Below are 973,673 nucleotides of genomic sequence, written 5' to 3' on the forward strand. Positions count from 1 at the left end.
AGCAGCAGAAAGGGTGTAAACACCAGAGTGAACATTAAAACCCTGGAAAGCTTGCGTCTCTCAGAACCCGGCCACCCCCACCCCCATCCGGAAGTGACTCAGTGTGTTATCAGAGCCTCAGAGCACAGACACACCACAGCCATCGCCGTCCTGTAAGTACCTCGATGCTGTCTCCCTCAATCTGTAAAGGAAGCCCAGTAAAGCCATCCAACCCCATCCTCCTCCCCCCCCCCCAGAAACAGACCAATTGTTTCTCTTGTCAATTTGTTTTCTTCCATTCCCACTCTGACAAAATGAACAAAAAATTTTAAAGGGCTCTACCCATTGACAGCTTCTGTATGGAGAGAGAGCAGACTTCAAATACTGAGGAGAATAAAAACAGACTGTCCCCAGAGGAATCCCCTAAAGGGATACGATCTGCTCCTCAATACAAAAGAATCTCATAGAGGAAATCAAAAAGGCTCTCACAAGAGAGCTAGAAGAGAAATGGGAAAAGGAAGCTTGGCAAGAGAGTCTGGAAAAGTCATTCCATGCATTTAAAGACAAAGTGGATAAAGAAAACAAATCATTGAGAAATAAAATTAGTGAATTAGAAAAGGTAAACAACTCCAAGGAAAACAGGATTAGTGAGCTGGAAAAAGAAAATAGCTCTCTAAAAAATAAAATGGATAAAATAGAAAAAAAAAAATCCATAGAAGTAAACAACTCACTTAAAAACTCAATTGGACAATTACAAAAAGATATAAAAAAAGTGAGTGAAGAAAATACATCATTGAAAATTAGACTCGAACAAGTAGAAATGAATGACTCAAGGAGAAATCAAGAAGTAATCAAGCAAAACCAGAAAAATGAAACAATTGAAAAGAATGTCAAGTACCTTATTAAAAAAACAACAGACATGGAAAACAGATCCAGGAAAGACAATTTGAGAATAATAGGACTCTCTGAAAAATGTGACGAAAAAAAGAGCCTGGACACTATTTTCCAGGAAATTATCCAGACATTTTGGAAACAGAGGGTAAAATAGACATTGAAAAAATTCAATGAAACGGACTACTGAAGGGGACCCTAAAATCAAAACACCAAGAAATATAATTGCCAAGTTCAAAAACCATCAGACAAAGGAAAAAATACTGGAAGCTGCTAGAAAAAAGCAATTCAGATATAGTGGAGCCACAATAAGGATAACTCAGAGTCTAGCAGTGTCCACATTAAAAGAACTTAGGGCCTGGAACATGATATTCCAAAAGGCTAAGGTACTTGGTATGCAGCCAAGAATAACTTACCCAGCAAAAATGAGCATCGTTTTCCAGGGAAGAAGATGGACATTTAACGAAATAAATAAATTCCATCTATTCTTGATGAAAAAACCAGACCTACACAAAATGTTTGATCTTCAAATATAGAACTCAAGAGATTTCTAAAAAGGTAAAAAGAAATCTTGAGAACCATATTTCTGCCATAAAGATATGTAAAGAACACATGTATAATTTGTCCTAGAAACTAGAGGTGGAAAGGAAATTATATCATAAAAAAGTGTAAAGTGGTGGTACTACATCTCATGTAGTAACCTATTATATCTGAGAGAAAGAAAGGAGGGAGATGAACATAGTGTGTATCAATACACATATTCGATTTATGGTGAAACTTCTTCCACTTCATTGAAAAGTGAGAGGGAAGGAGTAAGCTAAGGGGAAGGGAATACAGAAATTGTGAGGAAAAGGGGTAAAATAAGGGGAGGAACTTTAAGGTGGGGGAGGGATACTAAAAGGGAGGGCTGTGAAAAGCAAATGGTGTTCACAAGTTTAATACTGGGTAGGGGGGTAAGGGGGAAGGAAAGGGGAAAAGCATAAGCAGGGGTTAGTAGGATGGCAAGCAATATAGAATTAATCATTCTAACCATAAATGTGAATGGGGTAAACTCCCTCATAAAGAGGAAGCAGTTAACAAATTGGATTAAAAGTCAGAATCCTACTATATGTTGTTTACAGGAAACACACCTGAAACAGGGTGATCCATTCAAGGTAAAAGTAAAAGGGTGGAGCAGAATCTACTATGCTTCAGGTAAAGCCAAAAAAGCAGAGGTAGCCATCCTCATCTCAGATCAGGCAAAAACAAAAATTGATCTACTTAAAAGAGATAAGGAAGGGCATTATATCCTGCTAAAGGGTAACATCAATAATGAAGCAGTATCAATATTAAACATATATCCACCAAGTGGTGCAGCATCAATTCTTAAAAGAGAAATTAAGAGAGCTGCAAGAAGAAATAGACAGCAAAACTATAATAGTGGGAGATCTCAACCTTGCACTCTCAGAATTAGATAAATCAAACCACAAAATAAATAAGAAAGAAGTCAAAGAGGTAAATAGAATACTAGAAAAGTTTGATATGATATATCTTTGGTGAAAGCAAAATGGAGACAGAAAGGAGTATACTTTCTTTTCAGCAGTTCATGGAACCTATACAAAAATTGATCATATCCTAGGGCATAAAAACCTCAAAATGAAATGCAGTAAGGCAGAAATAGTAAATGAATCCTTTTCAGACTACAATGCAATTAAAATTACATTTAAGAAAAAGCCAGGGGAAAATAGACCAAAAAATAATTGGAAATTAAATAATACTAAAGAATGATTGGGTAAAACAGCAAATCATAGGCATAATTAATGACTTCACCCAAGAGAATGACAATAATGAGGCATCATACCAAAATGTGTAGGATACAGCCAAAGCAGTAATAAGGGTAAGTTTTATATCTCTACAGGCCTACTTGCATAAAATAGAGAAAGAGAGGTCCAACAAATTGGGCTTACAACTAAAATTGCTAGAAAAGGAACAAATTAAAAACCCCCAGACAAACAAAATACTTGAAATTCTAAAAATAAAAATTGAAAGTAAAAAAACTATTGAATTAATTAATAAAACTAAGAGTTGGTTCTATGAAAAAACCAACAAAATATACAAACCCTTAGTAAACCTGATTAAAAAAAGGAAAGAGAAAAAACAAATTGTTAGTCTTGAAAATGAAAAGGGAGAACTCACCACTAATGAAGAGGAAATTAGAACAATAGTTAGGAGCTACTTTGCTCAACTTTATGCCAATAAATTTGATAACTTAAATGAAATGGAAGAATACCTTCAAAAATATAGCTTGCCAAGATTAACAGAGGAAGAAGTAAGTAGTCTAAATAGTCCCATCTCAGAAAAAGAAATAGAACAAGCTATTAACCAACTCCCTAAGAAAAAATCCCCAGGACCAGATGGATTTACATGTGAATTCTACCAAACATTTAAAGAACAACTAACTCCAATGCTATATAAACTATTTGAAAAAATAGGGATTGAAAGAGTCCTACCAAATTCTTTTTATGACACAGACATGGTACTGATACCTAAACCAGGTAGATTGAAAACTGAGAAAGAAAACTATAGACCAATCTCCTTAATGAATATTGATGCTAAAATCATATTTAAATAACATATTAGCAAAAAGACTACAGAAAATCATCCCCAGGATAATACACTATGATCAAGTAGGATTTATACCAGGAATGCAGGCTGGTTTAATATTAGGAAAACTATTAGTATAATTGACCATAATAATAATCAAAGTAACAAAAACCATATGAACATCTCAATAGATGCAGAAAAAGCATTTGATAAAATCCAACATACATTCCTACTAAAAACACGTGAGAGTAAAGGAATAAATAGACTATTCCTTAAAATAATAACGAGCATATATTTAAAACCATCAGTAAACATCATATATGTAATGGCGATAAACTGGAACATTTCCCTGTAAGATCAGGAGTGAAACAAGGTTGCCCACTATCACTATTACTATTCAATATAGTACTAGCTTTGGCAATAAGAGCCGAGAAAGAGATTCTAGGAATTAGAGTAGCAAATTAGGAAATCAAACTATCACTCTTTACAGATGACATGATGGTATATTTAGAGAACCCCAAAGACTCTGCTAAAAAGCTATTAGAAATAATTCAGAACTTTAGCAAAGTTGCAGGATACAAAATAAATCCACATAAATCCTCAGCATTTTTATACATTACCAACACAATCCAAGAGCAAGAGATACAAAGAGAAATTCCATTCAAAATAACTGTTGATAGTATAAAATATTTGGGAATATATCTATCATAGGAAAGTCAGTAATTATATGAGCAAAATTACAAAATACTTGCCACAGAAATAAAGTCAGATTTAAATAATTGGAAAGACATTGAGTGCTCCTGGATAGGCTGAGCAAATATAATTAAGATGACAATACTCCCTAAACTAATCTATTTATTTAGTACTATATCAATCAGACTCCAAAGAAACTATTTTAATGACCTAGAAAAAATAACAACAGAATTCATATGGAACAACAAAAGGTTGAGAATTTCATTTTTTTTTTTTTTTTAATTACACACCAGGGCTTGGTTTATTGTTTGTTGATTATCTGGAATTAAGGAAGGGTGAATAATATTAAACTTAAAAGTATGAACGGCTTTCATTTCTCCCCCAGAGAGATTTTTTTTTAAATTTTTTTATTAATTTTTATAATTATAACATTTTCTTTAACATTACATATGCATAGATTTTTTTTTTTTTTTTTTTTACAACATTATCCCTTGTACTCCCTTCTGTTCCGAGTTTTTCCCCTCCTTCACTACACTCCGTCCCCTAGATGGCAGGCATTACCATACATATTAAATATTTTATAGTATATCCTAGGTACAATATATATGTGCAGAACCGAATTTTGTTGTTGTTGTTGTTGCAAAGGAAGGATTGTATTCAGAAGGTAAAAATAATCTGGGAAGAAAAACAAAACAAAAAAAAAACAAAAAACAAAAACAAAAAAAAAAAAAACAATGCTCACAGTTTACACTCATTTCCCAGTGTTCCTTTTCTGAATATAGCTGATTCTGTCCCTCTTTGATCAATTGGAATTGGATTAGCTCTTCTCTATGTTGAAGATATCTACTTCCATCAGAATACATCCTCATACAGTATCATTGTTGAAGTGTATAATGATCCCCTAGTTCTGCTCGTTTCACTCAGCATCAATTGATGTCTCTCCAAGCCTCTCTGTATTCCTCCTGGTGGTCATTTCTTACAGAACAATAATATTCTATAACATTCATATACCATAATTTACCCAACCATTCTCCAATTGATGGGCATCCATTTATTTTCTAGTTTCTAGACACTATGAAAAGGGCTGCCACAAGCATTTTGGCACACACAGGTCCCTTTCCCTTTTTTAGTACTTCCTTGGAATATAAGCCCAGTAACAGTATGGCTGGGTCAAAGGATATGCACATTTTGATAACGTTTTGGGCATAATTCCAGATTGCTCTCCAGAATGGTTGGATTCTTTCACAACTCCACCAACAATGCATCAGTGTCCCAGTTTTTCCCACAGCCCCTCCAACATTCATCCTTATTTGTTCCTGTCATCTTAGCCAATCTGACAGGTGTGTAATGATATTTCAGAGTTGTCTTAATTTGCATTTCTCTGATCAAAAATTTGGAACACTCTTTCATACGAGTGGAAATAGTTTTAATTTCATCATCTGAAAATTGTTCATCTCCTTTGACCATTTATCAATTGGAGAATGGCTTGATTTCTTATAAATTAAAGTCAATTCTCTATATATTTTGGAGATGAGGCCTTTATCAGAACCGTTAACTGGAAAAATGTTTTCCCAATTTGTTACTTCCCTTCTAATCTTGTTTGCATTAGTTTTGTTTGTGCAGAAACTTTTTAATTTGGTGTAACCAAAATTTTCTATTTTGTGATCAATAATGGTCTCTAGTTCTCCTTTGGCCACAAATTCCTTCCTCCTCCACAAGTCTGAGAGGTAAACTATCCTATGTTCCTCTAATTTATTTTATGATTTCGTTCTTTATGCCTAAATCTTGGACCCATTTTGATCTTATCTTAGTATGTGGTGTTAAATGGGGGTCCATACCTAGTTTCTGCCATACTAATTTCCAGTTTTCCCAGCAGTTTTTGTCAAATAATGAATTCTTACCCCAAAAGTTGGGATCTTTGGGTTTGTCAAACACTAGATGGCTATTTTTATTCACTATCTTGCCCTGTGAACCTAACCTATGCCACTGATCAACTAGTCTATTTCTTAGCCAATACCAAATGGTTTTGGTGACTGTTGCTTTATAATACAGTTCTAGATCAGGTACAGCTAGACCACCTTCACTTAATTTATTTTTCATTACTTCCCTTGAAATTCTCGACCTTTCGATAGTATAAAATATTTGGGAATATATCTACCAAAGGAAAATCAGGAATTATATGAGCAAAATTATGAAACACTTGCCACAAAAATAAAATCAGATTTATATAATTGGAAAGACATTCAGTGTTCTTGGATAGGCCGAGCAAATATAATTAAGATGACAATACTCCCTAAATTAATCTATTTATTTAGTGCTATACCAATCAGACTCCCAGGAAGCTATTTTAATGACCTAGAAAAAATAACAACATAATTCATATGGAACAACAAAAGGTCGAGAATTTCAAGGGAAGTAATGAAAAAGGGGCTGTGGGAAAACTGGGACACTGATGCATTGTTGGTGGAGTTGTGAAAGAATCCAACCATTCTGGAGAGCAATCTGGAATTATGCCCAAAACGTTATCAAAATGTGCATATCCTTTGACCCAGCCATACTGCTACTGGGCTTATATTCCAAGGAAGTACTAAAAAAGGGAAAGGGACCTGTATGTGCCAAAATGTTTGTGGCAGCCCTTTTTGTAGTGAAACTAGAAAATGAATGGATGTCCATCAATTGGAGAATGGTTGGGTAAATTATGGTATATGAATGTTATGGAATATTATTGTTCTGTAACAAATGACCACCAGGAGGAATACAGAGAGGCTTAGAGAGACTTATATCAACTGATGCTGAGTGAAACGAGCAGAACTAGGAGATCATTAAACACTTCAACAATGATACTGTATCAGAATGTATTCTAATGGAAGTGGATATCTTTAACATAGGGAAGAGCTAATCCAGTTCCAATTGATCAATGATGGACAGAATCAGCTATATTCAGAAAAGGAACACTGGGAAATGAGTGTAAACTGTGAGCATTATTATTATTTTTTTTGTTTTTGTTTTTCTTCCCAGATTATTTTTACCTTCCGAATACAATCCTTCCTTTGCAACAATAACAACAACGAAATTCGGTTCTGCACATATATATTGTACCTAGGATATAGTATAAAATATTTAATATGTAAGGGAATGCCTGCCATCTAGGGGAGAGGGTGGAGGGAAGGAGGGGAAAAACTCGGAACAGAAGGGACTACAAGGGATAATGTTGTAAAAAAAAAAAAAAAAAACCCAAGAAATTACCTATGCATATGTACTGTCAAAAAATATTATAATTATAAAAATAAATTAAAAAAAAGAAACTGCATGGAGTAGAGGGGATTCCCCCACCCCAATTCTCACAACACTAGCACTGCATTATCACTGCCCCAGTAAAAACCCTGATCTCCTTACAACTGGACTATCACAATACCCTGATGCCTGCCCCTCCCATCTCTTCTCCACTCAGCTGTCAAAATGCTCTTTCTCACACAAGTCTGAATGTGTCACTCAATAAACTCCACTGGTTCCCTACCACCTGTAGGATCAAATATCAAAATCTTTTTTGTCATCTAAGACATTTATAACCTCTTCCTTACCACCACCTTCCAAATTTTCTTAGGCCTTATTCCTCTCTAAGTACTCAAAAATCTAATGAAAGTGCCTCCTTGCTGTTCCTCAAAGGAGAATATATATTTAGTCTCCAGGCATAGTCTTTGGCTATCTCCCTTGACTACCTTCCCTTGCTTCCATCAGGTACCCTTTAAAATTGTATCTTCTATATAGGAAGCCTATCCTAATCGCCCTTAAATCTAGTGCCGTTCTTCTTTTGGCTATTTTTAGTTTAATCTCTCTTTATAGTGCTTGTAGATAGTTATCTGTATGTTGTCTCCCCTTAAATTATGACCTCCTCAGGAACAGGGACTGTACTTTATTTTTCTTTATATTCCTAGCACTTATTGCAGTGCCTGACACATAGTAGGATCTTAATCCATCTGTAAAACTATATAATTAAAGTGAATGACCTCTAAGATCAATAAATCAACAAGCATTTGCAAGGGCCTCCTGCAAAGATGCAGTGTGGAATGGTGAATATGGTTGTAGAGTTGGAATCAGGAAATCCTAGATCTCAATTATTTATTTACTACTGAACTACTCAATTTCTCTGGGCCTTCTTTGTAAAATAAGTGTTTTAGACTCAGTGTCTCTAGAGTCTTTTTCAGTTCCTAAAGCTAAGATCTTTTGTCTTTCTTTTGACTATGGAATTCTATAACTTTATTCAAAGAGGCAGGCCAAGCCCAGGAGAGTAGGCAAGTGTAATTTTGAAGTGTGATATTTCTCTTACCACTCCATTGTTGAAATTTTCCAATTGGAAATATAAATGTCTGGAGTTAAAGCACAGATTTAACTGGGGGATATTCATTAACAATGCAAATGCATGTTTGGAACCAAGTGTAACTTAGGTAACCCATTTAATTAATCATCTCTAAGAACAGTGACAAGACATTAAAAAATTAAGGAAGTAGGAATCTTGCTGATATAAGAATAGTGGAGATAAGATCTAGATAATGGTCTGCCTCAGGGAAACTCAGGGTACTCACTTACACAATAACATTGGGAGTGAAATTCTTGAAATGGAAAGAAAAGTCCTAGAAAGGAAGTAGGAAACCACCCAAAACAACTTTGGCTATTTAATTAACAATGTTGCTTAGTCCTACTAAAGTAGTTTTGTAATAGAGCACAGCATCCAGTAATTTCTTTTGAAATAATTTTCCACTTAAAGGATCTCTTGAATATTTATAGTACTAATAACCTGACTTATTATTTAGTGAATAAAAGACAGTCTGGTGGAAGTTACAAAGGGGACAATTGAGGTGTAATGTGAGGATAAAACTACCCACCAGTTAGAGTTGTTTAGAAGTGAAATGAGATGCCCTCATGCTTTTTCCATATCAGAGATCTTCCACAAAAGATTGAGTAACCACGTATAGATATATTCTATTAGAGAATTGGGGAAGAATTTAACTAGATAGTCTCTGAGATACTTTCTATTAGAGAATTTAGTGATTTCAGGATATTATGGATATCTTCTGAGGTCAAACAGTATGCTAAATTGTCATTCAAAATTGCCATTCAAAAGCAATAGATCATGAACCCTATTTTCCACTCTGAGTGAAAAAAGCAAAACAAGCACAGGTAAACCTCTCAGTCACTTTTTAAATATAAATTTCTTATTAATTTTAAACAAACACAAAATGAGAAGACAAAAAAGAAACATTTCCATGTACATGGTAGAATATTGAAGATTCAATATAAAACAATAAATTTCCATTTCAAGAAAATGTATATAATAAATGAGAAATTGTTTTCAAAGTTACATAGCTCTTCTTTGCTTCCTTCTAGTTTTTCTTTTGTTCCCTGCATTTTTCCCCTTTCTCCACTCTCCACTGGATACACACACACACACACACACACACACACACACACACACACACACACGCATATATATGTCTATATACATATATAGAGGTATAACCATAAATATACATATCTAATATATTCATATATATAAACTCATGTACATATATGTAAAAACCATCTATATATGCAAATATACCCTTATATACATATATATATAAACCCATATATTTCTACTTGTTATCTCTTTCTCTGAAGATGGATATCATCTTCCTTCATTGGTCCAAGTCTTTCCATGTTTTTCTGAGTCAATCAGCTCATCATTTCCTATATCATAGTAGCCTTCCAGCAAAATTACATCCTAGCTGAGAGATTGTCTGTGAAAGTTTCTTCCCAATTTTCTATATTCCTTCCATTCTTGGCTACACTGGTTTTATTTATACAAGAATTTTAAAATTTAAAAATCCATTTCAACAATGCCCTCATCTTAAATAGATAACATTTGATACTACTGAATCTCCTTCCATCAGCCACATTTTAAGAATATAAGGGTGGATAAGTTGCCAATCAATACTGATAATATGAGTTTCTTCACTGAGTTCCCTACACTGATGACATCCCATAAAGCTAGACTTTTATTCTCTCTTTCAATATCTCTCTCTCTCTCTCTCTCTCTCTCTCTCTCTCTCTCTCTCTCTCTCTCTCTTCATTTTTCCTATCTATTTCTAAATACATAATTGAATGAAAAATAACCAGTGCTTTTTAATATGCAAAGCACTGAATACAAATTTTAACTGGTTTACTTTTTAAAAGGAGGAGACAGAGTCCTTATGGGGTAATTGTAGTCAGGACGGAACATTTTGCTTTGGGAAGTCACAAGAAGGGTGAATGAGATATATGGGGAATTGGCATGCCTATTGGTATACCCTTTCTGGTAGCAGTGGCAAAACACTAATTTGATTACAATTTCAGAACTAGAAAGTAGGATGATGGCAGGAGGTGAGGGTGGAAGGAAGAGTGAATAGCAATTTCGTTTGACTTTAAAGGTATAGGAGTAGGTAGGCATATAGGAAGAATCAATATGTTTGATAGCCTTTTATTGTACTGTGTGGTATATATGATAGAAATGGTGTGAGGTCTGGGAAGGAACAAGAGAGGTAATTATCTTTATTAAAATGGAATACCAAACAGTGAGTTGTGGTATGGAGATAGCCATGTGACATGTTTGACTATATGAGTGGGAAGTAAAGTCCACCACTTTGGTAGCTGAAGATCTTGCTTTGACATCAGTCTGGTTCAACAACCCACAGGAATATTTTTATATTATGATTATTTTGGAGGTGGTAGTTTTATCTTACAGATTTTTAATGAATGATTGAAAACCAAAAGAAAAGCAAAGGAAAGTTCTTTTCCTACGGTCTACATGGCTTCATAATGTCAAACCCAGGTTTCAGGAAATAATTTTGTGAAAGTACTTGGTTTGCTCAGCTGAGCAGAAAAAATAATCAGATAAGAGGGCCAAAGGATATTCATAACCTTATTGAAATAAAATAGTGCCAGATATTAGGAATGGAGTGCATATCCACAGTGATGCATATCACAGAAAAGAAAATATGATTTATAATGGCATTTAAAATATGGAACACAGTATATGAAGCAATAAAATAATGCATTTTTATAATTTGAAACTGCCTACTCTTTTCATCCATTTGCTTAACTAGAAATAAGTAATGTACCATTGATTCATCACAATATAAACTATATGATAAATATACATATATATATATATATACTATATACATTCTTAAATATATACAAATATGTATATGCAACTATCAATCAATAAATTAAAAAATTAAGCAACTATATGCAAGACATTGTGCTAAATGTCTGGGATACAAAAAGAGGCAAAAGGAAGTTTAATGAAGAAGACAACATATAAACAATTATATAAAAGGCAACTATACCCTATTTGAATAGGAAATGAGTAATATAGAGAAGGCACTGGACAGAAGGCTTACTGTAAAGGTAGAATTTTATTTGAAATTAAAGGAAGTCAGGGAGGCCAGTAGTTGGAGTAGAGGAAAAAGAGTATTCATGTGAGGGGCAGTCTGGGAAAAAAAAAAAAAGGTTGGGAGATAAGAGCATTTTGTTCATGGAATAGCCAGGAGGCCAGTATCCCTGGATGAAAAGGACATGCCAGGGAGTAAGAAAGGTGTAAGAAGAGTGGAAATATAGTAGGGGTCTAGGTTTTGAAGAGCTGTGAATGCCAAACAGTATTTTATATTTGTTCCAGAAGACAATAGGAAACTCCTAGAGTTTAATGAATAGGAAAATGACATGATCGAACCTGCACTTTAGGAAAATGAATGGAGGATGGATTGGAGTGGAGAGAGATTTGAAGCAGACAGATGCATCAATTACTATTGCAATAATCCAGGCATGAAATGATGAAAGCCTGTAGTAGAGTAAAAAAATAACTGACAATCCTTGGCCACAGCTTGGATATGGAAGATGAGAGATGGTGAGAAATCCAGGATTATCCCTAGGTTGAGAAATGAGGGACTATGAGAATGGTGATGATCTCTGCAGCAATAAGGAAGGTAGAAGCTGGGGATGGTTTTTAGGGGGAAAGATAATGAGTTTTCTTTTGGGAATATTGAGTTTAATATGTCTACTGGATATCTAGTTCAAGACATTTGGAAGACAGTTGGAAATGTAAGGTTGGAGATCAGAAGAGAAATTAGGGCAGAACAGATAGATTTGAAAATCATCAGCATAGCGATAATAATTAAATATATGGGTACTTTACCAAGTGAAGTAGAATGGAGGGAGAGGAGAAGAGAGGTTAGGGCAGAACTCTGAGGGATACCTATGTATGTATGTATGTATGCATGTGTGTGGGTGTGCCCTCTCTCCAATTGAATCTAAAGCTCTTCTTGTTTTATCAGATGATGTGGAGCTAAACTAGTGGAATGGGCCCTGGAATTAAGGAAATAGATTTTGCAAGAATTCAACAAAGTTTGGCAAGTCAGCATAATTTCTTCCTTTAAAACAGGAGTAACATCTGACTTGACTATTGTATAAAAATCAAATGAAATGATTTATGTGAAAGTATTTTATAAACTGTAAAAAAATAAAGAAATGAGGATTTTCATAAAATGAGCACTGAATAGGGATCTTAATCCCCGATATTGATTGTAGATCTGATTTCTTTGTCACTGACTGTACTAGTTAACTCAATGAGAAGATGACTTGGGGTAAGTATATGCAACTCCCAAACTCTTCCACAATGACTTTTAAAAGTGCTTTTATTAGCACCAGCAACTTATTAGTTCAAGTTTTATGTTGGGAGGAAATTAGGCCTACTAGTAAACCATTGAACTATTAATATAAAGAAGTGTTGTCTCTAGCACAACACGGACATGCAACAAGGATTGAGGGCAGATTCCCTTTGTGGATGTGCCTCCCCTTGTTTCCATATAGAAAAGCATCTGGTCAACAAAACCTAGAGTAGACACTAATTTGGTCTTTAAACAATCTTGGAAGAGCCTTGACTTTCATAGGAGTGGGATCTTTCAAAGTAGTCAGAAGCCTCCAACATGCCATCAGAGATACACCAATAGGAACTTGCCCCACTCTTAAGCTAATAAATTCCTTGGTTTATTGTCTTTCCCTAACCTACATTAAAGAACCGTGGTATATATTGCCTTTACTTTTTTTTTTTTTTTTATCTTCAATCACATTTTTTCCAATAGAAAGTTTCTCTCCCTCCCCCTCTCTCAGGAACACAGTATCTGGTAGATAAGAAGATCTTAAAAATTCATTGAATTTTGTTGAATTCCAAGAGCATTTAAAGATTAAAAAAGGACAACAAATAGATATGAAGTGGAACAGTTTTGCCAGCATTTCTATAGCAATCTGCTTCCATAATCAAGGGACAAGGTGACTCCTACATTGGGATGCTAACATGTAAGTATTTAATATGCCAAATGAGATGAGGCAATGGAAAATGCTCTTAAAAATATGATTTGGCAAAACATATTCTTGGCTGGCTAGACTTTCAAACAAATTCCTATAGGAACAATCTGTGCTTTAGGTAACAACATTTAAAAACCTTCAAGGGGTTGATTTCCAAGCTATTTCAAGAAAGATTATCAAAAATTGGAGAAAAATCATGGACAAAAATTTTTGAAAGATGACACAAAGAAGACATGATAATATACCTATTTTCTACTATATAACAAATCCCATATGAGAATGGCCTATGCATATATTCAAAGGTATGCACGATAAAAATATAAGAAAATATAAAGACAACCTTTTATAGCAGACCCCATCTTCACAGTCATATATTTGAATAAGAGGTGTTGTGTGCATACAAAGTTCTGTTAAATTTTCTGATAAGCTTATTTCAAAATAGTACTTAGAGTATCTGCATAGGTTATGCTTTAGTAGATAATGTAGTCAGGTCACTAAACAATTATTAAGTGCCTTCAGATCTAAGTGCTGAGGAGCAAAAGAAAGTCAAAAGACAAACACACAAACATTAAGTCCTATTTTATCAAGGAGCCTATGATATGGAAATAATTTGTTCAATGATCTTCCCTATAAATAAGACATAAAATAGAAAAATATATGTTCAATAAATATATTTGCCAGCATACATATTCCTGTTCTACATAAACCCCACATGCCAGTAGTCTACTGGTAAATGTCTTAAGATTATGAAGCATTTTAAGAGTTGTAGGAAACTCAAAGGGAAATGGAAATACTAAAAGTGACAATATCATAGGATAGGCTCTGTCTTACACTATCTTCTCTTCTTTCTATATAGGTAATTGGTACAGATGATATAACATTAGTACTAGAGTTAGGAAAATCTGAATTCAAATCTGAACTCACTAATTTATCACCTATATGACTGTGGCATGTCATTTTTAAAGTAACTCTCTCTGCCTCAATTTTGTCATCAGAAAATTGGAAATAATGACAATTCCCATTTCCCAGGATTGTTGTAAGGATAAAACATGATGATATTTGTAAAATACTTTGCATAGTTCTTAGTCTTAATTTTTTTTTTTGTGATATGTATCCTTTTTATTGTCTGGTAAAGACTATGGATTCCTGAGAAAAATAGTTTAAATGCATAAATTATGCAGGATTACAAGGGAAACTAATTACATTACATTTGCTATTTTTAAAATTAATAACCACATATTGAAATGCAGTTATTAATTTAAAAAATAGCAAATTCTCAGACTCCAGATTGAGAATTCCTGTCCAATAATATGTGGTGAGCTTATCAGCTCCCATGTGAACAATTATAATTTCTATGAAGATTATCCCCAACTCTATTTATTCAGTGTTTTTCTCTCTTTTGAGCTCTACTATTCCATTACCACATACATTTTGGACATCTTAGTTTGTTTGCTCTCTAAACACAAATGCTACATGCCCACAATGGAATTTACCATCCCTCTATCTCTTTTTTCTAAACTATTATAATAACCTTATTTTTATATTTTATCATTATATTATCAACATTTTTTTGTATTAACTTTTGTATTTTCTGTATCAAGAACATTATTCTTCCAGTCACTAATGTTTATGTAATCTATCATCACATTTTGCTATTTCTACTCCAGACATTTCTTAGATAGGTCTGCTTCCCTTTACTTAAATAGCTGCCATAGTAGAATATGTCCTTATTGCCTCCTGGATAAACTATTACAATAACTTTCTCATTTTACATGTAATCTTAAGTCCCTTCTCTTCATAACATGATTCTTTCTTATCTTTCCAGTTGTTTTATAGTTTCTTCCTCTCCACACCCCCTAGGAGTCTTCACCCACAACACTCCATCTCCTATTTTATACATTTGCATTGTTGCTCTGGCCTGAAATACTCTCCCTCCCTTTGCTTTCTTCAGGACATAGCATAGTACTTGACTAATAGTAAACTTTTAAAAGGTGTTTTTTGACTGAATGAATGAGTGAATGCCCAAATTGGAAGGAGTTTCAATGTCTATTTAATACAACACATACTTAAACAAATATTTCTTCCATAGAATATTTGACAAGAAGTCATCTAGTCTTTAACTGATTTTTATTGCTATTTATCCTTAATTCTCTAAGAGGACCATGGCATCTGAAGGTGATGCTATGACATACAAATAAATTGGATTTAAGTGAGGGAAAATTGGGCAAAATCACCAGCCTTACTTTACCCTCAAGATCCATCTGGGTCCAGAAGTAATATTATAGATCAGGATGACTGGACCTTGACCTTTTTAATTTAAGTTTTTAACAGGTCTGCTTGACTGAGACAACCTGCCCATTCAGTGATTAAGGCTATTAAGTATTGAGGCAGAAAATGGGTTTTGGCCGGGGACCTTTTGGTGGCCAATCAGTGAGAGCTAGCATGATTTGGCTTTAAGGCAAAGTTTATGGGGAGGTACCTCTAATTAAATTAAATGTTTCCTAATGTTACAAACATCATATCTAGTGGCCCAAAGAGGCTGGAATATTTTCTAAAACTAAGAGGACCTATCTTTTTGTGATTTCTGATTCCTTATGCTCTTTATCCCTTCCTTATACAGAGAATCCAGGATTAGAGTTTAGATTTGACTTGTATCTCCAAATACTGGAGTAACATGACTTTTAAAAATAAAACATCCCAATATGCAAAGCAAAGCAAATATAAGACAGATAATAATTTCCTGCAATATACCCAAAAAGACTTAAACATAAAAAAATTTAAACATACACACTGACAATAAACTAAACATGAAAAAGCAACCCATGACTTCTATTGCACCCTCCCAGGAAGCAGCTAATGGATAGAATGTTGGACCTGGATTTAAGAAGATCTTATTTAGATGAAGAAATTGAAATTATTTCTAGCCATATGAAATGATACTCTAAGTCATTATTAATCAGAGAAATTCAAATTAAGACAACTCTGAGATACCACTACACACCTATCAGATTGGCTAGAAGGACAGGGAAAGATAATGTGTGATGTTGGAAGGGTTGTGAGAAAACTGGGACACTGATACATTGTTGGTGGAATTGTGAATACATCCAGCCATTCTGTGCATACCCTTTGACCCAGCATTGTTACCACTGGGCTTATATCCCAAAGAGATCTTAAAGAAAGGAAAGGGACCTTTATGTGCAAGAATGTTTGTGACAGCCCTCTTTGTAGTGGCCAGAAACTGGAAACTGAGTGCCCGTCAATTGGAGAATGGCTGAATAAATTGTGGTATATGAATATTATGGAATATTATTGTTCTGTAAGAAATGACCAACAGAGTGATTTCAGAAAGGCCTGGAGAGACTTATATGAACTGATGCTGAGTGAAATGAGCAGGACCAGATCATTATATGCTTCAACAACAGTACTATATGATGATCAATTCTGATGGAAGAGGCCATTTTCAACCAATGAAGATTGGTTCCAAGATGAACCAAATTAGTTCCAATAGAGCAGTAATGAACTGAGCCAGCTACACCCAGCTAAAGAACTTTGGGAGTTGACTATGAGCCACTACATAGAATTCCTAATCCCTATATTTTTGTCTACCTACATTTTTGATTTCCTTCACAGGTTAATTGTACACTGTTTTAAAGTCTTATTCTTTTTATATAGCAAAATAACTGTTAGGACATGTATTTAACTTATACTTTAGTTAGGACATTGTATTTAACTTATACTTTAACATATTTAACATGTATTGGTCAACCTGTCATGGGCGGGGGGGGAAGGAAGGGAAAAGTTGAAACAAAAAGTTTTGCAATTGTCAATGCTAGAAAATTGCTTATGCATAAAAGTTTTGTAAAATTAATTAATTAATTAAAAAAAAAGAATTTGGGAAAAAAAAAAAAAAAAAGATCTTATTTAAAATCCTGCTTTGGCTACTTCCCATCAAGGTGATCATGTGCAAGTCACTTAAATGCTATATACCTCAGTTTCCTCATCTGAAAAATGGAAATAATGCAAGTACATCAGGTATAGATTGGTAAGTTATTTAATTGCCTCAGTGTTATTTTTTATTTACATATAACACCTAAAGCATAAAGAATAAATTGAGAAAATATTTTAAATCACTTGCAAACTTCAAAGTGATACACTATATTAAGTTATACTTAAACCATGAAATATTTTGTGGGATTTTTAAAGAAACATTTTGTTTTCACATCTTCTTCTATTCAATTTCTTCCATGTCCATTTCTTCTGGCAAGCCAGAGTATGGTTTATACTCATCCTTATCTTGGTAATCTTGTTCTGTTTGATGAAACATTGTGGTACTTTTAGAAATCATGTAGAAAGAAAGAAAAATAAGGGATGAACATTTCCAAATTTCATCAAGGTATCCATGAAATCTTAAGAGTCATAGAAGTAGAATGCCAGCATATTTTGTAGATCCTCTATGCACAAAGTACGAAGAGAAAGCAAGATTAACTGAAGATCCTAATGAGACACTTTTTTTTTTTCATAAATTTTTGCTGAGCCTTGAGGTGAGACCCATTGACAGTGATGTGGGTGTAGAAATTTCTACCTTATTCAATAGGATCAGCAAGAGAGGGAAGAAAAATATTTTTCTTAAAAAGATATAATCATTTGAAGAAAACTGGAATGGACTGCCTCCAATACTTTGTGGGTAGCCTGAGATTAGCCACCTACCAAGTAAATCATAATGATGCCTCTTTTAAGAATATGACTTATACTAGATGACCACTAAAGTCCCAAATCTGAAATTCCACCATTCTATCTATGCTTCACTATCTGTGCTGAATTCAAGATTTAATCCACTTTTAAATATATTACTGATCATCTATTATGTGCAAGGCATTGCACGCATAGCAGTACAAGTTCCCACACAATTTAAACAAATATGACAATAAAAAATTCATAGAAATTCAATAGCATTGTAATTGTAGCTGAGCAAATTATGTGAAAACGAGCAAGGGCTTAACATGAAAATATCTCTATGACAAAGAAAGCTAGTTGTCAACACACACACAGTACTTACTATTTGATGGAATTATATGACCAAGTTTTTTATAATTTTCTGCAAAACTATGACCAAAAGATCACAAATCCACATCTAGTACATGATTATTAACTAATTACATAGATAGAAGATTTTAATCAAGTAATCTCATAGGGGAATATACAGAATGGACACTCTAGGGGAAGTATGAGAAGTGCAATGAAGGAATCCTGACAAGGTGCTATGGGAAATGAGATCCTGAAGATGATTCTTATACTAGGAAGAACACAGAAAGTTTTCATGAAAAAAGTGGTATTTCAGGTGGCTTTTACCCTATTACATAAGAGAGAGATTAAAAGTAGATGAGTTTAACCAGCAAAAGAAACGTAATACCTGACAAAAAGGCATAATATTTTTGTGATAAGAGACATCATTTTTTTCTGACAACTGCTAAAGCTGTCTTTGCCAAAAGTAAAATATCTAATAAGTCCTTCAATTATCTCTGGGACACCAACAGCCTTCTTTCCCTCTGCCCTCCACAAGCTCAGCCTGTCTTTCATTTTCTCCTTTCAGTCTCTCACTATTTCCTGTGTTGCTAATTTTTTATTTTTTTCTTATCCATTAAATCCTAAGCAAGGCAAGTGATGAAGTTTTCCACTGCTGCTACTGCCCAGCTCTTGAAGTCACCACCCATTCTTCCTCTTAAATATGTTTCTCACTAAGTGTGTTTGTCCCTCTAGAAAATCCTAGCCTTGACCCAAGGCTGCCTTCTGGCTCAGATATAATGGTAGTTGCAAATCATATTGGGGCAGATTGGGAATGCTCATCCATTTGAGTAACAATACCCAGGATTCCACTCACTTGTCAAATATTTATTGCAAAATTAATATGCCATTTGGGAATATTTAGAAAAGGAAACAGTCACTTCAGTGTCCCAACATGATACTGAAGTAAATGAGGGTCATAATGAAGTAACTTCATTTCTTTTCTGACAAGTTTACTGATCATCTGAATAAAGTTTCCCTGGATTTTAACAAAGCATTTGATAAATGTCTCTCATGATGTTTTTGTGGAAAAGACAAAGTTGTTAACTAAACTATAGTACAGCTAGATGTAAAACTGGTTGAATGGTAGAATTCAAAGAATATTAATTAATAGTTCAGTGTCAAAATAAAGGAAGTCTTCAGTGGAATGTCTCAGGCTTCTGTGTTTGATCCTCTGCAACATATACATACATATATACATATGTGTGTGTATATATAAAATTAGTGACTTAGAGAAAGTCATAGGTGTAATGTTAATTATCAGTGCAGGTAATACATTTTAGGAATAAGTTAGCAAGTGAAAGATGGCTTGTACAGTGAGGAAACTCAAGGTAATTTCAAGAATAGGTAATTCTTTGATTCACCAACTTAGGATCCAGAAAGATCATTGGGCTGAATATAAAAAGATGAAATTTAATAAGGATAAGTGAGCAGTAATGATCTTTTGTTTGTCTTCTATAGAGTTATTTCCCTTCCCATCAGAATGAAAAAAATCTAATCAATATTTGAGCTAATTAGGACAGAGATTCACTGTGGCCTATTACATAGAACCCTAGATTTGTATCATTAAAATATAGTTCAAATCTCATCTCAGACATTAACTACTTTGAGATCCAGGGCAAAATTTCCTAAATTTCCTTATTTGCAAAATAGAAATTATAAGAACATTTATTTTACAGAGTTGTGAGGATCAAATGAGATAATTTATTAAAATACTTTGTAAAATTTGAAGTTATAATGAGTTATAATACAATACGATATTCAATAATAATAATTTTGTCATTATTATCAACAGCTTAATTAGTCTTGCTTAGAGAAACAGGGTGTGACAAAGAATTCTTTTATAGTGAAGAAATTTTATTTTCCTTCTTTCTCATTTAATCCCTCAATTAATTAATTAATGTTTCTGCCCAATATACATAGTTATATTTTCAAATGCTCCTTTTCCTAGTATATTATTACAAGTTTGATTTCTTTGGTCATTGTTTTTGCTTTGGATTGCTCCTTTATTGATGTCTTATTTCATTCACATCACTTTTTTTCTATTTCCAGGCCAGATTATTATGTTGCTGAACTATTGTGTATCACAGAGTGAAACTAGCACATTTTTGTGTTTAAAATGAATGCAATAAAAATGGAATCTACCACAAAGCATGCATTGTCTCCCCTAGGCCTTCATTATAGCTTTTAGGGAAGTGCTATCTGTAACAATAAAATTGTTCAAGAAGTTACAATGAACACAAGGCCCATCTAATTAAAACTCTCCCTAGGTGGGGATGTCAGATTAAAGCATTTAGCTAGGCTCCAGGTAGCATCTAGTCCACCTTTTATCTAGTTCCATCTATCTTACTTTAAGCAAAGAAAGAAAGAGGATATTTATTTGTGAAAGCTTTAAGAAAAATGTGAAAATGGCCCTCTGGGGAAATGAGGTACAGACTTCAGTATTTTGCATAGGAATGCTGATGATGAGAACAATATCTGTAGATATTCTTTAGAATTTCTTAAGAATAAGAATTTCTTAAGAAAAAATAAAGAATAGAAAATCTTTAAGAATAAGGCTAAAAAGAAACAAAATCTTACTTGAAGATTATTTCTACTATCAAGATAGACCTTAGAGAAAACAAGCATTTGGAACAAGCATCAAGGAAGAGCCTTTAAAAATACTGGTAAAATAGTGACATATGTATCCTAAAAGTAAAAGTACCTGTAAACGACTTTAGCATACTATATATGACTGTGATAAAATACTACTGTGCTACAAGAGATGATGAGTTTATTGATTTTAGAAAAACATGGATCGACTTGCATGAAATAATGAAGAGTGAAATGAGCAAAACCAAGAGAATATTATATACAGTAATGACAATGTTGTTTTAACAATGATTGAGTGAATAAGTCATTTTGATGATAACTACTCACATTGACTAAAAAGGACATATGAAGGAAATTGCTATATTCATCCAAAATGATAAATAAAAATATGTATAAAATGATTTTATGTGTGTGTGTGTGTATTTGTGTCTAATGGTAGTCATTGCTAGAGTGCAGTGGGAAGAGGAAAAAAAAAAGAAATTATATGGTGATTTTATTATATATTTACAAGGAATAGAAAGTTGTACATAATAGATTTGGGGTTTCATGTGTAATTATGGTTTTTTTTCCTTAATTCTACTGTTATAGAAATGCTTTATTCCATAAATTAAAATAAATAAAAATTTGAAAGATATTACCAATGTTCACTCTTCATTGTTTTGTTAGATAAAATATATATGTAATAAGATATAGTAAAAACTATATAATGTATAATATTGATAATATATCAAAATAATAATTATATAATGATATATTAAACATATAAGGTATAATCAATAAATAATTAAAATCTATTAAAGTACATGACCCAGAAGATGAGAGTAGGATTTGTTTGGTTTTTTTAGCCTTAGTCTCTATGATACAGTACAAAGACTATTTGAATTTTGATTCTGTCATTTATATGAATTAGGGTTAATTATCTTTCTCTCTGGGCTGTGGCTTCTTCATCCACAGAATATATGGTTTGTGTAGTCTGACCTCCAAAGTTCCTTCTCGGCCCAAATCTAGAATCTCATAATCTCTCCCAACAACCTCAAAACAAGAGCTAATCTTCCCAGACCACAATAATTCACTCTGCCTCCACAAGACATGAAAAGCCCCCGGAAGAACCTGATTATCTAGGTAATTATTCCCTCTGATCATCCCTAACCCACTGGTATCACCAAAAACAAAACAAAACAACAACAAAAAAAAAAAAAACAAAAAAACAAAAAACAAAAACCTGACAGGCTTATGCTTCAAACTGTTGCTTCAAGCAAGCAATCCCTCCCAAATCCCCTTCTACCAGTGTCTCAGTCAGCACTCACATACATATATAAAATTACTGACCAAAATCATCAGGGAGAAAAAAATTGTAAGTTTTGGGATGGTAGGTAGAAGGTCTTAATGAGGAACTGAATAGAGAGGAATAAGTACCTTCCTACTATGTTGAGACCAGAAACCCAACTGGGACCATTTCTATCTCAGTGGATTTCATAAATAGCTGATGACTATCTGAGTCTTCCCATTCCCTAATGGAATGCTTTAGGGATTATACATTGCAATTGTCTTCTTTTTGAAATCACTACCCATTTACTTTGTAAATTTCTATTGTGAAACAATGTTATATTATGACACATGTAATGAACAACTGACAATGGCTGAATAACCTGAGGTGACCTCACCCACATGGACAGGGGACCTTCTAAGAGATTTGAAGACAAGAACATGCATTGAATGGAAGAGCTAGAGAGCAGTTTTGGAAGGTGATGGACTGTGGAGGTGTGAAGTATTCTCATTCAACTTGGTACAGAATGAGAGTCTGAGAGCTGCCACAGTCCTCCACTGACCCCCTTTGGCCACCTGAAAAATGAGTCTAAAACTTAAGCTCATTTTTTTCATTATTTTCCTTTCTAGGTTCAAGATGAGAAGTCTCAAATCAAGCCATGAAGATCTGGAATCTAAGAATACAGGAGTATTAGTTATTGCAGCCAGGAAAGGTTCTAGGGACAGCAGCTTAGCAGGATTTTAGACTTCAATTTGGTGAGATTGATGCTACCTAGGGATTGACTTAAACTATAAAACTAATCTCTCTTACCCTTCTGCCTAGAAACTAGATGGAATGAAGGGGTCATCCTCGCAAGAGTTTTTGGGGAAAATGTCTGTATACTGTGCATGCTATATATTAAGTAGGTAAATGAAATTGAGATGCTACTCACTGTGCCCCTTAAATGAGGGGATATATTCAGTGAGCATTTGAGCAAATGACAGAAAATGAGCCTCCTCCAACTCCTCGTGGTGCCAGAGTAGCCTGGGAATCATTGTGATGGTACTGAAAAATTTAAGAGGTTTGGCCCTGATAGAGCAAGATCAGAAGCAAACCATGTTACCCATTCCTTTCTCTGCACTAAAGCTTCATGCATTTGTTCCAATGATAGTGTGCTAAATGATTTACAATTATTAACACATTTGGTTCTTACAGTAGCCCAAGGAGGTAGGCTTATTTAACCTCCATTTAACAGATGAGAAAATTGAAGCATACAGAGATCACACAGTGAGTTTCTGAGACTGGCTTTAAACTCAGTTCTTCCTGACTCCTGGCTCAACAACTTTATCTGCTGCTCCACCTAAATTTTCTGTAAGGTAAACTATAATGTAACAAAATTGATTTTCTTGTCAGGCTTTAAAGGCTGTTCCTAAGGAACAGTTCCCACAATGTCTGGAATAATAGCAATGTTATTGGAGGAAGCACCCAGCACCAGGAGAGGTCACCTTAGAAGAACAGTCATTAAAAATAAAAAATCCATCTTTCCAACTCAGCAGCAACAGTTTTAGTTGGATTTCCTATCTAAAAATGCAAAACAAATGGAAATCATATCCAAGTACATTCATAAATATGCAGATTCATTTTGTTCTTAAGTTAATTTCAGGAAACAAACTGTATTTTGTGTGATCACACACATATTTTGATTGTGGTTTTGGAAGATTTCACTTAAAGATCCTATTCCAGAGCAGCGTACGTTGTTTGAAAACCTCCACAAAGGTTCTCATTCTGCATTCTGAATCAGTTTTACACTCTATGATAGAGAAAAAATTAAAACCCAGCTCTTTAATAATGACTGAAAAGTTGACCAGATGTTGAGTATGTCAACCTCTTAGGCATCAGTTACTAGGGGATTTTCTGTGAGTTTTAGTTAATGCCTGTGGGAAAAAAATATATAAAAGTGTGTGTGTATGTGTGTGTGTATGTACACATACAGACACATAAATATATATATATGTATGTGTATATCTATTTTTGTATATATATATACATATATATACATACATATAAACATGTAATATATGTATGTATGTGTATGTAAAATGTCTTAATCAAATCATCATATCTCTCTCTTTTAAATTAGCAAAGTTTATAGGTCTCCTGGAAAGTTTCAAAGCAATCATAAGTCAAGAGGTATCATATGTAATTGCACACATGCTCTTGCTACTGAACAAATGAAGTTATCAACTAATCCATTTTTTATTCTCTTCTGACATCACCCAATGCACAGGAAGCATAAACTTCCATACACACACAGATAAGCCCAAATTCCAGCTTCCAGGTATGAAAAAAGAAAAGGTGATGACACAGATTGGATCTGACAATTCTCAGGTTGAAGGGATAGCCTATGTTCAGAGCTCTAACAATTTTGGGGACAAAGAGAATAAAGTAAATTGACAGGTGGCATTCATGTAATCCTGTGAGTTCTATCAGGTAGAAAATTTAGATGGCCTCAGAAAATAAAAATAAAAATGAATATTTTATACATACATATATATGTATATATGCATATATATATATATATATATATGCAAAGAGAAGGGGGAGGAGAGAGGAAAAGGGAGAGAAAGAGAGAGAAAAGTAGAGAGAGGAAGGAGGGGGAGAGAGAAAGAGAGGAAGGGAGAGGGAGAGAAGGAGAGGGAAGAAGAGAGAAAGAGGGAGGAAAGAGGGGAAGAGAGCAAGAAAGAGCACAAGCAAATACTTACCTACTCTTGGAAGCCCCAGAACAACTATAGATTTATGTTCATTTCTGCACATTCTGCAGAATATTTTGGTGTTATAAAGAAAATGGAATTCAAATGTGGGCTTCAATTAACTATATTAAACAGCAGCGAGGGAATAAGAATATAGAAGTGGGAAGGTGATTAGAACTTGCTCTTAACATTCCTTAATTGTCAGGCCTTTATCAGTACCAGATGGTACTTGAGCAGGAATTATTTGGGAATAGCCTCCTTTCTGACATTATCTCTAATTAAGAAACCTTTCTTGACTATCAGGCATAACTTTGGAATCATTTCATTTTTCCCAGGCCAATATTAACTCACAGGGTGGAATCAAGTCTGTTCCCCTTCTGTCTGTCATTTGCTAGAGCTGCTTCCATCTGTTGTAAGGTGAAAAGATCAATGTTACAGTGATCTTAGCTCAGGGTCCTCTCTGAGACCGCTAGTGACTCATCCATGTTTCCTTCTATTTCATAAGATGAGAGATGTCTTCCAAGCCCCAAGTGAGGAAGCGATCTAATAAAACAGTAGGTTTCAGGCAGGTGTCATAATGTTAGAGTACCTTATGCCATTTATATAGAACTGGTTTATAGTAATGTAGCCCTGCCAAATATTCAGCTGCACTCAGCTACTCAGTCTTGAAAAGGGATCAATTCAATCAAAGTATGGATTGTGCTTTGTGTTGGAGGAGAGATAAAAGTTTTAGATAAAACATAGTCTGCTCTCATGGAGTTTACAGTTTGGTAGAGTTATAAGACACAAAAAAACCAACAATATAGATAAAAAAAATATTATTACAATATGCCTAGTGGGTGGAAAAAGTAGGTAATATTTGATCAGGTGAGGAAAGAGTGTGTGGAGGGAGTGGCATTTAAGCTGAGCCTTAAAGGATGCACAGGAATTCAACAAACTAAAAGGGCAAGATAAGACTTGGAGGCAGGAAATGTAGGTTGTGTTCAGAGAATAGAGAGCAATTCTATCTGGCTATAATATAAACTATCTACATCTTCAACTTTACCAAGCAGAAAAAGATCTTAGCATTTAGTTAAGCAAGAAGAGATATATTAGACTTCCAGGTCACATAAGCAACAAAAGGAAATATTAGATATTTTCTCCAACTCTCAAAATTTTTCTTCAAATCTTCCCAAAATGGAGATTATGTGTCAAAGAGAAAACAACTTCAGCTATCTCTATGGTCTAGAACATTCAGAATCCAAAAGGTTTTTTTTTTGTTTGTTTGTTTTGTTTTGTTTTTAAAGGAACTCAAGAACAGAATCATTGAACCTGAGCTCACATAGTACACCTTCCCCACCTCTCACAATAATGGTCATGAGACGTAATTAGCAGAATCAAGAACCCTACAAAAGTGTACCAAAAAAAATATTCCAACTTTTTTTGTTTTTTAGCATTGACAATTGCAAAACCTTTTGTTCCAACTTTTCCTCTCCTTCCCTCCACCCCTTCTTCCAGATGGCAGGTTGACCAATACATGTTAAATATGTTAAAGTATAAATTAAATACAATATATGTATATATGTCCAAACAGTTATTTTGCTGCACAAAAAGAATTGGACTTTGAAATAGCATACAATTAGCCTGTGAAGGAAATCCAAAATGCAGGCGGACAAAATTAGAGGGATTGGGAATTCTATGTAGTAGTTCATAATCATCTCCCAGAAATCTTTCCCTGGGTGTAGCTGGTTCAGTTCATTACAGGCACTGATCTTATTAGGCAGTAATCAGAATGATAAGGAGATCCATAAATGAAAGGAATAAAGATTTGGACAGGATGGGATTGACTTTAAAGGAAGAGAGATAATAAATAAATGGTTACTTAGAATAATAGAAAAATAAATAAATAAATGATGGTGACTGAGAAAGGTTACACCAGCTTTTTCTCCTGGTCTTGGATGTTAGGGCATGTGAAGAAAGGAATTGCCCAGTTTTTAGGGGCTGCCAAAATATGTTGGTACTCTCAAGAGAAAATTAGGTTTTAGAGAGGAACATAAATGAGGATGAAAGAACCATGGAAGAAAAAGAAAATAGGCAACACTTAAAATGGGAACAATGGAAAGGGAGAAGAGAGGAGTGGGAAGGACTAAGGAGAATTAAAGCTGAGTTTACTAGAGAAGGAAAAGATGGCTTAAGAGATAGCGAAGAGCTATGAGATCCCTGATCTCCTTAGTTAATTTTTGAAGCTCTGTGTGTATAATGATCCTTGGAATTCTACATGGTGTGGGGTGCCTGGCCTAGCCAGTGCAGGGTTATAGATGGTTCTTGGGACAAGTGCAGATTTTTCTGATATGAAGCCATGACTCAGTATAGAGGTATAAAGGTCATAGAATTCTGGGCATGGCAGCTTAAGGAGCAGAAGAAGGAACATATTTATCAAATTCCTATATGTTGGGATGAGAAGGATGGAGGAATCTTTTGCTGGCCATCATGTGCTACCTATGGTTCTGGTTCTTCTTCCATGCATTCATAATTATGTGGCTTCTATCATAGATGTTTTTGTTGAAAATTTGGTCTAGTTTTTTTTCCCAATTTCATTATCCTAAGTCCACTTCTACTTCTTATAGCATAGTAAAGACTGAAATGTTAGGTCCCCAGAATAATGGCATTTCCTTTTATCAGATATTGAAAATCGGTTATCATAAAAACATTGAAACATCTCCCCTTGCCATTCTGTAATTTTCATTTACCAGTACCCTTTAGATAATGTGTCAGATAGACCTATTTTCACTTTCACTTCTTTTCTCTGTTTTGTGAGGCAATAAGATGTTTAATATTTCTTAATGCTGTTCTGTGGTGTTTCGCAAATCAATTTATATGTTGACTCCTTTGGTTGCCATATTGCTTTACAAAAAAGATCAAATGTGCACTGCCTAAATTTTAAATTATTTTTGCCTCTTTTTGTGGCAAATCACACACACACACACAAACATACATATCTGTATATGTGGATGTGAATGTGGATATGAACAAAGAGATGTATGTTAGAAAGAGATTATTATTCTACAAAAAACAATGTTATTACTTATTGCTTTTCTCTATTCCCCTATTTTTATATGATTATTTACTTAAATAGATTCATTCTAAGCAATTGCAATAATTTTTCTTATTCTTATTTGATATTGATTTTAGAGCTTTGCCTAAGTTTCTCACCTTTTTTAAACTGCCATGGATCCCTTTAGTTGTCTGTGACAACCTCCTCAGAATAAAGCTTTTAAATGTATAAAACAAAATATATAGGATTACAGAAGAAATCAATTACCTTGGAATATTTTTTTTTTAAATTCACAGACTCTTAGGAAAGAATCCCTACTTAATTTGGTCTGATGATATAAAGACAGCTGGTTCTCATAACCTTCTCATATGAGGAAAACACTCATTCCTATAAACTGAGTCAATTTCTATTTGTATATTTGAATGTGTTTGTGTGATGTTGTTTGGTTGTTTGCCACACCCAGCATTCTGCAACTTTCTTATAGAAAAATTTGTTATGTAATGTGTAGATGTGATATCTGTAAGTCACTTATAAATCTTTTGCCATCTTTCTTGTTTCAAAATTGAGACGTATTTCCAATTATGATCACTTTCACAGGGGATACTGCTTATGATGCCCCCAAAATAACAATCAACTGTTAGTATTTTTTTTGCTAATTTTTACTTATGCTAATCATGAGTTTGATACAAACATGTATGCATGAGCACATGAACATGCACACACATACACTTACACACACCAACTCTAACTTCAAAAGCTCTTTTTCTCGGATAAAAATACTTTTTGTCATGCTGCTCAATCTATTTTTTCAAAAAAGCAATATTGGTGTAATTTAGTTTTTCCAGTAGTATTTAAAATCATTGCTCATTATATAAAGATTTCATTTTCAGAGACTTACAATTTAGTTAATACTTATAGATGATCTAAAATCTGTGTCATTTTTTATCTTTCTCCAAGTCCTTTTCTTGCTTTTCACCACTATATTAAAAGAAAGACATTCAGGACTGAGAGCCACTTTGTATTTTTCTTCATATTAGAATGAAAGCTATATATGAGCTCCTCCATTAAAATCTAAGCTACTTGAGAGTCAGAAACTTTTTGGTTTGGTTTGGTTTGTTTTCTTTGGGGGAGAGAGATATTTATATTTTCTTTACATCAGTAGCATTTAATATCATGCCTTGCTTATAATAAGCACTACACTTAATTGACTGATAGGTTATCATGTGACTTAATTCCATGTTTTTGTTTTCATACTTATTGACCTTAATTTCTATCTAGTACCATATTTTAAGCATTTCCAAGGTAAGTGAACTTTCCAGATCTCTTACTATGCTGACATACCCATTCAATACAGGAAGCTTTTATTAAATATCTATTAAGGACATCATGCTAAGTGGCCAGAATATAAATATAAAAAGCAGTCCCTATCTTCAATGGGCTTATATTCTATTTGGGAACACAACATATAAGTAAATATAAAACAGAAAGTAAATTGAAAGTATTTTCAGTGCTTGGAAGAGCATAATAATTGATTATTATTTAATTATTTAAAAGAATAATTTAGAAAGCAACTGCTTTGTACCAGATGTGGTGTTAAGCACCATGAGTATAAAGACAGGAAAATCAATTCAAGAATCATTCAGAAAGCATCTACTCTGTTGTAGCCATGAAGCTAAGCACAGTGGCCACAAAGAAAGGTCAAAGATAGCCCTGGCTTAAAAGGAACTTAGAATCTAATGAGTGAAAGAACATGTCAAGAGATACGTTCAAAAAAGTTATAGACAGGATTAATTGTAGAAAATTAATGGAGGGAAAGAACTAGCATTAAAGGGGATCAGGAAAGATTTCTTGTGTAAGGTAGAAATATAAAAGGAGATGGAGCTAAGAAGGTGGAGAATACTCAGGTCCCCAGCAGCAGTCAAACCTCTGAATGAGTTTTGGAGACAGAACCCACACAGATTTGAGAGGTAACAAATTTCCAGCAGAAGATATTTTGGAAGAATTTAGGGAAAAGTCTGTCTTAGTCAGGTGTGTCAGAGAGTGGTTGCAGGCCAGTGCAGGTACAGGGAAGCACAAGGAGACCCAGGGCAGCATCCATGGGCAAAAGGAAATCTAGTGGGAGGCCAAATTATAACAGCATTTACCATTCTGTCCAGGTTTAAAAGCCAGTGGATCAGGAGATTAATTGTGATACCGCCAACACAATTATAGAAAGCAAATAGTGAGCCCCTGAATTCCATCATAAGAGATGGAATTTAGCCACACCCACCCAGCACAAAAAAAACCATGAAGCCACTGTTACCTGTAGAGAAAGCTTGGAGCAATTTTCTTTGCTCTAAGAACAGACTCCAATTTAAAAAAATGAACAACAACAAAAAACAAAAACAAAAACAAAAAAACTCTGACCATAGATAGATAGCTATTATGGAGACATGAAAGAACGGATCTCAAACCCTGAGGTAAAACATCTCTAGATGAAGCCTCAAAAGGTGATATGAGTTGGTCTCTTTCTCAAAAGGCTCTCTTGGAAGAATTCAGAAAGTATCTTAAAAGAGAGAAGAAAAATGGGAAAAGGAAATGAGAGCTCTGAAAAAGGAAACAGAAATTATCTGAAGAAAATCAGTCCTTATTTAGGTGGTTTTGGTGAAATGGAAAATAAAACAACTCCTCAAACAATAGAATTTTTGGAATTGGAAAAAAAATCCAAGAAACAAAATAATTCATACAAAAGTTCAATTGGGAGATAAAAATGTTAATTGAAAAAAATAATTCACTAAGAATTAGAATGGAACAAATGGAAGCAAATGACTCAATGAGACACCAAGAATCCATCAAACAAAACAAAAAAATGAAAAACATTAGAAAAAAATTGTAAAACATTTCATCAAAAAAAAAAAAAAAACTGACCTGGAAAATAGATTCAGGGGAAACAATATAAGAATTACTAGACTACCTGAAAAACATGATGAAAAAAGAGTTTAGATAATATCTTTCAAGGAATCATCAAGGAAAACTGCTCTGATATCCTAGACCCAGAGGGTAAAATAGCTACTGAAAGAATCCATTAATCATTTCCTGAAAGAGGTCCCAAAATGATAACTCCAAGAAATACTGCAGCTAAATTCCAGAATTATCAAATTAAGGAGAAAATACTGCAAACAACCAGAAAAAAATAATTCAAATATTGAGGAGCTATAATCAGGATTACCCATGACTTAACAGCTTCCACTATAAAAGCTCAAAGGTCCTGGAATATGATATTTCTGAGGGCAAAAGAATTTGGACTGTAGCCAAGAATTAACCATCCAGAAAAGTTAAGCATTTTTATTAAAAAAAAAAGACATTCAATGAAATGGGAGATTTTCATTTATTTTGATGAGAAGACCAGAGCTGAACAGAAAATTTGATCTCCAAATACAGAACTCAAGAAAAGCATAAACACATAAAAAGGAAAAGGAAAAAAATAACTGTATTTTAAGATTAAAATGTTTATATATGCCTATATGAGAAGATTATATGTTTAACTCTTGAGAACTGTATCTTTGTTAGGGGTATGCTTAGAGGGTGTAGGTATAATTTGACTTTACTGTCATGATATGAAAAAGAAACTAGGAGTGGAAAAAGGATTTTACTGGAAGTAAGAGGTAAAATAGGGTAAATTACATCACATAAAGAGGCAAAAAAGATCTAGTACGTTTGAGAGTAAGAATGGAGGAGAATGAGCATTTGTAAACCTTGATCTCATCACATTTGGCTCAAAGAGAGAATATCAGAAATATTTAGCTTAATATAGAAATTTTTCATCCTATAAGGAAATAGGAAAAAAAAAGGAGAAAGGAAAGGAGGAGGTAATAAAAAGGGAGAACAGATGTAGAAAGGAAAAAGATAAAAAAGAGAGGGAGCTGTAAAAAGGAGAGTGTAGAGTGAGGGAGATGGTGGTCAGAAGCAAAGCTCTGTGGAGGGGGCAAAGGGGGAAAGTAAAGAGAAAAGTATAATTTGGGGAAAATAAGATAGCAGTGCATACAGAGTTAGTAATTTTAACTGTGAATGTGAATGGGATGAACCTCCCATAAAATAGAAGTGGATAGCAGATTGGATTAAAAGACAGAATCCTACAATATGTTGTTTACAAGAGACACAAAGCAGAGAGATATATACAGAGTAATAGAGTAATGGTAAAAGGCTAGAACAGAATCTATGATTCTTCAGCTAAAGTAAAAAAATAAAGAAGGAGTTGAGATTCTGTTGTCAAATAAAGTGAAAACAAAAATAGACCCAATTAAAAGATTTAAGGAAGAAAACTACATCCTTCTAAGTGGTATCATAGATAATGAAGTGTATATATACTATTTAGTATTGTAAATATTTATATCTATAGTATACATTTAGTACTAATTAGTATAACATCCAAGTTTTAAAGGAAAAGTTATGAGAGTTGCAAGGAGAAATAGAAAAAAAATTATACTAGTGGGGGATCTCAACCTCACTCTATCAGAACTAGATAAATTGATACACAAAATAAACAAGAAAGAAGTTAAAGAAGTAAACAGAAGTTTAGAAAAGTTAGGGATGATAGACCTTTGGAGAAAATTGGTGTGGGGATAGAAAAGAATATAATTTTTTTTTCTTGGCAGTACATGGAGCCTACACAAAAATTATTCATGTATTAGGGCATAAAAACCTCAAAATCAAATGCAGAAAGGCAAAAATAGTAAAGGCATCTTTTCCAGATCATGATGCAATAAAAATTAAATAAATAAATTGCTTATAAATAAAAGGCCAGGGAAAAACATAACAAAAATTAATTAGAAACTAAAAAATGAATGAGTGGGCAAAACAGCAAATCACAGAAGCAATCAATAATTTATCTAAGAGAATGATAATAATGAGACAACATAACAAAATTTATGGGATGCAGCCAAAGCAGCTCTTCATCTCTAAAAATTTACTTGAATAAAATAGGGAAAGAGAAAACGATGCAACTAAAAAGGCTAGAAAAAGAACAAATTAACCCCCCAATTAAATACCAATTTGAAATTCTGAAAGTAAAAGAGAAGATTAAAAATAAGAAAACTATGGAACTAATAAACAAAACCAAGAGTTGATTTTATGAAAAAAAAAAAACAACAAAATAGATAAACTTTTAGTTGATTTGATTAGAAAAAAGAAACAATGCAAAAATGTGCAAAAATGTTTGCTGCAGCTCTTTTTGTAGTGGCTAGAAACTGGAAACTGAATGGATGCCTATCAGTTGGACAGTGGCTGAATAAATTATGGCATATGAATGTTATGGAATATTATATTGATCTTTAAGAAATGACCAACAGGATGATGAACAGGCCTAGAGAGACTTACATGAACTGATGCTGAGTGAAATAAGCAAAACCAAGGGATTATTATACATGGCAACAGCAAGATTATATAATTATCAATTCTGATGGATGTGGCTCTCTTCAACATTGAGATTATTCAAACCAGTTCAATGGTTTTGTATGAAGAGAGCTATCTACACCCAGAGAGAGGATTGTGGGAACTGAGTGTGGATTACAACATAACATTCTCACTCTTTTTGTTGTTTGCTTGCATTTTGTTTTCTTACTGATTTTCTTTCCTTTTTGATCTTTTTTTTTTTTTTTTTTGTGGAGCAAGAGAATTGTATAAATATGTTTACATATGTTGGATTTAACATATACTTTAACATATTAACATGTGTTGTATTACCTGCTCTAGGGGAGGGGATGGGGGGAAGGAGAGAAAATTTGGAACAGAAGGTTTTGTAAGGATCAATGTTGAAAAATTATCCATGCATATGCTTTGTAAATAAAAATAGTTATAATAATAAAATAAAAAAGGTAAGGTAATGGTTGCTGGCTTAAGAAAGAGGGAGGTTTAAGGAATGGGGGAAATGTGAAAGCAGTACAGTCAATCTGATTTTCTTAAAAGCCTAGGAATTTGACAGTGTTTTATGTTTTAATCATTTGCTTAAAGATGCAGGCATTAATTTCCAATGCTTAATCAAGCAACCAAAAAAAATGGAAAGAAGGAAATGAAATTGCTAAATCAAAAATGAAAAAGGTAACAATTCCATCAATGAAGAGAATATTAGTACAACAATTAGGAGTTATTTTGCCTAATTGTATGGCAATAAATCTGATAATTTAAGTGAAATGGATGAATACTTACAAGAATATAGTTGTCCAGATTAACAGAAGATAAAATAAATTACTTAAAAAGTCCCATTTTAGAAAAAAGAAATTGAACAAGTTATTAATCAATTCCCTAAGAAAAAAAATCTCCAGGGCCAGATAGATTTACAAGTGAATTACATCAAACATTTAAAGAACGATTAATTCCAATACTATCAAATTATTTGGGAAAATAGGGTAAGAAGGAATCCTACAAATTCCTTTTTACGATACACATACAGGGCTGATATGTAAATCAGGTAGGGTCCAAACAGAGAAAGAAAATTATAGACCAATTTCTGTAATGGATATTGATTCAAAAATTAGCAAAGGGATTACAGCAAGTTTTCACCGGGATAATACACCATAAACAAGTTGGGTTTATACCAGGAATGCTGGACTGGTTCAATATTGGAAAAACTATTAGCATAATTGGTTATATTAATAACCAAACTAACAAAAATCATATGATCATCTCAGTAGATGCACAAAAAGCATTTGACAAAATTCAACACCCATTCCTATTAAAAACAAAATAAAGCATAGGATAAATGGAGTTTCCCTTAAAATGATACGTGGTATCTATCTAAAATCATTCACAAGCATTACACGTAACAGGTGTAAAAAAGAAGCATTCCCAATAAGAGCAGGAATGAAACAAGATTGTCCACTACCATAATTATTCTTCAATATTGTATTGGAAATGTTAGCTTTAGCAATAAGAGATGAAAAAAATTAAAGGAATTAGAGTAAGTAATGAGAAAATAAAATTATCATTCTTTGAAGATGATATAATGATATACTTAGAGACTCCTAGAGAACCAATTAAAAAACTACTAGAAACAAGTAACAATTTTAGCAAAGTTGCAGGATTCAAAATAAATCCTCATAAATCATCAGGATTTCTATATATTACCAACAGAATCCAGCAGCAAAAGCTACAAAGAGAAATTCCATTTAAAATAATTTGCTGAGAATAGAAAATATTTGGGAGTCTGCTTGGCAAGATAAAATAAGGAACTGTATAAACACAATTACAAAACACTTTCCATACAAACAAAGTCAGATCTAATTAATTGGAATATCAAGTGCTCATGGATTGGCTAAGTTAATAGAATAAAAATGACAATTCTACAAAATTGATCTAATTGTTCGGTGCCATACCAATCAAATTCTCCAGAAATTATTTTACAGAGCTAGAAAAAATAATAACAAAGTACATCTGGATGAACAAAAGGTAAAGAATTTCAAGAGAATTATTGAAAAAAAAATGCAAATAAAGGTAACCTAGCTGTACCAGACCTAAAAGTAAATTATAAAGTAGCAGTCATCAAAAAAATTTGGTACTCTTGATCAGTGAAATAGGTTAGGTTCACAAGACACAATAGCTGTAGTAATTTAATGTTTTATAAACCCAAAGATACCAGCTTCTGGGATAAGAACTCACTATTTTACAAATATTGCTGGGAAAATTGGAAACTAGTATGGCAGAAACTAGGTATTGATCCACACCTAACATCGTATACCAAGAGAACCTCAAAATGGGTTCCTGATTTAAATATAAACAGTGATACTATAAGAAAATAAGAAGAATGAAGGATAGTCTACCTCTCAGATCTGTGGAGAAGGAAGGGATTTATGGCCAAAGAAAAACTAGAGTATATTATAAAATGCAAAATGAATAATTTTGATTATATTAAGTTTTTTGAAAGCAGAAAACTAGGGGAAAGTTTTACATCCAAGGATTCTAATAAAAGTCCCATTTCTAAAATTTATAGATAGTTGACTCAAATTTATAGAATAAAAGCTATTCTCCAATTGATAAATGTCAAAGGATATGAACAGATGATTTTCAGACAGAGAAATTAAAACTAGTTCTAATCATGTGATAAAATGCTCTAAATCACTATTGATGAGAGAAATGCAAATTAAGACAATTATTTTGAAATAACCCTTCACACAGCTCAGATTGGTTAAGATGACAGGAAAAGACAATGATGAATGTTGGAGGAAATGTGGGAAAACTGAGTCACTAGTTCATTATTAATGGAGTTGTGAATTGAATCAACCATTCTGGAGAACAATATGGAACTATGCCTAAAGGGCAATCAAACTGTGCATACCCTTTGATCCAGTAGCGTCTCTACTGGGTCCATATCTCAAAGAGATCATAAAAAATGGGAAAAGGACACACATGTGCAAAAATGTGTGTAGCATCCCTTTTTGTAGTGGCAAGAAACTGGAAACTGAGTGGATATATATTTGTTGGAGAATGGCTGAATAAGTTATAATATATGAATGTTATGGGATATTATTGTTCTATAAGAAGCAATCAGCAAAATGATTTCAGAAAGGCCTGGAGAGATTTACATGAACTGATACTAATTAAAGTTAGTAGAACCAAGAGAACAGCGTACACAGCAACAACAAGAATATCAATTATGATGGAAATGAGTCTTCTCAACAATGAGGTAATTCAGGCCAATAACAGTAAATGTGTGATGAAGAGAGCCATCTGCATTCAGAAAGAGGCTTATGGGGACTGAATGTGGATCACAACATAGTATTTTCACCTTTTTGTTGTTGTTTCCTTGGGTTTGGATTTTTTCTCTCTCATTTTTTCCCTTTCTGATCTGATTTTTCTTGTGCAGCATGATAATTGTGGAAATATGTCTAGAAGAATTGCATGTGTTTAACATATATTGGATTACTTGCTGTCTAGAAGAGGGATTGGAGAAAAAGGAAGGAGAAAATTGGAACACAAAGTTTTGCAGGGGTGAATTTTGAAAACTATCTTTGCATATATTTTGAAAACAAAAAGCTATTATTAAAATGAAAAAAGAAGAAATATAAATGGACATTGAAGGAACTGAGGGAAGTTAGGAGGTGGATATGATAAGAAAAAGAAGTTCAGGAATGAGAGACAGTCAGTGAAAATGCCCTAAATTTGGAGACGGAGTTGTCTTTTATAAGTCAGAGCAAGGAATTCAGTAGTACCATGTTGCTGAATAGAGGGAAATATTATAGGATGTAAAAGTTATTGTAATTGGAAGAGTTTCAGGGGGCCAAGTTTTAAAATATTTGAACAACAAACATGGCTTGAAAATGATAGAAAAATTAATGAAGTTGATTGAATGGGGGAAGGAGATGATTCAAGGTTAAACTGAGTTTTAGAAAGATCAATTTGACAGCTCAGTAGGAAGATGGACTAGAGTCCAGAGAAATGTGACCAAGGAGACCAACCAACAGGTGATTGCAATAGTCTAAGCAAGCAGAAGATAAAGATGGCCTGTGCCAGGATGGGGGGGCAGTGTCAGAGAAAAAAAAAGAGGTTATATTTGAGAGATAATATAAAGGCAGATACCTTAATACTTGGCAATAACAAGTTGGATATGGAGTGAGAAAGAATGAGAAGTCAAGGATGACTCTGGATTACTCAGATGGCTCTGCCAGAGTATTTTCTGACTTTTTACAAATTTTTTTTTGGTTCCTGAAGCACAGAATTTGGAAAAATCATGCTGTATGATGCCATTGTGAAATAATAGGATGGAGATTGGTTGGCAAACATGACAGCAGCTTTAATGAAGATTTATTCACTGGTGACATTTGATCAGATCTTTGGGGTGTATTCTTAGATTTCATTAGTTAAGGACATAAAGGAGTCTGTCTGATTAAAGAGAAAAAAACAGTGGGAAGCTCTCATAAATTACTACAGCTCAATTAGGGGCAGACAATTTAGTGGGTGTTTATTACCAGTGGAAAAAAAGAAGATTTCCAATTAGATTAAAAGGTTTTGAAAACCATAGTTATAGACATAGTGATTTAGAAGACAGCATTGTGAGAGGCAGCATTGATTAAAAGTAAAGTTATTGGTGATTTGCAGGGCTCTGTTGTTTATCAATGGGAGCCTTGTTACCTAGGCACAGTACACCTCACAAGATAGATGGAGTGATCCGGCTAATTTTTTCTTATGCCTGAGATCTATAAGATTATAAAAGACAACTAAATCACAGATAAAAATACCAGCATGATTTATTCAGAGTAATCATCAAGAATAAAAAGGGGGTGAAGACAGAGATGAGCATCAATCATCAGGGATGTCTGTCTGATCCTAAGAGTTGCTGTCAGTGTCACAGCAAAGAAAAAAGAGCCATCAGAAATAGCATAAAAGTAGAATTGTTTGTTTAGAGATCAAGCTGACATATGGCAAGTTTCAGAAACATCCTTGACTCTTATCAAAATTGCCAATCAGAACTTCTGCCCTAGGAATGAAAGGACTGTGTTCTTGGTTTAAACTCTGAAATCCCAAATTCAGACTCTTGTTTCACTCTTCCATCCCCATCCCATCCTCTTTTTTAGTGCTTAACTGGATTTCAAGGAGTATGAATGAACTGAGATTTTAGAACAATGTCTTGATTTTTATAGTACTGATAGATATATCCTTGCATAGGTTACCATTTGCTATATTTTTTTCTAATTAAGGCTATCTTTCTTTAATCACAATAATCATGCGGTAAAAGGATGTAAAGGGGTTAAAGTTCTATGATATTTACTTTTCCCCAAGGGTAACTTTCAGGAAGTATAATTTTGCTCCAATTTTTAAAATATAATCACTACTTATTTCATTTTCACAAGTGTAGACTCTTGCACTGACCAAAGTTTTTGCTTTATGGTTGTTGCTTATAATTGGTGGGCATTTGCATAGTGGTCAAAAATTAAGACTGGCCTTCAGATGACTCGTACTATTATACTAAATTTGTTAATAATGATATATTGATAAAGAGCAACCTGGTATAACTTTCCACATAAACATTTATTTTTGAATCATTAAACTCATCACAATTGCCCTTCACTATACATAAAAACAAAGCCCAACCAGATTATAGGCAAGATAGTATGATGTTCTAACTTTTTCTTCCTTCTTTAATTGTCTTTCTCCTTTAAGTCTTTGTCTTTTTCTATTTTGCTCCTTCTTTTTGTATCTAATTCCCTTCATCTTTTTCTCATTTCCTCCTCCTTTGATTTGCTCCTTCTCTTCTTCTTCTTCTGTTCTTGTTCTTCTTCTTCTTGTTCTTGTTCTTGTTCTTCTTCTTCTTCTTCTTCTTCTTCTTCTTCTTCTTCTTCTTCTTCTTCTTCTTCTTCTTCTTCTTGTTCTTCTTGTTCTTGTTCTTCTTGTTCTTGTTCTTCTTGTTCTTGTTCTTGTTCTTCTTCTTCTTCTTGTTCTTCTTCTTGTTGTTCTTCTTCTTGTTGTTGTTGTTGTTCTTCTTCTTCTTCTTCTTCTTCTTCTTTTTCTTCTTCTTCTTCTTCTTCCTCCTCCTCCTCCTCCTCCTCCTCCTCCTCCTCCTCCTTTCCCTCCTCTTTCTCTTTCTTCTTGTCCTCCCCCTTCTCCTCTCAGGAATCACTTGGAAAATCCCCAATCTTACACCTTTTAAGTTCATTCTTGATTCTTCATTCTCACCTCCTCTATCTCTCTTGCCTAGAATAGTGCAATAGCTTTCTAATTAAATCTTTTCACTTGCCATCCCTTTTTTCTTCATTCCATTCTCCATTCAGGCACCAAACTGCTTTGTTCTCAAAGTACATGCCTGACTCCTCATAAAAACAAGCTCATTTGCTCTTCATTTGCTTTAGGGTGTAATAGAAACTTTTCAGTTTGAAACTGCAAGTCCCTATCAATCTAATTCCTGATTACCTTTACAGGCTGATTATGCCTTCACCCGGACATGGCAATCCAGCTCTCTCTAGACCCCTGAGCCAAGATTATGGAGGATTCACTAAATGTAGTTCATCTCAGGAACACCTTAATGCCCCCACAATCCCCATTATACACACAAATACATAATCATGTGTGTTATAGTTCTATGAGAAATAAATTCAAATGCTATTTTCATTATCTTCCTCCCCTTCTTTTATAGTCAATCTTTAAAAGGTTGCCTGCAGAATTGCCTGCAGAATAAAACTAAAGCACACCATCTTGCTATTAAAGCTCTCACATTTCTTTTCCTTTTTTCTTTTATAAAGCTTTTTATTTTCAAAACACATGCTTAGATAATTTTAAACATTCACTCTTGCTAAACATTGTGTTTGAAATTTTTTTTCTCTCCCTCTTTCCCCCCTACTTCCTTCCCTAGATGGCAAGTAATCCAATATATGTTAAACATGTGCAATTCTTCTATATATATTTCCAAAATTAGCATGCTGCACAAGAAAATCAGATTTATTTTCTATCTGCATTCAAAGGATTCTCAACTAAAAAATATTAGACACAGATTATATGCAAGGCAATGTGCAGGCTATAAAGAAATACAAGACAGTCTTTGACTTCAATCAACTTGAAACCTCCGTAGAGGGACCAAATGTTGAAATATGAAAAATTAACAATATAAGACATGCAAGAAGTATCAAGTATGCCAATGATCATGATAATAATTCTAAGCATGTATATAGAGCTCTAAGATTTGCAAAGAGTTTTATAAGTATTATTTCATTTACAGAGCAGAATGGCATAGGAATCTAGCATTTAGAGTTGACAGACACCTTGTAGGTCATCTAGTCCAATCTTTTTTATGCAATAATGAACAAATGGCCCCAGTGGGTTGCCCAAAATGCAGTGATTTTTATCATATTAGAATGATAAAGGAGGTTTATTCCAAAATAAGAGTGACAGAGCAAAAAACAAATTCCCTACTCATACTGTGAAATTTTCATAGCATAATTGAATGAATGCAAAGTGATTAAGTTATTCCTCAATTATATTTTTAGATCCACCCCTATTTTTAGGGGGAGTTAGAGATGAGTCAATTTCTTCCAAGACTAAATAAATCCTTAGATAGATTTATTATGTGGCTGAATGTCTTGTCAATCTTCAATCTATCATAAAAATAACAATTTGGTGTTATTGAAGCTGGTGATAAATACTTCCATGTCTAGAATGTGAATAAAACTAGAAAGCATTCTGCATTTTGTGATACAACTAACTTACTTTGTCTAGAGAAGCAAATATATTTAACCTGACTTTCAAAATATCTTAAATTTCATTGTTCTGGGCCCAACACATGAGAAAGAATTGTGTAAAGGTGTAATCTGAAATCCATCTGTTAAAGCAGACACCCTAAAATTTCTTTCCACCTAAGGTAAGAATGACTCCATCAACAAAGTGGTGGATTCATTCATGATACCTCCACTACCCTTCTGCCCTTCCTAGTTAGCATACTCAATAAATTTCCTTGTATTCTATGTACCAAAAATATTGAACTGTAATTCCATGCTTGCATTTTCTAATTTACATTCCATGACATAGGAATAAAAACATATACTCCTCCTATTCATCTAATATGCTATTAATATTCAATTTAAATAGCATTGAATACTAAAAGATCCAGCTACAATTATAACAAAGTCCATATTTGCAATCCAATAAATTATAACAGCCAAAATGCAGTAATTTTTATTAGTAAAACTTAATAAAAATTTAGGAAACATTTAAATTTAGGAAAATGTAATACCTTCAAAACATGACTTATATGTTCTTTGCTTCCCTATATGGAAAGAAATAATCAGGCTTGACAAATTCATCTCAGCTCATAAGTTTGTCAACTTCATCTATCCTTGCACCACAATTAAATTAGGAATTAAAACTTAACATCTTATAACTAGCCAAGCATAAAAGGGTAAATCAATTTAAACTTAAGAACCTATATGGTATAGTGATTCAATGTAACAATTAGATATACAAGGGGCAGCTAGGTGGCGCAGTGGATAGAACACCAGCCCTGAAGTCAGGAGGATGCGAGTTCAAATCTGGTCTCAGACACTTAAGGCTTCCTAGCTGTGTGACCCTGGGCAAGTCACTTAACCCCAGCCTCAAAAAAAAAAAAAAATTAGATATACGATAACAGGTATTAGATATACAATGTAATAAATGACCCTAGTAATTTAGTGTTTGGTAAACCCAAAGATCTAAGCTTTGGGGACAAAAACATATTATTTGGCAAATACATCTGGAAAAAATGAAAAACATATGGCAGATACTGGGTATAGAACAAATCTCACAGTATATACCTATACACAAGGTAAGGTCAAAATGAGTTCATGATTTATACATCAAGGATAATAAACAAATAGGAAAACAGAGTAATTTGCTTATCAAATGTATGGACAAGGAAGGAATTTAGAACTAAAGAGGAGCACTGAGAAAAGCAAAATGTATAATTTTGTATATATATATATACATATATATGTGTGTATATATATATATGTATATATATATACACACATGTATTTGATTGTATTAAATTAAAAAGGATTTACAAAAATAAAACCAATGCAATCAAAATTAGAAATAAAGCAGAAAAATTGTAGAGAAAATTTCACAGCAAGTATCTCTAATAAAGGCCTTATTTCTCAAATACACAAAGGGCTAAGTCAATTTTTTAAAGAACATAAGGTATTTCCAAGTTGGTAAATGGTCAAAGAATAGTAGGCTATTTTCAAAGAGGTCAATGCTATTAATAGTCATACGAAAAAAATGCTGTAAATGACTATTGATTAGAGAAATGCAAATTAAAACACTTCTGAGGTACTACCTCACACTCATTACATTAATTAATAGGAAAATGATAAATGAAGGAGATGTGGGAAAACTGAGGTACCAACGTACTACTGTGGAGTTGTGGATTAAGGGCAATTTCAGAGTACAGCCAAAGGACATTAAAACCAGGCATATCTTTTGATTTACCAATACCACTACTAAGTCTATATTCCAAAGACAGCAAATAAAAGGAAAAAGAATCTTTTTTGAACAAAAACATTTATAGCAACTCTTTTTGTGATGACAAAGAATTAGAAATTGATGACATAGATGTCCTTTGATTAGGGAATAACTGAAGAAGTTGTGGCATATAATTGTAATGGAACATTAATGTGCTATAAGAAAAGATCAGCAGGAAGCATTAAAAAAAACTTGGAAAAAGTTATGTGTAGAATGAAGTGAGCAGATCTAAGAGGACATTGTATATAATTAGAGCCATATTACATAATGAACAACTGTGAATGATTTAGCTGTCCTCAGCAATATCAAAGATATTGATCGAAGATAAATCCCAAAGAACTCATAATAATAAATAGTATCCACCTTTCAAACATATTATTTTCTTTCTTTCTCTTTGTTGTTTTGTTCAAGTTTTCTTCAACAAAATGACAAAAATGAAAATGATTTACATATTTGCATATGTATAACCCATATCATATTATTTACTGTCCCAGACAAGGGAGAGAAGAAGGGAAGGATAGAATTTGTTGTTCTTTTATAATCAGTTTTTATTTTTCAAAATAAATGCAAAGATAATTTTCAACATTCACCCTTGCAAAACCTTGGGTTCTATATTTTTCTTCCTCCTCCTCACCATATCCCTCCCATAGACAGCAAGTAATCTAATATAGGCAATTCTTCTAAATATATTTCCACATTTATCATGCTGCAAAAGAAAAAGCAGATAAAAAAGAGAAAAAAAATGAGAAAAAAAACCAAACAAACTGGCAAACAACAACAAAATACTATTTTGTGATCCACATTCAGTCTCCACAATCCTCTTCTGGGTGCAGATGGCTCTCTCTATCACATGTCTATAGGAATCTACCTGAATCACCTCATTGTTGAAAAGAGCTACATCCATCAGAATTGATCAGCACATAACCTTGTTGTTGCTGTGTACAATGTTCTCTTGGTTCTACTTACTTCACTCAGCAACAGTTCATGTAAATCTCTCCAAACTTCTCTGAAATCATCCTGCTGATCATTTCTCATAGATCAATAGCATTCTATTCTATTCATATACCATAACTTATTCATCCATTCTCCAACAGATGGGCATCACTCAGTTTCCAGTTCTTTGCCACTACAAAAAGGGCTGCCACAAATATTTGAAGATAAGTGGAAAAAGTTATTGGGATGGTCATCAGACCATAAGGGAATACATTGACATGTCCCAGTTAGAAATATGGTATATATGAGGCAACAAGTCTATGACTTGTCCTGTCTTTTCTCTCCTTAGATGACACTATTATCAATTTATTCAGGTTCTGAGGTAAAACTTCAGAGCTGTCTGACTTTACAACTCTTAATTGTTATCATTTTGAAACATTTTCATGAGTTCATTTATACATTAAAAATTTGTTTACAAAATTCGGTTCTGCACATATATATTGTACCTAGGATATACTATATAAAATACTATATTGTACTTAGGATATACTATATAAAATACTAGGATATACTATATAAAAGATATTTAATATGTATGGGAATGCCTGCCATCTAGGGGAGAGGGTGGAGGGTAGGAGGGGAAAAATTCGGAACAGAAGGGAGTACAAGGGATAATGCTGTCAAAAAAAATTACCTATGCATATGTACTGTCAAAAACTATTATAATTATAAAAATTAATTAAAAAAGACTAAAAAAAATATTTGTTTGTCCCTCAGTATTGTATAGCTTTAATTTCTTTAGAAAAATGGTTAAGAACCCAAGTGGAGTGCTTTGTAGGAGAGTGCTTTTGGTTTGTTTTTGAAGAAAGGAATTCTGAGGCAGCTAGGTGATGCAGTGGATAGAGCACCAGCCTTGAATTCAGGAGGACCTGAGTTCAAATCTGGTCTCAGATACTTAACACTTCCTAGCTGTGTGACCCTGGGCAAGTCACTTAACCCCAGCCTCAAAAAAAGAAAAAAAGTAAATAAAAAAATAAAAAGAAGAAGAAGAAGAAAGGAATTCTGTTGTCTGTCTTTCTTGGAAGGTATAAAATATATACAGCCATTGTAAACAAATCCTTAAAAAGAATTAATAGTAACTTTGAGAAATTAAAAAAAAATTTCATCAACGTCCTTTTTGCATTATTATTATCCTGAAGAATTCGTTTCATCTTTGGGCCTGAGTACCAACCCAGAAAATGGGAAAAGTTTGATCATATCCTTTGAAAACACTATGGGGAAGCCACCCTGCTCTTGCTTCCCACCTCACCAAGTAATAGCATTTAGTCCCCTGGAGCATCTGTTAAATTTTTTTCTCACTTATCTGGCTAGTGGGGACCACCAAACTGCATACTTAGTAATTCCTTTAAGAGTGTTTACTAACATGTTTTCAGGGGTCCAAGAGAAGTATAATCCTAGGGGGTTTCTTTATATTTATCTTCTCAGAGTAGCCCAGTATTTCTTTCTTGCTCAGTTAGCCTCACAGAAATATTGTTAGCTCATGTTGCTATCCAGTCTGTCTTTGATACTAGCATATGATAAATATGAACCTGTTTAACTTTGATGTATTTACGTAGTATTTAATAATTATGTGATTTATTTTACATATGTTATCTCATTTGAGGTTCATGAAGATTACAAAGTAGATATTGCTGATATCATGTTCCAGGCCCTTTGATCCTTTAATGTGGATGCTGCTAGATCCTGAGTAATCCTTATTATGCCTCCTCTATATTTGAATTGTTGTGTTTTTGTTTGTTTGTTTGTTTGTTTGTTTTTTCTAGATGCTTGTAGTATTTTTTACCTTGATCTGATAGTTCTGGAATTTAGCCACAATGTTTCTTGGAATTTTGATTTTGGGGTCTCTTTCAATAGGTGATCAATGAATTCTTTCAATGTCTATTTTATCTTCTGTTTTATAAGATCTGGGCAATTCTCTTTGATGATTTCCTGGAAAATAGTGTCAAGGCTCTTTTTTTCATCATTATTTTCAGGAAAGCCAATAATTCTCAGATTATCTCTCCTAGTTCTATTTTCCAGGCCTAATGTTTTCACAAGTAGGTATTTAACATTTTTTCTATTATTTAATTTTTTGGTTTTACTTGACTGATTTTTGGTGTCTCCTCAAGTCATTCATATCCATTTGTTCAATTCTGATTTTCAATGAATTATTTTCTTCATTTACTTATTTATTTATTGTAATTGTCCAGTTGATTTTTAAAGTGAGTTGTTTTGTTCTATGGAATTTTTTCCATTTCACCAATTTTATTTTTTAGAGAGCCATTTTCTTTTTCCAATTCACTAATTCTGTTTTCTTTGGAATTGTTTACCTTTTCCAATTCACTAATTCTGTTTTTCAGGGATTTGATTTCTTTATGCACTCTATCTTTAAATGAGTGGGATGATTTATCCAAACCCTCTTGCCAAGCTTCCTTTTCCTTTCCCCATTTTTCTTCTAGCTCTCTTGTAAGAGCCTTTTTAATTTCCTCTATGAGAGTCTTGTGTGGTGGGGACCAGATCATATTCCCCTTTAGGGATTCATCTGGAGACACTCTGTTTTTAGTCTCCTCAGGGTTTGAAGTCTGTTCTCTATCCATATAGAAGCTATCTATAGTTAAGAGTTCACTTTAATTTTTTTGCTCATTTTGACAAAGAATCAAAAAAAACAAATAAACAAAAAAAAGCAAATGTGGTCTATTTTTTCAGTCATATGATATTACTAAGCTTCCTCTACAAACTACAGGAGGTGGCAATGAAGCAGCAGTGGAACAACAATGGCTGCACTGCCTGCACAGTGGCCACTTTCTGAGACTCTGAGAGCGTGCTGAGTCACTGGGTGTTGGGTGGGTGTGATCAGGTCCTGAAAGACCCCAGTGTTTGGGGACTGAAGTCTTTACCCCCTGCTTCTCTGCTAATCTATTGGCTTGCTGCCAGGGCAAAGAAGCTCACAATGGGTTAAATTCTCCCCACAAATTTTCCCAGGGCTAAGGCTATACCTCGCACCGTTCTAGCCCCCTCAGTGTGAGCTGCTTTCTGTGCTCTTGCTGCCTGCCTGCAGTCTGCACCTGGTCTAACATCCCCGCCCTCGAGCAAAAACAGATATGACATAAATATAATGGAATACTATTGTGCTATAAGAAATAATGAGCAAACTGATTTCAGAAAAATCTGGAAAGCCTTGTGTGCACTGATGAAAAAGGAAATGAGTACACAGTATCAGTAATATTACATGATGAATGACTTAGCTCTTCTCAGCCACACAAAGATCTAAAATAAGTTCAAAGGACTCATGGGGAAAAATGCTAACTTCATCCAGAAAAAGAACTTATAGATTCTGAATGTAAATCAAAGATATTTTTTCACTTATTTTACTTTTTTGTACTTTTTCCTTTTAATGTTTCTTTTTTCCACAAATGTGACTAATATGAAAATATATTTTACATAATTGCATATATATAACCAATAAAATATTCCCTACTATTTTAGGAAAAGAGGAATGGAAGGATGGAGGAAATTTGAAACTCAGAATCTTATAAAAATGAATGCTAAAAATTCTCTTGACATATAATTAAAAAAAATAAAATGCTGTTTTAAAAAAAAAGAAACAAAAGGTTTGGCAATTGTCAATGTTGTAAAATTATCTATGCATATATCTGGTAAATAAAAACTATTAATAAAAAAAGAAGAAAAATGACAATACTACCTAAAAAATAAAAAAGAAATAATATCCTTATAAATTCATCTTTCTTTCTGCTTTTATTTTTATTCCCAGCAATTAGCACAGTAGTTGGCACATAGGAGATACTCAATGTTTGACTGGTGGCCACTTTTTAAATTTACTTCATTGAATATTTGTCAGCAACAATAATCTTGTAACATCCTTTCTCAACTGAGTAAACATTTGATATTTTTCTCTTGATCTTCATTTTCTGGATTCTTTACTACCTTGCTTTAAAATTGTATTTCCGCTTTTTCTCGGGGCGGAGCCAAGATGGCGGAGAGGAAACACACAACTCAGTGAACGTCCTCACTCCCTCACAACCAATTAGATAAATTAAGTCTCAAAATTAGCTCAGGACTGATAGATACCACAAGGACTGGAAGCACGACTTACCAGCTGAAGAGAATCTGGAGTTTCAACAGGAAAGGTCAGTTCTCAGGGGAGGAATAAGAAAGACCAGCACAGACGGTGGGGTAGGGGCACACTGCGCCCATTGCGCTGGGAAGGGCTCTGGGATCAGAGAAGCCACTGAGGTAAAGGAATCTGGCACAGGCTGTTAGCTCTTCTCTGCTAATTATTTAGCAGTTCAGAAGAGAAAGCCAAAATATTTTAGAACTCAGATTAAATTTTCCCCGGACCCTGGGGGTGACTCGGCACCAGGGGGTGTGGCCTCAGCTACCTCCTGAGAATAGTTAAGAGACTGACAAGTGGGTGGATACGGCCCAAGGCAACACACACTGCCTAGCTTAGCTGGAGGGAGTGGAACTCAGCTCCAGGAAGTCCCAGAGAAGCGGAACCTTTGAACTAGGGACCGCGGTTTCTGGCAGACACTTCCAGTTTGAGCACAGGGGCTTCTTACGTCACCTGCTGCAGACACCCACTCCCCACCCGGACACATAGCCTGGGCTTCCTGCAGTCTTCACTATTCTACGCCCTCGAAGCACAGCAGTGCTAATCACCTCTGAGGCACTCCCAGGGAGAGGGTGGGGAACTCTCTCCCAGAGCTCTCTCTTAGCTCAGGCTCAGGAGCCGCTGCATCCATCCGGTCTGGGAGGAAGCTGGTAAAGAAGTAAATAATTTCCTACCCCAGAGACAGACCCCAAAAGATTTTTTTTAAGTATGAACAAAAAAGCTAGAAAAACCATAGATTCCTTCTATACAGAGAAAGAGCGGGTGTCCAACCCCAAGGAAGTTGACAGCAGAGAATCAGATAACAACCTAAAGGGGAACGATTCCTGCCCCCCATCACATAACTCTCTCCTAGAAGAAGCTCTTAAGAAATTGAGGGAGATCGAAGAAAAATGGGGAAAAGAAAGGGAAGTTATGATAGAGAATAATAATGTCCTGAAATTGGAGTTGGAAAAAATAAAGAATTCACAGGAGATGCAGGGAAACAAAATTAGTGAATTAGAAAAGGTTAAAAAAACACAGGAAAGTAGGATTTCTGAATTGGAAAAGATAAAAAAGTCTCAAGAAAATAGAATTTCTGAATTGGAAAAAGAAAATAATTCTCAAAAAAAAAAAATTAGGGAAATGGAAAAAAACTCAATAGAGCAAAATAATTCATTTAAAAACGAAATTGGGCATTTACAAAAAGAACTAAAAACTGTGAAAGAAGAAAATAACTCCTTAAAAGTCAGGATGGAACAAATAGAAATGAATGATTCACAGAGAACCCAAGAATCAGTCAAACAAAACAAAAAAAATGAGAAGCTGGAGAACAACGTCAAATACTTACTGGGAAAATCTATAGACCTGGAAAATAGATCTAGGAGAGATAATCTGCGGATTATTGGACTTCCAGAAAACTATGACCAAAAAAAGAGCCTAGATTCTATTTTACAGGAAATTATCAAAGAGAACTGTCCAGAGATAATAGAAACAGAAGGGAAAGTAGATGTGGAAAGAATTCATCGAACTCCTTCTGAAATAGACCCTAAAAAAAGAACACCACGGAATATTGTGGCTAAGCTGCAGAATTACCACACAAAGGAGAAAATCCTGCAAGCAGCTAGAAAAAAACAATTTAAATACCAAGGTGCCACAATAAGGGTCACCCAAGATCTGGCTGCCTCCACATTAAAAGATAGAAGGGCCTGGAACCTGATATTCCGAAAGGCAAAAGATCAAGGACTGCAACCAAGAATGAACTACCCAGCTAAGTTTAGCATCTTTTTCCATGGAAGAAGATGGTCATTCAATGAAACAGAGGAATTCTATATGTTTCTAAGAAAAAAACCAGACTTAAACAAAAAATTTGATCTACATCCACAAGACTGAAGAGAAACAGAAAAAGGTACACAGAACCCTTGAGAACTGTAACTTTGTTGTGGGTATATAAAAAATACTCAAGGATAATTTGATTTTACTGATATAAAAGAAAAAAAGGGGGGTGTGGTAAAGGGAAGGAGGTCGGTTCAGAAAAAGGGGAAGGAGTGATAAAAAGAGGGAAACTACATCCCAGGAAGAGACATAGAAAACACACCATATCTGAGGGAACTTAGTGAGGGGGAGAATCATTGTGTGAATCTTACTCTCATCAGAAGAGGCTCAAAGAGTAAATAATTAACATATTTGTTTTTCAGAGAATTTTCTCTCACCTCATTAAAAGGGGGGAGAGGAAAAGGGGAAAGGAAAAGGAGAATAAGTGAAGGGACTTGGAGGGAGGGGGGAGGGATCCTAAAAAAAAAAAAAAAAAGAGGGAGGGTTGCGCGTCACAAGGGGGGTCTGTAAATTAAATATTGGGGAGGGGGATCAGGGGGGTCAAGGGAAAAAAGTATAATCTGGGGATAATACGATGGCAGGAAATACAGAATTAGTAATTTTAACTGTAAATGTAAATGGGATGAACGATCCCATCAAACGGAGACGGATAGCAGATTGGATCAAAAAGCAGAACCCTACAATATGTTGTCTACAGGAAACACACTTAAAGCAGGGAGATACATACAGAGTAAAGGTAAAAGGTTGGAACAGAGCTTATTATGCTTCAGGTAAAGCCAAAAAAGCAGGGGTAGCTATCCTTATCTCAGATCAAGCAAAAGCAGAAGTAGATCTCGTTAAAAAAGATAAGGAAGGAAACTATATCCTGCTGAAAGGTAGCATAAATAATGAAGCCATATCAATACTAAACATATATGCACCAAGTGGTATAGCATCTAACTTTCTAAAGGAAAAGTTAAGAGAACTGCAAGAAGAAATAGACAGTAAAACTATAATAGTGGGAGATCTCAACCTTGCACTCTCAGATTTAGACAAATCAAACCACAAAACAAACAAGAAAGAAATTAAAAAAGTAAATAGAACATTAGAAAAACTAGGTATGATAGACCTTTGGAGAAAACTGAATGGCAATAGGAAGGAATATACTTTCTTCTCAGCAGTTCATGGATCCTATACAAAAATTGACCATATATTAGGACATAAAGATCTCAAAATTAAATGTAGGAAGGCAGAAATAATAAATGCCTTCTTCTCAGATCACAATGCAATAAAAGCTACATTCAGTAAAAAGTTAGGGGTAAATAGACCAAAAAGTAATTGGAAACTGAATAATCTCATCTTAAAGAATGACTGGGTGAAAGAGCAAATTATAGAAACAATTAACAATTTCACCCAAGATAATGACAATGATGAGACATCATATCAAAATCTTTGGGATGCAGCTAAAGCAGTAATAAGGGGAAATTTTATATCTTTAGAGGCTTATTTGAAGAAAATTGAGAAAGAGAAGATTAACGAATTGGGCTTACAACTTAAAAGGCTAGAAAAAGACCAAATTATAAACCCCCAACCAAAAATTAAACTCGAAATACAAAAATTAAAAGGAGAAATCAATAAAATTGAAAGTAAAAAAACTATTGAATTAATAAATAAAACCAAAAGTTGGTTTTATGAAAAAGCCAATAAAATAGATAAACCTTTGGTAAATTTGATCAAAAAAAAGAAAGAGGAAAATCAAATTGATAGTCTTACAAATGAAAAGGGGGATCTTTCCACCAATGAAGAGGAAATTAGAGAAATAATAAGGAGTTACTTTGCCCAACTTTATGCCAATAAATTTGATAACTTAAGTGAAATGGATGACTTTCTGCAAAAATATAGGCTCCCTAGATTAACAGAGGAGGAGATAAATTGCTTAAATAGTCCCATTTCAGAAAAAGAAATAGAACAAGCTATTAATCAACTCCCCAGGAAAAAATCCCCAGGGCCAGATGGATTCACATGTGAATTCTACCAAACATTTAAAGAACAATTAGCCCCAATGTTATATAAATTATTTGAAAAAATAGGGGATGAAGGAGTCCTACCAAACTCCTTTTATGACACAGACATGGTACTGATACCTAAACCTGGTAGATCGAAAACTGAGAAAGAAAATTATAGACCAATCTCCTTAATGAATATTGATGCTAAAATCTTAAATAAGATATTAGCAAAAAGACTTCAGAAAATCATCTCCAAGATAATACACTATGATCAAGTAGGATTTATTCCAGGAATGCAGGGCTGGTTTAATATTAGGAAAACTATTAATATAATTGACCATATTAATAATCAAATTAATAAGAACCATATGATCATCTCAATAGATGCAGAAAAAGCATTTGACAAAATCCAACATCCATTCCTACTAAAAACTCTTGAGAGTATAGGAATAAATGGATTATTCCTTAGAATAATCAGGAGTATATATTTAAGACCGTCAGTAAGTATAATATGCAATAGAAATAAACTGCAACCTTTCCCTGTAAGATCAGGAGTGAAACAAGGTTGCCCACTATCACCATTACTATTCAATATAGTACTAGAAACGCTAGCCTCGGCAATAAGAGCCGAGAAAGAGATTCAAGGAATTAGAGTAGGAAATGAGGAAATCAAACTATCACTTTTTGCAGATGACATGATGGTATACTTAGAGAACCCCAAAGACTCTGCTAAAAAGCTACTAGAAATAATTCAAAATTTCAGCAAAGTGGCAGGATACAAAATAAATCCACATAAATCCTCGGCATTTTTATATATCACTAACAAAATGCAACAGCAAGAGATACAAAGAGAAATTCCATTCCAAACAAATGTTGAGAGTATAAAATATTTGGGAATCCATCTACCAAAGAAAAGTCAGGAATTATATGAGAAAAATTACAAAACACTTGCCACAAAAATAAAATCAGATTTAAATAATTGGAAAGACATTCAGTGCTCTTGGATAGGCCGAGCGAATATAATAAAGATGACAATACTCCCCAAACTAATCTATTTATTTAGTGCTATACCAATCAGACTCCCAAGAAACTATTTTAATGACCTAGAAAAAATAACAACAAAATTCATATGGAAGAATAAAAGGTCAAGAATTGCAAGGGAACTAATGAAAAAAAACTCAGAGGAAGGTGGTCTAAGTGTACCTGATCTAAAGCTATATTATATAGCAGCAGTCACCAAAACCATTTGGTATTGGCTACAAAATAGACCGGTAGATCAGTGGAACAGATTAGATACAAAGGACAAAAAAGGGTACATCTATAGCAATCTAATCTTTGACAAACCCAAAGATTCCAACATTAGGGATAAAAATTCATTATTCGGAAAAAACTGTTGGGAAAACTGGAAATTAGTATGGCAGAAATTAGATATGGATCCACACTTAACACCATATACCAAGATAAGATCAAAATGGGTCCATGATTTAGGCATAAAGAGGGAGATAATAAATAGATTGGAGGAACAGAGGATAATCTACCTCTCAGACTTGTGGAGGAGGAAGGAATTTATGACCAGAGGAGAACTAGAGATCATTATTGATCACAAAATAGAAGATTTTGATTACATCAAACTAAAAAGTTTCTGTACAAATAATACTAATGCAAACAAGATTAGAAGGGAAGTAACAAATTGGGAAAATATTTTTAAAAACAAAGGTTCTGACAAAGGTCTCATTTCCAAAATATATAGAGAACTGACCCAAATTTATAAGAAACCGAACCATTCTCCAATTGATAAATGGTCAAAGGATATGAACAGACAATTCTCAGAGGAAGAAATTGAAACTATATCCACTCACATGAAAGAGTGTTCCAAATCACTACTGATCAGAGAAATGCAAATTAAGACCACTCTGAGATACCACTACACACCTGTCAGATTGGCTAAGATGACAGGAACAAATAATGACAAATGTTGGAGGGGATGTGGGGAAACTGGGACACTAATACATTGCTGGTGGAGTTGTGAAAGAATCCAGCCATTCTGGAGAGCAATCTGGAATTATGCCCAAAAAGTTATCAAACTGTGCATACCCTTTGACCCAGCAGCGCTACTACTGGGATTATATCCCAAAGAAATACTAAAGAGCGGAAAGAGACATATATGTGCCAAAATGTTTGTGGCAGCTCTTTTTGTTGTAGCTAGAAACTGGAAGATGAATGGATGTCCATCAGTTGGAGAATGGTTGGGTAAATTGTGGTATATGAAGGTTATGGAATATTATTGCTCTGTAAGAAATGACCAGCAGGAGGAATACAGAGAGGGTTGGAGAGACTTAAATCAACTGATGCTGAGTGAAATGAGCAGAACCAGAAGATCACTGTACACTTCAACAACAATGCTGTATGAGGATGTATTCTGATGGAAGTGGAAATCTTCAACATAAAGAAGATCCAATTCACTTCCAGTTGATCAATGATGGACAGAGGTAGCTGCACCCAGAGAAGAAACACTGGGAGGGGAATGAAAATTGTTAGCACTAATATCTGTCTGCCCAGGTTGCATGTACCTTCGGATTCTAATGTTTATTGTGCAACAAGAAAGTGATATTCGCACACATGTATTGTACCTAGACTATATTGTAACACATGTAAAATGTATGGTATTGCCTGTCGTCGGGGGGAGGGAATAGAGGGAGGGGGGGTAAATTGGAAAAATGAATACAAGGGATAATATTATAAAATATATATATATATATATATATATAATAAAAAATTAAAAAAAAAAAATTGTATTTCCTAGTTTAAGATTACACATTGCTTTATGTGAAATATTTATCACTTTACTCCATTCCCCTTTTCTATTCTCAGCTATTCCTACCCTCTTTCAATTTTTTATAGTAGGACTCCATGTTATTTTTTAAACTCAATGAATAAAGTGAAAATCTTATATGGCCAAATGTATCTTGAAAATGCCTAAATTTACCCATAAACTACAGTATAATTTGGACCATAATGTAAGAAGCAGTTGCATCTAGAAAAGGGCTCCAGTTTCTCCAGGGCAATTCATATCAGAGAATAACTAGATCTGAGATAGTTGCTGTGGAAAAATTGGGTTAGTCTTTTGATATATTAACATTTTTTGTGTATTCAAGCTATCTACTGGCATTCATTTGCACTTCTGTAAATAATTAAAGACATGCATGATTAAAAAGCAATTAAGATTGATTTTGTTTATCTAGAGAAAGTTGACTTTAAAGTACTATTGAAAACAGTAAATGGACTGCTTAAAAGAGACTGATAATTTGGAGTTTAGACATCTTCCCTTTCACATTAAAGAAAAGGGGAAAAAAAGTCATTTTGCCAGTCATTAATGTTCTCAAGGATTGATATTTCTGAGAGATTCCAAGTTCTGTCATGTCAGCTTAATAATATTCTTTCAATAAACATAGAGAATAAGGGGAGACTCCAATCTCTCAAGACAAGAAAGCATAAATAACATTACAGATTACATATATAGAATATGTATCTTCTATACGTAACTATAAGGCTTACTGGTCTTAATGGTAGATTATAAATTGTGATGGGATGGAAATTAGATTTTTATTTAATTCTAACTATATTTGATCAGTTAAGAATTAAACAGATTATTAGTAGCATAGTGAATAGATATTTTGGTTGAGAAAATGGGGTTGCCCCTGGAAGGTACTTATCAAATCTGTTTCTATGATAGACACATAGATTATTCAGTGTCAAAGGTTAGCTTTTATTCTTTTGTCCTACTTCCTAAAGCAGATTTTTCAAAACATATGTCCAAATAATTTTTCAACATTGACCCTTGCATAACCTGGTGTTTAGATATTCCCCTCCTTGCCCCCATCCCCTTCCCCTAGATGGAAAACAATCCAATATATGTTATACATGTTAAATATATATTAAATCCAATATGTGTCAACATATTTATATAATTCTCTTGTTGAACAAAAAAAAAACAGATCAAAAAGGAAAGTAAATGAGAAATAAAACAAAATGCAAGTAAATAACAACAAAAAGAGGGACAATGTTATGTTGTGATCCATATTCAGTTTCAACATTTCTATCTCTGGGTATAGATGGCTCTCTTCATCACAAGATCATTGGAACTAGTATAAATCATCTCATTGTTGGAAAGAGTCACGTTCATCAGAATTGATCATCATATAATATTGATGTTGCCATGTACAATGATCATCTGGTTCTGCTCATTTCACTTAGTTCATTAAGTCTCTCCAGGCCTCTCTGAAATCATCCTGCTTATCATTTTTTTATAGAACAATAACATTCTATAATATTCATATACCATAACTTATTCAGCCATTCTCCAACTGATGGGCATCCACTCAGTTTTCAGTTTCTTGTCACTATGAAAAGGGCTGCCACAAATATTTTTGCACATGTGGGTCCCTTTTTTTCCCTAAAGCAGATTTCAATTACTCTAGTCCAATATAAGGCAAGACAACAGATTTCTAAAATTTATCTTTATATCTAAGAAATGCTTCTCTTCTCCCAACAGTTAGTCATCTCAGATTGTACAGCTCATTATGCAAAGTTGTCTTCATCTGTGGAACAATCATATTCCTCCTCCAAAATTCTAATTTATTTTTCTGTTTTACCTAGTGCTAATTTTTTTTTCATTTTCCTCTGAAATAAATGTGAACCCCAGAACTCAAATAATATGCAATTGCTTTCTCATGACGTCTTGGAACTCATGACTCAAGGAGCCAAAATCTGCCAGTCAAAAAACAGTTCATCCATCAAGATCTGTAAACCACTCTTTTCCTCTTATCTCTATATAATACTCTAGAATACTTTTTTTTTTGGGGGGGGGGAGGGAGAGATTCAGTCCAACACTGCCCATCCTCTAAGAACATCCAATCCAGATTCTGGTCCTTAAAGACAGCCTTAACCTAAAGATACTTTTCCATAACATTTTCCAGATGTTAGTATGAACCAAAGAGCATGGGATGACAAAGTACACTTTTAATTATTTAGCCTTCAGTGAAGCTTTCATCTTATGACTTAGAAATCACATACTCTGCCTAAGTATTCCATTGCTATTCCATTGTTCAGTCATGTCTGAGTCTTTGTGATCCTATTTAGAGTTTTCTTGGCAAAGACACTATGGTGGCTTGCTATTTCCTTTTCTAGCTCATTTTACACATAAGGGAAGTGAGGCAATCAGGGTGAAGTGACTCGCCCAGGGTGGTACAGCTAATAAAATGTCTGAGGACAGATTTGAACTCAGGAAACTTCCTGATTCCAAATCTAGTACTCTATCCACTGAGATACCTAGCTGTCTCTATGTATACACACAAAAATATAAATTACAAGCCCTTTGGGATGAGGATTTTTCCTACTTAATTTTATTTGATTTGCAATTATTCACAGTCTGCTGAAATTTCCTGAAGTCACATCCCTTTACTCAAACTCAAAGTGAACTCTGTTCTAACCTAATGATTTTATTGTGTTTAACTATATACTATCCATTTAACAATGAGGGAAAGGCAATATGGAAAAAAGAATTGGTAAGAAGTTTCTTTTGATAGAGCTTGGGCAATTCATTCCCCACCCAACTTTGAGATTCAGTCTCCTTAACTGAAAAGGATATCACTTCTTCAACCTGAGAAAGGCTATAGAAACATGAACTTTTATCAATACTGAAAGTTGTTACTTTCTTCCTATTTTATCACTATTATTTGTAAGCCTGTTAGACTTAATTCTTCCCTATGTTCTCTAGATTATAATTACTTTAAAATATTTATTCTTAAAGATTTGAATACCATTACTTATATAGTAGTTATCAAGATTAATGCTGAATTCTGCTCCCTTTTTAAAAATATATTTTCTTAGTTACCATTTTAAAAAAAACTGAGCAATATCAAGAAACACTTTCCTATCCCTTTTTAAGGTTAGAACCAATTTTCAAAAGATGTTACATAATTACTTTTTCAACTTTTGTATCAGGTAAATATTGGGCAATTGTCCTGATGCCCACAAATTGAGAGCAGTTCTACTCCATCACATCTATAGCATTTAACTAATGGGTAAGTTACTTTATCAAATGAAAATAATAGGGATGTCATGCTTAAAGAAGTGAGACAATATTTATTATGTAAAGGTATTCATATATATATATACATATATACATATGTATATTTATGTATATATATACATATATATATAAAATAATCCATATATTAGGTACTTACTCTATACCAAGCATTATGCCAATCACTGATGATACTAATTAGATGCATAATTAGTGTGTTGTTCTGTTTCCTGTAGGTTTACAGACAATATGATATATATCTGAGATGATTTTATTTGACTTCTGTAGCATCTCAAGTATGACCTGTGACATGCACAAATATATAGCTTGCTTGCAATCACTGTCAGATAACCAGCAAAGTTAAATCTTGGTTGGTTTTTGTCCTTGCTTCTCAAAGAGGATCAAAATGACATCACTGGCTGATCAGCCCAATAAGATCTTGGAATGTTTTGCCACAAGTCAGACACAATAGTTCACATGAACATCTCTAACTGAACATCTCATGTTTCTTCTGAGCTTATTCAATTCTATTTTGCTCATAGAGCACAGCACCTTCTCTGATGACAGTATGCCAGGCTGGTTGATCCTGTGCCAGTGTCTTCCATGTCATGTCATAAATCAGTGCTAAAGTTCATAAGCATTATTTGTGTCTGACTTGTGACAGAGCATTCTGAGCTCAGTCTTCTCTAGTATAGAAATGCCATTTTGGTCCTCTTTGAGAACAAAGGGCAACAACCAACTAACCAACTACTTATAATCATAATTTCATGATCCCCATATTCAGCTACACGATCCTATAAGGGTTCACAATTCACAGTTTAAGCAACTTGTCTAGACTTGAGAAAGTTTAAATCATATAAACTTAAAAGTCTATATGCATATATATATTTTTTCTCATCTTAAACCTTTCCCAGCAAACCCTCTTGTCATTTTATAAGTGTTGCTTTAAGTTCAGCAGAAGCCTAGGAAAAGACTTGAAGAATAAAGTCCCTACCAACCTGGAGAGAAAAAAATAATTATGATAATAAAATAATAAAAATAATGGTGGCAATAAAGGTGATAATGATGATACCTGGCATTTATATGTTCAATATTTGCAAAGTGTTTTAAATGCATGAGCCTTACAATACCCATGGACATATGCCTCGCAGAGGGATTCCTTTGTTCAGAAAGTATATGGTCATTTCAGTTACCAGGATTGAGAATAATTTAATTTTTCAGCATAAGAGACATCTTCAGAACCATGCTGGACTAATTTCAGATTTAAATCCACACATCTCACAATACAAATGTTGGGATTTAAGGCAGGAACTCTTTATTTTTCATGATGTTCTCTTAGGCCACAGTGGGCAATGGCATACATGAGGGCATTTTTTAAACACTTAAGTGAAAAACAAAGAACAAGTATCCCATTAGGATAATAGGATTTCTTCACATAACTCCCAATACCTTATAGTAATTAGAAAATCCACTTCTGCCTCCTTTTCCTGTTAATCATGAGGTTAAATGGTAGCTTGATAGTTATTCTAATGAGCACACTTTACATGCCATCCCAGCTTGCTTGCTCAGCAACAGCCTTTGCTCTCTGGGGACTGGAGATAAGTTCTCAGGAATTACCTTTAAGCTAATCAAGAGGCTTTGTGAGATGAAGGTGGATTTGGAGCAGTGGTGACAGGAAAGAGATGTACACATAACAAACTGTAATCCTCAGTCTTGTGATCTGGTCAAATTCTCAAAATAGAAGGCTAAGAAAGAACCCTTTGGGGAAGTGGAGTGCAGGGAGGACTCAGCACTACTCAGAATCTCAGAAGCCTAACTTCAAGGTTAAGCTGACCAGATTCCAGTTTGAGTATCAGATGGTCATATGCTTATACCAAGTGAAAACTTAGAGATACAAGCTGCCAAAGCTGATGCAATTTGATATAATTTAAGATTTGCTTGTGTTTTATAAAGCTCTTTATCTGCTTTCAGTCCTACATGCTGTGACATCTTGAAGTTCCATTGATTTTGAATGGCAATGATTAAAGCTGCTGCATAGAGACCACTGGGCCATTCCCAAGGTGAGCTTCCTAGTAACAACTCTGCTGGGTGGGATGGACTAGCTGTGATCAGAATGAAGCACCACAATACTTCCACAGATCTACCCATTTTAAATGGAACTATTGGCTTCCAGAAACTGTTTCACTAGGTATCACATAGTGGGATTTTACTTTCCTGCAAATCCAAGACAAGAAAGGCAGTGCGTCACAGTATGGAGAAAGAATATTGCATTTAGAGTCAGGGGATTTAGGTTCAAACTTTGCCTCTATTATTTTCCTCCCCTGTGATTTTAGGTACATTGCAAGCTTTTCACATGCTCTCTGAATTTCAAGTTCTCACTTAATAAATAAAGGGGTTGAACCAGATCACCAATTTAAGACCTCTTGTTCTAAGATTCCATCTAGCTTCTGAACCTAGTGGATGACATTATATTTTTAATAGCACTAACATTCAAAATATTTAAATTTAATTAATTTTTTAAAAAATTTAAATTTGAATGTGGAAAATATATATTGCAACAATTTTTCTCTAATGAAACTGTATAAGTCACGTAAGCTTGCAAGGGGCAGGAACTTTAATTTTCGGCTTTATGCCCCTAGTACTAATACAGTGTTTGACACATAGTGGGCCTTTTAAAAAATATTTATAGATTCATGGATTTTGTTTCAGTTAGTCACTCTTCATAGTAAAGTTAATCAGACTAATTTCTTAATAGCATCATGTAGATTAGTTACTACTATATGAGCTTTCAGTGCCAGAGAAGAAACAATGTAATAGAGATATTTTAAGTTTTAAAATGAATTGTTGTTATGCTTTGTGGTTAATTTTCATCACATTTTATGTAATAGCAATAAATCTTCTTGAAATAAATGGGAATCTGGCACCAATCCCCAAGATCTGGAGAATAATTATCATTCTCTTACAGGAATTTGAAGAAAGTCTCATCTCCCTCAAAATACTATGAATCTCCATGACAATGTAGCTGATAAACTGTCATCTAGTTTCTGCATAAAGACCTAAGTCCTAAGCAACCCTTTCCACTTTTTGATAGCTCTCATTTTTAATCTAGCATATGTATGTAAGTATCTTTTTCTTGTTTTTCTGGGCTCATCTTGACTCATCCACCCCAAATTTTATTCATACCTTTACTGAGGTTCTCAAGAGGGTAACCACAAAACAATATACATCACTACTCTTAACATTCACAACTATAGCTTCTTAGCTTCCTCTACCTAATATATTTTCCTTTTAATAAATTAGCTAAGATCACAGCATTAACTTTTTTTTTAAAAAAATACATTTTGTTACTCTTTTAATTTTATACCAGCTAAATTTTCTTCCTTCATCTTCTAGAGAGCTATGCCATATCACATGTATTTTTCAAAGAAAAAAAAGTAGAAAAAATCATCAACATTATGAAAAATATATGAAGTCATTCAGTCTTCCGTATCCATGGACTTACTACTCTCCAAAGGAATAGGGTGAAAGTATCTTCTCACATTCTTTGTTAGTATCATACTTATTATTTTTAAAAATTTTGTTGTTGCTGGGGTTTTCTGGGTTACATTTCAAATATTGAACTATCTCCTTCATTCCCTATCCCACACTAAAGAAGGCCAATATTTGATAAACATAGAGATAGAAAGACAGATAGATAGATAAGATGGATGGATAGAGGTACACACATATATCCATATTTACACAGATATATATGTATGTATATGTGAATATATAATTAGATAGGCAATATACACTTGTCCCATTGACAACAAAGAGTTCCATGTGTCAGGATTTCCCAGGTTTCATTTTGAAAGTTCTCAAATTAGGTTCTAGGGGTAAAGGAGATGCTTTGATCACAAACATTTATTAAGAACCTTAGTTTCAGATGTTATGCTAAGTACTGGAAACAAAAAGAAAGGTAAAAGATATTCCCTGCCCTTGATGATCCCACAACCTAAAGGATCAGCTTTTCTCTGATGAGCAAATTCCTCAGTAATTTTTTCAAATAATTATCTTTGTTCTTGCCTCTTTCAATTAATAAACTTGTGCCAATTAGAAAGGACAACCTTATATTGAATAATTTCTCATTATATTAAACTTAAATTCATCTCATTAAAACTTGTATAAATTGTTTTATATTTGGGGGAAAATAGAAAAATTCAAATTTCCTTTCTCCATTGAAGGATTTGAAAGACTTGTAATCTTAGGGCCTTCTTGAGATTAAATATCCCTAGTTTCTTCAACCAAAACCGATATAAAGCTTGTATTCAAAACTCTTCACCATTCTAGTTGACCTCTCCTGGATGTTCTCCAGCTTATTAATTTATTTCCTCAACTGAAATGAGCAGTATTATGCCACCCAAGGTCTGTTGAGGATAGGAAACAATGTCATCTTGCTGTTCTCAGTAACTGCATTCAATATTATTAGCTATCTGGATTGTCAGTATCAAACTGTTGACACGTATTGAGTTTTTACTCCACGACAATTTTCAAATACTTTTCCCAAGTTCTTCTTCAGACTTTCATTTTTGACTTAATTATCTCCAATATCTAGTTCATGGGTAAGTGCTTACTAAATGTCTGTAATTGACTGAATAACAAATATCTGTTTAACTGTACCTCTTCATGCTGTATTTGTAAAAAAAGATTTCTTGAATTTCTTTTTTCTTGTTGTTATTAAGAATTACAATTATTTTTTTTCTTTTAGGTATTATAGGATAGAAAATAAAAATTAAATCTGCAGGACTAGTTTCAGAGAAATACATGTGACTTACTATAAATTCTTTCTTTACATTTCAAACAACTAAATATAATAAGAAAAGAAACTTTTCTAACATTCAAACACTTTCCCCCCCCAAATAGTTCACATTTATAAATGTACCTTGAGAGTCCTTACAAGGGATCATGAAATTCTGCAAATTTTTATTATTAATTTGTTTGAGAATCACTCTGTAACAAAATGAATCTGTGCTTAGCTATGTTTAAAAAAATATATCAGTACATTAAAATAAGTTTAAAGCCTTTTATTTTTTAATAAAATGTGATATATTAGAGACTGCTTTTAATTGGTAGTTAGTTTTCACCATTGTGCTAAGACCAGCGGTTTACATTTATTTGACACCATGAAAAATTAGTCTTGATTATTAATTTCATGGCTTTTGTGAGAACTTCTGCTTTGGGCAGAGGACTAGGAATAGGAGTCTTAGCTTTGCTGACAATTTGCAATAAAAAGTACAAGCAATGCCTGATCCTTCTTACACAATACAATAGAATGGATAATAGAGTATGATATTGGCTTTCCTGATTTATACATAGTAGTACTATGCACTTTAGGGAGATTTCCCCAAGTCTATAAGGAGATAGGCTTTAAAACCCATACATAATCTCAACAATCTCTATAGTTGACACAAAAATCCAATGTACTTAAGGGAGGAAGTCACAAGATTAAGAATTATAACCATCTAGAGCTAAATTCTGATCAGTTTTATAGATGTTCTTTCTTTTTCTATAAGCCCCTTTGCTTTAATATGCCAACCTTTAAGCTTAGGTAGCAAAAGCTGATAATATTTTTAAAACAGATGATTCTCATCACTAAAGATATATTCCTATTATGAAATGACCTCAGAAAGATGCAAAATTTACTTTCTTAATTAAATTCTTTACATTTTTCCTTTTTTGACATAAAGCTATCCAGAATTTCTCTCAGATGGTGTATGCATATCATCTAAATTATGACCTATTCTAGCACAACTACTTAATTTATTAAATTATTTATTTGTCATTTATTTATTATTTCAGGAAAATAAGTATTTGTTAGTTGGTGAACATTTGTTAAGTGTTTACCATGTGCCAGGCACTATACTATATGCTCTCATTTTATTTAAATACTACAATTATTTATTTACTACAATAAAACTTTGAAACACATTAGTAAGATTTTTTCATTTAGCTAGATATTACCCCTTTAAAATACTACTACCTTCTTGTTTTATGGTTATAACTTTTAAAGGCATATTAAAATGGCACTATGATCACAGAGACCATCATGTCCTTTATAGGACTTTTATAAGTGACAATTCTAAGACTATCCATGCTTATCTATCCTGTGTAATTTATGCTCTTACTTTACCATGAGTTCACTACAGTTGGTCCATCCAATGTGCTGCAAGCCTTCCTCTTTTTCTAAAATTTGCTGCATTCATTCTTGTCTTATAAAGTATATTGAACACAATTTCACCTTTGCTGGATGATTAAGAATAGCCATTTTGAACACCAGTTTTTGCAATGTATTGAATCATACAGGTATAGATGTGCTCAAATATAGATGAATTCTTACTACACTCTCCTAATGCTTGTAATTTATTATCTCCTTCAACACTATTAACTACCAGCATTATATTAGCTGTAGCTACTAATTTCTATCACTCTCAATGGGCTACAATTGATTGGTTCTTCATCAGTGAGAGAAGGAGAGCTCTTACTGATCATTATGCCTATAATAAGCCAGTCTTTTGTTTGAAGCCAGAAAAATCACGTATAAAAAAACAGAATCCATAAACCATCAGAGATGAAATGACCTTAGTGATAATTTAGTCAAATTTATAGAAAACTGAGGACTAGACAGATTCAGGTTCTATTTGATCAAGGTCAGATAGATAATAACTGGAGTCATAGATTCCTGATCCTAGCCCCAAAATCTCTCCAGTGCAAAGAGATCATAGAAAATTAGAAATGATGAAGGGAGTAATGTGATATGATCTAGCATCATGCAAACTCTTATCCAATGCCTTTTATCTAGTGGACATTTGGTAAATGTTTGTAGATTTGCATTTATTTGCTGAATTACTATGGTCTTTTCCATATTGTCTTAATATACTTTTCCTCCTATGATTCTGCTGTTCAGATTTACCATCAATGCTTTTTTATTATTATTATAGCTTTTTATTGACAAAACATATGCATGGGTAATTTTTCAACATTGACCCTTGCAAAAACTTCTGTTCAAGCTTTTCCCCACATTCCCTCCAAATCTCCCCTAGATGCCAGGTAGTCCCATACATGTTAAGCATGTCAAAGTATATGTTAAATACAATATATGTGCACATATTTATACAGTTATCTTGTTGCACAAGAAAAATCGGATTTAGAAAGAAGGTAAAAATAACCTGGGAAGAAAAACAAAAATGTAAGCAAACAACAACAAAAAGAGTGCAAATGCTATGTTGCGGTCCACACTCATTTCCCAGTGTTCTTTCACTGGGTATAGCTGGTTCTATTCATCACTGATCAACTGGAACTGATTTGGATCCTCGTATTACTGAAGATAGCCATTTCTATCAGAATTGATCCTCATATAGTAATGCTGTTGAAGTGTATAATGATCTCCTGGTTCTGCTCATTTCACTCAGCATCTGTTCGGTATTCATCCTGCTGGTCATTTCTTACAGAACAATAATATTGCATAACATTCATATACCACAATTTACCCAACCATTCTACAATTCATGGGCATCCATTCAATTTCCCATTTCTAGCCACTAAGAAAAGATCTATTTTTGCATATATAGGTCCTTTTCCCTTCTTTAATATTTCTTTGGGATATAAGCCCAATAGTAACACTGCTGGATCAAAGGGTATGCACAGTTTGATAACTTTTTGAGTATAGTTCCAAATTGCTCTTCATAATGGTTGGGTCTGTTTACAACTCCACCAACAATGCATCAGTGTCCCAGTTTTCCCATATCCCCTCCAGCATTTATCATTATCTTTTCCTGTCATCTTAGCCAATTTGACGGTGTGTAATAGTACCTCAGAGTTGTCTTAATTTGGATTTCTCTGATCAATAATGATCTGTAATACCCTTTCATATGAGTAGAAATAGGTTCAATTTCTTTATCCAAAAATTGTCTGTTCATAACTGTTGACCATTTATCAATTGGAGAATGGCTTGATTTACTACAAATTAGAATCAATTCTCTATATATTGTGGAGATGAAGCCTTTATCAGAACCTTTAGCTGTAAAAATGTTTTTCCAGTTTATTGCTTCCCTTCTAATCTTGTCCGCATTAGTTTTGTTTGTCCAAAAGCTTTTTAACTTGATATAATCAAAATTTTTTATTTTGTGATTAATAATATACTCTAGCTCTTGGTCACAAATTCCTTCCTCTTCCACAGGTCTGAGAGGTAAACTATCCTATTTTCTTCTAATTTATTTATAATCTCATTCTTTATGCCTAAATCATGAACCCATTTTGATCTAATATTGGTGTATGGTGTTAAGTGTGGGTCAATGCCTATTTTCTGCCATACTAATTTCCCATTTTCCCAGAAGTTTTTTGTCAAATAGTGAATTTTTATCCCAAAAGTTGGAGTCTTTGAGTTTGTCAAACTCTAGATTGCTATAGTTATTGACTATTCTTTCCTGTGAACCTAAACTATTCCACTGATTAACTAGTCTATTTCCTATATAATACCAAATGGTTTTGGTGACCACTGCTTTATAATATAGTTTTAGGTCACCTTTATTTGATTTTTTTTTCATTAGTTGCCTTGAAATTCTTGACCATTTGTTCTTCCATATGAATTTTGTTTTTATTTTTTCTAGGTCATTAAAATAATTTCTTGGGAGTCTGATTGGTATAGCACTAAATAAATAGATTAGTTTAGGTAGTATTGTCATCTTTATTATACTCCTTTGACCTATCTAGGAGCTCTTAATATTTTTCTAATTGTTTAGATTTGACTTTATGTGGAAAGTGTTTTGTGATTTTGCTTATATAGTTCCTGACTTTCCTTTGGCAGATAGATTCCAAAATATTTTATACTATTGACAGTTATATTGAATGGAATTTGTCTTTGTATCTCTTGATGTTGGATTTTGTTAGTGATGTATAAAAATGCCGAGGATTTATATGGATTTATTTTGTATCCTGCAACTTTGCTAAAGTTATGGATTATTTCTAATAGATTTTTAATAAAATATCTGGGGTTCTCTAAGTATACCATCATATCATCTGCAAAGAGTGATAATTTGGTTCCCTCCTTACCTACTTTAATTCCTTTAATTTCTTTTTCATAACTTACTGCTGAAGCTAATTTTTTCTAATACAATATTGAATAGTAATGGTGATAGTGGGCAGCCTTATTTCACTCTTGATTTTACTGGGAATGGTTCCAGTTTATCCCCATTACATATGATGCTTACTGATGGTTTAAATAGATGCTCCTGATTATTTTAAGGAAAAGTCCATTTATTCCTGTACTCTCAAGTGTTTTTAATAGGAATGGATGTTTGGATTTTATCAAATGCTTTTCTGCATCTATTGAGATAATCATAAGTTTTTTTGTTAATTTGGTTGTTGATATAGTCAATTAGGCTAATAGTTTTCCTAATATTTAACATGTCCTGCATTCCTGGTATAAATCATACTTGGTCATGGTGTTTTATCCTTGGGATGGTTTTCTGTAATCTTTTTGCTAACATTTTATTTTAGATTTTTGCATCAATATTTTGCTATTGCTATCAATTGGGAGATTGTTCTATAATTTTCTTTCTTTGTTTTGTCACACCTGGTTTAGGTATCAGTACCATGTCTGTGTCATAAAAGTAATTTGGTAGGATTCCTATTTTTTCAAATAGTTTATATAGCATTGGAGTTAATTGTTCTTTAAATGTTTGGTAGAATTCACATGTAAATCCATCTGGTCCTGGGGATTTTTTCTTAGGGAACTGATAATTATTATTCTGTTTCTTTTTTTCTAAAATGGGACTATTCAACCAATTTACTTCTTCTGTTAATCTGGGCAACTATATTTTTGACATCCATTTCATTTATCAGATTTATTGGCATAAATTTGGGCCAAGTAACTCCTAATTATTGCTCTAATTTCCTCTTCATTAGTGGTGAGTTCTCTCTTTTCATTTTTAAGACTAACAATTTGATTTTTGGTACATATATGTTTAGTATTAATATTGCTTCATTATCTAGCTATCCTTTAGCAAGATATAGTGCCCTTCCTTATCTCTTTTAATCAGATCAATTTTTGCTTTTGCTTTATCTGAAATCAGAATGCTTACCCCTGCTTTTTTGGCTTCACCTGAAGCATAGTAGATTTAGTTCCAGCCTTTGACCTTTACTCTGCATGTATCGCCCTGCTTCAAGTGTGTTTTCTATAATATGTTGATATTGTAGGATTCTGGCTTTTAATCCAGTATGCCATCCACTTCTGTTTTATGGGGGAGTTTACCCCTTTCACATTTATGTTTAAAATGACTAATTCTGTATTTCCTTCCATCTTGTTAATCCCAGATTATGCTTTTCTCTTTCCTGCCCCCCTTATCCCACTCCCCAGAATTAAACTTATGAGCACCACTTGCTTCTCGAAGTCCTCCCTCTTTAGGATCCCTCTCCCGCCCCCGAGTCTTTCCTCTTTTCTTAAACCTTTCCCTTATGGTTTCTGTATTCCCTTCTCCCACTTTTCAATGAGGTGGGGGAAGTTTTTCTGTAAACCAAATATGTCTAATATTTTCTCTTAGAGCCACTTCTCATGAGAGTAAGATTCACACTATGCTCATCCCCCTCCCTTCTTTCCCTCAGATATCATAGGTTTCTTTTGCCTCTTTGTGATATGCAATACCTCCACCTTTCCCTTTTCTGGTACAATTTTCTTTTCCACCTCCAGATCCTTTTTTATAACAGTAAAACTAAATTATACATGTACTCTTTATATACATAACAGAAATACAGTTCTCAAGAGTTCTTTGTACCTTTTTATGCTTATCTTTGGAAGTCAAAATTTTTGTTTAGTTCTGGTTTTTTCATTAGAAATAAATGGAATTCCCCTATTTCATTGAATATCTATCTTTTTTTCCCTGAAAGAAAATGCTCATTTCAGCTGGGTAAGTTATTCTTGGATGCATACTAAATTCTTTGCCTTTTGGAATATCAGATTCCAGGCCCTTTGATCCTTTAATGTGGACACTAAATCCTGAGTAATCCTTTTTGTGGTTCCTCTGTATTCGAATTGGTTTTTTTCTGGCTACGTGTAGTTTGTTTTTTCCCCTTAGTCTGATAGTTCTGGAATTTAGCCACAATATTTCTTGGAGTTTTAATTTTGGGATCTCTTTCAGTAGTTGATAGATGAATTCTTTCAATGTCTATTTTACCTTCTGTTTCTATAACATCTGGGCAGTTCTCTTTGATGATTTCATGAAAAATAATGTCTAGGCTCTTTTTTTTCATCATGATTTTCAGGGAGTCCAATAATCTTTAGATTATCTCTCTCAAGTATATTTTCCAGGTCTGTTGTTTTTCCAAGTAGATACTTAATTTTTTTTTCTATTTTTAATTTTTTTTTTTTTTTGGTTTTGCTTAACTGATTTTTGGTGTCTCAAGTCGTTCATTTCCATTTGTTCAATTCTGATTTTTTAATGAATTATGTTCTTCATTTACTTTATTTCTTTTTCTAATTATTCAATTGAGTTTTTAAATGAATTTTGTTCTATAATTTTTTTTCCATTTTGCCAATTTTATTTTTTACAGAGCTATTTTCTTTTTCCAATTCACTAATTCTGTTTTTCAGGGAGTTGATTTCTTTTCCCCCCTCTATCTTTTAATGAGTTACATATCTTATTCAGTCAGACCTTCTTACAAAGTTTCTCTTTCCTTTTCCAATTTTTCTTCTAGCTCTCTTTTAAGAGCCTTTTAAATGTCTTCTATGAGAGCCTTATGTGGTGGGTTCCAGATCATATCCACCTTTGGATCTAGAGACAAACTGTTTGTAGTCTCCTCTTTCAGTACAGAAGCTATCTATAAATAGAGCCTGCTTTGCCTTTTTACTCATTTTAACAAAACAAACAAACAAACAAAAAAAGTTGCAGTCTGCTTTGGGGCAATGTGGGATTACTGAGCTTCCTCAACAGACAACAGGAAGTAGCAGTGAAGCAACAGTGCAACAGCAATGACTGTGCTGGCATTAGTAGTTGCACTGAGATCATGTTGAGTCCCTCCCAGTGTTGCATAGGTGTGGTTAGGTCCAGAGGGACTCTAGCTTTTCGGCGTTATGGTCTTTACCTTTCTGTTTATAGATTCTCTGCTGATCTACTGGCTTACTGCCAAGGCAAAGTAGCCCAGATTGTGGTAAAGTTCTCCCTGAAGATTTTCTGCAGGTGAAGACCATCCCTCACCCCTCTCAGTCTGCTCAGTGTGAGCTGTTTCTGTAATCTCTGTGCATATCTGCCTGAGTATGCGCCTGGCCTAGCACTGGTCTGCCCACATGCACTAGTAAAAACAAACCTTTTTGGCGAATTTCAAGATTATCTTCTGTTGGTAATGTGTTGTACTTCCAATATTTGTGGATTTTGACAGTCAAGAACTGAATTTTCTAAAAATGGATTGAGGTTAAAGGAGAGCTCAGAAAGACATGTGTGCCCTTGCCTATCATCTTGGCTCTTCCCAGTCCCATCAACATTTATAACCACATCAGAGGATTAGTCTTAGAAGGGTCCCAAAAGCCATCCAAACCAAACCTTCTTTTAAATTTGACATCTAATTAAATGAATTGGATTCTAAGAGGAAGAGGTAAGATTCATATCCACATTCTCTAACTCCACTACAAATAACTATCTTGGTGGTAAATAGTCTGTTAAGAGTTTGGAATGGAAAGGAATATACCTTAGAAATAATCTATTTCTGTTACACCCCTATGGACTAGTCTAACCTGGTAGCTCCCCTTAGAGCTACTCTTAATGCCTGTCCGTCAACCGCTAGGCCACACTTACCCGTCTTCAGGCACCAACCCAGAGCCCATAGAGACAGACCACCGGGATGTAGGGGTGAAGCAAAAGAGAGCTTTATTCTGAGATAGCACATATTTATACCCCACTGATGATATGGGGAAGGGGGAGGTCCTCTAGGAACCTGGCATAATGGGATTGGCCCAAGAAGAAGGAGGGAGAAGTGCTAGGCTTTGAGAGCACTAAGGAGGGAGGCGTGGTACCTGGAATCAGACACCGCCTCATGGGGCTGTGCCCCACCTCTATGTAGGACTCGTCTGCGCCTCAGAACCTCTCATCCCTCAGGTCCTCCCACATGCCTTGAACTGCATTCCTTGCTTCTAGAGGCTTTTTAACCCTTACATATCCCCCTTTTTTATTAATAGGACCAAATGTTCTCATGTTGACAAATGAGAAGCTCTTCCATAAGCACCTCTAAAGAATTTTTAAGAGAATATATTTCCTATATCCTAGCAAAGCAGGCAAAAACAAAAGAAGCAACAATACAAAAATGGCTACATAGAGCCCATGGGATACAATAGAAGGGGTTGGAAAGGGAAGTATGTTGGATCCAATCACTAAGTTGGTCCAGCAAGGGTAGTCATCTCTCTCTGCTATGGTGCTGTTTTGGGCGTCTCCTGGGTCATCTCCTTCTCTTCTTCTTCAGCCCCTGTTTTAATAGGGGCAACTCTCCTTGTCTTTCTTTCTGGAATCCAGCAGCCTTCCCCATCGGATCTGCAAGACATAAATATCCCGGCCCTCTCCAAAGTACTAAGGATGGACCTTGTCAATGTCCTTCCTCATCCTTCCAGAGGACCTTTTGAATGTTCTCTAGCGCTTGAAGTGCAGTTTTCATGGAGCTTAGTTTTCTGTCCTGTCTATAAGATTGTGCCAAATGTATCATTCCTGGAGAGAGGCCAGTATCCCTATCCAGGCACAAAAAATTGTAATTATATAAAGTCTTATCCATGTCCACCTGTGTGGGCCATCGGGGGTTCTGTCTATTTACTCCCCCTTTCTGTTTAACAAGGGTGGCCTTCAGAGTATGATGGGCCTGTTCCACCAGGGCCTGACCCTGTGGATTATAGGAAATCCCTGTAACATGCTCAATGGTGAATGTGGTGAGAAAGATGGCCATCTGCTTAGAGGTATAAGCTGGTCCATTGTTGGTCTTTATGGTATTAGGAACTCTGTGAGAGGAGAAACAACTATACAAATGTTTAATGACTGAAGGAGTGTTCTCACAGGAGGCCACTGTGGCCCAAAGGAATTGATAATAAGTGTCAATACAGACGTGGATGGTCACACAATCCACATGTGTCACATCCATTTGCCACAAATCATTGGGGAATAAACTCCTGGGATTAACTCTTTTACTAGGTGGAGGAGGGAGAAACTGAGCACACTGCTTCCCTATCTGTTGGGCTTGTTCCCAGGTGAGGCCATAAAGGCTATGTAGAGAATTAGCAGGTAAGTGGAGAAAATCATGGGCACATTCAGGAGGTGTGGTGACCATGAGAAGGGAACATTGTAAAGCATGGTCCACCACCTCATTGCCAACAAATATGTCTCCTGCACAGCATTGGTGAGAATATACATGCAGGACATAAATGGGATGTTTCCTAGTCTGTAAAATCAGCTGCAATTCATCAAGAAGGTCAGCAATTGAAGAATTCTGAGGCTGTAGGACTGTATCTTCAATGCGTCTGAGCCCTTGGACAGCATATAAGCTGTCTGATATGATGTTAATGGGCTCTGGATATCTCTTACATCCTTTCAAGATGTCATATAAAGGCTGCATCAAAGAAATAGGAATAAGGACATGAGCCATTAACCATTGAATTTGTCCAACTAATTTCTGAATTAGGTTTAGAGTATTCACCTTGTCTAATTGTAAGTTAGGTATCTGATTAGTAATTGTAGAAGTTCCCATGTGGAGTCCCGGGTAAATGATGGGATACTTATGTGGGATCTTTTCTGGAGCTATCACCAGTCCATATGGAGCAAGAATGCTCATGGTCTCTTTAAGCAGGGCAGAGAGATCTTTCTCGCTGTTCATTGATAACAGTATATCATCCATATAAGGCAGTAGCATGGCATGAAGCCATGCCTTCCAAATTGGCCCTAGCACTTGCACTATGTACACCTGACACAAAGTGGAGCTACAATGAATCCTTTGGGGGAGAACTTTCCATTGGTAGTGCAAATCAGGTCCTATATTGTTTATAGAGGCAATGGTAAAAGCAAATCTTTTCTTATCCTCTGGGTCCAGAGGGATGGAGAAGAAACTATCTTGTATGTCTATTACTGTAACTAGCCAGCCAGTGGGTACTAGATTAGGAGATGGCATGCCAGTCTGTAGGGCTCCCTTAGGTTCAATAGTAGCATTAAAGGCCCTAAGGTCCACTAGCATTCTGAATTTTCCAGATTTTCTCTTTTTAATAAATACAAGGCTATTCCATGGGCTGGACATTGATCCTATATGTCCAGCCTCCAACTGTTGTTTTATAATTTCATATAAGGTTCGGGTTTTATAAACAGAGAAAGGCCATTGAGGTACCCAAACCAGGATGTTAGATTTCTATGTTAATGGTGTGGGCATGATATGAAACACCACCAAACACTCAATGACCCTGATTAAAAATCCTGTGGAGGTTGTATATAGATTGAGGCCCCACTAGCCTTCAATATGTCCCTGACCCATAGATTGTATCTGAAACTTGCAACCACCAGGGGTTGGAATATCCCCTGTTTGCCAGGACAGGTCTTCTGCTGCAATCTCTCTAGATATAGCAGCTGAGAGGGCATCCATTTGAAAGGCACTGGAGCCCACATTCTCCCATCTCTTTATCATCTCTTCCAGGCCAGCCTCCCCATCTATAGTAGGCATGGCCCTCTGGCAGTTAGTATTAGCATTCTTCATTGCCAATTTCTGCATAAGAAGGCTGGAGCCTTCTCCTCTGCCCACAGACCTCTCAACAGCCACCTGTAGGTGAGCCATAAAATCAGGAAAAGTTTCATCCTCATTTCTTTTATATTTTCCAGCTTTCTGTATTATTTGTCCTGAACTTGTCTGGGAATCTGCAAAGCCTTCACAAGCGGGCGCAGAGGAAGAGGACAGGAGACATATCTCCTCAGGGAGGGCGGGGGATAAGGGGGAAGGCCATGCCTCGGAGATGGAGGTGACCTTCCCTCTGTTCCCTTTCTCCTCCCTCATCTTATCACCCTCCTTTACTTCAAAGTCATATGTCTCTCTGCTTATTTTCTCATTACTCATCTTATCCCTGCCCCCTCCTGTTCCTTCATATCCACTTCCTGCTTCTTCCTTACTACCTCTTCCTTCTTTCACGTCACATCCACCTCCTTCATCTTCCTGTTTATTTCCTGATTCTTTTCCATAGTTAACTTCCACAGGCTCCATTTTATGGGCACGGCTGGTCCCAGTGAGTGCCAGTTTACGACCCTCATTTGTTTTATGACTCTCCATTTTCACTTCTTTATCTACTTTTAATGGATTACGGCTTGCACCTCTTAAAGTGCCCCCAATCACTTGATGCCATTCCGGGATGGCTCCCGGAGTTTCCTTATCATAGGAAGCCATCTGACTACCTACTACCTCCCACTTTTTAAAATCCATTTCCATTTCTACTTGCTTTACTATTCTAGAAGCTTCTTTCCCTGGTACCTTCTGGTCTGGGACCATCACAATAACCTGTCCATTTTCCTAACTTTCTACTCACTTTAGAGCAGAGTTCTGTCTCTCTTCCCACCTGTAGGCCTGCTACAAGGTGAGGTCCTAGCCAAAATTGTCCCTGTTGGACGCCACTTGTTACACCCCTATGGACTACTCTAACCTGGTAGCTCCCCTTAGAGCTACTCTTAATGCCTGTCCATCGACGGCACGGCTAGGCCACACTTACCCATCTTCAGGCACCAACCTGGATCCCATAGAGACAGACCACCATTAGGTAGGGGTGAAGCAAAAGAGAGCTTTATTCTGAGATAGCACATATTTATACCCCACTGATGATGTGGGGGAAAAGGGGGGGGTCCTCTAGGAACCTGGCATAATGGGATTGGCCCAAGAAGAAGGAGGGAGGCGTGCTAGGCTTTGAGAGCACTAAGGAGGGAGGCGTGGTACCTGGAATCAGACACCGCCTCATGGGGCTGTGCCCCACCTCCACGTAGTACTCTCCTGCGCCTCAGAATCTCTCATCCCTCAGGTCCTCCCACATGCCTTGAACTGCATTCCTTGCTTCTAGAGGCTTTTTAACCCAACGTCTTCACTTTACAAATAAGTAAACAGTCAGAAGAGGGCTGCTACCATGCCTAGCTTAAACAGGTATCAAGAAACAGACTAGTACTTGTACTTTGAACTAGTCTTCAAACTCCACAAGTCTTTAATGGCCAGTTCTTTCTACCTAAAGAGCAAAAGGGAGATATTGTTTTTCTCACCTACATATATTCCATAGTCTTGAGGTTTATTAATTTCCTAAATAGATAATGTTTTATAATGTTAATTTCCACCATTAAATAAGTTTAAAAGTTCTTTTTAAAATTTATTTTAATACACATTGCTTTCTGTGAGAAATTAATGACAAAAATTAGAACAAAAGGGAAAAACCATAGGAGAGAAAAAAGTAGAAAAAAAGAAGTGAACATAGCTTGTGTTGATTTACATTCAAATTCCATAGTTCTTTTTTTAGATGTAGATAGCATTTTCTGTCCAAAGTGGATTGGGATTGCTTTGGATCACTGAAGCACTGAGAAGAATCAGTTCTTTCATAGATGATTTATTGCACATTATTGCTGTTAGTGTAAAATGTATTCCTTGTTCTGCTTGTTTCGCTAAGCATCAGTTCATGTAAATCTTTCCAAGAAAAAAAGTTCATTATGGGTTTTATGAACACTCTACCTTTCCCAGATAGCACTTCAGTTTTGGGCAACCTGGATTCAATATTCTTGATTCAGTTTCTACTACCTGGAAATGTCACTGATTTTGATCCAGTGATTAAACCTTACTTTGGATTGGGGGCTCTTTTTCTAAAGTAGTAACATGAGGTAGACAAGACCCTTTGACATCTAATGCTAGCTAGCATTTTTTTCAAGCAAGAATGCCCACTGAATATAAGATTGTTAGAGGACATGGAGGTATTTATGGTGTACTCTCAGTAAATAGCTCCCTATATCCCATAGAGACACATGAGATCTGTGCTCTCATGGAACAGCTTATATCAGGTAGAATTTCATCTTGTCTAGGAAGTTCCAGCACAGCTACTTTATATACTTTACATAATTCATCTCCTAGACAAATCTAATTGTCTAGATATAGCTGCTGTAGTTTGTCAGTATTAGCCAAACATTTTTCAGTTGGAGTCATTCGGGTGAGCTTCCTGGGATGTTTATATTAACAAATTTAATGTCAAAAGAAAAGGGTTATAAAATGGAATTATGCACTGAATGTTTCATAGAATAACTCTGGTTCTGATCCCTCCACAACAATAAATCAAAACAAATATTTTAATTAGTTTAGAAAGGAAAAAAAATCATGTGAAAAAAGAGAAGATAAAAGTAAAAGTAACACTCATCAGACCCAACTACTCTCCAAAGTCAAGGTTCTCCTTCCCTTGACCCTACTTCAAAATTCATAAAAGTCTTCCAATCAAGCAATTTTTTTTCAAAATAATTCCCAATCCAGAGGAATTGATAAGAGGCGATCAGGATTGGTTCATCACCAGAAAGACTCCTTTTTGTGAGTTCAAATCTTGTCTCCAACATTTATTAGCTATGTAATCCTAGGCAACTCGTGTTACTCTATTTGTCTCAGTTCCTTGTTTATAAAACAAGCTTGAAAATAAAATGGCAAGTCACTCTAATATCTTTGCCAAGAAAACACCATATGAGGTCACAAAGAGTCATATACGACTGAAGTAAGTTAACAAACAATAATAGCAACAAAGTGAGAAACATTCCTATACTATATATTTTCTCCTATACTACTATATTTTCTCATATAACTATGGTTTATATCAAGTTGACCAGTTTCTTACAGATGCTATATTTCTATGTCAGTTTAATTCAATATGAACTGATTAATCATTTACTATATGCTGGATTGCATTTTGTCATTATTGCCAGATTACATCAAATTTTTCTGTTGCTCTATATGAAGTCATTCCTGATACCAACTGCTTATACCCTCCTTCTTAGCCTGTCATTTATTTAAATACTTTAGATGTATTTTTACATTTATTATAAATATAAAAATATTACATTCCCATCCTACAAGTTTTGTTCTATATTCTCATGTAATTGTTAGGCTTTATTATCCGTGCCAACTCCTAATTATGTCAATATGAGCATTTTGTGTAAACATCTGGTACAGCTCTATTGACACTGAGATTGTGGGTCAGCCTCTACTCCAAACCCCAAGGAACAGTATTAAGCAAAACCAGAAAGTACATAAACTGGGTTTACTTATCTCTATGTTGAAGATTATGTATCAAGCTCTTCCTTGACATCCAATCCTAAATTGTCAGTTACCCATAGGGAACTTCAAACAATTGCCCAAGAGATAACACAATCAAAACAGAATTCACTATCTACCCTGCCCCATCAAACCCACCTTTTTTTTTTCCAAATGTCCCTATTTCTGTTGAAGATATCACCATTCTTTAGTCTCACACATTTGTAAATTTAATCTTATCCTTGACTCCTCTCTTCTTCACCCTGCACATCCAATCAATTGCCAAATCTGGCCATTTTCTCCTTTATATCACCTCTCAGACTGACTTTGGTACTTTATTCACATAAAAACCACCTTTTTAAAGATCTCATCATCCCACCATGATTATTCCACTGACCTCTTAATTGGTTTTCTCTCACTTTAGTCTGTTCTCTACCCAGCTACCAAAGTGGTTTTTCTTAAGAGTAAATCAGACCATTACACTTTTCTACCTATCAATTCCAATTAGCTCTTAGATAAAATATAAGTTCTGCTTACTGTGTAAAATCCTGTTGTTTTTTTTTTAATCCACCACTCCTTATTCTTTTGTGCTCCACTATCCAGCCAAACTTGCTTTCTCTTTGTTCTTCAAACAGGAATCATTTCCCAAATCTGTGTTTTTATTGATTGCCCCCCATACTTGCTACCTCAGAGAATCCATCTCTCCCTTCAAAATGCAAATCCAAGTACCATATTCTATATGAAACCTTTCCTGATACTAACTGCTAGTATCCTCCTCATACTGAATTTTACTTAACTATTCTAAAATGTAGTTTTATATTTATATTATGATCTATACATATATTATGTAAATATATTTATTACATATTTGTCACCTCTCTAAAATTTACATTAATACTATATATATACAAATATTACATAAATATGTATGCATATATATGTATGTGTGCATACATGTACATGATTGTATACATTTCTTATCTTTTCTGTTAGAGTATAAACTTCTTAAGAATAGGGATTATTATTTCATCCATTGTATTTGAAACTAGCACAATACCTGACACTTAATAGGCACTTAGTAAATATTTGTTGATTAATACATTTACATCTTCATCTCTTCTGATCATTATTTGTATGCATACCAGCCTGCTATAGAGGGAACAGTATCAGCTTTGGAATTAGAAAAACTAGATTAAAATTCTACTTCTGATGTTTACTACTTGTACCTAAATTTCCCCATCTGTAAAATGAAATATGGTAACTTCCAGATCTGAATCTATGATACTAAAGTATGATCCTATGTGTATGTGTTTATATGTATATATGTTGGGGGGGTGTATATATCTTTTATTACACATATTTTTTACTGACAATCTCACTCTACTCTCCTGTTTCTCAGAATTTACAATCTTAACAGATATTTTAATAATGAAACCCACTATAAACTTAATATACCCTTATTGGGCATTTTTGTTTGCTTGCTTTTTGTTTTTACTAAAATTCATTCCTATTTACTGTGGGAGATCCTTAAAAAAGTACAAACCCACTCCCACTTTCTTCACCTCCAAAAAGCAGCCCAAAGGACCCTAATTATCTGGATTTTATCAGGTTTGAGGCCATGTTAGGAAGAACGTCACCCATTTAAAAATCAATATACTTCTCTAATCACATCTGTACTGAAATATTTATATAAATATATTTACATGTGTTTCTTTTACCTATATTGTCTACTTTTTATATTTCTGAGTGATAAGAAGGGGAAATTAATCAAAGTAACAAAACAGACATGAGATAGCATCATTTATTGAATTTACTTAACTCCTGGCATATGAGATAATTACATTCTGTGGTTTTAAGATGAAACATTATGGGGGAAAAACAAAACAAACAAACAAAAAAAACTTTCCATCAATTATTTTTATTCAGTGTTAAATTTGAGAAGGAAGCACCAATGATATATGTTAAGACAGACAGAAATAGATATCTGTGCTACTTCTGTAATAGGAAAAAAATCAGAGAGAAAAGAATTAGAATTCTTGCAAGAACAGGTTTTTTTCTCTCAAGGTTATAAGAACAATTATGTTTCTTTGAGCAGCCGATGGAGAACTTCATCAAAATTAAAAGATTTCTTTGTAAAAAGACCTTTCAGCTTGTTTCTAGTAATAGATGGGAGAAGTTTGGAACATTTCTGTGGAAATATAAAAAAAAAAAAAGAAAACCAAGTTGAGCAAAAGCTTTTCCTTAGGCTTATTAAATTTATTTTCAATTTCTTTAAAAACTCCAAATTCTATGGAACTAATTATTTTAGCATTAAATTTAATAATAACTAAAGATCCTAGTCATTTGTTCTTTTGGTATGTTGTCCTAATTCTCATGTTTTAACTAGAGGCTTTGAAAGTCAGCAAAATACATAAATCTTGCAATCATTCTTTAAGTGAACTATCATGCATTTGGCGACATAAGGGACCTTGAAGATCATCTAGACTAACCCTCTCATATTACAGATAAGAAAATGATAGCCCAGAGAAGGTGGCTTACTCAAGGTCATGAAAGCACAGTAACACATCCAGAATTTGACACCCGGGTCCCCTGATTTCAAATCCACTCATCTTTTTACTAAACCATGATGGGTTGCATAATCAAATAAAAACTTATAAAAGTTCCTACTGGGGAAAAAATTAACAAAACCAAACAAAAAACATGGGCTTGAATTGGGCTGATCCCTGACCCCATATTATTGGGGAAGGATTCCAGGATTGGGAGGCCCTAGAAGGAAAGTGAGACCCCAATAAATACTGGAAGAAATATTAATTTGAATCTACAGATTAGCAGTTCCTAGTATGAAGACCCTGAATTGTTGTGTTACTCTCTCTTTCTCTGTCTTTCTCTGTCTCTGCATTTCTGTCTCCCTCTGTCTCTGTGTCTCTGTGTAGGTCTGTCTGTCTCTTTCTATCTCTGTTCTATGTGTCTCTTTCTCCCTCTGTCTGTCTGCTTCTGTCTCTGTCTCTGTCTCTGTCTCTCTCTGTCTCTCTCTGTCTGTCTCTCTCTGTCTGTCTCTCTCTGTCTCTCTGTCTCTATCTCTATCTCTGTCTCTCTCTGTTTCTCTCTGTCTCTCTCTGTCTCTCTGTCTCTGTCTCTCTCTCTCTTTGTCTCTCTTTGTGTCTCTTTCTGTCTCTCTCTCTGTCTCTCTCTCTCTCTGTGTCTCTCCTCTCTCTCTCTCTCTCTCTCTCTCTCTCTCTCTCTCTCTCTCTCTCTCTCATACACATACATACACACATGCCTGCTACAGGCAGTTTCATATTATCTTATGGGGAACTCTTCTTACTGCCTGAAGTCACAGGAGTATACTGAAGGCTTCTCATCGTTCACTGGATTCCTCTTGTATAATCCTCAAAGTACAATAAAAATTGAATTAACTCATGGTTTACTTATATTTACTTGGATTGTTTTATTATTAGAAATCACTTTGCAAACATGATCACACTTTCTGGGCCCAAAAAACTTGAATGCTAGGAAATATATCGTTCTATTTGGGGAACAAATGTGGGAAATTACTTTCCCATAGTCTCCCCATGGCAGAAAGTTAAGTTGCCTTTACAAGATGTTCTACTGAATTAAACTATTAACCTTACCCATCTGTATTAATCAATAATATTTTCCTTTCCTATGGATATGTAATGACCACTAAGTTGAATTTCCCACAAGTACCATAAGGAATCTTTTCTAGAGTGAATTCTCTAGTAACTGTTCCAGAAGTAAGATATTCTCAATGTCTCTTATCTGAAATATAAATACACCCACACACATTTTCTCAAAATAATTAAAGAAAACTACATAATGTTATAATGTAGAGTATACATTACTGAATTGGGACAGAGCCAAGATAACCAAGGAAAGACAATAACTCAGCTGAACATTACCAGTTTCCCCTTCAAACAACTTTAAAATAAAGCCTCAAAACAAATTTTGGAGTATCAGAACAAACAGTAGAACAAGGCAAAACAAGTTCCAATCTAAGACAACTTAGATGGTTGTTAGGAAAATTCTGTTTCACTGGAGAGAGAATGAATAGCAGTTCAGCATAGGCTGAACCATGGAAAACCAGCACCAGTCTTTGGAGGTAATTGAGTCACAGCTTCCAGAGCTTCAGACCACAGATGAAAAGGAGAATACAAGGGACACTTTGGTGGCACTCAATGCAGAATTCTCTTGCATTGCCCATACTTCTTTCTGGGTTGCAATCTCAGAAGAGGAACAAAATTAGTACTCAAGAGTGGGAGGCTGCAGGGCTTCTGGGATCCTGGTCATAATTCCAAGGCAGAAAAGACTTGCTTATAACTGCTTACAAACCAGAGAACAGGCCAGGAGAACAATGAGCACACCTCTTTTTAGATCATACTACTTTGGAAGAACTGAAAACAGGTAATTCCAGAAGTGGCTCTAGAAAACCTAATGCTTGGGATAGTAACACAACAGAAACAGAGACCAATTAAAACATAAAGTTAAAAGTCAAAAACTAGGTTGTAAAGTGAGAAAAACACAGCAAAAAAAACCTGACTCCAGAAAGTTACTGAAACGACAGGGGAAGAGTCAATAGCTTGGTAAAGGAAGCACAACAAGTGCTGAATAAATTAATTACTTAAAAATTAAAATAGGCCAAATGGTTTTTAAAAAGGCAAAAAATCCACCAAAGAGAATTCCTTAAAAAGCATAATTGATTAAATGGAAGAGCATGTACTCAATGAAAAAAATAATTCCATAAAAATTTGAAGATAAATGGAACCTAATGATTCTATGAGACATCAAGAAACTATAAAACAAAGGCAAAAGAATGAAAAAATAGAAGAAAATGTGAATTGCATCATTGGAAAAAATAAGTGATCCAGAAAATATATTAAAAAGAGGTCATTTAAAAATTCCTGGATCACCAGGAAGCCATGATCAGAGAGAGACAGACAGACATGCACACACACCCAGAAAGGCAGACAGAGACAAAGACAGAGAAAGAAAACACATACACACAGAGGAGAAGAGAGATGGAGTAGAGAAAAGAGAAACAGAGAGAGACACAGAGAGAAAGACAGAGATCTAATATCCTAGACCTAGAGGGTAAAATAGAAATTAAAAGAATCTACCAATCATTTCCTGAAAGAGAAGCCCAGATTACTACTCCCAGGAATATCATAGTCAAATTCCAGAGTTCCCAGGTCACATGGAAAATACTGCATCCAGAAAGAAACAGTTCAAATCTTGTGAAACTATAGTTGATAACATAAGATTTGGTAGCTTTTATATTATTAAAGGAATAGAAGACTTGAAATATGGCATTCTGAAGGGAAAACGAACTAGGATTATAATCAAGAATTACCTATTCTGAAAAATGAAATGACTAGAGATGAATAAAAAATCTGACTACCATATATAAAACCAAAACAAGCATTAAAAGGTAAATAAGAAAGAGAAATCATAAATGATGCAATAAGATTAAATTGTTTATTTTCCTATATGGTAAGATTATGCTAATAACTCATAAGAACTTTTTTGTTAATAGATGAAGTTATACTATGAATAGACAGAGAGCATGGTTGTAAGTTGAAGATGATAGATGATACCTAATACAGTAAAATTTTGGGATGGAAAAAGGGATAAACTGGGAGAGTGGGGAAAGGAGACTATCTCATATAAAAGAAATATAAAAACAATTTTTTTACAATACAGGGGAAAATTAGAGGAAGGGCAGGCGGTGCTTGAAACTTATTCTCATCATAATTTTTTTAAAAAGAGGAATAACAGACCCAATCAGTTAGGCTTAGAAATCTATTTTAATCTTACCTGGGAAGTATGAGGGAAATAGTATTGGAAAAGGGGAGATAGGTGCTATTATTATCCTCATTTTACAGTTGAAGAAATTAAGATAAACAGAAGTAAAATGAGTTGTCCAGGATCACCTAGGCAGTAAGAATCTGATGCCAGATTTGAAGCTGTTATTTGTCCTTCATTCTCAAAATGACATGACATCACAGAGGTGATGCCAAGATAGGCAATTGAATTGGATTTAAGTGAGAGAAGGCTTGGCAAGTTCACCTGCCTCACTTTTCCCGCTTATATCTGGTCCAGTGGCCAGATACAAATCAGATGACTGGAGATGACTCTGGATGCAATAGGTCTTCAATACTCCAGACCGTGGCACCCTATCCACTGTACCAACAGCTGCCTCTATTCATTTCTATATATTTCCCCCAGAGCTGCAAAGAAATAAGGTTACAATTTCTAATCCTCTTCTATTACTAGAAAGGGGGTTAAAATACTTCTGTGTTTTCCTAGCATATTCCTAGCACAGTCCCTGGTTTTTATAGTAGGGGCATAATAAACATTTTTAAAATGAAATTTTAATTCCATGTCTTTTTGTAAGCTACAAGATATTACATCTTTGACTCTCCCTTCCCTGACATTTTATTAGCTGCCAAATTTTACAGATTCTATCCTCAAAGTGTCATTTGTATCTGTCACCTTCTCTCCTTCACATGGTCACCACCTTAAGTCAATAGATCATCATTTCAATTTATACTATTGCAATAATTACTTAATTGTACTTCAGTTTTCCAATCTCCTCTCTCCAATCCATCAGCACTCCAGCTGCCAAAATTATATTTCTTAAGGACATCTGATGATGTCATTATATTCCTCAAGTATATTCAGTAGCTCCCTATGGTTTCTAGGATAAAATATAAATCACTCAATTTGGCTCCAGCCTACCTTCTTTCACATCAATTCATTTAACACTCAACACTTTAAGAAACTGACTTTCTTGCTATTTCCTAGACTCAGCATTCATTCCATCTCCCACTGTTATGTTTTAGAAGCTTTTTCTGTTCCTTTTAGCTAATACTCTTCCTCTTCCTAAATCACCATATGTATGCTTATTTCTATATGTATCTAGTTATTAACCTACATATACTTATCTCTTTATATATTGTTCCTCCCCAATAGAATTCTCCCCCTGAAATGAAAGAAAAGCTTTCTTATATTTCTGCTTTCTCACAGGACACAAAAGAGGCAGCTAGGTTGAATAGGAATAGGCAAGAAATCAGGAAGACTGGAATTCAAACCATCCTTGGGCATGGCCCATTTGCTCAATCCTATGCTCCCTTTTGGAGCTAATGTAGAAAAGGGTTAGGGAGATAATAAAGGGTTAAGTGTCTCCGCCAAGAAAAGGCAGTAGGGGTAAAAGCTGGCTCACCAACTCAACCTAAGCTGAGGAAGGTTCCACTCCACTCTGAATGGCAGGGAGTGTCATAAAGAGATGAACCACTGTTATATGGGATAGCATATAGCTACATGGGGTATGTCCCCAAAGATTCTAAAGGAAACTATCTTGAGAGCTTCCTTTCTATTCTTGGAGGAGCTCAGTTGCAGGGAACATTGGTCCAGATTTTACAAAGTGAGGTATTTGAACATTATGGCAGCAGCACATAGTATCCCTCTATAATCTACAATCAGAAGATAAACAGAGTCCATTTGGTATAACACAGAGCTAAGGTTTGTAGCAGCCCTACTAGGGCCAGATTGAATTGATTCCATTCTTCCCATTGCTCCAAGATACCTAGGCCTAGGCTTAACTGGGAAGTATCCAGAAGATCAAATATATTCAAGGGTCCTCAAAGAAGAGTGATGGAAGGATTACACATTGTAGTGGATGTGACTTTCTCAGCCCAGATGGGGCCTGGGATAGAAGCAGTCCTACCTCTCTCCCCTAATGTTACCTTCCAGAGTGTGAGGCAGTTGCTTTCCCAGAAACTCTAGGAGTTCTCACCCTTTATGAGAAGATACCCATTTGCTCCCCTATGCTGCTTCTGGATCTACTTGTACACTTATTCTGCCTCAGTTTTTAGAAGGTAACTTTCATCTTCTTTAAAGAATGGCTTCTTTCCAAAGTACCCAAAGTTGTTTGGCAATATCTTCTAAAAATGGATCAAGCAGGAACTGTTTTCAGGCTAAACCAGTAGGGGAAAATGTTTTATTCCACCCACATACAAGTAAGAAGCAATTTTAAAGAATATATATATATATGTGTGTATATATATATATATATTAATATATACTTCATGTAATTTTAGGGGAATAGGTGGAAAGAAGAATGGAAATCAGGAAAAAAAACAAATACAGAAAGATAAAGAGAGAAGGAAAATAGTGAGAGAAAAAGATGAAGATGATAGGAGAGATAAAACTAAAGAGGAGACATAGAAACAGATACAGAGGCAAGGTAAAAGGAGAAAAATGCAAAAGAAGATGACCTAGCTATATCAGATCTAAAACTATATTATAAAGTAGCCTCTTTAAAACCACTGACTAAAAAATAGAGTAGTGGATCAGTAGAATCAGACACACAAGTCAATTACTATAGTGATCCATTGTTTGATAAATTCAAAGACTCCAATTTCCCAGATAAGTACTTACTACTTGACAAAAATTGCTTGCAAACCTGGAAAACAGTATGGCAGAAACTAGGCACTGACTAACATCTAATACTCTATGTCAAGATAAGTTTGAAAAAAGTTCATGATTTAGTCATAAAGGGTGATACTAGAAGGAAATTAGAACAAGGGATGGTCTAACTCTCAGATCTGTGGAGAAGGAGGAAAGAAATTATAACCAAAAAAGAACTACAGTATATTATGAAATCAAAATGGATAATTTTGATTACATTAATTTTTTTAAATGTACAAATAAATAAATAAAACCAAATGCAGTCAAGATTTGAAGGGAAGCAGAAAGCTGAGGGGAAAGACCTCATTTCTAAAATACATGGAGAATTTGCTCAAATTTGTAAGAATACAAACCATTCCCTAATTAATAAATGGATATGAACAGACAATTTTCAGACCATAATAAAGAAAGGAAGGAAGGAAGGAGGGAGGGAAGGAGGGAGGGAAGGAGGGAGGGAATGGATAGGGAGGGAAGAAGGAAAGAATAGAGGAAGGAAGGGAAGGAAGAAGGGAGAGAGGGAAGGAAGAAGGAAATCAATATTTATTAAGTACATTGTACTTTATAAACATTATCTCATTTGATCTTCACAACAACCCTATGAAGTAGGGGCTATAACAATTCTTATTTTATAGTAAAGGAAACAGGCAGACAAATTAAATGACTTGTTCAGGATAATACAGCTAGTAAGTGTCTGAATCCAGATCTGATTTCAGGTCTTCTGACTCCAGATGTGGTTTTCCATTCTTTGTGGCCCCAGCTGTCTTATATTATACAGAATATAAAGGATACATTTGGTACTGTCCTCCATTTTACTGTGTGGCACTATTTCCTTCCATTGACTAAATCCCTCCTTTCCCTAGTCCTACAATCAAATCCATTGGAAAGCTATTCAGAAATTGGGTGATAGAGGAAGTCAGGGAAAGGGAAATCTTGTTTATTCTTGCTTCATTCTACTGCAAATATGAACATCTGTTTTCCATTCGAAAGTCTGGGGGATTGTGTGGTTATAGAAAAGGTGATGTAGTAAAGAGAAAATGTTTTTTATTTGAAAACCACAAGTATTATGCTGACAAATACCATGACAATTAAAAGATGACGATGAATGTTGGCAGTTAGTGGGAGCTTCTATCCTATTCACTAACATAAACTGCAAAGAATACTGGTCAAAGTAAAATTAACACAAAGAAGTTCTTTCATAGACCACAAGTCCATGGAACTCCACGGTTTCAGAAAAGAAATGAATCCAAGATTTTCACAATAGAAGAATGTAAAGGTGCTTCTTAACATTTCCTTTGGAGTTCTACTAAGTAGGTCAATCATTTTACATGGACTATTGATCTTTGTATTTGATTACCTAAAGAAAAAAAAAAAAGTAAATAATTTTCTCTTCAGAACTCTGGTGCCTTTTAATTGATATAAACTCAGTTAGTGCTCTAACCATAAAGGCATTTAATGAGGTGAGTAATGAATGGACGAGGAATTTCTCCCTGGGATACCACAGGCCAGAGCACATTCCTGTCTTTATGAAACCCCAGGTCTCAACCACTGTCTCAGACATTTTGTGGATCCCACAGCTCTGGCTCTATTCTCTTTCTCATTTGACAAAGGCATTTCCTTCTGACTTAATGACAATCCTTTTATACTACAATCTCTTTTGTTTGTGCAATTATTTCCAAAAAAAAAAAAAAAAAAAAAAAAACCTAGAATACTGCAAGGAAAAGGGTTTCTACAGGAACTGACTAAAACAAAGGTGCAGGGAAAGGATAGATATCTTTGTATGGAAAAGAAGAGCTAGGCAAAAGAAAGTCAGCCAACATTTTATTATTAAAGAGATTGATACTATGACATAGGTATTAGAGAATTTATGGTCTATTGAAAACAAACTGATCTGAGGTTACTAATGCTGCTACAAGAAGAGACAGGAAGACTCACCATTTTAAAATCGCAGGTTTGCTTCCTAGATAGAACTTCAATTTGGGTGATTGAATCCGAGAGACGTTTTCCACCTCCTTCCACAATAAAGGATTCCGTAGAGTAGCATTAAAGGTTCCTTTTAGCACAGTGTCTCTGAAAATTGGACTTAGCTGTTGAGAATCAAACAAAAGAATAGCTTACATTAAACATATATTGCTCAAATTTTGGAAATGTGGTGTCTTTAGAAAGATGATACACACACACATATATAACAGGAAAACAGAGCTGAGTACTTTAAAATTTGATTGATGCTTTTTGTTTATATATATAAAACATATATGACATTAATTTGAGGAATCCTTCCTGTTCTCCATAATGAATCCTTTCTTGTAACAAGTATATCTGGTTATGTGTATAATATTCATCCCTAACAGTCCCCCATTTCATTTCTCTGAGGAGATCACTTTATTATCTATCTTCTTGAATCATCACTAGATTGTCCATGACTCAAAGTTCAAATTGCTTTTAGTGACATTATATTTTATATTATGGTACTCTTTGTATAGAATCTGGTTCTGTTCATATGATGCTATATCAATTCATATAAATGTCACCACATTTCTTTGAATATTATCATGTTACATTTCTTCTTGTATAACAATGTCCTATCCTATATCACTGGTATAACGTCTTTTCCAGTCATTCTCCAACTGTTGGATACCCACTTCATTATAATTGTTTACTACCACACAGAGTGTTACTATGAAGGTTTTAGATTCTGGACCTTTTGTGGCTTTAATATACTTAGGATTTATATATCTAATAAATTTCTTGGCTTTTAGGCATGTTAGGTTGGTCAAAGAGTAAGAGGAGAGTTATTACATGACTGTTATTCCAGACCTATTTTCTGCCAAAACAGTTTTCTAATATTCCCAGCCATTCTTGTACAAAATGAAAATTTTCCCCAATTAATTTATGTTCTTAGGTTCATTGAACACTGAGCTGCTATTCCTTTTTCCTTCAAAGTTCTGTTTGTCTAGTTAAGTCAACTAATTTTTCTGTGTTTTGTTCTTTTAACATAGATGAGGTACATCTGAACAAACTACTTAACCTCTCAGCAACTTTCTAAGATGCTGTTCCAAATGAAAGTAGGAAAGACATTCTAGGGATGAGATGATGCTGAACAAAGGAATGAGAACAAGGCAGGATACAGGAGTCGCATACAGAAAGTAGACAGTTTCATGGGCAAATATAAGAGCATGGGAGTATGGAGGGCCTTAAATGCCAGGCTAAAGGAACTGGGAAGCCACCAAGGGATTTGGAGCAGAAGAATGATATTATATATTCTATGTATAATGAAGATCAATTGGCATTAATACTAAAGGGTACACATGGAGCAGCAGGATATGATTTGGGCAACTACATAAAAATTATACAAATAATGATGGTTATGGGTTGTCCTAAGATTGAGGCAGCAATAAGAAGTAGGAAATAAATGTAAAATTGGGGGAAGAAGATCAGGAGTGATTCAAAGGTAAGTAATAAAGATAACATTATTGAACCATGGATACATTATTGAAGACATTCTGATTGCATGTCTGATACTACCAAGAATTCACTTCAGAAGATTCTCATTCTATGAGAAGACCAACATCAAGGGAATTCAAATCAGTCATTTTGGGGACTGGTCAGGAGTTCTTCTTGCCACTTCACATGAATATCTTCTCTGTAACTAATTCTAAGAGCAGTTTGTAGCCCTAGAAGATAAGTGACTTGTCCAGAATGACTCATCCAATTTGTATCAGCAGAGGGACTTGAACCCAAATGCTCTTTACTCTAATGTTGTTTTTATAGTCCCTGTTACAGGCAGTCTCTTAAAATAAGCATGATCCATGAAAGAGAAAGAAAAAAGATCTATTTAAAAGGATTATAAATTATTATTTTATAATAAGAAAATTTTTCCACTTTATTTTGAAAGAAAAAGACTAAAGATTGTCCAGTGCTTTCCATCCAGGCAACATGTGGAAGAACACAGCATGTGAAAGTTTTTAATGGCATTTGAAATAGACAAACTGGTACAGCTATTCCATGAAACACAGAAATGGTTAACATTTTAGTGACATTTTTTAAAAGTTCACAGCATTTAAAAGAAATACTAAGAATGGAAATTTAATAACTCTAGCTATTCCTTGCTTGTGTCCCCTTTTCTTTTAGAAAATCAAGTTAAGTTAACCCAATCTTTGAGAAAAAAATCTTGGAATATATAATATATTGAGACAACACATCATAGAAAAGTATAATTAACTGAATACTCTACATATAGATTTTTGTCAAGGTACTTTATTCTGTCATGTGCTCTGCCATAGGGGCTATTTTTGGAGCATGTGTAGATAAGATATTCCCGGCCTGGTTCCAGTGGGCCATGTGGACAATTTGGAGGAGCCTATTTTTACTCCTACAGTGGCCTACTGCTGAAGGTATTTCATGATTTGGACATGAGAGACTGCAAATGGCCCATGGTTGCCCCTGTATTGTATTTGTTAAAGGAAGAGGATAAAACAAAAACAAAAGTTGGCATTCTATCAACTTCCAGTCTTCAATTGACAAGATGTGTTCCTGGAAATGGATGGCAAAGGATAGTCCTTCTTTACTTTGATTTCATGGCAATCACTCTGTGATTCCCCCAGCAGAGCTAAGACTTTTCAAAGTGGGCTTGTAGCAGGGAATCTATGACTACTTTGAACTTTTTATGTTTGCTCTTTGCTGATGTTCAATGAAAACTATACTCCAAAGAAGAATTTGTCCTGAGGAGCTTGTCATCTTGAAAGGTCCAGAGTTCTATCTCTACTTGGAACTAAAGGTGTTAGCTGATGTGACAGAAATCTCAGATCAACAGTGGATGATGACAGAGGAAGCTTCTGCATTGGCGAAAGATAATAAGAAGCAGAACTGTCCAAGCTGGCCTTCTCATTAGCAACTAGGTATCAGGACTTGCCCAGATAAAATTTAAAATGCCTAATAAGGTCAAACCAACAAGCATTTATTTAAGTCACTAAGGATTTATTAACCATCAGGCACTGTGATAAATGTTGGCAACTCAGAGAAAAGCAAAAACAGTCCCTCCTCTCCAGGAGCTCACAATTAGCAGCCTTTTAAATACCTTTGTTTTGATGGGCTTACTTGCCAGTTTAAATGTTCTGAAGAGCATGAGAAAAGTGATCCTAATCCCTCTAATTTGAAGTCAGACTTTTCTAGCAATGAACCCAACAATGACTCTCCTAGTAGTGGTCCATATACCTCACCCCTATGCTCCCAGGAATTGCTTCTTTAAGTTAGATATGATTAACATTTTCTTTAATATTTTGTCCCATCATAATAAATTTTCTTTTCATAGAACATAAAAATAGTATTTTAATAGCTCTAACTATACCAAATACTCATAATATTCAAGTCTCTTAGAATGAAAGCTTTCCAAATAGAGAGACTTAGCAGAGAAGATAAAAAAATTTACTAAGGATGCTTTTAGTAAGCCTACAGGAGAGTAAGTTTACATACTAATACTTCTATTCTGCTTCAAAAATCAGCAATTTTAACCTTGTATCTATATAATATTAAATAAAGAGGGGGGAAAAACAAAGTAAAACAAAATACAGGAAAACAAATTGACCCAGGATTGTTTCTAATTGAATACAGTTGAAAGAAATGAGTAAAGGGATGACCAAAATAATAGCTAGCATTTAAGTAGCACTTTAGCATTGGCAAAGCACTTTACAGACATTATCTGATTTGATCTTCAAAATAGTCCTGTGAGGTTAATTCAAGTTATTTAGATTAAAGGACAATAAAAAGGCACAGAGCCAAAAGATTACTATCTAAGATTTTTGGTGCTACATACACTTACATCTAATCACTTTGCTTTATTCTGTTGGAAAGTGCTCTATGTAACTGGAATAAAAGTGAATAAAAAGTAGAAAAAAGGATGCTTCTTTTGCAGTTTTATATGCTTGAAAATCAGGCAATCTATGTGAGGAAGCTTCCTTTTTCAGAGGAAGTTACTAAGATCCTTCCTAATATGCATGCAGTCTTTTTGTTAGGTGTATCCACAAATATATTTGCAGTATAAGTGATTTGAAAAAGCTATTAAAAATGAGACCAAAATCTTAACATATTACACTAAAAACAGAAGTAGAAAAAAGGAATGAGAAAATACAACCAGGTTAAAAAGATTGAGGCTGATGAGGTGACTGGGTCAGGAGATAAATGTAAGTTCAGAGTAGACAAATGCAAAATAATTAGATTGGGAGCCAGGAACACTGCTAGGGAATCTATGCTAAATGAAAACCATCAAACATTTTGAAAGGGGAAAAAAAGAATGTGAGCTTTGGCAGCCAACGTTATGGAAACCATTATTTCAAGTTTTGTTTTGCTTTAAAAATAATAATAGCAAGTTATATAGGCTAAGACTTTGTACATGTAAAACAGTAATATTTTAGAGGAACAATGTATAGAAGACATGTATGAGATGATAAGCTCAGAAACAAATAAAAAAAATAAAATATAAGAGGCTATAGGAAAAACGGGATTTAAATTCCACATTTACCAACTCTGTGAACTCCAGAATGTCACTTAACTTGAGCTCACTTTCCTAATTTATAAAATAATGGGGCTGAACTAGATGGCATCCAGGGTTCCAAGCTAAGTGGTTCAATGTTGAGTGCTGAGTCTTAAGTTAGGAGGACTTAAGTTCAAATTGGACCTCACACTTACTAGCTGTATGACCATGGGCAAGTCACTTAACCCTCTTTGCCTCAGTTTCCTCATCCATAGGATCTGGAAAAGGAAACAGCCAACCACTCCTGTTTCTTTGCCAACAAAGCTCCAAATGGATCTTAAAGAATCAGACATGATTTAAATTGATTACTCTGATGGGATGGCCACATTGTTCAAATGTCAAACACATACTTGCCTATTTTATGGATTATTTTATGGACAATACAGAAGACAAATACATGGTGGTCAGAAAAAGTGATACAAGGACACTCTCAATGTCTTCTTAAGAATTTTGAAGTTGATAAAATAACATGGGAGACACTGGCGCAAGACTACCTAGCACAGTGTGCCATCATCAGAGAAGATGTTATGCTTTCTATGCAAAGCAGAATTGAAGTAGCTCTAAAGAAATGCAAAATGTGCAACTTTAAAGAATCTACCCCGGGTTCACTGTAATTTGACTCTAACATAGCGATATTTTTTTTGATTCTCTTCAATAATAAAGAACAACAACAACAAATCTATGATACTACGAAATCCTATGATCCTTCTTGCATAATGTGTTTCACCAATTAAAAGTAGATAAGTTTTCTAAAGTCATTAGGATTTCTATCTTTCTATACTACCATAATTGAAAATTTCTACAAAAAGTCAAGAGTGGCAAATATATTGAAGGTCATTTATTGTTCAGAGACACTGAACAAGCCCTGTACCAAGACTGACAAACAGAATACCAGGATTACTTCCTAGGTCTCCATATGGTCCACAATGATCAACCAGAATCAAGTGGAATTAATCAGTATTCCCAACAATGAGACAGAGTTTATTGAATTCAGTGTTTAATCTATCTATACTGCAACATCATCTTAAAATATTAAAATTTTGACTCCTATGAATGAACAGTTATTGAAAAGTCAGCATTATAAATGGATTCTAGGAAGAGGCAAGAATAGATCAGAAAATTACAAGTTTTCTAGATTTATCCCACAAACAAGACCTAAGTGAGCTACAGAGCAAACATAGAACAGTAAAAACAAATTACAGAATAATTGTCCTCCTGGGACAATCAGAGAAAATCTGAAGAAGAGAAGATCTGGAGATACCAGGACATAGTTTTGGTCTATGTGAACATTGCCAGGTTAGTTCTGATGAAACAGCAAGTAGAGAGCTATAGAAGGACGAATTTTCACCTCCCAGTGTGTGAAGTCCAGGATCTAAGCAAAGGAAGGTTGGGAACCTTTGCTGAGAAGGGACAGCAGGCCCAGCTGTGCTGCCAAGACATGGCCCTGGATGAGAAGGACCAGCACACGCTTAGTGAACACAGAAAAAGTGAGACAGGGGACACTGCTATCTGTGGCTACTTAGAGCAGGGTGGAGTCCTAGATTTGGGGTTCCAATTCAGAGGGGAGAACTGAAGGAGGACCTGAGGGCAGAAGCACTATTCTCCATAACCCAGGACTAGAGGTGATTATATCAGCAATCTGCTATAATATTTTTTAAATGAGCAGACAAAGGAGAAAGAACCTAAATATAGAAAATTACTGTGACAATAGGGAAATTTTCATCTTCAAAGGAAAATACTGAAATAAAAAGAGGCTTTCTTACCCCAAAAGCAACATTAAATGGCTACCTGCCCCAAATTAATTTATTAAAAAACAACTCAAAAATATATTAAAAATCAAAAGAGAAAGATTAAATAAAAACTAAAAAACAAAACAATCGAAGAAAAACAAGATTATGAGAAGAAATTCAACTAATTGGAAAAGGAGAACCAGAATCTTAAAGAAGAATATGACTCCTTGAAAATTAGAATTGGATAAGGGGAAGTCATAAGGTTGAAAGAAACCAAAAAGAAATTTTTTTTAAGGTCTTCTCTTTTTCTTTTAATTTTTTAAAATTTTTATTAATTTTATAATTATAACATTTTTGACAGTACATATGCATAGGTAATTTTTTACAATATTATCCCTTGTACTCCCTTCTGTTCCGAATTTTCCCCTCCTTCCCTCCACCCCCTCCTCTAAATGGCAGGCATTCCCATACATATTAAATATGTTATAGCATATCCTAGGTACAATATATATGTGGAGAACCGAATTTTGTTATTGTTGTTGTTGCAAAGGAAGAATTGGATTTGGAAGATAAAAATAACCTGGGGAGAAAAACAAAAAATGCTAATAGTTTAGCATTTTCCAGTGTTCCTTCTCTGGGTATAGCTGATTCTGTCCATCATTGATCAATTGGAACGGAATTAGATCTTCTTTTTGTTGAAGATATCCACTTCCATCAAAATACATCCTTATATAGTATTGTTGTTGAAGTGTATAATGATCTCCTAGTTCTGCTAATTTCACTCAGCATCAGTTGATGTAAGTCTCTCCAAGCCTCTCTGTATTCATCCTGCTGGTCATTTCTTACAGAACAATTATATACCATAATTTACCCACTCATTCTCCAATTGATGGACATCCATTCATTTTCCAGTTTCTAGCCACTACAAAAAGAGCTACCACATTTTGGCACATACAGGTCCTTTTCCCTTCTTTAGTATTTCCTTGGGATATAAGCCCAGTAGTAGCGCTGCTGGATCAAAGGGTATGCACAGTTTGATAACTTTTTGGGCATAATTCCAGATTGCTCTCCAGAATGGTTGGATTCTTTCACAACTCCACCAACAATGCATCAGTGTCCCAGTTTTCCCACATCTTAGCCAATCTGACAGGTGTGTAGTGTTATTTCAGAGTGGTATCATTTCTCTGATCAGTAGTGATTTGGAACACTCATATGAGTGGATATAGTTTCAATTTCATCATTTGAAAATTGTCTGTTCATATCCTTTGACCATTTATCAATTGGAGAATGGCTTGATTTCTTATAAATTAGAGTCAATTCTCTATATATTTTCGAGATGAGGCCTTTATCAGAACCTTTAACTGTAAAAATGTTTTCCCAATCTGTTACTTCCCTTTTAATCTTGTTTGCATTAATTTTGTTTGTACAAAAGCTTTTTAATTTGATGTAATCAAAATTTTCTATTTTGTGATCAATAATGATCTCTAGTTTTCCTTTGGTCACAAATTCCTTCCTCTTCCACAAGTCTGAGAGGTAAACTATCCTATGTTCCTCTGATTTATTTATGATCTCGTTCTTTATGCCTAAATCATGGACCCATTTTGATCTTATTTTAGTATGTTATGTTAAGTGTGGTTTCTGCCATACTAATTTCCAGTTTTCCCAGCAGTTTTTGTCAAATAATGAATTCTTATCCCGAAATTTGGGATCTTTGGGTTTGTCAAACACTAGATTGCTATTTTTATTCACTATCTTGTCCTGTGAACCTAACCTATTCCACTGATCAACTAATCTATTTCTTAGCCAATACCAAATGGAAGAAACCAAAAAATTATAAAATCAAATATAAAGTATGAAAAACATGAATGGGAAATATTTCATAGCAAAAATAATTGTTCTGAAGAACAGGCAGATCAAAAAAAAACATAAAAATAATCAGACTATCTGAAAGCTACAATTAAAAAGAGAAATTTTACCAAGTAAGACATGAAATAACTGAAGAAAATTATTCTGAAGTATTAGAAGAAGAAGAGAAAGGAGAAATTTTTTTTTTTAAAATCCAACAATTATCACCTAAAAGAGATCTTATAAGGAAAATCTACAGGAACATCAAAGCCAAATACTAAGAAGAAAATATTACAAGCAACAAGGAAAAAAAAAACAATTCAAATGTGATGGAGCCACAATTATAATCACACAAGACCTAGCATTGGCTACATTAAAAGCTACTAGAACATTTTATATCAAACAGCAACTCGGGTTGTGGCCAAAAATATCATCCTCACCAAAGTTAAGCATAATCCTGAATGAAAAAATGGACATTCAATAAGATGGCAGACTTTCAGGATTTTCTTGCAAAAAACCTAGAAATTAATGGGAAACTTGAGATATAAGGTCCTAGAGAAAAATAAGGTAACTAGCAAAGACTAATTTCACGGACTACTAAGGGCAAAAGTTATGTTTTATACATAGAAATGTAAACTATATGTCTAAGACTATAAGACTATATGTTTAAGTAATTGAGGTGTTCAAAAGAAAGATTGGGGTAGAGCTGAGTATGATGTGATTCTAGACATCACATAGGAAAAAGTAAAAAGAGTAATTATGTTATATGAATGAACCATAACAAGAACTGACATAGAGGAATTGGAAGGGAAGGACTAGATATTCTGAAATCTTTCTCACATCAGAAATGGGTTAAAGAGGGAACAATACGTACATGTGTGTGTGTGTGTGTGTGTGTGTGTGTGTGTGTGTGTGTGTGTGTGTGTAAGTCTTCAAAGTTTATAAATAAATAAGAGAGAGAAGGAATAGGGAAAAGGGGTTGGTATATAAGGATGTATAGATTAATGGGAATGAGATAAAGAGGGAAGGAAACGGTTGGATAACAGGATAAGGGGGGAATTCTTGGAGTAGGTACCAAGGCAAGGTAGCAAATAAAGCAGAAGCATCAGCAGAGATAGAAATAAGAAATAATAATGATCAGAAGTAAAATTTATTAGAAAAAAAAACAGGGCTAGTAATTATTTATCTCAAAGTTAAAGCTATATGGTATCCATATTATTCAATATTATTTTAAACCATTTAAAATAACTAGATATTATAAGGCTGAAACATTCCTTTGGTATAGGAAATGATAAGTTGGTGGACTTAGAAAAAATATGGAATGACTTTGACTTATGAAGTATCTACCTTCAGAGTAAGAGAGGACAAATAAGTGGTAGTATACCCTTACTTAGATGTGCATGAATGCAAATATGTATGATTACAGATATTTTTTATACCTGTATATATACATATAAACATTTATGTACATATATAAATGTATGAATGTATGAATATGTATACATACATGTACACATACACTTATTGTAGCCTTCTTAGAGAAGGCTGGGGAGAGAAAAGAAGGGGAAAAAGAACAAAGTAAAAAAGTACACAGCAGAGAACCAAAGAAAATGTACAAGGAATCAAAGATGGACATTTTTGAATGCATAAACACATTATTATATAGACTTTCCTGAAATAGAAATTTATTGCCTCATATTTTGAATCCTTTCATGTTCTGCTATTGCATATGCCAATTTTTTTCTTTTTCTGTTTTTTCTATTTCATATTTGTCTAAAATTAATAAATTTTAAAAGAAAGCAGTGTTATAGTATGGTTTTTTCATGATATTTCATGGCATATTTCTTTTTAATAATCTGATTGGAAAAACTTTTGTATTTTTATTAATTTTAGATCTAATTTTAATTAATTTTGAGACCAATTTTAAACTCCTGAGGAGTCACAAGATTTCTGAAGGAGGGGAAGATACCAACAGCTTAATAAAACTTGGATCTTTTTAATATCAAATGAAAGTAAGCAAGGAGAACATCAACAATTCCTAGTCTCTATGTAACTTCCTCATTTATGTAAAATTTTTATGAGAATGAAATGCATTATTTCAAGATAACATTTTATGATAAGTATTAGTAATGAAAAGACAACTTTCACAAATGACTATCAGGTTGTAGACATAGCATCTTTATCAATGCACAATTGATTGAAAACTAGAAAATATAAGACTTCACTGTGCTATTGTTTAAAATATGCTAAGTATGTTTTTGCAAGGTAATATTGTACATTATTGGTGGGGTATAAAAAAGTAATAATCTGGTAATAACTGGTACATAATAGATGTTTAAATACTTATTGACTGGCTAAACAAGTTTAAATTTATATATGATTATTTGAAATATAGAATAAAAATGATTAACTTTTCAATGAGCCTCTCATCATTTGTATTAGATATAAAATAGAAAGTATATATATATATATATATATATATATATATATATATATGCCTACAAAAAATAAATGCTTTTGTCAGGGAGATCATAGTCCAAGTCGGAGAGGAAACAATTTATAGATGGTGAAATACTAAAGATGTCCCTGTTTGTGTTTATATTGAATTCCAGAACATTATAGAGCCTCTCTGTTGAGATTCATAGGTACTCAATGATTGGTTAAGAAATAGCCTACCTAGGAGAAACTTACATGCTAAGTGAAGTGAGTAGAACCAAGAGAATATTGTAGATAGCAGCAGCAAAATTAATTCTGATGGAAGCGGTTCTTTTCAATAATGAGATGATTCAGGCTAGTCCCAATGGTCTTGTGATTAAGAGAGCCATTTGCACCCAGAGAGAGGACTGTGTGGACTGAATGTCGATCACAACATAGTTTTTTCATCTTTTTTAGTTATTTTTTGCTTTTTTTTTCTTTCTCATTTTTTTCTTTTTGATTTGATTTTTCTTGTGCAGCATGATAAATGTCAAAATATGTATAGAAGAATTGCATGTGTTTAAAATATGTTGTATTCCTTATTGTCTAGGAGAGAGGAGGGAGGCGAAAAAATTTGGAGCAGCAAAGCTATTATTTTTTAAAAAGAGAAATAACCTAAACAGGATGAAATACGATGAATATTTCACTGGATACAATAAGGATCTGGAATCAAGGTATCCTTTTAATTTCTTATAGAATGAATTAAACTCAGTTCTGAAATTAATAATATTGTTAATGGATAGAGTCTTTGAACCAAAATAGTAAAATTTAACAATATGTATTTAGAATAGATAAGAAAAGCTTTGGATTGGAGAGGAAGGAGAGCTTATTCCAGGGATTTTTTGTGTGTTTGTTTGTTTCAATCTTTTATGTAGAAGAAACACTGGAATCATGTGAAATGGATAAGAATAGAAAATGAATATTGTTTTGTGATATAAGCAAATCTATAGATGGCAATTAGGATGTTTCAGTACTGAATAAACTACTTTTATGCCCAAGTTAAGGCGGTATTTTTGTATGCTTTATTTCAGGATTGAATTAATTTCATTCTAAGAAGAAATGATCAAACTAATATTAGATTCTAAGGCTTTAGCTGAAATTATTTTTTTCATCTAGCAACCGTTCAATTAATGTTTGGGTTCTACATAAATGTCTCAAAGTATTTTAACAAATTGTTTTGTTGCTATTCATTTTATTCAGGCATTTCTGACTCTTGGTGACTTCACATGGAAGTTTTTTTTGACAAAGATATTGTAGTGATTTGCTATTTCCTTCTCCAACTCATTTTCCAGATGAGAAAACTGAGGCAAATAGAATTAAGGGATTTGCCCAGGAACATACAGTTAACAAATGTCTGAAGTCGCATCTGAACTCAGGAAAATTAGTCTTCCTGACTCCAGGCTTGACAGTTTTATTCACTGTCCCACCTACCTGCCCTTTTTTGCCTATTACCTTTATTTTAATTTTCAGGTTCATTTTGAATGAACAGATACTGAATGCTGCAATTAGACAAAAAGATTAATTTCTCCTTTGAGTCAGGACAGCAGTTTAAAATGCATGCCCATATCCTAAGCAATCCCTTCAGATCTTCCCTAAAACCTATTTTGAAAGTGATAGGATCACAGTTTCAAGTGAAAAAAGGAGCTCACTAAATAAAACTATCGAAAGAGCTAGAAAATATTATAACCTTGACTTATAAAATTATAATTAGGTGTCTGGAAACCTCTGAAATATGCAAAATTTCACTAATAAGAAACATGAAAGAACTGCTGAAATTTGAGAAACTACATACTGCCAAATAAAATTTCTATAATCATGAGTTCTCTCCCCCCCTCCAACCTAAGTACAATCCTCTTTTCTCCCTCAATACCAAAGGGAAAAATATACATGTAAAATAGATATAGTTTTATAGATATATTTGTATACATAGAGATTTATATATGTTCAAAGGATCTTACAGAATATTCAGTGTAATATTCAGTATTTTTTTATAAAGAAGGAAATTGAGATTACACCAAAAGCTACAAGTATGGTGAGTAATTTTTGCATTCTAGGCCAAATATCACAAATAGCCTGTGTCAGTGGGAGGTGGTTATTATTTGTCCTTCCTTCTCTTAGATGTGAGTGGGGATAATGGCCAAGCATAAAGCCCTAATCTGGGCCAGGCTAAACAATTCACCTAGGCAGGAGCTGCCAAGGAAGGAAACACATGGGAAGGAGCAGCTGGTAGCTTCCTCCTTCAGCTAATTATTTTCCCTTCCTAGGTGCTAAGCTGTGTGTTTTGTTTTGTTTTGCTTTGCTTTTTTTTCAACACTGTAGGAGGGCTGCCCATATATATTTGAGTTCTTCAGTAACTCAGTTCAGATCTGATTTTTCTGCCCTGGTTTTGACTCTATATTCTGAACTATCTGTAACTTAAAGACCGTTCCCTTGAACTTTAAGTTCGATATCAGAACAAAAATAAACATTTGAAAGTAATTCAGCACTTAAGGAAAAGAATTTAGTTAGCCATAGGATATTAAATAAGGATAGACCAAAAATCCCTTGGGTTCAAGGAATTTGGCAAACCTCCTTTCTTTGTCTGGATGAGAATCTGGTTTCTTGGGGGCAGTTTTGCATTGAGGTGATCTGGAAGTCACCTCAACAATCTGAACTTCTAGTCTCCAGAGTCAGCCAAGTCCTGGATATGTTTCTGGAAAACACCAATAACCAAAAACCAAGTAGCCTAACTTACATGGGGAGTAGTCATTGATATTGCCCCTACTATATTCTAACAAAGGGGAAACTGAAAATAAGGACTATATATTTTTAAAAATTATTTCCATATGTAATCCATGGCTCAAAATCCATTTGTATAAGACTCTCCTCATTAGTGGAGAGTGATTACTCAGGGATCCTTCTTTAGGGGAGGAAGGAGTTGGCGAAAACTTAGAAAAAGCCTTATCTAATGTTTTTTCAGCATCTGTCCAAAAAGACTCACAGGCCTCTAAAGGGAGAAAAAAAAACTCTGAGAATCTTTGTAGTTATAAAGCTGGGAAGAAGTTAACATGTAGAAGAGCTGGTACTTTGATCATACCTCTGTAATGTCTGGGCTAGCTTTCTGGAGATCTCTGGACTGGCTTTGGTCTTTAGGTGGAGAAGTGATGAAAGCAGGAAAGCCACCATGAGGCTAGTCAAAGATGGAGTTGGAAGTCTGGAGTCTGGAGTCTTCTTCTGTGTCTGTGTCTGAGATAGACTCTCCCTTAAACAGCTTTGTACAATTATATCACTACAAAGACCGAGCATGTGCCAACTGCCCATTACATCACCATCATGTTAAGTATATGTTTAGAGAACCATTATCTCACACTGAATAGGTGCTTAACTATAAGCACCCTGCTATCCTTTATTCAAATATACCTTTTCAAGAGTTCCAGACCTCTACATGTCTCTTTCTCAAGATTTCTTGAGATATGATTTCTCATAGGTGACATCTAAAACTTTCTAATTTCTATTTTCAGATAAATAGGTGTATTTGTTATTCATCATGTGAGTTCATTGTAAAATTGGCATTTGGTGGGAAGGGAATCAAACCTTGCATATAATGCTTAAGGGTACTTCTTCCCTATGAAGGAATAGAGATCAAGACCTGCACTTGAACCTAGAAATTATTTTCCCTACAATAACAATAAAGGGAACAAACTGATGGACAGAATAGCTAATCTATGGCCCCAACTTCCTGTCTTCTCTCCTAGTAGGAATCTACGTCTCTCTTGGAGAATGGTGGAAATGGAGATTCTACAAACAACTATTTTTGCTTCCCTGTGAGTCATATACATAGAGCCAATGATACATAAACATATATGGGCAAAAACATAGCATATGCAATTTACACATGCATATTGCTAATGCTCTCTTAAAATATGGTTTATTGAAGTCATTCATTTTTACAGTAAGATTACAGTTAGTGATACACCAAGTATTAAAATATGTTTCCTAACTTACAGTTTTTAGTTACATAGTAACTTATGATTTTTAATATAAACTTGTTGCTTTAGCGTTTTATCTTTAAAACCAAGCCTTTGAAGTAAAGAAATCCTAAGCTCCCTCCTTTTCTAAATCTGAGCCCTTATGATGACTAAATATAGAAAATATTGAAAAGAATAAAGATTAAAGCCTCTTTCACTTTTATTAACTCAGTATCTGACACATAGTAGATACTATATTAATATTAGCTATTGTTAATATTAATGTTATTAGCCTAATTAACATCAAATGCTATAAGTGTGTATGTCTGTATATATATACATACACATATTAACATATATCAAAAATCCCTAGTGAATGACAAAAGATTTTCATATATTATACATACTAAATGGTTGCTATGAGTAAAGTATTTTGCAAGGAGGAATGGGAGCTGTCGGAAAACATAAACACAACACCTGGGACATAGTAGGTGCTTATTGGTTGAATGACAGAAAAGAAAATGTTTAATTGAAAAATATCCTGAATGCTCATGGTAATGAAATATTGGTCAATTTATGAATCACTACAAATTATAATAAAGCATTTGTGTACACTCGCTTTTGTTAAATGTCTTACCAGACTACTTTCATTTCATAAAAGACAGAAATGCAGTCAAACCCAAGATAAGCACTTTGTAGTTTAAAACTGTGCCTGTTCTCAGAGGAGCTGCCATCACAGGATGAGTAAGGAGCAGGGGATAATGGAGGAGATGCCACTAAGGCAGAATGATTGATGAATTCTTTTACTGAATCCAGTGTGGTTTTGTGCATAGCCAGCAGGTTCTGCTCAGGGATAAATGGATTTTTAACTTTTGATTATGCTATTCAATTCAATTTAGTACAATTCAGCAATCATTTATTTATAACTACCTACTATGTGCTACATTAAGCATTAAGGATAAAAAACAAAGGTAAAACATTCTTTTTCGTTAAAATTAAAAAATATTCAACTGGTTAAACAATATGTTCATATATGTTCATAGAGAAAACTAAGTGCAAAGAGGAAGAGTAGTGGAGTTTTGAAACCCTTGAATATATTTGATGACCCTGAATAATCAATTAATCAATAAACATTGATTAAGCACCTATAATATGCTAGGTAAGAGCAGCTAGATAGCTCAGTGTTCAGAGAGCTGGGTTTAGGATGAGGAAGATCTGAGTTCAAATTTGACCCATTTTTGACACCTGGGTGACCCCATCTATAAAATGAGTTGGAGAAAGAAATGCAAGCCACTCCATTATTTTTCCCAATAAAACCCCAAATAAGATCACTAAAAGTCAGACATAACTCAAAAATGATTGAGCAATATCTTCTCTAGTACTTAGCACAACACTCAGTTCACTGGGGAGGGAGCTTTTCTCATTCAGTATTCAAAACAATTCAAAGGAATTGGGGGTTTATGAGTACTAACAATGGGGCAATCAGGGACACTTCTTGGAGGAGAGAGTACTAGACTTGAATCTTAAAAGTAAGTTGTAACAGGAATGAAAAGATAGAATAATAAAGTCATTGGCATCTCTCAGTCTGTACAAAAGCATAGGGAAGAGTGTTAGAACTGCATAATACAGAAAGGAGCTTGTAGCCTATTTGGGTTATAACAAGGGTATGAATGAAAATAATGAATAATTAGTCTGAAAAAATAAGGTAGTACCAGATTGTAAAGGCTTCAAATTCAAACAAGTCAGGATTCTTTTTATCCTAGAGGCAATAGCAAAGTTATTTAAAGTGTTAATTTTTTTTTTTTTTGCTGACTTCTTTCCGTTTTTATATCATCTAGATTTTCCCTTGTATACTTATACCTCCCTAGCCAGAAATCTATCACTTATAAAACTGAATTATTTTTAAAGAAAAATATGCAAAGTAGAAAATTCTGCAAAATCAATCAATACTTTGAAAAATCTGATATTGAATACAGTACTAAATACTTGTAGGGATCTCCTGCCCCTATTCACCTGCCAAAAAAAATTTCTGCAAAGGCACAGGAGTGATCCTCTCAAGACTCTGTTATGGGGAGTTTATTCTTAACAATTTTTTAATACAGTATTCATTTTCGATTTATTTTGTGGTTATTGTTCTTCCTATTTACTTGTTGTAGTCAATAAGTATTATTTTCCTGGTTCGGTTTACTTAACATCTATTAACATAAAATTTTCTATGTTTTTTTTTTAATTTGTTGCTTGTAATTTTTATAACATAATAATATTAATTGCATTCATATGTCATTTTGTTTAGCCTTTTCCCAATTTATGGTGACCCTTATCCCAATCCAACCCTTTATTCAATATATTCCAGTTGTTTCTTTTTACCTGACGTATCTATCAAATATAAAACACTCTATCACATAAAGCTCTTAAAAATTGGACTACTCCTACCTTTCCAGTATTCTTACACTTAATATTATACACCACATATTCTTGGATTTAGTGACACTGCACAAGACCTTGAATCTCCACAGCCTGAGAAACCCTGCTTTTTTTTCCTTTGGCTGTCCTAAATTCCTGTAATTCTTCCCTACCCCTCTATGCCCTACTTTCCTTGGCTTTCTTCAAATCCCAACTAAAATCCCATCCTCTAAGAGAAGCCTTTCCTTATCCCTCTTAGTGATAGTGCCTCCATTCTGTTGACTATCTCCAATTATGATTATGTGTTTACACATATTTATTTATATTTTGCCTCCCCCAGCAGTGAATTCCTTGATTAAAAGGTCTATTCCCTTTCTTTTTATCCCAAGAATTTAAAACTTCTAGTTCTTGGCTATCACATAACATGTCATCATAAATAATGTGGTATGCTTGGAACTTTTTTTGGCTGCTTTTTTGTTTTGAAACAATGAAAACTATCAAGAGAAAGAATATAAAAAAGAAATGATATAAAGGACTGAAACTCAAAAAAGATATGTTTGAATCAGACAACTGAGCACTTAAGGCTAATAACCTATTCTCTATGAGACAATAACTCTATTAGCTTATGTTTGGGAAAATGGCTCTTCTCACTATTGGTGCTGGCTCAGTGTTTGATATTAAGATAATTGTAGGCAAGGATTAGAGGGTGGAGTGAGAGAGGGGAGACTTCACTTGGCAGCAGTAGGAGGAAGAGATTCTGGACTCCAGAATCGAGAAGAAATCTTTGGCTAAACTCTTGGCAGTTTGCCTGTTTCTCCCCCTAAAGACCAAGGACTTTTACTTATCCTGACTCTGGCTGATCCTGAGGCCTTCAGGGAGCTAGCTCAGGCTTTACAAAATGAGAGGGATCCAGAATGGGGAATACAGTGGGGACATGATATGGATTCCTCAAAGGAATATCAATCAGATAGGAAAAAGAAGAATCAGGGGAAAGAAATATTTTATTAAAAGTTTCAATAAATATTCTTTAATATTTGCAATATTGAAAATCAATAATTAAATTTTTTTCTGAGATAGCCAGTATTTTAATAGATTGATACCTACTTTCTAAAAATATAACATAATATTCTTTTTCTTTAACATAGCATATTCTATTTTCAGTGTGATTTCAAAAGTACAAATCCTAAATCTTTGAATTTGAGCATAAAATTTCTCCCTTATAAAATTGATATACTCTTATTATATTGAAAAAAAAGGAACACATAATTTAAGAGTTTGATCTCTTCCTATCAAACTCTTTATCTGAATAAATGATATCTATGCACAATTACTTTTTAGAAGAAAAATATAGAATATTGAAATATGATTTTATTTTAGTTATTTTTCTCACATGCAGAATTTCAATTGTCTTAGAGAATAATGTAATTTTTTGAAATTATTAATTGTCATTCCATATGGCAAAAATTTTGACTACTGCAAAATATTAAGATGAAATTTTTACCCTTAAAACTTGTTACCAAGAAAGTATGAATATCTCTCTAGTAATTACTATTATATTTTTAAAAATCTAAATGTTCAACAGTTTACATGAGCAACATCAATATACTTCTAACACAAAACTGAATTCTCTAAGTTAGTTTTATTAGTAGTTTAGAATTTTAATAATTCTTTTTTATGCCATAGTCATTTCCTTATACAGCATGTCCCAAAAGTCTTGGTGCAGTTTTAAATTATTAAAGTTTTGACTAAGATATTTAGAACTCCCTGTATAGTTCCTAGCTAAATAATTCATGCTCTCAAACTTAAATTTAATTTAAATTCCTACTTCCTGATTAATGGGAGCTCATTCTATGTTATTATTCCACATACATCCCAATTTGTGTTCAATGGCTAAATATTTAGTGAACATCTAAAGAAAGGCTACCCTCACAACAAACTTTCAAGGACTTTGGGGTCTGGGGTCCCCTAGTTTCTCAAGTCTAAACTCTCTCTAGAGTTCCTCTGGTTCTACTATAGATGGATGAGTGGGACCCAAGAGAGAAATTAAAGGGTCTCTATACCTAAAATAATTGTTAACTTTTTTTGTGTAATAACTTTGACACTTTTATGAAAACTTAAAAGCCTACTCAGATTCACTTGTTGCCTGGATTCATAATTGAAGGAAATGCTAAATTTCAGTTAAATGTATATATGTATGTATTATGTAATTCTGTACACACACATGTGTGCTAATTACAGGGAGTCCAGAAGTCTTGAAAGCAATTTTAAACTTTTCAGGAGGGAATCTCTGAATGGAGTTATGATTTAATTGGAATACTGAAATGCTGATGATAACCAATGTCTATTCATGAAAAATTACATCTCCTCTGCAACTGCAACCGAATAGAATCCCCTGGGATACTGAGAGATTTCTTGACTTACCTAATGTCATATTATTGTAAGTTTATATGTAAAAAGTGGGGAAAACCAAAATTTTCCTAATTGCTTTCTGTCTCTTTAGCCATACTGGTTCTCTAAATTCATAGCCTCCCAAGGATAGATCAATTCTTTGAGGAAACAATCCCAAAGGAATATGATCAACTAGTTGAAGGTTGGGAAGAAAGGTAATATCTTACTCTTCTTCTAATAGAGATAAGCCTCATGCTTGGTAAACATAATCAATGTCACACCTCTCCTTTGCCCAACGTCTTTGAAAATTTCTTTCCTTTTCTCTATATTGTGTCTGAGAGAGCTCCTAATAGCTCCTCTTCTCTACAAAGAGTTTTTTTTTTTTTTTGAGAATAATTATGATCTCATAATCACCTGGGTAGCTAGCCATAGAAGTGTCTTTGGAGATGCCATTGGGAAAAATCTTTCTTCCTTTCCAGGTTACTAGTTCCTTATGGTCTGCATTAAGTTCACCTCTTAGGTACAGCAGACACTACTCAGAAGATGGGCTCTTTGCTCTACAGCAAAAATCCACACACTTCTAGGCATCGCTTTTTGTATTGAATGGGACCCAGATGACCAGAATGAGCAGGTGATGGCACTATGTTTAGGGAGCAATTTCTCCTGTATGTGTTTTCCAGATGGTGGATTTTCCAGTGAGATATTTCACAATGTCTTTTATTTTTTCATTATTTTGGTTTTGTCTTGTTTCTTGATTTCTCATAAATTCATTAGCTTGCTTTCGCTTAACTCTAATTTTAAGTAATTATTTTATTTGGTGAACTTCTAAATTTAAAGGTGGTATTTTATCCAGTGGATTGTTTTCCATTTCACCAATTCTGTATTTTCAAGCATTTGGCTTTGTCTATTTTAAGGTATTTTTCTTCAGTATTTTTTATTTCTCCTTTACTAAGCTGTTGACTTGTTTTTCATGGTTTTCTTGCATCACTCTAATTTCTGTTCCTACTTTTTTACTCTACCTCTTTTACTTGATTTTCAAAATCCCCTTTGCGCTCTTCCATGGCCAGAAGTCAATTCATATTTTTTTTGGAAACTTTGGATGTAGAAGCTTATCTTCTGAGTATCTATTCGGATCTTCCTTGTCATCATAGTAACTTTCTGTGGTAAGAATTTTTGTCTAACATTTGTTCATTTTCCCAATCTATTACTTGATTTTTAACTCTTAAAGTAGGGCTCAGCTTCTAGAGTGGAGGGCTCAATGTTCCAAGCTTCAGGGGCTTTGTGAAGCTGTTTTCAGAGATACTGTTAGGAAAGCATAAATTTTCAATTCTTCAAGGTGATATGATCTAAGGAGAGGTGGTTTACCACTTTGCTAGCCTTTGTTATGGTTTGTGAGTGACAAGCACTCTTTTCTTGCTTCTCTGACTCTTGAGAAGATCCCTGATCCACTTTGGCTACAACTTTGGGTGTTGGTATGTCTCCTCATGCTGGGCCCATTACCCAAGATTGTGACCTAGATCTGAGTATGGCCAAAGCAGCAGAGTCCTGCCTCAATGCTGATAAATAAAACCCTGTGATCTCCTTCTGACCAGTTGTTTGACTGTCTTACTGTCTGTGGGCTAAGAGCTCTAGAAGCAGTCATGTTGCTACTGATTCACTGGTTCCCAAGGCTTGCTCATGGTTTACTGGAGCTGTCCTGGGTCAATGTGTGCTGGACTGTGCTGCACTATTACCCTGCCAAACTGTGGCATTCTGCTAAATTTAAACCAGATCAAGCAAGTCAAAAAGAAGGGGAAAAGCATGTCCCTCTGGAAAACTTCCCATGAAGATGATGGAGTAAATGACTCTAGTCAAATCATCTATCTGCACATCAAAAATAGCAAGAAATGCAACAAATGAAGCCAAACGATGACAACCAAAAGTGGAAAAATGAAGAAACTTCCACAATATAAATTCTATGTAAAAAATGTAAAAAAGAGAAGAATCAAAATTAGCAGATAACCACACCATCACCTCTCTTCTATCAGTAACTGCTGTTCCTGCATTATCACCCATTCCTAAAGACCAAAGGGATGTTGGCTTATGGCTTAGCACTGAAGACTTACAGCTCTGCAAAGATCCAGATACTATAAGGAGCTCTTCCCATTTCTGCATTCGCCTCTTTCTGACAGTGACACTTTGACTCTCCTCTCCCCTTTGAGAGAAAATGGGGAAAGGAGCAACTTGGCATTCTTATTAGCTAGTGCTTCTTGAGAATTTTCTCTCCTCTCCCTTCAAATGCATTCTTCTTGTCTTACTCCAGCAGCCCTCCTGAAACACCTGTACCCCAAAAGTTGTCCCATCCTCTCCACTCAGGGAGCTGCTTTCTCTTCCTATCAAATAAAGAGAGGAGGGAGCTATCCACAGATGGGATCCCCTATCTTGCTACTCCTTATATATTACACAGGCAGAAGGTTTAGTTGTTTGGAATTACTAGTTTTTAGTTTACTTGCTTAGTACTTGTAGTACTAAAGCACTAGAATAAAACAAATTCTTAATGTCAAGCAGTGACCATTAAAATGTATATTGATGATCAAAATAGAGAGTGAATAAGAGATTATGAACTATGAATCCCCAAAGTCTGTTCTAGTTTCAACATTTGGAGTATAAATCCACCACTATTCAAAAAACACAAAGCATATTTCTCAATGAGAATGAGCTAGCTGTACTTTCTTCATACACAAAGGTTAGCATATACATATAGTATTAATAAATACAAAAACACTATTAGTAATCATTATGGTTGTTATTTTACACCTACCAATACAAGAATTCCAAGTGCTTGCTTTCCACCGCAACTATAATTCATCTCAGTATAATTACACTATTTAGCATTTCTTCTACTGATATCACTTTATTGCTTTAATATAAAGCACTCACTACCTATTGAATGCAGCAAAATAAACTACTGTGAGTTTTTAAAGTTCCATAAATTAACAAACATAACATCCAAGCCACAATGTTTCATTAACATAGCTTTTTGTTTAATTTCCTTGGGGACTATTTGAAAGGAAGAGAAGAAACACATAAATGATAAAGAAAAGTATGGTATTAATAAGGATAACTAAATCATGAAAGCTTGAGGCCAGAAGGTACCTTGAACAGCTATTTAGACAATCTTCTTATTTTCAGGTAGTCATGTTAAAATCAAACTAGAAGAATGAGAATAAGTCTTTTTTATGGACTTCCAAAAAGAGCAATTTGAAATTTTATTGATAGCCCTTCTCACTGCTTAACAATAACATTATTTTAGAACTTTCTTATGTTTATAGCAATTTTGTAGAGGAATATTGTAAGGGACATTTCTCCTTCTCTGAGAATTGCCGTGTATGCCATGTCAGCTGGTAGGATGGGCCCAAGAGGTAAAAAGGGGCTTGTGTCTTATAGGTAGAAAAGGAACCACTAATAGGTTCCTTGAGATGGCAGAGGTGTGCCCTCTTACTCTTTCTCCACCTAGGACAAAACACTAACTCCAGGTATCTCCCTACAGATCCACCTATGCAGTGGGCCAGGCACGGGGTAATCCCAAAGGAGAGTAAATATAAATAAGCACCTTTGAGTCCATAGAGAGATGCAGGCATCCACACATATACTTGCTATTGCACTCTCTTACTCCTTTTCTGCTAACTCCTGCTGAGATTACCAATAAAGATTGATACCTTAAGATTGGCTCATCTTCATGTGTATCCTGGAGTATCCCAAAGACTGGTATGTATGGCCCTGGCAATCTAGAATAGTGTACACCAATAGTCCGGTATAAATTATGGGTCATCAAATTTCCAAAACTGGTGCAATCATAAAATGTCAATGCCATCCTGACGATTACCCAGAAGACAAAGGAGAAACAATAGGATGGGCATAATTAGGTCACTTCTAGAATCCAGGAAGTATATGATTAGAAAAGGTATCTAGCCCAAATATATTGGGAAAAAGAAGGACAAATGAATAAAGGGCTGAAACAGGTGAGATAGTAAAAGTCCTAATTAAAGGCCTTCAGTATGTTGAGGGGATAACAGATGGAGAAAGTACTGAAAGTAAAAGAATCACACAGAAAGCAAAGGTATTGGTTTGAGGTTGATTGCTAAAGGGAGTACCCATATAAGTGATAAAATTGATGTAACTTTAGCTATGTCTATACTATGATTTCATTTTCATAAAAGGATATTAAAATCTTTCTGCTCATTTTTAAAAAAAATTAATGATCTATGCCCAGAATGCAAAGTATATTTAAGGCATTCTTATAAATTTAAACATGATGCTTATTTTCTCAACTTATGGCTAGGGAATGAATTCACCTGAGATTTCATCAATATAAGGAACTTTGAGAAATAGAAACTTCTCCCACAAGGAAGTGCCCTAGTGGACTGAACAATCAAGTAGAGCAGCAGTATGTTTGAGACAGTCAAAAAAGAATATAACTCTTGCTATATGAAGCCCTAGAAATGAAAATGTAAGAAGATAGTCCCTGACCTCAAGGAGATTATATTCTAATAGCAGAAAACTACACAAATAGGAGTTGAAAGGAGATAAGAGTGAGATAGAAGTTCCCATTGTTGGGACATAGTAGAGAAAATCTGGAGCATAACCTGGAGAGGATTGACCTCAGTGCCATACTTAAATAGAATTCTACAAAGATCCATACATAGTGTAGCCAAAGAAGTGGAGTGTACTTTCAATGAGTAAATGCCACGACTCTAGAAGAAGCTTCAACATGTGGGGGTTTCTTGGGCATGGTATGGAAAATCCAGAAATTAACCTGAGAAGGATGAGACAGTCCTAAATTCAAATCTTTATGGATCTGAGACCACACTGCTTCATCCTCTCTAATTACAACTTAAAATATTAGAATTTTTTTTGGTTTGTTTGATTTTTACCTTAAATATTGTGTTATTCAAGAATTATTGGAGATATTATGTTTAAAATACTTGCATATATTTAAATTATATCAGATTGCTTGCTGTCTTGGGGAGGGGAGAACTTAGGGAGGGAGAAAAATTTAAAACAAAGTTTTACCACAATAAATGCTGAATACTATATTTACATGTATTTGGAAAAATAAAATACTATTTAAAAAAAGAATTATAAGGGATACCTCATTAAAGTAGCAGAAACTATATCTCCACACCCCAGTGGTAAAATAATAATGCATATATCACTATGAAATATTCTGGCTTATTTTAAATTTTGAAAGTAAATTTCAGGTAATTTCTTGCCTATTTGAAGATAAAACAAGCCACACTATTCAAAAACTAAATTATTTATCTGCCTGATAGTTGAATATTTTGGTTTGTTCTCACTGTAACTCCACAAATCCTTTAAAATATCAATTTGTTTTATGGTTAAATAACAAATTTTATGACAATAAATTCATAAACATAAAGACTTTTCATTAAAAGTATTTCCCCAATTATTAAGATTCTTACAAGGTGCTAAGGCATTGGAATAGAGAAAATTGATTTGATTCTACAAGGAGATGTTATAGGCCAGAACTTGAAACAAGGTACTGAGTGGAAATGGAGACAAATGGAAATAGAAATAGGAGACAATGATTAAATCTGATTTAGCATTGATTTGATCCTAAAACAAATAATGGTTTCCTAGTGATGAAATGATTGGTGTATACTCAGTGTGCACCATATAAACAAGAAACTCTTAGAGCCAAACACACAGAAGCCCACAATCCCACTCTCAGAGGCGGAGTCTGATTCATTCACATGTCACCTTCGTGCTGGCTGGAGACACTCGGACAAGAGCTCTCAGGGAATCAAGGAGAGAGATAAGCCTCTAAGAAAGCTGGCTGGATTATAGGAAAAGATTCAAGACTTTGAAGGACACAATAAAGGATCTGGACTGCATTTTGGGATGATTGGAACTGAACTGAAACTAAGGTTGCCTCCAGAAGCTCCCCAAGAAAACAATTACAATCTAGAGAAACAGAACATTACATTTTGGCACCTGAAGGTGGGACAGACAGGATCCTGCTTTCAGTGGAAAACCCTCTGATCCTGATCCAGTGGAAAAGTCTCTCTGACCCAGAAATTAGGGTAAGTAAAACAAGGAAACTTTGTTAAAGATCTAAAGTAGAATTTCAGTGAAATGAGGCAAATTTTTAGAAAACAGCCTTCTGTTTCTCTTGAAGGAAAATGTTTAGAGAGCATTGTCAAGGTTATGAAAAGCCAAGGATTGATTATAATTTTGGAGTAGATCACTGAACTTTTAAAAACTGTGCAGTTCATATGTCCTTGTTTTACTATGGAAAAAAAAATGGATCTAGAGGAATGGAAAGTAGTAGGAGAGTAACTAGATGAATACTACAATTCCGACTTCCGGCCAAGATGGCGGCGTGGAGGCAGACAGCTGCTTGAGCTCCTCGTTTTCTCTCAGAACTTACTTCATGACAAGCCTCTGACTTAATGCTTGACCCAGAAAGAAATCCACAAATAATCACCAAGAGAAGACATCCTTGAAAGTCGCCAGAAAAGGTCTGTGTTTGCTCGGGGGAGGGTCAATCAGACTGGGCACAGACTGAGGGCAGGCAGCCAGAGCAAGACAGGCAGCTCACACAGCTCAGACCGGAGGGGGAGGGGTGCGATCTCTGCCGTTTCCGTGAAAGGGCTTTTGCCCCAGTGTGGATGCTCCGTCTTGGCAGCAAGCCAGGAGCAGCGGAGAGGGTGTAAACACCGGAGGTGAAAATTAAAACCCCAGAAAGCTAGTGTCTCTCAGAACCCGGCCACCCCCAACCCCCACCTGGACTGACTCGGTGCGTTCTCGGAGCCTCAGAGCACAGACTCAGTACAGTCATTGCTGTTCTGTTAGTGGCTCTCTGCTGCCCTACCCCTAATCTGTAGAGGAAGCCCATAAATACCATCCAGCAACATCCCCCGCAAAACAGACCAATCGTTTCTCTTGTCAGTTTGTTTTCTTTGATTCCTACTCTGACAAAATGAACAAAAAATTCAAAAGGGCTCTAACCATTGACAGCTTCTGTGTGGAGAGGGAGCAGACTTCAAATGCTGAGGAGACTAGGAACAGACTGTCCCCAGATGTATCCCCTGAGAGGGATATAAGCTGCTCCTCAATACAAAAGAACCTCATAGAGGAAATCAAAAAGGCTCTCACAAGAGAGCTGGAAGAGAAATGGGAAAAGGAAAGGGAAGCTTGGCAAGAGAGCCTGGAGAAGTCATCCCATGCATTCAAAGACAGAGTGGATAAAGAAATCAAATCATTGAGAAACAAGATTAGTGAGCTGGAAAAGGTAAACAACTCCAAGGGAAATAGGATTAGTGAGCTGGAAAAGGTAAAAAACTCCAAGGAAAACAGGATTAGTGAGCTGGAAAAAGAAATCAGCTCTCTAAAAAATAAAGTGGATAAAATGGAAAAAAATTCCATAGAAGATAAAAACTCAATTGGACAATTACAAAGATATATAAAAAAAGTGAGTGAAGAAAATACATCATTGAAAATTAGACTGGAACAAGTAGAAATGAATGACTCAAGGAGAAACCAAGAGGTAGTCAAGCAAAACCAAAGAAATGAAACAATTGAAAAGAATGTCAAGTACCTTACCAGAAAGACAACAGACCTGGAAAACAGATCCAGGAGAGACAATTTGAGAATAATCGGACTCCCTGAAAAATGGGAGGAAAAAAAGAGCTTGGACACCATTTTCGAGGAAATTATCAAAGAGAACTGCCCAGACATTCTGGAAACAGAGGGTAAAATAGACATTGAAAAAATTCATCGATCACCTACTGAAAGGGACCCTAAAATCAAAATGCCAAGAAATATAGTGGCCAAGTTCAAGAACCATCAGACAAAGGAAAAGATATTGGAAGCTGCTAGAAAAAAGCAATTCAGATATGGAGGATCCACAATAAGGATAACCCAGGATCTAGCAGCGTCCACATTAAAAGAACGCAGGGCCTGGAACATGATATTTCTAAAGGCTAAGGAACTTGGTATGCAGCCAAGAATAACTTACCCAGCAAGAATGAGCATCGTTTTCCAGAGAAGAAGATGGACATTTAACGAAATAAATGAATTCCATCTATTTTTAATGAAAAAACCAGACCTACATAAAAGGTTTGATCTTCAAATACAGAACTCAAGAGATTTCTAAAAAGGTAAAAAGAAATCTTGAGAACTGTACTTCTGCCAAAAAAATATGTAAAGAACATATGTACAATTTGTCTTAGAAACTAGAGGTGGAAAGGAGATTATATCATAAAAAAGTGTAAAGTAGTGGTACTACATCTCATGAAGAGGCAAAGGTAACCTATTATATCTGAGAGAAAGAAAGGAGGGAGATGAACATAGCGTGTATCAATAGACATATTCGATTTATGGTGAAACTTCTTCCACTTCATTGAAAAGTGAAAGGGAAGGAGTAAGCTAAAGGGAAGGGAATACAGAAATTTTGAGGAAAAGGGGTAAAATAAGGGGAGGATCTTTAAGGTTGGGGAGGGATCCTAAAAAGGGAGGGCTGTGAAAAGCAAGTGGTGTTCACCAGTTTAATACTGGGTAGGAGGGTAAAAGGGAAGGAAAGGGGAAAAGCATAAGCAGGGGTTAATAGGATGGCAAGCAATATAGAATTAGTCCTTCTAACCATAAATGGGAATGGGGCAAACTGCCTCATAAAGAGGAAGCAGTTAGCAGACTGGATTAAAAGTCAGAATCCTACTATATGTTGTTTACAGGAAACACACCTGAAACAGGGTGAGACATTCAAACTAAAAGTAAAAGGGTGGAGCAGAATCTATTATGCTTCAGGCAAAACCAAAAAGGCAGGAGTAGCCATCCTCATCTCAGATCAAGCAAAAACAAAAATTGATCTAATTAAAAGAGATAAGGAAGGGCATTATATCCTGCTAAAGGGCAGCATCAATAATGAAGCAGTATCAATATTAAACATATATGCACCAAGTGGTGCAGCATCTAAATTCTTAAAAGAGAAATTAAGAGAGCTGCAAGAGGAAATAGATAGCAAAACTCTAATAGTGGGAGATCTCAACCTTGCACTCTCAGAATTAGATAAATCAAACCACAAAATAAATAAGAAAGAAGTCAAAGAGGTAAATAGAATACTAGAAAAGTTTGATATGATAGATCTTTGGCAAAAGCTAAATGGAGACAGAAAGGAATATACTTTCTTCTCAGCAGTTCATGGAACCTATACAAAAATTGATCATATACTAGGGCATAAAAACCTCAAAATCAAATGCAGTAAGGCAGAAATAGTAAATGCATCCTTTTCAGACCATAATGCAATCAAAATAACATTTAATAAAAAGCCAGGGGAAAATAGACCAAAAAATAATTGGAAACTAAATAATCTTATACTAAAGAATGATTGGGTAAAACAGCAAATCATAGACATAATTAATAACTTCACCCAAGAAAATGACAATAATGAGACATCATACCAAAATGTGTGGGATACAGCCAAAGCAGTAATAAGGGGAAGTTTTATATCTCTACAGGCCTACTTGCATAAAATAGAGAAAGAGAGGGCCAACGAATTGGGCTTACAACTAAAATTTCTAGAAAAGGAACAAATTAAAAACCCCCAGACAAACACAAAACTTGAAATTCAAAAAATAAAAGGTGAGATTAATAAAATTGAAAGCAAAAAAACTATTGAATTAATTAATAAAACTAAGAGTTGGTTTTAGGAAAAAACCAACAAAATAGACAAACCCTTAGCAAACCTGATTAAAAAAAGGAAAGAAAAAAAGCAAATTGTTAGTCTTGAAAATGAAAAGGGTGAACTCACCACTAATGAAGAGGAAATTAGAACAATAGTTAGGAGCTACTTTGCTCAACTTTATGCCGATAAATTTGATTACTTAAATGAAATGGAAGAATACCTTCAAAAATATAGCTTGCCCAGATTAACAGAGGAAGAAGTACGTAATCTAAATAGTCCCATCTCAGAAAAAGAAATAGACCAAGCTATTAACCAACTTCCTAAGAAAAAGTCCCCAGGACCAGATGGATTTACAGGTGAATTCTACCAAACATTTAAAGAACAACTAACTCCAACGCTATGTAAACTATTTGAAAAAATAGGGATTGAAGGAGTCCTACCAAATTCCTTCTATGACACAGACATGGTACTGATACCTAAACCAGGTAGATCAAAAACTGAGAAAGAAAACTATAGACCAATTTCCTTAATGAATATTGATGCTAAAATCTTAAATAAGATATTAGCAAATAGACTTCAGAAAATCATCCCCAGGATAATACACTATGACCAAGTGGGATTTATACCAGGAATGCAGGGCTGGTTTAATAGTAGGAAAACTATTAGTATAATTGACCATATTAATAATCAAATTAATAAAAACCATATGATCATCTCAATAGATGCAGAAAAGGCATTTGATAAAATCCAACATCCATTCCTACTAAAAACGCTTGAGAGTATAGGAAGAAATGGACTATTCCTTAAAATAATAAGGAGCATATATTTAAAACCTTCAGTAAACATCATATGTAATGGTGATAAACTAGAACCTTTCCCTGTAAGATCAGGAGTGAAACAAGGTTGCCCACTATCACCATTACTATTCAATATAGTACTAGAAACTCTAGCCTTGGCAATAAGAGCCGAGAAAGAGATTCAAGGAATTAGAGTAGGAAATGAAGAAATCAAATTGTCACTTTTCGCAGATGACATGATGGTATACTTAGAGAACCCCAAAGACTCTGCTAAAAAGCTATTAGAAATAATTCAGAATTTTAGCAAAGTCGCAGGATACAAAATAAATCCACATAAATCCTCAGGATTTTTATACATTACCAACACAATCCGAAAGCAAGAGATACAAAGAGAAATTCCATTCAAAATAACAGTCGATAGTATAAAATATTTGGGAATATATCTACCAAAGGAGAGTCAGGAATTATATGAGCAAAATTACAAAACACTTGCCACAAAAATAAAGTCAGATTTAAATAATTGGAAAGACATTCAGTGTTCTTGGATAGGCCGAGCAAATATAATAAAGATGACAATACTCCCCAAACTAATCTATTTATTTAGTGCTATACCAATCAGACTCCCAAGAAACTATTTTAATGACCTTGAAAAAATAACAACAAAATTCATATGGAAGAATAAAAGGTCGAGAATTGCAAGGGAACTAATGAAAAAAAACTCAGAGGAAGGTGGTCTAAGTGTACCTGATCTAAAGCTATATTATATAGCAGCAGTCACCAAAACCATTTGGTACTGGCTAAGAAATAGAACGGTAGATCAGTGGAACAGATTAGATACAAAGGACAAAAAAGGGTACATCTATAGCAATCTAATCTTTGACAAACCCAAAGATACCGACATTAGGGACAAAAATTCATTATTCGGAAGAAACTGTTGGGAAAACTGGAAATTAGTATGGCAGAAATTAGATATGGACCCACACTTAACACCATATACCAAGATAAGATCAAAATGGGTCCATGATTTAGGCATAAAGAATGAGATCATAAATAGATTAGAGGAACAGAGAATAGTCTACCTCTCAGACCTGTGGAGGAGGAAGGAATTTATGACCAGGGGAGAATTAGAGATCATTATTGATCACAAAATAGAAGAGTTTGATTACATCAAACTAAAAAGTTTCTGTACAAATAATACTAATGCAAACAAGATTAGAAGGGAAGTAACACATTGGGAAAATATTTTTAAAAGTAAAGGTTCTGAAAAAGGTCTCATTTCCAAAATATATAGAGAACTGACCCTGATTTATAGGAAACCAAACCATTCTCCAATTGATAAATGGTCAAGGGTTATGAACAGACAATTCTCAGATGATGAAATTGAAACTATTTCCACTCATATGAAAGAGTGTTCCAAATCACTACTGATCAGAGAAATGCAAATTAAGACAACTCTGAGATACCACTACACACCTGTCAGATTGGCTAAGATGACAGGAACAAATAATGATGAATGTTGGAGGGGATGTGGGAAAATTGGGACACTGATACATTGTTGATGGAGTTGTGAAAGAATCCAGCCATTCTGGAGAGTAATTTGGAACTATTCCCAAAAAGTTGTCAAACTGTGCATACTCTTTGACCCAGCATTGCTGTTATTGGGATTATATCCCAAAGAAATACTAAAGAGTGGAAAGGGACCTGTATGTGCCAAAATGTTTGTGGCAGCTCTTTTTGTTGTAGCTAGAAACTGGAAGATGAATGGATGTCCATCAATTGGAGAATGGTTGGGTAAATTGTGGTATATGAAGGTTATGGAATATTATTGCTCTGTAAGAAATGACCAGCAGGAGGAATACAGAGAGGCTTGGAGAGACTTAGATCAACTGCTGCTGAGTGAAATGAGCAGAAGCAGAAGATCACTATACACTTCAACAACAATACTGTATGAGGATGTATTCTGATGGAAGTGGAAATCTTCAACATAAAGAAGATCCAACTCACTTCCAGTTGATCAATGATGGACAGAAATAACTATACCCAGAGAAGGAACACTGGGAAGTGAATGTAAATTGTTAGCACTACTGTCTATCTACCCAGGTTACTTATACCTTCGGAAGCTAATAATTAATGTGCAACAAGAAAAAGGTATTTACACACATATATTGTATCTAGCTTATATTGTAACACATGTAAAATGTATGGGATTACCTGCCATCGGGGGGAGGGAGTAGAGGGAGGGAGGGGATAATTTGGAAAAATGAATAAAAAATAAATAAATAAATAAAATAAAATAAAATAAAAAGATTTCATCCCTTTCAAAAAGGGATTTGAGGCCTTAGCAGAAAAAAAAAAGAATGAGATTAGAGAAACAGAAAATAGTCTCTACCTCTCAGACCTGTGGAGCAGGAAGGAATTTATGACCAGAGGAGAACTAGAGATCATTATTGATCACAAAATAGAAGATTTTGATTACATCAAACTAAAAAGTTTCTGTACAAACAATAATAATTCAAACAAGATTAGAAGGGATGTAACAAATTGGGAAAATATTTTTTAAAAGTAAAGGTTCTGACAAAGGTCTCATTTCCAAAATATATAGAGAACTGACCCTAATTTATAAGAAATCAAACCATTCTCCAATTGATAAATGGTCAAAGGATATGAACAGACAATTCTCAGATGATGAAATTGAAACTATTTCCACTCATATGAAAGAGTGTTCCAAATCACTACTGATTAGAGAAATGCAAATTAAGACCACTCTGAGATACCACTACACACCTGTCAGATTGGCTAAGATGACAGGAACAAATAATGACAAATGTTGGAGGGGATGTGGGAAAACTGGGACACTGATACATTGTTGGTGGAGTTGTGAAAGAATCCAGCCATTCTGGGGAGCAATTTGGAACTATGCCCAAAAAGTTGTCAAACTGTGCATACCCTTTGACCCAGCATTGCTGTTATTGGGATTATATCCCAAAGAAATACTAAAGAGCAGAAAGGGACCTGTATGTGCCAGAATGTTTGTGGCAGCTCTTTTTGTTGTAGCTAGAAACTGGAAGATGAATGGATGTCCATCAATTAGAGAATAGTTGGGTAAATTATGGTAAATGAAGGTTATGGAATATTATTGCTCTGTAAGAAATGACCAACAGGAGGAATACAGAGAGTCTTGGAGAGACTTACATCAACTGAGTGAAATGAGCAGAACCAGAAGATTGCTGTACACTTCAATGCTGTATGAAGATGTATTCTGATGGAAGTGGAAATCTTCAACATAAAGAAGATCCAACTCACTTCCAGTTGATCAATGATGGACAGAAATAACTACACCCAGAGAAGGAACACTGGGAAGTGAATGTAAATTGTTAGCACTACTGTTTATCTACCCAGGTTACTTATACCTTCGGAATTTAAAACTTAATGTGCAACAAGAAAATGGTATTTACACACATATATTGTATCTAGCTTATATTGTAACACATGTAAAATGTATGGGATTACCTGCCATCGGGGGGAGGGAGTAGAGGGAGGGGGGGATAATTTGGAAAAATGAATACAAGGGATAATATTATAAATAAATTTTAAAAAATAATAAAAAAAAAAAAAGAAAAAATACAGCCTTATATTCAAACCAGATCCTTACTTCCCATTCCCATCCAATCAGATGTCAAGTTCTATCGGTACAAAGCTCCCAGGTCACTCACTGCCTTTGAATGTTACCCATAATCTTTAGGATAAAGTACTAATTCTTCTATATATAATTGAAATTCCTTCATATTCTGGCCCCAATATATATTTCCAGTTTAACTACTTATTAGTCCTCTAGATATATTTGGAGTTTTGACCACACTGGCTCACTTGATCCTCCTCATTCAAATTATTCTAGCTTTTACCTTTAGTCTTTCTCTCAGGCTTGAGCTCCATGCCTTAATTATTCCCTCTGACTCTGTCTGTCTCTCTCCTCTTTGCCCATTTCTCTCCCTCTCCGTTTCCTTCCCCCTGCTCTCTATGTTCCTCTTCCTTCCCTTTCTTCCTCCCTCACTTCTTCCCTCTTAGTCACTCTCTGTCATATTCCCTCTCTTTTTTCTCCATCTCTCTCCCTGTCTCTCCTTCTCCCTTCCTCTTTTTCCCCTTTCTCCCTCACACCCTTTCTCTCTCTCCCTCCCTCTCTTCCTTTCCTTTCTCTCTCTCTTTCTCCTCCCTCTCTCCTTTTCTGTCTTTCTCTCTCCCTCCCTCTCTCTTTTCCTCTCCTCTCTTCCTTCCCTCTCTCTCTCTCTCTCTCTCTCTCTCTCTCTCTCTCTCTCTCTCTCTCTCTCTCTCTCTCTCTCTCTCTCTCTCTCTCTCTCTCTCTTTCTCCCTCCCTCTTCTTCCCATCGCCCTCTCTCTGTGTAATCACTGTATTGAGTCCTAGAACACTAGAGAGCCATCTAAATAACATTTATAACTACTCAAAAGAACTCCATCTATCAAACCACACTGGGAACAATTAAGTGGACAAAGAATTGCTTATGTTCTAGTGTGAAGCTGATGGGGTGCAGCCCTTAAGAAGGATGTAGCAACAATTCCAAGGTGAGTGTAAACACTAAACTCTAAGACCAAAATTGCTTTAACTCTTTTGGCTTCTCTCTCACAAAATGACCAAGAAGAACCAGTGGGTATAACAACAAGGTACATGGCTACTGGTATAGTAACTGGCCCTGCCACTCTACCAATGATAAGCACATGCAGAAATTCACCATCCAATATGATGTAAATCACAGCCATCAGGGATATCTGAGGTCGGTGTCTGACTTCTTAGTACTTCCCCAACTACATTTCCATGTGAGCTTAAGGATAAACACTAATGAGGACACAAATCAATGATTCTAAGCACAATGAAAAGATTGAACAATCCCACCCCAATTTAGACCTGCTTCCCCATAGATTCCTACTAAATCCCATGCAAATAGGACTGCTCATCAAGACCCCTGAATCTTTCAGAGATAACAAAATGGCTACTTTACCTTAAAAAAAGAATGCTTATGTTCTATTACATGTTGTTGAATGGACATACAGTGATTCTCTAAAAACAAATATCCAGAGAGACACAACTTGGCATAATGGATAATGAGCCTACTTAAAGCACCAGGGAGTGCCATCTCTGATACACACTGGCTGTAAGAACCTAAGTAATTCACTCAGGGTTGCAGCAAATTCTCCCAGTGGCTGCTGTAGGTCTAACTCAGACCTGTAGATTGGATCTCTTCATGTGAGGGGATGATGACAATGATACAAGGAGACTGAGAGGCAGTTGTATTCTTTAACCTCTCCTCTTCCCTCTTGCCTCCAATTTATTTCATTCCCAATCCACAAGGAACATCTATGAGGGCTGCTTTGCAACTCCTTTAAGTGTTCTGATCCACAGCTATGGAGGCTCTCAGAGAATTGACCTGCTCCTTCACTTAGGCATGGTTCTTAACAAGTCACATCTTTATTGCTATTACTTTTTTTTTTTTTTCATTTTAGTGGTATGATAGCTTTTTCCTTCCTAATTTATTTCACATTATATTTTTTAAATCATGTCTTTTTTTTCCTGAATTAGGGAAACATTTTGTCTCAATAGAAGTTTTAAAAAGCTGTTAAACATATCTAACATAATAATTTATCTTTGACAATAAAAACTTGGCGATCAGCATATATTGTCAGGAGAACAACAAAAATTATTTGCATTTTCATTTGATTTTGACAATTATAAGTTCTAGGGTATATCAGAACTGTATTTTAACAGTCAAACAGAATATCTTTTGTATCTCTAGGCAGACAAAATAAAGCCGCCTCAGGAAAAGAATTTATTAAACATTCCCCCCTACACACACACTGAACTCAGAACTACACAGCATGCATCGAGGCTCAAAAAGATCGTGATTTGCCTCTCAGTCATATACTTCCTGCAGTTAAGGGAAAAAAATCGAAGCTTTGTTTTATGAAACTCTTGAACCTCAGAATTATAGCACTATCACAGTTACAAGCCGAGATATATAACATACTCAAGGGGGAGGCAAAAAGAAACATTTGGATTAGAAGAAAAATTACTCTTCTATTGGAATTTTATAAACATGACCTCTGCATTTATGTAGGTATCTATAAAGCTAAAATATAATCTCTCAGAAGCATGCTAACTCTGAATGAAGTTACCCACAGTGCAGTATATGTGGTCCAGAAGTCTGTGAAATATTATTCTTCTCTAATAAAGTATATTTTATACAAATAAGCCTTTGATTGTCCTTTGACTTTTTCTAAAAAGGTGAAACTCACCACCATGGGACATTCATTTGCCTGACAGATAAATGTTCATGATGAAATATTCATGAGGAAATTACTTTTCTACTTTAAAGCAACACTATAAAAGAAAAGATAATGTATTCATATTAAACTAATGAAAAATGCTATTGCATAAATTCTTTAGAGTTTAGTTTTACAAAAACAAAACAATGCCAAAAAACCTAAACAAGATGCTTCCTATACAGTATTTCTAATAATCGGAAGTACATAAATGCACCTGTAATTTGATTTTATTTAACTCTTCTCTAAAACTCAAATAGGAAAGTTAAAAAAAATTGCTCATGTTTAATCTGTAGATGCTCACAATTGCTCACTGACATTTCACAAAAGATGTAAAAGGCCAGAGTTGCTAATAAATAGAAGCCAAGACAACTCTAAATATTAACCACTAGGTTCAGTAGAACTAACATAGGAATTAGTTCAATTTTCTATTAGTATTTCCCACCTGGGTCATTATTAATTCAACCTAATTCCTCCAAATGATAATCTTGGGATTCCACTATTTTGTGCCTTGTAAGAAGTTAAATGTTTCATTTCCTCATTATTCTTGGTCTAGAATTTGTATGTTTTCTTGGAGACTTTCATGCAAATATTGGTCTTACAGGTAACAAACGAGGCAGACAATTCTTTATTCCTCAGTACAAATGTACAAACCATGACATCCGATTCTAACAATTTAATAAAACAATGTAAAATGTAAAATTATTTTAATTAATTATAAAAGTCCATATTTTAAAACCCTTACTCAAAAAAAGTATGGATAGCATTTTATAAGAAAACCTTAACATGCAACATTACAAAGTCATCCAAAGATTGATTTTTTTAAATTACTACCATTGATTTTTAAAATTACATACTACCATTAAGAAGCCTAAGACTGAAAAATCTGGTTTCTGGAAAGTATGTAGAACATGGACAATTTTGCAGTGATCTGAATAAAAGTAGATGATGTTTTTATTTTATAGATATGGCCATATAATTATTATCCATATCCAAAATGCAGGCTTGTCTCCTTCTTGTAAGAGAAGATAAAAGATCTCAAGCAATGCCTCCTCATTCTCCAGGTAATCAGAGAAGATGTGTGTGTGTGTGTGTGTGTGTGTGTGTGTGTGTGTGTGTGTGTGTGTGTGTGTCTGTCTGTCTGTCTCTGTCTGTCTGTCTTGTCCGTCTGTCTAAGTCTATATTATGTATGAAATTAAAGGGGGAAATATAAGTGATGTGAACAATGATGTCAACAGACAACTTTTTTTACAGTCTTGGGCAAAAAAATAAAAACTAAAGGAACACAGCTGATGCTATTCACTAATTAATGCTAATGAAAGAATAGGAGATTAGGAGGAAAAAGTCAGGTTTGGAAAGTGAATGATGGTTAAAATCTGAGAGCAGCAACCAGATGGGCACAATGGATAGAGCACCCGCCCTGAAATCTGGAAGATGTGAGTTCAAATCCAGCCTCAGGCACTAGTTGTGTCACCCTGGGTTTAACCCCAACAAAAAACAAAAAAACCCTCAGGCTATAACAATTTTGGAACTCTGTATTTTAGACTGAGTGTTACTGCAGTTCAGAGGGAAGCCTGAAAGGCCAGAATCCTGGGATACAAACTTTAGACAGGAAAGGAGGATGCTTTTGACTTGGAACTTTGATGGGACTATTCCATGTATGAACTGTGTTAAATCATGAATCTAATATCCCTCTCCAGAAATTCATAAGGAGTAGGATGAATTATCTCCACAAGATATAAGAGAGAATGTTCATATTTTGCTTTTGTTACACATTTGTAAAAAAAAAATAATGCATTAAATGTTTAAATGGATCTGGGCTATCTGGATCCCTAAAATTGGGAGAATACAATCAATGGGGGCTTGAGCATTTGGCAAAGATGAGAGAACAGCAGTCTCCTAAGGATACTGAGAACCCTGGGGGAAAAATGAAATGTAACATATCTGGTTCTCAGGTCCCCAATGTGGGGTGGGAAGGTAAGGCATAAGTAATAACTGTTACATCAAAGATATTTTTCCAACAAAGTAGGATATGGGAGTGGAATTTGGAGGAAGAGCTAGTGATGGCAATTTAAAAATTAAAAAGAAAAAAAAACATTAATGAAGCATTTTTCTACAATCACAGAAGAGAACACAAGAATGTTAAGAGGGAAACAAAAGCTTCCCTTGGGAATAGGACCTCTTTGGAACTAATATTATGAATTTAGTATATGTTTTTTAAAAAACTGCACATATAAATTTCCCTTTCTGCTCAGTAGAGCTCAAAATTCCCTGTTCTCCCTGTCCCGGGAAAGTCCATTCTTTTATAATCCTTCAATCTTTTCTTTCAGCTGGGAAAATTACACTTCCTATCAATACTCACTATCAATATAGGGCTATGTTCTTATGTAGAATATTTATGAATTGATTTTTACATAGTGTCAAGTTCAGAACAGCCAAAAATGAATATTTTTTTCAATCTAAGTAGAAATTCATTGAGTTAAAAAGGGGAATTCTGTTTAGCAGGGTAAAATTTGACAGTCTAAACCTCTTTCCACATAGAAATTCTTGTGTAATAATATACTGTATGTGATAGAATTTAGCTTAAAAAAATCAAATCAAACTAATGGTTTTTCCTAGCTCCTGAAAGTACTGAAAATTCCATCAAACCATTTCAAGCTGAAAAGGAAGGGAAGGGGGTGAAAGTGTCTCTGTATATTCACAAAGTTAGATACTACAGAGAAGCTACAAGAAAATAGAATAACACTATCAGAAACTGATAAAGACAAAATCAAAGAAAGGATCCAGAAATACAATCAATGCCTTCAGATATCTATAAATTTATGCAAAGAATATAAGTAGCAAGCAATATGGGATAGAGATCCTAGTGAAAGGACACAAATTTGACACCATATCTACTCAAATTCTTTTGAATAGGCATGGATGTGTAAATGAGGAGTGATATGATACTGTTATAGATAGTAGCATATCCTTATGTGAAAAATTATTCAAGATATGGGAAGATTAAGAATTATGCAAACTATTTGAGTAAAGACCAACAGAGGCTGAAACACCACCAGACAGCATGTGAAACTAAAGACTCTTTCAAGGTGTTGGAAAGTTCAAAACTATTTTCTTAACAATGCAGACACTACTTGCAGAAAATACTCTTTCACTTTTCAACTACATATCTATGTATCTTCATATACTTTAGTTGAAACAACATATTATAACAGAAAATGAAGGAGATATGATAAAGTTTTCTTTTACTGATTCAGATATTAAAGAGAAATTTTCAAAAAAATAAAAGAATGACTCTTTTCACAATAATTTTTTTCTCTTATGAGTTATTTTTCATAAAAATATGTTAACAAATAAGATATTAGCAAAAAGACTTCAGAAAATCATCTCCAAGATAATACACTATGATCAAGTAGGATTTATTCCAGGAATGCAGGGCTGGTTTAATATTAGGAAAACTATTAATATAATTGACCATATTAATAATCAAATTAATAAGAACCATATGATCATCTCAATAGATGCAGAAAAAGCATTTGACAAAATCCAACATCCATTCCTACTAAAAACTCTTGAGAGTATAGGAATAAATGGATTATTCCTTAGAATAATCAGGAGTATATATTTAAGACCGTCAGTAAGCATAATATGCAATAGAAATAAACTGCAACCTTTCCCAGTAAGATCAGGAGTGAAACAAGGTTGCCCACTATCACCATTACTATTCAATATAGTACTAGAAACGCTAGCCTCGGCAATAAGAGCCGAGAAAGAGATTCAAGGAATTAGAGTAGGAAATGAGGAAATCAAACTATCACTTTTTGCAGATGACATGATGGTATACTTAGAGAACCCCAAAGACTCTGCTAAAAAGCTACTAGAAATAATTCAAAATTTCAGCAAAGTGGCAGGATACAAAATAAATCCACATAAATCCTCGGCATTTTTATATATCACTAACAAAATGCAACAGCAAGAGATACAAAGAGAAATTCCATTCCAAACAAATGTTGAGAGTATAAAATATTTGGGAATCCATCTACCAAAGAAAAGTCAGGAATTATATGAGAAAAATTACAAAACACTTGCCACAAAAATAAAATCAGATTTAAATAATTGGAAAGACATTCAATGCTCTTGGATAGGCCGAGCGAATATAATAAAGATGACAATACTCCCCAAATTAATCTATTTATTTAGTGCTATACCAATCAGACTCCCAAGAAACTATTTTAATGACCTAGAAAAAATAACAACAAAATTCATATGGAAGAATAAAAGGTCAAGAATTGCAAGGGAACTAATGAAAAAAAACTCAGAGGAAGGTGGTCTAAGTGTACCTGATCTAAAGCTATATTATATAGCAGCAGTCACCAAAACCATTTGGTATTGGCTACGAAATAGACCGGTAGATCAGTGGAACAGATTAGATACAAAGGACAAAAAAGGGTACATCTATAGCAATCTAATCTTTGACAAACCCAAAGATTCCAACATTAGGGATAAAAATTCATTATTCGGAAAAAACTGTTGGGAAAACTGGAAATTAGTATGGCAGAAATTAGATATGGATCCACACTTAACACCATATACCAAGATAAGATCAAAATGGGTCCATGATTTAGGCATAAAGAGGGAGATAATAAATAGATTAGAGGAACAGAGGATAATCTACCTCTCAGACTTGTGGAGGAGGAAGGAATTTATGACCAGAGGAGAACTAGAGATCATTATTGATCACAAAATAGAAGATTTTGATTACATCAAACTAAAAAGTTTCTGTACAAATAATACTAATGCAAACAAGATTAGAAGGGAAGTAACAAATTGGGAAAATATTTTTAAAAACAAAGGTTCTGACAAAGGTCTCATTTCCAAAATATATAGAGAACTGACCCTAATTTATAAGAAACCGAACCATTCTCCAATTGATAAATGGTCAAAGGATATGAACAGACAATTCTCAGAGGAAGAAATTGAAACTATATCCACTCACATGAAAGAGTGTTCCAAATCACTACTGATCAGAGAAATGCAAATTAAGACCACTCTGAGATACCACTACACACCTGTCAGATTGGCTAAGATGACAGGAACAAATAATGACAAATGTTGGAGGGGATGTGGGGAAACTGGGACACTAATACATTGCTGGTGGAGTTGTGAAAGAATCCAGCCATTCTGGAGAGCAATCTGGAATTATGCCCAAAAAGTTATCAAACTGTGCATACCCTTTGACCCAGCAGCGCTACTACTGGGATTATATCCCAAAGAAATACTAAAGAGCGGAAAGAGACATATATGTGCCAAAATGTTTGTGGCAGCTCTTTTTGTTGTAGCTAGAAACTGGAGGATGAATGGATGTCCATCAGTTGGAGAATGGTTGGGTAAATTGTGGTATATGAAGGTTATGGAATATTATTGCTCGGTAAGAAATGACCAGCAGGAGGAATATAGAGAGGCCTGGAGAGACTTAAATCAACTGATGCTGAGTGAAATGAGCAGAACCAGAAGATCACTGTACACTTCAACAACAATACTGTATGAGGATGTATTCTGATGGAAGTGGAAATCTTCAACATAAAGAAGATCCAACTCACTTCCAGTTGATCAATGATGGACAGAGGTAGCTGCACCCAGAGAAGAAACACTGGGAGGGGAATGAAAATTGTTAGCACTAATATCTGTCTGCCCAGGTTGCATGTACCTTCGGATTCTAATGTTTATTGTGCAACAAGAAAATGATATTCGCACACATGTATTGTACCTAGACTATATTGTAACACATGTAAAATGTATGGTATTGCCTGTCGTCGGGGGGAGGGAATAGAGGGAGGGGGGGTAAATTGGAAAAATGAATACAAGGGATAATATTATAAAATATATATATATATAATAAAAAAAAATAAAAAAAAATATGTTAACATGGAATAAGTATATTTTGAATGAGTTAAATCATAAGAATTTTATTTTAAAATTATATTATGAGAATTTTAATTTCTAATGTAACATATAGCAACAGATATAATGCACATAAAAGCAATTTGGGAACATCAATACATTTTAAGAAGGCAAAGGAATTCAGAAACCAAAAAGGTTGAGAAATACCATTATAGAACAATATAGTTTCACCCAGAAACTACTGTTACCAGTCATGCCTTCCTTCAAGCCAGGCCTTCAGAAAAGTTTCTGGCCACTGCCTCACACAGTGCTTATTTACCAATCTTTCCTCAATCAGAGGTTTTCAGAGATCTCTGGCTCCCACCTCACTGAGCGGTAGTTCTATCATTTAACAAAGCACCCGAAGACAGCTGCAAGTTCAAGGTCTTTATTCCAAGTGTTCACATCCTGCCCTAGCTGACCTCCTGCTCATTCCTAGTGACCTCCCTGGTAAGACTCCTAGGAAACTCCCCCTACTTCCTGGTCCCCACAGCTTATATAGGGTCTATGAGGTCACACGCACAGCTAATTAGAGAAAGAGGTGCCTCCTGTGTATGACGCAATCTCAATGTGACCAGAGCATCCTCTCACAAGGTGGTCTGTGCTGGGGATCTCAGGCTTCAAGGCCTTTGTACTTCCTTATTGCACTATCTGAGCTTCCTCTTCAGGCCCTTACCTTTGAAAAAAAGAAGAAATGAATGAAGAGTTTGGGGGACTAGTCCTAAGTAAATTATTCTGGTTCTAGATGAAGGAAAAGCAAACATAAAACTTTCCAACCCAACCATAGGGTCTATTAATAGTATACTAATCACAGATGGTATGTATATATTACTTTCCTTACACTTTTGCTATAGTCAGAATGTCAATTTTTTGGTTCTTTAGGTGTCAAGGCTATATTCTAGAAAGAATGTTGAGAAGATGGCAGAGAAGGCACAAGCAAGATTCTGAGCTCCTCTCATACCCTCATTACCAATTTTTAAAATCAGTCTCAAATATTGCACTTGACTGGTAAGGTTCACGAAGAGTGGAAGTACAACAATTTGCCAGTGGAAGAGAATCTGGAATATCGCCAGAAAAGATTTGACCTGAGGTGGTGGGAGTAGACCAGCACAGAGCAGGGATGGAAGCAGGAGTGGGGCCGTCTCTGTGTTTGGAGGGTTTACACAGAGCTCTCTGCTGTAGCCTGACTGCTTTGCTTTGGTGGCGGAGTAGGGGACCAGCAGAGAAGTTGGAGCCTGGGGTAAAGGGGACTCTGAGGGACGCCAAAGCCCAACAGGATCTGGCTGTGCCCATCCAGGACTGGAAGTGACTCAGCACAGACCATAACACAGCTCTTTGAGGCATTCTGCAGCAAGGGGTTCATGGGGGGCAATCAGACACAGCAGGGGCACAGCTCAGGGCAGCCTCTCATCTGTATAGTGAGGGGCTCACCAGGGAGAGTGGAATTTCCTCAGCCCAACTGCACTCCCCAGGCAGAGACACTTCTGGTGCAGTGAAGGACAGGACGACTGGGAATAATCAAAGGGGGCGTTTGTGAGGGGGCAGTGATATTTTTGCTGTTTAATCTCTAGCCCCAAGGAGGTCACTAATCCTCACAGTGGGGCTCCTTACAGGGCACTTACACAGCCCCATGATACCCAGGCATACTTACTTCTGTGTGGAGCTCTTCCCAGAGCCCTCGCACAGCTCAGACTCTCCTTGCAGCCCATTGAGAGGGCAAATACTGCCCATATACCCATCCTTGCTCTGCAGAGGAAGCTGGTAACCTCCTTGCTCTGAAGGCTTTAAAAATGAGTAAAAAATGAAAAGAACGATTGACAGCTTCTATACAGAAAGAAAGCGAGTTTCCAACCCTGAGGAGACTAATAGCAAACAACCTCCAGATAATACCTCAAATAACACTCTCCTAGAAGAGATTATTAAAAATCTCAAAAGAGAGTTAGAAGAAAAATAGGGAAAGGAAAGAGAAGCTATGTAAGAGAATAACAATGTCCTGAAATGTGAATTAGAAAAGGTAAAGAATTCACAAGAAGTGTAGGGAAACAAAATTTGTGAATTGCAAAAGGTAAAGAAATCACAGGAAAGTAGGATCTGTGAATTGGAAAAGATAAAGAATTACCAAGAAAGTAGGATTTGTGAATTGGGAAAAGAAAATAACTCACTAAAAAACAAATTTAGTGAAATGGAAAAAAATTCCATAGAGCAAAACAACTCATTTAAAAACTCAATTGGACATATACAAAAAGAAATAAAAAGCTAATGAAGAAAATAACTCATTAAAAATCAGAACTGAACAAAAAGAAATGAATGATTCACTGAGACACCAAGAATCAGTCAAGCAAAACCAAAAAAATTAAAAACTGGAGAAAAATGTCAAATATCTATTTGGCAAAATGACAGACCTGGAAAATAGATCTAGGGGAGACAATCTGATGATTATTGGATTTCCCGAAAATTATGATGAAAAAAAGAGCCTAGATACTATTTTACAGGAAAACATCAAAGAGAACTGCCCAGAGGTAATAGAACCTGAAGGTAATTAATTCAACACCTTCTGAAAAAGACCCCCTCAAAAAAAATAAAAAAAAAAAAAACTCCACAGAATATTGTGGCCAAATTTCAGAACTATCAGACTAAGGAAAAAATATTACAAACAGCCAGGAAAAAACAATTCAAATATCAAAGTGTCACAATAAGGATCACTCAAGATCTGGATGCCTCTACATTAAAGGATCGAAGGGCCTGGAATCTGATATTCCAAAAGGCAAAAGAACTTGGAATGCAGCCAAGAATAAACTACCCAGCTAAGTTTAGCATTTTCTTCCATGAAAGAAGACGGACATTTAATGAAACAGATGAATTCCATTTGTTTCTAAGGAATAAAACAGATCTAAACAAAAAATCTGATCTTCAATCATAGGACTCAAAAGAAGCAAAAAAGGGTAGAAGGAACTCTTGAGAACTGTATTTCTGTTGTGGATATACATTAAGATGACATATGTGATTTGATTTTACTGATATAACAAAAAAAGGGAAGTAGAAATGGAAAGATTAGAAGGAAAACAATAAACTGGGAAGACATTTTTACAGTCAAAGGTTCCGATAAGGGCCTCATTTCCAAAATATATAGAGAATTGACTCTAATTTATAAGAAATCAAGCCATTCTCCAATTGATAAGTGGTCAAAGAATATCAACAGACAATTCTCAGATGAAGAAATTGAAACTATTTCCAGCCATATGAAAAGATGCACCAAGTCATTATTAATCAGAGAAATGCAAATTAAGACAACTCTGAGATACCGCTACACACCTGTCAGATTGGCTAGAATGACAGGGAAAGATAATGCGCGATGTTGGAAGGGTTGTGGGAAAACTGGGACACTGATACATTGTTGGTGTAATTGTGAATAGATCCAAGCATTCTGGAGAGCAATTTGGACCTATGCTGAAAAAGTTGTCAAACTGTGCATACTCTTTGACCCAGCAGTGTTACTACTGGGCTTATATCCCAAAGAGATCTTTAAGAAGGGAAAGGGACATGTATGTGCAAGAATGTTTGTGGCAGCCCTCTTTGTACTGGCCAGCAACTGGAAACTAAGTGAATGCCCATCAATTGAAGAATGGCTGAATAAACTGTGGTATATGAATATTATGGAATATTATTGTTCTGTAAGAAATGACCAACAGAATGATTTCAGAAAGGCCTGGAGAGACTTACATGAACTGATGCAGAGTGAAATGAGCAGGACCAGGAAATTGTTGTATACTTCAACAACAATACTATATGATGATCAGTTCTGATGGACGTGGCCATTTTCAACAATGAGATGAACCAGATCAGTTCCAATAAAGCAGTAATGAACTGAATCAGCTACACCCAGCAAAAGAACTCTGGGAGATGACTATGAACCACTACATAGAATTCCCTATCCCTCTATTTTTGTCTGCCTGCATTTTTTATTTCCCTCACATGCTAATTGTACACTATTTCAAAGTCCGATTCTTTTTGTACAGCAAAACAACTGTTTGGACATGTATATATATATATATAGTATTTAATTTACACTTTAACATATTTAACATGTTTGGTCAACTGGGCAAGGGGGGGAAGGAAGGGAAAAATTAGAACAAAAGTTTTAGCAATTGTCAATGTTGTAAATTTACCCATTCGTATATCTGGTAAATAAAAACAATTAAATTTTTTTTTTAAATGTTGAAAAGCTAAAGAACATCCAGAGCAGGATGCCTAGGGATTCCAATCTACACAAAGATAGATTGAAGGAAATGGCAATTGTTTAGTGTAAAAAAGAGAAGAATAGCTGATTTTAGGTATATAAAGAGCTGATGCAGATAGAGGGAGTAGGCTGGTTCTACCTGTACCCAGAGGGAAGAACAAGGAGAAATGCATACAAGTTGCAAAGATAGAAATTTTTGATGTAATATTTTTTTTTCTTTTCAGAGCTAACCCCAAGTTGTATGATACCTTAGCTCTATGAAGAAGTTGATTTCCCAAGATCTTCAAAGCACAATAATTAACTATTTTAGATCACATATATATTACAGATTTATACACACATTGTTATTTTATTCAGAGGATCTAGCAAATAATAGGTATTTAATAAATACTTATTGATAGGTTGAACTTATTATCTTAGCTATGATGACCAACAACACATAATTAATTGTCAAATACATTGAATGCAGAATGACAATTAATAGAATTGTTCATAACAGGAAAATCATTTCAGAAAAAGCTTAATAAAAGAAATAATATATGAGCCAAGGGTTCAAAAATATATAAGGTCTAGAGGGGTAGTAAAAAAAAAAGCATAAATTATTTCAAGCACAAGAAATAGCACAAATAGAAACAGAAACACTTGAAAGCATAGTATTTTGAGAAGAGAGAATATGAGGATATATATGAAGTAAAAGGTTGCTTAGGGACATATAATTGCAAAATGGAAGCAGTGATAGAGATCAACTCCATTATAATGTTTTTAATGATTTTTTTGCAGTAAAAATTCTCATTCTTTCTAATCTGTTAGCCTGATAATTAAAAGTATTTCTGTAGATTATAGTGCAGAGACTTTCTTATATACATTCTTTGTAAATGTATAAACAAAACAATTGCAAATTTAATTCAGAATGAAATATGACTAAAATAAATTTAGCAAGAAGGCAACTTTCATTTTTCCTTTAAGAAATCTGCTAAATATGATGTGATTTTTGCCAAATGACAAACTTTATCTACTAATATAGTATTAAACATCTTTCCTGTCTTGATAATTCTCTATTTTGCTGATGCTTTGTGTTATCTGTCACTGAAATGGAAGTTCAATCCATTCTATTCCTTTTTCTTCATTTATAGGGATTCTCAAATGGCAGATAGTGAACGTGGCCATGGTTAAACAGTGAAGCATATGAAATCTAATGGAAAGATTAGAACTCTATTTCCAATGCATTTTAGTATACAATTATATTTCAAATAAAATGCTCTTCTTTAACAATCTCATCATATTATACTAGAAGAATAAAATCTTAAAATGATTTCATACCTAAACATCCCATGTCTGTTGACAAAAGGACACATTTACCTTATCTGCTCTTCCTACATTATCTTGTGATATTTTGGAATCAGCATGAGGCCTCATTGAAGGGAAAAAAAATACATTATTTATGGTAAGAAACTCTTTTAAAAAAATATGTTTCAAACAAAATACAATACAATAAAGATTTGAATGAAACAGAAAGCAGGAAAATAGTTTTTACAGCAAGTACTTCTAATAAAGTTCTCAAATATATAGAGAATTGATTCAAATTGATAAAACTTCATGTTGTTCCTCGATTAATAGAGTGTCAAAGGATAAAAACAGACAGTTTTCAGACAAAGAAAACAAAGCTATTTGTAGTTATATTAAAATGCTCTAAAGCACTATCAATTAGAGAAATGAATTAAAACAAATCCAAAGTATTACCTCATACCTAGGAGTATAGTTTTGAACTGATCCAACCATTCAGAAGAACAATGTGGAACTATATCCAAAAGGCTATAAATTTGTATATATTATTTGATCCAGCAATATCATTCCTAGGTCTATATCCCAAAGAGTTTTTTTAAGGGGTAAATGACCTATTTGTAAAAAAAAAATTATGAAAGTTCTTTTTTAGTGATGGATTGGAAATCAAGGAGATGTCCATCAATTGAAGGAATGGGGGGGGGTGGAGCCAAGATGGCAGAGAAGATACACGCGAATTTCTAAACTCTCCCCTACCCTCAATACCAATTATATAATTCAGCCTCAAAAATAATGCTGGACTGGTAAAAATCACGAAGATTATAAACACAACAACATACCACCTGAAGAGAATCCAGAACATTGTCAGAAAAGGTCTGTAATGAAGGGAGGGGGAAAGGGACCAGCACAGACAGAGAGAGACTAAAGGCTAGCTTACTGTGTTGATCAGGCTGGAAAGGTTTCGGGGGTTAGAAAAGATAGCGAGACAGAATTCTGGCATAGGCTGATAGTTAATAATTGACATATTTGTTTTTCAGAGAATTCTCTCTCACCTCATTAAAAGGGGGGAAAGGAAAAGGGAAAAGGAAAAGAGTAATAAAAGAAGGGTACAAGAGAGGGGAAGGGACTTAAAATGAGGGACATTAAAAAGGGAGGGCTGCTTGACACAAGTGGGGCCCACAAGTTTAATATTGGGGAAGGGGTTCAGGGGGGACAAGGGGGGAAAAACATAATCTGGGGATAATATGATGATGAAGAAATACAGAATTAGTAATTTTAATTGTAAATGTGAATGGGATGAACTCTCCTATTAAGCAGAGGCAGATAGCAGACTGGATCAAAAGTCAGAACCCTACAAATATGTTGCTTACAGGAAATACATTTAAAGCAGGGAGATACTTACAGAGTAAAGGTAAAAGCAGAATTATGCTTCAAGAGAAGTCAAAAAAACAGGGGTGGCCATTCTTAGATCAAGCAAAAGCAGAAATTGACCTAATTAAAAGAGATAAGGAAGGAAACTATATCCTGCTAAAGGGTAGCATAGAAAATGAAGCCATATCAATACTAAACATATATGCAAAAAGTGGTATAGCATCTAACTTCCTAAAGGAGACGTTAAGAGAGTTTGAAGAAGAAATAGATAGCAAAACTGTAATAGTGGGAGATCTCAACCTTGCACTCTCAGAATTAGATAAATCAAACCACAAAACAAATAAGAAAGAAATTAAGGAGGTAAATAGAACATTAGAAAAATTAGGTATGATAAATCTTTGGAGAAAACTGAATGGTGATAGAAAGGAATATACTTTCTTCTCAGCAGTACATGGAACATATACAAAAATTGACCATATATTAAGGCATAAAGATATCAAAATTAAATGCAGGAAGGCAGAAATAGTAAATGCTTTCTTCTCAGATCACTATGCAATAAAAACTACATTCAACAAGAAGTTAGGGGTAAATAGACCAAAAAGTGATTGGAAACTAAATAATCTCATCTTAAAGAATGATTGGGTGAAGCAGCAAGTTATAGAAACTGTTAATAATTTCACCCAAGATAATGACAATGATGAGCCATCATACCAAAATGTGTGGGATGGAGCTAAAGCGGTAATAAGGGGAAATTTTATATCTTTAAAGGCTTACTTGAAGAAAATAGAGAAAGAGAAGATCAATGAATTGGGCCTGCAACTTAAAAAGCTAGAAAAAGACCAAATTAAAAAACCCCAACAAAATACTAAACTTGAAATTCTAAAATTAAAAGGAGAAATCAATGATATTGAAAGTAAAAAAATCTATTGAATTATTGATATAAAACTAAGAGTTGGTTTTATGAAAAAGCCAATAAAATAGATAAACCTTTGGTAAATCTGATCAGAAAAAGGAAAGAGGATAATCAAACTGAGAAAGAAAACTATAGACCAATTTCTTTCATGAATATTGATACTAAAATCTTAAATAAGATATTAGCAAAAAGCCTTCAGAAAATCATCCCCAGGATAATACACTATGATCAAGTAGGATTTATACCAGGAACGCAGAGCTGGTTTAATATTAGGAAAACTATTACTATAATTGACCATATTAATAATCAAAGTAACAAAAATCATATTATCATCTCAATAGATGCAGAAAAAAGCACTTGATAAAATACAACATTCATTACCACTAAAAACACTTAAGAGTATAGGAATAAATGGACTATTCCTTAAAATAGTCAGGAGCATATATTTAAAACCGTCAGTAAGCATAATATGCAATGGGGATAAACTGGAACCTTTCCCAGTAAGATCAGGAGTGAAACATGGTTGCCCACTATCACCATTACTATTCAATATTGTATTTGAAAAGCTAGCCTCGGCAATAAGAGTCGAGAAAGAGATTAAAAGAATGAGCAGGAAATGAGGAAATTAAACTATCACTCTTTGCAGATGATATGATGGTATACTTAGAGAACCCTAGAGATTCTAATAAAAAGTTATCAGAAATAATTCACAACTTTAGCAAAGTTGCTGGATACAAAATAAATCCACATAAATCCTCAGCATTTTTATACATCACCAACAAAATGCAACAGCAAGAGATACAAAGAGAAATTCCATTACAAACAAATATTGAGAGTATAAAATATTTGGGGATCCATCTACCAAAGAAAAGTCAGGAATTATATGAGCAAAATTGCAAAACACTTGCCACAAAAATAAAGTCAGATTTAAATAATTGGAAAGACATTCAGTGCTCTTGGATAGGCCGAGCGAATATAATAAAGATGACAATACTCCCCAAACTAATCTATTTATTTAGTGCTATACCAATCAGACTCCCAAGAAACTATTTTAATGACCTAGAAAAAATAACAACAAAATTCATACGAAAGAACAAAAGGTTGAGAATTTCAAGGGAATTAAAAAAAAATCAGATGAAGATGGTCTAGCTGTACCTGATCTAAAGCTATATTATAAAGCAGCAGTCACCAAAACCATTTGGTATTGGCTAAGAAATAGACTAGTTTATCAGTGCAATAGGTTAGGTTCACAGGACAAAATAGTGTACAACTATAGCAATCTAGTGTTTGACAAACCCAAAGATACCAACATTAGGGATAAAAATTCATTATTTGAAAAAAACTGTTGGGAAAACTGGAAATTAGTATGGCAGAAATTAGATATGTACCCACACTTAACACATATACTAAGATATGATCAAGAAGGGTCCGTGATTTAGGCATAAAGAATGAGATCATAAATAGTTTAGAGGAACATAGGATAGTTTATCTCTCAGACTTGTGGAAGAGGAATTAATGCCAAAGGAGAACTAGAGATCATTATTGATCACAAAATAAAGGATTTTGATTACATCAATTAAAAAGCTTTTGTACAAATAAAACTAATGCAAACAAGATTAGAAGGGAAGTAGCAAATTGGGTAAATATTTTTACAGTTAAAGGTTCTGATAAAGGCCTCATCTCTAAAATATATAGAGAACTGATTAATTTATAAGAAATCAAACCATTCTCCAATTGATAAATGGTCAGATGATGAAACTGAAACTATCTCCACTCATATGAAAGTGTTCCAAATCACTACTGATCAGAGAAATGCAAATTAAGACAACTCTGAGATACCACTACACTCCTGTCAGATTGGCTAAGATGACAGGAACAAATGATGATGAATGTTGGGGGGGATGTAGGAAAACTGGGACACTGATGCATTGTTGGTGGAGTTGTGAAAGAATTCAGCCACTCTGGAGAGTAATCTGGAACTATGCCCAAAAAGTTATCAAACTGTGCATACCTTTGATCCAGCATTGCTACTACTGGGCTTATATCCCAATGAAATACTAAAGAAGAGAAAGGGACCTGTATGTGACAAAATGTTTGTGGCAGCTCTTTTTGTAGTGGCTAGAAACTGGAAAATGAATGGATGCCCATCAATTGGAGAATGGTTGGGTAAATTGTGGTATATGAATGTTATTGAATATTATTGCTCTGTAAGAAATGACCAGCAGGAGGAATACAGAGTTTTGGAGATTCTTACATGAACTGATGCTGAGTGAAATGAGCAGAACCAGGAGATCACTATACACTTCAATAACAATACTGTATGAAGATATATTCTAATGGAAGTGGATATCTTCAACATAAAGAAGATCTAATTCACTTCCAGTTGATCAATGATGGACAGAAACAGCTACACCTAGAGAAGCAACACTGGGATTTGAATGTAAACTGTTTGCACTAATGTCTTTCTACCCAGGTTACTTATACTTTTGGAATCCAATTCTTACCGTGCAACAAGAAATTTGGTTTTATACACATATATTGTATCTAGGTTATACTGTAACACATTTAATATGTATGGGATTGCCTGTCATCTAGGGGAGGGAGGGGAAAATTTGGAAAAATGAATACAAAGGATAATGTAAAAAAAATTACTCATGCATATGTACTGTCAAAAATTATAATTATAAAATTAATAAAAAGGAAAAAAATTGGAAGAAATGGATGAATATGTTGTGATATATGTTTATGATAGAAGAAAGGCAGAATATTTTTGCAAACTTGAAAGACTTGCATGAACTAATATAAAGTTAAGTGAGCAGAACAAGGAAGGCACTGCACATAGTAACAGCAATACTATATGATGATCAACTGTGAATTACAGCTATTCTCGGTAATACATTGATCCAAAACAATTCCAAATGATTTATGATGAAAAATGCTACGCACAATCAGAGAAAAAGCCTGAATGCAGATTGCAGCATACTAATTTTTACTTCCTTTACTTTTTTTTTTTTTTTTAATCGTTTGTGTCCTCTTTCACAACATGAGTAATATGGTGGTATGTTTTTCATAATTAAATTTGTGCAAACTATTTCAAATGACTTACCATCTCAGGAAGGAGAGAGTTAAAGGAAAGAAAAAATTTGGACCTCAATTTAAAAAAATTAAATGTTAAAAATTATCTTTAAATTTAACTGGGAAGGGAACAAAATATTATTTTTTTAAATTATACAATTTATTTATTAGAAAAAATAGAATGTTGTTATTTTGGCTGAAGATTTATATAGGTACAGATTATTGAAGATTTGTAAATAAGTTAACTGAAATCAATTAATTGTTTTTCTTACCTAAATAACAAAACTATTATGTATAGCATTAGGGTAATTTCTAGAGAATAATTTTCCCTGAATAGTTTTTTTCAGAATTAAAATAAAATGTATGGATATAGGAGGCCTGCAGGAGCAAATACAAAATTATCTGTTTGGTATTCAGAGCTCTTCATAAACTAGCCCTTTCCAATTTTCTTATGCCTTCCTTACTCCTATAAATACACTCTTCAATCCAGTGACTAATATTCATATAAAATTACCAATATAATACTCTTTAAATGATGGGTTTTCTTTTCAGGTAGAAGTTGGCATCATTTAAGTCCCTAAAGCAAACCAACCTTCTTTCTTCCTCCTATTCATTTCTGGTCCCAGCTCATTGCCCTCACCTAGTATTTGATTTTTCTTCTTCCATGACCAGACATTCCATCTCATAGCCTAGATATTTTCTCTGGCTGTCCCCATGCTGGAAGAATTCTACCTCCTCTACTCCTACTACTGACCTCCCTCTTTTCCATTAAGTTAAAATTCTATCTTGTACAGGAAGCCTTCTTCAACTCCTTTTAATCTGAGTATCTTCTTTCTTTGAATTATTTCCTATCTATCCTATATATAGCTTACTTTGGATATATTTGTTTGCACATTGTCTCTTTCATTAGATTATAAGGTCCTTGAGTGTAGGACTGTCTCTGGATTTTTTGTTTTGTTTTTTAGTATCGTCAATGCTTAGTACAATGTACTTAGTACACAGTAGACTTCTAACAAATATTTCCTGATTGACTGTGAAATAGAGTGGAATATGATGTACTAAATGGATCATATGTACTATGATTCCTCAAACTATGTAGGCTATTTTCAAAAATCCTATGTTTAAAATAATTTGATTAAAATGTAAAATATTGTGCCAATATTATGATACTGATTTATATATGTGCAAGAAGAAAACAATTTATGATACAATTTGAAGAAGTAAAATTTTTTTCCTTATTTGTTATAGAATTGATTTTCAACTATTTTTAAAATGTGGCATTATTTTAAACAAATTTTTGCTTACCTGAAAATATAAAATGCATGTGGGAAGAAGGAAGCACACAGGTAACCATGAGGAGTAATATAGGATTAATGTTAAAAAGCCTTTCACTATAGAAATTGTCTGGAATATGTGTTTCAATTTATTTTTATTATATACTTTTGTTATATTCATCAAGACTGTTTGTAACTACTCAAAACATTGAAAAATATAAGATTTAGATTGAAAAAAGCCCCTTTTCCAAGAAAAGCAGAAGAATTCCTGTCAATGTTTATTTTGATTGTATGAGATAAGTAGCTAAAAATTACTGGATATTTTCTTGCAAAACAGAATTACTCAAAGAAGTTTCAGATGCAAATTTATACCAATGTAGTAAGTTTTAAAATATGTATTTTAGCCTTATAAAAAGTTCATTCTTTCTCAAAAGGTTTTGACCTGGAAACCATTAAAATGACTAGGATTGAAGTACTCATTTTAATTGGGTTGTGAAAAATCTTGCAAGACATTGTAATACTGTCTTTGCTTAAAATAAACAGTGGAATGTGGAGAAATTTCATTAGGGCACTGTTCAAGGAATTAGTTTCCAAAAGAATGAAAAGTGTGATAATAAAAGCATCTTAATGAGGTTTTGTGTGAGAAAAGATTATAATACAAAAAGTGATTTATTTGATATTACAAACAATGTAATATAGTGTTATGAGTTTCAATCAAGACAAACCCCAAAATTTTACATTCAGTTATAGAAGGGCTGTTTGATCACACAAATAGCTCCATTTTTTTATACTGTTTTCAAATTTTATTAGGAAAAAATAGGGAGAGGAAAGAAGGGAAAAGAATTAAATAATTAAATAATTGCTTTGTTGTATATGCTATCCAAATTGCTACTGACCCATCAAAGATAAAGCAATTCAAATTCCATGGTAATACTATATCTTGCTTTTTTCTTGAACATAATTCCCTTTCAGGACATCTTCACTTTAGGGTTACAGTACATATACATTTAACTCCTAGGTTTTGCCTTTCTTCTTTTAAATAACTGATTATGTATTATTTTCCTCTTTGAAAAGAGAATAAGAGAATAAGGAGAATGAGATTCAAATGATGACCATTGCCTACTCTCCTGTTTTTCCTTCTGAGATTTTTTGAGCCTATTCTTCTTAATTAATGTATCCAAATTCTATCTCTCCCTGCCTTCTGCACCTAGTGCACTCTTCTTTCTCATCCCTTAACTTTTTTATGTTATTCTCTCTAATTCACCTTATACCTATCTCCTCTATCTAGGTATATTTCTTCTAGCTTTCTTGTTAGTAGGATCATTTTTTAAAATTACTATTACCATCTTCCTATATTAATAGTTCAATTCCACTTAATCACATGTTTTCTATCTTTTTTTTTTTTTTTTTTTTTTTTTTACTTTTTTAGGTTTCTCTTGGGGCTTGACATTGGAGAACAATTTTTTGTTCAATTCTGGTCTTCTCTTTATAAAAGCTTAAATTCATTCTATTTCATGGAATGACCCTTTTTGTCCTTGAATTATTATGCTTATTTTCATTGGGTAGGTGATTATTAGTTATAGTCCTAGCTCTTTTGCCTTCCAGAATATCATACTCCATGACCTATAATTCTTTTTTCCCATCTTCTTTTATTAAAGCTTTTTTATTTTCAAAACATAAGAATGGATATTTTTTCCAACATTGAACCTTGCAAAATCTTATTTTCCAAATGTATCCCTTTCCTCCCACCCTCTCCCCTAGATGACAAGTAATTCAATCTATATTAAACATGGACAATTCTTTTATATGTTTCTACAATTATTGTATTGCACAAAAAAAAATCAGATCAAAAAGGAAAAAATGAAAAAGAAAATAAAATGCAAGCAAACAACAAAAAGAGTGAAAATCCTATGATGTAATCCATATTCAGTCCCCACAGACCTCTCTCTAGGATGCAGATAGTTCTTTTCATCACAAGACCATTGGAACTGGCCTGAATCACCTCACTATTGAATTGTCCATCAGAATTGATCATCATATAATCTTGCTGTTGATGATATAGTTTCCTGCTTCTACTCATTTTACTTAGCATCAGTTAATATAAGTCTCTCTAGACCTTTCTGAAATCATTCTACTGATCGTTTCTTATAGAACAATAATATTCCATAACATTCATATACCATAATTTATTCAGCTATTCTCCGATTGGTGGGCATCCACTCAGTTTCCAGTTTCTTGCCACTATAAAAAAGACTGCCACAAACATTTTTGCACATGTGAATCCCTTTCCCTCCTTTAAGATCCCTTTGGGATATAAGCTTAGTAGAAACACTGCTGGACCAAGAGTATGCATAGTTTGATAGCCTGTTGGCTAGTTCTAAATTGCTTCCCAGAATGGTTGGCTCAGTTCACAACTCCACCAAGAATGTATTAGTGTCCCAGTTTTACCACATCCACTCCAACATTCATCATTATCTTTTTCTGCATTACCTATAATTCTTTATTGTCGCAGCTGCTAATTCCTGCATAATCCTGACTGTTGCTCCCCAATATTTCAATTGCTTTTTTCTGGCCACTTGCAGTATTTTTCTTCCTTTACCTGATAATCCTGTAATTTGGCTATAATATTCCTTGATATTTTCATTTTGGGATCACTTTCCTGAACTAATCAGTGGATTCTTTCAATGCCTATTTTGCTCTCTGGTTCCAGTATATTGGGGCAGTTTTTCCTGATAATTTCTTGAAAAAATGCTGTCCAGATCTTTCTTTTTATTATGGCTTTCAGATAGTCCAATAACTGATAGCATTTTTTTTCTTTAGATCCATTTTCTAGGTCAGTTATTTTTCCACTGAGGTATTTTATATTTTCTTCTTTTTTTCCATTTTTAAAAAAATTATTTAATTTGTTCTTGATCTTTCATAGTCATGAGTTTCCATTTGCCTAGTTCTAACAAACTGTTTTCCTCAGTAAGTTTTTGTACTTCCTTTTCCATTTGGTTAATGGTACTTTTTAAGGAATTGTTTTCTTCAGTGAATTTTTATTTTTCTCTTTCCATTTGTACCATTCTACTTTTTAAACAGTTGTTTTCTTTTTCTAAGCTACTGACTCATTTCTCTCATTTCTTTTTCCAATGTATCTTCTGTATCTATTATATTATTTTTATGCACCTTTTTGAGTTCTTCCATGAATTCTTTTTGGGCTTAAAACCATTTCCCATTTTTCTTTGGGGGTTTTGCCCACAAGTGTTATGACACTGTTGTTCTCTTCTGAGTTTTTGTCTTGATCTTCCTGGTCACCATACTAACTTTCTATGGTCAGATTATTTTGTCATTACTTTTCTTTTTTGTTGATCTTCTTTGGCCTTTTTCCTTTTAAAGTTGAGCTTTTCTCCCCAAAGTGAAAAGGGCTTCTTATGCTAGGAGCTGCAGGCCCTGACTCTTTACTTGGTACTGCACTGATGTTGCCCTTAGGTCCAATGAGGACCTTGTCTGATGCTGAGCTTGGGTGTTTCTGAATTTTTCTGTGACATGTTTTTGGAACTGTCTATTCTCCTGCCTATTCTAAGACACAAGAGTTTCCTGGTGTTGGAATTTTCCTGTTCCCTGATGCTGGGACTAAGGATCTTCCACTGATTTGCTACTGGCTTATTAATATGCTTCATGTCCTGGACTGTATCCCTTTTTTGCCTTAAACCAACTTTTTTGGCAATATTCTAAGTTTCTTAGGTTAAATGTTTTATCTTGTCTTTTTGCTGGTTTTGCTATTCCACAATTTGTTTAGGAGCCCTCATATGGTTATTTGGGGATGAATATGGGAGAGGTACAGTAATATACTGCTAATTCTGTGATCTTGATTTCCAGAAGTTGTAGTTGGTCTTTTGCATAGCCTACCATGACTAAATATATTCTTTCATGGATCTCTGAGGCCAATGGAAGACTAATAGATTAGGATGCAATGAAACCCTTTTGTGAAATCCTACAAACTCTCTTCAAGGCTTATGGCTGTGTATAGGAAATCCAGTATTATTGTATTTTCTATGTTATGATGTTATAAGTCCTTGTGGGGAGTGGCATCTACTCAAAGACTCATTCATCTCCCAGGAGATATTCTTCTTCATGTGCCAACTGATTCTTCTCCTATCTTGGTTTATGATAACATACAGAAAAAAAGTCATTAACTGAAAGTGGATTCTATTTCCAGTACATCTTTTAGAAATCATAATATTATTTAAATCTTATATTTATTCTTCAACAATAAGATTTTTTAAATTTTAATTTTTCTACTATATTCATAGAACTGTGTTAGGCAATATAAGATATTTGGAAATCTAAGACATGGTCTCCATCTTCTGAAACTTTAAAATAATGTGAGGAATAGAAATGATGTTCATTTATACAACATGAGTGAAATAAAAATTCATGACAACAAAGAGCTATGCTAAACCATAAAGTACAATTATTATGAGTTCAGAGGAAAAGCACAATCATTGTTAAGTTTGAATTCCAATTCTGTGAGATAGTAATCATATCAACTTATCCTTTATTAGCCTTTGTTTCCTTCTCTGTAAAAGGAAGATTCTTCTTAAAAGAATTAATAATCCTCTAAAAGAGTAATTTAAACATGAATCTAAGAAACAGATGCATGAAAAATGTGCATTGTACCAGACAGGCAGCCATTTGAGATGGCAAATCTGAAAAACTTTCTTGAACAGAAGCTATAGTTAACCAATGATCTTGGCCCAGAATTGAATAACAGAATTGAAAAAGAAGAATATGGAAGTTTTTTTCAGTGATCCTATATTGTTTCACAGTCACAAGCCTTTTCTGCTAATGATCGTCTATGACTGTGAATCATGAAACATCATAAGCTAAGAAACATTTATTAAGTACTATTGTATTAAATCTTGGGAATGGAAAGAAAGAAAAAAAATCATCTGAGATGGTTGTAGGCCTAGACCAGTCGTATGATCTATTTGAGGAGACAGTGGTTAAATCTAGGTTTAGCATTGATTTAATCCTACAACAAATAATGGCTTCCTAGTGATATAATGATTGGTGTATACTCAGTGTGGAACATTATAAGGAGGAGCTCTCAGAGGCCAAAAGGACAACGCACTAGAAGCTCTCTGAGGCTGAGACAGATTCACTCCATCTTCCACCTTTGTGCTGGCTGAAGGCTGAAGCTGGGAGAGGCAAAGCACTAGCAGTAGGAGCTCTCAGAACCAAGGAGATAGGCCTCTAAGAAAGCCAACCGGGCCCAAGGAAGGAAACAAGACTTAGAGACAATAGGATTTGGACTTTAACTCTTGGCTGCATTTGGGGTGATTACACTGAACTGAAACTAAGGCGCCTCCAGAAGCCCTCCCAAGAAACCTGCTCCCAGAGAACATGACATTTTAGAGAAGAATATTACATTTTGGCTCCTGAACGTGGGACCAAGAACCTTCGAAATTAGGATGAGTACAACAAGGAAACTGTTAAAATTTCAGCTGACATGGAACAGATGTTTAGAAAACAGCCTGCTTTTCCAATTCAAGGAAAATATGTACAGAGCATTGGCAGGGTTATGAAAAGCCAAGGTTTGATTATAATTTGGGAGCAGATCACTGAACTTTTAGAACCTGTACAGTACACATCTCCTTGGTTCTCTCTGGAAAAAGATTTGGCTCTAGAGGAATGGAAATTAGTGGAAGAGCAACTGTATCAATTCTACAATGAACATGGACCTGACTCAATTTCCAAAGACACACTTAATACATATAATTTAATATAACTGGCTTTAGGAAATTATATAAGTTATAAGAAGAAAGAGCAGGAGGGAGAGGAGCAAAAAAAAACTACGTGAAAAGTATGAAGGATCAGATAAGAATGGATTTTAAGTGTGGTGCTTCACAACAGGAGAAATTAGGTCATTCCCCATCCCCTGACCTATTTCCCTCAATTAACCCTTCATGGGTTGAGGGAAAAGGAGGAGAGAGAGGCAGTAACACATTCAGCACCACCTAAGCAACCTATGACAAGATTACAAAAGACACTGGTTAAGGCAAAAAATGAAGGACAGGATGTATCTGATTTAAAAATAAATGGATACCCTGTGATTAAAGAATTTGATTCTTCAGCTCAAAAAAGGAGAAGATACACTCCTTTTGATTTGGAAAAATTAAGGATTTGAAAAAAGGTTGCACTCTTTATGGGGATACATCATCTTATGTTAAGATGTTACTAGATAACTTGACTTATGAAATCTTTTTTTTTGTTTATTTAATTTTTATTTTATTTTATAAGGTTTTTTTTGACAGTACATATGCATGGGTAATTTTTTACAACATTATCCCTTGCACTTACTTCTATTCAGATTTTTTCCCTTCCTCCTCCAACCCCCTCCCCCAGATGGCAGGCAGTCTTATACATGTTAAATATATTACAGTATATTCTAGATACAATATATGTGTGTAGAACCAAATTTCTTGTTGCATAGGAAGAATTGGATTGAGAAGGTAAAAATAACAGTTTATACTCATTTCCCAGGTTTCCTTTTCTGGATGTATCTGATTCTGTCCATCATTAATCAATTGGAATTGGAATAGCTCTTCTCTATGTTGAAGATATCCACTTCCATCAGCATACATCCTCGTACAGTATCATTGTTGAAGTGTATAATGATCTTCTGGTTCTGCTCGTTTCACTCAGCATCAGCTGATGTAAGTCTCTCCAAGCCTCTCTGTATTTCTCCTGTTGGTCATTTCTTATAGAACCATAATATTCCATAATATTCATATACCATAATTTACCCAACCATTCTCCAATTGATGGACATCCATTCATCTTCCAGCTTCTAGCCACTATGAAAAGGGCTGCCACAAACATTTTGGCACATACAGGTCCCTTTCCCTTCTTTAGTAGTTCCTTGGGGTATAAGCCCAGTAGTAGTATGGCTGGGTCAAAGGGTATGCATATTTTGATAACTTTTTGGGCATAATTCCAAATTGCTCTCCAGAGTGGTTGGATTCTTTCACAACTCCACCAACAATGCATCAGCGTCCCAGTTTTCCCACAGCCCTTCCAACATTCATCATTATTTGTTCCTGTCATCTTAGCCAATCTGACAGGTGTGTAATGATATCTCAGAGTTGTCTTAATTTGCATTTCTCTGATCAATAGTGATTTGGAACACTCTTTCATATGAGTGGAAATAGTTTTAATTTCATCATCTGAAAATTGTCTGTTCATATCCTTTGACCATTTATCAATTGGAGAATGGCTTGATTTCTTATAAATTAAAGTCAATTCTCTGTATATTTTGGAGATGAGGCCTTTATCAGAACCTTTAACTGTAAAAATGTTTTCCCAATTTGTTACTTCCCTTCTAATCTTGTTTGCATTAGTTTTGTTTGTGCAGAAACTTTTTAATTTGGTGTAATCAAAATGTTCTATTTTGTGATCAATAATGGTCTCTAGTTCTCCCTTGGACACAAACTCCTTCCTCCTCCACAAGTCTGAGAGGTAAACCATCCCATGTTCCTCCAATTTATTTATGATTTCGTTCTTTATGCCTAAATCTTAGACCCATTTTGATCTAATCTTAGTATGTGGTGTTAAATGTGGGTCCATGCCTAGTTTCTGCCATACTAATTTCCATTTTTCCCAGCAGTTTTTGTCAAATAATGAATTCTTATCCTAAAAGTTGGGATCTTTGGGTTTGTCAAACTCTAGATTGCTATTTTTATTCACTATCTTGCCCTGTGAACCTAACCTATGCCACTGATCAACTAGTCTATTTCTTAGCCAATACCAAATGGTTTTGGTGACTGTTGCTTTATAATATAGTTCTAGATCAGGTACAGCTAGACCACCTTCACTTAATTTTTTTTTCATTACTTCCCTTGAAATTCTCGACCTTTTGTTGTTCCATATGAATTCTGTTATTATTTTTTCTAGGTTATTTAAATAGTTTCTTGGAAGTCTGATTGGTATAGCACTAAATAAATAGATTAGTTTGGGGAGTATTGTCATCTTAATTATATTCGCTCGGCCTATCCAAGAGCACTGAATGTCTTTCCAATTATTTAAATCTGACTTTATTTTTGTGGCAAGTGTTTTGTAATTTTGGTCATATAATTCCTGACTCTCCTTTGGTAGATATATTCCCAAATATTTTATACTATCAACCGTTATTTTGAATGGAATTTCTCTTTGTATCTCTTGCTCTTGGATTGTGTTGGTAATGTATAAAAATGCTGAGGATTTATGTGGCTTTATTTTGTATACTGCAACTTTGCCAAAATTCTGAATTATTTCTAATAGCTTTTTAGCAGAAATCTTTGGGGTTCTCTAAGTATACCATCATGTCATCTGCAAAAAGTGATAATTTGATTTCCTCATTTCCTACTCTAATTTCTTGAATCTCTTTCTCGGCTCTTATTGCCGAGGCTAGAGTTTCTAGTACTATATTGAAAAGTAATGGTGATAGTGGGCAACCTTGTTTCACTCCTGATCTTATAGGGAAAGGTTCTAGTTTATCGCCATTACATATGATGTTTACTGAAGGTTTTAAATATATGCTCCTTATTATTTTAAGGAATAGTCCATTTATTCCTTACTCTCAAGCGTTTTTAGTAGGAATGGATGTTGGATTTTATCAAATGCTTTTTCTGCATCTATTGAGATGATCATATGGTTTTTATTAATTTGATTATTAATATAGTCACTTATACTAATAGTTTTCCTAATATTAAACCAGCCCTGCATTCCTGGTATAAATCCCACTTGGTCATAATGTATTATCCTGGGGATGATTTTCTGAAGTCTATTTGCTAATATCTTATTTAAGATTTTAGCATCAATGTTCATTAAGGAAATTGGTCTATAGTTTTCTTTCTCAGTTTTCGATCTACCTGGTTTAGACCATGTCTGTGTCATAGAAGGAATTTAGTAGGACTCCTTCAATCCCTATTTTTTCAAATAGTTTACATAGCATTGGAGTTAGTTGTTCTTTATATGTTTGGTAGAATTCACATGTAAATCCATCTGGTCCTGGGGACTTTTTCTTAGGAAGTTGGTTAATAGCTTGGTCTATTTCTTTTTCTGAGATGGGACTATTTAGACTACTTACTTCTTCCTCTGTTAATCTGGGCAAGCTATATTTTTGAAGGTATTCTTTCATTTCATTTAAGTTATCGAATTTATTGGCATAAAGTTGAGCAAAATAGCTCCTAACTATTGTTCTAATTTCCTCTTCATTAGTGGTGAGTTCACCCTTTTCATTTTTAAGACTAACAATTTGCTTTTTCTCTTTCCTTTTATTAATCAGGTTTACTAAGGGTTTGTCTATTTTGTTGGTTTTTTCCTAAAACCAACTCTTAGTTTTATTAATTAATTCAATAGTTTTTTTACTTTCAATTTTATGAATCTCACCTTTTATTTTTTGAATTTCAAGTTTTGTATTTGTCTGGGGGTTTTTAATTTGTTCCTTTTCTAGAAATTTTAGTTGTAAGCCCAATTCGTTGGCCCTCTCTTTCTCTATTTTATGCAAGTAGGCCTGTAGAGATATAAAACTTCCCCTTATTACTGCTTTGGCTGTATCCCACACATTTTGGTATGATGTCTCATTATTGTCATTTTCTTGGGTGAAGTTATTAATTATGTCTATGAGTTGCTGTTTTACCCAATCATTCTTTAGTATTATTTAGTTTCCAATTATTTTTTGGTCTATTTTCCCCTGGCTTTTTATTAAATGTAATTTTGATTGCATTATGGTCTGAAAAGGATGCATTTACTATTTCTGCCTTACTGCATTTGATTTTGAGGTTTTTATGCCCTAGTATATGATCAATTTTTGTATAGGTTCCATGAACTGCTGAGAAGAAAGTATATTCCTTTCTGTCTCCATTTAGCTTTCGCCAAAGATCTGTCATATCAAACTTTTCTAGTATTCTATTTACCTCTTTGACTTCTTTATTTTGTGGTTTGATTTATCTAATTCTGAGAGTTCAAGGTTGAGATCTCCCACTATTAGAGTTTTGCTATCTATTTCCTCTTGCAGCTCTCTTAATTTCTCTTTTAAGAATTTAGATGCTGCACCACTTGGTGCATATATGTTTAATATTGATACTGCTTCATTATTGATGCTTCCCTTTAGCAGGATATAATGCCCTTCCTTATCTCTTTTAATTAGATCAATTTTTGTTTTTGCTTGATCTGAGATGAGGATGGCTACTCCTGCTTTTTTGGTTTTGCCTGAAGCATAATAGATTCTGCTCCACCCTTTTACTTTTGGTTTGAATGTCTCACCCTGTTTCAGGTGTGTTTCCTGTAAACAATATATAGTAGGATTCTGACTTTTAATCCAGTCTGCTAACTGCTTCCTCTTTATGGGGCAGTTTGCCCCATTCCCATTTATGGTTAGAAGGACTAATTCTATATTGCTTGCCATCCTACTAACCCCTGCTTATGCTTTTCCCCTTTCCTTCCCCCTTACCCCCCTACCCAGTATTAAACTGGTGAACACCACTTGCTTTTCACAGCCCTCCCTTTTTAGGATCCCTCCCCCACCTTAAAGATCCTCCCCTTATTTTACCCCTTTTCCTCAAAATTTCTGTATTCCCTTCCCCTTAGTTTACTCCTTCCCTTTCACTTTTCAATGAAGTGGAAGAAGTTTCACCATAAATCGAATATGTCTATTGATACACACTATGTTCATCTCCCTCCTTTCTTTCTCTCAGATATAATCCAGTTATTGCTGACTTTAAAACCAGTCCTTTATTCACTACAATATAAAAAACAAAAAACAAATATGAGCAAAGAGAAGGTAAATTGGTGGCATAGTAAAACTGATAGAAAAAGATTTTCAGCCTGAATTTTGCACTGGATTTCACAAAATGATGGATGAATTGGAAGAAGATCTCTCTCTAGCACACTGGGTAGATGTTTTATGGAGGATTAATGAAAATGCAGGTGAAAGAAATGACAAAAATAGCACAGAATGAGAAGGCATGGATGAGCAATAATGATCTCACTGTAATGAGATTATGAATCCCTTGAAAAAAGGACTATACAGAATTATTGTAAGCATCAAATAATAAAATAAGTGGTTCATAAATATAAACTCATCATCATCATCACTGTGGGCTGTTGTAGCCAGGAAATAGTAGAATTAAAATTAACTCTAAAGATTTAAGTAGATTAAGAGAAAGAGATGGAGGGTTTCTGTCAGAATGTAAGCACAGAGGAAAGGACAATGAGTAGCTTGTTCTTCCTGAGAGGATTTATATTTTGAAGAATCATAGAATATTAGACTGAATTAACCTCTAATAGCATCTAAAGATATGAATTTAATGAACATCCAGTTTAACTCCTGTATTTTATAAATAAAAAATGGAGAGTCCAGAGTTAAAAGTTTTATCTGCAACTAATAATGCCTGTCAGAGCTTGGGAATAGAACACAAGTCCTCAGGCTCCTAACCTAGCATCACACACACACACACACACACACACACACACACACACACACACACACACACACACACACAGACTATTAAGGAAATTATTAGTAAGCCATTTTCTATATTAGTTTTTCAGATTTAAGTTTCTGCCTTCATAAATATATACACACACAGAAAGGGGGAGAGAGAGAGAGGGAGAGACAGAGAGAGAGAGAGAGAGAGGGAGAGACAGAGAGAGAGAGAGAGAGAGAGAGAGAGAGAGAGAGAGAGAGAGAGAGAGAGAGAGAGAGAGAGAGAAATAGAAAAATTAATAAGAAATACAATTTTATTATTTAATTATTATTTAAATACAGGTGTCTATAAGAATCATATGTCAAGTAAATATAAAAAGTATTGGTAGAAAGAGAAGAAAAAAGTAAATTGAAAGATCATTTGAAAGATATCCAACACACACACACACACACACACACACACACACACACACACACACACAAACACACAAAACTGTTTTCAAGAGTTCTAAATTGTAAACTGAAGGAGCCATTTAAAAAAGAAAATTGGATTAGAATATATAAAGTTGGAAGATTTTTAAAGAAAAATTTTTAAAATAAAACTTTAGGTTCAGATTGATTTTCATGCCCCAGGCAAAGGGGGGAAAATATAAGGAATGAAAAATGAATATTTAATCCAAAGTTTTTATGAATATAAGCTTTCATTTTTTTATGCTTTAGACATTTATTCTGATTTCATGTATACCTAAATCTAGCCTTAGTGCTATATGTGGATTGTGATATAGGATATTATTTATGCATTTACAAAATTATATTATTGTCTATAATACTATTTCCTTTGCCTTAGCTAAGTAAATGGTTATCCATTAAAATCCAAAAGTGTCATTATTATGAGTGACTGATTGTATTAATATCATACATGTATAGATGTATTATCTTGTGATAATTGTATAGAAAAATAACAAGGATGGGTACAGAAAAGCTGGAATGGTGGAAAGGAAACATATTTCCCCTCAATAGGGTTACTCCTAAATTCCTGGGGAAATCTGAATGTAACTATATGGTTGTAGTGTATCTCTGGGAACTCAAACCTTGCTCATGAGAAAGCAAATTAGAACAATGAGTGAGCTAAACCCAGAGAAAAAAGTATATCTCACACATCAGAATTACATGTGTGAGAATATAAGTATGACACTTTTGTTTATAACTATTTTTCTGTGGGTCCTACTTTATGCCATTTACCATATTACATTGAGGGTGCTCATGCATGTGGAAAACACATTGAATGATGAATAAGACTTTATATTTTGTGATATTATGCAAAGAAGCAGGATCATGTGTGTCTGTTCAGAACAGGAAAGGAAGAAAAAATTATTCTGAACAGTTATTTGGAATACTTAAGGTATTAAGTACATATTGTTATACTGACTTCTTTATAGGGTAGACTATCTTAATACATACATAGAAATTCTCCTATTTGTTAATTGCTTTAAGAATCTTAACTATTTAAATATTACATTTATTGCTATATTTTGTTTGAACACTAGTTATTTTTGCAACAAGCACCTAGATAACTCCCTTCCCAGGTATACCCCCTGAGCAAACATTTTGACTACCAGACATTAACAATAAGGAGAAATGTGTCCCTAATTCTGCCTATAGAACTAACATTATATTTGACTAATATTTCTTCGCATGTCCATAATGGTGTTACTTACATTATTTCACCTATTTGTGGAGATTATTCCTTTATCTCTGTTTTCCTAGTTCTGCTTCACTTCATATAAATGTTCCCATATTTCTACAATTATTTTATATTCATTACTCCTAATAGTACAATAACAATCCTATGGTCCAGGTCTACTGCATTCAAAAACTATATTCAATTCTTCCCCATTTTTTGGATATAAACAAGTTTTTCAGTTTTATATCATCATAAATAATATTGCCAAACGCTTTTGGTTTTGGGGTTTTTTTTGTCTATCCATAACCTCTCTTAACCTTGGGATATCATCCCAATAGTGGAATCTCAGAATTAAATGGTAAAAAACAAGTTATTAAATTTTATCTTAACAGTTTAAACATGATCTCCTAATTCATAACTAATTCATAATTCCCCCTAGCTGGAAATCCATGTGCCCGTATTATATGGCACTCATCTAATTCATTTTTCAACAAAAGAGTACAGAATTATTGAGTAATAAGAATGCCTTATATTTCTCAGTATAAAGTTTAAGATGGAAGCACTTTTCAAACCATAAAGCACTATATAAATGTAAGTAATTTTATTATAATCTCTTGGAGCACCTCATGCATACCTGACATGTAATAAGAGCTCAATTAGTGTCTGTTTAATGAATGATCAATCGAGATGGCCATGACAAATATAAATCCTCTAATATTTCAGGGGAAGATTCTACCTTTTTATTTTTTAACACATAAAGGCATGTTGAATCTAAATCCTAACTACATCTTGATTCCTTATTTTATCTTTATTTTTAATCTTCATTTTCATTTTTCTTTTATTCTTTACCAATGTCCTTTCTGTGATATATCCATCACACCATATTTTACCTTTAACTTCTAATTAACTCATTTCAAACTATATATCATTCATTTTTTCAAACAATATTACTTTGGCTTTATCTTGTATATATTATACATATATTTATTCAGTTTTTCCAGATTAATGGAGTGAATGTATTAAAAGGCATTTATTAAGTAATTACAATGGGCCAGACACTGTACTAAACTCTCCAAATATAAATTTTAAGAGCAATATATACTCTATACTCAAAGAGCTGTTCTAATAACGGAAGATACCTAGAGATGAGCAGGATAGTTTCAGAAAAACCTGGGAAGACTTATCTTAACTGATGCAAAAAAAGAGAACAGCAATATTGTAAGGATGATCAATTAAAAAACTGAGCTGCTCTGATAAAGACAATGATAAAAGACACTTACAAAGGACCCATAATAAAAATGCTATCTAGAGAGAACCACTAAGCTTGAAGATTGAAATATACTTTAACTTTATTTGTCTTTTCTCTATATATTTTCTTTTGCAACATAGCTAATGTGGATATATTTTTTGCATTAAAAAAGATGATATATTGAAAGGACTGATAGTCAGGGAGGAATGTGTTTTTTCCCTTTTGCAAAGTTAACAGGGGTGGTGGGTAAAACCAAAGGGCAATTGATTGAAAGATCCTTTCTAGACTCTAGAAGATGGAGGAAGAAAGGATATGTACTTGATGGCATGGCATGACGATAACTAGAAAACAAATAGTAGATTTGGATCATATAGGGGATAGAGAACTCTCTTTATCAAGGAACCTACAATTCCCTTTGAGAGAGATTGATATGAGAGGCACAAGACAAAGGGAGAGCAGCCAGGGCAGATATATGAACTCCTTGGGGGTAGATATTGTTTTATTTTGGACTCTGTAATCCACACATCTAGCATAATGCTAAATCTATAATAGGTGTTTTAGAAATATTTCTTTGATTGACAGGACATCTTACTCTTTTCCTCCTCAATACTTCTTAGTTTTACCTTTGTTGCCTTAAGTATACTTAAAAAACACAAAGCAGTAACTGGATGAGTTGTGTAATTCCTGGGCAAAATGTTGTTTTCATACTTCTCCACAAGGTACATGCTTTCTAATTATCTTTCTGGCATTACTTCTGTCACCTCACTAGCTTCTCTCTCTATTACTTTTATTCTGTTCCCAAATATAGAGTGCAGTATCCTTGCTATCTTTATAGATCCACATACTTATTCAAATCATTATTACTCATCTCCTAAAAAATAAGGTGAATAATAGAATGAGGCTTTGTGAAGCCATACATCAAGAAGAAGGTTTTATAGTTTTAGTGTTGCTTACAAATCAATTCCTTTGAGGTGGTCTGCCATTAGCAGCTTTTAAGACTGCCTCAAGCTGTGTCATTCATGGATGTTTTGACACATTAATGCACTAATGGTATGTACCAGCTGACATAACTTCTCTTAAGCACGATTACAATAATTATTAGGCCTCTTGGATGAGATGTGCAAAGTTACCAAAGGTGACAAAGAGTATGTAAATACTCAAATATTCCTCAAGCACCCACTTAAAATTGTCAGTGAATAATTAAGACACTACAAACACACTGGGAGGAGAATTGTCTACTGAGAACCCCAAGAAAACTCTTTGAGTGAAGAGAGACAGGAGCTCAGAGCTGATAGCAGAGGCACTCAAGTACTCAATTTCTTTTTTATAAAATAAGGTTAAAAGTTGCAAGGCGATGAAACATCATCCATCGGGTCCACAGATTACTGGCATTTTTAAATTAAAATGAGCACACATTTGAGAGGAACATAATGGAATGACTTGTTTTTTAAATTATTCACCTTTTCGTGAGGGTAAGGGGAATAGACATGTGAAGTTTCTTTTTATATTACAAAGACACATTAAGGTAAATGTGTTGATGTGGTCTGACCTTGATAAGACCAAGTGATTTTAATTTCCCCAAATTAATGTACTGTGTAAAAGCTTCCTAGCTGATCTCTCTGCCTCCGCCTCTCCCTAGATCATACAAACACCTGAAAGACTGATTATCCTCAAATATCATTTTTATCATGTCCCCACTCTTTGAAAGCATAAAATTCTCTTGGGAGGGCACAATGGACATGAAATCCAAGTTTTTTCTGACTGGATTTGCATTTTATTTGTCAATATCAGATAGGGCACACTTTTAACCAATGAAAATGAACAATTTCACATCTCTCCCTTGCTCAGCAGTAATTCCCACTTCCCTACTTTTTTTCCTAGATGAAAGAAACCACTTCATTAAGTTTATATCATCACAGATTCAGATCTGGGAGTCAACAAGTCCAACCCTGTCATTTTACATAGGAGAAAATTGAGTATTGGAGCGTAGGTGACTTGACTTACTTGGTGGTACAGAGGCTAGAGTACAGCACTAAGTCTGTAGGAAGGACTTCAGGTAGGAAGGCCTGAAATCCAACTTCTGGGTAACACATTTAACCTCTTTTTGCTTCTGTTTCTTTAACTATAATTTGACTGATAATTGTAATTACCTCCCAGGGTTTTTGCAAGGATCAAATGAAATATTATTTATAAAATGCTTAGCATAGTACCTGGCACATATTAGGTATATAACAAATGTGGGTTTCCTCTGACACACAGCTAGTAAAAGTTTGAAGCTGGTTTGAATACTTGATTAAGGGTACTGCTCAATCAACTTGAGTTTAGAGAGTAGTGAGTCATTAGGATTTTGATGTTACCTTCCTACAGATTATATAAACAGACTCCTTTGCTTCTCATAGAAGACGGGTAGATCTTATTGATTTGGAATGAATAATTTGGTTTGGTTTGTTGTAGGGAAAAAAACAGCAATGTTACTTTTTTTCTGAACCTATTAAAAATGGATCAATCACAAACTGAAACGTTCCCCTCCTCCCCACCCCCTTGCCTTTTCAGAGGACAGCAATCAAGATGATTTGGGTCATAATTTGAGTCTTAATCTGGGCACACCTATTTCAAAGGTTTCTATGTTATTTAATGAGTAAAACAAATGATAAGTTGGGATCTGATATGCATTTTTTCATTGTGCTGCACAACAAACCCAAAGCTTTCCAAAAGTGACATGGGTGTTAAGTGACAAATTTCAGATTTGAACCTTGCTCCTTTGCCTCTAAATCCAAAGCTCTTTGCACTTCATTACACAGTTTCCCATTGGCTTTAGAGTTTTCCATCAACAAGTAGTTGATAAAAGTCATTTGTCTTAACAAAAATTTCTTTATTTCTACTTTGGATCTAGTTCTGACCAATAAAGAACTGGATAAGAGGGATGGGAATATGGGAAATAAGTAACTATTACTTAGTCTTACTCTTCCTGGCAGAGAAGGAGGAAAAAAATGGGCATAGTGACTGAAGACTTTGGAAGAATGTTTTTCAAAGATAGCAAAATGAAAGCTTCCAGCTCAATTCAGTTCCCTCAAGAACCATAGAAAATAGCATCAAGTTAAGCAAATCAACAGAGAAATGAATGACAAATAGAATGATAAATTAAGAAAATAATCAGTGAGGTAATCCCCATACCAGTCCCCCCCAAAAAATTAAAAGATATAATAGAAAAATCTTTATCCTTGGCTTCTCTCTTGAATATAAGATTTTTGGACCAGTTATGGGCTGGATTCAGCCATATCATCTTAGGTGACATGGAAAGCAAGTCATTCAAGACTTGGACAGTGGGAATAACCCTGAGACTACTAAGATTTCAGCTCAGATAAAGGGAATAGGATCCTTACCTCAGTATTCACAAGCAGGCAGATGGTGCAGGAATTCAACCTAGATTAGCATTCCAGTTCAAGATTCTGGCAGAGAAAGCCATGATTTCAGCCTAGCTATCATACATAACCCTGACTGCAGGAAGGTATATAGCACAGAGACTATGATTCCAAGCCCATCTGCCCCATCCACGGCATTTAATTACCATTTTGATGTCCCAAACAATGTAAGAAGCTACAATTAGCAAAGCTGGTTGACTTCCTAACTTCTAACAAGGAAGCAGATCTCACTATGGTTACTGGAAACCCTCCAGTCCTAATATACTGAGCTAATAATAATTTCAAGAAATAAAAGTCAACAAATTAAAAATAAGGGTGTTCTTTGTCATCCATTCCAAGTGGAGAGACTAAAGAAAAAGAATGATAGAAGAAAATCCCAAATGTAATGAAGAAGTATCAGAGGGTTAAAGAAACTGAAAGTAAAATTCCAATGTATACAGAACTCATTGAACAATATCAATATTTAAAGGATAAAACATGAAGGAGAAATACATTTTTTTGAAATGGACAGACATGAGATAGACAGCTCGGACCAGATTATTCAATTTAAAGCATCATTTATTAGCCGGCCGGCGACTGACCCCACTAGACAGGCTAGCAGAGATCAGCCCCAAACCTTTAGAGAGGTACACTTTTAAGCCTGTTTGCCACATCCGGGCACAGCCTTGGGGTTACACAGTTTCTTGTTTACAATGGGGAAGTGTCTGGACGAGAGTGTCAGCATGTTTTGCAATGTTGTGACTTTGTTAGACACACACTTCTCGGAAAGTCTAGGGTCTCATGAACCAGGGGATGGGGCCCAGTCTGAACATAACACTTCCCTTAATTTAGTTTAAGCAACATTTTCCTATAAGCCTGAGGCCCCTTGACCCAGGGATGAGGGGGGGGGTCTTTTGTTCATTTCATTTCCATAAGACCAATGTGTAAGCTTGTTTTGTTTACTAAGCATGTTATTATAAAGATCTTTTTTTTTTTTTTTTTTTTTGGGTTCATGGCAGGGTTGAGGAAGTGGGAAGGAGAGAAAATATATACTTGTTAATTGAATATATGTGTGTGTGTGTGTGTGTGTGTGTGTGTGTGTGTGTGTGTGTGTGTACATCTTTTTTAAAAAGATAGGCTGGAAGCAATTGGAAGGTCAGTGTAATCAAAACATCAATGGCAATACTGAAGGAAATCGCTGATGAAATATTCCATCGGAGGGGCAGCTAGGTGGTGCAGTGGATTGAGCACCAGCCCTGAATTCAGGAGGACCCGAGTTCAAATCTGATCTCAGACATTTCCTAGCTGTGTGACCCAGGGCAAGTCACTTAACCCCAGCCTCAGGAAAAAAAAAGAAAAAAAAAAAAAAGATGTTCCATCAGGTTGTCCTTGATTCTCTTTTATTAATCATATGTATCGATGATTTGGAAAAAGGTATAAACAACAAATATCCTATGTGTAGATTGCACAAGTTTGGAAGGAATAGCTTACACATGACTGACAAAGGGATCAAAAAGATTTTAATAGACAATGGACCCAAACTAATAGCATATAACAAGTATGTGTGAAAGGTCTGGTGAACTCCAATATCAATAATGTTAACAGTTAATAGCAATAAAGACAAACAATCTTAGACTTTGTAAATTAGAAGCAAAGTTTCTAAAACATGCAAGAAAATCATCATCAAATACTTGGTCAGACCACACCAACTTGTTCAAGGGAGAGTCTGACCTTCAAGGGAAGAAGACTACACATTCCATACTTAGTTGAAGATACTGAAATGCTTAGGCTCTCATAGAGAAAAAAGACTCATGGGGGACATGAAAATCATCCCTAAGAATTTTGAAAAGGTTTCATATGTAAAAGGGTTTCAATTTTGCACTTGGACCAAATGGGCAGAACTATGACCAACTGACGAATGCTTTAGAGAGGCAAATTTAGCTCTATAGAAGAAAATACAATTAGCCATGTCCAAAAGCAGAATGAGCTACTTTAGAAAGTAATAGATTCCATATCAACATAGACGTAGAAAAAATAAGAAGCAGCAGCTAGATAACTTATAGGGAATATCATAGAAGTGGCTCCTTTTCAGGTATAGATTATACGAGCAAACTTACTCTCTTCCAACTTTTGAGATTCTGTTTCTTTCCCAGATTCCTCATGTATATTTTACTATCTTCATTTGCATTTCATTATTTTCATTTTTTGAGTATTGTTAGAATATCTAGAATCTATTTAGTAATTTCTGGTTTACAAAGTTTTCTCTCTTCTGTGTGTGTGTGTGTGTATGTACATGTGTGTGTGTGTGTGTGTGTGTGTGTGTGTGTGTGTGTATACACACCTCTATCTCACTGCTATTCTCTAAACCCTCAATCAGTCCCAACTGGTCTACTTATGGTATGTATCATGAAAAATGAAAAATCCTGGTTTAGTTTTCCTGGAATGCTTTCATCACTTCTTCTCGTTTATCAAAGTACTCACCCTCATTAAGCCTTCATTGACACTGCAGCTAGGAGGCAGCTAGGTGATTCAGTGTATAGAGCAATGAGTCTGAAATCAGGAAGGCATGAGTACAAATTTAGCCTCAGTCACATATTATCTATGCGACTGGGCTAGCTATTTAACTTCTGTTACCTTAATACATTCGAGAAGAAAATGGGAAACCACTCCAGTATCCTTGCCAAGAAAATTCCCTGAACAGTATGGGCCATGGGACGATGAAGGGTTGGACATAAATGAGTAACAATGGAAATATATAAAAGCTCATTTGATTCTCACAACAACCCTGTGGCAGTAGGTGTTATTATTATCCCTATTTTGTGGATTTTTATGAGGAAACTGAGGCTGGGAAAGTTTAAGTGATCTGATCTGGGTAGAACTCAGAGGCAGAACTTTCTGCCTTCAAGTCTAACCCTCTATTAATTGCCTATTGTGTTGATGCTTCTCCAAAGACAGTCATTCATTCATTCAAATAACATGACAACTTTAGATAGCACTGAGTCTCTATCCTCATAGAGTCAAAAGAATAAAATAACAAATCCCAGGTAATTAGAATATCCAGTGTTAAGTACCTCCACATATTATAGAGCTGATGGGCAATATGAACAAACAGGAGAACGAATCATGTTCAGGGCAGCACAGTTCTGGTGTTCTAATGGATATGGATACAGAAGACCTCTCAGAGTGAGGGGCTGAGTTCCAATTCCAACTATGCCATTTATCCCTTGTGTAATACAGACAAGCCATTTATTCACTTTAGGCATTATTTTCCTAATCTGTAAAATAAGTGGGTGTGGATTGCACATTTTCCAAACCCCTTCCAGGTTGAAATTCTATGACCCTATGTTAAAGGAAAGATCCCTGCTGTTATTGGGGAGAGAGAATATTTCCATAATCAATAAAATGATGTACATTTATTAAGCATCTATTCTGTGCCAAGAACTATGCTAAGCACCATCATAAATCATAACTAGTGTGAGGCAGAATAGACTAACTGCTCAGTGAATGGTACATATAAAAAAATTCAGGAAAAGAATGATCATTGAGAGCTGGCAGTGTCAATGAAGGCTTAATGAAGGTGAGAACTTTGATAAACGAGAAGAAATGATAAAAGCATTCCAGGAAAACTAAACCAGGATTTTTCATGATACATACCATAAGTAGAACAGTTGGGACAGATTGAGGGTTTAGAGAATAGCAGTAAAAAAAAAAGCTCAGATAAAATTTGTAGGATGAGTGAACATACAGGCAACAAAGAAACACTGATGATTTAGTCTGGGATTTATATGGGGCAGATTTGAGATAGGAGGAAAAAACCCATGTTAGGAGACTTTTATAATTTTTTAGGCATGAAACATGAGACCTTTAAATCCTTATTTCCTTTTTATAAAAGGAAGGCATAAAAGTCATATAAGTATATAAAAAACAATACTGGGAAAGAATACATTATAGAGAGCCCAAGTTGTAAGTAATGGAAAAATAAAATCTTGGTCCTTTGATATCATAGCACACTATGATTACCATGATGACTGGAATGAAAGTCTCTCTCATGCTTCTCTTAGAAGAATCAATAGCCTCTAGTGACAAGTTGCAAAGTGTAGTTTGTTCTTAACCAAGTAATGATTCCTTCTTTGAACCCCTCTTCTTACCTGCAGATGTTCATGAAAGACTAAAACTAAAATCCTAACCACCTGTGGAACTTTTACAAGAAAAACAGAGGCTACTGAGGTATTACTCTCAAAATTCATCTTATATAATTAAGTTAGGCTCTTGTAAATTTCCCCTGCGTCTCACTGGTTACAGAATTTTTCTCCACTTACTGGCCTAGAATAATATGAAAAACTACTGGGCTCCACTAGATAGTTTTAGCTTCACACTCTAGAGAGGACAGTATTTCAGCAAAGTGATTTACAGTATCTCTGCCTCACAGATCTATTATGAAATTTAATTAATTTTTAGTGGCACAATGATATCTGTAGGTGAAAGTTGTTATAAAAACAAAGATTTCCAATCCTGGGAACTCTCCCACATAGATATTAGATAGCTAACAGTTAAAAATCATTGCACTTAATGTTGCTTTAGAAAAAAGTAATGGAAGGTATGCAATCAATATCCATTGGGATATGGACAGTTAGTTATAAATGCACAAAATTACTATGAGAAAAGGATAAGAAGTTAAGAGTACGTTTCAAATATTCAGTAAAAACACCAAAACTCATTAATAATACTACAAATAATAATCAACATAGGTAGGATTTTAAGATTTGCAAAGTGCTTTCTATATATTAGGTTAATACCGGTATTGTTGATTCTCATTTTACAGATTGAGGAACTGCAAATTCATGGGATACAATAACCTGACAAGGTTATAGAGCCCCTCAAAGTAGGGGTTATCCTAATAGGAATAACATTTATTGTGACAAGAACTTTGTATTCGTGAACTAGAGTTGTGATTTAAGGAATAAGCTTGCTTAATAAAGTCATTCAAGCATCAATTTAAAAACTGCCTGTGGACATTTTTTCATAAAGTAAAATAAATTTTAAAAAATTATTCCAGTAAGTATGAAAGTAAATCTAGGTGGGCAATCCTTCAATAAAAACTGGCATTTATATAATGTTTTAAGATTTGCAAAAACACTTAAATTTAATCTCATTAGATTCTCTATAAATTGTGCTATTTTCGTCCCTATTTTACATATGAGAAAATTGAGGCTAACACCCAGAATCACACAGGTAGTAAATGTCTGAGGTAAGATTTGGACTCAGGTTTTCCTGACTCAAAGTCCAAAATTTCTAACCACTCCGCCACAAAGTTGCTTCTTTGCAATACAGATATTTTCTTATTGATAAAATTGCATAGGAAAACCAGAACCAAATTCAATTGACTCTCTACACATGCTACTATTCTCTCTTGGTGAATTAAAGAAGTCACCATTACTTTTCAGTTGATGTCTATTCCTTCAATGAGCTTCAAGCTGTTTTTTTAACCTCAAAGATTAATAAATATTAGCCAGAGGGATCCTTTCTGACATCTTTAAACAGGATGGAGGAAGGTAGGGGAGAGATATCCTTAGGCACACAAGCTCTGCCGCAACTCTTTTGGGCTATAAATATCTTCAATTTCTTCAGTTCATCTCCATATCTCATCTCATATTCTCGCTTTCCTGATCTCCATCCTATAGGTTGTAGTCCATAGATATAGAAAGATAGATAGATAAATAGATTCCATAAAATATCCATTAATAGAAGGAATCTGAAAACAAACTACTCCAGTATCCTTGCCAGGAAAACTCCAAATCAGTTCACAGTCAGACATGATTAAAAAATGGCTACAACAAAACAAAATTAAAACTACTGAAAATGAAAAAAAAGGAAGCCTATTCATATTGTGTAACCAATGGAAAGAATATTTGTATCATTGAGATCATAGATACATTAAATTGTTAAAATAACAAGCTATTCAAATAGTCATTCTTTCTTGCCAGTTTTTCCTACCTGCTGCTGAAGTGTATATTAAAATGTAATTTTTATTTATTCATAGAAGTAATGAAGAGCTATTTCCTAATTATAGTTAGTATTGTGTAGTGTTTTAGTGTTTGATAAAAATGAGTAATATCTCATTTTTATTCTCACAGCAATGAGTATTATGTTCTCCATTTTACAGATTCAGAAAACTAAAGCAAACAGATATTAAATGACTTGCCCAAGATTATACAGGTAATATATAATTTGAACACTGGTCCTCCTGATTCCAGACCCAGAGACCTATCCACTATACAATCTACTAGTTTGAATTTTAAGTTGACATTATTGTCTGTTAGGATTACTAGGTGAGGACTCAGGTTGTCTGGACAGTGACAAGGTGAGAATTCAGGTTGTCTGGACAATTACAAGGTGAGAACTCAGGTTGACTTGATAGAAGGAGCAAGCTCATTGGCTGAAGTGGTTCTTCCCAGAAGCCCTTGCATTATCCCACGCCCATTCTCTGGGAGTATAAAAGAGGCAACAGTGGGCCTGGAAAGCAGTCTGCCTGGAGAAGGATAAGAGCTGGAGGAGATTCAGAGTCAGGATTTAAGGAGAAGACTCTGAACTACATATGGCTTGATGCAGCTCTGTGCCTGGAGACAACGGTTCACTACAGTAAGAAGAATCTGTCTGAAAGATTTGAGTAGACACAGCAGATCTCTTCCCAGAGAGCGATCCGGCAGCTTCTGGAGACGACAGCTCGCTACAATTGTCAGTCAACATATATTACATAATGTATATTATAATGCTCATCTAGTTTTAAGGTGTGTTTTTCAATACATAAAAGCTAGTTATTGATTAAAAGTAAGCATAGAAATGTGAATAGAGAACCATCTTCAAAGTCAAGAAGTCCTGAGTTGAAGTTCCATCTCTAATACTTTGGTTGTGAGACACTTGGCATGTCATCTAACTTATCACTGCTTTGGGCAATTTTCTCTGAATATAAGATGTAATTTAGTTGGTAATAGAGGGGGTACAGTGCTATTCCTGGAGTAAAGAAGTTTTGAGTTCAAATCTTGTCTTAGATATTCAGTAGCTGTGTGATCCAGGAACCTTGCTTAACTTCTTTCTGCCTTAATTTCTTCATCTGCAAATTGGGTATAATAATAATTCCTATCTCCCAGGGTTGTTACCAAAATAAAATAACAAGTGAATAATTTTGAAAACTGGAAACACTATGTAAATGATTATATTATCATCTATATTATTATTACCAGTAGATGGAGTTTCCTCTGGGAGTTCTATATACTAAAGAACGGCTCTATTTGTTTTTCTTTTAAGTGTATCATAGAATTAAAGCTGAAAGAGACCTCAGAGGCCATATAGTCCAATTCCAATTTTAGAGACAGGAAAATATTATGATATTCTCAGGGTCACTCAAGTAGGAATCATCAGAAAGTGAATTTAAATCACTCTCATTGCTGTGTTCCACTGGTGCTGCAAATATGGGTGGAGTGTGCTTCATTCAGCTATTTTTGTAAAATAATTTGCATAACTTACTGAGAGAAGACTACAAAATGACTCAATTACCATTCTAAGTGATTGTAGCATTTTTGTATGGATGCTAGTACATGCTGCATATATTTGCATAGCATATACTTGGGTTACAAGGATTAAATTAAAACATGAAAGACTTTGAAGATAAGATCAAACATTAGGGATCAGAACAATATAATGCTACACTAGCTGGCAGAAGGAAGTTCTGGCACTATCTATGGTAATCTATAAGAAGGGTTAGAGACAATATTCTCTTAGATGTCCCAGATCAGGAGGGTCAGGTTGGGGGCCACAAAACTGAGCATAAGAATCCCTGTTGCCACATATTGACTTATTTAGATAACCAATATATTAACAATATCTTTATTTTGTCAAATGTTTATGATCACACAATAATTTCTAACACTGTTTTCTCTCTTGCCAAAAAAAATTGATTAATTGATATTGATGAAATAAAAGATGAAATTACCTTTTCAAAAAAAAATTCTTAATTCTCATGAAATCATTCTGTAGAGCAAGGCAGTCAAATGATTTCTGCCTTAGATCCAGATCCTTCAGGTGTCAATTTGGCAACAAGAGGATTTGATTATGATGTTAAATTCTGAGATTTTTCAGGCTTCCCTTCCAGCCTTCCAATTTCTTCTATCCTCTGATTGTAACCAAATTAAGTCACTATAATACATCACAGAAGATGTGATTATTGTGGTATCTGGAACTTTCAGGTCAAAAGATTTGACAGAATTGACTTCCTATTGATGTCATATGTGACAGGATAGTAGTATATTGTGGACAAGACTAGCACCAAGGGCCATACAGCAATGCTTAATACAGTTTCTGACATCCCCAAAATTAAGGAACAAGTTTTCGACTTATTCAAATTATGTAACTATGTGAAGCTAAGAAATAGAAGTGATAAAAAAAAAAGTAATTAAACCAATAACAATTATAGGGGGGAAAGTTATTCCCATTAGTTTTATACAGAGCAGAGCTGGAAAGCTCATTGCAGCTGGCTGCCAAGATGAAAAATCCAGATATGGGACAGAAATATCAATGTAAGTTAAGGACATTTAAACTTTCTTTAAAAAACATACACAACTTTAATAAGACAAATACAATGTTAAATGTAATGAAAGTAAATTCACTAAATTTAGTTTAAATTTTAACCTGTATTAATTTGATTAAACATTGGACTTTTTGTAGTAAACATATTTCAATAAGCTTTCCATCTCACTACTTATAAACAGAGAAATAAGGCAAAATTTAAGGTGTGACTAAACATTAGAAACTATACACAAAACATTCCTGTTTTCATCAATGAACTACCAAACAATATAAGTTATTTTCCCATTTTTATTTTTATAATTACGTGTATAATTTGGCCTCCCTTACCATTCTGCCTTAGATTTAGGCTTTCATCAGGGAAAGGGACCTACCTGTATGTGACAAAATGTTTGTTGCAGCCCTTTTTGTAGTGGCTAGAAACTGGAAGATGAATGGATATCCATCAATTGGAGAATGGTGGGGTAAATTATGGTATATGAATATTATGGAATATTATTGTTCTGTAAGAAATGACCAACAGGAGGAATACAAAGAGGCTTGAAGAGACTTACATCAACTGATGCTGAGTAAAACGAGCAGAACTAGGAGATTATACACTTCAACAACAATACTGTATGAGGATGTATTCTGATGGAAGTGGATATCTTCAGCATAGAGAAGAGCTAATCCAATTCCAATTGATCAATCATGGACAGAATCAGCTACATCCAGAAAAGGAACACTGGGAAATGAGTGTAAACTGTGAGCTTTTGGTTTTGTTTTGTTTTTCTTCCCAGATTATTTTTATCTTCTGAATACAATTCTTCCTTTGCAACAACAACAACAAAATTCGGTTCTGCACATATATTGTACCTAGGATACACTACAACATATTTAATATGTATGGGAATGCCTGCCATCTAGGGGAGGAGGTGGAGGGAAGGAGGGGAAAAATTAGGAACAGAAGGGAGTACAAGGGATAAATTACCTATGCATATGTACTGTAAAAAATGTTATAATTATAAAAATTAAAAAAAAAAGATTTAAGCTTTCATCCAAAGAGAACTGAGAGCCATATCTTCTACCTAGAGATCCATGTTGGAAAAAAGTATATGGCCTTATAGAGAAGGAAATTCTATTCTATTTTTGTCTCTTGATAATATGTCTTTTGTCTCTTGATAGTAATGTCAAGATACTTTTTAAAAATTATTTCTTACATTATTGAATCCGAATTCCTTTTTTTTAAAGTCATAGCTTTCAAATAGTTAAATTATTCTTATGTTTTCTCTGTTGTTGTTCTTATGAGACGTCTCACATTCGCTTCTATTTTTTCATTCTTCACATTTAGTTCTATTATTTCTTGATCACATATGTGTTCTTGGCTTCCCTTTGCCTGTTTCTACTTTACAAAGAGTCATCTTCTTCCTCACAACTCTGGATCTAGAGAGTTGGTAGGCTTTCTTTTCAGCTTTGTCTTGGTTTATTCTTTTTTAAAAATTTTTCCTCAATCTTTCTCACTTGATTTTAAAAATCTTTTTTTTTCTTATTCTTTTTTTGAATTCTTCTTGGACAGAGACCTATTTAACATTTTTCTTGGGGATAGGAGAGACTTTTTTTTACTTCAATATCCTCTTCTGAAGATGAACCCTGCTCTTCCATATTCCCATAGTAACTTTATATGAACTTGTGTTGCTTGAGCATGAAAACTTTTTCCAGGATTTTGTTCTCGGGTTGTGTGTGTGTGTGTGTGTGTGTGTGTGTGTGTGTGTGTGTGTGTGTGTGTGTGTGTGATTTTCAGTGTATTTGGTAAGATGAAAGATGTTCATTGAAAAAAAAAAACTTACTTTAAAAAGAATGCCAATATCAGAAATCTGTATAATAATACATTAAGCAATAAAGGACTGAAGGCTTCTGAGCTGAAAAATAGCCTACTCTTGATGGAATATTAGATTGATTGCTCAAGAAGATGAAGGATAAATAAAGAAGAGAGGCCAGAAAGTTAATTAGGTGTCCAATATTATAGAATAGTTGAGAAAAGCCTGCTCTAGAGACAATTTCATTAGAGGAGAAAGGGTGGTGATCTGGGCGAAACAGGAAAACTCAGTAACTGATATAAATTGGATGAGATAGCTTGTTGTTCATTCATTTCTAACTCTTTGTGACTTCATTTGGAGTTTTCTTGGCAAAGTTTCTTTCTCTAACTCAGTTTATAGATAAGGAGACTAAGGCAAAAAAGGGTTACATTGTAGAGGGCTGAAACTCTAAAAAAGGGGTGCTTGAATCAGACAGCAGAGCACTTAAGACTAATCACCTATTCAAAGTGAGATAATGGTTCTATATACATATATTTAGATGAGGTGGTGATGTGATGGCTCTCCTCACCATTGGTGCTTGCTGAATGTTTGGTGGTGAGGTGATCATAGGCAAGAATCAGAGGGCAGAGGGAGAAAGGACAGAGTCACTTGGCTGCAGGACAAGGAGGAGAGGGGCTGGAGACGCTGGACTCCAGAATCCAGGATACATCTTTGGCAAGCCTCGTGGCAGCATGCCTGCCTCCTTCACTTCTCCCTTTAAAGACCAAGAACTTTGATCCTGACTCTGACTGATCCTGAGACCCTCCAGAGAGCTAACTTGGACATAATATTTGGCGCACTATAGTGGACTAAGGACCTGAACACAAAACTCAATCGTAATTTCAGTGAAGAAGACCCTGTGACCAGGAAGTAGGTTGAGCATTAAAATAGACAAGCAGGAAACTTTGTTAAGGGCTGAAATGGGGCAGATACTAGGAAAAGAACCTCCCCCTCTCCCATCCCCACCCTGAGAGAGTTCTATAAAAAGCATACTTAGGTTAATAAAGAAACAAGGTTTGCTTGTAACTTGGGAACAGATTGATGGATTCTTAGAAAAATTAGAATGTGCATCCCCTTGGTTCTTCAAGGAATAAGAAATAGGGCAGATAATTAGAAATTAGTTGGACAACAACTAAGTGAATATTACAATGATAATGGTCTTGATTCAATTTCTAAGGAAACATTCTATATATAAAACATAATACAATTGGCCTTAAATAATCCCACAAATTCTAGAAAAAATAAAAGTTTTAAGGAGAACATCCTGACGAGGAAGAAAAGGAGGAGAAAGAGGAAGGGAACGGGGAGGGTAATGAAAAAATCAATGAAAGACATGGGGAATTGAGTGAACTTAAAGGGTGTGGTGCTTCTCACTCTCACAGCCCAACTTCACCTCCGCCTACACCAGAGCAGGCTCTAGATCCTCTCCCATCAACATCACTTCCTGAATGGAGGCAGAAGGAAGAGTGGGAGGAGCAGTGATACCAACAGTACCTCCTCCTCAGCAACCACTCCCACTATGATTGGATTGCAAAAGGCACTACTTAAAACCCAAGAGGAAGGACAGAATACAACTGATTTGAGAATAGAAACTTATCCTGTGATTGAACAGCATAACTCTTCAGGTCAAGAAAAAAGAAGATACACTTCTTTTAATCTAGAAATTATCAAAGATCTGAAAAAAGCTTGCACTCTTTATGGGTCTACATCATTTTATGTTAAGATATTATTACATAATTTGGCTTATGAAATTTTAACCCCTGGTGATTGGAAATCTATAGCAAGGACATGTTTAGAGCCTGGACAAAATTTGTTGTGGCTTTCTGAATATAGTGAGCTCTGTAGCATACAAGCCCAACAAAATAGGCAAACTCAAGCAAATACTCCAATCACCTATGACCAACTTACAGGTGTAGGTCCTTACATAGACACTTCAGCACAGATTAATTAATTACCCTTTGACAGCATATGAGCAAATTACATCTGCTGCTATCAAAGCATGCATGGGGCTCCCTCCCAGGAAAACAAGATAGAGGGGAAGCCTTCAGGAAAATAGAGCAAGGTCCAAATGAACCCTTTGCTTATTTTGTGGGACGTCTGCACACAACTATCATATGAACTGTCAACAATACGTTGATTCATATTGTTTGTTATATCACTACTTGCATGTACAATTCATGTTTGTTACATCACATTGAGCCTGCACTGGCTGTGGGGAGACTCATCACTGTTAGCCTGTGTTATATTAATATGAGATTGTGTAAAACCTCCCATGCTAATGGATTTGTATATACCTGTTTCTAGTAAGATCCTTCAGCCCAGAAACCCACTAACAATATCTGGCTTGACTCCCCACTTCCCTTTGGTGTTTTTCATCTCCCTGAGAAGTCAGGAGGGTTATGATCACTTCCTTTTTGGGTTCTCACCTCTCTGAGAAGTCGGGGGAGCATGACCACAAGCAGCAGATATAGAGCACAGGAACTATGAAAATCAGACAGTCAATTACTTAAGGCCAATCACCTATTCAATGTGAGATAATGGAGTTCTCTCTCTCTCTCTCTCTCTCTCTCTCTCTCTCTCTCTCTCTCTCTCTGTGTGTGTGTGTGTGTGTAAATATATATACATATATATGTATATATATATGGATATATATATACATATATATATATATCCATATATATATACATATATATGTATATATATATATATATATGTATATATATATATATATATATATATGAGATGGTGATGTGATGGCTCTCTTCACCATTGGTGCTTGATTAATGTTTGGTGGTGAGATACACAAGGATTGGAGGGCAGAGGGAGAGAAGTCAAGAGTCACTTGGAGGCAAGATGAGGAGGAGAGAAGCTGGAGACTCCAAACTCCAGAATCCAGGATACATCTTTGGCAAGCTTTGGCAGCTTGCCTGACTCCTCCACTTCTTCCTCTAAAGATCAAGAACTTTGATCCTGACTCTGATTGATCCTGAGATCCTCCAGGGAGTTAGCTCGGACATTATATAAGTGACTTGACCAGAAATACTCAAGTGTTTGAGTCCAATTTGGAACTCAGGAAGATAAATCTTCCTTATCTTGGTGCTCTGTTCACTGCACCATTCTAGCTGGGTAAGTCAAAAATGACTTCAGGTTTGAAAGTCTTAATTATTAGTAAGGTGATAGCATAGCAATAGAAAATTTGGGTAGGTTGAGATTTGAGATTAAAGAATTATCCAGTTTTAACATGCTTATGTTGATAAGCCAGGAATCTACCTGGCTAGATATCAAACATGCAGTTAGAACTATGGGGCTATAATTCTGGGGAAATTTGGAGAGGGGAAACAGGGAAAGAAATATAGATTTGGAGACAATTTGCATATAGAGGTAAATAGAAATTACAGAGGTAAATGAAAGCCAAAAGAATTGATGAGATCATTAAGTGAAAGAGCACTGACAGAACGTAAGAGCTATGAATAGAAACATGGAGTATAGCTATGTTTAAAATGTGGGAGGAAAATGAGAAACCAGAAAAAGAAACACAGAAGGAGGGGGGATAAGGAAATTAAGTGTCATGTAAGGCAACAAAAGACAGGATATTGAGAAGAAGATGATATACAATGCCTCAAGAAGTATGGAGATAGGGAAGTGAAAGTCATTGGATTTCAAAATAATGAGGTAATTGGAAAGTAACTGTTTTAGTAGAATGATGGAAATGGAAGCAAGATCACAAGTTGAAGAATGAATGTATAATGAAGAATAGTATAGAAAGTTTCTCTAAGCTCTGGATATAGTACTATTTTAATAAAATAATAATAATAACAATTTCAGAAGAACATTTTAATTTAGTAGGGCTATCAAATATCACATCACAACATTTAATTTACAAATATGAATAAAATATATTCATTGCATACAAAATATTTCTCATTAAGCTGAATCTTTCTAAATAATTTTTGAATATTATTGTTCTGTAAGAAATGACAAACAGGATGAATACAGAGAGGCTTGGAGAGACTTACATCAACTGATGCTGAGTGAAATGAACAGAACTAGGAGATCATACACTTCAACAACAATACTATATGAGGATGTATTCTGATAGACATGGATATTTTCAACATAGAGAATCCAATTCCAATTGATCAATGATGGACAGAATCAGCTATACTCAGAGAAAAAACACTGAGAAATAAGTGTAAACTGTTAGCATTTTTTGTTTTTCTCCCCAGGTTATTTTTACCTTCTGAATCCAATTCTTCCTTTGCAACAACAACAACAAAATTCGGTTCTGCATATATATCTTGTATCTAGGATATACTATAACATATTTAATATGTATGGGAATGCCTGCCATCTAGGGGAGAGGGTAGAGAGGAGGGGAAAATTTGAACAGAAGGGAGCACAAGGGATAATGTTTTAAAAAAAAAATTACCTATGTATATGTATGTCAAAAATGTTATAATTATAAAATTAATAAAAAAATAATTCTTGAATTTCAGTAATCCAATGTCCCATTGTCTCTACCAAATCTAAAATTCTCTGTTTTAATAATGTAGACACATTCCACAGAACCTGGTCTCATTAAGACACATTTTAGTGAAACAAATAATCTTTACAAACCTTTTAATGTACATTCCATTTTCCTCCTGAACCATAATGAGTGTAATTAATCTGTATTAGATTTCAGTGTGTCTTTTAAGAAGCACTCTACTCCATTTCATTTTCTTGATTTGAAGAAAAGCACATTTGCTCTTCTGAGTGTGATGTCAGAAAAGTTAGTTTTATTTTCTTTTGTACACTGGGTTCTGTCATCCAGAATTTGAACTTCCCATTGTTTTGTTCTTTATGGAATGTAATCATGATACAAAAATAGCCAAGGTAAAGCAACTGGCCAAAAATAAGGATGAGAATAATACTGATCTTGTTGGGAACATATTAAATCAAATTAAATTCTTCACTTTATATATCTTTATATTTCACTATCCATGAATTAAAAGGAATGGAAAAATACATGCTTCAAATTTAATGAATTATAAGGTGCCTAAAATATACAACACACTATAGGCATTAAAATAAATTTAAAAGTTATAATAACTGTCTTGTGATCATGGATTAAAAAAATTTTTGAAAAACTATTCATATATAACAGAATTTCTATGCAAAAGGATAATTTAAAATATCCAATCTGAACTTAAGATATTCAATTTTCATAATAATTTATAGAACCTTGATTTTTTTATTGTTTGACGTAAACTACTTATGAAGCTCAGGAGAAACATGTACTACTACAAAATATATTTTTCTTATTTTTCTGATTTGAACTTCTCCAGAAACATATTCTTTATATGAAGATCAAGTATGTATCACCACCATACAATACATATAGAAGCAACTAATTCACTTTGGTGATAAGCCCATGAAAAGAAGAAGCCTATTTAGGTTTTTGATTTTATTTTTGTTTGTTTGTTTGTGTTCCCTAAGAGGACAGGTTCCTAATGAATCATAGGGAAAAAGAGTATGTGTTTAAGAACATGGCTTCAAATCTGGCAATACTAAACAAACTCCATAACTTCCAGAGATAGAGCTTTTGGTTCATCCACCCCATTTTGGAAAAGAAGAAACTAAACTTGCAGGCACCTTATCCCTCTCTGTGCTTTTCAAGTATATCACCCCTGCTGTGACCTGATTTATCCACCTTAGGGTAACACCCCTACTGTTAAACATTACTCAGTTGTCCTATTGTTTGTTGCTCACACCTGGCCAACCCTCTTCCTGATTTACCCTCTCCATGTGCCTTTTCTCCTCCTACTCAAAACTGTAGAATGCAAAGAAATCATAACCATGCAGATCAAAATTTAGGCAAAATTATATATATATATATATATATATATATATATATATATATATATAAATCCTAACTCCAACCATACCATTCTCCTGCTTAGAAATATTTAATGGTTCTTTTTTGCCTGTTGGATAAAATACAAATAGTTGAGAAAATCTAGCTGCTGTTAATGAGCTCAAGTTATTAAAGATGGACATATGCACCTTTTGAGTATTGAATAAACTGATGGGAATAATTATTGAGCCACTGTTAATGATCTTGAAATATCCGATTGGGAAAAAGACAATAGGATTATATAATAATTTTACAGTATTTTATGTAGCACTTCAAAATTTGAAAGAAAAATAAAAATCTTTACATATATCAACTTATTTCCTCCTCTCAATAACACTGTGATGTAGGTACAATGATTATTCCCATTTTATAGATGGGAAAAATGAGATTGAAAAGTAAAATGATTTGCTTAGGGTCAAGCAGTGAGGAACAATTTGACTTCAGGTCTTGAAGATGCCAAGTCCTGCTCTACTTAGCTGCCTCATTAGAAAGGGGGGGGGGAATATTGACAAGTATATTAAATCTCTGTAATATAAGAAGATTCAACATCATAATATTTACATAGATTACAGAAAAAAACATTGACCAATCTTATATAAGATGGAAAGAGATTGGCTAGATAATAATAGTTAATTGGATTCATAGCTACACACAATAAATTCAAAGATCAATAATTAATGTAATTGACTATCAACTTGAAGAGGTGAAAGTATCCTAGAATCTGCACCTGGTCTTGTGCTGTTTGACATTTTTGTAAATATGGCCACAAATGACATGCTTATCCAATTTTTAGATGATACAAAGCTGAAAGAACTAGACAGTGCAACAGGTAACAGAATCAGGATCCAACTGAACCTCAACTGGCTAGAACATTGAATCAAAGTTAGTAAGATGACATTTCATGGGGATAAAAATAAAATTCTACACTCAACTTTAAATATACGAACTTTACAAGTATTATAAGAAGATCTTCATCTGAAAGAGCTTTTGGAGGTTGCAGTGGTAACAAGGTAAATATGAATCACATATGTGAGATGGCAGCCAAAAATGCTAATGTCATTCAAGCTTTCATAACAGACAATTCCAATTAAGCTTTGGGGTTAATTGGATGATTTGGATCTTTGATATCCAAAAATGATGGATAATTTACTGAATTGGAATCAGTAAAGGAGCTGAATGCTTATGCCCACATTTACATAAGAGAAGATGAAGCAACAGATTAATATCTTATATCCTAACTAAATATAAAAGTCTTCTCTTCTAATATGTGTTCTTCCCAAACAAAGAGCAACCAAGACTTTCCCGAGTAGTCATTCCCATTTCCATTGACTTTTTACTCCTTATCAATATTGGGAAGAAGAAATAAAAGGCCAAAGAATCACTAAGATGACAAATCAGGTCAAATTTTACATTTCTTTGGGCAAAGAAAATTGTATAGAGTACCAGTTTAATGATTCTTTGATCACCATAAATCTTAATGAGAATTTTTCTTCTTTTAATTGAAATTCTAAGGCAAGAGAGTTTTATTAGGTCTCTAGTTTCTACTCCGACAGAAAGTATAACATCCTCAGGTAGCTCAAAAATATTTAATTTTTACAGGCTAAAAAAACAGAAATTGTAAGTACTTGTATAGAAATTAATTTCCCTTTAAAATGAATAGGTAAAGAAACAATTTTCCCATTAAAGGCTAAAAAGTAACTAGTCAATTACCTTCTCTAGAGAAACTATATATAAAACTAAAAATGTTCTCTCATGTTCGAGTTTGAGAGTACCTTGATACTAATAAGGTTTAGATTTAGGGAACCAAAATGAGATTAGGGTTTCTGGTGGTCAGGTAGTTAAATTATAAGGTCTAGTGGCAGGTGCAGGGTTCAGGGAACCAAATGGAGAGGTTTGGCTCCCCTGCCACCCCTCGGGATTTGGTGGACAGGATAGGGAGCTTTGGGGACTCCCTTCTGGCATTGCAGAGGTTCTCTGTAAAAGAATTTACAGACCCCAAACCCTAGATTGATAAAAAAAAAAAAAAAAAAAAAAGGGTTTATTATGGAGATTGGAAGTTAGGTTAGAAACCCTGACAGAGAGGCAAAAAGTCTGGTTAGGGAAATAGGTGAGGGTAAAGAGAGGGTGGCACTGGAAAGAATATTCCAGTGGACAGAGGCCCTTGGCATCCCAAGCATAGTATAGCTGGCATGTTTGGAACTTCTGCAAAGAGAGGGTTTTAGTTTGGCTCTTTTATATTGAATGTCTAAGTGGGGGCTGGGACAGCTCAAGTTGGCTAGAGCTGGGGGTTTCTCTTGATGGGGCTGAGTACAGCTAGAGTTGAAATGAATGGAAAAATCTACATTTGAATAGGGTTAGAATTCTTCAGCTCCAGACTCAACCAGCCCCACCTAGGTAAACCACTCTATCTGACTCCCTGGGGGGTCTCTCACTGAGGCAGGGTTGAGGGAGATTTTCTCCTTCAAGGAGTTTTAGAGTTTCGGGGTTCCCTCTTCAATACCAACACAGCAGGTCTAGTGTTTTTTATATATAGGATTTCTTCAGTGAAGAAAAAAAAAGATAAAATATTCTTGGAAATGGCTTTTTACAACTTGGGATTTAAAGTTTATTAAAAAAAAAATCTTTTTCCAATAAGACATTTCAAATTACTTAGGAATTAGAAATTTATTTTTATTAGTTATGTCAGAATCATTTCAAATGATTAATTTTATTGTGGAAATATGGTTATTTCCTTATGATCAGAGGAAAGTAAATAAGTTATTTTGTGAGACAAGAAATGAGATGATTGCTGCTTCTTTTGCCAACTCTCTCTCTCTCTCTCTCTCTCTCTCTCTCTCTCTCTCTCTCTCTCTCTCTCTCTCTCTTTCTCTCTCTCTTAGATATAGAGGTATATAATATGTTTAGAGGAATACCAAGATAGATGGGACAGCTCTACCAGAGTGTGGCAAATATCTGCTCATCAATTAATTTTGCCCTATTGAAGTAATTCAGCATCTAGTGAAGCCATTTTCCTCTTTTTCTCTTCCCTTTCTGTTCTTTTGGATAGAAGAATTCAGAGTTTTCTGTCTTTAGAGTTATCAGTTGCTGTAATCTTGAAAGCCAGCTCCTTATAGATTGAATCTAACCTGTGTAAATGGTTTCTGATTACTAATGTCTTTAATTGCAAATAACAACAGAAAATAGGAGAAGCTGTTTTTGATTTTGGAACTTTGAAATATATTAAAAAATTAAGGCTCACTTTGATCCAGCAGTGTTTCTACTGGGCCTGTATCCCAATGAGATCATACAAAAGGGAAAAGGACCCACAGATGCAAAAATATTTGCAGCAGCCCTTTTTATAGTGGCAAGAAGCTGGAAACTGAGACGATGCTCATCAGTTGGAAAATGGCTGAATAAGTTATGGTATATGAGATACCTAGCTGCACTTTTTATACTATAAATATTTTTGCGTATTTTTTCCCATAAAGGTGGGTTAGCAAAGGGAAAGAAAAACCTCACAAAAAATATTGAAGGCTTTTTTTTTCTTTCTTAAATACCATATATTTTACTAGATGAGAAAATCTATAAGTAAGACATTCAACATAGAATGAATTTAGTTTATCAGAGTAAACAAATTTAGAACAATGTCTTCTCCATTTTTCATATTTCCTGAAATACAGAATAGTTCAAAGAAATCTTCCTGCCTTCCTTGGATGATGATCTTCTTAGGATGTGAATTATAGAGAGGTTATATGGTACGATGGAAAATGTGCAGGCAGATGATCACATTTAAATTCTGTGTCAGCCAATCTGGTAGTTTCCTAAACTGTCAGTTTCCTGAGTAATAAAATAAGCATCTTAGGCTAGATCGGGCTTCTTAAACTTTTTCCACTCATGACCCCTTTTTGCCCAAGAAATTTTTATGTGATCCTGAGTATATATGTATGTGATCCTGAGTATATGTATGTATGTGTGTGTGTGTGTGTATATATATATATATATATATATATATATATATATATATATATATATATATATATATATATATATATATATATATATATATATATACACATATATATATATATATATATATATATATATATATATATATATATATACACTTTTACACAAATCCAACATTTACTGACAATATGTCATAATTTCATGATACCCACATTCAGTTACAAGATCCCATATGGGGTTGTAAACCACAGTTTAAGAAGTTAGGTTTAAAAAAAAACATCCATAACTATTCTCATTCTCAAATTTTTCAAGTTAGAAATGTATACTTAGAATATCTGTCTGATATTTTGAATCTATCCTTTTTGGCCCTAAAAATGCCCTACTCTTAAGTATTTTCCATGAATAGGTATCATAGACTATCACTATATCTTTTGTCTATCAAACCTCTTCAACTTTTAATTTAGTTGGGTAATGTACTATTTCTATTACTAGGAATAAGGTCTTTAGAATTAGATAAATTAGAATACCCAATTGGCTTTTTCAATATTAGTCATGTTTTATGTTATGCTATCAATTTTCTTCTTTCTCAACTAAATACACATTCACAATCTGTTTTGTAGAGAAAATTTCTCTTCTCATTTATAAATATAATTATTATTCTTTTCATCTTCCTAATACAGTCTTTTTAAAATATGGAATAATTAAATGATTACTATAGATAAGAGAAAACTATATTGTTGAATTATGTATTGATATTTGACAATGCTTAACCACCTACACAATTTAAAAAATGGTCTAATATCTTATTCTTTTCTTAAATTACCTGTATGTTTTAAGAAAATATACTCAATGAAGAGGACAAAAGGAATGCACAAATTGCTTGATAAAAATCACATATACTTCATAACTAATTAAGTATATATAAGTAATTCAAATTTATTTTTCAAAGGAGTATTTTTTGTATGTATTTCAAATAAATTTCATAAACCCTGTATTTTTTAATTAACTAATATTAATAGGTGCTTCTGGCATTTTCCTAGTTATCTCTAAGCTAAATAAAGTTAAAATTGCTTTCTGTCAGCAACTTTTGAATCTTCACTGCTCAATGCCTTTTCCAGATCATTAACAGAAATATTGGAGACCAGTCATAATTCTGATTCCTAGAGTAACCCTATCAATTAACCTTTTTCTTTCTTAAGTAATGGAACCATATTTTCATTCAATTTCTACTTATTGACCTATTTCTAATCTTATGATTTACCCAGGGCCATTCCTAGAGGAGGAGATTGGGAATTGCAGTGAGGGAATAAGAACATTTCCATACCATTATTTTTTTTTCCCCTTCATGGGGAAAAATTTTTCAGTACTCACTCCAGCTGAGAAATGTAAACAACCCTTCTTAAATGGATACATATGACTAAAACAGAAGAAAATATTGTTATAAAATCTTGATTAAATAACCATCATGAGTGAAATGAAAGAGAGACAAGTATAGGGAAATGCCATAAAGGTGACTTTACAGCCAAAGGGATATATGTAGGATGGCCAGGAGGTCATTGCTCCCAGCATTAATCCCCTCAGTTTATGAATACAAAAAATTAACTTATTAGACACACATCTTATAAATATTTAAACAAGAGAAACTCTAATCAAAAGATCTATACTAATTAACATTTTTATGAATGACTTGGATAAAGGCATATGTGTCATATTTATTATATTTGCAGATGACACAAATCTGTGAAAAATAATTAGCATATAGGATTGTTAGGATTACTAAGTGAGAACAAGATTTTTGCCCATGGAGCTCTTTCCTATATAATCTATGTCCATTAGAAAAGTGATTGGCAATGATATATATTTGTGTGCTCTTCTTCATACTATAATTTCTAAATTCCTCCCTTATGTAAATAGGTTATGGCTCAAATATGTTCCTAGTATATTTTGTTAACAGTTATAGTCTATGTGTTTCATTATGAAAAGAGTATTTGTTTCTAGAAAAATTTTAATTCTGTCTGAAAACATTTTTTCTGTTATCACTTGTCTTGCTGTTCAAACACAGACTTTCAGTTTGGATTACAAAATGATATGGTGCTAAATGCTATGGGAAAGAAGTGATTTAATATTATGGAGAGCTGGGTGGCACAGTGGATAGATTGGTAGGTCTGAAAAACTCATCTTCATAAATTCAAATCTGGCTTCAGATGCTTAGTAGCTGAGTGACTCTGGGAAAATCAGTTAATTCTGTTTACCTCAGCTTCCTCATTTGTAAAATTAGCTAGAGAAGAAATGGCAAATGCCTCCAACATCTTCTCCAAGAAAATACCAAATGTAGTCATAGAATCAGACATGACTGAAATAACTGAACAACAGCAGCTAAGGACATTATTTGCATTATTTATATCAATAGGAATTTCATCATCATCATAAAGTATAGTATAAAATAAAAGACTATATTCATTTTTTATCCAATTTAACCCAATAAATGTTTATGAAGTGTCAGGGACAGGAGATCAGAAATTACCTGGTATGGGGCTTCTTGTTCTTTAGAATTGAAACAAGGCATGGCAGCATATGCAAAAAGGAGTGATTTGAGAGTCTTCCCTTTATAATGGAAGGCAATGGGAGCTCCTCCCAGATCCTTCACTATTAGGTATGGTGACCAGGGAATTCTCTTTATTATTTCCTACCTGGCTACTTCCCCAAATTTAATTTTTTTCCCAAAAACTCATCATTCTATAAGATGAAATCACTTTGGAAATTTATTTTCTACCCTGTCTACATGATTTCATGACATCCATATGACAAATAACATCTTCCCTGCTCTGTCAGCTTCTTTTTTATATTTTTTTCTCCCATTATATTGTAATCTCCTTCAGGGCAGAGAACTGTTTTGTTTTCTTTTTTTTTGCCATTCTTTGTATCCCCAAAACTTAGCAATAGTAGACATTTAATAAATGTTTATTTGACTATGATTTTGACTCTAATGGATTCAGGGACTGGAATGACAAACATTTTGCATGCAGCCAATGTAGGATTTTGTTTTGCTTAATTGTGCATTTTATTATGTAATTTTGTGGCTAGCTCTCAGGAGGGCCTCGAACCAGCAGAATAATCACCAAGAAAATAATCAGAAATAAAGTCCAAAGTCTTTATTGTCTCCTTCAGTCTCCCAGTCTGTGTCAGCAATCTCAACCAATCAGCCAGTCAGCAATCTGCACATCCAAATGTAATGTCCTGCTTTCTAGAGCCCCCAAGTTGAGGTGATAAAACATACCATTGCTTTCTAGAGCCTCCACACCAGGCTGATTAAAATAGTGTCTAGACTAGCTCTCTGGAGGATCTCGAAGATCTGGAGGATCTAGAAGAGCCACCATGAGGCTGTTCAAGTCTTCTTCTTGTGGCTGAGTTTGTCCCCAGGTTATATATTCTATTATAATTAAATCAATTCATCATACTGAGTATAAACCAATCATTATATCACTAGGGAACCATTGCTTGTTGTAAGATTAAATCAATCATACTGAACTAGAGAACTATTAATCACCATGTTAAACAAGACAGCTTATCAATTCCACTGAGTTAACACCTTTCTCCAGAGTTTTGGCCCATTACATGGAAAATCATGATAAAATGTTATTGTCTGAAAAAGTTCATCAGGATTGTTGTGTAATTCCATAATTCCATGGCATTCCATGTATGAGTTCAAGATAACAAATGATATTCTGCTTTTCTAGTCATTATGTAGTAAAACAGGGCTGTGTGCTTATTCTCATGCTTTTTAGCATAATATTTTCAGACAGCTTCAATAAAAATAAAAATATCATCAAGATCAGCTATTTCATTGACAGTAAATTAACTTAAAAACACTACAAGCCAAAGCTGAAGTAGAGGGAGAATTGGTGCATGATTTTTTTTTTTTTATTTGCAGATGATTGTGCATTCTGTGGAGCTTGTGAGACTGAAATGTGATAGAGTATGGATCAATTTTCTGCCACTTGGGCTAATTTTGGCCTAAAGATTAACCCAAGAAAACAAACGTTCTCCACCAGCCAGCATTTTTAAATATGGATGAGTTCATGTACCTTGGCAGTATACTTTGGAGGATGTGCACATAGTAGATGAGGTTAATGCATGAACTGCCACAGGTATTTCAGTGTTTGGGAGACTCCAAAGAAAATGTGGGAAAGAAGAAGTATAAGGCTGTCTACCAAGGTCTACAAAACCTTTGTGCTGATCTCACAATAGACCAGTAAACCTTGAACCTTCTACCTGTACCAGGAACTGAATTGCTTCCAACTGAGGTCTTGGGAAGATTCTGAAGATCATTTGGCAAGATATGGTACCAGATAATAAGATCTTTTATTGAACTGAATTTCCAAGCATTCTAATAAATAATGAGACATGAGAGACTCTGGCACAAGATTTTCTAGCATCAAAGGAAGGTGCTGAGCTCTATTAGAAAATTGCAGAATTGCAGTAGCTCAAAAGAAATGTGAAATGTGCAAATTAAAAGCCTTCTCTCTTCCAAATTTTTGCCTGGATTACTTGTGCTCCACTTATGGCAGAGCCTTCCAACTTGCTATTAGTCTGCTTAGCCACAGTTGGACACATTGTACCTTGACCCTAATATAATAATGTCATTCTAGTCTTCTTCAAGAAAAAGAACAATTATCACAAATTTATTATAAATGTTCTTTTCCCCCTTTTTTTCCCACTTGTAGAAAAAATAGTTTTATTCAAAAATAAAATGTAAAATGTTGCATAAACAAATATAAGAAGAACAAAAAATATACTTTAGAAAGAACAAATATGCTAATTTATAGAATGATTAATAACAATAGTTCAGCATTAGACTTCAGAGGGATATAAAATTCTATGTGAGATTGGAGGAAGAAATATTAGTTCCAACTAGATCAATCAAAAAATTTTCCTAGAGAAAACTGACTTTGAGATGAGACTTAAAGAATGGATAAGATCTATGAAAGTGGATATAGAAAAGAAGAGCCTTCCAAATATAAGAAATATTGCATTTCAAGGTGTAGAAACAGAAAAGTTTCACAATGGTGAGGAAGCAGTCTAGTCTAACCAGAAGTGGGTGAATATATAAAAGAGCTGTCTGTGTGAAATAATGTGGAAATGTGAAGGCAGGGCCAGTTATGGAGAACATGTGATAACAGCCAAGGAGTCCAGCTGTATTCAGTAGGCAATAGTGAGTCCTTGAAAGATTTGAGAAAATTTGAAATGGTGCTATGAATGAATAGGAAATGTTAAACTGATTTAGGTATAAAAGACGGATTGTAATGAGGAGAGAATGGATACAAAAAGACCACACAAGACTTTTGCAAAAGATATAAAGTATAGGAGCTAAGTTGGTAGCAGTAAACAGTAGAAAGTTGACTTGGAAAAATAAAAAGCATGCATAGGGCGAAAGCAACAACCAGCAGAATTTATTAAGTGCCTGCTATGGGTAAATCATTGCTTTGGTAATTAGTTGTCCTTTACCTTAATGAGCTGATAATTTAGTAGTGGGTCAGAATAAAAAATGCTATGAAGGGGCCAAGATGAGGAAGGAAAGGATATTATTGACTTGGGGGTCAGAGATGGCTAAACTTTAAGGAGAAAATATGACATATTAGTTATATATGATGTATAACATTTAGTTATATACTCAGGAAATTTAGAGATTTGGTAACTGGATACAAAAATGAACATGATGGAAAACATAAGGAAACTGGATTCATTCATTGGTCGAACACAAAAAGAATAATTGATACAAAATGTGAACCTAAATCCATTGATTCTAAATTTTGTCACTGATAATACAAGGCTTCAAACATAGATAAATGACAGTACTAGGGACTAAAGATCCCAGGAAAAAAAGGATACCTCTGTGTGAAAGCCTGAAAGCATCTATTCTTCAGTGCTAATGATGGGCATTTGTGGTTAGAATTTGCCCTAAAGGATTAACCCAGTCAGTGTGTAGAGAAAACATTAGTAAGAGTCAGATAAAAGGGGTTCAATAAATACATAATAGCCATAGCTAGGAGAGTTTGGAAAGCACTACTGGTACCTAGTAAATACTTAGTAAAACACTCATTGAGTGAATAATGAAAGACTTAGAGAATGTGTGAGCATGATAGAGTGATGAAATAAAGGAATGTGTAGACATGGAGAGTAAGTAGAACTACAGAGAGGCCCATTCCAGCTGTGCTTTGAAATCTAGACTTTAAAAATCTGGGGGCTAGGACCCTTACTGCTACAGGATCATGGATTTATTAATGTAGAGTTTAAAACACTTTAGGTTTCTAAATTCCTCATTTTAGAATTGAGAAAACTGAAGCCTGAGGAACTTAAGAGATTTATCCAAGATTACAGTCAAAGTTTAGTGAGGGTTCTGGTCGTCCATCTCCAAATCAGTGCTCACTTCAGTAAATTAAGATCAATGCATCTGTGATATCATCAATATGGAAACTGTCTCCACAGATGGGAATCATTCACATCAAAGGGGATGCTTTCATGTTCTCTACATCTCCTGGTCATGTCCTGCCATAATTCTTGATAGACGATATCCACTAAATAACATCTGTCTTTATCGTGACCAAATAAAGCTCAAACCTATTATCTGAATAGGGTCTTTGTCTCATTTCTTGTTATGATTTCATTTCGAAATCACTAAGTGAATTTGAATTGTTATTATAATTCTGAGAAATAGACATTTAAATAATTAAAAAAAACTCCATTTTTGGATGATGTCAGTAACAACCCATAAATCCTTTTCCAGGGGATAGAAATGATGTGCAAGGTAGTTATTACATGGCTATTAAACAGATGAAGAATCCTTCATCTATTAATAGATAAGTAAGAAAGTGGCTATTAAAGAAAATGGTGAAGTTACTTCAGTGTCTATCAGTAATGCATGGAATTAACCATATTTAATGCTATTGGAGAAGAATATCCTGGCTCTCTAATCATTATCTTCTCCATCCAATTCTATTCTTTAGATACTCTAATTCACCTAGCTTACAAAGAAATGTGTTAAACAAGGGCACTTCACAATATTAGTGCAATTTACATCAAATGCACTAAAGAAAAATTACCTAATACAATTTTCTAAACCATTTAGTATCATGAACTTGGCACTAAAAGGAGAAAATTGCATTTTATGATTTGTAGGCAGTTGAAACCATCTTACACCTGAACTCACACAATCTGCACATTATTATGCTGCTTCCTTAAAATTCTTAAGGATTTAATAAGCCAGAGAGAATGTTGGAGAGTTTTTTGTTGTTTTATTTTTAATTGCAATCTATTGAAATAGGAAGATGACATTTTTAGCCTCATTGTTTGAGAAAGAGCAAACAACTAAAACAATGCTATTACTTCTCTCTAGTTTCTGCCTTCTTTTTATTATATTTTCCCCAAGATTAATAGAGGATGAGAGGAATTGCAACTGAAATAGGGCATTAAAAAGGGGAGGTGGTTATTTTATTCATTTTAATCATCTTTAGAACAAACAGTTATTGGATTAGACTGAAGGGAGTGAAATATAATATGCAAAATATTATTAATTTTATCCATATAAAATATGCCAATTTTATTAATAATACCTAGTGGGATAAAAGAGATAGTGAATTGCATTTGAAAGCATCCCAGGATGATACATATCTTTTGAACTGAGTCAGAAAACCAAATCTAAGTTCTGGTTGTGCCACTTGCTAACCATATTCTGAACTTAGATTTTCCCATCTTCAAATCAGAATAATAATCATTTTACCATTATCCTCACAGATACAAAAAACTATACAGCTGCTATTCATAGCCCCAATATGTACCTCCTCCCAAAGGGTCTTTGGACTCTGGACATTTCAGGTTTGAGAGGGAACAGGGGAAGCTTGAAAGTATTAGGCATGTTCTGTACTTCCTACTGGACTCACAAGGTAAAAATCTCAAAATTGATATATGGATCTAGTCCAAGGTCTCTCCTAATGAGATTAAGAGTCTTTTCTAGAAAAGGCATGCTATTTATAAAGTAAATAAGACAAGTATTTTTTCTTTAACATACACAAAAATTCTTAAAGGCTCACAAGTCTTTAACAAATATTTAAAATATGTAACAGTAATTCATCACAGCTATTCCATAATCCTAAGAGACTTATAGGATTGCTGAACAGATGCTCCACATTCACTTCATATCTGTATTGTCTAAGCAATTCACACGTAGAAAATTCTGGCAAATCTCAGGTTTTAAAAATTATTCCTTTCAGTTACAGAATTCTCCTGGTGATAATTTTCTTCTGAAAAGTTGCTGAAGAAATTACCTCCTTCTGAGCAAGCAGTGAACAACTCAAGAGCCTCCAACTTTTAACTAATGGTGTTGCTTGAAAGGCTTAACACATCTATCTGATAACTTCTGTTCAGTCATTTGTATTTAGAGAAAGAAACAGGAGGCTGAAGAAGCAGTCAGGGGACTTGAAGCTGAGTGTCAGACTCAGTGGGCAGCACATGTTCTTGGTAGTAATGGTGATTAGGGCATAAGAAGGAAGAGGAAGGAAGAGAGAGAGAGAGGAGGGAAGAGAGAGAAGCGGGGAGAGGAAGGGGAGGGGAGAGAGGAGGAAGGGGAGGGGGGAGATTTTCCATCATTGCTAGAAATGGAGAGCTGTGTTCCAAATCAGGAAGGACCACCTAATGACAAGGTAAAAAAAGAGAAAGTTCTGTCTCCTTGGATCTTTTTTAGCCTACTAAGTGGCCAGCTCTTCCTGGATCAGTTGCCAATCATCATAGGGAACAACAGGAATTATTGTTTCAAGCCTAGCACATGACATGAATTTGTCTCTCCCCATGAAGCAGAGAATCCATTATGAACTAATCATGGGATTGTTCCAAATAATCAGGGATGTTCCAGTGATCATCTCTATTACACAAATAAGAATTATTATTTTTTAAAGTACCATTCATCTTTGCTGTTGTTCCATTGCTTTTCAGTCATGTCTGATTCTTCATTTGGGGCTTTCTTGGCAAAGAAATGAATTGAAAAGAATGAATTGATATTTCCTTTTCCAGCTCATTTTATACATGAGAAAGCTGAGGCATATAGGAGTAAGTGACTTGCCCAAGATCACATATCTAGTAAATAGCTGAGGGCAGAGAACTCAGGAAGACAAGTCTTCCTGACTTTAGGCCTTACATTCTGTCCTATCTATTGTACCACCTAGAAAGTATAAGGCAGGCCTAATTTCTAAGCTCTCAGATCCACTTGTAGGGATTGTAACAGGTCATTGTTTGGAGTGGGAACAGAGAAGGGAAAAAACATTTTAAATAAATTATTTTGTGTCTGACAAGTCTATTATAAACACATAAGATAAAAGAGAACACTCATAAACAACTAAAAATTAGATTATGCTGTCTCTATTGTTGGACACTAGTTGACCTATGCTAAATAGAAAAGAAGCTGACTTCCAATAAAAGCAATAATGCCTTGTTTTATGTCTCTGTACCAAACTCAGCAATCTTTGTGCACTAAGGCTTCGATGTTTTCATCTTTTGGAGCTACATGTAGGCTAAGAAATCAAGAAAAATAAATTTCACTGTAAATCAATATATGAGAGCTGACTAATATTTAGTCATACCCTACAATAAATAGTTCCTAATAATAAAAAGCACTGTAGGGGAAAAAAAAAAAAACCTGCCAAGCTCCTCTCTCTCTCTTTCAGCCAACAATGGTAAGTGACAATAGATTTCACACTTTTCCTACAGCTACCTTCTCTTTGCACCTAAGGGGGAAAAGAACGCTAAAATTAGCATTTCTTTCCTAAAATTAGCATTTCTATCCTAAAGTAAAATTTTCTTTAGCATTCTGCTACCATTTTCTTTCAATAATCTGAAATTCCAGATTCCTAATTTATATTCCCTGATTCCTATTTGCTAACTGACTCTGTAGCTTCTTTGGATGATTTCAACTCTAAATATGGGGGAAATGTAGAAGAGGCAGTGTGACTCAATGGGTAGAAAGATGGTCTCTAAACAAAGAAAGCCTGGGTCCAAATCCTACTTTTGACCCATGTTGGCTGTGTGCACCAATTCAATTACCCTCAAAAATACTATGGAGAATTAGCTGACCTGCATTGATAGAACTGACAGAAGCAGTTTCCTTATCCAAGAGCTTTCCAAATCAATGAAATCACAGATCCAGAGTCCCCACATCTGTCTCTATGGGAAACTGTAGTTTTCTGATTTACTAAATACTTGGTTTCTAGACTCTTAGTTGATATTCAACTGTGTCAAATAACAGGTATCTAAATCCTCAATTTGCTTGCTATTGAGATAAGTAGGTGATTTAAAAAAAAAAAAACTTATTCTTAAAAGAGAGTTAGAAGAAAAATGGAAGAAGGGGAGGGAAGCTTTGCAAGAGCATCTAGATAAATCATGTTACCCAATAAAAGATAGAGTGGATAAAGAAATCAACTCCCTGAAAAACAGAATTAGTGAATTGGAAAAAAAAAATAGCTCTCTAAAAAATAAAATTGATGAAATGGAAAAAAAAATTTCCATAGAACAAAACAACTCAAACTCAACTGGACAATTACAAAAAGAAATTTTAAAAAGTAAATGAAGAAAATAATTCATTGAAAATCAGAATTGAACAAATGGAAACAAATGACTTGAGGAGACACCAAGAATCAGTCAAGCAAAACAAAAAAAAATTAAAAACTAGGAAAAATGGTAAATACCTACTTGGGAAAACAATAGACCTGGAAAATAGATCTAGGAGAGATAATCTAAGGATTATTGAACTTCCTGAAAATCATGATGAAAAAAAGAGACTAGACACTATTTTTCAGGAAATCAACAGATCAAAGAATTCATTGATCATCTACTGAAAGAGATCCCAAAATCAAAACTACAAGAAATATTGTGGCTAAATTCCAGAACTTTCAGACCAAGGGAAAAATACTACAACCAATTAGAAAAAAAAATTCAAATACAGAGGAGCCACAATAAAGATTACTCAGAATCTAGCAGCATCCACATTAAAGGATCCAAGGTCCTGGAATCTGATATTCTAAAAGGCTAAGGAACTTGGTATGCAGCCAAGAATAACTTACCCAGCAAAACTGAGCATTTTCTTCCAGAGAAGAAGATGGCTATTCAATGACATAGGTGAATTCCATTTATTTCTGATGAAAAAAAACCACAACTAAACAAAAAGTTTGACCTCCAAATATAGGACTAAAGAGAAACATAAAAAGGTAAAAAGAAATGTTGAGAACTATATTTCTGTTATGTGTATACATAAATACATGTATAATTTGGTTTTACTGTTATAATGTAAAAAAGAAGCTAGAGGTGGAAACTGTACCAGAAAAAGAGAAAGGTGGGGGTACTACATATCACAAAGAGGCAAAGGAAACTTGTTCTATCTGGGGGAAAGAAGGGAGGGGGATGAACATAGTGTGCATCTTATTCTCATCAGAATTGGCTCAAAGAAAAAATATTAGACATATTTGATTTACAGAGAAACTTCTCCCACCTCATTGAAAAGTAGGAGGGGAAAAGTGAAAAGGGAAGGAGTAAGCTAAATAGAAGGGAATACAGAAATTGTAAGGGAAACGTTTAAGAAAAGGGAAGGGACTCTAAGGTGGGAGGAGGGATCCTAACGAGGGAGGGCTGACTAAGGCAAGAGGTGTTCATAAGTTTAATATTGGGGAAGGGGGGAAGGGGGGAAGGAGAAGAGAAAAGAGAAAACCATAACCTGGAGTTAACAAGATGGCAGAAAATACAGAATTAGTAATTAAATGTGAATGGAGTAAACTCCTCCATAAAGCCGAGGCAGATAGCAGACTGGATTAAAAGTCAGAATCCTACAATATGTTGTTTATAGGAAACACCTTGAAGCAGAGAGATACATACAGAGTAAAGGTAAAAAAAAAACAGAGGTAGCCATCCTGATCTCATATCAAGCAAAAGCAAAAATCTTATTAAAAGAAATAAGGAAGGAAACTAAATCTTGCTAAAGGGTAGCATAGATGAGCCAATATCAATATTAAACATATATGCACCAAGTGGTGAAACATCTAAATTCTTAAAGGAGAAGTTAAAAAGGCTGCAGGAATATATAGACAGCAAAAATATACTAGTGGGAGATCTCAATCTTGCACTCTCAGAATTAGATAAATCAAACCACAAAACAAATAAGAAAGAAATTAATGAGGTAAATAGAACACTAGAAAAATTAGATATCATAGCTCTTTGGAGAAAACTAAATGGAAACAGAAAGGAGCACACTTTCTTTTCAGCAGTTCACAGAATCTATACAAAAATTGACCATGTATTAGGACATAAAAGCCTCAAATTCAAATGCAGAAAGGCAGAAGTAGTAAATGCATCCTTTTCAGATCATGATGCAATAAAAATTACATTCAATAAAAAGCCAGGGGAAAATAGACCAAAAATAATTGGAAACTAAATAATCTCATGCTGAAGAACGATTGGATGAAACAGCAAATTATAGACACAATTAATAATTTCACCCAAGAGAATGACAATAATGAGACATCACAGCAAAACATGTGGGATGCAGCCAAAGTGGTAATAAGGGGAAATAAGGGGAAATAAGAGAAAATCAATGAATTAGGCTTGCAACTAAAAAAGATAGGAAAAAAGAAAATTAAAAACCCCTAGTCAAACATTAAACTTGAAATTCTAAAAATAAAAGGAGAGATTAATAAAATTGAAAGTTTAAAAAAACTATTGAATTAATAAATAAAACTAAGAGTTGGTTCTACGAAAAAACCAACAAGATAAATAAATGCTTGGTAAACCTGATTAGAAAAAGGAAAGAGGAAAATCAAATGGTTATTCTTAAAAATGAAAAGGGAGAACTTTCCACTAATGAAGAGGAAATCAGAGCAATAATTAGGAGTTACTTTGCCCAACTTTATGCCAATAAATTTAATAAATTAAATGAAATGGATGAATATATGTTCAAAAATATAGCTTGCTCAGATTAACAGAGGAAGAAGTAAATTGGTTAAACAGCCCCATTTTAGAAAAAAAATAGAAAAAGCTATTAATCAATTCCCTCAGAAAAAATCCCCAGGAACAGATAGATGTACATGTGAATTCTATTAAACATTTAAAGAACAATTAACTCCAATGCTATATAAACTATTTGAAAAAGTAGGGATTGAAGGAGTGCTACCAAATTTCTTTTATGACATAACTATGGTACTAATACCCAAACAAGGTAGGACAAAAACAGCGAAAGAAAATTATAGGCCAATCTCCCTAATGAACAGTGATGCAAAAATCTTATATAAAATACTAGCAAAAAGATTACAGAAAATCATCTCCAGGATAATACACCATGACCAAGTAGGATTTATACCAGGAATGCAGCGCTGGTTCAATATTAGGAAGAATATTAGCATAATTTACTATATCAATAACCAAATTAACAAAAATCATATGATCATCTCAATAGATGCAAAAAAAGCATTTGATAAAATCCAACACCCATTCCTATTAAAAACACTAGAGTGTTAAGTCCAAGCTAGCATCCTGCAGGCCTCAGGATCAGCCAGTCAGGATAAATTAAAGTCCTTAGTCTTTAGGGATAGGAGTGAAAGAAGCAGGCAAACTGCCAGGAGTTTTGCCAAAGATCTCTTCTTGATTCTTGAGTCCAGAATATCCACCTTTTTCTTCCTCTTCCTGCTGCTAAATGAAGTCTTGCCTTTCTCATCCCACCCTATGATCCTTGCTTATTATTATCTTAACATTCAACATTGAGCCAGCACCAATGGTGAGAAGAGACATTTTTCCAAACATATGCTAATAGAGTCATTATCTCATATCAGCCCTAAGTGCTTGGTTGTCTAATTCAAGTACACCTTTTCATAGTTTCAGCCCTTTACACTAGAGAATATAGGAATAAATGGACTTTTCTTTAAAATAGTAGCATGTATTTAAAACCATCAGTAAGCATCATATGTAATGGTAATAAACTGGAGCCATTCCCAATAAAATCAGGAGTAAAACAAGGTTGCCCACAATCACCATTACTATTCAATATTGTATTAGAAATGAGAGCTTAAGCAATAAGAGATGAAAAAGAGATTAAGGGAATTAGAGTAGGTAATGAGGAAACCAAATTATCACTCTTTGCAGATGACATGATGGTACACTTAGAGAACCCCAGAGATTCTACTAAAAAGCTATTAGAAAGAATCCACAACTTTAGCAAAGTTGCAGGATACAAAATAAATCCACATAAATCATCATCATTTTTATACTTCACTAATAAAATCCAACAGCAAGAGATACAAAGAAAAATTCCATTTAAAATACTTGTTGATAAAAAATATTTGGGAATCTATCTGCCAAAGGAAAAGTCAGAAACTATATGAAAAAAACTACAAAATACTTTCCACAAAAATAAAGTCAGATCTAAACTATTAGAAAAATATTAAGTGCTCTTGGATAGGCCAAACAAATATAATAAAGATGACAATACTCCCCAAACTAATCTATTTATTTAGTGCTATACCAATCAGACTCCCAAGAAACTATTTTAATGAGCTAGAAAAATAACAACAAAATTCATATGGAAGAACAAAAGGTCAAGAATTTCTAGGAAACTAATGAAAAAAAATCAAATGATCTAAAACTATATTAAAAAGTAGTAGTCACTAAAACCATTTGGTACTTGCTAAGAAAAAGACTATTTGATCAGTGGAATAGGTTAGGTTCACAGGACAAAACAGTCAATAACTATAGCAATCTAGTGTTTGACAAACCCAAAGAGCTCAACTTTTGGGATAAGAATTCACTATTTGGCAAAAACTGCTGGGAAAACTTGAAATTAATATGGCAGAAATTAGGCATGGACCCATACTTAACACCATATACCAAGATAACATCAAAATGGGTCCATGATTTAGGCATAAAAAATGAGATCATAAATAAATTAGAGGAACATAGGATAGTTTACCTCTCAGACTTGTGGAGGAGGAAGGAATTTGTGACCAAAGAAGAACTAGAGGTCATTATTGATCACAAAGTAGAAAATTTTGATTACATCAAATTAAAAAGCAAAAAAAAAACTAATGCAAACAAGATTAGAAGGCAACAAACTGGGAAAACATCTTTACAGTTAAAGGTTCTGATAAAGGCCTCATTTCCAAAATATATAAAGAACTAATTTATAAGAAATCAAGCCATTGATAAATTGATAAATGGTCAAAGGATATGAACAGACAATTTTCAGATGATGAAATTGAAACTATTTCCACTCATATGAAAGAGTGCTCCAAATCACTATTGATCAGAGAAATGCAAATTAAGACAACTCTGAGATACCACTACACGCTTGTCAGATTGGTTAAGATGACAGGAAAAAATAATGATGAATGTTGGAAAAGACATGGAAAAACTGGGACATTGATGCATTGTGGGTGGAGCTGTGAACAAATCCAAACATTCTGGAGAGTAATCTGGAATTATGCCCAAAAAGTTATCAAACTGTGCATACTCTTTGATCCAGCAGTGCTACTACTGGGCTTATATCCCAATGAAATACTAAAGAAGAGAAAGGGATCTGTATGTGCCAAAATGTTTGTGGTAGCCCTTTTTGTAGTGGCTAGAAACTGGAAAATGAATGGATGCCCATCAACTGAAGAATGGTTGGGTAAATTGTGGTATATGAATGTTATTGAATATTATTGTTCTGTAAGAAATGACCAACAGGAGGAATCCAGAGAGGCTTGGAAAGACTTACATGAACTGATGTTGAGTGAAATGAGCAGAACCAGAAGATCATTATACACTTCAACAATGATACTGTACGAGGATGTATGCTGATGGAAGTGGATATCTTCAACAAAGAGAAGATCTAATTCCATTCCAATTGATCAATGATGGACAGAATCAGCTACACCCAGAGAAGGAACACTGGGAAATGAGTGTAAACTGTTTGCATTTTTTGTTTTTCTTCCTAGGTTATTTTTACCTTCTGAATTCAATTCTTCCTGTGCAACAAGAAATTCGGTTTTGCACACATATATTGTATCTAGGATATACTATAACATATTTAACATGTACATAAGACTGCCTGCCATCTAGCAGAAGGGGTGGAGGGAAGGAAGGGAAAAATCAGAACAGAAATGAGTGCAAAGGATAATTGCTGGAACTCTGTCTTCCCAGAAATCAGCCTGAGTCAGGATCACTAAACGTCTTTATTCTTGATCTTTTACGGTCAAGGTCAGGGGATTAGATCTAGCAATCTCCACACACACCTTCCTCCCTCAACCGCCAAGAGAGAGAACGTCTCAATTTCCTCTTCCTCCTCTTACTCCCCTCACACATGTCACTCCCCCCTCTTTGTCCCACCAATCAGTCAGCACAGAACAGCTGGGGAGGGTCAACCTTCAAACAAGTTAAAAGGGAACTGTCCAATTGGCAATTTGTCTCACATGCTTCATTATCCAAGTGCATTGCTCAGTTCTAGCCCTTTACAGATAATGTTATAAAAAATTACCCATGCATATGTATTGTCAAAAAAAAAGTTATAATTATAAAATTTTAAAAAAGAGAGAGAGCAAGTAAGGCTTGGGCAGTTTAGCACACCCTGGACATGCTTTCTCAACCTGGCTTGTAATAAAGATCAAACTGTTAAAATAGTAAAAAATAAACAAATTGATGTTAGGGGAAGATTTTGTACTTGGCAAGCCTGTAGAAGACAATACAAGAGAAATTTTCAATATAATTGACAGATTTTATTTTTTCATGAAAATTATATTATGGATGGGATTACATTGTTGGAACTCAGTCAGCATCAAGAAAAAATAAGATCCATGCTACTAAGGTTCAAAGGTGGTACTTCATGCAATTTAGATACATTATTATCTCAAAAATATGAGTGAGCATATATATACTTTTTCAGCTGATTACAATGTGATAAAAGAATACCACTTCTAACAAAGTACCTAGATTCAAATCTTACCTCTGACACTTAATTTCTGTGTAACTTTGGTTAGTATGATAACCTAACTGGATCTCAATTTCTCTAAAATGTAAAATGTGAAAGTTATACTTAGATGACCTCTAAGGTTCCTTCTAATTCTAGAATTAGAATAATAATGCATTTGTCCTTATTGCAACCAAGTAAAAACAATTAAGAGACAAAAAAAGAAGAACATAGGATAGTTTACCTCTCAGACTTGTGGAGGAGATAGGAATTTGTCATCAAAGAAGAACTAGAGATCACTATTGACCTCAAAATAGAACATTTTGATTATATCAAGTTAAAAAGCTTTTGTATGAACAAAACTAATGCAGACAAGATTAAAAGGGAAGCAATAAACTGGGAAGACATTTTTATATTTACAGGTTATGATAAAGGCCTCTTTTCTCAAATATACAGAGGATTGACTCTAATTTATAAGAAATCAAGACATTCTCCATGTGATAAATGGTTAAAGGATATGAACAGACAATTTTCAAATAAAGAAATTGAAACCATTTCTAGTCATATGAAAGAGTGTTCCAAATCATTATTGATCAGAGAAATGCAAATTAAGACAACTCTAAGATACCACTACACACCTGTCAGATTGGCTAAGATGACAGGAAAAGTTAATGGAGAATGTTGGAGGAGATATGGGAAAATTGGGACAATGAGGCATTGTTGGTGAAGTTGTGAACCAATCCAAAAATTCTGGAGAACAATTTGGAACTATGCTCAAAAAATTACCAAACTGTGCCTATACTTTGATCCAGCAGTGCTACTACTGGGCTTATATCCCAAAGAGATATTAAAAGAGGGAAAGGGACCCATATGTACAAAAATATTTGTGGCAACACTTTTTGTAGTGGCTAGAAACTGGAAAATTGAATGGATGCCCATCAATTGGAGAAGGGCTGAGTAAATTGCGATATATGAATATTATGGAGTATTATTGTTCTGTAAAAAATGACCAGCAGGATGAATGCAGAGAGACTTGGAGAGACTTACATGAACTGATACTAAGTAAAATGAGCAGAACCAGGAAATTATTATACACTTCAACTACAATACTATATGAGGATCAATTCTGATACAAGTGGCTCTCTTCAGCAATGAGAGGATCCAATTCAGTTCTAATTGATCAGTGATGAACTACACCTAGAGAAAGAACCCTGGGAAATGAGTGTGGACTGCTTGCATTTTTGTTTTTCTTTCCAGGTTTTTACCTTTCTAAGTCTGATTTTTCTTGTTCAACAAGAGAACTGTATAAATATGTATACACATATTGTATTTAAGATATACTCTAACACGTCTAACATGTATAAGACTGCCTGCCATCTAGGCTAGGGGGTAGAGGGAAAGAGGGGAAAAGTAGGAACAGAAGTGATTGCAAGGGTCAATGTTGAAAAATTACCCATGGATATATTCTATCAATAAAAAGCTTTAATAATAATAAAAAAAGAAACCTATATATTACTTGAGTTAGGGGCAGAAGGGAAAGGAGGAGGGTGTTGATGGCTAAGGTGCTACCATATCAAATAGGATCCTCCCAGGTTGGAACCCTGCACCTATGCTGCTTCTAAGCCACACCTGTACATCATCTCCCCAATTGTTCCATTAACTGCATGGCACATTGGGAGTACAAGCAGTGGGGTGAGAAGGTGATTTTTGATTTATTTTGGCATTAAGAGACAAGTATGTTCTAAGTGGGCAAATCACATGATGGCACCAGAAGCCCTGAATTAAGAGCTCAAGTAACAACAAATCTTGGTTCTATGAGGGCCTAGGAGCAAGCAGGACCTAATGCCATTAAAATTTCAAGTCCCATGGCATCTCTACTTTGGGGACTGCCTCCTTATCAAACTTACCTTTGAGTAGCTTGGACTGGATTTCTGTCTAGGGATGATAAACAATAATAATAATAACAAGAATAAAACATTTATAGATCACTTCAAAGTTTGCTACATATTTTAAAACATTATAATTTTATCTTTACAATAATTCCGTGATGTAGATGTTATTATTATCACCCTTTAAAGATAAAAAAAAATTTTGAGACCTATACAAGTTAACTGATTTGTCCAACGCCACAACCTGAGGGAAGATTTAAACATGTGGCTACCTCAGGATAATCAAAAAATGAATGATTATAAAAATTCAGTCTGTCAAGATTCAGCCTCCAGCCCACTAGAAATGTTGATCTTTTCCAATTTTGTATGACCCCAAACTCCAGAAATGATTTCCAATATAAATCTAGAAATATTTGTTCAGTGAACATCAGCAACTAGACAAAATATGCCAAAGATTTCTGGTGTAGGTTTGTTGTTGTCAATCAGGTCTTCTTACATCACCAATATGAGAGACTCTTGATTCCAGTTCCAGTTCTATTCCTCACTACTTGGGGATGCTTGAGCAAGTTAGTTAAGCCATCTAGGTCTCAGTTTTCTCATCTGTTAAATGAACCGATAGAACAAGATTGTTCTTTTTTTTGTCTATTAAGCATTATCTATTCATGATTAATGTTGAGATGGTAAAAGCAAAATAAATTCAATTTTAATTGTCTTATTATTTTTTTTGCTTATACCTGTTATTCCCTTTATTACCCCCCAAATGCCAGATGACTGACTATCTTACTGTTTTGCTCGCTTGATAATTGTCAGGAAGTTCTATTTAGATATCAGAGGAATTTTTTTGGTTTGTTTGTTTGTTTTAATTATCTTGGTTGGGCTGGGGGAAAGAATAAGTAGAAAGGAAGGGAACATAACATTTGTCCTATTCTAGATTAATATCAGAAACTATTTATAAAATTTATGTGATTTGCCATTTCTTTTTCTAATATTTGAAAGTAGTAAATACCGAAACTATTTTGGTGCAAAAACAGAAGAATGATCACTGAAACAGACATGAAAAATAAGATAAAGCAAATGTGTAATAGCTAAGCAAAGTTGTAGCTAAGTTTCCCTTTATCTCTGAAGACTGAAAGGAAAGTTTTTATCCTCAAATAATTATATCACACCTGGGACTAAAATACTGTATAGGGCAAAAGCTTTTAATATTTTTGTGTCATAGACCCCTTTAGTAAGTAGTCTGGTAAAATTTATAGATACTTAGAAAAAAATGTTTAGATGTCTAAGATAGAATATACAGAATTACAAACAAAATGAATTAAATTGAAATGCAGTTTAAAAATCTCCTAATAGTTTACTAAGAATTCCTGACTTTAAGATATTTAACATGTATAAGTCAATTTGCCATCTGGGGTAAGGGGTGGAGTAAAGGAGGGGAAAAGTTGGAACAAAAGGTTTTGCAATTGTCAATGCTGAAAAATTACCCATGCATATATCTTGTAAATAAAAAGCTATAATAAAAAAAAATTAAAGAATTCCTGGTAAAGGGAAAGAAGAAAGCCAAAGATTCAATTTTAGGTTTCTCTACCTATTATGAGATTGATTACATTGTTATTGGATTGGATATAGAAAAAAAAATTTTCCTGGCTTTTTCTGCCCCCACTCCCAGGTTGTTTTTAAACCGCCTAATCTAAAATTTTAAGGTATCAGCTAGTTTTGTTATATGAGTAAAACAACATAAGTAATATACACTTCTTTTAACATGCATTTATTAAATATCTACTGTGTTCCAAGCACTGTGTTAAGAATTGGGGTTGCAAGGAAAAATAAAAGACTGTGCCTCTGGTTAAGAAACACATAGTCTGATAGGGGGACAACACCCAAGATTTAGCAAGGATCTATTAGAAATAAGCTTAAGGGGAAGACACAGAAATGCTTCTTACAGAAAGTGGGACTTTGAGACCTGAAGGAAATGAAGGATGTCTAGAGGCAGAGATGAGGAGGGTTTGGGAAGAGGACAACAAGGAAGCACTGTCATAGGAGTAACTGAGACTTGTCTCCATAACTTGAACCTCTTACCTAAAGGACTGTTTACTTAAAACATACCATATCATAATGAAAGACAAAGATAAAGGGAACAGGAAGGGCTAAATCTCCTTTTAAGAGTTTGTGGATGGAGAAAAAAATAGAACCAGGATGGGGCTTAAAGCTACATCCACCAACTGGACTTTGTATCTGAGAAGCTCTATTCATAATAATATACTCTTTTTTTAAAAAAAATATATATATATATTTCACCCACAAATAACATAGTATTCACACTTCATAAGAAAAATATAATGAAGTTTTAAAAGATCCTCAATAGATATAAATAAATGGTAAATTCTTCAATCTGTCATAAAATCAGACCCCCTTTATATTAAGTGAACAGGCCTGTGTTTCTTCATACACTCTTCATGGAGTCTGTCTTGTCCTTTATGATGTAGAGTAAGAAGGATTTTCTGCATGAAGCCTTTCCTGATTCACCTTCCCCAAAGCTCTTCCTTCCAAATTAAGCAAATTAAGCTTTGTACATGTGAAATTTATATGTATGCTGCATACATTTTTGTGTGCTTATTGTCCTTCTGCAGAGACTCTCTTTTTACTTGTATTTCATATTCTAATTGGAGAAAGCAACATATACAAGGAAATTGTGGTTGGGGTGGAATTCTTTGGTCAAGGAGGGCATAAGGAAGATGAATAGAATTTTAACTGAATTGATTATGTCCTTGTGGAAAAATATTGTTATTCTGATTACTGTTTCCAGAAATGAAGTAGAAATAGGTGGGAAGAAATGATGAGGGAGGTTGGTGGCAGTGACTCACACACAGTAGGCCCTTAATACTAGTTGAGTGATTGATGAAACAAATATAAGGTTGACCCAAAAGGATATATATATCAGATGCATAGAACTTGATGGTCACCATCTGGAAAGGGAGAAATATTTACTCTGCATGTCTGGGATAAGTGGAAAATGAGTCCATTACTGTGGCCCTGAACATTACCATCTACAGTGAACAACTGCTAATATAATAACCAGTACTTATAGAAGAGAAATAGAATTGCTCAATATAAATTGGAAAAATGCCTTTATCCATCCAGAATGGGGATTCCGAAAGCAGACTATCCTTTCTCTTCATTTTTCCTTTTCTTTTCTGTGTTTATTTTCATTCCATCCTGGCATTCTAATCTCCATTCCTACCAGTCATTTCATCTCTTGCTCTGAAGCCCTGAGTTTCTGATTTGTACACCGTTTAGTCCAACCCAGACCCACTATGATTCTCTCGTGACATCTTAATGCCAATGTCACCAGGTCTCTTTCTAACTTTATTTTTGGAAATACTGATCAAATCAATATAATTTTTGAAATGACTTATCAATTCAACTCAGTTTTGACTCCACTCATCTTCTCTGTTGCCTCCCTCATCAAATCACTTCATCATGACCAGAATTCCTTCTTACATAGTTTTCCTCAACTATACTGTAACCTCCTTGAAGTCAGGGACTGTTTTTCATATTTGTTTTCCCAGAATGTAGTCTAACATGTGGCACATTATAAGTACTTAAGAAATTTTTTTCATTCATTCCTTCATTTGTATGTCATTCAGTGTCTCATCACTTTTTCTCTCTAGCTGCTTAACTTCCAAATTTTACCCATACATCTTGAACCTTTACTGCTATTATGTCTTCTCTATATGTTTTCTCAAGGGCAAAATTAGAAATAATGGCTGGAAGCTGTTTTGGCTGGAAGGAAATTACTTCTTCAATAATAATGATAATGCTACTTGAACTCTCAAAAAATGAACTGCATTACTTAAGTTCCCAGTTACTGGAAGTCCACAAAAAGAGTTTGGATGTCTACTCATTGACAGTGTTGGAAAGAAAAATCATCTTATTTGAGGTTCTAACTTTAAAATTATATGCCTTTGTAACATCAAAAACAATTACACTTTATGTAAAGAAATTATGGCAATAAAATATTCTCTTTTTTTCTTATTAAAAGTTTAAAAAATGTAAAATATTCAAACTCTATACAATTTGAAGTATGGATTTTAAAAATATAGTTTCCAAATAAAACCATAAAACTTTAAAACATATTCTCTGAAGCTATACTAAATTACAATATTAAATTCCCAATGCTGCTTAAAAACATGTTACAAGTGACAATCATACTCAGGAGGGGGTGGGGAAAGAAGAAAAAAATCAACTGTAGAAAACTTGAGATGTATGTTAGAAGTGTTATAATTGACATACCATATCTCTCACATCTCTAAAAGTCTTTTTATTTTTTATTCCCTCAGTTAAAATACCCTCTCTGGACCTTGAAGAGAATACTTCAATGCCACCATGATCTTTTATTTGATAGGTTTTGTTTCTATTAAATTTACTGCTTCGCTTTGCTAACTGTATTTGCAATTCTTCTGCTACTCCAAGCAAAAAGAAACTATGGATGTAAGAGTCAAAAAGACTTGTTCAAACTGTAGTTTTCTACATACTTCCTAGGTGGCCCTAGGTAAATTACTTAAACTTCACTAGGCTTCATCTGTTAAAAGAGGAGGTGGGACTACATGGCCACTTTCAGTGCTAAACCTAGCATCCTATGAGCCAAAAGAAGCTATAAATTCAAAGAGAGTAGTAATCATACAGACCTATTAGAGATATGACAATTTCAAGATCATTCTTTCTTCCTACGTGAGACTTTGAGACTTAATTGATTCTATTCTTTGGTGGAATCCTTTGGGAAAGGAAGAAACTTTGGGTTTATTCTAATTTATTTACCTTTACAAATCATTATTCAATTATACTGTCAAGTGCACCATATCAAAAAAAAATCTATAAGCATTAAATTCTTGCCTTATTCTTTGATAATGAGATCTTTATTTTCTCTCATTTAGGCAGACTTAAGACTGTTTTGCAAACTAATTGGTAAACAAACTAATTAGAAAACCAATTATTTCTTATTACTGGCTATATTCTTTCAGTGAAAAAATCTACTTCCCATAAGTTATTTTGTATATATCCCAAGGGCTCCAAACAATCCTCCTACTATCTTGGAGAGCACATTCCACCTACAATCAGGAAGACTTGGGGTTAAGTTCTATGTAGGGTACTCTTTAGCTATATTATCATGGGATTCTCAATATGTAAAATGGAAACAATAATATCTCAAATCCTGAGGTTGTAATCAAAAGAAATATCATGTATAAATTTCTCTTTGACAAAGTACTATATGAAATGCAGATAATCATGATGATAACATTTATATAGGGCCTAAGGTTTCAAAGATATTTTACAAGTGTTATCTCATTTTATCCACATAACTACCCTTGGAAAGTAGATTATTATCCTTTCCATTTTATGGATGAATAACCAGACCAGAGAGAGTTTAAAGGACTTGCTCAGCATCATGCAGCTTGCAACTGTCTGAGGGGCAACCTAGGTATGGTCAAAATAATTTAAAATCTGTGTTAGGACTAATATTGAAGGAGATTTTTTTACCAGAAAAAAGGGACCTAAATCTAAGACAATCAGCTGGAAACTGCCCTGTGCTCATACCTAGACCAGAGAGTACATTGGCTTCTGAATGAAGAAATTTTTTCCAACTATTTACTTTTTCCTTTTGTGTTTTTTATTTGTCAGTTCTATTTACTAAAGGGGATCATCCCCTTTGCTTTTGTCCATGTGTTGATCAATTTTTCCCCTTTTCCCCATCATATTGTTCCCCATCATCAACCCCATAAACCCTTGAAGAAATGTTCTTAATACCAGTTAGTGATTCATTGAGGATACTGCATCTTTCAATTAGAATCAAATGGTAAAATGTGAGAAATGGATAATTCTCTCCCATTTTTAATAATTAATCATTGTATTAGGACCAAGATTTTTCTCCTTTTCTACTTCCTCATTCAGAAATCAACCAGTGGGGGGCAGCTAGGTGGCGCAGTGGGTAGAGCACCAGCCTTGAATTCAGGAGGACCAGAGTTCAAATCTAGTCTCAGACACTTCCTAGCTGTGTGACCCTGGGAAAGTCATTTAACCCCAGCCTCAGAAAAAAGAAAAAAAAATCAACCATGTGGGAAATCTTTCCTGGAGATTTACTTAGGCCAAAATCAAATCAGACAGTAAAAGAAATATTAAATTTAGGCTGCTTGTTGTGTTTGCTAAGACAGGTTTAGTAAAGTGTTGATTCTCCTTATAATCAAGACAAATGATATAAAAATTGATATGTCTCTTTGACCCCAATTTGAATGACCTAAGTTATGTACTCCACTATAGCCCACCTTCCATTTTATTAACCAATTAGAGTTGAGTAGACACTGCTCAGGAACACCTCCTCTTGGAACGGCATATAAACTGTGACCCCACTACCATTAGGGGTTTTTGGTTTAAGAGAGACACCCAAATGACCATTCTATTAAATTATTAATAAGTGATTAAATTACTCAGAAAAAAATATTGATAGATCCTTCAGACTCCATGTTTTGTAGTCTATCCACTAGGTTATCCAGATGGCTTATGCATAGGCTGTATACAAACAAATTATACCTTCATGAATTGCTTTTATACTATACATCTAGGGAATTGTGACAGAATTCAGCACAAAGATAATATCAAGTCAACTGTTTTCTACTGATAATTTCTTTTTCTTGAATCAAATCAATTTTTGATAGATTGGTCACAGAGTATGTAGTATCTTAATTTAGTAAAACACAGACATATATAACACAATCTATACTCTCACATATATATTGAATCAATTATATATTCATGTAATTTGAAATTCTTTTGTAATATTTTTAATATATTAGAGTATGCCATACTGCTAACTTATGATAATTAGAACTTTTTTTTTTTTTCCTTAGGGTAATTAGAACTCTTTCTCATGGAAAGGCAATGGAATTGAGTTTCAGGTCCTGGTTCAAATCCTGTTCCATCACAATGAAACAAGGAAATCCTCCAAGTCACATGCCTTTCTCTGAGTAAATAATAAGATATAAAATCTGCAATGATAAGCTGCCTCAATTGGAAATGGTCAACTTAATAAAATTTAAAATCTATCTCTTTTTAGTTATATATTGTATTTCAAAGTGGATCAAATACAAAAAGCTGCTTATCCAAATAATTAGAGACTGCCCTCTGGAAATGGAGTAGCTAAATGATTTGGTGGACAGAATGCCTAGTCTGGAGTCAGGAAGACTCATCTTTGTCAATTCAAATCCAGCTTCAGCTGCTTCCTAGCTATGTAATTCTAAATAAGTCACTTAACCCTGTTTATCTCTTTTCTCCATTCATGGAATCCTCATTTAGTTTTCATTAAGAATAGTACTCTTTCTGGCAGGCCACTTAGGGGCTCCCTGGATCTATCTTTCCTCAGTCTATAAGCATCATCATCATCAAGGGAGTCACATTCTCTGAAGTAGTGATTCCACCAACACTAAAAGGACTTCAGACTCAATATTCACATAAAACAAATGAAGTGGGAGAATGATTAAATGAGGACTAAGTTACACAATGCAATGGAATGATTTAATATCCAAATTAATAATTACAGCATTATATGTTATAGGAAACATCCTCAATAAGATAAGGGGTAAAACAAGGATGCTCATTATTGTAGAGGACTGAAACTCTGAATAGGTGTACTTGAATCTGAGCATGCAGAGCACTTAAGGCTAATTACCTATTGGATGTGAGACTGGCTTTATTAGCATATATTTGGATCATGGCTCTCCTCACCATTGGTGCTTGCTGAATGTTTGGTAGTAAGATAATTGTAGGCAGGGATTGGGGGCGGGGGGGGGGACAGAGAGAGAGAAGGGAAAGTGAGTTGGCAGCAGGATGAGGAGGAGAGAAGTTGGTGAGTCCAGACTCCAAAATGCAGGATACATCTTTGGCAAGCCACATGGTAGCTTGCCTGCCTCTTTCACTTTTCCCCCTAAAGTCCAAGGACTTTAATTTATCCTATCTCTGGCTGACTCTGAAGCCCTCCAGGGAGCTAGCCTGTACTCTACACATTATCACTACTATTATTCAATATTTTACTAGAAATGTTAGCTTTAGCAATAAAAAAATAAAAAATATTGAGGGAATTAAGATAGGCAATGAGTAAAATAAAATTATCACTCTGCAAATGATATGATCAACTAAAAAACTACTTAAAACAATGAACAACTTTAGCAAAATTACAGGATAGAAAATAAATCCACATAAATAATTAGTATTTCCATATATTACCAACAAATACGGCAGCAAGGGATAGAAAGAGAAATTCCATTTGAAATAATTGTAGACAATATAAAATATTTGGGAGTCTACCTGCCAAGACTCATAGAAACTAATGCAAATGAAAATGAGCAGAACCAGGAGAACATTATACACAGTAACAGCAACACTGAGTGATGATCACCTGGAATAGAGGTAGCTTTTCTCAGTAATACAATAATTCCAAGACAACTCATGATGAGAAACATTACTCACATTTAGAGAATGAAATATGGAGTCTGAATGAAGATTTTGTTTTTTGTTTTTCTTTCTCAGGATTTTTCCCTTCTGTTCTGATTCTTCCTTTACAATGTGACTAATATGGAAATAAGATTAACATGATTGTACATGTATAATTTATATCATATTTCTTGCTGTCTTGTGGAGGATGGATGGAGGAAGAAAAATTTGGAGCTCAAAAATCTTACAATAATGAATGTTGAAAACGATTTGTACATGTAATTAGAAAAAATATTATTGAGGGGAACAATCCCAAAAGATAGATCCTATTATTAATATTATTATCCCCATTTTACAGATGATGAAACTAAGGAAAAGAGAATTTAAAGAGACTTACCCAGAGTCACAGTGCTAGTAAAAATACATGATTGGATTTGAACCCATTTTCATGCTAAATAATTTCACAGACAAGTTTATGAATTTAGTCTAGAACTATGGTCACTAACATTTTATTCAATATCCTGTCTAATTTTCATTCATGCTTTTCTGTTATGATTTATTCTTAAACTTGATTACATAGCAAGAGTTTACTTAAACATTTCCTTTGAAAATGTTTTGAACAGTATGGATGGAAAAGTGAGGGAGAAAAGCATTTATTGAAGAAATCGTTCTCTATACATGCCTTAAACAAAATAGAAACATGGCTGTTCTGTTATTAAACTTAATATGAAATGAATGAAAGTGAATTACTTTAGATAGGGTCAGAGAATAAAAAAATTTTAAATATCTACTGACCCATGAGATTTTGATAATCAGTATTTATATTATATTCCTTATACTGTGTTCATTAATTAAAATACATTAAAATATCAATATTACTCATAAGCAAACTGAATATAAATTTCAGTTTAAATGGATGACTTTGATCATCTGTATAATTTACACTGGGACAATGAAGTCAAGGTTATACAAACCATAGTTAAACACTATGGGGGAGGGAAGTCTACCAAGTCACAAATGGTATCTGCCTTCCAATGTCTTCAAAACATTGTATGTTAACATAAACTTAGGAAGCTAAGGGCACAATGGACAAAGTCCCATATCTGAAATCAGAAAGTCAAATCTAGCTTGACATATTCTAATTGGCTCAGTTACTTCACCTATAAAATAGAGATAAGGAAATCACCTATTTTCTCAGGGCTGTTGTGAGGATCCATTGAGATAATAATTATAAAGGAATTAAATAACACAGTGACTAGCACATAGTAAATGCTATATAAATATTAGCTATTACAGCTATAATTATGATATATTTTATGAAAATAACTTTTTTCCCAAAAAAGTGAGAAGCATAGCACTGTTACGTATTTTTGTCACTCTCCTCGATATCTCACTTAATAGAGAACAGTTTCTCATATCTACTTTTGCATTTAATTTTTTATAACATTGTTTTGGTTGAAATATATGAAGAAAATCTGACTTCACATAGATATGTAGTGGGAAAAAGGAGAGATATTTAAAAATAAACAAATAATAACCAAATATTATGCAAATAGTTTGACCTCCTGGATCTTCAGGGACCCCAAGTTGTCCATAGAATACATATTGTTGTGAGAACCACTAACTGCATTTTAGCTGAAATGGGGCAAATACTAAGAAAAGAGTCTCCCCCACCCCAAGGGAAATATGCAGAATGCATAGTTAGGTTAATAAAAAAGCAAAGTTTGTTGGTAACTTGGAGGCAGATCACTGGACTCTTGAATATATGAGTGCACTTCTCCTTCCTAAGGAAGAAAAATTAGAGCCAGATATGTGGGAACTAGTGAGAGAGCAACTAGTTGAATATTATGAAGCCATGGGTCCTGATTCAATTCCTGAAGAAACATTCCTTATGTACAATATGATACAATTGGCTTTAAGGAATCCCACAAGTTCTAAAAAAAAAGAAAAGTTTTAATGTGGATAGCCAGATAAGGAAATGTGAGAAAGAGCAGGAGGGGAATGTTACTTACAAAGCAGCTAAAAGGCATGGAGAGTTGGATCTTAAGTACCATACCAATAAGCTTAAAGAGTGTGGTGCTTCATACTTTCAGAGCTCAGTTACACCCAAGCAGGCACCATTAGGGAATTTCTCATTTCCTGACCCTCCTCCCTCAATTTCACCCTCCTGGGTGGAGGGAAGAGAAGGAGGGGAAGGGCAGTAACACCATCAGAACCACTCATGCAGCAGCTTTGTCCACTCCCTATGACACTTTTACAAAAGACATTAAAGCTAAAAATGAAAAACAAGATATATATGGTTTAAAAATAGAAGCATATCCTGTGATGGAAGAATTTGACTCTTCAGATCAAGAAAAAAGAAAATACACTCTGTTTAATTTGGAAATTATCAAAGATCTGAAAAAAGGCTTGCACTCTTTATGGGTCTACATCATCTTATGTTAAGATGATATTAGAATATTTGGCTTTTGAAGTTTTAACCTTAATGATTGGAAATCTATAGCAAGGACATGTTTAAAATATGGACAAAACTTTTTGTGGCTTTCTGATTATAATGAACTCTATAGAATACAAGCCCAACGAAATTGGCAAATTGGAGTTAATATACCAGTCTCCTCTGATCAACTAGCAGGTTTAGGTCTTTATGCAGACACTTTAGACACATTAATTACCCCATAACAACATATGAGCAAATTGCTTCTGCTGCTATCAAAACATGGGGCACCCTCCCAGGAAGACAAGATAGAGAGGAAGCCTTCATGAATATAGCAAAAGGTCCACATGAACCCTTTGTTTATTTTGTGGGATGTCTGCAGCAGCTGTCATAAGAACTACTTTTGGAAATGCAGCAACATAAATGATAAGACAACTTGCTAAAGAAAATGATAATGAGAGTTGTAGAAGAATTATACTAGGACTACACAAGGATGATCCCTTAGATGATCATAAGACACTGTGCCACAGTGGGCACAAATACATTTTATGCTTAGGCTATTATGCAAACTTCTCAAGATCCGAACATGGGAAGACAGGGTCCCTTTTGGCAAGGGACTTCCAGAGAGACTCATCAATGCTCTCAATGTGGCAAAATAGGGCATCTGAAAGCTCAATGTTGGCAGAGAAGACAGGGTGGGAGAATAAGACCCAAAACTTGTGTCCAAAATTCAACAGAGGTTTCCATTTGATGTGCATCAGAATGTAGAAAGATTTAGGGAAACAGGAAGCTGACCCCAGCTTCAGGGCCCCAGGCAAAAAACACTTGGGGCATGATGGCATCTGATATTACACCCAGAGAATCTTTAGAAGTTCAGTACTCAGACATGATCAATAAGCAGAGAAGCAACCTGATGGAGAAAGTGATTACATAATCAATCAGCCTGGAAGCAACCTGATAGGAGAAAGGGATTACAATTGGGGAGAATAGAGTTGTATGCAGCTGGGACTACTGAGATATTGCCAGGAGAGGTGAAATCTGATCATGTCTGGCTGATAGATTCTTTGCCTACAGGCATAGTAGGGGCTTGACCATTTCACCTCCTGAGAGTGCTGACAAAACAGTGTTCATCCATATACTGATGTAGGAAACTAAAAAATGTGCAGCTAATATCCTAGTCACTAATACAGGTAGACAATGTGGGACTTATCAACCAGGATAAGTAGTAGCATCAGCAGTAATACATAATGCTAATAGGCAATCTGGTGATATTTATCCAGATTTTGACTCCCAACAACAAAATCCAGGAATATTCTGGACTGCAGCCATTACACCTGACTATCCTATGCTCACTATCTATGTAAATGGAATGGCATTGAAAGGGTTGGTAGACATGAGTACAGATTATACCATCATTAGAAGTGCCAATTGGCCCAGTCATTGTCCAAAGATTAAGGCAGACACCTATGCATCTGGCATAGGAGGATCAATAGCAGCTGAAGTTAGTGCTACCCCTTTGAGATGGACATTTGAAGGTGAAACAAGAGTTTTTATTCCTTTTATAGTTTAAAAAAATCCCCATCAATTTATGGGGAAGAGACATCTTACAACATTTAGGATTACAAATGAGTACTTCGGCTTTTTAGGCAGGGCTGCTGTTGAAGGCCTGCCTGAACTCCCACCTATTCCCATTCAATGGAAAAATGATACACCAATGTGGGTAGAACAGTGGCCCTTACAAAATGAAAAAATTCATGCCTTATTAGATATAGTACAGGAGCAACTTGACCAAGGACACTTACAATCTTCTCTAAGTCCTTAGAATTCCCCTGTATTTGTTGTAAGAAAGAAATCTGGAAAATGGAGGATGTTGACTGATTTAAGAAAAGTAAATGAACAGATGTAGAAACCATAGGGAATTCTTCAGCCTGGACTTCCATATCTGAGAATGGTCTCTTTAGATTATAGATATTAAGAATTGTTTCTATTCTATCTTTTTGCAGAAGGAGGATATGAAAAGATTTGCCCTTTTCAGTATCCAGCATTAATTTAGCTGACCCTTATAAAATATATGAATGGACAGTTTTGCCACAAGAAATGAAAAATAGCTCTACTATGTGTCAAATGTATGTTGCTGTTGCTCTTACTCCAGTAAGAAAAGCATTTCCAAAATTTATGTTATTACATTACAAGGATGATATCTTGGGGTATGCACCTGAAGAGCAAATGTTAGAAGCATGTCTATAAAAGATCATAGAAACACTAAGGAACTACAAATTGCTTAGCACTCCAGAAAAAATTCAAAAACATGCTTTTTTAATATTTAAGATATGAAATATATCCTAAAGTGTTGGGACCTGGATATCTTAGAATCAGCCAGAGTCAGGATAAGCAAAAGTCTTTATTCTTGGTCTTTTAGGGGTGTAGTCAGGGGATTAGATTTAGCAATCTCTACACCACTTTTTTTCTCTCTCCACTGCCAAAGGAATGATCCTTCTCCTCTTCCTACTCCACCCACTGATCTCACTTTCTCTCACTTTCCCTTCTTTGTCCACACCCACCAATCAAGCCATCACAGAATAATTAAGTAGGGTCATCCTCCAAACATGTGGTAATAGAGAATTGTCAGGGGGCAGCTAGGTGGAACAGTGGATAGAGCACTAGCCTTGAATTCAGGAGGACCCAAGTACAAATCTGATCTCAGACACTTAGCTGTGTGACCCTGGGCAAGTCACTTAATCCCAGCCTCAGGGGGAAAAGAAAAAAAGAGAGAGAGAGAATTGTCCAATTTGGTAATTAGCCTTATGTGCTCAGTTATCCAAGTGCATCTACTCAGTTCTAGCTCTCTACATCTCCCACTTTCTTTTATTTTAGAACACAGGTGATCACGCCCTCCCTGACTTCTCAGGAAGGGAGATGAAAAGCAGCAAAGGGAAGTGGGGATTGCTAGTTGAAGGATCTTATTAGAAACAGGTATGCACAAACCCATCAGCATGGGAGGTATTATACAAGCACATAGCAATAACACAGAGGCTATTAGTGATGACTCTCCCCACAGTTAGTGTAGGCTCAATGTGGTGTAACAAACATGAATTGTACATGCAAGTAGTGATTTAACAAACAATATAAATCAACACAGTCTTGTAAAAGATTTCCAGAAGTCTTAGAAAGAGGGTGTGTAAACAACAGTCACACATACACCTTCTTCAGCAATCAAGAAATAGTCAAAACCAATCTATTGTCCATTGCTTCACATGTCAGGAAATCCAATGATCCCCACAAGTTTTTGAAATCCTGCAAGAGTCTTTTATATGTTAGGGAATCCAATGATTCCTACAAGTTTTGAAGTCCTGCAATAGTTTTATGTCTCAGAGAATCCAATGATTCCTGAGGGTTTTCAAGTCCTACAATGTGTGGGCCAAGTATCCTACTTCCACTGAAGTCCTCTGGTGACCAGGAAATTAAGTGAGTATTTTAATAGACAAACAAGGAACTTACTTTGTTAAGGGATAAACTAGTAACCTTTTATAGCTGAAATGGGGCAGATGTTAGGAAAAGATTCTCCCTCTTCCCCAGTCCCACGTTGGGCGCCAAAATGTTGGGACCTTGGATATCTTAGAATCAACCAGAGTTGGGATAAGCAAAAGTCTTTATTCTTGGTCTTTTGGGGTCGCAATCAGAGGATTAGATCTAGCAATCTCCACACCACCTTCTTTTCTTTTCACTGCCAAAGGAATGATCCTTCTCCTTCTCCTATTCCACCCACTGATCTCACTTCCCCCTTCTTTGTCCACATCCACCTATCTCAAGCCATCACAGAATAATTAAGTAGGGCCATCCTCTAAACATGTGGTAATGGAGAATTGTCCAATTGGTAATTGGCCTTAAGTGCTCGGTTATCTGCTCAGTTCTAGCCCTCTACACTAAAGTGCTTACAGTAGAAGAATCCCTTGATGAGGTTGAAAGATGAGAATGTAAAAGCTGGTTTGAAGTTTAACATCAAAAATGTCAATCATAGTAACTGGTTCCATTAATTTTATGCAAATCGAGGGAAAAGAAATGGAAGCAGATTTTAAATTCTTGGGCTCAAAGATCACTGCAGATGATGACTGATAAACTTAAAATCCTCTTCTTCCTTGGAAGGAAAGTTATGGCACATCTGGACAGCATACTGAAAAATAGAGATGTCACCTTTCCAACAAAGTCCATATAGTCAAAGCTATGGTTTTTCTAACAGCATGTATGGCTATGAGTTGTACTATAAGGAAAAATTGAGCAATACAGAATCAACACTTTGAATTGCAGGGACTTTTGAAAGTCCCTGGACAACAACAATAACAATAAAAAAATCAGTCAATAAATTAATTCAGATTATTCAATGGAAGGTCAAATATTATAACTGAATATTAAGTATTTTGGCTACATAATAAGAAGACAGGATTCATTGGAAAAGACCCTGATGTTGGGAAAGATTGAAGGCCAAAGAAGAAGGAGATAGCAAAGAATGAGATGGATAGTGTCGTGGCAACAAGAACTATGAGCATGGACAGGCTTTGAGAAATAGTGGAGGATAGAAGGACCTGCATATGATATGATATTATGATTTGGAAAGTCAGACACAACAAAATGACTGAACAACGACAAATGAATTCTTACTGAATTGGGTGGTTGAACTGATTTTTATGGCCATTTGCCCCTTTATAACTTGCTATGTTTGCAGCTATACCTGCAGAACCTGCTCCTATTGCACAAATCTATTCTCAAGTAGCAATGTTAGGCATGAAGAAAGTACTTGTGGACTAAAAAAAAAGTCAAAATAGGAAGTACTTGGAAGCAATTTAATGCATTAAACTTGTGTCAAGATAAGTGTCCAATCACAATACTCTCCAAATTTTATAAACCTGTTTGGTCACTCAGTGTGTAACTTGAAAATATAGATAGTAATCAGTTCTGATTTAGAAAGATTCTTTAGAAAGATTCTATTCCATTACTCAACATTATGTTTTAAAGACTCTGAAATTTTATCTCAGCTGGTAATAAGTAGCCATGGAAAGCTAAGGCTCAGTGCCATGTTAAAAATGGTTCTGAAAAGACTTATTTCTATTAGATGTTAACTTTTTTTTTCTTTTTGACCTAACAGCAACCCATCCAGTTACCTACCATCTCTTATTTTTATACTATAAAGAGAGTAGGAGAGAAATATGAGCCACATGAGAAAACTAAGACTCAAAAATGGAAAAGAGTTGGTATGTGTAAACAAAGCTATGGTATAAGATGGAAGACATCAAGCAGATTTATAGTTTCAATCCCATTTAAGAAGGCAAATTTCAACACTATCTACATCATTTTCATATGGAAAAAGATTATCCATTTGTATATTTCATTTCATATACATTCATTAAGGTGAGGAAAATCCCCCCAACAAATTCAATGTGTTTCTGCCAGTAAAACACTGAAAACTTCATCAGTGTCAGAAGAAAGAACGTCCTGAAACACATTATTAGACAATGATCACTAGAGAGACGCCCTCCCACTCACATTCCTCAGAGAGATATATAATGGGAAAACCTTTCTCACACACAGGAATGAAATGAAAATAATAGCGATGGCTCTTAACATGTGACTTAACATGTCCTTTAATAGAAATCCAGACATGAAAAGTCCCATAAATAATCTGTAGTCTGTTATAGTAAAGAGTCCTAGTATGAAAGTGGATTGGAATCCTGATTAGACTAGTTTTCTGGTCTGTGTAATCCTGTACAGTATACTAATTCTCTATGGTCCTCAACTTATTTATCTATAGAATGTGAATAATAATTTTCCATTGTCTACCTTACAGGGTCATTTTGGAAGTTTGTGTGTGGTTGTATTTTGTGTTTTTTTCAATAGATTTTAATTTTTCCAAATACATATAAAGATAAGTTTTATAAAATTTTGTGTTTCAATTTTTTTCTCTCCCTTACTTCCCTGCCCCTTCCCCAAGATAGCAAATAACTTCATGTGGATCAAATATGTATTTCTTTTAAGCATATTTCCATGTTTGTCATGTTGTGAAAAAAATAAGATCAAAAAGGAAAAAAAAAGCAAGAAAAAAAATCAAGCAAACAAATAACAACAATAACAAAAAGATGAAAATACTATGCTTTGATCCACCTTCAATCAGATGGCATTTTCCATCCCAAGACTATTGGAATTACCTTGAATCAGCACAATGTTAAAAAGAGTTAGTTATATCGCATTTGATTATCACATAATCTTGTTATTGCTGTATACAACGTTCTCTTCATTCTGCTAACTTCACTCAGCATCAGTTCATGTAAGTCTTTCCAGGCTTTTCTGAAATCAACCAGCTTACTGTTTATGATAGAAAAAACAATATTCCATAACTTATTCAGCCATTTCCCAGCTGAATGGGTATCCACTCAATTTCCAGTTCCTTGGCACCACAAAAAGGGCTGCTACAAAAGTGTTTGGATCTTACACAGGTATTTTTAAAGAGGCACTTGTGTTCATGAGATAAGATGATTAATTTTCAATTTAAAAAGGCATGATAATACATAAAAAGAATAAAAGAAAGTTTCAGTTACAAATTCAAGAGTAGCAAGTACAAAATGGTCTGGATACCCAGTAGTTGAAGCGGTTTAATAATTCATGTACTAGATAGACAGAACTATATTTGATTGTCCCTGAAGAACTAGAAACTAATTGTACAAACTGATGCCTTGTACTCTGTGACCAAAGAAACACTATATGATGATTTTGGTCACATGACCTAAAGAATGACTTTAGAGCTGGCACCAAACACAACCACCTACTACTATTGATCCAAGATCTAGCAGAAGCATGAAACTTATGCTCAATATCCTGTGAATGTTAATTCTCCACCTACTAGACATGTATACATTAAATACATATTTGATGTTCAAGAATATTCAACACAATGCTACTTGCTTGCTTAAGCCTTCAAGAATCCAGGATCATCTTTACCGAAAATTAGTGCTCAAGAAGATAGTGCAAGCAAGAGCTTTTTTATTATGTGGTACGCCAAGCACAGAAGCAAAACACACACACACACACACACACACACACACACACACACACACACACACACACATGCACACTATATGACAGGACATATATAGATTCAGCAACACAGAGTTGGCCATTCACATAAAAGAGATGTATATAGTTACAAAATCTCAATGGAAGTACACACTCAGAGTGAGGTCTAAGTAGGGAAATTATATCCCTTAAAATTGTCTTGTTTGAGTATAGGTAATTAATGCCAAATATGGAAGGGGACATGTGAGACCCTTCTATCCTCCACCATCTCCAAAAGTCTGTCCAAGGTCAATTCACTGTTTCCATGATGTGATCTGTCCTTCGTGTCCTTTGCTGTTCCCCTTTTCTTATGCTTTCAATCTTTTCCAACATCAGGAGTTGTCATAATGAGTCATTATGTGGCCAAAGACTTCGTGCTTCAGTTGCAGCATTTAACTTTTCACTGTATAACCTGAATTGATTTTTTTCATTGTGGGCTGACCTGACCTCCTTGCTGTTCAGTAGACTCCAGTAGTCTTCTCTAGACCACAATTTAAAAGCATCAATTCTGTAGTATTCTGCTTTCCAGATAGTATGTGCATACACAGGTATTTGTATAGATAAAAGCCAAACACATTTGAAATAGTTAAAGAGTAATCCTGGTAAGGAAATCCAGAAAAAAGATCTCATGAAGAAAGTATTGTCTGGTTCTGAAGGAAACTAGTATTTCCAAGAGGAGGAAGTGTGGGATGAAGCATCTATAGGCATGGGGGTAGCCAGTACAAAAATTTAAAGATGATATAGAAAGAGTATCATGTATGAGAAGCAATAAGGAAACCAATTTAAGAGAACTATACAATATTATGGGAAAAAATGTGCATAAAGGATGGACTTGTAGGAAGGAGCTTGGTTATAAAAAGCTTTAAATATCAAAATGGGAAATGTATGTTTGTTGCATATTTGAGCTAGTTTTAATGAATTTAAGTTCAATGAGTTAGCAGTTTTGGCAGCAGTCAAAAATAGATAATACCTTTTTAGGCTAAATTAATAAGGTATCATTCCTCAAAAGAAGGAAGCAATTGTCCTATTGTAAAGTACTAGGCAGTAAAGTCACATGTAACAGAGTAACAAGTGAGAATTGCAAAGAGCCAAATTTGAAGTCAAGAAAACTTCACAATTAGGGCTGGGAAAAATAAATCTAACAGCTATGAGAATGCATGAATTGATGGCCACCTGTTGAGTATGTTATAGTGGAAAATGTTGTGCAGATAAAACTACATGGTTGCTTAGGGCCCTTCTAATCCTCAAAATCTGAGATTCTGTTATCCTAAAGAAAATAGGAAGTCTCTGCAATTTAAGGGTGTGGTATGGTCACTCATTTACTTTAGAAAAATTATTTTCTGGCAGAGATGCAGAAAATGGATTAGAGTGAGGAAAAGACTTGAAGCAAGAAAATAAAATAGGTTTTATTGCAAGAGTCCAGAAAATATGTGATGAAGGATGGAGCTAAAGTTATATCCCTTTGAGTAAAGAGAAGAAAACAGATACAAAAGATATTGAGAAGGCAGAAATGACAAGATTTGACAACTGATCAGATATAGTAGGCAAAGGAGAGTAAGGAGTTCGGGACAACATCAAGATTATAAAACCGAATGACATGGAATGAGGTTGGTACCATTAACAAAAGCAGAAAAATTCGGAAGAGGAGTGAAAAAAAGACAAAAAGGCAGACCCAAGTGAAAGATTTTACATTTATGCCTATTAAATTTCATCTTGTTTTATTCAACCCAATATTCTAATTTCTTTGAATATTTAAAAATTCTTTATTAAAGTTCTAATTTAGGGGACAGCTAGGTGGCGCAGTGGATAGAGCACCAGCCTTGAATTTAGGAGGACCCGAGTTCAAATCTGGTCTCAGACACCTAACACTTCCTAGCTGTGTGACCCTGGGCAAGTCACTTAACCCCAGCCTAAAAAAGAAAAAAAATAAAATAAAATAAAGTTCTAATTTGACACCTCTTTTTATGAAACAATGATGTGTCAGTGAAATCAGAGATGTTTTAGACAGCTAAATAAGTATACACATACATATTAAACATGCACAATGATAAAGAATACACATTATACCAGCTAAGATATTGTTCCGAGTTCCACCTTTAAGTGAGAACTTAATGTCACTTAATAATCTGAAAAACTTTATGATTAAATTATAATAAATACAAAGAAAAGAAACCAAATGCCAGTGTTATCCCTAATTTCCCACTTTCATTTTCCAATTATATCTAACAAATTGTCATATCTTGTCATTTCTACCTTCTCAACATCTTTTGCATATAGTCCCTTTCTTTTATTCACACAACTACAAGCTTTTGTCACATATTTTATGGCACATTCCAATACTATTTTATTTAATCTCTTTATTCACAAATTAAGAAAAAAAATTTAAACTTGATACAGCTTTAAAAATTTAGGGAAAAAACTAAAAAACCATTAAATTTTCTTCTAATTTATATCAAAATATAACAGCAAAAATGGCTGCTCTATTTTTAGATGAGTACAAATACATCACATCTCAAAGTAAAACGCATCACTGAAAAATTATATTGAGCTTGCAGAGCTGATTGATGGACCTGAATATCAGAAAGATACAAAAATCTCCAAGCTGTTCATACAATAACAACAACAAATGATTCACAAAAGAAGCTGAGTTTCCCTTTTGATGTAACGAATATTTAACTAAGGAATAATATTATCTCAATTTGCAAATACTTCAAGAGTAAAAGATTAAAGTGGAAGTAGTGATTTATCAGTAAATAAAAAGTATTACCAAATTAAAATTAAACAATAGCATTTTAGCCTGTTTTGGGGGGTTAACTTCCAATTTTATTTCTTGGGAATTCAAATTAGGCAAACTAAGGTACTATAATGCATCATGAAAGAGATGAATGCAAAGAAGAGATTAGCCCAAAATATATTTTACTATACTTTCTATAATATTAATTGGTTCATATGATAATAAATATTGATACACAGATTTTTGTATATTCTGATTGCTAGAGTTTTTTTAAATGAAGGGAAGAAAATTATTATAAGTAATGAACAGATAGTAGCCCACAATTTTGACAGCCTAAATATTTCACAGATCATCACATATGAAGATGAGAAAGTGATGCAGAGTAATGATAAGAGGAATAAAAATATGAGCAATTTGGTTATCATTTCTTTCAACACATGTTGTACCCTAGTCTGCCACGGTCCAATGCAATCAAATTGGTTTTCTCATCCAATATAAGTGTCCAAAGACAGATATCGGGAGAAAGGATGGACTAACTTTCCCATCATTTTTGTGAATGTCAATGGTCAGGATGTCAGTAGACAACGCCTTTTGCCTTTTACAAGATATACTTTGGGAATTTTTAAAGTATTTCTCACAAGTTATCATACAAATACCATGAAAATATTTTTCAATCTAGTAGATCATAATTGTTCTTTTTGATTCTTCTTTAAATTATGACTGTCTTGATACAAAGAATATTGAACCAATCAATCAACCAAAAACCATTTAAATACCTATACCATACTTAAACACTATTCTAGATATTGAGGATAAAAAGACAAAAAAAATATTTCTCCTCCCAATGATATTACAATATATTATGGGGAACAACATGTATGCATGTATGAGCAGTAATAACAGATTAAATATATGCAGAATAAAATCAAAATAAATATAATGTAATGAAGGAATTATTAGTTGTTGATAGGGAAGGAGGGTTAAGAAGAGTCATCACACAGGTGTTATTTGAGCTTCATTTTGAAGGAACAGATAAATTCAGTGATGTATGGAGAGAAAAGTGTACATTTCAAGCATAGTGGATGACCAGTACAATAAGATGGGAGATAAGATCATTCTATATGACAAACAGGGAGACCAATTTCTATGGGAGCAGGATATCAGTGAAATATAAAAAATAGGTGGAGGCCAAGTTGTGTAATGTTTTAAAAAAGTCAAATAGATACTTAGATATAACTTTAGGGAGCCAAGGTATTTAATGAGTAAATAAGTAGCTTATTTTGAGATCTACATTTAAGGAAATTACTTTTGATTGGTGTGAGAAGTAACTTGAGTAGGAGGAATTGGGGAACTATTACAATATTTCAGGTAAGATATTATAGGCAGAAAAGATGTGAGCAAATGATAAGATCTGATGAATAAGGATGTGTAGGATGAGGGAATGTGAAGAGACAAGGATTACCCAAGCTGGTGGAGGTGGGACTCAATTTTTTTAAAAAAACTTTTTATTTTCAAAATATATGCATGGAAAAATTTTCAACATTAACTCTTGCAAAACCTTGTCTTCCAGTTTTCCCTCTCCTTATCCCCACCCTCTCTCCTAGGTAGCAAGTAATCCAAAATATGTTAAACATGATATGTGAAATCCAATATATGCATACATTTTTATACAATTATCTTGTTGCACAAGAAAAATAAGATCAAACAGAAAACAAATAAGAAAGAAAAAAAGAAGCAATCAAAATGCTATGTTATGAGCACTTGGTTCCCACAGTCCTCTCTCTGGGTCTCTCATCACAAGATCACTGGAACTTGGGAAAGGGACTCTAGAAAAATGGCACTTTCCTCAGCAGAAACAGAAAGTCTGGCAGAAAGGTCAGGACCTGGGAGAGAACGAAGTTGGAAATAACGAGTTTTGCTTTGGACAATTTTGATTGTTTTCAGGACATCTAATTTGAAATATATAATAGAGACATGTTGGTACCAAACTGAAGCTCAGGGAAGGGATCTAATGATCACAAATATCTGTGGGCCCAACCATATAGAGGGCACAATCAAACTCTGTACATTGAAGGGAGCCATTAAAAGAGCAAGAATGTGTATAAAGAGACAAGGGGCATGGTGGAAAAGTTTGATGTTCAACCACAGTTATAGTACATTATATGGAAAATGATGCAGCAAAGGGGATATAGGAGTAGTTGGAAACAGAGAAGAACCAAGAGAGAAGTGTGGCAGAAATAGGGAAAAGAGGGAGGAGAAGCAGTTAAATGAAGTCATGACTATCAAATGCAGCAGACAGGCAAGAAGTTCAAGGTCTTAAAGGGGAAAAAAACAAAAACAAAAAACATCACATCCCAGTTAATAGATTGCTGGTAACTTTGGAGAGGACTCTTTTAGCTAAATGATGAGGCTAGAAGTCATAATTTAAAAAGTTGAGGAGTGGAGAAGAGAATATAAAATAAAAACTGAGTATAGTCAGCTTGTTCAAGAAGTTTAGCTCAGAAAGGGAAGAGAATTATAGATGTATGGATTAAGGGAAGGCTAGAGTCTAATGAAAGTTTTTGTTTGTTTTTGTTTTTGTTTTTTTAAATGAGGGAGAGTTTAGCATGCTTAAAGGTAGTTTGGAAGGAATTGGCAATTAAGAAATTAAAGGTTATGATCTCAGACACTTAACATACTTACTAGTTGTGGGACCCGGGCAAGTTACTTAATTGCCCAGCAAAAAAAAAAAAAAGGAAAGAAAGAAAGAAAGAAAGAAAGAAAGAAAGAAAGAAAGAAAGAAAGAAAGAAAGAAAGAAAGAAAGAAAGAAAGAAAGAAAGAAAGAAAGAAAGAAAGAAAGAAAGAAAGAAAGAAAGAAAGAAAGAAAGAAAGAAAGAAAGAAAGAAAGAAAGAAAGAAAGAAAGAAAGAAAGAAAGAAAGAAAGAAAGAAAGAAAGAAAGAAAGAAAGAAAGAAAGAAAGAAAGAAAGAAAGAAAGAAAGAAAGAAAAGAAAGAAAGAAAGAAAGAAAGAAAGAAAGAAAGAAAAGAAAGAAAGAAAGAAAGAAAGAAAGAAAGAAAGAAAAGAAAAGAAATTAAAGGTTAAAGAGAAACTGGGCATGATGAATTCATCTGTTGAAGAAGTTACAGAGTAGAGCCAAGTATAGCCTTTGGCAAAGTAAAGCATCCTCTTATAAGACACTAGAAAAAGGAGGAGAGAATAAGAGAGGTCAAGGAATTTTGAGATAAAAAGAATAGGAGACAGAGCCAACTCATGGTAAATGGGCTCAATTTTCTTAATTAAGCAAGAGAAGTTCTTAATTGAGAAAGTAAGTAGAAGGGAGATGCAAGGCTTGAGGAGAAAGGAGGTTTAGAATGGCTTCCATAGATGGTAGGGTAGGGAATCAATAAGGAAGGAGTAAAAGTATTAACTTATTGCACAAAGGAAACAATTGACTTTAGATAATATAAATTTGTAGCTTGACAAGTAAAGAGTAGTGATAAAACAAGGAAGCAAACACTGTGAAAAGTGTGAAAAGTACTGTGAAAAGTAGTTTTTTGAGAAAATGCAACATATAAACAAAATAAATATAACATGTACAGAGCACCACTTATGCATCTTCCTCCATAGGGAGGGTGGGGAACCTCCTGCCAAGACAGACATATAATAGATGTGTTTTAGCAAGATTTCGGAGCATATATAGTCATTCTGTAACTGGTTCTGCTCAGATAGCCATGTGGAGAACAGAAATTTGCCTGGCTGTGGGGGCACTCAAGAGAACTTCCACTTTTCTCTTTTTTTGGTGGACATATCTGTTCTTGGTCTGACTGTTTTGATAATGGCATCCAGAAAAGGCTGGAGAGAAAAAAGCTATAAGGGAAAAGAATTCAAGCCCACCCTCTTTATAACTGATGTGTTCCCTGACTCAACTTTCGATTTGTTTTGTTTTAGGTAGAGAAATTAGAGGCTATTATCGTGTAATTTGTAAAATATTAGAAAAATAAAACATCTCGGTTTCCAGGTATTCAGGTGTCTGAGAGTTAAGTCCATGCTGTGTTTTGAAGCCAGCCCAGCACGGACATAAGGAAACCACAGTGAGTTATCATGTGAAATCTGGACTTGTTTTTAGTGAGAACAATGTAACATAGAAATTGTGCAAAGTCTGAGTCCCCTACTGAGTCAGAATGTAATGCCTCTCATAATGCCTGTGAAGTGTTGTAGGAAGAAGGGAAGAAATATGTATACTTTTGTTTTCACTATAATCCCTTTGGAAAAGCTAACTGATTAATTAATTCATTAAATGGAAGTGTTAGGCACTAGTTAGTGCACTAGTATAGTATCTATACAACTACTAAATAAATGTCTGAACTGTAACATCCTGATTATGAAACAATGGGACAATGATTGCCATACACATGCATTCATACACCAAGAATTTTAAAAGTTAATATAGTCATTATAGTGTTTTTAAAAGAGTATTTTTATTCATTTTAGATAACATTAAATATCAATGAACAATGAAACAAATATCTAAGCCTTGATTAAAAGTTTGCTTTTGAGAAGCAAGCATGGAAAAATTAATCTATTAATTCAGAGGAAAAATACTATGTATAAAATCCAATCCAAGCATTTAATTTTATGGTCAAACTAACAGAAAGCTAAAAGTCTAAAATCAATTATTCAAAGTAGAAATGGATATACAGAGGCAATCAGTACATGAGCTTAGAATCTTGGGACTCTTAACAAAAATGGAATCCATCAATCATGAGCTAAAATGGAGTAAAAAAACACAATCTGAAGCAAATCATTTTAATATCCTTCCTGAAACAAACAAATATTGCCCACATAAGGCTGATTGTTATAAGAATAACTGAGCAGGATCAATACTGAGATAGGCTTTGTGTGAAATAATATTCATATTAAAGACTTAGGCCTTTCCTTAGACCAGCCAGGATATCCAGATAGAATAGAGAAGGCACCCACTACTCAAAATAATAACATGAAATTAAAAACAAACAAAAAGTTAATTAAAAGGACAATACAATGCTTCCTTCTTATACTGCACTTGTTTATAGATTGGAACTTTACTCCAATTAAAGCAGGAAGGAGTAAGGGGAAAGAAACTCTAAAGAAAGTTGAGAGTAACTTTACCCTGGTAAATCCTTGATCCCTTTCAAAGAATTCAAATTATGGTAAGATAATGCATTTGATATCACTGACTGACCAAGTTACATCATTAAAATAAGTTAGTTTGGGGCTAAAACACAATGGCTTTCTTTTCTTTGGTCACCAAACAAAAGAAATTTCTACCTTCTTAGAATTTCAAATAAAATTTCAATTTGTAAATATGCAATTTGCTAACAACTAGAAAAAACATTTCTGTATCCAGATCAATCTATATATAAATATATAGATATGTGTGTGTTCATATACATAATGCACATGTTCATATACATATATGCATGTATATACACACACACACATAAGAATGCACAGAGTGTATATGTGTGTGTGTGTGTGTCCACCATAGGAACAGTTTGAACACATTATGTCTTAGCTTTGCCCCAGAGTAGAAGAAGAAAAAAAAAAGTTTAAGAAGGAAAGGCTGCATTGCAACTTCAGACAATCTAAAAGAAGCAAAAGGCTCATCTGCAGCATTTCAGTGGCATGAGACCAATTATAAGAACCCATACTGGGGAGAAAGCTTATACCTCAAGAAGCAGAAACTATCTTAAATATATTCTAACTGTATTCTTTGGAGAGAAAGTTAAAAAAAAAACCTGCATAGGCATATATCTTTTTTAATATAGACCCAAAGTAAGTCTATTGCTTTAAAATCAGCCATGTGGTTTGCTCCTATTTTTAACACAGGAGAATGATGAGAAGTGATACTACCTGATTATTAAAGACCTGCCAAGAGTAAGTGCTCTATCTACTCTTAAGTGTATGTGAGTGACTTGAATGCCAAAAACTTCAAAGAGCTCCCTTACAAATTCCTGCCCCTAATATTGGAAAGTATAAAGTAGCAAAAATGCCATAAAAGCCTGACTATAATGCATATGAATTCTTTTATGTGAGTACTAGTTATAGGCACTACATAAAAATTGCTGGAGCAGCAGATAGTTTGAATAGCAAGATCTGGTATTCTGTGCTTTATAATACACATAAGAGACAAAAGAACAAAACAGACAAGCAAAAGGACAAATTGAAAGAAAGGAAGTAAAGTAAAAGATAGCCATGTCACAGCCTTGTCCAACTTTTCAGAAACTCATACATCTCCAAAACTGGAGATCAGATTGACTTACATATATATTCATCCTTTCTCAGAGATTCCCTGGAAAAATTTGTAGCAATAATAATAATAGCAATTATTAGTAGCAATAATAATAATGATGTAAACTTTGCAAATTGCTTCATTATTTGTTATCTCAGCTAATTCTCACAACAAACCTGAAAATTGAATGTCATTATTATTCTCATTTTACAAATAAAGAAACTGATGTAGACAGAAATTAAACAAGTGCCTAAAGTAGGTTTTGAAACTGGCTATTTCTGACTCCCAGATTCAATATCCCTCCCACTGTGAAACCAACCTCCTTATGTAGAAAAACTAGTTATTGGGGTGGAAAAGAATAGAGTGACACTTCCATTCTTTTTGGTGGCTAAACTATAATTCCACATGTGAACAGGAGAAAAAATTTGAAATGATCCATATTATAACTCTAATTTCTTTTCTTCTCTTTTGGTATTTTTTCCCTAAGCCTGAAAGTAATGGTCTCAATATTCTTTGTGCTTCTCTGTTGGTTGGACCTGTCTTGGAATGGCAAGGAATGTCTAGTGAATCTGAGGCTCATGGACATTTTTTTGCAACCTGGCTTCCATCCCCTACCACAAATCCCAAAGCTGTCCAAACTATCTTAGGAAGTTTTACTTGGAGCAGGTAGGAAGCACTTCTAACTGACTTGAACTTTTGCAATGACAACACTGGAACAGAAATATGAGAAGGGAGTAGGAGGAAGAGAATAATCCCAGTTACTCTTTTTTCCTTCCCATGCTTTGTCTTGAGCAACACGTTTGAAAAAAAAATAAAATAAAATAAGAGAGCCACCAGAACCCTAGATAATCAAAACATGTTGAACTCTTTTTGTATGCAAAGAGCATTGTTTAATAATATTATCCAGAACTCTATCAGTATTCTTACATTGCCATAGTCTAAGGATTCCTGATAGTTACACACTAGAACAGATGATTACACAGTAATCTTCACTCCCAACAAGTGGCTTAAATTGAATGATAAGCCGTTACTATTCTTTAGTCCACAGAAACAAAGCTTTTTAGCTGGAGAGAACCTTACCCCCTTATTTTTTCAGATCAAGAAACCATATCTCAGGAGATATAGGCCTTGCCCAAGATCATGCAAGTAAAATATATCAGAAGTAGGTTTTGAATCTAGGTCCCCTGGCCCCAAAGTTAGCATGCTTCCCATTACTGTTTGGAGATGTATGAGAAAGTCTGAGGGGAAAAAAACGAATTCTGAGCCTGGATTATCTTCCATTCTTTGGAGTTTTGATCAAGTCTACAGGCTCACGAAGTTCTAAAACAGACTCTGGAGATTGAACTTCAGTAGATACCCAGGTAATCAGAAACGTCAGAAACCAAGGATAATCCACCCTTCCTACCCAACATTTGAAGCCAACACAAGACACCTTTGGCTCTGTCCCAGGTGCAAATGCCAATATCTGGAGGTCAGGGAGGGGCAAAGGAAGACAAGCTTCCTGCCTTTGGGAAGTACACTTTTTGCCCCAGCTCAGCCCTGACTTTTGTATGGGTACCTTCTAGCCTGACACTCCTTCACCCCTACACCTTCCCGCCAGCACAGGGAGGCCTAATATTGTACCTTCTAGTATAAGGATTTATGATATACACTATATCTGAGATCAGTGAAAAAAGGAATAGTTTGTACTGGTCACTGCTGCTCTCTTCTTCAGCCTACCTGCTAAAGTTAGAAGTTATCCTCCCCAATACCTATCAATCATGTCCATTAGGCTAAATTGATCACTTCTCCATTATGGTACACTGAAAATTTGTCTTGATTTTGACACAGATAATCTTGAGTTTGAAAAGGTGTAGTACGTGTTCTGAAAATATTTGTCATTTGAAATGGGAATATGAAATGTGCCTAAACTATGTATGGCTCCTCCATCCACATTAATAGTTCTAGTGGTAGTGTTTATTAGGATTCTTACAAGGTGCTAAGCTAATGGAATGGACAGAGACAATAATTATCTAATTTAGCATGGTTGAGTATGATTGATCTAATCCTACAAGGAGATGTTATGGGCTAGAACTTGAAACAAGGTACTAAGTGGAATTGAGGAGACAATGGTTAAATCTAGTTTAGCATTGATTTAATCCTAAAACAAAATAATGGTTTCCTAGTGATGTAATGATTGGTGTGCTCAGTGTGCAGCATATAAGCAAGAAGCCCTCAGGGCCAAAGAGGACTTGGGGAGATTCAGAGTCAGGATTCAGTCAAGGAGATTCACAAGTCAGGCAGAATGAAGGAAGACAGAGAAGTGGTGGCAGGCTGTCCTGTGGAGAACACTGAAACCAAGATCTGGAAGGCCTCCAAAAAACTAGCTGAGCCCCAAGTGAAGGAAATAAGATTTGGAAATAGACAGTAAAGGATTTGGACTCCTGGCTGCATTTGGGATTATTGAAACTGAACTGAAACCAAGGCTGCCTCCAGAAGCTCCCAAGAAATCTGCTCATAGAGAACAATTATACTTTATAGAAAAGAACATTACAAGTGTTGAGGAGCTGAAGATCTTTTTTCAAATGCTATAGTTATTGACCCTCTCTCTATCTGTATACTGCTATTCCACCACCCCATCATGATTATCTTTTATTAAGATCTGCCTTACCAATTTTTTTTTCCTGTGTCTCTTTTGGAGTCCTGAAGCTGACTTTCTTCACTGTGTCAAGTTAGTTCTCAGTTCTTGATGCCAACTTTGGGTTGGCCATTCTAGAGATAACACTAGAGCAGGAAGCCAATGGGAAGTACAAAATCTTCCAACCCTACAATCCTCCAACCCTCAATAGATGAACTTCTCTTGTAAAGAGTGGAGTAGAGAAAATGAGATCCTAGGGCTGAGTCCAGGTCCAAAATATTCTCCCTAATTCATCCCCTCCCCACAAACACACAGGAGGAATTCCTTGTCATAGGTTTGACATTTTCTCTCCCTTATATGGCCACATATTCGAATAACCAATCTAAATTATTTTATACATGCCCCAAAAGGGAATGAGCAGTTTCCAAACTGTCCAATTCTGGACAGAACTCCTATCATATCTAGTTGACATGATGTTAATTAATTGATTCAATGGAGATATCCTCACATGATTAGTGTATCTGGGGTAAGTGGGGTGAGGAAATTGATTGGTTGAATCAACTGATTCATCTCTAAACACTGGATAAATTGCTTTATTGTGATCTCTTAGGAAAGTCACTTCACATCTCTGGATATTTCTGGCTATCAGTTTCTTCATAAATAAAATAAGTTAAACTACATGAATTCTAAAATTCCTTGCAAGTTCAAATCTTTGATTCTATGAAGCAATCAAAAAACATTGATTAAAAGCCTATTAAGTTGGGGGCGGAGCCAAGATGGCAGAAAGGATACATGCTTCATTCTGAGCTCCCTTCTACTCTCACTACTGATTACATAATTCAGCCTCTGAAATTGTGCTTGACTTGTAGAATCCATGATATTGGGAGTATAACAAATTACCAGCTAAAGATAATTTAGAAGATCATCAGAAAAGGTCTGTCTTGATCCGGTGGGAGGAGGCCAGTACAGGCAGGGAGGCAGAACACAGAGGCCAGCACATGCTGAGTAGACAGGGATGGGGAGGAGAATTTGTGGGGAGGACTATACCACAGGTTGGCTGCTCTGCTATGATTGCAAAGCAGTAGATCAGCAGAGAAGTTACACAAACTCAAAGGTAGAGTGTACTCCAAAATTCCAGAGTTTCACAGGACCTGCCCAACATCCACCCAGCATCTGGAATGACTCAGCATAATCACGGCCAGCCACACTCCAAAAGAGTGTGGCCACTCTTCTCCACAGCACAACCTCTCTCCACAGGGCAGTTGCTCTCTGCAGCTTGTTCTCACCCTGTTCACAGTACAGCCACTGTTCTGCATTGCAGCCACTGTCCATCCCTGTTCTGTAGGGGAAACTTGAAACCTCCTTGCCCTGAAGGCAGACCCCAAGGATTTTTTAAAAAATGAATAAAAAAAGCAAATTGAGCTCTAACTATAGATAGCTTTTTTACTGAATGACAACAGATTTCAAACACTGAGGAGACTAACAGCAGAGAGTTTCCAGGCAAAACCCTAAAGGGGGAATATAGCCTGGTCTCCACCAGACAAGGCTCTCCTACAAGAAATTAAAAAGGATCTTAAAAGAGAGCTGGGAGAAAAATGGGGAAATGAAAAGGAAGCTCTGCAAGAGAGTATTGAAAAGGTATATGACTCATTAAAAGAAAAATTTGAAGAAGAAAACAACTCCCTGAAAAGTGAAGTGGATAAAGTAAAGAACTCTCAGGGAAACAGAATTTATGAATTGGAAAAGATAAAGAACTCCCAGGAAAGTAGGATTTGTGAATTGGAAAAAGAAAATAACTCATTTAAAAAATAGTGAAATGGGGGGAAAGTCCATAGAGCAAAACAACTCATTTAAAAACTCAATTGGACATATACAAAAAGAAGTAAAAAAAAAGTAAATGAAGAAAATATCTCATTAAAAATAAGAACTGAACAAATAGAAATAAATGATGTGATGAGACATTAGTCAAGCAAAACAAAATTAAAAATTAAAAAAATAGAAAAAATATTAAATATCTACTTGGAAAAACAACAGACCTGGAAAATAGATCTAGGAGAGAGAGTCTAAGGATTATTGTACTCCCTGAAAATAATGATAAAAAAGAGCCTATACACCATTTTTCAGGAAATCATCAAAGAGAACTGGCCAGATATTATAGAATCAGAAAGTGAAATAGCCACTGGAAGAATTCATCAAATACCATCTGAAAGAGACCCCAAAAGAAAAGCTCCAAGGAATATTATGGTTAAAATTCAGAACTATCAGATTAAGGAAAAAATATTGCAAGTAGCCAGAAAAAAACAATGCAAATACTGAGGAGCCACAATAAATATCACTGAGGATCTAGTAGCTTCCACATTAAAGGATTCCAAAAGGCAAATGAATGCAGCCAAGAATATATTCATTTGCCTTTTGGAATATCAGATTCTAGGCCTTTCAATTCTTTAATGTGGAAGAGAAAAGTATAACCTGGGGACAATAAGATGGCAGGGAATACAGAATTAGTAGTTTTAACCATAAATGTAAATGGGATGAACTCTCCCATAAAGCAGAGGCAGATAGCAGACTGGATCAAAAGCCAGAATCCTATAATATATTGTTTACAGGAAACACATTTAAAGCAGGGTGATATATACAGAGTAAAAGCAAAAGGCTGGAGCAGAAATCTATTATGCTTCAGGTGAAGTAAAAAAAAGCAGGGGTAGCCATCCTTATGTCATATCAAGCAAAAGCAAAAATTTATCTAATTAAAAGAAATAGGGAAGGAAACTATATCTTGCTAAAAGTAGCAATAATGAAGCAATATCAATACTAAACATATATGCACCAAGTGGTATGGCATCTAAATTCCCAAAGGAGAAGTTAAGAGAGCTGCAAGAAGAAATAGACAACAAAACTATAATAGTGGGAAATCTCAATCTTGCACTCTCAGAATTAGATAAATCAAACCACAAAACAAATAAGAAAGAAGTTAAAAAGGTAAATAGAATATTAGAAAAGTTAGGTGTGATAGTCTTTGGAGAAAATTGAATGGAGACAGAAAGGAGTATACTTTCTTCTCAGCAGTTCATGGAACCTATACAAAAACTGACCACATATTAGGACATAAGGACCTCAAAATTAAATGTACAAAGACGGAAATAGTAAATGCATTCTTTTCACATCATGATGCAATAAAAACTACATTCAACAAAAAGCCAGGGGAAAATAGACCAAAAAGTAATTGGAAATTAAATAATCTCATCTTAAAGATTGAATGGGTGAATCAGCAAAATATAGACACAATTAATAATTTCACCCAAGAGAATGACAATAATGAGACATCATATCAAAATGTCTGGGATGCAGCCAAAGTGGTAATAAGGGGAAGTTTTATATCTCTACAGGCCTACTTGCATAAAATAGAGAAAGAGAGGGTCAACGAATTGGGCTTACAACTAAAATTGCTAGAAAAGGAACAAATTAAAAACCCCCAGACAAACACAAAACTTGAAATTCAAAAAATAAAAGGTGAGATTCATAAAATTGAAATTTAAAAAACTATTGAATTAATTAATAAAACAAAGAGTTGGTTCTATGAAAAAACCAACAAAATAGACAAACCCTTAGTAAACCTGATTAATAAAAGGAAAGAGAAAAAGCAAATTGTTAGTCTTAAAAATAAAAAGGCAGAGGGGGCGGAGCCAAGATGGCGGAGAAGAAACACACTACTCAGTGAACGTCCTCACTCCCTCACAACCAATTAGATAAATTAAGTCTCAAAATTAGCTCAGGACTGATAGATACCACAAGGACTGGAAGCACGACTTACCAGCTGAAGAGAATCTGGAGTTTCAACAGGAAAGGTCAGTTCTCAGGGGAGGAATAAGAAAGACCAGCACAGACGGTGGGGTAGGGGCACACTGCGCCCATTGCGCTGGGAGGGGCTCTGGGATCAGAGAAGCCACTGAGGTAAAGGAATCTGGCACAGGCTGTTAGCTCTTCTCTGCTAATTATTTAGCAGTTCAGAAGAGAAAGCCAAAATATTTTAAAACTCAGATTAGATTTCCCCCCCCCCCCACCCTGGGGGTGACTCGGCAGACTCGGCACCAGGGGGTGTGGCCTCAGCTACCTCCTGAGAATAGTTAAGAGACTGACAAGTGGGTGGATACGGCCCAAGGCAACACACACGGCCTAGCTTAGCTGGAGGGAGTGGAACTCAGCTCCAGGAAGTCCCAGAGAAGCGGAACCTTTGAACTAGGGACCGCGGTTTCTGGCAGACACTTCCAGTTTGAGCACAGGGGCTTCTCACGTCACCTGCTGCAGACATCCACTCCCCACCCGGACACATAGGCTGAGCTTCTTGCTGTCTTCACTATTCTACGCCCTCAAAGCACAGCAGTGCTAATCACCTCTGAGGCACTTCCAGGGAGGGGGTGGGGAACTCTCTCCCGGAGCTCTCTCTTAGCGCGGGCGCAGGGGCCGCTGCATCCATCCGGTCTGGGAGGAAGCTGGTAAAGAAGTAAATAATTTCCTACCCCAGGGACAGACCCCAAAACATTTTTTAAGTATGAGCAAAAAAGCTAGAAAAACTATAGATTCCTTCTATACAGAGAAAGAGCGGGTACCCAACCCCGAGGAAGTTAACAGCAAAGATTCAGAAGATAACAACCTAAAGGGGAACGATTCCTGCCCCCCATCACATAACTCTCTCCTAGAAGAAGCTCTTAAGAAATTGAGGGAGATCGAAGAAAAATGGGGCAAGGAAAGGGAAGTTATGATAGAGAATAACAACGTCCTGAAATTGGAGTTGGAAAAAATAAAGAATTCACAGGAGATGCAGGGAAACAAAATTAGTGAATTAGAAAAGGTTAAAAAAACACAGGAAAGTAGGATTTCTGAATTGGAAAAGATAAAAAAGTCTCAAGAAAATAGAATTTCTGAATTGGAAAAAGAAAATAATTCTCAAAAAAAAAATTAGGGAAATGGAAAAAAATTCAATAGAGCAAAATAATTCATTTAAAAACGAAATTGGGCATTTACAAAAAGAACTAAAAACTGTGAAAGAAGAAAATAACTCCTTAAAAGTCAGGATGGAACAAATAGAAATGAATGATTCACAGAGAACCCAAGAATCAGTCAAACAAAACAAAAAAAATGAGAAGCTGGAGAACAACGTCAAATACTTACTGGGAAAATCTATAGACCTGGAAAATAGATCTAGGAGAGATAATCTGCGGATTATTGGACTTCCAGAAAACTATGACCAAAAAAAGAGCCTAGATTCTATTTTACAGGAAATTATCAAAGAGAACTGTCCAGAGATAATAGAAACAGAAGGGAAAGTAGATGTGGAAAGAATTCATCGAACTCCTTCTGAAATAGACCCTAAAAAAAGAACACCACGGAATATTGTGGCTAAGCTGCAGAATTACCACACAAAGGAGAAAATCCTGCAAGCAGCTAGAAAAAAACAATTTAAATACCAAGGTGCCACAATAAGGGTCACCCAAGATCTGGCTGCCTCCACATTAAAAGATAGAAGGGCCTGGAACCTGATATTCCGTAAGGCAAAAGATCAAGGACTGCAACCACGAATGAACTACCCAGCTAAGTTTAGCATCTTTTTCCACGGAAGAAGATGGTCATTCAATGAAACAGAGGAATTCTATATGTTTCTAAGAAAAAAACCAGACTTAAACAAAAAATTTGATCTACATCCACAAGACTGAAGAGAAACAGAAAAAGGTACACAGAACCCTTGAGAACTGTAACTCTGTTGTGGGTATATAAAAAATACTCAAGGATAATTTGATTTTACTGATATAAAAGAAAAAAAGGGGGTGTAGTAAAGGGAAGGAGGTCGGTTCAGAAAAAGGGGAAGGAGTGATAAAAAGAGGGAAACTACATCCCAGGAAGAGACATAGAAAATACAAAAAAAAAAAAAAAATAAATAAAAAATAAATAAAAAGGCAGAACTCTCCAAAATAAAAGAGGAAATTAGAGTAATAATTAGGAGTTACTTTGCCCAACTTAATGCCAATAAATTTGATCACCTAAGTGAAATAGACGGATACTTTAAAAAATATAGGCTGCTCAGATTAACAGAGGAGGAAGTAAATTGCTTAAATAGTCCCATTGTAGAAAAAGAAATAAAATAAGTTATTAATCAACTCCCTAAGATAAAATCCCCAGGACCAGATGTATTTACATGTGAATTCTGTCAAATACTTAAAGATCAATTAACTCCAATGCTATATAAACTATTTGAAAAAAATAAACAGGGTATGAAGGATTTCCACCAAGCCCTTCCAAGGACTTTTTAGTCTGGGAAATGAGTGTGAAACACTACATAGAATTCCCAATCCCTCTATTTTTGTCCTCCTGCATTTTTTATTCCCGTCACAGGCTAATTGTACATGGTTTCAAAGTCCAATTCTTTTTGTACAACAAAATAACTGTTTGGACATGTATACATATACATATATTGTATTTAACTTATACTTTAAGATATTTAACATGTATTGGTCAACCTGCCATCTGGGGGAAGGGGTGGGGGGAAGGAGGTGAAAAGTTGGAATAAAAGATTTTGCAGTTGTCAATGCTGGAAAATTACCCATGCATGTATCTTGTAAATAAAAAAGCTATAATAAAAAAAAAATTCACACCAATTTTAAAGGAAAAAAAATTAAGCAATCAATAACTATGTGAAAAAAAATTACCTAAATCATTATTAGAAAAATAAAAATAAATTAAAGCAATTCTGAGGTTCCATCTGATACCCATTAGACTGACAAAGTCAACCCCACCAAAGTAGAAAGTATTAGAGGGCCTGATGAACAATAGGCATATATGAATGTACTGTTGGGGAGCTGTGAAAATAATCCAAACATTCTGGAAAGCAACTTGGAATGATGACCCAAAAGTTACTGAATTTTGCATACTCTTTGACCCACAATTATTACTAGGCTCAAATAGTCAAAATGATCAAGAAAGAAAAACATCCATATGTACAAAATATCTATTGTAATTCTTTTTTTGTAATATAAAAGAACTAGAAATTAAGGTGATATCTATTGATTAACTAAACAAATAATGGTATATGACTGGAACCTAATATTACTTTGCGGTAAGAAATAACTACAGGAATAGTTTCAGAGCAATCTGGGAAGATTCATTCTTTTTTTGGATGCATAATAAAGGAAGCATAACTGAGAAAATAATTTATTCAATTAAAATATTATAAAGGAATACTTTTCCGAAACAGATCTAAAACTCTGAACAATATGAAGAATAACTATGATTCTGTAGAACTGATTGTGACATCTGCCATCAACTGCCTGACAGAGAGATAACAGACATAAATTTTTGTATATAGCCAATATGGAGAATTTGCTTGCTTTGGCTATAAAGACTTGTTATAAGCATTTTGTATTTCTTTTCTTTTTTTCTGAAAAGAGGAAAAAAAGTTTGTTGATTTTTTATTATAGTTTTAATTTTTATAAAAATTTTACTCCATCACGTCCAGATCCCTTTTTTGCCATCATTTAATGACCGCTGTCTCTCTTTCTCCTCCACAATTCAATACCTGACTTACAATTCTTTTTGTTGTTATTGGTTGTTATTTTCTTCAAATATACTGGCCTCCTAATTCCTACAATCTACTCAATTCTGATCACCTCTGTTCCTTTTTGTCAGCACCACTAAACCTTTAACTGTGTCATGTACCAGAGTTTTTAGTTACCAAGATATTTGCTAATACTTCAAAAGTGCAGAATGAAATTTGATGCCAAGGGGCAACTTTTGAGTTGAAGGGGGCCCCATGGTTCACACATCTATTGGGACAACATCACAGTCCCTTAAAAATACATTAAGATTTCAAAATATAGGTAAGGATAACCTTACTCGTCATATTATGATTAGTATGTGCCTCAACAATCCCCAAAACATAGGCAAATCAGTCAAAGATGTAGGGGACTTTCTGGCTAGTAGAGTAATATAGAAATGCTATAAGGAACTATATAAAATTCTGCATACATTGGCAACTTGCAAAAGTATAGGGGTTAGTGTCTAACAACTGCATAGGATGAAGATATTTTACTTTAGTTTGATGCTTGAAGTGCTATCTTCTACTTTTTTTTTTTAATGTTTCCAGATGCTTGTCTCTCTCTTTCCATTATCTTGTATTTATTTTGATATAACAGGTAAATCAAGACAACCTTTGGTATTTTGATGAATTCCCCTATTCAATCTAATGGGTTTATGGAGAAATTCATCTTTGTTATACGAGGGCAATAAGCCATATACCCAACATTTTGGTGGGAAAATACAAAAAGTTTAGTTCAAAGATGATTCATCTCTGCGTATGTGTGTGTGTGTGTGTGTGTGTGTATGTGTGTGTGTGTGTGTGTCTTTACAGAAAACTCCCTCCCTTCTAAAATACTTGAGTTACATAGTGTTCTTCATTCCTTTTGGAAACGTTACTGTTCTCCATGCTTCTCTCCCTAACTAAGAGCAAAAGTATAAAATAACGGGAGACATATACTGCTTCTATGAGTTAGTCTAGGATCTCTTGAAAATCCAATTCCCCATTGCTTTCTTCTGTCTTTGTTTTCTTTGATAAGCTCAGGTGTCAAGTGACAAACCTGAAATTTGGTCATTTTCATATTTTGAGAGTTATTCCCCAAGTTCAAAAAGTCCTGAGTTGTCATCAATGATAACCTTAACAAGAATGATTTTCTTAACACAAGATTCTGCAGGAAAGGAAAGCTTGTTATGCACCTGGAGAATAAAGCCACAACCTGATTAGGAGATCTAGATCTTGCCAAATCTCCATGAAAAGGTCTATGAATTGTTCTAACAGCAAATCTGAGGTCAAATAGGTTCCAAAAATGCTTTTCTTAATTATTTTTTAAACTTTCCAATGGAGTCTAGTTAATGAGATGAGATAATTTTGAGTGTTGTATGCTTCCTGAACTAGTTTATATATATTTTTAAAATCTTTCTTATATTATGTACTTTCTATAAGGAATGTTACAAAAGCATACCTATGGCCTAATGTTCATATTGTATATGGAATAATCTGTCTGTGGGGAGAAGACTCTAGTCAGATCTTTGTTCAGAAATTTCCTAGGTCTTTTTTTTATTTAATATTTTTTTTTATTTTTTCAAAATACATGTAAAAACAGTTTTAACATTCTTTTATATTTTCCAAAATTTTGAGTTCTAAATTATCTCCCTACTTTCTTTCCTCTTTCATGGGAAGAGATTTAACATAGTTATATATGTGTAGTCATACAAAACATATTTCTGTGTAAGTCATACAATAAAACACACACACACACACACACACACACACACACACACACACACACACACACATACGGGTGTTTTATTTTGGATCAACACCAAAACTAGAGAGAGAACATTTCCTTCCTTTTGGTTTAGGTCCCCAGGTTGGACCTGAATGAATCAAAATTCAGAGCTCCTTTTAAGTGAGGGGAAGAGGAAAGAGGTACCTATAGCATGAGATATATATTTTGTATTTGTGTATATGCTATTCTAGCTAATAGATATATAAACTCTTTGAAGTCCAGAACTATTTCATTGTTTTTGGTTTCTTTGTATTTCAATAATTAGCACAGTTGCCTAGCATGACCAAACACTTAATAAATTTCTGATTCAACCAAAAAAAATCAATCAAGAAGCACATTTATAAGACATAAAATAATATGTTAAACTTGAGATATTGTTGTTTGTGCTTACTTCTTGAAGAGGACTAAGATATTAGGAAGGAGATGCCATGACATGCAAGTGGATTGGATTTAAGTGAGGGAGGGCTGTGTGAGGACTCCTAGCTCACTTTTACCTGCAGAGCCATCTAGATATAGTGACTAGATATAGATCAGGAGGATTTTTACAATGGCCTTTTTTAAGTTAAGATCTTAAACAGGTCTCAGTTTGATGGAGGCCAAACCCATTCAGCAATTAATACTAGGTAGCAAATGAGGGTAAGTCTTCCTTTTGCATCTAATCAAAAAACAAAAAACAAATAAACAAAAAAACCAATCTAAATAAATATGAGAGTGGAACACCCTCTTGGTTTCTGGCCAAAGCAGAAATGACTGCTATTTACATTCTAAGTCACTCAAGACCCAAATAATGATCAAATGGGGCTTGGCCTGGGACCAATCAATGAGAATCAGAATAGTTTTGGTTTAAGGCACTATTCTTAAAAGACAAATCTAGCCAGTAAATCCCAAGATATATTGGAAGGATTCAGAGATGAAAAAAAAAAAAAAGCTTTTAAGAGCTTCTATACCTTATCTGTAGGTAATTTGATAAAAATGTTAGATAATATAAGGCCAAATGCAATTCTTTCAGAAATTCTGCTGAAGGGATCTTTTCAAGTTGATTAGTTAAATTGTCAGCTATCCCCACTGTGGACAATGAGAGGGAAGGGAAGGAAGAAGTCAGAGAATAGTAAGGAGAAATAAAGGGAGGAAGGAAGGGAGGGAGAGAGGGAGAAAAGGAGGGAGGGAGAGAAGAAAGAAATGTTATATATATATATATATATATATATAAAATAACAAATGTTATTTCATTTTATTCTCACAATATTCCTGGGACATAAGTACTATTATTACACTCATTTTACAGATGAGAAAACTGAAGGAAATTCAGTGACTTGCCCACAGTCACACAGCTAATAAGTATCTGAAGCTAAATTTAAACTCAGACTTTCTGACTGTTGGGTCCATCACTACCCACTTCATCTCCTATCTACAAAGCCAATTTTAAAAAGGAATAATAGCATTTCTAAGCCTCAAAATGATGAGAAAGAAATTGCTTTTATTTTTTATTTTTATTTGTATGTATGTATGTATGTATGTATGTATGTATGTATGTATGTATTTATTTATTTATTTATTTATTTATTTATTTATTTATTTAATTTGAGAAACAAATTGAAAAAGAAACTAGACTAGTAAAAGACAGTCATGATACTTTTCCCCTCCCTAAGGAAAGACAAAGCAGGATGGGGACATAGGAGGGACAACTGTTCCTCCAGTTGTCCATAAAAATCATCTAAAAATATGCCCTAGGAGGAGCACAAGTTAAGAACAAGTATTTTTTACATATATACCCTCTAATGGGGGGTATATATGTAAATATGTCCAATATGAAAAAAATGACTAAAGAGTTATCCTATTAATTAGTGTCAGGGATAGGATGTTAACGTAGGCCTTTCTGATTCCAAGCTCAGTAGGCTCTCCATTTACCGATCTGAGCTGACAATTTAACTAGTCAACTTGAAAAGATTCCCTCATTAGAATTCCTGAGAGTGCTGCACTTAGCCTTATACTATCTAACATTTTTATCAAAGAACTGAATAAACACATGTTGGTAATAATTATCTAATTTATATATAGCACAAAGGTAGAAAGGAAACAAAATTGTAGAAGATGGAATCAAGATCCAAAATGATACTGATGAGCTAGAGAATTGTGCTCAACGAGGATAAATGTAAAGGCTTAATTGTTGTTGTTCACTTGTTCAATTGTTGTCTGACTATTCTTTCTACCTGACTAAAGTCTCTTCCCACTCCAGTCCACAATTTTATTCATTCTATTCATTCTACCTTAACTCAAGTTTCTCCCCACTTCAGTCAACTGATCTTACTTAAGTGTATATCTGACTATGTCATTCCACTGCCCAGTAAACTGCAGTAGATTTGTTCGGTATCAAATGTAAAATACTGTTTGACCTTTAAAACTCTTTATAGCCCAACTCCCTCTTATCTTTCCATTCCCACACTTTAAAGCCCATCACATCCTCTATAATCCCATATCATTGGCCTCCACACTGTTTCTCACATAAGATATCCCATCCCTCAAGTGTAAGTCTCGGCTTGGGCTTATATAACCATGACTCCTTCTGCCTCCTCATCTCTGCTTCCTATGGTCTTTATCTCTATCAAATCTAAGCTAATAACCATTTTCGGCAAGTAGCAAGTGAGCCTATCCCCAATTTATTTTCTATATCAAGGCTTCTTAAACTTCTTTCCACTTGTGACCTCTTTTTCCTGAGAAGAGATTATTATGTGTCTCAATACATATGGGTATACAAACCAAATATTTAGCAACATTAAATCATAACTTTGTGATCCCCACATTCAGTTACATGACCCTAGATGGGGTCAGAGTTTGAGATGCTTTGCTCCATATTGCTAACTTGCACATAGTTTTTATGTGTATATATATATATATATATTTGTTTTGTTTTGTTTTGTTTTTACAAAAATTTTATGCATAGGTAATTTTCCAGCATTGACAATTGCAAAACCTTTTGTTTCAATTTTTCCCCTCTTTCCCCCCACCCCTTCCCCCAGATGGCATGTTGACCAATACATGTTAAATATCTTAAAGTATAAGTTAAATACAATATATGTATACATGTCCAAACAGTTATTTTGCTGTACAAAAAGAATCGGACTTTGAAACATTGTATAATTAGCCTGTGAAGGAAATGAAAAATGCAGGAGGACAAAAATAGAGGGATTGGGAATTCTATGTAGTGATTCACACTCATTTCCCAGAGTTCTTTCACTGGGTGTAGCTGGTTCAGTTTATTACTGCTCTATTGGAACTGATTTAGTTCATCTCATTGTTGAAGAGGGCCACATCCATCAAAATTGATCATCATATAGTATTGTTGTTGAAGTATATAATGATCTCCTGGTCCTACTCATTTCACTCAGCATCAGTTCATGTAAGTCTCTCCAGGCCTTTCTGAAATCATCCTTTTGGTCATTTCTTACAGAACAATGCTATTCCATAACATTTATATACCACAATTTATTCAGCCAATCTCCAATTGATGGGCATCCATTCAGTTTCCAGTTTCTGGCCACCACAAAGAGGGCTGCCACAAACATTCTTGCACATACAGGTCCCTTTCCCTTCTTTAACATTTCTTTGTGATATAAGCCCAGCAGTAATGCTACAGGATCAAAGGGTACGGTAACTTTTTGAGCATAGTTCCAAATTGCTCTCCAGAATGGCTGGATGTATTCATAATTTCACCAACAATGTATCAGCGTCCCTGTTTTCCCACCTCCCCTCCAACATTCTGCATTATCTTTCCCTATCACTCTAGCCAATCTGACATGTGTGTAGTGGTATCTCAGAGTTATCTTAATTTGCATTTCTCTGATTAATAGTGATTTGGAGCATCATATGGCTAGAAATACTTTCAATTTCTTCATCTGAGAATTGTCTGTTCATATCCTTTGACCATTTATCAATCAGAGAATGGCTTGATTTCTTATAAATTAGAGTCAGTTTTCTATATATTTTGGAGATGAGGCCTTTATCAGAACCTTTGACTATAAAAATGTTTTCCCAGTTTATTACTTCCCTTCTAATCTTGTTTGCATTAGTTTTGTTTGTACAAAAACTTTTTATTTTGATATAATCGAATGTTTCTATTTTGTGATCAAAAATGATCTCTAGTTCTTCTTTGGTCATGAATTCCTTCCTTTTCCACAAGTCTGAGAGGTAAATTATGCTATGCTCTACTAATTTATTTATAATCTCATTCTTTATACCTATCATGAACCCATTTTGACCTGAGCTTGGTGTATGGTGTTAAGTGTTGGTCAATGCCTAGTTTCTGCCATACTAATTTCCAATTTTTCCAGCAATTTTTGTCAAACAGTGAGTTCTTATCCCAAAAGCTGGGGTCTTTGGGTTTGTCAAACACTAGATTATTGAAGTTATTGGCTGTTTTTTCCTTTGAACCTAACCTATTCCACTGATCTATTTCTTAGCCAATACCAAATGGTTTTGGTAACTGATGCTTTATAATATTTTTCCCCCCTGAGGCTGGGGTTAAGTGACTTGCCCAAGGTCACACAACTAGGAAGTGTTAAGTGTCTGAGACCAGATTTGAACTGGTGCTCTATCCACTGCGTCACCTAGCTGCCCCTATAATTTTTTAACTGGAACAACTAGGTCACCTTCATTTGATTTTTTTTTCATCAATTCCCTTGAAATTCTTGACCTTTTGTTCCTCCATATGAACTTTGTTGTTATTTTTTCTAGGTCATTAAAATACTTTTTTGGGAGTCTGATTGGTATTGAACTAAATAAATAGATTAGTTTAGGGAGTATTGTCATCTTTATTATATTTGCTTGCCCAATCCAAGAACATTTAATAATTTTCCATTTGATTAGATCTGACTTTATGTTGCACATATTTTTTTGCATTGTTGCCTGTCCCCTAGATCCTGAGTTCCTTGAGAGCAGGGACACTAGTTTTTTGCCTTTTCTTTGTATCCCTAATCCTTGACATCCCAAATACTTGGTAGGCACTTAATAAATGCTAGTTGATTGATTGAGACTTTATCTGCATGTATCATTAGTATCCCTCACATCCAGGAATGTGCTGGCAAATGTGTAACAATTAGCTCTCTGGAGGAAAAAAAAAAAAAGTATACACAATACTTTAAAATTTAATCTGCATTAAGTATTTTCTGTATCATTTTTTAGTCCAGATAATGAATAAAACAATAAACCAATCTCTGACTTAATAGCATTTGCTGATTTCTGAGGTGTAAATGCTGACCCTGAACATTTAATTATTGTCTCCAGTGAGCTTATATGAGCTGGTTCTAGTAAACCCTGTTTCTGTTTAGGGTACTACCATTTTCCTAGTTACACTGCTATGAAAACTCAGAGTCATCTTTATCTCTTCCTTTACCTCCTATATCAAATCAGTTACAAATTCTTATCACTTCTACTTCACTCTATCACTCCTTCCACTCCTATCCACTCTTTCTTTCTGTACTGGCAGGCTTGAAATAAATTACTTACTCCTATTCCCCTTTTTCTTATATGATTTGATGAGCCTGAGAAGCTCCCTTAAGCCAAAGCCTTTTTGAAGTTCAGGGATCATAGGCAGTCAGAGACAGATTTCTGACATTCTGTTTGTAATTTTGCTGCATGGTCCATTGACTAGCTTGGGTTCTAGATAGTTCTAAGTATCTACTTTAGAGTAGCAAGGTCCCTAAAATAACCTTGAATACCAAGAAGACAATTACTTACAAATGTAACTACTGTAGCTCAATTTCATGTTAGTTTTGTTTATTTTGGTTTCATTTTAAATCTATAATTTAGCAGAATATAGATATAACTGATAAGCACTTAGTGGGCCATAACCTGCTCACCATGAGTTATAAACTTTCTACAAATCCCATAAGGGAACATTATCTATCGGCAAGAAGTATGGCGCTAAAGATGTAAAGTATTTTTCTGATACAGGAAAGGCAAACATAAACACAGGTCAGATGGAGAGCAGCAACCCCTCTGGTTACTTTGTTTTATGAGAGCTCTTAAAGAAGACACATAATATAAAGTAGGATAGGTTTGAATCATCCACTGACTAGTTTTATTTCTCACATAACAAACCCATCAAACTTTGTGGAGACTATTCTTTAAGTTGCAATGTGGCAAAAACCATAGATATAAAAGTCGTTATTTGTATATACCACAACTGGGTGACAATAGCAAAGCTCTTCCTTTCTTAGCTACCTTCTAATACAATTTGTTTCAGTGTAAAGTCTTTAAGTGATCTTGTCCTTTAGTTCTGAGAACACATGCATTTTTTAGCTGCACTGACAGAAGCTGCTGTTTCCCTTCTCTCTGGAAAATGTTCACAAAGAGTCATAAGGCATAATACTACTTAAAAGAGTAGGAAAAATAGTAAAAAATCATTGTTCTAAGAAAATTAAAAGACAATTTATCCTATAAAATTATTTTATAAAGTCCATGCATTAATTAATATGATATTTTAGGATATATCATAACTCTCTATAGTAGGATATCTTGAACAGATTGGTACTCTGATAGAGCAAATGATCCATGTTCAGTTCCTAGTACTAACAAAATATTCTGACAATTATTATAAATAAAATATTAAATTTAATTTACTCTTTTAAGAAGTTGTTAAAATTACCATTGTTAGCACTTGATAATCAAGTCATCTAAAGGATGATATTTTCAAATTTACCAAAAATATTTCATTTAACTCATTTGTCATAACACTTAGTTAATATATAGTCTGAATAAAAGGGGGAGTAAAAGTAATACATATATATCTGAGGCAACATGGAGTCTGTCCTAGATTCAGAGAATTGCATCTTATTCATAGTGGCAACTTGCTACTAGGAAAATACATTCAATCTGAGTCAATCAGGACCCAAACAATGGGGCTTGGCCTAGGACTCATTGGTGGCCAATTAGAATCAAATTGGTTTTCCTTTAAAGCCTGTTCCTTAAGAAATAAATCCAAGCAGTAAATCCCAAGATATCTTGGAAGGGCTCAGAGGTACAAAAAAGAAAAATAATTCTTTTAAGCGCATCTATTGATAAGGATATTGATAAGAGTGGAGGTCCCTTTAAGATTCCTTTCTAATTGCCCAACCCATGGCTGACCTTGATTCACAAATCCTGGTCAAAGGCACCCTTTGAAGATCCGGGCCCAGCCCCACTATCAGCTCAGCTTCCCCCACCCCTCATCTGATCTGAGCTAGATAAAAAGCCCATCAAGAACTTGGAACTGCCCACAATCTTTTAGGTATAAAAGGGCCAAACCAGAGTCCTCTCTTTGCAGGAGCCCTCCCAGCCAACACATGGTATCCTTCCAGCCATGTAAGGGTTCCTGCCTGCCCAGCGGCCACCTTTGGCCCTGGCGTCTAACTGAACTTTACTTCCAAATTTCTACAATAAACCTTTTATTTATCTATCAATCTAGGTTTTCAGGCCTGTAAATTCATTTTACAGGGGACACTGCACCTCATGGGATTATTTTATTATTGATACGCTGAGAAATGGGGTTCCCCCTTTCCTTTCCCTCATTAGAACCTTTCTCAACTGAAATTCAATGGCTATAGATGGTTCCTCACAGGTAGTAAAAGGAGGAGGATTATCAGTTCTTTAGTCAGGATCCTTACCTGATAGCTGGTCAACCCAAAGTTGTGAGCTGCATGCTCTTAACTAGGCATTGAGAAAGTTAAGGAGAAAGAGTGGAACAATCTATACAGACTCTAAGTATGCCTGGGGAGTAGTACATGTATTTGGGGAATCTGGGAGAAACAAGCTATGGTCAACAGTAAGGGTAAGGGGTTGGTACATGAGGCCTTGGTAACCAAGGCTTTGACTAATTTGATGTTGCCTAAGCATATAGCTGTTGTTTATATTAAAGGACACCAGGCTGGAGGTTCCTTCACAGCTATAGGAAATCGTTTGGCAGATGAAGAGGCAAAGCGAGTGGGAGAGGGAGGAACCACTGGTCCTGAGGACATGATGATGTTAATACCAGCCCTATCCACAAATGCTTCCACCATCCTTTACCCCAGGTGAGAAGCAAAAGCTCCAGACTCTTGGAGCCCAAAAGGACGCTAAGGGATACTGGTTCTTGCCTGATGGACGAGAGGCACAGACCAAAGCAGGTATGTGACACGTACTTCATCAGTTACATCAGGGCAGCTATTGGGATGTTCAGAACCTGTGTGATGCTGTGCCCACTAAGTATGTGACATCCAGATTGTACACTTTGGCTTGTCAAGTGGTAGATGGCAGTCTCATTTGTCGAAGGACGAATAAGGCAGCTCTCTGAGGAGCTCCACCAGGTAGAAGACACCCTGGCATCAGGCCCTTTCAGAGCATATAAGCAGATTATACCGAACTACTCCCTGTGGGGCATCTCAAATACCTCTGACCTCCTGGGTGGAGGCCTATCCTTTAAGCCACGCCACTACCTCAGCTGTGGCCAAAATCCTCCTAGAACAGATCATCCTAAGATACAGATTGGTGGAGTGCATTGATTCGGATCAGGGTACATATTTTACAGGTAGACTCTTACAGTCCTTGGTCAAAGCATTAGAGATAACCTGGGAGTTTCATACTCCATGGCACCCTCTGTCCTCAGGAAAGATGGAGAGGATGAATCAGGAGATTAAGAGACAGTTTACTAGATTAACCTTGGAAACCCGGTTGCCTTGGTCTAAATGTCTTGCCTTAGCTTTGCTGAGGATTAGAACAAAACCTTGAAGGGATATTGGGCTGTCTTCTTATGAATTATTGTTCGGTCATCCATACCCAGGGTCACTGAATCCAGAGACATCAGACCCAATTTTTGAGACTAAAGAGAACTTTTTGAGAAATTATATTGTAAACCTTGTAGATCATTTATGAAATATACAATTGAAAGGTCTCATTGCTCAGACTTCCCCGTTAGGTTTTGCTGTTCACTGATTCAAATCTGGAGACTGGCTCCTAATCTACTCTTGGAGGGAAGACAAGTTGTTCTATACCTTGAGATGCCCCTGAGACTTCAATTTTGGATAAAATTGTCCCACACAGAGGAAGGAAGGGAAGAAGGGAGGGAAGAATGGAGAGGAGGAAGAAAAGGAGGAGGGAGGGAGGGAGGAAGGAAAGGAAGGAGGAAGAGAGGAAGGGAAAAAAGGAAGAAGTCTTCTAACTGACCAATTCTAGTCCAGTTTTACTCAGAAGTTGTTTGTCCTTCCTTCTCAAAGGGAACCATGGTATCAGAGAAGTGATGCCATGTCATAAAAGTGAATTAGATTTAAGTGAGGGAGGGCTGTACACGATTATACTTTTTCCTTCCAGTCATTTGGAGGGAAAGATAATGAGTTCAATTTAAAACATGTTGAGTTTAAGGTATCTATGGACCACCTAAGTTATAGATATGCAACAGACAGTTGGAAGAGAGAAGTTTTTGGCTGGACAGATACAACAGAGAGTCATCTATGCAGAAATGATATTGAGATCAATGGGATCCAATTACTTCAGCAAATGAACTTGTATAGAAAGAGAAAAATAGAGGGCTCAGGGCAGAGCCTTAGAGAATACCACAGAGAGTGGGTATGACCTGGATAAAGATCCAATAAAGGAGACTAAGAGGGAGCAGTTGGGTGGAAAGGAAGAGCGCCAGGAGAGATCACAGAGAGTGTCAGTGAAAAGAATGTAATCGGCAGTCTCAACAATTCTAGAGAGGTCAGAAAGGACAGAGGTTGAGAATAGGCTGTTAATTAGATCTGGCAATTAAAAGGTCACTAATTACTTTAAGAAAAGCATTTTTAGTTAAATGAAAAGACCAGAAGGAGAACTGCTGTAAGGAGAGTTAAAAAGAAAATGAGAGGAAAACAGTTGACAGCAGCAGTCATAATTGATCTTCTAAAGGAGTTAAGTCACAAAAAGGAGAAAAGACTGAGGAATATAGCTACTGAAGAGAGACATATTAAACAAAGGGGTTTTTTTTGAGCATGAGGGAGACACAAGCATGTGTGTAGACAACAGACAAATAGTATACAAGAAAAATTAAAAATAAGTCAAACAGTGAGAGTGATAGAGGGATAATCTGCTGAAGAAGAGGGGTAGAATAGGATCACATATGCATGGGGAAGGGTGTTTACCTTGGCAAGGACAAGGGTCACTTGTTCATGTGAAATAGGAATGAACGAAATAGTAGTAGAGGGCTCCTGAATGCTGTGAGAAGATGGTGACAGTTCTTAGTAAATGGCCTTTTTTTTTTTTTTTTTTAAAGTGGAATATGTGTTTGTTTATATCTAGGATAAAATACAAAGGCCTCTGTATGGCACCAAGAGCTCTTTATAACCTGGCTCTAAAAGATTTCTCCAGCTGTATTACTTCTTACTCCCCTCTGGGCACTCCATACTCTTAAGAAAACTACACTCATTGCTATTATTAGTATATGACATGCTATCATTGTTCTCTGCACTTCTGCACAAGCTGGCACATGCTGGGAACACCTCTGATATCTTTGTCTATTAGATCCATAGCATCCTTCAAAAGGCAGCCTAAGTGTCATTTCCTCCTTATCCCTCCAGCAACTCAAGATTCTTCCCTGAAATTTATTTGCTTTCTAAATATTTTTCTAAATATTTTTTCTAAATATTTTGCATGTGTATTGTTTCCCCTCCCTCCAGAAGAATATAAGCTTACATCTAATGCAGTGTCTGAAATACAGAAAACACTTAATATATATTTTAATTGAATTTATTTGAATTTAATCAGTCCTTTGTAAATGTGGTTTTTTGTTAAATCAAAGTAGAAAATGCACTGTTATGGACAGTGCAAGTTCAAAAAGCAACATAATAAAAGAAATACATAATATAAAGACTTTCAACTTGATAACTGTGGTAAACCTGGATGAAAAAACTCTATAAAGAATAAAGTTCTTAAAGTTCTTATTTTTCAAGAGGTATATAAAATTTTTTCAAGACACCAGGAAGTCATTTAGTAAATGAGCTGTTTCAGGACACTAAATAGAACACCAAATGTAGAAAATGTTAATTTATCCAACTTGAGTGAACTGAATATAAACATACCATTATGGTACTCACCATGATTTCCAACAGAATAAGGTTAAATGGTGTAGCAGATGCCTCCATAATCACTGTAAGGCAACCTGGGAGCTGGGAACTCAGAGACTCAGACTAAGGTCCTCCCTTTGGGTAATTCTTATGTTCTCTCATGTATGTATACCCTCAAGTCTTGTATAGAATATTTCTAATGACAACTATTTACGTTAAGACCTTTATTATTATTTTAAAATAAATTTTATTTATATCTTCTGATTTGCCCCTTAGTACTTAAAGATATCACTTTGTCTTTATTTACTATCCGCACTTCTTAGTCTAATACCATATAGTATTCTAGGCTATCAATTATAAGATGGTTTAGTACTGTTATCATTCTATTGAAGAAGAAGCAGTTATATATCAAATGAGGTATCAGATATTATCACGCAAAAGAGACATACAAGAAGTAGAGTATTCTAACTAGGAGGATATCTGTTTTCACTTCTTCCCTGCCTTCTCTAGAAAGCAAAGATGCTGCCTTTCCCACCTTTCGTGACTTTGCTCAACTTTCCACTTTGTCTTGCATTTTTCAGAGAGCAAGAGCACTGAGTATCAAGAGATAGCAGCCTTCCTGGCAAGATTAGCACGATGACAGACCCAAAAGCAGTCCTGATGTCACCTAAATCCTGGGTCAGTCAGAGCATGTAATAGAAAACAGTGTGAAAGGCTCTCAGAGGGGCAATAAATCTTTTGAAGCAGGGTCAGATATACACAATTGACAATCTACTCTTTCTGTTCTTCAAAGAAGTAGGGATTCTGGGATCTACCAACTTTGAAAATTCTTTCAAGTGATCTCAGTTATCTGGTCTCATGGAAATTTGCTATTTTTGTCTGATAAAGTCTGCCCTTGTCCATGATAATATAAATTTCCAAATTTTTACAAAAATATTCTAACAGCTAACAGTTTTGTAACTCTTCAAAGTTTGTGTGTGTGTGAATATATATATATATATATATATAATCTTAGTTAATATATATATGTATACATACATATATATATTAGATATATTAGGTAATATATATTATGTATATTGGGTAAAAATATATATGTATATATAAAGTATATAATCTTAAGTAAATACCACAACCATCCTTATGAATAGATGACTAGAGTATACATTGTCTTCATTGCACAAATGAGAAAAGAGGCTCAGAAAAGTTAAGTAAATTAATCATAATGACATTAAAGAGGAATGGGAGATGAAAAAGAACAGAGAATAAAAGGAGAAAGAGGGCTCACTTGTACATTTTCCTCTTCTTAAGTGCATACACTGTCTAAGTTGCAGGATGAATAATATAAATAAGATTTTAGAATATAAGTAAGAATTAGAATGTAAATAAAAATTATTTGATTCTGGGTTAACAGAAAATTTCTCCACTCTGCATACATTTGCCAGGATATTTAACATGGGTCCGTAAGATGAATAAATATTTTGAGAAAATATTTTCCATTATATTTGTAATTGCTCAGTCAAACGTTATCAGTCATTGAACAAGTAGTTAATGAGGCTCAACTTTACATATTGCACTGGTTATGAGAAATCAAAAAGGTGTAATAAATTATAATTATTTTTAAAGATATTATTAATTAAACAAGAAAGCATTATTCTTGTCCTAAAGGAGTTTAAAATCTAACTGAGTAGATAAAAGAAATAGAATTTAATAACGAACAAGGTGACTGGTTTTACTCAGAGAAAGATTCAAGGAGAAAGTGGGACTTGGATAGATCTGGAAGAATAGAGAAAGAAAAGGCACTACAGAAAAGGGGAAGAGAATGAGTAATGCTCTAAGGCAAGAAAGAGCATGGCACATACAGGTGACAATGAACTGACCATCAAATTAGATTAGAGAATGTTTGTGGAAGAATCATGGTAAATTATGTTAGCTGAGCAAGGCAGAGATAAGTTATAGATTAGTTTCAAAGATAGATTAAATGTATTAAATAATAGGAAGCCATTCTAGATACCTGAGCACAGATTGGAATAAAGAAATTAATGTTTAGGAAGGTGATTCTGGTAATGATATAGATCAGGAGTTGTAGTGGGGGGGGATATCTGTATTTCCTATGCAAATAAAAAAATCAAGGATATTTCTATATGTGGGGAATGAATAGATTAACACATTTTTAAAAAATCCTACAATCTGATGTTATAAGTAAGCCTTCTTATAAAAATTGGGGAAAGGGAAGATTAAGCTTAACAGAAATTATTATCTTTCTATAGGAAAGATGTAATGATCTAAAATAAGAATTCACTTATTTGACTATTTAAAACAAAACAAAACTTATTGATTGTTCATTTGAAAACTTTCAAATGGGATGAGTAATATCCTGAATAAAATCTTAATATTTAACTAAAGAGGAACATCAATCTAAAATCTTCAGAGTTGGCTCTTTCTATTTTATACACACAATCTAAAGAGTAAGATTATTACATCTTGTATAAAACTGAGAATGCCATCAATGACATCTTTGAAGGTTATAACAAGTTTTCCTCTAAAACTTCTAGGACCTGTTACTTTGAGAATGTACAAAATAAAAATTTTATGTCTCCTGAAAATTATTTCAAGAGATTTTCCCATTTTTTCCCTCAAAACATCAAATTAGGCTAAAAAAATTGAAATTACACAAACAATTGGTTTCCTTTAATTTAAATTTAGTAGAACAGAGGTTTTCATATGGAATTTATAAGACAGTTATTCTAAGTTGTTTTTTACTGATTTTTCATTTGCTAATCTAACATTTCACTGCTTATTTACAGGGAATAAATGACTCCTGAGTATTTGCTGTGAGGCAGGCAATTAAATATACACAAGAAGCTTATAATGGGTACACAATGAAGGCAAAAAAAGGGAATATCATCACAGTTTTGTTAATTTGTAATAAACTAAAGAATAATTAGCTAGAAATATTGTATAAATTCAAGAAAATTAAAAAAGAAAGTTAAATGGCCTGGAGAAACAAAATGATTAATAATTTCTATTGCATTTATTACAATAGTACTATGTGTGTGTGTATGCATGTGCGCACTGCCTGTGTGAAAGTCTGGCTGCTAACTAGGTCTTGCCAGCATTGTCTGGTAAATTATAAAGAGCATTAGGGCTGGGTGTTATAAAATCTGGGTGCTAATCTTAATTCCTCCACTTGTCTCTATGTAACTGCAGAAAAGTAACTTCACTCCTCCAATCCCCAGTTTCATCAGTTTTATTATTTATTTATAATGATTTATTATTTATATATACACATATATGTATATATATACATACACACATGTCTATATATATAATTATTTATTATAATATTCTTTGCATAGATTACCTCACAAAATTAGGGAGTAGCATAGGGAATATCATGCACATAAACATAATTTGCACCTACTATGTTCCAGGAACTCTGCTAAGTGTTGGGGAGAAAAAGACAAAAGCAAAACAGTTTTTGTCCTCCAGAAACTTATATTCTTACTGGAGAAAACAGGACATGAAACTTGGGCGTCAGGAAGATTTGAGTTCAAATCAAGTCTTATATACTTCCTAGTTATGTAATCTTTAACCTCTGTCTGCCTCAGTTTCCTCTTGGAAATGGAGATAATCAAAGCAACTTTATCACAGGAACATTATGAAGAAAAAAATCAAATAACATTTTCTCAACAATCCAAAAGATCCATGTTTTCATTAATATGGATAATCCATTAATTCAGCTCTAAAACTTCACTGTTTTTGTTGTTACTTCATTTCTAGTCAGCCCTTTAACACCCCACCCACCATATAAGGGAAAAGTAACTGCAAGAACCAATCTAGACTAAAAGCTTTGCATATGGGGATTTTAGGGAAGGGCTGGGAAGTGCTTGTTTATTTAACTGAGCTCTTCTGTGAAATCAGCCTCCTCCTTCTGGACTTCCCAAAGGTAAAAATTAGAACCAGAATCTATGAGACATCAAGAATCAAACACATTTAAAACAATGAAAAAAAATTAAGAAAATGAAAAATACTTCATTGGAAAAACAGCTGACCTGGAAAATAGATCCAGGAGTGATAATTTTTAAATTGTTGGTCTACTTAAAGGTCATGACCAAAAACGAACCTGGATAGCATTCTTCTAGAGATCATCAAGGAAAATTGTCTTGATACATTAGAAACAGACATCAAAAAGTCTTCAAAAAATTCTTTTTTTTTCAAATTTTTTTTATTTTATAATTATAACATTTTTGACAGTACATATGCATGGGTAATTTTTTACAACATTATCCCTTGCACTTACTTCTATTCAGATTTTTTCCCTTCCTCCCCCAACCCACTCCTCCAGATGGCAAGCAGTCTTATACATGTTAAATATATTACAGTATATTCTAGATACAATATATGTGTGTAGAACCGAATTTTTTGTTTCACAGGAAGAATTGGATTCAGAAGGTAAAAATAACAGTTTACATTCATTTCCCAGTGTTCCTTTTCTGGATGTAGCTGGTTCTGTCCATCATTAATCAATTGGAATTGGATTAGCTCTTCTCTATGTTGAAGAAATCCACTTCCATCAGCATACATCCTCATACAGTATCATTGTTGAAGTGTATAATGATCTTCTGGTTCTGCTCGTTTCACTCAGCATCAGTTGATGTAAGTCTCTCCAAGCCTCTCTGTATTTCTCCTGTTGGTCATTTCTTACAGAACAATAATATTCCATAACATTCATATACCATAATTTACCCAACCATTCTCCAATTGATGGACATCCATTCATCTTCCAGCTTCTAGCCACTATGAAAAGGGCTGCCACAAACATTTTGGCACACACAGGTCCCTTTCCCTTCTTTAGTAGTTCCTTGGGGTATAAGCCCAGTAGTAGTATGGCTGGGTCAAAGAGTATGCACATTTTGATAACTTTTTGGGCATAATTCCAGATTGCTTTCCAGAATGGTTGGATTCTTTCACAACTCCACCAACAATGCATCAGTGTCCCAGTGTTCCCACAGGCCCTCCAACATTCATCGTTATTTGTTCCTGCCATCTTAGCCAATCTGACAGGTGTGTAATGATACCTCAGAGTTGTCTAAATTTGCATTTCTCTGATCAATAGTGATTTGGAACACTCTTTCATATGAGTGGAAATAGTTTCAATTTCATCATCTGAAAATTGTCTGTTCATATCCTTTGACCATTTATCAATTGGAGAATGGCTTGATTTCTTATAAATTAAAGTCAATTCTCTGTATATTTTGGAGATGAGGCCTTTATCAGAACCTTTAACTGTAAAAATTTTTTCCCAATTTGTTACTTCCCTTCTAATCTTGTTTGCATTAGTTTTGTTTGTGCAGAAACTTTTTAATTTGGTGTAATCAAAATGTTCTATTTTGTGATCAATAATGGTCTCTAGTTCTCCCTTGGACACAAACTCCTTCCTCCTCCACAAGTCTGAGAGGTAAACCATCCCATGTTCCTCCAATTTATTTATGATTTCGTTCTTTATGCCTAAATCTTGGACCCATTTTGATCTAATCTTAGTATGTGGTGTTAAATGTGGGTCCATGCCTAGTTTCTGCCATACTAATTTCCAGTTTTCCCAGCAGTTTTTGTCAAATAATGAATTCTTATCCCAAAATTTGGGATCTTTGGGTTTGTCAAAGATTAGATTACTATTTTTATTCACTATCTTGCCCTGTGAACCTAACCTATGCCACTGATCAACTAGTCTATTTCTTAGCCAATACCAAATGGTTTTGGTGACTGTTGCTTTATAATACAGCTTTAAATCAGGTACACTTAGACCACCTTCCTCTGACTTTTTTTTCATTAGTTCCCTTGCAATTTTCGACCTTTTATTCTTCCATATGAATTTTGTTGTTATTTTTTGTAGATCATTAAAATAGTTTCTTGGGAGTCTGATTGGTATAGCACTAAATAAATAGATTAGTTTGGGGAGTATTGTCATCTTTATTATATTCGCTCGGGCCTATCCAAGAACACTGAATGTCTTTCCAATTATTTAAATCTGACTTTATTTTTGTGGCAAGTGTTTTGTAATTTTGCTCATATAATTCCTGACTCTCCTTTGGTAGATATATTCCCAAATATTTTATACTATCGACTGTTATTTTGAATGGAATTTCTCTTTGTATGTCTTGCTGTTGGATTGTGTTGGTAATGTATAAAAATCCTGAGGATTTATGTGGATTTATTTTGTATCCTGCCACTTTGCTAAAATTCTGAATTATTTCTAATAGCTTTTTAGCAGAGTCTTTGGGGTTCTCTAAGTATACCATCATGTCATCTGCAAAAGGTGACAATTTGATTTCTTCATTTCCTACTCTAATTCCTTGAATCTCTTTCTCGGCTCTTATTGCCGAGGCTAGAGTTTCTAGTACTATATTGAATAGTAATGGTGATAGTGGGCAACCTTGTTTCACTCCTGATCTTACAAGGAAAGGTTCTAGTTTATCACCATTACATATGATGTTTACTGAAGGTTTTAAATATATGCTCCTTATTATTTTAAGGAATAGTCCATTTATTCCTATACTCTCAAGCGTTTTTAGTAGGAATGGATGTTGGATTTTATCAAATACTTTTTCTGCATCTATTGAGATGATCATATGGTTTTTATTAATTTGATTATTAATATGGTCAATTATACTAATAGTTTTCCTAATATTAAACCAGCCCTGCATTCCTGGTATAAATCCCACTTGGTCATAGTGTATTATCCTGGGGATGATTTTCTGAAGTCTATTTGCTAATATCTTATTTAAGATTTTAGCATCAATGTTCATTAAGGAAATTGGTCTATAGTTTTCTTTCTCAGTTTTCGATCTACCTGGTTTAGGTATCAGTACCATGTCTGTGTCATAGAAGGAATTTGGTAGGACTCCTTCAATCCCTATTTTTTCAAATAGTTTACATAGCATTGGAGTTAGTTGTTCTTGGTAGAATTCACCTGTAAATCCATCCTGTCCTGGGGACTTTTTCTTAGGAAGTTGGTTAATAGCTTGGTCTATTTCTTTTTCTGAGATGGGACTATTTAGACTACTTACTTCTTCTTCTGTTAATCTGGGCAAGCTATATTTTTGAAGGTATTCTTTCATTTCATTTAAGTTATCGAATTTATCGGCATAAAGTTGAGCAAAGTAGCTCCTAACTATTGTTCTAATTTCCTCTTCATTAGTGGTGAGTTCACCCTTTTCATTTTCAAGACTATCAATTTGCTTTTTCTCTTTCCTTTTTTAAATCAGGTTTACTAAGGGTTTGTCTATTTTGTTGGTTTTTTCCTAAAACCAACTCTTAGTTTTAATAATTAATTCAATAGTTTTTTTTTACTTTCAATTTTATTAATCTCACCTTTTATTTTTTGAATTTCAAGTTTTGTGTTTGTCTGGGGGTTTTTAATTTGTTCCTTTTCTAGCAATTTTAGTTGTAAGCCCAATTCGTTGGCCCTCTCTTTCTCTATTTTATGCAAGTAGGCCTGTAGAGATATAAAACTTCCCCTTATTACTGCTTTGGCTGTATCCCACACATTTTGGAATGATGTCTCATTATTATCATTTTCTTGGGTGAAGTTATTAATTATGTCTATGATTTGCTGTTTTACCCAATCATTCTTTAGTATAAGATTATTTAGTTTCCAATTATTTTTTGGTCTATTTTCCCCTGGCTTTTTATTAAATGTTATTTTGATTGCATTATGGTCTGAAAAGGATGCATTTACTATTTCTGCCTTACTGCATTTGATTTTGAGGTTTTTATTCCCTAGTATATGATCAATTTTTGTATAGGTTCCATGAATTGCTGAGAAGAAAGTATATTCCTTTCTGTCTCCATTTAGCTTTCGCCAAAGATCTATCACATCAAACTTTTCTAGTATTCTATTTACCTCTTTGACTTCTTTCTTATTTATTTTGTGGTTTGATTTATCTAATTCTGAGAGTGCAAGGTTGAGATCTCCCGCTATTATAGTTTTGCTATCTATTTCCTCTTGCAGCTCTCTTAATTTCTCTTTTAAGAATTTAGATGCTGCACCACTTGGTGCATATATGTTTAATATTGATACTGCTTCATTATTGATGCTGCCCTTTAGCAGGATATAATGCCCTTCCTTATCTCTTTTAATTAGATCAATTTTTGTTTTTGCTTGATCTGAGATGAGGATGGCTACTCCTGCTTTTTTGGTTTTGCCTGAAGCATAATAGATTCTGCTCCACCCTTTTACTTTTGGTTTGAATGTCTTACCCTGTTTCAGGTGTGTTTCCTGTAAACAACATATAGTAGGATTCTGACTTTTAATCCAGTCTGCTAACTGCTTCCTCTTTATGAGGCAGTTTGCCCCATTCACATTTATGGTTAGAAGGACTAATTCTATATTGCTTGCCATCCTATTAACCCCTGCTTATGCTTTTCCCCTTTCCTTCCCTTTTACCCTCCTACCCAGTATTAAACTGGTGAACACCACTTGCTTTTCACAGCCCTCCCTTTTTAGGATCCCTCCCCCACCTTAAAGATCCTCCCCTTATTTTACCCCTTTTCCTCAAAATTTCTGTATTCCCTTCCCCTTAGCTTACTCCTTCCCTTTCACTTTTCAATGAAGTGGAAGAAGTTTTACCATAAATCGAATATGTCTATTGATATGTTCATCTCCCTCCTTTCTTTCTCTCAGATATAATAGGTTACCTTTGCCTCTTCATGAGATGTAGTACCACCACTTTACACTTTTTTATGATATAATCTCCTTTCTACCTCTAGTTTCTAAGACAAATTGTACATATGTTCTTTACATTTTTTTTTGACAGAAGTATAGTTCTCAAGATTTCTTTTTACCTTTTTAGAAATCTCTTGAGTTCTGTATTTGAAGATCAAACCTTTTATGTAGGTCTGGTTTTTTCATCAAAAATAGATGGAATTCATTTATTTCATTAAATGTCCATCTTCTTCCCTGGAAAACGATGCTCATTCTGGCTGGGTAAGTTATTCTTGGCTGCATACCAAGTTCCTTAGCCTTTCGGAATATCATGTTCCAGGCCCTGCGTTCTTTTAATGTGGACGCTGCTAGATCCTGGGTTATCCTTATTGTGGATCCTCCATATCTGAATTGCTTTTTTCTAGCAGCTTCCAATATCTTTTCCTTTGTCTGATGGTTCTTGAACTTGGCCACTATATTTCTTGGTGTTTTGATTTTAGGGTCCCTTTCAGTAGGTGATCGATGAATTTTTTCAATGTCTATTTTACCCTCTGTTTCCAGAATGTCTGGGCAGTTCTCTTTGATAAATTCCTCGAAAATGGTGTCCAAGCTCTTTTTTTCCTCCCATTTTTCAGGGAGTCCGATTATTCTCAATTTGTCTCTCCTGGATCTGTTTTCCAGGTCTGTTGTTTTTCTGGTAAGGTACTTGACATTCTTTTCAATTGTTTCATTTCTCTGGTTTTGCTTGACTACCTCTTGGTTTCTCCTTGAGTCATTCATTTCTACTTGTTCCAGTCTAATTTTCAATGATGTATTTTCTTCACTCACTTTTTTTATATCTCTTTGTAATTGTCCAATTGAGTTTTTATCTTCTATGAAATTTTTTTCCATTTTATCCATTTTATTTTTTAGAGAGCTGATTTCTTTTTCCAGCTCACTAATCCTGTTTTCCTTGGAGTTGTTTACCTTTTCCAGCTCACTAATCCTGTTTTCCTTGGAGTTGTTTACCTTTTCCACCTCACTAATCTTGTTTCTCAATGATTTGATTTCTTTATCCACTCTGTCTTTGAATGCATGGGACGACTTCTCCAGGCTCTCTTGCCAAGCTTCCCTTTCCTTTTCCCATTTCTCTTCCAGCTCTCTTGTGAGAGACTTTTTGATTTCCTCTATGAGGTTCTTTTGTATTGAGGAGCAGCTTATATCCCTCCCAGGGGATACATCTGGGGACAGTCTGTTCCTAGTCTCCTCAGCATTTGAAGTCTGCTCCCTCTCCACACAGAAGCTGTCAATGGTTAGAGCCCTTTTGAATTTTTTGTTCATTTTGTCAGAGTAGGAATCAAAGAAAACAAACTGACAAGAGAAACAATTGGTCTGTTTTGCGGGGGATGGGGCTGGATGGTATTAATGGGCTTCCTCTACAGACTGGGGGTAGAGCAGCAGAGAGCCACTAACAGAACAGCAATGACTGTACTGAGTCTGCGCTCTGAGGCTCCGAGAACGCACCGAGTCAGTCCAGGTGGGGTTGGGGGTGGCCGGGCTCTGAGAGACCCTGGCTTTCTGGGGTTTTAATCTTCACCTCCGGTGTTTACACCCTCTCCGCTGCTCCTGGCTTGCTGCCAAGACGGAGCATCCACACAGGGGAAAAAGCCCTTTCACAGAAATGGCAGAGATCACACCCCTCCCCTTCCGGTCTGAGCTGTGTGAGCTGCCTGTCTTGCTCTGGCTGCCTGCCCTCAGTCTGTGCCCAGTCTGATTGACCCTCCCCCGAGCAAACACAGACCTTTTCTGGCGACTTTCAAGGATGTCTTCTCTTGGTGATTATTTGTGGATTTCTTTCTGGGTCAAGCATTAAGTCAGAGGCTTGTCATGAAGTAAGTTCTGAGAGAAAAGGAGGAGCTCAAGCAGCTGTCTGCCTCCACGCCGCCATCTTGGCCGGAAGTCGTCTACAAAAAATTCACTGAAAGACTCTAGAAAGAGATCCTACAAGGGAAACCTCAAGAAACATTGTTGCAAAATCTCCAAATCTATTATCTCAAGAAAAAAATATTATGAGCTTCCAGAAAAAAAAAAAAAAATCAAGTATTAACAAGCACCAGTAAGGATTACCCAAGATTTGACAGCTTTTACAATAATGTATTTGAGGGCCTGGAATATCATATTCCAGAAGGCAAAGGACCTGGGATTACAACCAAGAATCAACTACCCACCAAGACTCAGCATCACCTTTCAGGGGAGGAAATGGATCCTCAATGAAGTAAGAGATTTTTAATCATTTCTATTGAAAATTAAAAAAAAGTAAATAGAAAATCTGATCTTCAAATACAGGACTCAAAAGTAGCATAGAAAATTAAATATGAAAAATACATTATTTAAAGGTTAAACTGTTTACATCTTTAGATGGGAAAATTGATGCTTGTAACTCTTGAGAATTGCATTCTTCTCCTGGAGTAATTAAAGGGGGCATACATAGACAAAGTCTATGGATATGAATTGACTTTGATGTGATGATATCAAAGAAAAAGACATTGAGGGTTAGAAAAAGGATTGTACTAGGAGAAAGGAGAGATAAAGTGGGATAAATTAGATCCCCTGAATAGGCAAAAAAGACCCTACTACAATAGAAGAAGGGTGGGGGATGAATATTGTTTGAAGCTTAATCTCATCAGTTTTGGCTCAGAGAGAGAATAACATTCAGTCAGTTGGTTATGGAAATTTATCTTACCCTATAAGAAAGTGTATGTGTGTGTGTGTGTGTGTGTGTGTGTGTGTGTGTGTGTGTGTGTGTGTGTGGAGATGGGGAAAGAAAAGGGAGGAGCTGGATAGCATAGCGGACAGAGACATTAAGAGAAAGGGATAAGAGAAAAAAGTAAGAGGAATGATAGTAGAGAGGGCAGATTGAGGGTTGGATGAGTTAGAAACAAAATGATAATGTGAAACAGGGTGAAAAGAATATACAAAAGTACAGAGAGGAAAAAAGAGGGTAAAGGGAAATACACAGCTGGTAATCATAACTTTGAATGGGATAAGATTCCATAACTTGGGAATGAAATGAACTTGTTCATAAAAAAATGAAAGCAAATAGCACAGTGGTTTAATTAAAAGCTAGACTCCTACAATATGCTGTTTACAAGAGACACATTTGAAACAGAGAGATACATATAGAGTGAGGGTAAAAAGCTGGAGCAAAATTTATTAATCTTCAACCAAAAGCAAGGGTAGTAATTCTGATCTCAGATAAAGCAAAAACAAAAACAAATTCTAATTAAAAGACATAAGGAAAGGAACTACATCTTGTTAAAGGGTACCACAGACAATGAAGTAGTATAAATATTAAATGTATATGCACCAAATGATATCCAGATTCATAGAGAAGAAGTTAAGCAAGTTAAAGGAAGAAATCGAGAATCCTCCTCTCAGAATTAGATAAATCTAACCACAACATAAATAAGAAAGAAATTAGGGAGGTTAATAGAATCTTTGAAAACTTAGACCTCTGCAGAAAATTAAATAGGGATAGAAAGGAACGTATCTTTTACTCAACAGAACATGGAACCTACACAAAAATTAGCCATGTATTATGGCTTAAAAACCTCATAAATGAAGAAAAGTAGAAATAGTAAATGGTTTCTTTTCAGATCATGTTGCAATAAAAATTACATTCACAATAAAGGGTCAGGGAAAGATAGACTAAAAACCTATTGGAAATTTAATAATTCAATTCTAAAGAATGAGTTGTTCAAACAAGGAATCATAGAAACAATCAATAATTTCATCCAAAAGGATAATAATGAGACAATATACCAAAAACTATGGGATGCAGCCAAAGCAGTTTTTAGGGGAAATTGTTTTTTTCCCTTGGGAGATAGACCCGCCCCCCCCTTTTATATTTATTAAAGCTTTTTAAAGTCAGATGGATTTACAAGTGAATTATACCAAACAATTAAAGAACAATCAACTCTAATACTATGTAAAATATTTGGAAAAATAGATAAATAAGGAGTCCTGTCAAATTCCTTCTATGACACAAAAATGGAACTGATCTCTAAACCAGGAAGTCAAAACAGAGAAAAGAAAATTACAGACCAATCTCCCTAATGAACATTGGTGCAAAAAATTTTAAATAAAATATTATCAAAGAGATTACAACACCTTATCAGCAAGATAATACATCATCACCAATGAGATTTATACTAGGAATGGAGGGCTGATTTAATATCAGCAAAACTGTTGTCATAATTGACTATATCAATATCATATCAATAACAAAACTAATAGAAATCCTATGATAATCTCAATAGATGCCCAAAAAAGCTTCTGGTAAGCTACTAACACCCATTCTCATTAAAAACACTAGAGAATGTAGGAAATAAAAAGAATTTTCCTTAAAATGATAAGCAACATCTATCTAAAACCATCAGCAAGCATTATTTGCAAGGGGGAGAATATAGAGGCATTCCCAGTAAGATCAGGGGTGAAACAAAGATGCCCATTATCATCAATATTACTCAATATTATACTAGAAATGTTGGCTTTAGCAGTAAGAAAAGAAAAAAATTAAAAGATTAGAATAGGCAATGAGGAGAAAAACTATAATGTTATCCTCAGAGAATTCTAGAGAATCATTCAAAAATCTACTTGAAACAATTAACAATTTTAGAAAAATTGCCGAATATAAAATAAACCCACACAAATCATTAGCATTTCTATATGTTACTAACAAAGCCTTGAAACAAGAGATAAAAAGAGAAATATTTGCATGTCTATCTACCAAGACAAATCCAGGAACTACATGAACACAATTATAAGACTTCTCACACAAATAAAGTCAAATCTAAATATTTGGAAAAATATCAATTGTTCACACCTCTTAGATTGGATAAGATAACAGGAAAAGATAATGATGAATATTGGAGAGGAAGGGGGAAAACTGGGATACTATTGCATTGTTGTGGAATTGTGAAATGATCCAACCATTCTGGAGGGCAATTTTGAATTCTGCTCATTGTACTATAAAACTGTGCACACCTTTTGATTCAGCAGTGCCACTACTAGGGCTGATCCCAAAGAAATCATAAAAGAGGGAAATAGACCCACATGTGCAAAAATTTTTGTAGCAGCTCTTTTTGTGGTGGCAAAGAACTGGAAAATGAAAGGATATCCATCAGTTGGGGAATAGTGGAATAATTTATTATATATGAAAGTAATGGAATATTATTGTTTTATAAAAAATATTAAGCTAATTTTAGAAAGTGTTTTGTAAATGCTATTATTATCACTATTATTTTAGTAGAAGTAGTTGTAAATATAAGTACCTAGAGTGGAAAATAACCAGAAAGATAACTGGCCAATCAAAACTGATAGTACACATTGAATTGTGTAGGTATGACATTTTTGGAATACTATAGGGAATAGATAGGTGGGCAGACAGACAGACAGAAAGATACATAGATACAAAGATACATAGATGGATAGACAGACAGACATAATGATAATCACATAATAATCACACATACACACATATACACACACATCAGATTTTAATTCAGATTTTCCTAATTCCAGATTCAGCACTCTATCCACTGTATCACTTAGCTACTCATATTAGTGCACAGCCATTGCCAAACCATTATCCATTCAATATGTCAGTTTTGTCTGACATAAACTCCATTGTTTTGAAATGAATTAATAATTATCCACATGTTAAGAATGAGCTGAATCCATAATGTATTAATATGCACACATTAGACATATAAATATAATTCCATCTACAACTGAATAATATTAAAGTCAGACTTTGCAGCTTCTTTCAAAAACATATCAAGAATTTATAGCAGAATATGCTAATTCTGTAACAGACCTACATAACAATTTCTGTCTTTGCAGGAAATGCAACAAGCCAAAAGGCCTATTTCATTTGATTTATTAATCTCTTAGACCTACTATTAATGATGAAATAAAATAGGTATGGTTATTATGACCACCCGCCAATCTGCTGCAAATTATACCTGAAGCTACTTGAGCTCTTATCATAAAATTTCCATGATGTTAAAATATTGTCAGCTACAATATAGTAACAGAAAAGCAATTCCATTTTTCAAAAACAACATAAAGTATTTTAAAATATTTTGGGAAAACTGGTTTCCCCTCTAAGTCTAATACTCTATTATCCTAAATTTTCATCATTAATTACAAGAAATAAACTTCCCTTCAATAGGTTTGTTTGGATAATGTATGTTTATGTTTACACCACAATTGGTTTACTCATCTTATTAGAACATCAATCTGAAATTCAAATAAAGCAGAAATAATACGCATTTGTCTTTCAACAAAGTAAATATTGGTGCTTTCTAAAAATCTCATAGATTGAAGAATGAAACATCTAAAATAATTTAATCAATTACTATTGCTGAGGATATACTCTCATCATGGTATTCCTACTCCCTAGCACTGACAATTTATCATTTTAACCTTAAGAATCTGACCGAGAACAGCAATATAATAGCAATTTAAGATTTATTTGACAATGCCAGTTTCTATAAACAAAAAGAGGATTCATTAGTTAAACAAAGAAAAATATGCAAATGTTCATAAACCTGAATGTATAGAGGTCTTGATTATGAAAAAAGATATATAGCTCAAGCCTCTCTGGACTAAATTCTTAAATTTATTAAAGACAGCCATGAGAAAAGGGGGGAGATGCTGGACAAGTTCTCTCAGCAGCTGCTTCTGAAATAAAAAATATTGCTTGCTATTTTGGAATGGATTTTCTGTTAGAAAACTTTTTAATATGTCGGGAAACTGAGATCAAAGAAGAAAATTATTGCAGAGTCTCTTTTTTAAATATGATTACAATCTGGGGAAAAAAAGATAGGAAAATTCACAATTCAATTCAGAACAAAGGGTTTTAGGTACATTTAACTGTCATAACTTGTTCCAATTCTTATTAAGAGTGCTAACAACTATCCCTCCAAGACTTCCAAATCCATTTACCAGCTGACCTAGACAATATTTATTATACATCCCATCAGTCTTGAAGTTAAAATTAGGTTGCTCTTCATCATTTATTGGCTTTCTTGGTTCTAATAAATAATTAAGCTAACATAATAGAAAAGTCTGAAAATTAAAAATATATTATGTCATTTTTCATAAGATCTCTGATATTAAGGTTTTAAATACCATATAATTTATATATCTAAAACTGTGAGTTAGTTAAAAAGCAGCCTCTATAAATTCCTATTTAAGTTGTTTCCTGAATTAAAAAAAAGAAAATATAACTTCACTTAATGGAAATATAAAAAATAAACTTAAATCAAAAAGTTTTATACAAAGTGATTGTGTAATAAATACCACCAAAGCCACCATATTAAGAGAACAAAGACCAGCAATGTCACCCATTCTTGGAAGGGTGCTGTTGTAGATTGTGCTAGGTTGAATAGGTTGTCAGAATAAGATAAATGGAGCTGAGTTGTACTATTAACCTGTGACATTTTTGACAGTACAAAGCTATATACTGTGAGAAAAGTGGAATATCTATTTTTTTGACTTTGCTTTCTCCCAGTTTATTACAGAAACTAGTAAAAATAGATGAAATGTCCTAATGAAAGACAGAAGCAGATCTTGAAGAACTACTTTCCATTATTTGTAAAAAAAAAAAAAAAAAAAAAAAAAGATATATGAAGTATTCTGACTATCATGGCCCTGGGATAACAATTAAAATTATGGGTTTGTTACACATGTGCATGTTTGTGCATATATACATATATTTATATATACATATATATACACATATATACACACACGTATATATGTATACACACACATTAATTTTATTTCCTTTTATGAAAAAGATTGTTTAGAGAAATAATATGAATTTTCAATATCATCATATTTAAAAGTAACAATATTTAAAATTAACAAATCAGGAATACACCCTGAACACTATTTCTCCATAATGTACAAAGACTAGAAAATTTTGAGACATTAGGATTCCCATTTCACTTTCCTTTTAAAGTATGCTAAATAAAACACTGGATATTAAATACATACATTCACACACACACACACATACACATTTCTACATATTAGTTTCAGTGCATTATAAAAGGCCCAAAGTAGATCCAGACAAATAATATTGTCTGAATAGACACTGAAGCATGCTATTTTTCACTTTCTGTTTTTCTTTCTTGTTTTATTTTTTTTTGAGGACTCATACAAAATGACTGAAATGTAAAGTAATTAATAAAGCTGAGCTTCAGACATTAAAAACTAATCAAATTTGAAGTCAGAAGAATAACAGTCTCTAATGCGAGAATTTGATAATTATCTCTCTTCCTGTGGATATTAATTTGCATTTTGTAGATCTTTGCTAATTTCTAAGTTATAGATTTTTGAAATATTGCTAATTATATTATACAAATATACTTATTTTATGCAAACATATAATTCCTAGAAAAGCATGAACTCATAATGTAAGATTCAGTAGAAAGTAGGACCCGTGAAATCAGTTACTGTTTTCTTTTTTTCATTGTATTTTTTAGATAAGAGTGCTTTGCACATAGTAGGTAATTTACTATAGTGGATTTTATGTGTGTACCTGTTAATAAATGTTTTGGTGTTTATATATAATGTGAACAAAATATTATATAAAGGAAATTCTAAATTATTTTATTAATGATTACTTTAGAAAAGGATTAAAATATTTATTTTATAGTAACAAATAGTGAACAAATTATAAAAAAAAAAAGGTTTTATTGATTGCTTAGAACATGCTAAGCACTGTGCTGAACTAGGAACACAAATGCATAAGTGTGACAATCTTTGCTCTCAAAGAATCTATGTTTTAATTGGAAGAGAATGAACACAAGTGCATAAGTACAACAGTCTTTGCCCTCAAAGAATCTATGTTCTAAATGGAAAAGGATATATATACATATGGGAGTGATGACTAAGAGGAACGCTGTGTTTTGGGAAGTCCTGGGGGAATGATGAGGAGAGAGATAATGCAGTTTACTTACATGCCATTTTAGTATGATTTGATTGTACTGGAAAATGTGACATATAAAAAGTTCAGGAGACAAAATTTCTGGATAATTAATCAATCATGCTAATAACAATAAGAGAGATGAATGATACTCTTGAATACCAAAGACCCTTCATAGAACCCATTCAACACTTATATGCTCTTGGAAGAATAAGTATTCCTAATGGTGAAAATCAACTCTGATTGGTTAACTAGTAATGAGAGAAAATTGATATTGTGAGATGTTAATCAATGATATTATAATGAGAAGTTAATCCAATCTCATTATTAGCAATGTCCTTCAAAGATTGGCTTGGCCTAATAAGGTTTCAGAAAGGAAAAAATCAAGGGTCTTTCCAATATTAACAATTAGCTATTTAATAATCATTTGTCTCAAAAGGAAGATGTGGGTACAGAAGGGTGCAAGAAGATAGCTGGGATGGGATGGAAAGTATACTTTTGGAACACAAAATATCACAGAAATGAATGCTGAAAACTATGTTTACATCTATTTAGAAAAATAAAAATAATTGAGAAAAATGGCATTGACAATTTTAAAAGTATATATAAACTTTTAACCATGTGAAAAATGCTTTCAATTTTGGTTTAGATGTGTGTGTGTGTGTGTGTGTGTGTGTGTGTGTATGTATATATATGTGTATATATATATATATATATATATATATATATATATATATATATATACATACATATACGTGTGTGTGTGTGAGTGACAAAAACGCTTTCAATTTTGGTTTATATGTATATATACATATAAACCAAAATTCCTACTGGACCCTTTATCAATTTGTAGAAAGTGAATTTTTCCCCTAAAATTTCACGTAAAATAAGTAATGTGTTCACATACTATCCAAGATTAAAATAAAAAAACATATTGGACTAATCAGCAATAATAGAATGTGCATTTTCTTCTTCGAAATGTTTTCAAATTTGAAGTACTTTTAGTTTCACTATAATGGCTCTTAGAGATATAGCCCTGTATTGAAATTTCCAGATGGTATTGGACAATGATTCTATTAAAAATATATTCTATTGATATTGCCTTTGAAACCCAGGGATGATTCCTTGCCTCATTGAATCAGAATCAGTCTCAATGTTTAAAGAAATAGTTCAAAAGCAAATCTACAACAAAGAGACAATTAGTTGAAGAAAAACTCATCATTTCTCAATAGAGTCTATCTAACTTTTGGAAAACTCCAATTCTCAGAAAGTTTCTACTTGTATCAAGTAGAAACCTGAGTGCTCTACCATTTCTCGTCATAATTTCTACTTCTCCCTTATGAAGTCAAAAAGAAATCCAATCCCTCTTCCACTAGACAGCCATTCATATACTCTAAAAAAAGCTGTGGTCTTCTTTACAAAGATAAACATTCTCAGTCTTTTTAGCTGATCCTTGTAGCACTAGTACTACTATGGCAGTAATGATAGTAGTGATTAAGAAGAAGAGAAGGATAAACATGATGATTAATTCCTTTTCTTAGAGGAGCAAAGATGAATTAATAGATAAAAATTAATTTTTAATTGTTACAATTACATTTAGCATATGAAATAAGAGTAGCCCCTTGAAGTGCTCTGTTACTTTCCTAATCCTCTACCCTTTCAGGATTAATATAAATAATTGCACATATGATATTTAGGCTTTCAGGAATGTAGAAGAAAGGAAGGATGGAACTTGTATCAGCAAAAGTACACAAAACATTGTTTAATTACAGAGAGCATAATAAAGTAGAATTAACTTTCTATGGAGCACAGAACATAGTGAAATAAAATGCTTTTCAATGTCTCATTTCTAGAATATATAAACAGTCCTTTTCCAGCTACTTACCAGATGCATTATGAGTGTTCCCATGCATCTTCATTATCAATGCTATGTTGTTTTTTAGCACTTTCTTTAGCTTTATTTATCTAGTTACATGTTGTACTCATGTTAAGTAAAAAGACAGAACACTTTTGGTAATTTTCTAGTTCATCATGCCTTTGAGAAGCTGACCTTTTACATTTTATTTTATAGCTGATCAGGAAAAAAGTCAGCAAAGCAGCACTTGCAAAGAAATGAAAGTATATGTTCTAAAGATAACATCTTGTATTCTAATCTCCTCACTACCCTCTCCCACATACTAAAGAGTTCACAAACATGTATACATGATAAAGGAATGTGTCCCAAAGGGTAGCTGCATGAAGCTGTTCAAACATCATATTAAACAGTTTTCTACCTTTCCTCTCTTTTATTTTTTCCATGACAAAAGGTGTTAGGCAAAGGAATAGACCATGTATATTAAATACTTCTTTGTCCCTTAATTTCATGCTTGATTTTCATCAATATGTAGGTGCTAAGACTAAAGGAATGCTACAAGTTTACTCATTCTCTCCTTGCCCCTTAGTATTTATTTAGTGGTATTTTATTTATTTTATTTAGGCTTTAGCCAATGAATCATGAGTTATTGTTTTGTGTGATTTCCCCCCTAAAACATCATCTTTATTAACAATTATGCCTGATAAAAATAGCCGTCTTTTAGTTTATGTAGCCTTGAATATGCCCAGAACAATCAGATTACCGATTAATTTTAAAATATTTTTAAGGTCACTCAAACTACAAATTGGTATATGTAAGAGTCCAGAGATGAACCTCACATAATATAAGAGGAAGCTAAAAGGCTTTGATGCCTGAGGCACCCAGATGTGATCTCTGCAGCTAGTAAGAACTGCTTCAGGAGCAGAAACTCTGGTCCCATTGAGAATGCATCATCAATGGGAGATGTCTCCTTCCCTTATTGGCTGTGCATGTGACCTCATAGACTCTATATAAGCAATGGGGACCAGGAAGTAGGAGGAGTTCTGCAGGAGTTCAGCAGGAGTTCAGTAGGAGTGCAGGAATAGTGCAGGATGTGATCCTGTGGAATAAAGTCTTGAGCTCACAAGCCATTGTGTACGGGCATTCTGTTGAACATCAAACTTCTTGGTGTGGGAGTGGCCAGAGACCACTGAAGACCTGGGATATTAGGCAAGCTGAGGGGGGGAGCTTACAGGTATAGAAGCAAGACAATCAATTTTATGTACATAAATGAATCATTTTCCTCTCTGCTACATGAATTAATTAGAGAAATACCATTGAGATGCAAACAATAGCATCCTGCAAAAATATAAAAAGAGTTATTATCAATTCGGAATTTTTTTCAAAGTATATAGTGTTCTTAGAGTTAGTGACTGATGATATCTGTAAAGCATTTAGGAAAAAATAATGAAGAATAACCTTTTTTTTTTTTGCATTTGAACATTCACCATTTTCTATGGGCTACGAGAGATGGAAGGTAGCAAGATAATCACAAGAAGATAAGTGATATATTTTCTGCTTTCTATTTTCACTCATAATTAAGCATGTAACAAATATGTATTTTTCAAATGTTACTATACCTTTTCTATGAAAATGTCTTTTGAAATCAAGGTCTGATTAAAAATATCCTTCCTTTTGTAAAACTCAAAGGACAGACTAATGATAGAAAGATCATAGATTCAAGTTATATTAGTTCTTTTTTTTAATGACAAAATTCATTTAAATGCAAACAAGGATTCACTTCACAATAAGCTAATTTACTCAAAAACAATTACTCTAACCCTTTGAAAATCTGCTGTTCAATGTACCTTCCTAAAGCTTCCATCTTGGATAACAGAGGCTTAGGGCCAGATTTTCTCATTAATATAATTTAACATAATGATTGACTTTAAAGTAAGTTGTTGTTTTGAAATTCCTGATTGATTTTCCTCTAGATTACTTATCCAAAAAGAGTGTTTTCTCAAAGTGTCAAGAATAAAAACATGAATTTAAAAAAACTATATAAAACTTGGCTGAAAGGAGAAAAGTAGAATTATATTAAGTTGAAATGGAGTTCCATATGATCTCCTAACCAGGTTATCCAACGTTTAATTAAATGAACCAATCATATTACCAAATTCAATCTTTTAAATTTTTGATTTGGTCAAACTGATGACACATTTAGATAAAATTTTATATCTATATATAAACTTCTGTATATATTTATATTTATTATTTTATTGTTATTATTCTTAAGAGAATTTGGGATGCCCTAGAGCAAAATTTTAAAATAAGGTTTGTTTTCTTAGGAAAATTTTATCTTTAGGCACAAATGGGGAAGATGAAATGTGAATGGAAAAAAATGAGTTCTAGCCCTGATATAGTTCAGTTGGCAAAGATCATTAACTCTAGTCACCCTCTGGATCTTACATGTTTATGAAGGAAATTTTTCAAAATAAAATATATTGATTTTTTGGTGCCCACAAATCTTTCACATATAAATGTTGATTCATTGCAATTCAGATTTTAATTTTAATCTGAGCATATTTATTCATTCTTATACCAGAAATGGCCCAAAGGAAATGTCTCAGGTGTCTATATGAAAGAAAGCATTACTTCTCTCTTGCATGACTGCTTTTGACAAATGAGTGACCTGTTGTTAGTCCCTAGCCAAGCAAATAAGTCCTATAAAGAGAACAAATGAACGCTCCATAAATGGGTCATTTTCTATGATAAACTGTCTGAACCTTCTGCTAGAGAAATCTGTATTACTTGGTCCCCCAACTTGTCAACTTGCATCACTTTTCAATAGCAGATTGAGAATATCACAGGAGAAGCTTACATAGCATGTCTCTAATGGTTCTTGGGACCGTCTGGAGTCAATCTGGCACTCACTGGTTTTGGCAACCTATAGATAAGGAGATCAATTTTTCAATTAAATAATTATTATTGAGCAGAGACAGGATATGTGAGACCCTCTCATTGAGCTTTTTACCCTTACAGCTGCCAATAGGAATTAGTAAAAAACAAAATTAGCTTTGCTTAGAAATGTCCTGAGTATTCCAGAAAGATTAACATTTCTTCAAAACAACTTAAGACTTTTTGTCCACAGAATAAGTAATTTGTCTTTTACTTTATGTTCTGTGTGGTTTTAGATAAGATGTAAGTGAACAATACCAAGCTCACATAACTCACCTCGAGAATTGGTAATATATGTATGAAAAAACATATAACATACATATGGGTATATGTAGCCACACTTGTATCCACAGACTGGCTGCAATGTAAGCTTTGTCACACACAAAGTCCATTTGCATTATCTCCCTGATAACTTATAAAAATAACCTTCATCAAAAATTATTTATATTCCAAATTCTGGAGCTACATATAAACTGTTGCCTCTTTAAATCATTTGAAAAGAGATAAAAGACAGATGGGAACTGAATGAGATCCTTTGTTTTATACTGCTCAATTTTTTTTTTTCAGAAAGACCAACAGAAAGTTTCCTGCATAGCAGCTGTTAAGAAGGGTGGAGCAAAAAGCTTCATGCCAGAAAGGTAAATGAATGAACTGTATAAAATGTGAAAGGCCCAGCTCTGTGGGCTTCATCAGATGGAAAACTCTTGGCTTGAGGTTGTGATTTTAAAGAGAAAACCTATAAAAAACCAAAACTCAGAAGTTTTTTTAGCGTGCCTCTGAACTCCAAGTAAGGATAAACATCAGATTTACAAACATATTGAGTATCCTTTGCACCTACCCTGGCTGTACCGTAACCTTTGCCATGTGGCATATGAATAGAGCTGATTTTGTTAATCTGTACAGTATAATTAATAGGCATTGTCAGCTACTCTCATCTATAACCATGGGGGCTTTGGCAGCCTTTTCATTTCCTTGATTCCAGGCCTGAGAAGGCCAGCTGGTGTATCTTCCTACAAACTGAGACCTGGATGTCAGCCTTTGTAGAACAGGAAAGCCAACTTCATTACTCATACAAAAAAAGTTCAATTAGCTAACAGTTGTCCTATTCTATCTTATATACTCACATTGTTCCAACATTTCCCTTCAAAATGCAATGAGATAGAAAGTGAAAGAACACTGGGTTCTCTATATTAAATACTGGGTTCTACATATTAAAATAATTGCAATGAAAATTATTTTAATTGTGGCTTACCCAATACCTCCCTTTTCATAAAAGTGAGGTCCAGGGCACCTGAAATACTTAAAGGGAGTCATCTCAGAAGTAAATAGAAGAGCTGGAATTCAGATGCAGCTTTTTTTTTTTTCCCCCAAGTCTACCACACTGAGTCTTACAATTTTCTACATATACCTAAATAGAACAAACCACATTTGTAATATACTTTAATGTGAATCTAATTTTTGTGAGGGAAAGTTCTAGGATAGAATCAGTATTTTCAAGAAAAGGACAAAAATATCATGAATTAATTGCTACTGTAAATACAGATTTATTCAGTGGAAATAACCTTTGAAAGGGATATGTGATTAAGCTATGGGTGGCTATTGCCATGTTTAAATTTAAACCAAAGTTGTATGCTTTGAAGGTTAAACCTAAACCATAAGTTCCATAAAAGCAAATACAGTGTTGTGCCTACACATTTTCTCTCTCCCACCACTTGGAAGAGAGCTCTATGCATAGTATGATTGACTTATTGGTTATCACTTTCACTATCACTTTTGGTTATCACATCGGTTATCACTTTCTTGGGTTATCCTGCCCTGGAGTCCTTAAGCAATACTGAACAGCAATCACAGGACCTTAGGTAAAATACATAAGATCTGGTGAGAGTCTTGACTCAGTAAATACAGTTTCTGCTCATGCTGACCCTGAAAGTATAAAGGAAGTGCACTCACAGCAGTAGGTTTTTTTCAAGAGCACTGGAATTATAGTTTGCCTATCCAAAAAAGGTACCATTCATTTAAGGAGTCTGGGGAATTCTCTGATGGGTTTTGGATTTCTGTCAGTTTTGTCCTGTCCTCCTATTCCAAACTTCAAATCACCTATGCTTTTCAATTAATTAGCTCTTGATCAACATAGAAAAGGCATGTTGTCACTGTAGCTCTTCCAGTATTTTATAGTATGTTTCTGCTTTCCTCCTGGGCTTTTTCTTCTTTTCTTTCCCTGAAGCAATTAGGATTAAGTGACTTGACTAGAGTTACACAACTAGGAAGTATTAAGTGACTAAATTTGAACTCAGATGTCCTGAATTTCAGTTCAGTGCTCTATCCACTGTGCCTTCTAGCTGCCCCTCTCTTGGACATTTTCTTTTTTGTATAAAGAAACAACTATTTGTCCTATCCTTCTGAATATTTTCAAACACCACTGAAATGTTATGAAATTCCTTGCAAATACATTTGTATAATGTTTTCCACACATAATTCAACTCTGAAGATAAAAGAACATCCTACTATTACTGTAGTAGCCTCCAAAATGTTGAAATAAGAAAACTGAGTAGGGGCTATTTAACAGAAAGAAGAATGCTGTCAAAATGAATAAAGTATAGACCTTCATATATTTTGATAATATATTTCATAAACCACATCTTTATGAAATATATTATCAAAATATAGTATGAAAGTATAGCCAGTATATTTGGCTTTGCAGGGTTCTCAAAGAGTCTTGGACAAGACTTTGTTTTGTTTTGGACAAAAAAAAGAAAAAAATTTTGAAGTTAATTACTATGAGAAATGTGGTTAGAAATAAAAATAAAAGAAGCTATAAAATATCTAGAATAGAAACTATACATAACTGTTCAGCTTATTCTTGAGTCTAGTGATCCAAATAGGTTCAGTTCTGGAAGAGTATAATCTCTAAGGGAATTAAGTTCTCCATTTTCACATTCATTGGCTCATCATTCCCAATTTGACTACACTGGAGACAATTCTACTTTGGCTCTACTTTAAAGCATCTTTAAAAAACTATAATCAATATACAATTATGAATTGTATATAACACAGGTGATTTTTTCTTACTTGAAGAAAGCTACAATAAAATCAAAAGAAATATAGCATACATTATAGAATGAACAGAACCAAAATTCAGAAGCGCATTCATTTCTATTGGCAAATCATCTGGGAGGGCAAAATTTAAGCCCCAGTGAGACTTAAAATAGATTAGCCACTTCACATTTTACCTCTGCATTGTATTTTCTTGGTCAAACAACCTAGGTTGATCTTTGTAGTGGCCCCTCCCCAAAGCTAACATTTTGATGCAAATCTAACCTACTGCTGCTACAACTGCAATTGCTTCTTCATATATACTGTCCTTGTCACCATCCAACTTTGGTCACCACTGAAACCTTAAAACTACTAAAAGAAAGAACAAAAATAAAGGCAAAGGCAGCCAGAGACAGTGGCTCAAGCTCACCTGGGATTGTCCCCTGGTACTAGATATAAACAGATTAGATCATCATAATCTGATGACAGGGACAGATCCTGTCAATTCCTTTCCTTCATGGCATCATGTTTTGTCATCTTGAAAGGTAGTTTAATCAAAAACTGCCTTCTCTCTTTTTAAAAAAAGATTTCCTAAGCTAGGGTTTAATGGAAGACTTGAAATTCAGCAGATAAAAAAGATGAGGAAAAACAATTCAAGCACAGAATCAGAGCACATAATTTGAGCAAATGTACACAAGTAATATGGTATATTCTGGGGACAGAGAGTTCTAGTTTTGTTGAAGCACAAAATGTTCATTTTAGAACCACATTATATGTAGGTCCCATCTTTAGGCACATTTGAGGAAATGTAGATATGATTGTGAATGGAAATCCCTGTATAAAATCACAAGCTAGCATAGCAGTCTTCTACATTACATTGGAAGACAGGAAAAATAAAAACAAAAGGTAAATACTATCAGAATAATGAGGAAAAATAAGAAGAATGCAGGAAGAGCATGGTGATAGAAGATCTAGAAATCAAGAAACATTTATTGCAATAGAACAAAGCAAAGAAAGAAAGAACAGGAAGTAACTTAACACCATGGAAATTCATTTCTATTAGTGGAAATATCAATAGTCCATATGCTATAATACATAGAGACCTGAAGTTAGAAGACCTGACTTTATATCCTACATCAAACTTTTCTGAAAGTTGGACTGGACTTCAAGGCATTTGAAGTTCTTTCCAGTTCCAAATCTATAATCCTATACTATAGCTCTTTATAGTTTACAAGTAATTAAACCTGATTTCCACATAACATGTTTGATGTTTCTTCAATTCCTCAAAAAATTCATATCTTGAACTTTTCTTTGATAGGAAATATTTGCTATCTATGGAAATTTATACTTTCTTGTGAATATATCTATGCTAAATATATCTTGAGGGAAATAACATTCTCTAATGGTTATCCTATAATAATTTTCAGTTCATTATTTATGCATATTATCTAAGAGGCTTAAAGCACTTACAAATATGTTAAAAGAGGCCTCAATGATATCTACGTCAGTTTTTGTGTTTAAATCATAAAAAATAAGCTACTAAAATGTGTATTTCTATGCTATTCCAATATTATTTATCAATGTGATTTTAAGATTTGATAGTATTATACTGAACTATTAATTAAATATATCTTAGAATAAGACAAATTATAAACAATAGCAAAAATTATGGGGGGATTGGTGTTTTAAAACATAGACTGTCAAGGGAACTGCCACATTCTAATATTTTTTGGCCAAATAAAAGGACTTAGTGAGAATTGAGAGATAGAAAATGATGTGCTATAGAGTTTCTACCCTTGGGGTCAGCTAGATGGTGCTGTGGATAGAGCACTAGCGCTGAAGTCAGGAGACTGGAGTTCAAATTTGGCTTCGGACACATAACACTTACTTAACCCCAAATGCCTCTCAAAATTAAAGTCAATGAGTTTAAAAAAAAAAGTTTCTACTCTTTTTCCCGAGAAATAAAGGGGTACATTTTTATCATATGGCTGCATTTGAAAGCATTAAAAGCAACATAATAATGAATGATAACATACAATTTTGTTTCTAATAGTCTATAGTATTTTATTTTCCATCTAATTGGATCTTTTCCTTATGAATTGAATATAGTTCAAGATGGATAATGAAGCTCAGTAGTCACTAGGTGAGGCTGGTGACAGTTCCTGCCTCACCAGATAACTTGCAAAAACATGAATTTCTAATTAAGACAGTTTCCATTGGAGAAAATAAGTGTTAAAATACGATACTCCTTATAGATTGTCTTAAATTTAAACTTCATTATATATGACTTCTATAAGATTTTTCTCAAATGTTGGTTTTGATGAAAGGATCTAATGCAGGCAAAAGTATGGAGTTTGTTGGTTTTTTTCTTCTGCAATTGCTGTATTCAAGTTTCAGACCCTTTCTAAAGTGTGAAATACTTTCTTTTAAACCACTCTTCTCTTCTCTTCTTCTTCCCCTCCATTCATTTCTCTCTCTCCACTTTCTTTTTTCTCTTCTTTTATTTCCAACCTTTAGTTTTGCTAAGTCTAACGGGACACACCCACACACTCAAATGGATCTCTACTACCATGACATGGAAGGTCCCTCCAATATTGAAGACCTCAGTCCATCAAGACTTGTCCTTCCTATGTGATGCTTGGCCATGATCTCACCCAATTTGTCACAGCGGATTACATCGATCTTCTTGCTTTTTTTCTGGGTACTTGGATTTGTCATGCTTTATTCTAACCATGTAATCAGGCAATCTTTTCATCCTATCATCGATCTCCTAGATAACATCATCTACTTCTTTCTTTGGAATTCCTCACTGACTATGTATTTTTGCTTTTTAATATTCCTACACACATACACATCCCTCTATTGTCTTCTATGGGAAACTTATTTGTAATTCTCTGAATACTGTTATTTTCTAAGACTTACTATAATAAATGAATTAATTTGTGGCTACAACTATTGAAATCAGAATGGACTGTTTCCTCTTTCTTTCTTTCTTTCTTTCTTTCTTTCTTTCTTTCTTTCTTTCTTTCTTTCTTTCTTTCTTTCTTTCTTTCTTCCTTTCTTTCTTCCTTTCTTTCTATCAATTTGCTATATGCTATTAAACAAGTATAACTTTTCTGTTTGGTTAGTTCCTTGATTACCATTAGTGTTAATTGCTTAAATTAATAAAATGAAACTCTAGGAGAAGTCAAGATTTCTGCTTTCCTTTTGTCAAGATAAAAAATTTACATATCCCACTAAAACTACATATCAATGGTGCCTAGGGGACAAAACAAAATGTTTTTGTAGTTATCTGAACACAAAGAAACACCTGGCATATTTTCTGTCCTTGTTCTTTTAAAAAAAATTGATATCTTGTATTTGTCATATTCATTTCTGAGTATATGCCTCCCTCTGTTACCCAATAAATCATGCCTGTAACAAAACTTTAAAAATTGAGAGAATTTATAAAAATAAAAAAACACATTAGCACAGAATACATATAAGCAATATTTCACACACATATGCCATCAAGAATGGCAAGTAAATTTTCCCAATTATTCTGGTGCCAAAATTGGTCATTTTAATCGCAAAGTATCAGTTTCTTTTTATTATTAGATATTTTTTCAAGAATTTTTGAAAATCCTTTATTTCATTAAAGTTCCATTCCTCCCACATACTTAGACTTAGTTTTTCTGACTAGGTTATTCTTGATTATGTGACTTTATCTTTTGCTTTGAGTCTGCCAGGTTTTATGTGATCTTTATTATAGTATCTTGGTTTTTGAACTCTTTCTCTGTTCAGCTGCTTATAGTTTGTTTGTTTGTTTGTTTTTCCTGTGACTTGAAACCTCTGTATCATGACTATGATATTAGAATTTTCTTCTAGTAGATAACCAGTGGATACTTTCTAGTTTTATTTAGCCTTCTAGTTCTAAGAATTCTAGACAGTTTTAATATATAATTTGTTTTTTAATTTTTAAAATTTAAAAATTTTTCCCAGTTACATCTAAAAACAATCCTTTACATTCTTTTTGTTTTTAATTTTGAGATCCAAATTCTCTCCCTTCCTCTTTTCTCATTGAGAAGTCAAATAGTTTGACAGATTATACATGTGCAATCATGTAAACCACATTTCCATATTAGGCATGTTATGACAGAAAACATATACACATACACACACAACCTCCCAAGAAATATAAAGGAAAAGAAAGTATGCTTCAATCTGCATTCAGATTTCATTAGTCATTTCTTTTGAAATTTTTTAAATCATTTTTTAATCATAAGATCTTCACAGCTGTCTTGCATTATTGTATTGCTGAGAAGGGCTAAGTCTTTCACAGTTGATAATTATAGAGTATCATTATTGTGTACAATGTTCTCTTGGTTCTGCTCATTTCACTTTGCATCAGGTCATGTAAGTCTTTCCAACTTTCTCTGAAATCCTCCTGCTTGTTATTTCTTATAACATGACAGTAAGCTAACATCATCAAGTGCCACAATTTGTTCAGTCCTTCCCCAATTGATGAGTATTCCCTCAATTTCCTATTCTTTGCCACCATTAAAAATCATAAATATTTTGTACTTATAGGTCCCTTTTCTTTTAGTTTTTATTAATCTCTTTGAGATACAGACCTAGCAGTAGTACTGCTGAATCAAAAGGTATGCATGATTTTATAGCTCTTTGGGTATAGTTCCAAAGTACTCTTCAGAATGGTTAAATCGGTGTGTAGCTCCACCCACAGTAGAGTTTCAATATCCCCATATCCCTATCAACATTTGATTACTTCATTTAAAAACTGTTCATATCCTTTGACCATTTTATCAATTGGAAAATTACTTATTTGTATGACTTTAACTCAGTTCTCTATACATTTAAGAAATGAGACCAATATCATAGAGAAGTGATGTAATTTTTTTCCACAATTCTGATTACTATGTATTTCCTCTATTCTATTTAGCCTACTCTCCCTCTCCTTTCACCCTGTCCATCCTCAAAAGTGTTTAGCTTCTGACAACTGCCTCCCTCAATCTGCCTTCCTTTCTATCACTGTCCCTCTCCCCAATATATTTTATATTCAAATGAATATATATATTATTCCCACCTTGAGCCAATTCTGATGAGAATAAAGTTCACTTCTTCTGTCTTTATCTCCCCCTCCACTATAAAAACTCTTCTATACCTCTTTTACATGAAATAATTTATCCATCTGCCTCTGCTTTCCACCTTTTCTCAGTGTATTCCTCTTTTCCAATTTCTTAAAGTTTTTTTAGACAATCATCCCATGGTTTTTTTTCATGCCTCCCATTTATATTCGTTTTAACTGTCCTGATAATGAGAAAGATCTCAAAAGTCACAAGTATCATCTTCACTTATAGGACAATAAATAGTTTAACCCTGTTGAATCCCTTATAAATTATAATTTTTCTTTCTTGTTTACCTTTTTATGCTTCTCTTGAGTCTTGTATTTGAAAGTCAAAATTTCTAGTTAGGTCTAATCTTTTCATCAGGAATGCTTGAAATCCCTTATTTCACTGAATCTACATTTTTCCCCCAATTTTGCTAGATAGGCTGTAATCTTATGTATACTTGTAATTGTCCTCCAGAATTTCATTTTCCATTTTCCAACTATCCTTAGTGTACCAGTTATTAAATCTACTATGGTCTCACAGTATGTGAATACTTTCTTTTCAATTGTTTGCAGAATTTCAGTATTTAATGAAGTTTTCCACCTTCTATTCTAAGATATCAAGTCTCCTTGCTATTCTTTCATTCCTATTTCATGTCTCCCCAAAAGTCAACATATTAATATTAGCCCAATAAAGCCAATAAGTTGCCAAAGCTAATTATTTCTATTACCACACTGTTTCATATTTACTCTTCTCTCTACTCACACAGTCACCATGTTAGTTAAGGCCATTATCACCTCTCACCTAAACTAGTGCAATAGCTTTCCCAGTTATCTCCCTCCCTCAATTAATAAATGAAAAATCAATTACTAAAAACTAACCACTTCTAGCACTCTGCTAAGTCCTTGGCATACTTCATCCTTCACTCAAATGCCAAAGTGATTTTTTAAAAACAAAGATCTGACTATGTCACTTTCCTACTCAACAAATTCTTGTCATTTCCTATTAAAACTGTGACAAAATATTTACTGTTTGGAATTTAAAGCCTTATTTATGGTCCAACCCCACTACCTGCTACTTTTCACATGTGATATTCTGTCTTCCTTCTCCATGCATGGAGAGCATTCTTCCTCGCCTCTTTTTAGCAATCCTAGTTTTTTTCAAGTCTCATCTTTCACTACATGCCTCCTATCCTGTTTTTCTAATGCATCCCTTGTCTAATGCTGGTCTCCCATGAAAAACTACCTTCTATCTCTTTTGAATATACCTATATCTATATTGGTTTTCTTCTTATTTAAATGTAAGCTCCTTGAGGATAGGGATTGCCTTCCATTTGCCTTGTTTCCGTGGGCATTAACACAGGGCCTGGCACATGATAAGTGTGAATCAAATTCTGATTCAACTATTGAGATAAATCAGGATATACAATTACAGAGATCAATGGGATCACTTTAATGAGCTAAAATACTTGATTTTATTTAAAAGTTAGAGGCAATTTTCTGTCATTTCAAAAAAGAAATTTGTTTTTCAGTTATATTATTTGGATCTTATCTATAGTCAAGTCAATCAGTCATCAATTATTTATTAGGCATCTCTTATGTGCTAAACCCTTATTGTGCTGGAGAGACAAAGAAAAATAAAAGATCTTCCCCTCTAAGAGTTCACATACAAATGCTCTATACAGAGTAGATGGAAGGTAATCTCAAAAGGGAGAGGTTCTAACAGATAAGAGAATGAAGGTTGAGGTGGAGAAGGAAATGGAAGGGACAGGGAAAATTTCTTCCTGACAAGGTAGGATTTGAACTGAGTCTTGAAGGAAACTAAGAAATAGAAGATAAGAAGGATAGCATCAGGCTTTATTAATTAGAGGCTAAAATATTTCAGAGAGAAAATACCACAATACCAAAATCATTGAGGATTTGCAGTCTTCCAAACAACAATAACAACAGCAACAACAACAAAAGCAACTGGAAAAAGACATTGCTGTCAATTTATGATGTCTGACACTTTGTGATTCAGATTTAGATTCAGGGCACATTTTTCTGGACACATTCCTTTGTTTTGTTAATGCTCTAAGGCCCAGATTCTTAAACTTGGTTTACAGTCACAAACTATGGGTCTTGTAACTAAATGCTAAATTATGATTTATATCAGCAAATGTTTGATGTGTATGCTTCTTTTATATAAATAAACTGATTGAAAACATTTCATGGGAATGTGACTTTAACCTATGCTCTAATTGTGACTTGAGACTTTGCAATAAGTTGAGCTATAACTAAAAAGCTTTAAGTGTTCTTATTGTCTTGGATGAACATTTCCCCTCTTGTTCCCCCAACTTCTTAATTAGCATTTAAATACTTAATGGGTAAAGAGTTTATTATTTACTAGTATTCATTTGTTTCTGAGATTTCCACGTTTAAAGTGTAAGCCTGGATATACCAGACAATGGGAGCAAAGGTGGGTGGTGGGTGGGAGGAAGGGGGTCTTCTGCATTAGGGTTTGTATAATCTTGTGGTTTTTACTCCTATACTGACAACACCTTGGTGATGAGATTTTGCATGTAATGCTGGAGAAACTGAGGCAAGATAGAGATTAGAGAGTTTTAATATTTTATTTGAAAGGGAGAGATTTACTGGGACCAAATGGATTGTTCCCAGGGCTGAATGAGACTATCGTCTCTAAGAAAAATATGAGTTCTCAAAGACATATATACATGCCCGTGGCTCAGCTACAGGGGGCAGACAGAGGCAGAGGCAGAGGCAGAGCACTGAGCGCAGGAACAGGGTACTAATAATCTGGTTCTGACAGGGTGAGGGGAGGCATGGGGGACATCTGATAAACTGGGATTACAGAATGGGGAGAGGCACCCAACATTCTGATGATGTCTAAGATAGAAGATCCTTCTTCTCATCTGGATCATCATGATTAGGAGGGAGGGGTGGTGTTGCAGTACTGACCAGAACAATTAGGAACTGAGGCAGAACAATTGAGGGAAACTGAGGCAGGACAATTAGGGATAATAAAAGAGAACTGTAGCACAACAGGTACAGGGCAGGGAGCTGTGGGAATCCCCTTCTCGTTAGAGCAGGTCCTTTGTAAAAGAATTTTCGAACCTGAAAAGTTGGACTGGCAAAAAGAAGTTTATTGTTGGCATTGAGAAGTTAGCCTTTGCTAGGAAAACTGACTTCCAAGTGACAAGATCCCGGCAGAGAAATAAAAGTCCTAGCAGAGAAATACTAAGTAAGGTCCTGTTAGGGAAATAGGTGAGAGAGATAGAGAAGAGTTCATGCTAAAAAGAGAATGTCTTTTCAGCAGGCAAAGAGTCCTTGCAGGCAGTTATGCCAAGGGAGATCCCCTTGGCCTGACGTGATTCCTGCTTTGGCCTTTCTGCAAGGAATGAGCCAAGTTGCCCCTTTTTATTATTGAAACTTTGGCTAGAGGCTGGGGGAGTTTGAATTGAAATCAGACCAAAATCTTCCAATTGAATGGATAAGCCTAGACTAATCTTCAACTCAATAGAGGGCATCATCAGTAAAGAGTGTTATCAATGGGGGTGTGCAGATCTCTTTCAGGATAACAGAATGAAACTATTTGTCTTGATTCCCTGAAGTGGGTCTTTTGCAAAGGGAAGGGTTCAAAGAGAGTCTAGTCTCTCCTTTAAGGAGTTTCTATCTCATCCCCCCTTCCCCCCCTGCCCAGTCAGAGAGAGAAAGAGAGAGTTTTGGGCTCCCCTCATCACAGGGAGTTGTCCTTTCTCAGAGATCGTAATAAATTCCTTTTTTGCTTTTTACCTTGAGAGTCTCCGATTTTAATTTGGGTAAGGATCACTGTCCTCCACGTATATATTTAAAATATATGCAAAATTTTCTCAGGCATAAAAGGGTCACAAGTAAAAAATGTTTAAGAAGTCCTGCTTTAAGCCATAGAAATCTTAACAGAAAAAAAAAATAGAAACTGCATTAGAAAGTAGTTCATAAACTACCCATAAGCAGTCTACATATTCTCACTGTATTAAGATGGCCAGGAGAACCCCACTTTCTGGGACAGAGGGACGTCTCATGGAACTATGGAACATATGCTTTGGCCTCTTGATAAAATACATGTGCTATGAGTCTTTCTGAGATGACAGGGCCACTCCTTATTGGTGATTCCCAACAGGGTTTTGTCAAAAAGGAAAAGTTTCTTTTTTGGTAGCCTACAAGAGAAACTAAGGAAGAACTGATTGATCTCAGCAACTGAAATCCCTACTTGGATATTTCTTCTGCCTCTCTGTTTCTTTATATGAGCAGATTCGTGAGTAGCAAACAGAAGTTTCCTGGCTTGGTAGCAATTTGAAAAATTATCAAATTCAGGAATTATGCATTTTGGTGATCATCAAGCCAGCAGGAGGGGGTTCCCATAAAGAATCCTCCTTAGAAAAGAGCATAACAGTGGACAAGATTTTCATGAACCCTGATTTGCATGGATAGTTGAGAATATCTGGCTCTTGTGAGTTGCCTGGGCTGTGCAGATCCCAAGGATAGAAATTCTAGTTATTTTGATAGCCCCATGAAAGGGGTTTTGTGTTTGTCCACTTTTTGTTTTGTTTTTTTTTTTTCTTATCCTCCAGGTAATCTATAATAAGTGATATAGATTATTATTGTATGTTTCTAGCTGTTGCTTTTGTATGTTAATGCAAACATGTGAATGAGTCTTTTCCGCTCCATATGTACTTGTATGCAGCCATTCATTTTTATCACCCCAACTAGAAAGTAAAATTCCTTGAGGGAATAAATTGTTGTTCTTTCTTTTTTCTTTCTTTCTTTGTTTTCCTTTCTATCCCTAGCACTTAGGACAATGCATAGAATATACTAGTTATGCTTGCCAATTGGTTGGATGAAGGTTGATTGAAATTATAGATCTAGATAAAGCAAATCAAAGCAAAATAAATTAATCATAGTTTTACAAGTTAAGTATAAATAAAAAAAAAGAACAGTTTCATCTAATTGAAGTTCCTGAATATAACGTGAAAGAGCACTAAATTTGGACAGAAAGGTAAAATCTATAATAAAGAGAAAAGGTCAACCACCACTGAATTTTTTTTTTTTAGTAATCAACATGAAAAGAATAAATTTAAACTAGCTTATACCTGCCAAAGAATAAAAAGAATGGAGTTGAATTCATATTATCCCTCCAAATAATATTTTCTGCTAACTTTTTTGTGAAATATGTGCTTTAAGGGATCATATGGTATATTGATCTAGTTACACATGAAAATTATATTGATTAAACTCAAAAAATATTGATTAGATTCTGGGCTACAAATTGTTTCTTAATTTTTAGCAAAATAGACACAATCTGCAATTACCTGTAAATAACAACTAAAACAAAATATTAAGAAAAGCATACATGTTTGGCTGAAAGTATGTTTCACATGCATGTAGTGGACTGGAAATTGGTATTCTGCTATTTCACTCTAATACAAACGCCAAGTTATAGTAAAATAACTACTCTAACAAATTTGATTCTGCATAATTCTCCAACCATGGTAGATTAAGACCTCTTACTAAAAATATGTAAAAAATTAAAAACAAGGAATTATACACATTTAAAAATCACTTGTCCATATCACTTGGAAATACTGACTCATTTACTCAATAAAGGGGAAGATGCAGTACTATTTTAAACAATAATTATTCTATCTTCATTGGTGTTTATGAGCTGGGAAAGTAGAAAAAACAGTTTAGCTTTTGCATGTCTTTGCTTATCAGGGGTGAGGAAAGCAATAAATCATTTTTGTAGAATGAGTGATTGATGAGGCATAACACTAGAGGAAAGAGAAGAAAGAGAGCTCAAATATCTATTATTGATACTTTCCCCTTTAACTTTCTCCTTTTTCTATCTAATATAAATGTTGGTCCTAGAAAAAAAGGTATTCTATGTAAAGCTTCATCTCAAAATAATTTTTATAGGTAGGTTTTTAAACTTCTGAAATCAATTTCCAGTGAAATTGTTTAAAAGACTCTGGTTATGCCATTGAAGACCATTAAAATACATAGACATTCCTGTCAGTTCCAAAGAGTCAGGCTTTTATTACTGGCATTGTTCTAGAAGCTATTTATTATATCTGGACTATGATATTCTTCCCACTAGCATGTCTGCTGGTTTCTGGAACATATCAAGCTTGAGAGAGTCATTTTACATATTCCAAATGGCAAACGATAATAGCAAGACAGCAAGGGAACTTTCTCAATACACTAAATGCTTACTGTCAGAGGTTCCCATTATTCTTGGAGAAAGACAGAACACAGAGTTATGAAAATTCTACTATATGAATACTTACTCTGAATTACTGCCGATAAAATGCCAGATTAATGTTTCTGCATAATCTCCCCAACAAGTTGTCTATTATGGTTGCTGAATTGTTTGTTACTGTTGTTAGCTTTGCAATCCATCCTATTTAAAGCTCACTAAACTTGGAGGGTGCCTGCAGTCTGGGGTGACTATAGAAGAATCCAAGCATAGGATCAGTAGCCTGGATACAAAATCACCCACTTCACAACAAATACATACATACACTTAAAAGCTCTGTATCCTCTGTATAGTATATTTTATTCTATCCTTTTTATCAGTTCCTTAGAATGTCTACTTTCTTTACCTAGCTTAGATCAGGACTTAACTCATGAATCCTTAAATAAAGAAAACTGGTTATGATTATGGCCGTCACTTATAATCCTTAAAGCATTCCTTTGAATAAATTTAACCTTACAGAAGTATTGGCAGAGAAGAACAAAAATAATTATGTTTTTTGAAGAAAAAATTTTACTTATCCTTTCTTTTATATATCTCAAACAATTCAGTATTGTACTTATACCTAATCTATTACAAGTAGTTAATATAATTCATTTATAAGTACTTAGAAGACTTCTTTATACCTTGGATCGCTTCTTACCACTGGCCAGGATGCTTCACTGGATAACTTAATTCTACCTGCTCTGGAACTACAACTTCCAAGGCCCTGCTATCAGACTGTTCAATCTGACACATCTTCCTTGTCTCCAGTCCTTTCCAGCAATGAAATCATAATGAAATCAAGACTGCTACTGCTACTGGGAAATATAGGCTTACTGCTGCCAAAATAATCCTCCGTCCCATCTACAGAATGCCTCTCCTATAAGAAAGTAAGCTCCTTGAGAACAGGGTCCATTTGATTTTTGTATTTACATTCTCAACTCTTACCATAGTGTTTGGTATATGGTAAGCTTTTATAAATATCCTACTTTCCCTTCTGTCCTTTTTTCCCTTCTTTTCTTTCTTCATTTCTTCCTTTCTTTTTTCTTTCATTTACTACAGGATGAAAAATGGCCACTGGTTTTTAGAGACTGAAACCCAGAGACCAAAATAAAACACAGAGGTGTTTTCTTAATGAAGAAAAGTCCACTGAGAAAATAGTCACTTATTGTGGCTTATTTGATCTTTACATCCCCAGTCCTAAGCAAATATCTTACAAAATGTAAATTTAAAATATTTGTGCAACTGAGTTATTTTTTTTTTTATTTGTATCCCTAGCACTTAGCAGACTGTAGGCAAACAGGCAGGTTAGTTCCTGGTACCTGATAATATCTTAATAAATCTTTAATAAATGATTGATTGATATACTCAGTTTATCCTACAAAATTGGTTTAGTCTTAAATATTTTCCAAATTTTCCTTTTAAAATTTGCTACCTTTATTGTAATGCCAGAGAAACTGAGGCAAAATAGAGATTAGAGAGTTGTTAGTATTTTACTTATTGGAGAGCTTAAGGGATTGACTGAATTAGATTCTCATCTCCAAGTATCCAGTATTGAATGTGAGAATCCAAGTTTTTTAATAGGACTTCAGTGAGAAGGAAAAGAAAGGCATAAGAGAGAGAGGGAATTTTCAGGGAAGGACCATAGATTGGGTTCTGACAGATTGGGGGTGAGAACTATAAATGCTTACTAATTGAGAGTTAAGGAAGTATTCAACTGGAGACAAAAAGTCTGGAGAGAGGGAGGTAGAGGATGCCAATTTAGGTATCTGAGAGAGGACATCTGGAGTCTTATCTTTTGGAATGTCAGAGTGACCAGATCTTTACAGCTCTCTATATTTCAGCCCTAAAGAACAAAAAAGGGGGAAGGGGCATAGCATACTAATTCAGGGAAATTGAGATATTATAATTCAGGGAAACTAATGCAGGGAAACTGAGGTAGAGCAATTCTAGGAGACTGTGGCATAACATTATAATACATGGCAAATCAAGCATAACATACCAATTTTGAGTCTCTGGTACTTCATAAATCCATTTTAGATAAAGCAGTTTGAACATTTGTGCAGAAAGTTTTTCTCACAGCTATATTACAATCTTCTGCCACGACATAGCCATCAATTCAAGTAGAATTTAGCAAAGATGTGTTAGAATCAGAGTTTTAAGGTTCATTTTTTAAAAATATGCATTCAAAAGAATTGTTAGTTAAGCAAGAAAAGCATTCTATCATTTTTACTTTATTCTACCTAATTAAACAATAAGCATTTATTAAGCTCCCACTCTGTGCCAAATCTTATTCTAGAGGAAACAAATTCAAACAATCCATATTTGTAAGGAAATATTTTAATAAAGGAAAAATTAACTTAATGTGTATCCTTAATTTTTACAGACAACAAGGAGGGGAATATAAAGAATAATCTCTTAATTTGTGCATTATATAAGTCAAAATAATGAAATTTATAAAGAACTCTTCAAAAAATTATCTGGAGAGATTAGGCTCAGGTAGGAAGCCATGTAAGATGATAAATGATGTTCTATTTTTTTTTTTTTTTTTTGCTTTGACTATCAAACCACTTTTTTTTTCCACAGTAAAAGTTATAACTTTATTATGACATTTGCTCTCAAGTGGATTACAACTGTTTTCATCAAGAAGTCATTATAATGGAAATAATGTTAGACATATTAATCATAATTATTGCTTTCCTTTATCAATGATATCAAAATGTGATATTTTAATTTGCACATGAATTGGGTTTAAGTGAAGCAGATTTGCACAAAGTCATCAGCCTCAATAAATTCTTCTCATCTGCCTATTCTGCCAGAGCAAGTCTTCACAACAACTTATCATCGGTTTTTGACTCTCATCAGTTATTTCTGGTTTGGCCTGCCTACCTAGACAGTTTACCAGGGGTGGTCATTGTGCACACTACAGCTTTTGGAGCCACTGGTGAAAGCTTGTTGATATCAAAGTTGGATAAATAGCTCTTAAAAAGGATCCACAAGTCCTCAAGACAGAGGGGCTAGTCCTTCTTGAACATACTATACTGCTTAAAGAATTAAGAAAAAATGCAATGCATATGTATAAAGGTCAAAATTCAAACATTAAAAATTTGGCCTATTTCTCATGGGTTACGGATTAGTGATGAGAAGCATTACTTTTAAATTTTTGCTTATCTCCTAAAAAGTTGCAAAGATTAAAAAGATTCATGTTAAGTGTAAGGAATTGTTCTCAATTAAAATAAATGCTGATGATTTTATTGCTGACTAATAAACTCTCAACACTCCAAGTTCAGATTTCAAATTCCAACAGATTTTTAACTGTAATGGCACATATGGGCCAACCCTGTAATTTGTCAAAATTATTCTCTCAATAAATTCCCAGATGTGCCATATTTATGAAATGATGAGTAACTATAAAGTAAGGATTAAAATATAATTAAGTTAAAATATTTCCCAACAGTTTCTGAAACTCAACATTTTTCAAACAATTATCAGAATGAAAGCAAGTCATCTGCATTTTCAGTTATAGCTACATTCTAGTACATGTAATTATTTAAAACATGTAGATGATCTATAATTTTTGTATTATTTGAAAAAGTAATCTGGGAGAAATATTTAAGTAGAATAAGTTTTAGAATAAAAAGTGTATTTCTACAGTAGTTGGTAGCTTAAATTATGTCATTTCTTCTTACTCTGATAAATATGTATTTGACCTTACTTATTATTACATAGGAGACCACTACTAAGAATTGCAATTAACATAGCTATCAAACTTTAATATCATTTCTTTTATGTTACCAGTGGTGTGATTTTCTGTCATTACCAAGATGGTAAGAATTGAGATAGGAAGACAAATGTGTTGACATATTAGGTAACCATATACTGTTTAAAGGACACAAAGGTAGCTTCAAAGGGGAAACAAGACACTTCACTTCAGGTCCTCTGTCACATCATCAATTATAGGGTTGTCACACTAATGACTTAGTTAAAACAGGGGGACAGTGACAATGGGCCCATTCATCTTGCTCTTTTCTGGAGAAGGCTCCCCTGTATCCTGCTTCCTTCAGTCTCTTTCTACCAATCCCCTCCCCAGCTCTAGCTCTCCATGACAGCTAAGCTGAGAAATGTTACCTATCTATCATCCCTTTCTTACTGAAAGGCACCTTGACTGCAGTTAATAACTATAACAAGATAAAAAAGAGACTCCCCATCCTTTGGATCTGTTCCTTTGTTATTAGGCTCAATATATATTGGGAATGGAGACACAGATCAGTTGTTTGTGCAGGGAAACCAAAAAGATCTTTTAATCTATTTTTTTATTTAGTGATTTTGTTTTTCTGCTTCATAAACATGAATTCAAACCTCCATATATGTATGATTATTGAAATATATAACATCAGAATTTGAAGAATTTAAAAATGGCTATCTTTTCAATCTTTTAGAGAAGTTCTGGTCTTCAAAAAAGGGATTCTATTAGAATTTACAAACTCTAGCTAGTGAGCTTGATTTTAATTCCTGGGGAAAACTTGGAATAGATCATAAAAATATAGTGATCATTTAGAAAAGGAAATTGTGTCTACAAAGAGCCAGGATAGCTTCATCAAGGAAAAAAATCCACATCAACCACATTTCTTTTTTTTTTTCTTTTAACAAGATTTTTAAACTGCTAGATCAAGTAAAGATTTGATAGGTCTACTTTACTTAGATTTTAGCAAAGCATCTAATAAAATCACTCATGCTATGTTTATGGAAAAGATGACAAAATGAGGGCAGAGCATAATTTGATGGCATTTCCTTTGACCTGAAGGAAGGGAAATAAGTTTTATCCCTGGTTCAAACACTAAATAGCTATACAATCCTCAGCAAGTATAATTTTATTTTATTTGTTTGCCTCAGTTTCCTCACCTATAAAAATAAGATGGTTTACCTGAATGGTTTCTAAGGCTTCTTGCAGTTCTAACTCTATGATACAATATAAGCTGGATGAAAGTACACTAAGGTGTATGTGGATGGTCAACTGGTTATCATAGTTTATGAAAGATATTAATAATCTGGAAAATGACTACAGAAAGACAAGAATACTGAATACTGAAAACTATTAATTATATGTCATATGACACTTGGTTGAAAGAAGTCAAACCTAGAGAGACTCAAATTTAAGATGATGATGACTATCTTCAAGTATTTAGAATAGCTAACATAGAGTAAGGATTAGGTTGTTTTGTTTTGTTTTTTCCTTTGTACTAGAAGAAAAATCTGGAACCAATTGTTGAAGTTTTACAAAACAAATCATTTAAATTTGATGTCAGAAAAAGTCTCCTACTGATTTAGAATTATCCCAAAGTGGAATGGATTGCCACTCAGAAAGTAAAATAGTTTACTCATTAGAAATCTTCAAGAAGAAGCTTATTCAATCACTAATCAACAATTGTTATTATTTATATATTTGTTATGTTTGTATTATTTATATTATTATTTCTAAGGTTTAGGATTTTTTAGATATATGGATGGAATGAAAATAAAATTTCACTTGAAAGTTAAACTATTAAAGCATTTCATTAACAATGTCCCAAAGCAATAGTCTCAATGGACAGGCAGTATGGCCTTGGGTATTTGTGTGGCAGATATAAAATTCGCTTTGCAATTGAAAATGGTCTCTTACAAATAAAATGCCTTGAAGGAACCCTAAAATTGTTCAATGTATTAAATTGTTGGACAGTATGACAAGGCATTTACTGTTTTTTAATAACTCAACCATTTTCTTAGCAGATGATGCAGAACCAATTATAGCTATTAGACCAATTTAATCATCAAAAACAAATGACTACTAGATTATAATAGCTTGGCCAATTTCCTGGGTGTTTTCCCTTAAAGCCAGTCTTAATTTAATTGTTTTTCTTGAATGTTTTGGAGTCCTCTAGATAGACTTAATTGTACTTCAAATACAAAGTTTAAATGGTTAGAAAATAGTTTTCTTTAAAAAAATGAAATATAAACCAATTCTTTAGTCTCATGACAAAATATTATTTCTTATAATATTGTCACTTAATATTTTACCTTGGTAGTTTCTGATTAAAGAAATGGCACATTTTGAAGTTTTAAATAAGTTTCTTAACTTTCAGACAATTTGTTTGGGGAGGAACAGGGAAATTAAATAAAAGATAAATGTGATAGGAAATTTTCATCAGACATAAAGTATATTACATTTTTCATTTTAAAATTATTTCTAATTTCAACCACTTAAAAATCATACTAACAATGGCCAAGGGATATAACTACTTTTGTACTCAAATAATAATAAGCTTTTTGCTAATATGCAATAATAATAGGAGTTTGAAAAAGGAAATAATATTGCATATAATCTTAATTTGATCTATAAAAGATCCTTCAGTGATCAATAAATATAGCTACTTGAAAATGAAAAAATCAAAAATAAGCTAATTGTATTTAAAGTAATAATATAGCCATGGCTCTTTATGTTCTAAAAGGCCATTTAACATATAAAATTTAGTTAAGTCTCCTTCCCTTTGGGTAAATTAGGATTTTCAATACTGTTCCAAGGAATAAGCCATTCCTCCTTCTTTTCACCCTGGACTGAATTAAACCATTTTAAAAAAAATTGTACTTAGCATTTTGTTTTATTTCATACTTTTTATAAGTATTTACCACTTTCAAGTCTATGTGTTTATTTTTTGCTTGTTCTTGGGGATGCTGCATCTGTTTCCATCTTTTTGATACATCATAGGATCATAAGAGATGTAAATGATTTATTCATTATTTGGTCCCTCTCTTTCATTGTACAGCATTGTACAGAATAGAAGACTAACCTCCCCCCCCAGATGTCAAGTGGTTTGCCGAAGATTACATAGCGAGTAAACAGTAAGAGGTGAATTTGAACTGAGACCTTCTGCCTTCAACTATAGAATATTCTCTTCCTTTCGGAAAGGTAATTGTGGTATCCTCTGGGAGCACCACAGAAAATAAAGACTAAGTGGGCATTTTACTCCTATTGTCTCAAATATATGAGTCCTAGGAGATGGAATGAAATCCGATTGAACCTATCATTTTCTTGGTTTGAGAAAATCCTAATAAGAAAATGTCTTCAACGTATAAAGATTGACACACATTCTGCTCTGAAACTTAGAATACTGAGTCCTGAGAGGTTAAGTAATTTGCTCAGTATCACAGAGACATTAAGTGTCACTGGCAGGGCCCCGATCCAAATAAGCTGATACTCATATATTGTTCAACTTCTCATGAACTCAGGATCACGGGAATAAAGAAATCAAAGGAGAGAAGAAGAGAGCCCAACAAAAAAAGGATGAAGAGGAGATACGCATCTGCCAGAGGAAATGAAGCAAATAGTAATTAGGAAAAAAGAAAAAACTTCATTTCCTCAGTCAGTGGGATGGTTAGCTCTCTCTCTATACCATATCTTCATCTATTTTCAGAAAGTAGTGCTTCAGGGTACATATCACATTACCAGGATATTTCTACTCTATAGTTCATTTTATGCACTTGCTTAAAATGCCTTATGTTTTCAAGAATTAAGAACAAATTAAAGTGAGCAAAACAATATTAGTGCAGTCATACTTTTTCTTTCTCTAAAGAGTTCAGAAAGCTTTCTCAAATGCCATTTGTTATATAATAAAAAAATAAAAGACTGGCAAAATACAGATTTCTCTTTCAAAAGCACAGTCCAATATTTGAGACTTGGGGTATGACTAAATGCCAAAATTTAGGGCTCTGAATTTTCCTTTCTTCTGCACTTTTTAACATAACATTAAAACCTACCTCAAATCAAATGACTTTTTTTGTTAGTGAAATAACTTGTTCTAAAAATAAAAACACATGGAATAATTTTTGATGATTACTTCATATGATTTGCAAATAGACAAATACAACATGTAGAGCCTATTTGTTTGTCTCAGGTTAAGAAAAATTACTATGTTCTATTTAATAATAAACCATAGCGGGGGGGAAAAAAAAGAGATTCACTTTAGTTGTTATACTTCAGAAATTAACCTGTCATATGTGCAGTTTTCTAGTATTGCATTATCTAGTAGTATCACATTTAAATAGAGCTTATTTTTTCATGGATTCAAATATATGAGAGCAAAATTATGTTATCCAAAAATAAATACACTGATATTTCAACTAAAACAAGCCTATCACTGAGCTTCTAGCAACAGCTTCTTGCAACAAACTCAATGTAGGTGATCTCTCATAATTACCTGAATGAATGCAGTAACACCTGCAACAGCAGCTGATCCTATTCAACAATACAACCATGGCCAGGGTCTTTGTAACTGTCATATTCTACATTTTCACGACAGTTTTGGAGTTACATAATATGGAGTAAGTCTTGGCCATATCCAGACCCTATTGAATCCATCTAAGACCCAAATGAGAGCTCTGGAGTTCCTGCTTCCCTTCCCTTTGCCTTCTCCTAGCTCTGAGGATCTCCACACAGTTCAATGGGCCTTCACACAGCAGCTGGGAAGGCTCCTAAAACAGTAATGTTAGTTCCCAACACAAATTCAAATGCATTTGGTTCTGATGGTCAAAGTGAATTTTATATTGATGCCTGTGTATTTCCTATGCCTAAAGTAGGGACAATACTATTCCTCCAAAACCCAAGACTCCACCATGATGTGCATGAGAGGCTACTGCCTCAATTGTATCCCTTTCTCTGTCCCACGTTTTCTTTTTTTAAAAAGAAGAGAGCAATCTCCAACCGTGGTGATCTACTAAGCCAAGTGATGATAGAAGTTATGAAGAACTTAAAATGGCATTTCTTCTGCTACAATCCTTATCAGAGCATTTATCCCAGGACCTAGTCAGCCAAGCATGAAGTTACGTGTAATCAGGACTACGATCCCAGAGCCATGACCAGGAATACTGGTACACAGAGCATATTCAATTGTAGTGATAGAAACCTTCAGACACGAAATCTCATCCCATGGTTCAGGTGACAGAATATCATCTTGCAAGGCATGTTATAGATAGTTTGTATTAAAATGGGTTAATGTCATACTGGGAAAGTGCTATGTCCACCCAGTGGGGAACCCACTCTGACTCTAACTACCTCCAGGGAATAAAGAACAGGTAGACAGATGGGAGAGGGTGTAGGAGAAGACACTCTCATGGGGATGGAAATCTGGACATGGCCACTGAGAGTAAGGTTGGTTAAGTGGTACATGGATAGCTAAGGAATATGAAAAATTCTGGCAAACCAGTTAGAATAGAGGGATGGCAGAAAGAGACAGAGACAGAGAGAGGGAGAGAGACAGAAACTGAGACAGAGAGAAACAAAGATAGAGACAGAAAGACAGAGACAGAGAAGAGAAAGGAGGTAGGGGAAAGGGGAGAGAGACAGAGACAGAGACAGAAGAGAGAGAGAGAGACAGACAGAGAGTCAGAGAGAAGAGAGAGGAAGGAGGGAAGAAGGGAGGGGGAGGGGGAGACAGAGAGACAGAGACAGACAGACAGAGACAGACAGACAGACAGACAGAGAGCGCTTCCGGGGGGGGGGGGCCTAAAGGTAGATTAGAAAGGACTACAGGAGGAAAAAGAATGTATTTCTCAGTGTAGATTTACTGCTTATTGATTCTTGGCAAGATTCTCTCTCTGATGGCTCCTGAATTCTGTGGTGAGAATCAGTGTGAGAAAGAAATTTATCTCACCCATTGCCAAATATCAATATTCAAAGGAAGACCATTGGTTCCTTTTCCCTAGTTAGTATTCTATGGGGCCTTTTCTCAACTTCTGAGGCACTGCACAGGTCACCAGTGAGCCGGGTAATCAGTCTGACTAAGCAGCAAAAAAAACAGGGTTTCATGTTTGCTTTAAGGTAACCCTGGGGGAGAACATGCCTCCTGTATTCTTGTACACTTCTCTTTCAGTTCCAGAAAGCTGCACTCTTACTCTTCTCTTATCTCCTTTCTGGTGATCTGCCCTTACTTAGCAGGACCCCTTTTCCAGATCATTCAGGTTGGCTATTTATAATCAGATCTTTTCTATCTCCCTAGATCCACACAGTCCTTACAACATGGCCTCTCCCATTGCAGACTAATTTTCATTCTGGTCTGAACTGGGACCACTTTTTGATTACACCTTAGATACTAACCAATTGACAACCATGGCCTATGCAGTGGTCCTCAAACTTTTTAAATAGGGGGCCAGTTCATGGTCCCTCAGACTGTTGGAGGGCAGGACTATAGTGAAAACAAAAACTCACACTCTGTTTCTGCCCCTCAGCCCATTTGTCATAACCCAGAGAGCAGCATCTGGCCCATGGGCCGTACTTTGAGAACCCCTGGCCTATGGCAAAAGGATATCAGCACCTTTCATTGCTTTGTGCTACAGGAATTATATTCCTACTTCAAAGTTATCATTGGTCCAGACTTTGCCTCCTCCCCACTGACAATGTATACTGAAAGGCCATCTTTAATTTTGCTATCTACAAATGAAAATTGCAGAACTATACAGCAACAATATGTGCCATCTCACTCAACTTTCATAGTTACTGTAAATAGAACCCTATGAACACAATTGTGTTTTGTCTAATAAATAAACAGATGTTTCCATTTTCAGTTAAAATACCCAACGTATTAACCAACATCCTATGTATTTTTCTCTCAATAAATATTTCTTCTAAGAAAAAAATAACAAGATGAGAAATTACTGCCTGATTCCTTGAGTATTGCAGCATACTTTAACCATATATCTGTCATATAACTTCCTTCTCAAGGCCTGGTCTGATTTTCCTCAGTGTTAGTTCTATATCTTACTTTGCATTTAAATTTTTGTGACCTATGTCTACTTATCTGAATTCATGCATCTTCCCCAAGTGATTACCTCCTTGAGGACAGAACTGGTCTTATTTTTATCACTAAGTATCTGAGACCTAACAAGATGCACAACAGTTATTGTGTTTGCTGATTGACCTTTTGTCCTTACATTTTCTAACTAGCTCTCAAGGAATAAAATTTTAGAATGAAAGAAAACCATTTATATACATATACAGAAACATAATCTTATTAAAATTAAATTTTGTGAACTATATACATAGAATATGCTATAAATCAGGGCTCCCTTAACTTTTTCCACTCATCATCCCTTTTTGCCTGAGAAATTGTTATGCAACTTCAGGTATATAGGTTTATAAAATAGGTATACAAATCAAATACTTACTGATAATAAATCATAATTTTACTGCCCCCACATTGCCATATGGGGTGGCAATTTACAGATTAAGACATTTTTTAAATAAACAACCAGGTGCTTTATAAGGTGGGCTTGCTTAAAGGCTTATCTCTGTTAAAAGGTAGAATAGTTAAGTGTTGAAGATGAGACAGGAGATGTCTGGGTGAGTGTAGTATAAAACTAGAAAGGAATAATACTATTGCAAAAATCCCAAATACACTATCCTCTTCATTTCAAAGAATCTGGCATAAAAGATTTTAAATGTGTGCATGTGTAAGTTTTAGGATATACTCCTTTGAAAAGTGTAAGCCTCTAGATCACATTTACCTTTCAATATATATGCTAATTTTTGCATTTTTAAATGAGTGGGGGAAAAGACTAAGTTAGCTTTCCATTTCAGAATTGGAAATTTTTCTAAAAACCTTCTTAAGTAATGAAAAGTTTTTAAGCTCCTGTTTAGAACTGATTTTATGTTGCAAGAAGATTTAAATCAATAGTACAGTTGCTGAAATAATTTATCTTTATTCAAACTAGCACTTTATAGTCATGGCTTCTTCATAATCAGAGACACAAAAAATCGGCTTTTCTTTCACAAGGTCAATGCCGTGATTACTTGTTATCCAAGTGAAATAGACTTTTATTTTACAAATAGCCACTCATACCATCTTGTAAATCCAGGCAATATAGACACTCTACAACTAAGAACAATATATAATATCAGAGTCAATTATTAGGTAAAGACTTTTTTAAAAGACAAAATGAAATCGTTTTCTTAACATGGTTAAAAAATATTAAAAAGTAAATATTAAATTTTAAAAATGATACACTATCAAGCTAAATGAGTATTAAAAACTTGTGATTATCTCACAAATTTCGTTGGATAAAGGATATTAATTTTAATCAACCTGAATTCTTAATTACCTGTGAATCAGATTATTTAAACTAAATTTTGCAAACATCACAAGAGAAAATAAAAAGAATAATTCATTTCTGAAAGTTTCATCAAAGGTCAATATGCCAGCATGGTGGGGTAGTTAGAGTGTTACTACTAATTAGTAAGATTATGAAATCCAGAGCATTGTGAACCTGCATGATCACTTTCATCTAAAGCCCTACATGAAAACCTGTAGACGGCAGAACTTTGGAGAACTATTCTTGAAACAAGTATACTTGAAAAAAGGTGTTAACTCAGTGGAATTGATGAGATGATTGTTCTCTAGTTCACATACATACTTAGTACTTACGGTGATATAATGGTTCTCTAGTTCACACATACTCAGTATACTGTATGATGTAATTATAATAGGTATTTAAACTGGGGACAAAGTAAGACTGGGGTGGGGGGAGACTGGTTGAGACTGTCAAACCGTCAGACTGTTATATGAGAGTGGGTCAGACTGAGACTGGATCAGACTATGACAGACACAGACTATGTAAAAAACAATAAGGACTTTGGACTCTATTCTTCTCCATTCTCATGGTGTCTATCCTGCCGAGTTCAAGGCCCTTCCCGAGGACTTCTAGAAAGCTAGCTCGAACATTATATTTTGGTGCCGGAACGTGGATGTAAGGACCTACACTCAGCAGTTTGACTGACGTGATCCTAAGTTTGGTGGATAAGTCCTCAGTGACCTGGAAATAGACAGCAGGAAACTTTAGTGAGGGCAAAACTAGTCACTTTCGGTTTTTAGCTGAAATGGGGCAAATACAAAAAAAGAGTCTCCCCCACCTCAAGGAACTGTGTAGAATGCATAGTTAGGTTAATAAAGAAGCAAGTTCTGTTGGTAACTTGGAAGCAGATCACTGGACTCTTAAACATATTAGAGTGCATATCTCCTTGACTATCTAAGGAAGAAAAATTAGATCAAGATATGTGGGAACTAGTGGGAGAGCAACTAATCAAAATGAAGTTATGGGTCCTGATTCAATTCCTGAAAAACATTCCTAATGTGCAAAGAATACAATTAGCTTTAAAGAATCTCACAAGTTCTAACAAAGCAGCTGAAAAGCATGGAGAATGAGAGAACAGGACTGATGAACTTAAGAAGTGTGGTGCCTCTCACTTTCACATTTCAGTAAAACCTGAGCAGGTGCCATTAAGACATTCCCCATCTGGACCCTCCTCCCTCAATTTCACCTTCCTGGATGGAGGGAGGAGAAGGAGGTGGAAGGGGAGTGATTCACTATCAGCAGAAGCCATATAGCAGTTTTGTCCACAATCTATGACATGATTACAAAGGGCAATAATTAAAGCTAAAGAGGAAGGACAGGATATATCTGATTTAAAAATACAAGCATACCATGTGATTGAAGAGTTTGACTCTTCAGGTGAAGAAAAAAAGAAAAGACATATTGTTTAAATCTAGAAATTATCAAGAATCTGAAAAAGGCTTACACTCTTTATGGTTCTATATCATCTTACATTAAGATGATATTAGAGGTTAGATTAGAAAAAGAAACAAGTTGGACTTCCAGCCAAGATGGCAGAGAGGAAGCACACAGCTGCTTGAGCTCTGTGTTTTTTTCTCAGAATTTACTTCATGACAAGATTCGGAATAAATGCTTGACCGGAAAAGAAACCCACAAATAATCACCAAAAGAAGACATCCTTGAAATTCGCCAGAAAAGGTGTGTGTTTGCTCGGGGGAGGGGACGAACAGCCTGGTCAAAGGCTGAAGACAGGAGTGAGAGCGAGGCAGGCAGCTCACACTGCTCAGATCAGAGGGGGAAGGAGTGCAATCTCTTCCGTTTCTGCAAAACGACCTTTAACCCAGTGTAGATATTCCATCTTGGCAGCAAGCCACAATCAGCAGAGAAGGTATAAACACTGGAGGTAAAGAATAAAACTCCGGAAAGCCAGTGTCTCTCACCACCCCCATCCCCACCGCCAACTGGAGTGACTCAGCACGTGCTTAGAGTCTCAGAGCGCAGACACAGCAAAGCCATCATTGTCCTGCTAGTGTCTTGCTGCTGTTTCCCACAGTCTGTAGAGGAAGCCCGGTAACACTGTCCAGTCCCATCCCCCCCTCCCAAAACAGACCAATTATTTCTCTTGTCAATTTGTTTTCTTCCATTCCCACTCTGACAAAATGAACAAAAAATTTAAAAGGGCTCTAACCATTGACAGCTTCTGTATGGAGAGAGAGCAGACTTCAAACACTGAGGAGACTAAAAGCAGACTGTCTCCAGAGGAATCCCCTAACAGGGATATGATCTGCTCCTCAATACATAAAACTCTCATAGAGGAAATCAAAAAAGCTCTCACAAGAGAGCTAGAAGAGAAATGGGAAAAGAAAAGGGAAGCTTGGCAAGAGAGTATAGAGAAGTTATCCAGAGTGGATAAAGAGATCAAATCATTGAGAAATAAAATTAGTGAGTTGTGAAAAGAAAACAGCTCTCTAAAAAATAAAATGGATGAAATGGGAAAAAATTCCATAGAAGAAAAAAACTCACTTAAAAACTCAATTGGACAATTACAAAAGGATATAAAAAAAGTGAGTGAAGAAAATACATCATTGAAAATTAGAATCAAACAAGTAGAAATGAATGACTCAAGGAGAAACCAAGAAGTAGTCAAGCAAAACCAGAAAAACGAAACAATTGAAAAGAATGTCAAGTACCTTATTGGGAAGACAACAGACCTGGAAAACTGATGCAGGAGAGACAATTTGAGAATAATCAGACTCCCTGAAAAATGTGAGCAAAAAAAGAGCCTGGACACTATTTTCCAGGAAATTATCAAAGAGAACTGCCCAGACGTTTTAGAAACAGAAAGTAAAATAGACACTGAAAAAATTAATCGATCACCTCCTGAAAGGGACCCTAAAATCAAACTACCAAGAAATATAATTGCCAAGTTCAAGAACCAACAGATGAAGGAAGCTGCTAGAAAAAAGCAATTCAGATATGGAGGAGCCACAATAAGGATAACCCAGGATCTAGCAGCATCCACATTAAAGGAAAGAAGGGCCTGGAATATGATATTCCGAAAGGCTAAGGAACTTGGTATGCAGCCAAGAATAACTTACCCAGCAAAAATGAGCATCATTTTCCAGTGAAGAAGATGGACATTTAACAAAATAAATGAATTCCATCAATTCTCGATGAAAAAAACAGATCTACACAAAATGTTTGATCTTCAAATACAGAACTCAAGAGATTTCTAAAAAGGTAAAAGGAAATCTTGAGAACTATATTTCTGCCATAAAGATATGTAAAGAACACATGTATAATTTGTCCTAGAAACTAGAGGAGGAAAGGAAATTATATCATAAAAAAGGGTAATGTGGTGGTACTACATCTCATGAAGAGGCAAAGATAACCTATTATATCTGAGAGAAAGAAAGGAGGGAGATGAACATATCAATAGACATATTCGATTTATGGTGAAACTTCTTCCACTTCATTGACAAGTAGGAGGGAAGGAGTAAGCTAAGGGGAAAGGAATACAGAAATTGTGAGGAAAAGGGGTAAGATAGGAAGAGGAACTTTAAGGTGGGGGAGGGATACTAAAAAGGGAAGGCTGTGAAAAACAAGTGGTACTCACAAGTTTAATACTGGGGATGGGGGTAACAGGGAAAGAAAGGAGAAAAGCATAAGCAGGGGTTAACAAGATGGCAAGCAACATAGAATTAGTCATCCTAACCATAAATGGGAATGGGGTAAACTCCCCCATAAAGAGGAAGCAGTTAGCAGACTGGATAAAAAGCCAGAATCCTATTATATATTGTTTACAGGAAACACACCTGAAATAGGGTGATACATTCAGAATAAAAGTAAAAGGGTGGAGCAGAATCTACTAAGCTTCAGGCAAAGCCAAAAAAGCAGGGGTAGCCATCCTCATCTCAGATTAAGCAAAAACAAAAATTGATCTAATTAAAAGAGATAAGGAAGGGCATTATATCTTGCCAAAGGGTAGCATAGATAATGAAGCAGTATCAATATTAAACATAAACGCACCCAGTGGTACAGCATCTAAATTCTTAAAAGAGAAATTAAGAGAGCTACAAGAAGAAATAGACAGCAAAACTATAATAGTGGGAGATCTTAACCTTGCACTTTCAGAATTAGATAAATCAAGCCACAAAATAAATAAGAAAGAAGTAAAAGAGGTAAATTGAATACTAGAAAAGTTTGATATGATACATCTCTGGCGAAAGCTAAATGGAGACAGAAAGGAGTACACTTTCTTCTCAACAGTTCATGGAACCTATACAAAAATTGATCATATACTAGGACGTAAAAACCTCAAAATCAAATGCAGTAAGGCAGAAATAGTAAATGCATCCTTTTCAGACCACAATGCAATGAAAATTACATTTAATAAAAAGCCAGAGGAAAATAGACCAAAAAATAATTGGAAACTAAATAATCTTATACTAAAGAATGATTGGGTGAAACAGCAAATTAATAACTTCACCCAAGAGAATGACAATAATGAGGCATCATACCAAAATGTGTAGGATACAGCCAAAGCAGTAATAAGGGGAAGTTTTATATCTCTAGAGGCCCACATGCATAAAATAGAGAAAGAGAGGGTCAATGAATTGGGCTTACAACTAAAACTGTTAGAAAAGGAACAAATTAAAAACCCCCAGACAAACACAAAACTTGAAATTCTAAAAATAAAAGGTGACATTAATAAAATTGAAAGTAAAAAAACAATTGAATTAATTTAATTAATTAATAAAACTAAGAGTTGGTTCTATGAAAAAACCAACAAAATAGACAAACCCTTAGTAAATCTGATTTAAAAAAGGAAAGCAGAAAAGCAAATTGTTAGTCTTGAAAATGAAAAGGGAGAACTCACCACTAACGAAGAGGAAATGGAGCTATTTTGCTCAACTTTATGCCAATCAATTCGATAACTTAAATGAAATGGAAGAATACCTTCAAAATATAGCTTGCCCAGATTAACAGAGGAAGAAGTACGTAGTCTAAATAGTCCCATTTCAGAAAAAGAAATAGAACAAGCTATTAACCAACTCCCTAAGAAAAAATCCCTAGGACAAGATGGATTTACATATGAATTCTACCAAACATTTAAAGAACAACTAACTCCAATGCTATATATACTATTTGAAAAAATAGGGATTGAAGGAGGCCTACCAAATTCCTTTTATGACACAGACATGGTACTGATACCTAAACCAGGTAGGCTGAAAACAGAGAAAGAAAATTATAGACCAATCTCCCTAATGAATATTGATGCTAAAATATTAAATAAAATATTAGCAAAAAGGCTACAGAAAATCATCCCCAGGATAATACACTATGAGCAAGTGGGATTTATACCAGAAATGCAGGGCTGGTTCAATATTAGGAAAACTATTAGTATAATCGACCATATCAATAACCAAATTAATAAAAACCATATGATCATCTCAATAGATGCAGAAAAAAACATTTGATAAAATTCAACATCCATTCCTACTAAAACACTTGAGAGTATAGGAATAAATGGACTATTCCTTAAAATAATAAGGAGCATATATTTAAAACCATCAGTAAACATCATATGTAATGGCAATAAACTGGAACCTTTCCCTGTAAGATCAGGAGTGAAACAAGGTTGCCCACTATCACCATTACTATTCAATATTTTACTAGAAATGCTAGCCTCAGCAATAAGAGCTGAGAAAGAGATTAAAGGAATTAGAGTAGGTAATGAGGAAATCAAACTATCACTCTTTGTAGATAATATGATGGTATAGTCAGAGAACTCCAAAGACTCTGCTAAAAAACTATTAGAAACAATTTATAACTTTAGCAAAGTTGCAGGATACAAAATAAATCCATATAAATCCTCAGTATTTTTATACATTACCAACACAATCCAACAGCAAGAGATACAAAGAGAAATTCCATTCAAAATAACTGTTGATAGTATAAAATATTTGGGAATATAGCTACCAAAGGAAAGTCAGGAATTATATGAGCAAAATTACAAAACACTTGCCACAAAAATAAAGTCAGATTTAAATAATTGGAAAGACATTAAGTGCTCTTGGATAGGCCGAGCGAATATAATCAAGATGACAATACTCCCTAAACTCATCTATTTATTTAGTGCTATACCAATCAGACTCCCAAGAAACTATTTTAATGACCTAGAAAAAATAACAATAAAATTCATATGGAAAAACAAAAGGTCGAGAATTTCAAGGGAAGTAATGAAAAAAAAATTAAATGAAGGTGGCCTAGCTCTACCTGATCTAGAACTATATTATAAAGCAGTAGTCACCAAAACCATTTGGTATTGCTTAAGAAATAGACTAGTTGTTCAATGGAATAGGTCAGGTTCACAGGGCAAGATAGTGAATAAAAATAGCAATCTAGTGTTTGACAAACCCAAAGATCCCAACTTTTGGGAGAAGAATTCATTATTTGACAAAAACTGCTGGGAAAACTGGAAATTAGTATGGCAGAAACTAGGCATGGACCCACACTTAACATTATACACCAAGGTCAGGTCAAAATGGGTCCATGATTTAGGCATAAAGAACGAGATCATAAATAAATTAGAGGAACATAGGAGAGTTTACCTCTCAGACTTGTAGAGGAGGAAGGAATGTGTGACCAAAGGAGAACTAGATCACAAAATAGAAAATTTCAATTACATCAAATTAAAAAGCTTTTGTACAAACAAAATTAATGTAAATAAGATTAGAAGGGAAGTAACAAATTGGGAAAACATTTTTACAGTTAAAGGTTCTGATAAAGGCCTCATCTCCAAAATATACAGAGAATTAACTATAATTTATAAGAAATCAAGCCATTGATAAATTGATCAATGGTCAAAGGATATGAACAGACAATTTTCAGATGATGAAATTGAAACTATTTCCACTCATATGAGTATTCCAAATCACTATTGATCAGAGAAATGCAAATTAAGACAACTTTGAGATACCACTACACACCTGTCAGATTGGCTAAGATGACAGGAACAAATAATGATGAATGTTGGAGGGAATGTGGGAAAACTGGGATACTGATGCATTGTTGGTGGAGTTATGAAAGAATCCAACCATTTTAGAGAGCAATCTGGAATTATGCCTAAAAAGTTATCAAACTGTGCATACCCTTTGATCCAGCAGTGCTACTACTGAGCTTATATCCCAAGGAAATACTAAAGAAGGGAAAGGGCCAAAATGTTTGTGGCAACCCTTTTTGTAGTGGCTAGAAACTGGAAAATGAATGGATGTCCATTAATTGGAGAATGGTTGGGTAAATTATGGTATATGAATGTTATGGAATATTATTGTTCTGTAAGAAATGATGAACAGGATGAATACAAAGTGGCTTGGAGAGACTTACATCAACTGATGCTGAGTGAAATAAGTAGAACTAGGAAATCATTATACACTTCAACAACAATACTGTATGAGGATGTATTCTGATGGAAGTGGATATCTTCAACATAGAGAAGAGGTAATCCAATTCCAATTGATCAATGATGGACAGAATCAGCTACACCCAGAGAAGCAACACTGAGAATTGAGTGTAATCTGTTAGCATTTTTTGTTTTTCTCCCCAGGTTATTTTTACCTTCCGAATCCAATTCTTCCTTTGCAACAACAACAGCAACAAAATTCAGTTCTGCACATATATATTGTACCTAGCATATACTATAATATACTTAATATGTATGGGAATGCCTGCCATCTAGCGGAGGGGGTGGAGGGAAGGAGGGGAAAATTTTGGAACAGAAAGGAGTACAAGGGATAATGTTGTAAAAAATTACCCATGCATATGTACTGTCAAAAAATTTTATAATTATAAAATTAATTTTTAAAAAAGATGATATTAGAGAATTTGGCTTTTTAAGTTTTAACCCCTAATGTTTGGAAATCTATAGCAAGGACATGTTTAGAATCTGGACAAAACTTGTTGTGGCTTTCTGAGTATAGTGAACTCTGTAGAATGCAAGTCCAATGAAATATGCAACCTGGAATTAATATAACAACCACCTCTAATCAACTAGAAGGTTTAGGTCTTTATGCAGACTATTTAGCACAGATTAATTACCCTTTAACAGCTTATGAGCAAATTGCTTCTGCTGCTATCAAAGCATGGGGCACCCTCACAGGATGACAAGGTAGAGGGGAAGTCTTCACAAAAAAAAGCACAAGGTCCAAATGAACCTTTTGCTGATTTCGTGGGATGTCTGTAGATAGCTGTTATACGAACTATTGGTGAAAATATAGCAACAGAAATAATGAAGATAACTTGCTAAAGAAAATGCTAATGAGTTATATAGAAAAATTATACTAGGACTACACAAGGATGATCCTTTATATGAGATCATAAGACACTGTTCCACAGTGGGCATAAATACTTTTTATACCCAGGCTATGATGCAGACTCCTCAAGATCTGAACATGGGAAGACAGGGACCCTTTTGGCAAGGGACTTCCACAGAGTCTTGTCAATGTGGTAAAGTAGGGCATTTGAAAGTTCGATGCTGGCAAAGAAGACAGGGTGGAAGAACAAGATCTAGAACCCTATGTCCAAAATGCAACAGAAGTTTGCATTTGATGCCCATCAAAATGTAGAATGACTCAGGGAAATAGGAAGCTAGGCCTAACTCCATGGATCCAGGCAAAAATTACTTGGAACATGATGGCAGCCAATGTTACACCCAGAGAGTCTTTAAAAGTTCAGTAGTCATACATGATCAGCCAAGAAACAATCTGATGGGAGAAAGGGATTAGATGATCAATCATCTGAGAAGCAATCCAATGGGAGAAAGGGATCACAAATGGAGAGAATAGAGTTGTATGGAGCTGGGACTACTGAGATATCCCCTATAGAGGTGAAATCTCTCCCTCTTCGGCCTATGGATTCTTTGCCTCCAGGCACAGTACACTTGATCATTTAACCTACGTGTCCAACCATACGCTGATGTGGGAAACTGGGGAATGTATAGTTAATATCCCAGTGACCAATATAGGTAGACAATAAGTGACATCAACCAGGAGAATTAGTAACATCAGGTTTACTGATACAGACTCCTAATAAGCCATCTGGTGATATTTATCCAGATTTTGACTCCCAGCAACAGAATCTAGGGATATTCTGGACTGCAGCTGTTAACAGCTGAGGATCCTATGCTCACTATCTATGCAAATGGCATGCCATTGAAAGGGTTGGTAGACACAGGTGCAGATCATGCAGTCATTAGAGGTGGCAACTGGCCCAGTCATTGGCCAAAGATTAAGGCAGACACCTATATGTCTGGCATGGGAGAATCAATAGCAGCTGAAGTTAGTGCTAACACTTTAGGATGAAAATTTGAAGGAGAGTCAGGAGCTTTTATTAACTTTTATAGTTGAAAAAATCCCATCATCCTATGGGGAAGAGACATCTTACAAGTTAGGATTACAATTGAGTACTTTGGTTTTTTAGGCAGGACTGCTGTTGAGGGCCTGCCTGCACTGTCATATATTCCCATTCAATGGAAAACTGGTACACACCAGTGTGAATAGAACAGTGGCCCTTAGCAAGTGATAGAATTCAGGCCTTATTGGATACAGTACAGGAGCAACTTGACCAAGGATACTTACAACCTTCTCTAAGTCCTTAGAATTCCCCTGTATTTGTTGAAAAAAGAAATCTGGAAGAAGAGAATGTTGAATGATTTAAGAAAAATAAATGGATGGAAACTATGGGAACCCTTCAGCCTGGACTTCCATCTCCTATTCAATTACCTAGAGAATGACCTTTTTGGGTTATAGACATTAAGGATTGTTTCTATTCTATCTCTCTGGATAAAGAGGATATGAAAAGATTTGCCTTTTCAGTGCCCAGCATTAATTTATCTGAGCCTTATAAAAAGATATAAATGGATAGTTTTGCCACAGGGAATGGAAAATGGCCCTAAATGTGTCAAATATATGTTGCTGCTGCTCTTACTCTAGTAACAAAAACATTTCTAAAAGTTCTGTTGTCACATTACATGGATGATATCTTGGGATATGCACCTGAGGAGCAAATGTTAGAAGCATGTTGACAAAAGACCACAGAAACACTAAGGAACTACCAATTGCATATAGCTCCAGAAAAAATTCAAAGACATGCTCCTTTTCAATATTTAGGATATGAAGTATACCCTAAGGTGCTTACAGTACAAAAGTTTTCTTTAAGAACAGACAAATTGAACCCCTTAAATGGCTTTCAGAAATTGATAGGAGATATCCAATGGATATGTCCAGCGTTAGGCTTAACTACCTATCAATTACAACCATTATAGGACATTTTAAGGGGAGATATCACTTTAAACTTACCACATCAGCTCAAGAAAGAAGCTCAAAAGGCTTTGAGAGAAGTTGAACTGACTTTATCCAATGTGGTTGAAAGAGTCACTCAAAAACCCTTGGAAATATCAGTTTTTGCTACCCAAGAGGCACCCACAGCAGTCCTTCATCAAGGATACTGTGATAGAATGGGTGAACTTCCCAACACAACTAGAACAAAGCCTTACTCCTTACCCAGTGCTTGTGGCTAGAATTTCATTAAAGACCATTAAGCAAGCAGTACAATTATCTGGGATAAGATCTGGCAAGATACACACCTTTTACACTAATGCACAAGTTAATGTGAGCTGTGAAACCATCCCTGAATGGCAGATTTTATTGGCCACAGCTCCAAATTTTACACACAGGTCACCATTAAAGATACCCCAGCTATTAAATAATTGGCAATGGATTTTTGAATGCTTCCAAAATGTAACATTTGTGCTGTATACTCTCGTGACTTAACTATAAAGAGAGTAGTCAGAACTTTCTTTCAGTTCACTTAGCAGAATGAATTGTATGCAATCATTCCAGCTAATATTATCCAGGAGATATAAATATAATATCTGATTCGGTCTATTCAGTATGTGTTGTAGAAAGAATTTACATAGTCCAAATAAAATTTGTACCCTCTAACATATATCAGCTCTTTAAGGAATTTCAAGAGCAAGTGAGAAAACATCCAGGTTAAATTTATATCTTGCATGTCCACTCACATAGTGGACTTCTAGTTACTATTTTTGATGGAAATTCAAAGGCAGATAGTTTTTTGTTAGCCAGGACTCTATTTCAGGAAGCCCAAGAATCTCATTCTAAATATCATCAGGCTGCTAGAGCTTTACGTTGACAATTTGGGATAACAAAAGAGGAAGCTAGGAGCATAGTAAAAGCCTGTACAGCTTGCCTTCTTTTCCACGCTCCTATACTCCCTCCAGGGAAAAACCCTCATGGTTTGAAACCCAATGAAATTTGGCAAATGGATGTGACCCATTATAAATCTCTTGGTCATCTGTCTTTTATCCATTTTGTAGTAGACACATTTTCATGATTCACTTTTGCAATACCAACAACAAAAGAGACAGCCTAAGTGGTCACTGAATTCCTTATATAAGCTTTTGCAATCATGGGTGTGTCACAAGCACTAAAAACAGATAATGAACCTGCATATACTTCTAAACATTTTGCACACTTTTGTGCCCAGTGTAAGATTTTACACACCACTGGCATACCTTTCAATCATCAAGGACAATAGTAGAGAGGAGAAACAGAGACATCAAGACACTCCTCCAAAAACAAAAGAAAGGAACAGCCACAGGTAATCCTAGAGAACTTCTAAAGCTAGCTCTTTATACAATTAACTTCTTGATTTTTGACAAAGATGCACTGGCTCCGGCAGACAGGTTTTATAACCCACCAGAAGGGTTATGTGTCCAGTGAGAGCAGCTCCACTATCTTTAGATAATCGCCAGGTGATGTGGAGAGATCCAAAAAGTGGTGAATGGAAGAAACCAGATGGGTTAACTGGTTGGAGGAGAGGGTTTGCTTGTATCTCTACAGATGGAGAAGGAACCCGATGGGTGCGTACGAGCTGTATTTGCCTTGTCCATGGGAGAGAAAAGAAGACCCAAAAAACTTCAGATGACAATTGACTCATGAACATCAAAAACTATTGATGAAACTGTTGCAGAACTTCAAAAATCTGCAGGAATCATTGGATTTCCTAACATATGATGAGCCTGTTGCAGGGGAGGGGAGATAGGTTGAGACTGTCAGATTATCAGACTGCTGGATGAGACTGGGTCAGACTGAGACTGGGCCTGACTATGACAGACACAGACTGTGTAAGATACAAGAAAGACTTTGGACTCTTTTCTTGTCCATTCTTCTGGTGTCTATCCTGCTGAGACCAAGGCCCTTCCAAAGGACCTCCAGAAAGCTAGCCCAAACATTACAAAAACCACTCTGCAGTGAGGCAGCCTATTTCTATTCTTTTTTTTTTTGCCTTTTTTTATAATTATAGCTTTTTATTTACAAGATATATGCATGGGTAATTTTTCAGCACTAACAATTCCAAAACCTTTTGTTCCAACTTTTCCCCTCCTTCCCCCCATCCCTTCCCCCAGATGGCAAGTTGACCAATACATTTTCAATATGTTAAAGTATAAGTTAAATACAATATATGTATACATGACCAAACAGTTGTTTTGCTGTCCAAAAAGAATCGGAATTGGAATAGTGTACAATTAGCCTGTGAGGGAAATCAAAAAATACAGGTGGACTAAATTAGAGGTTCATAGTCATCTCCCATAGTTCTTTTGCTGGGTGTAGCTGGTTCAATTCATTACTGTTCTATTGGAACTGATTTGGTTCATCTCATTGTTGAAAAGGGCCACATCCATCAGAATTGATCATCATACAGTATTGTTGTTGAAGTATACAATGATTTCCTGGTCCTGTTCATTTCACTCAGCATCAGTTCATGTGAGTCTCTCCAGGCCTTTCTGAAATCACCCTGCTGGTCATTTCTTACCGAATAATAATATTCCATAATATTCATATGCCACAAGTTATTCAGCCATTCTCTATTGATGGACATCCTCTCAGTTTCCAGTTTCTGGCCAATACAAAGAGGGCTGCTATAAACATTCTTGCACATACAGGTCCCTTTCCCTTCTTTAAAATCTCTTTGGGATATAAGCCCAGTGGTAACACTGCTGGGTCAAAGGGTATGCACAGTTTGATAACTTTTTGAGCATAGTTCCAGATTGCTCTCCAGAATGGCTGGATGTATTCACAACTCTACCAACAATGCATCAGTGTCCCAATTTTCCCACATTCCACATTCCACATTATCTTTTCCTGTCATCCTAATCAATCTGAGAGGTGTGAAGTGGTATCTCAGAGATGCCTTAATTTGCATTTCTCTGACTCATGTTTCAGAACACCTTTTCATATGACTAGAAAATTTCAATTTCTTCATCTGAAAATTGTCTATTCATATCCTTTGACCATTTATCAATTGGAGAAAGGCTTGAATTCTTATAAATTTGAGTCAATTATCTATATATTTTAGAAATGAGGTCATTATCAGAACCCTTAAATGTAAAAATATTTTCCCAGTTAATGGCTTCCCTTCTAATCTTGCCTTTATTAGTTTTGTTTGTACAAAAATTTTTCAATTTGATATAAGCAAAATTTTCTATTTTGTGATCAATAATGATCTCTAGTTCTTCTTTGGTCACAAATTCCTTCCTCTTCCACAGGTCTGAGAGGTAAACTGTCCTATGTTCTTCTCATTTATTTATAATCTCATTCTCTATGCCTAGATCATGAACCAGTTTTGACCTTATCTTGGTGTACGATGTTAGGTGTGGGTCAATGCCTAGTTCCAGGTAGCCTATTCTAAAAGATCTCCAAGGGAAGATTCTGGGGACGCAGCAGGGATCACTGATTATGAAAAATGGTGCCTAGCAGAGCAGGTCCTCTTCCTGGTGTCACTCCCAAATCTCAGTATTTCTGTGTCCCTCTGGACTAGAGATCCCTCTGGATCTGGGGGTGCCTATGGCATATTTGAAACTGTTTACATATAGATTCATTAGTCTCATTCAGTCCTCTAGGAGCTTAGTCCAGTCAAGGGTGATTAGATCCCAGAGAGACACAACTCCAATTAACACCTACTCCAAACACATAAAAGTCAGCAATAACTCTGGCCAATAACTCCCTTCACCACAACCTCACTGCATAATTAGGACTCAGTAAGTTTCCCAAGTAAGACACAGGCCAAATTCCTCAAAAGCTTCAAGAGCTCTTGAGCATTCCTAGGGTACTAGAGTCTCAGTCCGCTCAGAGTCTCTAAGGTTCCAGATTCTTGGAAGTCCAAACTGTCTACTTGCCTTTTGTCGAGTAAGACATTTAACTTTTAACACATTTAAACACATTTTAAACATTTAACACATTTTAAGACATTTAACATTTAAGATGTTCCTTGGAATATAATGGATATAGTAAATAGACACTTGGATTGGGTTTAAATCTTGCTTGTGGTGTGGGAAGAGTTTCTCTGAGTCTAGTCTGTCTTTGACACTCTCAACTCCACAGACCTTGCCACTGAGGATACTGAAAGGAAAGGTATCAGCCATGGAAGGTATGTGCCCCAGAAGCAAAGAGAAGTCCCACAAGTTGGTGTCTATTAAGGCTCATGGCAGCAACTGACAGCCACTCTGAATTCAGCAAAGTAATTCTGAAAAAAAGACCTGAGGAAATCACAGAGGACCAAATACAGATGAAAGGCCACAAACATTAAGACTGACGGGAAGCAGGTCCAGTAGGAGCTAAGTAATGACATCATCAGAAAAGGTCTGCTAGCCTGTAACCAGAAAGGAATGAGCTGCCCTTACAGGCCTGCCCTGACTGCTCATATATTATCCCTTTGAGTGTGTTCTTCCAGACATGTGGTTTTGTCTTACACAGTGTTTGCATATATACCCTAATCATAAGTAATGCTTATTTGCAGGTTTCTCCACCTGGGTTCCCTGAATATCTTATTCTTCCCACTAGAAGAGAGGGTGTTACCCTTAAAAGAAATAAAAACTTGAATATCAGCAATTCAAAGACATTTATGAAGTACTTATTCTGTGCAAAGAGCACTGTTCTATGTTTGGAAGATAAAAGTTAGTAATATGCATTCACTTTCATAATCACCCTTTTCCTCACTAGGGGAAAAAAAAAACTTATTTTCCCTTAATATTTGTACCTTCTATATGACTTCACTGCTGAGTAAGTCATTTAATTTCATATGAAAATGCAATGATTGAACTAAATGAGTTAGTTCTTAATCTATGAACTATGACCTGTAGCTGTACCTTTGAATGTCATAGCTCAAAATACTGATATTCTTCTCATCATAATTGAAGCACACTTAATAATTACCTCTTTAAAATATCTATTACTCAGGTTTTCTCAGAGAGAAATATTTTCCTACAAAATATGACAAAAATAGATAGAATTTTGATAGAATTTTTTTCGGTAAAATAGTATATTTAAGATGTTCTGAGATGCTGAAAGACAATATAAAAAATCTTCTCTTTGATTATCCTTCATTGACTTCTTATAATTTTATCTAATTATGAACTACTCTTTTTATTATAGCTTTTTATTTACAAGATATATGCATGGTGTAATTTTTCAGTACTGACAATTACAAAACCTTTTGCTCCAATTTTTCCCCTCCTTCTCCCCATCCCTCCCCCAGATGGCAGGTGGACCAATACATGTTAAATATGTTAAAAAGGATTGGAAATGCTATATAGTGCTTCACCCTCTTTTCCCAGAGTTCTTTCTCTGGGTGTAGCTGGTTATATTCATTATTGAACAAATGGAGCTGATTTGATTCATCTCATTGTTGAAGAGAGCCACATCCATCAGAATTGATCATCATATAGTATCGTTGTTGAAGTTTATAATGATCTCTTGGTCCTGCTCATTTCACTCAGGATCAGTTCATGTAAGTCTCTCCAGGCCTTTCTGAAATCATCCTGTTGGTCATTTCTTATAGAACAATAATATTCCATAGCATTCATATACTACAATTTATTCAGCCATTCTCCAATTTATGGGCTTCCATGGACTACTCTTATTCTAGAAAATCAACTACAATTTTGAGTTCAACCCTATCAAATGATCTGCAAATGTCCTAAAGCAGAGTACTGGTCCATGTTCCAGAAGAAAAAAATGACAAATTTACTACTTTCAAAGAGTGCTAGGATATATAACTATAAATTTATGTAAAACATCATTAAGTAAATAGGAAAAGTCAATAAGAGTGGGAAAAAATTGAGGAGGAAGGCGCTGCTTCAAGCTGGAGGGATTAGGAAAAGTATTTAAACTGAACCTTAAATGAGAAGAGGAGTTTAAATGGTGAAGTAGTGGGAGAAGGTCAGTTGAGGTATGGATGATGACATCTGAGTTATGACATATGGACAAAATGAGTGGAAACAAAAGATGAGATGGGATTGGGAAATCCTAATGCATTTTTTCTGAAATAGAATACAAGAAAATATAGCATGAGAGCTGGACAGGAATCATCCAGTTTAACTCCCTTATCCTTGACAAAGAGAAGCAAAAATCATCTGATTAAGAAATTAAGCCATACAGATGGGATTTTAACCCAAGTCTTCTGAAAATGAATATAGTAGGGAGCAGAGCCAAATTGGTAGAGAGCAGATACTACTCTCTGTAACCTCCTCTGACCTTCTCTCAAACCAACAGCAGATTAAGCCTCTAAACTGGTTTTGAAGTCAAATACTTGGGACTACAACACATTTCTAGAAGAAGATTCCTTGAAAGAACTTCAGAACAGGTCTGTTTCAAATGGGCAGGGGAAGTCTGCCAAGCCCAGACTGCAGCACAGCTAGACCAGGGCAAGAAACTGGAGAGGAGAGTCAGAGTGTTGTAGCTTCCACTCACCTGAGAGTCTTCTGTGGGGCTCTTAGGCCCCCTGATTGTAAGCAGACGGTTTGGCAGATTTGCATTTTGTAAAAGGAAAACTGTAAACCACTGAGCCTGGGAAGAACTGAGGACCCAGCTGCCTTTACCCAGCACTGGAAATCAATCAGCAGAACTGCCCAGGGGAAAATTAAAGCAGCTGTCATTCCTTTGCATTTAACAGATCTCAAGCCTTTAAAAAAATCAATCAAAAACAAAACAAAACAAAAATACTCTCACCATAGACAGTTTTTATGGAGAGAGAGAACAACAGGCCTCAGATCCTGAGGTTTCTAAAGACAAAGCAACTCCAGAACAACCCCCAAAGGAAGATGTGAACTGGTTCTCATTTCACAAGGTTTTCTTGGAAGATTGCATAAAGAATCATAAAAGAAACAAAAAAATCATAAAAAGTTAGAAGAAGGGAACCAAGATGGCAGAGAAGGCACACATGACTTTTTGAGCTCCTCTCATACCCTCACAACCAATTATTAAATTCAGCCTCAAAAATAGCACTTGACTGGTAAGATTCACAAAGATTATAAGTACAAGAAGATAATCTGGAAGACCACCAGAACAAGTTTGTCTTGAGGGGCCAGAGCAGATCAGCACTAGCAGGAAATAGGAGACACTAGTGTTCAGAGCCCACCAGGGGCGGGGATGATCTCTGTGGCTAGAAAAGTTATAGAGATGACCCTGGCACAGGCTGACTGCTCTGCCTTGATTACAAAGCAGTAGAGCAGCAGAGAAATTAAAGCCAAATGGTTGAGAATACTCTAAAAACACCAGAACTTAACAAGATCTGGCTATTCCCACCCAAAACCGGAAGTGACTCAGCACAGATCACAGCACAGATCACAGCATAGCTGTGCAGGGGCAATCTGCAGCAAGGGGCTCTAGCAGGCAGTCACTAATCTGCACAGCAGTGTTTTTTGAAGGGCACCCTGCAGCTTAGCCATGCAGACTTGAATCACTTCCAGTGGTTGGGAACTCTTTCCCAGAGCACTCAGGTGCCACTCTTTGTAGCCAGTTGGCAGGCCGTCCATACACCTATCCCTGCTTTGCAAAGGAAGCTGGTAACCTCCTGGCCCTGAAGGCAGAACCTACAGGCTTTTAAAAATGAGTAAAAAAATCAAAAGGATGATAGCTTCTATACAGAAAGAGAGCAGGTTTTCAACACTGAGGAGACTAATAGCAGACAGTCTCCAGATAATTGTTGGTCCCAAACATAAAAGGCTCTCCTAGAAGTGACCATTAAAAACCTTAAAAGAGAGCTAAGAAGAAAAATGGGGAAAGGAAAGTGAAGCCATGCAAGAGAGAGAAGGAGAAGATCAATGTGCAACTTAAAAAGCTAAAAAAAGACCAAATAAAAAACCCCCAATCAAATACTAAACTTGAAATTCTAAAATTAAAAGAAATAATATTGAAAGTAAAAAAAAAAAACCATTGAATTAATAAATGAAACTAAGAGTTGGTTTTATGAAAAAAATAAAATAGATAAACCTTTGGTAAATCTGATTAGAAAAAGGAAAGAGGAAAATCAAATTGTTAGTCTTAAAAATGAAAAGGGGGAACTTTCCACCAATGAAGAGGAAATTAGAGCAATAATAAAGAGTTACTTTGCCCAACTTTATGCCAATAAATTTGATAACCTAAGTGAAATGGATGATTACCTCCAAAAATATGGGCTTCTCAGGTTAACAGAGGAGGAAGTAAATTGCTTAATTAGTCCTATTTTAGAAAAAAAAATAGAACAAGCTATTAATCAACTCCATAAGAAAAAAATCCCCAGAAAAATATCGATTTACATGTGAATTCTACAAAACATTTAAAGAACAATTAACTCCAATACTTGATAAACTATTTGAAAAAATAGGGAACAAAGGATTCCTACCAAATTCCTTTTATGACACAGACATGGTGCTCATACCTAAACCAGGTATGATGATAACAAAGAAAGAATATTATAGATCAGTCTCCCTAATGAACATTGATGCAAAAATCTTAAATAAAATATTATCAAAGAGATTACAGAAAATCAACCCCAGGACAATACATCATGACCAAGTAGGGTTTATACCAGGCACACAGGGCTGGTTCAATGTTAGGAAAACTATTAGCAAAATTGACTATATAAATAACCAAATTAACAAAAAACATATGATTATCTCAATAGATGCAGAAAAAGCATTTGATAAAATCCAACATCCAGTCCTATTAAAAACATTAGAGAGTATAAGAATTAATTAACTTTTCCTTAAAATAGTCAGTAGCATCTATTTAAAACCATCAGCAAGCATCATATGTAATGGTGATAAACTGGAACCATGCCCAATAAGATCAGGAGTGAAACAAGGTTGCCCCCTATCACCATCACTATTCAATATTGTATCAGGAATGCTAGCTTTGGCAATAAGAAAAGAAAAAGAGATTAAAGGAATTAGAGTGAGTAATGAGGAAACCAAATCATCACTCTTTGCAGATGATATGATGGTATACTTACAGAACCCTTGAGAATGAACTAAAAAACTTTTAGAACTAATCTACAATTTTAGCAAAGTTGCAGCATACAAAATAAATCCACATAAATCATCAGCATTTTTATACATCACTAACAAAATCCAACAGTGAGAGATAAAAAGAGAAATTCCACTTAAAATAGCTATTGATAGTATAAAATATTTGGGAATCTATCTGCCAAGGGTAAGTCAGGAACTATATAAGCAAAACTACAAAAAACTTTCCACAGAAATAAAGTCAGATCTAAAAAACTGTAAAAATATCATGTGCTCTGGGCTAGGTTGAGCAAATATAATAAAAATGACAATACTACATAAATTAATCTATTTATTTAGTGCTATACCAATCAAACTCCCAAGACACTATTTTACTGACCTAGAAAAAATAACAACAAAATTCATCTGGAAGAACAAAAGGTCAAGAATTTCAAAGGAATTAATGAAAAAAAAAAAAAAAAAAAAAAAAAAAAGCAAAGGAAAGTAGGTGGCCTAGCTGTACCAGATCTAAAACTATATTATAAACCAGCGGTCATCAAAACCATTTGGTACTGGCTAAAAAATAGTGTAGTTGATCAGTGGAATAGGTTAGATTCACAGGATAAAATAGTCAATGACTATAGTAACCTAGACCCAAAGACACCAGATCTTGTGATAAGAACTCATTATTTGACAAAAACTGCTGGGAAAATTGGAAACTAGTATGGAAGAAACTAGGCATTGACCCATACCTAACACCATATGCCAAGAGAAGGTCAAAATGAGTTCATGATCTAGATATAAAGAATGATATTATAAATAAATTAGAATTACATAGGAAAGGTTGCCTCTCAGATCTGTGAAGGAGGAAGGAATTGGAGACAAAAGAAGAATTAGAGATCATTATTGATCACAAAATAGATAATTTACATTATATTAAGTTAAAAAGTTTCTGTACAAACAAAACTAATGCAGACAAGATTAGAAGGGAATAAATCAACTGGGAAAATATTTTTACATTCAAAAGTTCTGATAAAGACCTCATTTCTAAATGGAGAATTGACTCAAATTTATATGAATTTAAGCCTTTCTCCAATTAATAAATGCTCAAAGAATATGAACAGACAATTTTCAGTAAAGAAATTGAAACTATTTCTAGTCATATGAAAAGGTGCTCCAAATCACTATTGATCTGAGAAATGAAAATTAAAACAACTCTGAGATACCACTACACACCTCTCAGATTGGCTAGGATGACAGGAAAAAAATAATGAAAAAAAGTTGGAGGGGATAGGGAAAACTGGGACACTGATACATTCTTGGTGGAACTGTGAACAGATGCAACCATTCTGGAGAGCAATTTGGAACTATGCTCAAACAATTATCAAACTGCATACCCTTTGACCCTGAAGTGTTTCTACTGCATTTACATCCCAAAGAGATCTTAAAGGAGGGAAAGGGACCCACATGTGCAAAAATGTTTGTGGCAGCCCTCTTTGTAGTGGCTAGAAACAGGAAACTGAGTGGATACCCATCATTTGGAGAATGGCCGAATAAATCATAGTATATGAATGTTATGGAATATTATTTTTCTGTAGAGAGGCCTGGAGAGACTTACATGGACTGATGATAAGTAGAATGAGGAGAACTAGGAGATCATTATACACAACAACAAGAAGACTATACGATGATCAGTTCTGATGGATAAGGCTGTCTCCAAGAATGAGATATTTCAAACCAGTTCCAACTGTCCAGCGATAAAGAAAGCCATATACACCCAGAGAGACCACTGTGGAAACTGAGTGTGGAACACAACATAGGATTTTCATGCTTTCTGTTGATGTTTGCTTGCATTTTGTTTTTCTTCTCAGGTTTTTTTTTTCTTTCTAGATCTGATTTTTCTTGTGCAACAAGATAACTGTATAAAATGTATATCTATATATTATGGAATATTATTGTTCTGTAAGAAATGACCAACAGGATGATTTCAGAAAGGTCTGGAGAGACTTACAGGAACTGATGCTGATGATGAAATGAATAGGACCAGGAAATCGTTGTATACTTTAACAACAATACTATATGATGATCAATTCTGATGGATGTGGCCATTTTCAACAATGAGATGAACCAAATCAGTTCCAATAGAGCAGTAATGAACTGAACCTTAGGAGATGATTATGAACCACTACATAGAATTTCCAATCCCTCTAATTTTGTCCGCCTGCATTTTGGATTTCCTTCACAGGCTAATTGTACACTATTTTAAAGTCCCAATTCTTTTTGTACAGTAAAACAACTGTTTGGTCATGTATCCATATATTGTATTTAATTTATACTCTAACATATTTAACATGTAATGGTCAACCTGCCATCTGGGGGGGGGAAGGAGGGGAAAAATTAGAACAAAAGGTTTGGCAATTGTCAATGTTATAAAATTACTCGTGCATATATCTAGTAAATAAAAACTATTAAAATTAAAAAAAATTATCTCTCTCTCTGTATATATACATATATATATATACACACATATGCATATGTATATATACACACACATATATATGTACATATATGTGTATATATATGTAGGGTTTAACATATATTTTAACATATTTAACATATTTTGAAATATCTGCCATCTAGGGGAGCAGGTGGGGGGAAGGAAGGAAAAATTTGGAAGAGAAAGTTTTGCAAGGGTTAATGTTGAAAAATTACCTCTGCATATGTTTTGTAAATAAAAAGCCTTAATTTAAAAAAGAAAAAAAAAAGAAAATGAAGTCTTTTTTTTCATTGCACTACACACTCTTAAAACTATTATGAATTAAGAATTGAAAGTTCAATCCAGATTATAAAGGGCCTTAAAATAAAGCCTAAGGAGTTTGAATTTTATTCAGTGTTATCCAAAAACTGACCAGTTTACCTCACTACGTAGCCATATACAGTATAAATTATGTATACTTTTTAAACATACATATTCTCTTGAAATCATTCAAAATTCATTAATGATTATTTAAAAATATATGTAACTCAATACTTTTAGATACCAACTGATATTCATAACAATTTTGAAGGCTTATTTTTTCTTTTCAATTAAAAAGTTATCATTTGATTTATCACAATATAAAATTTTATATTTCAGACAATGAATTGTATCATGAAATCTGTATTTCTCAAAAATCTTACCTCTAAGCACAGGGGAAGAGAAATTATTGAGCACATAAGATTTAATATGGGAAGCTACTATGAGTCACAGCAAAATTTCCATAAATCAATTATAATTCTAATTATTTCTGAAAGGGAGCTGTAGTTACATAATCACATATAAATAATTCTTGAAATTTTCTCAATGGAATATTAAAAATATTTTACTATCACAAAAGTAATCAGGAGAGAAAAAAGTAAAGAACTATTTGCTCCCAATTGTAGTTAAGAAGAAAAGACTATTATGAATTAGATTTTTAAAATCTAATTGTTTTAGTTTCTTTAGTTTCTTCTTAGGCTTGTTTTAGTTTCTTTTTCATTATCATAAAGTCCAGAAGCATAAGAACAATTTTTGTTCATTAAGATTCTCAATTAAAGTAGCAAAGTTCACAAAAAATAAATAGCATTCCATTAGCTTACTAAATTTCCTTTGAATCAATGCATCATTTCAATAAAAACTGCCATGAAAGATCTAAAAGCAGCAATGCTAGAAATATCTAACTCTTCTGCATAAATATCCACACAAAAATACCAGGATACTTTTGAATAATTCTTACACAATTTTAGATTAGTGTACTATAAAGCTCCCCCCTCTCTATACCAATTTTGACAACTATTAAACATAAAATCAAAGAATAGTAAATCATACATTTCTTCCAAGTACTCTAAAAATGTCATATCTGAAAATAAAACATTATTAACACACCTTATAAGTTCCAGGACCGGGAGTTATATTCTTAGGTTCCACAAAGCGTTTTTCTTTAAGACATAAGGACAATTTGGGACACGTCTTCAAAATTGGGTTGTATGAGGCAGGTCCTATGGAGAAACACAAGAAGAACTTGATAAATAAAGGATGATTTTTAAAATAACATAAAAATCGATCTTAAATTTATGTATTTTTGTCTTATCATTTTATTAAAGAATGAATATCAGTATAACTATGTTAAGTAACTATTTACACTCAAAATATTTACTTCAATGCATAAAGAATCATTTTTTTCAGTAACAACCCTCAAATTTTCATCAGGACTTTTTTCTCTTCCTGTCCTATTGCCTTTTTTCCACACTCTATTCTTCTGATTCTACTTTTTTTCAGTTTGCATTATTTCAGAAAGATTTCCATAATCTTTATATTTATCCAATTTAATTACACCATAGTACTCTGTTGTATTGAATTCCACAATGTTAACTATTCCTCTGTTATTGATATTCATATTGCCTTCAATGATTTTTGAGTTGCAGGTGGGTGTAATTACAGAGCTGCTCTGAAAACCTTTAGGTGAAAAGCTTAAATTTTGTGGTTTGTTTTTTTGATTACACTTGCAGGATATATTCTCAATAATGTAATTAGTGGTTTAAAGAAAATGATGATTTCTGTAACTTTTCCTAAATACTAAAATACTATTGTCCCCATGATTTGACAACTTGCAATTCCACCACCAGTAAAAGAAATGAATCCATAAATCTTTCAGTTTCAACATTAAAAAAATTTCTATACATGGTAAGTGAATATTAATATTTCCTCTTTCAAAAACTGTCAATTTATAGACTTATGAATTCTTAACCATTGTAATGACCAGTCAAAATTCTAGAAGATTTATGACAAGGAATGTTTCTTATCTTTCAGCAGATGTGCTAGGTGAAGAATGAAATAATACATTTTAAGGCATGAATATATGAATTTGTGTTATTTGATACACTTATTGATGATGGCTAGGGAGGGTCCTTTTATTCTGGGAGGAAATACTAGGAGGGAAAATAACAGTGGTAGAGATACATATATAAAAAGGAACAATATCAATAAAACATTAAAAATACAAGGGGAGAGAAAGAAGTTCAGGCAAAGGAAAGAAAGAAGGTAGATAGTTTGGTTACTACTGTACTAAATATAATATATACTTTAAAAAAGTAATAGTTTATATATAACAGATTCATAGCTTTATATAGTATTCTCTATTTTCTACCTATTTATAAATGGAAAATGTTCATGTTAATTGATATTTGCCAAACTCATAATAAAAGGGCGATAAAAGAATGTTATGTTCAAGAAAACTGAATAGGACCATTAAAACAATATGCACAAGGAAGTCTGTGGGCAAAACAACCAAGCTTGACAAAGGTGAAGAGATGAGAAAATCACCTTTCCTTCCTACTTTATAGAGGTAGGAGACAAAGAGTATGAAAATTTCATATATTGTTAGAGTCAGTTATTTGTTGGTTAATTTTGCTGACTGATTCTTGCCCGTCTTTTATTTTTGGTAACAAGAGACAGATAGATCTTTGGGTAGGGAAGCTGGCAGCATATATTTAGAAATTGAGGTAATGTGAAAGCAAAATTTATTAAAAACAAAAGAAAAACTACAACATTCACTCTACATCCTCTCTTGCCTAAGTTAATTATTTCTACTTATTTTTGCAGATTTTCATGTGTCATGGTTTCACATTTCCTCACTGACCTAGAAGAACTCTTCTAAATACTCTCCATTCTTACAAGTGTCTTTTCTTAAAGGGTGATACTCAAGACCTGGTAGCATATTCCTTGACCAGGAAGAGTACACTGGAATCATTATCTCCCTTATTTTTGGGCACAATATCTATACAATGGTCATGTATATTTACAGAAATTTCTTTAATGTTCCAAGTGAAATGTAAATTTCCTTAAAGAGAAAGACCATCTCTAACATTTCTTTGCATCCTCAATAAATAAACAATATATAAAAAGAAAATGAAATCTTAAAGCAAGGTCTGAGGTCTTAAGGGTTTTTTTTTTTGTTTTGTTTTGTTTTTACTATGTCTTTAACATAAGAGATGAAAGAATTTTTACTCAGCACTTGATTAATTAATGTTCCTCTTCTATACGTATCAAGCAGTGTTATAGTCATTTGTTTTTGAGCTCCATGGGGTGAGCGACTTTTTCTTTTTCAATTGCCCATTTCCAATCTCAAATCCTAATGCCTGATAGATAAATGAAGTTGAAAGAGTGACTCTTGGGTCATATTTTCAAGTAATGGAAAATAAAAGAGACAGAGACAAAGAGAGCATCAGAAAGTTAATACTAAATTGGAAGTCAGATGAGAACTGAGTTTTGGAAGGTCATGGTATCATATACTATAGAAAGGTCAAGAAAAATGCAAAGTGAAATGAAGCCACTGGAGAGAGCCACTAGAAAGTAGCAAAGATAGAAACTGGGTTGCAGGGAATTGTAGAATGAATGAGTAGTAAAAGGAAATGGTAACAATAGGCACTGAATGCTTTAAAAGTTTGCCAGTGAAAGAAAGGAGAACATTACATGGGAGAAAGCCACGTCGAGAAAATGTTTCATTGCTTTGTCTTGTATTTTCTAGAATAGATGAAAAATATACATGTTTGAAGACTGAGAGAAAGAAACCCATGGAGAGAGAAAAGTTGAAGATGATTTTTAAAAGGGGGCTGGGAGAGAATAGAGGGCTATGAGTGAGGTTTTAAGTTCCCAGAGAAAGCAGGTAACAAATAGATTAACTATGAAGGAGGATACTTCTTTCTCTGACAGAGGATGGGGGAAACTGGCCTAAGGGACAGATAATCTGAAACATAAGCAAGAGAAAATTGAAGAGTTCATACCAGATGGCCTTAGTTTTTTCCTAAAAGACATCTCTAAGGTTGAAGCTATGAGAATGATTTCTTTGGAGTTTCTGAGGAAAGAAAAAGGGTTTGGAACAGTTGTTATAAGGCGTGATTAGGGGAATCAAAGATGATGAATCAAAAATTGCTAAGATGCAATGAGAACTGAGGTTAAATAGCATGAAATTGTAATAAGCCAGTTTTACATGATTTTATACCTTTTTGCATTAGTAATCCTTTCTTGTGTCTGGGGTATAAAAGTATAAAAAGTAGATTCAAGATTGATTCAAGTTTGAAGACTTTTGCAGTGGACATTGCAAAATATGCAAAGAGTTAGGAGATTTAAAAAGAAGTTAGGTGTCACAGTGGATAAAGAACCTGGCTTAGAGACAGGAAGATCTGAATTAAAAGACCTCAATGACCCTGTATGTATGACCCTGGACAAGTCACTTAAACCTAAGTTTCCTCATCTGCAAAATGATCCAAAGAAATAGCAAATGATAAAAAAATTAGAAATTAAAAAAAATAAAAGGAATTCAAACATTTTTTAAAAAGTAAATAATAAGCAGGGGAATAAACATTAATGAGTTCAGCACCTCTCAAAATCGCACCTACAGTTTTGACTAAATTCTGACAATTATTCTCATTTTCCATCCATTCCCATTACTTCCCAACTCTAACATTCATCCCTGGGTTACCCAGGTCTAATAGTTTTTGCTTAATCATGTCTTGAATCAGGCCTACATAATGTTTCATGGCCACCACTACAACATAATGCCTGGAGCCCAGCATAAGCTCCTACCTCTTCTAATTTTCTTTTTGTGTATTATCTTCTTTTCACCAGCATGTAAGCTCCTTGGGGATAGGTATCAACTCAATTAATTCCAGTGTTTACCAAAGGCCCTTGTCCATAGTAATTATTCAATAAATGCTTATTCATTCTATCTCTATTATCTATCTATCCAACCCTCCATCAATCCTTTTGTCTAAACTTGTATTTAAATATCAATATCTCTAATATCCGTATTGAAGATTTATTTGATAGGTTCACCTCATAGTTTTCTACCTTTCTCTACTTATCTTTATTTACATTTATCAAACTTTCTCCAAACTGGACTTGATTATCACATTGCACTAGTCCACTTTCAGGATCTTCTATCTAGTTCTCTTATCTTTTCCTTTTCTCAAGGTCTTATACTTTTTTTTTTTCCTTCTATAACTGTCTTACTCCCAATATTCATGAAAAGCAGATCTCTAATCACAGAGCCCCTTCCAATATTCTGGGTACACATATATTTCTATACAGATTTTATTTACCTGAATTCTTGGTATGGACTTTGTGCTAAAGTAGATGGTACAAAGAAAACAAATTATGGAGCATTTTTATTTTTAGTTATTATTTTTCATTTTTTAAAACATATCTGTTATGTTGTAAAAGAAAAATTATAATAAGAGGGAAAAACCTATGAAATAAAAAGCAATCCCTTCCCAAAACAAAGATGAAAATAGTATACTTAAAACAACATTCACTCTCCACAGTTCTCCCTCTGAATGTTAATGGCATTTTCCAGTCCAAAGCTATTAGAATTGTCTTGGATGACTTTATTGTTGAGAAAACTTTAGTCTATCATAGTTAATCATCACAGAATCTTGTTATTACCATATATAATGTTCTTCAGATTCTACTCATTTCATTCAGCATCATTTCATATAAGTCTTTCCAGGCTTTTCTGAAATCAGTCTGCTATCATTTCTTATATAACAATGGCATTCCATTACATTCATATACCATAACTTATTCAGCCATTCTTCAACTGAGGGGCATCCATCCAATTTCCAATCCTACTACAAAAAGAGCTGCTACAAACATTTTTGTATACGTTGGTTTTTCCCTTTTTATGATCACTTTGGGACTCAGACCCAGTACTGGCACTGTTGAATCAAAGGGTATGCACAGTTTTATAACCTTTTGGAAAGAGTTTTAAATTTCTCTTCCAAAATGGTTGGTTCACAGCTGCACTAAGAGTACATTAGTGTCCCAGGTTTCCCACATCTTTTCAACATTTATTATCTTTTCATGTCATCTTAGCCAAGATGAGGTATGAGGTGGTACCTAGTTGTTTTAATTTGCATTTCTCCAAACAATAGTGATTCAGAGCATTTTTTTCATATGAAGGCTTTAATTTCTTTATCTGGAAATTGTCTGCTCATATCCTTGGACTATCAATTGGGAAACGACTTGTGTTCTTTTAAATTTGACTCAGTTCTTCATATATTTTAAAAATAAGGCCTTTACCAGAAACATTGTTTGGAATACAGAAATAATTAAGACATACCCTCTACAGTTAAGTACAATGTACATTGTTAGGTTCTTACTAAGTGCTAATGAGATAATAAGATAATAGGTTCTTACTAAGTGCTAAGTCGGTACTTAACAATTCTCTAGTTCTGGCCTTTACTGGGAGTTTTACTTGTGAACTCCTGGGGAGGAGCTTGCATGCTTAGGAGGAGCAAGTTCATTGGTTGAAGTAATTTTTCCCAGAAGCCCTTGCGTTATCCCACGCCCATTCTCTGGGAAGATAAAAGAGGGCGGCACTCAGGGAAAGAAGAGTCTCTGTTCTAGGTCAGACTTGAGGCGGCTCTCTGGAGGAAGAAGTCTCTCCTCTAGACCAGAGAGGGATCGGCAGTTTCTGGAGACGACAGCACATTACAGTACATGACAAAATAGTATATGAATTCCTTAAAATTCCTTTTTTCACAGTTGTTCAGTTGTGTCTAACTTGTTGTGACCCAACTTCTTGACAGCTCATTTTACAGGTGAGGAATTAAAGCAAATAGGGTAAAGTGATTTGTTCAGAGTCACACAGCTACAAAGTGTCTGAGGCGAGGTTTGATCTCAGAAAGATGCGTTTTTACAATTCCAAACCTAGTGCTCTATCCACCCTGTCACCTCCCTGCTCTTCATCTTAGAATAGAAGCAATATATTGAACATGGTTTGCCAAGCTATATTAATGAGTGATACTAATTCTTCGCCAAAGAAATTCAGTCTAATTATCTCATTGCCAAGGAAACCGAAAACAGAAGTATATTTCTTATCTGAAATGGTGTTGTGATACTCCAGAGAATTCTGGTACATTATGATTAATGTATAAAGCCATTAGAAAGAGGATCCCACAGTTAGAATTCATTTGAGAGGTGAGATTTTTAAATACTCCATTATTACACCTATGTTTTATTTAAAATAGAGAGGTGGATTTATTCCACAAATTTCTGTTGATGTGTGTTGATGTTGATGTGTTGATTCAGACTGGCAAACCACAAATTCCTTCTCACCTAATCTCTCTAATTCTACTTCCATTTTCTGAGCTCTACCTAGTAGGTGTCGAGAGATGGATTTCTTGGGAATGGAGAAGACTGAGAAACCTGAGAGATCAGTATGTTAGGAGAATCACAGTCATTTACTAAGGCAGTCACCCCTTATTTCAGTCTATCTGAGATACACATTCAAGATAATGAATCATGAGATTAAATATTTAGAAATATTAAAATATATTATAAAATTTCCATTCACCATATATTTTCCAGCCCAAATCATGTCTTTATTCCAAATCCAATTCCAATTCATTGAAATTAAACTTCCCTCTCTTGACCTCTGGAACTGTTCTAGCTTCTAGTGATCCTAGAAGGATTAGGGGGAACCAGGTGCTATGCTACCTGAAATATATATGTAGAAATTGAATTGTTGTAGCTAACAAATTATTTGCCCTAATAACAACATATTTCCTTATTGTATCCTTCTGCTGTCTTTATGTTGACTCCCTGCTATGTGTTTCTACCATCTTTCTCTAATTCTTTTCTCTTGTCTATCACAATTAATGGTGGCTCAAATGAGAAACTGGGCACCATCACAATCACAAAGATAAATGGAAGCTGGCACTGTTAAACCATTCTTCTCTACAACATGGTGATTCTGACTCCATAGATCAAAAATTGGTGAGAGAAAGCAGAGTTTGGGCAGATCATAAAACCAAAAAAAAAATTATTGTTATTCTGATATTTGAGGCACCTATATATTTCTCAATTTGTCAAAAAAGAACACATTCTACATTAAAAATCACTTTTCATAAATTCCAGATATACACTTCAGGACATCCTACACATATAACTATGAATAACCAACTGGTTTTTGAACATCTCAATCCTATAGGCTCCTCTCAGATTCAACATAATCAAAACAGAATTCCTATTCTTTCTCTCCCAGCTCTTATCTCTTCCCAACTTCCTCATTACAATTTAAGACATCACCATCGTCCCAGTCACCCAGGCTCATAACTTCAGTATCATCCTTCACTCTTCTCTCTACATATCCCATCTATTGCCAAACCTTATCAACTTTCATAACTTCTCTCTACTCATACAGCCACCACACTGTGCTCATCATTTCAGGCACAGACTCCTGCAAAAACTTTCCCATCTTCCTACCTCAAGTCTTTCCCATTCCTTCCATTCAGCTGCCAAAATGCAAATCTGACCATTTCACTGCCCTCTTCAATCTCCAACTCCCTAAAACCTCCAGAATCAAATACAGAATGCTATTGGGCTTTAAAGGCCTTCACAACCTGGTCTCTCCCGGTCAAGTCTAATCTTTTTTACACTTTATTCCCCTTGCCATCTATTCCTCCCAAGTATTCTTACCACAACACTCCATCTCCTAACTCTACCTATTTTCACTGGTTGTCCCTCCCCCACGCTTAGAATGCATTCCTTCTTTCCTTGGGCTTCCTGGGTTCTCTTCAAGACTCAGTTTCTTCAAGGTTCCTTTGTCTTCCTTCTATCTACACGGGCTGTATAGTTGTTTGCATGTTGTCTCCCCCACTAGAATGGAAACCCCTTAAGGACAGCTGCAACCCTTTGCAGTGCTACAGTGCCCAATCCATGGCAAGCCCATAATATTGGGACTTATTGACAGATGGAAAGTGACAGAACTGAGACTGGAGCCCAGGTCTTTCTACTATGTTATACTGGTCAAAGCTCTTTTCTCTGGTGTTCCAGGTGGGGAATTTATGAGTCAGAAATCTTTTCCCAAAGGAGCCCAATTTCAAATGGAGGAGGGGGCTTAAGATGGGACTGGGAATCAAAACTCCTGAATTCCATCATTGGCTTCATTGGGCCCAGTATTATTACAATGATATTAATAGAAAGTATAACTATGCTTTTAAATCTCTTAAGTAATAGTCTTGTTGGAAAAGGGATTTTTGAGATGTTTAAAGACAAGGATTTGAGCTTAAGATTACATTGGATGTTCAAAAGGAAACAGAGAAATTTTTATTAAAAGATTTCATTTAAAACACTAAAACAGAAGACTATCCAAACTGATTTCAGAAAATCCTGGAAAAACCTACATGAACTAATGCTAAGAGAAGTGAGCAAAACCAGGAGAACTTTGTACAAAGTAACAAGAAAATTATATGATGATCAACTTGATGGACTTGGCTCTTCTCAATAACACAATACAAGGCAATTCCAATAGATTTGGGATGGAAAACATCAATTATATCCAGAGAGAAAATATGGAGACTATTAATAATAAGGATTGAAACAGTCTTTTCACCTTGTTTGTTTGTTTCTTGTTTTTCTCTCACAGTTTTCCCCTTTTGGTCTGATTTTTCTTGCACAATATGACAAATATGGAATATGTTTAAAAGGATAGCACATATTTAACCTACATTGATTGTTGTTATTTTGGGGAGGGGTGTGGTGAGGGAGAGAAAGAAAAAGTTGAAACACAAAGTTTTACAAAAATGAATGCTGAAAACTATCTTTACATGCATTTGGAAAAATAAAAGGATATTGAGAAAAAAATAAATTAAGTTGAATGCTACGCTTAGACATTGATATAACTATTCTTATACCAGTATAAGTAAATTAAAGTATAAGTAAAACACAGTTCTACAAATTTGATGGAACTGCATATTTACATCATATGCATATTTCTGCCCTCGTAAATGACAAAACAAACTGATGTAGAACAAAGACCATTAACTTAGAAACAGTATAGTGAATACAAACTTGAGATTTTAAATATGTCTCCACATATAATAAGAATGCTATTGATATATAGATATATTGCATGGTAATTGAATGCATCAATTTTCTTAGAAACCAAAATATGGATTTTAAATGATTCTGTTTAATACTATTGTGACCATAAACCATTATTAATGATTGTGTGATTATTTCCATAGGCAGTTAATTGAAAATTACAACTTCAGCAATTAAGATTTATGAAGGTTAATGCAACAGGTAAGGCAATTATGCAAACACTATTGTGATGATAGGTTTCACTTTCAATTATTAAAAAATATAGCATGTCCTCTGGCCTCACATCTTGCTGAAATGGATAAATATTTACATTCTAAATCATAACTCCTCAAGACAGAGGAAATTATTTAAAGGATTTTGGTAAATTTGCTTTTTTTGAATCCTTCAATGGGCATAAAGTGAAATAAGGCTTCACTTAAGTGTTAGCTTATTTCATTTCTGCATTAGATGCTTTAGATATACTTTAAATGCTTTAGATTTTAAATTTAAAAATAAAGATTTTATTGAACAGCTTTTTCTTAAGCTACACTTTCCAATATACATATTGCTGCTGTCACACTATCTGATGTAGGTCAGAGACTACTCTTGCTTCACAGCACTGGTTCAAAAGTGGATTATGCACAAACCAGCATTTATTTATTTACCAAAATGCCACATTTTAATCTCAGGTCATAAAAGAATAAAACTTTAAATTCCACATGAAACACCTATGAAAAGTCTGTCTGAATCATGATGAGTATATAATGGAAAAAATAAAGAGCAGGTGATTCTTATAATTATATATTTTCCAGGTCTGTGCCAGCTCATTCTCTATGAAATGTCAACCAATGCTACAGGGCAAAACTGGAATAGAACAGAACCAATGAGTAATTTACAGGGAGAATATATGCTGCTAGTCCCTCAATGAGACCATTACAGTACATTAGGAAAGAATGGGTTATAACTGTTTTTATAAATTAAAGCTTTATAACATAGGAAAAATAAATTATTTTAATGAGTTAAAAGTATATGATTTTTGTATTAGCAACTTATTTTTAATATGAAATATTATTTTCCTCATGAGAAGTAAAATTTAATCTCAATTCTGCAAATGTCACAAAATAGAGAGGCATTTAGGAAATTGTTCTCAGAAATTAAGTGGGTACCTTTAAACAATACCATTTAAGAAGCTGAGGTTTTTATGGAATATATTTTATTGCACTTTTAGTCTATACTTAAATTATTACAAATCAACCACAAGCAAAGACAAAAGCTCATAGTGAAGTTTTCTTATCAATGTCTTTACCACATTTAGATTTAATGTTCTTCTGATCTTTTGAGGAAAGGAAAGAAGGAAGGAAGGAAAAAGGAAAGAAGGAAGGCAAGAGGAAGAAGGCAGGCAGGCAAGAAAGCAAGAAGGAAGGAAGGAAGGAAGGAAGGAAGGAAGGAAGGAAGGAAGGAAGGAAGGAAGGAAGGAAGGAAGGAAGGAAGGAAGGGAGGAAGGGAGGAAGGGAGGAAGGGAGGAAGGGAGGAAGGGAGGAAGGGAGGAAAGGAGGGAGGGAGGGAGGAAGGGAGGAAGGGAGGAAGGGAGGAAGGAAGGGAGGAAGGGAGGAAGGGAGGGAGGAAGGGAGGAAGGGAGGGAGGAAGGGAGGGAGAAAGGAAGGAAGGAAGGGAGGAAGGAAAGAAGGAAGGAAGGAAGGGAGGAAGGAAGGAAGGAAAGAAGGAAGGAAAGAAGGAAGGAAGGAAGGGAGGAAGGGAGGAAGGAAGGAAGGAAAGAAGGAAGGAAGGAAGGAAGGAAGGAAGGAAGGAAGGAAGGAAGGAAGGAAGGAAGGAAGGAAGGAAGGAAGGGAGGAAGGAAGGAAGGGAGGAAGGAAGGAAGGGAGGAAGGAAGGAAAGAAGGAAGGAAGGAAAGAAGGAAGGAAGGAAGGAAGGAAGGAAGGAAGGAAGGAAGGAAGGAAGGAAGGAAGGAAGGAAGGAAGGAAGGAAGGAAGGAAGGAAGGAAGGAAGGAAGGAAGGAAGGAGGAAGGAAGGGAGGAAAATGGAAGGGAGGGAAGGACAGAGGAAGGGAGCAGGAAAGAAATAGGAGCTAAAAAGTCAAACACAGTAAGTGCAGACTTTTTTAGGAATCTGATTTTGGGGAGATAAGCAGGATGATAGGGTGTAATGATGACATTTAAGTGAAGTGTTTTTAAGGAAATATCTGGGAATTTTTGTCAGCAGCAGTAAAGAAAGAAATGAATAAAATAGATTGGAATCATTCTTAGAAAAGCTTGGTAACTCGGTTGCTCACAAGAAACAGCATAACCTACAATCTCGGAACTTTGGAAGTGCAGAGCGCACTGCGGCACCCGAGATTTCCACAGTACATGCTGATTTTTAGCTACATCAATGTTTCTGAGGGATGAAAAGGGTGAAGCCTCCCTAAGCATCCTAGCTCCCCAAAGACCAGGTCTGAAGCCAGAGCAACACTGAACCCAAGGAGCAAAGAGCAATTTTAAGCATTCCAGGCCAATAGTAACTGAAACAAGGAATTTCCTAACAGGGATTCCACCTTTTTTAGATGTGAACTCACTTGGTCTCTGTGACTGAAATAAGTTGATCCTGCTCTCCCCAAAGACCAAAGCTGTATAAGAGTGAATATGCTTCTTAAGTATCGAGGGGAAGGTTTGTTCTTGCTGTTTCTGAAAGCAAATATCCCCTTTTAAAAGTTAATTAATATTATATAGTTAAATGGAACTAGGATTCTTGTCTCTGGAATCTAACCAGTAAGAACATAACCAGTAAGAGCTCAAACTCATGTCAGTAAGGAAAAGATAATTCCATATCTATCAGGACAATCTAGAACTCTAAAATCACTCTAGAATATTCAATAAATCAGGTATGGGAGTGAAAATAAGACATATTGGTTGCATTAGAATTGCTTTTATCTGCATGTGATAACAATTTCTTTTCCCTTTAAATATACCTTTCACCCCTTAAAATTCTTCTCTTCTAACCTAATCCAGCATTAGGTCTGACACCCCAACATGCTTTTGTGGCATGATACTATTAAGTCAGTGAGTGATAAAAATGAATGAATGAAAAGAAAAGAAATGAAATAACCATTTATTAAGCACTTACAAAGTTCTAATTATGTAACAGCTTATAGTGCTAGACATTGGGATTATATATTGCAAAGAAAATGATAGCCTTCCACTCAATGAGTTTAGTTCTCATAGGACAGATAACATTCCCTCTAATGGAGGAGTGGTGGCCAGGGAGAAACACTTTGGTTTAGAAAGTTACAGCAGATGAGTCAAACCATGGGGGAAATGTTTTTATACACAGTCCCTATTCAAGAAACAATGATAGAGTTGATTAGATTGCAGTCCTAGAACTGGCATAAGGGTGAAAGTTAGTCTATGGAAAAGATAGCTGTAAAATAGAATGTGAAGTGAAGCTTTTCTAGAAATGAGGTCTGGGAGAATCCTTATACGAATCAGGAAAGTATATCCTGAGGGAAAAATTCCTCCAGGGTCTCTAATGTGATGTTTAATGTGGCTATAGCAGACCAGTGTTTTATATTTCATGAGACAATATATCTTTAAATGCATTGTGTTGTCATCCAATTATGACACAATAAACCAAAGCACATAGGAGTTATTTTGCGATTATATTTTCAACCTAATACACTGAAACACCGGCATTACTATACTTGCTAAATAATCATAATTTAGATATCCTCTGAAGCCTGCCAGCTAGAGGTAGGTGATGCAGTTCAGAGTGCCAGGCCTGAGTCAGGAAGACTAATCTTCCTGAATTCAAATATGGACTCAGACACTTATCAGTTGTGTGACCCTCGGCAATCACTTAACCCTGTTTGCCTCAATTCTCTCATCTGTAAAATGAAGTGGAGAAGGAAATGGCAAGCCGTTCTAGTCTCTTTGCCAAGTCACAAAACATCAGACATGACTAAACAACAACCAAAGACTGCCAAGTTTGGTAGATAAAATGATAGTTTCAAATTAAGTGAACAAGGCTGTGACACCTTCTAATCCATTATGACTTCAATTCAAACATTTATTTTCCCAATTTGATCTTCAGATTTAGTTATATTTCTACATCTAACCATCATATTTAATTTATTTAACAGCTGTAATTATGACCTTTTGAGAGGTAACAGGAATATTAAATAGAAAGCTGGTCTCGTAATCAGAAATATCTGAGTTGCCCCATTCTGACAAATGTTGGCTGTGCAACTTTGGCAAATCTCCTGACCTCTTAGTGCTCCAGGCCCCACTGGAGAATGGTAAATTATAATTGCTAATCTGCATTGGTAAAGGACGTTATCAAACAGTATTTCTCTATACTGATAAAATCACAGATCGTATTAAATAAATAAAAATCTTTTATGCATGATTTGTTTCACCGGCCATCTTTTTGCAGACATCACCTAGGAAATTGTGATGGAGGAATGGATACTTCTGAGTTCAGAAAGATTTCCCACCATCCTTCTCCTTGAACTCTCAGAGGGTTTTGGCCATGATTTTGAGGGTGAAGAGATTTTTGGTGATAAGTAAGAATATTAAAAAGCCAGAAAGATAAAAGCCAAAAGGGACAAAGAATAAGGGAAGCAGGAGTAGATGAAAGATACCCTGGGCTGCAGACAAAAAATTGTAATTAGTAATAAGGAATCGAGTCAGAGAAATACAGATGATGCACCCATTGAATTCAGGACAAAAACTGTCCTAGTGGATCTCTTTGAGTTCTCCTGAGAAAGTGAATTATATTTATTTATTCATTTTCAACCCTTCAAGTTTCTCTTGCGGCTTGGGAAATATGTACCTTATTTTTTAATTTTTACCTTTTTTCTTAAACTGGTAAATGTGATAAAGCTATATAGGTCAATAGAATTACTAATTTATAAATGTGCATGTTTTGGATAACATACTAAGGGAAGAAATTGAAACAAACTTTAATAGGAAGGAGATTTAGGCTACTGCTGCATGTGTCCAAAAAAAACTGCAATTCAGAAGCTGCAATGACTCAGGTTTGTGCTATATGAAAATCAGTTAAATGAAATGATATATAGTCAAAAAAGAGATGAAATAGGCAGGCCTGAGGATTTGAGTTTGCTATATTGTTAGGCTTGGGTCCTGAAGACAAAACTCTAAATTTTGGAGGTAAATTTGGTCTCAATACTTTTTTTTTTTTAAATCCTTATTGTTTTCAAATCATTTAAAAGGAAATTTTGCTTCATTAGAGGCAGTTTCATATAACTGGAAGTCTTCAAGGAGTAGTTAGATAATAGATTTTGGTAGGGTAATAATAGATTTTTAGGGAAGAGTCTTGCTCAAGCTTATGTCCAAATAGATACCCTTTGAGATTTCCCTGAAAATGGGATTTTCCTGATTAATTTTGTTAAAGGACCCCAATGCCCAATCTTAGTAACATCTGGTGAGATATAACAAACTACTATGGTTTTGGACAGAACAGTTATAATTGCACTCTGTCACAAAATATAACCAAAAGGAACAAGAAAATTAGGTGGAGGCTTAAATGTTTACTTTTGTGAGCAATTTTTTTGCCATTTTATATAACTACATAATTTATATAATTCTTGCCACCGCTACCTAAGAAGGTTATCACATTCTTCTGCATTTCATGATTTATAATTTTACACTCTGCTTATTAATTATTGAGCCCAGAGGAATTTGAAAAATTTTATATGGTCTTCTGTAAAGAAAAAGGACTTCAAAAGGAAACAAAGAAATACTCTGTCTTGGATAATATGAGTAATCCTATTTATTGTAGCAGTGTAGCCAGAGACTAATCTATTTTGGTTTCAAAATTTAATAAAATAGTATAAGAATAATGGGGCATTGTCCTAGCTTAGTGGATACAGGACTAACTTTGGAATTAGAAAAACCTGGATTCAAGTCCTGTGTCTGTCATACTGATTATGGGCAAATTACTTCACATACACACACACAGACACACACAATTTGTACTTTGTTGCTTGCTTATTTTCTCCTACTACTAGTTCTCTGAGATCAGGAACTGCTTATTTATTTTGTTTGGTTATTGTTGGGGGGGTATTTGTTTGGTTGTTTTTATACATCTCTAAGCATTTAGGCCAGTGTCTAGCATATAGTAGGCATTTCACAAATGTTTATTGACTGACTCCCTATCATCAGTGGTTGAAGACTTAGGGACTTCTATTCAAAGAAGAAATAAGTTATTGATTTTTAACACTTTCTCAGAACAAGAAAATATTTTCATTGAAGTTTCTCTAGTCATCAAAATGAGTTAGTTAAGGAGGAGAAAGATGAATGGAGTTAAGTTAGGCAACAATCTTTCAGTCTTAGCTATCCCCCTTTCATTTAAAGGAAACCATAATCCCAAAAGCCTGCTGTTAGAGAAGTGTTTAGAGAGAAAGTCAAAACACAGGAAAGGAATGAGTTCTGGATATCCACTCAGAGGTGGCAAGGAGTTAAATGACAGATAAATATGCCTTCCCATTCAAAGAAGCATTATACTTCCAGAAAACCCAGAAAGAAATCTTATACTTATAAGGTTGCTGTTTAAGCATATTATCTCATGTAAAAGCTCATTAATACTTTTGCTCTAATTATAATGTTATATTTTCATTCATTTTAGGTAAATTGATTTCATCATAAAACTAGTTTATAAAGGTCAAAATTTATCAAAACTTTTTTTTAACTAGATAAGATTTAGCATATGAAGATTTAACCTACAGATATTATTTATTAAATACATCAAAACTATAGAGGAGATATTTCTTAAATGACAAAATTATCTCTATTCCCTGAATTTCATGATTGTGAAACATAGATATTATCAAAGATGTATTTTTATTCTCTTTGTCTCTGTTTCCTATATATCTATGTATCTATGTATTTATCTATCACTTTAGAGGCATCATGGCAACATGGTCTGGGAAGAAAGTACTTAGGGGAAAAAATTTAGTATTTCCACTTCATTTTTCTCTTATATTTCTCTTAAAAGTGCCACAAGATACTTAAGAAGGACTAAAAGCAATTCTAGAAAAAAAAAGCAAAGTAAAGCAATTTTATGTCCACACTGCACTTTTTTTTACAACTTCTTGTATATATTTTATACAAGGTCTCATGCTATAGTGGGCTATAGAAAATACTCTAAAAGAAAACGTAACTGAAAGAAAAGATTGCCAACTCTATGCTATATAAAACTGATAAAAAGTTAATGGGTTCCTAGTAAATAAGAGTGGAATACAGACTAATGGGTTGAACAAATTACCTAAATTCAGGAATTTCACTTAAACTAAGTAATTACTTCATGTGATGGCAAAATCAGAGCAGGAAAGTTCACTGGCTGCTTACTTATTATCCATTTATATAACTAGAGTTACTGTTTTAACCCAAATTATTCCTTCTTTTTTTTCTCATGTATTCTTTACCTATGGAAGAAATATATCTTTATCTGGAAAATGTTTAGAAATCATTGAAAAAAACTGCTAAAAGATAATGTGGTATTTAATTATACATACTTATATGTATGTTATATTACATTCCATATTATAGAGGCAGGTAGGTGATGCATTGCACAGGGGTTTTAGGCCTAACCTCAAGAATACCTGACTTCAACTCAAGTCTCAAGACACTTACTGCCTCTGTGACCCTGGCCAAGTCACTTAACCTCATTTTGCCTGTTTCCTCAACTGTAAAATCATGATAATGATAGCACCTGTATCCCAAAGTCACTGTAATGATAAATAAGATATTATTCTAATGTTTAGTACAATATCTAGCATATAGTAGGCACTTAATAAATGCTTCTCCCCACTTTATTCTTTCCTTTTGTAAGCCAATGTTCATTAAAAAATACCTCTGACCTAACAAAATATTAAACCAAAAAGGCAACATCACTGCTTTTAGACTTAACTAAGTAACATACTGAAAAGTAGATAGGAAATGTTTTATTTTCCTCATAAATTTTATTAAAGATTAGATCAGATTTTAAATATACATCAACAAGCAGCTATTGCTATAAACATTCAGATCCTTATTTTTATTTTTAATAGGATTGCCCCCCCAAAAAATGTAGCCCTGCCAAACAGAAGCTTTGTGTACATATGCCTTCTAATATAGGGACTATTATAATTATCTGGATCTAAAGGTGACTTCCAAAGAATCTAAATCAGCTCAACTTCTTATCCTCTGGTGAAGGCTGCCTCTCTGTGGTGGAAAATCACATATAATATTGCTAAGAATCTAAACTTTTCCCTGTGTTATTGTATAGTTTAAAGAGGATTCAGCAGAATGCTTTACATCTTGATTTAATGCCATGAACATTTTCTTATAGGAAATTAATATCAAGCTGAATATTTGGAAAGGACTTTGAGCAATGAGTAATAGCTGAATTCACTTTGTCAAGAGGCTAAAGGAAAAGAGCCATTTCTGCAAGCCAAAGAAACCAAGGAGACAATTGCTCAGAGAACAGTCATGTTTATTGTCTCCCTTAAAAGCTCTAGTCATTATTCACCTTACTCTGAGTGACCTCTACTGGCAAGAAAGACACACATGTTAATGGGCATCTTACCTACCGTAAAGCAGCTGTTATCTTAATTTCCTCAAGGAATTACTTGTAAATACTGAATATGTTATTAAATGATGTCTCTGTTTTATATACTTCCCTTATAAGGACAAAATAATATAACCTTATCTTATATCAAACACTATGAGTCAAGGGGGAAAAATCTTAAGTTAAACTCTAAACTCAATTCATCAAATATGCTTTCTGCATTAATGATCACTGTCAGCTCAAATGAATCTTGAAGAAAATAACACTTTGATTTATGCTAGAAATGGAAACAGTCACCATTTCACGATAAATTTTTATTATTTTTATATAGGAAATAACAATATTGACAGAGTGTATACTGTTAAATAACAAGGTTTAATTTTACTGATCATCAGATGTGAGGTAGTTCTTCAAAATGAAAGATTTATTTAATTAATATACTAACACTGTGATATATGCATTGTGGAAAATTTAACATGCTACTTGATCAAAATCTGGAAAACTAATCAAGAGAAGATAATTCAGAGGCCCCTACTCAACAAATCCAACATATGACATTAACTGTTTGACTCAGGGCTATTTAAAAAAAACATCTCCACATAAAACTAAACTAGTTTAAATTTTTAAAACTAACACTTTATTTAATAAACATTCAAACTCTTTACCTTAAAATATGTTGTTTTATACTAAAGAATTTTGGTCAAAATAATCTTAATTCATGACTGATGATCATTGCAATATCCTTTTTTATTTAACAATGTCCAAGAAAAAAAAAGGAAACATATTAGACCTCTACTTCAGCAAATACTGAAATCTATTTATATGCAAATAAGCTATCCATTATTAGCAGGGGAAGCATCTTAGGCATAAAGGGAAAAATAAATTATCACTGGAAAGCGTTAATGAAATCTATTTCAAAACATAACATTTTACAAGAACCCTCACTCAAGTAATATTTGTTCAAGCCTAGAGGGGAACTGGTGAGTTCTACACTTAGATGAGATCTGATACTGCATTATTTGCCATGTCAATTTGTTTTATAAAATGCATTTATTCTTTCCTTAGAAACATCTTGATAATTATACATCTACTAATCCTGCATGGAGAACTTCATCTTCTTTTCAAAGAATGTTTCAATCATATTACTACCAAATGTTTTTTGGAAAAACTACACGGAGAACATGTTTATTCCCATTATTTAGCAACAAAATCATCTCAGATCTTTACGAATAAGAAGAAAATATGACATAATAACCATCTTGAAGAGACAGAAACTATTCTGGATTTGCAATAAAACCCAGGTTCAAATTCCAAGTTTGCAATTCATAATGTATTCTATTTTAGACAAGTTACTTAACTTCTGCATTTCCTTATCTTCAAAACAAAGGTGTAACGAGCTGTCGTCTCCAGAAGCTGCTGGATCGCTCTCTGGGAAGAGATCTGCTGTGTCTTCTACTCAAATCTCTCCGACAGATTCTTCTTCCTGTAATGAACCGTTGTCTCCAGGCAGTTGCTGTTAACTCTTGTCCTTAGAAGTGACTTCCCTTCCTGCAGAGAGCCCCGTCAGGCCTGATGTAATGCAGAGAGTCTTCCTTCTTGAATCCTGGCTCTGAATCTCCTCCAGCTCTTATCCTTCTCCAGGCCGATCTGCCCTCTGCGCCCATTGCTGTCTCTTTTTATCCTCCCAGAGAATGGGCGTGGGATAATGCAAGGGCTTCTGGGAAGAACCACCCCAGCCAATGAGCTTGCCCCCTCTATCAAGTCAACCTGAGTTCTCACCTTGTAATTGTCCAGAAAACCTGAATTCTCACCTTGTCACCATCCAGACAACCTCAGTTCTCACCTAGTAATCCCAACATCTCCCCCTTTCTTTTGATTTAGAACATAGGACAGTCATGACCTTGAAACATAAATCCATCAATATGGGAAGTATTACAGATAATTACATAAATTACATAAGCACATAGTAACATAGTAACATAACACATGCTAGAAGTATATAACATAATCATAATCATAAATTGAAAATTTATAAATGTCCATAAGTCCATTGTCCATTAGTCTCATCTTGTGTGAGGAAGTCCAATGATTCCTGCTGGTTTTAAAGTTCTTTAACAGTCTTCTTATTATCCATGCTCTTTCAGTGTCAGATGTTTCTTAGATCTTCTCCTTTATTTTGAGGTCTTTCTCTTTTTCTGTCTCTCTCTGGTGGACAAGGCGAATATGACTCGTTGGCACCCATCTGATTCCTTCTCCTGCTGAAGAAATACAAGCAAACCCTCTCTCCCAGGCAGTTAACCTATCTAATTACCTTCTATTTACCACTTTCTAAATCTCTTCTCATCATCTGGCAATTACATTGGAATTGTTTGCACTGGACACAGCCCTGTTGGTTTAAAAGGCCTGTATTCTCCCCAAGTGTAATCCATTTTTGGAATCTGATTGCCTTTTGGCTCACTTATCAGGTAATCCCTTTCTGCCATGTGATTGCTTTTCTGCTGGTTGATCAAATCAGAGTCCTGACCTTCTAAAGGCTCTTTGGGTGTAACATCAGCTGCCATCATGCCCCAAGTCTTTTTTGCCTGGGGCTCTGGACCTGGGCCCCTCATCTCATTTCCCTGAATTACTCTACACTCTGATGCCCAATGGAGTCCTCTGTTGCATTTTGGACATGGGGTTTTAGGTCTTCTTTCACCCTGTCTTCTCACTGTATCTCTATACCTACACTGAGCTCTTAGATGTCCAATTTTTCCACATTGAAAACATCGCCGAGTTTCTCTAGAAGGCCCTTGCCAGGAGGGACCTTGTCTTTCCACGTTCATCATTGTTTGGGTGTAAAAAGCATTTGTTCCCACTGTAGCACAGCGTCTTATGATCTCCTCTAAAGGAGCATCTTTGTCTAATCCCCATATAATTCTTTTGCAAATCTCATTGGCATTTTCCTTAGCCAGATGTCTGGTCATTATTTCTGTAGCTGAATTTTCTCCAATAGTTCTTTTGACAGCAGTTTGCAAACGTCCCACAAAATCTGCAAAAGGTTCATTGGGACCTTGCTGTATTTTAGTGAAAGCCTCTCCACGATCTTTCTGTCCAGGAAGGACACCCCAAGCTTTTATTGCAGCCTTAGCAATTTGTTCATATATTGTCATGGTATAATCAGTCTGTTCTGAATTCTCTCCATACCGACCTTCACCAGCCAAGTGCTCAAAAGTGAATTGTGTGTTAACTCCTATTTCCAAATTGCATCTGACTTGAATTTTACATAATTCATGAAATTCCGAAAGCCATAATAAATTTTCTCCAGGTTCCAGGCATATCCTTGCTATGGATTTCCAATCATTCGGGGTTAGGACTTCATAAGACAAACCATCTAGTAACATTTTAACATAAGCTGATGTAGCCCCATAAAGGGTACAACCTTTTTTCAAATCCTTAATTTTATTCAAATCTAAAGGTGCATATCTTCTCCTTTTTTTACCTACAGAGTCAGTATTTTCAATCACAGGATATGCATGTATAAAATCACTTATATCCTGTCCTTCTCTCTTAGCTTTAACCAATGCTTTTTCTAATCTTGTCATAGGCTTAGGCTGCTTCACAGGCAATTCTGTTTGTGTTTCTGCCTCTTCCTCTCCTCCTTCTTGCTCCACCCCTGAAGGGTTAATTGAGGGAGGAGATGGGAGGTGCTCCTGTTGCTGTTGCTCAGAATTGTACTTAACTTCATTGTTATCTGATTCATCCTTTTCACCTAGTTTAGTTGACACCTCCCCATTTTGCTCCTTCATCTCTTCCTTTAGAATAACATTTTTTAAAGCCATTTGGATTAAATTGTAGGTATGAATTGTATCTTTGGAAACTGAGTTTGGTCTGGAACCAAAGGGCAAAATGTCACAAAGGCAATTGTAGTGTTCACCTAATTGCTCTCCTACTAATTCCCATTCATCTGGATCCAATTCTTCTTCCAGAGAAAAAGAAGGACATATGACCTTCACAGTTCTTAAAAGTTCAGTAATCTCCTCTAAAATTATAATCAATCCTTGGCTTTTCATAACCTTGATGATGCTCTCTAAACATTTTCCTTGAACAGAAGGTGTTTGCCCCATTTCACTATAAGAGATTCCTGGTTTAGCCCTTAACAAGTTAAGTTCCTTATTTATCTATTAGCACGCTCACTTGATCTTTAAAAAAGTTTCCTCGTTACTCACGGTTCTGGGTCAGAGAGACTGAGATCTAGATCGGAAGCTTTTCCACTGGAATCAGGACTGTGTCTGTCCCTGTTCGGGCGCCAAATTGCGAAGGTCTGGTCTAGCTCCTCTTGTCAGGATAAGCAAAAGTCCTTGCCCCACGTTGGGCGCCAATTGTAACGAGCTGTCGTCTCCAGAAGCTGCTGGATCGCTCTCTGGGAAGAGATCTGCTGTGTCTTCTACTCAAATCTCTCCGACAGATTCTTCTTCCTGTAATGAACCGTTGTCTCCAGGCAGTTGCTGTTAACTCTTGTCCTTAGAAGTGACTTCCCTTCCTGCAGAGAGCCCCGTCAGGCCTGATGTAATGCAGAGAGTCTTCCTTCTTGAATCCTGGCTCTGAATCTCCTCCAGCTCTTATCCTTCTCCAGGCCGATCTGCCCTCTGCGCCCATTGCTGTCTCTTTTTATCCTCCCAGAGAATGGGCGTGGGATAATGCAAGGGCTTCTGGGAAGAACCACCCCAGCCAATGAGCTTGCCCCCTCTATCAAGTCAACCTGAGTTCTCACCTTGTAATTGTCCAGAAAACCTGAATTCTCACCTTGTCACCATCCAGACAACCTCAGTTCTCACCTAGTAATCCCAACACAAAGGGGCCATAATAGATGATGACTAAGGTCTTTCCAAAGCTAAATGCTATGACATAAAAATTAAAATATCCAGTAAAAATCAGATTTCACATATATTTTAAAAATCTTTTAAAAATAATCATATTAGTACTATAAATATTTACTATAAAATGAAAAAGGTAAACATTCAATAGAACTCTGCATAATATGAAGGCAAGTTACATTATAATATTATTTATGGAATATAAGTTAGAATAATAGATCGTTATTTTCAGAATGTTATTGATAACTGTAAGTATTCCTTCCTTCTATCAAATCAGATGGTACAACCTCTGTAATAAATAATCTCCCAGAGTTGCTGTTAGTAAAAATTCATCCCTGTTCAGCCAATCTGGTCGTGAGTCTCTAAACCTAGCTGGCCTGGTTCTTTAAGCTGGAAATACTTAATTACACTTATTCCCTCAGCCCATAGAAGACGTCTTTCCCACATGGTAGAATTTCCTAAACTTGTATTTCTGTGACACAGCCTTCAAGAGCCCAAGATCAGTGTCACACTAGCATAATGAAGGCCACAATTTGAAATCATTTGTTTTTAAGGAAATAATGAAGAAATAATTATTTTTAAAAATAAGCACAAAGGAAAAGTCAATAGATTAATAGTGTGATGTAATGTTTTTACCAAAAAGGGATTGGATAATGAGTTTAGAAAACAAGCCATAAATTGCATATAAAAACATGGTTCAGCAATGGTAGTCACTATGGGACAGGTAGTAAAGGGTCTTCTACTATGCTGCTCTAAAGAAAACTGTTTCACTTGGAGAATCACTTTAATAATACAAAGTAGGGTTGCCAAGTATATACTCAGGATGCTCTTACCAAAATAGCCACCAGATGGCTACCCAGGCTTTGAATGCTTAGTTTGAGTAACTGATCATGCATAAGTAGATTTAGGAATGATGAATCTTTTTCAATTTTTTCTGCACATAAATAGTTATCACCTGCCTGGTCTCTCAAGGTATTTTTCCCTGTGCTTTCCTGGCCTCTTTTCCAAAGATATAATTTAAACCCATAATAATTTTTAATCCATCTAGCACGGGATTTTTCCTCAATATCAATCACTTCCCTTTTTCTTTTCCTTCCTCAGAAGAAGCCTCACAAGAATTGACTTAATAGTTAAATACAATATTTACATTTTGTTAATCTTATTTTCATTTAACAATAAAGACTATAAAATAACCTAGTAAAATCTAAACCATCAAGTCCCCGAGTTACTTCTATTCCTATTTTTATTTTTATTTTTCCTTTTTATGGTCATAATTTGTTTTAATAATAGCTATTTATTTTCAAAGTATATGCAAAGATAGTTTTTAACATTCACCTTCACAAAACCTTGTATTCCAATTTTTTCTCCCTCCCTTCCCCCAGCCTCTCCTAGACAGCAGATAATCCAAAATAGGTTAAACATCTGCGATTCTTCTATACATATTTTCATATTTATCATGCTGCATAAGAAAATCAAATCAAAAAGAGGAAAAAAAAAGAGAAAGAAAACAAAAAGCAAGCAAACAACAACAAAAAGATGAAAATATTATAGTGTGATCCACATATATCCACAGTCCTCCTCCACAATCCTCTCTCTCTGTGTGCATATGGCTCTCTCCACTACAAGTCTATTGGAATTGGCCTGAATCACCTTTTGTTGAAAAGAGCTAAGTCCATCAATTGATCATTACATAATCTTGTGGCTATGTTCAATGGTCTCTCGGTTGTACTCACTTCACTTAGTATTATGTTCATGTAAATCTCTACATTTTTCTGAAATCATCCTGCTGATCATTTCTTATAAAACAATAATATTTCACAACATTCAGATACCATAACTTATTCAGTCATTCCCCAAGTGATGGGCATCCACTCAGAAAAAGAGGAGCCACCACAAAAAGAGGAGCTACAAACATTTTTGTACACATGGGTTCTTTTCTCTTTTTCATGATCTCTCTGTGTCCCTATTTTTCCAAAATTACATCCAAAATATTTTTAAGAAAGCATTCTCAGCAATGCTATTTCAAGGTCACAGTGTGGAAAGGGTAAAAGGGTAATTCTTTCTCTGAGTTCACCGTATTTAAGTCCCATTATCTACTACTGTAAAGATTTCCTTCTTAAATTCCTGTCATTATTCTTTAGTATTTTTGATAGCCAGAACACTAGGACAGCATTGATAGCCAATAGGCAGCTAATTGAGACTTGAAATCTTAGTAAAATAACTTGCTACTAATCTCCCAAACTTTTTTTTAAATTGCAAAGCTATAAAGAACTGTGAAAAAAGATTTATTTACCACTATGAGAAAAGATTGCCACAATCAAACTAATTTATATGTGCAGCTACCCTGAATTCCTAAGCATAGCATTGAATTCTGGAATATGAATATGATATAAATAATATGAAAGGAACACTTCTAACTAAAAACTAGGACTGACAGTGCCACAACAATGGCTATTTAAAATATTTACAAATAGAATTTATATTTTACACAAAAAGCTTCAATTTAAACTTTATTAAAGGTAAATGAATATATAATATTGAGTGAGGTGATACATCAGTTCAATTCAACAAGCATTTATTAAATGCCTACAGTATGAAAGGTAGAATTCTAGGTACTGAAGAAACAAAGCAAATGAAACAATCCTTACCTTCAAGATTTTACCTTCTGCAGAGAGATGTGCATGTAAGTAAATACAGTGTGCAATATAAAAGTGTTCAACTGAATCTTTGAACAATGATTTTATTGCCTTTCAATAAGGTAAATTTCTACTTATCTGTGCCTGCCCATTTTATGCAACTCTTGCCTATATCATCCTATAAATTTTTTACAAGTATGTGCATCAAATCTTTTGTTTGTTTTCCTTGCTTATTTCTTCTTACCAGTAAAGTATGCAAGCCAACTCCCTATTTCTGCTTTATCTCATTATGCGACCAGTCCATTTTCTTGCCAACATACATTACCCTAATGACAGTCTTTATTCAAGTTTTTCAAAGTTGCGTATTTGCCACCTAAACCTTCTGCTCACACTCACTGTGTACTTTTTCATTGCCTTTTGTATGAATTCTTCAAGGACTGTAGTATTCTATGAAACCTAATCTTTTACTGTACTACTGTACTACATACTACATACGTATATATGTATACGACGATATACATAGTCATATGCAATACTACAAAAATACTAATATTAAAAAGATAAGTCTTTGTAGGAGAAATTTAGTGTCATTATAGTAATGATGCAAGATCCTGAATGCAATTTAATTGGCTTATCTTCCCTTACATGATTCTAGTCCAACCCTCAAAAACTTATAATTTTATAAATGAGTAAAGTGAGAGTGATAGGGGAGTGATCTGCCCATGGTCTCACCACAAGTGTCAGACAGATCTGAGTCAATATTTTACTCCCTCAAAGTCCAGGATTTTGTTTCCTAGGGATTCAATATATTTAATTTTAAAAATCTCAAGATTATTAATAAGTGAACTAAGTCAACATGTCATGATGACATAGACTTTACTTTCAAAGTGCTTCTTCCTTTAAAAAAAGGAAATTTTTATTTCAGTATAATAAATTCATATCCAACAACTATTCTGATATACTCTGAATATATAAAAGTGGAAATCTACCTCATTAAAATGGTCTGACCTACCCATTATGGCTTTCTCTCACACTACTCTTTTATTCATATATTCTGGAATCCAGGCTCACTCAACTTTGTCCCCTGAATACATTCTGCCATTTCTTCCCACAATGTATTCATTAATACTTACAATGTATTTGGATAAAAATCTGACTTTCAACATTTAATCAAGGAATTTGGTGGTAACAACTTTCTTAGGTCTTCTGTAGCACCTGCAGGAGGAGTTACCACGCTGCATATTTATATCTTGCTTTCCAAGTTGATGGTTACAGGGCCTGGGCTGAAAGCATTGCTATTTTCAAGGCTCTTGAGTTCAGAATGGTGGGCTGTCTCCATCAGAGTCTGAGGTACTCTGATAGTAGTACGGTAGTAATGATGGTGTCAACTTCTAGGCACCTGTGGCCTCCTGCTGCTTTTCCTTCATGGTACCTTGCTGTTTCATGTAGAATTGCTTGCTGGTCCTTGGTGTAAAAGGTGTTTAGTAGGGATGACTTGTACCTTTTCCACTGGAATTGCTTCCCCAGGTAATGGCTGAGAAGGCTGAGTTGGAAGCATCACATTGTTCTGGGAGGTAATACTCCCACGGGTCCTGTACCTATTGTGCCATTATCTCTATGAAACATTTGTCTAATCACTTCAGCTAACAATCTGTGATCTTCTGTAGTCTTTTAAATTTTCATGCATAGCATATTGATTATATTTTTCTCCCTTCAGCTATCACATTCAAATTTGTGTTATAGATGTTTGTATTATTTCTACTGAACTCTTAATTCATGAAAGACATGAACTATATTTTAATTATTTTTGTATCTCCCCCAATGTCAATAGCAACACATTATGCATCATTGGTAATTAGTGAATATCTGCTGAAAGAATGGATGAATTGCTTCAGAAGATTATGGTGTTATCAATTTTAAAACAACATAAATGACTTTGAGAAAAAAATTATATTATCTCAAAGTTAAAAAAAACAACTGTAATATAAAATTTTATTAATTATGTTTATGAGATACATAATGATTTTGGACATATCGGTTCACATAACTTCTATCTCCATAGTTCCTAGATATTTAAGATTTTTATTATCATACAGGAAATCTTTATACGTGAATTCTCCATTCCTGATTTTAATTATTTCTTGTGCCCATCCCCATTCTCACACTAGATAAAGACATGTTAATACTCATTCCTATAAAATGAAGAACTTGCATAGATATGTACATGATGAGAGAGGGGATATTGAGTGTTACATACCCTTTCCAAACTATTTATAACATGGAGCAACCTCTCAAAAATAAGAACATAATCTAGACCCTCAAATAAAGTTATTTAAAGGAATCAAAGACTATCTGACACAAGTCAAAAAGGAAACTGAGTAGAACAGACCAGATAAATACAAATGGGAAACAAAAAGAATAACCTAATGCTTTATAAGCTATTAATTATAAGAGAAACTATTTGGGAAAGGATTGCCTACTTTATAAGAACTCTTGGGAAAATTAGAGACAGCAGTTTGGCTAAATAAATAATCACATAAGTAAATTTAGAATAGGAGTTTATACTATATTCTACAGTAAATTCCAAGGGCATGTGATAGAAATAGGTCAAAGAGGTACTTCTCAGAACTCTAAAATAAAAAAGATTAAATAAACAATTTGATAAGAAAATTTAAAAGAATACAATAAATATATCTAGTATAAGAAGATGGATTATAAACTGGGAAAATATCTTTGCATCAAAAAGTTTGGATTAAAAAACTAATACCAAAAATAATAGAGAATTAGCATATATATGTTGTTGTATTCAGTCATCTTAGTCATGTCTAATTCTTCCTAACTAATGGCTTTCTTGCAAAGATCCTGGATTGGTTTTCCATTTCCTTATTTTATAGATGAAAAATTTAGGCAAACAGGGTTAGGTGACTTGCTCAAGGTCACACAGATAGTGTTTGAGGACAAATTTTAATTCAAGAAGATGAGTCTTCCCAACTTCAGGTCCAGAATTCTATCACTGCATCACCTAGCTACCTCCAAATATATAAGAACAAGAAGCATTTCCTAGTACATAAATGGTTAAAAAACAGGATGTCTCAAAGGAAAGAGCATCCTACATTACTACTAATAAAATTTCACCCCATATCCTATCACATTGGTGAAAATTACAAAAATGTCATTATCAAAGTGCCTGAAGGTACAATGCTGGTGGAGCTGAAAAGTAATACAAATATTCTGGGAATCAATTTGGAATTGTTGAAGAAAAATGACTAAACTGATTCTACCCTCTGAACCAGTGAATGTATTATTGGGTATATAACCCAAAGAAATCCAAGAGAGAAACAAAGTTTCAGTCAAGAGAATGATAGAGCCTGATATTTTAGGAAGCATCTTTGCATTTTCATTTAATTGTATAATATGTTCATTGGATTTTAAAATATGTATTGTTGTTTTATTTAAAAAGTACCAAATTGCAAGCACAGACCTATTTCTTGTTAACAATTGATGAACCTAGTAGCATAGCTAGCTGCTCAGCTTACAAGTGTTCAAGATGTAAGAGTGGGGTATCTGAACCTGGTACATACAAATATCTGAAACCTAGAATATATGGGAGTGCTCTTCTCAGTTCCCATTCCTGCTTCTCATTTTTTAGTCTTTCTCTTACTTGGTCTTCTTAGGACATCTCCGTGTCCCTTTCTCTCTCCCTTTCTCTGTAACTCTTCCTCTAATCTTCGTCCTCACTTATTCTTTTATTCTTTTCTCTGTGCCTCTCTCAAGTTCTTGTCCTTTGTCTCCTTAGCTAATTTTTGTCCTCCTTAGGCTTTATGTCTGCTTTGATTCTCTCTCTGTTTTTGCCACCTTTCTCTGTATCTGTCAATCTCTTCTCAATTCTGCATTCTCTCTTTCTGTACTCTCTTTATGCCATTGTATCTTATATTCACATATTAAAAGACTTCAAAAATACCTTAAAGACCATTTGGTCAATACTTAAAAGAAATCCCTCCTTGTCATACTGCTTCTGCTTCTCCAGAGACAAAGGTAATTTTGCTTCTTGGTAAAGACCACAGTGCAGACCAGAAGAGCAGTGACCATATCTCTTCTAGGATTATACTACCTTGGAAGCAAAAAGTCCTAGCAGGTCCCCAGAACTACAGCACAAAAAAGTCTGAAGCTTGGGACAGTGCCTCCCCACTCTCAGGTGAGAAAAGCTCAACTTTAACATAAAGGTCAAAGTTAAGAAGTAGGCAAGAAAAAGAGCAAACAACAACAAAAAGTATCTGACCATAAAAAACTACAATGGTGACAGGGAAGACCTAAAACAAACTCAAAAACAAACCCAAAAAACCAATATGAAAACAGGTAATCAAAATAATCAAATAAATGAATGAATGAATGAATAAATGAATAAAAAACAAGAATTATGTGGGAGGAGTCAAAATGACAAAGTAAAGGCAGGAACCCACCCAACCCCCCCCATACCTCTCCAAATTCCTTTACTTAATTAAACTATTTTAACAATGTCGAAATACCCCAAAGGCCCACAAAAACAATTTTCCAGCTGAACACAATCTAGAAGGCCAGCAGGAAAGGTCTTTGGCACCAGGTTGGTAATCTAGTGAATCAGTGGCCACATTGGTAGTTTCTAGCCCTGTCAACCTAGAGACACCAAAAACACCTTGGAAGGTCAGCAGAAAAGATCTGTCAGTCGGGTGAGAAGGCTTTGGGAAACCAGCAAACCAGGAGTGGGCCCCGGCAAGGTTGGCAGTAGCAGGTCCCACAGGCCTTAGTTCACAGGAGGGGGTCTTCCCTAGCAGTGAAGAAGGACACTGATGCTTTAGCACACCAGAACTTACAGCTTCAATGGAAAGGAAATACTACTCACAATTTCAGGGTAGAAAAGAGGGGCTTATGCTCTTGTTGCTACAAGCATTTCTGACAACAACTACCCAAACCCTTGAAGCTTGGGACACTGTACCATCCCCCCCCTGGAAACAGTCCTACTATAACAGTTAAAAGAGTAGTAATAGGCTAGGAAAATGAGTAAACAAAAGATCCTTATCACAGAAAGTTACTAAGGTGATAAGAAAAACCAAAAATTAGCCTCAGAAGATTAAAAAAGTCAAAGCTCCTATATCCAAATCCTCCAAAAAAAATAAGAATTGGTCTCAGGTGATGGAAGACCTCAAAAGGAATTTTGAAAATGAAGTGTGAGAAATAGAGGAAAAATTAGGAAGAGAATTGAATACAGGAATTTACACTAAGTGAAATGAGCATAAGATCACTGTACATGGCAACAACAAGATTATATGATGACCAATTCTGATGGACATGACTCTTTTCAACAGTCAGATGATTCAGGCCAGTACCAATAATCTTGTGATAGAGAGAGCCAGCTACACGCAGAGAGAGGACTGTGGAAACTGAGGGTAGATCACAATATATCATTTTCACTCTTTTTGCTGTGATTTGCTTAAATTTTATTTTCTCTCTTTTTTTTTTTACTTTTTGATCTGATTTTTCTTGTGCAGCAATATAATTATATAAATATGTATGCCTATATTGGATTTAACATATTTTTACCATGTTTTGTATATATATATAGGATTACATACCATCTAAGGGAGAGGGGTAGGGAGAAGGGGGGAATTGGAACAAGATTTTTCAAAGGTCAATGTTGAAAAATTATCCTTGCTTATGTTTTGAAAATAAAAAAAAATTCAATTTAAAAAAAGGGGAAAAAAAGAAATTATCAAGGAAAACTGCCCTAATATTCGGGAACCAGAAGGTGGGAATAGAAATTGTAAGAATCCAATGAACAACTCATGAAAGAAATCCCAAAATGAAAATTCCCAGGAATATTATAAAAAAAGAGCCATGCCCTAATTGTTAATAATTAAAATATATAAACTATGCTCAAAGGGCTATAAAATCATACATATCCTTTGACTTAACAAGACATGAATCCTAAGAGATTTTTTTAATAAAAGGACAAGGACCTATATGCACAAAAATATTTGTAGCAACTTTCTTCTCAGAGCAAAAAACTGGAAGCTGTGGGGATGCCTATCATTTGGGGAATAGCTGAATAAATTGTGATATGTCATTATGATGGAATTCATTGTTATATGTGAAATGATGAGCAATATGCTCTCAGAAAAACCTGGAAAATCCTCCATGCACCCAAGCAAAGTGAAATGTACTGTGTACAAAGTAATAGTAATGTTCTGAGCTGATCAACTGTGAATGACTTTGCTATTCTCAGGTATACAATGATCCACAACTACTCTGAATGACTTATAATGAAAAATCCTATCCATATTCAAAGAAAGAACTGATTGTGTCAGAATACAGATTGGCATATATTCTCTCCCTTTTTTTAACCTTATTTTTCTTGAGGATTTTTCTTTGGGGGGGGTGGAGATTTATGTTTTCTTTCACAACATGACTTTTATGGAAATGTTTTATATAATTTCAGATGTGCTTTCTTAATGGGGGTGGGGTGGGGATAAGAGAGAGAATTTAGAACTCAAAGTTTTGAAAACATATAATAATTGTTTTAAATGTAAGGGAGGGAAATTTTAAAATATTTTTAATTTTTAAAATTTAAATTAAAAAAAAGAAACATGCTAATGGCATCCAAAGAGAATCCAACAATATGTTATTTAAGAGAGACACACTGGAAACAGAAAGAGAAATACAGAATTAAAATAATGGCCAAAGCACAATCTAATAAACTTCAAATGAATTTTTAAAAATAGGCAGGGATAGCAATTATGATTTCAAGCAAAACAAAAACAAAACTAGACTTAATTTAAGGATCTATTCAGAGAAACTATATTTTTCCTAAAAATATACCACAGAAGTAATATCCAAAAATTTTATAGCAAGCTTCTCTAATAAAGGCTTCATTTCTCAAATATATGTGAAGTACAGAACCGAGTAAAAATGTATAAAAATAAGAGCCATTACCCTAGGGGATCAAATGACATGAACAAGAAGCTTTCAGAAGAAATCAAAGCTATCTATGGTTGTATAAAATATTATAAAAAACTATTGATTAGAGAAATGCAAATCAAAACATTGTTTTATGAGACACTATCTCACACCTATCAAGAATAACAAATGCTAGTCTGAAAGAAAAATAAGTACTCCAATGAATTATATCTTTCTAATACAGACCTAGTGGTGGTATCCCAGAGAGATAAAGAAAAATGAAAAGAACACATACATTTATATAGAGACCTATATAAAGTGATGCAAAGTGAAGTAATAATTCTATTTATAAGACTTAATTTACTCCAATGATGGGCAGAAGTTTTCAAAGCCCTTTGAGTATAAGAAGAGCTTCAGAGTAGTTTCAATTTATCTTTAAAGACACTGGAAAAACATATATAGAGAAAATAATATAATGGATCCCCTACTTAAGAAAAGAAAAAATTTCCATTCATATTGATGGCACATTTTAGTCTCAATTTTAACACAAATGAGAAACAAGAAAAAGTAACTTAATTTGTCTATTCCTAGACTCAATATTTACAATTCTGATAAGAAATTTTAAACATCAGAACTGATTATAATGGGGAAAGTTGCCAGGCTTAGATAAGGTGTGGGTAATATAAAATTTATTGTCAATAAACTAAAACTTGGAATCTGAATTGGAAACTGAAGTCACATTGCTTTGTGGTTTGCTGTATTTCTAAACATAGCTTGGCAAACAAATCCAGAAAAATGTATATTAATTGACCCAGTCTTTTTACCCTTTATTTCCCTCTATATAGGTCTGTCAATCTGTTAATAATGTAGCATTTTTTAGGTACCTACTTTGTTGTAGATGGCAGCTAAGTGGTGCAGTGGATAAAGGGCTAGGTTTAGTTAGAAAGATGTGTCTTCCTGAGCTAAATCTTGAACAATTCGCTTAACCCTATTTGCCTTAGTTCCTTATTAACAAAATGGACTGGAGAAGATAATGACAAAGCACTTTAGTATCTTTGCCAAGAAAATCCCAAACAGGGTCATGAAGAGGCAGATACCACTGAAAAATGACTTAACAGTCACAAATGTTCTAAGTACTATGCTAAACTCTGAAGAGATAAAAAAGGCAAAAAACAGCCCCTGCTCTCTAAGAATCAACAGTTCTATTCAATGACTCTGACCTCCTTTAATATGTCTTCAAAATTATACTTCCTCTCCCAATTCTGGGCATTTTCATTACTTGTTGAGTTGATTCGTAAGAGGATTTAGATAAATCTTCCATGTTCTAGGTCTTTTACAAATCTATTCAGTCTATTCCTTCTAATCCTTCCTCACCTGTTACAAACTGTTCACATACAAGAGTCTTGTTTGAAAGCAGCACATTTAAAACAAACAAACAAAAAAAAGATTATAAGACCCCTAATTACTGGGGAAAGAAGTCACTGTTTGGAAAAAAAATGCTGAGAAAACTCTACAAAAGTCTAATAGAAATTAGTTTTAGATCAATATTTCATACCATATTCTAAAATAAACTCAAAATAGATATATATTAGATATAAAAGGTCACATCATGAATAAAATTAGAGAAACAAGAAAGAAATTATATTTTGCATTTAGCAAAAGGGAAAGAGTTCACAACTATATATATATATATATATATATACACATATATATATATATAATAGATAGGATCACACAAAATAATCTTGCCATTTCTTAATATTAATCTCTGTGGACCTCAATTTTCTCATCTATAAAATGAAGGCTTTAGAGTATATGATCTCTAAGGTTCTTTCCGACTCTGCAGCTATGATCCTATGATCCCAATTATTTTTCCTTACTCCATACCTGTTCTACACTTGTATGAAATAATATTTTAAAAAATAACTAGTCCAATTATCAGAGACTCTTGCTTTCCCTAATTATGCTAAGTTAACATTTCCAGAAATAGTTGTTTCTGAAATTGCCAATTCAGTCTACCTAAGGAAGTAGACACCAATGACTTAAGAAGCTATCTGAAAAATATTCATGTAGGATGATATAATTTATGAACTTAACATAAATGGGATTTAAGCCAATATAAGCTTTCGATCAAACTGAAGTCATCTTCACCTCTACTTTTAGGACCCATTATACAAAAATAAAATATGTATCATAAATTGCCTTAATTGATCCAATAAATCAAAATCACACAAGTAAAAAGCAATTACATTATGTTTAACTTTATAACAATATAAATCAATCTATAAAAATGTGATAATTTTAATCCAAAGGAATCCCTGCATATTTGTGTGTATCTATATATATGTATGCATGTGTATATAAGTTTCATATATACATTTATATCCATAGATGATATAGATTATATAGATATATTGATCTAGATAAATATATATCCCTTAAAGGTATTTTTCTTTCTTCTTTATGTCAATTTATTCAACTCTCATATTTTTCTTTTGGAGTATGTTGTCATTTATTAGAAAAAAATTTCTATCATTATCATTAAAAATTACTTCTATAATACTTTTAGATAAAATTCTCTGTCATAGATAGAATGTCAAGCTGACATCTAAGTTACCCATATGAACTCTAAGATTACATTCTGTTAGAAAGTAACTTAAAAGCTGAAGTAAATAAAAGAACTGTCTTTTTTTTTTAGATGAAATCAATTGTTTTATTTAGGGTTGTCCTTGCTCAAGAACTTTGATTATAAATGCAGGCAAGTGGACCAGCCAGTAAAAAAAAATAAATTTACCAAAGAAAAACTATTTTAAGATACTTTTTTATTTATCGAAATGTTGCTTTCATTTTGAAAGTTACCTGTTGAATTTTTTATTCATGTAGTGAATATGCTCTGGCCTTCTGGCCCTGAGCTGGGCTCCAGTTTGCAAATGTCATCTTACACATGTTTAAAAGGAAAAGTAAGTTGGATATCATAGGAACTTGCAGGTTTAATCCTTTACTCAAGTTCAACTTTGTACTTGTCCTCTATCCTTGAGCCTCTTTGTTAAAACAAAAGAAAACAGAATCATAAATCCCCATATCCTGTTTCTGAGCATCTCTTCCCAGATGCCAAGTCTAGACGGATCTTGGCTCCTGCTGCTCCTTCTTGTCTGTGGCTAAACACTGCTGAGAGGCCATACCGCTGGGACAAATGAATCTACCACTGATCCCTGTTATTCAACCTCCCATTTAAGAACTGACAACTTAATTCCCCATACAACCAATTGTGAATTTTCTTCTGTTTAACTTATACCACCTTTTAGGTGAGATGTGCCATGGAGCCATGTCAGCTGGTAGGGCGGGCCCAGGAGCTAAAAAGGAGCTTGGCCTCTGAGGCAGGAGGTTGTGTCTGGCAGGAGTTAAAGGTTTCCTGAGATGGCGAGGGATGTGTCCTCGTGCTAGATCTCCTGGAGAAGCCTCCCTTCTAAGGCTCTGCCTACACAGTTCTTGAGTGGGCAATCTGGGAAGACAAGCAGCATAGACAGCCTTGAGCAGAACTCACTCTCTTGCTCTAGTGCTCTCTTGCTTCCTACTACTCCCATTGAGAGGATGACTGAATAAAGACAGAATGTTTGTACCACGGATCAACTAGTCTCCAAGTGTTTATCCGGGATAATCCTGAGGACTGGTATATAAAACCCTGGCAGAGTGAGCCCAGACCTTCCGACACAACCACCAGCTGTCCCTTCCCTCACAAAATGATCTTGACCCACCAAAAAAAAAATTCTGAATATATCCATTGTAAGCTCTGCCTTCTCAGCATCTCCTTCTTTGCACTAATGTTAAATGAAGAGGCAACCAATGTGACCTAATCTCCTCCTATCTCCCTTAAGTACTTGACCCTTTGATCAAGTTCTTGGTCTATAATTTTCAACATCTTCTTATCCCTTGGTTAGTGCCAGATACATAAAAACATGTACATATCACTCTATCTCATCCTGAAAAATCTTTCATCAGACCCCAAAAACATACTCTCTCTCCACCTTTTTGCAACTGAACTCCTGAAAAGATATCAAAGGACCCCAATGTTTTGTCTAGCAACATCTGACATAATGTTGTGTATGTAGTGAATGAGATAATTAATGATGTCAAAGAATTTATCAATGACTTAACCCTATGCCCAGCTTTGTTCTCCCTTGCCTTCAACAAATGTAACATTCTTAATGAAGGAAAACAGTCTTTGAGAGTAGGGGAAAGTAAGGTGGGCTTGGGAAAAGGATAGCACAGATTTTTAGATAGGATCTAGAAATGGAACAAAATAATATGAAAATTCACCTATAAGAATCCAGAATCCTAGTGGCAGAATCCAAGATTCTAATGATAGGTAAGGATTGCAAGGATACAGGCTGTATATTTTGAAAAATGGCCAAGAAATGATTCAGGATGAAGCCTCAATAAGTTATGAGATAACTTCAAGTTATGGGTAGGATATATTGTGATTAGCTACAAATTCCAAGGTTAAGGAGTCTCTTGTCAATACCTAGTAGCTTACTTTTTAAAGTATACAGGATTGAGAAATTAAAGATCTTAATAGTGTAATTCAATGAATAAATGAGGAATCAAGTAATGCATTGTGTGTAGGTTATGTTGTGGGATGGCTAATGGAAAATGTGGGTAGAGATTAATAGAGTCAAGGAGGGAGAAAAATGGTTAAGTCATAAATAAAACATTTCTGTTAAGTCTCCAGATCAGAAAGAAATATGATATAAAGGAGGGGCATTTCAGAATAGTGGAAAGAGCACTAGATTTGGAGTCCAAGAACTTGCTTTGAAAATGTAGCTGTTACTTAATACCTATGTGCTATCTGTTAGTCATTTAATAACTCTAGCTCTAAGGTTATAGATTCATAAAGCCCTATCTTTAAGGCCACTTCTAGTTCTAAATCCAAAAATGATCCTATAGCACTCAAGAAAAATATTGTGCTTTCCATCGGACTCATGGTTACTTCAGGTGATGATCTTAAATGTAATAGTGTCTAGATATAATGATGGTAGTAGTGATGGTGGAGGTGATGGTAATAGTCATGGTATTATAAGGCATGCTAACATTAACTTTCATTTTACACCTTCTCTGGAGTGAAAATATGAAAAAAAATTCTTAGTTTCAGTATAAACTGCTTTAAGTATATATTCATTCTTTTGATAATTTACTGATCAGTTAAATCTAAATCTATTATGGAAAATTTTGACAAAATACAAATCAGAAAGTGGTGCTTGCATTGATACATTTCAAGAGATTTATCTGTTGCCTTCTTAAAAAAAATTCAATACTTTTTTTCTGCAACTACATTGCCTTTAAGCTTTCTGACATAATCATTTTTTAATATACAATATTATATTTTTCTAGTGCATTTTTATATCATCACTTTTATGTCTTTTCTTTTCTGAAAAGCAACAGTAGATTTATTTGTATTTCCTTATTGTTATTTATATTTATTAGTGAATGATGTTTTAAAATGTACCTTAAAGGGTAAACTACAAAAGAATGCATATTTAAGTTTTGCCACTTTATGATCAAATATCTCACTTTCTAAGATAGATAAATAAATGCATTATGTTATGTTCATTTATATCAATTTTGCATCAAGCATTCTGGATCAAGCAGAAGCTGCCTCTCTATAAGCTTATGTCATGGGACAAGATGACCCAGAATGAGAAATGCAAGTTTCTCAAGAATGTAAACTTCATTTTTACTAGTTGTTCTTAAAAGTAGAATTTTATTGTTTAGTCTAATGTAAGAAAGGCTAACTAAATGAGCTTTCTGGCCTGGCTGCATGCCATAGAGAACACCAAGATGGAAGAAGAGAGGCCTCAGGCTTAGGAAAACAAGTCAGCAACAGTTCAAAAGAGCAACCTCAGAATCTTGAGTAGCGGAGAGACAATTCTTTCAGCAAGTATACATGCCATATTTGGTTTTGTTTTGTTTTGGTTTTTTTTTTTTTTTTTCCTGAGGCAATTGAGGTTGTGACTTGCCCAGGGTCACACAGCCAGGAAGTGTTAAGTGTCTGAGGTCAGATTGGAACTCAGGTTCTCCTGACTTCAGGGCTGGTGTTCTACTGTAAGCTGTTTTTAAATAAAATTTTGTTAATTACATATCAATGCATTTGATTTGTAGGTCTCTATATTTTGTTTCATGCTTTGTATGAGAGCAAATACTTCATATTGAGGGCTATTATTTGTCTCCTCTTATTTCATAAATAAATTTTTCCCTTTTGAGTTTATTTATATATATATTATATGTGTTATGCTATATATTTATTAACTAAATAATATTTCTAATAACAATAGTTCTTATATACACATACCAATGCAACTCATGTCTCAATTATATCTCTAGGTTCATATTCACAGTTTGGTGTTAGGATGATCAAAAATTTAAAGCTAAAAGAAATGGTAGCAGATATCTAGCTTCATACTCTTACATAAGAAAACTAAGACCTACACAAAATGGAGCTGAAAGTCTTGAAGGAAGAATACTCTGTTGAATAATGGAACTGAAATCAGGACAGTCAAAAGAGCAACCAGAAGAGGTGAGGACAACCTGGGCTCCTTCCCAAAATGGAGCCCAAAGGAGGAGCTCACCAATTACTTCCAGAGAAATAATGGAAGGTTGTTCTAGAGTAAGAAAACCCAAACACTGTGGGAAGTTCAGTGTAAGACTGCAGCTAAGGTATGAGAAAGTCCTAAATGCCAAAAGCACAGTCACAAGGGGAATAAAGCAAACTTCAATTGTTAATCTGAGTTCTTCCTCAAAATGGAGGTTCTGGGAAGGATTCAACAATCTGAGAGGAGATCAGCATAGTAAATAAATGTTGCAGAAGAAGAAAGATGCACAGGAAGGTGATGCATATTCCAGGGAGAAGTCAATTTGAGGAGATGAAGGAAAAATCTACTCTTGCAAGTATTTTTGCTATGCATATTGTTATCATTTAATTTCTGCATATATTCTCATCAAACATAATGCTAACCAAACACGGAAGTAGTATCTGTTATTCCCTATAGTAATGGTTTACAGCTAAGGATCTGTAAGCTGTTTTTAAATAAAATTGTGTTAATTACATATCAATATATTGATTTGTGGGCCTCTATATTTTGTCTCATGCTTTTATTTGTTTTATGCTATTATTCTGAAATGTTTATAGATTTCACTAGTCTGCCAAAGTGTTCTATAACACACACACACATGCATGTATAAGCACATGTATGCATATATTTAAGAACCCCTACCAGATAATTTATCAAATGTTTTGAGAATTTTTCTTCAGTTCTGTTATCTTGAGGATACTTAGAATCTTCCTGCTATGTTTTATTGTTACTATATAAGTGGACAGTCTCCTTTTCTGCTCATACCCTTTCTTGATAATTTCTTTTATGCTATTTGTATAGCATGATAAATTATTGGTAACATACTCTGGACAACTTAAACCCACTAGTTATTTTGACAAAAGTAAAGCAAACTTTAAGCAGAGAAGAAAAAAGGGAGGGAATTGTCAGGCTAGTGAATTTGGGATTTGGAAAATTAAAAAGTGATTCTATTCTTTAGTGTTTAGCTGAATATAAAAAGAAATACACTTAAAACAGGTTTTAGTCTGGTGATTCCTTAAAAACACTCAAATAGCAAAAATTATTTTTAAGAGAAATATGTTTCTACTAATCTTTTCTCCCACAGAAACAAAATGAAAAAATGTTTCAATCTTCACATTTTTTCCACGCAAATTAATCTTTCCTTTTCTTAAAAACATAGGATAAAACAATTTGTCTTTAGAGATAAGGGACAGTCTATGTTGTTCCCTGGTGACCAGTATTTAAGGGAATAATAAGTTTAGACCTGTTTTCCTCATTTTATTTGTAACTGATAAGAAGAAAGATGGGAAGAGGGAAAGATCATTGTTCTAACTCTAATGGAGAGCTTTCTTCCTTTGAAGAGTCATTGTGCATACTACTAATGCACACTTTCTTTAATTAAAAGAAATGGTCAAGGTCTCTTAGAAAAAAATAAAAAGGGCCTTGGAAGGGACTGAGCATTAGAAAATAACCTTACAAAAGAAATTGAAAAAATAACCAAAAATATTCCTTCTACTCCCATTAGAAAAATCTTATATTCAATCTCTAAAATAAATAACTAGAGGGTTATTTCACAATAAAAATCAATACAACAGACAAAAGATGAAATAAGTATGAAAAACTCTTCAGTGTTTTATGAATATTTTATTCTCATAAATCTTCATTAAACATTTTTTAAATCTCTCAACGTGTGTAACTTTTATTCTAAAGAAAAACAATGTATTCTCTTTTCAGCAAAAATGGAGTAGTTTTTTTCTTTCTCTGATTGTTTTGCATATTTCAGATGTCCCCTATGTTGTGATAGACAGAATGCCAAATAGTAAGCAGAATTACCTTTTGTTCTTAGAATTTAAAAGAATTAGAGACGGAAATGGAGAGATGGAATGTAGAGGCAAGATAACAGCCTAAAAGAAAGGACTTGTCCAACTTTCCCCCAAACCTCTCAAAATACCTTCAAATACTTTAAACAAATTTTGGAGCACCAGAACTCACAAAAAGACCAGAGTCATACAATTTTCCAGCTGAAGACAACTTGGGAGGTTGGCAGGAAAGGTCTGTTGCACAAAAGTGAGTCAGCAAGTCTTGGCACAGGCCATGTCAGCACAGTCCGGGTTTTAGCAAACCAGGAGCAAGTCTTGGAGCCTCTGAACCAGAGGCAGCAGCTGATGTTTCTGGACGACTCAGCTCTCGGATGCCAAAAGAAAGGATTGTCTCACTAGAGTGAAAGGGCCTTAGGAAGTCAGCATACTAAGAGAAAGTCTCTGGAGCCACTGAATTGGTGGAGGTGACCACAGCAGTGGCAGAAGGTCCATCAATTGGAGAATGGTTGGGTAAATTATGGTATATGAATGTTATGGAATATTATTGTTCTGTAAGAAATGACCAACAGGAGGAATACAGAGAGGCTTGGAGAGACTTACATCAACTGATGCTGAGTGAAACGAGCAGAACTAGGGGATCATTTTACACTTCAACAATGATACTATATGAGGATGTATTCTGATGGAAATGGATATCTTCAATATAGAGAAGAGCTAATCCAATTCCAATTGATCAATGATGGACAGAATCAGCTACATCCGGAAAAGTAGCACTGGGAAATGAGTGTAAACTGTGAGCATTGTTTTTTTGTTTGTTTTGTTTTGTTTCTCTTCCCAGATTATTTTTACCTTATGAATACAATCTTTCCTTTGCAACAACAACAACAACAAAATTCGGTTCTGCACATATAAATTGTACCTAGGATATACTATAAGATATTTAATATGTATGGGAATGCCTGCCCTCTAGGGAAGGAGGGGAAAAACTCGGAACAGAAGGGAGTACAAGGGATAATGTTGTAAAAAAATTACCTATGCATATGTACTGTCAAAGAAAATGTTATAATTATAAAAATTAATAAAAATAATAATAATAAAAAAAGAAAATAAAAAGGGAGAACTCACCACTAATGAAGAGGAAATTAGAACAATAGTTAGGAGCTACTTTGCTCAACTTTATGCCAATCAATTCGATAACTTAAATGAAATGGAAGAATACCTTCAAAAATATAGCTTGCCCAGATTAACAGAGGAAGAAGTAAGTAGTCTAAATAGTCCCATCTCAGAAAAAGAAATAGACCAAGCCATTAACCAACTTCCTAAGAAAAAATCCCCTGGACCAGATGGATTTACATGTGAATTCTACCAAACATTTAAAGAACAATTAACCCCAATGCTATATAAACTATTTGAAAAAATAGGGAATGAAGGAGTCCTACCAAACTCCTTTTATGACACAGAAATGGTACTGATACCTAAACCAGGTCGATCGAAAACTGAGAAAGAAAATTATAGACCAATTTCCTTAATGAATATTGATGCTAAAATCTTAAATAAGATATTAGCAAAAAGACTTCAGAAAATCATCCCCAGGATAATACACTATGATCAAGTAGGATTCATACCAGGAATGCAGGGCTGGTTTAATATTAGGAAAACTATTAGTATAATTGACCATATTAATAATCAAATTAATAAAAACCATATGATCATCTCAATAGATGCAGAAAAAGCATTTGACAAAATCCAACATCCATTCCTACTAAAAACTCTTGAGAGTATAGGAATAAATGGATTATTCCTTAGAATAATCAGGAGCATATATTTAAGACCTTCAGTAAGCATAATATGCAATAGAAATAAACTGCAACCTTTCCCAGTAAGATCAGGAGTGAAACAAAGTTGCCCACTATCACCATTACTATTCAATATAGTACTAGAAACTCTAGCCTCGGCAATAAGAGCCGAGAAAGAGATTCAAGGAATTAGAGTAGGAAATGAGGAAATCAAATTATCACTCTTTGCTGATGACATGATAGTATACTTAGAGAACCCCAAAGACTCTGCTAAAAAGCTATTAGAAATAATTCAGAATTTTAGCAAAGTGGAAGGATACAAAATAAATCCACATAAATCCTCAGCATTCTTATATATCACCAACAAAATACAACAGCAAGAGATACAAAGAGAAATTCTATTCCAAACAAATGTTGAGAGTATAAAGTATTTGGGAATCCATCTACCAAAGAATAGTCAGGAATTATATGAGAAAAATTACAAAACACTTGCCACAAAAATAAAGTCAGATTTAAATAATTGGAAAGACATTCAATGCTCTTGGATAGGCCAAGTGAATATAACAAAGATGACAATACTCCCCAAACTAATCTATTTATTTAGTGCTATACCAATCAGACTCCCAAGAAACTATTTTAATGACCTAGAAAAAATAACAACAAAATTCATATGGAAGAATAAAAGGTTGAGAATTGCAAGGGAACTAATGAAAAAAAAGTCAGAGTAAGGTGGTCTAAATGTACCTGATCTAAAGCTATATTATATAGCAGCAGTCACCAAAACCATTTGGTATTGGCTAAGAAATAGACCAGTAGATAAGTGGAACAGATTAGATACAAAGGACAAAAAAGGGTACATCTATAGCAATCTAATCTTTGACAAACCCAAAGATACCAACATTAGGGACAAAAATTCATTATTCGGAAAAAACTGTTGGGAAAACTGGAAATTAGTATGCCAGAAATTAGATATGGATCCACACTTAACACCATATACCAAGATAAGATCAAAATGGGTCCATGATTTAGGCATAAAGAATGAGATCATAAATAGATTAGAGGAACAGAGGATAGTCTACCTCTCAGACCTGTGGAGGAGGAAGGAATTTATGTCCAGAGGAGAATTAGAGATAATTATTGATCACAAAATAGAAGATTTTGATTACATCAAACTAAAAAGTTTCTATACAAACAATACTAATGCAAACAAGATTAGAAGGGAAGTAACAAATTGGGAAAATATTTTTAAAAGTAAAGGTTCTGACAAAGGTCTCATTTCCAAAATATATAGAGAACTGACCCTGATTGATAGGAAACCAAACCATTCTCCAATTGATAAATGGTCAAGGGATATGAACAGACAATTCTCAGATGATGAAATTGAAACTATTTCCACTTATATGAAAGAGTGTTCCAAATCACTGCTGATCAGAGAAATGCAAATTAAGACCACTCTGAGATACCACTACACACCTGTCAGATTGGCTAAGATGACAGGAACAAATAATGATGAATGTTGGAGGGGATGTGGGAAAACTGGGACACTGATACATTGTTGGTGGAGTTGTGAAAGAATCCAGCCATTCTGGAGAGCAATTTGGAACTATGCCCAAAAAGTTGTCAAACTGTGCATACCCTTTGACCCAGCATTGCTGTTATTGGGATTATATCCCAAAGAAATACTAAAGAGTGGAAAGGGACCTGTATGTGCCAAAATGTTTGTGGCAGCTGTTTTTGTTGTAGCTGGAAACTGGAAGTTGAATGGATGTCCATCAATTGGAGAATGGTTGGGTAAATTGTGGTATATGAAGGTTATGGAATATTATTGCTCTGTAAGAAATGACCAGCAGGAGGAATACAGAGAGGCTTGGAGAGACTTACATCAACTGATGCTGAGTGAAATGAGCAGAACCAGAAGATCACTGTACACTTCAACAACAATACTGTATGAGGATGTATTCTGATGGAAGTGGAAATCTTCAACATAAAGAAGATCCAACTCACTTCCAGTTGATCAATGATGGACTGAAATAACTACACCCAGAGAAGGAACACTGGGAAGCGAATGTAAATTGTTAGCACTACTGTCTATCTACCCAGGTTACTTATACCTTCGGAAGCTAATAATTAATGTGCAACAAGAAAATGGTATTTACACACATATATTGTATCTAGGTTATATTGTAACACATGTAAAATATATGGGATTACCTGCCATGAGGGGGAGAGAGTGAAGGGAGGGAGGGGATAATTTGGAAAAATGAATTAAAAAAAATAAAAAATAAACAAAAATATAGCTTGCCCAGATTAACAGAGGAAGAAGTAAGCAGTCTAAATAGTCCTATCTCAGAAAAAGAAATAGAACAAGCTATTAACCAACTCCCTAAGAAAAAATCCCCAGGACCAGATGGATTTACATGTGAATTCTACCAAACATTTAAAGAACAACTAACTCCAATGCTATACAAACTATTTGAAAAAATAGGGATTGAAGGAGTCCTACCAAATTCCTTTTATGACACAGACATGGTACTGATACCTAAACCAGGTAGATTGAAAACTGAGAAAGAAAACTGTCGAGCAATCTCCTTAATGAATACTGATGCTAAAATCATATTTAAATAAGATATTAGCAAAAAGACTTCAGAAAATCATCCCCAGGATAATACACTATGATCAAGTAGGATTTATACCAGGAATGCAGGGCTGGTTTAATATTAGGAAAACTATTAGTATAATTGACCATATTAATAATCAAATTAATAAAAACCATATGATCATCTCAATAGATGCAGAAAAAGCATTTGATAAAATCCAACATCCATTCCTACTAAAAACGCTTGATAGTATAGGATAAATGGACTATTCCTTAAAATAATGAGCATATATTTAAAACCGTCAGTAAACATCATATGTAATGGCGATAAACTAGAACCTTTCCCTATAAGATCAGGAGTGAAACAAGGTTGCCCACTATCACCACTACTATTCAATATGGTACTAGAAACTCTAGCCTCGGCAATAAGAGCCGAGAAAGAGATTCAAGGAATTAGAGTAGGAAATGAGGAAATCAAATTATCACTCTTTGCTGATGACATGATAGTATACTTAGAGAACCCCAAAGACTCTGCTAAAAAGCTATTAGAAATAATTCAGAATGTTAGCAAAGTGGAAGGATACAAAATAAATCCACATAAATCCTCAGCATTTTTATACATTACCAATACAATCGAACAGCAAGAGATACAAAGAGAAATTCCATTCAAAATAACAGTCGATAGTATAAAATATTTGGGAATATATCTACCAAAGGAAATTCAGGAATTATATGAGCAAAATTACAAAACACTTGCCACAAAAATAAAGTCAGATTTAAATAATTGGAAAGACATTCAGTGCTCTTGGATAGGCCGATGACAATACTCCCTAAACTAATCTATTTATTTAGTGCTATACCAATCAGACTCCCAAGAAATTATTTTAATGACCTAGAAAAAATAACAACAGAAATCATATGGAACAACAAAAGGTCTAGAATTTCAAGGGAAGTAATGAAAAAAAAAAATTAAATGAAGGTGGTCTAGCTGTACCTGATCTAGAACTATATTATAAAGCAACAGTCACCAAAACCATTTGGTATTGGCTAAGAAATAGACTAGTTGATCAGTGGCATGGGTTAGGTTCACAGGGCAAGACAGTGAATAGAACTAGCAATCTAGTATTTGACAAACCCAAAGATCCCAAATTTTGGTATAAGAAGTCATTAATTAACAAAAACTCCTGGGAAAACAGGAAATTAGTATGGCAGAAACTAGGCATGGACCCACATTTAACACCACATACTAAGATAAGGTCAAAATGGGTCCAAGATTTAGGCATAAAGAATGAAATCATAAATAAATTGGAGGAACATGGGATGATTTATCTCTCGGACTTGTGGAGGAGGAAGGAGTTTGTGTCCAAGGGAGAACTAGAGACTGTTATTGATCACAAAATAGAAAATTTTGATTACACCAAATTAAAAAGTTTCTGCACAAACAAAACTAATGCAAACAAGATTAGAAGGGAAGTAACAAATTGGGAAAACATTTTTACAGTTAAAGGTTCTGATAAAGGCCTCATCTCCAAAATATACAGAGAATTGACTTTAATTTAAGAAATCAAGCCATTCTCCAATTGATAAATGGTCAAAGGATATGAACAGACAATTTTCAGATGATGAAATTAAAACTATTTCCACTCATATGAAAGAGTGTTCCAAATCACTATTGATCAGAAAAATGCAAATTAAGACAACTCTGAGATATCATTACACACCTGTCAGATTGGCTAAGATGACAGGAACAAATAACGATGAATGTTGGAGAGGCTGTGGGAAAACTGGGACACTGATGCATTGTTGGTGGAGTTGTGAAAGAATCCAACCATTCTGGAGAGCAATCTGGAATTATGCCCAAAAAGTTATCAAAATGTGCATACCCTTTGACCCAGCCATACTACTACTGGGCTTATATCCCAAAGAAATACTAAAAAAGGGAAGGGGACCTGTATGTGCCAAAATGTTTGTGGCGGCCCTTTTTGTAGTGACTAGAAACTGGAAAATAAATGGATGTCCATCAGTTGGAGAATGGTTGGGTAAATTATGGTATATGAATGTTATGGAATATTATTTTTCTGTAAGAAATGACCAACAGGAGAAATACAGAGAGGCTTGTAGAGACTTACATCAACTGATGCTGAGTGAAACGAGCAGAACTAGGGGATCATTTTACACTTCAACAATGATACTGTATGAGGATGTATTCTGATGGAAGTGGATATCTTCAACCTAAAGAAGAGCTAATCCAATTCCAATTGATCAGTGATGGACAGAATCAGCTACATCCGGAAAAGGAACACTGGGAAATGAGTGTAAACTGTGAGCATTGTTTTTTGTTTTGTTTTGTTTTGTTTTTCTTCCCAGATGATTTTTAGCTTCTGAATACAATCCTTCCTTTGCAACAACAACAACAAAATTCGGTCTTGCACATATATATTGTACCTAGGATATACTATAAGATATTTAATATGTATGGGAATGCCTGCCAGATCTAGGGGAGGGGCTGGAGGGAAGGAGGGGGAAAATTCGGAACAGAAGGGAGTACAAGGGATAATGTAAAAAAAAATTACCTATGCATATGTACTGTCAAAGAAAATGTTATAATTATAAAAATTAATGAAAAAAAGAAAAAGAAAATATATATATATATCATCACATGAAAATGAGAAAGGAACTATATTTTAATTTGATTCATGCTGAACCTGGGAGTTGTGTGGGCTCATGTGGGCCACATGTAGCCTTGACCTTGCTACCATGTTTTACACTTGTATTTTGACAACTCACCTTCATCCTTTGCAAAAAAGATGCCTATCTGCATTAGTAGAAGGAGTTTATCACCAAGGATTCCATTTATCAGAGAAATCACAAGTCCAGTCCTCTGCCTATTCCCTTTAAATTCCTAGATCCAAGTCTTTATATCTTATAGGAAAAGGACATATCAATTGTTGTTGAATTTGAGAAAAGTGACTTCATGGCTTTTATTTCATTACTTATTATTCATATTTTTGATCCAGTACAATGCTGGTCTTGTAGGCAGTACCTAATACAATAGATTCTATTTATCACTTCTTCCGTTGAACAGTGATAACGCACTATAAAAGCAGTGAAGCAACTGGAGCAAAGCAAACTTGATTTTATTTTCCCTCATTCTAATTAATTCCTTGTGAAAAGATTATGCTCTTTCTCCTCAATAAACAGGCATCTAATTTGGTAGGAAATAATTATCTTGGAACAAAGTGGGGAGGAAGGGGTTTCTATGGAACATTCTACATAATTTTTTTAAAATAGTAGTGTAGTTTAATAATAAAATACAAAATACAACACCTATTGTTACTGAATACTGTATCATTCTCTATTTCTAATTGTAAATGAATATGAATATTACATAATTTATATTTTCTTGTGGCTCATTATTCATCTTCTGTCTTTATAAAAGTACAATTATAGAAGCAAATTTCCATAAAATTGCTTATCTTGTTGTCTTAGAAATTAAAGATAACTTTACACAATGATCATTTAACCAAATTACAAGACTAAAAACATTTACTTAATATAAAATGGGAATTTTAATACAGAGTCTGAAAGCATCCCCATACACCTGCAAATGTCCTTATTATAATGTAGCTGAATCTATATCCGGTTAAAATATTTTGAAAAAAAGTATAATAAATATTATACTAAATAGTGAAAACGCTTCACAAAAAAAATCCGAAGACTATTAAATCAATTTTCTAACTTAAACTTCTTATTGCTTATGTCAATCTCATATTCCTCCTGGAATTGTGGGTAAGTTTAAACTCCATGGTAGTAGTAATTATTATTAAGAAGAATGGAGAAGTAAAAGAGGATAATGTGAACAAGAATGTGAGAAAACATATTCTTATTTTTTTAATTCTTTTTGGTCTTTGGAGGTGAATTCAGTAAAACCTCATTGTAACTACTAGTACTCTATTTTCACATTTTAGCTATTTACAAAAAGTGCTACAAGAATTCATCCTGCACAAACACATTCCTGGCATATATTATTTGTGCTTTTAGCAGACAAAGGAAAGCAAAGCTTTTTTTTCCATTTTCCTTCTATGCCCTTATGATTACCATTCATTCCTCTACACCTTAACTGACCTTATATCCTCCACCTAACTCTCCTAAAATTTTACTTTAAATTAGAAATAATGCACCAAGTAGAAATAAAAAAGTACAAAAAGATGGAGAAGTTTAAAAGCAGAAAGACCTGTAATGGGGTCAGTCAGATGTACCACTTTCATCTAGATGGGTCAGAGGCATTATTTTTATTTGTTGATTCACTGCATTGTTGGCATCAATGAGTGCATTTAATTTGAGGTACAAAAGACTAAGAATGATTTCTGGCAGAATAATCAATTATAAAAAATACATTTTTAGGATTCAATTTGACCTTTAAAAAGCAATCAATCAATACTTCATTTAAAAGGCTTAGAATTGGAGGTGATTCTGCGAAATTGGCACAGCAGGTCAGGAAATCCTAAGTCCTCCATATTTCTCCTACAAACAAAACAAAATTGTATCGCAGGGAAAACACAGAGCAGTTAAAAAAAATAAGAATTGGGGAAGAACAGTAGTCTTCATGGATAACCAGAAAAGTTCGAAAGGAGAATCTCAGACCATCTGACTCCATCCCCCAAAACCCAGGACTACAGGTGATTACAGGAACAATCTGTTATAAAATCAGCAGCCAAAGAAGAAAGAACCCATGGACAGAGACTTACTATGGGAATAGGGAAGGCGAGAGTTCATCTTTAAAGGAGGATATTGAAATTGAAAAGTCTCTTTGTCTCCAAAGAGAAATATTAAATGGCCACCTGCCCAAAAATAACTTAGAGAAGAACTCAAAAAAGTCTCTAAAGTTAAACTGAGGAAATATTGAGGAAAAACTTTTAAAAATTCAAATAACAGAACAATCCAAGGAAAACATAAATATTAAATAAGAAATCAACAAACCAGAAGAGGAAATCCAGAATTTTAAGGAAGAAAATGAATCCTTGAAAGCTTCTAGAAGTGGACAAGGAAAAGCAAGCAAAGTCGAAAGAGGCCAAGAAATAATAAAACAAAATATAATTTAAAAATAGAAAAGAATGTGAGAAATCTCAAATAGATTTGGGGAACAGATCAAGAAGAGAAACCACAAGAATAAGTGGACTGAAAGCTACAACTAAAAATAAGAATATTGATACAATAATACAAGAAATAATTAAATAAAAATTTCCTGAAGAGTTAAAACAAGAAGGAAAAATAGAAATAGAACAATCTACCAATCACCACTTAAAAGAGATCCTCCAAAGAAAAGATATAGAAACATCATAATTAAATTTGTAAACCTCCAGATCAAGGGGAAAATATTATGAACAACAAGAAAAAAGAAATCCAAATATTACAGAGCTACAGTTAGAATTACATAAGACCTATCACAGACTACATTAAAAAGACTGCAGGTCTTGGAATACTATATATCAACTAGGCTTGTGAACAAAAATATCATAGTCAGCAAAATTAATATAATACTGAAGGGAAAATAGACATTTAATGAATTACCATACTATAAAGATTTTGTTTTAAAAAGAACTAAATTTAATAGAAAATTTAACATATAAAATCCAAGAGAAAGATAAAGTAAACATCAAATCCTAATATAAATCATTTGTCTAAGATTGTTTTTACTATTGGGCAGTTCAAAAGAAAGTTTGGAATAGTGCTGAGTATGATGTGATTGTAAAAAGCAAAATCATTTCCAGAGTATAAGGGAAGGATGGGGGAGAAGTATGCTAAGTAATAGTAAGACAAGGTAGAGGGGAGAAGTAAAGAAAGGAGTCATATACAATAATAATGATCAGGAGAAGTCTATTAGGAAAAAAATTCAAGGGTAGTAATTTCAGAGTTAAAATAGACTTAATCAAAGAAAAAATAGGGAGATGATCAATATTGCTATAGACTATTTAAAATCAATAAATAGTAGAAGGTTGGAAGATTGCTGTTATAGGAATGGTGAGTTTAGAAAAATAATGGAAAGACTTGAAGTTATGAAGGATGTCTACCTTTAGAGAAATTGAGGACAAATAAACATAGTAAGGCTTACATAGATATATATGTATATATCATATTCATATAAACACATATATATTCACTGTATATTATACATATGTATTATATATGCATATAGTAATACATTTCTACTTAATTGTATCCTCCTTTGGAGATGTGGAGGGGAAAGAAAAGGGAAAAAAGAATAAAGTAAAATGTTCATAGTAAAGAACATTACATACAAGGAAGCCAAAAAAAGCTGGATTGCTCTGAACACAATGTGTAGTATTTACTATGTAGGCTTTTTTTGAATAGAGGTTTGCTGTCTCATATTTTGAATCCTCTCATGTTTTGCTGTGAATGTGGCAATCTTTTCTTTTTTCTATTTTCTTTTCCTATTTAGTATCTAAGCTTTAAATAAATAATTATGTTAATTTTCTTTATATGTAATTGGGAACTATTTAATAAAGTAAATATGAATAGTTTGATTTAAAAAAAAGAAGAAAAAAAGGTTTAGAATTAATAACATCTATGAGCTAAAGCCTGGTAAGAAAAAAAGCTCTTTGAAATAGTCAGTACACCCATAGGGAACAGGAATTGCAGATGGCAAGAAAACTGGATGCAGAATTTAAGAGAAAAGGCTGGATTACATCTGGAATATTGCAGGATGCTTTCAATAAGCTACTCCCTATACCAATATTCTCCCCTAGGTAAATCATTGAACTCCATGATCTTTAAGCAACAAAAATACAGATACTCTAAAGGAAAATAGAAAAATAAATAATATGTACAATCAGACTACCAAATATTGCATATTGTAGTAATGATGACATAAGGGAAATGATGTAAAAGGCATTATATAAAATGTCTTAAAAAAAGGAAGGACTGGTCATTCAGCAAGAACAATGGATAACAAATCAATAGCTCAAGTGTTGCATAAATATATGGAAAAAAAAATAAAGCTCTAGAGGAAGACTTCCAGGGAACTGGGCTGTTCCTTAATGAGGATGTATGGAAGGACCTAGAAAGGGATCTCAGAGTAAGAAAGCAAACATGAATGATCTGTGAGCTGCTCCATTAGAGGCAGAGCCAAAACTAATAAGCTAATGGAGCTATTGATGTATGGAAATGGCAGTTGTGACTATGGTATTTTTGTTACAATAAAATATACCCTGCAGCAATTACAAACCTTAGTGAAGTTAAGTAGCCTTAATAGAAGACAATTTAAAATAATACTAGTATTTTGCCTACTATGGACTAATAGCAAAAACACATGTACTTTCTCACTGGCTCATTTTTATCAGGGGAGTTGTGTAAACATGTCTATATGTATGTTTGCACTAGATTTATGTTCACTCTTCATTTTTTTTAAATTTCCAATAACGTTCCAATGAAGGAGGAAGGAACAATGTAACATAAGCTCTGAAAGTAGCTAACGAATCTTCCTCTAGAAACTGCTTAAAATTATTAATGGCCACCGGTCACACTGTCACTTCCTGTCATGTCCCCAGGAGGGTGAATATTCCCCTAAATATTAGTTCATGAGATCCAAAGAGCATGCTTCCCTTTAACAATCATCCAAAAGACTCAATTAGTTTTTCAGCAAAAGCACTTACTCAAATGACATACTGTGCTGGCTCCTTGCTGGCTCCATGGTTGGTCAGCCACCACCTGTAAGGTAAGCAGGTCATTTTTGCTGCTGGGCAGTGGCTGCCTCACAAGACCATCTAAGTCACTTTGCTGCTGGAGAGTAGTACTATGAGACAATGGATGCTGAACAGGGGCAAGTAATCTATGCTGTCACTGGGTAAAAGTCACTGGATGGCACCACTGGGCTTTTCTAAAGGCATGGCGTCTCTCCTGGACAGGTCTCCTGGGTTCTTCAATCGATAACTATAGTCTTTTTTTTTAACCTTCTGCCCCAGGCTGGACTGAAGAGTCTATGCTTTCTTCAGCTAGAAAGTTTCTGATGATTGTTTCAGCTAGAATACTATAAAAGCTCTTGTAGCTCAAGAAATAATGTTAATTTAGGATTTAAGGAAGTTTCTTTCCTTTGACTCTCTTAAGGCCTCAGTTCTAAGGCTGTTTGTCATGTACTGACAGAAAATGGGAGAAGACTTGGCTGTCCTTTGGACAAATTTTCCCTCCTTCAAACACCACTCCAGATTCCTTAGGCTGATTAGTTTCAGTTCATTCGTTTTCAGCTTCTAGATTCCTGTGGCAATCTTACTTTAAGTGGAATTTATAGGCCTGCTCATCTCTTCATATACAATTATGATATTCAAGGCTCCTATTTTTCCTAGGGTAGAGAATGTTTATTTGGTACAAGAAGGCTATCCCTTGACTACTTCTGTCTTTTAGCCTCTGAAGACCTTTAACTTTTGATGAAGACTTATGGACATCATTATAGACAAATTAGCAATGTGATATAACATACAATAAAGGTGATAATGAATCAATCAATCAGTAAACATTCATCATTAAACACTGTTAGTCAAGTACTATGCTAAGTAGTAGGAATATAATGATAAACATGAAACAATCCTTGTTAACAAAAAAGCTCTCTCTCAAGATAAATATATAACATACAAAAGAATGTATGAAATAGATATGTTAACCTTACTTGGGAAGCAATTGAAAAGATGAAAGACCTTATCCTCAAGTAAGCCAGGAATTTTGAGGCAGAAATGAGCAGAGAGAGGGAGGGGATGCAAATGCAGAAACAAGAACTAGAGTGTTGAATATGAGGTAAATCAGCAGACTGTAAACTGTAGAGTGTATGGAGAGTAGTAATGTGTAAGAAAACTGGAGACAGAAAGTAAACAGGTTGTGAAAAATTTTAAATGACAGAGCAGTTTTTATTTGATCCTAGAAGTAACAATAATAAACTTGAATCTATTGAGTAGAATAACATAGAGAGACCTGCTCTTTAGGAAAATCACTTTGGCAGCTATGTGGTGTAAAAGGCACAAGCTCGTTGCAGAGGAACCAATTAGGAGACTTTCAATAATCCAGGTGATAATGACGACAGCTGCGTGAATGTGGAAAGAAGAGGATATATGTGAGCAATGTTGTCATGATAGAAATGGCAAGCTCTTAGTCATGCTGCATTAAGAAAACCCAGGTCTCCAGGAAGAAGGACCTGGTTAGACCATAATTGTAGTGGTGTGCTACCATTTTGGTGTAATATTGTGGGTTTTGAAACTGCATTTTGGAAAAAGCACTGATAAAGTAGAAAGTGTTCAAAGATGAGGGACTGGGATGTGAAAAGACTCAAATAAATTTCACATTTACTTGTGTCTGACTGAAGTCAGAATATGTCAGCCAGTTACACACAAGAGATATTAGATTTATGCTCCTCAGCCACATAGTGAACAAGCAGAAGCAATGCATATTTTTATTTATATTTCAATGTAGTATGATGTAAAAAAACAACTTCCTATTATTTAGAAACACTTGCAAAGTACGATAGGTTCTGTGAGGTGATAATGGGTTTTATTTCATCATAGACCTTTAAGAAAATGCTCACATGTTAGAATGTTACACAGAGGATTATTTTTTAGGCCTCAGATATGTAATAGCTATGTGACTCTGAGAAAGTCACATAAATCCGCTTGTCTCAGTTTCCTCAACTACAAAATAATGCTAGTATTACCTCCCAGGGTTATTGTACAGATCAAAAGAGATTTCTGAAGCATTTAAAACACAACCTCACACACAGTGTAGACATTTAATAAATGTTTCTTTCCTTCATTCCTACTTTCCTACCTTCCTTTTTAAACGTTTTATTTCAAGTGACTTTAATGCAAAGGTTAGAATGGCAAAGTATAATTGAAAAATGTGGTTGAATTTAGATAGCAAAAGAGATCAGTCTCTTATAGACTACCAAACTGTCAGGTCAATGCACCACTAACGTTTTCTTCAAGAAAAGAGGTAGAATATGCTGAACACACAGAAAGAACAATAATAATAACAATTTGACTATGTTAAAAAACAGAAAACAATAATGATTTTAAAAAAAACTTATCAAAAAGCTGTCTTATGTAGAGTAAGATCATCAACTTGTTAGAAAAAAATCAATTTTAACTTAGAATGGCTGAGAATATTAAGATACTATATACAGCATCCACCAAGATATGTATGTTCACATTTGTTATTATCCTAAATGTCATACTCTTTCTTATCTCACATAACCAATAAGATGTCAGGTTTTGATTCTATCTTCTATCTTCCATCTTTTACTGCATATTCTCTTGCACAACCCCTCTTCCCCAGTCCAGGTTTTCACTACCTCTAATCTGAAGAACCACAATATCCTTCTAATTGATTTCCACCATTATTCTCTCTTCATTCTAATTCATCCTTCACTCAGCTCCCAAAGTGAGTTTCTTAAAGTTCAGGTTGGAGTATATCATGCCCCCTCTCCTACTCAATTAACTTCTGTGACTTCCTATGGCCAAGAGCTGCCCAAAAGGTGTTTTGATTCAAAACAGAATCAGTTAGGTTAAGTGATACAATAGACAGGGTGCTAGGCCTGGAGTCAGGAAGATTCATCTTCCTTCCTGAGTTCAAATCTGACCTCAGACACTCACTAGCTATGTAACCTGGAACAAGTCACTTAAACCTGTTTTCCTTAGTTTCCTCATTTATAAAATGAGCGGGAAAAGGGAATGGCAAACCAAGCCAAAATCTTTGACAAGAAAATTCTAAGTGGGGTTAAAAAGAGTTGGACAAGACTAAACAACAATAAAATGTCGAGACAACAAACTTATTCTTACATCCATCAATTCTGACCCAAACACACCACATATTGAATTTCTGGTTTAACAGGTCATCAATTATATTCCACAATAAATTTAAGAGTTCATAAATAAAATGTCTTTTTTGATCTACTACAAGCCTATTTAAATTAATGCAGGTCTTATCCTATAATTATTTCTATAGCTCTAATACTAATAATGTATATATATATATATATATATATATATATATATATATATATATATATATATATCCCTAAGAAAATCATCCTATAACACATGAAATAAATTTATATATGTATATAATAAAGCTGAAGTAATGCACAATGAATCTTTTTGTTTCAGTTATTTACAAATAACTATTTTTACAACATAAAATGGATTATTTTAAAAAATATATTTGTAAAGAAATTTTATATGACACTTGTACAGAAAACAACTCTGACTGACTAATGCCAAAGATAGTATTTCAAAACCCCAAAGATTAGCAGGAAAGGAAAAGTAAACATTACTTTCCTATCATTTTATGTACTGAGTACAAGAATGAAGAAGAAAAAGCAGGAAAAGGAGCAGAAGGAAGAAGAGAAAGAGGAAGAAGAGAAGGAGGAGAAAAAGAAGAACAAGAACAAGAACAAAAAAGAACAACAAGAACAAAAAAGAACAACAAGAAAAGGACAAGAACAATAAGAACAAAAACAAGAATAAGAAGAACAAGAACAAGAAAAGATGATGACAATGATTACTTTAAAATACAGAAAAATATTATTGTTCATTAATGTATATAATAGTACTAGACAAAAACCTGAAGCTATATTGGAAGCCTTAACTTTAAATTTTTAGGAAGTTAATTATAATTAAGTTTTTTTTTTTTATCTTCTTCATAAGGACAAACTAAAATGTGTACTTGAGTATTTGAGTACTTGAGATAGTACTGAGTTTTCTGATCAGAGATTATATGTGTGTATGCATACATATAAATATTTGCTCAAGGAAACATGAACTGCATTGATAGTGTGCTATAACTTGACTAAAAGAATAATCATAAATTTCTCTTTTGAAATACATGTAGTACCATTTCATTAGGCTATAACATAGTTTATTATGATGATAATAAATCACATTCTTTTTTTTTTCCTTTTTTTTACTGAGAGATGAAATTCAAGAAAAATCTTAATGGTTAAGGAGCTAAATTTTGGCATAGGCTTTTTCAGCCAGATTTTTCAAGTAAATAAAGAATGCTCTGAAAATAAGTTATTAGAAGGAGTAATAATTCCTATAGGCCACTTGAGTGATGTCAGGCAACAATTTGAGCCACATATACAAACTGAAAGGCACAGATGAAACGAGGCCCTGAAAAAAATAACCTTGCCCTCTAAGTTGTGCTTTTATACAGATTGATTTGTAAGGCAGATACATCCAAAATATGTAGAGAGGGGGAGCATTAAAAAGATCACACTAGATAAAATATGCTCAGAGTTACTTTGCTAAAGACTCCCTGAAATGGGTTTCAGAGGACAAACTATTCTACATGCCTAGACATTGCTGTCCTTCTAATTTCTATCTATTAAAATTTCCTTAAAAATGTTTTCTTCAGGACAATTCAAACATCATCTTTAACACAAGTCTCATCCTGATTTTCCTTAGTTGATAATGCCTTTCCACCAAAAATTACTTATTTTATTTAATCTACATTTTGTTTTTTTTTTCTCATTACTTTTCATCTCTTTCCTTGTTCCCCTCCTATAATTGAGAGAAATAGATATTTTGTCTTTATATCTCAGTACTTAGGAGACATCCTATTATACAATGGGTGCTTAATAAAGATTTGCCAAATCATGAATGAAATTTCTGATAAAGAATTAAGCAAGAAGTTACATAATATTTCTAGCTCAAAGATAGGGATCTCTGACACAGAAGCTCCTTGGTAAATATGAAAGCACATGCTTTCATAGTAGTTAAAATTAAATTTAGTTAAAGGCAAATTCTAAATTCTAAAATTTCTCCCCACGAGCAAAATGATTGTTGGTATAGTCAGTGCTAGAGAGGATATGGAAGGATGCTACTGATTGAGTTGTCATACATTTCAGATTGAAATGATACAAGGAAAGTGACTAAACTGTCAATGTCCTTGGACTTAGTGATCTCACTACTGAGCACATATCCCTGAGAAAATAAAACCTATAGAAACAAAGGTCTCTGGTATAGTGAAATAGTTATATCACTCTATATAGTAGCTTCACATCCCATCCAGCCATAACAATCCAATCATATTAGCAGCTGCTCAGGGACTATCCATTTTTCCCCACCTGAAACAAGACTCTATAAATTATGGAAGCCAGTAGATTCAACTTTGGAAGGCCTGACTTAGGAAAAGGCTAAGTAGAAAAGTGAGGTAGGGGGGAAATTGGGGAAGAGAAAGAGTTTGAGTGAGCACAAACTTACCTGGGCCATGATTTATGGCTAGTCCTAAATCAGATTATCTACCCCGATGCACCTTGAAAGATATTCACAAAGACTACCACAATCCTAATGAAAAAATAATTAAAAAATAAGTGAACCTCTGAGTAACCTAAAAGCCATGTTGTCCCTGAAGAATATATAATAAAATTGACAAGCCGCTCAAAGCATATAGAAAATTATTAAAATACTACTATATGCATTAGTAAGTATTGTATCATGTTTTTGTTCATATATTTTTCAGCAAAAGGGAAAATGTAATCCTAAATTGGGATGATTTTAAATGATCATGATACAAAGAGAGAAATTATTATACAATGTATTTTTAAAAATAATGAATGAGAAAGTCCAAGAATTAGTCTACAATTTACAAGACTAACTACACAGAAGCCTCTCATCTATATTTAATTAATGATTTATTTGAAAAACAAAACTGAAGGTACCAAATATTGCAAGCACTAGATAACATCACTAATAATAAATTTATTGTAGTTAAACAGTCAAAGATATGGTTAACAGTTGTAATCTGACTTATTTAAGATAGTTTTTAACCCTAAAAATGTAGTATGGTTAGAACATATTTCTTAGAAACAAATTTTTATTTCATACAAACATTCAAGGAAGATAAGACAATTGCTACACAATGAAAATCAAAAAGCCTAAAGTGTCTTGGCAAACACTTGACTTATTTTCTAAGCTGAGTGATATTAGGAGGCAACAGCAGCACTGATTTCGAATGTATGCTTCTTTGTAAAATCATACGGAGAAAAATGAACACTATTACTTTATAAAAGATATCAACACTAGGTAAGAGTAAGACAGAATTGGCTTGTTATGGACGTGATGTGATTTGCATCACATTTGAAAAATTCAAAGTGAAAATTCACTTTGAAGAAATCATAAATCTATTTGACTATTTGAATGAGGTACTATCCTACTTCTATCAAATCTATTTCTTTTGAACAAAAGCTCCAGTCATGAGTCATACTTTCACTAAGTCTGAGTAATACCTATATCAAGTCAAATTTCCAAGGGTATTAAAATGTCTAACTCATCTTGTTCTTTATTCATACTTTGTATACTCATGTATAAAGATGACTTCTTCTTGTATATCAGTTTCTATGAATTATTTGTTCCACCGAGATTCTTTTTCCTTTGTTATATTTGTAATTCTCTACCCTCTCTGTCTTGGAAGTTATTTGTAGGCAATGTTCTATTTCTTCCTCCATTCTCATTTTAAAGCCTTTTCCTTTGGATCATATTAACAAATCTCTAGGCAACTAAAATGTTTACTGCCTCTCATTAGTACATTCTGGACCGTTTTTGGTTTAAATTTCATAATTCTCCAATTAAAACATGATTTACAACTTTGTACTTTCCCCTATCCATCAGCAGAGATCAAAATGATGTGTTGTTGATCATAATTAGTATATCTTCAAAAAATGGGTCAACCTAATTCTCATAGGGACATTAAGCAGTTTCTAGGGTGAGTAAATTACTGCTTCTTTCTTTTTCTTCCCTGTCTCCTGTCCCACACTACCACTATGCTCCTTCTCCTTTAAAAACAAAACTTAAAGCATAAAGGACAAAAGCTACATGGAAAGTCACTGGGAAAATGTTATCTAGAGAAATAATCAAAAGGTAGTTTCTTTGATCTTGACAGCATGTGTACGGAACCAAAAATAGACAAAGCTTCTGGCTTAAATTTTACTAGCTCAGTCTTCCCAGGCTCTGGGGATGATGAAACCTCCTGCTTTCTACCCGATGTGATTATTCAGGGCTCAGATTACTGTGCTTTGAAATGACAAAACATATCTTTATTACCCACTGAGACAATAGAGAAGGGGGCTTTGAAAATGGAGTCATTCTTCCTGTGGCATGAATGCTGGCAAGGACCTTTTCCCCTAAATTCTCAGGATGAAGTAGGAAAAGGGACAGCATCCTTTACCCTGACCCCACACTGAAATGGTGAATTTCCCAGTACATGGCAACCAAAGCATACGTCCTGCCTCAGTAAGCACAAGACTGGATCACACAGAACCTTATCTGTGGTCTTCTGTCTGTAACTCTTCTGTCCTGTCTCTTTCTTCATTATGTTGATTATCAACTTCAAGTGACCTTGTGAATTTACAAGGTCCAGAAACTTTAGTTGATCTTAACAACTTTTCTGATGTCAAGGAAAGTTTCTGCACTAGAGAAGATGATCACCAACAAGAGGATAAACCTAAATTTAGGCTTAATTGAACAGGGAACATGATTTTGAGGAGATAGTGAGCTAAGGCAAAACTGCATTATATTCTGATGAGTTTTGAGTGTCAACTTCCCAGGATGAGGATAATTACAAATTAAGTTATTGATTTATTTTTAAGTCTTTCTGTAAATATATTTTTGTGATTGCCTTGTATATTTCTTATTTTTAACATTATAAACTTTAAGAAAAATATTTTCATACCAAAAAAGAAAAGTATACTAGACATAGCTTTTTTTCAAAAGATACATATAAAATTCCACATTACATTCAAAACTGCCCTCCCCATCTATTCCTCTAAATTTTTATCTATTGTCATCTACTCATTAGAGTTACATAACACCTAACAAATTCTACCATATAAACCAAAATCATCTTGGATTTTTTTTTAATATAATACCTCTTCCTCCCTAATACCACCTATGGAAACGAGAATGGGAAAAACACACTTTTCATAAATTAAGTATCTGCCAGACACATTCTTGAAAGATATTATTTGGTCAGATCCATCTCTGATTGCACTAGCACTAGCTTTACTAGCAACTACTTTTCCTATTGTTTATGAGTTTCTGGCTGGTGTTTCTGTGTAATTCTAGGATGAGGGAACTTATAAGTTTCTCATTGAATTTCTTTATTATTTCATCTAAGATAAATTTCATTAGATCTCTTTCAGTTTAGGAGGCCATTTTGGCTGTATGTTAAATTGGGTCTTGGGGTAGGAAATGTAATGAGGCAAAACTACCTAAGAAAGGAATGCTTAACTCCTCTCATTAGAAGCCAGAACTAAACTCAATGCAGAAGAGCTGGACATCTCAATGGAAAAACACTAGATCGAGTGGCACAGTACTTTATACCTAACAGAATATTATATTAGATGAAATATTTATTATATTAGCAGCACATTATATTAGATGAAAAAGGAAGAAATCCCCATTATATAAAGACAAACTCTTCTTCCTACTCTACATAAAGGTAGTATCTAAACTATGCCACCCCAAAGTCACATATTCGTGTGTCTGTATTCAGAAAAGCACTACACGTCTATCTTTCATTTTAGAGCCTATCTATGTATTTTTCATGCTAATAATACCTAAGCATTTCTTTTGCTAAATAAAATATTTTTCTTTTTTAATTTAAAAACTGTTTTTAAGATTATGCTTTGCATTGCCCAATGCCTTTTTGTGAAATATGGTAATCAAGTAGCAATTCCAATGAATAATCATAGTCCTCAACCTTTAAGTAACCCATATTCAGCCTTTCACTTATAATTAATCTATCAGAATGATTGTTAATATTAGAATTATAATATAATTAGCATTTGCTTGTTTAACTTTCTGGCCTCATCATTTACATTTGAATAGATTTTACCTCAAACTAGCTGTTTGAATGAGGGTTTTTAAAACTACATCTTATTGGTATTTTGTTTTTATATTAGCTAATGTCCCCCTATAACCATCTCTCTGAGAAAGCTGTCCTACATAATGAAGAGTACTTCTAAAATAAAAAAGAGAAAAAAAATCAACAAATTTTTAACAATATATTGAAAAATATCTGAAAATATATTTTCTGTATACCATACCTTCCACCTCTGCAAAATAAAAAGGAGAGAGAGGCATCTTTTCCTAGCTTTTCTCTAGGTCCATGTGTGTTCTTTATAATTTTACAGCATTCACTTTTCATTGTTTGGGGAAAGGGGGTTCTTTTTACATTTGTTGTAATTCTTGTGTATTTGTTTCTTAGCTCTTCTTATTTGACTGTGGAAGGTCAGAGATAGTGGGAGAACTCTGAGTGAGGTATAAGACTAAGACCCTTCAGCCCAGAGGGAACCTGCTGACAATGTCTGGTTCAGCTCCCCGTCTCCCCTAAAGAGCTCTTTGCCTTCCTGAGAAGTCAGGGGGCAGTGACAACCTGTGTTATAATTAAAGCAGAAGGATATCAAGTGGCAAAAAGTCATCTACACACAATAGCAAGTTGTTTATATAGTCCCACATGCATAGTATATAGTTAGCACATGTTGTATTATGGTTATATAGGGGTATCAAGTTATATAAAGGTGAGAGGTTTGGAAGAACAGACTCCATTATTGACCATCCACATGAGTCCTGCCTCATCACTCCTGCACTAAGACCAAGGACTCCAGCTGATACCAAGGTCCTCCAGAGAGCTAGTCTGGACACAACATTTGGCATTCAATGTGGGGCCTAGAAAGTAAGGTACACAGCAGCTCAACTGACACAATTGTCAAGTTGGTGGAGAAGTCTCCATGAAGTAAGTATAAAAATAGGCAAGCGGGAAGATTGGTAAGGATTACACTAGTCACTTTCATTTTTCAACTGAAATATAGTAACTGCTAACAAAAGAACCTCCCTCCCCAGGGAAGTATAAAGCAGGTTTAGTAGGATTAGTGGAGAAGCAAGGTTTGTTGGTAACTCAAGCAGATCAATGAGTTCTCAGGTGCTCTGGAGTGCAGGTCTCTGTGGCTCTCCAAGAGAAGAGAATTTGGAGCCAGAAATGTGGAAGGTAGTGGGAGAACAACTAACTGAATACAATGGGATAAAATTTGGCTTTAAGGAATCCCACAAGTTTAAAAAAAAAAAAAGGAAAGATTTGGGTGGTCAAACAAGAAAGTATCAGGAGAAAAACAAGCAGGGAGTTGGTGCCTGTAGCCTCAGAGGCAACAGCACATGGGACAGAGCTAAGAAAGGTTTTTTTTAGTATTTTGTTAATTAATATTGTTTGTTACTGCTCTAGGAGTTTATAGGGGCATGGGAGTTGGGCTGAAAGGGAGATAAGGACTGCCCTGCTGTTGAAGCCCTGCCTGTATTCTCACCCTGTTCCTATTCAACGGAAAACTAATACACCAATGTGGATAGAACAGTGACCCTTAACAACTGATAAGACTCAGGCCTTATTAGATATATTACAAGAGCAACTTGACCAAGGACACTTAAAACCTTCTCTAATTAGTCCTTAGAATTCCCCTGTATTTATTGTAAAAAAAGAAATCTGGAAAATGGAGGATTTTGACTGATTTAACAAAAGTAAATGAACAGATGGAAATTATAGGAACTCTTCATCTTCTGGACTTCCATCTCCTACTCAATTGCCTCAGGAATGGCCTCTTTGGATTATAGACATTAAGGATTGTTTCTATTTTATCCCTCTAGATGAGGATATAAAAAGATTTGCCTTTGCAGTGCCCAGCATTAACTTAGCTGAGCCTTATAAAAGATATGAATGGACAGTTTTGCCACAGGGAATGAAAAACAGCCCTACTATGTGTCAAATGTATGTTGTTGCTGCTCTTACTGCAGTAAGAAAATATTTTCCAAAAGTAATGTTATTACATTACATGGATGATATTTTGGGGTGTGCACCTAAGGAGCAAATGTTCTTTAGAAGCATGTTTACAAAAGACCACAGAAACACTAAGGAACTACAAATTGCATATAGCTGCAGAAAAAATTCAAAGACATGCTCCTTTTCAATATTTAGGATATAAAGTATATCCTAAGGTGCTTATAGTACAAAAACTTTCTTTTTAAGAACAGAGAAGTTGAACCCCTTAAATGACTTTCAGAAATTGGTAGGAGATATCCAATGGATGTGTCCAGTGTTAGGTTCAATTACAACCATTACATGACATTTTAAGGGGAGACAGTGCTTTAAATTCACCACGACAGCTTACAAAAGAAGCTTAAGAGGCTTTGAAAGAAGTTGAACTGACTTTATCCAATGTGGTTGAAAGAGTTACTCAAAATCCCTTGGAAATATCAGTTTTTGCTACACAAGAGGCACCCACAGCAGTCCTTCATCAAGGGGACAGTGTGATAGAGTGGGTGAACCTCCCAGCACAACCAGAACAAAGCCTTACTCCTCACCCAGTGCTTGTGGCTAGAATTTTATTAAAGGCCATTAAGGGAGCAGTACAATTATCTGGGATAGGACCTGACAAGATATACAACTTTTATACTAAGGTACAAGTTAATGTGTGCTGTGAAACCATCTCAGAGTGGCAAATTTTATTAGCCATGGCTCCAAATTTTACACATGGGTCTCCATTAAAGATAACCAGACTATTATATAATTGGCCATGGATTTTTGAAGAAAAGGTTTCTAAGGTTCCTCTTAAAGGACCAACCATCTTTACAGATGCATCCAAACATAACATTTGTGCTTTTTACTCTCATGACAACTATAAAAAGAGTAGTCAGAACTTCCTTTCAGTCCACTCAGCAGAATGAATGTATGCAATCATTCTAGCCCTTACTTATTACTCAGGAGATTTTAATATAATATCTGATTCAGCTGATTCAGTAGGTGTAGTACAAAGAATTTTCATAGCCCAAATAAAATTTGTATCCTCTCACATATATCAGCTTTTTAAGGAACTTCAAGAGCAAGTAAGAAAACATCCAGGTAACTATTATATCTTGCATGTCTACTCTCATACTCTCAGATCCTGTTTTTTTAATGGAAACTCAAAGGCAGATCATTTTCTCTCCACTTTCCTATTTCAGGCCACCCAAGAATCTCATTTTAAATATCATCCCGGCTGCTCCCGCTTTTCATTTACAATTTGGGATAACAAAAGAGGAAGCTAGGAACGTAATAAAAACAATGCAGGTTGCCTTCCTTTCCACGCTCCTACACTCCCTCCAGGGAAGAACCCATGTGATTTGTGACCCAATGAAATTTGGCAGATGGATGTGACCCATTATAAATCTTTTGGTAATCCGTCTTTTGTACATGTTATAGCGGACACCTTTTCAGGATTCACTTTTGCAATACCAGCAGCAAAAGAGATAGCCTGAGTGGTCATTGGATTCCTTATAGAGGCCTTTGCAGTTATGAGTGTGCCACAAGCAATAAAAACAAATAATGGATCTGCATATACTTCTAAACATTTTGCACACTTTTATGCCCAGTATCAGATTTTACACTGGCATACCCTTCAATCCTCAAGGACAGGCAACTGTAGAGAGGAAAAACAGAGACATTAAGACGCTTCTCCAAAAACAAAATAGAGGAACCACAGGTAACCCTAGAAAACTTCTAAACTTAACCCTTTATACTATTAATTTTTTTGGTTTTTGATGAGGATGCACTAGCTCCGGTAGACAGGTTTTATAACCCACCAGAAGGGCCTGAAAAATGTGAGGAAAAAAAGACCTCCACTATCTTTAGATAATTGCCAGGTGATGTGGAGAGATCTGGCAAGTGGTAAATCAAAGGAACCTGACAGACTAATCACTTGGGGCAGAGAGTGCTTGTGTCTCTAAGATGAAGAAGGAATCCAATGGGTGCCAGTGAGCCATATCTGCCTTGTCCATTGGAAAGAGACAGAAAAAAGAAGACCCTTGAAATGAAGGAGAAGACCCAAGAAATATCAGATGGTTCCATCTCTGAAATTCTGAAATTCTGGTGAAATCACATGGCAATTAACCCTATATGTGTATGGCAATTGATTCATGAACATTATCATGTCCATAAAAATAATTGCTAATGAGACTGATGCAGGACTTCAAAACCTGCAGAAATCATTGGATTCCCTGACACATTAAGTGATAGACAATAGATTGGTTTTGGACTATCTCTTCGTTGTTGAAAGAGGTATATGTGTGGTTGTGAATTGATAGTTATTTTCTATACCTTGCTTCTGGGACTCATAGAAGTCTTTTCTAGTATTTTGTTTATTCATATTGTTTGTTATATTACTACTTGCTTGTGTGATTTCTTCTATGCTGATGAATTTAACCATTGATGTATACCTGCTTCAATTAAAACAAAAGAAAGGAAGAGATGTAGAGGGCCACAGATAATGGAGGAATTCTGGGTGAGGTATAACACCCTTTAGGCCAGAGGGAACCTGCTCACAGTGTCTGGTTGGCCTTCCTGAGATGTCAAGGAGCAGTGACAACCTGTATTATAATTGAAGCAGAATGATACCAAGTGGCAAAGAGTCATCTACATACAATAGTAAGGGGTTTTTTTGTTTGTTTTGTTTTGTTTTGTTTTGTTTTTTGTGGTCCCTCATGCACAATATATAATTAGTGCATGCCCAGTGTTGCTTTGGTTCTATAAGGGTATTAGAGTATATAAGGGTGAGAGAACTCCATGTTTTGACCATCCACATGAGTCCCACCTCATCACTACTTTTCTAAGACCAAGGACTTGGGCTGGTACCGAGGTCCTCCAGGGAGCTATTCAGACATAACATATTTCTCAATCAATAGATATTTACTTTATTTACAATACTTTGATACAATAAAAATTGTTGCTAGAAATATTATGGATTATATAGGGACCTTTTATCAATGTATACTATATTAATTACATAATATATAAATATATGTACCTAATATATTTATATGTATACATAAATTCACATGTATAATATATACATAAATTTGTATATGTGTATTATGGCTAAGGGAATATGCCTAATAATAGCATTCTGTATGAAAGGGCATGGATATTTTAGTTATTTTATTTGAATAATTCCTGGAATTCAGAAATTGTTTTTCAAAAGGGTTTATTATAGCACCACCAAAAATGCAGTAGTGTTTTATCTTCCCCTTTCTATTATACCATATTTTTTGTACCAAAACCTTATTTAAAGATTCAAATAATTTATTTCCATTCTATTAATTTTCTTCTTATCCTAGATGCATTAATTTTGTTTGTGGAGAAGCATTTCAATTCCATGTAATCAAAATAAGTTATTTTATTTTTGTATCTGTCTCTATCATTGTTTAGTTAACAATATATCCACTACTCATGATTATGAAATTAATATGATCTGATTTTCCAATTTTTAGTAGTATGATCTTTAACATCAATATCACTTACCTATTATGTAGTTGAAGCCTAATTTCTACCAAATTGTTTTTTTCATTATTGCAGTAGTTCTTACCAAATAAGAAGTTCTTCTGAGGTAATTTATGTTTGAGAGTGATTCTCTCTTGTTCTATTGGTCCACTTCTCTATTTTTAAAATTAATATCAAGTGCTACTGATAACAGCTATTAAAGTTAGTACTATAGGCTATATTGTGCTTATAAATATCTAGTTTTTAGTTTTACCTTTTAAATATGAATAGGTTTTGCCTTAGGCTACCTATTTGAGTAGCAGGTAATTTTTTAAAAATAAGATTCTGAAGGCAATATTTTCATCTTGGATATTTTTATAACTGACTAATTTATGATTTTCTTTGGTGAAGGCATTTTTTTTAAATTTTCAGTGCATCTTTTTTTCATCTCTGATAGTTGTCATTAATTCCTAGAATTCAGTTGTCCAAGAGAATAATTCTAATTCTTTCAAGCATCTTCAATATTTTCCATTAGTTATTTTGCCTCAAATAGAAAGTGTTTATCTTCCCAATCTGGGGATTTTGTTTGGCATTTTCTTTCCCTCAGTGGGAAGATTTTCTTTCTTTTGATACACAGATAGTTTTCATTTCTTCTTTTATTGTATCTTGAAATTATTTCTCAGGAAATAGTTTAGTGAAACCCTGGATAATTTAGCATGTATATTTTTTAAAACACACACAATGTATAGTTTAAAATGACATACTGAAGCACCATTACAAACTGGAAATATTACATGATTTTTCAAAATTCTAGCAGAATATGTAAGTAACATAAGCTGAAACTTAATATCTGGATACTTTAACCATCCATATAAGCTTCACAAAGCCTTACAAAAGAAAACCAAGGCAAGAGTTACCAATGAACATTATAGTGGCCCTTACTTTTCCACCTGTCTACTAGATAGTAACGTTTATTTGATTTTTAAGGAGTCTCTCTGTTCCAAAAGAGTAGAAGCACAGACCACTGTATGAATGGTCTGTTGGATGTGTTTGAGTTGCAACCCATAAGAATATGAATCACGGACCATTAAGATAAAAATGTAGTAGTGGTCCCTTATCTAAGATGTAAGAACTCAGAAACTATTTTCAAGAAATTCTGGTGAATGGTGTCATGACAGCCTAGCAACCTTTATTAATCGCTTACACAGGGTAACCTAAAGGAATGGTAAGAAACAGATGTGACCATATTATCATTAACAAAACAACTTAAATAGAACATATATTGTGTAACATGTTCAAGAAGAACTAAATTATCTGTTAGTTAATTAGAAGAAACCCTATATTGTCTGCTAGACATAAAATAGTGTCCAGTCTTGATTAGGCTAAACATTGAATAACACTCCCCCTTTCTCTAAATGTGTGTGTGTGTGTGTGTGTGTGCGGGTGTGTGTGTGTGTGTGTGTGTGTGTGTGTGTGTGTGTGTGTGTGTAAGATTGGAAAGACTAAGAATCAAAAAATTAAGCAAGAAAATTAAAACTATCTTAAAACCTACAAAGCCTTTTTTTTCATTTTTTCATCTAATAAATTTAATATTAAACTGCTAAGAAAAAGTGTTATTGCAGCCCAGAAAAAAAGTGGCAAATTGTTTCTCAGAGAGCAGTATCTTCTTTTTTATACATATGTACAATGTAAATTCCTCAAAACTTTGTATTGTAGAATATGCTTAATAATAAAAATAAGTTTTAAAAAATTCTTTAAAAAAAGCATTTTGGACATAAATATAGCAACAAATAATTGTGAAACCACTTCCAGGAGCTTAGCTGGCTAAATTGTAAGGGGCCTTTAAATGGGTGCCACAGCGCATCGGGAGATTGAGGCCCGGAAGTAATTTCTGTGGATATTAGGACTGCCTTTGGGCGGGATCCTGGCCATATTGAGATAGCTTCGTAATGGGTGACTCTCTCGCTGATTGGCTGTGTGTGTGACCTCACAGGCCCTATGTAAGCCCACTGCAGGCAGCAAGCGCCCTCTTTAACCTGGCCTTCTTCACCTTAGCTTCCCAGCCTGGGTGGCCAAGCCAAGATGGATAGCCAAAAGAGATAAGGGTTTTGGTAGTGAACACATGGGTCTTCTGACCAGGTGTTCACTCGGGAACCAACAAGTCAGGGCATCAGTCAGGGCATTATGTAAGTAGGTATAATAAAGGCTTTTAAGATTACACGTGGTTGTTCTTGAGTGCGCTACCGGTTATTAAGCTAGTAATTGTAACTGCCAGGAGAGCACGTTACACTAAATTATCCATGATTCAGTATGGCCATATGGAGACACAAGCAAATCTTTTGGTCTCCATATTGATGCTAGTCTGGAAGATTTGGAAATTTACTTGTACCAGAACAAAAATGGTCACCCGAGGCAATCTGCATTTATTCAAGTAACTAACAGTAAGTCTTAGTACCTTCTCAATTTTGAGATTTTAGTTTCAAAGTAGACTATATTCAAAAGTTCAAAGCTTACATAAATGTAGCAAGACTCCAAGTATAAACTGACAACAATTCATAGACATATTCTGACCAGCCCAGATCCTGCCCACAAGTTAGACTAGTGATGATATTGGTGCAACCTTTCTATTCTCTGCAAACTTCCCCACTCCATGTGGAAAAGGGTTCAGGTTATATCCATTTATACTATCTGTGAGGTGTGTATAGCCTGCAACTCAAATTTTGACTGAATAAGAAGCCTAGATAATAAGGTGTATCAATATATTGATGAATTAGTCATAAAGCTAAATAATAATATATATTATTTAGTTTTTTTCTATTTTCCTTAATCATATAAAAAAATCACAAAAGAAACATTTTAGGCTACAAGTAAGTTATCAGTCTTCACTGAAGCCAGAAGTTTCTTCATTGTGAGGACCATTCCTCACATTAATGGTCCCACTGACTTTCCTGTGTGCATATATATTTGTATACACACATATTCATATATAAACATACATATATTTACATGTATATATATATATATATATATATATACATGGGCTTAAAATATATGTGTATCTGTACATATACACATATGTATATTATATATTGTGTAAAGTCTGAAGTGAGTTCTTCAGAGGAGGTGTGAAAGGACTTGTGATACAGAAAATTTCTTTTCTCAATGAAGACCAGAAATTTATCTGTAACATAAAATTGCCTTGAATAATAACTTTTTAAAAATATGTTACCTATCCATCCTTAATCAACCATGGGCTTTAACCTGTTTCCAAAGGGATGGTGATGGCTTTATCTTGTGCTCTTATGATCTATAAATCAGTCTCCTTTGTGATTTATAGTACGTATTTAAGAGACAGCTATATAAGATTAGAGGTATAGTCTGGGTCTTCATAGGACTTAATTTTTTTTTCTCTCAGGATAAAACAAATTGTCCTTTTCAAAAATCTAACCCATGCTCATTTTCCAATGTCATTGCTATATAAATTGAAAATGGTATTTTAAAATAATTTTTCTAATGTGAAATGAATCTTCAACGTTCAAAGGTCAACCAACATATTATAGCATACTATAATATACCTAGGGTATATGTGACACTATACCCTTATTTAACAGCATAGTAAATAAAGAGTTGCTGTTAATTATAATTATGCATATTTGGAAGTAGTGGCATGGTTGAAATTCAGAAAGCCAATATTCCATTCCAATTTCTTTTGTATAATGAAATATAGCCCTTCTTAGAGCCTTCTTGTTTAGAAATAAGAAACACTTTTGAACCTCAAGGACTGATGGAGATTTATCACTATTTATTCACAGTACTTTAAACATTCTCGGTTCTCATATCCCACTTATTTTCTGCTCCTCTCTGGGTAGTCACTGTGTTATAGCACAAATATACCCTTGCTTGAAAAGAGCAAAGCAAAACTTTCAGTGTATTCCTGTAATTTCACAATGACATAGGTTCACTTCAATTTGTATTTAATAAAACTTTACAGGTGAGGTATGGGAACTGTTCTGAAAAGGTGCAGTGAGGTGGAAACTGTCTTTTGAACTTTTTCTTCCACTGTAAAAAAAAAGTCCTGATATATTTCAAACAGATAAGAACTGTTAAAATCTCTGAATGTGTGTACTCTGCAATGAATTTAATTTAATCCTTACAAAATAACTTGACTGTAAACCACAGTTCATGGGTCCATGCTATACAATGAATTTCATTTACAATGAAATAAAATGACTAACAGTACAACTATCAACTCTGCCTCATATACCATTGTGATGTTATGATTTTATGTTGTACCATTTTCTACACTGGATGCAATTTTAAAGTTGTCAAAAATATTTTAGATTGACTGAAAATACATATAATCTCTTGAAAACATTTTATGTTATATTAAAGTTTCAAACTGATAGTCTCCTTCAACATAGCTTTTTGGTTGTTTTTTGTTGTTGCTTTTTACAAGCATAATTGTTTTTTCAATAGTATTTTCAATGGCAATTAACAGACAGAAACAATAACATTTATATAGTGCTTTAAAAATATTAGCTATTTTATCTTCTCAATAAAATCCTGTGAGGTAAGTGTTGTTATAATTATCCCTATTTTAGAGATTATAGGTAAAATGAGGTAGAGTTTAAGTAACATGTCCAATGTCAGAGTGAATCATGTCTTCCTGATTCCAATCTCAGCACTAAATCCACTGCCTTACTAGCTGCCTCAAAAGCTAATATTCCGCTTCTTTTAAAAGTAAAATGTGAATTGTATAAGGACTGCAGACTGTAGTCTTACACAAGGTGATTCTTTCAAGGAACCTAAATATTTTCACATAGTATGTTCAATGAATATTGTTTGAGTCCAAAGAAACAACATGGGGTAATGGGAAGAGAACAAGGAATGAAAACTATTGGATGCTAATCCTAAATTGGTGTCAAATTAGTCATGTAGCCTGGAACAAATATCACTTCATGTCTCAAAGGTTCAATTTTCTCATCTGTAAAATGATTTGGTTTATTCAATTGCTTTTAAATGTTTTACAATTCCAATCCAACAAGCATTTTTTTAGTGTACAATGCTGAGAGAAAATTCAGAACAAAAGGAAAAAAATGCAGAAGAGATTAAAAAAAAAAAAAAAACAGAAAAAAGTGAACATAGTATGCACTGATTTATATTCAGTCTCCTTGTTCTTTTTCTGGATCCAGATGGCATTTTCTATCCAAAGTCTATTAGGATTATTTTGGATCATTAAACCACTGAGACAAATCAAGTCTTTCACAGTTGATCCTCACACATTCTTGTTATCATTGTGTACAATGTATTCCTGATTCTGTTCAAACAAGCATTTTTTAAGAAACTACTTGAACCAAACTAAGTATAGAAAAATGTACAGCAAAGTGATATTAAAAGCAAAACAGTCACAGTCCTGGAGGAACTTCTGCTCCTGGGAGGAGACAGCATGATTATTGGGAAGTAAAGTCATGATAATCTATCAGTGTAGAGATTCCCAGCCTTTCAGAAACTGACTCTTAAAGAGAAAAATCAATTTTGTTAGGCATGGAGTAAGAGTAATTAGTGCATATTGGTTCTTGAATGTGTTTATAACTGTGTTGTGCACTATATACATAAATCTTTAACTGTATCAGTTTAGTTTTTTGTATTGTTTTGTTTTAACAATTGTCAGTCATCTATTTGGATTGGAACGAAGTTAATTTTAATGGCACTGGACTCAGTGAAAACAAGTAGATTGGTCCAATTGAGCCCAATTGAACACAGGGGAAAAATTGTGTGTGTGGGACAGCTGCAAGACCCCCTTTCCCAAATTAGCTAATCAGAGACATCATCAGGTACAAAGAGAAAGCATTTATTTAGTCCCTGCAGGGAGAGACCCAGACACACCTGAGAGCCAGCCCAACTCCCGCCATGTGGTCCTGGAACCTGGCCAACTTCCAGCTTGTCCAGGACTTAAAAGCAAAAGACTCGAGCCTTCTCATTGGATAAAATAAAGGACATAACCATCCTTGACTAATGGTCACCAAGGTTGGCTGCCTCCCACAGGTCACATCACTTCCTGCAACTTCTTGTATCCTAGGGTTAAAAGTATGGATGAAGTATTTCTCAGTATTGAGTCACATGATCCCTGCTCCCAGACCTGGGACGCTGAGGGGGTCACATGATCTCTGGAGGAATGAACTTTGAACCCAGAGTTCTGAAACTTACACTGAAAATTTAACTATAGGCCCACTGTTAACAGGCTACCATTTAAATTCTACCCCCCCACATATACCAGCCCCCCAAAAAGATGATTCTTTGTTATAGGAGTAGAACTAAAATGTAGTGTTTATTATATATGCTGTCTTGAAACAGAAATTTATTCCTTTATATTTTGAATCTCTCACATTCTGCTGTGTATATGACAATATTTTTTCTCTTTTCCTATTTTGTATTTAAGTTTAAAATAAATATATATTTTTTAAATCACTTGTCTTTCCCTTTCTAAAGATTTTCCCTTTGATTACAGAAGAAAACATTTGAGATGTTGGTCAAAGAAAGAACCAAGTAGTTATCAAATAAATAAATGAAATTTATTGAATAAATAAACAGTACATGAATATAACTAATATATAAATATGATTATTAATTATTAAATAAATATGTGGTGGAGTATAAATATGATTTAAATGCTATTATTTAACACATCATAACCTTTTCCTTACTCAATATTTCTATAAATGTTACCTCAAATTGTCTTGGTGGAGTTAGATATCCAAGGACGCATGGTTTGGGGAGAGCTCTCTTAATTTGGATATATTTCTTAAGGTAGGAATTATTTTATTTAGAAAAGTGTTAAATTAATAAAAATTATTTCTGGTATTTTTGTGCCTAAAAATAGTACAATATTGTTGTTATTATTACATAGTGAGCTAACAAAAAGTCACAAAGATCTCCACTTTGTGTTTGATTAGAGAAATGCACAGTCAGTATAAGCAGGAAAATTGTACTTGAGCTGAATCAATGCAGCAGTATCTTGCTGAATATTCTTGTTAAATATCCTTTTCCTATTGTGGCAAAACAAATCTCCTTTTCTCAAAAGTAAGATCTACAATTACTTCATGCCATTCCAACATCAAGCCTAAGCTAACAGGGCACGAGTCTGAGTAAGGCCTGATCTAAGATAACCAGTTTATCTAGAACATTGAATAAATGGGGAGAGAAACATGAAATTGGTCTTGAAAGATAATCTGTACCATAACTGTGAAGAACTTGAAATGTTAAACAGAAGAGGAACCCACAGAAGCTTCTTGAGAAGGATAATGATATAGTCGGGATGAGCAATTTGACAGTTGTGTGGAAGACACAGTAAGAGAGGAGATACAGATAGATGACTTAGTTTATTGCTGGGTAACCAGGGAAGAGTTGATAAAAGACTAGAATATGGTGATTGTGGTGTGAGTGGGGGAAGAGATGCCAAAGAGGTAGAATCAGAAAGACCTGTCAACTAATTAGAGGCAGGTACTGAGTGAGAGTAAATGGGCAAGGACAAAATCTAAGTTGGAAGAATGGTGCTTTCACTGGAGTAGGAAAATCAGGAGGAGGGAGAAAGAGTGCATTATAGGGAGTTCTGTTTGTAGGGGTCTGCTAACTGGCTAATGGGTAGTAGACTGGGCTTGGAATCTTTTCTTCATGATTTCAAATCCAGCCTTAGACGCTCCCTAATTGTATGAACCTAAGCAGGTTTCTTAACTCCATTTGTCTCAGTAACACATTGATGAAATGAGCTAGAGAAGGAAACAACAAACCACTCCCAGTATCTTTGTCAAGAAAACCCAAATGGGGTCACAAAAAATCAGACATGACTGAAACTGGTGGCTCAAAAATGGAGATGTCTAGTATACAATTGGAGAAGACAGATTAGGAGAGAAGAGAGAAATGAGTACCTTTGAGAATCATGCACAGAGATGACAGTTGAATCAATGAAATTTGATGAGACAGATTATCAAAAGAACATTTATAGAGATGGAAAATAAGAGTAGAGCCCTGGGATATACTTGCCCTTAAAAGATTTGGATGTTGATCTGACAAAAGGGAAAAAAATAGAGCAAAGCAAAAGGAAAGAGAACCTGGAAAGAGGAGTATTGCTAAAACCTACTTAGAAAAGAATATCTAACATTGTTGGTGGAATTGTGAATGCATCCAGCCATTCTGGAAAACAATTTGGAACTATGCTCAAAAAGTTATCAAACTGTGCATACCCTTTGATCCAGCAGTGTTACTACTGGGCTTATATCCCAAAGAGATCTTAAAGAAGAGAAAGAGACCTGTATGTGCCAAAATGTTTGTGGCAGCCATTTTTGTAGTGGCCAGAAACTGGAAACTAAGTGGATGCTCATCAATTAAAGATTGGCTGAATAAATTGTGGTATATGAATATTATGGAATATTATTATTCTGTAAGAAATGACCAGCAGGATGATTTCAGAAAGGCCTGGAGAGACTTACATCAACTGTTGCTGAGTGAAATGAGCAGGACCAGGAGATAATTATATATTTCAACAACAATACTGTATGATGATCAATTCTGATGGACATGGCCATTTTCAATAATGAGATGAACCAAATCAGTTCCAATAGAGCAGTAATGAACTGAACCAGCTACACCCAGCGAAAGAACTCTGGGAGATGACTATGAACCACTACATAGAATTCCCAATCCCTCTATTCTTGTCCGCCTGCATTTTTGATTTCCATCACAGGCTAATTGTACACTATTTCAAAGTCCAATTCTTTTTGTACAGCAAAATAACTGTTTGGACATGTATAAATATGTTTTAATTTATAACTTTAATATAAGTAACATGTATTGGTCAACCTGCCATCTGGGGGAAGGAGTGGGGGAAAGGAAGGGAAAAATTGGAACAAAAGGTTTGGCAAAGGTCAATGCTGTAAAATTAACCATGCATACGTCTTGTAAATAAAAAGCTATAATAAAAAAAAAGAATATCTAGAAGAAGCTGGTATAGATTAATGGAGGCATAATCAGAAACTATTCTATTATAGACTACCTATACAAAAACAGGAAATAAGTAATATTCTAGGCAACATTACACATCTTCCATAGATAATAATATAGTCATAATAGCCAACTTCAGTAATCTAGCTGGAGTTCTTTCACCATCAAAAGGAAAGCAACTAATAATCTCTTAACTTGCTTTACTGATAATTTAATTATTTAAAAATATAGGGGAATCAATCATGCATGGTTGCCAAGACGACAAAACAGTTAGCCTTTCTTTCTCTATCACATCACAACTTTCCCCATCATGGTTTAAATATATCACAGATCAGCAAAAGAAATTAAATAGGAATTTGGAGGGAGTTTTGTGGAAGCTACAGATGACATGGGAAGGCCAGCAGACATCACAGAAAATGTTTAGAAACTCAAAAATGCATAAAATATACAGACAGAATGGTATAATATGAACTCAAATTTTATAACAATATTCTGTAAATACCCCATAAAAGAAAAATTTTAAATTCAGATATCTGGTACAAAGGGAAGACCAAAACATTTTATGCAGATTGTAGGCATTGTACCCCTAATTCCCATGATATGGAAAGGATAATTGCAGTTTATTTTTAATATAACAACAAACTTTTCTCCTTAGCACATGGTACTTAATGTTTACTGAACTATGACTTGAATTGAATTAAACTGAATTAATTCTGGCTATGATCAGGCTGTTTCTCCCTTTAAATAAAGGGTTGGTGGGTTTAAGTCTTTAAATACTCTCAGCTTTTTCCCAAGAACACAAGATTACTAAATCGAGAATTTCAGAGTTGGAGGCAACCTCAGTGAACGTCTAAAACAACCTGTAAACGAAAAAGAATCCCCACTGAGGCATATCCAGTAAGTGGATTTTCAGCCATTATTTAAAGACCTCCAGTGGTTGAAGGAAATCTGTGCAAAGAGGGAGAAAGGAGACAGAATTCTACTAACATTGAGCAGCACACAGGCCAGTTTGGCTGGAGTATAGAACATATAAGGGAAAGTAATTTGTAATCAGTCTAGAAAGATCCTATAATATATGATAAGATAATGTCAGGCCAGGCACAGAGGTGCACACCTGCAAACCCTGCTGCTGGAGAGCCATAGGAATGCTGGTATGTTTGAGTTCAAGTGTTCTGAGCTGCATTAGAACTAAGTTGAGAACTAATATAGTGAATCTCTGAGAATAGAGAACCACCAGACTGCCTGAAAAGAATTGAGCCTGCCAGATTAGAAATGGAGCTTATCAAATCTTTCATGCCAGTCAGTAGTAGTAGGTGAGAAGGGAGGCTCCATCTCAAAAAAATGGGAGGGAGGAGGGCATTCTTCATGTGTCAAAAGAAGGAGTTTGCATTTTATGCTGCAAGCAATATGAAAAGAATCAGTGAAAAATTTTGATTAGGATAATGGCATTGTGACTTGTACCTAAGAAATGTCCATTTACAGGTATATTGAATGTGGATTACAGAGAAGAGAATAGATATTATAAAGCAGAATCCATTGCAAAAGAGAACAGCAAGTAGTAAAGTAGAATATTAGAAAGGAATCAGGAAAAAGAAAATTATTCATGTGAAAAAATTTAACTGATTTTCCTATAATTACTTATAAGTTTTTAAAGTTTCCTTCTTTCTATTCCTCTGCTTTCCACCCACAAAAATTCCCTTTTTAATCTCAAGATTGCAAATCCTCTACTCTAATTTTAATAAGAAAAATAACTGACAATTATATCATCCTAAGTGTTACCTCATTAAATTCAATAGGGATAAACTTAAACTTAGGTTCAAAAAGTGAAGTTCACAAATGCAAGATGGAAGAATCAGTCTTAGGTGGTAACTTATTTGAAAAAGATCTAAAGCTTTTAATGAACTCTAAAATCAATATGAATCTACAGTGGCAGCAAAAAAAAGTCCTACAATCTTCAACTGCATCAAGAAAGGCATGACTTCCAGGAAAAAAAAAATAACGGGCTAATCGAGCCATAGACTGTTCAGATCACTCCTATGTGTGTATTTCACATACAATATTGCATATTGTATATAAGTATTGCATATCACAACTAGAGTGCTATATTTTAGGAAAGAACAGTAATAAGCTGCAGCATCTAATGGGTAGCAGCTAGGATAATGAAAGACCTCGAGTTGATGCCAAATGAAGAACAGCTGAAGGAAATGGGCATGTGTGGCTTGGGAAAGAGATCTGTGTGCTGCTCCATCTTAACAGGATTAGATCTATCTCCTTTCTTCCTCTTTGTACAAATTTCCCTCAACCACTGGTCTTTAAACAGTGGCTTAAAAGCCACTTACTGAATATGCCTTAGCAGGGATTCTTTTTCATTTATAGGTTGTTTTGGACATTCACTGAGGTTCCTTCCAATTCTGAAATTCTCTGATTTAGTAATTTATCTGAGAGATAGATCTCATCATTTTCATGTATATAAAGGCTTGATCTGTGTAAGACAGATTAGACTTGTTTTCTTTGGTCTGAAAAGGCAAAGCTAGAAGAAATAGAAAGGAGTTTCCAAAGTAAATGGAGATTAGATTAAAAAAAGAAAAAAAACATTCCTAACAATTCTACTCATCCCAAACTAGAGTGGACTGCCCCTAACTGCAGGACTCCAAATAATGACTAAACAACTTCTTGGATACATTGTGGAGGTAATGCTTATTCTGCTACAAACTGGGCTAAATAGCCTTTAAAACTGATTCCCATTTCTGAAATTCTATGATTTATGGACCCAAAGAAAGAATTAGATCTGTTTAGAATAAATCTTGTTCCAGAATTTTATTTTATTTTATTTTATTTAGACTTATAGCTGAACTAAGAGACTTTCTAAACTCCAAAAAATCAATTTATTTATCAGAATTTATTAATTTCCTATTATTTGTCAAAAACAGTGATAGATACTAGGGACACAAATACACACATACACACACACACACACACACACACACACACACACACACACACACACATTGAAAGTCTCAGCCCTCAGGAAGTTTAAATTCTATTACAAAAGATAAAATATACATAAATAAGTATATTTAGCATATGTACAAATAATTAAAAGTCAATTTGGGGAGTAAGAAATGGAACCCAAAAGACTTTATGTAGTAGGTAATACTAAAGATAAGTCTTGATAGAAATAAGGAATTCTAAGTTATGGAGGTGAAGGGATGTATATTCTAGTCATGGAATAAAGACAGCCAGTGCAAATTCACAGAGATAGGAAATGGAGTGACAGAAAGAAAGCCATTTTGGGCGAACCATAAATTGCAAAAAGGGTAGAAATATAAAGCTGGAAAGATAATTTAGGTTCATATTGCAAAAGTCTTGTTGTTGCTGTTTTATTTTATCTTAGAAACAGTAAGACAATACCAGAGTTTATTGTGTAAGAGAACGAAATGGTCACATCAGCATTTTAGGAAAATTTTGGAAGCTATGGAAAATTAATTTGGAAGGATGGATTGGATAGAGAAGAGGCTTGAGACAAACTAATGTGATGGTATATAAGCAAGTGATAATGAGGGTCTAAATGAGGGTGCTAGTTATAATAGTGGTGAAAAGGTTTGGATTGAAAAAGATCTAGTTAAGTAACCTAAGAATTTGAGTTATTCACAGGTAACATTCTAGTAAAAAGTACTTTTTTTCCATTTCATTTATAAAAACCTTTGAGATTTTATGTTCATCCATTAACAGGAATAATTAACCTTCTTTTATGTTTATTTTTATGGGTAAAAGAAGCAAAGAGCTCAGAAATAAATAATTTCCTTTACAGATATATAGATATATATATAGATATATAATGATATATAATCTATTTTTCAGGATCAAAAGAAATCTACCAGAATAGAAAAAAATCATAGAAAATGCTTCTTTCTTCTGTACTCACTGTACTGAATTTTAACAACTTTTTAGGTCCATAAAGTACCTTTTCTACCTATGAGAGATAGCCTTTACATTTTATATCAAAGTCCTATCCTTTTTGTTCTAAAATAAATGTTAAAAATAAATAACAACAAGGATACATGTCATTTATGGTGTTTTGATTTAAAAGCTATTTTAAACAAATGCTAAACTATACTTAAGATGAGAGATGTAGCAATGGGTAGATAAGTTGGCACAGTGGGGAGAACACCAGTCCTGGAGTCAGAATAACCTGAATTCAAATCCAGCCTCAGATACTTGACACTAGCTGTATAACAGTGGGCAAGTCACTTAATCCAAATTGCCTTGCCCCCCCAAAAAAATAAACTGAGGCAAACAGTATTAAAGTGTCTTGGCCTAGGGGTTCAAACAACTAATAGGTATCTAAAGTTGAATTTGAGTTCAGTAAAATTAATCTTCCTGACTCCAGCTTTGGCACTCTATTCACTGTGCCTATCCACCTAGATGCCCACTAAAAGTTGATTATAGAAAGTAATTTATAAGAAAGGAGATGAGAAGATGGCTTGGGAATAATGGGAGGGAAAGGTGACCTTTCCATTTATAAACTCTATTACTTTCATGGATAAGTTTCACATCTACATTGTGAATCATTTATTGAAAAATTATTTTTTAAGTTGACGTTGTTTCAGTATGTAAAAAATAATGAAAATTGAAGTAGCTACTCATAAGGAAAGAAAAGTACAACTCAAAATGCACTTCATTGAAACAGTACAAAATACTATTCTAAATGTATTTGCATTAAGGAACTACATTCACCTTTTTATTACAAATATCAAACTAACCAGATAACACACTATACAAATTTAGAAACTGATTTTCATTACTTGAGTATTTATAGAATCATGTTATGCCTGAAGGTCTGAAGATCCTAAATCAAACATTATCATTTTTGTAGATGAGAATATTTCATGGCAATTTTAGCTAGACATATTTAATATTATTTAGAATTTACTGTTTTTGAATTACCACTCATTAAAATCTCTGAGAAATATATTTTTAAAATTTGTTTAGTTTCATCAACTTAAGGCAAATAAAAGTACTTTGAGTATACTTTCCCAAATTGTAGTAATATTGCTAGGCTAGGTCTCCAGAGAATGGCTCAATACTGAGAATTTTAGAGGCCACCATAAAGAGCCAGGATTTCTGCTATTGTCCTTCCTCACTTCTCACTACTTATGCTCACAATTCATTATCAGCTAGAATGCTTTAGTTTTCAAAAGTTATATATTAGACAGATAAAACAAGAAGAGTTGTTATAAAAACATTCATTCAGATCAGGGGAAATACGCTACTCTGGCACATAAATAAAAGCTCCTTGGAGAGTTTTCTCAAATTTAAAGAACACATTTAACATAAGGGCAAACTCATGCTTTGGATTACTAGAAATCTTTTTTTTTTTCTCTTCCTGGAGTCCACTTGAATTTTCTCTTTTTTATCACTCTCTGCTCCACTGTATAGGTTGATGCCCTTGTAGAACTCTGAGGGTGCCTTTCTTTACTACTGGTCCCAGTGAGTTTATTATAGATATATGTATCTTCTCTAGATTCAGACACTGTTATGAGCCATGGCTATTCTGACGATAATGCTAAGCCCCTACAGTGGATACTACCATCAGTGTCAAAGGGATCACTAAATGCTCTGGCTTTTCATAGTTCTTAAGGTTATTACTCAGACAATTGGAGAAGGGGCAAAATTGTTTTTTCTCTCCTCTAGGTAACTACTTCTTTTGAGTCATATATGTGTGTTGTGTTGTGTTGTGTGCGTGTATGTTATAGGGAATATATATTATGTATATAATATATATATATATATTACACACACACACACACACACACACGTGTGTGTGTGTGTGTGTGTGTGTATGTGTGTGTGTGTGTGTGTGTTATAGGGAATATGTTATATTTGAAACCCATGGTTCTGAACTGGCTTTCTGGTTCTTTTAACCAAACACAAGACATTCCACGAAGCTTAATCTATTTCTCTTCAGTGATCAAAAGACTCTGTTCCCCCTACAACTGCCTAATTCCAGATATTTTCAATGGCTAACTTCCCTGCATGAAACTCTCTTCCATTTATCTTTTGGCACCTTGATTTCCTTCAAGTGTTTTTGAAAGAGTTAGCTAAAGTTCCATCTCCTGGAAGAAAGCCTTCCTAATGCTTCTTTAATCTTAATGGTGTCCTCTTGAAATTGCTTCCAATTTATCTTGTTTGCATTATGTTTGTATATAGAGATTTACATTATGTTTGTATATAGATATTTACATATTTTCCTTCATTAGACAGTGAGCTTCTTTAGAGCAAGTTTTGGTTTTTCTTCTTTCTTTGTATCCCTCTATGCTTTGTCCAATGCCTGATAAGCAGTGTGAATTTAACAAATGCTTTTTGACTTGAAATCAGCAGAACCAAAAGAACAACATTTGCTTTGACTATTTCAATTTTCTTCAAGGAAGGAAAAAAGAACAATGTAGTTTAAGTAAGTCCAGAAAGATAGATTTGGGGGCAATGTTGTAAAGGACACTATATGCCCCCCAAAAAATGAAAGAAAAGAAATTATATTTCTTCACAGTGGCAAGAGTATTAAATTTGCTCTAGCACTTCCTAATATTGTGACTTTAACTAAGTCAGAATTGAATAGAGCAATGGTCTTGGAGTCAGGAGAACCTGAGTTCAAATTTGATCTCTGAAATATACTAGCTGTATGACCCTGGGCAAGTTACTTAATCCCTAATTGCTTACACACACACACACACACACACACACACACACACACACACACACACACACACACTATGTCAAAATTAGGAAATAGAATATTTAATAATATAAAATGTTTTAGGGTTTTTTAAAGAAAATTGTGATATTGACTTACTCTATATATTTGGAAGATTATTAATAGCACAACAATAAAGCAAATTAGTCCAAAATTCTTCTTTATATCGCCAAGAACAATGCATTATGGGTATAAACTTTTATTACAACACCTCTTCGATCAATAAGCAACAAATTTATCATGTATAAACAGCTCAGAAAGCAAACAGTTCTTTCTCATCCTTTCCAAAGAACAAGTGACATCTCCTGAGTTCACATCTATCTGTTTAAGCTATATTTTTGGTTATCAAAAGAGAAGAAAGACAGCTAGAGAGATTATTAAAGTCTCTTCCTCCTTCCAGAAGAAGATATTTTACAAATAGTGCTTAATATTCATATATTTAAATAATTTTAAATTCTCTATAGTCAACTAATATCCACCTAGTTGGATCATCAAGCCTTTCTATATCTTATCCCTACAAAGATTTCAGTTCCTAAATTTCTATTATATATACAAAAGCAGATGTGAATTTCAGATATAATGTGTGTGTGTGTATAATCTTTGTGTTGTGTTATTTCCACAATCTAATAAAGAAAAAAATAGCTTTTAAATCTCTGGGGTTAGAGCAGAATAGCATCATTTAATTGCTGCTATGCTTCATTACATTTAATTTGATCAAAGAAACACCTTTTGAAAATGACAAACATTTCAAACTTCTCTCCAACAATACTGAAACCTATAAAAAATAGGAAGTAAAGTTTTCTTATTTAGGAAAAAAACATAGCTAAACAAAAGTTAATGTGACTTTTAGATTAAATTCTAAATAAGATTAGTTTCTTTAAAAAAAAAACATACATTTGAAATTCTAACAAAAGCTAGTAATGTCCAACTTTTCATATAGACTTAAATAAAGACTACTGTGCTCCCTTACAATTGTTAAATTCTATGATTTTATAATAACATTATTGCTTAAATCTGGAGAGAACCTTGGAGATGATCTATTCCATGATTTTACAGATAGAAAAACTGAGGTACATAGATATGAAATGACTTATGTAACATCACATAATTAAATACAAGTTGAAGAAAAATATAAGCTTTTATATGATGCAGTCTAATAACTTGATGCTAAATTTGTCTTTCAGTACATTTTAGATGCAAGATTTCATTCTTCCATCAAAGCAGAATGAAATCCCTTTTTATGTCTTCTTGAATTCTGCTACATATGCAAAAAAGTAATTATCCTGCATCGAATATAAAATTTTTGCTATAAAACAAATAGCATGTTTCCTAACATTCTCTTCCAATGTGTCTGTGTCATAAGGGACTCTTCAAAGGTTGCGTCAACAAAGCAAAAACTCCACCAGTTTCTATGTCACTAGAAAGACTTCAAATATGAGGTAGCTAATGCCCAACAGCCTACTCATTGTCAGTAAACTGACCATTTGCTTTTGAATTATTTTGCCATGGCAACATAAAGCAAGGAAAACTACAAAACATCTTTCTGATTTTGCAGTGACAGAAACAGAGTAGTGTTTAAAAGGGCAGGCGAAAGTGAAATCTTTGTCCAAAGATAAATGAACTGATTATTGGAGGAAATGAATCATATTCAATTCCGACTACAAATAAAATAAGATGGCAATAAAGTTGCAGCTAAATGGAATGATTTCATAGGTTCTTCTTGGAATGAAGCAGATAGGACAATTCAGTTTTTCAGTTCACAAGCTGTAATTATTATTTCATCAATTGTTTGGTCCTCCTCACAACAAATATTTCCAAAGAAGTTCTCTCTGGAAATTATTGTACATTATACCACCAACATATATAGCAGAGAATGAAGTAGTGGAAGTATTCTATGATGACTTTTAAAAGTCTTCATGTAGAAGGTAGGACTTTGGTTAAAACTTGAAGGAAAACTAAAAGGCAGAAATTGAAAGGCAGAATCCGAGTCACAAGGGAGAGTCAGTGGTCTATTATGTGTTAACATACAGAATATACTCAACAAACAATAAATACAAAGATATTTTACATTTTCTTCTTTCAATTATATGTTAAAGATACGGTTCACTGTTGAAATTTGCTTGTTCCCTAATATATCTCCACAAAGGATTCCTTCAGTTTCAGTTCATATAGATGATCCAAATAAAATTTTTGTTGCAGTAGCAGGGTAGTCACAGAGGTCAGTAGTTTCTTTATATTTGGTATCAATTATTCATGAGTTTTTTCCACATTTTTGTTATTTTCCCTTCCATTGGATCCTTTGATCTTAGTGTTTTCATATTTGTTTTGAGAATAGAACTTTTCCATGAATACTTGGTCTGATGCCACTGCTTTTATTTGTTTTCCTTAGTTTGGTTTCTATGTCCCCTATGAAGATACTCAAGGCTGTGATAGTAGGATCTAATTGTAATAATTACACTATCCTTGAAATGAAAGCAGTTGTAATAGTAATTCTTAAAAATTGCTTTTTTCCATTTTTCTTGTATTTGTCACCTTTATTTCCATTTTCAGTCTTAAATGCCTTTAGGATTTAGCTTTTGCCAAAATTTATTTTAACTAGTTGTTACTTTTTACTGCTTCTCTCTAAATTATGAGATTATATTATTTATAATTTTCTAGTACTTAAGATTTTACAAACAAATTTATATTTTAAAGCAGTATTGTATTTGGCTAATATTTCTTTCCACTTGTCAAGAAAGTCAAATGTTTAATGAATAAAGTGCTTTCTGAACTTTTTTGGTCATCTTGAGGCAATTTTATAATTATTGTTCAATTTTTATATCCATTTGTCATTTCATTGTTGATAATTAGGTTAAATGGTCCTAGATTGATTGTTTTAGTGGTATATGTAACTGAGGTAATCCAGGGGGTTTCCCAATATGATAGATCTTTAACGAAATAGACCTATAATAAAGGTCTATAATAGATAGATATACCTTTAATAAAGAAGCTGTTTTAAATTGTATCAAAACTCTCACTGTATATTCCATATTTTTCTCATAATTATTTTCCTCTTACTTGTGATCATTGACTTGATAAGACACTGATCTGACTGTTTAGAGATAACTGATTCAGGGATAAATCCTATATCAATAAGTTTTTTTCTTGCCTATTAAAATACAATCTATTTCTTTTATGTAATGTCATTTGTTACTCACTAAATCTAGTTCTTGCCAATTTTTTTCCTGACAAAAGTAATCACAATATTAAAATATGAAGGTACTTTATAGTATATATATATATATATATATATATATATATATATATATATATATATGTATATGTATATATGTATGTATGTATGTATGTATAGCAATGTTCAGTAAAAAAGCATGAAATATGCCACATTACCATCTCATTACTATTTCTTTCCCATGGGAAAAGAGAAGACAAAGGAAAAGAAAGTCCTTGTAACATTAAATACTCAAAAGCAAACAAAAGAAACCTCCACATTGGCTGTATCTAAAAGTATGTATCTGATTCTACATCTTGGATCCATTATCAAGAGATAGGTAGTATGCTTCAATATCTTATATCTGTAATGGTAATTTATTGTGGAATTTATTCGTTTTTAAGTGTAAGCTGTTTGGAAACTACATTCTCTTACATGACTAAGTAAATGTATCAAAGAATTATTTTAAATTATGATTACTTGTAATGTTCTTGGTTTGGTTTTCTGGAGGTCTCTGAGCAGCCTTTGTTTCAGCAGAGTAATCACCACAAAAATAGGCAGGTGTTAAAAAGTCCAAAAGTCTTTATTGTCTCCTTAGCCTGCTGATCTGCTAGCTTTCTTGTGGCCTTCAGAGGGGACTTGGTTTCAGTGGAGAAAATGCAAGAGGACAGGCCTGCCACCACAAGGCTGATGAAGATGGAATGAAGCTCCGAGCTTGAGCTCCCACCTCCAGTCCTCTGTCTTCTCTGGCTCTCACTCTGGCTGAAGTTCCTACCTTATATGCTGTGCACTGAGTATAAACCAATCATTATATCACTAGGAAATCATCATTTGTTGTAAGATTAAATCAATCATACTGAATTTAGAGAACTATTAATCACATTCTTTCCTTTTAACATCACATTAGCTTTTTACAAAAATCTCAAAAAATAAAACTTAGAACTGGAAGGAACCTTAGAAGCTACTTCGTTTAAGCTCTTGTCTCTAAGTATCTCCCTTCTCACCTCTAACTTTTAAAATCCCTTCAAATATCAACTCAGGTACCACCTCCTATGCTACTGCTAACTGCTGATGCCATTCCCTACCTCCAAAAGTACTTTGAATTAACACTTTCTACATTTTACATATGCTTTTAATTTTTACATGCACTCTCCCCATCTCATCTTTGAAACCCTATCAACTAGCCTAATTCTTGTTACACATAAGAGACATTTAATAAAAATCATATTAACTTCTTGATTAATTGATTGAATGACTGAACAAAAATCTCCTTTACATCATACCCAACAAGTGGTCATTCAGCTCATGCTTAAAGAAGAGGGAATGCAGTAATTTCTAATATACAGTTTCTGAACATGGAGATTATGAACTTATTTTTATTTTTAAAAATAATTAATATGCTGATGATTGTATCCAACATATTTGGATTCATCTGTAATTCCATATATTTTATATTATGATAAAAATATTACTTTGAAAAGGAGTTAATTCTGTCATCATGACAGTAAAATTAAAAATCCCACTGTGAGATAACCCATTTTGCTTTAGAAGTTCAGAAGTTTTTCCTCATATAAGTCTTAAATTTGGCTCTTCGTTAGCTACATCTATTGCTATCCAATGGAAATCATAAAACAAATCTAAGCCTGCCCTACTTCCATTTAATGGCTCTTCAAAAATGTCATCACAGCACTGATATCCTCATTTCGTCTTCTCATAATAATATAAACATTACCATTTATTTTTCTTCAACTGATCTTCACATGGTATCAGCTCAAGACCTTTCACTATCTAAGCTGGATTCCTAACAAATTCTCCAACTGAGCAAAGTTTCTTAAAATGAAAAGACCTAGAATTTCAATTCAATATTCCACTTATGTTATAAGAGTACAATGAAATTCTCACTTCTCTAGTCCTAGTATTTCTTATTGCTAGAACACTATAGGAGCAATTTCCATACTGGGATTCAATAAGAAATTCAGCACTTTGAAGGAAGACAATTTTGGGACTACACATGGAACACAATGAAAGCCATCCTGTGCCTACTAGGAACTTTGTGATGATGTTATAAAGGAGAGAAAAAAATCAAAATCTGAGTGCCATATGTGCTGTCTCAGCTTGAACCCATTTTCCTTGGGTTTGGGGATAGTAGGCTCCTGTTTTGTACTGTTTTGTATCTATTGAAGTAATTATGGAGATAGGAAAATTCCATATAAGTTTTTAGATGACAGCTACAATGATCTGAGCAGAACAAAGCAAATTTTGCAAAATAACAGAAGTATGTGAAAGTAGAGTAGGAATAAAGAATAAGCCAATTCTTCCTCCTTATCATGTGTTTCAGGAGATGAGAGAAAAGTAGCAACCAGACTTAGAAAGGGGGGTTATAAGTAAGATCTTATGCCTGGGATAAAGCCATAGACATCCCATTCTAGTTCTGGCTTGTATAGGGGTAGTTTTCTACCTTCAATTCTCAGCTTAAAATTATTTGGATCAGATTCACAAAGTTTCAGGCCAATTTATTTTTCCTAGGTTCATTAAATATATTCTATCATTATAAAAGAGTCTATCATTCTTATATATTATGTGCTGGTTCAGAACCCAAAATCCTATTAGCATACATAGCATATTCAATATAGCATATCCTTAACTAACTGTTAACTTCCTATAACAAACTTTCTCTTTTTCAATCATAAGCTATGATAAAAACTCCATTTGTGTTTCTAATTACATAATTTCCAAGGCCTTGTTCCATTTCCTCTTCTCTTCTAGTACTACATCAAAGGCAACTCCAAAATCCATGAAAAAAATCCCATTCAAAATAAATAGAAAATGCATAACATACATAAAATTCCATTTATAATGGCACTTAATTCTTATATAAGTATAAATATAAAATGATACAGAAATAAAAAATTATAAGTGACATGACAAGGCTCATTGTCATAGTTAAAGTATCAATAATAAAAATTAAAATAATACTTACATTAATTTACATATTTAGCGCTATGCTGGTCAAATTACCAAGGGTTCACAACTATAGGTAAGTACAGAATTCTTAACCAAGAAAAGAACAAAGTAAATAACAAAAAAAGGAGATAATTCCTACTACCTAAAATTATAAAACTTTTACAAAAAAAATTAATGCACCCAAATGGGAATCTGTTTATGGGGAAAGGATGATTTTTACATTAAATTTCTCTAATTCTTATCATGCAACTCCATCCTCTTTTTGCAGAAGCAAAAAACTATGATTGTGAATAATCTGATATACAAAACAGAGAGGGAACTAAAAGAAATATATATAACCAAGAATTATTCCCCAATGGATTGAGTGGTGATAGGATATGATCAAGTAGTTTTCACAAGATGAATTATAATCTTTTTACAACTGTGTATGAAAGATTGTCTTGCCAACTTCTCACTGAATACTAGTTACAAAAAACTAGTATCATTATCATAAATAATAAATATAAAGCTCTTTATCTAGTTCTATAAATCAGAATATAAAAGGAAATATATGAGTGAACAAGTTCAAGATGGGAATGAGATAAGATCTGTATTCAAACCAAAAGTGAGATATCACCAAATGTTCTCTCTCTCTCTCTCTCTTTCTCTCTCTCTGAAATCTATATGGAGGCAAACTAGAAATTAGAATCTGGCTTTCCTTAAAGCTTCCAAAGTCTTTATCTCTACATTACTCCCCTAAGAGTCTTTTATGTCATTATACATGTCTGTATCAAGTCCTCCCCTTACACAAATATACAGTGTCATCTCAGAATTCTTTCTACCCCTTAGGAATTAAGTTGTCCAATAATGCTTCTCTTCCTCCTTGCTGTTTGGGTAGCAGTTAAGATTACACAGAAATGAACTAATCCAAAGTGATCAAATTTAAGATTAAGATTTCCAAAATTAAGATTAAGATCTTCCTATTATAGAGAATAAGACATTACTCACTACAGGTTATGGACGATATTAACAGTGCTACTTTTAAGAAAAGCACCTCAGCAATTTGGTATCAGCTTCCAATTCATCCATAGACATTTTAAATTTGTTGTCAATAATTCTCTTATACGAATGCACACAGGATGTACTATAAGTGTTCTGTACCCTTAAATATTTCAACAAAATTGTTTCCCTTATTTTAGAGTTTGTATGTTTTAACTGCAGATTAATTGATAATTAAAATTAACTTGTTAATTTAGTTTGACTACAAAAAAGGGATTTATGATTATTCAATAAACTTTTATCTTAAAAAATAAAATTCCTTGAGTAGCCATCCTAATGAAATGTGATATGCACACACACAAAAAGAAAGCATGCTCTATAATTATAAAATTAAGATAAATACAAACTAAAACAACTGTTTTTAATCTAAAAATTAGCAAAATAGTAAATATGATAAAAGATTAAAATAATCAAAAATGCAGAGAACTGTGGGAAGAGGCATTAATAAACTGTGAATTGGTCCAATCATCCTAGAAAGTAATTTGGAAGTCTATTTTAAAAAATGATTAAAATGTCTTTTGGCCCAGAGAAACCATTGCCACCTTTAATCCAAAGAAATAAAAGACAGAAGAGAAAGCGCCACATTTGCCAATAAATTATGAGCAGCATTTCTTGTGCCTGTAAAGAGCTGGGAATAAATTAGATGTGTGTTAAAAGGGGAATGACTAGATAAATTGTTCTCCGTGAAATTATGATGACTATTAAAAATTCAGAGATATATACATATCTTATTGGATAGTTGCAAAGGAAAGCACAAAATACAACATCAACAATAATATTGAAAGCTAGAATAATAAAATAAAACTGAATTCTACATAATCAAAATAGCCAAGTTCAGTCATTCAAAAAAGCTGAGAAAGTATATGTCCCTCTTCCTTTTATTGCCAAGGTAGGTGACTGTAAGTATGAATCATTACATTATAAAGTGGTGCCATGACACAGTAAAGATGAAGGATTTTATATAGGTAAACTAATGCTAAAAGGGCAAAAGAAAACAAAATTAATAAATAGAAATAAAATAGTCACTTAGAAATAGAAATAAAAATAGTCATAAATAGCAAAAGAAATGTGAAAATGAACATGTGAAAATGAGTGCTCTGAGAAGAATGGGAAAGAGGAAAATCAGTAAGAGCTTAGGGAAGCAGTTGCAAACCCCAAACTCCTAGATGTTTTAAGTTAATGGTACTCATTGATTGGTAATAACTGATAATAACTAGCATATATAGTACTTTAAGGTTTGTAAAACACATTACAAAAGCTATGTCATTTTATCTTCACAATCTGGGATATAGATGGGATATTATTATTCAGACAGGGGGAGAGTAAGTGATTTATCAAGATCACACAACTATTAAATATCTAAGACAACATTTTTGCTAAGAGCTTCCTGAATTGAAATCCAGCGATCTGTCCACTGCATTCATTAAAACTGTAACATATCTATCTGAACAAAAGCACAAAAAGTTTTATAACATACATTAGCATGTGGGAAGGGGCGCAAGCAGCCTGATGTATCCCAGATCTGAGAAACCTAGCCTAGATCATGAATCGGTAATCTCTAGTATTCATATGTTGTCATGTTATGGCTTGCCTGGCTGCAAAGCCATTGCCAACTGAATTTTGAATACCAGTATCTTTCCTTGCCTGTTGCATTCCAATACCTTCCTCAACAATCACCTCCATATTCTATCTGTCTTTACCTGCATATTCTCTCAAGAACCAAGTTCCTGCCATACTTGCTGCTCATGAGGCATATTGCTCCCCCTACAATTATATATATGCTCCGATCCTTTCCCATAGAATTCAAATGTTTGGTTCATTCTTGGTGTAATAGTTAATATTGAAAACACTGAAAAAGAAATTTAGGAGAATATATAAGCTCAATACTGCTCACAGAGGAGGGGAAAACTGAGGAGAGAATTAAGGTGAGAGAACTGGGTAGAACAGAAGGAACAAAGAAAATCTAAAATCTAAAAAGAAGAAATTAAAATTAGACCAAGGATTAGGGTACTAGAAAAAGTAATGGATTGAGAAAAGATCTGAAGTCTAGTTTGAATATGACCAGTAGCTTGAAGCTACTTTTTGTCCTCCTTCATTTTTCCTCATTTACAAAATGAGAGTATTGGACCAAGAGATCTATAAGGTCCACTCATATTCTATAGCATCATGAACCTTCCAGTGAATCAGATTAGATTTTTTCCCTTGTTGACAGCAACTACCAGTAATACCAATGTCACATAATACAGTATTACATGAGAATTATGGACAGCAAGCTATTTATCTGCTTTTATCTGTGCACTTCCATAGAAGTGAATGTCAAAGTCAAATGAATACCATATGCTAATATTGCTTTAACAACATTTGCCAGTGCTATTACTTTATCTGGTGGCACCTTGTATATAAAAAAGCACAATGAATTTCTAAAAAATTTATGACTTCTATTCAAGAAAATCCTATCATTAATTTTTAGCATACCAATATCCAATGCACGAAAGCAATAAATAATTCCTAGCAAAGGCTACAGATAAGTTCCGGAGCAAATACAGATATTCATTATGAACTAAGTTAAAGTGTATTAATAACCAGAAACTGAAAATACAGAAGTGGAAAAAAAGAGTAATGAAGCACAAATATGTTAAATTAAACTCACCAAAAGCCTGATGGAATGGAGAGGGAAATGGGGGGGGGGGGGGGAGAGAAACAGAAGTAAGAGCACAACTACATTTTTCTAGTCTGAGAGTTTTAGATCACTAAAATTATCAGTTAACAGAAAATAGAAACTTCATTAAGAAAGAGAAACAAAAGAAAGAAAAAGAAAATGTCATAGCAGCTAAGGGGAAAGACTCTAGGATGTTTTTATTTTTTTTGAAGACAATATATTATCTCTGGGTAGTACAGCTCCTCATTTGCCTGCTATTTGTAAATAGCAAAGACAGAGAAGGGCTATTTTAAAAACCAAATAGATAATAAAGCAAACAAACAAATACAAACCATCCACATTTAAAAATGTAATCTGTCCTTAAGGGGCATCCCTTACTATATTTCTTTTCCTGAGTCAGGGACAGTATTAGAGAAGTCAAAAACTAAATCTCTTCTATTTATTCTGTCTTAGGAGAAGCTCAAAGATCACTAGGCAAAAAAGGTACTGGACAATGAGGTGCTTTCTTGAGCTAAACTGCCAAGCATTCAAATGATATGATACTGCAGAGAGTGCAACTCAGATGGACTGGCCATTTTGTTTATGAGTCTAAAGGATTATTTTATGGATAACTCACACAAGTCAAATGCTCACATAGAGACTGGCCCTTCTGAAGAACTGTAGGATCCATCGCGTGCTATGGGAGACACTGGCACAGGTGCCACATTATGGGCACAAGGTGGATGCCCGCCTCAGAGAAGGTGCTGAGTGAAGCAGAGTCACAGCAGCTCAAAAGAAACAAGAGACACACACATTTCAAGATGCTCCCCGCCAGAAGTTCGCATGGATTCTTTGTGCCCGATCTGTGGTAGAGGGTTCCAAGCTCACTCTCTGATTCCAACGTGATATCATTTGGGTCTTCAGGAATGAAGTATGAAGAGAGCATGAACCCTGAGATGAATACTCCCGATTAGGAGGCAACCTTGTGAATTTTATAAATGAGAGACTGCGAGGTTTGTGGCTACCTAGTTGCTGGTTCCCAGTGGCAGAAAGGAAGAGCCAAGTTCCTCTCACAGTGCTAAGCCTGAGTTCAGAAAAGGTTCATGTTTGAAGAAGGGTAAACATAAAAGATCAGCTATAAAAGGCCTAATGCAATCCCACAAACTACTTTATGTTCTGATTAAGTTTAAGTATCATCCCCTCAGAAGATTGTACCATGCTAAATTACTAATTCTTTTTTGTTAATGTCTACTTGTGGGTGTGTTTTTTTTTAATGTTCTGGTTTTTTGTGTCTGTTCAGGAATGTATTGCCTATCCTACTTTCAATTCAATAATAATATAAATACTACAGTCTATAATTATAAGTCACCCTAATAAAAAATACAGTCTGAGAAATTTATCATCCAGTACAGTATATGGTAACAACTGTAGCAAATGTTAATTCACTAATTCTTCCTAGATTTTTAATGTTGTACATTGTAATTTAAAATAGGCATTATAGCTATAACAATAGAAAGTAATTCCTTTTGTTTTGATTTTCCCGAGACTAGTCCAGGATCACACACCTAGGAAGTGTTAAATGCCTGAGACTAGATTTGAACTCAGGTTCTCCTAAGGTCTTCCTGACTACAGGGCTGGTGCTCTATCTACTGCGCCATCTAGCAGCCCCTAATTGATTTCTTGCCTAATGGATATAGACAGTATGTCTGTAGAATTTTTCAAAATTTGATTCATTTAATAGAAATTTATTAAGTTTTTATTATATGCCAACATCATGCCAGATACTAGGGATACAAAAATAAAAATGAAATAAAAAATAGGATTAGAAGGAGAAAATCAAGTGAGACTTGGGCTGCACTGAGAGACACAGATTCCATGAGTAAGGAGTAAGGATAATCTGGTTGTACAGTGCCCTAATCAGAACATATTTGGAATACTGTAGTTAGTTTTGCATCACATTTCAATTTTTGTTGTGTCTTTTATATTTTAATTTTTCTATTTTAGACTTAACAAACACTAAGTAAAATGAATAGACAAAACAGGAAAAGGGCTATGATAAAGTCATAGATTTGTAATATAACCTGCTTTTTCTTTTAAGTATATAAAAATTTACCATGTAATTACCATGTATCCATAGTCAAGGAAAATAAATTCCCATACTCGCCATATATTAAAATACTGTGTTCTATTCTCCATTTTGTGCCTATCACTTTGGTCAGGAGGAGGATTTATCAACAGTGTTCTGGAACTGTGGTTCATCATTATAATAAACTGTGTTCTTAAGTTTGTGTAGGTTGCTTATTTTTATAATGTCATTAGTGTGTAAATTATCCTCCTATTTCTGCTAACTGGCTTACTTTGCTCTTGATCAGTTTATAGTTCTCAGATTTCTCGGAAACTAGTCCTTACACCGTTTCTTATGCTGCAATATATCCTCTTACCACAAGACACATTTTAGAAATAATATCACTATTGTCAGAGGAAAGTAACAAGATTGGTGAATTAACCTCAAATCCATGCCATTTGAGGACCAGCTGAAAGAACTGGAAATATTTAGCCTGGAATAAAAGAGGTCCTGGGGATGATATTATACCTATATTCAAGTATGTGAAGGAGTCTCATGTAAAAGAGCAAGGGATAGAATTTGAAAAGAGACGGATTCATATTTGATGTCAGAACAAACTTTCTAAGAACCAGTTATACAAAAGCGGAGCATGCATCTTAGGAAAATACAAGGTTTTCCCTTATTGGAAATCTTCAAGCAAAAGCTAGATGGCCACTTCCTTATATACATAAAGATATATTTTAGAAAACATTTTTTAGGTATAAGTTGGATTAAATGACTTTTGATGTTCTTTCCAACTCTAAAGTTATGAGATTCTGCAAGTCTGAGAAAATGGAGCTAGAAATTCAGTTTGGGGAGCCCTTTGTGTGGAATCTAAGTTGAAGCCATGGAAACAATTCTTAAATAAAATTATCAAGTTATGAAATCAAAACTATCTTTTTATCCTCAAATAAACTTGTGACCTCATTGATTTAATTATTCTCTTTAACAGTGAAAATTAAAACCAATCCATTACTGGAAAACCTGGGTGACAGATCAATGTCCTTCTATAAGTTCATCACAAAAGTCTAGCTCAGTGTATTAAAAAGCCAGAAGGAATGAATGGGGTATTCTATTTATCTACTTGTTATATTTATCCACACATATATAAAAATATGAGCAGCTCAAGCTTTCCTATATGCATACATTTTCTTAATTATTGCTTGTAATTTTACATGATTGTGAATTTGTAATGTTAATGTTAATATCACCTAGCTAATACTTGAAACAGTAATTTTGATGTATTGATATGTCATTTATCAGTTTTTAAATTTGAATATTAGCCTGTTTCTATGTTCCAAGTTCTTAGTTTTTAATTTAATTTTGATTTTAATACAATATCTTACTAAGAGTAAGTACTCTGCAAAATCAAACCTGAGGCTTAAAGTTTATTTTTTTTTAAGTGCAACATTTAATTACAGCACTTAAAAAAAAGACATTGGGCTACAACATTTCCACCTATCATATGGAAGTGTCAGAGTTAATATTAGAATTCAGATTTTGTCACTGTAAAATTGACATATTAGCATTCTTAAATGGGTGTTTTTTTATCATTCCATATTTTTGTAAATAATAAAACAATTACAAATATGCAACTTTCTCAATGTATCAATCTTCTTTTACTCTAACAATGCCAATTGTACTTCTTTTCCACTTATGATGCTTTATCCTCTGACTAGACTGTCCCATCCTATTTAGATGACCAAGCTGTCTTATAATTTGAACAACTCCTAGAGTTTTATCTCTATTACCTCCAATATTCAACAAGTATTAATTTAGCATTTAAATGAATGAATGAAATATGTGTTTAACCCTTGTCCAGGTATTGAAAGAGTTTTAAAATATAACATAAGATTTAATCCCTATTCTCCAGCAGATTAAAAAATCCAGATGGTGAAGCAACAAAACACACACACACACACACACACACACACACACACACACACACACTCATGTTTAAAAGCCAATGCAAAATGGTGTGTAATAAAATATCAAATTAATGGCATGGAAAATTAATACAACGGGAATGTAAGGATGCACGAAAGTATAATGAAGTACAGTGATAAGGAAAGAACTGCTAGCTAAGATAAAAACACCTAGATGAATAAAATTTGGATAGGCAGAAAATAGAGAACAGAAGTAACAATGTATGAGTCTGACTGACAAATTAAAGTGAAAAATATCAAGAATAGCTTCAGAGGAAGATAATGTCCTAGTTGGAGTGGAGAATTTGTTGTGGTATTTAAGGGAAGAAATGATTTCTTTGGTCTTGAATCATTCATTCAATTTAATCAATTCTACAAGTATTTATTAATGAAACACTATGTAATTTATTAAACTATAATGTTCAAGGGATATTACAAAAGGGATACAAAGATAACAAAAAATTTCTTCTTCAATTAGTTTATATTCTAAAGAAGCAAGCACTAAGAGCTGGTAAGCTTATGTAGGAGATAGTAAACCTGATAAGTTGAGGGAGTTTAGAAGTAGAAGAAGGAACGTCAAAGCAGAGAGAGCAGAGTGGCCTACTCTAACTAGAATAAAGAGCATATAAAAGGAAATAAAACTCAAAGGGAAAAAGTCCCATCATTTTAAAAAAGTTGGAAAAATTAATAGAAATTTCTTTCCTATGACTTAGAAGAATTCTTATTCAAACAGAGATGGTAGGATAGGGGTTAAAAAGGAAACTAAATTAGCATGGCGAGGAGGGGAAATCTTTGCATTTATTATCTCTGAGAAAGATCTAACATCCAAGATATGTAGATAATTAGAACAACTGTACTTTAATAAGAGGAAGATTAAGAAGTGGATGGAGGCTTAAGAAGTCAAAGGATATAAGTGAATAGTTCTCAAAAAATTAATCGCAAAATATTAACAATAATATGAAAATTTGTTTCAAAAAATGAATGAAAGAAATATAAGTTAAAACAACACTGAGATTTTATTTCACGCCTAGCAAATTAGTAAAGATGACAAAAAGATGAAAATATTGGTGTTTGAGGGACTGTGAGAAGGCTAAGTATACCAATACACTGTCATGGGAACTGTGCATTTGGTCCTTCCATTCTGGAAAACAATTTGAAATTATGTTTTTTAAAAAGTGACTAATAAGCTATTAAGTGTATCCAAAGCAAAAAGAAAAAATCCCATATATGTCATTATATATATAATTGTGAACTAAAAATAATATATATGCATATATATATATATATATATATATATATATATATATATATATATATATATATACTTAATTGAGGAATGGCTAAATAAATTGTGGTACATGAACATAATAATACAAAAATGTCATATATGAATACCTTCGTGATATAAGAAAAATGAATATGAAGAAATCAGAAAAATACAGGGAAAATTTATATGATCTGATACAAAGTAAAATAACCTGAACCAAAAAAGCAAACTTTCCAATGACTAAACAATGTAAATAAAAAGAACAATAAAAAAGAAAGCTGAATTATCTACAATGATAATAGGCTTACTAAGATAATAAGCTTGACCTGAGAGGGAAAAAAGGAGGTTTTATGGTCCCACTCTGCCACTAACTAATTCTGTAGCCTTGGAAAAGCAATCTCAAATGTTCTCATTTCCATTTTCTTTTTTTAAAAAAAGCCTATTAGACTAAACTATCTGATAATCACAAGTCAATTTAACCTAATGCAATTTAATAAATATTTGTTGAGCACACTTAGTATATGAAAAGCAAAAAGTAAAATCTAAGTAGCTTCCCCGAAAGAGTTTCCATTTTATTTTTTAAAGTCCCTTTCCAGCTCTAAAATTCTTGGGTTCTAGGTACAACTGCATAATTAAAGAATAGAAATACCGTATATGCCACCACTGCTAAAAGTAAAGAAGTGTAATTTTGAAAATATAAACTTTTCATTTATTCCTTCTGTCAAAAGCATGTATTAAATATCTATGTATTCGGGTAAGCTAAAATAAAAACTGCTAAATAAAAACAAATCCTGCCAAACTTTATTTCATCAATCTTTTCTTTTATCTTCAATTTCTGCTTTCTGTTAGCTCTCTCATTAGCCTGTAACTTATTTGAAATTCTGCTATCCTAAAGTAATAAGAACAAAATCTTGAGTCCATTTACCCCCTCAAATGATCCTCTTTTCCTTCCTCCACTGATATATTTATCAAAATCTAACTATGCTTGTACCCATAGTGGGATGTGATTGCATGAGGTTTAACTGTAGAAATATTCTGAGTATGAACCATTTGCATGTGTGACATCCCTTTGGCATAGAGAAAGCCCTCTCTTACTAGCAGATCTGTATGACTCCAGATCCAAGAAGTCAAACAGACACCATCTAGGGCTGACACTAAAAGAGATGGGTTGCTTTTCTCTCAGAGAGTAGCTCATTGTGTACTCCCTCCAGACTAGAATTTTGAGGGAGATATCAAAAACAAAACCTAAAAATGGCAGTCAGCAAAATCCCTTTTTATAAGTACTTCACATAAAAAAGATTAGATATAGAAGTTATTTTCTTCGCCCACAAACACACACACACACACACACACACACACACACACACACACACAACTTAGAATATAGATGTCATAAACGCATACAACTGACAAATATTTAAAATATTACATAACATCTCATAATTTTCCTAATACTTTGCAAAAATGCTAAGACTCAAAGCATTAAAAAATTAAAGGCTTTCAATATGATTTTCATTTCAGACTTGAATTGCAGAAAGTCACTAAACATCTATCTCTTCTGACAAGTCAGAATATGGGGTATTCAGATTCTCTACCTTGGGATTATTAAGAAATTTATTTACTCCATTATGGCATGGTTTAAAACTATTTCATCTACTAGTGTAATTGTTATAAAAACTTATGTTGGCCTCTCTCTCTCTCTCTCTCTCTCTCTCTCTCTCTCTCTCTCTCTCTCTCTTTCTCTCTGTATATATATATATATATATATATATATATATATATGTTGCTTTGGAAAAATCATATATCTAGACTCATATATCAAGACTTAGAAGTCACTATGAGTACATATGAATTAATAAATTGGATATACATCATAGGAGCGAAGATGGTAGAGAGAAGCCAAGAAGTTGCCTGAGTTTTCCCCAGTTTTCCTCAGGAACAATGCTAAATCAAGCCTCTAAATAGATTCCAGAGTCATAGAACCCACAAAAATTTAGAGTGAAACAATTTCCCAGCTTAAAATAACATAGAAGGAAAAAAGAGATAATAGAACTTTAGGAAAGGTATATCTTATTTAGATAAAAGGGGAAGATAACCCAACATGGTCTGGGGAATTCAACGTGAAGCTCTTAGCCACAGCACAGATAAGCAATTCAGGACCTTTAATTCTAGATCCCAGCCCCAAAACAGAAGGCAAATTACAAGCCCCTGAATCCCAATACGACAGGCCAAACCAATCCAGCACAGTGGGAAAACTACAAGCTCCTCTAGCCTGAACAAGGAGAGTCAATAACGAGGACCCTGTCTCCCTGCAAAAGGATAATGTCCCCTGTGCTCAACTTAAAAAAAATGAACAAAAACCAAAAATATCCCTGATGATAAAAAATTACTATGACAACATGGAAAATAAGAACACAAATCCAGAAGAGGACAGCAATGAAAAATGTCTTCATGTTAAACTTCAAAAGGAAGTATGAAACACACACACACACACACACACACACACACACACACACACACACACAAATTAATTAATTAATTAATTAATTAATTACTGAAGAAAACAATTGCCTTAAAAAATAGAATTGGTGAAGTGAAAAAAAAAATCCACTCAACAAAACAACTCTTTTTGACCAAATGGAAAAGGAGGTAAAAAAGCTAGAAGAAAATAATTCATTAAAATTTAGAATTGGTCGAGTGGAAACAAATGATTCAATGAGACATCAAGAATCAGTCAAACAAAATTTGAAAAACTGAAAAAATGGATCAAAATGTAAAATACCTCATTATAAAAACAGCCAACCTGGAAAATGGATACAAGAGAGACAATTTAAGAATTATTGGACTCATCAAGGAAAACTACCCTTATATTTTTAAAGGAGAGGCTAAAACAGTCATTACCTGTTAAGATTCTTACAAGGTGCTAAGTCAGTTATCTAATTTAGAATGGTACTTAATAGCTCTCTAGTTCACTAATGTACTTAGTACTTATTAGAGTTCTACAAGATTCACACCTTTAAGAGAGCATATATAAGCTAGGAGCTCAACCAGGTTTGAGTCCAGGACATTCAGAAGTCAGAAAGGACACAAGCCCACTCTCGGAGGAGGAGACAGATATATTCCAACTTCCACCTTTGTGCTGACTGGAGACATTCGGAAGAAGCCAGAGGCACAAGCTGGCAGAGACAAAGGACTAGTGGCAAGAGCTTGGGAGTCAAGGAGAAAAATAGGCCTCTAAGAAAACTAACCGGGCCCCAAGAAGGAAACAATAAAGGATTTGGATTTTAACTACTGGATGCATTTGAGGTGATTATTATACTGAACTGAAACTAAGGCTGCCTCTGGAAGCACCCCAAGAAACCTGCTTTCAGAGAAGATTATAATTTAAAGAAGAGCACTACAATTATCAGCCACTATCAGGATTACCCAGGATTTAGCAATTGCCACATTACAGAATCATAGGACCTGGAATATGATGTTTTGGAAGGCAAAGAAGCTTGGGCTACAACCAAGAATCAACTACCCAATAAAATTGAGCATAATCTTTCATGTAAAAAGATGAGCATTCTTTTTTTTTTTACTTTTTTTTTATTTTCATAATTATAACATTTTCTTTGACAGTACATATGCATAGGTAATTTTTTTTACAACATTATCCCTTGTACTCCCTTCTGTTCCGAAATTCTCCCCTCCTTCCCTCCACCCCCTCCCCTAGATGGCAGGCATTCCCATACATATTAAATAAAAGATGAACATTCAATGAAATAGGGGATTTTCAATCATTTCAGATGAAAAGACAAGAACTGACCAGAAATTTTGATATTTGAATAAAAGATTCAAGAGAAACCTAAAATAATAAGTAGGAAAGAAAAAGTCTTATTTAAAGATTAAACTGTTTATATCCCCACAAGGGAAGAGAAGACTTGTACCTCTTGAGAACTGTATTTTTGTTGGGGCAATTAGAAGGGATATACATAAAGGGTTTGTATATAAATTGATATCGATATAATGATATAAAAAAGAAATTAAGAAAAAGGAACATATGGGGCGGCTAGATAGTGCAGTGGATATAGCACCAGCCCTAGAAGTCAGGAGGATCTGAGTTCAAATCTGGTCTCCGACACTTCAAAACCCCAATTGCCTCAGGAAAAAAAATGGAAATTTAAATCACATGAAGGAGCACAAAATACCTATTTCAGTAGAGAGGAAAAAAGAGAGGGAGATGAGCATGGTTTGAATCATAATCTCATCATATTTTGCTCAAAGAGGGAGTAATATACACATTTCTTAGCTAGAGAAATTTATTTTACCCCATAGGGAAGCAGGAGAGGAAAGGGAAAAGAAAAGCAAAAAAGGAAGACTAAAAGAAGAAAGGGCAGATTGAGGAGGCTAAGGCTAAGAAGTAAAAACACTGATGAGAAAGAAAAGGGTGAAAGGTGAGAGAAAAGTATAAATGGAGGATAATAGGATGGAAGGAAATAAAGAGTTAGTAATCATAACTTTGAATATGAAGGGGATGGGCTCTCCTAAAATGGTTAGAATTCAGAATCCCACAAAATATTGTTTATAAGAAATACATTTGAAACAAAGAGATACACCCAAAATAAAGGTAAAAGGCTGGAACAGAATATATTATGCTCCAATTGAAATATTTTTTTTTTAAAAAAGCAGGAGTAGCAATCCTGAATTCAGACACAGGAAAAGCAAAAATATATATAATTAGAAGAGACAAAGAGAGAAATTTCATTTTGCTAAAAAATATATCAATACTTCATATACATGCACCAAGTGGTATATATATATATATATATATATATATATATAACTATAGACAAATCATATAATCCTTAAAAGCTCAGTTTCATCCTGAAAAGTTCCTCTCTGAAAGAGAAATAATACTTGTATACTCTGCTTCACAGAATTATTATAAAGTGTTAATATATTAAATTCCATTCAACATATATTTATTAAATATCTGTTGTATACAAGATATTGTTTCGATGTTTGGGATACAAAGAGAAAAACAAGAAACTGAACCTTAGGAGTCTAGGCACTACTGTTTATGGGATAACTAGGTAGCACAGTGAATAGAATACAGGGCCTATAGTAAGGAAGACTTGAATTCAAACTCAGTCTCAAAAGCTTATTAGCTGTGTGACCCTGAGCTAGTCACTTAAGCTATGTTTGCCCCCATTTCCTCACTGGTAAAATGGAGATAACAATGAGCAAAAGACCCTGCCTTTAATTTAAGGATTGTTGTGAGGATCAAATGAGATAATTTTAAAACATATAGCACAGTACCAAACACCTAGTAGGTATCATATAAATGTTAGCCATTATTCTTTTTAGGTTTCTCATTTAGAGAAGGAGGAGGAGGAAGAAAAGAAGGAAGAGAAGGAGAAGAAAAAAAGTTTTTAAACTTTATATAAATGTGAGTTGTTTGTAGTGTTCTTGTTATTGCTGAACAGATTAATAAGAAACAGTAAGACAGGACTGTATTTTTAAAATTCTGAAGCATTTCTGAGAATATTACACCACAAGCCAACAAGCAAATAGAAGAAATAATTAGTTGTCACACTACAGTGATTTTTATAGCAAAGGTATTGCTTATGCTCATTGAAAAAGTAGAAAAAAACTACCTTCATGTGATATGTTCAATTAACTTCAAAGATAAATTATATTTGTTACCCAAAATAATTTCCTGTGGGAATGTGCTCTGAAAGCACAATGATATTTGTACAAATCCAACTAGTTTTTTCATTTAAAAAAACCCAGCTTCTGAAAAGATATTCCATCTGTAAAATAACAAATATGCAATCTAGTCATCTATAATATGTATGTACATTTAATGTTATGTTAGTGGTGATTATAATGAACTCAAACTCCTATTTCCTCCATTGCTTTTTATCTTCTTACTTTATTTTTGTATCCAAATTCCACCAATATGTCAATAACAACAGAAATACAATATTTAAACATGCTTTTTCCAGTTTATCAAAATAGGTTCACCTATCTAGAAATCTATGAAGGAAAACTTGGCATAGGAGATTGCCTTATAATGCGAACCATATCATTTGACAATTTCTCCATTAAATTAATTCTAATGCATTTCGTTATTGAATACAAGGCATTAAAGCAGTAGTGCTCTATGTACATGTGCTGATAATTATTATATCATTTTCTATTTTAATTGTGACTTACTGCAATGCCCCATGATCTTTCAAAAAATTGGTAAAAATAATATAGTGAGCCAATCATATCTGAGTAATACAAAACAATTCTTTCAAATCCTTATTATAAAAGAAGGACTTACATTTTAAAAAAATAGTACACTCTTTAGTATGATGAAAACGAAGTAAGAATGACAACAAATTTCTCTTCTAGAATCTCAAATCTTCAAAAATTTTTTTCCAGGAGACAGGCTCTCCTGTGGGTGATACAAAAACTCTTCAAAGTCATCTTTAAAAAGAATATTTTTCTCGTAAACTATCTCACAAGGAAAATATAATTCATCCTCCAAATATTTTAATAAAAAACACATTGTGTATCTCCAATTCTCTATAAAGACTACTTGAATAATTCTTATAAACAATGCAAGGTTAGGGGAAAATATACTTAGTAGTAAAATGTTATTTAAAAGAGTCACAAATATGTCCCATAAAGGATAATACTAATCCACACAAAATATTAACTTAAATAAGGAGCAAGCAGAATATTTATAAAATTCTATAAATCTGGATGGTTAGCTGCTTAGAAAATCCATCTATAACCTATGAACCATTAATATCTAAAAAATATAGAAGAAAACATTTTATGTGTAGCCCAGTCTTGATCCACGAGTTGGCAAGTACCAAATCTTGTCTATATATCACCTCTATACATATTTCTGACATCCATCTTATCACTCACATGGCCACATCCTCACTCCAGCCCTCACCACCCTTCTCCAGGATGACAGCCACGGGCGGTAGATTGATGCTTCTCTCCACTCCATTCCATCCTTTACAGAACTTACAACTTTATAATGCTTAAAACAAAGGTCCACTCAAGAAGTCTCAGTAATCACATATAGCTCCTAGGAGAAAATTATTTTGCAAACTCCTCAAATTACTCGTTCACACAAATCAGATGTGACTTAGATTTCCAAGCCAATGCTACATTAACCAACTTTCACAATCTATCTAGTCAAACAGTCCTCTGTGATGCTTCCTGTTCCTTCCCCCCTATGCTTGCTATACATCTCAGTCCCAAGGTTCCGTCAGTGCTTCCTCCTATAGGTCAAGAGGTTTTTCTTAATTCCTCCAAATGTTACTATTCTCCCTTCCTCCCCCTCCCTGTTCCTTTTCTTTCTCTCCCTCTCCCTCCTTCCTTTCCTCCTCCTCCTCTTTCTTTTTTCGTTTCCTCATTTTCCTTTCCTCATTTATATTCTACAGGGCCTGTGATCTGTCACTGATTCAAAATTTTCCTTTATTGATAATAGAACACTATCTCCCCATGCCAGCCCATCCTTTGAGACTATTGTCCATAATTTTTCTCAAGTTCATCTGGGATTGGAGAAAGGTCAGGGGGTGCTATTAGAATAAAGTCTATTTTATTCTTTATGATATTATTTGCTGTCTGCCATGTTCAACACCCACTAATTTTTCTTTAAATAAATTTAGAGATATAAAGGTTTATGACTTCTGTGTATATCTAGCTAGCTCCTAATTAGCATAAATAGTGAATCCAATGAAGTGATCACAACCATTCAAATTCACACTACTCAAAGTTATAATTAAGTAAAATATGGTCCTTGGTTCCAATCTAATAGAAATAAGTACTGTAAATTCAAGTAATGTAATCACTTAATTAGATTCTAATTGGGACCAAAACTGTAATCTACTAGCCTTTGATCTCATTTCTTTTTAATGGATCATACTTTCCCATATATTTCCTCTCTAATCTCACATTTTCCTACCTTGACAATGAAGTTTCCAGGTGTTGGAATACATCTTGATTTGACTTGAAAGCTCTTCTCAAGTTCTTCATAGAATATCTCTACTATTTCACTCTCAGCAATCAATACTGACTCAAACTACAATTATTTTCATGAAGGTTATTTAAGTACTTATCATTAACATTGCATTATATGATGATCACATGTTCTATACATCTTGTAGTTTCTGACCACCTCCCCGTCTTTGTTTTTACTTCTAAGTTATGATGTCTTTCAATTTTTCAGCAACTCCTTTCTTTTCAAGAGAGCAAGAATGTGATAATTGACACCAATTCAGCTCCTCTAGCAATATATTTATTATTAGGACAAAAGAACTTAAAATAAAGAAAAAAAACACAGTGGTCATACAATCCAAATCAGACAAAAAATGAATTCCCAGTATAAAATGTCTGACAAGGGATAGTCCAAACTCATTTAAACACCTCAAAAGAGGAGGACAAGAAATTCTCTACCTATAGAGGTAGCACATTCTCTTTTTACACAGTTCTCATTACAAGGACATTCTTCCTGATACCAGCCTAAACTGGCCTGTTTTGCAATAGGCCTTTAACTTACTGTTCTGACTCTTTTTTCTGGTAGGAAACAGGAAAATCTCATGTATATTCCACATGATAGCCCTTCAGACATTTAAACAGAGCTAACAAGTCTTATTTCCTTCCCCATCCAAATCTTCTCTTCTCTAGGCAAAATGTGCCTAGTCCATCAAAAAATGTTTATATTATTACATGAGCTAAAGATTTTCATGAGCCTAGTTATCTTTTTCAGGACACTTATCAATGTATTTCTTTTTTATTTCCTCCAAAAAAAAAAAACTTCGGTGTTGTTTCCTTGAAACCATTCAGATTTACGAAATTATAACACATTTTTTAAATGAAGATTTTCACTTCATGGCCAGGCATCAGTAAAATCGTGCACACAGCACTAAGTCACTTTGTAAAAGTTACATTTTTTTTATGAATACTAACTTACTATATGATTCACCTCCCCCTTACTCAGTACTTTTTTTTAAGTCTAGTTAAGTGCACTTAGCTTCTTCCAATATTCCAAGATCAGCTGGTCATTCTATCAATTTAACATATGATTTAATTTCTTAATTCAATTTTTTTTCTTAATTCAATTTTAAAGATAATTTTCTTCTTTCTAGCTGTAAGTCATTTAGAGGCCTAAACGTCTTTCCTGGTCTAAATGGTGAAGGATATGCACAGAAAAAATTAAATTGTTGTCAATGAGGCAGTTTTGGCTAAAGTCAACTTTGGCCTTCAGGGATCTGTGAATTATTTACATGTTTTTTACTGAAACTTGAATATATATAAATCAAAAAAGTATTAAAGAATGAATTTTTAAAATCTTCTCAATGCAATTTCTCTTTAAAAAATTTAGAGTCTTTTTAGCCTTTTTTTCTTTTGTGTGTAAGAAATACATACGTGTTCCATACCTGATTTGTATTATACATTAAGTGATTTTCTACTTTAGACTTTACATAATCTCTAGGCATAAGCCATTTTTTCTTATCCAACATGGACAAAGGCATATATGGTATTTGGGCTATCAATCAAAAGGCTGATACTTATACCTCTCATAACACTAGTTTGTGACATTGCTGAATAGGCATTCCATGTTTCCTATTAACTCTGTACTCTTCAAGCAACTCAAGATCTATGGTTTTTGCCAACATAATAAGCTTGAACTTGTTCCTCCTACCAGCAGTCATTCAGTCTGATGCTTCCACTAGTCAACTCTACCCATCTCTCAAATTCATGTAGTTACTTCTAAGTCTAGACATGTTCATCTTAATAGTTATGATCTAATCACTCAATCAAGGAGGAAATATAAAGAGGAAAAATTATGAAGTGTCTAGATGAAAGCTCTGCTAGTTGAGGACGCTACCTTCAGCTGCCTATAAAAGAGGTCACTATTCAAGATTATTTGATGCAACCTGGAAGTTCAAAGGAAAAGAGTAAGTGGAAGTCATTTCTCTTATTAAGTGATCCCATGTTACTTTCGTGGGTAAAAAATAGCCAAAATACTACTTAAACTTTATTTCATCATAACAAAATAATAATTCCTTAATTGGTGAGTGCTATTTCCCCAGCAGTGGCTAGGATAACTCAGTACTCTCTTCATAGAATGGTTCCTATAGGCCCATTCCACACATGGTCCTAGAGAGTATCTGCCAATCCAATTTAAAATGTCCAATTCTATGCTCTGTAAGCAGGGGAACTGATAGAAGCAGGAAAATATAGCCCTGGCCAACATCTGATATCTCCTAGCCTGTTATATCAGAGGTCAGAAACCAATAAAGCACATTGCTTAAGACGGACTCTGACACCTCTCTCCAAAACTCATGGGGTTCAAATTGCTTAGCTGCTCTGATATGTCAAGTGATGAAGGATTCATGCAATCCATTCTTCAATTTAGGGTTGAACTGAATATGCCAAATCCAATGTATGACTTCTTACTTGACTATTATGATCCTCTTCTGCTCCCTACTAAGTTCTGAAAATCAATGCAATCAAAATTTTTCTAACTTCTCTGGGAGAACCTTTTATTAGTCCTATCCTCCGTCATATGACTCTTAATTCTCTCCTCTTGGTAGCACTTGTCAACACCCTTCTGTGTACCCTTATCCTTTATTGTACCTCCCTATCCCCTGATGAGCTGGTTCACTTCTGTTAAGTTAAAACACAACTTTAATTAGAGACTACCACCCTGGAAATGCAAAGAAATGAGAGAGAATTTGGGTATGTGAAAGAACTAGAAGACATTGAGTGGAATGGATAAAGCATAACAGGAAATGCATAAAATATGATTGCAAAGGTAACTAAGGGAGCTATTTTGTGGGGACCTTTAAAGCCAAGGGGAGCATTTCACATTGCAATTAGAAATCTCTAAAGATAACTGATAATGGGAATTGTGGGATCAAATCTATCTTATTAAAATATTAATTGTGAAATCATCTGAAAAATATAATGGATAACATAGGGACTAGAAGTAGATAGAAAAATGTGTGGGCTATTGCAATATTCCTTGTGGGAAGATTTGAATTAATATAGAAGCTGTATAACTGGAAAGATCAATATGAGAGATATTATGGAGATAATGAATGAATATGGGAATGTTTTTGGGTGATTGAGTGAGAAGATTTAGGGATTAACTAAAGGTTGTGAACCTGGATGACTAATAAGGATAATAAAAAGATAAGGATATATATAATAATAAGGCTAATAAAACTAGGAAGATTGAAAAGAGATGTGTGTGGTGATTAAGGAACCAATATAAAACTGATGCAGTGCCAGAAGGTTCTGTTCAACATTTTTACCAACTACTTGAATGAAAGTATAGATAATGCTTTTTATCAGTTTTCAGAATAGTAGAAAGTACATATGGGAATAACAAAATGAAGATCCAAAAATGGAGATTTTAGTGAATTGAAAATTCAGTATGAAAGAACTACTAAGTTCTGAAAATCAATGCAATCAAAATTTTTCTAACTTCTCTGGGAGAACCTTTTATTAGTCCTATCCCCCATCATATGACCCTTAATTCTCTCCTCTTGGTAGCACCTGTCAACACCCTTCTGCAGGGGCTTTTCACGTAACCTGCTGCTGACATCCACGCCCCACCGGGACGCATAGGCTGGGCTTTGAGTCGCCTTTACTGTTCAGTTTCAAACCTCAGGGAAGCCACTAGAACACAGCGCCCTCAAAGCACAGCAGTGCTGGTCACCTCTGAGGCACTTCCAGGGAGGGGGTGGGGAACTCTCTCCCAGAGCTCTCTGTTAGCTCAGGTGCAGGGGCCACTGCAGCCATCCAGTCTGGGAGGAAGCTGGTAAAGAAATAAATAAATAACTTCCTACTCCAGGGACAGACTCCAAAAGATTTTTTTAAGTATTAATAAAAAGCCAAAAAAAAAAACCTATAGATTCCTTCTACACAGAGAAAGAGCGGGTATCCAACCTCGAGGAAGTTAACAACAGAGAGTCAGCAGATAACAACCTAGAGGGGAACGATTCCTGCCCCCATCACATAACTCTCTCCTTGAAGAGTTTATTAAAAACTTAAGAGAGTTTGAAGAAAAATGGGGAAAGGAAAGGGAAGCTATGATAGAGAATAACAACGTTCTGAAATTGGAGTTGGAAAAAATAAAGAATTCACAGGAGATGCAGGGAAACAAAATTAGTGAATTAGAAAAGGTAAAAAAATCACAGGAAAATAGGATTTCTGAATTGGAGAAGATAAAAAAGTCTCAAGAAAATAGGATTTCTGAATTGGAAAAAGAAAATAATTCTCAAAAAAAATTAGGGAAATGGAAAAAAATTCAATAGAGCAAAATAACTAATTTAAAAACGAAATTGGGCATTTACAAAAAGAACTAAAAACTGTGAATAAAGAAAATAACTCCTTAAAAGTCAGGATGGAACAAATAGAAATGAATGATTCATTGAGAACCCAAGAATCAGTCAAACAAAACAAAACAAAAAAAAAAAAAAAGAAAAACTGGAGAATAACGTCAAATACTTACTGGGAAAAATCTATAGACCTGGAAAATAGATCTAGGAGAGATAATCTGCGGATCATTGGACTTCCTGAAAACTATGACCAAAAAAAGAGCCTAGATTCTATTTTACAGGAAATTATCAAAGAGAACTGTCCAGAGATAATAGAAACAGAGGGGAAAGTAGATGTTGAAAGAATTCATCGAACTCCTTCTGAAATAGACCCTAAAAAAAGAACACCACGGAATATTGTGGCTAAGCTGCAGAATTACCACACAAAGGAGAAAATCCTGCAAGCAGCTAGAAAAAAACAATTTAAATACCAAGGTGCCACAATAAGGGTCACCCAAGATCTGGCTGCCTCCACATTAAAAGATAGAAGGGACTGGAACCTGATATTCCGTAAGGCAAAAGATCAAGGACTGCAACCAAGAATGAACTACCCAGCTAAGTTTAGCATCTTTTTCCATGGAAGAAGATGGTCATTCAATGAAATAGAGGAATTCCATATGTTTCTAAGAAAAAAAAAAAAAACCAGACTTAAAAAAAAAATTTGATCTACATCCACAAGACTGAAGAGAAACAGAAAAAGGTACACAGAACCGTTGAGAACTATATCTCTGTTGTGGGTATATAGAAAGTACGCATGGATAATTTGATTTTACTGATATAAAAGAAAAAAAGGAGGGGGTGTAGTAAAGGGAAGGGGGTAGTATCAGAAAAAGGGGAGGGAGTGATAAAAAGAGGGAAACTACATCCCAGGAAGAGGCATACAAAATACACCATATCTGAGGGAATTTAGAGAGGGAGAGAATCATTGTGTAAATCTTACTCTCATCAGGAGAGGCTCAAAGAGTAAATAATTAACATATTTGTTTTTCAGAGAATTCTCTATCACCTCATTAAAAAAGGGGAGAGGAAAAGGGAAAAGGAAAAGGAGAATAAGGGAAGGGACGTGGAGGGAGGGAGGAGGGATACTAAAAAAAGGGAGGGCTGCGCATCACAAGGGCGGTCTATAAATTAAATATTGGGGAAGGGGTTCAGGGGGGTCAAGGGAAAAAGCATAATCTGGGGATAATATGATGGCAGGAAATACAGAATTAGTAATTTTAACTGTAAATGTGAATGGGATGAACACTCCCATCAAACGGAGACGGATAGACTGGATCAAAAATCAGAACCCTACAATATGTTGTTTACAGGAAACACACTTAAAGCAGGGAGATACATATAGAGTAAAGGTAAAAGGTTGGAGCAGAATTTATTATGCTTCAGGTAAAGCCAAAAAAGCAGGGGTAGCTATCCTTATCTCAGATCAAGCAAAAGCAGAAGTTGATCTAATTAAAAGAGATAAGGAAGGAAACTATATCCTGCTGAAAGGTAGCATAAATAATGAAGCCATATCGATACTAAACATATATGCACCAAGTGGTATAGCATCTAACTTTCTAAAGGAAAAGTTAAGAGAGTTGCAAGAAGAAATAGACAGTAAAACTATAATAGTGGGAGATCTCAACCTTGCACTCTCAGATTTAGACAAATCAAACCACAAAACAAAAGAAAGAAATTTAAAAAGTAAATAGAACATTAGAAAAACTAGGTATGATAGACCTTTGGAGAAAACTGAATGGCGATAGAAAGGAATATACTTTCTTCTCAGCAGTTCATGGATCCTATAAAAAATTGACCATATATTAGGACATAAAGATCTCAAAATTAAATGTAGGAAGGCAGAAATAATAAATGCCTTCTTCTCAGACCACAACGCAATAAAAGCTACATTCAGTAAAAAGTTAGGGGTAAATAGATCAAAAAGTAATTGGAAACTGAATAATCTCATCTTAAAGAATGACTGGGTGAAAGAGCAAATTATGGAAACAATTAATAATTTCACCCAAGATAATGACAATGATGAGACATCATACCAAAATCTGAGGGATGCAGCTAAAGCAGTAATAAGGGGAAATTTTATATCGTTAGAGGCTTATTTGAAGAAAATAGAGAAAGAGAAGATTAAAGAATTGGGCTTACAACTTAAAAGGCTAGAAAAAGACCAAATTATAAACCCCCAACCAAAAATTAAACTGGAAATACAAAAATTAAAAGGAAAAATCAATAATATTGAAAGTAAAAAAAACTCTTGAATTAATAAATAAAACCAAGAGTTGGTTTTATGAAAAAGCCAATAAAATAGATAAACCTTTGGTAAATCTGATCAGAAAAAAGAAAGAGGAAAATCAAAGTGTTAGTCTTACAAATAAAAAGGGGGATCTTTCCACCAATGAAGAGGAAATTAGAGAAATAATAAGGAGTTACTTTGCCCAATTTTATGCCAATAAATTTGATAACTTAAGTGAAATGGATGACTTCCTCCAAAAATATAGGCTCCCTAGATTAACAGAGGAGGAGATAAATTGCTTAAATAGTCCCATTTCAGAAAAAGAAATAGAACAAGCTATTAATCAACTCCCCAGGAAAAAATCCCCAGGACCAGATGGATTTACATGTGAATTCTACCAAACATGTAAAGAACAATTAGCCCCAATGCTATGTTAACTATTTGAAAAAATAGGGGATGAAGGAGTCCTACCAAACTCCTTTTATGACACAGACATGGTACTGATACCTAAACCAGGTCGATCGAAAACTGAGAAAGAAAATTATAGACCAATCTCCTTAATGAATATTGATGCTAAAATCTTAAAATAAGATATTAGAAAAAAGACTTCAGAAAATCATCCCCAGGATAATACACTATGATCAAGTAGGATTTATTCCAGGAATGCAGGGCTGGTTTAATATTAGGAAAACTATTATTATAATTGGCCATATTAATAATTAAATTAATAAAAACCATATGATCATCTCAATAGATGCAGAAAAAGCATTTGATAAAATCCAACATCCATTCCTACTAAAAACTTTTGAGAGTATAGGAATAAATGGAATATTCCTTAGAATAATCAGGAGCATATATTTAAGACCGTCAGTAAGCATAATATGCAATAGAAATAAACTGCAACCTTTCCCAGTAAGATCAGGAGTGAAACAAGGTTGCCCACTATCACCATTACTATTCAATATAGTACTAGAAACGCTAGCTTCGGCAATAAGAGCCGAGAAAGAGATTCAAGGAATTAGAGTAGGAAATGAGGAAATCAAACTATCACTCTTTGCAGATGACATGATGGTATACTTAGAGAACCCCAAAGACTCTGCTAAAAAGCTATTAGAAATAATTCAGAATTTTAGCAAAGTGGCAGGATACAAAATAAATCCACATAAATCCTCAGCATTCTTATATATCACCAACAAAATACAACAGCAAGAGATACAAAGAGAAATTCCATTCCAAACAAATGTTGAGAGTATAAAGTATTTGGGAATCCATCTACCAAAGAAAAGTCAGGAATTATATGAGAAAAATTACAAAACACTTGGCAAAAAAATAAAGTCAGATTTAAATAATTGGAAAGACATTCAGTGCTCTTGGATAGGCCGAGCGAATATAACAAAGATGACAATACTCCCCAAACTAATCTATTTATTTAGTGCTATACCAATCAGACTCCCAAGAAACTATTTTAATGACCTAGAAAAAATAACAACAAAATTCATATGGAAGAATAAAAGGTCGAGAATTGCAAGGGAACTAATGAAAAAAAACTCAGAGGAAGGTGGTCTAAGTGTACCTGATCTAAAGCTATATTATATAGCAGCAGTCACCAAAACTATTTGGTACTGGCTAAGAAATAGAACGGTACATCAGTGGAAGAGATTAGATACAAAGGACAAAAAAGGATACATCTATAGCAATCTAATCTTTGACAAACCAGATACCAACATTAGGGACAAAAATTCATTATTCGGAAAAAACTGTTGGGAAAACTGGAAATTAGTATGGCAGAAATTAGATATGGATCCACACTTAACACCATATACCAAGATAAGATCAAAATGGGTCCATGATTTAGGCATAAAGAGGGAGATAATAAATAGATTAGAGGAACAGAGGATAATCTACCTTTCAGATCTGTGGAGGAGGAAGGAATTTATGACCAGAGGAGAATTAGAGATCATTATTGATCACAAAATAGAAGATTTTGATTACATCAAACTAAAAAGTTTCTGTACAAACAATACTAATGCAAACAAGATTAGAAGGGAAGTAACAAATTGGGAAAATATTTTTAAAAGTAAAGGTTCTGACAAAGGTCTCATTTCCAAAATATATAGAGAACTGACCCTGATTTATAGGAAACCAAACCATTCTCCAATTGATAAATGGTCAAGGGATATGAACAGACAATTCTCAGATGATGAAATTGAAACTATTTCCACTCATATGAAAGAGTGTTCCAAATCACTACTGATCAGAGAAATGCAAATTAAGACAACTCTGAGATACCACTACACACCTGTCAGATTGGCTAAGATGACAGGAACAAATAATGATGAATGTTGGAGGGGATGTGGGAAAACTGGGACACGGATACATTGTTGGTGGAGTTGTGAAAGAATCCAGCCATTCTGGAGAGCAATTTGGAACTATGCCCAAAAAGTTATCAAACTGTGCATCCCCTTTGACCCAGCATTCCTGCTACTGGAATTATATCCCAAAGAAATACTAAAGAGCGGAAAGGGACCTGTATGTGCCAAAATGTATGTGGCAGCTCTTTTTGTTGTAGCTAGAAACTGGGGGTTGAATGGATGTCCATCAATTGGAGAATGGTTGGGTAAATTATGGTATATGAAGGTTATGGAATATTATTGCTCTGTAAGAAATGACCAGCAGGAGGAATACAGAGAGGGTTGGAGAGACTTACATCAACTGATGCTGAGTGAAATGAGCAGAACCAGAAGATCACTATACACTTCAACAACAACACTGTATGAGGATATATTCTGATGGAAGGGGAAATCTTCAACATAAAGAAGATCCAACTCACTTCCAGTTGATCACTACACCCAGAGAAGTAACACTGGGAAGTGAATGTAAATTGTTAGCACTACTGTCTATCTACCCAGGTTACTTATACCTTCGGAAGCTAATAATTAATGTGCAACAAGAAAATGGTATTTACACACATATATTGTATCTAGGTTATATTGTAACACATGTAAAATGTATGGGATTGCCTGTCATCGGGGGGAGGGAATAGAGGGAGGGAGGGGATAATTTGGAAAAATGAATAAAAAAAATAAAAAAAATTAAAAAGTAAAAAAAAAAAAAAGAAAAGAAAAGAAGCAGAGATTAAAACAGCTCTGAGATACCACCTCACACCAATCAGAATAGCTAAGATGATAAGAAAAGATATTGATAAATGTTGGAAAGAAACACTAATACATTGCTGGCAAAATTGTAAACTCATCCAACCATTCTGGAGAACAATTTGGAAATATGGCCAAAGGACTATAAAACTGTGCATGTTCTTTGATCCAGCAGTGCCATTACTTGGTCTAAAACCCAAGGAAATCAGAAGGGAAGGAAAAGGACCCACATGTGTAAAAATGTTTGTAGCAGCCTTTTTTATGGTAACAAAGAATTGGAAAATGAGTCGATGCCCATCAATTGGGAAATGGTTGAAAAAATTTGGGTATATTAAAGTAATTGAATATTGTTGTTCTATAAAAATGATGAACAAGCTAATTTTAGAAAGGCCTGGCAGGATTTACATGAACTATTGCTGAGTGAAACGAGTGAAACGAGCAATACATTATACACAATAATAGCAACAATGTGTGATGATCCACTATAAAAGACTTGATTCTTCTCAGTGGGTTCAGTGATCCAAAGGAATCCCAATAAACTTTGGATAGAAAATACTATCTGCATCCAGAAAAAGAACTATGGATATTGAATGTAAACCAAGACACGCTATGTTCACTTCTTTTTTCTTATTTTTTTCCTCTTCCATTACTTTTCCCTTTTGTTCTGATTTTTCTCTCTCAACATGATTCATAAAAGCAATGTGTATTAAAAATAAATTAACTTTTAAAAAAGAAATGAGGCAGAGGATGGCCACTTTTACCCAGTCCAAAAAAAAATCAATTAGATAACTCCAGAGGAGAAAAGAAAAAACTGGTGACCATATGGCTCTCCTTCACGTCAATCAAATGCATGTCACAGTATTACTTCCCTAATGTCATGGTCCTTTGTGAGACTAAAGAACAATCACCTCTGTGAGTAGGTACAAGAGCGGTGCCACTAGAGACCCAACTGCAATTGCCTAGTTGGGCAACACAGCTCCTTTCCCTTTCTCCTCTCTTTGTTTCTTTTCTTTTTCTTTCTTCTTTCTCTTCCCTTCCCTATGGCCACTCAGAGTATCACACCCTTACCTGTAGGTACTCTGCTGAAACCTCATAAGATAACTTGGGGTTTACAATCTAGGACTATGCCTTAAACCCAAATCACTCTGGCTCTTCACTTCACTGACCAAACTTCACTTGGCCATAGTTTGGAGCCTGACTGGCTTAGAGTAAATAACAATTATTTTTCTTTTGTCTAGGACACCTGAGGGTTCTCCCCTCCTAGATAGATTCATAGATACATACACAGAGAGACAAATAGATAGACTGACAGACAAGATACCAACAGATATGTATAATTGTGTATAAGTACATCTAATTGATGGACTCTTATGTCATCAAAATTATGTTATAATGAAGGAGGAAAGGCATTCATTAATTTGGTCTTTTCTGTGCAAATGGTTAGAATAAACTCCTTTGGAGTAATTGTGGGTTCCATTCAGATGGCTCATTCCACTGCATAATGCAATTGGCACAAAGTCATCTGCAAACAACAGCACAAGTTTCATCATCCATAGACCTTTCTCAACTTTTATTCTAAATTGAAACTCTGCAATTACAACAGTGACCACCTTTAGCTAGAACACATTTCCTTATTTTATACTTTGTCTAATGATCTTCTTTAGGATTATTGAATAAAATTATTTCTGTTTGAGTTTTTTTAAAGAATCTGGAATAATTTTTATTTAGATGGGAGATATCCTAGTGGGAAAAGTCTTTAGACAGCATTTTGCTCTAATGAAGTAAGTGCTTTTTCATTAGGGGCACAATGACATCACACAAATGTCTGAGTCACTTTTTTTGATTATTTAAATATACTTGTAAAATATTAGCTTAGATCAATCTCTTGTCTTTTCTTTTACTTTCACTTGCTTTTGATATTGCTTTTAAACAACTATAGTCCTTTATGAGAGTTGATGAAATAGTTTATATTTTAAACCAGTATTATCAATCATTTCTCTGCAACCTTACAAATCACTCACTAAGATTATGAGATTTTTTGTGAAAAGATTTATATCAGTTAATTAACAAAAATTATGATTTCTGATAGTGCCATTTGTGTGGTCTATTTTTCTTTTTTCTACTAATTTAAGTTTAGAATTGAATTGTTTCAATTGTATGCAACATTTTCTATCATTCTTTTTATTTTTTAATTATTCTTTTTTATTAATTTTCATCTTTGTTCTGACAAGCCAGTAATATGACTGTACAGAGACAATAGTTTGAGAGGCAACTATCATATTATTAAGAATACTTTTTTTCTATCTATTAAGGTATAAATTGTTTCATTTATATAAATATGGTATTTTATAACATTTGTCATTAATTGCTTACAAATTTATTTCTCAAAGACATGATTTATGATATTAAAATGTTAACATTTTCTCATTCTTTTTTCTCAAATCATGCATTTCTCATTTTTCTTGTCATTTCTTAGCTTTGCTCCAAAATTATAGAATTTTTAAATGCATATTGACTTAATTTTATAGGTAATATTGAATTCTTTGCAGATTTTCATTGCTTTTTCATCACTTAATGATAGTGGAAAGGCTACAATTATTTTAAAATATTATGACTTTCATAAATATACATATTAGTACTGAATGAATGGAATAGAAATTATTCATTAAATTCGAAATTATTTATTAAATCTTCATTCTGGCCAACCACTGGAGATTCAAATAGAAATTCAAATAGAAAAACCTAAAGAGTCTCTGGTCTCAAGTTTACATTCTATTAAAAGAATCAACACCCAAAGGGACCTAGTAGTCTCATTAAGAGAGGACCATAAAGAAAGTCCATAAAATAAGGTTTTGTGTTGCCTTTGGGTCTATGATAAAACCAATTCCATAAACTCTTCTGTCTCTCCAGTTTTGTTTCCTTTGGTTCCATTTATAATGAGAATGTCAATATTGAGATGATTCTTTTCCTATAGAAATACATTACAAAACTATTGTTCAGTGGTTTTCAGTTATGTCTTACACTTCATGACCTCATTTGGTGTTTTCTTGACACAGATACTAGAATAGTTTGCCATTTCCTTCTCTAATTCATTTAACATGGTTAAATGATTTGACCAAGGTCACAGAGTTATATATAGAATATATACTTGCTCACTAAGATTATTTATGAGATTGTTTTGTGAAAAGATTTGTATCAGTTAATTAACAAAAATTATGATTTCTGGTAGTGCCATTTTGTGGTCTATTTTCTTTTTTTCTACTACTTTAAGATCAGAATTGAATTGTTTACATATGTATTCTATATAATTTATTGTGAGCTACAGTAATAGGATTATAAACTAAAATATTATATATTATAAATATGCATATATATTTATAATATTTACATATGCCATAATAGAGCAAAACAGAATTAAAATTTCAGAAATGTCCTTTATGTAAAGTATATACAATGAGATATATTTGAGTATAAGAATGAATAAATTTAATAACAATTTTCATATATTATAGAAGCAACTGTGATATTTCCTTTGAAGAAGGGACTGGAAACAATCAATTTAAACTAGAATAGAAGAGAAGTAGACACTAGAAATAGATTTCTAAAAAAAAAGAATTGAAAATCCTGGTCACAAGTTGATATAAACCTTCTTTCAAAAAATTTTAAGTAAATTGAGATTCAAAATACTTATAACATAAAGCTCTGAGATAATGAAAATTTAAATGTTTTCATTATCTTCAGAAAAGAAGTACCTACAAGGGATCATCTACATCATTATCCCCTTTTCAGGAACTCAAAGAACTCGCTAAATTTTGTGAGTTTCTAGGGTTTTAGATGAACATTAATATTAAAAAGCATTATGCTTTTACTTTCAATATCATATCCAGAATCAAAAACCATGAATAAGAAATTTACTCAAAAAGTTTTAAAGTTTTCTCAAAAATGAAAAAAAGTCATCTGATAAACTATCTACAATTCATTATTTCATTTTGTTAGCAATCTGTATAGGTGGAAATGTAATTTTTTTCAAATTTATAAAAGGAACAAAATATATAATTTGAAGGACAATAATTTTTGCCACAAAGTCTTGGGGATATGAATGTATATCCCCATGAGGGTCTTCCATAATTGAGTCTAACCAAAATTAACCTGCCTGATTCTGAAATAAAGAAGAAAAGAATGAAACATGGTTCCTAATTAACTATTCACATTTGTTCAACAATGCCATCTGCAGCCAGAGAAAGAACTAAGGAGACTGAATGTGGATCAAAGAATACTATTTTTCTTTTACCTTTTATTGTTGTAGTTGAAAGAGCACAAAGCACTTTGTCATGGTTTTTCCCTTTTGTTTTTATTTTTCTTTCTTAACATAACTCATATGGAAATAATGTTTAAAAAAATGATTCTATCTGCATAACCTGTATCAGTTTGCATGTTATCTTGGAGAAGACGGATACAAGAGAGAGAATGAAAAAAAAATTGGATCTCAAAATCCTGCAAAAATAAACGTTGAAAACCATCTTTTCCTGTAAATGGAAACATAATTTACCAATAAAATAAAATAAAAAATTTAAAACAATCCATATCTTAGAGCATGAAATGAGACTCAAATGCATCAATTAGAAATATAGATCAAATATAGCTATAACTTTTGTATATTTTATTTATGTAGCATTGATTTTTAAAGAGCACAAAGCACTTTCCTGATCAGGTTTCATTAAGAATATAAAATGGAAATGTCAGAATAAAGATATTTTCTTATTTCTATAGAGAAAGATGACAATAGATCATATATAATATTTAAAGGGAGCAATAAGGGCTTGTAAGATTTATCAACCAGAAAACTTAACTTAAAAATCAATAATAATGATGAATTATCCAATTAGAAAGATCTAATATGACACTTGAGTATACATAACTTGATTGACTAAACACAATTTCAAAATGAAAGTCCACTTTAATGACCTATTAAAACATATATTAAGTGAATCATCCCTGCTCATCTAATCTGATTGTGCAATATATGTCTTACAGAGATTGCGAAGTTTTAAAAATCACTGAAATATTTTATAGCAAAGAACATATTTACACATAACCCAAAAGAAGAAATAAAACATATATCGTGCTATCAGGGAATTAAATGTTGATAAATGTATATAAGGTTTCTAGTCTTATTCATTTCCAGAATCAGAATGACAAATAAAATAGTTTGCTTAAATTAATAAATATTATAAATATCCCTTTCCAATGGTATGTTCACTATTCTATGTCTGCTCTGAATAACCAATAAAAATATATATAGAATGAAAGAAAAAATCATTTAATTAGTTGTTTTGGAAAAACTAAAGATTATAACATAATATAACAGTGTCTGTAAATTTAAAAAAATAATAACTTTCCCCTCCCAGAATTTTCTCAAAACCTATGATGGCATGACATTTAATTTATGTCATGTTTCAGATTACAGCAAGACTATATAATTCTGCCCCGTTTCAGGGGTTCTAAAAGTAATTTAGTACTATTGTCTAATCAATCTTCACAACCTACATGAAAACTTAAAAGACAAAGCAAATATAATTCAAAATTTGCAAAAAGAACACTTGATAAAAAAGAGCTATTTAATTGTTTGCTTAAGGTTACAATGATAAAGCTGACGAAAAATCTGTTAGCAGAAAAAAATATACTGTCTCCTGCAAAATCATCTAGGTCACTATTTGTACAAATAAATAAGTATGATGTTTGGTGATGGAAGAGTAAAAAAATTCCCTGGACCCCTCCCCCAAGTTCCCTCAAACCTTGAAAACAATAACATATTAGAATTTAGAAGATGGGAAGCAACTTATCAGCATAGCAGAAAAGATTTGTCTCACTAGGGTGAAAAAAAAGATGGCAAGCAATCTATCTGCAAGGTCCCTGTACCCATGAAACCCAAGGCATGCCAACAGTCCCAGCCCAGCAATCCAGTGAAGACCCCATCATCAAGACCTTGCCCTTACTACTGACCAGCAGCTGCACTGTAGGATGGCCAGCAGAGGGACCCCTCCTCTATAGCAAATCAGTAGCAGGCCCCATCTCTGGGACAGGATAGCAGCAAAATCCTTGCCCAGGGGAGACCAACAATGAAGCCCCACACCCAATTCAGGGCAGCAGCAGGGTGGTCCTTTCCAGTGAAAGTCCACAATTAAGACCCTAACTGCTAGAATAAGAACCTGGGATAGTTCAGGAGTAAAGCCCAACTTTCATATAGAAGAACAAAGTCACAAAGTAAAGAGAAAAAAAAAAAAAATGAGGGGAAAAAAAAGAACTTGTCTATAGAAAATTACTATAGTGACATGAAGAATCAAGTCCCAAAGTAAGACTAGGACAACAATGTCAAAATGACAACAATTAAAGCCTCACAGAAAAATGTGAATCTCAGGCTCAAAAAGAACTACAAGAGCTTAAAAAGGAATTCCAAAAGCAAATTTAGATAAGAGCTAAAAAAAAAAAAAACAACAACAACAACCACAAAAACTATAGAGTGATTTCCCTAATGAATACTGATGCAAAAAAATTAAATAAAATATTAGCAAGGATTATATACTATAACCAGGTGGTATTTACATCAGGAATGCAGAAGTGATCCAATATTAGAAAAACTAGCAGCATAATTTAAGCTATAAATTTAAAAAGCAACAAAAATCAATAATCATCTCAATAGATGTAGAAAAAAAAAAACCTTTGACAAACACTCATTGCTATTTTAAAAATACTAGATAGCATAGGAATAAATGGAGTTTACCTGAAAATGATTTTTTTAAAATTATTTTGGAGAAAAACAGCCAGGAAAACTAGAAAACAGTATAACAGAAACTAGATATAGATGATCATCTCATACTGAATACCAAGATGAGATCAAAATAGGCAGATGAGTTACACATAAGTGGTGATATCATGAGCATACTAGAAGAGTACAGGATAGATTATCTGTCAGATATATAGAAAAGAGAATCTGGGCAAAACAAAATATAGAGAGTATTACAAAAAATGTAAAACAGACAATTCTGATTATATTACATTAAAAAGATTTTATAAGTGCGCACACACACACACAGAGTAACCAAAATTAGAAGGAAAGCAGAAAGAGGGAATTTTTACAGCAGATATCTCTGATAAAGACCTCACTTCTCAAATAAAAAGAAAATTCAGTCACATTGATAAGGTCATATGTTATAACCCAATTGATAAATGGTCAATAGATATTAACAGGCAATTTTCAGACAAATAAATTAAAACTATCTAAATTCATAGATCCAGAGAAAGACCTGTTGTCTACAGATTAAAGCATACTATTTTTTCTTTCCTTCCCTCCCTCCTTTCTTCTTTCTTTTGCTTTCTTTCTTTAGTCTTTTTATACAAAATGACTAATATGGAAGTTTGTCACATAATTACAAATATATAATCTATATCAGATTGTTTATCTCACAGAGGGAGGGAAAGACGATAGAATTTAGAACCCAAAGCCTCTTTTAAATTATTTTTACAAGTAATTGGGGAAAATATTAAATATTTTTAAAATAGAGGGCATATGAATCTCAGAATTTTTCATTTATCTGATTCATATGCTTTCAATAAATATCATAATTTAATGGATAAATGAATGAACAGCTTCTAGAAAGCTTAAATTCATATGAAACTCATCATAGGCTTCTGAGTGAACATTGTTCGTGAGTTTGGGTTGCTGGAGCGTTCCTTAAACTGAACAAGGTTCTGCCCCACTTGTGGTAAGAAGATAAGAGGGAGGTAGGGGACGTGATAATTGATGTTGAGGGATTAGGCACCGGTTTCCTGGAAAACTGAATCCAAGCATAATAAAAAATAAGTAGCAACAGCTGCAAAGGGGAGGTGCAGGGAAGAGAAAGTGACAAGGGTTAAATTAAATTTCAACTAAAATGGGCAATATGGTCAACATTCCAGAAAGACAGGGAAAAAGTAAATTCAGTGTTCAAGAATCAGTGTCTTAGCACATAGTCTCATTTTCTTGGCAGAATGTAGATGTGTACGTACACATGTAATTTAAAACTGATGAAAAGGAAGTTTCTATTTCATTTGTTTTCTTGAAAATCTCATGAAGGACAAAAAGTAATGATCTAGTTGTGCAATGATAAGACAGTGGTAGATCCCTTTGGAAAGCCATTATTTTTATTTACAATTCAATGTTTTGCTTTGAAATACTAATTTTACTGAATTACAGTGCAGTTTGATAATACTGAGGGAGAGATTTTCTGGTGTTCCTCTCTATGACAAGGGTATAGTGATTGTTAGACCATTATTACTCCTTGGGATAACTTGATTTTATTTTAAAGTTTGTTTAAAATTCTTCCAAGACTTTTCCCTAGAAAACACATTTTTTTCTTTCAAAAAAGATTTTAAGATCATTGTACAGATGAGGAGGACTGGGGCCCAGAGAAGGTAAGCCATTTTCTCTAAGTTATAGAAGTCATAAGTAGCAGAGTCAAGAACACTCTCCATTGCTTCAATTAAAATTCAGAAAAAAATTAATTATGAAAGAATTTGATTTAAATGTTTTAACTAATGATAGATAAATCAATAAACAAATCCAAATCTTTGCCACTGAACTTATTTACCTCCTTTAATTCCAAGAATGAATCCTTTCTTGACATAATTTTTTCTCTTTATTGTAGTAAGTTTATTTATTTTTAATTGAATCATATTGGGAGAGAAAATCAGAGCAAAAGGGAAAAACCACGGGAGCGAGAAAAAACAGAAAAAATAAGTGAACATAGCATGTGTTGATGTACATTCTGTCTCCTTAGTTCTTTTTCTGGATACAGATAGCATTTTCTGTCCAAAGCCTATTGGAATTGCTTTGGATCACTGAACTAATGAGAAGAATCAAGAATTGCATAGTCAATCGTAACATATTCTTGCTATTAGTATTATACAATGGTTCTGCTTGTTTAGCTCAACATCAGTTCATGTAAAGCCTTCCAGGCCTTTCTATAATCAGCTTGTTCATTATTTTTTATAAAACAATAATACACTGTTACCTTCATGTACCATGGATTGTTCAGCTATTCTCCAACTGATGGGCATCTACTTCTTTTCTAATTCTCTGTTGCCACAAAAAGTGCTGCTATGGACATTTTTGCACATGTGAATCTTTCTTCCCACTTTGTGATGTCCTTGGGATAAAGCCTCAGTAATGGCACTGCTGGGTCAAAGGGTATGCACAGTTTTATGGTCTTTTAGGCATAGTTCTAGACTACTCTCCAGAATACTTGGATAATTTCAAAACTCCACCATCAATGTATTAGTGTCCCAGTTTTCCCACATCCTATCCAACTTGCATCATTATCTTTTCCTGTCATCTTAGCCAATCTGAGAAATGTCAGGTGGTACCTCGGAATTGTTTTAATTTTCATTTCTCTAATCAATAGTGATTTAGAGCATTTTTTCATATCACTATAAATGGCTTTAATTTTATCATCTGAAAATGGTCCATTCTTACAAATTTGAGTTCCTTACAATTCTCTCTATATTTTAGAAATGAGACCTTTAATGTAAAAATGTTTTCCCAATTTATTGGTTCCTTTCTAATTGTGTCTATATTAGTTTTATTTGTACAAAACCTTTTTAACTTAATTTAATCAAAATTATCCATCCTCTGTTCAATAATGAGCTTCAATTCTTTGGTTACAAATTCTTTCCTTCTCCATAGATCTGAGAGGTAAACTACCCTATGTTCTTCTAAATTGTTCATAAAATCATTCTTTATATCTAAACCATGAACCTATTTTGATCTTATCTTGATATATTGTGTTAGGTGTGGGTCAATGCCTAGTTTCTGCCATACTAGTTTCCAATTTTCTCAGTAGTTTTTGTTAAATAGTGAGTTCTTATCTCAAAATCTGGGGTCTTAAGGTTTGTCAAACACTAGATTACTATAGTCACTGATTGTTTTGTCCTGTGAACATAACCTATTACACTGATGAACTACTCTATTTCTTAGCCAGTACGAAATGGTTTTAATGACTGCTGCTTTATAATATAATTTTAGATTTGGCACAGCTAGGCCACGTTCATTGGCATTTTTTTTTCATTAATTCCCTTGAAATTCTTGACCTTTTGTTCTCCCAGATGAACTTTATTATTATTTTTTCTAGATCTATAAAATAATTTCTTGGGAGATTGATTGGTATGACACTGAATAAGAAGATTAATTTAGGTAGCATTGTCATTTTTATTATATTCGCTCAACTTACCAATGAGCACTTGACATTTTTCCAGTTGATTAGATCTGACTTTATTTTGTAGAAAGTGTTTTGTAGTTGTGTTCATATAGTTCCTGAATTTGCCTACTACTTCATTATTACATACTTTCCCTCCTTATCTCTTTTAATAAGATCTATTTTTACTTTTGCTTTATCTGAGATTAGAATTGCTATTCCTGCTTTTATTATTTCAGCTGAAGCATAATAAATTCTGTTCTAGCCTTTTACCTTTACTCATTTGTAGTGTAATAAGATTGTAATAAATCTTTTACACTGCTAATTGTCCCATTAAATCTCCTCTTTCCTCTTTTTTTTCCAGTACAGATCTTTTTCCACCCTTTAATGAATTTTTCTTTGATGTCATCACACCAGAGTTCATTCACAATCCCACTTTCAGACCATGTGATGCCTACCCCCTTTATCTGCCCCCGTGTTAGAAACAGTTTGCAAGAGTTACAAATATTGTTTTCCCATATATATGTTTATGTGTGTGTGTGTATGTATGTATGTATGTATGTATGTATGTATGTATGTATGTATTCCCCTGTTTACCTTTTTATGGCTCTCTTGAGTCTTTTGTTTGTAGATTAAATTTTCAGTTTAGTTCTAGTTTTTTCAATAGAAATGATTGGAAATCTCTTATTTCACTGAAGCTCTAACTCTTCACTTGAAAGATGATGCTGAATCTCTCTAGATAGCTAATTCTTGGTTGTGACATCAGGTTTTTTGCCTTCCAGAATATGGTAATCCAAGCACTCGGATCCTTTATTGTAGAACTGCCAAATGCTTCTTGATAATTGGATTTTTTTCTGGAAGCTTATAATACTTTTTCCTTGAAATTGTAGTTCTGGAGTTTTGCAACAATGTTCCTTGGGGTTTTCCTTGTGGGATCTCTTTCCAGAGGTGATAAGTGGATTCTTTCAATGAATATTTCCTTCTGTTTCTAGAATATTGGAACAATTTTCCTTATGACCTCCTGTAGAATGCTATGCAGGCTCTTTTTGTGGTCATGGCCTTCAGGTAGGGAATTTTTTTAATTATTTAAATTAAATTATAAAAATATTATTATAAAAAAATTAAATGTATTTTACATATATGTATGCGTGTATATTGTGTTTATAGATAGATAGATAATTTTCACCACTCACTCTTACAAAATCTTGTATTCTAAAATTTTCCCTCTCTTTCCCCCACCCCCTTCCCTAGATGGCAAGTAATCCAATATATGTTAAACATGTGTAATTCTTCTATATATATTTTCACAAATATGCTGCACAATAAAAATCAGATCAAAAAATAAGAGAAAGAATACAAAATGCATGCAAATAAAAACAAGAAGAGTGAAAATAATATGTTAGGATCCACATTCAGTTCTCATAGTCTTCTCTCTGGGCGCAGATGATTCTCTTTATCACAAAACTATTGGAACTATAGGCCAATAATTTTTACATTTTCTCTTCTGGATCTATTTTCCAGGTCAGCCATTTTGCCAATGCGGTATTTCACATTTTCTTCCAGTTTTTTCCTTCCTTTTCCAGACTGCTGACTCTCTTGGGCATACTTCTCATTTTCTTTCTCATTTTTTCTTCTACCTCTCTTATTTGCCTTTTGAAGTCTTTTATGAGCACTTTCAAGAAGCCTCTTTGGAATTGAGATCAATTTATATCACTTTTTGAGATTTCTTCTGTAGACATTCTGTCCTAGTCTAAGTTTGTGTTTTGGTCTGCCCTATCACCACAATATCTTTCTATGGTAAAGTTTTTTTTTGTTTGTTTGTTTTGTTTTTGTTTTTTGTTTCTGGCTCATTTTTTTCTATTTTATTTTGTTATTTCCTCTTTCTTACTTTTATGGCTGAGCTCTGCCCCTGAGGTAAAAGGGGTGCTGTCCCAAGCTTTCTGTGCAGCTCTGAGCCTTTGCTTTGAACACAGGGGCTCCTTGTGTTTGTAGGAGATGGCTTTGCCTCTTCGGTTCAGGAAACAGCCTGGTCTTCCAGAATTTGGCTTCTAAGCTGAGACTGGAAGCTGCTCCACTAATTTGGTTCTCTACTGAACCAGGACTGAGGGTCTTAGTTGCTGATTTGCTGTGATTAAGAGCCTCTCACCAACTTTCCCAAAATTTACCTGACCTGGGCTGAATACTCTTTTCACTTCAGTGAGACTGAACTTTATTGAAATTGTTTTCAGTCTACCTTGAGCTGAAGAGTAGATTCATTCCATCAGAGGCTTGGTTTCCTGTGATTTTCAAGGGAAACTGGGAGACCTTGAGCAGCTTCCTGATTTTACTCCGCCAGATTGGTTCCTTCCATTTCTAAGACCTTGACAACAATTTCATTACTTCAATACATTTACAATAACATTGCAAAACTTAAAAACTGAAATTACCTTTTTTTCTATCATCTTTTACATTAGCATCTTCCTCTGGTGACATAAAAAAAGGCAAACATCTTCAGGCAAATTCATATTTTTAGTACTAAATAATAATTTCAAAATATGGGATCAATTCTATTGAATAAGTAATTTCTATCTATCTAAAAAAACCTGACATTTCCCACTGACAATCATTTCAATGTAATAGAACATAGAAAATACATATATTCTTAATCATTTGTCAAGTACAGTAGAAAGTTAATAACTATGATGAGTAGGACGATTTCAGAAAAATCTGGAAAGACATATGAATGTGATGCAAAGACAAGTGAGCAGAACCAGAATAACACTGTACTTAGTAACAATAATATTATACAATGATCAGTTGTGAAATACTGTGAATATGATGTTCTTGGCAATACAATGATCTAAAATAATTCCTGAAGGACTTAATGTTGAAAATGTTATTATCTACTTCCAGAGAAAGAACTGATGGAGTCTGAGTAAAGATTGAAATAAATATTTTTATTATTAATTTTATAATTATATTTTTTGACAGAACATATGCATGAGTAATTTTTTTACAACATTTTCCCTTGTATTCACTTTTCCAAATTTTCCCCTCCCTCCCTCTACTCCCTCCCCTAGATGACAGGAAATCCCATACATGTTAAATGTGTTACAGTATATCCTAGATACAATATATGTGTGTAAAACCAAATTTCTTGTTGCACGATAAGAATTGGATTCCGAAGGTAAAGTAACCTGGGTAAAAAGACAATAGTGCAAACAGTGCAAATCTTTTTTTGGATTTTGTTTTTTCTTGGATTTTGGGGTCTGTGTTTTCTTTTGCAACATAATTAATATAAAATTATGTTCTGTATGACCACAAATGTATAATCCATATCAAATTGCTTCCCTGAAGAAGCAGGAAGGGAAGTAAATGAGAGGGAAGAGAATTTGAAACTTAAAAAATGTTTTAAAGAATGTTAAAGATTATTTTGCATGTAATTAGAAAAAAACATATAAAATTTAAAAAGAAAAAATAAACTAATTACTTCAATAATCAACTTATGAAAATATGTTAAAAGAAAGAAGACAAAGAAAAGAAACTTCTATAGCACTTACAAGTACAGTTTTTTAAAGAGATATAATGCTCCTACCTGGTCCATCTGTCTTTTTCTCTAAAATTCTAGGAGTTGAACTAAGGAAAGAGTTATGCATTTTTCTGGCGATGCAGGTACGAGGTGGCATGTATTTTGCTCTGCCATATGATTTCTCAAATGATTTTTGAACATCATAGTGGCCTGGTGGTGGAACATCCTGAAAAATGAAATTTGTAATAATATACATAAGCATCTTATTATATATATAACAAAACTGTTCATTAATTGCAGGATCTGATGTTCCTAGATGTATGTGAAAAAATTAAGAATGAAGACCAGGGAGATAAGAGAACCAGCCTCTTGTTCTCTACATATCTTTTTCTCTGGTTCAGATTTATTTGACTTATATGAATGTGATGCAAAGTGAAGTGAGCAGAACCAGAATAACATTGTACTTAGTAACAACAATATTGTACAATGATCAGTTGTGAATTGCTTAACTGTTCTTAGCAATACAATGATTTAAAGACAAAGAGGAGTTGGGGAATTTCTAACCCTAAATCAGATGGTTATATGGGATAAAGAACTATGATCTATGCCTTATACAAAAGAATGGAGAATAAAAGACTTGATCTTAGCTGCTACTTAGGGTACTTTGTGACACTTTAGTGAGTGGATTTGATTATCATCTTTATTGCAGGTGACTATTTGGACGGTACATACAGTTGTGGTCTTTCTACTAAGGAACATCATTAGATCATACTTGAAAATTTAGAAGTAGACTTTCTGTAGACTTCTTAAATTCAACATATCCAAAACAGAATGCATTATCTTTCTTTTCTATAAATATTTTAATTTAATCTGACAATTCCACTATTTTGTACTTAAAAATAAATATCAAAAATAAAGCTCTCAGTAGAGATACTCAGTCCAACAAAATAAATTCCCACATTAGCGTTTTCTAAAAATGTATGTCTCTGAATTTTAACTGTAACAATCAAGAGTTCTAAAGTCTTTCAAAGTTACTGTTCTCAATATTGTAAAGTGTTCTCCTATTTCTGCTCACTACCAAGGAGATTTTTCTAGTGTACGTATGAAAGTTTGCTTGATGAGCTCCAATGGCTATCTATTGTTTTCAGAATCAAGTATAAATCCTTCTGTTTGGCATAACACATCAATCATCATAACATGGTTTCTTCCTGGCTTCCTAGTCTTATGCTTTGTTCCCCTTCATGCAACTCAAAGAAGACCTTTTCCATCTCCATGCCTCCACAATGGTTGTCCCCTATTCCCACAACACTCTGCTCCCTAATCCAACCCACTACCTTCTGTGGTTTCCTTCAAGACCTAGTCCATGTCTCACTTCTGCAGAAAATCTTTCTCAGTTTCCCCAGCTGCTACAACCTTGATCTTCTCGATGTATTTCTTGTCTATTAGTTATTTATATTAGAAGATGAGATTTGTGAGGGCAAATATGAGTGTTTTGCTTTCCCTTGTATTCCCAGCCAGCATTTAGCACACAGTAAACATTTAATAAATGTTTTTGACTAACTGAAAAAGTACTGTGGGGAACAAAGAAGTATGATAGCAAGGTGTAATGGCCAAGGGAAGTCTAGAAAAGGATAGTGCTCAGTCCCAGAGAGAGTAGCATGATGATATCAGCAGATAATATCAGAGGCCCTGAAGTATCAACAGGTATGAACTGCCTCTCCATATGTATGCCCTGATCACATGTGTCCCACTCTCTGCACAAACTTTGTTTACATGCATTCCCTCTATGAATATAAACATTTTGTGGGTCCATTCTTTCAACCAATGGTCTAAACCTGAAGTAGTTATTCTGGGGGCCCATATGGAAGCAGAGGGTTCCCAAGGGCCTATAAATACTTAGAGAAATTCTGAAAAAGAAAAGCTTAAGAAGATTTTTTCTTCATAAAATTCTATAAAGAGAGAAAATGTGTTCCAAAGCACAAAAGATTGAAAATTTAAATTGTGTCAATTTATTATATGCTTTGCCCACAAAATTGCAATCAGAACAGAGAAAAAGAAGGAATATCAGTCCATGTGTTATCAAATTTGTCCCATTATAGTCCAACCTCTGTAAAAATACTCATTTGCATTTTTCATTTATCATCAATGTCATAAGGATATTCAGGTTATACATGTGTATAAATATAAGCTCTGATTGCCCTAACCAGTGATTTTAATATATCCATTCCTGCTTCATGAGTTTGTGAATATATTTTATTTATTTTGCAAAATTAACTTTTTGTTTCATGTTTAATAGTTTTCAATTAAGCTAAAAAGCTTATCTTTCCATCTTTTATTAACTCCTTAATGCCCTGATATTGTATTAAAATATTAATCAGCATCAGAACAACATGGATATTAATAATTACAACATTAATTCTCAACTAAATATCAAATACCATATATAATACAATCATGTATAATTTAATCTTTTAAAAGATCATGACCTCAATGAAAATATTTTAAATGTTTTATTTAGATTTGATTTTCTTCATATACTTCAGATAGAAATTTCAATACTTACTACACATTTATGTTAAAAATTATTTCACCAAAAATATCATCTTTACTATTAGAATTCATTTATTTCTGTCTTTCAAAAAGACCTAATCTTTTGGAACATAATTATTTCAAAAAGAAGTAATTTTTATATCAAAGAACAAGTAGTAGAGCTTAAAGTAGTAGGAAAAAGTTCAAGAAAAAAAAATAAATATTAGGTAATTTGCATTTAGTGATAGCTGTTGTTCCCATGAACTCTAAGATGGATATTCATTATAGGAGCTATATGATGCAACTTATTTCTTTTGATATCCAAGACAATATATCACAAAATTGCCTCATGTTACAATTATTATATATGGTAATAACTTCATAGAAACAAAAGTAGAGGAAGTTAAATGATCATTTGAGTGTAATTATTGTTCAATAATTTCAATCACCTTCAGCTTTTTGTAACTTCATTTGAAATTTTCTTAAGAAGTTGAAGTGATTTACCATTTCCTTCTCCAGTTCATTTTACAAATGGAAAAACTAAGGCCAACGTTGTTAAGTGATTTGTCCAGAAAGGTATAGCTACACTTTTCACACAAATAAAGTTAGATCTAAACAATTGGAAGAATATCAAGTGTTTACAGGTAGGCCAAGCCAATCTAATAAAAATTACAATTCTACCTAAATTAATCTACTTATTCAGTGCTATTGCAGTCAAATTGACAAGAAATTACTTTATAGAGCTAGGAAAAAGAATAACAAAATTCACATGGAAGAAGAAAATATGAATTCCCTTGAAATTAGTGAAAAAATGCAACAAAGATGGCCTAGCTGTACCAAATCTAAAACTATATTATAAGGCAGTGGTCATCAAAACCATTTGATATTGGCTAAGAAATAGAGTAGTGGATCAGTGGAATAGGTTAAGTTCAAAAGATACAATACCCAATGACTATAGTCATCTAGTGTTTGATAAACCCAAAGATTCCAACTACTGGGACAAAAACTCACTATTTGACAAAAGTTTCTGGAAAATCTGGAAAAAAATGTGGCAGAAAATAGGAACCCTAACACTTAACACCTTATCCTAAGATTAAAATGGGTTGATAATTTAGACATAAACAATGATACTAGAAGCCAATTAGAACAAAGAATAGTCTATCAGATTTGTGAAGAATTTTTGGTCAAAAAAGAATTAGAGAACATTATAAAATGCAAAATGGATAATTTTGATTATACTAAATTTAAAAGTTTTTGTACAAACAAAACCAGTGCAAAAATATACAACTAGTAAGTGTGTCTGAGGCCAGACCTGAATTTATGAAGATGAGTCTTCCTGACTCCAGAACCAGCATTCTATCCACTGTAAATGGAAGGAGACAAATTAATATTTATAACATTCATGATGTGTACATATGTACATATAGATATATGGGAGAGGAACAAAGTCCAATTGCAAGCCTATACAATGATGTTATGCCTGGTGCTGCTTTTGCTCAAGGTCATATCTTTTATTGGGAAATCTACTGTGAGCTGCAATGATCGACATCATCCACCACATGTTCCAAATCATTTAGATGTAGAATTTCATCTTTCCAGGAGTAAAGGGAGAGACAAATACTAAGATTTCTGGCTTTTTTCTTCCTTCCTTCAGAAGAACTTCAAACATATTATTTGTTTAATTATGGGGGGTTTCCTTTCTAGTGCTGTCTATACTAGGTTTCTTACATCCCTAAGATTAGAATTGTTTAAGTGGTGAGGGGTCCTCTAGACACTCATCCCAATCTGTATCTGGCCACTGGACTCAGATAGCTCTGGAGGGGTAAAGAGGCAGATTGATGTGGACTTTTTTCTCTTCCCCTGTCAGAAAGAAGTTCATCTGGCTAACAGCTTGTGAAGGGCTGAAACTCTTGAGTCAATGCACTGAGGACGAACAATCAAACACTTGAGGCTAATTACAGATTGGACCATACTCTATAAGAATATGCTTGGAAAATGGCCCTTCCCAGGATTCTGTGCTGGCCCAATCGTTACAGAGAATTGTGTATACAGAGAATTGTGGGAGGGACTTGCTCTGGGCAGGAGATGAAGAGGTGAGGTCACTTCCCTCCCCTTCACTTTTGTCACTAAAGACCAAGAATAAAGACTTTTCTTATCCTGACTCCAGCTGATTCTAAGGTATCCAGGTGCTAACGCGGTCACCACAGCAGGTATTGCCAATTCCCGTACTATCCTGTTTGTATAGAGTGTTTGTAAGGATGGAACTTATGAATCGCCATTGTTTATCTCCCAGCCTCTTGAGATATTAGCATATCTTTAGACAGATCTAGGAACTAGTGCATTCCATCTGGCTCTCTGAATTCCTGCCTTTACTTCCCTGGTTTCACTGAGAAAGCTCTGAAGCTGAATTTTTCCTATAAAAGATCTGTTCATGATAAAGATTTTTGCCAAGTTCTGTGTGTGTGTGTGTGTGTGTGTGTGTGTGTGTGTGTGTGTGTGTGTGTGTAGAACCGAATTTCTTGTTGCACAGAAAGAATTGGATTCAGAAGGTAAAAATAACAGTTCACACTCATTTCCAAGTGTTCCTTTTCTGGATGTAGCTGATTCTGTCCATCATTAATCAATTGGAATTGGATTGGCTCTTCTCTATGTTGAAGATATCCACTTCCATCAGCATACATCCTCATACAGTATCATTGTTGAAGTATATAATAATCTCCTAATTCTGCTTGTTTCACTCAGCATCAGTTGATGTCTCTCCAAGCCTCTCTGTATTCCTCCTGTTGGTCATTTCTTACAGAACAATAATATTCCATAACATTCATATACCATAGTTTACCCAACCATTCTCCAATTGATGGACATCCATTCATCTTCCAGCTTCTAGCCACTATGAAAAGGGCTGCCACAAACATTTTTGCCAAGTTCTTTTCAAGACTAAGCCCATGATGAAGCACTTTTTCTCCCCCTCATAATGTCTTTTTTGTTACTATAGCTAACTCTGGTTAGTCTTCTAAAATGGATTTCACCTGCCTTTCTCTCGCCTTGATTTTCTATCTTCCTTTCATTTGTTGAAAGTATCAACAAGCTGGGAGTAATGGGGCACGCTTGTATTTTCCAGCACTGGGGCAGACTGAGGCTGGCAGATCTCTTCAATTGAAGAATTCTGAACTACAGTGAGATAATCTGGTCAGGTTTCTACCCAGTTTGTCATCAATATTGTGAATCCCATGGGGGGGGTGTGAAGGAAGGGGGACAGGGGGAAGGATATGTGTGCCCTCACTTAAATCCAATTCATTTGCATGTCATGACATCACTTCCCTGATATTATGGTTCCCTTCCATAACCTCTGGACCTCTAGAAATTGTTTTGAACCCTGCCATTAAGGAATAGCATTTGGTAGGAGGAATATCTATTTGAGTCTTCTACCATATTGTTAGGATTACTAGGTGAGAACTCAGGTTGTCTGACAGTGACAAGGTGAGAATTCAGGTTGTCTGGACAATTACAAGGTGAGAACTCAGGTTGACTTGATAGAAGGAGCAAGCTCATTGGCTGAAGTGGTTCTTCCCAGAAGCCCTTGCATTATCCCATGCCCATTCTCTGGGAGGATAAAAGAGACAACAGTAGGCCTGGAAAGTCAGTCTGCCTGGAGAAAGATAAGAGCTGGAGGAGATTCAGAGCCAGGATTCAAGGAGAAGACTCTGCACTACATCTGGCTTGACGCAGCTCTCTGCAGGAAGGGAAGTCACTTCTCTGGACAAGAGTTAACAGCAACTGCCTGGAGACAACGGTACACTACAGGAAGAAGAATCTGTCTGAAAGATTTGAGTAGACACAGCAGATCTCTTCCCAGAGAGCGATCCAACAGCTTCTGGAGACGACAGCTCACTACATTTGCCAATTTTTTTCCCCATTTCTTTTTTTTTTTAATTAATAATTTTTTATTATATATATATATTTTTATAATATTATCCCTTGTATTCATTTTTCCAAATTATCCCCCCCTCCCTCTATTCCCTCCCCCCGATGACAGGCAATCCCATACATTTTACATGTGTTACAATATAGTCTAGATACAATACATGTGTGTGAATATCATTTTCTTGTTGCACAATAAACTTTAGATTCCGAAGATACATGTAACCTGGGCAGACAGATATTAGTGCTAACAATTTACATTCACTTCCCAGTGTTTCTTCTCTGGGTGTAGCTACCTCTGTCCATCATTGATCAACTGGAAGTGAGTTGGATCTTCTTTATGTTGAAGATTTCCACTTCCATCAGAATACATCCTCATACAGTATTGTTGTTGAAGTGTACAGTGATCTTCTGGTTCTGTTCATTTCACTCAGCATCAGTTGATTTAAGTCTCTCCAGGCCTCTCTGTATTCCTCCTGCTGGTCATTTCTTACAGAGCAATAATATTCCATAACCTTCATATACCATAATTTACCCAACCATTCTCCAACTGATGGACATCCATTCATCTTCCAGTTTCTAGCTACTACAAAAAGAGCTGCCACAAACATTTTGGCACATATATGTCTCTTTCCACTCTTTAGTATTTCTTTGGGATATAAGCCCAGTAGTAGCGCTGCTGGGTCAAAGGGTATGCACAGCTTGATAACTTTTTGGGCATAATTCCAGATTGCTCTCCAGAATGGCTGGATTCTTTCACAACTCCACCAGCAATGTATTAGTGTCCCAGTTTCCCCACATCCCCTCCAACATTCATCATTATTTGTTCCTGTCATCTTAGCCAATCTGACAGGTGTGTAGTGGTATCTCAGAGTTGTCTTAATTTGCATTTCTCTGATCAGTAGTGATTTGGAACACTCTTTCATGTGAGTGGATATAGTTTCAATTTCTTCCTCTGAGAATTGTCTGTTCATATCCTTTGACCATTTATCAATTGGAGAATGGTTCGGTTTCTTATAAATTAGGGTCAGATCTCTATATATTTTGGAAATGAGACCTTTGTCAGAACCTGTGTTTTTAAAAATATTTTCCCAATTTGTTACTTCCCTTCTAATCTTGTTTGCATTAGTATTATTTGTACAGAAACTTTTTAGTTTGATGTAATCAAAATCTTCTATTTTGTGATCAATAATGATCTCTAGTTCTCCTCTGGTCATAAATTCCTTCCTCCTCCACAAGTCTGAGAGGTAGATTATCCTCGGTTCCTCTAATCTATTTATTATCTCCCTTTTTATGCCTAAATAATGGACCCATTTTGATCTTATCTTGGTATATGGTGTTAAGTGTGGATCCATATCTAATTTCTGCCATACTAATTTCCAGTTTTCCCAACAGTTTTTTCCAAATAATGAATTTTTATCCCTAATGTTGGTATCTTTGGGTTTGTCAAAGATTAGGTTGCTATAGATGTACCCTTTTTTGTCCTTTGTATCTAATCTGTTCCACTGATCTACCAGTCTATTTCTTAGCCAATACCAAATGGTTTTGGTGACTGCTGCTATATAATATAGCTTTAGATCAGGTACACTTAGACCACCTTCCTCTGAGTTCTTTTTCATTAGTTCCCTTGCAATTCTCGACCTTTTATTCTTCCATATGAATTTTGTTGTTATTTTTTCTAGGTCATTGAAATAGTTTCTTGGGAGTCTGATTGGTATAGCACTAAATAAATAGATTAGTTTGGGGAGTATTGCCATCTTTATTATATTCGTTCGGCCTATCCAAGGAGCACTGAATGTCTTTCCAATTATTTAAATCTGATTTTATTTTTGTGGCAAGTGTTTTGTAATTTTTCTCATATAATTCCTGACTTTTCTTTGGTAGATGGATTCCCAAATACTTTATACTCTCAACATTTGTTTGGAATGGAATTTTTCTTTGTATCTCTTGCTGTTGCATTTTGTTAGTGATATATAAAAATGCCGAGGATTTATGTGGATTTATTTTGTATCCTGCCACTTTGCTGAAATTTTGAATTATTTCTAGTAGCTTTTTAGCAGAGTCTTTGGGGTTCTCTAAGTATACCATCATGTCATCTGCAAAAAGTGATAGTTTAATTTCCTCATTTCCTACTCTAATTCCTTGAATCTCTTTCTCGGCTCTTATTGCCGAGGCTAGCATTTCTAGTACTATATTGAATAGTAATGGTGATAGTGGGCAACCTTGTTTCACTCCTGATCTTACTGGGAAAGGTTGCAGTTTATTTCTATTACATATTATGCTTACTGAAGGTCTTAAATATATGCTCCTGATTATTCTAAGGAATAGTCCATTTATTCCTATACTCTCAAGAGTTTTTAGTAGGAATGGATGTTGGGTTTTGTCAAATGCTTTTTCTGCATCTATTGAGATGATCATATGGTTCTTATTAATTTGATTATTAATATGGTCAATTATATTAATAGTTCTCCTAATATTAAACCAGCCCTGCATTCCTGGAATAAATCCTACTTGATCATAGTGTATTATCCTGGAGATGATTTTCTGAAGTCTTTTTGCTAATATCTTATTTTAAGATTTTAGCATCAATATTCATTAAGGAGATTGGTCTATAATTTTCTTTCTCAGTTTTCGATCGACCTGGTTTAGGTATCAGTACCATGTCTGTATCATAAAAGGAGTTTGGTAGGACTCCTTCATCCCCTATTTTTTCAAATAGTTAACATAGCATTGGGGCTAATTGTTCTTTACATGTTTGGTAGAATTCACATGTGAATCCATCTGGCCCTGGGGATTTTTTCCTGGGGAGTTGATTAATAGCTTGTTCTATTTCTTTTTCTGAAATGGGACTATTTAAGCAATTTATCTCCTCCTCTGTTAATCTAGGGAGCCTATATTTTTGGAGGAAGTCATCCATTTCACTTAAGTTATCAAATTTATTGGCATAAAGTTGGGCAAAGTAACTCCTTATTATTTCTCTAATTTCCTCTTCATTGGTGGAAAGATCCCCCTTTTCATTTGTAAGACTATCAATTTGATTTTCCTCTTTCTTTTTTTTGATCAGATTTACCAAAGGTTTATCTATTTTATTGGCTTTTTCATAAAACCAACTCTTGGTTTTATTTATTAATTCAAGAGTTTTTTTTTACTTTCAATATTATTGATTTCTCCTTTTAATTTTTGTATTTCAAGTTTAATTTTTGGTTGGGGGTTTATAATTTGGTCTTTTTCTAGCCTTTTAAGTTGTAAGCCCAATTCGTTAATCTTCTCTTTCTCTATTTTCTTCAAATAAGCCTCTAAAGATATAAAATTTCCCCTTATTACTGCTTTAGCTGCATCCCAAAGATTTTGGTATGATGTCTCATCATTGTCATTATCTTGGGTGAAATTGTTAATTGTTTCTATAATTTGCTCTTTCACCCAGTCATTCTTTAAGATGAGATTATTCAGTTTCCAATTACTTTTTGGTCTATTTACCCCTAACTTTTTACTGAATGTAGCTTTTATTGCATTGTGATCTGAGAAGAAGGCATTTATTATTTCTGCCTTCCTACATTTAATTTTGAGATCTTTATGTCCTAATATATGGTCTGTTTTTGTATAGGATCCATGAACTGCTGAGAAAAAAGTATATTCCTTTCTATTGCCATTCAGTTTTCTCCAAAGGTCTATCATACCTAGTTTTTCTAATGTTCTATTTACTTTTTTAATTTCTTTCTTGTTTGTTTTGTGGTTTGATTTGTCTAAATCTGAGAGTGCAAGGTTGAGATCTCCCACTATTATAGTTTTACTGTCTGTTTCTTCTTGCAATTCTCTTAACTTTTCCTTTAGAAAGTTAGATGCTATACCAATTGGTGCATATATGTTTAGTATCGATATGGCTTCATTCTTTATGCTACCTTTCAGCAGGATATAGTTTCCTTCCTTATCTTTTTTAATGAGATCTACTTCTGCTTTTGCTTGATCTGAGATAAGGATAGCTACCCCTGCTTTTTTGGCTTTACCTGAAGCATAATAGGCTCTGTTCCAACCTTTTACCTTTACTCTGTATGTATCTCCCTGCTTTAAGTGTGTTTCCTGTAGACAACATATTGTAGGGTTCTGCTTTTTGATCCAATCTGCTATCCGTTTCCGTTTGATGGGATCGTTCATCCCATTTACATTTACAGTTAAAATTACTAATTCTGTATTTCCTGCCATCATATTATCCCCAGATTATGCTTTTTCCCTTGACCGCCCTGATCCCCCTGCCCGATATTTAATTTACAGACCCCCCTTGTGACGTGCAACCCTCCCTTTTTTTTTTTAGTATCCCTCCCACCTCCCTCCAAGTCCCTTCACTTATTCTCCTTTTCCTTTTCCCTTTTCCTCTCCCACCTTTTAATGAGGTGAGAGAAAATTCTCTGAAAAACAAATATGTTAATTATTTACTCTTTGAGCCTCTCCTGATGAGAGTAAGATTCACACAATGATTCTCCCCCTCACTAAGTTCCCTCAGATATGGTGTATTTTGTATGCCTCTTCCTGGGATGTAGTTTCCCTCTTTTTATCATTCCTTCCCCTTTTTCTGAACCAACCTCCTTCCCTTTACTACACCCCCCTTATTTTCTTTTATATCAGTAAAATCAAATTATCCTTGAATACTTTTTATATACCCACAACAGAGTTACAGTTCTCAAGGGTTCTGTGTACCTTTTTCTGTTTCTCTTCAGTCTTGTGGATGTAGATCAAAATTTTTGTTTAAGTCTGGTTTTTTTCTTAGAAACATATAGAATTCCTCTGTTTCATTGAATGACCATCTTCTTCCATGGAAAAAGATGCTAAACTTAGCTGGGTAGTTCATTCTTGGTTGCAGTCCTTGATCTTTTGCCTTTCGGAATATCAGGTTCCAGGCCCTTCTATCTTTTAATGTGGAGGCAGCCAGATCTTGGGTGACCCTTATTGTGGCACCTTGGTATTTAAATTGTTTTTTTCTAGCTGCTTGCAGGATTTTCTCCTTTGTGTGGTAATTCTGCAGCTTAGCCACAATATTCCGTGGTGGTTTTTTTTTAGGGTCTATTTCAGAAGGCGTTCGATGAATTCTTTCAACATCTACTTTCCCCTCTGTTTCTATTATCTCTGGACAGTTCTCTTTGATAATTTCCTGTAAAATAGAATCTAGGCTCTTTTTTTGGTCATAGTTTTCGGGAAGTCCAATGATCCGCAGATTATCTCTCCTAGATCTATTTTCCAGGTCTATAGATTTTCCCAGTAAGTATTTGACGTTGTTCTCCAGCTTCTCATTTTTTTGGTTTTGTTTGATTCTTGGGTTCTCTGTGATTCATTCATTTCTATTTGTTCCATCCTGACTTTTAAGGAGTTATTTTCTTCATTCACAGTTTTTAGTTCTTTTTGTAAATGCCCAATTTCGTTTTTAAATGAATTATTTTGCTCTATTGAATTTTTTTCCATTTCCCTAATTTTTTTTTGAGAATTATTTTCTTTTTCCAATTCAGAAATTCTATTTTCTTGAGACTTTTTTATCTTTTCCAATTCGGAAATCCTACTTTCCTGTGTTTTTTTAACCTTTTCTAATTCATAAATTTTGTTTCCCTGCATCTCCTGTGAATTCTTTATTTTTTCCAACACCAATTTCAGGACGTTGTTATTCTCTATCATAGCTTCCCTTTCCTTTCCCCATTTTTCTTCAAACTCCCTTAATTTTTTAATAGTGTCTTCTAGGAGAGAGTTATGTGATGGGGGGCAGGAATCGTTCCCCTTTAGGTTGTTATCTGCTGTCTCTCTGCTGTTAACTTCCTCGGGGTTGGATACCCGCTCTTTCTCTGTGTAGATGGAATCTATGGTTTTTTTGGCTTTTTTGCTCATATTTAAAAAAATCTTTTGGGGTCTGTCCCTGGGGTAGGAAATTATTTATTTACTTCTTTACCAGCTTCCTCCCAGACCAGATGGATGCAGCGGCTCCTGTGCCTGAGCTAAGATAGAGCTCTGGGAGAGAGTTTCCCACCCCCTCCCTGGAGGTGCCTCAGAGGTGATTAGCGCTGCTGTGCCCCGAGGGCACTGAACAGTAAAGGCAGCACAAAGCCTAGCCTATGTGTCCTGCTGGGGCGTGGATGTCTGCAGCAGGTGACGTGAAAAGCCCCTGTGCTCAAACTGGAAGTGTCTGCCAGAAACCGCGGTCCCTAGTTCAAAGGTTCTGCTTCTCTGGGACTTCCTGGAGCTGAGTTCCACTCCCTCCAACTAAGCTAGGCAGTGTGTGTTGCCTTGGGCCGTATCCACCCACTTGTCAATCTCTTAACTATTCTCAGGTGGTAGCTGAGGCCACACCCCCTGGTGCCGAGATCTGCTGAGTCACCCCCAGGATCCGGGGAAAATCTAATCTATCTGAATTTTTAAAGTGTTTAGATTTCCCTTCTGAACTGCTAAATAATTAGCAGAGAAGAGCTAATAGCCTGTGCCAGATTCCTTTATCTCAGTGGCTTCTCTGATCCCAGAGCCCTTCCCAGCGCGATCGGCAGAGTATGCTAGCACCCAGCCGTCTGTGCTGGCCTCTCTTCTTCCTTCCCTGGGAACTGACCTTTTCTGTTGAAACTCCAGATTCTCTTCAGCTGGTAAGTCGTGCTTCCAGTCCTTGTGGTATCTATCAGTACTGGGCTTATTCTAAGGCTTAATTTATCTAATTGATTATGAGGGAGTGAGGACGTTCACAGAGTCGTGTGTTTCTTCTCCGCCATCTTGGCTCCGCCCCCGTATCCTCCCCCATTTCTTAAAGATATAGTTTGGTGTACTTGGGTACCGAATCAGTTTTCTTTCACACATCTGTTCACTTAGTAAATATATTTGCTATATACTAAATATATAGTATAATATAATGATATATAATATTAATTGTATTGTATTGATATATTAATATTAATTGCCCGGCTACCTCAGTCAGTAGAGCATGAGACTCTTAATATCAGGGTCGTGGGTTCGAGCCCCATGTTGGGCGCCAATTGTAGCATGCTGTCATCTCCAGAAGCTGCCAGATCGCTCTCTGGGAAGAGATCTGCTGTGTCTACTCAAATCTTTTGGACAGATTCTTCTTCCTGTAGTGAACCATTGTCTCCAGGCAGTTGCTGTTAACTCTTGTCCAGAGAAGTGACTTCTCTTCCTGCAGAGAGCCGACTTCCCTTCCTGCAGAGAGCTGAATCAAGGTTGTGCCTAGATTAATAGACTTCTCTTGTTCTGAATTATTTTTCTCTGTTTTGGTTAAGCAAATCTCCTTTTGTTTCTTTTTTCTTTTATCACATATAGACCATAAATGCCAGATGTAGTGCAGAGTCTTCTCCTTGAATCCTGGCTCTGAATCTCCTCCAGCTCTTATCCTTCTCCAGGCAGACTGACTTTCCAGGCCCACTGTTGTCTCTTTTATCCTCCCAGAGAATGGGCGTGGGATAATGCAAGGGCTTCTGGGAAGAACCACTTCAGCCAATGAGCTTGCTCCTTCTATCAAGTCAACCTGAGTTCTCACCTTGTAATTGTCCAGACAACCTGAATTCTCACCTTGTCACTGTCCAGACAACCTGAGTTCTCACCTAGTAATCCTAACACCATATGGACTAGACTAGTTCTTATCCTTAAAAGATATTATAACCATAAAAGGATTAAAGACTTAGATCACTGATAAGAGTTTCCTAGTAGTATGAGTTTTAAAAAAGCTATAAGTTCCAACTGCCACAAGAGATTTTATTGGTGGGCCACAGTGGCCAACTCAGAGATAGGGAAATTTGCTCAAGTGAATCAAGGTTGTGCCTAGATTAATAGACTTCTCTTGTTCTGAATTATTTTTCTCTGTTTTGGTTAAGCAAATCTCCTTTTGTTTCTTTTTTCTTTTATCACATATAGACCATAAATGCCAGGTTTTTTTTCTTCTAATCTTGAAAGTGAGGTACCAGCCAGGTCTGAGTTAGCCTTTGCTCATTACAAATGCCCAGCAATAAAAAAATAGCAAAAGTATTGTAGATATCTTGAGCAATTTTGAAGAAGAGATAGGTATACTTAGCCTAGAACTTTGAAGAAATCTGTTTTGAGTTTTTTTGAGTTTTGTGGTATTAATTCAACAGAAACACTGATTTTTGTCATGAAACAAACTAATCTAAAACCTGGAGAAAGATATTTTAAGGCTACTGCCATCTAAACATGGTGGGCAGTATAAAATTTGAACACATAGGTCAATGAAAAGCCAAGAAACAAAAGATTATCGAGTTGTATCAGTTCCCTTGCACTTTTTCACACATAAAGTCCACAAAGACCCATTTCTTTTTCTCTTATTCTGATAACGTCTTACTGAATAACTTAATAATTCAAGGTCCCAGAACCTGGGGACAAAAACTGTGTGTACCCTGAATGCTATTATTTGTTCCATAAAACTTAGCCCTGAAATCTTGCCAAGTTTTTAAAGAAAAATATTGTTCTCTTTCTAACAAAAAAGTTTAGTTTTTATTTTGTGAACACTTTTGACAACAAAAGGAGAAAATATGCAGCTCAGCAAATAAAAGAAGGACTACTTGGGAAGAAATGTCTGATAAAATCTTTCTCTTTTAATAAATGCTGATATGATTGGAGGTGGAGAACTTCTAAGGGAAAAAAAGGATTGCTGCTACTAACATGTTAGCACTTTTCTACGCAGTCTCAGCAGGGCAGCTATATATCTCAGGGAATAGATCATTGGACCTGGACTGTGGATAATACTAAATTCAAATCTAGCCCCAGACACTTACTGGCTGTGTGACCCAAGTTATTCATTTCATATTGTTTTGCCTTAATCCACTTGAAAACTCTCCAGGCAACTCTGCAGTACTGGTATGCTATGGTGCAGAAGATAACAGAGTCAAATACAACAACACAGTTCTGACACTAAAGAACTAATCCAAAAAAATAATTTATATCTATGGTAAATATACAAATGGCAGATAATTTTGTCTTGAGATATTTTGCTAACACTTGAATTTTTTGTTGTTTTAAATAATTTTCCATTGTAAATAAATTATATACAGACAATGGGAATGTGTCTTCTACATAAAAGCAATATACACTTCAATTTAAGACAATTCAAGGTCTACTATTAGCCCACACAGTTTTTGGGAAAAAAAATATATATATATTAATTTTTATAATTATAACATTTTTTGACAGTACATATGCATAGGTAATTTTTTTACAACATTATCCTTTGTGCTCCCTTCTGTTTTGAATTTTTCTTGTCCTTCCTTCCATCCCCTCCCCTAGATGGCAGGCATTCCCATACATATTAAATATCTTATAATATATCCTAGGTACTATATATATATATATATGCAGAACCAAACTTTGAAAGGATTGTATTCGCAAGGTAAAAATAATCTGGGAAGAGAAACAAAACAAAACAAAACAAAACAAAACAAAACAAAACAAAACAAAACAAAACAAAACAAAAAAACAATGTTCACAGTTTATACTCATTTCCCAGTGTTCCTTTTCTGGGTGTAGCTGATTCTGTCCATCATTGATCAATTGGAATTGTATTAGCTCTTCTCTATGTTGAAGATATCCACTTCCATCAGAATACATCCTCATACAGTATCATTGTTGAAGTATATAATAATCTCCTAATTCTGCTTGTTTCACTCAGCATCAGTTGATGTAAGTCTCTCCAAGCCTCTCTGTATTCCTCCTGTTGTTGGTCATTTCTTACAGAACAATAATATTCCATAACGTTCATATACCATAATTTACCCAACCGTTTTCCAATTGATGGACATCCATTCATTTTCCAGTTTCTAGCCACTACAAAAAGGGCTGCCACAAACATTTTGGCACATACAGGTCCTTTTCCCTTCTTTAGTATTTCCTTGGGATGTAAGCCCAGTAGTAGTATGGCTGGGTCAAAGGGTATGCACAGTTTGATAACTTTTTGGACATAATCCCAGATTGCTCTCCAGAATGGTTGGATTCTTTCAGAACTCCACCAACGATGCATCAGTGTCCCAGTTTTCCCATAGCCTCTCCAACATTCATCGTTATTTGTTCCTGTCATCTTAGCCAATCTGACAGGTGTGTAATGATATCTCAGAGTTGTCTTAATTTGCATTTCTCTGATCAATATATTTTAAATAAGTAAATGTGTAAAGACTGACATTAAACTATAACTTGATTATGAGCTAGATACATTATTTTATATATTACACATGAAAAGATAGAGTATCTTATAAAGGCCTCCATTCATTAATGTCATTTATAAAAGGTCACACTAAAAATTTGTCTTAAAAATTTTTATGTACTATTCAATTAAATTGTCTCTTGCATTTTTGCCCATATTAAAATGTCCCTAACAAAGCCATTATGAATCTCTACCTTAACATATAACAAAATAAATAAAACTTTTTATTAGTGTACCGGGAAGAAGTGTAGTGAAATATAGTAGAAAAGGGCATGGATTTGGAGTCCAAAGGGATCTAGACTCAGAACCTAACACCAACAATTATAAAAATTACATTTCCCAGCTTTTGGGATAAGAATTCACTATCTGACAAAAACTTCTGGGAAAATCGAAAACTAGTATGGCAGAAACTAGGCATTGACCCATACTTAACACCATACACCAAAATAGGGTCAAAATGGGTTCATGATCTAGGCATAAAAATGAGATTATAAATAAATTAGAAGAACATAGGACAGTTTACCTCTTAGATCTGTGGAAAAGGAAGGAATTTGTGATCAAAGAAGAACTAGAGTTCATTATTGATCACAAAATAGATAATTTTGATTATACTAAGTTAAAAAGGTTTTGTACAAACAAAACTAATGCAAACAAGATTGGAAGGAAAGCAATCAACTGGGAAAAGATTTTTACATTCAAAGTTCTGATAAAGGCCTCATTTCCAAATTATATAGAGAATTGACTCAAATTTATAAGAAATCAAGCCATTCTCTAATGGTCAAAGGATATGAACAATTTTCAGATGAAGAAATTAAAACCATTTCTACTCATATGAAAAAGTGTTCCAAATCACTATTGATCAGAAAAATGCAAATTAAGACAACTCTGAGATATCATTACACACCTCTCAGATTGGCTAAAATAACAGGAAAAGATAACGACAAATGTTGGAGGGGATGTGAGAAAACTGGGACATTGATACATTGTTGGTGGAATTGTGAACAAATCCAACCATTCTGGAGAACAATTTGGAACTATGCTCAAAAAGGCATCATCCTGTGCATATCCTTTGATCCAGAAGCTTTACTACTGGGCTTATATCCCAAAGAGATCTTAAAAAAGGGAAAGGGACCCGCATGTGCAAAAAAGATTGCAGCATGCCTTTTTGTAATTGATAGAAACTGGAGACTGAATGGATGACCATCAATTGGAGAATGGCTGAATAAATTGTGGTATATGAATATTATGTAATATTATTGTTCTGTAAGAAATGACCAACAGGAGGAATACAGAGAGTCCTGGAGAGACTTACATGAACTGATGCTGAGTGAAATGGACCAGGAAATTGTTGCATACAACAATACTATGTGATGATCAATTCTGATGGATGTGGCCATTTTCAACAATGAGATGAACCAAATCAGTTCCAAAAGAGCAGTAATGAATTGAACCAGCTACACCCAGCGAAATAATTCTGGGAGATGACTGTGAACCACTACCCAGAATTCCCAATTCTTCTAATTTTGTCCACCTGCATTCTGGATTTCCTTCACAGGCTAATTGTATACTATTTCAAAGCCCGATTATTTTTGGACAGCAAAACAACTGTTTGGTCATGTATACATATATTGTATTTAACTTATACTTTAACATATTGAACATGTATTAGTCAACCTGCCATCTTCCGGGGGGGAGGGGGGGGAAAGAGGGGAAAAATTAGAACAAAAGGTTTGGCAATTGTCAATGTTGTAAAATTACCCATGCATACATGAAAACAAATTATTTGTGGTACAGAAATGAACAAGCATTTATTTATTAAGTGATTAGGTATTCATAACTCTTAAAGAGGACACTAGATAGCACAATAGATAGCGTGCTAGGCCTGGAGTCAGGAAAACCTGAGTTCAAATTCGACCTCAGACACTCACGGCTGTGTGATTTACTATGGGCATCATTTAACTTCTGTTTTGCTTTAATGAACTAAAGAAGGAAATGGCCAACCACTCCAGTATCTTTGCCAAGAAAATTCTATAGATACAACTGAACAATTCATGACTCTACAAATGAATTCTCTATCCACCAAACTACCTTGCTGCATTAGTAGGAAGTAGGAAAAATCTTTAGTGAGATAGATGATGAAAAACATATTCAACTCAAGAATATGTTGGTATTGGTATGGAATTGGAATTGGTGTGCAGATCCCTTTGTGATGCTTTACTTCCTTAATTTTTGATGCTAATTTTTTCCCTTACTAGACAAGTGCATGCCTAAAATTTCAAGAGATAGGAAATGAGTAGAGCAGAGACCATGTATTTGAGATGCTTCTGATAATACTGCAATGCTATAAATCTTGTAAAACTTAAATGTATTCAAAATAAATTCCCTATAAGAAGGATATATTATCAATTTTATTTTTTTAATATTTTCTTATTAGTCTTTTAAGTGTCACACTGAAAACTCTAAAGGTGCCATGTATTAAAAGATGAAGTCATTGAGGGTTTTCTGTAAAATAATAATTAGTACAGCTATCTGGTCATTTCTGAAAAATTAATTTATTCCCATAAAAATATAATTTTCTTATCAGAATATCTGTTTCAATATCTGTATATTGTTACTTTTAATATGTGTCATATTGAATAAAATGATAGAGACTAGTTTTGTTTCCAGTAGTCCTATAATTTAGTGTGAAAGGTCAGGTTAACAAAATAAAATTTTTTCCTAATAAATAAAAAGTTATTGCTGAATCACTCAATATTTTCATTCATTTCTTATTTCTTATTGAAACTTAATTAAAATATATCTTTTGACATTTTCTCTTCACTAAAAATGAAATGCAAAATAACAAAATGTATTTTTTGCTAAAAGTCTCATAGCTCATGCCCTTATATTCATATGATATTTCTAGAAATAAGATTAGTGCCAAGTTAAATAATGTTAATCACTATTCTCTTTTATTATCCATCATTAAAATGTATAAATTACTTGAAATGGCAACCAAAAAAAATCCCAAATCATTCTTACACAATCTATTTTGTTGCTAGAAAACTAAAAGGAAAATGTTCTAAATTTACACATGTAAGCTACATTTTGTTTTGTGAAATTACATTAATTCCTTTTCACAACATAATTATGTTCCATTTTTATCAGGATTATTAAATATGGAAACATTCCTGCTACTTGGATTACCTCGAAACAATAACATGAATAACAGAAACATTTACTTCTCAGAATCTAAAGTTCATTATCATTTCTGCATTCTCAGCCCTCATCTAGTTCAAATGATAGTCATCCCAGTTAATCAAGTATCATTATATAACAATGTTCCTAGGCTTTATAAAACACATGAGATCATTGATGGGAAAAATGGTTAAAGTAAATGACATTTTGGGTAAGTACAAAATAGCAAAAATCTGAATTAGAATCTAAGTGTATGAATTCTATCCTCTTCCATATCATTTAAATATAAACCTAATTTTGAGAGGGCACACAAAATCAATCAAACAGTTGATTGATAAAAAAGAAAAATGAGAAGGGTTTGTATCTCACTCCATGGGCTATAACTGGAAGACTATTCAAGGTGAGAGCAAGCATTTAAAATAAATATTTATAACACTTAATGTTCACAAGATATATATATATATATATATATATATATATATATATATATATATATATATTGATGGGGGGTGTGAAATGGTGTTCCCTTTAATCTGTAAAATTAACACTCTAAAATTGTGTACCCTTTGATCTGTAAAGAAGGGAGATTTGAGTCTCAGGCACTCCTGGAAGTATATCTCCCCAGACAAATTAAGTAATGTCATTCAACTGGACAATTTCTTTTTTATTTTATTTTATTTTTTATTAATTTTTATAATTATAACATTTTCTTTGACAGTACATATGCATAGGTAAATTTTTTTTTACAACATTATCCCTTGTACTCCCTTCTGTTCCAAGTTTTCCCCCTCCTTGCCTCGCCCCTCCCCTAGATGGCAGGCATTCCTATACATATTAAATATCTTATAGTATATCCTAGGTACAATACATATGTGCAGAACCGAATTTTGTTGTTGTTGTTGCAAAGGAAGGATTGTATTCGCAAGGTAAAAATTATCTGGGAAGAGAAACAAAACAAAACAAAACAAAATGCTCACAGTTTACACTAATTTCCCAGTGTTCCTTTTCTGGATGTAGCTGATTCTGTCCATCATTGATCAATTGGAACTGGATTAGCTCTTCTCTAGGTTGAAGATATCCACTTCCATCAGAATACATCCTCATACAGTATCATTGTTGAAGTGTATAATGATCCCCTAGTTCTGCTCGTTTCACTCAGCATCAGTTGATGTAAGTCTCTCCAAGCCTCTCTGTATTCCTCCTGTTGGTCATTTCTTACAGAACAATAATATTCCATAACGTTCATATACCATAATTTGCCCAACCATTCTCCAATTGATGGACATCCATTCATTTTCCAGTTTCAAGCCACTATGAAAAGGGCTGCCACAAACATTTTGGCACATATAGGTCCCTTTCCCTTCTTTAGTATTTCCTTGGGATATAAGCCCAGTAGTAGTATGGCTGGGTCAAAGGGTATGCAACTTTTTGGACATAATCCCAGATTGCTCTCCAGAATGGCCGGATTCTTTCACAACTCCACCAACAATGCATCAGTGTCCCAGTTTTCCCATAGCCCCTCCAATATTCATCGTTATTTGTTCCTGTCATCTTAGCCAATCTGACAGGTGTGTAGTGGTATCTCAGAGTTGTCTTAATTTGCATTTCTCTGATCAATAGTGATTTGGAAAACTCTTTCATATGAGTGGAAATAGTTTTAATTTCATCATCTGAAAATTGTCTGTTCATATCCTTTGACCATTTATCAATTGGAGAATGGCTTGATTTCTTATAAATTAAAGTCAATTCTCTGTATATTTTGGAGATGAGGCCTTTATCAGAACCTTTAACTGTAAAAATGTTTTCCCAATTTGTTACTTCCCTTCTAATCTTGTTTGCATTAGTTTTGTTTGTGCAGAAACTTTTTAATTTGGTGCAATCAAAATTTTCTATTTTGTGATCAATAATGGTCTCTAGTTCTCCCTTGGACACAAACTCCTTCCTCCTCCACAAGACTGAGAAGTAAACCATCCCATGTTCCTCCAATTTATTTATGATTTCGTTCTTTATGCCTAAATCTTGGACCCATTTTGATCTAATCTTAGTATGTGGTGTTAAATGTGGGTCCATGCCTAGTTTCTGCCATACTAATTTCCAGTTTTCTCAGCAGTTTTTGTCAAATAATGAATTCTTATCCCAAAGTTTGGGACCTTTGGGTTTGTCAAACACTAGATTGCTATTTTTATTCACTATCTTGCCCTGTGAACCTAACCTATGCCACTGATTAACTAGTCTATTTCTTAGCCAATGCCAAATGGTTTTGGTGACTGTTGCTTTATAATATAGTTCTAGATCAGGTACAGCTAGGCCACCTTCATTTAATTTCTTTTTCATTACTTCCCTTGAAATTCTCGACCTTTTGTTGTTCCATATGAATTCTGTTGTTATGTTTTCTAGGTCATTAAAATAGTTTCTTGGGAGTCTGATTGTTATAGCACTAAATAGATTAGTTTAGGGAGTATTGTCATCTTAATTATATTCGCTCGGCCTATCCAAGAGCACTGAATGTCTTTCCAATTATTTAAATCAGACTTAATTTTTGTGGCAAGTGTTTTGTAGTTTTTTTGCTCATATAATTCCTGACTCTCCTTTGGTAGATATATTCCCAACTATTTTATACTATCGACCATTATTTTGAATGGAATTTCTCTTTGTATCTCTTGCTCTTGGATTGTGTTGGTAATGTATAAAAATGCTGAGGATTTATTTTGTATCCTGCAACTTTGCTAAAATTCTAAATTATTTCTAATAGCTTTTTAGCAGAGTCTTTGGGGTTCTCTAGGTACACCATCATCTGCAAAGAGGGATAATTTGATTTCCTCATTTCCTACTCTAATTCCTTGAATCTCTTTCTCGTCTCTTATTGCCGAGGCTAGAGGTTCTAGTGCTATATTGAATAGTAATGGTGATAGTGGGCAACCTTGTTTCACTCCTGATCTTACAGGGAAAGGTTCCAATTTATCACGATTACAAATGATGTTTACTGATGGTTTTAAATATATGCTCGTTATTATTGTATGGAATAGTCCATTTATTCCTATACTCTCAAGCGTTTTTAGTAGGAATGGATGTTGGATTTTATCAAATGCTTTTTTTGCATATGTTGAGATGATCATATGGTTTTATTAATTTGATTATTAATACAGTCAATTATACTAATAGTTTTCCTAATACTAAACCAGCCCTGCATTCCTGGTATAAATCCAACTTGGTCATAGTGTATTATCCTGGGGAAGATTTTCTGAAGTCTTTTTGCTAATATCTTATTTAAATATGATTTTAGCATCAATATTCATTAAGGAAATTGGTCTATAGTTTTCTTTCTCAGTTTTCAATCTACCTGGTTTAGGTATCAGTACCATGTCTGTGTCATAGAAGGAATTTGGTAGGACTCCTTCAATCCCTATTTTTTCAAATAGTTTATGTAGCATTGGAGTTAGTTGTTCTTTAAATGTTTGGTAGAATTCACATGTAAATCCATCTGGTCCAGGGGATTTTTTTCTGAGGAAGTTGGTTAATAGCTTGTTCTATTTCTTTTTCTGAGATGGGACTATTTAGACTACTTACTTCTTCCTCTGTTAATCTGGGCAAGCTATATTTTTGAAGGTATTCTTCCATTTCATTTAAGTTATCGAATTGATTGGCATAAAGGTGAGCAAAGTTGCTCCTAACTATTGTTCTAATTTCCTCTTCATTAGTGGTGAGTTCTCCCTTTTCATTTTCAAGACTAACAATTTGCTTTTTCTCTTTCCTTTTTTCAATCAGGTTTACTAAGGGTTTGTCTATTTTGTTGGTTTTTTCATAGAACCAACTCTTACTTTTATTAATTAATTCAATAGTTTTTTTACTTTCAATTTTATTAATCTCACCTTTTATTTTTTGAATTTGAAGTTTTGTGTTTGTCTGGGAGTTTTTAAGTTGTTCCTTTTCTAGCAATTTTAGTTGTAAGCCCAATTCGTTGGCCCTCTCTTTCTCTATTTTATGCAAGTAGACCTGTAGAGATATAAAACTTCCCCCTATTACTGCTTTGGCTGTATCCCACACATTTTGGTATGATGTCTTATTATTGTCATTTTCTTGGGTGAAGTTATTAATTATGTCTATGATTTGCTGTTTTACCCAATCATTCTTTAGTATAAGATTATTTAGTTTCCAATTATTTTTTGGTCTATTTTCCTCTGGCTTTTTATTAAATGTAATTTTGATTGCATTGTGTTCTGAAAAGAATGCATTTACTAGTTCTGCCTTACTGCATTTGATTTTGACTAGGGCATATACTATGCCCTAGTATATGATCAATTTTTGTATAGGTTCCATGAACTGCTAAGAAAGTATACTCCTTTCTGTCTCCATTTAGCTTTTGCCAAAGATCTATCATATCAAACTTTTCTAGTATTCTATTTACCTCTTTGACTTCTTTCTTATTTATTTTGTGGTTTCATTTATCTAATTCTGAGAGTGCAAGGTTAACATCTCCCACTATTATAGTTTTGCTCTCTATTTCTTCTTGCAGCTCTCTTAATTTCTCTTTTAAGAATTTAGATGCTGCACCACTTGGTGCATATATGTTATATATTGATACTGCTTCATTATTGATGCTACCCTTTAGCAGGATATAATGCCCTTCCTTATCTCTTTTAATTAGATCAATTTTTGTTTTTGCTTGATCTGAGATGAGGATGGCTACCACTGCTTTTTTGGCTTTGCCTGAAGCATAGTAGATTCTGCTCCACCCTTTTACTTTTAGTTTGAATGTCTCACCCTGTTTCAGGTGTGTTTCCTGTAAACAACATATAGTAGGATTCTGACTTTTAATCCAGTCTGCTAACTGCTTCCTCTTTATGAGGCAGTTTGCCCCATTCCCATTTATGGTTAGAATGACTAATTCTATATTGCTTGCCATCCTATTAACCCCTGCTTATGCTTTTCCCCTTTCATTCCCTCTTACCCCCCTACCCAGTATTAAACTTGTGAACACCACTTGCTTTTCACAGCCCTCCCTTTTTAATATCCCTCTCCCACCTTAAAGTTCTTCCCCTTATTTTACCCCTTTTCCTCACAATTTCTGTATTCCCTTCCCCTTAGCTTACTCCTTCCCTCTCACTTTTCAATGAAGTGGAAGAAGTTTCACCATAAATCAAATATGTGTATTGATACACACTATGTTCATCTCTCTCCTTTCTTTCTCTCAGATATAATAGGTTACTTTTGCCTCTTCATGAGATGTAGTACCACCACTTTACACTTTTTTATGATATAATTTCCTTTCCACCTCTAGTTTCTAGAACAAATTATACATATGTTCTTTACATATTTTTATGGCAGAATTATAGTTCTCAAGATTTCTTTTTACCTTTTTAGAAACCTCTTGAGTTCTGTATTTGAAGATCAAACATTTTATGTAGGTCTGGTTTTTTCATCAAGAATAGATGGAATTAATTTATTTCGTTAAATGTCCATCTTCTTCCCTGGAAAATCATGCTCATTTTTGCCGGGTAAGTTATTCTTGGCTGCATATCAAGTTCCTTAGCCTTTTGGAATATCATGTTCCAGGCCCTTTGTTCTTTTAATGTGGACACTGCTAGATCCTGGGTTATCCTTATTGTGGCTCCTCCATATCTGAATTGCTTTTTTCTAGCAGCTTCCAATACTTTTTCCTTTGTCTGATGGTTCTTGAACTTGGCCACTATATTTCTTGGCGTTTTGATTATAGGGTCCCTTTCAGTAGATGATCGATGAGTTTTTTCAATGTCTATTTTACCCCCTGTTTCCAAAATGTCTGGGCAGTTCTCTTTGATAATTTCCTAGAAAATAGTGTCCAAGCTCTTTTTTTCCTCACATTTTTCAGGGAGTCCAATTATTCTCAAATTGTCTCTCCTGGATCTGTTTTCCAGGTCTGTTGTCTTTCTGGTAAGGTACTTGACATTCTTTTCAATTGTTTCATTTCTCTGGTTTTGCTTGACTACTCCTTGGTTTCTCCTTGAGTCATTCATTTCTACTTGTTCGAGTCTAATTTTCAATGATGTATTTTCTTCACTCACTTTTTTAATATCTTTTTGTAATTGTCCTATTGTGCTTTTAAGTGAGTTTTTTTCTTCTATGTAATTTTTTTTCCATTTTATTTTTTAGAGAGCTGATTTCTTTATCCACATCACTAATCCTGTTTTCCTTGGAGTTGTTTACCTTTTCCAATTCATTAATTTTGTTTTTCAATGATTTGATCTCTTTATCCACTCTGGATAACTTCTCCAGGCTCTCTTGCCAAGCTTCCCTTTTCTTTTCCCATTTCTCTTCTAGCTCTCTTGTGAGAGGCTTTTTGATTTCCTCTATGAGATTTCTTTGTATTGAGGAGCAGATCATATCCCCCTTAGGGGATTCCTCTGGGGAGAGTCTGTTTTTAGTCTCCTCAGTATTTGAACCCTGCTCTCTCTCCATAAAGAAGCTGTCAATGGTTAGAGCCCTTTTGAATTTTTTGTTCATTTTGTCAAGAGCAGAATCAAAGAAAACAAATTGATAAGAGAAACAATAGGTCTGTTTTTTGGGGGGATGGGGCTGGATGGTGTTAATGGGCTTCCTCTACAGACTGGGGGGGAGGGCAGCAGCGAGCCACTAACAGGACAGCGATGGCTGCGCTGCCTCTGTGCTCTGAGGCTCTGAGAATGTTCTGAGTCAGTCCAGGTGGGGGTTGGGGGTAGCTGGGTTCTGAGAGAAGCTAGCTTTCCGGGGTTTATTCTTCACCTCCGGTGTTTACACCCTCTGTGCTGCTCCTGGCTTGCTACCAAGATGGAATATCCACACTGGGGTAAAAGTCTTTTTTGCAGAAATGGCAGAGATCATACCCCTCCCCCCGCTGGTCTGAGCTGTGTGAGCTGCCTGTCTCACTCTGGCTGCCTGCCCTCAGGCTGCACCCAGTCTGTTCAACCCTCCCCCGAGCAAACACAGACTTTCTCTGGTGAATTTCAAGGATGTCATCCCTTGGTGATTATTTGTGGGTTTCTTTTCTGGTCAAGCATTAACTCTGAGGCTGGTCATGAAGTAAGTCCTGAGAGAAAACACCAAGCTCAAGCAGCTGTCTGCCTCCACGCCACCATCTTGGCCGGAAGTCCTTGACTGGACCATTTCTAAAACAAGCCAAATCTCGATTCAAATTCAGGCTGAAAAAAGCCTTCAAAGTAATTTCATTTGGGAGATCCTGGTCTGATCAGCTCAGGCTGCCCCAGCCCCCCACCATGATCTGCTGTTAACTCATTTCTTTGCAGAATGTCCAAAGCAAAACCTCTTCTTCAGTTAGAACTTCAGCTAAGGAGTGATTTATTTCAACTGATTAGGAAATCAGTATGATATCATCAGCACTGAATAGTTAAGGTGCACCATAAGTCTTTAGCCCATAAATAGCCTTCAGTGCATCATAAAAACACTTTGGATTGTTATTATCAGCATAAAACTGAATTTTGTCTGTGTTTTTACTAATCCACAAATCCTGCTACTCTCTAAGTTTTCTATTGTACTTTACTTTTGATGGAAATGAATGATACCTTCTTAGAGATGGATGAATTATCCTGTTGGTAGATCCTACCCATTTTTCATTTAGTAGCTTGTGAATTTCCCTATGATTCCTATCAAACCAGTCAAGAAGTCTGTGAATATTCTGACCCAGATGAGTAAATATAGTGCTGTACACCAAATCTCTCAAAGCTGACCACTCCTTTTCTACTTCATTATTGACAGCTATGTGTGTTGGCTCAACTTATTCTCCAAGTTGTTAACAAACCATTCCCTTTCAGAGAAGTACTCTAGTCTGTTGATGTTAATTCTTCTGGTAGTCTTTTTGCCGTGGGGCCACCATATTTGTGGAATGTGAATACTAAGCTTAGAGAGAATCAGTCTAGGACTCTGTACCATTCATTGTCTTGGTCACTCTCACATCCTATCTGTCTCTTCTTCTTATACTCACATAGTCTATTATTTATTATATATTATAATTTACCCAATTAATATATTACAATTATCATAAATAATAATTGATTAGCTTTTAAACATGGAAATTTACCAGAAAAATATAATAAGAACAAATGCTATGAATACAAACATACTTCCCCAAATATTGCATACTATTTCTTCTGCCATGGCCATCTCTGGCAAAGTGGATTCATTTTAAGGAAGTTGCTAGTAAACATTCACCCCACCACATTCTCTTTCTAGTGTGAAAGAGCTGATAAAGAAGCCATTCCCTTGCCATAATATTTCAGCTTCCAGATAGATTTACTGCTAAACTGGCTCCTGCAAAAAATAAATTCACATAAATCATTGGCATTTCTATATGTTACCAACAAAATCCAGTAGCAAGAGATAGAAAGAGAAATAACATTTAAAATAACCATAGATAATATAAACTATTTGGGAATCTACCTGCCAAGACAAAGCCAGGAACTATGTGAACACAACTACAAAATGCTTTCCACACAAATTAAATTAGATCTAAATAAGTAGAAAAATATCAAGTGCTCAGGCTGAGCTAATATAATAAAAATGAGAATTCGACGTAAATTAATTTACTTATTCAGTGTCATACAAATCAAACTGCCAAGACATTATTTTATAGAGCTAAAAAAATAACAACAAAATTCATCTGGAAGAACAAAAAGTCTAGAATTTCAAAGCAATTGTTTTTTAAACTGCAAACAAAAATGACCTCAATGTAGCAAGCCTAAAACTATTTTATAAAGCAATGGTCATCGAAATATAAAGGGTGATAATATAAGCAAATTAAGAGAACAAGTGATAATCTACCCCTCAGATTTGTGGAAAGGAAGAAATGTTATGGTCAAAGAAGAACTAAAGAACATTAATACAAAATGGATATATTTGATTATTTAAATGTAGCCAAGATTAGAAGGAATGCAGAAATGGGGACCCTAGAGGCTTGCTGAGTTTGGCTGGAGCCTCAGAAGGAACCACAGAAACTTATACCTCCCACTCTATGAAGTCAAGGGTCTGAGTCTTGGAAGACTGAGGGAACTTCTTGATGAGGAAAACCAGTCCCAGCTACACTGCAGAGATGCAGACCTGGGCAAGAAGGAATCATCACACAAGAAGTGCAGAAGCAGTGGGGTAGGGATGCTGCTGGCTGCAGGAACTTTCAGAAGGGTAGAGCTCTTAGTTTAGGATTCCAGGTTAAGAGGGAAGAACTGAAGTGAAGCTAGAGGCACTACCTCTATCCCATGATTGGAGGTGCTTATACTAATACTTCTCATTTTTAAAAAAAAGGAACTGGCAAACAAGAAAGACTCCAACTACTATGGGAACAAGGAAGGCCAAGGCTCATATTCAGAAGAGGACAGTGAATTTAAAAAAGCTTCTATCACAAAGAGTAACATTAAATGGCTCCCTGTCCAGAGAGAATTTATAGACAAACTCAAAAAAGGATTGACAAATCAAATGAGACACATTGAGGAAGAACTAAAACAAATAAAAACTATCCAAGAAAAACAAGATTATGAAAAAAAATTAACCAATTAGAAAAAGTGATACAGAATCTTAAAGATGATAATAAATTTGGCAGGGGAAGCCAGTGAAGTTATAAGAGATTAAAAAACAGAAAAGAAATGGGAAAAAACAATATATGAAACATCTAAAAAAAACAACAGATCTAGAGAACAGATCAAGAAAAAAAATAGAAGAATAACTGAACTACCTGAAAGCTGTAACCAAAAAAAAGAACCTTGACACAGTCATGCAAGAAATAAACCAAGAAAAGTGTCCCAGAATGATCAAATATGAGGGGAAAGAAGAAATAGAAAAAATAAACCAATCACCACCTCAAAGAGATCCTTTGTGAAAACACAAAAAAATATTATTGCCAAATTTTGAAACCCACAGATGAAAGAAAAAATAAGGAAAAAACAATTCAAATATGCTGAACCTTCAATTAAACTTATACAAGACTTATTACCAGCTACAATAAAAGACCTCAGTCCCAGAATTATATATACCAGAAATCAAAATAACTGTCAGCAGCCAAAAATATCATATCCAGCAAAATTATCTATAATATTGAATGAAAAAAATGGACATTCAATGAACTTACGGATTCTCAGGATTTTCAACCAAACCCAAACACAACAGAAAATTTAACTTATAAGAGTCAATATCAAAGATCAATTTCAAGGAACTTAACATGGACAGATCATTTTTTTAACATGGAAATATATACCATATGTTTAAGATTGATTTCAATAATTGGATTAAAGAAAGATTGGTGCAGAATTAAGATAAAAATAGTAATTGTGTTATACAAATGAGGTACAGAGAAAGAACAGATACAGAAGTATGGAGGAGGGCTCATGTTCTGAAAACGTACTCACATCAGGAATGTGTTATATAGGCAACACTACGCGCGCGCGCACACGCACACACACATACACACACACACACACCATAAAGAGTATAGCATCCTCCAAAATCTATAAAGAAATAAGGGGGAGGGATGAGTGGAAGGAAGGTTCAAAAAGTGGGGAGAAGAAGACAACGAAGGGTTCAATGGGTGAGGGAAGGGTAGGTAACAGCAAGGCAAGTAAAAAAGTTAGCAGGGATAGAAAAGACAGGTGGCGAGGGTACAGGGGGTGGGTGTGTATGTGTTTGTATGTATATATTTATATATGTATACATGAATATACTCTTACTTAACTATAGCCTGCTGGGGGAGGTAGGAAGGGATGCAAGGGGGGGAAAAGAATAAAGTTTTAAAAGTGTGCAGTAAAGAACAAAAGGACAACCTATAGAAAAGATGGATTCTCATAATTTCTACCATTATATAGCTTTTCCTGAACTGGTAATTTATTGTTATATATTTTGAATCTTCCCTGATGTTCTACTGGACACATGATAATAGCACATTCTGTTGTATCTTGTACTTTGTTTTCTTTATTTTCTGTTTTTCTTTTTTTTAATTGCTTTTTAATAAATTAAACATTTTTTTAACTTAAATAAAAAATAAAATAAATAAAAAACTGGGAAAACAGTATGACAGAAACCAGAAAAACCAACATCTCACATTGTATAAGATAAGATCAAAATGAGTGCATACTTTTCACATAAAGGTGATTCCATAAGCAAATTAAGAGATCATGGAATAGTCTATTTGTCAAATCTATGAAGAATACGAAGAACTTAGGACCAAAGAAAATATAGAGAACATTACAAAAAGTAAAAAAAGATAATTTTTATTATATAAAATTTAAAAGTTTTTGCACAAAACAAAATCAATGCAACCAAAATCAAAATGAAAGTAGTCAATTGTGGCAGAAAATTATTGCAAGAGGTATCTCTAATAAAAAGGTATCTCAAAGAGAAGTGGTTCAGATTTATGAAAGTACAAGTCATTCCCTGATAAATAGTCAAAGAATTTGAAAAGTTTTCAAAGAAATCAAAGCTATCTATAGTCATATGAAAAAAAATGCTCTAAATCCCTATCAATCTAAGAAAGGCAAATCAAACAATTCTGAAGTGCTACCTCACACCTATCAGACTGACTAATAGGACAAAAAGTAAAGTGATAAATGTGTTCCAAAATACCTAGAATGTGAACCAATCCAACCATTCTGGAAAACAATTTGGAAACATGTTCAAAGGATTATAAAATTGTGTGAGTATCCTTTCATCTAGTGATATCACTGCTAGACCATATCCCAAAGACATCATAAAAAGGGGAAATGACCTATTTGTACAAAAATATTTATAATAGTTCCCCTTTTCTGACTAAGAATTGAAAATCAAAGGAAAGCCCATCAATTGGAGAATGGCTAAACTGAAGTGCCCAGGTGAGAGAAAAACAGGGCAGCCAAGGTGAGAGGAAAAACAGGGCAGCCAAAATAATGAAAATTTAAGAGCGTTTATTGCTAGCTAGCGACTGTACCCCACCAGAAAAGGGGGATCAACAAATGAGTGGTCTTAGGGCCAAATATTTATAGGAAGAAGAGAGAGACATCAAACTGTTTCTTGATACATTTGTCATAATAAAGGAATTTCTATTCTAAACAGGAGGCAAAAAAAGTTATCACTATAAGGGGTCATTCTCAGGCAGCAGCAAGGAGTATTTCTTTAAGCTTATCAAGTCAAGGACTCAGGTCTCTCAGGACAGCACATCTCGGGGTGTAAGAATACCATCTGCAGTAGGGAGTGAAAAACTAATAATAAACTTCTAACAACAAAGATTCAACATTATATTTCTCATGGTCCCATTTGGGGTGCTTTTCCACTTCAAAACAAATTATGGTATATGATTTTGATGAAATATTATTGTGAAAAGCAGGATGATTTCAGAAAAGCATGAAAAGACATGAACCAATGAAAAGTAAAGTGAGAAGAATCAGGAGAACATTGTACATAGTAATAGGAATGATAAATGATGAAGAATTGTGAATTGTTATGATTTAAGAAGGTGCTTAGTGGAATTGAGACAATGCTTGTTTAGCAGGGTGCTTAACAGTTCTCTAAATGTACTTAGTACTTACTATAGTTCCACAAGATTCACATCTTTAAGAGAGAATATATAAGCTAGGAGCTTCAACCAGGATGTACTTCAGGAGACCCACAAGCCCACTCTCGGAGGCAGAGTCAGATTCATTCCACCTTTCCACCTTTGTGCTGGCTGGAGGCTTTGGAGTCAGAGGGAGCTAGAGGCAGAAGCTAGAAGAGACAAAGGACTAGGAGCAAGAACTCTCGGAACCAGAAAGATAGGCCTCTAAGAAAGCTAATGAGGCCCAAGGAAGGAGGCAGATTCATACCATTTTCCACCTTTGTGTTGGCTGGAGACTCAAGTGAAGGAGATAAAATTTTGATCGAAATAACAAAGGATTTGGACTTTAACTCCTGGCTGCATTTGGGGTGATTACACTGAACTGAAAGGAAGGCTGCCTCCAGAAATCCCCAAGAAACCTGCTCCCAGAGAAAATTCTATGTTAAGAAGAATATTACAGTGAATGACTTACAGGATTACAATGATCTAAGATAATCTCAAAGAACTAATGATGAAACAGACTATATGCCTTCAAAGAAAGATGTGATATTGTTTGAATAAAGACTGAAGCATGGGGTAGTTAGGTGGCACAGTGAATAGAACGCCAACCCTCATCAGGAGGACCCGCATTCAAATTTGGCCTCAAGACACTTAACACTTCTTAACTGTGGGACCCTGGGCGAGTTACTTAACTCCAATTGCCTCAGAGAGAAAAAAGACTGAAGCATGCTATTTTCACCTTTTTTTATTTGTGAGTTTTTATACAAAATGACTAATATGCAAATGTTTATATGATTGCACATGTATAATCTAAATCTGATTGCTTACCATCTCAGGGGTGGAAGGGGAGAAGAAGGGAGAAAAAAAATTGAGAATTTGTAAATTTTAAAACTTAAAAAAATGTTTAAAGTTGTTTGAATGTATATTGAGGGGAAAATTAAATATTATATATTAAAAAGTAAAAACTTCACCATCAATGAGAGTCATCACACTTAAGTTCTAACATCATACTACTGTATGTGTTTATAGAGATGAGAGAAATATAACTAAAGAAAAAAACAATGAAAAAAGCAAACTAGATAAAACCAAGTATTCATAAAAGAGGTAAGTGCAATTCTTAACATATTTAGAGGGATAGAAAGCAGAGGCATGAGAAAGTGAAAACTCAGGTGTATTTATTATCCAGAAAGAAAAAAGTCTCCAAAGAGAAAATCAGTAACACTTAAACCTGTTATCTTTCTAGCTAAATCCTTCCAACTTTTTTAACCACTATTACTGAAGAACACTTCTATCCTCCTAGTTACCCAGGTTCATAATATCAGCAACCTCACATTTTTGCACTCTCTCTCTCATCTTTTATATCCAATCTATTGCCAAATTTTATTGAATTTGCATTTTCAACATCTCTTACACACACTCCCCTTCTTTTCTGTGACATTGTCCATACCCTGATGCCAGACCTCCTCCTCCCTCACCTCAGGACAACTTCAATAGCCTTCTTTTGGACTTTTTTCTCCCCATTCCAATACATATTCTAATTTGTTATCAATTCAATAAGCTCCAGGGGTTTTGCCTTGAGTATCATATTTAAAATTCTCTGTTTGCCTTTTACAAGCCTTGATGACCTAGCCCCCTCCTGTCTTTTCTCTTTATATCTTATTTCCCTGCCTGTACTCTACAATTCGGTTAACTGGTCTCCTTGATATTTCCCACTTACAATGTTCTAACATTCTTTTAATTGAATTTTCACATTTCTGCCTCCTATCTTCCTTCAAGACTCAACTAAAATATCATTTTCTACAAGAATCACTTCCCAGTTATCCTTTGATGCTAGTGCCCCTATGATTATCTCCCTATATGCTATTTCTATTTTGTTTGCATATAGTTGTTTGCATTAAATTGAGAACTCCTTCAGGGTAGGAAATGTTTTTGTCTTTCATTATATCCCCAGCATTTAACACAATGCCTGTCACAGAACATGTGTTTTAATAAATACTTCTTGACTTGACTTAATCCATATACCTACATGCCTATTTTCTCACTTATATAATATTTTATGTGAATACTCCACTTACCCATCAAAAGGATTATTAATGAGAATGTTATAAGGAAACAGACAGGGTTTGGAAAATGATCTTCCAAAATAAACCACACTTTTAAGATCATACAAATAACTTCAATATGTGAGGAGAAAAGCTCCAATTGTTTGCTGACTATTAAAAAAGCAATTGATAAGGCACAGGAAAATGTCACCTTACAGAACCTTAAAAAAATATATCTTATGCACATATCAAAATTATATAGGATTTCTTGAAACAATTAATAGATGAGATAATTTTGTTCAAAGGTATTGTGATCACTGATATCAAGTAAGACATAAAACAGGGTAATAAGAGTTCTCAATCTCTTTGCCAAGATCGTGAAAAAGAAGCAGTGCAGAATCCAAATAAGGACTACTCCTCCTATATAAACAGTGCAGTCTTCCACACATTACTAATTGGTCTATTGATAAAGAATGGTCTCAAATATATGGTACTAGGCTCTTTTGATGTCCTTTAATTGAGGTTATTTTAATCACTCTCTATATTTTTTTAAGTTCAACTTAATTCTGCATTTGTCCATACAAGTATTGCCATGTTTTTTCTAAATTCTTCACCTTTGTGGTTTCTTATGAAACATTACATTCATATTTCACAATTTTTCTGTCATGTTATCAATTAACAATTGATTTTGTTTCATTTTTTATGCTATAAAGTGATGAGGTTATAAATGTCATTTCTCATAAACTAGTAACATGCTAAAAACTTATGCCCAGTATGCAAGTTTCCATTTTCCTTTGATGCATTTTTGGGGATTAAGGATTTTTTAGGCCATGCCATAACAGGGGAACAAAAAAACTATTACAAATTAAAGAATTGGGAATTTGGACATTTGGGGATTACTCAATATACTAAACAGTTTCTTAAAGCAGTTCAAGTTGGTTTTTTCCTATTACCTACTACTCCCTGGGCCTACTTCATAGTCCAGTGTTATGGGCCAGAACTTGAAACAAGGTGCTAAGTCACTGGAATTGATAGAGACAATGATTATGTATTTAGTACTTATTAGAGTTCACACCTTTAAGACAACATATAAAAGGAGGAGCTCCCATAAGCCCACAGAAACCCACAATCCCACTCTCAGAGGCAGAATCAAATTCATTCCATCTTTCACCTTTGTGCTGGATGGCGACATTCAGAGGCAGAAGATGGAAGAGACAAAGAGAGCAAGAGCCTCTAAGAAAGCTAACCTGGCCCCAGGAAAAGATTCAAGCCTTTGAAGGAGAAAATAGAGGATCTGGATTTTAACTCTTGGCTGCATTGGAGTGATTTCACTGAACTGAAACTAAGACTGCCTCCAGAAGCTCCCCAAGAAACATGCTCCCAGAGAACATTATACTTTAGAGAAGAACATTACAGTTCAGCTACATAATCTGTTTAAGATATGCATATAGCTAGGTTATCTGTAAAGTTGTATGTTGGCAAAATGTGTGTTTTATCTATTTTGTTTTCCCAGTATGAACAGATAAAACACTCTAACATCATGTTGGATATCATGGCAAAGGCTTTCTAGTGTTCTAGGATTTAATGCAATTTAGTACAATATCATCTATAATGTAAACAGGCAGTTCTCAAAGAAGAATTTCCAAGTTACCAACAACTATATGACTCAAATCATTGTTAGAAAATGCAAATTTAAATGAGTCTGGGATTCTACCTCATATCTATCAAATTGACAAAAATGACAAAAAGCAAAATAATAATTATCTAAAACATTGTTATAGAATTGTGAATTTGTCTAAACATTCTAAATAGCAAATTGAAGATTACATCTAGAAGTCATTAGTGATATTATGGATACCTTTTGATCCAATATTACCACTACTCAGCCTGTATCCCCAAAGAAATTAAAGAAAAAGGCAAGGGACCCATATGTTGAGGAATTTTTAAAGGAGCTCTTCATGATTCTAGAAGACAAGGCATGAATCATGCTACACACCAGATGACAGAGAAGAGTTGGCCTCTAGGTGCAGAATGAGACAAATTTTTAAAACAAGGCTAATGTGGGAATTATTTTTTGTTTGGCTCTGCACAGTTGTTCCAAGAATCTTTTTTTCTTTTTTCTTTTTTCTTCACTTGTATAAATGAGGGATATTAGCAATAGAATATCTTTAAAAAAAAGAAAAGAAGAAAGAAAGAAAAGAGGGTTATTGAAGTATCTCTTTTTAAATGCACAGAAGGAAATCCAAAAGAAAACACAGATAAGCAAAATAGTTTTAAAGTTATATTTTGAATGAATGATGTTTAAAAAGAGAGGCAAGTATTATGTAATAGAGATTTGTAGTTTCATTTACATCTTCTTATTCTATTCTACTTTGCATATGGAAATACTCATACGCTCTCTAATGCCTCTAAAATGAATATAAGCCCTTCTTTTTGGCTTTTAAAACTGTTCACAATCTGCCCAAAAACTAACTTTTCAAACTTATTACATATTATGCCCCTTCCCATACTCTACAATCCTAGCATGATCACTAAACTTCCCTGGTTCTCAGTTCCATCAACTGTAAAATAAGGAAATTGGCTTTTGAGCTCCCTCTAATCTCAGACTGGAGGTCTCCTATACCTAGAATGTTCCCCTTCCTCCCTCTGCTTTTTAAGATTTCTACTTCTGTTCAAAACTCTGCTCAAGGACCACCTTTCTGGATTCCCACCTTCTCTCCTATCCAAGCAAAAAAAAAAATCTTTTATTTTACATATACCATTTATTCTCGATAAGGATTGCTTGCCCATAGTTAAAATTGTCCAGATGTCTCCACATATTTGAGTTCCTCCAAGAAAATACTTTCTTTTTCCATTCTTTGTGTCTTCAATTTTTATCACAGTGCTCCATAAAAATGCTCACCAGGGTTGGGAGTTACATTTGGAAATGGTTATGGTGTAAAAAACAAAAGGCATCGATCCTTTTTAAAAAGTACACAATGACCAAAATATACTACAAATTCAGGGGCATTTTGTTAGGATTCTTGCAGATGTCATGGGCCAGAACTTGAGACAAGGTAATGTGCTTAGTTCACACTAGGAGGTAAAGGAGTTTATACCTTTAAAAGGAGCTTGCTCATTGGTTCTGTAAGGAGTTCCCACAAGCCATTCTCTGGGAGGATATAAAGAGCTAACATTGAGTCTGGAAAGAGTCTGGATTGGGTCAAAGAGAAGACTTCCTGTGGATTCGCAAGTCCAGGAGATTCACAAGTCTAAAAGAAAAGCCTGCTCATGAACTTTTGGGAGATTCACATCTAGGATTGACTTCTGGGAAACCCACAATCCCACACTCTGGGAGGCAGAGTCTGATTCATTCCCACTTGCTGGCTAGAGGCTTTGGATTCAGAGGGAGCTAGAGACTGAAGCTGGCTGGAGACATTCTAACAGGAAAAGATTCAAGACTTGGAAGATCACAATATAGTAAAGGACTTTAACTCCTGGCTGCATTTTGGGGATTACTGGTACTGGAACTAAAAGTAAGGCTGCCTCCCCAGAAGCTCCCCAAGAGATCTGGCCCCAAGAAAATAATCTACAATCTAGAGAAAAGAGAACGTTACATAAGATGAAGTTTTCTCTGTTAATTATAATAGGATCATATTATATTATAATAGGATCAATATTTGACAAAGTCTTACATAAATATAAAACATATTTACAATGTCTACAAAAATATTTGATTATTATTATGCTAAATTGTGTTACATATTTTGTGGAAGCTAAATAAAGATAAAAATCATGAAAAAGAGTAATAAAAGAAAAAGGAATAATTATAGATTATTATCTAAGAAATATACTAGTCAAAAAAGAAAAATAATGTTACATAGAATATACATAATTAATTAATAACAGTATGTCAATATTTTCTGGATACTCTAAACATAGACAAAGGTCAGACTAAGTCAAGATGTCAATAAAAGTCCAAGGAGGAAATATGAATCCAAACTCCTGGGATAGAGTAACAGGTTATATAATTTTGCTCCCCAATACAATTACTTCACCAAGATCTAGAAAATATACCCAACTGAATTTTGACAAGATAATCCTAGAGAAAGTCACAGGAGTCTTTACAGATGAGGGTACATTAACATGAAATAAAGAGAGGTTTGTTGGCAACAGGGACAGATCTGGTGAGGAGTATATCACAAGCAGAGCATTACAGCACCTAGGGACTGAAAGAGAGCCAAGACTGGGCACTAGAAAAAGGAGTATCTGGGCAGGAAGAGATGCCAAAAAGTCCTTAAATTAACACAGGCTGCAGAAATAGGTGCCATCTAGCAGAGTTGTTACATACTACACAATTGTGACCAGGTTGAGAGGAAATAAGCACATAGGAATGGGTGGGAGAAAGGGATGTAATGGATACAGAGCAAGAAACAAGATTAGACAGTAGCTATGCTGCTCTGGTCGCAGAAGCATAGCAGAAAACTTTGTTCTTTCTTTTAGCCCAGGAAGGAAGCCTGTAGTGGAATAAAGAGGAATCTTAAGCTTAAGAGGAAACCAGTTTAAACATTATGAAACTCTAGAGCAGAGGTGTCAAACAAAAACTCTAAGGAATATTATAGTTAAAATCCAGAGCTTTCAGACCAAAGAAAACATATTATAAGCTGTCAAAAAGAAATAATTTACATATCAAAGGGTCACATAAATTTCATAAGTCACTATAAAGGGATGGAAAATTTAGAATAAGATATTCCAGAAGACAATCAAGAATAACTTACATAGCAACACTGCATATAATCCTATAAGAGGGTCTTTTGAAAGAGGGCCTTTCATGAAATTGGGAACTTTTAAGTATTTCTAATGCAAAGATCAGAGCTCGATACAAAATTTGACACATGATTCAAGAAAAATATTAAAAGGTAAATATAAGCATGAAATCATAAGGGACTAAACAAAGTTAAAATGCTTAACATCTTACATAGGGAGGTGATGCCTGAAACCTCCTTAGAATGCTATTTCTGACAGAAGTCATAGAGGGACTCTAGATAGCAAAATTTTCAATCTTCTTTTCCCCATAATCTTCATTGCTTCTTACTGCAAAATAGTATTGCATCTATATGCCCTAACTTATATAACCATTCTCCAGTTAATGGGAACTCCCCCAGTTTGCAATTCTTTATCACAATGAGAAAAGCTAATATAATTGTACATATCCTTTTTCTCTTTCTTTTATTTCATTGGAGTATACATTTGTAGTATTATTGCTGGATTAATAAGTAATACCATGTTCACCTTAATGACAATTATAAATAGGATCTGAAGAAAACTTATAAGAAAAGATTTCCTAAATAGTCATCTATGGAACCATGCTACTTCACATGAAGTTGGAAAGGGATTTGCAAAAAGAAAAAAAAATTCTATGTTTGCAATGTTTTACTTTTAATATATTAAAAGTGAAATAAAATAATTATCACTTTCTATAACTTTAATTTTTATTATGGATGAATTTTTTTCTATTGCACTCCAAAATTTATTTGATCCCCTTTTATCTATTCCTACTTCCTTAGGACCATAATGTTTAAGTTCTGACCATACATTTCTACCATATCTCTTTTTTCTGAGAATCGTTCTCCAAAGAAATTAAAACTTGCTAGAAGAGATAGAGATTTAACATTGTCTTTATTAAAACTTAGAAAAACCAACATCAAGCCAAATTTTTATTTCAGCAATAAAGAAAGCAGCTTATGGTAATAGGTAGTTGTTGTTTGTCTTTTCTTGAAGAGGATTAATGATTTTAAGAAGGTGATATCTCCACTTGCAAGTGAAGTGAATTTAAGTGAGGCAAAGTTGTGCAAAGTCACCAGCTTCATTCATTCCCACCTCCAGAGCTAACTGAGTCCAATGACAAGACATAGATAAAGACAAATAGAGACGGCCCCCATGGTAAAAGGAACATACAGGTAAAACTATGTGAGAGGTTGTTTAACATTTCCTTCATTCTGAGGTTAAGGCAAGTATTATGTGTTCTTCAGCTGATGTTAAGTAGCAGACCTTTAGAATATACTTAGGTGAGTAGGGGATGTAGAAGCAGGAACCTAGTGGTGGTTATGCAGGGAGTGGTCTAAACATTGGACTCCCAAGTGCTTTCCCTTTTGTCTCTGTAGAAAAGTCACCGATCACAGATAATGCAGAGAAAGTAGCATATATATCAAATTCAGTCCAAAGCTGCCCATGTTTGTGCCAGTGGAATCCTCCCCCTTTATTTCTGAAAGATGTTCTAGAATTATGAAAGCAAGAAATAACACTTAGAAATAAATGTATTAAAGGACAGAAATTAGGATTTACATGTACATAGTAAGAATCCAGGAAGGAAAATATCTTTTACTATCAGTAGCTTCACAATTTTTTTATATCTATTTACTAAGAGTTTTTCCTGTAATGTCACTTTATTTTTTTCCTTTTTGATTATAGTTTTCACAGCCTTTCAAATGTTACACTAAAAACAGTTTGTCAAAGCAGAAATTTAGAAGAATAAAATAAATCATCTAAAAATAAAAATATCTAAACAATAAAAATGATAATGTATTCCAATTATATATTAACTAGAAAAGCAATTTGGAAAACAATTTAAATACAAAATAAAAAGAGAAATTCTGTGTGAATTAAAATTAAAGTGCATTAAATATACTATATACATAGCTCATCTATGACACTGTAGCAAACTATCAAAAATAATTATACTACTGTGCCTGCACTCTAATCACATACATATGCTAAGAACCCTATCTTCCCCTGAACACATTATTGGAACTTAACTAATTAAATCATCTAAACATCAGTAGACTAAATGCCCCCTAAGTGTGTTCACTGAGTTTAAATATGAAGAAACAGATGCGATCACACATTTACACTGCATGTTGGTGAACTATTGACAAATGTTTAGGCTGTGAAATTTTTATGTACAGCCAATCAAAGGTCTATGAAAGACCTTAAACCCTAGTGAATTATTCAAATGAGAAAGTTTATAATTTTTAATCCACTGTTAATGTTAATTTTGTAATTAAACAGCAATGTTAAGTGTATTCCTAAATTAGGGTATTTTGCTCATTACAATGAGCAAACTAATTTTCTAAAAATAAAAAACATATTCTTAAGTAATTAGAAAGTTCTTAAGGATGTTTATCATTAGAATTGCAATCTGTTTCATTTGTGTCCTAATGGTTAGATGATTGTTTTACTTTTTTTGAAGATTTTTCCTACATTATCCATGAAATTTACCAAAGTGAAAAGCATATTTTGCAAATCTCTGAGTCCTTCTATTCTACCTGACTTACAAGTGGTGAAGTAAACAGTATTGAAGAAAGTCTTTCAGTGTCAAAAGCTAGCTTTGTTTTGACTCTCAATCCTTGAGAAAATTTTAAGATTTTCTTTGGTGATCAGCACGTACTAGACAAATTAGCTATTTCAGTAATGAAAGATATTATTTAGATTTCTTATTTTGATCTATTTAAAAATATATGCTCTGATATATTGTCTTGAATCTAAAAAATGTTTTGAATTTCTTGTGCCTATATTTTTGGCCATTTTAAAAATATACATTAAATATAATCCTAGGGGTGGCTAGGTGGTGCAGCAGATAGAGCCCTGAAGTTAGGAGGATATGAGTTCAAATCTGACACATATTATATATTTTATATATACCTTATATATAAAGATATATGTGTGTATGCATGTGTGTATATACATACATATATATATATATATATATATATATATATATATATATATATATATATATATATATGCTGCTTTGTTTTACCTAGATCAGCACATGAATAGGCAAAAAAAAATTGTTGCTACATTTCTTACTATGCTATTTCAATAAATGGTCTTTGCTTTGAATCAACTGTATTATGTGCAATTAAAAATAAACATACATTTCAGAAAAATCAAAAGAAAGATAATACAGAATGTGATAGCAAATTATGCAAATTTTTTCAAGAAAAGATAACTACAATGAAACAGAATCCAGTACCTCATTTTTGACTTAAAATATTTCTCCTTTTCACATACAGAGAATAAAAGTAATATTAAACTTTTAGTGGAACATTTTTTCTTTTTAGTTTAAATGCTAGGATTTCAAAGTATTTTGCCATCCTCCAAAGTAATCTACAAAGAGATTTTTAGGTTCCACTTGCATGCTAATTTATCAGCTAACCTTCATGGTAATTTTAAACAGTTAAACAACTCCATGCTCTCCATTTTCCACTGATATCTACACATTTTTAAAAATTCACTCTACTTCTTCTATATAGTACCTATCTACCTTAGTCCATCTTAGTCAAGTAAGGCCCTATATTTTCCATTACACGTGAAATATATCCCAAATGTATGTATGCACCTCAATTCAATACCCCAGTGATATGCCCATTTTTTATTTGCAGGTTATCAGTACAGAAATTTTCACTTGAATTCACATAAAATATTCAGGGATATTCACCATATATCTTTTGCATATAAACATTTAGATCTATCTCAGGTATCTCATGCTTAAACAGGGATGCTAGAGTTAACTCCAGCCTGAGAAATTTAATTGTTAAATTTCCAATGTATTTACATCTAGGAAATCAATAACCACTACAAAGCAGGGCTAGATTTGTTTTATTGATTTTCTAGACTAAATAAAGTATTAAAAATGCAGAATAAACTTGAAAGTACGTGTGCACAATTTTTTTCCTGGAAAGCACATTTCCCTGTATTGCTCAATAAACACTGCTTGAGCTCAGCAGGAGTACAGGAAAAAGCTCAGGGAACGAAGTCTCCACCAGACTGAGGTTCATCAAGATATTCACAATTATTATGATTTTAGTAATTGACATTTAAATGTCATTTTAAAGTTTGCAAGATGCTATACATCCATTATCTCCTTGAAGCCTCACTATCATCCCAGACACTAACCACTCCAGACTTTTTCTCCTTACTCTCACCTGTCCTCTCTATACCTCAGACTGCAAATGACTATTAGAAAAAATACAATGATTGGAACTGATCACTTGCCCTTCATTCTGCTATCTTCACCCTCCACTTAACCCTATATGTGTCCCCACCTCTAATCCTAAACTCTTGAATTTATTTTCACAAAATTTACTTCTTAATATTATCACAATTATTATGTGATTAACTACATTCTTTTTTTTTATTTTGAATTTTTTTCACAGTATATATGCATGAGTAATTTTTTTATAATATTATCCCTTGTATTCATTTTTCCAAATTGTCCCCCCCTCCCTCCATTCCCTCCCCCTGATGACAGGCAATCCCATACATTTTACATGTGTTACAATATAACCTAGATACAATATATGTGTGTAAATACCATTTTCTTGTTGCACATTAAGTATTTTAACTACATTATTTTCAAAGAAATATAACTGAATTAAATTGACAGCACACATTTATTCTTTTTTATAGAGAATAGAAGCTAGGAATGTAAAGAAGAACAGCTCTGGAAAATGTGGTTTAAATTGTTCAACCAAAACTGAGCATTCTGATTGCCACTGTTATTATCAGGGATTAATGGAGAATAGTAATATCCCACATAGGCCTATCAATGCTATAGCTGAAAAAGAAATTTCCTCACAGCAGTCTGATGAAGTAGGAGATAAAAATATTATTTCCAAACTTTCTAAAATGTGGAAACAGAGCTCAGAAAGTTAAAGTCATTCAACACTACCCAAAAAATAGCCAGAAACCAGAATACAAATTCAGGAATCCTGATGCCAACTTCTGGTCCAGCATGCTTCCCATTCAATTCCCTCTGATATGAGGGAAGCAGACCCTCAGGTCTGGATTCCCTTGCTATGCTTCACAGAAAGTTTAACTAGAGAGAGGTGTTTTCTGTCCTTTAAGTACAAGTAATATTTCTGGGCATTTCCAGTGAGAAAAGAGAGAATGGAAAAAGAGAGATTCAGACAGAGAATAAGAACTTGAATATGGTGAGAAAGGTCCTTTCCTGGTTTTCTTCTCTACTTTTGCTCTTTAGGCCTGAGATGTTCATTATTTCATCACAAATCAATAGTTTTGACTATAACAAAGTACACAGGATTGTTCTGAGAAAGTACTCTTTGGATGAGTTAAGGATTAAAAGTATCCAAAAGTTATAGAAGCTGGGCAGACTTAGTTGGCACAATGGACAGAGTGCTGATCTTAGAGTTAAACTTTCTGCCCTCAGATACTTGTTGTTTTTGTTCAGACCAATGACATCACAGATTGATGTCTTAGTTTGCACATGAATTGGACTTAAATGAGACTGATGCTTCACTCTTCCAGAGTCATCAAAGTCCAGTGGCAAAACAAAAGTCAAGATGACTGATGGCAGCCTGTGATGCAGCAGATGACCTTGGGACTCAACAGATAACCTTGGGATGCAGCAGATGACCTTGGTGTCTTCCAAATCTGGCCAAATTCCAAGGCCTGCTTCTGGCACCTTCACTGTTGTTGGAACAAATCGTTCCCACCGCCCCTTCACATGCTTGGTTGAGTTACACATCCCCTAACTCACTAATGGGTTTGAGATCTGTCAGTTCCCCTCAATCTGGTTTAGCCAGTCTGATGAGATGTTCTTATCATGTTGTGAGTGCTACATATTACAGCTTCTGAGAGCCACTGCTGAGAGCTGGATAATAGATGGACACAGAGAAGGGACTGGCACACCTCCCACCAGAGGGGCCAGGCTTCCTTCAACAGCTCATTCCTCTGACATTTACTAGCTGTGTAACTCTTGGGTAGTCCCTGTCCATCTGTTTCCTCAGCTGCAAAATATAGATGATAATAATAGCATCCACTTCTCAGGGTTGTCAGAAGGCCCAACTGAAACAATATTTATAAAATGTCTTGCAAACATTGAAGTGCCTATAAATGGTAGCTATTATTGTTATTGTCATTATTTCCATGTTTAGAGATGAAAAGAAAACTAATTCAATGCTTTTATTTTAAAGAAAAAGAAAACAAAGCCCAGAGAGATGAACTAGCTTGGCCGAAGTCATATAAAGTAAATAGAATTAGGATTTGAAACCATCTAGTCTGATCAAAAATCTATTTCTCCAGTGTAAAAATAAGTGTTTCAAAGCTAGAAGAGATCCATAGGCACCATAATATTTAAAGCAGCACTTATAAAAAAGAATTGAAAAGAATATAAGTTTCCCATCAACAGAGGAATGGCTAAACAAATTGTGGTACATGAATTTAATGGAATTTCACTCTAACATAAGGTATGATAAATATTACAATACAGAAATTTATGAGAAAACTTATGTGAATTGAGGAACAGTGATAAAATTAGAATGAGAAAAAATAGAATAAAGAATGAATGCAATCTGTTAAATGATCATGGGAAAATGAAAATAAATGGTATATATATAATTATAATGGTCAAGTTTTGCCCTGAAAAAAAAAAGAAACATTTCCCATTCTTTGCTGAAGTAGGGGTAAGGATATCAGGAGGATAGTATAATATTGTATATCAAATTCAATTTATGTATTAGTTAATTCTTACTGATGTTCATATATTGTCATGGTATAATTAATCTGTTCTGAATTCTCTCCATACCATCCTTCACCAGCCAAGTGCTCAAAAGTGAATTGTGTGTTAACTCCTATTTCCAAATTGCATCTGACTTGAATTTTATATAATTCATGAAACTCCGCAAGCCATAGCAAATTTTCTCCAGGTTCCAGACATGTCCTTGCTATGGATTTCCAATCATTCGGGGTTAGGACTTCATAAGACAAACCACCTAGTAACATTTTAACATAAGCTGATGTAGCCCCATAAAGGGTACAACCTTTTTTCAAATCCTTAATTTTATTCAAATCTAAAGGTGCATATTTTCTCCTTTTATGACCTACAGAATCAATCTCTTCATTCACAGGATATGCATGTATAAAATCACTTATATCCTCTCTTTCTTTCTTAGCTTTAACCAATGCTTTTTCTAATCTTGTCATAGGCTTAGGCTGCTTCACAGGCAATTCTGTTTGTGTTTCTGCCTCTTCCCCTCCTTCTTCCTCCACCTCTGAAGGTGGGATTGATGTGGGCCTGTCAATAATCTGTTCTCTAGGCAGGGTTGAAGCTTCTTCAAGAGAATCATACCCTAATTCCTCATTTAAATCCTCTTGCTCTAGGGCAAGATCTTGATCTTTCCTTTTTTCCTCATACTTCCTCCTCTGTTCATTTTTAAAACTTTTCCTTCTCCTACAACTTGCTTGATAGTTTAAGGCTAATTGAACTATGTTGTAGATATAAAATACTTCTGCAGAAATTGAACGAGGCCCATTTTTTGCATGAAATTCTTTCATTTCAAATCCCACTAGCTTCCATTTATCTACATCTAGCTTTTCTTCCTCTAAGAACCAAGGGGATGTGCGTCTTAATGCAGCCAAGAGTTTAGCAATCTGTACCCAGGTTACAAGTAAACTCTGCTCCTCAATTGTCTTAATTATACTCTCTATAGTACCACTCCTGAATGGGGCTGGAGCTGAGGCTGGGGTTGAGTCGGCTGAGGTCAAGTGATTGTGTTTAGCTAACATCTGCCCCATTTCAGCTATAAGAGATTGCAGGTTTAGCCCTTAACAAGTTAAGTTCCTTATTTATCTATTAGCACGCTCACTTAATCTTTAACAAAGTTTCCTCGTTACTCACGGTTCTGGGTCAGAGAGACTGAGATCTGGATGGGAGGCTTTTCCACTGGAATCAGGACCATGTCTGTTCCTATTCAGGAGCCAAATTGCGAAGGTCTGGTCTAGCTCCTCTTGTCAGGATAAGCAAAAGTCCTTGCCCCACGTGTGGACGCCAAATGTAAAGCTCTGATCGTTTCTCAATTGTAATCCTTCTCTGGGAAGAGGTTTCTTTTCTGTATAATCTTTTCCTCTATGAGCAGGTTTCTTGGGAGGCTTCTAGAGCCTCCATACTGATTTTATTTTTTTCTTCTTAGAAAGGATAATCCTCTAAGAAAAGAGAAATACTTGAAAATGAAATGGATGTTTAAAAAAAATTAAGGTATTTTTTAAAGATTGGAAAGGTCCTCAAAGGAAACATGAATTTCCTTGACATAGCTCTTAAAAGTAAGTGCCTTGCAAAAGACTTCTTCCCGCTCTATCTTGCTGTCTCCTTCAGTAGTGGGGACAACTCATACAGTGAGACTGATGCATTTTCCGATTTGAAGAAGAAAGAAAGATATAAAGGTGAAATTCTGGTGACCTGTGAACATGTCCATCTGAATCTTCATTACATTTTAAATTACTTTCCTCCACATTTTTTCCCACCAGAGTTCAAAATATTAGACAAGAAGAAAGGGTATGGTCATCTATGAAAATAAAATCACTTTCAGTTTTTCTTTTTTGCTTCTCAAGTCTAATAATGAGTTTTTTAAAACAGGGACAAGATTCTCTTTATTTTGGGAAGAGTTGCTTTTTATATTCAAAAAGTTCACTTTCTCCAGGGAGATTTGATTCATAAGTAAACTATCTCACTAAAGCTATAGACAAGGAGTCAACAAACAAGATAGGAGAATAGAAAGAGCAGTTCATTGCAATTCCAATTTCACTAACTAGTTTTTCAAGATTTCTGCTGTTATCATCAAAAATTACAAAAATACTTTCTAAAAGAAAGAAAGAAAGGAAGGAAGGAAGGAAGGAAGGAAGGAAGGAAGGAAGGAAGGAAGGAAGGAAGGAAGGAAGGAAGGAAGGAAGGAAGGAAGGAAGGAAGGAAGGAAGGAAGGAAGGAAGGAAGGAAGGAAGGAAGGAAGGAAGGAAGGAAGGAAGGAAGGAAGGAAGGAAGGAGAAGAAGAAGAAAGAAAGAAAGAGAAGAAAGAAAGAAAGAAGGAAGAAGAAAGAAAGAAAGAAAGAAAGAAAGAAAGAAAGAAAGAAAGAAAGAAAGAAAGAAAGAAAGAAAGAAAGAAAGAAAGAAAGAAAGAAAGAAAGAAAGAAAGAAAGAAAGAAAGAAAGAAAGAAAGAAAGAAAGAAAGAAAGAAAGAAAGAAAGAAAGAAAGAAAGAAAGAAAGAAAAAGAAAGAAAGAAAAAGAAAGAAAGAAAAAGAAAGAAAGAAAAGAAGAAAGAAAGAAAGAAAGAAAGAAAGAAAGAAAGAAAGAAAGAAAGAAAGAAAGAAAGAAAGAAAGAAAGAAAGAAAGAAAGAAAGAAAGAAAGAAAGAAAACAAAAAACAAGACTTAAAAAGAAAAAATGTAATGGCTCTTAATAGAGCAGAGCATTTAGCATTTCTAGATGAGGATTTCTAATCACATTTAAATATTACCTGGAAGATGAGATCTCTAAAAAACCTTTCCATTCTAAATCCTATGATCTAGGAACACTTCCTAAATTGGAGATGGAATGTTGTAAACAAAATGTGAGTGATATGGGGAAAAAAACAGAATCCACAATAAATTTTATATTGTCTGGATTAAAAGAAGAAAAACTTCTTTTACTGACGGCATTTTAAAATATTTTATCTTTTGTTTAGGGCTCTTTTTTTAATCAAATGATTATCCAAACAATCCATCACTGTCTCTCAAAAATATGCCCACAAAGATGTTAAACAACCCTCTCAGTGATGGAGGATTGAACTTGGTCAGTCAAGAAATTTGAACGATGAAATGGTATTATTTCTAAAAGAAACTTCTGATGAAATAGTTAAATTTTTTAAAATAGAAATCATTTTTATACTTAAAATATTATTACATATTATTCATCTCTATGAAAATCAAGAAATAATAGCATTAATGTAAGCATATGCTATTCTTGTATTAGCCAAGAAAAATTTTGGATGGATACTTTCAAATTAATAAATATTCACAGGAGGTTGCAGATTAAATCCTTATTTCCTGCCTTAATGCCCCAGAGAAGCTGGATATTGACATCCATAATGAGGCAGGAAGAAGGGTAGAAAACTGCTATTTAACAGTTCCTTGTTCCAAGGCATCATGATAGTGAGCAAGAAAAAGAGAGGCCCCCTTCAGAGGAAGAGGAATTGTTGGTAAAAACTTGTGTCACTTTTTACCTCAAAGAATATGGAATCATTAATATGAGTTTATGAGTTGCTATTCTAATCTTTCTCACCATGAAACACATGAAGATTATAACAGAGTCCAATACTGGCAGCTACAATATCATGCTGGTTTTCATTAAATCTGCTGAAAGGAAACTCAGCATGGAATTATTAAAGCACTTTCAAAAGCAGATGACTAAAAAGGTTCTTCTATTTATAGCCATCAAAGTCAATCTATTTTTTAAAATTAGAGACGCCAGTTAGGAGTCAAATAGTTAAAGGGTGACAGTGATTCTACATAAGTACATTTTACAAATTTCCATACTCCAGAAAAAAAAATAAATCTTTCAGCTAACATTAGATAAATAAGGAATGACCTTAGAAGCATTTTTCTTACTTTTTTTCATAAAAATAACCAAAGTATTATAATCGTATATATAAATTACATAAACATATTTTATTCAAAGACTAATCACAAAAAAGGTAAAAACAATGGTATGTACAAACTAATAACTCGAAAATAAGAATCATATAATCAGCAAGATGAAAGAGAAGTTATTTTCTATATACCTCTCCAACCTCAAAATCATAAAAAAGGGAAATATGCATCAAAGAGTAGAGTAACTAAAGCTGAATCTATAAGATAAGAAGACAAAAATATTGGAGAACATAAATGATTCATAAGTTAACAGTAAAGAAGTGAAATATTTAAATGTTCAACTCACATGGCATCTTAGATACCATGTGCAGCCCTCACATATTACCTGGCAGATGCCTCTCCCTCCTCTGCTCCCCTTCCCTCACAATGACCTTGGTTTTGTACAAACAAGAGAATGAAACTAGCATGAGGAGGTGTAGACATTGAAGCACACATAGAATTGAAACTAACTGAGATCAGACCTCTTACTCAAGATATGAGATAGCTGTGTTGCCAGGACCTCAGAGAGTGAATATATCTAAATGTAGTAGTCTGTGAAGCTATTAAATCCAAGAAAACCAGATATGGTCTACTGAGAATATAATTTAAAAATTGAAAGATAAAAAAGTCCAAGGAAGAAAGGTTAAATATGGGACTAGTATTCAAGTAGATAAAAAATGAGTCTTACTTAAAAGGGGAGGGAATGAATATTTTTTAATTAAAAAAAAAAAGATAACCCTTTATGGAAGAACCCATAATGGAAGAAAGGATAGAATAGGAAGAATAAGAACAGAATACATAATTTTTATTAATATAAGAAACTCTTCAATAAAAAACCTGTCTACCAATATATATTGACACTTTATCTGCAACTTATATAGAAAGTTGTCTAAAACATAGAAAGGTTAAATGAACAGTCAGATAATCCAGCCACTGTATTATTAATGGGGCCCAAATTTCCTAACTTCTGAGTCAACTCTCCAATTACTAGATCACACAAAGAAAATGAACCAAAACTCTCTGGTCAGAAAGAGAATTCTGCATATACCCCAGAGATTACACAGCAAAAAGAAATTGCAGAATGAATACAGTAGAAAGAAATGGAAATCAGATCAGAAATCAAAGCTTTCAAGTTATATAATTAATGAAGACAAATAACATCGATAAATTGAAGTAATGGATAGACACTTCTTCCAAAGAGGCAAACTCCTGAGAAAGAAAATGACAGATTTGGAATTTTAAACTACATAAGGAAAAGAAAATTTGATTGAAAAAAGCAAAAGACATTAACTTTGAACAAATATATATATATTCTAAACAAACCAAGATATATGACAATGAAAAAATGACATAGAGAAATTATTTAAGGATCATAGAACAGAACAGAACAACATGACAATATTTTTTAATCCAAATATTATATTATAAAAAGCAATAGATGAAAGCCCCAGAGAACTATTAATAATACACAAAATAGTACTGTTTGGTAAAATCCAAATATTGAAGCTAAGGAAAATCTTGCTTGAAAAGAGTTAAATTACACAAATTCATATGAAACAGTAATAACAAAAACCCCTCAATTATGACAGAAAGTCAGCTTGAATAACTCAGAATCACATATGCTGTCACAAAAAATACAAAAAAAAAAGACTTCTTGAAAATATTCCAAAAAGGAAAGGGGATCAAATTGAATTTAAAAAAAAAATAGATATATATGTATATAGATATACATTTGAGTCTAATATTATAAGCAAAAACAAGAATTTTTGATATGAGAGGTATTTAAGGTGTTTCTAATAAAAACAAAACAGGTAAATAGAATACATAACTTGCAAATAATCCAGAAAAAAAGGAACTCAAGAAATATATAAAATTATAAAGAAAAAACTAAGTAATGAAAGAAATTGCTCTTTAAAAAATAGTTTTAAAAAGAAAAGATGGCATTAAAGGACCAAAAGGATTTAAAAGATTAAAAAATTAAAGGAATATTATTGAACTTCCATGAAAGGAAGACAAGCAAGTTAGACTGATATTCTACAGAACATATATATTTCACCCTGAGTAAATCATTAAATATTGTAATGGGGTCACAGTGAAAAGTTGTCTAATTAAGGATCAAGGAGCTAGCAATGCATCACCACCTATTCTGGACCTGAATAGAGAAAAGATAGCAAATTCCTTCATCCCTCAACAATGAAGGTGAAGAGCTAATGAAGATGGCAGAGTAAAGAAAAAACAATGAAGAGGAGAACTTGGTTTTATGGGAAAAGGAAAGAGCTCTAGAGAGCAAAATGAAGAGATACCATTAAAAACAAATAAAAACAGGACATGTGTGTTTGTGTCTCTTTGTGTATCATAATCGGTTTGTTTAAGAATGGGTACTAGAGGAAATCATCTTCTCTGAGTAAGGGTTATGTGTTCTAGAGTAGAATACTCTAGAATCTTTGGGATCTCAGAGGCAATCATTAAACAGAGTGGTAGAAGGAGAAATAGAACCAAAGAAACCTTGATTATAGGAATGGTGTATAATTCTGGTAAAGACAGGGGGAAGACTTCGTGACTCTCATTACATGATATGGCAACCTTTTTGAATTATGATTTTTAAGAATAAGGCAAGGCAGGGAAAAAACTAACCAATATAAAATCAAGCTTAATATAATTGTTAAAAAAAATAAAGCTATGTAAGGAGAAGGAAGATTGTAATGAAATCTACAAATACAATAATAAAATAAAAACCCCTGTGAACTACCAAAATAGAAGATCCAAAAGAGGTACATGGAATGAGTCAGGGTTCAATCACAGTCTGCAAAGATTATAAAAGCATTTATTGCCTAAGAAGAAGCTTGCAAACTGGAGCGAAGAGACACAAAATTCTCAGCTGCTTAGAGGGGAATGGAAAAGAAAGTGTATTTGTATATATTTGTAATATTTATGACTATTTGAGATATTCATAGCTAAATAGGGATTTAAGTAACAAATGTAATAGATCTGGAAGTCAATGAAATGGGTTCCAAGGAAAAGACTTATGCAAAAATAAATATGATATTTGCTACTCTTTAGCTAAGTCAGAAATGAAGATGTATGCTGCTCTTTCTTAGCTAATCAAGACCAGTTTCAGCAGTTTCCAGCATCTCTCTGAGTTCAGCTAATGGTTGGTTATTCATAAGCGATCACTGGTATCCCTTGGCTTCAGAAGTAGTCCTGAATGGCTAACTGTTGTGCTACTCCATTTTCTGGTGCCTCTGTGGAAAAGGGAAGCTCTAGCATACTTAATCAGTTGATATAATCATTACAGAGCTCATGTCCACAATCAAAGAAGTGAAACAGAAGAGGGAATTTAAACTTGATACAGAAAAAGCATAATGTTGTATATGGGAAATAGAAAAAAAAAAAAAAAAGAAGGAATTAGTCAGGATAAAAGACATGCACAGGGACAAAAAATTCATAAATCCCTAAGAAAAAATAAGAATAGCAAGATAAAAATATATAAAAATGCTCTGAAAAAAGCATCACCAAAAATGATCATTTCAAGAGGTTAGGGGATAATTAAGCTTAATTAGAAAAACCAAATGATTGAAGGCAAATGGGAGAATGAGAAAGACACAGAGACAAAGACAGAGACAGAGAAAAGGGGGGAGGAAAGGAGGAAGAGACGGATAGATTCATAGTAACTATACTCATAAGTTAAAATGTAACTGAATTACAAGAAGATGCAGTAATTATAATTATATGAAAATTTAATTTTTCTCTCTCAGCTGGATAAACTTAAGAGAAAAATAAAGAAAAGGAAAAATATAGACCTTTCTGCTGTCAGAGAAGTTATGCCTAAAAGCCTTGTAGCATGTTTTGAATGTGAAAAAACGGGAAATATATGTGTGTGTGTGTGTGTGTGTGTGTGTGTGTGTGTGTGTGTGTGTGTGTGTGTGTGTGTGTCCTGAATGGATTCTACTACACTATCATCATCACCTCTGGGTACTTCCTAGATAGATAGATAGATAGATAGATAGATAGATAGATAGATAGATGATAAATATAGATATGTCTCTCTGTCTGTATAGACAGCTAAATAGATATATCAGTATAGAATGTAAATTAAAGTAAAATGGCAGAAATATGAAACATATTCTATAAAGACTGCAATGCAAACAGAAAACATTGGGGAAGAACACACAAGAAAATGGGGACCTAAATAAAAGCTTAATTATGTCCTGATTTTAAGTAAGCTGACCAAAAAATAAATAATTATGAACTAACTATGTTAAGAAGAAAAATAAGCTTGAGGCAATTTACCAAATTTGAATTTGACAAAGTTTACTTCTGGGGAGGGTGCTGGAATGAAATAAGGGGCCCATATTTGATTCCACAGTTAAAAGGCAGTTTACTTAACACAAACATAGCAAGGATATTTAACAGGGACACACCAGCATAAAACTTCACTAAATGATTCCTCCTCTCCAAATGGAAACAAGCCTTATAAGCAGAAGATGATAACATTATGTCATTATATCATCTCTGTCTTCAATCTTCTCACCATAATATTACAATGTGAGGGCTAGTTCAGGTAGGCCTGGGAAAAGGCAAAGAGAGAGAGTACTGGCTGCCTTTCTGGAAAAAGCAAACTACTCTGAGCACCGGTTTTGGACACAGAAATAAGGAAACAAAGTTTTCTTTTTCCAATATATTCTGGCACTGAGACGTAATTAAACCACTCTTCTACTATTCATTGCCCACCAAACTGTATGCTTTGGATTCTACTCCAGTATCATCATCCCCTCTGGGTACTTCCTATCCCCTCCCAAACCTTCCTGTTTTTCAGTTTCCATTGTTTGTTGTCTCCTCATTTGACCATAAGTTCTTTGAGTGCTAAGCATAATATCTGGTCTTAATGAATGATTACTCTACTCTAAATGGCACATTAACTTTGCCCCTGATTGCTGTGCAGTACTGGACAAATCACAGGATATTAGCAAATTCATTCATTTAGATATTTACTGAGCATCAATAATGTGATAGTTCTTGCATAGTATAAATTGGAACACACAGTCAGAACCTTAAGGAATTTATAACCTAACAAGCATGAATGTTCAAATGAACATTACCAAAGAAAGCAGAGGATTAGGATCTAAGTGCTTTTAATAATCCTCTCAAAAAAACATTATGAGTGAAAATGTTAAGAAAAGAAAAAGAATTATAAGAAAATGTAGTATCTCAATTTTTTTAATTTGTCAAGCAAATTAAAAATAAAATTAATGGAAAGTATTATACTGATTAAGTAGAGGTCTAAAAAACAGTATTCGTGGTAATAATGAACATGAATGAGAGTAGCAAAGTGGATAAAATTCCAGGCCTAGAGTAAGAAAAATCTGAATTCACTTCCTAGTTGTGTGACCCTGGGCAAGAACTCCATTTGCCTCAATTTCCCAATTTCTTCATTTGGGAATCGAACTGAAGAAAAGAAATGACAAATCATGTCAGTATCTTTAAAGCCAAAAAACCAAGGAGCTGGACCTGACTGAACAAATTAGTGGTAACTATAAATTATCCTTAATTATTTATAAAAGCATTTGTAAGACTCTCAGATTTTAGCACATATACTGAGATTACACATTCATTCATTCATCAATCAATTCACCCTTTCAAATAAGTCTATTAGAATAAAGTGTATTTTTTTGTGGAATTTTTTTTTACTTATTTTACCATCAGCCCCTAATAAAGTGAATTAACAAGATTTTATTGTATTTGCACTTGCATTATTGTAGATCAATAGCATCATAGATTCACAAAATTTCAGAATAAAAGGGACTTTTCCAGTACTAGCTAAATATCCATGTCTATGCTAATCAAGATTCAGCTGCATTTAGTATAGAGAAAGAGTCTAAAAAAGTTGATTGAAGTCACACTTCAAGGTCACAAATTTCAGATTCATGACTCCCTGGCTGGTACTTAGTCCACATGGTTGTGTTATCTATCTCTTCCTTAATTCTATGGATTAGAATAATGTGATAGCCCTCAAGATGCCTTTAGAAGCCATTGAGTAAATAAAGCTGTTAAAAGCTGTAATTGTCTACATATAACTCCTATGGGAATAATTTTTTAGAGTAGTAATGTTATGGTACTATGCTACCATGAGAAATTTTTGTTGCTTTTTATTATTGCCCTCATAAAGAAAAGGAATTAAGACTAATCAAAAAAAAAAAAAAACTCAGTTTAGTCTGGTATCTAGTTAAAAATGAAAATATTCTCAGTAAAAGTGAAAATGCAAGATAACACTGAATCATGAGTTCACCTTATTATGCACAGATATTACAAGTATGGGCAATATGGTATGTATAACCTATAAAATATAAAATATTGTTTCTCTACTGTAGAGAAAATTGTACAATTAGATTTCAGATTAGAAAGTCTAAGTTATACTTTTTTTGGATTGTTGTTTGAAAATTTTTTCTAAGGTATAAACTTACAATGGAAAAACATAAGCAAGATGATTAAATAAGAGGCTACAGCTAATCTGTATCACCTCAAAATAGAAATGAATTAAATAATGTTAAAAAACACTTTAATTTTTAAAAAGGAACAGGAAGCAAATCTCCACAATAAAATTCTTATGGGGTAAAAATGCCAGATTTCTACTTACACCTAATATTTCTTTGCTATATGTCATCTCTTCTCTGAATTTCTTCTCAGCAGTAATCAATCCAATTAGTGTTGTGTCCTGCTTTCCAGAGGCTCCAAGTTGGGGTGACAAAATATATTGTGTTTTCTAGAGCCCCCATGCTGAGGTGATTAAAATATTGTGACCTGCTTTCTAGAGGCCCCAAGTTGGAGTGATAAAACATACCATACTTTCTAGAGCCTCCACATCAAGGTGATTAAAATATACCATTCTATTGGAGAAGTGATGAGGCGGGACTCCTGAGGATGGTGGAAATATGGAGTATGTTAATATCAAGGACTTTCCCTTTTTTATATCCTCATAACCTTATGTAACAAAAATAACACTGGGCATGCACTAAGTATAAACTGTGCAAGTGGGACTGATGACTGTGCAAGTCAGGAAACCAAAATGATGATGAGGTCTAGGGTTCCTGGTGGTCAGGGAGTTAGATGATAAAGTTAGTGGCAGGTTCGGGGTTCAGGGAACCAAATGAAGAGGGTTGGATCCCCTGGATTCCTCCGGGATTCAGTGCTAGATAGGGAGTTGTGGGAATCCCCTCTGGCAGCACAGAGGTCCTTCATAAAGGAATTTACAAGCCCAAAAAGCTAGACTGGTAAAAAGAAGTTTATTATTGGCATTGGGAAGTCAGTCTTTGCTATGCATGAATAGAAAGACTGAATTTCTTAGTGGCAAGGTCATGACAGAGAAGTAAAGTTTCTAACAGAGAAATCCCAACAGAGAGATATAAAGTCTTGTCAGGGAAATAGGTGAGAAAGATAAAGAGAAGGTAATGCTGAAAGAGAATTATCAGCGGACAGAGGTTGCCACTATGTCAGGGAGAGGGATTCCTTGGCATGTTAGGTTCTCTGCAAGGACTGAGCCCTAAGTTGGTTCATTTTATAATTGGGACCTTGGCAACAAGTTGGGGGTTGCTCTAGATGGGGCTGGGTGCAGATTAAGCTGGAATTAGAATAGAGAATCTTAGAATTAAATGTGTCTCTAGACTGATGTTTAATTCAATGGGAAGTTTAATTAGTAGTGAGTGTTATTAATGGGGGGTACCTATCTCTCAGGATAAGGGAATGAAGCTGTTTATCCTGTTTCCCTTGGGAAGACTCTTTAAAAGAGTAAGGATTCAAGGAGAATCTCTCCTTCAAGGAGCTTCCCAAGTACTTCACCTATGGTGCATCCAGAAGTCAGAGAGGGATAAAGAGAAAGAGTTTCAGGGCTCTCCTCCTCAGGACCACATAAACAACTTGCTATTGTATGTAGTTTGCCACCTGGTATCACTCTTCCACCTAGTATCATTCTGCTTCAATCACAACACAGTTGTCACCACCCCTGACTTCTCAGGAAGACCCAGAGTCCTTAGGGGAGATGGAGAGTTGAACCAGATATTGTTAGCAGGTTCCCAGAGTTCCCCTAGTGTCTGTGACCCTCCATTAGTTAGAACCATTACTACCATCCCAACTCTAGTTAGATACACACGCACCTGATTTTTGTCCAACCCAAACAGTCTGCATAGGAGATGATGGAGAGGCAGAGAGGATAGAGGAAGCATAATCCTCACATTAAAAAGAAGTGAGTGAATGATAAAAGAAAAGCAAATAATTTTGAAAGTTTCTATCTATAATTAAATACTAAAATAAAAATATTCAACAAAAATATCTAATGAAACAGAAATTATAACAGTCACAACCATATGTCCTGAAATAATTTCCAGAATAGATCACAATAGCAATAAAATAACTAAAAGTATTAAAGGAAATAAGGATAAAAATTAATGGAAATTGAAGTGCTCAAAAAAAACAACAAAAAGACAAAACATTGGAATATTTTGGCAAAGTATCAGAATCTCTTCAAAAAAGCAGATTCTCTAAAACACAGGGTGGGAGATTTGGTACTCAATAATGCTAAGATGGAAGAAAACCAACAAAATAAAATCAAAAGACAAACGATATGTGAACTCCTTAAACAAATGAATGTTCATGCTAAGCAGACTGGGGTGGGTGTGGTCTCTGTGGGTGGAAAATCTGTGGGAAAAACAGGGAAAATGCTATCATAGGGAAAACACTACTATTCTGCCCTGGCAGCAAGCCAATAGATCAGCAGAGAAGCTATAAAACAAAAAGTAAAGACTATAACCCAAAAACACTAGAGTCCCTCTGGACCTGGCCACACCCACCCAGCACCAGGAGGGCCTCAGCATGATACAAGTGCAGCCACAATTGCTGTTCCCAGTTCAGCCACTGCCTTTCCACTGTTGCTAATCCCAGCACAGCCTTGCAGGCCCACTGCTGCTGCTTTGCCAGTTCCTGTTGTCTATAGAGGAAGCTTAGAAAGCTTTTTTTTCCCCCCTATATTTAAAATGAGTAAAAAGGCAAAGCAGACTCTAACTATTGATAGCTTCCATACTGAAAGAGTGTACATTTCAAACTTTGAGGAGACTAAAAATAGATTATCGCTAGATGAAACCTCAAGGGGAGATATGATCTGGTCCCAAATACACAAGCCTCTCATCAAAGAAATTTAAAAGGATCTTTAAAAAGAGCTGGAAAAAGACTGGGGGAAAGTAAAGGAAAACTTTGCAAGAGAGTCTGGATAAGTCATGCTACTCATTAAAAGACAGAGTGGAAAAAAGAAAACAACTCCCTGAAAAACAGAATTAGTGAATTGGAAAAAGAAAATAACTCCTTAAAAAAAATTGGTGAAATGGAAAAAAAAACTTGAAATGAATGACTCGAGGAGACACCAAGAATAAGTCAAGTGAAATTAAAAAAAAAAAAAAAAAAAAAAGTAAAGGAAAAAAAATAGAAAAAATGTTAAATACCTACTTGGGAAAACAACAGACCTGGAAAATAGATCTAGGAGAGATAATCTAAGGATTATCAGTCTACTTAAAAGCATGATGGAAAAAAAAAAAAAGCCTAGACACTATTTTTTAGGAAATCATCAAAGAGAACTGCCCAGATGCCATAGAATTAGAAGGTAAAATAGCCATTAAAAGAATTCATCAATCACCTACTGAAAAAGACCCAAAAATTAAAACTCCAAGTAATAGTGTGACTAAATTCCAGAACTATCAGACCAAGGAAAAAAAATACTACAAGCAGCCAGAAAAAAAAATTCAAATACTGAGGAGCCACAATAAGGATCACTTAGGATCTAGCAGCATCCACATGGATCAAAGGTCCTGGAATTTTATATTCTGAAAGGCAAAAGAACTTGGTACGCAGCCAAGAATAATTTACCCAGCTAAACTGAGCATTTTCTTCCAGGGAAGAAGAGGGACATTCAATGAAATAGGCGAATTACATTTATTTCTGATGAAAAAATCAGAGCTAAACAAAACATCTAACCTCCAAATATAGGACTCAAGAGAAGCATAAAAAGATAAAAAAAAAAAACTCGTAAGAACTGTATTTCTATTATGGCATATGTAAAGAGTACATGTATAATTTGATTTTACTGTTATAAGATAAAAAAGGTAATGGAGATGGAAAAGAGATTGTACCAGAAAAAGGGAAAAGTAGAGGTAAAAAGAAACTACATCTCACAAAGAGGCAAAGGAAACCTAAGGAAGGGGGATAAACATTGTGTGAATCTTACTTTCATCAGATTTAGCTCAAAGAGGAAATATTAGACATATTGGTTTATAGAGAAACTTCTACCAAATCACTGAGAAGTAGAAGGGGAAAAGTTAAGAGAGAAGGAGTAGGCTAAATAGAAGGGATACAGAAATAGTAGGGGAAAGTTTTAAGAAAGGGAGAGGGAGGGATTCTAAAGAGGGAGGGTTACATGAGGCAAGTATTTCTCATAAGTTCAACATTGGGGAGGGAGATAAGGAAGAAAGGAAAGAGAAAAACATAATCTGGTGATAATAAGATGGCAGGAAATACATAACTATCTTAACCATAATGTGAATGGGTTGAACTCTCCCATAAAGTGGATGCAGATAGTAGACTGGATAGACTGGATTAAAAGTAGAATCCTACAATATGCTGTTTATAGGAAACATACAGAGTAAAGGTAAAAAGGTAAAAGGCTAGAGCAGAATCTATTATGCCTCAGCAAAAAGTCAAAAAAGCAGGGCTAGCCATTGTGATCTCAGATCAATCAAAAGCAAAAATTGATCTAATTAAAAGAGATAAGGAAGGAAACTATCTTGCTAAAGGGTACCATAGATAATGATACTAAACATATATGCACCAAGTGGTGCAGCATCTAAATTCCTAAAGAAATTAAGAGAGCTGCAAGAAGAAATAGACAGCAAAATTATAATAGTGGGAGATCTCAACCTTGTACTCTCAGAACTAGGTAAATCAAATCACAAAACAAATAAGAAAGAAGGTAAAGAGGTAAATAGAACACTAGAAAAATTAGGTATAGTAGACCTTTGGAGAAAACTGAATGGAGACAGAAAGGAGTACATTTTCTTTCGGCAGTTCAAAATTGGCCATGTATTAGAACATAAAGACCTTAAATTCAAATGCAAAAATGCAGAAATAGTAAATACATCCTTTTGAGGCCATAATGCAATAAAAAATACATTTAGTAAAAAGCCTGGGGAAAATAAACCAAAAAGTAATTGAAAACTAAGTAATCTGATCCTAAAGAATAAATGGGTGAAACAGCAAATCATAGACACAAAAAAGTAATATCACAAAGGATTTAATAAAGTTTATCTATTCACTTACCAATGACAGGATGATACTTCTAAGGAGTATACATAGAAAGCATAGGTGGTGTGTTGAATATGAAGGGATATTATTATTATTATTATTATTATTATTTTTAATGATGAAATTAAGAGTTGAGAGAGGAATGTCCTGGGAGAAAGGGAAAGGAAGAAGTGGAATGGTACAAATTATCTTCCATTAAAAAAAATCAGAAAAAACTTTTACACAGTATAGGGGCAAAAGGGAGTGAGTGAACCTTACTCTCATCAGAATTGGAAATAACACGCATTTAATAGAGCTATAGAAATCTGTCTTACCCTGTAGGAACATAGGAGAGGAATAGGATATGGGAAGAAAGGGAGGGTGATTTTTTTAAAAAAAGAGGGCATATTGGAGGAGGGAGACTCAGTAGCAAAACACTTTTGAGGAGTGGCAGAGTGGCAATAGTAATTGTAAAAAAAAAAATTGTGAAACAAGTCTCTCTGATGAGGCTTTATTTCTCAAACATGAGCAAAATTTATAAAAAAGTAAGATCCCTGCCCCAATTGATAAATGATCAAAAGATATGATCTGTGCCCAAAGGGTTACAAATTCATGCATATCCTTTGACCTAACAACACCACTAGGCATGAATACCAAAAGAGAGCTGAAAAAAAGAAAAGGAAAATGACCTGTATATATCACAATTTGACTTTTGTGGAAATGTTTTGCATAACTTCTTATGGTTTTTTTAATTGGTTTCTTAATTGGGGTAGGGATAAGGGAGAGAAACTAGAATTCAAACATATTTAAAATAAATGTAAAAATTGTTTTGACTGTAACTGGGGAAATATTAAATAAATAAAATATTTTTTTAAAGAAAAAAAGCACATCCATCTCATTATTATGCAAATTTGCTTTCATGGTAGAGATAAAGGAATAAAGATATGAATGTGATGAAGAACAAACTCTAAAAGGGACAGCGGAAATAAATAATATTAGGAAGCAATGAAGAAAATAAGTTAAAGATAGAAATGATTCATGCAAGTAAAGATAACTAGGAGAAGTGGTTGCTTTACGCATAGGGTATACTGGGTGGAAGAAAACAAAATAAATGAGGTAAAAGTCACTGTGGTAAATTGAAGTGCATATTTTATTATCAGGAAACCACGCTCCATAAGTAGGATTTTTTTTTAGCAAGGATAACTAAGAGATAAACCAAAAAAATCTGAAAGAGTGGATAGGAAAATGGAAAACAGAGATAGGAACATACATACTGTCACTGAGCTGATGCTCAAGTTACAAATAGAACTTCTTTGCCACTTCTAGTAAGTTCCTTGATCCCCTAAAATTTTCTTTATCCATATCTATATGTTGACAAACACATGGTTTTTAGAATATTATAGGACAGATAGGTAGGAAATCAACCAACCAAAAAGGTTTTACTACATACCATATAATAGTAAGTATCATGTAGTAAGTGATGATAAGTACCATGTGCTAAGTGATCGTGATACAAAGAAAAAACAAAAATAGTCTCTGCCCTAAAATAAAAGTTTACATTCTAATGAAGGGGAAAAGATACATAAAACAGTGCCAGATTAAAAACCAAGCAGATAAAAAAGGAACTTTAGAGAAGATGGCACTAATGCTAGAAGAACCAAAAAAAAAAAAAAAAAAAATCTCCTAGTATAATTCTAAAGCCAAAAAAGTGTTTCTACTATCTCTGAAGACAAGAAATGTCTGGCTCTTCCTATATGAAGAAATTAGATGGAAGTTGAAATGAACAACCTACCAGAACTAACACACATATTTCTAAGGCAACTTAGCATAAAACAATCATGCTATATGCAGGTCATTCTACAACATTCTAAAACAGATTTGGATTTTAAGTTATTCAGCCTAACTTCCCAAGAAAAGCACAATATTTGATAACTGTTAAGTGCTCTCCTATGATAAGCCCTTTCAAATTCCACAAAGGCACATTAAGAGCCTGAGCCAGAATAGCAGCAATAGGACAGATGCAAATAACATTTCCAAGATACGCTCAAGAGAACTTGGTAATGCCTAGATTAGGAACTGAATATATTAGGACTCAAAAACAGCTATTAGTATTAAGAGCAAAAATTAAATAAAAACAGAAAATAAAAATTTTCTTTTTGCTTTACTTTTATGTTTTTAAGCATCATAAAACAAGTTCTCATAAATGGATAGACTAATGACTTGCAAAATATAGATAAAACTTATTTCTAAATATGAAATTATATCTTTCTAAGCAAAATGAATTAATTGCATTAAGATAAGTTCGGATTTTATGAATCAAAAATACCACAAGCTATACATTTAAATATACATTCAAAGTAATTAATAGTAATTAACTGCTGGGTTTGAATTGATTACTGCCACATTCTGTAATAGTTTCAAATTTATCTGCATCAGAACATAAGTCCTACAAAAAATAAATTGACTTCTTAAAGAGCAAGATGTGAGAAAGCAGCTTGAAGCTAGAAAATATGCCAAATTCTTATTGCTATAAATGTTAAAGTATATTTTTGTAAAAAGGCAGGCAATATAAGAACAAAGATTTTTCTCATTTTCTATTCTCATAAGTAATTCAGGTCAAAGGTGTGCATTTTTTAAGAAAAGAAAAGGAAAATATATTTGCTAAGGCAGTAATTTAAAGTTTATACTTTCTCAGAGCATCTAAAAAGAATTAGAGTTGGAATCTCTAAGGCCTGATGAGAAAGAAGCTACTATTATCCATTTGATGGAGAAGACAGCCAATCCTTCCTGTCTCCAAAAAAACTTACTGTTTATTTTTAATATGTTCACAGAATCAAAGGATTTGTGAACTGAAAGGGACCTCAACAGGCTCAAACACAACCCATGTCTAAAGAGAACTGTTGCTGCAATACATTAAACACATATTTTTAAATAAACTAATAGGAAAATTAAACAAAAAGGAGAAAATAAATCTAGTTGCATACTCTCAGTCTTTGTTTAAAGATCTCAGAAGAGGAAACCCATCACCTCCTGAGAAAGACTATTCCACTTTTATATAGGTCTAATAGTTGGTTAGATACAATAGATACAGAAATGACTTATAGTTGAGAAGATCTAAGTTCAAATTCATCCTTATATGTTTATTGGAAGCAGTACTATTCCAAAGGTTTCAGGTTTCCAATAGACCTTATATAGTTGGACATAATTTCCAGCTTTTACAATACCTACTTTTCTAAGGTTCATCCCCAATAACCACAGTTCCCAGTTTTCTTTTATTCCTATAATGGGCCTTGGGCTAATTAAATTCATATGTGGTATCTTAGGAAATTACTGAGAGGAAACTACCAGAAGCCTCTGTACATAAATAAAAAAAGTCTTCACTTTTTGTTTGATCTTCCAATTGGCCACCCTTGTATCCATGTACTGGACTGAATGGCTTGACTCCTCTTCAAATATACAATTTCTTCTATCAATCCTACAAGATAGGTCTAATTCAAAGCCCTAACCCCACTAAATAATCAGAGATTTATTTTTAAGAACTTAACTGAAAACTGATGGCTAACAAAACCGCATCCAGGAAGAATGCAAAACTCAACAAAATTCAAACCACTTGGGGAGAACAAGGACTGTGTACTAGTAAGAGAGCCATCTGTAATTTTTCCCTATAATTTGTAGTTTTGAGATTTCCTTGATCTTCAAGTTCAAAAATAGAAATTTCTGTGGGAACTAAATTATCTGGTAATTATAATATAAAGGCACTAATTTAGAGTTAATGCCATGTTTTAGCCAAGACATTTAAAATAAAAGAAGCTGACAAATTGAGAAAAATAGTATGCAAACACTCAGAAAGGAATGAAATAAACTAAACAAAAAAAAACCATTTATTAAATTCTTACTGTAAACCAAGCCAAGAACTTTGCTAAGTTCTGGGAAACAAATATAAAATTGAAAAAAGTTTTTGCCACAAGAAGCTTACATATTAATAAAATAAAAGATAATAATGAAATGAGATAAATCATAAAGGGATTTGGTACCCAGAGTGGATTATTTCAATTTGGAAATCAATAGGAATGATGATTTCAGCTACAGTGTAGTAGTAGACCAAACTTTCCAGGTACAATTATTTGATTATAGTTCTAGAATATAAAAAGTGGGAAGAGTGAAGGAAAGGCATCATGAAGGATATAGAAAGTCAGGTAGCAAGAAGATAGCCAATAAAATAAAGAATGGCTGGAGCTGGCCATACCTAATGTGGGGGGCCACATAAAGGATGTATACCAACTAAGAGAATGAGATCCCAGGTAGGAGTTCCAGAAATGAAAATGTCAAGCCTTCCAGAGCACACTGTCTGGGCCCTTAAGGAAAGGAAGCTGATAAGATGGCTGGCTTTTCAAGTAAAAAAATAGCTATATGCAGCCATGTCTAATACAGCAAGGCACTCATCAACATAGTGAACCTGCTACATGGAGAAAGATACTACCTGTTAAATAGGTTCACTCCTACCCTCTCTCTTGAGCATCCATAAGTCATAAATGAAACCTCTGGAACTTCTAATGGAAGGATATTTGTTTAAAGAAAAGCATAGCTCTAAAGATCTGTAACAGGAAATAACGACCACTTTCTGTGGTGGCAGAGTGCTCAGAATGGAATATCCAAGACATTAGGGCTCTGAGGCTAGAGGGTGCTCTAAAGATCCAATGCTCGGAACTTCAAAGAAACAGGGGTGGGGGGCACCTTATCCTAGGAACTGAAATTGGGAGTATGGGTAAATAAAAACACCTACCAATATTAAGAAAAAAATATTGATCTAGAAATTCCCCCCAAAAGAACTAGCAAATAACTGTAATAACTATGAACAGACACTTGAGGAGAAAATTGATTTTCTACCTAGAAAAACTAGAAGAAATGAAACAGAAAATAAAAATGAAATAAAATCTCTAAAAGAAAAAAATGGAAGGAGCATAAATATCTTATAAGAGAAAGTAGTAAACTTTACCCAAGAAATGTTCTCAATACTAGAATACTGCAAACAGAAAATGATGACTCCGTGAGACAGCAAGAAATATAGGGTAAAATCAAAAGATTGAAAAAGTAGAAGAAAACAAGATATTATATTTTTTTAAAAACTGACCTGAAAAAGGTCAAGCATAGATAATTTAAAAATCACTGGACTCCCATGATTTATTGTATTTTGAGAAATCAATTCAATATCCAAACTTATTAAAAGAAGAGAGCAAAGATAGAAAAAATCAACCAACCACCTGCCAAAAGGAAAAATGTCAAGCCAAAATATTAAATTTCCACATCAAATAAAAAATATTCCACACATTCAGAAAGAAGAACTCCAAATACTAAGGAACCACAGTTATAATCACAAACTATAAACAAAAAGAATGCAATATTACAAAAGTTTTATACACACACACACACACACACACACACACACACACACACACACAAATAACCGCCTCTTCAGAACTTTAAAACCTTCAAACCCTTCTTTGAGAGGGTTTAATCTGGGGATTGATTGTTTCTGTTCTAAGGATTTTTAAAAAGGTAAGAAAAGGCGGGTAAAAGGAGGAATACAATAGCATAGGAAGGAGTAAAAGGGAAACATAACTTGTTATTTCTCTTAATTGGGACTGATGAGAGAATGTGCAAACACACTCATCTGAAGTGGACAAATGGAGAGGGAGACTATACACAAACACAAGGAGAATGCAGTTTAAAAATACATCAGATTCAACAGGGAAACAAGATTTGATAGGAGTAAGATTAAGATGGAGAATAATATCAGGGAAAGAACAGTCCTAAACAAAATACTTTTGATAATGAAAGAGGAACTAAAATGGGGTAAGAGAAAAAAAGAAAAGGACTAGAATATAAGGTGGTGACTTAATATTTCCAATTGATTCTTAAACATTTGAGGAATGGATAACATGGTATATGTATGTAATAGAAATATAATATGTTGTAAGAAAGACCAAACTTTTTTTCACAGAATCTTAAGAATCAATGCAATGACCAACATAGCTCCAAAGACCTTATAATGAAAATTATTACTCATCTTCTGACAGAAAAATAATAGAAGGTATAGAGATATATATTACTGGGCATGTGACTGTGTGCATTGCTTTTGTTTGACTATGCTAATTTGAGTGCTACAAGATGAGGATGAGGAGAGAAGAGGGAGCTCACAGTGAATGGGTTCAATTTTGTCTATAAAATATGAGGTAAGCTGGGGGAGGGGGAGGGCAGGCCAGAAAGCCAAAGAAGATTTGAAGAGGGAATAAAAGGTTTAGAAAAGCAATTGTGGAAAGTTGATAAGGGAAATCTATGGTAGGATTAATCAATGAAGGCCCAGTGGAAGTTGTGTAATTTGTAGTGGGCCTAATCAGAAAGACTTTTTTTCCACCTTAATTCTACAGCATATGTATAGAATAGAAGCTGCAGAAAATCCTCCTGGGCTTACTTAAAGACAAAACTACCTGGCAATTAGAATTAAATAAAAGTAGATAAGATGGTTCAGGAATTAATGAATTTTCTTCTAAAAATCTTCCAAAATAGAGGTTTGGGTAAGAGCAATGTCAATAATTCTGTGCAGGAGGTATCTTTTCAAGATTTGGTTAGAGTTGGTGAATTTGGACATTCCCTGATTTTGTGATTCTATAATAAGTAGCTTTGGCTCTAATGTAATATTATTATTTGTCTAGGCTTTGCAGGTCACCAAGGATCACTTATCATTAATATTTACACAAATATTTTTGACATTACGATTCTCTTCCCCCATGTGTCCCAGAAACTCTTGTTTAGAATAAAAAGCTCCATTTTTTTTTGTTTTGTTTTGTTTTGTTTCTCTTCCCAGATTATTTTTATCTTCCGAACACAATCCTTCCTTTGCAACAACAAAAATTCGGTTCTGCACATATATATTGTACCTAGGATATACTATAAGATATTTAATATGTAAGGGAATGCCTGCCATCTAGGGGAGGGGGTGGAGGGAAGGAGGGGAAAAACTCGGAACAGAAGGGCATACAAGGGATAATGTTGTAAAAAAAAAAATTTACCTATGCATATGTACTGTCAAAGAAAATGTTATAATTATAAAAATTAATAAAAAATAAAAAATATAAAAAAGAATAAAAAGCTCCAATATAATATCTCTAAAAATGAGATGCCAGAGCAGAAACACATTTTAACCAAAATCCAGAACCAAAAAGCTCCAATAATATCTGCAATTTATATATATATACATACATACATACATATATATGTGTGTGTGTATATAAATTTAATGAGCAAATTAAAATATGTAAACTGAATAATTTTTTTAACATTTACAGTCATATAAGTTTCCAGGGTATTCTCTGATTTGAACAGTTATTTTAATCAAAAATAGCAAAAAATTATAATTGTAAAGCCTCAGAATTTTCCAAGTATTATAAGTTATACTTCTAAACTGATATATAAACAAAATGCAATATCCAAGCATCCTATCTAATTCTAGCCACATACAAACATTATCAAACATTAAAAAGTACTTCAGACTATTCTAAAGGTCTTAAAAGGTTTCTAAAATGCTATGTGTATATGAAAATTTGGCCTACATAAATAACAATCAAATTTCAGAAATCTGAAGGATATATACATTAAACATTTAGCATTAAAAAGCAAAGAAAACTGTTTCTTCTGTCTGGGTTTTATAAAGCACTTTCCAGACATTATCTACATGTTCATAGAAAAATGAATTATGATAAGAATACCTATAAGCAGTATCTTGAAATATAAACTATAAAGGTAGGTTGGTGGATAAAGATGTATTTGTAAGGAAGACCAGAAACATCCAAAAGTGACCCCTTATCCATAATTATGGCAGTTAAAGAATAAAAATTTTGGAGACAAGTTTGTGCCTAATTAATACGATTAAGCAGGGAGTGCATATCTGTGATTTCATTGACAATGAAACTGAACTTAGTGATGCCACTAATACATGTTAGTTGTGTGACCGACCATTGGCAAGTCATTACTCTAGATAGCAGAATTTCTAAGACTACAAATTATAAATGAGTAGTTACTCATCAACATTTATAGGAACTTTTTCTTTTAAAAGTGTGATTCAACATTGTAAGGACCTCCCTGTGAGCCACTTCCTCTTTAAAAAAATATAATATTTTTCCCAATGCCAATTTTTTAAAAAATTGTAATATTCTTTATTTTGAGTCCCAAACTTTCTTTCCCTCCCTCACTACCCCAAAACAGCATGCAATTTGATGTTATATATGAGCAATCATATTAAAAATATTTCCATTTTAGTCATGTTGTAAAAGAAGACCAAAAAGAAAGAGATCAAAAGACCAAAAGAAAAATACACAAACGCAAAAAGTGGAAATAAGATACTTCAAGCTTCATTCAGACTCCCATCAATTTTTTTTTCTGCATGTGTATAGCATTTTTCATCATGATGAAATCTTTAGAACTTCCTTGAATCATTGTTTTGCTGAGAATAAGTAAGTCATTCACACTTGGATATCACACAGTATTGCTGTTACTATGTACAATGGTCTCCTGGATCTGCTCACTACACTTTGCATCATTTCTTATAAGTCCTTCTAGGTTTTTCTGAAACTGCCTCTTTCATCATTTCTTATAGCACAATAGTATTCAATTATGTTCATATACCTCATCTTCTTCAGCCATGCCCCTATTAATAGGCATCCTAATAATATGGTGTCTTTGTCGCCATAAAATTTTTGGATATACGTGTTCTTTCTCTCTTATCTATTTTATATTTTAAAATGCTATCTCATTTTATTATGAATTTTTTCCGGGGACTTCTGGCCAAGATGGCGGCGTGGAGGCAGACACCTGCTTGAGCTCCTCGTTTTCTCTCAGAACTTACTTCATGACAAGCCTCTGACTTAATGCTTGACCCAGAAAGAAAACCACAAATAATCACCAAGAGAAGACATCCTTGAAAGTCGCCAGAAAAGGTCTGTGTTTGTTCGGGGGAGGGTCAATCAGACTGGGCGCAGACTGAGGGCAGACAGCCAGAGCAAGACAGGTAGCTCACACAGCTCAGACCTGAGGGGGAGGGCTGTGATCTCTGCCGTTTCTGCGAAAGGGCTTTTGCCCCAGTGTGGATACTCCGTCTTGGCAGCAAGCCAGGAGCAGCGGAGAGGGTGTAAACACCGGAGGTGAAGATTAAAACCCCAGAAAGCCAGCGTCTCTCAGAGCCCGGCCACCCCCAACCCCCACCTGGACTGACTCAGCACATTCTCAGAGCCTCAGAGCACAGACTCAGTACAGTCATTGCTGTTCTGTTAGTGGCTCTCTGCTGCCCGACCCCCAGTCTGTAGAGGAAGCCCATTAACACCATCCAGCCCCATCCCCCACAAAACAGACCAATTGTTTCTCTTGTCAGTTTGTTTTCTTTGATTCCTACTCTGACAAAATGAACAAAAAATTCAAAAGGGCTCTAACCATTGACAGCTTCTGTGTGGAGAGGGAGCAGACTTCAAATGCTGAGGAGACTAGGAACAGACTGTCCCCAGATGTATCCCCTGGGAGGGATACAAGCTGCTCCTCAATGCAAAAGAACCTCATAGAGGAAATCAAAAAGGCTCTCACAAGAGAGCTGGAAGAGAAATGGGAAAAGGAAAGGGAAGCTTGGCAAGAGAGCCTGGAGAAGTCATCCCATGCATTCAAAGACAGAGTGGATAAAGAAATCAAATCATTGAGAAACAAGATTAGTGAGCTGGAAAAGGTAAACAACTCCAAGGAAAACAGGATTAGTGAGCTGGAAAAAGAAAACAGCTCTCTAAAAAATAAAATGGATAAAATGGAAAAAAATTCCATAGAAGATAAAAACTCAATTGGACAATTACAAAGAGATATAAAAAAAGTGAATGAAGAAAATACATTATTGAAAATTAGACTGGAGCAAGTAGAAATGAATGACTCAAGGAGAAACCAAGAGGGAGTCAAGCAAAACCAGAGAAATGAAACAATTGAAAAGAATGCAAGTACCTTACCAGAAAGATAACAGACCTGGAAAACAGATCCAGGAGACACAATTTGAGAATAATCGGACTCCCTGAAAAATGGGAGAAAAAAAAGAGCTTGGACACCATTTTCGAGGAAATTATCAAAGAGAACTGCCCAGACATTCTGGAAACAGAGGGTAAAAGAGACATTGAAAAAATTCATCGATCACCTACTGAAAGGGACCCTAAAATCAAAACGCCAAGAAATATAGTGGCCAAGTTCAAGAACCATCAGACAAAGGAAAAAAATATTGGAAGCTGCTAGAAAAAAGCAATTCAGATATGGAGGATCCACAATAAGGATAATCCAGGATCTAGCAGTGTCTACATTAAAAGAACGCAGGGCCTGGAACATGATATTCCGAAAGGCTAAGGAACTTGGTATGCAGCCAAGAATAACTTACCCAGCAAGAATGAGCATCGTTTTCCAGGGAAGAAGATGGACATTTAAAGAAATAAATGAATTCCATCTATTTTTGATGAAAAAACCAGACCTACACAAAATGTTTGAGCTTCAAATACAGAACTCAAGAGATTTCTAAAAAGGTAAAAAGAAATCGTGAGAACTATAATTCTGCCAAAAAAAATATGTAAAGAACACATCTACAATTTGTCTTAGAAACTAGAGGTGGAAAGGAAATTATATCATAAAAAAGTGTAAAGTGGTGGTACTACATCTCATGAAGAGGCAAAGGTAACCTATTATATCTGAGAGAAAGAAAGGAGGGAGATGAACATAGTGTGTATCAATAGATATATTCGATTTATGGTGAAACTTCTTCCACTTCATTGAAAAGTGAAAGGGAAGGAGTAAGCTAAGAGGAAGGGAATACAGAAATTTCGAGGAAAAGGGGTAAAATAAGGGGAGGATCTTTAAGGTGGGGGAGGGATCCTAAAAAGGGAGGGCTGTGAAAAGCAAGTGGTGTTCACCAGTTTAATACTGGGTAGGGGGGTAAAAGGTAAGGAAAGGGGAAAAACACAAGCAGGGGTTAATAGGATGGCAAGCAATATAGAATTAGTCCTTCTAACCATAAATGTAAATGGGGCAAACTGCCTCATAAAGAGGAAGCAGTTAGCAGACTGGATTAAAAGTCAGAATCCTACTATATGTTGTTTACAGGAAACACACCTGAAACAGGGTGAGACATTCAAACTAAAAGTAAAAGGGTGGAGCAGAATCTATTATGCTTCAGGCAAAACCAAAAAAGCAGGAGTAGCCATCCTCATCTCAGATCAAGCAAAAACAAAAATTGATCTAATTAAAAGAGATAAGGAAGGGCATTATATCCTGCTAAAGGGCAGCATCAATAATGAAGCAGTATCAATATTAAACATATATGCACCCAGTGGTGCAGCATCTAAATTCTTAAAAGAGAAATTAAGAGAGCTGCAAGAGGAAATAGATAGCAAAACTCTAATAGTGGGAGATCTCAACCTTGCTCTCTCAGAATTAGATAAATCAAACCACAAAATAAAAAAGAAAGAAGTCAAAGAGGTAAATAGAACACTAGAAAAGTTTGATATGATAGATCTTTGGCGAAAGCTAAATGGAGACAGAAAGGAATATACTTTCTTCTCAGCAGTTCATGGAACCTATACAAAAATTGATCATATATTAGGGCATAAAAACCTCAAAATCAAATGCAGTAAGGCAGAAATAGTAAATGCATCCTTTTCAGACCATAATGCAATCAAAATTACATTTAATAAAAAGCCAGGGGAAAATAGACCAAAAAATAATTGGAAACTAAATAATCTTATACTAAAGAATGATTGGGTAAAACAGCAAATCATAGACATAATTAATAACTTCACCCAAGAAAATGACAATGATGAGACATCATACCAAAATGTGTGGGATACAGCCAAAGCAGTAATAAGGGGAAGTTTTATATCTCTACAGGCCTACTTGCATAAAATAGAGAAAGAGAGGGCCAACGAATTGGGCTTACAACTAAAATTGCTAGAAAAGGAACAAATTAAAAACCCCCAGGCAAACACAAAACTTGAAATTCAAAAAATAAAAGGTGAGATTAATAAAGTGAAAGTAAAAAAACTATTGAATTAATTAATAAAACTAAGAGTTGGTTTTAGGAAAAAAACCAACAAAATAGACAAACCCTTAGTAAACCTGATTAAAAAAAGGAAAGAGAAAAAGCAAATTGTTAGTCTTGAAAATGAAAAGGGTGAACTCACCACTAATGAAGAGGAAATTAGAACAATAGTTAGGAGCTACTTTGCTCAACTTTATGCCAATAAATTCAATAACTTAAATGAAATGGAAGAATACCTTCAAAAATATAGCTTGTGCAGACTAACAGAGGAAGAAATAAGTAGTCTAAATAGTCCCATCTCATAAAAAGAAATAAACCAAGCTATTAACCTAAGAAAAAGTCCCCAGGACCAGATGGATTTACAGGTGAATTCTACCAAACATTTAAAGAACAACTAACTCCAATGCTATGTAAACTATTTGAAAAAATAGGGATTGAAGGAGTTCTACCAAATTCCTTCTATGACACAGACATGGTACTGATACCTAAACCAGGTAGATCAAAAACTGAGAAAGAAAACTATAGACCAATTTCCTTAATGAATATTGATGCTAAAATCTTAAATAAGATATTAGCAAATAGACTTCAGAAAATCATCCCCAGGATAATACACTATGACCAAGTGGGATTTATACCAGGAATGCAGGGCTGGTTTAGTATTAGGAAAACTATTAGTATAATTGACCATATTAATAATCAAATTAATAAAAACCATATGATCACCTCAATAGATGCAGAAAAAGCATTTGATAAAATCCAACATCCATTCCTACTAAAAATGCTTGAGAGTATAGGAATAAATGGACTATTCCTTAAAATAATAAGGAGCATATATTTAAAACCTTCAGTAAACATCATATATAATGGTGATAAACTAGAACCTTTCCCTGTAAGATCAGGAGTGAAACAAGGTTGCCCACTATCACCATTACTATTCAATATAGTACTAGAAACGCTAGCCTCGGCAATAAGAGCCGAGAAAGAGATTCAAGGAATTAGAGTAGGAAATCAGGAAATCAAACTATCACTCTTTGCAAATGACATGATGGTATACTTAGAGAACCCCAAAGACTCTGCTAAAAAGCTACTAGAAATAATTCAAAATTTCAGCAAAGTGGGAGGATACAAAATAAATCCACATAAATCCTCGGCATTTTTATATATCACTAACAAAATGCAACAGCAAGAGATACAAAGAGAAATTCCATTCCAAACAAATGTTGAGAGTATAAAGTATTTGGGAATCCATCTACCAAAGAATAGTCAGGAATTATATGAGAAAAATTACAAAACACTTGCCACAAAAATAAAATCAGATTTAAATAATTGGAAAGACATTCAGTGCTCTTGGATAGGCCGAGCGAATATAATAAAGATGACAATACTCCCCAAACTAATCTATTTATTTAGTGCTATACCAATCAGACTCCCAAGAAACTATTTCAATGACCTAGAAAAAATAACAACAAAATTCATATGGAAGAATAAAAGGTCGAGAATTGCAAGGGAACTAATGGAAAAAAAATTCAGAGGAAGGTGGTCTAAGTGTACCTGATCTAAAGCTATATTATATAGCAGCAGTCACCAAAACCATTTGGTACTGGCTAAGAAATAGACTGGTAGATCAGTGGAACAGATTAGATACAAAGGACAAAAAAGGATACATATATAGCAACCTAATCTTTGACAAACCCAAAGATACCAACATTAGGGATAAAAATTCATTATTCGGAAAAAACTGTTGGGAAAACTGGAAATTAGTATGGCAGAAATTAGATATGGATCCACACTTAACACCATATACCAAGATAAGATCAAAATGGGTCCATGATTTAGGCATAAAGAGGGAGATAATAAATAGATTAGAGGAACAGAGGATAATCTACCTCTCAGACTTGTGGAGGAGGAAGGAATTTATGACCAGAGGAGAACTAGAGATCATTATTGATCACAAAATAGAAGATTTTGATTACATCAAACTAAAAAGTTTCTGTACAAATAATACTAATGCAAACAAGATTAGAAGGGAAGTAACAAATTGGGAAAATATTTTTAAAAACAAAGGTTCTGACAAAGGTCTCATTTCCAAAATATATAGAGATCTGACCCTAATTTATAAGAAACCGAACCATTCTCCAATTGATAAATGGTCAAAGGATATGAACAGACAATTCTCAGAGGAAGAAATTGAAACTATATCCACTCACATGAAAGAGTGTTCCAAATCACTACTGATCAGAGAAATGCAAATTAAGACAACTCTGAGATACCACTACACACCTGTCAGATTGCCTAAGATGACAGGAACAAATAATGATGAATGTTGGAGGGGATGTGGGGAAACTGGGACACTAATACATTGCTGGTGGAGTTGCGAAAGAATCCAGCCATTCTGGAGAGCAATCTGGAATTATGCCCGAAAAGTTATCAAGCTGTGCATACCCTTTGACCCAGCAGCGCTACTACTGGGCTTATATCCCAAAGAAATACTAAAGAGCGGAAAGAGACATATATGTGCCAAAATGTTTGTGGCAGCTCTTTTTGTTATAGCTAGAAACTGGAAGATGAATGGATGTCCATCAGTTGGAGAATGGTTGGGTAAATTGTGGTATATGAAGGTTATGGAATATTATTGCTCTGTAAGAAATGACCAGCAGGAGGAATACAGAGAGGCCTGGAGAGACTTAAATCAACTGATGCTGAGTGAAATGAACAGAACCAGAAGATCACTGTACACTTCAACAACAATACTGTATGAGGATGTATTCTGATGGAAGTGGAAGTCTTCAACATAAAGAAGATCCAACTCACTTCCAGTTGATCAATGATGGACAGAGGTAGCTACACCCAGAGAAGAAACACTGGGAAGTGAATGTAAATTGTTAGCACTAATATCTGTCTGCCCAGATTGCATGTACCTTCGGATTCTAATGTTTATTGTGCAACAAGAAAATGATATTCACACACATGTATTGTACCTAGACTATATTGTAACACATGTAAAATGTATGGGATTGCCTGTCATCGGGGGAAGGGAATAGAGGGAAGGGGGGATAATTTGGAAAAATGAATACAAGGGATAATATTATAAAATATATATATATATAATAAAAAATTTAAAAAAAAAAGGAAATGAGGAAATCAAATTATCACTTTTTGCAAATGGCATGATGGTATACTTAGAGAACCCCAAAGACTCTGCTAAAAAGCTATTAGAAATAATTCAGAATTTTAGCAAAGTTACAGGATACAAAATAAATCCACATAAATCCTCAGCATTTTTATACATTACCAATACAATCCAACAGCAAGACATACAAAGAGAAATTCCATTCAAAATAACAGTCGATAGTATAAAATATTTGGGAATATATCTACCAAAGGAGAGTCAGGAATTATATGAGCAAAATTACAAAACACTTGCCACAAAAATAAAGTCAGATTTAAATAATTGGAAAGACATTCAGTGCTCTTGGATAGGCCGAGCGAATATAATAAAGATGACAATACTCCCCAAACTAATCTATTTATTTAGTGCTATACCAATCAGACTCCCAAGAAACTATTTTAATGACCTAGAAAAAATAACAACAAAATTCATATGGAAGAATAAAACGTCAATAATTGCAAGGGAACTAATGAAAAAAAAGTCTGAGGAAGGTGGTCTAAGTGTACCTGATCTAAAGCTATATTATAAAGCAACAGTCACCAAAACCATTTGGTATTGGCTAAGAAATAGACTAGTTGATCAGTGGCATAGGTTAGGTTCACAGGGCAAGATGGTGAATAAAAATAGCAATCTAATCTTTGACAAACCCAAAGATCCCAAATTTTGGGATAAGAATTCATTATTTGACAAAAACTGCTGGGAAAACTGGAAATTAGTATGGCAGAAACTAGGCATGGACCCACATTTAACACCTCATACTAAGATTAGATCCAAATGGGTCCAAGATTTAGGCATAAAGAACGAAATCATAAATAAATTGGAGGAACATGGGATGGTTTACCTCTCAGACTTGTGGAGGAGGAAGGAGTTTGTGTCCAAGGGAGAACTAGAGACCATTATTGATCACAAAATAGAAAATTTTGATTACACCAAATTAAAAAGTTTCTGCACAAACAAAACTAATGCAAACAAGATTAGAAGGGAAGTAACAAATTGGGAAAACATTTTTACAGTTAAAGGTTCTGATAAAGGCCTCATCTCCAAAATATACAGAGAATTGACTTTAATTTATAAGAAATCAAGCCATTCTCCAATTGATAAATGGTCAAAGGATATGAACAGACAATTTTCAGATGATGAAATTAAAACTATTTCCACTTATATGAAAGAGTGTTCCAAATCACTATTGATCAGAGAAATGCAAATTAAGACAACTCTGAGGTATCATTACACAGCTGTCAGATTGGCTAAGATGACAGGAACAAATAACGATGAATATTGGAGGGGCTGTGGGAAAACTGGGACACTGATGCATTGTTGGTGGAGTTGTGAAAGAATCCAACCATTCTGGAGAGCAATCTGGCCTTATGCCCAAAAAGTTATCAAAATGTGCATACCCTTTGACCCAGCAGTGCTACTCCTGGGCTTATATCCCAAGGAAATACTAAAGAAGGGAAAGGGACCTGTATATGCCAAAATGTTTGTGGCAGCCCTTTTCATAGTGGCTAGAAGCTGGAAGATGAATGGTTGGGCAAATTATGGTATATGAATGTTATGGAATATTATTGTTCTATAAGAAATGACCAACAGGAGAAATACAGAGAGGCTTGGAGAGACTTACATCAACTGATGCTGAGTGAAACGAGCAGAACCAGAAGATCATTATACACTTCAACAATGATACTGTACGAGGATGTATGCTGATGGAAGTGGATTTCTTCAACATAGAGAAGAGCTAATCCAATTCCAATTGATTAATGATGGACAGAATCAGCTACATCCAGAAAAGGAACACTGGGAAATGAGTGTAAACTGTTATTTTTACCTTCTGAATCCAATTCTTCTTGTGCAACAAAAAATTTGGTTCTACACACATATATTGTATCTAGAATATACTGTAATATATTTAACATGTATAAGACTGCCTGCCATCTGGGGGAGGGGGGTGGGGGAGGAAGGGAAAAAATCTGAATAGAAGTAAGTGCAAGGGATAATGTTGTAAAAAATTACCCATGCTTATGTACTGTCAAAAAAAAGTTATAATTATAAAATAAAATAAAAATTAAATTATAAAAAAAGGAATTTTTTCCATAGGTCTAATAGGCAAAATTATTCCTTGAGATCAGCTATTTTGTTTATGGTATCACTATTTATGTTTAAATCACCTATTCATTTTCATCTTATATATATGGTGTAAGAAAATGGTCTACAGTTAGTTTTCCCCATATTTTCCAGTTTTACCAGCAGTTTTTGTCAAAAAAAAAAAAAAAAAAAAAAAAGATTATTTTGGTTTACCAAACACTAGGTTATTACAGTCATTTACTATTGTGTCTTCTGTACCTAATCTATTTCATTGATCCATCATTCTATGTTTATCCAGTACAGGATAGTTTTGATGATTTATAATATAGTTTGAGATTCTATTTTCTGTTAATCTGGAGAATTTGTATTTCTAATTGATTTCAATTAGATAGATTTATTGACATATAATTGGGTAAAATATTTCCTTGGATGTTCTCTTCATTGGTGAAGAGTTCACTTTTTTCATTTTTGATACTGGCATATTCGGTTTTCTTCTTTTACTAACCAATGGTTTACCTATGTTTTTCATAAAATGAGCCCCTAAGTTTTGTTAGTTCAATGGTTTTCTTATTTTCAATTTTATTAATCTCTCCTTTGCTTTTCAAGATTTCCAATTTGATGTTAATTGGGGATGTTTGTTTTTTCAGTTGCATACCCTTGCGTTTTCTCTATTTTATTGCTGTAAGAGTTTAGAGATATGATTTTCCCCTGTACTACTTTTGCTACATCCCATAAATTTTGTTATATTGTCTCATTGTTGTCATTCTCTTTAATGAATTTTTAATGATTTGTTCTTTGATCCACTCATTCTTTAGGATTAGATTATTTAGATTCCAATTAATTTTGATCTATCTTTACACTGTCTTATACTGAATGTATTTTTGGCATTATAATCAGAAAAGGATACATTTAACATCTCTGCCTTTTTACATTTGATTGTCAGGTTTTTATTCCCTAATACAGGCTCAGTTTGTGTGTAGGTGCTCTGTACTGTCGAATTCTTTTCTATTCCCATTAAATTTTCTCCACAAGTCTATCATATCTAACTTTGCTAAAATTCTATTCATATTTTTAACTTCCTTTTTGTTTATTTCTGTGGTTAGATTTATCTAATCTTGAGAAGGAAAAATTGAGATCACTAGTATGATTTTATTATCTATTTCTTACCATATACTAATCGGTGCGTATGTGTTTAATTTATTGGCATTAATTCATTGTCTGTATTATTTTTATCAAGATGTATTTTCTTCTTTATATCATTTAATTAGATATAATTTTGTTTGTCAAAGATCATGATTGTGACCCCTTCTTTTTTTTTTTTACTTCAGCTGAAGCATAATAGATACTGCCCCACCACTTTTATCTTTTCTCTGTGTGTGTCTTTTTCTCTTTTTTAAGGATATTTCTTATAAAAATCATATTGTAAGATTCTGTCTTTTTTAATCCACTAACTGCTATTTGCTTTCGTTTTAGGGGTGAATTCATTCCATTCACAGTCAAGTTATGAATATAATGGAAAATTGAGGACTTCTCAGAATAGTCACTTAATCGTTCTGGACCCAGTTTCAAAGGACTTAATCATTAAGGGTCTCAGAAGGAGAACAAAAGATTTGTTCTTCTAGTAGAAATATCTGAGGTTCTAGTAGATAGTAGTATATCTTCTAGTAGTAGTATATCTAGTAGAAATATCCTGGACCTTTACTTAACTACTTAGAGAAGAATTTAACTATTTAATGTCCTGGAGATATTCTGGGAGGTCTGGAAACTGGCTAATCTCTATTTGTTGATTGAGGAAGCCTGAGATAAACTAAGTCTCCTTGGGTATTCTAGCTTAATGGATTATTTATCTTTAAACAAATCTCCTTATTGTGGGGGATTATATGGTTTCTTATAAAATTATTAACTAAGGTAGATTGAAGCTATAACTTGAATGCAGTTTATCTGAGAGATTTGGGAAAATGAAATAGGGTGCTCATACTGGCTCAAGTAAACAGTTGTAACCTTGTGAAACTGACCACCATAAATCCATAAGCTTACCTTTACCTTCAAACAGCAAAATTGACCATATGGGCCTGAGTGGAATTTGGCAAATTTGTGTCACTAAGTGGGGAAGTGAGAATTGAGCGATAAGGGGGGTGTCATGGATTCTTATGGTTTGTGACTATATAATCCCCTCTGATTTCTGAGGGGGTGATCTTCTCTTTACTGGAGAACCCCAGTTAGTGAATGAATACCTGTTTCTCATGAGATCCTAAATAAACACTTCTATTCTTCACTTGAGACATCACTGTGTATTGTTAATTAGGATTTGCCATACCACACAGTTATGATTTCTTGCTATGTATTTTCTTCCATCCTATTTTCCCCCTGTTTATATTTCTCTCTCCCTTTTCTTCTCCCTTTCCCTCTCTCTGTCTCTGCTTCTCTGTTTTTCCCTGTCTTTCTTTCTATATGTATATGTTTCTACCTCCCCACCCCAACCCTTCTCTTCCACCTGAGAAGAGCATGAGAATTTGAAGAGCATCATCCATTCTGGGAGTGATGTGGGTTGAATTCAGAGCTGATTTCATGATTTGTACTCTCCTGATATTTCCTTCCTGAGAAAAAAAAAAAAAATGAGCCATCTGGCTGATGCTCTTCTGCATCATCAGATGCATAGCTATGCTGATTCAAACCACAATTGGTGCTCTCAGAGACAATCATCCTCTGTCATGACTCAGAATCATCCATTTCCTTTAGATTGTTAGTTTTATTGGCATGTAGTTTGGGCAAAATATCTCACAATAATTAATTTTATTTCATCTTCATTGGTAATGAAATTACGTTTTTCATTTTTGATATTGGTAATTTGGTTCTCTTTTTTGTAAGTCAAATCAGTCAGCAATTAATTATTAGTCATTGTTCTAAAAACAACTCCTACTTTTATTTATTAGCTCAATATTTTGTTGGGTTTTTAGTTTCCATTTTGTTAACTTCTCTTCTGATTTTTAGGATCCCTATTTTGGTGTTTAATTTTTTTTTCTAATTTGAGGATATATCTTCAAGTTGTTGCTCTTTTTATCTTTAATTGATGTAAGAGTTCAGAAACATAAATTTTCCCCTTAATACGACTTTGGCTGTGTGCCACATATCTTTGGTATGTTGTTTCATTTGTATCATTATCTTTAATGAAATTATTTATTGTTTCTATGATTTGTTCTTTTACCCATCCATTCTTTAGAATTGTCATATAGTCTATTGAAAATAAATTGTATTATATTATGATTAGGAAAAAAGATGCAGTTAATATTTCTAACTTTCTACATTTTTATGGGGTTTGCATGCCTTGATATATAATCAATTTTTGTGAAGAGGCCATGGATAAGAAATAGTTATCCTTTTTTCTATTCAATATTCTCCAGATAGCTATCACATCAAAAGTTCTAAAGTTCGAAGGGTACGTTGAGATCCCTAAATATTTGTTTTACTGTCTATTTCCTTCTGTAAGTAATTTAACTATTCCTTTGAGAATTTATATGCTACCTGTCAGATTGGCTAGAATGACAGGGAAAGATAATGTGGAATGTTGGAGGGGATGTGGGAAAACTGGGACATTGACACATTGTTGGTGGAACTGTAAATACATGCAGCCATTCTTGAGAGCGATTTGGAACTATGCTAAAAAAGTTATCAAACAGTGCATAACCTTTAATCCAGAAGTGTTACTACTGGGCTTATATCCCAAAGAGATTTTTAAAGAAGGGAAAGGGATCAGTATGTGCAAGAATGTTTCTGGCAGCCCCTTTGTAGTATCCAGAAACTGGAAATTGAGTGGATGCCCATCCATGGGAGAATGGCTGAATAAATTGTGGTATATGAATGTTATGAAATATTGTTGTTCTGTAAGAAAGGACCAACAGGATGATTTCAGAGAGGCCTGGAGAGAATTACATGGACTGATGCTGAATGAAATGAGCAGGACCAGGAGATCATTACATACTTCAACAACAATACTATATGATGATCAATTCTGATTGATGAACGTGGCCCTCTTCAACAATGAGATGAACCAAATCAGTTCCAATAGAGCAGTAATGAATTGAACTTACACCCAACAAAAGAACTCTAGGAAATGAGTATGAACCACTACATAGAATTCCCAATCCCTCTATTTTTGTCCACTTACATTTCTGATTTCCTTCACAGGCTAATTGTACACTATTTCAAAGTCCAATTCTTTTTGTACAACAAAATAACTTTATCGACATGTATCATATATTGTATTTAACATATACTTTAACATATTTTACATGTATTGATCAACCTGCCATCTGGGGGAAGAGGTGGGGGGAAGGAGAGGAAAAATTGTAACAAAAGGTTTTGCAATTGTCAAGGCTGAAAAATTACCCATGCATATATCTTGTAAATAAAAAGCTATAATAAAAAATTTTAAAAAGAATTTACATGCTAGGCCATTTGATGATATTAATTTATTGCTTATGAAATCTTTTAGCAAAACTGCAGTTTCCCTGTCTTTTAATTAGGTCTATTTTTGCTTGTGTTTTGTTTTAGACCATGATTGCTATCCCTATCTTTTTTTTTATATCACTTGAAGCACATTAGATTCTATTCCAGTCCCTTATTTTAACTGTGTCTACATTTTTGTTTTAAAAATATGTTTATTGAAAACAATATATTTTTTGGATTCTGGTTTCTACTCTGTTCTGCTATTCTCTTGCACTTTAAGTGTACATTCATTACATTCATAGTCAAAGTTATGTATTTCCTTTCATCTTATTCTCTCTTATAAGAATCTCTTTTGTTTCAGACCACTACTCTCCTCAACCACTCCTATTCTTTTCTACCACATTGTCTATTATTTCCCTCCCTTCCTACTTCCCTGACATAGTAAGATGAATTTCTGTACCCAACTGTGCCTATCCCATTCCTTTCTTCTTGAACTAGCTGAGATAAGAATAAGATTCAAGTGTGGTCTGTTCACCCAATTCCACTGACACCACCATTATATAAATTCTTTCTTGCATGCTCCATTTAGGAAAAGTAATTTTTCCATTCTCCCTCTTCTTTCCTCCATCATCCAGTGGTTCCTTCTTCTCCCCTCCCCTAAGAACATCCAAATATACATCCAGGCCTTCTGTCTAATTAGACTCCCTCTAAACTGCCTGGTGATCTGAGAGGTTACATACATTAGCTCCCTCATATAAGAATATAAAATTTAATCTTGTTTTTATTTTTTTGATCTGTACCTTACAATTTTTAGTTGTTTACCTTTTTATACCTCCCTTGAGTCCATCATTTGAATGTTTAATTTTATATTCAGCTGTGGTCTTTTCATCAGGATTTCCTAGAGTCCTCTATTTCATAAAATTTTCATTTTCCTCTGTAGATTTTTCTTGCTTGTAATTCTAAGGCCTTTGCTTTCTGTAGTATCACATCCCACTCTTTCTTTTTTGCTATTCTGGTAACTGCTAATTTCTGTGTGACTTTTACTGTGGCTCCACCATACACAAATTCTTTCTGGATGCTTGCAGTATTTTCTCTTTGACTTGGAGTTCTGAATTTGAGATATAATATTTGTTTTTTGTTTTTCCCAAACAGTGACTTATGGATTCCTTCAACCTCCACTTTTCTAAGATATCTGGAAAGTTTTCCTTCTTGAAATATAATGTCTAAGGTTCTTTTTTTATGAGTTACAGGTAGCTCAGTGATTTCCAAACGATTTCTATTCAACCTATTTTCCAGGCCTCCAATAAAGCTAGCCTAGGCCCCAGGCAAGGAAACTAGATTGTGAAAGAGATAATAAAGGATTTAGGTTATTCTCCTGGTAATTACACTGCCAAAAGGAAGACTGTTCCAGAGACCTCCAGAAAACCAACTGGATCACTACATTTTGGCTCCCAATGTGGGGCTAAGGACCTATATCTGTGACCCAGAAATTAGGATGGGTACAAAAACAGACAAGAAGGAAACTTGGTAAAGAGCTAAACTAGTATTTCAGCTGAAATGGGAGAAATGTTTAGAAAGGAGCCTCCTCCACCACAAGGAAAATGTGTCAAAAGCATAGTTAGACTGATAAAAAACCAAGATTTGATTATAACTTGGGAGCAGATCACTGGACTTTTAGAAATATTACAGTACTCGTCTCCTTGGTTCACAAAGGAAGAAAAATTAGAGCCAGACAAGTGAAAACTAGTAGGAGAGAAATTAAGTGAATATTATAATGATAATGATCCTGACTCAATTTCTAAAGAAACATTATATATGTATATATAAAACTTCATACAATTGGCTTTAGGAAATTACATAAGATTAGACTAAGGGAAAAGAAGAAAGTGCAAGAGGGGAAGGATACTGACAAACTAAGTGAAAAGCATAAATAATTAGACAAGAAAGGAGTTAGTACAATTCTGTACAATGAAATTAAAGTGTGGTGCTTCACAACAGGAGCCATTAGGGTATTCTCCATCCCCTGACCTTCCCCCCTCAAATAATCTTTCATGAGTGGAGGGAGAAGGAGGAGGAGGAGGGGCAGTGACACAATCAGTACCAACCATGATAAGATTACAAAAGGCATTAGTTAAAACTAAAAAAGAAGGGCAGGATATATATGATTTGATAGAAGCATACCCTGTTATTGAAGAGTTTGACTCTTCAGGTCAAGAAAGGAGAAGATACACTCCTTTTGATCTGGAAAAAAAATCAAGGATCTGAAAAAAAAAAAGGGTTGCACTCTTTATGGGGCTACATCATATAATACCATAAGATGGTATTAGAGAATTTGGCTTATGAAATTTTAAACCCTAGTGATTTTAAATCTATAGCAAGGACATGTTTAGAACATGGACAAAACTTGTTGTGGCATTCTAAGTATAGTGAACTATTTAGAACACAAGACCAACAAAATAAGCAAACTGGAGTTAAAATCACTTTTGACCGACTAGCAGGTAAAGGTCAGTATGCAGATGCTTTAGCACAGATTAATAACCCCATAGCATATGAGCAAATGCTGCTTCTGCTATCAAAGTATGAGGCTCCCTCCAAGGAAAATAAGATAGAGGGAAAGCCTTCACAAAAATAGAGCAAAGTCCAAATGAACGCTCTGCTGATTTTGTGGAACATCTGCAAACAGCTGTCATATGAATTATTGGAGAAAATGCAGCTACAGGTATTATGATAAAACAACTTGCTAAATAAAATGCTAACAATATTTGCAGAAGAATTATACTAGGATTACACAAGGATGCTCCTTTAGAGGAGATCATAAGATGTTGTGCCACAATGGACACAAATACCTTTTATACCCAGGCTATGATGCAGAACATGGGAAGACAGGGTCCCTTTTGACAAGGGACTTCCAGAGAGACTCATCAATGCTTTCAATGTGGTAAAGTAGGGCATTGAAAGCTTAATGTTGGCATAGAGACAGAGTGAGAAGACAGGATGAGAGAAAAAGACCCAAAACCCCTTGTACAAAATGCTTCCATTGGGCCTCAGACTATAAATTGACCCTGGGAAATGAAAGATGGAGTCCAGCTCCAGGACCCTAGGCCAAGAACAGACGGGGCATGATGGCAGCCAAGTTTATACCCAGAGAATCTTTAGAAGTTCAATACTCTGATACAATCAATCAGACAAAAAATGATCCAATGGCAGAAAGAGATTACAATTGGGGAGAATATAGGCTTTTTAATCCAACAGAAGGGCAGTGTCCAGTGTGAGCAGCTCCAATGTAATCTCCAGGTGATGTGGAGAGATCCAGAAAGTGGTGAATGGAAGAGATCAGATAGGTTGATTGAGATCCAGAAAGTGGTGAATGATTGGGTGCTTGGGGGAGAGGGTTTGCATGTATCTCTACAAATGGAGAAGGAATCAAATTGGTGCCAATTAGTCATATTTGCCTTGTCCATCAGAGAGAGACAGAAAATAAGAAAAACCTTGAAACAAAGGAGAAGACCTAAGAAACATCTGACATTGAAAGAACATGGCTGATAATGGGACTGTTGCAGAACCTCAAAACCAGCAGGTATCACTGGACATGATAAGACTGTTGCAGGACTTGAAAACCATCATGAATCACTAGATTCCCTAACACATGATAAGACTGATACAGGATTTCAAAACTTGCAGGAATCGTTGGATTCCCTGACACATGAAGTAACAGACAATAGATTGGTTTTGAATTATTTCTAGGACTTATGGACATGTATAATTCCTCATGTTGATTCATATTGTTTGTTACAGCACTACTAGCCTGTGTTATATTGCAATACCTCCCATGTCGATGGATTTATGTATACCTATTTCAAGTGAGACCCTTCAGAAACCTGCTAATTGGAGTTGATTCCCCATTTCCCTTTGGTGTTTTCATCTCCCTTCCTGAGACCTTTTATGGTGTTTTCACCATCATTTTCTGAGAAGTCAGGAAGGGTGTGTCTTCCATAGCCTGTCTTTTTTCTGAGACTCTAGAGGAGTAAACATCCTTTCATTGTCAATTCATGGATTTAATAAAGATTTTTCACTCATTCTCTTCTGTTCTATACCTCCTCTATCACAAACACATAAAATCAAAATGGATAGCTAGAATAAAATATGGAATGGAAGCTGTATCTAAAAAAGCATGATTTGCAATCATATGAGTCAATAAATGTTTATTAAGTACCTGCTATATTCAAGGAATGTACTAAGTGCTAATTTTTTTAACAAAAAATAAGTAATAAAAAATATGTATCAATGGAGAAAAAAGGAATCTATATTATCCTTAAAGAAATGATAGATAATGAACCACAATCAATAATAAATTGATATTACAAAATGGCATCACTTCAAAATTCAACAATCATTTTTAAGCACCTACTTATGTTCTAAGCATTGCACTAGAAGCTTGGGGAAAGAAAAAGAAAAATAACAACACTAAATGGCTTGCTTTAATCTACCCATACCAGTATGTCACTGGATAATCATTGGGGTGATCACAAACAGATACAATACCATAGCACTTGGGGGAAAAAAATCTTGGCTTCTGAATGTATTCAATATTACAAATGTAATTACTAAAAGTTATTGCCTGAATTGTCAGATCTTTCAGAAATAATATCTGAAGTCCCAATATAGAAAGAGAAGTATTATAATTTCTTAATGAAATCATAATTCTCATTTTAATCCTAATAATTCAAAAGACCTCAAGGAAGTAAAGATATTTTTAAATCTTAGCCAAAGTGTCTTTTAATGTAATATATGTGATAATATATTCATGATATGATAGGATCACAGATTTAGATCCAGAAAAGACATTAAAAATCACTTAGTCTAACTCCTTCATTTTACAGATGAGGAAACTAAGGTTGAGTTAAAGCCACATTCTACTGTTGATCTCTGCTATTTTGAAATCCATGAATATTCTGTCTACAGAATCACTGTCTACATTATTATATCACTGCATACATTACTATATTTTAAAAGCTCCAAAATTGAGAAATAGAGCAGAAAACTTTTTTTTTTGCAAGTAGACTTTCTCTAAATATGTTTATTAATGATGGTTACCATGTTGGACTATAAATTTGGACCATTCCTCAATAGTTTGTTTTTTGGAGGTTTGGGGAAGAAGGTCACTATAGGAGTGTTTGTTGTTTTTTTTGTTTTTGTTTTTTGTTTTTTGTTTTTTTAAACTTTTATAGTGGACATTATGGTGTTTGGAAATCGAGTACCCTTCCTGGAAGGGATGCAGCCAATAATGCTTTTAGGGAAGATCCTAGACACAAGCCAGAATAAAATTCTATTTTATAGATTTTACCCAGGATTCTTCTATGGAGTAAGAGTAAAACTGCATAATGACAGAATCAAAGCCCTTTTGGGGAGAAGAGTATCTTGGCCAAAAGGCACATCTTAGAGGAGGTCCACACATTTTCAAGACTCATTTGAGTTTGTTCTAATTTTTTTCTGGGATAATTTGCTTGCTGTATTATCAAGTAGACCTCCATTTGAAACATCCCACAATTTTCCACGGTCTCACTGGAGATAAATATATTTTTATCTGGAACTCCACTTGTATTGCCTTATATACTGTTAAGAATCCACTGGAAGAATATTTTCTCTACATGCTCAAAGCAATCATGGGAGAAATTTTCACACTATTTGGTTTTTTACATGAAGATGAGAAAGTGATTCCCAATAAATCCCAAATGAATAGTCCTTACTAAGAATACCTTGTGTAACTTAAAATCTCATTTGAAGCTAGTATTGGGAATGAAGGGTGGAAAGAATAGGAGAAAGTATGTTGCTTTTTTTATTTGTATTAGTTGTATTTTTAACTTAATATTGTTTTTCCTAATTGCTTTGTGCTCTTCCAAGGACCTAGAAGATGGTAACCTCTAAAAATTTTATAAAATAAGTCTTTATTGAATTTGTAAAACTTCGTAAAAATATATAATCTCTAGACCTACAGGCTCTGGGTAGGTCTAGATTATCACAAAAGACTGTCAATTTGGGGATTGTCAATGGACTGCTGAGAGTATTTGAATAGTACTTGGGAACTACCAGGAATTATGCCTCTGGGAATTTACTGAAGTTCATTACTAAAAATCACTGAGGGAGGCACTCACAAGGAGAGTGAGTGCTGGAGTCCTCCAGGTCACCAGACTACTACCTAGAACTGGGGTCATGGACAAAGGATAGCATTTAACTGGGTAAAAGCCTCCAAGAGGGTTTTTTAAGTGTTTTCTATAAAACTAAGAATGCACTAATTTCTGTAGGAGTTATGCTCTAGTCCCTGGCTAAAAGTCATATGCATGATAGCAATTCCTGGTTGGTCCCTTAGTCTCCATTATTAAATGATCCGTGACTGATTCTCTGTGGAATAAAAACATGAGCATAAGACTTACAGATTTCACCAGCTCTGACTTGGATTTCCAGTATGAGAGTAAAAGGATTTCTATCTTTGTCCCCTTCCCTCAGCAAAGATGAGCTCAAGCATCAAGCAGTGAAATCATTTGCCTGCTCACTTAAGTTTAAGTCCCATGCTTCCTTCTTCTTCCTTCATGCTTCTTTCTTGGGCAATGTACAAACAATGAACTTGCAAAAGTAATATTCTGAGCCTTAGCTCATGAGCTCATGAGTTCCCATGTACCTGAATCAGGGCAGTCAGTGCTTCCTACACACTGGAAGGTTGATGCTTGCTTCAGGGAAGAGGAGCTGACCCAGCCCCAACCCAGTATCATTCTAACCTGAAATGACTAAAGAAATATACTTGAATGATCAAGAAGTGTCAGTCTTATGAATGAAAACTAACTTGAGGAAGAAAGAGATCTCAAAGAGAATAATCAGGCTTCTTTTTCTTTCTCCACTTAATTTTGTCCTGATTTCAGATTAAAACCCTAGGGAAAAAAAATCTTCAAAACAAAGTTTAGGTATGGCTTGTGTCTAGGGTCTCTCTAAAAATGAAGAGGAAGAGGGTAACAGTTATCAAAGAAAGGGTATTTCTAGAAAGGCATTCAAAATACAGAATAGGCATCAGGTAGAGGCTTGTTATTTATTATCTCTTTCACAATACTTTAGATTCATAAGCATGCATTAATAAATATACAAGCAAAACAATTAGCAAATGCAGTATACTTTCTTAAAATGTAAAGACATTTTTGGGACTGCTAAACAGATATTTCTCTTTTACTTCAAACTTATAAAGCCTGAACAATTAATTTTTTCATCCACCATAAATTACTAGGCATTAGGCAGCTGGCTAAAAATGTTAACGTCTTTTTTTAGGTTTCATATAAGAAAAATAGAAATAGGGATAGATATAAAAAGAAAACTGAAGAAATTCAACTTAGTGGATGATTTGAATTAAATTTTAAATCTTCTCATTCATATACTAGATCTTATACTAGATCAATCTTCAAGGGATATGTAATTCCTTATCATGGAATCTATCACATACAACACTCTCACAGAAGAGCACTTGGTGAATTTATATTGGGCTTCTGGAGTATGAAAAATTCTTTACAATTGTAAAGAAATCTGCAAATATCAAAGAGCAGCAGATAAAGAAAGGCCCGTAGGTCCAACATAATTCTAGAATTAAGTATACCACCTTCTCTCAACTTTTTAAGTTACAGATTTAATTTTTATAGTTATCTTACCGTAACTAAGAATTTACTTTCTCTTTCTAAATTTGACAGCAAGTCAATTGAATCCTTACTTCTCTTGGATGATTCTTCAGGCAATTCTGTAATCTGTCAATTCCAAAGAATACATTAAAATTAATTTAAATGAACTGCAAAAAAATCAGTTTTAATCATACTGCTACATGTTATCAATGTTGTATTACTAAGAAAAATCTAAAAGACAAACACAAAGAAAATAAAGATATTTTCTGGAGACAAATGGTTCTGCCACTGAGACCTTAGGCAAGTCATGAAACCACTACAGGTCTCGGTTTAGGGAACTACAAGCAAATGAAGGAGGTTAGAAGACATGATCTCCAAGTTTCCTCTGAGTCTACATAACTATAAAGTTTAAAAATTATGAATATAAAGGAAAGTCAAAATAAATTTACCCTGACAAGTGAAATTATTTGTCATATATTGTTTAAAAGAATTAGAAATTGATTGTACTTTGGTATTACTTCAAAAGTTAATAATCATCAACATTAGGTTGGCAGCTTTGAAGTACCAAGATCATTAACCACATAGGAGACAGCTCATGAATGAGCAACAGGTGAAACATACACAGTCAATGAACAGAAAAGAAGAAATAGGAAATTAACTGTGATACTGTGCAATTAAGAAAAGTTATGTAGTGCAGAGTGTTCAACTTAAAAATAGGAAATTCAGCCAATGCATAAAGCTGTGTTTTCACAGTTTTTCTTCTTAACTCTTCTCAGATAAGTTTCTTCATCTGTAAAATGAAAATAACCATGGCTACCTGGTTTGTTGTAAGAGTCAAATGAGATAATCTTTGTAAAGCACTCTGCAAACCCTAAAGTGCTTTAAAAGGGTAGTCCTTATTTAACATTATAGCCTCTTAAATATTTGAAGACAATTTTCCTATCCTGTAGCCTTCTCTTCTATAGATTCTCTTCTCTATACCCTGATGCTAAGTGAAATAAGCAGAACCAAGAACATTCTGTGATAATTAACTATAAATGACTCAGCTCTTCTCAGCAATACAAAATCCAAGACAATTACAAAGATCTCACGAAAGAAAATGCTCTCCATGCCCAGATAAAGAACTTATGAACTCTGAATGCAGATCAAGGCATATTTTTTTGCACATACTTTATTCTTCCTCATGAAGTTTTCCCTTCTGATGTGTGTCTTCTTTCACAATTCTGACTAATATGGAAAGGTTTTACATAGTAGCATATTTAAAAACTATATCAAATTGTTTACCATTTTCAGAAGAAGCGAAGGAAAATGGAAAGGGAGAAATATTTGTAACTTGAAATCTTGTAAAAATGAATGTTATAATTTTGCATGTGTCTTCTCAATGAGGATAGAATGGGGAGGGAGGAGAGAATTTGGAACTCAATGTTTTAAAAGCAAATGTAAAAAACATTTTACATAAAACTAGATAATTATGTATATACATTTTTAAAAGGGAAAGAAGATAAATGTTACACAAATAAAGTCAGATCTAAACAAGTATACAAATATTACTTGCTCATATGTAGGATAAGCCAATATAATAAAAATGACAATTCTAAAAAAAATGAATCCTAAAAATGTTCTTGACATGTAACTGGGGGAAAAATAAAATGCTACTTTTTAAAATAAACAAATATTTCTAGTTCCTCAAGCAATATCACTATGTCTTAAATATTATTTTAAAAAATAAATATATCTAGTTCTTCAAGAAATAGCACTATTTCTTAAACTCAAGGTCCTTCATTCATGTTCCTTCTCATAATATTCTCTGGCATATCAATATCCTTCTTGAAATAGGCTATCCAGAGCTAAACACAATATACCACATGTAATCTGACTAGGGTAGCACACAGCAGAACTATCATCTGTTTTGATGTTTAGGACACTGAATCTCCTCCAGTGTAGACCAAGGTCATCACTTGGCAGTGATACTATGTATGTTATTGATTCATCCTGAAATTGCAGTCCTTTAAAAACCTCAGGTTTTTTCATATAAAGAATAGCCTAATAATATTTTCCCAAATCTAACTTAGATTTTAGACATTTCTCTTAAATTTTATCTTACTTAGATCTATTCAGTGTTGTATCCTATCCAAAAAAAAAAATTGTATCCCTATTCTTTTATCCAGTTTGTTAGTTATTTCAGTCAACCAATCAACTAGATATTTATTAATTTACCATATGCTAAACACTATGTTAGGTGCAGAGATACTAACCAAAAATAAGTGTCATCCCTTCCCTCAAACAGTTTACATTCTCATAAGGCAGATGACATTTGTAAATCAGAACATACAGGATTACTACTGAATAGATGAAAGATAATGTAAGAAGATATGGCACTAGCCTGGGAAATGCCTCTTGGAGGAGTTGGCTCTTAATTTGAGAATTAAAGATAGTCAAGAATTCTAAGATAGTTAGAAGGATGGATTGATCAATCTGAGGATTTATAAGTAAGCAAGCAAGAACAATCTCTTTCCTCAAGGAATTTACAGTCTAATAGAAGACAACACATAAAGGAAAGATGAAAAGGGGTTTGGATACTATGTGATAGTTTGGTGCTAATGTTGAGAACATTAATGGGGGCCTCGTTCTGAGCAACATATGACAGAAAAATCACCTATCAGAATGTAGAATAGTTTCAGGGAAAGAGTTCAAGGTTCAGGTGGAAAGAAGATGAGGATAATCATGTCAAGAGTAACATAATTATGGTTTGGAGCTAATGGGAGAATAGCATTTCAGAAACAGAGAATAATCAGTGTAAAGTCATGAAATTAGGAGATAATAGAATCAACTTTAAGGAACATTGAGCAGTGTTATACAGCTGGATCAAAGAATGCATAAAAAAGGATCAAATTATGAAGTGTTTTGCATGGCAAGGGACTTTATATTTGGTCCTGGATAACAAGGAATCACTGGAATTTACTGAATATGAACATGTGGTCAGATACAGACTTTAGGGAAATCATTTTGGCAGCTAAGTGCAACATAATTAGAGGAGAGAGTTTACATTAGGAAATTAAATACAAGACTACTGTAATAGTCCAGTCACAAGGTGATAAAAGACCTGAAATATGGTGGTGGTGAAATAAGGGGAGAAAAGACAGCATATGTGAGAGATGTTACGGAAAAAAGAAATTATAAAATTAAGTAACTAATTCGATATATGGAATAAGAAAGATAGGAAAGTCAAATGTGATACCAATGTTGGAATTCTGAGTGAACGGAAAGGTAGTGATCTCCCGAAATGTACCAGGAAGATTCAAAGAGAGGAAAGTATGAGTTTTGTTTTAGATATTTTGAAAGAGACATGACTTCAAAACAATTTGAGATTAGATTGGAACCTACTGACTCCAAGTTCACTATTTTCAACTGCACAACATCATAGAGTCTCTTGATAAGCATTAGTTCCTTTTTCTAGATTATATAATTTTATTTGTTTGAGATAAATTTCTAGGAATTTAAAAGGGATGGTAAAGCTAGTTGAATTAATTCAACAAAGACAAGTTGAATGAATGAATCCATTATCTTCACATGGAGGGTAAAGATCCCACACCATATTGTCAAGGGAAATTCTTAGAATTAGCCTCTTAATTCTAAGAATTTCTTTTTGTTTGTGCCATTAGTCCCCCAATTTTTCTACCTGATGACTTAAGAATGATTATTCAAAGCTTAGTGATCATTTGAGGAATTAAAATGTTGATTGGTATTTGTGCCCATTCTTTCATATCCTGATCCCACAGGAAAAAAAAATCAATATGTAAACCAAAATTAGAAAAAGGTTGTTAATTAAGTCGATTCCCATTATTAAGTGAAAATTTCATCAAAGTAGATGCTCATAATTTAATTTAATAATATCATTGATAATGTATTGAAAAATAGGGTTCATAGATATTAATACCAAAGCATCACTGCATAAACTGAGCACTATCTCTGTGTTTTTGATACAGCCAAATCTATTCTCATCATTTGCCTAAATTCAAACTAATTTGTATGATGTCCCTTAACATCTAATTTAATATTGATATACTTGTCAAAGGATGGGGATAACAGCCAGAAAATGCCATTGTCTCAATCTTGCCCCTCTATATCTGCCAATCATTGGAAACCCAAGAGGTCACATATCCTTCTAGTTGAAATCTATATTCTCTTGATTTAACATAACTTGCATGATTTATCATACAGTCTAGTCATAACTCTTAACTAAATATTAAAATACATTATGCATGATTCGAATTTTTAAATAGCATGAGTTCTAAGTAGATATACTTCCTATACCTTTTCAAAAATTATTTCACCATTATTATTCTCAGTACTCATATTTTAGAATTCTATATTCTTAAGTTTTGTGTATTATTAATATACAGTAAAAGTGTAGTTACATCCTCCACCTCCATTCTGTTTTTAACAACCTAAAGTAATTCACCCTTCAAATGGCTTACATTTAAAATCCACCTCTATTCAGACTATAAACACTGAGAATGCTTTCACTGGCATTTTTATCCTAATATCCTTTATAAGTGTTGATTCAAAAACAGAAAAATTAATCTTTTCTGAAGTTTTGTTATGTGAAAAATCACAAATCTAGACAATCTTAGTCAAAATAATTCATATGATGTTCAGTTAGAAGTTGGGTATCTCCTGAAATATAAAAATAACTTATCCTTGCAATATTTCTATTGACACTATTATACATGTGGGTGATGTGGTCTAGGGAGTTCTTGAAATCTTTAACTTCTGATGTGTTGATAGGCATTTTTCATTTTTACTTTTCATTTTAGGAAATTTTATGTAAATTGACATACTGATAAAAGTTATAACCATAGTTATATAGATATGCATCTTCAGTCAACAAATAAAATGCAAGATATTTATAGTAAAGAGTAATGTTTTTATTTCCTATTCCTTCACATTTTAGTGAATCGTCTTATTTTTAAGCTAGATGACAGGCTACTCAAAATAATGAACAATTAGCATATACCTGCTTTAAAGTGAGCAGGCACTTTTGGAATTACCTTTCCCAGAGGAATCACAATGACTGAAACTAGATAGTTTCAATTTAATGAAGGCTAGTCTTGAGGAATACTTAAAATACAAATATATATATATATATATATATATATATATATATATATATATATATATATATATATAAATATATATTTCTGTGGCCCAGAATGGGCTTTAAAAGGTCAAAGAATCAGACAAACCCCCAAAATTAATTAAAAACAATCTAAGTAGCTGAAGAAATGTGTTACTTGGTGCTTATAGTGATTAGGATTGTGGTTTGTTTTTTTTTTAGCATCTTCACAATAAATAAGTAGAGAAAGTAATAATGGTTAAATGAAATTTGAGATGATAAAAAAGAGAGAGAGAAATATGTTGGGTACACTGGAGAAGACAATGAAAATAAGAAAAGGGAACATTCAAGGAGTAAAAAAAACAGAAGACAACAAAAATAGATTTTAAATGGAAAATATATTTCTTGGGAAATAATTTGAAAAAAATGATAATAATACCTAAAGAATATAAAAAATACATAGCACAAATGAGAAATGTTTCATAACATGGAAACCAAAAGGACAACAAGCTATAATAATATATCTATGTGGAGATATGATATAATCACCTTATTAATTACTAAGTCATTAGCAATATGATATTTGGGTGCAAAGAATACATTGGGGGTTTTTTCAAGTTTTTTTCTCCTTTAGGAAAAGAAGGGAACAACATAAGTTGTCAGGAGCCAAAAAGTTTGCATTTATTAAAAAGCCATTTTGGTATTACTTTTTAAGACATCTCCATATTGCTTTTTTCTAGACATCCTACCAGCAAAATAAAGTCTTAAATACTCAAATGAATCCATGATCCTGTGATTGGCTAACAGAATCAGCTGTACCAGTCAATGTACTTTATATAAACAAACAGCAGTTCACTAAACTAGTTGTGGAAGAGTTTCACTTTGGAGTTCACTCATTCAAGAATTAGAGCTAAAAGTGAAGGAAGAAAGCAGACCCCTGAAAAGAAACCCTCTTGGGAAGCAGGATATAGAATTTGCTTACCTTCCTCATTCTAAACAGAGGGAGGACAAATACATATCCTTAGGGATCATGACTATTCAACTTAGAGAAGAGTGCTGGCTGTGGACTGAAGACACTAGGAACTCAGCAAAGCCGTAGGCCCAGCCCAGGGTCATACTTGAGGGGGCTGAAGAAGACCCCTACAAAGGACTTCTAGTATCAGGGAATTCTGCTATATGTATATACTACATATATAAACCACTGTCACTGGTGAGAAAGTGGACAGGAGGGAAGTTTTATACTAAACTTTAAGTGTTTAGTTATACTAAACTAAAATGTGCATACTAAATAAACAATCTTAGTAACTGCTTTTGTTAGAAGCTAATTAAAGTCTGATGGCAAACAACAATAATGTAAGGGCTTGTGATAGAAGTAGCCACCCCGAAGGTTTTTCTTAGAACACTAAGAGCAAATGTCCTTGTGGCCTTCAAACTTTTGAGTACAAGTTAGAAGGAAGAGCCTCAGAGGGGACTTTACAGTAGTATATGTAATGTTGTCTCCCTAACAGAAATTCAGGCTCCTTGGGGCCACAGATTATTCTTTTTTCCATCCCAGTACCCATCAGGGCTTTGCACATATTAGGCACTTTTTAGTGCTTGATGATTGAGTGGCATAAAAAGTAAACATAGATATTTACTTTTAGGAAAGTTTGAAAATGTAAAAGTAGTTTTGTAATTCCTTAAAGGCAATCTAGTCCATCCTCCTTTACCTGCACATTTCTGACTCTAGCACGTCCATTTGCACTGTTTTTATAGATAAGGAAGAGAAACAAAGTTAAGTGATTTTGCCCATGATCACACAGCTAATAAGACCTGCAACTGGATTTGAACTCAGGTCTTCCTGTTAAATGAGTTGAAGAAGGAAATGGCAAACTATTCCATAGCTTCACCAAGAAAATGTCAAAGAAGGTAACAAAGAGACAGACATGACTGAAACAATGACTTCTTGACTCCAAGTCTAGTGCTTTATCCAATGCATTACTGAACTGCCCTATCAAAATAGATATGGATATATAAATATATACATTTATATAGATACATGATGATTCAGAAAACTAATAGATATGTTAATGGTTATAATGGCCCTAAAAATTATGTGATTCTTCACCCTCTATCACTAAAGGAGCAGAATTAAGTTACACAGGACTGAGCAGCATTTTCTCTTTTTCCTCTTTTTATGGACTGTCATAGTCAAGAAATTCATCAAGTGACAAATCCACTGATAATGAGCCTCTTCATATTTAACTAGGTTGACTGAAAAGCAGATAACCTATTGACATCTTCATTCCACATTCTAAAACACAGTGAGGACCATCTCCAAAAAGCAACAAAAAAACTTATGTTTAAAGATAAATTCCAAAATAATATTACAATTAAGTTGTTTTTCATGTTCTACCACTCCTAAAAAAGTTGTAAATTATTTTCAACAGACATTGAAGTACCATGAAAAAATTTCCAACAACCTAAAAAGTTATCAATATTATCAAGCAGAAAAATATTCTGGTGAAAATTATAACAAATTACAAAAGAAGTAACAAGTAGTAAATGTGAGGAAGATAATACATAGTTTAAGTATACAACTGTCATTACTATTATAATTGTAGTTGGTAAAAATACAGTTTGGAGAATATGTTTGCAGTCTTCTTGGCAAGCTTTAAAATCCAAAATGACAGCCAACTCTATTGATTCATTTTATTGTTTCAATTATATATTATAAGAAGTTAAAGCTAAGTGAAAATAATTAAAATATGTATTTAAAGAAAATGTCAAACTGGTGAATATGATAATTTTCCTCAATTGGAATCTCAAACACATACTCTCTGTGCCCCTTCAAATTCAGAGACTGAGATGATACAGGGAGAGTATGTCTTTGAGGTATTGTGAGAAATACTCTTCTTAATCTTTGCTCTTCCTAAATCTTTGAGGTAAATGTCTTTTTACAAAACTAATTTATATTATGTAGTGAAATGGAATGGGGGCTGGGCACTGATGCCAAAGAATGAAAGTTCTTGAGAGTTCAAGCTGAAAGCAGAGAAAAGCCCAAACCCCTGAAGAGTACCCTAAGATACATATTTACGGGACTAAAGTAATTATTACTGCTCATTCTAAAAGAAGACAAAACCACGCTACTACATAAGATATAAATGTATCCATACATATATGCTAACACAAAAGAATTATAATATAAAGAGCTCTCATGCAAGGTTTCTTCTCTAAATCCAACAAAGCCCCAAACCTATGGACATCATTATCATTAAACTCACCGGTTTTACGAGGTAGACAGCAAGCACCAGCACTGCCAGTCTGGCATTCACTAACTGTTATGACCCTGAGCAAGTTATATAACATCTGTCTGCTTCAGCACTTATCCAACAGGTGGTTGTGAAAATCAAATAAGATACAGATAGATACCAGGAGATACTTAATAAGTGGCTGTCCCTTTCCCCTCTTTCTCTCTTGCCCTCCTCTATGGCAATGACCCTGCCAGAACAGTCAAGTGGGAAGTGCTAACACAAAAAGTAAATCCAGGGGGAAAGAGCCTTCTGCTCTCCCCCTTTCCCTCCCCCTTCCTCAAAGCTTCATCCATTTTGGTGTAATTTGGACAGGGAGGAGTAGACCGCTTCAAGGCTGGAGCTACTCGGAGCCCAGGCCCTGCAGATGACAGATACCAAAAGATCCAAAGGAGTAGACTACATGATATAGCATGATATAATTTCTGGGGAGGCGGGTGATGCTGAACTGGAACTAGTTCATACAAAAGGTCTCAAAGAAGAAACGTGATCTCTCTCCTTTCTATTAGTTTACAGTAAAAGGACAATTCTCTGAGATTTGGAGGAATAGTAGTGGCCAAGGTAAAGTAGCGTCAACTCACCATGCCAGCACACGGTTTCAGGGCAAGCCTGAATGTTGGCTAGAATAAGAGTTGCAGCTAAATGTTTCAGTGGATAGTATTACTTGAATCAGGAAGACAAATCTTCCTGAATTCAAATTTGGCCTCAAAACACTTTCTAGCTTGTGTGATGCTGGGTAAGTCACTTAACCTGTTTGCCCATTTCCTCATCTTAAAATGAGCTGGAGAAGTAAATGACAAACCACTCCAGTTCTTTGCCAAAGTACTACCAAAAGGGATAACAAAAAGTTGGACATGACTGAAAAATGCCTGAACAACAAAAAGATTGAGTGTCAATTCGTTCCAGTTCTACACCTGAATTACCAGACAAGTGTGACATAAAATACCAATTGCTTTCATTTTATTTTAAATATCTTTCTAAACCATTTTTTCTATGCCCCAAGGAGTCTTAAAATTAAGCATTACTAAAATAACAACTTGATATACCAATGGATTTCAAAGTACTGTTTTGTCTTCTTTTAAACAATAGTAGGCTCAGATTACCTGATAATCAACTGGCCCAGGAAGTCCATAGTGTTCTTCTCTAATAAATTGGCATTTTCGAGGAGTAGAAGATCCAAATGCACTTTTCTTTGTTCCCTCCACATAAGAACTTTTCACAGGATCAAATGAAATATTTTTTGAAATATCATAACACCCAGGACCTAGAAACACATTCCAAATTTTTAAGCTATAACATGTTTTAATTGCTGTTTTAGAAATGAATAATGATATGAAAAGTTTATTGGGGGAAAAAAATCTGCGGATATATTTAAATAAATGATAATTTATTCAATTAGAAATACTGCATATCTTTTAAGCACATACAGCTACACATGCCTTTTCAATAACAGTAATCATTTCTGTATATAATTATGAGTTAGTCAGAAATAAGTTATTTTGTGAAATATCCTTGTAGCCCTGGAATTCAAATTTCAAAAGTTCCCTGTATCCCAAGGACCTCTTTCTCTGATCAGACAATTCCTTCCAGAACAACCATTTAATGGGGCCACCCAGGCCACTTTCCTTTAAACTCTTCTCCATGGCCCAGAGAATAGCTACCACCAAAAGTTAATATTATCAAAATGAAAATATGATATTAATTACCTATCAAATTTAGAATAATTCAATCTAATCAATAAATTCAACACTTCTTCAAATACAATGAATTGTGGCTATAACTTCTATTTAACTTTTACCATGTAACTTTGGCATATCTTTTATTTGTCAAATAACGGTGATGTTTTCTTTTCTACCTTGTTCTTGATTATGAAGAATTGGGTTTAACAAACTTGATCAATTTAAAAGTTGCAATGCTATTTTATTAAGGAAAATATTATTAAGGAATTATGATATGCCATACTATTTATCTTTGAGCTAAGAGGCTCACTCATATAAGACAAGAAAATAAGTATATCATTATGTCATTCCTAAAACAAATTAGTAAAGTTCAAATAATATGCCATAAAATAATTATATAACATTTTATCATTTACAACACGTTTTATGTTGCTTTTCTCACTTGAACCTTATGACAGGCATGTAATGCAGATACCGAAGTTATTTACAAATGAAGAAACTAAGAATCAGAAAGGTTAAGTAATTTTCCAAAAATCACAAGGCTGTAAAATGGCACTATTGTTAGGACTTGGATAGTTTGACAAGCTGCTTCCTAGCTTCACTCTACCATCTTGGCTCCACCCCCAGAATTCACTGAAATATTTTTTAATTAAAATTTAATTCAAATATCAAAGACAAAAATGATATTCTCAAGAATTTTTCAATTTTCTATTGCATCTGATGAAAATATACAAGAGGTTTCCTAACTGACTCATATTCAATATAGAGTAAATATGAAACTCAACTTCCTTCAAATGTAGTCTTCTCAGATTACTCAGGAACATAAATACAATACTAACATTTAGCTGAAACATACTAGCAGAGACTATGGGGACAGAATCAACGTGACAAAGTAAAGAAAATAGTTGGCTGAGCTCTACCAACTTCTTCCTCCAAACAACTTTTAAATAATTCCTCAACTCAAATTCTTGAATGGGAGAGCCAATAAAAGGTCAAAGTGAGAATTTCTTCAAATCCAAGACAACTTAGAAGTTCAGAGAGATAGATCTGAGACATGAGATTGAAAGTTTGTGTGGCGCTCACATTGATGAAACACCAATGGAGACACTAGGTGATAACAAAACCAGCAGCAGTTTCAGGAACTCCCAAGCCAAAGACAATCACACTCCCTTGGAAGTGCTGAAAACTTGCAAGCCATGAGAACTAGGCTCTAAAAAACAATATTGCAAAAAAGACTGAAGCTTGAGAGACTTACCATCTACACCCCATGCAGCAAACATAATCTAACACTAAAATAAAGTTTCAAATCATAAAACAGGATAGAAAAATGAGTAGAAAAAAAAGAACCTGAGCATAAAAAGCCACTATGGTTATAGGAAAGATCAAGACATACTCAGAAGAATACAGTGAAGTAAAAACAGCTACAAGCAAAGCCTCAGGGGGGAAAAAAGTAAATTAAATACAAGCTCAATAAGAATTCCTAAAAGGGTTTTTTTTTAATCAAGGAATTTAAAATGTAAGGAATTGTTTTCTTCAGTCAATTTATATTGTATATGTATAGGAAAAATTTGGCAGAGAAATAAAATCAAAAGAATAAAATACAAATTACATTTACAGATTAAATAAGAAATTAAAGTCAAAAACATTTATAAATTAAATTTTAAAAATCAACAGCTTGATAAAAAGGAAACTACATCTTCCTTTTAAAAAAAACCATAGACAATGAAGTAATATCAATACTAAAGTATATGCCAAATGGTATAGCATTCAGTTCTTTTAAAAAAGAAATAGACAGCAAAAGTACCTTACTGGGAGACCTCAATTTTCTCCTCTCAGATAAATCTAACAACAAAATGAAAAAGAGATCAAGGAGATGAATAGAATCTTTAAAAAGTTAGATATAATAAATCTTTGGAGAAAATTTAATGGAAATAGAAAAGAGTATGTACCATTTTCTCAGCTATAGATAGCACCTTTACAAAAACTGACCACATATTAGGGCATAAAAACCTCACAACAAAATGATGAAATGCAGAAATATTAAGTACATCCTTTTCATACCAAATGCAATAAAAATTACATTTAATAAAAGATTATAGAAGCATAGTTTAAAAGTTAATTGGGAATTAAATAATCTAACTTAAAGAATGAGTGGGTCAAAGAATAAATTACAGAAATAATCAATCATTTCATTAAATAGAATGACAACAATGAGACAACAGTCCAGAATTGGTAAAATGAGCTAAAGCGATATTTAGAGGAAATTTTCTATCTCCGAATGTATAAATCAATAAAAGAGCAGATCAATGGACTGGGCATTCAACTAGAAAAGAAAAACAATAGAATCAGAGCAAATTTCAAATCTCCATTTAAATATAAAATTAGAAATACCGAAGAATCAAAGAAAAGATTAATAAGATAGAAATAAAAACTACTGAACTAATAAAAAACTAGAAATTAGTTTTATGACAAAATAGTAACATAGATAAAGCACTGATTAATTTGACTTAATAAAATAATAAAACCAAATTATTAGTAATAGAAATTAAAAGGATGAATGTACCACCAATGAAAGTGAAACCAAAGGAATTATGAGTTATTTTGTCCAATTTTATGTCAATAAAATTGACAATCTAAGTAAAGTGGACAAATATTTACAGAAATATAAATTGCCTAGACTAACATAAAAGGAAATAGAATACTTAAATAATTCTATTTTAGAAAAAGAATTGAGGGACAGCAAGGTGGAGCAGTGGATAGAGCCTCAGCACTGGAATCAGAAGGGCCTGAGTTCAAATCTGGGTCTCAGACACTTAATACTTCAAAGCTGTGTGACTCTGGATAAGTCAATTGCCTAGGAAGGAAGGAAGGAAGGAAGGAAGGAAGGAAGGAAGGAAGGAAGGAAGGAAGGAAGGAAAGAAATTGAACAAGTCATCAATAAACTCCCTAAGAAAAAAAAATCCCTAGAACTAAATGGATTCATAAGTGAATTCTATCAAGTAGTATCTATCTAAAATCAAGAGAAAAGCATTTTCTGTGAAGGGGATAAACTTGAAGCCTTCCTAAAAAATCCTGGGTGAAGCAAGGATGCTCATTATTACTACAATTTATCACTCTTTGAAGATAATATGATGGAATACTTAGAGAATCCTACATGATCAACTAAAAAAGTAATTGAAACAATTAACAACTTCAGCAAAGTTGAAGAATATAAAATAAACCTGTATAAATCATCAGCATTTTTACATATTACTAACAAAATCCATAGAGTAGCAAGAGATAGAAAGAGAAATTCCAATTCTTCTCTGGCTTGCCAAACCCAGACTATAGAAGCTTTTATCAACTAAGCTGACCTGTTGTTGACACTTGCTGCTGCTGCAACTACTAAGAGTCGGCTGGGCTGGTGGTACTAATGTTCCTGTTGCCACTGCTACTATTAATGATAATAATGATGACAATTATTAATGATGATGATGACAATGATGATGATGATTGTAGAGGGTCTGAATTCTGGAAAGGTGTACTTGGAATCAAGGACAGCAGGGTGCTTATAGTTAAGCACCTACTCAGTGTGATTGATGGGATAATGGTTCTCTAGTTAAACATATATATAATGATGTAATCACTATAGCTGGCATATATTTACTATGATATGGTGATATAATGATTGGAGTTGACACACGCTCTGATGATGATGATGAGGAGGAGGAGGAGGAGGAAGAGGAGGAGGAGGGGGATGGACTGCTAGTGGTGATGGATCTTCTTTCCAGCTAGTTTTCCTTTGCCATTGATTGTCTCAACTCTTCTTTATTTCAGATGATTTAGAGGAAGCACCTTTTTTTTACCTCTTCCCAAACTCAAAAGGGCAGGAAATATACATCACACTATTCACAGCTCACATTAAATCAGTTCTGAGTCTGGGTATATATACATGAATTCCTTCTATAGGTCCTTCAACCTTTAATAATGACTATAAAAACAAGCATTCTGCCATTTAATTATCTTTTGATAAACCTCAAGGAGGCACCAAAATATTGCTGAGTACAAAGATTATAAGCAGTTGGCTTAAGTTAGCTTTCCTGCCTTTAATATAAATCCCTATCCCTCTTTAAAAGACAAGGAAAAAGAAGAGAAATAAAGAGAAGAAAAAGAAAAAAGGAAGAAGAAAGGAAGAAATTATGTGATTCTGATTTATCTTGAGATCTGAATTATGGCATAACTATCAAGCTGTGGTGGCTAAGTAGCACAGTGGCTAGAGTACTAGCTTGAATCAGAAAGACTCATCTTTCTGAATTTAAATTCAGCCTCAAATATGTAATAGTTGTATGTCCCTAAACAAGTCACTGAACCCTGTTTGCCTCAGTTCTTCAACTGTAAAATGATCTGGAAAAGGAAATGGCAAACCATTTCAGTATCTTTTTCAAGAACACTCCAAATGGGGTTCCATAGAGTCAGAAACAACTGAAAAGCAATTGAAAAACAAAAACAAAAAATCTAAAGATGGGGTTTTCCATTTGTCTCCTCTAGGAATATATTTCAAACCATGGTAGAACATCAAGATAAATAGCTCTACTCAGCTGGCATCCAGAAAGGATCCTAATGGAAATACATAAATTTTTATTAGATCTTCACCATCAGAAATAGTCTCCTTAAGCAGGGAATTGTAGAACTAGAAAAAATTATCTGTGGCTAGAGCAATATCCTATTGCCCTGTCCTTTATTAAGCTAATTTTTTCTTAAAAGGCACTGAAAGCATCCTCAAATTTTGATAGGCTCAGGAGACAAAGGCTCAGGTCATTGATGCTGCTTCCTGATGCTTGACCAGCAGACCCTGAGACCGGCAGACACTGATGGGCAAAAAGAGGTAGTCTTAGCAGCACTGAGGTAATGTCCTTATTGAGCTTATTGTTTGTATGCTTCTTGCTAGTATTACTAAGTAAATATTAGTATGTTAACTTTCTGATCTTCTATAAGAGCTTTCTTTTGTTCTGATATATAACTTAAGATAATAGGGTAGTCTAATTAGCCATGGCCTACATCTAGTCATGAAGGATTGGAACAAAATCACTTCCTTAAAGAGGCAGAGACAATGTAGAGGAAAATGAGCTCCAAGTGGCCTCTATTTCGGATTAGTGTTCTATTGATGCTTTTGTCAATGAGGGTTCCTTACTAGGAACCCTATCACTCCTAGGTAAGTGAAGAATAAAATGTTGGTAGCCATTCAGCAACAAGAGACAGAAATACATTGTATGCCTTTAAGGACAATACTGTGAAGAAAACTGCAATAAACTATCCTTTGCTGAATTTGTATAAACCTGTGCTTATATTTTACCACTATATATTCAGTGGAATTAAAAAACTATGCTCAACTTACTACCTGGGGACTTTTAAATAAGCTTTTTAGAGCCATTAAAAACTGTACAATTTGGACCTTGTGGTGATCCTTTGGTATAAGGGACTGGGAAAATTCTTGAAAGGAAAGTCTTTGATCCTGATCCTAGGAGCTCAGAGATACTTCTAGAATTGAGGACATAGGTAAGTGTGCCCCCACAATAGGACTTAGGAAAGTTTTAAAAGAAAGAATCTCAATTGTGAAATTCAGCTCTTTTTCTCTCTAGTACTCCCAAGGAAAGATTATGCTGTTTTCAAGAATGAGGTGATTCCAATTCCAATAGACTTGTGACTATGGACTATGCAGTTCGAGCTCCTCAATCTTGAAAATATGAACTGCCTACAAATGGTGAATAAATCACATCATATACTGTCATAGAGGAAAATATATGTCTTTCTCTAAACATAGGTAAGTGATTGGAATTGGATAAGATTAACCTGCTTTGAGTGTTCAAGACAAGAGGAGCTTCTAGATATCTCACATCAAGGCTGAGTAATAGCTGGATAATTTCGTGGCATTTGAGAAGATGACCATTCACAAATGAAGAACATTTCTGAACTTATCAACTGCCAGGCAATGTGCAAAGCTGATACAAGGGGTAGCAATGCCCAGTCTTCAGCATGGAGGGGCCTTGCCAGGCCTCAGCATGGGAAGCAACACTTAAGCCTCAGAAGAGCAGAGAGAAGTAAAAGAGTCCTGCCCCACAACCCCTGAGGCAGACCATGGAAAATGGGCAGAGGTATGGACTGTGAGATACGCAAGTGGAGGGTTGCCCTCTGCTTGCCAAATCTGGGATTCACTGACCCCCATACTACTACTATTACAATACCTAGTGGTCACTGAACAAGTTCCCCCTGGGGAGGGCTTAGAGGAGCAAGTGGAAATATCAGGGAGAGGGGGCTGGCTTTCTTGAAGCAGTGAAAAGGCAATAGCACCTTACCAATCCCTATGTAAAGAAGGAAATACCTCAGAAGAGGTTCCTAAAGGGCTAAATTTCAACATACTTCTCTTGCCTTCCATTCCTAAAGAACTTCTAGGTAGGAAGGGGTGCTAAGGCTATTAAGGATCATTTAACGAATAAGAGCACAGGGAAACTCTCCATACCAACTGCAGAACTGGGATGAATAAATGTAAGAGAAATAAAATTAAGTTGCTTTACTACTAATGATGCTAATGAGGATTGGCGACTATCTAGCAGGTATTCTTGTCTTTGCTGCAGCCCTGAAATCATTGTCAATCTCTAGCTCCTTCTACTGGTTAATTCTTTACATCAGAGGCTCACTATGAACAGCAAAGATTGATATCATTCACCACATGGAAAATACCAATGAGATCTAAGATTTGGTCTATTCTTACTTTTGTCATATTTATTCCATCAGAGGAATTTCATTGCTTGCTGTCTTATATTTTATTGGCTAATCTGGTTTAATTTTTCTTCTTCCAGTTCTCCCTATGCCACATTTCTTACACCTACAAATTCAGGATTTTCCACTTATAGCCCTACAGTCACTTTAGTGACAGAAGCCATTCCAGAATGTTCCGTCAAGAACTTGCCATCAAGGCACTGACCAACACCTAAAACCCTATATCAAGATAAGGTCAAAATAGATTTATTATTTAAACATAAAGGATGATACTATAATAAAATTAGGAGGACAAAGGATAGTCTACCTGACAGATTTGTGAAGGGAAGAATGTATGGCCAAAGAAAAACTACACAACATTATGAAATTCAAAATGGATAATTTTGATTATATTAAATTAAAAAGGTTTTATAAAGCAAAACCAATGCAGCCAAAATTAGAAATGAAGAAGATAATTGGGAAAAAATTACATTCAATGGCTTTGATAAAGATCTCATTTTTAAAATATATAGAAAATTGACTCAAATTTATAAGAATTCAAGACATTCTTCAACTGATAAATGGTCAAATGATATGACAAAGTTTTCAGATGAAGAAATTAAAGCCATTTCTAGTCATAAGAAAAAATGCTCTAAATCAGTAATGATTATTAGAGAAATGAAAATTAAGACCAACTCTGAGATATTACTAGATTGACAAAGGTGACAGGAAAAGATAATGATAATATTGGAAGGGATGTGGGAAAAGTGTGACACTAATACATTGTTTGTGGAGTTGTAAACTGATCCAACCGCTATGGAGAGCAATTTGGAACTATGTCAAAAGGGCTATTGAACTGTGCATACCCTTTGATGTAGCAATCTCACTATTGGGTCTGAAATCCAAAGAGATCATAAAAAAGGGAAAAGTACACACATGTGCAAAAGTGTTTCTAGCAGTCTTTTTTATAGTGTCATGTCCATGACATGTAGTGAATGCCTATGAGTTGGAGAATAGCTGAATAAGTTATGTATATAAATGTGATAGAATATTATTGTTCTATAAGATCTGACCAGCAGGATTATTTCAGAAAGACCTGGAGAAACTTATATGAATTGATGCTAAGTGAAGTGAGTGGAACACAGCAACAAGATTATGTGATGATCAACTCTAATGGATTTGGTTTTCAAGAATGAGGTTATTCCAATTTCAATAGACTTGTGATAAGAGTCATCTGCATCCAGAAAGACAATCATGGAGACTAAACGTGGATTACAACATAGTGTTTTCACCTTTTTGCTGTTACTTGTTTGCTTGTTTCTTTTTTTCTTTCTCATTTTCCCCCTTTTTCCTGTCTTTTCTTGTGCAGCATGACAAATATGGAAATATGTTTAAAAGAATTGCACATGTTTAACCTATATTGGATTATTTGCTGTATAGGGAAGGGAGAAAAAGGGAGGAAGAAAATATGTAGAACACAAGGTTTTGCAAGGGTGAATGTTGAAAACTATCTTTGCATGTATTTTGAAAATAAAAAGCTATTTAATTTTTTAATTGCTATACAGGATTGATATAAGTAAAACCAATATCCTAAGGCATTGTTCTCTGCAGATTATATTAATTTTTAATTAAAAGGCACTGAAACTATCCTTGGGATAAAATTGGATCACCAGACTAAGGTTTAGACCATTGATATCACTATCTGATCAACTGTATATAAAAAATCCAGGGAAAACTTTAGCTGCTCCCAGATATTTGACTGGAAGACCATAATGTGCAACACAAAGGAAGGGAAGCTTTGTTCAGATAAATCTTTGTGGAAAACTCAATAAATATCTTTGTTAAATATCCCTTCCTTACTAAGACTACAAGAACATCCTTTTGTTAACTTTTCATATCTTCTATAAGCATTTCATCTTATTCCATTGTTGAACTTAAGGTATTACACTGGCCTATTCAGCTTTAACCTACAACAAAATCCAATTAATATGTGTGTATATTTATAGTCAAAAAGCTTCTAGAGCAGATGGTTTTATATGTCAGATGGAGTCATACATTAGGTGTTTAATTGCTTATTTGTCTATTTCTCACAAAGGAAAGTTCAAGACAAAAGTAGGACAAGAGAGTTATTTATCCTTATCTAAAAATGACTATGATATAAAGACAAAAGCTACAAATAAAAAATTTTTAAAGAAGTGTATGATAGATGTCAACCTCAAACTTACTTCTAATACAAAATCTTTACTTGAAAGTACAAATTAGGGACAACTAGGTGGGACAGTCCTGAAGTCAGGAGGACCTGAGTTTAAATCTGGTCTCAGACATTTCAGAAAAAAGAATGTACCTTCACTTATATCACAATAATATATCTGAAGAAAATGATAAAAAAAAAATATATATATATATATATATATAAACACTAAGTTGTTGAATTTTTAGGAGTTCCCTTTTTTTCACTCTTAGCCATTTAGCAGGTAGATGACATAGGGGATAAAATGCTGGACTTACAGTGATAAAAGAAGTGAGTTGAAATCTGACCTCAGATACCATTTTATTGTGTAACCCTTCATTTGACAACTGGGTATAACAATAGCACCTACCTCATGGAGTTGTTGGGAGGATAAAATGATGTAATATTTGTAAAGTGCTTTGCCAACTTGAAAACTAATAAAAATACTATTATATTGTTATCTTTACTAATTTAACAAAAAGAACAAAGCTTTTGAACAATAAAATAATATCCATAATTTTTGCTACATTTTTAAAAAATCCCAACTTGTAGAATTAACATTTAAATTTATATGGTATCTACATGTAAATAATACATAGTTATGTAAAACTGAATCAACTGCTAACCTGGTGTATCCTCTATATTGGAATCCTGTGTGAAGCGAACAGAAGTTCGACCAAAAGGGGTGTTTTTTTGTCCTGGTAATTTTTTCAAGGTCTCAAGAGCTGTTCGATGATCATTATATGTGCCAGGAGCTGGAGTGACTGCTTTCACAGGTATAAATCTCTGGTAAATCATAGAAGAAAATGTGCCAATTATAGGTTATACTATATATAGATAATTTATGGGTAGAATAGTGGCTTTCTTAATATAATACCTATTATTGTTAAATAATCCTTTACTTATCTCTCAAAAAGTTAAGAAAGTACATTAATATTAATATCTTGTGTCTATTAATCATTGTTATTGTTAAATAATATTATTGTTAAATAATCCTTTACTTATCTCTCAAAAAGTTAAGAAAGTACGTTAATATTAATATCTTGTGTCTATTAATCAAAAATCAATATTAATAACATATATTACTGTTAGTATATAATGTTACCAAAAGATAGTAGCATTATCTATATAGTAACAGTAATATATGTTTTACAAATATAAGAAAATTTAAAGCAGTAACTGTGTGTTTCTAGAACATCACAGTAATAATTACATTTAAATACCATTTATAATATCAATAAACTGAAAAAGGAATACATATTCTCTGTAACATCAGCTAACTTAGATATAAACAATCCAAATCTCTCTGACAAAGTGCTTTGACAATTCACTTACTTCATAAATCACCTTTAGTAACCTGAGTATTATACATCTTCCCATGCTTCTCTATATTCTTCATATTTATTGTATCTTACCATGTAATAAAATTCCATGGTAGTCACCAATTTATATTAACTGTATCTTCTAGAAAAAAATGGCAGAATTGACTGATCCTGGCTCAAAAACTGAAAGGGAAGAAGTGCCATATTCAATGATAAAGTGAAATGAAGTATGGTTGGAATCTTCCAGAAAAAGTATGTCAGGAGGAGCATTAAATAATCAGACTCACATGATTGCAGAGCAGAATAACCAGAAATGAAAGTGTTAAAATCCTTAAAGCATGGTTTCTGGTATAAACTCATAGGAATCTCTTAAAACTCCAACTATACCAGCTGACTCCTGGTCAATGAATGAAATACCAGTTGTTACAAAACTCAGGTTTTCTCAGATCTTTTTCTGGAGATATGAATGACTAAAATTATCATTCATCAACCTCTTATAACTCAGGCCCCATTCTAATGAAACTTTTTCATTCTAATGAAATCTTTTTGAACTTTGATAAATTATAATATGTTTGTTAAAGCTTCTGCTTTAACAAAATTAAAAGTACAGAGGTAAAGCTCTTGAATAGTAGAACCAGTATTGGTAAAAGTCTTCCATCTCACCTTACATCACCTCATCCTATTTTTTGCACCTAGTTTCCCTAGGACATGACCCTAGTAAGCATTTGGTTCTCAAAAACAAAGAGGTAAGGTAACAAAGAGAAATTTCCACCTTAGCTCAATCCTTTTGGTTTGGATGCTTCGATAATATTATTTTATTCCTTATAATTGTTCCATGTCCATCTATATTTCAGAGAGATAATTCTTCGTTGGATATTTTAGAGAAATCACCAATAAGGATCCTCTTCAGGTGTTGAACTAGTATCTTCTCCAACATGCTTCCAGTATCTCTCTTCAGTATCATCTTCAGAAAGCACAGTGACTCTATTTTGAAAGATCTTCATACTAAGATATTAGAATGATTCTATGCTTTCCAATTGTGGTACATGCCCTTTAGGCAGCTAAATATTGCTTCACTTTTTTATAGTGCCTATAAAATTCAGAAAATTTTAGGGAGGGGGGAAATCTTTATCATCTGAAGCAGATCAGACAGACCTTGTGATCCTTACAAAAATTACATGAGGTATATATGAACATCCAGAGGTATATACTATAAACAATATGGCATATAAATACTTTACAAACTTTGAAATGCTACATAAGTATTATGTTAATATTATTAAAATATCATAATATGGAGTCACGATTTACACATAAAAGTGATACTGTAAACATATTAGTAGAGCAAGTTATAGCATACTTGTCAGATCTGTGCAGAAGGGAAGGATTTATGACCAAAAAAGAACTACAGAACATTATGAAATGCCAAATGGATAATTTTCATTATATCAAATTTAAAAAGTTTTTGCACAAATAAAACCAATGCAGCCAAGATTAGAAGGCAAGCAGAAAGCTTAGGGAAATAGCTGTAGCTAATTTTTTTTTCTGAAAAAAGGCCTCTTTCTAAAATATATAAAGAACTGAGTTAAATTTATAGGAATACCAGTAATTCCCCAATTGACAAATAGACAATTTTCAGATGAAGAAATTAAAATCATTCACACTCATATGAAAAAAATGTTCTAAATCACTACTAATTAGAGAAATGCAAATTAAAACAACTCTGAGGTACCACTTCATACCTCTCAGATTGTCAAAGATAACAAGAAAAGATAATGATAAATGTTGAAGATGACGTAGGAAAACTTTTGGTACTTGTGGTAAAAATAAAATAAAATAAAATAAATAAGAAAATGAAAAATATTCAGCCAGACTGGATAGCAATTTGGAACTATGACCAAATAACCTAAATATGATCATAAATTTGCTCTCTTGTCCACTGTGCATATCTTTTGATCCAGCAATTTCAAAACTGGGTCTATATGCCAAAAAGATCATAAAAGAGGGAAAAGGATCCGCATGTGCTAAAATATTTGTAGTAAATTTTTATGTTGTCGCAAGGAATTAGAAATTGAGTAGATGCCTATCAAATGGGGAAGGGTTGAATAAGATATGGTATAGGAATGTAATAGAATATTATTGTTCTATAAGAAATGATAAGTGGAGAGGGTGGAGCCAAGATGGAGGAGAAGATACACATGACTCTGTAAGCTCCCTTCTTCCCTCATTACCAATTAGTTAAATCAGCCTCAAAAATAGCGCTGGACTGATAGAAACCACAAGGACTGGAAGCATGACTTACCAGCTGAAGAGAATCTGGAGTTTCAACAGAAAAGGTCGGTTCCCAGGGGAGGAAGAAGAAAGGCCAGCACAGACGGCTGGGTGCTAGTAAACTGTGCTGATCACGCTGGGAAGGGCTCTGGGATCAGAGAAGCCACTGAGATAGAGGAATCTGGCCCAGGCTTTTAGCTCTTCTCTGCTTATAAAACAGCAGTTCAGAAGAGAAATCAAGCCACTTTAAAATTTAAAGCCAGAGACTGGATCTTCCCCGATCCTGGGGGTGACTCAGCAGATCTCCGCACTGTGGGTGTGGCCGACTTAGGCTGTCCTGGCTTTCACCTGGGGGTAGTTAAGGGATTGAAAAGTGGGCGGGGTGGTACCTCATAGTGCCTGGCTCAGCTGGAGGCTGTGGAACTCAGCCCTGGGAAGTCCCAGAGAAGCGGAACCTTTGAACTAAGGACCCTGGTTTCTGGCAGACACTTCCAGTTTAAGCGCAGGAGCTTTTCACGTCACCTGCTGCTGACATCCACACCCCACCAGGACGCATAGGCTCGGCTTTGTGTCGCCTTTACTGTTCGGTCTTAAACCTCAGGAAAGCCGCTAGGACACACAGCGCCCTCACAGCGCAGTCCTGCTAATCACCTGTGAGGCACTTCCAGGGAGCTCCCAGAGCTCACTCTTAGCTCAGGCGCAGGAGCCGCTGCATCCATCCAGTCTGGGAGGAAGCTGGTAAAGAAATAAATAAATAATTTCCTACCCCAGGGACACACCCCAAAAGATTTTTTAAGTATGAGTAAAAAGCAAAAAAGAACCATAGATTCTTTCTACACAGAGAAAGAGCAGGTATCCAACCCCAAGGAAGTTAACAGCAGAGAGTCAGCAGATAACACTCTAAAGGGGAACGATTCCTGCCCCCCATCACATAACTCTCTCCTTGAAGAGACTATTAAAAAATTAAGAGAGTTTGAAGAAAAATGGGGAAAGGAAAGGGAAGCTATGATAGAGAATAACAACGTTCTGAAATTGGAGTTGGAAAAAATAAAGAATTCACAGGAGATGCAGGGAAACAAAATAAGTGAATTAGAAAAGAAGATTAAAAATCACAGGAAAGTAGGATTTCTGAATTGGAAAAGATAAAAAAAAGTCTCAAGAAAATAGGATTTCTGAATTGGAAAAAGAAAATAATTCTCAAAAAAATTAGGGAAATGGAAAAAAATTCAATAGAGCAAAATAATTCATTTTAAAAATCAATTGGGCATTTACAAAAAGAACTAAAAACTGTGAATGAAGAAAATAACTCCTTAAAAATCAGGACGGAACAAATAGAAATGAATGATTCATTGAGAACCCAAGAATCAGTCAAACAAAACAAAAAAAAATGAAAAGCTGGAGAATAACATCCAATACTTACTGGGAAAATCTATAGACCTGGAAAATAGATCTAGGAGAGATAATCTGCGGATCATTGGACTTCCTGAAAACTATGACCAAAAAAAGAGCCTAGATTCTATTTTACAGGAAATCCTCAAAGAGAACTGTCCAGAGATAATAGAAACAGAAGGGAAAATAGGTGTCGAAAGAATTCATCGAACTCCTTCTGAAATAGACCCTAAAAAAAGAACACCATGGAATATTGTGGCTAAGCTGCAGAATTACCACACAAAGGAGAAAATCCTGCAAGCAGCTAGAAAAAAACAATTTAAATACCAAGGAAATTTTATATCTTTAGAGGCTTATTTGAACAAAATAGAGAAAGATAAGATTAACGAATTGGGCCTGCAACTTAAAAAGCTAGAAAAAGACCAAATTAAAAACCCCCAACCAAAAATTAAACTTGAAATACAAAAATTAAAAGGAGAAATCAATAATACTGAAAGTAAAAAAACTATTGAAAACTATTGAATTAATAAATAAAACCAAGAGTTGGTTTTATGAAAAAGCCAATAAAATAGATAAACCTTTGGTAAATTTGATCAGAAAAAAGAAAGAGGAAAATCAAATTGTAAGTCTTACAAATGAAAAGGTGGATCTTTCCACCAATGAAGAGGAAATTAGAGAAATAAAAAGGAGTTACTTTGCCCAACTTTATGCCAGTAAATTTGATAACTTAAGTGAAATGGATGACTTCCTCCAAAAATATAGGCTTCCTAGATTAACAGAGGAGAAAATAAATGGCTTAAATAGTCTCATTTCAGAAAAAGAAATAGAACAATCTATTAATCAACTCCCCAGGAAAAAATCCCCAGGACCAGATTACATGTGAATTCTACCAAACATTTAAAGAACAATTAGCCCCAATGCTATATAAACTATTTGAAAAAATAGGGGATGAAGAGGTCCTACCAAACTCCTTTTATGACACAGACATAGTACTGATACCTAAACCAGGTCGATCGAAAACTGAGAAAGAAAATTATAGACCAATTTCCTTAATCAATATTGATGCTAAAATCTTAAATAAGATATTAGCAAAAAGACTTCAGAAAATCATCCCCAGGATAATACACTATGATCAAGTAGGATTCATACCAGGAATGCAGGGCTGGTTTAATATTAGGAAATCTATTAGTATAATTGACCATATTAATAATCAAATTAATAAAAACCATATGATCATCTCAATAGATGCAGAAAAAGCATTTGATAAAATCCAACATCCATTCCTACTAAAAACTCTTGAGAGTATAGGAATAAATGGACTATTCCTTAGAATAATCAGGAGCATATATTTACAACCGTCAGTAAGCATAATATGCAATAGAAATAAATTGCAACCTTTCCCAGTAAGATCAGGAGTGAAATAAGGTTGCCCACTATCACCATTACTATTCAATATAGTACTAGAAACGCTAGCCTCGGCAATAAGAGCCGAGAAAGAGATTCAAGGAATTAAAGTAGGAAATCAGGAAATCAAACTATCACTCTTTGCAGATGACATGATGGTATACTTAGAAAACCCCAAAGACTCTGCTAAAAAGCTATTAGAAATAATTCAGAATTTTAGCAAAGTGGCAGGATACAAAATAAATCCACATAAATCCTCAGCATTTTTATATATCACCAACAAAATGCAACAGCAAGAGATACAAAGAGAAATTCCATTCCAAACAAATGTTGAGAGTATAAAGTATTTGGGAATCCATCTACCAAAGAATAGTCAGGAATTATATGAGAAAAATTACAAAACACTTGCCACAAAAATAAAGTCAGATTTAAATAATTGGAAAGACATTCAGTGCTCGTGGATAGGCCGAGTGATTATAATAAAGATGACAATACTCCCCAAACTAGTCTATTTATTTAGTGCTATACCAATCAGACTCCCAAGAAACTACTTTAATTACCTAGAAAAAATAACAACAAAATTCATATGGAAGAATAAAAGGTCGAGAATTACAAGGGAACTAATGGAAAAAAAAAGTCAGATGAAGGTGGTCTAAGTGTACCTGATCTAAAGCTATATTATATAGCAGCAGTCACCAAAACCATTTGGTACTGGCTAAGAAATAGACTGGTAGATCAGTGGAACAGATTAGATACAAAGGACAAAAAAGGGTACATCTATAGCAACCTAATCTTTGACAAACCCAAAGATAACAACATTAGGGATGAAAATTCATTATTTGGAAAAAACTGTTGGGAAAACTGGAAATTAGTATGGCAAAAATTAGATATGGATCCACACTTAACACCATATACCAAGATAAGATCAAAATGGGTCCATGACTTAGGCATAAAGAATGAGATAATAAATAGATTAGAGGAACAGAGAATAGTCTACCTGTCAGACCTGTGGAGGAGGAAGGAATTTATGACCAAAGGAAAACTAGAGATCATTATTGATCAGAAAATAGAAGATTTTGATTACATCAAACTAAAAAGTTTCTGTATAAACAATACTAATGCAAACAAGATTAGAAGGGAAGTAACAAATTGGGAAAATATTTTTAAAGTTAAAGGTTCTGATAAAAGTATAATTTCCAAAATATATAGAGAATTGATCCTAATTTATAAGAAAACAAACCATTCTCCAATTGATAAATGGTCAAAGGATATGAATAGACAATTCTCAGATGATGAAATTAAAACTATTTCCACTCATATGAAAGAGTTTTCCAAATCACTCTTGATCAGAGAAATGCAAATTAAGACAACTCTGAGATACCACTACACACCTGTCAGATTGGCTAAGATGACAGGAACAAATAATGATGGATGTTGGAGGGGCTGTGGGAAAACTGGGACACTGATGCATTGTTGGTGGAGTTGTGAAAGAATCCAGCCATTCTGGAGAGCAATTTGGAACTATGCCCAAAAAGTTATCAAACTGTGCATACCCTTTGATCCAGCAGTGCTACTATTGGGCTTATATCCCAAAGAAATACTAAAGAGTGGAAAGGGACCTGTATGTGCCAAAATGTTTGTGGCAGCTGTTTTTGTTGTAGCTGGAAACTGGAAGATGAATGGATGTCCATCAGTTGGAGAATGGTTGGGTAAATTATGGTATATGAAGGTTATGGAATATTATTGCTCTGTAAGAAATGACCAGCAGGAGGAATACAGAGAGGCTTGGAGAGACTTACATCAACTGATGCTGAGTGAAATGAGCAGAACCAGAAGATCGCTCTACACTTCAACAACAATACTGTATGAGGATGTATTCTGATGGAAGTGGAAATCTTCAACATAAAGAAGATCCAACTCACTTCCAGTTGATCAATGATGGACAGAAATAACTACACCCAGAGAAGGAACACTGGGAAGCGAATGTAAATTGTTAGCACTACTGTCTATCTACCCAGGTTACTTATACCTTCAGAAGCTAATAATTAATGTGCAACAAGAAAATGGTATTTACACACATATATTGTATCTAGGTTATATTGTAACACATGTAAAATGTATGGGATTGCCTGTCATCAAGGGGAGGGAGTAAAGGGAGGGAGGGGATAATTTGGAAAAATGAATACAAGGGATAAAATTATTTTTAAAAAATTACTCCTGCATATATACTGTGAAAAAAATTATAAATAAAAAAAGAAATGATAAGTGGAGGGCAGGGGAGGTGAAGAGGGAAACTAAGACAATGGAAAGTTTTTAGGATTACAAGGTGATAACTCAGGTTGTCTAAACAATTCTCTAGCTCAGAATTCACACCTTTAGTTCAAATCTTTAAAAGTAATTTACACCTTTAGACTTCTGAAAAGGAGTTTACATCTTTAAAAGGAGAAAGTTCATTGGTTGAAGTATTTCCCACAAGCCCCTGAGTTCTCACAAGCCCATTCTCTGTGAGGATAAAAGAAGGCAACATTGAGTCTGGAGTCAGTCTAGCCTGGGACATTGAGTTGGGACGGCAGTCTGGACTGAGACAAAGAGAAGACAGAGGAAAAGATTTTACAGAAAGAAAACCTCCTCCCAGAGAAGGATTACAAGTGAGAGAGGATCAGAACATTATAATTTGGCTCCCAACGTGGGGCAAAGACTTTTGCTTATCCTGACAAGGACTTATTCTGAGCCCTTCAGAGGAGCTATCCTGGACATAACATTTTGGCGCCTGAACAGGGACACACAGGATCCTGATTTCAGTGGAAAGTCTCTCTGACTCAGAAATAAGCGTGAGTAACAAGGAAACTTTGTTAAAGAGCTAAAGTAGAATTTCAGTGAAATGAGGCAAACATTTAAAAAACGGCCTTCTGTTTCTGTTCAAGGAAAATGTTTAGAGAGCATTATCAAGATTATGAAAAGCCAAGGATTGATTATAATTTTGGAGATCACTGAACTTTTAAAAATTGTGCAGGTCATATGTCCTTGTTTTTCTCTTGAAAAAGAATTGGATCTAGATGAATGGGAATTAGTAGGAGAGCTACTAGGAGAACACTACAATTCAAAACCAAACTTAATTTCCAAAGATACACTTCATAACTACAATTTAATCCAAGTGGCTTTAAAAATTGTTAGAGTAAAGGAAAAGAAGAAAGAGCCAGAGGGGGAGGATCCAACTAAACTAGGTGAAGAGGATGAATCAGATAACAATGGAGTTAAGTACTATTCTGAACAGGAACATTTCCCATCTCCTACCTCAATTAACCCTTCAGGGGTGGAGCAAGGAGGAAGAGGGGAAGAGGCAGTGACACAAACAGAATCTCCTGTTAACCAGCCTATGACAAGATTAGAAAAAGCATTGTTTAAAGCTAAGAGAGAAGGACAGGATACAAGTGATTTTACACCTGCATATCCTGTGAATGAAGAGATTCATTCTGTAGGTCAAAAAAGGAGAAGATATACACCTTTAGATTTGAATAAAATTAAAGATTTGAAAAAAGGCTGTGCGCTTTATGGGGCTACATCAGCTTATGTTAAAATGTTACTACATGGTTTGTCTTATGAAGTCCTAACCCCGAATGATTGGAAATCCATAGCAAGGACATGTTTAGAACCTGGACAAAATCTGTTGTGGCTTGCGGAGTTTTATGAATTATGTAAGATCCAAATCAGATGCAATTTGGAAATAGGAGTTAACACACAATTCACTTTTGAGCAATTAGCTGGTGAAGGTCGGTATGGAGAGAATTCAGAACAGGTTAAATATCCCATGACAGTGTATGAGCAAATTGCTAAGGCTGCAATAAAATCTTGGGGTGTCCTCCCTAGACAAAAAGATCGCGGAGAGGCTTTCACTAAAATAGAGGAAGGTCCCAATGAACCTTTTGCCGATTTTGTGGGACTTGTGTGTTTGCAAACTGCTGCCAAAGAACTATTGGAGAAAATGCAGCTACAGAAATAATGACCAAACATCTGGCTAAGGAAAATGCCAATGAGATTTACAAAATAATTATATGGGGATTAGACAAAGATGCTCCTTTAGAGGAGATCATAAGATGATGTGCTACAGTAGGAACAAATGCTTTTTACACCTAGACTATGATGAACATGGAAAGACAGGGTCCCTCCTGGCAAGGGACTTCTAGAGAAACTTGGCGATGTTTTCAATGTGGAAAAATTGAACATCTAAGAGCTCAGTATAGATATGGAGATACAGTGAGAAGACAGGGTGAGAGAAGACCTAAAACTCCATGTCCAAAATGTCACAAGGGCTTCCACTGGGCCTCAGAATGAAGATTGACCCAGGGAAATGCGAGGCGGGGCCCAGCTTCAGCCCCCCAGGTGGGGCATGATGGCAGCCGAGGTTACATCCAGAGAAATTTAAGACATGATCAATCAGCCAAAAGGCAATCAGATGGAAGAAAGGGATTGAAATTAGGAAAAATAGAGTTGTGTACAGTAGAGACTACTGAGATATTCCCTGGAGAAGTGAAATCTGTTCCTGTTTAGCCTATGGATCCTTTGCCTCCAGGCACAGTAGGCTTGACCATTTCACCTTCTGAGAGTGCTTGTGGCTAGAATTTTATTAAAGGCCATTAAGAGAGTAGTACAATTATCTGGGATAAGTCCTAAAAAAAATACACATTCTATACTAATGCACAAATTAATGTATGCTGTGAGACCATTCCAGAATGGCAAATTTTATTGGCCACACCTCCAAATTTTGCACATGGGTCTCCATTAAAGATAACCCGGCTACTACATAATTGGTGATGGATTTTTGAAGAAAGGGTTTTTAAGGACCAACAATCTTTACAGACACCTCCAAAGAAAATATTTGTCCTGTATACTCTCATGATTTAACCATAAAGAGAGTAGTCAGGACTCCTTTTCAGTCCACTCAGCAGAATGAATTATTTGCTATCATGCTAGCTCGCTCTTATTACCCAGGAGACATAAATATAATTACTGATTCAGCCTATTCAGTAGGTGTAGTACAAAGAATTGCCACAGCCCAAATAAAATTTGCAGCCTCTAATATTTATCACCTCTTTAAGGAACTTCCAGAGCAAGCGAGAAAGCATCCAGGCAAGATTTATATCTTGCATGTCCACTCATATAGTGGACTTCCAGGTCCTATTTTTGATGGAAATTCAAAGGCAGATAGCTTTTTAACTATGTTAGCCAGTATTCCTTTATTTCAGGAAGCACAAGAATCTCATTCTAAATGTCATCAAGCTGCTCAAGCTTTACATTTACAATTTGGAATAACAAGAGAGGAAGCTAGGAGCATAGTAAAAAGCTGTACAGCTTGCCTTCCTTTCCACACTCCTACACTCCCTCCAGGGAAGAATCCTCGTGGTATGAGACCCAGTGAAATATGGCAAATGGATGTGACCCATTATAAGTCTGTCTTTTATCCACGTGGTGGAAGATACCTTTTCAGGATTCACTTTTGCAGTGCCAACAGCAAAAAGACAGCCCAAGTGGTCACTGAATTCCTTATCCAAGCATTTGCAATTGTGGGTGTGCCACAAGAAATAAAAACAGATAATGGACCTGCATATACTTCTAAACATTTTGCACACTTTTGTGCTCAGTATAAGATTTTACACACTGGAGCAGCTAGGTGGTGCAGTGGATAGAGCACCAGCCCTGAATTCAGGAGGACCTGAGTTCAAATCTGGTCTCAGACACTTAACACTTCCTAGCTGTGTGACCCTGGGCAAGTCACTTAACCCCAGCCTTGGGGGGGGGAAGATATTACACATCACTGGCATACCTTTTAATTCGCAAGGTCAGGCAATAATAAAGAGAAGAAACAGAGACATTAAGATGCTCCTCTAAAAACAAAAGAAAGGGGGAGCCACAGGTAACCCTAGAGAAATTCTAAATTTAGTTGTCTATACCATTAATTTTTTAATTTTTGACAAAGATGCACTGGCTCCAGCAGACAGGTTTTTATAACCCACCAGAAAGGCAGTGTCCAGTGTGCGCAGCTCCACTGTCCTTAGATAATCGCCAGGTGATGTTGAGAGACCCAGAAAGTGGTGAATGGAAGGGAGCAGATAGGTTAACTGCCTGGGGGAGAGGGTTTGTTTGTATATCTTCAGATGGAGAAGGAATCAGATGGATGCTAACGAGTCGTTTTCGCCTTGTCCATCAGAGAGAGACAGAAAAAGAGAAAGACCTCAAAACAAAGGAGATCTAAGAAACATCTGACACTGAAAGAACATGGCTGATAAGGAGACTGTTAAAGATTCCCTAACACAAGACTGTTAAAGAACTTTAAAACCAGCAGCAATCACTGGATTTCCTAACACAAGATGAGACTAATGGACAATGGACTTATGGACATATATAAATTCTCAATTTATGATTATTTGATCATATTATTTGTTACATCACTTCTAGCATGTGTTATGTTACTATGTGTTTATGTAATTTATGTAATTATGTGAATACCTCCCATATTGATAGACTTATGTTTCAAGGCCATGACCACCCTATGTTCTAAATCAAAAGAAAGGAGGAGATGTTAGGATTACAAGGTGATAACTCAGATTGTCTAAACAATTCTCTAGCTCAGAATTCACACCTATAGTTCAAACCTTTAAAAGCAGTTTACACCTTTAGCCTTCTGAAAAGCAGTTTACATATTTATAGTTTACACCTTTAAAAGAAGCAAGTTCATTGGTTGAAGTATTTCCCACAAGCCCCTGAGTTCTCACAAGCCCATTCTCTTCGAGGATAAAAAAAGGCAACATTGAGTCTGAAGTCAGTCTAGATTGGGACATTGAGTTGGGACGGCAGTCTAGATTGAGTCAAAGAGAAGACAAAGGAAAAGATTTTACAGAAAAGAAACCTCTTTCCAGAGAAGGATTAAACTGAGAGACAACAGGACACTACAGAATGTAGACAGTACTTTGCCTGAGATCTTCCTGGTTCCCCTCATTATAAATACTAGATCAAGCCTCTGAATAGATTTTGGAGTGAACGAATACACAAATATTTGTAGTGTATCAAATTTCTAGCAGAAGATATCTTGGAAGGACTTCAGGAAAGATCTATCTCAATTGATCAGAGAGTGGGAGAGGGAAAGTGGGGAGGGGACTCAGCCAAGCCCAGGCACTGTGGAGAGGCCTTATGCAGGGATTTCAGTGGAAAACTCATATTCAAAATACAGCAGCATTTTCTACTCTGTCCTGGTTCAGAAGACTAAGGAATAAGATTATCTGTGAGACTGCTGATGCAACTACAAAAGGTAAATACTGAGCCCCTGAACCCTAGCCTAACAAAAGAAGGCACTTGGCCAGGCACACCCAGTGCAGGGAGAAAACCTGCAACAGCACTAGTCCTAGTAGAGAAAATTCAGGACAATCTCTCCTATGTCTTAGAAGCAGAACTCAACTTTTAAAACTGAGCAAAAAAGCAAATAGAGCTCTGACCATAGATAGCTATTTTGAAGACATAGAAGAACAGAACTCAAACTGAAGAAAATGAAGGCAAAATACCTCCAAATGAAGTCTCAAAGGGGGATATGAACTGAACTCCAACTCAAAAGCTCTCTTGGAAGAAATGAAAAAGGATCTTAAAAGAGAGCTAAAAAGAAAAAAAATGAGAACTTTGGAAGAGAGTTTGGAAAAAGAAACACAGAAATTAATTGAAGAAAACAAATCTTTCAAAAATACATTTGGTGAAATTCTTACTGTGCAACAAGAAATTCGGTTTTACACATATATATTATATCTAGGATATACTATAACACATTTAACATGTATGGGATTTCCTGTCATCTAGGGGAGGGGGTGGAGGTAGGGAAGGGAAAATTCGGAAAAGAAGTGAGTACAAGGGATAATGTTGTAAAAAAAAAATTACCCATGCATATGTGATGTCAAAAAATTATAATTATAAAATTAATTTTAAAAATAAAAATACATTTGGTGAATGGAAAAAATGTACTGAAGAAAAACACTTTTTTAAAAAACAGATTTGGTAATTGATCAGTAATGAACAGAACCAACTACACCCAATAAAAGAACACTGGGAAATGAGTGTGGACCACAACATAGTATTTACACTCTTTATGTTATTGTTTGCTTGTGTTTTTGTTTTTCCTCCCAGTTATTTCTTACCTTCTTTCTAAATCCGATTTTTCTTGTGTAGCAAGACAATGTATTAATATGTATATGTATATTGTATTTAACATATACTTTAATATGTATGGGAATACCTGCCATCTAGAGGGGAGATGAAGGGAAGGAGGGAAAAAGTTGGAAAAGAAGTTTCTGCAAGGATCAATGTTAAAAAACTACCCATCAGGAATTCCGACCAAGGTGGCGGCATGGAGGCAGACAGCTGCTTGAGCTCTGTGTTTTCTCTCAGGACTTACTTCATGATAATCCTTGGAGTTAATGCTTGACTGGAAAAGAAACCCACAAATAATCACCAACAGACGACATCCTGGAAATTCGCCAGAGAAGGTCTGTGTTTGCTCAGGGGAGGGGACGAACAGACTGGGCACAGACTGAGGACAAGCAGCCAGAGCAAGGCAGGCAGACCCAAGGGGGGGGGGGTATGAACTCTTCTGTTTCTGTGAAAAGACTTTTACCCCAGTGTGGATATTCCATCTTGGCAGCAAGCCAGGAGCAGCAGAGAGGGTATAAACACGGGAGGTGAAGAATAAAACCCCCAGAAAGCTGGCGTCTCTCTTGGAACCCGGCCACCCCCACCCCCACCTGGAGTAACTCAGCGAGTTCTTAAGAGCCTCAAAGCACAGACACAGGACAGCCATCGCTGTCCTACTAGTGCCTCACTGCTGTCTCCCACAGTCTGTAGAGTAAGCCCGGAAACATAATCCAGCCCCATCCCCCCCAGAAACAAACCAATTGTTTCTTTTGTCAATTTGTTTTCTTCAATTCCAGCTCTGACAAAATTAACAAAAAATTAAAGGGGCTCTAACCATTGACAGCTTCTGCATGGATAGAGAGCAGACTTCAAACCCTGAGGAGACTAAAAGCAGACTGTCTCCAGAGGAAACCCCTAAGGGGGATATGAACTGCTCCTCAATACACAAAACACTCATAGAGGAAATCAAAAAGGCTCTCACAAGAGAGCCAGAAGAGAAATGGGAAAAGGAAAGGGAAGCTTTGCAAGAGAGTCTGGAGAAGTGATTCCACACATTTAAAGACAGAGTGGATAAAGAAAGCAAATCATTGAGAAATAAAATTAGTGAGTTGTAAAAAGAAAACAGCTCTCTAAAGAATAAAATGGATGAAATGGAAAAAAATTCCAGAGGGGGAAAAAAATCACTTAAAAACTCAATTGGACAATTACAAAAAGATATTTAAAAAGTGAGTGAAAAAATACATCATTGAAAATTAGACTCAAACAAATAGAGATGAATGACTCAAGGAGAATCCAAGAAGTAGTCAAGCAAAACCAGAAAAACGAAACAATTGAAAAGAATGTGAAGTACTTTATTGGGAAGACAACAAACCTGGAAAACAGATCCAATTTGAGAATAATCGGACTCCCTGAAAAATGTGAGGGAAAAAAAAAAGAGCCTGGACACTATTTTCCAGGAAATTATGAAAGAGAACTGCCCAGACATTTTAGAAACAGAGGGTAAAATAGACATTGAAAAAATTCATCGGTCACCTACTGAAAGGGACCCTAAAATCAAAACGCCAAGAAATATAGTGGCCAAGTTCAAGAACCATCAGACAAAGGAAAAACTATTGGAAGTTGCTAGAAAAAAGCAATTCAGATATGGAGGAGCCACAATAAGGATAACCCAGGATCTATCAGCGTCCACATTAAAGGAACGAAGGACCTGGAACATGATATTCCAAAAGGCTAAGAAACTTGGTATGCAGCCAAGAATAACTTACCCAGCAAAAATGAGCATCATTTTCCATGGAAGAAGATGGATATTTAACGAAATAAATTAATTCCATCTATTCTTGATGAAAAAACCAGACCTACACAAAATGTTTGATCTTCAAATACAGAACTCAAGAGATTTCTAAAAAGTTAAAAAGAAATATTGAGAACTATATTTCTGCCATAAAGATATGTAAAGAACTCATGTATAATTTGTCCTAGAAACCAGAGGAGGAAAGGAAATTATATCATAAAAAAGTGTAAAGTGGTGGTACTACATCTCATGAAGAGGCAAAGATAACCTATTATATCTGAGAGAAAGAAAGGAGGGAGATGAACATAGTGTGTATCAATAGACTATTCAATTTATGGTGAAACTTCTTCTACTTCATTGAAAAGTGAGAGGGAAGGAGTAAGCTAAGGGGAAGGGAATACAGACAGAAAATGTGAGGAAAAGGGGTTAATTAGGGTGAGGAACCTTAAGGGATGCTAAAAAGGGAAGGCTGTTAAAAGCAAGTGGTGCTCACAAGTTTAATATGGGGAAGAGGAGTAAGAGGGAAGGAAAGGAGAAAAGCATAAGCAGGGGTTAACAGGATGGCAAGCAATATAGAATTAGTCATTCTAACCATAAATGGGAATGGGGTAAATTCCCCCATAAAGAGGAAGCAGTTAGCAGACTGGATTAAAAGCCAGAATCCTACTATATGTTGTTTACAGGAAACACACCTGAAACAAGGTGATACATTCAGAATAAAAGTAAAAAGGGTGGAGTGGAATCTACTATGCTTCAGATGAAACCAAAAAAGCAGGGGGAGCCATCCTCAGATCAAGCAAAAACAAAAATTGGTCTAATTAAAAGAGATAAGGAAGGGCATTATATCCTGCTAAAGGGTAGCATAGATAATGAAGTAGTATCAATATTAAACATATACACACCAAGTGGTGCAGCATCTAAATTCTTAAAAGAGAAATTAAGAGAGCTGCAAGAAGAAATAAGACAGCAAAACTATAATAGTGAGAGATGTCAACTTTGCACTCTCAGAATTAGATAAATCAAACCACAAAATAAATAAGAAAGAAGTCAAAGTGGTAAATAAAATACTAGAAAAGTTTGATATGATAGATCTTTGGCAAAAGCTAAATGGAGACAGAAAGGAGTACACTTTCTTCTCAGCAGTTCATGGAACCTATACAAAAACTGATCATATACTAGAACATAAAAACCTCAAAATCAAATGCAGTAAGGCAGAACTAGTAAATGCATCCTTTTCAGACCACAATGCAATGAAAATTACATTTAATAAAAAGCCAGGGGAAAATAGACCAAAAAGTAATTGGAAACTAAATAATCTTATACTAAAGAATGATTGGATGAAACAACAAATCATAGACATAATTAATAACTTCACCCAAGAAAATGCCAATAATGAGACATCATACCAAAATGTGTGGGATACAGCCAAAGCAGTAATAAGGGGAAGTTTTATATCTCTACAGGCCTACTTGCATAAAATAGAGAAAGAGAAGGTCAACAAATTGGGCTTACAATTAAAAATGCTAGAAAGGAACAAATTAAAAATCCCCAGACAAACACGAAACTTGAAAAATAAAAGGTGAGATTAATAAAATTGAAAGTAAAAAAAAAAAAAAAAAAAAACTATTAAATTAATTAATAAAACTAAGAGTTGGTTCTATGAAAAAAAACAACAAAATAGACAAACCCGTAGTAAATCTGATTTTAAAAAGGAAAGAGGAGAAACAAATTTATAGTCTTAAAAATGAAAAGGGAGAACTCACCACTAATGAAGAGGAAATTAGAACAATAGTTAGGAGCTACTTTGCCAAACTTTATGCCAATAAATTCGATAAATGAAATGGAGGAATACCTTCAAAAATACAGCTTGCCCAGATTAACAGAGGAAGAAGTAAATAGTCTAAATAGTCCCATTTCAGAAAAAGAAATAGAACAAGCTATTAACCAACTCCCTAAGAAAAAATCCCCAGGACCAGATGGATTTACATGTAAATTCTACCAAACACTTAAAGAACAACTAACTCCAATGCTATATAAACTATTTGAAAAAATAGGAATTGAAGGAGTGCTACCAAAATTCCTTTTATGACACAGACATGGCACTGATACCTAAACCAGGTAGACTGAAAACTGAGAAAGAAAATTATAGACCAATCCCCCTGATGAATACTGATGCTAAAATCTTAAATAAAATATTAGCAAAAAGACTACAGAAAATCATTCCCAGGATAATACACTATGACCAAGTGGGATTTATACCAGGAATGCAGGGCTGGTTCAATATTAGGAAAACTATTAACATAATCGACCATATCAATAACCAAATTAACAAAAACCATATGATCATCTCAATAGATGCAGAAAAAGCATTTGATAAAATCCAACATCCATTCCTACTAAAAACACTTGAGAGTATAGGAATAAATGGACTATTCCATAAAATAATAAGGAGCATATATTTAAAACTGTCAGTAAACATCATATGTAATGGCGATAAACTGGAACCTTTACCAGTAAGATCAGGAGTGAAATACGGTTGCCCACTATCACCATTACTATTCAATATAGTACTAGAAACTCTAGCCTCGGCAATAAGTGCTGAGAAAGAGATTCAAGGAATTAGAGTAGGTAATGAGGAAATCAAACTATCACCCTTTGCAGATGACATGATGATATGCTTAGAGAACCTGAAAGACTTTGCTAAAATGCTATTAGAAATAATTCAGAACTTTAGCAAAGTGGCAGGATACAAAATAAGTCCACATAAATCCTCAGCATTTTTATACATTACCAACACAATCCAAGAGCAAGAGATACAAAGAGAAATTCAATTCAAAATAATGGTCGATAGTATAAAATATTTGGGAATATATCTACCAAAGGAAATCAGGAATTATATGAGCAAAATTATGAAACACTTGCCACAAAAATAAAGTCAGATTTAAATAACTGAAAAGCCATTGAGTGCTCCTGGATAGGCCGAGCGAATATAATTAAGATGACAATACTCCCTAAACTAATCTATTTATTCAGTGCTATACCAATCAGACTCCCAGGAAACTATTTTAATGACCTAGAAAAAATAACAACAGAATTCATATGGAACAACAAAAGTCAAGAATTTCAAGGGAAATAATGAAAAAAAAATTAAATGAAGGTGGTTTAGCTGTATCTGATCTAGAACTATATTACAGAGCAACAGTCATCAAAACCATTTGGTATTGGCTAAGAAATAGTCTAGTTGATCAGTGGCATAGGTTACGTTCACAGGGCAAGATAGTGAATAAAAATAGCAATCTAATCTTTGACAAACCCAAAGATCCCAACTTTTGGGATAAGAATTCATTATTTGACAAAAACTACTGGGAAAACTGGAAATTAGTATGGCAGAAACTAGGCATGGACCCACATGTAACACCACATACTAAAATAAGATCAAAATGGGTCCAAGATTAGGCATAAAGAACAAGATCATAAAGAAATTAGAGGAACATAGGATAATTTACCTCTCAGACTTGTGGAGGAGAAAGGAATTTGTGTCCAAAGGAGAATTAAGAGATCCTTATTGATCACAAAATAGAAAATTTTGATTATATCAAATTAAAAATTTTTGCACAAACAAAACTAATGCAAACAAGATTAGAAGGGAAGTAACAAATTGGGAAAACATTTTTACAGTTAACGGTTCTGATAAAGGCCTCATCTCCAAAATATACAGAGAATTGATCCTAATTTATAAGAAATCAAGCCATTCTCCAATTGATAAATGGTCAAAGGATATGAACAGACAATTTTCAGATGATGAAATTAAAACTATTTCCACTCATATGGAAGAGTGTTCCAAATCACTATTGATCAGAGAAATGCAAATTAAGACAACTCTGAGATACCACTACACACCTGTCAGATTGGCTAAGATGACAGGAACAAATAATGATGGATGTTGGAGGGGCTGTGGGAAAACTGGGACACTGATGCATTGTTGGTGGAGTTGTGAAAGAATCCAACCATTCTGGAGAGCAATTTGGAACTATGCCCCAAAAGTTATCAAACTGTGCATACCCTTTGATCCAGCAGTGCTACTACTGGGCTTATATCCCAAAGTAATACTAAAGAAGGGAAAGGGACCTGCATGTGCCAAAATGTTTGTGGCAGCCCTTTTTGTAGTGGCTAGAAACTGGAAAGTGAATGGATGTCCATCAGTTAGAGAATGGTTGGGTAAATTATGGTATATGAAGGTTATGGAATATTATTGTTCTATAAGAAATGACCAACAGGAGGAATACAGAGAGGCTTGGAGAGACTTACATCAACTGATGCTGTGTGAAACGAGCAGAACTAGGTGATCATTATACACTTCAACAACAATACTGTATGAGGATGTATTCTGATGGAAGTGCATGGAAGTGGATATCTTCAACACAGAGAAGAGCTAATCCAATTCCAATTGATCAGTGATGGACAGAATCATCTACACCCACAGAAGGAACACTGGAAAATGAGTATAAACTGTTAGCATTTTTTTGTTTTTCTCCTCAGGTTATTTTTAACCTTCCAAATCCAATTCTTCCTTTGCAACAACAACAACAAAATTCGATTCTGCCCATATATATTGCACCTAGGATATACTATAACATATTTAATATGTATGCAAATGCTTGCCATCTAGGGGAGGGGGTGGAGGGAAGGAGTATGTAGGTATAAGTTGATTTTAATATGATGATATAAAAAAAACTAGGGGTAGAAAGGGGATTATTGTGGAAGAAGAGGAAATAGGGAAATCCAAATTCTTAGAGGGAAAGTTAAGAGAATCACAAGAAGAAATAGATAGCAAAACTATACTAGTGGAAGATATTAACCTCCCTCTATCAAAACTAGATAAACCATAAAATGAACAAGAAAAGTTAAGGAGGTAAATAGGATTTTAGAAAAGTTAGATATGATAGACCTTTAGAGAAAAATGAATGAGACAGAAAGAAATATACTTTTGTCTCAGTGGTAAATAGAATCTACACAAAGACCATGTATTAGAGCATACAAACCTCAAAATCAAATACAGAAAGGCAGAAAATAAAATAGTAAATGCATCCTTTTCAGATCATGATACAATAAAAATTACTTGCAATAAAAGGCCAGGGGAAAACAGACCAAAAATTAATTGGAAACTAAATAATCTAATCATAAAGAATAAGTGGGTGAAACAACAAACAATAGAAACCATTGATAATTTCATCCAAGAGAACAACAATAATGAGACAATATATCAAAATTTATGGAATATAGCCAAAGCAATTCAAAGGAGTAATTCATAATCTCCAGTTGATTATATGACTAAAACACAGAAAAAGAAGATCAATAAACTGGGTATAAAATATTAGAAAAAGAAAAAACTTTAAAACCCAATTAAATAATAAATTTGAAATTCTGAAAAATAAAAGGAGAGATTAATAAAACTAAAGAAAACAATTTAAACTAATAAACAAAACTAAGAGTTGAATTTATGAAAAAAAAATCAGTAAGATAAATATACCTTTAGTTAATTTGATTAGAAAAAGGAAAGAAGAAAGCCAAATTACCAGTTTCAAAAATGAAAAGGGTGAACTTACCACCAATGAGGAGGAAATTAAAGCAATAATTATGATAAGAGAAAGGAAAGGAGGAACCCCGTATGTCAGCGCAAAGATAGTAAGATAATCCCATGAGGCAGGCGCAGTGTCCCCTATAAATGAATTTACAGGCCTTGATTGATAAATAAAAGGTTTATTGTAGGAATTTGGAAGTAAAGTTCAGTTAGACGCCAGGGCCAAAGGTGGCCCGCTGGGTGGGCAGGAACCCTTACATGGCCAGAAGGATACCATGTGTTGGGAGGAGGGAGGGCTCCTGCAAAGAGAGAGCTCTGGCTTGGCTCTTTTATACCTAGAAGGAGATTGTGGGCGGTTCCAAGTTCTTGGCGGGATTTTCAGATAGCTCAGATCCAGTGGGGGATAGGGGAAGCTGAGCAGATAGTGGGGGCTGGGCCTGGATATTCAAAAGGGTGCTTTTTGACCAGGATGTGTGAATCAAGGTCAGCCATGAGGGTTGGACAATCAGAAAGGAATCTTAAAGGGACCTCAACCCCCATCAATTAGGAGTTATTTTAACCAACTTTATGCCAATAAACCTGATAATCTAAGTGAAATGTATGAATACTTACAAAAATATAAATTGTCCAGATTAACAGTGGAGGAAACAAATTATTTAAATAGTCCCATTTTAGAAAAAGAGCTTGAACAAGATATTAATGAACTCCCTAAGAAAAAATCTCCAGGGCCAAATGGATTTACAAATGAATTCTACCAAACATTTAAAAAACAATTAACTCCAATACTATGCAAACTATTTGTAAAAATAGGGGAAGGAGTCCTACCAAATTCTTTTTATGACACAAATATGGTGCTGATACCTAAACCAGGTAAGGGTCAAAAGAAAATAAAATTATAGACCAGTTTTCATAATTAATAATAATGCAGAAATCTTAAATAAAATATTAGCAAAAGGATTACAGCAAGTTATCCTCAGGATAATATATCATGACCAAATAGGATTTACACTAAGAATGCACAGCTGCTTCAATATTAGGAAAACTATTAGCATAATTGACTATATCAATAACCAAACTAACAAAAATCAAGTGATTATATCAATAGATGCAGAAAAAACATTGGACAATTGAACCCATTTCTATTAAAAAAAAAAACAGTACAAAAACACAGGAATGAAGAGAGTTTTCATTAAAATGATAAGTAGCACCCATCTAAAAGCATCAGCAAGTATTATTTATAATGGGGATAAGCTGAAAGTATTCCCAATAAGACCAATAGTGAAACAAGGTTGCCCACTGTCAATAGTACTATTCAGTGTTGTTCTAGAAATGTTAGCTGTGGGGCAGATCCATGGCATGGTGGATAGAGCAACAGCCCTGAAGTTAGGAGGACCTAAATTCAAAGCTGGTCTCAGACACATGAGTGTTTCCTAGTTGTGTGACCCTAGGCAAGTTACTTAATAATACCAACTGCCTCAGGAAGGAAGGGAGGAAGGAAAAATCAGCAGAAAGACAGAAAGGTTAACTTTAGCAATAAGAGAAAAAAAAAAAAAGAAATTAAAGTAACTAATAGTAGGCAATGAGGAAACAATACTTTGTGATAATATAATGATATGTTTAGACAATCAACTAAAAACTATGATGTGAGAAATACTGATCGGGACACTAACATATTGTTAGTGGAATTATGAATTGATCCAACCATTCAGGAGCGTAATTTGGAACTATGCCCAAATGGTTATCAAACTGTGTATACTCTTTGATCCAATAGCCTCACTACTGGATCTGTATCCCAAAAAGAATATAAAAAAGGGAAAAGGACCCACATTTACAAAAAAAAATATCTGTAGCAGCCCTTTTTGTAGCGGCAAGGAACTGGAAACTGAGTGGATCCCCATAAGATAGAGAATGGTTGAATAAGTTATAGTATATGAATGTTATGGAATATTATTGTTCTGTAAAAATGCAGGAGAGAGACAGTGAGAGAGAGCTATAGAGCAAGAGAGAGAGACAGAGAGACAGAGAAAGACAGAGACAAAGACCACGAAAGAGAGACAGTTCTCACCTAGTAATCCTAACACGCCCATTCTCTGGGAGGATAAAAAGAGGCAACATTGAGCCTGGAGAGCAGTCTGGACTGGGGAAGGACAAGAGCTGGAGGAGATTCAGAGCCAGGATACAGTGAGAAGAAGAGGCTGGCTGGAGGCTCCAGAAGCCTCCCAAGAAACCTGCTCATAGAGGAAAAGATTATACAGAAAAGAAACCTCCTCCCAGAGAATGGGTGTGGGATAATGCAAGGGCTTCTGGGAAGAAGTACTCCAACCAATGAGCTTGCTCCTCTTAGAATTCCTAAGGTGTAAACTCCTTTTAAAGGCCCAAACCAAAGGTCTGAGCCAGAGAACTGTCAAGTCCACCTGAGTTCTCACCTTGTAATTGTCCAGACAACCTGAATTCTCACCTAGTAATCCTAACATCAGACAGAGAAACAGAGACAGAGAAACAGAGAGAGACAGAGAGACAGAGAAAGAGGGAGAGAGAGAGAGAGAGAGAGAGAGAGAGAGAGAGAGAGAGAGAGAGAGAGAGAGAGAGAGAAGAGAGAGAGAGAGAGAAAGAAAGAAAGAGAGAGAGAGAGAGAGAGAGAGAGAGAGAGAGAGAGAGAGAGAGAGAGAGAGATAAAGTAACAGAAAGAGAGAGAGATTTTGGACCTCACGGCCTCTTGGACCTCTTCTTTTTCTCTCTATAGTTTCAAACAGGGTGATCTCAATGGCTCCCATAAGTTAAATTAACATCTTATGAAGATGACTCTCAGGTTTATTTATCCAGCTCTAGATTCTCTTTTGAGTTCCAATTTCACATCAACAATTGCTTCTTGGACATTTCCAATTGTATGCTCCATTGACATCTTAAATTTAACATCTTCCCTCACTCTTCTGCAAACACTCTTTTCCAAGTTTCCCTGTTTCAGTCAAGATTACCACCACCTTTCTACTTTCCAAACTTAGTATAATAGTTCTAATACTCTTTAACCCTATGATTCCACTTAATTGCCAAATGCTATCATTTCGAATTTCATTAAATATCTCAAATCCACTTTTCTTCTTATTGACACTATTTTAATTGAGGTTTCTTCATGAACTCTCATTGCAATAACCTCCTAATTGGTCTTGCTGCTTCATCTCAATAGACTCCTAACCAGTCTCCCTACTTCATGTATTTCATCACTCAATCTGTCCTTGTATGCAGTTTCCAAAGAGATTTTGCTTAAGGGTAGATTTGACACATCATTCCCCTACTCTGTAATCTTCAATGACTCCCTATTGTCTCTTGAATACAATATAAACACCTTCTTAGCATTTAAAGACCTTCACACCTTGGCCCAAATTGTTCTTTTCAATCTTGTTATATATCATTCTCCTTCCCATACTGTTATGACATACTCAAAATAACTTTCTTAATGTTCCTCAAATGAGATACTTGATTTTTCATCCCTCTACTTTAGGCTCACACCAATGCCTGGAATATATATATATTCTCTTTCTCTCTACTTCAAATAATCCATTAAGTCCTTCCTTCAAAGCTCAGCTCAAACTCTACTTTCTACCTGAAGTTTTTCTTGATTCCTCAATAGCCAGTACCCTCCCTCCCAAAACTACCTTGCATTTATTTTATAATTATTCTATATTTACTTGTATCTGTATACTTTGTTTCCTCCTTAATAGCAAAAGGCTTTGTTTTGTTTCATTTTCTTTTGTTTTGTTTACTTTGCATTACCAACCATAATCCTTAGCACACTATGAGTACTTGATAAATTTTTGTTGATTGATGGATATTTCTGTAACTGTTAAAATTTACTATGATTTTATCCATTTGGAATTTAAAATACAATTCACAAATTCATTATATATATTTAATATCTAAACTTTAAAAGATTAAAATTGGTCTTTTGACAATGCAAAATTGCATGGTGTTATCACAAATAGAGTGACCCATTCTATCACCACATTGGTCATTCCTCCTACTACTCTTTGTACTTTATATAAGCAGTCTTTGTAAGATCAGTTTGCCTAACATGGAGGAAGGGATCCTGGAAGGTATGTGTGGACTTGCTCATGTCATCTAACATAGAGTATCTCTGTACTTAAAATGGCCAGACTCTCTGGCTCATATTATTTCCTGCATATCCTTCTCTGTTGGGTTCAGAAGGTAAAGTTTACAACGTATCCCCAATTCATGCACCATGAATTAAACCAGTAAAAGAAGTACTTCTTGCCTTGCTCTTCTTTTCACCCTAATTCCAAGAAATGGATGGGAGAGTTTTTTTTTCTGTTCCCTTTGTTCTTTTCAGTTTTAGATGCCAATGATGATCCCCACCAGACCCAAGAGTCTAATCCATGACGACCCTAGAGCTAGGGTCTCATGTGGGATTGTATAACCAGCCAACTAGCAGGTCAGCCCTTCGAGAAGCCCAGTTACCTGTGAGTTAAGACTGAAAAGGGTCTTGTTCTTAGAATTTAGAGCTGTACTCTATAGGAACTGAGCTAAAATGTGAAAATAATCCCCTTACCCTCTCCCAAAAATGAAGTGCCACAAAATGAGTTTTATTTCATGTGTTAGAGAGGATATTTCTATTATAATTGTCATTATGCCTTTGCTATATGTTTGCTATTAAACCTTTGAAATAAATATTTTATAAAAATGAATCTTTTAACGTATAAATTAATATAAAGCATTACCCTTACATTCATATTCACCCCTATACTTATCATTCAGTAATGGCTGAAGTAATTTTCAGATTACCTGGACACCCCAAAACCTCTTAAGGGTACTGGAGAAACATAGGGAATGGTGAAATGTAACCTATTTAGGCATCAGACAGTAAGGGTCAGGGTACTCAATGTTATTTCTGTAAAAGGCACCTAATTCTGAGATCCCATGGCTTAGATGGACAGATTTAATATTTTCTAAATATGTGGCCTTGTCCTTATTAGCTACCACTACAAAAAATTGAAGGGTAAAAAACTTGCATAAATTTCAGAGATATAATCTGCACTTTAATAAGTACAAAGATCTGAGCATATGTCAAATAGCAGGAGTATCCTAAATAAATACCTTCAAGGATATATATGGTTCCTTATTAGAAGCTCGTCTTCCTTCAGTAAATCTATAATTATTAAGACGAGTTAGTTAACTTCCAAAGAATAGCTATTGGAGATGCTGAAACGAATGCCCACCTCTTTTAGCTCCACATCGCTGCCATACCCAAACAAGAAGGGCCAACTAGAAAAAGATTTCATTCAGATTCAATTATGTTGTTTTCTATACTGAATTGGGCTCTCCTATATATAAATTGTTACATATAACTTCAGTTGTAGCTATTAATCTGTATACAATTTTACTAACATAAATGCTAAATGTTACACAAAATATTAGATTCTCCATTGCATAACTACAAAAAGGTACAGATTAATTAAAATAATGCAATTAGATGAAGTGATCACATTTATTAAGATTCAAATTATTTGAAGTTATAAATATATAAAATATAGTCACTGGTATCAGATGCCCAATTGTAAATATAGCATTAATTTGAATAATGTTACCCATTCATAAGACTCACTTATTTTAAATAATCAGGATCTATCTAGCTATATGCTTCCATTTTCCTTAAATATGATTTTCCCTTTTTTATTCTAGTAAATGCTCACTTATCATCTTGGTCAAGTTGCTAGTTTTCCATTCAGCTTGTTTGAACCTTTATAGTAAAATGATTGTGAAATCTTACCTGGCATTGTGAAAGGAAAGCAGGGTGAATTTCATTTATACTTGAAGTATCATCTTCTACATTTTTAAACTGACTTTTAATGTCATATTTCCCTGGTCCTGGTACTCCCTGAAATACATAACAAGAAACTAATTAATTACTTAATTGATGGATATATAAATAAATATACATACATTTATCTATTAATAAGGTACATAAAATCAGTAATTAAGGGAATAGTTAGTTATATTTGAGCCAAGTTAATGAGATTTTTTTAAGTCCCTGTATAAAATCACAGGAGTAACTTAAAAAGGGAAACCAAAAGAGACTGCTTAGCAAACACCAAAAAAAATCATTCTTCAGAAAAAGTTCTGATATTCCAGAAATATACCACTTGTAACTCTGCTGCTGTCCACTGACAGAGGTCAGAAAAAATTCTCAAGATGTTAAAGTTGATATAAACTTTAATAATAATTTAATAATTAAAAAGTTAAAACAACTATAAAAGATTTGATGCATTATGAGTACAGGTTGAATCATAACTTTTTCACTTCTTGATGATGGACTTTGTCAGTAATATATACAAATGATGATGAATTGTATGGGTATATTATAAATCCTGAAACTTTGCTAAAGCTGTTAATGGTTGCCAGGAGACTTTTGGATGATTTTCTTTTTTTCTTTTCTCACCCTCCAATTTCCTTTTTTTATTAAAGCTTTTTAATTTTCAAAATCTTGTGTTTCAATTTTCCTCCCTTTCCCACCTCCTGCCCTAGATGACAAGTAATCCAATATATATTAAACATGGTAAAAATGTTAAATCCATACATGTATACATATTTATACAATTTCTTGCTGTACAAAAGTCAAATCAATAAGAAAAAATAAGAAAGAGAATAAGTACAAGCAAACAACAAAAAAGAATGAAAATATTATGCTGTTGTCTACACTTAAGTTTCCACAGTCCTCTCTGGGTGTAGATGACTCTCTTTATCACAAGATCATTGGAATTAGTCTGAATCATCTTATTGTTAAAAAGAGCCACTTCCATCAGAACTGGTATCATATAATCTTGTTATTGCCGTGTACAGTGATCTCCTGATTCTTCTCATTTCACTTAGCATTAGTTCATGTAAGTCTCTCCAGGCCTTTCTGAAATCATCCTCCCTATCGTTTCTTATAGAACCTAATATTCCACAACATACATATATCATAACTTATTCCGCCATCTCTAACCAGTGGGCATCTATTCAGTTTCCAGTTTCTTGCGACTACAAAAATGACTGCCACAAACATTTTTGCACATATGGGTCCCTCCTTTAAGATCTCATTAGGATATAAGCCCAGAAGAAACACTGCTGGATCAAAGGATATGCACAATTTGATAGTCCTTTGCGCACAGTTCTTTTAGATGATTTTCTAGGATTTTCTAAATATATCATCATATTATCTGCAAAGAGTGATAGTTTTATTTTCTGGTTGCCTATTCTAATTCTTTTTCTTTTCTTTTTGTTAAAGCCAACATTTCTGGTACAATGTTGAATAGTAGTGGTGATAGCAGGCATCCTTGTTTCACCTTTGATCTGAGAATACATCCAGCTTCTCTCCATTATAAATAATGCATATTGTTGATTTTATATAGATACTGCTTATTATTTTAAGGAAAGCTCCCTTTTCCCCTATGATCTCTAGGTGTTTTCAACAGAAATAGGTGTTGTATTTTGTCAAAAGCTTTTTCTGCATCTACTGAGATTATTATATGATTTCTGTTGGTTTTGTTATTGATATGGTCAATTATGGTAATAAGTTTTCCTGATATTAAACCAGCCCTGTATTCCTGGTATAAATCTCATTTGCTTATAGTGTATTATCCTGCTGATAAATTGCTGTAATCTCTTTGCAAATATTTTATTTAAGACTTTTGCATCAATATTCATTAGTATTAATTATTCAATATTCTGTCATTTTTTTTCTTGTTTTGTCTCTTCCTGGTTTAGGTATCAGTACAATATTTGTGTCATAGAAGGGATTTGGCAGTACTTCTTTACCTACTTTTCCAAATAGTTTGCATAGTATTGGAATTAATTATTCTTTAAATGTTTGGTAGAATTCATTTGTGAATCCATCTGGCCCGGGAGATTTTTTCTTAGGGAGTCCATTAATAGCTTGTTCAATTTCTTTTTCTAAAATGTTACTTTCAATTTTATCACTCTCTTCTTTAGTTTTAGATTTTCTAATTTGGTATTTAATTAGGGGCTTTTAATTTGTTCTTATTTTAGATGCATGCCTAATTCATCTCCTCTTTATTTTATTCATGTAGCTATTTAGAGTTATAGAGAGATAAAAATTTCTCCTAAGAACTACTTTGGCTACAACCCATAGATTTTGGTATGTTGTCTCATTATTGTCATTCTTTTGGATGAAATTATGAATCTTGTCATGTTAAGGACCATACCTAAGTGTGAAGGGACACTATTGATTCTCCAAAAGCCCCCACAGCTGTGAATCATAACACTCTGGAAGGAATTGCAAATCAGCCTTTACTGACACAGATGTTGCTTGTGAATTGGTAATGAAATAAATTGAAGGCACAAGGGAAGAGGAAAGAGGTTAGAGAATGCAAGTGCCTCTCAGTCTCCTTGTTTTGTTATCATCCTCTCACATGAAAGGATCTATTCTGCTGGTCAGAATTAGATTCCCAGCAGCCACTAGCAGGTGTCTCCTGTAACAGTTTACATGGTTTGTTGTTTGACCAATCATTTTTAAGAATTGGATTATTAAATTTCCAATTGGTTTTTAGTCTATCTTTCCCTACCCCTTTATTGAATAAAATTATTGCATTGTGGTCTAAAAAGGAGGCATTTTCTGTATTTGATTGTAAGATTTTAATGCCATGGTCAATTTTTGTGAAGGTGCCATGTACTGCTGAGAAAAAAAAATATATTCCTTTCTGTCTCTATTCAATTTTCTCCAGATATCTATCACATCTAGGTTTTCTAGGAATCTATTAACCTCCCTAGTTTCTTTCTTGTTTGTTTTGTGATTAGATTTGTCTGATTCTGAGAGGAGAAGATTGAGGTCCCCTACTAGCCCTGGCTTTGAGCACAGGGGCCCTTGTGTTTTCAGGGAATAGCTTTATATGTTCTTTTCAGGAAACAATCTATTTTCCCAGAGTTTGGCTTCTGAGCTTGGACTGGAAACTGCCCCACTGATTTGCTCCTCCACTGAGCCAGGACTGAGGGTCTTAGTTGATGATTAGATGTGATTAAGACCCTCTCACCTGCTTTCCCAGAGTCTATATGAGCTGGGCTAGACATCCTTTTCACCTCAGTAAGACTGAAATTTCTTGAAATTTTTCCAGTCTATCTTGAGCTGGAGAGTGATTTCATTCCATCAGACTGCTCAGAGATTGGTTTCATGTGGTTTTCAAGGGAAACTTAAGAGAACTCAAGCAGCTTCCTGGCTTTATTCTACCATCTTGGTTCCACATCTTCCCCCCACCAAAAGTTGTCCAAGACAAAAACTTTTAAAAGTTTATATATATATATAAAATATATATATATATACATATATATATATATATATATATATATATTTAAATATTTATAAATATATATAAATATATAAATATATATAAATATATATTTTTTTAAAAGTTTATATATATATATATAATATTGGCCTAATATTGGACTACAAATATTTACTATAGTAAATTTTTAAATATTTTTTTTAAAAAGAGAGATATTTTTCTTGTATGAAAATAAAGCACAGGAAAAGGGAACACAAATATAGTACTTTTACAGATGATATTCTTCTATTCAGGTAACAGCAAAGAATAACTAAAATTAACTAAAAAAATTGAATTGATCAAATTTGAAGGATGTAACCATAATCCTGCATCAATCTTAAACATTTTTATATTACCAACAAAATCTTTTTGCTATAGCAAAGAACTAGAATATATAGATAGATAGATACATGTCTTCAACTGAAGAAAAGCAAAAGGAATGAACAAATATGAATGGTAAGAAATTATGTAAATGATAGTATTGGAGAAATCCAGGAAGACTTGCCTAACTAATGCAGGGATAAAATAAAAAGAACCAGGAGAGCAATATAACATTTTAAATAAAAACTGCTTTGAAAGTCATGAGAACTCTAATCAGTATAGTAACCAAACATAATTCCAAAGGGCTTATTAGCACTGAACCAAGCATGCTTACCAACTTCCTTATAAGTGATAGAATCTAGGAGCATTTTAAGACACAGCCATTGTCAGAATTTATTTCATTGACTATATTTTTTTTGTTTCAAGGATTTTGCCTTTTTTTTCCCAGTGGGAAAAAAGAGGAAGTGAATTTAAATTTGAAATTATGTACCTCTCAAATATTTTATCTCTGAAAAGTCATCAAGGAACTTTTTGTGAGAAGGTACTCTATAATACAATCTTAAAAGTTTAGGATTAATCTGAATATCACTAATTTCCCTTTAAAGTAATGTATCAACTGGAAAATGTCATCTGCATCCAGAGAGAAAATTATGGAAAGTGATTGTGGATTGAAGCAGAGCTTTTTCACCGTTTTGTTTTGTTTTGTCTTGTGATTTTTTTCCTTTTGGTTTGATTTTTCTTGCACAATATAACAAACATCAAAACATATTTAAAAGGATTGCATATATTTAACCTATATCTGATTGCTCCTGTCTTGGATGGGGGAGGAAAGAGAAGGAAAAATAAAAATTTGAAACACAGCCTTACAAAAATGAATGTTGAAAATTTTATTTCCATGTATTTGGAAAAATAAAATATTACTGAGGAAACAAATAAATATGGCTTTACAGTATAGTTTGAAATATGGTAGATTAGATTCCCTTCTCAACCACTTTTTTTAAAATTTCTTCTTTTGATATTCTTGACCTTTCTTTTTTTCAAAATAAATTTTATTAAATTAAATAGCCACCACAAGAAAAGCTATATAAACATACACCAAATGCAAAAGTAATTTAGGATCAATCAATAACTATATTGTAAAGGGATACTAGATCTCATATATTGAATTTACATTATAAGCAATTCAAACAGAAAATTAAACAATAGTGACACAAAGCACTTTGATTGATTGTTATATCAATTGCCATATGCTAATCAGAGAATTGAAAATAAAAATCTGTTATTATAAATCTAAATAGTTAAGTCCAGATAAACAACATCTAAATATGCACATTTTTAAATAGCAACATTTAAATAGGAGCTGTGTAGAACTTTAAAGGTTTGTAAAGCACTAAACATATGTCATCTCACTGAATCTTCCCAATAATTCTGTAAAAGTTATTACTATCCCTAACTTTCTATATACAGAAACTAAAGTTGAAAGAAGCTAGGTAATTTGTCCAGATTACAGAGTGTCAAGTAAACATCTTATATGATAACTGATTTAAGTAGTTAAATTGAACTAGGGTTCTCACTTACTACAACTAACACAGGCAAGGGAAGAAAACTAATGGAGACTCAATCAAATGATTCATAACCTGAGAATGAGATATAAAAGTCCTTGCACTAGGAAAGTAAGGCCAGAGTATACTTGCTATATGACTGTGGTTTTAGTTAAATCAATTGTATCTACCAACAATGCTGTATTGATAGCTGTTCACTTTTAACTTTGAGCTGTTTTAGCTGACATCCTCAACTGCCGTAAACTTGCATCAATATTGCTATGAAGATGAGAGATTTATCTCAACAATCTGTTACCACTGATATGGTGTTGGAGCTTCTGGGATAGTTTTGTAGATATTTCTGGGCAAAAGATGGCAGAAATTCTGAATTAAGCTGATAAAGAGCTTATTATTCAGGACTCATTTTCTATCACTGCATCATGCGGACTTTCTTTAGCTGAACATTTAAGGAAGTCTCTAAATTTTATACACATCTTGTCTTCTCTACAAATATCTCAAGCTACATATATATAGAGAATCTGTCCCTTTATTACACTTAAAATATAACAGATATTAGAATAATTTCTTTTAGAAAACTGGCTTAACTTTTTTTTTAATTTCAGTTCCTGATAATTCTGCATAAGCATGCTAAATTTATTTAATGTGAGTAGCTATTTCACAAGGACATGGCCATACAACTATTGTTTGTCAACTGAGAGAAAGAAAATTGTTTCCTTTTACTATCTTTAGGTATATGAGATTAACCCAACAAAAACAAAAGGACTCCATCAAAATTGTGGCGTTGTCTGAGGAGGAAAGGGATTATCTACATACTAGAGATATCACAAAGGTAAAAATAGCAGTATTTAATAACTGACTGGATATGGAGAACAGGAGTGAAAAGTGAATGAGTAAAGGAAGACAACTATAGTGTAAGCTTGGGTGACTGAAAAGATGGTGATTCCCCCAAAGATAATAGGGAAATTCAGAAAAAGGGTTTTGAAGGTGGAAGATGGTGAATTAGTGTGATTGCAATTTGAAATGCCTAAAAACCAATTTTAAATGTGAAACTAGAGGTTAAGAGGTTAAATTTGGAAAAGTAGATTTAGGAATCATCTACATAGATATAATTGAAACCATGAGAGTTGATGACATCACTAAGTGAAATAATATAGAGGAAGAACAGAATCTAGAATGGAGCTCTAGGGGACACTCATTGTTAGCAGAAGTGATGTAGATGATCCATCAAAACAGGCAGAGAAGGGGTCAGAGGAAAACCAGAAGAAAGCAATGTCTTGACAACCTAGAAAAAGAAAGAATTATATCAAGAAGACACTGATTAACAGTTGTCAAAGACTTCTGGGGGAAAAGTACATCTAAATTTGCAATTGATACATTGTTAGTAACTTTGGAGAGAATATTAGTTGAATAAGGAGGTTAAAATGAAACTGCAAAGATTTAAGAGAGTGAAAGAAAAAGAAGCAGAAGCGTCAATCGTGAATGGCATTTTTAAAGAAGTTTAACCATGAAAGAGAGAGGAGATAAAGGATAATAACTCACAGATGTAAATAATTTAACATCTCTGTTTGGTCTTATGTTTTGTATTTTTTGAAAGTGTTTTATTTTTTGTGTTCAGTTTTGCTAGCATATAACTACACAGTAGAGTCTGAGAAGTTTTTTTTTAAATTTTTTTGTGATTTTATTATTTCACCTTGATCATTTTATATGTTGTTGATTTGATTTTCTGGCTTTTTAAAATCAAAATATGTTGTCAATCTGAAATCTTTTCATATTGATTAAAAGCTTTGAATACTTGACAATTTCTCAGCTCACCTAAATCACTAAACACCTCTCATAACTTCCCTTTTATAGAGGACTGGAGTTTGAACTTTCCAGATAGCTCTTTACTTTCTACCAGTTGGTCTACTTAGTTTAGACTTCATTGCCCATGATGTCCCCATGTCAGATACTTGTTAACTACCTTATTCTCTGGTTTCCTTTTGTATGTTGTTTTCCCCCTTGAGACTGTAAGCTTTTGAAGGACAAAGACTGTATTTTTCTTATTTGCAACCTCTAGTATTTAGCACAGTAGGTATTTAATGTTTATTGCATTGAATTAAAACTCATATTGCCTTAAAATGTATCAATTTTCTCAGTCTTTTCAAAGAACCAGTTTTCAACTTTGTTCATCATTTTTATAATCTTTTTGGTTTCCACTTTCATCAACATAAAATTGTATAAGAAATTTTGATCATTCTTTTAATTTTTTCTGGCTTTATATAGTTTTCAGATTGATAATTTCCTAATTTATTGATTTGTTTTTCTGCCTTCTTCTTTTTAATCATATTGACTTAAAGTATGGCAATTCTGTTAGTCTTTTCAAAGTAGTAACTTTTAGTGTTGGTTAACATCTTTCCTATAAGGATGGGTTTGGTGGGATTTTTTTGTTTTAGCTGAATATCACAGGATTTTAAAGTCACTTGAAGAATGTTTAGAAGTTCCCTTTGTTTTTATTGCTATAGATTAAGATTTTGCTATCAATCTAGATAGAGAATTGCAGATATCATAAGAAGTTAGCAGAACTTACTGATTAATGAGAAGAATCCCAGAAAAGGATTTAGGTCTTAGAACCAATAATTAAATGACTCTAGAAACTGAAATGAGGTAGAGAAAACAGAAGCCACATTCAATCATATAATCACCCAAAACACAAATAGAAGTAAATAAAAGACTTCTTCTTAAGAGAAAAAAGTGGGAGAGAAATGAATTATAAATTAATGATTTTAATAGAAGAAGGTTATCTTACTTGCAACAAGATGCTTGTACTGTTTTAAATGTTTTTCCATATATAGTAACATATATGTGTGTGTATCAATGTTTATACTATTGTCATAATAAAAATTCTGTTTTTATATAAAGAGATATTTAAAATAAATTTAGTATCATATTCTGAGCTATTCCCCTCATTTATTCTATTTAAATTCAATATTGGACCCTCAAAGAGGAGCTGCTACGTCAGGTTCCAAAGAGAATCCTAAGCCATGTATTCCCAAAATTAGTAGCTCAAGAGTCCTTATCATTTACAGTCAAAAGACACAATTAATTCTTAGCAAAGAAATTTATTAGCATGGAATAATAAAAACAAAACATTTCTCTGAATAAATCTAGGATACATTCTCCCACAAATACAAATATCATATATGGAAAGAGTAGATATAAACTAAAGAGTATAGCAGTAGTAGGAAATACATGCAGAATACAAATAGGTAAAGTCAACTCAGACCCTCTGGGACTGTAGGACCTGAAGACTTTTCTCCCTTCAAAGAGTCCTTCTATAATTCATCTTAAGTGTTAAGTTCTGTTGCTTGCTTGGTGGCTCAGCCGAGTTTCCCACTGCTTATTCCGTTGTATGATTTGCAGGGCTAGATTTCTCTTGAGTCTATAAACACCTCTCTTCTCTGATGCCCATAGTTCTATTTCTCAAAACTACTTCCTCCCTCAAGTGACTTTCTGCAACCATTTCCATCCAGAGTATGAATCTCTGCTCCCTGAATTACACTGTAAATATTATCAAATTGATGAATTCTTGAATTACTGGATAGAAGTGTTTCCCTTTGTGAAAGTCATTGCTAAAGAGGATGAGGAAAGAGAAATTCCCTCCTTTCTCACTGTAAGTAAGGGTTTCCTCTAGAAGGTGCTTCTGAGTGTGAACTTTCACCTTGAATATTCCCCCAAGGAATTACCTACTTAAAATCTTGTGAGGATATGTCTTGATTTTATTTGTCTAAAAACTTTATTCCTTTTAATTTTATCCTCTTCCTTTCCTCCCCAAAAATTTTTTCACACTTTGTAAAGAATATTAACATATTTAGTCTCAATTTTACAATTAATTTAACACCATATTAAAACTTCATTATCTGTGACTAAATCCCCATTCTCCTATATAGAATATTCACAAGATTAAAAAAAAAAACAAATGTTTACTGATTTGTGTTGTTCTGCATCTTCCAGTAATTCATACTTGAGCAAAATCTGGTAGGCTTATATCATAAAAATATATTTACAAGAAGCAACTCTGTAAGGTAAACAGCACAAATAGATTTTAGACATGAAAAAACTGAGGTTTTGAAGAATATAGTAACTTTCATGATCCGAGAGCTAATAAATTTAAGACAGGAACCAAGTTGAAGTCTCTAACCTCTGAAGTCCAGAGCTCTATTGAGAACTTCATGCTGGTTCTCAAAGGCTATGCAGAAAATACAAACGTGCAACAAAAAAATCACTGGATCTAAATTTTAACATGCAAAGAAAAAGATATGTATTTCTAATCATTTGCTTCCACTCCCTTTCTCTCAATAGTTAGAAAATTAGATAATCTACTTCTTTAAGAAGGCCTAAATAAAGTGATATGAAATGCAATTATGAGAAATATAGGTTTCACTATTGAGCAATATTTTTTGAGCAAACCCTTCATTCCCTCTGAAAGTTTAGTATATGCAAAAGAAATGCTCTTACTTTTAATAAAGTGAGCAAGGCCAATATCTGATTTTAAATAATTTCATTTCATTTACAAGACTTCAGAGCTAATCTTCAGATTTCCTATTTTTAGTTTTTCTCCTTATTTGTATGTAAGGATTGGCCAATAAAGGTCTAATCATTAGGGAATGTTTGGATTTGACTTCCCTTGTGGGTTACATAGAGCAGGCACAGATATTAATTGTCTACTTTCAATCCTGCATATGGAATTTCTCCCAGCCATACACAACTGAATGCCAATCTCTTAATTCTCTTCCTTACTGGTAACAAGTGAGCAAATCTGTTGTAAGCTTCTGGGTACCTTATTTCCTCAGTCACAAATGTGCCTGTGAGCACATCTTGCCTATTTCTTTTCCATTTAACCTAAGTTTTTGGTAATTGATTATAAAAAGAAGGAAATGCACAGATGAACAGGAACTCCATTAGAGTAATAAGAAGTCAAACTAGTAACTGAAATCAATAGCAGAGTCTTACAGATCAGTAGTGCCTCTAGACAGTCATTCGAAGATAGCAGAAGTTTTCATGATCACAACTGCTTAATTACACAGAAAAATCTTGGCTATGCAATTTTCAAAAGGCACCAATTCTCAAAGCCTAACAGAACTGAGGAAAGTGTGAAAAATATACAAAAGGAGAAAAGAATTGTCAGGGCCTATCACTGAAAAGAGAGAGAGAGAGAGAAAGAGAGAGAGAGAGAGAGAGAGAGAGAGAGAGAGAGAGAGAGAGAGAGAGAAAATGAATTATGAAAGACTCCCAAAATCCCAGAAGAGACTTTAACAATATTTTTAAAGGCCAGATTCACATTTTAAATATAATTTTGGTAGACAAAAATAAATATATATCAATGACTAATGATTATATAAATCATATTTCTTATAAATTAAAATTAATTACTGCCATAAGTCAGTATTAAATAAAATGAGTTCACAAATGTTCAGTTATAAAAACACAAAATCCCAAATTCTGAGTTTCATTCCAAAAACCCCAATCTTAGATAACTGCACCTTACCTACTCCTTCAATGCCTATTGAACCTCATTTTAATCATAATAATGAACTCTAGATTCTAATTTATATTTTACTTATCTCTTTACCCAACACAGACTGTACTCAAACATTTCAACCCATCTGATGGTACATATTACTCATCTTTAACTTTGGAAAGTTGAATTTAATATATATTTAGATCAGGTACAGACTCATGCTTGACCATTAAATGATTAGTAGAAAGAGCATATCTGTTCTTTCTCCTGCTTCCTATTTCATAGCAATAGCTGATTTCTACATAATTTATTACAAATTCTGCCCTGTGATTAGTTTTTAGAAGCCATAACACATACACATATATTTACATACGGTTACAAATCTGTAACTAGAAAAGGAATCATGGCATAGATTGTTTCAAAACTAAGTATACCCACATTCAAGTCTTACTCCTGACACATTCTAGCTGTATGATTCTGGGTTGGTCACTTAGGCTCTCAATGCTCTGGGCAAATCTCAAACTATATTTTGTGTAGAACGTATAGATCTACATTGGTGAAGGAAGTTTCCTCATCTGGGAGTTTACTATAGTAGAAAAATGACAAGTCTGGTTCCTATTCCTATTTCCATCTCATATTTAGTTAGGTATCCTACATGTAGCTGCCTTCTACATTCTGTAATATCTTTATAGAGACATATCCTATTACTTTGTACAACTTAAATAAACTATGCATATGTTCATCTGGTTGTCCAGAAATAAAAGGGAGAAAAATATTTCCCCTCCTATAGATAAGGAGATTACTGAATGCCCCAGGCATAGACTTTTTATGGTATTAGTGTAAAGGTGATAACTTACAGGGAGAGCTCTGTGGAAAAAAGAAAAATGGCTGAAACAATTTATAAGTGATCTAGGACATCCAATGAAACTTTTCTTCAAGAAGATAAATAGTTTTTAAGTTCACAAAATTGCTGTATTTCCCAGTTAATTGCACAAGCTGGCTATGTACCCTAGCGTTGAAGATCCTGCGTGGATGTTTGACTGATGACTGTCCTATTTCCTACTATTTAGTAATTTTTAGTATTTACTACTATTTAGTAGTAGGTTGAGAAGCACCATTCACACTAACTGTAGATTCAACTGGCTAAATGAAAAAAAGAGTAGATAAAGAATACTGCATTTAATTGTTATATCTTGATAGTCTAATCTGTAATTTATTTGATTTCCTAGTGTCTCAATTTTCTTCAGTATAAAGTAGAGGTGAGAAGGGCATATACCAGAATATCTGTCACCTTTGATGAATACTAGCTTCATCTATCAAAAGCATGATGCTTGTCATTTAATTAAAATATGAATCATCTAAATTAATTTATTAGCTCTGGAACCCGATAGCTTCACAAGAAGACACACTTGATAGATAGACAATACAATTCAGCCACTCCCTCACAAATGGGAAAAAGTGTGTACAATGAAAAGATATAAACACATATGAGTACAAGTACAAGTTCAAAGTCTAGGAAGAAATAGAAGAAACATTTTAATATTTACTCAGTTCGGCAATCAGATCCTTTCACTAGAGCCCAGCTCCAAAATATATTTCTTCACTTGTAGAAACAGTGATAAAAGACAGAAAAAAATGGTAACAAATATGTTCTCTCCTTTCACTAGACCAACTATTAATAATACCTTTCTGGAAGTAAAAAGAAACATTTGCCATTAAATCACCTTCACTCTATTAAGTATAAAATTCAGGTTTTATGAAAGACTTTATTGCCAAATTCATTCTCTGTATCAGTGACTGAACTGACTGCTTTATTTATTCACAACCATATTACTTTTGACAATCAACATCAGTTACAATACTCTTTAATAAATGCAAAAAATATATTCAGCAACAAGACACTATCCAATTCTTGTTAAGAGGTTAGCATTTATGGATGACAGAAGGCCAGATTCAAGCTTGACCTCACCAATTATTTAGTTATGCATTCAGGAAATATTCCTACCTCAACTCAGAGCAAAATCATTCATTTTTTAGTAAACTAAAACAATCAGTCATGTTTTCCCAAGACTCACCACTGCTCCTTCATATAGGATTATGTGTCCTAACAGTGGCAAAAGTTAACTTTCCATTCCTGATTGTTGGCTGCCACGAGATAGTAGCAGGTTCAATCAGAAAGAGCACATGTTGAAAGCAATAACACTGCAAGGCCTTCCCATGCAATCTCTTAAAAATTTGGCAAACATGGCTCCTTTTAATAGTTCCAAAACCAATACTACCTTTCCTACACAGTAGGAGGGACCAATTAGCAGATGGTCTTGGTTGAACTTTCCCTTTTTTGTCCCAAAGAGCTTTTATTTCTGGTAATATAAGTACATCAACATTAAGAAATGCTTTTAAAACAGAGAAATAGATAATGATTTATAGTAATACTGGCAACACAGTATAATGAATTGAGTACTTAATTGAGTACAACTTGATTTAAAATATCAACTCTGCTGCTAATTAAGACCACAAATTTCTTCATCAGTAAAATAGAGATAATCATATCTATATATATCACATGACATTGTGAGGACACTGATACATTTTCAGGCTTAGTTTCAAAGTTTTTAAATAGTGATCCACACTTAAATTTATCTCTTCAGCAACATGAATATGACAAAGGATATGTAATCGGATATAGCAGAAATTTTAAAAGTTTAAAATAAAATGAAACTTTTAATAAAGGAAACCAAAACAACTGCAATCCTTAAGACTGCTCTGGTACAGTGGAGAGTAACACTAAATCTGGATAAATGACACTAAATTTGTATTCAAATCCTACCTATCATTTACCAACTACTCAACTTTGTATCTCACCTCTCAGGGACTTTATCATCTGTAAAATGAAGAGGTTTGGACTTCATGACTTCTAAGATAACCTTTAGCTCAAAATCTCTAAGCCTGTAAAATGTTCCAATCTTTGGACCACATCTCTGTTAGGAAACGGCTTTTGTCCATATATCTAGATAAGCTCCTTATTATCAGAGAAACTTTTTGTCAAGTTTTCCACTGGTTCAACATTTCTCTTTTAATCTTAATTGCATTTTTTGTGAAAAAAAAACTCTTTTAATTTTATGTATTCACAAATATATAGCTTACCTTGGGTGATTCTCTCTACCATTTGTTTGATCCTCCTAAGCATAACTGTGCAAAGAACTGAATTCTTCTGAATTTTCTTCTGAAATTTATCTATGATACAATTATTTACATATGTCATATATGTTTTTGAAACTTGTCTCAATATTTGGTATGAGATGTCAGTCTAAACCAGGGGTTCTTGATTAATCTGGGGTCTGTGAACTATTTTTTAAAATATTTTGAAAAATGTATGTCTATATAATTGGGTTCATTTGACATATTATATATTTGACTTTATGCAATTTAAGCATTATTCTGAAATAAGATCATAGTTTTGTCAGGCTGTCAAAGGGATCATGACAACTAAAAGAACTACTGATGTTAACATAAGTTCTGTCAAATTGTTTTCCAATTTTTCCAGAAGGTTTTGTTTAAAAAAAACCTCTGTAATTAAGGGTCTTTGAGTTTATTGAAGACTATAGTGCTATGTCCATATGTTCTATGGTTTACTTTTGTTTTTTACTTAATCTAGTGTATTGATTGGGTTTTATTTTTTAATCACTATTAAGTATGTTCAATTTTTTATCATTATTTCCCTCTAGACATTTGTTCTTCCAGATGAATTTAGTTGGTAGTTTTTTTTTTCCTAGATGATTTGATTGGTATAGTACCAGAGATGGTAAAATGAAAATCTTGCTTAAATTGTACTTAAAAATGGATTTTTTTCAAAAAGAACCAAAATATTCAATGACATAACAACAAATGTTGGAATAAAGTCCAAAGACTATAGAATTGGAATAATGTGAGATATTTATTATTAGAAAAGAAGTGATCCAGAAAACAAGATACAGATAGACAGACCTTTTCTATCTCATGCCTGCACTATTGCTTGCCGGCTGGGTTCCCAATTCATCCTCTACTAGTTTTCCTCAATTACAAATCTGACAATATAACCTCATCATCTCCAGGATCAAATATTTTAAAGCCTTTTATAATCTGAACCTTTCTTGTCTTTCTAGTGTTCTTCCCACATATTTTATAATGCAATGACACAGGACACCTTGATGTTTTCTCACGCAAAATATCACATCTCCAGAAATCTAAGCATTTCCTCTGGCTGTTTCCCATGCCTGAAATATTATCCCTCTTTATCTTTACCTTCTCTTTCCCTGGCTTTTTGAACTCCCAATTAAAATTCTACAAGATGCCTTTGCTAATTCTTCTTAATACTAGTACCTCCTCCCTATTATCTCCAATTTATCTCACACACACACACACACACACACACACACACACACACACACACACACACACACCTTGTTTGCACTTGTTTTCATGTTGTTTCTTGATTAGACTTTGAATTCCTTAATAACAAGAATTATCTTTTGCTGCTCTTTGTATCCCCAGAGTTTAGCACATATTATAGGCGCTAAAAAATGCCTATCAACTGTCTCAAAAAAGCACAATTAAACAAAAATATTATATATCATACTACATCATAAAAGAATACTGCACCTTGGAATCAAAAGGCAAAGTGGAATGAAATGATAAAATTGAGACAACATGTCAAAAGCATAGGGAATATAGCTAAAAAATTCATTTGAATAATTTGCTATATTTTAATGATAAAGACTATAAATAAATTAAGCACATAGCTTTAAAAATTAGAAAATAAACAAATCAATAATCTCACAAAAAAGAACTCAGAGAAAAGTCTTGAAAATCAAAAAGATATACCACTAAATCTTATACCAAAAAGATAAAAAAAAGAGAGAAGAGGACTCATATGTACAAAAACAGGTGTAGTAGCTCTTTTTGTAGTGGCAATTAGTGCTCATTAGTTGCCCATTAAGTTGGGGGATGGCTGAATAAGTTGTGAACGTAATGGAATATTATTATTCTATAAGAAATGATGAGCAGGCTGATTTTATTAAAGCCTGGAAAGATTTACATGAACTGATGCTAAGTGAACAGGATCAAGAGAATAATGTACACAGTAACAACAAAATTATGTGATGATCAACTGTGATAGGCTTTTGTGGTGTGATTCAAGGCAATATCAACAGACTTGCGGTAGAAAATACCAATCACATACAAAGACAGAACTATAGAAAACATGGATGGAAAATTCATATGAATGAAATATAGGATTGTCACCTTTTTGTTCCTTTCTTTCTCAGAGTTTCTTTTTCTCTTTTGCTTTGACTTTTCATGAATTTGTCTTGAACGTGACAAATACAGTAATTTGTTTAAAAGGACTGCACATATACAAGCTATATCATTTTGCTTGCTGTTTTGGAAAGGGAAGGGAAGGAAGAAGAAAAAATTTAGAACAAAGTTTTCAAAAAATTAATGTTGGAACCTATCTTTATAGATATTTGGAAAAAATAAAAGAAAGAAAGAAAAAGTACAGTAACAATGTTTAAAAAAGAAAAAAATCAAAGAATAAATTGAGAACAGAAAAGGTAAATGCAAAGAAAAGTATAATAGCTTCAAATATTAACAATTCTAAAAATCAGGAAATCTTTAACAGAAAACAGCTTGAAAATTAGTAGTAGTAGTAGTAGTAGTAGTAGTAGTAGTAGTAGTAGTAGTAGTAGTAGTAGTAGATAATAGCTAGGATTTATATAGCACTTTAAGTTTGCAAAGAACTTTACACATGTTATCTTATTTAATCCTCACAACAATGTTCTAAATTAAACTGAGTGATTTTCTGAAAAAAAAAAACTAATCAAATAGATAAAACATAAGGTAATTTGAAGGTAGGGTTGTAGAATTAACAAAATCCAAAATTACAAAGGAAAACTCATTATCAATTATAGGGAAAATTGAACATTACCACAATTATTCCTGGTTATATGCCAAAAAAAGTTTAAAACAAATTAAATGAAATTATGAAAACTTTAAACTAAGTGAATAAAGCAGAAAATAGAGAATCTAAACAACTGAAAAATGTCAACCACAAAAATAATTCACACTGGGAAAAAACTGCCTCGTTCAAAAATTTCACAAGTGAATTTTGTCGAACATTTAAAGAACTAATAACTGGTAGTTGCAAAATTGTTTTCAAAAATGGAAAATAAGACATATTACCAAGCTCCAAGTTCTTGATATCAAAGCAGGGGGCACATTAAGCAGCAAAAGTATAGACCAAACATCATTAACCTCAATGTCAAGTTCCTATAGTTTCGTATGAATGTGTATGTATCTATAAATTACCTGCATACCCATCACTTCCACTGATCACAATACACCTAAAACTTAGTCTTTGAGCATTCTCTGAGGATTAGAGCAGTTAAGAAATTTATTGCTGGTCATAAAGATACTATCAAATGTAAAATTTGAACTCAGCCTTCCAGATTTCAGGTCCATTACCCTATTAACAATGTCATGCTGCTCATCTATTTACCAGAATCATAAATTCTGCTGCAAAAAATACTAAATAAAAGCAAAGGCATTCATGGCAATATATTCTAAAAATATTCACTAACATCAGGATAAATTCATACCAGAAAATGAAAGAATAGTTCAACCTTATAAAAAATAAAAATATACTTTTGCTTTGATACTTCAATGAATCTACATCTCATTGATAAGTAGGCTCTCCCTCCAAAGGTATAAATCTCAAGTAATCTAGATTCTCTTGTCCTGACCATCTCTTGTTCATGTCTTCCCATATATCCTTCATAGCTGGTTCCCCAATTGTTCTAATACTCTTTGACACAGATGTTGTTCAGTCATTTCAGTCATATCCCACTTTTCAAAGGTACTGGAGTGGTTTGCCATTTCCATTTCCAGATCACTGAGATAATCCTAGGGTCACCCAGCTAGTAAATATTTACGGTCAGATCTTAACTCAAGAAGACAAGTGTTTCTGATTCTAGGTACAGCACTCCATCATATTATACCATCTAACTGTACCACTGTGTAGAATACTAGTGGATAGCAGGCTATCTATTGGTCATCCCTGGCTCTTGCCACATGATTGCCCAACTTTTCCAGTCATATTTCTCTCTGCTGACTTCCTTTTATGCTGCTACTTTCATATAATTCTGAGTTGATATGTTACAATATACCCATGACTACCAAACATCTTTTCATTGCTCTTAGATGACCATTATTCTTCAAAGCCTCTAATATTCTATGACCTCAGTATTAGTGGAAGAATACTAGACTTAAAGTGATAAAGTCTTCACTCTCCTCCATATTTAAGATTTAATGTTGTTAGAAAATGTTGTGCAAAATTCAATAATTCAACAAGTATTTGTTAAGCAGCTACTATGTGCCACAAACTGTTACATGCTACAAACATAGACAAGAAATTAAACAATCCCTACTCTCCCATAATATTCCAGATATAATTTGACCTGCCAATTTGTATTTCTTTTGTAATGGGGTTAAAACTCAAATAGAAATCAAGGCCACCAAACCGTGATGAGATTAACTGCAGGTCACATATTGACTTGGAAAAATACATATGAACATTACTTTTCTATTGTATTTTTAATTATTTTGTTAAATAAATTACATTTTAATCAGGTTCAGGCAGTACTCAGGAGTAACGTAGGATACATGTTGTCCATATAACATATTTTGGAAATTTTTTTCTAGGTCATTGCTACATAGTTTTTTGTCAATATCTTAATATAATAACTCTTAATGTAATAAGTTTACAATAACAATGTAATAACATGTTCACTTCAATATATATTTTCAATGCCTTACAATCCATAGGAATGGACCTAATGATAGAATTTCAGATAGTATGGAAATTATAGTTTTTGGTCCAGGGTTCTTAAATAATGCCAAGCAAGTAAATTTCTCCCTATTTGTAAGGTTTACCTGCCTCATAAGGGCAATTGCAATTGAAATCAAGACAACAAAATAAATTTGCTATTTATCATCACTTGTCCTGTGGTAATGTTTCAACATTTGAATATTTAATATAAAAATAAGTAAGAAGTAAATGTTTTTCAAAGTGGACTAGAAAAAAGAGAGAAAAAATTTGAGACTGGTTATTTGTAATTTTCACATTATTAGCAGTTCTATTTCAAAGTTTACATCTTTTCCTAAGATTGCCATTTCAAACTAGTCAATCCTTATGTCCTCTGCTGACAGAATGATGTTGAAAGTCATTTAGTGTAAGCATTGAAGTACCAATACCAATGCTAAAGGTGATGAAAACTAAAGCAGGAATAGTAGAAAAGCTACTACATTCTATGTTATAATTTCTCCAGACACTGAAAAAAGACATCTATTTTGGTTTCTCAGTTTAACAAATAATTTTATTAAAACATGCATGTACACATGAAAAAATATGAATTATTCTATCTGGAACTATATTCTTTTCTGACAATATCTATTATATGTTCACTGAACTAGGAATAAAAAATACTATTTATATATTTTAGAAAATGAAAATGTAGGGGGTTGTTATTTCTCTAAAATAATTTTCAAATAAGTTATGTATGTTCAAAAAAGAAGATAGATAATCAAGCATGTATCAAAAGTAAGATACTCTGCCAGGGCAAGCCACTGGTTACCATAAAATGTAAATTAACATAAAGGAGACTCTTTAGCTCTTCTGAGCATTTTCTCTGTAGAAGATTTATAGGAAAAGATGAATAAGAATTTCACAGAATGAAAAGACATGGACAAGGCTATAATCTGTAACCAAAAGGAGAAGTAATCATGTCAATGAGATTATACAACTACTATGTGTAATAAAGATAAAAAATAACAATAATAGACCTTAGTATCTCCATGAATAAAGTGAAATCTTTTTTTTCAGAAGTAGAAGCTGCCACTCATCTACATCCAAGTATCATGTGAAATTTTGTTCAACTCCTCAAAAATTTCTCCTGGAGAATTTACCCAAGATTCTACATACTTTCCTGTAGGTCTTTCAATATCTTATAATTATCAATAGAACACATGAGCTAATCACCTGTTTCCCATTCCTCTTGTAACAGACTATTTCTTTTTCTCTTCATATTTCTTTTAATTTATTTTATCACTTCTAGAATGCAAATTATATTAATACTCTGTAGTCTATTTAAAATATATTCAACATCCCCACACTATTATTTCTCATTATATTTTATGATTCGCAGCCAAATATCATTCAGAGGACACTGATTATTACATAATTTTTAATTTCTTAATCTTTAATTTTTGGCTTTTACAATAAGGGCACACCTTGGAATTATCAAAAGTGTTGCATAAATTCCCTAATGAAATCCAAACTTTCTTCTTCCTATTAATTCTTGGGTCAGATCAAGATACATTTACAGTACCTTTCAACCATATGTGCACTGACAGATTAATTCAACTGCTCTCCATCCAAATGGATGCTGTGGTTTGGTCAATAAGTATTTTTCATCTTCTTGTTTCTTTCATAGTGCACGACTAATCTTTCATGGCAATGGATCTCACTGAGAAGGCACTCTACAAAAATTACAATGTCATATGCAAATAGGAATTTCCACAGAAGGCCACTACCTACCATAAATCCCCCTTCCATTTCAACTTTGCATAAGATACCCTCAATATATAATATATATACATGTGTGTGTATATATATGTGTGTGTGTGTGTGTGTGTCAACTATGGCAAGCCCATTTCTATTTAATTCCTTACTTCACAGTGATAATCAGAAAATTGTTTAACAAAGGTTTTTCCCCCATTGGTGGCATTTTTCATCAGTCAGCATAGCTTTTATTAAATGATTATATTGTGCCATACATCGTACTTAATACGGGGAACACCAAGCAAAGTATCAAACAGTCTCAACTCTCAAAAAAAGCATACATTCTAATAGGGAAGACAATGCATAAATAGGTAAAATAAGACATAAATAAAGTATATGAAAGTAATTTGAAAGAGGAAAGTTATCAGAACCTAGAGGGATGACAAAAGGCTTCTTATAGAAGGTAGAATTTAAGATATAAAAGACCATTACATTCCTGGCATTCTGGATAGCAGGTTTAAAAGCAAGGTTATGAGAATGAGAGCAATATGTTTGAGGAACAGCAAAAAAAAAACCCAATATATTTGAAGTATAGAGCATGTAGGAGTAATCTATTTTTTTAAAATTAGCAAGTTAGAAAGGGGACATTATAAAGAGCTTTAAATGCCAAACAGAAGACTATATTTGATTCTGGATAGAGCAGGGAACTACAGGTTATCATTCAGCATAAGGGTGTTGAATATCTATGCATTAGAAAAATTAACCTGTTAGTGGCAGAGTAGATATAGTGGAGTGAAGAAAGACCCGAGGTAAGAAACCAACCAAAAGGCAGCACCAGGTAAGATGTGATGAGAATCTGAACTAAAGATGTGAAAAGAGAACACATACAAGAAGTATGTGACAAAATTTGGCAAAGGACTGGATATGGGGTGTGAGAGTGAGAAGTAGAGGACAACACTAAAACTGTAGGCCTTGTGTAGACAGGAATGTGTAAACAAATGGACATCCAAGGGTTACACTGTTAACTGTAAAATACTGAAATATTAGAAAATTATCTGTATTAAGTTTGCCTGTTTCTGGCCCATGTTTTTATTAAGGATATCCGAGATAGATGAAATGAACAGGCTAATAAAGACTTTGGAAAGATGAGAAAGTAGAGGAGAAAGAATAATATAAAAGATTTTCATTTGTTGCATATTTTTGATGTTTGCCTCAAGTTTTGTGTCACAATTATGTTCTCAAAGTCTAGTGAAAGTCCTCTGGAATTACTAGCAAGAAAAAATGATTTGCATGTTACTAAGTCACATGTTACTGATTTTATTTTGTGTATTGCATTTTATGAGTACATGTTCCTGGAATTAATATTTTGTTATAAATTACAAAATTTATACAGTATTTTCAGCAACCTCTAGTGAAAGATTACAGGGTTTTGGTGGTTGTGGAAACTTAACCTCCTATTTCCCATAAGTTTAATGTATTAACATATGATATTTCCACATGTTTTAACATGTATTTTTGTCATTCTCAAGTATATTTCATAAAAAATTCCAGCAATATAAACAGTAGGATTCTCCAAGCACTTTGCTAATTCTTTTCTATTAAGGTTTCTACTCAGAATCTTGAATTTTAGTATGAATGGAATTTTAGAATTAGAAGAGAGATATGTCAGGATGGTTCTATGTTAAAAAAAAAAAAAAGTATTCTTATATTTAGGACTTACACTAAATTGTCTCCTCTCCCATCCCCATAAAATAATTACTGTATAGATAATTTACATAAGTTTTGTATTTACTCATCCATGTTCATATTATTCAGTCCTAAGTAAGATATAAGATCTTCAGGGACCAAGATTATTTCAGCTTTGTCTTTGTATCTTCACAATCTAGCACAGAGCCTGGTAATTAGTACATTCTAAATATTCTTGTTGAATTAACTAGTTTCTCCTTTTTTTACAGGCGATGTGAGCCACTATTAACAATCTCTACTGTTCTTTGGAAAATGGCAATTGATTAACTATTTCAGATATACTTTCCTGGGCAAAAGAATACCTTCCTTCTTCAATAAAATCAGGTATAATGATAAATATCATCATGATCATTATCATCCCTCCCGCATAAAAGATCTCCTCTGAAACAAAACTTTGGCACAAAAAAAAAAAAACAGACTACAAAGAGTTCAAATACAGCCTCATGAATGGACTCACATTTATCATCTGCAGACCAGGCTAGTTAATTGAGTCAAGTCTTACCAGAAGATAGTTGAAACCAAAATGATTTTCTTTTCCGTCTCATCAAGTTTCAACAGATGTCTATTTTGGTATTAAGGGTTATGACTTATATCAGTGCAAGGAATGCCCACATTAATTACATAATGGATCCCTGAAGAAGTTATCATCACCTTTATCATCATCATCATCATTATCATCATCACCTCCAAAAGAGGTTCTTCTTTATGTCTTGGAAGGGGCTAACCCTACCTCAAAAACCTACTCAATAGGTCATCCATAACTTAGATACTCAAAACATTGAAAAAAAGAAAATATTTCTTTTTTAAGTATGCTTCTAGAGCAAGCACAATCCTGTAGTAAATGTAAGTTTAAAATTCTAATTGTACCATGGTGTGCTATCACAACAATAGCCTTCTTAAAGATTTTATTTTCTTAGTCTAAACACATTCAGACAGACTCTTCTTCCCATGATTTAGAACATTAATTGACAATAATAGGCATGGCAAAGAAAGCAGAGATATATCATCTCAACATCTTCAAACTTGGTGACAAGATTCATAAAAATTCTATTATTATTATTTTGTTTTTTGCTGAAGCAATTGGGATTAAGTGACTTGCCCAGCGTCACACAGCTAGGAAGTGTTAAGTGTCTGAGGTCAAATTTGAACTCAGGTCCTCCTGACTTCAAGGGCTAGTGCTCTCTCCACTGCACCAACTAGCTGGCCCAAAATTCTATTATTATTAAGAAAATACAGTCTTTGAAATAAGTTGTCATATATTATTTCTAAAAATCTATTAGAGTACAAAGGGTCTAATAATATACTATCAAGAACATTTAAAAGAAATTGCAATCAAATTGTCAGTTTGTTTTTATTTTCTAGAAACACTGGTTCTAAGAAATACATTGTACACAGTAACAGCAAGATTGTGCAAAAGATTTAGTTCTTGTCGTGGTTCAGTGACCCAAGGAAACCCCAATAAACTTCAGATAGAAAACATCATGTGCATCCACAAAAAGAACTATGGAGACTGGATGTAAATCAATACTTGCTATGTTCACTATTTTTCTGTTTTGTTTTTTTCTCTCGTGGTTTTTCCCTTTTGTTCTGATTTTTCTCTCCCAACATGATTCATGAAGAAATGTGTATTTAAAAAGTTAATATGCATATATAACCAGGAAAAAATAAAACAATTAATTAAAAATAGAAAAACTGATTTTAGAAATCTTTTAAAAAGCAATAGATGTTGGTTTTTCATAGTCTTGGACAAATAGCTGAGATCTTATTTGGAATCACCTAAATAAAGTCGCATTTTGAGTCATCTAGTCTGCAATTTATATACTGTTTTAATTTTTGTAAGCAATGAAATCCATTGTGTATTATAGTGTTAGTAAAGCTTATGCACAAACAGAAAGCATATATTTAGTAGTTTACAATTATATTCTGTTTTGTAGCTTTTTAACATGATACATTTATTGTAAACATCTACAAAGAAATCATTTCTTACCCCACTATTCCTAAAATTTTTTTACCAGTTTCTTATGAATATCAACCCACAAATATAAATCTAATAGTTTTAAAGTGCCTTAATATATCACTATAATAATTCACAATAGCACTCTCTGGTAGGTAAATGTGCATGTGCATGTATGTCCTTCATAGTATGACTTTGCATGTCCTCCAGGTAGGCCCACAGGGCAGTGTAGGCAATAATGACCCATCTGTTCACTACTGGCAACAAGAAAACTTCTAATGAAGACAGATGTGGGTCAACCAACACCAGCAGGCTGTAGAGTGTTAATGAATCCACCTAATGGTCACTCCCTGCCACTTTTGACTGATTGATGACATGAAAGGCTGAGCCTGAAAAGCAAAGAGGCGTATTTCAGGCACTCATCAGTCTTACTAGGACATCTCTTTCACTTCCTCTTCTCTTGTCACTTCACTCTCTTTGTCTCTTTCAATTCCTGCTATATGTTCCTGTTATTTATTGGACTTGGTCACCTTTTTTAATACCTTAGAATTTTATAGACATTAATTCTTCCTAAATTTCTCCTAACTTGGCTGATATCAACTAAATCAAGATTTATCTTTTAAAAACATACTGCACTTCCATATTTTATAAAATTATTTACCATAAGAAATATAATCTTAATAAGTTATAAAACTTTTCACCTATACTTAGAACTTTTATAATACCTCATTTTCTCTCCTTTTCCCTCTTCCAAACCTTGAATTTGTACACAAGAAAAACAACCATTAGATTCAGAAATAACACAGAAGGGAAGGTTATTACCTTTACCTACACTCAGCACCTTCTGATCTTTTTGAAATTTTTATTTTGTCGATACATTTTGCTTTACTTCAAGGGATATGTTCCCAAAAAAATAACCTTTATAAAATGTGTTTGTAATGAATATTTTGGCAGATGATACTAACACTGGGCATGGTACCCTGAGGCTCTGGGTTCAAACCCAAACTCTTGACATTGATGAGCTGTGGTGCTTTAGGAAATTATATAATCTTCTTGGCCTCAGTTTCCTCATCTAAAAATAGAGCATGTTGGAAGAGGATATTCCTGAGTTCCCTTCTAACTCTCTTTACTAACACATGATTATCAACAGATAAGAAGGAAGAATTCTTTAATTTTAGCAATAACACTGAATGTATACAGTGAAAAGAGAACTCTCATCAGAGTCCAACGATATGGTTTCAAATTTTGGCACTGATGAGCTTGGAAAAGATATATACTTCTTCATACTTTCTTCTTGCCTGAGTCATATGAATTCTTCAGCCTGGTACTCAAAAGTCCTTGGCTTCCTGCCTTTCCCCCTATAGCCCACCCTCATCAGCACTGTTCTATAGCCAAAATCATTCACTTTCTGTATTTCCTGCGCATTCAAAACTAACCTTTACTCATAAGACTCTTCATGCTTGTAAAGCCCTTCCCAGACCTTTTCATCCTAGTCTTCTATGCAATGCTTTGCGGCCTCCAGCTCCCACCACACTGGCTGAATAGAGATGAATTAAGTATGGAGGTCATGAGGATGTTAAGAACTCGGATCAGAGGTTTATAATTGTAGAGTTGGATATACAAGAAATTGCTCAGACAGATGTTTAAGAACACAATATCTTAGTGGTAAACATTAAGTTCCTTGACTATATTTTAATAGCTTTTAAGATTTTTCTCCCTGACATGGAACAGAGTTTTGTATATGTGTTCTGTTTAAAACAAAGATGGATCTTAATCTAAGAAGAATGACTGAATAAAAATTTTATACTAACTTTTCCTTTTTTCATTACCAGCTAGTGCTGATTTTCTTGGTGAATTTTGTTAATATAATGAGAAGTGGGAGAAATAGTATCATTTCAAATATCATTTTAATTGATTTTTATCTAGTGAGCTGTGTTTTTAATATATGAATCACTAGAGATATAATTTCCAAAATTATTACTATTTTTATATTAGCTTTTTATTTTTGTAGTTTAAATATTTCCCATCCTTTTATTTACAGAGTAAACATAAAAGTTTCTATATGATTTTGTGACATTTTACATAACTCATATATTCCACTATTTTCAATGAACAGAAAAGTAGGGTTAATGAAATATCAAAATGTCTAAAATAAGCATTAAATTTGGGTTTTAATTTTTAAAAAGCATACGGCTAATATAATAATTAAAAATATAGTTAACACTTATTTACCTAATATCCTAATAAAAAGTGATGGCTTCAACATATGAGATTTTTCAGGAAACTAAAGTTTATATTTTTTTAAAATGTCAAAACTTTAAAAAAATCATTTTGTATGTCAAGTTAAGTCCTATATCTCTAAGGCCACAGTGACTACTAATCGTCATCCAACCCTCTTCTTCACCTCCCCATCTAGTTTGCCCAGCTTCTACTCAGGTAGCCTGACCTCTCAAGGAAAGTAGGCTCCCCATTTGGCTACTTTGGGGACAATTTTATTTTAGGATCTAATCTAAGGATTCACTCCAGCAAAGAGAAAAGTTTTCAAGAAACCCAGAGTATAGATATAAATCATACATATAGCAGGTGATTTTACCCAAACAGAAAGGGATGCTAAACAATAAAAAAAAAAATTAAAACAAAGTCTAACAACTACTGATATAATCAGTTGAGAGTCTAAAATCATTGTTTTTTAAACATTTATAGTTTATTTTAGAAGAATGTTAATTAACCATTTTCCCATTTCACCTCTATTAAGCACAGTTTGAAAAAAATACTTAATGGGCTCTTTCTTTCCAGGGGTCTGTCTCCTCTCTTCTTCATTTCCTTTCCTCACCTCCCTCCATCCCCAAACAATTCTATTCCTTAGAGACTGTTTGCTTCTACATATTACTCAGATACTGAGGAAGGGGAAGGTACCATTTGCCTTTTGTGATTACCAAAGGAAAGAAGACACAAGGAGGGGCAGCCCCATCCCAAGCACAGACTTAACTAAAGAAATGTGAGTTTATTTCCTGAGGACATATTGGGGGAAAGTACACTCTCACTGACTCCCTAGTCAGTTTACCACAGTAGTCCTCGAATTACAATTTTTAAAATTCTCTTTCCCCTTCAGTCATGTAAAAATTTTCATGTTCTCCAAGATTTTTCTAACACCAGATCAGCTGAGCAATCATATCCTTACATCCTTTTGGCAAGTTTGCTTCCTCTTTTCTCTATCAGGAGTCCCAATCATTTTTTAATCTAGAAAAAATACATTTTTATGCTAGAGAAAAATAAGCTAGGTTTCTGTATGTAATTATTGTTACAATATCTATTCAATATTTGAATAAAATATCCTATTCAATGTTTCCAGATATTATTAATTTTTTTTTATTTTGCATGTGTCAAGATTAAGAGCTCTTTTGGATGAAAAGCCACCAAGGGTTTCTAAATAAGTACTGGACAACCTTCTCAAATAACTGAGTATCAAGAACATACTGGGCAGCTGCTACATATTAGATGACAGAAATGGGTAAGAATGTATGTTATGCAGCAGAAATAGCAATGATTCATTTGGAATTTCACAATTATGGATTATATTTCAGTTAAGTGGGCACTTAGGAAGCCAAGTAGGCAAAAACTCAAAAAAGTTTTTTTTTAAGTTTTTAAGCTTTATTGATTAAAATTTTCCATCAAGCTTTCTATTTAACACCAAATATAATTAAAATTGTATTCTCCTAATAGAGTCATATTCTAGGTGCAAAGGAAAAACCTAGCCATGAAAAGTGTATTACTGGGATAAATCAATCAATCGACAAGCACTTACTAAATGCCATTATATGTCAAGCATATACTCTAAACCCTGAGATTAAAAATGCAAAAAATATGGTGCCCCCACTCCTAAGAAGCTCCCATTCTAATGGGGAAAGACAACTATCTCTATGTAAGAGATATACAGTATATGTGCATATTAGGAAAAGATTCTTACAAAAGATGGGATCTGAACTGAATCTTGAAGAAAAATCGGAAAGCAAGGAGGCAGAAAAGAAAAGGGAAAGCATTTCAGAGAGACATTAAATCCAAATGCATATAGGCAGATGATGGAGTGTCTTGTTTAGTAAATAGATGTAATGTAATAATGTAAGATCATGAAGTATGTAATAGGGATTAAACTATAAGAATGACAAGAAAGGTAGGAAGGGACCAAGTTCTAAAAAGTTGTCATAAAAGTAAAAAGACAATATGTTACAAGCTGGATATGAAAGATATATGAGAATGAAGAGACAAGAAAGGAAAATACATAGAGATTACAGCTATGAATTTAATGGCTTAGGAATGCCCAGATAAAGAAACTACCTCTGTCAAAACAAATTTGCACTTCCTCCACAACTTACACTTTAAGAGAGTTGTATGGAACACTAAGTAGTTAAATAACTGACTTGAGTCCACTTTGCCAGTGTGGGTAAGGGTGGGACCTGAATCTGTACTATATGGCTCTTAGGTTAATTCAGTCCTCTACTTCACAATATCTCTTTTGTGTATATCAGTAAAAGATGTTTTTAAAAATAAATATTATCTCTATTATCAAATGAAAGAATCTACAACCAGAAAAATCTACAAAGCTTGATAAAATATTTAAACAACACCAAGCTATGTCCATTAATCAAAATTGTTCCAAATACTTAAGCAATTTACAAGTCAAATTATCAGACCTTGCCTCATTTAAAACCACAGGTACCAGCAAATACAAGAGAATAAATGAACAAAGCAGTATGCATTTTAATGGTAACCCAAAGTACTGGTGCCATCTAGTGAAATCTTATAGATAGCATTCAATTGCAATCTTAGGAAGCTATTGTTTTCTAGAATCAAGGCACTCTGATAAATAACAAAAATTTTAAAATACACCACAAAAATATGACAGTGCTAATGTAGACAGCTGACTTTATTAAAATTAAAAACACCTTCTGCAACATTTTCACTACTAAATACAGAGTTGAACAACTTAGCTTGAATATGCTTTGGATCTATCACTTAACATTGATAATTCAGTCAGGTCTGACTCTTCCTGACCTTGTAGACCATATATAGCATACTGAGGCTGTCCATGGGATTTTCTTGGCAAAGACACTTGAGTGGTTTGCCATTTCCTTCCCCAGTACATTAAGGCAAACAGATGCCTAGTCAATTGCTAAGGGTCCCATAGTTGTTAAGTATCTACTGAAAGATTTGAACTCTAGTCTTCATGACCAGCTGCTATCCATTCTATCTATCCTTCCTAGCTATCTCCAATAGAAAACATTTTTAAAGCACTTTCAGATTTATAAAATACTTTAGATACACTATCTCATCGGAGCTCATTGCCAATCTACATGCCAGCACAGCAAGTACTATTGATTTCCACTTAACAGATAAGGAAACTGAGACTCAAAGAAGGTAAATAATTTGTCCATGACTATACAGATACTAAGTGTCAAAATACTAAAGTATCCTGTTGTGGACTTTAATATTCAAAGCCATCCATACTCTCACCTTCATTCACTATGCATACACTTACATTCCAGTATAACTTGGATGTAACTTTTCCATTAACACACTCAGCTTTCCCATCTCCAAAGCCTTTTCTTTCTACCTAGAATGTTCTCCTATCATCTTTATCAAAATCCTTCTGATCAGTCAATTCTCAGTTTGGATAATCCCTTCCAATCCAATAAGCATTTATTATTTCGAGAACCAGAGAATACAAAGGCAAAACAAAAAATAGTATCTGTCCTCAAAGCCCTACTAGTAGGATTCCCTACTGGAGGTTTGAGAGTGGAAATACAGATAACTTGATTATGGAGATTAGAAAAGGCTTTCTATAAAGATTAGAGCACATGAGCTGAATCCTGGAAAGAAGTTAGAGAATCTAATAAACAGAGGTGAGAATGTATTCCAAGCATGAGGAAATAGATGGAATACCTAGTTCAGGAAATATCAAGTAAAACACCTTTAGGTTGGAACCCAGAGTATCAATCAATCAGTATTTATTCATTACTTACTCTGTGCCAGGTACTGGGCTTAAGATGAGGTTATAAATACTAAAGTGAGATAGCCACTGCCCCTATAAGAGATGGAGTCAGATAGAGGGAAGAGGGTATATCTATACATACACGTGTGCGCGCATACACACATACACACACACACACACACACACACACACACACACAAAATGAATACAAGGTAGCTTTAGAAGAAAGAGCACTAAGCAACTGGTGGAAACGTTCATGAAGAAAGTGGTACTTGAGGTAAGCCATGAAAAATAAAACAGTGATTCCAAGAGGCAAAGGTGAAGGAGAGAACTCCAAACATAAGAAAAAGCACTGCAAAGGCACAGAAATGGAAAGTGCAATATTGTTTGAGGGGCAGCTGGCAAGCCAGTCAGTCTGGCTGAACAAAGAATTTGTGGACAGGAACAATGTAGGAAGGTAGGAAAGAACCTCATTCTAAAAAGTTTTGAAATATAAACATACAGAGATGTTTACATTTAATCTAAAGGGTAATAGAAAGTCACTGGAATGTGCTAATTAGTTAGCCTCATGCTTTGGGAATATTATTTTGCTGACTGTGTTAAGGATAGATTAGAATGGAAATCAGGAAATCAAATAAGAATTATTATAATATTTTAGGTATAAAGCAAAGCTACTAGAATGATATTCATTTAAATGAAAGGTAATAAGGAGGGAATATTGTGATGAGTCAAGAAAATGAGCATTTATTAAATGCTCATAAAGAAAAATAATACTCTCAAAGAGCTCACATTCTAATAAGGAAAATAGCATACAAATGCCTGCATACATACAAGATATATACAGGATAAATTAGAAGTAAGTGGAGTTCTAACATGGAAGGGACAATAGGAAAATATGCTTTCAGAAGATGAGAAATGAGACTAGAAGAAAGTGAAAGACAGGACATTCCTGATAAATTAGAATGAGCAAAATTTGTTAACTGATCCTACATAAGGAAGGGAAACATAAAAGCTGAAGATAACATGAAACCCAAACAAAAACAAAAAACAGAGAATCCTAGACTAATATGTAGTCAAAGATGGGAACCACATGTCCAAAATAAGAAAAGTTCTTTTATATCTGACTCAGATTAAACTGCAAATTCTGTACCATGATGACAAGTTGAACAAGGCAAGAAGACAATGATCCAAAAAGGATTTAGAAATTCTATTATATGATATTGAAGAAAGCAGAAAAATACAAAGCGGGAAAAAACATTAAATTGGTTTTGAAATAACTGGAGGATTATTTTTAAAAGGATGAAGTGCATATTGCTGAACTCCAGTGGATAAGAGGTAGAAGTTAAATTTGGGATATTAAATTCTAGCTCATTATAAGGAAAACTTTCTTAATGAATCAGAACTATTAAAAATGGTTAAGTTTATAAGTTTTCTCATCAGTAATGATCCTTTAGGGAAGTGAAATTACTACATGTCAGGACTAGGTGGAAAGAATTCAAGGGTCACATAAGGGTTTAAACCAAAAGATCTAAAAGCTTCCTTACAACTACTAATACCCAACTTCCTGGGGCAGAGCCAAGATGGTGGAGAGGACACATGTTTATTTCTGATCTTATCCTACAACCCTCAGACTAATTAGCAAATCCAACCTCTGAATTGGCTCTGGGCCAGCAGAACCCACAAATATTGGCAGTGCAACAAATTACAAACAGAAGATAATTTTGAAGATCACCAGAAAAGGTCTGTTTCAATTGGAAACAGGAGGGAGGCAGACAAGCACAAGCAGCTGAGCACAGACACCAGCGCAGACAGCACCAAGTCCCAGGGCTGTGCGGACTCCTCAGGGCAATGCAGACTCCCTGTGGAAGAGAATCTACAGGGAGGAATCTAGAACAGTGTTGGCCACTCTGCCTGGTTGTAAGCCAGCAGATCAGCAGAGAAGTTAGAAAACATTTCACACAAACACAAAAGGTAAATAGTGAATCCCAAAATGCCAGAATCTCATGGGTCCTGGCCACACCCAACCAGCACCAGGAGTGTCAGAACTGACCCAGAACAGCCACAGCTGCTTATAGACTCCTTGTATACTCCTTGTAGAGAACGCTTGGAAAACCTCCCCTGCCCTAAAAGCGGACCTTAATGTTTGTTTGTTTGTTTGTTTATTAATGAGTAAAAAAGTAAAGAGAAATGAAAATGTTGCAAGAGGATTTGGAAAAGGCATATAACTCATTAAAAGATAGATTTGATAAAATGAAAAAAGAAAAGAAAGCAACTCCCAAAAAAAACTTGTGAATTTGTGAAATAGAAAAAGAAAACAACTCCTTAAAAACAGAATTTGTGAAATGGAAAAAAAATTCCATAGAACAAAACTACTCATTTAAAAATTCAACTGGAGGAGTGGAGTCAAGATGGCAGAGAAGACACACAGTTCTTTCTGAGCTCTACTACTACCCTCAAACTATTTACAAAATTCAGCCTCTGAATTAGTGCTGGACTGTCAGAATCCATGAATATTAGGAGTACAACACATTACCAAAAGAAGATAATCTCGAAGATTGCCAAAGAAAGGTCTGTTTTGATCCTGTGCATGAGCACAGGAGGAGGCCAGGACAGGCACAGGCAGAAGCAGGCAAGTAGGAAGAGCACAAAGGACAGCACATGCTAAGCAGACAGAGGCGGGTTGTAGTCTCCACAGCTGGAAAATCTGCAGGAAGAACCTTACTGCAGTGTTGGCTACACTGCTCTGGTTACAAGCCTGTAGATCAACAGAGAAGTTATAAAACTTCCAATATAAACACAGAGGGTAAAGAGTGTTCCCCAAAGCTAGAATCTCATGGGACCTGGCCACACCAACCAAACACCAGGAGTGACTCAGCCTGATCCAAGAGAAGCCACTGATTCCAATGCAGTCACTGCCATGCTGCTGCCACTTTGCTGCCACATCCTGTTGACTGTTAGGGAAGCTTGAAAAGCCCCCATTGCCCCAAAAGCAGACCCCAGCGTTTTTGAGTTTTTGGTGGGTTTTTTTTTTCGCTTTTTAAATGAGTAAAAAGGCAAAGCAGGCTCTAATTATGGATAGCCTCTATAGCGAAAGAGAGCAGATTTCAAACTCTGAGGAGACTAAAAGCAGATTGTCTCCAAATGAAACCCCAAAGGAAGATATGACCTGGTCTCCCCCACACAAGGCTCTCATAGAAGAAATTAAAAAGGCTCTTTAAAAGAGAGTTAGAAGAAGAATGGGAAAAGAAAGGAAAACCTTGCAAGAGGGTCTGGATAATGCATATAACTCATTAAAAAATAAAGTGGAAAAAAAGAAAACAACTCTCTGAAAAACAGAATTAGTGATATGGAAAAAGAAAATAAATCCTTAAAAAAAATTGGTGAAATGGGAAAAAAAAAAACTCTATACAAAAAAACTTATTTTAAAAACTCAATTGAACAAATACAAAAAGAAATTTTTAAAGTAGAGGAAGAAAATAATTCATTAAAAATCAGAACTGAACAAATGGAACTGAATGAATCAAGGAGACATCAAGAATCAGCCAAGCAAGCCAAAAGAAATTTTAAAAAATAGAAAAAATGTTAAATATCTACTCACGAAAACAACAGACCTAGAAAATAGATCTAGGAGACATAATCTATTATTGGACTCCCTGAAAATCATGATGAAAAAAACAGCCTACACACAATTTTTCAGGAAATCATCAAAGAGAACTGCCCAGATGTCATAGAATCAAAAGGTAAAATAGCCACTGAAAGAATTCATCAAACACCTGTTGAAAGAGACCCCAAAATTAAAACTACCAGGAAGATTGTGGCTAAATTCCAGAACTATTGGACTAAGGGAAAACACTATCAGCCAACAGAAAAAAAAATCAAATACCAAGGATCCACAATACGGATTACTCAGGATCTAGCAGCGTCCATATTAAAGGATTGAAAGGCCTGGAATTTGATATTCCGAAAGACTAAGGAACTTGGAATGCAGCCAAGAATAAATTACCCAGCTAAACGGAGCATTTTCCTCCAGGGAAGAAGATAGGCATTCAGCGAAACATGTCATTTATTTCTCATGAAAAAAAAAAAAAAAAAAAGCTAAACAAAAAAATCTGAGCTGAAATATAGGGCCCAAGAAAAGCATAAAAAGGTAAAAAGAACTCTTGAGAACCATATTTGTGTTATGGGTATATATAAAGAATACATGTATAATGTCATTTTACTATTATAATATAAAAAAGAACTACAGGTGGAAAGGAGATTATATTATACAAGAAAAAGGGAAAAGTGGAGGTAAAAAGAGGGAAATTATATCTCACAAAGAGGCAAAGGAAACCTATTATATCTGAGGGAAAAGAAAAGAGGGGATAAACATTGTGTGAATCTTAGTCTCACCAGATTTGGCTCAGAGAGAAAATGTTAGAAAATAGTTTCCAGAGAAACTTCTCCCACATCATTGAAAAGCCGGAGGGGAAAAAGGAAAAGTGAAGGAGTAGGCTAAATGAAAGGGAATACAGAAAATAGTAGGGAAAAGGTTTAAGAAAGGGGGAGGGATTATAAGGGGGAGGAAGGGATTCTAAAGAAGGAGAACTGCATGAGGCAAAGGTGCCATAAGTTTAATACTGAGGAGGGTGGTAAGGGAGAAAGGAAAGAGAAAAGCAAAATCTGGGGATAATAAGATGGCAGAAAATACAGAATTAGTAGTTTTAACTGTAAGTGTGAATGGGGTGACCTCTCCCATAAAGTGTAAACAGATAGCAGACTGGATTAAAAACCAGAATCTTACAATATGTTGTTTATAGGAAACACATTTAAATCAGTGTGATACATACAAAGTAAAGGTAAAAGGCTGGAGTAGAATCTACAGAATCTTCAGGTGAAGTCAAAAAGGCAGGGATAGCCATTGTGATCTCAGATCAATCAAAAGCAAAAATTGATCTATTTAAGAGACAAGGAAGGAAACTACAGCTTGCTAAAGGGTAGCATAGATAATGAAGCAATATCATACTAAAAAGCATCTAAATTCCTAAAGAAGTTAAGAGAGCTCCAAAAAGAAATAAACAGCCAAAACAATAATAATGGGAGATCTCAACCTTGCACTCTCAAAACAAGATAAATCAAACTACAAAATAAATAAGAACTATACATCAAGGAAGAAGAAATTAGAGCAATAATTAGGAGTTATTTTATCCAACTTTATGCCAATAAATCTGACAACCTAAGTGAAATGGAGGAATACTTACAAAAATATAGATTACCCAGATTAACAGAAGAGGAAATAAATTAGTTAAATAGTCCCATTTTAGAAAAAGAAATAGAACAAGCTATTAATCAGCTCTCTAAGAAAAAAATCCAACATCCATTCCTACTAAAAACACTTAAGAGTATAAGAATAAATGGACAATTCCTTAAAATAATCAGAAGCATATATTTAAAACCATCAATAAGCATCATATGTAATAGGGATAAACTGGAATCTTTCCCAGTCAGATCAGGAGTGAAACAAGGTTGCCCACTATCATGATTACTACTCAATATTGGTATTAGAAATGCTAGCTTTGGCAATAAGAGAAAAAAAAGAGATTAAAGGAATTAGAGTAAATAATGAGGAAACCAAATTATCACTCTTTGCAGATGATATGATGGTATTTTGAGAGAACCCTAAAGCATCAACTAAAAAACTATTACAAGCAATCTACAACTTTAGCAAAGTTGCAAGATACAAAATAAATCCACATAAATCATCAGCATTTTTATACATCATTAACAAAATCCAACATCAAGAGATACAAAGAGAAATTCCATTTTAAATAACTGTCATTAGGATAAAATATTTGGGATCTATCTGCCAAGGGAAAGTCAGGAACTATATAAGTAAAGCTACAAAACACTCTCCAACAAACAACTGGAAAAATATCAAGTGCTATCAGACAGGTCGAGGGAATATAATAAAAATGACAATACTACATAAACTAATCTATTTATTTAGTGCTATACCAATCAAACTCCCAAGAAACTATTTTACTGACCTAGAAAAAATAACAACAAAATTCATCTGGAAGAACAAAAGGTCAAGAATTTCAAAGGAATTAATGAAGAGAAAGCAAATGAAGGTGGCCTAGATGTACCAGATCTAAAACTATATTTATAAAGTAGCAGTCATCAAAACTATTTGGTACTGCCTAAGAAAGAGAAAAAATGATCAGTTGAATAGGTAAAGTTCACAGAACAAAACAGTCAATGACTATAGCAATCTAATATTTGACAAGCCCAAAGACACCAGCTTTTGGGATAAGAATTCATCATTTGACAAAAACTTCTGGGAAAATTGAAAACTATTTTGGCAGAAAGTAGCCATAGACCCACATCTAACACTATATACCAAGATCAGGTCAAAATGAGTTCATGATCTACACATAAAGAATGAAATTATAAACAAATTAGAAGAACATAGGATAGTTTACCTCTCAGATTTGTGGAGGAGGAAGGAATTTGTGGCCAAAGGAGAATTAGAGATCATTATTGATACAAAATAGATAATTTTGATTATATTAAAAAGTTTTTATACAAACAAAACTAATGTAGACAAGATTAGAAGGGAAGCAATAAATTGGGAAAACATTTTTACATCCTAAGGATCTGATAAAGGCCTCATTTCTAAAATATATAGATAATTGACTCAAATTTCTAATAGTTCAAGCCATTCTCCAATTGATAAATGGTCAAAGGATATGAACAGACAATTTTCAGATGAAGACACTGAAACTATTTGTAGTTTCATGAAAAGATGTTCCAAATCACTACTGATCCTAGAGAATACACACTTGTCAGATTGGCTAAGATGACAGGAAGCGATAATGACCAATGATGGAGGGGATGTGGGAAAACTGGGACACTGATACATTGTTGGTGGAACTGTGAATGGATCCAGCCATTCTGGAGAACAGTTTGGAACTATGCTCAAAAAGTTATCAAACTGTACATACCCTTTGATCCAGCAATGTTTCTACTGGGCTTATAACCCAAAAATATCCTAAAGGAAGGAAAGGAATCCACTTGTGCAAAACTGTTTATGGCAGCTCTCTTTGTAGTGGCAAGAAACTGGAAACTGAATAGATGTCCATCATTTGGAGAATGGCTGAATAAATCATGGTATATGAATGCTATGAAATATTATTGTTCTGTAAGAAACAACCAGCAGGATGATTTCAGAGAGGTTTGGAGAGACCTACATGAATTGATGTTAAATGAAATGAGGAAAACCAGCAGATCACTATACATAGCAACAACAAGACTATCTGACAATCAATTCTGATGGACCTGGCTCTCTTCAGCAATGAGATGATTCAAGTCAGTTCCACTTGTTCAGTGATGAAGAAGCCATCTACACCCAGAGAGAGAACCGTGGGAACAGAGTGTGGAATATAACATAGCATTCTCACTCTCTGGTTATTATTTGCTTGCATTTTGTTTTCTTTCTCAGTTTTTCTTTTTCTTCTTTCTTGATCTTATTTTTCTTGTGCAGCAAGAAAAAATATATATATATACATATATTGGATTTAACATGTATTTTAACATATTTAACATGCATTGGACCTACCTGCCAGCTAGGAGAGGGGGTAAGGAGGGGAAAATTTGGAACAAAAGGTTTTGCAAGGGTCAGTGTTGGAAAAAATTACCCATGCATGTTCTGTAAATAAAAAGCTTTAATTTAAAAAAAAATATTAATACCCTATGGTTCTATGAAATAAGTGTCCTTCAAAGTTAAGAGTTAAGAGGGAGCAAACTCCTCTTTGATCTTTAGCTTGTACTTCTTACTAATTCTGGCTACAAAAAGAGCCCCCCAGCAAGCAATCAGGAAATTCAGAACTTTTCCCCCACATTACCCCAGTCACACTACACATGCCAAAATGTTTAACCATTTATCTCCTGATTCTTTTTACTAGATTTTCCATATCTAGAAAGGAACTTTAGGGTCATGTTAATGGACAGCACTGTCTTAAGTAGTTTATCATATTTTCTGCAAGAGGACAGTGAAAAAGGAAGAAAGAGAATGTCTGCAGAATCACTCAGTCAAATCAGGCATTAGAACTAAAGTGTCATGAATGATGGTCCTGAGGAAGAACTAACAAGGCTTAAGTACATAATATAAATTTTTGCTTTTGCATACACCATAAAAAATAACCATTTCAGTTTCAAATGTTCAAACTATGTGATGATGGTTATAATACAGAAATGATCAACAAGAAATTTTAATTTTTGCATTTCAGTTCTTAAATTATTATGAAGGAAAATTACTAACATTTACATGTAGATCTGTATCTATGCATGAAATCATATTTAGTTATCAATTACAATCCTCCTTCCTTGTAATTCATTGATCTTCAAATTAAAAGCCTATCAATTATAAAGCAATATTAAAATCATCCTAAGAGTAATGTAGACAATGCAATAGGATAGATAGTATGATAATAAAAGGACAAACTACAATTCCTCCAATTCTGTCTTTTCCTCTCATCCTTCCTACTACTATTATCAACCAGATAGTTATTTTTTAAGTTTTACATTAAAATTTCTAAAGAAAAAATTATCTCTACACAAAGGAGGAAATTTTTACTTCAATATTTTTACTCAGCTGAACTTAAAATTACAGATTAAACACAAATTAAATGCTATTTATGTATAATAAAACTGCTTCATCTTGGGTTGGGTTTTTTTCTGTATGTATCTTTTTTAGCATAAGCCTATTTTGTAAATTTCATTGGTACTAAGAAAATGGTAACTTTATCTGCTTTGAGGTTGAACGTGGTATTTATAAATAGCATTTGAATCACAGTTTAATATTTCTCTAAACAAGAACTAAAAGCTTATGTTTTTTAAATGAAATAATCTAATCTAATATGGAAGAAGGCAAAAGAGGTAATTTAAATATGAGGAAATTCCCAATGAACATGTAGTTAGGTTTTGTTCTTTTAAATCAAAAAGGTTTTTCCTTATATTACTTTATTTTGTGCCTATAATCTCTAAACACTTATAATGAATTATTTTAATATGCTAGCAAACAGCTTATGTTTCCAACTTACCTTTTTTCTTTCCTATAGCTTACCTTTTTTCTTTCCTGTAGTACTAATACCTCATGATAACGTGGGAGAAAAGGACAACTTTTTAATTTATCTTCTTTCTTGATATTAACATTCTCATAATGCAGTGTACTTTCCCTTGAGAGTTTAAAGAGATATAAATGAGTTTTTAATTTTAAATATATGAATATCTAAATAACTAGAGTAAATTCTAAACATAATGCCAATACGGGCTGCCAACAACCACATAATAAAGAGAAAACCAAGAAATGGTAGCCTGTTATACTATAAATTTGTAGAAATCACTTTGCCCCTTGTTAAAATTCTGGTTTGTTGGGAGAATTTCACTGAATGAGAACTCTGAATACATTAAGAGTTTTTTCTAATTATCTCAAAAGTAGAAGATTGATCCCAGATTTTTTTTTCTTCCAGACATAATAGCAAAAAAAAAAAAAAAAAAAAAAAAAAAGATAATTAAAATTAGGATTACAAAATACGAAGGTCTTTAAGTATTCTAATGATTGCTCTAGAAAGAAAAGAAATCATTGCGCCACAACAAGAGATTCTGTGTCCTACATGAAATTAAAGGCCTATGGAAAAAACAGACTATTTATTTTACTTTTCTGTATATAGCTTAAAACTCTACCAAGGCCATCCTCAAGCACTGGGATTTCAAAAACTAAGATCATAGAATCATATGATCACAAATTTTGGACTCTCATTTTATAAAAGGAAACTGAGGCCCATAGTGGATAAATGACTTGGCTCAATAGTCACAACAAACTACTGCTAAAAACAAGGTGAATTGTAAATAAAAAATACAAAGTGATAAAAGTATAACTGTAAATTTTGTTACAATTCTCTATTTTAAGCTGTTATAATTTCAACAGATCTTTAATACTACAATTAAATTAAATGCTAGCTGGTTTTCACTTGTATTTCCTACAGACAAATACTTAGTTCTTAAGGCTACTATAAGTCCTATTTATTCTGAGAGCATGAGATTTCGCTCTTCTGCACCACATAGTGCCAAATCTCAGTTCTAACTCTATACTGTGTTTTCTAGCCTCAATTACTAAGACAAAAAAATACCCAAAAGTAGGGACATGGGAGATGACACATCCAAAGAAGCCAACTGAGAGAAATAGGGCCTAACACAGCAGGGCAGCAGAAGCAGACCCAGAAGTATATATGGAAGAGTGAATAACAAAGGGAAAGAAACCTGGTAGCTGAAGCAGTGAAGACAATTAGAGAAGACATCACTAAAACTCCTAGTAGAAAATAAGGGTTGAGAGAGGATTAAGGAAGAGAAAAAAATTGGAACTGAAAATAAAAAGAATATTTTAAAGTATCTGCAGAGTGACACTGGCTGGACAGAGTTGGAAAGACCATAAATATGGTATCTCAGAATAAGAAGTATAGGAAATAAGCATGAACATTTTTGTTGTTTTCAGTCATTCAATCATGTTTGACTCTTTAAGACCCCTTTTACCCTCCATTATATCTTAAAGTCTGGAAAGTTCATGTTCATCATTTTCCATGATACTGCTTCATTTTCTGTCATCCCCTTTTCAATTTTTCCTAAAATCAGGGTCTTTTCTGATAAGCCCCATCTTTAAATGTCCAGTATTTATGCTTCAACTTCACTATTTAACCCTGAATTAATTTAAGTATGAATGGATTTGTATTTGCCCTTCCTATTGTTTAAAGGACTCTCAAAAATCTTCTCTAGCACCAAAATTTGAAAGTGTTGATGCTACGGCATTTAGTTTTCCTTAAGAGTTCAACTGTCATGGCCATACATTGCTACTGGAAAAACCATAATTTTGATTATATTGGGCCTTTGTCAGCAAGATGATGTCTCTGTTTTTAAAGTGCTATCCAATTTGGCGATAGCTTTTCCCCAAGGAACAAGTCCCTTTTAAATTTTCACAATTCTAGTTGCTATCTGCAATGATCTTTGAGCCCAAGTATATGAAATCTGACAATTGTTTCCATTTTTTCTCCCTCTATTGGCTTGAATTGGTGGGACAAATTGCCAAGATCATGGGTTTTGGGATATTAAGCTTCAAGCCAGCTTTTATACACACTCTTCTTTCACCCTCCTCAGGTATTAATTCTTCTTTACTTTCTGCCCTCAGAGTGGAAAGAATCCCACTCTAAAATCCCATATTACATATATTATATCTGGGTTTATTGATATTTTCCCCAACAACCCTAGTTCTGTCTTTGAATCTATCCAACCTAGCATTTAAGGTGACAATATGCAATTCTGGGGTATTCCTTTTCCAATATTAAGTTAACCAGGTGTTCCATATGCAATTCTAACTGTTGCTTCTTGGGCTGAATATGGATTTATCAGGAAACAAGTCAGATGATCTGGTACATCTCTTTGAGTCAAAATTTAGTTGCTCAGAGAAATTCATCAATTTCATGATAGCATGCTTGCCCAAGTTCTGAATAATGAACAATGCTCTCATGCTTTCCCAGTCATCAATAGAGTGAGGGGGAAAAAAAGACTGTGTGCGTTCTCGCGTGCTTTTTAGTATGATATTTTCAACCATATTGTTAAATGCCTTCAATGAGGATAAACATGGCATCAAGTCAGCTGTCATAGTGATGGTAAATTCCTAGACTTAAAAAGACTACAAGTCAAGACTAAAGTGGAGAGCATGTTGGTGTATGATTTTTTTCTTTGCAGATTATTGTGTACTCAATGCAGCCTTTGAAACTGAGATGAAACAAAGTATAGATTGATTCTATGATGCTTCTGCTAAATTTGGCCTAGCAATTAACATCAAGAAAACACAGGTGCTACCAAACATTTAAAGAACAATTAATTCCAATATTATATAAACTATTTGAAAAAATAGGGAAAGAAGAACTCCTATCAAATTCCTTTTATGACACAAGACATAGTACTGATATCTAAATCAGGTAGGATGAAAACAGAAAGAAAATTATAGAACAATTTCCCTAATAAATTATGATGTAAAAATCTTAAATAAAATATTAGCAAAAAGATTATAGAAAGTCATTCCAGGATAATACACCATGACCAAGGAGGTATATTTATACCATGAATGCAGGGCTGGTTCAATATTAGGAAAACTATTAGCATAACTGACTATATCAATAACCAAACTAACAAATAAATTATCTCAATAGATTCAGAAAAAGCATTTGATAAAATCCAAGAACCATTCCTATTAAAAATGCTAGAGACTTTAGGAATAAATGGACTTTTCCTTAAAATAGTAGTAGCATCTATTTAAAACCATCATCAAACATCATATGTAATGGGAATAAACTGGAATTACTCCCAATAAGATCAGGGGTGAAACAAGGTTGCCCACTATCACCATTACTATTCAATATTGTATTAAATTATTTGGCAATAAGAGAAGAAAAAGAGATTAAAGGAATTAGAGTAGGTAATGAGGAAACCAAATTATCCCTGTTTGCAGATGATATGATGTATACTTAGAGAACTGTAAAGAATCAACTAAAAAAATATTAAAAATCATTCACAACTTTAGCAAAGTTGCAGGATACAAAATAAATCCACATAAATCACCAGTATTTTTATACATCACTAACAAAATCCAACAGAAAAGATTCAAAGAGAAATTCCATTTAAAATAACTGTCAATAGGATAAAATATTTGGGAATCTACCTGCCAAGAGAAGTCAGGAACTTTATGAGCAAAATTACAAAACACTTTTAACACAAATAAAGTCAGATCTAAACAATTGTAAAAATATCAAGTGCTCTTGGATAGAATCAAGTAAATAAAGAAGACAATACTACATAAACTAACCTATTTATTTAATGCTATACAATCAAACTCCCAAGAAATTATTTTACTGACCTAGAAAAAAAATAACAAAATTCATCTGGAAGAACAAAAGGTCAAGAATTTCAAGGAAATTAATGGGGGGAAAATGAAGGTGGTCTAGATATACCAGATCTAAAACTATATTATAAAGCAGCAGTCATCAAACCCATTTGGTACTGGCTAGGAAATAGAGTATGGAATAGGTTAGGTTCACAGGATAAAAAAGCCAATGATTATAGAAATCTAATGTTTGACAAATCCAAAAACCCCAGCTTTTGGGATAGGAACTCACTATTTGACAAAAACTACTGGGAAAACTAGAAACTAGTATGGTAGAAACTAGGCATGGATTCACACCTAACATTGTAAACCAAGATAAGATGGAAATGAGTTCATGATCTAGGCATAAAGAATGAGATTATAAATAAATTAGAACAACACAGGGTAGTTTACCTCTCAGACTTGTGGAGGAAGAAGGAATTTGTGACCAAAAAAGAATTAAGAGATCATTATGGATCACAAAATAGATAATTTTGATTATTGTAACTTAAAAAGTTTTTGTACAAAATTAATGCAGACAAGATTAGAAGGGAAGCAATAAATTGGGAAAACATTTTTACATTCAAAAGTTCTTTAAAGGCTTCATTTCTAGAATATATAGAAAATTGACTCAAATTTATAAGAATTCAAGCCGTTCTCCAATTTTCAGAAGAAGATATTAAAACTATTTCTAGTCATATGAAAAGGTGCTCTAAATCACTACTGATCAGAGAAATGCAAATTAAGTCAACTCTGAGATACCACTTCACACCTCTGATTGGCTAAGATGACAAGAAAAATGTTGAAGGGGATGAGGGAAAACTGGGACACTAAATGTATTGGTGGAGTTGTGAAGTGATTCAACAATTTGGAACTATGCTCAAAAAAGTTATCAAACTGTGCACGCCCTTTGATCCAGCAGTGTCTCTTCTGGGCCTATATATCCCAAAGAGATCATAAAAGAAGGAAAGGGACCCACATGTGCAAAAATGTTTATGGCAGTCTTTTTTGTAGTGGCTAGAAACTGGAAACTGAATAGATGCTTATTAGTTGGGGAATGGCTGAATAAATTATGGTATATGAATATTATGGAATATTATTGTTCTGTAAGAAATGAGTAACAGGATGATTTCAGAGAGGCCTGGAAAGACTTGCATGAAATGAGCAGAACCAGGAAATCATTATACCCGGCAACAACAAGACTATAAGATGATCAATTCTGAGGGGCATGGCTCTCTTCAACAATGAGATGATTCAAACCAGTTCCAATTTTTCAGTGATGAAGAAATCCATAACCACCCAGAGAGAAGGCTGTGGGAACTGAGTGTGGTACACAACATAGCATTTCCACTCCTTTTGTTGTTGTTTGCTTGCATTTCACTTTGTTTCTCTTTTTTTCTTATTTGGCATGATAACTGTATAAATATGTATCCATATGTTGGATTTAACATATATTTCTACCATGGACTACTTGCTATCTAGGTGAGGGCAAGGAAGAAAGGGGGTGGGGGGGATTGAAACACAGGGTTTTGCAAGGGTTAATGTTGAAGAATTGTCCACACATGTTTTGAAAAATAAAAAAGCTTTAATAAAAAAGCAAAAGAGGCATTGTGGAAAAGATTCAATCTGGTATTCTACCTTGGGCAAATCAATTCTCCCATTTAATTTCTCTGGTCCTCAGTTTCCTCATCTGTAAAATGAAGTGTCTTGGCCAGAATATAATCTATCACTTTTCAAAATTTTTGGTCTCAGGACCTCTTTACACACTGAGAAATTAATAAAAATCCCTTCCCCTAAACTTCCATTTATGTGAGTTTTCTCTATATTTACTATATTAGAAATTAAAATATCTTACATGTAATTGAAAAAATAAACACAATTAAGTAGGGAAAAAGAAAAAAGAAAACACAGGTGCTCCATAAGCCAACATCACACCATCCATATGTGGAACCATCAGTAACAGCAAATGGAGAAATTTTGAAAAGCTGTGGGTAAGTTCACTTACTCTGACATCTCTTTCCAGGGATATACATATTGAAAATAAGACTGATGCATGCATTGTCAGAACTAGTTTAGAGTATGGAAAACAATGAAGGAAAGTCTGGGAAAGAAAAGGTATTAGAATGACTACCAATCTGAAGGTCTATAGTCACAGCTGTACACTTGTGAAATCTAGGCAGTAAATGAGCACCCTGACAAGAAATTGAATCCTTTCCACTTGAATGATATTAGGAAGATCCTGAAAATCACTTGGCAAGATAAGATATCAGATACTGAGGTCCTTTCTCAAACTAAACTGCCAAGCATTCAAACTATACTGCAAAGAGCACAACTCTGTTGGACTGGCCACATTGTTCAAATGCCTCATATATGCTTGCCAAAAAAATTATTTCATGGAAAACTCACATAGAGTAATTGTTCACAAGGTGGTCAAAAAAAGTGATGCAAGGACACTCTCAAAATCTGTAAGAAAAATTATGGAATTCACTGTGAATCACGGGAGACACAGGCATAGGACTACCCAAAATGATATGCAATTGTCCAAGAAAAAGGTGCTGGCTCCATAACCAAAGCAAAATTGAAGTAACTCAAAAGAAACATAATATGCACAAATTTAATTAATCCTCCCCAAGTGTTCACATGGACTATTTGTGCCCTACCTGTGGTACAGTATTCTGAGCTTGTGTTGGTTTGATCAGCCACGTCAGACACACTGTAACTTGACTCTGACAGAGTGATATCATTTTGATATTTTTTAAGAATAAAGGACAACAACCATAGAAATCTATATTTTCCTATAGGAAAACAGAAAGGAAAGAGAATAAGACATAGAGGAGAGACACTGAGAGGGGAGAGGGAGGATGGGCGGAAGCAATGTTCAGGAGCAAAACATGTTTGAGGATGAACAGAGTAAAGAAAGAGACAGAGAAATGGAGAGAATATGTGGGGGAAATAAAATGATTATGGCCTCATGTCTCAAATATATAGAGAACTGAGTCAAATTTATAAGAATATAAGTCATTCCCCAACTGATAAACAGTTAAAAGGATGAACAGGCAGTTTTCAGGTTAAGAAATTATCTATAGTCATATGAAAAAAATCTCTACATCACTAATGATTAGAGAAATGCACATCAAAACAATTCACAAGTACCACCTTACAAATATCAGATTGATTAATGACAGAAAAGAAAAATCATAATTATTGAGAAGATGTGAGAAAAATTGGAGACTAAAGCACTATTGGTTGAGTTGAAAACTGCCCCAATCATTCTAGAAAGCAATTTGGAGCTATATCCAAAGGGCTATTAAATTATGCATACTCTTTGATCCAGCAATCAAAAAGGGAAAGAACATAAATCATTATAGCAGCTCTATTAGTGGTGGCAAAGAACTGAAAATTCAAGGCATACCGTATCATCAATTGAGAAGTGGCTGAACAAGTTGTGGCATATAATTGAAGTGGAATACTACTGTACTATAAGAAATAATAAAGATTTACATCAACTAACACAAAGTGAAGTTAGCAAAACCAGGAGAACAGTATATACATAGTAACAGCAGTATTGTACAATGGTCAACTGTGAATAACTGTTATTTTCAGCAGAGAAATGATCCAATACAATTCTGAAGAGCTTATTATGAAAACTGCTATCCACTTCCGAAAAAGAATTGATGGAATCTAAACAATGCATACTTTAAAAAAAAAAAAAACTTCATTTGGAGGGGATGTAGTCTTACCTTTCTTTCATAACATAACTAATGTGGAAATGTGTTTTGCATGCATATAATCTTTATCAAATTGCCTGCCTTCTCAATTTTGAGAATTTGGAACTCAAAATTTAAGAAAAAATGTTTAAAATGTTTTACATGTAATTATGAAAAAAAATTTTTAAAGAAAAATACAACTTAAGAGATTATTTGTTACTCAAACATTACCGTTACACCCCTAAGGACTACTCTAACCTGGTAGCTCCCCTTAGAGCTACTCTTAATGCCCGTCCATCAACAGCACAGCTAGGCCACACTTACCCGTCTTCAGGCACCAACCGGGATCCCATAGAGACAGACCACCATTAGGTAGGGGTGAAGCAAAAGAGAGCTTTATTCTGAGATAGCACATATTTATACTCCACTGATGATATGGGGGAAGGGGGAAGTCGTCTAGGAACCTGGCATAATGGGATTGGCCCAAGAAGAAGGAGGGCATCGTGCTAGGCTTTGAGAGCACTAAGGAGGGAGGCGTGGTACCTGGAATCAGACACCACCTCATGGGGCTGTGCCCCACCTCTATGTAGGACTCGCCTGCACCTCAGAACCTCTCATCCCTCAGGTCCTCCCACATGCCTTGAACTGCATTCCTTTATTCTAGAGGCTTTTTAACCCTTACATATCCCCCTTTTTTATTAATAGGACCAAATGTTCTCATGTTGACAAATGAGAAGCTCTTCCATAAGCACCTCTAAAGAATTTTTAAAATAATATGTACAGAGCATCCTAGCAAAGCAGGCAAAAACAAAAGAAGCAACAATACAAAAATGGCTACATAGAGCCAATGGGATACAATAGAAGGGGTTGGAAAGGGAAGTATGTTGGATCCAATCACTAAGTTGGTCCAGCAAGGGTAGTCATCTCTCTCTGCTATGGTGCTGTTTTGGGCGTCTCCTGGGTCATCTCCTTCTCTTCTTCTTCAGCCCCTGTTTCAATAGGGGCAACTCTCCTTGTCTTTCTTTCTGGAATCCAGCAGCCTTCCCCATCGGATCTGCAAGACATAAATATCCCGGCCCTCTCCAAAGTACTAAGGATGGACCTTGTCAATCAATGTCCTTCCTCATCCTTCCAGAGGACCTTTTGAATGTTCTCTAGCGCTTGAAGTGCAGTTTTCATGGAGCTTAGTTTTCTGTCCTGTCTATAAGATTGTGCCAAATGTATCATTTCTGGAGAGAGGCCAGTATCCCTATCCAGGCACAAAAAATTGTAATTATATAAAGTCTTATCCATGTCCACCTGTGTGGGCCATCGGGGGTTCTGTCTATTTACTCCCCCTTTCTGTTTAACAAGGGTGGCCTTCAGAATATGATGGGCCTATTCCACCAGGGCTTGACCCTGTGGATTATAGGAAATCCCTGTAACATGCTCAATGGTGAATGTGGTGAGAAAGGTGGCCATCTGCTTAGAGGTATAAGCTGGCCCATTGTTGGTCTTTATGGTATTAGGAACTCTGTGAGAGGAGAAACAACTATACAAATGTTTAATGACTGAAGGAGTGTTCTCACAGGAGGCTACTGCGGCCCAAAGGAATTGATAATAAGTGTCAATACAGACGTGGATGGTCACACAATTCACATGTGTCACATCCATTTGCCACAAATCATTGGGGAATAAACTCCTGGGATTAACTCCTTTACTAGGTGAAGGAGAGAGAAACTGAACACACTGTTTCCCTATCTGTTGGGCTTGTTCCCAGGTGAGGCCATAAAGGCTATGTAGAGAATTAGCGGGTAAGTGGAGAAAACCATGGGCACATTCAGGAGGTGTGGTGACCATGAGAAGGGAACATTGTAAAGCATGGTCCACCACCTCATTGCCAACAAATATGTCTCCTGCACAGCATTGGTGAGAATATACATGCAGGACATAAATGGGATGTTTCCTAGTCTGTAAAATCAGCTGCAATTCATCAAGAAGGTCAGCAATTGAAGAATTCTGAGGCTGTAGGACTGTATCTTCAATGCCTCTGAGCACTTGGCAGCATATAAGCTATCTGATATGATATTAAGGGGCTCTGAGTATCTTTTACACCCTTTTAAGATGTCATAAAAAGGCTGCATCAAAGAAATAGGAATAAGGACATGAGCCCTTAACCACTGAATTTGTCCAACTAGTTTCTGAATTAGGTTCAGAGTATTCACCTTGTCTAATTGTAAGTTAGGTATCTGATTAGTAACTGCAGAAGTCCCCATGTGGAGTCCCGAGTAAATGATGGGATACTTATGTGGGATCTTTCCTGGGGCTACCACCAGTCCATGTGGAGCAAGAATGCTCATGGTCTTTTAAAGCAGGGCAGACAGATCTTTCTCACTGCTCATTGATAACAGTATATCATCCATATAAGGCAGTATCATGGCATGAAGCCACACCTTCCAAATTGACCCTAGCACTTGCACTATGTACACCTGACACAAAGTGGAGCTACAATGAATCCTTTGGGGGAGAACTTTCCATTGGTAGTGCAAATTAGGCCCTACATTGTTTATAGAGGCAATGGTAAAAGCAAATCTTTTCTTATCCTCTGGATCCAGAGGGATGGAGAAGAAACTATCTTGTATGTCTATTACTGTAACTAGCCAGCCAGTGGGTACTAGATTAGGAGATGGCATGCCAATCTGTAGGGCTCCCTTAGGTTCAATAGTAGCATTAACGGCCCTAAGGTCCACTAGCATTCTGAATTTTCCAGATTTTCTCTTTTTAATAAATACAAGGCTATTCCATGGGCTGGACATTGATCCTATATGTCCAGCCTCCAACTGTTGTTTTATAATTTCACATAAAGTTCAGGTTTTATAAACAGAGAAAGGCCATTGAGGTACCCAAACCAGGATGTTAGATTTCTATGTTAATGGTGTGGGCGTGATATGAAACACCACCAAACACTCAATGACCCCGATTAAAAATCCTGTGGAGGTTGTATATAGATTGAGGCTCCACAAGCCTTCAATATGTCCCTGTCCCATAGATTGTATCTGAAACTTGCAACCACGAGGGGTTGGAATATCCCCTGTTTGCCTGCAAACTGCCAGGGCAGGTCTTCTGCTGCAATCTCTTTAGATATAGCAGCTGAGAGGGCATCCATTTGAAAGGCACTGGAGCCCACATTCTCCCATCTCTTTATCATCTCTTCCAGGCCAGCCTCCCCATCTATAGTAGGCATGGCCCTCTGGCAGTTAGTATTAGCATTCTTCATTGCCAATTTCTGCATAAGGAGGCTGGAGGCTTCTCCTCTGCCCACAGACCTCTCAACAGCCACCTGTAGGTGAGCCATAAAATCAGGAAAAGTTTCATCTGGGCCCTGTTTAATCCTAGTCATTGAGGGCTTCTGTTTTCCAGAAGCTTGAATTTTGCTAAATGCTCTTTGGGCACATTGAGACACAGCTGCATATACTGCTGCATCATATTGCATTTGATCCTCATTTCTTTTATATTTTTCAGCTTTCTGTATTATTTGTCCTGAACTTGTCTGGGAATCTGCAAAGCCTTCACAAGCGGGCGCAGAGGGAGCGGACAGGAGACATATCTCCTCAGGGAAGGAGGGGGACGAGGGGGAAGGCCATGCCTCAGAGACAGAGGCAACCTTCCCTCTGTTCGCTTTCTCCTCCCTCGTCTTATCACCATCCTTTACTTTAAGGTCATATGTCTCTCTGTTAATTTTCTCATTACTCATCTTATCCCTGCCCCCTCCTGTTCCTTCATATCCATTTCCTGTTTCTTCCTTACTACCTCTTCCTTCTTTCACGTCACATCCACCTCCTTCATCTTCCTGTTTATTTCCTGATTCTTTTCCATAGTTAGCTTCCGCCAGCTCCATTTTATGGGCACGGCTGGTCCCAGTGAGTGCCGGTTTACGACCTTCATTTGTTTTATGACTCTCCTCTGTTTGTACTTCATTATCTACTTTTAATGGATTGCGGCTTGCACCTCTTAAAGTGCCCCCTATCACTTGATGCCATTCCGGGATGGCTCCCAGAGTTTCCTTATCATAGGAAGCCATCTGATTACCTACTACCTCCCACTTTTTAAAATCCATTTCCATTTCTATTTGTTTTACTATTCTAGAAGGTTCTTTCCCTGGTACCTTCTGGTCTGGGACCATCACAATAACCTGTCCCATTTTCCTAACTTTCTACTCACTTTAGAGCAGAGTTCTGTCTCTCTTCCCACCTGTAGGCCTGCTACAAGGTGAGGTCCTAGCCAAAAATGTCCCTGTTTGGGCGCCATTTGTTACATCCCTAAAGACTACTCTAACCTGGTAGCTCCCCTTAGAGCTACTCTTAATGCCTGTCCGTCGACAGCTAGGCCACACTTACCCATCTTCAGGTACCAACCTGGATCCCATAGAGACAGACCACCATTAGCTAGGGGTGAAGCAAAAGAGAACTTTATTCTGAGATAGCATATATTTATACCCACCTGAGGATCTGGGGGAAGGGGAAGGTCCTCTAGGAACCTGGCATAATGGGATTGGCCCAAGAAGAAGGAGGGAGGCGTGCTAGGCTTTGAGAGCACTAAGGAGGGAGGCGTGGTACCTGGAATCAGACACCGCCTCATGGGGCTGTGCCCCATCTCCACGTAGTACTCTCCTGCGCCTTAGAACCTCTCATCCTTCAGGTGCTCCCACATGCTTTGAACTGCATTCCTTGCTTCTAGAGGCTTTTTAACCCTTACAATTACAAACAATAGGAGTGGATAACTGAAGACAACAGCAAAAGAATTGACAACAGAAAGATCAGTAAAAGAATTCTATCTAAATATATACAAGGAAGCATGGGTTAATGTGAAATTCTGGTAGAAGTAACAATGAAAAGTCAAACAGAGGACACTATGGACAGAATTTGGTGATATCCACCCTAGAGGTGAATGCTTTCTTGTGGCTACATAGAAGGCTTCATGAAAGGAAGGAAAGACAGTAAGGTAAAAAATGAGTGTGTGTTGTACTGGAATCAAATCAAGAACTATAAATGAAGGGAAGGTGACCTCTGTCTCAGAAAGAGAAGAGCCTATAGAGGAGTAACTGAGGAGGAGGGGAAAGATTGAAAAGAAGAGGAAAGGAATGTCTTATTTTGGAAACAGTAGTGTTCTACTGATAAATGCTGCTAAGAGTTTTGGATGAGGACTTTACACTGTATGAGGCTTGGGCGATATGGTGTCTGACAAATCTGCTTGCCCTTGGGGCAACTGGTTCTTGGAAGAATGGAAAAGCATCCATGCAAGGAGATTTCCAGGCAAATGTAGAGGGGAAAACCATCAATTAGAGCGTATATAAGGGCAATTAGATGGCATAGTGAATAGAGTACTGGCCCTGGAGTCAGGAGAACCTGATTTCAAATCCAGTTTCAGACACTTAATACTTAACCAGTTTTGTGACACTGGGCAAGTCACTCAACCCTGAATTGCCTTGTAGATGCGAGAGCAAGAGAAAATGAACATGAAGACATTGGGGGAGAATAGAAGAAGTGAGTTGAGGAAAAGAAAATGATTTACCAACTGACATTGTATTCTCGGACACCTGCAATAATCAGCATTGTTCTTAGAGTGAAGCACAGTGGAAAAGGTTTATCCATGGGATATGCCCAATGAGGCAGTGGCAGAAAGCCTAGAAAAAAGATCCCAGAACAGATAGCTTGGAAGTTTTCACTATATGAAGAATACAGAAAAAAGAGTAAGACCAGATTAGATAAAAAATTAAAGATTGAAACAGAAAAAGGAGTTGAATAAATGAAATACGAGAAATCCTATAAAGGGCATAAAAGAATGAAATTTTAAAACTAATGAATAGGACTAGCTGAAGGGAAAGAGAGGGAGGGGGAATCTACTTGATTGGGAGGTTAAAAAAAAAAGGAAAAAAGGAGGAAGAAATATATAACTAGATAAAAGCAAGAGACTAATAAACAAAACCCTAAAGAAAAAAGGAGTGACAAATAAGAAGAAGGGAAGAAAAGAGACTGTGGAAACAGAGTCAATATTTTAAAGTGATTAAGATAACTGAAGTATCATACTGCTGTGTTCATAGCAGGAGAGGATTACAACTACTTAAAAACTATTTTGGAGACAAATGGAGGCATTTTAGAGACAAATAATTCTTATAAATTTAAATGCTAATATATTCAACAGTCCAATAAAAAGAAAAAACAACAGACTACATAAGAAAACAAAATTGTACAATCTGTTGTACAATTAAAAAAACAAAAACATATACATAATAAAACTAAGATGTGAGGAAAAAAAATTCTTATACATCAAGTGAATCCAAAAAAATAAGTTGCCAACATGCCAGCAGACAAGGCAAAAACAAACATTCAAAAAGTAAAAAGGGATAATAAATAAGGAAAGTGTTATGCTAAAAGGAAGCACAGAAATTATATCATAATATATCATATTATTATAATTTATATACCAAATGAGTATCCAAATTAATTAATATAACATTATCTAATCTTAAAGAAAATGCAATAACAGAAAGGTAACAACTTAACACAAAAATGGCTTTAATTACCCTCTCTTGGTTTTGAATAAGTCAATAGAAAGAAAAATAAAAGAGAAAATATGGAACTAAGCAGATTTCTTTAGCTCTAGAGTTAAGACAAATATTATCTTTTAAACGGGACAGCAGAAGAATATACATGCTTCTCTGCACAGTTTTTGTAAAAACTGTATATATATATATATATATATATATATATATATATATGTATATATATATATATATATATATATATATATATATATATATATATATATATTAGGGCACAGAGGTATTATAAGAAAATATAAGAAATTCAAAAATACTCAGTACACTATTTATAGACCATAATGCAATAAGGATAGAATTGATTCAGGAACCAAAAACAAAATATATAGTTACATAGAGATTTACCAATGAAATCTTAAATAATGAGTGTTTCAAAAAACAAATAAAAGAAGCATGAAAGAAATGAAAATTTTAAAAATGATGATGAAACAAAAATAACCAGAATTTCTGGAACATACCTAAAACAGTTATCAGGGTGAAATTATATCCTTATAATCATATGCTAACAAAATAGAAAAAGAGAAATCTTTAAAAATGAGAAAAATCAACAAATCTAAAATAAGCAAAAAGGAGGAAATATTAAAAATTGGATGGAAAAAAAAGAAACTAAAAAAACAAACAACAAATAAAACTAAAAGTTGGTTCTTTGAAAAGACATAAAATTGATTACTTTTTTTAATTATTTAATTTAAATGTAATTTAGAATTAATGGATTAATAAAAATTCTCTGCTAATCTGATTAAAAAGAAATCCAAAAGTAAATAAATACCAAATAAGCAAGGTGAAATCACAGTAAAACCAAAAGAAATGAAAAGAATAGTCAGAAATTATTATGCAGTTATATGCTAACAAAACTGAAAACACAAAACAAACAGAGGAATGCCTTCAAAAATATCAATATCCAAACTATCAGAAGACCAGAGAGATCTTAAATAACCCAATTTGGAAAAAAAAATTAATTCAATCTAGCAACAAAGGAACTATCAAAGGAAAAACTCCTCGATTTCATGATTCATAAGAGAATTCTATTAAACTTTTAAAAAATAGTATCCATGCATCACAAATTATTCTAAATTACTGAGAAAGAACCCCACCAAAATCTTCTTTATTATATATATCCTAATACTTAAACCAGGGAAAGATAAAATGCAGAAATAAAACTATAGACCAAAATATAATTGACTCAAAATCATTCATCATGATCAAGTTGGATTTATGGTTAATCCACAATTATAGTTAATAACAATATAAGGATGATTCAACATTAAGAAAGTAATCAATATAATCAAGCATATTAAAAGCAAAAACACACAAAACCACATGATCATCTCAAAAGATGCAAAAAAGCCATTGACAAAATACAATATTCTTTTATACTAAAAACTTTACAAAGTTTTATAATGAATACTTATAGACAAATTTTTTTCAGCTATCTAGTATCAAAAGCATGTACCATATGCAATGGAGATAAATTAGAAACTCTTTTCCAATAAATATGGGAGTGAAGCAAGATTGTTCATTATCCTCATTATTATGTGGTGTAGTTCTGGAAAATCAATAGCAACAGGATAAGAGAAAGGAATTAAAGAGATAAAGTGGAAATAAAAACCAACCCTATATGCTGCTAAAGTGACTGTTTTAACCAGAAAACCCAAAGAATTAACAAATATATTAATTGAGAAAATGAAAAGCTTTAGCAAATAAGTCTTCAAATAAAATCCTCACAATAAATCTTCAAAAATCAACAGCATTTCTATATAAAAACAACACAAGAAGCACTAATATAAAGGGAAATTCCATTCCAAATAACTACAAAATGCATAAACTATCTGAGGATCAATCTCCCAAAGCACATAAAAGACTTGCATAGGTTCAATTACAAAGCACTCCTTTAAAAAATAAAGAACAACCTATATAACTAATATTCAGTACTTATGTTTAGGCTGTGCCAATATAATAAAATTGACAATGCTACCAAAAGTAATTAACATTTTTAGTGCTATGTTAATCAAATTATCCAGACGATACTCTATAGAACTTGATAAAATATTAACAAAATTCATTTGAAAAAAAAAAAAAGAATCTAATGGAAATCGAGGGAAATGATGATGGGAAAGTAAGGACAAAGAAAAAACGATGCTCATAGATCTCAAATTATATTATAAAGCAAAAGCTATCAAAACTACCTGGTATCCGATAAAGAATAGAGACCCAGATATATCAACAGAACAGACTAGACCAGGGAGAATTAGAAACAATAGAACTTAGTAAACCAGATTTTGGTAAAAATGGAAAATATAAATTACCTAAAGGAAAACTCCCTATTTGATAGCAAATATTTAAAAAACAGAAAAGTAGAAATTAGACTTAGACCAAACACTTCATATCATATTACACAATATATTCTAAAAGAATATTTAAAACATAAGAACATACTTTAAAAACATTAGAAGATAAGAAGATCATTTATCTTTCATGGCCATGAGTATGAAATATATTCTTAATGAAAAAGAGCTTGTGATAGCTACAAAAATTAAATAGATGACTTTCTTTACTTGAAAATAAAAAGATTTTTTAATAAGAAAAAAAGTGGCTGAATGGAGGAAAAAGTTTTTGTATAAAATTTCTCTAATAAGAATTTAATATTCAAATACATAAATGATTAATGAATATACAGAAGACAAATAACTATTCTCCACAAATAATCAAGGGATATGAATAAATGATTCTGAAAAGAACTGTAAAATTTTCAGAAATACCTGAAAAAATACTCCAAATTACTAAAAATAAGAGAAATTTAAATCAAAACAACCCTCAAATTTCACTTCACACCTTATAAATTGGCAAAAATAACAACAACAAAAAAAAAAACCAGTAACATTACTAGTAGAGCTATGAAATGATGTTAATAAAAACATTCTGGGAAACAATTCAGAACTATGCAAATTAAATGGCTAAAATGCCTATAACCTTTGAACTAGAGACTCCATTTCTGTACTTATACCTCAAGAAAGCCATCTATAAGAAAAAAAATCCCTATAAATATTTATATGATAGCTAAAAATTTGAAACAAAGTACATGCCCATGAATAGAGAAATAGCTAAACAAATTGTGGTATATAAAAATAATGAAATATTTACTATGCAGTAAACAATGTATGCAATCATTAAATCATGGAAAGATCCTACATGAACCAATAGAGAGTAAAATAATAAGCAAACATACATATTTATGTATGCACATATACATACACATCTATATACATACATGTATGTACATACACATATACCAGAGTAACAAAACAATGAAAACAGAAAGACAAAGATACCAAAAAATTAAAGTAAATATAACAAAAGTATAAAAATCAAGTGAGACTTAAATGAAGTATTATGTGAAAACGCCTCCCCACCCCCACCAAGCTACTCTTTCATGGAGTTATCTTCACAGGTATCACACATTGGACATATCATTAGACTTTTTCAATATATTGATCAGTTGTGCTAACAATTTTTTTCCTCTTTAAAAAATACTATTTGTCATATGGAATGACTCTCAAGGATAGCACTGGAAAAGGTATATGAGATAATATAGTGGTGTTACAAATAGAAAATATCAATTAAAAATTGAAAAAGAGAAAGGGAAGTAAAGAAAAGAGTATGATTTCACTGCACTGTGATGAGAGTTTCAAGAGCTGTGTGCCTCAGCAGCCAGTGACTAAATCACAAGGAAATTAGGGATGGGAATCTGATAGCCTTAGATAAGGAAAGAAGCAGTTGATAATGGTCTCAACTCCTCAGATTCCTGTGATTTTCATTTTCTCATTCATTTTCATTCTTTGTTCAGGCTTCAGAACTGTTTGCCTACTTAATTTTCCATCCTTCTTTGCAGCGTTTCACAAAGTAACATATTCTACACCTCTGCTGCTTGGCTTCTATTTCTTCAGAGCGGCAGCAATGGATAGAGCATTGGATCTGGAGTCAGGAAGACCTAAATTCTATTCAGCAGCTATATGATCTGACAAGTTATTGACTTCCTGTTTGCTTCAGTTTCTTCAATGGTAAAACAAGGATCATAATAACACCTTACTTCCATAGTTGTATTTAGGATCAAGTATGATATTTATAAAGCACTTAGCACAGTGTCTGGCACATGTAGGCACTGAAAATGTCTGTTCCCTTGCTCCTCTATTCTCCCCAATGAATCCAAGCATCTGCTTACTGAGATGGTTACTGGGCTCTTTTGTCACTTGTTTTTGCAACTACTTTATATCAGTAAAAATCTCCTTGAAAACATAATCATCAGAGTCAGTGATTTTGATTTGATCCATATTCTATCTCCCTAAGCCAATAGCTTTTTAAACAGGCCATTTAAAACTATAATAATACACAGAGTATAAATCTTATTTTTACCTTTATTCTTAATTTGTTCTTGTAACCTTTGTTTTAACTAAGGCTTGCTCTGCTAAATCCAACTGTACAACCTAGGACAAATCTGTTTGACAAAAGGAGTAGCAGCTAATAAACTGAATAAAATGATGTTACCATTTCTAACAAATTGTAAAGAACGACTAAACAGACAGTAAAGATTCTATGCAATGTTTCAGCAATCCCGAGTCCAAGTACTCTTTATTCTTTCCAGAATAACAAACATCATTCAATCCTGTGTACTCTACAACCAAAAGTAATTCTAAAAAAAATTTAGTTCCTATTTCTAATGTTCTATCTTTTTATCTTTTAAATTCTCTCTTTCTTAAAAGGGCTCTATTTACCTCCCATGAGTCATTTGATTTCCATAATTTGTTTCATAACTAAACAATCAAGGAGCTACATTAATGGCCTTCTATAATAAACTGCTATAAATAAAGATTCTATAATAAACAGCTAAACTGAAATTACTACTCCAGTTTACTTACTGAAGTATATCATACTCCCCAGGCCCAGGGCCTTCCAGTATTGGCATATCCCGTCTTCCTGACAGGTTGCCAAAATGTACTCCTTTATATTTCAAAGTTGAATCAGAAGCACCCTAAAAAAACAAAAGAAAGACAATTACACAAAGCAGTAGAAAACTCAGTTCAGAAATATGAATCAATATCAATTCTTTATAATGCAAAATTATTTTACATTTCAATTAGAGATTTATGTTCCCAAAACCTAACAGTTAGTACTTAACTATCTTTCTAACTGACTATATATGTACTCAGGAATCTTTCTTCATCACTTAATTTTCTATGCTATTTGATTAAGCATCTTTAGCTTTGATCTATTATGTGCTCTTCTTTAATAAAAGTAAACATTGGTAATGGCTTATGAGCCCTAGTTTTGTTCCAATCACTAAGCTATTTTGAAATGCTAACTTTCTTTTTTTAAGTATTAAGCATTTTTTTTCTCTTTCCTACCTCTCCTCTACCAAAAGAAAAGAAAAAAAATATTATAAATATAAATATTCACGTCAATCAAAACAAATACCCATGTTGGCCAAATCCAAATATATGTGTTTTATTCTGTATATTTTTCTATCATATCTGCCAAAAGATGTCATCAAACTTCTGGAATCACGAATGATAATTTCAAAGCCTTTCAAAATTTTTTGGTTTTGCAATGTTGTTATTGTATAAATTTTTGTTCTGGTTATATTCACTTCATTCTACAGCAATTCATACAAGTCTTTCCAGGATTCTCTGAAATCATCTCTTTAAATCACCTCTTACAGAACAAAAGTATATTAATATATTATTAGTTACTTAATATTTCTTTAATTAATGGGCATTTCTTTAGTTGCCAGCTTTCTGACCCCACAAAAAGAGCTGCTATAAACATTTCATACATATGGACATACAATAGGACCTCTATTTTCTTAATCTCTTTGGAGCAGCAGCTTAGTATTTTAAGGTTAAAGGATATGCATAATGTATTAATTTGGAGGGTATAATTTGAAATTGCTTTTCAGAATGACTTAACTATTTCACCACTCCATTAAAAAAGAGTAACTCTTTCCTACAACCCTTTGCAACATTTGTCCTTTTCCTCCTTTGAGATTTTTACCAGCTTGATAAATGTGAGGTAGGACCTCAGAATGGCTTTTACATTTTACATATTTATATCACTTGACCACTTATCAATTGGAGGATGGCTCTTCTTATAAATTTGAATAAGTTCTTTGGATATCTTTGAAATAAAACCGTTATTGAAATAAAATCTTGAAGTAAAATATGATGAATTGAAAATAATATAAGTAAAACATCCTATCTAAAATGACAGTAAGACTTTTTTAAAAATTCTAACACAAAATAAAAAATAAATAAATGCAATTTCAATAATTAAATCACCAATCTCTTTACAGCAAAAAATTTCATCAACATCAGCTTCAAGGTCACTGTCAATTTGGTAAGTCATTAACAAATAAAGCAATTTAAAACAAACTTAGCAAGAGGTTGCATAAATGAAGTTAATATAATTTGAAGAATTATTAATAACTACTATTGTTGACAATAAAATGAATGAAGAAGGTGCTATGGAATTTTATTCTTACCCTATGGATAATTAAGCTTGAAAACAGATTCTGTGTGAAGAATTGAAAGTCCCAGAGTATATTAAATCAGGGCTTAATAAACTGCTTTTCAGTAAAGCAACATATGTCTAATTCTTTAAATATTATCTTAGGTAAATATGTCAGTGTCAAATAATGGCATTCCAAACTTTAAAATCATCCAGTGAAAAGGAGATTCTGAATATTTCTCTAGACTGGTACAAACAAAACCTCAGGAGTTTTAAATCAAAATTCCACATAAGACAATAAATACACAACATTTTTATTTACAAACTAAACTGAATGAAAATTTAGCATTGGATTCATTAGATGATCTTAATAGTTATCCTCTGATTCAAGACTGCTTCTAGCACATGAATATATTTAGCAGATAAATTTTAAAGTTCAATACTATTTGCTTGCTAAACCAAACTGAATTGAATTCTTCTATTTAAACTGAGACATCTGTAAACTATTCACATAATTTTTTTCCTCTCCTACTTACATGCCGCTCAATGATGCTAAAAGAAGTCATGCAACCCCCCAACAGGATTCACTATTAACAAGGCTCTAACTATAGCAAGGTAATTCTTTTATTTCTCTCTAATAGACTCTCTATTGTATTTCCTACCAATATTCTATCTCATATCATCTCACTTCTTCCATGCACATTTTCAGTAGAAGACTTAACCTTCAAGTTTGCCAAGAAAATAAAGGCTATTCACTGGGAATTTTCTCTTCTCTACTCTACATCTCATTAATTTTTTATACCACCTATGTCCAATACAATGATTTTCAAAATATAAATGTTGTCCCCTCTAAATAACGTACACTTAGTACATTATTTTTAGTACTTTTCAAAATTCAATGTTTCCCATTCACTACTGTTAACAGTAATATCAGTAGCAGTTCTACCTTATGTAAGTTATTCACTGAAATACTTATCGTTTAGTTGCACAATAATAGAGTGGATCTTCACCATTCCTCTTTGGCATGTAATGTAATGTAATATAAACACCATAGCAATAAATTGTATTGAAATAAATGTGGCATAACATGAGAATACTCTTTTTTTCTTTAAAAAAAATCTCTCACCCTTTCCTTTGAGCAATTTTAATAAATAGGCAATTTAATTCATGAATAAATAAATTAAAGTATTTAATGCATTACTATATAGGTCCCACAAAATAAATTCCTACATGGGTCATGTCTGAATACACACACACACACACACACACACACACACACACACACATCTTAAGTTCACTGGTCTCTTAGTCAATGAGTGATATCTTTTAGCTTAATTCTTTTGAACTTGTGGTTTGTCACTGCAATAATTAGAGTTCTAAAGTCTTTCAAAGTTGTTTTGTCAGACAGAGCCAAGATGGTGGAATAAAGGCAGGAATTCACTCAACCTCTCCCCAAAACCACTCCAAATTCCTTTAAGTAATGACTCTAAGCAAATTTTAGAACATTCCAAAAGACGGACTAGGACATTTTCCAGCTGAAAATAATTCAGAACATCAGCAGCAAAGGTCTGTGACACCAGAATAGTAAGAGTCCAGAGTACAGACCGTGCTGGGGTAACTCCAGCGGGTCTTGCCCCACCCCTGCCCCAGTCCCTGCCCCAGTCCCAGCCCCCATCCCAGCCCAACCCCAGCCCTAGCCACTCAGACCCCAAAACCAGGCCGGGCCTGGCCAGACTTCTGAATCAACAGCAGTCTTGATAGCTTCCAGACCTCTCATCTCAGAATCACCAAAGAGACTTGAAAAGTTAGTGGAAAGAATCTGTGGCAACAAGGTGGGAGTCTGCTGTGCAATCCAGTGCTGCACCAGTGCAGTTAGGGTGCAGTCCCAGGGATCGAGAATCTACAAACAGAACTCTTGATTCAGCACACTAGATTTTACAGCCACAAAGGGTCAGGGACAGTACCAGGATACACAAGAGTGCTTGGGATCAGGTTCCTTGAAGAAATCTGAAAACAGCTGCACAAAACTCCTGAAGCTTAGGACAAAGCACCCTCCATCCTGGAAATAGAGCCCCACTTTAATAAAGAGTCATAATAGGCTGGGGAAATAAGCAGAAAACAAGAAAAGTTTCTGACCATAGAAAGTCAATATAGTGACAAGGAAGATCAAAACATACATTCAGAAGATGATTTTTTTTAAAAGTCAAAGCTCCTACATCCAAAGCCTCCAAGGAAAAATAAGAATTGGTCTCAGTACATGGAATAGCTCAAATCCTTGCACATACTAGAAAATCAGGTAAGAGATACAGAGAAGAAAAAATAGGAAAAGAATTGAGAGTGATGCAAAAAAATACAAAAAGTCAATGAGAAGAATGCTTTTAAAAAGCAAAATTGTTCAATTGGGAAAGGGAGTACAAAAGCTCACTGAGGAAAATAACTCCTTTAAAAATAGAATTGAGTGAATAGAAGCTAATAACTTTATGAGAAATCAAGACACAGTAAAGCAAAACAAAAAAATAAAAAATTAGAAAAAATGTGAAATATCTTATTGCAAAAACAATTGCCCTAGAAAGTATATCCAAGAGAGATAATTTAAAAATTATTGGTCTATTTGAAAGTCATGATCAAAAAAGGAGCCTGGACAACATTTTTCAAGAAATTATCGAGGAAAATTGTCTTATTATTATAGCACCAGAGGATAAAATAGAAAAAAAAATTGGTTTTAATAAATAACAAAATGCCATTTAATTTTATTTAACCTGAATATAACACAATGCACATTTTAAAAATCTATTGTGTTGCTGTACACCTAAAAACAATCTCTATTAGAATGAAAAGGAAAAATGGTTGATGCAATTATACAGAAACTGTATCCATAATATGCATGTGAATCAACTGACCTTCCTAAATAACAAACCTATGGATTTCCCTTTTTCATTCTGTTCATCCTAATGTATAATTTGGCTCCAAGTACTGACTAGCAGCTTTAACTTACATATAAACATTTTACAGGGTCTTTAACAACATTCCAGAGTATTTCAAACAAATGTAAACCTTTTAGAAACATCAGTATTGCTTGACTGGTATTCTCTGATATGATTCAGATAGCCATTTTCACTTTATCTCAGCTAACTGATTCAGGCTGCTTTGTTGTACTACACTAATTTATCACATCACTTGGATATAAGACAACATATAGAGAAAAACTGGGAAAATACTTTATTTGGATTAACATACTATAAGTTCAGTTTGGATTGAAGTTCAGGGAATCAATTTTTTTCAAATCTGAGTTAAACTGTTTTATATCAATGGCAACTTTGTCAGTTTGTGGCTATAACGTTTAATATAACATTAAATTTTTTGAAAATGACATTGTTTCTTGTTAAAGAATAAATGATGCTTGTTGTTGAAATACTTCCCAGTATGGTGTTCAAATTGTTATTATATTCCATTACTAAGAAATCTGAGAGTGACTCATTCTTCATTTAAGTGCCAGAAATGTTCAAATAATCAAATGAAAATGAATCTGCCAGGCACTTAGTATCTTTCCCTTGTGCCCTTAACTAAAGTAGCTAGTTTGAAGTTTTCAGCAGTTCTCACCTCTTTGAGAAATATAATCCCAAGATTCTGTATATCTTTAAAAAAAAGAAGACTGTAACATTTGCTTTTATATCTCTTTTAGGTATGTGTGCAAAATACACAGAAACTAAATTTTTTAACATGGAATTGTTTACATAAAATAGAAATTTTTTAAAAATCCACCAATCACCTCCTAAAAGAGATCACAAAATGAAAACTCCCAGGAATATTATAGCCAAATTCCAGAACTCCCAGGTCAAGGAGAAATACTCTAAGTATCCAGAAAGAAACAATCCAAGTATAGTGAAGCTGCAGTAAGGATAACAAAAGATTCAGCACCTTCTACATTAAAGGATTGAAGGGCTTAAACTGTGATATTCTGGAGAGTAATGGAGCTAGGATTACAAACAAGAATCACCTACCCAGAAAAATTGAGTATAATTCTTCAAAGTTAGATAATCAATGAAACAGAGGACTTTCAAGCATTTGTGATGAAAAGAATAAAGCAGAATAAAAAAATTTGATTTTCAAATACAGGACTCAGGAGAAGCAAATGAGGTCATCAGGAAAGGGATATAAATAAGGAAGAAACAAAGTTAGTTAGCAATAGCAATTGGGAAAAGAATTTTAAAGCAACTTTCTTTGATAAAGACCTCATTTCTCAAATGTATAGGGAACTGAGTTAAATTTATATAAAAAACCAGTAAGAACCATTCCCCAAGTAATAAATAACAAAAATATGAACTATGCTCAAAGAATTATATCTCTTGACTTAACAATTCCTTTATTAGATAAGAATCCCAGAAGAAATAAAAATTAAAAAGGAAAAGGGCCTATATGCACAAAAAAAAAATATTTATAGCAGCTCTCTTTTCAGAGCAAAGAATTGGAAATTAAGGGGAATGCCCATCAATTGAGGAATGGTTGAATAAACTGTGGTATGTGATTATGATGGAATATTATTGTTCTATGGGAAATGATGAGCAGAATGCTCTCAGAAAAGCCTAAAACGTCCTCCATGAAGTGAAGTTTAACTGTGTACAAAGTAATAGCAATGTTATGGGATGATCAGCTGTGGATGACTACTTTAAAGGATTTATGATAAAATATCCTATCTATACCCAGAGAAGGAACTGTGTCTTAATACAGACTGAAACATTTTCTCTCTCTCTCTCTCTCTCTCTCTCTCTCTCTCTCTCTCTCTCTCTCAATCTCTCTCTCTCTCTCAATCTCTCTCTCTCTCTCTCTCTCTCTCTCTCTCTCTCTCTCTCTCTCTCTCTCTTCTTAATTTTCTTGAGGGTTTTTATTTTCATTAGGGTAGGAGATCTAGGGGATTTTTTTTCACAACTTGATTTTTATGGAAATGTTTAACATAACATCGAAAGAAAGGTTGTTGTTTTTTTTTTCTCTATTACCATTATATAAATTTTCTCCTAGTTAATGCTCTTTTCACTCTGCATCACTTTAATTTATAGAAGTCTTTCCAGTTTCTTCTGAAATTGTCCATTTCATCCTGTTTTATGGCATTTTGTTTAGCCATTCCTTAATGTAATTTGCTGGGTATAGTTGTATTTCCAAAATGATTGGTTCACTTTATAGGTCAACCAATATAGTACACAGTACCTATTTTCCCATACTCTATCCAATATTTGTCCTATTTCTCATCTTTGCAGTCTCGTAAAAAGTGGAATCTCAAAATGCTTTAATTCAAATTTCTTTAATTATTTTTTTCATGTGCCATATTGGAAGCCTGAATTTCTTCCTTTGAAAACTACCTGCAAATATTTATCCACTAAAGAATGGTTCTTGATCTTATAAATTTAAATTAGTTCTTTATATATCTTGGATATGATATATTCATCAGAAAATATGTTCAAAGATTTTTTCACATTACTTGCTTCCATTCTCATTTTCAGTACATGAAATTTGTGCAAAAAAGTTTAATATCATTAAATCAAAATTGTCAGTTTTATCTTGTGTGATGATTTGGTCTTGAGTTGTCATCAATTCTCCAAAAACTGAAAAATAATTTCTGCCTTGGCATTCTAATTTATTAATGATGTCACTTTGTGTACATACAGGTCATGTATCCAGTTGGAATTTATCTTTCTATGAGTACAAAATGTTTTTCTAACCCTAAGTTCTTTCCCAGAAGTTTCTGTCAAACACTGAGATCTTCCTCTAGTGAGTTTTTGAGTTCACTGAATGCTATGCTACTATGTTTGTTAGTTTATTTGTCCTTGTTGTAAATTTGATCTGTTCCACCAAGTGACCCTTTTAAAAACTAAGATAAACTCATTTTATTGATTTCTTCTTTGAAGTACAGTTTGAGACCTGTTACTGAAAGATTTCCTTTCCTACTTTTTACTTATTATTCTTGAGATTCTTAACTTTTTGTTTCCTTTCTGTGAATTTCATTTTTCTAACATTATAAAACATTATCTAAGAGTTTGAATGGTACAATATTTAGTACATATTTAGATAACGTTGTCTTTTTTTTTTAATTTCAAGTTTCTGATTCTTTCCTTTTCTCCTAATCTCCTTCACCCACTGAGAAGGCAAGTAATATGATATTAGTTATACATGTGAAATCATACAAAACATACTTCATATTGGAAAAAACAAAGCAAAAAAAAAAGTAAGAAAATTATACTTCAATTTGCATTAAGAATTCAACAGTTGTCTCTCTGGAATTGGACAGCATTTTTTTTTTAATCAGGATTTCTTTGGAATTGTCGTGGATCACTATTTTGCTCAAAGTAACCAAGTCTTTCACAGTTCATTATCACTATTATTATTACTATTGTTATTATTACTAATATTATTAATATTATTAATATTAATGTTATATTATTACTCCTGTTACTGTATACAGTGATCTCTGTTCTTTTCACTTCATTTTGCATAATTCACATGGGTCTTGCCATGTTTTTCTGAAACAATCCCTCATTTTTTTTACATTTTAATTGTTATTTGTTTTTAGTATTTTTTTCTTTTTAAACTCTGAGTTCCAAACTCTCCCCCTCCCTTGCTTCCTGATCACTAATAAGCCACCCTCCTATCATTTCCTAAAATACAATAGTATTCCCTCACAATAATATATCACTTGTTTAGTCATTCCTCAAGTGGTAAGCTTCCCTTCAATTACCAATTCCTTGCCACCACAAAAAAAGAAATACTATAAATATTTTTGTACATATAAGTCCTTTTCCTTTATCTTTTGAGTGCTTTATGATACAAAAAATAGTGGTATTGATGGGTCAGAGAGTACACACAGCATTAAAGCCATCTGGGCATAGCTCCAAATTTTTCTCCAGAACAAATGAACCAACAGCAGTTAGGTACACCAAAATGTGTCTATTTTTCCCTCGTTTGTCAATTTGATAGATGTGAGGTGATACCTCAGAGTTATCAATATGAATTAGACCATTTTGATTTTTCACAGCTTTGATTTCTTCTTCTGAAAAATAGTTGTCTGTTTATGTGCTTTTAACCATTATTAATTGGGAATAGCTTGTTTTTGTGCATTTGCCTCAGTTCTATATTCATTTGAGAAATTAGGCTTTTATCAGATAAACTTATAAAAAAAAAAAAAAACTTCGATTACTTCATTGTTTCTGGTGCCTATCAGTATAACATAGTTTCCCCAATTATCTCTTTTAATTAAGTCTATTTTGCTTTTACTTTGTCTTGAGATCATGACTGCTACCTCTATCTCTTGTTCTATTTTATTTTATTTTTAATTTATGGAATAAAACAAACATTTCTAAAATATAGTACAATAAAAAGATGATTGCATATGAAAGTGAAAATCTACTATTTTCTTTTTGCTTTTTTGCTGTTTTGCTTTTCCTTTTTGCCATTCCTTTCAAATATACAACAAAATTATCACATAACTTTTTTTCTTCCTTCTCCTTAGAGAGCACTAGAGATGGCTACTATCAGATACAAATAAGTGTACATATTTAAAATTATTCTACATATATTTCTATTCATCAGTTATTCTCTGGATACAGACATCTTTCTCCATAATTCTTTTACACATAATTCAGTATTTATAACAGTCAAAATAATTCATTTGCTTAGTCATTCTTAAATATTGCTGTTACAATAATACAGTGTTCTCTTAGCTCTGCTTACTTTGCTATTCTTTATTTCGTGCAAATCTTAAAACATGTTTTTCTAAAATCTCTGACCTCATCACTTCTTATAGGAGTATTTCATCACAATCGCACAATACCACAACTTGTTCAGCCATTGCCCAATTAATGGGTATCTTTGCAATCTCCTGTCCTTTGCAAACACAGATATGTGCCATCACACATTTCCTTTTTCTCTAATTATCTTCACAAATATACCAAGTAGTGGTATTGTTGAATCATGATTAATATAGGTAGTTTAATAATTAGGGCATAAATCCAGATTGCTCTCCAAAATGGCTGAATCAGTTCACAATTTTACCAACAATGAATGTATCCCAATTTTCTTCACATTCCCTCTACCATGTGTCATTTTCCCCTACTACCATTTTTGTCAATCTGGTGAATATGGAATGATATCTCAATGTTGTTTTAATTTACATTTTTCTAATCAATAATGACTTAGAGCATTTTTCATATTCTTTTTATTTCTTCTTTGGAAAACTTTGCTCATATCCTTTGACCATTTATCAATTGGGGAATGACTCATATTCTTATAGATTTGACAAAGTTCTTTATTTTAGATGTAGACCTTTATCTGATAAACCATCTATGACTGTTCTCAGCCTTGTTTTCTTTCAAGCTTAGCTACATTTGTTTTTCTTGTACAAAAACTTTTAAATTTAATCAATATTAAATTTTCTTCAGTAAGAATTTGTACCTCCTTTTCCATTCAGTCAATTCACTTTTTAAGGAGTTCCTTTCAGTGGATTTTTTTCTTTCTTTTACCATTTGGCCAATTCTGCTTTTTAAAGTATTGCTCTATTCAGTATTTTTGTGCTTTGTTTTCCTTTCACTATTTTCTTACATTATTCTGATTTCTTTTCCCAATTTTTCCTCTACTCTTCATTTCTTTCTTTTAATTTTTCCAGGAATTCTTTTTGGATTTGAATTGGTCCATTTAATATAGTTTTTAAATCTTTTTTGGAAACTGTTTTCACATTATTATCTTCTTCTGAATTCATGCTTTCGTCTTTCCTGCCACCATAGCAGTTTTTATAGTCAAAATTTTTGTTGTTTGCTCATTTTTCCAGTCTATTTCTTAAGTAAACCTTCTGTTAAAGCTGGACTCCACTCATTGGGAGAAAGGGGGTGAGGAGATACTGTTCCAAGGTTCAGACTTCATGCTGCTATTTTCAGAGCTGGTTATGGAGACCTGCAAGTTTTGGGTATTTCCAGAGTTGTGTGATTCTGGCAGAGATATAGTCACTGCTATTGTGACCTGTTGATCTTTACCCAGGAATATGCCCTGCAACTGCAAAAGCTAGCACTCCTCTCCATCCTAAGTCAAAACTCAGAATTATGTATGAGCAATAGAATTTCCAATTAGCATCAGCTGTACTCTGTGCCAGCAGCTGAGAGCTAAGAGCTTCTGGAACTGTTATGGCTGTTGCATCCACAGTAGCATGTGTGCGTTCCAGAGAGGTCTCTATCCTGCTCTCACAGACTTTTCCTGATAAGCTCTTAAGGTTTTTTAGGCTACAAAAAATTATCTCACTCCTGACTTTTTGTTTGCTCTGTCACTACAAAATTTTATTTGAGACATTATGAATGCAGCTATGAAATTAAATGATACTTGCTGCTAGAAAACAAATCTATGGTAAATCTGATCAGCATACTAAAAATTAGAAATATCTCCTTACCAACAAAGTTCCATATGATAAAAGCTATGGGTTTTCTCGTTGTAATGTATGGTGTGAGATTTGGACTATAGAAAAAACTGAGTGTCACAGAATTGATACTTTCAAATTGTGGTACTAGAGAAGACTTTTGAGATTCCAAGTGATAAGGAGGAGATCAAATCAGGCAATAAATACAAGAAATAAAATAAAATAAAAACATTTCATTTAGACTACTCACTGAAGGACAAATACTGAAGCTAAGTTAAAATATTTTTCCACATAATGAGATAAAGTACTCACAGAAAAAGACTGAGATATTGGGAAATTATAAAAACAAAAGGAGAAGGGCATGAGGTAGATAATGTCATGGAAGTAATGAACATGAGATTGGACAACCTTCAGGAGATAGTGAAGAAGAGAAGAGAGTGGCATGCTGTGGACAATGGAATAATAAAGAGTCAAGACAAAACTGGACAAATGAATAACAATGCCTGAAACAGTAATTTAAATAAAAATATAGGTTAGATCAGTATTTAAACTCTCATTATTCAGTTAGGTTACTTTAATTTAACAATTAACTTTTTCTATATTGAAAATTAAATAAATCTTTATGTGCTCTTTTTAAGTATACACTTAAAATATTTTGTAAAATACTTACAAACAATGGTGTGTAGAATGCTGGACCCAGTGTTTTATCCAAAGGAGGTGGACTTTGTTTTAATATAGAGCCATCGTCTTTTATATTATAACCATGTGACTGGCCAGGAGAAGGAATGGAAGGTGTGTACACATTTTTGAAGATGTTAAATCTTTTTGAAGTTTTCTGTAAAAGTGATTTTAAAATTAATAATCTTTCAGCATATGAATAAATAAAATAAATGGTAGACAATATGGGGGATGAAGAACAAAATGTACTGAAATCTACTGGAGGACCAACAATGAACTTCAGAACTCAAAATTCATCATGAAAGGAAGAACTCAATGATGATAAGTCATTCAACAGAACATATTATCAATATTTTGGATATTTTCCCAGGAATCAAAATAAAAGTCACAGTTCTATGAATTGAAGACAACCACTTCTTTCGATCAGGAAATGACTCTATCTTCAGTCCCTTAACACCTCTTTCATTCTTCATTAGTTTTCAAAGATTACTAAGAAAAGCTTAGTATTATAGAATTTAGAGCTAGAAAACACTTAAGAGATCCTCTAGACAGAAAGTTCTCATCTTACAAATAATTAAACCAAAGTTTGGAAAGGTTAAATGATTCATCCAAATAATATATAACAGATTTGGTATTCAAACCAAGATCTTCTAGCTCTAAATCCAAGAAACTTTCAGTACAGCATATTACTTCTCAGGGTCCTTAGGTGCTTAGTTATCTAATATTTGTTATTTAATTGTCAATTAAATATTTTGTTCTACCTTTATGTATTGTATTGATGTACTTAGGCTATAATTACAATGTATTGAAAATTACTAGAGAAGAGAGACTTAAAAGACTAGAAGCATTAAGAAGCTGGAAGTTGAATGGATGTCCATCAATTGGAGAATGGTTGGGTAAATTATGGTATATGAAGGTTATGGAATATTATTGCTCTGTAAGAAATGAGCAGCAGGAGGAATACAGAGAGGCTTGGAGAGACTTACATGAACTGATACAGAGTGAAATGAGCAGGACCAGGAGATCATTATATACTTCAACAACAAGACTATATGATGATCAATTCTGATGGACGTGGCTCTCGTCAACAATGAGATGATTCAAACTAGTTCTACTTGTCTGGTGATGAAGAGAGCCATCTACACCCAGAGAAAGAACTGTGAGAAGTGAGTGTGGAATACAACATAGCATTCTCACTCTTTCTGTTATTTCCTTGCCTTTTGTTTTCTTTCCCAGTTTTTCTTTTTCTTCCTTCTTCATCTGATTATTCTTGTGCAACAAGATAACTGTATAAATATGTATACATATATTGGATCTAACATGTATTTGAATATATATTTAACATATATTGTACTACCTGCCAGCTGGGGGAGGGAGTGGGGGGAAGGAGAGAGAAATTTGGAATAAAAGGTTTTGCAAGGGTCAATGTTGGAAAAATTGCCCATGAATATGCTTTGTAAATAAAAAAGCTTTAACTTAAAACAAAAAAAAGAGAACAGAAAATTTTCTCTGCAAATAATAATAGATTTTACTCAAGCCACTAATTTTAACTTTATGTAAATCTTTATATTTTTAAACATATTTACTGTAATGTCTGGATTAGCTTTCTGGAGGTCTTCCAGAAGAGCCTTGGTCTCAGCAAGATTGGTCAAGAACAGAATCTAGACTCTTTATTTTGGCCCAGTCTTGATCTTAGTGTAGTAGGCATGAGAGCCATGGAGAGGCTGGTCAAAGATAGAATGTCCATCTTCTAGTACTTCTTAGCTTTTATATACCTTATTGTAATTACATCATTACAGCATACTGATTATGTGTGAACTTAGAAAACCATTACATCACCATGCTAAGTACTAAGTATAGGTATATTAGAAAACCATTATCTCATCAATTCCACTGAGTTAACACCTTGTTTCAAGTATATTTCTCCAGAATTCCAGTTCTCTACAATTTCCTATACACAACTTATGCTTGGATTCTGCTTTTTAATCCCACTTCTATGACCCAATTTTCTTTTATGAGTGAACTGATCCTATTCACTTTTACAATGATGTTCAATGTGTACTTCCTTTCATCTTATTCTATTCTGTTTCCTACCCCAACTTTTTAAAAAAAATTATTTAAAATTTTCCTCCGTTACATTCAAAACAATTTTTTAACATTTGTTTTTAAGATTTTTGAATTCTAGGTTCTCTACCTTATCCTAACCCACAATTAAGAAACCACATGTGAAATTATATAAAACATTTGCATAAAGATCAAGTTGTGGAATAAAATATAGATTTCCCGCCTTAGTGAAAATAAAAACATTCAAGAAAAGTTAAGTTGAAAATAAATAGAGAAATAGCTTAAATCTGTATTTATACACAAATAGTTCCTTCTCTGGATTTCTCATCATAAGTCCTTCAGAGTAGTTAAGGCTATAACTAAGAATAACAGTCATTTACAATTGATAATCCCAGAACATTGATATTATTTTGTATAGTATATTTCACTTTGTTCATGGAGGATTTTCCAGAGTTGTTTTTTTTTCCCTGAGAGTATCTTGCATTTCCAGAAAACAATAATATTCCATCAGAGAAACTTGCTTCAAAAAATTTTTACAATTACTATTGCTAATTGTATTCCCCCCCCCCTTTATTCTCTCTCCTTTCCCCTGTCCCTCCTCAAAAGGATTTTGCTCTCTCCCCTAATATGCCCTCTCTTTTACCATCCTCCGCCTCCTTCCCATATTTCATTTCCCTCTTATTTTCCTGCAGGGTAAGATAGATTTCTATACCCCTAATGAGTATGTATGTTATTTCTTATTTTCTCCCTCTCTTCCCCTCCATTGTAAAAGCTTTTTTCTTGCTTCTTTTTTTATGGCAGATAATTTGCGCCATTCAGTTTCTCCCTTTTCCTTTCTCTCAGTACATTCCTCTCTCACCCTTTAATTTCATCTTCTTTAAGAGCTTTTTATTTACCAGATGGGTAATTTTACAGAATTGACAATTGCCAAACCTTTTGTTCCAATTTTTCCCCTCTTTCCTCCCACTCCCTCCCCCAATGGCAGGTTGACCAAAACATGTTAAATATGTTAAAGTACAAATTAAATACAATATATGTATACATGTCCAAACAGTTATTTTGCTGTACAAAAAGAGTCGGACTTTGAAATAGTGTACAATTAGCCTGAATTTCATCTTTTTTTTTAAAGATACTATCCCTTCATATTCAACTCATACCTCTACTATATATATACACACACACATATGTATATATGCTTCTTCTAACTGCTGTAATAAAATGTTCTAATGAATTACAAATATCCTGCCATATAGAAATGTAAACAGAAGGGACTTAATCCCAAAAGAAGGCTTTTTTTTTATCATAACCTTCTGGTAGACCAATAATTTTTAAATTATCTCTCCTGGATCTATTTTCCAAGTCAGTTTTTTTTTTTCCCAATGAGATATTTAATTTTTTCTATTTTTTGTTTTGCTTTACTGTATCTTGATTTCTCATAAAGTCATTAGCTTCCATTTGCTCAATTCTATTTTTTAAGGAATTATGTTCCTCAGTGAGCTTTTGTACCTCCTTTCCCAAATGGACAATTTTGCTTTTTAAAGCATTCTTCTCGTTAGCTTTTTGTATTTCCTTTTGCAGCTCTCAATTCTTTCCCTAATTTTTCCTCTATCTCTCTTCCTTGCTTTTCAAAATCCTTTTTAAGCTAGTTCATGGCTTGAGCCCAATTTTTATTTTTCTTGGAGATTTGGGGTGGAAGCTTTGACTTTGCTATCTTCTGAGTGTGTGTTTTGATCTTCTTTGTCGTTCTTTCAATGGTCAGAAACTTTTTTTTTTGTTTTGTTTTCTGATTATTTTCCTAGTCTATTACTCAGCTTTTAACTGTTAAAAGTAGGACTCTGTTTTCTGGGTGGAGGTGCACTGTCCCAAGCTTTAGAGGGTTTGTGCAGCTGGTTTCAAAGATCCTTCTAGGAATATGACCACAAGCACTCTTTTCTGCCCTGGAGCTGTTAGATGTGTCCCCACCCCACTGTAGCTTAAGATCTAGTGTGTTGGCTGGGGCTGGGGCTGCAGCTTTACTGACCAGGACTGCACTGGAACTGCACACTGGACTCCTACCTTGTTGACACAGATCCTCTCCACTGATCTTTCCAGTCTTCCCTAGTGTCCCTGGGCTGAGAGATCCTGAAATCTCCACTGTAAAGGGCTAGAACTGAGCAATGTACTTGGATAATGAAGCACATGCGACTAATTGCCAATTGAACAGTTCCCTATTAACTTGTTTGAAGATTGACCCTCCCCAGCTGTTCTGTCCTGACTTGATTGGTGGGACAAAGAGGGGGAAGTGATGTGTGTGGGAGCAGGAGGAGTAAGAGGAATTGAGACGCTGACGCTGAGTCAGTCTCTCCTGGCGGTTGAGGGAGGAAGGTGTGTGAGATTGCTAGGCTTAACCCCTGACCTTGACCGTAAAAGATCAAGAATAAAGACGTTTAGTGATCCTGATTCCGGCTGATTTCTGGGAAGACAGAGTTCCAGCACTCCACCACTGCTACTGATGCAGAATTCTTGCCTCACTGATGCTGATGGGCTGGGTCTGCACTGGGGTTGTGTGCTGAGTTCTGACTCCAGTTCCACAGACATTTTCTGCTGACCTGCCAAGTCGTTTTTGGTGTCTCTAGGCTGAGAAGTCTAGAAGCCACTAGTATCTCAATTATTCAGAAGTCAAACCTGGGCTGGGGCTGGAGCAGGGTCCAGGGCTGTGCCAGCACACACTGCATTGGACTACACTGCTGGACACCCACCCTGATGTCACAGACCTTTTCTACTAAGATTCTAAGTTACCTTCTAAGTTACCTAAGCTGAAAAATATTTCTATTGTATCTTTTTTAGTATTCTGATGCTCTAAAATTTATTTATAGAGTCATTATTTAAAGGAATTTGAAAAAGTTTGGGAGATGATTGCATGAATTCCTGCCTTTACTCCACTATCTTGGTTCTGCCTTCCCTGGCCCCGCTCTTTTAAAGAAGAGGTCGGTGAGAGAGGAATGCACTCAATACCAGTGCTCTAGATTTAAGTGTTATCTTTCTTATCTTTCCTTCATCCTGGGCCCAACCACAAGTTATCCATTCCTTTTCATTTAAATTTCTCTTCATATTCTAACCTCTTTAGTTTATTTTTTATAAGGACTAATGCCTTTTTTCCCCCTCTTGTTCCTTCCCTTTCCTTCTCCCCTTTCTTCTGTTTCCCTATTGAATGAAATTGTCCTCAAATGTTTGTAATTTTTAATAATTCACTAAGAGGTTTATGGGTCACCTGATGCCTATACCTTTTCCTCCTTTGTTGTATAGTCTTCTACTTGAACACTTAAGACTACATAAAATGATTTTCCCCATCTTTCCTACTTGTGGCAATTCCTTTTCACCTCTTTATTCTTCTTTTAAGATTGTCCAAATATAACAAAATCTCTTCTGGGTCCTCTGTCTTACTGGACTCTTTCTAACCCCTGATGAGGGCAGCTAAGTGGTACAGTGTTTAGAGCACCAGTGGATAGAGCATTCAGGAACTCTTCTGAATCTTCCCGAGTTCAAATCTAGCCTCAGACACTTACTAGCTTAGCTGTGTGACCCTGGCCAAATCACTTAATCCCATTTGCCTCAGTTTTCTCATCTATAAAATGAGGTGAAGGAAATTCCAAACCATGTCAGTATCTTTACCAAGAAAACCCCATTGGGATCATGAAAACTTTAACATAACTGAACAGCATATGACCTTTGATGATGTTAGCATTTTGAAGAGGTCTGTCTTCATAACAGAATGTAAAAAGTGTGTTTTTGTTTAGTTCCTTATGATTACTCACTCATATTTATCTCGTTTTTATATTTCAAGGTTCCCAAACTCTGTTCTTTTCATCAAGTACGAATAGTCATTGCTCTTGTTTTTGTGTTTTACTCTTTGTGAACCCTTTGCCCTTTCCTCTTCCAGTTAATTTTACAGATGAGGAAACTGAGGAAAACAGGGTTAAATAACTTGCCCAGGTAACACAGCTATTAAATGTCTGAGGGCAGAATTGAACTCATAATTCCAGGCTCAGCATTTATCTTCTATCCAAAAAGCCTGGAAGTCCTCTGTTTCATTAAAGGTACATTTTATCCCATGTGATTACATTGTATTGTGGAATAAATTATTCTACATTATAAGTTTATATATTTTGCCTTGGAGGCTAACATATTCCCAGTCCTCCATTCCTTTATTATGTTGACTGCTAAATCATATATAAATCTGAATGTAGCAGCTCAGGACTTGAGCTGTTTCTTTCTGGCTTGCAGTATTTTTTCCTTGACCTGGGAACTCTCTATTTTGGCCATGGTATTCCCTGGGAGATTTTGTGAGTTTTCTCTCAGGAGATAATTTATAGATTCTTTATCTTTTTATTTTTTCCTCTGGTTTTAAGAGATCTGAATAGTTTTATGGTTTCTTGAATATTATGTATAAGCTCCTCTTTTGGTCATGCCTTTCAGGTGGAACAATTATTCTTAAACTCTCTCTCCGTGGGGATGCTAAGTGGTACAGTGGAAAAAATACTAGTCCTAGAAGCAGGAAGACCTGAGTTCATATTCATCTAAGATACTAACTAGCTGTGTGGTCCCAGGCAAGTTACTTCACCTCAACTACCTCAACTATGAAGCCAAAAAGTTTCTTTGAATTTTAGGGGAAAACTAGAATAGTCTATATGGTAGGGAACTCTACTATATATTGATTCAACCACACCATTGCTGCTGCTGCTTCTTTTTCTTCAGTAATCAGTTTCTTCTGATTAGTCATAAATAGGTCCAGAATAGTAGATTCCCTTGTTTTAGCCATCTTTTAATGAAGGAACATATCATCAAGGCATTCCTAGAATTTATTATCTCCAACACACTTTCTGATAATTAAATCTCTCACAATTACTGTATCATGCTTCCATTTCAAGTTTGTGATCAATTTCAAAAATTCACCATCCATTACCTATTTCATAGGTGAAAGTAATACTCCCTCTACCATACTGCCACTGATCCTCATGTACATGATTTCAGCCAAGGTTTCTTCCATTTGTCCTTATATTTCCTCATGAATTTTTGTTTTTAATATGCAGTGTTATGCCTCTACCTCTCTAATCTAATCTAAATAAATTCATTGTTTTTTAAAATGTGTATCAAAAGTCACAGACTAACTAGTTTATTTCAACATATTAGCTTCTTTAAATTAAAATCTCTGGTTCACTTTGTCTATTAACCATGCTTTCTTCATTTATGTATGGCTATCTGAGGCTACAGATTACATAATATTTCTCCTCTCAGATACTGCTTCCTGAAAATTGATATGGGACTTTAACTCACCAGAATTAGTCTCCCTTTATTCAGCCTATCAAACACATGTTTGTATGTGTATGGGGTAACACGTTTGTATATGTGAACACATATGTTTACATACATGTATGTGTATATACATACACACATAATATGAAGGAAACTTTATATTGGAGACTGGAGGAGAGGTAGGAAAAGAATGGTGAAAAATGAGTGGAAATTGAATTTTTAAATAATACATTTTTGAAGATATGATTGAGGCCAGCTTCTATCTGTATTAGAGCTTTAGCAAGAAACTACTAGTCATATATCAGAAGCAAGTGAAAAAAGTGTTGTCCTTTGTAGTCTTCTGTTAGTGATCATTTCATCCAAGAAGCATCATATTGGATGTAGATGCTGCTGTAATGTTGACTGAAGACCCAGGATCTTTGGGCCTTTTACTCATAATGTACTCTTTAGAACTAGAAACATTTACCTCAGGATCAATGCCCAGGTTATTTATGATTAAACAAAGAAACACATAGCCTCGGAACAGCAAGGATATCTTAAAATTCTGGTGAGCTTAAGTCCCAAAAAGCCTACAGTCAGAATCCTTAGCACATTCTGGAGGATGGATTTCACTTATTTTTGATGGACTGTTTGGCCTGGACTTCATTCTCATCTGCCAGCAAGTTAACAGGGCATCTTTTTGTCCTCTATCTTTTAGAAAAGCAATAATCACATTGGGATAATGAAAGGAGAGAGAAGGAAAGGAAAGCTATTGATGGCGATCTTCAGCAAAATATCATCAATAATAAGGCATGTATAAAAAGATGTATTGCATGTCCAAGTGTCCTGAAGATGGGAATCTCTGGGGAAGAATGTCTGAGTCTGGATACTTTTCCCTCTTTGAAGACTTTTTCCCAGGGTCTCTCAGTCCTTCATATTCATAGAAATACTCTATAGTTTGGATTCTCCTTTGTTAAGGGAAAAGCAAGCCACCAAAAATTCTAGTAAAATTTATTTTCACCCCAAAGTCATGTAGGCATGTAGAAGTATTAAAATTCTAACTTTCTCCAAAAGGGAAATTCACTTTTCTCTATGACAAGTTCCACTTTTCCTTGGAGACCCATTCAGGCATCATATCTTATGATATTCTACTGAGGTGCTATCCTCATTCAGAATTATTGAGCTTACAAAAGCAACTATTTTACTACTAAAGAGGGAAAGGATCCTTTACTGCATTGTCCAAATAACTCAAAAGTAATAAGACTGAGCAAATTGCAAGTATTCTTCTCTCTCACATCATGTGTTGGGCTTCCCTATTGTACCTCCAATTTGGGAGACAATGTGCATGATCTCATTTTCTCTTGAAGAGGCTAACACTTTCTAGGAACATCCTAACATCCTAACTCATTTGGGACTCCAGATCCCTCAGCACTGAAACTCAGGAATATATAAATATATGAACAGCATACTTGATTTCATATTTTAAAAAGGAAAAAGAAAAATCAACTGGCTTTTGTTTTTTTTTAATACTATCTATACATCTTAGGTTTGAGAAGTGATTATCTAGATTTCGTTAGTACCTCAACTAAACAGCGATCTTAAAGATGGGTGTACTTCTTCATGTAACTTTTCAGTATCATGGGCCCAAATTGTGGAAATCACACAGAGTTAATATATAAAAGCCTATAGTCATCTTTTGTTTACTGAGAATGAAAATACTGACACTTCCTCCTCACCATCCCAGAAAGGGGATTGTGTTCCAAAGCTTATGCCTGTTTCTTTAAAATTTGTATTTTACATTACTATCCACCTGGTCTCATTAAAAACCAGGACTAAGAAAAAAAAAACTGTAGATAACTCAAATGCAAAATTAATAAATAGAAGATACATAGATAGATGTTATCAATATTGTATTTGTGTAGTACTTTATCACTGTGTTAACTTTACCTTATTTTATATATAATTTTTAAACAACAATTCAACAATATGACCTCTGGTAAATCTACCCAATTTTCCTTTTTGCTTCAGAAGTATAAATCATGTTACTCAGTTTGTTTTCTTTTAAAGAAGGGAAAAAAAAAAAACAAGAAGAACCACCACCTTAAGTATCATGGTTTTAAAAAGGAACATACCAAATCATAGCGTTGTCTAGGATCGCTCAGCTTCCAATCTATCATCCCCAAGCCTCCAGTACAAGCCTGTTCATAGTATCCAGGTCCTGGATTGCCTGGATCAAACTTTTTAAAACGTGCTTCTCTATTTTTCATACTCAGGCCTCCTTTAACATTGCACTAAATAGAAAATAAAATTATGAAATAAAGAAGAAATTAGCGATACATGGACATTGTTGTTTCCATATTATGTATCTTAAGATATCACTGTGCAAAATGAGAGAAAGAGTTTAAAATCAATTTGGTTACCACTTACGGCTCATTTGACCCTGAAAAATTCCTCATCCTCTCTGGGCTGCAGTTTTTACTTCTGTAAAATGAGGAAACTAGAGCAACTAAATCCTCTGACCCTCAGTAGTTTACTCATTCTTATAAACCTGTTTTCAGGGTTGAGAAAGAGAAAGAGAAAAGAAAGGAAGGAAGTGACATTCTCAGAGCCCCTAAATCTTTTTTTTCAGATAAGGGCTGTAAAAGGGAGTCACTGTTCTTTTATCAGGAGATCTCAGGGTCATTAGAGACACAATAGAATGCACAAGATTCCAGGTTATGTATGATTTTAGACATTGTCTAGGAAAGGGTCTCCACTTTGTATCAAGATGTCTACCCAAGATAAATTTCTCATTGTGCTGCTAAACTCCACTTCAGATACTCAGCACCTGCCACCTGCCTCATCCTTCTTGCCCCTCTAATTAGAAGGCTAAAAAGTAAAGCACTCCTTCTAAAGCCTTCTTTTAGACAGGGAAGAACTGGACTTTGGCATTCACTTCACTTTCCATCTGCAACTCTGGGTCTTAATTCAACTGAGCAAGAGGCCGTAACACAGTAGTGACTAATGAGAATTCCTTCACCCCTTTTCTAACTACCTCTTGTGTAGGTGCTCTCCTATAAGAGAAGTTCTTTGGAGGCTAGAGCTTTCTCTTTCATATTTGCATCTTCACCCTTAGTACAGTGCCTGGAATATGGGTATAACAAATATTTATGAAATTTAATTGAATTGAAAGGATCACAAAGGATGAGGGATATATGGATAGAATCTGCACCAATAGAAGGAATATCCACTCATAATAAAACTGATTCATCTAAGTATGGATGAATGGAACAAGATTTGAGCCAAAAGTCCAAACACTCATTTTTATTGCAGAAGATCTAAATAAGTCCATCCAGAGCTATAAAATCATAACCAATTTCTGCCATGGATAGCCATTCCTGCCATTTCCAGGAAATGTATAGGTTTCTGGTTACAAATTCAATTTTCTACTCAAAAAAAACCCAGCTAATTATTTTTAATTCAATTTTAGTAGCAGTTTTTTTTTATTTTCAAAATGCATATAAAGATAGTTTTCAACATTCACCCTTACAAAATCTTGTGTCCCAAATTTTTCACCCTTCCTTCCTCCCACCCTCCTCCCCTAGAAAGCAAATAATCCAATATAGGTTAAACATGTGTAATTCTTCTAAATTTATTTTTACATTTATCATGCTGCACAAGAAAAATCAGATCAAAAAAGTAAAAAAATTGAGAAACAAAACAAAATGCAACCAAACAACAAAAAAGTGAAAATATTATATTATCATCTATATTCAGTCCCCACAATACTCTTTCTGGATGCAGATGACTCTCTCCATCATAAGTCTATTGGAATTGCCTTGAATCACCTCATTGTTAAAGAACCAAGTCCATCACAGTTGGTCATCCTTTAATCTGTTTGTTACTGTGTACAATGTTCTACTCAATTCACTTAGCCTCAATTTATGTAACTCTCTCCAGGCCTGTCTGAAATTAACCTGCTGATCATTTCTTATATATAAAATTTCTTATATTTCTTATATATAAAATTCCATAATATACATATGCCATAATTTATTCACCATTCCCCCCAAATAATGGGCATCCACTCAGTGAAACAGTTAATTAGGAAAATGCCAAACAGATAATTAAGAAAATTTACTTACTGAATACAAGATATTGTATTACAAAAGCAGCCAGTATTTTAACATATACCCATCACAGAGAGACATGAAACATTTTAACATGCTAGATATATTTTATTCACTCTGGATTAAACTGGTACTTGCAATATATAAATGACAAATTCATTATCAATAAGGGAAAGGGTACTTTGAAAGTTATCACACCACACAGTGGAAATTACTTAATTTCCTGAAACTACACAACTTCCCAAATAGATATGCCGAAGACAGTTTTCAATTATCCTATCCAAAATTATACTACCTGCAGTATGACAAAATGATGACTTGAAAATTTGGGACCTTAAGAGTACTGAAAGTGAGAGACAGAGCCAAGATGGAGGAGTAAAGGCAAGGGTGGGAGTCCAGCATGAAGTCACGACACATGCCAAAGCAGTACAGCTCCAGCCCTGGACACAGCCTCTACCAGCAAAGCAGGAATGGGCCCCAGGCCTCTGAATCAGTGGCAGTAATGGCAGTTTCCAGACCTCGAAACACAGAAACAACACTAAAAACAATTTGCAAAACCAGTTGGAAAGATTGGTAATTAGGATAAAAGGGCCTTGGGAACCCAGCAAATTAGGAATGGGCATGAGCAGCAGCAGTAGTCTCAAGAGGCCTCAGCTCACAGGAAATCTCTTCACTAGCACTGAGGAAGGACTTGTTGCTTTAGCATACTAGAACCTGCAGCCATAGTGAATCTGGTACACTCCTCACAGGTCCAGGGCAGAAAAGGGAGCTTGTGGTCAGATCCCTAAAGAGATCTCTGAGATCAGCTTGGGACAGTGGATCCTCTATTCTGGTAACAGAGCCCTACTTTAACAAATAGTTTAAAAATGAGTAATAAGTTGGAAGAATGTCAGCAGACATTGTATGTCATGAGGATAAGCTAGAAAAGCATTCCCAATAAGATTAAGGGTGCCCTAATGAATATTGATGCTAAAATCTTAAATAAAATATTAGCAAAAAGATTACAGAAAAGCATCCCCAGGATAATACACTATGACCAAGTGGGATTTATACCAGGAATGCAGGGCTGGGGTTCAATATTAGGGAAACTATTTGTATAATTGGCTGTATTAATAACCAAATTAACAAAAACCATATGATCATCTCAATAGAGGCAGAAAAAGCATTTGACAAAACCCAGCATCCATTCCCACTAAAAACACTTGAGAGTATAAGAATAAATGGACTATTCCTTAAAATAATCAGGAGCATATATTTAAAACCATCAATAAGCATCATATGTAATTGAGATAAACTGGAACCTTTCCCAGTCAGATCAGGAGTGAAACAAGGTTACCCACTATCACCATTACTATTCAATATAGTACTAGAAACACTAGCCTCGGCAATAAAAGTCAAGAAAGAGATTAAAGGAATTAGAGTAGGTAATGAGGAAACCAAACTATCACTCTTTGAAGATGATATGATGGTATACTTAGAGAACCCCAGAGATTCTACGAAAAAGCTATTAGAAACAATTCACAACTTTACCAAAGTTGCAGGATACAAAATAAATCCACATAAATCCTCAGCATTTTTATACATCACCAACAAAATCCAACAGCAAGAGATACAAAGAGAAATTCCATTCAAAATAACTGTTGAGAGTATAAAATATCTGGGAATCTATCTACCAAAGTAAAGTCAGGAATTATATGAGCAAAATTATAAGATACTTGCCACAAAAATAAAGTCATATTTAAATAACTGGAAAGACATTAAGTGCTTTTGGATAGGCTGAGTGAATATAATAAAGATGACAATACTCCCTAAACTAATCTATTTATTTAGTGCTATACCAATCAGACTCCTAAGAAACTATTTTAATGACCTAGAAAAAAACAACAAAATTCATATGGAAGGACAAAAGGTCGAGAATTTCAAAGGAATTAATGGGAAAAAAAATCAAATGAAGGTGGCCTAGCAGTACTTGATCTAAAACTATATTATAAAGCAGCGGTCACCAAAACTATTTGATATTGGCTAAGAAAGAGACTAGTTGATCAGTGAAATAGGTTAGGTTCACAGGACAAAATAGTGAATAACAACAACAATCTAATGTTTGACAAACCCAAAGATACAAACTTTTGGGAGGAGAATTCATTATTTGACAAAAACTCCTGGGAAAACTGGAAATTAGTATGGCAGAAATTAGGCATGGACCCATACTTAACACCACATACCAAAATAAGATTAAAATGGGTCCATGATTTAGGCATAAAGAATGAGATCATAAATAAATTAGAGGAAGGATAATTTAACTCTCAGACTTATGGAGGAGGAAGGAATTTGTGACCAAAGGAGAACTAAAGGTCATTATTGATCACAAAATTTTGATTACATCAAATTAAAAAGCTTTTGTACAAACAAAACTAATGCAAACAAAATTAGAAGGGAAGCAACAAACTGGGAAAACATTTTTACAGTTAAAGATTCTGATAAAGGTCTCATATCCAAAATATATAAAAAATTGAGCCTAATTTATAAGAAATTGAGCTATTCTCCAATTGATAAGTGGTCAAAGGAGAGATAATGAATTTTCAGATAATGAAATTGACACTATTTCCACTCATATGAAAGAGTGTTCCAAATCACTATTGATCAGAGAAATGCAAATTAAGACAATTCTGAGGTACCACTACACACCTGCCAGATTGGCTATACTATTGGCTATATTATAACATATTTAATATGTATGGGACTGCCTGCTATCTAGGAGAGGGGGTGGAAGGAAGGAAGGGAAAAATTCAGAACAGAAGTGAGTGCAAGGTATAATGTTGTAAAAAATTACTCATGCAAATGTACTGTCAAAAAAGAAGTTATAATTTTAAAATTAATTTTAAAAAAAGATTAAGGGTGAAACAAGGTTGTCCATTATCATCAGTATTTTTCAATATCATACTAGAAATGTTAGTTTTAGTAGTTAGAGAAGAAAAAAAATTTGAAGGAATTAGAGTGGGTAATGAGGAAACAAAATTATCACATTTTGCAGATAATATGATAGTATATTTATGATGATACATTTCCTAGAACATCAACAAAAAAACTACTAAAAACAATTAACAACTTTAGCGAAGTTGCAGTATATAAAATAAACCCATATAAATCATCAGCATTTCTATATGTTACCTACAAAGCCAGCAGCAAGAGAAAGAGAAATACATTTAAAATAATTGTAGATATTATAAAATAATTGGGAGTCTATCTGCTAAGACAAAGCCAGGGACTAAATGAATACAATTACAAAACACTTTTAACACAAATAATGTTAGTTCTAAACAACTGGAAGAATGTGAAGTATTCATGGATAGGCCAAGCTAATATAATAAAAATGACAATTCTTGCCAAATTAATCTACTTATTTAGTGCTATACTAATCAAATTGCAAAAAAATATATAGAGAGGTAAAAAACACAATAAAAAAATTGATCTGGAAGAACAAAAGATCAAGAATATCTATAATGCAAAGGAAGTTGACCTGTATCAAAACCATTTGGTACTGGCTAAGTAACAGAGTAGTGGATCCATGGAATAGGTTAGGTTCACAAGACACAATAGTTAATGACTATAGTAATCTAGTGTTTAATAAAACCAAAGTTACCAGCCTCTGAGAAAATAACTCACTCAATTTCTGGTAAAACTGGAAAATAAAATGGCAGAAACTAAACATAGACCAACATTTAACACCCTATACCAATAATGTAAGGTCAAAATGGGTTCATGCTATAAGCAAATTAGGACAACAAGGGATAGTCTACCTCTCAGATCTGTGGAACAGGAAGTAATTTATGGCTAATGATGATCCCTATTAAGAACATTAAGAAATGAAAATTAAGTAATTTTGATTACATTAAAATTTTTTAAAAAAATTTAATACTTTACACAAACAAAATCAATGCAGCCAAGATTGAAGGGGAAGCAAAAAGCTGGGGAAAAATTTTATAGCCAGAGTTTCTGATAAATTCCTCATTGAGTCAGAATTGACTCAAATGGATGCAAGCCATTCTCCAACTTATATCAAAGGATATGAACAAACAATTTGCAAATTAAGAAATCGAAAACATTTCTAATCATATAAAAAATGTCTCTAAATCAATACTGATTAGATAAATGCAAATTAAGACAACTCTTAAGGTATCACTTCACACCTAAAAGATTAGCTAAAGTGAGAGGAAAAGATAATGATAAATGCTGAAGGGAATGTAGGAAAACTGGGACACTAATTCATTATTGATGGAATTGTGAAATGATCCAACCATTCTGGAGAGCAATTTGAAATACCAAAGGATTATTAAACTGTGCATGTTCTAGCAATGTCTCTACTGGGTCTGTATTCTAAAGAGATCATCAAAGAGTAGAAAGGACCTACAAGTACAAAAGTATTTGTAGCAGCCCTTTTTAAAGTGACAAGGAACTAGAAACTGAGTGGATGCCCATCAGTTGGGGAATGGCTAAATAAGTTATGGTATGTGAATATAATAGAAGATTGTTCCATTAGAAATGATGAGCAGATCAATTTCAGAAAAGTCTGGAAAGAATTACATGAACTGATGCTGAGTAAAGTGAGCAGAACATTGTACACAATAATAATAAGATTCTGTGATGGACTTGGCTCTTTTCAACAATGAGGTGATTCAAGGCACTTCCAATAGACTTGTGATTGAAAATGTCATCCTCATCCAGAGAAAGAATTGTGGAGACTAAATGTGGATCAAAGTAGAGTGTTTTTATCTTTTTGTTGTATTTATTTGCTTGGGTTTTTTTTTCTTTCTCATGTTTTTTTTTTCCTTTTTGATCTAATTTTAATTGCACAGCATGATGAATATGGAAATATGTTTAGAAGAATTACACATGCTTAACCTATACTGGATCGCATACTGTCTTAAGATGGGAGGGAGAGAGAAAGGAGGAGAAAAATTTGGCACACAAGATTTTGCAAACATGAGTGTTGAAAACTATCTTTGCATGTATTTAGAAAAACCAAATAGTATTTAAAAATACCCTGGGAAAATGAGCAAACAACAGAAAAAGATTCTGATCACAGAAAGTTACTATGACAACAAGAAATATCAAAAAAAAAAAAAAAAACACTCAGAAGAAGATAACAAAGTCAAAGTGCTACATCCAAAGCATTCACGAAAAATAAGAATTGTTCTCAGGTCATGGAAGAGCTCAGAAGGGATTCAGAAAATCAAAAGAGATAGAAGGAAAATTGGGAAGAGAATTGAGCATGATATAAAAAGAAATAAAAAATCTAATGAGGAAAAGAATGCCTTAAAAAGCAAATTTGACCAAATGGGAAAGGTGGTACAAAAGCTCACTGAGGTAAATAATTCTTGGAAAATTAGAATTGAACAAATGGAAGCTAATGACTTTGTGAGAAATCAAGAAACAATAAAACAAAATAAAAAGAATGAAAAATAGAAAACAATGTGAAATATCTCATTAGAAAAACAACTGACCTGGAGAAAAGATACAGGAGACATTAGTAGTAGTAGTAGTAGTAGTAGTAGTAGTAGTAGTAGTAGTAGTAGTAGTAGTAGTAGTAGTAGTAGTAGTAGTAGTATTTTGCTGAGGCAATTGGGATTATGTGACTTGCTCAGGTAGATATTATTTTAAAATTATTGATCTACTGGGAAGACATGATCAAAAAAAAAAAGAGCCTATACATCATCTTTCAAAAAATTATTATGGAAAACTGTCCTATTATTCTAGAATCAGAGGGTAAAATAGAAATTGAAAGAATCCCCTGATCACCTCCTGAAAGAAGTCCCAAAATGATAACTCCCAGAAATATTATAGCCAAATTCCAGAACTTCCAGTTCAAGGAGAAATACTCCAAGCATCCAGAAAGAAACAATTCAAGTATAGTGAAGCCACAGTAGGATAACACAAGATATAACAGCTTCTACATTAAAGGATTGGAGAGCTTGGAATGTGATATTCCAGAGAGCAGTAGAGCTAGGATTACCACCAAGAATCACCTACCCAGAAAAATTGAGTATAATTCTTCAGAAGTAGGCATCAATGAAATAGAGGACTTTCAAGCATTTGTGATGAAAAGAACACAGGGGAATAAAAAAATTGATTTTCAAGTACAGGACTCAGGAGAAGCAAAAGGAGTTAATCAGGAAAGTGACATATAACAAAGGACTTAAGTTTTATCTATTTACATGGGAGGGTGATAGAACTTTCTCATTATTCCATCAGTGATTAAGAGTATATATAAATAGAGGGCACAGGTCTGAGTTGAATATAAAGGTATACCTGAAAAAATAAAATAAAATTAAGGGTTGAGAAAGGAATATACTGGGAGAATGGGAAAGGGACAAGTGGAATGGTATAAATTACTTGACATAAAAGAGACAAGAAAAAGCTTTTACAGTGGAGGGGGAGAGGAGTGCATGAATCTTCCTCTCATCAGAATTGGCTCAAAGAGGAAATAACATACATACTCAATCTTACCCTGAAGAAAAGTAGGAAGGAAAGGCGATATGAGAAAGGTGGAGGGTGATAGAAGAGAGAGCATATTGGAAGAGGGGGTGATCAATAGCAAAACACTTTTGATGGGGACTAGGTGAAAGGAAAAGAAAGAATAGAATCAACAGGGGAGAAATACAGTTAGCAATAGCAATTGGGAAAAGAATTTTGAAGCAACTTTCTCTGATAAAGACCTCATTTCTCAAATGTATAGGGAATTTATATAAAATATAAATTTATATTAAAAACAACCATTTTTAATTAATTAATAATTATGAACTATGCCCAAAGTGTTATAAAACCATGCATATCCCTTGACCTAACAATAGCACAATCAATAGAATCCCAAAAGAAATAAAAATTAAAAAGGAAAAGGATATATAGGCACTAAAATATTTACAGCAGCTCTCTTCTCAGAGCAAAGAATTGGAATTTGAGGGGATGCCCATCAATTGGGGAATGGCTAAATAAACTGTGGTATGTAATTTTGATGAAATATTACTGTTCTATGGGAAATGATGAGCAGGATGCTCTCAGAAGAAACTGGAAAATCCTCCATGAACTCAAGCAAAATGAAGTGTACTATGTGTAAAGTCAAAGCAATGTTATGGAATGATCAGTTGTGGATCACTTTGCTATTTTATTTTATTTTTTCTTTTGTTTTTTTTTTTTGGGGGGGGGAAATGAGATGTATATTTTCTTTCATGACATGACTTTTTTGGAAACTTCACATGTGCTTTATTTTAATAAGGGGAATAGGGGCAAGAAGGAGGGGAGGGAATCGAACTCAAAGTTTTAAAAACAAATGTAAAATAAAAGTTTTACAAATAGCTCATGAAAATAAAAAAGAGTGTTGAGAGCTAGAATGGTTCCTGGCAATTAGATCTGGAACTGTGTTCAGTGACAGTTAGAGGCTAGATTCCAACTCTCCTCTGGAATTGCTGAATTGCACTATTTATCAGAGTAATATTACTGTGAGAAGCCTACATAATATGGCTGGGTTAAAGACCTTGATCATTAATGCAACACAAGTCAATCTGTCCAGATTATTGTGGCAACCTAGTCCAGAGATGACCTGGTTTTGTGGATAGTACAGTCAACCAGATTGTATAATCCAATTAATGCTAAGGGTGTTTGTGACAATAGCTAATATGGCAAGAGTAATGTGCCATTACCACAGATGGCAATTATATATTTTGAAAATAACTAACAGCAAACATTCCTGATTATCTGATATTCACATGATCAATATTTAAGTGTTATACTGCTGTTTTGCTACTGCTATTTTGCTTATTTGTAAATGCTTAGAGGCATGTATGGTTGTTCCAAATTCAAAATAGCATCAGTCAGTATGAGAAGTGAGCCTATAAGAGTAAAGTAATGGAGAAAAGATGTTCTCTCTGGAAGGCTCTATAATGCATATTATATGAAAAACCAGAAAGTTACATGCTAATATCTAATCAATTCTATCAAAGTCTGATCAAATAAGCTCTCTGTGTAGAAAAAAACCATATTTCATTCATTTTCAAAGAGGACAACAGAGACACCAATTGCAAATTGTGGGCAAAACTGAGGCTGGAAAGAACAACAAAAATAACATTCTTTAATCTAAGTATAGATGATTCCTTGACTAATAGCTGCAGCTACCATTTGCCAAACCCATTGTTTAAAATTTGTTTTTTTAAATTACCAAAAAAAAAAAAAAACTTTAAAACTTCCATGACTCAAGTTAAAGAATGTTTCTTCTTGTTAATATTTTATTAACGGTTTTCAGAGTATGAACTCTGGTTTTTTTGTTGAGAAATATTTAGTATTTCAAAAAAAGTATCATTAATTTCTCTGAGTTGAAATGCAAATTAAAACATCTCTGAATTATCATCTCACACCTATCAGATTGGCTAAGATGACAGGAAAAGATAATGATAAATGTTATTAGAGATAAGGGAAAACTGGAATGGTCATACCTTATTGGTGGAGTTGTGCCATTCTGGAGAACAATTTGGAACTATGCCCAAAGAGTTATAAAACTGTGCATACCCTTTGATCCAGCAGTGCCATTACTAGGTAGGTAACCCGAAAAGAGTATTAAAAGAGGGGAAAGGATCCACATGTGCAAAAATGTTTTTAGCAGCTCTTTGGTCGAGGAACTGTTGAATAAGTTATGGTATATGAAAACAATGGAATATTACTCTTCTATAAGATATGATGAACAGGCTGATTTCAAAAAAGCCTAGACATGAACTGATGCTGAATGGAGTGAGCAGAACCAGGAAAACACTGTACCCAGTAACACAGCAATTCAGTAATTCAAGGTAATTTCAAAAAACTCTGGATGGAAAACGCTGATCTGAATCCAGAGGGAAAATTATAGAGACTCAATGTGCAAAGCATACTATTTTTACCTTTTCTTTCTTCTGCTTTTTTTCCCAACTTTCTCATGATTTTTCCCTTTTATTCTTATTTTTCTCTCCTAACACAATTCATGGAAATATGTAAAAAATGAATGTATGTATATTATCTTTAAAAATTTTAATTAATTTTTTCTTTGCCTATCAGTCCAATTAGTTCTCCTCGTTAGATATTAAGATAAATCAGTTAGTCAATAAACATTCATTAAGAGTTCACCATGTTTCAGACACTGATAAAAGTGCTAAGGATACAAAAAAAAAAAAAAAAAAAAAAAAAAGGCAAATGACAGTTCCTGATTCCAAGAAGCTCACAATCTAATAGAGGAAACAACAAATAACGTATACAGAATATATAGGAAATAAACAACAAAAGGAAGGCACTAGAACTAGAGGATTGAGGAAAAGTTTCTTATAGAAGGTGGGATTTTAGCTGGAACTTGAAGAAAGCCAGGGAAGCCAACAGACAGAGATAAAAAGGAAGAACATTTCAGATGGGGGGACAGCCAGTGAAATGCCTGCAAGCAGGAGAGGGACTATCTTGTTCAAAGAACAGTTCAAGTCCAGTGTCACTGGATCAGAATATGTCAAGGAACAAGATCTAAGAAGACTGGAATGGTCAAAGGGTAAATAGATTATGAAGGGCTTCAAATACTAAACAGAATTTTGCAACTGATTCAACAGATGACAGGGAGCCACTGTAGTTTATTAAACGGGAAAATGACATATTCATACTATGGTTTACAAAAATCATCTTGACAGCGCAATGAAAAGTGGATCAAAGTGGGAGAGATTTGTGATGAGCTGAACTATCAACAGACTATTGCAGCAGTCCTAGCATGAGGAAATGAAAGCCTGCATCAGAGAAGTGGCAAAATCAGCAGAAGGGAGATGTACTGAAAAGATGCTATAAAGGTAAAATTGACAAGGCTGGACAACAGATTAGATTTTGAGGATAAGAGAATATAAGGAGCCAAAGATGACATCTAATATGAAGTCTAGTAACAAGAACAAAAAGTTTGAAAGGAGGAAATAAGGGAGGAAAAATAATGAATTCTGTTTCAGACATGTGGAGTTTAAAATGTCTTTAGTTTACAAATAGTTTTATAATGTCCAAAATATCCAATAGATCCACAAGACTAAAAGTCAGCAGAGATGTCGGGTCTGGATAAATAGAATTGAGAATCATTAGCACAGCGATGATAATTAAATTCATAGGAGCTGACATGATCAACAAGTGAAATAGTAAAAAGAGTCCCTTGGAACACTGAGCAACTGTGACCAGGATGAATATTCAGCAAATGGACCTGAGAAGGAACATTCAGAAGAGTAAGAAGAGATTAGTATCTTAAAAAAAACTATAAAAGAAGAGCAGATCTTGGAAAGAGGGATGACTAGCAAAGTCAAAAATCATAAAGAAATTAAGATGGTTAAGAGATGGAGAAGCAGCCAATAGCCTTGACAATTATGATATCATAGGTAAATAGAGTTGAACAGAGTAGAGAAAGAACATAAACTGTACTGTAACTTTATTAACTCTTAAATGGTCACATGGAAATACCTTGCGTGCATTATATTGGCCTCTGTAAGTTCGGCTCTTGAATGGATCAGTGATTTTTGAATACTTCTTTCAGTGATACAGCTGACAACTTATCCACACCTCATTAAAGTAGCTTAGTGAATCAAAGAGCAATTAAACTTCTTATAAACAGAAAATTTGAAGAGACAAATGCAAAATTATCCAAATCTATGGTATCCTTCAATGTAAATCAAAATAATTTTGCAGAGAATTTGTATTATTATTCTATTATTGAGTGCTATTACTACCCCAAGAAAGTACAAATATCACCAACAGATCTTTGATTAGTTGGTAATTAAAACTAAGACAATTACATATTTCTGTAAAAAACTTTTTATCAGAGGAGAGGGAGAAACCAATTTTGTGGGTATGTTAGAACAATAAAATAATGACTCTTAAGAGTAACTATATGAGTGAGATATTGCATATAAAGTAAGACTTGAGAACATTAAAATGTAAGCTCATTTTGAGTAGAACTTGTTTCATGCGTTATTACTTATCTCCCCAATGACCAGTGCAGAGTATAAGTTTAAAATATGCTGGCAATTCCAATAGACTTGTGATAGAGAAAGCCATCTGCATCTAGAAAGAGACTTATGGGGGACTAAACATGGATTACAACATAGTATTTTCACCAAATTGTTTTGGTTGCTTGCCTTTTTTTTCTTTCTCAATTTTTTTCCTTTTTGATCTGATTTTTCTTGTGCAGTAGGATAATTGTGGAAATATGTTTAGAAGAATTGCACATGTTTAATATATATTGGATTACTTGCTGTCTCGGGGAAGGAGTGGGGAGAAGGGAAGGAGAAAGTTTTGGAACACAAGGTTTTGCCAGGATAAATGTTGAAAACTATCTTTGCATGTATTTTGAAAGTAAAAAGTTATTACTAAAAAATGTTTAAATAAATATATGCTAGTTGACTGAACTATTATTGGTTTCTCTCTTCCTTTTTATTTCTTTGCTACAGAGGTTGATTCTCTGGGTAGGGAATAGAGAGAGCTAGTGGGTAAGTAGGGAAACGAAAATGGTTTAAAGACAAAGAGATCATTTTTAAAAAGGACATTTAAATAACTGAGAAACTAGGGAGTTAATAACACTTTTCCTCCCTCCCCAAATTTGAATTTTAAAGGGAAAGATGTTAAAAGGGAAAATATAACAAAATGAGGGAATAATTTGGTCCATTTTTGGTCCAATTATAGAAAACCATATTTCAATCTTTTTAACTCAGAGAAATCAGTCCTGATGCAGCAATATCTGCATTTTACATTGACCAAAAGTGAAGTGGAAAAGAATGTAATTCTCAAAAATTTCAGACATATTTATTCCTTCTGTTATCCTTCTTTGAAAATGTCTCTTCTTACCTCCCTCCTCAGTCTTTCCCCAAATACACTCAGCAATAAGGCACAAATATGTTATGTTTTATGATTGTGGTGAATAATTTGTACATTAAAATTTTAGTAATTTCAGTATTTTAGTATTCAGTATTCAGTATTTAGTATTTCAGTAATGAAACATAAAACTTTTTTCTTATTTTTGCCAACTCCTAATATAGTTTAAGATAAACTATTTCAAAATTTTCTTACTGTAAAATGATACTGTAAAACATGTTATAAGGGGGAAAAATTGTATAACAGATAAAAATCAGTCTAAATGAACAATCTTGGTACCATAGAAAAGATAATGAAATCATCGTCTTCTGTGTTGGAAGAAAAAGGTAAGATGGGTACAGAATATTGCTATGTTGGTCAGTTTTACTTATCTGTTTTACTTTTTCATAAGGCTGGACATTTTAGGAAATGACAATAGTATAAAAAAAGATATCACTAGCAAGAATCATAAATTTACCTTTATCTTTTTAATATTGTAGTGTGCTGGTCCTGGAGCATCATCCTCAGTGAAAGGGGTAACAAAAGCACTTTCTCGGGATGCAAAAGAAAGAAATGGAGCATAGCCATCTAAAAAAGAAAAAACAAAAACAAAAACAAAATTGCTGCCTGGAAAAAAAAACAGTTTGAAATATGTCAAGAAGATCATTTTTCACCACTCTAAATTGTTGAATCTTTTCAATATAGACACCACATATAAATAAATTCTGAAAAGAAAGTATCACATTTGGTAATATAAATCAGTACTTATTTATCACTATATTTAATATCAATTAGTATATGAGAGGTTATAATGAATCAACTATACAACATATTGGACTACAGTCAGTCAATAAATATTTGTTAAGCATTTTAAGTCCTTTCAATATTCTAGGCATTGTGCAAAGTACTGTGGATATCAAGAAAGGCACAGGAACAATCTGCTCTCAAGGAGCTTTCATTCTAATGGGAGAATATAAATACTCCTTTATATAAAAATGTAAATAAATATAAATACTAGCAACATATAATACATATAGAGATGAAGAGACAGAGACAGAGAGAAAAAGAGACAGAGAGAGAGGAAGGAAAGATAATCTGAAAGAAATTGAAAGAAGGCATTAAAGTTTGGGGAGTCCAAGAAAGCCTTCTACAGAAGCTGGGCTTTTGATCCTGGAGATAAAAGGGCCTTTTTTGGGGAGATGGGCAAAAAGGAACAGAAAGGAGAACCAGAAGATATTACTTTAGTTAAAAACCTAGAAGAGTGACCAAAAAGGAAAAGAGCAGTTCTGTTATGTCTTGATGATCTTGGGGAAATAGAAGGATCTGGGAAGAGGAATACATATAAAAAAGGATTAGAGAAAGAGAAAGGAAAGGAAATTCAGGAAAAGTGATTTCACATAATCAGTGTAGCTATCTATAGAGAAAAGGAAGAGGACAGAGGAGTGTAGTTGAACCTCATTTTCAACTGGTCAAAAGGAAAAATATGCATATGCATTCAGTTGATTATAGAAATAATTTTCACTCAACAAAGGGAAAGGAGAAAGGGGGACAGGAGAAATTGGAGGGAGAGTAGATTAAAGGAAGTAATCAATTAATATTTAGCAAATAGTTATAATGATCATACAAATTAGTTTAAAACAAAAGAAACTCTGAGCTGGACAAAAATATTTATGGATCTTTTTGAAGTGGCAAAGAATAAGAATCTGAGGTTGTACACATAAATTTGGGAATGGATACAAATTATAGTATATAAATATGATGGAATGCGATTATGCTGAACTTTTATTGGTGTAATAACAAGGCTATGTGCTACTTATCTCCTTATATAGAGAGATAAAGAACTCAATGCAAAATTAAGTAAACATTTTTATGCGGCCAATATGGAAATTTATTTTGATTAATTGACTAAACATGTTTGTAATGAATTTTCTTTTTCCTGGGTTCTTATTTGGCAAAAGAGAGAAAAGGGGAGATTTTAGCTCATAAAAACAAATAGAAAACAATAAACAAACACAGACAGACATAAATAGGAGGGGAAGGGGGAGAAAGAAAGGTTATTGATAGAAGAATTAAAAAAGATCATTAATCATTAATAACTTTGGAAAGCTTAGTTTCACTAGAATGATAAAATGAGAAACCAGATTTCAAAGGGTTTAGAAAAGAGTGTAAGGAGGAATTGGAGGCACTGATTACAGTATATAGGAACATTTGAGATGAGATGGCTGGCAAGGAGAATAAGATCAAGTGAGAGTTTTTTAAAAGGATGGAGAAGACATATTTCTAAGATATGGGGGAAGAGATTCAAATTTAAAATAAGAACCAACCCCCCATAATAATGGTTAAAGGAAATATTTTCAAAGAAAGAATGTTTTTAGAGGAAGAAATTAAACCATCAATAGTCATGTGAAAAAAATGCTCATCATTACCCAGAGAAAAGCAAATTAAAACAACTCTGAGGCTCCAATTCATAACTATCAAATCATCAAAGATGACAAAGAAAATATCAAATGTTAGAGGAATTATGGAGAAACAAGTACATTAATGTGTTGGTGGAGCTTTGAATTGGTCTAACCATTCTGAAGTTTCTTGGAACTGTGCCCTATAAGTTAATTAAATGTGACTACCCTCAAACCCATTGGAACTAATATTAATTATACCCCAAAGAGATCAAAAGACAAAAAGGACCCATATGTACAAAAGTATTTATGACACCTCTTATTCAATTGAAGAATGATTGAACCGTTATGGCATATGAATGTAAAGTGATACTATTATAATATAAAAAAATGGTAAAGGGAATAGTTTTAAGAAACCTGGGAAGATTTAATATGAAGTAAGCCAGAAGGATAATTTATAAAATGCTATTACTTATTTTATAAAATACTATTACTTATTTTGTGATTCTGATAATTCTAAATAATAATTCAGATAATTTTCAAATGCTTTAGAGCTCTAATCAACACAATAGCCAACCATGATTCTAGAGGATTCATGATGAAGCATGCAGTATACTGATCTCCTGACAAAGAGATGATGATTCAGAAGGCAAAATGAGTTTTTTTTTTTATTTTTTGACATGGCCAGTTCAAGAATTTGTTTATTGACTACATGCTTGTGATGGGTTTATTTTTTTTTCCTTTCTTAATGGATGGGGGAGGAGAAAGAGGATGGGAGAGAGAAAACACAGATTTTCATTGATTAAAATTAGAAAATGAATTGAATTTCAAGAAAGGATAGGGACACCAATAGACAGGAAAAGACCAAAGGTAAGAGAGGGAATGACTGGAGAGAAAGAGAAGAATTTGCTGGAGACAACAGAAATGATAAATTCCAGTGTCTCAAAAATAGTAACAATACCTCTTTTTTATAGTGCTTTGCAGTTTAGAAAGCATTTTCTTAAAAGGGGGCATGGAGGAACTCTGTAAGAATCATGCAATTATTATCTTCATTGTACAAATGAGGAAACTGAGGCTCAGAAAGATTAAGTGACTTACTCAGGATCACAAAAACAGTACATAGCTGAAAATATAAAAATTAGGCTATTAACTATCTCTTCAGTGTTGGCTTTTTAAAAATTTGTTTTTCCAGGCCTACAGAGACTTACATGAACTGCTGCTAAGTGAAATGAGTAGGACCAGGAGATATATATATATATATATATATATATATATATATATATATATATATATATATATATCTCCTGGTCCTACTCATATTATGTATATATATATATACACTTCAACAACAATACTATATGATGATCAATTCTGATGGATGTGGCCATTTTCAACAATGAGATGAACCAAATCAGTTCCAACAGAGCAGCAACTCTAGGAGATGACTATGAACCACTACATAGAATTCCCAAACCCTCTAATTTTGTCCGCCTGCATTTTGGATTTCCTTCACAGGCTAATGGTACACTATTTCAAAGTCCGATTCTTTTTGTACAGCAAAACAACTGTTTGGACATGTATACATATATTGTATTTAACTTATACTCTAACATATTTAACATGTATTGGTCAACCTGCCATCTGTGGGGCGGGGGAAGGAGAGGAAAAATTAGAACAAAAGGTTTGGCAATTGTCAATGTTGTAAAATTGCCTATGCATATATCTAGTAAATAAAAACTATTAAAATAATAAAAAAATCTATTTTTTCAACAATGACAAAGTGTTTGTACTAATTCATCTATATTCTTCACTTTACTCCCAGTTCCCTGTCTTTTCAACCTTCTCAACTCCTATCTCCCTGCCCCTCCTCCAACTCCCCATCCCTTCATCCCCAAGAATCAGTCAACCAGAGGCCTGCTTAATGACTCCTTTAATGACTTAAAGTCACTGCCTGAGAATGCCATATCTGGAGGAGTGAACACATTATATTAGTATCCCAAATAATACTATCAAGACAAAAATGCAGTAATTTAAGATTAAGTCATTAAGAAACATTATATATAAATGTGTGTATAGATAGATAGATAGATAGATAGTGTTTCTTAATGACTTAATTGAACTTGTAACTGTGTGTATACACACACACACACATATGTTACAAGTTCAATTTTGGACATTTCCAGTTTAAGATGTCCAATGGGCAGTTAGAAATGTAATTCAAGTCAGCAAAGAGGTTATGGGTAGAGAAGGAGATCTGAGAAGTATCAGCATTTTGTTTTTTCCAGTTGCCTTTAATCCCTGTGACCCCATTTGAGGTTTTCTTGACAAAGATTCTGGAGTAGTTTACCATTTCCTTCTCCAATGTGTTCCCATTATACAGATGAGGAACTGAGACAAATAGGAGTTCAGTAACTTGCTCAATAAGTGTCTGAGGCCAGATTTTAACTCGGGAGGATGAGTCTTCTTGATTTCAGGCCTTGTATTCTATCCACTGTGATACCTAGCTGCCTCAAGAATCAATATTTTGTTGTTAAATTGAATTTATTTGAACAGATCTCACCACATATGAAACGGTAGAGAATTGTATCTAGGATATATTATAACATATTTAATATGTGTGGGAATGCCTGCCATCTAGGGGAGGGGGGGTGGATGGATGGAAGGAGGGGAAAATTTGGAACAGAAGGGAGTACAAGGGATAATGTAAAAAAAAAAAAAATTTACCTATGCATATGTACTGTCAAAAAAAATGTTATAATTATAAAATTAATTTTAAAATAAATAAATAAATCAATATCTAGAGGGGAAAAAAAAAGAAACAGTATATATTCTGTATACTGAGATGAGGTAGCAGGACACAGTCCTTTTGGACATCCACACTTAGCAGGCCTGCTCTGGATAAAGATCTAACAAAAAAGATTGAGCAGTCCTCAGGCAGTTGGGGAATCAGGAGAGTGGTATTCCCAAGTATCAAGGAGGGGAAGTTGACCAACAGTGTCAAAGGCTGCAACAAGCTTAAGAAGAAGAAAGACGGAGAAAATTCCATTAGATCTGGCACTTGAGATCATTAATAATTCAGCTCTAGGATGACCCGTATTGCTATTTCATCAAGGAAAAAAAAAAGATTTATTAAACAGCAAGAAGAGAGAATGAGGAAGACAGAATGCCTAAGTGAGTCAAAAAGCAAAGGAGATTCAGGAAATCAAAATTCAAGATTGTTGACTAAAATAGGAAATCTGGTCATTATGCATTAAAGCAAAATTTTTGTTATAAATTTTACTTTGCAATAAAAATCTTCATCTCATTTCTATTTTCTTTAAAAAAAAAAAAAAAAAGCTGCAGTGCATCAATTGACTAAATTTGATCTTTCTAAGTATTCTTACATTCAGTCCTTCAAGTAGTCACTCAAAAGGGAATGTAAGCTCTTTGTCTATGTCATTGAGAAGTATTAAACGCTTGATTGACTGATTTTTTTTTTTTTTTGATTGACGCTTTCCACACGACGTGTCAGGGCTTCGGTGGCTCTTACCTGACACGTACTGCTTCTGGAAAGGCACCTGATAGGAGCCCGGCCCCACGTGAACATCAGTGCTGGTGGCATTGGCCAGCGAGATCTCCCGGGGAGCTCTGTCATACATCCCGGACTACTGCTGACCACCGCTGCGGGGTGGAGCTGGGAGGGAGGAAGATGACGCCGGGCAGTGGCGCTGACGGAGGGCGCGTGAGTAGGGCACGAGGAGACCGACGGCGAGGAGCACGGGCCTAGACCACAGAGGTGGACTGCCCTTCTCCCCGCCCCCGGCCCCCAGGACCCCACCCTACCCTGTTCAGTTGGAAGCACACATTCTGCGGGAAGATTTCCACCTTCCGCGGGGCTCTGCCACAGGCAACGGACGTGACCCAGGCGCGTCAAAAAGCCCGAAAACCTCCTGTCCCTGGGGCCCCCAACAGCCCTGCGGGGAGAGGTGAACAGTAAAAGCCCCAGAATCTCGCTTCAGGGCTTTCTCTTGTCTTCCGGCCTTCGACTATCCTTCCAATCCTCCTTTGGTGGGAAGCCGAGCTATCCGAAGGTTGAGAGGAACGAAAAAGGGGCGGGGTCAGGCTCGGGACCCCATCACCTTCAGCCCGCTGTGGAGGCGCACGTGTCCAGGAGGGCGCGCGCAAGCGCCCAGGGAGAAGTTGTGCACTTCAGACCTTCTCTAGAGCCTGCATAACTGCGGACTACAGAGGTCGCTCCCGGTGTCCGAGAGGGACGGGTAGTGCTCCCTAGCTGTGGTTAGCGGAAAGGAGTAAAAACTAAGAGAACAGCGTGGGATACCGCGCCCTGCAGCTCGGCCCGCAGGAGCCAAGCCCCGGGGTCTCCCTCCGCCCACCCAGGGCTAAGAAGGAAGGGGGCTGAGGGCGGCCCAGCTGAGCAAGCTCTCAGGCCGGCTAGAGAGGGTCAGGCGATGTTTATCGAGCTGACCCCAAGAGGATGGGAAGCACCTCATTTTTTTTTAGTAATTAAATGAAATTTTCATGTACAGAACTATATGTCGAATAGACATGTATCATTCCCACTAGTGAGTTATTACCGATGTTCAGTAGATTCCCATAGCTAGAATGTTGGAAATCTATCAGAATAGACATTAACAAAGGAAATACAGAGCTCCAATTGTTTACATAGCTAAATGGATCTATTTCTTGCTAAAAGTATGATCTAGAAAGAAAATACTCAAGGGAGCTATATTCATGTAATATTACATTGAAAACTAACTTAGAGGGGCAGAGCCAAGATGCTGGAGAGAAGCCAGGACATTGCCTGAGCCTCTCCCCAGCTAATTAAAAAAGTTACCAGTCACTTCCTGAAAGAGACCACAAAATGAAAACCCCAAGGAATATTGCAGCTAAATTCCAGAAGTAGGTCAAGAAAAAAATACTGCAAGCAGCCAGAAAAATATCAAGGAGACACAATCAGGATTACCCAGAACCGATCAGCTTCCACATTAAAGAATCAGAGGGCCTGAAATATATTCCAGAAGGCAAAGAAACTTGGGCTACAACTAGGAATCAACCACCCAGAAAAATTGAGCATTATCTTTGAGGGGAAAATAATGGACATTCAATAAAATAGGGGATGTTCAATCATTTCTGAACAGAAAATTTGATCCTCAAATACTCAAGAGAAGCATAAACAGATAAATAGGAAAGAAAAAGACACATTTTTTTGAAGTTAAACTGTTTAAATTCCTACATGGGAAGATAACTTTTCTTAAAAACTATGTCAGGGCAATTAGAAGAATTATACATAGGCAAAAGGTGTAGATATATGTTGACTTTAATATAATTATATTAAAAAATTAAGAGGTAGAAAAGCATTATACTTGAAGAGGAAAGAAGGGATAAATGGACTAAAATATATATCACATAAAAGAGGCAGAAAAGGTGTATTACCATACAAGAAAAGGAAGGAAGATGAGCATTGTTTGATCTTTAATCTCATCAAATTTGACTCAGAGGGAATAACATACTTAATTTTGTATAGAAATGTATTTCATCCTATGGAGAAATAGGAGAAAAGAAAGGGGAAGGTTAATAAAAGGAATAGAAAGGGAAAGGGATAAGAATAGGGTGGCTGATAAAAGGGAGGGCAAATTGAGGGACTTAGGGGTCAAAAGCAAAACACTGGTGAGAAGGGAAAGGGTGAAAAAGACATATACATATATATGATATATATAATATAAATGGGGGAAAATAGGATTGCAGGAAATATAGGCTTTAAAGCATTTCTGATTAAAAAATCTGAACAAGAATTTTAAAATATAACATGTCGAGAAAAACATTCATCAGTCTAATTTTAATATTTAATATTAATAATTAGTTTATTAAAACCTAACTCTCCAAACATAGTCTTCACTCACTTTCAATTTTGTAACACTTCAAATTTATTCTTTTTATTCTTGACCTAGTTGTGAGAGAGCAAATTGGTCAGCTATGCTTCAAAACAAAATTAATAAAAAATCTTAACTAATCCAGGAAACTGCATATCAGATTAACTCTTGGACACTCAAACTTCATACTTGTATTCTATTTGGTCTCTTTGCCTCCAGTTTCTTCCCTTTCATTATAATCTATCATCCTAAAACACAAAATTATATCTCCACTTAATTTTTTTTAAAAAACAGGGATTCCTTGTTTCCTCATGGCTAAAATAAAAACAACTCTGCATGGCATTTAAAGCCTTCCACATGGCTCCCATCTGCCTCTCCAGATATGTTTCATACTATTTCCCTTTGTGTATTATATCCAATCAAATTATTTTGCTATAGTGTAGTTCCTTTACACAAGTAGTGTAATACTCTGTCTTCATCTCCACCTCTTGTAATCTTTCAAAGGACAGCTCCAGTGCCACTCTTAAAACTGTTACTGATTTATTCAATTAATAGTTTTTCCTGCTCATAATTATTTTATATTGCTTTGCATATAATAAGCACTGAATTTGGAGGCAGAAAGACCTGAATTATAATCCTGCCTCAGATACTTAACATATGAACTAGGGCAAGTCATTTAATCTCTCTAGGCTTCAGTTTCCTTATCTGTAAAAGTGGAATAAAATAGAGCCTGCTTCACAAGGGTATTGTGAAGAGCAAGTAAAATAATGAATAAAGCATTTTTCCATAATTAAGTGCTCACCATTACATATTTTATATTTACCACTTGTGACTGTTATATTCTTCCTGCCTGGAAGAATGGAAGCTCCTTAAGGGCAGAGACTTAGAACAATGCCTTGAATATCATAGGTATTTAATAAATGCTAAATCAAATTGAATTCAGTTCTCACAAAAAAAGGAATTCAATTTTTATCTTTTCCTAATTCTCCAAATCATCAATTGACACAATACTGTGATAGTCTTACATCAGTTTGTTCAATCTGACTATATAATGCTATGTCAGGATCTGAGTGTTTACATTTCCTTAAAATCATACACACTTCAAATGTCTAAGATTTTTGAAAACCTAATCAAAGATGTTCATTTCAGCAAAAGACACTAGGTGGCAGACTTTTACCAGTTTTCTCTTTTAAAAGGCAATCATAATGGAAATTGTTATTTGATACAAAAGTGTTAGCTAGCCAATGTCAAAAATTATCACTCATGTAAGTTTAGGAAAATCAAAGCTTATAATAGGGTTTTTAAATTTTATATCTTCATCTAAAAATATTGTGCATTCTAGAAGACACTTCAAGATTTATAGAAAGAGGTTAATTTTTTAAAGCATAATTTCTAAAAGGTATTACTACAACCAGTACAAAAATATAACATGACAAAAGTTTTTTTCTATCTGAATTTTAAAAATAAAACATTGCTCATATTAATTTTGTCAAATACCAATTGTAAAGAGTTTGCTGGCTATTCTTTTAAAAAAACACATTGTGATATATATAGGAGGGCAGGTAGATGGGACAAGGGATAAAGTGCTGAGTCTAAAGTCAGAAAGACCCAAGTTCAAATTCAGTCTCAGACATTAGCTGTATGACCCTAGTCAAGTCACTTAACCCTATTTGCCTCAATTTCCTCATCTGGAAAATGAGTTGAAAAAGGAAATGGCAAACCACTCCAGTATCTTTGCCAAGAAAACTCCAAGGGATCATAGAGAATCAGACATGACTGAAAAATGACTGAACAACAAAAGCAACATAGTAGATCACTAGACTTAGAATCAGTAAGATTTAGATTTGAATCCTGAGACCTCACTAGCTGGGTCATATAGGACTAATTAACTTCTCTAAATCGAAGACAAGGGACTCAAGGGCATCTTAGGCCCTTTCCAGCTCTAGATTTATGATCCTATGAACTTTAGATGATTTTCTCATTTCACTTAACTCACAAATCTATGAAAATGCATACTTGGCAACCAATCTTCTCTTACCGCACTTCAAGGCCATATACAAATGCCAATTCCCCATTCCCAAGGCTGTAGTTCAGAATATTACAGAAAAACATTTTATTAAATGATGGGGTAAAGAAAAGAAGATTTTTGAATGGGTAGCTATTGATTCCAAAGAAATACATGAATGTCAACAGTCCCAAATTTGAAAATTCATCTGGTCAAATCCTTTACATAAATTCTTTGTTCACCTCATCAAAATGGAATGAGCTATAATGACTTTTTTTAATGTAATTTTTTAACTAGCAAAAAATCTATTTTCTTTTCCTTCTAACCCTCCCCCCACTGCAGAAAATTAAGAAGATTATAATAAATATGCTTAGTGAAGCAAAACAAGGATTGTAGCACATTTCTGTATACTTTAGACCATGCCAGGAAACAGGGAATGGAAGAAGTCATGAGTTAGTTGGAAATATGCAAAATTTAGATTACTGAAGAGAGCTAAAACCTTTGTCCAAGTTAGAAATATTCCTAACTGGGGGAAAGAGGGGACTCTGAGCTATTATATAACAATTTTTTATCTGATACAAACTTCATAAGAGAAAGAAATCACAAGAATCTGATGACCATTATGTTTTCTCTAGGTTGACAGTGAGCTAAATCTCATAACAGTACAGCTTATTGCATCTCCAGCCATGATGGGGTGAGCAGAGAGGAGAGAGCAATGATGAAGGAGGTCATTCCCTGAACTAGTCCCATAGAAGGAGATGGGCAAAGAGAAGGCCTGGGAAAGGGGGGAGGACAGGAGGTAGGAGTGGGGAAAATAGTTCCTCCCCTAAGGAGGGAATACAAAGGAGCAAGGCTTGGCTATCTCACTCTTTACATTGTCCATGGAATAGATGCTTGGGAAGAAAGGGGGAAGTGATATATAGGGAAATAAAGAAAATAAAAAGCAAAAAATAGAATTGATTTTTAAATATGTCCCTATATGGATCTTTAATGAATTTGTCCTTATTGTTCAGAAAGATAAATAGCTATAACTGAAATAACATAGTTGATAAGTCTGGCGCCTATCTTATGTGGATTCTAGATTTATAAGCTGGCCTTTATAGTTATGCTCACTCTGAGGAAAGAATAACCAGGTCTCTCTGTTAGCAGTTGCTTGCACTGCCAGAAGCAGCAGGAACATTTTCTTATTCATCCAAATATAAATCAGGAAGAGAGAAAATGGGGGGGAGGGAGAAGGGGAGTGAAAAGAGAATAGAGTCATATGTTCCTATGCCCAGAAGGCTGCATTCTAGTGACTTCCTAAACTCAATGGGAATAATTAAGTTAAATACTCCAGTTCCACTTCTAATTAAACAATATTGATATTGTACTCCTGATGTTAATAATCTAAGTACATTAGTGCAGAACAATATATGTAGCTATGTATTTCATAAAATGTTAAAGAAAAAAAATACAAACATTTTGTACTTGCTGTGGGAAGGACAATATTTCCCTGAATAATGTTGAAAGTGCTTATTTCCCAAATGGAAAAAAGATAAGATACAGAACATCGAATACCTCATCCATATGTGAACCACTAAAATGATCAAGTTCAAAAAAGTGTTAACTTTAAATTCAACATTGCCTCATACTAGAGCTTTGTTCTTTGAAAGTACTATGTTCTGAAATTTTTGTGAAAGGGACATCTTGTATATTGGCCTCTGAATAACTGTTTTTCCTCCTCTATTCTGCCCTCAGAGCTAACTGATATAGTTACAGAAAGTAACAGGATAGATAAAAGGATGTTAAATGAGGGTTTAACTCTCTGTGAAGTATGAAAAGATTTTCTTCGAATAAGACTTTTCTTATCTAAAAAGACAAGTTGTTTTAAAAGTGTGAGTACTAATTGCTTGAGGATGAGAAAACTCATGTGAATGACAGGGGGCAGTAATTTAAAAGACTCCAGGGGATTTATAAACTGCTACTGGCTGGAGGGAGCTGACCTAGATTCACAACCTTCTCCCTCCTCCCTATCTTTGGTAAAGGGACAAGTGGTAGAAAACTAGAAGCCCAATAAGAAAAGAGGAAGGAGATAACATTCCGAGCAGGAGATGTGGGTGTCAGGCCTTGCAGAACAGATGGGAGGTTGTAAGTAGCTTCAAAGAATCCTGAGCCAAAATGGTGAGTATAATTCAAGCATCTATATCTTGGATGAACTCTCTAGTGCTTATACAATTCAAACTGGAAAGAATCCTTCCTCTTGCCTTCCCCTTTCCTTTTCTCTGGAGATGGTAAATTGCAATATGGCTTATATGCTTACTTTAAATACCCTGGGTTTTTTTGGTTTTTGTTGTTGTTGTTGTTGTTGTTGTTGTTGTTGTTGTTGTTGTTGTTGTTTGAAGGGATAATTAACTTATAAAACTTAACTCTGTTTCTTATGCTGGTAAATGTGACAAAACTAACACTCAACAAATCCAGTACTCTGTGTGTGTGTGTGTGTGTGTGTGTGTGTGTGTGTGTGTGTTTTGTTTTTAACTATTTTAGTTCATGTTTATACATATTTTGGTCAGGAAGAGAGAGAGATGAAGGGTTAATTCTTCTTTCCTGATAAAACCAATATCTTTCTTGAAATAGGATGGAGATTTGGCTGTCATATTTTTAGAGTCATATTTAACTAGGAGAAAGTTAGAGAGCGTGTGATGGAAGCTTTTGTGAGCTAATATTTACCCTTGGCTACAAAGAGAACAAAGCACAAATCTAGAAAGACTTTTCCATTGTCCCTAGAAGTTGCCATTTTGGAAAAAAAAATAGGATTTAAGAAAGAAACCACAACCTCCATTGGAAAAAATAGTGAATAAATTTCTTAAGAAAAGCCATATATCCTTTTTTATTATTAAATCTTTTTATTTTCAAAACATATGAATGGATAATTTTTTATCATTGACCCTTGCATAGCCTTGTGTTCCAAATTTTCCCTTCCTTTCCCCCCACTCCCTCCCCTAAATTATGGCAATCATTCCAATATATATTATACATGTTAAATTATATGTTAAATCCAATAGAAAAGCCATATATCCTTTAAGGAATTTAAGTTGCTAGAGAAGCTCAATCACAAGAGGAGAGGGGTCCTCTGGTTTGGGAAATGACTGATAGCACAATATGCTCAGCTCCCCAGTACCATATGCTGCTTATAAGGAAATTGTAAGAAAAATCCTAGCTGCCCTTGATGAGTTCAAGTTACTGGCCCAAAAAGAATTTCATCCTTAAGTATGAAAAGAACTGACATACTTGATTGCTGAGTCACTTGTCAATCACCTTTGAAAGCTCATAAGAAATTGAATAAAATCTTTGGGATTGGAGAAAAGCAAATGTGTTCATTTAAAACAGAAGAAGAAGAAAGAAGAGGAGGAGGAGGAGGAGAATGGAAACTCAATCTCAAATCATCCAACTCATTCTAGATAATAATAAAAATCACAAATATTTTCTTCATATTTTTTAAAAAACTAGACCTTTATCTTTTCTTTGGGACTTACAGGAAGCAATCTTTTGGCTTCTTTCAAACTTTTCATACAATTGTCTTTATAAACTTCTCTTTTTAACACCATACTTAAAATAGTTCCAAGACAGAAATTTCTCCTTACCTCCTTCCTGTCTTCTCTGCAGATTCTTCATAAATCCTCCTGAATAACTGATAAAACACACAAGTTATCACTTAAGTCCACAGGGAAAAGTTATTCACTTTAAGTTTCTCTCTCTCTTTGTGTCATTTACACACACCACACCACACACACACACACACACACACACACACACACACACACACACATACACACACACACACACACACACACACAATATACAACCTCCCCAACTCTATAGAGAGAATCACTTCCCATTAAAACTATTTCTCATTTTACTCTTTATACATCGTCATAGATCACACTTTCTCTTTGACTTTGCAAGGAGAAGGACTTCACATGAAGACAATTATGTTCAGTGGACTTCATTAATAAGATTTCTCAGAAGACTTTTAAAACTTCTAATCCAAAGCTTTATTTTTTTTCCTCCACTCTACATCTGGTTTCAACTTCATGAAACACAATGGGTTTCCTCACTTTGGGTACCCCTTGAGGTCCCTTTCTATTTTCCCTCAGCTTTCCTGCCTCCTTTTGTGTGTCATCTTTGCCAATTAGCTTGTAAACTCCTTAAGAGTAAAGACTCATTTTATTAATTATATCCCCAGCTTAGCAAAATTATCTAGCATTTATTAAACATTTATTGGATTAGACTGTGCAGCAAAAAAAAAAAAAAAAAAGTGGGGTCTTCACAATGGCACAGATATAGACTCAGAACTAGAAGAATAGTTAATCCTATTCATTTACATTACATTACATTACATTATATTGAAATTTGACGATTTTTTATTGACTTCCGGCCAAGATGGCGGCGTGGAGGCAGACAGCTGCTTGAGCTCAGGACTTAACTTCATGACAAGCCTCAGAATTAATGCTTGACCGGAAAAGAAACCCACAAATAGTTACCAACAGAAGACATCCTTGAAATTCGCCAGAGAAGGTCTGTGTTTGCTCAGGGGAGGCTCAAACAGACTGGGCACAGACTGAGGGCAGCGAGAGCAAGACAGGCAGCTCACACAGCTTAGACCAGTGGGGGGAGGGGTACGATCTCTTCCGTTTCTGCGAAAAGACTTTTACCCCAGTGTGAATACTCTAACTTGGCAGCAAGCCAGGAGCAGCAGAGAAGGTTTAATTATCGGAGGTGAAGAATAAAACCCCAGAAAGCTAGCGTCTCTCAGGACCCTGCCACCCCCACCCCCACCCAGAGTGACTCAATGCATTCTCAGAGCCTCAGAGCACAGACGCAGCACAGCCATTGCTGTCCTGTTAGTGCCTCGCTGCTGCCCTCACCCCCAGTCTGTAGAGGAAGCTCCTTAACACCATCCAGCCTCATCCCTCCAAAAAACAGACCAATTGTTTCTCTTGTCAATTTGTTTTCTTCTACTTGCTCTAACAAAATGAACAAAAAATTCAAAAGGGCTCTAACCATTGACAGCTTCTGTATGGAGAGAGAGCAGACTTCAAATACTGAGGACACTAAAAGCAGATTGTCTTCAGAGGAATCCCCTAAGGGGGATATAAGCTGCTCCTCAATACAAAAGAATCTCATAGAGGAAATCAAAAAGGCTCTCACAAGAGAACTAGAAGAGAAATGGGAAAAGGAAAGGGAAGCCTGGCAAGAGAGTCTGGAGAAGTCATTCCACGCATTTAAAGACAGAGTGGATAAAGAAAACAAATCATTGAGAAATAAAATTAGTGAGCTTGAAAAAGAAAACAGCTTCTTTAAAAAATAAAATGGATGAAATGGAAAAAAATTCCATAGAAGAAAAAAAACTCACTTAAAAACTCAATTGGACAATTACAAAAATATATAAAAAAAGTGAGTGAAGAAAATACATCATTGAAAATTAGACTCGAACAAGTAGAAATGAATGACAACAGACCTGGAAAACAGATCCAGGAGAGACAATTTGAGAATAATCGGTCTCCCTGAAAAATGTAAGGGAAAAAAAAGAGCCTGGACACTATTTTCTAGGAAATTATCAAAGAGAACTGCCCAGACATTTTGGAAACAGAGGGTAAAATAGACATTGAAAAAATTCATCGGTCACCTACTGAAAGGGACTCTAAAATCAAAACACCAAGAAATATAGTGGCCAAGTTCAAGAACCATCAGACGAAGGAAAAAATACTGGAAGCTGCTAGAAAAAAGCAATTCAGATATGGAGGAGCCACAATAAGGATAACCCAGGATCTAGCAATATCCACATTAAAAGAACGAAGGGCCTGGAACATGATATTCCAAAAGGCTAAGGAACGTGGTATGCAGCCAAGAATAACTTACCCAGCAAAAATGAGCATCGTTTTCCAGGGAAGAAGATGGACATTTAACGAAATAAATGAATTCCATCTATTCTTGATGAAAAAACCAGACCTACACAAAATGTTTGATCTTCAAATACAGAACTCAAGAGATTTCTAAAAAAGATAGGAAGAAATCTTGAGAACTATATTTCTGCCATAAAGATATGTAAAGAACATATGTATAATTTGTCCTAGAAACTAGAGGTGGAAAGGAAATTATATCATAAAAATTACATTCAATAAAAAGCCAGGGGAAAATAGACCAAAAAATAATTGGAAACTAAATAATCTTATACTAAAGAATGATTGGGCAAAACAGCAAATCATAGACATAATTAATAACTTCACCCAAGAAAATGACAATAATGAGACATCCTAGCAAAATGTGTGGGATACAGCCAAAGCAGTAATAAGGGGAAGTTTTATATCTCTAGAGGCCTACTTGCATAAAATAGAGAAAGAGAAGGTCAACAAATTGGGCTTACAACTAAAAATGCTAGAAAAGGAACAAATTAAAAACCCCCAGACAAACATGAAACTTGAAATTCTAAAAATAAAAGGTGAGATTAATAAAATTGAAAGTAAAAAAAAACTATTAAATTAATTAATAAAACTAAGAGTTGGTTCTATGAAAAAACCAACAAAATAGACAAACCCTTAGTAAATCTGATTTTAAAAAAAGGAAAGAGAAAAAGCAAATTGTTAGTCTTGAAAATGAAAAGGGAGAAATCACCACAAATGAAGAGGAAATTAGAACAATACTTAGAAGCTACTTTGCTCAACTTTATGCCAATAAATTTGATAACTTAAATGAAATGGAAGAATACCTTCAAAAATATACCTTGCCCAGATTAACAGAGGAAGAAGTAAGTAGTCTAAATAGTCCCATTTCAGAAAAAGAAATAGAACAAGGTATTAACCAACTCCCTAAGAAAAAATCCCCAGGACCAGATGGATTTGCATGTGAATTCTACCAAACATTTAAAGAACAACAAACTCCAATGCTATATAAACTATTGGAAAAAATAGGGATTGAAGGAGTCCTACCAAATTCCTTTTATGACACAGACATGGTACTGATACCTAAACCAGGTAGATTGAAAACTGAGAAAGAAAACTATAGACCAATTTCCTTAATGGATATTGATGCTAAAATCTTAAATAAGATATTAGCAAAAACTCTTCAGAAAATCATCCCCAGGATAATACACTATGATCAAGTAGGATTTATACCAGGAATGCACGGCTGGTTTAATATTAGGAAATCAATTAGGAATTAATATAATTGACCATATTAATAATCAAATTAATAAAAACCATATGATCATCTCAATAGATGCAGAAAAAGCATTTGATAAAATCCAATATCCATTCCTACTAAAAACGCTTGAGAGTATAGGAATAAATGGACTATTCCTTAAAATAATAAGGAGCATATATTTAAAACCGTCAGTAAACATCATATGTAATGGCGATAAACTAGAACCTTTCCCTGTAAGATCAGGAGTGAAACAAGGTTGCCCACTATCACCATTACTATTCAATATAGTACTCTATATTGAATAGTAACTATAGTTATATCTATAGTAACTCTAGCCTCGATAATAAGAGCCAAGAAAGAGATTCAAGGAATTAGAGTAGGAAATGAGGAAATCAAATTATCACTCTTTGCAGATGATGGTTTACCTAGAGAACCCCAAAGACTCTGCTAAAAAGCTATTAGAAATAATTCAGAATTTTAGGAAAGTTGCAGAAATCAAGTCATTCTCCAATTGATAAATGGTCAAAGGATATGAACAGACAATTTTCAGATGATGAAATTAAAACTATTTCCACCCATATGGAAGAGTGTTCCAAATCACTATTGATCAGAGAAATGCAAATTAAGACAACTCTGAGATACCACTACACACCTGTCAGATTGGCTAAGATGACAGGAACAAATAATGATAAATGTTGGAGGGGCTGTGGGAAAACTGGGACACTGATGCATTGTTGGTGGAGTTGTGAAAGAATCCAACCATTCTGGAGAGCAATCTGGAATTATGCCCAAAAAGCTATCAAAATGTGCATACCCTTTGACCCAGCAGTGCTACTACTGGGTTTATATCCCAAGGAAATACTAAAGAGGGAAAGGGACCTGTATGTGCCAAAATATTTGTGGCAGCCCTTTTTGTAGTGGCTTGAAACTGGAAAATGAATGGATGTCCATCAATTGGAGAATGGTTGGGTAAATTATGGTATATGAATGTTATGGAATATTATTGTTCTGTAAGAAATGACCAACAGGAGGAATACAAAGAGGCTTGGAGAGACTTCAACTGATTCTGAGTGAAACAAGCAGAACTTCAACAATGAGGATGTGTGAGGATGTATTCTGATGGAAGTGGATATCTTCAACATAGAGAAGAGCTAATCCAATTCCAATTGATCAATGATGGACAGAATCAGCTACACCCAGAAAAGGAACACTGGGAAATGAGTATAAACAGTGAGCATTTTTTTTTGTTTTTCTTCCCAGATTATTTTTACCTTCCAAATACAATTCTTCCTTTGCAACAACAACAACAACAACAACAAAATTCGGTTCTGCACCTAGGATACACTATAAGATATTTAATATGTATGGGAATGCCTGCCACCTAGGGGAAGGAGTGGAGGGAAGGAGGGGAAAAATTCGGAACAGAAGGGAGTACAAGGGATAATGCTGTAAAATAATAATAATAATAATAATTACCTATGCATATGTACTGTCAAAAAATGTTATAATTATAAAATTAATTAAAAAAAAGAAATTTGATATAATTTAGAAGGTCTTTAGTGCCACTTGATCTTCTGCTGTTTAACATTTTTATCAATGACGTAATTGGAACACCTATTTCAAAGACCTTTCCTACAGAGACTATGGGTACTTGTACTATAGTTTTAAGAGTTAAATGGACTTTTGTGAAGATGTCAGTTTAGAGAGTTCATAATGAATCTTTGGAGAAAAGCTAAAGAGATTTTTCCCATAATTACTAGAGGGAATCTGGAGAAGACAGAAGGCAGATAGAGAGAACTTTTTTTAAAGAAACTATCACAATGTTTATCTTATAGAAAGAAAAAATTTCGGCTGTGATCTTTCTCACAGCTGAAGTGCTACAAATAATCTTTGTTTTATTATTAATAAATTATATATTTGGTAATTTTAATACTTGTTTAATCACTGTATATTAAGGAATTTAATAAAGAGATATGATTAAATACTATTGGGAAAGATTTCTCCAGTTTATTTAGTAAACAGTTTTTTACAAACTTTAGAACAGGCTCTAACTTTAGTTGATTAAGAAAGATGTGAAAAATGAACTTAACAACATGCCCCTAGATTACCCTAGATTTTAGAGTAAATGTACAAATAAGTCAAATATCAGGCCTGAAGGATGAATTTAGTGAAGTGAAGAACAAAAGACTTCAGATATCAGGTCAATATTGACTAGCCTTCTCTCTGTTTCTCCCATACAACATTCTATCTTTTATTTGTACTCTTTGCCTCACAGAATCTCACTTTACCTCCAAGATGCAGCTCAAGCACAACTTCCTACATGAAGCTTTTCCTTAAACTCCTCCCCCCCACAATTGCTATATCTTCCCATCCAGATTATTTGTTATTTAACTATTTTGCGTTTATTCTCTTCATATGTTTTGCATAAGTTTATGTATATGGTCATTGTCTCTTCGATTAGAATTTGATTCTTGAAGCCAGAGGCAATTTTTGCACTTTTATTCCCATCCCATCCCATGGCACTTGCCACATAGTAGGAACCTAATTGTGATGAAATTTTATTTCTAAAGCAACATTTTATCTCCTATAGGGTAAACTATAGAGCAGAATAAGATATATATTTTCAGATATGAACAATATGTTGATTGTTCTTGGTGCACATCATAAAGAAGTGATTTTGATATAAAAAAAATCTAAGAAATGTTTGGAGAAAAGTGATAATTTTCTCATTATATTAATAACCAATTTTGTATATGGTAACCAAAGATTCTTTTTTTGGTTATTAATAACCAATTATTAGGAGGGTTATTATTAGAAGAGCTTTTTCTCTTTTCACTTCCTCATTTGAAGCCTGATTCTTGTAAAGCACAAGGCTAACAATGAAGCATTCTCCTCAGTCTTGGGCAGGACCCAACTTATCTGGCTAGATTTCTTTCTTAAGCACCAGACCTTAAACTAAAACCAATTTGATTCCAATTGGCCACCAAAAGGTCCTAGGCCAAACTCTTGTGTTCATTGTTTAGGTTCTGATTCACTCAAATGGCATGTAAATAACAGTCATTTCTGCTTTGGACAGAAACCCTGAGGATCTTCCCCTCCCTGATTCATTCTTTCATTTATTAATTTATTTAAATTTTGGGGGGCTACTTAAATGAAGAGATGCTTTGCCTCAATTGCTCCCCAGCCTTAATCACTGAATGGATACAGCCTCAGTCAAATCAAGACCTGTTGAAGACCTTAGCTTAAAAAGGCCATGGTCTCCCATGTCATTCAAGGCTAATCCAATTGGCCTGATCTATATCTGGTCATTGGACTCAGATGACTCTAGAGGGAAAAGTGAGGTAAGTTACTTTGCACAGACCTCCTTCTCTCCAATCTAATCCACTTGTATGTCATGGAATCACCTCCATGATGTCATGGTCCTCTTCATTAATGAAGGACAATGACAACAACAAAAAGATTCTATGATAAGTAAATATTCCATTCTAAGTAAATTTGGGCCCACAATTAAAAGCTTAAGTAGTCTGGGTGGAAACAGATTCCTTTATCCAGAGAGTTCATAGGCAGCTGAATCTTATCTAGCCAAGTCCTCAGTTGGAGGAACTGAACACTTTTTGCCTACCTCCTCATTAATATGTCTATTTCCTTCTTAATTGTTAACCAATCAGAATTGTTTTTCACCTCAGGGATGCTCCCTTTCCCAAAGATATTTAAACATTTAATAACCTCCATACTGGATGTTTGGTTACAAAGAAAGACCACTGACCTCAATTTATTGATTACCTGCTAGGCTTATTAATAGATTATTGAGAAACTCTATTTCTTGGACTTTTCATTGATCTCTATTTAAATGAAAGCCATAAATAATATGCTGATATATTTGGAGATGGCACAAAACTGGGAGGGCTAGCCTAGTCAGGATTCACAAAATTTTGAAAGGAGGAAAGATTAGACCAAATAAAATGAAATGGGGGCAAGATCGAGATGGTGAAGAATAGATAGGACTGCCTGAGCTCTTTCTGGCTTCCCTCAAAACCAACTCCAGATCAAGGTTCTGAATGAATTTTGGAGTTATAAAACGCACAAATATTTGGAATGTAACAAATTTCCAGCAAAAGATATTTTGGAAGGACTTCGGGAAAAGTCCGTCTCAATTTAGCGGGAGAAAAGGGGGGATGTAGCCCAGCAAAGGGGCAGTCCAGGGAGGCCCAGGCCAGAGAAGCCCTACACAGGGATTCTAGTGGGAGGCTCTTATTCAAAAGACAGCAGTGTTATCTACTCTGTCCAGAAGCCAGTGAATCAGCAGACTAGCTGTGAGACCTCCAACACAACTACAGAAGGCAAATAGTGAGCCCCCAAACTCCAGCATAACAAGTGGGACTAGGCCACATCCACCCAACAGGGGAAGGAAGGAGACAGCACCAGTACTAGGTCAGAATAAAAACCCTTTCTGTCATTCTGTAGAGGAAACTCAGGACAATCTTTCCTTAGCCTTAGAAGCAGACCTCAACTTTTAAAACTGAGCCAAAAAATAAAAAATAAAAAATAAATAAAAAAAATAAAAAGGTCTTACCATAGATAGTTATTATGGAGACGGGGAAGAGAAGATCTTAAACCTTGAGGACACTAAAGGCAAAATACTTCCAAATGAAGCCTCAAAGGGTGATGTGAATTGGTCTCCAACTCAAAAAGGCTCTCTTAGAAGAATTCAAAAAAGATCTTTAAAAAGAGAAGAAAAATGGGGAAAGGAAATGAAAGCTTTGGAAAAGGAAACACAAAAACTGTCTTAACTCCTTAAAAAGTATGATTGATGAAATGGAAAAAAATACAAATATACATATATATATACACTGAAGAAAACTACTTCTTAAAAGTAAATTTGGCAAAATGGAAAAAGAAAACAATTTAAAAAGCAGAATTGGTGAAATGGAAAAAGAGAACTCCCTAAAAATAGAATTGTGAAATGGAAAAAAACATCCATTGAACAAAATAACCAATTTAAAAGTTCAATTGACCAAGTTCAAAAGGACGTAAAAAAGCTAACTGAAGAAAATAATTCACTAAAACTTAGAATTGAACAAATGGTAGTGAATGAGACATCCAGAATCAGTCAAACAAAACCAAAAAAGTTGAAAAAAATGGAAGAAAATCATTGGAAAAACAACTGACTTGGAAAAATAGATCCAGGAAAGACAATCTAAGAATTATTGAACTATTTGAAACCACAATGAAAAAAGACCATAGACAGAATCTTTCAAGAAATCATCAAGAAAAATTGCTCTGATTTCCTAGGAACAGTTTCTAATTATTACTTTAATTTCCTCTTCATTGGTGGTAAGTTCATTTTTTATCATTTTTGATACTGAAATTTAGTTTTCTTTTTTTCTAATCAAATGAACTAAAGGTTTATCTATTTTGTTGGTTTTTTCATAAAACTCTTAGTTTTCTTTACTAGTTCAATAATTTTCTTACTTTTATTTTATTAATCATCCCTTTTACTTTTAGAATTTCAAAGTTGATATTTAATTGGGGGTTTTAAATTTGTTCTTTTTCTAGCTTTTTTTAGTTACATGCCCAACATCATTGACCTCCTTCTCTATTTTATTCAAGTAAGCATCTAGAGATATAAAATTTCCCCTAAGAACTACTTTGGCTGCATCCCATGAATTTTGGTATGTTGTCTCATTATTGTCATTTTCTCAGATGAAATTATTGTGTCTTTGATTGTTTGACCCACTATTCTTTATGATTAGAATATTTAGCTTCTAATTAATTTTTGGTCTACTTTTTTTGCAAATTTATTTTATGAAACATATATGATACTGATACCTAAACCAGGTAGGATCAAATCAGGGAAAGAAAATTATAGACCAATTTCCCTAATGAATATTGATGAAAAAAATCTTAAATAAAATATGAGAAAAGAGATTACAGTAAGTTATCACCAGGATATTACACCATGACCAAGTAGGATTTATGTTAGGTTCTTACTAAGTGCTAATAGTTTATGACTATTTGATCATGTTATTTGTTACATACTTCTAGCATGTATTATGTTACTATGTGTTTATGTACTTATGTGTAATACCTCCCATATTGATGGATTTATGTTTCAAGATCATGATTACTCTATGTTCTAAATCAAAAGAAAGGGGGAGATGTTAGGTTCTTAGTAAGTGCTAAGTCGGTACTTAACAATTCTCTAGTTCACACCTTTGGTTCCAGCCTTTAAGGGGAGTTTACCCCTTTGAACTTCTGAGGAGGAGTTTACATATGAAAAGGAGTTTACACAACCTTTAAAAGGAGCAAGTTCATTGGTTTAAGTGATTTTCCCACAAGCCCTTGAGTTCTCACACGCCCATTCTCTGAGAGGAGAAAAGAAGACAACATTGAGCCTGGAGTGAGTCTACTCTGAGACAGAGTTGGGATGGTGGCCTGGAGAAGGAGTCTGGATTGGGGAAGGACAAGAGCTGGAGGAGATTCATAGCTCCCAAGAAACCTGCTCACAAAGATTTTACAGAAAAGAAATCTCCTCCCAGAGAAGGATTACAATTGAGAGACAGCAGGACCTTTACAGATTTATACTAGGATTATAGAGCTAGTTCAATATTAGGAAATTATTAGCATAATTCACTACATCAATAACCAAATGAACAGAAATCATATGATTTTTAATAGATGCATTAAAAGCATTTGACAAAAATCCAATACCCATTCCAATTAAAAACGCTAGAGAGTATAGGAATAAATGAAATTTTCCTTAAAATGATCAATAGCATCTATCTGAAACTATCAGCAAGCATCATTTGTAATAGGGATAAACTAGAAGCATTCCCAGTAAGATCAGAGGTGAAACAAGGTTACCCACTATCACCATTACTATTCAGTATTAGAAATGTTAGCTTTGGTAATAAGAAGAAAAAGAAATTAGAAGAATTAGAGTAGGATAATGAAGAAACAAAATTATCACTCCTTGCAGGTGATATAATGGTATAGTTAGAGAATCCTAGAGAAACAACTAAAAACTACTAGAAACAATTAACAACTTTAACAAAGTTGCAGGCTACAAAATAAATTCCTATAAATTATCAACATTCCTACATGTTAGTGACAAAATCCAGTAGCAAGAAATACAAAGAAAATTTCCTTTTAAAATAGCTATTATTTAAAGTAAATATTTGGGAATCTACTTGCCAAGATAAAACCAGGAACCATTACACAATTACATCACACAATTACAAAGCAGTTTTCACATAAATAAAGTTAGATGTAAAAAATTGGAAAAATATCAAGTGCTCATGGGTAGACTGAACTAATATAATAAAAATGACAATTCTACCTATATTAATCTAGTTATTCAGTGTCATACCAAGCAAACTGCTGAGAACAGAGCTAGAAAAAAAAATAACTAAATTTATCTAGAAGAACAAAAGGTAAAGAATTTTAAGAGAATTAATGAAAAATACAAATGAAGGTGGCCTAGCTGTACCAGACCTAAAACTATATTATAAAGCAGCAATCATCAAAACCATTTGGTACTGGTTAAGAAATAGAGTAGTTAGTTGATCAGTGGAATAGGTTAAACTCACAAGACACAATAGTCAATGACTATGGTAATCTAGGGTTTGATAAACCCAAAGACTTCAGCTTTTAGGATAAGAACTCATTATTTGACAAAAATTGCTGGGAAAATTGGATACAGATATGGCAAAAACTAGGCAACGACCAACACCTAACATGCTATACCAAGATAAGGTCAAAATGGGTTCATGATTTAGATATAAAGGGTGACTGATATTATAAGCAACTTAGGAGAACAAGGGATAGTCTACCTCTGAGATTTATGGAGAAGGAAGGAATGTATGGCCAAAGAAGAACCAGAGAACATTATGAAATTCAAAATAGATAATTTTATTTATATTAAAAAGTTTTCATACAAACAAAACCAATGCAGCCAAGATTAGAAGGGAAGCAGAAAATTGGGGGGGAAATTTTACATGCAAGATAAAGACCTCATTTTTAAAATATATAGAGAATTGACTCAAATTTATAAAAATACAAGCCATTCTCCAGTTCATAAATGGTTTAAAGATTATGAACAGATAATTTTCAGACAAAGAAAATAAAACCATTTCTAATCATATGAAAAAATGCTCTAAATCACTATTGATTAGAGAAATACAAATTAAGACAACTCTGAGGTGCCAGTACATACCTCTCAGAAAAAGGTAATGATATATGTTGGAGGGGATGTGGGAAAAGTGGGACAATAATACATTATTGGTGGAGTTGTGAACTTATCGAATCATATTGGAGAGCAATTTGGAGCTATCTCCAAAATGCTATCAAAATGTGCATACCCATTGATCCAGCAGTGACTCTACTGGACCTGTATCCCAAAAAGATCATAAAAAGGGTAAAGGATCCACATGTGTAAAAATATTTGTAGCAGCTCTTTTTTGTAATGGCAAAGAACTGGAAACTAAGTGAATGACCATTGGCTGGAGAGTGGCTGAATAAGTTATGGTATATGAATGTTATAGAATATTATTGTTCTATAAGAAACAATCAACAGGATTATTTCAGAGAGGCCTGGAGAAACTTACATGAACTGTCATACACAGTGGCAACAAGATTATGTGATGGATATGGTTCTTTTCAACAATTTCAGACCAATTCCAATGGATTTGTGATGGAGAGAGCCGTCTGCATCCAGAAAAAAGACTGTGGAGGCTGAATGGGAATCACAACATAGCATTTTCACTTTTGTTGTTTGCTTGCTTTTTGTTTTTTTTCTTTGCCATTTTTCCCTTTCTGATCTGATTTTTCTTGTACAGCATGATAAATGTGGGAATATGTATAGGATAATTGCATGTGTTTAACATATATTAGATTGCTTCTTTCTAGGGGAGAGAGTGGGATGGAAGGAAGGAAGGGAGGAAAAACCTGAAAGACAAAGTTTTGCAAGGGTGAATGTTTAAAACTATCTTTGCATGTATTTTGGAAATAAATAGCTTATTTTAAAAGCAAAATAAATGGGATGATGTTGATAAATTTAAAATCTTACACATGTTCAAAAACATCCACTTTACATTATAAGATGGGGGAAATTGTTAGATAGTTCATTTGAAAAATAACTAGAATTTTTAATATACAATCATGCACAGTCAGTGTAAGCCAACAGGATAAAATGCCAGCCAAGAAGGTGAATGTAATCTTCAGCTGCATTTAGGGTGTTCAAGAATAAGGAGATCAACTGTCTTTGACCAGGCCAGACAACATCTGAAGAATTATATTCTCTTTTGGGTATCCCATTTTAGCAAGGCCATTGATAAACTGGTAAGTGTTTGGAGCAGACTAACCAAAAAGTTTATTGAGTTCATACTATAGTATATGAGGACTGACAGAAGGATCTTGTTTATCCTGGAGAAGATAAGTTTCAATGGGCACTTACTTGCTTCTTCAGGTATTTGAAAGGTAGTAACATGGGAGAGAAATGAGACTTGGTCAGTTTGGAAACAGAGAATAGAAGTTACAATAGTACTATGCGTGGGTGGGGGGTGACCACCAAGGTCACTTGTTGCCAGTCTTATCTTATCCCAGGTCTTCAGACATCTCTGGCCACTACTTCATCAAGCAGCAGTTCATTGTTCCTTGGTAAAAAACAAAAACCACAAACTAATAAATCTTAAGTGGTTAACTGAAACTGATATCTTATATCATTAGCATCTCACCTTAAAGGAGAATACAGTCATCAGGACCTTGATAAGTGATAAATTCAGAAGGTTCAAGTTTTAGAAACAGACTGATCTAGGTCAGAAAATTTTTCTACAGGGCATACTGAAATGACATAAGCCAAATAAATGCATTCTAATTTCTCCTAAAGCCAATGCACTTCATGTTGCTGTGCTACTACCTAAAGTCACATGGGAATCTTTGTAAAGAATTCTAGCTTCCAAGAACATAGTATTTTTAAGATTAGAAAGTATTAGAAAGCCCAATTGTCTCATTTTTATAGATGAGGAAACTGAATCATAGAAAGGTTAGTGCCCCATGCAAGAGCATAAAGATAATAAATGGAAGGCTAGTATTAAAAGCACTCTAGTTAGACCTCTGCCTCTGTTTACAGTGTCAATTACCATTCTATTACTATTTGGTCTTCAAGGAGATTTTCTTAAGAAAATATATGGTGGGATGAAAAACATCAGATGATAATTGTTTTAGGATGATAGAACATACCTATCCAACTAAAGCAAAATGGTAAGCTTCAGGTTTGACTCACAATGGTGCATTTAAGTTCCTCTTCAAGGAAATAAATCTGGTGAGAAATAAAGAAGAGGTGTTAATGGGGAAATGGACTTTCCCTTTTAGCACCCCTACTTTAGAGTTAGCTACTCCACAGGGTTGTTGTGAGAACTAAAAGGACATATGAAAGGCTTTGCAAAAAATTAAATTACATGTGGATTTATTTTTAAATCACTGTCAGTGATATCTTAAAGGCCAATAAGCAAAGGAGAGGTACAGCAGATTTGGAGAAGGACAAATATTATCCTGATATCAAAAAAAAGGAGAGAAAAGAATCTGCAATCTACAGTAAATCTGACTTCAGTTCCTGGGAAAAATTCTAAACTAAATCATTAAAGAAGTGATTAGTGAACTTCTGGAAAAGAAAGTGATAAGTGCAAAAAAGCTGTGTTAATGAGAATACTGGAGTTATTTACTTTACCTTGATTTTAGCAAAGCATTTAAGAAAACATCTCACAATATTCTGGTGGAAAACAGAGAGAGACAAGGACCTGACAATAATAGAATTAGATGGATTTGACACTGCTTAAAAGGTCAAACTCAAAAAGTAATTATTACAGGTTCAATGTGAATATAGGAGGTTTCCAGAGCAGAAACCCCTGGGATCTGTGCTTGGTCCAATTCTGTTTAACATTGTTATGATTTGGACACATTATTATGATTTGCATAAAAACACAATTGGCATGCTTATCAAATATGCAAATATCACAAAGCTGATAGGTTCAACTCAGAGCCAGAATTCAAAAGGATACTGGCAGGCTTCCAGAAGTATTAAACACAAGGATTACAATATGCCCTGTAATGTTCTCTTGTCTCTAAATTATAATCCTTCTCTGGCAACAGATTTCTTGGGGAGCTTCTAGAGGTAACCTTGGCTTCAGTTCAGTTCAATAATCGCAAAATGCAGCCAAGAGTTAAAGTCCAGATCCTTTATTGTGTCCTTCAAAGACTTGAATTTTTTCCTGGGGTCTGGCTAGCTTTAATAGAGGCCTATCTCTCCCCTTGGTTCCTTGATGAGCTCTTGTCAGAATGTCTCCAGCCAGCTCCAGCCTTTCTTCCTCCCAATGTCTCCAGCCAGCACGAAGGTAGACATAGGAATGAATCAGATTCTGCCTCCGAGCGTGGGCTTGTGGGAGCTCCCAGAAGTCAATCCTAGTTGTGAATCTCCTGAAGTCCTCTCCTCTGAAGTCCTCTCCTCCGAAGTCCCTTGAATTTCTCCCAGGAAGTCCTCTCCTTGACTAAAACCTGACTCTGAATCCCTTCCTAGTCCTTTTATGTGCTCCCTAAAGGTGTGAAGTCTAATGTGTGGACCAATGAGTGAACTCCTTTAAAGATGTGAACTAAGTATATAAGTACCTTGTAATAATCCTAACATCTCCCCTTTTCTTTTGATTTAGAACATAGGGTGGTCACAACCTTGAAACAAGTATATATATATAAATCCATCAATATGGGAGGTATTACACATAATTACATAAATTACATAATCACATAGTAACATAATACATGAGAAACATATCCATAAGTCCTAGAAATAGTCCAAAAGGAATCCATTGTCCATTGGTTCTTGTGCCAGGAATCCAATAATTCCTGCAAGTTTTAAAGTCCTATGATAGTCTCATCTTGGGTTAGGGAATCCAATGATTCCTGCTAGTTTTAAAGTTCTTTAACAGTCTCCTTATCAGCCATGCTCTTTGAGTGTCAGATGTTTCTTAGATCTTCCCCTTTGTTTTGAGGTTTTTCTCCTTTTCTGTCTCTCTCCAGGTGCTTGTTGCCACCCATCTGTTTTCTTCTCCATTTGTTTCCTTCTCTGTCTGTAAAATACAAGCAAACCCTCTCTCCCAGGCAGTTAACCTATCTAATTTCCTTCTAGTTATCACTTTCTAAATCTCTTCTCATCATCTGGCAATTTCATTGGATCTGTTTTCACTGGACACTGCCCTATTGGTTTAAAAAACCTGTATTCTCCCCCAACCAAGAAACCACTCTCAAAGTAATCAAGTCCAACTCAAAGTAGCAGCTTTGTGCAATCACAATCAACTGCTTTTATACAAGAACTGTGATGAATAGTGGATTCAACTGGCTACCACACAAATAGGCTAGCTAGTATTTTATTACTCCAAAAGCACTTTAACAAGAAAAATATAAGTATGGCTTCTTATAGGAATGTTTAAACCTGGACTGCATGTACCAAGCGCATAGGCTGAATTAGGTTCTACAAGGAAAACTTTTAAGTATTCAAAAGTTAAGCAACAATTTGTAACTAAACTTTAATCCCAAAGGTCTCACATGACATCATGAAAAAAAATCTTGCACAGCAACTCAAAAAGTTTTATCTCTTCAATGTACCCTTAAACTGGAAGTCTGTGTGAATGGTACATTTTTATATCACTACTTATTTACTCACACTGCATCAACTACAAAAAGAATCCATCATCTTAAGTTAAAAAAAAACCAAAAAACTAAATTCCTCAAAACCTCTTAAGGTTTTCCCTCAAAGATATGTGTCCATTTAGAATATTTTTTTCTTTTCTAAAATTGCCATCACACATTCAAGCAAAGCAATTATATTTATTTTAGTATGCTTTTTACTTTCCAATTTACTTGCTGGCCTGTTCTAAGAGGAGTTTTAACATTGCATTTTGTTTAACTGATGCTGTGCATATAGCTCTACTGTGGACAAAACTCAAGGCTCTCCAATGTAATCTGTCATTTCCTCCCCAGAAGACACAAGTCAAGATATTATTTTTTTGGCCACTGCAGATTTTAGAAATTTGCAAATCAATGCAAAACAATAAAAATCAATAAAAATTAGAATTTCGTTTAAGGGAACACTGTAAAGTTAACAAATTCTTGGTATTACATGCCTTATATGATGTTTTAAACCATACAGATACACATCTATACATGCATCACTGTTACAAGACAATAAATAAATTTTAACAGCTAAAACATTTTAAAAATGCACTGAGCTTATGAAGGCTCAAACAAAACTTGTAATGTTCTGTACATGCTCCTGTCAAATGAAGGGATACTTCCTATACATCACTCTTCTTGAAGGTCAATGTTCTATTTCCTTTCATTTGACCTAGAGTGAATGCGAGACCTGGAAAAGGAATGAGAAGGCTTATGATTTCTCTCCCATGACGGTGATCTCTCCTTCTATCTCTTGAAAGAGACCTGCTCCAGCTCGAGAAAAGCTTCTTCTTCGTGGTGATCTGCGATGGGGTGGAGGACTTCTCCGATAATCATACCGTGAGCGACGACCCCAAGAAGGTGGAGGACCACAATTCCGACTTCTTTTCTCCCCATTTGACAGTTCACCCTTACCCAGCAATCACAAAGTGTTCTTCCATCTAGTTTTCTAACAGCATCGGCTGCATCTCTGGGTTCTTCAAATTCAACAAAAGCAAAGTCGGGAGGATTTCTTGCAACCCACACACTTTGGAGTGGCGCATAATATCCAAAAGCTCGCTCCAATTCTATTTTGTTGCCATTGTTACCAAGGTTATCTACGTAAACCTTACAATCCAGCGGACAACAGTCACGATGCATCTCGTTTGCTGTGGCTTAACAGCGGGGATACGACTCCCACCGCTCCACTGGGTTTTTCCCCGGCTCCTCCCGGCTCTGGCTCTGTCCCCGTGCAGCTGTTGCCTCTCTCCCCATCGTCCACAAAAAACGTCCGTGTTTGGGCGCCAAAATGTAATGTTTTGTTTTCTCTAAATTATCATCATTCTCTGTTTCTGTTTCCTGAAGGTCTCTGGGAGCATTCAGTTCAGTAATCACAGCCAAGAGTTAAAGTCCTTTACTGTCTCTTTCCAAATCTTATCTGTAGATCTTTTATTTTCTCCTTCAAGTCTTGTCTCCTTCACCTGGGGCTCGGCCAGCTTTCTGGAGGCCTTCCTCTCTTTTTGGTTCCTGAGAGCTCTTGTCCGAATGTCTCCAGCCTCTAGTCTTCCCAATGTCTCCAGCCAGCACAGAAGTCGAAGTGGGAATGACTCTGACTCTGTCTCTAAGAGTGTAGGATTGTAGGTTTCCCAGAAGTCAATCCTAGTTCTGAATCTCCTGGAAGTCCATGAGCAGGCTTTTACTTTAAACTTGTGAATATCCTGGACTTGCGAATCCACTGAATCCTGGCTGTGAATCTCCTCGAGCTTCTCTAAAGTTTTCCCGGGAAGTCCTCTCCTTGACCCAAAACAAACTGACTCTCCCCACTAAATCCTGGCTCCTTATATCCTCCCAGAGAATGGGCTTTTGGGTACTCCCTGGGCTTGTGGGAGCTCCTTAAAAGTATGCTCTCTTAAAGGTGTGAAGTCTAATGTGTGAACTAATGAGCAGACTTCTTTAAAGGTGTGAACTAAGTGCATAAGTACCTTGTAAGTATCTAACAATGCCCAGTGCTGCCTGAAGCAAATTAAAATATAATTAGGAAATATTTAACAAGATAAGTAAAAATATGATAAAACATTGATAATGTTATATTATAAAACCAAGTTAATATGGGTCCTCACAGGAATCTTTATATATGGTTTAGTAGCTTACATTTCTATTTGAGTTTGATGCCACTGAGCTAGAGCGGCATGGAATTTAATAAGATGAAATGCAAAAGAGGTAAGGCAAACAAAGTCTTATCTTTGAGGCTCCAAAAATGGGTTCATGAGGACTAGATGATAGAGGTAACATCAAATAGCAGTTACCTGAAAAAAATTTGGGGGCATGAGTAGAAAAGTAGATAGAAATTACAAAGAGGTTCATTTAGGCTTCATATTAGAAATGCCTCCTGCAAGCTATCCAAAAATGGAATAGTTTGCCTTAACAGGGATAGTTTCCCTTCATTGGAAATGTCTAAACAAAGAATGGATGAACATTTATTTGAGATTTAATGATGGTTGGGAATAGGGATGAGGGCTGTTTATTAGAGTAGATAACTGCTAAAAATGCCTTCCACATCTAAAATGTAATCATTCTGTGATTAATTTGGACCAATATTCAACTTATAAAAGGGTCAGAGAGAGTAGAAATATAATTCAGTGGGAGAATTTACAGTGATCTCCATTTGGCAAATTTTTGCTCAGTGTTCTAATTTTTGTAGACCCTGCTCTGCACAGTATTTCTGAAATATTCCAGAGCTTCTTGGAATCCACATAAAATGAGTACAGTGAAAAGAATGTTGAACTTGGAATCAGGAAAACCTAAGTTAAAATTTGGCTTACTATCTATGTAACTGGGCAAATAAATCTTCATTTCAGTTTACTCATCTGCAAAGAGAGATAATAATAACACCTCTCAGTGTAGTAGAGATGATCAAAGGAGATAACTTAAGTAAAGTTCTTGGCAAAACTTAAAGTGCTATGTAAATACAAGCATATCATCATGATTCAGTAAATTGGCTATTATCTAAGAACTGCTTAATTTTTAGTTCTTTTAATTCTTCATATTTATATTTCTACTAAGGCTAAATGAGCTAAAACAATGAGCTAAAATATTTCAAGCTAATTTTTAAAATTTAAAAAAGAAAAATCTCTACATTTCAGTTTTTTCTAATGGCAAGACTCATGCTAATAGTCTAATTAAGTAGATTCTGAATATTTGTGTTAAATTTTCAGAAGTTAGGTTCTTACTTTTTATATGATACACTAATTATGTCAATTCTTAAGTTATTGACTGACTATAGTCGTCTAAATCAAGCCAGAAGAAAATATTAAATGTCATATTACATAGATATCTTTGAAAATTATTCTTTCAGAATAGGTAGCAAATCATCTGAAGATTCCAGATAAAAGCAAAATGTAGAAACAGTGGGGGCAATCTATACAACCATTTATTAAGTATTTAGTTCACCCTATGCCAAGTACTTTACCAAGCAATGAAAGGAATACAAAAGGAAGACAAAAACATGTCATCATTCAGGAACCTCATCATTTTGCAGGATGGTAGCAGCCTTGATATTCATACCTCATTAGTATTTTTTGTCCCTCTTATTGGAGGGCAGAAGGAATAGCCCCTCCTAATTCTAATGATGATTCCATTAGGAGTTGCTTAGTTTATGAGCATTAATGTGTTCAAAGAACCTTATAGTAGTTCTTCAAGTCACACAACAATTGTTTGGGGGTTTTTCTTTGTTTTCTTAGAATCCCAGAATTTTGTAAACTAGTGTTCAATATGGACATCCTTTTAGTTCAGGCTTATGGTTGAGATTTAATGAGATGTCATAGAACTTGAATAGTTAATAGAAAGAGATTTACTTAGCCCTAACACACAGCAAGGATATGAAACAAAGATATTATGAAATATAGGTTTAACAAACATCTGTTTAGCAAGACAGAATATGGTGAATCTCATGGTCTCTGGAAATCTACCAAGTCAGAAGGGCCCTGATCTCATGCAAATGGGAACTTTTATTCCTATAGGTGAACGAAAAATCACATCAACCCTATTCAGTTTTGTCTGAATCTTCATGTCCCCATGGACAATAGCATACCAGACCCTTCTGACCTTCATACAAAATAGGCATGATAAAAAACAAAATTATGGACTTAACAGAAGCATTAGAGATTAAGAAGTTTTCTTGAAATCTCTTGTCTTCCCCATTCATTATTTTCTTTTATTTCTTTGCATTGCTAATTTAAGAAAACCTTATCTCTCTTTGCTATTATCTGGAATTTTGCATTCTGTATATCTTTCCCTTTTACTTTCTCTTTCTTCAGTTATTTTTAAAGCCTTATCAGACAGCCATTTTTCTTTCTTGCTCTTCTTTTTCTTTGGATTTTTAAAAATTTGCTATTCATAATATTATGAATCTTTGTCTATAGTTCCTCAGATAATCTATCTAACAGTTATAATTCCTTAAATCTGTTAATCACTTCCACTTCATCTTCATATGAGATATTATTTAGGTCATAGTTATATGGTTTGATGGTTTTTCTTACCTTCTTCAATTTGAGTCTGAATTTTGCAATGTCACTTATGATGTGAGCCATAGTCAGGTCCAGGTCTGCTTTTAATTGACTATATAACGTTTCTCCACCTTTGGATGCCAAGTATATAATAAATCTGATTTTAATATTGACTTATCTGGTGTATCCAGGTATACAGTCACCTTTTGGTTGTAAAAAAGAAAAAAAAATTTTTGCTTTGACCAAAAAGTTATGTTGACAAAACTCTATTAGTCTCTGCCCTGCTTCACTTTGTATTCTAAGATCAAATGTATGTGTTATTTCAATTATCTTTTGATTTCCTATTTTAGCATTCCACTTTTTTTTTCCTGAGACAATTGGGGTTAAATGACTTGCCCAGGGTTACACAGCTTGGAAGTGTTAAGTGTCTAAAGTGAGATTTGCACTCATTAAATAAGAAAAATAAAGATTAGAAAAGATGGAAATAATTTATGTTGAAGAGGCTATGAAAGGACAAGCACAGTAATAGAATGTTTGGTTTTTTTTTATTTTTTTGCAAAGGAATTAGGAGTAAGTGACTTGAACAGAGTTTCATGCAACTAGTTTTAGGTGTCTACGAATGGATTTGAACTCAGATTCTCCTGATTTCAGGGTTGGTGCTGTATCCATCATGCCACCTAGCTGCCTGCATTAATAGAGTATTGATGAAATTAGGAATTGGTACAACTGTTTCGAAAAAAAATTCAAATATGAAAAGATGGCAATCTTTCAAATATTTGAAAACATATCATCACCCTCATGGCTTCCCTCCTCTAGATAATCACTCCCAACTTTTTAATTCAAGAATTTTTAACCTTTTTTGAGTCATAGATCTCACTTTTGGCAGTCTGGTGAAACCTGAGAATCCCTTTTTCAGAATCAAGTTTTTAAATACTTAGGATTACAAAGGAAACTAAAAATTAGTGAAAATGAAAATATAATGTTTTCCTATCCAAGTTCACTGACTCCCTGAATCTATTTACAGACTCTCAGTGTTCTGGGTACTCCAGGTTAGAGATACCTGATGTAGCTAGCACTCATACATCATGATTTTCTGTCCCTTTAACATTTTAATCACACTTCATCTGGTATATTCCAAGCTGTACCATGTCCTTTCTAAAAGATGGCATCTACCATGGAAATATGCACTCCAAAAGACTAGACTAGTAGTACAGCCCCTAAGGTATGGGCATTTTCCCTGGGTGTCTCCCATACTTGGAACTTTCTCTTTCCCCAGCTTCCTCTCCTGGCTTCCCCAGATTCCTTCAAGTCCCAATTATAATCCTACCTTCTACAGGAAAACTCTCCCAATTCCTCTTAATTCTGCAGTCTTCTCTTAATTATTTCCTGACTATTTTTTACATAGCTTGTTAACATGTAGGTATTTGTAAATCGACTCCTTAGTTGGATTGTGAATTTTAAATAATTGGGACTGTCTTTTGACTTTCTTTGTACAGATTAGACAATTAATGGTCATTGACTATATTTAATTAATGCAGAATAAAAGTAGCTCCTTTCTTTTTAACTGCTGTACTGATTTATAGCGGTTGAGTTCAGTTAAAACCTCAGGCTGTTTTGGTTTTTTTTTTAATTCTTTACTGTCTTTCGAAAATCTTAGTAATTCTGCACTTCTCCCTTTCTAACATTGTGCTTACAAGTTTTGCCACTCTTTTGTATTTATCCTTCACTAGTTATTCTTCCATTTCATAATATTTTCAAAGATGACTGTCAAAAGTTTTCTTCTACATTCTCATCACCTTTTATAAACATTTTTGCCATTTACTTCTTAAAGGAAATGAACAATACTGCAAAAAAATTGTCATCTTTAGGCCTCCCATTCCTCTTGCCTGACCTTCCCTTTCAGAGATCAAGTTAATGGTGTCCTACCTTATCCTATTTCTGAATTTTTTGAGATGAGCTCTCCTAAAATCTAGGACATACATCAGATCACTTAATGTTTCCCTTTTTATCTACCAAAAATACCATCTCTGTTTGATGATATGGCCACTGCTTCCCAAGGTTCTTGTCATTTTTATTTTGTCTAAAAGTACCAGCCCTTTAGAAGGGCATAAATAGTAAAAGTTGATTTTAATTTTCCCTTTCATACTAGAGAATATTTGAACTTGAAGTATGAAAAAGAAAAGAAACTGCTCTGTGCCTCTATTTTTACATTTAATTGCATCTAACAAAGATTTATGAACTACCTAAGCACAACGCATAAAGGAGGCAATGTATTGTACATAGAGTACTGGGTTTGGAACCAAAAAAGGATTCAGTTGAATGCAATTTTTTTCTGATTTTATTAGAAGAAATAGAGTTCACTGGGAAAACAAATTAACCCAATAGGCTGAAAAACCTAGACTATACAAATGATTCTCATTTATATAAATTTAGAAAACTAACTCACTTTTGTTACAAAGCTGTTGCATGTGATCAAAGCAATTTCCCCATGTTTGATTGGGCTCCATGTTTCTAGAAAACTGGAAGAAAGAAAGTAAATTTTGTCTCCAGGTCCTAACTTGACAATTCAATTAAGATTTATTGATAAAATACTGCAACAAGTTAAAATGTATTGTCCTTATTGAAGAATCAATAAGTAATTTTCTGTAATATTTTTAGGCACTGTAAATGAGATCTTTTAATATATGCTCATGTGATGGCTAAATCTGAGGGAAGTAAGGTGCCTATGGTAATTTGTGAGACTAGAATATGATTTTTATTGTGACTGAAAATAGATGCCATTTATATTCCAATCATGACAGAGTTCCTACAGATTTTAGAGTCTATATTCTATCTTCATATTTATATAAAAGACAAATTTTAAATAATGTGTAACAATGATTGTGTGGTGGAAGAATTGTAAAAATAAATTCCTTTCCCAAAATGTTCACAGTAAGAACTTAAGAAGGAGTAATTTCATAAACTACATTATGAGTTTTCTTAAAAGAAGCAATAACATTGGCTATATATGCTCTAATATTTTGTTGTTGGAGTGGTTTGCCATTTCCTTCTCCAGCTTATTTTACAGATGAGGAAACTGAGGCAACTAAGGTTAAATGCCTTGCCCAGGCTAGTGTCTGAAGCTAGATTTGAACTCAGATCTTTCTAACTCCAGACCTGGCACTTTATCTACTGCGCCACCCAGCTGCCCCTATGCTCGAATATGCCAGTGCATTTACTATCTTATAGACCTTTTAGCAGGAAATCCTGCCCATCCTGTGAGATTCTCATTCATGCCCACCCATAAGATGAGAAGAATTGGCATAATGGCATTTTAATTGGTCTGAAATGTTGTGGAATTATTTTATATCACAAGAGATATATTAAGTTTTTTATATTAATTTATAATTTGATGATAATTAACTATGTCACATTACATTTCCTTCATCAACAATTTCATTTCCCAACATTAGATTTTTGTAGTATAGTAGTGAGATCAGAGCAAAAGAAAATTTTAGATCTATAATGCTTCATCACTTTCTTAATCTTTGTTTCTTTCACGTTTATAGCTTTACATGACATAAAGGTTACCCACACTGTAGGATTTCTTTTCCTACAAAAGTCAGAGTTGTGTTGACATCTAAATCAAACAACAAAAAAAAAGCATAAAACTTTCCATAAAAAAGAATTCATTCTATGTCACAAGTAATTTTTGATATAGTATAACCTGAACCTCAAAGCCTATGTGAATGGGAATCTCCTCATTGGTGAAGATTGATTGCTTAATGCTTCCCACCAGCAAGAGGGAAATTGGAGAGAGTCTCACTTCTAGTTTTGAGAAAGAAATCAGTGTTCCAGAGTCTATTCATGAATCTGCAGAGAGAGAAAGATTCTGAGGAGCTCACATGAAAGAAGTAAAAAAAATTCCTATCATGTCCCTGTTATCATCTTGCTACATTAGAAATTTCAAGGAATTTCCCCTTGGGTCAAATCTTGGACTTTGTCCCAGTGGAACTGAGTTTGTTTGCTCCTATTGGAAGAGCTCATTCATTCTATGTATTGCCTAGTATATATAGTTTTCTAATTTTTTTTTGGCTCCTTGGGCAAATGGGATTATTTTCTATTTTCTACATGTGTTCACTGGGGAGTTAACATTTGACAGGAAGATAATCAAACTTTGGATATATAAGTTGGGGCACCACTTTTTTCATGAAGGCATGTGCTCTGGAGCACAGCTTATACCTAAAAAATATTTTCCCCAGACTAACAGACTAATTTAAGGGAACAGATAAAATTTTAGCCTGGTATTCCCTCTCTTTGAGAACAATATGGGCAGCCTCTGATCTTCACTTCCTGGCAGGAATCAAAGTATCCCTTGGAGAATAGTTGGGCTAAGAGACTATAGAAATACCTCTTCTTTCTTCCCTTTGAGCCATATTTAGACTGATCCATATAGACACTAGACATATGTTGGACATAGTCCAACACTCATATAATTTATACAAGTTATCAGAAATTTGCAATATTTTAAATTTTTTTCATTTTCACATTTTAATATAATAGTCATCACTTTAAAACTTCCTTTGTATAATTTACCCCACATTTAAACAATATTAATAGAGAAAGCCATTTCTCAACCTGTAATTTATTCTACTAATAAATTACAAAAAGTATGTTCTGATTTTAAATCCTATATGAGGACAAAGAACAATGTCAATCTGCTAGGCGGTAAAAGTGCCAAGCTTTCATATTTGTGTAGACATTTTAAAATTGGAATAAAGAGAGAGGTCCAGCTGACTCAGGGATTCAGGGAAGAAAAAAATCTTTCAGAAGGAAGGAAGGAAGGAAGGAAGGAAGGAAGGAAGGAAGGAAGGAAGGAAGGAAGGAAGGAAGGAAGGAAGGGAGGGAGGGAGGGAGGGAGGGAGGGAGGGAGGAAGGAAGGAAGGAAGGAAGGAAGGAAGGAAGGAAGGAAGGAAGGAAGGAAGGAAGGGAGGGAGGGACGGAGGGAGGGAGGGAGGGAGGGAGGGAGGAAGGAAGGAAGGAAGGAAGGAAGGAAGGAAGGAAGGAAGGAAGGAAGGAAGGGAGGGAGGGAGGGAGGGAGGGAGGGAGGGAGGGAGGGAGGGAGGGAAGGAAGGAAGGAAGGAAGGAAGGAAGGGAGGGAGGGAGGGAGGGAGGGAGGAAGGGAGGAAGGGAGGGAGGGAAGGAAGGAAGGAAGGAAGGAAGGAAGGAAGGAAAGAAGGAAGGAAGGGAGGGAGGGAGGGAGGGAGGGAGGGAGGGAGGGAGGAAGGAAGGAAGGAAGGAAGGAAGGAAGGAAGGAAGGAAGGAAGGAAGGAAGGAAGGAAGGAAGGGAGGGAGGAAGGAAATAAGGAAGGAAGGAAGGAAGGAAGGAAGGAAGGAAGGGAGGGAGGGAGGGAGGGAGGGAGGGAGGGAGGGAGGGAGGGAGGAAGGAAGGAAGGAAGGAAGGAAGGAAGGAAGGAAGGAAGGAAGGGAGGGAGGAAGGAAATAAGGAAGGAAGGAAGGAAGGAAGGGAGGGAGGGAGGGAGGGAGGGAGGAGGGAGGGAGGGAGGAGGGAAGGAAGGAAACATGACAGTTCAAAAATAGAATCAAAAAATTCATTCTAGTTGGAATCTTAATATAACTGTTGTCAAAAACAAAATTAAAAAAAAAAAAAAACAAAACCTTGAAAGTGTAGATATGGATCTAAAAGAAAGTAAGTTGCAGACTGTGTATACATATATGTCCTTGAGTCTGTTTACCACTCTACTTACCCTCCAAAGAGTTTAGTCTAGTTTGTTAATGATCCTTTAAAAGCATGATTCCAGAACTAGACATAATAGTTGTCATGGATTAAGGCAGAGTATAAAGAGACTATCACCTCCCATATTTTGGACATTATCTTCTAAATTATAAATTATAAAGAAAATTCTTGGTTGGTTTATTGAATGATAGTTTGAAATTTTACACCTAGGTTTCCTGCCATTCTGAATCTTATTTATCACACTCAGGTTTCTGAATGGTTCAGTTTAGTATGTATTTATTTTTTAGTATTAAATATAATTCTTTCAATAAAATTTTTATTTTCCCTCCCTCTCATAATCTTCCCCACTAAAAAAAAAAAACAACAAAAGAAAAACCATTTGACAAATATGTATAGTTAAGCAAAACAAATTACTGAATTGACATATTAAAAAAAAAAATCAAACATTTGTCTCATATGTACCTTGAGTTTAATCCCCTCTCTGTCAGAAAATGTGTAATATTCATCATTGGTCATTACATTGATCAGAATGCTGTATATATTGTTAGTGTTTATCAATCAGATGAATTTGAGATAGAACCTATATGGTCCAAGAGTTGGACGTTATTGAATACCAACTACTTGGAGATCATCTTGGTATATATTATGAGTTGTTAGTCTGTACCAAATTTCTATCAGACTGCTTTCTAGTTTCTTTGAAATTTTTGTCAAGTAATGAGTCATTAGTCTAGTAGCAAGGATTTTTGGGTTTATTGGCCTTAGACTACTGTTTATTTGCTTCTATATATTGTGAATCTGATCTCTTCCACTTGGTTGACCTATTTTGTATTCAGCACCATTTTTTTCTGCTTTAAAATTTTTTATTTTGAATATATGAAATAAAAGAAGCATTTTCATAACATAGTATAATAAAAAAGATGATTGCACATGAAATTGCAAATCTATTGTATACAATTTGCTATTCCTTTTAAATATATAATAAAGTTATCATGTACATTTTTTTCTTCCCTCCTCTACTACTTTAGAGATGGCTACCATTAGGCACAAATAATAGTTTTGTATGTAAAATCATTCTATAATATATATGGCAAATTTTCAGTTCTTTCTCTAGAAGCAGATAGCATCTTCCTTGATTTATGGCTTTGTAGTATATTTTGAGGTTTTCTGTAGGTTGTCTCCTTCTTTTATAATTTTTGTCATTATTTCCTTTGAGATTCTTGACATTTTATTCCTCCAAACAAATCTGATGGTTATTTTTTCTAGCTATATAATTTTTTACTATCAATCTTTTGGTAATTTGGTAGTTCTGAGTAGGTAAATTAACTTTTTAACATGGTATCATCAAAGCCATACCACTGATACCACTCAAACATAGGCAATTATCTTTACAATTATTTACATCTGTGTTTCCATACGTCATTTGTAATTATATTCATGTACATGTCTTAGTAGCTAGATTCTTAAGTGCTTATATTTATGTAATGTTCTTGGTTGGTTTTCTGGAGGTCTCTGTACCAGCCTTCCTTTCAGTTGAATAATCACCACAAGAATAGCCAGGTGTTAAAGTCCAAATCCTTTATTGTCTCCTTCACAATCTAGTTTCCTTGTCTGGGGCCCGGGACAGCTTTCAGGAGAGCATTTCAGACCAGCCTTGCTCTCAGTGGGGGAAGTGCAGGAGGCCAGCCACCATGGTGGTTCGAGATGAAGTGAATGAATCTGGCTCTCAGTCCCAGGGCTTGTGCTTCAACCTCCAGCCACCACAAAGGTGGACAATGGAATCTGTCTCTGCTTCCCATCCTGGCTGAGTTTGTCCCAGCTTATATGCTCTATTTTAATTACATCATCATAGATGTGAATCTTGTAGAACTATATTAAATACATGTACTGAACTAGAGAACTATTCATCACCATGCTAAACTAGATAACTATTGTCTTATCAATTCCACTGACTTAATACCTTGTCATTTCAGAATTTTTGGTCCATAACAAATAGTTTTATTGGAAGTGTGTGGGGCAAGTAGTTTCTCAGAAACTATCAGCTAAAGTATGCAAAGTCTCAGTTTCAGTTTCCTAGAAATTAAACTTTTTGTATAGTTACATTGTTACTTCATTTCTAGTCAGTCCATTATCACTCCACCCACCATATAAGGGAAAAATAACCACAAGAGCCAATCTAGACTAAAGCTTTGCATATGGGGATTTGGGGAGAGGGGTTGGGAAGTGCTTGTTTATTTAACTCTCCTTCTGTGAAATTGGCCTCTTCCTCCTTCTGGACTTCCCAAGAGTAAGGACTTCTTGCTTCTTACACGATTATAATAAAACCTTTCTACCTTCACTTTGAGAAATCTCCAAGTAGTCGTTTTGGGTTAGGGTCTTTGCACCCCACACAGTTTTGGGGGCTTGTCCAGGATCACAGCTCAGTGGGGAACAACCATTACCTCTATTTGGGGGCTAGGAACATTTTGTTCCTAGTCTCCAGAGCGGGTGGTATTTCTTCTCTCTGCCGAGCAAAGTATCCAGAGAGACTCAGTGAAGAAGAAAGTGAAAAAGACGGATCCGAAGCTCCTGTGTGGATGTTGGATTGATTGAGCTAAAGTCAGGAGAACCTACACACATGTAGCCCGAAGGTAAGCACTCGGGAGTCTAAGGGTCAGACCCGAGAGGCAAACTCGCATGTAAATTGTGTAGTGAAATGGACTGCAAATGACCCCAGGGGAAAGGACTCTCTGAGAATGCTATGGGGTGACTAAAGACAGAAGGGTGACCTCTGTCAGAATAATTTGAAATAATAAGAGGAGTCTAAGAGCAGTTCTTACTAAATGATGGGGAAGTACACTTGGGTATATCTGTTGTTTGTGGGAAAGTATAATTTCTGTGTAATTTTTGTTTGTGTTTGTGTCTGTGAAGAATGTCTTTGTTGTAGGGGTCTGAGGAGGAGTCAGGCACAGTGCAAACAGGAAGTAAATAGGCAAAAAAGCCTGAGACCCCTGGAAGTGGTTTCTGTGAATAAGCAGGGACCACTTCATGGGTGGAAACTCTGGTCACATTGAGATTGCATCGTTAATGGGAGGCGTTTCTTTCTCTGATTGACTGTGCATATGACCTCATTAGACCCTATTTAAGCTGTGGGATAAGGAAGTAGGTCCTCTTTGTTCACAGGGAGTCAGCAGAAGGTCAGCAAGGTAAGCTCTTGAGCTCACATACTGCTGTTCTCAAGCACTCTGTCATGTATTTAAATCATCGTTCTGTAAAACGATGGCCAGAGATCTTTGAAGACCTCAGACCAGAGCTAAGCTGGTAAAACTGGCTTAAGCACTGCAAGAGACAGTGACCAGAGATTTCTCTGAGGGCCTGGGAATTAGGAGAGACGGGCAGTAGTGAATGCAGAATGGGCATTAACAAGGGTATTCACAAAAATAGTGAATGTCTTGTGGGCATTCACACTTTGTCATGTTCATTCAGTGAGCTAGAAAGAGAAAGGTCTGACTTTCTTGTAGGCTTCTACTTTGGCCAACTTTAGGAAAAATCCATTGGGAATAAAGGTTGGGAATTTGGCAATTAGTCATTTCAAAATTACAAATTGGTTCAATTAAATTGGAGAAGATCTTGCAGAGAATTAAGGTAGGTTTTTTTTTTGTTGTTGTTGTTGTTTTTTCCTTTTCCTTCCTCATTCTCTGACAGGAAACATGGGACCCGAGGCAGAGAAAGAAACTATGTTTTAACACTTTAGTGAAATTCATTATTTGAGATAAGCAATTTTATATTATTAGGAATTTAAAGCTGTATGAGATTGGATTTTAAGTTAAAATATAGGTTATTAAAACAAAGTGGGGGCAGCTAGGTGGCGCAGTGGATAGAGCACCAGCCCTGAATTCAGGAGGACCCGAGTTCAAATTTGATCTCAGACACTTAACACTTCCTAACTGTGTGACCCTGGGCAAGTCACTTAACCTCAGCCTCAGAAAAACAACAACAACAACAACAACAACAACAACAAAGTGCCAGTAGTTTACCTTAGGGGAAGGTCCTTGTTTGTATCTCCCTACTTAGATAGTATGTTGCTTTCTAGAAGTATTGGGTAGTTTGTACATTATGAGTTATGCCTTAAATTTTGCAGCTTTGCTGTATATATGTATAAATTTTATAAATTTGGTTCAAAGTTATTTAATTGCAAATCTTAAAGTTTAAAGTTTAAAAAAAAAGATGACAAGGGACTAAAAGGATTGATTTGCAAAAGTAATTGATAGTTTAAATGGAGCATCTAGTTAGAAGGGTTATTAGTTTGGGTGTGTATTTAAAGTATGTCAGAGAAGGATTGAGCAAGTAGGCATTGGGAGGGGGGAAAAGATGGCATGAGAGAAGGAGAAAGGAGATATCCCATGGGGTCTATCTTCAGCTGGAAAATTGAATTCTGGGGGATTTAACACCCTAAAAGGGTTAGCTGTGAGAAGTGGGGGGTTGGAAAGCATGGTTGAGTTGGGAGAAATGTCATATGATGTGGAGGAAGAATGGCCACGTGGAAAGGGCCTTGTCAGGTGACAATCTAATCCCCCCACCCCCTCCATTAAGAAAGCAGCTGCTTGCTTTCTTTCTTTTTCTTTCTTTTTTTTTTTTTTTAAACAAACTGCAACTCCTTGCTGATTGAAACATTAATTGATTGTACTGTTTAAAGAAACAGCCTACATTTACATTGTGTTAATAACTGAATGTTTTATTTTGATTTTTCAAGTTTATAGCTGCTCTAAGAGGTTTGTTGGAACTGTAAGTTTTCTGGAAGTGATTTGTTTCTACTAAGGTGTCCCATCTGTCTTCAGCAAATTATTTAATGTTTACCTAAGTGCATAATGGTCTCTTTATTTAAATAATATGATAACAAAAAAACCTAGAGCAGAATTTTAATCTGATCTGATAATTTTATAGGGTTTTTTTTCAAAAGTTTAATATGTTTTTTAAGAATGAAGGGATTATTAATGTTAAATCTGAAAGGTTCTTTTATGGGAAAATAGGATATTCTGTTAGTTTAAATTGATTGTATTTAGTCATTTTAAAGTTGTACCATTATTTAAAATTAGGACAGTTACGTGAAGTAACTGCTTTAAGGAAATCATGTCTCTCACTATCTAAAGCTATTGCTATTGTACATGTAAAAGGACATCAGGTGGGGAACACATTTGAGGCCCGGGGTAACTGCCTTGCTGATGAAGAGGCAAGGAAAGCCGGGAATGAAGGAGATGTTATTGAAGGAATGATGGTATTAATTCCTTCTCTGCCACCCAACCCAACTTACCCATCAGGGAAGAAAAATTAAGAGCCCATGATTTGTGGGCCCAAGAAGATAACATGGGACAATGGTTTCTTCCACTGACCAAAGCAGCTAGGAGGCAAATTCTATGTTATCTACATTAAGGCTGCCATTGGGATATCCAAAACCTGTGTGATATTGTACTTACTATATTTGTGACTCCTGGATTATACACATTAGCCTGGCAATTGGTGGAGGGATACCTGATCTGTTGAAGGACAAATAAGGCTGCCTCACGCCGCCTGCAGGCTGGAGGGAGTCCTCAGGATTGAGACAATTTCTGAGTATACGGGTGGACTTTACTGAGCTGTCCATGCTGGTCCGCCTCAAATATTTGTTGGTCATAGTAACCTCATGGATTGAAGCTTTTCCCTTGTTCCAGGCAACTGCCTCTATGGTGAGCAAAATTTTATTAGAAAATATAATCCCCAGGTATGGGATGGTAGAATGCATTGGCTCAGACCAGAGCACCTATTTCATAGCAAGTATTCTTCAGAGTCTGATGCAGGCCCTGGAGATCTCTTGGGAATTTCATATCCCCTGGCTTCCTCCCTCTTCAGGCAAAGTAGAAAGAATGAATCAGGGGGCAGCTAGGTGGTGCAGTAGATAGAGCACCAGCCTTGAATTCAGGAGGACCTGAGTTCAAATCTGGTCTCAGACACTTAACACTTCCTAGCTGTGTGACCCTGGGCAAGTCACTTAACCCCAGCCTCAGAAAAAGGAAAAATAATAATAATAATAATGAATCAGGAAATAAAGAGGCAACTGACTTGACTAAATTGGGCCTAGAAACTGGGTTGCCTTGGACCAGATGTCTTCCCCATGCCTTGCTTAGAATTAGGACTAAACCTTAAAGAAATATTGGATTGTCACGTTATGAACTTTTATATGGACATCCATATCCCAGAGGAAAGAGGACTAAAAGGTATAGACCCCATGTGGAACACCAAAGACTTGTTTATTAGAAAATATATCTTACAACTTGTTAAGCATTTACATGAACTACAATTAAAAGGGCTTATTGCTTCGACCCCTCCTCTAGGATTTGCTGTGCATAAAGATCAATCCAGAGATTGGGCACTGATCTGAACCTGGAAGGAGGAAAAGTTGATCCCAAACTTGGAAGGACCTTTCCAAATCCTTCTGATCTCAGACACTACTGTAAGGACCCAGGAATGCAGTTGAACTCATCACACTCAAGTCAAAGGACCTGTGGAGCTCCAAAATAATAGATTATAGAGCTTGACCCTACAGATGAATTGAAATTACATTTGAAAACAAGGATTCACTAACTTTGGGAGGGGATTGATGGACTGTGTGTGTTCAGATTTCTATTGGGTTTTTGATTTGAGGGATCATTTTGGGAACTAGCACCTGCTGCCACATGGGATGAACCAGAAGGAATTGATAACTTAGAAAGACATTGTGAAAATATACTGTGATTATTTGAGGATAAGGAATGTGAGAGGATGTTGAAAAATGTGAACAGTTAACAAAAGGAAGTTTATTCTGCCCTAACACAGCAGAGATATGCAAGATATGCAAGGATTGTGAAAATTAACACTGGCTGCTTTCTGTATTCTTCTGCAGCTCTGGCCCTCAGTCCAGCCTCAACAGGCAAAATTTTCCTGTTTCTGAAAAAGGAAATTTCTTTTATCTTGTACTTTATCTACATCTAGATGTTAATTAAATACAATAAACTGCTTGTGCTATTGGCCAACAGGTTTTTAATCACATTTTAAAGGCTCTAAGACAAAAGTGAACATTCAGGAAAAAAAATGTTCCAAAGTCCTCTGTGTGTGTGTGTGTGTGTGTGTGTGTGTGTGTGTGTGTGTGTGTAATTATCCACATAGATTCTGTCCAGTTTATAGTTCATGTCTAGAATGTCCCCATTCTCCTTGTCTTTGGACTTTCACTCTACAGAGACCTCTAATAGATTTGATGACTCCTCCCAAAACTCACCATGATAACTTCTGGTATTCTCTCCATAAGTCCTTTTTCTGGTTGAGGTAAATTATGGGCCCCAGAATTTGAGAATGATGAGTAAACTGTCTACCCCACAAATTGGTCTTCCTCCCCAAGTCTCATTAATCACCCTCTCCTTACACCCAGAGCAGGGTCAAAGAGAGGTTACATTGGGATGAATAAACTGAGGTCTAGACAATATAATTGACTTGCCCAAGTTTATACAGATGGAAAGAAACAGAAATGAGACTCTAATTCATATCCATGGTAATCTAAAGATACTCAGGCACCTACCATTTGGAAGATAGTTTCTATACCAGCAACAAGAATAATTCAAGTTTATAGAAACAGACTTTGTGAAATGATTAATCACAGAATTATATGTAATTTTTTTTTGTACCAAGTGGGCCATAAGTAGTATGATTAACACAAGGAACAGAGGAAATATTATGTTCTCCATCTCCTATTTCCGAACTTCAGTTTTAAATATTTTACTTCATAATTCAATACTACTTAACTCACATTTGAAAATTTTGTCCATGTGAATCAATGAATTTTTCTAAACAAATCCAAAGATATATGTCTCTTCAGCCAAAGTAAAAAGAAAATTCAGATTAAAAAAATGTTTCAAAATAATTTTACTTCAGTTTGAGCTATTTGAATTTGATTATGGAAGTGTCAGTCTGTGATGTTATATATTCTTACAAATATTATAATCCAGGTGTAATGTGCAGTTGTCTCCAGAAGCTGTCGCTTGCTCTCTGGGAGAAGATCTGCTGTGTCAACTCAAATCTCTTGGACAGATTCTTCTTCCTGTAGAGAACCATTGTCTCCAGACAGTTGCCGTCAACTCTGGTCCAGAGTGGTGACTTCCCTTCCTTCAGAGAGCTGCCTCAAGTCTGGCCTAGAGCAGAGACTCCCTTTTCCTCCAGAGCTGCCCTCTTTTATCCTCCCAGAGAATGGGCATGGGATAATGCAAGGGCTTCTGGGAAAAATTACTTCAACCAATGAACTTGCTCCTCCTAAGCATGCAAGCTCTTCCCCAGGAATTCACAAGTCAAACTCCCAAGAAAGGCCAGAACTAGAGAATTGTCAAGTACCGACTTAGCACTTAGTAAGAACCTAATATCTCATTAGCACTTAGTAAGAACCTAACATCCAGGTTTCATAGAATAGTAGTTTTAATTCCTAAGAGTATCACACCTGGCAATGTGGTTTAGAAAGAAAAGCTTTGGATTTGAAGTGGAAAGGGGTAGTGCTGGGTTCTTGGACCTCTCTGGGTTTCAATTTCTTCATTTATAAAATTCTGGAGAAGAAGAACAAGCTAGACAATTAATAAGCATTTATTAAGTGCTACTGTGTGCTATGCATTGTAAAATGCTACATCCAAGATGTTTCAGCTATAGATCTATGCTATTAAAAACAATCCTTTCTCACAATTGGAAAATACTATGCCAGCTAGAAAAGAAAAACTGAATTCATTGTGCCTCTCAGCTGTCAGTGAGAATACCTGATTGCCCTCTCCAGTGATGCAGCCTGAAAAGGGGAGATGGCTTTTGGAATCTGAGTGTAATTGCAAGGTTTTTCTTTCAGAGAAGAAAGTGACAATGTTGGATCAGATAATGCTAGTCTCATACTTCCTTTCTTGATAGAGTTACAGTTATTTTCTCTACTGACTGCAAAGGAGAATTTTTATGTAACATCTGTAAAGAAGCAATCATGGAACTTATTTCTTTTTACTATTCAAATGTCTAATTAGAAAATGAGCGGAAGATATGTATGTAGTAACATACCCCGAGAATTTTTTAGAAGCAGCAGAAATATCATTTATGCATAAAGAGATAAGCTGTCACTATTATCCTACTTTAATTACAATTTCAAATAAGATGGAATAACTGCATATCTGATAAGAGATCTGCTGGTGTCTTCTTTATATCATTTCTCTTTTCATTTCTGAAAGGATGACCATATGGAAAATATTTAACTAACTTGATCTAGTGGGGGAAATAAGCTTTGATGACTCATTTGCATCCCTAAGCACATTCTCCATCATATGTGACTAGTTAAATGAGATTCTAATTATTACTTCTATAAATCATGAGATTCTGTTGCAGAGTCTACCTGTGCCCCTTTTTGGATGTCTCATGTGACAGCTGGGGATCTATGATAGCTAACAAGCTCCCATTGACTCATTAGTTGCCTTTCTTAGGATCATAAGAAGACAAAGTATCACTTTATCTTCAATTAATAGTAGAATTTTCCCAACAGGAAGCCCCAAGATGGATCTTGAGGGGAATGTGTTGGAATCTAGTGTCTGTCACATACTAGAGGCTTAATAAATGTTTGTTAATTTGACTCCTTATACAAGAAATCCTTTCTACACCCAACCTGGAATTTAAAAATATCTAGGAAGAAAAATAGAATATTGCTTTGAAAATTTAAAATTGTAGAAATCTTGATCAGATCTAATTTCTATTTCATATGTAGGAAACTTCCTTTTACAGTACTCTTTATACAATTTACCTTCTGGCAAAACCAATCTATTTGCTATTCCCTGAATTTGGAATTCTATCTTCTGTCTGTATACACAGACTTTCCACTATGTTTTCTTTCCTCCTGGAATCCATAACTTCATTCAATTCCCATATGAAGTCTTCCCTCACTTATTTCTCTCTTCCCACTCATGAAATTACTTGAAATATACTTTGTGTTTACTTCCATATCTGTATATTATATCCTCCCCAAGTAAAATGTAAGCTTTTTAAGGGTAGGAATTTTTTTTTTTCTTTGTATCTCCAGAGTCTAGGACCCTCATAGATTTAGAGCTGAAAGGACCTGGAAGTCATTTAATCCAAAGTCCTCAATTTGTAGATTAAAAACTAAGGTGTGGGTATTAAATAGGCCCAAGTTCATGCAAGCAGAAAATCTTGGAGATGGGACTTGAATCTGTCTTTCAAAACCAGAGTACTTTCCAGTCTACTAAGTTGTACTTGCTTGCACATCTGTTGTAAATCTTTAATAAATGAAATTTAAATTGAATTAAATCACTCTATATTCTAAAGTATGTTTGGGTTGAAAGTTTTACCAACAGAAGGAATAACCACATCTATTATATCATAGATCTGTAAAAGAATCTTATTTTGTTCAGTCCCTCTGTCCATTATCTAATGTTTCTGAAGACAGCCCACTTATAATTGAATTGATCGGAGGCTCCAGTGAGAGAAATTTGCATTTTGGCCTTGGTCTATAAAAGACCAAGAACTAATATGATCTCTAATGATCAATAGCAGAGTTGTTCAAATAAGTTAATTGAAAATATTTACTTACATTATAACTGTTGAACTCTTTCTAAACCATTGTGATAAAATTCTTTTTTACTACCAACACACCAAAAATTTTAAATTTTAAAATTCCATTTAGATTAATAAACAGCAAGTTTTATCTCTGAGAGTCACGAATATACTCCAATAGGAATTTCTTCTATTTGAATAGCTGAAATAGCTTTATTTAAAAATTTAAAAAACCATTTTTAGCTCTCAGGTCATAAAAAAACAAGACAGCTATAGGATTTGGCCTTCAGGCAATGGATTCCCAATCCCCATTATAGTGGATAGCGAATTAGCCAGAAAATAATGAAGATCTGAAACCCTACCATATATGTGCTATATGCTCCAGGTAAATGACTTAACCCTTCAATACAATTCTTCAAGATTATAAATTTCAAAGAAGATATTGATCTAAGCTAGTGGAGGGAGCTTTCTCAACCAGGTCTCATCCTTATCCTACGAGATCATGGGCTTCAATAAAGGATGATGCAGATCAAAGGGAGAATCATTTCTAGGAGGAGAAACACAACTGATTACAAATGATTAATTATAAGCAGTGGTGTATTGTCAAGCAAATAGCATCCTAAAAGTACCTTTATTCTGCTCTATTTGGTTGTAGGCTTCTATGATCTCCCTTCTAAATGTTTCCAATCAAACTTGTCCTGACCCTGCTGACTATCAATCTTAGATCAATCTCAGGAAGTCTCATGCAAGTTTCTCTCTCCACTGCCATTTTGGAATTATGAGCTTATTTCTTCAAATGAGGAAGAACTCTGTGGTTGGCTGATTACAGTAACCCAAAATAATAACATTACAGTAACACAGAAACCCCAGGTCTTTCCTTTGATCCTACCTTCTTTACATCATTTTAGTGAGATAAAATAATTCAAAAATCATAAAGAGACATGTAAATATGTGCTATTTACTGTTTAATTATTTATTGTGATTTATAAAATTATACCTTTGTTTTTCTTTGTCCTTTAACTATTAAGGTTTAAAGTAATTTATTTCAAAAATTATGGTGGTGATTCTTACAAGTCAAAAGAGAAGAGGGACACAAATCTAGAGTCGTATCAAAGACTACCCTACACTTCAGATGAAAATGTTTGGGTGATTGCTAGAAAAATTAAAAAGTAGCCTGGCGGAAAATTAGTTATAGACCAATATTTTATGCAATTTACCAAGATAAGGTCAAAATGTATACAAGACTTACACATAAAGAGAGATAATGAAGTAACTTAAAAGGACATGGAACATATTACTTACTAGACTTATGGATAGGAAAAACATTGATAAATAAGCAAAATATAGAGTGCATTATAGGGTATAAAATGGATAATTTTGATTACATAAAATTAAAAGATTTGTGTGTAAATAAAACCAATGTTCCCAAGATTAGAAAGAAAGAAGAAAATTAGTGGGGATAATTTATAGACAGTTTTTTTTGCAGAAAGGCTTCATATTTCAAATACATAACCAAATTAAGTTTATAAGGATATGAGTTAATGGTCAGTGGTCAAAGAATATGGACAGTTTTTTCAGATGAAGAAATCAGATCTCTATGTAGTCATATTTTAAAATGCTCTGAATCATTATTGACTAGAGAAATGCAAATTAAAACAACATTGAATTACCATTTTACAACTATTAGATTGGCTAAAATGATAGAAGGGGGAAATAACAAATGTTGGAGGAGATATGGAAAAATTGGGATACACACACAGTGTTGGTGAAACTGTAAAATGGTTCAATAAATTTGGAGAGCAATCTAGAATTATTCACAAAAAAATTATAAAACTGTATATAGCCTTTGATCAAATAAGACCGCTATTAGATCTATTTCCTAAGGTGACCAGGGAAAAAAGGAAAAGAACCTCTATGTTTTAATATATTTTTGGCAACTCTTTGTATTAACATAAAGCTGAAAATTGAGGAGATGATCCTCAACTGTTTAATGGCTGAATAGATTATAGAATATGATTACGATTAAATATAATAGTTCTGTGAGAAATGACAAGTAGGTTGATTTTTTTTAAAAATGGAAAGACTTGCATGAAATAATTAAGTGTGAACCAAGAGAATATTGTATGCAAAGAACAAATATAAATAACAAAGTTATTTTGAGTAATATGATCATTGAAACCAACCATGAAGGATTAGGAAAGAAAATGCTGTTCACTTAAAGAGAAAGAACTGATATATGGAAGTATGTATTATATGATTCTATACAAATACAGCCTTCAGATATTTGTCTTTTCTAATGTACGGTAGGGAGGGAGACAACTCAGACTCAAAATATAGCAAACAAATGAACAAACAAAAAAACCCAAACAAATAAATAAATAATAAAATACATGGAAGACACTCCCCATGCTACTGTTTTTGAGAAGATTCATGAAAAATCAGGCACAAAAGAATGGGTTATTAAGATTTCAGGCCTTACTGAACACATTGTTCATTTCATTTTTTTCTTTAATTAAAAAAAAAGTCCAGAGGAACTGAGATATCAGACCTTGCCCAGGAGGATCCTTGCTGTTCTAGACTTCTAACCTAAATTCTTTAATAATTTTGCTTTGTTAAAATGTATTCAATCTATACATAAGTGAGTAATCCTTTTAGTTGACATAAAGTTACAAAGAATATTAGAATTTCAGTGGGATAGAGACAGATGATCCAAGTCAATTATAAATTACTGTTGCAAATGCATTCAAACCTTAAAAATAGAATCAAACCATGTTGATATATTTAGTAGATGAAAAAGGTAGATCCTATGTATGCATAGGCAGAGAGAATAATGAGGATTCATGACCTAGGCTGGCAAAATTCTGTCTGTGCATATGCAGAGGAAGGGAACTTAGAGTCTTTGCATGTGGCTTGTGCAGAGATATACCCATAGTAGTTGTTCCAACACCATCTTCTCTTCTCAGTATTAAGGTAAATAAAGTGTATGTTCTTGTTTCTGCCTCTTTATATAAAGAGAACAGCTAGAAACATGAAAGCTGAAACATCTCTTGAGTAATGCATTTTCCATAAATTTTTTTTAAAATATAATTTTTATGTACATATACATATTTATGTCATGGTGTATAAAAATTAAAAATTTGATTTTATTATTCAAATTTGAAATAAAATTATTTATGATATTGAAATTCAGTTGAAACTATTTGTACCCTAGGGTACAGAAAAAAAAATAAATCATACAGGTTTAAGTACCATCTCTGTGCTGATGATTTTCAGATCTCTTTGTCTTGCCCCAAACTGTGTAATGACTTCTAGTCTCACATCTCCAGCTGTTTTTCAGACATTTTAAACAGGATATCCTATAGATATCTTTAACTCATGGCCAAAATCAAATTCATTATCTTTTCTCCTAAATCCTTCCCCTTCCTTCCTTCCTTATTACTAGAAGGCAACATCATTTCCCAGATTCTTAGGTTTACATATTAGATCCTTGACCCTTCACTATTTACCTCTCTCTCCCCACCTAATATGTTGTCAAGACCTACTAATTTCATCTTTGAAACATATTGAATATGCCCCCTTTGTCATCTGACACTGTCATTATTCTTGTTTTTAATAGTTTTTATTTACCAGATATATGCATGGGTAATTTTACAACATTGACAATTGCCAAACCTTTTGTTCTAATTTTTCCCCTCCTTTCCTCCCCCACCCCCCGCCCAGATGGCAGGTTGACCAATACATGTTCAATATGTTAAAGTACAAATTAAATACAATATATGTATACATGTCCAAACAGTTGTTTTGCTGTCCAAAAAGAATTGGACTTTGAAATAGTGTACAATTAACCTGTGAAGGAAATCCAAAATGCAGGTGGACAAAAATGGAGGGATTGGGAATTCTATGTAGTGGTTCAGAGTCATCTCCCAGAATTATTTCTCTGGGTGTAGCTAGTTCAGTTCATTACTGCTCTTTTGGTACTGATTTGGTTAATTTCATTGTTGAAAATCGCCACATCCATCAGAATCGATCATCATATAGTATTGTTGTTGAAGTATACAACAATTTCCTGGTCCATTTCACTTAGCATCAGTTCATGTAAGTCTCTCCAGGCCTTTCTGAAATCATCCTGCTGGTCATTTCTTACAGAACAATAATATTCCATAATATTCATATACCACAATTTATTCAGCCATTCTCCAATTGATGGGCATCCACTCAGTTTCCAGTTTCTGGCCACTATGAAGAGAGTTGCCACAAACATTCTTGCACATGTGGGACCCTTTCCCTCCTTTATGATCTCTTTGGGATATAAGCCCAGTAGTAACACTGCTGGATCAAAGGGTGTGCGCAGTTTGATACCTCTTTGAGCATAGTTCCAAATCATTCTCCAAAATGGCTGGATGTATTCACAATTCCACCAATAATTTATCAATGTCCCTGTTCACTGTCATTATTCTAATGCAGAACCTCATCATCGTCTACTTAGACTATTGCAATAAGCTACTGGTGAATCTGCCAACCTCAAAAACCATTCCCCAATTGATAAATGATCAAAAGATATGAACTATACCCAAAGGGCTATAAAATCATGCATATCTCTTTATCTAACAATATCACCAGTAGGTATAAATCCCAAAAGAGACTTAAAAGAAAATGAGTTGGTGATTCTATATGTTCAAAAATATTTATAGCAGCTCTTTTCTCAGAGCACAAAGAATTGGAAATTGAGGGATTACCCATCAATTGAGGAATGGTTGAATAAGTTCTGGTATGTTATTATAATAGAATATTATTGTTCTATGGGAAATGATGAGTAGGATATTCTCAGAAAAACCTGGAAACTTCTCCATGAACTCAAACAAAAATGAAATGTACTGTGTACAAAGTGATAGCAATGTTATGGGATGATCAGTTGTGAATGGTTTTGCTATTCTCAGCAATACAATATTTTCTTAGTGACTTTATTTGTTAAGCCACTTGATTAAATTGCATTATTATTAACTAATATATCCTTTGGCTGGTGAGGAAAGGAATTAAATCAGTAGGGGATTTAAGCATAATTATTTTGAGAAAGGTATTTTTTCCCAAAAAATTCCACTCTTTCCTGGTTCTCCTCCTATTTGATTACTTCTATTCCTCTTTTTCAGTCTCCTTTACTGGATCTTCAACAAGATCATGATCTCTAACCATAGGTGCCCCTAGGATTCTTTTCCTGGGCCTCTTCTTTTTTCTCTCTGTACTAATTCTTTGATTTACCACTGCCTTTTAGCATGCTGAACATATTGGACATCTTAAACTTGAAGTCCAGCAAACACGCCCCCAAATGACTTCATTATCTTTCTCCCTAATTCCCCTCCCTACTTCTAATTTCCTTATTACAATCAAGAGCAACACCATTCTCTCAGTCCTTCACTCTGAAAATCTAGGTGTCATCCTTAACTCCTCATTATCTCTCACCTCCATATCCAATCTGTTAATTTTACCTTTACATCTATTATTAGAAATTGGTTTCTCTTCCCCTTTTGCAGACACAGATAATAGATTTAGGGGTTGCAAAAGATTCTTTCTACTTCCATTTTATGAATTAAGCATATTTTTTTCTCTCTACCACTCTAGTGCAGGCCCTTATCACTTCATGCCAGGATTTTCACAACAGTCTGCTAATGAGTCTATCTGCCTCAAGTTTCTTATTATTCAATCCAACCTCCATTCAGTCATCAAAGTGATTTTCCTAAAGTCTAAGTCCAACCATTTCACTTCCCTATTCAATAAATTCCAGTGGCCTCTTGTTTCCTGCAAGGTCATATACAAATTCTCTGGTAATCAACCCCCTTCTTAATGTAGCCCTCTTCTATCAGCCTTATTCTCAGCAAAACTCTTTGATCCAGTTATATTGTCCTCTTTGCTATTCCATGAGTCAGTTTGGGGTGTTTTCTCTGATTGTTCTCCATATTTGGAATGCTTCCCCTTCCCATCTCTGCCTACTGGCTTCCTTTAAGAACCAACGATAATCACATTTTTTACAGGAAGCCTTTTTCAATCCCTTTTAATTCTAGCCTTCTCCCTCTTAATTATTATTATTTTTTTATATAACTTGTACTTTTGTTAGCTTGTTTTCTGCCTTATTAATTTGGATGTCCATGAAGATAGTGACTATCTTCTGCCTCTTTCTATATCCTCAGTGCCTGGTGCATAGCACTGTGGCTCAAGCCTGTAGTAGTATTTGGCCTATATATGAAGGGAAGGGTCTCTCAGGGTTAAAATTCCTTTTTTTTTCTTTTCTTTTTTTTTTTTTTTTTTGAAATGAATGATTAAATTTCTCCCAATTTAAAATACTTTTTCTCCTCTTTCTAAAAACTTCACATGTATAAATTTTAAATCCTCTTCTGGTCTATTTTAAGAGGATAAATTCTAAGGTTTCATATATAATATGAAACAGAATAGAGTACTAAGACAAAAACATAGAAAATACTATAGAATCCTTTCTTCAAACATAAATGATTTTAGGTCTATTTGAAAATCAAAACCCTTGACAAATTGTTATTATAGTTAGAACTATTTAGGGTTTTTTTTTAATTACTTAGAAATCCTACAATTGAATCAAATGTTTGCAAATATAATCATGTAGACAGGAGGGAAAAATTAGGCTTAATTCATAAAATGGAAGTAGAAAGAATCTTTTGCAACCCCTAAATCTATTATCTGTGTCTGCAAAAGGGGAAGAGAAATCAGTTTCTAATAAACATTGATTGGGCTTTTTTATCATCTTCAGGAATTCTACTCATATACATTAAGTCAAGCCAATGAAAATTTATTAGAAACTTACTTATATGCCAGGCACTGTGCTAAGCACTAAAAATACCGATGCAGATGGTAGGAAGGCAATGCTTACAGAAGAGCTTACATTCTAATAGGAGAAGATAACATATAAAAGGAAGCTGAAATTTAGATTTGGACAGTAGGAAAAGATATGAAAACGGAAGCATAATGGAGAAAGAAGTCTAGATGATCAAGAATGAAGCCTTGAATGGAATGAAGGACTGAATATGACTGGCTAGAATCCTTCTTTAAAATGGAGTGTCTTGTTTGGGATGAACTTTTCAGAAGAAACAGCTCAAGGATTTCAGGGCAAAGGCTTCTGGGACATGGTAGAGAAAGAAATGGAGAGTGTCAGGGGTGGAATCCAGAGAAATTTCTTCACTGATTTTCTGAGATTATTCCCTGCAGTTCCTTATCTATAAGATATTCATTCCCATTCTATAGTCGTATGTTTTAGGTTTTCTAAAGAGAATTTTTTTCCCCTTGTTTTATTATCAAAGGCCTGAAAGCCTTCAGAATTTTAAGGCCACTTTAAGTTCCTTAACATTTCTATGCAAAAGGAGAAAGAAAACTCAGTTAAAACTTAGTCACAAGCTTATTTTAATAAGAAGGGGAAATGGCTATTAGGTTATCCAAATAAGACCAAAGATTTTTAAATAAATATTGAAAAGTGAAAGAAATTGAACCAGCACCTGATAGAAAGTGGATTCCCAAGAGAATAAGATATTCTTGAAGTGTTCCAAAAAAAAAAGCAGAATTTATAGCTTATATAGAAGAAATAATCAGGACTTTAGAAAAACTTGAATTGACAATTGTGGGTCTTTACAAAGAATTATAAAAGAAAAAAACCAATTGGGAATATAAATAACCAAATGTGAAGGACAATCTGGAAGAAGAGAAGCAAAAAGCAACAATATTAAAAGAACACTACATAAACAAAACATATAGATTTCAATGTCTATTGTCAGTACAGAAAACTCAAGAAGAACATGACAATTTTTTTAGAGACCTTAATAACAATAGCTAGCATTTATATAGTACTTACTATGTGCCAAGTACTATGCAAAGTGCTTTACAATTATTATCTCATTTGATTCTCACAACAACCCTAAGTGATAAATGCTATTGTTATTCCCATTTGATATATGAGGACACTAAATCAAAGGAAGCTTGTCCAGCATCACAGTTAGTAATTGAAGTGAATTTGAAATCAGGTCTTCCTGACTCCATACTCCAGCGTTCTATTCACTGTGACTCCTAACTGACAAAAAAGTTCTGGACACACAAAACAAAGTGCCATTTTAAGAAATTTACAAATTGTCTTCAAAAAAACCAAAAATATGCTGTAAACTCCAAGGCCTATGCTAAATTTAAAATCCAGTAAAACCAAATTCTGCAAATGACCAGGAGAAAGACCTTAAATATGAATGAAAGGAAATAACAAAAGACTATTCTGTAAACATTAGAAACTGTAAAGGGCTGGAACTCTTGAGTCAATGCACTGGGGTCAGACAATTGAGCACTTGAGGAGATGCAGGGAAACTAGCCATGGTCACTTCTGCAAGAGAGACTATGAGATAAGGTGGCAGAGATCCTATGGGTCCACTCTCTTTACTTCTATTGCTAAAGACCAAGAATAAAGACTTTTGCTTATCCTGACTCCAGCTGATTCTAAGATATCCAGGCTGCTAACATGATCGTCATATTTGGTACCCAATGCAGGTCCAAGAACCCTAACTTCACTGAAGAAGCCCTCGGGGACCAGAAAGTAGGGTGAATATTTTAATAGACAAACAGGGAACTTAATTTGTTAAGGGCTAAAACAGTAACCTTTTCGGTGAAGAAGATATAGGGGCAGATAATTGGAAACTAGTAGAAGATCAACTTTGTGAACATTATAATGATAATGGTCCTGAATCAAGAAACATTCTATACATCCAACATAATACAATTGGCCTTAAAGAATCCTGCAAGTTATAGAAAAAAGAAAAAATTTTAAAACAGCCAGATGAGGAAATGTGAGGAAAAAGAGGAAGACAATAAACAGATTAATAGCAATCTCACTAGAAGACAGGTGGAGTTAAGTGAGGATGAAAGGCGTGGTGAAGGGCGTGGTGATTCTTGACCAGGCAGCTTCAACCCCACCTAAATCTTAACTGGTTCTTGACATGCCCCCATCAAATTCACCTTTTGGGATGGAGGGAGGAAGAGGAATGGGAGGGGCAGTGATATCACCAGCACCTCCCCACCAGCAATCACTCCCTCCTATGACTTGATTGCAAAAGGAACTACTTAAAGCCACTGAAGAAGGCCAGGATTTAGCTGATTTGAAAATCAATATGTATCTGGTTATTCAATAGTTTAACTCTTCAGGTCAAGAAAGTAGAAAGGATACTCTTTTTGATATAGAAATCCTCAAAAGCCTGAAAAATCCTGAAAAAGGCTTGCTCTCTTTATGGGGTTACATCAGCTTATTTCAAGATGTTATTACAGAATTTGGCTTAGGAAGTCTTAATCCCTAGGGACTGGAAATCTATAGCAAGGACATTCTAAGAACCTGGGAAAAACGTGTTGTGGCTTTCTGAATATAGTGAGCTCTGTAGGATACAAGCCCAACAAAATAGTCATAGTGGAGTTAATCCTCTAATCACCTATGACCACCTAACAGGTGTAGGTTCTTATGCAGGCATTTCAGTAGAGATTAATCACCCCTTAGCAGCATATGAGCAAATTGTTGCTGCTGCTGCTATCACAGCATGGGTTTTTCTCCCTAGTAAAAACGACAAGGGTGAGGCCTTCACAAAAATTGCACAAGGGCCAAATGAACCCTTTGCTGATTTTGTGGGACGTTTGCAGACAGCTATCATATGAACTAATGGTGAAAATGCAATAACAGACATTATGATAAGGCAACTTACTAAAGAAAATGCTAATGAGGTTTGTAGAAGAATTATACTAAGATTATGCAAGGATGTTCCTTTAGAGGAGATCATAAGATGCTGTGCCACAGTGAGCACAAATACCTTTTATAGTCAGACTATGATGCAGACTTCCCAAGATCCCAACATGGGAAGACAGGGTCCCTTTTGTCAAGGGACTTCCAGAGAGACTTGTCAATGCTTTCAATGTGGTAAAGTAGGGCATCTGAAAGCTCAATGTTGACATAGACACAAAGTGAGAAAACACGGTGGGAGAGCAAGACCCAATACCCCATGTCCAAAATGCAACAGAGGCTTCCATTAGGCATCAGAATGTAGACTGATTCAGGGAAACGGGAGGAGGAGCCCAGCACCAGGGCCCAAGGCAAAAGTACTTGGGGCATGATGGCAGCCGATGCTATACCCAGAGAGTGCCTAGAAGTTCTATGCTCACTATCTATATAAATGGCATACCATTAGAAGGATCAGTAGATACAGGGAGATCACACAGTCATTAGAGGTATCAACTGGCCCAGTCACTGGACAAAGATTAAGGCAGACACCTACATGTCTGGCATATGAGGATCAATAGCAGCTACCCCTGAGATGGATATTTGAAGGTGAAACAGGAGTTTTTACTCCTTTTATAGTTGAAAAAATTCCTATCAATCTGTGGGGAAGAGACATTTTACAACAATTAGGATTAAAAATGAGTACTTTGGTTTTTTAGTCAGGGCTGCTGTTGCAGGCCTGCCAACACTTTCACCTGTTCTTATTCAGTGGAAAATTGATACACCAGTGTGAATAGAACAGTGGCCCCTTAGGTAGCAATAAAATTCAGGCCTTATTAGATATAGTACAGGAGCAACTTGACCAAGGACCTTACAACCTTCTCTAAGTCCTTGGAATTCTCCAGTATTTATTGTAAGAAATAAATCTGGAAAATGGAGGATGTTGACTGATTTAAGAAAGGTAAATGAACAGAGGAAACTATGGGAACTCTTCAGCCTGGACTTCCATCTCCTACTCAATTGCCTAGAGAATGGCCTCTGTGGGATATAGACATTAAAGACTGTCTCTATTCTATCCCTCAAGATAAGGACGATATGAAAAGATTTGCCTTTTCAGTGCCCAGCGTTAACTTAGCTGAGCCTTATAAAAGATATGAATAAACAGTTTTGCCACAGGGAATGAAAAAACAGCCCTATTATGTGTCAAATGTATGTTGCTTCTGCTCTTACTCCAGTAAGAAAAGCATTTCTAAAAGTAATGTGATTACATTACATGGGTGATATATTGGAATGTGCATCTGAGGAACAAATGTTAGAAGCATGTCTATAAAAGTCCATGGAAACACTAAGGAACTACAAATTGCACACAGCTCCAGAAAAAATTAAAAGACATGCTCCTTTTTAATATTTAGGATATGAAGTATATCCTAAGGTGCTTATAGTACAAAAACTTTCCTTAAGAACAGAGAAGCTAAACACCTTAAATGACTTTCAGAAATCGATAGGAGATATCCAATGGATATGTCCAGTGTTAGGCTTGAGTACCTATCAATTGCAACCATTATATGATATTTTAAGGAGACAGTGCTTTAAACTCACCATGCCAGCTTACAAAAGAAGCTCAAGAGGCTTTGACACAAGTTGAACTGGCTTTATCCAATGTGGTTGAAAGAGTCACTCAAAAACCCTTGGAAATATCAGTTTTTGCTACACAAGAGGCACCCACAGCAGTCCTTCATCAAGGAGACAGTGTGATAGAGTGGGTGAACCTCCCAGCACAACCAGAACAAAGCCTTACTCCTTACCCAGTACTTGTGGTTAGAATTTTATTAAAGTTCATTAAGTGAGCAGTACAATAATCTGGGATAAGACCTGACAAGACCTTTTATACTAAGGCACAAGTTAATGTATGCTGTGAAACCATCTCAGAGTGGAAATTTTATTAACCATGGCTCCAAATTTTACACACGGGTCTCCATTAAAGATAACCAGACTATTACATAATTGGCGATGGATTCTTGAAGAAAAGGTTTCTAAAGTTCCTCTTAAAGGACCAACTATCTTTACAGATTCATCCAAACATAATATTTGTACTATATATTCTCATGACAACTATAAAGAGAGTAGTCAGAACTCCTTTTCAGTCCACTCAGCAGAATTAATTGTATGCAATCATTCTAGCTCTTATTTATTATCCAGGAGATATAAATATAATATCTGATTTGGCCTATTCAGTAGGTGTGTTACAAAGAATTGCCACAGCCCAAATAAAATTTTTAGCCTCTAATATATATCAGCTCTTTAAGGAGCTTCAAGGACAAGTGAGAAAGCATCTAGGTAAGATTTATATTTTGCATGTCCACTCTCATAGTGGACTTCCAGGTCCTATTTTTGATGGTAATTCAAAGGCAGATAGCTTTCTAATCATGTTGGCCAGTACTCCTTTGTTTCAAGAAGCCCAAGAATCTCATTTTAAATATCATCAGGCTGCTCCAACTTTACGTTTACAATTTGGAATAACAAGAGAGGAAGCTAGGAGTATAGTAAAAGCCTGTACAGCCTGCATTCCTTTCCCTGCTCCTACAGTCCCTCCAGGGAAGAGCCCTCGTGATTTGAGACCTAGTGAAATTTGGCAAATGGATGTGACCCATTATAAATCTTTTGTTCGTCTGTCTTTTATCCATGTTGTGGTAGACACTTTTCCAGGATTCACTTTTGCAATACCAGTAGCAAAAGAGACAGCTGGAGTGGTCACTGAATTCCTTATACAAGCATTTGCAATTATGGGTGTGCCACAAGCAATAAAAACAGACAATGGGCCTGCATATACTTCTTAACATTTTGCACACTTTTGTGCACAGTGTAAGATTTTACACACCAATGGCATACCCTTTAATCCTCAAGGATAGGCAATAATAGAGAGGAGAAAGAGAGACATTAAGATACTCCTCCAAAAACAAAAGAAGGGGGGATCCACAGGTAACCCTAGAAGAATTCTAACTCTAGCTCTTTATAATATTAACTTCTTGATTTTTGACAAAGATGCACTAGCTCTGGCAGACAGGTTTTATAACCCATCAGAAGGGCAGTGTCCAATGTGAGCAGCTCCACTATCTTTAGATAATTGCCAGGTGATGTGGAGAGACCCAGAAAGTGGTGAATGGAAGGGACCAGCTAGGTTAACTGCTTGGGGGAGAGGGTTTGCTTGTATCTCTACAGATGGAGAAGGAATCAGATGGGTGCCAATGAGCCGTATTTGCCTTGTCCATCAGAGAGAGATGGAGCAGACCCTTGAAACAAAGGAGAAGATCCAAGAAACATCGAATGGTTCCAACTCATGTTTGTTACACCACATTGAGCCTGCACTGACTGTGGGGAAGTCATCTCTAATAGCCTCTGCATTATTGCTATGTGCTTGTGTAATACCTCCCATGCTGATAGGTTTGTGCATACCTGCTTCTCATAAGATCCTTCAGCCCAGAAATCCCCTAGCAATTCCCACTTCCCTTTGGTGCTTTTCACCTCCCTTCCTGAGAAGTGGGTGGGGTGTGTGATCACTTCCTTTATGGTGTCTTCATCTCCTCCCTGAGAAGTCAGGGGGGTGTGATCAATCCTTTTTGGGGTTCTCACCTCCCTGAGAAGTCAGGGATGGCATGACTACCTGTGTTCTAAAACAAAAGAAAGCGGGAGATATGAAGGGCTGAAACCCTTGAGCCAATGCACTGGGGTGGGACAACGGAGCACTTGAGGCTAATTACCTATTGGACAATACTCTATAAGAATATGCTTGGAAAATGGCCCTTCCCACTATCCTGTGCTGGCCCAATCGTTTGGTGTATACAGAGAATTGTGGGAGGGATGAGGAGGTGCAGTGAGGCTAGCAAGGGTCACTTCTGCAAGAGAGATGAGGCAGTTAGGTCGCAGAGATCCTAGCATCCACTCTCTTCACTTCTACTGTTAAAGACCAAGAATAAAGACTTTTTCTTATCCTGACTCCGGCTGATTCTAAGATATCCAGGGTGTTAGTGCCATTACCACATCCTTTCTCAAGTGTTTTGCTTTTAACCACCCCCTCCCTCAATATGCTCTCTCTTCTATAATTCTCCTCCTTTCTCATATGTTCTTCCCTTCCTAAGTTCCTGTAGGATAAGACAGATTTCTATACCTGAATTGGATTTGTATGTTATTTCCTCTTTGAGCCAATTCTGAGGGATGTAAGGTTTTACTCACTCCTTTTTTCTCCCCCTTTTTCCTTCCTGTTGCATCCAAGTTGGGGGTGACAAAATGTACTGTGCTTTCTAGAGCCCCCACACTGAGGTGATTAAAATATACTATCCTAGTGAAGTGATGAGGTAGGACTCTGAAAATGGTGGAAAAATGGAGTCCATTTTTTACAAGGTCTTTTCCCCTTTTATACCCTCATACCCTTAAGTAACAAAAACACTGGGAATGTGCTAAGTATATACAGTGCACATGGGACCACATAAACAACTTGCTATTGTACGTAGTTTGCCACCTGGTATTATTCTTCCATCTGGTATCACTCTGCTTCAATCACAACACAGGTTCTCACAGCCCCTGACTTCTCAGGAAGGCCGAGAGCCCTTAGGGGAGATGGGGAGCTGAGCCAGACATTGTTAGCAGGTTCCATCTAGGCTGAAGTGTCTTATACCTCACCCAGAGTTTCCCCACTGTCTATGACTCTCTTCACCAGGGGTCCTCAAATTATGGCCCTTGGGCCAGATTCGGCCCGCTGGGTTATGGCAAAATCAAACCAGAAGTGACCGTCGACCTAAACTTGAGTTATAAACGTACACTTCCAGCACTGGGCTGAGGTTCATAGTTTTGTTTTTACTATAGTCCCACCCTCCAACAGTCTGAGAGACAGTGAACTGGCCCCCTATTTAAAAAGTTTGAGGACCACTGCTCTACATCTTCCACTGTAAAAACCTTTTTCTTTTTTGGCAGATAATTTACACCATTCCACCTCTCCTTTTCCCTTTCTCCCTAATACATTCCTCTCTCACCCTTTCATTTATTTATTTATTTATTTATTTTTATATATTATTCCTTCATATTCAACTCACACCTGTGTCCTCTTTCTATATATATTCCTTCTAACTTTTATAATGAGAAAGTTCTTTTTTTTAATTAATGAGAGTTCTTATAAAATACAAATATCATACTCTTATGTAGGAATGTAAACAGCATATCTATCTTCTTTAAATGTGTTCATCATGTCTCTCCCACTCAAAAGCTTTTCAATGGCTCCTTATCTCCTGCCACATCAATTCTAAAAATAGTTATTTTAAGAACCAGAAAATTTTACTTTATGATCTTTGATTGAAAAAATAGATGAAGAAACTTTGGCTATAATATTTGTCACCCTGTGTTCAGTAGGTGAACTTAGGATTGTATAGAGCTTAGGATGGTATAATTTGATAGTTTGGCATTTCTTCATTTTTTGCTGTTCCATATTTGAACTTCCTGAAAAATTCCCATTCTACTAATGTGATTACTTGTCCCTCCATTGAAGAGTACCATTCTTAGGTCTAGTATATTTAATCTCAGTTACCCTACTGGAAGCAAGGCAAGGAACCTTGAATCACAAAAGATTTAATGTCAATGTAAAAACAAACTGGTATAATAATGGATGCTATGTTAAGAATCCCTAGTTCTGAAACCATTACTGTGGCATCAGAAAGGATGAATCCTAGAGAATACATTTTAATACATTCTGCTATGCTGTTTTTTCGTTTTGTTATTAGTTTTACCCTTGGGATTTTGGTTTATTTTCCCTTTAGAAAATTACTTCCAAAGGATCCAAATCACTTTGATGATCCAATTTAAAAAGCAAGACATTGTATCAGGGATACAAAGACATAACAAATAAACTTCCTCCCCCACATCTCCTCCCCACCCAATCCCTGCTTCAAATGTCTTACATTTTATTGGACAAATAATACAACCATTAGCATTCAGGTTCATTAAACTTGTAAAAAAATTTTTTGCTTTTAGATTACCTTTATTTCTGAACCTCTTTTCTACCCAAGAAAAGCTGTTCTTTGAAACAAAGATTCAAAAACAGAAAAGGAAAGCAGTTTGCAAAAGCAACCACTATTTCATCTGAAATTGACAATGTTTACATTATTTCATGTCCATATCAATCAGACTCATTTTAAAGATCTGTGTTTATGAACCTCTTTTTCTTTCCTTCCTTTTTTGGGGGGGAAGGAGGCATAAGAATGAAAGATGGCCTACACCCTAGGCTAAAGAAAAGAGCAAGTCACCCCTTCCTCAAAACTTGAGAGAGAACAAGACCAAAATAAGGCTGGAGGAATGAGAGCTGAAAAAAGAGAAAAATCTGATTCAGCTATTTAGCATTTTCCCCACACTTCTGCCAAGGCTGCTCTGGCGCGCTGCTGACTCTGCATCCCTCCTCCTTTCCTGTGTTACTAAGGGGGGTTCCTGGGCAGGCTGGCAGTCCCTTGAGAATGGCCTGGCTCAGATTGACTTCAATTTAGATCACACAGGAGCTAGAGAAAGGTAAGAAGAATGTCAGAGATCCTCTTTCCAGCCTCTTCCTCATCATTACACAGCAGCACCTGGGCGAGGTCCCAGAGCAGAAGCAAAGCTTTCTACACAGGACCCCAAACCTTTCTCCTGCTTAATGAGCATGCTCAGTAAGAGAACCAGCCTCACATCAGACCCTTTTGGATGGGGGGCAGGGAGGGTGGGAGTGGTGGGAGAGAAGGAAATATCCTTTTCCGGGTTTTCTTAAGAGCTGGGAGGGGAGGAAGAGAAGCAAATCCTGAAGCTGTCATCCCCGCTGGAGCACAGGCAGGGACGGGATGAAGTGGGCGGAGCTAGGGAGGCGATGGGAGGGGCCATCAGGCATTGGGCGTGGCTCTGCATTTAAAAAAAAAAAAGATTTTCTTTGGCTTTGGTCTTTCATTTCCTTCAGTGTAGAATCCTGCTGCTCACATATTTGGGGGTGGTTGCGGAGAAGTCGATCTGATGTCACAGTGGCCCTCAAACGCCCGGGGGTTTAGGAGCACTTTTTCTTAGGGCCATCGCTTCCTACCCTGCGAGGAACATCCACACTGTACGAGGCAGTCGGTTGGCCTATAGATGAAGCTCTAATCCTCCAAGGGCCTAAACATAGTGCCTGGCATATTGTGGGTGCTTAATAAATGCTTATTAACTTCAAGTCACTTTCCATGTTTCAGCAAGCCTTTAATTAAAACCACGAGTGGAGTCCACGAAACCCCACGCCGATGAGTCCCCACGCTGCCCTGAAAAGAGGGATCCGCAGGTTTCCTCCAGAAGGGATGCTCTCTGCAGCAGCTTAGTTTGGGGCGTCCCTCCCCCAGCCCCAGCCCCGGGGCTGTCCACCTCTTGGTCAATTCTGCCCATCCCCGCCTCTTCCTGAAAAGAAGCCCGCCTCGGACGCTGCGGTGAGTGTGACCATAACCCTTCAAGTGCCCGCTTCGGGGAGGGGAGGGTGGGGTAGGAACAGGAGTGAAGTTATCCAATGAAAGTTAGGAACTATTCTCTGAACCCCGCCCTCTCCCGCCTTGGCGTTTACCTTGTCCAATGGAAGGAGCGGATTCCACTCTACGCCCCGCCCCTCCCACGTCGGACTTTTCTCTTCTTCCCTCTCTTTAGACCAGTGGAAAGAGCGAATCTTTATTGTCCCGCCCCTCTCCCAGCCCACTCATTCGAGTCAAAGGAAGGGGCAGATAATATTTTCGCCCCGCCTTGCCTCCGCCTCCAACCTCTACCCCCCGCCACCGTAAGATTGGCTGCAGACTCCGCCCCATCACGGCTGTAGCTAAAGCCAGGAAGAAGGAAGCGCCCAGATTCCGTGCTCCGGTGCCTCTTGCTCTTCTCGCGCGGGCGCACACGCACACACATATACACCAGACCAAAAAAAACAAACCCCACCAAAACCCCCCAAACACCTCAAACCCCCCGAGCACCTCCTGCCCCCCGTTCTCGGGCATGCTCAGTGAGTAGGGCAGGGTGAGAGGATTTTGGTGATTTTTTTTTTTTCGGTGGCAAGTAACAAGCGGAGCGCTCCTGCCGCCGGCACAACTCCGCCTCTGCCGCCGCTCCCAGCCCCACTTCGCACCGCCCGCTCCGCCGGCCGGGCCCCTGCCCGCCTGCCCGCATCCACCCCGGCGGCGGCGGTGCCTTCTCTTCGGGGATCTCCCCAGACTGCGGGAGAGGAGAGGAGCCCGCGGAGGCAGCACCGCGCCCGCGCCCACAGTCCGCGCCCTTCTCGGAGCCATGGGTGAGTCGTACGGCCCGAAGCCGGGCCGGGAGATGCTCCCGCTGGGGTCGCCGCCCCGCCCTCCCCTTCCGCCTTCGGCGGCGGGCGCTGCCCGTGCTCCCCGCAGCCCCGCCTGCAGAGCTTCTGGGGGCCCGTCCGCGGCCCGAGCCTGCCCTTCGCCAGCTTTCTCTGCTCCCTCGGCTGCTCTTCTTCCTTTGCTTTGCCTTCCCTATCCTTTCACTCCCTTTTCCCCTACCTCCGCACCGCCTTGCCTTCTCTCTAACCCTTTTACAGCCTTCTCCCGCTTTGCCGTGCCCATCCTTCCCTTCCTTTGCTTTCCCCTGCCCTCCCCAGCCTTCCTTCGCCCTGCTTCTGCTAAAAGGAAGGCGACTTTCAACTTCGTTATCCCTGCACTGCTCACTTACTAGTGGGCACTGCCTGGGCCAGGCTCGGGAGGGATGGGCAGGCAATTGGTAATAGGGCTTACAACTTGAGAGTGCGCTACCTATCCGTGATTTTTATAAGGAAGAGGACTAGGAGAGAGCGAGCAGGCTCTCACAGGCTGTGTGAAGGAGGCCATGAGGAAGGAGTAGGAAGAGCAGAGCATCTATGCTGCTTCGGCACTGGCACAGGGCTAGGAGGGTGGCTATGTGCCAGGGAGCCTTGGCTATGGGTTCCTTTAGTTTTGTTCCAAACTAGGAAGTAGTAGACCAAAATGCTCTAGTATGTTATTTCTGAATCTACCTATGCTAGCTGTCTTTTCTAAATCTGCAGACTTTTTTCTCCAGTTTTTATAATATACAAATATACTGCAAAGTTTCTTGTCCATGCTTTTTAAATCATGGGAAGGCAATTTATTTTATATCATTTTATACATCTATAATGTTTAGTTAAAAGCAGTAAATATGAAAATACTTGATGAACTATGTGGCATAGCTCAAATGCCTGTTTTTTGTATACCAGGATCATAGATTGAGAGTTGCAAAATGCTTTGGAAATTATCATGTGTAACTTATTCATTTTACAGTGGAAGGTGAGTCTCGGAGAGAAAAAATGACTTGTCAGAATGTCACATGGATGGTAGTTAGAGGCAGAGGCAGAAGGTCCTCCGACTCCAAACCAGTATGCTTTTCCACTGTTTCAAAGCACTGCACTAAAATGCTTGCTCTGTCTTCTCCATGTTCCTTGATATGCTTCTAATCTCTTGTCCAAAACAATTTCCCTTCTTCTTTTCTAATCTCTTCTGTTGGCATCTGCCACAGTACATCTCTAGAATTTGACCTTTTCTGATCCACTCTGTGTAATTTACTGCCAGTTAGAGCATAAGGTAGTTTTTATAATCTGCAGTTACAATTTATATTAGGTGGAGAGGTTAGCCATGTTAGCACAAAAATGGGAAGTCTCCAAGTACCAAAATATGAGTGGTATTGATAGAGCTTACAATATTAAGTAAAAACTGACTCCTAAACCAAGCCAAGGGAGGAGGTGATTTGAGATTAGGATAAAAATATAGAATCTTGTCTAATTTTTTACAAATTGTTAGGCGATTTCTTTTTTTAATATGAGGGACTTACAATGGTGGTTAATAGAAAGATGGTAATTTTGATGTCATCTCTTCTTACCCCTGAAATTTCAGAAATCCCCAACTTAGGAATGTAACAAAAGTTTGTTTGAAAGTTGATTAATTGAAATTTAGAAAATCTTTTTCCATAGATAATGGCCGGATTCCCAAACTCTCCTATAGAAAACTCCTTTAATTTGTAATGTAGTTGAAATTTTATGCATAGAAGTAGAACTTGAAGAGGCCTCAGATAATTTAATCCAAGCCCTTCAATGAGGAAACTGAGCCAGAGAGAGATTTAAGGGCTTTGCTCAAGGTCACACAGGTAGTAATGGAAAACAAGTTCACTACAATATTATTTTTTTAAAAAGACATTAGCAAAAACTTATTTTTAAAAAATTTCCTTGAATTCTAGGGTTTGAAAAAAAGGCAGGTTTAATTGAAGGAAATTACTAAGGTAGCTAGAGATATTTTGAGATTCTGAAGGACATTCTCTGCAGTTTAAAGGGATGGAACATTGAGAACCCTGTTTTTTTTTTTTTTTTTTTTTAAGATACCTGATTTCAATTAGGCATCTTATATTTATTAAGTACCTACTATATGCTAGATAATATCCTAAGCTCTGGACATACACAGAAAGACTTTTTAATAGCTCACATCTAATTTCATTTCAAAATCTGTATTTCTTTTTCTTGATACAAATGTATCACTAATGCTGTTGTATCAATGATAATTAGAATTGTTGGGCAGAATGAAGAGAAGAGGTTTAAAATGCTCCCTCAATTAGATCCAAGCTGGAAGAAAAAGGGAAAGAAGGACAGAATTTAATCAGGATGTTTCATGAAAAAAAAAATTGTTTAAGGTTAGATTAAGCTGTGAATAGTGAATGACAACAGAAAAGGAGGGGGTAACATCATCTATATGATACTCCAACTATGAAAAAGATGATGGAAAAGCTATTGGCTTGTTGATTGATACATGAACACTATATACTTTTTATTTGGAATGAATAGCCAGTTGGGATGTTTGTAAATGGAATATTTGTAATATTAGGAATCATTATCGATTTCTCTACCTGTCTGGAATCAGGAAACCCATTTGAGACTCAGATCTGATTCTTACTAGTTTTATGATCCTAGTTAATCTCAACCTCTTAGGACCTCAATTTAATTTTGCTGCAAGATGAATTATAAATAGTCAGCATGGGGTAGTGAATTAAAAAGCCTCAGAGTAAGAAAAACCTGAGTTCAGATCCGACCTCTGATATATGCTCGATTTGTCATCTTGGGCAGGTTACAAAACCTCCCAATTCGTCCCAGGCAGCTCTTTGGAACTATAAGTTGATGATCTGCATTGGTAGCATGAATTTCAACTTTAGCTTTTTGACCCTGACACCCAGCCCCCAACCGCTAGTATGAAATATGTATAGTAGTAGAATAGTGGTACAATTCCATTCCAGTTGTAGTACATTTTAATAAATGCATTCTGAGATTTCTTCATAAAAACATTGAAATCAAATTAGATCTCCTTGGGGATAATTTCAAAGGAATCCCACTCTCCAATATTGTGTATGAGTTTATTACTTTTTTCAGTAGTTGTTCCATATCACATTTACCTGTGTCATAAGTAATTATACATTGAGGTAGAGCTCCTCCGTTTAAATCAAATCCTCTTTAAAAAGATTCTTGTTCTCTTAGTCCCAGGTTCTTGTTAATTGTCATCAAGTATACAGACAGATTTATGTAAGGCACATCCCCAGCTATATCATTATAGAGTTATAGGAAGAATAAGTGTCTAGGCGCTTAGTAAATCTTCTGTTTCCAGGGAGTTCCTGGAGCTGAAGGATCAGGTGATCAGTAATATATGTTGTTGAAAATAATTGAATGACTTAGCGTCTTTTAAATCTCTGTAGACAAGCTTCTAAAATCTCTTGCAATTTGCTTGATAATTATTCATCTTTATTATCTAGTGTAATTTTCTAGGAGGAGAGAGGGGTTTGGTATGGAGGATAACATCCTTGGAAGCAAATCCTAAATTTGAGTTTTTACTTACTGAGCACTGTTTGATTTATTTGAGGACAAGAAAGATTTACTAATATTAATAAAAATTATCAGGCAGTTAAGTAGTATGATGTCAGACTCAACTAGAAATAGATACAGGCAACATATTGACTTAGAAAACCAGAAATTAGCATCATCTGTGTTGTATTTTTATTTTGTTACACATTTTCCAATAACATTTTAGTCTGGTTTGCTGCTCTGTGAAGTTTCTGGCCTCTAGTTTGATGCCTGTGGTGTAATGGATAGAGCACTGGAAGTGAGAGTCAGGAAGACTTGCTTCCAGTACCTATGGTATGATGCTGGGGAAAATCATTTTACTTCTTTCAACCTCAATTTTCTCATCTAGAAAATGGGGCTAATACTACTAGCCTACATTGGAGAGTTGTTGAGATGATGTATATAAAGTGCCTATGCAAGCCTCAAAATTAATTAAACTTAGCAAGCTTAAGATTTGCAAGTGAGAGGGAAAGTGGTAGATAGATTCTACGAAAAACTTATTAAGATTCACCAAATCAAATCAACATACACGTGATATTTGATGATGAGAGAGAAAGATAAAGAGGGAGATAAATATATGAGAGAATATGGTTCAGGAAAAAGAAATGATAGAGACCAAAAACTTTTAGATAATAAAGTAAATGTGTCTCTATTATTATGAACATTATTCAAAAAAAAAAAAAAAAGGATAGGCTCTGGATATGGCAAGTATCAAATAATACTGAAGAGCATGAAGAGAATGAAATTGACTATTTCAACAGAAAGATATAGATTTATTGTGTATGTAGAAGATATGTATGAAGGTATGTAGATATCACAATGACAGTTACCTGTGCATAATCAGACCATTGACTAGTCAGAGCTAAGAGAATTTATAATAAACAAAAAGGAAATATAATTATGAAGATCTAATACTGAATTATTTAAGAAAGCTATTAAAAGTGGGAAATGGACAACAGAAATGACATCAACACTGACTCAACAGTTTTATCCAGAAGTTAAATAAATTAATTTATATTACAGGGAGACCCCCCAAAACCTACAAAACGTCTTCATCTACAAACATTTGATTTGCCAAAAAGAGAGAGCAGCCAACAGCAAAATGAGGTTACAAAATAACTTCATCTGTAAAATTTTGATGAACTGTTATGAGCAGCATTTCTCAGAAAAAAAAAAAAAAAAAAGCAAGGGAGGATGAAACCAAATTAAAGAAAACTTGCCACTATATTCAGCTAAGTAAAGTTATCCCAAGTGCATTCAAAGATGAAAATGAAAAGAGGATTACAAACAAAAGAAAAATGGAAAAGATTTGCAACAGTTATTACAACCAACTTTTTTCTCTACTAACTTGTTATGGTACTAACACACTGGGAACTGCTATTGTGATAAAGGAGGTAAGAAATAGCATTAGGAAAAAAAAAGTCAGGAAAAACAGTCAAATTAGATTATGTTCTTCATTTTTGAAGAGGACCAATAACATCATAAGATGATGTCTTTTTTTTTTTTTTTTGAATGGCAATATTTAAATTCAAACAACAGTCAAGATACAAAAGTAATCTATTGTAAACCTTGAAGTGTATCACATTCTCTTTAAGGCTAGATTTTTCTTTTTTATTAAAGCTATTTATTTTCACACCGTATATTTAGATAATTTTCAACATTCACCTTTGCAAAACCTTGTGTTCCAGTTTTTTTTTTTTTTCCTTCCCTTCCTCTATCCCTTCCCCTAGATGGAAGTAATCCAATATGTATTTTATATGTATTTCCACAATTATCATGGTGTATAAGAAAAATCAGATCAAAAAGGAAAAAAAAAATGAGAAAGAAAACAAAATGGCTAGCAACAAAAGAGTGAAACAACTATGTTGTGATCCACACTCCACAGTTCTCTCTGGTTGCAGATAGCTCTTCCCATCACAAGATCATTGGAACTGGCCTGAATCATCTCAGTGTTGAAAAGAGCCAAGTCCATCAGAATTGATTATCTTGTAATCTTCTTGTTACTGTGTACAGTGATCTTCTGGTTCTACTTACTTCACTTAAGCATCATTTCATGTAAATCTCTCCAGGCCTCACTGAAATCAATAGGATGTCTTAATTCATGCTTGAATTGAATTTAAGTAAGGCAGAGCTGTCTACTCTCTTTCAGTCATTAGTGGCAAGAAAAGTCAAGATGACTGTTGATGGCCCAGGATACAGTGGATGATCTTGCCATCTTTGACGTCTGACCAGGATCTAAGCACTCCACACCTCCTACTTTAGCCTCTTTCATGACCATTTAAACAAATTGTGCCCATTCCATGAAGGACGGTTTTTACATGTTTGGATAGACATCTCTCTAAAACTCACTGACTAGTTTGAGGCTCCAACCTGGTTTAAGTTGTCTTTTTAGATGGTTTGCTGGAGTGTGGCCAAAGGTGAGCATTGAGTGCCAATTAGACACCAAAGATGGATGAGCAGCCCTAAAAAGGACTCAGCAAGCCTTCATACCAGAGGTGCTAGTTCTCTTTGAACATTCCATATACCTACATTGTGTATACATAGAGAAAAACAGTGCTAGAAGTGTTGCAATTGGAAGGATTTTTGAGGACCTCTTTAAAAGGTACTTGAAAGAGGAGAAAATACCAAAGACTGTGGAAAAACTATCATACCTTACTGATGCCAAAATACATGACTAAGAAAACATTATAACTGCTGGGCCTACAAGTCTGCTCTTCATCTATAGAAAGCCTTTATGAAGGTCTTTTACACACAAAATGAAAGCTGCTTTTATGAGGCTATTAGAAAATAAGCTGATTTTCACAAACAGTGTTGAGGAATCATATATTTATCATCTTAAAATCAAGGGTGTAGAGTATAAGATTCCATTATGCTTATAGATTCTAAAAATATATTCAACTTAAAATACTACTTTATATGCTCTTTTATTACAAAGTGTCTCCCATATATCAAGGTCTATCAAGATACTTTGGAAAGTGTATACCTCTGATAATAAGCATAATTTGAGGCATAAAACAGGAAGATTTATGCTCACCAAAAGTTTGTACTGCTGAGGTAGAAATTCACCAGTCTCTAGAGTTTTCCTGTGGATGTTGAGGTCTTCTGAATAATGTTTGCTAAAGATAATGTATAGAATGTATTAGGCCCAAGACACTTCTGAGCTTCTTGGAAGAGAATTGTACTCAAAGGAGTTTGATCTGTCTATCCATTCAGGAAATGCTAAAACATTTAAGAATGTCTGTTACCTATCATACACTGAATCTCAAGATAAGCTCAAAATGGGTAAATGATTTAAAGTTAAATGGTGTTCTCATGTGCAAATTAGATGAGAATGGAAGAAATTATCTGGCAGATTTATGGATAAGGGTACAAGTTCATAACCAAACAAGTGTTAGATTCATGGGAAGTAAAATAGATTGTTTTGATGACATAATTAAACTTTTTTTTTGCACAAAGCAACCAAAAGTAAAAAAATAAAATAAATAAATCAAGAAACTGGGAAATTTTTTTGGAGCAAGTTTTTCTGATAAAGGTCTCATTTCTTAAATATATAGAGAACTGACCCATTTTGGTATTTTTTCAAAAAGCTGTTCCTAATTGATAGGAAAGAGGACATGAACAGGCAATTTTCAGAGGAAAAAACCCAAATGTACCAATGTCATATAAAAAAATTCTAAATCACTAATAATAGAGGGTACCACATCACACTTATCAAATTATCTAAGATGATAAAAAAGGAAAAACAAATACTGGAGGGAATGGGGGAAGAAAATAGATACATTTAATGCACTGTTGGTGAAGCTATGAACTAGTTCAACCATTCTGCAGAACAATTTGGAACTATGTATAAAAGGCTATAAATTCTTTGGCATAGCAATAATGCTACTATTGTACTTCAAGGAGATCAAAATAAAAGGAAAAGGAAAAAGTAAAAAAATTTACAGAAGATGGTAAAAAATTGGAAACTGAGGAGAGATGCCTATGAATTGGGAAATGGCTGAACATTTTTGTTTATGATAGAATTACTTGTAAGAAATGATGAAGGTTTCTGAAAACTCTGGGAAGACTTATATGAACTGATGTGAAGTGAAATGAGCAAAACCAGTAGAACAATCTACTCCGTAATAACATTATTGTAATGATAATCAACTGTGAAAATCATAGTAACTATGATTTATATAATAGTCTACCATGACTCCTTAAGAACTCATGATATAAAATCTTATCCACCTCCCGATAGAGAACTTTATAGACTCACAAAGTGCAAACTGAAGCATATTTTTTTTTCTTCTTAATTTTTCTTGATTTAAATAACTTTTGGAACATAGCTAATAAAGAAATATGTGTTTCAAGACTTCATATAATACACCTATATTCACATTTAGTGGATATCATATTTTTTGTCTTAATGGTTTGGGGGGGAGGAATGAAAGAAAGAATTTAGAACTGAAAATAAAAATAAAAATTTAAAATGAAAAGATATATATAATATACATACATATGTATATATGTACATATACACATACACACATATGTATGTCTGTATATGTATAGTCATACATATATGTATGTATATGTGTGTATACACATACACACATATACATGAATGTTGTCTAGATTTCAACAAGCATCAGAATGGATTCTTTATAAAACATGGCCAGCAGAATGTATATCTAGGATAGTTAATTAAGATGAATAATGAGCTGGATCCGGAATTGAAAAAGGGTGAGGAAAGTAAGCTGAATTGCTTCCTGGGGAATTGCAGAACAGTTTTACTGACCCCAGGTTTCCTATAATGGAAAGGTTCCTCTTTTCATTTACAAAGTATTGCTGCCACAAGACTATTTCCCCTGTAGAACTATTTATATTACCAAAAATCTTAGGAACACAAATTTCATGACAAACATTTCAATTTTTAATATGAATATTTTTCCTTGGTTATGTTTTTATTTTTAAAATACATTTTATTACCATCTTTTTTTTTAATAACTTTCAATTCATTCTCACTCTTTTCAGAGATCTGTGCTTTATAATAAAGGATTTTTAGAAAGAGAAGCAAAATTCTGCAAAGCTAACAAGATCATCAAAAAAATTAAATACTGTTTTTGTATAACTATAGCCCCCCATTCTTTTAAAAAAGGAGGCCATTATAATTTTGTGGCATTTTCAATTTTTTTAATTATTCTTTTTATTTATCATAGTCATAGAATATATTGTTTTCTGGTTCTGCTTATTTCATTTTTTATCAGTTCATAGAAATCTTCCCATGCTTTTTTTATACTTATAAAGTTCAGAATTTTTTACATTACAGTAGTATTCCTTTCATGTACTCCAACTTGTTTAGCCATTCCTCAGGTTGATGGACATCTATATTGTTTCCAATTCTTTGGTAACATAAAAAAGATAGTACAAATATTTGGTGTATATGGGGCAACAAATACTTAATAGCCGGGTAGGTCACTTAACTTCTATTTGCTCCAGTTTCACCCTCTTAAAACAGGGATATTATGCTTGGGTCACTCTATCCTGGGCCTGCACATTTTTCTTAATGATTTGTATAAAAACGTAGATGACATGACATTAGACTGGGAAGGTTAGAAACACTAGGTGATAGGATATAAAAATTTCTTTAGAGGTTGTGCAGTAGGTTGAATTTAAGGAGATGAAACTAAGTAGGAAATTAATGTGAAGTCTTACATTGGATTAAACACACACACACACACACACACACACACACACACACACACACACACACACACAAATTAACCATGCAAGTGAAGCCTTAGAGGGAGAGACCTGATTAGACAGTCATTTTTCTGGTTGAGGTCTTAAAGTTATAGCTTATTGAAAACCTATTTGAGTCAGCAGTACGTTGTGGTAGCCAAAAAAAGCTAATTCAGTCTTGAACTGTATTACTTCTAGGAACAAAGAGAAATCTCTAGATGTCCTAGTTTAAAATGAACATGGGTAATCTGTCAAGAAGAGGTTGTAGGATCTTAAGTCCATGTCATCTGCAAGTCACTTGAAGGGAATTTCTGACTTGAAGAAGAAATGATTCAGAGGAGACATCATCCTCTGCGAGTATTTGAAAGAATATTGTGCGTAGAAGGAATCAGATTTGTGCTGTTTGGCTCCAGAAAGTAGAAATTGGATCATTGTGGAATTGCCAAGAGGTTTGATGTCAAGAATCACTTGCTAACAAGGAACGATTGCAAAAATGGCCAGTACCCTCCATTGGAGGATTGCAAGCAGAGAGTGGATGGCTTACTTATCAGATATGGTAGAGTGGAAGATTCCTTTTCTGTAAAGGTATGACTGGCTGGCTGCAGAGCAATCCGATATAGGCTGTATGTGTACAATCATTTAAAACATATTTCCATATTAGTCAAGTTGTAAAACAAAAATCAGGAGAAAAAAACAAACAAAAAAATGAAAATAGTATGCTTTGTTCTGCTTAGAGTCTCTGAATATGGATGGCATTTTCCATCCTAAATCTATTAAAATTGTTTTAGATCACATTACAGAGGAGACCTAAGTCCATCATAGTTGGTCATCACAAAATCTTCCTATTACTTTGTTGTTGTTTTTTAAATTTAATTTTTTTAGTATCTTATTTTCCCAAATATTGTATAATTTTCAACATTCATTTTTGCAAAACCTTGAGTTCCAAATTTTTCTCTCTTCTCTTCCCCTTCTTTACTTACAGCAAGTAATCTGATATAGGTTAAACATGTGTAGTTCTTCTAAACATATTTCCATATTCATCATGTTTCAAAAGAAAAATCAGATCAAAAGAAAAACAGTGAGAAAGGGAAAAGACAGCTAAGCCATAACTTTTTATCCAGATATTCCACTCCAGATTAACACCCTCAAAGAAGTCATATATATGGTTTGTATGTAATTCTTCTGAACGTATTTCTGTATTTGTCATGCTGAGCAAAAAAAAAAAAAAAAAAAAAAAAAATCAGATCAAAAGGAAAAGAAAACAAGCAATAAACAACAACACGAAAGGTGAAAATAACTATATTTTGATCTACATTCAGTCTTCCTAGTTTTCTCTTTGGATATGAATGGCATTTTCCATCACAAGTCTATTGGAATTGAGGCCCATCTATTGATGAAGATCTTAAGATGTAAGTGTAAAGAAGCATGGGAAGACTTAAGAATGAAGAGATGCAAAATGAAGAAAGCAAACCCAAGATAAGTATGTATGCCAAAATCAATGGATGCAATAAAAACAATGTAAAATATAAAAACAACAGTAATATAATGATTTTAACTGAATACTCTGACATTATAATGACAAAATTCAGCCCCAAAAAGAGATATGAGAAGACACTTCCTTCTTTGAACTGTGAGGTGGCAGCATGTGTCAGATTTTTTTGGTGCATTGGTTAATTTTGCCTGTTTCTTTTTTTATTGTTTATTATAAAGATTTGTTTGGGAGCGAGAGGAAGGCTACATTGGGAAATGTAAATGGTGTAAAAAACAAAAATTACCAATAAAAACCTATTTTTAAAATGCAACTCTGAAAGAATGTTCCAAATCATTAATAAGAGAAATGTAAACCAAAACCACTTTGAATTTTCACCTCACAAGCAGCAGGTTGACAAAAGTGACAGATAATGAATGAAGTATTCATTAAGTGCTCACTTTGTGCAATAGACTTCATATTCCAGCAGAGGAGAACACACATGTGGAAGGTTTCAGCTGTAGGATAGATGGAAAAGTTCCATGGACCTGAGAGTAACAAAAACTTTCCTTTCTGAAATTTTAGCAGTTGTGGCTGTAGTACCTATGGGAACAGTTGCCAGGCTGTATCTTCACAGGGAATGTTTCCCAGGATGATGATTGTACTCCAAGGCTTTTGGTTCATCATTCTGAATTGTCTCTATCAGGGTGTGAAGGGAGATTGTGGTGGGTTAACTTACTTGCTTCTTTCGCTAAGAGAATGGGACTAATCAATGCTAGAAAGGTTGTTGAAGACAAGTGGTTAATGCACTCATGGTAGTACTGTGAATTGGTCAAATCTTAAATCAAAATTTAAGATTGAAATTATTGTTTTGTTAGAGAGGCACTATTAGGCTTTTTAAGGAACATTTGCCATCTCCTTTCTATCTGGAGATGGCTAATCTTGTCCTTTTTTTGTTGATTCTCATTAACGTTCATTTCAGAGAATGATGTTTTCTAATATTTTCTGATTCTAAGGGTGATTCTTATATTATAAAGTCAGCAATATCCCAAGCTTTTCCTACTAATCTGTAGCCAAAAAGTATAGATGGTAAATTTATATGGTTATTGCTTTATAATTCAACATCAAACAGATTCTAGATCTGTAGATTTACTGGTAAACAAAAATGTTGTATGCAGGGTTTCCTTGAACATTTTGGAAAATATGGCAGTATATTATTTGGAATGTAGTTTTATTACTTTACCAGAAGTCATAATATTTTAAAGGCATTCAATTTTTTAAAAATGTCTTTGGGACTTAGTATGGTAAGTTCTTTTTGTTTATTTTGTTTAAATCTTTGGTGCAGATTACATTCTAGTGATTGCCAAAGTTCTGGATGATATTTTGTATGAAGGGATACTATAGTAAGGAATACTCATTTAGATTCCCTCTCTTCCATTAATGGTTTTTTCTTTTAGGAGCAGGGTCAAGAAATAATATATCCCTTCTGTAGTTGGAAAGTATAAACCAAAATGACTCTGTTTATAGGATTCCTTTCTAAGAATTCCTTGGGGAAATTTGCTGTAGCTGCTTTGTGGTGGCTCCCAGAAGGCTGATTTGTGTATGTCTTTAGGTCTGAAATAGCTACAACACTAAAGCCATCTCTACCCTAACCCATCTACTTCTGTTGTGTCTAACTGAAAATCCAGATTAATTGATGAATACACATTTGTTATGTTTATAATACTTTTTTATCCTCTTAAGCCAGTAAATAGCACTGGCCCACTTTTGTAGATAGGAAAAACAAATGGAGATTAAGTTGTTCAGTCTCCTTGATTTGTGCTTGATAAATTGCATAAAAAATACTTATCGTGTAATACTTATTTGAAAAGAGAAATACGCATTATACACTTCAACAATTATACTGTATGAGGATGTATTCTGATGGAAGTGGATATTTTCAACATAGAGACGAGCTAATCCAATTCCAATTGATCAATGATGGACAGAATTAGCTACACCCAGAAAAGGAACACGGGGAAATGAGTGTAAATTGTGAGCATTTTTTGTTTTTCTCCCCAGGTTATTTTTACCTTCCGAATACAATTCTTCCTTTGCAACAACAACAACAACAACAACAACAAAATTCGGTTCTGCACATATATATTGTACCTAGGATATACTATAACATATTTAATATGTATGGGAACGCCTGCCATCTAGGGGAGGGGGTGGAGGGAAGGAGGGGAAAAATTCGGAACAGAAGGGACCACAAGGGATAATGTAAAAAATTACCTATGCATATGTACTGTCAAAAAATGTTATAAAATTAATTTAAAGAAAAAAGAGATACAGGTTTGAACTAGAAGGAAACATTGGTTTTTCTTGTTATAGAATCAGATTAGCAGATGGCTTTGAAGAGCCACTCTTTAACCTGGCAGTGGTAATTGTACTTAGGATGCAGGTCAATGTTTTCTATATACATCTTCCATTAGCAGAATAGCCATCTTTTGCATGAAGGTTAGGCACACTAGCAACAATGGCCTAGATTAGGCATAAATTGAAGTAGTTAAAATTTGACTTTCATTTTAGATGGATGTTAATGAACCCTAAAGTTCTTATGATTTTTGTTGTTGTTGGGTTTTTGCTCATTAAATGCATTTTACCTGCTAAGGTAAATGATATATGGGTCAGTTAGTCTTTGGTGGTAAGGCAGAGACTAGTAAAAAAGGCCAAGAATCATGAATGGCAGTGCCTTCCTAGGATAACAGATCTTGTTTCAGTTTGCTTTTAATGACAGAAGCAGTTGACCATGATATTTAACTTTGTTTTATGTGAACTTCTTAAGGGAAAAAAAGTTGCTTTTTAATTTGGCTCTGCTTAAAATTGTAAATGCTGTACTTAGGTAACAGGCTTTTTGTCTCATACTTCTTTTCTGCCAGTGTTGTCCTTTAACCTACATATGAAATGCTTTATTTAGAATAGGATTTTCAATAATGTATGTTTCAATAACACAAGCATTCGTAATTTTTATCCAAACATCTAGAGAAAAGGTGACCCTCAACAGTAGTATAGCAACCAAATTTCCTAGCAAGCTGGCTCTGGTGGCTGGGGTGGAATATAATGTCTAGAATAGGGGAAACAAGAATTCTTGAATATCCCAAGTGAAAGAGGAAATCAGATAATGGAAAGGAGAATAACTGAAATGTTTAAAAACTTGTTCGCTGAAAGGCTAGTTTGATGATGGCAACAAGAACACAATTATTATTTTCTGTTATTGTTTCCATTTGCCCCTTTTGGTTTTCCAGGAGCAGAAAATGAACAAGAACTTTATCAGCTTCTATTATTAAGTTGTTTTCCAGTTGTGTGGAACCCTTCTTGACTCCATCTGGGTTTTTTCTTGGCAAAGATACTAGAGTGGTTTGCCATTTCTATCTCCACTCATTTTACAGGTGAAGAAATGAGGCAGACAGGGTTAAATGACTTGCTTATTGTCACACTCCTAGTTTCTTAGGCTGGATTTGAACTCAGGAAGATTTCCCAGGCCTGGCATTTACATTCAGTGCACCATGTAAGCTGACCTTATCAACAGGTGTGAATATTCCTAAATTGATAAATTGCTGTGGGAAAGGAACACATAGTGCTCTAGGTCAGCATCTGTCCTATGCTCTAGAGCAGGGGTGACACAGAAATCATTTAATAAGGCAGTTGCAGGTGATGATGAGCTGAAAGCTAGGCATAACCTCCCACTGCTTGAATTCTCTAAGTTGATAATTTAGTATGGCCCTCAAGTGATGTTATAAATATCCAAATTACCCTTTGGCTGGAAAAAGGTTCCCCATCCCTGCTCAAGGGAGCAGACACATTTGAACCCAAGAAGTTTGGGTACCTCCATATCATTCTCCTGGGTCATAGATCTCACTTTAAATGGCTATTAGTGCAAAAGTAAAGATTAGTCAATCAATTCTGGCTTTAGAAACAACTTATAAATCCATTGTTTGCATACAGGGATATTTGTTTACATTTGGTATTGGTAATGAAGATCCTTGCACTTCTATACAAATTATTATATAAAGTAATTAATGACATAACATAAATGAGTTAGACCTTTGTTAAAACTGTAATCTCTATGTATTTTGAGCAAAATGAAAAAAAAAAATCAGAAGTTTGAAACTCATTCCCATATCTCTCTGGATGGAGAGGGCTCTATCACAAGATCATTGGAACTGGCCTGAATCACCTTGTTTTGCCAGATGCAGCAGAATTGATCATCACATAATCTTATTGTTGCTGTTGTACAATATTCTCTTGGTTCTACTCACTTTACCTAACAGGAGGGAACTTTTCAAAATGCGTATATTTTATTGTGAACTTAATCATTAACAAACATTATATTACATTATAGATAGTATCACCTATGTACCTTTCTCCTTCTCAGCCTCTGAATTCCTCCAGTTGTCTGGCAAATGTTAAGACAGGAGTGGGTTTTATACACTGGTATGAAGAACGGTATAGGTATTAGAACGAAGAAAGTTAAAAACCACTGAAATTAGGATAAATCCCCCACAAAAATCTCTGTAATGGAAAGGAATAGAAGTGGGGATATGTGATGGTTTCTGTGATGGAAAAATGCTCAAAAAATAAGTATTAGGAAAGGGAGCACTATTTAAGCTAAGATTTTTTTTAAATATAAAATTAATATTTAAAAAATTAGTAAATGTGTGCCATGTATATACACATATATATAAAGTCAGAGAAGGAGTTTGTCGATATCTAGGCATCTGTACACTTTAACATTTAGAGATAATAGGACATTTTTTTTTCAGAATGAAAAATATAATGATTGGCAGTAGCTTTGTAGTCTGAGAGCTGGAGGACATGGGACCTACATTTGAGAAGCCTGCAAATGACCTCCCAGATTGTTGATGTTTGGTTTTAGTTAATGCTAACTAAGGGCTTCCTAATACCAGTGATCTTTTGCTTCATAAATAAATCCACTATTTTATATTTTAAAAAACTTTTTCTTTTACATCATTTTTATTTCTGAATGGCTTCCTCTTTGTCCTTTTTAACAACAACAACAACAACAAAAAAAAACCAATAAAAAAACCAGTCTGGGATGGGAATCAAATCAAATCTTATAGACCTCAGAGTACATGCCCTATCCATTTTACCATGCTACTTTTTAGAGTGCATTTAGGGGCATAAAATATAACAAGATGGAGAAAGCAGGATAGGACCAGTCATAAAGAGTTTTAAATGCCAAAAAAGAGAGAAACTTTATATTTGATCTTGAAGCAAAAGGAAGACCTTGGAGTTTATTGGGAGAGGGAAGAGAAGAAAGGGAAATGACATACCTACACTTTAGGAAAATCCCTTTGGCAAATGTAAAGTTTTTATACAAATCATTGAGAAAAATGTGCAGGCCCAGGATAGAGTGACCCAAGCATAATATCCCTGTTTTAAGAGGGTGAGATAGAGGGGTTTTAAGAAACTGGAGCAAATAGAAGTTAAGTGACCTACCCGGCTATTAAGTATTTGTCCTCTGAGCCAATTTTGAGGACAGTATAAAAATTTTAAAGGAAGAAAAAATAACTAACTAACCTACATGGGTGGGTTCTTAATAACAGTTAATACCTAGTATCTATACTGTGCTTTAAGGTTTGCAAAATGAGTGATATAGCTAGTCAGGGTCTGTGATCAGATATGTACTCGCCTTCCCTGACTCCAGGCCAACACTTTATGAGTTGCTTTTCTTGTTACAATAGTTCCCTCATAACTATGATCAAATATAACTTTTCTCTTTGGCTTTTCAAGCTCTCAAAATCTGACCCCTTCTGCCTTCTGGGTAGGAGAAACAGTCAAGGTCAAGGGGAATGTTCAAGGAGCAAAGAAGCGACCAATTAGTCTGGACTATGAGGGATTATGACCTAGTAGATAGAGAGCTGGCCTTTGAGTTGTAAAAATATGGATTCAAGTTTGACCTCTGATATAAGACTGGCTTTGTAACCCTGGGCAAGTCTTATTGTAATTACAAGATTACAAGACACAAGCCATTGCCTTGACTCAGGTCTCTAAAACAAATGTTCTTAATCTGAAGTTAATGAACTTAATTAATTAATTGATTGATTGATTTTTGTTGAAGTTTTTATTTAAAAACATATGCAAGGATAATTTTTTCAACATTGATCCTTGAAAAATCTTGTGTTCCAATTTTTCCTCCCCTTCTCCCCACCTCCTTCCCTCGATGGTATGTAAAAATATATGTTAAATCCAATATAGGCATACATATTTATACAATTATCTTGCTGCACAAGAAAAATCAGATCAAAAAATTTAAAAATGAGAAAAAATAAAATTTAAGCAATTCAACACAATTTAACAAAAAGAGTGAAAATGCTATGTTGTAATCCACCCTCAGTTCCCACAGCCCTCTCTCTGGATGTATATGGCTGTCATTATCATAAGATCATTGGAACAGACCTGAATCATCTCATTGTTGAAAAGAGCCAATCAGTTGATGAACTTTAAAAATGGTGACTTATACTTAATCATATTTTTTGGTAATCCTTCATATTTAAAAAAAAATGGACTTAAAACCTTCTGAGAAGGGGCATAGATTTCACTGAATTGTCAAAGGGGATGATGACTCAGAAAATGGGAAGAACTACTGTTTTAAGATTATAAGATGCAGAGTAGGTGCATTGGTAGAGGAAGTTCCCAACATTAATGAAATTATGAATCTGTTCTCTCCAAAAATTGTTTCTTCATTTGTTGATTGATTGATACTTATGTACATCCTTCAAAATCTAACAGTATAAAAGGATTTAAAGTATCAGGGATATAATGTTGATGTTTTCATATGTAGATGAAATCTTTGACATGTTTTTTTTTTTTTTTTTTTAGCATTTTGTCTTGTCTTTATATAATATTATGCCTTTTCATTTGTATACACTGTAATACCATCTTGTATGAGATTCCACATGGAGAAAAATCTCATTTTAACTTTGATATTTTGAAATCTCTTTAATGCTGTTGTTATGAATATTACTTCTGTTACAAATGGCGCTTCTCCATTTTTTCATGAGTTGATGTGTCCAAAAAAAAAATTAACAGTCTCATGGCCAACCTTCTGTATTTGAATTTGTTAGTTTTTAGTACTTAAACTCTGTTTTAGTAAGCACATAGGATTCTTTCTTTGTCTATATTTGGAACTTTTCTGGCATAGTAAAGTTTTTAATTATTGTATTCTATCAGCAGAGGTAGAAATCTTAGTGTTTGCTATTGATTTTCAGAGTACTGTGATATTGATGAACAGGATTTAGAAGATTGAACTGATGTTATGAAATCATTTGTGTTTATTGAGAAGGAAAAAGGCTCTTAAGATACCTTCTAGTGCTAAATTTATAGTACATGTGGTCTGTTTGCCAGTGTTTTCTAATTTAAAACTATAGTGCATAATATAAAGACATATGACTAAGAACTTAAGAAGTGGGTTCAGACCTTTGTGAAATCCTTGTTAGATGACAGTCCTGCTATATATTTGACTTTATGCTAATCTCTATGGAGATTCCAAAGAAGTCCAAGATATAGCCTTTATTTATTTATTTGTTTGTTTACTTGTTCATTTATTTGCTTGCTTATTTATTTATTTAAGAGCTTAGTCTGAGAAGAAACCTGGTAGACAATCTAGTAATTAAAGGAAAAATTAAATGCTGAATTCGGGAGAGAGCTAGAACTGAATTTATTATCAATTTTGAGCTAGACAGACCTTCAGGGCAATCAAGTCCAACCTCTGCTTTTTATAAATTTGGTAACTGAGGAAGAGAAGAGATTAAGCAAGTGTGTGGGGCAGCGACACTTACCCAGATTAAAATCAGAGACTCTAGGTAAAAAAGCAAAAAAGGATTTATTAAGATCTCAGGAGAAAGGGCAGCTCCCAACAGACAAGTTGTCAATAGAGGAATGAAAAATTCAAATGGCCAAACACAAGATTATATAGACCTTAATGTGGAAGTCCCCCCCCTCCCAGCCTCTAACCTTTTCTCCCATTGGCTGAGGAGTTCTAATTTACACTAAGAGTATATATCTATCCCAGAAACAAAGAATATTAGTCAATGACGGACTCTTTACTGGATTAGGTACTAATGAAAAGATGGGGAGGGGGAACAGGGACTGTAAATTTATCTAAGACAATCAAATACCTGCAGCTTTTAGCTATAGCACAATTTGTTATTGCAAAATCTCAAGTCGCAATTAGGGCATAGGTTGAGGCCACATTTTTATGAGAGGTCTTAACTCAGTTTATCCCATTCATAAGTGTCTCGGGATCATATAACCAGTCTGGGATAGGAATCAAATCAAATCTTATAGACCTCAGAGTAGATGCCCTATCCATTTTACCATGCTACTTTTTAGAGTGCATTTAGGGGAATAAAATATAACAAGATGGAGAAAGCAGGATAGGACCAGTCATAAAGAGTTTTAAATGCCAAAAAAGAGAGAAACTTTATATTTGATCTTGAGGCAAAAGGAAGACCTTGGAGTTTATTGGGAGAGGAAGAGAAGAAAGAGAAGTGACACAACCTACACTTTAGGAAAATCCCTTTGGCAAATGTAAAGTATCCTTTGAAGTTGACAAACTTGAGACAAGGAGACAATAGACCAAATGAGAGGTTATGGGAACTATTAGGGTTGGAGCTATTTTTGAAAGCACTTTGTAAGCCATAAACCACAAGATTTTATTTTTCAATGTTAAAAATATACTTACAATTAAAAGCAAAATTAACACTTCAATAATAAAAATAAGATGAAGTTCTTATGATTTATCTCAAAAGTAATTTTGGGATCCATTTCAGAGAATGCTGTAATATTATTCTCACTCTAAACTTCCAATTCAAGATGACTTGAAATTAAAGTTCACTTGACAAAGGGCATATGATATTAAAACAGGTTTTTCATCCTATAGATCAATATCTTGCAGAATGTTTTTTTTATTTCCCTTAGTGGAGGAAATATTTTTATTCTTAGTAGCAACAGCAACAATAATAATATAAGAAGGGAGTTACAGTAGCAGTTCAGAAATCCTCACACAGTTTCAGAAACAATATGACTTAAAGTCTAGTTTTATTAAGAAAAGAGTACAGAGTGACCAAAAAAAGGAGTAGCTCAAGGTTTTATGAGACCACAGGTTAGGAGCTGAAAGGGTAATGAGAAAACTGAGGTCTAAAGAGGTAAAAATGACTTGCCCAAAATCACTAATGTAAGTGGCAGAGATGAGGCTTCAAGTAGTCAGTATCTGTGAAGCACCTCCTATGTACTATGTACTAGTGGTGCAATAAGAGCAAAAGATAATCCCTACCTTATGATGTAATAGGCAAAACAGCAAGCAAATAAATATGTATAGACAAGCTATATGCAGGATAAATAAGAAATAATTAGCGGAGGGGGAAGATTATTATATTACTGGAATTAAGGGGGGTTAAAGAAGGCTTCTTGTAGCAAATGAGATTTTACTTGGGACTTAAAGAAAGCTGATATTTGGAGTAGAAGAGAGGGAACATTTCATGGCATTGAAGGATAGTTAGGAAAAAATGTCCAGAATTGAGATATGGAATGTTTTGTTCATGGAACAACCAAAAGGCCAGTGTCACCGGATCAAATGATATGTATTAAGTAATAAGGTCTAAGAAGACTGGTAGACTGGACTAAATGAAGTTGAGGGTAACTGATGAGCCAGCATCCAGAGCATGTAAAAGCTTTCTCCAGTGAAATGGGCTGATGAAAACAATTTATTCCAATGGCCACCAAGGTGGCTGAAGCAGACATTGAAGCAATTAGACTTGGTCATTCTTTGGTCATTTATAGCCTCCTAAGTCATTGATGGTCATCCTGACTTTGTCTTGCCACTGGGATTCTGGGAGAGAGAGGCCAACTGATGACTTTGTGCAGCTGCTTCACTTACATGCAGTTCACATGCAAATCAGTATATCACCCCATGATGTAATTGGTCCTCTTCAGAAATGAAAAATAGACAGCAAGAAGCTGGAAAGAGTCTAGGCTACGAAGGACTTTGAATGTCAAGCAGAGAATTAATAGAAAATTTGATTACCGAGGCAATAGTGAGCCATGAGAATTTGCCAAGTAGGGAGTTGACATGGTTAGACTTGGACTTTTTACGTAAATTGTAACGTGTTCTCCTGGCAGTTACAATTACTAGTCTGTCCTAGACCCACCAGAGTACCTTTGACCACTGTCCTCTGCAGTGTGAACTCTACACGGCTCGCCTCCTCTGAGGCCTTCAAAGGTCTCTGGCCACAATCTCTTGAATCTATAGTTTAATAACCGGTAGCGCACTCAGCTCTCCTGGCAGTTACAATTACTAGCTTAATAACCGGTAGCGCACTCAAGAACAGCCACGTGTAATCTTAAAAGCCTTTATTATACCTACTCACATAATGCCTTAACTGATGCCCTGACTTGTTGGTTCCCGAGTGAACACCTGGTCAGAAGACCCATGTGTTCACTACCAAAACTCTTACCTCTTTTGGCTATCCATCTTGGCTTGGCCACCCAGGCTAGGAAGCCAAGGTGAAGAACGCCAGGTTAAAGAGAGCGCTTGCTGCCTGCAGTGGGCTTACATAGGGCCTGTGAGGTCACACACACAGCCAATCAGCGAGAGAGTCACCCATTACAAAGCTATCTCAATATGGCCAGGATCCTGCCCAAGGGCAGTCCACAGAAATTACTTCCGGGCCTCAATCTCCCGATGCACTGTGGCACCCATTTAAAGGCCCCTTATAGTAAATCACTTTACCTAAAGGCTGAATGAATGATTGATTGATGTAGGAGAAACTTGAGGCAAGCAGACCCATTGGCAGCATATTGCATTAATCAAGACATGAAATGATTCAGGTCTGCATAAAAATGATGACAGTGTTAGAAGAGAGAAGTAGAGAGATTTTCATGAGAGGTTGCAAAGGTGAAATTGGCAGATCTTGGACAATAACTTGGATCTATAGGCTATGAGCCTGAGGGACTGGGAGAATTGTGTTGCCCTTGATTTTAGTAGGATAGTTAGGGAGAAGGGTTTTGTTTGGTTGAGTTTTAGGTGTCTACTGGATGTCCATTGTAAGCTGTCTGAAAGATAGTTGGAGATGGAAGATTGGAGGTCAGCAAAGAGGTTAGGAAAGAAGAGATATATTTGAGAATCATCAGCATAGAGATGGTAATTAAATTTAATTCAGCTGTCATGTAAATGTAACTGTTAAATAAAATAAGAGCTCATGTCTGGTTTTAAGTGAGTGGCCTACTTAGGTACACAATAGAAAAGCTAACTAATTCTTCTAAATATAAACCAATACACACCATAATATGTGGATATATGTGATAGATTAATTTGAGAAACAGTCTAGTACTTTCTGAAGGAGGGTTAAAGGATTTTATGTTTAATTCTTCATTTAAGAATCTGAATTGAGAGGTAGTAAATTCATTCATTTATTTATTTATTTTTCCATTTGTTCAATTTTTTTTATTAATTTTTATAATTATAACATTTTTTGACAGTACATATGCATAGGTAATTTTTTTTTTTTTTACAACATTATCCCTTGTACTCCCTTCTGTTCCGAATTTTTCCCCTCCTTCCCTCCACCCCTCCCCTAGATGGTAGGCATTCCCATACATATTAAATATCTTATAATATATCCTAGGTACAATATATATGTGCAGAACCGAATTTTGTTATTGTTGTTGTTGTTTTTGCAAAGGAAGAATTGTATTCGGAAGGTAAAAATAATCTGGGAAGAGAAACAAAACAAAACAAAAAACAAAAAACAATGCTCACAGTTTATACTCATTTCCCAGTGTTCCTTTTCTGAATGTAGCTGATTCTGTCCATCTTTGATCAATTGGAATTGGATTAACTCTTCTCTATGTTGAAGATATCCACTTCCATCAGAATACATCCTCATACAGTATCATTATTGAAGTGTATAATGATCTCCTAGTTCTGCTCATTTCACTCAGCATCAGTTGATGTAAGTCTCTCCAAGCCTCTCTGTATTCCTCCTGTTGGTCATTTCTTACAGAACAATAATATTCCATAACATTCATATACCATAATTTACCCAACCATTCTCTAATTGATGGACATCCATTCATTTTCTAGTTTCTAGCCACTACAAAAAGGGCTGCCACAAACAGAGGTAGTAAATTTAAATAGGTAAATTCTGAAAGGGAAAACCAAATTCCCATTTGATAGCAATTAAATATGGTGGTATTTCAAAATCTCTTATACTTCTTTATGTTCCCCCAAAATTCTTTCTATTAGGCAATAGAGTTAGAAAATGTAACAACTAACCAAACAAATTGTGGAGGCAGAGGAAAGTTGTTGTTATTCTATAAAAAAGTGCTATTTTCTAGATCATGCAATGTTGGTTAATTATGAAAAAAAAACTTACTAGATTATTTTTTGAACAAATGTCTTAGTGCATGTTGGAAATTGCTCATAGAATTCATAACATATACTTAAGACAAAATTTTAAAATTTATTTTTAGCATTATTTTATTTGTACAAATACATGCAAAGATAGTTTTCAACATTTTTACAAAATCTTATGTTCCAGATTTTTCTCCCTTCCTGTCCTCCCCCCCCCCCCTGTCAGATAGCAAGCAATCTGATAAGAGGTCAAACAATGAAGACACATTTTTAATAAAAAGATTCTCTTCTATAGAAACACTTAAAGAGCTTGTATTAAGTTCTGGAAGTTTGCAAATTTTCAGCAAAGAGATAAAAGTTAAAAATGCATAATTTTACAGTATTGAAATAGTTTTTTAAAATTGGGGGCAGCTAGATGGTGCAGAGGATAGAGTCCTGGAGTTAGGAGGATTTGAGTTCAAATCTTGTCTCAGACACTTAATACAGTCTATCTGTGTGATCCTGAGCAAGTTGCCTCACAAAAGAAAAAAAAATTTTGACTGCATAATTTAAAGATATTTTAATAGCATTTTATATTTTTGAACATATGCAAAGATAATTTTCAACATTCAGCTTTGCAAAACTTTGTGTTCCAATTTTTTTCTCTCACTATAAGCAATCTGATATAGGTTAAATACATGAAATTCTTCTAAACATGTTTCCATATTTGTCTTGGTGCACAAGCAAAATCAGATCAAAGGGGAAAAAAACATGAGAAAGAAAAAACAAACAGTAACAAAAAAGTAAAATACTATGCTTTGAACCACTTTCAGTCTCCATTGTTCTCTCTCTCTGGATGTGCATGGCACTCTCTCTCAAGTCTATTGGAATTGCCTTGAATCACCTCAGCTATTTTGTAATGACAGAAAAATAGAATTCTCCTTCAGTTTCCAACTGTTTCAGTGATGCAAAACTATTTCCCAGGGATCTCAAAGAGTCAGACATGACTGAAACTGAATAATTATGACTGAATAACAACAAATGTACCAGGTACTGAGTTAAGCACAGGAAATAGAAAGAGGCAAAAGAGGTCCTCTAGGGCTTACAGTCTAATGGGGAAGACAACAAGCAAACAAACATTTACAAACAAGTTATATACAAGATGAATAGCCAATAGTTGAGAGGGAAGTCACTGAAATCAAGAGGGATTGGGAAAAACTTCGTTTGAAAGATGAGATTTTAGTTGGGAATTTAAGGAAACTAGGAAGGCCAGTGGATCAGAGCAGAAGAGGGAAAATATTCCAAGCATGAGGGACAAGCACTATTATATCTATTATGCATGTGAAATCATGCAAAACATTTCCATTTCACAGAGAAGAAATATTAAGTGAAAAACTATACTTCATTTTGCACTCAGAATTCATCAGTTATTTTTCTGGAGGTGGATAGCAATATACCCCTCCCCCCCCATGAGCCATTTGGAATGTCTAAGAGTATGCCTTGATGAGAGAGGCAAAGTCTCTTGTGTGTTTGATAATTATGACTATATTGCTGTTACTGTATACAATGATCTCTGGTTCTGTCCACTTTGCCTCAGCTTGTATAGGGTTGTTTTTTTTCCCTCTCTTTAAACTATTACTAACCTCATTATTTCTTATAGTATAATACCACTCCATCACAATCATGTGCCACAATTTGTTCAGCTATTCCCCAATTAATGGGCATTCCTTCAATTTCTAATTCTTTGCCGCCACAAAAAGTTACTATAAATATTTTTGTACATATAGATCCTTTTCCTTTTTTTATTATCTCTTTGGGGTACAGACCTAGTTTAATAGTATCGCTGAGTCAAAGATAGTAGTTTTATAGCCCTTTGGGCATAGTTCCAAATTGTTCATAAGGATCATACCTTTAATTTTTCAACAGAAAGTGGTGTTGAGTTTGGAAGAAGTAATTAGGCTTTAAGAAAAATATTCAACTAAAAAGATATGATTCTGTGCTACATATAACTGTATATGTTTTAATGGTCATATCATTAATAATCAGAAATGCAGAGAAAAGCAATTGTGAGGTTTCAATTTTTATCCATCAGATTGACAAAAAAGAATTACAAATATTGGAGGGGCAGGGAAAAAAAACCAGACAACAGATGCACAGTTGAGGAAGCTATGAATGGCCTAAGCCATTCTGAAAAGCATTTTGGAACTATGCCCCTAAAGTTACTAAACTGTGTGTACTAGCTATAACACTACTGGGCCTTCACCCTAAAGAGGTGAAAGAGATCAAAGAAAGACAAAAAGTTGTCACTCTACCTATCCAATGTTATGTTCTACCATCTATCTTTATTGGTCTACTATTGCCCAAACAAGGCATACTCTTTTTGAAATTTTTGCTCTCATTTCCTCTAGCTGGAATACTTTCCTTCCCTTCTCACTGTCTGTCCAAAAGCTACTGTCATTCAAGATCCAATTCAAATCCTAGAACATCCTTAAACTTTCTCTAATTGCTCTAGCCCACAGCTAACATTTATATAGTGCACTAAAATTTGTAAAGTACTTTAACATATTATTTCTGTTGATCTTCACAATCATCTTTGGAAGTAAATCACCCTCATTATTTATAGATGAGGAAATGGGTCAAGAAAGATGGACTTGGACATAACAGCTTGTAAGTTGCTGAGAAAGGATTTATACGGTTTTTAAAGCAAGTGTTTTCCAATTCTCCAAATATCAATTTAATTCTAAATTGCTTTTGAAGGATTAAAAAAGATTGCATGTTTCCCTTGTTTTTAATGGGGGAAGGAGAGATGGGAGAGAAAGGAAGAGGGAGGAGAGATTCATTCCTTAACTTCTAAAATTTACACATGTATGAGACACAAGGAAGCACCAGTGCCTCAGATGGGAGTTGGGTCCAGTTGTGATTTTATGATTCTTTAGTAGATTAAAATACCTCTATAATGAATGCTGTATCCTATGGCTACCTGTCTAAAAAAAACAGCAATGCCAGGAGCTCATAAGCTATGATTAGTAGAGTATTCTAGCTCACAAAATAACTAGAATTGATATTTTCTAATTGGTGGGCTCCAAGTACAACAATTTAGTATGAAGAATTGTGTGTGTGCCTGTGTATGTGCACGTGCACCTATGGGCATTTATGTGTGTTCATTTATTCGTTGTTATGTTCACTTTTTTGTTTATATTTTTAGTGATTTTAATGGTTGCCTTTCAGGATCTCTCTGTAATAAAAGATTTTTTTAAGAATACAGTTAATTCTTTTTTTAAAAATGAGGCTGGGGTTAAGTAACTTGCCCAGTGTCACACAGCTAGGAAGTATTAAGTGTCAGAGACCAGATTTAAACTCAGGTCCTCCTGACTTCAGAGCTGGTGCTCCATCCACTGCTTCACCTAACTGCCCCATACAGTTAGTTCCTGATTAAATCTAGGTAGGCTGTGAATATTCCAAGTTCGGGTTAATTAATGCTGGAAATAGCTACAATTAATCATGGGACCATACCTACGTAGCATGCCCCACTACCATTGGGGCTACATTTTGGTTAAGTACTTTATCCTCTTGGAAAAAAATTAATCTTCACTGTTCTTTTCCCCCTTATATATTGTGCAGGAAATTTCATTGAAGCTTAATCAAAGAATGGATATCAATATAAAGTCTTAAAGTTAACATTCCAAAAAAGTAAAAATTATTCACAGAAAATTCTGCCCAACCTGCTGCTGTATTAAATGGATCTTGAATTACTTTAAGAAGGAATGAGAGAATCTGAGTTAGGAGATAAGACAATAGATTTAAAGCTGGAAAGGACTTAGAGATCAACTCCTTTATCATCTAATCCATCTATCTGAACAGAAATCTCTATGTCACATATCAATCTCCTTGAACTCTGTAGTAGAGATGGGTGGCTCTTTTGAAGGAATCTTTAGTCTCAGATTTTAAAAAGTGAAGTGGAGAAAACTCCCATATCAAAGAATATCTTTCATATGCTTATTAATAATTTGTAATTATTATTTTGAGAACTATTCATATTTTTTTATAATTTTTCTGTTGGCACACGGCTCTAGTTATAATACCAATATAAATTAGTTTCCTTCACATTTTGGATATCAGACTTTATTATTTATGTTAAATAAACAGCTCCTCTCCTTTCCGCCCCCCCCATAAGCAGCCAACCAATAATGGTTGCATTGATTTTGTTTTTGCAAAAGCTTTTCAGTTTCATACAACAAAAATTATCTTTTATCTTATGGTATTGCCACTATTCTCCATTTGGTTTTATGCTTCGTCATATCTGTGAAAGTACTTGATTTGTTCTTTTCTCATTTTTTCCTCATTTCTCATGGCCTATCTTTAATATTCAAATTGCATACATATATATTTTTAATTTCTTGTGACATGTAGTATAAATTGTTTTTCAAATTGCTTTAGAGTTTGCATTTCTTAGTTTTTAAAAATAAGTTTTTATAGATATTTCTGTATTTTGTGTCACCTATAGTTGCCTCTTAGAGAGTCATCTCCTATGGCAAAGTCATCTTTTGGAGGAGGAGTAGGTTGTCATCTTCTCATGCCATAATTCAAGTCCTGCTTGATCTTTATAATTTTATTGCCTTTACTTTTGATTTTTTTTTGATGTGCAGTTGTTCAATCAACTTACTTTGTAGTTATTATATATACTTTATTGATTATTCATCAGTAAACATAGATTTTCCCATGTTTCTCTTTATTCATCACAAAATACATTATTTCTTACAGCATAGTGATATTCAATTATATTCATTTACTACAATTTATTTAGCTTCCCCAGTTGATGGACATCCCCAGCTTTCTTTTCAGTGCTTATCATAACAAGTACTGCTATAAGTATTTTGGATTATATAGGGACTTGTTTTCTTATGAATGATTTTCTTGGGGTATAAGCCCAATAATGTAGTCTCAGGTTCAAAGGGTATAGACATTATAGTCTCTTTGCATAATTTTCCCAAGTGTTTCTTGTGAAATGTGGTGGGTACATTTCTGTATGAAAAGTAAATTGACGTAGCTGCCCCTGGAGTTAGGAAGACCTAGATTTAAATCCTTCCTCTCACATCTCCCTGATCTTTGACCCTAGATAATTTTATTTTGTTGTAGATAAGATACTGAACTGCTTCAATGAGGAAGTTTCCTTATCCAGGAGATTGCTATAACCATGAAATATCCTAGCCTACATTTCAGTATTTACAAATATTGTTATGTCATTTCACAAAGAAAATTTAAAAATATTTACTTTCAAGGCCTAGTCTCTTCTTTGACCTTGCTGTCCAAAGGTTTTAAGAACTAGAAACTCAGTTTAAAAAAATACACTAATTCACTTTAGTAAATATTTATTAAATGTGTTATGTTTAAGATGCTGTTAGATTCAAAAATAAAAACAAAATTTTCACTGCTTTCAAGAAACTTATTTACAATTTATTTAGGAACTGCAACATAAATATATGATAAAGAAAAATTTAGGAGGTTGCAGATGCTAATATCTGAGTGGATCATGGAAGGCTTCAGAGAACAACTAGCACCTTTGTTAAGCCCTGAAGGAATAACAAAAAAAAAAAAAAAAAAGACTTTTAGGAGTGTCTTCCCAACACAGATTGTGGGAATTCATGGAGTACTGAGTTTGGGCAATAGCTAACCCAGTTTGATTCTGACAAGAAAGACCTTACATTTTTGTGTACTATTTAATTTTCCTGTGCACCAAGAGTCGCAAGAGTTAACTGGTCTAAGACTTATTATGAACCTGAAAACTAAAGTTTAGCAGTTTAGTGAATATTGAATTCCCCATAATGAGATCTGCTGAAGAAAACTTTTATGGTGTTTTCTTAATGCTTCAAATAAAAGCTATTTGGCACAACAGTTCTGGAAGTTTGTCTAATGACTCAGGTAGATTCCTTTGTGAATTTCTTATTTGTTTCCTCCCTTGGCATTAGTTCCTTTGGGGGAAATTGTTGTTGACTGTCCTAGCTACTGGGGAAAAGTGGGTTCAACTCTGCTTTGGTTTTACTTTAGCTTTATGCTAAACTTTCCATTTGTTTTACTTAATTAGAAAATATGGATCAGTATTCTGATTAAAAAATTGAGAAGTGTTTTAAATGTTCACTGCATTCAAAATTATTTCCACATACAAAATAGAACAGAAAAGAGGATAATATGTGAAAATGTGAATCTTTTACAGCTTTAAAAAAAAGTATAATGATTTCAATATGTTACTTTCAAAGTTATCTTGCTTGTCTGTGCTTTCATAAAAGTCTGTTTACTGTTGATTGAAGAAAATAGATGTTAATTTTTACTGAATATACTGGAAAGTACTCAGCTGCTAACTTCAGTAAGATGAGGGAAATTATAATACGGTCTTGACTGATCCTGCGTTCTACAAAATTGTTGCCAGAATTCCTAAAGGATGTGCCATGAAAGAAAGGCATAGCTGGCTTTCATAATAGCAATTTTTAAGATGAGGTCTAACTCAACTCGTCTTAGTAACTGATTTTGACTCTGGAGTTTCTCCAACCCTTTTTTAATCCCTCTTATATTTTCCAGCAATTTCTTTCAAACACATGAACTCCATGTGTTTATTTCTTGCTGTATGAAAGAATGTTTTTTTAGTTGTGGTAAACTTACTTTATCAAATCTTAAAGGATATTTCTCAGAATTTTGTCTTGTGATAAGCAGTTTCACATTTATGTTATTCAAAATTTTGTAGGTTTTGAACATTACACCCTTTACCTTTCCTAGACTGAAAAAAGTCTGTCTTCATTTAGCAGATTATTCTTCCTTTAGATAATTTTACTTTTGGACTTTTATCTAGTTCCATTATGTCCTTCTTGATGTTTAGTGATAAATACGAGGGAACTGGATATGATTATCTCAGACTCTACAAAAAGCCCATTATTCTGAGGTGGAATGGTATTCCAGGTATGCTTATACTGTATTTTTTTATCAGAAAAAAATGTTTATTGTCCCATTTTCTGTATTTTATGCTATTACATCCTGTGCATATATATATTTGTATGTACACATGTGTACTTAGTATGGGTGTACCTTAAGGGAAAGTGATATGTAACCAACCAGGAAAAATAAGATGGTTTTTAATGACTTTAAATTTCTCACAAAGATATTTACATCATAATCTAAAGTCATTGGGGTGAACTTGAAGCTTCTGGAACAAAGAACTGTCAACTGCTAATCACAACTCTACAAAATTACATGAAAACTAGATTTATTATGAGAGACAGGGACACGCATGTGGAACCCAAAGAGTTTATAATTCACACAGAAATTTGCATATTTATAACAGTAGAATAAATAAAGAAGGAGAAAACACAGATCTCCACCTAAAAGAGTGAGAAGAAGAAAGGTGCAGTAAAGGTGGAACAAAACCCTTCTGGAAGGAAAAAAGCAAGGTGATGATAAAAGCCATGTTCTTTTCTCTTGAAAAATGCTCGGTCATAAAGATAGGTCTACTTTTCCACAAGGGTCCTAGCTGCCCAAGCAATTTCTCAGCCTAATAGAGACTGGCCAACTCCTGCTTTGACTCCCAAGGATACACAAGGATTCCAGCTTGGGATGCAAACAACACATATTGTTAGCTAGCTCAAGGTGAGAGGAGCTGGGGGTGCTTCATCCTTGACACAGTATCTTGCATACTGAAGTTTCTGGGAAATATGGCAACTTAAAAAGCCAAGTTCAAGGGACTCTTTAACATTCCTCAACAGTAGTGACATGAGTAGACCAACTTTGGATCTATCAATTTGGCAGTGATGTGGGGAATATATTTGAGAATTATATTTGATAATTACGGCATGCAAACCCAATAAGCAGGAGAGTATGCACTAGAATGGTTGGTTCAAATAGAGAAAGGTGTGATTGCAAGAGATATTGAGGAGGTAGCATAGACAAGAGTTGGAAATGACCAGATAAGAGAGACTGAAGAATCAGAGATTAGAATTTACAATCGTAGTTGACTTGGAAAAATAGGGTTGCCCAGAACAAAAATAGGGAACCCCGAAAAAGAACAGATCAGTGTCCAGAAAATGTTGTAAAAGGGGAGTATCTCAAAAGAAGGGGGTGCTTAACAGTAATAAACACTGCAGAGTTTAAGGGTGATGATGACTAAATAAAGACCATTGATTTAACAATTAAGATTTAATTGGTAACTTTAGTGAGAACCTTTTCAGTCCATTGGTGATGGAACCAGATTGCAAGGAATTGAGAAGTAAGTGGGAGGTGAGAAAGTGTAGACAAGTGTAGCAGCTTTTTCTAGGAGTTTGGCTGTGGAAGGGAAGGAAGAAATCTAGTTTGTAGGGATGGTAAGAATCAAATGAAGGTTTTTTTGTCAGTGTTGTTTTTAAGTGAGGAAAATGTAGGAAGGTTTGCAGGCAGCTAAAACTGAAATTGAATTGGATTTCAGTTTTAATACATTTTTTAAAAAGTATTGTCTGTTACCTGAATTATTTTTTAAGATGCACAAAAAAAAATAAATGAAGCACACTCATTTAAAAAATAAATCTTTTCTGTTTTCTAAAAGTAAATTTAGCATTGATGCAAGTTTAATTTAGCTTTTGCATTTTTAGAATTTGTTCTTGGAAGGCAATTTTGAGAATAGTCCATTTCCTCTGCATTTTGTTTTTGTTTTGTTTTGTTTTGTTGTTGTTGTTTTGGCTGCAACAATTAAAAATAGAACAGTGAATGACAGCTCTTAGGTAAATTAAATCTTAGTCCAGTGATTTGGTTATAGTTCTTTCTCTAGGTGGTACAAAGTTATATCATAAACAGTAGTAGCAATTGACAGATTGCATATTTTGACTTTCTGTTTTCTTTACTTTTAAGAAAGAAAAAGAGCACTATCTTTTTTCCTGTTGGTATAAAGTCTTTTCCAAAGAAAAGGGGATAGAAAGCAGTGAACAAAGGAATTTTTTCTTAGCTCTACATTCAGGCTTGAGAGGGAGAGAGATACCAAACAAGATCCACAAATAATTTAGCATACATTATTAAATGCCTCTTAGTCAGATACTGTGGGTCCTAGGGACATAAAACACGAAATAGTTTCTGTCCTTAAGGAGCTAACGTTCTCCTGGAGAAATACATGTCCACAATTAAATAAATACAAAGCCATATAAATTAACTTTTTTAAAAAAATAAATTCACTTTTAAAAATTATTTTTTGTAATTCTGAATTTGAAAATATCAACAAACATAACCTTTCTTATAAAAAGAACTGAGAGGAAGATTATATTTGAAATTGCAAATCTCCATTATGTCTGGCTTATTTTCTTGTTTGAAATTCCCATTAGTTTTAAAACTGTTTTGTTTTGTTTCCCTCTGAACCTCCTTCTGTTTTTTCCCATATATTCTTTTAACTATTTAATTGATATTCTTTTCTTTCTTTTCCACTCTTTTTGATATCATTTTCCCCTCCCCTCAACTATCCTCTCCACTTTTTTATAACATATAGTTAAGCAAAACAGACCTACAGATTAATGATAAATGAAAATGTATGTTTCATCTCTCACCTCTAGTCTATTTATCTCTGGCATTACAAAGTAATTTCATGTGAGAGCATGTGTTAATATCTGGGAGGAATCTTGAAAGGCTTTATGTAGGAAGTAGACCCTGAACAGTGCTTTGATATAAGCTAGGGATTTTATGAGCTGTTTTTGTGTGCGTGTGTGTGTGTGTGTGTGTGTGTGTGTGTGTGTGTGTGTGTGAGAAGGTGTATGAGGGATAGCTAGCATGGTAATTTGGTTAGAACGGAGTATGTGAATAGAAGTTATATGAAAGAACACAATAAAGTTATTTGGCAACCGCAAAAATTTATTTGGGAATTATACTCTGGAAAGTTTTAAGTGAAAAACTGAAGATTCTGTATTTTATCTTAAAGACATCTGGGAATCATTGAGAGTTTTTGATATGCTTTTATAAGTCTATTTCAGAATGGATTGGAGAAGAAGTACTACTGGAAAGGAGACAGTTTCATTAATCAACAAGTCTGGCACATGTCAAGGTGATTGTATTGTCTAGGCTCTAAGGTTCTGATAGATGAAGTCAAGAACAGTTTGGGAATGGATAGTCAATTAGAAATAAAAATATCTCCCAGGGCAAGTTTCAAAGCTGAATTATTGTCTAAGTGAGAGGTGATAAGGGCCTGGACTAGGACATCATCCTTGTAAGATACAAAGGAGAACATCAAGAATAAACTAGATCTGAGCCCAATTATTGGTTGTTAGTGTTTTATATAAAGAGTGAGTGATCTGATCTGAGGAAATATACAAAAGACTTCACAATTTTTGTTCTGTCAGAAACTTAAGGAAATTAGATCATACTCAAAGAAAAAAGTTGAATTCTAGTAAAAGAATAAAATCCTATGATTGATGCAGTGGTTTCTTTCTTTAATTAGCAGAAAGTGGAAGGCTGAGTCTTTGCTCTTCATCCAAATCTCTTTTCTACCCATTATATTAGCAAGAGAATTACTACTTATTTCTACTTGATTTGTCAAGGTTTAAAATAACTTCCATTCAATCAGAAGCTAAGCTTGTAAGTTAATGAAATTTGGGGTTGAGAGATTACTTCTTCCAGGTCCCTAACTTATATACCCCTAAATCAGTAAAGATGAGTTTGAGGTTCTTCTCTACACTGGTTGATATCTAAATGCTTGAAAAAATTACCAGTAAAAGCATAACATGACCTATTACCTTTGTAGCAGATGCTGTATTGCTGCTGATAGAACCCTGTTTGCAGGCATTTCTATGAAACTTCAGTTCTTACAGGAAGCTCTAATTATTTCTCACATTTAATAAAATATGCTATTCTCTAGTGGTAGTAAGTTTAGGCAGCAATTGAAGGAGAAATTAAAAGATCTCAAAATTTTCAGCTGCTCAGTTATCCATTTCTGCCTTGTTCTCTTTTTGCAATGGCTTATCTCAGTAGCAGCAGGTACATAAGCAGAATGGAATGTCATATGTTCTATAGATTGCCTTTTAAAAAAAATGTTTTGGGGGCACTCCTGCAAAGAATGAAGAAGATAATTCTGACAAATGGTCCAGTGGAAAGAGCTCTTGATTTGGAATCTGAGGACCCTCCCTAGAATCCTTGCACTTCCACTTGATAAGTATACCCCAGGAAAAATCATTTAACCTCTCTTGGTCTCATTTTCCTCCATAGTAATCAAAGGGTTGACTACACGGTCTCTGAAAGTTAAATAGAAAGAGGAGAAAGTAACAGCCCCTGTTACTAATGGGAAAGGAATGGGAAATGGGAAAGAAAACATACAACTACATACAAATAGGAAATAGGCAGGATAAAGGTCCTGTCTATCTCTTGATCTTTGATCCTATATGCTGGCTGTTTAGCTTAAAGGAAGGAGCTAAATCTTCATTAATTTATTAGAATTTAGTTGTCTTTGTTATTAAAGCTGGTCTTTTGGGATATTCTTTGATCTAAGTTAAATATATTTTCTGTGATGAAAACTATAAGCAGTTTTCTCAATTTTCATTTATTTAAATATAAAATTGCATGCCTGTTCTGGGTTCAGTCATTTCCCTGGAATTATAAGTGGTAAGAAGGAGGGGAAAATTGTTCAGAAGAATTGCAATATAGTCTTTTTTTTTTTCCTTTTTTTTCCCCTGAGGTAATTGGGGTTAAGTGACTTGTCCAGGGAAAATAGCTAAGAAGTGTTGAGGTCTGAGACCAGATTTAAACTCAGGTCCTCTTGACTTCAGGGCTGGTTCAATAAACTGTTCCACCTAGTTGCCCAATAATATCATTTTAATGGCTTTCCATAACACTAAACATTTCCAGACCAGTTAACATTTATGTCTTTATTTTATATATAAGAAAAGACACAGTAAGTAATCTTTCCTAAATGTTTTTCATAATCTTAAGAAGAGAGAAAGGGAAAAAACAAAAATTTAAAAACCTTTTGAAACATTTTGAAACCATCAAAGCTTCCTCCCTTCCTCTGTCTTCCAGCAATCTCCCCTTGCCCCACATCTTTTAGTAATAGAATTTGAAGCAGAACAATGATTTATAGATGAGGTAGTTAATATTAACACTTTTCCTTTTCCTTCTCTTTAGGGGAGCAGATAATGATATGTATAAAGATATTATATGTGTATGATATACCATATTTAGGTGTAAACATGTGTATATGCACATACGTATATAAGGAATGATCTCAAGGTAAGTGTGTATATACACATATACAAATATACACACATACACATATATTTCTGTAGTGAGGAGACCTGGTTTTGAGCCCTAGTTCTATCAATTGTGTGATTTGTAATTTTCTTATCTCAATCTCCATTTCCTTATTTGTAAAAAAGGTATTATTCCCTTCAGAAAATCTGTATGCTGTTGGTGATTCTGTGAATTGGTTCAGCTCTTATGAAAAGCATATTTCATTTCTCATTTTAAAGAAGTAAAAGACCCCAAATACACCAAATTTTAGGTGCAAGTCTTTAAAAAAAGTTTTATTTAATTTCATATTAATTTAAGTCCAAGTATTTCTCATTTAAGAAGAAAAATGGCCAAACTGGTAGAATCTTTTCCATGTCCCCAGATTTCACCAAGACAATTTGAGGTAACATATATAAGAATCTTGAAAAAGAGAAATGCCATAAAATGATAAAACACAGTTATAGCTTAACATTCTACTTCTAATGGAACAGTAGTCATTTACTCTTTTTGAATGTCTCTGGAGAATATCCCTTCTTAAATTTACCATCTTTGACCACTCTTCTCAGGGTCCTCAACTGGTCAGAAGTGACCTGAAGTAATCAAAAGGACCATCTCCCTCTGAATGATATTTAAATTCTTTCAGCTGATAAGCAAAGAGAGGTCTATCCAATCTCTTTAGGGGTGATTATAGGTAAAACAAATGATTTCAATTAGATATAGGATACTTTTTGGTTTCTATCCTTCTGTTATCCCAGGAATATCTTTTTTTTTTTTTAATTTAATTTAATTTAATTTAATTTTTTTGCTGAGGCACTTAGGTTAAGTGATTTGCCCAGGGTCACAAAACTAGGAAGTATTAAGTGTATGAGGTCGAATTTGAACTCAGGTCCTTCTGACTTCAGGGCCAGTACTCTATCCACTGTGCTATCTAACTGCCCCATATCTTTTATTCTTGACCTACTAACTCTTTTTCTAAAGGAAAAATCTGGAAAAGAATTTAGACTAAAGAAATATTTATTTTATAATATTTTAGTTGAGCTAAAAAAGGAAGTTTTACAAAGTAGATGCTATTAATTAAGGAATGATTTTAAAAATATCATGGTACATACAAGTAGTGGAATAAATATGAAGTATTCAAGAAAGTAGAATTGATGCAGAATGACATAAGCTGAGCCAAAAAGCCATTATATGCAATTACAATAATATAAATGGAAAAAACCAAAGCCTCCAAATATAATGCTTGAAGTTTAACCATGAAAAGAAAATGAGAGATGAAATAGTGTGCTTTTATTCCTTTCTTGCAGAGTTGAGGGACAACAGATTTGGAACATTTCATTACTTTCAGATTTGGTTTGATTAATTTGGTTCAACTGCTTTCCCTCTCCTTTTTATTCTTTGTTCCAAGGAAGGGATGGCTCATAGGGTTGAAGAAGTGTGAGTAAAATATTTGGAAGTGAAGTTAACAGATAAAAGATATCTGTAAACAAATTTTTAAAAAATACAATATATGTCATTGGTAAACTATCAGAAAAATATATATAATGAAATAGGTTAATCTTTTAAACATTTATTGATATATTTTTTTAATCCATTATATTCCTTCTCATTTCTTCCTTTTAATATTCTGATTTTTCTTCAAAGCTTAACCCAAACACCAGTTCCTTTTGGAAACTTTGCTTGATATCCCCAAAAGTTAGTGGTTTACTTCAAAATGGCCTTGTATTTGTTTTATATATACACTTACAAATATATATATAAGATTGCTTTCCTTATAGCATGGGTTTTTAACCTGGAGCTTATGAATCTGTTTTTAAAAATATATTTTGATAACTATATTTTTAGTATGTTTTCTGTGATTCCATCTTTTATGCATTTTAAAATATTATTCTGAGAATGTGTTCAGTTTTATTAGTCTGCCAAAGGGGTCCCTTATAGAATGTGCAATAGAATGAAAGCTCCCTAGGGACAAGGGCTGTTTCACTTCTGTCTACATAATACCCAGCTTAAGTCCTGGCACATGATAGGTGCTTAATACACAGTTTATTAAACAGTTTATTAAGGACCGATTAGTCTCTTCTATCCCCGATTAGAGTTAATGGAAGAATCAACCTTCTAATATTACCTCAAATCCTCTTAAAATCCTCCCAGTATTCTTTCTTTTTTCTCTAATGTCAATGGAAGAAATAATCTTTGTTTTTATCAAAGGTAGTCTTGTACTCCATGCTATCTATCTATCTGTCCATATGTTTTATCTATCTATCTATCTATTCTATCTAATTTTTAAGCACTCTGTCTCCCTTGTTAGACAGTAATATCCTTGAAGATAGAGACTATTTTGTTTTTATCTGTGGAACCTAAGAAAAACTTTGGATTTTTGAGCTATTCTTATGGTTTCATCGATACAAGGAAATCCTACTGAGGGGATTTAGTCTATCACTGTAGTTTAGCAGTTGTACCATATAATCTTAGAGCATCTCTAGAGCATCAAGGAATGGAGTAATTTGCTCAGGGTCACATTACCAAAATGTGTCTGAGGCAGGACTTAAGCTTTCACTTTGGGAAAACCTTTGAAATAGCAGCATTATATTAACTAATTATCTGCCTATTAAAACTATTTGTTATAATTCATCATAATTCTCTTAAAGTTATTCTTTGAAGTATAAGTGTATAAATCTATCATATAGACAAATGAAACAAAGAGGAAGAAAAATTTTTATTGACCCAAGTCCTTTTTATTTTTTCAAGAAGAGTTCACTTTATGTAATTCTGATTTTCTGAGTTAATATTATATATGTAAAGAAGCTCATGTTTCATGGATGTTGAAACAGATGTTCCCAGATTGCTTCTAAAATATTCCTTTTGAGGAGATTTCACATTTAAGGAAAATGAGCATAATTTAATTTTAAAATTGTCTTGCACTCAGTTCTCACCTTGGAACATATGCAGAGTTAACCTTTTTCTTTGCAGTAGCAAAAGGTGATAATTGTGCTTTTCATATAAGCTGTGATTTTTACTTGATCCAGTTTTGAACATTGACTTTTGTGTGTGTGTGTGTGTGTATAAACAGATAATCTCAGTGATGCCTTGAAGAAACTGAAGATCACAGCCATTGATATCTCTGAGGATAGTTTGGAAGGATGTTTGGACTGCCTGCTTCAAGCCCTGGCTCAAAATAGTAAGTCTGATTGAACTGCCATATGTGGCCAGTGGGAGAGTCTACTTAGCAGCCACTATGAATCTGTTGATTCTGAAATTTCTCTAGTGTTGCTCTCTATTATTGAGGTCTTTAAATGTTATGATTTTCAAATATATTTTTAAAAGCCATAATTGTTCCAGGAGAGCAAAAAGAAAGGAACTGTTTACTAGTGATAATGAAATTAATACCAATCCTAAAGGGAAGTCGTTATCCAGTTATAAGTACAAGACATACAAACAACATTTGTGTCTCATTATTTAACAGCTGTTGTTTAAAAAAATTTTTTTGCAAGGTATCTAAAGTATGTCTGTTATCTGAGATTTAGAAACTCTTCAGAAATCATTCCTCTCTTAAACCTTCACCAGGGGCCGTCTAATCCAATCCCTTGCATTCAATGAGGTTTTAATCCAGAGCCTATCTCATAAGTCTAAGGAAATAGATGCAATTTCCTTAAATAATTCTAGAATAAGAAATTTCTCAAATACTTATAGAATGTCCCAATATCTTATCATGTTCAATCCACTAGTACATTTCTTTTTTTTTTTCCTCATTTCTTTAGTGTTATAGTGGATACTTAGATAAAGATTAACTTTTACTTTGTACCTTAATTTCTGAAGTAGGTTATGTACTCATATAATGTACCTATTGTCTTATTTTAGAAATAATTATGAAGCAGAAAATTAACATACAGAAAAGAGGCTGTGCTTTTCCGTTTCATGCTTTTTATGTTTGAGAGCTTGTCTGATTGAATATATTATTTGTTTTTCCTACTGATCATCCAAAAGAAAAATTTATTTAGACTGATTACAAATCTTTGTTTTGACTTCATTAAAGTATTAAAATATGTCATTCCAAAAGCATAATTTTAAGTTGGCTTCTCTTAGGGATGCTATTGCTATATGAGGCTATAGCTTTATCATCTTGATATTTAAATTTTAGCCATTTTAACAAATCATAGCCATTGCTGCATAATAGATAGAAAGCTGGCTTCAAAATTAGGAAGATGCCTCTGGACAAGTCATTTAACTTCCTCCGTGCTTCAGGAAACTCTTGACTATTAAGTTGTTGAATAGCTTTGTTAGAGGGTGTTTCCTTACTGGGACCCACTTCAATGAAATCATGAATTAAGATTAGGATCATGGAATTGCAGAAGTACTCCTTGTTAAATAGTTGATTATTGAGGAAGGGAAAGAGCGGGCAAAGGATAGAAACCTTAGGAAACCTCAGGAATCTATATAGGCAGATTTGCTTCCTTAAATCATTAGACTAATGACTGTAGCAATGCAAAACAGTCTATGTGAAGTGATCCACAACCAAAAAGGAAAAATCAGAATAGCAAAATACCTGTTGACTCGCTCTTTAAGGAATCATTCATAATGTCTCCTTCTTTCCCTTCCCTTCCCCACCCTCCCCACCCTAGGCAACTGGGGTTAAGTGACTTGCCCAGGGTCACCCAGGTTGGAAGTATTAAGTGTCTGAGGTCAGATTTGAATTCAGGTCCTCCTGACTAAAGGACTGGTGCTCTATCCATTGCGCCACCTAGCTGCCTCATTCATAGTGTCTTTCGGGAGAGTCTGGAAGACAGTACAGAAGTTAGTACTGTACTGCTGGACAGTATTTGTTAATCTTGTTTTGTTGTTTTTATTGATTCTTAAAACCACTAAGCAGTATTTGAAAAATGTTGATTGACATTTACCCAGAGGAGAAAATTGTCTCTTACTCAGCAGTGCCATTTTGATAAGAGGTTCACTTATTCCTGACATTGAGGAGGAGAATCTAATATTAAAGGAAAGATATGATGAATGAAAACTCTGAGAGACAGAATTTCTGGGTAATTAATAATAGTTCTGTTAACTAGGCTAACCAGCAATCAATAAATTGATGGTCAGTGATGCCCAAGGGAGATCCTGAAATTTCTTAAATACCTTCTGGAAAGGAATTTTTCCTGACAAGTGAAACTCAATCCTGATTGGTAGACATGTAATGAGGAGATAGGCTAAAAATCTTTATTTAGTTCTCCTGCTGAGAAAGGGGTTTGATCATGATTATCTTTGAGGCATCTAGGCAGGGTAAACTCATGATCAAACCCTATATCAGGAATAGGTGAACCTCTATCAAATAATACAATTATAAATAATAAAATAATATTAAAATTTAATAGATTTAAAATAATATCTTGTCAAATGAGTCTTATTTGGCCTATTAAATTTATTAGCATCATTTTTGTCATACTTCTTTCTTCCCTCCTCTAGATAGCAAACAATCCAATACAGATTAAACAGGTGCGACTCTCTTAAACATATTTGTCTTGCTGCTCAAGAAAAATCAGATCAAAAGGAAAAAAAAGAAAAAACATTGTACATATTGGAAAACAGGATGATGTAAGATCACACAGCTTGCGAGTGGAACCTTCAGGTCTAAAATAGAGGAATGAGTTTGTGCCCTTTTGGTGGGGGAATGGTAGTCCACTTTGGAATATAGGACGTAAAGGGGCATAATAGGAAATTAGGCTGGAAAAGTAGATGAGCAGTTTGAAGAATCTTAAATATCAGGTTAAGTAAAGAATTTACATTTCATCTTCTGGCAATACAAAATCTTTGAATGTTTTTGAACAAGGGAGTAAAATGTAGCTCCAGACCCGTAGGAGGAAGATTATTTTGATAGCTAGATAGAGAGATGATTGGTGAGAGAAGAGAACATAAGGAGGTAGAGCAATTACGAAGCTATTAAAGTGGTCCAGGTAGGAGGCTAAGAGGCAAGAAAGGCCTAGCCTAAAAGATGATGACTCTGAAAGAAAAAAAGCAGGTACTCTTTTGAAATAGGATCTATTAGACACCATAATTTAGTAGATGTGGGATGTGAAGGAAAATGAAGAATCAAGGATGATTCTGAAGTGCTTAGCCAAGCTCAGAGGCTTGGATAGGAAGAGAATGAATTCCATTTTGAATATGTTAAATTTAAGATATTTTGGGGATATCTGCTTGGAGATATCTAGGGAGGCTATTGATAAAAAGTAACTTGCCCTCAAGAAATAAACTAAGGCTAAATACTTATATTTGGAAATCACCTTTTTAGAAATAATGCTTGAACCTGTGTGAGAGAGATTAGGTAGAAAAGAAAAAAGAATAGTAGGGTACACAGTCCTAGGGAGTAGAAGAGTTAGAAGGTGATGATCCAGTAAAGCTGAGTAAGATAGAATGATTAGACACCAGACTTGTAGAGAACAGTGTACTTGAAGCCAGCAGAGAATAGTGTTTGGAAACATCAAACATCGTTCAAAAATCACTATGTACAAAGTGTCTCAAAAGTCCAAAAAAAAGCCCAAAAGAGCTCCAAGCTGCACCAAGACTTTTGGGGCACACTTTATTGCACTTCTAAACTTTCATATTTTTCTTCTGTCTAGTTGGTAATTTGTTACTTTAAAATAGCCTTCTAGAGCAACACTTATTGAAGCAGGAAGTATAATTAATGACAGAGTGGGTGAGTTGCATTGGGAAGATTGTTTAATGCCTTCATTTTTTTAGAATTAGTCACCTTTGAAAATTGTTGACAGGTACAACATAACATTGACTCTTAAAATCATGTCATGATTGAAAATCAGAAAAGGAATTTTAAAAAATGTTTTAGCAGACTACTGAATTTGTTCAGCTTTTCATCCAAAGATACAGTAATTGATTCATTGCTACTAATATTAAAGATAGAAATGTGGAATATTTAGGTAAGTCAGTGCTTGCCTTGTATGGGAAATGTTGCTATTTCCATGTTCTTTTCGACTAGTGCCAATTCTTTAAACTAGGAATATCACTGTACAACAGAAGTACACCTGAGCAGAGAAGAATCAATGTGTTTCTGCATAAGTGTAAGCATAATTTTTTTACATTAAATTAAATGATATTTTTCTTTCAAAGTTGAATGTTTTGAAGAACAGGAATGAAGAAATTTGCATTTTCAGCTTTTATGAAAATCACTCTATTCAGCCTCATCCATTAAACACTTTGATCTGTGATCTGTAACATTGATGAAGAGGTTTTGATTGAGTCCATAATAGCAAAAGCTAATATGATGCAGCACTCTATAGTCTGCATAGTGCTTTATGCATATTATCTCATTTGATCCTTGTGATCCTATGAATAGAGGCCATTATTATCTGTGGTTACAGATAAGAAAACTTTGGGAGGCCAAGTAACTAGTGCAAAAACGTACAACTATTAGATTTTGAGGGCAGAGTTTGACTCCAGGATCAGTGTACTCTGTTGTGCCACCTAGTATGTTTGCTTTCAATAAGCAAAACAGTAGAAAAAAGACGCTGTTGCTCCATATTTCTGTTGTACATTTTGTTTGTCATATTAGTAAAAATATGGAAGTATCCTGTTGGGAAATCAACTGTTAGCACTTTTCTCTTCAATTAAATGAAAGGGACCAAATAAATCCATCTTTTGGTATTTTAATTATTTTATACTCATTTTTTGAAACTTAAAATGGTATATATATGTCCTACATGGTAGTACTTGTTTGCATATATATTAACATCAAATATTGGTCTCAGAGTTATACATGAGGAGCTGTAATTTGTGGAAGTAAAAGAAATATCTGTGTAAATATAAAGCCTCAAGGACACAAGCGGCTAAAATTTCATCTATAATAAAAATGTTTTCTAAAAGCAAAGGGATTGTTATAATGGTTGCTGAGGGAACCATAGAATCATGCTACCAGGTTGGTAGAGTCCTGGCTGCAATATAGTGCTAAACTGCTTTCTTCAGAAGTTATATCCTTTGTCTTTGCTCCTTAATCTCATTGGCTTTTTGAATATGGACCTTATTTGACTGCTTGTCACATTACTAAGTATTTATATAATTATTTCTTGAGAATTAATTTTTCATGTTTCAGAACAACTTTCTCTCTAGGAGAGAAAATATTTCTAGTTTTAATTTGAAAAAGAAGAAATATTTTTAGTAGTGTTTGGCTCTAAGTTTCTTTAAAAAAAATTAAAATTTTTTTTTTTTTTTTTTAAATTTTGGGGCAGTTAGGTAGCACAGTAGATAGAGCACCAGCCCTGAAATCAAGAGTACTAGAATTCAAATTTGGTCTCAGATATTTACAACTTCATAGCTGTGTGACCCTGAGCAAGTCATTTAACCCCAATTGCCTCAGCAAAAAATAAAATAAAATAAAAATAAAGCTTTTTATTTTTCAAAACATATCATTATTGTGCTGCATAAGAAAAGTCAAATCAAACCAGTTTAAAAAAGAAAAAAGAAACAGTAGTAGAATAAAATGCAAGCAAGCAACAATGAAAAGTGAAAATGCTATGTTGTGAACCACACTCATTTCCCATAGTTCTCTCTGGGTGTAGCTGATTCTCTTCATCACCAAACAATTGGAACTGGTTTGAATCATCTCATTCATCAAAATTGATCATATATAGCCTTCTTGTTGCGGTGTACAATGATCTCCTGGTTCTGCTCATTTCACTTAGCATCAGTTCATGTAAGTCTCTCCAGGCCTCTCTGAAATCATTCTGCTGGTCATTTCTTACAGAACAATAATATTCCATAGTATTCATATGCCACATTTTATTCAGCCATTGTCCATTTGATGAGCATCCACTCAGTTTCCTGTTTCTAGCCACTACAAAGAGGGTTGCCCCAAACATTTTTGCACTTCATTAAGATCTCTTTGAGATATAAGTCCAGTAGAAACACTGCTGGATCAAAGGATATTCACAGTTTGATAACTTTTTGAACATTGTTCCAAATTGTTCTCCAGAATGTTTGGATCCATTCACAGTTCCACCACCAATGTATCAGTGTCCCAGTTTTCCCACATCCCCTCCAACATTCAGCATTATGCTTTCCTTACATCCTAGCCAATCTGAGAGGTGTATATGGTATCTCAGAGTTGTCTTAATTTGCATTTCTCTGATCAATATTGATTTAGAGCACCTTTTCATAGGTCTAGAAATAATTTCAGTTTCTTCATCTGAAAGTTGTTTGTTCATATCATTTGACCATTTATCAATTGGAGAATGGCTTGAATTCTTATAAATTTGAGTCAATTCTCTATATATTTTAGAAATGAGGCCTTTATCAGAACCTTTTAATGTAAAAATATTTTCCCAGTTGATTGCTTCCCCTCTAATCTTGTCTGTATTAGTTTTGTTTGTACAAAAACTTTTTAAGTTAATATAATCAAAATTATCTATTTTGTGATCAATAATGATCTCTAGTTCTTCTTTGGTCAGAAATTCCTTCCTCCTCCACAGATCTGAGAGGTAAACTATCCTATGTTCTTCTAATTTGTTTATAATGTCATTCTTTGTCTAGGTCATTTGGACCTTATTTTGGTATATGGTGTTAGATGTGGGTCAGTGTCTAGTTTCTGCCATACTAGTTTCCAATTTTCCCAGCAATTTTTGTCAAATAGTGAATTCTTATCTCAAGAGCTGGGATCTTTGGGTTTGTCAAATACTCGATTACTATAGTCATTGACTATTTTGTCCTGTGAAGCTAATCTATTCCACTGATGAACTTCTTTATTACTTAGCCAGTACCAAATGGTTTTGATGACCACTGCTTTATAATATAGTTTTAAATCTTGGACTAGCTCTAAGTTTATAAGTCCTGCTCATAAGTAGATCGTGAAATCCCTGTGGCTAATACTCTCAATTCATTGCTCTGTACAGATGTACAACCTATGTAGATAAGTTTCTGGCCTTTGTTTCTAAATGAACTTTTTGCAGTTTGCTAGTACCAGCTATACATATGCTCTTCCTATTCTTTGGCTCTTTATGTTTCTTACTCAAAATGATGTCTCAGTAGCAAAAGAGATTTCAGTCTGTTAATACATTGTTTTTTAAGAATACTCGTTATATAGAAAATTGCTTAGCATGAATTTTCTTCTTCCTCAAAAGAAGCTGAAAGTTGGTATTTCATGTATTTTTTTTAACCTTTAAGATTTTATTTGTAGCTGTTATAAAAATGTCAGAAAAACAGCATCTTTCTCAGTGATACGCTGTGTTGTCTTCATGTTCATGATGAGTATCCATCTCTTTTTCCTTTGGGAGCTTTTCTCTTTATGGCTTTCTTTTAGTTATTGAAGTTCAATACTGTTGCCAATTAAAAAGCTATCAAAGATCTGTTAGCTGTGGGGACTAAGAAAAGACACAACATGTTAAAATCAGAAGGCTGAGATTTGGTGACATCAGAAATATTCTTATTTAGAAGATTTTTTTAAAATATCCATAACTACAATAACAAAATATAGATTGATTTTTTTTAATAAAATTAAAACTTAAGCAAAATATTCCCTCCTTTACTGAGTAGCAAGAGAGCAAAGCTTAATTATTACTTAAAAATGAAAATTCTAAATCTGGGACATGTTTGAGTTGTACACTTATCTCACTCCTGAATTATCTTGAATGAACCATTAACTTCTCTGCTTCATTGGCTTCACCTGTAAAGTAGGGGCAGTCTTTTGGATTACTGTAAGCTAATTGTAATGATGATAATGATTTTAAAACAATCTGGATAGATGCCCAAGTAGAGTGGTAAATAACAGCAGTGTGGAGGGGTATGATTTCCATTTCCTTTATACCATATTATTATTCTCTGTGCCGAGTTGCTTTTGGCATTAGTATGAGCCTCCATATCCCAGAAGAAATTTGGAATGGGAATCCGGTCCTCTGTTTCTGGGTTATCCTGTTTTGGCTTTTTTTCTTTTTTCTTTTTTTTCCTCTCTCAACTGTGCTTATGATGCATGGTCTGTAGGCAGCATCAGTTGTGAGTAAGAGAAGTTTGTTTTATTCCATTTATAAAACAGATTCTGGTTGGAACAAGTCATTGAAACATGCTGATCTCCATTTGTAAAATAAATTGTGTGATGGAATGTCAAAATTGCTATGTAGATTCTTTATCTGAGGACAGTGGCCAAAAATTAATCTTGGTGATGGAGAAATGCAGACAGCTGCAAGTTACAGTACTATGATTGCTAAGTAATAAATGCAGCAAGCAATTCCTTTGCCACATATTTTTACATGCAGTAATACCTTGTTCTTGCATGAGGTTTTATATTCTCATGGAATTAATAACATCTTCAACACAGCTGCTTACTTTTGAAAATAAATTTGGTACCTATATCAATAAATCCATCAGCCAGCCTGATTAGGCTTACAGTTACCTCATTTTGAAAGGGAAAAATACAGTTCAATCTCATTGTATCTTCTTGTTACATGATTGAGATGTGTCACAGATCACATCACATCCTCTAAAACTTATCAGTCACACTCAGTGAAACTTGATACACTATCCTGTTAAACAAGAAGTCATATAAATCCTATCTTGGATACTTACTTCCACCCCTGTGACCTTGGTCTCAGAGATTTGCTTACTTTTCTGGGATCCCCTGACCTCCTGAGATGGGTAGAATCAAAGACCATCCCAGCTCTGAATCTCTGATCCAATGATCTGCTTGTCAGTGTTATGAAGAGGTTCTATTGTTTGTGAACAGAATTAAACTTGTCAGGCCTGAAAAGCTAGAGGCTTCTGATTGTTGCACTTTAACTTACACAAGGGTAAGTTATATGCCAACTTGAGACTCTCAATGGGTAGAGCCTGGAAGGGGTGACAGGAGCACCCAGGGAAATAAAGGGAGCACCCCATCCACTTCCTTCCTAAACTGGGACAGCACTTCCAGAGGATTGTGAAGGGCAAAGGTTTTTGCTAGAGATATAGCTATGGTGATTTTTCAGGCTGAGGCTGGAGAGATAATCCTTTGAGAGTATGCCTTGGCTTATCTTGGCCAAACTCTTATACTCTTATATACCTTGGCCAAACTCTTATACTCCTGCCACTTTCAGTGTGAGGTGTTTCTAGATCCATTGTTCTTCCAAGTATCTGTAGATCAGGAATACAGATTAGTACTAGTGATTTTATAGAGGGAGACTGAAGGCAAGGATTCTAGAAAAAGTGAAGGGACACCAGCAGAAGGGATATCCTGTCATAAGAAAGTCTAGCTTAAGAAAATCAGATAGACTTTCTAGAATAAGCTTAGTGCCTTGATATAGTTTTGGTTCATTTGGTTCATTCAGCACCAGAGAATGCATATCCTGAAAAAGTAAAATTTCATGTAATTTAGGCTTATTCAATTTTACATGCTTTGTTGAGAAAAGGATATATATGAATATTTTATAGTTACATATATCAATTTATTTGTGGCTATGTATATAAATACATTGTTCTATCTGCTATGAAAACATCCCCTTCTATAGATTAACAAGAGTCAGAAGTAGTGTAGGTATTCTTGTGCAGCTACTTCTGGTTACCAGAGTTAGAGGGAAGGGACTTGATCTTGTGAACATGGAGATGTGAGACTGAAAAGAGTGGTTATAGATGATCATATGTTAAGAGTGAGCAGAAGGCCAGACCTTGTAATGGAGAGTAATGAAGAGCCAAAGATAGTGAGAATGGTAGTGTAGCCAAGAAAAATACAAACGCTCATCCTGTTCCATGACTTGTGTAGAGACAATGAGTTACTCTGATTAGGGACTTTATTCTAGTTAGCATGTTATATATCCCTTCCCTTGCTTATTCTAGTGAACATGCATCCCTGTTTATTTGCCTATTCAACCTATTCCTGGCTTGACAGCTTTTGGGAAGAAAGAAAATAAAGAGAAATTACATTTGGCCCCCAGTAGCTAAACCATTATTGTTTAAAAGCATTTGAAGATTTGCTTCACTTCTTCTGCCATTAAAACTGTGGTTTACTTCTCAGTACTTGAATATAGTGTTAAGGGAACTTTGGGGAAATCCCAGAAGCAATAGAGACTTAAACTACTATTTGCTAGCATCCATTCAATGATATTAAAATAGAGATAATCTTAAAATAATTTTAATAATTTACTAGAGCAAAGAAAATACATTCAACCATTATGATCCTTGGGATTTTCTAAAATTTTATTTTTTTAATGAGCAAAAACCTGTTTTCTTCCTTTTCTATTCCTTTCCATTAAAAAAAAGAAAAGGGGAAAAAAAACCCTTATAACAAATATGTATAGTTAAATAAAACATTCCACATAATCCCTAGGATTAAAGCAAGTCATTTATCACAGAGATGGCTAACTAGAGTAAAGGTAGGGTAGCCCATGATATACTTTGCCAGGAGGTCAGTTTTGAAAGGTAGCTATGTCTAAAGAAGAAAGATGAGGCCAAAAAAAAAAAAATAAAATAGTAGTTCCAAAGAAAGTCTTTCTTCAAGGGAGTAGTCATCTCTGGAAAGCTCTGGTGAGGTGGAGACTATATGATTGACAGACATGCCTGATTCTTATTTCAGACATTCATCTATATAAGCCGTACAACATATTATATATGTATATATATATATATGTGCAAGCACACACTTTTTTTTTTTTTTTTTTTTTTTTAATGTATCCTGATTTCTGGTTTGTTATAGGAACTCCCCAGCAAGGGGATTTACTCTTTACCAATGAAAAACTATTATAATTTTCAATTTTCAAAGACTTATATAGGGCACTTAGGTCTAATGACTTGTACAGTCTGTGTCAATGTGGCATTGAAATCCAGGCTTTCCTGAATTATTTTTCCATCCAATATACCATGCTATACATTTCCTTTGTCACTTAATGATAACTATTATCTTACATTTAGGCTCCCAGGGTACCAGTTGGCTCATGTGCACAGTGGCTTCAGGGCTTTTCTAGTAAATGTTTTGTTGTCTTTTTCCTTATCACCAGCTTTCATTTTTGAGTCCTGTAGAAAGGGAGTAAAGAATGAGAAAGGATTAATAACTATTCTTTTGTGAAAATTAGAGCACTCTAACTTTGTAACACTGGATTTCATAAAGACAAATTAATGTTAAGAAAGCTGTGTTTGAATGTGGAAATTTGGTTTCACATAAGCAATGCAAATTTGTATTTATCTTTATACTTAATCCATTATGTGTAATCAGGAGAAATACTATAGCATCAAAAAGTTTCCAGTTAAGTCAGTAATTTAGGTTGAGATAAATTGTTACTTCACTTGACATCATCCTCTTATTTAAAAAAAAATAATCTTGTAGACTTAAAGAAAAGTTTAAAAGATCTTTACTGATATATTTCTCTATCATCTTCATTTATTAATATTTCTCTCTTTTTAAAAGAGAAGCAGCAAGCCAAACCAAGAGGTATATTTTTCAAACTTTTTTCCTAAATCTAATTTGATTATTATAATTGTGGTGTTCAGTTTTATTTTAAATTATTTTCATTCATATTTTTTTATCATTATACATGGTTTTCCAGTTTCTGCTTATTTCATCTCATATTCAGTATATCTTCAGAGGCTTTTCTTAATTCTTTATATTTATTATATCTTTCTCTAATATTCCTATTATATCCATGGGATAACATGATTTGTGTAGCTGTTGCCCATATCATTTTGTTTCTAGTTCTTTGGAAACACAAAAAGGCAGTTGTGAATATTATAGTGTATTTGGGACATTTATTTTTTTGTCTTTGATTGCCTTGTATATAATATACCTAGCCATAGGAACCCTTCATCAAAGAATTTGATCATTTTGATCCCTTTTTAAGCATAATTCCAAATTGCCAGATTAATTGAATCAGTTCATAGTTCCACTAATAAATAGGGCTCTAGTTTCTAATTTTCCTACATTGATTAATCTTTTGACATCTTTGACAGTTTTATAAGTTTGATGACTGACTACAAAACCTCCCCTTCAATCCTGAATGGGGAGTTAAAGACGAAACAGTTAAATTAAATTTTCTAGCTTCATTGGACATTTCTCTCTCTCCTGTATTTTATGATCTAATTAAACTGGCCACTTTTCTGCTCCTCCCAGATGACCCTTTATCTTCACTTTTTGTTCCTTTGTAGTGGCCATTCACATTCTTAATATTCCTTCTTTCCTTACCTCTCCACCTCATAGTTCTCTTCCTAGCTCCTCTTCATATCTTCCTACCTTCCAGGTGAGGAACAAATAAGATAATATTTGCAAAGTGCTTAGCACATTGCTCTTTTGCATGAAACTTCCCAGTCTCCTTGCACTAGAAAAGTGTGGATGATTCACCCACATTATTGGTGTTCACTCTCACAAACAAATTGTTTTTAATTACTGCATGTATTTATATTTATTAGCATTTTGCTGAATCTACTTGTATTTGTCTTTGCTAGAATATAAACACGTTGTAAATGGAGTTTTTTTCCTTATTATTTTTCCTTCTGTCCCTAACACCTTGCCAGTGAACTGGCACATAGTAGGCACTTAAATAATCTTTGATTTTCTGCTTGAAGACAACAAGGAGAGGCAAACCATTCCACTTACATGTGCTTCTAATAATGAGAAAATTTCTTCTAAATCACTCAACTCTGCCTCTTTACAATTTATATCTATTGATCCTGGTTTTGGTTTTTGTGGCCAACCTGAACTAGGCTCATCCCTCTTGTACATAACAGCCTTTCAGATACTCAAATAGTTCTCATTTTCACCAGGAATCTTCTGAACAATTGGGTTGAATATTAGTTCTTTCAGCTAGTTTTCATAGAAGAAGCAGAGGGCATAGAGGGCACAGTGCTAGACTTGGACCCAGGAAAAGACAGGCTTGAGTCCCCTGCTAGACATTGGCTGTAGATGTCACCCAACGCAGCTCTCTCAAAACCACTCTCAGCTTGTTGCCTCCTTTGTAAAATTAGATAGTAATGATGGCATTTTCTTATAGTATTATTGTAAAGACAATAAATCAAAGGATCATAAATCTAGAGTTAGAAGTGACCACAAAGTACATCTAGTATAGCCACCTTCATTTTGCAACTGAGGAAATTGAGTTACAGAGAGGATAACTGTTTGGTTTAAGGTCAGATAAATAGTCACCTGTCAGGAATAGAAGGGGTAGAATTTTAATCCAGAGCCAATATCTGCCAGTGTAATACATTTCTCCTTCCACTCGAGAGTCAGTGCTTTAAAACAAAACAAAACAAAACCAAAACCAAAACAAAACTTTAGATGTGATAAAACTCTTAGTTGTATCATCATCATCATCATCACAATTATTTTCTATTTTTTAATCAAAAAAAAAAAAAAAAGAAAATCCCTGCTATACATATCTATAATTAAGCAAAACATAACTCCTTATCATTATGTTAATGGTGCACAGGTTTTGTTTTTCATTTGATCCAGTTGGCATTTTTGTTCTGTTGACCTTATCATGGTCATAAACAAATAAAAATTTTCCACAACTTCCTTTAGGGGTTCAGTCTTGTCCTTGATCTCTTTATTTTTCAAGTTTCTGTTCTCAAATTTTTTATTGATATTGATTGCTTATTTTGTTCCCTGTCCTTTTCTTTTCTTTCTTTTTCTTTAATTAATGGAACTTAGAGTTTTTTATGCCTTATTTTTTTGCCTTTTTTACATTTTTGGTTGTTGCTGTCTTTAATTGGGTGGTGGAGATTAACTTTTTGTCCCTGTCTGCTAGATTTTGATGCTTTTCTCTAGAGGTATTCTTTCATAGCTCTACCTTTTCTCCTTTGGTTCTCAACCATAGCAGCAGCTGCCACATATGTTCAAGTCTAAAAAGCTTTTATAATTTTGGTCAGATACTTGGGAAAATATTCTTTCATGATGCATTTATAGCAGATACCAGAATTCTTAAAATTATTCTCTTGTGGTATAATTAGTCCACTAGTTGGATTGAAATTCAAAAGAACTTTTTTTTCTTTCCCAATTCATTTCATCTCTTATTTCATCTAATGTAGGCTTAGGGATGAAGATTTTTTGTTTTTTTAAATGATTGTTCTAATTGGGAGCTTGTTTTGTGACTTGGAACAAAAAGCAGTATGAAATTTTTAGTCATTATTAATGAGATCTGTTTGCAGTTTTAAGATTTATTGATGTAAAATTAAGTATTCATATCTTCAGTCCATCTCATTCATATTTATGATTTGCTTGCTTTAGTTGTCATTGTTCCTGCACAGAATCATTTTTGGCATGTGGGCTGTTTTATTTTTGATTTGTTGCTATATACTTTGACTCGGGGGTGGGGATCAGGTTGTAACCTTTTTGATTTCTCTTAAGTTTCTTAGTTTTACAGAGTTAAGTACTCTAGAAGTCATCTCAAGTACAACAAAACTACTGTCTTTGTATTACTAGAAACTGCCTTTCTTAATGCAGCCTAAAGAGCATATTTGTTTTTCTGGCTGCCACATCACTGTTGACTTATATTTGAGTTCATAGGCCATTAATTAATACCCCTAGCTTTTCTCTCCCACCCCATGAATTTCCTTCTTTTCCTATTATCCAGTCTTGCATTTGTGAAATTGAGTTTTTAAATCCAAGTCTAAGACTTTAAATTTGTCCCCATTGAATTCCATTTTATCAGAGTCAGCCAGTTTTCTATCTTGCCAAGATTGTTTTGCCTACATCTGAGCTTTCTCTTCCAACTTGGTACCGTCTGTACTTTTCATGAGGAAGTAAAATGCCTTTACCCAAGTCATTCTGCCTGAAAATTTTTTTATTAGCAAGTTAAGCAGAGGCAGCCAGCAGGACCTAGATGGTACCTTTACCTCCTGAAACAGTGGTAATTGTAGAACACTTCTTTACTACTGTGATGAATCAACATATTATCAATTTCTCAAAGTTAACAATCTATTCAGTTGAAGTATTTTAAAATATTCAATTTCCTTATAAAACTTATGGAAGTAGATCATGCTATATTCTATTAACATTATAAAAGAAGCATAGTGTTCAGGATGAGAGCAATAACCCTGCTGTACCCTTTTGTTTGGTCAAGTTTTGTTTTCATTTCCAGGTGACACATTTTAACTGGGCAATGACAAATTGGAAAATAACAGATTGACAGTGCTCAAAACCATGTGCAATAGTTGAATGAACTGGTGATGTTTCAACTAGAAAAGAGAAAATTTAGAAAAGATTTGATAACTAATCTTTTGATATGCATCAGTTCCTCATCACAAAGAGTATTCAAGAGTATTCTGTGTTCTGAGCAAAAAAGGGCAGGGGACAGAAGTTTTTAATGTACCTATTATGTGCCTAGCTCTGTGCTAAGTGCTTTTTACAGATACATTCTTGTTAGTGCTTGTAACAATCTTATGAGGGTAGATACTATTATTATCCTTGTTTTAAAGATGATGAAACTGAGCTAAATAGAAGTTAAATGACTTGCCCAGGATTACACAGCATAGTAAGTGTTTTGTTTTTGTTTTTGTTTTTTTGCTGAGGCAAATGGGGTCAAGTGACTTGCCCAGGGTCACACAGCTAGCAAGTGTTAAGTGTCTGAGGTCAGATTTGAACTCAGCTCCTCCTGACTTCAGGGCTGGTGCTCTATCCACTACACCAACTTGTTGCCCCAGCATAGTAAGTTTGTAAGGCTAGATTTGAACTCATTTTTTCCTAATTTCAAACTTTAGTGCTCTTTCCATTTGTACTGCCATCTGTCTTTAAAAAAAAAAAAGTAAGTTTAATAAATGCTGCTATATTTCCCATGAGGTTTTGTGAAGCTTAAATGAGTCAGTATATGTAAAACATTTTGTCAACTATATAAATTGCAAAAATTTATTTTTTTTCCTGTGAAATTTAATTAACTCAAGTCAATCATGAATGGGATAAAAATGCCTCTTTTCCAATAGGTATGCATACATTAGAAGTTTTAGGGAATTCTTGGGTCTTATGCAATAGTAGTGATTTGGAAACAATATTCCTTTCATTTTGCTATAATTTTTTTTTATTAAATACCAGATTCAGAGATTGGTTTTATTTGTGATTTGAAACTTTCTATACAGATATTTAAAATACCAGTAAATTGTGTAAATAGGGTATGAATTTTTGAAAAGTCCTTTTTCTTTAATTCTACCAGCATTCATTCAGCATCCATTTTATGCCAGGTACTCTGCCAAATGTTGAAGGCACAAATACCAAGTTTGAAACAGTTCTTATTTACAAGGAGCATGCTTTTTTCTAAAACATTAGACCTCTTCTAGTACATAAAGTTGCTTTTAAGAACACATAGAATTATCTTATAATTAGTTGGGAAGGAAGTGATTCTTAAAGGAATGGATTTTGTCCTTGGAAATGCCTTCTCCTTTAGGATACATAACTGTTTCTGTGACAGCTGCTAGTTGAATGTGGAGAACATATATTTTGGGAAGTTCATTTCTGTGTTGTGGGATGGACTGTCATGATCCAAATTACTCTGAGGACATCCTTCTGGAGTGCCTGACATTTAGGAAATCTGTTGGTGTTTGTGAATGAAAAAAAAATATGTATTTTAAAATTCTATGTAAATTCTTTAATACTTTCCCTTGTCTCTAGTCAATACCATAACTATCCATTGTTCTTTTACTTGATCAACTTCTATGAGTGTCAGATGTTAGGAAATTAAACCAAACATTTTCTTTGTATCCAGTGAAGGAAGAGAGATTTTTTCTGATTATATTTATATTAAGCAGATTCATGTATCTTGTATCAAAATTTTGAAAAACTGTTTAAAGACCAGAAACATTTAGCAACTATCTATCTCTTAGCTTATAAGATAAAAAACAATGTGAAAATATGAATTTTTTGTTTCAAATGATTTATATTCCAGATGAATAATATTCATTATAATTGGAATCTAAGAGCCATACAAATTAGCATAGATGGTAAGGGAAAGCATGCTGTGGGCAAGTCATAGTGTCATAAATTTAGACATAAATTTAGGAAAGGACTCTTACCTACTTCATTATTATTAGGAATTATCTAGTTCAATTTTATAATCTTATTTTTTTATTTTTCAAAAAATTCTAATCCAACAGATACCAAAAAAGAATATGTCTCTATATAAAAGACAGAAAAATTAGCATTACTTGTGCAACTATGAATTTATATTTAAATATAGCTTACTTTTTGAAAAATTCATAATAAATCTCTTGTTAATTTCCTTTTAAAATAAATTTTATTAAAGTATTGTTTGTGCATTGTCTAAATTTCCTACTGTATCCCAAACATCCCTCCTTTCTGAGATGTATCCTATATTAAAAAAAAAAAAATTTTTTTCAATGAAAAATGGGATAGAGTCAATTTGACATGTAAAAGAAAGGAGTATAGTATAACTAACTTTTCACTGTATTATTGAAAATGTACCACACTGGGTTCTCATTGGGAAGGCAAAAAAAAGAAAAAGAAAAAGAAAAGAAACAACCTGTGAAGCATTTTTCAAGTCTAAGATGGCTGAGGGAGACAGACAGAAATGTTTGGACCTCTGAATATGGTCTGAGCAGAGTCATGTGTAGTGCTAAACATTGCATTACCCAGGGATTAAAAAAAGTTTGAGACAGGGCACCAGAGTAGGAACGTGTTAAGGCAACAGAGAAATTTAACACAGAAATCTAGAAGAGGAGGATAACTTGAAAATATTTATAAGCAAAGCTTCAAAGAATAATGTGTCTTATTAGTAAAGCCTGGGAAGGTTATATATTATATATATTATGATGCAAAGAACATTATACATAGTAACAGCAAGACTCATTTTGTGTTTAAAATTTTTTTTTGCAATCTAATTAATATGGAAATGTTTTTGAATAATATATGTATAATCAGTATTATGGTGTTTTTGAAAAGAGTGAAAGAGAATTTGGAACCCCAGATTTAAAACAAAACTGACTGGAATATTAATATACACATATATGTACATACATACATTTATACATAATTCTCTCTGAATGTGCACACACATACACATGTATATTTTACTCTAGGGATACACAGATAAAAATGAAATTGTTTTTGAGAGAAAGGGAACACCATAATTAAAATGATAATATAATTGAGCTAATCACCAAAATGTTAAAATAATATAAGTTTAAACAAAAAATCCTTTAGCTCAATTTCATAATTTAATTTGTTGTTTGACAGGAAATCAAAAAAATTGACATGACCAAAAGAATTCCAAGAAAAATAAAAAGAGGTTTTGCTAAAAAATTTTACTTCAAAAACAAAATAAGAATGGTAGGTAGTGGAAAAAGTGAAAACTAGGGAAGAAAGATAGGAAAAGACAGTTGGAAAAGGAATATAAATTTTTAATGAAGAAAAGGAGTTCCTTGAAAGTTAGAATTGATCAAGTGGAAAGCAATGACTCATATATCAAGAAGTAATCAAAGTCAAAAATGGGAAAAAAATAGAAAAAAAATGTGAAATATGAGAAAAGTTATAGACCTGGAAAGCAGAGCAAGAAGAGAGAATTTAAAAATCATTGGACTCTCTGAAAGTTATGAACAAAATAAAATAAAGAGCCCTATTTTAAGAAATTATAAAAGAAAACTGCCCAGAGCTTTTAGGTACAGGGAAAAATAATAAATATATATTTTCACAATCAGAATCATACAAGATTCAGCAGCCACTACCTTAAAAAAAAACAGAGAGCTTAAAATAGATATTATAGAAGTTAAAGAATTTAGACTTAGAATCAAAAATAACCTACCTGGCAAAAATGTGGAGGTCCATGAACTTCCCAAGCATTCCTTATGAAAAGATAAGCACTGAGTAGAAAATTTGAAGCTTTCATAGAACTTTTTTCTCTCTCTTTTTTTTTTTTCTTTTCTTTTTGCCTAGTTGGTTCTTTAAAAAAAAAAAAAAAATTTATTGTGGACTTAATGAATATCAATTTTTTTCCCAAATAGCTCATAGGGTTGTTATTAAAATAAAAATTATATATATATATATATATATATATATATATATATATATATATATAAAGAACTTTGAAGTCTTGATCTACTAAGTAATTGCCAACTATTACTATTTTTCTAAAATGAGGTGAGGTTTGGATGAGAAAATCAACTCTGTAAATAAGAATGGGTTGAGAATATAACTAATTTGGGATTTGTTCATCAGCAGGTAAAATTTTGAATTTTCTAAGTAGCTTTTACCATTATTAGATAGATTATCTTCCACGAAAGGTATCAATAAATACTGTGTCAAAATAGTATGTCTTATCATATACAGGCAATCACATGATTCACTAGGTCTTGTATTCTCCACTGACTGCTAGTAGCTTTGTGTATAAATCCTAGCACCTTACCAAGATAAGATCAAAATGGGTCCATGATTTAGGCATAAAGAATGAGATAATAAATAGATTAGAGGAACAGAGAATAGTCTACCTCTCAGACCTGTGGAGGAGGAAGGAATTTATGACCAGAGGAGAACTAGAGATCATTATTGATCACAAAATAGAACATTTTGATTACATCAAACTAAAAAGTTTCTGTACAAACAATACTAATGCAAACAAGATTAGAAGGGAAGTAACAAATTGGGAAAATATTTTTAAAAGTAAAGGTTCTGACAAAGGTCTCATTTCCAAAATATATAGAGAACTGACCCTGATTTATAGGAAACCAAACCATTCTCCAATTGATAAATGGTCAAGGGATATGAACAGACAATTCTCAGATGATGAAATTGAAACTATTTCCACTCATATGAAAGAGTGTTCCAAATCACTACTGATCAGAGAAATGCAAATTAAGACAACTCTGAGATACCACTACACACCTGTCAGATTGGCTAAAATGACAGGAACAAATAATGATGAATGTTGGAGGGGATGTGGGAAAACTGGGACACTGATACATTGCTGGTGGAGTTGTGAAAGAATCCAGCCATTCTGGAGAGCAATTTGGAACTATGCCCAAAAAGTTGTCAAACTGTGCATACCCTTTGACCCAGCATTGCTGTTATTGGGATTATATCCCAAAGAAATACTAAAGAGTGGAAAGGGACCTGTATGTGCCAAAATGTTTGTGGCAGCTCTTTTTGTAGTGGCTAGAAACTGGAAAATGAATGGATGTCCATCAATTGGAGAATGGTTGGGTAAATTGTGGTATATGAAGGTTATGGAATATTATTGCTCTGTAAGAAATGACCAGCAGGAGGAATACAGAGAGGCTTGGAGAGACTTAAATCAACTGATGCTGAGTGAAATGAGCAGAACCAGAAGATCGCTGTACACTTCAACAACAATACTGTATGAGGATGTATTCTGATGGAAGTGGAAATCTTCAACATAAAGAAGATCCAACTCACTTCCAGTTGATCAATGATGGACAGAAATAACTACACCCAGAGAAGGAACACTGGGAAGTGAATGTAAATTGTTAGCACTACTGTCTATCTACCCAGGTTACTTATACCTTCGGAAGCTAATACTTAATGTGCAACAAGAAAATGGTATTTACACACATATATTGTATCTAGGTTATATTGTAACACATGTAAAATGTATGGGATTACCTGTCATCGGGGGGGAGGGAGTGGAGGGAGGGAGTGGATAATTTGGAAAAATGAATAAAAAAATAAAATATATATATATTTTTAAAAAACATTCACAGACCCAAGGTTAAAGAACCCTTGCTCTAACATATTTTAGACATGTTTTTATCAAAAGTTGAAATGGTTTCAGTGTTGTAAAAAGTGATGAGTCCTTCTTTCCCTGAGTAGCCCAAGCAGATTTGCTTCTTTCATGTAGTATCTGGAATTAATCTGATAAAGAATAGTTGCTGTATTGAGTATACTTATTGTTTAATACACACACACACACACACACACACACACACACACACACACACACACACACACACACACACACACATATATACACAAATTATTAAACCATAAGTAGTTATCTAACACTAACAGAAATAGGTTCCAATTTAAAAAAAAAAGAAATAGGTTCCAATTAAATGAGATCTGTTAGTGTGCACCTAAATTTTCATTCTTTCTCTATAATTCTTTTGACTTAAGAGTCTAAGATTATGGAGACAAGTGTCTGGATAGCATGAGAATCATGTTCTTTAGGGAGTTAGTTGCTAAGCAGGTGCACCAAGTGTAATGAGCTGGAATGGGCCAGATGGTTTGTGGAGAGAGGAGAAAAGCAAGAAATGAAAGATGGTAAAATGTGTAAGCAGACTTGAGATGAATTTTGCTAGGTTAATTTTCATGCTTATCCACGTCCTTTTCTATCTGTTTGGTGGTGGGTGCTTGCTTTACAACCCATGAGTAAACTTTTTGAATTAATATTTAGGATCATGTAAAGATGACTTTCTGGCTGCTATAGTAGAACCCTTAAAAGAAAGTTTGTTTTTGTTGTTGTTGTTATTATTGTTGTTGTTTTTTCAATTGGCGTTCATTGTTTACTTGCCTAACTTTTGATTATTTTATTTTCCTCTATTTTATATCTACAGCAGACAGGACTTCTTCTTCTTCTTCTTTTTTTTCAATTTTAGTGATTTTTGTTTCCCTTGACAGTTGTGGCAGAATCATTACCAGCTTTTGTACCCATGGTGAAGTACACAGAACCTGTACTCAAATCAATTGTATAATTCATGATGTGAAGAAAAGATGTAATATATATTTAAGACAAATACTTTTGGATAGAAGGGAGACCTCAAGATTTTGCCTAAGAAGGGAGGAAAACTCTGGCACAGGTCCCTACTGAGGGTAGCCAAAGACACCACAAAGTTGCTGCCCAGCATGAGGAAGCATAGTGATCCAGAGCTGTGGAGGAAATCACATGGGATACAGCTGGGAATGGGGTGGTAGAAGAAGCTTGGCATCTTATAGCTGCCTATTTCAATCAAGTGCTCTTGCTAACTAGATGCAAGGTCGATGCCTGGAACATTCTTCCTCCTCATTTTTGACTCCTACAGACCACCCTGGCTTTTTTTAAAATCCCAGCTTAAATCCTAGATTCTACCAGGAGCCTTTCCCAACTTTTCTTCATTCTAGTGCCTTCCCTCTGTTAAGTATTTCTTATTTATCCTTTATATAACATACTTTGTATTTATTTGTATATCTGTAGGTTTGTAAGCTCCTTTAGGACAAGCACTATTTTTTGGCGCCCCCCCCCCTTTTTTTTGTATTCCTACCACAGTGTAGTGTTTGGCACAGTAAGCACTTAATAAATCTTCATTGATTGATTGAATTATTTTCATACTGTTAAAGAAATACAAATGTTAAATGTAACAAAATTTAAAATTTTATTTAAATTTGTTTAAAAATCATTAATTAAAATACTTGCACCTTCTCTGTTTCTGATAAAGCATCTCCCACTTCACTGTTAGGGCTTAGAGTTCAGATTGAACATTAAAAAACTTACAGAATTTACCTGGAAGGAAAAAGAGAAGTCATTTTGTCATAATTCAATGTAATATTCTAGGTTCATGAGTAATAATAATAGCTAACATTTATATAGCTATTTAAAGTTTGCAGAGCACTTAAAAACATTTTATTCTCATAACAATACTAAGAAAGTACATCATGTTCATTTTACAGATGAGAAAATGAAGCCTTAAATATATTAAATGACTTCATTAAATGACCAGTCATTAAATGTTAGAGATTATTGTTAGAGATGCATCTTTTAAAATTTAGTATTTTATTTTCCCTCAGTTATTTGTAAAAACACTTTTTGATACTCATTTTTAAAACTTTTGAGTTTCAGATTCTCTCCTCTCCTCCTTCTGCATCCTCATTGAGAATGCAAGCAATTTGACATAGTTATACATGTGTAGTCATGTAAAATATTTTCATTATAGTCATGTTGTGACAGAACACAGACAAAAAAAAAAATCCAAAGAAAGTTTTAAAAAAAGTATGCTTCAATCTTTCTTTTGATATGATAGCATTTTTTTTCACCATAGGTTCCTCAGAGTTGTTTTGCACCATTGTATTGGTGATAATAGTTATATCATTTACAGTTGATAATCTTAAAATATTGCTATTACTTGTATATAGTATATTTTGCTTTGCAGTTCTTTTGAGAGCATCCTGATTATTATTTCTAATAATATCACAATATTCTATCAAAATCACATATGATAGTTTATTCAGCCACTTCCCAGTTGATGGGCTTCATGTCAGTTTCCAAGTCTTTGCCCTTAGGAAAAATTTGTCATAACTTGTCATAATTTTATAGGTTCTTTTCCCTTTTTTAAAAAAAATTTCTTTTGGGATACAAATGTAGTAATGGTATTGATAGGTCAAAGTGTATGCATATTTATAGTTCCAAATTGCTCTACAGAATAGTTTAATCAGTTTGCAATTCTACTGATAGTGTATTAATGTCTCATTTTTATCACATCTACCCCATCATTTGTCATTTTCTTTTTCTGTCCTGTAATCAAAACTATTTTAATTTGCATTTCTCCAATTAAACGTGGGAGCCATTTTTTTTTCATATAGTTATAGATACCTATGGTTACTTCACCCGAAAACTGTTCATATTATTTATCAATTGGGAAATGACTCCAATACACCAATTTCTATACCCAATTGAGTGCATGCATTTGAGCCAATTTTGATGAGAATAAAGTTCACTTATTTCCCCTTTCTTCCCTCCATTCATAAAGGTTTGTTTTTGATTGTGATTGATCCATTCTATCTTTCCCTCTCTCCTAGTACATTTCCTAGTACATTATCTCTTACCCCTTAATTTTTTAGGTATCATTGCTTCACATTCATTTAACACCTGTGCTTCCTGTCTATATATACTCTATCAAACTGTCCCAGTAATGAGAAAGTTATATATTATAAATATCATCTTCCTATGTAGGAATGTAAACAGTCCAAACATATTAAGTCCCATGTGGTTTTCCTTTCCTATTTTCCTTTTTATGATTTTCTAGAGCCTGGTCTTTGAAAGCTAGATTTTCTATTCAGTTTTGGTCTTTTCATCAAGAATGCTTGAAAGTTCTTTATTTCATTAATATCCATTTCCCCCCGCCAAAATATTATATTCAATTTTGCTGAGTAAGTGATTTTGGTTATAACCTTAGACTTCTTTGCCCTCCACAATATCATATTCCAAGTCCTCTGATCCTTTATTGTAGAAGCTGCTAAAAAAAAAAAAAAAAAATCTTGTGTTATCCTCCCTGTGGCTCCACAATACTTGAATTGTTTCTTTCTGACTTCTTGGATATTTTCATCTTGACTTGGGAACGTTGGAAAATGATTATAATATTCTTAAGAGCTTTCGCTTTGGAATTTCTTTCGGCATGTATTCTACTTTCTGGTTCTAGAATATCAGGCAATTTTCCTTGATAATGTTTTGAAAGATGATGTCTAAGTTCTTTTGTTGATCATTCCTTTCAGGTAAACAAATAGTTTTAAAATTATCTCTACTGGATCTATTTTCCAGGTCAGTTGTTTTTCCATTGAGATATTTCACATTTTTTCTATTTTTTCCATTCTTTTAGTTTTGTCTTATTGTTTCTTAATTTCTCGTGAAGTCATTAGCTTTCATCTCAATTCTGATTTTTAAGGAATCATTTTCTTCAGCAAACTTTTCCATTTGTTCAATTCTGCTCTTCAAGGAGTTGTTTTCCTCAGTGGTTTTCCACTCCTCATTTGGCCAATTCTGCTTTTTAAGGAGTTTTTCTTCTTTAGAAAATTTTTGTGCCTCTCATTTTATTTGTACAATTTTGCTTTTTAAGTTATTCTTCTCCTCATAGGCTTTTTGTGTTTCCTTTACTGTTTGGCCTCATTTGTTTTTAAGATGTTATTTTCATCTCTCTTTTTTTGTGTCTTCTTTACCAAGTTGTTGACTTATTTTTCATGATTTTCTTGCATATCATTTTTTTTCTAATGTTCTTATTTGATTTTCAAAATCCTTTTTGAGCTCTTCCATGACCTGAACCTTGTTATTCTTGGAGGCTTTGAAAATAGGAGTTTTGTCTTTCATATCTTCTGAATGTGTGTTTTGATCTTCCTTGCATCATAGTAACTTTCCATGGTCAGAATTCTTTCCTGTTTTCTAATTTTCTCAGCTTATTATTTGACTTTTAACTCTTTGTTAAAGTAGGGCTCTATTTCCAGGGTGAAAGGTGTACTATTCCAAGCTTTAGGGGGTTTGTGCAGCTGATATCAGATGTTCCTAGGGACCTATAAGTTTTCAGTTCTTTCAAGGTGATATGATCTAAGGAGAAGTGTATTTACTACTCTTGTGGTGAATGACAACAAGCATTCTTTTATTTTCTGGAACTGTGAGGAGGGTCCTGCTGCACTGTGGCTGCTAGCACTGGTGTGCTATTTCTTTTCCTTACCTTCGGATTTCCACTCAGAACTGCAACCTGAATTGGAGTATACGTAAAGCAGCAGAGTGCTAACAAAAAGATTCCTATAATCTCTTTCTGACCACTTGTTTGATCCTTTTACCATTTGTGGGTTGAGAGCTCCGGAAGCTGCCTCTGCTGCTTCTGATTCAGTGATTCAGAAGGCTTGCTCCTGGTTTACTGATGCCTGGTTGTATGTATACAGCCTGTGCTGGACCTTACCCTGGTGTAACAGACCTTTCTTGCTGAGCTTCTAAATTATCTTGGGCTGAAATTTTTTTTCACTCTTTTTATGGATTTTAGAATTTGGAGGAGAGGTCAGGTAAGCCTCTTCCTCTATTCCACCATCTTGGTTCTGCCTCCTAGAGATGCATTTTGAACTGAAATCTTGACTTCCAAATTCACCAGTCTTTCATCTACACTACACTGCATTTCATCCCCACATCTTTTGTGTTCATCCATGGTTTATTTTTCCCAAGAGATGAATTACAAATTTGCCCTATTTCACACTTGGAGAGTGAACAAATCAATAAAGACAGTTATCATTAGTTTTCAGTTATTTACATTAGTGGGTAAGTACAGAAGAATATATAATTCAAAATGGCAAATAATCCAGAAATATTTGATATTTGCCCTCGAGGTGTTCTCGTATTTTCATCTAAATTTCAATGTGTCTGATGTTCTAGTTGCTACTTCACTTTAATCAACATAATTTAGCCATATATAACAATATCATCCCTTATTGTATCTTCTAGAAACTTACCTTTGATCATCCTTTTGAAGTTTTCATCTTCAGTCTCTGAAGAAACTGTGTTGTTATCTGATGTCTATTAACGTTCCCCATTTTTTGGATATATTTCTCTTTCTGGTCCTCATATTTATCTTACCTTACAGTCTGCCCCATAGTTGTGAGCATCTTCTTCCACACTCTGTCTTGAACCCTTTTCTCTTTTTTCAAAAACATTTGTTTTCAACATTTTGATTTCCATTTTTTTTCTCCTTCCCTATTCCTCAAGATGGTAGTTAGCCTGATATAGGTTATATATGTACAATTAAACATATATCTACATTAGTCATATTGTGAAAGAAGAATCAGAATAAAAGAGAAAGGGAAAACAACAACAAAAAAAGAAAATGGTATTCTTCACTCTACATTCATACTATACAGTTCTTTTTCTGGATGTGAATAGCATTTTCCATCATCAGTCTTTTGGAGTTGTTCTAGATTATTGTGTGTCTGAGTCTGTTAAAGATGATCATTGCATAATGTTGCTGTTGCGAAGTACGGTGTTTTTCTGGTTCTGTTCATTTCACTTAGCATCAGTTCATGTAAGTCATTAAAGGCTTTTCCAAAATCTACCTACTCCTCATTTTCCTTCTTTCCATCCTCTACAAAACAGGAAAAATTCTTCCTAAAACAGATCTGACTCCCCTGCTCAGAAAACTTCTGGAGCTCTTTATTGTTTCTGAATGTCTGTGGAGGAGAGATGTCTCTGGTGACTTTATACAGTTCTACCTTACTTAAATCTAGTTCACTTGCAAATAATAATTGCAGACTCCCCAGCTTGCCATATAAAACTTCACCTTTTGGGCCCAAACTGCTTTGTAGGCTGATATTTTAACCAGTCTGAATTTAGCTCTTCATCTTTGGATTCTCTGCATTTTCAGAACCCCTCTTTCACTCTCTTCTAATCTCTTATTCTTAAAAGAATTCTTAGGCTCCTTCTAAGGTATTCCCTCACTTGCTAAAGCTCTCTCTTCTTCTGGTGTAAATATTGTATCTCTTCAGTAGAATGTAAGCTTTTGAAAGGTAGGCATTCTTTGTTTTGGGTTCTCATATCCCTAGGGTCTTGCAGGTATAGGCATTTCAGTGCATTTTGCTGATTGTATTGAAATTGTACTATTGTACTGTTTTCACTTATTGCCTCCCTGATTGTTTAGGTTGAAGTTTACTTTCTCTTCTTTTTCCTCTGAAAGTGAGATTTAGATGGTAGAAAACAGTAATGTGTAAAAAGTAAGACTTGCCATAAATGAATTCTCTTTTGCTTGCAGATTATTAAGGACTAATAATTCTAACAATACCCTAGGAAAAGTGAGTAACCTAAAGGAATACTTTCAAGAAGGATTGTTTAGAACCTATTCATATAGTGTCCAGTTTTTTAAAAATATATTTATGAATAAATATTCTGTTACATTATTTAAGCATGTAATTCTCTTATAAATTATGAATTCTTTTGTATTCTGGAAAAAGGTGGATCATCATCCTTTTCACAATTCATTTACTTTTCAATTATGTAGATCCTTCAGGTTTTTCACTTTTTATCTCCATTAGTTAAAGACACTTTGGATCCTATTCCAAGATATTGGTGACCCTATATCTATACCTATATTGGTCACCATCTCTGAAATTAATATAATTTATTTTCCTCTAATCTAACTTATTGTGTTGAATGATGCTGAATAAAGTAAATGTGCTGCTCTTTGAATATGAAAGTGCTTTTATTATTCCCAGAGAACATTCTTTGAGTGATGAATTTATTTCATATAAATCTTCTCATCCTTGAACTAATTGTATTAAAAAATGGTTTGTGGCAATGGAAGAGCAAAGTGAAATGACACATGTAAGAAATGAATCCATGACCATCATCTCATTAGGTGAGACACCTAAATGGTATACACACTAAGTAGATAATAGTGTTGGACATGAAACAGGATGACCTGAATTTTAATACTGGCTCAGATACTTAAGAGCTTTGTAACTCAGACAAATCACTTAATCTCTCTTAAAATTAGTCTGTTCCTTACCTATGAAGAATAGGTAATACTTAAAAAATTACTAGAGCTAATAAGATCATATATGTGTTTTGCAAATCTGTATGAATATTTGCTCTTTGCTTTTTGGAAATAGTTTGTGGGAGAGGCTGAGTTAAAGCCATTCAGATGGTGCTATGATATTAGCATGATGTTGAGGATAACAATGCAGCAGTCCTAATAGGTCCAATATTATGTTTGTTAACAGATTGATGACAATGTTACAGATGATGGACATAGAAGCTTCAAAGAAAGGGTATTTACATATTGCATAGGGCATTTGTTCAGTGAAATCAAGGTAAGGCCTGACCAATCCTTGGAACTTCCATTCTAAGACAACCAGGATTAAGAAACCGACAAAAGAAAACTGAATTTCAAGTATAAAATTGAGATGTGAGATCTGTGAGAGCCACAGCAGTTCTCATTCTTAGTCCTTCATCCCTCTTCCCTGTGCTATCACAAAAAAGTAGTCTCGTGTATATTCTCTGAAATATTCTCTGAAATTACCAATAGTGCCTGAACTCTGTCTCATTGTCTTGGACTTACTCCCGAATAAATCTTGGGAAATATTGTCTACTTTTTCTCTCTAGATTTATAGTCTTAGATAAAAATCACTCTTCATTTAAATAAAGATACCAAATAACAAAGAAATGATGATAAACATTGAAACTCTGGATGGGAGGCTACAAATAAGTTCTGCTCTGGTTACCCCTTTTTCCCTCCCATACTATGTGGTGAGATTGCTAAAAACAAACAAAAAAAGGTATTGAGATTTAAATCCCTGGTGAGATTTCCCACCCTTTATTGTGAGAAAACTAAAAAGGAACTCACCACACCAACTCACCAACTGCCACAGCAGCACTTTCAGTCTCCTTTGAGCTTGAGTTAGTTCCTGCTGTAGTTTTTTCTTGCTCTTGGGATCACATTCCTATTTACTCCCACCTTATTCTTGCCTCTCTTCATGGTGCACTCATATTTGGAAAGAAGTGCCTTCCTCAAGGTTCTTGCAATATCCAAATAAACTGAATGCCTGAAAATAGAATAGTTCAAGAATTCCTGATCCTTCTGGCAAGGTCTTCCAGTGTCTTTATGATCTTATGAGTCTTTTGACTGCATAAAAAAAGAACTTTTATCATCAAGAACAATTTGGGTTCCAGGTGTAATAAACAAAATATCTTACCAAGAACTCCACTAATTCTGATGAATGCAGGAAAGATTTATTTTACATTATTGCAAGAATGGGTGCCTAGGTGATGCACCTTTGAAACTCCAAAGGCAGCATTTCATTTCCTATTCTGAAGCACAAGTCCCTCTTCTGATTCCCCATTGTTACAGAAGTTAGATGACATGAATCTTTATCCCTCATTACATAGCCAGTTCCTGCTCCCACGGAGCTTACATTCTGGAAGGAGGAAGGGTACCAGAAAAGGGCTTGGGTCAAAGAAAAGATTCTTTTCAAATCCCAGGTCACCACCTCTGATTACAAAAGTCAGTCCCTGCTCCCAAGGAGCTTATGTGGGCTTCAGTTTTCTAATTTAAGTTTCATTTCTCTAATTTTCATAACTATGGTAAACAAAATGCCCATTCATTTCTCACAGAGGCAAGAAGATATTGATCATGGTTTTTTTTTAGGTATTTTTTCATGTGTCCTTACAGAGACTGAGGTGGGAGAAAAAAGACTGGGTAAGGAGGATAGAGAGAAATTACAATAGAAAGAAAAGGGAAAATAGGTAATGATAGAGGGAAAAGTTATAATAGAAAGTAAAAAGAGTTATAAATAAAAATCTTTGATGAAATAAATAAATAAAGATTACAGACTTAAATACACCAAATAAAATGAGCATATTCATATGCCTAAAAAACAAAAAAAATAATTTATGAGAAGTAAAAAGAAAATAAGCTTATTAATAATATCTTATTAATTGTTTGAAGATATGTATAAAGTAAACTTGATGCTTAGCAACCCTGAGTTGGCATTACATGTAATGATTAAGTGCAACTCTCATTTTAGGTGGGCTGGTAGGGCAAAAAGTAGGCAGTGCTTTGCCCATGTAACTTGTAGGAGCTTTTATGTAGAAAATTTGCTAGAAGCACTGTGAAAGCTTTTTTTCTTTTTATGTGGGATAAAAAGAGATTCGATCCCACTAGTGATGGGTTGGATTATTTGGTACAATAGCTGCTTATAAAGAGTTACATCACTAACATTATAAGTCTGCACCATTGACCACAACCACATCTTTTCTCCTTAGACTTTCTTTCCTTCCTTTGGACCCATTTGTGTAGAGACTCTGAGGTCTCCCCTGGATCTTCTTTTCTTGGGAGATCTATCTCTTTGGATGATTTCATTGACTCTTGTGGGTTTAATTGTTATTTCTACGTATATGACTCCCAAATCTAAATATACAGCTCTTTTCTGAGTTCCTGTCCAGAACCACTGGTTGCATATTAGACATCTCCACCTAGAAGTGTCTCCAGCTGTACTTTCTTTTCTCTTTTTCTCACTTAAAGCCTTCCTCCAGACTAATTTTGGGGGAATGCTGTTGTTCTTTTATTTCAGTTGTGTCTGATTCTTCATCACCCCATTTGGGATTTTTGGAAATGGAGTGACTTGCCATTTCCTTCTCAAGCTCCCTTTACAGATGAAGAAATTGAGGTAAATTAGTTAAATTAAGTAACTTGTCCAGAGTCACATAGTAAATGCCTGAGATTGGATTTGAACTCAGGCAGATGAGAGTTCCTGACTTTAGGCTCAGCACTCTAACCACCTACTCAGCTACCATTTTTTTTTTAAATTATTATAGCTTTTTATTTACAAAACACATGCATGGGTAATTTTTCAACATTGACCCTTGCAAAACTGTCTGTTCCAAATTTTCTCTTTCCCCTAGATGGCAGGTATTCTAATACATGTTAAATCCAACATATGTATACATATCCATAAAATTATCATGCTATACAAGAAAAATCAGATCTAGAAAGAAAGAAAGAAAAAAAACCTGAGAAGGAAAACTAAAATGCAAGTAAACAACAACAGAAAAAATGAAAATGCTATGTTGTGATCCATACTCAGTTCCCACAGCCCTCTTCCTGGGTGTAGATGGCTCTCTTCATCACTGAACAATTGGAACTGGTCTGAATCAATTCATTGTTGAAGAGAGCCATGTCCTTCAGAATTGATCATCATATAGCCTTGTTGTTGCCATGTACATTGATCTCCTGGTCCTACGCATTTCACTCAGTGCTGGAACTCTGTCTTCCCAGAAAGCAGCTGGAGTCAGGCTAATCAAAAGTCTTTATTCTTGGTCTCTTGGGCTCGCCATCAGGGTTTTAGATCTAGTACTCTCCACAGCACCTTCCTCTCTCCCACCGCCAGGAGAATGCCTCAATTTCCTCTTCCTACTCTACCCACACATGTCACTTCCCCCTCTTTGTCCCACCAATTAAGTCAGCACAGAACAGCTGGGAAGGGTCAACCTTCAAACAAGTTAATAGGGAACTGTCCAGTTGGCAATTAGTCTCACGTGCTCATTTTTAACCCTCATTGTTGTAAAATGTCTCTTCCCCACAAATTGGTAGGGATTTTTTCAACTATAATAGGAGTAAAAACTTCTGTTTCACCTTCAAATATCCATCTTAAAGGGATAGCACTAACTTCAGCTGCTATTGATCCTCCTACCCCAGACATGTAGGTGTCTGCCTTAGTCTTTGGCCAGTGACTGGGCCAGTTGGCACCTCTATTGACTGTGCGATCTGTACCTGTGCCCACCAGTCCTTCTAATGGACATTTATATAAATGGTGATCATAAGTTGATCAGCTATCACAGTTTCTGTCCAGTATATTCCTGGGTTTTGCTGCGTGGAGTCAGAACGTGGGTGACTGTCACCAGATTGCTTATTAGGAGTCTGTATCAATAAACCCGATGCTACTACTTCCCCTGGTTGATAAGTCACACATTGTCTACCTGTGTTAGTGACTGCGATGTTATCTACACATTTCCCAGTTTCCACATCACTGTTTTGTAAGTACTCTCAGGAGGTGAAATGGTCAAGCCTACTGTGCCTGGAGGCAAGGGATCCATAGGCTGGAGAGGAACAGATTTCACCTCTCCAGGGGATATCTCAGTTGTCCCAGCTGCATACAATTCTATCTTCCCTAATTGTAATCCCTTTCTCCCATCAGTTGGCTTCCTGGCTGATTGGTCATGTCCGGGTATTGGACTTGGAGGCACTCTCTGGGAGTGGCATCGGGTGCCATCATGCCCCAAGTGTTTTTTGCCTGGAGCCCTGGAGCTGGGGCCCTCATCCTGTTTCCCTGAATCAGTCTACACTTTGATGCCCAATGGAGTCCTCTGTTGCATTTTGGACATGGGGTATTGGGTCTTGTTCTTCCACCCTGTTTTCTTACTCTGTCTCTTTGCCAACATTGAGCTTTCAGATGGCCTAGTTTACCACATTGAAAGCATTGATGAGTCTCTCTGGAAGTCCCTTGCCAAAAGGGACCCTGTCTTCCCATGTTGGGATCTTGGGAAGTCTGCACCAGAGCCTGACTATAAAAGGTATTTGTGTTCACTGTGGCACAGCGTCTTATGATCTCCTCTAAAGGAGCATCCCTATGTATTCCTAGTATAATCCTTCTACAAACCTCATTGGCATTTTCTTTAGCAAGTTGCCTTACCAAAGTGTCTGTTACTGTATTTTCACCATTAGTCCATATGACAGCTGTCTGCAGACATGCCACAAAATCAGCAAAGGGTTCATTTGGTCCTTGTGCAATTTTTGTGAAGGTCTCACTCTTGTCGTTTTTACTGGGGAGAAAAGCCCATGCTTTGATAGCAGCAGCAGCAGCAATTTGCTCAAATGCTGCTATGGAGTAATTAATCTGTACTGAAGCTTCTGCATAAGAACCTACACCTGTTAGTAGGTCACAGGTGATTGAAGTATTAACTCCACTTTGACTATTTTGTTGGGTTGAAATCCTACAGAGCTCACTCTATTCAGAAAGCCACAACAAGTTTTGTCCAGGTTCTAAGCACACCCTTGCAATGGATTTCCAGTCACTAGAGGTTAAAACTTCATAAGCCAAATTCTGTAATAACATCTTAACATAAGCTGATGTAGCCCCACAGAGAGTGCAGGCTTTTTTCAGGTCTTTGAGGATGTCCATATCAAAAGGAGTGTATCTTCTACTTTCTTGGCCTGCAGAATTATACTGTTGAATCACGGGAAAAATTTGAAGTTTGAAATCATTATCTATTTCTTTTCTATTTTGAGCCGCTTGAAAAATCGATTTTTGTAATCTAGTTATAGGAGTTGGTGATTGCTGCGGGGAAGGTGCTGATGATATCACCACCCCTCCCACTACTCCTCCTCCCTCCCTCCCTGAAGGTGGAGTTGATGTGGGCCTGTCAATAATCTGCTCTCTTAAGGGTGTTTGAAGCTTCTTCAAGAGAATCAGAGTCATCACACCTTAATTCCTCATTTAAATCCCCTTGCCCTCGGGTAAGATCTTGAGATTGCTTATCTTCTATCTTTTTTTCCTCATACTTCCTCTTCTGTTCATTTTAAAAACTTTTCCTTCTCCTATAACTTGCTCGATAGTTTAAGTTTAATTGAACTACATTGTATATATAAAATACCTCTGTGGAAATTGAACAAGGCCCATTTTTTGTGTAAAATTCTTTCAGTTGAAGTCCCACTAGCTTCCAATTATCTACATTTAGTTTTTCTTCCTCTAAGAACCAAGGGGATGTGCGTTTTAATGTGTCCAAGAGTTTATCAATCTGTACCCAGGTTACAAGTAAACTCTGCTCCTCAATTATCTTAAATATACTCTCTATAGCATCATTCTTGGGTGAGGCTGGAGCTGGGGTTGGAGCAGGGTCAGCTGAGGTCGAGGGAATGTCTATAGCTAACATCTGTCCCATTTCAGCTATAAGAGATTGCTGGTTTAGCCCTTAACAAGGTAAGTTCCTTATTTGTCTAGTAGAATACTCACCTAATCTCCTGGTCACGGGAGGACTTCAGTGAGGGTAGGGTGCCTGCCCCATGTTGGGCGCCACATGCTGGAACTCTGTCTTCCCAGAAATCAACAGGAGTCAGGCTAAACAAAAGTCTTTTTTCTTGGTCTCTTTGGCTCGCCATCAGGGGATTAGATCTAGTAATCTCCACAGCACCTTCCTCTCTCCCCACCGCCAGGAGAATGCCTCAGTTTCCTCCTCCTCTTCCACTCACACATGTCACTTCCCCTTCTTTGTCCCACCAATCAAGTCAGCATAGAACAGCTGGGGAGGGTCAGCCTTCAAACATGTTAATAGAGAACTGTCCAATTGGCAATTAGTCTCATGTGCTCCAATATCCAAGTGCATTTGCTCAGTTCTAGCCCTTTACAACTCAGCATCAATTTATGTAAGTATCTTCAGATCTCTCTGAAATCATCCTGCTGGTCATTTCTTACAGAACAATAATGTTCCATAACATTCATATACCACAATTTATTTATTCAGCCATTCTCCAATTGATGGGCATCTATTCAGTTTTCAGTTTCTGGCTACCACAAAGAGGGCTGCCACAAACATTCTTGCACATACAGGTCCCTTTCCCTTCTTTAAGATCTCTTTTGGGCCCAAAAGTAACACTGCTGGATCAAAGGGTATGCACAGTTTGATAACTTTTTGAGCATAGTTCCAAATTCCAGCTACCATTTTTTTGGGATTACCAGCATCTTTCTGCTTATTCTATCCTGCAGTCTTGGAGTTCTCCTCTGCTGTTCCCTTTCCCAGATCCCATGGCCAGCCCTATCACTTTTATTTCCTCTCTATCCGCTTATCTCTGCTTTCTGAGCTACTCTCTTGTCCAGATCCTCATCACCTCTGGCTTGCTATAACAGTCTTCTAATTGGTGTCTCTGCTTCTCACCTCTCCTCTTCTCCAATCCATTTTCCACACAGGTGCTAAATCCATATCCCCAAAGTACAGATGTGTCCATATCATTTCTCTGCTTCTGGAGTACAGGATATTTTTCTTCTATTTGGTCTCTAGAACTCTTGACCATGTAACTCCACCAATAGAACAGAAACTGAGATGGTTTGAGACTTTTTATCCTCAGTCTGGCATGCAACAGGCACTTAATAAATTCTTGCAGCATTGAATTATATCTGTGATGGACTTTTCTGAGGGTTTTTAATGATCTACTTTTTAATGAGAATGGACCTGAATAGGAAAAGATTTGAAGCAGAGAATATATCCCAAGATATGGAAAAGAACTAAGGGTCCCATGGAACCAGGAGAGCCACAGGACGGGGTCCAAGAAGTCTGATTTTGGCCTGAGAAGGCAGAAATCTCCCTGTGGCTGAAGGAAAATAAGACTTTTCTAATGGGGATCATTTTGGATCCCTCTTCTGGCCTCGTGGTAAATTAGTGGTTTGTGTGAAAGGAAAAGGCCGATGTAGCTGGGGAAAGCCCTCCAGGGTGTCTGGAAGATCACTATCTTACTAAAACCAGAGGCTGACCCTCTCACATTGCTATTTGAAAAACTCCAGTGGCAAATTCTGACTGGCCTTTAAAGCCCTTCACACCTTGTCTCCCTTGTACTTTTCTAGTATCCTTAGAATGACAGCAACCCCTTTTACTCTCCTCACATGACACACAATCTCCTGACAAGGCATTTTTCTAGCATTTCATGCTTGGAATGGTTTTCCCTTCTCATCTGTACTATTCAGCTTCTATGACTTCCCTTATAAGAGGTCTTTCTCAGTTCCCCTTAATGCTAATGCCTTCTCTAAGGTTACCTCTAATTTACCTTTCATATATATGTATGGGATGGGTGCTAGACCCTCCCCCCCTTACTCAAATTGTAAGAGGAAGCATTTATTTGGTCCTTGTAAGCAGAAGCCTTAGCACTGCAGCTGAGCAGATATAGAACCTCTTAGTTTCCATCTCCCAGCATTGTACCTGGCCTGGTGAGCTGGAAATAGTGAATATAGTTAAATAGCAAAAGACTTATGTTCATTGGATGGATTGAAAAGGAAGTAACCATTGACCAATGGTCAGAAATGCTATCTACTTCCTGTGGGTTACGTGACTTCCTGAAGCTTAGACCTAGGGTCTGACCTTTTCTGGCCTACAGATCTCTGAGAATAGAGATCATGTGACTTCCTCAAACTTAGGCCTAGAGTCTGACCCATTCCATCTCATAGATCTTTTGAGAAGTCTTCACCTGGTCCCATTCATTCCTTCCTCTTTATTTCATCCCTTTGAAAATTTCTCACAACAATCCTGATACATTTCTTCCACTAGGTCATCTTTGTTATTTAAGCCTTTAGGCTCATCCTTCTCTTCAATGTCAATTATATCCCACCTGCTACCATTTAGAGCCAACACCTGCACATCAGTGGAAGTTTTCAGGAATCATTTTAGCTAAGAAAATTTGAACTACTCTAATGATTAAGTGCATAAGCAAGCAGGTGATAGAACATTGCTGCTTAAAGCAATGAGCAGGAATCAGAGACCCCACTTCCTCCAATTCCCACTGTCTTGGAAACACAGTTATAACAGACCAACAGAGCGACATCTAGCAGTCAGTTATCCATAGAACTACAGCACTGTCAAGGCTCAGGGTACCTCAGGGCCATTGTCACATCATTCCCACCTCGAGCAGTCCAGACACAGATTCATTTGGGACAAATGGATAAGCGTCTCATCTTCTGGACCTGCTTCAGCCATAGAGCCAACCCTGCCCAGGGGGGTCAAGACTAAAATGGGAAGACAAATGATTTGTAAGCAGTGGCAACAGTAGTGTCCGGTGCTGAGTGTCAGAATCAGGTCTCAGGTGATTTGAGGTTGACCAAGTGGTTGGAATTTCATGACTCAGAGTCTGGAAGAAGCAACTCTCATAAGTAGATTAAGAATTCAAGGACTATATATGAGCAAGAGAGAAAGAACAAATAAGTGAAATTATTTTAGCAGTTACTAGGGACGGTAACCAGGAACTCCACCCTGAGGAAGACTGGGGGGAAGATGAGACTATCATGAATCTCACATCCAAATAGCTTTTCCTAGGAAAAACACCAAAGAATGTTTTCCCCAAATTCCTATTTTTGTTTCCTCAAAGGAATAGATGTAATAGGTGGAACACTGTGGCCTTAAGTGAGTATGATCTCTTTTAGTAAAAGCTCTAGAACCCTTAGTCTCACAAGGGAGGGCTTTTACCCAATTAGTACAGGAGTTAAAACCAAAAGCAGTTTAAAGTCCCTAACAGTTTGAATAGTCCTTTCAGAATTTAATTTCATGGGAGCTATATGAGGGAATGTAGAAGTCAGGAATTGGGGAATTAAAAGTGCCATGATCAAGGACAAATAAGCAGCAGTAAGGGTAGCTGACCTCTAAGCCTCTTTCCCTTGGCCTGAAGTGAATTTCCCCTTCTGGTGTCCTTTATAAGACATAATAGAAACCTCTCCAGGTCCATGGATAGCTTACAGCAATTGTTCCCCTGCATATTTAATGGGGTCTCATTTGGCTTTCTTTCCATATAGCCCCATGAGACATGTAAAACATGTTGGAGTCAGTATGGATGTTCACTCTCATTCCTTTCCCTAATTCTTAAGCTCTGAGATAGGCAAACATGCTCCAAAGCATTTGTTTGGGGCAGGGGGAGGGGAGGAATTGGGGAGAGGAGAGCCAGAATCTCCATTGCTTTAGTGAGTAGAAAGTTAGGAAATGGGACAAATTATCATGAGGATCCCAGACCAGGAGGGGCCAGAAAAAGAAGCTTATAGAATAGTAAAGCAAGCAGGATTGGAAATTGATTTTTAAAAGTGGGAGGTAGTGGGTAATCAGATGGCTTCCTATGATAAGGAAACACCAGAATGGCATCACCTCATTTACCAAGTGGTTGGGGGCACTTTTAAGAGGTGCAAGCCACAATTCATTAAAAGTATATTAAAAGTAAAGCAAATGGAGAGTCATAAACTAAATGAGGGTTGTAAACTGGCACTCACCCAGACCAGCCATGCCCATAAAATGGAGCTGACAGAAGTTAGCTGTGGGAAAGAATCAGGAAGTAAACAGAAAGACGAAGGAGGTGGATGTGACATCAAAGAAGGAAGAAGTAGTGAGGAAGAAGCAGGAAGTGGATATGATGGAACAGGAGGGGGCAGGGATAAGATGAGAAATGACAAAGTTAACAGAGAGACATATGACCTTGAGGAAAAGGATAGTGATTAGATGAGGGAGGAGAAAGTGAGCAGAGGGAAGCTTGCCTCCATCTCAGAGGCATGGCCTTTTCCCTCATCCCCCACCCTCCCTGAAGAGATATGTCTTCTGTCCGCTCCCTCTGCGCTCTCTTGTGAAGGCTTCTGTACTGATCTACAGTCTTTCTATCTATTGCTTCCACACTCCTTATAAACATGCCAAAAACATGTCATCCTTAAAAAGATCCACACTTGGCCTATCCATCCCCATTATATGTGATCTCATATCTCTCCTTTCATTTGTCACTAAACATTTTGAAAATGACCACTATAATTAATAATTCCAGTTCCTTTCTTTTCTTTTCTTGTATCTCTAGTCTGGATCCAACCAATTAATCCAATGATTGATTCCATAGTCACTTTCACTTCCCTTATCCAATCATATGGTATGTTCTGTCTTCTGTGTCTGTCATATCCCATGTCTATGCCCTTTTTTCTCTCCTAACATTGCCACTAAACATGACTATCAAGTCATGTTTAGATTTTTACATTAGCCTCCTGGTTGGGCTTCTCACCTCCATTCTTTCCACTTCAGCCCATGAATTTGGCTGTCAAATCAGTCTTCTTAGTATAATCATGTTGTCTTTCTCTCTCCTGCTGCATTCAACAAACTCCACTGGCTCCCTGTAACCTGCAGGGTTAGTCAGTAAGCATTTACCAGGTACTTACTATGGGCCAGATACTATGCTAAGAGGTAGTAATACAAAAAAAGCAAGAAATATATCCTGCTTATTAGCTCTTAGTCTAATGGGAGAGACAACATGCAAACAATCATATACAAATAAGTTACAGGATATATCATCTATAATAAACAGAGGATTAACTGTAAAACTCTCTATTTGACATTCAAAGCTACAATAAATTAGCCCCATTTTATTTATTTCAATACCATCACTTCATACCCCTTCATGCACTCTAGGTTCCTTTGACCATGGCCTGCTTACTGTTCCTTATATGTAAGATTCCATCTCCTGCCTCTCAACATTTTTGCTGACATTCCTGGAATTCTGCCCTTCATCTCTGCCTTCTGGCTTTCCTTGCTTCCCTATGTGTGAATTGGATTTCACTGAGACAATTGCGTAGTCTCAGTCTTATTTTCTCTTCCCAAGTCTTCAAAATCCAATGACATAACAAAATTCAGAACAAATGATAGTGGATGACCTTAGAGTCTTCAACGTCTGATCAAGCTCTCTTAAGTGCTGTACAGTGCCTGCTTCAGAAGCCTTCGTGGATGCTAGGGAAATGGTTTTCATTCACTCATCCACAGAGGGAAATCTTCAAATGCTTGAGGTAGATGTCACCCTAAGTCACTAATGGGTTTGAGGCACCTTCATGGGTTTGTTACCTTCAACCTGGGTTAGTCCGTCTCCCAAGATGATTTTACTGTGATGTGGCCATTGTGCATGGTACAGCTTCTTGGTGACAGCTTCTTCAGATGAGAGTTGAATCCCAGGTGGAGACCAGAAGAAGTAAATGAAAAGTTCTGAAAAGGATGATTCATCGAGCCATCACACCAAGTCCTACTTCTCCTTTAACACCTTGTACACTCCAACCCACTTACTTATTAGCACTTTGCCCAACACATAGTAAGAAAATGTTTGTCGAAATTGATTTTATATAACCTTTCCCACTTTGTTTTAAAAGTATATATGGAACATTTCATTCTCTGACAGTCTTAGTTTAATAAGTAGAAGTAATTTTATTGTAATTATTACATTACTCACTATATGCCATACATTTGTCTTCACTGCCTTGGGTAATATAGAAGAGCACTGGATTGTAATGGGAATTAGGAAATTCACATTCTAGCCCAGGTTTTGCCATCATGTAGGGTGGGTGTGTGTGTGTGTGTGGGTGTGTGGGTGTGTGTAAGTCACTTATCTAGACCTCATTCACTTTATTTGTAGAATAAGGATGTTGGATTTCTAACTTAGTCTAGTTCTAAGTATTTTTTTCTTAGTATTTCTAAGTAATTTCTAACTTAGCATTTCTATTTAAACATTAACATTTATTCTCCAGAAGTTTATGATGTCATCAGAAAATTGGAAAGAGGAATCACAGGAATAATTTCTCAAACAGAATTACCCAAATCCAACTGTAGTTGGGGGACATGGCACTGAGGTATTTTAATATGAGGAATTGAAGTCTTGGGGAAATCTTAAAGGAAGGATTTTGGATTCCCAAGACAAGAATGCTTTCACAGCAGAGTATTATATCCATATCTGAGGATATGGTAAGTCCAGATTTTTCTGTGATCAGTAAAATTAAGTATCAGTGAGAAAGGTATAAAATGATGCTTAAAAAAAAAAAAAAAAAAAGTCTACTTACCTTATATCACCTTTAAGCCTAGAGTTTGAATTCAAGTATTTTAAGAAAACTTTTTTAACTTTGGTAAAAAGAGGAGTCAGGATAGAAATGTATGTTAATTTCTATTTCATTTAATTGTATTTGTGATTTAAACCTTTAATTTGCAAGACTTAAAACTGTTAGTTCTGACCATGTGACTAAGGCTCCTTTGCCACATTGCTACCATATACTCTTTGCAGGTTTTGTTCTCTTTGAGTGGTATGTAAATTATAAATAAATAAATATGAAATATATTATGTAAATATATAATATAATGATTGTAATGAGATTTCCTCAGTTATCATGTATACTTCTCAAGGGAAAGGAACCAGATTTTCCTCAGTTCTTCATTTAGTGCTCTATACTCAAATTCATTGTCATTGACCTATTGATAGCTTTGAATTTTCATATGGAGTTTATTAGAACAATAATATCACCAATTATTAGAACTAATATGTATACTTTCTTTTCTTAGCATATCATTACTAGCCTAAAATCCTTGTTCTCTTTTCAGGATTTTGTAGGATGAGTTTTATTTTAATTTGTTTTTATCCGAAGTATATACATAGTATATACAAGTATATACATAGTATATACAAGTATATACAAGTATATACAAAAACCTTGTTTGTTTTGTTAACCTTTCCTCTCTCCCGACTCTTTAAAAATATCCCTGATGAAATTTATTTTTTTGAGACACCATCCCTTTTTTTCAAGAATTTTTTTCATGTCTTTCAAAAATTTGATTCCTTTTCTCTATTATATTTTAGCATTAACCTTAAAGTCATCCTTAACATTTTTATCTTTCATCTGTGACATATAATTGAGAGGAAAATGTTGCAGCTTTGTGATTCTGTCCTTGAACTTTTCTTCCATCTTATCCTCTGCTTATCTTCAGCAGACCTGCTTAAATTCTGAGTAAATGATTCTGGGGAGATGATCTGTTTTAGCTTTAGTCCTAGACAAAGTCCAACTTCCATTTATCTTCTGTAGTGTAAATAATTCTTATGTAGTAATTTAACTGACTTCTTTCAGTGGTTCTTTTGTTCTCCACTCTTTACTTCTTTGCCTCCTCCAGTCCCAAGTAAATTATCTTTACTTCTGATCTTTTTTCCTTATCCCAGAATCTGAGAACTATATGGATATCACTTTAGTAAGAGGATTAATTTTTATCTTTAACTTTTTTACTTCCTATGGTTTCATTGTCCTTCCTTTTCCTTTTTTCATACATACATTTCTGCAGTCTTAGGTCCTTAATCTTGTTGTTCCTACTGTTTAGAGTCCTTATTACCTAATCTCATTTTACACACTTTTCTTTTTTTGGTTCAAATCACTTTAAAGACCTTACTAATCCAAGTCCATCCTTTCTCATACAGCCAGTGGTTTTAGTCCTTACCCCTACAAAATATTTTAAATTTAAGAGGTTAAAATGATCCATAGGTATTATTGAATGATTATGGTGATAAATAGAAACAGGAATTAGGCATCAGTCCAGCCTGACTCCTGGATCCAGCTTCATCCTATACCAGCCATGTCACATTGGTTTGATAGTTAACTTGAACCTAAATTTTCTTATCTATAAAATGGGTATAGTAATAATAATTGCCCATAATAGCATAGTTATTTAAGAATCCAGTAAATACATGTATGTAAGAATTCTTTTAAAATTGTGTTATAGAAGTATGATACTAGTAATTCATAGTAGGAATTCTTGACATGAAATTTATGAACTGTGAGATAGGCTACCTCTTCCTAACATTCATGCATTCTGATTTCTGTTCTGATTGCTTCCCTTTAATCACATTTAGCCTCACTGTTTCTGATAGTATCAAGATTGGAAGAACAAATAATTAAATTCTCCTTAGTCTTGGACTTAGTGATCTTATTCCTGGCCATTTTCTCTCAAGAAATCAAATACAGAAGCAAAGGCCTTATATGTCTGGTCATTGCAGCATTCTTTGTGATCTCAAGGAATTAAAGTTATAGAATCTGCCTATTGATTGGGGGGGGGGCGGCTAGCAAAAAACTAACTATGATATATGTGAATATGATGGAATATCACTGCCTAATAAGAAATGGTAAGAATATGGAAATAAGAGAAACATGTAAAAAATTGTTTAATCTAACTAGAAGCAAATTTTCTCTTTCTCTCTCACTCTGGAGCACAGACAGCACTGTAAATGAAAAGATCATTAAAAGTAGAAGCAGATATTGGGCTTATATCCCAAAGAAATACTGAGGAGGGGAAAGGGACCTGTATGTGCCAAAATGTTTGTGTCAGCTCTTTTCATAGTAGCTAGAAACTGGAAGATGAATGGATGGCCATCAATTGGAGAATGGTTGGGTAAATTATGGTATATGAAGGTTATGGAATATTATTGCTCTGTAAGAAATGACCAGCAGGAGGAATACAGAGAGGCTTGGAGAGACTTACATCAACTGATGCTGAGTGAAATGAGCAGAACCAGAAGATCGCTGTACACTTCAATACTGTATGAAGATGTATTCTGATGGAAGTGGAAATCTTCAACATAAAGAAGATCCAACTCACTTCCAGTTGATCAATGATGGACAGAAACAACTACACCCAGAGAAGGAACACTGGGAAGTGAATGTAAACTGTTAGCACTACTGTCTATCTACCCAGGTTACTTGTACCTTCGGAATCTAATACTTAATGTGCAACAAGAAAATAGTATTTACACACATATATTGTATCTAGGTTATACTGTAACACATGTAAAATGTATGGGATTGCCTGTCATCTAGGGGAGGGAGTAGAGGGAGGGAGGGGATAATGTAGAAAAATGAATACAAGGGATAATGTTATTTTTAAAAAAATTATTCATGCATATATACTGACAAAAAAAATTATAAATAAAATTTTTTAAAAAGTAGAAGCAGAATTCTGAGTAATTGTACAAATCAATCCACAAGCATTTATTAAGCACTTACTGTGTTCTAGGCACTGTGCTTAGTGCTTTGAGGAAAATCTTGAATACTTCATGTCCTCAGGGAGCTTTCATATTAATATAGGAGACAACCTAGAAATAAATAGGTTCATTTAGGACAGATACTGAGTAAAATTAAGGTAACACAGTAGAAGACTCAAGACATGGGCAACAGGAAGGGCTTCTGTTAAAAAAAAAAAATGATGTTTGCATTGATTCTTAATATCAAGAGTCAGAAGTGAGAAGGAAGAACATCCCATTATATATAGGGAACAGCCAATGCAGAGGCAAGGAGATAGGAAATGAGGAGAAGTGAGCAAAGAGTAGTAGAACATGAGGTGGGGGAGTAAGATGAGGCAGTCCTGGAATGTAGGTAGGAAGGGGCCAGATAGTAATGAACCTTAAATGTCAAATGGAGGACTTAATGTTTGAACTTGGAGACAGTAGAGAGTCCCTGGAAATTGTTGAATTGGGAGTATTAGTGGTCATGGTCAGTTATACAAATTAAGAAAATCATTTCTATGGAGGATGAATTGGAGCTGGGGGAAAGTTGAAAGAGAGATCCCAGCTAGAAAGCTAAAAGAATAGTCTTGTCATGAGGAGAGGATACATTTATTAAGGTGGCAGCTGTGTCAATGAAGACAAGACATATAAGTCATGTTGTGAAGATAGAAATGATAATATTTGGCAATGGATTAAGTATGTGGGTGAGAATGAGTAGTAGACACCAAGGTGAAAAACCAAGAAGATAGTGGTGTCTTAACACATTTTGATAGAGAAGTTGGGAATGGTGAAATGTTTGGAATGAAAGAAAATTATTTGTTTTGGATATTATTTGTTTCTTGAGGCATCTACAGAACACCCAATTAGCAATTAAACTTGGATTTAAGCTTCAGAAGAGAGTAGCACTGGATATTTAGATCTAGGGAATCCTCTGTTTACAGATAATAACTGAACCCCTGTAAAGTCTGTGCTGGCTTTCTTGAAGTCTGGAATAGGCCTTGGCCAGAGTAGGATAGCCACCATGAGAATGGTCAGGAATAGAGTCTAAAGTCTTTATTGTCTCCTCCACAGTCTGTCTTCTTCACAATCTGTTCACTCTGACTCATCCTGTCCCCAGTTCTCTCAGCCCTTAAATACCCTATCACAATTACAGCATACTGAGTATATGCCAACTAGATTGATTATATCATTATATCATACTAGATATATATAAACTAGAGAACCATTATCTCATCAATTCCAGTGAGTTAACACCTTATTCTAAGTATCCTTGTTTTGTTTTGTTTTTTTTGGTGGGGGTGGGGGTGGGTTGTTTGTTTGTTTTTGTCTGAGACATCTGGGATTAAGGGACTTGCCCAAGGTCACGCAGCTAGGAAGTGTTAAGTATCTAAGACCAGATTTGAATTCAGCCCTGACTTTAGGGCTGTTGCTCTATCCCCTGCTCTACCTAGTTGCCCCTCCTTTCTGGTTTTGAGGCTAACTCTTTCACCATTATATAGTCTTGGAGAGGGTGATTTATAGTAAATATTTTTACTTTTATATTTAAAAAAAGTTTGGATTATTTTTTCATTGACTTATATCACATTATTTTCAGAAACTAATTTTCAAACAAATACATTATAATTACATTATATACAGTAGTATTATTCTATATACATTTTTTTTAAGTGGGCAGCATAGCCTGGCAGAGTACTAGCCTCAAAGTCAGAAAAAACTAGATTCATATTCTGCTTCTACACACTTATTAGCTGTGTGACTACGGGTTGGTTTATCTACTAAGTTATAGACATTGATAGAAAGAAATATTCCCCAACAATACAGGTGCCCTTTATGATTAAAAACATGAATTAAAAAGTATTATTTTTATAATAAAGAAGATATTCTAATTATTTTACCTCTAGAGGCATATTCATATAATGATGGGTGACTTTGTAAGTACAATCACAGACAACCATTTGTCTAAAGATGCAAACTGTGGAAATGTGGATGTATACATGGGGAGATTATGGAGATTTAAAACCTGTATTTTTAGGTATATTTAATTTTCACTAAATCATTGCCTGCCTATCAGATTGGCCTTCATCAACATTCCATTTCCTTTGGGATTCTGTGCTTTGCACAGGCCCACTTTCTATATGAAATCTGTTCAGTTACTCACTCTACCTAATATTATTTAATATTTACTATTTTATTCTGTATAGATGTTATTTCTTTTTTTTTTTTTTTTTTGTGAAGATTTTTATAGGAAATTAGAATACCCCCTCCAATCAGATACACAACTGAAGCTCTCTATAGAGATTATGATACAGGAGTGCTAGAGTCAGAAAGAGACCAAAAAGTCTATTTTTAACATAAAACTAGATCACAGTGATTGCTTTTTAGAAGGTGAAGCCTGAAAATTTTATGTAAATGTGCAAAGAAAAAATCAAGAGCATTGTCTCCTTTCTAGGCTGCTTAGCTGCTGACGAAAAAGGTTGGGAAAACATGGGAACCTGTCGGGGGAAGTTGGACAGGCTTGATAGATTTAAAAAGAAAAAAAATTGTTTAAAAATAAAGATTTGGGGAAAGATAATGGCATATGTTGGTCTCTGTCTATAATTTGTATGGTGACTTGTCCTCAACATTAAATTTGAGGAAGCTGGTCGTCTGCCCTTCTGGCCCTGAGAGACATACTCTGTCCTCAGCTACAAAGTCTTCAGCATTAGTTATTTATATACCCATTCAAGGGTGTGTGTGGGAAATTGTATTTTTTTAAACAGGTTGTATTGGTAAAAGGAACTCCCAGTAAGAAAATAACCTCCATCAATGCATTTAAATAACTGTGAAGAGGGAATCCCAAAACTCTGAAAAATCCTTAAAGGAGAAAACCTTCTTCGACTCTGCCTCAACAAGGGGACTCCACCCCAAACACAGTTTCATCTTTGTAATCCTGGTGGGAATGGCTTAGCCCGGAAACCCATTGAATTCAATTCAAATTCTAACCCTGTCTGAAACCCAGCCAGGAGCCAACCTGGGACTCCATCCACCAGCCCACTTAAGCTTGTAGCCAAAAGCCCCTATTATAAAAGAGCCAGGCTGGAGCCCTCCCTTTGCAGAGGGTCTAAACATGCCAGCACCATGCCTGGCACCCCGCCTGGCACCCCAAAGACTCTGCCCACTGGAATGTTTCCAGTGTCCTCTCTTTATCCTCACCTATTTCCTTAATCGTACTTCCAATCCCATAATAAATCTCTTTTAGTACTTCCAATCCCATAATAAATCTCTTTTATCAATCTAGGTTTTTGGGTCTGTAAATTCCTTTACAGAAAACTGCTTGCGCCACCACTAGACTTCATTTTCATTTGGGGACCCCAAATTTAAACCTTATCAACTGCTCTGTAGGCTTAGTCAAAGAATTTCCTGGAACCTTCAAAGGTTAAGTAACTTGCCCAGTCTCACAGTCAGTGTGTCTCACAGGTGCAACTTGAAAACAAGACATTCTAATTTCGAGTCCATCTCTCTCATCACTATATTATGTTATCCTTCTGTGTGTACTGAAAATTTACAGTCTTTTTTTGCGCTCTACATATGCTACATTTTGTATATTGACTTCAAAATTAAATGCTATGCAATGTTTTATCTTACTTGATTGGAGTTTACCTAAATAATTTGGAAATTGACAGGCTCTCATCTCTATGTCCTTCTAGCCATAGTCTCCTCTCTTTTATGATACTATTTCTTTGGGGAAAAAATGCGTTCTAATGCATTTCCAAATAAATGAACCTCTGTTTCTTGAGTTTAAGATCACCTTCCAGCTTTGTTCCTGACTTTCTCCAGACTTCAAACTATTGCCCTCCCACCTGGTACCTTTATTTCTTTTTCAGAACCTAGTACCTTTGTTTTCTTTGATTAGAATGTAAGCTCCTTGAGGGAAGAGATTGTCTTTGCTCTTCTGCTTGTATTTGTGTCTCTCAGCACCTATACTTAGCATGGGCTTACCCCAGTTAATCTCTCTCCCTCTGTCTTTCTTCCAGTTCCCTCCCTCCTTTCCCTTTTTTTTTCTCTATTTCCTTTTCTACTCCCTTTCCTTTTCCTGAACAGTTCCCTATTCTTATTCAAAAGAGATCCTTTGGGAAATCTCATGAGTAGATTTAGCTATATGATTTCATGATATTTGTTGTTTTGGTCCCTTGATGATTTGCCAAATTAGAACAGATTTCAAAATTAAAAGTATGGTTTGGGAACAGTTTGGATGGCTTATACTGAAGTAAAACTGCATGGTTTGGGTATATATCTTAGCTCTCAGGGCTAGCTAACTTATTCACTCACCTTTCTAAGCCAGGCAAAGTAAATATCATGTGTTCAGATTCCTGCTATTAAAGGTTTTATTTTAAATCTGCAATATCGTCCTTTTTCAAAACTGCTTTCTCCAGTTTTTATAGGATTTTGGTTGTTTTAAGAAGGTTAGGATTCTTAAAGCATTTACTTGCCTTAGAATAAACACTTAAAAATGGATGGCTTAGAGCTTAGAGTTGGAGATTTGTGAAGTTATACATTTGAGTGGGTGGAAAAGGAAGAAAAGAAATCTGAACAGTCAGAAAAAGGCTTTATCTCCCTAAAATATACTAATAATACAATATATTGTTACATTAACAATAAAATATAATACAATACATTTTATTTATATGATAAATATAATAATAAATATAAAATCAGTTTCATAGGTTATCTCCTATGGGTAGACCCTGGCTAAGGATCTTGATCATGGATAAGGTACCCAGAGCCTCAGTAAATCTTATGCAAAATGGGATGATAAATTTACTTCATCTACTTGTCAAAGTTTTAGAAGATCCAATGAGATAATTCAAATGAAAATACTTTGTAATTACATAGTGATCTGAAAATGTAAATTCACAATTATTATTACTCTATTAGTTAGTATTAAGTCCACAATGGAAACATCTTATGATTTGCATATACATGAGTTGATGTAGAGCAATTGTAGATAACATCCCACCCTTGTAGTGAGTCCCATGGGTTTGTAGAATAATTCCAATAATTGGAAAGCCCTTAGAGGTCATCTAATGGGAATACTTGCTTTTTCAGAATCAATAGCCTCATTTTATACTTAAAAGAATTTAGGAGACTGGTAGGTTTTTAGCAGCAATTATCAAAAGTCATAGATTTACATTTGAAAAGGACCTTAGAAGCAGGCCATCAAGTCTAACACTCTCATGTTACAAATGAGACTTTAGTACAGAAAAGTAAAGTGACTCAATTACCAGTGTTTGAGACAGATTTGAACTCAGAGATTCCTAACTCCACGTGTAGCATTCATTTCACTTTGCTACCTCAAAGAGACCTTAAGATAGTTATTACACAGAAGTTCCCTTCTTTTTATTAACGTTAATTTATCTTTTTTTTTTTTTTTTTCCTGTGTGTGAACTTGGGTACATTTCTTTGAGAATCTGTCCCTCTTCTCCTCTGCTTCTTGATTCCTTTGTTTCTCTTTATCCACCTTTGACCTTGCCTTTGTCATTCTCTGATCTTCTCATTTTCTCTTCTATCCTTTTAATTTTACTGTCTTTCCCTTCCTCTGCTCTTTCTTTACTTTGCCTGAATTTAATTGCTGATTTGTTTAATAAAGTTTCATATTCTCTTTTCATTATTTGAAAGTGGATCCTTATATATTTACATGCTTGTACATGAATACTTGTCACTATTTTGCTAAAAATCTTCATGAGAAGGAAGTGAACCCAACATGGCAGAGCTAGAAAATGTATCAGACTGAATCCTGATTAGGAAATACAGAAAAAGTCACAGTGAGCAACTTGTCCAGCCCAACTCAGCATAGGAAAACAGAGAAAGGTCTTTGAATATTGGGAATGGGTTGGACCAGGAATGTACTACATTCCAGGTACTTCAAGCACAGGAGGGGCTGTGCACCAGAGCAAGAAGAAGTCCTATGACTGGAGCACCACTAGACCCATACCAGTATACTGGGATGGGGACAGCTGCAGACTGGCAACTTTGTTAGGTACTACCTGGTTTCAAGGCATAGATCTAGGGAAAAATGAGAATTGTGGCTTCCCTTGGTAGAGAGGCCTTGACTGGTATTCTAAAAAAGGAGGAAATTCAGGAAGCAAGAGAAGTTGTATGGTGAGGACATTAAGTGCAGAGCAGGTCTCATTTCCAACATCTAGCTCAGCCTGCAGAAAAATAACCAGGGCAAGAATCCCAGACCAAAGAGGAGACAACAATTCTAATCCTCTGAAGCAATAGAGTTTTCTAGCTAGCTGGTAGTGATTGAGTCCAGCGGCAGTCTGATCTTGTTCAGACAAAAACCAGCTGAAGTATTAGTAGAATTCAGTTCAGCAGGACAACAATTAGTCTTTGCTCTGTGTCATACTACTTTGGGGGCATTGAAAACTTTCAGATTTGCAGCTTTCCCCTGATATCTTGGAATAACACAACACTCACTACTTCAAGAAAACAGCATTGTGACTCCCCAGAAGTGCCTAGCTCTATTGACAGGATGTGGGATAGAAGAATGAACAAACAACAGTAGCAAAAATCTTATCATAAAATGAGATTATGATTCTTGGCAAGCCCAAGGCACAAATCCAGAAGAAAATGACGCCAAGGTATCTTCAAGGAAAGCCTTAGAGAAAAATGCCCCTCGTACAAAAATCCAACTAGTATTTCTGGAAGAGACAAAAAGATTTAAAAAAAAAATTTTTTTTTTTTTTTGAGGTGAAAATATTTTTAGAAATGTAATGAGGGTGCTTGAGGAAAAAAAATGCAAAGAAATGGGAGCTACGGAAAAAAGAGTTAGAGAATTAATTGTACTTCTTGGTATAAGAGGTACAAAATCTTATCAAAGTAATAAACACCCTGAAAATTAGGATGGACTAAAAAAAGAAACCAATGATTCCATGATTCCTGAGTTTTGTTGTTATGTCTTTGTGATCTTAAGAGGTTAAGGGATCGAGAGGGAAAGAGAATTACACAAGGGTTAGGGAAGATTGAGAGTAAGAAGGGAAAAGAAGGTTAAAAAAAACTTATCTCAAAATAATCAGGTGTACAAACATATATGTATAAAAACAAGGAGAGGTTAAGAGGAAATACTTAACACTTGAACACTTTTCATCTAAAGTGATCAAAAGAAGGAAGAATACATACCCAAACACATACACACACACACACACACACACACACACACACACACACACACACACACAATTAGGCACAGAAATATAATTTACTTAACGGGAAAGAATATAAAGGGAAGAGAGGGGGAAGTTAGAGAGAGATGATGTATTAAGAAAAGGATTAGTCCTAAGCAAGTCACATTCTTAGCATGTACAAAAATTTATAACTCTTTTGGAATGGCAAAGGATGGAAATCTGAGAGATACCTATAACATGGGAAATGAATGTACGAATCATAGTACATAAAAGTGATGGAATGCTATTGTGCTGACCTTATCCCCATAAAGACCAACCGTCATTCCAGAGGACTAATGATGCTTCCTGACTCCTGATGAAGATGTGAAGTACTCAGTACAAAATAAGGCAAAAGTTTTTGGATGTTGTCAATGTGGAGATTTTAAGAAATCATTTATACATATTTGTAATGGATTTTGTTTTTCTTGTATTCTTATTTAGGGGGAGGGTTGGGATGAGAGTGAGAAGGGAAATTTCAGTTAATTAAAACAAAAAAAAAATTAAATAAAAATCTTCAGTGGCTCCCATTGCCTTGTGGATAAAAGATAAAATCCTTAGTCTGAAATTTCAAAGGCCTCTACAGCCTGGCTTCTACTTTACCTATTTCTTCTCTCTTTGCCACACTGGCCTGCTAGGTCTTCCCCATTTACCTTTTATCTCTTGTTCTTCACCATTGTACAAGTGGGTCACCGTGTCTGGAAGGCATTTATTACACTGTCAGCTTTACCATGTATAAATCTTAGATTTTTTTAAAGTACAGATCTTGTGCTATGTCTATAAACTAAATGAGCTATGTGGCCCTCATTGTTTTCAGTTTCAGAAAAGTTTCCATAACAGCATAAATATAGTGTTAAACAATAATTTCATATAAGCTGTATAAAACACACTCTTTACAACAATCCTGTAAGATAAGTAGTTCAAGCATTTCACATTATATATATAAAGAAAATGAACTTCATGTGAGTTTGGGGCATATACAGATCCATGACTAAAACATAGATTTTCTGCTTTCATTTTAAACATTTTCCTCATTCTGTAGTATATGAATGGGTCTTTGAAATTGTGCCAGATTGTCCAAGCACACTTCTCCCAGAGCCATACTTCTATCAGTTTTCAGTGCCCCACCAGATATACACAGAGATTAATGATGGGGAGGTGCAAACATTCTGTCTGTTCAACCATCCTCTCAGTGGGGGTAACAGGAAGCAAGAGGCCAAGTTCTGCTCAGAGCTGTCTATTTATGCTTCCTCTCTTCCAGGATTACCTCTGCCTAGCCCACTCAGTACTGCCATAGGTATAAACCACAGAAGGGAGGTGAATAGAGTGATGTTGCACCCAAGAAGGAGATCTACCAAGAGGACACATCCCTCGCCACCTCAAGAAACCTATTAAGGTCCTATAACTCTTTCACAGTACAACCTCCCACCTCAGGGCCATGCCCCTTTTACTTCCCTGGGGCCAACCCTGCCCAAGCTGATGTGGCATACAGGCTACATGGCTTATCTTGGAGAGAGGAAAGTCCCTAGTCTCTAATATGAAATACTGTACAATTTGATCCTCTCAACAACTCTGAGAGGCCAGGTACTGCCAGCTACTGTTAGGGGACAGCCACCTGAATCAGTTCATCACTCAGTAAACATTTATTAAACACCCATTGTGTGCCAAACACTGCTAGGCACTGAGGATAAGAAGAAAGCCAGAGGCAGTCCTTGCCCTCAAGAACTCATCTGACAGGGGAAATAACACACCAACAAAATAAGTATTCTAGTATTTAAAGACCTCTCCACATTGAAATGGGATAATACTTATTTTGTTTGGCCCCAGAGGACAGAATTACAAGCTGTTGTTGGTAGTTAAAGACTTGGGCTTGATGGAAGTAATAGCTTTCTAATAATCAGAACCATTCTAAGGCAGTGCACAAGACTGGAGATCTTCAAGTGAAGTAGCTTCAGAGTTGGAGAACCTGGTTCTGAATCCTGGCTCTACTAGTTTTCTCCAAAATTACTGATTCCTACTGTAAATAGAGCACTGGAACTGGAATCAGAAAAGCTTTCTTTCAAACTTAACCTTAACTCATTTATAAAATGAGGGTAAGAGTAGCACCTACCTCCTGGGATTGTTGTGAAGAAAAAAGGAGATATTTGTAAAGCACTTTGAAAACCAGAAGGTATTATATAAATGCTACCCATTATTATCATTATCACTATTAGTTTGTTGTTGTTATTTTCTCATCTTCCATGATTTTTTTTAAAATTTTTTTTATTATATATATATATATTTTTTTTTTATAATATTATCCCTTGTATTCATTTTTCCAAATTACCTCCCCTCCCTCTATTCCCTCCCCCCGATGACAGGCAATCCCATACATTTTACATGTGTTACAATATAGTCTAGGTACAATACATGTGTGTGAATATCATTTTCTTGTTGCACAATAAACATTAGAATCCGAAGGTACATGCAACCTGGGCAGACAGATATTAGTGCTAACAATTTACATTCACTTCCCAGTGTTTCTTCTCTGGGTGTAGCTACCTCTGTCCATCATTGATCAACTGGAAGTGAGTTGGATCTTCTTTATGTTGAAGATTTCCACTTCCATCAGAGTACATCCTCATACAGTATTGTTGTTGAAGTGTACAGTGATCTTCTGGTTCTGCTCATTTCACTCAGCATCAGTTGATTTAAGGCTCTCCAAGCCTCTCTGTATTCCTCCTGCTGGTCATTTCTTACAGAGCAATAATATTCCATAACCTTCATATACCACAATTTACCCAACCATTCTCCAACTGATGGACATCCATTCATTTTCCAGTTTCTAGCTACAACAAAAAGGGCTGCCACAAACATTTTGGCACATATAGGTCTCTTTCCGCTCTTTAGTATTTCTTTGGGATATAATCCCAGTAGTAGCACTGCTGGGTCAAAGGGTATGCACAGTTTGATAACTTTTTGGGCATAATTCCAGATTGCTCTCCAGAATGGCTGGATTCTTTCGCAACTCCACCAGCAATGTATTAGTGTCCCAATTTCCCCACATCCCCTCCAACATTTATCATTATTTGTTCCTGTCATCTTAGCCAATCTGACAGGTGTGTAGTGGTATCTCAGAGTGGTCTTAATTTGCATTTCTCTGATCAGTAGTGATTTGGAACACTCTTTCATGTGAGTGGATATAGTTTCAATTTCTTCCTCTGAGAATTGTCTGTTCATATCCTTTGACCATTTATCAATTGGAGAATGGTTCGGTTTCTTATAAATTATGGTCAGTTCTCTATATATTTTGGAAATGAGACCTTTGTCAGAACCTTTGTTTTTAAAAATATTTTCCCAATTTGTTACTTCCCTTCTAATCTTGTTTGCATTAGTATTATTTGTACAGAAACTTTTTAGTTTGATGTAATCAAAATCTTCTATTTTGTGATCAATAATGATCTCTAGTTCTCCTCTGGTCATAAATTCCTTCCTCCTCCACAAGTCTGAGAGGTAGATTATCCTCTGTTCTCTTCCATGATTTTTAATCTGTGTAAAATCTTTTTTGGAAATTTTATTTTTAACCTCTTCTTTAAATTACCATCAAAACAAGATGTGCATGGTTGTTTTCAGTAAGTAAACTGCTACCATTCACCTATTAGTCATTGTCCCAGATTCATATTTGCTCCTTTGTGACTGATGCTTTCTGCCTTTCCATTATTAACAGAAGATGTCACATCTTAGACCAACGGCAGCATGAGACAGGATTTCAGGATCCCACTTTATTTTGTTGTGAGGATCAGACAAAGAAGTATTTTCTAGACAGTGACCAAGTAGACTTAAGAGAACCAAGACTCAAGCATGCTACCCACTTCCTGACAGAAGAGCAATATACTCAGAATCGGGTTCAGAACTTTTTTTTTGTTTAACATAGCCAATTTGGGTATTTATTTTGTTTGACTATGTATATTTATTGCAAGGATTTTAATTTTTTTCCCCATAATGAGGAAAATTTTTATTTTTGTTTTTTTGGGGAAAAAAAAAAGCTACCATCTGTGGGATTATGACTAAACTCCTCTAAGTTAGAATCCTCCCTAAGCATGATGATACTGCAGCGCTGAGGAGCCTTGGTGGGCCATGGATAGCTGGTCTCCATGTCCCCTTAAATAAAAGAAAGCTACTGACTAGGAAATACTAGAAAATACTATCCTCTAACAGTCATCCATACAGTATGTGATTTCATGATGATTTTTTTGTTTAATATTTTATTTTACTCCAGTTACATATAAAACAATTTTTTACATTTATTTTTAAAATTTTGAACTTTCTTCCTCCCTCTCCATCTTGATGAAGAATCTGTGTCAAAACTTTTTATAAACACAGTGCTAAATCTTATAAAATAAGTTGTTGCCACAAAAGGCAAAAAAGTTTTGTAAAGATACATAGGGTCTATTATACAGTTAATAAATTTAATTTTTAAAGTTTATGCTTTAACTCATAATCACTATTGATTGGGGAAAGACAAATTAAAATAACCCCAAAGTACCACTTCACATCTATCAGATTAGCTAAGATGATAGGAAAAGGTAATGATAAATGTTGGAGGGGATGTGGGAAAACTGGGACATTAATGAATTATTGGAGGAGTTGTGAATTGATCCAGCCATTGTGAATGTCCAGAAGGCTATGCAATTACATACCTTTTGATCAAGTAGTGCCTCTATTGGGTCTCTATCCTAAAGAGATCCTAAAAAAGGGAAAATGACCTACATGTGTGAAAATGTTTGTAGCAGACCCTTTTGTAGTGGCAAGAAACTAGAAACTTTTGGAGAATAAGAATAAGTTATGGTATATGAATATGTTATATGAAGGTCGTTGAATATTATTGTTAAATAAGATATGAAGAGCAGGCTGATTTCAGAAAAGCTTGGAAAGTACTTGAACTGATGATAAGGTGAGAACCAAGCCAATATTGTACATAGCAAAAACAAGATTATGTGATGATCAGCTGTAATGGACTTGGCTCTTTTCAGTGATGCAGTGATCCAAGACAATTCCAGTAGACTTGGGATAGAAAATATCATCCATATTCAAAGAAAGCATTATAGAGACTGAATGTGGATTGAAGAATACTATTTTCAGCTTTTTTTTTCTTTGCTTGATTTTTCTTTCTTGTGGTTTTTTCCTTTTGTTCTAATTTTTCTCAACATGATTAACATGGAAAGATGTTTAAAATGATTGTACATATGGAATCTATATCAGATTGCTTTCTGTCTAAAGAAAGGAGGGAGAAAAAATTGTAACTTAGTTAGAAAAATAAAACACTATTGAAATATATATATGTGTAAAGTTTATGCTTTCCATTTCTCAATAAAAGAATGATCACAGTTTGTGAACAGGCATTCACAAAAGAAACATCAATATCTATATAAAAAAATGGTTCAGGTCACTATTAACAAGTGGAATGCACATTTAAACATCTTTGATGATGTATTTCACAATACTCAGACAAGCAAAGATGACAAAAGGAGCATAGGCTGTTAAAGAGACTGTGGGACAACAGGCACTATGGGGCCCTGTTGGTGGCTCTGTGAATTCCTTCTATCTATTCTGGAAAGTCCCTTGAGGCTATACCCAAGGACACTAGACTGGGCATAATCTTTTAAAATCAATAGTCCTGCATTCCAAAGAGAATAATTAATATGAAAAGGAAAGGATCCATATTTACAAAAGTATTTATAACACTTTTTTTTTAAAGCAACAAAAGAACTGGAAACAGAAGAAGTATCTGTCAACAAGGTTGGGCAATGGGATTATAAGGCAGAGTTGAGGAATAGTGATATTAATGCCAAGAAAAGAATGGAGAAAGAAAAGACCATTGAGGAAGCATTTAAAAAAAAATACTCTGTAAAGAATAGAAGGATGTTTAGAGAGATGAGTGGAGATAGATTTGGAACTACTACATTAAAAAACCAAGTGATTTGTAACAGAGACTCACATTTCACATGGAATTCGCTTTCTGGGTTTGGTTTTTTGTTTTTGTTTTTGTTTTTTGTTGTTGTTGTTTTTGGTAAAGAAATAATTGTGTTTGTTGTCAAGTTCATAATTTTAAAAAAATTAAGTATGTGTTCTCTTTAATGTGTACATAAAAGGCATTTTTGTGTGTAGTTCATTGAGCTTCAAGGGGCAGTTGATTCATAAGAGCAATACCAACTATAAAATTGGGCATTTAAAATTTCAAAAATACTGTAGGGATAATAGTTAGGGGCAGGATCCTAGACTTCAAACCAGCCTTCTCATTTACAGATGACAAAACAGACTCAAAAAGGTTGGATGATTTACCCAATTCCTGATGACTTCAAAGTTAGTACTTTCTCCCTTGTACTACTTTACTTAACCTCATATATGTGAAAAGGAAAATAAATTAAGTAGTTTAGGTTTTACTGATGTTTTTTTGTTTTACATCACATTACTTTCTGGAAAGTCATTGGGATGCAATGAGTAGAAAACTTGAAGATAGACTAAGACTTGAAGTCCTGCCTCAGACCCATCCTGGCCATGGATCTCAAGACAAGTCACTTCATATCTTGGTGCTCAAGCCTTGTAATTGTTGTAGTTGCAGAACAAGTGGTGATTTGCATTGTTAGAGAGAAGTTGCTTATATCAGTTTATCAGTTAAGGAATGTACTACATCAATTAACACCTCAAAATTCTGCTTCTCTTTCATATTGTCAACAATTGTGAGCCTTCTCTTATGCCAGATTCAGCTAATAGAGCTACCACAGTTAATTGTAATTGAACATCTCTCCAGCAAAAGGGCAGAAATTGGAACTATAACTAAACATATGAAAGTGGAATAAAAGCATATTTATGTGAATGGATTATTCATATTGAGAGATAAAGACATTATTTTGGCCTTTTCATCCTGAGAAATGAAATTTTTTTTTTCTTGTTAAGACAATTGAGGTTAAGTGATTTGTCAGATTTGAACTCAGGTCCTCCTGATTTCAGGATTGGTACTCTATCCACTGTGCCACCTAGTTGCCTAAAACTAATTTTCTTATGGCATTTCCAAAAAGTAGCTTTTGTTTCAGAAAATAAACACAAAATCCTTGGAATTGATAGAAGATAGCTATTAGTATAATTATCCAATGTTTGGATAAATAGGAAGTTATGTCAGAAGCAAGCAAGAGTTTAGGTAGTTAGTGCCTCCTTGTAGACAGAGAAATAATAAATTTTGGACTTATAGCATCTAATGCCTAAATTTAGGCCTTGACTATTGCCTAAGTTATTGATCATTTTCCTTACCATTTCCCTTGGATTTACCTTCTTTCCTTTGCATTGATCATAAGCCATTATTCAAAAGCCAGTCCTCTAGCAATCTCTGTCATAAATCATGCTCATCTGAAGGAACTAAAAATGATAAGCATAATATAATTTGAGTTGTTTTAAGGGAAACTTGTGTAAATATCTATCTTTTTTCCTTATTTGTCCTAGAAATGTCAATATTAAGTTTAGATCCTGTTATTCTCCTTTGTTTTCATGGTATGGTAGAAAGAGTATTGAAGTTGAAGCCAGAGAAACTAGTTTCAAATCTTAACTTTTCTTTCTTTCCTTTCTTTCCTTTCTTTCCTTTCTTTCCTTTCTTTCCTTTCCTTCCTTTCCTTCCTTTCCTTCCTTTCCTTCCTTTCCTTCCTTTCCTTCCTTTCCTTCCTTTCCTTCCTTTCCTTCCTTTCCTTCCTTTCCTTCCTTTCCTTCCTTTCCTTCCTTTCCTTCCTTTCCTTCCTTTCCTTCCTTTCCTTCCTTTCCTTCCTTTCTTTCTTTCCTTCCTTTCCTTTCTTTCCTTTCTTTCTTTCTTTCTTTCTTTCTTTCTTTCTTTCTTTCTTTCTTTCTTTCTTTCTTTCTTTCTTTCTTTCTTTCTTTCTTTCTTTCTTTCTTTCTTTCTTTCTTTCTTTCTTTCTTTCTTTCTTTCTTTCTTTCTTTCTTTCTTTCTTTCTTTCTTTCTTTCTTTCTTTCTTTCTTTCTTTCTTTCTTTCTTTCTTTCTTTCTTTCTTTCTTTCTTTCTCTTTCTTTCTTTCCATCTGTATGACTATGGGGCATGTTTTTTTAAGAAAGCCTCAGTTTCCTTCTCTTTAAAAATCATTGGTTTTAACTAGATCAGGGTCCCCCAATCTGGGATCTGGAAACTTATGTTTTTAATATTTTTGTTGTTGTGTTTCCATATAATTAGCTTGTTTTGCAATCCTGCATATTTATGAAACAGTCAAAGGAAATCTGTATGACACAGGGAAAGGTTAAGAACTCCTAGATAGATGATCACTAAAGTTTCGTTCATCTCTAAATCTGTGGTTCTCTTTTGTTTGATTTGTTTTTCACATGCTTTCCACAAGAATTCTACTCACTGAGTACTTCAGCTGCTAATTTGCTAAGAAATTAAGGTGGGGAGATGGGATGGATAGAATTCAGTTGGGGGAGCAAAGTAAAATAAATGTTATATTAATCAAACTGATATACATCTTATTGCAATCTTGAGCAAGACAGGGTTTCAGATGAAATATCTGTATCTATGTGAATGTACATATATGTATGTACTTGTACACACATATTAGCTTAAGGTTTGCAAAGCACTTAAAAATCTTATTGCATTTTCTTCTCACAACAACCCTGAGAGGCAGGGACTGTTATTACCTTTCTTTTGCAGATTAGGAAACTAAACAACAGTAAGTAGTTTCTTAGTTTGCTTTTAAACTCCTGTCTTCCTAATTCCAAGTCCAGCTCTCCACTCTGCCACTACTTAGTTGCCAAATGAAATTTGGGCTTGGTTGCTGCTGATATCTGTAATTTGTTAATGGACTAATAATATTGATTGACAGTGCTATTCACTGCTTTTATCCCTTTATCTTACTGCTTCCAACTGGAAGGAATCCTAGACATCATAGAATCATGGATTTTGAGTTGAAAGAGATTTTAGAAGTCACCTGGTCTGACTTCCTCTTGATTTATCCTGAATGTAAGGCATTAACCTTTTTGTTAACTTTAATTCCCCACAGTGCTGTTAAAACATCAGGTGCTTCTCCCATGGGTGACCTATATTCAGTCTGTCAACAAGCATTTGTTAAACACTGACTTTGTGCTAAGTACTGTGGATATGAAAAAGGACAAAAACACAGTCCCTGTTATCAAAGAGCTCATATTAATGATGGGTAGTTATCCTGCAAAAAGAAAAAATAGAAGAAAGGAAAAAGGGAAAAGGTGTGAGTGTGTGTTCCCAAACAATTCCAGATACAATGTTCTGCTGCTTGTTATTCTACTACCTTCTTTGTGGTTTTGAGTGAATTGTACACATGTCCTCACAGTTATATTTGGGTATGGTCCCATTAAACCATTCATATAAAGTGACCCAGAGTGAGACTATCACTCATTGTAATTGCCATTTGTTTCCAGAAAAGCAGACATTCAATTATAGGAGAGCAGTTATCCAAAGTGTGGTGTGCCATTATAATTGTAAGCATGGGGGGGGGGGAAGAGGCCAGAAAAACACTCTGCTATAAGTAAAAAAGGCTGAAATTACCCTAGAAAGTTAAGTTTGGCTTAGAAGTGATGCATTCATGTTTTGATATATTTTTTTACTATACATACTCAAAATGATTTATTGTTCATCTTTTGGTACATTTATTACAACTGTTATCTCTGAATGTGATTTGGTGTAAACATATAAATCAGAATACACATATGATATATTTCTCTATTATAACAAAACAGGGCAGGTTTTTGAAAATGTTGAAGTTTTGGAAAATCTTCATGTTCGGTTTATCTCAATAAAGATTTACAAAACACCTGCTATGTGCAGGCACTGTGTTAAGCACTGAGGTACAGACATTTTCTGTATTTATATTTCCTGTGCATCCTCTTTTTGATGATAGTTGTAAAATTTAACATTGCAGATTGTCTACCATTGAAACTCTTTTGCTGTATTTTTCAGATATGGAGACAAGCGAAAAACTTCAAGGAAGTGGGATCCTTCAATTGTTTGCCAGTCTGTTGACGCCACACTCACCTTGCACAGCCAAAGTAGCGAACATCATAGCAGAAGTAGCCAAAAATGGTGAGGTTTTCCTCAAGAACTTTTCTGCTGGAACATCTTCAGTTTTGCACCTTACTTGTCAGTATGCTTTATTTTATTTATGTTTTACTTTTATAGAGTAGACAGTTTTTCCATCTGTCACTCTATCTCCTTATCTGTCTCTCTGTTGAATTTTTTTTTCATATAGTTGTTTAGAATGGCTATATTTATATAGTCATTCCATTCACATATTTCCCACTCAATAATTCCTTGCTGTGGAGCAGTGGTTGAGAGAGTTTTGTCAGTTTTTGATGAATTTCTATGACTTTAAAAAAAAAATCTTTTTACCAAAGAATCATTTGAATTCTTCACTGAAATATTCCCTTTCAAACAAAAACTTACTTTGCAAATCATATCCTAGGTGCTCAGCAACTAGTAAATTATCTATTTTCCTACTTTGGCTTATTCTGCTGATCCTGCAGCTCTTCTTTATGTGGCTGAGATATACATCCTGACTTTCTGTTCCTGCCAAATATATAAAATACTGGTTAATACAAGTTTAAGGACTACCTCAAAAAAAATTTTAATCATTAATCTAGCCCATGCTTATGGTTTGGATCTGTAGCAGGACTTTTTTTTTTTTTGGAATGATAATATTGCAAGATGAATGCCCTAAAATATGTTTTCAATCAACTTGATTGGTTTGCATGGTAAGCATGCAGAATTCATTAATAGTATAAAGCATAATGGAAGGATTGGCATCAAGAATGTGATTGCTTTGATAAACCTGACTGTTTCAGGATCTATAATTACCTTCTGAAAATCTAACATGCATTGAAGAAAGCACTGCAAAATGAAGAGGAGACTTTGTGATTTTATTTGATAGTGCTCAACAAGCATTTAATGCATAATTTGTAGTAGGCAATTTGCTAATCCCTAGGGAAACAAGAAGGAAAATGAAACAACTTTTCTCCTCAAGGAGCTTACTTTCATCCATTGCATTCTAATCTAACTGTACTTGTTAATTGTGTTTTCACTGTGTCCTTAAATTTTTCAGGGTATTTATCAATAGTTTTTCAGTATTTCCAAAGGTTCTACTATAATAAGCTATGGATTCATATTTAGTAGCTGAAAGTTGGCTAATCTCAGTGTATGTTAATTTAAAGTTACATTATTTTGCTGGTATTAAATATTCTAGTGAACATCTCTAAATCTAGGTTAGTCCTAAAAGTTCATAAGGTTCTTGATGGATTGAAGATATCTGGGAGCCCCAAAAAGTGGTTTGAATAGCTCTGGAGAGATTTGAGACTACTTTAAAATAGGTAAGATACCCACATATCTAGTAAGGACATAACTATAAGCTTCCTGGTCCTGCCTTGTTTGGTGACCCATTCTGAAGATCATACTAATGTCCTCAAATCCTAATTATTTTTATAGCTCAATTTGTTGCCATGAATGACTTCATGCTATAGTTGAAAGGAAGTAATGCTACAAAGTTGCTTTGTCCAAGTGATAGTTTGTCATTAACAAATTAAAGATTAGGACATATAGTTCTTGTGCTTATTGCTTAGTTTTTTTTTTAATCCCATCATGATATATATATATATATATATATATATTTTTTTTTTTTTTTTAATCTCCAGATAGCTAAGTAACTGATTCAAGAATATTAAATTGTTTAGTTCTTACCGTACATTGCAACACATGTATTTTAGGAAAGAGTAGTGTAACAAGACTTTTTTAGGGGAAGGTTTTGACTTTTGTATAAGAAATGGCTCTTTTCCTATATGCCTTCACTTAATCAAATGAAGGCTTTTTAAAATTTAACCTCATGGCTGAGAACATGATATCTTTGGTGCTAGAAGCTTCTTTGCTGGAGTACAGAACATTTGTCTTTTGAAAATATTCAGAATTTCATCAAGCATAGCCTTAATTAAACTGACCTCTACTAGAAGGTCTAAGATAATTTAAAATATTTTTTACTTAATCATTAAATTATTTGAAGACTGATTCCTATTAGAAATTAATGATGACTTTCCAGACAGAACTACCTTTAAGAACTGTAATGACACAGAGAATGCTATTGTGTATTTGTGATGATGATTCTGCCCTCTTCTGGTTCTCCTCCTTATTTGTCTTCTCAGTAAACTTTTCTGGTTCTTCATCCAGGTCACACTCATTATCAGTGTTCCCTAAAAGTGTCCTGGGCCCTCTTCTCCCTATTTCACTTCTATATACTTCTTAGTTCCCTTATCATTATGAAAGTGATTCTCATATTTCTCTGAGCTCCATCAGAGACTGCCATCTTGATATCTCATATTAGATGTCCTATAGGCATCTCAAATTCACCATATCCAAAAAAGAATTCATCTTCTTCCCTGCCTCACTAAACCCTCCCCTCTTTCAAGCTCTCTACAGGGTACCATCGTACCCATGTCACTCATACTTGCAATCCTGGTATCTTTTATTACTCTTCTCTTGTACTCATTGTACACATCAAAGTCCTGGGAAGTCTTGATTCTTTCTGCTTTCACAACATCTCTTGAATACAACTCTATCTTATCAGAGACATAGATATAGTGTATGGGCCTAGTATGGGCTCTTATTACCTGGTGATATTTCTGACTCAGTGTATCATCCATCTCCACTCAGATGCTGAAATGATCTTCTTAAAGCACAGTTCTGATGATGTCACTTTCTGCTCATTAAACTTCAGTGACTCTTCATTTCTTCTAGGATCAAATATAAACTCCTATATTTGATTTTTGAAGCCATTCATGACCTTTTATTTCCCTTCTTGTCTTTCCAGTCCTTTTATATTTTATTCTTCTACATATTCTCTATGATATTATAGCAGCTGCCCTTTTTCTATTTCTCTCACATGACTCTCCATTTCCTGATTCTTTGTCTTTTCCCTGACTTGTTCCCCATGCCTGAAATGTTCTCCCTTCTTCTCTTCCCTTGTTTTTTTCTTCTTCTTCCCTTGTTCTCCCTCCTCACCTCTGCCTCCTGGGTTCCTTCAAGACTAGGCTCAAATCCTACAGTTGTAGGAGAATTTTCTTGGTCCTATACCTACCAGCCATCTATTTCCCCCCACATACATACTTATAATGCCTTTCTTCAGAAATTATCCTCCATCCACTCTGTATATGTCTTGTTTGCACTTAATTGTCTACAAGTTGTTTCCCCCTTAGACTTTGAACTCTCCTTGAAGACACAAAACATTTCTTTCTTTCTTTCTTTCTTTTTTTTTTTTTTTTTTGTATTTTTTTTTTGAATTCCTAGTGCTTAGCACATTATCTGGCAGATATTAAATGCTTAATACATGCTTATTGACTGACTTCGTAGTAGAAATTTTTCGGTTAAAGATTTGAGGTGACCAAGAAGGGTACTAAATAAATAAATAAATAGTTTCTTATCCAACTAACAATGTTAAAGAATTATAAGATGGAATTATAGCTGGGGCAGCTAGGTGGTGCAGTGGATAGAGCACCAGCCCTGAATTCAGAGGACCCGAGTTCAAATCTGGTCTCAGACACTTAACACTTCCTAGCTGTGTGACCCTGGGCAAGTCACTTAACCCCAGCCTCGGGGGAGGGGGAAATGGAATTATGGCTAACATTCATCTTGTAGAGCCCTCTCCAAAATGTAGATGCACTTAAGATGTAGCTAGCAGTAATTGTGGTTTTTAGACAACTACCAGAAACATAGAGCAAGGCCATTAATGAGTTTTATGTAGAAATGAGAAAATAGATATGTTAATAAGTTGTAAGATTGTGTATTTATTCTTGTGTGGTCAGTTATAGAATTTACTATGTTTTTTCATTGTATATAAATTAAATATATTATATATAAATTCATAGACTGTTTTATAACAATATGAATTTATATGCAATGACAAAACCTTTTGAATTTACCATTGTGTTATGGAAGTAACTTGGTGAGGACACTAATCACTCAAGTTTTCAACCATCTTTCTTGACTTCACTCTCACTCACCCCATGTACCCATTTGGTTGTCAGATTTTGACAACCAGATTTTCTATAACATCATACAGTTATATCCTTCTCTTTTTATGCTGCTACCATCCTACTTCCAAACTTCATCTTCTCTCATCTGGAGTATTGCATTAGCTTTCTAATTGGTCTCTCTCTAACCTCTTTGGTCCTTATTCTGTTCAAATAGCAAAGTGATTTTCCTCAAGCACAGATTTGATCATCTTACTCATATCCTCAATAAATTCTCTTGAATCCCTATTGTCTCTAGGATCAACTATAAACTCCTTTATCATTTAAAGTTCTTTACAACATGGCCCCTTCCAATCATCTTATACCTTACTTTTTTTGATGTCCCGCTTTCTAGCCATATGGACTTTGTGTTCTGCACATATTAAGGCAGTGGTCCTCAAACTTTTTAAATAGGGGCCAGTTCACTGTCCTTCAGACTGTTGGAGGGCCATAATATAGTAAAAACAAAAACAAACACTCTGTCTCCACCCCTCAGCCCATTTGCCATAACCTGGTGGGCTGCATAAACGTCCTCAGCAGGCCACATCTGGTCCTCGGGCTGTAATTTGAGAATCCCTGTATTAAGGTTTCTCATCTTGGTGTCTTTGCACTCAGTGTCTTTGGCTGCCATTTCCTGGAATTGCTGATTTCTTTTAAGAATTCTGCCTTTCCAGAAATAATAAATGCCTTCTTCTCAGATCACAATGCAATAAAAGCTACATTCAGTAAAAAGTTAGGGGTAAATAGACCAAAAAGTAATTGGAAACTGAATAATCTCATCTTAAAGAATGACTGGGTGAAAGAGCAAATTATAGAAATAATTAACAATTTCACCCAAGATAATGATAATGATGAGACATCATATCAAAATCTTTGGGATGCAGCTAAAGCAGTAATAAGGGGAAATTTTATATCTTTAGAGGCTTATTTGAAGAAAATTGAGAAAGAGAAGATTAACGAATTGGGCTTACAACTTAAAAGGCTAGAAAAAGACCAAATTATAAACCCCCAACCAAAAATTAAACTCGAAATACAAAAATTAAAAGGAGAAATCAATAAAATTGAAAGTAAAAAAACTATTGAATTAATAAATAAAACCAAGAGTTGGTTTTATGAAAAAGCCAATAAAATAGATAAACCTTTGGTAAATTTGATCAAAAAAAAGAAAGAGGAAAATCAAATTGATAGTCTTACAAATGAAAAGGGGGATCTTTCCACCAATGAAGAGGAAATTAGAGAAATAATAAGGAGTTACTTTGCCCAACTTTATGCCAATAAATTTGATAACTTAAGTGAAATGGATGACTTTCTCCAAAAATATAGGCTCCCTAGATTAACAGAGGAGGAGATAAATTGCTTAAATAGTCCCATTTCAGAAAAAGAAATAGAACAAGCTATTAATCAACTCCCCAGGAAAAAATCCCCAGGGCCAGATGGATTCACATGTGAATTCTACCAAACATTTAAAGAACAATTAGCCCCAATGTTATATAAATTATTTGAAAAAATAGGGGATGAAGGAGTCCTACCAAACTCCTTTTATGACACAGACATGGTACTGATACCTAAACCTGGTAGATCGAAAACTGAGAAAGAAAATTATAGACCAATCTCCTTAATGAATATTGATGCTAAAATCTTAAATAAGATATTAGCAAAAAGACTTCAGAAAATCATCTCCAAGATAATACACTATGATCAAGTAGGATTTATTCCAGGAATGCAGGGCTGGTTTAATATTAGGAAAACTATTAATATAATTGACCATATTAATAATCAAATTAATAAGAACCATATGATCATCTCAATAGATGCAGAAAAAGCATTTGACAAAATTCAACATCCATTCCTACTAAAAACTCTTGAGAGTATAGGAATAAATGGATTATTCCTTAGAATAATCAGGAGTATATATTTAAGACCGTCAGTAAGCATAATATGCAATAGAAATAAACTGCAACCTTTCCCTGTAAGATCAGGAGTGAAACAAGGTTGCCCACTATCACCATTACTATTCAATATAGTACTAGAAACGCTAGCCTCGGCAATAAGAGCCGAGAAAGAGATCCAAGGAATTAGAGTAGGAAATGAGGAAATCAAACTATCACTTTTTGCAGATGACATGATGGTATACTTAGAGAACCCCAAAGACTCTGCTAAAAAGCTACTAGAAATAATTCAAAATTTCAGCAAAGTGGCAGGATACAAAATAAATCCACATAAATCCTCGGCATTTTTATATATCACTAACAAAATGCAACAGCAAGAGATACAAAGAGAAATTCCATTCCAAACAAATGTTGAGAGTATAAAATATTTGGGAATCCATCTACCAAAGAAAAGTCAGGAATTATATGAGAAAAATTACAAAACACTTGCCACAAAAATAAAATCAGATTTAAATAATTGGAAAGACATTCAGTGCTCTTGGATAGGCCGAGCGAATATAATAAAGATGACAATACTCCCCAAACTAATCTATTTATTTAGTGCTATACCAATCAGACTCCCAAGAAACTATTTTAATGACCTAGAAAAAATAACAACAAAATTCATATGGAAGAATAAAAGGTCAAGAATTGCAAGGGAACTAATGAAAAAAAACTCAGAGGAAGGTGGTCTAAGTGTACCTGATCTAAAGCTATATTATATAGCAGCAGTCACCAAAACCATTTGGTATTGGCTACAAAATAGACCGGTAGATCAGTGGAACAGATTAGATACAAAGGACAAAAAAGGGTACATCTATAGCAATCTAATCTTTGACAAACCCAAAGATTCCAACATTAGGGATAAAAATTCATTATTCGGAAAAAACTGTTGGGAAAACTGGAAATTAGTATGGCAGAAATTAGATATGGATCCACACTTAACACCATATACCAAGATAAGATCAAAATGGGTCCATGATTTAGGCATAAAGAGGGAGATAATAAATAGATTGGAGGAACAGAGGATAATCTACCTCTCAGACTTGTGGAGGAGGAAGGAATTTATGACCAGAGGAGAACTAGAGATCATTATTGATCACAAAATAGAAGATTTTGATTACATCAAACTAAAAAGTTTCTGTACAAATAATACTAATGCAAACAAGATTAGAAGGGAAATAACAAATTGGGAAAATATTTTTAAAAACAAAGGTTCTGACAAAGGTCTCATTTCCAAAATATATAGAGAACTGACCATAATTTATAAGAAACCGAACCATTCTCCAATTGATAAATGGTCAAAGGATATGAACAGACAATTCTCAGAGGAAGAAATTGAAACTATATCCACTCACATGAAAGAGTGTTCCAAATCACTACTGATCAGAGAAATGCAAATTAAGACCACTCTGAGATACCACTACACACCTGTCAGATTGGCTAAGATGACAGGAACAAATAATGACAAATGTTGGAGGGGATGTGGGGAAACTGGGACATTAATACATTGCTGGTGGAGTTGTGAAAGAATCCAGCCATTCTGGAGAGCAATCTGGAATTATGCCCAAAAAGTTATCAAACTGTGCATACCCTTTGACCCAGCAGCGCTACTACTGGGATTATATCCCAAAGAAATACTAAAGAGCGGAAAGAGACATATATGTGCCAAAATGTTTGTGGCAGCTCTTTTTGTTGTAGCTAGAAACTGGAGGATGAATGGATGTCCATCAGTTGGAGAATGGTTGGGTAAATTGTGGTATATGAAAGTTATGGAATATTATTGCTCGGTAAGAAATGACCAGCAGGAGGAATATAGAGAGGCCTGGAGAGACTTAAATCAACTGATGCTGAGTGAAATGAGCAGAACCAGAAGATCACTGTACACTTCAACAACAATGCTGTATGAGGATGTATTCTGATGGAAGTGGAAATCTTCAACATAAAGAAGATCCAACTCACTTCCAGTTGATCAATGATGGACAGAGGTAGCTGCACCCAGAGAAGAAACACTGGGAGGGGAATGAAAATTGTTAGCACTAATATCTGTCTGCCCAGGTTGCATGTACCTTCGGAATCTAATGTTTATTGTGCAACAAGAAAGTGATATTCGCACACATGTATTGTACCTAGACTATATTGTAACACATGTAAAATGTATGGTATTGCCTGTCGTCGGGGGGAGGGAATAGAGGGAGGGGGGGTAAATTGGAAAAATGAATACAAGGGATAATATTATAAAATATATATATATATATATATATATATATATATATAATAAAAAAAAAAAAAAAAAAAAAAAAAAGAATTCTGCCTTTCTAGACCTTCTTTGCTTGTTAGTGTAGTCCTCCCTCCCAAAACTATCTTTTATTAACTTTATATATGTTCTTTATATACTCATGTATATATGTTATGTTCATTTATGTGATATATGTATGTTATTGCCTCCTTAAGAATAAACACTTATTGAGGGCAAAGTTATTTCACTTTCTTTGCTTCTCTGTGCTTAGCCCTTACCTGTTACATAATAGACATTGAATAAATGCTTATCAATTGATGGAAATCATGGTGAGAATATGAAAAGGAATAGGAAGAATGAGGCACAAGGAGAAGTACAAGGATGGAAAATTATGGTCAGAAGTAAAATTTCCAGTCATGAGAACAGGGTGACTGAATTATAGTGAAAACATACACTATGGGGTTTGAGGAGCCTTGTGAGGTTTTCAAGAGAACATCATCATGTGTACTATCTAATATAAGGGGATGGAATGGAAGGAAAGGAAGAAACAGAGATTGGCCTGGGAGCCACCAGCACCCAGGTAAGGTGATATGAGGCCCAGTAAGATGAGTGACTTTCCCAAGATCCAGCAGATAGAATGTTAAAGCTGAAACTCACTTATTCACTCTGTATTGTTCAGTGATCTTTCCATTACATCATGCTACATCTCAGACCTCTGACATAAACTGTGGATATGTATGTGCTGAAATGTGCTGATGGAGAGTGTTGGTTCCCTAAGAGTTAAAGAAGGAAGGATAGTACGCTGGAAGTGCTAAAGGAAGTTACTTGAATAACATGAAAAAGTTTGTTGGTTGGCCTTTTCGTACACTCATGTAATGTTCTAAGTTGGAGAACAAAGATGTTATCTTGTGTATTAATTTTCATAGTAGGCATTCAAAAGAAAGGAGTAAGAGTGGGGACCAGGTAACAATCCCATATCATAAGAATTTAGAAGCAATTTTTTAAAAAATGGTTCACTGATATAACTTTTTATTGACTTGTCATTTTTGGTTTCTTAAGAGCACATGTAAAATAAGGGAGACAGTATACACTTGCAGTTCTATTTAAATGATTTGCAATTTGGGTAATGCTTTAAATTTTTATTTAATTTCTAAGATCATGGAATGAACATTGCCAGTTTTCTCCTCATTTATGCTGTAGATGTTGTTCTCATTGAATACTTAATCATTACTTGGAATTTTAAATTAACTGCAGTGAAAAATCAATTAAGACCCTCTTGGTTCTGGTAAATCAGTCAACAACAGAAAAACATGGCAGTAGTCTTCATTATGTAACTGTTTTATATTATGTTTGTTGGGGTGAGGATGGGGTAATTTTTGCATAGAAATAAAAACTCCAGTCTCAAAGCACTTTAATCACTGAAAGTCACACTTCCTAAGGAAGGTGACTTATGTGAATTGAAAATTCTTCTATTTTAATTCTTGTCATCATTTGCAGAGTTTATGCGGCTCCCGTGTGTGGAGGCTGGTTTGATTCCCCCATTGGTGCAGCTGCTGAACTGCAAAGACCAGGAATTACTGCTTCAGACTGGCAGAGCCCTTGGGAACATATGCTACGATAGCCGTAAGTGTTAAGATAACTAAAGTATTCTTTGAAAATCTGGTCTGAGTATTGTAAATTCCTGATTATCTTCATCTTTTGGATTCATTTTGTCATTGAATTTTTTTTTTTTTTTTAAGACTGACCAAGACACATTTGTATCAATACAAAATATAAGCCATCTTGACTATTTGCTAGTAGTCAAATTTGGGGGAATATTTGAACATTTTCCTATGTAAGAATTTACAGTAAATTTGTTTTTATGTTATATGACTATAGACAATATTTTCAAAGGATATTGAATATGATTTTTAGGGAATTTGCTCTGTCAAAGTTAGAATTATAAACTTACTTTCCTTATATCTTATTCTCTCTCTGGTTAGATTTTTTTTATCCAAAGTGTTTATATGTTCTTAGGCATGCTTACATATGTTTTATCTAATTTAATTAATTAATTTGTTTTTTTGCTGAGGCAATTGGAGTTAAGTGACTTGCCCAGGGTCACACAGCTAGGAAATGTTAAGTGTCTGAGGCCAGATTTGAACCAACTTAGGTCCTCCTCACTTCAGGACTGATGCTCTATTCATTGCGCCATATAGCTGCCCCCTACATATATTTTATTTAAAATATATTTTTATTTTTACACATATTTTTAAAACATCATTATCAGAAAAGTTTGATTCAGCTTTGTGTTTACACATATTTACTCTCTTCATTCCTAGTTACTGTTTATTCTTTATTCCTAAGCTAAGAGAATAGACACATCCATTTGGATTAATCATATTTCTACACATAAACCTGTGAAAACCTAATACAGAGAGAACAACACAAATTATATCATATTTGGTAAAACAGGTTTTTCTTGATTTTCTTTAACTCCTGATTACTTTTGCACCTTCATCATTAGCATATGCATTTATGGCAGTCTTAAGAAATTTCATGAAAATTTTAGTTCTACTTTATCAAGATAAATCCAGAATGAAACATTTCATATTAATTCTGATTATCTCAGTATTTTACCTAGAAATTTTTACATTATAGCTCTTGCCTGTATTCCTTTCCCCATCCTAATAGTTATTTTTGGAACTTTGTGGTTCCACAAACATTTTCTCTTTCTCCACAAACATCTTTGCTTTCCTTTCTCCCCCATTTATAGACTCTTTAAACTCATATAGACTCATTTAAAACTATAGTTTAATAGTTGTAATTTCCTTCCTTCTTTAGGAGTATTTCTATAGTGTTCTTTTGTTGCTGAACATCATTGACTAGGTGGAAACTTCATGCCCATTTTGTGAAGTAAACGAATTCTTATTTTTATTTTGCATAATTCCTTTTCAAGGTGATATATTAAATATTCTCACCAGGGGAAAATACTGTATTGAGCACATTGTTATTTAACTTCAGTGGATTCATGCCTGTGTTTAGGAAATGAAGTTACAAAAAAAAAAGGATCCTTACATTTTGTTCTGTATAATTATTCTTACATTTTCTAACTATTGAAAGATTTATTTGAGAAGGACTTTGAATTTGTTGTGTTCTTTCTTCCATGCTTAATGGATACATATAAAATATAAGATATCTATAGATACTTGATCATCTGTTTTCATGTACTGCTGTGATTTTTTTTTTTGTCTGATTTTCTCCAAGGAATGTTATAAGATTAAGATAATAAATGCCAAATTAATAAGATTAGCATTCTTGATTAAACTGGAACCCATTAAACTGGAAAGCCACCATTTCACATTTGTGCTATGCATTTTAATAGTGATTTATGTTGTAGCTCTAAATGTTATAGATGCAGACTATAATATCAAGTTAAATCATTTTATTCTTTATAAACATTTGTACTCATTTTGTCACAATATTCAGAAAACAATCATATAAATTTTGTCAATGGCAAATTAATGCAATTAGTGCATATTGTATATACAGGGAGTCCTAGAGGTTTTTGAGCAGTTTTAAACTTAAATTTATATTGTTTTTCTTTTCTTTTCTTTTTTTTTTTTTTTATACCTGATTTAAGGAGGCAGAAATAATAGCACTTAAAAAAAATCAGTATTAGAAAGAGTGATACTACAGCAATATCTATGTAAGGTTGTGTTCATTAAAACATGCAATTTATTCACATAGTCTCTGTGATATTACATGATCTATTTTGTTTCTTTTTTCCCCTTGAAATTGAATTTTGCTGTGATTGCTAGAAATACCGGCAGTGTTGGATTTATTTGAATTACAATAAAAAGTTACAGAAGTTTGTAGAATAATTTTTGCTTATATTTCAGTTTACCTGAGATAATTTCAGATTATTTTCAGTGGCAGAACATTAATAGTAGGGGAGCTTTTATAATAGAAACCACCTGGGGCAACTAGATGGTGAGATGAATAGAGTGCCAACCCTGGAGTCAGGAAGACCTGAGTTTAAACACTGAACACTAAACACGAACTAGTTGTGTAACTTTGGACTTCACTCAATCCAAATTGCCTCCTCCTCCCCCCCCTAAAAAAAAGGAAGCACTCTTACTCTGCATTGAATAGTTTCTAAAAAGAAAGTCTTCATAACAAATATGCAGAATTTTCTGTCTCTCCTTCCCCTTCTCCCCCTTCCCCCTCCCCCCCCAAAAAACCCCTTCTATTTGATGAGGTGCTAATGATAAAGCTAGTGGTAGAGAATTGGGGAGGGGGCACAGGTCCAATGCGAAAGAATTCGCAAACCTAAAATCTGTTTGTGTCGAAAGAGATTTATTGTTGGCATGGAGAAGCCAGCTTTGCTAAGAAGACAGACTTGTTAATGGGAAAGGTCCTGTCAGGGAAATAACAAAGGTTAACACTGGGAAGAAAATATCTTCACAATGGGCAAGAGTTCTGGCAGGCAGCCTTGCTAAGAAGAGAGCTTCCCTGGCTAAGCAAATTCCTGGTTTGAACTTCTGCAAAGATGTGGGGTTGAGAGTTCTTTTATTAGCTATCTGAGGCTTGAGCTTCGATTCAAAATTGATTGAGAATCCTTCAATGTTGTCAATGCCCGGGGCTTAGATTTCTAATAGAAAAGAGATTTCTTGTCTTAGGAGTTGACCAGACTAATATCCAATTGAATGAGACCACTTTCAAAGGAGAGTTTGGATAATGTCAGGGTTCACCCCCATCATATTGGCCATGACCAAAAATGTATGCCTCATTTTATAAGTCGATTATCATCTTTTTGATGAGAAAGGATTGGAGTGATTTTTTTTCCCCCTCTATGATTTCTGGATTTGAGGTTTATCATCACATTAAACAGAGTTCTAAGTTTTTTAAGTGATTTTTCTCTATAATGTCTTTGTCATTGTTTAAATTGTTCTTCTTGTTCTACTTAGCTCATTCTGCATTATTTCATAAAGAACTTTCCTTTTTTCCCCTAAAACTGTCCACTTTGTCATTTCCTGTGGCATAGTAATCCATTATATTTAAATCCTATAATTTAGTTAGCTATTCCAATAAGTGTACACCCCTTTTAATTTTAAGCTTTTGTCTTCTACAAAAAAGAGCTGCAAACTATACTTTCTTAATCATGTGAACTGGCTTTTTAATTTGTTTTTCTCATAGACACATTTTCACCATGATATCCTAAGCTTACCATGGGGTAATGAAAGGATGTGAACAAGCAAGTCAGGGCTTGGAGATTGTCATTTATTTAAGAAATAGCATACTTGCTTGGTAGATTTGGATTTTTTTATGTAACAAAAAGTAACATCTCTGCCAGCTTATTCCAATTAGCAAAATGTATTTGAAGGGAGAGCATTATCAACTATATAAACAGATTTTCTCTTGAAAATCTGTGGACATTAGCAGTGCCTAAATAAATCCTTTTACTAAGGAAAAGACATCTGTCTTACACAATTTTAACATTAGGGCAGCCAATTGGTCTTATAGTTATATATGGTGTATAAAAAACGTTTGTTGTTGATGAACTTTCATAGTTCCACCTTCTCTTTTGCATATACAGTAAGAGATAAAGGAAGGAATTGCTGCCAGGAATATCTTTAATTTAAAGACTTTTCTTGCAGAATCTTCAGGGCTGTTGGGAGTTTTGTTTCCTTTTTTGTGGAGAGTATAAACATATTTCTTAAATAGGCATTGTTTGCTAAATGGACTTTATGTGGAAGTTTTTGCTTATTCTCAGAACAAAAGAGAAGGGAAATGTACTTAAAATAGGAAAGAAATGGATAATGTTTTAGGTGGCTTTTAAAATTTTATAGTTTGAAAGAGGAAATCTCAGAATCAGATAAATTCATTTTACTTATTAATTATCACTCTTGTTCACGGTGATGAAAAGAAATCTGGGATTCAGTTCTGTTACAGTTAATATCTTTTTTCTTATAATGTTCCTTGCAGTGATAGGTTACTTTTGTTTATAAGTAGAGTTCAGTTCAGACAGGTCACATTTGCTGACTTTATGGCTAAATGTCTCTCAAATAGACTTTGAGAAAGGTCCATTCTATATGGGTAGTTGGTTTAGAGAAGAGGAAAATTTAATTTTCAATAATGGGGAACTGGATTTCTCCAATGCATTATGAAGAGTAAGAAAAATCCCCACTTTTTTCATTGGGGTTCCAATTAAAGAAGCTATCAAAGAGACTAAAAGAAAATGATTATAGGAACTAAAACTTCAAGTTCTTTTATCTCTTCCTCGGGGTGTTGTGCCACACTTCCCTTTTATTGTCCTGATTCAGTTTCCCTGAATTATTCTACCTCAATTCCTAATTATTCTGCTCAATCCTGCAACACCACCCTTCCCTCCCAGTCATGATGATTCAGGTAAGGAGTAAGACTTTTATCTTAAACATCATCAGAATGTTGGGTGCCTCTCCCCATTCTGTCATCCCAACTTATCAGAATGTCCTGTGCCTCCCCCCACCCTCTCAGAACCAGATTGATAGTCCTTTCCCACTCTCACTGCTCTGACCCCCCATCCCTCTACCCCTGTAGCTGAGTCACGTGTACATATATATATATATATGTCATTGAGAACTCACATTGGTAGCCGGATGCTTTGGACATCAGCTCTGGGGATAACATGCCCCCAGCACAATCTCTCCCTTTCTTTTTTTTCTTTCTTTCTTTCTTTTTTTTTTTTTTTAAATTGGTGTATCTTTACTAAAAGCATTTTTTCTCTAAAAACATTTCTACAAAAAGCTTTGGTTAGCTTAAATATATATGTTTAGAAATGTTTCTACTAGATAACCACTGAATTCTTTTTTTATTTTTAATTTTTTTTATTAATTTTATAATTATAACTTTTTTTTGACAGTACATATGCATGGGTAATTTTTTACAACATTATCCCTTGCACTCACTTTTGTTCCGAATTTTCCCTCCTTCCTTCCACCCCCTCCCCTAGATGGCAAGCAGTACCATACATGTTAAATGTGTTATAGTATATCCTAGATACAATATATGTGTGCAGAACTAAATTTCTTATTGCACAGGATGAATTGGATTCAGAAGCTAAAAATAACCTGGGACAAAAAACAAAAATGCAAACAGTTTACACTCATTTCCCAATGTTCCTTCTCTGGGTGTGGATGATTCTGTCCATCATTGATCAATTAGAACTGAATTAGATCTTCTCTTTGTTGAAGATATCCACTTCCATCAGAATACATCCTCATACAGTATTGTTGTTGAAGTGTATAATGATCTCCTAGTTCTGCTCATTTCACTCAGCATCAGTTGATGTAAGTCTCTCCAAGCCTCTCTGTATTCATCCTGCTGGTCATTTCTTACAGAGCAATATTATTCCATAACATTCATATACCATAATTTACCCAACCATTCTCCCATTGATGGATATCCATTCATTTTCCAGTTTCTAGCCACTACAAAAAGGGCTGCCACAAACATTTTGGCACATACAGGTCCCTTTCCCTTCTTTAGTATTTCCTTGGGATATAAGCCCAGGAATAGTACTGCTGGATCAAAGGGTATGCACAGTTTGATAACTTTTTGGACATAATTCCAAATTGCTCTCCAGAATGGTAGGATTCTTTCACAACTCCACCAACAATGCATCAGTGTCCCAGTTTTCCCACATCCCCTCCAACATTCATCATTATTTGTTCCTGTCATCTTAGCCAATCTAACAGGTGTGTAGTGGTATCTCAGAGTTGTCTTAATTTGCATTTCTCTGATCAGTAGTGATTTGGAACACTCTTTCATATGAGTGAAAATAGTTTCAGTTTCGTCATCTGAAAATTGTCTGTTCATATCTTTTGACCATTTATCAATTGGAGAATGGCTTGATTTCTTATAAATTAGAGTCAGTTCTCTATATATTTTGGAAATGAGACCTTTATCAGAACCTTTAACTGTAAAAATATTTTCCTGGTTTGTTACTTCCCTTCTAATCTGGTTTGCATTAGTTTTGTTTGTGCAGAAACTTTTTAGTTTGATGTAATCAAAATCTTCTATTTTGTGATCAATAATGATCTCTAGTTCTCCTTTGGTCACAAATTCCTTCCTCTTCCACAAGTCTGAGAGGTAGACTATCCTATGTTCCTCTAATTTATTTATGATCTTGTTCTTTATGCCTAAATCTTGGACCCATTTTGATCTTATCTTGGTATGTGGGTGGTGTTAAGTGTGGGTCCATACCTAGTTTCTGCCATACTAATTTCCAGTTTTCCCAGCAGTTTTTGTCAGATAACAAATTCTTATCCCAAAAGTTGGGATCTTTGGGTTTGTCAAACACTAGATAAACTCTCCCTTTCAAATAAAATATTAAAAACTCTCTAATCTCTATCTTGCCTCAGTTTCTCCAGCATTACAAGGGAAAGAGTAAATCAAATTAATATATTTTAGATAAATAGGCCTCTTCAGAGAAGATGAGTTCCTTTTACTATATTAGATATTATAATTAATAATTAAAATTATGTTCATATATAATGTTAAACATTTTATAGCGCTCACATACAATGGTTATCCCATCCCTCACACACACACACACACACACACACACACTTATACACACACGCACACACACACAAAATCTCTCTGTTTCTCAGAATGAAGTTGCATTTCTATTCAGTGGATGTGTTAATTCATTTTAATAATTTTAATATTTGAAGTGAAATTTGAGTTGTTTTTCAAGGTAGATATTGATTTTTTGTGTTAGTGGACAGGATTCATGGAACTGTTTATAATCCAGGTATCAACACTAGACTACTAGAATAGCTGAGCCTGAAAAGATCTGAGTAAGCATCAGTATTCTAAGATATAATATTTAATTTACAAACAATAGCACTTTTAAACCACTTTAACATGAAAAATGGCCTGGTGATTATGCATTAGTAAAGCAAATATATACCAAAGTTATTTACTGATTTAAGAACTAAAATACTTTGCTTATATTTTTGTGTAGCAATTATATTCAGTAGGGGAAGTACTTGTGTTCAGGGACATGAATTAGATAAAGTATTTTGTTCATCAAATTGCTAAAAGTGTCTGCAAGGTTATATATTTATTGGTGATTCTCTCAGTATAAATTGATTAATTTTATATACATTTTTGTTTTGATATAACACTTGTTTCTTAATGAATTTGATAGTCCATAAGAGTTTCCCTTTTAAAAATTAGCAAAAATGTTTAATTTAGCAGTTGGAACATTTCATTAACCATAAATTATATTTTAACATCAGTCACCTGGAACCAGTGTTAGCAATCATACTTGACTTGAATTATGTTGTAATACTAAAAGTATTGTCTTAATTTATGTCATTGTAGTCATTATAAGGGTATATTATTTATTCTGGTTATTCCTTTTTTCTTTTGCATCAGTTACTATGAGCCTTCCTTGTCAAGTCCACAAGCCTTAGTCAATTACCAAGCATTTTATTATGATGTATAGTTGTTTTGAAATGAATTTTTATTTTTCCTCCTACTTTTTGTTGGTAAGATAGAAATCGTTTTTTTTTTTTTTTAACAAATTTATTTTATAGCCACTTTACTGAAGTATTATTAATCATTTTAATTAGCTTCTTCATTGTTTTTCTAGGGTTTTCTCATTAAATCTTCCTATTATCTGCAAAGGATACTTTTGTTTCATTTTTATCATTCTTTTAATTTTTTTCTTCTGTCTTAATTGCTTTACCTTGCTTGTCATATCTGTTTTGAGTAAATATTGTGGAAAGATAATTATTGTATTTTGTAAAAAACAATTTCTATATTTGGTGACATAATCATATTGGGAGGTGTTTTTATGCAATTTATAATATTAATTGCTTTCCTAACATTGAACCATCTCTGGTATAAATCAAGCTTGGGGGTTGTGTTGTTGTCATTTCTTTGCTAAAATTTTATTTAAATTTTTGCATCCGAATTCATTGGTGATATCAGTCATCAATCTTCTTTTTCAGATTGATTCCATTGGTTTGCTTGTTATGACTATGTTTACTGATAAAAGGAGTTTGGGAAGTTTAGTAACATAGGAATGTTATGGCACAGGAGTTAATTTCTCTTTAAATATTTCATAGAATTTATATATAAATCAATTTACATTTCTGAGATTAGATTGTTTAAGGTCTGGTTTCGTATTTTGTTAACTTGGGCATTATTTAGTTTTGTAGTTATGCATTTTCTTTAGATTTTGCATTTTGATAGGTGTGAAAGAACATACCTCTTTTTCCAGGTATCATGGAGACAGACTGGTAGAGAGGTTCTCTTTAGCTTGAGAGTTCTAAGCTGTAATAAGACATGATAATCAGGTGTTCACACTAAGTTCAGTATTTAATATGTTAAATACCCTAGGAATGTGGAACCACCACCTAAAGTGGAATTAACTAAACAAGATCAGAAATGGAGCAGGTCAAAGTTCCATTGCCAGTTAGTAATGATATAGTAGGGCCCATGAGTAAGCCTTTAATTTCCAACCTGCTCAAAATGGGAAGTCTTCATCTATAAGAAGAAAAGAAAAAGAAAAAAAGATGTGGGTTTTTTTTGGCAAATAATTTGACATACTATCTAATACTTTTATTTATCTATATTTACTGTGAATTAACCTTTTTATTTAGGTAATCTAGTTTTCTTTTCACTCTTTAAAAAACTAGATTTACTAATTATCAGTTTTGTCTTTTTAAAAATTGTTCTTCCTTAGTTAAATAGTGTTTTTGTTTTTTTCATTTTCCTTATATCCCCTTTATTTTAACTATTTTATGCTTTTTAAGGCTTTTGGATTTGTTGATTTTCTGACTTTAAACATTGAATTAGCAATGTTAATAATTTTTTTCTATTTTTTTAATGTGTCATCACAGATAGAAATTTTTCTTTGACTTTAGTTGTATCGCATAAATTTTATTAGGTGGTCTTGCTGTTATAATTTTGAATGAAATCATTAAAGATTTTTTCTTTGACTCATTCATTGTTTAGGATGCTATTAATTAGTCTCTTTTTAGGTGTGTATCTTTAGTTCATTTTTCTTTATTGTTTACAACTGTTACTGTTTTATAGCATATCAGAGAGATACTTGTTATTTTTTCCTTTCTGTATTTGTTAATGAATTTGTATGCATGTGATCTTGATGAGATTTGGGTCTATCTACAAATAATGAGGTTTGGCACAGGATAGGGAGTTGTGGGAACCCCTTTGGTCAGTGCAAAGGTCATTTGTAAAGGAATGTTTGAACCCAAAAACATAGACTGGCAACAAGAAGTTTATTATTGGCATTGGGAAGTCAGCCTTTGCTATATATGAATAAAAAGACTGAATTTCTTGGTGGCAAGGTCCTGACAGAGGGATAGAAAGTTTTTAGCAGAAAAATCCTATCCTAGCAGAGAAAGGGTATAACGTCTTGTTAGGGAAATAGGAGAGAGAGGGATAAAGAGAGAGTAATGATAAAGGAGAATATCATTTCAGTGGGTAGAAGGTTGCAGCTTATGCCAAGGGGAGAGAGAGGTCCTTTGCAAGGACTGAGCCCCAAGTTGCCTCTTTTTATGATTGAAATCTTGTCTAGAAGCTGGGGGTAGCAGTTTGAGTTGGAATCAGAATAGAAAATCTTGTAATTGAATGAGTGTCTCTGGGCTAATTTCCAACTCAATAGGGTTAGGAGTGGTCCTGGACTCAATCAGTCCCTGGAGCAGGTCTCTCTGGGGAGAGCTTGGTGTTCCCCCCAAAGTCAGAGAGAAAGAGAGTTTTGGTGCTCCCCTCCTCAATCTTGGTGCTATGAAATAAATATATTCTTTAATATTGCCTTTCTCTAGTTTTATTTGAGAGATAATTGCATTTGTTGTACCTATTTTCATTCATATTGTATTCTCTCTGTGATTTTTGTGAGCTACTCCCATCCTCAACCACTTATCTGAAAGCTTCAGTTATAGTTAACTGGGGCTCCCTACAAAGTTTGCATTTGGAATTCTATAGTGTTAGCATGTGTCATCTTAATGGGAAAATGAGGGTATTGTGTAACAGTGTTACCCAGTTAATTTTTCTTATTTTCTATAAATTGTAAATTTATTCATCTCTTTTTCATGAAATCTGCCATTTTAGAAAGATTTTTTCCATTATTTAAAAAATTCTCTATTCTCTAGTCTTTTAACATGCCTTTTTTGGAGCTCTAAGTGACAAAAAGGATGAAAGATGGGAAGTGGTAAGATTCTTTCATAACCTCCTCTTAAAGGGCACCCAAAATAGCTATCTCATTTTCTTCCACCTAGCTGCACTCCCCTAGACTTCATTATGTCTCCTGTTGTTTACCTTTCTTCTCTTTCTAGGTTTTTTTTTTTTTTTTTTTTTTTTTTTTTTTTTTAATATTAATGTGTTGTCTTCCCCTTTCAGACTCTGAGTTCTTCAAGGGCTGGAGACTATTTTTTCTTTAAATGCCCGGGGCTTGACACAGGGCCTAGTGTATAGTAGTGCTTAGAAGGTTTTTATTGCCTGATAGAATGGCAATGTAGCAGATTGGAGGGGTGGTAGTGTCATAGACAATAATAAAGAACTTAAAGAAGAGGGGAAGGTTTAGAAGATGAGCTTAGTTTTGTCCACTTTGAGTTAAAGACCTTTCTGGGACATCCAGTTGGCAAATAGTAATTGTGAACTGAAGTCGAGGAGAAATCCTGGAGCTAAATATATAGCTCTGTTAGATCCATCTATGAAATTGAAAAGATTATCAAATAATAGTTTCAGACTCAACAAAGTAGCAAATTTATTTGCAGAGTAAAGAAAATGCAGTTGGTATGTGTGGGTGTTTGGTTTTAAGAAGTGTCCAGACATGCAGACTAGCCATGGTAGAAGGTGTTCATGTTCCAGATGTTGATAAAGGGGATTGTTAAATAGTGGTTGGTGAGTGTTCAATTGATTTGTTAACTTGAATTTGCAGGAGGCCCATTTGTAATTCAACAGATATTTATTAAACCTACTCTGAATTTAGCATATAGTAAGAAGTACTGAAAATAATGCAAAGGAAATCATAGACATTATTCCTGATCTGTATTCACAATGTGGTATAGTGCTACTTTTCTGAAGTGTCCAATTCTAAAATGCTTGTAAAAGATGTTATTTTATTGTGACTGAATGATAATAGAACTGAAGGATGACAGCTTTGAAAACTGGATGTATTACTTATTATGCAGTCCATTAAATAGATTTTGAGGATGCATTTTCAGAAAGGGATTAAACCATCATATTAATTAAATTGCTTTGCCAATCAAAACAACAATAATAATAATAAAACAAAAGCAACACATCTACGTAGAATTTCTAAGATTGATAAAGCATTTACCTTCCCATACTATGAGGTAGGTCATTAAAAAAACCAAATTGGGAAAGTTAGCACAAGTGAGATAATATTTGTAAAGTGCTTATAGAATACCTGGTAAGTACCTGGTAAGTAAGTACTTAGCAAATGTTTATTCCATCCATCTATATCCATGATTATGGATCACAGATTTTTTTTTAAATCCTAATACATTTTTACTTATTAATTCCCAATGATATGTGAAAAAAAAGTTTAATGTTCTTTTTTGCAGGGCGGGAGGTGCAAGGCAATTGGGGTTAAGTGACTTGCTCAGGGTCACACAACTAGTAAGAGTTAAGTGTTGGAAGGCAGATTTGAACTCAAGTCCTCCTGACTCTAAAATTGGTACTCTGTCCATTATGCCAGCGAGCTGCCCCTTAACATTCTTTTTTTTTTTTAATTTGAATTTCAAATTCTATTGACCACCCCTCCACAGAAGGCAAACTAGTTATACTTGTAAGGTTATGCAAAACATATTCTTATATTAGTATGTTGCAAAAGAAAACACGCACAATTTTTAAAATGTGTTTCATTCTGTATCCAGAATTCATAAGTGCTCTCTCTTGAAGTGGGCAACATTTATCTGGATCACAGAGTTAGTACTAGAAATGATCTCCATTATTTTATAGAAGTTAAGTGACTTGCCCAGGGGCCATCAGCAGTAAGAAGAAAAGTGGGTGTAGAGAGGTCAGTCCTCTTTGGCCTGGGCCATAGGGCCATAGGGTATTCGTTCCATATTCTGTCAGTTTAAATAAAGTAGATGTTGACTTGTTTGATGTGAGTACAGGGTTTAATAAGCTCCCATTTTATCCCAAATAGCTTTATCACCCTGTCATGATGCTTGACATTTCTAATATCAGATTCCCTTTGAGTTTAAAGGCCTTGTTTATCTTGGTGAATTTCCAATTGAAATGTCTGTTCTTTACTTAGAAATAACAGATTAGGTTTTGGTTCTCAGGAATGCTGTTTTTCATGTCATTGAACCTAAGTGAGTGGGACAGGCAAACCTTGAAGTAAGGTAAGGGTAAAATGCTTAGAAGGGATAACAGAGTGAGAGACCTGGCCATTTGGGGAACAAAAGTAAAGATGCCCAAAAGGAAGTAGGAAGACATCAGAGACAAACTTAAAAATTGAGCTGGAGACCATTATCCTGTGATAGAATTGCCTCCCAGGTCTAGAATGATGCAGCCTATTTAATAGACATTTCCTTCAGTGAGTGCCTACTGTTCATCAGAATAATGATGGGAAACATCTTACAGTGTGAGTTTGATCATAGTCTGCTTTCTCTCATTTCTATTCCCCTTTGTTCATATACCAAACTTATTATTTAATCTTTTTTAATCATTCATTTTTTATTAATTTTATAATTATAACTTTTTTTTTGACAGTACATATGCATGGGTAATTTTTTACAACATTATCCCTTGCACTCCTGTTCCGAATTTTCCCTCCTTCCCTTCACCCCCTCCCCTAGATGGCAGGCAGTCCCATACATGTTAAATGTGCTATAGTATATCCTAGATACAATATATGTGTGCAGAACCGAATTTCTTATTGCACAGGAAGAATTGGATTCAGAAGGTAAAAATAACCTGGGAAGAAAAACAAAAATGTAAACAGTTTACACTCATTTCCCAGTGTTCCTTCTCTGGGTGTAGCTGATTCTGTCCATCATTTATCAATTGGAACTGAATTAGATCTTCTCTTTGTTGAAGATATCCACTTCCATCAGAATACATCCTCATACAGTATCATTGTTGCCTTGTATAATGATTTCCTGGTCCTGCTCACTTCACTCAGCATCAGTTGATGTAAGTCTCTCCAAGCCTCTCTGTATTCCTCCTGCTGGTCATTTCTTACAGAGCAATAATATTCCATAACCTTCATATACCACAATTTACCCAACCATTCTCCCATTGATGGACATCCATTCACTTTCCAGTTTCTAGCCACTACCAAAAGGGCTGCCACAAACATTTTGGCACATACAGGTCCCTTTCCCCTCTTTAGTATTTCTTCGGGATATAAGCCCAGTAGTAGCACTGCTGGATCAAAGGGTATGCACCGTTTGATAACTTTTTGGGCATAATTCCAGATTGCTCTCCAGATATTATTTAATCTTAATATGAAAAATTATATCATAAGTCCAGACTAAAAAGAATTTAGGGCTGAAGTGAGAAATTGGATATATTAAACATGAAATTTTTCTCTTTAGAAACTCTTGTGGGACATCTAGATGGCACAGTGAATAGAGCACTGACCCTGAAATCAAGATGACCTGAGTTCAAACCTGGAATCAGATACTTAACACTTCCTAAAACCAAAAAAACACTGATCTCTTTTTATATGCTGTAATCCTTACTTTTATTTATTTTTTTACATTATGCTATAATTTACCATTTTCATTTTACATATTTTCTTGCTTACAATCAAGTTGTTATTCAGGATTTTCATAGCTCCTGGCCAGATAAAGTGTAGTACTGTTTTAGAGCATGCTAGTTTATTTCTCTTGATTGTTAAATATAACCCAACTGTGCTCACAGTTCTGATCAGAAGTGGTAGGAATGAGTACTACTTAAAGGCAAATAATCTGTGTACTTCCCACTGAGTATGATAAATGCATAGACTTAATGGAAGATCAAGCAGTCATCATTAGCATTTTGTACTGCAGTTCAGATTAAATGATAAATCATAACAGTTGTTTAGCAAAATGAGTTTTTAAGTATGACACATTTTCTATTAAGAAACATCTTTAATATTTAAGAACATATTTTAGATAAAAAGTAAATTGGGCCTTGAGCATTTGTCATTTTATATTTGTTTTTAAATGGGAAAAAACCCTATATTTTTAAAGACAATTTACTTTATTTCTTATCCAAATGATGTTCAGAAACATCATTTTTAGATGTTATTTGTGGAAATAACTAAATCTAATAATTTTCTTTCTTAATTGAAGCATGATCAGTCAGAAATATCTTATTGTTTAGCTAATACCGTGTTTCCCCGATAATAAGACACTGTCTTATTTTTTTTTTGGACAGAAAAACACCAGAGGGCTTATTTTCAGGGGAGGGCTTATTTTAATGAACATTGACAGCAATTTTAATAAACAGGTAAATGTGAATAAAAAAATGTACCTTTATTCAATAATGATCGTATCATCTTCTTCAACAACATCATCATAAGTGTCCGTACTCTGAATTCAGTCCTGGATGTCTTGCGCCTCCATTTCCTTCAGAAGAAGTGGACCCAATCTGTCATGTCCAGCAATATCACTGCTGCAGCTCTGATTGGATGCAGCTCAGAGCGCGGCATGTGCTTCATGTGGAGGGGGGGGAGGAACGGGGACGACGGTGCATACAGAGGGTACCATAATGTAGTGTGTAGCGCAGGGGATCACCTTCACTACAGTAGCAATCTCAATAGGGCTTATTTTCGGGGGAGAGCTTATTTTAGAGGAATCTTACACAGTAAGGGGAGGGCTTATTTTCGGGATAGGTCTTATTATCGGGGAAACACGGTAGTAAAAAACATTGATTAGACAAATTATGTCTTAAATGCTAAACATTGAAGATGCAAAGAAAGGCCAAAAAAAAAAAAAAAAAAAAGCCCTCCCATAAAAGCGCTCATATTCTGATGGAGTCAATATGTTCAGATGGAAGATGATGTGGGTACAAGGTGTGCCTTCTTGTAGAAGCTGAGATGTGAGCTAAAAGAAACTGGTAAAGTCAGGAGCAAAGGAGCAGAAAAGGTGGTGTTTCAGTCCTGGGACAGCCAATGATCAGACCCTGAAATGGAGTGTCATGGTCAGAGGATAGAAGTATGCCAGTGTAGTTGGATTAGGAGGTACAGACAGAGATAAGGGAAGGAGGGCATCAGGTTATGAAAGTCTTTCTCTGCCAAGCAGATCTTGGATTAAATAAAAAGCAACTGGAATCTATTGAATCTCAGAGGTCTAGAATGGTCAGACTTGCAGTTTAGGAAAATTACTTTGAAAGCTCTTGTGAGGGATTTATTAGAGTGGGAAGAGATTGGAGGCAGGGGCCCAAGCAGAGGCTTTTTGTAGTAGTGCAGATTTTAGGTGAGGAGAGCCTCCACCAGAGTAATGTCTGTGTAAGGGGAAAGATAGGACTGTTTATAAGAGATAATGTGATGGTAGAGACAAGACCTGGCAGCTGGTTGGATATGTGGAATGAGTTCTATATAGAAGTCATGGATGACATCAAAATTGGCAGTGCCCTGGAGAATAATAGGGAAGTTTGAAAGAGGGGAGGCTTTGGGAGATGAAAGTCAACAAACTCTGTTTTAGATATGTTGAGTTTGAGATAGCTTTGCGACGTTTAGTTGCAGATGTCTAAGAGGCAAATAAGGTATTCAAATCAGGAGCCCGGGAAAATTTGAGCTAAATTTTTATATCTGGAAATCTGTACATAGAGATGGTAATTAAACCCAAAGTAGTTGATAAGACCATATAGTGAGATAAGACAAGAAAAAGAGAAGACGGCCAACATTAGACTTGTAGGTGGCATCCACAGTCAGTAAAAGACAAAACAAACAATCCTTGAAGTAAATTTAAAAGAAGCAAATAGAGAGGAAAATTTTTATAAAACTAAGAGAGGACAGAGACCATCTAGATAGAAAGAGCAATCTACAAAGTATATGGAGGTTAAGAAGGATAAGGGTCGAGAAGGATTGGCAATTAAAATAACTGGTGATTTAGAGAGCAGTTTGGTAATGAGAAGATTGAGGGCCAGATTAGTGGTTTAGGAGCATGAATCAAGAAGGAACAGAGACAATAGTGGCAGGAATGGTAGCCTGAAGAGAATCTTTTGTTTAGGATTATAAAAAGGCAGAGAAAATAGAAATTGTAATGATTTATACAACAAATGTGATGTGGGATTATTTATACATGATTTTTTATCACAGAAAGCATTATTAAAGGATTGAAATTATCAATCTAGCAATTTTGACTAAAGGAAAAGCTGTTGACCAACAATTTAAAACAAACATCAGCAAGTGCATTAAGAGAGGTGGTCATCAAAAAGTGTGACCTTTCTTTAAAAGCACTTAAAAAGCACCCTTATGAATCTTATATTTTGAAATGTCATTTTTCATTTATGTCAGATTCTTTTTGATCTTTGGGAGTTTTCTCATAAATGCTACTGGAGTGGTTTACCATTTTCTTCTTCAGCTCATTGTACAGATGAGGAAATGAAGAAACAGGGTGAAGTGATTTGCCCAGAGTCACATAGCTAATTAGTATCTAAAGCCTAATTTGAACTTGGGAAAATGAGTTTTCCCGATTCCATCCAGGCAAGGCTCTCTTTGCACTATGGTGCCACTTAGCTGCCCCCATTTTGAAGTACAGGGGATATTATCTCATTTGGTCTTCCTTAGCCTATTGTATATTGCAAATGTAAGTGTTCTAATATGAGAACATTTCATCTAAGTTAAAATCCAGAAAGAAGTCAATAGGAGTTATCTAGACTAATTTTAAAGCTCACTCATCATTTTTTTCCTAAATTCTGTATAATAAACTTCTGCCTCCTCCTTGCTAATCCATCCTCCACACACTTGTCAATATAATTTTTCTGTGGCATTTCTACCTTTGTTACTCCACACTTGGATTCTTTCAATGGCCACCCATTTCCAAAGACAATGTCCCCAAAGTAGTAACCATCTCCAACACTTAGATTTGTGGAATCAACCGGTTAGCATGTGGAAAAATGGTTATATTTCACCCTAACTTAAAGTAGCCACTTGTAGGGCTTATCATTAACATAAGTATACCTGTCCTTATCCCATAACACACCACTACTCTGCTCCTTCCCTTTATTGTAGAGGGTCCCATTTTCCATTTCCTTTGTTAGGCATCAGTCTGGCTATCCACATCAGCAGCTATGCAGTTGCTTCTGGAAAAATTCCTTCCCTTTCCAATAGATCCATATTTCCATGGATAAATAGCCCTATTTAAATAATAGACCTCAGAATTAGGATTCCTAAGCTTCTTTTTCTTACTTAAATCTTTAATAATAATGGCAGTTTTTCTTTGTGACTCATTTCTATAATTTCATCAATGTAATATTTATAGTTTTTGCTTATTTTTGGTTTCTCATTGATTTTTACTTGCAGGAATATGAAGAAATTTTAGTTTATTAATTATAGGGAAAATGTTGATGCATTTGAATTTAGAAGAATCTATGAGGTTAATTTTGTCAAGTGGTAGATAACTGTCTGGCTTCTCAGCTTAGATTGAAATGCAGAAAACCGGCCCAGGCAAAAGCATGGTAAATTTAAAGGGAAGTGCATTTCAGACAAATAAGAAAAAAAGGCATTTCCATTCAAGTTTAAATAAAGAGCAAAACCATCTGCTTAGGAAAAAAAAAATTATCCTTTTGATTTAGGACACAGTGCCCTTTAGTCTATTGTCATCTTTACAATGTCTGCTTTGTGCTTAAATATCTATGAGTACCACACAAATCAAAATAAAAAAGGCATTGTCCCTACCCTACAATATTTTATTATTATTTAAGTAATTATTTATATGAACCTTTTGTCAAATATATACAGAAGGTAATCATTAGTAAATAATCTTATATATCAATAATTGTTGAGAACTAGAAAATAACTGCAGAAAATAGCTTTCAATCATCAACTAATACCATATACATAAACTTCAATAAGTTTCAGGTAAATAAACAATTTAAATATAAAAACGCACGAATTTTATAAGATTAGAAAAGAATGGAAGTTCAAGGTTAGAAAGAATATTTAAAATCACGCAGAGCATAAAGGATAGTTAGATAATTCTGATTATAGGGTTATTTTCTAGTTCTCTGATTCCATGGTTGTAGGGGATTCCTACAACCTGGTAAGGAACTTCCATAACCAATATAAGTCAGCCCCTTTTCTGCAATGTAAGAATCTTAAAAGTTGCCCATGCTCTTTGAGCTATTTGGCCTACTACTGGGATTCCTCATGAAATCTATGATAGAAAAAAAAAAAAAAAAGAAAGAAAAGGAAGAAAGTTCCCATATATGCTAAAATCTTCATGGCAGCACTTTTTATAGTATCTAGATTTTTTTGCAAAAATCTAGACGCAACATATATACCTATAGATTTATAAGTAGCCAAATCTGATATATGACTGTAATGGAAAATTATATAATAAGGAACAATTAATATGAGTAATATTTGATTAAGGTTAAATCACTTGGTCAGAGTCACTGAAGCTAGTAAATGTCTGGGGCCAAATTTGAATTCAAGTCTTCCTGAGTCTAGGCCTAGCTATCTATATATGCTGTACAATCAGCTGCTTTAAGACATGAAACAAGACAAATGAAAAAGAGACAGCCTAGAGCCATGATTAGTTTTTGCTGAAAAAAGGTACTTATCAGGATAGGAGAAAAAGGATTGATTGTATTAGAAGTATGTGAAAGAAATGCAGAAGAACATGTAAACATTGAAAATTGAGAAATCAAATATCATATAGTTTTTATAAATTTGTGGTTAAATCTAAGGTGATCACATTTCTCATTTTGTCCCTAAATCCTAAGAAATATTTTAGATTTTCTTTCTCCATATAGAAAAAAAAATTAATTTTAGTTTTCTAAAATGAAATATTTTAATACTTGAATTAATTAATACTTTAATACCCAGATATTTTTGTGTCTTATAACACTTTTATATCTAAAGCCTTAAGGATTTATACAACTTTATAGGGTTTATACAATTTTAAAACTATACTAAGTCTTGGATTTCATACCTCAATTACTGCATATACCTCTACCTGACTTCAAATCTGGCTTCAGACACTCAATGTGTGACCTTGGGCAAGACATTTAACCCCATTTGCCTCAGTTTCCTCATGTGTAAAAGTGAGCTGGAAAAGGAAATGCCAAACTATTCCAGTATCTATGCCAAGAGAACTCCTTAGGGGGTCACTAAAAGTTGGACACCACTGTGTGGTATTATTCAGTTGTGTGTTTTTGTTCTTTCTGTTGTTCTTTTCTTTGATTTTCCTCCTCACCTCCTCCTGTAATTCTCTTGGTTTGGCAAAATGCTCCCCTTCCTTATTTTATATTTTATATATTTATAAATCTGCATGTCATATAGTAGCCTTTCATTCCCCTTTATTTTCTTTTCAGTAGTAAATAATCATCAAAAAATTTGGTGAGATACCTCTGATGGAACCATTTGCAAAAAAAAGACAAAATTGTTTTGATAAAACCAGAACTAGAAAGGGAGGGAATTGCTTTAAAAATTAAAATTAAAAATTAAAAATTGCTTTAAAGAGGGAAAAGTAAAAACGGGCAGTGTAAGAAGACTGAAAATGACCTTATGGAATTTAAACTGAATGTTAAAGAAGAGAATTGCCATTAAGTGAAATTAAGAATAGTGTTTGTAATACAACAATGGAAAATTCATTTTCTTATGTGGTGTTTGATGGATTGATTCAGGAAGAGGATCTGGATTCAGATTCTGACTCTAGTGTGAAATTTTGTTGTTCAGAGATTTGAATTGTGTTCTACTCTTCTTGACGCCAACTAGGATTTTCTTGGCAGAGATACTAGAGTGGTTTGCATTTCCCTCTCCAGCTCATTTTACAGATGAGGAAACTGAGGCAAAGAGGGTTGAGTGACTTACCCAGAATCACACAATAAGTGTCAGATTTGAATTCAGGAAATTGAGTCTTTGTGACTCCAGGTCTGGCCCTCTATCCTCTGTGCTACCTAGCCAGGTTAGATATATTTTCAAGTTGCAGAAGCTTTAATAAATATTTGTTGATTTGAATTTATAATAAGGGTTGTTAAATTAAAAGCTTCTCATTTTTATTAGGGTAATGTTTCTTTAAGAGTGTAGATTAAGGGAAGGGGCGGCTGGGTGATGCAGAGCACAGAGGGCCAAGCCTGGAATGCACGATGTATCTTTCCAATTCACATCTGACCTGGGATGCTTCCTAGCTGTGTGACCCTGGGCAAGTCACTTAACCTTGTTTGCCTTAGCTTCCTCAGCTACTAATAGGAGCAGGAGAGGGAAATGGCAAACTACTCTAGTATCTCTGCCAAGAAAATCCCAGTTGGGGTTACCAAGAGTTGGACATAACTGAAAGACTGAACAACAACAGAAGGGAAAATACAGCCAAATTAGTGGTCGATTGGATAGAGTTCTGGATTTGGAGTTGTTTCTACACAAAATGAGTTGTTTGGACTCCATCGCCTCTGATGTTCCTCCTATCTCTTTCATCTGTGTCCTTAGTCAAGAATGAACACACAACATCTATATTCTTAGGAGTTTTTATCCCTGTCTTAATTAGCCTCTCTTTTGTGCCAGCTGTGTTGCAGGGGATTATTGAAGAATTATGGTGTCAAGGAGGTTAAAAAGCAACAATGTAACAATACATATTTGTTCAAATAGGCTGATCCCCAGATTTCCATGTGGAAAAATTTTAGAGATTTCAGCAGCTCAGATCATTTTTATATGAGATCCTACTGGCTTTTCCACTCTGGAAGGAAATGATATTTTAGGGTAAAAAACTCACAAGGTAAGTAGGGCCCAAGTACTAAGAAAAGTTCCAGGATGGGAAAAAAAAATCCCCAAACAGCTGAAGCATGCTTCTGAAGTGCACAACACTCCAGAAAAGCTAATGTTCACTTGAGCTGTGGGAAACAGCAGAATGAGCAGTTTTTTTTCCATGTTTCACCATAGTCAGAGCACAGCTTGAATGACAAGTTTCATTCTGATCCCCACATTTTTTAAGAAGATGCAGGATGACCATTGAATAAACAGAATGATGCAGGACTTTTGTCCTTGCTGTATGAGAATTGATTGAAGGAATGGGGAAAATTTAGCCTTTTATTTTTAATTTTTAATTTTAGAGAAGGCTTTGGGAAAACATAATAGTTGTCTTTGAATTAGAGAGATTGATTATTATCTCTTTTGATTTTAGAGATCAAAACTAGAGACAATAGATGGAAAACACAGAAAGGGAATTTTTAGTTTGATAAGGGGAAAATCTTCTGACAGAGGTATCCAAAAGTGGTATTGATTATCCTTGGGGTAGAGTTCCTTCATGACTTGGATCTCATGGACCAGAGGTAGAATCTCTGATTGTAAGAGATTTTATGGATGCAATGGAGTTGTTGTTACCTGCCCAGATGTGAGTTAACCTAGATATTTCTCAGGTCTGTTCTCTCTAGAAGAGGCTAAAATATTATTGTTCCTATGAGGTGACTTTTAGAAATTCTTCTTTAGCATCAGTGTCTCTGGCTTTTAGAGAGACAGAGACAGAGAGAGATATTTAGGCAATTACATTTTTTACTATAAAATCCAATTTCTGTTTTACTTGGAAAAAATGATGATTCTGACTGGTTTTATAAAAAAGATTGGTATGCTTAATAAATGGCTAACCTGATTTCTCAGAGTGATATAGTTTATATAATTGAATTGTCTTATTCACTTCAAAGTATATAAAAATGTACTGATTGAATTATGTGGTATAAATTATTTCTAATAAATGATTTTTAACTAGTATCATTATATATAGTTCATATAATTTCCCATGACTTGCTCAGAAAGCCAGAGTAACAGACAATGACTTCTTAAAATTTGCATTTTATATTCTTGGAGTGCAGGTTAGAATGTCTCAAAAAGTCTTGAATAAAGTCTTCATTTAACATTTCTGAATCTTACATATAAAGCTTAAACCTTATTTGCTTGAAAACATTAACAATGATTTGGTCTCTAATTTTAAGTTCTTAAATGAAATGCCTTGTATAGTAAGTCCAGCTATACAAGTACAAAAAGAAAAATCTTTTTCGGAGGCCCCAGCCACTGCAAGTCAGTAACTGCCTGGAATCAAAAAGGAGTAAGGAAGGCACCACATTATGTAGCTTACTTCTAGTAAGCTTTTTTATTTTTATTTTTGGCAAGATCAAATCTCCCAATTCTGTGCTTTCAAAATCCTTTTCTTTATTTTTCTCAGCTACCTCTAGCTTTATTCTTAGAATAAAACATTTGCCAAACTATCATCTTCTCTCCTTTAAAATTTATTTTCAGAAAAAAATGTCTAATAGTCACAGCTGAGATTCAGCATACCTTTCCTGCTGTATTATATATTACTTTTCTTCGTGCACTCCACTGTCTCTTCAGACAGACTTTGTTGCTATCTTTACATATCCTGCACTAGCTGTCCCTTAAGTCTAGAATGCCTTCTCTTTTTATCTCCTCCTATTGGTATCCTTATTGTTTTTTTTTTCTTCCAAATTTTCTTCCAAAATTCAGCTCATGAGGCAATATAACTTATAAGGCACATTTTTGTCTCTTCTGAAAGAATGTAAGTTTCATGAGGGCAAGAATTATTTTGACTCTTGTTTTGGTGAGGGATTTTTGTTTGTTTTTTTGTCTATCACAGTGACTATAAATAAATCATTGTCAGTGATTGAAAGAAAAATGGAGTCTTTCCAGTGTGCTACCAGGTTGTTTCTGAATATGGAAGATAATCAAGTTTTCAGTGTTGATTTCTAGTAGACAAATACTAATATAGTCTTTTTCTCGTGGGGCGGGAGGGAGAGAACTCAGAGGGAGAAGCCCTCTGAGTAAGTGAGTTGTCCAGGGTCACACAAGCTGATAAGTGTCTGAGGCTATATTTGAAATCAAGTTCTCCTGATTCCAATGCCAGCGCTCTATCCTATCTATTTATCCCCATGTGTTATATTCTTAAATATGATGATTGTTATCTCACTTAATCCTTACAACAATTATGTGAGGCAGAGAGAAAGAATAATTTCTGTACTGTGTTGTAGATAAGGAAAATGAACAGTGGTAAAGTAAAGCATCTTGGCTAAGACCATACCACTAGTAAATGGCAAAAGTGAGATTTGAATCCATATCCTCTGGCTGAATCCAACATTCTTTCCTTTCCACCATAGTTGTATCCATTATATAGACTAATTAAAAATCCACAATTTCTGAATTAACAGTTTCCAATCCAGCTCATTTAGGGGGAGTTAAGGAGTGAGGGAAAGTAAGGTTAAATGACTTGCCTAGGGTCACACAGCTAGGATATATCTGAGGCTAGATTGGAACTCAGGTCCTCCTGATGCCAGGGCCAGCACTGTTTTCCACCTAGCTGCCTCATCAGCACATATTTGATATATGCTTGCCTCTTGCTTAATTATCAGTGAGAAATTAGTGAAGTGTATTTTTTATGAATACTCAAAACTTAGAATGTAGTTCATAACATAAAAGGTCAAATATAAATGTCAGACACTAACATTTCTTTCATAAATTGTGAATCAAATAAATGTTTCACTCCCCATGTTGCTTCTAGACAACAGGAATGATTTTTTTCTTTACAAAAGCATTCACATTCATATCAATAATGTCATCTTATAAAGATGTTAGACTGTTCATTTGGAAAGACCAAACCAAGACAAGTCCCATGAGTGAATTTTTGTAAAATCATTCCATTTTCTTAAAAGAAAGTTTGGAGTTTTTTTTCTTATGTTACATATAATTTTTAATATAAGAATTTAGGTTAAGAACTGTTATAATACCATGTGAGAGTATTCCTGCTACTACTGGGATAGACCATTTCAACAGATTTTGCTGGGCCAAAAGAAATTATTTCCTTTACTTGTTCCATATTTAAGAACAACAACAATAACATTACATAATAGTGCTTTAAGGTTTGCAAAATGATTTACAAATATTATCCTTACAACAATCCTCACAAACAAAACAAAGTTCTGTTATTCTTATTTTTTTCATAGGCAGGAAAACTGAGGCAGACAGATAAAGGGTTACCCATAGGTAGTATTTGTCTAAATCTAGATTTGTGCTCTTGACTTCATAAGTTCAGGTCCATTGTTTCACCCACTTGCTAACTACAAGTATTTTATGCTGTTAGCATGTCTTAAGTAGAGACTATTTAATCTAAACTGTGTTTAGATTAAATGTTGAAAATCAGAATCATAGATCAGATGTTAGAAGGGAACTCAGAAATCTAGCATGGCAAAATAATATGGGTGCCCATTAGATTGTGGGGGAGGAAACTATATTAATTTTATACTTACCTTTGTGAGTTACCAATTTTCTTGCTAAGTGTGTCCTAAAGCATGAACCTCTTCTTCTCCCTGTTTCTCCTCCCCCCTCCCATTTTTCCCCTCTCTTGCAACTTGACATTCAGGATATTAGGTTCTTTTTTTCTTTATTGTAAAAGATGACTAATTTTGTTGGTTCCAATTTTTTTTTAACATATTGTTTAATAAGACAATAAACTTCATTGGTCCTGTTATTTCCAGAATCAAATACGTACTTTTCTGTTAGGCATTTTAAGCCTTTCACAGTCTGAGTTCAACCAATCTTTTTTTTTTTTTTTTCTTTTTTCTTTTTTTGCTTTTTATTTACAAGATGCATGCATAGGTAATTTTTTAGCATTAACAATTGCAAAAACTTTTGTTCCAATTTTCCCCACCTCTCCCTACCCCCTCTCCCAGATGGCAGGTTGACCAATACATGTTAAATATGTTAAAGTATAAGTTAAATACAACATACAGTTATTTTGCTGTACAAAAAGAACTGGATTTTGAAATAGTGTACAATTAGCCTGTGAAGGAAATCAAAAATAGAGGGATTGGGAATTCTATGTAGTGATTCATAGTCATCTCCCAGAGTTCTTTCACTGGGTGTAGCTGGTTCAAATCATTACTGCTCTACTGGACCTGATTTGGTTCATGTCATTGTTGAAGATGGCCACATCCATCAGAATTGATCATCATAGTTGTTGAAGTATACAATGATCTCCTGGTCCTGCTCATTTCACTCAGCATCAGTTCATGTAAGTCTCTTCAGGCCTTTCTGAAATTGTCCTGTTGGTCATTTCTTACAGAACAATAATATTCATATACTACAGTTTATTCAGCCATTCTCCAATTGATGGGCATCCATGTAGTTTCCAGTTTCTGGCCACTACAAAGAGGGCTGCCACAAACATTCTTGCACATACAGGTCCCTTTCCCTTCTTTAAGATCTCTTTGGGATATAAACCCAGTAGTAACACTGCTGGATCAAAGGGTATGCACAGTCTGATAACTTTTTGAGCATAGTTCCAAATCATTCTCCAGAATGGCTATTCACAATTCCACCAACAATGTATCAGTGCCCCAGTTTTCCCACATCCCCTCCAACATTTCACATTATCTTTCCCTGCCATTCTAGCCATGTGGATACCATGTGTAATGGTATCTCAGAGTTGTCTTAATTTGCATTTAACTGATTAATAATGACTTAGAGCATCTTTTCATATGGCTAGAAATAGTAAAAATTTCTTCGTCTGAGAATTGTCTGTTCATATCCTTTGACCATTTATCAATTGGAGAATGGCTTGATTTCTTATAAATTAGAGTCAGTTCTCTATATATTTTGGAAATGAGGCCTTTATCAGAACCTTTGACTGTAAAAAATGTTTTCCCAGTTTATTGCTTCCCTTCTAATCTTGTCTGCATTAGTTTTGTTTGTACAAAACTTTTCAATTTGATATAATCAAAATTTTCTATTTTGGGATCAATAATGATCTCTAGGTCTTCTTTGGACATAAATTCCTTCTTCTTCCACAGGTCTGAGAGGTAAACTATCCTATGTTCTTCTAATTTATTTAAAATCTCATTTTTTATGCCTAGGTCATGAACCCATTTTGACCTGATTTTGGTGTATGGTGTTAAGTGTGGGTCAATGCCTAGTTTCTGCCATACTAATTTCCAGTTTTCCCAGTTTTCCCAGCAGTTTTTGTCAAACAATGAGTTCTTATCCCAACAGCTGGAATTTTGGGGTTTGTCAAATACTAGATTATTAAAGTTATTGACTGTTTTGTCCTTTGAATCTAACCTATTCCACTGATCAACTGGTTTATTTCTTAGCTAATACCAAATTGGTAACCGCTACTTTATAATATAATTTTAGATCTGGTTCAGCTAGGCCACTTTCATTTGATTTTTTTTTCTCATTAGTTCCCTTGAAATTCTTGATCTTTTCTTTTCCATATGAACTTTGTTGTTATTTTTCTAGGTCATTAAAATAGTTTCCTGGGAGTCTGATTGGTGTAGCACTAAATAAATAGACTCGTTTAGGTAGTATTGTCATCTTTATTATATTTGCTTGCCTTATCTAAGAGCATTTAATATTTTTCCAATTGGTTAGATCTGACTTTATTTTTATGGAAAGTGTTTTGTAGTTTTGCTCATATAGTTCCTGATTTTTCCTTGGCAGATAGGTTCCAGATTTTCACAGAGTATTCTGCATAATAGGTACAATGGAAAAAGTGCCAGTATTACAGCCAGGGAGGGTTGGTTCAATTCCTTACTCTCAATAAGTTAAAATGAAGGAGTTATTAGCTGGTTTCTAAGAAATTCCTTTCCATCTCTAAATCTATAATCCTATTGTTTTAGTGAACATAAAGTTATTTTATCAGAGCTCAATAATAATGGAACCTAAACATATCAGTTGATTTGTGTGTTCTTTTAAAAATTATGTCCATTAATACTTTTATGGTAATTCTTTTGACTTTTAAAATGTTTTCTAAACCTCTCCTTTGTTCAGTAGAACAAAGTACTTCAAAACCATTTTTGGACATTATAGTACTTCATAATTCAGCAGAGAAAATCAGTTTCAGAAGTTGATTTCCAGCATAGCTTTAAAAAAAAAAAAAAGATGTTTCTAATTTGTTTGCCACAAATTTATTAGATTTTTTTCCACCAAGATTCCTTTGAAAGTGAGTAAATTATAAGTAAATCCAAAGTTTTAGAGATATTAAAATACTGATAAAGATAAATTTTTAACTGAAAAAAATTATCCTTCAGTTATGTGTATGGTAATATGTAGGTAGCAGAGAATTATAATTTAGAATAGAGAGAATCATTCAATCAAATCTTCCTCACTTTATAACTCAAGAGATTGAGGTCCAGAGAGGTTTGATAATTTGCCTGACTGTGATCACCCAACCAAATTGTTGCAGTCAACAACAAAACTCAGGCTTCCTTGCTCTCAGTTTTATAAGCTAGTTGGAAAAATGAAATATGCATATATGAAATACAGAAGATATTGGCAACTGTGTAATAATTTAAGGAGAATTGAATATCATGGTATTAAAGAAACACAAAGTAAGGCATGCATGTTTAGTTATATAAGGAGCTGTTTAGTTATATAAGGCTTCTTAGATGATATTAGTTGAGTGGAATTGGTGGATGTGGGATGATTGGGAAGATTGAGTGCATTTCAGCATAAGCAAAGTCACAGAGCTGGGAACCAGCAAAATGTATATGGTGAACAGTGAAGAACCAACTGAGATAAAGTAGAATCTTTTAAATTAAATTTAGAAATTAAAGAAATATAGAAGGGCTAGGTGTGACCTGTGGTGAAGAAGGAAGAGGAAGAGGAGGAGGAGAATAGTGATAGAATTTAAGTAGTGCACTATGGGCATTTATATAGGTAATGATGATTGAGCACTGGGTCTGGCATCAGGAAGATCTGAACTCAGATTTGGCCTTAGACATTTAGTAGAGCTATGTGGCTCTGTTTGCCTTATTTTCCTCATCTGTAAAATGACCAACCACTCTAGTATCTTTGTTCCCATAAACAGTCAGATGTGACTGATTGAACAATAACAATGTATTGTGTTACCAATATTACATCATTTTGTTCTCCCAACAACCTTGGGAGGTAGGTGCTTCATATTTTGGAGAAAGAAACTGAGGCAGACGAAGATTAAATGACAGCAATTATCTAGAGGCTGGTTTTGAGCTTGGGCCTTCTGATTCTTATTGCCTGAATATATTGAGTTATGAGTACAGTTGCTTGAAGGTCTTAAATGCTTTGCTAAAGAAATCATTATATTTTTGGCATCCCATAATAATAATATTAAGACAATATATTTCATTATCAAAAAACAGTTTCCAATGTATTAAGTTCAATTGAACTAAAGCCTATTACAAGCATAATTTCCTTAGAGAACTTGTAGTAGGATTTACACATGTGTATGTAAAGATATATATTTATATATGCGAAAATAAAGGCATGAACTTTGTAGCTTTGTTTATTGGTTTTGAGAAAATATGAAACAATAAAAAAACCAACACCACAGGAGGCACATTCCTGCATAGCCAAAACATAGGCTATGATTGCTTTTTATGTAACTTAAACAGAAAATGAAGATGTTATTTATACTGGTAATGCTATTGACTCTGCCGCTGACCTCGTTCCCTCTATTCCCACAATTTTTTCCCTATGTCTTACAGAGCTTGGATTTTTTTCCACCTGAGCCAGGTGACAGTGCAAGGCAGTTATAGCCAAGTTTGGCCTTTTATTCAAGTAGCAGGCTTATATAGCATGGAACCATTAGTGCTGCACTGCAGGTCTGACTTCTGTATACACAATTTTATCTCTTCTTTTCTTTACCTCCTCTGCTGCTCTTGCTAATTCAAAAGATGTAAAGGGAACACATAGATAAGCAAGCAAAGAATAGTGGGTGGGGAAAAAAAGTTGTGAGTAAATAGATACAGAACTGTCCCCAGGATGGGAGAGAAATGGAAAAGTGGTCAAAGGAGCCACTTAAAGGTTTCTGTGATTTATGAAGCAACTCAGTTTTACTGATTTTCATAATGTGATAGGAATCGGTTCAGGGAGGAGAAGGGGAGGAAGGGAGAGGGGGTAGATTTGTCATTTCATTGTTATAAAGAATTTCCAGTGCAGAAACTCCTCCTATCAAAGTAGATCAGCAATTCACCTGCAATTTATAGTCTTATGGGGAACTGAAATGTTGATAAAGCCTTTTTTTTTCATCCTTGGTTCCAAAACTAGTATATGTCAGAGGCTAGGCTTGATTTCAGACCTTCCTAAACTCCAAGGCCATCTCTCTTTCCACTGTCAATGTTTTTTTTTTTTTCCTTGTCAGTATTACACAGCAATCTGCCTTCTGTGCTCCTCTTAGGAATAGCATCAATTGTAACCTAAAATATTGCTTAAGACTGTCCTCTCACTATCCTTGGTTACTATGTACGTTTTCAGTCTTTATGTTTGTGTTCTCATCCAGGCCAGTCTGAAATAATCATTGGAGAAGTATCATGATCACAGTCATTTTATGTTTGAATCTCAGAGAAGGTATTTTATTGTTTTAAACTTCCTTAAATATATATGTTTACATTTAAAAGAAAGCTATCAAGTCTGCCAAGAGAAATGTAATTTTTTTTTTAAAAAGTGTCTTTCAGGAATACTTAAGTGTGTTTATATAAGGTCAAACACCTGACTTCAGAAAGAAATTTTATAATCAAAGGAAATTGTTCAGTTTCTTTCCCCTGACTTCTAAATATTCATTATTTAAAGAACACCATTGTTGATCATGGGGTTTTAGAATTCTTCCATCAGTGTTGGCATTGTCACTAATCAAATTGATCTGTGGCCCTTTAGAAGAGTCACATCTGGATACTTAATCTTGCAAGGTTGTTTTGCCATTTTAAAACCCAAGCCATTTTTCAGTAAAGGATATTTTGCCACTTGGCAAAAATGCTGCTAAATAAATAAAATAAAATAAATAAACAAACAAACAAATGAACGAATAGATAGATAGATCGATAGATAGATAGATAGATAGATAGATAGATAGATAGATAGATAGATAGATAAAAGCTGCTAAATACTTAGTAGGATTTCTGTTAAAGTGCATGGCTGACAGGTTTTAAAGTCAGTTTTATTGTGTTTTCCTTCCTGTTTTCAGTGTCATCACTTCATGGCCACATTGAATACAATCTTTTGTAGAGAGAAATAGAAAAAAATGTTTCTCAGCACCTGATCTTTGTCACATGTTCATAATTTAAGTTAAATGCAACCATTAGGAAAAATTTTCATCAAGACAGAAGTCTTTGTATGTGCCTGTTCTGAACTCATTCAGTGAGGCCGCTTTGAATTTAGAGATCTCAGACTTTGCAAATTCAAGTACTGTACTCTTTTTACTGTTAAATCTTTTTTTTTTTTTTAAACTAAAAAAAGTGTTGAAGTAAAAGATGATTTTTCCCATGTAACTTATTGATTAGCTCTGTCAACAAAAAGATTACTCTTTGGAAAAACCAGTTTATTTCTAAGATTTGTAGTTACTTGGGGCCTTGACCCAGTGGCCAAGTTATTAAAAACTTGTTTTGTTTTATGTCAACACCTATGTCTACACCTATCACACTGCTATGAGCACGTGAATGCTAACTGATGATATCAGTGATGACTCTTCAGACTACATTCACATTTAGGATAGCTTAGTTTTGTGCAAAATGCTAATGTGATTCTTGGACCCTTCCTGCTTTATACATAGTTCCCCAAAAAGCCATCCCAGGTTTGCTAGCTCAAAACCATAACTTATGAGCCCCAATTGATGTGATTTCACATCAGCCAGCTGGAGAACATAATTGAAAATAATAAACATGTCATAAAACAGCATGATAAAGAGGCAAGGAAAAAAATCTACATATTCCCATATTCTCCCACAGGTGACTGTGTCACCAATGGTGAAATGTAAAAGCTGTATGTGTCCATGAGACTCATGGCAAACACAGGAATCCCTTCCCCATGACTAAGGATGCACAGGGTACATTCCTGACTAGCATGTCTTACCCTTGTGATGTGACAGCACCACTGAAGTACTTAGGTGCTCTTGATCATCACATGCTTCTTCTGTTGGCAGTTTACAGGGTACTCACTGCCTTTCTGCTCTCTCCTGGGTATCTCTGCACATATGTGTTTGCAGGGTTGTCCCCCCCGCACTTGGCAGGACTTCAGCTTTTCAAGACCATCTACTGAGCTTTTTACTCCTATTAATATGCAAGTCATTCCTGGACAAAGATAAGCTAAACTCTTCTGGTATATAATCATAAAGACTTAACCATCCCATTTGGGGTAATGGGAGGTAAGGAAGGAGAGAAGTAAGAGTGAAAGACACTGAAAATGAAAGAATTCAGAAAGGGAAGAACAACATCTCCACTTTTAAGTAACAACGTCTACAAAGGCACTCAGGAGATTAAATGTCACATTGTTGTTTTTGTTCAGTCATGTCCAAATTTTGGTGACCCCACTAGGAGTTTTCTTGACAAAGACAGTGGAGTGGCTTATATTTCCTCCTCTAGCTCATTTTACAGATGAAGAAACTGAGGCAAAAAACAGTTAAATGTCTTGCCCAGGGTCACAAAGCTAGTAAGTATTTGAGACCATATTTGAATTCAGTAAGATGTGGCTTTCTGAATCCAGACCTGGCATTCATCCACTGCACCACCTACCTGCCTGATAAGAACATCAGGAAATAGTCTATTCTGACTGGACTGTCAAATGCAGGACATGGCAATAATATGTAATAAGTCTAGAAAGAAGCTAGAACCACATAATTAAATACTTTAAATCCCAAATAGAGTTTGCACTTTATCCTAAAAATAATGGAAGAACAAATGAAGCTTATTGAGCAGGGGAGTACCAATGTTAGCCTTGTGTTTTAGCACTATCAGTTTGGCAATTTTGTGAAGGATGGATTAGAACAGAAATATCAGGGTAAAGAAAGACTTGTTACGAAGATTATTACATCAGTAGATTAGATGAGAGTCATTGAAGTCCTGGACTGTAGGATGTTTGTAGTATGAATTGAGAGAAAGGGATTGATGCAATCAATCAGGCAGCTCATTCCAGCTCATAACCTAAGTGTTAAATTTTCATTGTGAGCATTTGCATCTCAAAATTGACAAATGCTACATATCAAGGCTTGATTGATTTTGTTGATTGTCTACACTTAAGAAAGTAATAGAGAAAATGTTAATATTATGTATTAAAGTATGTCATGCATTTTTTTTTTTTTGAGAATCAGTTTTTATACTAACCAAACACTAATGGATGCAAGATATGTTGAAGAAGTGAAATGGACAACAGTACTCAACTTACAGGATAAAGAGGACAAGTGAGATTTAAAATTCAAACCTGGCTTCTAAGCTGCTAACATGAAAACTGAAAGAATAACAAAGATTATTAACCTCTGAGAAAAACTGGCAAGTTGTGAGTAATGATTTGAAGGGAAAGATGAACTTTCTTTGAGGTGGAGCTGTCCAGTAGGAATTTGATAATGTAGGACTAAGGTTCAGGAGAGAGATGAGGACTGGATGCAAATATTTTAGTCATTTTTATAGAGCTGATAGGTAGAAACTGATAATACCTTTAAAAGAGAGTGAGCAAGAGAACCATAATAGTTAGGGCACTGTTGTTGATCCTGCAAAGAACACTTGAGAAATAATTAATCTCACAGGTATATAACTCAGAGCAGAGTTAGAAAATAATCCAGAAAGTAAGATTTGAACTGAGGCCTTCTTGAATTTTAATCCAATTGTAGTTCAAATGTGGTGTCTCTCTCTCTCTCTCTCGACTGCTTCTCCTTTTCCTCCGTTAAACCACACTGCCTCACAAGCTTTTGTCACAGTTTTTTGGATATATTTCCCATTTTATCTTCTTAGTGTAGCTACATTGATTATATTTTCACAGAGCTTTGACATTTTATGCTGTATAACTGAATTTATCTATTTTATCTTTTATGATTACTTCTTATCACTTGTTTGATTAGGGATTCTCTTTCACCATATGTCTGGTCTTTTTTCACCTTCTCTCTCTCTGCCTCTCCAACCCCCACTCACTTTTTAATATTTAAATTGCAATTCTTTTTGGAACTCTTCATGTAGGGGGATGTAAGATGTTGGCCTAAACCAACTGTTTTCTAACTTTCACAGGAGTCTTGTTGCAATTAGGGACCCATTCTTTCCCCAGCAGTTTCTACTTTTGGGTTTATTGAACATGGAACTACTATGCTTAATATTTCTTGGTTTTGCTTCTCTACTCTGTTCTATTTCTGCATTATTCCTTGATATTAACTGCTACCAATCGCTAAAACACCATAATGTGTGATCAGCATCTGCTGCCTATTTCCTACTTGATCTCATATTGTTCATTGTGTCACTTCATGATCACTGCCACTATAATCATTTCACTTGTCACAAAGGATTATGGCTTTTTGTGGGAAATAACTAACTGGAGTAGAAAGGTACATAACAAGAACACAGAAACAAGGTTCTTTAATTGAGCAAATAATAAGATTGGGCAGAGCTAAGATGGCGGAGAGGACACACATATCTTTCTGATCTTCTCCAGTGACCCTCAACTAATTAGCAAATTCAGCCTCTGAATTAGTTCTGGACTGGTAGAATTCACGAATATTGGAAGTACAGCAAATTACCAGCAGAAGATAATTTCAAAGATCACCAGAAAAGGTCTATTTCAATGGGGCACAGAGGGAGGTGGCCAGGAGCAGACAGGCAGAGCACCCTGTGCAGACCCAGAGTTGGGGACAGTCTCCACAAGACAGTGCAGAGAATCTACTAGGAAGAATCTATACCAGTGTTGGCCACTCTGTCCTAGTTGCAAGCCAGTAGAGCAGAGAAGTTATAAAACATCCAACATAAACACAAAAGGTCAATAGTGAACCTTGAAGCTGAAGAGTCTCATAGGACCTGGCCACACCTACCAAGCACAGGGAGTGAGTCAGCATGATATCAGCACAGCCATAGCCACTTAGTTGCTTGTAGAGGAAGCTTGGAAAACCTCCCTTGCTCTAAAAGCAGATCCTAACTTTTTTTTTTTTTTTTCAAATTAGTAAAAAGGCAAAGAGAACTCTAACCATAGATAGTTTCTGGGGTGAAAGAGAAGAATAGATTTCAAACCCTGAGGAGGCTAAAGGCAGACTATCTTTAGATGAAGCCCCCAAGGTGATAACCCATCACACAAGGCTCTCCTAGAGGAAATTAAAAAGGATCTTAAAAAGAGAGCTAGAAGAAAAATGGGGTAAGGAAAGGAAAACTCTGCAAGAGGGTTTGAAAAAGGCATATGACTCACTAAAAGAGAGATTTGACAAAATGGAAAAAGAAAACAAATCCGTGAAAAACAGAATTTGTGAAATGGAAAAAAAACTCCATGGAGCAAAACAACTCATTTAAAAACTCAATTGGACAAATAAAAAAAGAAGTAAAAAAGAATAAATGAAGAAAATAATTTAATAAAAATCAGAATTGAACAAATGGAAATGAATGACTTGATGAGACATCAAGAATCAGTCAAGCAAGACCAAAAAAATAGAAAAAAATGTAAAATACCTACTTGCAAAAACAACTGATCTAGAAAATAGATCTGGGAGAGACAGTCTAAGAATTATTGGACTCTCTGAAAACTATGATGAAAAAAATAACCTAGACATCATTTTTTAGGAAATCATCAAAGAGAACTGGCCAGATGCCTTAGAATCATAAGGTAAAATAGCCATTGAAAGAATTCACTGAATACCTCCTGATAGAATTAAAATTCCAAGGATTATTGTGGCTAAATTTCAGAACTATTGGACTAAGGCAAAATATTACAAGCAGCCAGAAAAAAACAATTCAAATACCAAGAATTACTCAGATCTAGCTGCTTCCACCTTGAAGGATCAAAGGGCCTGTAATCTGATATTCTGAAAGGCAAAGGAAATTGGGATGAAGCCAAGAATAAACTACCCTGCTAAACTAAGCATTTTCTTCCAGCAAAGAAGATGGGCATTCCATGAAAGAGGTAAATTCCATTTATTTCTGATGAAAAGACCAGAGCTAAACAAAAAATTTGACCTCCAAATATGGAATTCAAGAGATAAAGACAAAAGATAAAAAGACACTCTTGAGAACTTTATTCTGTTATGGGTATACATAGAGAGTGCATGTATAATTTGATTTTACTGTTGTAATATAAAAAAGGAACTAGAGGTAGAAAGAGGATTGTACAGAAAAAGGGAAAAGTGGAGGTAAAATGAGGGAAATTACATCTCACAAAGAGGTAAAGGAAATCTATTATATTTGAGGTAAAGAAAGGAAGGGGATTAACATTGTGAATCTTACTATCAAATTTGGCTAAAAGAGAAAATTTTAGACATATTTGGTTTACAGAGAAACTTCTCTCACCTTATTGAAAAGTGGGAGGGGAAAGATGAAAAGGGGAAGGGGTAGGCTAAATAAAAGGGAAAATAGAAATAATAGAGGAAAGGCATAAGAAAGGGGGAAGGATTCTAAAGAGGGAGAGCTGCTTGAGGCAAGTAGTGCTCATAAGTTAAATACTGGGGAGGAGGGAAAGGGGAAAAGAAAAGAGAAAAGTATAATCTGGGGATGTCAGGAAATACAGAATTAGTAGTTTTAATCGTAAAAGTGAATGGGGTGAACTCTTACATAAAATGTAAGCAGATAGTAGACTGGATTAAAAGCCAGAATCCTAAAATATGGTGTTTACAAGAAACATATTTAAAGCAGAGTGATACATACAAAGTAAAGGTAAAAGGCTGGAGCAGAATCTATTATGCTTTAGGTAAAGGAAAAAAAAGCAAATGTAGCCATCCTGATCTCAGACCAAGCAAAAGCAAAAATTGATCTAATTAAAAGAGATAAAGAAGGTAACTATATCTTCCTAAAAGGTACCATAGATAATGAAGCAATATCAATACTAAATATATATGCACCAATTGGTATAGCATAGAAATTCCAAAAGGAAAAATTAAGAGAGCTGCAAGAAGAAATAGACCCCAAAACTATGATAGTGAGAGATCTCAACCTTGTTCTCCCAGAACTAGATAAATCAAACTACAAAATAATTAAGCAAGAAGTTAAAGAGGTAAATAGAATACTAGAAAAGTTAGGGCATGATAGATCTTCGGAGAAAATTGAATGAAGACAGAAAGGAATATGCTTTCTTCTCAGCAGTTCATGGAACCTATACAAAAATTGACCATATATTAAGACATAAAGACCTCAAAATCAAATGCAGAAATAGCAAATGCATTTTTTTTAAAGATCACAATGCAATAAAAATTACATTAAATAAAAACCAGGGAAAAATCTCATCCTGAAGAATGAATAGGTGACACAGCAAATCATAGACACAATTAATAATTTCATCCAAGAGAATGACAATAATGAGACAACAGGACAAAATTTGTGAAATGCAGCCAAAGCAGTACTAAGGGGAAAGTTTATATCTCTAGATGCTTACATGCATTTAAAAAAACAAACAAACTGTTGAATTAATAAATAAAACTAAGAGTTAGTTTTATGGCAAAACCAACAAAATAGATAAACTTTTAGTAAATTTGATTAGAAAAAGGAAAGAAGAAAATCAAATTGTTAGTTTTCAAAATGAAAAGGGAGAACTTTCCACCAATAAAGAGGAAGGAAATTAGAGCAATCAGGAATTACTTTGCCCAACTTTGTGCCAATAAATTTGATAACCTAAGTGAAATGGAGGAATACCTACAAAAATATAGATTGTCCAGATTAACAGAAGAGGAAGTAAATTGCTTAAATAGTCCTATTTTAGAAAAAGAAATAGATCAAGCTGTTAATCAATTCCCTAAGAAAAAATTTCCAGGACCAGATGGATTTACATGGGAATTCTACCAAACATTTAAAGAACAATTAACTCCAATACTGTTAAGGAACAGATTAATTCTCCAAGAGCCTCCACAGCTGTGGATCATAACATCTGAAGGAGTTGCACCTGACATAGCTTTTGCTTACATAGGTGTTGCAGACTGGGAATGAGGTAAATTGGAGGCACAGGAAAGAGGAGAGAAGTCAGACAACGCAACAGCCTCTCAGTCTCCTTATGTCATCCTCTCACATGAGGAGATCCATTCTGCAGGTCTGGGTTGGATCTCCAACAACCCCTGTCAGGTGGCTCCCATGTATTCCAATAGCTCCCATGTATTCTAAGACAATAGTCTACAAATTATTTGAAAAAATAGGGAATGAAGAGCTCCTACCAAATTCCTTTTATGACACAGACTGATACCTAAGCAGAGAAAGAAAATTAAGGCCAATCTCCCCAATGTATATTGATACAAAAATCTTAAAATATTAGCAAAGAGATTACAGACCAAGTAGGATTTATACCAGGAATGCAGGGCTAGCTCAATATTAGGAAAACTATTAGCATAATTGACTATATCAATAACCAACAAAACCATATGATTATCTCAATAGATGCAGAAAAAGCATTTGATAAAATCTAACACTCATTCCTATTAAAAACACTAGAGAGTATAGGAATAAATAGATTTTTCTTTAAAATAGTAACATCTATTTAAAACCAGCCATAAGCATAATATGTAATGGGGAAAACTGGAACCATTCCCAATAAGATCAGGGGTGAAACAAGGTTGCCCACTATCACCATTACTATTCAATATTTATATTAGAAATGCTAGCTTTGGCAGTAAGAGATGAAATAAGAGATTAAAGAAATTGGAGTAGGTAATGAGGAAACCAAATTATCACTCTTTGAATATGATTTGATGGTATACTTAGAGAACCCCAGAGAATCAACTAAAAAGCTATTAGAAATAATCCATAATTTTAGCAAAGTTGCAGGATACAAAATAAATCCATATAAAGCATTTTTATATATTACTAACAAAATCCAATAACAAGAGATACAAAGAGAAATTCCATTTAAAATAACTATTGATAGGATAAAATATTTGGGAATATATCTGCCAAGAGAAAGCCAGGAGCTATATGAGCAAAACAACAAAATACTTTCCACACAAATAAAGCCAAATATAAACAGTTGGAAAAATATCAAGTGCTCTTGGATAAGTTGAATGAATATAATAAAGATGACAATACTATGTAAACTAATCTATTTATTTAGTGCTATACCGATCAAACTCCCAAGAAACTGTTTTAGTGACCTAGAAAAAATAACAACAAAATTCATCTGGAACAACAAAAGGTCAAGCATTTCAAAGGAACTAATTTTTAAAAATCCAGATATAAAACAATATTATAAATCAATGGTCATCAAAACCATTTGGTACTGGCTAAGAAATGAAGAAGTTGATCAGTGGGATAGGTTAAGTACACAGAACAAAATAGTCAATGACTATAGCAATCTAGTATTCGACAAACCCAAAGACCCCAGTTTTGGGGATAAGAATTCACCATTTGACAAAAACTGCTGGGAAAATTGGAGACTAGTATGGCAAAAATTAGGCATAGGTCCACACTAAATACCATATACCAAGATCAGGTTGAAATGGGTTCATGATCTAGACATAAAGAATGATATTCTAAACAAATAAGAAGAACATAGGATAGTTTACCTCTCAGATTTGTGGAGAATGAAGGAATTTGTGACCAAAGAAGAATTAGAGATTATTATTAATCACAAAATAGATAATTTTGATTATATTAAGTTAAAAAGTTTTTGTACAGATAAAACTAATGCAGATGAGATTAAAAAGGAAGCAATAAACTGGGAAAGGTTCTGATAAAAGCCTCATTTCCAAAATAGATAGAGAATTGACTCAAATTTATAAGAATTCAAGCCATTCTCCAATTAGTAAATGGTCAAAGGATACGAACAGCCAATTTTCAGATGAAGAAATTGAAACTATTTCTAGTCATATTAAAAAGTGCTCCAAATCACTATGGATCAGAGAAATGCAAATTAAGACAACTCTGAGATACCACAACATACCTGTCATATTGGTTAGGATGACAGGAAAAGATAATGATGAATGTTGGAGGGACACTGATACATTGTTGGATACTTTGATAAGCTTCCATCAATATTCATTTGCCACCTCTCCTACTTTAAAGTTCTTTTCATTCCATGGAGAACTTCATTACCATCATCTCTGGACTTTCAATTATTCTTTCCTCTCCATATAAATGGACCATATAAATATTAGCTATCATCATGTTGATTCAGTAAATTTCATACTACACTCTCTCCATATAGCTGAAGTGGAATTCCTGATTATGATTGTGAGACCTGCTTTGTTTTTGTTTGCAGAGAAGCAAGTGAAAATAGTTATAATTTAGTCTTTGATATCCATATCCTTGATTCTTCTGTAGAAAGCTAATAACAATTTAAAGATAGTGAAGTTAAAAGCAATTTGGGGAGAATACCTATTATTTTATTGGGGTCTTTTATTACTAAAACTTTTTCTAAGTGTATAATTCAAATTAATATTTTTCAGGTCCTTTATGCAGAACACTGCTAGACATTAAGAAAATATATAAAGCATTATTTGCTACTTTTATAGAGTTTACAGTTTAGTTGGGGGATATGACATGTGTACATAACTATTTATAAAGAAATTCCTAACAATGTATGAGGGACAAACTAGATTATTTTATCCTATTGTCACTGCTATGTAGGTTTAACAATTCAATCACCATCCTGTATTTGGCACACTGTAAGCTCCTTTTGGAAAATTCCAACTGTCCTTTATATCCATATCCTTCAAATAATTCTTCTGGTAAAACAAGTATGTAGAAGATATCATTTTGGATAATTGACAAACATGGTGACAGAAATAGCTGGCTAAACAGGTGCATTTATTTGACGTCTTCAAGAGCTGGTTGTGTGGTAGAATGAAATATTTTTTGGATACAGATTAGATTAGAGGGACTTTCAGGTCCCTTCTAGTGCTGAAATTTTATGACTCTGTAACTTTTGCACTTGGATTTTAGCCTACCCTATGACCCTCCCAGACCATCTTTGTGTCCTGATAGTAAAACTGGTTGGATCCAGTGGTTGAATAACTGGAATAAATAGTGAATTTAGAGCTAGAGAATGGAAACCCTGTCTGATCTCTCTATGTCCCTGTGTGATTCACCATTCTTTATCTGTCTATAAGAAGACTTTTTTTTCTTAATCAGATTTTTAGAAATCAGTTTTGCAGCTGGCATGACAATATTGACAGATTAAAATTATGACCAAATCTAATAAGATGAAATTTAATTTGGTTAATTATAATATTCTGTACCTAGGTGCCTTTTTTTGTTTGTTTGTTTTAACACAAGTACAGAACGGGAAAAGTATAGCTAATATATTGGTATCTCTCATGAAAAAGATCCAAGTTTTTAAAGGGTCACAAATTCAATAAAATCAGTTGTTAGATAACAGCCAGGAAAAGTTAATATAATAAGTAATTTCATGAGATATTTTAAAGATATGGAAGGTGATAACTCCATAATAGTTTTGCAAGAGTGAAATGCAGTCAGACTATTTATTTATAGCAAAATTAGTTCCCAAAATTATTAATTGTTAGTAGTTTATTTCCCATTGTTACAGAATGAAGCTTTGAAGCTCAAGCTACACCTATGCTATGTTACTTTATGATAATACTGATTAATTTTTCTTCTCTGTTTTATGTCATGAGAGATTTAATAACTGTGCTATTCACAATTTTGCTTCATCTGCTATAGGGCTGCTGTACAGTGATAGAAATACTGGATTCTCCCTAGATTTAAAGCTGTGATATTAATTTTACTGATGAAAAGGGATGAATATGTGAAGAGGCCCAGCTGTTCTGTAGAGTACATTAGGATTAAAGAAGTGAGGAATTGGGGTAGGGGAATAGTATAGCTATAATGGAAAAGCAATTATACTCTTGTTTCCTGGTGAAGTGTTATGTTACTATAAGAAAAGAATGAAAACCTAGTTTCCAGACGTAATGATTCATAATACTTCTTGAACATTGTTTTATTATTGTGATGGGTATTAAAGTCATATCCAGAAATGCAAAACCTGTTCATCATGGCTCATAGAGTTGTGCCTGAAATAGTCACTTATGAGTCTCGTGAAAATCTTTTAAAAATAAACAAGCACAATCATAATACAATGTAAAATCTCCTATCAACTTAACAAAAAAACTGCCTTAAATATTTAGTAACTTTATATAAAGATTAATGCAAGTACAAATGGCACAATTTGTATTCAAAATGAAACACTATAAAGTGTGTTTATTGGATCGTAAAACTTGAACTATTTGATAATTTGCAATGCTGTGCTGCTGCTTCTTGTCATTGATTCTGATTTTCGTTTGAAGTCCACATATTTTAAAAATATCGATATCATTGATCCCTTTTCTTTTCCACTGTGAAATTAGGAAAAAAAAACTGCAAATAATCCTATGGGTTTTTTGTTTGTTTCATTGTTTTATTATAAACCTCAGGATCTCTCTTTATAACAATCTTTCTTTACAGATTTTCTTTTTATTTGATAGTACAGAAATTTTGGAACAGAGATTTAAACTTAAAATAGTCTGCATCTTGATAATTTCAGGCAGTACAAAACAGCAGATAATCAAAAGTAGATAGACAGAGGAGCATGTATTTGTATTTATAATAGAATCTAAATTATATTGTGTGTATAGTGTGTATGTAATTTGTTTCATTTTAAGAATATTTTTCCTTCTTGAAAAATAATAAATTTCTTCCTTTTGAATATTTAAGTTAGAGGAACTGTTAAATGAGATAATATGTATACCAAAGCCTTTTTTTTTATACCTTTTTATATGCATGGGTAATTTTTCAGCATTGACAATTGCAAAACCTTCTGTTCCAATTTTTTCCCTCCTTCCCCCCCCCCCAGAGGGCAGGCTGACCAATACATGTTAAATATGTTAAAGTATAAGTTAAATACAATATATGTAAACATGTCTATACAGTTATTTTGCTGTACAAATATAATTGGATTTCGAAATAGTGTACAATTAGCCTGTGAAGGAAATCAAAAATAGAGGAATTGGGAATTCTATGTAGTGGTTCATAGTCATCTCCCAGAGTTCTTTCACTGGATGTAGTTGGTTCATTTCATTACTGCTCTATTGGTACTGATTTGGTTCATCTCATTGTTGAAGAGAGCCACGTCCATCAGAATTGATCATCATATAGTATTGTTGTTGAGGTATATAATGATTTTCTGGTCCTGCTCATTTCACTCAGCATCAGTCCATGTAATTCTCTCCAGGCCTTTCTGAAATCATCCTGCTGGTCATTTCTTACAGAACAATAATATTCCATAACATTCATATACCACAGTTTATTCAGCCATTCTCCAATTGATGGGCATCCTTTTAATTTCCAGTTTCTGGCCACTACAAAGAGTGCTGCCACAAACATTCTTACATATACAGGTCCCTTTCCCTTCTTTAAAATCTCTTTGGGATATAACCCCAGTGTAACACTGCTGGATCAAAGGGTATGCACAGTTTGATAACTTCTTGAGCATAGTTCCAAATCGTTCACCAGAATGGCTGGATGTATTCACAATTCCACCAACAATGTATCAGTGTCCCAGTTTTCCCACATCTCCTCCAACATTCTACATTATCTTTCCCTGTCATTATAGCCAATTTAACAGGTGTGTAGTGGTATCTCAGTTGTCTTAATTTGCATTTCACTGATTAATAATGGCTTAGAGCATCTTTTCATATGGCTAGAAATAGTTTCAATTTATTGTCTGAGAATTGTCTATCATATCCTTTGACCATTTATCAATTGGAAAATGGCCTGATTTCTTTTAAATTAGAGTCAGTTCTCTATATATTTTGGAAATGAAGCCTTTATCAGAACCTTTGACTGTAAAAAATGTTTTCCCAGTTTATTGCTTCCCTTCTAATCTTGTCTGCATTAGTTTTGTTTGTACAAAAACTTTTCAATTTGATATAATCAAACTTTTCTATTTTGTGATCAATAATGATCTCTAGTTCTTCTTTGGTCATAAATTCTTTCCTCTTTCACAGGTCTGAGAGGTAAACCATCCTATGTTCTTCTAACTTATTTATAATCTCATTTTTTATGCCTAAGTCATGAACCCATTTTGACCTGATTTTGGTGTATGGTGTTAAGTGTGGGTCAATGCCTAGTTTCTGCCATACTAATTTCCAGTTTTCCCAGCAATTTTTGTCAAACAGTGAGTTCTTATCACAAAAGCTGGGGTCTTTGGGTTGTCAAACACTAGATTATTAAAGTTATTGACTATTTTGTCCTTTGAATCTAACCTATTTAGCAATTTATTGCAATTTATTAAAGTTATTGACTGTTTTGTCCTATACCAAAGGCTTTTAAAATAAAGACAGTAGGAATTTAAGGGAAACATTTGGGAGCTCTTAATAATTTGGGTGTTGTGATAGTGAAGAAGAAAACATTTAAGTATGCATTTAATTGTACTCTAGAATGGAAGGAAGTAGAAAAAAATGTAATATAATTTTTAAAGGTAATTTGGACTAATTTTTTTATTTTTCGTAGTGACAGCAGGCGAGTTCAAACTTAAGGCTGGTTTTATGGTGACCTAGATCATCTTAATTTTGGGGGGGGAGAAGGGGGGTTTGTTTAGTTTTAGTTTTGATTTTTTTTTGAGAGTTGGGTTTACAGCTCTTCAGTAATCCATATTTGACAGTTATTGACAGAGTAGTATGTTGCTTAGTTGCCAATGTGAGAAAAATGAAAACTGTTGATAAAAATTCACATTCTTCCTCAATTTTGTGTGGTGATGATGAATGGTGATGATGATGATTAGTTTGGTAGAGAGTATTGCAATTACAATAGAACCATAATCTCCTTCATCTAACAATTGAAAATAATCTTTTTTTTTTTCTTCAAGAGAAATGGTTGCATTTGTTTTCTTACTCCATTTCAACAAGTTTGTCTACAACCATTCATTCATTCATTCATTTAAAGAATTTTGTGTCTAGTTCAGGACTGTTTTCCTCTTACTGTTTAAAGATTGAATTTATGTATAACTGCTATATTTTGTGTTTGGAATTATGAGGCTATTTTTTATTTTTTATTTTTAATTTAACTCTTTGTTTTACAGATGAGGGCAGGAGTGCAGTTGAGCATGCAGGTGGTGCCCAAATTGTAGTTGACCATCTCAGGTCACTGGGCAGTAGCACAGACCCCGCCAGTGAGAAGCTCTTGACTGTCTTTTGTGGCATGCTGATGAACTATAGCAATGAGAATGGTAAACAAAACTCCTGAAAACTTCCTTTATCTCTGGGGGAAAAAATTGTCCTTATTCAAATGAAAAATCCAAACCAAACAATTTAGATATACAATCAAGAATTCATAGGCTATAGATTTCTATTAAAGGTAAAAATAATGTTTCCAAAATTAGTGTTACATTTATTATGAACTTGGTTTAAAGGTTACTTTATGTTACTAGACAGTATTAGAGTCAGTGATCTTGAATTTTCTTATATGCAGATTTACAAAATCAGTTATAGTTTTATCATCTAAGTTATAGAATCCATTCAGTCTTGAAAGGTTTCACAAAAGGTTATGAAGTTGCTAAATTTAAAAAATTTTCTTAGTTTAGCATATTGCTTTGATAAACAATATTTAGATGCATATTCTGTAAGTGGATAAAATTATTGGTCTAGAGAATGATTCCAATTAGGAAAATAACCATTAGGTGATGAATTTTTCTGATCATCCAACTTGTGAAGTCAGTTGATTAACACAATTAAAGTTGTGATTTACACAACTTGAAATCATGGAAGGGCTGACCATGTCAGTGAAATTACAGATTTTATTTGAATATTAGAGTAGGAAAGAAGTAAAATTTTCGATTTTAAAAATATAAATAAACCTTAAAAATTATATTTAAAAAATCCCAGATAACTTATTTTTGTACATTTACTATATATAACTTTTCTTTTAAAAAAGTAAACTAGAAGTTGTATCCTTCAAGGAGTTGCTAAAGTGATTTTCTCAAAGCATAGATCTGATCATGTCATTTCATAAACTAAATGAACTATACTGGGATCAAAAATACACTATTTTTGCATATAAAACTATTCATAGCCTGCTCCTACTTCATTATACATTGCCCATCTATATATCCTACACTCTAGACATGCTGATCTTCTCATTTCATTTTCAAGTTCCATATCTTTGTGCTATCTCTTTCTCTTTATCCTTGCTTGTAGGAGTTAAAACTCACATTAAGAGTCACCTCTGGAGTAAGCCTCCCTTGATTCCCCAAGCTGCTGGTTGACTTGTCCTGTCCAAGGTCTCTTTGTATTTGTTTTATACAGTTTCTTTCTCCCTCCCTCACCCTCTCTCTCCCTCTCTCTCTCTCTTTCTCCCTCCTTTTCTCCTCCCCTCTATCTATATCTGTTTATCTTTTATTTTTCTGTCTAATCTCTCTATATCTGTTATGTTTATCTGTCTATGTACATGTGTATTATTTCCTTCAGTAGAACATAAGCTCCATTAAGGGCTTGTTTTCACTTTTGTTTTTGTTTCCTCAGCACCTAGCACAATACCTGCCACATAGGTGGCACTTACTTGATTGGTCATATATTTATCAAACACGTATATAATAGGAAAATTGACAATTAAATTATTTTCTATATTTTTAATTAGACAGTTTCAAATAGCAAAAATAACTTTCCCTACTCTAAAAGTACATGATTTCTGGACTATTGAAGCACTTTTATTCTTAGTGCCTTTAAATTTTTCAGTTCAAAAAATGTTTTGCCATTAATTTATTATAAAATATTGCCAATTCTACAGTATGCTTGATAACATAAAAATGAAACTCATAAGTAATCCACAAAGATTTTTTTCCCTTCTTCCAAATCTAACATTATAAGAATTAACAGTATTAACACTCTTACATTCCCTTTTTTCTCTTCTACTTTCCATCCTGATGTTGAGCAAGAGATGAGCAAGAATCTAGATAATCTACAAAATGGCTAATCGACCCATGAATAATTAAGAGCTGACCATAAAATATATGGACTTAAAATACAAATGAGAAAAGTGGCAGTCAATTATTTATGCTATTTCTATTTCCTTTGAACTCCCATTTGGATTTATGCATGTGGAGAAATAAGACAAGAGTCAATTGCCAAAACATAAAAGAAAAGGGAACAAATCAAAAAATAATCACAGTCTAAACTAATACAGTCTTGGGAGAAAATAGACTAAATCTTCATGAAGAATATAGTTCTTTGCTCTGTGACTGAGTGATCTGTTTAGAAAACATAAAGTAGCTTATTTTTTTCAACATTTTAAAATGGAGATGAGTTCCCCAAAACATTTGGAATACTTTCAAAGAGGTGCTAATAAACATAGCATAGAGATATGCACAAATAGTTGCATGCCTACGTGACAAGTTAATGACTTCTAGGGACCATTTTCACCCATGAATTAAAGTGTGCTACTCAAATAGCATGCTGAGCACTAAATAGAGAATCAATGAGTTCATAATCAGTTTGTCTTCAAACCATCTTTTCCCACTATGGGAGGTATTCTATTGAAGTAATTTTAAGCTTATTTAGACAGTTTTACATTTTTGAATCACAATTTAAATTATTATGTGATCTGAAAGGGATAATGCAGATTTTAAGTTCAGTTTTCAGAATTTTAAAAGGATGATTCAGAAAGAATTTAATTTTAAATATTTTATCACAAAAGATTCTCTTCTTCTATCTTCCATTTCTTTTTTCTTTCAAGCTTTTTGTATTTAGGTTAGCAGTTTATGAGATAATTTGTTGTTTCTTTACATTGATTTTCAGTGTACATTTTTTAAAATGCTCCATAGAGTTGTTAAAGAACAATTTTATTCCATTTTTTCCTAAATAATTTGAAATAATTTTTTTTCCAAATCAAATTTAACTTCGTTATCAATCATTAAACTATTTTGTATATTTAGAAGAGACTTCTCTACCAATAGAACTCAGAAATTAAAGGCTTAATCTTTATTATCTCTTCTCTAGGAAGTTTTTCTTTATATCCATTACTGTCTTCTAGTGTAAAAGATAGAAAGAAAAATAGGGTACTTGTGAAGTGCTTATTATGTCACAGGCACTATCGATACAAAATGTACAAATAAAGGGCAGGTGGAAAAGAAAGATGTTCAGGATGTGGAAAAGTCAGAAGGATGAGAAAGGAGGAGAGAGACCTCAGAAGGAAGAGAACATAGCTGATGAGGTGGATAACCTGGGGAACAAATTTAGTTTATATTAGCTTAAGCAAAGAGTATTTGCATTATAGTTGTTTTGTTCTAACATAAAAAATTAATTCTACTACAGACCTCTCCAGAGTCTTATTTGTATCTAAGGAACTGTCATTACCAGAAGTTCTCTGTGGAATCAGTTAAGTATTATGACTATGAAGATATTAAAATTGTCTGGAAAAGTCATCAATATAGCTTTTCTAAAGAAAGCACCTCTACCCTTTGGCTGTTTGTCCCCTTAATGGATAAGCTCCAGACAACAATTTAAAGTTTAGATTCTAGTCTGGGCACTGGTTGACTTAATGACTTGGGCAAATTCAGTTTTTGACTCTATCAAATGAAACTATTATATAAGTCCTTCAACCTACTTTAAAAATACGTTGTGAAAGTAATAAAACATATTCAGGGTGATTTTTGAACCCTTAGAATCCTCCAGAAGTCTTAGTCGACAGTAGTAAAATGCTTCCATTTTATAACTTGTACAAAAGCAATAAACGTGGTTCTAGAAATATAGTGCCATTTGACAGACATTAAAGTGCTTACTATGTGTGTAAGTCGTTATTTTGGTAAATTAAATCATAATACAATGTAGTTACACAGCTATGTAAAGGATCCTATAATGAATCTAATCAATCAAGTAAATAATCTTTAATTTCTCTTCAACATTTGTTCAAGGTTGAAGTACTATGCTCAATCCTAGGGCAGATATGATGGTAAATCAGGCAAAGCCCTGGCCTTCAAGGAGCTTATAATTTGGTAGAAATAATAAGGTATGTATTGTAGGTAATCTAAATACATATGAGAAATAGAATGAGAGGTTTCAGATAACTTAGGGTTTTCTTGTGTAGTTGCTACAGTGGATAAAACTCTGGGTTTGGATTTTGTAAGATCTAAGTTCAAATCTTGCCTCAGATACATACTTTGTAACCCGGGACAAGTCACTGAAATAGCCTTCTTTCCTCTTCTGGAAAATGAAGGAGTTGAACTCGATGACCTCTAAGGTCCCTTCCAGCTTTAAATCTGTGAATCAAATATTAATTGTCTACTATGTGCCAGGCACAGTGCTAAGTGCTATGAATACTACAAAAGGCAAAAGCAGCCCCTGTTGACCTCAGGAGCTTACACTATACTGGGGGAAACATCATGGAAATGAATATGTACAAACAAGATAATTAAAACTAATGTCAAAAGGAATAATATTGGGTTTTCTTAAAGTAAGATATCTTTATCATTAAAAAAAAGTTATTGATACTCATTTAGTTCACAATAAAAACATTTTTTAAAGGAACCAACTAACTAAAAAGAAAAAAAAAGTTTTATGCAACTTTTAAAAGGATTTTAAAATTCTGTTCAGAAAAGAAGAGAGAGACCTTAAGACTATATTATGTAAGGAAATACAAAATAATTTTGGGACTGGGTATATAGGGAGAGTGCTATTACCTTAACAGGATACATTGATCATTTTTGCCAGTTTAGCAGAGGAGAGTATCTCTGTACTTGAGATAACTTTCTCTGTACCTCAAGCATTGTTAAGTTTGAGTGGGAAACCTATTTTGGCTCCCCTGTGAAGCAATGCCTAAAACTTCCTTTGTGGTCACTCTCTCCCCCATTGCTTCCTGATTTTGTTTATTTGTTCCCAAAACATTACAGTAACCACTCAACAGTGCACTCAACAATGGGATATCTGAAGGGCTAATGGTGCTTTGTGAGGCCCTAGCCTAGACCAACCACTAAACTTCCCTGATCCCAAGTTTCATCACTTGTGATAAAAAAGGATCGAAGAGGGTTGATTCTTTAAAATCTCTATCGCTTTTAAACTGTGAGTCTATTTTCCATTTTTATATTTAATCCTGTAATCCATTCTAAAATATGATGCTGTTTTGCATAGCAAAACCATTGAATTAGCACTCAAAACCATTTGTTGATTGATTTATGTTTGTCTTTTGCACCTCCACATCACAAATATTCTTCATGCTAAGCAAGATGCTTTCTCTAGAATGTTTTATTTTTTTTTTTAAGTCCTTCATCATCTTTTCTGTTCATAGGTAGAAGTGCCTTCCAGGTTTACACCTATTTTCAAATATAGCTTATTGCATAAACATACTAAGTTGTATGCTCATAGTTGTCTGGCTATTAGAATTTAAAAACTTTCTGTTTTAGGGAGTAAATACAACTGTGGATTTGTTTGTTTTTCAAGAAGTAGAGTGTTCTATTTATTAAATATCATCTTGTAAGTAAATTTCTGGATTTTTCTCATGTGCGGAAAACAGAAACTTTATGATTAATAATTAAATCAATTTTTGTTAGATCAAAAAGGTAGCCTACACAGAAACTTGCCACAAATGCTTTTGAAAGCACTTTATAATAGAAAGAGCATATGTTCTTGTGTATCCTGCTCCATCTAATAAATTAGATAGATCAGACTACTGTAGGTGTAGGTATGATTGCATTGATGGTGATGGTGATGGTAATATTTGTGCAGATGGAAGATTGCTATCTGGATCATTTTTTTAAAAAGCTATTTCATAGGGAAACTGTGAATAGGAAGATGATCTTGAGCAGGTGGACTTTTGTGAATATTGGGGCTTATATTTGCCTACTACTTAAGTACTAACAAGTTTTAAAGACTGCCCAAGTTGTTTACTGAAAATGTTTCATGTTGAATATTGTTTAAAATGAATAGAACACTGACTAAAACTTGGACTTTTTTTATTATTTGTTATACAGATGTCTCCTGTGTAATTCAGAATTTGTAAATTGAATTATATAAAACAAAGAGACATTAAAGGGATCTTATAGTGTGAATGCATTTACAAAGCAAAGAATCATTTTTATTTAAATAATTCCCTCAAATTGGCAAGTCCTAATTTTATATGGCATATGCCTAAGAATATGTTAATCTAACCTATGTGTCCTTTCTTTCCTTCCCCTCCTACCCCCTTCTACCCTCACTCTCCCTCTTTCTTTCTTTCCCTCTCCTCCTCCTCCTATCCCTTTCTACCTTCCTTTTTCTTTCTCCCTCATCCTGTCTCCCTCCAGTATGCTCATTTGTTTCTATTCTGTTAAAATGATAGTGAGATGAATTTAATCTTTTTCAAGTGTTTTAGAAATATATAGGGAAACCTTGCATTTTGTTTTTCTGTAAAGCACTAACTATTTTACTTATGGACTTTAAGTGTGCTCTTGATCTAATAGATTTTTTTTAAGTCAGCTTCATAGATAGGTCTTTACAATGCTTAATAGCAGATTTTTTTTCTGTATACCATTGAAATGAAATATGTATTACATATTAGTATAAATCAGTGGCATAACTTAACATGTAAAAACATGCAATAATAGGTGTATATTTTATGGAAATACATGATAGTTTATTTTAAGTTAATTTTCAAAGTCTATAAATGAGCTCTTTATACAAAATGTTATGCAAGGGTGAAGAATGATAGTTAAAGATTACAGTTGATGAGAAGGGTGCTTAGGTGCCTACCTACTTATTTATAGCTACTGTCTAGTTTATTGTTAATCTGTTTGATCTTGATATTCTCAAAGCTTTTTTCTCCCTTTCATTAATTTAGTTAAATTTTAAGCTGAATCTTTTTTAAACTTTCAAACTCTATGTGATTAGAATTTTTTGAGTTGATTAATAATTGCTCCTTTTTACCTGTCTTTTGGGAGACTTAAAAGTATGCCATCTATCAGGAGAAATGTTCTTCAGGCTTTATTATGACCAAGTAATCACCTTAGCAGTTATTATTAAGATGTCCCCTCATTAAGACTTTTTTTTTAAACCTGGTTTTCAATTCTGTGTTTCATTACGGAAGAATTTATGTTAATTTCCTTTCATAAATATAATTAAATGTAGCCTAAAGTTAATATCCTACAAGTCTTTTTATTTTGATACCCAATAAAAATAACCAAGAATTTTTAATAAGAGAAGTGAGTAGAAAGCTGTATTAAAAAAATAAATTAATTGAGGCAATTTTATCATAAAATCCTTGTTAATAATTTAAATATATCATTCCTATTAGTAGCCTTTACTTGGGTGGGTGAGATAAACATATTTTGGCATTTTCAAAACCATTTTGTTTTTTTGTAATTGACCAGCATAACAAGTATGTGAAATACCTCTAAATCTTTACCTGAAAGTGTATGATCTAATCTTAATTAGTGTGTTAAACTTAGAACTTAAAAAAAAAGGGGGTTCTTCAACTTGGGATCTTCTCTCCAGATCCCCATTCTTTGGAGTTTCCATGAGTGTCACCTGAAGAACATGGAACCATTGAAATTCAAATGTAGGTAGGTAAGTGTTTACACCAGCGCATGTGTTGATTGCCTTCTATCTCCCTGTATATGCATCTGTATTGCACCCCCTCAGTACCTCCCCCTTTTTCCTTCCCATAGATCATGTAGGGCCTGCGCCATCTTGACATCACGTAATTCTGTAATACTGTATTTTTTTTGTCAGTTTTTGTCTGTGGTGTGTATCAGGATCAAGAACAAGTCTTAAGACTTTAATGACATTGTGTTGTCTGTCTATAGACTGTCTTTCACATACATAATAAGTGTTTGCTATGTATGGGCCTGGGTCGCATTTTGTGAAGTATTGTGTTTGTTGAGCTCTAGAATACATCCACCTTGAGTTCTCTAGCCAGCTCTCACTTGGTGCAAGAGCCTTGGTGTTGCTATGATTTTATGGGCTCATTCAGTTATGTTGAGGAAAATACAAACTGTTTCTGGTTCTAAAAAATTCTTCTTATCATTAGCAAGGAAAAAGAGAGGAGAGAACTTTTTCTTCAGATATTACTAGAAAATATAAAATAGGTTGAAATAAATGATTGTTTTTTGTTCAGAGATGATTCTTACAAAATAAATCATAGTGCCATGGTTGACAGCTGTTAACCATTTGACTTCCATTAATGTGTTTTCTTTGGATGTCAGGGGAATATATTAAAGATTTATTTTTCTTATCAAATTATGAGTCAATGTCTTGCATATGGATGTGCACAACAATCATTCTAATAAACTACTTAATTGCAATAGCACTAAATTCTAATTCAGGATAAAGATTTTATAGTAAAAACTTTTTTGACATGTGAATTCAAATGAGCAAATTGAGATCTCCAGGCAAAAGATGTTAGAGTAATATACTACGTTGCCATTTCCCCTGAAAGTGTTGAGCACCAACACCTATGGCCCCAGTTTACTCTGACTTCATTTTATTGCTCACTGCCACGTTTGCCAGGAAGCTAATGAAATTTCAGATTTTTTTTCCTATCATGTGCTTAAATCTTCCAAAAGAATTAGGCAATTTTTTTTTAAATGTTTTTTTTAGGATGCCTAGTATTAACCCATACAGTAGAAAATCCTATGTTCTTTTGCCTCCTGGGTCTTTAGTGTTTGAGGAGAAAGCCATCTTATTTATCTATCCTGGACTTTAATTGTGTAGAGTTGAGAAATTTTAGGTGGACAGATAGGAAGGGCTAAAGCTGATCTGAAATGAGTCTGTCCCAATTAGGTGACTACCTGTTTTTCTTTATTTATTTGTATATATGGTATGTTTGTATGTGAGTATATAACTAATCTGGTTCTCAAGAGGCTTCAAAGAGCATTATTTTCTAGAAGCTAATTGATTTTTATGGATTCCAGCCATTTGTACCATTTGTCAGATGGTTGTGTTAAAATTTTTCCCCTGCCACAACTACAAGTATTGCTGCTTGAACCTATATGCAGCATTTTTGTTTTTGTTTTTGTTTTTGCTTTTCCTAATCCATTAGCTCTTATTTTCCCTGGCAACAAAATCTGATGTTAAAAGAGCAAGGAATCTGTGTTGGCAAAAATACCAAGGTAAGGTGAACGTTGAATCACTGATACATGGCATTCTCTTTCTGGACCATCCCTTCCAAAAAACTTGTCCTCCTTGATTTTCCCGGAGCATTGAATTTTGAGTTGATGCCAACAGAACTGAGGGGGTATGCAGTGCTCTTACATACACATATAAATACAAAACACAAAGATACACACACAGATTGGAGTTTGACCGACACTCAATGCATGCGCTAGTGCTCACGCTTACGTACTTGAAATTGAATAATTCAATAGCTCTGCGATATTTGAGGCGGTGCTCTCCCCCAAATCTAAAACAAACCAAAAAACCCTACAAAAATATTGCTAAGGAACAAGGATCTGCAGAAATGACCCAGTAGGAAAGAACTCTAGTGACTGGTAAGTAACTGAATTTTTTCCAATGTGCAAAGCTACACAGTGCATGATTTCTATAAATGTTCAAACTATGATAGTCAAATTATTCTATCTATATAGCTAAATTAAATCATTGTCAAATTTTGTGTTGACTTTTCTAGTATTTTTTTAAACTAGGCTTATTGTTGATTTTGCATAGTAAACTCCCTCTCCCATGGCAGATTTGTAGTCGCTTTCTATTTATTGTCTGGAAATGAAGTGATTTGCCCGGAAATAAAGTGATTTGCCCATGGTCAAATAGCCAATATCAGTGATAGAACTAAGTCCAGTTCTTCTTGACTTCAAGGTTGGCTCATTACTAACACAGTATTTCCCAATTTTTATATTAAGGAAAACCATACTTAACATAAAGGCTATTATTCTGTTTATTTTCCCCTCATACCTTCTAAATAATTTACTTCCACCAATGTTTTGTTTTTTCTCTGAGACCCCTTTTTAAAGATTCAAATTTCTAATTCTGATTTCTAATCCCATATTAGATTTGAAGCTATTTTAAGCCTGTAATGAATGAATCCTAATCTATAATTGTCCTCCCTTTTCAGATTTAAGGTTTTTTTATGTAAAGGGCTCCTTTCTTAAGGAAGTATTCCTCTTCCTTCACACTCACCTTCTAATATGGTTAAAATTTTCACAGAAACCCAATAAGATAAAACCCTATTCTGTATGTAAGTAATCTACTGAATTGTTTTCAAAAACATTTGGCTGCTGTTCTTTCTATAAGCTGTATTAAAAGTCATAAAAAGGAAAAATAACCCATTACTTCAGAGGCCACTAGCAAGATCTGAGGATCATGTATTTAGGAATGAAAGGGATTGGTAATGCTCTCAAAAGGAAACTGGGACTTAGAAAGATGAAGTGATATCCTTGAGGTCATATAAATAGTGAGAAGCAGAGCTTGGCTTGCATCCCATGTCCTATATTGCAGACCTAGTACTCTCCTCCAAATCATGCTGCTTCCCAATGACCAATGCTTCATAGTCATCCACCCCTTATCCACAAATGCAGATTGACTGTGATGCTAGCTGAGGCATGCATGCTGTGAATAGAAGTTGTTTTGCTGGAAATTCATAGATTTTTGTCTTTGATTAACCAAAAGGTAATTTAAAAGAACTTGGATAAAGTAACTTTAAAATGACATACTATTTTCAAGTTATTGGAAAATAATATTGTAGCTAGTAATGAAGAAAAGAATATTGTATAAACGTAAATATGTGATCCTCCTTCCACTTAACGTTTTTGCTAGGGAAGTTATTTTTGTTTTGTTTGGTTTTGTTTTTATCCTTTTGCTTTACTCTAGGTGCCTTTTTTTTTCTCATTGTCCAATGAAAAGCCATTGTGGAATTGTGAGGCACATATTGGGATGTTAAATTGGGATGTAGGAAAAGCCTGATGATAAATGTAACAAGTGCCCATTGACTCTTAACTCTGCTCACTTATAAAACCAGTGTTTTTCTCTTTATTACCGAGATATGTCATTATAAGTGTATAAAATGGACAATAGGAAAACACTTGTAAATAACCCACTTTTTTTCTTTTTCAAATTATGCTTCTTCCTAACAATACTGAAAGAAAATTCTACTTGCGGATATCCAGAAATAACTTGTTCCCTTTTATTATGCCTTTTTTATTACTCATTATAAAATACTGCCTTGGAGAATTCTGAGAATTTTTTCTTTTTCTTTCTTTCTTTCTGGCCTTTATTAATCTTGCTTTTTTCCTTTAAGCTTTTCATATTCTTCGTGATTTCCTGCAATTTCATTTACATACCAGATGACAACATTATGCACCATGCTTCTTAAAAGAGCCTGATGAAATAGTTTGGTAATTGGGTCTACTATGTAAATCTTTCTTGGTATTAAATTTCCATTTATTATTAGCAAGTCAAGTTCAAAAGTTTTGAGCTGGTAATATTCACGTTTTCAAGATAGAGCCCCATAGATACAGATGCTTTTCTTTATGGAGTTTTACTTCAAATTAAATAGCATTGAGTTCTCAGTTGAAAAAATGGGAGTCTTTTTATTTTATTTTTTTTTATATCCTACAGCTTTCTACTATTTTGTCAGTTCCCAGCTTTATTAATATTTTGTTTAGTAACGTGTCCTGATTTTTGTTTTTTGTTTTTTGTCTTTTTTTATAGATGCCCTACAAGCTCAACTTATCAATATGGGTGTTATTCCTACATTAGTGAAATTATTAGGCATCCACTGCCAAAATTCAGCTCTTACAGAGATGTGCCTTGTTGCATTTGGCAATTTAGCAGAACTCGGTAAGTTCTTAGTCACATGTCAAAGCATACCTTCCATTTAGTAATGTTTTGGTGAATTGAAGATGTGTGTATTAGATTAAACAAATGAATATAAATTGCATGCAAATATTCTTTTTCATGATGTTACCATATTTGTTAACATTGTGTAAGCAACTATATTGCCCTTTGAACTTAAGTTTACTCACTATAAGTAATATTTTACATTCTAAATGACATAATTTAAGATTTGTACTGTATCTTCACATTTTTACATAAGGTTGAGTCTGTAATCAACAATTATGCAATTTGAGGATTAGAAGAGGATGTAATTAATAAGCTTGTATCTGAATTATCAGCTAATATAACACCAGTTTTGACACTAAAGAGGAAAGAAGTATTTTATTCAGTAGAGAAGGAAAAAGTGAGTTGACAAAGAGTAAAGTTCATGATAAAAATTTTTGTAGAATACATTCTGACCTTCCTTATCTTATCCTTAAAAAAATACTTGACTTGGTCATCAATAGAGCCTGCCCTGTATCAGAGACATAAATGTTGAGTTGTATATTTATATATTCTTTTCTGCCAACTCTTAGTTCCTTATTTCAAATTTAGAGGATTAAGACATTATCCTTAACCACTGGAGAACTGGTTTCTAGCCATACTAACTTATTGGGTGCTTGACATACTGGAATTATATCTCCCACTTGAATGTATTTGCGCAGGCTGATTCCAGCGCTCCTGAATCCTTCTTCCCTGTTCAGTTTTTTCTCCAAGTGCTAGAACCAGAGTTTATTTATTCTTGGCACTACATAAAATTTAAGTCATTCTTATATAGCTTGAGGATCATACCTCCTGATATGTGAGTATACTTGCTTATATGTCCTTTCTTCCTCTATCCTCATCTCATTTCCACCAGCCATCACTGTTCCATCCCCGGTGCATCCCCATGCTCTTTTCCAACTTCCATCATTTTGATGAGAGTTAAAAAAGGGGAACCCTTTTGGGTCGGTGCAAGGATATTCTAGTGACAGCACAGAGTCCCCTGTAAAGGAATTTACAGGCCCAAAAACCTAGATTGATTAAAAAAAAAAAGGTTTATTGTAGAGTTTGGAAGTAAGATTAAAAGGTAGGAGAATACCAGAGCCAGGGTGGCTCCAGTGGGCAGAAATCCTTGACATAACCAGCATAAGAATGCCATGTTTGGGATCTCTGCAAAGAGTGGACTCCAGTCTGGCTCTTTTTATAATAGGAGGGCTTTGGACAATCCGAAGGGGCCCATGGGTGGAGCCAGCCTGAGCTTCAGTCAGGGTTAGAATTTGAATAGAATTCAGTGGGTCCTTAGATAAGGAAGAAGCTGTTTGTGGGGGTTGGGGAAACCTGAACAGATAGTGGGGGCTGCCATCAATTTTAGTGAAGCAGAGCTTTTACTCTTCTGTATTAGGGAGGAAAAGGGGACTTTGTATCCTTTTTATTCTGCAGGATGTCTTTTTTTTTTTTCCCTCAAAATTATAGGATAGAACAGAATAAGTTGCTTAAATTAACTCTAAGAAGGAAAATAACAATAATTCCTTGGAGAAGCAGTGATGGCTAAGAGTTTATGTCTCCACGGTTCCACACTGAGCTTTCTTTCACCATGTATGACTCAGAAATTCCAAGTTCAAAAGCTGCCCATGGTACTTGGTGACACCTCCTCCCTCAATACTCCCACCTCAGTTGAGCTGTAGGTGCCTTTCATCACTGTTCACACTTCACTTGATCCAAGCAAAAACTCCCTCTTTTTTTGTTTAATAATTTAGGGAAAGGAACTAATAGTGAGCATTAAAATAAGGCAGGCCTTATCCAGAGCCAGAGTACAAAAGGAATTTGGACCCAAGGGGGTTTGATTGGAGGGATCCTTCATAGAAAGGCCCAGGTTTTCTAAAAGTTCCCTCTTTCCTGGTCAGTACCTTCTAAGTCCTTCATGACCAGTCCAGAACCGTAATCGGTTATGTAAGTTCATGCCAACTGGATTCCCAAGAAAAAAATTATCTGACATAGATCATAGGTCATACTTTGACAAGGAATTTTTTTCAGAGCCTCATTAAAAGCAGTCTTTATTTCACTTTTAAAACAAATGTTCACTAGAGCAGATGAGCTGCTTCCTGGGAGAGAAGAGAATTAACTACTTTGGTTAACTAAGTATATCTAGTGAATTAATAAATGATATGGACTGATAATGAATATACTGAATTTAATTGATCTCATTTAGTAATGTCCCTGAGATAAGTCAAATCAGTTGATTAATTGAGCAATTACTATGTTTATAAAGATATGTAAATTATTCATTTCAAGCCTAAGCCCACTTAGTTTATACGTCATAGGATCTTGTCCACTATGTGGAAAATAATTTCAAATTCATGTAGAAACCTAGGTGCTAGGGTTACAAACATGAAGCCAGATATATCTCTTCTCTCATGGAACCCACCATCTAGTTTTTGGGGGAGGAACAAAAGGGAAAAAATACACACACACACACACACACACACAGAGAAAGAGAGAAAAAAGAGAGAAAGAGAGAGAGAGAGAGAGAGAGAGAGAGAGAGAGAGAGAGAGAGAGAGAGAGAGAGAGAGAGAGAGAGAATATAGCTTGTTAGTTGCATCAGAGAAATTGGAACAAAGTGATATTAAATTTTTGAGATGGAAAAACTCACTTTTACCAGGGGGGAATCAAGGAAGAGACTTAAGAGGCTCACTGGAAGACTGTTTTAATAGTCCAGTTTTGAGATAATGAGAACCTAACCCAGTATTGAAGCAATGAGGGTGATGAGGATCCCCATTGCCGTTTATGCAGGTTTTGCAAAAGAATTCATAAACCCCAAAAAGTACAGGTACAATGCTTGTGTCAAAAAAAAAAAGGGGGTTGATTTATTTACACTAAGAAGATAGCTTGCTAAGAAGGCAGCTTTCTTAGTGGGCAAAGAATACTGTTAGGATAATTTTTTTGTTTGCAACGATGGATTGATACTGAGAAGAAAATATCTTCATCAGTGGGCTAAATCCGGTAGGACATGCCTTCCTGATTAAAGAATTAGCAAAGGTGGGTTAACAACCCCACTCTCACCCCCAGTCTTGGCCATTTTTCCAAGCATATGCTAATATTGTCCAATATTGCTCAATAGATAATTAGCCTTAATCACTCAGTTGTCTGATTCCAGTGTACCTATTCAGAGTTTCAGCCCTTTACAAAAATAAATGAAAATAGGATATAATATGGAGAATATTAATTTGTGATTTTCTAAGTAAATATGCAGCACTGGACCTTTGAGTTTGACATCACTGTTCTAGAGTGCCTTCTACCACTTAAATGACTTTAAGACGATTACTAGTCAACCTTGAATTTGAGTGTTTAAGAAACCTGATGCTGGAAGCATTGAAGGAGGGAAAGAAACAAAAACATAGTAAAAACATTTATTGGCTTTCTGAAGAGTGAATATGGAAAAAGAAAAACTAGAAGCCCTGGTCTTTGTACACAGCCCAGTTCTTATTGGAGTGATGCCAATTCTTTGGATAGTGTATTTTATTATTGTAAAGGGGTGACCATGAGCAGCATCAAGGACAGCAGGGTTGCAGCAAAGATGATGACTTTTCCTGTAATAGTCCTCAACAGAGGCTAAAGATCATCCCCCTGTATCACCACCCACTCCCTGGCTCATCAGCCAGGACTTTTTCAGGTGGAGAGAAGATGGGGGATATAAAATCTTTACTCATGAGCGGTCTCTGGATTCACTCTCCCTTCTTGTTACAAAAAAGCACTGCTATCTCCCAACAGCATTACTTCTTGGTGCTCTCCATAGAAAAGAATTATACAAGGGCCTAATTTATAAGTTAAGGCCCTATCTCTTGCCATTGCTCATTCTTCTGAGCCACCTTCAGCTAACTGTCTGCTGTTACTGGGGCCCTCATCTCTATTAACAGCTCTTTGGCTGCTGCCACTGGGGTTTGTACCAGTCCCTATGCTGCTGGGATTAATTACTGCGCCCCCCCCCCCCCCCCCCCATGTCTTGAGTGTTGTCTCAGGTGCTGATATTGCCTCTTTCTGCCAGTGCAGGACAACTACGATTACTGGGGCTTGAGTTCTATTGCTTTTTCTATCTATGCTAGGTCAAGTGGCCTGAGTCTCTCCTCTTCTCTGCTAAGACAGAGTATTGCCTTAAACTTGAACTCTGTTGCATTATTGGGGCCTGATTCTTCCCTCATATGATTATTCCCAAATCTTTCTCCTCTATGCAAGGATTATGCTGACAGCCTGCCTTATCACTGTCCTCCTACATTTGTTAGGAATCTGTGGGTGCTATTCCTTCTAGGTTCTAAGTTTGCCTTCCTGTGCTGGGTCTGGCTGGCCAGAGTACCCTACCCTTGCCTGGTCCACCATAGTTAATATTGCCAGAAACTGCTACACTGGATAGTTTTGGGAACTCCAAAGGATTATGGCCAATTATACCAGGGCCTTAGTTCTTCCTTTTAGTGGTAATCCTCCTGCTACCAGTTGGCCCATTCTGCTCTCACCAGACCTGCCACCAAACTCTGAATGTCCAGATCAGGATTACTCATCTAGCTTCAGGGAAAGATAAAAAATGAGAGTCCTCTAAACTAATCTGTGTATTCTGTCTGCCATGTATAAATGTTTTGTTTGTTGTGTGCAGAGATCTCTCTCTGGAAGCTCCAGATGAAAGTGAGAGTGAAAACTTTTTAAACTGATGTAGCAGTTCTGCTTGTGCTCCATCAATAACTAGGATAAAGTTAACTCATATTTCCATAACTTCAATCCCAAAAATGTCTCTGAGTTCCATTGTCCTCCCAAATGCCTTCCACAATGGCTTGCACAAAAGAATCATAACCAAGTCAGTGAGGCACAATTCTAGTTGGTACTTCAAATGCCAAATTAAAATTAAGTAAAAATAAGCTCAAACAGTTCCTTTAACATAGTTGCTAGATAATCTTAAAATATCGGGATCTCCTTAGGTTTGAACACATTGCTACACTGTTGGGTTCCCTTGTGCTACTCCTCAGTTGGCTGTCTGTTTATATAGTTATTAGACTGATGACTGCTTGTTAAGCTATATTGTCACTTCTAAAAAGCTGTTCAAAACAGTGTACCACAATCACAGTATCGTTCTTAAAAATGTACTCTATATTCCCATCAATCTCTTTTTGCTGAATGCCATAGTTTACTCTATAAACCTGCAGATATTGGGATATTGACATTACAGATATTGGAGTGCTTCACCAGCACCATTTTTATAGTTATCCCCAAAAGTACCATTGGGAGCATGGAGTCCTCACTTTTCTGCATTGCCTATCCTTCAATTGAATGAGCTCATTCTAGTCCAACTCTGCATGACCACACAAATTGTTCTGAGCTGCGAATGACTTAGTTCAGGTCTTTAGTAATTGATGTTTGTTATTAAAGCGATTGGAGACATATGTTAGTCATCCAGCATGGCTAAAAGGAAATTTACTTTAACCCTAAGCAGGAGATGGATATTCAGGAAGGATATACATTATGGACATCCCGAATGTGTTCAGCAAAAAAACCCTCCTTTGCCTGGATTGCCCATTCATCAGCCAAGCTTGGAGACTTCATGTAAGTTTTCCTGGCTGTTTTGTACTCAGGCAGCTAGGAAGTGATGTCAGCAGCCCTGAACCTATAATCCCCTTGAACTAACTAAGGCTCTAAAGAGATCTCAGTACCTTTTAAGGAAGAACTAGCATATGAGGGAGAAGAGTTAATCTATTGCTATCACCACACTAGGCTTTATTTAGATTAGGCTGAAAGTAATGAGAAAAATACAAAAATTTCATTAATATGGTGCCTTACAATTTCCTGTGCAGTCATAGGGAAGGAAGTACATAAAATGTACACATGTATACTGCTCTTTTTCAGTCACATATACTGTCTTTTTTCTTCTAAATTAATTGGTACAGAATTCAAAGATTGCTCTATCCCTAAATTAGGATCTCTTATTGTTGCAATTTGAATGTAGGTGATTTTCTGTGAGTTTTAGGCATTTTAAAATGAAAAGGCTCAATCTGTCTCATTTCAAGTTCTATATTTGATGGCAAAGGCCTCTCTAAAATGAATGCTTTATGATAAATCAAGCTTGGTCTGTAGGGGGAAGGGAAAAGAAACATACACATGATTTTGGTATTCAAATGAGATTATTTTAAAAAGGGTATTCTGAGTACAGTCAGTGTAGACCTCTCTGGAGATCTGGTGGTGAGGGAAAGGAGAAGATGCTATGGTCTTTCAAAAGTAGTATGTAGAATAGTAGAGCGGCAACACCTAGTATGACTTCCTCCCTTTCTCCTTTTGAACAAAGAAAGTCCTGTCCCTAGTGCATACTAGGGATCCTTCACTTTTCCAGGTTTTCAAGAGAATGAGAGTTGGGGACAGGGGTTGAGGAGAGTAGTGATTAATGGGAAAGCAGGGTTTTGTGTGTTACCATCATTTCCAGATCTACCATTTGGATTTTTGGGCATTATACTTAGTTAATGGAATAAAAGAGAAAGAAGAAGCTATTGGGAAAGAGCCTCACTTATCCCATGGATAACTTTGAATGTGACCTCAGAACAAGCTCGGTTTTTATGTCTTTGTCTAATTTTTTGAGAAGCCCTTCCTTGCCTCAGTAGTCATGATTTCATACAAAAACTAAAGGTATCCAAATTTATATCCTGAACTTCTGATATAGCTCATTTTCCTGAATAGGCTAATATTCACTCAGAGCCTTTTATTCAGTACTTCTTCACTAAATTGTTTTTGCTTACGTGATGTGGGTCACTAGTAAGAGCCTAGGCCTAAAACAAACCCTAAGGCAAACTCCCAGGATCTCTAGAACTTAACTCCAAAGAATATGGGAGGTCTAATAGCTGGGATGGTCCTCAATTAGCTGGAGCTACTTTCTTTTTAACAAAGTCTCTTTCATCTTAGATCTTTTCATCACCCATTCTTTCCAACTTTTATTGCTCACAAAAATCTATCTCTTTCTGAAAGTTATATCCCTTGACATGCTAAGCTGGAAAGAATCAGCCAGATCTTTTCTTCCCATCTATTACTTCCATCATCACTTTCTACTATATCCTCCTTTGAGGTTTACTAATTTATCTGTACCACTCTGTTGAGATGTAATAATTTTGTTACTCAAAGAGTCTTTGTGCCAGTTCAATCCTGGGCTATTTTTTCTACCTATTCTTCCTGTCTTGTGCCAAGACAAGAACTTCATATGTGTTTGTGGACATATGACCTAATTCACCAGGCTCCCTAAAGCCCATGATTTATATCTTCATCATTGTACCTCTTATACCCACAGAGATCCTCATGCCTTAGATCTCTCCAAATTGTTAGCATGTATATAGTGCTTTAAGGTTTGCAAAGTTCTTTACCAATATTATCTCATTTTATTCTCATAACAATTTTGGGAGGAAGGTTCTCTTATTATCCCCATTTTACAGATGAGTAAATTGAGACAAATAGAGACCAAGTGACTTGCCCAAGTGTTAGACTTGAATATAAGTCTTGATTCCAGGCTCACTGTTCTATGTATTCTGTCATCTAACTATCATCCATACAGCAATAATAGAGACTTGTTAAGTTTCCCCCTTATTATAATCCATTTTTTTCTATTTTTTGCCTTTCCCTCTCTCTTCTTTATTCTATTGGTTGTCCTCATCATAATCTCCAGTTCCTCCATTCATCAATGTTTTCATGATCAGTCACTTTTTCTTGGCCTTGCTGAGCATCTCTTCATTTTTGAGCCTCCTCAGAAAAAGGTCATCCAGAGAGTTGTCTAAATGCATATTTTAAAACCCCATTGCATCTGCACTTAGGCTACGTGCCTTTACTGTTATCTTTGAGCAAGAGGTGGCCTTTCTTTGCGTTATGGCCAGCCCCTTTAATTGTGCCTTAGATTTTATCTCTTGCATGGCCGCCAATAGAGCAGTAATGAACTGAACCAGCTACACCCAGCAAAAGAACTCTGGGAGATGACTATGAACCACTACATAGAATTCCCAATCCCACCTGCATTTTTGATTTTTGATTTCCTTCATGGGCTAATTGTACACTATTTCAAGGTCCGATTCTTTTTGTACAGCAAAACAACTATTTGGACATGTATACATATATTGTATTTAATTTACATTTTAACATATTTAACATATATTGGTCAGCCTGCCATCTGGGGGAAGGGGTAAGAGAAAGGAGGGGAAAAGTTGGAACAAAAGGTTTTACAATTGTCCTTGCTAAAAAATTACCCATGCATATATCTTGTAACTAAAAAGCTATAATAACAAAAAAGAAAAAAAAAATTTATCTCCTGTATCAGCTTGCCCCTTGATCATTCCTTCTCTTATCTTCATTCTGTCTTAGCCACTGACTTCCTTACTGTACAAGTGTGCCAAATCTGATTCATCCTTAAAAAAAAAAAAATCTTCAATGAGGACTCCCATATCCTCTCAAGACATCATATTGTGTCTCTTCAAACTGCCAAGAAATAACTGTCTATTCCTCTTGCCTCCGCTTTCTCTTACACTTACTCACTTCTTAGTCATTATAATCAATCAGACTTCTGACTCCACACAACTCACTCTGCTGAAACTGCTCTAAGAATCCAAGGTTGCATGTTCTCATTCCTCTGTCAAAACAAATCATTAGTTGCTACTTGTCTCTTAGTTTCTGCAGTTGTCTTGTTTCCTGATCCTTTTGAAGCAGTTTGTCCTGTTAGCCATGTCTTCCTGAATGTTTTTTCATCACTTAAATTCCATGACATCACTTTCTCTTCCTGCCCATCTAATTATTTCTTTTCCATCTCTTTTGCTGGTTTCTTTTTCTCCATTTCCTACTTCCCTCAAAATTCTGTTCTTTCTATTCTCTTTTGGTGATTTTATCCGGTTTCATGGACTCAATTATGGTCTCTCTGCAAATTACTCCTAAATCTCTCTATCCAGTTGTGGTCCAATACTCTTAGTCACCAATTTTTATAATCTTGGAATCATTCTTTATTCTTCCAATTCTTTCAACCCAATATCCAATCAAATGCTAAATCTTGTCACTTTTAGCTATTCAACACTGTCAGTATCCTTTCATTTTTATCAACTTTTTGGCAGTTGGTCTCCTTAGTTCCTTTCTCTCCCCTCTCTAATTCACTATACACACAACTGCTAAAATAACATTCCTAGGTCTTTATGATGGCACATTCTTGCTTAAGAATTTTCAATAATTCTGTATTGCTTCTAGGATAAAATATAAATATCTCACTTTGTATTTCAGAACCTCTACTATCTAGCCTTGACCTGCTTTTCCAACATTTTCTCACATTATTTGCATACCTACATTCTACATTCCAACTGAACTGAGTGAATTGCTAGTTGTTTTTAGACCTTCATAGTCAGTTTCTCATTTGTACAAAACCTGTAATGTACTCTTGTCTCATCTTTTCTTCTCTGAATATTTTGGTTTCTTCAAGACCAAAGTCAGATTGATGTCTTTATGGCTTTTCTAATTCCTTAACTGTTAATTCTCTCTCCATCCATAAAATCATTTGTATTTACTTGTCTCTTTACACAATTTTTTTCTCTGCTGTTAGATTAAAAGCTCCTTTTGGGAAGGAGTGCCATTCTCTTTCCCTCATACCCTTGGCTTCGTGCCCAGTACAAAGATTTGTTGAATTAAAATGGGTAAATAGAGAGAAGTATTTGTAGAAAGTTGGTCTGATTTAACTGGAGCATAGGATACTTGAAAAAGATAAAACTGGAAAAAGGAGAATGAAGACAAACTACATAGGACCTTGATTATTAAGCCAAAAAGTTTACATTGTATTCCTCAGAGAGTAGAAGACCTATTTAGATAGATCTTCCTATTTAGATATTAAATAGATAGTAGTGCCCTTGACAGAAACATCGATGATTAAGACAATGATGCATTCCATTTTGGACATGGTGAGTTAACAATGAGAGATTGTGGGAAGCTAGCTATTCAGGAGGAACTTCTTTTGGACTTTAGGGATTTTAGAAAAGATCACCACTCTAATCTCTCTAACTAGGAGACTGTTTTTGGCAATTATCAGAATTGGTGGAGGTCGATTATGTAGTGGTTGTGGGTCTTGGACAGGACAGTCACAATAGGTACCCATGTTAGGGCCTGGGGATAACCATTGTTTGTGTGTGAAAGGGACAGAGTGTAGGCGAAAACCTTAATCTAAATCGGACTACCAGTGACAGTAAAAAAAAAAAAAAAAAAAATTCGGGAGAAGGAAATAGAAAGATAATGAATTCAGTATGTTGAATTTGAAGTGTTAATGGGAACAGAGGTGAAGGGAATATCCAAAAGGTCCTCTGACAGCTTATTGGAGAAAAGAATGGCCCATATAGGTTTGGGAGTCCTCACAGGGCTAGGGTTTGAATTCTTGAGAGTCTATAATGAGTGTAGGCTAAGAGATGGAAAATATTTACTTTTAGATGATAGGAGAAGAAAAGTACAGGGAGAGACAAAAGAACCCAGGGACATGCTATTGGAGGCAGCATGGTGCAGTAGAAGAGGGGTCTTCCATAAAGGACCTGGATTCAAATCTTCCTGCTGAGATTTATTACCTGGGTTTCATTTTCTTCCTATCTATATCTATATTCCTATATGAAGGTATTGCACCTCCAGATTCAAATCTATGATCTATATCACAGAAGCCAAGGAAAAAGGATTAAGAATGAGGGACATGTGGGGCAGCTAGATGGTGCAGTAGATAGGGCACCAGTCCTGAAGTCAAGTCAAGAGGAACTGAGTTCAAATTTGACCTCAGACACTTAACATTTCCTAGTTGTGTGGGCAAGGCACTTAACCCTAATTGCCTCAGGAAAAAAAACAAACAAACAAAAAAAACGCATCTGTGCTAAGATTTAATTAAAGTACTTTACTGACTTTTTCAAAGGAATTGGTAAGGTAATGAGTCTGAGGGAAGGCAGTCACTTTATTGCATCTAGCAATGAAGAGGTCAATGATGTCATCTAATAGAAGCCAGATTAGAAAGTGCTGAGGAGAGAGACAGTCAGACAGAGACAGAGAATACAGATTACACGTAATTCCCAATATATGCTCTCTTGTCTTTAATATAAACTTTTCCCTGAATAGCTGAAATAGAGAACAATCTACTTTGTCTCAAGAGAGGGCAGGCTTTGTAAATACCATTAGTAACTTCTTTTACATAGAACTTTTCACCTAACTTGAAATCAGAAATTTAATATAGTAATTATAGACCACAAATATGCACATATCCCTTCCTATAAATATCTTTTAGACTATTTAAGGCATTTGAAAAGCCAAAGCTGTTCTTTCCAGAAATGGGGAAGAAAAAAGGGAGGATCAAAGGGTTCTACCTCTTGCTCTTGATGGGACCCCAGAGGCCATTTTGCTCAACTTCTTCATTTGCATATGGAAAGCAAGGTCCAGGGGGTTAAGTGATTTCCCTGAAGTCATATAGTATGTGTCAGAACCAAGATTCACCTAGGTTCTGTCACTCTTCAGTTCATTTCCCTTTAGACTACACTGCAGAGATGATAATTCACTCAAAGTGATGCCAGATTGTAGTAGAGCTAATGTCTGAAATATAAGCTGTGTCAGCAAGATTGTTATTTATTCTTTGGGTTCATATTCCTTTCTGTCTGAATGTGTGTCTGTACATGCATGCCTCATTGTTGATTTTGCTGCCAAGTAGATAAAAAATATCTTAATATAAACAGACTTCTGCTTTTGACAGGTCCCTGAACAGTAGAGTTATTTTTAGTTAAATTGATGCCCATTTTTATTTTAAAATTTTAGATAATGAAAAAGGAATGTGTTGTCAGGTCACCTCAAATAGCTAATACTGAAATTATATATATATATAGCAAATATATAGAGATATAAACATACATAAACATATGTTTTAGTAACAATGTTTTATAGCTAAGAAATTATTATTTAAAAAAAAATACACAGTTAGACATTCTTAGAAACCAATATTTCTTTTTCTTTCCAAATGATATTTCTTAATTCAATCCTCAAATCATATTTATAAATGAAGCTTCTTGTTGAAAGGCTTATGAAAATCTAGTGATTCAAATGTCAGGATGTTCTGGCTGTGTTCCATGTTGGTCATATCATTCTGCCCACCTGAGTTTCTCCTGAAGTATCAGTTGAAGATGCAATCCTTTAATTCCTTTATTAAATAACAGTATATTGTTGCTCTGTGCTGTCAAATATAAGCTAAGTACAATCCCAGGGGAGATTGTGAAGTTTTATATTAGTTTCAGTTTGATAAATGTTTTGGGCACTGGGATATGGATTGGAAATGTAAGAATGCAAGAATGTTAATGCTATGTTTTGATAGAGGAATGAAAGCCAGTAACTGGATATAAGACTACCTTAGCCATGTCAGAATTAATTTCATGCTTGTGAAATTAATTTCATTTCAAAAATTGCCTGGAGCAGAATAACAGTAGACAATATGTAGGCATGTTTACATCATCTTCATCTTGAATAAACTGTCTCCTTCGGAGGAATTATGGTTCTTGCAGAGCTTAAATCTTAGGGCTTTGGGGGATTTCTTGAAAAAGATCTTTGACCCTTCCCCTACTTTGTGAAAATAAAGGGAATCCTACACACACACACACACACACACACACACACACACACACACACACACACACACACACACACACACTCCTATGGAACTAGTTTTCATCACATTGGTACCCTTCTGCCAAATGTTTCAGCTTACAAAAAAGTAATGAGACTCAGATCTGTTCTAGACAATCAGTTTCTGTTGATTCTTTCTCATACCTAAAAAACACTCTTCTTTTGCCTCTCTCTCTTAGAAATCCCTGACTTTTTTTGAGACTCAGTTAAAAGGCTTTTTTTGGTCTATTTTCTCCATTCTCAACCTTATTCCAACTTCTAATGCTTTCTTTATCAAGATTACCTCTTGTGGGTATCCATGTAAGTGTATAAATATTTGTGCACTTATTTTTATGTACCTGTCTCCGTATTAGAATGTAAGCTCCTTGAGAGCAAGGACTACTTTTTGTTCCTTCTTTTTATCCACGGCACTTGGTATGTAATAAGCACCTAATAAATGCTTATTGATGCATTGATTCCTTTTCTAACAATACTTTTTAAAATGCAGTAGAGCTAAATCTTCTTTCCCTGGACCATCTGCCATAGAGGAATGGGTTTCTCAAAGATAAGAGGTCAGAATCTGTTATGAGCATGCCCCAGCGGGCCTACCCATGGTAATGACACCAGAAATAAGAATGTTAGCCTAGTATTTTAGCAAAGCTAAATGAAGTTAGACATGACTTAATTTTTTCTGCTTTGATGGAAGGCCTTGAAACTCTGAGTTTATAACTTTACAATTTCACGGTTACTATGACAACCTATACCTTATGTGATTGTAGAAATTTAAAGCCTTGAGGACAATAATTTGGGTCAGTACATTTTTTCCCTTCAAGCCTCCAACATCTTTTCTTTTACTCAGGCAATATTAAGTATCAGGCTGAATTGTTTCTGTCCTTTAAAGAGAGTATGTACATCTATGACTCATAGAACAGAATGACCTGGGAATGAATGTGAATGAAGTGAAAAACAATTTCAGAACTTTGCTTATTTACTGTTCTTTCAATTTTCCTCTTATTTTGCAGAGTCGAGTAAAGAACAATTTGCATATACAAACATCGCGGAAGAGTTGGTAAAACTCTTCAAGAAGCAGATAGAACATGATAAAAAGGAAATGATTTTTGAAGTTTTGGCTCCTTTGGCAGAAAATGGTGAGGAAATAGATGGACCTTTCTCACTGATGATGTTCTTTCAGCTTCTCTGCTGAATTCTAATTGCTGCAAGCTATTTAAAGCTTTCTATGTTCTATTAATAGATCTTGATTTATTTCACACTTACCATATTAACACAAATTTGGAATTAGAAAGTGATAGTAGTAGGTCTATTTGGGGTCATATCTTCATTTTTTTTTTTTTTTTAGGTCAGATACCTGGGAACTGCAAAGATTTAAATGACTTGCCCAATTCAAATTTGCAAAGCAACAGAGCTTAGATTTGAACCCAGGCCCTCTGTCATCAAATTCAAGGCCTTGTTTGTTCTATATACCACCACCCTCTACCTTTGGCATGGTCTATATTAGCTATTTCAAAGTTTTAGTAAACACTGATTGAACAGAATGAATTTAGACCTTTTTTTCCTTTAACCAGACATTGGTTCATATGTCCCATTGAATTGTACAATCTATGCCAGAATAAATCTCCACTTTTCATGTTCACATAAAGAGGGTAAGAAGAATTCAGACCAGAGCTGGAAGAGACTTTTGATTTAATCTGATCCAACTCCTTCACTTTTCAGATAAGGAAACTTGGGCCCAGAGAGATTAAGCATGTTCAAAATCACAAAAATCTTAATGCATGATGATTGAGTGGGTCCTCAGGTTAATCATTTTTAGTTTATCTGAAACTGTTGGTCCTCTAGTAGAAAGTATGTTCCTTGAAGGCAGGTGCTGTTTCTATATTGCTTTTAACTTTCAGTGACACTGTGTACTGTGTCATGCATATAATAGGCAATTATAACTAGTAAGTAAATTAAACTTAAATTTAGAACTTCCTTGTCATTCTTTCCAAATTATATTTGTCAATTATACTCTGATTTTTTTCTGTGATTATTTTCATTCACAAAAACTTTGCTTTGATATTGTAGAATGGAATAACTAGTACACCAATATCAGGACCTAGAAACAGCTCTGTTGTTATTGCAAATGAAAATTAGTTTTTGTCTTTCATTTCCCCCACCCCTAAAGCTGGGGTTAAGTGACTTGCCCAGGGTCACACAGCTAGGAAGTGTTAAGTGTCTGAGACCAGATTTGAACTTGGGTCCTCTTGAATTCAGGGCTGATGCTCTATCCACTGTGCCACCTAGCTGCCCCCTGAAAATTAATTTCTTTGTTGGGTTTGACCTATGAAAGAACAGTACAAGAAAAGAACACTTGTAAAGAAAAATGCCTTTTCCTTAAAAAAAACCTCAAATGCTGATTAAGACTAAAACTTGAGTGAGATGAAGTAGGACAACTTTTACTGTTTATACCTTCACCATCACACCATTACTCATAACCAAATCAAGTTTTTTCACATTATTTATATGCTTGAAAGGAAAAAAAAAATGTGATTAATATTTTCTTTTTTAATTGCATGAAAATTGGTGTGTGTGTGTGTGTGTGTGTGTTTTAACTAAGTGCTAATGATGGCCTTATGATATGTAGCTCACTTTTTTCTGGATTAGAATTTCATTCACAAATACTATGTTTTCCTCTTGAATATTTCAGAGTCATGACATCTTCACTTCTTTGGCATCATCTTCTTCTGGCCTGTTTTACATCTTTGCAATGGATTATAACCTTTGTAAACTTGTAAGGGAAACAGCCTACATATCTAGGTACATAAAACATCATTCAGTGTTTAAATATGGTGGATCTCCCACTCTAAAAAATAATATGTACAAACTATATATTCCAGATTTTATTTCAGAAAGACCTCTTCCATCACAATTTTTTAATTCGAGTCAGAGCACATTTACAGTCCAGTATTCTGTAACCAAGGAAACGCCCTACTTTCAGTCTTACTTAGTGCAAATGCACCTATTTAAAAATTATCCTGGTTGAACATTCTCTGTATTCTTACGAACTTTATAGGGTCAGTGATTTAGGGGCAGGATAAAACCAGAAATTTTGTACTAGGAAGTAGCCAAGTAGATGACTGTGAAAGGTTTTCATAATTGTTCCTTTTTCATGATTTTCTGTAGTCATGGTCCTTGGGGTAGAGAAGAGGGCACTGAGGAGGGAGATTGGAATTGCTCAGCACAATGAAATAGCTCTGTTCTTCTCTTCTAAAGACCTCCTATTCAGCTAATTCTAAATACTTGAGAAACTCTTAACAAAATCAACAGAAGGTTGTTTTTTTTTTAAGTTCTGTGACAAAGGTAATCTGTAGGTTGAATTGAATATCATAAGTGAATGATTATTCATGGAGAGAACACAAATACAGGAATTGTATAATAACAGCATTTGATTTGACAAATATTTATTAAGGCCTGACTTATGCAGGAGCAAAAAATTTAAACCTTGAAAAGGACAAAGTGTCTTTCTTTGCTCCAGGAGCTCACTACCTTATATGAGGTGGGTGGAAACATTCAGCAAGTTTAATTCAACCATTATTTATTAAATTATCTATCATGTGCAAAAGAGAAATGGAAAACAGTTCATGTTTGCAAGGAAATTACAGTTTGCTGAGAAAATGTAACATATAAATAGATGAAAGAGAGGAAATTAAGATGTTCTAAGATCCTGAAAGATGTAATTCTCTTCTTTCTTTCCAACCCCACTTAAAATCATTGCCAATCAACTAAATGGCAGAAGACCTGCAATTATGGGGTTAATCTTTACCCCTTTCCTTTCTTACCTTTCTTACCTTTCTCCTCCTCCTGCCTTTAGCCATCCCAGAATGATCCTTGAAAGCCACCAAGTATTCTTCCTCACATTTATTTCCCTCATGTCTTCCTCTAGCTGAGGACCACCTAGAAGCCATTTAGGTTCAGGGAGTTTGCTTTTTGCCTTAAACATGACCCTTGGTCCCTTGATTCCTCCTAGCCCTCTCTTATTCTCTTTTCACATATTTTCCTTTCCATTTTTTATCCTGTTGTCAGTACATAAAATGATGCCCTCTATTCTATGCTGGAATTCCTTTCTTCCTTTTTTGCTAAATCAACCATAAGTAATTCCTGTCAAACACCTTCCTTGTTCCTATTCCTGAGTAGGGAATAATACTGGATAAAATTAGGAACATTGTTGATTTGATACACAAAAAAAGTATGCTTTTAAATATCTGCTGAGCATTTACGGCTGTACGGTCATCCTTTTGTTTCTCTTTTATAAGCAACTTCAGGTCTCTTTCTTCTCTGATGGTAACAGACCAGAACTGACCAAATCAGGCTCAGTCTTATAATAAAGGAGACACTGGAATCCATATCACAATTAACAAAAAGGAGGTTTACTTAGCCATAGGAGAGAAAAGGCTCTTCATTCAGTCTAGGACTAACTGAGCAGATGCTTCCTTGCCTGCCTAGTCTGCCATTTAGGCCTCAGGACCCAGTTGGAGGTGCTTATGGCTTTTTGTATTTAAGTGACCAGTTTGAGTACCTTATTAAATCTGGAGGTCAGTACCCTTTCAGAAAAAGAAGGTGCCAATCCCCCATCTCACTCTCACCTTACCCTGGAAGGGGCTCCAGATAATTTGGTTATCCACTGCTCAGTTAATCATCCTTAGAGTGCAGATCTGATGATGTCATTCTTCTTAAGGAGCTTGAGAAGCTTTATTTTGTCTCTAGAATACAATTCAAACTCTTCTGTTTGTTTGGCTTTTTAAATCCTTCACAATCTGGTGCTAGCTTTTATAGGGTGATAATGTATTCCATATACAACATTCCATCTCCTACCTTTTTATCTTTGTCCCTGTCAGGCTACCACATCTGGAACATTCTCCCTCTTCATCTGACTCTTGGAACATCTGCTGCCTTAAAGGCCCAGTTTAAGATGCCTTTTCTAATCACCTACAGTTATAAATGTCTACTCTGAAATCACTTCAAATTTTTTTTTATTTTTCTTGTATTTATTTATCTGTGAATATGTTGTATGTCTTACTCTCCCAGCAAGCAGATGTCAGTAAACATTTATTAAGCCTCATCCTGTGTACCAGGCATCGTATTAAGAACTGGGAATACAAAGAAAAGCACAAGACAAGCTCCTGTTCTCATGGAACTCAAAGCCTTATGTGGAGATGATCTGCCCCAATTGTGTGAGAACCAAGAACAGACAGCACAGAGTGGAGTGGAAGACCCTCCTGGGTCTGGTACATTCCTATACTTTGTGGCTTGCACATTCATATATCTATGGCCTTTCACAGGCCTAGCACATAGGAAATTCGAAGTAAATGCTTATTGATTGATTCATCATTTGATTGGAAGAACACCTGGCAGCAAGATTCTACATCTGCGGATTGTGTGGATTTTGCTAAATTGAATTTTTGAGATAGCCATTTCCCTTTCATAGTTTCTTTACAATGATAAAAATGAAAACATTATATTCATTAGCTACTTTGTGTTTTCTTTTTTTATTCTACTCTACATAAAATGATTTTAAGCAGTTAAATTGTCCTTTTGATAACAGAATAATAGAGATAAATCATTATATGTATCCAACTCTGAAAAAAAAAAAGATGGGTTAAGGATGCTGAGTCACATTGAGGTGAGACAGAAATGTACAGACATTTTTAAAGGGAAAAATGTGGAGGGAGTTTTGCTTTTATTTCTTGTTCTTGGGGTTCTGTTATCCTGTTATCAAAGACATAATTGCTAGATTTCCATTTTTCTTCCTGGGGCAGCTAGGTGGCACAGGGGAGAATGCACATGAACCTGGAGTCAGTAAGATTTGAGTACAGATCCAACCTCAGACACTTACTACCTGTGTGACCCTAGATAAGTCACATTAATCTCTGCCTCAGTTCCTTCATTTGTAAAATGAGGATGATAATAATAATACCTACCACCCAGAGTTGCAATGAGGATAAAATGAGATAATATTGGTAAAGCATGTATGCAAGCTTTAAAAAGGGCTATATAAATGCTAGCAATTATTTTTAAATGATTGTTCTCATTAGAGCTTTTATTTCATCTCAACCTTTGTGAGATGCAGATTCAATCTCAAACATATGATCCTCCTCCCCTTTAACTGTGAAGCCTTTGGTCTTCTTTAGACTTGGCTTAAGCCTCTTTTGTAGACAGCCACCTTCTCTTTCCCCCTACCAGCTATCTTAGCCATGACCCTCCTAGCCAAGGATGTTTTAAATATCTACCCACATAATAAGCACATGTTGACTTCTCCATAAGAATATAAGCTTCTTAAAGACAGGAACCATTGCACCCTTATTTCCATATCCCCAACCACTCACCAAAGATGTTTATAGAATGCTTTAAGTATTGCAAATGGTTTCACATGTTACCTCATTTGAGCCTTACTCCAAGCCTTTGAGGTAAGTACTATTATTATCCTCATCTTACAGTTGACACCAAGGTATCATTGCCATGCTCAGGGCCACAAAACTACTTGGTGTCTGAGGCAGGATTTTAATTTAGGTCTTTCTGACTCAAAGTCCAGCCTTCTATCCACTTCACTCCCTAGCCAGCTAGCTGCTGGTCAATAGGCATTTCCTAAGTGCTTGAGGATTAATTGATTGACTCATCATGTTCCTCAGATGCTATTAAGTTGCAATTGGTCGACGCAGGCCTAGTAGAATGCCTCCTAGAGATTGTTCAACAGACTGTGGACAGTGAGAGAGAAGAAGATATTGCTGAGCTCAAGACAGCCTCTGATCTGATGGTTCTGCTCCTTCTTGGAGGTGAGTAGCACAGACATACTTTCCTTGCCCTCCAGAGAAGAAGCCTTCTTCGGATAACTGTACCTGATTTTCCTTCAGTGATATTTATTAAACATACATCCTCTTGTACTGGTTTCTGTAGAATGTTGTTATCTAAATAAGAGCCAGTCATCTTCTAGGAATAAGTTGCTTCTAGGTTAGACACTCCTTTAGTCTCTGAGTTATCCATTAAAACTAATTGCTTTCTGCTTGTTTAATTGCGTCTTTGCAGATGAGTCCATGCAGAAATTGTTTGAAGGAGGAAAAGGCAGCGTGTTCCAGAGAGTCCTTTCTTGGGTTCCTTCCAATAACCATCAGTTACAGCTAGCAGGAGCTTTGGCCATTGCAAATTTTGCCAGGAATGGTGGGTTGATCAATACTTTTTTTTTTTTTTTTCCCCAATTCCTACTTGGTGAGGATTGCACTATCACAATAAATTTCCCAACCAGCATGAAATTTGACACTCTTTAGGAAAGACCCAACATTTCTTTCTTTTTTTTTTTTTTTCCTTTTTCTTTCTTTCTTTTTTTTCCCCCTGAGGCAATTGGTGTTAAGTGACTTACCCAGGGTCACACAGCTAGGAAGTGTTATCTGAGGTCACATTTGAACTCAAGGATCTAACATTTCTATGTGCTGTCTGAAAATCACTGACTTTCCCTGGGGAACCAGGATATTAAGAAAATTCTTTCCATATCCCAAAGATATGGATAGATGGTTTGCTTTTTTTCACTGTAAGAGACTATCTGATATAAAGCAAATACTCCTTTGGTTTATTCTTTTTATTTAGCTTTGAGACCCCCAGTATTCAGACTGGATTTATCTTTCAGATGTTAAACTCCCAGAGTTGCAAATCACCTGGATCCAAATATTGTGTATATGTTCCATACATACAACTCAATTCTTTTTCTTGGACTTCTCAAGCCAGTTCTTTGTCTCAAGATATATTTAGGAGTAGTTTTGGGGCATCAGATATTTATGGTTATTTCTAAATTTTATGATGATAATAGTTAATATTTATATAATACTTTAAGGATTGCAAAACACTTAAAAATAACAACCTCATTTTATCCTTACTACAACTTAGGAAGATGCTATTATTACACTCATTTTACCAATGAGAAAGCTGAGGGAGATATGTTAAATTACTTTCCCAGGATCACACATCTTGTGATATCTGAGGCAGAATTTGAATGTGGGTGTTCCTGATTCCAGGTCCAGTGCTCTATTGACTGCACCAGGTAGCTACCTAACAACCTGTCAGACTTGTCCTTAGTCTGTTTTTTTAATACTCTATTTAGGAAATTCAGGGAGGTTGATGTTCACTTCTGGTTTTACTCTAGGTAAGTGGTATGATAAGTGGTAGGTGTGATATATCCATTTTTATTTCCCTATTTTGAGGAAAATACCTTGATTATAAATATAGTCAAAATAGCAGGTAACTACTGAAACAGTATAATGCTCTCATTTTGTTCAGATGGAAATTGCATCCATATGGTAGAAAATGGAATTGTGCAAAAGCTTATGGATCTGTTAGACAGGCATGTGGAAGATGGAAATGTCACTGTTCAGCATGCAGCCCTGAGTGCCCTCCGAAACTTGGCAATACCAGGTAAGCTGCGGGGGTTAAGAATTACTTTGCAAAGCATTTGCTGTTTGTCATTGATTGACCCACCTACTTAGAGAAAATACTTATTGCTATCCTTACTATGAATACAAGGAAACTAAGATGTTAATGTTAGATGACTTCCCTCAGATAGAATACAGAGGTGTATGCTAGCCAGGCTTCTATTGCAATGTCTATACTTCTTCCCAGTGAATCTAACTTTCCAAGGATCCCAGTCCACTATCTTGGATAACCCTTGACTCTTCTCTCATTTACTGTTTTTCACCCACTTCCATTTCCCCCTGGAATCAGATATCTGGTCTTGTTGGTTCTAACTCCACAGAATCACTTACATCTGACTCCTTCTATCCATTTACATTATCACTATTTTAGTAATAAAGATGTCCTTCATCATCTCTTAGTGGTCTCCCAGCTTCCTGTTTCTCTTCCCAAAATAATCTTCCTTGTGTACAGCTTTGTTACTCATCTGCTCAAAAATTTTTAGTGGTCCCCCTATCCTACAGGATAAAGTATAATCTCTTTAGACTGGTATTTCAAGCCCTTCATAGTCCAGGCCTAACATTTTAGAATGCTGCCGTTCTCATAGTCTACCTGCCAGCTCAGCATGCCTCCTGTAGTTAGCCCCTCCAATTGGCCTTGCAGCCCCTGCATCCACGCCTTCCCTCAGGCTCTCTGCCAAGCCTGTTCTCTTCATCTCAGACTCTTTAGAAACCTTCATTTCTTTCAGGACTTAGTCCAAGTGTCAGTGGGAGACAACCTCTTATGATTCACTCCTCTTCAGATTATCTTGCATTTACTTATCTGCATACATTCCATATCTCAGTGAGATGTGAGCTCCTTTAGGGCATGATCTGTTTTGTTTTTATCTTTGTCCCTCCTGTTCAGGATAGTATAACCACTTGATAAATGCATACTGAATTATATAAATGCTATACCCTGATTGTACTCTTGTTATAAGCTATAGTAGCGTCATACAGAGACAGGAGCTATATTCATTTCCCTTGTAGTTTATTCTTTGGTAGCATTCTTAATTGAAGAAAAATAGCATTTTTTACCCTTTCTTTACATAATGGGCACCTAAGCTTTGAAAATTCCCATGAGTCCTTGTAAGTGAAGGGGCACTAGCCTGCCTAAGAAGAGCAAACTGGCCTACTTAGGACTTTAATAGAGTAGACGAAGCTCCTGTGTTTCTTATTGGTGGCATTAGGCCTAGGAGCACCCCTCCCCAATTCTTCCAATCTGGGCTAGATAGGAAGCTCTATTGTCAAGTAAAGAAAAAAGAAATTAAGGAGGAAAAAAATCATTACTGCACCCTCTCTTGGGACTAAAGACTTTCTAGCTACCAAGTTTGTTTCAAATTACTTGCTTTTAAATTTCTGTATAGATTTATCTGAATGTGAATGAGTCCACATGAACTTGTAGATCTGTGACTTTGATTTGTACAAGTTTGGGACGTGTGTGTGTGTGTGTGTGTGTGTGTGTGTGTGTGTGTGTGTGTGTGTACATGTACCTGTGATTTATTTCTTTGGTATTCCTGGTGAGTATATTCCCTCCACCAATAGATTGACAACTATTCTTCTTTTAAAAAAGAATTCATTCTTAATTTAACATTAACAAATATAAATATTCCAGAAAAACAAAGAACAACCAAAAAAAAAAGATTATGAACAAAACCATGAGCTTCTGTTAGTTGCATTTTTAAAAAGTATTTGTTTAAAACAAACAAATAACTATAGTCCCTTTCTGAAAGGTAGGTCTTGATTTGGTCTTCTAGACTGTCATTACTCTGTCAAGAAGCAAAAAGCATATGTCATCGTTGGTCCTTTGAAATTATCTTTGGTAATACTAATAACAGTTCTACAGACGCTGATTTGCCCAAAATAGGGAGTTTTTAAAGTATGCTTTTTATATATATATATATATATATATATATATACATTATTTATTTATTTATTTTTTGACGAGGCAATCGGGGTAAATAACTTGCACACAGCTAGGAAGTGTTAAGTGTCTGAGACCAAATTTGAACTCAGGTCCTCCTGACTTCAGGGCTAGTCCTCTATCCTCTGCGCCATCTAGCTGCCCCTGATTTATTATTTTAAATCAGGAAAATGTATTACCTTTAGTAATAGCAACTGTTCTACAGACAGTTAATAGCCATAGAGAGTTTCTTGAAAGACTAAGTGGTTAAATGATTTGCACAAATTAGTTTTTTTTTTTTCAAATATGCTTTATTATTTTAAATCAAGGAAAAGTCTCCAGGCTATCTCTGGAAGTAGAAATATAATAACATATGAATCATGAAGAATCCAAATTCCATTTTATTAATGGGTTTCTTTTTCTTTTTCTAGTTGTAAATAAAGCTAAGATGTTGTCAGCTGGTGTTGCAGAAGCAGTACTGAAATTCCTCAAATCTGAGATGCCTCCTGTGCAGTTCAAACTTCTGGGAACATTAAGAATGTTAATAGATGCACAAGGTAAAAAATAGTTTTCAACCTAAATAGCTCTTTGTGGTCTAGTAATCTCTTACTCTATGGTATCCAATTGAAAAATGAATTTTATTCAGTATTTATACTTATGAAAAGAATTGAGGTAAATGTTATCAAATAAAGATATTATCTTAAACTCACCATGCTTGAATATGAGTTTGGGTTTGCTTCGGACATTTCCAACAATTATACTGAATTATTAAAATCACTCTTATATTTAATTCCTTTATGTGGCTGTTAAGTTATTGGACATTCATCATAAGCAAGTTAGGAAAATGCTCCTTTTTTATTATAATTTATGTCCATTTTTACACCTTTTTTTCCTTTCTGCCTCCATTAAATAAGCTAAGACTTCATAAACATGCTAAACTCTTATTGAAAACACAATAAAACTTTTTGTTTGTAAAAGCCAGCATTGGTGCACCCCTTAATGAAATGTAAATTACCTGCAATACTTTGGAATACAAGGTTGAATTAATAAAACATTTCCTTAGATACTCTTTTTTGCTTCCCTCAGTGGTCCTAAAGGGCCACGAGTTTTACCTGGAAAAGGATATATCAGCTATTCCGTTGCATTATAGAACACACTATTTTGGAGCGATCCAAATAACACACTTAGGTAAAGTGTTCTGAGTTCTCTTTTTCAGGGAATGGTTTTGCTTTATAAGTATGTGCTCTCTTTTAGCCTCGTGATATTTGCAGATTGTGTAAGCTAATCCTTGACAGTATTTTGCCCTTTTGTACTCTGCCTTTTTTCTTTATAGTAGAAGCTGCTGAACAGTTGGGGAAGAATGTAAAATTAGTCCAGCGTTTGGTGGAATGGTGTGAAGCCAAAGATCATGCTGGCGTTATGGGGGAGTCAAACAGACTCCTCTCTGCCCTCATTCGACACAGCAAATCAAAAGTAAGTTTTAAAGGAGGGGCTGAGAAGCAATGTAAATGAAGACTCTGGGGGAGTCCAATATGTTCCAGACCAGCCTATTCCACCAGGCAGTATCAGAAAAGGCAGAATTCAATTTTTGACATTTGTCGATGCCTAAGGTTTATAAATGGTCGTATGTAACTACTTCTACTTCATACCAAAAAAATAAAAGAATAAGCCTCTTTCTGATCATTCTCTAACAAAATGACTTCACTATTTTTTCTGTCAGATATCTAATGCTATCATCCTAATCTCTTTTCTTAGATTTCAGTTTGGGGGAAAAAAAAAAAGGCAGCTGGCGAGGCATTTTACATACTGTCTTATATGTTGTCATTGTATGCCATGATTTATTATAATTTATCTCACCAACTGAAAAGCAATATTAAAGATAAGGGGGTTGCCAAACGTCTGTAAATGGCACAATGCAGGCAAGTGAGGATGAGCCATTCTGGATGAGTTTCTTTTTTTTTTTTTTTTTTTTTTTTTTGTTTCATATGCTTTCTGAATCTTTTTTTTTTTTTTTTTTTTTTTTTTTTTTTTTTGGGTTCTTTCATTGCTGTTAGCACTTTCTAGAATAAAAGCAAGGGGAGAAAGATAATCTCAGACTCAAATTTATTAAGTGTTGTTACTTATCAGCTACTCTAGGAAAATTCAGCAAAGAAGATTGAAATTAAAGGCTGATTTGAAGTTTGGGGCACATCAGTGAATTTTTTCTTTTCTTCCATCAATCAACCATATATTTACTAATGTTCTAATGGATGGAGGATGCAAGAAATTCAACATGATCTCTTCCTGGTAGCTTCATTGAGAAATAGAAGAGTTAAACAGTAAATAACTAGGAAATGGTACATGAAAATATTATTGCTATCACTCAGTAGTGTTAAATTTGAAAGATTTAACATCCAAGTTGATTTGCATGCACGTGCCTGTGTATGTGTGTATTTGCATTTAGAATGTGTTGCCACTAAATATTCATAGTCTTGTCAAGAGTTTTCTCTTAGATTAACAAGACTTTACTAGGCTGCCTTTTTTATTTAAGGACTTAATAAATATTTTAATTCTTATCTTTTTTTCTACTTATTACTAAATATAGCAAATAAAATATTTATCAGTAGATTCATGTGGAAGAAGGTTTTCAAAGAAAAAATGGTCACATTCAAAAGAGTTTCTTTCTCACCTATCCTTGTTATTAATAATAAGTTGCTAATAGTATTTGTCTTTCTCCTAGACTTACACTTAAATGTTTCTTTCTCCCTCATTTTGAATCCTGTCTTGGAGACCAGATTCTAGTTCACCAAGTTTCAAGATTGTTTGATAACATTGTCTCCATTTGTTATGGTTTCCTCTCTATCTCAGCCACAGATTGTCTATATACTATAATTAAACTATTAGAATAAATTAAAGGGACAGCCTTAATTTGCCTTTTTAGCATGCCTAATTACTTAGGAAATTCAATTCTTTCTCTGCCTCATTTAGCAGAAAATAGAAAGCAACTACATAGGCTACACCTTACTGAGAGTGTAATAAGTCTCTTGGTGACCACTCTGTCCTTTTTTTCATTTCCAAATAAAGTAGTTTAGATGTGATGATAATGATCATTAGTCGAAAACACTTGGTCATTTATGACATACCACCACTTCTATACCTCTCATCTAAGAGCAGCATTAGGTTTTGACTTAAAAAACAAACAAACAAACAACAACAACAATAACAACAAAAAAACCTCCTTTATAAAAAGGTGGGTTTTTTTATGATTTTTTTTCCTTGATTGAATTTAAAAACAATTTTAATAATATTTTTAAAGTTTTAAGTTCCAAATTCTATCCCTCCTTTCTTCTTTCTCCTTTCCCTGAGATGGTAAGAAATGTGATATAGCTTATGCGTGTACAATTATATAAAACTTATTTCCATATTAGTCATTTAGTGGAATAAAACTTGACCAAACTCTCTTCTCTCGCCCCCCCAAAAAAAAAGATAAAAGAAAGTGAAAAATAGTATGCTTTCATCTGTATTCAGACTTAGTTCTTTCTCTGGAGGTGGATAGCATTTTTTATCATTAGTCTTTCAGTATTTGTCTTGGAGCATTATATTGCTGAGAAATCCTAAGTCATTCCCAGTTGTTCATCATGCAGTATTGCTGTTACTGTGTACAGGGTTCCGGTTCTCCTCACTGCAGTGTACCTCAGTTCATATAAGTCTTTCCAGGTTTTTCTGAAATCATCCTACTCACCATTTTTAATAGCACAATAATTTGTTTAGCCTTTCCCCAATTGATAGCCCACCTCTCAATTTTCAATTCTTAGCCACCACAGAAATATTTATAAAAACTATTTTATAAATCGCCTCAAAGGCTATTGAATCCACCTCCCCCATTTTACAAATGAGACAGCCAAGGCAGCTCTACCTGACTGCAAGTCCATTGATCTGTCCAAAATGCCACCTAGGTGTCCCTAGGAACAGTATGCTAAGTTCAAAGAAGAATTTTAGAATATTGTGAAGAATTTGAGAGGTGAGGCATTGCTTTCAGCTAAGGTTTCAAGGAAAGTTTAGTGGAGGATACAGTACTAGGGTCAGCTATTGAAAGATTTCAGGAAGGTGATGGATTTGTGGAGAGAAAGAATGATAGGTTTGTTCAGGATCAATGGAGAGAGGAGATGTTAGCAAAGATTCCAGATGAGAAAAGACAAACAGAGAAATGAAGATGGGAGCAGGTAACTTAGCTGGCACTTACACTATTAGCTATATTATAATGTTGGAAAGGAAAATTAGAGCCAGTCTGTGAGGGCCTTGATTGCCAAAGGTAAAGGTTTTTAGCCACACTTAGTAGGCAGTAGAAAGATCATGAAATTTTAGCATAGTAGAAATGTTACGTGGGCAGGAGCTTGAAGGATAGGCTGGAGAGAGAAAGATCATTGAGAGAGATATTAGGACAGTACAGGCAGCAAGTAGATAATGCAGTGGGTAGAAGAGGGCAGTAGTGCTTGGAGTGGGGGGGGAAAAAGGGGGGATGAATGTGAGAAAGATGGGATAGAATTGTCAGGATTTCACAAAGATCTCCAGTGTCATGAATCTTCATGACCAAAAAGATGCTGGTACCATTCACAGAAACAGAGATAAAGTAAAGGAGAGTTGGTAGGAAAAGTGACCTGAAATTTCATTGCATAAAATAATGACTAGTGAGGAAAATTCTGAGTTGCCCAGGTACCAAGACCCCTTTCACTTACTCAGAGTCACAAGCCAATATGTGTGAAAGGAAGAGCCTAAACCTGGCTCCTCTTGTTGTCAAGGCCAGACTTCTGTCCCCTGTGCCCCATGGATTCACATTGTCACGTTGATGCCTGTCATTAATGAAGAAAATACTTGTTCTCCTTTCAAAGCAAACCTATATATGTAACTAACTTGATAGATGTCATCTCCTTTTCATTTTCCTGTGATGATACAACTGAAAGTGAAGTAGAAATAACTGAGCACTTTCCAGGACTGGCCAAAGGAAGCCAACATGTACCTGGTTTCTTTCCCCATTTAGGTTCCTCATCCAGTATCTCCTAGAAGTTAGTACCCTTCTCCATTTAGCATACTTGCTTCTGATTTTGTCATGCTTCTGAATGATAAGTAAGCTTAGGTTCATTTTCTCATTTATTTTTAAAAAAAGGTTCTACAATAACAAAGAAACTTGATTCATTAAAATAGGTTTAATGCCACAAAACAAATAAAAAAAGGATGGTCTTGTTTTCAAGTTCTTGTTTCTAATTAAATTAAAACTGTTTCTGGACTGCAGAGTCCTCATTGAACTGCAATATGTCAGGGAAGCTTCATTTTCATTCAGTTGTGTATATCAGCAAAAGTGTGGTTATCCATAAAAGTTTCAGAATTCCCGAATTAGTAGAAATTTGTTAGATATCCTTCTGCATATAGTGTACTGCTGAATAAAATTGCGGAGCTTTTGAGGACTGGTCGTTCTACACTCTTGTGTCTTCTAATGAGTTATGATTTGTATTAATAATACAAATGCTTCTGCCCCACCTTTCCTCTCTGTCTTAGATGTGAGTAATAGAAATCAAACAGTCAAGCTTTAAGAGTCAAATTCTGTTAAATTATGTACATCTCAAGGACTAGTGAATTGTTTGTATGTGCAGTCAGCCAGCTTTCCATTTTCTGTAGGCCGATCACCTGCATTTGCTTTTCCATTTCTTATTTACCTAATCACATTCACTGTAGCTTAGTAAGAGCTGGAAATCAGTTTTGGTGGCAAGTGGCTGTTGGCCTGCGTTGGAAAAAAACTACCTTGTATATGTGTTGTGCTTTCCTGCCAAGGTGTAGTAGATAATCAGGCCCTCCCACCTCAAAAGATTTTATGGCAGTGAAAGAAACTGTACTCCCTTTGCAGGGAAATAAAGCAACATACACACTCCATTATCTTTGGTTCCACTTTTATGCAAGGGTACATGGCTATTATTCTAAGATGAGATAGGGATCCTTCTTATTCTCCAGTTTGTGCTTAGTCAAGTTCCTTTTTTACCTTTAAGTTTGATTGATGTTTTGTTTTTTTCATTACAAATATTTCTAGATTATTTCTACTTTGTGAAAGACCTCTTATAACAAAGTAAAACAGTTAAGTAAAAATAATAGTACAGTCATTTGATTGTGCTGGTAGCATTTTATACCTGTAGCATTGCCCTTATCTCTCTGTTTAAAAAAAAAATAAAATAGCATGTCTATTTTCTTTCTCCATGTAGAATGCTGCATGGACATTTTGGGAAGAAGAAAAAAAAAAAAGAAATTTTTCATAAGAAATTTGCAGCCAACCAAAGCAAATTCTCTCATTGGCTTTGTGCAAAAATATATGTCTCATTTCATCTGCTAAATCCATTACCTTCCAGAAAATGTTTTGCATAATTCATCATCAATCCTCTGGATTCCTGGTCATTGTAATGATCATTATCCTTAAAGCTTTCAAAGTTATTTGTTTATAAAATGATGTTGTTACTGTATAAACTGTTCTGATTTTTTCTCTCTTCACTGTGCATCAATTCATATATGTATACATCTTTTTGAAATCATCTATTTCCTCATTTTTATAGCACAAAACTTCCATCACATTCATATATAGCTCATTCAGCCATTCTTCCGTTTAAGAAGATGCCTTTAGCTTTTAATATTTAGTCACCACAAAAGGAGTTATTTAAATATTTTTGTACACAAAAGACCATTTCTTTTCTTTGATCCCTTTTTAGTATATAGGATTAACAGTGGTCTAGGTGGGGCAAAGGACCTACAGAAGTTAGTAACTTTTTGTGTATAATTCCAAATTGGTTTCCAGAATGGTTGAATATACATGTCCAGAAGTCCACCAACAGTGCATCATTGTGCCTCTTTTACCACAGCCTCTTCAGCACTTTTCATGTCCCGTATTTGTCATATTTGCCATTCTGATAGATATGAGATGAAATCTCATAATGGCTTTAATTTACATTTCTCTAATTGTGACTTGTTAGACTTTTCCCAGGAGGCATATCTCTCAGTGATGTCAGGTAATGTGTGTATATTGCAGAGATTGCCTTGTTCTCTGAATGGCTTTACTTCTGAGGTATTATCCTTGTTATCTTGCCTTCAAATTTAGGACATCATAATGAAGTGAAAAAGGGAGCTGATTTAGCTTTTGGGTAGTCTTGCAAGTTATTGTGGGGAAGTTAGGAAGGAAGACACCCTTACATAAGTTATGGCTCTGTAGACTCTGGAGGCAGAGCTACTTCTTACACATTGACTTTGTTGATGTAGATACTATTTAATGTGAAACATTTTGAGTTGGGGTTGGTAATCTATATAGAGCTAGACTCTTGCAATTGTGTTACATATAGGGTTTAAAATCACAGCTGACTTAATAATAATGCATTTGGTTTGTGATTTATCTTCCTTACTCTGAAGTACAAAGTAACTAGACCTCTGTAAGAGTGTAAGTTCTATAAAAGTAAGTCTTCTATACCTTTATATCTGTCATAGCACCACAAACTATGCCATGCTTAATAAGTGCTTGCTAGTTCAATTATAGAAGAGTCAAAAGAGAAAAGAGAGGAAAGTCTTTCACTGTGCACATTTGTTACAAAGGCTTCTCACTTTCCCCCCAAAGAGGAGTTAGGAAGGAAAGAAAATGAATGCTTGTTACTAAATTTTTTTAATGAAAATTTTAAAAATTAATTTTGAAAAATACTTAACAACACATACCAGTTATTTTAGCCAGCCCAAAGAGAGGAGTCTGGAAACTAATCTTGTTTAGACTTGGGCTTTCCCCTTATCTAATAGGCAATTTCAAACCTGTAATGTCCTTTGCACGGTCTTTTTCCTTTCCCCTGCTCCAAAGATATCACAGGACATACCATAAATCATAGAATATGAGATGTGGGCCCAAAGACTTTGCATAAATAATTTTCAGGTAGAACTTCTTATAATTGTTTGTGTCTTGATTTTTTTTTCACTGACTTCCTTTTCCATGCTTTACTTACAAATTTGAAGATTTTGGTGTCAATATTTCAAGTAAATGAACTTGTCATTGATGATATAATACCCTGAGATACTTTTCTTTTCCTCAGAAAGAATATTTTTTCAGCTTTCCAAAGAGACTGACAGGGGAAAAGACTTAATGTGGAAGAATTAATTCAGTTGTGCATTTTTCAGAGTTAACCGAGGCATTTTAGTTGCTTGTGTACATGAGAAAAATCAAATCATGGGTGTGCCATAAGATTTTATACTCATATTGTTCTCCCCCTATATTCTACTCCACATGGAATATAGCTGGCCACTTCATAGTCTTCTGGATTGAGAAGACAAAAGATAAATTCAGGGTGATTGCAGGGTGATGCAAACAATGAATAGGCTGTAATATATATGTATATATTTAATATTGGGACAAGAAAGTACAAAGGTAGGGGGTAGATAAAAATATTGTGGTTATTAGAATACAGAGGACCAAGTTGTGGTTAGAATATTCTGTGACCAAGCACTTCAGGTGTAGCAGGTTATTTTCATTTACTTCCCTAAGGGACATTTCCAATAAGAACATATTTCCCTATGGTTTCTTCATGATAACTATTCATTCTAGACATTTACAGTAATATCAATCTCTTTAAAAACACAACTAAGATAAGCCTTGGTTTGTGGTTCCACCCTTAGGTATTAGAATAGAACTGCAACTGAACCTCATGAATTTCGATTCTACCAGTTTTGAAAGTTGTGATCTTTTGCTATGCATTGAACTTGACCTGATCTTTTATTTAGGAAGAAAGAATTTGCTCATTGAATAGTGTAGTGTAAATCAAAGAACAAAATGTTTTCAGAACATTAGTACAGATCAAGGCAGCAGCAGAGTGCTGCAATAGAAAGATTGTTGGGTTTGGAATCAAAGGAACAGAGCCCCTCTTGACAATTTGCTAGCTATGTGATTCTGGCCAGATCACTTAACATCTTTCATCCTTAGTTTTCTTCTCTGTAAATTGAGGGATCTGAGCTAAGTGACTTCTTAGACCTCTTCTACTTTTAAAACTAAGATCTTGTGATTCTTTTTGTTATAAACCTTAAGTCTTATCACTGATTAAGTCTCTTAGAAGGTACTCCATGATTACTTTAACTGATTAAAAGTAATACTTCATATCTTTTTAATAAGTCGCATTTACTTCCACTTGGTAAAGTTTTTCTCTAGTAAACAAATAAAACCATGAAAATCCTTCTGGGATCAGGTAAAATAATGAGCAGTAGAAGAAACAAATATGGCCTCTCTCTCCTATTGTGTTATAGGTCTCATGTATTTGTAGGTTAGGGAGAAGTAGAAACTTGGTTGATCAAGGAAAATCATTTTGGATCAGCAAACATATTTATTTATTTGGCTTGGTATTTTTGAATATGTCCATTGCTTAAAATGGATGCTTTGACATAAGAGGTCTTGAAGTTCAAGATTTTACTTTTCCATTTAAGTTGTCATATTTGACAAATTTATTTATAGCTAAAAAGCTTTTTCTGTTTCCCCCAATAATTTTTTTTTAATGGATAAATGTAATAGATTCATACTGGATCCTTCAAAGAACCATTCAGCAAACATTAAGTTGATTGAGTATAATGTAATTCACTTATGCTTAATGTAAATCTTTTTAATATTTATGTGACTTTTTTTTTAATTTTAGGATGTAATTAATACCATTGTGCAGAATGATGGTGTAAAGCATCTAGTAACCATGGCAACTAGTGAACATGTAATAATGCAGAATGAAGCCCTTGTTGCACTGGCACTAATAGCCGCTTTAGAATTAGGTAAGTACCTAATAGCAAATTCTTCTTTCTACCACCTGTTTTTCATATCAGGAGTGGACTAAAAGCAGGACCTTTGCAGACACATCTGAACCAAATATATCTTTGCTTAAGAAAAATTGCTTTATGGGTTGACCTTGAAGCTTTGATGACTTATTTGTAACGTCAGTCAGTCCTTGTATATAGCATGTATACATGTTCTAAGCTCCTCCATTTCTCCATCTTCCTCACTAGAATGTGTAAGAGTTGTTGCCAGATGGCAGAAGTCTAAATTATCTGTCTCCATCACTCTGTTGATCTATCTGCCTTGTAACCCTGTCCAAAAAAGGAGGTAAAAGTGATTTTACGTGATCAGGATTCCCAATTACCTATTTAGCCTTATCCCACAACACTCCAAGTTAGGCATTTGGGAGTCCATACCAATGAGCTTTTACATTGTTCTGCATTCAATATATAAAACTTTATTGAAACCATGTACAAGTTACATAACAAAGATGAACTCAAGTAAGTGAATCATTTTTGTTTTTGAAGGGATAAGAGGGGTGCAGAGATCTCCAGCAAATAGTTAACCCCAGTGGCTTTACTTTCTCCTTCATGGCAAGTAGTCTATGTAGACATTTTAAATATATGAGAAATATTTTTCCCCCAAAGGTAAGCATTGAGGCATAGCTCATTGGCTGATATGACCTTTTCATCCCCAATTCCCAACCTCCTTGCCACCATTCTAAAGATACCTAAAGATTGTGTTCTGAGAAAACCATAGGTGAAGGGCTTGTAATGCCGAGGAGGCTCTAGAGTTTCTTGAGGAAGGCTGATATTTTGGGTAGTATCATTTTGGGCCTTTTGTGGAGGATGAGATGGGGAAAGTTTTGGAGCTTTTGGAGGAGCTTTTTTAAACCCAGAGAAGAGATTTAAGAGCATTTAAAAGCTTGCCACATGGGACTAGACTTAACTCTGCTTGCACCCAGGATACAAAACGAGCTTGGGTGAAAGGTAAAGAGAGGCAGATTTAGTTTGTTTGGGGGCAGGAAGGGGGGTGTTGTATATATGCTCATAAACAAACACATACACCACACACACACACACACACACACACACACACACACACGTAAACACCCATCCTTTTTTTCTTCCCTTCACAATTTAAAGCTTTCAATCAGATTCATGGCTGATAGACATAAAATATTCATTTGAAGGATAAAAACTTTATAACACTTAATATTTATATAGTATATTAAGGCTTACAAAAACATTTTCTAGATATCTCAGTTGATCATTACAACAAACTCTCTAAGTTCCCATTTTATAGATCAGGAGACTGAATCTGAGAAGGTTGGATGGCTTTCCCAGAATCATAAAACTAGTAGATGTCTGAGTCTTCCTAAATCCAGGTTAGCACTTTATTCATCTAGTTGCCAAAAGATCCAAAATATCAAGAAAAATAAATGAGTGAAGATAGCACTTTCAGATCTCTAACTCTATTTTAAAGCAATAATGATCAAAACTGCTTGGTACTAGTTAAAATAGATCAGTGGATGAAACTAGCTAAACAAGCACTTTATTAACTAGTTATCTTATTATGTGATGAGTTCAAGAATGTAAAAACTCTTTGGAAAAAAAGAATCTTTTCAACAAGTTCTGGGAAAACTGGAAAGGATTGGCATAAAACAAATTAAAACCAGTATCTTACACCATAATATGTTCTAAATGAATATGTCGCCTAATTTTAAAAGGCCATATCATTTTTATTTTTAAATTAGGAGAGAATGTAAGAATCTATTTTTCCTAATTGTGGTTGGAGGGAAAATTCCTAATCAAACAAGGGAAAGAAAAAAATTGTTTTTTGTTTTTTTTCTTAGTTTCAAATACATGATATTTTTGAATGATAAAATTACTGCAGGGATAATAAGATAAATTGCCAATTGAGGGGAAATCTTTGCATCACATAATTCTGCTAAAAGTTTTAGATCTATGCTATAACACAAATGCAGTTAACACAAATAGAGAAGACCATTCATCTTCATATTTATATAAAACCTACTATGTGCCAAGTAGGATTAAGCACTTTACAGATATCTCACTTGATTTCTCAATAACCCCGGGATATAGGTATTATTATAATCCCCATTTTACAGTAGAGCTTGAGGCAAACATAGCTTAAGTGATTGCTCTGAGTCTTCGTTCTTAAACGTTTGAATTCAGGTGTTCCTTACTCCAAGCCTGATAACTCTGTGTCCTGTGATGCTCCCTGTTGTTCAGTCATGTCCAGGCCTTTTATGTTCCCATGAACCATAATGTCCATGGCATTTTCTTAGCAAAGATATTGGAGTAGTTGGCCATTTGCCAGTGGAAATAGTGAATGGAGGCAAACAGCTCAGCATCACATACATTTTGTATCTGAATTTGAACTCATCTTCCTGACTCCACTTCTTATCCACTGAGCAGCCTCTAAGAGCTATTCCCTCATAAAAACTTAAAGCATATGAACAGTTTTCAAAAGAATTATAAACTATCCATCGCCATGTGAAAGATTACATCTCTCTTATTTTTTGGTAATGATTTGAAACAAAGTAAAACAACTCTGAGGTTTCATACCCAAGCATATCTATTGAGATGCCAGACTGTAGGAAGACTGACACAATGGGTGTGAAATTGTGAGTTGGTCCAAACTTTCTGAAAATAATAAAAAAATTATGTCAGGAAAGTTATTAAACTTTGTTACTGTATTCTAATCTAATCATCCCATTGGTCATATACTCCAAGAAGGCTGAAGACAGAAAGGTCACATGCATAAAAAAACCTGGAAACAAAGAACAACCAAAAAACTTAAAATCTGTTTGTTGACCATTCATGTTAGTCTTTTCACTTTCTCTTTTTTTCACATTGTTTCTGTTTACATCTTCAGAATTTTATTCTAAAGAGTTTCCCAATTCTCTCTCCTCTTTTCAGTTTCCTGTAGTATGGTAGTCTTATAGAAACCTAGCTATCCCTTCTCTCCAAGCCCTTTAGAAACTGATCTCCAGAAATCTTAGGTACATGTCAGACTCTATCAAACTATCCATCTTCTTTAGATTCTAAAAGGAAAATACTCCCTTTCTCCCCAAGGCATCTCATCTCTTTTCCTTCACCCAGTTTCTCCATATTGATGAAAATTAGGATAAGAATAGTAGATCTTTTCTTTCATTAGTTCTTCTACCTTTTGAAGGATTTACTATTAGCTACTATTAGCTAGAGATTTGTTAGTTACTCTGTATTAAGAAAGAGAAAGAGCTAGAAGCTGGTTGAATACTTGAAGTTTTCTCATTCCTCCTAGATCATCCTGGTTTGTGATGTTTCCTGAACTCATCAATTGATGGTCTATCACATACTCAGTCAACATTACTTTCATTACTTCTCTTTGTGAACTTTAGGCAAATGTGCTTCATAATGTTTGTCTCCTTTGGTTACTACATAAAATTTTAAAATATATAATACCACTTTATGTTCTATCACTGGGTTTATTCTGTTCTTTTGAATAACCTCTGCCCTTGAAAATTTGTGTTCTATGAGCCGCCTTCCATCTAGTCTAAATAATAGCCATAGGATCACATTTGCCTTCTTATATTAGGATCTGTAGTTCACATTGCTTATTACTCAGATCATGTCTCTACATAAACATCTAACGCTATGAATTTTATTACTGGATTTTTTCTTGAATTCTCTCCTGTAAATTATGGAGCATTTCTATGATTATTCTTCTTGCCATATTATAATGGCCACCCCTTTGAGAGTAGCCTACTAGGATTGGATATATCTAAGCAATTGTCTTGCCACCTTCCTCCCTATTTTAGTTCACAATCCTCTGGATCAGATTTAAAAGATTCCAGTGAGATACATTGTTACTTGCCTTTATTAGACATTCTCTTCCAAGCTTTTATTTTATTATTAATAATTTTTATTAATTAATAAATAATATTTATCATTTTTAAATTTTAATCTGTAGTACAGAAAACATTCTGATTTTAGGTAACATCTTTTTAGTCCATATAACCCTGTGATATAAGTAGAACAAGTATTATCATCCTCATTTTTTAAACAAGGAAACAGACTCAGAGATGTTAAATTATTTGATCATAATCACACAAGTGAGAGTTTTTAAGTCTCTTAACTTCAAGTCCAGTGTTCATTGTTCATGCTTCCTTTTCCTTTGTGTCATGGAGCCCTGTGGCTACTGGTAAAGACTTCTAAGCCTTTTTTAAAATTTTATTTCAATTAATTTAAATCTGTTCTCTCTCTTTTCCGCTCCCCCCTTCAGAAAGAAAGGAAAAAAAAAAACCTTTCTAAGAAATACGAATAGATACATGTTCAAGCAAAAGAAATTCCTATATTAGCTATGTCCAACAAATGTCTCATTTTCAGAACAATATTTTTAGATGTAAAAAATAAAGTATGTAGGATATTTATATAATACTATAAGATTTGCAAAGTCTTAAAGTTACTATATAAATATCATCATATTTATACAGATCTTATTTTGTCCTCACAACAACTCTGGAAGGTAAGTACTATTGTTGTCCCCCTTTTTTTTTTTTTTTTTTTTTTTTTTTTTTTTAATAGATGAAGAACTCTAGACAACCAAAAGTTAACTGACTAATAAGTACCTGGGGACTGGATTTGAACTTGAGTCTTCTTGATTCAAGGATCAGTACTTTATCTACTGTGCTACCTAGCTGCTTCTAATTACAAAGGAAACAATTACATAGAAATACAATTAGATGGGCTGGTAGTGGGCAGTGAATAAGAGTGTTGGCCCTTGACTCAGGCACTTGTAATATGATCCTGACTGAGTCATTTAACCCCAATTGTCTTCCCTCCTCTTCACCACACCCTCCCAAAAAAAAGAAATAGCAGGGTTTTTTTCAGTTAAAAAAAAAAAAAAAAAACAAATTAAGAACTCCTATTTAGTCAAAGGTACATTTCCCACATCTTGACTACCTTCATTCAGCAGCACTGAATTAGGCCTATGCCTATAGAGGACTTCTTAATCCCCAATGATGAGTTGTAGGTGCTTTCTAATAACATGAGTTGTCCTTCTAAGAGAAAACAGAAGTCAATAATGGTCATCACTTTGAGAAGGTTTTCACTCACTGTATATATACCCCAGATGACAGTAGACTTTTTTGTTGCTGTTGTTAAGGTCTGTGGAGCTTATTTCTAGAGAACAAAATATTTGAGAGATATTTTTACAATGTAGACTTAAAAGAGAAAGGTATTAGAACAGCATTGTTTTTAACATCCGTTCCAAGTCCAATGAACTTTTATAGTTAGATAGATAATTGGTTTTCTTTGTAATTCTATATGTTTTATTGTATACGTATACATATTGTATACATGGAAGTCCATGACCCAAAAATAAAAAAAAAGGATTTAAGAAACTTTCATTAAAATATAAGGGATTTGGGAATAGCAGCTCAAAGGGTGCAATACAATCTTTTTCCATTGAAAATGTTCACGAGGAGAGTAGAGACTCAAAGAAAACTGCTGCCATACTGGGAGATGTAGCATGGTGCAGTGGGAAGAGCATTGGATCTGAAGTCAGGTGATCCAGGTTTGAATATTGGCTCTGACAACCACTATTATTATGCATCCAGGACTAAATCATTCATCCTTTCTGAGTCTCAATTTCCTCATCTGATACATATCTATCTCCCAAGGCTTATTAGTGATCAACCAACTTGAACATTTAGCAAGACCTATAAAGATTGTGGGACTTTATTTTCATAATGCCGTATTTGTTATAGGTCACATTTTTCTGTTCAGAAAAATTGGAAGAATGCTAAAACCAGACTAAATACAGTACGGTTTTTAAATTTTTTTCATGTATTAAATTTTGAAACTTAAATGTCCAAATTTATCACTTAGGAGGCCTTTTTCCTCAAAAGATAAGCTATCTTTTACTTGATCTCGCTTTTCAAATGGAATTGATTATTTTAACCAAGTAAATACTTTGTCTTTCAAAATAATATTTTACATAAAGAAGCATTTTATCTTCAGATCGTGCTGTTTTGATTCTGAATTCTGAAACTAAGCTACTGAGATATTTAATTAAACCAGTGCTCTGATCCTTGAGTCTGAGATAAATACCACATTATCTATCTTCTTGTTTTTTGTCATAGTCATGTTGGGAGGTTTCATAAAGCTACTCTAAAAAAGGAAGAAAACTGTTTAGCAAGGTTGGAAAAAAGGCATTTAAAGGATGTAACTTAACACATAAATTGTATTCTATTCTAGTCACTGCTGAGAAAGATCTAGAAAATGCAAAGCTTGTGCCGATTCTACATAGACTGTTAGCAGATGAGAGAAGTGCTCCTGAAATAAAATATAACTCCATGGTCTTGATCTGTGCTCTCCTGGGATCTGGTAAATATTTTCTTTACTGTTTGATTTGTGGTAACAATTACGTGTAAAACATGGAAGAGTGAACAGTGACTTTGGATTTAAGATTCCATTAAACAGTGGTTGAGCATGACATGGGATAACTTTTGTTATTATAATGTCCTCAAAACACTTTTAATGTAATTTTTGAAGGCTGTGAAAATTGTTCGTGAATAACCAAAGCTGTGTAAAATCAATGTTAAATAAAAATAATGAGCAACTTTTTCTTTAACACAGTTTAGCTTCAGTATGTGTCTCTTAGATATAAAAACAATGTTCAGTGCTTGTCTAAAGCACCATTATCCAGAGAGAATACTGTATTGGAAATCACAATTGGCATTTTTATATTTAATGTCATTTATAGTCACTGTTGCTCAGAGCTTCCCTCTAAGGACATTTGGCCTACTTACACAGGGCCACGTGGGTACACAGGAAGATATCAAAGTGGCTTCCATCCAGAGAGATACCAGGAGGGCCAAGATTAGAATTTACAGCCACTGAGTTCCTTTTTTAGTACCTTGACTCCCTCAGAACTTCCCACATTCAGCACCTCTTCTAGATTGTTGATGTTTTAAAAGTGTATGTCTCCCTTCATATAGGTGGCTGGTTCCAGGCAAGTAATAAATGTAGCTCTTGAAAACATCAGATGTGAGCCCAAGCTGTAGTGCCATTTCTTCTGTGACATCTTCCCAGCTTTTCTTCTCATGTATTTTTTACTTGTGTTACTGTTAGTTGTGTATTTGTATTATATCCTCTACTAAATTGGTGCCATCTTCATATCCTCAGTGCCTCAAGTAATACAATGAACAGAAAAAGACACTTAGGAAAAGCTCAGTGAATTTAATTAAAAGGGAAAGAAATCTAAGTTGTGTAAAACTATGGCATTTCCCCTGTGTGGATTTCTCTTGTTAATGCAAATGATTTACTAACTTAAATCCTGTGATTAGTGGCTGTCATCTATCTAATCTGTCCCATTCATAGGACTCTAGGAACTACCTGGCATAAAGGCTAGAGTATCAAAGGATAAGATTTAGAACTGAAAGACTAGACTATCTAGAAATAGAAAGACAATTTAGAGATAATCAAATCCCTTTATTTTACAAATAATGACACTGAGTCCAGAGAGAAAAAAGTTACAAAGTTAGTAAATAGCAAAGAGGTATAAAACCCAGGTTTCCTGAATCCTGAACTCATTTTACTTTGTTCAGATACCCTAAAATATAATAGGCCTAGGAGCCATACCTTCAGTTTTTTGTTTACATATATAGTGAGAATTAAACTGGGGAAAAGGGAATAAGAAACCTAGAGGGAAAAATAAGAGTCACTAAAAAGTGCAATAATAAAATGATGTTGAAATGTTGATTTATTATGTGGTTAATCTGATTTCTTCTAGCTTATTCCCATTACAAATAATGCTTGCTAATGGTTTTGATTGTTTTTTGTCAATTTAAAGAAAAATTCATTTAGACCAGTACTTTCAAGTATTTGTAATAGAAATAAGTTTTGTACTTTATCAAAACTTTTTTCTACATCTATTGATATATGATTTTTTAACCTTTATTATTGTTTAATCAGTTATGTTAATAGTTTCCCTTATGTTAAACCATCCCTGCATTTTTAAAAATAGTATTTTATTTTTTCCCCAATTACATGTCAAGGCAATTTTTCCCCCTGAGGCAGTTGGGATTAAATGACTTGTCCAGGGTCACACAGCTAGAAAGTGGTAAGTGTTAAATGTCTGAGGCCAGATTTGAACTTAGGTTTTCTTGACTTCAGGGCTGGTGCTCCATCCACCGCACCATGTAGCTGCCCTCAGAACAATTGTTAGCATTTATTTTTACAAGATTTTAATTCCCAAATTTTTCTACTTCCTTCCAATAACATTCCTGTTCATGTCTTCCCATAAGTCTTTTACAGAGGATTTGTGACAGAAAACCATCTGTGGAAGTCGGCTTGCTCCTTCTTATGTTTTTAGGAAGAATATCTGCAAAAAAGGTTTTATACTTAGTATTTCAGTGGATTATGATCTCATTGATTTTGGAATTACCTCCAAAAATGCAGATCTTAAACCATTAAACCAAAAATCTTTTTTAAAAAAATTATTTTTCACTAATTATGTTTAAAACATTTTTTCCAGATTTTCTTCCTCTTCCCCACCCCCAGTTCCCATTAAGAAAGCATATGTGAAGTTATATAAAACCTTTCCATAAAATCATGTTGTGAAAGAAAAGATAGATCTTGAGAGAGGAGGGAGAGAAAATGAATGAGAATGCTTCAATCTGTATTCAAGCATAAACAGTTCTTTCTCTAGGTATTGATAGCATTTTTCACCCTAAGTCCTTTGAAGTAGGTGTGGATCTGTATTGTGTATTGCTGAGAATACTAACGTCATTCACAGCTGATCATCCTACATAGCACATTTCACTTTGCTTGAGTTCATGGAGGACTTCCAGGTTTTTCTGAGAGCATTCTATTCATCATTTCCCATAGAACAATACTATTCCATCATAATCACATACCACAATTTATTCAGCTATTCCCTAATTCATGACTGTCCTCTCAATTTACATTATTTTTTCCCTGAGAAGAAAGCTGCTATAACTATTTTGTATATATAGGTCCTTTTCTGTTTTTTAAATCTCTTTTTGGATACATGCCTAGTGGTGGTATTGGTAGGTCAGAGGATATGCATGATTTTATAGTCCTTTGAATATAGTTCATATCTTTTGATCAGTTGGGACATGACTCTTATTTTTAATAAATTTGGTTCAGTTCTCTAAATCTTTGAGAAATAAGGTCTTCCTTAGCAGAGATAATTGCTTCAAAATTCTTTTTGTAATTATTATTGCTAACTGTATTCCCCTCCACCCCCATATATTCGGTTTTCTCTCTCTCCTTTCACCCATGCCTCTTAATAGTGTTTTACTACTGACCACTTCCTCCCCCAAAATGCTCTCTCTTTTATCACGCTTCTCTCCTTCCTGTAGCCCATTCCTCTCCTATTTTCCTGGAGGATGAGATAGATTTCTATACCACATTAAATGTGTGTATTATTTCCTCTTTCACTCAGTCATGAAGAGAGTAAGCTTCCCTTCCTCTTTCCTTCCCTTTCCTTCCCTTCCCCTCCACTATAAAAGCTTTTTTTTTGCCTCTTTTATAGCAGATAATTTTCACTATTCCACTTCTCTCTTTCTCTTTATCCCAGTACATTCCTCTTTCACACCTTAATTCTATTGTTTTACATATTATTATTCCTTTATACTCAAGTCACATTTGTGCCCTCGATCTAAATATGTGTGTGCGTGTGCGTGCGTGCATGCGTGTATGTATGGTATATTAATGAAAAAGTTCTAATGATAATAAGTATCATCTTCTCTTGTAGTAATGTAATGCTTATTTTATACCATTTTCCTGGTTACCTCCTTAGGCTTTTCCTGAGTCCTGTATTAAGCTTTGGCTATAATATTCTTGGGTGTTTTCATTTTGAGTCAATAACTTCCATTCACTGAATTCTAAATTTTAAGGAATTGTTTTCGTCAGTAAGATTTGTACCTGTTTGGCCAATTTTGATTTTTAGAATAGTCTTCTCATTAGCTTTTTGTATTTCCTTTTTAACCGCTCTAAATTCTCTTCCTAATTTCTCCTCTATCTCTTTCACATGATTTTCAAAAGGCTTTGGATGTAAGATCTTTGACTTTGACTTTGTTATCTTCTTTTGAGTGTATATTTTGGTCCTCCTTGTCACCATGGTATCTTTCTGTGGTCAGGAACTTTTTCAGTTTTCTGCTCATTTTTCCAGTCTATTACTTGGCTTTAACGTCTTTGTTAAAGTGAGGCTCTGTTTCCAGGTTGGAGGGTGCCCTGTTCCAAGCTTCAGGGGCTTGTGCAGCTGTTCTCAGATCCTTCTGGGAATCAGACCACAAGCCCTCTTGTCTGCCCTGGAACTGTGAGGGGGTCCCTGCTCACTGTGGCTGTGAGATCCAGTGTGCTATAGCAACAGAGCCTTTCATCTGTGCTAATGAAAAGCCTCTTGTGAGCTGAAGCCTCTAGAAGCTGTCACCACTACTCATGCCCACTCCTGCTTTGCTGGTTTCCCAAGGCCCTCTCACCCTGCTGACCTTCCAAGTCATCTGGGCTGAGAGGTCAGCATCCAGTGCTGCCGCTGATTTAGACCCCCTTAGAGCCTGTTCCTTCTTTGCTGAGGCTGGGGCCTGGGCTGTGCTGCTGAGCCTATACGAGAATTACAGGCCAGACTCCCACCCTGGTGCCACAGACCTTCCCTGCTGACCTTCTAGGTTGTCATCGGCTGGAAAATCATTTTGCTCCATCTTTTTCTGTATTATGACTCTAAAATATTTTGAGTCATTATTTAAAGGAATTTGGAACAATTTGGGGGAGAGCACAGCCTTAACTCTGCCATCTAAGCTCTGCCTCCTATTTGTTCTTCTTTAACCTGTGTGATTTTCATTCCTGTCCCCTCAAAAGTTCACTATGGGGGTCCACTTCTACTGGAGGTCTTTCTTACTTTCTTACTTACACGGTCTAAAGGGTGACAGAGAGGCAATCTAACCATCCACCAGGCATCTTTTGTATTTGTTATATAACCAATCTATCTTCTCTTTCTGTCCCATCCTCTTTTACTCTTGTCCTCCAGAGTTGCTCCTTTTTGAGTACCTATTACAATTTGCTCATCCTCACTTTTCCAAGTGGCCATCTTTAGTTCTTTCTAGACAATGATACTCCAAGCCTCACTGCCATATAATTCCACTAAAATGTTGCTATTTTGGGAACTGTGGGGACAGTAAATGTTTTGCAGTTTCTGAAAAGCAATCTAATTTTCTTTTCCTCCTCAACTATAGGCCCAGTTGTATTATTGGTTTTAGGCATATGTACTTAGCTTTATAGGATGTATATTCAAATGCATGTTGAAACTGGGTAATAGACATCCTTCATCCATTTTGTCTTTTATGGATGGATGGGTGGGCTAAACTTTTTTGAGTGATTACAGATCTCATTCATGAGGTTCTGCCATGTCTTGGGACTTGATTTAATCAACATGGTGTTATGTACAAATGGGAACATCTGAAGTTCTTCACCATCCATAGGAAATTTCTCCTTGAACTAGCCTCTGCACTCTGTTGCTTTCCAGAACAGTGGCAAATACTTTGGATAGTCATACATCTCCATGTTTTGTGCCTCTCCTAATGTTTATTATGGCAGTTATTAAGCAAGGTTATTTCTGTTGCTACTTCTTCCAAGAAATCTTGAATGATCTTCACATATGGGGGAGATACAAGCTTTTTCATAATCATTGAACAATATGGTGCTTTCTGCTATTTTCTACATTTCTACATTGTGAGATGTATCTATGATCCATTATTGAATATCATTTGCAAAATCCGATTTCCTCTCTCTTTATAACCTCATCGTTGTTGCCTTCAATCCTTGTGATAAGATGGGAGAATTGGCATATAAAGGCTTAGTCTCAAGTTAGTTTTTCTTGAGTATTAACAAGGCTTGAGATATTTTCCCACATAACTTTACTATCTTTCCTTCCTTTAGATACCTTGTATATCAATCCCTTACTGCCCTTATATTTGTATTGTTTCCAGCACATATCCCTTCTATGTAAAGTAGATCCAATCTGGCTATTTTCCTCATCTTTGTTCTCTTTGCTGCCATTTCTACCTCCACTATTTCAGGGATTGTGAAATTGAGATCCAAGTAATGATTTTACTATTCTTGACAGAAAAGTAAGTTTGTTGAAAAGAGTTTGCACATTTTTCCATGTTTCTTCTGTTTGTGTTCTTTTTTTCTCTTTACATCTTGAAGATGCTCTTGAGATTACATTGCATATTACATTATCTTGCTAAGCTTTCTTTAATCTGTTTTTTGACTTATAAGACAAGTTGCTAATAATCTTCTATTGTCCTTTCTAAGATTTGATAAAGAAATGTATATTCTAAAACTGTATCCCCTTTGACAACCACAAAGAGAGAAATTAATATATAACAAAAGTTAAATGTTTGTTAACTAAGGCGCTTTCTAGGGTCTTTGGGTCTCTTTGTTGTAGCAACTAATTCACGTTAATTTATGAATGAAATTATATTTCATTTCTGTGTTGTACTTTTCTCTTTGTTAACTTTGAGTAACTTAATTCAGAGTTAAATCTTCTTAATTTTTTTTCACCCTACTTTTTTCTCATTAATAATTAATAATTAATTCCACTTGCTTATTATAAATTTGATCTTAGCTATAGATTGAGTTAAGGGGTTGACTGTTGAAAAACCTGACTCAGCAGTACCTCCCATAGATCCATAAGATGTACTGTCTATTAAAGTATATTCATTTTCATTCTTTATAATAATAGTAATTAATTCTGTCCAGCAACTACCATTTCTTTCTTTCTTTTAAATGTTCATCCTATAGAGGTATGAGACTTTTGTGTGATTGACAAGTCTGTGGTTTCTCTCCTTTCTTTAATCTGAACCAAACTTGCCCATATATTTCTATTTAGCCTTACATCTTCATTCCTTTGCATTAGAGTCAACAAATAATATAGTGCATATTGATTTGATGTAGAAAGTCTTACCAAATTCTCTGTGGAATTTCTCTATCAATTCATCTACTCCAACTTTTGGTACAGAAATGCCAAATATTTTTATGATTTTTTTTTACAAATATTTATCACTAATACTACAATATATGATCACCAAATAAATCAAGAAATACCATTTATTATAGCTTTAGGGGCATGCAGTAAAGTGCTTTCTGCCACCCTTTTCTTTGCATTTCTGAAATATACCTATAAACAATCCTTCCATTAACTGCAGCTTGCTTCTTCTGGTTTTGTTTATAATAAAAATGTAAAGATTGATAAAATTTAGGTCTTCCAGCAGCAATGTCTACTCATTGCTATTTGAGTTACCAATTTTGAAGTACCAAAATTCAAATTAGAGCTTGCTGATGATCAAAAAGTAGTGTAATTCTTAAACGCTCTGCCCCTTTGCCTACAACTGTCATCCCAATAGCAGAAGGATGGCACACAATATTGAGGGCCATTTAAAAATTTTTTTTTTGTCTCCATTTGCTATGGCCAAGATTTGATAAAGATTTTTAAAATGTAGATATGTGTTTATAGTTTCTGATTTGTTGCCTTTCTAGACATAATAAGGCCATCTGTGATCTTTTCCATCCTTTTGAATTTTTCTCCTCTTCAAGACAGTTTGAAAATTGTTCTCTGAATATTTTTACTATTATGTCATTCCCAACAGCTATTTCTTTTGTGACTACTGGAATAGGTCTAAGTCAAACTTCATCTATTTAAACCCATATCTACTTCTTCACATGCTGTATCAGGAACTAAGGCGCTAGAGTCTAATCCATGTGTACTTCATCACTGATAAAATGAGAATATATTGTGTGACAACACTGATCTGTTTTAGTTGTTTATTTTCTCTTCAACTGTGTTTTACTGCTTTGTGAAATAATACTGCTCTTAACTCTTTGTCATTTTCTTTTGTAATATTTTTGCAAATTAGGTTGTAACTGGTGTTCCTATTGGCTACCTTCCCTCTCCACTTTTTAAACGTGTAATAATATGTTTGTCCCCTAAGGTAGTTTCTCTGTTCTTTAGTCCTCCTTGTCTTGAAGACTATTTTGCCGTGGTGAGAGTTGACTGTTGGTATCTACTTTTATTTGTTTCCCATTTTTAAGATTTTTAAAAATAGATTGGACTGTTACTGATATAAATACAATGTCCTTTTCTTCTTATGTTTTATATTTGGTGTTCGTGTGGACTTTTGTTTTAGTCAGTGATGTGATCACAGACAATTCTGAAATGTCTTCCATGTTAGTAACCTCAAGTTTCCCACTCATTTTCAGATTTGTTTTATAATTTCCGTTCCTTGTTACATCTAGTACTTTCTAACATTTTTCTTGAAGAAAATGTTTACACACACATGAGGCCCTCATTGCATGAATTAGAGGTTTTTTTGGTGGGAGTTTTTGGGTGCACAATAAAACTTGATCTTTCTGAGAACTTGTAAGCTATGTATACTTCTATCTAATTGTTTCTTTCATTCTTTGGGTTCCATTTATAGAAATACTATCTCTTTAGCTATTGTTCAGTACCTTTCATAATATATCAACCGTTGATGCCATTAAACAAAGTGCTTATCTTTAGATGACCAACAACTTGGTTTTTGTACATGGCCTAAAGTCTGTATGATTCTCTTTTTAAAATACTTATTGGTATCTAGGGTTATGTATTTTGTTTTTGTTTTTTAATATCACCACAATTTTTTCCCAAAGTCCCTCTTGCCTCTCCCAGGAAGATACCATATAGTAAATAAAATTTTTAAAGAAAAATAGGAAAAAAGAAAAAAACCAAACCATTTAACTGATTACGAAATCAAAACATTTTGAAAATAAGGGTAGTGCACCACATCACATTCATGGATCTTTGAGCTCTGCAAAGGACACAAGTTAAAGACACTTTCTTTGACTTTTCTTTGGAGCCAGGCTTTTTCTTTGTTATTTTCAAAACATTCATTTTTTGATTGTTATAGCTCTTTTAATTTATACTTTTTGTAGTCCCTGTATGCTTTGATTTCTTGCTTTAAACCATTCTGTACTACATTGTGCAAATCTTTACATGCTTTTCTCTATTCTTTTCTTACAACTCAGTGACATTTCATTATATTAATGTAAACAGTTTGTTTAGCCATTCCCCAGTCAAAGTGCTACTATAAATATTTTGGTATCTTTAGGAACTTTCTTATCAATGGTCTCCCTGAGGTATATGTTTTCTAATGGAATCAAATATGCATGAGTTTTAACAGCCTCTATTCCTCTCTAACCCCATCATTGCAGAAGTGGAAGGTAGCTAGCCAGGGCTGATTGTCATTTTGCATTGTATGTTATTGTAGCCAAAGAATTCAGCTCCTAGGAGCCAAGCTGCTGGAGAATGAGGGTGGGTCTCAGACATCAAACACAGTAGCTGACACCATTCTCAGTCATCTTGGTGGCTTCATGGAGATTTGCCAGAAATGGTATTTTGCCAGCATTTGCAGGAATGCAGGGCCACCTCATGTGTCATGATTTATCTGGACCTGGTCTTTTGTGGAAAGAACCTTTTCTGTGTGTGTGTGTGTGTGTGTGTGTGTGTGTGTGTGTGTGTGTGTGTGTATGTATGTGTATTGTGGTTTACACTTAACCTCAGCTATCTAATGATGATTGTGGCCAAAGGGCACTTAGGCTCTTTTAGTCATTGTGGGAGGGGAGACAGTATATAATAGTGAAAAAAGTGCAAAATTTGGAGTCAGACAATCTGGCTGCATGTCTTTGCTTCCACTTAGGAGATCTGTGACTTTGGATAAGCCCTGAGTCAAAATTGTAAAATAGGACTAGTAATATGAGCAGTATACTGCACAGAAGTGTGATGAGGATTGGATAAAGTAACCCATTACATCTCATTTGAACCCTACAAGATACCTGTGAACTAGATATTAGTATTATCCTTTACAGATGAAGAAACTGAGGCAGACAGAATTTAAGGGCCACACAGAAAGAATGTGTCTTAGGCAGGAATTTAATGTTTGAGTTCCTGACTCCCAGTCTAGCATACCTGCTTTTATCCCTAAAAGAATATGGGACTAGATTAGAGGGTCTTAACATGTGGCCCACAAATTTGAATGGGGCAGGGGCTGGGGGGGAGAGGGAAGTATACTTTTATTTTCACTAACCTTGAACTGAAAGTTAAGATTTATTCAATGATTTTAAAATATTTTTTTCCTGAAAAGTGGACCTTCACTCATCTGCAAAAAAGCTCTACAACATAATAAATGATAAGAACTTTAGATAGTACACTTTGATCCTCTGCCCTATGATACTAAGGTTTTGGACAACTATTATTATTGCAGATTGCTCTGTTGATTTGAATTAGTATGAAAGTGGCTCTGAATTTCAGCACTAGCCCATTGGATCACAGTCTTAGCCAGGGCCTACCAAGTTGGCAGGGCTTTGATTAATGGCTCAACATCTGTCACTTGTAACCTACCCTCACTCATCATTCCGCTCTTACTTTGTGCCAGGCACTATGCTAAAATATGGGGATACAAAGCCAGTTCCTGCTCTAAGGGGGGGGGGGGGGCTGCAGACAAGCCACAGACAAGGATCAGTTGGAAAGACTGTAATCAATAGAGGGACGGTACCAGAATGAAAGGGGAATGGGAGAGACTTGCTAGAGCAGGTGAGCTTTTGGCTGGCACTTGAAGGAAGCTCATCACCAGAAAACTCTAGTTCATCAGGCGATGATTGTTTTGATGACTGAGTAAGGCATAAAGTGAGCTATAATCAGCATCAGGAGGAAAAAGATCCACAGCTCCTCCTCCCAAAGAAAACTTTAGGATGCCATCTGTGCTATCACCTGCGGGCATGACAGTGCACTGTCTCCGTCAGAGGCACTTACTTGGGGCCGAGGGGAGGAGATGTCTTGTTGTCCAAGTAACAATGAGTGGAGATCCATTCCTAATTCATCTTAATTCTCTCTTCTAGAAACCCTTCACAAGGAGATGCAGAGTTTGGCATTTCTAGAAGTTGTGTCCAAACTCCGCAGCCACGAGAACAAAACGGTCGCGCAGCAGGCCTCCCTCACAGAGCAGAGGCTGGCCGTGGACAGCTGAGAATGATCCCTGCCCGCCGCCCCGCGCCCCGGCCTCCACCTCTGTCCTCCGTCCAGCTGCAGCTCCTGCCACGTCCTCCACTGTATCACTCGTGCATGCGTGTAATGTCCCCACACCAATGGAAGAACTGCCGTAGGTACCTTCCCAATAAGGTTTCTCAACCCATAGTTGGTGTGAATGTGATCCTGTCTGGACCAGTCTCCGCCCATTACCATTCTACTTGTATTCTTGTGGCTCGAGTCCCATCAGTAGAATGTGCATGTTGTAATCCTCTAATGATGTAAATGTGGTACTACATGACAGCCTCCTTGCTCCCCATAAACTGTATAATAACCTACTGATAAAATAGAAACAATCCAGTTAACAGCAAGATCTGTCTAGTGTGTGGAAGATAGGATGAAATAGTAAAAATAATGATGATGATAATAATAATAATAAATAGCTCCATTTTTGGTGCTTTGGAAGCACAATGACAAAAGAAATGTGTCGCTGCTCATTCACTGGTCTTGCCTAATTAATGTCCAAGTCATGGTACCTTGAGCTAACAAATAAAATCCCAGTGCTTTACACTGTGGCTTGCATTCTTTTTTTTTTTTTTTTTTTGCTGAGGCAATTGGGGTCTTTAAGTGACTTGCCCAGGGTCACACAGCTAAGACATGTTAAGTGTCCGGGGCTAGATTTGAACTGAGGTCCTCCCCACTTCAGGGCTGGTGCTCTATCCACTGCGCCACCTAGCTGCCCCTGTGGCTTGCACTCTTAACTGCAGTATCTCCAAATGGCACTGACTTGGCAAGGCTCCCTGCACCAACCAATCATGTCAGCAATAAATAGCCTGATGCTCATTGCGGGGCTGGCTTTCACACTGGCATTAAGAGGGGCTCTCTTTCACATGAGGAAACTGGTTATAACACATTTTTGATGTACAACAACATCCTCTGCTAATCTTTATTACTTAGCTACTCGTGTTATTTGTGGAATCTCAGATCATCTCTCCCACAGTGTCCTGCTGACATACCCTTGTAGCAGAACCTGAGAGAGTTAAGAGTAAAGACTGACGAATGGAAGGCTGGGGTAAGAGGGAGGATTGTATACAAAACACAGTAGCCAGCCTACCATTCCTTTTATAAGCAGTACAACAGTCAGTACTTCCTAAACTGTTCTTTCTCTTTGAGCCTTGTAATAAAAAGGGAATGCGTGTGTGATTTAGATCTTGCACCCCTGGTGTCTGTCCTTCTGTTCACTCTCCACCCCCACCACCAACAGATGACTTTGAAATCCTCCAGGTGGTTCTCCTTGTCTCAGCTGACTCTTGCTGGCTCCTTCTTCCCCAACATCTCTCTACAAGCTGGAAAATAAAAAGGTCAAACTTAAGGATGAGCTTTTCCTAGAAGTGGATATAAAGCCCCACAATGGGCTGTCAAGGGGTGGAACGAGACAGCACACGCTAAGTATAGAACACACTCTTCTCTTTGGGATGACTTAGGGGCAGAACTTGGCTTCTGACTCTAAAACAAACCTAACTCAAAGAAGTTAAGTCCCACACAAGATGGAAAAGCCTCTTGGCTGTTCACAGACATCTTTGGTATCCCCATAGAAGAGGCTTCTGTGGTTTATTTTTTTATTTTATTTTTTTTCCTTTCCTTGTGTAGGACGATACCAACATTTATTGTCATTTTGGGAAGATATTAGTAGTGTTGCAGTACAGCAGGAGTCCTTAATCCTTTAGCTGTCATGGATTTCTTTGTTGCTTTACCCTAAAACATTTTTAAATGCATAAAATAAGATATATAGGATTGAAAAGGAAACATCTATTTAAATAGTTATCAAAATATTTTTAAAAACAAGTTTATAGATCCCTGGTTAAGAATTCTTGATTTAGAAGCTTACTATATCAATATATAAATTATATTGATAATATATTAATTACTAATAATATCAAACTGGATTAGCATAATTTGATATATTTATTCAGTAAATTGGCCCTTCCTACTGTATACATTGCATATCCAAATCCATTCTAATAAGCTACCTATATGTACTAATTCCATTGAGTCATAGAATCAAATTATGGAGGAACTAGAAGAAATTATGAGAGGTCATTAAATCCAACCCGAGTTTGGTGGTATGAATAGATAGAACTCTGAAATTGGAATCAGTAAGACCTGAGTTCCTATGAGACTTCAGGTATTTCCTTGCTGTGTCACTTAGTTTTTGTCTGCCTCAGTGCCCTCAGTTGCAAAAGGGATGATAATACTTTTGAGGGTAATTGTGAGTATCAAATAAGATAATATTTGTATGGTGCTTAGCACAGGATTTGGAATATATTAGGCACTTAATAAATGCATATTTCCTTTTTTCTGAAAGAAAATAAATTCAAAGAGAAATCATTAGCCTGCGTTCACATGGTGACTAAATGGTGAGCCAAGATTTGTATCCAGGTTTTATGGCTTCCAGGCTTTGCTGCTATATCACTCCACCTTTATAGACTATGTTGATTGATTGATTTACTGAACTACATATACTTCAGTAGGCTTCAGGAAAACGTTTTGTTTTGTTTTTTGTTATATAATTAATCCTAGTAAAAGCACTATAGCTAAAACCTCAAAACAGGGCCCTCTGAAACCAGAGGGGAAAATACTTTACAGAAATTGTACCTTACACCTATTCCCTAATATAGGATTTGAATTGGAAGAACCTCAGAAATTATCTACCACAACCAAATAATCCCTATTACTGTGGCCCTTAAACAGGGCCATCCATCCTTTGCCTTGAGTCACAGAATCATAAATTAGAAAGAATCTCAGGGATCTCTTTCCATGGTCCCCATTATCGAATCATCTTAAGTCCCAGGAATTACAAATTAGTTGCCTAAAAGAGACCTCTTCTTAAGCTAGTGAGCTATTCATATGGCAGTGAGTGGAGTCAAGCAAATAGTGTAAGCTGTATCGCCAACCTGGTGTACCTTTAAAGACCATAGCCAGCTGACATGTGAATATTAAGACCAATGACAGAAGAAAATTCTTAAGAAGAGTTTTTGCTTAGTGCTTTGAGGAAACTGAATGATAGGACAGAGTTTCCAGAATCCATTAATAGAATCCATTATCTGCCTTTTATTCTCTCTCTCTCCCTCTCACAATTGGGGGTAAGTGGCTTGCCCAGGGTCACACAGCTAGGAAATGTTAAGTGTCTGAGACCAGATTTGAACTTGGGTCCTCCTGAATTCAGGGCTGGTGCTCTATCCACTGCACCACCTAGCTGCCCTTAATTTCATTATTAATAAATAGTACATTTAGAAATTTTAATATTTAAATTGATGAGATTAAGGGATTTAATACTTAGACATGAATAATTTATTGGAAAAAGGGGCTTCTCAGATTTATTAAATAAACAATATTTGAGGTACTAGGGAGGGGAGTTGAATTTAATCAATTGCTATGTTAAAATCTTATAAATTAATGAGGAAATAAACAAGTCCTGGATTACTCAAACATTTAAGAGTGGTAAGGTTAAATACACAAATTGCAGGCTGAGGGGCTGGTTGCCTCATGTGACTCTTCTCATCTTCCAAACTTGGCAAATAAAAAAAGGGATTTCACTACCACAACCACCATACCTGGCCCCATTAAAGTTTTATAAAGTTAAAGCATCTTCAAGATTATGTAGTAGCCCCATTATTTTCAAGATGAGGAAATTGATACTCCAAAAAGGTAACGTGTTTTGGAGATACCTGGCACCATAGTAGTCCAGCTTCTCAAATAAAATGGGCTCCAAATTGTGCATAAATGCTTTCATGATCTCTCCATGGGGGTAGAAACACAATTCTAAAGCTGGACAGGAATTCCTGAAAAACTGGATTCTTCTATGAAAACTTTTCTGATATTAATTAAATTTAATTTTATTAAATTTCTTTATTAAATTATTTTATCATTTATTAAATGTATTTATTAAATCAAATTTAATCTTTTCAATTTAGTTAGTCATTAAGAATTAATGAAATTAATTAAGTCATTAAGAAATGCTTACTATTTGCAGGCACTGCAATGCCAAGAAATGTCCAAAGATAATTCTTGCCCTTAAGGAGCTCATAATATAATGGGGAAGATAAGCAGACAGATACATAGGTTATTTACAAAATGAATAGAAAATAATTGTCAGAGGGAAGACACTAGTTAAAAGGAATTGGAAAAAATTTCCTGTAGAATGTGGGATTTCAAGAAATCCCTGAAGAAGCTCAAGAGGTAACGATGAAGAGGGACAACATTTTAGACATAGGGGATAGCCAGAGACGTTTCCCAGAGTCTGAAGATAGAATGCCTTGTTTAAGGAACTGCCAGGAGGCCAGAGTCATTGGATCCAAGAGAACATGGTGAAATGAGGGGTTAAGGTATAAAGAAAGCCTGGCACTATGGTGCCAGGTTGGGGAGAAGGACTAGGTTAGGAAGGGTTTTGAATGCCATTAGTCCCACCAACATTGTTTCCTTAGTTTAGAAGGATGATTTTTGCTTCTTGCTCATCAGCTATCGCTGAAAATTGTCTTGAACATTTCTATTTTAAAAAGAGATCTGACCTCCAGGTGAGTATTGTACATCCTAGTTCACATCATTATCTTAGAGCACCCAAAGAAAAGGACCAAATAGAAGCCTGGCCTGCCACATTCGAAAGCCATAGAATGTTGAAGTTATTTTGTTTTATTTAAATGTGAGGGTTAATTCTGCCGCCATCTTGCCCCACCTGTCTAAGTTTAAATGAAAATCAGACTCTCCATACCCACCAAGAGCACTTTTGATGAACAACTGGCAGATGTCATTGATCTCTTTGAGTCTAGGGCAACTTAAAAGAGCTAAAAGGTAGCTACAGGGTTGTCTATATAATCTAGCCATCCCTCTTGTTTTACAAATAAGGAACCAGACTAAGGGAACTTAAATGGCTTATCCATGGTCACAAGGCTAATGAATGTCAGAAGCGAGATTTTTAACCCAGGTCTTCTCAGCTTGAGTTCATCACTGTATCCATTACATCAGAATCTTAGCCAATTCTCAGATTCTATAGGTTCTTTACAAAAGACTCAGAGGTCTTGGAAAGCACCTGCAAATGTTGAAGGAATCCTCACTGTGCTGTACACCTATGTGTACACACACACACACACACACACACACACACACACACACACAAATATACTATTACAAATGGTTTCTGGCTTGTTACATGCAATCTCATTCCCTGGTTTCCAGGCTCTACTCTATGCTTAAACTCCCCTAAGAATACTGCCCACCATTCTGTGAAATTCAAAACTGATCTTTTTGAGATGTTAAGTTAAATTTTATCAACAAACTGATTGAAATTGACATAGCTTTAAATTAAACATCCCTACCTACTTCTACTTGCCACAATTAGATTTCCATAGTATTTCATACTAAAAACAAAACAAAACAAAACAAAAACCTTGGGTGTCATCTGGTCCAAGTTCTTCTTTTTTACAGATAAGGAAACAAACCTGGGGATGTTAACTGATTTACCAAAGGTCACACAACCTGTCAGAAGCAGGATCTGAATCTGCATTCTGTCTAGAGACAGTATTCTTTCCACTCCACCATGTTGATTCTGTGTTTCAAAAATCTCTTGAATTAAGGAACGTTTCACTTTAACAGTATATTTGGCAGACTTTATTGAGTAATCTACACTCCCACAGGTCCTTCTTTGAAAACAGGCGTGCTATTTGAGGCAGCTAGGTAAATTAAGAGCACTGGCCCTGGAATCGGAAGGACCCGAGTTTAAATCCAGCCTCAAACATTTAGTAGCTATGGCACTCTGGACAAGTCACTTAACTTTGATGATTGATTCTTGAACAAACAACCTTAATTGCCTCCCAAAAATAAATAAGTATACATTGACTAAGTGTGCAGAATTAAAATGACAGCAATTACTTAGGAGAATTTTAGCTTCCACGACCAACCCCCCCCCAAAAAAAATATATATACTGTTGTTTCATAAACTATAATAAATAGCTCAAATAACAACTTAGTTGGAGGAATTTAACTTGATTGATTGTACATGCTTCCTTTATACAGTATCTCCCTGCCCAATCACTTCTACCTATTGAATACAGGAAATACAATCAGAAGACTTGGGTCAGAAGACCTTCTGGGTTGGGATTCTATGACTGCAGAGCCAGTTAGCAATAAGAAGGCATTTACATGTACTTATATATATATTTTAGAGAGGTTATCTTCCTCCTCTGAGGTAGGTAATTTCCTTCATGTAGATAAATTTAAAAAGTAAAGCTGAGGAAGGCTAAGTCACCCATCCAGAATTAATTTCATGCCCGAGATAGAATTTGCACTCCAATTACCCCAACTTTGAGCCCGAACCCTCCACCCCACCAACTAACTTCTCTAACTCCCAAGGACTAGTGCTCCAACACCTAAACCATGTTGCTGAAATACTGGTCCCAACCACCTGATCCTAAAGATTTTATCTTCCTAAATCAGACGATCAAGAGAGAGCAAGAATCTCAAACGCCCTCTAACTGAACCCATTCCTGGACAAGAATTCTTTCTATAACATACCTGACAAGTGGACATCTATTCTTGAGACTTCTAGTGACGAGGAAACTCCCCGACAGCCCGTTTTACTTCTGGACCTCTCCCAAGTTCTAGCAAGTCTTTCATGCTAAATTTTGTTATTTGTAATATCTATCTGCTGCTCCCATTTTTGTTTCCCCTTCCTCCCTGGTCAGCACCAAGTGACTTGCCCAGGGTCACACAGCTAGGAAGTGTTAAGTGTCTGAGACCAGATTTGAACTCGGGACCTCCTGACTTCAGGGCTGGTACTCTATCCACTGCGCCACCTAGCTGCCTCTTCCTTTCCAATCTTTAGCACAAGCCCAAATAGCCATCTAAAACAGAGATCTAAACATAAATAATAAATCCAAATATAACCTTCATCTAAAATAGAGATTTCTCAGAAACAAGTTATCAAATTGCTTTACTTCAAAATGCTTCCCTCTCTCTTTGTGAAACAGAGATAGGGTTATATCCCTGTCAAATAAAGTTGTAATGACACTGGTAAGAGGAAAAAATTTGCCTTCTCTTATAATACCGTGTAGTGGACAGAGCATTTATTCTGAAACTAGACCACCTTAGTTTCCTTATCTATGAAATGGGGTTGATAATTACCTCCATTCCAGTGTTTTGTTTTGTTTTGTTTTTGGTAAGATTTAAAAGCTTACAGTGATCAACTCTGACTTAACTATTCTCAGCAATACAATGATCCAAGACAATTCCAAAAGACTCATGGTAGAAAATGCTATCCACATCCAGAAAATGGACTATGTGCAAACCAGGGTATATTATTTTCACTTTGGGGGGGAGAGGGGACGTAGTTTCCATGGTTTTTCTTTTTTTTTTCTGTCTCTTCTTTCACAACTAATGTAGAACTATGTTGTACATGATTGCACATCAATACAGATTGCTTGCCATCTTGAGAAGGGAGAAAAATTTGGAACTCAAAATCTTTTACATCTTTCGAAAAATGAATATTGAAAGTCGTCTTTATATGGATTGGAAAAAATAAAATACTATTTTAAAAAACAGACAAAGCAATACACTAATAATTATATTATGAGATATTATAGAGGCTTAATTCATCCTCCATTTTAAGAGATGGGCTAGCTGGGACTAAGAGTCACTTACTTGCTTCAGTTTTGAATAATGCAAAACAGCACCATTTAGATTTGCCGTCCAAGAATCTTAAGATCCAAGAAGAGCTCCATAAAAATGGAGACAATCTCTTTTTTGCAGCTTCATTAACTCTGAAGTTGTTGGTTTGCTGGCGTGTAAAATTGTTCTTTATAACCGTCTTTCATGGTGATGGCTTGTGGCAGATTTCTAAATTATTACCGTAATTAAGGGAGAGAAGCCACAAAGTGAATCTGCTTCTATATGCGAAATTTAGACAGATATTTCTAATAAATTACAAATGCCCTGAGATTAGCAGGGTGTCACAAAGGCCTCA

The 973,673-nt window shown here is 34.5% G+C and overlaps 2 protein-coding genes, 1 long non-coding RNA gene and 1 pseudogene across 11 annotated transcripts; 2 read left to right on the forward strand and 2 right to left on the reverse strand.

The window, feature by feature from the left end:
* Positions 1 to 79,337: 79,337 nt before the first annotated feature.
* Positions 79,338 to 687,955, reverse strand: STPG2 (sperm tail PG-rich repeat containing 2). Of its 4 annotated transcripts, XM_074273232.1 has the most exons (15): positions 687,419 to 687,955; positions 681,972 to 682,081; positions 667,646 to 667,804; positions 658,171 to 658,335; positions 646,528 to 646,640; positions 627,458 to 627,569; positions 588,144 to 588,251; positions 561,063 to 561,222; positions 550,896 to 551,056; positions 541,420 to 541,512; positions 450,887 to 451,046; positions 321,318 to 321,430; positions 87,855 to 88,006; positions 80,761 to 80,824; positions 79,536 to 79,623 (listed from the first exon to the last, which is right to left on the reverse strand). In XM_074273232.1, the coding sequence occupies exons 1-14, from the start codon at positions 687,525 to 687,527 to the stop codon at positions 80,794 to 80,796; spliced, it is 1,746 nt and encodes a 581-aa protein (XP_074129333.1). In that variant the 5' UTR covers positions 687,528 to 687,955; the 3' UTR covers positions 79,536 to 79,623; positions 80,761 to 80,793. The 4 variants fall into 4 exon arrangements, 3 of the variants coding, with proteins under 3 accessions (XP_074129334.1, XP_074129333.1, XP_074129335.1); XR_012483169.1 differs by lacking the exons at positions 550,896 to 551,056; positions 561,063 to 561,222 and adding an exon at positions 84,388 to 84,435 and having other exon boundaries at positions 79,338 to 79,623; XM_074273233.1 differs by lacking the exon at positions 80,761 to 80,824 and having other exon boundaries at positions 79,338 to 79,623.
* Positions 687,956 to 712,071: 24,116 nt separating this feature from the next.
* LOC141547069 (serine/arginine-rich splicing factor 3 pseudogene) lies at positions 712,072 to 712,859 on the reverse strand (annotated as a pseudogene).
* A 35,757-nt stretch (positions 712,860 to 748,616) lies between these two features.
* Positions 748,617 to 749,619, forward strand: LOC141545800 (uncharacterized). The gene is made up of 2 exons (XR_012483143.1): positions 748,617 to 748,735; positions 749,419 to 749,619. It is a non-coding gene; the product is annotated as an uncharacterized LOC141545800 (long non-coding RNA).
* Positions 749,620 to 749,990: 371 nt separating this feature from the next.
* Positions 749,991 to 966,142, forward strand: RAP1GDS1 (Rap1 GTPase-GDP dissociation stimulator 1). 6 transcript variants are annotated; one of them, XM_074273052.1, is made up of 15 exons: positions 749,991 to 750,485; positions 788,949 to 789,056; positions 849,710 to 849,832; positions 859,462 to 859,587; positions 904,061 to 904,207; positions 915,603 to 915,731; positions 929,412 to 929,537; positions 935,070 to 935,213; positions 935,464 to 935,595; positions 936,706 to 936,840; positions 939,207 to 939,332; positions 940,109 to 940,248; positions 948,438 to 948,564; positions 954,832 to 954,960; positions 965,533 to 966,142. In XM_074273052.1, the coding sequence occupies exons 1-15, from the start codon at positions 750,482 to 750,484 to the stop codon at positions 965,658 to 965,660; spliced, it is 1,824 nt and encodes a 607-aa protein (XP_074129153.1). In that variant the 5' UTR covers positions 749,991 to 750,481; the 3' UTR covers positions 965,661 to 966,142. The 6 variants fall into 6 exon arrangements, with proteins under 6 accessions (XP_074129153.1, XP_074129154.1, XP_074129155.1 ...); XM_074273053.1 differs by having other exon boundaries at positions 749,999 to 750,485; positions 940,112 to 940,248; XM_074273054.1 differs by lacking the exon at positions 904,061 to 904,207 and having other exon boundaries at positions 750,032 to 750,485.
* The last annotated feature ends 7,531 nt before the right edge of the window (positions 966,143 to 973,673 follow it).

This window comes from Sminthopsis crassicaudata, chromosome 6 (assembly GCF_048593235.1).
Source record: "Sminthopsis crassicaudata isolate SCR6 chromosome 6, ASM4859323v1, whole genome shotgun sequence".
Classification (NCBI taxonomy): Eukaryota; Metazoa; Chordata; class Mammalia; order Dasyuromorphia; family Dasyuridae; genus Sminthopsis; species Sminthopsis crassicaudata.

Coding starts and splice junctions, on each gene's coding strand:
- STPG2 (XM_074273232.1), bottom strand. CDS start 687,527: ATGTATGACAGAGCTCCCCGGGAGATCTCGCTGGCCAATGCCACCAGC. Junction 588,252..627,457: donor TACTACAGGAAAGAAAAAAG/GTAAGCTATAGG, acceptor TATGTATTTCAG/GGAGTACCAGGACCAGGGAA. Junction 561,223..588,143: donor CTTTCCTTTCACAATGCCAG/GTAAGATTTCAC, acceptor ATGATTTACCAG/AGATTTATACCTGTGAAAGC.
- RAP1GDS1 (XM_074273052.1), top strand. Junction 859,588..904,060: donor GAACATATGCTACGATAGCC/GTAAGTGTTAAG, acceptor TTTGTTTTACAG/ATGAGGGCAGGAGTGCAGTT. Junction 904,208..915,602: donor GAACTATAGCAATGAGAATG/GTAAACAAAACT, acceptor CTTTTTTTATAG/ATGCCCTACAAGCTCAACTT.